The sequence below is a fragment of the Mesoplodon bidens genome, assembly GCF_964165515.1.
Source record: "Mesoplodon bidens genome assembly, chromosome: 3".
NCBI classification, from domain to species: Eukaryota; Metazoa; Chordata; class Mammalia; order Artiodactyla; family Ziphiidae; genus Mesoplodon; species Mesoplodon bidens.
This window is the reverse complement of record NC_138178.1, coordinates 119,054,389-120,207,821: the sequence shown is the minus strand read 5'-3', so window position 1 is coordinate 120,207,821 and position 1,153,433 is coordinate 119,054,389.

Below are 1,153,433 nucleotides of genomic sequence, written 5' to 3'. Positions count from 1 at the left end.
TACAATACAAGTGTATCCACTCATTCTGTTTATACTTATGGAAACACTAGGATAATGAAAGTTATTAAACTGACAAATATCAGTTATCAGAGTGAATATTAAGAATATCAAAGAAACACATTTTTATTATCAGTGCTGAACCAATGAAGAATACATTTTGAAGAACTACTTTAAAAAAATTCCCTAGAAATGTGAACCTGTGGGACCCAACTGTCCAGAGTGCAGCAGGTTTTCCTTTTGCTTTTACCAGGCAAAACCAAGTTTCATCATAAGGCACAGGTTCAGCTTTCCCTTTAGTTTATCTTACCATTAGACAGTTTTAGTGACTATACTGCTAGAGGGTTATAAGTAAATTGAACAAGAAAGTGTATAAAATTTCACATTTTTCAAATTTCTTGAGTCATTCCTCCTTTTTACCCAGTTTTAACTGATCAGTTTTATCCTACTTTTCAACACAAGACTTATGACGAATTTGTAGGCTGAGCAATAACATTACTGACATTTTATTTACCTCATTGCTTATAAGAATTTTTCCTACATTAAAAAGTATTCTGCAATACTGTAGCCACCTGACATTAAAAAACTGTTAAAAAGTCTATCATGACATTTTGGAAATAATTTTAAATTAGTAGCTAAGAGTCAAAAAAGCAACATCATAATTCAGTTTAATGAATTAAGGATATTCATAAAGAATATCCTGGGATAATACATGAAATACTTTATTGCCTTGCTCAATATTGGGATTAACAGGCAAATCTATATGATTAACCATATGAAACTGCCATTTCTGTAAGTAAAAGCTGATTTATTATCGGTATATTAGTTTTCTTTGCTGCATAACAAATTACCACAAACTAATCAACTTAAAACCATATCCAATTATTATTCCATTATGTATTCATTATTTTTTACTCTGTTGATCAGCAGTTTGAGTTGACTGAGCTGGATTCTGTGCTGAGGATCTTACAAGGTCAAATTCAAGGTTTCAGCCCGGCTAACTTCTCATCTTTTCAATATCATGCTGAAATTCTAGCTAATGCTATATGACAAGAAAAAGAAATAAAAGATACACAGATTGGAAAAGAAGAGATAAAACTGTCTTTTGTTGCAGATAACATGATCATACATGCAGAAAATATGAGAAACAAAAATAATCCTGGAACTAATAAGAGATTAAAGCAAGGTTTCAGAATAAAAAATTAATATACAAAAGTCAATTGCTTTTCTAAAGACCAAAAATGAATGAGGAATTATTTGAAATTAAAAACACAAAACCATTTACCTTAGCACCCCCAAAAAGAAATACTTATGCATAAATCTAACAAAATATACACAAAATCTTTATGAAGAAAACTATAAAACTTTGATGAATGAAATTAAAGAATTAATAAGTATAGTGATATTCTATATTCATGGATAGGAAGACTCAATATTGTTAAGACGTCAGTTCTTCCCAACTCTGTAAATTATATGCAATCCTAATCAAAATCCCAGTAATTACTCTACGGGTATCAGGAAACTGATTCTAATGCTTATATGGCGGGACAAAAGACACAGAATAGCCAATACAATATTGAAAGAGAAGAACAAAGCTGGAGGTCCAACTTTGCCCAATTTCTAGGCTCACTACAAAGCTACAGTAATCAAAACAGTTTAGTATTGGCAAAAGAATAAATCAGTATAATAGAATAAAGAGCCCATAAATACCCCCCATAAATACCAGTCAACTAATCTTTGACAAAGGATCAAAGGCAGTACAATAGAGTAAAGATAGTCCTTTCAACAAATGGTGCTAGAACAACTAGACATCCACATGCAAAAAAATGAATGTAGACACACACTTCCTCAAAAGTAACTCAAAATGGATCAAAGCTCTAAATGTAGAATGCAAAACTATAAAAATCCTAGAAGATAGCACAGGAGAAAAACTATATGACCTTGGATATGGTGATGCTTTTTTAGATACAATATCAATGGTATGATCCATGAAAGAAATAATTGATAATCTAGACTTAATCAAAATTAAAAACTTCTGCTATGTGAAAGGTAATGTCAAAAGAAGGAGAAGATAAGCCATAGACTGGAAGAAAATATTTGAAAAAGACACATCTGATAAAGGACTCTTACCCAAAATATACCGAAAAAACTCTTAAAACTGAAGAATAAGAAAACAAATGCCTAGATGAAAAATGGGCCAAAGACCTTCACAAACACCTCACCAAAGAAGATATATAGATGGCAAATAAGCATATGCAAAGATGCTCCACATTATATGTATCAGGGAAATAAAAATTAAACCAACTACCACTACACACTTATTGGATACCACTACAGATGTATTAGAATGGCCGAAATCCAAAGCACTGAAAACACCAAATGCTGGTAAGAATGTGGAGCAAGAGAAACTCTCATTCATTGCTGGTAGGAGTGCTGAACAACATAGCAACTTTGGAAGACCATTTGGCAGTTTCTTACAAAACTAAACATACTTTTACCATACTGTCCAGCAATCACCCTTCTTGGTATTTACCCAAAGGAGCTGGAAACATATGTCCACAGAAAAACCTGCACAAAGATATTTACAGCAGCCTTATTCAAAATTGCCAAAACTGAAAACACCAAGGTGTCCTTCAGTAGGTGAATAGAGAAACTATGGTATGTCCTGAAAATGGCATATTTTTCAGTGCTAAAAAGAAATGAGCTATCAAGCCATGAAAAGACATGGTAGAACCTTAGATGCATATTACTAAGTGATAGACACCAGTGTGAAAAGACTATATATTGTATGATTCCAACTGTTTTGACATGATCAAAAGACAAAACTATGGAGACAATAAAAGATCAGTTGTTGCCAGGGTTGTACTGGGAGAGAGATGAACAGGCAGAACACAACTGATTTTTAGGGAATTCAAAATATTCTCTGTGGTAGTCTAATGATGTATATGTTATTATTCATTTGTCCAAATCTATAAAATGTACAACACCAAGAGTGAATTGTTAGGTAAACTATAGACTTTGGGTGATTATGATGTGTCAGTGTAGGTTCATCCTTGTTAAAAAGTGTACCACTCTGATAAGTGATGTTGATAATGGAGGAGGCTATGCATGTGTGGGGGCAGGAGGTATATGGGTAATCTTTGTAACTTCCTCTCAATTTTGTTGTAAACCTAAAACCACTCTAAAAAAGTAAGCCTTTTAAAAATCAATTTACTTAAATCATTTTTTCATATTGGATGGGTTGTGATATTTTCCTATTTATAAGAAAATAGTTAATTTTATCTAAGTTGCCAAATTCATGTGTGTAGAGTTGTATATAGTATTCCATCACTTCTTCTGTCACAAGGCTGCTTTCAAGGAGGACATAACACTTCACATTTCTTCCAGTAATGTGAAAATTTTATTTGGGTTGGCCAAAAAGTTCATTCGGGTTTTTCTGTAAGAGCTTACCGAAAAACCTAAAAGAACTTTTTGGCCAACCCAATGTAACTCAACACAATTCTCCTTCTAAATTTTTCTCACTTTGATGGATTTATATTTCAATTTCTTTCTGTTCTTGTTTGGAGTCATTGTTTGATGAGCATTCTGTCTTGGAAAAATTGTGGTGTACTCTAAATTCTTGCATATTCAGAAATATCTGTCTTGCACACTAACAATGAAAAGATGTCTTGGTTGGGTGTAGGATTGTTGAGTTCTACTCATCAAATTTCTCTTAATAGAGTGTAGATAATATTCTAACGTCTTCTACTTCAAGTGTTTCCGAATGTCTGGTGGTGATACTTTAATATCTTCTTCCTTCTTATTTACCTATTTCAATTTTGGAAACATGATGTTTTCTTCTTACCTTAGAATTGCTTTTTTTCCAGGAACTCCATGAAACTTTCAAGCTTAGACATGAATATTTCTCCAGATGAAAATAATATTTTTCTATTAACTAAATTCCTTTTCTCATATATTACATTTTCATTTATTAAACTTTTTCATTTCCATGTTAGTTCTCTTGTATTTTCCAAATAAGTTGCTAAGATTTTCTCACATATATTCCTTCTCTTTCAATTTTTTTCTTATTTCAAAAAATTCTCCCATTTGATATTCTAGTCTACTACTTCAGATCATTAACTGTAGTATAGTATTTAATGTACTAAATATTACTACTATTAAGTACTACTTAAAGGTAGCATCAATTTACTCATTAAATTGTTTTCCTGAGAAATCATGTTACCATCTGCTTCTGTACTGTAAGTTCTACTTTACGGATTTTTGTGGCTTGTTTTTGTCCATCTGATATCCCTTTATTGTGCTGCAAGGCCCTGTGAGAGGGCAGTTATTTATTTGTATGTTTGTTTAATTATTCATGTATTTATATATACATTAAGGCTTGGGTCTTTATTATGGATCACTCTAGGTATCTTCAGTCCTGCAAGTGGAGAAAGGAAATCAGTCTCTCCCCACCATGAAACAACTGTGTAGAGTAGAAAGGCCTCCAGTCTCTGGCTGAAGCCTCTTGCAGTTAAGGCTGTCTTTATCAGGACTGAATTCCCATCTAATATCAAATACGCAGTTGAGAAGAGGATAAAATTTGGAGCTAGTAAAAGAAGAGGTGGAAGACAGACTCACAGTACGATTTGCTAAAACTCTTGAGCATTAACCCTCATTATCTTTTTTTTTTTTTTTTTTAAGAAACCAAAGGAAATCTTTAGATTTTTATTAGGTGCTAAATATAAAAGATTCTTGAACTAAGACAAACATTTGTATTACCAGAGGACATAGATCTAAATTTAATGGAAGAGTAATCTTTTGTATGGTAAATTATTATACTAATTTACAATACTAACTATAAAATGTCACTATAGTCAACAAAGTATTTTAAATAATATATGCTATTCACCTGTATGTTTAGATGATAGAATTCTCACTTCCTATTACAAACCAGTGGCTTAATTAAGGCCATATTTCAGTCCTGTTAATTTTCTAATAAAACAAATTGATTATATATGCTTACTAATGTCCTGTTCTTTATTCTCTTATAAGTGACCACCCTACTATGCACATAATTTTAATATTTAATCCAAGAAAAGTGACATTCTTAGATCTATGCTATACTGTGCAATGATTAAATTATGCAAATATAACAAGACAGGAATCTTGTTACATGAAAAATGCTGACTCATTCAAAAATGCTAATGTCCAGCTGTTAAGAACTTCCTCTGAGAAAAACTTTCATGTAAAATTAACTGTTCTAACAAGATTTGACATAAATGAAATCTGCAAATGAATGAATAATTTATAGGTACTATATTAATGTCAGGAGTTTCCTGGTTAGATTTGCTTATTCTAAATTGCCAAGATATGATCCTAAAGGAAAATTAATCTTCAATCCCCAAAGTTTCTGTTACCTCATCTATTTAATGATTGAATTTAACATATTTATTTGTTCACCCCCTTTTCACTTTATACTCAGTCAAACAATTTAATGAGAACACAATTCATTATTTTTGAAATCACTGAATTATTATTCTGTTGGGCTAATTGAAATATTGGATAAAAATAGATGAAGAATCATGAATGAGCAGGCTTGCTGAAAGTCAAATGGCTTTAACAGTGTATGAAGGGGTTACCTTTTATGATAAAATCTTTAGTGATTCCACTAAAGAAGAAAATATGCATCTATCTGTCACTTTGCTCTCTTAACATCTGTACCAAGAGAACAGACAATAGATGTCAATTAATAAAACATTCTATTCTTAAATCTTTTTAAATTGAAAGTTAATTTGCTCATTAAAGAACTTTTAGAACATATAGAAATGAAAAGGTAAATGATGATAATGTACCATTTTAGCAGTAAACTGGATAAAAATCAAGATGAAAAAAGGAGAGGGGGTAAATGTGAATTATAAGTTTATAGTTAATGTGAGGTCTTATTTTATGTAGTCTATTTCTAAGTTGAAAAATGTGTATTATGTGTTTCTAAATGAAGACCAATCAACTCTCTTCATGAAGAGAAATTTTTTAAATTGACGTAAAGAAATGTAATTAACAGAGAGTTGGTACAACTTACCACATTCCGTGGGTATATCTTTTTCTTTTTCTTTTTCCCATGGGTATTTCTAGTGGGGTATGGTTGTAGCCATTTCACAGGAGTAGAAAGTCTGGCAGCACCTCCTCATCAACTATGGTGGTAAAGGAGAACAGTTCTATTAAGAGTGATGCATCAAAGTCATTGGCAATTTTCATCCACATTATGAAATATAATTTCTAGTATTTTCCTAGTATTTACTTTTCAAGGAAAGTTCTATTCAAATAAACTTTGGATTTCTTTTCAAAATATATTCTTGGGAGATAAAACATTTTATGTATAAGATGGTCATTGGAGACAACAATACTTATTTCAAAATTACCTGGTACTGCACATTAATTAATGGCATTACATATGTATGAACCAATTACAATATTTACACAGGCCAAGCAGATCCCTGTTCATTTAATTATAATTTGATAACTCTTTTGAATAAACTTAGCAACAGTGGCAAAACCCAATAGAATATATTAACATTTTACAAATGAATTACATGTTATGAGATAGAAAATTATTTTTTTGTGACTTTAGGGGTCATAATCAAAATCCGATGTGCTGGGGTTTCCCTGGTGGCACAGTGGTTGAGAATCTGCCTGCCAATGCAGGGGACACGGGTTCGAGCCCTGGTCTGGGATGCCGTGGAGCAACTAGGCCCGTGAGCCACAACTACTGAGCCTGCGCGTCTGGAGCTTGTGCTCCGCAACAAGAGAGGCCGCGACAGTGAGAGCCCCGTGCACCACGATGAAGAGTGGCCCCCGCTCGCCGCAACTAGAGAAAGCCCACACACAGAAACGAAGACCCAACACAGCCAAAAATTAAAAAAAAAAAAAAAAAAAAAATCCGAGGTGCCTGAAGACAGGAACAATTGGGATGTCTTACCGGTTGTCATGTACATGGCTACAATAAATTATTTTACAAGCCATACCTCATATTATTATTATACTATGACACAATTATGTTATCATCACATTGTTTATTTAGATGTATTTTAAATATTTAGTGCATAGGAAAGCATTAATTCATTTAAGACTTGGTAAATTTGAATATTTATTTACATTATGATCTTCAAGTAATTACCTTTTCTGAAAATTTATAGGAATTAATAGTCCATTAAAGCCAAGTAATTATGGAGTAAGCAAATATAGGATATGATCACATAGTAATTTAAACATATCATTTTATACTCTGCAGATTTAAATGAAACTATTAAGGCCTTATAAGAAAGTTCTGACTGGAGAAAATCTTGGGATGTAGTTATTTTGTCCAGTTTGACTTTTGTCTAATTTATCCCTGCAACAACATTTTTGTTTTACTATATATTGCCTTAAAAAAAATGTCAGCATGCTCATCTTTCTGTATTCCTTTGCTTTTAACCTGTATCTTTATATATAAAGTGGTTCTTATAGACAATATGTCATATCTGGAAAATAGTTACTTCCCCCACACTCTCCTGCCAGAAACAATAGGGTATTTTCCCTCTTCACTGGGAGAACCCACAAATGTGTAGGTACCCCTAAGATGGCACTCCCCTGGGAGTTTCTCAAGATTAAGACAGTCCACATTCAGCCTCCAGCAATTTGTCATTATCACTTAAGTGTTCTACCAGATTATGACTCCAGCAGCTTCTGTTCCAGGTAAACTGACCTCGGCCATGACTCCCTGGATGTACCTACTCCCCAGATTTCAAGGTGACAGTTTGCTCTATGTTCTCAATGGTTTTTGGGTCCAATAAAAGTCATTACCTTTGAGTTTGTTCAGGTTTTTCTTATCGTAAGGAAGAAAATGTTACTGACTGGAATGACCACTTCCAAGCTCTTGACATGTCAGCGATGAAATCAGAATTCTTAAGTACATTTAAGAGTAAATAAAAGTACATTTTTAAGAACATTGGTTTGTATCAGAAAGGTACCCAATCTATTCAAGCCTTGAAATAGATACAAATTTTGCTTTCTGAACAAAGAAAACATAAAATTAATCATCTGAAAGAGTAAATAGACATGTCAAATTTAGTGATTAAATATTTTCAACTCTAAATGTGAATGGTAAATATATAAATGATAAAGAATAGGAGATGTGTTTGTGTGTGTGTATGAGTTATGCACTGACCACCCAAAGAAAACTTCCAGGTAATCTCTAAAAGGATATGTTATACTGTGATTTATAATAAGAAATATATATTTTGTTTTTATCCTGTTTCTGTCACAGAGCTCCTAAAACCCTTGGAATTTCCTGTGAGGAGAGCAATGAAGGTGTCTTTTCTTCTGTTGATGAGATTTAGTTTAGAAAGCCCCTACATCACCTAAGCATGGAGGCTAGTCACCAGAGGAGATAACCATGTGACTAGAGCCTTAGAACTTTCATTCCCCAGCCCTCCAATCCACCAACTGAGTGAGGAGAGGGAGAAGAAATCGAGTTCAGTCACCTATGGCCTATGATTTAAACAATAGTGCTTATGTAATGAAGCCTCATAAAATCCCCAAAGGAGAGGGTTCAGAGAACTTCTGGGTGGGTGAACATGTAGAGATTCAGGGAGAGTGGCGCACTGGGAGAGGGCATGGACACTCTGAGCTCCTTCCCACATGTCTCACGTATGTGTCTCTTCCATCTGGCTGTATCTGAGTTATATCCTTTTATAATACACCAGTAATCTGGTAAGTAGAATATTTCTCTGAGCTCTGTGAACTGCTCTAGTGGGGGTCCTTGGAAACCCCTATTTATAGCCAGTTAGTCAGAAGCACAGGTGATAACCTGGACTTGCAACTGGCTGGCTGAAGGGGGGTGGGGAGCATTCTTTTAGGACTGAGTTCTTAACCTGTGGGATCTGATGCTACCTCCAGGTAAATAATACCAGAATTGCATTAAATTTTAGGACACCCAGATGGTGTCAAAAATTACTTGTGGGAACTCCCCTCCCCCTGGAAATGGGTGTAGCATCAGAGAATACAACGAGGAATGATAAATTATCCATAATCTCAGTAGCTGGAGATGATGATTGTTAAGAATTTACATAATTTCATGCTGTTGTCTCTTTCTTTTAATCAGAAACTAAACTTATTTGCACAACTATATCATATACATATTTTCTGTTTCAAAAACATCTACATTACAGGTAATGCAACAACACCTCCCCAAATACATGATTCATTCGATAGCTTCAGAGAATACAGCTATTAACGTTATGCTCTGTATGCTTCCATTCTTTTTCTATACATAGACACATAAGCATACATATTCATAAATCATTGTGCTGTATTTTATTAAAATTGTATGATATTGTGCTTAATGAATCATAATAAACTACTTCAATTTAACAGTGTTTTTTTATGCTTTTGTCATATTGGTTCAAATGAATTCTTTCCTTATTGTTGGCCTCTGAGTAGGATTTTATACCATGCGTCTTCTTTATTGTGTTTAACCACATTGCTATTGATGACAGTTAAGACTGCTCCAGTATTTTTTTTCTAATGGTATAGACAATCAAAAAGTTTATCCATGTTATAGATTCTATTTTTTTCCACTTAAAAATTAACCTGCTATTCAATTTCTTAAAATGCCTTACTTTCTTAATAACTAGGCTAGTAGCAGACACACCTCAGTGCAAGATTTTCAAGTAAATATTGAGATGAAGCACACAGCTAATATTAACAATTTGAAGGTCTTTATACTACTCACCCCAAATCTAACAAAACACTTAGCATCAGAACATTCCAGCATTCATGGGAGGAGGGGTAACAAGTTAAGTCTAGGTTTGCAGAGCAAGTGCCCATTTTGCTTCTTCAACCTGTGGGAGCTGCAGAGGAGTTGGAAGAGAAAGAGGTACTGGTTGGGCATCCCTGAGAATTGCCGGCCCCGCCTGTATTTCAGGCAGGACATATGTATAATAAGAAGCGCTGATCTTTAAGGCACAGTAATTTCACCCACTTTAAAAACAACCATAGCAGCTTTCCAGCTTTTAAGCATCCATTCTCCCAGAAGTCATTATTTTTACACTTTGAGAGGATTTCATATACTAAATATACATGTCATATATGCATATATATTATATAAACACTACCTATTTTTTTCTGGATTTCTCTTGAAATTTGCTTTTTATAACACTCATAAAGGCAATCAGCTTGCCAATAATTCTGTGCCATCACAGGAGAATTCAATATTAAGCCAAGTGAATGACCAATGACCAACATAAATATTTTTAAGTAATCTCAAATAAACTTAATTTTCTTAAACACTGGGACAAATTTCACATAGTTCAATTCATACAAAAACCCACTAAAGAAGATTCTAGTACATTTCCACATCTACATAATGAGATTATCTGCTGTTTCTTTCAGGATTTGGTTAGGAAAATAAAAGCAAGGACATGTATTCCAGAAATAAAGAGTTTAATGTGGGAATTACGAGCTCACACAACTGGGAATAGCTGAGGAATGATGAACATAGAAGCTTCTAATAACTATCTCCACCTCAAGTCCTGAAGAGTGTGGCTCTCAAGAGCTCAAAATAAAGTTACTGCAATTTTTAAGAATCTTTGCTAAGCTCTCACCATCTACCTCAGTCTGTGGCAGCTGTGTCTTCTCAAAAGCCTGCCAGTAAGCCACTTCAATTCAACTGTCCCTGGGGAATAGTTTTGTCTTTCACCTTGTAAATCACTCGTGAATGTTGTGCAATGTCAAACTCTAGCCTGAAACCATATGTGGAAGGGAACTTTGCAAAATTAAGCTCTGTGCTATTTTCTGTGAGGCAGAGGAGACCTGAGAAGGGAATAACTTGACGACAGACAACCCAACATAGTCTATACCATCTCAACTCTGTATATATATGCGACCCATTGACACACAGTTCACTTTTGAATGAAGAGGATAACAGCACCATGCCTCCCTGATGTGATGTATTTGTTCTTTGTACAACCACACACATGCTTACATTCTTCCTAAAAGGGGTAACTTCTTGCTTTCTTTGCCTAGTCACAATAGTTTATGTAGTATAACTTAAATGCTGAATTATAGAGCTAATGTTATTTACACAACTTATATCTGTTACCAGATAGTGGGGAATGGAAAAAAAAATATTTCATATAGTTAAATATCAAAGCAAGGAAGAAAAATATGAATAGTTACTATAGTCCTCCTGCCTGCAACTGGTTATGTGGCTGAAGTTAGGAGTCATAACTTCCTTTCTCCAATTCCTACTCAATGTTTGCTTTGCTCTCATGCAGCACTTAAGCTGGACATATTTATTTGGCAGACAGACCTAAACAGGCACTCCTAAGAAGGCTGTGTCATTAATGGTTATTCTTATTTTGGCTTGTTATAGTTTTCTTTTTACTTCTAATTTTGGATGAAGTCCAGAAAATCCACTAAGTCCAGACATCCTCTTCCCTGTCCATTGTGTAGTAGCCATATTATTGCCTGTAAATAGTTAGAATCAATTATCTAGTTTTTTCCCTTTGAGTGGTATCAACATAGTAACTGCAACTATCTGAAAACAAGGCCCAAGTGCTTCTTATCTAAATGCCTCTCTACCCCTCTGAAGAAGTGTCTCTCAATGAGCACTCTGCTCACAGAGTGACTTCTTCCTTCCCACTGCTGCCATGATTTCCTGCTGTGGCAGAAGACCTTGATAAAGCTCATAGCTGACTATGCAGAAACGGAAAAGGAGGAATAAAGCTATGCTGTGGGTAAATATTCACATTTTCTAGATTTGCTTGATTTACAGTTTTTTGGTTGTTTGTTTCTGAGCTCTTCTGGCTGACCACAACACTTCTTAGTTCCTTTTGCAGGTTTTTGAAAAAGTCACATTTATTTAAACCTTTATTTAAAACCACTTATTAGACAAATTCTCTTCCATTCATGAAGAACAATGGGTCCCTCTAGTATGAATCAACCAGAGCTTTCCATTCCTTTATTTCTGCACCCACACACATCTACACCCATGCCATGTTCCCTTACCCTCAAGGTGTCAAGATGTGGTGTCCCTCCTCTGGTGTCCCCTGGACAAATATAAGCCCTGTAATTCTTATCCTTATTGCATTCTTTTCACCACCTTGATCTGCTATATCCTCATTCTTATTAGCTTTCAACATCCTTTTTACAAAGATAGAAGGAGCACACACAGTCTATAAGACTATCCTCACTTCTGACAACAACTGTAAGTACAGGGATGGAGGGTTCCCAAAACCACCCTCAGGTTTCATAATTCACTAGAAGGACTCATAGAACTTACTGAGAGCTGTTATATTCAAAGTTATGAATTATTACTGGGAAATGATACAATCAAAATCAGCCAAGGGAGGAAGCACAAATGGCAGAATCCAGGAAAGTGTCAAACACAGAGCTTCCATTGTCCTCTGTGGAAGAGTATTCCTTTCCTGACATCTACATGTGACAAAACACATGGAACATTGCCAACCAGGGAAGTCTATCTGAGCTTTGATGTTCAAAGATTTTTATTGGTGCTACCAGGTCAACTACCTATATGGCAGCCTCACTCTACAATACCTCTGGAGGTCAAAGTGATAATGTGTGACTCAAAGCCCTATCCTAAATCACATTGTTAGACTATAACAATGCCCCAGGAAAACAAAGACAATCCTGTAAGACAGGAGATTTCAAGAGCTCAGAGTGTAACTATCAGAAGCTTAGGGCAAAAGCCAGCTTTCTCTTTGGATACGATTAAATTATTTACTACACACTTTTCTAATTTTTAATTTTCTCTCAGTCAATAAATATGTTCAAATTTGCCCATCCTAAAAATATTTTGTCCAACATCTCCCTCTAACAAATCTGTCTTCGCTTTTTTATTAAAAATTCTTCAAGTCTCCTCTTATTCATCTGCCACTCACTTCTCAGAGCACTCTGTTCCTTTCCTGTCATTACCCTATCCCTCCGATATTGTTTTCAGTGAACCTTTAAAACTCCAGATCTCAGGAAGTCTCTTCAGAATTAATCTTGTTTATATTCTGCCATTAACGATCACTTGGACATCTTGAAAATGACACTGTTTCACAACCATACATCTCTTTTGTCTCTAAAACATCTTTCAAAGCCAAAAATGGCATTATATGTATTCTGAATATTTTCCATCCTCTGTCAGTTGTACTTGAACCCCTAAGGATTTATCATTTTCTCCTTCAACTTACATCGGCATATTACAAGTACATATTGGTTTAGATCATAAGTATGTTTATAATGGGCTTGTCTACCCCATTATGCTGGAAATACATTGTCATATTTATCAACTTTTTTTTTTTTTACCCAGTGTTTAGTACAGTGCGGGAGACATATAATGCTCAATAAATATTTGCCGACTCCACTGCTCAGGGAAACTTCAAAGAGAAATTGAATTCTGAGCAGTGTCTCTAAGAATGAGCTGAAGACAGAGCAGATATTTAGTTCAATGTATCTAGGTGGTGCTATTTTCTGATGACAAGGTACGAAGTGACATCACAATACAGTTAGGTCATATGAAAAAAAGAGAGTGCTAATTGAAGCTAAATGGTTGTATCCTACCTGGATATAGGATCTTATTATGCAAAATATTATATATAAGCTACAAAATATATTATATACCAGGAAACTTAGCTGTCATTCAAAGATAACTAGGAATCAAAGATAATCAAAACTTGGTCCTCTAAAAGTATAGTGTAGAGTAGGAGATATTGAGCTTTGAGGAGTCTAAAATTCACACTCTTTTTTTTTTCCCTCTAGCCAATTTCAAAATGAAGAGATTAGCTGATATTGGAACAAGTGATTTAGGTGATACCCTGGCAAAACTGAGATTTTAGGAATGATTCAAAAAATTAGAGAGATTCACTGATCTAATAAATACTGACTAATCTGACTAGTCATTAGGCAGTTCTGAAAAAGTGCAGGCTTCGTTTAGAGTGGCCTTCTCTCAAAAAAATTTTCAGAATAGAGTAACAGAGTATGATACCTGTTTCTTGAAGGCATCCAGATTCCATGTGAGAAAACAATAAAGGAGTTTTGTTTTTCATGACTAGCTCCTGCTCTTACACTCACCAATCAACTCACTCCTCTTCTCTGGAGGAGTGTGTGAATAGGTTTAGAAGGGTCAAGAGTTTTACTCTATGGGTGTTTCTCCACCTGGTAGGAAAATCAGGCATCAGAACTTAGCATTTGCATCTAACAGTAGGCATAAGACAGATAGTAATAATAGCTAATGCTTACTGAGAACTGTTTTTAAAAGTACATTTATTGTTATAAGTACTGTCATTATGTCTATTTATAATGATGAGAAAAATCAATGATCAGAGAATTTCAGCAACTAGAAGATGGCAGAGTTAAGATTCTAACCCAGTCACACTACATACATCTTTAAACTTTATACTATATTGTTTCTAAAATTATTGGACAATAAGGTTGGCCTTGATACTTTCCATAAAAATTGACAAGCATCCTGACTACAGTCCCATCTGTAAGGCATGATGCTGGTACCACATGGCTGTGTTGTCATTGTTTTAGGAGTCATCATCTGACCCAACTGCAGCTAAACTATAAACAAGCCAGCAGTCTCTGAGGGGAAAGCTCTGAACATAGAAGATAAGTCATTACAGTTGAACAAATATGATAATATGATACTGTGACATGGAGTGTTTGGATATGATGCAATGGGTCTCTTAGCTATTTTGTAGAAACAAGTTGAAAGTCTGCAAGAAAAACAGAAAGAGCAGACACTTCACAACATTAGATGGAAATTTAAAAAATCCTCTGCTGTTTCTGAAAAGCAAGAGAATCTGATCACCAGAGAACTCTAGTAATTTGAATAACTTCAATGTTTCTTTCCATTGTAAGCAGCTGTCCTACAGTCCATTTGCTTAGGAAAACAACGGTATTTGTTTTGGTCCTGGCATCCTGTGGGAAAAAAATCAAATATCCATGATCTGGTTGCCTTATTTTCATGTGCTGTTCTTTAAATAAACTCCCCAATTGCTTTAGAAAGCACAGAAAGAAGTCTGACACAATATCATGGGAGTTCAGGAAAGAAGCAGGAAAAGAGAATTTCCATCTAAAAATTAACTGCTGCCTATTTTCAGTACCATAATAAATAATCCACCAATAACCAATGGGCTTTGACAAGCAGGCTTTTTTTATTTCTACATATGCTTATTAACGCCAAAGAAACAGAAGACTCTAAGAATATTAAATAAAAATAGCTAGCATTCACTGAGAACTTTTTCTGTGTAGGGAATTGTACTCTGTTTTTAAATACATTGTTTAATCTCAAAGCAACCCTAAAGGTGGTTACTATAATAATTCCCACTTTATAAATAATAAAAAAAATACAGAAAAAAGTATTAAGGCAGAATTTACAACTAGCAAGTGTTGAAGCTGGAATTCAAATCCAGGCAATCTAATTCCAGCACAAATTTATAATTTATATTTGAATTTATTTTAATAATAAGTAATGATAGGGACAGAGTAAAGGCACAAAGTAGGTAATTAAATAGTTAATCTTACTAAGGGATTGCAGGTAAAGAAAAAAGTATGGGAGAACCCTATAAGTTAATGATCACTCAAGAAAGCAGGTTTGCTTAACCACAAAACCAAGCAGGCATGCTTAGCAACAAAATCATGAAACAGAAGCATGAGACTTGCCCCAAAATCATAAACAATGGTAGCATGAGAACCACATCCTGGCCAGTGAGTGCGGTAAGTTAATGATTCCTAGGACATGCTCCTTTGTGCACACTACAAACAAAAATACAAGGAAAGGGTGACATTATACTGAAACCTGAGATGATTTACCATTTTTAACATATGTCACTGTCTTTTTGCTCATTTCCATTGCACAGTGACAGTCCCAGCTTGACCATGTAGGGACAAGAAAACTTCCCCGCCTGACATGGAGGAGGAGCTGATGATGGAAGCTTGACGTCTACTCAAGAATGAGGAAGTGGTTTTCTCCCCTTCCCCACTTTTCCTCTGATTATAAAACTGTAGCCCACTAAGTTCTCCGGGTGTGGCATCCTCTAGCCCACCCACTTGTAAGCCTCACAAGCGTCCTATTCTAATAAATCACTTCTTATATCACTTTGCCTCTCACCGAATTCTTTCTGTGCTGAGACATAAAGAACCAGAGCTCCTCAGAGCCCTCTGAAACACCACCTAGCAGTTTCATCAAGGCTTTGAAAAAAAATAGAAAAAATGTTTTTAAAATGTATATCTTGGGCTTCCCTGGTGGCGCAGTGGCTGGAAATCTGCCTGCCAATGCAGGGGACATGAGTTCCAGCCCTGGTCTGGGAAGATCCCACATGCTGTGGAGTGGCTAGGCCTGTGTGCCACAACTACTGAGCCCATGTGCCACAACTGCTGAAGCCTGCATGCCTAGAGCCAGTGCTCCACAGCAGGAGAGGCCACGACAATGAGAAACCCGCTTGCTGCAACTAGAGAAAGGCTGCGTGCAGCAACGAAGACCCAACACAGCCAAAAATAAATAAATAAATAAATAAATTTATTTTTAAAAAATGTATATCTTTATCAATGGAACAGAATGGAGAGCCTAGAAATAAGTCTATGCACTTAAGGTCAATTAATCTAGGACAAAGGAGGCAATAATATACATAATGAGGAAAAAACAGCTTCTTCTAAAATGGTGCTGGGAAAATTGGACAGCTACATGTAAAATAATGAAATTACAACATTTTCTCACACCATATAAAAAAATAAACTCAAAATAGATTAAAGACCTAAATATAAGACTGGAAACCAAAAAACTCCTAGAAGAAAACATAGGCAGAACACTCTTTAACATAAATCATAGCAATATTCTTTTGGATCTGTCTACCAGGCAAAGGAAATGATAGCAAAAGTAAACAAATGGGACCTTATTAAACTTAAAAGCTTTTGCAAAGCAAAGAAACCATCTTCAAAAAGACAACCTACAGAATGGGAGAAAAATTTTGCAAATTATATGACTGATAAGGGATTAATATCCAAAATATATTAATAGTTCATACAACCCAATATCAAAAAAAAACAAAAAAAAAACCTAAATGAAAAATGGATGGAAGACCTGAATAGACATTTTTCTAAAGAAGACATACAGATGGCTAACAGACTCACAAAAAAGATGCTCAACATCACTAATCATCAGAGAAATGTGAAGAAAAACCACAATGGGATATCACCTCACACCTGTCAGAATGGCTATCATCAAAAAGACCACAAATAACAAATGTTGGCGAGGATGCGGAGAAAAGGTAACCCTTGTACGCTGTTGGTGGGAATGTAAATGTGTTCACAGCTGCTGTGAAAAACAGGATGGAGATTCCTCAAAAAGCTAGAAATAAAACTACCATATTACCCAGCAATTCCATGGCTGGGTATATATCTTAAGAAAATGAGGGCTTCCCTGGTGGCTCAGTGGTTGAGAGTCTGCCTGCTGATGCAGGGGACACGGGTTCGTGCCCCGGTCCGGGAAGATCCCACATGCCACAGAGTGGCTAGGCCCGTGAGCCATGGCCGCTGAGCCTGCGGGTCCGTAGCCTGTGCTCCGCAACGGGAGAGGCCACAACAGTGAGAGGCCCGCGTACCGCAAAAAAAAAAAAAAAAAAAAGAAAATGAAATAACTAATTAAAAAAGATACATGTATACCAATGGTCATAGAAATATGATTTACACTATTGTGTATTCCAAGATATGGAAGCAACCTAAGTATCCATCAACACATGAATAAATAAAGAAGATGTGGTGTGTGTGTATGTGGTTTGTGTGTATGTGTGTACATATGTATACACTCAGACATAAAGAAGAATGAAATTTTGCCATTTTCAACAACATGGATGGACCTTGTTACTCTTGGTGAAATTAGTTAGAGAAAGACAAATACTCTATTATATCACTTATATGTGGAATCTAAGAAATAAAACAAATGAATACATATAACAAAACAGATACAGACTCACAGATACAGAGAACAGACTAGTGGTTACCAGTGGGGAGAGGGAAATGAGGAGGGCCAAGATAGGAATAAGGGATTAAGAGGTACAAACTACGATATATAAAATAACCTACAAGGATATACTGTACAACACAGATAATATAGCCAATGTTTTATAATAACTTTAAATAGAGTATAATCTACAAAATTTTCAAATCATTACGTTGTACACCTGAAACTAATAAAATATTGTAAACCAACTACTCTTTGATAAAAAGAAAGTCTGAAAATCAACCTTGGGCTTTTTCTTCCTCCTTCAGTTGGCCATATGGAACCTCCCCACTGGACAGGAACAAACAGTAAGGGGAACTGGTACCACTTTGGTGGGTGACATGGGGCTCTGATCTACTCATCTGCTCTTACATTTTATACATGCCTTTTGGTCACGATCAGACTCAATCCTGGGTATACCAGTTTCATCTTGTGATGGACTACTGCTAGATATGTCTATGTTTATGACTTGGTGAGACCAACAGAACCCATATCAGAAGTTTTAGGTACATGGCCACTTGGTGTTCCAGGATCAAATGTTCTCTTTCTGCCAAGGCCTTGACATGCCAAGAGTTTTAAAAGGACATACAAGTATCTACTGAAGATAGTATAAACTTACCCCACAATCTCAGATCTTACATATTTTTCCTCCCATTGGGGCTTGCCATAAACAGATTACTGTATCTTTCCCTAAGACTAAAACCTCCAATAGCATAGGGTGTACCCTATGAGTTCATTTTGTGAGTTGATAATTTTATATAATCACTTTGTCATCTATAATTCACAATGAATAGGTTGTGTCATTTGAAAGTATAAGAAAAAAGACAACACTTTGCTCAAGATTCAAATGACAGATGAGGGTGTGAGTGAACAGAGGAATGATAAGAAAGAAAAACATTCTTACTGCTGATGTGGAGAAAGTTTTAGTGGTCTGGATAGAAGATCAAAGCAACCATAACATTCCCTTAAGCCAAAGCCTAATCCAGAGCAAAACCCTAATTCTCTTTCAATTTTATGAAGGCTGAAAGAGGTAAGGAAGCTGCAGATGATGAAAAGTGTGAAGCTAGCAGGTGTTGATTCATAAAGTTTATGGAAAGAAGCATCTCCATAACATAAAAATGCATGGTGACGCAGCAACTGCTGATATGGAAGCTGCAGCAAGTTGTCCAGAACATCTAGCTAAGATCATTAATGAAGGTGGCTAAACTAAACAACAGATTTTTCAACATAGACAAAACAACTTTCTATTTGAAGAAGATGCTATGGAGGACATTCATAGGAGACATCATTCTTGTTTTGGAAAATGAAAGCCATGATTTAGGGGACAGAACACCTCTGCTCTTTCCCTCACCCCCAAATACTCCAATTTTACCCAGCTCTAAGCCCATTTACAGATAATCAAAGAAAAATTACCCTCCTAATTTTGTTCTCCTCGCCAATGCCATGATTTCATAGATCCTGACATCATTTTGTAGCCATTTCCTTAGCGACAAGGGCAATTTATTTTAAAGTGTCCCAGTTTGATGCACCTTGCTAGAGTGAGTGGGTTGTTCCCTCTTTGCCAGAAGGATCATATTGATTCTTAAAAATTGCACTAAAGTTAATTTTTATTCTTACTCAGTTGAGTTGTTTTCTTTATGAAGACTCTGAATTATTTGTTCAAAATAAAAATCCAATTGTCAGAACATGTTAGGAGCATTGAGTCTGGGGGAAAAATGAAACATGATGTTTTCATCATATCTCATTGATTTCTTCCCTCTGGTTAGATGATCACTTCAGTGTAAGTTTTCACATTATTTTTATAAAAGCTTTTTTCTGAGATAGCATATTGGGATTCTTTACAAAAATAATGAAAGCTTAAGTTGTGATTATGCTTAATCTTGCTGTTCTATAAGATGCGTGACTTAATAACACATAAAAATTGCAGATTTTAGAGCAGTACAATTGTAGGAAATAATATACTTTCAGGAAGCAAAGGCTGCATATGAGTCCAACATGCTGTGTAGGAAAAAATTTTTTTCAGTTTTGGAGAAGAGCCATTTTGTATGAAGAAAAGTGAAAATAAGAGAACTCCTCTGTGAAATTTACTCATAGGGTGACATTCAACAAATGTAGTTCAATAAAATCTGCTTAAATTAAAAGAAAAAGTCTGATTTATTTACACTAAAATTTTCATTAAAGTCTCATTTTTGCATTTTTTGTATAGGTAATCATCTTCAATAGATTTTCTGCTTTTTAAGAAGCAATAACTGTATTTGACCATAATAAAATGAGTTTATTTTATATAGGAAACCTAAAACACTTTACAGATACTAAAAATTTCAATTAGTTTTATTGTCACAAGCTAAGTAGGGATTACACTTCACCCTCAATTTCCAAAATTTTGTTGACTATTTTTTAATGTTATTGTCCTAATTAAGTCTGATTGTACTTAACACAAATTTAAAATAATTGGGCATCCCCAGTTATGTTGATTTTTATTGTGATTTTTCCTCCTATCTTCAAAAGCTTTCAGGATATTTTTTAACTCACTATTTTATAAGCAGAGATATATAGTATAAGCTGATTCCCTTGACTAATTTTCTCATTTTTCATTAAAAATATCTTCAAAGCTCATCTTGATAAGAAATACACCTTGAGTTTAGGCCTCATTCATACACTCACAAAATATGATGCAATTAATATTTTAATCTAATTTAGAATCAATTACTGGATCAATTATCTGCTTCTGCAAAACAAACTGCTCAAAATTTAGTAGCTTAAATCAACCAATTTATTTCTCATGATTCTGTGGGTCAGGAGTGAAGCAGGCTTCCTCTAGGTTGCGTTGTCTCTCCTTGTGATGTTAGCTAGGGCAGCTTAACTGGGACTAGAAATCCAAGATGGCCTTCCTCACATGCATGGTTGTTGGTAAGAGGTGACAAAAACTCTGGACACTGACTAGTCCTCTATTTCTTTGTAATCTCATATCTTCTAAGACATGTCCATGTGTCTTCTCTAAGTAGGTGTGTGGTGGGGAGTGGGGTGTGAGACTTTTTTCCATGGTGACTCGGGGTTCCCAGGGGACACAGACATTCTATTACTTAAAGCTTAAAGGAAGTCACAAGACAAGCAAAGCAAGTCAGGGGAGAAGGTAACAGAATCATCTCTCTATAGTGGATCTAGAGAAGGAAGGAATTATTGGTGGCTGTCCTTGTAGACAATCTATCACAACCACTATCTCCTATACTCTATTCCACACAAATTTTCATTATTCCCTGTCCCTTTGCTTTTGTTCCACACTAACTCTACCTGTTAAAATCTTACTTGTCTCTCAAGGGCTGTTTCAAATACTCTCTCACACATTACATTTTATATGATGGCTCCCATAAGTATCTTACAAATGATGGCTTCCCCATGTATCTTAGATTTTATTCTCACATTGAAAAGAGTAAAATTAAATTTCTTACTTATTTGTTAATTATCTTTACATTTTATGTAATCCTCTTGGCAACTCTGAAAACAAACTAAAACCCTAAATCCAGTGGTCACTAAGTCATTATCTCACCTGAGTTAGCGGCATCATTTGACATAGTATATTACCCCCCGTTTCTTTTTTTTTTTTTCCGGTACGCGGGCCTCTCACTGTTGTGGCCTCTCCCGTTAGTTGCGGAGCACAGGCTCCGGATGTGCAGGCTCAGCGGCCATGGCTCACGGGCCCAGCTGCTCCGCGGCACGTGGGATCTTCCCGGACTGGGGCACGAACTCACGTCCCCTGCATCGGCAGGCGGACTCTCAACCACTGCGCCACCAGGGAAGCCCCTACCCCATTTCTTGAAACCTTTCTTCGCTTGGCTTCAGAGTTGACACACTCTGGTTTTCTTGCTACCTCATTGGTCTCCTGCTTTTCACTGTCTTTTGTTCGATTTATCCCATCTTTTTGATATCAAATTATTGAAACATCCCAGAGGTCAGTGCTATGACCTCTTCTCTTCCCTATTTATAATAATTTCCTTGCTTTCATCTATACCCATGGCCTCACTGCCATCTATAATCAGGAATTCAAAGTTATATTTCTTTAATTCTAGAAGCATACCTCCAACTGACTAGTTAACATCTCTATTTGTATGTCAAATGAACACCCAACATTTCCAAAATCAATGTCTTTATTTTTGAACTCCACTTCCATCTGCTGCTCTGCTGGCTTCATCATGTAAGTAAACTGTACCAGTTGCTTGAACTAAAAATCTTATAATCATCCTTAAATCCTTTCTTTTTATCACATCTCAACAATCATCAAGAATTATCCTTTGGCTTTAATCCCAAAATATATCCTGGATCATGTATCACCACATTCACTGCTAATGACCTTGTCATCATCATCTCTCAATGCGAGCACTACAGGAGCCTCCAAACTCCCCTTCCTGCTTCCACTCTTGGTTCCTCTATATCTTATTCTTCACAATCAGTTGGAATAATCAAGTCATTATTTTTCTTCTCAGCACAACAACCCCCCTCTCCAAATATTTCATTACACAGAGAATATTACCCAAATTTTTAACCACAACATGTGTGTGGTTCTTACCACAATGCTGTTCCCATGAGGTTTCAGTTCTAACTCTTACAAATTCTCATTTGCTGGGTCCAGCCACACTGGCTGGTCTGCTTTTTCTAAATAGTGCTGAGCATATTCTTGACCCCAGGTTTCAGAATATGCTAAGCACTCTTTCTGGAATGCTCTTTTAGATTTTCGTTAGAGGTTGCTCCATCACCACCTTCAGGTGTTGGCTCAAATCACATCATAGAAAGGTTTTTCCTGAACATCCTACCTCAAATTGCAAACCATCCCTGTTACTCTTTTTCACATTATCTAGTTTTATTTTCTGTGCAACATTTACAACAAATCATTTTATATGTGTTAAATTTTCAGGGAGGTATATAACCTCGAAACCCTGAATTCAGGGGAGAGTTCTGGCTTAAGAGATGAATTTTAATTTAGTGATTAGCTACTTCCTAATTTTTCACTCTTAAAAATTCATTTTAAAGTTAAACCATTCTATTGAAAGTGTATATAACAAAAGTCTTAACCCCAGCCTTCCTCTCCCTATATATAACTTATAATTTTAATTTTTAATATTTTTATAATTTTAAAATTTAATTTATATATTTTTATATAAGTATTTTTTTAAATTTAGCGATTATGAAACTTAAAAATCACTGAAATAGTTGTCAGAATACTAATGCAACATCATTTACTGGAGATGCCTCGTAGGACAAAATATCAAAACTTCTCTAAATGTCAGTTTATTGACATTGGAAGTGGGGATAAAAAAGCAACTGTTCTGCATTGTTTCATTTTGCGTTTTTAAACAGGGTTGTTGTGAAGACTGAGGTAATGTTTTGAGCACAGTGCACATGTTATTATTATCACATATGACTACAACTCTATTTTATTCACTGCATTTGGCTGTTGTCTTCACAGTTCTGGGGTTCCTTCTTATGGGTGTAATAAAAATAATAGAGTTTGTGAGGATACTTAGGGTAAAAAAGCGAGTCTCTTTCTCTCAATTTAGTTCATTTTTAAAAAATATTCTTTATTTATGTCTTTTGGGAGGAATAATAAAACTCAATTTCAAAAAAAGCAAAGGAAGATCTGTTTAAAGGAACACAACTGTAAAGCAACTATACTCCAATAAAAAACAAAACGAAAACGAAAGCAAAACAAAAAACCCAGAAAATGATAACTATAGTCCTACGATAGACATATTAATAAAATTCAAATTTCTAAACAGACTGCTATCTTTGCTGGTCCTTGGAAACTTGGAAGCATCTGCAAATCTTGCCCATTTTTTTATTGCTTCTAAAGTAGATGGAGCAAGGCCCAGTGACAACATAAGGCACAAAAGCCAGGACCACAGAGGAAGAGAAGACCACAGGCTCGGAACCCCCACATCAGGACCCTGCTACGTTTATATGCAAAGCCGCCAGTGTCTGCGATAACGTACCGAGGAATGATTTGATTACACGGCAGGGCAGAGATTGTGGAGACGAGGGAAGCTTTCATGTAAAATTTACATTAAAAGTAGCAATTGCCCATATAAGAAACACCTTTACATGATTTATTTCCTTGTCAAAACAAATATCAACCTTTAAGTTTTTGTATTATTACATTGTCTTATCATGCTAAAAAAGTACATAAATAAACATTAAGAAATGCAATCTATGAAAAAATCATTCATAGAAGATTGAACAAATGACGAGTTTCTTAAGCCAAATCAAGTACATATTAGCTTGAAAAACATGCAATTACACAAATAATTGTAAAATCAAGTAGCAAATACAAAAACTGTAGTTTGATATAAACTTTGGCCTCTCTCTTGGGAGAGTCACTTACTTCATCTTATAATGGAAGAATAAAAAGATATATTTACATAAAATAAAGGAACACAACTGTAATTTCCACACTTCAATGTTCATTGAAACAATTAATATCTTAACTGTTAAAATTTTACCACATGAAAATGTCATAAAGCAGATTAACTGATGTGTTGAATATCAGTAAACAACTTGGTAGAATAATAAATTTAAAACCCCTACTCCTGCTTTCCCACGTCAGTCTCCTCTAGAGACACTTTTTCCTCTTAGGTTAAAATACAGTCAGAGCAAGCAGTAATCCTCACTTAGCATCTGACTCATTCATGTGGCTTATTTAAACCTGAAATACATTTCCATAGACATAGTAGCAACAGAACTATAAATGGACAAAACCATTTCGAATGTTCCAAAACTCTTTTGAGATTTGGACCTTTCACTTTCCATGGAAAGGAAATAAAATGGTTGGCATTAAGCTCGGTTTTAAAAATAATTATGCATTTCAAAGCATTCTTTGGAGACTGAGCAATAAAATGTCACCATTGAAAGTAAAGTATTTTTTAAATTTATACAAAATTTTATTCTCTTTATAGGAACATAAAACACTGCATGTTGGCATCTAACATCTCATACTGATGGAATTTAGCTACATTATTTTTGTAAAGAAGTTCAATTTAAAATTCACTATTTTCATTCTCATTTATCACTTTAAGCAGACATATGTGAATTTTCAAACATATTAATTCAAATAGTAAGATTTCTTTCATAAAAATCATCTATCACACACACACAAAACCCTGGAAAGTGATCCAGTGTAACTTACTAAATGGGCCAAATGCATTCTTTCTGATAAACTTCAATCAACTCCACAGACTGCAAAGTTTTCAGTGTCATCAGTTTACTTTTAAAGAAACTCACCTCCAAAGCCTTTCAATTAAATAAGAGTAGGTCTAATTATCTCTAGTGGCAGTTCATCTGTAATAAAAGGACTCCTGTGTTTTCAGCATTTCAGCTTTATTCCACTGAAATAGCTAAAATTTCACCTTTACTTCCACAGCTTCCTACCACAGTTGAGTTTAATGGATTTTGAGTTTAATGAGTACTTGGCATTGTATATGGGGTGCATTTACCTCACTTCATGTATTTTTGAGCTTACCAACGACATTATGTGATGGTGGGTGGTTTGTTCAGAGACAAAGGCAAAAATAATATAGTAAGAAAAAACTGAGAATTTCAGTGCAGTTAAATTGTTTTGACCATGCTTAGGTCTAGTCTGGCATCTTTCCAACAGAAAAATTAGGGAAAAAAATTGGATGAGGCATTTAAACTCTTCAATGCAAAATTACTGTACATTTGGCACTTTTTCAACAAGCACAGACCTAATTTTATTTCTATTATTAAATTATTAACTTTATATTAATACCTCATAAAATTTAGAGAAAATAAGAGCCAACTGAAACGTTTTAAACCTAAACTAAGTTTTATGGGTAGGATATTACTATATTATTGAATATATATATATATAATTTTGTGTTCTCAGAGTAAGACTGTATGTTATAATCTCATAGCAGTAATTGTAACCCTGTCAAATTGATAATGTAGGACAGAACACTAAGATTTCTTTAGAAAGTATAAAATGTATTTGGTGAAATCTTAACTTATAAACTAACAAACACTTGTATATCATAGAGATGACTGACAGCTGAATTGAAAAAAAGCTCTGTCTTCACTGGGAAGGTCTGGATGTCTGGTTTTGAATCTTGGCCAGCATAAGGACGGTGGGATTTAAGGTGTTCTTTTTGAAATCAGAAATTCCCATGGCAGCCCCCAAGGTCACTTTATTTATTAATGATTTTTATCTAGCATAAGAGTTTAGATAGCCTGACTTGCCTACGAGATTAGAAGGGCATAAAATCCCTGCTGGGAATTTCTGCTTTGAGCTCTCCTGAAGCCAAGATTCCTAACACAGAGCTTGGTGGTTCAATTCAGAAACAAAGTGAGAGCTCTATGCAACTATGGGCCCTGGAGAGCTTGCCCCCAGATGGAATAAATTTTACAAATTCAATGAGGCAATTCACCAAATTTACAAAAGGTAAGTCAGTGGAGCAGCTAGATTTAGAGAGATTATTTAGCTACAAAGAAATCTACACAACAGTTTCCATAAGGAACTAAAGTTATATGGCACTTTGAGATTGTTTAAAACCTGGAGTAAGAGATAAAGAAATACCGGGATTTGGAAGTCCCTTTGTTACTGTATGGTCAGAACATTCAAGATGGCTGCTCTTCTGCTCTCTGTACATCTGCTTGACCAGTCCCTGCTACACTCACATGACTATCCAATATTCTTAATTATAAGGCTTAATTAGTAACTGTCTACATGCTTTCCCTCTGCCCCAGCCTCTGGTTTTCCTGGTAATTGACAAGCCAACCTGACATCAATTCCCCTTGTAAATGGTAGCCTCCTTCTCCCTGAGTAGTGAAGATTGCTGCAGTGTCCTGCCTGCTGTCTGCTGTCCACAGTGAGGTGTCTCTTCAGGAAATTTTTTTCAAACTTCTAAGATCCCTTACCCAGTAAATCATTGATGTCTCTGTTGCTGCCTCTGGGCCCTTCGGGGCTGCGCAATTATAAGGCTTGCAGGCCTGTAGGGTGCAGCCCTGAAGACTTACACCCGTTGATTGTGATGGTCAAAACAGGAAAAATTGTTTCCTACCAGTAAGAACACAGCTTGTTCATAAAAGTTATTCCTCACCAACAGGTTAAACATGGAATATAAAAGGCTGTTAGCCTATAAGAACTGAGCTTTCCTGCACTTTTGCATAACCCTACCCTAGAACAGGTTAACTTGAAGCAGGGTGCACATCAGGGAGCTAGGAGTCAGGGAAAGCTTTGAGAGGATAGGCTGAATGAGTCAGCATCTCAGATAAATCAAAACATATATTGAGGGTGTGGGTGGGGTCTCTTATCACCCATTTGTATTGCACATGAAAAGCTGCTGTAACATTTGTTAATGGGAAAAGAGAACGAGTGGAATTATTTTTCTCCATGATTTACTTTGCCCCTTTAAGATTATATGGGTGCAATATTTTTCCTAGAGGGTATGGTTCAGAAGCAAAATTTGGATGGAGTTAAGTCATGTGTACACAAGTCCAAATCATCTGAAAGGTAATTGATGTTGAGCTATAAACTTTCTAGAAGATATTGAGGACAGACATGAGACTCTTTATCCATCCTGACATTCATTAGAGGCTTTATTGGTTCCAGAATCTCTGATTTGCCCCTCTCATCGCACTCAGTAATTCTCCATGTCCCACATATATACCTCCAATCACTGCTGAAACGTAACTTAAAAACTGTAAGATTACAGTCTCTTCAGCTATTAGGAGGTGACAAAGTGTGAGTGAAAAGTTTTTACCACCGAACATGTGGACCAGGCCCTGAACCAAGGTGGCAGAGTAGAAGGACATGCTCTCACTCCCTCTTGTGAGAACACCAGAATCACAACTAGCTGCTGGACAGTCATCGACAGGAAGACAGTGGAACTCACCAAAAAAGATACCCCACATCCAAAGACAAAGGAGAAGCCACAGTGAGATGGTAGGAGGGGCACAATCACAGTAAAATCAAATCCCATAACTGCTGGGTGGGTGACTCAAAGACTGGAGAACACTTATACAACAGAAGTCCACCCACTGGAGTGAAGGTTCTGAGCCCCACGTCAGGATTCCCAACCTGGGGGTCTGGCAACAGGAGGAGGAATTCCTAGAGAATCAGACTTTGAAGGCTGTTGGGATTTGACTGCAGGACTTTGACAGGACTGGGGGAAACAGAGACTCCACTCTTGGAGGGCACACACAAAGTAGTGTGTACATCGGGATGCAGGGGAAGGAGCAGTGACCCCTACCTGCTACCTGCTAGTGCTGGAGTTTCTCCTTCAGAGGTAGGGGATGGCTCTGGCTCACTGTGGGGACAAGGACACTGGCAGCAGAAGTTCTGGGAAGTATTCCTTGGTGTGAGCCCCCCCAGAGTCCGCTATTAGCCCCACCAAAGAGCCCAGGTAGTCTCCAGTGTTGGCTTGCCTCAGGCCAAAGAACCAACAGGGAGGGAACCCAGCAACACCCATCAGCAGTCAAGTGGATTAAAGCTTTACTGAGCTATGCCCACCAGAACTACAGTCAGCTCTACCCACCACAAGTCCTTCCCATCAGGAAACTTGCACAAGCCCCTAAGATAGCCTCATCCACCAGAAGGCAGACAGCAGAAGCAAGAAGAACTACAATCCTGCAGCCTGTGGGGGGAAAAAAAAACGCATTCAGAGAAAGATAGACAAAATGAAAAGGCAAAGGGCTATGAACCAGATGAAGGGATAAGATAAAACCCCAGAAAAACACCTAAATGAAGTGGAGATAAACAACCTTCCAGAAAAAGAATTCAGAATAATGATAGTGAAGATGATCCAGGACCTTGGAAAAAGAATGGAGGCAAAGATCAAGAAGATGCAAGAAATGTTTAACAAAGACCTAGATTAATTAAAGAACAAACAAACAGAGATGAAGAATACATTAACTGAAATGAAAACTACACTAGAAGGAATCAATAGCAAAATAACTGAGACAGAAGAACAGATAATTGACCTGGAAGACAGAATGGTGGAATTCACTGCCACAGAACAGAATAAAGAAAAAAGGAGGAAAAGAAATGAAGACAGCCTAAGAGACATCTGGGATAACATTAAATGCAACAACATTTGCATTATAACGGTCCCAGAAGGAGAAGAGAGAGAGAAAGGACCCGAGAAAATATTTGAAGAGATTATAGTCGAAAACTTCTCTAACATGGGAAAGGCAATAGCCACCCAAGTCCAAGAAGCACAGAGAGTCCCATACAGGATAAATCCAAGGAGAAACACATTAAGACACATAGTAATCAAATCGGCAAAAATTAAAGACAAAGAAAAATTATTGAAAGTAGCAAGGGAAAAATGACAAATAATATCCAAGGGAACTCCCGTAAGGTTAACAGCTGATTTCTCAGCAGAAACTCTACAAGCCAGAAGGGAGTGGCATGATATATTTAAAGTGAGGAAAGGGTAGAACCTACCATCAAGATTACTCTACCTGGCAAGGAACTAATTCAGATTCAATGGAGAAATCAAAAGCTTTACAGACTAGCAAAAGCTAAGAGAATTCAGCACCACCAAAGCAGCTCTACAACAAATGCTAAAGGAACTTCTCTAAGTGGGAAACACAAGAGAAGAAAAGCACCTACAAAAACAAACCCAAAACAATTAAGAAAATGGTCACAGGAACATACATATCAATAATTACCTTAAACATGAACAGATTAAATGCTCCAACCAAAAGACACAGGCTTGCTGAATGGATACAAAAACAAGACCCATATATATGCTGTCTACAAGAGACCCACTTCAGACCTAGGGACACATACAGACTGAAAGTGAGGGGATGGAGAAAAATATTCCATGCAAATGGAAATCAAAAGAAAGCTGGAGTAACAATGCTCATATCAGACAAAATGGACTTTAAAATAAAGAATGTCACAAGAGACAAGGAAGGCCACTACATAATGATCAAGGGATCAATCCAAGAAGAAGATATAACAATTATAAATATATATGCTCCCAACATAGGAGCACCTCAATACATAAGGCAACTGCTAACAGCTATAAAAGAGGAAATCGACAGTAAAACAATAGTGGGGGACTTTAACACCTCACTTACACCAATGGACAGATCATCCAAAATGAAAATAAATAAGGAAACAGAAGCTTTAAATGACACAATAGACCAGATAGATTTTATTTATGTTTATAGGACATTCCATCCAAAACCAGGAGATTACACTTTCTTCTCAAGTGCACATGGAACATTCTCCAGGATAGATCACATCTTGGGTCAGAATCAAGTCTCAGTAAATTTAAGAAAATTGAAATCATATCAAGCATCTTTTCTGACCACAACATTATGAGATGAGAAATGAATTACAGGGAAAAAAACGTAAAATACACAAACACATGGAGGCTAAACAATACGTTACTAAATAACCAAGAGATCCCTGAAGAAATCAAAGAAGAAGTCAAAAAATACCTAGAGACAAATGACAATGAAAACATGATGATCTAAACCCTATGGGATGCAGCAAAAGCAGTTCTAAGAGGGAAGTTTATAGCAATACAAGCCTACCTCAAGAAACAAGAAAAATCTCAAATAAACAATATAACCTTACACCTAAAAGAACTAGACAAAGAAGAACAAACAAAACCCAAAGTTAGCAGAAGGAAAGAAATCATAAAGATCAGAGCAGAAATAAATGAAATAGAAACAAAGAAAACAATAGCAAAGATCAATAAAACTAAAAGCTGGTTCTTTGAGAAGATAAACAAGATTGATAAACCGTTAGCCCGATTCATCAAGGAAAAGAGGGAGAGGACTCAAATCAATAAAATTGGAAATGAAAAAGGAGACGTTACAACAGACACCACAGAAATACAAAGCATCCTAAGAGACTACTACAAGCAACTCTATGCCAACAAAATGGACAACCTATAAGAAATGGACAAATTCTTAGAAAGGTATAACCTTCCAAGACTGAACCAGGAAGAAACAGAAAATATGAACATACAAATCACAAGTAATGAAATTGAAATTGTGATTAAAAATCTTCCAACAAACAAAAGTCCAGGACCAGATGGCTTCACAGGTGAATTCTATCAAATATTTAGAGAAGAGCTAACAGCCATCCTTCTCAAGCTCTGCCAAAAAATTGTGGCAGAAGCAACACACCTTAACTCATTCTATGAGGCCACCTTCACCCTGATAACAAAACCAGACAAAGATTCTACAAAAACAGAAAATTACAGACCAATATCACTGATGAATATAGATTCAAAAATTCTCAACAAAATACTAGCAAACAGAATCCAACAATACATTAAAAGGATCATACACCAAGATTAAGAGGGATTTATCCCAGGGATGCAAGGATTCTTCAATATACTCAAATTAATCAATGTCATGCACCATATTAACAAATTGAAGAATAAAAACCATATGATCATCTCAATAGATGCAGAAAAAGCTTTTGACAAAATTCAACATATATTTGTGATAAAAACTCTCCAGAAAGTGGGCATAGAGGGAACCTACATCAACATAATAAAGGTCATATATGAAAAACGCACAGCAAACATCATTCTCAATGGTGAAAAATTGAAAACATTTCCTCTCAGATCAAGAACATGACAGGGATGTCCACTCTCACCACTATTATTCTACATAGTTTTGGAAGTCCTAGCCAGGACAATCAGAGAAGAAAAAGAAATAAAATGAATACAAATTGGAAAAGAAGAAGTAAAACTGTCACTGTTTGCAGATGGCATGATATTATACATAGAGAATCCTAAAGATGCCACCAGAAAACTACTAGAGCTAATCAATGAATTTGGTAAAGTTGCTGGATACAAAATTAATGCACAGAAATCTCTTGCATTCTTATACACTAATGATGAAAATCTGAAAGAGAAATTAGGGAAACACTCCCATTTACACTGCAACAAAAAGAATAAAATACCTAGGAATAAACCTAAATAGGGAGACAAAAGACCTGCATGCAGAAAACTATAAGATGCTGATGAAAGAAATTAAAGATGATACCAACATATGGAGAGATATACCATGTTCTTGGATTGGAAGAATCATTATTGTGAAAATAACTATGCTACCCAAAGCAATCTATAGATTCAATGCAATCTCTATCAAATTACCAATGGCACTTTTTACAGAACTAGAACAAAAAATCTTAAAATTTGTATGGAGACACATAAGACCCTAAATAGCCAAAGCAGTCTTGAGGGAAAAAACAGAGCTGGAGGAATCAGACTCCCTGACTTCAGACTATACTACAAAGCTACAGTAATCAAGACAATATGGTACTGGCACAAAAACAGAAACACTGATCAGTGGAACAAAATAGAAAGCCCAGAGATAAACCCACACACCTATGGTCAACTAATCTATGACAAAGGAGGCAAGGATATAAAGTGGAGAAAAGACAGTCTCTTTAATAAGTGGTGTTGTGAAAACTGGACAGTTACATGTAAAAGAATAAAATTAGAACAGTCCTTTACACCATACACAAAAATAAACTCAGGATGGATTAGAGACCTAAATGTAAGACTGGACACTATAAAACTCTTAGAGGAAAACATAGGAAGAACACTCTTTGACATAAATCACAGCAAGATCTTTTTTGATCCACCTCCTAGAGTAATGGAAATAAAAACAAAAATAAACAAATGGGACCTAATGAAACTACAAAGCTTTTGCACAGCAAACGAAACCATAAACAAGAAAAAAGACAATCCTCAGAATGGGAGAAAATATTTGCAAACGAATTAATGGACAAAGGATTAATCTTCAAAATATTTAAACAGCTCATGTAGCTCAAAATTAAAAACATAAACAACCCAATCCAAAAATGGGCAGAACACCTAAATAGACATTTCTCCAAAGAAGACAGACAGATGGTCGAGAAGCACATGAAAAGCTGCTCAACATCACTAATTATTAGAGAAATGCAAATCAAAACTACAATGAGGTATCACCTCACACCAATTACAATGGGCATCTTCAGAAAATCTACAAACAACAAATGCTGGAGAGGGTGTGGAGAAAAGGGAACCCTCTTGCACTGTTGGTGGGAATGTAAATTGATACAGCCACTATGGAGAACAGTATGGCGGTTCCTCAAAAAACTAAATATAGAATTACCGTGTGGGACCGCGCAGCCATTTCACAGGAGGAGGTCTGGTCTGGAGCACCAGGTGAGAGGCGTCTGCCCCTGGCACCCTATGAGCGAGTGAAACCAGACGAAACACAGAGGGTGAAAGAAAAAGGGTGGATGAAAGGCTCTTGGTGCTGCAGCCAGGAGACAGTGCTGTGCCTCTGAAGTGGGAGAGCCAACTTCAGGACACGGGTCCACAAGAGACCTCCCAGCTCCACATAATATCAAGCAGCGAAAATCTCCCAGAGATCTCCATCCCAACACCAGCACCCAGCTTCAGTCAACGACCAGCAAGCTACAGTGCGGGTCACCCTATGCCAAGCAACTAGCAAGGCAGGAACACAACCCCACCCATTAGCAGAGAGGCTACCTAGAAACATAATAAGGCCATAGGCACCCCAAAACACACCACCAGACGTGGACCTGTCCACCAGAAAGACAAGATCGAGCCTCAACCACCAGAACACAGGCATTAGTCCCCCCCACCAGGAAGCCTACACAACCTACTGAAACAACCTTAGCCACTGGGGTCAGACACCAAAAACAACGGGAACTACGAATCTGCAGCCTGCAAAAAGGAGATCCCAAACACAGTAACATAAGCAAAATGAGAAGACAGAAAAACACACAGCAGGTGAAGGAGCAAGATAAAAACCTACCAGACCTAACAAATGAAGAGGTAATAGCCAGTCTACCTGAAAAAGAATTCAGAATAATGATAGTAAAGCTGATCCAAGATTCTATTTCCAAGATCCATTATCTTGGAAATAGAATAGACAAAATGCAAGAAACAGTTAAAAAGGACCTAGAAGAACTAAAGATGAATCAAGCATCGATTAAAAACACAATAAATGAAATGAAAAATACTCTAGATGGGATCAATAGCAGAATAACTGAGGCAGAAGAACGGATAAGTGAGGTGGAAGATAAAATAGTGGAAATAACTGCTGCAGAGCAAAATAAAGAAAAAATAATGAAAAGAACAGAGGACAGTCTCAGAGACCTCTGGGACAACATTAAACGGACCAACATTCGAATTATAGGGGTACCAGAAGAAGAAGAGAAAAAGAAAGGGACTGAGAAAATATTTGAAGAGACTATAGTTGAAAACTTCCCCAATATGGGAAAGGAAATAGTTAATCAAGTCCAGGAGGCACAGAGAGTCCCATACAGAATAAATCCAAGGAGAAATACGCCAAGACACATATTAATCAAACTGTCAAAAATTAAACACAAAGAAATCATATTAAAAGCAGCAAGTCAAAAACAACAAATAACACACAAGGGAATCCCCATCAGGTTAACAGCTGATCTCTCAGCAGAAACTCTACAAGCCAGAAGGGAGTGGCAGGACATAATTAAAGTGATGAAGGAGAGAAACCTGCAACCAAGATTACTCTACCCAGCAAGGATCTCATTCAGATTTGATGGAGAAATTAAAACGTTTACAGACAAGCAAAAGCTGAGAGAGTTCAGCACCACCAAACCAGCTTTACAACAAATGCTAAAGGAACTTCTCTAGGCAAGAAACACAACAGAAGGAATATACCTACAATAACGAACCCAAAGCAATTAAGGAAATGGGAATAGGAACATACATATCAATAATTACCTTAAATGTAAATGGACTAAATGCTCCCACCAAAAGACACAGAGTGGCTGAATGGATACAAAAACAAGACGCATATATATGCTGTCTACAAGAGACCCACTTCAGACCTAGAGACACATACAGACTGAAAGTAAGGGGATGGAAAAAGATATTCCATGCAAATGGAAATCAAAAGAAAGCTGGAGTAGCAATTCTTATATCAGACAAAATAGACTTTAAAATAAAGACTATTAGAAGAGACAAAGAAGGACACTACATAACGATAAAGGGATCGATCCAAGAAGAAGATATAACAATTGTAAATATTTATGCACCCAACATAGGAACACCTCAATACATAAGGCAAATACTAACAGCCATAAAAGGGGAAATCGACAGTAACACAATCATAGTAGGGGACTTTAACACCCCACTTTCACCAATGGACAGATCATCCAAAATGAAAATAAATAAGGAAACACAAGCTTTAAATGATACATTAAACAAGATGGACTTAGTTGATATTTATAGGACATTCCATCCAAAAACAACAGAATACACATTTTTCTCAAGTGCTCATGGAACATTCTCCAGGATAGATCATATCTTGGGTCACAAATCAAGCCTTGGTAAATTTAAGAAAATTGAAATTGTATCAAGTATCTTTTCCGACCACAATGCTATGAGACTAGACATCAATTACAGGAAAAGATCTGTAAAAAATACAAACACATGGAGGCTAAACAATACACTACTCAATAACGAAATGATCACTGAAGAAATCAAAGAGGAAATAAAAAAATACCTAGAAACAAATGACAATGGAGACACGACGACCCAAAACCTATGGGACGCAGCAAAAGCAGTTCTAAGGGGGAAGTTTATAGCAATACAATCCCACCTTAAGAAACAGGAAACATTTCGAGTAAACAACCTGAACCTGCACCTAAAGCAATTAGAGAAAGAAGAACAAAAAACCCCCAAAGTTAGCAGAAGGAAAGAAATCATAAAGATCAGATCAGAAATAAATGAAAAAGAAATGAAGGAAACGATAGCAAAGATCAACCAAACTAAAAGCTGGTTCTTTGAGAAGATAAACAAAATTGACAAACCATTAGCCAGACTCATCAAGAAAAGAAGGGAGAAGACTCAAATCAATAGAATTAGAAATGAAAAAGGAGAAGTAACAACTGACACTGCAGAAATACAAAAGATCATGAGAGATTACTATAAGCAACTCTATGTCAATAAAATGGACAACCTGGAAGAAATGGACAAATTCTTAGAAATGCACAACCTGCCAAGACTGACTCAGGAAGAAATAGAAAATATGAATAGACCAATCACAAGCACTGAAATTGAAACTGTGATTAAAAATCTTCCATCAAACAAAAGCCCAGGACCAGATGGCTTCACAGGTGAATTCTATCAAACATTTAGAGAAGAGCTAACACCCATCCTTCTCAAACTCTTCCAAACAATATCAGAGGAAGGAACACTCCCAAACTCATTCTACGAGGCCACCATCACCTTGATACCAAAACCAGGCAAGGATGTCACAAAGAAAGAAAACTACAGGCCAATATCACTGATGAACATAGATGCAAAAATCCTCAACAAAATACTAGCAAACAGAATCCAACAGCACATTAAAAGGATCATACACCATGATCAAGTGGGGTTTATTCCAGGAATGCAAGGATTCTTCAATATACGCAAATCAATCAAGGGGATACACCATATTAACAAGTTGAAGGAGAAAAACCATATGATCATCTCAATAGATGCAGAGAAAGCTTTCGACAAAATTCAACACCCATTTATGATAAAAACCCTGCAGAAAGTAGGCATAGAGGGATCTTCCTCAACATAATAAAGGCCATATATGACAAACCCACAGCCAACATTGTCCTCAATGGTGAAAAACTGAAACCATTTCCACTAAGATCAGGAACAAGACAAGGCTGCCCACTCTCACCACTCTTATTCAACATAGTTTTGGAAGTTTTAGCCACAGCAATCAGAGAAGAAAAGGAAATAAAAGGAATCCAAATTGGAAAAGGAGAAGTAAAGCTGTCACTGTTTGCAGATGACATGATACTATACATAGAGAATCCTAAAGATGCTACCGAAAAACTACTAGAGCTAATCAATGAATTTGGTAAAGTAGCAGGATACAAAATTAATGTACAGAAATCTATGGCATTCCTGTACACTAATGATGAAAAATCTGAAAATGAAATCAAGAAAACACTCCCATTTACCATCGCAAGAAAAAGAATAAAATATCTAGGAATAAACCTACCTAAGGAGACAAAAGACCTGTATGCAGAGAATTATAAGACACTGATGAAAGAAATTAAAGATGATACAAATAGATGGAGAGATATACCATGCTCCTGGATTGGAAGAATCAATACTGTGAAAATGACTCTACTACCCAAAGCAATCTACAGATTCAATGCAATCCCTATCAAACTACCACTGGCATTTTTCACAGAACTAGAACAAAAAATTTCAAAATTTGTTTGGAAAAACAAAAGACCCCGAATAGCCAAAGCAATTTTGAGAACGAAAAACGGAGCTGGAGGAATCAGGCTCCCTGACTTCAGACTATACTACAAAGCTACAGTAATTAAGACAGTCTGGTACTGGCATAAAAACAGAAAGATAGATCAGTGGATCAGGATAGAAAGCCCAGAGATAAACCCACACACATATGGCCAACTTATCTTTGATAAAGGAGGCAGGAATGTACAGTGGAGAAAGGACAGCCTCTTCAATAAGTGGTGCTGGGAAAACTGGACAGGGACATGTAAAAGTTTGAGATTAGATCATTCCCTAACACCATACACAAAAATAAGCTCAAAATGGATTAAAGACTTAAATGTAAGGCCAGACACTATCAAACTCTTAGAGGAAAACATAGGTAGAACACTCTATGACATAAATCACAGCAAGATCCTTTTGGACCCACCTCCTAGAGAAATGGAAATAAAAACAAAGATAAACAAATGGGACCTAATGAAACTTCAAAGCTTTTGCACAGCAAAGGAAACCATAAACAAGACCAAAAGACAACCCTCAGAATGGGAGAAAATATTTGCAAATGAAGCACCTGACAAAGGATTAATCTCCAAAATTTATAAACAGCTCATGCAGCTCAATAGCAAAAAAACAAACAATCCAATCCAAAAATGGGCAGAAGACTTAAATAGGCATTTCTCCAAAGAAGATATACAGACTGCCAACAAACACATGAAAGAATGCTCAACATCATTAATCATTAGAGAAATGCAAATCAAAACTACAATGAGATATCATCTCACTAGTCAGAATGTCCATCATCAAGAAATCTAGAAACAATAAATGCTGGAGAGGGTGTGGAGAAAAGGGAACAATCTCGCACTGCTGGTGGGAATGTGAATTGATACAGCCACTATGGAGAACAGTATGGAGGTTCCTTAAAAAACTAAAAATAGAACTACCATATGACCCAGCAATCCCACTACTAGGCATATACCCTGAGAAAACCATAATTCAAAAAGAGACATGTACCAAAATGTTCATTGCAGCTCTATTCACAATAGCCCGGAGCTGGAAACAACCTAAGTGTCCATCATCGGATGAATGGATAAAGAAGATGTGACACATATATACAATGGAATATTACTCAGCCATAAAAAGAAATGAAACTGAGCTATTTGTAATGAGGTGGATAGACCTAGAGTCTGTCATACAGAGTGAAGTAAGTCAGAAAGAGAAAGACAAATACCGTATGCTAACACATATATACAGAATTTAAAAAAAAAAATGTCATGAAGAACCTAGGGGTAAAACGGGAATAAAGACACAGACCTACTTGAGAATGGACTTGAGGATATGGGGAGGGGGAAGGGTAAGCTGTGACAAAGCGAAAGAGAGGCATGGACATATATACACTACCAAACGTAAGGTAGATAGATAGTGGGAAGCAGCCGCAGAGCACAGGGAGATCAGCTCGGTGCTTTGTGACCGCCTTGAGGGGTGGGATGGGGAGGGTGGGAGGGAGGGAGATGCATGAGGGAAGGGATGTGGGAACAGATGTATATGTATGACTGATTCACTTTGTTATAAAGCAGAAACTAATAAATAAAAAAAAAAAGAATTACCGTGTGATCCACCAATACCACTACTGGCCATATACCCCGAGAAAACCATAATTCCAAAAGAGACATGCACCCCAATGTTCATTGCATCACTATTTACAATAGCCAGGTCATGGGAGCAATCTAAATTCCCATCAACAGACGAATGGATAAAGAAGATGTGGTACATATATACAATGGAATATTACTCAGCCATAAAAAGGAACGAAATTGGGTCATTTGTTGAGATGTGGATGGATCTGGAGACTGTCATACAGAGTGAAGTAAGTCAGAAAGAGATAAACAAATCTGGTATATTAACGCATATATGTGGAACCTAGAAAAATAGTACAGATGAACCGGTTTGCTGGGCAGAAATTGAGAGATAGATGTAGAGAAGAAACGTATGGACACCAAGGAGGGAAAGCATCAGGGGGGTGGGGGTAGGGGTGTGATGAGTTGAGCGATTGGGATTGACATGTATACACTGATGTGTATAAAATTGATGACTAATAAGAACCTGCTGTATAAAAAATAAATTAAAATTCAAGAAAAAAAGTAATATGTGATAATGATCAAATTAAAAGCCTACGCATTGAAAAACTAAAATACACAATGATTGTTTTTCAAGAAAAAAATAGTTTTTACCACCAAGTTTCATGTATTATAATACAGTCTTATGATGTAACTGAAGAAAAATAATAGTGAAAATATTTTCAATACAAGCAATATTATAAAGTATACCAAGTCATTTCAGTAAATGTATCTAAAACTACATTATTGAGAAAAATGCTAGAAGATAAACACAGTTCAATGTGACACTTCTTAACAGCAAAAAATAAATATTCTGAAAACAGGGAATAAAATTAGAAGCTTTTATTCAAAATATCCAGGTTATGAAACAAAATGGGAGAATGCTGTGTGTACCATGTAACAAATTTAGTAAGCAGATTATTAAATATAGTTTAAAACATACTTTTGCTCCATCACATCTGCCAGAAGCAATATTTCCATGCTGAATATTCTTGTGTTGAAACATTGTTTTAGCCTTAGGGAGCTCATTTATTGTGATTTTTACTGTATTTTTTTAAAAATCAAGTACATTATACAGTTTCTTGCACTTTTATAAATAACAACCAAGCAAGTAGAATTATTCAAATGAAAAGATACATTTAGTATAACTTATTACTCATTTTCAAAATTTACTGAATACATTAATATAGCAAATTAAAGACTGACATGATTTCTTAAAATTGACACTGTATTCTATATTTCCAGTTGTTTCCTTAGGGAAAAAAATCTGTTTGGAAGGTCAGGATAAAAGCTTTACTTACTAGAGGCAGACTGCTGTCCAGGCTGAGGAAAGATTCCTCCTTCAGTTGCTCTCCTGGCCAGAAACTGGAACACAGGAAAGGCCACCCCTGGGCAGAACTCTCCGTTTAGATAGACTAAATTAGGGTATTATTCCACCTTTGTTCCACTCATACATGTAAAGAATTAAAAGCCAGTTTTTTTCCTCATTTGTTTCCTTTTCAATAATGTGGGTCTTTAGTTCAATGTTTGGTGATGAAAATCAATCATCTTTTTAATATAGTTGTGGTAACATCTCAGTTCCCTACCACATCCCAGCACACCCATCAATGCCATTATGGTATAGAGTAGCAGAAAAGACGGGGCTCCCAAGATCCATGAGAAGTTCACGTTTAATCCTGCTTTTGTTATTTTGTGTATTTGTTTCTGCTTAATCTCTGTAATCTAATTTTCCTAATCTATCATGTTCTAGTAAATTTACTATTCCTAGGATTGCTTTATCTTTTCTTTGTCTTAGTTTCCTTTGGCAGGTTTGTTTGTATTGATTTTATTTGTTTTGTATTTTTTTGTTTTTTTTTTCTTTTAGCCCATGTTCTTTCTTTCTTCCCTATAAGGTATTTTGCTTCAGTTCTATTCAACCCTGTTTGAAAGTGTTTTTCTGAAATAAGCCGTGTTATTACCTAAGGCACATATCTTTTTCTTTTTCTTTTTTTTTTTTTTTTTTTTGGTGGTACGCAGGCCTCTCACTGTTGTGGCCTCTCCCGCTGCAGAGCACAGTCTCCGGACGCGCAGGCTCAGTGGCCATGGCTCACAAACCTAGCCGCTCTGCAGCATGTGGGATCTTCCCGGACCGGGGCATGAACCCGTGTCCCCTGCATTGGCAGGTGGACTCTCAACCACTGCGCCACCAGGGAAGCCCTAAGGCACATATCTTTATTTTTAATTAGATGACATAGATTGACTGCCTCAATCTATTTGTAAATTCATAAGCCACAAGAAAAATGTTAGAAAACTAATTGTCTTGTAATGCCAGTGTTTGATTTCTGGCATCTTATTTGTCTACTTGCTTTGAATAGGGTCCATATATAGCTTCTTCAGATATAACTTTTGCTTCAAGGATACTGGACTTCATCTATGAAGGAAGTAAAGGCAATAATGGCACTTTTCCTCAAAGACATACTTTGGTCTACAGTAAATAGCAGATTATCACAAGATCACTCTTGCTTCCAACTATCACAGGCTACACAGCTTGTTACAATAGGCAAATCTGTGTTCTCTCAGATCATTAGGCACATTTTGAAAAGAGGCTTTGGAACCTACCATTTCGCAGACTGTAAACAAAGTGCTAGCTAGCAAATTAAAATGTAAGCAATCATTTCACAAGCATTGTTTATTGTTGGTCAAAACTACTTTTTAAAAATATAGCCATTGTACAAAACAGCATCAGGCTTCAATATTCCCAGTAGGATATTCTCTTGACTATTCGTTGTCTGAAGATATTTTTGTACCAAACTATTTCAGAACTTGATTTTATTAACAGTTTCTTGCCTAAATAGAGATAATTTAAGAAGTTTATACTTCAGTTAAAAAGCAGGAACTGGGGCTTCCCTGGTGGCACAGTGGTTGAGAGTCTGCCGGCCGATGTAGGGGACACGGGTTCATGCCCCGGTCCGGGAAGATCCCACATGCCACGGAGCAGCTGGGCCCATGAGCTATGGCCGCTGAGCCTGCATGTCCAGAGCCTGTGCTCCACAACGGGAGAGACCACAACAGTGAGAGGTCCGTGTACCGTTAAAAAAAAAAAAAAAAAAAAAGCAGGAACTGATATATTCATTACTGTAAGTCTCTTTCATATCCTACTCAAAAGAATTTAAATGTACCCAATGGTCAGAGTTCAATAAATATCTTACATATTTTATATCTGTATATTATTTTTCTCAGTCAGATAATCAGCATTTTATGTGCATGTCCACCTTTGCTCATCAATAATTACTTGTGCCCTAATGTTTTAATAAATCCTATTCTTTCCATAGTATCATTAAGTAAAAGTTCATTATTCTCACTATTTCTAAATCAATGACATATTTGGAATGCTAAAGAAAGTCACATTTCAATAGATCAAAGTACATATGTTAAGGGAATATGAAGCATTTTTAATTGTATACCTGGTTTTAATTATAGACTGGTTTAAAGAGAAATCAAAATTAAAAAGATAGTTTGAAAGTGTCATAAATTACTATTAGAAAGACATGTGATTCTTATTCCCGATGAGGCATTTTTCACAGTATTGTAATTTCCTGTTTATTCATGTACCTCCTCTATTACTTTCTAAATTCCTTAAGTTAAAAAAAGCTTTATTTGTAAACCAAACACTTATTTGAAATAACACAGTGCCCAGACTATGTTAGAAGCACAAGTACTTTTTTAAAATAAATTGAATAAACAATTGACTGTACCATAAATACCAGTGTAACAAAAGTGAATTTTCTAAAACTTTTTGTTGATGATACATAATTTTATAAATTAAATGGCTTAATTCCTTATGGGCAATGGGAATTAGAGGGATATTTCAGGCATAACTCATTTGATTACCTCAAAGAGAAAGTCAATCTAGGATGGCTAAGGGAATATTCATGTAAGGTTTCATACAAGTTTGATGATGATATATTAGTAACTGGGTACTCTGAAGCTAGACATTTATATTTCTAATCCACTAATGTAGCCAAAGTGATACTTGAAAATTCCAGATATACCCTCCTGTGGCTCTAAGGATTGGAGCTGATATTTCTCTCTGGAGAAATACTTTACTTTTGGAGGCAGTTATATCGACACCATGATTCTCTTCCTACATCACAATATGCATCACACTGCTGTTAGGACTATCTTCTGAAAATAAAAATCTGCTCCCAAATACATGAAGCCACCCATATACTTCATGAAGCTCAGTTTTATCCCTTAACATAATATATATGTCCCAGAAAAGTATGGTTTATCTCTCTCTCGTCAGTTACCATAGCTTAAACTTGATAAACCCCTTATCACCTCACAAGTGGAACATGCAATTTAGTGTCTAAAAGCTACTACACTTACCATTGCCTGGAGTCTCTTCTCTATACTTCTTTGGTAAAATTTTTATTGAGTTCTTAAAGACCCAGCTCAAAATTTACCTTCTTCAAATAAATCCTCAAGTAATTGCGTGAAATAAATTATGGGACTCCCTTATCTTGCTCCTATAGCATTTCCTTCACACCTATACAACTGGACCTACCATGATGCTAGGACGGTGTATGGGACTGTCACCTTGTACTGTATTTTGATACCTACAAGACAAGGCTCTATCTATGTTTATAAGATCCAAAGTCAGTACCTAGAGAGACTAATGAGAAATTTTAAAGTATATAATCATAATAGATACCAATAAAGTCCATAAATCATTTTTGTTTTATTTATCTTATATTAAAGATGTATAAGCTAACAAGATAACTGGTTATAAAAATCCTTTCACTCTGCCTATACTATTTAAATGAGCACTAAAAAAGATCTTTCATTAAAAATAATAAAGTTTTGCACATCAAAGGAAACCATACACAAGACGAAAAGACAAGCCTCAGAATGGGAGAAAATATTTGCAAATGAAGCGACTGACAAAGGATTAATCTCCAAAATATACAAGGAGCTCATGCAGCTCAATGTCAAAAAAACAAACAACCTAATCCAAAAATGGGCAGAAGACCTAAATAGACATTTTTCCAAAGACGATATACAGACTGCCAACAAACACATGAAAGGATGCTCAACAACACTAATCATTACAGAAATGCAAATTAAAACTACAATGAGGCATCACCTCACATCTGTCAGAATGGCCATCATCATAAAATCTAGAAACAATAAATGCTGGAGAGGGTGTGGAGAAAAGGGAACCCGCTTGCACTGTTGGTGGGAATGTAAATTGATACAGCCACTATGGAGAACAGTATGGAGGTTCCTCAAAAAACTAAAAACAGAACTACCATACAACCCAGCAATCCCACTACTGGGCATATACCCTGAGAAAACCATAATTCAAAGAGTCATGTACCACAATGCTCATTGCAGCTCTATTTACAATAGCCAGGACATGGAAGCCATCTAAGTGTCCATTGACAGATGAATGGATAAAAAAGACATGGAACATATATACAATGGAATATTACTCAGCCATAAAAAGAAACAAAATTGAGTTACTTGGAGTGAGGTGGATGGACCTAGAGACTTACAGAGTGAAGTAAGTCAGAAAGAGAAAAACAAATACAATATGCTCACACATATATATGGAATCTAAAAAAAAAAAAAAGGTTCTGAAGAACCTAGGGGCAGGACAGGAATAAAGATGCAGACATAGAGAATGGACTTGAGGACATGGGGAGGGGGAAGGGTAAGCTGTGACAAAGTGAGAGAGTGGCATGAACATATATACACTACCAAATGTAAAATAGATAGCTAGTGGGAAGCAGACGCATAGCACAGGGAGATCAGCTCAGTGCTTTATGACCACCTAGAGGGGTGGGATAGGGAGGGTGGGAGGGAAGGAGATGCAAGAGGTAGGAGATATGGGGATATATGTATATGTATAGCTGATTCATTTCATTATACAGCAGAAACTAACACACCACTGTAAAGCAATTATATTCCAATAAAGATGTTAAAAAAATAGTAAATGACTGCATGATCTACATGTGTTGTAATTATAATTTATATGAGTAAGAAATTAAAAATATGTATTCATTAATTAAAATATTAAAACTTAATCTAATTATTTAATTAATCTTCGAAAGAAAAATTGTTTCTTTTTGTGTAGCTTTCTTATGGAATCCACCAAACCTATATTTCATTGTCCTCTTGCTCAACTTTCAACATTATGTAAATTAACATGAATTTGCAAAATTAATGTGTCTAAAGGCCATATTCCATTCAGTGAAAGCTTGGTAAGTGTGATTTCCTCAGCCAAAACATCTAGCTTACAAATAACCTTCAAGAGTTATGAAACTTACCTGTTACATTTGGTCATACATTTCCCATTAGTATTTCCATTCAGTCATTCCAGTCTCTTTCTATTATTCATCAACAAATATATTCCAAAGCATGTTTACTTAGTCCTTGTTAGTATAACGAATCCAAAATTGACCACAGAACCACACGCAACTTTTGTCGGGTGTAAGAAAGCACATGCACACATGTAAGCACGTGAATATAGACATATGGAATAGGAATACCATCTCCTTTGGTTTATGTACTACTGTTAAAGTATATTTAATCTCATTTTGGTGAGGTGAACTCCACTATAGCAATAAATACATGATTGTATTGTTTGTTTGCTTTTGTCACCTTCAACATTGTAAACCATATCCTCTGGGTCTAACATCTCTCTCTCTCTCGCCCTCTCTCTCTCTCTCTCTCTCTCTCTCTCTCTCTGTATATATATATATATATATATTTTGTACCTATCTGTTCATTTATCTATTTACAAAGACTTTCACTTCTAGTAATGGAGGACAGAAGAAAATAAGATACCTGGAAGAATAAGTTTAACTGAAGAACTTTCTATATGTACCTTATATAGGTCTTTTCTGGCTAACGTTTGTGGGAAAACAGAAGTTGAGAGAGGTGTGGTTGGTGTTTGGAGCTGCTCTTTCTTAGGGAAAGTCGCGGATGTGGAAGATTTATCTGTGAGTCTGAGTAGCATTTTTGATCGTTGTAATGGAAAAGGAGGAGGGGCAGGAATACATGTTGGGTGCAGAGTCATAGCTGGGAAAGTGACAGGAGAACCAGGAGGCTACAGCATGAAACCCAGGATTATGATGACTGCTTGAGAGTGAGGTTTCATCAAAACAGAAGAGATTTCCACCTTCCTCCTCCCCCTACCTCCCCTTCACCACTGCCCAGCCTTTCCCCACCAGGCTATGGAGAGTTGAGTAATGTATAGCAGTGCAATACTGCTGAATTTCAACAAAAGTTACGATGCATACTAAAAAGTAAGAAAGCAGATCAAAAGGGCAAAGCAATTTTCAGAATCACAGATGTATGAAATATCAGACAAAACTGTAAATGATTATGATTAATATGCTAAAGGTTTTAATGTTAAAAAAGGAGAAAAAATGTAGGAGAAACAGTATTAAGATTTGAGATAATATTTCTATATCTTCTTTATAGTCAATACTCTCAATCAATATTCTCTCAAATGTATCTCTATAACCCATTAATCAAAGTCATGATAAAATAAGTCATAATTGAGCAACATATACCTTAGGAGAAAAAAGGAGAGTAAACTGTGATTTTATGTGACCCTAAGAATGTAACATTGCTTCTTTCCTAGAAATATTTTAATGTCTTATTGTGGTGTATTTTTAAAAATTTATTTGGAAATAATTTTAGATTTACAGAAACTCACATATATAATATTAAGTATTCCCATATACCCTTCAATCAGCTTCTCCTAATCTTAAAATCTTACATAACCATGGTATATTTATCAAAACAAAGACATTAATTTGATATAATACTAACTAAACTATAGGTTTTGATTTGATTTTCCAACTAAATGTCCTTTTTCTGTTCCAGGACACAATCCGTGGTGTCATGTTCTTTCAATCATGTCTCTTAGATCTTCTCTAATCTCTGACAGTTCTCAGGCTTTCCTTGTTCACCAGGACTTTGATAGTTTTAAATAGTACTAGTTAGGCTTTTTGTAGGATGTCCCTCTATTTTGGTTTCCCTAATGTTGTCACATGGTTAGCAAACGTAATTTTAAAGATAAGTTTGTAAATACACATTCTGCTTTCTTACTAATGTATCCACTGATTTTCCTTTCATATAAATGTTCTACATTCAGAGCTACCACATGTTTGTGCAGACCCTGCACTGAGCAGTACTGGGGGGGGCTCCATATCCATTACAGTGCTGTATTTATTTATTCACATGGTCCCAACACTATAAAAATAGTTGTATTCTGTAAATACTATGAAAGTGTAATTTATTTTAATTATTAATCAACCTGAGAGAAATTCACACATTCAAGTGTATATGTTTTAACAAACTACTCGTTTCTATGGCAACGGTATATTTAATAATTTTTTTTTTTAGAAAACCTCAGAATATGTCTGCACCCTGGAACAGCCTCTTGTCCCAACATCACAGCTATCCAGATCAAAAGATAAAAGAATGCAATCCCAAAATTCAATATTAATTTCCCTCAATTTCCTTTACCTTTCCAGAGCTTCACTGCAGAAATTCCTAGCCCTACCAATATTTCTATTTTATATCTTTTTTTCTCTAGCTAATTCCATTCTCTTACTTTACAAATTATACAGTGAGGAAATATTTTCTTAATTGTCTCACTTGGTAGAATTGAAAATCTCAAGGCTGTGGTAAGGATATATAGAAAGTAATTTTCAAATAAAATAGGACATAAAAGAAATTCAGATTTTGGGAAGGATTTAATAGAATTCATAGGTTCCCCAGAAATCTCTCAGACAGTGAATTCCATGGTAAAATGCATTAAGAAAAAATGATTATGCTACTTTCCATCTTTGGGGCCATATGCATTAAAATGTTAAACAGATTATGACATAAGTTTCAATGAAGTCTTCCTATCCTTCCTCTTTTATCAGTGGGAACTTGCTTTAATAAATTTTAGGTGCCTGTCTTAGCATTAAAATTCTGGAAGAATATAACATTATAAAAGTTATCTACCTTTTTCTACTCTAATATTCTATTATTCGATGAAATTTTGTAAGTTGCTAAATGACAGCTTAATTGAAAAAGTGGTTTAAAAAGGCTATTTAAATACATTCATTATTATATCTATGGGTGAGTGAAATATTATACACATATTAAAAGCCTTTGCAAAATTTTAAATAAATATTATGCATATTGGCTTCCCTAAGCAAGAAAATACAAATTGTTTTCATTTCTTTTCCTAAAGCATGGAGAGTCAAGAGAATAAATAGATTCTTCCTGGAATTGAATTCTATAATACATGTGAAATAGAGTACTACAATAGAAATTACATGACTTTTTCTTCATTATAATAGCAATTACTTCTACTCACTACCAATCTGAACATTTTATTTTCAATATTTCAGATATTATTGATACCTTCTCCATATACAAATCTTCCAAAATTTGTTTGTATTTAGTCAGTCACTTATATATCTTCTCATTGTAAAATTTAAATCCTTATTTCTTATGTAATCACTAACACAATCTTGGAATTTATGGTCCACTTTTTCAAGTTACATGATATTATCATTTTGACCATTTAAAATTATTTCTAGATCCAGAGTCCTGATCAAATGAGAAAGTTCCTAAAATAGACACACCCTGATCAGTGGTTTATTTTTAAAAAGTTATCTTGCAAGAGATTAGTATTCCTGCATGCTCAGGCAAAATTATGAAGCACAGCAATTTATTTTTAACTTGATCTTTCCTCTCTTTCTGTATTCTTCTTAATTACCACTCTGTCTTGGGCCTAGTGTCCATATGTTTTTATTTCACAAACTATATCTGTCAAATTTCAATAATTATCATCTTAAATTACTCTTTCTTGCCACACATTAAACCCTGGAAACTCTGACCCATCCTAGATGCTTTCCCAGCTGCTCAAATTATCTCTCAGATCATACTCAATGTACTTCTCAATTCTGTGTGTTTTTCACCCAAACTTTACAAAAATCGGATTTTAACTCTCTAAAAAAAGAATTCACAAATTCTCCTAATGGAAAAATATTTCAGACCAAATATATTTTCAGATGATTCTTATATTAAATATTATTCAGAAATGCCTGTAATCAGAGATAAAGTAGTAAGATAATAGGTCTTGCAGTCTATGTTTTTAGCAGAGGTTAAAAATATTTATTATATATAATTTTCTGTTCAATTTATACACTAAACTATTAAAAATGAAGTTTTTTTCCTGTGCTAATTTAGCACTTCTCCAGAAAAACTTTAACTCTTCTATTGTATTTTCTTGTATTGTCTTCTTGTATTTATATTAAGAATTCATTTAATTTCATTCACCTCATTCATTATAGCAGTTTCTATTTTATAGATCTTAAAACATACATCAAAGAGCCAAATTATGATGCTGTAATGCTTTACTTCATAGTTCCTTCTGTTCATGGTATGGATTCAGTTACTAGTGTATTAGAATTTTTGTAGTGCAATTACCAGTTGAGGATGAAATTTATTTTACTTAATTATTTTCCTTGATGAGAAGTGCAAACATTTTTTGATATTTCGGAAGCTATATTTTTATCTGGAAAGAACACTTAAACAATGTAAATAAACCTACTCTACTAGTTTGGAAAAGAAAAACCTAAATATAGTGAATTAAAATAAACCTTTTTTGTAAATCAAAGTATACAAACGTCAATCAGAAAGATGGGAAAATGAGTAATAGTTTACAACTCTGAAAGATTTTACGTCCAAAGGAAGAAAATTTTTGAAGTTGTTTTAGATTTCAATTAAAAGGTGAACTTTGGAAAAGAAAAATCATTGGATGTATGTATTCTTTTAAAATTGCATAGCAGGATATTTATTTATATGTGTGTGTATGTTCACCTAATTTTTATTAATGTACAAGATGTATGGAAACGATGCTATATTTTCTAACATATAAAGCAATTGTTTAGTATACTAGTTTTAGTCATGGGCAATTAGTAATTTTGCAAAGGATTTTGATAACTCTGAAATTGAAAATTCTTCAAACATTTAAAGATAAAATAATCTGTGTGAAGTCAGTGTAACTTTTCTCTAAAGTTAAATTTGTTACTCTATCAATATTTCTGTATGTGTTTCTAAGTCCAAAGAATATTGAAACATGTAATATTTTCTGTTTGGCAAGTTTTATCATAATCTTCAAGTAAAATTAAGACTGCAATTAAAAATATATTAAAGAGTATGCTAAATACAAAAGAAAAACATAGCAGAGTTTCTTTTTCTTCCCTTTTCTTATTTTTTTCTAGTCTTTTAAAATATTGATTCTAATAGACTGTTTTAGACAGAGACATATTGTCCTTTAAATGAAGAACTTAAGTAAAAATGGTAGATATATAGACAAAGTCGTCTGCACGAAAGAGGCAGACATATTTGTCTATCATCTGAAATATAAATATAGATTATTTAATAGTATAAAATCAAAACACAATGAAAAAAATTTAATAATAATATGCCAGAATGTACTAACCTTAAATAATCATCCTTTCTAGCCACAAATATGATTATCAAAAGAACCCTATTATATATCTTTTAATTACATGTGTTTTTATAACTGTGATAAGTGCTTATATTCCAAATGCAAGTACTTTGCAAAAGTCATAGTAAAAAGAGATTTTTTATATTCTTAACTTTCTATCTCTATGATCTTGTCTTTCTTATTAGAATGAATCTTTTCTTCAAAATAGTTGTTTATACTTGCTGTTTTCAATTTTCTACTCCCACTTTTTATTGAACGAACTTCAGTCAAGTCTAACATCCAATAAATCTATTTTTGTTCTTCACTCTGCCTAAGATATTTATTTTCATACACAGACCTTATAATTGTTTATAACTGATAATTTCAGGCTCTTCTTATTCTCATTTCTGTTGCTTCTCGTGCACGGAATACAACTCCTTGACCTCAGTGGAACCTTAAACCCTTCAGATCCTATGACATATTATTTACTGGACTCCACCTACCTCACATTTTTATTTTCCTCCAATCCATCTTAAATAACACTATCAATAATTGCAATCACTCCCTTTAATATATTTTCAACTTCCTGTCATTTCTCCGTGATTTACATTTAACCAGTTGAAAAAAATCACAAACCTTGTTAAGCTAAATCCCCTTGAATTACACACTGAATTTGTGTAGCTGAATAGGGCTGAAGAAAAACACAAAATCATGACGTCTCATCTCACTTTAACATGCTGGCTGCGAACATGAAGTGCACTTATAATGCCATCTAGCCACCATATTGTGATTCACCTTGTCCACATATCCTTCTACTGTGCTGGAGACACGATAATTATCCAAGCTTTCTCAGTTCATGGAGCCCTTAGTGTCTTGCTAATTTTCATATGGCACACTTAGATAAAAAGAAATACTGAACAGTTCTATTTATTAGGTTATTAGGTTAGGAAATGTATAAAAATTATATCAAAATGACAAAATATATACATATAAATTGTAATAAAACATTGTAATTTCAATTTTAAATGACCACAATCACTTACTAAGGAGATATGGGCACCTTGTTGGGTGTGGTACAATTTCTCAACCCTTGGAATTATATTGGATCCACTACCTTCATTTCCAGCTCCACAATGATTTTCATGCACTGCTTGTTTTTCATCACAAGGCAACAACCCAAGCAACAACCAAAACCAGCTTTGCAAAAGAATGACATTATCTAAAGGAATGCAGCATAATCTAATATTGGAATTGTTAACATGTCAACCCAGTAGTTAGCATAGCATCCATTGGTTATCAGGTATCACTGAGATGCCTTAAAAAAAAGACTGTTTTCGATGTAAGTTCATTGCAGTGCCTGGATGTTCTTTGGTGCACAGTGTTAGAATTTCAAGACTACACTGTATCATTCTCGCTCTTCTCAAACTTCTAACAATTCATCCCCATCATCATTTAGTTAGTGTTTTTGATGCTTATTTCAGAGAATAGAAAAAATTCAGAGGAAAACTTTCACAAGTTCCCACAAAATCTATGGCCCCATCTCCTGAATTTGTGCTAATATTCTTTGATTTATTTTGTTATTAAGATGGTTTTAATCCCTGTGTTTTTAGTAAAGGCCAAACTGTCATTTGTGTCTAGATCCCATCCAACTAATCCTGCTCTCTCATGCATCAGACACTTTCCCATTTTACTGAATATTTCATATTGGCATACAAGCATGCTGTTATTTCTCCCACTGACTTAAAAAAAAAAACTTTAAAAATTGCCATCCATGTATTCCTTCTTTTAGAGCAAAGTTCTTCCTCAAAATAAGTTGTATTTACTTGTCTTTAAGTTTTCTCTTCCCACTCTCTCATGAACTTCAAGCAAGTTTCATTCTCATCACTCCTCTGGAAACTGGGCCTACAGTTTATTATTCCATCCTCGACATACTTTATCTTCTCAATATCATGGATACCTCCTTTACTCCCAACCGTCTCAGCTTCTCAGCTTACATTGCTATTTCATCAACATGTACCTGATCTCTGAACTTTACAGTGTTGTATGGATCAGCCCTTGTACTGCATTATTTTTCTTTTCTATATGCAGTCATTTACTTAGGTTCTCATCCAATTCCATGGCTTTGAATATTATCTCTGCTAATATCTTTCAGTTGTATATCACTCTCTTACCTTTGCTCTAACCCCCAGGTTTATATATCCAAGCCCTTTTTAATTTCAGAGGCAAATGTTGCTTCTTATTCTGTTTTCCCTCAAAACTGTTTGCATCAGAGTTTCCCTCTATCAATTGTCATCAATCTCATCTTCCCAATTTTTCAGGGTTAAACTTTTTTCTCTCAGCATAACCATTTCATGAACAATTCCTGCTATTTCTTAACCCAATCAGTTCCCATCAAACCCATTGCTAATTTCTTGTTCTGAGCCCCTACCATTTTTCACTAAATTAAGGCAAATTCTTACATCTGGCTTCCATGAATCTTCCTTTACTCACCTTTGCATTCTCAATACAGCACTCACAGTGTTCCATGTAGAACTAAATCAGATTTATGTCGTGACTCTGCTTGCTCAATACCTTCAAATGGCTTCCCTTCTGTGAGTTAAAACCAGTAGGATTTGGTGTAACTCATTTTTGATGTTTGTTGACAAATTTAAATTTCTACTCTCCTTTTTACCTAATTGCTCCATATACTTATGTGCAAACTGATAAGAAAGCGGGCATGCTCTCTCTCCCCAGCAGAGGAAGGAGGTTCAAACCATACAAGCCCCGCCTTCATGCACAGAAACTATTGCCTCAGCCCTGCCCCTTAACCAATATAATACCCAAGCCAGTTGCTCCTTCTTGATCTCTCAAGCCATTTTCAGACCCACTTGGGAGCATGCCCTGCTCTCCCCAGAAAGCTACACTAGTGAGTAGTAAGTTCATCTTAGTTGGCCTGTGTGTATGTCATCATCAGTTCAACATCTGAAGCAAATTTTGGGTAGGGAGTTTATTCCACTTACATGGGTAACCACAACATCTGGTCATACATGACTTTTCTGATCTCATTCCTTAATATCTCATACTTCATTCAATTCACTCCAATTCACTGGAATCTTTGCTCCCCATATGTTACACTAGGTAATTGTTCCTAAGTTTCTTTGCACAGAATGCTCTCCACTCTGTTTAGAACTTTCTTACCCTAGAAATCCACAGGGCTCACTCCCTTATACTTAAAATCACCTTCTGAGACTGGCTTTCCTTAAAAAACCTTTTTATTCCGTAGCACTTACTAACATCTAACATAATTAACACTGGCTTATTTAGTTTATTTATTATTGGTAAGTCCTATATGGATGGACATTTTCACCTCTTTTGTTCACTGCTTTATTTATACCTCCTAGAATAGTGCCTTGTACATGCAATATATGTTAATCAGTACTTGTAGAGTGAACAGACTCATAGATGTGTATTGGTGGTGGTGGGAGTTCATTCATTAAAAATGAACATGTCTTATACAGATAATTTTTATAAAAATAAAGGTAAAAATATCAAAACTTCATGGGCATATTTTTAACTTCCCTATTAATTACACTAAAAATATGTTGTGTGTTTATTTATTTATTTACTTTTTGGTCATCAGTGGAGAAAAATTAGAGGTAACCAAAATACTAAAGTACATTAAAATTCAATGAAATAAATGATCTTGTACACTATAGGTGGAATAGAATGTTAACATGATTACTTGGGAAAGCAATTTAGAAATATACCAACAACTTAAAAATGTTTTTCATGTACTTTGAAAAATAATTTTAATTAACTATCAGATAATCCAAATGTTTGGAATAGAAAAATAATATTTCCTTTGAAATAATGTTGATCAAACTCATAATGTTGTTTTAAATGGATTGGTGGTTTTATATCTATTTTTTCAGAAAACAGAATAAAATGTGCTAAACTTAGGCAATCGGATATGATTTTAAAATTATTATTATTATTATTTTATTTTATTATTATTATTTTTTTGCGGTACGTGGGCCTCTCACTCTTGTGGCCTCTCCCGCTGCGGAGCACAGGCTCCGGATGCGCAGGCTCAGTGGTCATGGCTCACAGGCCCAGCCGCTCCACGGCATGTGGGACCTTCCCCGACCAGGGCATGAACCCGTGTCCCCTGCTTCGGCAGGAGGACTCTCAACCACTGCGCCACCAGGGAAGCCCTAAAATTATTTTTATAAAATAAAATAGTTTAGGTATAATCCTGTTACTGAGACCAAAATATTAGGAAAACATTGGAAATCTGTAACCTTTCAGTATCTGAAAAAATAAGGACAGGTATTTATATTGGATAGGTAAGTCATGACTCTATAAATACTTGACTCAGTTTTTAAAAACTTTATCTACTTGTGTGAGTCAACCCTGATTATTTTCCCCTTGAAGTTCATAAATGCTCCTGACCTAGGGGTAGGTCTTTTTCTACATTGAAGTACGTTATTTCTTGTTACTGATATTCCTATTGATTTTCCTTTCCCTTGAAAACAATAATATAACTAAAGATTTTGCCATAAAGATACACGTATCTACATTTGATCTTTCCCAAAGACATCAGTGGAGAGATATAAAACATTTATTTTTCAATAAGTATTATTAATGTCAGGTCAATTGCTCCTGTATTTAGCTTTTTATATTTCAATGAGATTTATAGGAGAAAATAGAAAGTTTATAATAAAATCCCAAAATATTAAGCTTTGCCAGAAGTCATTTATATTGTTGAATTACTGCCAAATTTCAAGTTGTATGGGCTATATTTCACTAATAGTAACCTGACAAACAATAGTTTATTTTATTATTAACAATTGACATCCATTGCAATTTCTCTAGGACAAACATTTATTATTGAGAGTTATTAAAGAACTCCAGTGTTGAGAGGAGATCTACTATAGATGCAGAATTATTTCCAAAAATAGATTTCTTGAGTATAATCTAAAAATCATTGTGCAAATCTAAAAAATATTGTGTAAATATAAGGTTTTGTTTGTAAAATAAAGATCTGGTTTTTTTAAAAGCAGAATAGTAAGCTTGACTGTCCTTTATAAACAACAAAAGAAAATATTATATGTCATTCTTATTTGTCAAAGGGCAAAATTACATGTATTTGTATATAGTGCATTTTGAGTGATAGCATAAAATTTACAGAGACATAATCATTATTCCTATCAAGTGTTGAAAGTTACAACAAAAGTTTCAATATTTTCATTCACTATCTACAAAATGACAAAATGCTAAGGGGGTATAAATATCAAATTACATACACCTTTCCTAAAGGCATTACAAAAAATATAGGGTGTCAGACATATCCATATACACTGCCTTATAAGTTTCAGAATAGATGTATAGGAAAGGAAATGACATTTGAATTAAGTCTTGAACATGAGTTAAAAAGATGCACAAACATTACTTTTTTTTTTTTTTTTGCGGTACGCGGGCCTCTCACTGTTGTGGCCTCTCCCATTGCGGAGCACAGGCTCCAGATGCGCAGGCTCAGTGGCCATGGCTCACGGGCCTAGCTGCTCCGTGGCATGTGGGATCTTCCCGGAACGGGGCACGAACCCGTATTCCCTGAATAGGCAGTCGGATTCTCAACCACTGCGCCACCAGGGAAGCCCACAAAATTACTTTTATCTTAAATCTTTTAGAGCTTTTATTTTGGCCACGTGAAGGAAAATTTCTCATTAACCAGGAAGACATGTATTATATTGTTACATAATTGTAAAATAGCCCATGTTTTGTTAAGCTGCTGAAAACTTGCAGTTATTTATTACAGAAACTAGAATTCTAATACAGGTGAAAAGTGTGCTTGTACATGCACGCACACACACACACACAAAACATACATACAAACACACACACTTGTAATTCCAGATGGGAAGAAAAAGTATGGACAAGAAGCAGTATTGAAGGAAAGATGGCCAAAATTTACTGAAACTGGAAAGAAAGACACATCTTCTGAAATATAGAAGAAAAGGGAAGCACTAAAAATGAAGCCATACTGTATGTAACTACCATTCAAGGTATTTGGTGACTCCATATGTGTGAAGCAAGACTCCCAGAAACCAAGCAGAAGACAGATGTTATGAGACTAAAAATGCTAAAGATAAATGTTGGCAGTCACATAAAATGTAAACACAAAAACTGGAGTCAGAGCCACAGAGGTAAAGGGACACAACAGGCACTACAGACCCTCATCTGAGACTCTTGAAAGGCTTTACCTATGAAGGAGAGCAAAATGGAATTAAATCACTCTCAAGAAAACCATAATTCGAAAAGACACATGCACCTCAATGTTCATTGCAGCACTATTTACAATAGTCAGGACATAGAAGAAACCTAAATGTCCATCAACAGAGGAATGGATAAAGAAGATGTGGTAGATATATACAATGGAATATTAGCCATAAAAAAGAACAAAATAATGCCATTTGCAGCAACATGGGTGAACCTAGAGATTGTCATACTGAGGGAAGTAAGTCAGACAGAGAAAGACAAATATCATATGATACCACTTATATATGGAATCTAAAAGAAGGGTACAAATGAACTTATTTACAAAACAGAAATAGAGTCACAGATGTAGAAAACAACTTTATAGCTACCAGTGGGTATGGTGGGGAGGGATAAATTGGGAGATTGGGGTTGACATATACACACTACTATATATACAATAGGTAACTAATAAGGACCTACAGTATAGCACAGGGAACTCTACTCAATATGCTGTAATGGCCTATATGGGAAAAGAATCTTAAAAAGAGTGGATATTTGTATATGTATAACTGATTCACTTTGCTGTCCACCCGAAACTAACACAACATTGTAAATCAACTCTACTCCAATAAAAGTTAAAAAAAATCACTCTCAAGATGATCTGCCTTTACTCCATCTACATGCTAAAAGTTTAACTTCTTTGAAGGAAGATATCATCAGCCCAGAGACGCGCCCCCCCCAAGTATTTTTAAAATACAAATATCTGAAATGTAGTTAAAAATTAAGACATAATAAAAACAAATCCCAATGACTTAAATTCAACAGCTAAAAGGGACAAAGGAAATATATCCATAGGTGGTACAGATTTTGAAATTATCAACAAAGATATTAAATAACTCTAATGTTTAAAGAAAATGCATGGAAATATTAAAAATTTCTCATGAAATCAAAAAATCTATTAAGAGGAATCAAAATAATATTTGAACTGAGACATTCTTAACATCTGAAACTAGTAATTCAAGAAATACATTTGAAAGAAAATAATAAACAGCAGAATTGAGATTAGTGAATTTGAATATATGTCAGTATAAATTAACCACATTGGAACAAGGAGGCTTTGAAAAAGAGAGGAAGGAAAACAGTGCTAGCATTGTATAGAACGTGGTGGGATGATTTAACATATATGCAATCATAGTCCCAAGTGGGAAGGAAAAAAAAGTATGAATTGAAGGAGGAAGAAATAAAGGAAAATCTGGCCAAGAATTTTTGTTGTTGTTGTTTAAAAGAACACACATTAAACTATGGATTTTAGATTTTTGCCAAAGAAGAGGGATAAAAACACAGGAAAAAAACTCATACTCAAAAATATATTAAAATTGCTGACAACTAAAGACAAAATGACTATTTTAAAACCAGCCAGAGGAAAATAGACACCTTCCCTTTGGAGAAGGAAAACGAAGACTTACAGCTGACTTCTAAGCATATATAATCCAGAAAACTGTGGATGAAGATATATAAAATGTGGGAGGAAAATAAGTGCCAATTAAAAATTACATGTGCAGAGAAAATACCTTTCAAAGATGAAGGAGAGAGAAAAGACAATAGTAAAATATAAATACTGAGAAAATCCACTGTAAAGAGAAGTATATAAAAAGATATTCCAAATGGAGATCACTTTTTCCAGACAATAAAATTTCAGGCAGATGGAAATAGATTAATTCTAGAGTAAATGAAGAGTACAGCAAGGGGTATGCATGGAGTAAAATTTAAAATAATATTGATTCTTTAAATAATTCTTGTGATACTTAAAACATATGAATAATGTCATACCAGATTTAAAATACATGAAAGTAAACTTCATGACAACTGCACAAGAAGCATAAGAGTGTAAATGGATTTGCACGGTCCTTGTATATGTCACAGAGTGCCAAAGTTCTAGGGAGGTGTTAATGATTCAATTAATAATAGTTAATGAGTATTGTACTTATTGTAGCAAAAAATAAATACATGAATTACAGATATGCCTAAGAGGGGAAAGATTCAATATTACCAAATACCCTTTAATTATAAGGTAGATTATAATGGAAAAACAAGGACAGAAGAAAAGGTGATACAAATAAAAAACAAATCAGAAGGTCAATTTAAAGTAAACTATACCTATAATTATACTAACTGTTAAGTAGACTAAATAGTCAAGAAAATACAAATACTGTGACCCTAAATTACATGCAACAGTTCATTACTTATAACTTAGACATAAGACATAACTTAGACATAAATACTGATTATTGAAGGATATAAAAATTATTCCATGTAAAAACAAAAGAAAGCTAATGTAGTTTTATGAGTCATATGAATTAGGCTTTAATGCTAGAATTAGTACTAAAGTGAAGAAAGCTATTCTATTCCACAGTGTTAAAATGTCAATCCAGCAGTAAGACATAATATCATCTCATAATATAAAGTAAAATCTCACATAACTAAAACTGAAATATGCAAATCCGTATCATAATGAAAAATTTTGGTATAACTCTTAGAGTAAATGAAAAACAATCATTAAAAAACTAGTGAATTATAGATGGTTAGAACCATGTATAATATATAGTATTATATATAATGATATACATTATAGGTACTTGAAATTATGTCACTTGTTTACTTGAAAAGAATGTATATTATTACAGTTGATGGGGTTATGTGTGTGTATTTCCCCATATATATAAATTATAGATTTGAAATACATATAATCTATGAATTATATGTATGGAGACACACACACAGATAGACACACATAGAACACATGCATGCACTCATATAGCTCCATCAACTGTAAAACACACATTCTTTTCAAGTACACATATGATTCTTACCAAAAGAAAACATATTATGGTTTATGCAGAAAGTCTCAACAAAGTTAAAGAACATGTGATATGTTCTGAACAAAATGAAAATTAATGATAGAAAGATAGAGTATCCCCAAATGATTAGAAATGAAACAATATACTTTTAAATAATTTGAGTTATTTTAAGAGAAATAAAATTCAAAATATAAGTCAAAATGGATATTAGAAAATATTTAAACTGATTAATAATAAAATGTCATAATAAAATACATAAGCTATTACCTAAGAAGTCCACTTCTATGTATTCATCCAGAGAAATGTCATATAATATAGCATCTCAGCATCATTATTCATAATTCTAATCTGGAAACAACCAAAATAGTTATCAACAGTAATAGAATTGTACAATAAGTTGTAGGATATTGGTAAAATGGAATAGTGCAAAACAACAAAAATAGTGAATTGTACACTACATGCAAAACATGGATGAATCTTAAAAAATAATGTATGATTCCATTCATACAAATTTCAAGATCAAGAAAAACTAGTCCAAAATCAAAGTGTTAAAAGTCATAAAAACAGTTATTGAATACCTTCAAGGAAGGTAATGATTTGGACAGGGCAGGAGGGAGGTTTCTGAAGTACTAAACATACTCGACACTTTGATCTGGGTCTTCCTTAATGGCTATGTTAACAGTGTAAAGTCATCAGGCTTTATACTTACAATTGGTGTACTTTACACTTCAATAAAAATTATATAATTCAGTTAAAATGTAAGATAAATAAGTGGTTATAGTAATTTAATTTTCCACCTGAGAAAACTATGGAATACTTTAAAAATTATTTTTGAATTTTTTCTCTACAAAAAGAATTCTAGACTGAGAGTTATTTCTTCTCAGCACTTTAATTGGAATAATTCTATTGCCTTCTGTCTTCCATCATTTCTGTTGAGAAGTGAGCTGTATGTCAAGGTTATTACTCTCTGATTTCTAATTGAATTTATCTGATAATTTTCTCAATACCTTTAAAAAGTGGTAAGGACAATTAAACTCTTCTCAAAATAAATCAATAAATCTTGTCGCTTTGTGTGGTATGTTCAACTCAGACAACTTATGAATTCCTATGGGAATAATTTCATATGCTGCTGTCAAATATCATCAACTCTAGAATACGACAGATGTTTAATAGTTACAACAATATTTAGCTCTTAACAGAATATCTCATCTTCGAAGCACCACACAAACATTAAATAATTAAACTTTACCACTTCCTAGTGCTGTAGATAAGTAAAGATTCATGATGATATTCGTTTATTTTTTTAAAAAGCTGCATCATTATACCAGTGAGTGGACTCAGAGAGAAAGCTATCTATTCTCAGAAACTACCTGGTGTATGTAAGGATAAGAATGTGTTTCTTTGGAAGTCAGCGTTATTTAAATACAAATATTTAAAAGAAAATTTAAAACTGTGACTCTTTATTTGCAAAAATTTAGAGCAGGTTTTCTCAAAATGCTGTCTGAGTGGGATATCAATATCATAATTATTAGGTGTATTTGATAAAAAAATATAGATGCTTTGGACAAAATTAACTATACATCTACAAAATCAGAATCCCTAGAAGTGGACTGAGGGAATTGGAATTTATAACATCATCTTATAATTTTTATGTAAAGTAAATTTTAAGACAATTGTTTTAGAGTTTAAATGTATTAAATAACATTTATTAAAATCTACTTAAAGTGAATCAAGAAGCTTGATCTTACATGTATATGACATACACACACAGATTGAACTGGATAATTGCAAATGAATATTTTCCTATTAGCAGTTGAGAAGTATATTGAATAGGGTAGCATCTGTTTCTACCAATTATATGTAGTGCTATTCAAACATTCATTTCTGTCTATCTTTACAGCTAATAAGAGAATCATATTTTTCCAAAGACATCTCCTTGTTTTGATCTCATTTTCTTCTTTTATCCAAGAATCTTAATATTCATAAATAAGTTGTCTGAATATCCCTACAAATTTTTTTTTGCCTGAACTTAGCTATAAAGACCTTAGAATGCTTCAAAACATTTTAAATAAGTGGATTTATTTTGACATAGGCTTCTGTGAGCACCTGCAAAATCATAGCCTTAATTGGGATACAGCTGTTGCTGATTGCTGTGAAGAGAGGGTGTCTGTGTTGACTGATTGGCCATTTTTATTTAATAGTACATCGAGCTTTCTCTCTTTTTTTATTTTCAAGTTGTAGTTTTCTTAGGAAATGTTTTAAGTGATTAAAGACCTAAAATGGAGTGTCACTTTGCCAACTATCAACAGTAGAAGATGAACTGCTTTCAGTAAATAAACATTGCCAGACACCTGTGTATCACTTTTTCCTTTTTGGAGCAAGAATATTGATCTGAAGAACCAATTTGCTCAATGATTCAGCAGTCACAGAAGTAAACGTTTTAAATTGATGAGGAATATAAAGTAGTAAAAATGTCAAGGCAGCAGGAACAATTAGGTTTGCTCTCAAAAGTACAAGAAGAAATGGGAATGGTTCTAATGAGTGTTAAATAAATGTATACTCTGATTCCTTTTCTAGTAAGGTCAGTGAGGTATTTGCTCTCTGTGATTTCAGTTTATTCATTGACATTGAAAGCAAACAGATTTTAAAATTCTTATTTTAAGAATCCGAATATGTGATATCTGGATTTCTACCTACACAGAAAATTTAATGTTATAATGATGATTAGCATTTTCACCTTTGTTCCTTAAATAACTTCTTGATGACTCTAATGATATGCCTCTCAATCAAGGGGCGAGGTTTCAAATTATTCTTCCTTAGCACCCTTAAATATGTAAAAATATCTGTTACAAACACTGTAGTCCCTAAAACACCAAGTGTCAAACTCAAATATCTCTAATGCCTGCAATCATTTTGTTTATCGCATGATTTCAAGTCCTTTCATCATCAAATTCATGCTACTAGACATATAGCAGTTTGTCATTTCCTCTTAAAGCATAGTAATAAGAAATTAATCTTTTGGGGAATATTGTTTTGGAGTCTATAGTTCAAATGAAACAGTCTAAGCTAACGAACTCTTTTTAGAAGCTTAGAGTGAACTAAAACTTACTGCTCTTGAAATTCTCAAAACCTCACTTGGTAGTATAAAAACATGTATTTGATTCTAATCCTCTCTATTTACCTAATCAACATCAACTTCTCTGTCATGAAAACATTTAATTCTATTCAGATCTTATTATTTAGCACATTAGTTTTCTCCTTAAAAAGTAGCTGAGACAAATTTCTATGGGGAATAGGGGATTTAATTGGAAGGCAAATAATTAAGAAGCATGACATATATTTATGTATTATGGAAGAAGTAAATCATATTTCCCAGTGGCAGGCCTCAGGAGAAGAATGAAAAAGGTTGTGGAAACATGTCTTCATAGATCACTTTATGAATTTTATCTGTCCCTCAATATTTAATAAGAAGAGAAATCTTTTCAGAGAGGGCATAAATGACATGGGGACACACACACACACACACACACACCTAAAAGCAGTGTCCATAGACAGTTAATGTAAATGGTTTTCCAGTTCCTTTCTGAAATACAGATGCATCCTTGTCCTTGAAGTGTCTCTGGTCCCAGAAAATTATATGGCACTCTACTTTAATTCTTGCTTCCTCTTTTACCCTCCCTCTTATGATCCCCCTTTTTTTAGTCCCATATTTTGGTTGCTATTCCTAATATTATAGTTTAGCTTTATAATTTGTCAATTTATTCATTATATATATATATATATATATATATATATATATAAAGCACTAGAGAGCACAATTATCTATGTATAGTCTACTACTAGGATAATTATCTAACGTTAAGTAAGTAAATGAGTAATATGGAAGTTTGAATTTTGTCCTTAGAGTAATTGGAAGTGAAAGCATAAATTGAAGCAGGGGAGGGACACAGTGTAATATTTTTACAGACGCAACACTATATTGTATAGAGAATGCACTGGCAGAAGGCATTATTAAAAGTGGAACTAGAAATTGTAACAATAAGTTTCAGACATACTGGTGGCTTGAACCAGAATGGCAGCAGTGGAGATGAAGTGACTTGATTAGAAAAATATGTAGAAGTCAAACTCTGCAAGAATTCATAAGAGAGAAGGGTAGCTGACTCAAAGATGACTCCCAGAGTCCTGCCTTGGGAAACAGGGTTGCAACTTCAAATACACAGATATATTAATCTGTGCCCACAGAAGAGCTCTAGAATTGAAGACAGCACTTTGGGCATTGTCATTTAGAGATGTTATGCAAAGCCGTATAACCTAATAAGAGCTTCTAATGTAAATGTGCAGAATCAGAAGAGATTCTAAAATAGAGCTAAAATTTAGCTGTCTAACAGAAAACACTGGGCTAATACTGGAGATCAAGAGGGAGAACAAATGAGATTTTTAACATCATAAAAATCAACAAAAGAGATTTTTTTTTAAAGAAGATGGATTGTTGATGAACTAACAAAATTCCAGGCGATTAAATGAAATATGTTTATACAGCAATAAAAATATTTATTTCATACAATTAAATACAATTTTAGGAACACAGTACCATGATATATTGGGAACCACCTATATTTATAGTTTGGGAAGTTACAAAAATATTTATTTATTTGCTCCCTATTTCTTTCCATGTTGTTGATAAGATAAAAGGAATAAGAAATGATTGGTGTGTATGTGTGTGTAACTGACCATATATGACATATGAGAGGATCAAATGGGATATCAGATTGTCTATGATCACTACAATGTTTAGAATCTGGGTAGTGCTTGAAATTTTAATATTGACAAGTGGTTTTAAGTATTCATGGAGATTAAATAATATGTGTCCTTGTTTTAAACCATAGATATGTTTATCAGAAACAACTTTTAACTAAAAAGTATTGATTTCTGATTTATGCCTTCTTTCGTAAATTTGTTACTTCAGTGTCTGCCTCAGCAAATGACAGTATATTTTCAGCATTCTCATTACAAAGGATGCATTTACATTTTTGAGGTATGGAAAATAATACAAAGTCAGGCTTTTCATTGAATTGGCTTGTTACTTTTATTTGAAAAACTGCATCATGAAAAGTTCCTTAACTATCTAAGAATTTATAATTAAAAATATAAAATTACAAAAATATATTTGGTTCCAGATAATTTCAAATGGATCTTACTGTGGTAGAAAAAAAATATTTCAGTAGCAAAGCAGAATGAGGAAAATAAATATCTTCCAGCATGAATTTTATAATAAATTCAACTAGGTCAAAATGATATGTAACTCACTATGAAGAGAAGGACTAAATATTGATTTACTTTGTTATTGATCTGAATCACAAAATAGATCATTTTCTAAGATGTAATGGAATTATCATAAAAACTCAATTTAATTCTTCTCCAGAGTAATTGTGGTATATTTAGGATATGGCTTTAATGTGAGTGGCTGTAACATAAGAAAATTAACATTATTATTAGTTTGAAAGAGATTTAAATTGTATTAATGTAAAATCACAAATTATCATAGAAAAGCTATGAGATAACAATTATAAAATAACATAAATAGTATACTTGGTATATTTAACTGAATATATTTCTTATTCAAACAACAGCAACAAATTTTATATGTGTATGTGTGTATTTGCTATAATGAAATTGTAATAATATGGTTTAACATATTTTCATTAAACATTTATTTCACAAGTTGAAAAATGTCCTTAAAATAGAAGTCATAACTTAACCATATATATCATTATAGCAGTTTTTAACCTATGTAAATTTTTGATGACTTCCCTTTACATAGGTGTATGATAATTTTCCTTCTCAAATAAGTCTCTTTTTAAAAAGATAAATTGCTGTGAGCCCACATCATCACATGTTTTACCTATTCTTTGAATAATCTTTGAATAATCACTGAAATTTGAGTTGTGAAGTTATACTATAAGTCATCTTTAAAAGAAATACTATCAAATCTACACAAAATATCTCAGAAAAGATGTAGATGAAGTGCTTCCAAACTCATTTTGTGAGGACAGGATTGCACTGTCAAATCCCTATAAGAAATAGGAAACATTTTTTTCCTCATAAACATAGATCTGAATTATTCACAAAATATTAGTGTATAGACTCCAATATATAAAAGTGATAATCTTGAAAAAGTAAGATTTATCACAGGAATGAAATGATGATTTATCACTTGAAAATCACTCAATGTTAGAACATATTAAAAATAATGTTATTAGAATATAGTATCATATTTAGATGCAGAAAAAAATTGACAAAATGTAACTCCAATTTACTAAAAAGAAAATATCTAACTAGAAATAAAATGGAACGTCCTAAGCCTGATAAAGGGCATATATGGAAAACCCACAACTAACGTCATACCCAGTGATGAAAGCTAATCTTAACCTGTATTTTAGGAATGAAGTGTCCACATACTTGGAAAGTAAATCTTAGTCTGCTGCAATGAGCAAGTTTATAACATGAATTAGCTCATGGATGACTGAAAAATATAGGTAAATGACATCAGTATATGGCAGAAGTTGGATTGTTTCCAGTGCAGTTATATGTTATGCCACCAGGTAATGACAGTTGAACCCAAAAGGCACTAACACAGCTGAATAGAGAAAGCTACAAAAAAAACCTGAGTATTGATACATGCCTATTCTTTTTAGTATTGCTTATTACCTGTTTTTATAACTTTTTGTTGTTTTTTACATTTTTAATATTTCCTTTAGTTAGCAGCCTCAACACTTTCTTACACAATTTCCATCAAGCTATATTCACCTTTTTTCTAAGGTAAAAATTTAAAGTGCTATACAATTCCATTGTCAACTTTGTTATTCTTGTAATTGTTTCAAGTTAGAGTTGGCCAAAGGAGAGGCCCAAATGAGATTTGGGAAAGAGAAGTAAACCAGTGGTCCTCACTTTCTGACTCACTATGGTTTCTATGGAGTCAAAAAGATGTAGAGATACTGGGTAAATTCCAGATTGACTTCACCCACCTCTACTATGCCTAGTTTTTCTCAACTGCTGTACTACAACCTGTGGCCCAAATGCTTATATGAGATGCTTGGCTATAGAACCACAGAATGTTCTCCTGGATCCAATTCAGATACCAATTCAAGCATCAGTCAGGGGTCAATCATTAAAGCAGAACGTTAAGAATGGGAATCTGCAATTGGTTCTCAAATCTGATTAGATTTAATAAAAACTAATTTGATTACCATACAGGGTATATATTAATCTTAAAGGACAAGTACATGCTTACCTAGGCCTTTACTCCACCTCACCAGGGAGTTCTAAGCCCTACTTATTTATCTGTAAATGACAATCACATACATTCCTTTAAAGTCTACTATAAAAGGATGTTGCCAGGAGTAAGGAGGACACTAGTAAATGCATAGCATGCAATAAAAAAAGAGTTCTAAATTAATAACAGTAAAAAAATTCTATAGAAACTAAGTTTCCATATGATAAAGTAGCTGCTGCCATAGAAGACTTTAACTATAATAAGGAATATAGTGGACTTTGTTGTTTCAAATTTCACTGGAGAATTTGAGCTCAGATTAAATTCTCAGCCTGCTTGAGTTTAACCACATGCAACCTTCTAATTCTTTGATACAAGTGGGAGTTAAGGGATGAAATCAACTGTTTGGACATTCTGTCAACCATCACCAAATTATTTTGTCAATAAAGTGAAATAATTTTGTAATTAAAATCTCACTCTAACTTTTAAAAACAATATTACTACAGAAAATACTAGATTATAATGTTGGAAATAAATGATGTATATCTGTTGAATCTCTGGATATTATAAAAATTAATAAACAGAAACCTCAATTAAAATAGAGTCAGGTGGCCAGAAGGGGGAGCTCTCATGCCCTAAAACAATAGCAGAGCCCAACACGAAGAAGGAAGGCTTCCTCTTTTTGCCTGGCAAGAGTTCAGCCAATGAAAGACTATCACAACTCAGCCAATGAAAAGCCACTGTACTTAGAACTCTCAATTCCTCCATTGGACTCTTTATTTACAATAGCCCTCCCAAATTCCTTTTCCTCTCTATAAAAGAGTTCTCTCCTTGTTACTTGCACATCGCTCACTATGGTTGCAAATCGAAAATTGTTATTCTTGGCTGATCCCTAGTAAACCCATTTTTGCTGGAGAAATAACTGGAAGCCTACTTCTTTAAGGTCAACAATACAATAAGTTGCTTTCTCAGACATTTAGTCTAAGAGAACTGAGTGTCCACTTGATGGATTATTTTTTTAAAAGATATTTTTCAATAGCTAAAAAAATTGCCAAGGACAGCTATCATAAAACAATTACATTAAGGAAGAGAAAATGCTTCCTATTTTTAATTTCAAGTTACTAACATGGTATCTTATCAAATTTATCAGTGAATGGAAAAGGATAGTAATAATGACAGATTTTAATGGAATCCCATTATACTCAGTAATGTATAAGTTGCCATTTCCTAGCGGAAATGCCATTTTTCTAGGCTAATATCTCAATTTGAGTCTTATAATAACATCTGTATTGCAAGGATGAAATAATTGTTTCAAAAACTTAGTCTCTTCATGCAATGTGTTTTATGAATCTATCATTGAATAACAGTTTTTTCAGCTTGTAAAGTTTTCTTCTTTACTTTAAAAAAAAATTATTGGTGTGCTTTAAGGTCAGCCTAAGGGAAAGCAAACTAATAGTTAGTGAAAAAATTGTTCTATGCTAATTTAAACTTTCCTAAGTTGTACCCTGAAAAACTGTATGTAAATTAAGATTATTTTACATTTTGATTCAGCAGGAATCTTGTATCAACCTAGATTCAGAATATCCAATACCAGATATAACCAAAATCTTTGGAACTATGAAGTATTTTTATTCACATGGGTCATTTCCCACACAACTATGCTCACTATAAAAAGCCTTTTCTCATATTTTATATTTTACTTCCAGAGTTTTCCACTAAACAGAAATACAGTACTTGGGATTCTCAGCCAAGGAGTATATAATCCTACTACTACAATGTATTTATTTTATACATTAATAAAATGTGTTAAGTCTTAAAGTAAAAAAAAATAACAATAATTCCAACAATTCTGACAGTTAATAAACTAGTTGTTAATAACCTAGTTCTTTTTTTCTAATAGAGCAATCCATTCAACTTAACATGTAAGTACAACCTCAGTGCTACTAGAGATTGATTAGTTTTTAAAAAAGAACCACAAACCTCCAAACTGTGATACAGAGATATATCTCTCTTCAAAGTGCCTTATTTGGATTAACAGTAAAGATTCTTGCCGAATCAAAATGTAAAATGATCCTAATTTGCTTAAACAAATTAATATATGTGCTCGTATGTGGTAAGCAGCAATGGACCTGGTAAATATTTTTTTCTGTGTATGTATTAGTAAAAATCGTCAGAAGCAGTTTACTTTCAGCTGTTAAGACCAACAATAAACCTTCACTTACTACCTTAGGCATATAAACTCTCTAGCCTTATTTAGTAACGTAGTCTGCAGGAATCTTGCTCACCTTTCAATCTCATATGACATGTTGTTGGCCCATTTTGTTGATAATACTATGCAGATTGCAACTAGTGAGCAAGAAGTAGCAATGACTTTAGACATATTGGTAAGACATTTGCATATAAGAGGGTGGGAAACAAATCTGACAAAACTTCAGAAGCCTGTAGCCTCAGTGAAATTTCTGGGAGGTCAGTGGTGTAACACATGTAGAGATTTAAGGTGGAAGAGAAATATCTGACTCCTCAGCAAATGAGGCATAACACAGAGTGGACCTATTTGGATTTTGGAGGCAACATATTCCTCACTTGGGTGTGCAATCCCATCCCATTTGCCAAGTGACCCAAAGAGCTTCTAGTTTTGAGTGGGGCTCAGAACAAAAGAAGGCTCTGCAACAGATCTAGACTCCCATGCACACTGCTCTGCCACTTGGACCATATAATCTAGCAGATCCAATGGTTCTTGAAGTGGCAGTGGCAGAATGAGAGACTGTGTTGCCTTTGGCAGGCCCCCCCATGGGCCCCAGTCTCTTAGAGTTTTGGATCAAAGTTTTACCATCTTTTGAGAATAGCTACTCTTCTTTTGAGAAACAACTTTTAGCTAGCTACTGGACCTTAGTGGAGACTGAACCATAGGCCACTAAGATACCATGTCACCTGAGTTGCCCATCATTTATATCCCACCAAGTCATAAAGTTTGCTGTGAACACCAGCACTCTATTACCAAATGATAATGGGTTTAAGAGGCCTTGAAGGCACAAGTAAGTTACATGAGGCAAGTGGCCCAAATGCCTGTGACCCCTACTCTTGCTACACTACCTTCTTTCTCTCAGTGACACTGTGGCCTCATGGAGAGTTCCCTATGAACAGCTGACTAATAAAGAGAAAACTTGGTCTGGTTTATAGTTAAATCTGGATGATATGCTGGCACCACCCAAAAGTAGATAGCTACAACACCACAGCCTCTTTGGGGGGCATTCCTGAAGGAAAGTGGAGAAGGAAAATCCTACCTGTGGCCAGAACTTTGAGTATTAGACTCGATTGTTTGGTTTGCATTGAAAGGAGAAATGGTCAGAGGTACAAGTCAATATTGATTTATGTACAATGCCCAATGATTTAGCTGGATCATTAGGGAATTGGAAAGAATACTATCAAGAAATTGGTGACAAGGAAGTCTGGGGAAGGGCTATGTGAATAGAACTTTTAGAATGGGCAGTGAATATAAAGGTATTTGTGCCCCACATGAATGCTAACTTGAGAATTTTATTCCTCAATGTATATGATGATCCATTATATGGATGCCAATTAGTCCCTTTCCCCAGCCAGCCCTGTCATCATCCAGTGAGCTCATGAACAAAGGGACCATGGTGGCAAGGATAGAGATTATGCCTAGGTCTAGCAATTTAGACTTCCTCTCACCAAGGCCTACCTGACTACAGCCACTGCTGAGTGTCTAATCTGCCATCAGTACAGAACACTGAGTTTCTGATAAGGCACCATTCCTTAGGGTGATCAGCCAGTTACATGTTGGAAGGTTGACTACTTAGGACTGCTTCTATCTTAAAAAGGGCAGCGTTTTTTTCCTTACTGAATTGGCATTCTGGATATGGATTTGTTTCCCTGCAAATAATGCTTAGGCTAACTACCATCTGTGGACTTATAGTCTTAGTCATTGCCATGGTATTCCACACAGCATTGTTTCTGATCAGGGAACTCAATTCACAGTAAATGAAATGTGGCAATATGCTCATGCTCTTGGAATTCACTGGTTTTACCAGGTTTCCCATAATCCTTAAACAGGTGGCTTGAATGAATGGCAAAATGGCCTCATGAAGACTCATTTACAATGCCAGGTATGTCTCAATACCTTGAGGGCAGGAACAATATGCCCAAGGAGGCTGTGTATGCTCTAAACCAACCTCCACTGTATGGGGCTCATCACCACGTAATTAGGATTCACAAGTCCAGGAACTAAGGAGTAGCACCACTAAGTATTACCTCTAGTGATTGAGCCATAAGCAAAATATTTGCTTCCTGTACGCATCAACCTTAAGTTGTACTGATATAGAGGTCTTAGTTCCAAAGGGAGAAATGCTTCCAAAGAGAGACACAATGTTTCCATTGAACTGGAAGTTATGACTGCTCTGTAGCATTTTGGACCCCTCATGCCTCTGAATGAAAAGACAAAGAAGGGAGCTACTCTCCTGAATGCGGTGATTAATCCTGCTTACCAAGGACAATTGTACTGCTACTACAAAGTGTATGTCTGGAACACAGGAGGGCATCCTTCAGGGCATCTCTTAGTACTATGATGTCCTACGATTAAAGTCAATGGAAAATTATAACAACTCAGCTCAGAAAGTATTGTTAACGGCCGAAACCCTTTAGGAATGAAAGTTCACATCACCCCACCAGGCAATGAACCACAACCAGCTGAGGTGCTTGCCAAGAACAAAGGTATATGGAATGGGTAGTGGAAGAAGGTAGCTATAAATAACAACTCTAACCATGTGACTAGTTGCAAAAACAAGGACTGTTAACTGTAATGAGCATTTCTTCTTTATTATTGTTATAAATATGTTTGTGTGAGTGTGTGTGTGTATATTTATAATATATATATTTATATCTTTCTTTCCTTATCCCTTTATAGTGTACCATAAGATATATTAATAATAGTTTATGTCTCAGTACTTACGTATGTGCTATCAAGAAGAGTCACTTAAGACTAAGTATTTTGAATTACATTCTGGGGAAGAGTTTAGTAGCATGTTTTTGGCTATCTGTAGAGCAGTTGTATCATGTTCAGTGGAGTATGGATTTGTTGTTGTCTCTCTTTGTAGATTAGGTGTGAATTAAGGAGATGTGCATGGGTCCTGAACAAACAAGAGGTGAACTGCGATCATCAATTTTTTACGTCAACATGGCTAGGCTATAGTCCCCAGTTACTCAATCAAACACTAATCTAGGAGTTTCTGTGAAAGTACTTTGTAGATGTGAGCCACATCTACAATTGATTGATTTTATGTAAAGGAGATTAATTGGTGTGGATCTGATCAAACTACTTGAAAGGTCTTAAGAGCAGAGCTAAGCTTTTCCTGAGGAAAAAGGAAGAAGAAATTCCCCCTGTGCAGTGCAATGTCAGCTTCTGCTTGAGAGGTTCCAACCTACACATTTCAGAATTGCTCATGCAGCCTCTAGAGTCACATAAGTCAATTCCCTATATTATAGAAATAAAATGCATTGAAATATGCTTAATGCAATTAAAGAGCATATACCTGCATTCAGTCCTCCTTGGCCTATTCCCTAGTATTACGCTGGGATACACTATTCCCAGAATTCTGTAATATCCCATAGTTTCATGTCCAAGAACTCAAACATCAGATAATTGATCATCTGCCTTTGCTTATATCTCAGAATGCCAGAAACAGTGGGACTGAGAATTTTCTTGTTTATAATTTTTAATTTTTATATAGTTTTGGTGTTTAACATATTTATAGGTGCTGGCATGGGTACAGATTGATGTAAGCAATATTCGTGGATCAAAATTTGGGGAATAACTATTTTATTTTTCTTCAGTTCTTGCGGGTACATCTTATGCTGAATTTATCTATTGATATTTTCGTTTAAGATACAATGCATTAGAGTGTAATGAATATAATGTAGTGCATATAATTTAATAGAAGATACCCAATATGTGTAAGGACAAATTAGGATTATTGAACAACTGTCAAGGAAAAATGGCTCTGAACTACCTAGCACTTCACTACATTTAACTCCCGTGATAACGCTTCCATAGCATTCACACTGGAATGTGGATTTATATGATCACTGGAGAGAGATAAGTAGAGGGGAAAACTGTTCAATATGTTGCAACTTCCATAAAACCTTGTATAAATTTATTGATTTAAGCTGCGCTGGAGATACAGTATGTCCTAGTCTCATAATACCAGCAAACACAAAAGGTAAAACAATCCATCAAGCATCCTCTATTTTTTTCCCTTATCCAGTAAAGGGGGTGGGTGAGAGGGAAGGTGGAGTTCTAATAGCAGTAATGCTCTGTATATTAATACTTCTACTGTTTTCTGCCCCGATGAAGTGACAGTATAGCATGATTGAAATAACATTGGTTTGATTTTTGCATGTAAGAAGATATGAAAGTTCACCACTTGAAACCTTTTCCAAGTTACATATACATTGTGAGTATTATTTTCTCCAATGAAGAAATGGAATGGGACTACCTTTCAGAAAGAGTGCATGTAAGGTGACTAAGAGAGTCTTGGCACATACTCAGTAAACAGTCATTTAAAAAAATTAATATTTCTCTATTTTCCTTTGTTTTTGAGATGAAAAGAATTTCTTTAAATATCTTGTCAGGAGAAATGCAATTGACAGGACATAAAAATTAGGTAAAGCCAAAGGAGCAAATTTGGCACAATTTGAACAGCTTCATTGGCCAACTTAGAACCTTTCAGTCCAGTTTAAAGCAGTGTTTTATTTAACAGAGGGGAGTAAGTTTTCCTAAGTCCTCAAAGAGCCACTGTCACTCAAGGATCAGTATGTTCATGTTTACCTATGATCCTGTACAGCAGTAATAAAAAGTTAAATTTTCCATCTACTAGAGTTTATTTTGGAGAGTATTTCAAAGGTAAAAGATGCTGTCACACAAGAGGAAGCACTATCTTCTTTGGCAATCTTTAAAATCAGGTTATTTGTTGTCAGCTATGGGAATCTGAGGGAAGACATCAAAGCAGATTCTGTGATTAAATAGTGATAGCTCTTCAAACAACGAAGCCTGGTCGCCAAGAAAACTGAAGAATTGTCCCACTATGATAGTTAGGAGGGAAAAAATGAGAGGCAAGGAGAGAGGCACCACATAGAATGTGAGCCTCCAAAATCATATTAAAAATGAGGAAAATGATACCTATGTTTTAACTTCACTGTGAGAATTATGATTATCTACAATACATAATACATCTATTACAGTAGTAGTCATGTCTCAACAAACCATAACTGTAAAGGATTATGGTCATTAAGTGAGAAAACGATTGCTGGGAATCAGAGGAACAGGCTATAGTCTACTACTAAATTGCATTTTGATTTTGGATAAGACACTTATTCAGATGGGAACTAAGATTTAATTTTTATCTATGAAATGAGTGTTCCCTTGGGCTCTAAAACACTTCTTATAGGCTGAAGTTCACAATAGTTTAATAATATTGATTAATTAATTCAAAAATATTATGTATATACTCTAAACCAGGCATTGTTCTAGGGGCTAGAATCTAGTCACTGGAAAAAGTGTTCTTGACAAAGCAGATAAAATTCCTTTCTCAAGGAACTTAATTAAATTTTAATGGGGATGAGGGGAGGCATATATAGAAAATTAAATCATTAAATAATGAATTATTAAATAATAAAATAGAGTTTCTCCAATGATATTAAATGATATGAGGTAAAATAGATGAGGGAAAAAGTTGAAAAGGGCTTATACATACAAATAAACACACCAGAATATTCTCACAGAAGTGGCAATGGAGAAAAGACCTGGCAGAGGTGAAATATCTAGCCAATAATGACACTAATAATAGTAATAATACCTTTAGCTATTTTTTAGCAGTTTACTGAATGGTTTTCATGTACCTGGTATTGTGCTATGCAAGTTACCTGCAGTCCCTTAGTTGATCTTTATACAAACCTCATTTTTACAAATTAGGTTAAAAAAGTTAATTAATTTGCCCTAGGTCACAGAGCTAGTCTGTTGTCAAGTTGGAATTTAAATCTAAGATTATTGGACCAGAAGTCTTTGTCCCTAACAACTATAGTGCACTTCTATAAGTGAATAAGACTTAAACATCATAAAACTTCCTCAACGTCTCATACATGGAAGTCTATGTTGAAAACTCAGGGGAAAATGCAGTTTTTACCTACTTCCAGTGGATGTACCATTCTCTCTTTGAGAAATGTCCTCAGCTCTGCCTTGATATTCCTCTGGCTTTATTCTTTATGAGGCACCACAGTACCTCATAAAAACACACAAACACACAAACAAACAACTTCTGAAAGGCTTTGAATATTTGCCTTCTTTCTAGTTCTCATTATCATGTTCTTTGCTTCTTCACCTGTGACTGTTTGGAGGAAGAGCCAAGGTTGTAAAATGAGACTATTTATCCTTCCCTAAAAATAGATCCACACATTCTGAATGACTCAATTTGAAAGTTGTAAAATCTTTTTTATCCCCTTTTCTGGACTGTGAGGACCCAGTCGGTCACTGATTGAGGAAGTTTAAGCCAGAAACGTTGGAACGTTGATATTTACTCCCAGGCTTATTTCACAGCTAATCACTTTAAAATGCAAATTTTCCATCCATATGTTAGGAACATGACCAAGTATCTATTAATGGATGGACAAAATACAATATGTTCCAGTCTGACACAGGTTACAAAATTATATTATGATTTAAAGTTGGTGGGGAACTGCATCTAATAATGACAATTGAGAATATAAATATGCTTGATGAAAATTAGATGACCCCTTATAAATAAATTATATTTAAACATTTATGACAAAACATGAAATATTTGTGATATTGTCACAATATTTCCTTATAAATCTTGTAGTGGTATATCAGTGGATTATAAATTACACTGTAGTTTGCCATTACTAATTTTGGTTGGTAAAATAGTACTATTTTCAAGTAATAGAAAAATTTCTTAGTGAGTTTAAAATATATTTTGGCATCCCTGTTTTGCAGCAGGCTGGACCTGGGCAGCATGGTGTGTTCCCTAGAAATCCCTGTCTGTGGCTCAGGGTCCTATCCCTACTAGGCACAGACACTGAGACCCATCCCAGAGTTCCTGGATGCCCTGGCCTGGGGCATGTCCATGTACACTTCGCTCCCACACTCCTGTCAGGCATCCAGGCCCTTTAGGCCTGTGGGGACAGGGACCACCCCTGCCCATCAGACCATCTTTCTATTTCCAGCAGTTCTGCTCACAGCAGTTCTGATGCAGAGCCTAGAAAGGAAGCGCCACTAAGAACTTTAAGGCTCTAATTTTGTGCTATATATCAAATATGGCAAATCTAGAATAAAACATCATAGAATGTGTAATAGTGAGGATGCAGAATAGGGACTATAGCACTATCTGGGTTTTTTTGTTGTTGATTTTTAAAAAATGTCCTCACTGAAATCATGTTATCAGTATGTAATTAATTTAGATTTGATAAAAGATGGATGACATGTGAGTGAAATCAATACTTTCAACCAGGAAGGTTTTGCATTTGTCACATGTAGTGGTTTAAATGGTAGCCTCCAAAATAGGTCCATGCCAAATTCCTGGAACCTGTGAATGTAACTGTATTTGGAAAAGACATACTCGCAGATGGCAATAAATTAAGGCTGTTGAGATGATGAGATCATTCTGGATTATCCAGGTCAGCCCTGAATCCAATGGCAGTTGTCACTACGGAAGACACATAGAGGAAGAGGAGAAGACAATGTGAAGATTTGAGTGATATGACCACAATGCGAGGAAGCCAAAGAAGACAAACAGCTGCCAGAAGCTGGAAGAGGCAAGGAAGGCTTTTAGCCTACACTGGCCTCCAGAACTGTGAGAGAATAAATGCACATTGCTTTAAGCTTCTAAGTTTGTAGGAATTTATTACAGCAGCCATAGAAAATTAATGCAAATTCTCAAAGATTAGGTAGATGTCTTTCATCCTTTGGATGTTAAGAAACTTCTCTCCTTAGCCTCCCTGTGTTAATGAGCAAAATGAGTTAATGATGAGACTCTATGTGGAACTAAAAATGAGGAATAGTTATCTTCAATAATTATCTAACTACTGTCGGTATGAATGCTCAATCTGCTGGTAGCAGAGAGCATGCTGAGCCTTTTATATGGCAACCCTGCTCAAGGAGGCTAGTCAGCCATTAGGTGGCATGGAAATTATAAAGAAGGTCTTTGAGGGACATTGATTCATCTTCACCAGACTAGATACCTACTCTGGATATGTGTCTATCTTTCTTGTCCAGAGGCCTCCTACAGTATTATCTTCTCATTACTTACAAAATGATTGATCTATCAGCATGGAATACCACATGATGCTAACTCACAGCAAAGAAGATATGGAGTGGAGGATAAGCTATGGCTACCAAATCTCCTGTCTTATTTATTTTTTTTTAATAAATTGAGACTAACTCTTTGAAGGTAATTACTTGTACTTTTACCTCCCTTTTGGGTAGGAAATGGGCATCTTGTTTCCATTAGTATAGAGGCATCTAATACTAATATGGGAGCTAAATGTAATGGGAGAGCAAATGTGAATTTGTGTGATGCAAGAAGTGACTTATATCAGAAATTTCCTTTTACATAGGGCAACTGAGTAAATACATTAAGTTTGGGACACAGCGTTTTCATTGTGGGAGAAGGCTGATGAAAATATGAAATGCAGAAAGAAAAGGGAAAAATCATGTGGTGCTGGTTAAACGTGCAGTATCAGTATAAACTTGCAATATTTTATAAAAAATATTTTCTCAGGTATGTTCTCTGAAGTACGCTACATAATGCTACTCATTAGGAATGAGCATTTCTAGTGTTTAGAATCAGTATCTAAATATTATTCCCTACTTAAAGGAATTAAGATTCCTTAGAGAAATAGCTGATTCCAGGCCTCAGGAAGGGAAAATATGAAGAAACCTGGAACAATATGTTTTGCTAGAAAGTAAGAAATTGTTCAAAGAATAGGAGTACATCAAAAAGAAATGGGACTCCTATTGTCCAAATTTGTAACAAACATTAAGATGATATGCTTTACCCAAATGTCCCAAAATAATGTTAGTAATGGATTACACATACTGTCATACAGAGTGAAGTCAGAAAGAGAAAAACAAATACCATATGCTGACGCATATATATGGAAACTAAAAAAAACAGTACTGATGAACCTAGTGGCAGGGCAGGAATAAAGACGCAGACGTAGAAAACGGACTTGTGGACCCAGTGGGAAAGGGGAAGCTGGGACAAAGTGATAGAGTAGCACTGACATATATACACTACCAAATGTAAAATAGATAGCTAGTGGGAAGCAGCCGCATAGTACAGAGAGGTAAGCTAGGTGCTTTGTGACCACCTAGAGGGGCGGGATAGGGAGGGAGACGCAAGAGGGAAGAGATATGGGAACATATGTAAATGTATAACTGATTCACTTTGTTATAAAGCAGAAACTAACACACCACTGTAAAGCAATTATACTCCAATAAAGATGTAAAAAAAAAAGTACATTTGCACAAACTTGAAAAAAAAGAAAAAAACAATGAACCAATGAACAAGAGGAATCCATGAGTCCACGACAATATAAATAAATAAATAAATAAGGAAAGTTATTCCCTAAAATAGAATGCACACTATATAAATGTAGACATAATGGTGGAATTAGATAATCACTGATTGTCAACTAACATAAAAATAATTAATTCAGACAATATTTATTCTAGCAATAATCATTGATGCTATAGTTAGTGAATAAAAATTTGTTGAGGAATTATATACCTCCATATTTGTAACATTTATTAAAGGGGAAAATTAGTAACTTTTACAAGGTAATTTTGTCTAGATCCTTCATATGAGTTTGTTAATAAGCAATATATTTATGGAGGAGTCTAATTCTGTAGCGAATAATCCTGAATCGATTGTTATTATTATCATTATAATAATAAAAGTAACACATTTTGGACACAGGACAATTTTCTTGACAGTGAAAATGTTGATGTTTTTATAGCTAAGATCCTCATCTAAACATTTGTTTTAGTCCAAAACTCTTAAGTCAATAAATTCAGGGATTAAGAGTGCAAGGTCTTTACTATTTTATAAGGATATTTTAGGTATTTCTCAGCACCTGGTGATTAAATGTATTGATATGCCAACATATAGAAAACATAAAAATGTGAATATGAAATAAAACAGGGTCTACGGATAGATTAAATTTAATTTGTGGTTGTGAAGGAATTATTTTACTACCTTTCTATGTGTATGCACTATCTACTGAAAATTATACCATGGAAATATGTATTTTTAAAATGTCACCAAAAAAGCAACCAATTAAAGGCATGATCTTCCCCCAAATAAAGAGCAGACATGATTTTCACATCATTTTTATTCTGCTCAACTCAAGGACTCTCATGGAAATATCTTGTCAGAGTAAGTAAGCTTTCCTACAGGCATCATTAAACACATAGAATGAGGCAGAGTCATTGGTAGGGATCACGCAAAACATCTTACTTCTCTGTGATGCTATTTCTCCTTTAGAGAAAGCATCTCTATTATAACGAGACAGGACTATAATAGAATTACCTAGCTGAAAGGGAGATCCAAGATGGATCACTTTACTTCAATTCCTTTTACAAAATATTCTCATAATATCTATAGTGTCACAAGACATTTTTTACAGTAGGCTGTGACCGTTCCATTGAGTAAATTTGACTAACAGTATTAAAAGATCCATCACATAAAACACAATTCGATCATAGTTAAAACAAAATTCTACATATATTTTTATGTCGAAGTAGTTTTGGGCTTCAGTGATTCCACTTTCTGGGTTTAAATTAGTATGCCCTTTAACACGGAAAGATCTTTTCTTCTAAAATAAATACCGAAGATGTCTGTAATCATTACTCCTCCTAACTAGTCCCTTATTCATGTATGCATGTGCTGTTGAATATAATTCTGCTATGGATATATAATAGGGATTGCATGAGTATTACCAATTTTAAATTCAGATTAATTCCTAATTAGCACTCACTGAGAGAGGTGGATCTAGATTTTGTGAAGCCTGATTCTTACTCAGTTTGGGGGACTGTCTTTAAGAAAAAGAATGCAAAATTGCAATATAAACATATGTTTAGTACACGTAAAATTGTAAAACTTGGATACTATTATAGGGCGGAAAGGACAATACGAAGAAAGCCATGGGGGAATGTAACTTATGTGTGCAAAGATTAGTCTGGTACTTAGGAAAGGAGGACGTAGGGCATGGAAAGATCCTTTGGGGACAGCACAGGACAGTGCAACTTACATGGACATTGCAGCAACATGTGCATTCTAACCATAACAAATATTAGTGGTTTGACCTGAGGCAAATGACTGAATCTTCCTGAGACTCGGCTCTCTCATTTTGAAAAAGAGAAAATAAAAACTAACTCATGGATTGTGGTGAGGACAAGGAATATATTGAATGTTAAAACACTCATTTTCCTGAAAATAAGAGCTTACAGTTTAGAGGTTGAGGATGCAGAAAGTCACAAGAGAATGCATTCCTCTGATGAAAACAAAGTACGCAAGCTCCAAAGTCATAAATATTCTTGCAGTCATCAGAGAAGTTAAATAAGCCCTTTCTAGGAAAAACTATTTTACCTTTAGCACAACATTGGAGAAAGAGGTGGCAGCAATAAACATGTATATGAAAAAACCAAGTAAAATTTTAATGGACTTTTAAAGACCTAATATGGCTCAGAATACCAGTTTAGAGTTATCTGGTATCCCAGACACAAAAGGAATCCTCACTTACTCACCAGCTATTGGTGAGTCTCCACCTGGTGCTCACAGGGCAGGATGGAGGCAGGGAAGAAAGTCTGAAAGAGCAACCCTGTTGTTAGTATACAGATCCAAAACCCTACCTGCTTTCTGAATCATTTCAAACCTATCTTAGGAAGCAGAAGCCTTCTGTCCCTGAGGCAGTGGCATAAAACCCACTACAACGATGCAAACAACTAAATATCCTCCACTTCCAGAACTACATTTATCAGTGAAAACTCTAAACTTGCTGTACTCACCTACTAGATGAAAAATTATTCAGATAGGCTATCTTTCTATTGCTTGTTTCTACTATCAGCACCCACTCTAAAACTGTCTCTCATTTCCCTAACTCTCCTCAGAATCACTTAGCACATGCTCAGATCCTATAGTGGGCACCTCCTAACTCCTTTCTGAAATGAGGACAGTCCTCAGCATTACCTCACTGGAAGAGCCTTATTTACTCACACCGTTTTCATGGCCTCATGGTAGGCAGAGTATACTTCCCTACCCCTTAACTTCAGGTTTGGCTGAGACTTGTTTTGGCTGATATGATGTTAGTTGTTATGATGTAAGCAGAGTCTTAGAAGGGGCTTTGGGTTTTTTTGAGGTTCTGGCAGTACCATGAGAAAAACGTGCCCTGAGTAATCGCTGGCCACTCAGGCTGGACCACAGACTGAGGCCCGTGGAGCAGACCCAGGAACAGGAGCCAAGCCTGGCCAATCTACATCCTGCAACAGAGTCATACCAGCTGTATTTCAGACTACAGCCAAAGCCTGAGCTTCTCCGGCTGACTTGCAAAACTGTGATGGGAAAAATAAAAGATTCTATGTATATGCCACTAAATTTGGGGGCAGTTTGTTATGCAACATTATAATGGATATAGCTGATTGTTACAGAAATTGGTACTAGAAAGGGGGCACTGCCAAAGTGGAAAGAATCCTGAAATATGTGGCATTTGTTATGGAACCAGGAAGTGAACAGTGAGGAAACTATTATAAAAGTTGGAAAAATGGTGTCATATATTATGTAGTACTGAAAAATGTGGGTAAAATGTCATCTACAGTAACTCATAGGACAAAAATATGTATCTAATAAATATTAAGCATGCTAAGGCAAAAATTGTGCCAGACAAAATTAAACAGATAAGGAAGATTTTATTACAGACTGAACTCAACTCTGCTGAAACAAAAAGCTGGAGGGTTTTTAAGTACTGGGCTGAGCTTGTGGAAAAGTACTGAAGGACTTCTGGGGGGAAGTTGATCTATAGATGTGTCCAGCACATGGAGCTATTCCTAAGTTTGCCAAAGTTCTTCTCTGTGATTCAGTAATCTGTGTTTCCTAATTTGTGCCCATTGAGGTTGGGCTCCTACCTCCCACAGAGAGAGAGACGGGTTTTCAGGACTTTGAGAAATACCTTTCCGGTTGTAAAACTGGCAAGAGGCTGAGAGAAGATATACACACATTTCAGAAGGGCCAGAAAGAATTTACAATTATAAATCTTCTAAAATAAATGCTAAGTATATTCTAAGAAAAGAGGCCCGGGGGCTATAGTTAGGGAGAAACCGTTGTAAGGTTTAGGCAATTTGAGGGGAATGTTAATGCCATCCTGGTCAAGGCTTAGGTAAGAAACTTTGAAGAAAGACTGTTGAAAGGGAAAGAAGTGGCTACAAGCTGCATTTGATAAGGTATCACCTCCCAACACCCGCTTCAGCTTAACAACTTCTACTTCATCAGATAGAAGATGGACGCTTATGAGAAAAATCAAATCACTGACAAGAAATAAAGAAATATTACACTCTCTTGGTATATAGTACTTGTAAATATCCACCGACTACATTTGACACAGTGATGAATTCATGCCTTGAGCTTTATACTAACTAACTAAATTTGAATTATTTACTCTGAAACTTTCTGAACAATCTTTGGCTAATTACTTAACTTCCTCACTCATATAATAAAAGAATAATAGGGCTTCCCTGGTGGCGCAGTGGTTGAGAGTCCGCCTGCCGATGCAGGAGACGCGGGTTCGGGTCCCGGTCCGGGAGGATCCCACATGCCGCGGAGCGGCTGGGCCCGTGAGCCATGGCCACTGGGCCTGCGCTTCCGGAGCCCGTGCTTCGCAACGGGAGATGCCGCAACAGTGAGAGGCCCGCGTACCGCAAAAAAAAAAAAAAAAAAAAAAAGAATAATAATTGTTACCATAGAGGGTTTTTGATGATTAAGTTAGAAAATTATCTTCAGGAATTTGTCATTCTATAATAGGTAAATTCTATAGTTTAGAGAAAGCACATAATAGAAATAAATTTCAGAAAGAGTCTGGAGGAATAGTCACCAGCACAAATGGCTTAAATTATACATAGCTAACTTAAATTCTTCCCAGAATATCTACATGTTTCAATAAAAATCAGCATTCTTTAATAACCAGGCAACAACAAAAAAGATTCTGTGTATTATTTTCTGTTGAATCAATTTTATATTTTCCTTTTTCAAATGCAGTCCCTTCAGTCAGAACAACCCTAATCTCCCACCTCTACTACTATAATAATCTCCTTATTGATTTTGCACCATCCATTCCAGTTACAAATTATGCTCAATAGCACAAATCAAATGAACTTTTCAAAATGCAAACACAAATTACTTTGGCTTAAAACCCTCTGAAGATTAATATTCCTTTCAAGATTAAAAAAAATCTTTAAAATTTTCTTTAAAAACTCACTAGTCCTGTCCATGGTTACTTCTCTAGCTTCATACTCCACCACTATCATCACTGATTTTGAGTCTCCACCTTCTTACTATACAAACCTTCTTTGGGGGATCTGCACAAGCTGTTCCCTCTGTTTTGAGCTCTATCACATCCATCTCCCTCTAGGAGCCAGCACCTACATATTCTTCTAAAGTCACTTCAGAAATCATATTCTTAGAAATAAAAACTGAACTCCCAGATTGACAGGGTTCCTGTTGTAATTTGTATAAAATTGAGAACCTGTGTTCATAGCAATTATTTTTGTTTTCATTTTGCATTTATTTGTATGATCTTTTGTTAGTTATCTTGCCCTTTCCTGTAAGGTTCATAAGGGCTGGGACAATGCCTGATTTTGTAAATATCGTATCCCTAGGACCCACTATGCTGACAGAAATGTAGTAGGTATTAGATAATGATGTGTTGACTTAATTGGTTTAACTGTAATAGAAACTGCAAATGTCAGTACTTGGCCAATACACTAATCACTTATCCTCTGTCTCAAAAAAGGAAAGTCTCAGTCTGTGACATTTTTCCTCAGGACAGATGTGGATGTCAGTGGAAAGGCCCCTTATTATTGGTTACTTCCCTTTTAAATGGCTAGAAGACATGGGTTTAGCTTGGTCTCAAATTCTCATTTAAATGTATGTATGTACCACAGCAGCCTCAACTGCTGATGGAGACTTGGGCCACTTTATTACTTTTTGTCCAGCTCCTGTCTATCAAAGAAGAGCCAGCTTGCCAGAGATCTCACTACCTCAAAGCTGTAAATACTAGAAGACTTATTTTCCAGACATATACTTCTTCTTCAGAGTTTAATTACTATTAGTTCATTTATTTAAATGAGTTAACTGTGATTAGTTTAACATTAATACAAGTAAAATATTTCTCTTTGACAAGATTGGGTTGACAAATGCATAACTATCACTGAGATATTTGAAAGTAAAACATTTATATTATCTGAATATTAAAACAAGTCAGTATGGCCTCCTCTTTTTTAAAGGAATACAAAAATATAAGTGTTCTGTGTAAGAAAACTAACATGCAAAGTAACAAAATTTTACCATTTCTTCATCTCCATCAAACTTAATAAAATTCATTTTTCTAAATATTTTATATATAAAACAAGGCAATAGCAATGGTTATCTTACTGAAGAATGGAAAATTCTGCTCCTGCCTAAAGGACCTGAACAGTTTCCTCAGGCATATCCACAGGACACTGTAAGACTGGTTGACAGCAATCCTGTGCTGAATCACCCACAATCAGTAAACCTTGCTCCCACAGACCTGCTCTGGAAGCCCATCTAGTCAAGGACCAGCTTAGCTTCACTTTGAGCCAATCAGAGCATTGATACATTTAAACTAAACTCTTTGCTTCCCCAAGCTCTATAGAGATATGTTGCCTTTTGCTTTGTTTGTATTGTAGGGGCAGTTTTCTTCTTTTCCTTCGATTAGCATGGGTTCTCTTGGAATAAAAAAAGGTTATGTAGGAATGAAAAAAATGTATAATGGTAATGACTTTCATCATTTCATGCTACGTGACTACTGTCCAAATATCATGAAACTGTAGGACTTCCTCAAATGACATATAATAGACACTCTATCCCATGCCATTTTATCCAGTTTTAAATATATAAAGCAGGCAATATAGTTCTCAGCCAAACAATGATTACATTGAGAATCATCATGACATTTCAGATGCATTTCTTTCCCATATTAACTTGGAGAAACTTATCCTCCATTCTTTCCTTTCTTCTAATGTGCCTGTCACATAGCCCCTCTGGGAGTATTGCCAAGTGCACCACTCCTGTTGTCACTGCAATTATTAAAGAGTAACCATTTCTGATATTCATGAACAACTAGGCCAGTTAACATTCTACATTTATCTTTTCTCACTGTTCATTTGGAGGGGACAATGTTTACAGAAGGTAAATTCTAAAACATATCCTAGACACTCCTGGGTCTGAGAACAGAGTTCAGATCTGTTGGTCCACCCCCTGACTCTGGATTAATACACCGCTGAGCAAATTGTTCTCTTGTCTTATGGAATCTCTCTTTATGGAGAGATTTATAATACTAAAATGGTGCATGTATGTCAATGGTTAACATGATTTAGAACATCCAGGGTAGTGATAGTATGCCTTCAATTAGGCCCATTAATTTCCCCAAACATCTTTCTATCTCTTGTATGCTCATCAGCAAATATATTGAGCTTGATTTCCATGAAACTGTCAGTAATTCCTTTATAACATAGATAGCACTAAATAAAATATTAAATGTATGTTTATTACACTAAACATCATCACCTTGTTTTATATATAGGCTATTAATACTGCATTAAGTTAATTAATTAATGTAATTAATCAAACATTAAATAAATGCTTACTATACCAAACATCTGTCTTTCTCAGCAAAAGGGTTCCTATCACATTTACCATATGTTTTCATAAATAGGAGTAGTTGTGAAAAGCCAATGAAGATTAAATATCATATTCAGAGATTCTGGGGGTTATAGCCATACTTCAGTCAGAAAATAAAACAAATCCCAACAAAAAGCAAAGTTTCACCAATATTAGTTTCTAAGTATTATTGGAGAGCTCTGGAATGACATGGCACATACATGTCTGACTATCATCACTGTACCATTGAGTAGTTAACTCCATGGTCCAACTGTAAGGAAAGAACAATTATGAACACATTTTCTATGCTGTACTACAATAACATGAGCAGCTCTGACAGTTCCCTTAAGAGGGCTACTCCACCTCATCTTCCTCATCCCCTGATCACCGTCCTCAGAACACATTCTATTCTATAGTGTTAACATAGTATATTATTGATTTTGGATGAGGGTACATGATTTCTCTCAAAATTGCATTCAGGCATATTGTCCTATCAATTTAGTGACATGGATGTTCCATATACATATTACCTCATCCTCCTTCCATGCTTCCACCATATACTGGAAACATAAGTGTGGATTGGTCTCAATGATACACTAAATATATAACTATAAAAACTGTGCTTCCCCAGAAAATACTCTTCTCCTCAGAGTGTCCTCACAATTACCCCTTCTAGAGTAACATCTGAGATACATGGTAAGCATTATCATACCAGGCAAAGTGTAGCAAAACATTATCTCTCACAGTCTTATAACCGCCTCAACACAGTGCCATATGTAGCTCAGTCCCATGATACAGGTGCTTCATTATTGTATACTCATTGTCCTGTGAGGTTCAGAGGTAAAATCTTTTTCGGATTTTCTGAAAAATGACGACTGTATTAACTATAGTTCATAAATCAGGAAGCAAATGAGAATTCCAATCTAGTGACATTCATTCTGATCAGTAAAGGTCACTGAAAACCCATTGATCACTTGTATTATCTGTCAAATTATCATTCAAAGCTCAGAAATGAGTTTTGGTCTAATTGCATTTAGAGGAAAAAACTATTTTGATAATTTTTCCTACTAGTGCCCATCACTCAAAGAAGCTATTCCCTTGTTCTGAGAAGTTCTTTATAGAAGAGGCAAACAGCACTATTCCCAGTACTATCACTCACTTTCTGCGTCCTTTACTTTCAGTAACTACTTCTCCCTTTCTCAAATTATCCACATACTAATCCATACTCTCTCCCACTGAATACAATTCAGAAACTTACTTATAAAACCGGTAAGGGTATAACTGCATCAGTTCTTTCCCTGGCATATGTTCCCAGGATTGAATTGTCTAATTTCAGAGGTATTAGAAATTCAGAAGCTCTCCCTCTTCTACCCTGGACAAAATTATAGCTGATCTCCTAAGTCTTAGCATAGCCATACACAAGATTCTTTTAGGGATACCTACAAAAAGATTTAAAGATATAGAAATAATGTCTTGTACCAAGATGACTTTTTGGCTGACACCTGCAAATATAACACAAGAAAACATGAATTCCAACAACACAGAAAATTTTTGTAAGTCAGTGTAGTAGGCAGCCTCTAAGATGAATTCCAATGATCCCCACATCCTCGTATCCACATTTTTGTAATTTGCTTCTAACCAATAATATGCAGCAACATTGATGGGATGTCGCTTCTGTGATTAGATTACCAAGGAATATGACTTCCATATTGCTAGCTTACTCTATTACCTTCATGGTTGCATGCTTTGATGAAGCTGCTGCCATGTTGGACAGGCCCATATGGCAAAAAACTGTGGTTGGCCGGAGGCAGCTCAGAACTGAGGCCTTCAATCCAACAACCCTCAAGGCACTAAATTCTGCTAACAACCACATGAGTATGACCTCCCCCAGTCAAGCCTTCAGATGAGACCCTGGCCTTAAACCACACCTTACCTGCAGTGGTGTGAGAGACCCTGAAGCATAGTACCTACTTAAGTTTTGCCCATATTTTTCGACCATAGAAATTGTGAGGTGATAAGTGTGTGTTCATTTAAACTGTTAAATTGTGTGGTAGTTACATAGCAACAGAGATAATACAGTTGAGAAAAAACAGAGTTTTATTATGGTATAATTCTCTACACCATCTTCCCAACTTTGTACCCTAAGAACCTTTAAAAAGCAGATCGCACTTTATTAATTTTCTTGCATGCAATGTAGCAAATATTTATCAATGCCAACCTCTAATTTCTTTTCACCCTCTGCTTTTTAAAACAAATAATTTAATCAAAGACTTTATATTTATATTATATTATTACCTTGAGAGTTAAATATAATAGGTAATGGCCAAATGACAAGGTGGTATTTAGCCCATTGCTGAGCAGCAATCATTTTAAAATGGATACCTTGATCCAAGGAAACAGAGATGACTGCTACAAACTGATAGAATACATGTTTTTCCAATTTGTTCATTGTGACCTTTACTATAGGTTTGGCAGTAAGTTATATAAATCTCAAATTAGAATACATCTAGACTTCTGAAAGGATCCATTAAAATTTTCCATAGGTAAATGGGTCCATTTGCCAACTATGACCAAGATACTGTCCTCCAAAGCAGTCATCCTGTGGCAAGCTTTAAATAAGTCTGATACACTAGCATTCTAAAAAGTCTTTTGCATCCATTGTTGCCTATTATTACATAAATATTAATTAATAAATGATTATATTGGTGATCACTTCATATAATTTGTTTTTGTTTTGATATTCTGATTGGAAATTCTATTAGCCAAAGTTGGATTTACCTACTCTTCAGTAGAGAAAAAGAATGAAAGAAGAAAAAGGAAATAAATGGGAAATTACAAATTTTAAGGGGAAAGAGAAAATCATATAAAATACACAGTACAATGACTAAGACAGAGAAGTTGATAAAGATAAATATGTAACAACAGAAAGAAAAATCTAACCATTTATTATGAATATACTCACTGAATCAACAATTCCTGCTTTTCATCACTTTCTTTTCATTCAGTCTAGATTGGGAGTTAGGGACAGTGGTAGCATCTTGCCATTACAGAATATTTAACAGCCTGGGCCTACAGAAACTTCCAGTAGTTACCTAACACAAAAGATTTGCTCTGATGACTTCAACATATACCTTTACTTATTTCAAAGCAGAAAGGCAGATTACTTACTGAGGGCTTCCTGTTATTTAAGATAAAGACAATCATTATAAAAGCAATCTAAACTATTATCTAAATCCAGATATACTTTTATTTTATTTATTTTATTTTATTTTTTCCTGTACTTCTCTTCCCATTTATTATGGGTTTAGTAATAACAAAAATGATTTTAAAATGCAAGAAATACACATTAAGTCTAAAACTCAATGAGACACTCCTCTTGGTTTCACTGTATTTGTTCTTTTTGGATACAGAGAACTCTGAGGATTGTCATGGTTTTCTCCTGATTCTGGCTGCTAATTTATTTATTGGCTTCTCTTCCTTATCCTTGAATCCTTTAAGTTTCCCAGAGCAATCTCATACATGATATATATTTGATCCCACTAAATAACTTTCAAATGAATTAGTCAGTTAAAAGTGATCTATAAACTTACAAGTTTCTTACAGTTTTGAAATGACAGGAACACTCAATTTGGTGAAATGTCATTTATAGAAACAGTACCTATTGATAAAATTATGAAGATTAATTAAATAATGATGATAGATTTTTTCATTTAAATCATAATATATTAATAAATGTTTACATGTATTTTAAATCAAGATTCCATTAACCAACACATGTTGTGGTAGAGAGCTTTCTGTTAACATGTTTGAAAAGCACCATATGAGACCTTGGGCAATTCTATTCCAATATATGCATTCTCCTTACATCAGTCTCATTTTCTATACTACACTTTGAAAGATACTACAATTATGGCTTCTTTAAGTAAAGATGGAAACCAGGAGTTGAGCAACTCATGTACTTCACTTTAATAGCTGAACTTTGACAATCAAATAGCAATCAAAACTCTTGTGACCTTGCAATGATTGTAACGCCAATCAGTAGAGGATGAATTGTGGCTTTAATAGAAACAAAGAGAACCTATTTTTTAAAAGTATGAACTTAAAAAAATTCATGATTATAGAGATACTAGTAAAATTGGATTATTTTCTTAATACTGAGAATTGCAAATTTAAATTTTTTAAGAATTTAATTTGGAAGGCAGAGAATACCAAGGTTCAATTAGTACTTTATAAGATTTTGTAAAGATTGATATTTTGCATTCTAATATTAAAATCAACTACATACTTAATGGATTACTTGTCTCTATTTCTACACTGGGTTTATGCAACTTTGAAAGATGAAAAAATCAGGGAATTTAGGGTAAAATATTTGGTTAACTAAAATTTACTGGCTTGTCTAAAATTTTACAAAAATATGCCTGGTCAATGGGAAAGATATTAATTCAGGCTTTGAATAAACATCATACTATATTTTCTAAAATAATTTCAATTAGCAATAAAAAATTCCGATAAGTTAAAAAGAAGACACATTAATATTTTGAACAAATTTTCTTTAACTTATGAAAAGTAGGTGTCTGTTTGAAACATTTAGCGATCATAAAAATAATAAATTCATAACACATAAAATATTAAAAATAAATATCACCTAGAAGAAACAAAGCTTGCCCATAATTCTCAAATAGAAGATAATGAATATTTGCTGTATTTCTCATCACTCATTTTTCTGTATGCTTTTTCTTTTCCCTTTTTTTAATATAATAAGTTTGCATTGTTTTAAATACTAATTTTTTCACCAGTATACTCTGAACCCTTTTCAATAGCAGTAAAAGAGCTCCTAAAACATAATTATTAATATCTGAATGTTATTTTGGCATATAAATATACCATAATGTACTTAATCCAATACACATTTTTTTAATAATATTAAAACATGTACACACTGCTATATTTAAAATGGATAACCAACAAGAACCTACTGTATAGCAGAGGGAACTCTGCTCAGTATTATGTAACAACCTAAAGGGGAAAAGAATTTGAAAAAGAATAGATACATGTATACGTCTAACTGAATCACTTTGCTGTATACCTGAAACTAACACAACATTTTTAATCAACTATACTCCAATATAAAATAAAAAGTTAAAAAAAAAAGCATATAGTTTTTTTCCCCCTAAACATGCATGATCTTTTTTCCAGTACTCTGGTAGTTTCTGATTAGCTGCAATAATTTCCCCTCATGGTATTTGTGGTCACCAGATTGCAGGTGACTAGATCATCATACTTAAAAGAATGAAGCTATATGTTTACTTACATAAATTAGGTAAGGGAAAAAATTAGTTAAAGTAAGATAGAACTGTATTTTTAAATTAGATAGAACTTCCTTCTTTGAAAACTAAAGTTGGTTTTGCTCTTTAAAATCATGTTTTATCTATTCAGTAGATAAGCCTCAACACAAGAAGAACTGTAATGTGGTTCTCTAGAAAGGTTATTTCTGAAATACTAAAGAAGGACACCTATCCCATCATCCCTGCATATGGGGACCAGGATTAATTATTAACCACCATAAATGCCAAGGGAAGAGATGAATGTTTTGTAAAGGTGACACACAAAATCAAAATATCCTTTAGTCAAGGGATTGAAGGGATATTTGAAAAGGATGTTCAGACATCTGAGAGTTCTTTTCAGCATTTCAGCTTTAGCAAATACTCTATCAGGCTATTGCCATATAATTTTTTGAGATTTAGTGAAGTAGCTAAAATCAAGAAGACAGATTTCACAAAATTATACGATATCCCATCATTTTGAAATCGTCCAAACAATTCAGCAACAGAGAATTTGGATCTATAAAAGGTTTTGTCTAATATCATTTAGTATAATGGCCATTCCTGCATAAATAGACCTTGTGATTCAGGATAGTGAAACTATGTAGTTTTTTTTTTAAATGTGTAAATATACTTTAATTATTCTTTATTCATCTTCTTGCTTTTAATACTGATGGTTAAATTTAGGTGTCTTAACAAAACATTGACTTAATTAGTTTTCTTCTTTGTATTATTAAGGCTAGGCTGCACTGACAGATAGATCCCTAAAATTGTAAATGCTTAAATGCAAAAAAAAAAAATTTTTTTTTTAGTTTATAGAACAGAAAAATGGTTGGTGGCAACCTAGGCCATCTTCAATACATGTCTTACAAATTAATTCTCTGGGTTTCCATCTTGGCCAAAGAGAAGAGGAAAGAGCAGGGAGAAGCATGGGGGCCAGTTTTCATAGTCCTGGCCTGTAAGTGGCAAACATCCCTTCCTCTCCTATTTCACTGGTTAGAACTCAGTTTCAAGGTCACACCAAGTAACAAGAAAGCTTAGGAAATGTGGTCTACCTGCTGCACAGGAGAAGGGGAAAGGGATCTTTTAAAACAATTATCAGCTTCTTTAGAATCTTCAAAACTAAAGAGCCTATATGAAAATAAATGCCAGCTCATACCCTGTTCCAGTTTTCTGAAGAAGTTCTTCATGACTAAATTCTTAGGAAATTCAATTGATATTAATATCTTCAAAAGCCTGAAAATCAACTGACCACACACACACACACACAAAAAAAAAACCATGGCTAGTTTACTCCTTAATCATTTTCTTTTGAAAATATTGACATAGGCAAAAAAAAAAAAAAGAACTTATACCCATCAGAATTTTCAAAAATCATAATGTCATTTGAGGAAAAGTTTAAGAAAATTCATCTGAAAAGTCAAGGCTAAATCCTGATGCCCCAGAAATTGTATCATTTTTGAGGATATAATTTGGATTTTCTAGATCATTTCTTCATCTGGAGTCATGAAAAAAAATCAATATTCATAGTTCAGAGTTGTTGCAAAGATATTTCATTTAATCTAATGTAAAAGAGCAATGCTTCATTCTGGTATTCACACAGCATGCATCTTCATACATTTTCTAGTACTGCCAATGGTTCTCAAACTTTAATGTGAATTCAAATCATATGAGGTTTAAGGTACAAACACAAATCCATGCACTTGCTTTCTGAGGTCCTGACTCTTTGGAGTCAGAGTCTCCATGTTTCACAAGTACACGAGGTACTTCTGATACAAGAGACCCAGAGACCAAGTTTATAGCACAGTTAGACCTCAGTGTCTTTGAAGTGTGAACATCCATCCTACATCATTTTGTATTTCTCAAAACTGGGGCAATGTTTTCCCCATATTGAGCACTTTATTAGTGACTGTTAAAGAATTAATACTTTAGTGTAATTTAAACATAAATTTTAAAAATTAAAATAACTGTTTGAAAAAAAAGACAACTCTGCTACTTATTTTTTGATGTGATCAAGTCATATAATTCTCTGGATTTCAGTTTCTAAGCCTGACAAATGAGAATTATACATATCCTTGTATGGTGTTGAAAAGATTAGATAAAATGTATACATAGTGTTTTGCACAAAGTAGACACTAAATTTATCATAGATCTTATAATTATTCTATTATTCAGGTATACTAACTATATTTAATTCATTTAAGTTTCACCTAGATAATATACAACCTAGTAATCAAAATATATATGTTTTTCACATTTAGATCATATGTAAAAGGGAAATTTGATCAATATAATTTTTTAAAGAGATATAATTCCTCAGTGATGTTGGAGTACATTTAAAAAGTACAGAAATGTAGTGACTAGGCTAAAGATTTGATGTTAACTTTTCAAACTTAAACAATCCACTTTATTTATCTGAGATTCTATATTCTTAATTAAACAATGAAGAAGTAAGCATAAATGAAGTGGAAGGCACCTTCAACTGTAAATTCTATGATGATATGGCCCTTCTAAGAAATCATATTGAATGAAATAGTCACATGTCAGACCATGAAATCCCTTTTTTCCTATATAGTATCAATATTTAAAAAATAATAGAAAGTAAATTAGTATTTAAATAAAAACATGTCTAATTGAATTTAATTGAATATATAATTCAAAGAAAAACAAAGTCATTCCATTTTCAAATTTTATCTTTCTGTGGTATTTCTGAAGTTCCCAAAACGTCTTAGATGTGTTCCATATGTTACCAATGAAACATTTTTCTACCAATTTTCCAACTAGAGAAAACATTTCAAATACTAAAGTTATGCTCAGTATAATCTGCTGAAATTACATTTGAATAATAATGTATAAATCATTTTTAACATGATCATTACCCCAAAGCTATCTGGTATTAAATTGCCTAAGAGACCAATACTTAGTGTTCCCTTAATCGTCACTAACAGGAAATATTTCTAGGAAGAGTGCAGGGATTACTCTGGAGTTGCAAATCGTGATTATGTGCTTCTTTATCTACTTCCTTGTTATTCTCAGCATAACACAGTCTGATATTTCATTGTTGTTCTATTTTATTTAATATCTAAAGGACAGTTTACAAACCCATATCATATGCCATATCTCTTCTATAATTAAAATTTATTTTTTATTAAATATAAAGGGCACTCAAAGTTGCTTCCTTTTCCTGTAACACATTATTTCAGTAAGCTTTCTATTATATTCTGGTATATACACATTATATCACACTATTATACAACATCATGAATACTCTATATTCATAAATTTGGGAACTATATGTTTACTTGTTTTATTTTTTAAAAAAAATTTTAACATCTTTATTGGAGTACATTTACAATGGCATGTTAGTTTCTGCTTTATAACAAAGTGAATCAGCTATACGTATACATATATCCCCATATCTCCTCCCTCTTTCTTCTCCCTCCCTCCACCCCTACCCCAGCCCTCTAGGTGGTCACAAAGCACCAAGCTGATCTCCCTGTGCTATGCGGCTGCTTCCCACTAGCTATTTTACATTTGGAAGTGTATATATGTCCATGCCACTCTCTCACTTTGTCCCAGCTTACACTTCCCCCTCCCTGTGTTCTCAAGTCTATGCTCTATTTCTGCATCTTTGATCATGTCCTGCCCCTGGGTTCTTCAGAATCTTTTTTTTTTTTTTTTTTAGATTTCATATATATGTATCAGCATACGGTGTTTGTTTTTGTGTTTCAGACTTACTTCACTCTGTATGACAGACTCTGTGTCCATCCACCTTACCACAAGTAACTCAATTTCATTTCTTTTAATGGCTTAGTAATATTCCATTGCCACATCTTCTTTACCCATCCATCTGTCCATGGACAATTAGGTTGCTTCCATGTCCTGGCTATTGTAAATAGAGCTGAAATGAACATTGTGGTACATGACTCTTTTTGAATTATGGATTTCTCAGAGTATATGCCCAGAAGTGGAGTAGCTGGGTCATATGGTACTGCTATTTTTAGTTTTTAAGGAACCTCCATACTGTTCTCCATAGTGGCTGTATCAATTTACATTCCCACCAACAGTGCAAGAAGGTTCCCTTTTCTCCACACCCTCTCCAGCATTTATTGTTTGTAGATTTTTTGATGATGGCCATTCTGACTGGAGTGACGTGATACCTCACTGTAGTTTTGATTTGCATTTCTGTAATGATTAGTGATGTTGAGCATCCTTTCATGTGTTTGTTGGCAACCTGTGTAACTTCTTTGGAGAAATGTCTACTTAGATTTTCAGCCCATTTTTGGATTAGGTATTTTTTTTTTGATATTGAGCTGCATGAACTGCTTGTAAATTTTGGAGATTAATCCTTTGTCAGTTTCTTCATTTGCAAATACTTTCTCCCATTTTGAGGGTTGTCTTTTCCTCTTGTTTATGGTTTCTTTTGCTGTGCAAAAACTATTGTTTCATTAGGTATCATTTATTTTTGTTTTTATTTCCATTTCTCTAGGAGGTGGGTCAAAAGAGGACCTTGCTGTGATTTATGTCATAGAGTGTTCTGCCTATATTTTCCTCTAAGAGTTTTACAGTATCTGGCCTTATATTTAGGTCTTTAATCCATTTTGAGTTTATTTTTGTGTATGGTGTTAGGGAATGTTCTAATTTCATTCTTTTACATGTAGCTGTCCAGTTTTCCCAGCACCACTTATTGAAGAGGCTGTCCTTTCTCCACTGTACATTCCTGCTTCCTTTATCAAAGATAAGGTGACCATATGTGTGTGGGTTTATCTCTGGGCTTTCTATCCGGTTCCATTGATCTATATTTCTGTTTTTATGCCAGTACCATACTGTCTTGATTACTGTAGCTTTGTAGTATAGTCTGAAGTCAGAGAGTCTGATTCCTCCTGCTCCGTTTTTCTTTCTCAAGATTGCTTTCGCTATTCAGGGTCTTTTTTGTTTCCATACAAATTGTGAAATTTTTTGTTCTAGTTCTGGGAAAAATGCCATTGGTAGTTTGATACGGATTGCATTGAATCTGTAGATTGCTTTGGGTAGTACAGTCATTTTCACAAAGTTGATTCTTCCAATCCAAGAATATGGTATATCTCTCCATCTGTTTGTATCATCTTTAATTTCTTTCACCAGTGTCTTAAGTTTTCTGCAACAGGTCTTTTGTCTCCTTGGGTAGGTTTATTCCTAGGTAGTCTATTCTTTTTTGTTGCAATGGTAAATGGGAGTGATTCCTTAATTTATCTTTCAGATTTTTCATCATTAGTGTATAGGAATGCAAGAGATTTTTGTGCATTAATTTTGTATCCTGCTACTTTACCAAATTCATTGATTAGCTCTAGTAGTTTTGTGGTAGCATCTTTAGGATTCTATATGTATAGTTTCATGTCATCTTCAAATAGTGACAGCTTTATTTCTTCTTTTCTGATTTTGATTCCTTTTACTTTTCCTTCTCTGATTGCTGTGGCTAAAATTTCCAAAATTATGTTGAATAATAGTGGTGAGAGTGTACAACCTTGTCTTTTTCCTGATCTTGGAGGAAACGGTTTCATTTTTTCACCATTGAGAACAATGTTGGCTCTGGGTTTGTCATATACAGCCTTTAGTATATTGAGGTATGTTCCCTCTATGCTTACATTCTGAAGGGTTTTTATCATAAATGGGTGTTGAATTTTGTCAAAAGCTTTTTCTGCATATTGAACATATGGATTTTCTCCTTCAGTTTTTTAATATGTTTTATTACATCAATTGATTTGCTTATACTGAAGAATCCTTGCATTCCTGAGATAAACCCCACTTGATCATGGTTTATTATACTTTTAATGTGCTGTTGGATTCTGTTTGCTAGTATTTTGTTGAGGATTTTTGCATCTATGTTCATCAGTGATATTGACCTGCAGTTTTCCTGCTTTGTGACATCTTTTTTTCTGGTTTTGGTATCAGTGTGATTGTGATCTCATAGAATGAGTTTGGGAGTGTTCCTCCCTCTGCTACATTTTGGAAGAGTTTCAGAAGGATAGGTGTTACTTCTCCTCTAAATATTTGATATAATTCGCCTGTGAAGCCATCTGGTCCTGAGCTTTTCTTTGTTGGAAGATTTAAATCACAGTCTCAATTTCACTGCATGTGATTGTTCTGTTTATATTTTCTCTTTCTTCCTGGTTCAGTCTCAGAAGGTTGTGCTTTTCTAAGAATTTGTCCATTTCTTCCAGGTTGCCCATTTTATTGGAATATAGTTTCTTTCAGTAATCTGTCATGATCCTGTGTATTTCTGGAGTATCATTTGTTACTTCTCCTTCTTCATTTCTAATTCTATTGATTTGTGTCTTCTCCCTTTTTTTCTTCATGAGTCTGGCTAATGGTTTATCAATTTGTTTATGTTCTCAAAGAACCAGCTTTTTGTTATATTGTTCTTTGCTATTGTTTCCTTCATTTCTTTTTCATATATTTCAGATCTGATCTTTATGATTTCTTTTCTTCTCCTAACTTTAGGTTCTTTTTGTTCTTCTTTCTCTAATTGCTTTAGATGTAAGATTAGGTTGTTTATTTGAGATGTTTCCTGTTTCTTGAGGTAGGATTGTACTGCTATAAACTTCCTTCTTAGAAGTGCTTTTGCTGCATCCCATTGGTTTTGGGTCATTGTGTTTTGGTTGTCATTTGCCGCTAGCTATTTTTTATTTCTTCTTTGATTTCTTCAGTGATCTCTTGGTTATTAAGTAGTGTATTATTTAGGCTCCATGTGTTTGTATTTTTTACAGATTTTTTCCTATAACTGATATCTAGCCTCATAGTGTTGTGGTCAAAAAAGACGCTTGATATGATTTCAATTTACCGAGTCTTGATTTGTGACCCAGGATATGGTCTATCTTGGAGAATGTTCCATGAGCACGTGAGAAGAAAGTTTATTCTGTTGTTTTTGGATGGAATGTCTCATAAATATCAATTAAGTCTATCTTTTTTAATGTATCAATTAAATCTTGTGTTTCCTTATTTATTTTCATTGGATGATCTGTCCACTGGTGAAAGTCGAGTGTTAAAGTCCCCTACTACGATTGTGTTACTGTCGATATCCCCTTTTACAGCTGTTAGCATTTGCCTTATATATTGAGGTGCTCCTATGATGGGTGCATAAATATGTTATGCATTACAATTGATATCTTCTTCTTGGATTGATCCCTTGATCATTACATAGTGTCCTTCTTTTTCTCTTGTAATAGTCTTTATTTTAAAGTCCATTTTGTGTGATATGAGAATTGCTACTCCAGCTTTCTTTTGATTTCCATTTGCATGGACTATCTTTTTCCATCCCTTCACTTTCAGTCTGTATATGTCCCTAGGTCTGAAGTGGCTCTCTTGTAGATAGCATATATATGGGTCTTGTTTTGGTGTCCATTCAGCCAGACTATGTCTTTAGGTTGTAGCATTTAATCCATTTACATTCAAGGTGGTTATCGATATGTATGTTCCTATTACCATTTTCTTAATTGTTTTGGGCTTGTTATTGTAGAACTTTTCCTTCTGTTGTGTTTCCTGCCTGGAGAAGTTCCTTTAGCATTTATTGTAAAGCTGGTTTGGTGGTGCTGAATTCTCTTAGTTTTTGCTTGTCTGTAAAGGTTTTAATTTCTCCATAGAATATGAATGAGATCCTGCTGGGTAGAGTAATCTTGGTTGTAGTTTTTTCCCTTTCATCACTTTAAATATGTCCTGCCACTCCCTTCTGGCTTGCAGAGTTTCTGCTGAAAGATCAGCTGTTAACCTTATGGGGATTCCCTTGTATGTTACTTGTTGTTTTTCCCTTGCTACTTTTAATATTTTTTCTTAGTATTTAATTTTTGATAGTTTGATTAATATGTGTCTTAGAGTGTTTCTCCCTGGATTTATCCTGTATGGGATTCTCTGTGCTCCTGGACTTGATTCACTATTTCCTTTCCCATATTAGGGATGTTTTCAACTATAATCTCTTCAAATATATTATCAGTCCCTTTCTTTTTCTCTTCTTCTTCTGGGACCCCTATAATTCAAATGTCGGTGCATTTAATGTCCTGCTAGAGGTCTCTGGGACTGTTCTGATTCTTTTCTTTCTTTTTTCTTTATTCTGCTCTGGGGTAGTTATTTCCACTAATTTATCTTCCAGGTCAATTATTTGTTCTTCTGCCTCAGTTATTCAGCTAATGATTCCTTCTAGAGATTACATTTTTTTTATTGTGTTGTTCATCATTGTATCCTTGCTCTTTAGTTCTTCTAGGTTCTTCTTAAATGTTTCTTGTATTTTCTCCATTCTATTTTCAAGATTTTGGATCATCTTTACTATCATTACTCTGAACTATTTTTCAGGTAAACTGCCTATTTCCTCTTCATTTGATTGGTCTGGTGGGTTTTTGCCTTGCTCCTTCATCTGCTGTGTGTTTCTCTGTCTTCTCATTTTGCTTAACTTACTGTGTTTGTGTTTGAGAGCAACAAACTCAATTAAAAAATCTACCAATGATAATACACTCTAAATACTAAATTAAGAGAGACATAAAACCAGAAACAAATTAGATGCAGAAAGGAAACCCCAAGTCTTCAGTTGCTCCCAAAGTCCACCACCTTAATTTTGTGATGATTCATTGTCTATTCAGGTATTCCAGAGATACAGGGGACATCAAGTTGATTGTGGAGATTTAATCCACTGCTCCTGAGGCTGCTGGGAGAAATTTCCCTTTCTCTTCTTTGTTCGCAAAGCTCCTGGGGTTCGGCTTTGGATTTGGCCCTGCCTCTGCATGTAGGTCACCTGAGAGCATCTGTTCTTCACTCAGACAGAACAGGGTTAAAGTAGCAGCTGATTAGGAGGCCCTGGCTCACTGAGGTCAGGGAGAAGGAGGGGTACAGAATGCGAAGCAAGCCTGTGGCAGCAGAGGCCAGCGTGACATTACAATAGCCTGAGACACGTCGTGTGTTCTCCCGGGGAAGTTGTCCCTGGATCATGTGACCCAGGGAGTAGCATGCTGCACGATTCCCGGCAGGTGTGGGTAGTGACCCGCGCTTGCACACAGGCTTCTTGGAGGCAGCGGCAGCAGTGTTAGCGGTCCATGCCCACCTCTGGGATCCGAGGTGATAGCCACAGCTCATGCTGGCCTCTGGAGCTCACTTAGGTTGTGTTCTGCTGTCTGTGGGCACATGAAGCAGGAATCCCCTCTCCTCGCGCACCCCACAACAATGGTCTATTGCCTCTTAGGCAGTTCCAGACTTTTTCCCGGACTCCCTCCTGACTAGCTGTGGCACACTAGCCCCCTTTAGGCTGTGTTCACACAGCCACCACCAGTCCTCTCCCTGGGATCCGACCTCTGAAGCCCGAGTCTCAGCTCCCAGCCCCCACTCTTCCCGGCGGGTGAGCAGACAAGCCTCTCAGGCTGGTGAGTGCTGGTAGGCACTGATCCTCTGTGCGGGAATCTCTCCACTTTGCCCTCTGTACTCCTATTGCTGCACCATCCTCCATAGCTCCAAAGCTTCCTCCCTGCCACCCCCCGTCTCCACCAGTGAAGGGGCTTCGTAATGTGTGGAAAATTTTCCTCCTTCACAGCTCCCTCCCACTTGTGCAGGTCCAATCCCTATTCCTTTGTCTGTTTTTTCTTTTGCCCTACCCAGGTACGTGGGTAGTTTCTTGCCTTTTGGGAAGTCTGAGGTCTTCTGCTAGTGTTCAGTAGGTGTTCTGTAGGAGTTGTTCCACATGTAGATGTATTTCTGATGTATTTGTGGGGAGGAAGGTGATCTCCACGTCTTACTCCTCTGCCATCTTGAAGGTGCCCCCTATATGTTTACTTTTAAAGAACCACAATTTTGCACATTGGTAATTGTTTTCTCATTTTGGTATAATTTCTTTTTGTATATTGACTTTTACAACAATGGTCCTTATATATTAACTCATAACCATATCTGTTATTATTCTGTGTGTATTAAATGTGTACTTAATGTAGGCCCAGAACCATGGAAAATTATGAGTGGATATAGATGATAAAATGTACCTCATCCCTTTATGGACAATACATACCATTTGGAATTAAAAGTAAATTAATATGAAACATATAAAAAACAATACAGGGCATTATTTAATAAACCAGTGAGGTATACCAAAAACTAGAAAGATATTTCAAAATACATACTACATGAGGCAGAGGAGGTATAAGCAGGGAGTTTTCTGTTTGCTTCTGTTATTTAGAAAGTTTTCAATAATCCTAATCCACAATGATTTAGTTTTCTTTGACATTCACTGTACCGGTGCTATGAAAAATATGTTACCCTTTTATTCCCCAAAAGAGCAATTTCTTAACTGCTCAAATAAAGGCACAGGAGTTCTCCTTCCTACTAATTCTCCTTAACATTTTTTTGTTGTTGTTTATTTATCTATTTTTGGCTGTGTTGGGTCTTCGTTTCTGTGCGAGGGCTTTCTCTAGTTGTGGCAAGCGGGGGCCACTCTTCATCGCGGTGCGTGGGTCTCTCACTGTCGCGGCCTCTCTTGTTGCGGAGCACAGGCTCCAGACGCGCAGGCTCAGTAGTTGTGGCTCACGGGCCTAGTTGCTCCGTGGCATGTGGGATCTTCCCAGACCAGGGCTGGAACCCTTGTCCTCTGCATTAGCAGGCAGATTCTCAACCACTGCGCCACCAGGGAAGCCCTCTCCTTAACATTTGATTCTTATTTTGCTTCTCTCTTCATCATTAAAGTGCAATTTCAATGTTGACATTTTAGCATGACAGGTGCAGAAAAGTCATGTGATAAATATGTGTTGAGTGTATAAAATAAAGACTAACTTTTACTCAAACCTGATTATCTCATTTAGTTTAATTTGAAATAACTGGCTTTATATTTACTTTCCTATTACTTCTTGCTATTTTTCCAGCAATCCTACATTGAAATTGTGTGGAGGAGCCAAAAATTATTTTTCCTTTATAAAGTTTTTGTATATTTCCATTTCTCTGCATTCCCTTGCCAGCCCTAGTTGAATCTCATTTCTGTCATACAACTGTCAACCACAAAACCAACAAACGTATTTTGGATAACTACATTATAGAATCTGGCACCCTATCTTTAATATGAGATTCAAGATGCACACAGATTATAACATAAGTTTAAAATTCTTCTGGGGTATTTCCCAGAAGAATTTACTTTCCCCCTAATGTGACTGTGCTCTATTAAGCATGTCCACGTGGTGAGGTCCCCTTGCCAGCCTTGTGTCCCTGCCACTTATTACAATAATTATATGCAGTTGCTTTCCAGTGGTTAAGTACTAACCCATGGTCTCTATTATTTCAGGATTTTATACACTATCTATCTTCCAGCCAAATTCTGTAATAACTTTTCAATACCATTAGCCCTTGCTTACAGAGGAGAGCAACCCCTGATCTTTTTAGTAGTATAGGTGTTCTTTCTTCTTAGTGAAATTTTTACAATCTTAAAAATAATACGTTTTCTGGGCCTTCTGGTGGAAAATAATATTATTTTATTGCATTTCCAACTGTAGATAGTACATCCACTTCAGCATATCTACTCCCTTCCTCTACCATTTCTTATTACAGCTTTGACATTTTATCTTTAATCAAAATTGGTTATCACATTTTACATTCTTCAAGGAGCCATCCTAGTAGTAAATTCACACCATTTCCTGGAGTCCTTCACAAGGGTTAAATCCTGTACCCTGTGCTGAGAGTGCTTCAAGTTAATCAATTCTTCCTTTCCCAATTTTCATCCTTGTGTCACTGACCAGTACACTCAGAATCTATTCACACATGTATTACCCCTACCCCTGCTGGTAAATGATATGTAGGTTTTCTAGCTCCTTTGTAGTATGGTCCTTTCCTCCTTTATCAAGCTTTTCATAGCCTATGTTTTAATGTGAATTAACCCTTGTTACAAGTCTAAAAGACAGGAGGAGGACTGGCCTAGAAGAGGACTCCTGACTTCTGAGAAAAGGCTCTGCTTTTTTTCCCTGGCAGATGGGGAGTTCTGGAGAGGCAGGTAACTTCTGCAGGCTCAGAAGTTTCAGAGGCGGGATAGTCAAATATTTAGGGACATTCACCTAGATATCTCCATCTCATGCATTAAAATCCCAGGTTTTCCCAACCAGAGCCCTGGCTTTGAAATGGTAGATCTGCTTTGGTTGGATATTTAGTTTTCTGTAAAGTTAAGCTCTTACTATGTCTTCATCTTGGTTCTCAGATTTCTTTGCCTTTCTTCTGCAGGAGAAGAGGGCTTCATTTATTTTTTTAAGAAAGCCTCTGGCCTTCACTCTCAGTTTTCAATTACTTATTAGTTTTCTTTAGTATTGCATTGTTTTCTGTTAAATTAGTATAGTTTAGCAAAAGCATCAAATCCCATGGTCCTTTCAGTTTAACTTTCCCCAATAAGCTTGAAATGCCTGGTATAATACACTTATTTATTTTCCATTCAACTACTACTGTCCAAATACACAAGCGATAAATGTTTTAACAACTGAACTTCCACCTTGTGCCAGAGGATGTTGATGAGGTTCTCAATGCTGGCTGAGTCATGCATAATCAGCTCAAAAAACTAATCTTATAACATGCTCCTGGGAGTACCCCTGATATCAACTTCTGCAGGTTGTGTTCGCTGGAAGCAGATGCCAAGATGCAGTTTGTGGTGCAGCATTGATTAGGGATCAATATTTGTGAAAGAAGGAAAAGAAAATTGGGTTGAGCAGAAGGAGAAGTTGAAGGTGTGTCTAAAATGTGAATCAGGTAACAATACTCATTCTGGATTTTGACACATGGTTTTCTTTTGATTATTACGCTGGCTCACCATAAAGCTCGCCTCTTGGAAGAATATGTATTTATTTGCCAATCCAAGAAATTGTTTCTCTCCAGTATTTTTGTTTTTATAGAAGAACATACTGATATATTGGTATGGATCAAGTTTTGAAGAAGACCTCAAAGACCCATTTTTCTATCTGGAAAAATTCAGTTTCTGAGACTACAGATCTAATGGACAATCATGTGACTCAAAGTTTTTCATGGGAACTGCTATACTACAGGAATTCTTAAAGAAAGTTAGCTGGGTTTACATGATCACGTACCTCATCATATAACTCTCCCCAAGTGCAGTTTTTACTATAATTAAATAAAGACAAACAGTAAACTACTAGAAAGAACTTAAATCAAGTACCTCGGATTTTGCATATAAATATGGGTAAAAGACTGATCATGAAACCGGCAGAAATGAGCTTATTTTGAGCGTTTAAGTTGTGACAGGCTGGTTATATCCATTATTTCATCAACCCTTCAAAACTACTTTAGAAAATTTGATAGTATGTGTTAACTCCATTTTACAGAAAAGGAAACTGAGATATGAAGACTGTAGAAATTTTGCCAAATCACCCAACAAGTGAGTGATAGATGTGTAGATGATCCCCTGTGTGTCTGGTTCCAAAATCCCATGACATTCCCACTGCACCAGGGTTGTCTTCTAGAGTTAATTCCTAAGATTAATATATTAGTGTCAACTATTCTTAAAACTGTAAATATCACAGGTAACAGTCCCACAAATTCAAATTAGTGTCTTATATCCACTGTAATACAGGTTCAAGACTTATTCACTTAATTTAGGAGAGGAGGGCTTCAAAGTTTTGCCATTTATTAAAATTATTTAATCATGGGAGCAGCCCTTCCAGACATTTCTTCTGATTACTAAAATTAGGTGTTGTTGAAATCTTTGCTACTCTAGAAATGTTAGTTCACCATAGTATTGAACAGGTGACAGGAAAATGCCTGGATGAATAATAAAGGGAGTATTTGGGAGACATAAGTAATTAATGTTAATTTGATGATAAATTTCATGTAACATGAGTTGAATAGATGGAAACTAATGAGTCAGGGGAAGAAATGAGTCAAATAAACAGCAGCCTCAAGATCTAAATTGGCCAGAGTTTAAGAAGACAATTTTTTTTAACATTCCAATTAGGTAATCAGCCAAAAAGGAGAAGTCACTTGCATCTCATTATTATATGAGAAAGACTGATGACACTGTTCCAATGTTTACATTACTCTATATTTTTCCCCACCAGGGGTAATAGCCAGGTATGCATGGACTGCACATAAACTGAACACCATGTTGTGAAACAAAGAGATTCATGGAACATCTGTATATTTTGCCTTTACAAAACAAGGAAAAAAATAAAGTAAAACTTTAAGTAGTTCAAAATACTGATGTTAATATATTTATACTATGGTATTGGTAAGATGGTCCCCTAACATGTCCACATCACCATCTCCAGAATCTGTGAATGTTACCTTATATGGCAACACACTTGGGAATGTGACTAAATTAAGAATCTTGAGATGGGGAGATTTTCCTGGATAATTATCCTGGGTAATTCTAGGATTATCTTGGACATTATCTTGGATAATTACCCTTGAGATTATCTGGGTTGGCCCTAAATGTAATCACAAGGGTTCTTTTAAGAATGTCAAAAAAATGAGGGCAGAGGAAGAAGCAGAAGATATGACAACAGAAGCAAGAACCTGGAATGATGTGAGGAGAGGAACTTGAACCAAGGAGTGCAGGCAGCCTACAGAAGCTTTAAGATGCAAGGGAATGGCACAAAAACAGAAATATAGGAAAATGGAACAAAATAAAGAGTCCAGAGATAAACCCACGCACCTATGGCCACCTAATCTATGACAAAGGAGGCAAAAATATACAAAGGAGAAAAGACAGTCTCTTCAATAAATGGTGCTGGGAAAACTGGACTGCTACTACATATAAAAGAATGAAATTAGAACACTTCCTAACACCATACACAAAAATAAACTCAAAATGGATTAAAGACCTAAATGTGAGGCTGGATACTATAAAACTCTTAACGGAAAACATAGGCAGAACACTCTTTGATATAAGTCACAGCAAAATCTTTTTTTAATCCACCACCTAGAGTAATGAAAATTAAAAATAAATAAATAAACAAATGGGACCTAATTAAACTTAAAAGCTTTTGCACAGCAAAGTAAACCATAAACAAAACGAAAAGACAACCCTCAGAATGGGAGAAAATATTTGCAAAAGAAGAAAATAAAAAGGGATTAATTTCCAAAATATACAAACAGCTCATGCAGCTCAATATCAAAAAAACAAACAACCCAGTCAAACAATGGGCAGAAGACCTAAATAGACATTTCTCCAAAGAAGACATACAGATGGCAAAAAAACACATGAAAGAATGCTCAACATCACCAATTATTAGAGAAATGCAAATCAAAACTACAACGAGGTATCACCTCACCCCAGTCAGAATGTCCATCATCAAAAAAATCTACAAACAAAGAAGCTGGAGAGGGTGTGGAGAAAAAGGAACCCTCCTACACTGTTGGTGGGAATGTAAATTGGTACAGCCACTATGGAGAACAGTATGGAAGTTCCTTAAAAAACTACAAATAGAGCTATCATATGACTCAGCAATCTCACTCCTAGGCATATATCCAGAGAAAACCATAATTCGAAAGAATGCATGCACCCCGATGTTCATTGCAGCACTTACAATAGCCAGGTCATGGAAGCAACCTAAATGTCCATCCACAGATGAATGGATAAAGAAGATGTGGTACATATATACAAGGGAATATTACTCAGCCATAAGAAGGAATGAAATTGTGCCATTTGCAGCAACATGGATGGACCTAGAGATTATCATACAGAGGGAAATAAGTCAGAAAGAGAAAGACAAATATCGTATAATCTAGAATAATGGCACAGATGAACTTATTTGCAAAGCAGCGATAGAGTCACAGATGTAGAAAACAAACTTATGGTTACCAACGGGGGTGGGGGGGTAGGGTGAATTGGGAGATTGGGATTGACATATACACAGTACCATATATAAAATAGATAACTAATGAGAACCTACTGTGTAGCACAGGGAACTCTACTCAGTGCTCTGTGGTGACCTAAATGGGAGGGAAATCTAAAAAGGAGTGAATATATATATATATATATATATATAAATATATAAAATTGATTCACTTTGCTATATAGCAGAAACTAACACAACATTGTAAAGCAACTATACTCCAATAAAAATTAACAAAAAAACAAAAATAAACAAAAAAAAACCCAAAGGAGTCTGGGCTTTCAGGAGTTAAAAAATATACATATTATTGATTTCCACTTTAATTTTTATTAGAAGGTAAATTAAACATTGCTTCATTCTAAAAAGAAAAATGAAAAGGAAAGGGAATGGGATCTTCCCTAGAGCCTCTAGATGACACGAGTCCTGTGAATACCTTTTGGCCCAACATAACTGACTTTAGACTTCTGGCCTCCATAATTGTAAGTGAATCAATTTGTGTTGTGTCACCAAATTTGTTACAACAGCAATAGAAAACTAATGCTCATGGAATATTAGATTCAATTATAAGAATGAAAACATGTTTTTCTAGGACGGAATTTGGAATTAAGTGATGCAAAGAAACTAAGAGGGGAATTCTTTTGTATAGATTTGTCAAAAATGACTTTAGTCTATTTGTCAGGTGAATAGGATTTTCTGGGACAGAAGCAGCATTCCACCAGCATATTCCATTGATCTGTGGTGTGATGGTGAGGAAGCAGAGGAGACAAGCTCAAGCAACAAGGAAGGAGGGTGAAAGAACTTGATATAAAAAATAACGTAGAAGGTACTAGATACCACTGTAATTCTTGGAAAGTATAAGGTTCATGATGAGAAGAGTTACTCCATCCTTCTGAGAATGGGTAAAGAACAGTAATGAAAGCAATCAGAAAGTGTTGTAAGGAAGGACACAACATTTAGGTTTCAGGGGAATTTGAATCATAGTAGTGCCTTCCTCCTGGGAGAGAATTCCTTCCCTATTCCTGTAAAGAAGTCAATTTCCACTGAACACCACTCCTCATTAAAAGTGAATTCAACTTGTCCCACTATGTCTATTCTGGCACCTATCTTCCCTAAAGCCAGTTTTCATCTAAACTTTCATCTTAATTAATCAACTTTGGCACATACATATCTTCCAATCTAACTGTAGCCCCATTAGGCTTTCACCAGAAGTTCAGGATCAGGGTTCATTGGGCTTCCAAGTCGAGGAGCCTAAGAAAAGTTTCTTCTCTGACCCTTGGCCATTTTACTCTAAGTGAGCATATAGCTTTGAGTCCCCAGCCAGGGGTTGGGCCAAAGGACCTTGGCCCCTTTGTCAATGCTTTTCCTGATTTAATTTGTCCCAGGTAATTTGAGGTCAGGTTTCTTATTTCCATTTTTGCCTTTAGGCTTTTAAAAAAAATTCCTCCAAACTGCATTAAATAGTGTGGATTTGTTTAGGCCCTTAAATGTTGAGGAGCCAGCAGAGTCTATCAGTCCACCTCACCTCTGAGAGTGCTGCATTTCAATCCCATCCATGTCTGCTTTATCAATTTTTTGCTTAATAACCATTTAAAGACTTCCATCCCCTGTCTTTTCCCATTCTCTTGTGAATCACTCTAATTTTTTTAGCATCTGTAAGACACATACTCATAAGAGGAAGCTGAGAAAACAAATCTGACATGGCCATTTAGACTGTTGCTTAATTTTACAGCAGTAAGTTTACACGGCGTGCTCATGAAAAAGGTGCCCACTTAATCACAGCATTTACCATGACCTGGATGAACATCTGATCGTCATAAAGCCAATTCAGCGTGGCATGTATTACAGAATATCAGCCACTTCATATGGGGAGTTCCACCTTGCTTTTAAGGAGAGGAAGGACAATTCCCTTTCTCAGGAAAGGAGAATTCTATAGCAGCTGTTTTCTAGTCTACTAAGCTAACCATCCTCTCAGAAGTAACCTGCTGCATTTGGATCATGTATGGACATATTGTTGAACTTGATGTTCAGTAGTAGGCTCTGGACATTGCAGCCACCTAAACATCTTTCTCCATTTTGCAGTATTCGAAACCAGGGAGCTTGCTCCTTTTTCAACAAAATGCTTCATGGTTTTTTTTACCTTTCATTTGATTTATCATTATTGTCATTAGTAGTAGTAGTCGTAGTAGTATTTTATAAATGAAGATTTTCCTCTTCATTTTTTGAGCCTAGAACTTTTCAAAGTTTATCATAATAATTATATCTCTCCTCAACTTTTTACCTTTTTATGCCCTGGCAACACCTGATCTAGACTGGACTGTTTTTAGTAACTTCTTTTACACTTCTAGGTGATTAAAAGTGGATAAGAAAATATGATTTTTGCAGTCGCTTGTAAGACTGGTTTATTCAAGGAAAAAAGTTAATAAATGCGTTTTTTTAAAGCTATAGATTTTTACATTCTAGAAAAATACAAAATGAGTTTTGGTTTTATGTCAAATAAAACTGACTATTCAGATTCTAGAGTGGGTAGGATTCTATATAAAACCAGTTATGTGACTACTTAAGTGATGGCCATCCCTCCATTTAATACTGTCAGTACCAACAACAACACTAGGATTTAAAAATAGCCTTGGGATATGGAAATATATGAAGTACATATTTCTCCTCTAGAATAAAAAGTGCTACAGCTACACATTCATATAAAAGCATATCAAACACTTCAGTACAAGAAGTAGTTTTGGTTTCTAATTCAGGTTTTTAGGCACTTATTGCAAACTGAGAACAAAAGCATCATATAAATTCAGGAATTTGTCAGCTATTTGGACAAAACTATATTGCATATAAAGAAAGTTTTCATAGGGGTAATATTGAATTTTGATTCATGATGGTAATCTCAACACATTTTAAAGTGATACATATTATTTGTAATAGAGAATAAAACAAAAACAAATTTCCCTGAAAATACTGCTCAGAGAGTATTATAACACATAGTTACACTGGAGGAAAGTGAAAAAGCATTTGTACAAAAGTGAAGCTTTAAGCAATATTTTCCCTTCATAAAAGTTCATATTAAAGGGGCTTCTGTGACAATGAAGAGTTAAATTATTGGCAGCATGAATCAGGAAAAGCACAGATAGAAGAATAAAGGATACATTAATTTGAAAGCACTTGTATTCCACAGCCTCACCCAGAATAGCAGAACAATTGTACATGTCCCAGTGAATCAGTAGATTAGGGGAAGTATCTATGTTCAGACTCTAAATTTTTTCTCGTATCGTTAAGTTTGCAATATTTCATGAGGTCAAAGTGTTTCTTCAGATTCATTAGTTATAACAGGAATGTTAATTCTGTGCATTTTGTTCTACATGTTCAATATGACTATTAAGTAATTGTGTATACATGATGTTAAGGAGATGAATGTACCGTGTCACTCTACAGATCTTAATAGTTATTGAATGACAAATTTTAATCTCATTAAAACTGTCAGTGATGAGGTTAAAATATATGCCACTTATTATTAAAAGTTGATTTATACCCTAGGGTACCTGTACTTATCTCTAATGCCACCGTTCTTACTTCACTTTTTTGTAGCCCCCATTATATTATGAATTAATCTTGTTTCTACATCCTGGCATAATGCTTGGCATATGGTCATCAACCTGTGTGTGTATACATACAAACAGACAAATATATATATACGTATATAATGTATAGTGATATAATGCATTAACTATATTATATAATATAAACATATACTTGTTATTTAAATATTTTAACATACATCATTACTATGTTATATACTAAATAATATTATACATGATAATCATTGAATGCCTGAGAATAGGTGGTAATTATGACACTTTCATGTTTTTTACTAAGATTTATAATTGACAATAAAGTGGATCAAGATACTGTGATCCTTTATAAGGCAATGTCATATCATTTCAGAATACCTAATTATTCTAACTTAAATGACAATAAAATAGTAGCTGCTAATTTTATGAATCTTTTCTTTGCCCATAACATTGAGGTAACTATTGTAAATATCATTGCCAATGCCCAATTACAGCATTTAAGTTATTCCTTTATAAATTTTGCTGAAACATTCACACATGCTTCCCCAAAATACTTACCTATTTTAAATATTGCCTTATGAATTATGGCAACATTTTAATTTTGGTACATAGTATATTGAACTTAGTCAGTGTTCTATACATTACTAGCTTTCCAGGCTGTATAAAGTACAATGCTACTCACCCATTTTCTCACATGAAATCCGTAATTTATTTAGGCAGTAAATCTCTTACTTGACACCACAAGATTTTTGAATATAATAGAGCTGTAAGAATGAGAAAAGTGAAATTACAGACTGAAACTTTGAGCAAAGCATCTCCAGATTGTTTAGATAACACTACTGGCTTTTAAAACACATTTATGGATGTTGAATATCACTTTGTAAATTAGGAAAATAAATACATAGTTATTCTATAGTTATTGTATTTTCATAAAAGGAGAGTAAGAAATGTATCCAGAATCCTAGAGCTAAAGAGAGAGACACAACTAAAATCCATCTTTCTCCAACTGTACTCAAGTACAATTTCCATCATGTCATGGAAACTCACTATCAGCCCCAACCATACTCATACATATAATCTAGATAGAGGTATCTTTAATTCAGAACAATATATGCACATGGGGGTAAATATTAGCATCATGGAAGGTTATAAAATGAAAACTAGTGGCTTTCAAATCTGCTCTCATTTTTAGTCCAAGTCTTTGGCAGTAATGACTTTTGAATGTTTTATTCATTTTGAGGGGGTGATATCTCAAACTAAGTAGTATTGTTAAATCTCTAATTACCTGTCTTTAACTCACACTGCTCTATCTACTGCCTTACTTTCTCTTCTCCAAACTTTCTTAGTGTTAATTTGTACTTTTTTGTTATTTTGGTAATTATTTATTAAGTAGATCATGCAGTAAGATTATCTTAGACTTTTCTCATGTTTTAAATTTCATATATTATGGATATCTTAACTTCATTTTAAAAACTGTAATAGCTACATAGCATTTTGTATTAATAACATAAGATGATTTGTTTACTATTATTCTAATTTTATTTCCAAAAACTGACAAATGGCTATTTAGAGGTGCACAGATGAAAAATATCCAGGATCTACAGTACGAGTGGGATAAGAGGCTCTAAATCTCTTTACATTCCTATAAAAAATGCGTTGGAGGGCTATTGATAGTACAAATGTGCTTAGTCTCTCGTACTGGCTTGCACTTGTCCACATCTGCTACTTATTAAACTACCCTGGTGCTTCTTATGGTCAAGAACTATCAGAAGAACACAAATCGATATAATAGGTGTTCTCTCTGTAATTCTTCAGGCTTTCAATCTCCTCCATTTTAAGCTAGGGAGTATCTGGGACCAGATATTATATATCAACACTTGTTATTTTTGTGATCTTTGCATCTATGTTCTTATTGTACCCAGAGTTTGTGATATCTTTCTTAGATAGTTTTACTAGTTTATAAACTGGTTTTCAGAAGATAAGCAAAACCACTTCAAAAAACCAGGGGTGGATAACAAAATTTTAACCCACTCCAAATATTTCTATTTCTACTTCAAATTCACCACTCGCCAAATTTCCTTTCCCTTTTTCATGTTACTATGTATATTTAATTATCAAACATTGTGTCTATATCTGTCCCTCTCCCCTCTCTCTCTCTCTAAACACACAGATATATATAGATATAGATATATAAACACACACACATACATACATACACACACACAAGTCTACCTCGAAAGTATTATGGCTTCAGTTCTAGACTACCAGTGTAAAGTGAATATTACAATAAAGCAAGTCACATGAAGTTTTTAGTTGCCCAGTGAGTATAAAAGTTATGTTTACACTATACTGTAGTACATAAAGTGTGCAATGGCATTATGGCAAAAAAAAAGTATATACTTTAATTTAAAAATCCTGTATTGCTCAAAAATGCTAACCATCATCTGAGTCTTCAATGAGTTTTAACATTTTTGCAGTAGTAACATCAAAGACTGCTCATCACCGATCACCATAACAAATAAAATAATAGTGAAAAAGCTTGAAATAGTGTAAAAAGTGACACAGACACATGAAGTCAGCAAATGTTATTGGAAAAATGGTGCCAACAGACTTGCTCCGCACAGCCTTCAATTTGTAAAAAATGCAATATGCTTATACATATATATACACATATATAGATACACACACACACACACATATATACACACCTATATCTGTGTAATATAAAGGTACTTCTGATATGTCTAGATTTTTATCTTTTTTCTCATTTTGAGACAAGTACTATACTTTATCATAGTTTATTAATATATTGTATAATATATAACATATTATAAAATATAGTAATTTGCACAGTGTGATGGTTAATTTTACGCATCAATTTGACTGGGCCACAGAGTGTCCATAAATTGGGTAAAACGTCCTAGGAGTTTCTGTGAGTGTTTTTAAGTGAGATTAACATTTAAATTGGTAGACTGAGTAAAGCAGACTGTCTTCCCTTATGTGGGTAGGCCTCATCCAATCATTTGGAAACCTGAACAGTACAAAAAGGTGACATTCTTCTGAGGAAGAGAGAATTTTTCCAGCCTGTCTGCCTCTGAGCTGAAACACAGGCTCTTTTCCTGCCTCCAAACTTGAACAGAAACATTGGATATTCCTGGGTCTCCAGCCTGCCAGCTTTCAGGATGGTACTACACCACTAGCTCTCCTGGTTCTCAGGCCTTTAGAGTCAGAGTGGTAATAAACCATCCATTGCAAGGATGTAAGTAAGGCTTGCTTACTCACCCTGCAGATCTTGTGGTTAGCCAGACTCCATAATTGTGTGAGCCAATTCCTTATAAATATCTTCATTGTAATAATAATTATTAATAAAGAAATGATATAATGGTTCAATATAAATTGTTACTAATTACCTATTATCAATTAATTGTATTAATAGCAATAATTATTGCTATAAAGAGAATTAGTTTACTGAATTGGCTCACATGATTATGGAGGCTGGCTGGTCCCAAGATCTGCAGGGTGAGTTGGCAAGCTAGAGACCCAGGATAGCCTATATATATGAAAATATTTTCTCAAAGTTATCAAATTTTTATATTCACTTCTTTATGAATGAAAATAAAATTTTCTCAATTTTCAGGTGAAAATATTATCATCTGAACTTAATTAGACTTTAATTAAAACTCAAATTAAAATAGCCCTCCAAAATTTTAATATTAGATTATGCTTTATCTCATCATTTAATGGGGTGTTAATGTTAGTCCCTATAGAAGGCATTATAGTTTCTTCACATAATTACTTGTATTTATAGTTAAATATGTTTCTAAGTATTTTACTTACTGTTCATGGAAAATTTTTTCTCATCTCTTTCTTTTATTTTAAATAAACTAAAATGTAAACATATAGCTAAACCCCCAACTGTTTCCTTCTAAGCATCTTTTTCCCTAGAAATAAACACTACCCTAGGTTGACATGGATCATTTTCATTTAGTATTTAGCACTGCAATTTCTTTTTAAAGTCTGATTTGAATCATACAAAATTGCTATAATTGTTGGTCAAAAAGATCAAACATTAGCAATTTCATATGACTCAATTTTACTAGATATATACCATTATTTTGAGGATTTTAAGTATATGTAAAGGCTACCAGAAAATGAGTTGTTCTTTGAAAATTACTTTTTTTAAATTCATTTATTTATTTATTTATTTATTTTTGGCTGCGTTGGGTCTTCGTTGCTGCGCGCAGGCTTTCTCTAGTTGTGGCTAGTAGGGGCTACTCTTCGTTGTGGTGCATGGGTTTCTCATTGCAGTGGTTTCTCTTGTTGTGGAGCACAGGCTCTAGGTGAGCGGGCTTCAGTAGTTGTGGCACATGAGCTTAGTTGTTCTGCGGCATGTGGGATCTTCCCGGACCAGGGACTGAACCCATGTCCCCTGCAGTGGCAGGTGGATTCTTAACCACTGTGCCACCAGGGAAGTCCTGAAAATTCCTTTTAAAAGCTACAAAGTTCTATTGAAGTTGGAGAGTGAATAAAGATTGTACTTGATATAAAAGAAAGCTAAGAACACACCTCAATTTTTTAAATACAAAATTGCATCGTCTAAAGTAAGAAATCAATTAAGGAAATAGATTTCCATTTCTTTTGACTATAAATCATGTACAGTTAGTTACTTTTCATTAAGAAATCAAAATATCTTTTCTTCCAGTTTAAAAATTATTTGAGATATAATAGAGAAAATAAGTTGCTTTTTTAAATGTCTTCTGGAGGTAGTTCCATTCTTGAAAATTTTTGCTTAAATTACATATAAAGTTGGATGAAAACAAATGATTCTATTATTCCATTTACCATATGTGCATTAATGAGATTGAGGAGCTAAGAGTTTCGATGAATTCTTCACCCAAACAAAAGAATTGGAAAAGTCATTTTTTTCTCTGCTTCACAGATTATTTGGGAAGAATTTCATAAACCATTTCACATAGTTTCCTGAATAATTTTTATAGATTGATGATGAAAAACTGTAGATTAACTAATTTTTTGTTGACTCTGAAATAAATGTATATTGTCAGAAGACGACAATCTAGACCATTTATATAATGTCAAATAATTCTTGCCAAGAAGTATTAAAGCTAGTGATGATTTATTCATTCTGAATTTAACATTTTTCAGATTTATATGTAAATTTATCAACAGCACTGTTTTATTTATTTCTCTAAAGAAGCTTTCTTCACAGAGATTTTTATAGCATTTAATAAAAATATGTATAATACTAGGTGAAAGGCAAAATAATCACTTTAATATATACTATATAGGTTATTAAAATACTGAATAAAAACAAGAGATAACTTCAATGAACTTGGTAGCATATTTTATGTTCTATTTCTTCACTCATACTTTTTCTGGATAAGAAAACTATTTTTGCCATCTTTACCTCGATTCTAACAGACATCAGTTCCCACAAGCCCATAAACATACCTTTCTAAATTAAAAAAAAAATTGAACAGAGAATAATATAAAGTTACAAGAACTGAAACAGGTCAGAGGGGTCTGAGGTATTCTAGAAATAGGAGGGTTTTTTTTTAATTAAGTATTTAAATATTTGTTTGTGAAAAAACAAATTCTCTAAATTCTTCTTGATATCCACTTTAATTTTTCACTTCAGAAACACTGGGCTGGTACAAGTCCTAATTTTCATTCTAGTAACTTATTTAGCATTAAATAAATAGACACTCTAGTCAGCCATGCCTAAGTGCATAACTTTTTATGCACTATCTTAGAGAGTTATTCCTGAAATGTCCATTTCTTATACCTATGATATTGTGTGTTTTACTTCTCCTCTACATGGAGATGATAATTTTCCTGTTATTCCATATTTGACAAATTGGAGGCATCTTGATGATTCCTGAGAACCCATATACCCCTGAATAAAGTTGTCATTTTTGACACTTCTGCTGACTTGATCTGCTTGTCATTTAATATATATAATGCTGAGATAGCTTCTGTTTTATGTAGAAGATTGTAAGTGCCAGCCAAGTTAGGACCCATTAGAAAGTCTTATTGTTTTTCCTCCAAAGAAGAAATATTCTTAAATTCAACTGTGGACGTGTAGTATATTAAAAACATTCCTGTGCCAAGTCTGATGATACCTGGGTGGACCAAATTATAAAAACCTGAATAAGCACTAAGTCTCTCAGAAGAGAGTTTAGATAATTAACTATTCTTCTCACTTGTGATTGTATAAATGACTATATTACATGAGAAAAATCACATCTATGTGTACATAAGTATATGTATGTGTGTGTGTATATATGTATTTCATATTTAATAAAACACTAGATTTTACTTTTGTTTAGTGGTGAAAGAACAGAAGGAATTGCCAAACCAACAACTATTTCCTCCCCCAAAGTGATGCTGGTTTCTTTAATCCTTCTCTAAGACAAAGAGAAAAAAAATGGACTACTACTAGGAGTTTGAAGTCATGTTGTTTCCTTTATTCTAAACTATATTTTAATTACACTATAGAGATTAATATCCTATCATGGAAGAAGCTGAGCTAACTCCTCTTAACTTTCAAAATTCTATGTCATTTCATCCCCTAATTTTATATGTCATGGTTTATATAATTTTCATTTTGAGTCAGTGGTAATTTCTTGAATTATCTCACTTCTAGAATCAAGGTGAATTTTTTTATTTTTCCATTCAAATATACAAAAAATATATAGCTTTATTTCTTTCTTTTTTTTTTTTTTTTTTTTTTTGCGGTACACGAGCCTCTCCCGTTTGCGGAGCACGGGCTCCGGACGCGCAGGCCCAGAGGCCCCGGCTCACAGGCCCAGCCGCTCCGCGGCATGTGGGATCTTCCCGGACTGGGGCACGAACCCGTGTCCCCTGCATCAGAAGGCGGACTCTCAACCACTGCGCCACCAGGGAAGCCCAAAAAATATATAGCTTTCTTTATTATTTATAACAAAGCTCAAATTGCTCAGGAAGGCCCATGCCCACGCTTGACAGAACACAATTTTTTTTAATCTTGTCAATTAAAAGTAGATAAACATTTCAAAATTTAAATCAGTTTCATTAAGCCTAATATATTCCATTTTGTATATATTCAGTGAATTAAAAATTCAAAGTCATCAAACCTCCCTCTACCCCATTCAAAAGATATTTCTCTGCTTTTTCCAGTCCAAGATAATGACTGAATGTAGTAGGAAGTTTACAGAATCTCATGGTAGCAGTTGAATTGGTCTCTGTTTTTCTGTCACCCTACAGAAGTTCAGTGATATCTCTGGCTGAGTCTTGTTCGGGACACCTGCTGTGGACCCTTACAACAAACTCTCCTTTTCCTGCTCTCACATCTATTGTTTTCTCCTCTTTCTCACAGGACTCAGCACCTGAAGACTCAGCTATATTCTCTGCACATTACTAGATGATTTGTGTCTTCATGGTTTCATTCTAAACCAACTAGGCACTTACAGGAAATAAAGAAATTAATAGTAATAACATCAACATTCATCACTATGTGCTTTGTGGACACTGATTCAGCCTCACTTGTTCCTATGCTTGGGACTGACAAAAACTTACATGGCTTGGTCTCACCATAAGTTTATTTAATTTTAAATATACAGCAGGTACTAGAGAAGTGGACTATTAGAAAAAGTTGTATGATTCTATTTGGAAAATTAAAACATAGACACACCTACAAACAGAAACACATATTTTTATATAGGTTTCTACACGTTTGTATAAGCAAAGAGGAAATTGTCTAGGGACACAAACTCTTGAAAAACAGGGCACCTGACAATTCAATTATACCTTAAATATTTTTATACTTAAGTAGGTAGCTTCTTATACCAAAATTATACAGCTTTCATAATAATAAGCAAAAATTCAAATGTGAAATATTTTAATATACCTATGTATAATTTGTTTATCGACCAAGTTGGGCTGGTAGCATTCGATCAGAGAGAAACTTTACATATCCTCACCAATGTCTTTAATTCCCAGACCCTGAGTCCCACAGCTATTTCATAGCTTTTATAGAAATATTTAGGAACAAAATTCCAGTTCTTTTTAATGACAAAACATCACTGTCTCATCCAAATAAGGCTAAGTCCTCTCTCACATTTAGTGCCTATTTTGGATGTAGAAATCTTCTATTTGGAAGGGAGGTGAGGAGTCGGACTCCTGGTTAAAAACCCGTGTATGATTTTTCAGGCCAGATCACAGGCACTAAGAAAGCTTCATCTGGCAGGCCTCTTGGGGAAGGGCTGCTGTCCCCACACCAGACTTAGTGCACAGTCAGTGCACTGCAGTCTCTGAAAGAAGTTGCAGTCAATGATGCAGGCCCCTCTGGCCAGTCACTGTCTTTGCATGTTGACATTCCTAGTCCAGACACCTGCATTCCTAGGTCTCTTATCTGAGGCCTTGAACATGGTATCTTCAGGCCCTTTAAGGGGGGAGGAGGGAGAAACCTTGGGGACACATTTCCCCACTCTCACTGAGAACCCGGTATTTTTTCACTCCTGGCCCTTCTCTTCGCCTCCCCAAGCCCAGAGTCCATAAAACTGCTGGAGCCTTTTGCTCAGGACTGCCTCAAAATAGAGGACGACCACCTCTATGTCTGTGTTGATCCAACTGACCCTCCACCTTGGGGCCTTTCCATGGGCAAAAATAGAACAGGAGGAGTTGGAGCTTTGAGTTTTAGACTCTTGCTTAACACCCTCTCAGTAAGTGATTAAAGACCTAATCCTTTTGTTTTTGGTTTGTTGCTTTAATCAGCTACTGACACCTGGCAACTCAGCTCTCTCTCTCTCTCTCCAAGCTCAGCTGAGTTCCTCACAGGAGGAAACATGTTTCTTTTCTTTCACCCACAGCAAGGTATGAATTTTAAATTGTACAAATTCAGGATCAATGAAGAGAGGAATTAGAGAAAAGTGGCTATGTTGTTATGGCTGAATGGATGAACATTAGTTCATTCTGGGCATAGCAGAAATACAAAAGCTATTCTTAAAAATTTCCTCTCCTGAAGTCTCAAGAACAATTCCCCCAAACACAAGCGTGTATGCACACACAACACCTCCACTGCGACTACAGTGAGCCTCTTGGATCAAGTCCCTTTGGTCATAACTGAACTCTGGCTCCATTCCACAGATCCATTTGGCCCATCAGAAAATCCATCTTATCTCATGATTACAGTACCTTCTAAACTACTTCCTTTCACTAGAGGTCTTCCAATCTGCCTCTTGCCTTTAGGATGTTTGTTTGTTTGTTTGTTTAAATCACTAGGGACTCAGGAATCAGTCCCTGTTTTTTCATCCTCCCCCAAGTTCCAGTGACCACACACTAGGATTTCTAAATAAAAATCTTAAAAATCATTTCATGTAACTTGAGGGATAAGAGAGAAAAGGAACAATATCCAAAGTCAGTGTTATGCAAAGAATTCCTCGTTACCAACTCCCTGATCATTTCCTTAGCCTCCCTTTATATATCCTCGAGGTTTGCAATGCCCTACAAATCATCAGACTGTTTTGACATGATTTCTTGTCTAGTTTTACATAAATCTCCTAGCAGTTCAGACCCTCTCCTTTTCATTTTTTGAGTTTTGATGCCTCAGAAGAAACATTGAATATATTGTAACTTCACATTTATACAAAAAGCTGTGACATCAGACATCCTCATCAACTTAGGGAAATAAGGTTCTACATGAGCTGAAGAGTGATTTTCTTCTCCTCAGTGTAAGAAGGAAATGAATTTTAAAAACCTTAAAATTCTACCATTGTGATGGCTGAACTCATGAAAAAATTATTGTGCCATGATTCACTGAAGATCTTAGCAATATATTAAATAATTCAAGACCATTTTACAAGCTAACAGAGAACTTATTCTAGGAGATCTATTTCCCAGATTCATATAACAATGAATATTTTAACATTTTCATATCTATTTAAGAATGCATTTTGAAAGAAAATATCAAAGGATTTTCTCTAGATGGTTTAACTTTAAAAATTATTTTTTTCTAATTGAACAAGAAACACTTATAAATATGACTTGGTTTTATAGGTCTGCTCATGTGTTTATCAAATGCCTAATCTAGTTATAATCCTACCATTTAATATAATAGCAGAACAGTAGCCTGATCTATACCTTAAATTTTTGGTATCGATAGTGGCACTGTTCTTTACAAGTTGGCATAAATTAATTACCATTTTAAATTATTTCAACTTTTCTACATGTATATTGTTTACATGAAAGTATATTTTGAAGAATATTAAAAAATGTGTGTATGTGCCAAAATTTCTGGTATTATTTTTATATCATTAAACTTATAAGAAAATACACAAATCATTAAAGAAAAGATGTTTTGATGTTTCCAACAGTAAATTAAATATGTAATTTCTTACTTGACTATCTGCATGGAATCTTTGGCAGTATATTTCAAATGCCCATAGTACAATGGAGTTGAATTTTAGCAAATTTTGACAGAGAATTTTAATTCAATATTCATGTATCACCAGTGAAATATTTGAGCTCATTATCCATATAAAACAGCATGACCTAATTACAATGACTAGCTATACTAACTGTGGCTTAAAATAGTAATCTTATTTAACTAATATATATGAAAATTTAGATAATATTTGAATTGAAACTTACTTTTTTGTGGATTTGTATAAGTCAATAGGTGTGCATAAGGTGTTTGTGCAAGAATTCCTGTTTTAATTTGTTGAAAGAAAAATGTTTTATAATGTAAAAAGAAAACCATTCATCAACTGTGACCATTTTGCATATTCAATAGAAACAGAAAGAAAGTTAACTGATTCTGTGAAATTCATAAAAATGGTTCTTTGCCCACGGATTTGAGATTGACTAATATGAATCCTTGTTAGGTGGGGATATAGTATTTTGTCTAGGGATAATTTTCTTCTTGACTGAAGCAAATTTTTCTGAGTACTTTACCCAATATTCCACAAATTATGAGGTTTTTTTCATTCTAGCTGGTGGAGACATGGACTATTCCCAATCCTGTATCTCTCCAAATAGTAAGCTTATGCAATTTTGCACTTACAGAATCTGTTTCCTGTCTCTCAAGTTTTACTGTCCTCTGCATGATGTTCAATGTATTGTTTCATACATTTCATCCAGTTTTAGGTTGCTATGCTGGACAGCAAATGAGCCCAAGATTAAGACTGCTCTGATTCCACCTAATAAACTGTGAAGTGATCAAACTATCTCCAAGAAGTTTAAACACACTCCAGAGCAAAGCTCAATAATATTTGTAGGAATAACAAATTATCCATCATCAAATTTCTCCCAGCCGTGACAGAGTAACAGGGCATTTGAGCTCTCACAGTGTGCATACCTCTTCTCTGATACTCTTCTCTGCAAACACTAGGCTCTTCGAACTCCCAAGGATTCTAACTCCATATGCTCAATTCAAGGATATCTGTGTGCTCTGATCTGGTCCCCTTTCCTTTGCTACAGCTAGGAAATTCTTTTTAGGCTTTAATTTGTGGCAATATCAGAACTTAGTCATTTGTTTCTTTTCTTCAGACAGCCAATGTCTGAAGACAGTTGTTTATATATTTTGGGTTTTTAGTTGTTTATTTTAGGAGGATGTTGGATGAATCTTACTCCATCATGGTTTGAGGTAGAAATTGTCTCCAGAGATTTTTAATCTTGAAATTTAAAAAAACATCAGGTTAACCCACTATATTAATGATTTTATACTGATGTGACTGGGGAACAGAAAGCACATGCTTTAGATGCTTCAGGAAGACATATATGAAATAGACAGTGGGATATCAACCTGAAAAAAGTCAAGGGTATTTTTGACTCAGTAAAGTTTGTAGGAGTTCTGTGACTTTCAGCATATTGGGATATCCCCACCAAGGTAAAAGACAAGCTGTTGAGCCTCATATCACTTATTCTGAAAAAAAAATGATAATCATTTTAGGCATTTTTGGATTTTGGAATTTAAATATATCATACTTGTGTGGGCTATATCAAGCCATCTGTAGATTCACCTGTTAGACTTCCAGTTCCTACAGGACAAGAGCAAGAGAAATTCTCCAGCAAATCCAGTCTGCAGTACAAGCTGCTCTAGGACTTGAGCCTTATGATCTAGCAGAAGCAGTGATACTTGAAGTATCAGTGTGATAAGAAGCCTCTGAAAAGAGCAATAGGAAAATCATGGCACAGAACTCTGGTGTCTCTCCCTTCTTCCGCAGGTAGCTATTCTCCTTTTGACAAATAACTATGGCTTGCTAATGGACTTTGGTGGAGAGTGAATTACTTACCATGAACATCAAGTAATCATGAGGTCTAAGCTTCGCATTGTGAACTTGGCACTGTCTGATCTAACTCCTTACAAGGGCCATGGGAGGGAGAATGTGCAGCAGCAAGGTATCATCAAATGAAAATGATTTATAAGGGAATGAGCTCAGGCAGACCCAGAAATGAAAGTAGGTTAAATGAGTACGTAGCTCAGATTTGTTTGACACTTTTCCTATTGTTTTGCCTCTTCTCCTTCAATCCATGCTATGGTATCCTGGGAAGTTCATTATGACCAGAGGACTGAGGAGGAAGAAATTTAAGTGTGGATTACAGATTATTCTAAATTATATGATGGTATAATCTGAATTAGTTGGACAGTTCAAGCATTACAGCCCACTCAGGGATATATCTGAAGAAGTTGACAATAGTTTGGCTGGATGGCCAAGGACTCAGAAGAAACAGGATTGGGAAGTTGGTGACAAAAATGTCTATGGAAGATATACATGATGGACATTTCAGAATGGGCAAGGGCATCTACTGCAGAGGAGTTCTTAATCATCAGATGGCATTCTGATTGCTACTCTGATCTTATTGCTTATAAGGAAAATAATGTCCCCTTTGACTGCTTATGTATAGCTAGTCTGCCTCTGTCATTCTGGGATTGCATCATACCAGATATTAGAGGGCTCACTTTCCATAGCAGCATTCCAAATCTCAACCCTGGTCACTATTAAGGACAGCCACTATTGGGCTTCTCAATATGTTGATACTCTCTTATCATTGGCACATTTCTTTCTTTTTCTTTTTCTTTTCTTCATTAAATAAGTTGTCCCCTAGGCTCTCTGGTGGATTTGTGGGATGGATTCTCAGGTCATACATAATCAGTCCATTCAAATAGACCCACTTCCCTAAATTCCTAGAAACTTTTCACAAATTTTGCCAAGGGAATCCTAGTTTTGATATGATTTTTGCTGTAGACATGTGGTTCTCCAAATATGGTGTCAGAACCAGCAGCATCAGTATTGTCAGGGATCTTGTTAGAAATGTACATTTTTGGCCCCAACCTATGCCTACCAAATCAAAACCTTCAGGTGGAAGCCCCAGTAATCTGTGTTTTACTAAGACCTCCAAGTGATTCTTACGCTAAAGTTTAAGAATCACTCCTGTAAACCATCATCAAATTCAGGTTTTATAGCGCTATCTCAGAATGAGGCCAGTTCCAAGCACCAAGTATACTTTACAAAACATCAACTATCAAGTCATAGATTAGTGTATTGTTTTCTCTTAAACATTGCACATGTTTGTTAAATAATGTGTTCATTAAATCAAGTGAACATGTATGTGGGAACATACAAAGAGAAAATAATTATATATCCCTGCCACAAAACAAGACTCATTCTTAATTCTCAGTTTGTTAATTTATTTCTATTCTTTATTTTGTATATAATTGCATTTGCATTACTGTAAACATATTTTAGCATATTATGTTTTTGTCAGATGTTGGTATATGACTGTTATGCCAGCCTCATAAAATAGATTGAATAAAGATCTTTCCTTTTCTATTTTCTGAAAAATAGCATGTAATATTGGCATTGTTTTATTCTTAAATATTTGATAGAATTTAGTGAAATTGTGAATTATGTAGGCCTGGGTGTTCTTTTATGGAAAGGTTTTGAATAACAATTTTAATTTCTTTAATAGAGATTTATTCAAAATTTCCCTTTCTTTTTCCTTAGTGAGTTGTATTTTTAAGAAGTTTTCAATTCATCTAAGCAGTTGAATTTGTTTTTCCATAATCTTTTTATCATTTTAATGTCAGTAGGATTTGTGATGAAAATCCCTGTTTTTATTCCTGATATTGGTGAATTGGTTCTTTCTTGATTTTAATGACCAGTCCAGTTAGAGGTCTGTCAATTTTGTTGATCATTTCAATGAATCGGATATTTTTGTTTGTTGGTTTATTGTCTAAATTGGATTTTTGCTATCATCTCTATTACTTATTTATTTCTATTTACTTTCAGCTTACTTTGCTCTTTTGTTTCTAGTTTCTCATATTTGGATCTTAATGTGGTAGGCAGAATAATGCCTCCCCCCAAATATCCACATTTCAATCCTCCAAATCTATAAGTATGTTACCTAACATGACAGAAGGGACTGTGAAGATGCAATTAAATTAAGGATCTTGAAATGGGGAGACCATCCTGGATTATATTGGTGGGCAGAATGTAATCTTTAGGGTCCTTATAATGGAAGGTAAGGGAGTCAATTTTAGAGGAGACCATAGAAGCAGAGGTTAGAGTAACACCACTGCTGGAAAGGCTCATGAGCCAAGGAATATAGGCAACCTCTAAAAGCTAGTAAAGGCAAGGAATGCATTCTCCTGTAGAGCCTCCAGGAGGTTTGCAGCCCTGCCTCATAAGACCCATTTTCATATTTCTGACCTCTAAAGTGTAAGATAATATATTTGTGCAGCATAAGATCCATTATTTTAGCCTCATAAGATCCATTTTCAGATTCTGATCTCCAAAGTGTAGGGTAATATAGTTGTGTTGCATTAAGCCACTAAATTTGTGGTAATATATTACAGCAACAATAAGAATATAATACACTTAGAAATTTATTTTTGTTTTATTTTGTAATATAAGAACTTAAAATTACATTTCCCTCTAAGTACCACTTTAGCTACATTCTGTAAATTTTGATATTTATATTTTCAATGCCATTCAATTAAAAAGATTTTCTAATTTCCCTTGTGATTTCATTTATGGTCCATGAAAATGTGGTGTTTCATTTCCAGATGTAGGCTTTTCCCAGGTACATTAATATTACTGACATTCAGTTATTTGTTTTAGAATACATTAGCAGCTGCCAGCCACAAGTAACTGATAAAAACTTGAAATGAACTGAAACTTGAATTAAAATATATGAAACTATAAATCATAACATTTCAAAGCCTTACTATGCAAAAACTATATATAATCAAAATGTAAATATCTCATTAAAAGGTTATATTAATTAAATGTAAATTATAATATATTCTATATACTGGGTTAAATAAAATACATTATTAAATTAAAATACATTTTGTCTGTCTCTTTTTCCTTTCATGCAGTTAAGAATTTTAAATTGTATGTGTGACTCACATTTGCAGCTTACATGATCTTTCAATTGGACAGCATTGTTCTAGTCTAACCCCACTGCAATCAACTTCCTCATCTCCAAATATATTTTTCCTCACATTTATTTATTCTATCTTCTTGTTATATGTTTGACTTTTTCATTATTCATAACTGCATCATGTTAGAAAGTAAACTTCAAACATCCTCAGCTTTAACAACCACAGATCTTACAGCTCATCTACTGCAGTATTAAAAATCTTCAATTTCATCATTTTCCCACACACGAATCCTACCATTCTCATTTCTGAATCTATTCATATTACAATGTATGGCAATCATTATTATTAGTCCCTTGCAGGCATGATCCCTAAATTGCACTGTCTCCTAGTGTGACACAAACTCAAGTTAAACCCAATTACCAGCTTATATTTTGACTGCAGCTAGCTAAGTAGAATGAGTGCTGGTGAGGAAGCAACACAAATGTGTCTTGCTTAGTATTACGCTAAATTCATTGCATCAGGAAAAGAAAAAGAAGCATGCCACAATTGTCTATGATGTCTGATTTTCCATTCTCTCAAATGAAAATTTCACCTTCTTTCTCTCCTCAACCCTCCTACTTTAAGTCTATCCGTTGTTTTGACTCTTCTTGACTCTGCATTTCTATATACATTTTAGAAAAAGGGTATTAATTTTCCAAAACATGTTTTCTCATTCCCCAAAATCATACTATTTTGCTACTAAAAATTCAAACTACTGTTGTTTTCAGTGATTTTATAAAATTAATAGAGCCATTTCCAGGAAATTAACATCTCTAAAATATTGATTCTTCCAATCAAAGGATACATTATATCCCTTTATTTCTTCTTTAATTTCTCTCAATGTTTCGTTGTTGTCAGTGTAAAGAACTTGCTGATGTTTTGTTAGATTTATTCTGTAATAGTTGATGATTTTGATGCTATTATAAATGCTATCTTTCCTTAATTTATACTTTTTCTTCTTACATATAGATAATATACTTGATTTTCTACATTTACCTTATATATCAATTGAATAATTTCCTTATTAATACCATTAGAATATCTTTAGAATATTTTTGATTTTTTATGTACACGATCATGGTATGCAAATGAGTTGAGTTTCTATTCTTCTTTCCAATTCTTGCACCATTAATTTATTTTATATGTCTTATTGAATTCTATAAGACTTCACTAACATGTCAAACTCATTTCAGTATGATAGCTCTTGTCCAAGTTGTTTGCTTGGTCTAGAAATTATCATAAATTTAGGAAAAAAGGGTATGGAAACTTGAACAATTCATTTATAAATTCAACAATAATTTATTGATTTTCTACTTGTTTCCAGGTATGCTTGGAGGTATTCTAGATTCAATGGTATAAAAAACAGACATCATTATTGCTTACTAATATTCAGTGGAGCCAATATGTGAATAAAATGTGTAATTACTTACCTTAAATCAAGTGATCCTAGAAAAAACTTGGAAGAGAAATTTTTAAGCTAAGATCTGTATTATCAGGCTGAGCCAAATGTACAAAAAAGGGTATGTATAACTTGGTATTGTTTTATTGTTTTGCCCAAAACCATGCAGTGGTACTTCCTTCAAACAGAACAAAATTCTGTTTAGTCCAACATAGTCTTTTTTTAAATATAGAACTCTAAATTACCTCCTTTGGACCTTTTTAATATTTTTAAATGAACTAATACATATTAAATGGGCACATTGTGTTTGTAATCAGAAAATATTTTGATTTGATTTGATTGCTAGTAAGACATTAAAACCCTACAGTAGAGAACACATCAGTATTCAAGCAATCTTGCAATATTTTAGGTTTTAGGGGGAATATTTTTAAATTCTGGTGTATGACATAATTTTCAAGTAGTTTTGGAATGTTTGTCCTGTTCCTTACATGAAGTAAGTGATTCTATTTTAAATAGAAGTATACATATTACAATATATAATATATATTCAGAAAAGGAAAATAGCACCGATTTAATAATGCATGAATACAATTAACATTAATACATTCATTTCAAAAGACTTTAAGACAAACAATCAGTTTCTGTTCTATGGGCACTACATTTGCATGAACGAATATATTGGGTTGGCCAAAAACTTTGTTTGGACTTTTCTGTAAGGTGTTACAGAAAGACCCGAAAGAACTTTTTTGGTCAACACAATAAATAAACAGAGAAGATGCTTTTAGTGATATGGACAATGGGCACACTATTCAATCACTCCAATTCTTAGAACTGAGGTCATTTCTCAAACTGAAAATAATCTCCAGTTCTCCAGCTAAGGGCTCAAACTAGTTTGGAATTCAAAACAATATGAAGTCCTAATTAAATAAGTATGGAAATAAAAATTCATCATAGCCTTGTTTTGTTCCCACTCTTGCCTTTTTAGTTCTGTTTATACCATTTCTGCTCTGTCACTGTGATAAAGTCCCAATTTGTAGAAACTAGGTCTATGTCTTGTTCCTCTCTACGTATATCTGCCCTTTGATAACATTTCTAGGGTCCTACTTTCTCCCAGTCTTAGAATTGAGGAAATAACATGCTTCCATGAAAAGGGTATCTGTTGCTAGAAAGTAAATGAATTTTTGACTGCATTCAAAATTTACTGTGCATTTTTTGCCTTTTGATAAAAATAAGACAAACAAAAATCCCAAAATAAAACAGCCACACACAAATAAACACTAGCTTAAACTTTTCAAACTAATTTATTCTTAAGGACTGAGTTAAACCAAAACAAAAACTTCTCAAAGGAAATCTCATCGCTAGGAACAGCCTCGCTTTCTACAGCATGATCTCATGGGTTATTTTCCCTATGTCTTACAACATTTCTTCCTTTTGCTCTTCCTGCTGGCAGGCATCCACTACTTTCTCATAGTTTCTGTACCCTTATATTTCCATCCTGCACATTGTTTCAGCTTGCTGTCTCACAGGTTTTACTTTACATGTCATCTTTTTAGCATCTGACTTACTGTCTCAGTCTCTCTGTATCTTAATCCAAAATCAAGAAAGTAATATTCTATTTGTTTGAACCCTTTTGTGAATCTTCCAAGTGTAAATTCTCTGCACAATAAAAAGAACTGACATCTGCTGTGTCAGATACCCACCTGAGATAAAATTGGGTACAGCCTGAGAATGGGTAGGGCAATGTATAAAACATTACTCCACATTAATAAGGATTTTGATTTGGAAAACTTCCATGGATGGGGAACTGCGTTCCACAGGCAATCTGAGAACACTGTTTTCCTGCTAAATATCTACTTAAAATTCTTTTTCTGGTGTTCCTCCTTGCTTGTTCTATTTCACTATTTCCAATAATTCTTTAATCCATCCTATTATATTTTCGAGTGCTTTCCTCATATACTTTTGAACATTTACAGTGGCATCCTAAGTGTTAATTCTAATAATATATTTACTCCTTCTTAACAATTTGCATTATTTTCCACTATTGAAACATTGTTAAACTTGATGATTTACAAAATTACTGTCAGTATTTTCTCCTGGTGCTTAATCTCCTTCCATATCTATTGCTTCACAGGAGGCCCTTCTTCTGCCATTCAGTTGATGTTATTTATTAAGGGTCTATATCTGGTCCTCGTTTTGCATTACATATCCCCATGGTGATCTCATCAATAGTCATAGATCCAACTAACATATGTATTACTATGATTCTGAAATGTATATTTCAAATATAAGCTCCTATCATGTTATAGAACATTATTTCCAATGTAACTATAATAGACTACCTCAAAATTGAATAAAATATTAATAGAAGAAAAAGTCCCAATAACTCATATCACTGTAAATTGGGTTCAATGATAAATAAACATGGCTTCTGGCTTGAAAGACTTCAGACAGAAAGATTGTTGGGCACTAAAGACATTATTACAAAATATTGTTTATGTACAAACCAGAAATATGTTTAGCATAATGGAGCTTTCTAGATTAAACATCCATGGAGTTTGCCTTTTATTGCTCTCTGCTCTATCAAAGCTGTCAACTTGGTCACCTGCTAAGAGGTCATGATTTATAGATGTTTTCCCCAAACCATAAATTTTGAGTTGGAGGATGAAGGGATGGAGTAGATAAGCCACATGGAAGGCCAAGAATTATGAGCCATTTTTACTGACTGTGCAAAAGGAACACCGTTAAGTAAATATGAACACTCCAAGATAATACAAAAACAACACATTGGTATTCCACAGTTTTTCCCCACTGGAGTAATCAAGCACCATGTCAAGGAGAAAAGTTGCAGAGCTCCTATTGTATTTCATGGGCTGAAAAGGAAACTAGCCAGAATCCTGGTGGCATCTAGGGCCTGGAATCAGGGAAAATTTTTGTTGGTTTTAATAGAATTGGACATCTAAATTACTTTAGAGACTGTACCTCTGGTATTGGGGCCTCAAAGTACAACGTCTATGAGAGTTACCTAAAAGATTATATGGACCTTAAGAGCTATGAACTGGAAAACACAGGTTAGAGCACACTATGTTGAGCATAATACTGACAGAGGATCATTCTAATGGTGTTTCTCTCTTTTAAACCACATTGATCCGTGCTGGAAGTTGGATCTGCAGGATTTAGCTCTAGTATGGCTCTAATTTGCTGGCCTAGTTTGAAAGACCACATAAAACAGAGATATTGTGTGTCACTAAGGAGCAAAGAGCAGCAGCAACTGTGATAGTATGATGGAAAACAGGACATTTCTCTTTTTCCTCTGAAAGTTTGACACACTGTTTAGATTCTATATGTCCGTAAAAAGAAGAAATGCAGCTTTATAAATAGGTTTTTTTTTCTTTAAGTAAATTTTATGCTTTCAAATGGAGCCACTTGTACTAGATACAATGTCAAATAAAAGAATTAGTACATGCCTTTAATGACAAACTCTGTAAGGGAAAGCCTCACAGCAATTATGCCTGATCAAAGTTCTGAATAAATTATAGAATATTTACCTAGTGAACAAGGCAGTAACGAGATAAGAGTGGTACTAGAGAGAAGGAAAACTTGAACCAATGCATTAAAGCATGAAACAGAAAAATATATCCAGCGAATTAGGAGTTTAGTAGTGATACGGTATGTGCTTCAAAATAACATAGATATATTTGTTCTGGTATCCATAGCACCAACACAGTTTTAAACAAAGAGTACACCTGTGGTAATTGCAGAATGAATGAATGAAAGAATGAGTGCATAAATTACTGTAAAGTAGAAGGAGACTGAATTAAGTAAAAAAGTAAGAAAAGATTAACTTATAAAGTTTCTTGTAGGCCATACTGAGACACTTTGGTTTTACTCTACAGTAAAATATTGTTGAGTTGTGATCATGGGAGTGTTTACCTTTTTCTCTAGTTGCCTGTGAAGGCAGTATGGAGCTCACCAGAGAGGAGGAACACTTCAACAATAAATCCTCTATATGCAAATTTCTTCACAAATCAAGACTTCAATATGTTTCTGAAAAAGAAATTAGAGAAGTTTATTTAAAATTGTAGAAATATTACAAAAATGAAAATCACATATCTTAAGTATCATCTTGTTGCATATTTAAATTCTTCAAATGAATGTGAAATTCAAAATAATGCAATCACAACTTAATGTGTTTTAAATAACCTCATTTACCTCAACATTAATTTCCTCCTCTTAACATATTTATTACATTTCCATTGCAAAGAGCTTTACTTTCATGATTTGTAATCAATTTTATATTTATATTGTGATGAAAAAAATTAGTGTTTTGATGACTAAATCACTTAATGCAATAATTTCACTACATAAATTTACATAATTGCTCTGACCAAAACAAATTTGTATACACAGCTTGCGGGGGGGAAAGTGTCTTTGATGATATACCCATTTTATTGTAATGCTGTGCATCTGAATGACTTCCAATTTATTAAGACTAGTTGGCAAATAAAATGCTTTATACATACACACAAACACACACACACACATAATGGTTCTATGTATAATTAATCAATTTATATGAATTCAAATTCAATAAAATATATTTTATGTGTATATTACCAATGAAAGGTTTAATCTTCAGATTTTTGGCATTGAGAGAAGGGTTTCAGGTTCAACTTCTAAGTACACTCACAAACATGGAATTAGGAGTTATTGCTGTTACAATATGTGCTTCAAAATAACAACAGATATATTTGTTTTGGTATCCATTATATCAAAGCAGTTTTAAGCAAAAAGCATTAATCATATTGCAATATACAAATGTACCAAACAAGTATGTTGTCATTTATCATAATGCCCTCAAGGTCCATCCATTTTGTAACAAATGGCAGGATTTCCTTCTTTCCTTCTTTCTCATGGCTGAATAATATTCCACTATATATATATCTCTCCACTCAACAGTTGATGGACACTTAGAGATAAGTCAGACAGAGAAAGACAAATACTGTATGATATCACTTATGTGTGAAATTTTAAAGACCTGAACTCATAAAAACAGCAAGTAGAATGGTGGTTATCAGGGGCTAGGGGTGGTGGAACTGATGAGATATTATTTAAGGGGACAAACAGCTAGTAGACAAATAACTTCTAGAGATCTAATGAACAGCATTGTGAATATGGTCAACAACTGTATTATAACCTTCAAAGTTGCTAAGTTACTAGATCTTTTTTTAAAATTATTTTTTAATTGGAGTATAGTTGATGTACACTATCATATAGGTTACAGGTGTACAATATAATGATTCAAAAATTTTAAAGTTATACTCCATTTATAGTTATTATAAAATATTCACTATATTCCCTGTGTTGTAAAATATATCCTTGTAGTTTATTTTATACATAATAGTCTGAACCTCTTAATCGGCTACCACTATATTTCCCCTTCCCTTTCTCTCTTCCCACTGGCAGCCACTAGTTTCTTCTCTAGTGAGTCTGTTTCTTTTTTGTTATATTCACTAGTTTGTTATATTTTTGGGATTCCACATATAAGTGATATCATACAGTATCTGTCCTTCTCTGTCACTCACTTCACTTAGGATAATGCCCTCCAAGTCCATCCATGTTGTTGCAAATGGCAAGATTTCATTCTTTTTTATGGCTGAGTAGTATTCCGTTGTGTGTGTGTGTGTGCATGCGTGTGCACACTTCTGTGTATTACATCTTCTTTATACATTCATGGACTCTTAGGTTGCTCCCATATCTTGGCAATTGTAAATAATACTGCTATGGAAATTGGGGTGCATATATCTTTTCTAATTAGTGTTTTTGTTTTTTTCATACACATACCCAGGAGTGGTATTTCTTTGTCATATGGTAGTTCTATTTTTAGCTTTTTGCGAAACATCCATACTGTTTTCCACAGTAGCTGCACTAATTTACATTCCCACCAACAGTGTAGGAGAGTTCCCTTTTCTCCACATCCTTGCCAACATTTGTTACTTGTGTTCTTTTTGATAATAGCCCTCTGACAGGTGTGAGATGATATCTTATTGTGGTTTTGACTTGCATTAAGTGACTAGATCTTGATTGTTCTCACTGTACACACACACATACACACAAAAAGATAGTGACACGACAGAGGTGTTAGCTAATGCTGTGGTAGAATTCATATTGCAATATATAAATGTATCAAACCAATATGTTGTATATTTTAAACTTACAGTTATATGTCAATTACATCTCAACAACAAAAAATAATAGATAAAATATTTTTTAGAAGAGTTATATGTCTTAGGTGTGATATAATATAGAACTATCATTATGGAATGGGATTTGCATAACCATATGTGAATAGTGATTACTATGTAGGGTTTCTTAGCATTGGAAATGTGCTTTTATGTTCAATGTTCAGAGTAATCTTCATAGAAAGTTAATCTTAAAAACAAACTAGTGAGATTCAATAATGGTAATATCATTATTGTATTATCCCCATTTACACATAAAGTAAAGGTGTTTCCTAAAGGGACTATTTTCTTAAGGTTATGTTGTTTTACATGACACTTGATTAATGGCAAGGATTTGATTTTAAATCGAAAGGGTAGCAAGTATATCACATACTAATGAAGAGATTCTTCCTTGATCTCTAACTTCTAAATTAGTGCTAGTTTGTTTCTTTGTGTGATTTACTTACCAAAGTAAAAAAATCAAATTAATTATATTTTGCTATCTGCTACTTATAGTAAACTTGAGAACAGATGATTTCAAAATAAATCATTTAAATTAAATCTTCGTGGAAAGTAAATGTAATTAGAGGAGGAAAGAGTAAAAAAAAAAAAAAACTGCCCATTTTAATCAAAGTGTAGTAATCCTGTAAGAGTTTATAATTCCATGAAGCTTGTAGTCAGCTTATGAATAATTTCTTGAAGGTATCAGCATTCCTTTTTGTTTGGCTTCTGAAATATGTAAAAAATATTTTGAAGGATGGTTGACATACTACTGTGAAGATATACAATGTAGATATTCAAACATAAATTTTCTACTTTGTATAAGTTAATGATAGACTGCCAAAAAGCATTTAATAATATTTCAGCATCAATTTTAATTTTATAAGTTTGAGGCAATCTTGTATTTTCTTCACTTTTAGTATCTGTGCAAACACCTTTCATCATGTTATGCCTGTGAAGCTTAATGGGATTCAAATTATGAGAAACTTTCTTTAAACTACACAAAATATAAATAAACTTTTAAAATTAACTTTTAATATATTAATTAGGAAAGATTTCACTCTGATATAAAAATATTAAAATGCAAAATATTTTGATTTATTGTTCTAATCAATTTGGAACATGTATTGAAATATGAAGCAAATATTAGCTATTTTCCTCTCAATCTATATTTATAATAAATGTGGAAAGCACATGGAAGAGGGACTCTGAAAGTAATGACTTAGATATGCCAAGTTTTTGGTATTTGAGATATCTTTTGGGAAATTTTTGTTAAATTCCATGAAAAACACAAAATAGTAGAAATTTTAATAGAATTTTGTTGGATCTACATGTCAATATTTTAAAACATTACTTTTTTTCCTATCTGAAAATATGGCTTCCCTTTATTTTTCTCCCTAGATGTATCACTTGTATACATTTTATATGATACCTTTTTAGATCCTTTGCATTAACATACATTTTCTACTGCTTGTTGAAAATTAATGATACTTTTATATATTGATTTTTTTAATTCAGATAACTTGCCAATCTCTTTTCATTATCTTAGAAGTAGGTCAAGTTATCGGTATTTTTTGTTCTTTCTTTGTCTTGTGTGTATGCGTGTGTATGGTGTGTGTGTAAGACTTTCTAGCAAAACACATTCTGCCTAATTCTTACTTCCTAATACCTAAAATGTTGTATACTTTCATATTTCACTGCCTGGACAAAGACTTCAGGAAAATGTTAAACAGTAATTTTGAGCATCATTAATTTGTTACTGATTTAAAAGTATATATTTAATGCTTCTTCATTGAGCACTCTAAGTTTTGAGGTTACTACCATTTTTTCAGAGTAAGCAGATTTTCTTCAATCTTTGAGGTTTTGTTTTCCATGAATATATTTAAAATTTTCTGAATACTTTACTGTACCCATTGAGACAATCATTTGCATTTATCTTTTAATCAGTTAATATGATAAAACAGTTAACATGAAAAGTAATATGGAAATTATTTCAAATTCCTGAAATAAACTGAATATGGTAAAAGTCTGTTAACTTCGACTTGTGGAATGTGGTGGCTAACATTTTGTTAGTATTTTCTCATTCAAATTGATAAAACGTTTGACACCTCTTTAGTTTTCAATTCTGTCTTTATCTTGTTTTAATATCTAATTAATATCAAAGTCAAAATAATTGTGAGTGTTCTTTATCTCTTTATTAATTAGTTACTATAAGATTTAAATGATCTATTTCTGGATTATTTGGTGGAATTAGTTTCTTTATACATGTGGGCCTCATGTTTTCCTTATTGGAAGATATTTAATTACTCATGCAAAGTATAATGACTACAATGACATTTAGTTTACTGTTTTACCCTGTTAGTTTATCATTAACTTTTCTCTCAGAAATTGCAAATGTTAGCTAATTATATCAAGATCATTTGCAAAAGACCTTTCTAAGATTCAGGTATACAAACTCTTAAGATGAGTAAACAATTTATATATACACATATGTATACTTATATACACAATTATTAAATATTTTATCAATAAATTTAGCCTGTCAGGAAGTAATAAAGGAAATTAGGTAACCCCTTTAGGCTAATTTAAAAATCTTGGTATCTTATCTACTTTGCCTTTCCATGGTCCTCTACAAGTAATTACCTTTATCTATTTTGCAACAATAAAAAACCCTACATAGTATTTTTCTACATCAAGGATCAAGAGTAGGAATACGTATTAAAGAAAATCAATATCAATGCAACAACAGCAACACCACCTTAATTTCTTGTACAGCACTGTAGGGTTTATATGATAATTATATTGGTTATCTCATTTAATGTGTACTGCATTTCTATCAAGAAAGGGTTACATTCATTTGACCAAATAATGTGACCACATTATTAACTGAGTCAGATTACATAGCTGAGCTGAGATTTAATTATATGTCTTCAGACAACAAATTCAATGTTATTTTAATTATACCTCATTTTCTTGTCTTCTCAAAAGAAATACTGTTTAGAATAATTTGAAATATTAAATGGCATTCAATGAAACCCAACCTGCAAATGCAGAATCTATTCTTTCCCCCGAAAAATACATGTCCTAATTTGGCTAGAGAAATAAGAAACACTGAAACAGTGCTATAAAATAAATCTCTAATATGACAAACCTAAGAGCTTAAAAAGGCGGATCTATTCACACCTTTAAACTGGAAACATCAAAAGCATATCTGGAAATTGAATTTTCACAGTAGGGGCTGGAAAAGAAAAGTAAGAATAAAACGATATAGTACTTAATTATCATAATTCACCCCAGGTGTTAAAATGTTCAGAAAAGATATACTTATAATGAGTATCAAACCATGTATTCTCAAACTGCTAAAGATAAAAAGTCTTGATGAAACATCGTGTGTATTATAGAAGAAAGATAAAATAAAGTTAATTTTTGCCAACTATTGGTATTTTTTCCTGATATTCACCTAAAATTGAAAAATCTTATATAGTTACATGTGTTACAATCTGTTGACAAATTGGGTGAGGCAATTGTTATAAGATACAAAAAGTCTTATAATAATTGCCAAATTATATTGTTCATCATTTAACAATAGTTTATATATTGTATAATCTTTTATGAAAATCTTTATTAGCTTCACTAGGACTATTGTCACAGGTAAATGTAAGCATGACATAAATCTGAAAAATACAGAGTGCCAAAGAGTTATAAATTCACTAATGTCAAGAACTTAAAATTTGGAGAAAAACAAGGAAATTACATATTACATGTAAAATAATTAAAATATCTTACTGCCTGTATAGTTTGGAAATTTCACATTTTAAAATTCCAGTTAAAATAAGCAGAGAGAGAAAAAAGAAATTGATAACTACAGATATGGGAAACTTCCATTTTCCTTGTATGCAATAGGAATCAAGATTTCTTACTATTTCACTGAAAACCCATACATGAACTAAGAGAGGTTGAGAGAGAGAGGAAACAAAGCACTTTGAAATAAAGGTCCATTTCAGCATGACTATGTACAAAATTGAATAAAATTACACATTCCAAATAAGAATATATGCCTGTATCTCTCTTAAAAGATCCTCACAAGCAAGTATTACAAATGAACAATTCTAACTTAGGTTATTTGCTACAGGGAAATTTTATAATAAATACAAGACACACTGCTCTTCCATCTATACACACACACACACACACACACACACACATACATTAAGTGCTGAGAAGCATCTAAGCTCAAGAAAGTAAGTTTATGTTGAAGGAAAAAATTCATCCCCAAAGCTGTTATTAATCAAGTAGATAGGACTATGTAATATTCTTAGAACAATATCATCTTATGCTGTATACCTTACACTCAAACAGTGTTATATGTCAATTATATCTCAATAGTAGGTTAAAGTTGATAAAAGCAGAGGGAAATTTGTTAAAATACATAAAATATAATTATGTAGATGCTAGAATTTTTTTTTGAAACTGATCAAAAAGTTTTTATTAGAATTTACAATTTCTCAGCTTCACATATGTATCCCATATTCTCTTTTCTCTCAGCATTCTACCCATATTTTGGATATTCATCTGGTGATAAGGCCATCATTCCTGAGAGTTGCTAGTCCAGCCTCTTCAGGGTAAATATAAATTTCCACTGGGTAAGAAAATTCACCAAAGTATCCCAGGATCCCCTGAGTTCCATCCTTGTTTCTTCCTCTCTTCATTGTGCATCATTAATCCCATTTTTTCTTTATGTTCACCACCACTCTCCCTAGAGTACACTGTAAACTACTTTTTTTGATTCTTTGGCTACTGTTGCATGGGGTTCAAATTACCCCATTTCAATTAATATAACAGCTCCCCAAATACGTTGTAGACTCCAGGCTTTAGTACAACATTATTCCAAGTGCTAGCAATATTCTCTTTTATCTAAGTAGTGTTACCCAATTATGTTCACTTTGTGAAAATGTATTCCCCTGTGCCCTTTCAAACTGTGCACTTTTCTGTATGTATTTTAATTCAATACTAATGTTGTCATAAATATAATAAAATAAAAAGCTAAACAATAAAATAATTTAAAAGGAAAACTAGAAGATTTCTTGCATGTGCATAGAGATTTTCTGGAAGAATATTAAGGAAACACTTTTCTTGAAATTTGTGCTTTTAAGGGGACTGGATAATTCATGTTAATTATATATGTTTTAGTGCTGTTTGGACAGATTACAAATTATATTCATAACTTGAAATTTTTAAGCAAACCAGCTTTACAACAAATGCTAAAGAAACTTCTCTAGGCAGGAAAAACAAGACAAGGAAAAGACCTACAATAACAAACTCAAAACTATTAAGAAAATTGTAATAGGAACATACATATCGATAATTACCTTAAAAGTAAATGGATTAAATGCTCCAACCAAAAGACATAGACTGGCTGAATGGATACAAGAACAAGAGACATATATATGCTGTCTACAAGAGACGCACTTAAGACCTAGGGACAAATAGAGACTGAAAGTTAGGGGATGGAAAAAGAGAGTCCATGCAAATGGAAATCAAAAGAAAGCTGGAGTGGCAATTCTCATATCAGACAAAATAGACTTTAAAACAAAGACTATTACAGGAGACAAAGAAGGACACTACATAATGATCAAGGGATCAATCCAAGAAGAACATATAACAATTGTGAATATTTATGCACCAGACATAGGGGCACCTCAATATATAAGGCAAATACTAACAGCCATAAAAGGGGAAATCGACAGCAACACAATCATAGTAGGGGACGTTAACAGCCCACTTTCACCAATGGACAGATCATCCAAAATGAAAATAACTGAGGAAACACAAGCTTCAAATGACACATTAAACAAGATGGACTGAATTAATATTTATAGGTCTTTCCATCCAAAAACAGCAGAATACACATTCTTCTCAAGTGCTCATGCAACATTCTCCAGGATAGATCATACTTTCGGTCACAAATGAAGCCTTGGTAAATTTAATAAAATTGAAATTGTATCAAGTATCTTTTCTGACCACAACGCTATGAGACTAGATATCAATTACAGGAAAAAATCTGTAAAAAATACAAGCACATGGAGGTAAAACAATACACTACTAAATAACCAAGAGATCACTAAAGAAATCAAAGGGGAAGTAAAAAATTACCTAGAAATAAATGACAATGAAAACACGTTGACCCAAAACCTACCGGATGCAGCAAAAGCAGTTCTAAGAGGGAAGTTTATAGCAATACAATCCTACCTTAAGAAACAAGAAACATCTCAAATAAACACCTTACCTTACACCTAAAGCAATCAGAGAAAGAAGAACAAAAAAACCCCAAAGTTAGCAGAAGGAAAGAAATCATAAAGATCAGATGAGAAATAAATGTAAAAGAAATGAAGGAAACGTTGGCAAAGATCAATAAAACTAAAAGCTGGTTCTTTGAGAAGATAAACAAAATTGATAAACCATTAGCCAGACTGATCAAGAAAAAAAGGGAGAAGACTCAAATCAATAGGATTAGAAATGAAAAAGGAAAGTAACAACTGACACTACAGAAATACAAAGGATCATGAGAGATTACTACAAGCAACTATATGCCAATAAAATGGACAACTTGAAGAAATGGACAAATTCTTAGAAATGCACAATGCTCCGAGACTGAACCAGGAAGAAATAGAAAATATGAACAGACCAATCACAAGCACTGAAATTGAAACTGTGATTAAAAATCTTACAACAGGGCTTCCCTGGTGGCGCAAGTGGTTGAGAGTCCGCCTGCCGATGCAGGGGACGCGGGTTCGTGCCCCGGTTTGGGAGGATCCCACATGCCGCAGAGTGGCTGCGCCCGTGAGCCATGGCCGCTGGGCCTGCGCGTCCGGAGCCTGTGCGCCGCGACGGGAGAGGCCACAGCAGTGAGAAGCCCGCGTACCGCAAAAGAAAAAAAAAAAAAAATCTTACAACAAACAAAAGCCCAGGACCAGATGCCTTCACAGGCAAACTCTATCAAACACTTAGAGAAGAGCTAACACCTATCCTTTTCAAACTCTTCCAAAATATAGCAGAGGGAGGAACACTCCCAAACTCATTCTACGAGGCCACTATCACCTTGATACCAAAACCAGACAAAGATGTCACAAAGAAAGAAAACTAGTGGCCAATATCACTGATGAACATAGATGCAAAAATCGTCAACAAAATACTAGCAAACAGAATTCAACAGCACATTAAAAGGATCATACACCATGATCAAGTGGGGTTTATTCCAGGAATGCAAGGATTCTTCAATATACGCAAATCAATCAATGTGATATTAACCATATTAACAAATTGAAGGAGAAAAAAACATATGATCAACTCAATAGATGCAGAGAAAATTTTTGACAAAATTCAACACCCATTTATGATAAAAACCCTCCAGAAAGGAGGCATAGAGGGAACTTTCCTCAACATAATAAAGGCCACATATGACAAACCCACAACCAACATCATCCTCATGGTGAAAAACTGAAACCATTTCCACTAAGATCAGGAACAAGACAAGGTTGCCCACTCTCACCACCATCATCCAACATAGTTTTGGAAGCTTTAGCCACAGCAATCAGAGAAGAAAAAGAAATAAAAGGAATCCAAATCGGAAAGGAAGAAGCAAAGCTGTCACTATTTGCAGATGACATGATACTATACATAGAGAATCCTAAAGATGCTACCAGAAAACTACTAGAACTAATCAATGAATTTGGTAAAGTAGCAGGATACAAAATTAATGCACAAAAATCTATTGCATTCCTATACACTAATGATGAAAAATCTGAAAGTGAAATCAAGAAAACACTCCCATTTACCACTGCAACAAAAAGAATAAAATATCTAGGAATAAACCTACCTAAGGAGACAAAAGACCTGTATGTAGAAAATTATAAGACAGTGATGAAAGAAATTAAAGATGATACAAACATGGAGAGATATACCATGTTTTTGGATTGGAAAAATCAACATTATGAAAATGACTATACTACCCAAAGCAATCTACAGATTCAATGTGATTCTTATCAAACTACCACTGGCATTTTTCACAGAACTAGTACAAAAAATTTCACAATTTGTATGGAAACACAAAAGACCATGAATAGCCAGAGCACTCTTGAGAAAGAAAAACGGAGCTGGAGGAATCAGGCTCCCTGACTTCAGACTATACTACAAAGCTAGAGTAATCCAAATGCAAACTCCAACAACACAGAACTTAAACCTTGACAAGCACATATACTCACAACACAGTTTAAACTCTCTGAAAGTGAAATATCAACATTAATTTTCCAAAAGTTAATGTTACATACTTCCAAGTTCTCTTGAAAGAAACACTTTACTATAGACATACCTAGAACAAAAATTCAAACTTCATTTTTACACTTATATTTTGATTACAATTAAATTTGCTAAGCATTTCTTCAAATTTTACAATTATTGACATTTTAAGTGTCTTTCAAAACAATTTAGTTCAAAATGATCTTTTTGTCATTATTTTTCTGTAGTTCACAAATAGTTCATTGTGAAGTAATATTCCATTGGAAGTTTTTTTTTTTGTATCACTCCTTAAAAGTCTGTTCTGTTTCTTTTGTCTTTTTCCTGATTTTAATATATTTTTTGCAAAATTTTTGTTTTGTTTTGTGATTTAGAAATATTACATTTATAATTTTATTTTTATCAACTAACATTTAAGTTTTGGTGTCAAAGATATTCTCACTTCATATAATGGGACATGAAAAACTCATTTCAATTTTCTGGAATAGTTTGAATATGAACAGAAATATGCTTTCCTTCATGGTTGTAAAGCAATTAAGGGCAAAGCCTTGCAGGCCTGCAGCCCTAGAGTTTTCTTTGTAAGAAAATATTTTTTACTACTTATTCCATATCTTCGATAGTTGCAGGAATAATTTGGCTTCCTATGTTTCTTTGAATCAGTTTTTGATGGTTTGCCCAACACGTCAAAATTTTCAAATATTCTGACATAAAGTGTTTAATAGCATTCTCTTTAACTTTTTAATGACTTCAGTATTTTTTTACCGTTTTTATTGGAGTGTAATTGCTTTACAATGATGTGTTAGTTTCTGCTTTATAACGAAGTGAATCTGTTATACATATACATATATCCTCGTATCTCTTCCCTCTTGCATCTCCCGCCCTCCCACCCTATGTATCCCACCCTTCTAGCTGGTCACAAAGCACCGAGCTGATCTCCCTGTGCTATGCAACTGCTTCCCACTAGCTATCTTTTACATTTGGTAGTGTATATATGGACATATATACACTACCACTCTCTCACTTTGTCCCAGCTTACCCTGCCCTCTCCCAGTGTCCTCAAGTCCATTTCCTAGTAGGTCTGTGTCTTTATTCCCATCTTGCCTCTAGGTTCTTCATGACCTTTTTTTTTTTTTTAGATTCCGTATATATGTGTTAGTATATGGTATTTTTCTCTTTCTGACTTACTTCACTCTGTATGACAGACTCTAGGTCCATCCACCTCACTACAAATAACTCAATTTCGTTCCATCATCAAAGAATCTACAGGGCTTCCCTGGTGGCGCAATGGTTGAGAGTCCACCTGCCGATGCAGGGGACACGGGTTCGTGCCCTGGTCCGGGAGGATCCCACATGCCGCGGAGCGGCTGGGCCCGTGAGCCATGGTCCTGAGCCTGCGCGTCCAGAGCCTGTGCTCTGCAATGGGAGAGGCCACAACAGTGAGAGGCCCGCGTACCGAAAAAAAAAAAAATCTACAAACAATAAATGCTGGAGAGGGTGTGGAGAAAAGGGAACCCTCATACACTGCTGGTGGGAATGTAAATTGTTACAGCCACTATGGAGAACAGTATGGAGGTTTCTTAAAAAACTAAAAACTAAAAATAGAACTATCATACGACCCAGCAATCCCACTACTGAGCATATACCCTGAGAAAACCATAATTCAAAAAGAGTCATGTACCACAATGCTCATTGCAGCTCTATTTACAATAGCCAGGACATGGAAGCAACCTAAGTGTCCATCGACAAATGAATGGATACAGAAGATGTGGCACATATGATTGTAGCTTCTTTAGTAATATCCCATTTTATTGCTGCAATGTTGTATGGATATGCACCCTCTTCCTCTTTTTTCTTCTCTTTTAGAGCAGTATGTTTGTGTATTTGTCTATTTTTTCTGGTAGTCATTATTTCATAATATATTTTGAATCCATATTATTAAGTGTTAAACTATTGAGAAATTTCATGTCTTCTTGAAGGATTGATCATTTTATAATTATGAGTTATCTTCATTAGTTATTGCTATGTACTTTATATAACAATTCTATTAGATGTAAATTATATTTAGAAGCTTAATTCCAGTGTTTTGCTTCTGCTAATTCTAACTCGTTGTGGATTATTTTAATTGTGAAACTTGTGCTTTTGGAGTTTGAATTCACTTAAATGTGGAAATCAAATGTTTCCTTGAGATTTAAGAGTTTGGCCCTAGCCAATAAGTTTCTGTTTTCTTCTTGCTATCACCCCAGGAATATTATTGTTCAGGGTAATAGTTCATGTTAATTAACTGTCTTGGAGTTTCAGTTCAAACCCCTAACACACCTTAGGGAAGACCAGTGCTAAAGATTCTCAAGGGAGACATTTTTATCCTTAGTCAAAGCCAGATCAAGACAGACAGTCTGACTTTTTCTCATTTTTTTGCCACAAAGAAATATGGAGCTCATTTAAGACAATGGATTAATTCAGAAGTCTCATTTCCTATTCTCCAACTAGCTTGTTCTCAAGGCTTTCTCTCCTATAATTATGAGTCCATGAAAAAATCATTATCCCTTGGATATCATAATAGGTAACAACACCTCAAAACTACTGAGGTTTAATTCTTATATAGTATTCTTTGTTTCATTTTTCCTCTTTGTTACTGGCTTCTGGGATTTCTATTTTTTGAGAGTTCAAGTATGGAATTAAATAATAAAATTTATTTATAATTTCTGCAAGAGAGTATTTTTGGATTATTTATATTGCAAAATTGCCAGTGGTAGGATTCTGTACTTACTTTTATAAGCCATTATAATATAGCAGATATTTTGTGATTATTACAATTTGAGTAACTGTGTAAAATGTCTAGCAAAGTGTCAACTAAATTAGGAAGTTAGGAAAACAATGCATGAACAAAATGAGAAGTTCAAGAAAGAAATAAAAACCATCAAAAAAAAAAAAACCCTCATGCCTGTTAGAATGGCTATCATCAAAAAGACAAGAGATAACAAATGCTGGCTAGGATGTGGGGAAAAGGGAACATTTATGAACTATTGGTGGGAATGTAATGTGTGGTACAGCCACTATGAAAAACAGTATGGTGGTTCCTCAAAAAATTAAAAATAGCACTAACATATGATACAGCAACTCCACTTCTGGTATATACCCAAGAAAATGAAATCACTATCTGGAAGAGATATCTACACCCCCATGTTCACTGTAGCTGTATTTACAGTAGCCAAGACACAGAAACAACCTAAGTACTCATCAATAGATAAACGGATAAAGAAAAGTGATATATACCCACAATAGAATATCATGCAGTCATAAAAAGACAGAACCTTGCCATTTGCAACAACATGGATGGATCTTGAGGGCATTATGCTAAGTGAAGTAAGTCAGACAGAAAAAGACAAATACTGTATGATCTCATTTATATGTGGAATCTAAAAAAAAAACAAATCATAGAAACAGAGATCAGGTTTGTGGTTGTCAGACGTGGAGGGTGGGGGGTAGGAGAATTGGGTGAAGGTGATCTAAAGGTACAAACTTCGGTTTATAAATAAGTACTGGGGTCGTAACTTATAACATGATGGCTAGAGTTAACAACACTGTTCTGTGTGTTTGAAATTTGCTAAGAGAGTAGATCTTAAAAGTTCTCATCACAAGAAAAAAAACTGTAGCTATATGAGGTGATGGTAAACCAATTGTTTCACAATGTATACATATATCAAATCATTATGTTGTAAACCTTAAACTTGTATAATGATATTATATCTTGAAACCATAAAAATACATTAAAAAACTTAAAAATGTAACACATGAGATCATTCATATGTGCTACATAGATTACATTTTATTTACTGCTGTTTAATATAGGCGATGACCTTAAGATTTCTCTGACTTTCTGGTCACAAATGGAGATAGCTGTATTAGAAAGATTTTATTCTAATTCCCATAACATTGCATGTTTACCTGGTACTACGTTCTTACATTTTAATTCTGCAGCATAACTAACCTTTGACTGAGTATGGGAAGTTGAAGATAGTAGACATAATTCTCCTTGAGTGAATTGTGTATGTCCATTCTTTTCATAAATTTTAGTTTTGTTTTTCTTTTCTGAAAATTATTAGATAACTATAATAGTAATCAAAATTCATGGACTTCACGAAATTTTTAATTGGTAACATAAGTGAGGCAATTGACTTTGAGCTTTTATAAGTATCAGATAATGTATTGTAAGAATTTATGACCAATGTATTCAAATGTATTCTCATCAGTAATCCTTGAAGGCTTTTTTTTGCTAATATATTAGTGACAGAAAATGTGTAAACCTCTTCATTATATAGTGAGTTTCATGCAGTTTCACTTTTAGTTAATAATCTAATTCCTGTAAATTTTGCCCCAAAGCTAGGAGCAATTGGTAGCAGAAGGTAGCTTTGGGGACCCTTCTGGTTTACATATGCATATATGCTAACTAATTGGATAATTTTGGTATTTGCTTACAGTTTCAGAAGTGTTACAACCAGGATTTTCAGATAGGCTGCTTATTATTCTCAGACCATATGTTGGATACCTGAATACTAATGAAAGTGCAATAATCTTTGGATATTCCTAGAGGTTTGAAGCAAGTTAATGGGATTCTTTGATATTAGCATATTTTTTCACCTTGATTTGGAATTATGTTTTGATCAAAGTTTTCTCCACTTTGCTATTCTAGAGTCCCTTCAGAAGCATTAAAGAAACAAGTTAAACCATGTTTTAGGCATCTTCCTTTCACTCCTACAAAGCAATATCAGGAATAATATTTATATGTGTTTACCAAAGGGAAAAAAATATGACCTGGATCACAAAATCTAGCCATGTAGGATGTACATAATATCAATGGTTATCAAAGGGAGAAAATTATAACCAGAATGAAACAAATGGATTAATATAATATATATAAATCTAAAGAGATCATTCTTAAGTCTACAGCTTATATTTTCACAAGTGTAGATTGCATCATTTAAGGAAAATATGCAATAGTTATTAAATATATTTGAGAGAGTAATCACAGGAATAAGCTCTCAGTGATTGAAGAATTTGTAGATATATACCCATATAAATTAATGTTCTTGTGCCCCAGTTTTCATATATAAGAATATCCATTAGGATAGTAATAGCAATGGACAGAAAATGGAAATAATTCAAATGCACATCTAATGGTAGATGGAAAATAAAAGTAAAGTATGGAATATTCAAAAGTGAAATAGTAATTTATTATTAATAATATAATACTAATATTAATATTTAATATTATACTAAATCATATAAAGAGCTATTCTAATTAAAACAGTATGGTACTAGCACATGGATACAAAGAAATATCAATAGATTACAATTGAAAATCCAAAAATAATTCAAGTCCATAGGAAGTTTATAATATGATAAAGGTGGTATCTCACATCAATAAGCATAAATGGACATTTAAAAAAAAATTGGCTCAGGAAATGGAAAGCCAGATGGGAAAAATAAATAAAATTGGGTTATACACACACACAAATTCAATATGGATCAGAAATCTTAATATTAATGGTAAAGCCATACAAATACTGGGAAGAAATTAGGATTAATTACTCTATAAACTGAGTATGGGGATAGGCTTACTTAGCTTGATTAAAAGAAATAAGAAAAATAAAATATTTTCATGGTAAAAATATATATTTATATATTTCCAGGAGAAAATATTTGTAACATATCACAAAAAAGGGCCAATATCCCTAACATAAAAAGAATCTTTAAAATGGAAGAAAAGCATAAGGTAAAAATCTAAGAGAAAATGTACTTGGGCAAAAGGCATGAACAATCAATTCATTAAAAAAAGAAAACTGTAAAAATTGTCCTAGGAAAAGTTATTCCTAGGAAAAGTTATTCATCTTCATTCATAATAGCAGACTTGCAAATTCAACCCTTAAGCAAGTGAATTTGATAATATCTAACAAAACTATATAATTACATATGCGTTTATTCTTTGAGAAATCTCCGTTCTAGGTGTTTACCCTAAAGATACACTTTTAATTATACAAAAATACATATGCACAAAGTTATCCAATGGAAAAATACTGAAAACAGCCTAAGTTCTCATGCATAAGAAATTGCTTGAAAACACTTTGGTTTAACCATACAATTGAGCACTATGCATCTGCAAAAAGTATAAGGAAGAGCTCCATGAAGTGAAATAGAGGGATTTCTAGGATATATTAAGTTTAAAAAGTGCACCTAAATATTTATTTATATTTATGTATAAAATGGTGTTTTTTGCTAAAAAGAAGGAAAATAAGAAAATATACAGTACTTCTACTATATATCTTGACTCAAAATAAAAATAATTGGAAGTCAATCTAGAACTCTAATTGGTATGTTTGACTTTTGAATTGGTAGTGGTATAACCACTCTGAAATTATTTTGTTTTGTAGGATTACATGTGAATAAATTTTGAGAAGCTGTTTGGAGTCTGGCTCCTCCTACTGGAGAAATAAAGTACAATTTGGAACTGAGAAATACAAAGAAAACATTTGCATTGGAATTAGAAGTATCTCCACATATTAGGCTGAACCAATGACATTTTAATCTTTCTTCTCTTTGTTCACCTAGAAGGCACAGAAGCAACGACACTCAAGTAGTAATAACTACAACCAGGACCCAGATATTTGTTTGTAAATATTGTTCACCAATAAAATGAACCCAAATCTCCTTGGAATCTCAGAGAAATTAGTAACTCCAGGGCTGGAGCAAGAAATACATAACATGAGCCTTAAAAGTCTTGAACCAGAAGTAAGGAAAATGCTGAAAAAAATGATGGGACCATGTAAAAGGAGTGTGGGAATAGTTTAAAAGGGGCTATTAGTGTCGAATCAGGCATGATTTGAACATCAAAATGAATAATGACAGTAACAGACTATAATCCATTGAAGAAATTACTAATCCAACAATCAAAGTTGATAAAATCAGATATAGGTAGATGACAGATAGGTAGATAGATGATAGATAGATAGATAGATCAGGGGAAAGTAAAACCTCTTTTTTAAACAATAGAATGCTAAATCATAAATATTGAAGAAATAATAGCTTTAGAAAATCATCATTTTATAAACATCATAGTAACTAATTCAGGTAAGATTCTTCAACAGAGATCAAGATTAGTGGACAAATAGTCTAAAAATAAATGTCTCTTCTGAAGTTCCAGGGACAGGAAAGATTTCCTAATTGGGGATGCATGTTAGTATCAGACTCACTGCAACTCAAGAAAACATGTGGGCTTAGACATAAGATGTCTGCCCCACAGGGACCAATATGGGCTGACACCAAAGGCTTCCTCCATCACTTTTATTTCAGATCTTTTATTCTTGGAATCTACACAAATGATTCTCCAATATCAGACTACTTGAATCAGATCACCAATTTACTTATTAACATTCATTTTCCTGCTTCCCTTCCTACATACAGAATTAAAATATCTTAAGTTAGGGTCCTAAAATCTGTAATTTTTCAAAACATCCTGGATGACACATGCACACTAAAATATGGAAACCACTGCACTATGCTCTACTGCCCACAGGAAGATTCTTTCCTTGGGAGTTTATTGATGGTAATTCCTAGAAGAAGCTAAAACCATTTTCAAAAACCATATGCACACCTTCTATCAAATTGCTCCTTCACTCTGAGAAGAAAAAACCTTTTTTAAATAAAATGATTCAGTGTGAACAAAGATTATAAGTTTAAAGAATAAGAATTTTAAAGCAAATGAGACAGAAGAAACAAAAAAAGGAAGAGTAAGAACACATCTATTTACTGGAGTACTTCATTACATTCAAGTTTAAGTACAAGACAGTGGAAATGAAAGGGTAATTCTATAACTACTTGTATATGCTAGTAGTTGCTTAAGAGAAATATATTACTTCCTGAAATTGCTTACCCTCATGTTGCCTTTTCCAACTCTTTTTTTAAATTGGCACTCACAGTATGCTAAATTTATTGTGAGGAGTAAAGACTCCAGATGTGACTGTGCTTCAAGTTGATGAAAGACATTGTGAGACACTGATGATCAATGATAATTTCTTACATTCTGCTCAAATCTTGGCAGTAACATGAGTAAATCCCACACAGTGTGGCTGCACCACATTAATTATTTTCTCTTACTTTACTCAAATGTGTCACACATTTGAATTTAATAGCCTTCTTCAGATAAAAGCAAATAGAGGACTCAGTCAAATATACGTATGCAATTTTTCTAAGCTAGAAATATGTACCTAGAATAAATTGCTAATGGCAATTGATTTCTATTTCTATAACCTGGGAACAATGTGCCTTATAATATGTTTTGGAGGGTGGTCCAGTTCGTTATTTTTGCAAAGCAATCTAAGATTAACATTACAAGTGAATGGGAATTTCCACAAATAAGTATTTTCAATATTAGGACACGTTCTTAACCTTTGAAGTCAATGACAAATATCTCAAGTTATGCTTTATATTATTGGGTCTTAATCTGTTTTTCCTGTTACTATAACATTGAGCATCAGATACATTGGACAATAAATCCAGTGAGAGAGGTGGTACATGACAGTGAATATATTGGTTTAACCAGATTTGAGTTAAACTTGGCCTTGCCACTTAATATCCCTGAAAACTTTGGCAACAAGCTTCGATGTTTTCACCTGTCAATCAAAATATTAGTGCTTGTTCTACAGTATGTTTATGATGATTAAAATGTACAATGTACATGAACTGTTCTTCTGACTTTTCTGTGTTTATAAGCAGCCAATTAATTCCTATGGATAGGATGAAGGTAGTTGATAATAGAATAATAGAAGCATATTGGATTTGAATTTGTTTATAGGATATCAGAGACCTGAAGGAGGAAAGTGATTTTGAAAATGACCTAGCCATGATAAACATAAGACAAGCTGAAAGAGAAGGCAACAAATCAGGGAAGTCCTATAGGTACAAATTCAAGTGAGAACAAACCACTAAGGATCTTTCTTAATATTTTAAGACTTTAAAACCTCTATTTTCCTGTTTATTCTTACCTTAATGTCTAGAAGGTGGTAAAATTTCTAGATAAAGTGATTTTTTAGAAAGGAGTGCAGAGACATTGGAGACTGAAGAGTTTCTGTTTAATTGATCAGTAAGGAAGCCAGTAGACTTCTTGGTCACTTGCAGAGACATAGTCAGATTCAAAGTTCTGATGATTCTGGTAATACATTAGCAGGCAAGACATTGTCATGTTGAAAACAAGTCATATGATAATGTCCTATATATTATTCCATAACAATTCAGAACAAGGATTATAAAGAGTAGTCAGTACCTCTTCTGAAAAATTTTAAATAAGGTATTTGAAATGTATGGGATGGGATCCTGATATCCAGTGAAAGATTAGGGCTATTGAAAGACTTGATACTTCATTTTTAGAGTCCTTTAGAGTCAGAGAAACATCAGATATTTATTAACAGCTGCTGCTATACTACATAAACACCCTAATCTCTATTCTTTAACAAATATGATTTATTTCTTGCTAGATTAAAGTCCAATCTGCAGTGTTGGGGTGCAGATTCAACATAGTCACTCAAGAATACAGGCTGATGAAGGCTCTGCTATCTTCGACCGATGATTCCCAAAGTTTTTTTGTCAGAAAATGTGGGCATTACCCTGCTCACAGCCTCTTGGAGCTTACCAGTGCAGTACATTTCAGCCTGCCCTCCAACCCCCAGCATCTGTACCACCTGCATGAGGGCTTTCTTTGAAAATATGGGTCCACTCTGCCTGCAGACACTGCAGGCTGTCAGTGCTGCCCAGTACTCCATGTCCTCTGTAACAGTGCTCAACCAATGCCTGACAGGACCTGGTGGATAAGCATTCAATTTCTCCTGTCCCTTTTGGGGGGGATAATTTGAGATGCATGGAGTTCTACAATAGGTATTAAAACTCTAGGGACTTACAATGTTAACTTGCCTCATTATATGCCTTAACTGTCTGCCTTCCCTTTCACGATCCTATGAGCCTGAAGGAAAAATATGACAGAATACATATTCAATTATTGATAAAGATTGCTAGATGGAGAAGGAGGCACTTGTGGGCTTAGGGGGTCATATAAGAAAGTGCTTCTAGATTAAATGATCAGGAAAAATTACCAAAATTAAGTGTGTACATGATCAAATACAGATCTATGTGAAGAGATTAAGTAAACTCTCACTTAAATATAAATTTAATATATATTACAGTAAAAGTACTGCATTAAGCTTATTTCATGTGATTGTATACAAAGTTAATCATGTTATAATCTTATATCTGCAAGAACGTACACACACACACACACACACACACCCCTTATAACAACATAAGAAAGCTAGATGGAAAGCATTGTCTTAACTCTCTAACTCCAGTATTTAATATACCTGAAATATGTGCAGTTTGTCTTGGAGAGAAGCTTTTTATAACCAATCCAGAAAGCAGGATGTAGACCAGATTGACTCTTTTCAGACGGTCCAAAGTGATATCTATGTGGGCAGGTCTAGCCCAAGAAGCCATATCATTTTCAAGTGATAAGTTAAACAGGAATGGAGAGTTCAAAATGTACATAACAACAGCAAGTAAGAAAAGATATTTATAAATATATTCCCTAAGGAATGAGTTTGTTGAAATCAGTTAGGAATTTTTGGAATCTGCTTCCTATTAGGTACTCATAATACCTTGAAATCAGATTAAATCAACATCTTATTTTTTGAATTAATATAGAAGTAATTAGGAGAATACATTAGAGTGCCGAATAGATTTATTGTTGTTATTATTTTACTACCAGAAGCCAACACATACAAATGGTATACTCTATTATTTACACATTTCACAAAACAGGATTAAAATTTATCTAATTGATTTGTACATTATATATGAGTGTTTTTTTGAGCGTATGATATAAAATAAATCACTCTTGTCTATATCTATCCATCTTTCGTTTTTCAAAGGAAATATATATAGCACATTGTATAAATTGGAATTTTATGAATATAAAATTTCATGAATATAAAAAATATGTCATCAATGGAACAGTTATAATTTCAAGATTTAAAAAAATTCTGTGCATGTGTACATGTCTTTTTTACATATCTTTTAAACTACTTTCCTTTTCCTTTCTTAAATTACTTTTTAAGTGTACTTTTATGGCATTTACCATACTGTACTTTCCTTATCACTTTCTATATCTGCCTTTCTTACTAAGCTCCGAATTCCTTGAGGGTACCAATTATATCTTATTCTAAATAGAGTAAAGGAATTAAATATTCCTTCTTGGTTTTGAAATGAAAGTGACATTTAGAGAAGCTTACACTACATGCTACTTCATTTGTCATTCATTCAGCCATTTATAAAATTGCATTTTCACTGCCTACCTTCTCACTCCTGTGCAAAGAGTTAAAACTAGAAGATGTGGAGCATAAATTTTATTCTAAAATCTGAGGGAGTCAGTAAATGGTACTGAGCAGTAAAAAGATATATATGATTTGTGTTTGTACAGAACATTCTAGAAGCAGTAATAAGGATCTGAGTGTAGACAACTAAAGAGAAATGAATAAGCAGAACATACTGTAATGCTCAAGATGAAAGGATTTGAGGTACTAACACTGTATATTTGATACAAACATTCTGAAGCTCTCCTACTATAGCTAATCCACAGAGATGGCCTCCAATGAATGAGAGCTTCTAGTACTCACACATAGTATATTTCCCTTCATCAAATTTTGGCTCACCTTGTTACTCTCTTTGATCAATAAAGTGCAGCTGAAGTGATTCTGTGTAACTTCCAAAGATAGTCCTTAGAAGATCTTTTGGAACACCTGCTCTTAAAACCAGTGACTTTGGGGCTTCCCTGGTGGCGCAGTGGTTGAGAATCTGCCTGCTAATGCAGCGGACATGGGTTCAAGCCCTGGTCTGGGAGGATTCCACATGCCACGGAGCAACCAGGCCCGTGAGCCACAACTACTGAGCCTGCGTGACTGGAGCCGGTGCTCTGCAACAAGAGAGGCCGCGACAGTGAAAGGCCCGCACATCGCGATGAAGAGTGGCCCCCGCTTGCCACAACTAGAGAAAGCTCTCACACAGAAACGAAGACCCAACACAGCAAAAATAAATAAATTAATTAATAAACTCCTACCCCCAACATCTTAAAACAAAACAAAACAAAACAAAAACAGTGACTGCTGTTAGAAGTCAAAGCCACATGGAGAGGTCACACTGACAAAATCGATGTTGTTCTCACTAACATCCATGAAGGAGTTCCCAGACAAGAACCAGCACTGATTGGAACCAAATGAGTTAAATGTCTTGAACACTCCAACCCAGTATAGACTACAGATGCCTGTGGCACCTGATAACAATGACCTGGAGCAAAAGAACCATCCATCTGAGACACTATCAACAAATGGAATTATGAGAGATTAAAAAAAAATCATTGTTGAATAATCCAGCAGGTTTTAGAATAGATTTGCCGTGTAGTACAGATACCTAAACAGATATTGGTAACAAAAGTGAGCTGCAGCCATGACAAAAGGCTGAAACATGTGGATCAGTTTTGGGACTAGCTGTCAGGTGCAAACTAGAAGGGTCCTAAGGAGAATATTAGTAAAGGCTGAAAGGGAAATTTTAGGCTAGAGAAAAAAGCGCCCTGTGTTAGAAATTTTGGCAGCACTATTTTCTGCAAAAATTGTGGGGAAAAATTATCCATTGAACTTATAGACCCGATGAATAACATTTCCTACATTTAAGAGAGAAGCAGTGTCTAGTGGTCCTCTTTGGATTTTGGGAATATACTTCATTTGAGTTTGCAATACCAAGCCATTTACCTGATAAGCTGAAAGGATGCCAGTTTTGAGTGAGATGCGGAGACCAGGTAATGCCAGGCTGCTGTGCAAGCTATTATGCCAATTGTCCATACAACCCAGTAGATTTAATGGTGCTAGGGAAGATAGGGATGAAGTCTGGAATATTTGGCAGGCCCTTGTGGGTGATTCATAGTACAGACTTTCATAATTTTGGAGCAAAGCTATGCTAGCCTCTATAGATAACTTCACCTGAGGAGAAACAGCTTCACGCTTGTTTGGGGGCCCTAGAAGAGACTAAATACTTAATTTTGACCACCAATTTACCATGAAATTCCATATGCCCATCATTAACTGGGTGTTGTCTGACTCATCAAGCTATAAAGTTGGGTGTGCAATGTAGCATTCAATCTTCAAATGGAGGTAGTATAAACAAATAAGGCTCAAATAGTTACTAAAAACACAAAGTTACATGAGAAAGTGCTCATGTTTCCACGACTTCTCCTACCACTAAATAGCCTCCCCTTTCCCTTAACTGGCATTTATAGTCCATGAGGAGTTCCTTATGCCCACTATTCAGTTAGCCTGGCTTAAAAATAATTCTCTATAATGTTTTGGTACCACCCAAAAGTGAACATCTGCAGCATTAGCACCCTGCTGAGGGATAGCTCTGAAGTAACATTTTCAGAGATAATCTTTCTATCAAGGAGTTTACCTTATTGTTAATTTTGACTGGAAGAAGAGATGCCCAGAATTTCAGGGTTACATTGACCCACAGGCTGCGACTAATAGTTTGGCTTGAGAGTCAGGAGCTTTGAAGGAATATGGTTGAAAAATTGTTGACAAAGGGGACAGGAAAAAGGTAAAAGACAGACATCCCTAATAAAATACTTGTGCCCCATGCCCATGTTTAGAAAAAAATAATGAAGCAGATAAGAATCTTAATAACCAGGTGGACAAGATGAATTATTCCCTGAATGTCAGTCAACCTCTCTCCAAGCTATCCTTCTCCTTGCCCAATGGGCTTTGAATAATGTGGTCACAGGGGCAAGGATGGAGGGTATGTATGGATTCAGCAATATGGACTTCCACTCACCAAGAATCACCTGGTAATGTCCACTGCTGAGTGCCAAACCTGCCAGCAACAGAGACTAATACTGATCCCACAACATGCCACCATTCCTTGAAAAGTCCCTCTGACCACACTGGCTAATTCTATAATGGAAGGTAGAGTGATTTGTTCTCATTGGAATAGATACCTACTTTGGATACTGATTTACATTCTCTGGTTTGAATGCTTCTGCCAAAATGAGAAAAAAGAAACATTATTTATATACTTATTTTATGTCCAAATCTCATCAAGTTTATGCCAACAGCATTGCTTCTGTTTCCCCAATATCACTGCTTCTTATCAGGGAAGTCGTTCATAAAATGAAGTGTGCTAATGAGTTCTTGTTCATGGAATACACTGGTTTTATCATTTTCCCCATCACGCCATTAAATAGCTGAATGACCTTTTGTAGACTAAATCTTTTGCAGATTTAGTCATGGTGCTGGCTTGATGGCATCACAGCAGGGCTGGGATAATATCCTTCTTGATGTATATGCTAAGAATCAACATATTGTGCTGTTTCTTCCATACCCTGGATTCATGGGTCTGGGAGTAGAAAGATTAGATTGATAGCACCTCCTCTCATAGTTATTCCTAAAATACAGTTCAACTTTTTTGTATTCTCATCTTTGAAATTTTGGGCTCTGCTGGATGGATTAGAGATTGTGATAGGTAAAATTCTAAATGTCCCTCCCTTTTCCCCTGCCACACATACACAGCATTCTTGTTCCCTGGTTATTCAAACATTAAAGTACTTACATGAACAAATTATTTTATGACATAATCAAAATCACAAGTCAGCTGGCCTTAAGGTGTGAAAACTATCTGGTTATACCTGACTCAATAAGGTGCATCTTTAAAAGCTAGCAGTGGACTTCCCTGGTGGCACAGTGGTTAAGAATCTGCCTGTCAATGCAGGGGACATGGATTCAATCCCTGGGCCAGGAAGATCCCACATGCCACAGAGCAAGTAAGCCCGTGCACCACAACTACTGAGCCTGTGCTCTAAAGCCCATGTGCTGCAACTACTGAGACTGCGCCACAACCACTGAAGCCCTCGCGCCTAGAGCCTGTGCTCTGCAACAAGAGAAGCCACCATAATGAGAAGACCGTGCACCACCATGAAGAGTAGGCCCTGCTTGCCGCAACTAGAGAAAAGCCTGCGCACAGCAATGAAGCCTCAACACACAAAAAAAATTTTAAAGGTAAAATAAAAAATTATTTAAAAAAACGTTCTATATAAATAAATAAATAAATAAAAGCTAGCAGTAAAAGAACAAGTCAGGAGATTTGAAGCATGAAAAGTATTCAAAAAATGCTTCTGACTTTAAAGGTGGAGAGGACCATATGAGGAGGAATCCAAGTGGCCTCTGGAAGATGGGCTCAGCCCCTGCAACAGCCAGGAATCTCAGGCCTACAACTGTAAGGAAATGAATTCTGCCAATAGCATAAAAGACCTTAGAAATGTATTCTTCCCTAGATCCTCCATACAAGGGTCCAGCTTAACTGACACCTTGATTTTGGCCTTAGGAGACCCTAAGCAGAGAACTCCAGTTGATCCCTGGTGGATTTCTCATATATGAAAATTATGTGATAATAAATGAATGTTTTAAGCTCCCAAGTTTGTGGTAATATGTCCCAAAGCAATAGAAAACTAATACAGAAATCCTGGTTTCCAGGGGACCAACTACTTACATCAGGATTGAACAATGGTTCCATTAAACTGGAGATCATGGCTGCCACTAAGTTACTTGGTTCATGTCAACTGAGCCAACAGGCAAAGGAGGAGCTTTCTGTGCAGACTGGGGAGATTCACTTGGTTGTTATCACAAAATAGGAGTAGTGAGAAATATGTCTGTTAGTCAGAAGGTCTCCTAATTACATCTTAGTAATTCCATATCCTTTAGGGAAAAAATAGTAATGGAAATCTACAACAACCCAATACAGAAAAAATTAATAATTGCTCAGACCCCTTGGTAATAAAATTTTGGAATACTGACAAAACAAAGAATCATGGCCAGCTGAGGTGTTTGCTGAAGGCAAAGAGAATATGCAGTGGGGTGGAGAGGGGGAGGGATAAAACAAGAATGTTCCAAATACCATGTAAACTTTTGTGACCAGTGACATAAATAGGGCCACAATGCTTATAATAGTCCTGCATATATTAATATTAATATACACATACCAAATATTTCCTCTTTTCCCCTCTCCTATTATATGAGATGTGATCATATATTTTAAATTCATATATCAGTGTTGGACAGGATATTACAGGGAGTGTGTGATTCAACAAGAAAGGTATGAACATCATCTAAAATGAATTAAGTGGTACATAGTATTTTTTATTGACTATTATTGAGGAGAGAGTAAGCATTGTCCAAGGCATAGTTTGGTAGATGCATGACTGCTATTGTCTTAATGGAGGTGTACATGAATACCACATTGATTTGGAATTATCTCTGTGACTTGACTAAGCCGGGACTATGCTTCCCACAATCCCCTTTCCTGTATGCTTCTGAGTGAGAGTTGGTCTAAAGAGAAATTTGCCCGAGATTTGAAAAGTAGAAGTAAAACAGAAGTCACTGATCTCTGAAGGCTGCAGTAATAAGACAAATACAGAGGCACTAGAATATTCTAGCTTGCCTCTACCTTACACTGTTCCATGTCCACTCCTATGTGATTGCTAGCTCTGCTAACCAACAATGACATCAGACCCCCTGCCATACACAAAGATGGTAGCTATCACTGGGCTTTTCCCCCAGCTCCTCTTCCCATTCTCACTCTAGCAGCTACCTGTACCTGGCTTCCCATATGTCCTTACAAGCACCAACTTGCCTGTCCTCACTAGTGCTAAAGGTTGATGAAAAGTCTGTTTAGTACCTTTTCTATAATCCTTCAACAAATTCTTTTGGGCTGTACTTCCCAAAGCTCCCCAGAATGATGTAAGGCCATATTAATACTATACATTCCTATTTCCATAATAATTACAGTTGTTCTGATTTCCTGATTTATCCTTGACTGTTCCGACAATTTAATTCTTTCCCACAATTCTGCCCACCTCTCAAATCACAATGTCTCCAGTGACTTCCAGGCAGGTGGGAGTCCCCCTTAATGACTCCTCTGCAGCCAAGCCATTCAGCCTCACACCTAGAATTTAAAGTTCCTCCTGCCCCTTCTGGGTTGAGATTAAATACTGCATTAGACAGTAAGAGATCTGGCAATCTGGTGTGGCCTCCAAGTGGGTATATCATGCAATATAGAAGTGAGAGAAAATTAACTCCCGGCGGAGTGAACTTTAATTAATGCAGAATAGAACATGGAAATGAGCCTGGCAAGTGAATTTCCTCCTCTCCCACAGACTAATCTGAAATACAGCTTTTCCATGCATTCTATCTAAAGAAACACCAATGTACACACCTGCCAAGAGACATGTTTTGTTTCTTTTCAGCTCATTATGAAGCAGAAGCAATCACCATGCTGGATCACTTCACATTGTTTCACATCCCTCCACACCTCATTTCTTCTTTTCTTCATTTTCACTGTCCTGGGTTTTAACCTCCCAACTAAGCATCTTTGGTCAAGCTTCTATTTTTTTTCTTTCTTTCTTTTTTTTTTTTAACTAGAGCACCAAACTAAAGCTCAATGACAAGCTAAGTATGAATACTGTGGTGATGGGAATGGAAATGAATGGAATAACTATGAATGACATGAAGGAGATAGACTAATTGGATGTTTTAGGCATAGAAAAAGAAGGAACAGCCAATTTTGCCAAATTTGGTGGACAAATATGCTAATGCAAAATATAAAGAAAACATGTCATGAATGAAAAAAAGTTTTGAGGGAGAGATAGGTTCATATGGAGGCTGAAGAACTGTTAGTCTGTTGAAAGTGATAGGCAAATTTTTCCAGGGATGGGATATAGAATGAGAATAAAAATGTGACATTGTCCATCTTATTAATTAGAATGGCTTTGAGTTCTGTTATGCTAGGGAAACAGCCACAACATGATGGCAAAATGATACTTGTGTGTGTGTGTGTGTGTGTGTGTGTGTGTGTGTTACGCGGGCCTCTCACTGCTGTGGCCTCTCCCGTTGTGGAGCACAGGCTCCAGACGCGCAGGCCCAGCGGCCATGGCTCATGGGCCTAGCCGCTCCGCAGCATGTGGGATCCTCCCAGACCGGGGCACGAACCCATGTCCCCTGCATTGGCAGGCGGACTCCCAACCACTGCGCCACCAGGGAAGCCCCGTTCCTTTACTTTTTGAATAAACATTTAATTACAGAATAGTTTTTATATTTAGATTACTTACAATAGCTTTTACATTACATTACTTTTACATTTGCAGAAAATTGGAAAGATAATACAGAGAGTTCTCTTTTTCCCCTATCTTACATTAGTATGGTTCATTTGTCATGCAAATGAACAATATTGATACATGATTGTTAACTAAACCCTAGTTTATTCAGATTTCCTTCATTTTTGCTTAGTATCTTTTTCTGTTCTGGGATTCCATCCAGTCTACCACTTTATATGTTGCCATCACGTCTCCTGGCACTCACAGTTTTGGAGGCTTTCACTGTTTTTGATGACCTTGACCATTTTGAGGAGTACTGATAAGTTAATTTTTAGACTATCTTTCTAGATGGGTTTGTCCGTTGTTTCTCTCATGATTGTATTGGGTGTATGGGTTACTGATGATAACTTTGATCACCTGACTGAGGTTGTGTTTGTCAAGTTCCTCTACTGCCAAGTTACTCATTTCCCCCCCCCCTTCCATACTGGTATTAGAAACCAAGATCTGGGCACTAAGTGTGCTTGTTGCTCATCTCTATCTATATGTTATCCTATATGTTTATCTCAATCTGTATTAATTAGAGTGAATTCATACTGATGTATCCAACACTAATCCAGTACCACATGGTTCATTCTAGCCTTCTGGCATTTTTTATCTATAACCTTCGTGTCATCAGTGAGAACCCTGAGCCACTGTGCTCCATACATTTACTTATTTGTTCAATCTCAGTATACATGTGACATGTTAACCCACACCCCTATGGGAAATAATTTTACCAACTAGAGTACAGAACTAATGTACAGTTACTCTTGTTCTTAGAGACTCCACGTATTTCCAAAGTTACTTAGATAAGAACATTTTTTCAACTACAGTATTGAGTGAAGTTATATCATACATTTTTAGTAGTTAAATTATTTTGTTGCCATCTGAATTCCATCCTGAAGTCTCCTGATCCCTTAATTGTTTTATTCATGTACATTAAGGTTCACTATTTGTGCTAGGTATGATATAACCAGTAGAATCTAACCTAATCTCTTTTCTTACTTTCATGGTATTTTATTAGAAGTCCATGGTAATTCTTAACCTAATTCCTCCATAGGTATTTCTTTTTCCTGTGACTTCCTTCAGCAAGATTTTCTCTTTGTCTTTGATTTTGTGTGCAGTTTCACTGTGATATGCCTAGGGATGTGTGTGTTGTGTGTTGTGTATATTTTGTTTTGCTTTGTTTTTATATTTATACTGCTTTATTTTTTCTGCAGTTCCTGGATATGATTTTGGATCATGTCATTAATTATGAACATATCACGCTTTTGGATATTATCCCAAAGTTTCTGGACTTTCTATTTTTTCATTCATATTTTACTCTGCATTTCCTCTGGGGAGTTTTCTATTGACTTATTTTGAAGTTCCCCTATCCTTGCCTTAGATGATGAGCACACAGAAGGCATTACTCATTTCTGTTACTGTGCTATTGATTTCTAGCATTTCACTTTGATACTTTCTTAGGGTTTCATCTCTTTAATGACATCCGTTACCCATCTGTTCTTGCATGTTGTCTACTTTTTTTTATTAGATCCCAAAATATATTCATAATTCTTATTTTAAATTCTTGTACTGGTAATTCCAACAAATATGTCACATATGAATCTTATTCTGTTTACTTTGTCTCTTCGATGTATTTTTTCTTACCTTCTGGTATGCTATTGTAATTTTTTTAAGTTGAAAGCAGCTGTAATATAAGGTAATAGATACTAAGATAACTATACCTTTAGTGTGAAGATTTATGATAATTTGGCTGGGATTTGGGCCAGATTTAACATTTAATATAGCTACAGGTACCAGAGGCTTCAAAATCACCTACTTTCTTTGTTTTTGTTTCACTTCTAGGCTTTCAAATTCCCTTATGTATTGCTACTGAGAGTCAGTGTGATGTTGGTCTTCCAATGCAATGCACTGTTATCATATTGGAGGTTTATGGTGTGGGGATAGAGTATGGGGAAGAGGACATTCTATAATCTTAGGGTTGTGTTTCTTTTATTGGACTTTCACAAGTTTCTCTCCCTTCTTCAAGGACATGCCCGTATCCCCATTTCCTTCCCTGTCTGAAGCTATCCCCATCTATTTTCTCAAATTCCTGACCCCTGGTGGCTATGACATTTTTATTTCCTTTACAGAAGACATGAAGGCTGAAACTGCCTGGAGCTGGGCACAATTCCCTTCCTTTAGATGGGATAAGGTTTCAGAAGCGTCCTCTGGGAATCCCTTCCTCCTGGATACTGGGCCTTTGTTAGGGAAAAGAGTCTGGGAGAAATCCATCATGGTTAGTCTACCCTTCCCCCTTTCAAGACTATGACAAGATTTCTCTCAGATTCTCACCATAAGAATCATGGGGGTTCCTGGAAAGAAAGCTGTGAAGACAGTGGAGATTCCAGATGACACAACCTTCAGAAGTTTCTCTTCATTCAGCCTCCAGTAATTTTTCAAAATTACCATCTGGTGGTGACCAGTGGCTTCTGCTCCAGGTAAGCAGATGCCCAATGCTGTATCTTGTGAGAGACACATGTCTCTCTGGATTTCAAGGCTTTGGTTTGCCTTACAACCAGAATTTTCTGAAGGGTCCATGAAGACGCATTGGTTTTCACTTGTTCAGGTTTTCTGGTAAGGATAGGAGTGATGACTTCCAATCTTTTTCATGTCAATATGCTCAGCATGCTTTTTTTGCTATTATCATTTATAATTGCCTTTTAATGATCATTATTGGATTATAAAATTTTGTTTTTCTAATTACTATTCCACTGCTGGAAAAATACTGGGTATATTTCTATTCTTATACAGCTATCTTTATATATTAAATATACATGTTTATAGTCATTTGTATTAATATGTCAACTAGAATTTAATTTTGCCAAAAATAAGACACAAACTTTGGCATATTATCACTTTTCTTCTCCTCTCATTGTCTGTTTTTTTGTTATTTTAGTCCCAGTTCCTTTTCCTTTTAAAATTATTTTCATCAGATGAAAATTTTTCATGTAAATACGAATGTGAAAAGGAGTTTTGTATGTCAATCTTTATTTTACATCATGCCTCTGCTTTCTTTGATTTGTTTGTTAAGTTGGTTAACTATTTTATTTTGCTAGTTGTTCTAGAATAGTTCCTTCAGACATTAACTATAAATTATAAGGTTGTGTATCATTATATAATTCATTTTTAAAAATTTACCTTTATATTAGAATGCTATTTTGGGTGGGTATTAAACTCTAGATTATAAAAAATCTTCCTCAAAATATTAATCTACTGCTTTCTACCTTAATATGTTAATTATAAGAAATCTGTAGTCAAACTGAATTTCATTTATAGGTAGCATTATATTTTCTTTATAATGCTCTGAAACTTTTGGGGGAATTTTTCTTCACCCTAAATCTCTATATGTTCAACATAATACTCTAGATCTGTGCCTTTTTTTTTTAATACAACATATGGTAGATCTTTACATTTGAAAATTTTGCATTTATTTCTGTTTTAGGAAATGGTTTTACAGCTCTTTATTACTTCTCTATTCTCTTTCTTTTACTTTCTGGAGATTCACACGAAATATAGAAAGGGATCTGGGAAAAATTTTTTTCTCCTTATCCTTCATTTACATGCTAATAATAGTTTATCGTCCTTTGTGCATTGATGATCTGGGCAAATATTCAGCTGAATATTTTCTTAGTTTAAATCTGGTTGGATAGTTGATTTCCTAGGTTCTGAAATAGGTAGGTATTATGTTCCTGAACTGGAGAAAGGGAGGCTAGGTAAGTCTCTGGACTATTTCTCTTGTCCACCCCCATTCTCAGTTGCCCATGCCCAAGCTATTCTGGTGTAGGTATACTGTATGCAGATTTCACAACTCTGTGAGTTAAAATAACATGTAAATGCCTAAATATTGAGATTAATATGAATTTTTAAAGCTCACATTTCCATCTTTCTTCCCATGTTATTCAATGCTTTTGTAGTCATTACTTTGTGTGTCTTTTTTTAAATTTAATTTAATTTTTTTATACAACAGGCTCTTATTATCTATTTTATACATATTAGTGTATATATGTCAATCCCAATCTCCCAATTCATCCCACCACCAACCCCCTTCCCTGCTTTCCCCCCTTCATGTCCATACATTTATTCTCTACATCTGTGTCTCTATTTTTGCCTTGCAAACTGGTTCATCTGTACCATTTCTAGATTCCACATATATGTGTTAATATACAATATTTGTTCTTCTCTTTCTGACTTACTTCACCCTAGTCATTAGTTTTTAAATGTATATATTAACAGATCCTTTAGTAAGAGTGGGAGAAAATATGTCAGGCATTATAACCTTACCAAGTTATTAACACTAATATTAATAAATTTTATTAAGATTTATTAACAAGAATATTTTTAATTTTGTTCTTTAAAATGTTGATTTCTTTCACAAGCACTGTTTTGATCTATGAGGGATTTAAATGCAAAGATTCTGGCAAAAGCAAAATGTATGAGCACTCTGACATTCCTTAACAGACTTTCATTGTTGAATATACTTAATTGGAAATATTACCTTAGGAAAAAAACATTATTTCATGAATGAAAGCTCAAGATCTATATCACTTAGAGAACTGTAACCATTACTCTCAAAACAATCAAAGTTTGGATTCATTATTTTCTGGCATTCTGGCTAAGAAAGCATTGATGCAAAACTGCTGCTAGTAATGGATGACAGTTGTTAAAGGGAAAAAGGTCAAGACGTCAAGGCTAAGTTAAATTACATGGCCATGTTTAGGGACTCCTGAAAGAAAGACTATTAAAGAAATAAACACCTTCTGGATGCATTTATTTCAGAAAACCTTAAAAGAGAATTTTAATATGTTTTTATTGAGAAGTTGACTTAATACGATTCTCAAGATTTGTTTTTCTAAGTAAATGTCAGATTTCCGTATAAAGAACACTACTGGTCATTTCTGAAGTGCAAATAATGTCAAGATTAAATGTATAATCTTTACAGTATCAAGAGGTATCTGGCTACAATTTCATCATATGTCATATGTTTTCTCTTTCATGAATTTTGACTTTGCCTTTTCCTTGTCCATTTTCCTTGTTCTCCTCTCTCTATACCTTTTGACTGCCTCTACTTATTCTCAGTTTCTTCTCCTTCACAAATTTAATATGCCTACAGATATCTCAGCTTCCTCAGTGTCTTGATATTTCCTTATTTAAATAAGAAAATCTAATTACTCTCCATTAGTTTCTCATGGCATTGCTCTGTATCAATTTCTCATATGCCCTTCGCCCCAAGTAGGCCACCTACCATTTACCCCAAAGTAATGTGTCCTAACCAGGTATGTACCAGGAGTATCCCAGCCCATCTAGCAAAAACATATAGCTACCTAAAGAGAGGAGCTAGGATCAATGTGCCACTAGAAGATGTAAGTAGAGGCATTATCATGAATGACTTATTTGGTATAATAGTAATTTCTTCCTTTTCAGTTATTTTTAATAAGCATTATAACTAGCATTCAAAATACTAGTGCTGAATATTACCATAATTAACTTATAAGTACTGTTTTTGTTCTCTTCTGAATCTTCAAAATTTGGGAAAAGTCATGGAACTGTGGCTACCTGTATCACTTTACTTTGATGATTGTACAAATCAAAACAAAACAAAACACACACACACGTGATTCAATAATTTGAGAAAGAAAACAGATTAGAATAAGTTGAGCCAGATTCAGTCCCTCTTTTAACAAGCTTGGTCTGTCCATATTCTCTGGTCTATTTGATAAACATGATAAGTCAAGTAAGCAAATTTTGGCATCAATTAGACAATGGGTCACAAGATCAAATGTCTTAGGCCAGGGCCCAGAACTCTGAAAGTCTACTAGCATCCAGGAATAGATGTGAGTTCTGTATACTTGTCACCAGTAAGAAACTGAGATAAGGAATGTAAGTCAATCAATTATTTAAAAACAGATAACATTGCATTACACAGAATTAGATACAAATTTTCTCCAAAACTAGCTTGACACATTATTTACTTTTAAAAGCTTTATTGAGATATAATTTGCATAACATGCAATTCATCTATCTAAAGTGTAAAATTCAATGGTATTTAGTACATTCACCAGTAGGTGCAACCATCACCAGTCAATTTTAAAACTTTTTCATAACCTCAGAAGGAAACCCCTTACCCTGCAGCTTTCATTCCTTATACACACACACCCCATCACCCCTACACAATCACTAATCTACTATATATGTGTATTCCTGCTCTGGATATTTTATATGAATGAAATTATGTAAATATGTGATCTTTTGTGATTGGATTCTTTCACTTATTATAATTTTTTCAACATTCATCCATGTTTTATTATGCATCAGTATTTCATTCCTTTTTATGGCTAAATAATATTTCCTTGTAGGAAATATTTTGTTTATCCATTTATCAGTTGATGGACATTTGGGTTGTTTCCACCTTATGGCTATTATAAATAATACTGCTACTAACATACATGTGCAAGATTTTGTTTGGTCTGCAAAATTGTTTTCCAAAGCAGCTGTGCCATTTTAGACTCCCACCAGCAAAGTATGAGGGTTCTGATTTCTCCACTTCCTTGTAACACTACTAATATCTTTTTTTTTAATTATTTTATCCTAGTGGTATGAAGTAGTATCTCACAGTGGATTTGCATTTCCTTGATGATTAATGATGGTGAGTATATTTTCATATGTTTATTGGACATTTGTTTATCTTCTATGGAGAAATATCTATCAAATTTTTTACTCATTTTAGGTGGGTTACTGAGTTGAGATCATTTATATTTTTTTAATAGAGGCACAATTATAAATTTCCCTGTTTTAGCTGCATCCTGTAAATTTTGTGTCTTCATTTCTATTCATCTCAAATGTTATTTCTGATTTCCCTTTTTATTTCTTCTTTGACCCACCTGTTATTAAGAAGCATGTGGTTTTATTAACATATATTGGTGAGATTTTTGATTTTTTTTTCTACTGTTGATTCTGATTTCATTCCATTGTGGTAAAAGAAAATACATCACGTTATTTCTAACTTTTTAAATTTATTGACGTTTGTTTCATGGCCTAGCATACAGTTTCTTCTGTGGAATGTTTCATGTACCATACAGAAGAAAGTGTATTTGTTTGTTGGGTGGAATATTTTAAAGATGATTGGTAGGTCTAGTTGGTTTATAACATTTTCAAGTCTTCTATTTCCTTGCTGGTCTTTAGTCTAATCTATCCATTAATGAAAGTGAAGTATTGAAGTCTCCAAATATTATTGTTGAATTGTCTACTCTTCTTTATTTATTTCACCCTTTTCCTTCACACTTTTTGGTGTGTTTTTGTGCTTATAATTGTTTTGTGTTTATAATTGCTATATCCTCCTGATGAATTGACCCCTTTATCATTATAAAATGTTCCTGTTTATCAATAGTAACATTTCTTGTTTTAAAGTTTATTTTATCTTAGCATAACCACTCCAGCTGTCTTGTAGTTTTTGTTTGAAATATCTTTTTAAGTCTTTCTTTTTTTTACTCTCACTCTGTATGTGTCTTTTGTGTTACTGCTGATATAATCAGACATATATATACCATTTTCCTTTTTGCTTTCTGTATGTCTCATATCTTCTTGTTCCTCTATTCTTCCCTTACTGCTTTCTTTTGCACCAAGTAAATATTTTCTAATGTAGAATTTTAATTTATTTCATAATTTTAACCGTATTTTTGAGTTCTTTTGTACTAGCTGCTCTAAAGTTTACCATATATATCTCAACTTAACTGACTCAGCTTCCAACTTGTACTAGCTTAATTCCAGTATTATATACAAATATTATACCTTTATATCTATTCCCTTTTCCATCTCATTGTTGTATTATCATCATGCATATTACATTAATGTGCAAACTCAACAATAAATTGTTATAATTACTTTTACCATCCGTAGTCATTTCCTTAGCCCTTGCTCTCATGTGCCTCTTTTGTGCTGTTATTGGCAAATATATTACATTTCTATATGTAGGCCCTAAAAGAAATTATAGGCCCTACAATAAATTATATATAAAATATATATTATGCAAAGACTAATATATAATAATATTTATAAATATGGATTATATATTATCTATAACACATGTATAATTTTATACAATGGTTTCTTAAATGAAGAGAAAAATGCCAAAAATATATATATCCTTACTGATTTATATAGTTATATATTACTCTTTACTAATGTGGATTTGAATTAACACCTAAGATCACTTCTCTCAGCCTCTAAAACTTCCTTTAGTATTTCTTGTAAGATGGATCTTCCAATAACAGACTCTCTTATTTTTTCTATACCTTGATAAGTCCTTAATATGCTTTCATTTTTTAAATATAGCTGTGCTTGATATAGGATTCATGTTTGACAGGTTTTTGTTCTCTTTGAGCACTCTGAATATGTTATCCCACTGCCTTTTGGCCTCTATTCTGCTCTTCTGTTCAAAAGTCAGCTATTAATCTTTTGGAATTTCCATGTAAGTATTGTGTGATTTTCTTTCCTTACTGCTTTCAAGATTTTTTCCTTGTCTTTGACTTTCAACGTTTTTATTATGCTGTGTGTGTTTGTGGGTGTTTTTGCATTTATCCTAGTTGGAATCTGTTGAGCTTCATGAATGTGTAAGTTATTATTTTACAAAAACTTTGGGAAGTTTTCAGCTATTATTTCTTCAAACATTATTTCCTCTTCTTTCTCTCTCAATTCCTTCTAGCATCCTCATTATATACATGCTGGTGTGCCTACTAGTGCCCCATATTTCTCTGAGCCTTTTCATTTTTCTTCATTCTTTTTTCTCCATGTTCTTTGTCTTGCATGGTTTCTATTTCTCTGTCTCAAGTTCACCTTTCCTTTCTTCAAATCTACTGCTGAATTTAAATCTACTGTCTTCCTTTCTTCAAATCTACTGTATGAATTAAAAACTACTGTTGAACCCATCTATGGAATGTTTTATTTCAGTTGTTTTACCATTTCCACTTGGTTCTCTTTTATAATTTCTATCTTTTATTGATATTCTCTATTTGATGTGACATTTTCATCATACCTTCCTTGACTTCTTTAATCATAGTTTCCCTTATTCTGTTAACATAATGGCTACTTTAAACTATTTTTCTGTTATGTCTGATATCTGTTCACATCTACAAGCATTTTCTGTTGCCTGCTTTTTATCCAGGGTATGGGTCATACTTTCTTCTTTCTGTGTATGCATCATATTTTGCTGTTGCAGTAGTTGGAAGCTGGACACTTTAAATAATACATTGTGGTAGCTCTGGGAACTGGTCTCTCATTCTCATCAGGGGTTTCTATTGTTATTTGTTTATTTGTTTAGTGATGATGAATTATTTTGATGAACTATTTATTACCCCACTCCCCCACACACAAAGTGTTAAGCCTATGATATTGTTCCTCTGGGAGATACAATTTTAGGTGTGCCCAGCTGGATTGACAGTGATTTTTTGTTTGTTTGTTTTGGGGGGTTTTATTGTTTTTTGGTTTTTTTTCCATCCTTTTGTTTCAAATTTTGAGTGTGCCTCTTGTAAACAATATTTTTTTATTCATATATCCCCATGTGATTTGATAGGGCTTCTTTCCTCTCTTTCCCTGACAATGCCCAGCTGTTAAGCTCCACAACTTGCCAGCTGATTGCTTTATTAGTTCAACAGCACCTTCTGGCATAGATTACCTTATAAACTAATCAATCAAATTATAGCTCCTTTGAAGGGACAGTTTCTGAAGTCAGTGTCTGATATTTGCTCTGATCAGGAGGGCTTCTCTCAACTATCATATTCCCCATTCTTTCCCACAAACTACATGATTTGCAGTTTAGCCTGTATCTTAAATTTCCTCCCAATTGCCTTTCACCACATTCTCCACTGTTATTGAGAGCACTCTTAGGCTTGAGCTTCTCCATACTATGAAGTAATTGAAAGTTACTTTTGTAAAAGATTAAAAGCTCTCTCTTTTAAGGCCAGTCTTTTGCCAGAAAAATCAGTAAGCCAGGACTCTGGAGCTGGGGATGGTAACAGTGGCAAGCTTCTCTCTGAGTGGCACCTTCGCTACAGAAATGGAGTCCAACTGAGAGCCAGAGAGCGAGAAAGTTCTGTGTTCTTGGCTGCATCAGTCTGGAGTGGAGTCTCTGCCTTGTTAAATAATTATTAATTATTAGTAATAATTAATAATAATTAGGAAACAAACCTAAGTTCATATTCAAATGTGATTATGCTGAGTTCTTAAGGTTTTCTTTAGTCTTTAATATTAAAATGAAAATCCTACATACAACTCCAATTTCATAAAAAATGTACATGATGGGATGAATTATCAAGTTAGAATTAAGATAAAGTTGTTATACTCTGAATTTAGATAATTATTAAAATATAGGCTATAGAATTTCTGTTGGATTATTTATGATTGCCAGCCATGTTTAATTTTTTTAATTTTTCACTTAACATAGTAGGAAGCAAATCAAATAAATTTTCAACAATGAAAGACTGTTAGATGTGAATCCAGAAGAAATGACTCCTTCCACTTATTTTGTATCCTTAAGAAAATAATGAAATTTTTGAACCCTCAGTGTTTGTTCTATAAAATAATCTTAGCAGGTTATTTTGCTAAGTAAATGAGATGATACATGAATTGTTAAAATACATGAATTTTATAAAATCATATATAAGTGAATTCTAGTTTATAGTTTATGTTTATTGACATAACTTAAATAATTTTGGTTAATATTTAGTGCATTTTCTACTATAATATACAAACTTGCCTCACCAGACTGTAAGAGGGAAAGGGAAGTAATCAAATTGTCCTAAGGCAAAAAGAGTAGAACACAGAGTGTTGGAATATACTGACCTTGTAATGATTTCAGTACAAAATCATGTGTAATTAATGATGGGCAGTAGATAAAAATGAGTTTGAGTTTGAGCTCTATCACTAAGTAGCTAGGTAATCATGGTTAAGGGGTTAACCTCTCAGGATCTATACTCTATCTATTCCAGTTCTACTGTATTATGATATAGAGTAATATTAGATAAGGAGAGGGGAGAGCAGAAAAATCATTTGTGACTGATTGACCCACATATCATATTATTACATAACATTTGGTACATTAACACTGGATGATAATGAAAACTCACCATTTATATTTTCTACCAACACTATGGTTTCCAAAGTATTATTATCAGTAATATGAAATACAGTCACACTGGAGATGGATGACACTATCCTAATTTTTCAAAGAGTAAGGTCAAAGAATTGTACATGGGAATTGAGGGAAGGAAAAAAGATACATAAAAGTAAAGTGAAAGAAAAGAAGAAATACATCTTAGTCAATTAAAGAATGGAAAAGGTCAAAAAAAGTAGAAGTTTTATGTTTATTCCTAATAAGACCAAAGTTGGTTTAAAAAATAATAGCCCATGCAGAATGCAAGTGAATTTCTAAGTCTTCTGCTGAGGTAAATGCTATGGATGCAATAAATTCACATTTCTCAGCCTGAGATCCTGCCTATCACCTGCTAGTGCACTAAAGAATAGAATCAAGGTTAACATAGAAAGATTAACTTCCGGCACTTTCAGAATTAGGTGGAATGATTGATTATGCAAAGAATAAGAAAACTCATTACTGGGCTTCCCTGGTGGCGCAGTGGTTGAGAGTCCGCCTGCCGATGCAGGGGACTTGGGTTCGTCCCCCGGTCCGGGAGGATGCCACATGCCGCAGAGCGGCTGGGCCCGTGAGCCATGGCCACTGAGCCTGCACGTCCAGAGCCTGTGCTCCGCAACGGGAGAGGCCACAACAGTGAGGGGCCCGCGTACCGCAAAAAAAAAAAAAAAGAAAAAAAGAAAAAAAAAAGAAAACTCATTACTATACCTCTAAAGTTCATAATCTTTACTTATTTTAAACATCCCATTTTAAAATGTACATTTAACACAGTCACTAAAAATCACCCCATGTAGTGAAAATGTTTAAATGTGTTTATGTGTATTATCTGCATTTTAATTTTCTTAAATTTTTTAATTGATATTTTAAAAATATTAATGCATGGAGTTATTTAAGGAACTTGAAATGCTTTGATCCTGGCCCCATGGGCCTGTGCAAAGGTCCTTGTAGTTTTTGCCCCAGAAAGGCACATGGTCTTTATAGTGGTTGCTGGGTGCCAGGGCCATACCTGGGATACTGGAGGATGCTAAAAGAATTGTAGGCTTGGAATTGATGTGCAAGGAGGTGAAGTGACAAGAAACTTACTGAATATAATGCAGCAGATTAAAAGCAGAGAGTTTAGGAAGGGGACCAAGATGGTGGAGTAGGAGGACATAGAGCTCATCTCTCCCCACAAACACATTAAAAAATACATCTACATGTGGAACAATTCACATGGAAAACTAACTGGAACCTGGCAGAAGAATTCCTACACAACCAAAGCTGCAAGAAAGATCTCCATGTAACCAAGTAGGACAGGGAAAAAAAGGCATGGGGTTGGAGCCTGTGCCCCTGGGAGGGATCTAGAATGAGGAAAACATCTGCAAGGGCAGACTCTCACCCTGGGAAATGAACAAGTCAAACCACAATCTAGGCATCCCAGTCCTGGGGTCCTGAGGAGAGGTGATGGGTCCCTTTGTTGTCTGGAAAATCCACTGAGACAAATAGAAGGTCTAGTGAAGCCTAGACTCTACTTGGGAAAACAGTGCGTGTGCTAGCTTGCTGACAATCAGGGAGGAGAGAGCCTTGTACTGGTGGCTACTGCCTGCTTCACTGCACTTCCCAATCTGAAGGTGCAAACATCCTAGCCCTGCTTACTCCACACCACAGCCTGGCATGATATCTGGGCAGAGACTCAGTCTAACTGCACAGAGACAGACCAGGGTGCCTGGAGTGTGATCCAAGTGGAACCCTGGAGGCTACTATCAGTGTGTGCACAGAGTAGTGAGTGTAGTCACGGGGTCATCTCCAGCGTGCATATGGGGCAGCACAACAAACTTGTACAGTGGCTACGTGCTGAATCTTGGGCAGATAGGCCCTGGGAGAGAACACATCTAGCTATGCTGAGACAGGCTAGAGAGCCTGGTGTATGGTGTGGTGGGGCGGTGAGGTCATTGTCAATGTGCTCTGGAGTACCCAGGGTTTGTCTCCCAATGACAGTGCCCTGGTTCTGCTCATTCCACACCACAGCTTAGTGCTAGATCTCGGGTAGACAGGTGTCCTGGGAGAAGTCTGCCACAGAGGCAGCCCAGATCTCAGACAGCAGCACAGCCAATGCAATCCCTGCAGCCACAACACCCTAATCCAAAGTCTTAACCTAGTCCATACCACAGCCTTGCACTAGATCTGGGATGAACACAACAGAGAAAGGGACTTGGTCTTGGGCTGCTTCTAAGCAGAACCACAGGCGTTTACACACAAGGTGCATAGCTCCTCTGTGACTGCACAGGCCTCACTTGCTTCAGCAATCACTGCCTTTGGAGCAGGGTATGCACTCAAGGGCAACGGATCCTGATTGAACCAGACCCTCAGGATTTATACTTCACCAACTGGGGAGCAGACCCTTCCCCTGACAGGGCTGTAACAACCATGGAGCAGAGAGGAAGTCCTGCCTCATATCCATCATGGACTCTAGATACTACAACTTTATCCCCTATCAGGGGGAAAATGAGCAGCACACTCTGAGAAAAGACATGGCTGGCATCCAAACTGAAACCAGCCCTTGCACCAAAAACAATGGACACACACAGTCTACCCTGGGACACTCCCACATAAATACACAATTTCAAGAGCACAGTAGATAACTGTTTCTCCTAAATTAATAGAGACAGAGGAGGCTAAGTAAAATGAAAAGGTAGAGGAACAACTCCCAATTAAAAGAACAAGAGAAATCCTCTGAAAGAAAAAATAATGAAACAGAGCTTACCAGTCTACTAGACTACAAGTTCTAAAAGGAGATAATAAAAATGCTAACTTAATTAAGACAGATTACTAATATAAATGCATAGCACTATAATAAAAAACTAGAAACTATAAAGATAAGCCAATCAAAAATAAACAATTTGATTGCTGAGAAATAAAATCAATCTAGAAGCAATGAATACCAGGCTAAATGACACAGAAGAACAAATAAGTGATCCGGAAAATAGAATAATGGAAGTCACCCAATCAGAACAGCAAACAGAAAGACAAATGAAATAAAAAATGAAATCAACATATGAGATCTATGGGATAATATAAAACATGCCAGTCTATGAATAATAGGGATTCCAGAAGGATAAGAGAGAGAGAAGGGGATTGAAAATGTATCTGAAGAAATTACGGCTGAAAACTTCCCAAACTTAAAGGAGGAAACAGATATCCAGGTATAGAAAGCACAGAGAGTCCCAAACATGATGAACCTAAATGGACCCACACCAAAACAAAAGTTAAAAACAGAGGATTCTAGGGCTTCCCTGGTGGAGCAGTGTTTTGAGAGTCCGCCTGCCAATGCAGGGGACATGGGTTCGTGCCCCGGTCTGGGAAGATCCCACATGCCACAGAGCAGCTAGGCCCGTGAGCCATGGCCACTGAGCCTGCACGTCCGGAGCCTGTGCTCCACAACAGGAGAGACCACAACAGTGAGAGGCCCGCATACCGCAAAAAAACAAACAAACAAACAAAAACAGAGGATTCTAAAGTAAGTAAGAGAAAAACAAAGGGTAATTTATGAGGAAACCCACACAAGGCCATCTGCTGATTTTTCTTCAGAAACTTTGCAGTCCAGAAGGAAGTGGCATGATATAGTCAAAGTCCTGAAAGGGAAAAACCTGCAACCAAGGATACTCTATCCAGCAAGATTATCATTTAGACTGGAAGGAGACAGAAAGAATTTCTCAGACAAGCTAAAACTAAAAGAATTCAGCAATACTAAACCTATCTTAACAGAAATATTGAAGGACCTTCTATAAATATAAAAGAAGCAAGAATCTATAGGAAAGGAAAAATCACAGCTGGAAAGGCAAACATATAAAAGGACCCATCACTTAAACAAGCCAGTACATACATTTAAAAACAATCAAAAAATTGTAAAAGCTATTATAACTACAATTAACAGTAAAAGAATAAGCATGAAGATATAAAATAGGACATCGAAATCACAAAATATGTGGGTGGGGAGTATTAAAATGTAGCTCTTTTAGAATGTGTTTGAACTTAAATGACTATCAGTTTAAAGAAAGTAGATATAGTTATGGGCCAACATACTTGAACTCCATGGTAAACCACAAGTCAAAAATATACAATAGGTTCACAAAAAACAAAAAGAAAGAAACTCAAGTGTACTAATCATCAAACCATAGAAGGAAAAACAAAAAGAAGAAGAGAGGAACTACAAAAACAACTAAAAAGCAAGGACTAAAATGGCACTAAGTATATATTTATCAAAAAATACTTTAAATATCAATGGACTAAATGCCCCAATCAAAACACATAATAGAGTGGCAGAATGGATAAAAAACAAACACCTACAATATGCTGCATACAAGAGACCCAATTTAGGGCAAAAGACACATAGATGGAAAGTGAGGGAATGGAAGAAGATTTTTCATGCAAATAGAAACAACAAAAAAGTGGGTGCAGCAATATTGATAGACAGAATAGATTTTAAAACAAAGCCTAAAAAGAAAGACGAAGAAGGGCATTATAAATGGATGAACACAAGAAGAGGATATTACACTCATTAACATATATGCACCATACAGAAACACCTAAATAATAAAACAAACACTAACAGACATAAAGAGAGGAAACGACAATAATACAGTAATAGTAGGAGACTGTAAGACCCCACTGACATCAATGTACAGCTCATCCAGACAGAAAATCAATAAGGTAACACAGGTCCCAAATGACAGAATAGACAATTTGGACTTAATTGTTATCTACAGGACACTACATCCAAAAAAATCAGTATACACATTCTTTTCAAGTGCACATGGAATGTTCTCTAGGATAGACCACCTACTAGATCACAAAACAATTCTCAAAAGATTTAAGAGGATAGATATGATTTCAAGCATTTTTTTCTGACCATAATATTATAAAACTAGAAATTAACCACAAAGCCCCCAACAAAATATAGGCAAGCTGAATCTAACAATACAGAAAAAGGATCACACACCATAATCAAGTTGGATTCATTCCAGTGTTGCCATGATGGTTCAACATATGTAAACCAATCAATGTGATATCCAATATTAACAAAAGGAAAGACAAAACCCACATGATCATCTCAATAAATGCAGAAAATCATTTGAAAAATCCAACATCCATGCATGACAAAAACTCTCATGAAAGTGGTACAGAGGGAACATATCTCAACATAATAAAAGCCATTTATGACAAACCCACAGCCAACATAATACTCAACAGTAAAAAGCTGAAAGCATTCCCACTAAATTCAGGAACAAGACAAGGATGTCCACTCTCACCACTTCTACACAACATAGTATTGGAAGTCCTTAGCCACAGCAATTAGATACTAAAAGGAAATAAGAGGTATCCAAATTGGAAGGGAAGAGGTAAAACTGTCACTATTTGCAGATGACATGACACTCTATATAGAGAACCCTTAAGTCTCCACCCAAAAACTATTAGAACTAATAAATGAATTCAGCAAGTTAGCAGGATACAAGATTAATATACAAAAATCCATCATATTTATTTACAATAGTAATGAAATATCAGAAAGAGAAAGTAAATAGACAATCCCATTTAAAATTGCATCAAAAAATAACTAGGAATAAACTTAACCAAGGAGGTGAAAAACCTCTATGTTGAAAACTACAAAACATTGATAAAGGAAATTGAAGATGATTCCAAGAAATGGAAGGACATCACATGCTTTGGATTGGAAGAATTAATATTGTTAAAACTGTCATACTACCCAAAGCAATCAAAAGACTTAATGCAGTTGCTAACAAAATACCCATGACATTTTTCACAGAACTAGAACAAATAATCCTAAAATTTACATGGAACCACAAAATACCCAGAATTGCCAAAGCAATCCTGAGTTAAAAGAAGAAAGTTGGAGGCATATCCCTTCCAGACTTCAAACAATACTGCAAAGCTACAGTAATCAAAGCAGCATGGTATTGCCATAAAAACAGACAAATAGTTCAATGAAACAGAATAGAGAACCCAGAAATAAACCCAGGCAACTATGGTCAATTAATCTATGACAAAGATGGCAATAATATACAATGGAGAAAAGACAGTTTCTTCAACTAGTGGTGTTGGGAGAGCTAGACAGCCTCATGGAAATCAGTGAAATCAGAACACTCCCTTCACACCATATACAAAAATAAACTCAAAATGATTTGAAAACCTAAATATAAGACACTGTAATACTCCTAGAAGAGAACATAGGCAAAACATTCTCTGACAAAAATTGTACCAATATTTTCTTAGATCAGTCTCCCAATGCAAAATAACTAAAAGCAAAAGTAAACAAACGGGATCGGGCCTCCCTGGTGGCTCAGTGGTTGAGAGTCCGCCTGCCAATGCAGGGGATACGGGTTCGTGCCCCGGTCTGGGAGGGTCCCATATGCTGCGGAGCAGCTGGGCCCGTGAGCCATGGCCGCTGAGCCTGCACATCCGGAGCCTGTGCTCCGCAACGGGAGAGGCCACAACAGTGAGAGGCCCGCATACCGCAAAAAAAAAAAAAAAAAAAAAAAACGGGATCTAATCAAACTTAAAAGCTTTTGCACACCAAGAAAACCACCAAGAAAACAAAAAGACAATCTACAGAATGGGAGAAAGTATTTGCAAATGATGCCACCAACAAAGGGTTAATGTTCAAAATATACAAACAGGTCATACAACTTCGTATCGAAAAAACAAAACAACCCAATTGGCAGAAGACCTAAATAGACAGATGGCCAACAGACACATGAAAAGATGCTCAACATCACTAATTATTAGAGAAATGCAAATCAAAACCACAATGGGGTATCACTTTACCCTCGTAAGAATGGCTATCATCAAAAAGTTTATAAATAGTAAATGCTGGGGAGGGTATGGGAAAAAGGGAACCCTTGTACACCGTTGGTGGGAATGTAAATTGGTACAGCCACTATGCAGAATATATGGAGGTTCCTCAAAAAACTAAAAATAGAGTTGCTATCTGGTCCAGCAATCCCACTCCTGGCATATACCCAGACAAAACTCTAATTCATAAAGATACATGCACATCAGTGTTCATAGCAGCATTATTTACAATAGCCAAGACATGGAAACAACCCAAGTGCCCACCAACAGACAGCTGGTTTAAGAGGATGTGGGGGATATTCCACACACAGTAGAATATTACTCAACCATAAAGAATGAAATATTGCCATTTGCAGCAATATGGATGGACACAGAGAATATCATATTTAGTGAAATAAGCCAGACAGCAAAAGACAAATACTATATGATATCACTTACTTATGGAATCTAAAAATAATACAAATGAATCTACATACAAAACTGATACAGACCCACAAACATAGAATATACATTTATTGTTACCACAGCGGGGAAGGAAGGGGGAGGGACAAATTAGGAGTATGGGATTAACAGACTACTATATATAAAATAGATAAGCAACAAGAATTTACTGTATAGCACAAGGAATTATATTCAATATCTTGTAATAACCCTTAAAGGAATATAACCTGAAAAAAAAGCTGAATCTCTTGCTGTACATCTGAAACTAACATTATATTGTAAATCAACTATATTTCAATATAAAAGAAACTTGAAATTATTTAATCAAAGATCAATATATATCCCATTTAACTTACCAAGAAAAGGGCAATATAATCAATTCCTTATAAAAATTATGAGACTAATACATGCAATGTCTTATCAAATCATAGAAGTCTTAAATTGCAACAAAAATTGGTTAGCTAAGTAATATTTGAGGATGATGCAGATTCTCCCAATGGCTCAGCCAGTCCAAGTTTATGTATCTTTGAACTGCAAGTTAATCCATCAGGCTTTATAAAACTCTTGAAATAAGTGTCATCACTATTAAAAAATAATATCCCAAGTAATTGAAATAGTAGAAACAACAATTAACAATGCTCTTTTTTTTTTTTTTTTTTTTTTTTGCGGTACGTGGGCCTCTCACTGTTGTGGCCTCTCCTGTTGTGGAGCACAGGCTCTGGACACGCAGGTGCAGCGGCCATGGCTCACGGGCCCAGCCGCTCTGTGGCACGTGGGATCCTCCCGGACTGGGGCATGAACCCGTGTCCCCTGCATCGGCAGGTGGACTCTCAACCACTGCGCCACCAGGGAAGCCCAACAATGCTCTATTAATAACAGGGCAAAGCATATCTTCTAGTAATATGACAGTGCTATGATTGTAGTGCCTAGAACATAATGTTTATATGAAATTTCATTGGCTCACATACTGAAAGTATCATAAAGTTACATTTTAATCTTTCTTGAAGGTACAAGAATTACTATTGTTTATGAATTCCAAGTGTACGAATATATAATGAATAGGGTGAAAGGTTTTCATCAACTATGTCATATAACACAACTTTAAATATTATATAGATGAAGAAAACAGCAAGATTGCTCCATCTTTAGCTACTATTTTGCAACAGAAAAAATTGTATAACTTTTTTTGCATATACCAAAATGTGTGTGGCATTGTTAGAGCAAGATAGGAGAAAATAAACATATCAGAATCCATTAACATAAATCCAATAATGAATTTGTTTCTTTTTTGATAAAAGTAATCTGGATAGGGCCTCCCTGGTGGCGCAGTGGTTGAGAGTCCGCCTGCCGATGCAGGGAACACGGGTTCGTGCCCCGGTTTGGGAAGATCCCACGTGCCGCGGAGCGGCTGGGCCCGTGAGCCATGGCCGCTGAGCCTGCGTGCCCGGAGCCTGTGCTCCGCAGCGGGAGAGGCCACAACAGTGAGAGGCCCGCGTACCGGAAAAAAAAAAAAAAAAAAGTAATCTGGATAATCAATACAAATTAAAGTTAGCTTATTTTTAGACTATTAAATAACTTCCCCTTTGTTTTTAGTTATTTGTAGATTATATGAAAAAATAAAAATATATGACGTATGTCCTTGTGTTCCCTATGTTTTTAAGATTTTGAACAATCTATAATATTTAAATAATGAGTAATATTTGTGATAAGTATAATTCATTTTATAAGTTATAACTATATTTACATCATACAAGATTAAGTTAAAATAAAAGAGAATGTTATTTAGTTTAATAGCACTTGAGCTTATATATGTAGGTATACAGATATATGAATAAAATTATCATAATGGACATTTTTATAATAAAAAGTGATATATACAAATACATATTTAATAAAATATTTAAAACCTCACAATTTTAAGTTAAAGACATTTACCTTCCTTTTGCAACTCAGATTGTTTCCATGGAAACAGCAGCTGGCACACAGAAGCAGAATGTTTATAACTTTGATATTTCAGCTGTACTTGTAAGGTAGATGATGGATGTGTCATTTTTCAAATAAGCACCTGCAGCTTTTGGGTTCCAACAGGTTCACATACTCTAACATTTTACCTCCTGAAAAAAGTTTTAGTTCATGTTTCTGTATAAATCGTAATTATGCCTGCTTTTAAAAGAGGCTAAATTCCTCTAGGTTTATTTTAGAAAATGACTTTTTAAATGTAATATCTGAGTTGTGGTAACTTAGAATTATAATGATCTGCAGAGCCCTCAGAGTCACAATGAGGAAAATTATCACGATAATTTGCCTTAGTTCAGACACTTACTGGTGGTAGATTCTCTCCAGAGCCACCTTGTTCTGTATGGCATCCCTACTCTAGTTTATTTTTCTTTGGCTGAAAATTCATGATTCTAGGAGGTTTTATTCTTAGTGGTAAATAACATCTGGGTAGTAGACTGGTTTACCCCTCTTTGCCTTTCCTTCCCCACCCCTCAACTAGCCAACAAGTATAATAAATTGCTGACTTTTTGACAACAGTCATATGTTGTTATTGACATATTTCCGCCAGACATAGACTATAAAGGGCTAATACTCTGCTGGTTCAAAAAATCCAAAGAATTGCTTATTTAGATGTTCATTATCCTTTCTTCCTGTCAATGCATTTAGAAAACTTGCCAAAGCCTAATGTCCACAACAGAAGTAGAGTGAAACAGAGATCACCTGTGCTAAATAAGAGGTTTCTCAATGAAAGTTTCAAGATTGTATTTTCAATTCCAGAAAACATAGCAGTGAAAGGAAACTAAAATTATATCCTTCTAAAACATTACATTCTTAATTTTATATAAAGGACTCAAGCAAGATGAACTGAAAGAGTTGATATTAGGGTAGCACTTCAACATGAAAAAAGGTACTCAGAGCCTATAAATTTATACCAATATACATTTAGTCAAAACTGTCTAATCAGCTGGCCATGATAAGCAGTGACTGTTTTTAATGGGAACTTACTTGCTATGGACAAGTGATCAATTTTCAGTAATTCAGTGGAGCTTATTGAGCAATGGCTGCACCTAAGACATTATCAGGCTTTTGAATAACAGAAAGTAATTAAAGAGAAAATAGCACCATTTGATAACAGTCCCAGAAATCTACATCTGAACCTGAGACTGGTCAACAATTTTCATTAAAAATAGTGTGTCCAAACTTATGATGATGTTCAAATCTCAAATTCTATGTTGGCTTTAGATGACTTGTGTGTTCTGTCGAAGAAAAAAAAGGCAAATGGACTTATCCAAATGTGTTCTGTGAATTAAGTAAAAAACTAAAACACTTGTAAAACAAGTGGAAGTAATAATGAAAACTAAAAATGCATATACACTATGACCACGTAATCTCAATTTTGGAATTCACACCAGCAGAAATATTATAGTATGGCACTGTTTTCAGTGGGGAAAAAAGGAACAACTGACCATTGGGAAATTGTATGTAAATAATATATTTGTCTTCTCAAAAATATATAGCTAAGGGCTTCCCTGGTGGTGCAGTGGTTGAGAGTCCGCCTGCCGATGCAGGGGACACGGGTTCGTGCTCTGGTCCAGGAAGATCCCACATGCCGTGGAGCGGCTGGGCCCGTGAGCCATGGCCGCTGAGCCTGCACATCCGGAGCCTGTGCTCCGCAACGGGAGAGGCCACAACAGTGAGAGGTCCGCGTACCGCAAAAAAAAAATATATATATATATGGCTAAGTAAAAGAATTAATTATCACTGTTTCTGCCCAACTGAAATTTTGTTCATGGCATTTTGTTAAATTATGTCCAAAAGTTGCAAATGAATGCATGTAGAATGTTTATTATTATGAAGATAAAATCATAACAAATGAAAACACATGTATATACCTATAAATATGTAAAAGCATGAGAAAAATTCTAAAATAAATATAGCAGGTTGGCAATTTGGGGCTGATTAGGGATAGATAGGATTGGAGGAATAGGGAAGGAGCAGGTGATTGATATTTTCTTTGTGTATTTTTTGTCTCATTCTTACAACAAACACTACTTTTTAACTAAAAAATATGAAGAAAAATATAAGAAATAAGGCAAAAGGAGGCACATATTACTGTTTTCACTCCATGAGTGTCACAAGCAAAATAATGTTACTGGATTGATGTATTTGCAAATGTTAAATGTCACGCACTTATTCACTTGTTAGATAAATGAGTCAGGCACAGTTAAGGTGATTAGGAAACATCAAAGAGTAAATCAGATAAATATCCCTGCCCTAGTGTATATTCTAGAGGGGGAAGACAAATCATGAACAAAAGAACATAATGATATGCAAATTATGTAGTATTTTAGAAGGCAACAATCATTATGGAACAAACACTGAGTAGAACAGGGAAAAAGGATCAAAAATTTCACAGTTTTACTTTGAGAGGTCACGTTAGGTCTCATTAGGAGGTGACATTTGAGCAAAAACTCAAAGGTGATGAAGGCGTGAGGCCATTGACCTGGGAGAAAAATATCCCAGAAAAAAAGGGTAGCCGGTACTTTCTGCATTAAAAAAACTCACAGTGAAAAATTAATTTAAAAAGAATTTACTCATTGTTCCACCATCAACTTTTCCTATGAACTCAGTGCTTTTCTTAAATGTCATGGTATCTGTAACAACAATATGTAACTATATATAATGAAATATAGCACGTATATTTTAATTCATTGATGGTTTTACAACCACAGTTTTGTTTAACCCACACATTGTGCATGATTTCTATGAACGACATTACCAAATAGAAATCTGGGGATGTGAAAATGAAAAAGAAGTCCCTGCTCTGGAGGAACTTCTGTTTCTATGAAAGAGAAAGTTACAAGGACACTATCACTTTTTGGTTTGCACACCTAGATAATGACACATTGGCTGATATACATTAAGTATTTTAATACATTTTTATAAAAAGGCTATTTTTAAAAGCTATTAGCAATATAAAGTAGTAAACACTACATCCAAGCTGTGGTCTACCCAGCTAGCAATAAACTATAACTCCCTTGACTGAACCCTAAGTTTCTATTTTCTAAACTTAATATATTATTCCCATCTAGTGTATATTTTATACATAGTATCAGGTTATGTGTTTACAGTGATTATTTTCATATGAAATCAATTAAACATGGTCTCCTCTATGCAATTAGGTGAGAATGTTTTTAACATAAAATTAACACTCAATAAATAAAGATAAAAATAAGCATTGGCTGATTTCTTGCTAGAGTTGTTCATGTATTTATTTCTACAATTTTAATCACATCAATATACACTGATAAGTTTCCAATGGAAATTTGGTTTGTTTATTTTATGTGTTCTATGGTTGGTTTTGGCTCATTTCACAAAAATGTTTCAAAAAAAACATTTTAAATACAAAGGCAAGGAATTGGGCACAGCATAAACTACATGGCTTACAGAGGAGAAACACTCCAATTCTTTCTAGTTCCAGTTATGTTTGGAGAATATGATGGAATTTTAAGCAATTCAAACATCTTTTAAATTATCAGCATCTTAATTTGTAAATGGGGATGAAATAATATCTTAACGAGTGGCTGTGATACTTCAATGAGATTTTGTGGATATTCTTCAGAATGTAGAGTTTAGTATGCAATTAGTGGTTGTTTAAAAACAAATAAGCTTGTTTTAAACATTGTCTTGATTTTTTTTCTTTTATCTGTTTAATGTCCAATAAGCAGTTCATAGTTTTCTCAGTCCCTTTCTGTGACTTTTTTTTTTTTTTTTTACAATATTCATGTCTTCATCTCCCTTAATCTCCTCGCTTGTCTTCCTGGCTTTTTGACATTCATCATAATGGCTTCATGATGACAATGAATTTGTTTTTAGTACCTGAGAATGCGGTGCATCTGAACATGCATATTACTTCATTTAAATCACCTATATACATTTTCACTTTGCTAATTAATTGAGGAATTTAATTTGCTTTTCATAAGGGGGTTTTAATATTTAATAATTTAAATGATTCTTCTAATGATTCTTCTAATGGCACTACAAAAGAAGAGCAAATATTTGTGTAAACCATGTTTTTATGCATCTTACACTTCTTAACATAAAATCATCTTGGGTAAGCAGGGAATCTTTTTTTTGCTTTGAATACCTAAAACTTTTTCTAAAATTCAGTTTATTTTGGAGAATAAACTTTCTGATACTACATTTTACAAGGCTGAGTTTATATTAATAAATTTTGCTGCATAATAATCTACCCCTAACTCAGTGGTTTAAAACAATAAGCATTTATTAGCTCAGTAATCTGCAGGTCAGTGGGCAATTATTTTAGTGTGGTTAGGTTCACTTATGTATCCTCAAACAGCTGCTAGATCATCTGTGATCTGGCTTTTTTTAGGAGAGCCACAGGTGTTATGTCTCTAGTCCAGGTTCATTTCCAATCTGTATAATCTATATGATTTTATTTCATTTTTATGCCTAATTACAGTGGCTAAAATCTTAGGTACTATGTTGAATAAGAGTGATAAAAGCAGACTTCCTTGCCTTGTTCCTGACATTACAGGGAAAGCCTTCTGTCTTTTATCATTAAGTGTGATGTTAGTTGTAGGTTTTCTGGTACATGCTCTTTATCAAGTTGAGGTAGTTCTCCTTTATTGCTAACTTGCTGAGAGTTTATATCATGAAAGCTATTGGATTTTGTCAAATTTTTTTCTGCATCAATTGATATTATCAAAATTTTTTTTCTTCTTTAGCCTACTGATGTGGTGAATTACATTGATTGATCTTCAAATATTGGATGAGATTATTTCTCCACCTCTGTAATCTGGGCTAACCCATTCAGTGATAGAAGTGACTCCTGCCGCTGATGTCACATGAACAAGTCTGGGTCAGCCTTGGCATGGTCTTTCTCCATTGTCTGGATCCATGCATTATTTTTCTAGATTCCTGCCTCACTCCCAGTTGCCTTCACAATGTGTAAAGGTTCAGACTGAGCCCAATTCAGACATTTCCCATCTGAATAAAGCAGGCACTTGACCTGGCTGTAGCCCAGGCCTGGAGTGAACCCCAAAAAAAAAGGAAAGGAAGAAGTAAAACTGTTCTTTTTTTGCAGATTATATGATTGTATATATAAGATATAACAAGAAGTTTACAAAAAGACTCCTAGAACTAGTATGTCAGCAGTAAGTCAGCACAATATCAACATACAAAATTCAATTTCAATTCTATATACTAACAATGAACAGGTGGAAAACCAATTTTAAAACACAAACACACATAATTACTCCAAAGAAAGTGAAATACTGAGGTATAAACTTAACAGAACATTTATGAATCTGTATGTTGAAAATTACAAAATTCTTTTAAAAAAATCATAAAAGACAAATAGAGAGATTATTCATGCACTCAACACAGTAAAAATGTCAGTTCTCTTCAAATAAATTTACAGAGTTAATGCAACTAATAGAAATTCCAGCAAAGTTTTTGTAGATATAGACAAGCTAGTTCTAAAATGTATATGGAAAGGACTGTCCCTAGGATAGCTAAATCAATAATAAAAATAAATAAATAAAGTGGGAATAATCACTCCCTCTGCTATTAAACCCTACTGTTCAGTACAGTGGTCAAGACAGACAATTTTGGCCCAGGGAAAGACATACAGATCAACAAAGCAGAAACAGATCAAAAAAACCCAGAAAGAGACGCACACAAATATGTCCAGCTGATTTTGCAAAAGTATAAAAGAAATTCAGTGTAGGAAAGATATATAGCCTTTTCAACAAATAGCTCTCACACAGCAGTATAAAAGCAAAGTATCTCTTTATGGGCAATAATCTCCTTGTTCCTAAAAATGTCTAATTGGGGGGAAAATTAGTGATTTAAATCTGAAAAAAAAAAAGAAAATTGAACACTGAATATCTTTCCCTTTGTGTTGGAGAAGGGGTTGGGTTGGTAGCAGATTTTTGTGTTAGTTATTACTATGCTGCCAAGAGGTGATTCTACTTAATTGTTGCTCCTGTTCTCACAAGTTCCATGAAAGCTCTGAGCTGCCAGCTTATGGACAAAATTCACTTAAAAACATACTAACCACCTATTGTAAGGTTTGATGCACTATTATCATTATCCTTCACTAAGTACTTAATATTTTGATTAATTAAAAAGCCCTAGTTTGATGTTATTTCTATATTATGAATTATGGTACATAAATTTATAAAGGAAGGAATATTTTTAGGTAATACAATATAGGTTGCCATCTGTTTAAAAATAACAGAAAATGCTTTGATTAGCTTACTGTGAAGGAGATCTATGTGAAGACAATTTAACAGTGAGCTTTAAAATCTTGTTCTTTTTGCAATCACTTGGTTTTTCAGAAGCTTTTTTTTTTTTTTTTTTTTGCGGTACGCGGGCCTCTCACTATTGTGGCCTCTCCCGTTGCGGAGCACAGGCTCCGGACGCGCAGGCTCAGCAGCCATGGCTCACGGGCCCAGCCGCTCCGCGGCATGTGGGATCTTCCCAGACTGGGGCACGAACCCGTGTCCCCTGCATCGGCAGGCGGACTCTCAACCACTGCGCCACCAGGGAAGCCTTTTTAGAAGCTTTTTATTATGTACCAACTACAGACATGGAGAATATTTAGGAAAATTATATGTTTACTGATATATCTAGATTTTGCAAATGTGCAGGTGAATATCACAAAATTAACAATATTATTAAATACAGAAATATGTAATGTTTGCAGTTACATATTGAGACTGTAATAGAGGAGCTGCCCACCCCAAATACTTGTCTCTAATTTAGTAGTCTCTAATTTTGGGCAAAAATGACAGAAAGGCAGCAATAAAAGTACTCAGAAATAATTATCAATTAATTAAAAGAGTATCATCTCTACCAGTTAAAATGTATATTTACTCAGTAATTAAGTACTCAAAAAAAAAGCAAAATGCAGAAGTAAATTTTCAGATGATTATGAACTCCAGCCAACTATGTAATTTTAATAAACTGCCAAAGCCATAAATGTCCCTTTAATAGATGGGATAGTAAAAGGAAAGCCTAAACCAATATGCATTAAGGACAGATAAATTTGTTATTCATGAAAAGAGCCAATTAATAAAATAACACCTAGAAAATTATTTGTGAAAACTTTTAAAATCTAGGAAGATATTATTTTCAGTGTTCAATAAGTTTGAATGTCATTTCTGAGTCAAGAGGTTTCCGATAAAAAGTCTTATTGGTGAAAAAATATGGAATATTAATGCAGCTGCCAGATCATTTTAGTGTGTGTGTTCAGATGTACATATATGTTTGTCTGTTTGTGTGTATATATATGTATAATGCCTTACTACTATTACTATAAGTAATAGAACCATATGCATTATATAAACTGACATTATTTCTTTAATTTCACCCAGGTCATGCCAACATTCTAAGTTAAAGTGGCTGTATTGAATAGGGCCATCTTTCATATCTAAGGTAAATATCCAAAGTTTGATTCTCAGAAAAGTTCATTTAAAAAAGTAATTGAAGAAGGGAATGAGGAGTTAATGCTTAATGGATACATTAATGGTACAGAGTTTCAGCTGGTGAAACAGAAAATGTTCTAGAGATAGATGGTGGTGCTGGTTGCAAAAGAATGTGAATGTACTTAATGCCATAAAACTATACATTTAAAATGATGAAAATGGTACATTTTATATTATGTATATTTTACCACAATTTTTAAAAAGTGATTAGCCACACAGATAGTGGGTACCTGTGATATGATGTGATGATAATAACAAAGTAAAAAACAAAAAACACCAAGCTGGGAGCCTTGAGGAAAGAATGAATAATTCAGAGACTTCTATCTCCAAGGTTAGTAAATTAAATTTATGTAATTCCCTTCCTTTTAATTACTTTTCTAATTTCTTCTCCAAATTCATCCTCTCATGTTTTATGTTTTCTTTTTATTTCCTTTCTGCTAAATTATTTCAAATGTGTATATACTTAATAATTATACTATAAAGTTATTTTATATTAAATTATATCATTCTTGGAACTGAAGCATTCAAGAAAATTTTCCCTAAGATTCTTGAACACTAGCACACTTTTTGCATCCTAATGAAGCAAAAATTTTACAAATTACCTGATTCTATACAACTATAAACAGGCTTAGGCATTTCCAAATCACTGAAACCAAGTATTTAAAAAACCACAGGGCTTCTCTGGTGGTGCAGTGGTTGGGAATCTGCCTGCCAATGCAGGGGACACGGGTTTGAGCCCTGGTCTGGGAAGATTCCACATGCCGTGGAGCAACTAAGCCTGTGAGCCACAACTACTGAGCCTGCGCGTCTGGAGCCTGTGCTCCGCAACGGGAGAGGCCGCGACAGTGAGAGGCCCGTGCACCATGATGAAGAGTGGCCCCCGCTCTCCGCAACTGGAGAAAGCCCTCGCACAGAAACGAAGACCCAACACAGCCAGCCAGCCAGCCAGCAATAAATAAATAAATAAATAAATAAATAAGTAACCCACAGATCTCACACATATGTGGAATCTAAAATTGTCGAACTCATAGAAGCATAAAGTTGAATCATGGTTAGAAGGGGTTGGGGGAGGGAGAAATAGGGGAGATGTTTGTTAGGAGATACCAAGTTTCACTAACGCAAGATGAATAAGTTCTTGAGGTCTAATATACAACAATATGACTGTAGTTAACAATACTTTCTTATACACTTGAGATTTTCTGTGTTCTCATCATACACAAAAAAAGTAATAATGATCTACAGTAATAGGTATATTAACTAGCTTGAATGTGATGATTTTTTTCACAAAGTATATGCATATGAAATAATCTAATTGTACATCTTATATATAAAATTCATAATTATCAAATATATCACAATAAAAATTAAATAAATAAAAACCACATGTTAATGTAAAAAGTAAAGTTGGAGAACTGAACAAATCCCCTTTCTCTAGGAAACCTGTTTCCATTTTTTCTACTTATTTTATCCGCTTTACATATACATAATACACTAAGTTGTTTCACTTAGCACTAATCACCATAAGGTTTAAAAACTTATGATATAAATGCACTTAAGGTTCTAATTTTATTGGCAGTTTGGACACAGATACTATGGTAAAATAGAAATGTTACTTCTGAATTAAGAGATTATATTGTTCTTATCAATTTTTTTCATTAACTTACTTGCTAAAGTTGATAATAAGCATATGATATGTTGATAGTTGAAATAGTATATTTAACTATGCATGTTTCATCTTTTGAAAAATACCATTTCCTTTCACTAATTTAAAGTCTGAGATAAGATATTGTTTGCTTTTGTGTCAGTTTTTCTCTATGTATTTATACAATTTAATTTATTTCATTTGCAACTCTAATGTGGTGATTAGATGGTTAATTACAGAATATGTTTGTTAGTAAAAATAGGTAATATTTGAAAATACAAACCACTGAGTTTAAGCATTTCATATCTTTATTCATTTTATATTAATAGATTTACATTAATAGATCTGAAGAAAATCCTATAATTTTCTCTACAAATGCTGAAAAGATCTTTGACAAAATCAAACATTTATGATTTTAAAAAAAACACTATTAAAAACAAGAAAACACCACAAAAACGTTAAAAACTTCTGATGAAGTGGGAGAAAATATTCACAAACTATACTACAAAGGGCTAATTTTCCTATTATTTAGAGTATTCTTTAAAATGCAGAAAGGATGAAAAACACTAATAGAAAATGTGAAAAACACATGAAGAGACATTATGAAAAAAGGTGTAAAAATGGTCCTCAAATATATGAAGAAATATTCAAAATCACCCTTAACTGGATAAATGTAAATAAAACAACAGTAAATTCCATTTCCCGTGTGTCACTAGTAAAATATGTATAATATAACAACACATTCTGTGTAAGGCTGTGGAAAGACATGCACTCAAATATTGTTTGTGGGTACGCAAATTAGTATAAAATGTGGAGAATCTGATAATATCTAAAAAACTATGTATATGTTAACCTTCTGACCTAGTAATATATCATCTAGGTATCTACTTAAATATAGACATCTAACAATGTGAAAATATATATGCATAAGGTTATCCATTTCAACATTGTTTGTAATAGCCAAATGTTGGAAAAATTCTAAATGTCCGTACTTAGAAGAGTGGTTGAATATATTATGTTACGCCTACACTATGCAGCAATTAAACAAAGATATCTAGGAACTGATCTGGAGTTATTTTTAGGACATACTATTGAAAGAAACAAAGCGTAAAGTAATATTAATGATATGCTTCTCTTCATGTAAGAAATAAGGATACATGCTCACTCGTGCAAAAGGAATTCAGAAAGAATAAACCATAAAATTAAGAAATTATTTACCTACAGAGAGCGGATGTGAAAGTGGTGGGAAAAAAATGGATAAAGAGGGAGCAATATTTCTTGAACTGTACCTTTTTGTAGGACTGGAAGTAACCAGGTAAGTAGGCAAGGTGCCTGGGGTCCTTATGCTTTGCCTTTTACGTGCCTGACATACTTCACTCTAGCCTTGGTCCTGACTTTTTGTATAGCTTTGACACTTAAAACCATAGTAATATTTTACATATGTACATACAAATATACCTACATACATACATAACTATAAATATAGAAGCAACCAAGATTTAGAGGAACCCAAGATGGAATACAAGCAGTAACAAATAGACCTATTTACTTTGCAAATGAAGAACATAACCATACCAAACAAGGTGGGCAAAATAACAACATAATCTAAAGCTAAACCAAAAATAACTATAAATACTGTACTCTAGTTAATAAATCTGTTTTGCATACAGATATGGTTGGCGACTCTGCAATTACTTTCTATGTATACTAGTATTAAACAAATAAGTAAAGATAAGGTAGATATTGAGAGTCAGGTTTTCATGTTAAAGAAAGAAGTTACAAATAAGGGAAAGGGAAGACAAGAATGAATCTTGTGGTATTGGATTGGAGTCAGAGACATTAATATAAACTCATGGTTTTATTTATATATATACACACACACATATATATATACATATACACATATATATACATACAGTTAGAGAAATAATTACATGTGTATGTACATAAGTGGGTTAGCATAGCTGCATATATTTCATAGTTTTGCCCACTGAGAATAGGCTTCTAGATGCAATGACATCTCAGTAGTAATAAGCACACCTAGGGCCAAGAGCTAGGTTTCTAATTACCATTTTCCAATTAAAGGAACAGGACTCCTTTAAGGAGAGTTTGAACCTAGGGCTGGGAGAGAGGGAAATATGAGTCTGGAACACCTTCTAATGCCAGATAATAATCAAGATCTCAAAAACGAATGGGGACATGTTAAAAGACAAAGCAGCCAAACAAACAAGAGCTCTCAATAGCCAAAGTGGGAACAATTTGAGGACCAACAACAAAAAAGCAGGTTTGAATTATATCCATATAATACAATAAAAATTAATGAGTCCATACTGATTGACAAACCTGTATGTATCCACACTGTTGTTATGTGTGTGCGCATGTATGAGAGAGAGAGAGAGAGAGAGAGAGAAACAGCTCTTAAGTCCACAAGAATTCCAATTAATAAATGTAAAAGAGGTGAGAGAAACACACAATCACCATTAAACAAACACCTCAGAAATAACTGATGCAGGTATGATTCACCAGTAAAATCAGTGGGCAAAACCTTGGAGAGAAACAGGAGTATTAACAGTCTCAAAGGATCTTCCTCAAGATATTTATTGATTACAAAAGGAAAAAATAGTGCTTTATAACGGAGAAACCCAGCAGATACCACCTTAACCAAGTTATCAAGATTAACATCACTAGTAAAATACATATCACCATCAGGTAACACCTGGTATGATGCACTGACAGGATATAACAAATTCATGTGATATTCTTACCCCAAATACATAACTTCAACCTAATCATTAGAAAACATCAACAAACCCAAACTGAGAGACAATTTATAAGATAACAGACCAGAATTCTTCAAAAGTGTGAAGGATATGAAAGACAGGAAAGAGTGGGGAACTGTCAAACGTTAAGGAGACAAAACAATTAAATGCAATGTGGGATCCTGGACTGGATTCTAAAACAAACAAAAAAATGGCATCAAGGAGGAAGAAAGCTGCTGAAATTCTCATAATGTCTGTAGTTTAGTTAATATTATTATACCAATCTTAATTACCTGAATTTGATCATTGCATTATGGTTTTGTACTATAATGAGAAGCTGGATGAAGAGCATATAGGAATTGCCTATACTATTTTGACAACATGTCTATAAGTCTAATATTACTTCAACATACAAAGTTTAAAAAATGAATGAAAACTCATTAACCTGTGGGATAATATCAAGCAATTTAATGTTTGTAATAATTAAAATCCTGGCAGAAGAGAAGAAAGAGAACAGGACACAAAAATCTGTAAAGAAATATGGCAAAAAATTTCCCTACATTGATGTAAAATATCAACCTACAAATCTAAAATATCCAGCAAAGCCGAAGCAAGTAAAATCAAAGAAGGCTGTGCATAGATATACCACCATACAGAGGAACACCATAAACTGTTGAAAACCAAAGCATCTCAATGCAGAATAAAGTTTATTTACATTTCCAATTATTTTCTACAGCTTGTCAATACTGTATGGAGAAAATGACAAATTGTATACTTTTAAACAAATGCAGAGAGACTGATGAATTCTTTCTGACAGTTTATGCCTTCTAAAATTCTCATTAGTCACTCAAATTTTTCTAAAACTATATGACAGGTAACGGAATAGCATCTTGGCAGCATACTCTATATTGTACATATTTAATGTACAATGTACTTTTCTTGCACCAGGAATTCTTGTATTTTTTGTAACTTAGGATATTTATAATTGGATAACTTCATGACACGCAAAATAAAACTTTGCCCAAAGCATGTTGCTCATTTTTCTACAAAAGTCCTTTTCCCACATTTTCTTCATCTAAACCCTGAAACTATTATTACTCCTTTACTTATCATATCCTACATCTACTCTTAGCATCTTTTATTTCATCCATTCCAAAGAGTTTTTAAAATATCATTGAGAAGTTAAACAAAAAGGCAAAAGCTCAAAGACTATAAGTCATTAATTGTGCACATATAAGAGATCAACTTCTCTAAGTCATGGAGGAATTATGAACTGTACCCAAATTGGTATTAAATGAAATCTGACACTAACTCATTCATTACCCACCTTCCCTCCCCTTAGAAGTTGTAAATATGCCCAATAACCTAAAGTCAACCTAATTACTGACCTTTTTTAAACCATATTTTGTAATTTGTCTTTCTCTTAATATTTTCTGATCTCCTTGATTCTGTGATTCACCTGTCTGCTTAATTTCACTCCTGCTTTTTTGTGTTTTGACCCATTTCTGATCTATTATTAACATTATTAGTTGGAATGTTTATCACTTTCATTCTGAGATTTCATCAAACATTCCTTGAACCAGCAAGGCCTTTCCCTAATGTGAGGAGTTGGCAACTATCTATCTCTAGGCCGGCAAAATTCACAATTAGAGTACAAACACATGGAGAACATTTTTGAGAAATATTAAAAGGAACAATGTGTGACTCAGCATTTTATGATAGTTTATGATCAAGTTAAGTACTGCCTCACGCTTTTTCCTTGAGTTGCACTTCAATTGCAAATCAGAGTTTAACAATTTGTCATACTTAAATAGAAAGGTTTAAACTATATTTAGATCTACTGATGCGGTATGAAAGGTAGTCACATCAGAATTATCCTCCATGAGTAATTTGGGCACTGTCATTTCCTCACTGGTTTTTAGGAAATGTGCCAAATCCTTAGTCATTAACTCTATTTCCTGTGGAGATGTGGTGGCAGACTTCAGGAGAAATGCAAATACAAGCTACAGCCATCTCCTCAGATTTGACAAGAGGAAAATCAACAGCTATATGACTCTGGACTTCTGCCATAAGCAATCTCAAATAAATAACCCTGAACTTAAGATATATGGGCATGTTGAAATTCAAATGAGGGCTTGAGAGTTGCAAGGTTCATTTAAACACCCCAGGATGAAACATTTTTAGCAGTGTTCCCAAACCTCTAACCCAGATTTTCTGGGGCTCCTGCCTGCCTCTATCCAATTTAACCCTAAAGTTACTCTACTTATTCTGTGTATTAGGATTATGTGGATTAAAAAAGTATTTACTGTAAAATAATAATGAATGTGTTGTTGATAATAGAAAATATTTTTCCTCAGAAAATCATTAATTAGGCAAAAATCTACTACATAAAGGCATACGAATGATTTCATTTACTTAATGGCATTTCCTTGATTCATATTTGTTACAACTGCCAGCAATTCCTAATGTGTGTAATAGACAAAAAAGAGGAACGCATTACCTCCATTAGGAATTGTAAATAAGGTGACCATATAATTCATCACCCAAACCAGAACATTTCTGAGAATGATGAAAATTACTTTAGAATATCTAATAAGCTAGAAGTGTCCTGAGCAAATCAAGACATATGGTCCCTTGAGCTTTGGAGGATGTATAGGTACTAACTTAGCTTTTTGAAAGTAACAAATGTTACTCTCATTGGTGATTAAGCTATACAACCAATCCTCCTGCTCTTACAAATAGATCAGAGTGTTCTAAATAAAACAAATAACATGGATCCGTGTTATTTTAATTGATTCAGTCTTATGAAGTTGTTTTAAATTCTTCTCATTTTTTGTGGCTTTTGAAAGATATTTGGCAATTATTTCTTGGTTTCTAAAGTTAATCATCTATTTAGATTTTATTCAAGTAATGGGAATAAAGATCATACTTAATAAAAGTTTAATTTGGATAAAAATCATATTTATTTATATTGAATTAGGAGGGAAATTAGAATGTAAATTTATTTACATGGGATTGGGAGTGATATAGTTTTTATTCATAAATAACATTTTATAGATAGTTTTCTTAAACATTTCTAAGGCTCAATGAACTCCACCGCTGTAGTGATTTTTAATATAGTAGACAGTCCACAGTGTTTCACTGGAGGTATTTATTTATCTTTACATGTGTATTTATCTTTGGTCCCTTACAATTACTAGAAGGATAGTCTGAGGGCTAACATTTCATTGGAAAAAATCAAGCTGGCTGCCACAGATTTGAGTAAGTCACATTATCTCTTTGATACAGAGGTGCAGAGCAGACATTTAACATTCCATGGGGCATCCTATAGTCCTTACCCACACAGTCTTTGAGGCTTTCAAGAATGAAGCCAAAATAAAATTCCTTCCAAAACCTCTTTTATCTTAGTCAACCTTCATTATAAAACGTGAAATTAATTGAGATGACTGGCTATTACACTAAGATTTTCTGAAATTTGATTTCAAATTATAGGTGGGAAAATGATTATTTTTGTCTCAGAACTAGAAGAAAATTGAGTTAAATGAATTATTATTATTGCATCTAATAAGTATATTACATCCCTGAATCTCCCATAATTCATCATTCCATTCTTTAACAGGATTTGAATTGCATAACAACTGATATTCTGTTATATCCCTGCTATGATTTCAATGGCCCACAATGCAAAGTAAAGGCTGTCCTAGGTCTAATTATGAATTATGCTACTCTCTTTTAGTTTCAACACTGGTTCCAGGGCCACAATTCATAAGAAAGGATCTACATTTTCTATTTTAAGAGTGATTGTTATGGAAAGTTTTACTTTCTTTTCCAATGCCTACACTTTGAGAAAATATTTTTATTCTTTCCAAATATATATATTTTATATGATCATGTGATTTTTGCCCACAAGATATCTTTTATGCCTCACCCTATGCCTGAAAGTATTTTTTAAAACCATGAAATTATTCTCAACTTTATTTTCTCACTCCAAATCAATCAGATTGTAACAAAAGTAATTTACTTCCCTAATAATTCTAAATAGAAAACTCCCATATTGTGAAGAAAAAAACATTTCTTATGTGATGGCTGACTTTTTGCTTTTTTGGAATTCTGTGATTCATGAAATGAAATGAAAAATTCTTGAAATGAAATTAAAAATTTCATATTGAAATGAAAAATTCTTAAATTTTGAAATGAAAAATTCTCAGGACAAAAAAAAAAGTTTTTCAACTTGTTTTGGACAGTACAAAAGTGTCACTAAGTGTAATTTTGAGGATTAAATATATTTAATTTATATTTAATTAATCACAAAAGTAATGTGTCCCTTGAGGACAATTCTATCTCCAAGTTGATTGGCAACACTACCATAAGTGGGTTTTTTGTTTTTTTGTTTTTCTTTAGTTGCTTGATATAATTATAATAGTTATTTAATGGCTAGATAAAATCTGAAATATCTAATTATCAATTTTATCTTTTATTGAAGAAGCTGGCTTATAAATTGTCTATATTATATTTTCCCTTAGTTGTAAAATTAAGTTTACTCTTTGGGAAAATGCTCAACAGTTTAATAAGCATAGACCAGATATTTTACTACACAAAGTTGTAGTACAACTTTGTGTTGGGAGAGTGGACTTAAAAGCACTAATACTTCTTTTTGTTTTTTAATTGGGGTATAGTTGCTTTACAATATTATGTTCGTTTCTACTGTACAGCAAAGTGGAGTTCCCTGTGCTATACAACAGGTTCTCATTAGTTATCTATTTTATACATATTAGTGTATATATGTCAATCCCAATGTCTCAATTCATCCCACTTCCCCTTACCCCCTTGGTGTTCATACGTTTGTTCTCTACATCTGTGTCTATTTCTGCCTTGCAAACTGGTTCATCTGTACCATTTTTCTAGATTCCACATATATGTATTACTATACGGTATTTGTTTTTCTCTTTCTGACTTACTTCACTCTATGACAGTCTCTAGGTCCATCCACATCTCTAGAAATGACCCAATTTCATTCCTTTTTATGGTTGAGTAATATTCTGTTGTATATATGTACCACATCTTCTTTATCTATTCCTCTGTAGATGGACATGACCTACAGAGGTTGTTTCCATGACCTGGCTATTGTAAATAGTGTTGCAATGAACATTGGGTTGCACGTGTCTTTTTGAATTATGGTTTTCTTTGGGTATATACCCAGGAGTGGGATTGCTGGATCATATGGTAGCTCTATTTTTAGTTTTTTAAGGAACCTCCATACTGTTGTACATAGTGGCTGTTATCAATTTACATTCCCACCAACAGTGCAAGAGGGTTGGTTCCCTTGTCTCCACACCCTCTCCAGCATTTACTGTTTGTAGATTTTTGATGATAGACATGCTGACTGGTGTGAGGTGATACCTCATTGCAGTTTTGATTTGCATTTCTCTAATAATTAGTGACGTTGAACATCTTTTCATGTGCCTCTTGGCCATCTGTATGTCTCTGGAGAAATGTCTATTTAGGTCTTCTGCCCATTTTTTGATTGGGCTGTTGTTTTTTGATATTGAGCTGCATGAGCTGTTAATGGGAGAAAATATTTGCAAATGAATCAGCGGACAAAGGATTAATCTCCAAAATATACAAACAGCTCATTCAGCTCAATATCAAAAAAATAATACTTCTGAAGTTATTTACATTCCAGCATTAAAAGGGTAGTTAATTGGTGACTTTGTTGACCTGAAAGGCTGGAAAGAGTGCAGTATCTGACTAATGCACCTGTTGAATTATCTAAAATATTTTATCTCTCAGTAAAAGAGAGGTTTCAGTTATACACACCATTCATGCATGTACTGTACTGCCATTGAAAATTAAAGGTAGTTATGCTGTACTTCAGCATAAGGTAGCTCATGTACTTGCCAAAATGGGTGATTCACAGGCACCTCTTCAGATGTCTGTGACTATGGAGAGCTCTCTGCCTACGTGTGATTGTTCACATCTTGGCTTACACTTCTAAATGCAAATCCAACACTAAGGGACATTGTGAATATATGACACACGGGAAATCTGTTAATTCTGTGAACAAGTATTGGGCTTCTTCATGTATTCTTCATCTTTTTAATGAGGCAAAGTGATACAACACAAAATGATGCTGTAATTTAATTAAAGTAATTTGTAGGAAGTTTAATTCAATTCTTAAAATGAGATTCTAATACCTATTTTATTCCAGTTACATCTCTTCACATTTAAAATGGTATTTAGAAATAAATTTTATTTAATGAATGGAAACAGACAAATTCCTTCATTTGCTGGCTGGCTGGTAATAACTGAGGGATGGACTAAGTTATTTACTAATGATGCTAGGCCAATCATAGAACTACTTTCTTAAAAATACATTAATTAAAACACAATGCCGGGCTTCCCTGGTGGCGCAGTGGTTGGGGGTCCGCCTGCCGATGCGGGGGACACGGGTTCGTGCCCCTATCCCGGAGGATCCCGCGTGCCGCGCAGCGGCTGGGCCCGCGAGCCATGGCCGCGGAGCCTGTGTGTCCGGAGCCTGTGCTCCGCGGCGGGAGAGGCCACGGCAGTGGGAGGCCCGCGTACAGCAAAAAAAAAAAAAAAAAAAAAAAAACACAGTGCCTTCCCTGTTCACTTTGACCTACATTTTTGGAAGTATGAAAATCTTGGTTTGACAATTGATTAGAATTCCATTAGGCAGAAAAGGGGGGGAGTTTAAATCTAAGTGGATTGTTCATATTCAAGTTACTACAATAGTAAAGTGGAATCCACAGCCATGGTATGTACTCAAAGAAAATATTTCCATCCACTATGTGGCAAAACAGTATCTTCTCATAGACTGGACTTACACCATTTTCTTGAATTTAATGGGAAGATTATTTGGAGCAAAATTCTATTTGTTGCCAAGGCATACGTCACTCATCCAGTGTGAGACAGAGCTAATATTCAAAGCAAAACTGAGTCTTTTCCTTATTCTTTATGACTCTCGACAGTCCCCAGATTCTCTACAGAATGTGGCTCTGTGTTCATTTTGTTTTAAGTTGCCCTATTATCTAATCTTCTATATGAGAGCAATCTTAATTTACCTGAAAAATTACAATGTAATAATGAAACTGTGGAATAATTTAGTAAGCTTTCTTATAGCTCTTCATGATGAAAGTAATGAGCACAAGTTTTTAAAATAATAGTTTATATATAAATTGATTACTAATATAGAATCTTTAAAATCCAGATTAGATTATAATCTTTTTTCATGTAACGATTCTCATGTTTCTCACATATGCTAATGAATAATGGATAACTGCATAGAGACATGATAGAGTATTGTCGGAACTCATAAACTATAAGCTTCACTGATTTTCAGAAACCTTTTACAAAATTTTGAAATCTTAAACTTCTATTTTAATTCAGTTTAACAAACATTGCTTTATGAGTGATTAGGTGATTTTGGTGATACAAATATGCAACTTCCCAAATTGTTATTGCTTCCTCTTTCTAGTCTTCCACAATGGTTCCTCCACCTTGAAGTGAAATTGGCCTCTTAGAAAACTTGAAGCCGTTCAGCTGTATTGAGTCCTGACAGCTACAAGTACATCATTATAATGCCCCCCCCAATTTTTTTTTTTTTTTTTTTTTTTGCGGTATGTGGGTCTCTTACTGTGGTGGCCTCTCCCACTGCAGAGCACAGGCCCCGGACGCGCAGGCTCAGCGGCCATGGCTCACGGGCCCAGCCGCTCCGCGGCATGTGGGATCTTCCCGGACCGGGGCACGAACCCATGTCCCCTGCATCGGCAGGCGGACTCTCAACTACTGCGCCACCAGGGAAGCCCCCACCAAAAATTTTAATTAACATATATGATAGAGGCCTGCAGCAACATGATTCCTAAAACAAGCAATCAAACAAACAATAAAAGCCAATATCCTAAATCTGAAAATAAGTTTGGGTTATATTTTTTGATTCACTCCTATTCTTCACACTTCTTGATGATGCTTCCTCTAGGTTTCTCTCCTAAATACACCTTCATTCACTCATTCTGTTTATATGTACTTGCATTCATTTTATAGCAGATGTATTCATTTTCATATCACACTAAACTGATGAGAGGCATTTCCATAAAGATGACTGAATACCTCCCTGGATATTTGACTACTAGGAACTTTGAGAAGTCAGTTTACCAATTTGTGATGCTAAACTATGGTCTATCAATCCCACTAGTTAGTTGTTTGTTACTATTATTATATATAAATCATTTATAAATTAAACAAAGAATGTGATATTGGTAGAAATGTACATCAGGATGGGTGGAGAACAGTAATTATATGTACCACTGTATTAATGATAATCTAAGTGCCTTTCATATTCATGAACTCTTAAAACATACAAAAGAATCTATAAAGCCACTATCCTCACCCAAGAAGTTTACTAATTACAAGGCCTCACCCCGCTCAACTTATATTTCATAGTTTTGCCTTTGTCTTCTTTTACATGTTTTAATACTGTCTCCTTTAGTGGGTCACATAATTAGCATGTAGGTTTGAGTAAATGAAAGTTTCTGTCATTATCTTGTTTCATGGACCTTGACCTAGTAGAATAGAAAGAAAGCATATGGAAATAAAAAGTAGCATAAAGATATGTGGGTTAGGGCAATGATTCATATGCAAACAAGGATTTAGAATAAAGATAATCCACTTTATCCTGAGTTGATCAAGGGGAAATGATCTGAATGGGACTAAGAAGAAGTCAGAAATTCTGCCAAGAAATGTAGATGCATGTATATGACAGGTGTGGGGATCAAGGAAGGGATATTGTGAGGGTGCTTCTTGTCAAAGAAACATAATGAACTTACATCTTAAGATATGAAATTTAAAAAAAAAGAAGATGTGAAATAACAGGATGATGGGTCACTCAAATGTATTTAATGAGTAACTATGATAGATAACCTGTTTTGTTAAAGCTAGAAAATCTGTAGGAAGATTTTACATATATATAAAGATATATATATATATATACATATATATATATATATATATAAAATCTAAACATATATATCTAGATTTTACCAACCATGTTCTTGAATACAAGACAGAGTAATTTGAATTTTATTTAGTACGATTATCTCTTGGCAATGTTATACTGCCAGCACTAGAGGACTAAAAGTATATAAGCAGGAGGTCAGTTAAGAAGGTACTGCAATTGCAAATGCAGTATATAATACTATATAAGGTAGTGAAATGGCTATAGGACTAAAGGAGAAATGGATTTGGTAAAATGCAAAAAAAAACAATCAATAAAACTTTATCACTGGCTCTGAAGAGTAAAATCGGTATTTATAGTTTAAGATAGAGCTATATTATTCTGTTACATTTTAAACTCTCGAATCATATCAAAGTGTTTGAGCATCCTTCCTTAATTATTTTATTAAATAGTGCATAAGCCAGCTGTAGTGACACAGTCCAGCATACCAGCGGGCCAATACCAACTCTGGGGACCCAAGAGCTCTGCAGCCAGAGACCACAGGACCTGGCTTTGCCTGCCAGCAGGCACTAGCCTGCAGACTCCCTGAGCACTGGTCCTACCCACTAACAGGCTGAATCCAGTCCCAAGCCCCCTAGGCCCTGGCCCCATCCACCACTAGGAAAACATCAGGTCTGAGAGGCCTTGGGCCCTGCAGCCATGCACCCTATGATCTGGTCCCACTCACCAGCAGGCCAACATCAGCTTTGGAACACCCCAGACCCCATAGCCAGCCATGTCAGGAACTTGCCCCACCCAGATCTAGGATCCCTCGGCTCCACAACCAGCCATACTGGGACCCAAGTTTACCTATCAGTGGGGCAGCACTAACCCCAGGACCCTCTGCAGCTATGCAGCCAGCCACCTCACCTGGACCCACCAACCAGCAGCTAGTCTATTTTTGTTTTAAAGTGTTAAACCTCATGGTAACAACAAACCAAAAACATAATAAATATATATGCAGAAAAGATAAAGGAATCCAAACATAACATTAAAGATAGTCATCAAATCACAAGGGAAGACAGCAAAAGAAGAGCAAAGCAACAAAAAAAGAACTACAAAAACAACCCCCAAACAAGTAACAAAATGGCAATAAGTACATACGTGTCAATAATTCCTTTAAATGCAAATGGACTAATTGTGCCAGTAAAAAGACAGAGTGGCTGAATGGATACAAAAAGAAGACCCATATATATTCTGTACACAAGAGACTCACATCAGATCTAAAGACATACACAGACTGAAAGTGAGGGGATAGAAAAAGTTATTCCATGCCTCCCCCAAAAAAAGAGCAGTTAGCAATATTTATATCAGACAAAATAGACTTTAAAACAAAACTTAAACAAGAGACAAAAAAGGACATTAGGTAATGATCAAGGGATCAATCCAAGAAGAAATAACAATTGTACATATATAGGCTCCCACTATAGGAGTACCTAAATACATAAAGCAAATAATAGCAGATGTAAGGGAAAAAGTTGACAGTAACACAATAATAGTAGTGAACTTTAACATCCTATTTATATCAATGGAGAGATCATTCAAACAGAAAATCAATAAAGAAACACTGGCCTTAAATGACACATTAGCCCAAATGGACTTAATAGATCTACGTAGAACATTTCATTGAAAAGCAGCAGAATACACATTTTTTACAATTGTACATGGAAAATTCTCCAGGATAGATCACATGCTAGTATATAAAACAAGTCTCAGTAAATTTAAGAAGACTGAAATCATATGAAGTATCTTTTCAGACCACAATGCTATGATACTAGAAATCAACTACACGGAAAAAAAACTACAAAAACACATACATGTGGAGGCTAAATAATATACTACTAATCAGCCAATGAAGGAATCAAAGAGGAAATCAAAAAATACCTTGAGACAAATGAAAATGAAAACACAATCCAAAATCCATGAGATAAGCAAAAGGATTTCTAATAGGGAAGCTTATGGTGATACATGCCTACCTCAAGAAATAAGAAAAATCTCAAATAAACCAACTAAACTTACACCTAAAGGAACCAGAAAAAGAAGAACAAACAAAACCCAGTTAGTAGAGGAAAGAAACCATAAAGATCAGAGCAGAAATCAGTAAAATAGAGACCAAAAAAACCAAAGAAAAGATCGATGAAACTAAAAGCTGCTTCTTTGAAAAGATAACAAAATTGATAAACCTTTAGCCAGACTCATCACAAATAAGAGTCCAAATCAATAAAATCAGAAATGAAGGAGAAGTTACAACTCACACCACAGAAATACAAAGGATCATAAGATATTACTATGAACAATTATATGCCGATAAAATGGACAACCTGGAAAAAATGGAAAAATTCCGAGAAACTTACAATCCCCAAGACTGAATCAGGAAGAAACAGAAAATATGAACAGACCAATTATCAGTAATGATATTGAGTCAGTAATAAAAAAACAAAAACTCCCAACAAATAAAATCCAGGACCAGTGGGTTTCACAGATGAATTCTGCTAAATACGTAGAGAACATACCTATCTTTCTCAAACTATTCCAAAAAATTTCAGAGAAGAAACGCTTCTGAACTCATTCTACAAGGCCCACATCAGCATGATACCCAAACAAGACAAAGACACCACCAAAAAAGAAAATTGCAGGTCAGTATCACTGATGAACATAGATGTAAACATACTCAAGAAATATCAGCAAACCAATTTCAACAATATGATAAAAGGATCAAATACCATGATCAAGTGCAATTTATCCCAGGGATTCAAGGATGGTTCAATATCCACATAACAAACTGTTATGATACACCACATAAAAAACTGAATAATAAAAATCATATGATCATTTCAATAGATGTAAAAAAAGCTTTTGACAAAATTCATCACCCATTTTTTATGTTAAAAACTCTCAACAAAGTCAGACTGAGTGTATCTCAACATAATAAAGGGCCATATATGACAAGCCTATAGCTAACATCATACTCAACAGTGAAAAGTGGAAAGTATTTCCTCCAAGATCAGGAACAAGGCAAAGAAGCCCACTCTCACCACTTTTATTCAGTATAGCATTGGAAGCCCTAGCCATAGCAATCAGACAAGGATAATAAATAAAAGGAATCCAAATTGGAAAGCAAGAAGTAAAACTGTCACTGTTTGTAGATGACATGATTCTATATAGAGAAAGTCCTAAAAAAAAAAAAAAAAGCCACCAAAACAACTACTAGAACTCAGCAGAACTCAGAAAATCCTAAAGATGCCACCAAAAACTACTAGATCTCATCAATAAGTTTGCTAAACTTACAGGATAAAAAATAATATACAGAAATCTAAACTCTAACAACAAACTATCAGGAAGAAATTAAGAAAACAATCCCATTTACAACCACATGAAAAAGAATAAAATACCTAGGAATAAACCTAACTAAGGATGTAAAAGACCCATACTCAGAAAACTATAAGACACTGATGAAAGAAATTGAAGGCAACACATACAGATGCAAAGATATACTGTGCTCATGGATTGGAAGAATTAATATTGTTAAAATGCCCATACTACCCAAGGCCATCTATCAATACATATTCAACATACTCCTTATCAGAATACCAATGGCATTTTTCACAGAACTAGAACAAATAATTCTAAAACTTGTCTGGAAACACAAAAGACGCCAAATCAATCTTGCTGGTGATATCAAGCTCCCTGACTTCTAACACTACAAAACTACAGTAATCAAAATAGTACTGGCACAAAAACAGACACACAGATCAATGGAACAGAATAGAGAGCCCAGAAATAGAGACACATAGATCAATGGAAAACTTATATGGGAAAATAATGTATGACAAAGGAGGCAGGAATATACAATGGAAAAAAGATAGCTTCTTCAATAAATGGTGTTGGGAAAACTGGACAGCTACATGCAAAAGAATCAAACTGGACTACTTTCTCATACCATATATAAAAATACAATCAAGATCGATTAAAAACTTAAATGAAAGTTGCAAAACCATAAAACTTCTAGAAGAAAACATTGGAAGTACACTCTTTGAAATTAGTCTTAGCAAAAATATTTTGGATCTGACTTCAAAGGCAAGGGAAACAAAAGCAAAAATAAACAAATGGGACTGTATCAAAATAAAAAGGTTTTGCTTAGTGATGGAAACTATCCACAAAACAAAAAAGCCTGCCTACTGAATGGAAGAATAAGTTTGCAAATGATATATTCTATATCAGGTTAATAGCCAAAAGTATACAAAAACTTGTACAACTCAACTTCAAAAACACAACCTTATTAAACAAATAGGCAGAGGATATGAATAGACATTTTCCCAAAGAAGACATATAGATGGGCAACAGGCACATGAAAAGATGCGCAATATCACTAATCATGAGGGAAATACCAATCAAAACAATAATGAGATATATCACCTTACACCTGTCAGAATGACTATTTTTAAAAAGATAAGAGGTAACAAGTATTGATGAGAATGTGGTGAAAAGGGAACACTTGGGCACTGTTGGTGGGAATGTAAATTGGTTCAGCCACTGTGGAAGACAGTATGGGGATTCCTCAAAAAATTAAAAATAGAATTACCAGATGATCTAGCAATTCCACTTCTGGGTATTTATCCAAAGAAAACAAAAACACTAATTAGAAAAGATATGGGCATCCCTATGTTCATTGCAGCATTATTCACAATAGCCAAGATTTGGAAGAAATCTAAATGCCCATCAATAGATGAATGGATAAAGATGTGGTATATATATACAAACATAACAAATTAGAAACAGAGTCATAGATACAGAGAACAAACAGGTGGTTGCCAGAGAGTAGGGAGATGGGGGGAGGAGAGATATAGGTGAGGGACATTAAAACCTACCAACTTCCAATGAGTCACGGGTATGAAATGTACATGTGGGGGGAATATAGTCAATAATTATGTAATATATTTATATGGTGATGGATGTAACTGGACTTATCATGGTGATCATTTTGAAATGTATAGAAATACTGAATCACTATGTTGTGTAATAGGAACTAATGTACGTCGTTTATTCTTCAAAAGGAAACCAACAAGAACAAAGAAACACACAGAAAAGAGATCAGATGTGTGCTCCCCAGAGGTAGTGGGGTAGGTGGCAGAGGAATTGGAAGAATGTAGTCAAAAGGTACAAACTTCCAGTTATAGTATAAATAAGTATTGGGGTATAATGTACAACATAATAAACATAATTAACACTGCTATATGTCATAAATGAAAGTTATTAAGAGATTAATCCTAGGAAATCTCACCATAAGAAAACAATACGTTTAAAATTTTCTTAAATTTTTAAATTTAAAAAATTTTTAACATTCATATGTGAGAAGAGAGATTCCTAGTTTTGAAAGAAGGGAGTGTTTACCATTCACTTCTCTCAAAAGTCCATTGTAGTAAGCGTACATTCAAAATTTACTTTGTGGAAAACAAAAAAGATGGTATTTAAAGATAATTTATAACAGCAAAAACCACAACTCCACAAATACGCTAAAAAAGGTTATGGTGAATTTGAGAGCATTTATTCCTGTGTAAGCTCTGAGAGGATCTAAATTTAGAATAGGCAAAAGAGAGGGAGTGGGCTATAAATCTGTTGGCAAGACAATATTAAATTTATGAGTTGCCTATACATACCATTATTTTACCAGTTTACCCATGCACCACAGCATCTGTCAACTATACTCTGAGTTTTTCTAAACAAAATTAATATTTGTCTTTAGACAATATTCAGTTTTTTATTGGAGGTAAAGCATAAAGAAGATAAAAGCTAGAGATAACTTTGGTCATTTATAATGAAAATATGGAATGTGGGAGAAAAAGTAGTTCTATTCAGATATAAAGACCATTAAAGTACTCTGTAACCAGAAAATAAAAGTCTCTTCTTTTTAAAAATGTCAGGTCATAAATGTAAATACTATGACAGCTACCTGTGTACTAATTGATAATACATTCTTAATTTGTAAGTGTGAATTTAGACTCAGCTCAGTTACTTGAGAAAACCATTAGATACAAATAGAAAGAAAATTATTGAAAAATAAATCAATCAGATAAAAGTGCTAACCCTACAGATGAAAGAAACACAATACAAGGAATCATATATAATTCGTTAACCCTGCAGATGAGAGAAACACAATACAAGGGATCATATATAATTAGAACATAAATTTAATTACTTAGAAAGAGTCTAGAGTGTATTGCCTACAAAAACAAGAATGAGTTGCTGTGAAATAAACACTATTAGAGAACAAAAGATTTAATTGTCAATGTGTAATATGTTTACATATGTAGTTATAGGACAAGTGAAGACAATCTTACCAGGACTTTTTGCAATGAGAAGCCCAATTTTGATACTAATATTCCAAATGTGTCAAGAACAGATCTACCAAGTCTCAAAAATCTTAAATTCTAAACTGTTTATACCAGCAAAAGGAAACAGAAAAACTTCAACTTGTACAGATACAACTTAATTTAGAGACACTCGTAGTTGGTTCCAAGGTCTAAAATTATTCTTTTTTAATGAAGGTGATATAATTCATCTTGTTATAAAACAAAAGAACAACAAAAGTAAGTATGTATTTTTATTCATTAAAAAAAATGTATTGAGCAGAATACCTGAACTTGAGGTAATGAGGGAACTAGGGGAAAAAAATCTCTGCTTAGGTACACTTAAATTACATGCAAAAAATATTGTAAAATTGTAACTGTTATTTGTAATCATATTGTATTTGGTGATATAAAAGTATAATCTGAGAAATGTTAACCTAATGATGGAGATGAGGAAGTTATAATAGAGCAAAAACCAGAAGAAAGAGGAGAAATTCATTAGATAAAGGAAGAGAAAACATTCTAGAAAGAGGAAACAGCATATGTAAAGGCACTTACAGTGAGATTGGATGTATGAGGAACAGGTAGAAAAGGCAGGAAGTGGCCAGATCATGCAAAGCCATCCACCATATTAATGATCTGTCTTTTTGTCCTGGGAGCATAACAAACTTACTGAGGTAGTTCAATCAGGTATAGAGGTCATGGGCACTGGTGTCAGCAATATAACCATACTTATATTTCTATAACATAACTCTGCCTGCTTTTAGGTGACTGTATTAAGGGTAGGCATGAATTAGCATCCCATTGCATTGCCAGCTGAGGGTCCTGGAGATGGGGATCCATGGCCATCTGAAACCATCCTTCCTTGACATATTCACTAGCTGTGCATGAAGGAGGAATCAAAGCCTTAGATCACTAAAATTATTAGTCATATTATAACTTAGTATGTACTACAAATATGTTTACTTATATCCATCAGAAAATGATAAAATAATGTACCAATGAGGACAATATCAAAAACTCTTACACTTTTATCATTGATGAATAACTGTTTTACTTGAGAATGATTCTGAAGAATGTTCAATTAGATCTGTCTGTGTGATGAAATATCATCCTTCCTTTTCCAGAAAAAAATCTCCCTGTCAGGTCACTGTTTTCCGTAGCTTTGATAAAAGCTCAGTTCCTGATCTGATGCTCAGATGCATTAAATTCACTGATCTGATGCTCAGATTCATTAAATTCAAACTCTAACTACATAGCTTCTTCCTTTCAATTAGGAAACTGACATATTTTCAAGTATTATCCTTCAGACTGGGGATAATTTGGCTGGTAAAAACTTTTAGGCTCTTGGAAAATCCTGAATGCAAACATAATGTTGGCAATTCCTATACAAAACTGGAAAAAGCAAAGATCAAAAACCAAAAACATATCTGGGGAAAATTACTCCCAGAACTAATTTTATAGCAGAGATAATATTTTATTAAATAATCTCTAAGAATTTGAGATTTTAGAACTCATAAAATATATTAATGATTCGTAACCAGATAAAAGAGCTTGATTGATCTCTTTAATCTCCATTATCCACTTTACTGGCTGTATTTAGATTTTAGGCATGAGAGTAGAAGATTGAGTTGCTCCCAAAACTTCAAAGGCTGAGAATGTTATAAAGCAATTCTGATATAATTTTCTCCACTTGTCCCTTATTCACTCTTTTCAGATAATAGATAGGCAAGCTATAGAGCAAGCTTATGACAGAAATTTGAGTAATATCCCTGAGGACACATGTGCTCATTGTATATCAGTATATTCCATGTCATGCACTTAATACCATCTATAAGAAAGTAATGGCAGTGACAATTTCCCCAGAGATGATACAGGTAGGTGCCTGCTGAGATGGATCCTGAAGGGGCTGGTGTTTGGCCTTCGCTATGATCCCACAGGGTGGCTGACGAACGACAACACACTGCTCCTAATGCCACAAGTAGCGTCCCCCCACACTAACAGTGATCCCTCCCACTGCTGTGTACAAGCACAGCTGAAGAAGCTTTTGCTGTTCCTATGGCAGCCAGCAGTTTGAGTTTCAACTTTTTTCAAAATTTTATTTTGTTTTTCACTCATAGTGAGGAAGCTATTTTGAAATCCTAGGCAAGATTAAAGGGAAGGTCACCCTGTGGCTTTTGTGGCAGCCAAAGCACTAAACTAAATCCAAAAGGCCTTTTGAGCCTGAGGGATGCATTGCAGCATATGGGCTTCTTCCTGTCATTGCTTCTTTTTTTTTTTTTAACATCTTTATTGGAGTATAATTGCTTTACAATGGTGTGTTAGTTTCTGCTTTATAACAAAGTAAATCAGCTATACATATATATATGTCCCCATATCTCTTCCCTCTTGCGTCTCCCACCCTCCCTATGCAACCCCTCTAGGTGGTCACAAAGCACCGAGCTGATCTCCCTGTGCTATGTGGCTGCTCCCCACTAGCTATCTACCATCAGGAAGCTTTTCTAGGTTCAGGCTCACGCAGCTTTCTAGAGGATGCTGATTAAGAGCATGTTTCATTCTGGTATCTGGATTTTACTGGCAACCTGTGTTCCATAGATACATACTTTTCTTTGTACCTTTATTTGATGTCAAATGTATTCATATTTAAGCCACTTTTTTGTACACTCCTTAAACATTCCATTTCAAATCACATTTTGGTAACTAAAATTTTAATGGTAATGAAAAGCTTCTGCTGTGTCAAAGCTATTGTGCTTTTGGGTAAAAATCTATAATAGCAAAATTATACTTTTATTACAAATACCTCATGAGTAATATTAAACCCTTGCAGTGGTTTAATTTGCCTCATTAAATTTTGTAAAGAAATAAAAGATATGGCAACATATTTACTTTTAGCCACAAAAACAATTTACATATTTCTCTTTTAATATGTAACTACCTTTCATCGAGAGTAGCAGCTGAAAAATATCTTTAATCTTAGAATACCTTCTGATGGAACCTGGATTTTTTTTTTAATAGAATAAATTCATCAACACTAGCTAAATATTGACATATGTCGTGAATTTTTAAATGTATTTATTTATGGTTGTGTTGGGTCTTCGTTTCTGTGCGACGGCTTTCTCTAGTTGTGGCAAGTGGGGGCCACTCTTCATTGTGGTGCGTGGGTCTCTAACTATCGCGACCTCTCTTGTTGCAGAGCACAGGCTCTAGAGCACAAGCTCAGTAATTGTGGCTCACGGGCCCAGTTGCTCCGCGGCATGTGGGATCTTCCCAGACCAGGGCTCGAACCTGTGTCTCCTGCATTGCCAGGCAGATTCTCAACCACTGCGCCACCAGGGAAGCCCTGGATTTCTTATTATTTAAAGAACTGTCTCATAACCAGTTAAGAAGTAAAGTATACTACACATTTTATGCAGAAGAAATCTAAAGCTCAGAATGATTAAACCACTTTCCTGCTGGTTACAAAGTGAAGTCAAATGCAGTGCTGAGAAAGTAATATATGAATCTTTGTCTCTTCCTCTACCTATTTTAGGCTGTTACCTCATTTTTTTTTTTTTTTTGGTAAGAGACACTTGCGTATGAAGTGGTATTAGAGTAATCATCTAATCTATTTAATATTTTCTATCTCATCACATAATCTAGAAGTGTTATGTGAACACTTCTAGATTAAGCAGTTCTATGTCCATGTTGGTGTGCTGTTAACATATTTCAAAACTATATTTTAAGTAGTCTCATGGAACATATGTCCACTTAAAGGCATTCTCATGTTTTCTTTCCCTAGATTGGTCCACAGGAAAGAATTAACACACATAATGTCTTGCTGGTTCATTAAAATGTGCTTATTTTTGGTACCAATAATTAATATTTGCTGGTTTGCTTGTGTTATTTGTAAGTTAATAATAGTGACAGAACAAGGGGCTGCAGCAATACAGCATCATCTAGAAAACTAAGATTCAAGTCTGAGGAAACTACCAACCAAGGAGAAATTAGTAACTATATATTCACCTAAAACATTTATATAATTTACTTGTACTTGTACAAAAAGACTGGATGATAATAATTTTATAAAGAAATTTGACTTTATTTCTATAATAACTCCTTCAGGATTCAGTATTTGTCAGTGATGAACTGTCAATAATATCCATTCACATTCAAAATGGCTTCAAGGGGTAACTGGTTAATAACTAGATGGCTCTAGCAAAAATAAAACCAAAATAAGCAAACAGAACACAGATTCTCCTCTAAAAGAGAAGATAAAATATAATACTGCCTAATAATAACAGTGTTGTAGTAAATAAGGATATTTTTGTAAAAATAAATGAATATCACCATCTCCACAAAATAGGCAATAACCATTTACATGCTTTTTTCCATTCTCTAAAAAAAAAAAAAATTAAAAGTGTTCTCAAACACAAGTAGAAATCTGTAAAGCTTAATTTTCCCTAATTGATATGCATTAGGAATATTCTGAGAAATCTCTGCATCTCAGCTATAGCCCTCAACAGGATTTAAATGTGTACATGTTTACATAAATCTAAATAGCACTAGGATGGTCAGTTAAGAATAGTTTGAAAACATAGGATGATAAACTTGCATATAAAACATAGGAGAAAACCCATATTTATGTATGTTCTCTTCCTTTCTCATTTCTTTTTTGAAGATAAAACCACTTCTTCTGGAAATAATCTATTAAACACCCACATGGCAATAACAGAATGGAAAAAAGCAATGTGCCGTTCTGAAGCTCATACACATTCTCCAAATACTACATCAGCCCAAAGGTGGTTTAAAATAAAAATGTAATCTCCTATTCTATACTACTCAATCACAATTTCTTTCAGGTTCATGATCATCTTTTACTGAAACTGATCTCTACTCAGAAAAGCAAAGTTAGGCTGTAAATTATAAAGAAGTGGGCTGAGATTTTTCATAGATGAGACTTGAACACAGGGCTGTACTCAATAGTAGTGATGATGTACTCAATAGGAATGATGAAAATTAGCTAACCAATCTATTCACTCCAGAATTTGGACTAGAAAGTAACGAGGGAAATGGCCAATTAGGAGCAAGGGGGGAAAAGAAAAAGAGCTGAGTGAATTGGTGATGCTGTGGCAGACAACGGTAGTGCTCATTAGATGGAGAGAATAGGAGAGTAATGTATCCTGAGAATTGCCTCTGGTCCAGACCAAGTTCAAGTCCGACTTAAAAAGCAAGTACTTTGATTTATTTTTTGTATTGTTCTACATTTACAAGATATATATGAACATCTATATAAAAAATTGAAAGAGCACATAAAGCTTTCCTCTGATTATCCTTCTCCTCTTCCCTCTTCCTCCTCCTTTTTGTCAACCCAGTAAAAATTTAATACAATTTGCTGAGCATTGTATCTAGGAGTGCTCATTGAAAGCAAAGGGAGAGGCAGCTGGTTCATCTGACTTGTATCACTCTCAGTTGCCTTTCCCCTTCTATAGAACACATGGGATTGCTGAACCTCCATATTATCATGAAGCAACTTTGAGGGGAAAGCTATATACTGAGAATGACAGAGTAGAAAGATAGGAGGAGGCCTACCTCTCATTGATAATATTATAGATGAACTATACTACTAGATTTGAAACCGAACTCCATTTGTCTTTAACTTGGAAGAAAAATAAATCTTTAAAATATTTAAGTATCTGTATTTCTGGTGACTAGGATTATCACTGAAATTTAATTCCTAATTGGTTCACCAGTACAGTTAGTCAAACTAGACAGTGGAGAAACATGTTACATTTTTATTTCCCACTCTCATTTATAACTCTCCTCTGTATTGAGAATTTGTCAAATATCTTAGCTAAGGTCAACTTTGTCACCAGATCCATTGGAAGACTATGGGAGAGAATAGAGAACATGACTGCAGGGCACAATCACACACTTATCTTCAACTGGGATAGTTCTTGGAGCAGTCTACAGAGCTATCCAGGAGTGATTATCCATGCCTCTCAAATGATGGTTTCAGAAGCAATGAAATAAAATTGGTAAGGCAGGTGTAGGAATAATATGAAACCACATGGCCCTCAGGAGCCAATATCACTCATAACAATTCCGTAGACAGCTTATAGGTCCCTGCATGGGACATACCAATTTTAAGAATTACTAGGCTCAGAGAAGTCCAAAGATATGATCTATCCAATATTTTTATTTCTCATAGTCCAGATACAGACTACCAAATTTGGATCATTTTTGCAATAACTATATGTCCTAATAACAGTTGTCATCTCCTTTTTACCAAGTTTCTAGGGAAGAGCTAAAATACTCAGGAAGAATGGGAAATGGTTGTTTTTCAGTGATTTACCCACAGACATTATGGTAGAAAACAACACGTTGATTTAATTGATAGAGGAGATTCTTAAATGTGAGAATAAGGGGACTGCAATTTATTCTGTATACTTTGTGGACCCATGGAAAGTAAAGGCATCCTTAAAAGAGAATGGAAAACTGAATCACCTAACATATGCTAGTCTGACCTAGAAAATTCCAGAATTTTCTTGGATTTAGAACTCAAGAAAATGGAAATCAGGTCATTTTCACACATAACTTTAGAAGTGTTTCATCTTAAGCCTCTGTCTATTGGCACTGAACTAGGTTATCAGCCAAATGGGAGCTCACATTTCTACAATATTTATTTCATAATTATTTTCCAAAGATTATTGGAAAGACACTATCTTCCAGATAGCTACCATTTGCCCCTCTGGATCCATTCTGTGATGGTTAATTCTATGTGCCAACTTGACTAGACTAAGGGATGCCCAGATATCTGGTACAATATTATACTAGGTGTGTCTGTATGAACGTTTCTGGAAGAAATTAGATCAGCAGACTGAGTAAAGGAGATCTGCTCTCATCAATGTGGCTGGTATCATCCAATCCGTTAAGGCACTGAATAGAATGAAAAGATGGAGGAAGGGTAAATTTGTTATCCTTTGCCTGAGCTGGAACATCCATCTTCTCCTGTCCTCCAGCATCAGCACCACCAAGTCTTATGTCTTTGGATGAGGACTTACACCATCGACCCTCAATTATCAGGCCTTTCTACTTGGAATGGTGCTAACACCATTGGCTCCCCTGGTCCTGGGCCTTTGGACTCAAACTGGATTATACCACTGGCTTTCCTGGTTCTTTAGTTTACAGACTACAGATATTGGGACTATCTCAGCCTTCAGAATTATGTGAGCCAATTCCTATAAATATCTCTCTCTCTCTCCCTCTCCCTCCCTCCCTCTCTCTCTATATATAGAGGGAGAGAGCGAGAAAGATCCTATTGATTCTATTTCTCTGGAGAAATACACATTCTCTCTTCTCCACCCTACTCTCTATCCCAGGAGACTGACCCACGTGAACTTCATCAAAAGGCTCCCTTGCACTCTGGCTTCTGACAGAGCTCAGCTAACTAGGGGACTTGGCAAGAGATTGAAGGAAAGGAGGAGAGTGAGGTTAGGTATGCCTCTCTTTGGCTCTCTTCCTGCTGAGTAGCCACTGTATAACAGTGTCCCTTTACTGAAGGTCACTTCTCTCTGAATGCCCCTCTGTATATGACTCTTGGTTTCCAGGAACCACTCCCACCTCTCATTCTTTCTAGCCCCAGGTTGGTTACAATTCCACTAAAGCACAATGGTACCGATCTATTCTCTGTAGCACCCCTATAATAGGTCTACACTTTGGTATAATAGTCCTTTTATTAAAATCTCCCTTTAGTTTGCCTTTGTTGAGTGTGCCCCTGGCTTTTGGTGGGACCCCACTGATACACATGGTAACAGAAACCTTCTTAAGTTGTTCTCTTTGTTTTGTCTATATTACTTTATTAATGATGATGGGGCCATTTAGAAATCATCCTTTCTTAAGTGATATAGGAAATAGTCTTCTCCATATTTTACATGAGTAATCTCCTTAATAAAAGGAGGTTAAGAAAATAACTTTTGCCCTAGATAGTAGAAGATCATTTTCTACACATTTCCTAGTTAAAATTATAATGATATCAAATTTCAAAGGACTTATATGTGATTTCATTTGGTTTTCAGGGGAAAAAAAAGCTATCAAGAGATCCTTAGAATGTACCAGACTTTCATTTACTTATTATAAATAACACAAATTTAATGAATAATTAAATTATGTTTCCCAAGGAATAATGAATGAGATAGTGACACTAAAGGGATTAAATGTGTCTCAATATTCAATAGTTTCAGCCTCCAGCTACTCTTTAATATGTCAAAAATACAAATACATGTATATGCCACACGAATTTATAAAGTAATATAAAAGGCAATTCTAGTGTAACTTTGGAGTTTATTTCATAATTAAACACATCCATTTTTCTATTCTTGCTATGGAATTTTACTTTCTGTTCTAGATTCATATAAATTCTCTAACTTATGAAATTACTGAAGTTTTTCTGATACTGCCTTACTATTTATGGCTTTCATTTAACTGCTTAGATTTAAATAATTTTTTTTCACCCCTGGTAGAAGCTGTACATTTTAAGGTTTAGTCAATTTTGTTTCCTGATAATATATTCTTCTTACTTGTATTTCACTAATTCCTTTAAGGAAAATGTAGAGCCCTTATTATAAAACATGACACCTTAAAAATAATTGCTATTTCGCTGGTGGCGCAGTGATTAGGAATCTGCCTGCCAATGCAGGGGACACGGCTTTGATTCTTGATCCGGGAAGATCCCACATGCCACGGAGCAACTAAGTCAGTACACCACAACTACTGAGCCTGTGCTCTAGAGCCCACAAGCCACAACTACTGAGCCTGTGTGCTACAACTACTGGAGCCCGTGCTCCGCAACAAGAGAAGCCACCCAATGAGAAGCCCGCTCACGGCAACAAAGAGTAGCCCCTGCTTGCCACAGTTAGAGAAAGCCTGCACAGCAATGAAGACCCAACACAGACAAAAATAAATAAATTAATTAATTAAATTATAAATAAATAAATAAATAAAAATATTTGCTATGCCTTAGTTTGTATACTTTCCTTTTTTGTAGTTCTTGAAACAGTTTGAAAATAGTGATTATGCTCCTTGAAATAATGGGTATAATTATGTAATTTAATGTACTATATTATAATATTTATAAAGTATTTGATTGGATTTAAAATCAACATTTTCTGAATTCACACACTGTATTTAGGATCAAGTTAATATGTTGATTTTCTTTTACTTCAGTCTTCTAATTTTATCTGGTTTTAAAAGTGAATTCCCATTTACCAGCTTTGTTTTTTGAAACACTTTCCCCCAACTAATATTCCCTATTCCTCTGATCTTTTTTCCATTCAATTGTTATAACCATTCTCTTTTTGTTTGAAAAAAAAATCTTCAAAGAAACTATCCATTATATCTATATCCAATGATATTTTGTCTTCTTTATTTTTTCATTAGTTTTTTTTTTGGTAAGTTCTGCATATTGTTTTTTCCCTAGTACATTATACACTGCTTTTTCTATTTCATTTTTCACTTTAGATTTCAATTATACTGAGAAGCATAATTTCTCCATTTTGTAACGGAAATCAGCAGAGAATTTAACAGACAATTCACCAAATAAGTAACAGCAGATTTTTTACTAAGTTTTCACTTATGTGAATATGGACAGAAAGGAAATGGCTCTATTATAATATTGAAGACATTTCATTTTGGTTTTAATAGATTCTATGGACTGAATTGTGTCCCTCAAAATTCATATGTTGAAGCCATAAGTCCCAATGTAACTGTATTTTGAGATAAGACTTTTAGGAGATTATTAAGGTTAAATGAGGTTCTAAGGGTATACACCTAATCCAATGGGATTGGTGGCCTTAAAAGAATAAGAAGAGAGATCTCTGCCATGTGAGGACAAAGAGAAAAGGCAGTGTATGCAAACCAGGAAAAGAGATTTCACCAGGAACAAAATCGGCTTGTACTTTGATCTTGAACTTCCCAGCAGCTAGTACTGTGATTAAAATTTCATTTCTGTTGTTTAAGCTACCCAATTTATGGTATTTGTTATGCCAGTCCAAGCTGACTAATACAACAGATAAAGAACATAGAAAAAATTTGTATATTTACATGTATTTTTTTTCCTAAGCCAAGGAAGTTTATTAAGTTGTCAGATGGAATGGCTCAAGTCCTATACAAAGTATTATGCAAAAAAATTTTAATATATTTATTGGAGTATAATTGCTTTAAAATGTTGTGTTAGTTTCTGCTGTCCAACAAAGTGAATCACCTATATGTATACATGTATCGCCATATGCCCTCCCTCTTGAGACTCCCTCCCACCCTCCCTATCCCACCCCTCTAGAATGTCACAAAGCATCTAATTGATCTCCCTGTGCTATGCAGCAACTTCCCACTAGCCATCCATTTTATATTTGATAGTGTATATATGTCAATGTTACTCTCTCACTTCTTCCCAGCTTCCCCTTTCCCCGCTGTGTCAAGTCCGTTCTCTACTTCTGCATCTTTATTCCTGCCCTGCCACTAGGTTCATCAGTACCATTTTTTTTAGATTCCATATATGTGTGTTTGCATATATTATTTGTTTTTCTCTTTCTGACTTACTTCACTCTGTATTACAGACTCTAGTTCCATCCACCTCATTACAAATAACTCAGCTTCGTTCCTTTTTATGGCTGAGTAATATTCCATTATATATATGTGCCACATCTTCTTTATCCATTCATCTGTCGACGGATACTTAGGTTGCTTCCATGTTCTGCCTATTGTAAATAGTGTGGCAAAGAACATTGTGATACAAGTATCTTTTTGAACTATGGTTTTCTCAGGGTATATGCCCAGTAGTAGGATTGCTAAGTCATATGGTAGTTCTATTTCTAGTTTTTTAAGAAACCTTCATACTGTTCCCCGTAGTGGCTCTATCAATTTACATTCCCACCAACAGTGCAGGAAGGTTCCCTTTTCTCCACACCCTCTCCAGCATTTCTTGTTTGTAGATTTTTTGATGATGGCCATTCTGACCAGTGTGAGGTGATACCTCATTGTGGTTCTGATTTGCATTTCTCTAATAATTAGGATGCTGAGCATCTTTTCATGTGTTTGTTGACAACCTGTATGTCTACTTTGGAGAAATGTCTTTTTAGATCTTCCACCCATTTTTGGATTGCGTTATTTGTTTGTTTGTTTTTATATTGAGCTGCATATACATTTTGGAGGTTAATCCTTTTATATGTATTTTTAAAGTGAAGAATAGACAATATGAAGTGTTTGTGACAACCTGTAATTTAAATTTCTGAAATGTTATATTAGGATAAGATTTCTCTCTTATACATTGTTAACAATGAACTAAAGGTTTGTTTTTATTGAAATTTTATGTGAAAAGAACAATTTTATCATTACAAGTAGTTGATCTTATCTGAATATGCATCTAGTGGAAATATTGCCATTTTGAGTATGAAAAGAAGAGCTATTCCTTAAACTTTGACTGGGTGTCATATAGATTGAAATGTAATATTATCAGAAAATATTGTTTTCTAAAATGCATCCTTATCTTTTTAAAAAATATAAAACTGATTAAAAATGAAACTAAATGGTATAGGATTATTTCTTGTGTATTTTATGAAAGCCACCAACAGCAATTTGAATAAACTGAGTTTTCACTGACTAAGTTTCCAAAAGGAGAATGGTAAATATTGTGCTCCCTTTTCTAGAAAATAAGAACATAAGAGACACCCAGTGTCTCTAGCTGGAGTTTTTGGCTCAGGTAGTGCTAGACTGCCATCTGGAGACTATTTAACCCAGATGCATCTTGAATGACCTTATTAATTTTTACATGCTTAGGGCTTTGTTGTTATTGTTTGTGTCTTTATTTTTAAATGGGGTTTGTTATGTGTCTTCCATATTTTGCTGATCACAATTGGTGATTTGTATTTGGCTTTATTAAAAACAAACATGGAAATGAAGGGATTTAAGCATTATAAAATATTTGAAATATTATTTTCAAACGGATACATAAACATAAACAACACTATTGCCTGTGATAACATTTAATTCTACAATGTAATGGCCACACACAATGTATTACGGTATAATTTGTTTCAATTGTTGAGTAATTTAAATATAAATTTTTGAGATAAATAGAGAAAATCTTTCACATATATGTTATTTTCTAAAGTACACACTTTTAAAGTAATTCTCTCTCTGGTAATAATAATCAAGTTCAGTCTTTTTTTAAAGATTAATTATATTTATTTAGCACCATCAAATTTAAGATAATTCCTAACGTCAAGATGCTCATGGTTTATTGAAGACATAACGTGAATCAATGTATGCTCTCTAAAAGGGAAGTAGCTGCCTTTTCGTTGTTTATGAACATTTTTATCTGAAATTCTTAATTATAATCTAGTTAAATTGCTTTGTGCTTTATGCTTTGTGCTTTGTGCTTTTATGCTTTGTGCTGCTTTTCCTTTATGCTTTTCCTTTATGCTTTGTGCTGCTTTAATAAATCTTCACTACACTGATGTATTGGAGATCTAATCAATTCCAAAATTAAGAGTAAAAAAAATTAATTCATTTAAAAAAATTTTTAAAGAGGGATTCCAGGATCACCAGAAAGGTTGGAGAATCAGAGACATTCTAAAATGTTCCTAGCATCTTCCATGGGTTCCAAAATAAAAGGTATATATTTTTATTTTACCTAATTTTTATGGTGGCCATTCTCTTTGACAAAATTCATCACTCAATCCAACATTATTTCTCCCTATTTTTGGCTGTGCTACAAGGAAGCAGAGCTGAGTGGTGGCCACAACTGCCAATCCATCTGGATTATCTCCTGATAGAACTATTCCATTTTTGGATTTTCAATGCTCCAAAAAGCAGAGCCCAGAGTAACAAAGAAGATTGTCAGAAATGTTGAGTATGAGCAAAGTTTATTTTCCCCTTTTTTTTATTGGAACTTGGAGTATATGTTTTCCATGGTATTAAAAGCAGTATAGGGCCTCCCTGGTGGCGCAGTGGTTGAGAGTCCGCCTGCCGATGCAGGGGATACGGGTTCGTGCCCCGGTCTGGGAGGATCCCATATGCCGCGGAGCGGCTGGGCCCGTGAGCCATGGCCACTGGGCCTGCGCATCCGGAGCCTGTGCTCCGCAACGGGAGAGGCCACAACAGTGAGAGGCCCGCATACCGCAAAAAGGAAAAAAAAAAAAAAAAAAAAAAAAAAAAGCAGTATATACTGGTGAATGTTTCAGAGAATATTTTGCAATCATTAGAATAGCACCTCAAACTTTCAAGATCTTCTCTCTGGACCATTGCTGTAATGAGCTTTAATAGGTCATTATAGCCTTCTATATAGCCATTGCTGGGAGACTGAGGGAACATAAAAGCTATGGGTCTTAATCAATTATCTTCACATTTAATTGGAAAATAATTTCTTTGTACAGAAGTAAGATTATATGAGAAGCAATAATGATCAAAATATTCAGAAAATCCAAGAATGGCACTGCTGATGATGTAGGCATGTTTGCAGATAAAGAAAATGAAAATCTAAATGATTATTCCAGTGGGGACAGACATATGATCTTTCCATAATGAAAAGTGTCCAGTGTAACCAACATTTAACCAATTGGTTAGCTAGTTCTCCTGGAAGATAGTACCATATTAGAGTGCAGGAGTGGATTTGCTGCTTATTAAAGAGAACGTCCGCAGTACAGTGGTTTTGTTCCTGTTGGGTAGTCATTTGTTGTCCTTGTATGCCATTTACTCTCTCTCTCAGAGCCATATATCATGTCAAAACTATTTCTCAAAAATAATACATTTACTTGCCTAAAAGGACTGGAATCTCTACTATACTTGTCTTATTAGGACTTGCCTCAGGTTCTATGTACTTTCTCACTAGCTACAGACATGCCAAGCACCATTGACTCTCTAGATAATAAGCTTGTTCTGCAGCCTACATTAGATTAAGAAACATTTCTTCTAAGCACCATTAAGAGTTGACAGGTTTTGAGTCAATTGAGCCATAGGTTTGAATGGTTTTCATAAATATCACATATGAACATGAATACTAGAGGGCATGGATGGCTGGGGACCAGCTACCAGACTAGTTACCAGACTAGCTATCAATGCTTAAATGACTTTTTCCTTTTGATTTTGACTTTATCCTTATCCCCCAGTGATATGTTGAAATTCTGACTTTAGTTAGAAATCTACAGGTGACAGATAGTTTTATGGTACATGAAAACAATTGAATATGTGAACTCAAAGGGAATTTTTAAGGCAATGAAACTATTCTGCTGGTATATAATGGTGGATGCAGGACACTATGGCTTTTTCAAAATCAGCTGAACTTTACAACACAGAACGTGAAGCTTAATGTATGCAAATTAAATAAAAATCATTTAAGAGATATGAGGTTCCCAGGAGGCAATAAAGTCTGTGACAAAGAATGTAAGTATTTTTCCAGAGAATGAAATAACCTCACTGAAGGAGGTAAAAGAAAAGGTGCTGACCAAAATAAATTTGGAACTGAGTGAAGGATGTAACACTAAAGGCAAAGGGAACTGGATATAAGCACTGTGTTCTAGTTGATAAAGTTGTTTTCCACAGTATAATGATTAATAATTCTGAAACCATTATACATGCATATTGAAACTGAACCATTAATAAGTGGATAGAAGATGGAGGAAGCCAAGTTTCATACTTTTGGAGTGAAAAGCAATGCAAAAAATAAAAGCCTAGAATGATCTGTGTTGTAATAAATTAGAGTTGAAAACAGTAATAAGATTGTACTTTCTACCTGATTGAACTCCATTTATGAAGCTATCCCAGAAGTCCAACAGAATATTTTTAATCATATCTCACATATAAATTTATTTACATGACTGTACTTAGCTGCAAGGAAGTCTTGCATATGTGTTTAGCTGAAAGCTTTGCCATCCTCATATAAATTCAGGGTTCTCTTACTGAGGAAGAAAGCTACAATTTAATTGAGTGGTACCAAATACTCTCTACCATAGATGCCTTCCTCAGTCATAAAAAACAAACAAAAACAAAAAAACAAACAAAAAAACCCTCTAAATTGCTTGAAGGTATAATTATTTAAAAAAAACAAGAAGAAAACAATATACATAACTGTTTTTCTAATTTAGGATTGGTCACATACTTTTATGTGTAAGATAAGGAATTTTTATAAAACAAAGGCTGATAAATGTAGTTACATAAAATTTCAAGCTTATTTATGCCCCCCAAATATTTAAAATTAGTAGTAAACACAAATTAGAAAATACTTGCAACATATATTAAATATGTTCAATTTAATTCAGTATTCAATATGTCAAAAGCCCTTAAGAGTTACTAAAGAAAAATATCTATAGAGTCTATTCCATAAGCATTGGACCTTTCCTAAAGTTTCAGAGATGCTATAGCATGGCATCTGGCATCATAGCACTCATCAAATTCATTATGAAATATTTTAAAATACAAAGAATTTCCAAATGAATGCCAAATTCCTCATTTACTATTAGTAGTTCCTCTTTTGTTACAATAACATGTTGTCATTCATTTATTTATGGCCAGTGAGAATTTACTGGATGTCTACTGTATGGTTTGAAAATTTGGGTAGATTGGGAAAGGGAAAGTTGAGGAATTAATCATACTAAAAATGGATTAAGAAATTCTAGTAATATGAAGTCACAGTTCCTCCCAATGTTAGAAGAAAAAAAAAAAAAACGGATCATTTGAGAACTGAGATTTAGGATTAAAAAAATTTCCCACCTTTCATGTTATATTAATATATAGTCATATTATATTTGATGCTTTTGAATTATTTCATATATCTAAGTTATTTGTCTTATCTGGATTTCTTAACTTTCACTCTTCAAAATCAGACTCTAATTTCTTTTGTTCAATTGCTTTCACATGCCCTGATTCCTAACTTGTCTTATTTTCTCCACTTTTGCTTTCCACTGTCCTTTAAAATTGGTAAAGGCATAGTTTGTACTGAACTTTCATTAAGTGACTTTATTGATTACCCTTCCTTCTTAAAGCAAAGAACTACAAGCTAAAACCTGTAATTTCTTAAAGCACTATCACAAGTTATCACAATAAGGATATCTCTGGAGTAAGATCAATGGCCAAGATTACATCTTGCAAGAAAAAGTTTTACTTATCAACTTGGTTTCCTTTCATTAAAAAAAAAAAAAAATTCTCTTCAGGAACTTTTGGGTCTTCAGTGAGAAACCCAGCATCACAGAACATTATGTCTTTTATACATTTGTGTAATAGTTGGATAAAATGTCATTTTTTGATGTAAGAATATTATATTAATATATTTTGTTTATATTTAAATGATTACATTTGTTAGTACTGTGATAGAAAAATAAAGAATCCAAATTATGTAGTAAAAATAGGCTTTGGGGATGGTACCTCTCACAATAAAAACATACAAGAATTTCTATCACAGCTAAAGTAAATGACAATCTTCAGCTGAAGGTAATACTATCAGGGTACTTTAGATCAACTATGTGCTAGAATCAAGGAAGCAAGGGCATTACTATAAAGCAAGCAGCAAAAAGCTGTTGACTTTTTCCGGAACTATGCAAACATAGCAGTTTTTTGTGGTTTTTTAATAAATTTATTTATTTATTCATTTATTTAATTTTTGGCTGCACTGGGCCTTCGCTGCTGCACGCGGGTTTTCTCTAGTTGCTGAGAGTGGGAGTTACTCTTTGCTGCAGCGCACGGGCTTCTCATTGCTGTAGCTTCTCTTGCTGCAGAGCACGGGCTCTAGGCGCGCGGGCTTCATTAGTTGTAGCTTGCGGGCTCTAGAGCTCAGGCTCAGTAGTTGTGGCGCACGGGCTTAGTTGCTCCACGGCATGTGGGATCTTCCTGGACAGGGGCTCGAACCTGTGCCCCTGCATTAGCAGGCAGTTTCTTAACCACTGCACCACCCCGGAAGTGTAAGAAGTTAATTTTCCTTTGTGAATTAGAAAAAATAAAACCACTAGATCAAGAAACTGCATAAATCAAAAGCAGCCCAAAATAAAAAAGCCATCAGAGGAAATGAAATAAGGCATTCTTACAGGTGTACCATGTATAAAAAGAATAATTATGTAACATATATGTTAATGACCAAACTAATAAATAAAGGTAAATGTTTCAGTCATTGAAACAATTTACTGTATTTAACCAGTTAAGAACTGTGTTGCCACCAAGTTTCTGTTTCAAAATACACTAATACAATAAACCTAACACCTAAGACTGCATACTTTTAAGTGTTTCTTCTTCTAGGATATTAAAAAGGAACTGTGTAACAAACATTATCTGAATATAAATGATCAACACCAAACATAATATAGTTCTTATTTAACACCCATTTGGTGTAGGCACAGTGGAAATGTTGGAAAAACTGGGGTGGGGGGGATAAAAAGACTGGTCAGAATTTAAATTTCAGGCTAATCCATAAGAATGTAGAACAGAAAAAAAATTTACAAAATAGATGTAATTTGATATACTTTCCATTGGATTTAGTAGGCTACTATGAAGCAAACTCTAAACAAAACCATTACCCCAAAAGTAAAAAGGAGAAAATGTAAATATCTTTGAGTCTTAGTTGAAGTTTATGTTCTGAAAGAAGGCTGATATTAGCTAGAACTGCAACACCATTTTAAAAAATTCTTGGTTTTTGCTTCATATGTGTATTTTAGTTATTAATAAGAGATAAGAGAGAAAATAATAGCAAATTATGAAGCCATGGGTAAATATGTATGGCTGTTCATGAAATAAGTTAAACTAAATGAATCAGTTGGATCAAGAATTTCCTACCACAGTGTTTTTATCTGTAGCTAGCCATTGTCCAGTAATTCAGAAGGTGTCTACCATTATCACGGACAGCATTTTATAGTATATTAACTTTTTTCTACTTTCCTCCTTGCCACATAAATAAATTAATCATCTGACAAAAGATTTTATTTTGCAAATCCTTTGCTTTAATTGCTGAAGACGTGCTTTAAAATGTAAGTAGATGCATCTGCTAAACCTGAGTTAATAGTGGTGGTGATGATGATGAGGATGGTAGTAAAAGCAGGAATGTTGATACTGATGAGAAAACTAAACCCAGATGGTTACATTTTTTCTGTTTTGTTCTTTTGTTTTTTTTGTTTTTTTTTTTTTTTTGCGGTACGCGGGCCTCTCACTGTTGTGGCCTCTCCCGTTGCAGAGCACAGGCTCTGGACGCGCAGGCTCAGTGGCCATGGCTCACAGGCCTAGCCGCTCCGCGGCATGTGGGATCTTCCCGGACCAGGGCACGAACCCGTGTCCCCTGCATTGGCAGGCGGACTCTCAACCACTGCGCCACCAAGGAAGCCCTGTTTTTGTATTATTGAAGATGGTTGGTAGAATGAAAAGAATAGCCAAAGTCATCGGAACAAAGCCTGAGTTCCAAGAAACTGCTTCCTGTACTGTTGTAAGCTGCTATAGATTTGTTCCTGCTCTGATTGCTACAAAAGAGAGGTGTGCAACTAAAATGAAAAACATAAAACATATAGTAAAAGCCACCTTGTTTTTAAAAATTAAAATTTTCTGTGTGGATAAAATTTCAAATAAGACTACAGTGATTTCCACCTTGGAAAAAAAATCACTAAATGTTCAAATCCCTACAACTTTATTTCCATGTATAGAACTCAGTATTTCACAATCACCTCTTAAGGATAATGAATTTTAAAACCCAAGAAAAGTTTCTAGAGAACAATTTTACAGCATTTATCACAGATCTTAAACAAATGAATGTGCCCTGATCCAGCAATTTCAACTTTAGAAAATACTGATGTATATAAGCAGAGATCTAGTTTCAAGAATGCTTAACAAAGCATTATTATAGTAAGAAATCTGGAAACAATCTAACTATCCCAAAACAATTTGAATAAATTGTCTTTCATCCTTGATAGAATATACGTAAAATAAGAAAGAAGTAGAAGATATATTGACATGGAAAAATATTCAAAATATGAGTAAAATAAATAGCTTATACAGCTTATACAAGACTAAGCAAGGAATGATCACATTTCATTAAAACTCAAAACTAATTGGAAAAAAATACTTTAAAGCTGAAGTTAACTGTCTCCAGCTAAATTCACCTGTAAAATGAGGAACTAGAAACAAACAAACAAAAAAACTTCCTTCTGATTCCATGAGCATATTATTTTATAAAATTCAAAATTACCCATGCAGATGTAATTTTCAAGATTGTCAATTAATTTTTAACTACCAATAGACAAGTTACTTCAATTATTTTTTTCAAGAAGATCAATTTCCATAAGTATTAACTGAAATTTTAAACTAATTCAGCAGACACTCAACATATGAGAAAAACCTGCTCTTTTTACTGGTCCCTAAATAATTGAACTTAAACTGGAAGGAAAAGCAGAAACCTGTTACTAGAGAACCACTGAAATTCATGATACTGTATATAAATGAATCTTTGTGTCCACTGATTAACTGCAAAATTAAGTGCAATCTCCTTAAAAGTAAGAATCTTTGTTGATCCTTGCTTCTTCCACAATAAATGTTGCTTTCAATGAAATGTAAAATGGGACCAATTCTCTACTGAAAATTAAAGTTCAATATTTCAGTATTTGAAGAGATAACAAAGGAGAAAATTAGTTATAAAAAGTCACCTTGGGGCTTCCCTGGTGGCGCAGTGGTTGAGAGTCCGCCTGCCGATGCAGGGGACACGGGTTCATGCCCCGATCCGGGAAGATCCCACATGCCGCAGAGCGGCTGGGCCCGTGAGCCATGGCCGCTGAGCCTGCGCGTCTGGAGCCTGTGCTCCGCAACGGGAGAGGCCACAACAGTGAGAGGCCCGCGTACCGCAAAAAAAAAAAAAAAAAAAGTCACCTTGATTTTTTTTTCCCTTCACCAGGAAAGACTGGAGTTTAAAAATCTTACTTAGTCCTGTATAATTAAAATAATACCCAGCAGAAAGTGCTCTTCTTTAAAGAGGTAAAACAAAAATATCTAAATCAACACAATCCAAAAGAAACTTCTGAGCATCTGTTTATGCAGTCCATGAACCATGACCCCAAATTATATATGATGGGGTACGTCTGCAAGGAGTACCCAACCAAGCCCAGCCATACAGTTACATATGTAGGAGCTCTAACACAGCCTGAGTTGGGGGCCTCACCTAGAAAAATGTCAATTAAATGAAACAAAACAAAACAAAAAACCCTTTCAATGGCACAAGAGATATAATCACAGGCAATATAATAAACTAGTTTGGCAGATACAGTGTTATTCTCAAAATATAATGTAATCAAGGAGACGTTCTCTTTTATGGTCAACTGGCTGTGACCACTTCACTGCTTTCTCTACTAAGTATTTGTACACAACTTGTCCCTGAACTAAATAGGGAAGAATGAGGCACCAAGTCCAAAATACCACTAAGCTGAGAAAATCTTTCATACACCCAAAAGATGAAGAAGCTGCATAGAAAGAAATGGACACCAATATAAGGCACGACATTCTTGCTGACCCAGATTCTGTCCAGGACACCTTCAGGTGTTCCACTGCCCAGCACCACAGGATGCCATGTCCTGCTGCCTGATCCCCCACCACCACACACACACACACTATTTCTTTATTCCAGTGAAGTAAATGGTCCTAGAGCTTCCTCCTACTTTGGACAAAATGTATTCGTAGCTCTGTACACTCTATCATACCAAGCCGAAAACAGCATGAGACTCACGCTAGATAGGCCACAGAAGCCTATCTAGTCAAGTACAGACAAGTTAAAACCTTGCTTCAGAGTTCTGGGCCTAATATGCAACCAATATTTAAGTTTTTTTCTTTTCCTGGGCGTTTTTCCTAAGTGCACACAACTTTGAGATAAAGAAAGCTGATCACTGGCAGGATCTAGGGGTCATGGTTGCCATAATTACAGGTTCCATCTCTTATATCTGACACAGTTTAATCGGGCAACTAATATTAATATACCCAAGGGGTTAAGAACTTAAAGAGGCTCCTAGGTCAATAATTCTCAATCCAGATGACAGAATATCTTTTGGAGAAACTTTTCAAACTATTCTCAAATCTAAATTCATATGCATTCTCTCACAACATTACTTCCCTCTCTATTAATGTTTCTATTAACTGTGTTTACCAGACTTTTCTGAAGGAAATATGGTGCTTGGATTTAGAAAAATGGTTAGAACTCACTCTTTTAATGTTTCAGGTTCTGCCTCAAGTAGACCTGGTGGGTATTTATTAATTTAATAAACACATATTTAGCACTACTATTTCCCTAACACTGCTCTAATAGGTTTATAAAGGTTATTAATTCATTTAACCTTATAATAATCATAACTAATTACCACTTTCTCATTTTGCAGGTGAAAAAATAAGGGATATTAGGATAAAGAAATTACCCAATGTCACACAGCTGGTAAATGATTGAGATGTATTCGAACTCAGTCTGAATCCCTGTGTCCATGCTCTTAACCCCAAACTTTGTTTGCAGTGTCCTGAATGCAGAAAGAAAGGTCTATCATTAATAGTTGGAAAGAGCAGCATCGTCTAGACCCTCCAATAGTGACAAGATAGTCATCAGCAATGTGTGGCTATCTAAATTTAAGTGCATATTAATCAAAATAATATAAAAATGTCTATGGACATCATACTATCCATATATCAAGTGTTTGATAAGCTACATGTTTTCAATGGTTAACATAATGGAAAGCACAAATAACAAACTTCTGTATCATCACAGAAAGTTCTACTGAACAGTGTTGAGTACCTCAGAACTTAGTTTATCAGCATTTGTTGTAGAAAAGTCCCACATCATGGGCACTGTTTCTACACTGGAAGAAAATCTGGTATACCAGTGCTTTTCAAGCTTCAGTGTGTATTTAAATCACTTGAAAATATTGTTTAAATTTTGGTTTACTAGGCCTGAGGTGGGGCCTGAGAATCTGTACTCTTAGAAAAAGAAAAGGTGTTGCCAATGTTACTGATCCATGGATAACACTATGAGTTGCGAGATAATAGTCAGAATCTTATCGTGAGCCATAACGGATTACTTCTTTTTTTTTGTTGTTGTTGGTCTAAGGATCATTTTCCTTGGTTATCTCAGATTGCAGAAATATCATTGCTTCTAGAGGTCAGAGCTACTTTGGGAAAAGTAAAAAGTATCTCCAGCATCACCTCTGGTGGCTATTAATCCAGAAACAATGCTAGTCTTATCTAGGACCAGGACAATATGCCCCGACCACAAACAGAGATGGATGCTCCATCTTTGCACCACTGGGGCTGTGCACTTGTAAAGATCATAGTGTTTTTGTACTAGCACATATTTCCTTAGTTTCTTCTCTTTTCAATCAGGGCTTAGGGACTAATATAAATAGTATTAGTAGTGGGAAAAAATAAAAGAATTAGATTTTGTTTTTCTACCTCTGGAGAAAAGAAGTTTATCCAAAGCCCAGTGAATTTATAATTAGATAAAAGTGAGTTTTAAGAGGAGTTTGAATTGCAGCAATAAGGATGTAACTAGAGATTATCATACTAAATGAAGTAAATTAGAAAGAGAAAGACAAATACCATATGATATCACTTATATGTGGAATCTAAAATATGGCAAATTGAACCTATCTACAAAACAGAAACAGACTCATAGACATAGAGAACAGATTTGTGGTTGCCAAGGGGGAGGGGAGGAGGGAGAGGGATAGACTGGGAGTTTGGGGTTGGTAGATGCAAACTGTTACATTTAGAATGGATAAACAACAAGATGCTAATGTATTGCACAGTGCACTATATTCAATATCCTGTGATAAACCATAATGGAAAAGAATATTAAAAAAGAATGTCAGGGCTTCCCTGGTGGCGCAGTGGTTAAGAGTCCGCCTGCCGATGCAGGGGACACGGGTTCGTGCCCCGATCCCGGAAGATCCCACATGCCGCGGAGCGGCTGGGCCCGCGAGCCATGGCCGCGGAGCCTGTGTGTCCGGAGCCTGTGCTCCGCAACGGGAGAGGCCACAGCAGTGAGAGGCCCGCGTACAGCAAAAAAAAAAAAAAAAAAAAAAAGAATGTCAGGCTTCCCTGGTGGCGCAGTGGTTGAGAGTCCACCTGCCAATGCAGGGGACACGGGTTCGTGCCCCCGTCCGGGAAGATCCCACATGCCGCAGAGCTGCTAAGCCTGTGAGCCACGCCGCTGAGCCTGCGCATCCGGAGCCTGTACTCCACAACGGGAGAGGCCATAACAGTGAGAGGCCCGCGTACCGAAAAAAAAAAAAAGGACTTTGGAGAGAGGTAACATGTTGCACACTTTGATTTGGGGTCAAAGACCAAATTGTTGCTCTGCTCACCATTTTCTTGCAGGATACCATCCCCTCATAGGCCTCAAGAAGCAGGATTGCTCAACAGGTCAGATTCAGATATTCCTGTGTCCCCTGGCCCAAACTATGCTAATATTAGTCATTATCTCCAGTAATTACTTTTCTTATTGAATATGATTGATTTATAATATTATATTAGTTTCAGATGTACAACACACTGATTCAATATTTTTATGGATTACACTCCATTTAAAGTTATTATAAAATACTGCCTACATTCCCTGTGCTGTACAATATTTCCTTATAGCTTATTTACTTTATACACAGTAATTTGTATCTCCTAATCCCATACCCCCATTTTGCCCCTCCCCACTTTCTTCTTCCCACTGGTAACCACTAGCTTGTTCTCTGTATCAGTAAGTCTGTTTCTATTTTGTAACATTCATAATACCCTCTAGGTCCATCATGTTGTTTCAACTGGAAAAAAATTCATTCTTTTTTATGGCTGAATAATATTATCTATATCTATATCTATATCTATTTATCTCTATATATATATATACCCGTGTGTGTGTGCATAGTTGTGTATAATATGTATAAAATAATATATATTTATATAAATAGTTTCACTTGTGTAAAAGCTTGATAAAATTGTTGTATTTGTAGAAAATATTAAATTGTCTTTTCCAAATAAAATTATCCTCTATCTAAAGAAATGGGCTAATTATTTAGATACAATGTGTGCATTTTAATAGCTATATGTAGCAAATATTTAATTGTGATAGCCTAAATTTGAGTTCTGAGAAGGTTTATGAAAAGTCTGTTTGACGTATGAAAAAATGTATAAGAGCCATCCCTAAAATCCTCTCATTTTCTCATTCTGGCAGTAAAAATAAGTAGTAATTTGCATCTCTGAAAAGGCTACAACAGTGCTAAGGCCTTCACTGTGATTATCATAAGCAAAGAAATATTATATTCCAATTACATACTCTTCCCTTAGAGGAAATTTGGATCTTGCAGGTAAAAATAATTGTAGTTTGAGGTGACAACATTTTTGAAAAAATTAGAGCTATCCAGTGTTTTCTGGGATCAATATCTATTGCTTAAGGCTAATTGAATCCTTTTCAGGATGACCACATATAGTAGTGACTTCCACACAAACATTTTTATCTTGCAGGCTTCTTTACCAGCTGTTGTTCATCTGGTCTTAAATGGATTTAGCTGATACTGAATGAGAGCAGCTGGACTTCACTCTATGCCAAATATTGGCTTCAAGTCAATTTCATTCCTTGCCACATTCTGGGACCAGTAGCTAGCTTGGCATGCTCTTCTCATGGTGGAAGACAGGATCGCAAGAGGTCAAACTAACCCACATGAGCACATACAAAGTCTTTGTTCACACAAAGTAAGTCACATGGATAAACATGTGGGATAAACCTTCAGTAGGAAAGTACACTCCTTCCATGGAAGGTGGAGGAGAAAGTTAATGTTTGCTGAATATTAATATATTCTACTACACACGGTCTCTGACTTATGATTGTTCAATTTAGGATTGAACAACTTTACAAGATAAGAAAGCAAACACACTCAGTATAAACTCTGCTTTGAATTTTGAATTTTGATCTTCTCCCAGGCTAGTAATATGTGGTATGGACTCTCTCCTGGTGCTAGGCAGTGAGCCTCAGCTCCCAGTCAGCCCCACAATCATAAAAATAAACAACCTATACACTTACAACCATTCTGTACCTATTCAACCATTCTGTTTTTCACTTTCAGTACAGTATTCAATAAATTACATGAGATATTCAGCACTTTATTATAAAATAAGCTTTGTGTTAGATGGTTTTGCCCAAGTGTAGGCTAATGTAAGTGTTCTGAGCACATTTAAGGCAGGTGAGGCTAAGCTATGATGTTCAGCAGGTTAGGTGTATTAAATGTATTTTCTAATGATATTTTTGATTTACAAAGGATTTATTGGGTTGTAACTGCATCATAAGTCAAAGAAAATCTGTATGTTTACTGACTGTCACACTTTTTAAAGGTTGAAGACACCCTCACTTCTGCCAAACTTGAGGTAATGAGTGTCAAGAACTGTGAAGGATCTGATATATTTATTCTGGTTGTAAGCTGGCGACTTAGCCTGCCACAGTTTCATAGAAGCTGGCAAAATAGGCAAGACTCCTGGATCGGAGGCCAAAGGCTTTATCATTCACAGTACAGCAAGCAAAATGAGCTTCATTTTTCTCATATGTTCCACTGTCCCCCTAAAGTCATACAGGGGAGATGAGATGGGCAGTCCAGGCAGATGCTGCACACAGAGTGGGTTTATGTTACAGCTAATGAACTCTGAGTTTAGGGAAACCCCAATCTTTTAAGGGAACTAATAGCCAACCTGCCCAAGATTTCCCTGAGAGGGAGACATTATCTTCATTATCTTATTCAGGAAATAAATCTGCTCTTCTTCTCCAAAAAAGGCACTATATCTTCCAAGAATTGTTTGCTATATAAATATCCTTGAATAAATATTCCAGAACAAAAACTGATATAAAACATGCATGAAGAACATGGAGAACTGTCTCTCAACAAGGAAACTGAAAGGTCTCTTACTTTCATGCCTTATATGCATGTCCTTAGAAATGTGATACCTGTTTATTATCATAGTAATAATATATAATATTGACTGTGAACTTATTTAAGGCCAGGCATGACTTAAAGTATTTTTCATTAAGTTAGTGCTCACTATAACCCTATGATGTAGATGTACTGTCGGTATAATTTAATCAATAACAATATTGAGTCAACAATTAAGTAAACTCACCAGAGAAGCAAAGCTTTAAAGTGATGGGTTGGGCTATGAACCTAGTTTGTCTGGCTCAGGGTCATAGTCATTATGCTTCAAAACGGGATTACTTTCTCTTCTCCAGAGTTTGTTTGTTTGTTTATTTTTTTGAATATTCATATAACAAGCAATGGCTCCCTTCAAATAATGGTTAATTGATGTTTCTGGAAGGTGGCTCTCCAATTTTGACACAAAATGCCTCTCATGATCAGGAAGGCCCTTTACAACTTGTACTTCTAGGATTTCAGTTGAAACACAAACTGTGCTACTCAGAGATACAGGTCACATTCACAGGAGTAAGTGTAAACAGCAAATATTCTAACATCACAGACTCTAGCAGATAATATTGTGGTGGGGGGGACTTTATAATTCTTTCTCTGCCAAAATGTCAGTAGGAATGATCGTCCTCCAATGACATAACCTTTAGAAAACAAGTGTCACAGATCATCTGTCACAGATCATGTTAAAGAATCCTCTTTGGAATGGCAATTATGTTACTCTGGTGTTGTTCTATTCAGCATTACCAGCACCCAACCATATCATAAAATAAGCTTTTAAATCAAAGAGAAGTAACCAAGAGGTACTTTTAATCATTTACAAACAGTAAATATCAGATAAATATCAGGTAATATTTAACTTATAAATCATACTTAATTCCTCACATATTCTTTGCTCACACCACATTTATCCTGAGGAAAGGAAGATATGGTTTTATGTTCTGTACTTGGTGTCCAAGATTGTCAAAACCGTGGCTAATAAATTATGACTTCCCTCTATTCTTGGTTATACACAACATATTTCCATTTTCCGGCTATAGCTGACCAAAAAAAGGGTGTTGTTTATTCACTCAAATATCTGTAATGGGACAAAAAATAGTACTAGGCTCACAGGAGACCTCTAAAAGAAGACAAATAGGAGGTGAGCACTATGAGAGAGATAAATACAACTTGGAGAGATACGCAACTTGGAGCTGTGGTATCTCTCAAATATACACAAAGTAATTTCTGTACGATGGATAGACAGTGGAACTCCTTAGCTCATCTGAACAGAAAAATCCATTGCTTAAAAAGGAAAAAGGATGGGCTTCCCTGGTGGTGCAGTGGTTGAGAGTCCGCATGCCAATGCAAGGGACACGGTTTCGTGCCCCGGTCTGGGGAGAGCCCACATGCCACAGAGCGGCTGGGCCTGTGAGCCATGGTCGCTGAGCCTGCGTGTCCGGAGCCTGTGCTGCGCAATGGGAGAGGCCACAACAGTGAGAGGCCCGCGTACCGCAAAAAAAAAAAAGAATAGGGATGGGACCTGCACAAGTGGGAGGGAGCTGTGAAGGAGGAAAAGTTTCCACACACTAGGAAGCCCCTTCACTGGTGGGGATGGAGGGAAGGGGGGAAGCTTCAGAGCCACAGAGGAGAGCACAGCAACATGGGTGCAAAGGGCAAAGCGGAGAGATTCCCTCACAGAGAATCAGTGCCAACTAGAACTCACCAGCCTGAGATGCTTGTCTGCTCACCTGCTGGGGTGGGTGAGGGCTGGAAGCTGAGGCTTGGGCTTCAGAGATCAGACCCCAGGGAGAGGACTGGGGTTGGCTGTGTGAAGACAGCCTGAAGGGGGCTAGCACCACAGCTAGCTGGGAGGGAGTCCGGGAAAATGTGTGGACCTGATGGAGGCAAGAGATCATTGTTTCCAGGTGTGCAAGGAGAGGGGCATTCCTGCACTGTGGGCCCACAGACAGCAGAGGACCACCTAAGCGAGATCCAGAGAGCAGCATGAGCCACGGCTATCATCTTGAACCCCAGAGGTGGCCATGGACCGCTAACACTGCTGCCACTGCCACCAAGAATCCTGTTTGCAAACGCAAGTCACTACCCACACCGCCTGGGATCCTGTGCAGCACACCACTCCCAGGGTCCCATGATCCAGGGACAACTTCCCCGTGAGAACACATGGTGTGCCTCAGGATGTTGCAACATCACACCTGTCTCTGTTGCCACAGGCTCACCCTGCATTCCAATTATGAGTACTTTACCCCTCCCCCTCTCCCTGGCTTGAATGAGCAACAGAGCCCTAATCAACCGCTGCTTTAATTCCCTATTGTCAGGGCAGGGAACAGATGCCTGAGGGCGGCCTACATGCAGAGGCGAGGACAAAACCAAAGCTGAACCCCAGGAGCTCTGTGAACAAAGAAGAGAAAGGGAAATTTCTCTGTGCAGCCTCAGGAGCAGTAGATTAAATACCTGCAATCAACTTGATAAACCCTGCATCTGTGAAATAACTGAATAGAAAATGAATGTTCCCAAAATTGAAGCGGTGAACTTTGGAAGCCACTGTAGACTTGTAGTTTGCTTTCTATATCTGTTTTTGGCTTTACGTTGACCTTAGTTCAGATATTAGTGCTTGTTATCATTGGTGGATTTGTTTATAGGTTTGATTGCTCTTTTCCTTTTTTTTCTCTTTTTGTGAGTGTGTGTGTGTGTTTCTTTGTGTGATTTTGCCTGTTTAGGTTTCCTTTTACCATTTGTTTTGTGGTTCTATCTGTTCGTTTTTTGTTTTTGTTTTTTTTCCTTTTCTTCTGAGCCTTGTGGCTAGCAGGGCCTTGGTGCTAGGGCCAGGTGTTGGGTCTGAGCCTGCAAGGTGTGAGAGTTGAGTCCAGGATACTGGACCACCAGAAACTTCCTGGCCCCATGTAATATTAATCAGTGACAGCTCTCCCAGAGATCTCCATCTCAACACTAAGACCCAGCTCAACCCAACAGCCAGCAAGCTCCAGTGATAGATGCCCCAAACCAAACAATTAGCAAGATGGGAAAAGAACCCCACCCATTAGCAGAGAGGCTGCCTAAAGTCATACTAAGTTCACAGACACCGCAAAACACACCACCAGACAGAGCCCTGCCCACCAAAAGTACAAGATCCAGCCCCACACACCAAAACACAGGCACCAGTCCAGCCCACAAGAAGCTAACACAAGTCACTGAACAAACCTCACCCACAGGGGGCAGACATCAAAAATAACAGGAACTATGAACTTGTAGCCTGTCAAAAGGAGAACCCAAACACAGTAAGTTAAACAAAGTGAGAAGACAGAGAAATATGCAGAAGATGAAGGAGCAAGGTAAAAACCCACCAGACCAAATAAATGAAGAGGAAATAGGCGGTCTACCTGAAAAAGAATTCAGAGTAATGGTAGTAAAGATGATCCAAAAACTTGGAAATAGAATGGAGAAAATACAAGAAATGCTTAACAAGGATCTAGAAGAATTAAAGAGCAAACAAACAATAATGAACAACAATAAATGAAATTAAAAACATAAGGAATCAATAGCAGAATAACTGAGGCAGAAGAATGGATAAGTAACCTGGAAGATAGAACTGGAAATAACTGCCACAGAGCAGAATAAAGAAAAACGAATGAAAAGAATTGAGGACCGTCTCAGAGACTTCTAGGACAACATAAAACACATGAACATTCGATTATAGGGGTCCCAGAAGAAGAGAAAAAGAAAGGGTCTGAGAAAATATTTGAAGAGATTATAGTAGAAAACTGCCCTAACATGGGAAAGAAAACAGTCAATCAAGTCCAGGAAGCGCAGACAGTCTCATGCATGATAAATCCAAGGAGAAACACATCAAGACACATATTAATCAAACTATCAAAAATTAAACTCAAAGAAAAAATATTAAAAGCAACAAGGCAAAAGCAACAAATAACATACAAGGGAATCCCCATAATGTTAACAGCTGATCTTTCATAAGAATCTCTGCAAGCCAGAAGGGAGTGGTAGGACATATTTAAAGTGATGAAAGGGAAAAACCTCCAACCAAGATTACTCTACCCAGAGAGGATCTCATTCAGATTCAACAGAAAAATTAAAACCTTTACAGACAAGCAAAAGTTAAGAGAATTCAGCACCATCAAACCAGCTTTACAACAAATGTTAAAAGAAATTCTCTAGGCAGGAAACAAAAGAGAAGGAAAAGACCTACAAAAACAAACCCAAAACAATTAAGAAAATGGTAATAGGAACATACATATCAATAATTACCTTAAATGTAAATGGATTAAATGCTCTAACCAAAAGACACATTGGCTGAATGTGTAAAAAAAACAAGACCAGTATATATGCTGTCTAAAAGTCATCCACTTCAGACCTAATGACACATACAGACTGAAAGATATTCCATGCAAATGAAAATCAAAAGAACGCTGGAGCAGGAAAACTTATATCAAACTCATATAAAAAAATAGACTTTAAAATACAGATTATTACAGGAGACAAAGAAGGACACTACATAATGTTCAAGGGATCAATCGAAAAAGAGGATATAGCAATTGTAAATATTTATGCACCCAACATAGGAGCACCCCAATATATGAGGCAAATGCTAATAGCCATAAAAGGGGAAATCGACAGTAACACAATCATAGTAGGGGACTTCACACCCCACTTTCACCAATGGACAGATCATCCGAAATGAAAATAAATGAGGAAACACAAGCTTTTAATGACACATTAGACCAGATGGACTTAATTGATATTTATAAGACATTCCATCCAAAAACAACTGAATACACTTTCTTCTCAAGTGCTCATGGAACATTCTCCAGGATAGATCATATCTTGGGTCACAAATCAAGCCTTGGTAAATTTAAGAAAACTGAAATCGTGTCAAGTATCTTTTCCAACCACAGGACTATGACACTAGATATCAATTATAGATACAATTTGTATTTGTAAAAAATACAAACACATGGAGGGTAAACAATATGCTACTAAATAACCAAGAGCTCACTGAAAAAATCAAAGAGGAAATCAAAAAATACCTAGAAACAAATGATAATGAAAACATGACGACCCAAAACCTATGGGACACAGCAAAAGCAGCTCTAAGAGGGAAGTTTACAGCAATACAATCTTACCTCAAGAAGCAAGAAAAACCTCAAATAAATAAACCTAACCTCACACCTAAAGCAATCAGAGAAACAAGAACAAAAAACCCCAAAGTTAGTAGAAGGAAAGAAATCATAAAATTCAGGTCAGAAATAAAAAGAAATGAAGGAAACAAGAGCAAAAATCAATAAAACTGAAATCTTGTTCTTTGAGAATATAAACAAAATTGATAAACCATTAGCCAGATTCATCAAGGAAAAAAAGAAGACTCAAATCAACAGAATTAGAAATGAAAAAGGAGTAGTAACAACTCACACGGCAGAAATACAAAGGATCATGAGAGATTACTATGAGCAACTATATGCCAATACAATGGACAATCTGGAAGAAATGGACAAATTCTTATAAGTGCACAACCTACCAAGACTGAACCAAGAAGAAGTAGAAAATATGAACAGACCAATCATAAGCACTGAAATTGAAACTGTGATTAAAAATCTTCCAACAAACAAAAGCCCAGGACCCGATGGCTTCACAGGTGAATTCTATCAAACATTTAGAGAAGAGCTAACACTCATTCTTCTCAAACTCTTCAAAACTTTAGCAGAGGTAGGAACATGCCCAAACTCATTCTATGAGGCCACCATCACCCTGACACCAAAACCAGACAAAGATGTAACAATAAAAAGAAAGTACAGGCCAATATCACTGATAAACATAGATGCAAGAATCCTCAACAAAATACTAGCAATCAGAATCCAACAGCACATTAAAAAGATCATACACCATGATCAAGTGGGGTTTTTCCCAGTAGAGCAAGGATTCTTCAATATATGCAAATCAATCAATGTGATACATCATATTAACAAACTGAAGGATAAAATCCCTATGATAATCTCAATAGGTGCAGAAAAAGCTTTGACAAAATTCAACAAGAATTTATGATAAAAACTCTCCAGAAAGTAGGCATAGAAGCAACTTTCCTCAACATAATAAAAGCCATTTGTGACAAACCCACAGCCCACATCATTCACAATGGTGAAAAACTGAAACCATTTCCTCTAAGATCAGGAGCAAGACAAGATTGCCCACTCTAACCACTGTTATTCAACATAGTTTTGGAAGTTTTAGCCACAGCAATCAGAGAAGAAAAAGAAATAAAAGGAATACAAATTGGAAAAGGAGAAGTAAAGCTGTCACTGTTTGCAGATGACATGATACTATACATAAAGAATCCTAAAGATGCTACCAGAAAAGTACTAGAGCTAATCAATAAATTTGGTAAAGTAGCAGGATACAGAATTAATACACAGAAATCTCCTGCATTCCTACACACTAACAATGAAAAATATGAAACAGAAATTAAGGAAAACTCCCATTTACCATTGCAAAAAAAAGAATAAAATGCCTAGGAATAATCCTACCTAAAGAGACAAAAGACCTGTATGCAGAAAACAATAAGACACTGATGAAAGAAATTAAAGATGATAGAAATAGATGGAGAGATATACCATGTTCTTGGATTATTAGAATCAACACTGTGAAAATGACTATACTACTCAAAGCAATCTACAGATTCAATACAATCCCTATCAAACTACCACTGGCATTTTTCACAGAACTAGAAAAAAATTTTCACAATTTGTATGGAAACACAAAAGACTCCGAATAGACAAAGCAATCTTGAGAAAGAAAAACGGAGGTGGAGGAATCAGACTTCAGACTTCCCAGACTTCAGATTCTACTACAAAGTTGTCAAGTAATCTACTTGATTACTACAGTAATAAAGACAATATGGTACTGACACAAAAGCAGAAATATAGATCAATGGAACAGGATAGAAAGCCCAGAGATAAACCCACATGTATATGGTCACCTTATCTTTGATAAAGGAGGCAAGAATATACAATGGAGAAAAGGCAGCCTCTTCAATAAGTGGTGCTGGGGAAACTGGACAGCTACATGTAAAAGAATGAAATTAGAACACTTCTAACACCATATACAAAAATAAAATCACAATGGATTAAAGAGCTAAATGTATGTAAGGCTAGACACTATAAAACTCTTAGAGGAAAACATAGGCAGAACAGTCTATGACATAAATCACAGCAAGATCCTTTTTTGACCCACATCCTAGAGAAATGGAAATAAAAACAAAAATAAACAAGTGGGACCTAATGAAACTTAATAGCTTTTGCACAGCAAAGGAAACCATAAAGAAGACAAAAGACAACCCTCAGAAGGGGAGAAAATATTTGCAAACAAAGCAACTGACAAAGGATTAAACTCCAAAATATACAAGCAGCACATGCAGCCCAATATCAATAAAACAAACAACCAAATCCAAAAATGGGCAGAAGACCTAAATAGAAATTTCTCCAAAGAATATATACAGGTTGCCAACAAACACATGAAAGGATGCTCAACATCATTAATCATTAGAGAAATGCAAATCAAAACCACAATGAGGTATCACCTCACACTGGTCAGAATGGCCATCATCAAAAAATCTATAAAAAATAAATGCTGGAAAGGGTGTGGAGACAACAGAACCCTCTTTCACTGTTGGAGGAATGTAAATTGATATAGCTACTATGGAGAACAGAATGGAGGTTCCTTAAAAAACTAAAAATAGAACTACCATATTACCCTGCAATCCCACTACCGGGCATATACCCTGAGAAAACCTAACTCCAAAAGAGACCTGTACCACAATGTTCAGTGCAGTACTATTTACAATAGCCGGGACATGAAAGCAACATAGTATCCATCGACAGACGAATGGATAAAGAAGATGTGACATGTATATACAATGGAATATTACTCGCCATAAAAGGAAACGAAATTGATTTATTTGTAGTGAGGTGTATGGACCTAGAGTCTGTCATACAGAGTGAAGTAATTCAGAAACAGAAAAACAAATACCATATGCTAACACATATATATGGAGTCTAAAATAAAATGGTTCTGAAGAACCTAGGGGCAGGAGAAGAATAAAGATGCAGACACAGAGAATTTACTTGAGGACACGGGGAGGGGGAAGGTTAAGCTGGGATGAAGTGAGAGAGTGGCATGGACATCTATACACTCCCAAATGTAAAATAGATAGTGTGTGGGAAGTAGCTGCACAGCACAGGGAGATCAGCTCAGTGTTTTGTGACCACTTAGAGGGCTGGGATAAGGAGGGTGGGCGGGAGGCACAACAGGGAGGGGATATAGGGATATATGTATACATATTGCTGATTCACTTTGTTATACAGCAGAAAGTAACACAACATTGTAAAGCAATTATACTCCAATAAAGATGTAAAAAAAAAAATCCTGCCCGTCAAAAGTTGGATTTTTTTAGATTACATTTTCATGTTTCCTATCTTGGTACTATATATGTTTCTTTTTCTTTCTGTTCTCTTTGAAAATAGTTCATCAACTTAAACCATACATTTTACCAGAAGTTTAATTTATAAGATGTTTGTGTTTAATTATTTTTTAGATTCTTTACTTGTTACAGATACAATATTCTTATTAATATCATTAAGAATATCTTAGGGTTTTTATGTTTCTCTGAAGATTTTATTTTGTCTATTTTGGACTATATGTTCTGTATTCCAAGTTTTCCTCAAATACCTTGTGATTCTACATTACTTAAGAATGAGTCAATAAATATGGTTGCAAATGAGATTTTATAGGGCTGGTCTAGAGATCTTCACTTTGGGGCAATTGATCAAAAAATGGCCATTGCACTGGAAACTCTTAAATGTCAAAATGCTGAAGTTTTTGTAAGAGGCTATTATTTTTTCCCTGACTGCAAAGTGTACTTCTAAGGTACTAGGAATATAACAGTCTGGTATTTTACATATTAACTTCCAACTGATTCTCTATTCTTAATCTTCCGTCTCAATTCCACATTCCATATTGCCTGTTCACTCTCAAAGTTCTGAGTACTGTCAATGGAGCCCATATACAACTGATTTCTTTCTGACATATAGCACCCATTTTTTACTCTCAACTAAAGACTCAGTCTTATTTCCACCTTATGAATCCTTTTCAATGGAAGTGTCTGCTGATAGTGTGGCCCTTTGTTACATTCTTAAGAGCTTAAACCATTTAAAATATTTCCTTGCTATTTGTGATCTTTAGAGAATTTCCTGCCATTTTGAACATGAAGTTAATTTTTACTTTTTAAATGGAAGAATTTCCTTGCAAAAAGGAAAAAAAGCCATAATTATGGAAGTAAATAATTTTATGATCACATTGTCCAGTCTACTATTTATACTTTCTTTCAAAAATATTTATAAATATTAATGTCTACCCACTCAATATTCCTGGTTACTACTACTATTTTTAATTATTCATATCTCATCAACTTCTTTGGATCCTATATGCTTAAAACATTTAATGTCAATAATATGTCTCAGCATATCTTAATGGTTAAAAAATGTATTTATATAAAAAGGCAAAAAGTATCTGGAAAAAAACACATCTGGTCTAGGCAGTCTATTTTATGAAAATTTCTAAGTAACAAAAGCTTTAAATTACTGAATATTTTTTGAATGTCAGACACGCTTAGTGTTTCACATTGATTATCTCACTTTAATATCTTTAGTAGAACTGATATTAGAAAGTATTATTTTTATTTAAAGATGTAAAATCTTAGTCTTAGGTTAAAAAACATGTTCCAGGCTACAAAGCAGATAAAGGTCAAAGCAAAAATTGGAACTCGAGATGACAGTTTCTGCAACTTCTGTTCATATCACATTATATTAAAATGTATTAAGTTCAAATAACAACATATAAATAAGTTAATAATTAGTTTTCTAAACCAATAAAAAACATAATTCCTAAGTAGTATACAATAAAATGTATTTTTAAAATGATAAGTTATCAATATATAAGGCACTTTTAAATAGTTTTTTATCTTCTAATTTAAAGGATATCTTTACATTTAATAATACTGATTACGAATCTCAGTTGTCAGTCTTTCTATCATCTGACCACTTTCAAACAAATAACAATGAACAACATAAATATACAGCAATCAAAATGTTTTATATAAAAATTAGACATCTATAAAGATACCAAACATGAAAAAATACATGTCTCTATTACCACAAAAAAAGATAATATGTGATTAAAATAAAGTCACAAAAAAATTAGAAATGCATTCACAAACTTACATAGTAAAGCCATCAGTTCTTATTCATTAAAACAAAGAATGATAACAAACTTGGAAAAGATACAATGAAAAACATTTTACTGTAGCTTGTGCCAAAAGCATTCACAGTAAAGCAATTTGTTCCTGGAATTGTAAATACATGCATAGGAAAATAAGGTAATCGGGTGGAGTAGTAACTTGGTGCAGAACACAGTCACGCTGGCATTTCTGACTGCACAATTCCTGAAGCGATGCTAGAGAGAACAAACTTTACTGCAAGTGATGTGTCATGTGGTAAAAAGAAAGCTCCCACTGAAAAATGCTCATCCTTTTCTGCATTCATTATATCCCGAGATTGTTGAATTTTCAGGGCATATTTTTTCCTATTTCCACTCAAACTATGCTCTTTTTTGTAATGCACCCACATTAGCAGACACAGCTTCAGACTCTTCATGCTGACAGGGATGCTGAAAATATTGTTGCTAAGCAACTGGATGCTGCACATTGGAACTCCATTTTTTCTGATGAAAGTGATAGGAGAAAGATAGTGACATCAATGGCTTTCTGATTTTTTTTAACAGCTGCAGTGAAAAGAGAAGATGATGGGCACAATGAAAGAAAAAAGTCAAAAGACTGAAAAAGAGGAAGTCTGGACATCAAAAAAAGAACAGTGAAAGGAATGTTAAAAGAAGATTCGATTCATAGAAAGGAACAGAAAAGTATTAGAAACCAATCCAAAAAACAAATGGGAACTGTGTATGTAGAAACTGTCTTTGTAAATTAGATGGTCTACTAAGAAAACCAAAAATGAAATACAAAGTCTTGATCCTGAAGTTGAATGAATTAGTGCACCAAAACTTCCCTAGCCCTTCCAGATTCCACCTCTTTTCTCTTTTACTATGCTTTCAGGTATAAATTTTATCTCTGAATCAGAAAACATGTCTGCAGTGAACATTTTTGGCCTTTGAAGTTTACCAGATGGTAGAAAGGAGATTCTGAATAATAATAAAAAGTTAATAGGGATAGATAGCTTTGAATCTCTCCAAGGAATTGAAAATCTGCGCTCTTATTCATCCTAATGAAGAAAGACCATCTAAGTAGTAATGACTTAGAAAGAGAGAAAAGAAAAGCCTTTGAATGGTTTTGAATGCAATTGGACATGTACTGAACTGTGGATAACAAAGAGGTGATAGTCACGATAGATGACTCTTCTTCCATTTCAACTTGAATGACTATAACATCAAACCAAAGTTGTAAAAAAAGATTTAAAAAGCAGAAATACCATTAACAGTAAGCTACAAATGATCTGTTTGAGATATTTTAGATATGTATTTGGTTCTTGATTTTAAAACTTTCTATGTGTTATTTAACTTCTCTGAACTTCAGTTTATGCCTCTGTAAAATGGCAATGACACCCAATTTTTAGGGTTTGAGTTGTAAATGAAATAATATGCCAAGCACCTACCATATGCCCTGATTTCTTTCACCAAGAAGTGCAATATATTCATTAATGCTTATAGTATAAAATGAAATATTGAATATGTGATGTGCTACATTTTATTAATTTTGCCCATTAATATTGTTGCATACTCTACCACTGTTGGTTGAGCTGTGCAGCTAAGAAATACTATTCATTGATAATCTAAAGTTACAATTTCTAGTGAAAAAGTTCATCCTATTCTTCATTGGGAAAAATGCAGAAAAAATGCAGTGCTAAAATTTTAATTTATGAAATACTACATTCCCAGCTCTTCAATTCTTAAATATCTGGACTGTAAATTTGGTTCCGGAACTTTATCTATTCTGTTTGGTCCAGCTCTGCCTTGAAACAGTGACTGGTCCATGTTCATGATAAATTGAAAGAAAATTAGAAACTTAGGAAGACAAATAGCAAACTATTGATTTCATTCTAATTATCTTTGTAACAGTTCGTTCCTGGCTTGGGTTCGTATTAATTACTCCTTGCAATCGTATGGTATGTTATGTTCCTGGGACATGGCTCTCACCACTCAAAAGAGGGTGCATAGAATTAGGGTATCTGATTCTGGAAGCCAGATCCTTTGAATGGAGGCTTCTAAGTTACTATAAATTTAAAAATTGCCTATCTCTTCAAGTCAAGGATTAGACTTGACTGTAGATGGCATTTAACATTTTTCAAAGTTATTTATAATTATTTAATTCATTTTTGCTAGTAACCTAGAGATATAAGCTATTTTCTATATTAACTATAAGTAAAGAAAGAAATATATGGAGTAGACTCTTTGTTTTCTGCAAACCTTTATTTTTCTGTGTTCTAAATCTGCATTGTTTTAGCTGTCTAAATCTACTTTGATTTTGATAGTTTTGGCGTCTTTGTTTTCCTCTACTCAAGATGCAAGTGCAATTTTTTTCATCAATCAACACACCTTTCATTTCACTAATCAAAATCACTGTTTTCAACTCATTTAATCCTATCACCCCAAGAAATATTAATTATTATTATCGTCAATGAATAGATAAGTAACTGAGAAAGCAACTTCTCCAAAGTAACAGGGAAAATAAAGAGCAAACTCATATAGCCTGCTCCTCCCCAAAAAACATGCATTTAACTATGCTAAATAGCAAATTAAGCAGTTGCCATGATTGACTTCTATTCATTTTGACATCATAATATACTCAAGAGGTTCAGTTTGTTTTTAGCAATACCAATATTTTCTTCTTGTGTAAGTAACTGTAACTCCTTTCTGTTAATTATTAAGGTCGATGAGTGATATGGTAGCAAGTGAAAGTCCCTGGCTCTACCCCTGGAACATAATTTGCACTCTTTATTCCTGTTTTCCTCAAGTACACTTAATCAAGAGCTTCTTCTGCATAATTTGCACACATCTTTGGGAATATGAAGATAAATGTGCATTAGAATGTGACCCTAATTTTGAGGAACTCCCCAGATTGTAAGGAGCAATAAATTTGAAAGCAAATGAGTACAAGAGAGTGATATTGAGTTAAAAGCATTGAATATATGGATGTGATGATTAAATTTGTCAACCTGACTGAGACACAGAATGCCCAGATATTTGGTTAAACATCATTTTGGTGTGTCTGTGAGGGTGTTTCTGGATGAGATTAACATTTGAATCTATAGACTAAGTAAATCAGATTGCTCTCCTCAGTGTGGGGTGTGGGCCTCATCAAATCTGTGGGAAGCCTAAAGTGAACAAAGGAAAGGTAAGGGAAAATTATCTCTCTGCCTGACAACTTAAGCTGGGATATGGGCCTTCTTCTGTCCTCAGACTGGAACATACATCATCAAAGTTCTTGGTTCTCAGCCTTTCAGATTAGGACTGGCTTTCCTGGGTCTCCAGCCTGCAGATGGCATATCATGGGATTCCTCAGCTTCTATACTTGCATGAGCCCATTCCTTATAATGAATCATGTATGTTTTGTATTTATATATATATATATATATATATATATATATATATATATATATATATATATTTCTCCTATTGGTTCAGTTTCTCTGGAGAACCCTGACTAATACAACTGAAAAGTAAGAACACAGACATTGGGAGGGTCAGTTCCAAATCTGGGATAATGAAGGAAAATGATGAGGGCAGTTTTTATAAAGGAGGCCAAAAATGAATTAAATTTTATAGTGAAGTATTCATTACCAGAATTCCTTTTATTCATACTTGTGTTTTTACCTTTCTTCTTTTTTTCTTTCTTCCTCCATTTCTTCACTTCTTTTCCCTTCCTTTCCATTGACACTTCCTTTGAGGTTTTGGTATATCACACTGTAGTGGATAAACCCTAAGGTGACTCCATTCAATTCTATAAGCTTATGTAATTTTTCCCCGAGTGAAAACTGAACCTGCAATCTTCTTCTAGCCAATAAAATATGGTAAAAAGTGAAGGGATTTTGAAGATATAATCAAGATTCCAAATCAGTTCATTTTGAGATCATAAAAAGGAAGACTGTCCTGAGTGGCCCTACCTTAATCAGGTGAAAAATTCTTAAGAGGGACTGAGGCCTTACCTGAGGTCAGAGAGTCTCAAACAATACGAAGAAGTCTTAATTCACGCAGGAAACCACGTGAATTGACACTTCAAAAATAAAGCAAACAATATTTATTTTCACTTCTAAGTTTTTTTTGTTTATGTTTTTGTTTTTGCGATACATGGGCCTCTCACTCTTGTGGCCTCTCCTGTTGCGGAGCACAGGCTCCGGACGCGCAGGCTCAGCGGCCATGGCTCACGGGCCTAGCCACTCCACCGCATGTGGGATCTTCCTGGACCGGGGCACGAACTCGTGTCCCCTGCATCAGCAGGCGGACTCTCAACCACTGCACCACCAGGGAAGTCCTATTTTCACTTCTAAGTTTTAAGTTAATTTTATATATTACTATTTGACCTAAAATCTAATTTGCATTTTAGCACTATTGATCTATATCCTATATTAAAATATAAATGGGAAGGAGTTAAGATACAAATATCAAAATTCTCCTGAGTCTTAAAATCAAATCCTTTTCTGAACCTAGCATACACACAACACAAATAAGAAAATGCACTCTATCATAACTGGACATATAATTGGTAACTAAATAAACAAAATACACATTTCATTTATTCTAAAAAAAAGAATCACTAATAAAGGGCCATAGGTCCCCTGGGGAAAGACTGGAAGAGGGATTAATAGTATAAATATGTGTCGGTATTGCAGGATTCTTTTTTAAGGGATCATGTCTTCCTCTTTATTCAAGGAATTCTGGGTCTTGAACTAACTCTAGTTTGAGAATTTATTGGAACTATGACTCTGTTATCTCGTGACTCAAGTCAGAATTCACTAGGTCTAGAGCTTTTCTTTTAAACAGATCAATTTGGACTTTAGCAGGCTGCTCAGTTCTCAGGACACCATTATCAACTAGCCAAAGCCAAAGGTCTGTGAGAGTCAGATTATTTTAAACTACTTTGCTTTGTGGAAACAAAGGAACACCAACCAAATGACAAAGGCAGCGTCTATTTATTGAGTGCTTGCTAGAGCAAGAGAGCCACCCATCATCAATTATCTTTTGGCACGGACTCAAAGGTAGGCAGGGGAGTGGGAAAGCTTTATAGTGGAAAAAAAGGGAAGGTTTTGTGTATGCCCTGATTGGAGACCGTTGGCATGGGCTGGAGGTGGGCTAATTAGAAGTAGAGTATTCTATGTGATTGGTTAGGAGTACATACTTGACTTTCTCTGGTTGGTGCTAAGTTGGAAGCAGGGACAAAAATTAGGGAAGCTGTCAGTCTTTAATCAAGTCCTCACCATTTAGGGGCCAATTGCTACAGAAGTTATTGTTTACCCTACTGGATTGTTACTTTAGACAGAGATCTGCAATTATGATTTACATCATGTTGGTTCCTGGGTTGTTTATTGTACATAAGGGGTTGGTTTCCTGGGTAGATTGCTGCACAACTTCAGGTTATGGGTCATAGGTCTATTTTATATATATATATATATATATATATATATATATATGATTTGACCATTGTCTATTTGTATATTCAGCCTCTCAGCTTCACTCTCCTTTATGGTAAGTAAGCCCATATTTTCCCTGGTGATTAGTGTGGACCCTGCTACCCCAGGATTCTAAAATTTCCATTGAATATAGGGATCCCAGTGTGATGGAAGCAGATCTCACTGTGGCCTACAGAGAAAAGCCACCACAGATATTCAAGGGTGCTGAGGCTCCCCTCATGAATTTCTTGCAGCTTTGATGAAGTAAATGCTCTCTGGAATTTCCCAGAGGACATAGTAAAGGGAAAAGTAGAGCAGGTCTTGCATGATAAATCTACTCAAGTATTCCAACACCCCTAAGCCTTTGGATACCTTTCTAAATATCTTCTGACATTTTAATTTATTGTAGGTAATTCTTGGGTTGATAATTCAGTCACCCAACCAAGAAAACTACTAGAGCTATTACCAGCTTCTCAAGCCTAGCCATGAATTCAGACTTTCTGCTTATGATGCTATATCAATAAACGTGTGCTGATTCAACTTATGTGTTATTTATACTCCGACCCATATCCTCAGCAACCACAGAATTCTGTCACTATAAATTGGCAAAGTCGTGCAATTCTCTTGTTATGTAGCACATCTTCTCATGGGTCACATCTTGTATCTCACTCTTTAAGGCATGCTGGGAATTCAGTCTAGTTAAAGATTTAGAAGCAGGAAAATGTGGTAGAGATAGATACTGGAAAGGATTAGCAATCTATTGTAATGAAATCACCATTGGAGAAACAGGTTCTTCGGGCAAGTAGGGAATATCCTCCATATGGAGGAGATGGAAAGGCTACTTCTGCTGGCAAAGAAAATTCTGTAGAATTTAATAGTTCAGGTTTTCCAGCTTCATTGAAATCTGCCCATTTGGTCACATTCTAATTTTTAAGATCTCATCCCTTCCTGAGATACATTGTATGCTTAGGTGTATAATTTGTATTGTAATTCGGTCACCTGAAGGATAGATTTTGCATATTATTTTCAGAAAGCACAGCCTTGTGGCTACAAAAGGTAAAATTACTTTTACAGTAATCACAGAAGCTTCTAGGTTCCTTATGTAGAACTTGAGTTGAGAACTAACGTAAAGGCTTGAGCTTAGCATTTTCTCTCCACATGTTCTCCAGTGCTCTTATGAGGTATCAGTATAATCCTTCTACTTACTGACATTCTCTATGGCAACAAATGCCATCACTAAGAATTTTGCCTTTTGTTGGTACTTGCATTAGATTCTATTCTGTCAGAAACACTATCAATACCAAAGTTTGTATTAGACTTCTACAGAAGAACCATAACCACTCCAATACATGCAGTGAGAGATATAGTGCAAGGATTTGACATTATGCAGTTGTGGCTGCTGGTTAAATAATCTCCTTACTGATGTTGCCTTTGTGTCTGATACTGAATGTTGAAGTCCAAAAAGCAGAAAATCAAGATATTAAGAAGGAGAGAATAGAGAAAAGCTTAATCTCATGAGAATAAGCTAGGACCCATGAGCACAAGCAGGTTGGAATCTACAAGGAAAGACTGAAAATTTATGTTCATCCTACCATCTCCAACCTTATTAACCAGACATCCTAAAGGAGATGTTGGAAACTGTCTTTACAGTGCTAAATACACACCTGCTCCAGGAGACAGAGAAGCTGAAAGAGGTGGATCAGTTGCTGGCCCAAAGCTTTCCTACCCCAATGAAGTAAGGCAGCAAATAAGCAAAGATGTGTGAGGTACAAAAAACACCTTCCCCAAACTTCCATGCACTAAAAACAAGATGGCTGTTGCTTCACTACTGATCTCCGAATCTCATGAAAAATGTCTCTTGTCACCCAGGCTAACTAGAAATGTGAAGGGAAGGGAATTCAAGGAAATAGAGTTCAGTCTAGCCAAGTTGACATATTACAAAGAGAGCACTGTAGAGAAGCAGGGTTAATCATGCACAAGTAAGTATGCCTAATAACTAGCCAATTAATTAAATTTACAAATTACCAGCATGTTTACCATAACGTGTGTTCATAATTGCATACTGCAACCCTTTCCTTTGAATTCAATCCTTTAAATATAACATACTAGTATTTTCTGGAAATTTTTATAGAAATTTTCTGCCAGTCTAATTATATCAATTTGTCTTTTGTCTAATGTTCCTTCTAACATTTCTCATTGATTTATTTTACCACTGTGCATTTAGGTATGGAATTAATTCTTATTAACCATCTAGGAATTAAGTGTATCTTTTTAATCCAACATATGTGCCTTTCATCAAATTATTAAAATTGGCTGTCACTATCTCATTTAATATGGCTTCTACCATGTCCTGAGGTAATTTTTTAGGACTGTTCATAAATATACTTCTCCTCTTTTCTGTACATGTTAGAATTGCATATCACATCCCTCTTGAGTTAAGCTTGGATGTGTGACTTACTATGGTGAATGTACTCTGCCAAAAGTGACACATATCACATTTCAGGTGAGGCTTTAATGTCCAGTGCATAATTTCCCTGTTAGGAAAAGTGGCATTGCTCCAGATAATAGAAGTTCCATTAGTTTATGTGGGTAGCTGGGATAATTGGCCGTGACCTTCACGACTGACCTAAACTTCCAGATTTCCCAAAGGCAGTGTTCTGGTTATAATATCCTGCATTTTCAATGCTAAGGTAAGCCCTAAATTCTTACTATTAAATGGTTCCTTTTGCTTTTACTTCTGCTTTCCTAATTTAAAGACTGGCTAAAACGTTAACATTTTATAAAACACACTGGAAATTTAAGGAGTAGTGAACATAAAGCTAGCACGTGTGTGTTTCGCAAAAGCTGAGATAGAAAGATCTCCTTGAAAACTTTTCTCTACATGGTATGGATGTTTAAGGGCTAGAAATTACCTCAGCCAAGAATCAGATGACTGCACCTGTACTCTTTATGGTCAGAGACGAGAACATAGCAACCACTATTTGTATAGATATCACTTACATTTTCTCATTCCATCTAGAGAAGCTCTGTCCAACACAGAAATCACTAGTCACATGTAGCTACTGAGTATGTGAAATGTGGCCAGTCCAAGTTAAGCTGTGTTTTCAATATAAAATACACATTAGATTCAAAACCTTAGGATCAAAAACAATAATAATAATGTGAAATATCTCATTGCCAATTTTTTGTATTGAGTACATGTTAAAATGATGGTTTAGATATAATTGCTTAAATAAAGTTTATGATTACTATAAATTTCATCTGTTTCTATTTTAGATTTAAGTGTTTCTATGAGAAAAAATTTAAATTATGAACTTGACTTACATTATATTTCTATTGAATAGCATTAGTCTGGACTTTGAGGATCAAATATTTCTATTATCTATAGAATGATTTCTAGTGAATTTTCCATTAAGTAATCATCACACTGAAGTTTTTAAGTTTTTAGTACTTCTTAAAGGAAACTCCTTTAAGAGATATATTTATTATTGAGAATAAATTATTATTTATATATTTTTGAAAATTCTAGGGTACTCTGAGCAGTATATATGTCTGAGCTGTGTTTACAGGGCATTTGTTAATGGAGATGTTTGATATTTTATACTAGACACCCCAGAAATTGCTATATTTCAAGGTTTTATTAAAAATGGGATTAAAGTTACCCAAAGTCGGATTTTATGTCTAGAGTTTCAATATCAGACTTCTAAGATGTACATTTCATTCCTTGTCACTCAAATACATCTTTCAATTTGACTTAAAATTTATGACTTTCAAATCTGATCAGATGGCTGAAATTGTTTCTTATCCTTCACTGAACTTATTAGAAGTCCCCACCACAAAGTTAGTGATATAAGTAATTGATCCAATTTCCTCTCTTTCTCAAGTATATTCGCCTATATAACCCAAGTGGCAAACCTGAATTTTGCTGAGTGATCTTAGAAAGAGAAAAAATACTGTAAAAATTATCTTTATCTGATAACAAATTGCAAAGTTTATGAAGGGATTTTCAGATTTCTTTGATAATGTTACATGCATGATATATACTTATTATATTATATTATATTATATTATATTATATTAATGTAATGAAAATATAGAGTGTTTTCAAAGTTATTCTAATGCTTGATAGAGATGAACATACAATCTAGACTACTGATAAGAGTATCTCCTAGAAAACAATATTATGGCTAAGTTTAACTTTTGTATAGCACTTTTTGCTTCTTCAAATTACTTTCACATATTTTCATAAAATAATTCACTTTGAAAACAGCATTACAATAAACTACCCTCTTAAAACTGCTTTTGCTGCATCCTGTAGGTTTTGGGTCGTCATGTTTTCATTGCCATTTGTTTCTAGGTATTTTTTGCTTTCCTCTTTGATTTCTTCAGCGATCTCTTGGTTATTAAGTAGTGTATTGTTTAGCCTCCATGTGTTTGTATTCTTTACAGATGTTTTCCTGTAATTGATATCTAGTCTCATAGCGTTGTGGTCAGAAAACATACTTGATGTGATTTCAGTTTTCTTAAATTTACCAAGGCTTGATTTGTGAGTTTATAGCAATACAATCCTACCTCAAGAAACAAGAGAGGGGGCTTCCCTGGTGGCGCAGTGGTTGAGAGTCCGCCTGCCGATGCAGGGAACACGGGTTCGTGCCCCGGTCTGGGAAGATCCCACATGCGGTGGAGCGGCTAGGCCCGTGAGCCATGGCCGCTGAGCCTGCGCGTCCGGAGCCTGTGCTCCGCAACGGGAGAGGCCACAACACTGACAGGCCCGCGTACTTCAAAAAAAAAAAAAAAACAGAAACAAGAGAGGAGCTTCAAGATGTCGGAAGAGTAAGACATGGAGATCACCTTCCTCCCCACAGATACATCAGAAATACATCTACACGTGGAACAACTCCTACAGAAAACACCTACTGAACGCTGGCAGAAAACCTCAGACCTCCCAAAAGGCAAGAAACTCCCCACGTACCTGGGTAGGGCAAAAGAAAAAAGAATAAACAGAGACAAAAGAATAGGGACGGGACCTGCACCAGTGGGAGGGAGCCGTGAAGGAGGAAAGGTTTCCACACACTAGAAGCCCCTTCGCGGGCGGAGACTGCGGGTGGCGGGGCGGGGAAGCTTCGGAGCCGCGGAGGAGAGCACAGCAACAGGGGTGTGGAGGGCAAAGCGGAGAGGTTTCCGCACAGAGGATCGGTGCCGACCGGCACTCACCAGCCCGAGAGGCTTGTCTGCTCACCCGCCGGGGGCGGGCGGGGCTGGGAGCTGAGGCTCGGGCTTAGGTCGCAGCGCAGGGAGAGGACTGGGGTTGGTGGCGTGAACACAGCCTGCAGGGAGTTAATGCACCACGGCTGGCCGGGAAGGAGTCCGGGAAAAAGTCTGGAGCTGCCTAAGAGGCAAGAGACTTTTTCTTGCCTCATTGTTTCCTGGTGCACGAGGTGAGGGGATTAAGAGCGCTGCTTAAAGGAGCTCCAGAGACTGTCACGAGCCGCGGGACAGACTGGGAGTTTGAGATTGACATGTATACACTGCAATATTTAAAATAGATAACCAACAAAGACCTACTGTATAGCACAGGGAACTTTGCTCAATATTACATAACAACTTAAATGGGAAAAGAATTTGAAAACAATAGATACACTTATATGTATAACTGAATCACTTTGCTATACACTGGAAACTAACACAACATTGTTAATCAACTCTACTCCAATATAAAGTAATTTTTTTAATTGGACAGAAGATCTAAATAGACATTTCTCCAATGAAGACGTACAGATGGCAAAGAGCACATGAAAAGATGTTCAACATCACTAATTATTAAAAAAATGCAAATCAAAACTACAATGAGGTTTCACCTCACACCGGTCAGAATGGCCATCATCAAAAAGTCTACAAATCGGGGCTTCCCTGGTGGCGCGGTGGTTGGGGGTTCGCCTGCCGATGCGAGGGACATGGGTTCGTGCCCCGGTCTGGGAAGATCCCACATGCCGCGGAGCAGCTGGGCCCGTGAACCATGGCCGCTGAGCCTGCGCGTCTGGAGCCTGTGCTCCTCAACGGGAGAGGCCACGGCAGTGAGGGGCCCGCGTACCGAAAAAAAAAAAAAAAGTCTACAAATCATAAATGCTTGAGAAGGTGTGGAGAAAAGGGAACACTCCTACACTGTTGATGGGTATGTAAATTGGTACAACCACTATGGAGAACAGTATGGAGGTTCCTTAAAAAACTAAAACTAAAAATACCATACGATCCTGCAATCCCAATCTTGGGCATATATCCAGACAAAACCGTATTTAGAAAAGATACATGCACCCCAATGTTCATTGCAGCACTATTTGCAATAACCAAGACATGGAAGCAACCTAAATGTCCGTCGACAGATGAATGGATAAAGATGTGGTACATATATACAATGGAATATTATGCAGCCATAAAAAGAATGAAATAATGGAATTTGCAGCAACGTGGATGGACCTAGAGATTGTCATACTGAATGCAGTAAGTCAGACAGAGAAAGAGAAATATTATATGATATTGCTTATATGTGGAATCTATAAGAAATGATACAAATGAACGTATTTACAAAACAGAAATGGACACACAGACTTAGAGAATGAACTTATGGTGACTGGCGGGGGAAGGGAGGAAGGGAAGGGATAGTTAGGGAGTTTGGGATTGACATGTACACACTGCTATATTTTAAATGGATAAACAACAAAGACCTATTGTATAGCACAGGGAACTCTGCTTAATGTTATGTGGCAGCCTGGGTGGGAGGGGAGTCTGGGGGAGGATGGATACATGTATATGCATGGCTGAGCCACTCTGCTGTGCACCTGAAACTATCACAACATTGTTAATTGGCTATACTACAATATAAAATAAAAAGTTTAAAAACAAAAAGAATGAAATAATGCCATTTGCAGTAACATGGATGGACCTAGAGATTATCATACTTAGTGAAGTAAGGCAGACAGAGAAAGAAAAGTATCATATGATATCACTTACATGTGAAATCTAAAAAATGATACAAATGACCTTATTTACAAAAGAGAAACAGACTCACAGACTTAGAAACCAAACTTATGGTTACCAAAGGGGAAATGTCCGGGGAAAGATAAATTAGGAGGTTTGGATTAACATATACACACAATTATATATAAAATAGATAATCAACAAGACCTCCTGTATAGCACAGGGATCTCTACTCAAATATCTACTCTGTAATAACCTATATGGGAAAAGAACCTGAAAAAGAATAGATATATGTATATGTATAACTGAATCACTTTGCTGTACACCTAAACTAACACAACATTGTAAATCAACTCTACACCAATCTAAAATTTAAAAATTTTTAAATAAAAATAAATGGACTTTCAAAAGGAAAAAATAAGAAAAAAGAAAAAAAGTGGGAAATAGACATACAGCAAATTTTTTTAAATAACAAGACAATTCAGCAGACTAATTTTCTTTCTCTGAAATTGTATGATATATGTGGACATTGCCTAAAGAGAACAAAAGTTGTAATAGGTACAATAACAAGTATTTGATTTTGTTTTCAATTTAAAATACCATAAATTGGAAAATGGGATTGTAATATAACTAATATATGGATATCAGCTTTTTAAACTATGTTTTCTTCCCTCACTTGGCCATAGAGCACTGATGTATCACATTTAGAGTGATATTCCCAATTTAATTCATTTAACACTCATCTACTATTTCCAGTCTTCTCGCTCTCCTCTGCATTACTCTCCTGAGATATTTTAAGGTAACCAGGGGAGGAGTGGAGAATTTGGAATACACTTATATATCTGTATATGTATACATTTCTCTGGACTGCTTCCTGCTGTTCCTCACTGTGTTCCACTGGCCCTTTTTTCTACACCTCATGATTTCCTCTCCATATCACTGTCCTTGAAAAAGTCTTTTTTGAATTACTGAACCCTTTCATTTCTGATTAACAGCTCTTTCAGTGGCCTTTTCTCTAACAGTATTACTGCCTCATCTTCATTCCATTCTTTCCTTTATTCCACACCTCTTCTCTTCTGTATGTTATTTAGACCTTTCAGGGATGGGCTAAACCAGGAAATGGCAAGAAACAGCTCTTAAAGTACATGTGAAATCACTGTTCTCTCCTTCACTTGAGGCTTGCTGCTGAGTGCAGCCCACACTCAAAACCTCTTCAAATTTCTCTCAGAAGTTCTATGCCCTTTTAAGTCTGGCCTACATATCAAATTTCTTATCCATCCAAGAGGTGTGTACACATCTTAAAAACAATTTTGAACTGGATTAAATTAGGGACTGTATCACCCCAAGAAAATCAATAGTTGTGGCTATCACGATGTCCTAGAACCCTTCTCAACAGGGAATAATCTCCCTAAAACCTCTATGACAATAGGCAGGTTATATCTAAAACACACAACATTTCTGCCCTAGTTAAAACACTGTACTACAATACTGATTATTTGTCTTAGCCAAAATATGCAGATTTAATATGGGAACTAGATTATACTCTAACTTCTGTGGCTTTCTCTTATACTCATTCTATTTTAGAGTCTCTGGTGGGGGAAGAGAATTTGTCATCTTTCACATTTGCTCCATGCAGAGAGAGAGAAAACTCTGATTATGGAAGTGAACATAATCTGAAAATTCACCAAAATGTCATCTCTTGAACAATACTGATCCCTCAGACTTGCTACAGAAGTGAAAATTCCATTTTTAATAACTCTCTTTTGATAATTTTTTAAAGTCATAGTACAAAAAAACGCATTATATTTGTTGGGGCTTTTACTGTGTATAAAACACTTTTGAGGAACTTATGGTCTATTAATTTCTATAAGAATCTTCTGCAGTAGAACAGAGTAAATGCTTTGCACAAGATCAGTCAAGTGGATAGTGGCCATAAAAAATAGAATTTAGAGCATTGTAATATGCAACACCTTATCGTAACCTACTTTCATTTCACTTGCACTCAGCCCCCAGCTAAATCCTGTTGTAGTTCTTTAAAATATATTTTAATAATTCTTCCTCTTCATTTATATTACCAACCCTTTATTTCATATCATTATCAACTTACAGCTAGAGTACTGTCCAGTAATAACCAGCTAGCTGTTTTCTCCCTCCCTCCCCCAACAGCAGCTCCAGTTGTGTATCACGGCCAAGTTAAATCTCCCTACGATGCTGTCATTATCATGTGACTTCCTTATTGAAATCCTCCAATGTTTCATTATTGCCTAGAGGATAAATTCTACACACCTTATCCTGACTTTCACCTTCTCCTTAGAGTGTTTAGTGTTGCAATATCACTAATTGTTTCATACTGGGGAGTCAAGAGAGTATACTGTGAAAGATTATTAACTTTGGAATCGGAGTAAGCTCAGCAAAATCCTCCTTCTGCCTCTTCCAGCTATTGGACACTAGCATGTTTGTATCCTCAATTAACTCAACTGTAAAATGAGGCTAACTGTTTATAAGCCACAGTACTCTGTGGTTTGAATTATTATTTATCAAGGCTTATTTTCTACTATTCCTTGACACCAAATTGTTTCATAGTATAAACTTAACGAATCACATAGAATTATGTTTTCTTGCCACATATATCACCCTTATTTGCCTACTTGCATTATGTTATGCCCAATCAAAATCTCAGAATAGAAGGAGGCAAAGAAAAGTGTAAAATTTTAAAAATAAAAAAACTCAGGTGAAATAGCTTTGAGGATTGTATTATTTAGCAATTTTTATCATAATAAATAAAAAAAATGAAAAATGAAATCAAAAGTATTTTTTACACGTTTAAAATACACTAACAACAAAGGTAAACTTTTTTTTACCAATTTCTACGCTGGATAGAGGTTATTCATAGTAATGCTAACAAATATGCTCAAAATGCTTGCCTTAAATGTCAGAAAAAGAAATTGAGAAAATGAGGAGAAAAACAACTCTTGATATGGTCAAGTATGATGAGTTTTGGTTGTGAAATCACCAGGGGAAGATATTAATCTTTGCTATAATAAATTTAAAAGTTATCAGTGAATAACAAGATGACTTTCAGTCTATTCAAATATTAGTTTGCTGCATCAATCTGCCTACCACTTTTTTTTTTTAGTTCCTTAGAATGGTAATGATATATTTCTTCTAGCCTCCATTAAACTTTTATAAGTTCAGTGATCCCAGATAATGCACATCTTCATTGGTTTACCAATTGCTTATTTTTTATATTCTATCAGTAAGCATATTTTGCATTTATAAGCAATAACTCTAAATGTTTCAGTAGCTCACAGTCCATTAAATAAAATTAGTATAAAATGTCTGCAGATGACAAAATGAGAAATTAAGTTAATAGCAGCAAATCAATCAAAGAATATTGCAAGGATAGCAGAAGTGGATAATAACAGTTCCATGGCGGAGGAGCCCTTGTAAAAGCAAGTATGTTTGATTGTTTCAGCATCTGAAGATGGGGAACACTAGAATTACAGGTCCTTTTTTGAAAATGACTCCCACATTAGGTGACACTTTATAGAAGTAGGATAGAGGAGTATCTTCACCACAAGGAAAATAGGTAGGTTTTTATCATGGTAGAAAATGGTTATATGAGATAATGTGGTAAACATGACCCTCTTAACTATACTAAGTTCAATACTGAACTAAAATATTAGCAATTTTGCTCTCATCCTTATAAAGCTTAAGCACAATTAGAGAACTCTAATTTTTTTCTACTCATTTTCTGGCCCAAGCCAGCTGTATACACAACCTTCCACAACTCCTTAATAACAACTTTACCTTTCCAGTTGTTCAGGTCATAAAACCAGACTTATCTTTGACACCTCTCTCTTCCTCACAAGCCTACATCCAATCCATTAGAAAATCCCCCTGGCTCCACCTTCAAAACATATCCAGAATCTTTTAAGTTCTTACCACTGCCACTGAAACCATCAAGACCTCAGCTTCCGCATCTATCCCAGCCTCCACTGATCTATATGCCCCTACGTTTGTCCACCTCTCACCAATCATAACACAGCATCCAGAAGGATATGCTAGAATATGTTGCATCATGTTCCTCCTCTGTTTGAAACCCTGCAATAGGGAACCATTCTAATCAGAATAAATGAAACATTCCTTACAGTGACTTCTGATCACATCTTGTACTACTCCAGCTTTGCTCACTCTTGTTACAGACACGCTGGCCTCTGTCCAGTCCCTAGGATAGTCTAGTATGCTGTCCACATGCTTAGGGTCTTGATTTTAGCAGTTTTCTCAATCTGGGACACAATTTTCCTCAGATATCCATGAGATGAATTTCCTCACATCCTTCAAATCTTTGCTCAAATCTCCACTCTAACACTGTCACTCATTTCTTGTACTTCCATTCCTTGCTGACTTCTAGGCCCTACACTCTCTATTCCCTCACTCAGCTGTAATGTTTGTTTTATGTTTCCACAGGACTTACTTCACTTCTGTCTTCCCTGCTGGAATGTAAGCTCCATGACAGCAGAAGTCTTTCTTAGTTTGTTCATTGATATACCACAAGCCTCCAAACAGGAATTGTATTTGAGGCATGTAATATGAAGGAATGCTCGGTAAATTTATTAACTCTGTGTTAATAAAGTTTGATAATGCTATTTGTGCAAGAATCCCTACTAAGTGACAATTTATAATTCTCCCTTCTTTTCTCTGCCCAACAATTGAATGCCCTATCAATTTACAAAAAAAAAAAGAAAGAAAAGAAAAGAAAAAACATGGGCTCCATCCATTCACAGGAAATACACACAATAAAGAACTAGAGGTCTAACTTTTCAAAGACGGCATAACATTCACTGCTGTGTAAAATTCTAAACTGTATTAATTAAACAAATACAATAAAATATATAAAATGAAACACACTATACTACATTATATACTTCATTCTTTCTTTCTTTTCTTTTTTTTTGTGCAAGGTACTGATCCTTGGAATTTTATTAAGTCATCTTATTTCATTCTCACAACAATGTCTAAAGCTATTATCAGCTTTTAAGTTACTATATGTGTACAAGTCATCTTGCCTGGAAGCAAATGAATGGAAAGAGGGAAGTTTAAGCAGAGAGGTGATATTTGATTCCTCCTTAAAGAATGAAGATTTCTCCAGTCAAATAAATGGAAAGCTTACTGAGGGGATACAAAACCAGCTGTGCAGGGCATGCTGGCATGACTAGTGTGTTTGTAGAATTTCAAACATTTGTCTATATTATGTGCCCAATAAACAGTAGTGACTGGAGTGCTGACTGTTTTTCCAGGCTAGCATAAAACGTCATTCTTTTTCTTAAAACTTTTATTGGAGTATAGTTGATTTACCATGTTGTGTTAGTTTCTGCTGTACAGCAAAGTGAATCTGATATATATGTGTGTGTGTATATATATATATCCACTCTTTTTTAGGTTATTTTCCCATATAGGCCATTACAGAGTACTGAGTAGAGTTCCCTGTGCTATACAGTAGGTCCTTATTAGTTATGTTTTATATATAGTTCTTTGTATATGTCAATCTTTAAAGTGATTTTTACCCCTGAGTATCCTCTTATTAGAGAGTTGATAATAGTTCAGTGAGATGAAGAATTAGTGCCTTTTCCTAGTTTGAAGCAGATCTAATGAGATTTACAATATGAATACAGAAGACCAGGTACTTTTGAGGTACTTATACAGACTCTTCCTCAAATAATATTGATATTATTACAAGAATATCTTGTTCCTACTGCTGTTGTTTTGTTTTCCTTTCTACTTTTTCTTCCATCCTGATTTTGTTCTTCTACACTCTGTACTTGCAATGCAATCCTCTTTTCTACACCTATCCTTTCTCTTTCTCTTCTTAAACTCTTCTACCCTTTGTGGCTCAGACACAAGCTATTGCGTGTGGTCTTCTCAGGGTTTACCTATCTACAGTTCTAAGATTAAATAGTCTTTCAAAGGCATACTTATTTCCATTTGGATAATGTCTTTGGGACAATAAAAGAACTGCTTTATAGAAATTCAAATCTTCTTCATGGGCTTTAAAGCATCACCAGCACAATATTTGTAACATCTCATTGCTTATAATCCTTTCAGGTACACTACATAAATAATACAGATCTTCTTTAAAACACTGTCTACTTAATGCATTTCCTTTTTATCATCTTTCTATTACACCAATTAAGTTTTGCATCGGAACTGTAGTCTTTGCCCTCCCTTTATTCCTTTTAATAATCCAAGGATTCATAAAACCCCGGTGGTCTTTTAAAGCAGAATATTTGTATAAACATTCTTGCAGAGAGATGAATTCACTGGGAAATTATTTCTCTTTGAATGGCCTTTACAGTTGTGGATATATACATGTGTATGTGTACATAATATATAGGAACACACTCTATTATTATTTACTTGTATCTTTTTATGCTGCCAAATGATCTGATACAAAATTTTGTTTGGACCACTCCATCTCCTTTAGGTCATACTAAATTGTTCATCATCTATGGGCTTTACAGGAAACAATGACAGCAATTCCAACTTCCTTTTACTTAATCAAGAGATTGACTAATATTATATCAAATGATACAGATTACAAAATAATGGGAGGTGTAATAACAGTGAACTATTAGATTGTCAGATTGTTTGGAGTCTAGCTGATATTTCCCTCTTCTTATTATTTCTTCATAGTCATCCAAAGCTAGGTTCATCTCACCTCTGGGATGATGTCAATATCAAACAAACAAATAATCAAGCCTCGATTATGAAAAGACGTTTGCTCACTAGTTCTTGTGGCATCTGACTATATAAGCAATGATCGAAGTATTATCCAAATACAGTGAATAACATATCCTATTTTTTCTCTTTTTGCCAAGACAATTCTGCAGTATTTCTTTAGGCTGAGAACTTGTTTATTCAGTTACAAAGTCCAATTTAAGACTGTAACAGCAAACATCTTCCTAGGCAATTGAAATGATAGAGACTATCTGTGTATACTTATTTGTCTAGGTTTTTGTCTGTGCATAAATTAATAAATATCACTACATACCCCCTCACAATTAAGATAACAACTGTAAGATGCACCAGTATTTTATATCTTCTAAGAGAAAAAAATGCTATCAGTTATAATTGTCAGATGCCACTGATGGTGAGATGCAAACTGCTTTCAGAAATGTTAAAATATGAAAAAAAAACTAATCTAAGCTTGGATGATTCAAAGGAAAGAATGTTACTCCTTTCTTTTATGAATAGAAAACACATTTAAGTAATACACAAATATGATTCACCTGAATGATGCTCAGATTGCAATTGGATATCATATTATAGATCAGATATTTGAAATCTCTTGAATATTAACCTCACCAACTTTAAGCTCAGCATAATCTTATGACACAATATTTTTCATTCAAAAATATATCCTTGGGCTTCCCTGGTGGCGCAGTGGTTGAGAGTCTGCCTGCCGATGCAGGGGACACGGGTTCATGCCCCAGTCCGGGAAGATCCCACATGCCGCGGAGCACCTGGGCCCGTTAGCCATGGCCGCTGAGCCTGCACGTCCAGAGCCTGTGCTCCACAACGGGAGAGGCCACAACAGTGAGAGGCCCGTGTACCGCAAAAAAAAAAAAAAAAAAAATATATATATATATATATATATATATATATATCCTAATGTGACCACCTCATCTCAGTTTGCTCAGGATTTTGTCAGTTGTCACACTGAATGTCCTGTACCCCAGATGTGTTAGTCTGCTAGTTCTGCCATAACAAAATATCACAGACTGCATACTTTAAATAACAGAAATATTCTTTTTCACAGTTCTGGAGGCTGGAGTCCAAGGTCAAGGTTTTGGCAGGGACCAGAGTCTGATGATAGCTCTCTTTCTGCCTTGTAGATGACCGCCTTCTCACTTCATTCTCACATGGTCCTTGCTCTGAGTGAGAGCGTAAAGAGAGAGATCTCTCTTCTCATGGGGCTAGGGTCTCACCTTTATGAACTTATTTAACCTTAATTACTTCCTAGAGGCCCTATCTCCAAATACACTCACTCTGGGGGTTAGGGCTGAAGCACATAAATTTTGAGGGGACAAAACTCACTCCATAGCACCAGGAAACCCCTCAGTCCTGGGCAAACTGGGATGGCCAATCACTAAATTATGTTTTATTACATGAAAGATTAAAAAGAAAATAAACTTGGTTTTAACTCTTCCATGAAATCATTTAAAAATTAATCTAATCTTAATCAGAGATAAAACAGTTCTATACAACTTATATTTTTCTTTGATTAATTGAAATTCACATTATTTAAATACACAAATAACATTTTCCATGTAGAATAGAAGATATAGGACATAGATTTAATAATCACTGACCACGGTAAATCATTGTGCCAGGATGCGTGAACCGTTCTTTCTCTCCTCAACACTCTCCTTGTTCTGCAGGGGCAAGAAGGCTAAAAAATGTACATTTTATAAGCTCCACTGTCAGCAGGGTTCCAATTTGTGTCTTTTGTAGAGAGACTTTGCACAAATTTTGCAAGACTAGCTGAAGAGAATAAGATGTCATATTGTCCCAGAAGCTAATAGCCAATAACTTCTACTGTTCGGCTGGAAAGAACGCACTATTTGTTGCTGGCAACTGAAATCACCAGTAGTTTCCTGGGATTCCTGTTTTCTCACTTCCTGCACCCTATCAGCAGCTTTTCTGACCTTCACTCCTATAAGCTATTAATTTTTTCTGTTAAATAGAAAGAGGGTTCCTTGAACTATCTAAAGTGTTTTCTACTGTGGTAAAGGAATTATAATGAATAAAATTATGTAAATTACTTTCTGGAAATAATACTGAAATAATTTTGTTTATTTGATTTTTCTTTTCCTAATAAAACTTATAAGAAAGAAGAAAATATTTTAGTTAATTTAGTGAGAATGAGTGTGATACTGGAAGATTGTTTTTCTCATACAACTTATGGCCTCCCATATTTCCTAAAGGTAAGGTAAAAATGTAAATTTTTTAAAAATAAAGCTATGGGTTTTAAATAAAGAAAATCAAAAGAATTATTTTCCTCACTGTGTTCAATACAATATAACACCATACACAAAAATAAACTCAAAATGGATTAAAGACCTAAATGTAAGGCCAGATATTATCAAACTCTTAGAGGAAAACATAGGCAGAACACTCTATGACATAAATCACAGCAAGATCCTTTGTGACCCACCTCCTAGAGAAAGGAAAATAAAAACAAAAATAAACAAATGGGACCTAATGAAACTTCAAAGGTTTTGCACAGCAAAGGAAACCATAAACAAGACAAAAATGTAACCCTCAGAATGGGAGAAAATATTTGCCAAAGAAGCAACGGACAAATGATTATCTCCAAAATATACAAGCAGCTCATGCAGCTCAATATCAAAATAACTACAACCCAATCCAAAAATGGGCAGAAGACCTAAATAGACATTTCTCCACAGAAGATATACAGACTGCCAACAAACACATGAAAGGATGCTCAACATCTTTAATCATTAGAGAAATGCAAATCAAAACTACAATGAGATATCATCTCACACCAGTCAGAATGGCCATCAGCAAAAAATCTAGAAACAATAAATGCTGGAGAGGGTGTGGAAAAAAGGGAACACTCTTGCACTGCTGGTGGGAATGTGAATTGGTACAACCACTATGGAGAACAGTATGGAGGTTCCTTAAAAAACTACAAATAGAACTACCATATGACCTAGCAATCCCACTACTGGGCATATAACCTGAGAAAACCATAATTCAAAAAGAGTCATGTACCAAAATGTTCATAGCAGCCCTATTTACAATAGCCCAGAGATGGAAACCACCTAAGTGTCCATCATCGGATGAATGGATAAAGAAGATGTGGCACATATATACAATGGAATATTACTCAGCCATAAAAAGAAACGAAATTGAGCTATTTGCAATGAGGTGGATGGACCTAGAGTCTGTCATACAGAGTGAAGTAAGTCAGAAAGAGAAAGACAAATACTGTATGCTGACACATATATATGGAATTTAAGAAAAAAAAATGTCATGAAGAACATAGGGGTAAGACAGGAATAAAGACACAGACCTACTAGAGAATGGACTTGAGGATATGGGGAGGGGGAAGGGTAAGCTGGGACAAAGCAAAAGAGAGGCATGGACATATATACACTACCAAACGTAAGGTAGATAGCTAGTGGGAAGCAGCCGCATAGCACAGGGAGATCAACTCGGTGCTTTGTGACTGCCTGGAGGGGTGGGATAGGGAGGGTGGGAGGGAGAGGCAAGAGGGAGGGGATATGGGAACATATGTATATGTATAACTGATTAATTTTGTTATAAAGCAGAAACTAACACACCATTGTTAAGCAATTATACTCCAATAAAGATGTAAAAAAAAATAAAGCTATGGGTTTTAAATAAAGAAAATCAAAAGAATTATTTTCCTCACTGTGTTCAATACAATATAATTATTTTTACTTTTTAAACACTAGATTTTATTTTCCAGAAGGAAAATTAAAAATCTTGACAAAAATCACACACACACAAAATAGGTTTTCCCATTTACTCCATCCCATCATCTTTTGCCCTGAGAAATGAGATCTCCATCTAAATATCTTAGAAAATGAAACACCAGCTTAGAAAATGACAAGGAATCATACTGCTAGAACTACTTATTTATATATGATTTCCATTTAAATCTGTTTCAAATCAATTTATTTATTCCCATTTGAAAGAATCAAGGCAAAGAATCTCTCACTCAAGTTAGGAAGATCAGCCCACTGTAGTAGGTAGGATTTATTCAGCAGTATCTTCTTATGTTTGCTTATATCTAAGAAATTATATCTTAGTTTCAAAAATAATTTCAAAATATTCCTATTATAACCTACTTTTCCCTATGCCCATTCCTCAAAGGAGAACTTTCTGCCTCAGAAATGAAGCAGAGCCTTTTTTTTTTTTTTTTTTGGACACACCATGCAGCATGCAGGAGTCTTATTTCACTGACCGGGAATGGAACCCGTGCCCCCTGCGTTGGAAGCACAGATTCTTAACCCCTGGACCACCAGGGAAGTCCTAAGAAGAGTCTTTTAAATAAAATATTAATCAACACAAAATGCTTGAAGGGGAAGCTCTTTTCTAGATTTTGTCTTGTCAGCATCAAGCCAGCACAGCAGGACCACTATTTAGTATTGAATTAGTTTATTTACTTATCATTAGTCACTTTGGCATTGTGTAGACTTGTTTGCATACTAACATGCTTACTTTAATTCAAATAACTTCCTACATTCCATAGCTCATAATCTTGTTGAAAGACTCTTTTCTCTGGGTTATCAATATAGATGATGCCATTAGTTTTGTAATACAAACATATATCTCAGTTTACTTGTGGTATTTTCAAATGTTACAACAAAGGTAAGATTAATATTCAAGACACAATTATGATTTGCTACCACATGCATATCTCTCTAGTAGTCCTCCATAAGTTATTGATTGTTTTGAAAATTACACATCAAAAATCACAATCAGAGAAATAATTACACTTTTGAAATGGAGCCAAAGAGAAACTAGGCTAAAATTGCCTACATCATTGGATATTTTGGAAAGGATTTCATAGATTTCTTTGTGTGTACAATTACAGTTTATTTTTATATTGTTGACTCTCAGTTACTGTCGCTAAATATGGGAATCAAAGATATACATAGGTCAAGAAAGTTTATTCTCTAAATGTCATTTATGGTTTATTCTGAAATTTACAGTGTGACATTTTAATGCATCACCTTCTTAATCTCATTTGTATAGACTAACATAATCAGAACACTTGAAGTAGCCAAAATTTTAATTTGAGTGTCTCCAAAATCAGCTTATTTCAAGCTAAGGTAAGACTTAATTTGTATTATACTTGTATAAAATCACACGTTCTCAGATATGGCACCCCATCCAAACTTAAGCATGATATTTTGCTGATTGCTGGGGAAAACGTAGTATTTAGGGGACTAGTACACATCACAGTATGTGGCATGGAGGTTAGGTAAACAGAGAAACAGTCTTCTCCTTTCATATAGATTATAAATATACATACATTTGATGGAATTATAAATATTTGTTCTCTTGTTTAAATGTAGAAAACTGGATTGAAGTATGACTTAGATTGTAAATACAGGAAATACAAATATTTCATATGATTCCATACTTAAATTTACTTTATGTTTACAACAATGCTCTGAGAAACAAATTGATATCATTGTTTAAAAGACAGGATACCAGCTATCTGCAATGAAATACAAACACTTTGTCAAAAAATTAGGACTCTTGACAAAAACTGATTGGTAGGCCCTAATCAAAAGGCTACACATGCACCTTGCCCAGGCACTAAAGCTAATTATAATTACTTGGAGTAGTCTATTTTCCCACTTTCTTTTCTTTTTAAAATTTATTGAGGGAAGGACGTATTGGGAGGAAATATGTTAAATCTCTCACTATGCTTCACACAAACAATTTTTCATTCTTTAAAATAGATCACTAAGAGAATATCACTTAACACTTACTTAGTTAAAATGTTAGACAAGCCAACCACTAGCCCATTTCTAGAAGCAAAGCAAAGTTTTTACAACGATGTTAACAGTAATAATAATTACTAGCATGTATTGAGTACCTGCTGAAAAGCCAATATTATTAAAGCATTAGCATGCATGATCTCTTTTTGCTGTCTCAGAAATCCTGCCAGTGAAGTGCTATTATTATTTCCATTTTGCAGATAAAGAAAGTAATAGAAAGAATATTAGAGAAAAAAAGCCAAAGTGCTGTTCATACAGTATTCAACTTCAGAAGCTGAGCTCTAAAGCTCTGTAATAAGCAATAGAGTTTATTCATTATGACAGTGATATATCTCTCTTAAATCATTGTGCTTTTCCTTATCCTTGAAAAAGAGAAGTCAAGTATCATCGAGAAAATACTATATCTTTGATCAGTTTTAAGATCCTAGCAAGTGTGTAGCAAGGGAATGATTTTAAAACGTAAGTATTGTGAAGAGGGGCTTTTCCAAATTCTAAATCTCCTGTTTGACCAAGACAGGCTTGACTAAACATTAGACAAGCTTCGTCCTGACTACAGGCCCCTTCACGTCTCTTTTTATACAGCATTTCCCTTAGAAAACTTGGAATTATAAATTCTTTCTCTGCCCCTTTCTCATTTGAATAGTCTACAACTTGGGAATGTCTTTCTCAAGGACCTGGAAGCCATCTCTTTGAAATGCAATCATCACGAAAGATAGGGACCCTATCTCCTAGTCTCTGTGGAAGCATAACTTCAATATGGACAATTAGCACACACAGATAGCCTAATTGCAGTGACCTCCTCCCCTCTAATATCTTCCAATACTTTCCCATTAGCTTACCCCAGGGTTTCAAAATTCTCCCACCTTTTGTTCCAGCAGAGTTGAGTTCAATCTTTTTCCCCTATTGCAGTTGCCTCAAATAAAATATTATTTGCTGTTTTTTAACATGTCCAATGCATTTTTTCCCTTTACATGCTTTACATACCAAGGGCCAGGTCCTGAAGCCTGTAACTTAGTTGTTATTTTCTTTTCCATGAAGGGAAACAGTGCAGAGAATCTGGATGAGGCTAGTGAGGTAAGAATCAAACTCCATGTTAACAGTTTTGGTTTTCATTCTAAGAGCACCCACTGAAGGTCTTTAAGTTTTGGGTGCAGAGTGAAGGGGGAAAGGAGTTGACTGTGACAGAATATAACTTTCATGTTAAAAACAAAAAAACAAAACAAAACAAAAAAACAGACAGTATAAGTAGAAGGAGCCCGGAGTGGTTTAAGTGTATTTGTAGGCTGTGATCAATCAGATGAGAGAAGATGACAGACCCAGGTAAGTAAGAATTATAAGTATACAGTATATATTTAAGAGGTAACTCTCAGGGGTGGAGGATGGGATTGAAACAGGGATGAGGGAAAATAAAATGAAAGTTATTGAAATACAGTCTATATGCCTGGAACATATTTATTTAGTATCCCCAACCTTACACATTTTATATAAATCTGGATGATTGATGTGTTAGTCAATATTCTCAAAACATTTTATACAAATAAGGAAAATTAATTTCTAGAAAAGGTAGTCACATAGATTAATCAAATCCATGTCAAAATTTGATTTTTCTAATTTCTTAAATGTACAGATAGAATTTAATAAAATAGAATTAAGATTCTAATTTATCTCTTGAGCAATTTTTTAAAGTTCCCACAATAAATCTGAAAGTTGCTTTTAGCATCCTTAACTAAAAAAGCCTTATAAAATATGACAGTTCCACAATAATAACAATTGTCCTTTTTTCCCAGAGTTATGCATATTGATTTCTTTAATATTCAGAAACATGGGTTACTATGAATAAAGTAAAATGGATTATGTGAATATTTACTGTTTGATGAATGGAGTGTGTGATCATCTGAATCAGAAGAAAAACACTAAGAACAAAGCATATCAATGCACATTATTATTCACACCATAAAAGAATAAAAATGTGAATGTGATTAATATACTTTAAATGAGGGCTGTGACTCCCCTATCCTTTCTTTCTTTCACTAAATTTTGTCATAAATAACCTTTTATGATCTCCTATAAAGGATCTAAAATTAAAAATATAATTGTGAGAAATTAAGAAAGCCCATTATCATTTCTAATAGAAGACTGAATACCCTTCAAAAGTCATTTACTGATCCTTTTGATTTGAAATAACATGACCATTATTCCGCAAATGACCCATGCATACAAACCAATAGAGAGGCCTATCCCTAACAGAGTTCTATGATGAAACTTCATTTATAACTGTACATAACACAGCACATCTTAAAAATGAATAAAATCAGAATTTAAAACTTATATAACATGGTTTAACTTATGCCTAGTTTTTAATCTCTAAACAGCAGATTTCATCCTGCAAAATCCTTCCACGGTGTTTCACATATAAACTTAGTTTCAATAATTCTAAAATACACTCATAATCCTGCCTCCTTACATACTTTATCACTGTTTATTAAACCATCTTGCCGCTAGTAATTAGGTCTTAAAATTGTTGATTCTCTTAGATGTTTCTCCACTCTTTAGTATTTTATCAATTCCAAAATTCTGTTAATTTCTCTTTTTCACAAAATTGTTCACCTCCATTTCGCCTTTCTCTACCTAAACACATCATACTAAATGAAACAGGTCCAAGTCCAAATCACTGAGTGAGCACCTACTATATATATATATATAGGTGTGTCACAAAGTACAAAGATTAAGACCTAGCTACTTCTTCCAGGGGATTCATGCTCTAGATTTAGGTATGTAGGATTTGTAATCTGAGAGATTACTATGCTGGCAGATTTGCCACTTTGTTAGGTCAATTTTTTAAAAATCATTGGGCTTCTTGTAGAAAAAGTATATAACCATTTCCACCTGGAAGGGTTTTTAAAAAACAAAGAACAAAAAAGAGAGGAAGAAGGATATAGAATGTGTGCAATGCTTACGAGGACATGAAACAATAGAAAACAGGAGGAAACAGACAATGGGGGGAGGGAAACAACATAAAAAAGAGAGTCAGAGTTGTCCACTGGAGTCCCTGAAAGCCCCCAAAGTAAACCCAACAGGAGAATAAAATGGCTTTAGAGGTAATAATTATTTTAGCAAGAAAGTTAAGTGGACCATTATAGGAAATTTCTATTTAAAAACAGCATAAAACAGGAGAGAGCTAAACAGCTGACCACTTGGTCACATCTTTTCTAATAAACTCTTTTGTCAGTTCTTTATGTAAAGAGGGAATATAGGTTTAATGAAAAGTACAAAGATTTCAGAGGCCTAGTAAATATGAGATATGAACAATATGAATATTTAATTCAAAAGATTAATCAATGTTTGACTTAATCTCAACCAAATAAGGTATGCATTGTATTATGTTTAAATTACTACTTATAATTAAATCTTCATTTAAGATTGATATCTAATGTTGATTTATGCCCAGTATTACTCATTGATTGGCTAGAAGAAAGATGGGCAGAGACTCACAGGTGCAGATTTGATCGCTCTGAGTGTTGAAAATCCTCTAAGAAATTATCGGATTAATACAATTTGGTCAAATTACTGACTCATTTCAGTATTTCTCCACATAAATTCTTTTTTTTAAAAAAAAAACATCTTTATTGGCGTATAATTGCTTCACAATAGTGTGTTAGTTTCTGCTTTATAACAAAGTGAATCAGTTATACATATACATATGTCCCCATATCTCTTCTCTCTTGCATCTCCCTCCCTCTCCCACCCCTCTAGATGGTCACAAAGCACCTAGCTTACCTCTCTGTGCTATGCGGCTGCTTCCCACTAGCTATCTATTTTAGGTTTGGTAGTGTATATATGTCCGTGCCACTCTCTCACTTTGTCCCAGCTTACCCTTCCCCCTCCCCGTATCCTCAAGTCCATTCTCTAGTAGGTTTGTGTCTTTACTCCCGTCATGCCCCTAGGTTCCTCATGACCGTTTTTGGTTTCTTTGTTTTGTTTTGTATTTTTAGATTCCATATATATGTGTTAGCATACGGTATTTGTTTTTCTCTTTCTGACTTACTTCACTCTGTATGACAGACTCTAGGTCCATCCACCTCACACAAAAAACTCCGTTTCTTTTTATGGCTGAGTAGTAATCCATTGTATATATGTGCCACATCTTCTTTATCCATTCATCTGTTGATAGACACTTAGGTTGCTTCCATGTCCTGGCTATTGTAAATAGAGCTGCAATGAACATTTTGGTGCATAACTCTTTTTGAATTATGGTTTTCTCAGGGTATATGCCCAGTAATGGGACTGCTGGGTCATATGGTAGTTCTATTTTTAGTTTTAGAAGGAAGCTCCATAGTGGCTGTATCAGTTTACATTCCCACCAACAGTGCAAGAGGGTTCCCTTTTCTCCACACCCCCCACAGCATTTATTGTTTGTAGTGGGTTTTTTTTGTTGTTGTTTGTTTGTTTCCTGGGGTTTTTTTTTTTTGCAGTACACGGGCCTCTCACTGTTGTGGCCTCTCCCATTGCGGAGCACAGGCTCCGGACATGCAGGCTCAGCGACCATGGCTCACAGGCCTAGCTGCTCCGCGGCATGTGGGATCTTCCTGGACCAGGGCACGAACCCGTGTCCCCTGCAACAGCAGGCAGACTCTCAACCACTGCGCCACCAGGGAAGACCATGTTTGTATATTTTTTGGTGATGGCCATTCTGACTGGTGTGAGATGATATCTCATTGTAGTTGTGATTTGCATTTCTCTAATGATTAATGATGTTGAGCATTCTTTCATGTGTTTCTTGGCAATCCGTATATCTTCTTTGGAGAAACGTCTATTTAAGTCTTCTGCCCATTTTTGGATTGGGTTGTTGGTTTTTGTGATGCTGAGCTGCATGGGTTGCTTGTAAATTTTGGAGATTAATCCTTTGTCAGTTGCTTCATTTGCAAATATTTTCTCCCATTCTGAGGGTTGTCTTTTCGTCTTGTTTATGGTTTCCTTTGCTGTGCAAAAGCTTTTAAGTTTCATTAGGTCCCATTTGTTTATTTTTGTTTTTATTTCCATTTCTCTAGGAGGTGGGTCCAAAAGGATCTTGCTGTGATTTATGTCATAGACTGTTCTGCCTACATTTCCCTCTAAGAGTTTTATAGTGCCTGGCCTTACATTTATGTCTTTAATTCATTTTGAGTTTATTTTTGTGTATGGTGTTAGGGAGTGTTCTAATTTCATTCTTTTACATGTAGCTGTCCAGTTTTCCCAGCACCACTTATTGAAGAGGCTGTCTTTTCTCCACTGTATATTCTTGCCTCCTTTATCAAAGATAAGGGGACCATATGTGCATGGGTTTATCTCTGGGCTTTCCATCCTGTTCCATGGATCTATATTTCTATTTTTGTGTCAATACCATACTGTCTTGATTACTGTAGCTTTGTAGTATAGTCTGAAGTCAGGGAGCCCGATTCCTCCAGCTCCATTTTTCGTTCTCAAGATTGCTTTGGTTATTTGGGGTCTTTTGTGTTTCCATACAAATTGTGAAATTTTTTGTTCTAGTTCTGTGAAAAATGCCAGTGGTAGTTTGATAGGGATTGCATTGAATCTGTAGATTGCTTTGGGTAGTAGAGTCATTTTCACAATGTTGATTCTTCCAATCCAAGAACATGGCACATCTCTCCATCTATTTGTATCATCTTTAATTTCTTTCATCAGTGTCTTATAATTTTCTGCATACAGGTCTTTTGTCTCCTTAGGTAGGTTTATTCCTAGATATTTTATTCTTTCTGTTGCAATGGTAAATGGGAGCGTTTCCTTGATTTCACTTTCAGATTTTTCATCATTAGTATATAGGAATGCCAGAGATTTCTGTGCATTAATTTTGTATCCTGCAACTTTACCAAATTCATTGATTAACTCTAGTAGTTTTCTGGTAGCATCTTTAGGATTCTCTATGTATAGTATCATGTCATCTGCAAACAGTGACAGCTTTACTTCTCCTTTTCCGATTTGGATTCCTTTTATTTCTTTTTCTTCTCTGATTGCTGTGGCTGAAACTTCCAAAATTATGTTGAATAACAGTGGTGAGAGGGAGCAAACTTGTCTTGTTCCTTATCTTAGTGGAAATGGTTTCAGTTTTTCACCATTGAGGATGATGTTGGCTGTGGGTTTGTCATATATGGCCTTTATTATGTTGAGGAAAGTTCCCTCTATGCCTACTTTCTGGAGGGTTTTATCATAAATGGCTGTTGAATTTTGTCAAAAGCTTTCTCTGTATCTATTGAGATGATCATATGTTGTTCTCCTTCAATTTGTTAATATGGTGTATCACATTGATTGATTTACATATATTGAAGAATTCTTGCATTCCTGGGATAAACCCCACTTGATCATGGTATATGATCCTTTTAATGTGCTGTTGGATTCTGTTTGCTAGTATTTTATTGAGGATTTTTGCATCTATGTTCATCAGTGATATTGGCCTGTAGTTTTCTTTCTTTGTGACATCTTTATCTGGTTCTGGTATCAGGGTGATTTTCCACATAAATTCTTAAATGTATTTAAAATTCCATGATCACTGCCCTACCTTTTTTCCTGAAGATCCAGCTTTGTTAGAATAAATCTCTTTCATAGCCTTTAAGGAGGTAAATAATCCTACTGAAGAATTGGATACCAAAAAATATTTTAAGCCCAATGGTATTTATACAGGCTTTCTCCACCCTAAACGTTAGAGTATTTTCTTTCAAATTAACTAGCGTATGCTTAATGTGTACTTCATGCCAGACTCACAGAGGTAGAGAGTGTGGTCTTATCTAAAGCCCCTCCCTGTGGATATGCCAAGAGTGGAATACAGGGGTCCCACCGTGACAAAATCCTTCTCCTGCACTCTTATTTTACATATTTTTATAACTTTACATTTTCCTCTATTTCATCCTTTTGTAAAGAGGCACTAAAGAACTGGTGTGAACTCTAATTATTCAAAATATTACAAAATATACTTTTTATACTTTCCTCAAAATCTCTCTTGATAAGAATTCATTTAAATAAGAAACAAAATAAAAATTAAACTCCTCACAAAATATTTAATCATTGTGACTTTCAAACACAGGAAGTTTTAATACTTAAGAAAAATAATAAGAAATTTTCAAGCTATAATTTATTCAAGCTTTTCAACATAAAATCCTTACTCAGCTACATCTGTCTTGCATGATATGAAGTTTTCAGTCTATAACTGTGTAATAAGAGAAGGTGATTCAGATCCCTTCAGGCCCTTTTCATAAGCTAAAATATATTTTTCTGCATTTGGAATTTCTTTCTAGCAGGTATTCTATAACCCTAATATATGCTTCACACAGTAGCCACATCTGTTCCACCACAGGTGATATGGGAAATCTTCCACAGAATTGCTCAAACATTCAATAAAGCAGTTAGGCAGATGTCTTTGAGTTTCTTTGGTGAACAGTTTTGTTAGATTTCATGGTGATTATGCAACAAACAACTCCTGAAAGTGTGCAATGGTGAAATATTATTGACAATATTTTGAAAAGCTGAATTTAAATTTCAAATCCAACTTGTACAGCTACTTACACAATGTGCCTAAAAGAGAATAAAAATAGAAAGATTGACTCTTTGGTGAGCTGTGTGAAAGAAAATTATGTAATCATATAAAGCTCTTATATGTACCTACATATTATTAGGTATGTCAGAACTCTTAAAATGTGTCGTCACACTCAACTAATGTTATCATTAAAGAAGTGGGACTTGATAGCTAATGTTGGTCTATTTTTACCTACTAAGATGAAAATGAGATAAAGAAGCTCATTAAAGTGTCTGTCTCTATACCCCAAGGTATCCTGATAATGGTTAATAGGATCTGTGGTTCCCCTTATAAGACTGCAAAGCCTGGGTAATAGCTTAGAATTAGGTGAACAGTGTTACCTTTTCTTAGCCTGAGTTGCTCTATATATAACTGAATGGATTAATGGCTTTGCATTGATGCCAACATTTTTTTACATAATATCAGATATATTATTATGTCCTTACTCTGAGAGGTTTAAATTGTCTGCATAGTATTTTTAAAGGTAAAAGAAAATGATCTTAAGAACTTAGATTTTTGATATGATTGTCTTTTATACTTGACCTCTGAAGTGTGCTGCTTTAACTTTAGAGAAAGGATGGAAAAATTCTTCCATCTTGTTTTTCATCTTGTATGCAGATATTGTGGATTGAACACACTTTTATAAAATTACAGAGTTGTCTTATAGTTTCTTTCCTTCTGATTTGTTGGTGCTAATGATATGCAAACCAAGGGTTCTATTTGTTATTCATTCATAATTGAATAATTACTTTCTCCTTGAACATTCTATATTTAAAAAACTAAAATAAAACCTTAACAGAGAAACAATCATTAAGTAACATGTACATTAATTCATTTAACAAATATGTATTACGTGCCTACACTTTGCTAGTTACTACTCTAGGAACTGAGAACACAGTAGAAAAAACATTGATCTCCCCATGTAATTTACATTTTAGTGAAAGATGACAGATGATAAGTATAGGCAGAGATAGACAAATTATGTAGCTATATATATATATATTTTATGTATGGTATTTAAATAAATATAATTATATTGTTAAATTTATATATTATAAATATATAAATAACATGTAGTAAATGTCAGTGAGTACAATGTAGAAATATGTAGAGGGGAACAGGAGAGATGCCAGGGTTAGAGAGTTGCAAAAAGATAATTATATTTTGGAGCCAAATGTTTTTGTAAAAATAATTTGGAAAAAGAGAATAATGCCTGTAATTAGTCAGTTTTGCTGTGTATGTATGTGTACATATATGAATATATATATTCAGTATCAATATATAAATGTAGTTCTTCCATGCTTTATTCAGTTCAAATATGTCAACAATATTGCTCTTCCACTTCTAGGGGAAGTGTTTAAAAGGCATGACTTCAGAAGAAAATCAGAGTACAAATAGAAACTATAAGATTAGAATTCCTCTTCTTCTCCTAAGCAACCTGGAAATTTGGGAGTCAGAGTTAGGAGAAGAAATACATAGGGCTGACTGGTACTGGTAATTTTAGATAGTTGAAAAGTGAATTCAGAATCTATGAACTAGGTGAAATTAAGTTCAATATGAAAACAAATGAAGAATCAAGCAAGTCTAAGGGACTTGGTCTACAAACAAGCCCAGGAAAGACATGAAACAGGCTAGGGGTCTGATCGGGAAGAACTCTCCAGAGTGGAAGCTTTTTTATGCCACACCCACTTCAAGGCTACTAAAGGGACAGTACTTGTTGTAACATCAAATATGGAGGTATATCAGGACTTCTATGTAACAGCTCTAAAGGACTTCAAAGCAGTACCTCAGGGTCACCTTGGAACTGAGAAAGGTGCCACGAATAGACAAGTTCCTTGAAATAACACCCTGATCCAATCTGGCCATCACTCTTCTATATCTTTTGCTCATTTATGCTACGTTCTTTTGAAATGTATTTGTTAACATTGCAAAATTGCTTGTATGGAATAAAGATAAAAGAAATCAAAAGAATATGTAATCAATCAAGTACAATTTTCAGACACCTAGTTAAAGTATTATATAAACAGAATTCCTGTAAAAATAGCTGTTCTAATCTCAGTCTTACCTTTTATCTAGTGATAGGTTATACTCTAGAATAAGTTCATAAGAGAGAATCTAAATTTTTATTTCCACAATACACTAATTGATAGCAATTTTATGGATATTTTTATGTTTCTTCAGAATTAACAAAACTTTAGTATTTGTAATAACGCTTAAGGCTTCAAGTTCAGAGTCTAAGGTTGTATACTCAAAAATCAGGCAATTTTATATTATCTTTTTAAGTGAAAAATCTGGTTACAAAGAGTATGAGAGTATTTTAGTATACACACATAACACACACTCATACATGTATACACACACTACAAGGATCTATAAGTTTATGTATTAGTGGATTAACAGTTATTTCCCTTGGTGAATGTGGTTATGGATACTTTAATGTGACTTTACTATTCTCTGAAACATACTTCTTTATAAAAGGAAATAAACAATTTAAATTATAGGGGAGAGGGATGTGACGAACCTATTCTATAATAAAAGTATAAGGTCTAACCTTCTTTATATTCCTGTGAGACATGCTTATCTGTTTCCTAGTTAAATGGTTTGTATGATTCAATGGATGCACTGCCTAGATTTTCTTTGTGTCCTGACAGCACTAACATGCTGTCATTGTTCCTGTTATAAAGAATTCTCATTTACTTTCTTCACACCAACTAATTTACATTTCTCTCACCATATATCATTAATTTCTTCTCTAAAGTCAAACCATAATTTTCATTTTCATGTTGTTCTTAATAGTCGCAGGAATCCCATAAAAATACTTTTATTCCCACCCACCTGTAAAAGTCATAAAATATTTAAATATTCTAAATTGTTAAAAACAATAACCCCATAAAACCCTACTATATAATAGCATCAAAATAACTAACTTTGATTCCTGATATGCCACTTCCTTTCTGAACATTTTGCAACACAATGCCAGAGATATTATTTAACTAAAAAACTACTGATTTGAACTTTCATTTTTAAGTACTTACATATTCTTCCTAAAATATAATTTGGTAAGGTATTCTTAGAACTATATTTTGAGTTATCCTTGATAGATTGTTGGGAAATTTTAATTTACTAAAAAATCAACTTTTGCTACAATGGAATCCTCATAAAGTATGCTTCAATAACTTAGAACTGGCAAAAATAAATTTGAAACTTGTCATAATTTTGTCTCCAAAGACAAGTGACCTTAATAATAATAAACAATGTGAATCCTTCCAATGTTCAGTAAATTGGCTCTGCAGAAAAATGTTGATTTTCACATTAACAAAATGAAATTCAGGTAAAAGAGGGAAAAAGTTTCACACTCTCTGAAATGGCTCTGAATACACAACCTCATTAGTTAACTAAAAACGGAATCCTAAAAGGGATAAAACTTCTGTTTGTATCAAAGAGGCACAATTTATCACAATAGAAGACAAGTTTCCAAGGGTGTTTCAGAGTGAATGACAGTTTCATATTGTTGCATTCTTAAAAAATGAAATCACTACAAATAACTCAACTGTTGTGTAAACAAAATATATTTGCTCATTGAAGATGCTTTATCACTTCTGTTTACAAAGCAGAACTGAAGCAGACAGCATGAAATTAAGGTCAGAGTTGGATCTGAAACCAGCATATGGTAATAATTGAATAGCATATATAGTATTCTTGTTTCCACTTCTCAAGAGAGCAAATTTCACTCTCATAGGCTTTACTTTTTATTCTTTTGGAAGGTTTAAAGCTTTGATATCATATGTAAAATGATATAAGATGTAAATTAATTTTAGTGTAGAATTATTTCAAATAAGCCCTCTCAAAGCTAGGTGAATATGTAACACATCAATGTGCAACTACCATACAGAAAATGTGTTGCTACAGTACAATTTACTCAATTAAATAGTGAAACACTATTTATATGTTGTCAATTAGTTAAGCAGTAATTTGTGGAAATCTTGTCACAGAAGAAAAATGTTTCTACAAATCAGTTTTATTTCTATGGATCTGGTTTGGAAAAAAAAATGGAAAGTTCAAAATATTACTCAAAATGTGCAATGTTCCACAAGATTATATCTTAGCACATAATTATTTTACACATTTTATTATTGGCATATTATATCCATCTCTATATGATAAAGTGGTTTTTAAACAATATTCTAAAATAACATTTATATTAAAAATACATGGAATGGTTACTTTCTTTTTTTGAAAATGTTCCAGAAAATTGTTTTTCATTTTCATTACATTGAAAATATAATTCTGCCTACATATTCAAAAATCAAGCCTACCTAAAGTCAAATAAATATATTTCTGAGATACAAATAAAAGACCCATTGAATAGGGGTGAAATGTCCAAGTGAATAAGAGAGTATAAGAATTCATTCATGTATTAATACAACAAAGTCTGCTAAGAAAGATCTAAATCGATGTTGCCTTTTATTTTTATCTTACCCAACTGTTTCTCTTTATAAGGAATTCTAAGTAGTACCAAATTTTATAACATATTTCATAAGTTCCATCAAAATATTTCAAGTATATTTCTTATATCTAGCCATATCGCTCAGAGAAATTGAAATTGTTTGAATTTATCTCAAAGATATCTATCCATATTACTCACAGAGAAAGTAAAACTGCCTTAAACTTATCTCTGAATTATTTATTTATAATTAGAATTTCACCATTATAACAAATATCTTCACTGTATCAAATTAACACCATTGGTTTGTCATCTAACTTTTGTTTTACCTAAAATAACAAAATGGTTTCCATAAGGGGAGGGGTAAAAAAATATGTCTTGACTCATATGCTGAAGCAATAGTCAATCAAAAGCTGATTAATAAAAGAATGCATGTAACTAACATGATTAACTTAATGAATTTTCATTAATAATCTACTTGTGACTTATGTATAGAGCAAATCTAGGATATACAACATTTTGGCAGTCAGACTGACTATGGAGCAGCCAAATATGGCCTGAAGACACAATATTTCGGCCTATACTGTCTTTTAAATTCACATCGAATGCCCTTATTTGACACATATATGCTTTATTTACCAGTACTCCTTACCACAACCTTGTACTTGTGACACACACTGCCTTCTAAATGTGGTTACACACTTTCTTTACAGCCCTGGTCCTTGACAACATTTGAATTTGCGATACGCACACCAGAATCTGGGCCTACAGCAGTGATGTATACATGTCGGCCATCAAGGGTTTACAGTCTTATGTAGGGGACACCAAAAATAGCTGATAAGTAAGATGAGAGTAGCAAGGATATGGTGCTTTGATACCATAGAGCATAGGAAACTTACCCAACTGTGAGAAATCAGGAACATGACTCTGGTTGAGTGATAGCTTAGGTTAAAAAAGATCAGGACTTGGTCATATCCATGGAATATAGGGAAAAATGATATCTAAGCAAAGGAAAAAATGCAAAGCCTTGAAAAAAACATGACAGGTTTGGAGAGATGCATACAGTTCAGTGAGGTGTGAAGAGAAAGGGCTCAGAGAACAGACATGTTAAGGGAATGATCCACCAGCCATTCCATTCACAAGGAATTCTGACTTTAGCTTGAGGGCAATCAGTGATGTTGGTACAGTCAGGAATGAGGATGAGATCTGATAATCTATATTTGAAGGAGTTTCTGTAGGAGGATTCCAGTTTTAACAAGATCATCTTGACAACAGATGAAGAATAGTCCAAGAAACAAGACAGGAAGGAGAGAGAGGTTACAAGCTCTTAACTTTTGTAGGCAAGAGATAATGACTGGGATCTTAATAAAAATCATGACAAGCAGAACAAATGGGAAAGATTCAGGAAATATAAAGTACATAATCTCAACAAGACTCGGTGCTTAATGTTGTATGTCAGAGTAAGAAAGAAGCAGAAATTCAGTACTAGATTCTAATTCTGGTTTGGTAATTCACAATACCATTCACTCAAAGAGAAGTAGGGTACTGGAGAAGGTTGAAGAAAATGACTTTTTTGAAGTGTTTGATTTTTACTTTGAAGTAACATGCCTGCAGAAAAAGAAAGTAGAGCTGTCCCTAGGAAATAGATCATCCAAGTCTGAAGTTTGGGAGAGAGACCTGGGCCAGAAGTATCTATTTGGGAGTAAACGATATGTAGATGGTAACTGAAACTACAGGAGTGGATGGAGAGAATAAGAGACACTAACATAGATAAGCAGAGGAAAAACAGCTCATATAAAAACATCAAAAATGATAGGCAGAGATATAGGATTAAAAACTATAAGCATGTGGATATAATATAGGATTCTCTATTCATTTGGAATTGTAAACAAGCAGGACCCTATAAGGCTTTCCCAGAATAGACCCCCACCCATGTCTTACACCTGCCTTTTGTCTGTAGAAAAACTGTAGTCAAAGAATAAATTTAATCAGAGAAGTGAGAAAATGACTGTTTTCAGAAAGGAAAACAGTCAAGCAAGACAAAATAATAATACCTTAGCCATTAAACAAAGTCAAAGACCTTTAGTTCTTCCCCAAGGACTATAGATAATATCCTGAGCCATGTCCTTTGAGTTGTTTTACAGATACTGAAACCCCCTCCAGGTGGAAGAAGTTAACTGTATGCTGCCCATAAGCACGGAGACCCCAGACTGGTTGAATGCAGGTTGATGATGTTGACTCCCAATTACCTCACCACCAACCAATCAGAAGAACGTCCATGAGCTGATCATGCCCTGCTCCTTGAACACTATAAGACTCCTCACTACCTCCTTCAGGGTGGGACACACATTTTTTAGGACATTAGCCCGCCGTGGCCCCCTTTGCCTGGCAGAGCAATAAAGCTGTTCTTTTCTACTTCACGCAAAACTCTGTCTCCACGTTTCAATTCTGCATTGGTGAACAGAGGCCGAGCTTCGGCAACAGAATCCATACTTTCTATCAAACAAAATAGATTTTCTCCATTAATTCCTCCTGACAAATAAAGGTGATATTAGTTGGTGTCCTAATTCTGATATTTGAATTATTCTCTGGCTCATAGTCACTCTTTGGATTTTCTGAAAATGACAGCAACAAATATAAACACCTGTCACTTAAGTAAGAAAAGATTGATTACACCTTTCACTACAAATGCAGAGCAACACAGATCTAGAAGATAGTTAACTACAGCTAAAGCAATCTCATTGATGTTCTCTTAGCTCTTTAACTATCTTTCATTTCATTCATCCTATTTTAAGTATTCAACCTCCGGAGTGTAGTCAGCAAAGGATGTCAAAATTGATTATATGGTTCTAGTCTCAAACCCTTTAGATGTCACCCAATTAAGTTACATGTTTCAATTATATCATTACTAGACGAGTTAGGGTTGCTACTCCAAAATGCCTTTAACACCTAGGGCTATTGACTGTTACCAATGACCACAAACTTGGTGGCTTAAAAACAACAGAGATATAGTCTCTCATATTTCTTAAGGCAAGAAGTCCAAAAGCAAGGTGTTGATAGGGCTGCTCTCCCTCCAAAGACTCTAGTGGAAAATCATGTCTCGCCTCTTGCGGCTTCTGACAGACTCGGGCATTCCTTGCCTTGTGGCTGCATAACTCCAATCTCTGTCTTTGTCTTCACATGGGCTTTTCCTCTGCTCCTCGGTCTCTCCTTTGTAATCTTTTATAAGGATTTTTGCCATTGGATTTAGGATCCACCAGAATAGTTCAAAATGCTGTCATCTGAAGACCCTTAACTTAATTAGATTTGTAAAGACCCTTTTCCAAATAAGATCACAGTCACAGGTTATGGGGATAAGATACAAACATATCTTTTGGAGGGCCACCATTCAACCCACTGCAATACCCTATATACAGTATTAGGTCAAATCTGTCTGATGGTATGGGCTGTTCTTTCAATTACTGGTAATTGGAGAGAAGACTAATTTTAGAGTGTAAAGGGATCCTGAGATGCCAAAATTTGAGAATGGCTGTACAGCCTCATGGAATGAGTTGTGAAGCTTCAAGAGATAAATAATTAATGCATTGATTTTCCAGTCTTTTTATTTTTCAACATATTTACTGTAGGTCATAAATGTCTAATTACTGCTTTCACTGAAGCCAACATGTTGATACGTAGTAATTTTTATATCATTCAGTTCAAAATAGTTTTTCATTTCAATTTGATTTCTTCTTTGACCTATGGGTTATTACATAATGTATTTTTAATATCCAAATATAAGCACATTTTGAGCTGTACTTTTGTATTAGATTTCTAGTTTAATTCTATGTGGTCAAAAATAAATTTGACTGCATTCTTTTTAAATTTGTTGAGAATTGATCATAACGAATTATTTGGTCATTTATTCTAAATCCTCCCTATGCTTGAAAAAAACATGTATTTTATTTTTTAACTTTTTATTGAAGTATAGTTAATTTACAGTGTTGTGTTAGTTTCTGGTGTACAGCAAAGTGATTCAGTTATACAGGTATACATATATTATTTTTCATCTTCTTTTCCATTATAGTTTATTAAAGATATTGAATATGGTTCCCTGTGCTATACAGTGGGACCTTGTTGTTTATCTGTTTTATTTACAGTAGATTGTATCTGTTAATCCAAAACTCCTAATTTATCCCTCTCCCTCACCCTTTAGTAACCATAAATTTGTTTTCTATTTGTTTTATAAATAAGTTCATTTGTATCATATCTTAGTTTCCACATATAAGTGATATCATATGGTATTTGTCTTTCTCTTTCTGACTTACTTCACTTAGCATGATAATCTCTAGGTGCATCCATGTTGCTGAAAATGGCATGATATTCTTTTTTATGGCTGAGTAATATTTCATTGTATATATATATACATATACCACATCTTCTTTATTCATTCATCTGTTGATGGACATTTATTTATGCTTCCATGTCTTGGCTATTGTAAATAGTGTTGCTGCAAAGATTGGGGTGCATGTAAAAAAAAGTGTATTTTAAATAAATATATAAATATATTCCTTGAACACATAAAAGCTGTTAAACATTTAGCTTCCATTTATCCATTTATTCCCTCCAGTAACACCTTTACCCAAAAGTTTTTGTTTGAAAGTCTTTTCTTTTTTGTTTCATTTTAACCTCACTTGACTTCATTATTACTTTTTAATACAGCTAATCTTCAAATCATATTGTTTATATATTTACCACTTATTTTGTTCATCATTCTGTTTTTATTTTTAGACATTCCCTCTAGGATCACTTGTCCATTCCTGAAAAAATATTGCTTAAGTAAAAGACTTTAGGAAAAGTCCTCAGTTGACAAACTTAGATTTTGTTTGTTTAATAAAGTCATTATTTTCATTTAATTTGAAATATTTTTTCTGAGTATATAATTCCAGTTTAGTATTTATTTTCTTTCAGATCACTGGAAATCTGTTTCACTGTTTACTGACTTGTACTGTTGCTATTGAGGGGTGTATCAATTTTCACTGCTGCTTTGTTATTCCACTATATGATATACCACAACTTAATTATCACTCTAATATTCTTGGATATTTGGGATGTTTCTGGTTTGGGACTTCTTATGGGTTGAATTGTGTTCCCTCAAAATTCATATGTTGAAGTCCCAACCCCAATACATCAGAATGTGATTTTATCTGGCAATAAGGTCTTTACAGAGGTAATCAAGTTAAAATAAGGTCATTAAGAAGTTCCCTAATCTAATATGACTGGTGCCTTTATAAAAACTGGAAAATTAGAGACAGATACACCCACAGGATAAAACCCATGTGAAGATGAAGGCAGAAATCTGGGTGATACTTGTATAAGTCAAAGATTGCCAGAAAACCACCAGAAGCTTGGCAAGAGGCATAGAAGAGATTTTCCTCTCGGAGCCCTCAGAAGGATGCAATACTGCCAACACCTTGAGATCTTGGAGTTTTAACCTTCAGATATATGAGACAATTATTTCTGTTGTTTAAACCATCCAGTTTGTGGCACTTGTTATAGCAGCCCTAGCAAACTAATACAGGACCATTATAAATAATGTGACTGTGAACATTCTTGTATCAGTCTTATTATATGCATAAACATGGATTTCTATTGGGTATATAAATATGAGTGCAATTGGTGTGTGATAGGGAATTTTTGTGCTCAAACTCAGCAGATAATGCCAGTTTTCAAAATGTCTGTGTCAATTTACTACAAGGAGTGTGAAAAGATTTCCATTTCTTTCTATCTTTAATATAACAAGGTATTATAATATATTTAATCTTAGACATTTTGATGGATGTTTTACTGTGTATCATAATGATTTTAATAAAATTTCCATAGTTACTAATAAGGTTGAATACTTTTTCATATTTTTATTGGACATTTCATATATTCTTTTATGAAATACCTTTTCATATTTATTGTCTATTTTTCTTTTGTAATATTGTTATCATATTGTGAAGATTCTTTATAGAGTCAAGAAATGAGCTCATTGCGTGTTATATATCTTACAAATACCTTCTCCTTATCTATATCTTGCATTTTCATTCTCTTAAGTTTCTTTCAATGAATGAAAGTTTTTAATTTTAATGTAGTCCAATCACTTTAAGAAAATAAAACAAAAATTGTCAGACTCCCAAATCCTAAAAATAGTCTCCTTTTGTAACTTATAGAATATTATTTTGTGTTTTGCATCTAGCTTTTTCTTTCCTATATGATATATATCAGTGATCAGATTTCATCAGTTTGCATATGGATATCTAATTTGCCTAGCATGGTTTAATACAAAGTTTTTTGTTTTAAATCAAATTTTCATATATGCATGGCTCTGTTTCTGGATTGTCTAATTAGTTCCAATTTTCTATGTGTGTATTCTTGTACTATAAAAAGCTACCTTCTTACTATAGCCTTTTAATGTCTTTAAAATAAATCTTGATAAGTTCTCAAAAAATGTTTCCACTTTCTTCAAAAGGGCCAAAAGGGCCATACCAATTCTATTTTTGACTTTTTGCATCTCTATAAATTTTTGGAAACATCTTGGCATTTTACAAATACTCACACACACTCTACTGAGATTTAATTCCTACCAAGGTGAATCCATAGATCACTGGTAAGAATTGATAGCTTTACAATACTGAATTTATTAATTCATGAACAAGGATCTTCTCACATTTAGTTAAAATTTTTAATTTTTTATATGAAACTTCACTGATAGTTTCTGTGTAGAGGTATTGCACATATTTTGTTTGACTTATTAATTGAAGCTCTGTGCATTTGATGTTATAAATGGTAACTTTACTTTTTATTTCATTATAAATATTTATCTGTACACACAAAATATTTTTCTATTTAACCTGCATTGAGAAAACATGCTAAAATCACTTAATTCTAATAAGTTAACTGCTTATTCCTTTAATATTTTTACATTAAAATGATGTCATCTGCTAATTGTGGAAAAAAATTTTTTTGAAAACTTTAAGTCTTTAATTGGGTTCTTTTTTTTGCCTCCGCACTGATTAGAATATGCAGTGTGAGGAACAGTAGTGTTGTTAGAGGGTACACTTGTCTTTGAACATTTCTCCTTAAGTAAGATATTTGCTATTTACATTTTACAGATATCCTTAGAGGAAGAATTTTCTCTCTAACTTCTACATAGTTAGTAGTTTTAATCACCATTAGATGTGAAATTTATTAATCTTTTTTCTGCATCTATTCCCATAGTTATTTGGAATACAGGCATATCTTGTTTTACTGCATTGAACTTTATTGCACTTCACAGATATTGTGTTTTTTACAAACTGAAGACTTGTGACAACACTGAATCAAGCAAGTCTATCAGCAGCATTTTCCCAACATTTGTTCACTTAGTGTCTCTGTCTTACATTTTGGTGATTCTTGCAATATTTAAAACTTTTTTTTATTATTGTACTTGTTATGGTGACTTGTCATCAGTGATCTTTGATGTTACTACTATAATTATTTTGAGGTGCCATAAACTGTGCCCATATAAGAAAACAAACTTAACCAAAAAGTTTTGTGTGTGTTCTGACTGCTCCTCCAATCGGTCATTGCCCCATCTCTCACCTTTTCCTTGGGCCTCCCTATTCCTGAAACAAACAATATTAACATTAGGCCAATTAATAACCTTACAATGACCTCTAAGTGTTCAAGTGAAAAAAAAGAGTCCCACAACACTCACTTTAAATCAAAAGGCAGAAATGATTAAGCTTAGTGAAGAAGGCATGTTGTAAGCCAAAACAGGCCAGAAGCAAGGTCTCTTGAGCCAAACAGTTAGCCAAGTTGTGAATGCAAAGGAAAAGTTATTGAGGGAAATTAAAAGTGCTACTCCAGCGAACACAGGAGTGATAAGAAAGCAAAACAGCCTTATTGCTGATATGGAGAAAGTTTCAGTGGTCTGGACAGAAGATCACACAGCCACAGCATTCGCTTAAACCAAAGCCTAATCCAGAGCAAGGCCCTAACTCTAATCCATACTAGGAAGGATGAGAAATGTGAGGAAGCTGCAGAAGAAAAGTCTGAAGCTAGCAGGGCTCAGTTTATGAGGTTTAAGGAAAGAAGTCATCTCCATAACATAAAAGTGCAAGGTGAAGTAGCAAGGGCTGATGTAGAAGCTACAGTAAGTTATCCAGAACATCTAGTTTAGATCATTAATGAAAGTGGCTACACTACACAATAAATTTTCAATGTAGATGGAACAGTCTTCTATTGGAAGAAGATGCCATCGAGAAATTTCATAGCTAGAGAAGAGAAGTCAGTGTCTGGTTTCAAAGTTTCAAAGGACAGGTTTACTCTTGTTAGGGGCTAACGCAGCTGGGGACTTTAAGTTGAAGTCAATGAGCATTTACCATTTTAAAAATCTGAGAATTATGCTAAGTATACAGCCTGTGCTCTATAAATTAAACAACAAAGCCTAGAGAACAGCACATTTGTTTATAACATGGTTTACTGAATATTTTAAGCCTACTATTGAGACCTACTTCTTCGAGAGATTTTTTTAATGTCACTGCTAATTGACAATGGCAACTTGTCACCCAAGAGCTCTAACGGCGATGTACAATGAGATGCATGTTGTTTTCCTGCCTACTAACACAACATCCATTCTGCAGCCCATGGATCTGGAGTAATTTCAACTTTCAAGTCTTATTATTTAAGAAATACATTTCATAGGCTATAGCTGTCATAGATGGTGATTCTCTGATGGATCTAGGCAAAGTAAATTGAAAACCTCTGGAAAGGATTTACCATTCTAGATATCATTAAGAACATTTATGATTAATGGGATGAAGTAACAGTGTCAACATTAACAGGGGTTTGGAAAAAGTTGATTCCAACCCTCATGGATAACAAGGAAGGGTTCAAGATTTCAGTGGAGAAAATAACTGTAGATATGTTAGAAAGAGCATGAGAACTAGATCCTGGAGATGTGACTGAATTGCTGCAATCTCATGATAAAACTTTAATAGTTGAGGGGTTGATTCTTATGGATGAAAAAAGGGAGTGTTTTTTTGAGATAGAATCTACTCCTAGTGAAGATGCTCTGAAGATTGTTAAAATGACAACAAAGGATTTAGAGTTTAGGATTACATAAACTTAGTTAATAAAACAGTGAAAGGATTTGAGAAGATCGACTCCAATTTTGAATGTCCTCCTGTGGGTAAAATACTATCAAACAACACTGCAGGCTACAGAGAAATCTTTGGTGAAAGGAAGAGTCAATTGATGCAGCAATCATCATTATTGTCATATTTTAAGAAACTGCCACAGCCACCCCAACCTTCAGCAACCACCACTCAGATCAGTCAGCAGCCACCAACACGGAGGCAAGACCCTGCACCCACAGAAAGTTTATAACTCGCTGAAGGCTCAGATGACAGCAATTTTAGCAATAAAGTATTTTTAATTATAATATTACACTTTTTTTAGACATAATGCTATTTCATACTTAATAAACTACAGTATAGTGTAACATAACTTTGTTTGTGACTCACTTTAAGATGGTATTCACGTCATAGCAGTGGTCTGGAACTGAAGTCATGATAACTCTGAGGTATGCCTGTATTTTATCTGTATCTTAATCTTAATTTAGTTACTTTGCTTAGATGTATTTTCTAATTTTGAAGCAAACTTCTTTTCTTGCAAAAATCTAATTTGGTTTGTGTTATGTGTGTGTTTATGTGTATATGTATGTTTGATTATACATTTTATACATTGCCAGATTTGATTTGACAATATTTTGTTTAGAATTTTTGCATTTATATTCAGGACTGAGATTGGCCTTTAATTTTCTCCCCCATTTTTTAAATACCTTTCAGCTTTTGTTGTCAGAATTGTATTGAGCTTATAAATTAAATTAAGCAATGTTTTCTCATTTCCTATTCTATGTACGTGTTTCTCTGTTTAACATTACTTAGTCCTTAAATATTTGAAATGAGTCCCTGGTGACATTATATGTACCTGAAATTTCCTTGAGGAAAAGTTTTTAATAATATATTCAATTTCTGTAATCTCTCCAATTTTCACTTTGTTGTACTGTTCAGATATTCTATCTTTCCTTCTGACAGTATTTATATAGAAGTGGACATTTCACCTAAATTTTCAAATTTACTGATATAAATTTACTTATGATATCCATTTATGGTGATTTTAATTTGTACTGATATACCCTTTTTATCACTTTAAGGGTTTTTTCTCCTTTATCTTTTCTCAATTTTCCTTGATTAGGTAAGTGTATGCCTTTTTGAAGAAACAACATTCTTTTTTGGTATTATTTTCTTTTATATCATTAATGTTGACTCTAACTTTTATAATTTCTTCCATCTTTTATTATGTTGAATTTGCTTATCCTTTTTTGAGACAAATATTAATGCATTTTAGTTTTTTTCTAATGTATGCATTTAATACTTCAAATTTTTTGAAGCATAGCTTCAACTCATCATATGCTTTTAATATGTTGTGTTCTGTCATAATTTATTTTAGAATATTTTCTAAGTTACAATGTGGTCCCTTCTTAGAACATGATATTTAGAAGGGTATTTCCTTTCCAAAACATAAAAAGACCTTTGTTTTTAATATTTAGCTTAACTTCACCCATAAGTTTAACTGTACTCATAAGATGTTCTTCAAAAAAAAAAAAACTTTTATTGGAGTATAGTTGATTTACAATGGTGTGTTAGGTTCTGCTGTACAGTAAGGTGAATCAGTTATATATATATATCATAAGATGTTCTTTTTGATTCCATTCCTTAGAAATATGTTGAGATTCTTTTTAAAGCACCACACAGTTTAATTAAAATATGATATGTAAATATAAACAATAGTGGAGGCATTCTCTAGCTATTGAGTGTAATCATAAATGTCACTAGGTCATTTGATATTCAAGTTGTTCAGTTCTGCTATATACTGATTTCTGATTTTCTAATGCTTCTTATACTTTACAGAGTAATATATACTAAAATCTTCCCCTCTGGTAACAAATTTATCAATTTTCTTCTTGCAGATTATCAATTTCAGGTATATGAATATTTGAACTATATTATTGGTCGCATGAAATTTAGTTTGTTTTGTTTTACCTTTCTTAGTCTTATAGTTCATAGATTATGAACTACTGGAATGCTCATTTCAGAAGAACTTGGAGAAAATTTTCATAATTTATAATAGAAAATTTTCTATTCCCTACAGGTCACCTAGTCAATTAAGGCTGTATAATGCTTAAACCAAGTATAAATCTTCAATCTACACAACCTTAAGTAATGCAAATGACTTGGTTCTGCAGATCAGCAGGAGAGTTTTGAACTTTAAACAACATGATATAAATTACTAGCTACCTCAGTCCACCCATACCATGGCCAGGAGTCAGTACCTGAAAAAACTAAAATGCATTAATATTTGTCTCAAAAAAGGATAAGCAAATTCAACATAATAAAAGATGGAAGAAATTATAAAAGTTAGAGTCGACATTAATGATATAAAAGAAAATAATACCAAAAAAGAATGTTGTTTCTTCAAAAAGGCATACACTTACCTAATCAAGGAAAATTGAGTCAGTACCAGAATTCCAGACATTCTTGGAATAAGCATAGTAATCTATCTTACGTAAGACTTGAATAAAACAGGCTAATTAATTACTGTATACTAGCCTCAGAAATCTGAATTGAGAATAACAGATTGGTACATATAAAATTGGGATCATGTTACAGCCATATAGGCTAGAAAAGAGATATATATATTTTATAAGAAAAAAATGACACTGATGAAGTACACACATGGGAAATGGAAAGACAGAAATTCTTTCATAATATTCTTATTAGATCTTATGCACATTCGGGGAGCAGGAACTTCTACCTTCATACCATCTGCCTCTCCTACTCAAAGAAACACTAAACAATATTGACCAAGAAAATAGATAGGACAGCCTAGGACCTAGTTACAATTTATCTATTTCTTCACTTTTTATTGATGATATCACATCTTTTCAAGTTGACGTGAAACAGATCACAATATTTTAGTTGGAAAAACCTTAAGAAACTTGTACAAAATGTGTATATTTGAAATAGTTTGTTCAGTTTGCAACATAGAGATTAAAATTTGACTACTGGATTACTTTAATGATTTTTAATGTATTTTTTAGAATAGGATAAGTTTATGGGAGTATAATATAACTTTATAGGAATTACATGAGTGCTTCATGATTTGTATAATCCAAGAGGACAAACACCTCTCAACTGGTAAAAGAGTTACTTTTCTCTAATACCTTAATATTCGTAAATGTTTTATCATTAAATACAATATCTGAAATATTTCAGAATTGCTCAGTAGTCATCAATTAAGAGCTCACAGTCATCCATAATAAGGTTCATAGGTCATGCTATTATTTTAAACAAAAAAGAAGATAATAAAGCTAAATAAATTTTGTACTATTATAGTTGAGCTCAGAAAACAGAATAACAGAATTGAAAGTGTGTCAAAAAAGAGCTCTACTTAACTTATGAATCATATGATTCAAATTAATCATTATCTTTTTATAGGAAATTGATGGTCCTGAGCTTTTCCATTAATTATTGTACTGAGAACATTTCCTTTGGAGAGGTATTTGATGTCATCTCTTTCTAATAAAACCTTTCATTCCATTTAACAATACACATATAGACATCTAAAATAATTAGTAAATGTTAGCAAAAAACTCCAAAGAAGATATTCATCAAGAATACAATTTAATTTATATAAAAGGAACCCAATAAATGACATAATTTACCATATGTCTTGAAATATTCATTAGAAACCACTTTCTTACCTTTAGTGTGTGTTCTGCCTCATAGACACAATCTTTTTGAAAATTACCATTTTGATTACTTCTTTGTAATCTGTATTTTATTAAATGCTAACGTAATTGCAAAAGGAAATGAACCAAAACAAATTGTTCATAGAAAATGAGACACATTTGAAGTTTTATGGACGCATTCCACTGAAATTTAAAGAAAGAAAAACATCCAATTTTTCACGTTGTCACAAAATCAAGAAATATGGATATGCATGTCTTCAATTATTAAATGTTTTATTATTCACTGACATTTCTGTTTAAAAATTATATAATGAGAGAATGAAGTAAATTTATCAAGAATTCATGTCTCTTTCATAGGGAATGTCACAGGCAGAGGATGAGGGAACATAAAAAAGATGTGTACTATACTACTGAAAGAATCATGGCAATTATACTAAATACATATTTGATAATTAAGACTAGAGGGAAATAACAAAAAAAATTCTCCAACTTGAAACCAGTAGATCAATATTTAGATAGGTAGAAATTACACTCCTGTTTAGAATATTTTCCTTGTTTTCATGAACTGACAACAAATCTAACTAAAACTAGACTATGTAACATTACGTCTCTCTAGAAAGTGAACTCTCACTTTAGATTTACTACATAACATTGGAACACGTTAGTTTGAGTTTTCAAATCTATAGAATATAGATAAAATACTTTTAAACATGAAAGGCGAGATACGAAGAAAATTTAAGCAAATGTATGAAGATTAAATCATTTTTAATATGACTCCTAAATTTGATACTCCTACCCATGTGTTCAATAAAATGATAGTTATATATATATATATATATATATATATATATATATATATATATATATATATATATATAAAATACAAATCCCTACAACTCAATAAAAGTGATGCCTAATCTGGGACCAAGAACCATGACTTAAATGATTAGATGTACCTGACAGAGTGTCTACATATAACAATATCTGAAGAGTTTTTATTTCTTTAAAACAATTACAAAAAATACATTGTAAAGGTTACATTATTTAGTCTAAACTTGCCATCAGTTCTCCCCTCCTTACACTAATAATGCATAATTTACTATGCCTGAGGGCAAAGGTCTGAACAAGTCAGGACTTTCAGGTCTCTGACCTACATTACTTCAATTACAATATTTCTCTATTGTGTAACATACCACTGTCAAACTTAATGGCTTGAAACATTAACAATCATTTATTTTGCTCACAAATCTGCAATTTGTTCAAGGTTTGGGATGGGCAGTTTATTTTTGCTCTATATGACATCAGCTGGAGCAACCTGACTGGGGACTCTCAACTTTCAAGATGGCATATTTCCATGGCTGGCAAACTGATGACAGCAGTTGGCTGGGTTCTCAGCTGGGGCTATAAATCCTGGGCCTTTGTTCTCATTATTTACTCTTCCCAAATCATGGTGGTTATGGTGTTTGGGCGTGTGGTTTTTGTGTTTCTTTGTGTGTTTCTTTTTGCAGAGTTAAAAACTGCTTTTATTAAAATGAAATCATTAGTGTCACAGGGACTAGGAAGTTGGAAAGATGTAGGCACAAGAGAGACAGTGGAAGAGACAAGATTTCAGATCTACCAAAATTGCTAGAAGAGTCAGCAAGAACCTTGAGGGTGAATAAAGGAAAAGACTGCTCTTTGTAACAGATGAAGCTGAAATAATGAGATCTTAAATATGAATGGGAATCTTAATGCTCTTGACTCAAGGTATAAATACAATGTATTTATACAAGATACAAAAGACTGGCACGGGGGTATTTTTCTGAGGATAGCGGAGGAGTAAGACATGGAGATCACTTTCCTCCCCACAAATGCATCACAAATACATCTACATGTGGAACAACTCATACAGAACACCTACTGAACGCTGGCAGAAGACTTCAGACTTCCCAAAAGGCAAGAAACTCCCCAAGTACCTGGATAAGGCAAAGGAAGAAAGAAAAAAACAGACACAAAAGGATAGGGATGGACCTGCACCTCTGGGAGGGAGCTGTGAAGGAGGAAATGTTTCCACACACTAGGAAGCCCCATCACTGGCGGAAATGGGGTGTGGGCAGGGGGGAAGCTTTGGAGCCATGGAGGAGAGCGCAGCAACAGGGGTGCAGAGGGCAAAGAGGAGAGATTCCTGCACAGAAGATCAGTGCCAACCAGCACTCACCAGCCTGAGAGGTTTGTTTGCTCACCTGCCGGGGTGGGTGGGGGCTGCAAGCTGAGGCTCAGGCTTCGGAGGTCAGATCCCAGGGAGAGGACTGGGATTGGCTCCATGAACACAGCCTGAAGGATTCTAGGAAAAAGTCTGGAACTGCCTAAAAGTCAAGAGACCATTGTTTCGGGTTGCACAAAGACAGGGGATTCAGAGCACTGCCTAAATGAGTTTCAGAGACCGGCACAAGCCACGGCTATCAGCACGGACACCAGAGATGGGCATGAAACGCCAACACTGATGACGCAGCCACCAAGATTCCTGTGTGCAAGAACAGGTCACTATCCACACCTCCCCTCGAGGGAGGCTGTGCAGCCCACCATTGCCAGGGTACCATGATCCAGGGACAACTACCCCGGGAGAACACATGGCGCACCCCATGCTGTTGCAATGTCACCTTGGCCTCTGCAGCTGCAGGCTCACCCCACATTCTGTACCCCTCCCTCCTCCCAGCCTGAGTGAGCCAAAGCCCCCTAATTAGCCACTCCTTTAAGCCCGTCCTGTCTGGGCAGGAACAGGAGTGGGGCCAAAACCAAAGCTGAAACCCAGGAGCTGTGCAAACAAAGAAGAAAAAGGGAAATTTCTCCATGCATCCTCAGAAGCAGTGGATTAAATCTCCACAATCAACATGATGTACCCTGCATGTGTGGAATACCTGAATAGACAATGAATCAACCAAAAATTGAGGCAGTAGATTTTGGGAACAACTGTAGACTTGGGGTTTGCTGTATGCGACTGACTTGTTTCTGATTTTTATGTTTATATTAGTATAGTTTTTCGCGCTTGATATCAGTGGTGGATTTCTTTATTGGTTTGGTTGCTAACTTCTTTTATTTTTAATTACTTTTTAAAAAAAATTCTTTAAAATATTTTTATTTTATTATATTTTAAAATAATTTTTTCTTTCTTTTTTTTACCCTCTTCTTCTGAGCCATGTGGCTGACAAGGTCTTGCTCTGCCTGGTGTCAAGCCTCAGCCTCTGAGGTAGCAGAGCCAAGTTCAGGACATTAGACCACAAGAGATCTCCCAGCCCCATGTAATATCAACTGGCAAGAGCTCTCCCAGAGATCTTCATCTTAACACTGAGACCGAGCTCCACTCAACAGCCAGCAAATTCTAGTGCTGGACACCCCATGCCAACAACTAACAAGACAGGAACAGAACCCCATCCATTGGCAGAGAGGCTGCCTAAAATCATACTAAGTTCACAGACACCCCAAAACACACCACCGGACATGGCCCTGCCCACCAGAAAGACAAGATCCAGCCATACCCACCAGAACACAGGCACCAGTCCCCTCTACCAGGAAGCCTACACAAGCCCCTGAAACAACACTACTCACTGGAGGCAGACACCGAAAACAATGGGAACTACAAACCTGCAGCCTGGGAAAAGGAGAACCCAAACACAGTCAGTTAAACAAAATGAGAAGACAGAGAAATACACAGTGTATGAAGGAGCAAGTTAAAAACCGACCAGAACAAACAACTGAAGAGGAAATAGGCAGCCTACGTGAAAAAGAATTCAGAATAATGATAGTAAACATGATCCAAATTCTTGGAAATAGAATGGAGAAAATACAAGAAACTCTTAACAAGGAAATAGAAGAAGTAAAGAGCAAATGAATAATGATGAAAAACATAATAAACGAAATTAAAAATTCTCTAGAAGAAATCAATAGCAGAGAAATTGAGGCAGAAGAACGGATAATTGACCTGGAAGATAAAGTAGTGGAAATAACTATTGCAGAGCAGAATAAAGAAAAAAGAATGAAAAGAATTGAGAACAGTCTCAGAGACCTCTAAGATAACATTAAACGTACCAACATTTGAATTATAGGGGTCCCAGAAGAAGAAGGGAAAAGAAAGGGTGTGAGAAAACAATTGAAGAGATTATATTTGAAAACTCCCCTAACATGAGAAAGGAAATATTCAATCAATTCCAGGAGGAACAGAGAGTCCCATACAGGATAAATCCAAGGAGAAACATGACAAGACACATATTAATCAAACTATAAAAATTAAACACAAAGAAAAAATATTAAAAGCAGCAAGGGAAAAGCAACAAATAACATACAATGGAATCCCCATAGGGTTAAGAGCTGATCTTTCAGCAGAAACTCTGCAAGCCAGAAGGGAGTGGCAGGACACTTTTAAAGTGATGAAAGAGAAAAACCTAAAACCAAGATTACTTTACCCAGAAAGGATCTCATTCAGATTTGACAGAGAAATTAAAATCTTTACAGGCAAGCAAAAGGTAGGAGAATTCAGGACCACCAAACCAGCTTTACCACAAATGCTAAAGGAACTTCTCTAGGCAGGAAAAAAACAGAAGGAAAAGACCTACAATAACAAATCCAAAACAATTAAGAAAATGGTAATAGGAACATGCATACTGATAATTACCTTAAATGTAAATGGATTAAACACTCCAACCAAAAGACACAGAATGGCTTAATGGATACAAAAACAAGACATGTATATATGCTGTCAAAAAGAGACACACTTCAGACCTAGGGACACATACAGACTGAATGTGACGGGATGGAAAAAGATATTCCATGCAAATGGAAATCAAAAGAAAGTTGGAGTAGCAATTCTCATATCAGATAAAAAAGAATTTAAACTAAAGACTACTACCAGAGACAAAGAAGGACACTATATAATGATCAAGGGATCAATCCAAGAAGAAGATATAACAATTGTAAATATTTACACACCCAACATAGGAGCACCTCAATACATAAGGCAAATGCTAACTGCCATAAAAGGGGAAATAGACAGTAACGTAATCATAATAGGGGATTCTACCACCCCACTTTCACCAATGGACAGATCATCTAAAATGAAAATAAATAAGGAAATACAAGCTTTAAATGATACATTAAAAAAGATGGACTTAATTGATATTTATAGCACATTCCATCCAAAAACAATAGAATACCCTTTCTTCTCAAGTGCCCAAGGAACATTCTCCAGGATAGAACAGTTCTTGGGTCACAAATCAAACCTCAGTAAATTTAAGAAAATTTAAATGGTAGCAAGTATCTCTTCTGACCACCACACTATGAAATTAGATATCAATTACAGGAAAAAAAAACCGTAAAAGATACAAACACATGGAGGCTAAACAATACAGTACTAAATAAACAAGAGAGCACTGAAGAAATCAGAGAGGAAATCAATTACCTAGAAACAAATGACAATGAAAACACGACAACCCAAAATCTATGGGATGCAGCAAAAGCATTTCTAAGAGGAAAGTTTATAGCAATACAATCCTACCTCAAGAAACAAGAAAATCCCAAAAAACAAACTAACCTTACACATAAAGCAATTAGAGAAAGAACAATAAAACCCACAGTTAGCAGAAGGAAAGAAATCATAAAGATCAGATCAGAAATAGATGAAAAAGAAATGAAGGAAATAGCAAAGATCATTAAAACTACAAGCTGGTACTTTGATAAGATAAACAAAATTGATAAACCACTAGCCAAACTCACCAAGAAAAAAAGGGAGAAGACTCAAATAATGGAATTAGAAATGAAAAAGGAGAAGTAACAACTGACAGTGCAGAAATAAAAAGGATCATGAGAGATTACTACAAGCAACGATATGCCAGTAAAATGGACAGCCTGGAAGAAATGGACAAATTCCTAGAAAAGCTCACACTTCAGAGACTGAATCAGGAAGAAATAGAAAAACTAAACAGAAAAATCACAAACACTGAAATTGAAACTTTGATGAAAAATCTTCCAACAAACAAAAGCCCAGGACCAGGTGGCTTCAGAGGCGAATTCTATCAAACATTTAGAGAAGAGCTAACACCTATCTTTCTCAAACACTTCCAAAATACAGCAGAGGGAGGAACACTCCCAAACTCATTCTAAGAGGCCCCCATTACCCTCATACCAAAACTCTGGTTATCACAAAGTTGTCACAAAGAAAGAAAACTACAGGCCAATAACACTGATGAACATAGATGCAAAAATCCTCAACAAAATACTAGCGAACAGAATTCAACAGCACATTAAAAGGATCATACACCATGATCAAGAAGAGTTTATCCCAGGGGTGCAAGGATTCTTCAATATATGCAAATTAATCAATATAATACACCATATTAAAAAATTGAAGGAGAAAAACCATATGATCATCTCAATAGATGCAGAAAAAGCTTTAGACAAAATTCAATACCCATTTATGATAAAAACTCTCCAGAAAGCAGGCATACAGGGAACTTACCTCAACATAATAAAGGCAATGTATGACAAACCCACAGCCAACATCGTTCTGAATGGTGAAAAACTGAAACCATTTCCTCTAAGATTGGGAACAAGACAAGGTTGCTCACTCTCACCACTATTATTCAACATAGTTTTGGAAGTTTTAGCCACAGCAATCAGAGAAGAAAAAGAAATAAAATGAATCCAAATCTGGAAAGAAGAAGTAAAACTGTCACTGTTTGCAGATGACATGATACTATACATAGAGAATCCTAAAGGTACTGCCAGAAAACTACTAGAGCTAATTAATGAATCTGGTAAAGCAGCAAGATACAAAATTAATGCACAGAAATCTCTTGCATTCCTATATACTAATGATGAAAAATCTGAAAGAGATATTAAGGAAACATCCCCATTTACCATTGCAACAAAAAGAATAAAATACCTAGGAATAAACCTACCTAAGGAGATAAAAGACCCGTATGCAGAAAACTGTAAGACCCTGATGAAAGAAATTAAAGATGATAGAAATAGATGGAGAGATATACCATGTTCTTGGATTGGAAGAATCAACGTTGTGAAAATGACTAGAGTACCCAAAGCAATCTACACATTCAGTGCAATCTCTATCATACTACCAATGACATTTTTCACAGAACTAGAACAAAAAATTGCACAATTTGTATGGAAACACAAAAGACCCCAAACAGCCAAAACAATCTTGACAAAGAAAAATGGAGCTGGAGGAATCAGGCTCCCTGACTTCAGACTATACTACAAAGCTACAGTAAACAAGACAGTATACTACTGGCACAGAAACAGAAATATAGACCCATGGAACAGGATAGAAAGCCCAGAGATAAACCCACGAACTTATGGTCACCTTATCTCTGATAAAGGAGGCAGGAATATACAATGGAGAAAGGACAGCCTCTTCAGTAAGTGGTGCTGGGAAGACTGGACAGCTACATGTAAAAGAATGAAATTAGAACACTCCCTGACACCATACACAGAAATAAACTCAAAATGGATTAAAGACCTAAATATAAGGCTAGACAGTATAACACTCTTAGAGGAAAACAGAGGCAGAACACTCTGACATAATCAGATATAATGACATAAATCACAGCAAGGTCCTTTTTGACTCACCTCCTAGAGAAATGGAAATATAAACAAAAATAAACAAATGGAACCTAATGAAACTTAAAAGTTTTTGCACAGCAAAGGAAACCATAAACAAGAAGAAAAGACAACCCTCAGAATGGGAAAAAATATTTGCAAATGAAGCAACAAACGATTAATCTCCAAAATATACAAGCAGCTCATGCAGCTCAATATGAAATAAACAAACAACCCAATCCAAAAATGGGCAGAAGACCTAAGCAGACATTTCTCTGAAGAATATATACAGATGGCCAACAAACACATGAAAGGATGCTCAATATCACTAATCATTAGAGAAATGCAAGTCAAAACCACAATGAGGTACCACCTCACACTGGTCAGAATGGCCATCATTAAAAAACTACAAAAAATAAATGTTGGAGAGGGTGTGGAGAAAAGGGAACCCTCTTGCACTGTTGGTGGGAATGTAAATTGATAGAGCCACTATGGAGAACAGAATGGAGGTTCCTTTAAAAACTAAAAATAGAACTACCATATGACCCGGCAATCCCCCTACTGGGCATATACCCTGAGAAAACCATAATTCAAAAAGTGACATGCACCCCAATGTTCACTGCAGCTCTATTTACAATAGCTAGGACATGGAAGCAACCTAAGTGTCCATCAACAGATGAATGCATAAAGAAGATGTGGCACATATATACAGTGGAATATTACTCAGCCACAAAAATAAATGAAATTGAATTATTTTTAGTGAGGTGGATGGACTTAGAGTCTGTTATACAGCATGAAGTAAGTCAGAAAGGGAAGAACAAATATCATATGCTAACAAATACATATGGAATGTAAAAAAAAAAAAGGTTCTGATGAACATAGCGGCAGTACGGGAATAAAGACACAGATGTAGAGAATGGACTTGAGGACACGGGGAGTGGGAAGGGTAATATGGGACGAAGTGAGAGAGTTGCATTGACATATATACACTACCAAATGTAAAACAAAGCTAGTGGGAAGCAGCCGCATAGCACAGGGTGATCAGCTCAGTGCTTTCTGATCACCTAGAGGGGTGGGATAAGGAGGGTGGTAGGGAGATGCAAGAGGGAAGAGATATGGGGATATATGTATATGTATAGCTGATTCACTTTGTTATAAACAGAAACTAACACAACACTTTAAAGCAATTTTACTGCAATAAAGATGTTTAAAAAAAAAAAAAGATGGGCACAAATATTAGTTAGAATAGGGAAACGTGAACTCTTTCTCTGAGCTCAAAAGGACAGACTTAAAGCCATGATTATGGCTGAACAGTTATTCCAGAGTATAGGTGCAGGAGAGAAAAATTAACCTAGTGACCCACATGTAAAACAGACCATAACCAAGTGAATGAGATTTGAGGTTAACAGAGAGTTATCTTCTAAAATAAAGGAACCAGGTTGTGACAGTAAGAAGTATGTATTTGGTCTCTACCCACAGCTCCTACTCAGAGCTCCTAAAACCACTGTAATTTCCTAAATGATAAGAATGATAGGTGCATCTTTTGCTATAATATAAGCAATAAAGATGAAAGGAGAATCTTTTGTTATTCATATCAAGGCCCTTTCAACAACACCTGAGTTTGTTAATGAGGTCGTCTGCTAAGCTCCTAAGGACAGGGGGCTGGTTATAAGAGGAACCAATCAGATGATTATAGGGTTGGAACTTTCATCCCCACCCTCCAACCTCCAGGTAGGGGAAGCTGACTGGAGGTTGAGTTAATCAGCAAAGACCAATGACTTAATCAATCATAACCTATGTCATAAAGCCTCCATTAAAAACACCTACCAAAGGTATTCAGAGAGCTTTCTGATTGGTAAACACAAGAAGGTGCTGGGACAGTGAGAGTCCTAGAGAGGGTATGGAAGCTCTGCATCCACTCCCCATAGTTTGCCCTATGTATCTCTTCCATCTGGCTATTCCCGAGTAATGTCCTTTATGATAAACTGGTAATCTAATAAGGAAAAAATTTTCCTAAATTCTGTAAGCCACTCTAGCAAATGATTGAACCTGAATAGGGGGTCATGGGACCCTCCAATTTGTAGCCTGCTAGTCAAAAGCACAGGTTACGACCTGGGCTTGAGGTTGGCATCTAAAGTAGAGTGGGGATGGGGGGCATCTTGAGCCCTTAACCCATGGGATCTTACACTATCCTTAAGTAGATAGTGTCAGAATAAATTAAATTGTAAGACACCTATCTGATATGGAAGAATTACTTGGTGTGGGGGAAATTCTATACACATTTGGTGATCAATATTGTCTAAAGCGAAGTATTCTGTCAGTTGAGTATTGACAGTAGAGGAGAGTAGAAGGTGTTTTTCCAAAACAAAGAAGCATCCATAAATGAAGAAATGATGCAAATTATTTAAAAATTTCATCTGATGCTTCAAAAAATTGATCTTTTAAGATAATTCCATGAATAAGTTGATCATTTTACTCATTAGAAACAAAACTTTGGAAGTTCATTTTTCTAAAAGTTAAAATAATAGACTCCATGATAACTACTACTGTAAAGTCAGTTAAAATGTTCAAACAAAAATTTTTGTAGTGAAAACATGAATGCAACTTTGGTATATCTTGGTACTATAAGAAATGCTATGTTCTTACTAAATTAATGTACTTTGAATTGGTTGTGGTACAAACATAATTTGTTGCATCCAAAACATGACATTCTACCAATAAACACTGGAGTTATTTTCAAAGTGTAAAAATATATTATGTATACATAAAACAGTTGAACTACAATTTTTGTGACAAAGCTAATATTGAAATATATTTTTTCTAGTTTACATTTTAAATAAAGAAAAATAATTTTAACTATTTTATCAAAAAGAACCACATTTTAATTAGAATTAAGAATAATAAGTCTCTTTGGATTAATATATACACCATTAAATGTCTGATCAACACCATTAGATAATTTGCCTATCTCTAATAATGATAGCTAAAAAGGAATCCAGAGTCTTAATAAATGAGTAGCCTTATGCCAATATTTTGTGGCTGATACTGGCTTCAAGCTCAGCAGGAAGATAGCATTTTGTTCATTCACTAATTCAAAAGTTATTTATTGAACTACTAACATATTCCCAGTACTGGGATAGATTTTGGGGACAAAATAGTGAACAAAACAGACAAAAAGCCATGCCCCCATATCTCTGTGGAGATTATACTCTAGTGATTGGAGATAGACAAAAAGCACACAATGTGTAAATGATATAGGATAGTAGGCAGTAAATTCTCTGGAAAAAAATAAAACATAATATGGGGATTGGGAGTGTTTGGGCATGGGCAGTTTGCAATTTAAATGGAGTAGTCAAGATAGGGTTAATGAAATGTTTGACATTTAAGAAAAGGCTTGCAAGAGGAGAGGGAGAGTTCCATGAAGATAGCTATGGAACAGTGTTCTAGGTAGAATAACAGATGTTTACAGTTGCTTTATTCACAATTACCAAAACTTGGAAGCAACCAAGATGCCCTTCAGTAGGTCAATGGATAAATTAACTATAGTACATCCAGATGATGGAATATTATTCAGTGCCAAAAAGAAACTGAGCTATTAACCTATGAAAAGATATTGAGGAACTTTAAACGCATATTACTAAGGGAAAGAAGTCAATCTGAAAAGGCAACATACTGTATGAATGCAATTCCATGACATTCTGGGAAATGTAAATCTATAAAAACAGTAAAAACATCAGTGCTTGCCAAGGGCTATGGGGTGGGGAGGGATGAAGAAACGGAGAGTGGAAGAATTTTATGGCAGTGAAAATACTCTGTATGATACTCAGAGCTCAAACAGTTGCTTCATCAAAAGTAGATCATAATGGCAGGCCCTACATGCCCAAGGACATTATCAGCAGACACACACAGAAACCCGAATGGAGCTGACTGGTGAAGATCTGTCTCTGTCAAACAGTCCTATAAAGTTGTAAAGAGGAACCTGATTACCCAAATGTGTAGATACAAAGGTAAGGAATCAAGGACAATGAAAATTCAGGTAACTATGATATCACCAAAGGAAATTAGTAAAGCTCCAATACTCACGCTAAAGAAATGGAGATCTATGAACTGTCAGGCAAAGAACTCAAAATAATCTTCTCAAGGAAGTTTGGTGAACTACAAAAACATACAGACAGCTAAGCAAAATTAGGAAAATAATGCATGAACAACTTAGAAATTCGACTAAGAAATAGAAACCATAAAATAAAACCAATCGGGCTTCCCTGGTGGCGCAGTGGTTGAGAGTCCGCCTGCCGATGCAGGGGACACCGGTTCGTGCCCCGGTCCGGGAAGATCCCACATGCCGCGGAGCGGCTGGGCCCGTGAGCCATGGCCGCTGAGCCTGCGCGTCCAGAACCTGTGCTCCGCAACGGGAGAGGCCACAACAGTGAGAGGCCCGCATACAGCAAAAAAAAAAAAAAAAAAAAAAAAAAAAAAAACCAATCAGAAATCTTAGAGTTGAAAAACATAATTACTGAATAATTCAATAGACTTTCAAAAGTAGACTCAACCATGCAGAAGAAGGAATCAGTGACCTGGAGAATAAGGCATTTAAATTTTCTGGTTAGAGGGACAAAAAGAAAAAAAAGTAAAGAAAAGCTGCAGGACTCATGGAACACAATGAAAATAAATAATAATTGCATTATGCGAATTCCAGAAGGAGAAGAGAAAGAGGAAGGTACAGAAAGTATATTTAAAGCAATAATGGCTGGAAACTTCCAAAACTTGGAAAGAGAAATAGATTTTTCTTCTCTTATAGAGTTAGTTTAAATAAAATTTAAACTAAAAAAAAAAAGGCAGTTTAAGAAAATAGTAACCAAAAAAAAAACAGGGGTAGCTATATTACTATCAGACAAAATAAACTTTAAGTTAAAAATCCAGATCCAGGGACTTCCCTGGTGGTCCAGTGGTTAAGATTCCATGCTTTCACTGTAGGGGGCACAGGTATGATCCCTGGTTGGGGAACTAAGATCTCACATGTCATGCTATGTGCCCCCCCAAAAAAAATCCAGATCAGTGAGCCCTAAAGGACACCAAATAGGTTGAACCTGAATAGGGCTATACCAAGACATTATAATTAAATTGTCAAAAGTCAAAGACAAAGAAGGAAACTTAAAAAGAAGCAAGAGAAAAAAGAGAGAGAGAGAGATGTTACATACAAGGGAATCCCCATAAGACTATTGTCAGATTTCTCAACATAAACTTTCCAGACCAGGAGAAAAGGGAATAACATATTCAAATATTGAAAAAAAAAAAAAACCTGTTAACCAAAAATTCTATACTCAGAGATAAAGAAGGGATAAAGAATTTCCTGAACAAACAAAAGCTGGAGAGAAATCATTATCACTAGACTTGACTTACAAGAAATGCTAAAGGGAGTTCAAGTGGAAGTAAAAGGACATTAATTAACATCACAAAAACATAAAAAGTGAACACAAAATTCACAGGTAATGGTAAATATACTTGTTAAAGTTAGATTCTGTAATATGTTATTAGTGGTGCATAATACTTTTGTGACTCCAGTTTAAAAGTTAAAAAATAAATATTATAAAAATAACCGTAACTGCAATAATCTGTTGTTAGTTACACAATATTAAAATACATAAATTGTACCAGCAATAACATAAAATGTGAGGAGAAGTAAAAGTTTAAACTTTAGGAATGCTGTTGAACTTAAGTTGTTATCAGCTTAAAATTGGGTGTTACAATTTTAAGATATTTCATGTAACCCTCATGGTAACCACAAGGGAAAACCTTATGGCTATTACATAAAAGAACATGATAAAGAAGTCAAAGCATACTGATACCAAAAGACATCAAAACACAAAAAGAGACAGCAGGATAAGAAACAAGGAATAATGGATCTCAAAACAACTAGAAAACAATGAACAAAATGACAATTGTAAATCCTTGTTTACCAATAATTACATCAAACATAAATGGATTAAATTCTCCAATCAAAAGACAAAGAATGGCTGAATGGATAAAAAAAAAAAACAGGATCCAAAAATATGCTGCCTACCAGACACTGACTTTAGCTTTAAAGACACACAAACCTATAAGGAAGGGATGGAAAAAGACATTTTAGGTAAATGGTAACAACAACAACAACAACAAAAAGCAGGGTAGCTATACTTATATCTGACTTTAAATGAAAAATAGTAAACAAAGAAGGTCATCGTATAATGATAAAGGAGTCAATCCATACATAAGATATAACAGTTGTAAATATCTAAGCACCAAACATTGGAGCACCTAAATATATAAAGCAAAAAAATAATGCAGCTCAAAGGAGAAATAAACAGCAATACACTAATAGTTGGGAATTTTAATAACCCACTCTCAAGAATGCATAAGTTATCTAGACAAAGACAATAAAGAAACAGCAGACTTGAACAATACTGTAGGCCAAATGGACCTAATAGACATATAGAACATTGTATCCAGCAACAACGGAATACATATTGCTCTCAAGTACACATGGAACATTTTCTAGGATAACCCAAATGTCAGGCCACAAAACAAGTCTTAGCAAATCAAGAAGACTGAAAGCATACCAAGTATCTCCTCTTATCACAAGAGCATAAAACTAGAAATCAATAGCAAAAGGAAAACTGTAAAATTAAGCAACATTCTTTTGAACTACTAATGAATACAAAAAAAAATTAAAGGGGAAATTAAAAAGTTTCTTGAGACAAACAGAAATGGAAATACAACATACCAGAACTTATGGCATTCAGCAAAAACAGTTGTAAGAGGTAAATTCATGGCAATAAATGCCTACATTAAGAAGCAAGGAAACAATCTAACTCTACACCTTAAGGAACTAGGAAAAAAAGAACAAAGTGAGACCAAAGTTAGGAGAGGGGAGGAAATAATAAGATTAGGGCAGAAATAAATAAAATAAAGAATAGAAAAACAAGAGAAAATATTAACCAAACTAAGAGATAAACAAAATTGACAAAACTTAGCTACACTAGACAAGGGGGAATAAAAGAGAAGACTGAAATCAACAAAAGTATAATGAAAAAGAGAACATTACAACTGATATCACAGAAATACAAGGAAAATAAGAGGCTACCATGAAAAACTATACACCAACAAACTGGACAACTTCTTTGAAACATACAACCTACAAAGGCTGAACCAGTAACAAAGAGAAAATCTGAGTAGCCTAATTACTAGTAAATAGATTGAGCCAGTAATCAAAAATCTCTCAATGAATAAAAGCCCAGCACCAGATGGTTTCAATAGTGAATTTTACCAAACATTTAAAGGATTAATACCAATCCTTCTCAAAATCTATCAAAAAATTGAAGAGGAAGGAACATGCCCAAACTTATTTTACAAGGCCAGCATTATTCTGATAACACAGCCAGATAAGGACAATACTAGAAAATAAAACTACAGGCCAATAACCCTGATGAATATAGATGAAAAAAATCTCAACAAAATCCTAGCAAACCAAATTCAGCATCACATTAAAAGTATTATTCATCATGATTAACTGAGATTTGTTCCTGGGATGCTGATGGTTCAACATACACAATCAATCAGTGTGATATATCGCATTAAAAGAATGAAAGAAAAAATGATTTCATCATCTCAATAGACACAGAAAAAGTATTTGACAAAATTCAACATCCATTCATGATTAAAACATTTAAAAATTAGGCATAAAAGGAACATATCTCAATATAATAAAGGACATATATGACAAACCCACAGCTAATATCATACTCAATGGCCAAAGGTTGAAAGCTTTTCCTCTAAAATCAGGAACAAGACAAGGGTGTTCCTCTCACCATACCTATTCAACATAGTACTGGAAGCCCTACCTAGAGCAATCAGGCAAGAAAAAGAAATAAAAGGCATCAGAATTGGGAAAGAAGAAGTAAAGTTAACTCTACTTTCAGATTACATGGACTTTATATATTTTAAAAATCCTAGAGACTGAACCAAAGAAACTGTTAAAACTAATCAATGAATTCTGTAAAGTTGTAGGATATAAAATTAACACACAAAATTCACAGTGTTTCTATACACCAACAAAAAAATTCCTTAAAAAAAAAAAAGAAATGATCACATTTACAATAGCTTCAAGAACAGTAAAATACTTAGGAGTAACTTTAACCAAGAAAGTAAAAGATCTCAACTCTGAAAACAAGACATTGATAAAAGAAATCAATGAAGGCACTGATAAATGGAAAGGTATCATGTGTTCATGAATTGGAAGAATTAAGTGTTAAAATGTCAATGCTACCAAAAGATATCTATAGATTCGAGGCAACTATCAAGATTTCAATGATAATTTTTACAGAAATAGAAAAAGCACTCCACGGACTTCCCTGGTGGTCCAGTGGTTAAGACTCTGAGCTGCCAATGCAGGGGGCACAGGTTTGATCCCTGGTCAGGGAACTAAGATCCCACATGCCACATGGTGTGACCAAAAAAAAAAAAAAAGAAAAATAAAAAACACTCTAAGAGTTTATGTGAAACCACAAAGACCCAGAATATCCCAAGATAGAAGAAAGCAGGAGGTAACACATTTCCTGATTATAAGCTATATTATAAAGCTATAATAATTCACACAGTATAGTACTGGCATAAAAATAAATAGACCAACAAAACCAAATCAACAGCCCAGAAATAAACTCAAGTGTACATGATCGACTAATATTCAACAGTGGAGAAAAGACAGTCTGTTCAATAAATGGTGCTGGGAAAACTGGATAGTCACATGTAAAAGAATGAAACTTGACACCTATTTTACACCACTCATAAAAATTAACTTGAAATGGATTAAAGACTTAAATGTAAGACATTAAACTCCCAGAAGAAAGCATTAGAATAAAGCTCCTTGACATGGGCTTTGGTAATATTTTTTTGGAAATTACACCTAAAGCATAAGTAACAAAATAAAAAATAAAAAAGTGAGACTACATCAAACTAAAAAGCTTCTGCACAGCAAAAGAAACCATCAACAAAATGAAAATACTACCTATGAAATGGGAAAAAATTTTTGCAAACTTTATATCTGATAAGGGGTTAATAATAAATATATAATAGCAAAAAATCAAATAATCCAATTAAAAATTAGGCAAAGGAAAAGAAAGTGGACATTTTTTTCAAAGAAGATAAACAAATGGACTACAGGCACAAGCATACCATGGAGATATTGGGGGTTTGGTTCCAGACCACCACAATAAAAACAAATATCACAAAGTATGTCATACAAATTTTTTGGTTCCCCAGTGCATATATAAAAGTTATGTTTACACTATACTGTAATTAAGTGTGCAGTAGCATATGTATAAAAAAATGTACATACTTTAATTAAAAAATACTTAATTGCTACAAACTGCTATCCATTATCTGAGCTTTCAATGAGTCATAATCTTTTTGCAACAGTAGAATCAATGATCACTGATCATATCACCACAAGTATAATAATAATGAAAAAGTTTGAAATATATGCAGGAATTACCAAAATGTGACACAGAGACACAAAGTGAACAACTGCTGTTGGAAAAATGGCGCCAGTAGAGTTACTCAATGCACTGTTGCCAGAAACTTTCAATTGTAAGGAATACAATATCTGAGAAACCCAACAAAACAAAGCACAGGAAAGCGAGGTATGTCCATACATGAAAAGATGTTCATTATCACTAGTCATTAGGAAAATGCAAATTAAAACCAAAATGAGATATCACCTCATGCCTGTTAGAATGGTCATCATCAAAAAGATAAGAGATAATAAATGCTGGTGAGGATATGGAGAAAAGGGAATCTTTATGCACTATTGAAGGGATTATAAATTGGTACAGCCACTGTGGAAAGCATTATGGAGGTTCCCCAAAAATTAAATATTGAACTACCATATGATCTAGCAATTCCACTTCTGAGAGTGTATCTAAAGGAAATGAAAACAAAAACTTGAAAACATAGTGGAACCTTCATGTTCATAGCAGCATTATTTACAATAGCCAAGACATGGAAACAACCTAAGTGTCCATCAGTGGAAGAATGGATAAAGATGTGGTGTATATATACACAAAAGAATATTAGTCAGCCATTAAAAAAGGGGGATGAAATCCTACCATTTGTGATAACATGGATGGACCTTAAAGGGATTATGCTAAATGAAATGTCAGAAAGAAACAAATATTGTATGATCTCACTTACATGTGGAATAATAACACACATACACATCCAACTTATAGAAAAAGAGATCAGATTTGTGGTTACCAGAGGTAGTGGGTGGAGGATAGGGAAATTGGAGGAAGGTGGTCAAAAGGCACAATCTTCCAGTTACAAAATAAATAAGTACTAGAGATGTACAACATGTTGACTATGGTTAACACCACTGTATGACATCCAGAAAAGTTGCTAAGAGAGTAGATCCCAAGAGTTCTCATTACAAGGAAAAATTTTTTTCTCTTTTTATTATATCTATGTGAGATAATGAATGTTAACTAAACCTACTGTGGTAATCATTTCACACTATGAGTGAATCAAACCATCATGCTGTACACCTTAAACTTATACAGTGATGTATGTCAATTAGCCCTCAAAACTGAAAAAAATAAAACTAAAATAAAAAATAGTTTAAAATAGTCTCTGAAAAACATATATATATATATATATATTTATTTATGTAGATAAATATATATACATATATTTTTATATATAATTTTTATATAATTATGGAGTTTCTACATAGCTTTTCAACATTTCCTTTTGATCCTCTCCCTTTAAAATCCTATGTTCCAGACATATCAAATTACTGATACATGCTGAACGTAACATGCTATTTTCCTCAGTATTTTTGCAGAGATGCTACATGTACCTAAAACACCTTCTACTTTCCTCCTCCATTCACCCACATTCATCTGGCTCATCTTTGATTCCAACAGTGCCTAAGTATAAAAAAAAGAATATATTTTTCTATATTTCATTTTCCAATTCACTTTTTATAGTTTATTTTGGTATCAGTGCTCACTGATACTTGGATTATCCATGAAAATACCTGATATAAATTACTTTTAATACCAAATAAATATAGCATAAAATAAATGGGAATATAGAACTACATCTTATGTATTTAATCAAAGTGATAATTTAAAATAAATAGTTCAGAACTGAAAGTGAATATTTTGCTCACTTTTTTCAATTTGCTGGCCTGAACCCTCATTTTGTTTAAAGATTAAAAGCCATTTTCACTTCTCTCAGTGTCATTAAAAATAAATTAATATTTGTGAAGTACATTTTAACATTTATTTCAATTTAAACCTAAAAAAATTATAACTAGTAGAAATCCAGGGACAAGAGCCTCATTTTCATCATGTATCATTAAAAGGAGATTTCACTTAAGAAAACAAAAATAAATACACAGACACAGACACACACACGTACACTTGCAAAATAAAAGAATCTGATATCATTGGTATGGCCTTGACTCAGACAACCATTGAGGAAGTTTCAGGACCTTGGAAGTTCACTAAAATGCTGCAGCTTTCCCATAATACTTGCTCTATCAATGTAGTCAAATTTTCTCCGAAAAAATAGAAATAATTCTCAAAATATACTAGACATTTGAAACTAAATTTTAATGTTTATTAAATGCCAACAAGGAAAATAATTGTTAAGAAAGTCATTATGAAACACCCTGCTTAAGAGGAAATTGTTCCTAAGATTATAGATTCATTTTTACTTCATAGACATGTGATAAACCTGATTATGACTGAGGTCATATTTTAAGTCAACAAAAGGAATTTTCAATATAAATACTGGCCTGTAATCAAAGGCTATCTTCTCAACCAAGTCTACTCAAACCACCCTCCTCCATATACCCCAAAGTCTTAGCCCTTAGCCTGTTCTACTTATCCCCATAGCACTTTGCTTTCTAATATCCTACAAAATGTATGTACTTGTAATATATATTTTTACTTATGTTTCCTCACTGGTATATAAGCCTCACAAAAGAAGGAAATTTTGCTATTTTATTTCCTGATGTAGCTAAGAACAATATAATAGCGCTTCTGAATAAAATTAGGGCAAGTCAATCAAATTAAAGAATAAAATAGCAAAAGGGATTTTCTCTTGGTTAAAATCCAATATAATAAGCAAACAGAACTGTATTGATCCTATATCATGTCACAATCTAAACTTCTCTGTCATTAGAACAAGCCATCACCACCCATTATTCTACATCATCTTAACACAGCAACAGAAGTAACTGTGTTTAATATGTCCTGGTTTCTGCACTTCAGAATACCATGGATTTACTACATCAGATACCTAGGTCATTTCATTTTTGTTTATTTTTACTATGAATTCTAAAAGTTTAATAGTAAAACCTACAGGTATAATATGTATGACTCCTTCTAAGATCCTCAAATTAAATGAAATTTTTACCCAGAAAATTTTAAAATATTGAAACTTATCTTTTTCTTGTTGAAGGTATCTTTGATTTATCAGGTTTAAAACTGTAATGAAGCAAGAAAATTGTAATTACAGAAGAGGACCAAGATTTATTATTTGCTCTTTTTGATATGATGGATAGAAAATGAATCTTAAACTATAAAAAATGCATAATAAAATTACCAAAGTTTTTATGCTTTCCAAGCTAATAATTACAAGACTAAAAGAACATCAGTACTTGATAGATGGAATAACCCTGTTACTTACACGTCAAGGTTTGTTTGACATTGAACAGAAACAGTGTTGTTGATGGCTGTGCTTAAACTGTAGTAAATATGCCACCCATGTTTCATTATTGAAAAGAAGCAAAATATGCCTGTGTTTGTTGGTTGGTACACTTACTTTTTTTCTGAGAATTTTCCAGACACTTTACATCTTACTATTAACTCATTTTGAATATACTGCTTTGAGTTAAAACACTAAGTCTTTCATCATAAGCCAAAGTGAGATTTATACAGATGAGATAAATATTTCCAAATATTACCTCATGAAAGTATTAATATCATAAAAAATAAAGGTGGGCATTGGTATGCTTCATAATGTTGAAAGTGGTGATAAAGTTCAACATTAAACTTGATAAATATTTTTTCTCACATATGGAATATCATTAAAACAAGATACATTTGCTGCTATATTCTACTATTAATAAAATGGTGGCAGGGATAGAGGTAATCCATGAGCTCAGCATGTGGACTTCCAAGGCCAACCTAGCTACAGACAATGCTGAGTGCCCAATATGACAGCAGCAGAGGCCCACACTAAGCCCTCGATATGGCACCTTTATCCAGGTGTGATCAGCCAGCTACCTTGTAGCCAGTTAATTACACTGTACGGCTTCTGTCATGGAAGTGATTTTTTTTTCTCATTTGAATAGGCATTTACTCTGGGTATGGATTTGATTTTCCTACATGCAGTGCATTTGCCACAACTACCATCTGTGGACTTACAGAATGCCTCATCTACTGTACTGGTATTCCACACAGCATTGCTTCTGATCAAGGAACTCACTTCACAGAAAAATAAGTGCAGCAATGGGTCCATACTCTTGAAATTCACTGGTCTTACCATGTTCTGCACCATTCTGAAGCAGCTGGCTTGAGAATGGTAGAATAGCCTTTTAAAGACTCAGTTACTATGCCAGTTAGGTGACAATAATTTGCAGGGCTGGGGCAAGGTTCTCCAGGAGACTGCATGTGCTCTGAATCAGTGTCCAATATATGGCACTCTTTCTCCCACAGCCAGGATTCACAGGTCCAGGAATCAAGGGATGGAAATGGAAGTGGCACCAATCACTATTATCCCAGTGACCCACTAGCAAAATAGTTGCTTCTTATTCCCATGACTTTATGTATCACTGACCTAGAGGTCTTAGTTCCAAAGGGAGGAATACTTCCACCAGGAGACAAAACAGTGATTCCATTGAATAAGCAGTTAAGATTGCTACCCAGCCACTTTGGGCTTCTCATGCCTCTGAATCAACAGGCAAAGAAAGGAGTTACTGCTCTGGTTGGGTTGATTGATCCTGACCACTAAAGGGAAATTGCACTGCTACTCCACCATGGAGATAAGGAAGAGTATATCTGGAATAACAGGAGATCACTTAGGATATTATATTAGTTTTACCATAACCTGTAATTAAAGTCAATGGAAGACTACAACAACCCAATTCAGACAGGACTACTAAAGGTCCAGACCCTTCAGGAATGAAGGTTTGGATCACCCCTTCCCCGATCCCAAGTAAAGAACCACAACCATCTGAGGTGCTTGCTAACTGTAAAGGGAATATGGAATGTATTGGATAATACATAATAATAATGGAAAAATGCAGTTTATAAATACCAGCTATGACCACGTTACCACTTACAGAAATGAGGACTGTAACTATCCTGAATATTTCTTCCTTATTTTTTATGAATATGTTTGTGTTTGTGTGTATGTGTATGTCTGTCTACCTACCCATCTAGTAAATACCTTTGTTTTTTCCCTCTTTTATTCACTTATCATATAACCTAAGATGTACTGACTTTACATCACAGTATTTAAATTACAGGATATCAAGGAGAAGAGTAAACATTACCCAAGGACTTTTCATCCTCTGCTGTGCAAAAGGTTAGTGTGTTTTCAGTTGTACACAGGATAGTTGAAACATGTTAAACAGAAGTATGATATTGTCATTTTCTTTAGAGATTAAGTATGGTTTAAGGAAGTACATATGAGTATCAAGTTGACAAGGGGTGGATTCATCATGACTAACTTTATGTGAACTTGGCTAGGTCATGGTCTGTAGACTTTGAATAATGTAGATTACTATCCTGAATACAGGTGGACTTCATCCAATTGATTGAAGCTGCGACAAAGTGAGAGAGTTGCATGGACATATATACACTACCAAATGTAAAATAGATAGCTAGTGGGAAGCAGCCGCATAGCACAGGGAGATCAGCTCGGTGCTTTGTGACCACCTAGAGGGGTGGGATAGGGAGGGTGGGAGGGAGGGAGACGCAAGAGGGAAGAGATATGGGGATATATGTATATGTATAGCTGATTCAGTTTGTTATAAAGCAGAAACTAACACACCATTGTAAAACAATTATACTACAATAAGGATGTTAAAAAAATTTTTAAAGAGAGAAAAGAGGCAAAGCTCCCCCTTAAAAAGAGAGAATTTGCCTCCAGGTTGGCTTCAGACTTGAGCTGCAACATTCACTCTTCCCTTGGTCTCCAGCCTGCTAGCCTACCCTACAGAGTTTGGGCTTGGTGTCCTCCAAAATTATGTAAACTAATTCCTGAAAATAACTCTCTCTCGGCATACACATGTACACATGCACACAGTGCATACACACTCCCTATTAGTTCTGTTTCTCAGAGAACCCTGATTAATACAGGAAGTTATGTCTACTTTATGGATAAAAAAGAAGCGGATGAGAATGAGTTGATTGACTTGCTTCCAATTATCTATTCAGCCTCACCTCCCGGCAAGTTACCCCCAAATAAGTTCCCACCCCAAAAAGCCATGCTTCTTCATGCCTCTGCAATTTTGTCCATTCTGCTACCATTCACTGGAATGTTATTCTGCCACTCCTCTGGAAACCTAATTCTCGTCCTTTAATGTTCAGCTCAAGCAGCACTTCCCAGCATGGTTCCTTGACATCTTCCCTGGTAGTCCAATCTGGGTTACTTGTCATTCATATAGAATGGCAATCTTTTGAAAACTGTGTCCTCTCCATTATCACAGTAAACTCTAATGACTTGTTTTATTGTTGGTCTCCTTTAGTGACTTGTGATTTCCTTTGAATTAGTAAATTATTTTATTTCCCTAGTATTTTCAGTGCTTATGTTATTGTACTGTATGTTATAACCACTCATTCTTATGAATGCTGAATGAAAATAGGCTTAGAAAATGATTACACTCATTATACAGCTCTCTGTCCTAATTATACTGATGATAATAAGATACCCTTCCATCCCTGTTTTTAATGGGTTGGCCTTCTAGTTATTCATGTGTTTTATTCCATTATCAGTGAAGTATTGTTAGGTTCTACTCTAGGATAAGAGAACATCTATTTTACACCATAAGCTCTTTTGTTTCTCAACCCTGATATTACGGCTGAACTTGAGTAAAACAATTTATATTTTTCAGAGCCATGCAGGCAAAAAGCCCAAAGTAGCTACTGAATGGAATAAACATTAACAATGTTTAGCCACATTTCTGATGTAGGCAGAAATAAAATTGTCTAGACTATCTGAATCTAAACCCAGGTACCCATGAATAGAGCTCTGTTCCAATATTGGCTTGGGTTTTATGAAACTGTTAAAGAGTATTGCTTAATAAATATTCTCATTAATTGGCCTCCTGGTCAGTTTCTCCTTTTTAAAAATCATCCTGTTCCAATATGGCTTCCTATTGTAAAAGCATTAAACTTTCTTGAATGTTTCATGCACTTTGTATTAATATTGGGGACACTGTCAGAGCAAATGATAGCAATGGTGAAAATTCTAGCATTATTTTAAGGAAATAAAAGTCATATAGGATATAAATCCCTATCTTTCTATTCACAAGCAAAGAAAATCAGTCACATTAAGAGTGGTTGTATAATTTTAGATCTAATTAGGTAATGATTTCGCAGTCATTAGAATTTATAGTGTTTGGGGCTTTCAGGCACGGGTAAACAAAGTTCCAAATATATTTTCATTAATCAGCTCTCAGCTCCCTACCTGAAGTCACACCCAGCTAACATTTAAAATCTACACTTTCTTGTGATTTGATATCTTAGAATATAATAAATTTGTGAAACGAATCTCTCTGTGGAGAGTGTTTCCTGAATTCGCTTCCATTGTCAAAGGAATTAACCTGTTGACTCATTTTCCTTAAAACATAACAAACCTATTTTAAAAAATCTAAGAATCCAATTATCTTGTAGTATATCCACATAAGTTTAGGTTGGGTGAACTTCCAAATATTTAGTAAACTATATTAGTACTCTACATGATATGAACTAGACAAAAATGGAGCTCACTTATCAATAAAAGTGTTAAAAGAAACTTACTGGCTATTTACAATTGGCATATATTTCAGATTTCAGAAGATTGTTTCATACATTCTTTCTGAAATGTTATTTAGCACAGAAATCTCCATAGAGCATGTAAACAAAATCTGATTCCCAAGTATGTCAATCCTTGTTTGAAAGAGACTGGATTAGATCTGAGTATTCATGATTCTATAAACATTTATTTAACCTTCCATGATTGGTTACAGTCATACCATTGATACTTTTGTATAGCTATTTTAGTATATATATAACTCTACACATTTGGGCTATATACCTCTAGAATGTAACCCACCTGAGAATAGCTAGGACTGTTCACAACTTCAGCAGTGCCTAGGACATCTCTGGACATAGTAAGCACTCAGTTTATAAACAGTACTTTATAATAATGACTAATGTTATAGCACCAATGGCTACATTCATTTGAAATCATATAGTGTTTATGTAAGCATTGGATAAACAAAGCCTGAATTTTTGCTATAGTATGTAGTCATTCTAAGGTTTTGGTTTTTTGTTTGGGGGTTTTTTGTTTCTTTGTTTTTTTCGGAGCCACCATATAGAAAACTGAACTTAGAAAGGTAAAAAGCAGAAATCAAATAGTCTGTCTTCAACCAGGTTTCCCCTAAAAAGTGTAAAAATAAAAACATGCATGCTTAAGTCCATCGTTATATAGCCATACCAGCTATGCTCTGAAAAATACTATCTAAATGCTCTGGTGGCAGATTAACACATGACAGTCCTACTAAGTTTCAGAAATCAAGCAAGCAGCTAGGGAAACTAGTGAAATTTTCGCTAAAGGATACCTGCAGTTAAACAAACTGTACTTTCCATCTATAGCTTACAGAGCTGTGGACATCATCTCTTAATTCCATTCAGTTATTGAAATCCTCTAGATGAGATTAAATAAACAAGTTTAGTTTACTCTCTTCCCTCCTTCACAACCAGGACTCCAGGTTCTAAATGATTCTGACCAATGGCATATATTAAGCAATTATACCCAAATTAGCCATTATATTGAAATTCTCGTTATTTTCCATTTCAGCAATGACACAAATATCTCAGTAACATGAAGTTACAAAAATGCCTGTTGGCATTATACTAATACTGAACACGAAGGGAGCATCCATAAATTGATTGTATTTAGTTAAATCTGACTGTCACTTGCTTCTTTAGCCTCAACTCCAATAAATGCCCTGAAGCAAAACTGAGCCCTTGTAGTTTCCCCTCAATAAATGATGCTCTGCCCTGCTTCAATATCTTCACATACCTCCCATCTGTAAAATCACCTTAATGGTTTTTACCTAAATTCTGATTGCCCTTTTAGATTGGGCTCGGGCATTGGATTTCCTAAGAACCAGTGTCTATCTCAATTCCTAACTTAACCTGGCTTAAGGATCCCTGTTAGGTGCTCCCCTGGGGCTCAGTGTTTCCCTTATCAGAGATGTGTCATAGGGTTCTGCACTGCTGTTAACTTGCTCCCTTTTCCCACAATAAGTGTCTTGAAATAAAAGAAAAATATTTCATCCATCTTTATATTGAATGTAATGAGAATAGTCTAAACTCAGTCTATGAATAAAGATCCACTTTCTGTGCTATTGCTACCTAGAATTGTATCCTGGAAACTCTTCTCTTAAAACATTCTAATGATATGTTAAACTTTAATGAAATCTCAGCAATGGTTAAAGAGAACTTCTCATTATATGATACTGGGTTCACAATTATTTATCTTATTGAATTTCAGCCTATATATAGTTTGATATATTAGGAACCACATATGAAATTTGTGATTATCATTAGTTTTTAATAAAAAGTAGGTAAGAGCTAACCCAACTACAGGCTTCATAGAGTACTAACATTCCAAGTGTTTCAAATCCTAACCTATTATTTAGATGTTAAGAGTCATTCTGTCCCTATAAAATGTTTACCAAAGGTCTAAGAATTAGAGGGAAGTCTGATGCAGCTACACAGTAAATGCTCTTAATCTCATTCTCATGACCACAGAACCTCAGACTCTTCTTTAAAGCTCCCTAAAAGGAAGAGTGGGAACAAAATGGATGTAGTATTTTTAAAATAAAAACTTCATTTCCATTTCACCAAGCCAATACTATGATTATAATTTTCCTGTAGCCTTGACCATATTTTATTGAAAGATCAATAAACACAGACAATCAAACCAAGGAAATAGCTGAAGTTATATAATATGCAAATATATTTATTCTTATGAATAAATATTTTTCAAAGTCCCATGGACAAATATGCAAATATAATTTTGCTAAGACTCTAGCTTACATTACATATTACTTCCTAATCAATATCTTCCATGCCCTTCAAAGGAAATCATGGCTGAACTACCCACAGTTATATTACAATTGTTTTTAACAATTAATTTGGTTAAAAATATATTCACACAAAATATACTTCAATTGCTTTTCGGGGGGACTAAAATTTTTATCTTAGATCTTTCTGTTGAAGTATCCCATCCAGGATATTATGTTACTTTTACTTCTCATATCTCCTTAACTCGACTTGACTATGACAGTTTCACAGACTATTCTTGTTTGTGATGACCTTGACAGTTTTGAGGAGTACTGGTCAAATATTTTATAGATTGCACCTCAGTTGAGTTTTGCTTGCTGTTTTTCTCACTATTAGACTGGGGTTACTTTTGGGGGGAAGAAGACCACAGAGGTTAAGTTGTTATTTTCATCACATCCTATCAAAGGAATCTTCTATCAGCACGATTTATCACTGTTCATGTTGACCTTGATCACCTGACTAAGGTAGTGTTAGGCAGGTTTTTCCACTGGAAAGTTATTTTCTTCCCCCTTTCCATACTGTATCCTTTGGAAGGAAGTCACTATGCATAGCCCAAATTTAAGAGGTGAGGAGTTATGTTCCACTTCTTTGTGGATGGAGTTTCCACATAAATAAATGGAAATGAACTGATCAAGAGATTAGTCTGTTCCCTCCAATTATTTATTTATTCAATAATTTATGTATATCAGTGTGGACTCATGGATATTTGTTTTATATTTTGGGTTATAACCTAGTACAACTTAATTTGGGGTGGAGAGAGGATTTACTAGGGAAATAAGTCTACTTTGTTGTTGCTTAAGGTTTTCAAATTGTTCTTTAGCTTTGGCCAAGTATTCTTTTTAATAAAGCAATTTTTGAATCAGAATTTTGTTTGGAAGACTCTGTATAATAATTAATACTGTCCATTGTGCCTGGGAAATCTTATTCCTTTTCTTTTCTAATAAGTTTCTCAAACAATTTTGTTCAAATTAAATGTTTCCAACAGATCATTCTTGTTGACATTATGTCATTTAGAGAAATGGAAATAATTAGGATTGTAATGAGAGTATACACAAGAAGCAGGAGATTTTTCCTGGAAGAGGACAGGATTTAGACTTACAAGACCCCATGAAAGGTACTAATGGTAACTCTAAAGCAATATTTGTGTACTTGATGTCTTGGTCCCCCAAACTCATCACCAGCCACCTCCAAATACAGACCTAAAAATTTGCACCCCCCAGAAGATGGAAAACTAGAGAAGACATTCTTATTCTATCATAGCCAAGCTCTCAGGACAAAAGTTTGAGGTGGAAAATTAACCTCATCCAGTTTTATTGGTGTCTCACAGCAAAAAGTTTACTCAAATAGATAACATTTTGATGAGAACCACAAACTCAACCAGTCTGTAAGGCCAGCTCTGACAACAGGCTTATGAGGCCTATGCCTAGTTTTAAACTGTGATTCAACCTGTGATTCTCTTTCTGATGACATGCAACACTGTTTTGTAGCACAATACAAAAATGGAAGCACAAAAGAGCAATAATGGAGGAAAAATAATTGCCTGTTTCTTCCAAGGATGCTAAACAAATTGAAACGAATAACGAAACTTGAGTACCAAACTGAGACAACAGCCGAGGATTTTAATGTAGAGAGACTAGAGTTCAGACCTGAAGTGACTTAGTACCTCAGCAGGAAGTCTACAAGCTAAGAGCAACAAGATGCAAGTGGCCTCTGTGAATATCATACCTGGTTGAAGATGAATCCACAGCAATGGGCAGTACAGACAGTATCTCCAGGAAACCTCCAGGAAAACTGGAAATAAAAAAAAGACCAACAAATGAGAATACACAGAGGCTATTTATTCAGAGCTTGCTATATCAAGGGAATCAGCCATCATGGCTTAAATATGGCAGAAACTAAAAGGCAGGAGAGAGGGGGAAGATGGCGGAAGAGTAAGACGCAGAGATCACCTTCCTCCCCACAGATACACCAGAAATACATCTACACGTGGAACAACTCCTACAGAACACCTACTGAACGCTGGCAGAAGACCTCACACCTCCCAAAAGGCAAGAAACTCCCCACGTACCTGGGTAAGGCAAAAGAAAAAAGAATAAACAGAGACAAAAGAATAGGGACGGGACCTGCACCAGTGGGAGGGAGCCGTGAAGGAGGAAAGGTTTCCACACACTAGAAGCCCCTTCGCGGGCGGAGACTGCGGGTGGCGGAGGCGCGGGGGAAGCTTCGGAGCCGCGAAGGAGAGCACAGCAACAGTGGTGTGGAGGGCAAAGCAGAGAGGTTTCCGCACAGAGGAGCGGTGCCGACCAGCACTTACCAGGCCGAGAGGCTTGTCTGCTCACCCGCCGGGGGCGGGCGGGGCTGGGAGCTGAGGTTCGGGCTTCGGTCGGAGCGCAGGGAGAGGACTGGGGTTGGCGGCGTGAACACAGCCTGCAGGGGGTTAGTGCACCACGGCTGGCCGGGAGGGAGTCCGGGAAAAAGTCTGGACCTGCCGAAGAGGCAAGAGACTTTTTCTTCCCTCTTTGTTTCCTGGTACGCGACGAGAGGGGATTAAGAGCGCTGCTTAAAGGCGCTCCAGAGACAGGCGCGAGCCGCCGCTAACAGCGAGGACCCCAGAGACGGGCATGAGAGGCTAACGCTGCTGCTGCCACCACCAAGAGGCCTGTGTGCAAGCACAGGCTGGTGCAACGTCACGCAGACCTCTGCCGACGAAGGCTCGCCCCCCACTCCATGCCCCTCCCTCCCCGCGCCTGAGTGAGCCAGAGCCCACGAATCAGCGGCTCCTTTAACCCCGTCCTGTCTGAGTGAGGAACAGATGCCCTCAGCCGACCTACACGCAGGGGCGGAGCCAAATCCAAAGCTGAACCCCGGCACCTGTGCGAACAAAGAAGCGAAAGGGAAATTTCTCCCAGCAGCCTCAGGAGCAGCGGATTAAAGCTCCACAATCAACCTGATATGCCCTGCATCTGTGGAATACCTGAATAGACAACCAATCATCCCACATTGAGGAGGTGGACTTTGGGATCAAGATAGATTATTTTTTCCCCTTTTCCTCTTTTTGTGAGTGTGTATGTGTATGATTCTGTGTGAGATTTTGTCTGTATAGCTTTGCTTTCACCACTTGTCCTAGGGTTCTATCCATCCGTTTTTGGTTTTTTTTACTTAAAAAAATTTTTTTCTTAATAATTATTTTTTTATTTTAATAAATTTATTTTACCTTACTTTATTTTATTTTCTTTTATCCTCTTTCTTTCTTTCTTTCTTTCTTTCTACTTTTTCTTCTTTTTATTCTGAGCCATGTGGATGAAAGGCTCTTGGTGCTGCAGCCAGGAGTCAGTGCTGTGCCTCTGAGGTGGGAGAGCCAACTTCAGGACACTGGTCCATAAGAGACCTCCCAGCTCCACGTAATATCAAACGGTGAAAATCTCCCAGAGATCTCCATCTCAACACCAACACCCAACTTCACTCAACGACCAACAAGCTACAGTGCTGGACACCCTATGCGAATCAACTAGCAAGACAGGAACACAACCCCACCCATTAGCAGGGAGGCTGCCTAAAATCATAATAAGTCCACAGACGCCCCAAAACTAACCACCAGACGAGGACTTGCCCACCAGAAAGACAAGATCCAGCCTCATCCACCAGAACACAGGCACTAGTTCCCTCCACCAGGAAGCCTACACAACCCACTGAACCAACCTTAGCCACTGGGGACAGACAGAAAAAACAACAAGAACTACGAACCTGCAGCCTGCAAAAAGGAGACCCCAAACACAGTAAAATAAGCAAAATGGAAAGACAGAAAAACACACAGCAGATGAAGGAGCAAGATAAAAACCCACCAGACCTAACAAATGAAGAGGAAATAGGCAGTCTACCTGAAAAAGAATTCAGAATAATGATAGTAAAGATGATCCAAAATCTTGGAAATAGAATAGAGAAAATGCAAGAAACATTTAACAAGGACCTAGAAGAACTAAAGAGGAAACAAGCAACAATGAACAACACCATAAATGAAATTAAAAATACTCTAGAAGTGATCAATAGCAGAATAAGTGAGGCAGAAGAAGGGATAAGTGACCTGGAAGATAAAATAGTGGAAATAACTACTGCAGAGCAGAATAAAGAAAAAAAGAATGAAAAGAACTGAGGACAGTCTCAGAAACCTCTGGGACAACATTAAACACACCAACATTCGAATTATAGGGATTCCAGAAGAAGAAAAGAAAAAGAAAGGGACTGAGAAAATATTTGAAGAGATTATAGTTGAAAACTTCCCTAATATGGGAAAGGAAATAGTTAATCAAGTCCAGGAAGCACAGAGAGTCCCATACAGGATAAATCCAAGGAGAAACACGCCAAGACACATATTAATCAAACTGTCCAAAATTAAATACAAAGAAAACATATTAAAAGCAGCAAGGGAAAAACAACAAATAACATACAAGGGAATCCCCATAAGGTTAACAGCTGATCTTTCAGCAGAAACTCTGTAAGCCAGAAGGGAGTGGCAGGACATATTTCAAGTGATGAAGGAGAAAAACCTACAACAAAGATTACTCTACCCAGCAAGGATCTCATTCAGATTTGATGGCAAGAATATACAGTGGAGAAAGGACAGCTTCTTCAATAAGTGGTGCTGGGAAAACTGGACAGGTACATGTAAAAGTAGGAAATTAGAACACTTCCTAACACCATACACAAAAATAAACTGAAAATGGATTAAAGACCTAAATGTAAGGCCTGAAACTATCAAACTCTTAGAGGAAAACATAGGCAGAACACTCTATGACATACATCACAGCAAGATCCGTTTTGACCCACCTCCTAGAGAAATGGAAATAAAAACAAAAATAAACAAATGGGACCTAATGAAACTTCAAAGCTTTTGCACAGCAAAGGAAACCATAAACAAGACCAAAAGACAACCCTCAGAATGGGAGAAAATATTTGCAAATGAAGCAACTGACAAAGGATTAATCTCCAAAATTTACAAGCAGCTCATGCAGCTCAATAACAAAACAACAAACAACCCTATCCAAAAATGGGCAGAAGACCTAAATAGACATTTCTCCAAAGAAGATATACAGACTGCCAACAAACACATGAAAGAATGCCCAACATCATTAATCATTAGAGAAATGCAAATCAAAACTACAATGAGATATCATCTCACACCAGTCAGAATGGCCATCATCAAAATATCTAGAAACAATAAATGCTGGAGAGGGTGTGGAGAAAAGGGAACACTTTTGCACTGCTCGTGGGAATGTGAATTGGTACAGCCACTATGGAGAACAGTATGGAGATTCCTTAAAAAACTACAAATAGAACTACCATATGACCGAGCAATCCCACTACTGGGCATATACCCTGAGAAAACCACAATTCAAAAAGAGTCATGTACCAAAATGTTCATTGCAGCTCTATTTACAATAGCCAGGATATGGAAGCAACCTAAGTGTCCATCAACAGCTGAATGGATAAAGAAGATGTGGCACATATATACAATGGAATATTACTCAGCCATAAAAAGAAACAAAATTGAGCTATTTGTAATGAGGTGGATGGACCTAGAGTCTGTCATACAGAGTGACGTAAGTCAGAAAGAGAAAGACAAATACCATATGCTAACACATACACATGGAATCTAAAAAAAAAAATGGTCATGAACAACCTAGAGGCAAGATGGGAATAAAGACACAGGCCTACTAGAGCATGGACTTGAGGATATGGGGAGGGGGAAGGGTAAGCTGTGACAAAGTGAGAGAGATGCATGGACATACATACACTACCAAACGTAAAATGGATAGCTAGTGGGAAGCTGCCGCATAGCACAGGGAGATCAGCTCGGTGCTTTGTGACCACCTAGGGGGTGGGATAGGGAGGGTGGGAGGGAGGGAGACACAAGAGGGAAGAGATATGGGAACATATGTATTTGTATAACTGATTCACTTTGTTATAAAGCAGAAACTAACACACCATTGTAACGCAATTATACTCCCATAAAGATGTAAAAAAAAAAAGAAGACAGGCAGAGGAGTAGGATAGATGTAGAAAGAGAAAGAGACAGAGACAGAGAGAGACAAAGGAGAGAGATGCTTCAAGTATGCTCCGATTGTAGGTTGCACATATAGGGAAACTGGAAGTGGACTAACTAGAAATGGGGCAACTTATGTGATGGGTTTCGGGAGCATATTTGGCTCTATCTGGTTGGTCCTGTGTTGGAAGCAGGGACAAAGATGGCAAATCATTGAACAAGTACTGTCCATTCCAGACCAACTGCTGCGAATGTTGTCTTTTGGCTTCCTGGGCTGGTTGCTATAGAGGTTGTAGGTCATATGTTGTCATATATGGTCTGACCACTGTCTATTTGTATATTCACCCTTCTGTTTTTCCAGATAAAATTTTGTCAAATTTAGTCATATTTAAGAATTATTTGACTGGAATAATTTAACTGGCATATATTAATATCCTTACACTACTAAGCATCCCTTATCAAATCAGTCAGGGTCTCCACATAAACAGAACCAGTAGGATATATAGGGAAATATACACACAGACACACAGACACGTATGTATATATGTATGATTTATTTCAAGGAACTGGCTTATGTTCAAGGTTTGGCTTAAAAAATCCATAGGGCATGCCAGCAACCTGAAACTCTTGGGTAAGAGTTCATACTTCAGCCTTGAAGGAGAATTTCTTTTTTTTTTTTTTTTTTTTCCTCGGAAAAGCAGTTTTTCTCTTAAGGCCTTTCAACTGATGAGGCCCGTCCATATCATCAAGAAAAATCTCCTTTACTTACAGTCAACTGATTGTAGATGTTTACCACATCTACAAAACACCTTCACAGCAACATGTAGATTAGTATTTGATTGAATAACTGGCTACTATACTCCAGGAAATTTGACACATAAAACTAACCATCACAGTCCACAACCCGGATTATTCTTTCCATTTGGTAAATTCTCTCCTTAAAATGAAGGTTTTATTATTTTAAGTGAAGTTTCAGCATTTTTTGTAGGTTTCACTTTTTCTGTGTAAATTTCTTCTGAAAATATGATGGGATCTTTATAAATTGTATCTTATGACTGGTTATTACATTGGACAGCAATTTTAATGTATTTATGTTGAACCAGCCACCTATTTGGAAAAGTACATTTCATAAAAATGTTTGTCTGGATTTGGAAATGCAGGTGCATCATTTGTTGAATTCTAACTTTTTTATTATATAAAGAGACATTAATAATTTAAATTATGACAGGTGCATTTAAATACCATTAGTCTCATCCAAAAAAAGAGAAAAAACTAACATGTGAGAAATTTTTGTTAAAATTCTGGAAGTCTTTTTCTCTTTTTGATTGCATTTCATTGAATTTTTATATGTGTAATAGAATAGAGAATAATGGAATTGATGGTGTTCTAGAACAAATATATCAAAATTTAGGTTACTGGAGGCACTTTCCTGAGTTGAATAGTGCAGAAAGCAGGTGATAAGACCAAAGACAGAGGGTAGACACCATCTCCTGAATATTAACTTCAGCACAGCATGAACATCCCTGAGACATACCTGCAGGGGGTTGCAATTTTCCACAAGACAATGAGACTCCATTGCACCCTATATGAAGTTTAATTCCATTGGCCATATTTTATCTCTTGATAACATGAACTCATTTTCATTTAGTTTTCTCTCTTCAGATTTTGCCATATATTAGTAGAATATAGATAGATGACCCACATTCAAATTTCTCAAGAACAATTTGAAAATAATTCTAAAATTTACTTTTATTTTTGGAAAAGAGACAAAATAAATGCCAAAGACCTACAGATGGAAAAAAATCTTTAAATTTTATTTTATTTCCTTTCAATGTCATTTATTACTTTCCACAGAAAGACACGTCCTAAACATAATTCTAGAGTTACTTAAGTCTTAGACAAATTCGGACAGTCCTCCCAAAAAAAGGTAGTAACATATGGTAATAAAAATCCCCAAAGTTAGAACTTCATTTTGCATCATTGCCATTTCTACATGGTCTTGAAAATAATACAGAAGTATGACTAAAGGAGGGAGCAATAGAATCATCATCTGTATAGCTTAAGAAAACAGATGGTGTTGGAAAGCAACAGGATAAATATATAGAGTAACATATGGGGCGAAAATATTGTGTGTGGTGATAGAGAAGTAGGGGGAAGGGAAGAAAAATACATGTGGTTATTTATATGTTATGTATATTCTGAAGTACCACAAGCAAGGTGCCATAGTAAAGAAGGGGAATTTACACTGAACCTGTTGTTTGAGTGCAATTCTCCAAATAAATGGACCTTTTAGTGTTATTGGAGAGGTCACTTTACATGGCCCAACTGGTTATTAAGAAAAGAACTGGAAAACTGTTCCTTCTACTGAACCCATTTGAACAGGAATTATAGACAAAATACCAGTGAGAACTATTTAACCAATGATTGTATTGGAAAGTACTTGCTCTACAAAGAGATATTCTTTGAAGATATATTCTCACAGTGTTTTCATGAAGTCCCTAGTTTGCTGAGCTTGAATTAGATGCTTTTTTTTTTTTTTTTAAGTTTTAAGACTTGGATCTCTGATTAATAGCCATGGGTAAGCTACAGACAAAGAAAATGAGACAAGTTGAATGCCCATGGCCACCAGAAAACCCACTGTCTATAGAAACACCTAGATTAGGGCACTAATTTTAGTTATGAGTGGAGATGCTTCTTGAGTAAAAAGATTTCAGTGATGCTTCCTGAGTTTCTTCCAGGTGATGATGGTACAACGGTCAGAGGAATGGGGTTACACCACCCTAAATCTGTCCCCTCAGTATCTACCCCCTTCTAACCTTTACTTTGAGGAATGATTCTAGAAAATCTTACCAACCTATAAGATTCTGAAAGCCTTCTAAATTACTGAAGAATAAATAAAGATTTTAAGTTAGGGTTTTGGGGTAAATATATTGCTGTTCTTTGATTGCCATCAATCATGTTAAGACATATAGTAAATATTAGTCAGAAAATATCATTCCCAATTATTATTTTACTAAAGTTATGGTAAACAATAATTTTTCAATTTCAGCTAATTTGCTCTCATTTATCATCTACCCACATTAAAAAGGCACACATAAAAAATGATCCATCCCAACAACAAAATGAAGTAGGATTTGTAAATACAAATTATTTTAGCAACCAGCTCCCAAGTTCTGACCTTTCTTTCTTATTTTATTTTCCTTCCTTTCAAAATATATTTTCTTTTCTTTGCCTATGATATCTCTTCCTTATCCTCTATATTATTTATCTCCCTGATATCTTTGCCCATATTCCCTATACATAACGATCAAGTAACAAATCACCTGCACCTTTGCAGACACAGGTTTGTGTATCTATGGCAAGCCCCCTTCCTGCTGACTTAAAAAACCAAAATGATTAGATCCTATTTTTTCAATGTTGCTATACCTCCTGCTGATATAATATACTATGGATTATAGGCAGATCCTGCTGCCATAGAGTAATTAAGTGACATATTCTAACAGCAAGATCTCTGACAATATCAATTTCAAATGCTTTTAAATAAATAGATCTCATATGATAAATGCATAGTACTTTTAATCAAAGAACCATCAAAACACATGTTTGTTGTGTATCTGCAGTACCTATTCTGGCTCCATCAAAGGAGAGAAAAAGATTCTATGAATTTTAAGTAGCCTATCTGACAAAAGGAATCATGCAGTCACCTGGGTCAGCATGTTTTCTTGTTCTACTGAGAGGAGATAAACAAAACAAAACAAAACAAAACAAAAGCTAATGTCAACACAAAATGTTAGGAAATTTTCTATCATAACAATTCATCCACTTTGCACTAAGCAAAGCAGGTGCACTACTAAAAATTTTAGGAGAATAGAGAGGTACTGCATTTCTAATGTTTTTCAAAGAGTGTATACATAAATTTAATCTTTAAGGTGCTTTGTAATTGGCAATACTAAAAATTCCACTTTTATTTGGCCTTGATCCTCTAAATACAAATAATTAATGTTACAGGAGAACACATCCATTGCTTAGATCACATGTGTGGGTATGAATAACTAAAATTATCTACTAAGAGATTTCCATGTGGAATATAAATTAAAGCCTATTTGCCAGCTTTGTATCTGCTTGCTATTCACAGAATTTGTGCCAGAGCATTCTGATTCTCTCACAGATTGCACATCAGTACACCGCATTAAATACTCTTTACTGTATGTTAAGATAATAGAATAATAAAAATGATTTTATATACACATTAGCACAGTACCCTGTTTACATATATCTTAATCAGTGAATGACTGCTTTATAATATCATCCATTTTGTTCTACGTTAAAGAAGTCAAGGTATATACATCATACAATAAATTGATAGAGTAATTTAGGGACATTTTTCAATACTTAATAGTAACTATATGAATTATATCACATCATTAACAGAACTTATTTCTTTGATCCCAATCCTTGCTATTTAGTGTTTCAGTGTTCCAAAATCTTTCTAAGTAATGTGTAAATGTTCTTAGAATTGGGTTTTGTGCTCTTTTTATCCTTTTAGTGCTCAGAACATGGCCAATGTAATTCTGATTATTTAGTAAAACTTTTGGATTAATATAATAACATACCAGGAAACAGGCCCGGTATATAAGATCATGGTATCAATCAAGGTCAGGAAAATAGGAAAACAGAAACTGCATCTTTCTTTGACAATGAATTTAATGTAAGGAATTGTTTAAACAAGGACTAACAAGAGCAGCTCAAACCTCTAGAGCAGAAAGAACAAAGGGAAGAGTTTGAGGTTATTAGAACTTAGGAGCTTACAGGAGCCTCACATCTCTGAAATGGAGGTGTCACCTATTGAAGTTGATTTATCTGAAGGAGTACATTGGGGAATGTGGAAAAATCAAATTGGGAACTGGAACCCACTGCCACTGCTGAGGATTTGCTGAGACAGTGTTAATGGCAATAGGAACAGGCAAGTCTCTTCTCCCCCTACCTGCCTTGGGCCTCCCTCCAGTGCCCCCCCCCAGTGGTAGAGCTTAAGAGGGATCCAGCTGGTAAAGGAGAAATGTGATTTACAGAATCACAGCCCCAGCATCACAAAGCATAATACAAAAGGATGAGTTAAAGCTAATACACAGTGGCTTAGTCATCAACACACTGATAGAAACCCCAGTTTTTCTGAGAAGTTCCAATGTATTCATACTTAGGGTCCATTTTACTCTTAAATATGTAGTGATGTGAATGACAAATTATATGAGCACTCTATAGATAAAGCTCTTAATATAAATTAAATCAAATAAAGCCTCCATGGTAAATGGGTTCCAAAGATGGCCACATTCAATCTCTTCCCCCCTGTTTGTACATGCTGCTTCCCACGTGAAGAGTTGGAGTCTACATCCCCTCACCCTGAATCTGGGCTGACCTTAGTAACTTGCTTAATGAAAAGAATCTGGTAATACTGTAGCGACGTTCTGAGGTTAGGTCATTAGAAAGCCTTGCCGTATCTGCCTGGGTCTCTTGAAATGCTTGCTCTTGGGACATTCCCACTCAGAACCCAGCCACTGTGCTGTGAGATGCCCAAGCCTCATAAAGAGACCATGTGTAGGTGCTATAGTGGACAGCCCAACTAAAGTCCCAGCTAAGAGCCAGCATCAAGTACCATGTAGTAACTCTTTCATGTATCCAGCAAAGTTAAGCGTTCAGATGATGACAGCCCAGCTGACATACATTATCACCATATGAGAGACCCACGTGAAAACTGTTTAGTTGGACCACGTTAACACATGTAAATATTCAAGGTAATAATAAATTGTAGTTTTGAACCACTAGGTTTTAGGATGTTTATTTATACAGCATATGTAATTAGAACAGCCGATCTATTTAGTTTTTCAGTGAGTCCCATATGTGAGTTGTGGCCCACCAAATAAATATCTCTATCCTCATCCAACTAAAGCTGGGTTTATCAATAAAACTTGTTTTCCTGACCACAGTCTCCTGTATTTCCCCCTTAGCTCACCAAGCGCATTATAAACATTTGGAAAGAAAGGGTCATGTCCTATTTTGCTTCTATATCTCCCACTTGATAACTAATAATTAATTATTTACTGCCAAATAACCACTGAACTCAAAATCTAGCATTCATGGGCCAGCAGGTTGACTACAATTGGGCTGATCAAGGTAAGAATTAGCTGCACAGTTCTGCATCAGATGTGGTTTATCTGAACTTGTTTTCAAGCTGTGGGTTGAACTTAGGTCTACTCTGTATCTTTTTCTTCTGAGTCCAAGGCTGAAGTGCTGCAGCTGCTGAGGTCATTCTCTTCTTTTGAAGGATCACTGGAGCATGAGGCAAACCAAATATTCCAACACATTCAAGCCTTCTGTTTATATCACACCTGTGGATATTCCACAGGCCAAAGTCACACAGTCCCTGAAATCAATGGACTGAAGAGGTGCAATTTGTCCAAGTGGGAGTGTGGAAAATAAATATTTGCAAGACAAAAATCTGAAGAATTAAAAATACCATCAGAAATGTCTTATCATTGATTCTGGGAAATTCAATTAAAAACCTGTAACATTTTAATATGGCCATACTGGTAGATTTATTACATTTTAAACATATTCAGACTTGGAAATTACTTTCAAGATCCAGTGATAAACCGGAGTCTTGTGTGTGTGTGTGTGTATTTTTTTTTCAGATATACAGCATTATAGTTCAACATCTGTATACATTACAAACTAATCATCACAAGTGAAGTGGTCATCCATCACTACACAGTTTACCCCCTTCACCCCTTTTATTCACTCCCTAACCCCCTTTACCTCTGGTAACCACTAATAAGTTCTCTGTATCTACATGTTTATGTTTTACTGTGTTTGTTCATTTCTTCTGTTTCACAGATTCCATATATGAGTGAAATCATATGGTATTTGTTTTTCTCTATCTGACTTATTTCACTTAGCATAATACATCAAGGTCCATCCAAGTTACCGCAAATGGCAGGTTTCATTCTTTTTTATAACCAAGTAGTATTCTATTGTGTGTGTGTGTGTGTGTATATATATATATATATATATATATATATATATATATATATATATATATATATATATATATAAATCCAGTGAGATTTTTAGTTTTGTATGTTTCCTTATATTAATTAGTACCATTTCTTTTTAGCTTAAAGAAGTTCCTTTAATATTTCTTATTTAGTGACTAGTTTAGTGGTGTGATGAATTCATTTATCTTTTGACAGGTGCTCAAGAGGTGTTCCCTATATTGGCTGTGTGCTCTCCTATTGTGTTAGGGTCAGGGCTGCTACAGGGCACTGGTGAGCCAAGCTGGTCCCCAGACTGGCTATGAGGCCCAGTCAAGGTGCAGAGGTGGGAGGGCCTCTCAGCAGAGTAAACCCATTGGCACTAACAGGTTAAATGGAGAATTTTTAAATGGCACCTGACAACATCAGCATTAGCAAGGTAGCCTGCTATCATATAAATGGCTCCTGCCAGTGACTCAGTCCCTGGGGAGTGTTCCATCTCCTCCACAGCAGGTACTTTAAGACTAGTAGGTGGGTCCCCTTCACTTACAGTCCATGTGCTTTTTGATTTGTGTTTTTGTGCTGGTTTTTGGGTTGAGTCAGTCTGTGCACAAGCCCTTTAAAAGCAGATTTTCTGTTCCCTGAAATTCCATAGTTTTCCTGGGTGTATTTCCTGTTGATTTTCAAAACCATGTGTTTCGGGGGCTCATCTCTCCTGTGAAGGATCTATAGAGCTGGAATCACTCACTCCTCAGGGAACAGGTCATACCTTTGTGATCCCTATTGATTGTGCATTGCCACAGCTAGGGTGTGGGTTTTTGTTTTGTGACCCCACATCTCTACCTCTCCTACTCATCTTGATGCTTTCCTTTTACCCCTTGTTGTAGAGGCTCTGTTCATCCAGTTTTCAATTCCCTTTCTGAGGGAATTACTCCATATGTAGTTGTAGCATTGTTGTGTCCATGGGAGGAGGCTCTTTCTTTGCTACCATCTTGAACCACACCTAACTTGAATTTCTGTTTCAGAAATACACATAGGATATTATTTTAGAGAAGAATGTTCATTGATATGGTTATAATAATTAAGACCATCAGAGTCATTATTTCCCCTCAGTTAAAAATAATTCAAAATAATAGACCACTGACCTTTAGAACACAGCCAGAAACTAACTGGTATCCTAAATTTATATTTTTATATAGTATTTATTATTAGGATGTCTTATTTAAATGAATATTGGTCAAAATTTAAAGGTAAGCCCTTTAAAGCACTGAAAGTATACCTTGCAAAAAGTGTGCTGGAAAAAAAAAGTATAATCTAGTATTGTACAATTTTTCTTCTAATTCTGTAAAAAAAAATAGTAATACCATTGACACATCAGTGCCTTCAAGATATACAATTACAAGATACAAGTTCAGATATTATAAACATCCATATTTGTCCAAAATAAACACACAGAAAGCATCAACCACATGTATACAACATGAATATTACTAAATAGAATAAATCATTAACTCCAAATACTTTGTATTTCCTGCTGTAAATCACTGATTCAAGTACAATGATGCATTATTTTAATTCACACTGAATTATGGAGGCATGTCTAAGATTTATAAGATTATCCATGATAAATATCTTTATTTTCAAGGTAATGATGTGACCTAAAGTATGAAAGTAATAACTATGGGAAAAAAGTATTACTTTTATTTCTCTAAACTTAGATTTATACATTTAAATATTTGTAGGATTTGCTATATCAAAATATTATTGAATTTTTTAGTAAAAGTATTGAAACGCTAGAATTTTATTTTTTTCTGGCAAAAACTATGTAGTTCTGGTCTACATGTTTTTTATTTCATTTATTTTATGATCTACAACAGGTATAACTAATCTATAGTGAAAAAAATTAAAAAGTGAGCTTTTATGAATGTGAAGCATTAACTAAGAAGACACATGTAGGAACTTTCCGGTGTGGTGGAAATGATCTATATTGTATTAAACATTTGGATTATACGGTTATGTGTATATGTCAAGCTCATTGAATAGTACACTTAAGTTTAGACATTTGGGATGTTTCCAGTTTGGGATTATTATGAATAAAGCTATTATAAATATTTTGGAACATTTCTTTCCATCTTTCTTTTTTTTTTTTTTTTTTTTTAATTTGGCCACACTGTGCAGCTTGCAGGATCCTGGTTCCCTGACCAGGGACTGAACCTGGGCCCTCAGCAGTGAAAGCCTGTAGTCCTAACTGCTGGACTGCCAGGGAATTCTCTGGAACATTTCTTGAAATATGTGCATACATATCCATTGATTATGTACTGAGAAGTGAAATTCCTGAGTATATTAGTCTGCTAGGACTGCCATAACAGAATATCACAATGACTTAAACAACAGAAATTTATTTTCTCACAGTTCTAGGGGCTGGAAATCCAATATCAAGGTGCTGGCAGGGTTGGTTTCTGGTAAGACCTCTCTGTTTTACTTACGGACATCTACCTTCTTGATGTGCCTTCATATAGCCTCTCCCCTGTGTATGCACACTCTTTGTGTCTCTTCCTCTTCTTATAGAGACACCAGACCTATTGATTAGGACCCTATTTGTTTAACCTCATTTAACTTTAAATATTTTTTGAACACACTATCTCCAAAGACAGTCATGTTGACAGGGCTTAGGGCTTCAATGTATGAATTTGCAGGGGGGCGGGGGGCCAAATTCAATCTATAACACTGGGTCATGGTGACTATGTTTGTTTAATGAAAAAGGAATATCTTGCAATTGCTTGGGGGGCAATTTGGATTGAGGCAGGCACAGACCCTTATGTGTCCAGGTCATAGTTTTACAGGAGTATAATTCCTACAGAAGCTTATTTTGGAATTTTTAATTTTAGTGTCTGCCCTGTGTTTTATAACTCAAAATAGAAAAGCAGCATATCACACTATTCCTCAGACACAGATCACTACATCATTTGATAATCCTATTATAACAGCTACAACTATGCTTCAGTGACCACACCAACTATAACAATACAATGTTCCCCATTGTCCAAACTCAAACATATATTACTATTTCACAGTTTACTTAGCTTGGAATATATACATTCAGAAAACAAGACAGTACAGAAAATGCTGCAATCAACATTAATTTATCCAAGTGCAGCAGAGGTTCTGAACCTTGATCTAACCTTGGCTACATATCAAAACAACCTGGGGAGCTTTTAAAGTCCTTATGCTCATTCTAAACCGAGACACATAAAATCAGAATCTCTAGAGGTAAGAACCATGCATCAGAATTTGTTTAAAACACCTCAGGTGAGTCCTATGTACAGCTGAGGTTGAGAACCACTGATCTACAGCTTCAAATAACTACAGTTCATACTAGGATTTTATTAAGGATTTTATTAAGTCCAATTATTCACTCAACATTATTCTTAAACTCTTGCTATACTCCTCCCTTGCATGAAAAGCACAGCTGGTACTTACATTAATGATAACATATTCCAAATTAACAACTACATATGCATATAATATAATGTATTCAAAGGAAAAATGTGTATTATATTATTATTGAATGAATCTTATGTTCTATATAAGAAATGTCCCACACATCGATGGTGCCAAAAGATTAAATGTAAAAAAATAAACTGAAATCAAAATTTTAAAATAAATTATATTTAGCTAAGTGTCTCACTTTCGAAGAGAGATGTGATACATAAACAAAAAGGAAGGTTAGACTAAATCATGTGGTACTAAATTAGAGTCAGAAACATCAGAATGAACTAATATTTAGCTTAATATATAGACAGATAGATATAAAAACAATTATAGATATGTTTTTCACATAGGTTATTATGCCTACATATATTTATAGTCTGTTTGCAGATAAGTCCTAGAAACAATAACATTCCATCAACAAGCACACCCAGTGTCCAGATCTTAGTTTCTAAATATCATTCTCTAATAAAAAGAACCAAGTTTCTTGGAGAAATGGCTGGTTCTAGGGCTGAGGCAGGCAAAATACAAGATGAGCATCTTATAGTACCAGAAAGTAAGGAAGTGCTCAAAATACAAAGGAATGAAGACAGGTTAGAGGAACAAAGGAGCCAACTCTAAAGAGACCCCCATGGCCAAAGCTGGAACAATTTGAGCAGCAAAACAAATAATGTAGTATTAGATTATAACCCAAAGTATAAAATAAACATACGTGAGCCATACTGAAATAAATAAATGATTGAATAAATAAATGGTGGGAAACAGTTGAATATTTCTTACAGAAGGAATTTATTTCATATATGTAGATATTCCTGCTTTGAGAGAGTGAAGCTTATAACACACACACACATACTCACATATACACACACAAACACTCACACATACACACACTTTAGGGTGGGCTTGACTTAGTAACTTGCTTCCAAAGAACAGAATAGGTAAGGGGAGAAATAATAACTTACACTGGAGAAACCTGGCAAGCAATACCTTAATCAAGTGATGAAGCTTAATATCCCCAGTGATGTTGGGTGCATATCATGTACCCCCTGATATAGTGTGATAAGAAGGGCATTTAACCTCTGTCGTATTCTTCCTATAAACCCATAAACTCGATCTAATTATCAGAAAAACATCTCAAGAACCCAGGTTGGAAGATGTTCTACAGGATGCTTGGTCAGTACTTCTCAACATTTGAGGTCATAAAAAAACAAGGAAAGACTGAGAAATTGTCAGTGACCAGAGGAGACTGAGGAGACATGAGAACTAAATGCAATGTAGTGCTCTGGATTGGGTCCTGGAACTAAAAGAGAACATCAATGCAAAAAACTGGTGACATTGCAACTAAAACTGTAGTTTAGTTAAAAGTAATTTACCAAGGCCACGTTCTCAATTTTGACAACGGCACCATGGAAATTTAAGATGTTTACAATGGGGAAAATTGGACAAAGGGTACACAGGACTTCTCTCTACTATGTTTGCAATTTTTCTGAAAATCAAATATTATTCCAAAATAAAGGTTTATTTAAAAATCTATGTAATTAGAAAGATATTCCTCTCAGTATAAAAACATGAATAAACACATTTAACTATTATAGGTACTATGGAGATTTCTTCTTTTTCCTCTATCAAAGAATATATTTTTAAAAGAAGGAAATATGATAGCCATTAAAACCTAAATTGCTGGGCTTCCCTGGTGGCGCAGTGGTTGAGGGTCCGCCTGCCGATGCAGGGGACATGGGTTCATGCCCCGATCCGGGAAGATCCCACATGCCGCGGAACGGTTGGGCCCGTGAGCCATGGCTGCTGAGCCTGCGCGTCCGGAGCCTGTGCTCCGCAACGGGAGAGGCCACAATAGTGAGAGGCCCGCGTACCGAACCAAAAAAAAAAACCTAAATTGCTCTTGCAAAATAAGTAAAATTGTATTTTATGCACTATTCCCAGTGCAGCTTACTTAAAGACATGTGCTGTGCTTGTTCTCGGTATAAATCAAACATTGAAATTAAAAACCCATTTAGATAAATATTCCTTGGAGATTACTGTCACTATTATGTGTATCTGAGATTCCAAGTACATTGAAGCAGAGGGAGGAAATCAGTTGTCAAAATATTTGTCTTGCCACAGATTTATTAGATGGAATTTTATTTCTCTCAACATCTCTTGAAACTGATTTCCATTGTGCAATATTATTTCTTTAGAAAACAGTTTAGTTTAATATCGTCACAGCTCCAGCACATATTGTTTCTATTGAATTTTATTCAGGTCTTGAGAAGCTTGGGTAAGGAAATGTTCCAGAAATTACATTTCAACTTTATTTAAGTTTTAATTCTACTAACCCAAAATGGGCCTTAAGACTGAGTGAAAGACTGCTGCATAAAATTTAAAGCTTCAACTAGTCAAGATCTAGATTTTAAGAGTCAGCTGAATGGCCTCTTCAATAATTTAACGCAAGAGGATGCTACAACCATTTTTTCACAGATTCATATAATTATAGTTAATTAAATGTTATAGTATTATATAAGGAACACCTTTTTTCACAAATGCAGTAGAACAAAGACAATCCTAGATTTTATTTTGGTTTTTGAGTGTACACATGTTTCTATGCTCTCCCACCTCTATCGTATTATTTTTCTTTTCATTCATTCTCTTCTGCTGTTTTCTATGTCAACTTTCAAATAAGAGTCACATTTTTTTGCCTAATGCTCAAATAATTGATAGATAAAAAGAAAATAAATGTTAGAAGTGAAATGACAATTAACTAAAAAGTAAATTTAACCAACTTCTCGATAACTACATTCATTCCGTAAATATCTGTGGGGGACTATTGCTTTAGTGATTCCTCAAAGGACCATGCTTCCCAGATTTCAAGGCTTATCTAAGCCCTCTCACTACTTGACTGATTTGACATAGAAAAAAATCACTAGAAGTGACACTGTGCCATTTCTGGGCTTGGCCCTTAATTTTCTTGATACCTTTCTATTTTCCCCTCTTTGGAATGCTTGCTCTAGGATGCTGCTTCTTTTTTTTTTTTTTTTACGGTATGCGGGCCTCTCACCGTTGTGGCCTCTCCCGTTGTGGAGCATAGGCTCCGGATGCACAGGCCCAGCGGCCATGGCTCACGGGCCCAGCTGCTCCGCAGCATTTGGGATCCTCCCAGACCGGGGCACGGACCCGCGTCCCGTGCATCGGCAGGCGGACTCTCAACCATTGCGCCACTAGGGAAGCCCTAGGATGCTTCTTCTTGGAATCGTGCTATGAGGGAGCCCAAGCAGCCACATGGAGGAGAACTAAGGCTCCTGACTGATTGCCCCAGCTGAGATCCCAGTTAAGCCTCCAAATGACTGACAAACCAGTTAACCTACAGAATCATGGGGGATAATAAATTGCTGTTTTAAGACACTGTTTGGGGACAGTTTGTTTTACAATAACAGATAACTAAAACAACTTTATAGTGAATACTTAGATTTATGGACAAGCCATTGTTACACATGGCTTTGAGGATGATTGCTTCTATTGTCAACGAGTCCCTGAGACAAGGAAAGATAAATGACAGTTTGGAAATAGTCCAGAAAAAGGATGAAATATGTTAATCCCTCTTATGATTGTGTTCTTCTAAGAGGAATTAAGAGGTCTTTGACCAGTAATTTAGAACTATAGTGCAGCACATTGCTACTGAAAATATAGTTCTCAATTGGCAAAATTAGCATCACCTGGAAGCTTGTTAGAACTACAGAATTTCAGTTTCTGCAAAGACCTACTAAATTAGAATCTGCATTTTAGCATGGTCCCTGGTTGACTAGTTTGTACATGGATCTAATAATAAGTTATCTGATAAAATTAACACAAAATTACATGATAGTATATGAATCTATCATTCCAACCAAATGAAAATTTTCTATACAGACTAATGGTTCCGCAAATAAAATTTACCTAAGTCAGAAATTAAAGTCTAATCACAGACTTCTCCTACCCTCATTTCATGTGGAAACTATAACTGTATTTCTTTGATACATGTTATATCCTCCTATGGCTTACATCACCACTTGCCTGATCTATCCAGTAGTCAGTACCACATTTAGAATGGGCAAGTGAAACCCTTGCTCTGGATCTTATGCCTCAGGGTGTCTGTGCTTTGAAGTCTTTCCTCAAAACATTAAGTCCTCCTCTGATGGCTGGGACTAATCATGGCCAACAGTACCACCCAGCAGGGTACACAGAGAATGGTCTATTGCCCATCTTGGCCCCAGACTGGTTCTCCCCTTCAACTCCATAATTGCCCCTTCCCCTCCTCTCACACTCCTCACCACATAGGATCACATGGGTTCAATCACATACCCCAAGGAGCTTTGGAATTCATGCCTCTGAAGTCATCCAAGGCCCTAGATACCAAGAAGATTGCTCCTGCTGACAGGTGTGATATTTCTTTTATGGAATTGCGTAAGATTAGGCTACCAGAATGCTGCTGCCATATTGATGATTATTACTCATTGGACATGGGATGAGTTCAGGTCCCTAGGGTTTAGATGCTATCAACCGCATGCAAATGACCCCTGAATTTAACTGTGTGTGTACATCCATGACTCAGCCCACTCCTGTTTATGTCCCCAACCTGGGTGACACCTCCAGTCTACAGCATCTGAGGGTGGCAGGAGTGGCATCAAGTGTCATTTATAGAATGCCTCCCTTCCCCACCCCTGTTCCTCCTCCCAGGTCAGTCATTAACTATGATGCATAAATGACACCATTCTTCTCACTCCACCCACAGACCCTTCTCCTATATTCCTGACTAGTGGGAGTATATGGAAAGTAGAGATGACAAAACTTTGAATGAGATCATATTCCAATATTCACTGATTATAGCCTAAAGAATTCAAGAGAAAACATAATCCTACCTTTATACTATAAAATGATGAACAGTGGTTTTAACATGACCAGAAAACAAGTTATCATTCATATACTGTTCTATTGTCCAGACAAGACTTACATTTGGAGTCATCATCAGCTAAGCAGAGTAAAAACATTGGAGCAAGTCATTGGAAGCCTGTATTCATGGGTGGCATGACGAATGATGCAGTGTCATGAATAATAATATACCCTGCACTAAATAGTGTTAGAGATTGGCAGAGGCAAAATCTATGCTGTTTCAGTAAATCATGTCCCTGAGAGCCATGGTGTTGAATTAAAAAGTGTAGCTACTATTTACTTACTCAAGGTGGGAGAAGTGAAATTAGCCAGAAATAACACTTGACAATAAAGAACACAAAGAGATGCTTCTTAGACCTGAATGGTAAGAGATGGAATCTGGACATTGCAAAAAATCTTCATATGACTGATTGGATTAAGTACCACACCTTCAGATTGCAAGCTCCTTGAGGGAAAGAATTATGTGTTATCACTCTATTTTATAGACATGCTGTCTGATATACAGAGACCAAAAATAAATTTTAAATAAATAAATAAGTGAATACACATAAGTTTGTGGTTGGACCACATACAAATTATTTTTGTAACATTTAGTTTCATTGATAATGCAAGATACTTATTGTAAAGAAAAAACTTGAAAAATATAGCACATAATAAAGAAGAAATTGAAAATCATTCATAATTCCATAGTCATGTTAATATATTTCTTCCTAATTTATTTATAAAATATATGCACTTTTTCTAAAATTATAAGATAATTGCTGTACAATGAGAAAAAAATCAATTTTTACCCTATTTTTCTACCAATTAGAGAGATCAGTGAGGATTAGAAGTAAAGTCAATCTAAAAATATTTTCTGGTTGAAGTTAAAGGGAGAAAATATCTAGTTTAACACTCTTCTTGTCTTTATATTGTAAATGGGAGCAATTGTGGATAGACGGTACAGTAATGGGAGGTACAGTTCAGTTAGGTTTCATTGCATGGAGGGAGAAAAGAGAATGAGACATTAATGACATTTCGCTGCACAGTAATGTTAAATGCTATCCCCATCTTGGGCAGGGTAAATTTTTAAACATTTAAAACAAATTTAAATTTGTTTTCCTTAACATAAATTTAAACTATGATATTACCAAGAAAAATAAATTTTTTTAACTTGTGTTTATATCTGTGTGTGTGAGAGAGACAGAGAGACAGAGAGAGAGGGGGAACAATTGCCTATGTATTGCCCAATAGTTTTCCATAAAAGAATGGAAATCCAATGAAGGAATGAATGAATATACCCTCACAGGATGAAGGAGTATATCAAAGAGTATTGACCATAAAGTGGAAATACCCACTATAAACAATTCTGCCAAAACTGTCCTTTAACTTGAAGCACCACTTTTACTTGAAACCTGCCTTGCTCTTATGAATTATGGCAGTTAGTTGTATGGTTTGTAGAGGTGGTGGGAGGGGAGAGGGTTGTGTACAAATCCCAGAGTGAGATCATTTCCTATGGGTATAAATTAGGTTCTTCTAAAGGGGGTGGAAGGCAGGTGGAGACTCTCAGAGAAGGGAAATAAGGGGGATCTAAATGAGACACTGAGAGTCACCCATGAAGACATCCTGTATGAGGATTCTGCCACTTTAATCTAATCTTGGAGTCCAGAAACAGTCATATCTATTGATAACATTCAGCTTCCAGTTTCCATGTTTTTTTAATTGGTTTTGTTTTTTCTTGAAATTTTATCTGGTTATTCCAAAAGACACAGTTAAACACACAATTTCATAGTCTGTGCAGAATTAACAGATTAGGCTTTAAAGAAAAGAAGTCCAGTTTGGCAGTATCAACACTGGATTGAAGAACAACAGTAGTCTCAGAATTCTATCCCTTCCTACTTCCCAAAGGAGTAACTTCTAGGTTGAAGATGTGCAAATCATTCATGTGGTGGCTCTTAAATTTTTACTGTACAATACATTGTGCCTAAAATAAGATGTAGCATTGCTCAGTGCACTTTAAAGATTTACTAAAATTATATGTAATATTTTTTCAAGTTGCTGTATTCACTCATCATTATATTCACGCACATTGATATAGTTTATATAGTCTTCCTCGATTTACAATGGTCTTACGTCCTGATAAACCCATTGTAAGTTGAAAATATTGTAAACCAAAACTACATTTACTACATCAAACCTACTGAACATCGTAGCTTACCCTAGCCTACTTTAAACATGCACAGAATACTAACAATAGCTTATTGTTGGGCAAAATCATCTAACACAAAGACTGTTTTATAATAAAGTGTTGAATATCTCATGTGATTTTTTGAATACTGTACTGAAAGTGAAAAACAGAATGGTTGCATGAGTACAGAATTGTTGTTAAGTATATCTGTTGTTTACCCTTATGATCACAGAGCTGACTGGGAGCTACAGTTCATTCCCACTGCCTAGCATCTTGACAGAGTATCCTACAACATATCACTAGCCTGGGAAAAGATGGAAATTCAAAATTCAAAGTACAGGTTCTACTGAATGCATATCACTTCACACCAGTGTAAAGTTAAAAAATCATAAGTAGAATGAAGCATGATAAGTTGGGAACTGGCTGTAGTTTATTTTAAACACAAGGATGAGTAACATTTTATAAATACCCTATGATTTATCCATCCCTCAGCTGTGGACAGTATCAGATTTACACCTTTTACTATTGCAAACAGTGATGAAATAAACATCCTTACTCAGATTACTTTGTGCACATGTAAGATGTTTTTTATGGGTTATGTTTCAAAATAGAATTGCTAATCGTATGTTATGTGCATTTTTAACTTGAACTAATATTTCAATATTATTCTCCAAAGAGAGGCAATAGCATTGTGGGTGAATGCAGAAGGGGTTAAATACATATAAGTATAAATGTAAATGTAGTAAATATATTTTTCCAAAATACACTTAGAACAGAGCTTCTCCAACCTGGTTGTACATTTGAATAACCAAGGAACTTTCAAAAATTACCAAACCCTAGGCCTGTACCAGAGATTCTGATTATAACTGAGCAGGGGTTAGTCCTTGCCATCAGCATGATTTTAAAGCCCCCTCCCCAAGATGATTATAATTTGAAGTCAGGATAGAAAACTACTTCATCAGTGGTTCTCAAATTTTAGCTAGCATCAGAATATCACCTGGACAGGGGGGCTTGTTAAAACATAGGTTGTTTGGCCTCACCCACAGGGTTTCTGATTCAAGATGCCTGGAGTGGGGCTTGAGCCTATACATTTCTAACAAGTTCCCAGTACCTACGCTTTGAGAACAGTTCCTCCAATCTAGAGTATGAAAAACAAGCCTCGCAAGAGGGAAGAGATATGGAAACATATGTATATGTATAACTGATTCACTTTGTTATAAAGCAGAAACTAACACACCATTGTAAAGCAATTATACTCCAATAAAGATGTTAAACAAAAAGAATTTAATGTTCTCTTACTGATCATTAAGTTAATCTGTTTTTCGGAAGAATGTGTTTTTTTTTTAATACTGGTCTAACACTTGCTATTTACCTAAGAGGTTAAAAGTTAGTTTAATTGGCTGTTGAGACTAATACGTTTTCAATAACATTGTTGCTTTTTAATAATTACAAGTATAAATGTGGCCAAAATCCAATTAGATTAGAAAATAAAAACTTTTATTTCTAATAAAAGTTTAAAATAAATTATGTTTTACTCTAATGTTAAACCATTTATAAATTTAATATCTTTAGTAAATATAGCATTTCTAATTTTTATGACTGAAAAAACTGACTTTTATAAACCTCCGTCCTTTCCACCAGACATGATTTTTGAGAAGAGACAGCATAAAGAGAACTCGATTTACCTAATAAAAAGGATTAGATTTGGGTATTCTTAGATTTGGTGTTCATCAATAGCTCCAGTGTATGCAAAAAATTTGTAACAGTAATTGCAAGTTTATTGGAGATGGTTTTAGATAGGTGCCAAGTCTTCTTTACAGGAAAAGCAAGTAGTTATAAACAGATAAGCCCAGAATTAAGCAACTTGGCTTAAAGTTATATATTCATGCTAAGCCAACTATCTAGGATCAGAAGAGAATTAAGAGACCTCTAAAAGTCATCTTGATTCACCTCAGCTTCTGAAAATCTTCTGAGAAATGACAAAACCATTTCTAGGTTTGAACTAAATTAGATTGACCAAGTACTTTGATCACATGTATTTAAGCATGATTATTCTGAAATGTCTGGAATTTGTTGTGACTTGTTACCTTTAATTCTCAAATATAAGACATTTGTGAAACATTCACACTTAACTGTCTACTTTTTTTTTTAAATCCTTGACTTTCTTCGTGATTTTTTGAACTAAGAAATAAAGACAAAAGAATAGATGTTAATTTATGCATGCCAAGTGCTGTGATAAGGAAGTAGGTGGAAACTCCTCCTGGTACACCTAGACGACTGCTGACTGCAAAATTTGATTTTACAATGTTTTTAAACTTTTTCTTCACTAAACAAGATAAGCATTGAGCCAAAATGAATAGGATCTGTTTCTAAAGTAGTTGCCTTAACAGTAAATAAGCCAACGAAAAGTCAGTCCTGGCATCTCATGTAACCCTGTAGGGTGGACCAACGAATGAGGTCCAGGCCATGATATCTAGTGGGGGGATAGGGCTGAGAAATGCTGTGAGAATAGTCAGTTCTGGACACAGGATGATAGGGCTTCTGTAACACATGGGTTTGTTCTTATAGAACTGTGTGATTCCTCACTTCTAAAATAGCAACTGGATATAGAGGCCCAATTTGAAAGGTGCCAATGCATAGTCTAAAAAGAATTATTTGCATGTTATCTATTTTCAGCCCTATCTATCTAAAAGAAACATGCTCAAGAGCATTTCACTGTGGTTCCAAGGTAGACCATGAGGGTAACTTGGGGATTGACCTCAGTTCTTCCTTATTTTACCACCCCAGACAAACCATTATACCGCTTTCCTTCCATCTATCATTTATGTGCAAGCACTCTGCCAAGAGCTAAAACACATTCTTTTATTTAATGCCTCATAAAAACTTACCTATTAGATACTATTATTGTAATCCCCACTAAAAGAGGAGGAAAGTCAGACTAGAAAGGATATGTAACTTGCCCAAATTTACCCTGATATTAAATTTTTGGGGGGGGAAATGTAATTCCCAGACTGTTTGATTTGAATTCATGCTCTTAACCCGGGTCATTTAGTCACCATCATTAACCCTAAAAGGAGGTCAAATTTATCCTAGATTTGAAGATGAGGAAACTGAGCGTATGAGAATAGTGCCTTGCCTTGAGTCAGGAGAATTTAGAGGTTATAGAGAGTAGCAGTTCCTTCCTCCCTTCCCCCCTGCCAGTCTTTTCTTGATCTTTCATCTTTTGTGACATTGAACTACTCACTGAAATTCACTGATTCCTTCACATCCACTGACTGTTTAGAAATATGTTCCTTTTAAGGGAAAATTTAAATGTACTTTAAAAAACTACCTTCATTGTATTACTGTTCATGTTTACTTTATTTAGGAGTTGCTTGAGTTTATTCCCCAATTCTGGCCAATTTGCTCATATTTCATATTTCTCGGGAAATGGTAGGCTGCTTTTCTCTTTTACTTAATCTGATGTCTTATGAGTATGGGTCCTTGGATGCTGGCTGCTTCTTATAGGACTCAGAGAGCATTTGTGTACAACACTTAATCTACTTACATATATTCCCATCTTTATATCTTCTTGATCCTTTTTTTTTTATTTGCTTACTTGTGTGTTTAGTTTTGTACCCATCAGAGTTTTTAGTTGCAAGGAACTACTTGTTTGATTTAATCAGAAAAGGAAGTAATTGAAAGAATATTGGGTAGTTTACATGACCTCCAGGAAAGCAGGAGACCTCTGGGAAGGTTCAGACAAACTGGGAGACTAGTCAATTAGACCTAGAGCTGAAGACCCTGCTGCTGCTGCCCCTCAGCACAGGACATTGGCACCACACAGGCTGCTGGCCCCATGGGCAGTGCCACTGCTGAACCTGCAGCTGGTCCAGCTGCAAATGAGTATGTACATATTAAGTACAAAAACTGCAGTGGTGGAGGAAACATAGCCAAGTCTAGAACGATTTTGTATTTTTCTGGGGAATACACAGTAACAAATGAAACCCATAGAACATATCATCTTATTCACTGGGTCAGGGGTCAGCAAACTTTTTCTGTAGAAGTCAGATAGTATTTTAGGTTTTGCGGGACATATAGTCTCTGCAACAATTACTCAACTGTTTTTATAATGCAATAACAGCCATAGACAATATATAAATGGGTGAGTGTGGCTGGGCTGATAAAACTTCACATTTGAACACTGAAATGTGAACTTCACATAATTTTTACATGTCACAAAATAGTCTTTAAAAATTTTTTTCAACCATACAAAAACAGTCAGTGGGCTAGATCTGATCTGCAGGTGGCAGACTGCCAATACCTGCATTAGAGCATTATGATCTCTCTCATTAGTGGGGAACTTTAAATGCATTTACATGAATTACAAATATACTCACACTTTAGGCCCAAATGTCTGTGTCATTAATGCTCCAATCTTGTCCCTTCCAGGTCTGTGATCTACCCAATAAAACCATTAGGTGTATAGATACTAAGCCCAGGTTAGCTTTATTTTCAAATACCTACAAGTTTGCTTTTGTTTAAACAATTAGTTTTCAATTTATTAAAGTTACCAACTTTAAAAAGGAGTTCTTTAGGCTATTAAATTTAGTGAGATAGTTTTTCTTCTGTTTGCAAGAATAATATATTTTAAAAATCACTTTTTAGGGTGTTTGGTTCCATTTTACAATATTAAAGAAATACCTTCAAGTGTTTCACAACACACCGCATTTAAATAAATTTGCTCATCCAGGAAGAACACAGGCGCCATCCCAGTTAATTGAAGTTATTCACAATCAGTTGTCAGCTGAGTGTGAGACCTGGAGCTGCAGATATGCATATTGAGTATTCTCAATGAGCCATTTTTAAAATAATTATTGTATCTTCAGCTAGTTAAAGTGAGATTATCTAATCACAGAAGCATATAACTCCTACCTAGGTTTATCAGTGAAATGAAATTTTATTATCTGTTCTTAAAATGTATGCCTGTTTTTACCCATTTATCTTTAATGAGCCTTAAGGGATGATGGGATCCTAAGGGTTATTTCCAATCTAATAAAAAAGGCTTTTGAATGTCATGAAATATTACATTTTTTCATATATCTACTATCAATAAGAATAATTATTATGATATTCTAATTGAATTTTGGATAGCTCACGTTGGTTCATCTGACTTGTGGTTAAAATCCTGACATCATTCTAATAAACCCCACTGAGATGAATAGTGAGCTGTAATGCTCAGAGTTCTGCTTTCAGTGTAGCTTTTTCTCTCCATTCTTCTTTAGAGCCACCTGTGGCTGGTGCCAATATATCCCACAGAGCCATCTGTGACTCACACTCAGTTTCTCCCCTCACCTCAGTTAAACAGTCAAGGAAACATTCCATGAAACCACAGCTGGCACTGAGGGAGAGCCAGTGGTGTGGCACAACAGACATTTGGAAGATCCTACTTATGCCAACTACTTACACACACTGAAGCCCTACAGTAGGGATGCTGGTTGTAATCAAGTTTATGACTAGATGGATATGATAACATATGAAGCCATGAATTTATCTGCTGTCAAATAGTTAACTCTTTAGTGTACGTGAGGTAGCAGGAGTAAGCCAAGGTATATTTCTGAGGAGCAGAATGGTTATTAACCCAAGAAAGTTTGGCATCATTTCAAAACACTGGGGTCTTTCACTGTGATTTTCATATTGTGTTTGCTACAGATTCTATACAGTATCTTAATCAGCCATAGAACTTCCAACTACCAAAAGATCCAGTGGGTTATAAAGGATGAGTTGGCACAGATTATAGTGCAGCCTGGACCCATTAAAGATCCTTCTTATCAAAGCTAGCAGCATTTTAGGACACTAGGTCAATACCATGAGCAATACACTCAAACTTAGTACATGTTGAACACAAAATCAAAGATTTAAATGTAATATTTCTGTTGCTTAGAAGCAGAACCAGTCACTCACTTTAGTGGTGATATCCCTATGTGTCCCATTATAATGAACAGCAGAAATTTACTGACATAAGTATTACCATTCTGTTCCTGCTGCTTTCTGCTCTTCAATGCCCATGATCAGTATATTATTAAAATAGTGAAGCAGCATGATACCTTGTCATGTGAGAGTGAGATTGTCATTGTCACTGCAGACTAAATTGTGGCACAGAAATAGGTAGTAGGTGTGGTCTAAGACATGATGGTGAAGGTGCACTGCTGTCCCTATTGGGTAAAAACAAATTACATTTAAAGTTCAAGTCTTCCTGGAAGAGGAAAAATAAAAGAAAATAAAACCAATGAGATCAATGGTTTAATTTCAGATATCTAAGACCACACTGATCTGTTCCTGCAAGAATACCACATTGGGCACAAGGTCTGCAATTAAAGTCACCAGCATATTAAACTTAAAACAATCCATCATCATTCTCCATGTCTCATTTATCTTCTGTATTCATCAAACTGGAGAATTAAATGTCAGTGTGATACTAATAATCACATCTCAATCTTTCAAACCTTTCACAATTACACTAATCTCACCATTCCCTCTGGAATGTGACATTACTTTCTCTTTCATTATTTGAAGAAAGGGCAAATCCAAGGACTTATAGAATCTTCCAACCTTTACTTTACTTTATTCACCTTCATAATTTATTCACCTGTGTAACCAATGGGATGATACTGATATTGCTACTTTCTGAAGAGACATATATATATCCTATTTCTGGATTTTTGACTACATATATATATATATATATATACACACATGTATATCAAATATTAAATGTATATATATATATCAAAATTAACTACTAGCAAAATTAAAACATCAGATCAATAAAATAGTATTTAATAAGAATTTATTGTGCATATAAGAACAGTTCATGAACTAGGACCTTTCAGATCACCAGTGGAATGAGGCTCAGAAGTATTTTATTATAGGGCAGGTTATAGAGTAAAATTGCAAAGGCTGTTTATTCTTCAGAATGATTGGTTAGAGCATTAGACTTTCCCTAGTGATAAGGAATTGGTTAAAATTAGTTACCTCATGTCAATTTGGGGGGAACAGCTTAAGTTTCATTTATGATTTTCTGAGGTATTTGTAAGAAATAACCTACAAGCTAGATTCAGATTTGCTTACACGGCTTAAGTGGTTTCATCTGCTCAGGGAAATTTCAACTCTTATCTCCATTTTGTATTTAATTTTATTTATATTATATCATTTATATTATATTATATTATATTATATTATATTATATTATATACAGCCATATACTCAGAAACTGAGAGAATGGTCATAGGAGTCTTTAGAGAAAAGGATTCACAGTATGTATCTGTAAGGTTATATCAAGAACCTTCCTCAAGAATACCTGGTAGGTAGGGGAAAGAGCAGCGGGGTTTGTCAGGTTCCCTGAGCAATCATCTCAGTCCAGCCACATATTCACCCCACAGGCCGTGGCCCAAAATGGCTCAGCTGTCATGCCATTAGATCAGTGGGGCTAGAAGAGCTGATCACACTTTGACTGATGCAGTAACTTGTAAACAGTTCTCTGTTTCTGAAATTTTGGTGAACATAGCTGGCATAGTTGTCATGATACAGAGTGACCACCCATGCAGCAGTCCAGCAACTCTTCTGACTCTATGTATGGTACCTAAAGAACCCACTGTGTGAGTCTTCTGTTCAGTTGCATCGGAGCTGTGGGCAATGTGGCTGACAGGGTCTTGGTGCTCCGGCCAGGTGTCATGACTGAGCCTCAGAGGTGAGAGAGCCAACTTCAGGACACTGGTCCACAAGAGACCACCTGGCCTCATGTAATAACAATTAATGAGAGCTCTCCCAGGGATCTCTGTCTCAATGCTAAGACCCAGCTCCACTCAACGACCAGCAAGCTACAGTGCTGCACACCCCATGACAAACAACTAGCAAGATAGGAACACACCCTAGCCATTAACAGAGAGGCTGCCTAAAATCATCATAAGTTCATAGACATACCAAAACAAACCACCGGATGTGGTCCTGCCCACCAGAAAGACAAGATCCAGCCTCATCCACCAGAGCACAGACACCAGTCCCCTCCACCAGGAAGCCTACACAACCCACTGAACCAACCTCACCCACTGAGGGGAGACACCAAAAACAATAGGAACTACAAACCTGCAGCCTGCAAAAAGAGACCCCAAACACAGTGAGCTAAGCAAAAAAGAGACCCCAAACACAGAGAAATGTGCAGCAGATAAAGCAGTAAGGTAAAAACCCAACAGACTGAACAAATGAGGGGGAAATATGCAGTCTACCTGAAAAGAGAATTCAGAGTAATGACAGTAAGGATATCCCAAATCTTGGAAATAGAATGGAGAAAATACAAGAAACGTTTAACAAGGACCTAGAAGAATTGAAGAGCAACAAACAATGATGAACAACAAAATAAATGAAATTAAAAACTCTCTAGAAGGAATCAATAGCAGAATAACTGAGGAAGAAGAATGGATAAGTGACCTAGAAGATAAAACAGTGGAAATAACTACTACAGAGCACAATGAAGAAAAAGGAATGAAAAGAATTGAGAACAGTCCCAGAGGCCTCTGGGACAACATTAAAGGCAAAAACATTTGAATTATAGGGGTCCCAAAAGAAGAAGGGAAAAAGAAAGGGACTGAGAAAATATTTGAAGATATTTTCGTTAAAAACATCCCTAATATGGGAAAGGAAACAGTCAATCAAGTCCAGGAAGTGCAGAGAGTCCCATACAGGATAAATCCAAGGACAAACATGCCAGGACACATATTAATCAAACTATCAAAAATTAAATACAGAGAAAAAATATTAAAATCAGCAAGGGAAAAACAACAAATAATATACAAGGGAATCCACATAAGGTTAACAGGTGATCTTTCGGCAGAAACTCAGTAAGGCAGAAGGGAGTGGCAAGACATATTTAAACAGATGAAAGGGAAACACCTACAACCAAGATTACTCTACCCAGCAAGGATTTCATTCAGATTCAACAGAGAAATTAAAACCTTTACAGACAAGCAAAAGCTAAGAGAATTCAGCACCAACAAACCAGCTTTACAACAAATGCTAAAGGAACTTCTCTAGGCAGGAAACACAACAGAAGGAAAAGAACTACAATAACAAACCCAAAACAATTAAGAAAATCGTAATAGGAGCCTATATATTGATAATTACCATAAATGTAAATGGATTAAATCCTCCCCACAAAAGACATAGACTTGATGAATGGATATAAAACAAGATCTGTACATATACTGTCTACAAGAGACCAACTTCAGACCTAGGGACACATACAGACTGAAAGGGAGGGGATGGAAAAATATACTCCATGAACATGGAAATCAAAAGAAAGTTGGAGTAGCAATTCACATATCAGACAAAATAGACTTTAAAATAAAGACTATTACAAGAGACAAAGAAGGACACTACACAATGATCAAGGGATCAATCCAAGAAGAAGAAATAACAATTGTAAATATTGATGCACCCAACATAGGAGCACCTCAATACATAGGCAAAAACTAACAGCCATAAAAGGGGAAATTGACAGTAACACAATCATACTACAGGACTTTAACACCCCACTTTTACAAATAGATAGGATGAACCAAAATGAAAATAAATAAGGAACACAAGTTTTAAATGACACATTAAACAAGATGGCCTTTATTTATAGGACATTCCATCCAAAAGCAACAGAATACGTTTTCATCAAGTGCTCATGGAACATTCTCCAAGGCAGATCATATCTTGAATCCCAAATCAAACATTAGTAAATTTAAGAAAATTGAAATTGTATCGAGTATCTCTTCCTACCACAACGCCATGAGAGTAGATATCAATTACAGGAAAAAAAAAACTGTAAAAAATACACATATATGGAGGCTAAAAAATACACTACTAAATAACCAAGAGAGCTCTGTAGAAATCAAAAAGGAAATCAAAAAATACCTAGAAAAAAATGACAATGAAAACATGACGAACCAAAACGCATGGGATGATGCAAAAGCAGTTCTAAGAGGGAAGTTTATAACAATATAATCCTACTTCAAGAAACAAGAAAAATCTCAAATAAACAACCTAACCTTACACCTAAAGCAATTAGAGAAAGAAGGACATAAAAAACCCCAAAGTTAGCAGAAGGAAATAACTCATAAATATCAGATCAGAAATAAATGAAAAAGAAATGAAGGAAACGATGACTAAGATCAGTAAAACTAAAAGCTGGTTCTTTGAGAAGATAAACAAAATTGATAAAGCTCTGGCCAGATCCATCAACAAAAAAAGGGAGAAGACTCAAATCAATAGAATTAGAAATGAAAAAGTATAAGTAACAGAAGACACTGCAGAAATACAAAGGATCATGAATGATTACTAAAATCAACTACATGCCAAAAAATTGGACAACCTGGAAGAAATGGACAAATTCTTAGAAAATCACAACCTTCCAAGACTGAACTAGGAAGAAACAGAAAATATAAATAGACCAAACACAAGCAATGATATTGAAACTGTGATTAAAAATCATCCAACAAACAAAAGCCCAGGACCAGATGGATTCACATGTGAATTCTATCAAACATTTAGAGAAGAGCTAACACCTATTCTCATACCCTTCCAAAATAGAGCAGAGGGAGGAACACTCCCAAACTCATTCTACAAGGCCACCATCACCCTGATACCAAAACCAGAAAAAGATGTCACAAAAAAGAAAACAACAGGTCAATATATCTGATGAACATAGATGCAAAAATCCTCAACAAAATACTAACAAACAGAATCCAACAGCACATTAAAAGGATCATACACCATGATCAAGTGGGATTTATTCCAGGGATGCAAGGATTCTTCAATATACACATATCAATCAATGTGATACACCATATTAACAAACTGAAGGATAAAAACCATATGATCATCTTAATAGATGTAGAAAAAGCTTTTGACAAAATTCAACACCCAGTTATGATAAAAACCCTCCAGAAAGTAGGCATAGAGTGAACTTACCTCAACATAATAAAGGCCATATATGACAATCCCACAGCCAACATCATTCTCAATGGTGAAAAACTGAAACCATTTCCCCTAAGATCAGGAATAAGACAAGGTTGTCCACTCTCACCACTATTATTCAACATAGCTTTGGAAGTTTTAGCCATGAGAATCAGAGATGAAAAAGAAATAAAAGGAATCTAAATCCTAAAAGAAGTAAAACTGTCACTGTTTGCAGATGACATGATACTATACATAGAGAATCCTAAAGATGATACCAGAAAAATACTAAGCTAATCATTGAATTTGGTAAACTAGCAGGATGCAAAATTAGGGCACAGAAATCTCTTGCATTCCTATACACTAATGATGAAAAATCTGAGGTAGAAATTAGGGAAATACTCCCATTTACCATCGCAACCAAAAGAATAAAATACCTAGGAATAAACCTACCTAAGGTGACAAAAGACCTGTATGCAGAAAACTATAAGACACTGATGAAAGAAATTAAAGATGATACAAACAGATGGAGAGATATACCATGTTCTTCGACTGGCAGAATCAGCAATGTGAAAATGACTATACTACCCAAAGTAATCTACAGATTCAGTGCAATCCCTATCAAACTACCAATGGCACTTTTCACAGAACTAGAAGAAAAAATTCCACAGTTTGTGTGGAAACACAAAAGACCCCGAATAGCCAAAGCAATCTTGAGAAAGAAAAATGGAGCTGGTGGAATCAGACTCCCTAACTTCAGACTATACTACAAAGCTACAGTAATCAAAACAGTATGGTATTTGCACAAAAATAGAAATATAGATTAATGGAACAGGATAGAAAGCCCAGAGATAAACCCATGCACATATGGTCACCTTAGCTTTGATAATGGAAGCAGGCATATACAATGGAGAAAAGACAGCCTCTTCAATAAGTGGTGCTGGGAAAACTGGACAGCTACATGTAAAAGAATGAAATTAGAACACTTCCTAACACCATACACAAAAATAAACTCAAAATGGATTAAAGACCTAAATGTAAGGCTAGACACTATAAAACTCTTTGAGGAAAACATAGGCAGAACACTCTATGACATAAATCACAGCAAGATTCTTTCTGATCCACCTCCTAGAGAAATGGAAATAAAAACAAAAATAAACAAATGGGACCTAATGAAACTTAAAAGCTTTTGCACAGCAAAGGAAACCATAAACAAGATGAAAAGACAACCCTCAGAATGGAAGAAAATATTTGCAAATGAAGCAACTCACAAAGGATTAATCTCCAAACTGTACAAGCAACTCATGCAGCTCATTATCAAAATACAAACAACGCAATCCAAAAATGGGCAGAAGACCTAAATAGACCTTTCTCCAAAGAAGATACACAGATTGCCAACAAACACTGAAAGGATGCTCAACATCATTAATCATTAGAGAAATGCGATTCAAAACTACCATGAGGTATCATCTCACAGCAGTCAGAATGGCCATCACCAAAAAGTCTACAAACAATAAATGCTGTAGAGGGTGTCAAGAAAAGGGATCCCTCTTGCACTGTTGGTGGGAATGTAAATTGATACAGCCACTATGAAGAACAGTATGGAGGTTCCTTAAAAAACTAAAAATAGAACTACCATATGGCCCACCAATCCCACTACTGATCATATACCCCGAGAAAACCATAAATCAAAGAGTCATGTACCACAATGTTCATTGCAGCATTATTTACAATAGCCAGGACATGGAAGCAACCTAAGTGTCCATTGACAGATGAATGGATAAAGAAGATGTGGCACATATATACAATGGAATATTACTCAACCATAAAAAGAAATGAAATTGAGTTATTTGTAGTGAGGTGGATGGACCTAGAGTCTGTCATACTGAGTGAAGTAAGTCAGAAAGAGAACAACAAATACCATATGCTAACACATATATATGAAATCTAAAAAAAAAATTTTTTTCTGAAGAACCTAGGGACAGGACAGGAATAAAGATGCAGTTATAAAGAACAGACTTGAGGACCAGGGAGGGAGAAGGGTAAGCTGGGAATACGTGACAGAGTGGCATTGACATATACACACTACCAAATGTAAAATAGAAAGCTAGTGGGAAGCAACCACATAGCACAGGGATGTCAGCTCGGTGCTTGTGACCACCTAGAGGGGTGGGGTAAGGAGGGTGGGAGGGAGATGCAAGAGGGAGGGTATATGGGGATATATGTATACGAAAGCTGTTTCACTTCGTTATACAGCAGAAGCTAACACAAGAATGTAAAGCAATTATATCTAATAAAGTGTTAAAAAAATAACTGCTTATTCTCTCAAGGCCTGTGAATCTGTAAAGAAACTCAGGTTTTAAAATCAGATAAATAGCCATGAATTTCAAGCATTTTGGCTTAAGACACATGCCTTTTCCCACAAGTTGGGAATTAAATAGGACCTTAACATTTAGTGTAATCCTAGGGATACAGGGGCCAAGATGAATTATTCCTTCAGTTGGGCCCTTTTGAGAATCATAAATGTCCTGCTAAGCATTATGTTAATTAATAGGTAAACACTGATAAAGTAACTCTGTGGAAGCATGTAGAGGTGAGCTTATTTTTTTTCCAAGATGGAAAACTGGTAAAGACATTTATAAAAGTAAAGCAATATTCTTATCTAAAAGAATAAAAAAGGAAATGTTATAGTTGAATAAAAACAATATTACAATGTGGTTAAACATAGGAATAATTAAACATGGGTAAATTACACTTACATTTGGTGATAATCTTTGTAATGGGTGGAATAGGGGAACTAGTTTGTGGACATGTATTTGTGTTGTGATCTTCATTAATGGCATGACCAGAATGGATTTGCTAATGTTCTTGTTTCTTTGCATCAGTAGCTCTGAATTCGAAATCATGGATGATTGTTTCTAACTGGCCAAGGCTAAGTTAAAGCTCTTGCCCATGCTGCAAGTAGTCTCTGTGCGTAGATGTGTGGAGAGGGAATACTGAGTGGACCTGGAAATCAAAGGTCTTTCTTTTAGTTATAACAGTTGGTGACCTCTCTTTTCCTATAATAAACCTCTAGAATTTAAGTTTAATGAAGTCAGTGACCTTGCCTATCTTATTACCACTGCATATCCTGCCCAATGTTCACATAGTTAGCAATCCATGTATTTGTTAAATTAATTTGTATATGAATAAATGGCAGCACTTGCCTAAATACTTTGAGGATTTTCAGATGCTCAGTTGCCAGAAAAATGACAACTGATACATGGTGTTTTCAATGTTGTTTTTCCTACATTAAACAGGCTTCTTGATTCTACTGCATTTATCTATACTTCCACCCCCAAAACTACTCTTTCCACTCTGATCTAGTTCAGCAGACCAAAAAAAAAAAAATTGTGTGCTGGATATCTGGGCATCAAAAATTCATAAAGACTCCTTGCTCTAGAGATTACAGAAGGTATAAAGCATCTGCTCATATAATTTTTTTAAATTAGAAATAAATACGATCTTTTATAAATATGGTCACTCCTAGCCTTCAATGACTAAATATGGATAAAGTAATAAAATAACATCGCAATATGCATATGTCAGTGTATGCATTGGTACATTTACTTTTTATTGATCACAGTTTGATCAAATGTTAATTATACTCAATTGCATGAATACATCTCAAATTTTTATTATGTTTAAACAGTTAAATCTTTTAATATATTTTTGTTTTCTTATTTATTCTGTTTTGTAATAAAAAGAGAATATACAAATTATTTAAGTAATTTAAAATAGGGACAGATATTTAAAATATTACAGACAATTTTACATAAATAATGTCAGAATCCAGTTGAGAAATTCAAGATACTATGTGATAAATATTCAATGACTGAATTGTCTATTACTCAGTTCGTAGTATTATCAGTATTAAGCTACCCAATTCAGCTTTGCAAAAACATTCTTATGCTTTGCCTAGATGATAGGGGCTACCCACTCCACCTACATAAGTTAGGGAGAGTAAAGAACAGAGCACATACTTTACATCATCTTGTTACAGCTGAATCATTAAGAAAGAGGGTGGATGGCAGTGAGAGAAGAGATAGATGGGCTCCAGGCTGAGCAGATGGAGTTTGTCCCCTGTGGACAGAAACTCCATAACAGCAGGATAATAGAGGCTGGGCCCTACCCAGATAAAAGATAAGAGACCACATATTTCCCATTCTTGGAGTCAAGGAGACCTTCCTGTCTATAAGCTCCTTGGAGGTCAAAAGGGGGGTGATGTCAATCTACCCATAGGCCTCTTCTCTGGAATCCATCTTGGCTAAGAGATGCATGCAGACACATGGGAAGATCCTGAGATATAACAACTATGGACTCAGAACCAGGCAAATCAAAATGATTGGCCAAAGGAAGCCCAGAAGAAATATCCCACATAAGTGATTCAAACTACTACTAACTCTCTCTCTGAGCCTGTGTGTCTATCCACACGTGTGGATATCCACACGTACTCTTTTTCCTCCTAATAAACACTTTACTTGTTTCACTACTTTCTGTCTTTATGGGAATTCTTTTTTGCAAAGCCAAAGAGCCAGGGCCTTGTCACTGGACAATGGTCCCTGGTGGTCTAGTGGCTAGGATTCAGCACTTCCACTGCCGTGGCCTGACCTCAATCTCTGGCCAGGAACTGAAACCCTGCTTCAAGCTGCTGGCAAGCCGAGGCCACCCAAGATCAGCAGAACCAAGCTGAAAACAATTAAATTTCATAAGAAATCTATAATAATACCATATGTAAAGTAAGAGTTAATATAGTGTGAAGGTGTGGGTCATTCCATTACGACAAGAAATGCTCTTGTGTCCATTATCTCCTCCTCACAGTAAAATCTGTATCATTCCTTGATAAGCTAAATAGTTGATGAAGAAATACTAATCTGAATCTCAGTTTCTGGAAGCAGAAATAGAGAATCAGGAAGAGGAAAAATTCAGTTAAGATAATAAAATTCTCTCCTAATTCCTGTGCAAATGTTTTCTGCTATTTTTCTCCACAGTTCTGGATGTCATTCTTTGCACAGACTTTTGCTAACAGGCAAAATATCAAATCAGCCTTTTCTATTGTAACACTTCTTTTTTTAAGAAACATCCTATGAAATTGATCCTAAACGATTACAATTATAACAAATAGCATTTCAAATACAATCATTCTGGTTCTAAAGTTATTTCAATTTGGACATCTAACTTTTCAAAGCATAAAACTGTAACTTAAATATGATACTGTAATTATATCAAAAAATCATTCAAACTTACCATGAGTGGGAAAATACGCTAAATGTTTTATATGGATTTCCTCATTTAATTCTTAAAGCTGTGACATTACTGTAACCATTTTATAGATGAAGTAACTGACTGAAGACTTTGAAAGGTTAATGACCCAAACAAATGAAATTAGTTTGATTTGTTGATGTCCATTAAATTAGTTGAGGCCCCTATCAAGGAACAAGAGAAGTTCTTTGCTTAAGGTGAATACAGAAAAGGTAGTGGGAAGGTGAGAAGTCTGACCAATACAGAGAGACTCGAGAGGAAGGCAAGAACCATGTAGAAGGGTGACAAGGATAAATTGTGTACATTACAGTTTTGGTTCACTTCAGCCTGTTCCTAGACATGGCAAATAACTTTAGCATCCCCCTTTTGAAAGTAAGATTGCTAGTCTAGGGCTTCCCTGGTGGCGCAGTTGTTGAGAGAGCGCCTGCCGATGCAGGGGACACGGGTTCGTGCCCCAGTCCGGGAAGATCCCACATGCCGCGGAGCGGCTGAGCCCGTGAGACATGGCTGCTGAGCCTGCATGTCCAGAGCCTGTGCTCCGCAATGGGAGAGGCCACAACAGTGAGAGGCCTGCGTACCGCAAAAAAAAAAAAAAAAAAAAAAAAAGATTGCTAGTCTACACTTTATTCTATAAGTTACTGAAGATCATCAATGTTGTCAGGGAGAAAGAAATTTTCCTCTACCCTTCTGGTCTATGAATTAAATTGACATCTGACAGATTAACAGGAGAAAATCAAACAAAAGTTTAATAACATGCACACATGGGAAAGATTAAGGAAAACTAAGTTACTCATCAAAATGGCCAAAGCCCTCACCTTAAATACCATCTTCAGCTGAAGACAAAGGAGGGTGTTGGGGGTAGAGGTTAGGGATTTCAAAGGGGAGGAAGGTAACTGACATGGAGACTGAAAAGCAAATGTTTGGTAAACAAGTGTTTGCTGGGCTATACAGAGACAGTGGGACACAGAGAGATATTTTAACAAACAGACTTTGCTAGGTTCCTCCCTGTCTGCCACACCTAGTTCATACTATAGTTATCCATGTTAATAGCTCCCTTCCTGGAACAGGCCCTCTATCTCCAATCTTTTAGGCATTTAAAGGGAATGTCAATTTTTTTCCTAAATCTTTTGGGCTTTAAAAATAATCAGCCTAAATTAATCCTTATGCCAAAGAGACACATACTTGGGGTGGCAAATCCTCTCCCCTACAATGTTCAAACACTTTTTATTTCTTGTTTGTTGTATTATGTTTTAAAGAAAATGCACAGTGGCATTTAACTAATCTGTGCTAAAGGGATTTCAGGGTTCACGTGTAATCTCTCATTTTCTCTCAATGCTAATAGAATAAGCTTTTTTTTTTTTCCCAAAGGAACATTTTTGAATGGTACATCTCTAAAAGGCACTTAAGATGATTTAAATAGCACATATCATCTTTGGCACTACACTATTGCTGCATGCCTTCAGTCAATAAATAAGATAACATATCTAGTAAGATAAGATGAATTCTCAATTCAATTCCGACAATCACTAACATCTGTAAAGAACGTGGGTACTCGTGATAACCCTATGACATCTATAGCATTATTATTGCACCTTTATAGATGAGGCAGTTGAATCTGAGACTAACTTGCCCAGTATGAGGAAAACAATAAGTGGCAAAGCAAGGTCTTGAACACTTGTCTTATCAAACCCTGTGCTTCATGCATAGCACTGCTGTGGGCCAGAGAGGCCCCTCAATACAATCCTCAGTGGGATATTGGTTATTTTGGATTAAAGTTATGAAAGAAAGAGTCAATGCAAAAGGGATACCTTGGCCCTCTTCTCTGTCTCCCTGAAAGCTGGAAATAAGTTCCTCATGTGAAAGGTGTACTCCTGCATCTGGAGGCAGAAGGACACCCTTATCACCAGAGATAGGGATGGGCAAGAAGCCTATATAAACAAACCCTGTAACTTCTTTAACTTACTGTTACTGAGTCCACGCTCTTGCTCCACATCACGACAGGTCAAAAATTGAGAGGTAAGTTGTTAGGGCAAGGAATAGTGACTTTATTCGGAAAGCCAGCAGACCAAGAAGATGGTGGACCCGTGTCCTAAGAAACCATCTTGCCTGAGTTAGAATTCGGCCTCCTTTTATACTAAAAGGGGAGGGAGTAAAGTCCAACATTTCCTGGTTCCCATCAGCCTCTGGAGGGGATGTGTTAATTTCTTCCTCCCTGCACTCATTCACAGGTGGGCCTGGTCAGGATGTTTCCTGTGAGCTAAACAAAGGTATTTTAGCTTAGTGCTCATTACCTGGGAAGCAGGGTTCCCAGAGATGGACTGTTAAGTATAATTTAATCTTATAGGCAACATCCCTTTAGTGATTAACTTGTAATAGAATACAACGGTTCTCCCCTATTACACTACACCAAGCCAAAACCCTTCACTAATTAAGCATCCAAAGCCTAAGTTTTTTTGTCCTCACAGATTTATTATTTCTTTGTCTAAAAAGTATGAAAGCTATCTGCTTTGGCACTTCTTAGGTCCTATTTCTATGATACTTCCCTGCATGCACACAAATTAAAATTCCTTTCTTTTACTCTTGTTAATCTTTGTGTCAATTGTATTATTAGCTCAAGCACAAGAAGTCACAATGAGTAGAGGAGGAAGCTTCCACCTCCCGGACAGCAGCATGCAGTTCACTTCAGACACCACATTGGGCTCAAATAAGTAAGAACTGAATTCTCTATCACAGAATGTGCCTAAGTACAGGCAGAAAAACTCCTTGACAGAGAGGTACAGGACTCTAGCTATAGCTTGACTAGATAGTTTCTAAAGAGCCTCTTAACTCTGAGAGGCTGAGTTAGGTTAACTATAACATCTCTGTGAATCATGATTATCTCAGTCTGAGTTGCATGTTCCATGATTTCATTGTTCTCAGGTTATTATACATTGACATTACAAACTCAAAGTAATGTAGTGGATCTTCATGCAAAGGAGTGGCTTAAATTTTGTTACTATGCTTCAGAGTCTTGTTTTCTTTTTTAATATCTTTATTGGAGTATAATTGCTCTACAATGTTGTCAGCCTCTGCGGTATAACAAAGTGAATCAGGCATATGTATACATACATCCCCATATCCCCTCCCTCTTCGTCTCCCTCCCACACTCCTCATCCCACCCCTCTAGGAGGTCAAAAAGCACTGAGCTGATGTCCCTGTGCCATTCAGCTGCTTCCCACTAGCTATCTATTTTACATTTGGTAGTGTATATATGTCCATGCCACTCTCTCACTTCGTCCCAGCTTACCCTTCCCCCTCCTCGTGTCCTCAAGTCCATTCTCTACGTCTGTGTCTTTATTTCTATCCTGTCCCTAGGTTCATGAGAACCATTACTTTTTTAGATTCCATATATATGTGTTAGCATACGATATTAGTTTTTCTCTTTCTGACTTACTTCACTCTGTATGACAGACTCCAGGTCCATCCACCTCACTACAAATAACTCAATTTCATTTCTTTTTCTGGCTGAGTAATATTCCATTGTATATATGTGCCACATCTTCTTTATCCAGTCATCTGTCGATGGACACTTAGGTTGCTTCCATGTCCTGGCTATTGTAAATAGTGCTGCAATGAACATTGTGGTACATGACTCTTTTTGATTTATGGTTTTCTCAGGGTATATGCCCAGTAGTGGGATTGCTGGGTCATATGGTAGTTCTATTTTTAGTTTTTTAAGGAACGTCCATACTGTTCTCCATAGTGGCTGTATCAATTTATATGCACCAACAGTGCAAGAGGGTTCCCTTTTCTCCACACCCTGTCCAGCATTTACTGTTTCTAGATATTTTGCTGATGGCCATTCTGACTGGTGTGAGATGATATCTCATTGTAGTTTTGATTTGCATTTCTCTAATGATTAATGATGTTGAGCATTCTTTCATGTGTTTGTTGGCAATCTGTATATCTTCTTTGGAGAAGTGTCTATTTAGGTCTTCTGCCCATTTTTGGATAGGGTTGTTTGTTTTTTTGTTATTCAGCTGCATGAGCTGCTTGTAAATTTTGGAGATTAATCCTTTGTCAGTTGCTTCATTTGCAGGTATTTTCTCCCATTCTGAGTGTTGTCTTTTGGTCTTGTTTATGGTTTCCTTTGCTGTGCAAAAGCTTTGAAGTTTCATTGGGTCCCATTTGTTTATTTTTGTTTTTATTTCCATTTCTCTAGGAGGTGGATCAAAAAGGATCTTGTTGTGATTTATGTCATAGAGTGTTCTGCATATGTTTTCCTCAAAGAGTTTTATAGTGTCTAGCCTTACATTTAGGTCTTTAATCCATTTTGAATTTATTTTTGTGTATGGTGTTAGGAAGTGTTCTAATTTCATTCTTTTACATACAGCTGTCCAGTTTCCCCAGAAACACTTATTGAAGAGACTATCTTTTCTCCATTGTATACTCTTGCCTACTTTATCAAAGATAAGGTGACCATATGTGCATGGGTTTATCTCTGGAACTTCTATCCTGTTCCATTGATCTACATTTCTGTTTTTGTGCCAGTACTATACTGTCTTGATTACTGTAGCTTTGTAGTATAGTCTGAAGTCCAGGAGCCTGATTCTTCTAGCCCCGTTTTTCTTTCTCAAGATTGCTTTGGCTATTCAGGGTCCTTTGTGTTTCCATACAAATTGTGAAATTTTTTCTTCTAGTTCTGTGAAAAATGCCATTGGTGGTTTCATAAGGATTGCATTGAATCTGTAGATTGCTTTGGGTAGTAGAGTCATTTTCACAATGCTGATTCTAACAGTCCAAGAACATGGTATATCTCTCCATCTGTTTGTATCACCTTTAATTTCTTTCATCAGAATCCTTTAGTTTTCTGCATACAGGTCTTTTTTCTCCTTAGGTAGGTTTACTCCTAGGTATTTTATTCTTTTTGTTGCAATGGTAAATGGGAGTGTTTCTTTAATTTCTCTTTCAGATTTTTCATCATTAGTGTATAGGAATGAAAGAGATTTCTGTGCCCTAATTTTGTATCCTGCTACCCTACAAAATTCATTGATTACCTCTAGTAGTTTTCTGGTAGTGTCTTTAGGATTCTCTATGTATAGTATCATGTCATCTGCAAACAGTGACTGCTTTACTTCTTCTTTCCTGATTTGGATTCCTTTTATTTCTTTTTCTTCTCTGATTGCCGTGGCTAAAACTTCCATAACTATGTTGAATAATAGTGGTGAGAGTGGGCAATCTTGTCTTGTTCCCGATCTTAGAGAAAATGGTTTCAGTTTTTCACCATTGAGAATGATGTTGGCTGTGGGTTTGTCATATATGGCCTTTATTATGTTGAAGTAAGCTCCCTCTATGCTTACTTTCTGGAGAATTTTTATCAGAAATCGGTGTTGAATTTTGTAAAAAGCTTTTTTTTTGCATCTATTGAAATGATCATATGGTTTTTATCCTTCAGTTTGTTAATATGGTGTATCACACTGATTTGCATACACTGAAAAATCCTTGCATTACTGGGATAAACCCCACTTAATCATGGTGTATGATCTTTTTAATGTACTGTTGCATTCTGATTGCTAGTATTTTGTTGAGGATTTTTGCATCTATGTTCATCAGGTATATTGGCCTATAGTTTTCTTGTTTTGTGACATCTTTGTCAATTTTGGTATCAGGGCGATCGTGGCCATGTTGAATGAGTTTGGGAGAGTTTCTCCTTCTGCTATATTTTGGAAAAGTTTGAGAAGGATATGTATTAGCTCTTATGTAAATGTTTGATAGAATTCTCCTGTGAAGCCACCTGGTCTGGGGCCTCTTTTTCTTGGAAGAATTTTTTTTTTTAAACATCTTTATTGGAGTATATTTGGTTTACAATGGTGTGTTAGTTTCTGCTTTATAACAAAGTGAATCAGTTATACATATGCATATGTCCCCATATCTCTTCCCTCTTGCATCTCCCTCCCTCCCACACTCCATATCCCAGCCCTCTAGGTGGTCACAGAGCACTGCACTGATCCCCCTGTGCTATGCGTCTGCTTCTTGGAAGATTTTTAATCACAGTTTCAATTTCAGTGTCTGTGATTAGTCTGTTTATATTTTCTATTTCCTTCTGGATCAGTCTTGGAAGGTTGTGCTTTTGTAAGAATTTTTCCATTTCTTCCATGTTGTCGATTTTATTGGCATAGAGTTGCTTGTAGTAATCTCTCATGATGCCTTGTATTTCTGCAGCATCAGTTGCTACTTCTTTTTCATTTCTAATTCTGTTGATCTGAGTCTTCTCCCTTTTTTTATGAGTCTGGCTTATGGTTTATCAATTTTGTTTATCTTCTCAAAGAACCAGCTTTTAGTTTTATGGATCTTTGTTATTGTTCCTTTCATTCCTTTTTCATTTATTTTTGATCTGATCTTTATGATTTCTTTCCTTCTGCTAACCTTTGGGTTTTTTTGTTCTTCTTTCTCTAATTGCTTTAGATGTCAGGTTAGGTTGTTTAGTTGAGATTTTTCTTGATTCTTGAGGTAGGACTGTATTGCTATAAACTTCTCTCTTAGAACTGCTTTTGCTGCATCCCAGAGGTTTTAGGTCATCGTGTTTTCATTGTCATTTGTTTCTAGTTATTTTTTGATTTCCTCTTTGATTTCTTCAGTGATCTCTTGGTTATTTAATATTGTATTGTTTAGTCACCATGTGTTTGTATTTTTTAGAGTTTTTTTTCCTGTAATTGATATCTAGTCTCATGGCATTGTGGTCAGAAAAGATACTTGATACAATTTCAATTTTCTTAAATTTACCAAGGCTTGATTTGTGACCCAAGATATGATCTATCCTGAAAAATGTTCCATGAGCACTTGAGAAGTAATTGCATTCTGTTGTTTTTGGATGGAATGTCCTATAAATATCAATTAAATCCATCTTGTTTAATGTGTCATTTAAAGCTTGTGTTTCCTTATTTATTTTCATTTTGGATGATCTGTCCATTGGTGAAAGTGGGGTGTTAGAGTCCCATACTATTATTGTGTTAGTGTCTATTTCCCCTTTTATGGCTGTTAACATTTGCCCTATGTACTGAGGTGCTCCTATGTTGGGTGCATAAATATTTACAATTGTTATATCATCTTCTTGGGTTGATCCCTTGATCATTAGGTAGTATCCTTCTTTTTCTCTTATAATAGTTTTTATTCTAAAGTCAATTTTGTCTGATATGCGAATTGCTACTCCAGCTTTCTTTTGATTTCCATTTGCATGGAGTATCTTCTTCCACCCCCTCACTTTCAGTCTGTATGTGTCCCTAGGTCTGAAGTGGGTATCTTGTAGACAGCATGTATACAGGTCTTGTTTTTGTATCCATTCAGCCAGTCTATGTCTTTTGGTGGGAGCATTTAATCCATCTACATTTAACATAATTATTGATATGTAGGTTCCTATTACCATTTTCTTAATTGTTTTGGGTTTGTTATTGTAGGCCTTTTCCATCTCTTGGGTTTCCTGCCTAGAGAAGTTCCTTTAGCATTTGTTGTAAAGCTGGTTTGGTGGTGCTGAATTCTCTTAGCTTTCTCTTATCCAAAAATTTTTTAATTTCTCCATCGAATCTGAATGAGTTCCTTGCTGGGTAGAGTAATCTTTGTTGTAGGTTTTTCCCTTTCATCACTTTAAATATGTCCTGCCAGTCCCTTCTGGCTTGCAGAGTTTCTGCTGAAAGATCAGCTGTTAACCTTATGGGGATTCCCTTGTATTGTATTTGTTGCTTTTCCCTTGCTGCTTTCAATATTTTTTCTTTGTATTTAATTTTGGGTAGTTGAGTAATATTCGTCTTGGAGTGTTTTTCTCTGGGTTTATCCTGTATGGTACTCTCTGTGCTTCCTGGACTTATTGCCTATTTCCTTTTCCATGTTAGGGAAGTTTTTGACTCTAATCTCTTCAAACATTTTCTCAGACATTTTCTTTCTCTTCTTCTTCTAGGAGCCCTGTAATTTGAATGTTGGTGTGTTCTATGTTGTCCCAGAAGTCTCTGAGACTGTCCTCAATTCTTTTCATTCTTTTTTCTTTATTCTGATCCCTGGTAGTTATTTCTACCATTTTATCTTCCAACTCACTTATCCGTTCTTCTGCCTGAGTTATTCTGTTATTGTTTCCTTCTAGAGTATTTTTAATTTCCGTAATTTTGTTGTTCATCACTGTTTGTTTGCTCTTTAGTTCTTCTAGATCCTTGTTAAATGTTTCTTGTATTTTATCCATTGTATTTCTAAAATTTTGGATCACCTTTACTGTCATTACTCTGAATTCTTTTTCAGGTAGGTTGCCTATTTCATCTTCATTTATTTGGTCTTGTATGTTTTTACCTTGCTCCTTCATCTGTAATAAACTTTTTTGTCTTTCCCCCCCTTTTTTTTTTTTGGATGGGTCATGCCATATTACTCTCTTACTGGTTGTTTGGTCTGAGACGTGCTGCACTGGAGTGTCCTGGCAGTTGTATAGAGTTCAGTCTTGGTGCTGAGATGAAGACCACTGTGAGGCCTCACTCTGACTGATATTCCCTGGAGTCTGAGGTTCTCTGTTAGTCCAGTGGTTTGGACTTGGAGCTCCTACCACAGGAGTTTGGGCCCAACCTCTGGCCTGGGAACAAAGATCCCTCAAACGTCATGGTGTGGTTAAAAAAAAAAAAAAAAGCAAGCAAGAAAGAAAGGATCAGTACAATATCAAAGAATAAAAAACAAAATAAAATGAGAAAGATAAAAAATATATTAGGAAAAATAAAAGTATAATTGAAATAACTGCAACAAGGTAAAAAAAAAAAAAAAACCACAACAGAAAAAAAAAAAAAAAAAGGTGTGTGTGTGGGGGAACAAACCAAAAGGAGAGAGATCACTAACAAAGTATAAAGAATAAAATAAAATTAGAAGAATAAAAGATTAGGAAAAATAAAAATATAAAAGAATCAACAACAATGAATCAACAAGTTTAAACAGAACCCCAATGTAAAAGAGGAGAAAAGAAAAGAAAAGAAAAAACCCCAAAATCCTTGGCAATGGTTGTGGAGTTTAGGTGGGGCATGGAACTTAGGCAGGGGTGGGGTTTCGAGTGGAGCAGGGCCTAGGTGTGGTGACACTCAAGCGTGGGGTGGGGCCTCTGCTTAGGACCTGCAGAAGGGGTGAAGCAGCACGTGGAAAGGAGGGCTTCTGGACTGTGGAGTTCCGGAGCTTGGGGGGTAGGGTCTGAGTGAGGGTGTGTGGGTGGGGTTTAAGCCCAGCTCATTGGAGGGGGTCTCCGAGCATGGAAGTAGTGCCCTGGGTGGTGGTGTAGGGGCATGGCTTGGGCTCTGGGCAGCGGGAGAGATGCTCCGAGGGCAGAGGATTAGGCCTGGGAGCCCAACAGATTCCCCCGTGCCTAAGTGGACAGAGAAAGCACTGGCCCTGTTGTCTTCCATTCCTTGGTGCCATTCCCCACTATCTCCCCCAGGGTGTCCCCCGTCGCCACTGGACCTCTAACCATGGGTGGGCCCCGCTGGGTGTAGAAACTCCTCCCCTCCCCCAGTCACCCCTCACAGGTGCCGGTCTCAGAGGTCCGGCCTTCACTTTTGCTCCCTCTTCCCTCCCTCCTACTCCTTCAGGACCCTCGTGGCTGGCAGGGTCCTAGGTGGGCAGAGGATCAGGCTCAGGATCTCAACAGGTTCCTGGGGGTCCAAGTAGGCAGGGGAAAACTGGCCACACTCCCTTTTCTTCCTCTGCCCTCCCAATGGTCCCCCAATTTCCCCCTGCGGGAGTGGGATCCCTTTCTCTCCCGCAGCCGCCCCTTAGGGGCACCAGTCCCATCCTGCCTCCACTTCTCCTCCCCCTTAACTCCCCCCAAGCCTCACATCCTACCCGGTTGCTGGGGGTTCCTCCCATCCCCTTAGGTGTCCGTGGTCCCCCACCAGTGCTTGGTAGGTTCCCTAGTTGTAAGGAGATGTGAATTCTGCATCCTCCTAGTATGCCATCTTGATTCCACCCCACAGGTATGAATCTTTGTGTATCTGCTTTATAGTTTTTAACACATATTTATATACATGATTTCATTTCATTTTTGCCACAACCCTGCATAGTAGAGAACATAACTGTTTTAATTTCTGTATAAAAAAATTGATAATTAAGTCCCTGCTAGAAGGAAAATGGCTTGGCCAGATTTCCATAATTAATAATTCATAGAATTGGGGCTAGACCTTAGTTCTTTCCCCTATATTTTCTGCCTTTGGGATCTGTACCCTATAGAATCCTCCCACCCCACCCTTAATTTTTCCAGCAATGGAAGAGGAACGTCATTAAAGGTTACATTTCTCTTGTAATGTCCAGTGTCTATTAAGTGCCATTTTGTTAACTGTAATTTTATGCTTGCTCTAAACCAGGAAAATGGAAAATTAACCAGGTAATGAACAGTTTTATCTCTGATGCCAAATAGTCCATGTTCTGTTTGCCTCCTTTTAAATTTGCTGCTTCAGTGCTTTGTGGAGAGTCCTGGTCTTTATTTTTAAGAGCAGGCTGCAAGCAGTTAGCTGGAAAACAATTTGCCTTAGCCTTCGCACAGCTAGTGTTTTATATTTGAAGCAGTATTGACATAACACTTACAGCACTTGATAACTCAACTGCACGGACAAGAGGAGTTAACTGAGGAAAGAAAGAAGAGCTGAGAATGTTGCAAGGTACTGCTATCTAATCAGATGTTGCTACAGGACAAGCTAGAAGCTCTGCAGAAAGGAAGCCACCATGAAGAATCAGCTTGCGTAGGATCAGAGAACATCTATTGCTCTGTGGCCTCTATATCCTTTTATATGTTGCTAATATTCTCCTGCATACGATGTGATATGTTAATTGGGGTTGAAAAAACAAGGGCTCTACACAGAAGCAAAGCTAATTCTACATTATTGAAACTTCTTTTTCTCTCAGAGGAGAGAATCTGTTTACTTTATTGTTCTGAGAAAGAACAATAAGCACACATTAACACAACCTAGTCCCCACTTCCTAACTGCACAAAGAAGCCTCTAAGCTTCTTAGCTCAACAGAGTCTTTTAATATACCTATATGCAAGCTCTACACTGTGGTGCAATGCCATTCTAACTAAATGAGGGGCAAAGAGTCTCCTTTTTTATGCAAATGAAATCACCATTGAGCACTCAAAATTGTAATTTAGCAGATGCCTGGCACCTGCAGGTTGGTAATAAAGGTTGACAAACATACGGGCAGTCGCATCCAGGGATGTAAAGATTCAGATGCTGTGGAGAGCCTTGAAAGCAGAAAAAATCCTATGCACACTGGAGGGGCCCTGAGTTGTCCCACCCTGCGTGATTTATTTTTGTTTTGTTTTGTGTTTAATTTTTTGCTCCGTTGGGTCTTCATTGCTGTGCACGGGCTTTCTCTAGTTGTGGCAAGTGAGGGCTACTCTTTGTTGTGGTGCATGCGCTTCTCAGTGCAGTGGCTTCTCTTGTTGCAGAGCACAGGCTCTAGGCACACAGGCTTCAGTATTTGTGGTGCACGGGCTTAGTTGCTCCGCGGCATGTGGGATCTTCCCGGGCCAGGGATGGAACCTGTGTACCCTGCATTGGCAGGAGGATTCTTAACCACTGTGCCACCAGGGAAGCCCCCCACCCTGCATGTTGAGTCATGTTTCTCTGAGGCTGTTGTGTTTCCTGTAGTCTAATATTTTGCCAACACCTGACTTCATGGCAGGGACAGCAGCAGAGTCTGAGATAAATGAAAAGAATAAACATCAGTAGAGGTAAAATGAAGTCTGTGTCATTTTAGACACTTTAAACAGTGAGAATCAGAAAAACCCAACTCAGGCCTGAAAAATTAGGAAATGTGTTCACAAAATTAGAAGTTCACAGGTAGAGCAAGTTCCAAAAGAACAGTCAGTGGGATCATTTTGCTCTCTGCTCTGTCTGCCTCAGCATCAGCTTTATCCCAATGTTGTACCATCCCTCCCCCAAGTGGTTACAATATGATCTCTGTGGAAATCAGGGAATCATATAAACTGAAAAAAAAAAAATGCCATCCTCCCTGGAGAACAAAACATTGCTTAGCCATGGACAACTAAATTGACAATGAAGTACTTCAGCGGAACATAAAGGGAAAACAACAACAGCAACAATCAATTGCCTAATTTCTATTGTAGCCTTGCAGATGGGAAGTGAACTTTTAAAGGTCATTTATTCTCTGAAAGCCCATTACTAACAGTTTATTATTTAAAACTTGAAATAACCCAGCAAAATAAATATTATTAACCCAGATTATATAGATGAGAAGGTTAAGGCTCAAATGGAATTAATAACTGATATATATGGTCACAGATAACAATATCATCATGAAAAACTTCTCCAGATTCATTAGTTGGAATAGAATCAAACACTACAATGAAGAGAAAAAAAGTCTTGCCTTTAACAAAGATTCACTTCATTAGGGCAACCAGAGATCCCTGTGCTGGGATATATGAGTTAGGAGGAAGAAATAGCCTCTTATTAATGGGACAAAATCAAGGAGGGATAATTTGAGCTGGGAACTAAAGGAAAGTTGGAATCAGGATAGAGAGAACTGAGAAGAGAAAGCCACCTGAAAGTACAGATTAGCTTGATCAAAATAAGCAAGCGGGGAAAGCAGAGATCAGATTTGGTAAATGGAAAGTAATCTAGTCTGTTAAAGTGTAGGATAATTACAATGAACCAGATATTTCTTACTCACTGCTTCATGTTCTCTCCACTCATCTCTTATGTTGGCAATGAATGCAGCTGTTAGCGTCAAGCACTTTTGACCAGCATAGGCCAGCTTCTAGTAAGTGCAACTCAAGTGTACCTGCCCTGGCTGCCTACTGTGAGCCTCTTTCTTTCTGCCCTGAGGCTTCTCAGACACCTGGAAATCAGATAACTGCAGAATTCCTTGGTACCCAGATGCTTACAACTCAGAGGTCTGGAAGAATTAACAAGTACAGCAATCCTTTTCCAATAAAGCAATAAAGATTTTGGCTAAATACTTATCCCATCCATTCTTCCAGTTGATGGATTTTTAGCTACACACCATAACGTTTCTCTGAAGTCCCGTAATCACAAAATCATGGTCTCCAATCCAGCTCTAATCTGCTTGCATCCTATCCCAGAATTTACATATCTGTCTCTCCCACTAATCCTTTGAGGTGTAATGGTTTCAAAATTCAGAAAGAATGAATGAACAAATAAAAGCATGACAAATAGTGGTGTCATTTAGAGAACAGAAGTTAGCTAGAGGAATATCAGATATTGAAGAGAAGACGAGTTTGTTTACAGACTTCTTAAGTTTGAAAAGTAAGTTATTCACATAAAGCTGTTAATACAAGACAGATTTGCATTTATATTGGAATTAAATGGAACAAAATGTGACAGTGTCGCAAGAAAATGGTAGTTGAAGTGAACTAATCAAGTGGAAGACTATATATAGAGAGAACAAAACAGAATCTGAAATAAAAGAATCATCAGAGAGTATGGAGAAGATCTAGACCTGCATAAAATTATTTGTCAAGAGAGGAAGGGGTTAATCAACAGGTATAAATGTTAAAGAAAGTCAAAGAAGAAAGGATGACAAAAGATGCTTAATTTGAAGACTAAAATGACTAATGATTTGAGAGTTTAATTTCATTAAAGGGACAGGAAAATAATACATATTACAAAATTTTGAGGAGTAAGAAGATGATAAGAAAGTAAAGTTTTATCAGTTCTGGTCTTCGGAAAATTTTTCACTGAAGGCATAGAAATGGGGCAAGACAGAGGATGGCAGTTTTGAGACTTTGGAAAATGCATGTTTGTTTGACACTCAAGGGAAAGGATCTAAATAGAAGGAAAAATCAAAAGCACAAGGAACAGATCTGGTTAACATTAGACCATGTTTCTAGAAGAACTGGATGATAAGTAGCTCTCAATACAAACGGGTAATAAGAGTTTAACTTGAAAATGAGAGGATACACAACTTTCTCTGAGGTAATATGGTAAGAAGAGACAGTGGGTAAATGTTAAAAATAAGAAGATTTTAGGCAAGAAGATAAAAAGAAGATAAGGGTAATTATATTTGGTCACATTGGTATTTAAAGCAAATTTTTAAAATAAATAATTTAGAATTAAATAATTAACTCAAGTGCTATAGAAGTCTATTCATATTCTGTTAGACTTAGGAAACCCCCTGCCTTCAAAAATATAAATATATTGGTTTTATTTGTTATATACACACACACACACACACACACACACACACACACACACATAATGATGCAAGTAAAATAAATAGTGATTTTTGGAAAACTATTTGAAAGCAATTCCAAATATTAACTTGTTTCTCAATAAAATAAAACACACTTGAAATATAAAGCATATTTTAAAAATTGTTATGAGAGAAAAAGAAAGCACTGATTTAACTCTGAGAAGAAAATCTCTTCTCTTGACCTTTCTCCTCTGCCTTCAATTCCAGCTATCCTCTAATCTCTCTCCATTCATTGGTAAGTTTCCACGGACATGAAGAAAAAATCTGCTTTACTGACTTGCTAGGGCTACCCTTTTCACTCCTTGATACCTAGTCACATATACCTCAAACTTTGAAGTCATTTTAGACCCCAGATTTTTCTCTGATTTTTCAATCAAACACTAGGACCTCTGGGTACTTATCCAAAGAAAACAAAAACAGTAACTCAGAAAGATATATACAACCCTATGTTCATTGCAGCATTGTTTATAATAGCCAAGGTATGGAAACAACCTAACTGTCCAACCATGGATGAATGAATAAAGAAAATGTGGTACATATAATGGGATATTATTCATCCATAAAAAAGAATGAAATCTTGTCATTTGGAACAACATGGATGAACCTTGGACCTTAAGGGAATGGTGCTAAGTGAAACAAGTCAGACAGAGAAAGAAAAATACGATATGATCTCACTCATATGTGGAATTGAAAAACAAAAAGAAAAACAAAAATGAAAAAAAAAAAAACCCAAGCTCATAAACATAGAGAACAGATTGGTGATTGCCAGAGGTGGAGGTTAGGGGTAGCAGGTAGAAGAAAAGAGTTAAGGGGGTCAAAAGGTACAAACATCCAGTTATAAAATGAACAAGTCATGGTGATGTAAAGTAAACCATGGTGATTATGGTTAATAATAGTGTATTGCATATTTGTAAGTTGTTAAGAGAGTAGATCTTAAAAGTCTTCATGACAAGAAAAAATATTTTCACCTATGTATGGTGACAGATGTTAATTAGACTTATTGTGATGATCATTATGCAATATGTGGGAATCATTTTGTAAATATCGAATCATTATTTTATACACCTGAAACTGAAACTAATATAATGTCATATGTCAATAATACCACAACTAAAAAAAAAAAATAGGACCAATATATTCTACAATGATCCTTGGATTTTTTTCTAACCCTGCTTTCATTATTCAGAGTGATGTCCTTATTTACCCTCATCTAGGTTATTACTATACTCTCCAGAAGATCAATTTACTATAAGCCTTCCTTTCTAATCCATAAAACGTCAGTAGTAGTTTAATACTCCCTCTATTGCCTAACAAATTAAATATGTAATCTTCTTCCTAGTTTAAAAAAAAAAGTCCTTTATAAGGTAGCCCCACTAACTTCTAAATCTCGTCTTACATTTCTTTCAGATTTTTATTTTACAAAACTGGCAAACAGTATGACCAGCTGTTATTTGGAAACATCTCACAGTTTTCAACAGCTCCTTTTCAGTGCAAGTAATCATCTTTTCCTGGAGTGCCCTTGTCTCACTCTTACCCTTAATTATTTCCTGTAACAAGTATAGCCATTCCCCAATCCTTTAAAATCGTTTTCAGTTGCTTTCACACTGGTACTTTTTTTAAATTACGGGCATGAACTTCATCTTTAGATTAAAGGGTTTTCCCTCTTTTTTAAGCATGTAAAGAACATAGATTGGAACTTTGTCACAATGATTACTTTATGCCTTGTATTGAAATTATATATCAAAGTGTGAAAATACATTAAATTTAAGAGTGAATACCCTTGTAACATCTACTTAGACTGCTACTTCCTTGAGAGAAGTGCTAGGTCTATACCTTATTTTTTCCCTATCACAGTGCCTCTTGCACATTTAGATTAGAATATATTTTACTAAAGCAGAATACACATGTATTCTGAGAACTTTACACTCAGTTAAATGACAAGATTTAGTGCTTCTAAACTCTTATCGTTTTTACTTAACATTATTTGATTTTTTTAGGGGGTAGGGAGGTCCTAGAGTGAGGAGATATATGTATACATATAGCTGATTCACTTCATTGTACAGCAGAAACACAAGTATAATTAGCAAAAGAAGATACACAGCATAGGAAAACTATACACTTATTTGTGCACTTTTCTTATGAAACTGTACTTCGATAAAAAGATAAACAATTTAGCCCACGATATGATTATTATTGTGCAACTCAACAAATATATTCCAGATGCAAAGAATTTAATCAACAAATTGGACGGAACAAATTTTAACTTTCTGGTACAATTAACAAAACAATTTTCTCACTGCCTGAGGAGGTTCCACATATACTAGTTTAAAACAACATAAAATCAAATAATGTTGTTTTTTTCTTTTTAATTAGATTATAATTGCTTTACAATGTTGTGTTAGTTAGTTTCTGCTTTATAACATCTTGCAATATTTTAAACATTTTCATCACTATTATATTTGTTATGGTGATCTGTGATCAGTGATCCTTGATATTATTATTGTAATTATTTGGGGGCACCAGGAATCACACCCATATAAGATGACAATCTTAACTGATAAATGCTATGTGTGTTCTGACTGCTCCACTGGCCAGCCATTCCCTAGCCTCTCTCCCTCTCCTTGGGCCTCCGTATTCCCTGAGACACAACAATATTGAAATTAGGCTTATGAATAACTATACAACGGCCTCTAAGTGTTTAAGTGAAAGGAAGAATCAATGTGGCAAACTTCATTGTTGTCTTATTTTAAAAAATCGCTACAGCCACCCCAATCTTTGGCAAACAACCCTCTGGCTATTCAGCTGCCATCAACACTGAGCAAGACCCTTCACCCCCAAAAAAGATTATGACTCTCTGTAGGCTCATATGATAGTTAGCATTTTTTAGCAATAAAATATTTTTAATTAGGGTATATACATTGTTTTTTTAGAAAATACTCTTGCACACTTCATAGACTACAACATAGTGTAAACAGAACTTTTATACACACTGGGAACCCAAAAAATTCATGTGACTCACTTTATTGTGTTATCCGCTTATTGTAGTGATAAGGAACTGAACTCACAATATCTCTGAGGTATGCCTGTATTATGATTTATTTTATAGTTGATGGAATTCTGGATGGTTTCCAATGTGAAGCTATTACAAACAAAGCTTCCACAAACATTCTTGTATATGTGTTGTATGGCATAAATGTGTGCCCTTTTGAGGTGTATGCATATCTGGGTGTGAAATGGTTTAGTGAAAGCAACACTTTTGCCTCTTTCCCATTTGTCTATCTCTGTTCTCCTTAAGTCTTAATTATAAAAATAATTCACTAGGTAACATTTAACCTAACTCCTGACTTATGCTCTACTAAATGCACACAATACCTTGCCTAACCTGTCGATTCTTTCCCTAGATTAAAAGAAGTAGGAATGAAGAATTAAGTAGTTAAAGAACGACTAGCTCTCAGCCCCCATCAGCTCCCTTAGCAATCCTTCAGGCAGACCATCTGAAGAAAGATCATGAGGAGTCAGCCAGTCTGCACACAGTGGAAAATGATGCAGAACCTAACCTTCTGCCTCAATGATTAACTGAGATTACTGCCCCCCTTTTTTCCCTTTAAAAACTGTCATGGCTGAGCAGAATCTTGGGAGTTGGTTTTCAGGACACAAGTCTGCCTTCTCCCCAGATTGCCTACCTTCTGATTAAAGTAACCTTTCCTTTCTACCAACATTTGCCTCTTGAGTATTGGCTTTTGGGTGGCAAGCAGCCAAACCTGAGTTTGGTAACATTAGTAATAAGGTATATATATTTTGAGTTTCAGAAGATGGTGATAATTTTCCAAAGAATTTGAACCAGTTTACATTATTAAAACTTGGTAGAATTTTACACAAAACAAGATCTTAGTTCCAATATATCTCTTTCCAGTTCATGCATTTTTGTGTTCTATTTAAGAATATTTGCTTAACCAATGTTCATGAAAACATTCTCTCATAAATTATACTTTTTAAGCAAATTATTAAAAATGGCCTATGTTGACTAGTATTTGGTTTCTTTTCCTTTGGATCTTTGAGTATTTTTAAACATAGCTTCCTAGTATTTCACATTTATAAATGTTCTCACAGAAGCTCTGATCCTATAGCAGGTATTTGTATTGAATTTAGCTATTTTTTCCCAAGCTGTTGATAGAAAATGAAGTTTCATAACTTTGCTTTCAATTGAATTTTAATGGTTCCATGTAAATTTTCAAAATGTGGATATTCAAATGAAGCTTAAATAATACAAATATTCTTTTTTCTATTACATGAGAACTAATCTACTAGGAATTGTTTGCCTTTTCCAGAATGTTACTTTGGCAATACCTAAAACTGCTTAATTTTCATTATAATACTATTGCTCAAAGTCTTCTAAAATCAGAACTAATGCCACTATAAATGGTAGGTAGGCGTTACCATTTAAACAAAATTCTAGCAGGTTAATAACATGCCAAAACAAATGTATGATTGATAAAATGAATAGTAATCACACATATATGATTTGTTTTATTTTTCAAACATCCAAACAATGGGATAAATTAATAGCTAATGTCAGTCACCATGACAGAACTGAAACCATTTACCTGAACTTTGGTGAAGTAAATATTGAGATTGTAAGTGGCAGACACAATTTTCATAAACAGTTACTAAATCCAAATGTCTTACTATTTATCATGTTAAATATATAGTTAAGCACTTAGCACAGTGGCTCTCAAAACTCAAGAGTATATAAAAAGCCCAGGGAAGCTGGTTAAAAATACAGATTCCCAAGTCCTACACTTAATGATTTTAGCTCCATAGACCAGATGTTGGGTCTAGAAATCTGAAGTTTATCTGGTACCTCAGAAGATACTGATACAGGCAATGAGTACAAAATCCACTCAGGGTTGAACTTGTCCTGGGTAAATCTATAAAATAAAAGGAGTCTATTTACTGACATCCTTGTGGTTCCTATTTATCTCCTGCTCACCCTTTATGCACACTTATTCATGGTACTGGCACTGACCAGGCCCAGACTGAGCAATGTGTGTGGCAAGGGAGGCTCTCTCCTAAATGAGATTGACCATCGAACTTACCTCTAATGAAACCCCCTGAAGAAACTTCTCCAAAATTGTATTCATTATTATAAAAAGTTTTCTTAAAAGTACTTTACACTAAATGTTAATAGCTGATACATTTATTGATATTTTACTATCTTCACAAGGCTATTTCTAGTCTAACAAAAATAAAACTTTAATAATTGATAATGTAATATAAGGTCTCCTAGAAACTTGTTAGAATTATGGGTAGAGGGAAAAGTGGCAAATGACAAGATTCTCATATTTTCTTGTGTGTGTGTGTGTTTACTTTGATATGTCCTATAGAAGTAGAAAGTTTGGCTCTGTACACACTGAACATTAAGTCCCTATAATGATAGGGAGCCTGGCTTGGAGTTGGTCTCTAACAAATATTCTTTGAATAACTGAAAGGAAAACTAGTTTGAGAAGCTAGGGTTTATAGGCTCTATGACAGGAGTCAGAGGAGGCAGGTTTGAGGGTACCACATAGACATGGAATGGAGTCCCTGAAAGAATAGAACACTCTAGAGTCTATAGCTACAACTGCAATCTGGAGAAGCAAGTTCACACAAAAGGTATCGTTTTCTCTCTTTGAAGTCATAAGCACAGTTTATCTGCTAAAATTGAACATGTGTGAATAAAGTCTGAGAATTTGATAAATAACTGAATAGTTGTTATGAGAAATGGAAAATTTTTCATTTGCTTTCTCTTTTTTTTGTTATTGTTTCTTTGGTTGGTTTTGTTTGATTGTTTTGTTTACATGAGGGCAAACAGAATTGCTTGGTGAATTAATACAGTTGAGTGGATAAACAGAGTGGTGCCAATCTGTGGGTCTGTGATTGCCTACAGTGGTGCTCTGCAGCCTAAAAATATGAATAGATGTGGATGGCAGTATCGCTCTCTGCTGTTAGGTTAGAGAACTACTGAATTAGGAAGAAAAGGCAGCAAAAGGAATAAAATTTATGATGAACACACAGATAGAGTATAAAGGGAAAGAAGTAAAAACAGGGATAGTTTGATAGTGAGAGAGACAACAAGGATGGATTTTAAGGGCATTATGTTAAGTGAGATAAATCAGACAGAGGAAGACAAATACTATATGGTATCACTTATATATGGAATCTAAAAAAGCTGAACTCAGAAAGCAAGTAGAATGGTAGTTACCAGGGCATGGGGGATGAGGGGAAAGGGAAGATGTTGGTCAAAGGGTACATACTTGAAGTTAGAAAATGAATGAATTCTGGGGCACTAATGTACAACATTGTAATTATAGTCAACGATACTGTATTATATAATTGAAAGTTGCTAAGAGACTCAATCTTAAATGTTCTCACCATAAAAAAGAAACAATAATTATGTGACATGGTGGAGGTGTTAACTAACTCTACTGTGGTCATCATATTGCAATATATAAATGTATCAAATCAACATGTTATACATCTTAAACTTCTACAGTGTTATATGTCAATTACATCTCGATAGAAATGTCAACTTGCATTTGAAGTGAGAGTAAAGAATATAGAGAACAAAAAAATGTTGGAAGTTGTGGATGGAAATTTGAGTATTTATTGTTACACTTTCACAATAGAGTTGTTCTAGTTGTGTTCACTGAGATCCAATGGACAAGTGGATTAACTTACAGGTGTGATTTAGAGGTAAGGGGAGAGCATACCGACTATGAGGGAAGAGAATGGTATAGCTGTATAACATGAATCACAACGGGAGAATGGATTTAATGACAATGGAAGAATGATGGAAAAGAAGTGGCAGTGGAGAAGAAACATATCAACCTCCATCTTTTTAATTGACCAAGAGGTTTCTACTCAAGACAGTTCATGAAGAATTATATCATAATAGAATGTACAAGTTTCAATTAAGAACAAAGACTGATAAAACATTTTTTTAAAAAGATTTGGGTTAGAATGAGATGAAAACCCTGTGCCCTGTCTCACAGCCCTGCTACCAACACAGAGAAATACTGAATTATGTCTACAAAAACATATGTACCAAGGCTCTTAAGAAAGAAAGATCCTTAGGAGCCAAATGAAAAAGTAACATAACCAAGATATGCAAGCTGACTCTGTCAGTTCTATTCCCACTGGCCTGGGAATAAAAATCCTAGTACTGTATCTTGGAAATGCAGGGGATGAAGGAACAGGTTAGCCAGCACCATGAGAAAATGCAAATGTAAGTGTCTCCAAAAATCAGTCATATAAAAAGGGTTTGTGGACTCTTCTAGAGTGAGAGAGAGAGAGAGAATAATCAAATGCAATGATCCTGTTAAAAAAATTTTAAGCTTCATAGTAATATTTTAGAAAAATCACAGAAATTTTAACAAATCAGGATATTAAAGGAAAGTTTATTAATTATTTTAAAATATTGGCAATTGTTGGATAAAGGTAGCATATACAAAACTGTTAATTATACTGTTCTTTCTTGTTTTCTTCTGTTTAATAACTTTCAAAATAAAAATTAACAAAAGCAGAAAAATAAAGTACAATGCTATCAACAATTAGCTATTCTGAGATAACTTTTTATTTTAGAAAATTTGATTCAAAGTAAATAAAAAAACTTAGGTTACAACAGAAAATTAATTCTGGTAAACATTATCTCTTTTTTAACAAGATAGCTGCCTTGAAGCTGTTATATTAAATAATAATATTTTACATATATAAAATGTACAGTACTGGAAGACTAATACTAAAATTATGGGAATTTTTATGCAGCTATGTTGTTTAAACCAAGCAATATATTTTGCTTGATTTCAAGGCAAGCTTTAAAACATTTTCAACATTTCATTTAAATTAGTTTCCTGCCAAAACCACTCTGCTTTAGGTAAAATATTCAATTGTTATTTCTTTCATATAATTTCTTAACCCACCTACTGTATATGAACACTTCACCCAAAGTATTTAAACTAAACTTTTACTTTGGGATTACCAAATTATTCAAACTTCATATTTCAGAGATATCCTTTCCTCATACCAACTTGTCTAATAGTATAATATTGACACATTTTGCTATGTTGAAGATACTCATCCTTATATGCTTTTTACACTAGGATGTAACCTACAATAATCCATACCATACACTTTTTTTTAATTGAAGTATTGATTTACAATGTTTCAGGTGTACAGCAAAGTGATTCAGTTATATATATATATATTTTTTCAGATTCTTTTCCATTATAGGTTATTATACAATATTGAATATAGTTCCCTGTGCTATACAGGAGGTCCTCATTGTTTATATCTATTTTACATAGAGTAGTGTGCCTCTGTTGATCCCAAATCCCTACTCTATCTCTCCCCCACATTTCCCCTTTGGTAACCATAAATTTGTTTTCTATGTCTGTGAGTCTATTTATATTTTGTAAATAATTTCCTCTGTATGACTTTTTTTAGATTCCACATACAAGTGATGTCATATGATATTTTTCTTTCTCTGTCTGATTTACTTCACTCAGTATGATAATCTCTAGGTCCATCTTGCTGCAAATGGCATTATTTCACTCTTTTTTATGACTGAGTAATATTCATACCATATGCTTTTATACAGTGTCTTTTCTCAAAGTAACTGCCATAGAATTCCTATTTCCAGTAATTGTTTAATGAATGATTCTCCTTCTGAAAGTTTTCATTTTATAGTAACAGGAATACTTCTTACTTTTGTTTATTAAATATTTGTTTAAATACTAATTTTATGACATAGAAATGAGTAAATCTAATTAACTTTTCAATATCTTTATAATCATGTAATTCAATTGGAAAAAAATGACAACTCAATTTCCTTCATCCATCATATGTTAAATTGGATTAATCCAGTAGAAGAAATATATTTATGCCTGAATAAGACTTAAGTATATATCCTTTTAGTTTTTTACTATCTTTATGATGTGACAACAAAACAAATTTTAAAAAATGAAAATTACATTGTTTGTTACTGTACACTCCTAAACTTATGTCATACATCATGGAATTAATTGAATTGACTAGATCAGTGAAGACTAGGCCAGTGTTATCCAACAGATTTTTCTGAAATGATGGAAATGTTCTATAACTGTGCTCTCTGATATAGTTTGGCTATTGAGTAGTTGAAATGTGGCTAGTCTGACTGAAAACTGAGCTTTTAATTTCATTTAATTTTAATTAATTTAATATACATTTAAATAGGCATATGTAGCTAGTGGCTGCCATATTGTATCATTCAGCATAGACAATAAAGACTATAGACATAAGATATGTTCTCTATTTATTTATATAACCTTTTTCTTTAAAAATACTTATATGTAAACAATGCTTATGAAAAGTTTATAATTTCTAGGTAAGAATGTCATATCTTAGATCAATAATCATAATAACAGCAAATAATTATATCCACCTACTTCATGCCATGCACTAATCTACTAATATTTAATCTTTATAACAGCCTTTGATACTGATAATAGTATTATCCTTATTTTAAAACTGAGCAGATTGAGACACTGTGCACCTATGGTTGGTCACACAGTAAAGAGCAGGGACGTGATTTGAACCAAGATGATCTGGCTCCAGAATTTTTAAACTGTCTCTGGTTAGAAATATTTCTTCCTAATCTAGTCATTTTCACTTATAAAATATACAGAAACAAATACACAGTTATTTGATATATCTTGTGCCTATTCTTTGAGATGAAGTGAAATCAGTTTGGGAAGCTTTATTTTCAAATGACAGAGTGTTCTGTGCCCCGTCTCTCCAGAGGTCTCATTAAAATGGCAGAATAGATATAGATAGACACACGCATAGATATACACATATACATTTATACACATACAAATGTGGGTATGTTTTCATACTTATATAGATCTTCCTCGACTTACTATGGGATTAAGTCCCAAAAAAACATCGTAAATTGAAAATATTGTAAGTTGAAAATGTGTTTAAATACACCTAACTTACCAAATATCACAGCTTAGCCTAGCCTACCTTAAACATGCTCAAATCACTTACAGTAGCCTACAGTTGGGTAAAATTAACATAAATCATATTTTATAATAAACTGTTGAATATCTAATGTAACTTATTGAATATTGTACTAAAAGTGAAAAAGAGAATGGTTGTAAGGGTACAAAATGGTTGTAAGCATATCAGTCGTTTATATTCCTGACTGCCTGGTTGACAGTGAGATACAGCTCGCTGCGGCCACCAGCATCAAAAAATATCCTACCACATATGACTAGTCTGGGAAAAGATCAAAATTCAGAATTTAAAGTACAGTTTCTACTGAATACGCATCATTTTCACTTTACCACTGTAAAGTCAAAAAATAGTAACTCAAACGACTGTACTTCAGGGACTATCTACATAATGAAACCATAACAGGATTTAAAAATAGGGAAGCCTGAGATCAGCAAATCCAAAACTTTAAGGAATACTTGGATTGATGAAATGCAATAACAGAGGCAACCATAGTCTGGTATAAATTCTTTCCAACAAGCCCTAGAAGATGCTTCAAGGTCAGAGTCAGCACACTGAAGAGCATCTGTACCTCATCGATCAAACAGGAAGATAACTGAAGAACTATGCACAAAAAACTTGAGGCACTCATGCCATTCCTTCTTTCAATTGCTGACACCAGGGCTCACAGAAATATTTTCTAGAGGATATGAGACATCTACTAGAGATTCCTATTATAAGTATTTGGGGGAAAAGGAGAAACAGATAGCAGAAAGGAAGAAAATGTAGCTCTATCAAAGAGTGAGAACTTCAAATATCTCTGCTGCCAAAGTAAAGGCATCCCTTACTTTGGCAACAGTGGGAGGAAAAAAAAACTGCCTGTATGTAACCTGCCCAAATGCCTGAAAGGGAATCCAACCACTTAACATCATCTCTTCACTTATGCCAATCTGCAGTGCCTCATCTAATTCAAGGAAGAGGCCTGTTGAGAAATCAATCCTAATCTTTTACAGATGAAACAGTACCAGCCACTTCTATAAATCAATATAATTATTTGATTATTTTTAAAAAGAGGGAAGAACTTTATCTTTAATTTCTTTGCTATTTGAATACTGTAACATATGCATATTTTACTTTTATAATTATAATATCAATTACTTACATTCTAAAATATGTAATCCCTATTTTAAAATGGCTTTGGTTTGCTATACTTTTTTATTCATAGAATTAAATTTTATCATAATTCAGAACCAAATCAGTACACATGTTCACCTATGAGAGTTTTGTGCCATGCTCAAGGAGTTCTCAATATATGATTAGCATATTTAATTAAGCAAACATTCATTAAGAACTTAACTATAACTGGAGCTCAGGTTTTTGAACCATGAGCCACCTGTTCTTGCTTGGCCCTGTAATAAATCTTTCTCTGCTCAAAAAAAACCCAAAAAACAAAAGAACTATTACTTATTTTCTTTATCTAGATGTCTGGATATATCAAAATTGTCCTCTGCAGCAAAAGTTAGCAAACCTTTTTCTATAAGGGTCCAGACAGTAAATATTTTAGGCTTTGTGGGCAACAAGTTCTTCATTGCAACTACTCATCACTGCTGTTGTAGCTTGAGAACAGCCATGAACAATACCTACAGAATGAGTATGGCTAAGTTCCAATAAAACTATAAAAACAAGTGGCAAGCTATATTTGGCACATAGGCCTTATTTTATCAACACCAGTTCTAAAGTAATCCAGACTTGTGTGCTTTCCTTCATGCCTACTCTCTTGTTACCTACTTGCACAATTTTGACCCATTATAACATACATATTGATATTAAATTGCTGGGTATATTGTAGCAAAATTATGTACCAGTAGGTCTATAAATTTATTTATTTATTTTTGGGGGGCTGTGTTGGGTCTTCATTGCTGCACGCAGTGGGTCACTGACAGATGACCTTAATTTCTATTCAGAATGCTCTGGTACAGTTTCAGATGTAGATGAGAGATAATGGGCCTACAATTAATATTGCCTGCCAGCTTGATAAGACTGAGGAGATGAAGAGATAAGGAAGTTCCACTTCCTCTTATTTTCATGTTTAGCCCTTAGGGTGTTTTGTATGAGTATTGCTGTTGTTTTGTCTGGTAAAGCCAGGTTTATGGAAACATTGTGATATGATTGGAAGACAACTGACAACAATTTGAGACACACAATGAAGATGGAAATTTCTAAACAGAAATTTATGCTGATGCTAGGATAAAAAAAGTCATTTGAATCCACTTAATGTTTAGCTTTAATGATAACACCACAGAGGCACATTATATAGTGGGCTTTTCCTTTATTTCTCAGAACTAAAAAGGATGTGTGCATAGAGTTTTATGTTGTAGTGTTTTATAGTTCTGCCCTCTAAAGTTTAGCAAAAGGGTCTGTCTTCAAGTGCTGGAAACTTAAGCCCTCACAGAAGAGAGGCTGAGTTCACAATAAGCAGGAATAGAGTAGAAAGGCCTTGTATTACACTATGCTCTTTCTTGCATCCCCGCATAAACCTAGGCTGCAGACTGGAATGTCACTCCTCTCTATTTACTGAATCCACACAATTTGTCTTCTCCCCTAGTTGCATGCTTTGCTCCCAGTTCTGGAAGATCCTCACTATGCACATACCTTCAAAGTACAAAACATGTGGGGTTTTTTGCCCTTCTAGCAATACTTATTTCTCTCCACTTTTGGCTAAGAAGGGATGAAGACTGCTGGATCCTAAAAATGTATTCTGTAGTTATGTGTGTACTGTGTAGTCCTTCCATTTACAGTCCAATATCTCCTGTCTTTCCTTCTTTCACTAAGAGTAAAAAAATTTCTCTCAGAGATTTCATAGGTACTGCAACTCAGAGTTTGACTGACTGCAACACAATCCTTTCACATAAACCTTTAAACTGGAGAATGGTGACTTCCCAAGAACAGACTATTACTGTTTAATCTCCTCTAGCACGAAGACTTATATCTTTAATCTGGAGAGGAAAAAGTTGCTTAGTGCCAGTAGACACAGGCTATGTCTCTTATCCACCTCTGAATCAAGTGCTAGATGATCACATCCTCTAAAATCTCATATTATTTTCTACACACGGGGCTTTGTGGAACATCATGGGCAAATGCCCAAATAACTCTGCTACTCCACTTTGGAACTCTTAGCTTCTCTGAAATCAAATCAAGTGTTGCAGCCCATTTTCCAGACACTAAACTGGCTCTGGAGGTACTGAATTAGAATTTGTTGACCTTCCTATCACTACCTGCTAAAGACTGATTGAGAATTGTTGGGAAAATTTAATGAAAAACAAGATCTCCTGCCAACCAAGATAATCTCTCCAATAGAAGAGAAAGAAGATAGTTTTATTACTGAGTAAGTATTAAACTAGAATGTGATGAACATCACAGGCAACCATTGAAGAGTTTGTAAGCACAGAAAGAAATCTCACCCCTTTAACCAGATCGATACAAACCATTACATACATGTTCTCAAGACAATCAATAACTAACCCTCAAGTAAGAGGACATGACAGCACCATTCGTCACACATAGGTCATCTTAAATTCACATGGAAATTGAGTTAGCCATTTGTGTTTGCTAACTGCCTTTATTCAAAGGAATAATAAAATTCTGTACTAATATTTCCAGAAAGTTAGGTAGAATTTGCAGCCAGATGACCTAAATTAAACTCTCATGGGGATAGGGTTATAGGGGTGGACACTACCTTCTTTGATTGTGACAATAAAAAATGCATTGATAAAGTGGTGTGGACCCAGAAATGAAAAGTCTTCTGGTAGACAGGACTTGAACCAACTAAGTTTTTTGATCAATGAATCATTCCATTGCCAGAAAAAAATGACTTTTAGTGTTTCTGACCAGCATATGTAGCAAATGATATGGAACAGTCATCATTATGGGTTTTTCCACTTTTACAAACAGAACATTTTACATAGACTTTATTTTTAACCATACATTTTGTTGGGAATTTTGAGGTCTTACATTTACCTGTTGGTTTCTATAAATGATGTGTTAAAATAGCTTTTTGGTTGTGAAGTTCAACCATAGGTTAATACCTATTATGAAAGAGAGGCCAAAATGAAAAGATAGGAGAAAAAAAAAAAAAGCCTAAGAGATATCTCTGAGAACTAGGAACAGGTGTAGAGGGAGTGAAAGTTAAGCAGTTGGAAGTTGTTGTTGGAATAGGATAATAAAATTATTTATTCTTCAGAATTTTAGATGATAACATGATCTTGAGAGTGACCATTACTGAAGCAGACAGGAGATAAGTGTAGAATGTGAAGCAATTCAGAAATTGTGGTGGTGGAGTGTTACAGGGTCTGTTCAGAAGAAACAAAGATATTGGCAAAGAAAAGAAAATGAGAAAAAAATATACTCAGCATATAGATATAGACAAAGATTTAAGTAGCAAGTTAGGAAATAGAATCGTTTGCCCAGTTTAAAACAGAAATGAATTGAGGTATGGAAAATATAAAATAAAACAGGAAAAATAACAAATAAATGCTAAAGTATAATATCTTATTAACAGGATGTTCAGAAAGAGAAAGAGAAAAATAATGACATTTTTGAAAATTTGATAGTAAAAGATTCCCAAAACTGAAGTATGCTATATGATTTCATAGTGCATATTTAAAAGGAACAAGGTAGTATAAGAAAAATAAATAAATTAAGAGCAACCCTTTCTATTTACATGGGAGTAAACTTTCTGAAATCGAGGATAAAATGAAGCTTATAAAAAACTCAGATTACTAAAGTACCTGCAGTTAATTAGTATAAAATTGATAACTAATTTATCTTTAATGACACTGTAGGCAAACTGCATAAAAGTTGAAAAAAAAAACTCTGAAAGTAAAAGTCAATTTGTAGCAGAGTAATATTTAAATAGTAGCTATTTTCAGACACATATATGATTCAGACAGTTTATCACCCAGAGACCCTCTCCAAAATGATTATTATAGGCTATCCAATAAGAAAAAATATATATCCAGGAGGAAATTTAAAACATATAAAGAGCAAAAGTAACTAAATTTTTGTGTTGCCTATCCAATAATAATAGTATTTTCCCATAAAAGTCCAGAAATAAAATGCCAGAGGTAAAAATTGTGGAGCTGTGTTGGGAAAGGAAGAATAGAAGGGTAAGAGGTAGAAGGGAGCAAAAGGAAGGGAAATAATATTTAAAATAAGCACAAATAAAAAAATATGCTAAAGGATAGAATACAGTTAATATTTGTCTTTAGAATTTGTAGATAAAATAACAGAAAAATATATATCAGACAAATATTAACCAAAGAAGGAGAGAAGAAGAGGGAATAGGATGAGGAGGAGCAGCAGCTGAGGTGCCAATGAAGGGGACAATGGTTAGCTTTGCAATCAACTTATTTCTCCCATAAGCTAACATATCAAGCAGACAAAAAATGAGAAATGGTATAGTTACATACCTTCAATCTTGTTATTCCGAAGAATTTATACCTAAGGAATAGAAAATAAAAATTTTCATCACATAATAAAAATATTAGGAAATACTGGCCACATAATACAGAATAGTGGCTGTCTCAAGAAATTATAAGAATTTTAGAGTATAAATTCTTAGTTTACAATGCAATGTAATTAGAAATCAATAGTAGAAAGATAATTTTTATAATTCCATAAGAAGAAGAAAAAACCCACCCATGTTTCACACACTCACCCCTGAATAATCTAAGGATACAGAGGAAATCTATGGAAGTTTTGGAAGAGAACTCCAGTGAAAGCACTACAAAACAAAATTTGCTGAAACAAACTAAAATTTACATAACAGGAAATGTTAGAGGGATAAAGAAAAACAAAGAGCTAATATGATTAACTATAGAAGGTAGAAAAAAGTACCATAGATAAATAAACCATTTTATGTTTGAAAATATATAATAAAAGATTAGTAGCGAGAGAAAACAAAGCAACATGAATATACAAATTCATATAAATAGAAAATGGTAACTACAGAAAATATGGGCAGAAGCTATGAGGAGGCAATTCCTAGGTGAAACATAAAGATGCCACACAGTCTCACTAGTACTCAAAGAAATGTAAAGTGAAACAAGGAGAAAACATTTTTCACCCACTACACAGACAAATTTAAAAGTATGATTGCACCTCCATTTAAGGGTATGGGGAAAAGAGAAACTCAAATATGTGGATGGTAAAGCTATATCACAATAATATTAAAGAACAATTTGGTAGTATAAGTAAAGTGAAATTTTACCTTTAGATCAAAGCAATACCCTTAGATATACATCCTAAAGAAATCTGCACATAGCACACATGGAGATACGTGTGAGGATGTTACTCATGCATCCTAAGAAACAGCTTAGAGTACTTCAGTTGTGTCAATGGCTAGATAAAATGTGGCATAACATGAGCTGGAATACTAAATAATTAATGAAGTATATCACAAAATCTATTGATTTTTTCAGCATGAATTATCTCAAAAAGTGCTTAGTGAAAAAGCAAGCTGCCGTAGAATATTGCATTAAACATGTATAATATTTTTTCTACAGCAGGATCTTATTAGTTATCCATTTTATACATATTAGTGTATATCTGTCAATCCCAATCTCCCAACTCATCACACCAGCCATCCCCCCGCCCCTGCTACTTCTACCCTTGGTGTCCATACGTTCGTTCTCTATATCTGTGTCTCTATTTCTGCCCTGCAAATGGGTTCATCTGTACCATTTTTCTAGGTTCCACATATATGCATTAATATATGATACTTATTTTTCTCTTTCTGACTTACTTCACTCTGTATGACAGTGTCTAGATCCACCCACGTCTCTACAAATGACCCAATTTCATTCCTTTTACTGGCTGAGTAATATTCCATTGTATATATGTACCATTTCTTCTTTTTTTTTCAGATTTTATTTTATTTTATTTTATCTTGATTACCAAAGCAAACACATTGATAAAGAAAATGCAGTCTGCAATAATAAATACATCTGAAATAGATGCTAAATATCATTAAATTATTATATAATTTAGACAGTAAATATGGTCTATTTTTGCTTCTTTCGAATAGAATACATTTGATCACATTTTACTTTTTTATACAGCAGGTTCTTATTAGTCATCAAGTTTATACACATCAGAGTATAGATGTCAAACCCAATAGCCCAATTCATCACAACACCACCCCACCCCTCTGCGGCTTTCACCCCTTGGTGTCCATAGGTTTGTTCTCTACATTTGTGTCTCAATTTCTGCCCTGCAAACTGGTTCATCTGTACCATTTTTCTAGGTTCCACATATATGCATTAATATACGATATTTGTTTTTCTCTTTCTGACTTACTTCACTCTGTATGACAGTCTCTAGATCCATTCACGTCTCAAGAAATGACTCAATTTCGTTCCTTTTTATGGCTGAGTAATATTCCATTGTATATATGTACCACATCTTCTTTATCCATTTGTCTGTCGATGGGCATTTAGGTTGCTTCCATGACCTGGCTATTGTAAATACTGCTGCAATGAACACTGAGGTGCATGTCTCTTTTTTAATTGTGGTTTTCTCTGGGTATATGCCCAGTAGTGGGATTGCTGGGTCATATGGTAATTTTATTTTAGTTTGTTAAGGAACCTCCATACTGTACTCCATAGTGGCTGTATTAATTTATATTCCCATCAACAGTGCAAGAGTGTTCCCTTTTCTCCAAGCCCTCTCCATCATTTGTTGTTTGTAGATTTTCTCATGATGCCCATTCTAACTGGTGTGAGGTGATACCTCATTGTAGTTTTGACTTCATTTCTCTAATAATTAGTGACATTGAGCAGCTTTTCATGTGTATCTTGGCCATCTGTATGTCTTCTTTGGAGAAATGTCTATTTAGTTCTTCTGCCCATTATTTGATTGGGTTGTTTGTTTTTTTAATATAGAGCTGCATGAGCTGTTTATATATTTTGGAGATTAATCCTTTTTCCATTGTTTCATTTGCAAATATTTTGTCCCATTCTGAGGTCTGTCTTTTCGTCTTGTCTGTAGTTTCCTTTGCTTTGCAAAAGCTTTTTAGTTTCATTAGGTCCCATTTGTTTATTTCTGTTTTTATTTCCATTACTCTAGGAGGTGGATCAGAAAAGATCTTGCTGTGATTTATGTCAAAGAGTGTTCTTCAATGTTTTCCTCTAAGAGTTTTATAGTGTCCAGTCTTACATTTAGGTCCCTAATCCATTTTGAGTTTATTTTTGTATATGGTGTCAGGGAGTGTTCTAATTTCATTCTTTTACATGTAGTTGTTTGGTTTTCCCAGCACCACTTATTGAAGATACTGCCTTTTCTCCACTGTATATCCTTGCCTCCTTTGTTATAGATTAGTTGACCATAGGTGCGTGGGTTTATCTCTGGGCTTTCTATCCTGTTCCATTGATCTATATTTCTGTTTTTGTGCCAGTACCATACTGCCTTGATTACTGTAGCTTTGTAGTATAGTCTGAAGTTGGGGAGCCTGATTCCTCCAGCTCCATTTTTATCCCTCAAGACTGCTTTGGCTATTTGGGGTCCTTTGTGTTTCCAAACAAATTGTGATATTTTTTGTTCTAGTTCTGTGACAAATGTCATTGGTAATTCAATAGGGACTGCATTGAATCTGCAGGTTGCTTTAGGTAGTATAATCATTTTCACAGTGTTGATTCTTCCAATCCAAGAATATGGTATATCTCTCCATCTGTTTGTATCATCTTTAATTTCTCTCATCAGTGTCTTATAGTTTTCTGCATACAGGTCTTCTGTCTCCCTAGGTAGGTTTATTCCTAGGTATTTATTCTTTTTGTTGCAATGGTAAATGGGAGTGTTACTTAACTTCTCTTTCAGATTTTTCATCATCAGTGTATAGGAATGCAAGAGATTTCTGTGCATTAATTTTGTATCCAGCAACTTTACCAAATTCATTGATTATCTCTAGTAGTTTTCTGGTGGCATCTTTAGGATTCTCTATGTGTAATATCATGTCATCTGCAAACAGTGACAGTTTTACTTCTTCCTTTCCAATTTTTATTCCTTTTATTTATTTTTTTTATCTGATTGCTGTGGCTAGGACTTCCAAAACTGTTGAATAATAGTCGGGAGAGTGGACAGCCTTGTCTTGTTCCTGATCTTAGAGGAAATGGTTTCAGTTTTTCACCATTGAGAATGATGTTTGCTGTGGGTTTGTCATATATGGCCTTTATTATGTTGAGGTAGGTTCCCTCTATGCCCACTTTCTGGAGAGTTTTTTTTATCATAAATGGGTGTTGAATTTTGCCAAAATCTTTTACTGCATCTATTGAGATGATCATATGGTTTTATTCTTTAATTTGTTAATATGGTGTATCACATAGATTGATTTATGTATATAGAAGAATCCTTGCATCCCTGGGATAAATCCCACTTGGTCATGGTGTATGATCCTTTAATGTGTTGTTGGATTCTGTTTGCCTGTATTTTTTGAGTATTTTCGCATGTATATTCATCAGTGATATTGGTCTGTAATTTTCTTTTTTTGTAGTATCTTTGTCTGGTTTTGGTATCAGGGTGATGGTGGCCTCATAGAATGAGTTTGGGAGTGTTCATTCCTCTGCAATATTTTGGAAGAGTTTGAGAAGGATGGTTGTTAGCTCTCCCCTAAATGTTTGACAGAATTTGCCTGTGAAGCCATCTGGTCCTGGACTTTTGTTTGTTGGAAGATTTTTTCCACAGCTTCAATTTCATTACTTGTGATTGGTCTGTTCATATTTTCTATATCTTCCTGGTTCAGTTGTGGAACGTTATTCCTTTCTAAGAATTTGTCCATTTCTTCCAGGTTATCCATTTTATTGGCATAGAGTTGCTTGTAGTAGTCTCTTAGGATGCTTTGTATTTCTGCAATGTCTGTTGTAACTTCTCCTTTTTCATTTCTAATTTTATCAATTTGAGTCCTCTCCCTCTTAATCTTGATGAGCCTGGCTAATGGCTTATCAATTTTGTTTATCTTCTTAAAGAACCAGCTTTTAGTTTTATTGATCTTTGTTATTGATTTATTTCTGCTTTGCTCTTTATGATTTCTTTCCTTCTACTAACTTTGGGTTTTGTTTGTTCTTCATTCTCCAGTTCCTTTAGGTGTAAAGTTAGATTGTTCATTTGAGATTTTTCTTGTTTCTTGAGGTAGGCTTATTGCTATAAACTTCCCTCTTAGAACTGCTTTGGCTGCATCCCATAGGTTTTGGATCATCTTGTTTTCATTGTAATTTGTCTCTAGGAATTTGTTGATTTCCTCTTTGATTTCTTCAGTAATCTCTTGGTTATTTAGTAACATATTGTTTAGCCTGTTGTGTTTGTGCTTTTTACATTTTCTTCCCTGTAATTGATTTCTAATCTCGGAGCGTTGTGGTCAGAAAAGATGCTTGATATGATTTCAATTATCTTAAATTTACTGAGGCTTGATTTGTGACCCAAGATGTGATATATCCTTGAGAATGTTGCCCGTGCCCTTGAGAAGAAAGTGTAATCTGCTGTTTTTGGATGGATTGTCCTATAAATATCAATTAAATCTATGTGGTCTATTGTGTCATTTAAACCTTGCATTTCCTTATTAATTTTCTGTCCTGGATGATGTGTCCATTGGTGTCAGTGAGGTGTTAAAGTCCCCCACTATTATTGTGTTACTGTCAATTTCCTCTTTTATAGCTGTTAGCAGTTGCCTTATGTACTGAGGTGCTCCTATGTTGGGTGCATATATATTTATAATTGTTATATATTCTTCTTGGATTGATCCCTTTATCATTATGTAGTGTCTTTTTTTTGTATCTTGTAATTGTCTTTATTTTAAAGTCTACTTCGTCTGATATGAGAATTGCTACTCCAGCTTTCTTTTGATTCCCATGTTCATGGAATATCTTTTTCCATCCCCTCACTTTCAGTCTGTATTTGCCCCTAGGTCTGAAGTGGGTCTCTTGTAGACAGCATATATTGAGTCTTGTTTTTGTATACATTCATCAAGCCTGTGTCTTTTGGTTGGAGCATGTAATCCATTAACATTTAAGGTAATTATCAATATGTATGTTCCTATTACCATTTTCTTAATTGTTATGGGTTTGTTTTTGTAGGTTCGTTTCTTGTTTTTCCCACTTAGAGAAGTTCCTTTAGCATTTGTTGTAGAGCTGGTTTGGTGGTGCTGAATTCTCTTAGCTTTTGCTTTCCTGTAAAACTTTTGATTTCTCCATCGAATCTGAATGAGATCCTTGCTGGGTAGAGTAATCTTGTTGTAGGTTCTTCCCTTTCATCACTTTAAATATATCATGCCACTCCCTTCTCTCTTGTAGAGTTTCAGCTGAGAAATCAGCTCTTAAGCTTATGGGAATTCCCTTGTATATTATTTGTCATTTTTCCCTTGTTGATTTCAATTTTTCTTTCTGTTTAACTTTTGTCAATTTGATTACCATGTGTCTCAGTGTGTTTCTCCTTGGGTTTACCCTGACTGGGACTCTCTGCACTTCCTGGACTTGGGTGGCTATTTTTGTCCCATATTAGGGATGTTTTTGACTACAACTTCTTCAAATATTTTCTCGGGTCCTTCCCCTCTCTCTTCTCCTTCTGGGACCCCTATAATACAAATGTTGTTGCCTTTAATGTTGTCCCAGATGTCTCTTTGGCTGTCCTCATTTCTTATCATTGTTTTTTCTTTATTCTGTTCCAAGGCAGTAAATTCCACCATCCTGTCTTCCAGGTCACTTATCCAATTTTCTGCCTCAGTTACTCTGCTACTGATTCCTTCTAGTGTATTTTTCATTTCAGTTATTGTATTGTTCATCTCTGTTTGTTCATTGTTTAATTCTTCTAGGTGTTTGTTCTTTAATTCTTCTAGGTCTTTGTTAAACATTTCTTGCATCTTCTCGATCTTTGCCTCCATTTTTTTTCCCAAGGTCCTGGATCATCTTCACTACCATTATTCTGAATTCTTTCTCTGGAAGGTTGCCTATCTCCACTTCATTTAGTTGTTTTTCTGGGGTTTTATCTTTTCCCTTCATCTGGTACATAGCCCACTGCCTTTTCATCTTTTCTATCTTTCTGTGAATGTGGTTTTTCTTCCACAGGCTGCAGGATTGTAGTTGCTTCTGCTGTCTGCCCTCTGGTGGATGAGGCTATCTAAGAGGCTTATGCAAGTTTCCTGATGGGAAGGATTGGTAGTGTGTAGAGCTGGGTGTTGCTCTGGTTTGCAGAGCTAAGTAAAACACTAATCCACTTGTCTGCTGATGGGTGGGGCTGGGTTCCTCCCTGTTTTTTTGTTTGGCCTGAGGCAAACCAATACTGGAGCCTACCCAGCTCTTTGGTGGGGCTAATGGCGGACTCTGGCAGGGCTCACGCCAAGGAGTACTTCCCAGAACTACTGTTGCCCGTGTCCTTGTCCCCACGGTGAGCCATAGCCACCCCTGCCTCTGCAGGAGACCCTCCAACACTAGCAGGTAGGGCTGGTTCAGTCTCCTATGGGGACACTGCTCCTTCTCCTGGGTCCCGATGTGCACACTACTTTGTGTGTGTCCTCCAAGAGTGGAGTCTCTGTTTCCTTCAGTCCTGTCGAAGTCCTGCAATCAAATCCCTCTAGCCTTCAAAGTCTGATTCTCTAGGAATTCCTCCTCCCGTTTCCAGACCCCCAGGTTGGGAAGCCTGACGTGGGGCTCAGAACTTTCAATCCAGTGGGTGGACTTCTGTGGTATAAGTTTCCTCCAGTTTGCAAGTCACCCACCCAGCAGTTATGGGAATTGATTTTATGGTGATTACGCCCCTCCTACCATCTCATTGTCATTTTTCCTTTGTCTTTCGATTTGGGGTATCTTTTTTGGTGGGTTCCAGTGTCTTCCTGTCAATGCTTGTTCAGCAGTTAGTTGTGATTCCAGTGCTCTTGCAAGAGGGGATGAGCACATGTCCTTCTACTCCATCTTGAACCAATCTCCTAGATAGATTCTTTCTATGTGATGCTTAAGATAGATGCCCACCTCTCTAGAACCACATTCTACCTGCTTAGCAACACCTGAGTCTAAATATATACAATTTGTGAAACCACATATGACACAGAATTAAGTATTAATCACTTATATGTACATCTATAAATAAAGGTAGAGATGGCGAATTGGCAGGTTATGTATTTTATTTGTGAAAATGTGTTTGTATGATGAGAAGGAAAGTTATTGGAATGGGAGATTAAAAAAAAACGACAAAATTAAGGAGGATGACAACGTGAATCAATCCAAATCTGTGCATATAAGATCCAACATGGAGCTTCCCTGGTGGCGCAGTGGTTGAGAGTCCGCCTGCCGATGCAGGGGACACGGGTTCGTGCCCCGGTCCGGGAAGATCCCACATGCCGCGGAGCGGCTGGGCCCGTGAGCCATGGCCACTGAGCCTGTGGGTCCGGAGCCTGTGCTCTGCAACGGGAGAGGCCACAACAGTGAGAGGCCCTCGTACCACAAAAAAAAAAAAAAAAAAGATCCAACATGAAATGAATACCTCAAATGCATTAAAAATAGGCAACATTAGCCAAGGAAAATTTTTTGTTTTTGATAGTCAGAAAAATATGCATGTATACCTATCACATAATAAATGTCCTGGGTTTTGTCTTCTGTTTCTATTAATCTATGAAATGATTGTGAATATGACAAATATATATATATCTATATATATATATATATAGATATATATATATATATAGATATAACATTTTGCAATATTTCCAGCCCATATCAAACAGAAGTATAACCAAATTAAAGTTGTTGCTCCTTATGTCTACAGAGTTTGCCAGCTGGCTGGCTGGCTTAAGGCTGAGTTGTTAATTGTGCACAAGAGACTGCTGCCCTTAGACATAAAAATGTAGGAATTTCACTTTTTCAGATAAGTGACTCCTAACAACACAATGGGATTTAAGTGGACATGCTGAAATGCAAAAAAAACAAAACTTCATTCAAATAAATAGAGTAGAATGGTTTAAGTTTAGGCTAAGTAGAAGGCAGTAACATTTCTAAGTGGATGACTAGTATAGTTTTCAAGACAGAAACTTTCCATGAGGAAATGGATTGTGTACTACAGTGCAGAGGACTTGATTAGATACTTATGATAATGTGCTTTATTAATTACATTCAGACAGGTGCTGAGCAGAAGTAATTAAAAAACAAAACAACTTTGAAGATTCTTCTAGATTAAGGTTTAACTAATATTAATAAATTGAGATAAACAAATCACATAATTATCCTGTGTGCTGCAAATGGCTGATAAATTAATGAATGAATATTGGTTCCATTTCCATAGCTTCCCTAGTCCCTTTCTCTCTGTTATTTCTTACGCCAGTGCCTAGGTATACCCATGGTCACTTCATCTCTTCTCCTGGCCTTGATGTTGCTTTTGTTACTGCCTCATAAAATAACTTTTCCAGTTATCCTTGACTTTGCATAGGTGCTCAGTGTATAGATGAAAATTTTTGTCAAAATAACATCTTCTCATTCAATAATTATAATCTTCCTATTGAGTTGAAATGTGTTTAAAATTCATCTAATGGCCAAAAATAGGGCCCTACAAATTTCTTACAACCCGTTATATAATTCTTGGATTATTCTTGACCTCATACTATAATATTTTGATTCAAATTCTTCCAAAGACAGGGTCAAAAGACAATGGATATGGCATCACACATAACATCCCAAGTCATCCATTCTCATCAGCAGTTCTCATGTACCCCTAAACCAACTTGAAGCACTCTCACTCTTCTTTCCCTAAATGAGTCTGTTTCATTTTAAGTAAAATGCTTTGGAGCTTAAGGATTGTGCTTACCACCAGGCCTGTTCCTGTTCATTCTGACTGGGAGTTATCTCTTGACCTTTGAATAACTGACTGGGTACCTGGGCTAAAAAAATATTAATCCCATCATCTTGCCCCCAAATTCTTGGAGTAACACATAAACAATAAACACTTCCTCTTAACTTTAACTTGCTATTCAAATTTAATCTTTATGTATAATTGAAGAAAAGTGTGGCCTATACTGTGACAGTAGAAACATCGTGTCCTATTGATAAAACAAATTTCCATTAAAGATCCTTTAGGACTGAGAAAATATTTGAAGAGATTATAGTTGAAAACTTCCTTAATATGGGAAAGGAAAGAGTTAATCAAGTCCAGGAGGCACAGAGAGTCCCATACAGAATAAATCCAAGGAGAAATACGCCAAGACACATATTAATCAAACTGTCATAAATTAAACACAAAGAAACCATATTAAAAGCAGCAAGGCAAAAACAACAAATAACACACAAGGGAATCCCCATCAGGATAACAGCTGATCTCTCAGCAGAAACTCTACAAGCCAGAAGGGAGTGGCAGGACATAATTAAAGTGATGAAGGAGAAAAACCTGCAACCAAGATTACTCTACCCAGCAAGGATCTCATTCAGATTTGATGGAGAAATTAAAACGTTTACAGACAAGCAAAAGCTGAGAGAGTTCAGCACCACCAAACCAGCTTTACAACAAATGCTAAAGGAACTTCTCTAGGCAAGAGACACAACAGAAGGAAAAGACCTACAATAATGAACCCAAACAATTAAGAAAATGGGAATAGAAACATACATATCGATAATTACCTTAAATGTAAATGGACTAAATGCTCCCACCAAAAGACACAGATTGGCTGAATGGATACAAAAACAAGACCCATATATATGCTGTCTACAAGAGACCCACTTCAGACCTAGAGACACATACAGACTGAAAGTGAGGGGATGGAAAAAGATATTCCATGCAAATGGAAACCAAAAGAAAGCTGGAGTAGCAATTCTCATATCAGACAAAATAGACTTTAAAATAAAGACTACTAGAAGAGACAAAGAAGGACACTACATAATGATAAAGGGATCGATCCAAGAAGAAGATATAACAATTGTAAATATTTATGCACCCAACATAGGAGCACCTCAATACATAAGGCAAATACTAACAGCCATAAAAGGGGAAATCGACAGTAACACAATCATAGTAGGGGACTTTAACACCCCACTTTCACCAATGGACAGATCATCCAAAATGAAAATAAATAAGGAAACACAAGCTTTAAATGATACATTAAACAAGATGGACTTAGTTGATATTTATAGGACATTCCATCCAAAAACAACAGAATACACATTTTTCTCAAGTGCTCATGGAACATTCTCCAGGATAGATCATATCTTGGGTCACAAATAAAGCCTTGGTAAATTTAAGAAAATTGAAATTGTATCAAGTATCTTTTCTGACCACAATGCTATGAGACTAGATATCAAATACAGGAAAAGATCTCTAAAAAATACAAACACATGGAGGCTAAACAATACACTACTTAATAACGAAGTGATCACTGAAGAAATCAAAAGGGAAATTTAAAAATACCTAGAAACAGATGACAATGGAGACACGACGACCCAAAACCTATGGGATGCAGCAAAAGCACTTCTAAGAGGGAAGTTTATAGCAATACAATCCTACCTTAAGAAACAGGAAACATCTCGAATAAACAACCTAACCTTGCACCTAAAGCAATTAGAGAAAGAAGAACAAAAACACCCCAAAGATAGCAGAAGGAAAAAATCATAAAAATCAGATCAGAAATAAATGAAAAAGACATGAAGGAAACGATAGCAAACATCAATAAAACTAAAAGCTGGTTCTTTGAGAAGATAAACAAAATTGAAAAACCATTAGCCAGACTCATCAAGAAAAAAAGGGAGAAGACTCAAGTCAATAGAATTAGAAATGAAAAAGGAGAAGTAACAACTGACACTGCAGAAATACAAAAGATCTTGAGAGATTACTACAAGCAACTCAATGGCAATAAAATGGACAACCTGGAAGAAATGGACAAATTCTTAGAAATGCACAACCTGCCAAGACTGAATCAGGAAGAAATAGAAAATATGAACAGACCAATCACAAGCACTGAAATTGAAACTGTGATAAAAAATCTTCCAACAAACAAAAGCCCAGGACCAGATGGCTTCACAGGCGAATTCTATCAAACATTTAGAGAAGAGTTAACACCTATCCTTCTCAAGCTCTTCCAAAATATAGCAGAGGGAGGAACATACCCAAACTCATTCTATGAGGCCACCATCACCTTGATACCAAAACCAGACAAGATGTCACAAAGAAAGAAAACCACAGACCAATATCACTGATGAACATAGATGCAAAAATCCTCAACAAAATACTAGCAAACAGAATCCAACAGCACATTAAAAGGATCATACACCATGATCAAGTGGGGTTTATTCCAGGAATGCAAGGATTCTTCAATATATGCAAATCAATCAACGTGATACACCATATTAACAAATTGAAGGAGAAAAACCATATGATATTCTCAATAGATGCAGAGAAAACTTTCGACAAAATTCAACACCCATTTATGATAAAAACCCTGCAGAAAGTAGGCATAGAGGGAACTTTCCTCAACATAATAAAGGCCATATATGACAAACCCACAGCCAGCATCGTCCTCAATGGTGAAAAACTGAAACCATTTCCACTAAGATCAGGAACAAGACAAGGTTGCCCACTCTCACCACTCTTATTCAACATAGTTTTGGAAGTTTTAGCCACAGCAATCAGAGAAGAAAAGGAAATTAAAGGAATCTAAATCGGAAAAGAAGAAGTAAAGCTGTCACTGTTTGCAGATGACATGATGCTATACATAGAGAATCCTAAAGATGCTACCAGAGATAGCATTAACTACTAGAGATAATCAATGAATTTGGTAAAGTAGCAGGATACAAAATTAATGCACAGAAATCTCTGGCATTCCTATATATTAATGATGAAAAATCTGAAAGTGAAATCAAGGAAACACTCCCATTTACCACTGCAACAAAAAGAATAAAATATCTAGGAATAAACCTACCTAAGGAGACAAAATACCTGTATGGAGAAAATTATAAGACACTGATGAAAGAAATTAAAGATGATATAAATAGATGGAGAGATGTACCATGTTCTTGGATTGGAAGAATCAACATTGTGAAAATGACTCTACTACCCAAAGCAATCTATAGATTCAATGCAATCCCTATCAAACTACCACTGGCATTTTTCACAGAACTAGAACAAAAAATTTCAAAATTTGTATGGAAACACAAAAGACCCCGAATAGCCAAAGCAATCTTGAGAACGAAAAATGGAGCTGGAGGAATCAGGCTCCCTGACTTCAGACTATACTACAAAGCTACAGTAATCAAGACAGTATAGTACTGGCACAAAAACAGAAATATAGATCCATGGAACAGGATAGAAAGCCCAGAGATAAACCCACGCACATATGGTCACCTTATCTTTGATAAAGGAGGCAGGAATGTACAGTGGAGAAAGGACAGTCTCTTCAATAAGTGGTGCTGGGAAAACTGGACAGGGACATGTAAAAGTATGAGATTAGATCACTCCCTAACACCATACACAAAAATAAGCTCAAAATGGATTAAAGACCTAAATGTAAGGCCAGACACGATCAAACTCTTAGAGGAAAACATAGGCAGAACACTCTATGACATAAATCACAGCAAGATCCTTTTGGACCCACCTCCTAGAGAAATGGAAATAAAGACAAAAATAAACAAATGGGACCTAATGAAACTTCAAAGCTTTTGCACAGCAAAGGAAACCATAAAGAAGACCAAAAGACAACCCTCAGAATGGGAGAAAATATTTGCAAATGAAGCAACTGACAAAGGATTAATCTCCAAATTTTATATGCAGCTGAATAACAAAAAAAACAAACAACCCAATCCAAAAATGGGCAGAAGACCTAAATAGACATTTCTCCACAGAAGATATACAGACTGCCAACAAACACATGAAAGGATGCTCAACATCTTTGCTCATTAGAGAAATGCAAATCAAAACTACAATGAGATATCATCTCACACCAGTCAGAATGGCCATCATCAAAAAATCTAGAAACAATAAATGCTGGAGAGGGTGTGGAAAAAAGGGAACACTCTTGCACTGCTGGTGGGAATGTGAATTGGTACAGCCACTTGGAGAACGGTATGGAGGTTCCTTAAAAAACTACAAATAGAACTACCATATGACCCAGCAATCCCACTACTGGGCATATACCCTGAGAAAAACCTAATTCAAAAAGAGTCATGTACCACAATGTTCATAGCATCCCTATTTACAATAGCCTGGAGATGGAAACAATGGGAAACAACCTAAGTGTCCATTATTGGATGAATGGATAAAGAAGATGTGGCACATATACACAATGGAATATTACTCAGCCATAAAAAGAAATGAAATTGAGCTATTTGTAATGAGGTGGATGGACCTAGAGTCTGTCATACAGAGTGAAGTAAGTCAGAAAGAGAAAGACAAATACTGTATGCTGACACATATATATGGAATTTAAGAAAAAAAATGTCATGAACACAGGGGTAAGACAGGAATAAAGACACAGACCTACTAGAGAATGGACTTGAGGATATGGGGAGGGGGAAGGATAAGCTGTGACAAAGTGAGAGAGCGGCATGGACATATATACACTACCAAACGTAAGGTAGATAGCTAGTGGGAAGCAGCCGCATAGCACAGGGAGATCAGCTCGGTGCTTTGTCACCGCCTGGAGAGGTGGGATAGGGAGGGTGGGAGGGAGATGCAAAAGGAAGGGGATATGGGAACATATGTATATGTATAACTTATTAAATTTGTTATAAAGCAGAAAAAAAAAGATCCTTTAAAACATTACATTACGGGGCTTCTACATACATCTTCCCTCCATTTATTTCCCTAACACATAGTCTACAATCCATACAAACAAAACTAACTATAGTAAGTTGAATATGATATCTTTTTTTTGTCTATTTTTTGCATCTCCTATTTCTTATTTCAGTACTGCAAAAAAAGAAAAATAACTTTTATAACTTTTTAGATGTTGAGTCCCAATATGATTGGGATGTATTTTAAAGACCAGCCAAGTACACAAATATGTGCATGTATGCCTGTGTATACATATATAAGAAAAAAAGTTTCACATAAAAATCCTTAATCTTACTACTTGATACATCTCATAATTTCTATTCATCTATTTTTTTAAATATTGATCACAATTTACTGGACTGATTTTATGAATCTTTAAAGTATCATGTCTCTAAACTTAGGAGGAAAAAACCCAACAGAACTGACTTATCTTTCCACTTAGGTAGATCTGTGTTTCTTATCATCATTGTACCTAGTGTCTACACTTATTATAGACATTATGCGTTATTAAAATTTACTTGACTGTTATCACCATGTACTCTTTAGATCAGGGCCGTTTTTAATTCATCTTTGTATCCCCAAATCTTAGCACAGTGATTGACATATAAGAGGTATTTAATAAATGTTTCTTCATTGAATTTGAGAATACTTAAACATTTCCCCAAACATATTTCAAATGCCTTAAATGAAAAAAATTATATTACTGATATTTAGTTCAAGTAAACTAAGATGGACTGGAGAAAACATGCTATATAGTTCATTATAATAGAAGCCCAAATTAGATAACATTTGAAAATATCTGACCCATTTAAGGGTCACCTAGTGTTATGGACTGAATGTTTGTGTCCCCCCAAAATTGACATGTTGAAATCCTACCCCGATTTAATGATATCAAGAGGTGGGGCATTTGAGAGGTAATTACGCTTAGATGAGGTCATGAGGGTTGAGTCTTCATGAATGGGATTAATGCCCTTATGTGAGTCATGAAGGAGCTTGCTTCCCCTCTTTACTCTGCCATGTGCGGATACAAGAAGTTGGTAGTCTGCAACCTGGAAGAGCATCCTCACCAGAACGTGACTGTGTTAGCACCCTGATCTTGGACTTCCACCCTCTAGAGCTGTAAGAAATAAGTTTCTGTTGCTTATTAAGCCACCCAGCCTACGGTATTTTTATTATAGCAGCCTGAGATGTGTAAGATTCCTAGAAATGGCCAAGTTATCCTCACTAGTCTCTAAGAAGGCAGGAAGCGTTTTGAAATAGTTCCCTCTTATTTACATTAAAAATAATAAAATTAAACATTTTGATGTTTAGTTAGTTAGGCTTCAGTTATCTGGAAAATGTTCCTTCGATTAGGCTAGAAATAGAAAAAATAGGATTATTTTTTCTATTCCTCAAAATCTTTACTCAAAAATGCCTTGGTAAAAATACATTTAGAGTCTGATGTGTTTTAAAGTGATAAAATTAATTCTTTTTAATCTGAAATAATTTTTAAGACTATTACAGACTTTTATAAAATTTCAAGATTTTATTCCTAAAGCTTTAAGCCCTCGTGTAAGGGCACATAAATGTAGTTAGATTAAATACTGTTTTTTTTCTAAGATCTGGAGATGTCACAGTTACAGTTTACTGTCTTCCTATGAGTTATTATAGATAAATGATTTGTGAACTCTGTAAGTCTATAACCCTCGGAGAAATTTTTACTCTTAGAAGCTGGGGAAATATTTCTTAAAATGAGTTCATTGGGGGCTTCCCTGGTGGCGCAGTGGTTGAGAGTCCACCTGCTGATGCATGGAACACGGGTTCGTGCCCCGGTCCAGGAGGATCCCACATGCTGCGGAGCGGCTGGGCCCGTGAGCCATGGCCGCTGAGCCTGCGCATCCAGAGCCTGTGCTCCGCAACGGGAGAGGCCACAACAGTGAGAGGCCCGCGTACCGAAAAAAAAAAAAAAAAAAAAAGAGTTCATTGAAATTTAAAGTTTTTTTCTCACCAAGTAACAGAAATAAACATAAGTGGACTAAGAAAGTGTTCTGGAAATGAAATACCGTTGGCCCTCCATATCCATGCGTTCCACTACAGATTAAAAATATTCAAAAAAACAAAACAAAAAACTCCAGAAAGTTCCAAAAGCAAAATTTGAATTTGCCACATATCTGCAACTATTTACACAGCATTTACATTGTATTAAATAGTATAAGTAATCTAGAGATGGTTTAAAGTATGTGAGAAGATGTTCATATGTTATACAGAAATACTACATCATTTTATACAAGGGACTTGAGCATTGCAGATTTTAGTATCTGTAGGGTGTCCTGGGACCAATCCCTGATGGGTACCAAAGGATGACTGTAAATCCTTTTTCTTAATCTTTTAGCTGTCAGACTAGTATAGAATAGAAAACAATACTTCTAAAAATTATAACCCAGATAAAAAATTATTTTATGGATATTTGATGCAAAACCACCAAGTGATAGCTTTCTTGATTAGAAATGTATTTACTTGATAGACAAACTAAATCAGAATTACAAAAATCTTAACTCAAAGTTAACTTTGAAATTTAATTTAAATTAAATTTGCATGTAATCAATGTGAAAGCATTGCATATATTGACACGGAAAAATTTTCAAGCATATATTGCTTTTATCTTGGGGAAAAGAATAAAATTAATATATTACAGTACCCAAAATAAAGTGCACTTTGGGGAAACAATGGAGTACATTGCTTGAAATTACTATCATCATCAAAGTTCAGGCTAACAAGAAGCTCTCAATGTCACAATTTAAACTGAATAATTTGTAGTCACATCGTACTCTCTAGTCAAACACAAGTCTTGATTTCAGTATACAAGGCACAAATAAATGTGTTAACAGGTAATTATCACAGTTAAACATAGACTTTTGATGTGTGTATAAATTTAATGCAAATTAAAAGTTAAGTAAAATTACCTAAACCCTACCCTACAAAGCTGAAGTTTACTTTTTTAAGACAATGTTTACTGAAATATATCATATATACAATGAAATGCACAGACCATGAAATTACAGTTCAACAAATTTTCACAACCTGCACATACACAAGTATAGACTTGTGTATGTGCAGAAAACTCAGTACAAAGGCTCTCATATGACCCTCCCAGTTTCTTTATTTCCATTGCCAAGAGTAGTCTCCATCCTGAATTCTATCACAATCAGTTGGATGTTCTTGTTTTTATAATTCATATAAATTGAATCAGTAATTCATGCTCTTGCATAGGGTTTCTCTGGCTCAACATCTATGAGATTCATCTTTCTACTTGAATGTAGCAATAGTTCATGAATTCTTATTGCTCTTTAGCATTCCATTACATGAATATACCAAATTTACTTATCCATTCTACTATTAATAGACATTTGGGTTGTTTCCAAATTGGGGCAAATCCAAATAGTGCTGCTATAAATATTCTCCATATCTTTTGATGCATACATGAGGGTAAATACCTAGAAGCAGCATGCCTGAGTAATAAGATTTGCATATGACCAGCTTTTGTAGACACAATTATGCTTTTCTTCAAGGTGGTTTTACCAAATTACTTTCATGATAGTAATCTATAAATTTCCAATTACTCTACATACTGACCAAAACTTGGATTGTCAATTTTTAGGTTTCTTTTAAATTTTAGCCATTCTGGTGGATGTGTAGTTGTATAATATTGTGGGTTTAATTTGAATATTATTAAAAATTAAGTTAAATAAATTTTCATGTTTATTGGCTACTTATTCTCTTTTGTCACACTCCAAAAGTCAGTTCTTCATATATTGTGTATGAGTTATTTGATATATATTGAAAAATATCTTCTAATTTGTGCACTATACTTTTACTTTCTAATGGTACTTTTGACAAATACAAATTAACTTAAAATAGCCAAATTTATCCATGTATATGATTAATGCTGTTTATTTCTTACTCAAGATATCTTTGCTGAACTCAAGGTCCTAAAGATCTTTCCATATGTTATCTTATATAAATTCTATTGTTTTAATTTTCACATTTAAACATCCAATTCATTTGGAATTGACTTTTGTGGTATGATGTAAGGTAGGAGGTGAAGATTTGCTTATGTTTTCAATTTTTTTCAAGGTAACTATCTAATTGACACACCATTCTTTATTGAAAATACCATCTTTTCTTCAATGCACTACATTGTCATCTTTAAACCAAATAGCAGTTCTACGTGTGTGGGTCTGTTTCCTGTCACTCAGTTTTTTTCTATTACCATATTTGTCTATCCTTGAATGAATAATATACATTATTAACCAGAGTTATAATTAGCCTTTATGACTGGTGTGTTCATCCTTAGGCTTCTTATGCTTAGGGAATACTGTGGCAGACAGAATTCTAAGATGGCCCTTGAGTTTCCCAACCCCTGGTATACATACCCTGCATAGTCCCCAGCCCTTGAGTGTGGGCAGGACCTGAGGATACAGTGGAATAATTGCTCCCTTGATTAGTTTATGTTATATAGACAAAATGATGGCATTGTCATTCCCATGATTACATTACATTATATGACTATCATGTAGCAAAGTGAAGATTCTCCTGCTGCCTTTGAAGAAGGCTATGTGATTAGGTCATGAGGGCTACCTCTAGGAGCTGAGACTCACCCGTGGCTAACAGCCACCAAGAAAACAGGGACCTCAGCCTCACAGCTGCAAGGAACTGAATTCTACCAACAACCTGAATGAGCTTAGAAATAGATTCTTCCCTAGTCAGTCCTCCAAATGAACACGCAGCCTGGCTGACACCTTGATTATACCCTCGTATGACCTTAAGTACAGAACACATCTGAGCTGTGCCTGGTCTTGTGATCTGCAGAAACTGTGAGAAAACAAATGGATTTTGTTTTAAGCCACTGCTTGTGGCAACTGTTTGCAGCAATAGAAAACTAATATCAGTAATTGGGCTTTTCTTGGCCATTTTCATTCTCATATACATTCTAAAGTCATCTTATGAATTTCTAATTTAAAAACCTGCTGAAAATTTGAATGGAATGGTATTGAATTTGTAAATAAAATAGAGGAGATTTTAGTTTTTCTTTAGTTCCTTTTAATAGAATTTTGTTTTTTTCAGCCTAGAGGACTTACATAGCTTGTGTTAGACTTATGCCTAGTTATTTAATTTTTTTTAGATGCCATGGAGTTGAATATTTCAGCTTTATTTGCTAATTATTTTTTGAGAGTATATAGAATATTAAATTTTAGACACTGATTCTTATTAAGAAACTTTGATTAACTGTTAATTTTAATAAAGTCTGTAGATTCTTTTGGATTTTCTGTATACATTATAATGATATATTCATTCATTTTATTTATTCTCTTACAATGTTTATATATTTTGTTTCCTAGCTTACTGTAATGGTTAATAACTCAAATATAGCATTGAATATACTGAGTCTTAGTAGACATCCTTTTAATTTTCCTAGTCTTAGGATAAAAAATTTCAATGTATAATCATTAAGAATGATAGTTTTTAAAATAAAATATGTCAAATTAAGATAGTTCCATTCTATTCCAAATTTTCTATATTTTTACACAGTTTAAGTGTGGTTGAATCTATCAGATGCTTCTCCTGAATCTATTGAGATGACCATTTGCATTTTCTCCTTTATTCTTTTAATGATGTAACACATAATAATTGAGTTTTGAATACTAAACCAAACTTGTATTTCTGGTATAGGTCCCACTTGGGCAAATATATTATCCTCTTTATCTATGCTGGAATTTATTTGAAATATTTTGTTTAGGCTATGCATGCGTGTATGTTAAGATGCAGAAAGAAATTAACTTGTAATTCTCCTTTCTGTAAAGTTTTTTTCATGATTCGTTATAAAAACTATGCTAACCACTAAAAATGAATAGATTAGGCAATGCTCCTTTTTTCTATTCTCAAAAAAGATTCATGTAAAATGGTATTTTATTATGCCCTTAACTATTTAGAAAAATTCACTAGTAAACTTGTATCAACTTTACTTCTTTGAAAGAAGGGCTTTTTTGCTTCAATTTCTTCAATAGAGGTAAACCTTTAATATAAATTTTAAATCTCAACTTGTGTCACTTTGGGTATATATAGCCATAAAATTATGCACAATACTATTTTATTACCTTTAATATAGTTTATTATCTTTTTATTATCTTTTTAATATCTGTAGATCTAAGTCATTTCATTTTTATCCACTGAAATGATATGTATAAATTATTATATAGATAATTATATAATACATATATTTTTATTAGTCTTATCAATCTTAGAAGGTTGTCAATTTTACATTTAAATAAACCAACTTTAAGCTTTGTTGATTTTTTATTGCATATTTGTTTTCTATTTTATTGATATCTGTTCCTAACTTTATAACTTATTTTCTTCTACAATCTTTAGGATTAATTTGCTGTTATTTTTCTAGCCTTTAAGAGAGGTGCCTATATCAGTAAAACTCAGAAATTTAAAATTTCTAATATATGTCTTTAGGCCTATAACTTTTCTTCTGAAACACAAAGAAAATAATACAGGAAAAATTAAAATGAAGGAAGGTTCAGGGAATGTAGAGTTTTCTATTTTTACTAGAGGGTTATGGATGTCAAGGGAAAGAGCAAGGATCACCTCCAGAAATGTTGGTTGAAATCACAGCATAATAAGATTGGAATATTTGATTAAGAAATTGTACTTAATTCTTATGTGATCTGATTGGTCCTAGGAAACATATCATCAGCTGTTTTAATAAGGTTATTTTTAGTAGTATGCAGAATATATTGGAGCATAGGGGCAAGTAATTGCAATTTCCCATGCAGAATGCTCTGCTGGTTTGTATTATTACAAAAGCTTCTCATGGACATAAAAACATGAAAGAAGTCTCACCAATCTGAGAAAGATAACTTAACATTTAAACTGTGAAGCCATTAATTAGATTTTAAAACAAAGTAAAGGGCAGAATCAACAATGTCTCTAAAGTTTTAGCCTGAGTAAAGATGGTAGAATGGGGTAGCTATGTCATCCAGGGAAAGAGGGACTTCTAAAGAATAACTGTCTTGAATGAGGCTAAGAATGGTGGAAATAAGAAGATAAAAAGGTTAAGGATTAAAAATGTTTCTGCTACCCCCTCTATTTGGTTTAAGATTGATTCCTTAAATGGTAAGTAAGGAGCAGGGTAAGTAAGGAGCAGGGACAACTCTTACTAGCAACTGCTCTGAAATGAACTAGACAACAAAGGTAAGAAATTGGGTGCCATAAGAATGTCAAAGTACAATGCAAGCACAACAACAGGTTGTTGTTCCACAAAGCTAGACAGAGAGATGAAATGAAGATTTAGATTGGATGTGTTTCTCAAGGAATCAAGAAAGCTAAAGATGAAATTAGCAGCAAGCAATGAGGACTTGTTGAAGAACATTTTGGTAAACGATGGGCTTCCTCCAAGTCTTCCTTTTTTTTAAAAAATAAATTTATTTATTTATTTGTTTTTCGCTGTGTTGTGTATTCACTGCTGTGTGCGGGCTTTCTCTAGCTGCAGCGAGAGAGGACTACTCTTCGTTGTGGTGCGTGGGCTTCTCATTGCAGTGGCTTCTCTTGTTGTGGAGCTCGGGCTCTAGCCGCGTGGGCTTCAGTAGTTGTGGCACGTGGTCTCAGTAGTTGTTGCTCGCAGGCTCTAGAGCACAGGCTCAGTAACTGTGGCACACGTGCTTAGTTGCCACGTGCTTAGTGGCACGTGGGATCTTCCCGGACCAGGGCTCGAGCCCTCATTGCTTGCATCGGCAGGCAGATTCTTAACTACTGCGCCACCAGGGAAGTTCCCCTCCAAGTCTTTCTAAAAGCGAATTTCTCAATTTGAAGAAAGTCAAATCTCTACTTTCATTACCTCTGTTTTGGAATCATGAATGTTTCTCTAGCTAAAGCTAGAACATTTTCAAGGGTATGGATTAGTAGTTCTGAAGCTACTTTAGATATACACTAGGATTGGCCAAATAAGTAAACACAGAAAAAGAAAGCCAAGTTTCTCACTGTCAGAGAAGAAAGTTACAAATAAGGATAGGTGGAGGGCTAAGATGAACCTGGTAGAATTAGATTGAATTTAGAGGTATCAATATAAATTTATGTTTTTGTTAAAGCTATACATATACATACAGACACAGAAATATAGATGTCTATGTGCTCATGAATTAGAATACATACATATATTTCCTGGTTCTGTCTGATGAGAAGGCCTAGAAGCAAAAACCCCCTAGTAGCAGTAACAAGAAGCACACCAAGTACACATATCTTGAGATAGATTTATATGTGTGTGTAATTTCATATATATATATGAAATCATGTTAGGTATCTAGAAATACATATCCAACATAGGATAAGCATAGTCTCAATTCTTTTTGTTTTAAAGTATTTATGGTTACCTATACATAGCCATTGATTTTATCTGTCACTCATCTATACTGCAATATAATGTCGCAGGCATGTGTTACATTCCTGTTTTTTAACTTACACAATACAGAAAATTTTCTTTCATCTTGCATCTTATGTTCATGTGGGGAAGACAGATATTAAATAACAGAAATGAAATATATCTTCAGATTATGATAATTACTAAGAACGAAATGGAAATGTATCATAAGACAGTAACCTGACTGGGTTGCTAGGTTAAGAGTGGTCTCAAAATGATTAGGAATGACAAACCTCTTTAGCTTGGACACCTAAAGGAGATGAGTGAAAAAATTATTTTCTAGCTGGGGAAGTGGATTTAAGCCCTTTGCAAACAAGGCCTAGAAAATATTTTGATATATTGAACAAGTAGTAAGGAAACCACTGTGCCTGGATCTTAAAGCAGCAGGGGATAGGAGAGGAGTGATAGATTATGAAATTAAGAGGTAGGCAGAAATAATTTTGTGAAACACTCAAAACCTGTATTTTACTTTAAAACTTCTAGCAAAGGCTCAAAATAATCAGAGATAAAAATTTTCCAACTTAGTACGGGCAGCAGAGGGTGAAAAATTTACTCTTATCTTCCTAAAACTAGAATCACATATTCTTACACGCAAGGATATTTTACTTTGGGGGATTAAATTTCAAGTATCGAAATTGAGCAGAAGTATATTAAAAAATTTCCAATTTGGATTACATGACAATTAATCCCCCACCCCATTCCCAAACTGAGCCTGGAGCTCTTTCCACACAACATTTTTGAACACAAATAAGTACCTCTAGAAAAGTGTATGTACCTAAGGAATATAAATATCCTCTGGCTGCAGAAAATAAATACTACTGCCCAAAACGTAAGTTATTAATAATGGGTTAGACATTGATTTTTCTTTAATTTAAAAGAGAAAGAAATACATTAAATGAGTATTTCCAAAAAGCTCTTAATTGTACCCTACTTTTATGAGAGCTGTTAGTATGATGTTTAACTCCATAGAAGAGTATTTCAGGTCATTGCCTCTTTAATAATGCCTTCATTGTTCATGGTTCTCTAAGAACAGCAGATATTAGTTAACAAATAGATGTATTCAGTAACTTTGTTGCCATTTGTGCCTTTCTTCATGAGCTGATTTTGGAAAGGCTATGATAAATGGTTATCTGTTTCTGTTCCTCATTAGGTTATCTCTGAATTCACTGTCTCCTGGTCTCAAGGACAACTGCAAGAAATATGACCATAAAACGGTAGCTTCTCATTACACCTGGAAGCAGTAGGAGTATAGTATTTATAATCTCATTATCTCAATGGATGGTTCTAGCTGGGCATATGCTCTCATTACCTCTACTGGGGATTGTAATGATATATATAGTCTCATTTTCTGTGCTGTGGAATTGGAGAGTTACATTTAAAATTGAGTGTTCTGCACTGTAAGTAATACAAGGTGGGTGGATAACTGTTTCAAAGCTCATCTAGCTTTTTAAAATCTTATTAGAGTTTCCAGAGCTTCCATTTTTCATTTACATTTGATATTTGCTCCTCAAATTTTTACAATTAGAAAATTCTGGTAAAAGTAGACAAATAAGAAAAGGAGATGAATAAAAATACCCCAAAAATGAGTTTAAAATATAAGACAAACTATTAATATCATGGATGACACCCCCTCTTCTCCACCCCCATCCCACCCCCACCGACAAGATTGTCATTCAGGTAAAATACAAATGAGAGATAACATGCTTAACAAGTTCCCATGACAAAGAAATAATATTTTAGTTCTGACTTTCCTATTCTCATTGCAATCCTTTAGCTATCAGCTTTCTTACATAGGCATTATGGAAAATACATTTTGCTTATAATCCAAAATGTAAACAGTTTGGTTTTGAGCACTTTCATAAACATGATGTTATACAATCTCATAGCACTTTCAGGGTGGTAACTAAAGCTCAGAAGCAGGGACAAAGAAAAACTCACAGTTCACATAGTTTATAAATTATGTCTCCAAATAAACCATTCCAAAATAAAACCAAAAACAAGGGTAAAATTTTAGACCTCAAAGTGTAAATGGTGGTACATGTTTCCAAGTAGCCCACTAATGTGTTATACAAACAAATCTCCTGAAATGAAATTTTCCTACTTTTTATTGAGGAATTTAATAATTATTTACACCCATGGTTTCAAATAAAGAGGAAGCATATAACATAAAGGTGGCCAATTCTAGTATTACTGGTAGGTTCCAACTCACTAGTCTTGGGAATAATTAAATCATTTCTCTTTCCCAAATTTACATTAAATTCTGGAGGCTTCACCTGCTCATATTAACAGGACATCAAATCTCTCCTTATTTAATTTCTTCATTAAGATTATATGAGACATCAAATAAGATGAGACAATTTTCCTTCTTTTCTATTCTCTAATACTGCGTAGGATTAGGTTACTTTTATAGAATAAGAGAAAAATTATTCGTCCCAGATGTTATTTTAGCATAGATTTCAAATATTTTAATGGTTATAATTTTTTCTCCTTAAAAATATTTTCCCCCTAAAAATTAATCTACTATTTGCAAATAAATTCTAATAAAAACTTTTACATTATCTTCAATCCCTTTTTAGAGAGACCTTTTATTTCTAACATTATATTTTTTCTTGCTTTGATTCAACAAATAAGTTACTATTTAACCAAACTTTTCAGAGGAACAACTTCAAAAAGCCTACTAAAATATTTCTTTGTTTTCTATCTCATTAAGTATATTCCTATATTTATTAACCCTTCCTTCTACATTGTGTATGTTTGTTTTTCTTTAATAAATGACTTTTATGGGGCTATTTAGATTATTAAATTGTGATTTTTATTACTTTTGTATATAATTAAAGCTATAACTTTGTTTTAAATATTGCTATATTACTTCATATATTATGAAATATGTAAAATTTTCTTTATTCTTTAGCATTAAGTATATTGCTAAACTCTATCTTTTTAGTCCCATCTCCCTCTGTCTTTACTAGTTTAGATGTTATACATTCTATTTCTTTGTCTTTATGGATGGCAATACATTTTGAACTTGTATATTTGACATAAAAATTTAAAGTTAAGCAATATAAAAAATCTTAGAAAGCTTTAATTATAATTATCACCTCATGTCTTCTTTGACGTTTTTCCCATTACTTTTTTTGATGTTGATTTCACACTTCAAAATGAGTGACTATTTTCATTTCTTATGTGGATTTAAGTTTACTAATTTATTTGCTAATCTTTCCTACTTGCATCTCATTTCTTCCTTTGGAATTCAACTTCTTCCCCCTGAATTATTGTTTTCAGGTATGACAGGCTCACTCAGTCTTTACTTAAAGGAAATATGTTTAGTTCATCCTTAATCTTTTTTTTTTTTTTTTCTGGTACACGGGCTTCTCACTGTTGTGGCCTCTCCCGTTGCAGAGCACAGGCTCCGGACGCACAGGCTCAGCGGCCATGGCTCACGGGCCCAGCCGCTCCGCAGCATGTGGGATCTTCCGGGACCGGGGCATGAACCCGTGTCCCCTGCATCGGCAGGCGAACAAACTCTCAACCACTGCACCACCAGGGAAGCCCCATCCTCAATCTTGAATGCTAATTTAACTGCGTACAAAGTTCTTGATCGATAGTTATTTTATCTTACCAGTTTTAGCATTTTTAAGTTATTATTTCTCTTCCCTTTGGATTTTATTCTTTCTGTTGATATATCTGTTGTCAGGTTAATTTGTAATAGTAGGTCTTTTCTCACTGTCTTTGGTAAGACTTTCTCTTTTTTGTGTTCTGCAATTTCACTACAATATTACAGGATGGTGTTATTTGTAAACTGTTCTGTTAAGGATTTCCTGTATTTGTTGATTGTGAAAATGTTTGCTTTTTATTAACTCCAGAAAACTTGCAGCTTGTATACCAGCATACATTTACTTTCACTAATTCTAATACCTTCCTGAATATGATGTTTGGAACTTGCCAACCAATTTCCCATATCTCTTACTATCTCACTTAATTTCCACTTCTATATTTCTCCAAACTGCATTCTAATTCATAAGTCAGACCAGCTCCAGTTAACATATTCTGTTTTCAGTTGTGTCAATCTGCTGTTTAATTGATCCACTAAATTTTTGTTAACAATAGTGTTTTTTTCAATTATTTCTAGAGATTCCATTTGGTTCTTTTCCAGATCTGAAATTTTAAGTTTGCTTTCCTCATGGTTTTATTGTATAAATCATTTGGGTGAAGACATTTTTTAAAGAATAGTATTTCTCAACAGTGAAGAAAGAAGTTAATAATAGTGTTAGGGCCTCCCTGGTGGCGCAGTGGTTGAGAGTCCGCCTGCCAATGCAGGGGATACGGGTTCGTGCCCCGGTCTGGGAGGATCCCATATGCCGCGGAGCGGCTGGGCCCGTGAGCCATGGCCGCTGGGCCTGCGCGTCCGGAGCCTGTGCTCCGCAACGGGAGAGGCCGCAGCAGTGAGAGGCCCGCATACCGCAAAAAAAAGAAAAAAAAAATAATAGTGTTAAAAGTGTGATAATAATGATAATCATAGCATAAAAATTAGTTTCTCTATTTCCATTCTTGCTCCTTTATAGCCTTTGTTCAAGAGATCAAAATATTTTAAAAATATGTATTAGAGCATGACACACCTCAGATTGTGGCTTCCCATCTCCTCTATCACATTTAATAAGATTCAAGTCCTTCCTATGGCTCATAAAGTTCTACGTGATCTGGTCCTACCTACCTATCTCTCTGATTTCAACTCCTACCACTCTCTCCCTTCTTCCAGCCATACTGGGTTTCTTATTGTTCCTCAAATGTGCCAAGCACACTCCCTTCCTTGAAAATTTGCTTGTGCTAGTCTTTCTCCTGGAGCATTCTCCCAGATATCCTCTGTACATGCAAGCCTTTACTAAAATTCATCTCATCCAAGAGGTGAAGCTAAATCAATCACTCCAGCTTAAGTAGCACTCACTTATCACTCTCTATCACCTTATCATGCTATATCTCTTTTTGTAACGTTTATCACTATTTATGTATCAAGTGTCTATTATGTGTTAGATGATATTCTAATGGCTAAGCAAAGCAGACAAAGATCCTTGGTCTCATAAAGCTTACATTTTAATTTCATGTCAGATGACATGTTTATTTCTTATTACCGTCTTCTGCCATAACTACCCCCCTGTAAACTTGAAGTTTTTATCTCCCACTTTTACACACTGAGCCTCCAGAAATTCATCAATTATAGTTCAGGTAAACTACTCCGGCCCTGACTTCCATGGAAGTTTCAGCTGGTAGGTTTCTGCTTTGGTAAGCTTGATTCTCTGTATCAGCATGTCAGTCTCTACAACTTGGGGAAGGGGGCAGCAGTTCACCCTGTGACCTCATTTCTTTTATGGAGCTAAGAAGAGTTGTTGATATTTTATTTTGTTCAGTATTTTATTTGTTGTTAGGATGGAGTGGTGTTTCCTAAGCTTTCTACATAACAAACTGGAAATTGGAAGTCTGCTTAAGGATGTTCAGAAATATATTTCTCCTAGTAAAAATAGGACTATACACACACACACACACACACACATATATATAAATACACTTATATATGATTGTATAAATAAGAATTATATGTATATACTATTGTCTTTATCACCTACCCCTCAATATCCTTCTTCCTGCTTTTGAATGTGTTTAGAATGTGATGATTGGAGCTGCTGCTGCCATCTTATAACCAAGAAGGACGACTTTGCTGACATACTAAAGATGGCAGATCAGAAAGATGAAAGGAATTTGGCCCCCAAATTACAATCTTGATCTCTGTGCTATATCTGGGACTGTCCACCTCTGGAATCTTGTTATGTGAGATAAAAATAGGCCTCTGTTGTATAAGTCATTTTTGATCAGTTACTCTGTGAATTTGCAGATAAAACTAGTCAGATAGATTCAAAAAAGAAGAATCAATGTTAAAAAATTAGCCAGTTTATGGTATTACAGCCTCTTTCATTTTAAACTATTAAATCAGTCATCTCTCTATGCTCTGCTCTCTATTATTCCTCCTAAAATGATACATTGGGGTCTATAGAAAATATTACTATATTCTTGAGATCTCTGAAAATAGAGTTCCATCTCTCCACTGTTTTCTGGCCCTTCTTAGGTCCCTGCTACTAAACTGGTGAGGATCAGTTTCTGCTGAGTACTACTCCTTCTGACCCTGGCAGCATTAGCATTTACTCTCCACCTAGTCACTATTCACATTTTTGCTGTTTGAGAATAGTTTACTCTCCACTAGATAAGCTCCACAGGTCACCTCCTCCTGTTGACTGTGCCTCACATCAACTATTGTCAGTGCTTCATATCCTTTGAGTTTTGGCTATGGCTTCTATTCAAATCCTACCAAGCAAGTGATGTCCCTGTGTTGTTGACCTCATAATCACATATTGCTACATAACCCATGAGAGAACTACTTGATATCTTTTTGTGTCTCATTGGAAAGAATGAAGTTCAAGAGCAACTCAAGGGAGCCAAAAGAAGGCATTCATGGTGGCTAGACACTCTACAGTACAGGTAATATTCAGGTGTACTTATCCCATCTTGTTATATTTCAGTAAGTTTCCAAAGTCCAAAATAGATAGTTGAGGAATAAAAAGCCCCTATTTCTTTGACTTTGCCCACAATTCTTTTAAACACTCCCTCCTTCAGTAACTTCCATCCTGATAAGGGAGAGGAGGACACATTTATCTCAACACCTGCCACCCTTCCTCCATGCTCATTCTTCTTAAAATTTATCAGGGACCAAAAGAGTAGATTTTCTACTTAATCATTTTTTTTTCCACCTAGACTTCCTTAACACCTTAACTTCCACAATCCTACCCCTTCTCCAATGTTGTGATGATAGAATCATACTGAGAAACATGATTTAGGGGCAAAAATGTGAAAAGACTTAGCAGTTAAACAATGTAAGTCTCTACAAGGTACCAAGAAGTACTTCAGATGAGTAAGTTCCAATCTTGCTCCGCTTTTTACATTCATTTTGCCCAAAGTTCAAATTCCCAGGGAAGAACCTCAGCTTAAGTTTCATTCCCATCAATTAGCTGAAACAGGACTTGGACAGACTATCTTACTAGATCAACTGGTAGAAGGGTAATTTCCCACACACACAAAAAAGCTGTTTTCAGAAAGTTATACAGATGCTGGGCAGCAAAATGGCAGACGTCTATTACATGAGGAGAGATTTGGACATGGGATATTTTTCAACCTCTTTCTTCCTTTGAAAAATTTCCTCACTTAATAATCCTTAACATAATGCTACTGTCATTACCTTTAAGGCAAAAGATATAGTTCCACATCAGTGAACAAAGAGAAATAAGGATTGTTTTACTAGTAAAATATTTTATTTTCTTAATCACTTTAGGGGATGGTAAGGGACCTCAGAAACATTAGGGTTCAACAAAGCAGCACAATTAACAAACAAATACAGGATGTGGATTTAGCTTTGGGAGCATCTCACCATCATCATTTAAAAATAAACACATTTTTTAGTTTTTTAAGGAACCTCCATACTGTTCTCCATAGTGGCTTTACCAATTTACATTCTTACCAACAGTGCAAGAGGGTTCCTTTTTCTCCACACCCTCTCCAGCATTTATTGTTTGTAGATTATTTTTTTAAAGACATAGATTTTTTAAATAATATTTTTATTTTTATTTTATTTTTTTAGCTTTAATTGGTCTATATATATATATTTTTTTAACACCTTTATTGGAGTATAATTGCTTTACAATGGTGGGTTAATTTCTGCTTTATAACAAAGTGAATCAGATATATATACATATATATATATATATATATGTATATATATATCTCCATATCTTCTCCCTCTTGCATCTCCGTCCGGTCGTCCCTACACTATCCCTCTAGGTGGTCACAAAGCACTGAGCTGATCTCCCTGTGCTATGTGGCTTCTTCCCACTAGCTATCTATTTTACATTTGGTATTATATATAAGTCCATGCCACTCTCTCACTTCGTCCCAGCTTACCCTTCCCCCTCCCCATGTCCTCAAGTCCATTCTCTACATCTGTGCCTTTAATCCTGTCCTGCCCCTAGGTTCTTCATAAATTATTTTTTAATTCCATATATATGTGTTAGCATATGGTATTTGCTTTTCTCTTTCTGACTTTCTTCACTCTGCATGACAAACTCTAGGTCCATCCACCTCATTACAAATAGCTCAATTTCATTTCTTTTTATGGCTGAATAATATTCCATTGTATATATGTGCCACATCTTCTTTACCCATTCATCTGTCAATGGACACTTAGGTTGCTTCCATGTCCTGGCTATTGTAAATAGTGCTGCAATGAACATTGTGGTACATGACTCTTTTTGATTTATGGTTTTCTCAGGGTATATGCCCAGTAGTGGGATTGCTGGGTCATATGGTAGTTCTATTTTTAGTTTTTTAAGGAACGTCCATACTGTTCTCCATAGTGGCTGTATCAATTTACATGCACCAACAGTGCAAGAGGGTTCCCTTTTCTCCACACCCTCTCCAGCATTTATTGTTTGTAGATTTTTTGATGATGGCCAGTCTGACTCATGTGAGGTAATACCTCATTGTAGTTTTGACTTGCATTTCTCTAATGATTTGTGATGTTGAGCATCCTTTCATGTGTTTGCTGGCAATTTGTATATCTTCTTTGGAGAAATGTCTATTATGGTTCTGAAGAAACTAGGGGCAGGACAGGAATAAAGATGCAGACATAGAGAATGGACTTGAGGACATGGGGAGGGGGAAGGGTAAGCTGGGCGAAGTGAGAGAGTGGTACGGACATACATACACTACCAAGTGTAAAATAGGTAGCTAGTGGGAAGCAGCCACATAGCACAGGGAGATCAGCTCAGTGCTTTGTGACCACCTAGAGGGGTGGGATAGGGAGGATGGGAGGGAGAAGCAAGAGGTAGGGGATATATGTGTATGTATAACTGATTCACTTTTTTATACAGCAGGAACTAACACACCATTGTGAAGCAAGTATACTCCAAAAAAGATGTTAAAAAAATTAAAAAACACATATTACTTATTTACCCTGTGGGTAAAGAAACAAGAGTTTCCAGTCTCAGTTACATAACTAATAGAGAATTATGGCAATAGAGTTTAATGAGCTTGGGTTCAAAACTTGACAGTCCTTGGGTCAGTTTCCCAACCTCTGAAATTGGGACAATAATAGTGTTTCCCTAAACTATCTTTTAGGATTCAAGAAAAATCAAATAAGATAATATAAATAAAATGTTTTAGAGTACAAATTATGTTTTTATCAATACTAAAAGCCTGCATTAAATTAATGCTAGACATATGAAGACTTTCATCAAGAAATAATGCACTGAATATGGCTAGGTAAAATACATTATAAAATAAATCTTCACAGATAAACAATTTTTGAGTCAATATTGTATTTGTAACTCTCTCAAGGCTAACTTCAACATATCCAATTAAATCACTAAACTCTACTGCTTCCCCAGAGGAGACAACATATAGTAAACTTCAACAAAACATCTTTTTCTTGTCTTTCTGAAAGATAATCAACTGCCAGAGATTAAAAATAAGGCATATCAAAGATACATATCAACATACCAAAAGGAGAATAATCTTATCTGTCTTCTGCAATGCAGCTTTACTCAAATTTTATAATCAAGAGAAAAGTAAGCTTTGCTATTTTGTTGCCAATCAATTTTTGTAAAAGTGAGTTTTAGATTACATATAATTTTTTGTTGAAAGGTTAAATATACAATTTGTTTCCCAAATTTAGCTTCAACTTTCCATCTGAATATCATAAAGAATACAGAAGGATATTCTCTTTTCTCATAAAGGGTTTGACAGAAGAAATTCCTACAATATTATGAACAGAGTCCTTAAATTACATTCCAAGGCAAAACAGATCTCTCTAGGGTATATGATGCTCTAGGACCTCAGAAATTTACAGTTTTAAGAAGTTCCACCTTAGAGTATCCATTTTTCAGTCTGTCCCTAATGCCAATATACAATACACAAGCAATTTATAATGCAGTAAACAGGCACTCAGATTGACCTTTTTTGCTGAGCAGTTTAAACAAGGCCACTAAAACAATGACACCCTGAAAATAACCTCTTTCATCTGTGTATAAGCAATCAATATTAAGACACTAGAATGACTATAATGCCAAGATAAGTATAAAATATTTTGCTCTAGAAATAATGGCATGGAAAAGAATCTAGAGTGTGGAAATTTTTTCTAGAAGTATGAAACATATATAATATGAAAATGTATACATTTCTATATGAGAAAAATGCAAATTAATGCATGAAATGATGATTGTGCTTAGTCATGTGACAAATATCACTTGAACAAATAAATAATTACATAGGTCACCTAGTTGCTTTGTCTGGCCCAAAGCAAACCATGTCTTTTTCCATTAATTTATAATTTAAAAATAATTATAGAATACATTTATTGCTTACATTTATGTATGTAATTTAGAAACCATAAATCTTATAAGAAATCTAATGTTTATTTTTTCTGATATAATTATGAGATTTACTTCATTAAAAATGTGACAAAATCTCACTTCAATTAAGATAAATGAAATATACTGTTGACTATTTAAATATCTTCTAAGAATAGCATGAGTTATATTTGGATCAGCAACAAAACAAATTCAGTAAAGAAAGTCATAGCCTTAAACATAATTATTTCTCAAAATAATAATATTCAGGATTTTTTTGAATGAAGATAATAACAGTATTTGTTATTTATTTATAGGTCCGATTTGAAAGAGCAGATAGTGATGTGTAGAGTCATGTTTCCAAGGAGTACAAAGGAAAACTATAATTTAAATTAGGACTTTATCTGGAATTTGTAGAGGCTGGTACAATTTGCAAATATACTTTATTCCCAAAGAATGAAGAAACTGATATCCAAGGAGGAAAAATGTCGTGAGTCTGTATTTTAGCAGAGGTTTATTTTTGGAAATAGTGGTTTTTATTAAACTAAATATAATTGTTAGTAATTTTCAATTTGTGATCAGTAAAATATAAAAATAAAATCAGCAGCTCTCCTTTATTGAATATCAAATCTTTACCCAGCTTTGTGCTAGTCACTAGCAACATGAATACAATATCTCATTTAAAGATCTCATTTAAAGATCTCATTTAAAAATTATAACAATACAGTAAGTTAGATAATTCCCATATTATTGATAGGAACTTTAGGTTTAGAGAAACTAGCAACTTTTCCACGATAGTAACCTATATTATCCTGAAATATTAATTAGCATATTTAAGTACGGTAAATAATAGTCTCTTTTATTTCTTTGATAACAGAAGTACTAGCTAGTTCTTTTTTTTTTTCTTTTTTTTTTTTTTTTTTGGTACACGGGCCTCTCACTGTTGTGGCCTCTCCCGTTGCGGAGCACAGGCTCCAGACGCGCAGACTCAGCGGCCATGGCTCACTGGCCCAGCCGCTCTGCGGCATGTGGGATCTTTCCGGACCGGGGCACCAACTCGTGTCCCCTGCATTGGCAGGCGGACTCTCAACTACTGCGCCACCAGGGAAGCCCATAAGTACTAGCTAGTTCTTGTTTATTTATCTAACTCAACCTCCAATCTAGTCAGTGAGCTTAACTTTTCCCAAGACAGGTAAAGATAAGTAAATTTAAAAAGAAAAAGTACAGTTGACATATTAGTTTTCATATTCTTTATCTCTACAGTACAGTAAAGAGTGAGAAAAGTGAGGCCATAGCATGAAGGAAGGAAGAGAATGGAATGCTAGCCAAATTAATTTTCTTCTGTGATTATTTCTTCAAACTCTGAATTAACCATTTGTTCGTTTAATTTATTGTAAATTTACATAACAATTTAAGTTTTACATATCATTTCAGTATAAGAACTAGACAATTCTCCTGCTGATTTTAGAAATTTGGGAATTATCTATTCCTTTCTTTCTTCACAGCAAATAGAAACTTGGGGTGTAATAGGAATACCATTTACTTACAATATTCTTAAAAATGTTTTAATGTGTTTTCATAACCATTACTTATTTTTTAAAATGCCTCTTGGAGGATGTGAAAGCAGATACAACTCCATTTTATAAAGGAAAGTTAATGATAAAGTTATTGTAAATAAATTCAAGAGTGTAATGAAAACTCACATGCCTTATGTTCTTTCTTTTTGCAATTACATGCATAATTCAAAGTTTTTACTTGTCATTTGATTTGGTTTATCAAGTGTTAGTGAAAAGATATTCATCAAACATCACTGAATTTAAAATGCCATAAAATTTGACTATATACTTGAGTTGATTGATATATAGACACAACTCATTTTATTGCACTACACAGATATTGCATTTTTCACAAATTGAAGGTTTGTGGCAATTCTGTATTGAGCAAGTCTATCAGTGCCATTTTTCCAATAGCACTTGCTCATTTCATGTCTCTGTATCACATTTTGGTAATTCTCCCAATATTTTAAACTTTTTCATTATTACTATATTTGTTATGTTGATCTGTGATCAGTGATCTTTGATGTTACTATTGTAATTGTTTGGGGGCACTATGAATTGCGCCAATATAAGATGATGAAGTTAATGGATAAATGTGGTGTGTGTTCTGACAGCTACACCTATTGGCCATTGCCCTTTCTCTCTTCCTCTCCTCTGGCCATCCTGTTCCCCAAGACACAACATTATTGAAATTAGCCTGATTAATAAGCCTCAAAACTCTCTGTTCAAGTGAAAGAAGAGTCACTTAAAATCAAAAGCTATAAATGATTAAGCTTAGTGAGGAAGACATGTCAAAAGCCGAGGTAGGCCAAAAGCTAAGCCTTGTGACAAACAGTTAGCCAAGTTGTGAAGGCAAAGGAAAAGTTCTTGAAGGAAATTAAAAGTGCTGCTCCAGTGAACACAACAATAAGAAAGTGAAACAGCCTTATAGGTGATATGGAGAAAGTTTTAATGCTCTGAAACAGAAGATCAAACCAGCCATAACATTCTCTTAAGTCAAAGTGTAATCCACAGCAAGAACCTAATCTAACTCTCTTCAATTCTATGAAGAATGAGAAAGGTGAGGAAGCTGGAGAAGAAAAGTTTGAAGCTAGTAAAGATTGGTTCATGAGGTTCAAGGAAAAGAAGTCCTCTCCATAACATAAAGTTATAAGTGCTGATATTAAAGCTGCAGCAAGTTATCCAGAAGATCTAGCTAAGATCATTAATAAAGGTGGCTACACTAAACAACAGATTTTCAATGTGGACACAACAGCTTTCTGTTGGAAAAAGATGCCATCGAGGACTTTGATAGCTAGAGAAGTCTGCGGCTGGCTTCAGAGCTTCAAAGGACAGGCTGACTCTCTTGTTGGGGGCAAATGCAGCTGGTAACTTTAAGTTGAAGTGAATGCTCATTTATCATTCTGAAAATCCTAGGGCCCTTAAGAGTTATGCTAAATCTATTCTGCCTTTGCTCCGTAAATGGAACAACATAGCCTAGATGACAGCACATCTGTTTACAACATGGCTTACTGACTATTTTAAGCCCACTGTTGAAGCCCACTGCTCAGGAAAGAAAAAAAAAAAATTCCTTTCAAAATAGTAGTGCTCACTGACAATGCACCTGGTCACCCAAGAACTCTGATGGAGACAGACAATGAGATTAATATTGTTTCCATGCCGGTTAACACAGTATACATTCTGAAGCTCATGGATCAAGGAGTAATTTCAACTTTCAAGTCATATTGTTTAAGAATTACATTTCATAATAGTATAGCTGCCATAGATACTGATTCCATTGATGGATCTGGGCAAAGTAAACTGAAAGCCTTCTGGAAAGGATTCACCATTCTAGATGCCATTAAGAACATTTGTGATTCATGGGAAGAGATGAAAATATCAACATTAACAGGAGTTTGGAAGAAGTTGATTTCAACTCTCACGGATGACTTGGAGACGTTCAAGACTTCAGTGGAGGAAGTCACTGAAGATATGGTAGAGATAGCAAGAGAATTAGAATTATAATTGGAGCCTGAAGGTGTGACCAAATTGCTATAATCTCATGATAAAAATTTAACAGATGAAGAATTGCTTCCTATGGATGAGCAAAAAAAAGTGGTTTCTTGAGACAGAATCTACTGCCGGTGAAGATGCTGTGAAGAATACTGAAACGACAATGAAGGATTTAGGGTATTACATAAACTTAGTTAATAAAGCAGCAGCAGGGTGAGAGGATTGACTCCAATTTTAAAAGTTTTCCAGTGGGTGAAATACCATCAAGCAGCACTGAGTGCTACAGAGAAATCATTTGTGAAAGAAAGAGTCAATTGATGCTGCAAACATCACTGTTGTCTTATTTTAAGAAACTGCCACAGCCACCCCAGCCTTCAGCAACCACCACTCAGATCAGTCAGCAGCCACCAACACGGAGGCAAGACCATCTACCAGCAAAAAGATTATGATTCACTGAAGACTCAGATGATGGTTAGCATTTTTAGCAATAAAGTATTTTTAATCAAGGTTATGTACATTGGGTTTTTTTTAGGCAATACTATTGTACACATATTAGACTGCAGTATAGTATAAACATAACTTTTATATGCACTGGGAAACCAAAAATTTGTGTCACTAACTTTATGATGATTGATATTCACTTTATCTCAGTGGTCTAGAACCAAACCCACAATATTTCCAAGATGTGCCTATAATTAATGCTCTATTTTACTTAGTTTAAATACCTCCAAATAAACTGTGTAATTACATGTCATCAATGACCTCTCAACAGCTAGTTCTAAAAATTTTTTTTTCTTCAAGTTCCCTTAAGCCTTCAAATCATTTGAACACATTTTACCACTGAAACCCTAACCTTTCACCTTCTTTCTCCCCTCATCTGTTGAACCGCATTTTCTTTGTCTCCATACCCAGCTGCTCTTCTTTATTCTGTTCTTGAATATAAATTCACAGGTTCATTCAGGGAATGTCTTCCTTTCCTTCACAGCTTCATAAATTCTCACAGATTGCCCTAGCACCTTCATGCAGATGACTCCAAACTTTTATTTAGCAATGATAGTTTTTGCTTTGTTTTGTTTTGTTTTATGAATATTTCATCGTTTTGTTATTGACCACATAATTATATTAAACTATAATTGCTATATAGTTTCTACCTTGAGTTTTGTACAAGAAAAAAAGCATTTCAAATAGGAGGTTTGATAAATATTGGCAGGTACATTTTTCTACAAACTTTAATTTTTTCCTTTAACACATGTTTAATCTGGGATATAATTTTATGACAGATATTAGGTTAAAAAGCTTTGGTTAGTTCACTCTATTAAACAAAGTATGTATATTTTTAAGCTATGATCTTACTGAACTTTAATTTGGGATAATAGTGTTTTAGTTAATTTGTTGGATTTACCCAGAAGATATTCATATGATTAGAGGATTATAGAAAAATGAGAATTTTATTGTCACTTTCCAGACATTATTTTAATTTTTTAAATATTTCTCTTATTTTTGCATTAGATAGATATAATACTATGAATAACAGTAAATAAAAATGGTGATATTAAGCACCCTCGAATTGTTCCAAAACAACTTGACTTTTCTCTGCTCATTTTCAGCGCCTTCCCTACAATTCTCCACACTAAAAGATTATTTTGAAACCTAAATCTGATTTTTCTTAATGTCTTCTAATGGCATCTCACTATTCTTAGTAAAAGACTAGACCACTTAACTTGGCTTATGAGACCCTATCTGATCTAATATACCATTCCCACCTCTTCAGGTCTATTTCTTTCCATACCATCTCCTCTCCTGGCTCCAGTCATCCTGGCTGCCTTTTAATGACTCACTTTCCACAAGACTTCTAACACTCACTATAAGGACATTGAACTTCTAGTTCACTTTCTTTTCCCGAGACATTTTCATGAAGAATATTTTAGGGGTACAATTTCTAAACTCTTCTATGTTGTGTCTCACACAAGATTAATACACTTTCTGTGTACAAAATTCTGAGATCACTACACTTCACATAAAAATAAGCAAGAATTATCTCAATAAATTTATTTAGAAAATATTTTCAATTACAGAAAAAAACTGTTATCAATCTACTTCTTTTTTAAACCACAGGGTTTTTTCTTTCTTTCTTTCTTTCTTTCTTTTTTTTTGGCCTATATGCTTAAAGGATAGATTCATAGTCTCATAAACCACACATATTTCATTAGAGTAAGCTTATGGTGGTATTTGGTGAGATGCACTTCTTTCTTCAGCTCAGAGAAATTTTCTCCTGTTTTCTTCTTTCTTCACTAATTTCCCTTATTTTGTCTGTTTTTCTCCTTCCCCTGCATTAAATCAGCAATGATACTACTGTGAAAAAATATATCTGTAGTTAGGTAGTTTTTTTAGTATAGTGATTAAGAATGTGGCTCTGCACTCAGAATAAATGTATCTGAAAACTATCCCCACTATATTCTAGCTCTGATGACTTTAGGCCAGTAACTCAAACTCCCTGTGTCTTAGTTTTCTCATTTGTAAAGAATTAAATGTTAAAAAAAAAAAAAGCACCTACTTTACAGGGTTATTGTGAAGATTGCAGTGCTTGGTAGATTAAAAAATGGGAAATACAGTGCTCAAGGTTCAGAACAAACAAAAGGATGCATTTGATGTAAAGATATCTCACAGAAAAAATTAAATTAATTTAAAATTAATTTTGGAAGGCATTTGTTTTCAATGTATTCTAATCAAAGTAATGGAGGATGTTCATAGATCCAAGAACATGAGACCTATGATCAAAAATAAGAAATAGCAATAAACTACTAGAATTTGTCAAATCCTATGAAATCTAAGAATTTCTTACTGTCTGTATGCACTCATTTTTTGTGCAGTCATACTAAGAAATGCAGGTCTCTAGACATATTGGCCCTTGCTACTGGTTCTTAGTTTTTGGCTTGAGTCAGAGTTTGCAAGTATCTGCCCTAACTAAGCTTAACCCAATGACTTACATAGCTGAAAGAAATGGAACATCTGCTCAACCAACAACAGAATCTTTTTCATTTCTTTGAATGTGCCGTGTTCTCTCCTCTACATGGGCCTAATTGGGTATTATATATGGTATTTCCTCTGAAACTCTCCACGTCATTGCTTTCTTTACCTATTACTCATATTTCAGATCTCATTTTAAATAGTACTTCCTCTAAGAAGACTTTGTGACCCTATTAAGAGTACTTTCGTATAACCATTATTCACTCTCTTAGCAACCTGTACTTCCCTGATCAGATAATTCATCATGCTTTACCATAATTACTTAATTTTCTGTTTCATTTGCTTGACTTTAGCTTCTTTCAGAAAAAGGACAGTGTCTGCTATGCTAAGTGTTAGGTCCCAAACAATCAGGATAGTGCTTAATATAAAATGATGATAGATGCTCACTAAATACATACAAGGATTAATTAAATGAGACTACATTGGGTATCTGAGATCTATTCTGTGTCTTCTATATTTTGTTTTCATGATTCATCAATTTCTTAACTTTATCCTCTATTTCACAAAATGGGTTTTCCTACTACCCTCTTATATTTACTCCCTTCAAGTGTGCTTTTTAAGCAAAAAATGGTCAATCACATTTTCTTTGCAATTATCTTTCTTATACTTTTTTTTCATGATTATGCTTTTATGCTATTCAATCTAATCAAACGTCCTTCTGAATTTTATTAAAGAAATGAGTTGAAGTTTTATAAAGTTCTCTGGTTTGTTATAGGAACACTGTTTCAAAGGTCTGTTATTTTGTCCCAATACAGAGATTGGTTCCTTTTCTCTGTGCCTTATACTAAGGCTTTTACAAGTATGTGAATTATTTTCATATGATATTCATAAGATGTCACCAGGCCTTTGACCAGGGAATACACATTAACCTGGGTCCTGACTTGGTCCTGGCTGTCACACTATTTCCCAAGAGGGCTCAAGCAGAGGAATACATACCAAGAAGTGAAGGAATTAAAACAGTATGCTAACTATAACTTGACCTTTGGTCCCAAACCACAATGCAGTGCACCAATGATGTGAAAGAACTGACATGGAACACCTTTTTTTGGCTCATTTGCAATAGACTAGTACCCAGATCAAAGCAAATAAAATGACCTATTTCCCCTAAGCCACACAAATATCAAAATTTTCAATTCCATTGAGATGATATGTGCCAGCCCTTGATAAAACATATCTAGAGAGAGTAGGAAACAGTTCATCCCCAATGTCTATAATATCCCACCTAGCCATTCCTAAACTGTAACAACTCTTGGCAAGGCTGTTACGTAAGAACAAGATGGAAAAGGAGGAAGCAACAAAGGTGGACACAGAGGAGGGAGGTAAGAAGGAGAAAAAAAGGGACAGAATGAAAGACAGAAAGATACACTTCAACAAGCAGCACTGACCTGCTTACCATATGTGATTTTATTTTCCAAAGAGAGATGCAACAAAATCCCTCAGTCTCTTAGATCTTCTCCAGTGTGACCTTTCCACTCTCCAAACAAAATGTGAAGTCTGTTTCTCTACTACCTTGAAATTGGGTAAGCCCTATAACTGCTTTGATTAATAGAATATGGCAGAAATGACACTATACCAATTCTACATATAGCCCATATCAGGCCTAGCAGGTCCTGCTTCCTGATACTTCTTGCACACTACTTTGCCCCCTCTCAGAACCCAGTCACCATATATTGGATAGCCAAAGTTATGTGGAGAGGCTACGCTTCAGTTAATAGGCCCAACTTAGCTTTCAGCCAACATCAACTGCTTGCCATATGAATGGGTCACCTGGGATGTGCAGAATTGATTATACTTTGATATATAAGAACTCCACAGCCTTCTTACCCACATTTTTTCCAAGCCAAGGCATTTGTGAGTCTGCCCATGTTCAAGGGTATGGAGAAATATTCTCCACCTTTTTGATGGGGTGAGAAGTTCACGTATAATAATTATATCAGCTTGGACTGAAAAGAACAGAGACATTCATTAGAAATAGAAGTCTCTGAGCCCTCAGGTTTCTAATGCAAACATGGGCCATTTCATGTGGGGAATGAAGGATAACTCAAAGGGTGAAGCCAAGGTCCCCTGAGCTCTACTTCCAAAGAGCAGGATGGGGTCCTAATCAAAGAAGTGGTAACATGTGCTTGTGCTCAGTCCCAGAATGCTATGGATCAGTGCCTGTTCAAAAGCATCCTATTCCATGGCATTATTGAGCAGGAGGGTCTACTGTGGATATCCTATGTAAATGAACACTGCGTGTTGGGTCTGAAGCAGATAAATAACAATTTTTATACATTTCAGATCAAGAGGAACTACTTGAGAAACGGTTCCCAAGGAATCAGCACGTGAACCTGGTTTAAATGTGAGATCTTGTACTCATGGATTTGGCTGCCATAATTATGAGAATTTAGTGAGGGTAAAGAAGGAGGTAGGTGTGTTTTGTTTGTGGGAAGGATGTGAAATGTTTTGGTAAGAGAGTAAACTGTAACTTATTGCATTTTCCAAAAATGGCTACAACAATATTTCCCATTCCACATGCTTTTATGCAATGTCAACTTCTCACGCCATCAAAAAGGTGGAGACGGGCCTCCCTGGTGGCGCAGTGGTTGAGAGTCCGCCTGCCGATGCAGGGGATACGGGTTCGTGCCCCGGTCTGGGAGGATCCCATATGCCGCGGAGCGGCTGGGCCCGTGAGCCATGGCCGCTGGGCCTGTGCGTCCGGAGCCTGTGCTCCGCAACGGGAGAGGCCACAACAGTGAGAGGCCCGCGTACCACAAAAAAAAAAAAAAAAAAAAAAGTGGAGAATATTTCCCCATACCCTTGAATATGGGCAGGACTCACAAATGCCTTGATCAGTAGTTTCATTATGTGCCAGGCTATACTGTAAGTTCCCTACATACAAATGAGTTCTGTTCCAAGAGCATGTTCATAAGTCCAATTTGTTCTTAAGTCCAACAAAGTTAGTCTAGGTACCCAATTAACACAGTTGGCTATATATACTGTACTGTAATAGGTTTGTAATCCTTTTCACACAAATAATACATAAAAAATAAACACAAAAAATAAAGAAAACATTTTTAATCTTATAGTACAGTACCTTGAAAAGTACAGTAGTACCAACTACATCACCACTGCTTTTAAGCTTGCTTCCAGACATCCTGGGCTTGAAATAAAGATACTGAACTACCATACTCTATACAGTACTGTACAGTTAAGTACACCAAAGCACAACCACTTGTAGAGGATGCATGCACGTGACAATGTGTGCCAGACACGTGAACTAACTTACGTGACTGGACATGTGAACTCAGGTTCACATCTTTGAAAGTTTGCAACTTAAAGGTTTGTATGTAGGGGACTTACTGTATACCAATTGCTTACATTAATATCATATTTATTCTACAGATCAACCTATGAGGTATTATTTTTATATAATTTTTATTATTCTTCTTTTACAAGCTGATGCTTAGTGAATTTAAATATCTTACCCAAAGTCAAATACCTATTAATTAGTGGCAGATCAGAGATCCATACCCAGGTTTATCTGACATGAAAGGCTATGCTTATTACTACTACCTAATATGTTGTGTAACTAGAAAGATTCTCACTGTTCTCCTGTAAGCAGAGGTGTTTGTTGTTCTTGACAGAAGTAAGGCAAGGAAGATTACTGAATAACTCCTAGAAACAAACACTAAGTCTAGTAAATTTTCTTACTCTTTTACCGCTAAAATAGAAAGGCTGTGTTTGCTATTTTGGGAGGTGATGCCAGCCACCAGTTAAGTAGCCCAGCCTCTTGAAAGGAAGAGGAAGGTAGCTGAACCATGGGGCTGTCCCAGTAGGTAAATGTTTTCTCTGTGTAGCCTCTCCTGTTTCTAGAGAGTCCTATGCACCAGGGCCAGATTCCATGACACAAATATGAGACCTTGTTCCTGGAGTTGCTGAAATAGTTGTTATCCCCAATGTATCAAGAAAGACTCACAAAGTGGGGAGGTCACAATTTTTATCTTTATTGTCACATGTACCTTTGGTCTGCATACTCTAAATATATGTTGTGATTATCTACAGCTTCTCAGGTGCTTGACTGCCATACAAATAAAGGGCAGTTCATTTTGAAACCACTGATACAGTAGAGTGCAAAAAGGCCGAAGCTAGATTTCCCAATCTGTCCTATGCATCACACTGTCTTCATCTCTGTGGTCTCCCAATATATGTAACAGGATCTTTGTTTTCACATTTTTTAGGAAGGTGAGTTGTGAGTCAACGGTTGATGTCACCCTTCAGTGTCATGCCATATGCGCTTGGTCTAGCAAAAAATATTTATGGCCTGTAGATAGGACTCACTTTTTTTCCAGTCTTACATAAATTTGTTTTTATAGTGCTTTAATTATTACAACATTATTACATATAATCCTTTCAACAAGCTTAGGGTGGATGTTATTATCTACATTTTTACACATAAATAAATTGAAACTCACTGTGGTTGAGTAATATGTTCCAGGTAGTAGAACTGAGAAGTGGCAGGGTGAGAGTGTGCACCCTGGCCTGTCTGGCCCTTCTTACACATTCTCTAGTCCTTTACAAGATACAACCTGTCATACTTACATTGACAAAAAGAAAAGTGTGCTTTATAGAAAAGAACTGCTGTTTGAGACAAAATTCTTGAGTTTAAATGTCTGCTTAATAACTCACAGATCATGTGACCTTAGTCTCTTTTAGACTTAATCATCTGTAATATAGGCAAGTTATCATGAAGGGCTCTCTAATAAGACACCACCACCTGAAAATCAGGATATCCAAAAACAAACAGTAATTTCTTCTTTAAAATCTGCTCTTTGTTTTTCCCACATTTTGTTATGGCAGAACAGCCCCAAGGGATTTAAGTTTGAGGTCAGTTATCTTTGACTCTTTTCTCACATTCATTTTTAATCAGTTACCAAATAATATTAATTCTATCTTTAAAACCTATCAAAATCTTCTAGTTTTTTAAATTTATATTGCCAAAAAGTATTTTCCTATTTCCTAGACAATTGTAACTACTTCCTTACTGCTCCCAGGCCAGAAATATTTCCAGAATAATGTTTCTAAATTCTGAAGCCATGTCTTCAACAAACTGGCCATACCAAAGCATCAGTTTTAAATTCTAGTGATCACGTATCTTTCACTGACTGAAACGAAAGTGAGTATTCTCTCTTACAGAGAACATTTTCCACATCCTCATGCTATGTGCTAATGTTCACACTGTGCTCTCAACCTTTAATGCTTTCCTTTATCCCTGCCTACAGGAAACTTTGAAGTCAGGGCTCAGCTGCCACTTCTTCATATAGACTATTAATGATAAGTCCAGGTAGAGATAGCTTCTTCTACTGTGACTCTGTTTTATTTCATTATAAAAATTTATTTTTACAAAATTTATTAAAGCATTACTGAACTCTGCCTTGAACTAAAATGATTTGAATGTAAACCTCAACTGAGTGTAGAACAACATAAATAACACTGCATTACTATTTCCCAAAGTCCTTATACATCATGTGAGTTTAAATTTGTTGAAGATTATTTTCCTTCATAATTTTTTTTATCTTTGCCATATATTTTCACTTAAGCCCTTTTAAAAAGTCCTCTCCAGTCTTCTTATTCTGGAAAGATTCACTTTCTGGACTGCAAATATAAATGGGAGGATGCATCAAGCCATTTCCAGGGAAGCCCAGGAAACAAATTAAGATGTGACTTTGAGAAATAGCACCAGTCAAACATAATTCTAGAACTGGGCAAACAAGACACTTCTTGTTTCTTTGGGGAGACTCATTGCCAAGCCTGAAAATGATGAAGTGTTGATTTCTGTGAAAAGAGGCTCAGGCACCTTGAGTTTTTACGTGGGAAGTGGCCATATGTATGCATCAACTTAGTCATAATTTTCTAGTTACTACACCACATAAAACTTACTGTGCCTTTTCCCTTTGATATTTTTTAATCTGAGTGAACAATATTTTCTTAAATATATCTGTAAGTCATAAGTCAAAGCACATCTATAAAAATTCAGTAGCATTACTAAAACTGAGATATTTACAAGAAAATGTAAAATTTTTGTTAAAGTAATAAATGGCTAATGATTTCAACTTTGGTTGATTTAATGTTAATTTAATAATAATTGTTTATTATTTTAATAGTAGTTAGATTTGCGCTAGAATTTTTTTCTTATGGTACTTAAATGTGATTTAATTTTATGAACAAATTAACAATTTAGGCCAAAGAAGCCTAGCCATTTTGGTTCTGAATTGTACTGGAAACATGTCAGACATAGAGTATAATACACTGCCAAAAGGAAATTGGATTTTAAAGTAGGGTTATTTTGAAAATATATCTGAATTACTGTATCTCTAAACTAAATTCATAAGAAAATGAAATTGAAATGTAGACAAGTAATATATGAGTAGGAAAAATATCACTTGATAATGCAATTATTCCACGTACCTTAAGAATTTTTAAGTATGCCTATGTGTGCATCAGATTATTTATAGTACCTGTATGGATAATCTCTCAAATCAATCATTAATATAGGTTAAAGTCTACTTGCTAAAATATCAAAAAATCAACATTGTGGGATGCTGCTATAATTCTCTACTGGTTTGTGACTGATTCTATTTTTGGCTCTCATTTACTTGTGAAAATTGTAGAATCAGCATCTCTAATTCATCCTCCTAGGTCTCCAATTTGTACAGTAGCAGAATGAATGGAATTTGCTGCAGATATAGTTATAGTGTCACAATGATTTATTTTCCCTTTAACATGAAATTTATATTTTTAATGTGAGGAAAAACCTTTAAAAGGAAAATAAAATAAGCTGTCTTTCCCTTTTGGTCAATGCCTAGAGTATTAATGGGACATCAAGATGTTCTCTTGAAAGTAGCAGAGCCAGCACACTTCAAATACCTCTGCTGCCTTAGACAGCTAGCATTTCAAACCAAATTTACTTAGCCCTTATTAGGAAAAAGGATAATAACACTTTTGTAAAGTCATTGACAGAGAAGTCCTCAAGTATTTAATAAATCTGTATTCAAGAAAATCACAGTTAATTGCTATAGCACATACCAAAATTGTGTTTAATGCACTCCAACCAAACATGGTTTTGAATATATATCTATTATATTTGTGGAAGATTTTAAAACATTTAATAGAAACACCTGAACATTTCAGCATGAATTTTTATTTAAGATTCCATTAAGTGTTAGCAGAAGCATGCCCCAAAATATTTAATGCAAAAATAAAATTGCTACAGCGTACTTGATACTGCTCAGGTATTCTGAACTAAAACCAGTTGATATGGCAATACGTAGACATTTACACTACTTAAAATTGATTTCAAAAAAATAAGAAAAAGAGGCAGAATGGGCAATTCTACCTTCAGTTAAAAAATATAAAGATCTTAGAAGTGGTCACTCTGATCCTTACAACAAGAAAAACCCAGACAAATTGAAAATTAGTGGCATTTCTTGGATCCATTAGAAAACTGAGGTCTCAGAGGAAACCACCACTGTTAAATCTGGACAGAAAGGTGAATCCAGAGAATCAGAGCCAAGATCTGCTTACCTGGAGCAGAAGCTGCTAGAGCCATAAGCTGGTGGGAACACTTAAATGGTAATTTTGATGAATTGCTAAACAGAATGTAGACTAACATGAAAGTGAAAAACTTCTGGTGGTCTAAGAATTATGGGGTCCATACTTTCATGAGCATTTCTTCCAGGAACCCTATCATGTTCTTATGGTGAGTACCCAAGAAAGATCCATTGTAGCAATGGCAGCGGAAAAGGAAGAGTAACATTATGAAACATGTCCAGAGCTTTCTCCATAACAACGGCCTATTTATTCTCCATGGGATAGTACTCTGTGACAGCACAATTTTGAACTCTTACCCAAACTGGGGAAAGGAATTCCTCCCAACTGCAATCCCCACTAGACTTACTATTTCACCTAAGAATTAAAAATAGTAATCATCATTCAGGGTGGCAAGGAAATAGATTGAGAACATTGCAATCAGGGAAATGAGTAGGGGTGGGAGACAGAAACACTTGTGAAGGCCTGAGATACAGGCCTACTGAATGACTGACACTGAATTGGATTGTAGAATGCTCCCTCTCCCCGACATTTTAGCACCACACTAAGGCTGCTCCAGGAGATAATAGCTGAGAGAGCTACAAGATGCTTACTCTTTCTGAGTAGCAGTATAGAGAAGCTCCAAAGTCAAGAGGAGAGATAAAAATAAGGACATCAGAGGAATTTGAACGCTCTGGCACGTACAGTTACAACAAACATTAAACACAACTCAGCTCCTAGCCAGATTAACATAAATTCTCACACTAAAAGCCTATTTACTTTACTTTCTATTACCCAGTATAATCTGTCTGATCTATAACAAAAAAAAAACAAAAAAATTAAAAGGCATGCCAAAAAGTAAGAAAAAAGTACTGTTTAAAGAGACAAAGGTGCCTTACTGGTATTGATTTCTAGTCTAATTCTAATCTAATTCTATTACGGTGAGAGAACTTACTATGTGATATTTCAGTTTTCAAAAAGTATTGAGAACTTATTTTGTCTTGAAATATATTTTGGTAATTGTTTTATGTGTGCTTGAAAAGTATTATGTTATCTGAGTTATTGGCTCCATCAGTGTAAATCAGGCCAGATTGGCTGACAAATCTGTTCAAATCTGTTGTTCAAATCTGTTCTATCAAATACTCGAGAGAAATGTTAAAATCCTCAGCCACATTGGTGGATTAATCTACTTCTCTTTAATCCTATTAATAGTTGCTTCATATTTTTCAGTTCTTTTATAAGTGGTAAACATTTTAAGCATTGTTGTGCCTTCCTGATAAATTCATCCTTTTTCCCTGATACTAATATAGGTAATGTTTTATTGTGTTTATTGTCTGCATAGCATATCTTTTACCATTTTTTGCCCCTCTATGTCTTGTTATGTCTCTTATACATATAATTTAGCTTTCTTTTTATCCAGCCAGAAAATATCTTTCTAAAAATTGGAGTGTTTAGTTCATTTATATTTATCAGTATGTAGGATTAAAAATTCAGTGGTGCTATTAATTCATGTTTCATTTGTGTTCCTAAGTAATTTTTCTTTTATTTTGTCTTTGTGTTCCTCCTTTACTAACTTCTTTTGGGTTATCATTCCCTTTTTATTAATTTTTCATTTTAATGCCTCAATTGGCTTTTTAACCATCTCTTTGTATTATTTTTATAGTTACTGTAGCAACTATAATAAACATCCTTAAGTGGTTACAGTCTACAGAGTTAGCAATGTACCATTTCATATAAAACATAAGAACCTTAAAAAGTAAAGTTACATGTATTACCCATATCTTTGTGTCACTGTTATGTATTTTACTATATATGTATAATAAATCTCAAAATCAAAATTCCATGCTATTATATTTGCTTTAGGAGTTGCTTCTCAAACAAAATAAAATAATTTTAATAAAGTGAAAAATAAAATAAAAATAAAAAGACAAAGCAATATCAGAACCAGAATCTGATAGGACACAGATGCTGGGCTTAGTGAATTTAAAATATCAATGATTAAAATGTTAAAGGCTCTAATGGAAAAAAGTAGACAACATGCAGTGACAGATGGGTAATATTATCAGAGAGATGGAAACTACAAGAAGAAGCAAAAGTGAATGCTAGAAATCAAAACACAATAGCAGAAATGAATGTCTCCGATGGGCTCATCAGTAGACAATACAACTGAGGAATCAGTGAGCTTAAAGGCATGTCAATAAAATTTCCTGAACTACCAAGAATGAACTATAATGTAAACTACAGACTTTGGATGATGATGTGCTAATGCACAAGCATTGATTGTAAAAAATGTATCACTCTGTTATGGGATGTTGATTGTGAGGAAGGTTGTATGTGTATGGAGATAGGGAGGATGTGGGAACTCTATATATGAGTTCCACTAAAAATTATGTTCCACTAAATTTTTCTGTGAACCTAAAACTGCTCTAAAAAACTAAAGTATCTTTAAACAAACAAAAGCACCCAAAACTGAAGTATAAAGGGAAAATACTGGGAAAAAAAATTTGTAGCATACCTATAATTGGAATAAAAGAGGAAAAAAAGAATGGAGCAGAGGGCTTCCCTGGTGGCGCAGTGGTTGAGAGTCCGCCTGCCGATGCAGGGGACACGGGTTCGTGCCCCGGTCTGGGAAGCTCCCACATGCCGCGGAGCGGTTGGGCCCGTGAGCCATGGCCGTTGGGCCTGCGCGTCCGGAGCCTGTGCTCCGCAACGGAAGAGGCCACAACAGTGAGAGGCCCGCATACAGCAAAAAAAAAAAAAAAAAAAAGAATGGAGCAGAAAAAAAAATATTTTAAGTAATAATGACTGATGACAAATTGAAATTGTAATTCAGTAATCATAGCTCAGACATACAAAAATGGGGTGATGAAGCCATTTAGGATCTGGCCCCAGATGCACCCATAGACCACTGAGAACTTGAATTTTCTCTGAATTGTATCAAACCCAAGTATTATCACCAGGTGTATTTGGAATAACATCCACAAGCTGCAGCTTTATGGTCTCAAGTCCCTCCCCCCACCCCTTGTAACTATGCAACCATTTCAGACCCCAACCAATCTTTGCTTAACAAGCACCCTTCTTGCCAGCTCCAATCATAATTCTTGACAAACAACTTATGTGACTAAGTGCAGCCCTGCAGCTTTTGCTTTTATAAGCTTCCTCCATTTTACAATCTAGCAGAACACAATTCACGTGCTTGTCGAATCTGTGTCTCCCGGGCTGCAGTCTTAACAAACCACAAATAAATATGCCTCTTTATTTCAGTCAGGTCTCCATTTCTGAAATTTTGGTTAACATGGCCAGGCTTCTATTAAAATTAATGGCAATCACCAAAACACATATTATGGAAGTTCAGAGAACACCAAGCAGGATAAACATAAAACAAACAGAAAACTACCCTAGTACATTTAAACTGTAGAACACCAAACAGAAAAAGTAAATAGTGAAAGAAGAAATAAACAAGGATTATAGTAAGTAATAGGAACAAGGATTATAGTAAATTTCTCATTAGAAATCATGCAAGGAGAGAGTTAAGCAAAATAGAGAGTTGAGAGAAAAAAAATATGCCAACCTGGAATTCTATATCCAGTGAAATTACTCTTCAAAAGTGAAGGAGAAATGAAGACTTTCTCAAACTAACATGAAACAGAAAATTAATTGCCAGCTGACTTGCCTTTCATGAAATGGTAAGATCTTCAGGCAAATGAAAAATGATATAGGTCAGAACTTCAATCTGCATAAATTAAAGAAGACTATCAGAGAAAAAATAAAGGTAAAATAAATTTTTTATTCTTAATTGATCTAAAAGATTGTAGTTTGCCTAAAATAATACTAGTAAAAATGTACTGGGTGATTAGAGTATATCGGTAAGTGAAATGAATGACATAAATTACTATGGACTGAACTGTGTCCCCCACAAATTCATATGCTAAAGCCCTAATCCTCAATGTGACTGTATTTGGAGATAGTGCCTATAAGGAGATAATTAAGATTAATTGAGGTCATAAGAGTAGGGTCCTGATCCAATAGGATTAGTATCCTTATAAGAAGAGACATGTGAGAGCTTGGGCTCTCTCTGCCCTGTGAAGACATAGCAAGAAGGTAACCATATACATGCCAGGAAGAGAGCTCTCATCAGAAACTGAATTGGCTATCATCTTGTTCTTGGACTTCCCAACCTTCAGACCTGAGAGGAAATAAATTTCTGTTCTTTAAGGCACATCAAATATCACATCTGTAGTATTTTGTTATATAGCCCAAGCAGGCTAATACAGTAATATAAGAAACAATAAGAGAAATTGGGAATGTTCTGAGTATCTACACTACATTTGAAGTGGTATAGTGCTTTCTGAAGGTGGACTTACATTAGTTAAAAACTATATCTTGTAAAATCCAGGGACACCACTAAATAATAGTTAAAAAATTACAATTGATATGCTAAGAGAGGAAATAAAGTGGAATCATATAAGTGCTCAATTAAAACTAGCTAATAATCCAACTATAATAACAATCACTTTTAAGGTGGTCTGAAAATATTAAGTGAAGAAAATGAAATTTTCAGAGTGGTTTAAAAGGAAAAAAGAAAAAACACAGAAATATATTGTCTATAAGAAACATACTTTACATATAAATACTACATGTAGGTAAAAAGTAAAGGAATGGAGAAAGATATACTAACAACAATCCAAAGAAAGCTGGAGGAACTACATTAACTTCACATAAAGCATATTCAGAAGGAAGATTATCTGAAATAAAGAAGGGCATTGCATAATGATAAAAGCGTCAATCTTCAAATGACATAAAAATCCTAAATGTAGATGTACCTAACAGAGCATCAAAATACAGGTGGGAAAAAAAATGAAAAAATTGAAAAGAGAAATAGACATATTCACTATTACAATGAGACATCAACATCCCTCTGTCAGTTGACAGATCGATTCAGCATAGGTTTGAATAACCTGAACAACAATAAACTTGATCTAATTGGCATCTATAGAATATTCTATTAAACAACAGTAGAATCCATATTTTCTCAAGCTCATGTTGATATTCACCAAGATGGACCATGTTCTAGGCCATAAAACATACCTTAATTTTAAAAGAATAGAAATTATACAAAGTATATTCTCAGTCTGCAACGTAATTAATTTAGAAATCAGCTAACAGAAAGATAGATGAAAATCCCTAATAATTTAGAAATCGAACAGCACATTTCTAAATAATTTGTGGGTCAAAGTGAGATAGGCTGGGAACTGGGACCGTCTACCAGAGTGCTTGCACCTGGACAAATGTCTCCTTGAACAAGAGACTACAAAGAAACTATTAGGGACTAAAAATAACTGCACACTTACATGGTTGGGTCAATTATGAACAAACCAACTGTCTTTCTTAGGTGTCAGGAGCAAAAGCAGGCTACTGCTTGTGATCTCTGCACACATCACCACCAAGGGGGTGGGCAGACCACTTAAGCTATGACTCCGGCCCAAGCCAAAGACCAACCCCCTCCTCCTTACCGCATTTAAGGAACCAACTGGCCAAGGGCACCTGTTTCTTGTTTTTGCTCACTCCTGCTGTAGCAGGAGCTCCATTAAAGTCTTGCCTGAAATCCTCACTGGCCTGTTGTCAATTTCTATTGATTAAAGAGTCCAAGGGCCTAGGTGGGTATCAAAAGAAGTCCCAAGAAAAATTGAAAAAAATATTTTAACTGAATAAAAATTAAAATACAACTGACTAAAATTTACAAAATGCAACTAAAGTGTGGCTTAGAGGAAAGTGTTTAGGAATTTAGAAAATTCCTAGATCCCTCAAACTCTCCCCAGACCCTGGAAGTCTTGAAAACCAAGTGGCATCTCCAGCACAAATGTCTGGCAGCCCTGAGCAAGCCTTGCAGGAACACATTAGTTCTTATCGCTTAGAGAAAGACATTACATCCACCTGCCAAATCCTGTAAGGCCCTCTGGGAATGGCCTCCCAAGACAGAAGAGAGGACCACACAGCGCGGAAGGAGAAAGCTGGCCGCGGACTCTCGTCCTCCGCTGCTTTGCCCCAGGGTACTTGCCTGGAAGGAGCCCCGCGGAAGGCGGGCCCCTCGCAGACCTGCTTGGCGAGGCTGCAGCCACCGGGAAGCATGCTCCTAGTCCTGACAACATGGACAGGCGTGCCCTCTGAAGACTAGCAGGGCCACGTCTCCATGTCCTCAGAAGGAAGCGGCCAATGACTAAATGGCTGACCCTTCCAGGAGTGGGCTCATAGGCCTAGAATCTGACGTCTCTTAAGACGCTGCCGGCAAAAGTCCGCCCCCACCAAGGAACCTGGGAAAGGGGCGCGGCCTCAAACCTCCCTCTGGGAGACCTGAGGCGAGGCAGGAAGAGGCCCCAGAGCAGGCAGAGGAGGGTCCCATTCTCCCTCCTCCGCTGTCTTACAACCCGGACTGGGACAAGCTGGGTGACCCAAACTTTAACCTGTTCCGAGGCGGTGGAGAGACCCGGTCCCCAGAAGACCCTCCAAACAGGTGGGCGGGGCCTGCAGCGGCTGGAACTCACCTCGGTGGAGCAAGGTGCTTTCAGGCTCCGCTGGATGACGCGCCTGCGCTGTAGACCGGGGCGGGGACAGCCAGCAGCGGCAGGCAAGCAGGGATTCTTCGGCGCTCGGGCTCCTGCCAGCGGTGTGGTCAGTGAGCCTAGGGCTTACCCGCGGAGCCACGCAGCCAGAGCTGCCTTGCGTCTGAATGAGGAGCACCTCCGAGACCCATCTGAGGTTCTAGGCACCGGGCGTGGTGGATTCTCTGGAGCAGTTTGGGGCTGATTCCGGTTTAAGGAATCAGCCTGGAGGAAACAGTCATTAGACCTCGAGTTCCATGGGCTCCTTTAAGGAAGGCCTGTTGAGACCGATGCCCTGCCCGGGCCCCTGAGAGAAGCCTGCGCCCCACATGCCTTCCTCAGGAAGTCTGCCGGAGGCTAAGCTGGCAGAACCTGGTTTCCTGGGAGCTCAGGATATTCCCGTGCCCAGCTGGCTCCTGTGTGATTGCCTCAGCATGCGGACCAGCTGCTGCCCATGGGGCCCATGATGGACGTGCTGCTGCTCAGCCAGAAGGACCGGGATGCGACAGAAAAAAGCTGTCTGTGAAGAGCAAGTGTGAGGAGCTCCACGTGAAGAAACTGGAGATGGGGAAGGTCACGAACGGGTTTGAAGAGATCTTGTACCAGGCGATGGAGGAGGCTCAGAAGGGGAAGAATTTGCCAAAGCCGAAATCCAGATCTTTTTCTGAAAGAAAAAGATCCAGCTTACTGCAGACCTAAACTCCACAGAAAAATCTTTGGCCCCTTTAAGTAGTTTGAACAACAGAAGGTGATGGAAGGCTACCTCAGGAATGAAGAGTCACTGCAGACGTGTGGCGAAGATTGCAGAGTAAGAATTGAAAGGGGGGCCCCCCAGGGCCCCCCAGGGGCTCCCCTGCTGGCGCAGTGGTTGAGAATCTGCCTGCTAATGCAGGGGATACGGGTTCGAGCCCTGGTCTGGGAAGATCCCACATGCCGCGGAGCAACTAGGCCCGTGAGCCACACTACTGAGCCTGCGCGTCTGGAGCCTGTGCTCCACAGCAAGAGAGGCCGCGATAGTGAGAGGCCGGCGCACGGCGATGAAGAGTGGCCTCCGCTTGCCGCAACTAGAGAAAGCCCTCGCACAGAAACGAAGACCCAACACAGCAAAAATTAATTAATTAATTAATAAACTCCTATCCCCAACATCTTCTTTAAAAAAAAAGAATTGAAAGGGAAGGCCAGAGATACCCGGCGCTAAAGGCCATGCAGGAGAGAAACTGAAGCTGGAAAACGAGGAGATCTCTCAGGTCCCAAGCCAGGCCCAAGCAGAGAGCCTTCAGACCTGCGTAAGGAAGGAGCAGAAGTGCGTCCACTCACTGGAGAAGACCATTAATAGACGACAAAAGACAGCAAAGACCAGAATCTGGATGACCTCATTCCCAAGATGGAGATCTGACGTGGAAGTCAGGAACCTGGGAAGGCAGAGCAGAAATCAACGCCATACTATAATCCGTGCATATAGAGAGGTAAAAAGTATGACTGTATTTACATTTGTTCTTAACTGTTCATGACCTATTTTTGGTTACCTTTAATATCAGGGAAATACTTTCAGATCTAGATCCCATGGGCTTTGCTTTAGATTACTATGAAAGTCAGGGTGTGAGGCAGAATTTTAGTAAGTATGAAAACATAAAATAATAAACAACTTTGCTCCTTAGCAGTGATAGACCAAGATCCTAATATTTTCAATTTTCTTTATACTAATTTTGAAATGGAAGATTAAGAGGCAGGATGATGCAAACAAATATAGATATAATTAAAAACTTAAAATTCTCTAATTAAAACAGTAAATTTGGAACTGAGAAAACAAGTGTTTTAAATATAGAATTTAAATTTGTTAAATATAATATTTTTTAATGACTTTAGAGGTCCAGGGGAATACAGCATACTTCTACCAATCTGAACTAACAGTTTAAAACAGCCCCAGATCAGGGGCTTATTCATTTGTCCATAAGCATTTAGAAGAGACACTTTTTTTTTTTAATAAAATGAACCTGGAGAAAGTCAAGCTATTTGCCAAGATCCAGGTGCAATTAAAACGCTGATGGAGTAAACATGCATTTAGGTCAGGACCTTCATAATAGGCTATTGAGAAAAAGGTATCTTTTATGGCAGCAAAATCTGTACTTAAAACTTTTAGTAAGGACAAATTTAACATACTAAAGTAGACACCATAATGAAATCAACCCCCATGTACCCATCCTACAATTTTAATAATTACCAATTCATGAGACTCATGAGCTCCATATCATTACGAAGCAAATCTCAAACATCATGTCATTTTATCCATAAATATTTCACTGGATCACTCAATGATAGTTTAAAAAAACATAACCATAGTACTATTATAATAAGAAAATTTGATTCTTATTACCTTTAAATAAGTAAAATTTCCAATTGTCTCATAAATGTCATTTCTTCTAGACAGTTTGTTTAAATCAGAATCCAAATAAAGCCCACACTTTGTGGTTGGTTGACATGCCTCATATTTCTTTAATCTTTTTTTCCTTGCCACTTTATTTGAGAAAACCAGGTCCTGTAGAATCATCCTCTATCTGGATTTTGCTCATTGTGTTCTCAAGGTATAGACATCTTCCTCTATCTTCTAGATTTTCCATAAAATATGCATTCAACTTAGATCAAGCTCCAGTATGACTTGGGGCATGGGGGGAGTGGATTACTTTATAGGTGATAATTGACCATCAGTACTTAGAGCCAATAAATTGATCAGGTGTTACAAAATGTTGATATTCTGATCATACCACTCCTTCTTATATTATTACCTGGAAACTTCCCATAAAGTACTTCTCCCCCTCATCTATTTTTCTTGCTTAATTCTTTCACCTTATTTTCCAAGTTTCAAATTAATGGATTGATTTACCTGTATTCTGCAACTTTGGAAAATTAGTATTTTTATGTATTAGTATTTTAATTAGTATTATTATCCCACTTCAATATATTTGATATAAGGATTTTAAATATCTATTATTTTCAATGAAGGGCAGTTATTACTGGACAAATTGTCCTATATTTGGGCAATGGAATCCCCTTCATGTTGGCTCTTGAGTCCTTTTGACACAACTGTTACCAACCTGGATCCTCGGACTCTTTAATCAATAGAAATTGATTACAGGCCAGCCAAGGATTTCAGGCAAGGCTTTACTGGAGCTCCTTCTGCAGCCTGAGGGAGCAAAAACAAGAAACAGGTGCTCTTGCTTGCTCCCTGAGTGGGGGAGTAAGCTGGTTCCTTAAGTGTGGTGTCAACAGGGGTGGATCAGTAGGTTAGCCGGGAAGCCTATGCCTTAGGTGGTCTGTCCACCCCCTTGGTGGTGCTGTGTGCAGGGATCATGCACAGTAGCCTGCTTTTGCTCCCAGCACCTAAGAAAAGTGCAAGTGTTACTAGCAGAGGTCAAGAGCGTGGCAGCGGTCCTCCGTTTAGATCATAAATCACCACTGGAACTGACAGATTCAGAGAGAATGCAAGTAGGGTCAGTACCCAGTTGAGGATGCTGATGGCATAACCAGCATTCCCTTAAATGTTCCCCTTCAAGTATGATTTTGGCAGTGTTGATAAGTGCCATTGTCCCCTGATTACAGGGAGTAGTAAGGTGGACAGAACCAATAGGAGGGGCATTCTTGTGGTGGTGTGTTTCCCTAAGAGCCAATGCGGACAAAGGAACTGCTTCCCTGGTGAGGGTGGCTAAGCAAACCAGCAAAATGCAAGCAAAAGTACACTAACAAGAATAGCAAATAAGAATCCAATCCACCATTTCACTTTTTACTTAGCTATTGATTGTGCTTGTCTTTTGAATAGGTATCTCAGATCTTCCACTGGCTCACAGATGTATTGTTCCTCTGATGTGGCCTGCGAAGTTTTTGGAGGTAAGAGCCTTGTTCTGGACAGATGTACCCAACTAGGTATCCCTTGCAGTTTCACAGTGGTGGGGGTGGCTAGGATTACTCTATAGGGACCCTTCCATTTTGACAATTGATCTTCTGGGGATCCTTCCTTCCAAGTTTTAAGAAGAACTTGGTCTCCAGGGTTAGTTTATGAACAGACTGCCCCTTCTGCTGTATTCTTAGCAAGAACTGGCAGTGCTTTCTTCGCATAGTCCAGGATTGTCTTTTGAATTTGTCCTAGATTAATAATATACTGCACAGTTTGGCTCATTTCCTCATCAGGTAGAATGTCAGTAGTAAGGAGAGGTCTCCCATAGGTCAGTTCAAATGGGCTAAGCTGCAGACTACTCCTGGGGGCTATACAGACCCTGAGGAGTACAACAGGAAACAGGTTGGTCCAAGGTTCAAGAGTCTCTTGTTAAAACTTTGCTAAAGTTTTCTATAAAGTATGGTTCATTTTCTCTACCTTCCCTGAAGGTTGGGGCTGCCAGGAGGTGTGTCGCTTGTAATCTATTCCCAGAGACATTGAGAGCCACTGTGTGATTTTGGCTGTAAAAGAGGGCTGCTTATCACTCTGGAGAGATTTTTGGGAGTCCAAACTGAGGAATTATTTCCTTTAAGAGGGACTTACAGACTTCAGTGGTCTTTTTGGTTGGAGTAGGGAAGGCTTCAACCCATTGCGTGAAGGTATCAACAAATAAAGGAGATATTTATATTAATTGCCAGGGCATTTGGGTGAACTCTGCCAATCTTCCCCAGGTTATTTCCCTTGGTGCTGAACTGGCTTGAGTAATGAAGGGGTGATTGGATGGGCCTGTGGATTATTACGGGCACACAGATCACAGGCAAGTGTTACTTATTTTGCTGTTCTTTTAAGCCCCTTCCCTAAAAAGGTCTTTTGCATTAAGTTCCATCGTGTATCACTCCCCAAGTGGGTGGCATCATTTAAACTCTTAACACATTTCCACTGTTAAGCCTCAGGGATAAGCACCTTCTCATCCTTCATATACCAACAGGTGCTTCTTTTCTCATAACCCTATTTTTTCAGTGTTTTCTTGTTCTTGTTGGGAATACTGGGGAAGGCCAGGGAGCCGAGGGGGGTCAATCTCTAGGGCCACAATCTGCTCAGGCTCTTGCACTCGAGCTACCTGTTTTGCAGCTCAATCAGCTTTTCTGTTCTCTTGGTTCACAAAAGATCCATCCCTCTGGTGGCCTCTACAGTGAATTACTTCCACCTGGGTCAGGAGCTGCACTGCCTCTAAAAGAGCCAGGATTAAATCTTTATGCTTTATGGGAGAGTTTCCAGCAGTTAACATCCCTCTTTCTTTCCAAATGGCGGCATGAGCTTACAGCACATGGAACCCATACTTAGAGTCAGTATAAATATTTAATTTCTTTTCCTTCCCTAATTGCAGAGCTCTCATTAATACAATTAGTTCATCCTTCTGGGCTGAAGTCTGGGGTGGCAGGGCCTTGGCTTCTTTGACTTCTTCTAGACTGACTTTCTCATACCTCGCCTTTCAGGTTCCCATTTCTATAAAACAGCTCCCAGCAGTAAACCATTCAACCTCTGGGCTGTCAAGAGATTCATCTAGAAGATCACACCTGCTGGAGTAAGTTTCTTCTGTAGTTTCTGTACACTGATATGGTAAGTCTCCACTCTCAACAGCTGGAAGCAGAGTTGCTGGGTTCAAAGTTTGGCACATCTTTAAGGTAAGGTTGTGGGTGTCCATTAGGAGAGGCTGATATCTTGTTAACCTTCTCGCAGTCAACCAATGATGGCCTTTGACTTCTAGCATGGATTTACTTGATGAGGGGTTAATACATCAAAGTTTGGTCCCAGGATGAGCTTGGAGGCCTCGTTAACCAACAGGGCTGTAGCGGCTACTGCCCACAGGCAGCTTGGCCATGCCAGGGCTACTGAGTCCAGTTGTTTTGAAAAGTAAGCCACTAGTCTTTGATCTGTCCCCAGCTTTTGGGTCAGAACACCTAGCACTATTTTTGACCTCTCACGAATGTATAGGGTAAAAGGGTTTGTATAAATTTGGAAGCCCCAGTGCTGGTGCTGTGCTCAATTTAGACTTTAGAGTCTTGAAGTCCCACCAGTGGTTCCTATTCCATTGAAGGGATTTCGTTTCTTTCCCATTCAAAGCCTCATATAGGGGTTTGACTATAAGACCATAATTCAGAATCCAGATACAATGGAACCCAGCCATCCCAAGAAAGCCTCAGAGCTGTCTCTTTGTGGTTGGAGATGATCATGCACTAATCGCTGTCTTCTGATCTATGGCCAGGGCTCAAACCAAATCTTAAGTATTGAATCTGTTACTGTGAGACCTAAGCCTTGGATGATGAGACTTTATATCCTTTTTCTGCCAGAAAATGTAAAACCCTAACAATATTCTGACCTGAAGCTTGCTTTGTCTCACTACTGATCAGTAAGTCATCAAGATATTTTAACAGAGTTCCATTCTCCCTCAGCTACTTTGTTAAAGCATTTTCCAGAAAGATGGGGGCTGTCCTGAAAACCCTGTGAAAGCACTGTTCAAGTGTATTGGGTAGCCTTCAAGGTGTTGGGGTTCCACCATTCAAAGGCAGAAAGGTATTAAGAGTCCAGATACAGGGGAATACAGGAAAATACACCTTTGAAGTCCAACACAGAGATTACTGAGCACCCCCGGGCATTTGGGTGAGGAGGGTGCATGGGTTTGGCACCACTGGGCAAATAGGGATGCCACATTACTGCTCTTAAGTCTTGCACAAGCCAGTAATCCCCATTAGGCTTCTGAACAGAGAGACTCATTAGCAGGGCCTAATGAGTACGTGTTTTCAGAATTTGGTGAGCAGTTGTTGGAACCCCTCCAGGGCCTAGGGCTTTAAAGAATATTGTTTCTTCCAGGGGTATTTTCCCCTAGGCTTTACTCTTCTTTTTTAAAAAAATTTTTATTTAATATTGGAGTATGGTTGATTAACAATGTTGTGTTTCATGGGTACAGCAAAGTGATTCAGTTATACATATACATGTATCAATTCTTTTTCATATTCTTTTCCATTTAGGTTACTACAGAATATTGAGTAGAGTTCCCTATGGTATACAGTAGGTTCTTGTTGGTTATTTATTTTAAATATAACAGTGTGTATATTGTCAATCCCAAACTCCCAATGAAAACTGCTTCCCAGCCTTCCTCCCTGGTAACCATAAGTTCGTTCTCTAAGTCTGTGAGTCTGTTTCTGTTTCATAAATAAGTTCATTTATATCATTTTTTTAGATTCCAAATATAAGTGATATCATATGATATTTGTCTTTCTCTGTCTCACTTCACTTAGTATGATAATCTCCAGATCCAACCATGTTGCTGCAAATGGCATTATTTCATTCTTTTTAATGGCTGAGTAATATTCCATTGTATATACGTACCACATCTTCTTTATCCATTCATCTGTCAATGGACATTTAGTTTGCATCCATACCTTGTCTTTTGTCATCAGCACTGCAATGAACATTGGTTTATTTCTGTGCTTTCTATCCTGTTCCATTGATCGATATTTCTGTTTTTGTGGCAGTACCATATTGTTTTGATGACAGTAGCTTTGTAGTATAGTCTGAAGTCAGGGAGCCTGATGCCGCCAGCTGCGTTTTTCTTTCTCAAGATTGCTTTAGCTATTTGGGGTCTTTTGTGTCTCCATACAGATTTTTAAATTTTTTGTTTTGGTTTTGTGAAAAATACCATTGGCAATTTGATAGGGATGGCATTGAATCTATTGATTGCTTTGGGTAGTATAGTCCTTTTCACAGCATTGATTCTTCCAGTCCAAGAACATGGCATATCTCTCCATATGTTTGTTTCATCTTTTATTTCTTTATCAGTATCTTATAGTTTTCTGACTACCGGTCTTTTGCCTCTTTAGGTAGGTTTATTCCTAGATATTTTATTCTTTTTGATGCAATGGTAAGTGGGATTGGTTCCTTGATTTCCCTTTCTGATCTTTCATTGTTAGTGTATAGGAATGCCAGAGATTTCTTTGTATTAATTTTGTATCCTGCAACTTTACTGAATTCATTGATGAGTTCTAGCAGTTTTCTAACTGCATCTTTAGGATTTTCTCTGTATAGTATCATGTCATCTGGAAACAGTAGCAGTTGCACTTCTCCTTTTCCAATTTGTATTTCTTTATTTTTTCTCTGCTTGTCATGGCTAGGACTTCCAAAACTATGTTTAATAAAAGTGACAATAATGGACATCCTTGCCTTATTCCTTATTTTAGAGAAAATGTTTTCAGCTTTTCCCCATTGAGTATGATGTTAGTTGTAGGTTGTCTTAAATGGGCTTTATTATGTTGAGGTATGTTCCCTTTCTGGAGAGTTTTTATTATAAATGTGTGCTGAATTTTGTCAAAAGCTTTTTTTGCATCTACTGAGATGATCATATGGTTTTTGCTCTTCAATTTGCTGATATGGTGTATCACACTAATTGATTTGTGGATATTGAAAAATATCAGGGATATTGCATCCCTGTGATGAATCCCACTTGATCATGGTGTATGATCCTTTTAATGTATTGTAGGATTCAGTTTGCTAGTATTTTGTCAAGGATTTTTGCATCTATGTTCATCAGTGATATTAGCCTGGTATTTTCTGTTTTTGTGGTATCTTTGTCTGGTTTTGGTAGTAGGGTGATGTTGGTCTCATAGTATTAGTTTGGGAGTGTTCCTTCCTCTGCAATTTTTTGGAATAGTTTCAGAAGGAGGGGTATTAACTTTCTTTAAATGTTTGATATAATTTGCCTGTGAAGCCATCTGGTCCTGGACTTTTGTTTGTTGGAAGATTTTTAATCACAGTTTCAATGTCAGTACTTGTGATTGGTCTGTTCATATTTTTTATGTCCTCCTGGTTCAGTCTTGGGAGATTGTACCTTTCTAAGAATGTGTCCATTTCATCTAGGTTGTCCATTTTATTGATGAATAGTTGCTTGTAGTAGTCTCTTATGATCCTTTGTATTTCTGTGGTGTCAGCTGTAACTTTTCCTTTTTCATTCCTAATTTTATTGATTTGAGCCCTCTCCCTTTTTTTCTTGATGAGTCCAGCTAAAGGTTTATCAATTTTATCTTTTTAAAGAACCAGCTTTTAGTTTCATTGATCTTTTCTATTGTTTTCTTTGTCTCTACTTCATTTATTTCTGCTCTGATTTTTATGATTTCTTTCCTTCTGCTAACTTTGGGTTTTGTTTGTTCTTCATTCTCTAGTTGCTTTTGGTGTAAGGTTAGGTTATTTGAGACTTTTCTTGTTTCCTGAGGTAAGATTGTATTGCTATACACTTCCTCTTAGAACTGCTTTTGCTTCGTCCCTTATGTTTTGGATCGTCATGCTTTTGTTTTAATTTGTATCTAGGTGTTTTCCTTTTCTTCAGTGGTGCATTAGTTGTTTAGTAGCATATTATTTAGCCTTCACATGTTTGTGGCTTTTTAGAGTTTTTTTTCCTGTAATTGATTTCTAGTCTCATATCATTGTAGTCGGAAAAGATCCTTGATATGATTTTAATTTTTAAAACTTTACCAAGGTTGGGCTTCCCTGGTGGCGCAGGGTTGAGAGTCTGCCTGCTGATGCAGGGGACACGGGTTCGTGCCCCAGTCCAGGAAGATCCCACATGTCATGGAGTGGCTGGGCCCGTGAGCCATGGCCGCTGAGCCTGCGCGTCCAGAGCCTGTGCTCCACAACGGGAGAGGCCACAACAGTGAGAGGCCCGCGTATGGCAAAAAAAGAAAAAAAAAATTTACCAAGGCTTGCTTTGTGGCCCAGCATGTGATCAATCGTGGAGAATGTTCCATGTGCACTTGAGAAGAATATGTATTCTGCTGCTTTTGAATGGAATGCTCTATAAATATCAATGAAGTCCATCTGGTCTAATGTTTCATTAAGGCCTGTTTCCTTATTGATTCTTTGTCTGGATGATCTGTCCATTGATAAAGTGGGTTGTTAAATTCCCCCTCTATTTATTGTGTTATTGTCAATTTCTCCTTTTATGGCTGTCAGCATTTGCCTTATATATTGATGTGTTCCTACTTTGGGTACCTATATATTTACAAGTGTTTATATCTTCTTGGATTGATCCCTTGATCATTATGTAGTGTTCTTCCTTGTCTCTTGTAATAGGCTTTATTTTAAAGTCTATTTTGTCTGATGTGAGTACCGCTACTCCAACTTTCTTTTGATTTCCATTTGCAGTGAATACCTTTTTCCGTCTCCTCACTTTCAGTCTGTATGTGTCCCAAGATCTGAAGTGGGTTTCTTGCAGACAGCATATTTATGGCTTTTGTTTTTGTATCCATTCAGCCAGTCTATGTCTTTTGGTTGGAGTACTTAATCCATTTATGTTTAAGGTAATTATTGATATGCATGTTCTTATTGCCATTTTATTGTTTTGGGTTTGTTTTTGTAGGTCTTTTTCCTTCCCTTTCTCTTTTGTTCTCTTGTGATTTGATGACTAACTTTAGTGTTGTGTTTCAATTCCTTTTTATTTTTTTGTGTGTACCTAATGTAGATTTTTGGTTTGCAGTTACCATGATGTTTTGATATGGCTGTCTCTATATAAAGAAGATTGTTTTAAGTTGCTGGTCTTTTAATTTCAATTTCATTTCCAATATCTTGCATTTGTGCTCTCCTCACAATTGTTGGTTTTGATCTCATATTTTTGTGCAGATTATTTCCTACCCTTACTGTATGTTTGCCTCTACCAGTGAGCTTTTCCATTCATAAATTTCTTGTTTCTAGTTGTGACATTTTCTTTTCCACCTAGAGAAGTTCTTTTAGCACTTGTTGCAAAGCTGGTCTGGTGGTGCTGAATTGTATTAGCTTTTGCTTCTCTGTAAAGATTTTGATTTCTCCATCAACTCTGAATGAGAGCCTTGCTGGGTAGAGTATTCTTGGTTGTAGATTCTTCCCTTTCATCACTTTAAATATATAGGGCCACTTCTTTCTGGCCTGCACAGTTTCTGCTGAGAAATCAACTGATAACCTTTTGGAAGTTCCCTTGTATGTTATTTGTGCTTTTCCCTTGTTGCTTTCAATATTTTTTCATTGTCTTTAACTTTTGTCAATTTGATTACTATGTTTCTCGGAGTTTTCCTTCTTGGGTTTATCCTGCCTGGGACTCTCTGCACTTCGTGGACTTGGATGACTGTTTCCTTTCCCCTATTAGGGAATTTTTCAGCCATTATCTCTTCAAATATTTTCTCAGGTCCTTTCTCACTCACTTCTCCTTCTAGGACCCCTACAGTGCAAATGTTGGTGCCTTTAATGTTGTCTCAGAGGTCTCTTAGACTGTCCTGATTTCTTTTCATTGTTTTTTCTTTATTCTGTTCCATGGCAGTGATTTCCACCATTTTGTCTTCCAGCTCACTTATCCATTCTTCTGCCTCAATTATTCTACTATTGAGTCCTTTTAGTGTATTTTTCATTTTAGTTATTGTATTCATCTCTGTTTGTTTGTTCTTTAATTCTTCCAGGTCTTTGTTAAACATTTCTTATATCTTCCTGATCTGTGCCTCCATTCTTTTTTTAAGATCTTGGATTATCTTTACTATCATTACTCTGAATTCTTTTTTGGGAGATTGCCTGTCTCCATTTCACTTAGTTGTTCTTCTGGGGTTTTCCCTTATTCCTTCATCAGGGACGTATTCCTCTTTTGTCTCATTCTGTCTAACTTTCTATGATTGCGGTTTCTGTTCTGCAGGCTGCAGGGCTGTAGTTCTACTTGCTTCTGCTGTCTGCCCCCTGGTGGATGAGGCTAAGACGTTTGTGCAGGCTTCCTGGTGGGAGGGACTGGTTCCTGCCCACTGGTGGGTGGACCTGGGTGTTATCCCTCTGGTGGGCAGGGTCCTGTCAGTATGTGTGTTTAATGGGCAGCTGTGTGCTCAGGAAGACTTTAAGCAGCCTGTCTGCTGATGGGTGGGACTGTGTTCCCACCCTGTTGCTTGTTTGACCTGAGGCATCCCAGCACTGAAGCCTACAGGCTATTGGGTGGGGTCAGGTCTTGGTGAGAAAATAGTGGCCTCCAGGAGGGCTCACATCAGTGAGTACTCCCCAGAACTACCACTGCCACGTGTCTTTGTCCCCACAGTGAGCCACAACCACCCCCTGCCTCCACAAGAGGCCCTCAAATACTAGCAAGTAGGTCTAGTCCAGTCTCTTATGAATTGCTGTTTTTTTCCCTGGGTCCTGGTGCACACAAGATCTTGTGTGCACCCTCTAAGAGTGGAGTTTTTTTCCCCCAATCCAGTGGAATTCCTGCACTCAAAGCCTGCTGGCCTTCAAAGCCAGATTCTCTGTGGGCTCCTCCTCCCATTTCCAGACCCCCCAGGCTGGGGAACTTGATGTGGGGCTCAGAGCTCTCACTCCTGCAGGAGAACATCTGGAGTATAATTATTTTCCATTTTGTGGGTCGCCCATGCAGTGGGTATAGTATTTGATTTTATTGTGATTGTGCCCCTCGTACCATCTCATTGTTGACTCTTCTTTGTCTTTCGATGTAGGATATCTTTTTTGGTAGGTTCCAACACTTTTTGGTCGATGGTCGTTTAGCAGTTAGTTGTGGTATTGGTGTCTTTGTAAGAAGAGGTGAGCTCACATACTTCTACTCCGCCATCTTGTCTCCATCCTTCTAATCTTACTTCTATTGGGGAAACACATTTCACCCTTCCTGGCACTGAAATATCCCAAACCCCTGGATGCACCTGTTCTCTAAGTTCTCGGGGAATGTCTTGGGGATCAGCAGGCGGGCTGTCTGAGGTCACCTATAGGACGGTTCCCTGCTCTGGTTTGTCACCTTGTTGAACGTCACCTTGTTCTAAGAAAATACTGGCCCTCAATTTATTTAGTAAGTCTTTTCCTTCTGAGGAGGGGGACAGGACATTCTGACATATACAAAAGTGAGTGAGCAATAATTATAGACCCACCTCCACAGGTAAGGGGAGATAAATCACCTTACCTTTGCCTGTCCATCAACTCTTGTCACAGTACAGTCACAGTTGGAGAGGAGGCCAGCCAGCCAAGTCAGAACAGAGCAGGTGGCTCCAGTGTCCATAAGAAATTCCGTTCTCCTGCCTGCCACATTGAGGGTAACCCAAGGCTATGCTGGAGTGATGAGGATGGATTGAGTAGGATCAGGCAGCACTCAGCCCCATCCCTCAGCATGCTGGAATCTGAGAGATTTGGGAGGAACTGGAGCCAACCAGGGTTGTCCTTCAGGCATCTCACAGGAGGGCACTTGGGACAGTCCCCTTTCCCGTGCCCCTCCTTCCAAGAATAGGTACACTGATTTTAGCCCAGGAGGCTTCTCCACTCTCTGTCTGATCTTCTCGGCCCCCTAGGGTCCCCTCGAGGTGGTGGGTGAATCAGAGCATCCAAAAGCTTCATTTTGTTTACTGATTTCCTATCCTTTTTAGCCTCCTCTGTTAAATCTCATTTATTACAGACCTTGAAGGTCTCTTCTACCAAGGTTGACGGTGAGGTTTGGGGCCCAGCCTCAAGCTTTTAAAATTTTCTCCTGATATCAGGAGCAGACTGGGTGATAAGATGCATGGCCAATAGCAGCCTCCCTTCTGTGGAGTCAGGGTCTGTATCAGTGTATTTCCTGAATGCCCCTGTCACCTGGCTCAGGAAGACTGCCTGGTTTTCATCTCTTTCCTGTGTAACTTCTCAGACCTTATCATAATTTACAGCCTTCACCATACACTTCTCATTCTTTCTGATAAACAAGTAATATAATGTCTCATTTTAGCCTGGTCCACACAGTTTTCATAGTCTCAGTGTGGGTCATGATCTGGGATTGTACCACCACCCGTTTGATAAATCTGGTGGTGCAGATTGGTGGCCAATAGGCCATCTGCATATTCTCTGGCCTTCCTTGGTATACATTCCTGTTGTCTGGGGTGCAACAGTGGGCCAGAATAATTGTGATGTCGTGGCAGGTCAGGAAGAACCTTAACCCCAGCATGATAAACTCATCCCTAAACTTGTTGGGGTTCTGAGAACCTGCCAAACCTCTCCTTACAGATTCTTAGAACCCCCATCAAGAAGGGAGCATGCACTCTAGTACTTCTCCCATTCCCATCAGCTACTTCTGGAGTGGGTAAAGGCCCTGTGAAACAAAAGTGGGAGCTAATTTTGAACCTGATTAGAGCCCCACTGGGGACAGCACTGGGGGCTCTGATTTTGGGGTTTCTGATTTGAAAGGGTAAGGTGGGGGTCTAGGGGCTGAAAGCGATGTTAAAGGGAGGAAACAGGGTTCTGAGAAGGAGACTTGGTGAGCTGATGGCTTATCGGCCATTGGAAGAGAGGGTCTGTGAGGAGGTCTGGCTCCCAGTCTTGTGGCAAAACGGAGAGGCGCCACACACACACACACACACACACACACACACACACACACGGCAAGAGTCCCTCAGACCAGGGTCTTGGTAACATTTCATAAAAGCCTCCACATAAGGGAGTGCTTACAAAATAGGTCCAGTTGTATAATGGTGTTAAAATTAAGGGATCCATTCTGTGGCCAGTTCTCTCAGTCACCCAGGGCATATTGGGGCCAGGCTGTGTTGCAAAAGAAAATATGCTTATTTCTTTTTAAATCATCTAATTTAAACTGTCCTCAATTGCTAAGAATACAAAAGAGGAGAATCTTTGGGGATTCCCTGGGCATTCCCACATTTACATATAAATCTGGAGGCTGACAACTAGAGATCCCGGGGGCCAGAGGGAGCCCTCAAGACCTAGAGTAACAAAACCAAAGGGGAAGATGGCAAAGGAGATCACAGAATTCCCATCCTCAGAGCTGGTGACACAGAAAGGTCTTAGGGGTCGTGAAGGCAGTGACCCAATACAGAGTCTCCAAGATGAAAGGAGACAGGAGTATAGGTATGAAGAGCAAGGGAGAGCAAGAGGGAAGAGAGGCAGAGGGAGAGAGATTACCATTTAAACCACCCCTCTGAGGGTGTCTATTCAGGCACTTCCAATTTGTTTCTTGAAAGGCCAGGCACCAGCCATTTGACACAGAAAAGTCTGCTGCTTCAGCCTGTTCCTGATGGGACTTCTCTTGATGACAGGAAGAAAAAAAGATGAGAATTTTGTGATGATCAGAGTGCTAGCCACTACATGATGTGAGCGTTGAACCTCTATAACTCTCAGAAATCTCCCATCGGGGAGAGCTCGCTGGACCAAGATCTGCACAGTATGAGGTGAGCCTCTCTCACCTCTTTTTGTCACCCATCAGGGTGAGCTGTTGCCAGCCAGAGGGAGTATAGTGTCACAAGCTGCGCGGAGTTAGGCTGTAGCTGCCTGACATCCATTTTCTCAGAAGGTTAGGACACAGAAGGAGAAGACAGAAAAAGAAGTATAGATAAAGAGAGGGAAAAGGACAAAGGGGCAGGGGAAAGTGTTGCCTGAATGAGGGTACTGAGGGACCCGAAGGCAAACTTACTAAACACTGAAGCAGAAGGTTCAGGTGGCCGCATGTCAGCAGAGAGGAAGATTTTGAGGTCCTCTGAGGGGCAAGATAAACAAAAGCCCCATGGGTGTCCCTTAGTGGTCACTAAAATATGTTACTGACCTAGGTTCTTAGACTCTTTAATAAATAAAAATTAATAAGAGGCCAGCAAGGATTTCAGACAAGGCGTTACTGGGGCTTGTGCTGCAGCATGAGAGCAAAAACAAGAAAACCTCTCTTCCCAAGAGGAGGCAAGCTAGTTCCTTAAAGGGAGTAATAACAGGAGTGGATCAGTGGATTGGGCAGGAGGCTTTGCTTAGATGGTCTGTCCCCCCACCCCTTGGTGGTGCTGTGTGCAGGGATTATGCACAGAAGCCTGCTTTTGCTCCAGGCACCTAAGAAATGGTGGTTGGTTTGTGGCCTTTTTGTATCTTTCTGTTCATAATTGCTCCAACTGCACATGTGTGCAGTTATTTTTAGCGCCTTATACTTTCTTCGTATTCTGTTGCTGGAGGAGAGGTTTGTCCAGTTTGACCACCCTATACAGGGTCCCAGGTCACAGACTATCTCACAATCATGATAGTTTTGTTTTGTTTTTTTTAGTTTCCTAGATTTCTTGTAGATAAAATACTCCAGGATCATCTTGTACATTTTCTATTCCAGATCTGACTTAGACAGTTCTCGAAGGAATACTGGCTGTTATTTTTTCTTTTTCATTGCATTTAAAGATCAAAACCTGGGTTCAAGTGGCCACTTTTTCTTAGGTCTTTTACTGACAGAGCTACAGACCATGCTTCTTTTTTTAAGGCGAGATAGAATGAGTTTATAAAAGCTTTAAATCTATTACTACATACTGGTAAATAATTACAATATAAAAACTGAAGCTAACAGCCCTGAAGTGGACTGTGTTTTCCATCATGATAAGAAATTGAGACCCTTGGAAATTGACCCTTGATGGTCTATAGGGAATAGTGACTTCATTTTTCTAACCCCTCCAAACCTTGCTAAATTTGACTAAAAGCAGTGAAATCTGGAAAAAAAGAAACAAAAAACAAAAAACTAAAGTCATATTGAACATATACACCAAGTATATAACTTCACTAAAATTTCCTGTTTTAAAAACTCAGCAACTTTTTTTAAACTACAGAAACCTCTGCCAGTAGGAAATAAATTTATTAGCATTCACTGACTCAAGATCAAAATTATTTTCATCCTAGAGGAGATCATTCATCTTACTATGTGCATTTTATAGGTAAGGGAACTTGCACAAATGGATTCAGTGATGTTTTCTCAATGAAAGTGATAGAGGTCAGTTATTTAAAGATAGTGCCATATCACTTTCTCCTTTTGTTTTCCTATACCCCACAGGCTCATTATCTCTTTTTTAAAAAATTTTTTATTGAAGTGTAGTTGACTTACAATATTGTGTTAGTTACAGGTATACAGCAAAGCAATTCAGTTCTATGTATATATATATACTTTTTCAGATTCTTTTCTATTATACATTATTACAAGATATTGAATATAGCTCCCTGTACAATACAGTAAATCCTTGTTGTTTGTCTGTTTTATATGTAGTGGTGTGTATCTCTTAATCCCATACTCCTAATTTATCCCAGCCTCCCTTTCCTCTTTGGAAACCATGTTTGTTTTCTATGTCTGAGTCTGTTTTGTATGTAGGTTCATTTGTGTTATTCTTTAGATTCCACATATAAGTGATATTATATATATTTGTTTTTCTCTATCTGACTTACTCAGTATGATAACCTCTATGTCCATCCATCTTGTTGCAAATGGCAACATTTCATGCTTTTTTAAGGCTGAGTAATATTCCATTGTACACATGTATCACTTCTTCATTCATCTGTCAGTGGACACTTAGGTTGCTTCCATGTCTTGGCCATTGTAAATAGTGCTACTATGAACATTAGGGTGCATGTATCTTTTCGAGTTAGAGTTTTCATCTTTTCCAGATATATGTCCAGGAGTGGGATTGCTGGATCATATATTAGCTCCAATTTTAGTTTTGTAAGAAATTTCCATACTGTCCTCCATAGTGGCTGCACCAATTTACATTCCCACCAACAGTGTAGGAGGGTTCCCTTTTCAACACACTGTCTCCAGCATTTATTATTTGTAGGCTTTTGATGATAGCCATTCTGATGAGTGTGAGGTAATACCTCATTTAGTTTTAAATTTGCATGTCTCTAATAAGTAGCAATGTTGAGCATCTTTTCATGTGTCTTTTGGCCATTTGTATGTCTTTGAAGAAATGTCTGTTCAGATCTTTGGCCCATTTTTTGATTAGGCTGTTTGTTTTTTTGATATTGAGCTATATGGGCTATTTGTATATTTTGGAAATTAACCCCTTGTCAGTCACATTGTTTGCAAATATTTTCTCCCAGTCTGTAGATTGTCTTTTCATTTTGTGTACGGTTTCCTTTTCTGTGCAAAAGCTTATAAGTTTGATTAGGTCCCATTTGTTTATTTTTGGTTTATTTCTTTTGCCTTGGGAGACTGATCAAAGGAAATAATGCTTCAATTTATGTCCAAGAATGTTTTGCCTGTGTTCTCTTCCAGGAGTTTGATGGTCTCATGACTTATATTTAGATCTTTAAACCATTTTGAATTTATTTTTGTATATGGTGTGAGGGAGTATTCTAATTTCATTGATTTACATGAGGCTGTCTAGCTTTCCTAACACCAGTTGCTGAAAAGACTGTCTTTTCTCCATTTTTTATTCTTGCCTCCTTTGCTGAAGATTAACTGACCATAGGTGTGTGGGTTTATTTCTGGGCTTTCTATTTTGTTCCATTGATCTGTATGTCTGTTTTTGTGCCAACAAAACACTATTTTGATTACTGTAGCTTTGTGCCATTGTCTGAAGTCTGGGTGGGTTATGTATTCAGCTTTGTTCTTTTTCCTCAGGATCGCTTGAACAATTCTGGGTCTTTTGTGGTTCCATATAAATTTTGGGATTGTTTGTTCTAATTCTGTGAAAAATGTCATGGGTAATTTGATAGGGATTTCATTAAATCTGTAGATTGCTTTGGGTATTATGGCCATTTTAACAATATTAATTCTTCCAATCCAAGAGCATAGGATATCTTTCCATTACTTTAAATCTTCTTCAGTTTCCTTTATCATGTTTTATAGTTCTCAGCATATAGGTCTTTCATCTCCTTGGTTAGATTATTCATAGGTATTTTTTAATGTGATTTTAAATGGGATTGTCTTTTACTTTCTCTAATATTTCACTGTTAGTTTAATGAAGTGCAACAGATTTCTGTATATTAATCCTGTATCCTGCTACCTCGCTGAATTCATTTATCTATTCTAAGTCTAGTGTGGAGAAAATAGGGTTTTCTATATAGAGTATCATGGCATCTGCATATAATGACAATTTTACCTCTTCCATTCCAATTTGACTACCTTTTATTTCTTGTCTGATTGCTGTGTCTAGGACTTCCAGTACTATGTTGAATAGAAGTGAGAGTGGGCATCCTTGTCTAGTTCTAGAATTTGATGAATGGGAAGGCTTTCAGCTTTTCACCATTGAGTATTATATTGACTGTGGGTTTGTCATAAGTGGCTTTTATGTTGAGATATGTTTCCTTGATACCCAATTTGGTGAGAGTTTTTTATCATGAGTGGGTGTTGAATGTTTGGTAGAATTCCCCAGTGAAGCCATTTGGTCCTGGACTTTTGTATGCAGGGAGATTTTTTTTTTTTTTTTTTTAGCAGATTCAGTTTCACTTCTAGTGATCAGTCTGTTCAAATTATCTTCTTGACTCAATTCTCAGAGACTGTATATTTCTAGAAACTTGTCAGTTTCTTCTAGGTTCTCCAATTTGTTGGCATATAATTCCTCATAGTATTTTCTTATGATTTTTTTGAATTTCTGCAGAACTTATTATTTCTCTTCTTTCACTTCCTATTTTATTTATTTTGGTCCTTTCTCTTTTATCAGTGGGAGCCTGGCTAAATGTTTGTCAATTTTGTTTATCCTTTCAAAAACCAGCTCTTGGTTTTATTAATCTTTTCTATTGTGTTTTATCTCTATTTCATTCACATCCTCTCTGATCTTTATTATTTCCTTCCTTCTGCTGACTTTGGGTTTTGTTTGTTCTTTTTCTAATTCTTTTAGGTGGTAGGTTATTGTTTTTTGAGATTTTTCTTATTTCTTGGGAAAGGCCTGTATCACTATGAACTTCCCACTTAGGACTGCTTTTACTGCATCCCATAGAATTTTTGTAAGGTTGTGTTTTCATTGTTGTTTTTCTCAAGGTATTTTCTGATTTCCTCTTTGATTTCATCACTGACCCATTGCCATGTTGTTTAGTCTCCATGTAATCGATTTTTTCCCCCATTTCTCTTTCTGTGGTTGATTCCTAGTTTCATACCTTTGTGGTCAGATTTTTATGTCCTATTTTATATCTTCATGTTTATCCTTTTGCTGTTCATTTTAGTTATAATCACTTTTACAAAATTTTTGTTTGTTTTTAAACTATATACTGACTTATTTAAGTTATATTCAGTCCTCTTATATATTTGCCTTTCCTATTTTGTTTTTCCCTTTTCTATAGATTCTTGCTTCTTTTCTACTTAAAGAAGACCTTTCAGTATTTCTTTTAGGTTAGGTTTAAGTACTGCTGTGTTCTTTTAGGTTTTGGTTGTCTGAGGAATTCTTAGTTTCTCCTTCTATTCTAAATGATAATCTTGCTGGGTACAGTATCCTAGGTTGCAGATTTTCCCCTTTCATGACTTTGAATATATCATGCCACTCCTTTCTGGTCTGTGAAGTCTCTGTAGAGAAATCAACTGGTAGCCTTATGGAGGGTTCCTTGCAACTCACTCTTTGTTTTTCTCTTGCTGCCTTTAGAATCCTCTCTTTATCTTTAACTTTGCTATTTTAATTATGATATATCTTTGTGTGAGTCTGTTTCATTTCATCTTGGGGACCCTCTGTGCTTCCTATACATGGATATCTGTTTCCTTTTTCAGGCTTGGGAAGTTTTCAGCCATAATTTCTTCAAATACATTTCCAATCCCTTTTTCTCTTTCTTTTCCTTCTGGAATACCTATTATGGATAGGTTACCATGCTTTATATTATCCCATAGATCTCATGTGTTGCTTTCATTTAAAAAAATTTTTTTTCTCTGTCTGCTGTTCTAATTGGGTGATTTTCCATTATTCTATCTTCCAGATCATTTATTCATTCTGCATTATTTAGTATGCTATTTAGTATCCTATTCATTGCCTTTAGCTTGGTTGTTATCTTGGCAATTGAGTTGTCTAATTTTGATTGGCACCTCTATAGTTTCTAGTTCCTTGTTACAGTGATCTGCATTTCTGTTGATAATCTTTCTTAATTCCTTTATTACCTTCTTTTTGAAGTCAGGTTCTGGTAGACTGGAGAGGTCTGTTTCATTGTTTGCTCTTTCAGCAGATTTCTCTTGTTCTTTTCATTGGGAGTAGTTCCTCTGCTTTTTCATTTTACTTAAATTTCTCTGACTCTGAATTTAGGAGAAACAGTTATCTACTGTGGTCTTGAAGGGCTGCTTTTATGTGGGAGCATCCATGTGTAGACTGATTGAATCCAATATTTTTGGTGCAAGTGCTCTTTTTGTTATGTATGCCTGCCATGTCTTTACTCAGAGTGTGCAGGCCATTGTCCCCTTGATGGGGGTGTGTTTGGTGCTGTGGTGACGAGAGCCTGCACTGGATGTTGGATGGGGCGTCCACTTTGCTCAACAGCTGTTCACAGCCGTGTTCAGGGCAGGGTCTTCTCCCCAGTTGTTAGAGCAGAAGCCCCTAGATCCAGTTCTAAGCTGCAGTATGGGATAGGTGGAACTGGATCAGTACTGCTGTGAAAATAGCCACTGTGTGTTCCTCCTCAGGAGCTGTCTCCAGGACATGTGATACTATAATGCTGCCTGCTACCCATTGTGTGCACCCACAAATTCCGTCACTGCTGACCCCACACCCTTCTCTGCTGTAGAATCACTGGCAATTGGCCAGGCTGTCAGTACTGCTTCTGGCAAGTCTGGGCTCTCAAATTCTCAGCCACTGGAGCTGCACCCCGCTGTGAAACTGTTGACAATGGGGCTTCTATGGCAGACCCTTGCCCTACCCTTTGCATGCTGATGACGGGTCTCCTATGGTGGGCTGGCGCTCCATCCTGTGCAAGTCAACAATAGCAGCCTGGACCTCACTCTAGGCCCTTCAGGCTGTCTGTGTGCAGCCAAACTGAATCCTCTCCCTGGGTCTGTCCACTGAAGCCTGAATTTTGGCACTCAGCTGCTGCAGGCACCAGCAGGAACCCTGGTGAAGGGGTTTCCCAGGGCAAGGGAACCTTTCCTATTTCACAGCTCCCTCCCAGGGGTGCAGGAACCATTTGATTTCTTTTTTTTTCCCTTTTGTTCTACCCAGTTACATGGGGATCTTTCTTGCAGCTTTGGTTGTATAAGAGATCTTCTGTAGCTTTCAGTTGGTATTCTGTGAGAATTGTTCCACATGTAGATGTATTTTTGATATGTTTTTAGGGGGAGGTGAGCTCCATGTCCTACTCTACTCTTGATATTCTCCCCTATTTCTTTTTCCTTACTTTTAAATCTTGAATCTCTTGATATCCTTTATGCTATATGAATGTAAAACAAAACAAGAAAACATATTTTTTTCAGGGGGTATATATTATTAATAAAGGAAGGAAAATATATTGATAATCACTGGCGGATTCTGTTTTAAGTATTTGAAATAGGTGTCTTTGAGCCAATGAGTTTCAAAATGTTTAACCTTCAAATTTGTTCAAATAAAACTTTAAACTATCCCTCAGACTTTAAAAAGAACTCTGAAAGACATTTTTCTAAATATTAACCTTCAGAGATTATCTGGACAGAATTTTCTTCTCCAGTCATGTTAAAACCACTGTAAAACTTTCCAATATTATAACAAATCTTGAATGGAGAAACTGAACAGAGTTTCATTTTTTTGTTTGTTTTGAAACTTTCATTAATTAGAGTTAGCCTCCTATCAGGACAGAAAGAATACCTTTTGTCCATTAGTTTAACTTTTTTCAATGGCAGAAAATTGCTTCAAGGCATATCATTAGATATTGGTGTGCCTACTCATTTTCTCCTGTCACCAGAAGATACCACTTGATCCCTGTCAGCACTTCAGCCTCCTTTCCATTCAACATATGATTAGCTAGAAGATGGGTCAGAGAGATACAGCTGCATGAAATTATACAACACATGCATTTGCACTGATTTTTGAGAGAATAGATTTTTGCTGCCCAGTAAATCGAACCTATAAAGCAATCTCTGTTCCATAATTAACATACTACTCTGCTGTCCCTGTGTATTAGAAAATAAAGGGCAAATACTTTCTGTCAATAATTAGACCTTTTACAAGTTACTTCTTAAATCCTTACACTACCCATATCAGGTCAAGGTACTGAGCCTCTGGGGAAGAGTACCATTATAGATAATGCTAAGTACTGAAAAGAACACATTAAAATAGCGATATATTTATTTTGAAATTCAGTCCTTTTCTTTTTTTTTTTTTTTTTTTTTAATTTATTTATTTATTTATTTATTTATTTATTTATTTTTGGCTGCATTGGGTCCTCGTTAGTCCTTTTCTACATTTGCATTTTTTTTACATTTAAGAAAGTCCTTTTTTATATTTGTAATACATACCTTGCCTCTAATTTCTAACATGCAAAGGATATAATTACAGATTTTCATAAGGAATGCTATCAATGTTTGAAATGGATAAATTAAATGCCACTGCTACATTTTAAAAAATATTTTTATGTACAACAATTGAAATTGTGAATGTTTGATTTATTCTCCACTTCTTTTCATCAATTTTTAAAAGTATATTGGTATATGATATCAGAATCATGTAAATCTTTTTTATATTAAATATGCTTTGTATTTTTCTGTTTTCATTGCAGATATGAGTTAATAGCACCTATTAATAGGATAAAGCAAGTCAAAATGGTCAGAATCACAAAACACTTATTTCTGTATCCTGATAAATTTAATTTATGTAGTTTTTAGATAGATTTTCACTAAAAGAACATGATTTTTTGTTTTTGCAAATATCTACACATAAATTGATATAATATGGAAAATTTAAGTGTCTGCATCATTTTGAAGTTGAATCTACAAGGCACTGAAATAAATACGTAAAGTTGCTACAAGGCAACTTTAAATAAATATGTAAATAATAGGCTGGAAAACGTTCCTGAAAAAAATATATTATTTGGGCTTCCCTGGTGGCGCAGTGTTTGAGAGTCCGCCTGCCGATGCAGGGGACACGGGTTCGTGCCCCGGTCCGGGAGGATCCCACATGCCGCAGAGCGGCTGGGCCCGTGAGCCATGGCCACTGAGCCTGCGCATCCGGAGCCTGTGCTCCACAACGGGAGAGGCCACAACAGTGAGAGGCCCGCATACCGCAAAAAAAAAAAATATATATATATATATATATATATATATATATATAATTTGACTAATAGATAAAATAATCCACAAAAATTATCAATCAGCTTGCCCAGTATGAAACAAAGCTTGAGATGGATATGTACTGACATATAAAAGTATAAAAAACAATGATTTTGATGGTCCATTTCCAAAGTCTATTCCTTGTAATTAATAAAACTAATCTAGAGAAACTATCTTATTTCAACTATTGGTATATCAGCAATCTTAGAGAAAATATTTTCAGCAGAGGTATTTGTAGGCTTTTGCTTTGGAGAAATAATACTGTTCTATTTGTTTTACTCAGAGTCCATCCAATAATCTAAAGTTCAGTTTTACTATATCAAACATTTTACTAGGATGTTCATGGTAGCAGTGACAGTCCCTTTATTTCCCTTTATTCTTCTGAAAGATATATACTCTCTTTCTGATCTTTTAGTAACCTTTATAGAAATTTTAACATGCCTTCTAAACTTATCAAATTCTAAAATCAAAGTTACATATTTACCCTTCTGTTGAGCACTTTATCTCCTATCCTCCCCTTCCTGACTTACAGGCTGTTATTTTTGTGTATTTGAGTTCTATCTTATGTTAACCCAAAGAAAAATTATTATTCCTTTTTAGAGTCAATATTTTTGTAGATTTATAACTATATTTGACACTTTCTTTGCTCATCATATCTTTATGTATCTCAGGCCTTCTAGTGGGATCATTTTCCTCTGGCTAAATAATATCCTTTAGAATTTTATTTAACAAGGTTTTCTTGGTAGCAAACTCAGTTCTGTTGTTGTTATTGATGTTTTGTTTGGAAAAATGGGACTGGATGTTCAGTTCTAGGTTGATAGTTATTTTTTCTTATCTCATTTTAGTTCATTGCTCGCTGCTTTCCATTGACACTTTTGAAAAGTCAGCTACTGACTGCTGCCATTCTTTGGAGGTGAACTGTCTTTTCTCTCAGGCTGCTTCTGAGATTCCTGTTTGCCTTTGGTGTTCTGTAGCTTCATTTTGATATATATCTGGTGAGCATTTCATTAAACACTTTCATCTTGGAAGTCAGTGGACTTTCTGGGAGGCAGTGACTTCGTTGATAAGCAGTTCTCCATGGGTCTCTTACATTCCTGTACATCTTGTGAAGAGATTTTGGCAGCTTTGTTCTGGATTATCTTTTTAAGAGTGTCTGATAGAAAACAGCCTTGGAATATAGAGAGAGTTTTTCTCCAGGTCAAAGGACAAATTTGTTTCCTGATAAGAATAATAAAAACGATGTGTCCCTCTGGGTAAATTGGGCAGGATTGCTAACATCACCTTTAAACTTCTGTGTTCCCTAAATTCGGAGTTCCCCAGCTGTCACACAATATACTGTGAACACCATCCACCTAGATCTTCCTCTGCATCTCCCTTGTCAGATTTGGAGGTCAGGAAGAACTTAAGCAAACATGAAGCTCCAGATCCCTCCTGGTCCATGAGTAATAAAGTCCTTTCTCTGACCAGGGCATGTTGTGTCTTCTGTGGCCAACTAATTTGAAAGTAGTATAAAATCTCAAACCCTTCAAAGCTCTTGAAAGACATTTATTAGTTCTGCATAATTCTTGAAGCCATTATTTATTTGTTTATTCCCCTTGTCACATTCTTTTTCTTCTCTCCTTCTGGTACCCTAATGCAATATTGTTAGTACTTTTTACTCTATTTTTCTTCCTTGATATTTCTTCCATGTGTTTCATCTTTTTCTTTGCCACATTCCAATTAATGTCTTCAGATATAATTTCCAGTTCACTAAAACTATCATCTACTGTACTGATCTGTTAGGGCTGCCATAACAGAATACCACAGACTGGGTGGCTTAAACAACAGAAATTTATTTTTCTCACAATTCTGAAAACCAGAAGTTCGAGATCAACCATCAGGGTTGGTTTCTGGTGAGACCTCTCTCCTTGGCTTACAGACTGTCATTTGCTTACTGTGTCTTCACATAGCCTTTTGTCTGTGCACATGCATCCCTGATGTCTCTTCCTCTTCTCAGAAGGACAACAGTCCTATTGGATTAGGTCCCCACCTCACTTAACCTTAATTACTACCTCCTTAAAGGCACTATCTCCAAATACAGTTATGTTAGAACTTCAACATATGAATTTGGGGGTGAAGGGGACACAATTCAGTCTGTAACATCTACTAATGGCCATTTTTCATTTAGGGGAATAGAGAGCAGACTATTTTATTTTCAGGAATGATGCACAAGAGACTCTTATATATAGCAGACACTATTGGGAGAACAAGAGGTTAGGAGAGGAGGAGGGAAACTTTTACTTTTCATTTTCTTTTATGCACTTCATGTTATATACTTTTGTATGGCTTTAATTTTTACCATATGGTAGACAGACTCTAAGGTGACTCCCCATAATGCCTGTATCCTGGTACTTATGCCTGTGTATAATTCCCTGCTCTTATCTAATTCCTTCTCCTTGAGTGTGGATGAGGCCTGTGACTTGCTTCTAACCAATAGAATAGGGCAAAGGTGATGAACTGTCACTTCCGTAATTACATTATAAGAGATTTCATCTTGCTTGCAGGCTCACTCTAGAGGCTCTCTCTTGACTGGCTTGATAAAGTAAGTGACTATGTTGGGAGGCCCATGTGCCAAGGAGTTGAGGACAGCCTCTAGACAACAGTCAGCAACAAGCCAGGGCCTTCAGTATTACACCTGCCAGGAAGTGATTTCTGCAGCAAGCTGAGTGAAATTGAAAGCAAATTCATTACATGTCGAGCTTCCCAGGGAGAACCCAGTCCTGGCCACCACACTGATTGCAGTCTTGCAGAATCTATGGCCAGACTCCTGACCCACAGAAACTATGAGAAAAGAAATGTGGGTTGTTTTACATTGTTATGTTTGCAATAATTTGTTATACAGCATGGAAAACATACATAATCATGCATATATAGCTTTAAACTATAAAAATATATTAAGAAGTTACATTCTCATGTTTGACAGGCTAACAATAAAACATTTTAAGCTTTTTAAAAATTATATATGTTTTTCATTTTTGGAATTTGTATTTTATTTCATTTCAGATATGCTTGGTCGTGTTCTAATCTGTTTCTTTTTGCTCATATTTGTAATTCCTCCTTTCTTTCATTATTTTAAGAAGTACTTGTTTTAAACTATTTCTGATATTCAGTATCTCACATTATTGTGTTTGTGAGCCTGCTTTTCATTGCTTCTGCTGGATCTTGCTCATGATACTTTGTTTTCATATGAGTTTTCTGATTTCCTACGAGAGGCTCACGTTTTCTGGAACGTTAAGTATGCGAATTATTTGAGGTCTGTGTGGAAATGGATTTCTCCAGAGATGCTCTGCTTTTGCTTCTCCACAATCAACTCAGTCACTTCAAACTAAATTCAAAGCTTGAGGGTTTTAAGACAATCCGGTGGTGAAATCTCATGTTATGGCTGGCTTGTGGTTATTGTTTCCCTTCCATTTTTTAAGCAAGTTTTAAGGCCAGCCTGACCACCTAAATTTTTAAAGTTTTCTAAAATGTTTCCTTTGCTTCAACTCACATTTACTCCCCAACTTATTGCAGTCAGTGTCTTCTGAATTCTTCTGAAACTACACTCAAGGACTACCAATAAATTTCATATTCAAAGCCACTGGCTTCCTTTAATGTCTTTATTTTACGGCTTTTAATACTATATATCACTTTTTCCATGTCTTTTGTACTGCATTTTTTCTTGCTCCTCCTACACCCCATCTCCTCTACACCCCAATATCCTTCACATTCCTTATTCCTTTCCTGACTGACAAAATTCTTTCAATGCCCAATGTTTGGTCCTAACTCTCTCCTTAATTTTTCATGTTTTCTCCTTCATTTCTTGTCTTCAAATAGTAACTGCAATTTGATGTTACCCACAACTATTAACTCCAATAATCCTGACATACTCATAAGTCCAGATCCATAGTCATAATAGCCCGTGTACTTTATTCATTAGATTTCTATCTAGCAGTCAAAGTGACCAAACATAAATTTACTCTGTTTTTCAAAGTCTGTCTCTTTTGCTTATTTTCAATAATAATAATAATAAAAACAACTGACACTTATGTAGAAGGTACAATGTGCCAGATATTTCTCTCAGTGCTTTACAGATATTAAACTAATATAAAAAGAACCTGTAACAGAGATTATCATTATTTCCTTTTTATAAATGATGGAACTGAGACACAGAGAGCTTAAATTATTTGCCTAAGGTGACACAGCCATTTAGTGGTTGATCTAGCACACACTAGGCTCCAGGGTCCTTTCTTGGTAGATGTTCCCATAAAAAGCTAGTTAATATAGTAGGTCACCAATTCGTTCTTCCCAGACACTTACATACATACGTGAATTCTATGTCTAAACTGTCCCATTAACCAAACTGTCACATATCATAATAATCAATAGAAATAAATTTTTTTGTAAATCCTAAGTCCTTAATTCTTACTGCTAGACTAATTAATGTGCTAGACGTAATTAAATCAGCATAAATATCATAGTTGAATTTCATGAAAAAGATCAGTAAATGTTATGCCCATTAATAACTTCTGTAGCTATTCAAACAAATATAGTGCAATAAGGATAATTAAATCTTGTGCTTCAGGGAGCAAGTAGGTTTGCTTAAAGAACAGAAAGGAAAATATGCCTTTATTCTCTGCCCTAGGGAGGATGGTGAAATAACTGACTAGGTATATTAATGGGGTAGTAGAAAGGGTAACATCTGTCGTTCTCTGAAATATCAGATCTTTGGCTGAGGTAGAATTAACTGACTCATATCTGATATTGAATTATAATAACTTTTATTTACAACATGGTGGGAACAGGCTCTATTTTAATTTCATTTTAGTTTTAATTTACTAACTACAGTACAGAAAATGCATGCTGTCTCATAAATATAACACATATTACATTTTAGAAGAGCCTGGCAGGATATTCTTCTAATGATTTATTTCTGTTTTCAAAGTTGATTTCAGTGGTATTGAGTTCTCAGAGCAAAAGCTTACTTTTTCTTTCTATGGTTCCCACACTAACCTGAATCTGAATTATCAATAGACTATTGCAGGCAGCAGAAGTAAACATGTAGGTATTAGCATGATGAGTCTGAAAAACCAAACCAGTTATAGAACAAAAATCCTCAATTATAATTCATAGAATACTGTATTATTTTTAATACTTTAAGAATAAAGATACTCTACTATTGGTAGCAATTATCTGAATAGACTGTATTGAAGATTCAAATTTAATGCCTAAAAAAATGATAATTTCTAATTTTAAATATATACCTGTTTGCACAATTACCAATCTGCCTACTTTAGTGGCCTCATATACTAATAGTGGTAAGTTTTAACAGGCTGAATAACTCTGATTCCAAGTCTCAATTTCAGGTTGTGAGTGTATTTTTATTTTAATACCTTCCTAAAATTTAATTTTATTCCTATCTATCCTCATTTTTTTTTCATGCCTGGGCCTCTGGGCTGTGCCAATTTGTATATTTGAATTAATACACCAAATAATGTTTGAAAGTCTAATCTTATTAAATGCCTTTAAATCCAACACTTCCCCTGACTGGTTAGACTTTATTAATTAACCCATATGTTATCAAAACCTTATGCTGGCTGCCTAATTGGTTGTCTCTGAGGGTTATATGTACCAAATGGTTTCCTTAAAAAAACAGTATTGAGGCTGGAAAATTATGTGAAGTTAGATTTCCAAAGTAGCTCACTTTTCCACTAACGCAAAATGCCATGAATTATAGAATTTACAGTTGACTAATTGCTTACGAGTTGACAGTTGTTGAGCTAAGGATTTTTTATCTCATGTTCCCATCCCTGAGTAAAGCTTTGTCACAAGCAATTTTAAAGAGGAGAGTGAAATGATTTATATGTTCCATATGCTACAATTGTACTAATGGTAAAAGGAATATTTCACTGGGTAGTAATAGGCCTAAGGAAAGAAGAAAGAAAATAACCGATAGTTAACTGTAACAACACATCAAAATATGAACAACTTTCCTTCAAATAAAGATATAAATAAATTCCAGTGGCCTTATACAAGAGGAAGCAAAAGATACCAGAAGTGTAGATATACTATAAACTGTATGGAATATATTGATACTTAAAAAGTGTATGTCTATGACTTATCCTGTCAGTTATATATAGGACATAATCAGTGATGAAATTAAGCAACAAACTATTTAAATGACACAAGTCTCAGAAGACACTCTACTTCTCAGGATTAAATAGGATGAACTCAAGATGGGAGATGATTTCCTTAGTCACCACAGGTTGAGAAATAGCAGTTGGGGGACTTCCCTGGTGGTGCAGTGGTTGAGAATCCACCTGCCGATGCAGGGGACACAGGTTTGATCCTTGGTCTGGGAAGATCCCATGTGCCACGGAGCAACTAAACCCATGCGCCACAACTACTGAGCCTGCGTGCCACAACTACTGAAGCCTGTACACCTAGAGCCTGTACTCCACAACAAGAGAAGCCACTGCAATGAGAAGCCCATGCACCACAATGAAGAGTAGCCCCCATTTGCCACAACTAGAGAAAGCCCACACTCAGCAATGAAGACCCAACCCAGCCAAAAAAAAAAAAACCCGGTTATTCTAGAGGAAAGGATTTCCTGCTCTAGAAGAGAATTATAGATAAGATCTTCTGAGTAAAGACAGCTAAAATAAAGCATAAGACCACTCTCCCCAAGGGACTAACCAGATAAGCATATTTATGGGATATTAGCCTTTACCATACAATGTAAATCTCCTTATGCATAAAGGTGCAAGAGAGGATTTGAAACAGGCTCAGTTGCTTACCCATTCTTTTTTTTTAATTGAAGTATTCTTGATTTACAATATTGTTAGTTTCAGGTGTACAGCAGACTGATTCAGTTATATATAAGTGATATATATAATAATTGTCTTCCTCTGTCTGACTTACTTTACTTAGTATGATAGTCTCTCGGTCCATCCATGTTGCTGCAAATGGCAATATTTCATTCTTTTTTATGGCTGAGTAATATTCCATTGTATGTATATCACATCTTCTTAAACTAGTCATCTGCTGATGGGCACTTGTGTTGTTTCTGTGTCTTGGCTATTTTAAATAGTGTTGCTACGAACATTGGGGTACATGTATCTTCTTGAATTACTGTTTTTTTTTTTCTGGATATACAGTGTAGATAGGAACACTTGACAATAGGGATTAGAAAACCACATCACTTCTAAACCTGTGAACACAGATCTTAAGGAGAGACGGTCCAGTGCAAGGTTCTTCTGTTTATCATAATTGCTTAGTAATATTAACCTACTAAAATTTTTGCTTCTTTTTGTACCAGATGTAACCAATTTTTAAATTTACCTGTAAAAGTAATAATAATAACTTCTTTTTACATACAATCAGGGTTTAAGACTTAGATTTACCTCCCCGAAACTTGGGTGTGTTTGTGGCTGTTTGTGTGTGTGGCAGAAATAAGGAGCAGGCCCCTTTTAAAACTTATGATATGTTTCTGAAAGAAATAGTACAATGTTGGCTGAATAGGTTTGTCATAAGTACAATACAGTGATTAATAGGACACTACAAGTGCTGTTATAGCATTTTGTTGTACAAAAGAATGGTTGAATGCTTATTCTCAAAATTTAAAAATAGAAAACTGAAATGAAAATTGCAAAACTATTATATCTGCTTAGCAAATAGAAATTGTTAACATAGGTATATTCAAGAAACATTTCAAAGGTATATTAAAGAAACATTTCAAAGAGGAAAATCTAACCTAAAATTATTGTATTAAATATACCTTTTATTAGCAATTAATAATATGTTCCTCTTATAATTAGTAATACAAAAGTTTAATAACCAGAATTCATAGTTGAAATTAGCATATATCATTAGCATAGCTATATAAGTGTATCATTATGTCATTAAAAATAGGATATTCTAACAGCCTAAATATCTTTTAATGGTAGAATTATATATAAGAACAAAATTATTGTTAAAATATTTCATCAGCTTTCAAAACCTTTGTGTGTGTCATCATGACTATTTATTGTTTTTATGAAAATGTAGGTTTTTAATATGCCAAAAATGGTTATAAAATGAATTAAAACTGGTAATCCAGTTGAGAACAACATGGACCACAATATACTGAGTCATTATGCTATGTCAAATCTTTATTGGAGATTTGCTATAGTGCATTATATATTCATTACAATAAGATTAGGTATATATTATTACTACCATTTTAAATATAAAGTACAACCAAGAGTTAGTATTTAAAATTCTGGTTTAGCTACTCAATATACTCTTAACCACTAGGCTATGGCTTCATTTTTAGCTGTACAGTTAGAGTAAAGATCATGTCTTCCAGAAAGCATCTGATTCTCCTTTCCTTATCACAGGACTTGGAAAAGTTTCACTCAATCATGACATCAGAAACAAAGTCCAGTATCTCTTGATCTGGATGAGGTCTAGTTGCAGTGTCTCTTGATCTGAAGACCTGTGAACTAAAAGAGTCAAATTATCTGTTATATGATGGCAGAAAAGTGACAGGATAACTACAACAAACTCTCCCATTTAAAAGGGAAAGGATGGGAAGAATTTGGTAGTCACTGGTCCATAACGATTCTGAAATTCCACTTGACATTATCTGGGGCTAGAAAATATTCTTTGACTTAAATCCTGGGAATAGGTCCATAGACCACTGTTCTCAGCCCTGCCTTCTAGGAATTAATTTCTTTTTTTATCACCTCCTTGGCCAATTATGAAGAGAAGATTGGAAAACATGTCTTTTTGGCAATCTGTTTAACCATCTGCAGAAATTTGGGGACCAAGAAGTATTTAAAATCCCGAGAACTCTTAATCTCTTCTAGTTTAGGGTGGTGGTGATTTTTGCTAACACAACTATATTTTACAAGGTTATGGGTTTTCTCTTTATTTTTCAGGTCCACTCTGCCAAAACCTATGTCCATAATTCTTTCCACAAACCTCTTTCTCTAGATTCAATTATGTGTGTTTTGGATGTACTAAAATACTACTTTATTCATCTTAGCATCACTTTTATCTTGCTGAATGGCATGTTGTTCATTTTAGAGGCATGATCTATAAGGGATGTTAATTAATTTAGAAGTTTTAACAAAAGGTTTAATGATAACACCCTTCACTGGATCTTTATCCTGAGGTGATTTTTAATGATAACCTCTGAGTTAGGCCTTTTCCTTGAGGTTGTGTCTTATTAGCCGCAACTTTAATTTGTTGAAAAATAATTTAATTTAGCAGCTCTGCAATTCTGTATTGTCTCTACTACTTCCAAATACTGCTCAAAAATTGGCTTTTTCTTTTCAGATTTCATCATTTTTGGTACCTCTGTTTATCAGAAACATAATCCTCCAGTTGCAGGCAATAATTTTAGTAAACGTTTCAGTACTGAAATCCACAGGTCAAATTTTTCTAGTATCTCATAATAGTTTCCTCACTTTTTCTGGCCATTTATAGCGGTTTTCTTGCAGCCTACAGCCTTGATCAAAATCATGTTTTGTTGAAATGGCACCTCATTTCCCAGTACCAACTTCTGTAATGGTCAGCTGTTGCCATAGTAAAGCTGCAGGCTATATCACCCCAAAACTCAGTGGCTTAAAATAACACTCAGTTATTCTATTCATGTGTCTGCAAGTCATATGGGGGTGTCTCTGTTGTTACCAGCAAGTCTTAATTAGGTTTAGTTCCCAGCTACATGTTTGGTTTAGTCTATTCTATACCTCTCTCATCCCTCTGAGACAACCAACTCTTTTGAGTGTGGAAAAGAGGATACCAGCTCTTTCCCAGTAGCATAATCCAAATTGTGTGTGTGTGTGTGTGTGTGTGTTTAGGTATTGTTCATATCAATGTATTGGTGGTAGATGGATATAGCAACTTGTTGACATTGAAGTGTTAGGCTTTATGTAAAATCCATTGCAAAGGTGGTTCTGGCCAGCATATTGGTGATATAAAATCCTTCTGTAGTTGGTGACAAGCAAAGGTAATAAGTACAGTGGATCTGCTAATGTCAGTCATTATATATATTATTATTCCTGATCAAAAAGATATGTTGAAGGAATCATTTAATGCCAAGGCCTGGAACTGGGGAGTAGAATAGGTTTTTCCCACTTAATCTGGCAGTGACAGCTGCCAAAATTATAAAGTACCCTTTATCTAGTGATCATATGTTTAGCTTCTTGATCTTCAGGCAGAAACCAACATAAAGAGATTTCTTACTTTTCCCTCCACTGTATCTGCTCTTATAGATGTAGCTAATTTTGCAGGTGCAGCTATGGAAGCCATTGCTGCCTTGGCAGTGATCTCAGGATCTCACACAGTCTGGAGGCACATGATCTTTTACCAATGGACAGGGTAAAGTAGCTGTGAATAGCACTAAAGTAACAGAGTAATGGTAATACAGTAACATGAAACCTTAAAACATTGTGTTGGATTTTTGCACGTATATCTGTATGTATTGCTAATGTAACTCTAAGCTGTCGGTGGTAGAATTGGGCAGAATGTCAAGCAAGTAATTATAATTGTGTGATTTACACATGGCCAAAAGTGATAAGAACTGAGTTATCTTCATTGAAAATCTAAGAATCCCTTCTAACTATGGAGTACAGACTTTGAAAGAACATCAGATTCCCTAAAGGGCTGTACTGTATGCAAAATTTGTGACCTGATACACCCATTTCAGAAATACAAATTATTCACAGGCTAGTTAGAGAGTTATGCATCCTTCAGTTGTGAAGGAACTGGGTGTAGAAGCTTCTAGGCCCATTTCAAATAAGAAATGTCTTAGAATATTTTTTCTTAGTTTCAATATTCTTTAGGGAAAAAAATCCCAGTAAAACTTCAGACCAAGATAGAGCTACCCAGGCAGTAGTGTATTAAATCCTAGAAAGTCAGCAGTAGAATGAACTGAAGATCTGTGGGAGAAGAAAATCTTTGTCTTGTATCACCCTCTGCCACATTTGGACCTTAGGTAATAAGGAAAGGTCTAAGAGAACACATTTTATGTGTCACTAAGGTGCATTTCTTTCTGAGACAGGCACAGTGAATTGAGCCCCTTCTCTATTACTGCTTGTCTGAACTTGGGGAAAATCTCATAAAACATTAAATCTTGATGTTCTTTAAAATGGTTATCATAATCGTACCTATTTCATAATGTTGAGAAGATGAAATGACTATATATACAATGACATTACCCTAGTACATGGTAAAAAGCAAATACAGAAAAAATACTACCACTCTGCTCCCTCTTTCCTCTTCTTTCTTTTTTTTTTCTTCTACCCACTCCAGTCTTCTTCCTCTCTTCTGTATTTCCCCTACCCCCTTTTTATCCCCAAGAATCTGGATGCTTCTATAAACATTAGATAGAATATTTATTTGATGAGTGCACAAAACGGAACACTAGAGAAAAAATAATGAAAACAAAACTCATCTGAGACTTAGACACAAATACCTAGGGATTTAAAAATAAGGCTGGGGCTTCCCTGGTGGCGCGGTGGTTGAGAGTCCGCCTGCCGATGCAGGGGATACGGGTTCGTGCCCTGGTCTGGGAGGATCCCACATGCCGCGGAGCGGCTGGGCCCGTGAGCCATGGCCGCTGAGCCTGCGCGTCCAGAGCCTGTGCTCCGCAACGGGAGGGGCCACAACAGTGGGAGGCCCGCGTACCATAAAAAAAATAAATAAATAAATAAATAAAATAAAAAAAAATAAAAATAAGGCTGAACAAGTTTTAACAGCTATACAATGGGCTGTTTCTTGTGAGCATATAAACAGCATTAGAGTCAAACATTAGCAAACAAAGTTGTGCAACATCTTGGTGTTAACGGCTTACCATTGAATAGATGTTCAGTTATGCATTCATATATTTAGAACACAGGTTGCAAAAAATGTATAAATTTAAATAATTTCTTGTCTTTGATTTATTGACCACCTTTATTCTAAATCCTCTAATTTAAGCAACTTCCAAGACATGTCTTAGAAAAAATATTGGACCATGTATCTAATCCCCAAAGTACAAATCATAGCTAGTCTATTTCAAGCCTTTTTCTTAATAGCTAGAGTATTAGTGAAACAAACAGATATGTTTTATAGAAATTCAGTTCCATAAAATATAGATTTGAGGGTGCTTTGAGGAAAACAGAATATTGTGTACTGCTTTCTACTCATAATAATGCAAATTTGAAACTGTACAGCTTACCTATAAAGAAAAGAGATCATTGTATAATGCTTCAAACAACTCAGAGCTTTATTTTTCCATGTTATAAAAAGCCAAAAAGGAGGCAGGTGCTGACATTTTTATCAACTGGTGGTGGCTGTCAGGGCCCAGGACTAAGGTCATCTTGGTTTACCTTCATAATGTGAAGAGAGAGATGCTACAATCCTCACATTAGTATCTGAAGCATGAAGAAAGAGGAGAAGCAAAAGAATAGAACAAAGGACCTTTCTATCAGGAAGCTGATTCTTCCCCTCTTTTAGGGTCCTTTTCTAGAAACTCTCTAGTCAATGACTTCTGCTTATATGTAATTTGGTAGAACTGAATCAGTGGCTATTTCTGTCTGCAAGGAAGTTTGGGAAAAATAAATTTTTAGAGGTTGTTGGTGCTTACAACAAATCAGGGTTTGATTAGTAAGGAGTTTGATTAGTACCTAAGGCTATTTATTATGTAAGCAATAAAGAGTCTCTCATGCAGTTGATACTTTGGCTCCCTAACATTTGTACAAAACATTCACACACACATGTCTTCCCACCTCCTCAAAGGAGACAGCCACAAAGCCCTATCCTTTTGGCATCCAGGTCAAAATATAAGTTCTCTGGGTAATGTTTAATCTTTCTTATCAGGCCTGGCTATAATTCCTTGTGGTTTGATGATACGTAAACTAAATTACAAGTTACCTGCTCATGATACATTTGAAAAATGATCCAGGAGAATAAGGAAAATAAATATTAAACTACCATAAAGAATGGAGAATAAATGGGAAGTGAACAGCCCTCACTGGTCTCCAGTAATTACGAAATCCTACTAGGAAGAGTATCAAGGATTCCCTGCCTTGTGAATGAATAAATTTTCCTGATCAGACAGTCTGTCAATCCCATGTTCTGTGTACTAAGAATACCTACTTTAAATATTGTACTCAAAGGCTACAATTGAAGAGGGTATTTGTATTATAGTGGCTGAGCACTTTTAGTATCCTATCACCTGTTGGTGCCAGTAGAGACACTAGAATATACTCCAGATTTAAAAATCACTGGTTCTTTGGTCTCAGTAGAGAAACTTGTATCAGACTGACACTCCCAATGAATGCAAGTCTAAAACATGGAATTAAAACAACAAGTTTTAAGATTTGCATGACCAAGATCCAACAAAGAAGGGAAGGACATTGAGGTGTGGTGTGTACTTCCTCCAGGTACCTGCAAATTTCCCATGCTGTGAAGAAAGGGCAAGTGTGTATGCAGCTAGGTACTTGGGAGAGTTTCACTGGGCTATGGAGGCAAAGACTGGAGTTCAGAAATGCCAAAGGGCAGGGATTTGAGGGGTCATGATACTAGAGAGAGAAATCATAGATGTGAGCCTGAAATTCTCCATTAACTTCTCCTCTAAGTATTTGCCGAATGCTAAACCTCTAATGCAATGAACAAAATGCTGAAAAATAAAACAAGCAGAAAACAGCCCTTGTAGGCTAAAAATCTAAGCAGGGATTTTGACTTTCTTATGGAGCTCACACAAGTAAATCTGCATGTAATCTCCCTCTCTGCCAGAAGAAATACAATCCTTTCAAAGCAATGAAGAAGTAAACAGCATTCAAGTCCTCTACAATTTTCCCATCCAATGTCAGGGATTCTATGAAAAATATTGGGTATGCCAATAAAAAGTAGTTTCAAGAGGTTCCATGAACTTTACATGAATCTGATATTATTCTGTGTTTTGAATCTTATTTTTCAGTTATTTGATTTTACAGTTACAGATTCAAGTGTGGTTTATTAAGTCTCTTGAACTTTCCTCTTTTTATGTTTTATTAGTTTTATAAATATCCTAACCAATATACTACTTTGTTCTTTATTTTATATATGCTAGTCCTTTTTTGATCATATCACATAATCTTTCTTCATTTTCCATTTATTTTTTCTCTGTTCCTTAATCTTCTTATTCAGTAGTAAATATTCTCTTCTCTTATACAACCCTATGAATTAGGTACCATTATTATTCCTACCTTATGCAGAATCTGAGAATCAAAGGTTAAGTAACCAGTAACCAGCCCAGTATCACAAAATTGTGATTCAAACCTGGGCAGTCTGGATCCAGAATCCATATACCTAACATTTATTCTATGCTGCCTCACACAAAATAAAGTGATGGGACTCTCATTATATAAAACAGAAATAGGAGGGAAGTCTTTCAAAATATTAACATTGATTATGTGTGGGTTTTGTGTGTGTACAAAATTATTAATGCTCTATCTTCACTATCATTTTTATTAAAGTTTTTCAAAATTTGTATAAGCACTGTTTTTATAGTTGAATATATTTACAAGGAAAAAACCTGAAGATCAGGAGTGGAATAAAATTATTCTGTCCTACTAGCAATGACTATAAAGAAGTGTTTTCTAGTTACAATGACTAAAATATCAATAGTTACCTTAGGACAAAGCAAGTACTTCTGTTGTTGTTCATTCCATCAAGTGCAAATATAATTTTATATATATCCTACAATTTTGGTTAAATATGAATTGGTTTTTGAAAAAATTGTAAGCATATACTATAGCTGTCTATTCAGTAGGAAATAGTTCTTTTTAAGGTTTATCAACCATTTCAAGACACCACATTGTCATAAATTTTACTGGAATTGGCAATTTTCTTGTTGCACTTTAATGCCTTTATTGAATAGTTCTAGTACATAAGCAATGTATTCCCATCACACTGTTAGAACTGAATTAAATATCAAAGTGTAGAATACTTCCCCAAAATGCAATTTTAACAAGTTTTAACTGCAACAAATATAGTAAATCATTTTAATATATAACAGCAATAGTACTAAACATTTGGTAGGACAAACAATGCTTGGTAACTTAAACCACAGCAAAACTGAAAGTAGATTAAAAAAAGTGCACTTTGTAAAAAACAAACAAAAACAAAATCTATCAGCTTGTATAGCAGAAAAAGAAATTGAGCATGAAATCACACAATGGTATGAACAGTAACTGGTACCACAGGAGAGGAGTCATTGGAGATAAAAAGTTGCACACAGATAGACCACTTAAGCAGTTCCTGTGTCTGTGGCTACATTGCTTTTCTAAATGGTTCCTGCCATAACTCATTCACCCTGATGAGACACATCCATTCTCCTTGAGCCTAAACTATGCAGAAACTCATAAGTCATTCTGATGGTGACAGAAAAAGAAAAGCTTTTGTCCAAAGAACTCCTGATTAACAACCCTAGTAGCCACTAATTTTTAGATAAGTGTTTCTTAAGTGTTACAAATACTAATCCAGCCAACCTGTTACATATGTTGCAATTTGTAATTGTCAACCCAACCAAAACAAATCAAAATAATAAGTAATCAAATAAGTTATGGTGTGAAGTATATAACTGGTGCAATTTTTATTTATTTATTTTTAATGTAATTTTTCCAATTTTTCACAAATCTGATCACAGAATCAGGGCTAGAGAAGCACATGTGCACCTGGACACAGAACAAGGTTCACTGCCCACTTCTTTGGAAACACACCACTTGTTCCATTCCCCTCAACATTTGTAAATAATGTTTGAATATAGTTTTGAGACTCCTTCCCAAACATCATACAAGAATACTGTATTTTAAAATGATCAGAAAATTCTCTAGTGTAATTAGAGTTTTGGCATATTATTTCCAAGGGGAGTATAAAGTGCTTCTAATAAATTTCTCTCTTAGAAAAAGTAAGATAGTTACAGAGTAAAACATACATTATTTATTTGACTCATTAGTATATTCTATATATGTGGCTTTTAAGTATCAAATATTTATGTATATATTGAATATGTGTGTATATATTTTATTTTTATAGCTAGGCTGGGTCTCAGGCTTTGGAGTTAGCAATAATTATCTCTGGGCTGGTTTTACAGATGATTTTTATTTTCTTCATTGAGTTATTCTATTTAAACCTTTTTACACAATGGACATATATAATTAGCAAAATATTTGAAATCATACTGCAACAAAAATAATCATTTTCATAGCAAATATTACAGATTTTTAAATTTAGATTTTGTAAATATAGATTGGCATGTATTGCTTCTTTTATTTTCCAATTTTATTGAGATATAATTGACATAACATTTTATAAGTTTAAGAGGTACAGCTTGATAATTTGATACATATATATTGCAAAATTATTACCAAAAAGAGTAGTTAACACATTCATAACCTCACATAATTACCATTTCTTGTTATTGTTGTTGTGGGAAGAACATTTAAGATTTACTGTCTTAACAACTTTGAAGTATACAGTATCATGTTGTTAACCTGGTCATGATGCTGTACATTAGATCTCCAGAACTTATTCATTCTATAACAAGAAGTTTGTACCCTTTGACTAAATCTAATTTTCTCCAGCCCCTGGCAACCACCATTATACACTCTGTTTCTATAAGTTCAGCTATTTTATTTATTTTTTAAATTAAGTTTTATTGGAGTATAGTTGCCTTACAATGTTGTGTTAGTTTCTACTGTACAGCAAAATGAATCAACCATACATATACATATATCCCCTCTTTTTTGGATTTCCTTCCGGCTTAGGTCACCACAGTGCATTAAGTAGATTCCCTGTGCTATACAGTATGTTCTCATTAGTGATCTATTTTATATATAATATCAAGAGTGTATAGGTGTCAATCCCAATCTCCCAATTCCTCCCACCGCCCTTTCCCCCTTGGTATCCATACATTTGTTCTCTATGTCTATTTCAGCATTGCAAATAAGATCATCTATACCAGTTTTCTAGATTCCACATAGATGCATTAATATACAATATTTATTTTTCTCTTTCTGACTTACTTCACTCTGTATGACACTCTCTAGGTCCATCCAGGTCTCTACAAATGACCCAATTTTGTTTCTTTTTATGGCTGAGTAATATTCCATTGTATATATGTATCACATCTTCTTTATCCATTCCTCTGTTGATGGACATTTAGGTTGCTTCCGTATCCTGGCTATTGTAAATAGTGCCGCTATGAACATTGGGGTTCATGTGTCTTTTTGAATTATGGTTTTCTCTGGGCACATGCCCGGTAGTGGGATTGCTAGGTCATATGGTAGTTCTATTTTTAGGTTTTTAAGGAACCTCCATACTGTTTTCCATAGTGGCTGTATCAATTTACAGTCCCACCAACAGTTCAAGTGGGTTCCCTTTTCTCCACATCCTCTCCAGCATTTATTATTTGTAGAGTTTTTTGATGATGGACATTCTGACCAGTGTGAGGTGATACCTTATTGTAGTTTTGATTTGCATTTCTCTAATAATTAGTGATATTGAACATCTTTTCACATGTTTGTTGGCAACATGTATGTCTTCTTTGGAGAAATGTCTATTTAGGTCTTCCGAAAAATTTTTTTTGGGGGCAGGGCTTAAACAACAGAAATTTACTTTCACACAGTTCTGGAGGTTGGAAGTTCAAGATCAAGGTGCCAACAGGATTAGTTTCTGATGAAGACTGTCTCTCTGGTTTGTAGACAGCTGTCTTCTTGTTGTCTTCACATGACCTTTCTTCTCTGTGCACTCGTGGAGAGAGAGAAAGGGAACGCTCTTGCACTGTTGGTGGGAATGTAAACTGATACAGCCACTATGGAGAACAGTATGGAGGTTCCTTAAAAAACTAAAAATAGAACTACCATATGACCCAGAAATCCCACTACTGGGCATATACCCTGAGTAAACCATAATTCAAACAGGGTCATGTACCACAACATTCATTGCAGCTCTATTTACAATAGCCAGGACATGGAAGCAACCTAAGTGTCCATGGACAAATGAATGGATAAAGATTTGGCACATATATACAATGGAATATTACTCAGCCATAAAAAGTAACGAAATTGAGTTATTTGTAGTGAGGTGGATGGACCTAGAGTCTGTCATACAGAGTGAAGTAAGTCAGAAAGAGAAAAAAAATACTGTATGCTAACACATATATATGGAATCTAAAAAAATTAAACAGGGTTCTGAAGAACCTAGGAGCAGTACAAGAATAAAGATGCCAACCATGTTTTGACTGAGTTGTTTGTTTTTTGATATTGCTCCGTCACTTCAGACTATACTATAAAGCTACAGTAATCAAGACAGTATAGTACTGGCACAAAAACAGAACTATAGATCAATGGAACAGGATAGAAAGCCCAGAGGTAAACCCACACACCTATGATCACCTAATCTATGATAAAGGAGGCAAAAATGTACAGTGGAGAAAAGGCAGCCTCTTCAATAAGTGGTGCTGGGAAAACTGGACAGCTACATGTAAAACAATAAGATTAGAACACTCCCTAACACCATACACAAAAATAAACTCAAAATGAATTAAAGACCTAAATGTAAGGCCAGACTATAAAACTCTTAGAGGAAAACATAGGCAGAACACTCTGATATAAATCACAGCAAGATTTTTTTGAACCATCTCCTAGAGTAATGAAAATAAAAACAAATATAAACAAATGGGACCTGATTAAACTTAAAAGCTTTCACAGAGCAAAGGAAACCATAAACAAATGAAAAGACAATCTTCAGAATGGGAGAAAATATTTGGAAACAAAGCAACTGACAAAGGATTAATCTCCAAAATATACAAGCAGCTCATGCAGCTCAATATCAAAACAAAACAAAACAAAACAAAACCCAACAAGTTCAGCTATTCTAGATTCCACACATAAGTGAGTTTTTGTCTTTCTCTCTGACTTATTTCACTTAGCATAATGCCCTCAAATTCCATTATGTTGTTGCAAGTGGCAGGATTTTCCCTTTTTTTAATGCCTGAATAATATTCCACTGTATGTGTATATGTGTGGGTATCACATTTTTATTATCAGTTTATCTGTTGATAGAATCTTAGGTTGTTTCCATGTTTTAGCTCTTGCAAATAATACTGCAATGGACATGGCAGTGCAAATATCTCTTTGAGTTCCTGATTTCATTTCCTTCAGATATATAGCCAGAAATGAGATTGCTGGATCGTATGGTAGCTCTTATTTTAAATGTTCTGAGGAATCTCCATACTGTTTTGTATATTGATTGTACCATTTTACATTCCCAGTAACAGTGTAAAAGGGTTCCCTTTTTTCCACATCCATGCCAACACTTATCTCTTGTCTTTGTGATAGTAGCCATTCTAGCAGTAGTGTTGTGATATCTCATTGTGGGTTTGATTTGCATTTCCCTGATGATTAGTGATGTTGAGCATCTTTTCATGAGTCTTTTGGCCATTTGTATGTCTTCTTTGGAAAAATGTCTGTTCATGTTCTTTGCCTGTTTTTTAACCAGATTGCTTTTTTTTCTATTGAGTTATATGAGTTTTATATAGATATTAATCCATTATCAGATGTATAATCTGCAAATATTTTCCCCCATTTTTAGTCTGCCTTTTTAGTTTTGTTGATTATTTCTTTTGCTGTGTAGATGCTTCTTAGTTTGATGTAGTTCAGCTTGTTTATCTTTGCTTTTAATGCTTATGCTTTTGGTGTCATATCCAAAAATCATTGCCAAGACTAATATCAAGGAGCTTTCTGTTTCCTTCTAAGACTTTTACAATTTTAGTCTTACATTTAAGTCCTTAATACATTTCAGGTTAATTTTTGAGCAGTGTGAGATAGGGGTCCAATTTCATTTGTGCATGTAAATATTCAAAACCATTTATTGAAGAGACTGTCCTGAGTATTCTTGGCTGAATTGTCAAAATTAGTTGACCTTGTATGTGGGGGTTTATTTCTAGGTTCTTGATTCTTTTCCATTAGTATGAGAGTGTTTTTATTCCAGTACCATACTGTTTGGTTTACTATAGCTTTGTGTAATATAGTTTGAAGTCAGGAAGTATGATTTGGCAAGATTTATTCTTTCTCAAGATTGCTTTGGCTATTTGGGGTCTTTAGGGGTTCCATTTGAATTTTAGAAATGTTTTTTCTATTTCTGTGAAAAGTAACATTGTAACTTTAAAAGGATTGCATTGAATCTGCAGCACATATGCACTGTGACTGCAGGGGCTAGCCATCAGTGTGTTCTCAATGGTGGGTGCCAGTGATGAGAGTTGGAGCAAGCAGTGAGCAAGTGTGCTGCTATAGGAGCTGGCCGTCAGCACTGGCAGGAGTCAGGCCATTGACAGAAGTCAGGACAGCTCAGGACAGCTCAGGGCACCTGAGCCCCTGCAAGGGCCAGGATTTCAGCCTGCACTCATGTGGCATCAGGGGCTAGCAATGGGTATGTGTATGGCAGTAAAGGCTAGTGATGAGAGTTGGCTCTGGTGGTGCCCAGGTGCATAGCTACACGGGCTAGCTACGGGCACATGCACAGTAGTGGAGGCAAGTGACAGGTGTTGAGACTGGGAGCATTCAGGTGCATAACTGCAGGAGCTAGCTATGAACATAGGCAGCACTGCATGCCAGTGACATGACTTGGGGCCAGGTCCTGGCCTAAGAGCAGCTGTGGAGGCCTTGGCTGTCAGTGTCCACTCCTGTGGCTAAGGGGCTCACATGGGTGAACACATTACAGTAGAGAGGGGTGACAGGAGTTAGAGCTGGCTGTATTCAATACACAGCTGCAGGAGCTATCTGTACATGCAACTAGATGTATAGGCCAGTGACAGGAGCCAGAGCTAGATAAAGCCCACGAGCATGTAGTTGCTTCTTAAATATGGATGTACCTCCTTCTTTATGTAAAGCCAAATTGGCTTGGAAAGTTGCTAAAATAATATTTTACAAAAATTTAATGAGGAAGAAAAATACAGTATCCACAGCAGTCAATATTAACTGGAGGATGGCACCACAAAGAGATGATGCAGTTTTATAGAAGTGAAAAAAAATACGTAACTAGAAGAAATAGAATTTTAAAGAGTAGACCACATTGTCTAAATTTTACTCTGCCTAATGACATTACATTACTTTGGCTTTCCTTTTAAGACATAAGGCACTATGCTGAAATAGGCTGGATATCCAGCCTATTTAAGAGGTAAAGCCATCTGGTCATTAATTTGCCTTGAAATTTCTGTGAGATGCTGAGGGCAAAGTAGCAGATGCTATCAATGAACTGTGTAGAGACAATAATCAAATCATCTCCTCTTCCTTTAACATACGAAAAAAAGAAAGAAAAGGGCATAAACACAGGAAGAGGAATTTAAATGTCCCCATAATTTTAATCCAAAAGCAAAAAAGATTATTTGGTTGAGCTTCAAATTTGCATTTATTTCTACAAGATTCACTGAAATTGGGAAATGTCTACTGAATGGGAACAAATAGTTGATTTCTATTAGGATATAGTCTTATATGTATTCACAACCACAGTTATCCACCAAATGTGGATATTATTATTAATAATGTCATATATTAATGATGACAAATAATAGAATATTTTCTTTTAAGGCAGTGGTTTTCAATTCAGTGTGACTTTACTGCCCAGGGGACATTTGTCAGGGGCATTTGTCAAAAATGGAGACATTTTGGTTGTCACAACTGAGGGATGTTAGTGTCATCTAGTGGGTGGAGGACAGGGATGCTGCTAAACATCCTACAATGCACAGGACATCCCCCTACAGTAAAGAATTATGAGGCCAAAAATGTCAATAGTACCAAGATTGAGAAATCATGTTTCAACAAAAATATTGCATTTAAATTATTTTTAAATTTAATGTGGCTATAACACAATCCAATTCTCAAGTTATAAGAATTAGCAAATTTGATCATTTTTTAAAATAAAGAAAATATTTTTGCAGAATTCATTCTATAGACATCAGTGGGTTACAAAAATGGGGATAGATCCTGTATTATACAGTGATGCTTTAGACACATATGACAGTATGACATATTTTTGTGCTTTCAATGCCTTTAAAAATATTTTTCCAAAAATTCATATATATGCATATATAGACATATATATATACATATACATACATATAAATGTATATATATGATTTAGTAATGAAGAGAAACCTTTCCTCTTAAGAGGAATTAGACCCTCAGAGAGCCTAAAAGAGGCAAAGATTTTTTTAGTTCTTATAAAACCCACAACTACAGAGACATAAATGTCCAAGAAACAAGGATAAGGCATCTGTTCACCTTAGGGAGAGTTAGAGGAAGGTTAGTGTTCAAAAATTAACAACATGGAGAATTCTGGGACAGGGGATTTAGGCTTTGGATTAACAGATTTCAATCTATCAACAACCTACCTATATTGAATCATAAATATTCAGTGAAGACTGAAATAATTGCAAAAATATTATTTTTGTCTTCAACGTGATTATTAATTTCTGTGGATATTTGGAATCATAAGGACTAAAGGATTGATTTTAGAGTTGGCTTCTTCCATGCTTCTGCTACTCTTGCTTTCTTGACTTCTACTAGTCTGATTGCTATCAGTCCTCTTTTGTTAAGAATCAAAGAACATCATGAAGAATTACTTATTTTTTCCTTACAAAGATGCCTTCCTTGTGACAGAGAAACTGTTTGGAAGTGCTCTAAGTACATCAGCAGGGGGAATGTATTGATTGCATTATATCAGTCTTCTGAAACACTTCTATGAAATATTTTGCCAATCTATAAATTTTCAGAAAGTTTTCAAAAAGAAAATACCATCTTCTTAAAAGGCTGATTGGATTAATTATACAGGTGCCAATAAAACACCATATGAGCCATTTGTCTTATATTATACATAATGCTAAGACAGAAATATTCAGTGCTGTTCACACTTGTTTGATTAAAATAATTTTCAGCTAAGAATGTATTGTTTTAAAACAATAAGAAGCTTTTGTGGTATCAATTTTGAAAAATGTGGTTAAGAACATTTATCACAGGAGAGCAGTTTCTGAACAGTCTGGATCAAGCAAGAGCAAATGTAAGAGTTTGCTTTTGGTTATTGGGGAATAAAAGGAAGCAGAATCTCCACATGGTAGTCTTTTATATATACCTTTTATTACTTTGCAGTTTATATTGTTCTGTGTTTTTGTCATTAAATTACCTAAATATTTTCAAGAATAATTTATATTTTCAAGGAGTGAGGTTGGTTGGAATCTGAAAATTTCAACAAGTTGCCATATTGGAAAAGAACATAGAATTTTAATTTAAATGTAGAATATTATAGTGGAAATATTTCCAGTTTAAATGTATGTGCATCTTTGCTTGTGATTTAATAAACCATTCAAAAGTGTTAAGGCTTTGTGTTCCCTTAGCTGTCAAACAGGCTGTAGTGTTGTAGTGTTTCTTGAGCACTGGAAAATAATCGAGTGGTGGAAGGCAGAGCATATTTAAACCTGAAAATTCAGATACTTCTGGGAGTGAAAAGGAAGTTTCCCCATGCTCTAGTCTTCCCCAGAGTAAGCAGCCTTCCTTTTCCATCTGTGTGGACCGAGAACCATTCATCCCACCTGTCCAGTCCCACTGTACCTAAAGAGTTCACGAATATCAGAGGGATCCCAGCTCCTCTCCAATGCTCACATGTTATCATCATTATCAAAGAAATTAATGCATATAACAGGAGTGTAGATAACAGATACCTGAGAGAGAGTGTGGATCAGGAAATATATACTGAAAAACACAGGAGATAAGGAAGGTGAGTGTTTTGGTGAGGAGATCAGAGTGAGAGTTACTGAGTGAGATGATTTTCAAGTGCTTAAGGTAGCAGGACCTTGGAAAGGGAAGGCAAGAGGACTTATAGCTCATGCTGTGAGCTACAAATTAGCCTTAAGTTGATTTGGGGAGATGAAAGTACATATTGTATGTACTGGATTGTATATAATATTTCTCTGAATTCAATACTGCAGTAAGATTAAAACATAAGGAGTTCCAGAATTAATTCAAGTACATTTACATCTACTTAATTATTTAAATTCTAAAAAGCAAATAGGTCCTTGCATTCAAATTGCCATTTTAACCAGAAGCCTATTGCTTCTGTATTTCTAAAGTAACATAGAAATGCTATATTTCCCAAATTTATTAGAAAAAAATATTTGGGGCTCTAAATCTTCTAAATAGTTGCCTGAATATCTCATTTTATTGCATGTGTAGGGATACCCTATTTTGTGCTAATACATAAAGCACATGTTTCTTACTTACTGTTAAAATCCAAATAAATATAATGTCATGATATTAAATTTCTAGGAAAGATGGATGGTTGTGATAAAAATATGTGTTATTGATTTCATTTTTTTCTCTCTGAATTTAGAGTGTAATTTTTTCTTTGTTTCTTCTGTAGGCTTAACTATCAATCAGGAGGTTCCTATAAGCTAGGTTTGAGTTTCATGAAGAAGAGTTGTCCCCAAGAATCTGTAACATGAGGTGTGAAAGATATGATTTACAACAAATATGTTCCCAAAGACAGACTCCTATGCTGAATCACAATGCTACCGTCCTTTGAGCAACAGGTAGAATTTCTAAGTGTGTGGTTTCAGTGCCCTTTTTTCCAATCCAAGAGCTGCTATTTACAAAACGTAAATAAGTGTTATTAACAAAGATCAACTGGAAATTGCTATGACTGAATTGTGTTCCCCCAGAATTCATATATTGAAGACCAATGTGACTGTATTTAGAGATAGGGTTTTTTTGGTGGTAATTAAGGTTAAATGAGGTCATAAGAGTAGAGCCCTGATTCAATACGATTAATGCCTTTATAAGAAGAAGACAGATCCTTCTTTCTCCACACGCACACATTGAGAAAAAAATGATGCGAGAACACAGAAAGTGGACATTTACAAGTCAGAAGAGAGCTCTCACCAGAAACCAAATCGGCTGGCACCTTGATCTTGGACTTCCCAGCCTCCAGAACTATAAGAAAATTAATTTCTGTAGTTTAAGCTACCAGTCTATGGTATTTTGTTAAAGCAGCCTGAGCAGACAAAATACAAATGTTAGTATGAAGAAGTGGGTGCTACTGGAACAAATACCTAAAAATGTGGAAGCAGCTTTGGAACTGGGTGATGGGTAGAGGCTGGAAGAGTTTTGAGGTGAACGTTAGAAATATGAATGTTAAAGGCAACTCTGGTGAGAGCTCAGAAAGTAAAAAAGGAGAGCTGGAGAGAAAGCTTCCATCTTCTTGGAGAATACATAAATAATCATGAACAGAATGTTGGTAGAAATGTGGATGTTAAGGGCCATTCTGGTGAGAGCTCAGATGGAAATGCAACATGTTATTAGAAACTAGAGGAAAGGTGAACCTTGTTATAAAGCGGCAGAGAATTTGGCTGAATTGTGTTGTAGTATTGTGTGGAAGGTGGAACTTGCAAGCAATGAAACTGTATAATTAGCTGAGGAGATTTCCAAGTAGTGTTGAAGGAGCAGCTTGGTTCCTTCTAACCACTAACAGTAAAATGTGAGAAAAGAGAAATGAATTGAAAAAAAATTGTTAAGCAAAAAAGAAACACAACTTGGAAATTTGGAAAATTGTCAGCCTATCCTAAAGTTAGAATGCTTGTTCTGAAGGGAATACTAAGAGTGTAGCTGTATAACCACTTGATAAAGAGATAATAGGTGTGACTCAGGGACTTAATCAGCTATCTCAGCAGAAGTCAGGAACTGAGATGGAATTATACCAGAATATACACTGACATTTTGAACTAAATGAGGGGAAAAAGTGTAAATGAAAGAAGACTGTTTGACTTCTTAGATCCTACAGTAGTGGATCATACAGCAATTCAGCTGTGATTATGCACCATTCTTTTTAAAAAGGGAAAAATAACTCTGAAGGTGATTCAGAGACCACCAGGGCTGCCTCATTGGTTTTAAAGGATGGAGCCACTTCCTCTGTTTGAACAGGTCAGAAGGTCTCTGGATTGATGGCAGGGCCGTCCTGTGGCACCTCAGGGATAGGGCCCCACTTGGCGAAGCTTGTGGGGCATAATCCCCACACAGCAGAGCCATGGAAGTGGGACTGTCATCCCAGTAGGTCCAGAAGGTGAGACCACCACCCCAGTGGGTCTGCAAGGTGGGTTATAGAGCCAAAGAGGATTGTTCTGGAACTTTAAGATCTCGTGTTGCTTGTCTTGATAGCTTTTGGACACTAGCACCCTTTTCTTCTTTCTGATTTCTCTCTTTTGGAATGGGAATATCTATCCTATGCCTTTTCCATCATTGTATCTTTGAAGTACATAGATTGCCTGGTTTCACAGGTTCACAGCTAGAGAATGTTTCCTTCAGATGAATCATATCTTGAATCTCACCCATATCTGATTTAGTGTTATTTTGATGAAACTTTGGACTTAAGAGTTGATTCTGGGATGAATGAATTAAGAGTTTGGGGGCTATTGGGATGAAATGAATGTATTTTGCATGTGAGAAGGACATGAATTGGGGGGAGGGGCAGAATGCCATGGATTAAATTGTGTCCCACCAAAATTCATATATTGAAGCCTTAAATTTCAATGTGCCTGTATTTGGAGATAGGGCTTTTAGGAGACAACTAAGGGTAGATGAGGTCATAATGGTGAAGTCCTGATCTGTTAGGAATAGTACCCTTAAAAGAAGAGGAAGAGACACTAGAGCTCTCTCCCTCTGCCATGCAATAACTCAGCAAGAAGGTGGCAGTCTGCAGAAATCAGCTGGCTGTCACCTTGATTTTGGACTTCTCAGTCTCCAGAACTGTGAGAAAATAAACTTCTGTTGTTTACATCACCCAGTCTATGGTATTTCGTTATGGAAGTCTAAGCTGACTAATAGAGAAATGCACAAAGAGCCACTGTCACTTTCAAGACTGAAAATTGAAGGAAAATTTTAGATCTATATCTAAAGGGAAAATTAGAAAAATAACCTAATATATCATATACAATATAAAGAGGTATAAGCAAGTTGTGTCAGAGTGGTCAAATTTTCATGATTTGTACCTAATTTTTTTTTTCATGGATCATGCTTTTCATGTGGTATCAAAATCTCATTGCCAAATGCTAAGTCATCTAAATTTCCTCCTATATTTTCTTTTAGAAATATTCAAGTTTTGAGTTTTACACTTACATCCATCCATTGTGAATTCATTTTGGGAAAATATGTTAGTTCTGTGTCTAGATACATTTTTTATACAGATGTCCAGTTGTTATAGTACCATTTGTTAAAAATGCTGTCTTTTCTCCATGACATGTCTTTGCTCCCATGACAAAGATTAGTTAACTATATTTCTATGGTTCTATTTTTGGACTCTTTCTTCTGTTTATTGGTGTATCTATTCTTTTGCCAATATCATGCTGTCCTTATCACTGTTGCTTTATAATAAGTCTTGAAATTGAATACTGTGAGTCTTTCAACTTTGTTGTTCTTCTTCAGCATTATGTTTGCTATTTTAGATCTTTCACCTTCCCATATATATTTTGAAATCAGTTTTTCAATATTTACTAAATAATTTACAGAATTTTGATTGGGATTGTGTTGAATCTCTAAGTCAACTTGGGAAGAATGGACATTATAACAACATTGAATCCTCCAATCCATGAACATGAAATATCTATTTATTTAGATCTTTGTTGATGTGTTTCATAGAGTTTTACAGTTTTCCACATATAGATTCTGTAAAAATCATGCAGGGTTTTACCAGAACAATGGAAAAAATCTTACTTACATTTAAAAGAGAACTTTAATTTCATGTGGAGAATGGGTCTGTAGGGTCCACAAGATTTCTAATGGGCTGGTTGGTTGTGCATAAGTGGCAAGGGAAAAAGAGGGATCAGTTGATGCAACAGAGTAGAGGGTACTGCCATCCACTGAGATAGTACAGATTATGGAATGAGAAGCTGGTTAGAAAGAGAAAAGGATATTTTTCAGGAAATGTTAAGTTTAAGGTAACTATTAATCAGCTTGAGGAAGAACCAAGGAGGCAATAATTGAATATATGTGTTTAGACTTCTGGGATGAATTCGTGGAAGAACATGAGTATTTGAGAGCCATGCTACAGAGAAGGGGAGCTATAAGCACACTTAAAGCCATGAAACCAAATGATCATAAAGAATCAGAATATGGAAGTAGAAAAGAAGAGGCCAGTTCCCAGAGTCCTGGGAATTTCAATATTTAGAGATCAAGCCAGTAGGAAAGAAGCATCAGAAGAAACTGAGAGGACACTGAGTAGGAGGAAATAGAAGAGAAAGAAGTATCATGGAAGCTGAAAAAAGAAAAATGTAAAGGGAATTGTCAACTGTAACTAATGTTGCTCGGAAGTCAAGTAAGATAAAAAGAGAACCTTGGCAATTGCATACTGTAGCTGATCTTGACTAAAGCATTTTCAGGGGTGTTGTGGGACCGCAGCCCAATATGAGTTAGTTGAAGAGAACCTGAAGTGCAGAGGCATGAACAGTGATTACAGACTAAACATTTTTTTAAATAGAGTGCAAATGTGCAACTGTAACTAGAATAGAAGTTAAAGAAGTCATTTTGTTATTTTTATAAATAGAAAAAATTGGTTATATTCTTTTTTGAAAATGAACCAGTGGAGAGAGAGAGGGAGGACAGCAGAAAAAAGAGAAAACTTTGTAAAATCTTTGCCAGTGAATTAATTTTGGAAGCTCATGCTAGAATGAGTGGTATACTTAGAGTAAGATATTGGTTATATATTAAAATCTTTGTTGTGTGATCAAATATTTGGTAAGTGGGGAGATGCCAGCCCCTCTGAAAAATATATTCAGTCATTTGGCTCGAAGGGGGAGATTAGAAATAGACACAAGGCCACTGTTACCAAGGCTACTAGGGAGTGCAGAAGAAGAAAATATCATAAAGAGATTAAGTATTATAGTGTGGTTGTGCATCCTTAAGCAGGAACAATGATGGGTCCAGCATAGCTTCCACTGGGTGGATGAGAGACTCAACTACCAAAAGTAGTGATTTTTCCAGTGCTTTACTCCATAGGGCTTAGTACTATAGGAGGTACAGAGAGGCACATCAAAGGAATGCTTTAGATTCTAAAAATGTTTAAAGACATAGAATATCTCTATGAAGTTCTAGTTACCATAATTGTTAAAAGTATAAACATAAATCAAACATAGATCCCTACAAAGGTTTGGGGATAATTGACTAGTCATACAGGAAAAATATTGCTATAAAAATTTAATTCTAGTGAAAATTGAAATGTAAAAATTAAAGCATAAGTGCAAATTAAACAAAAATATACATATGTAATCTTACAGTGAGGAAGGAATTTCTAAGCTTAACATAGGCAAAAAATCTTTAAGGAAGTACATAAGACTCAGTGACAACGTTTTTTTCTTTTAATTGAGGTATAGTTGACTTATGATATTGTGTTAATTTCTGGTGTACAGCAAAGTGATTCAGTTTTACATACATATAATAGTTTTCATCTGCTAATCCCAAACTCCCTATACGTCCCTCCCCCAGTACTCTCCCCCTTGGTAACCACAAGTCTGTTCTCTGTGTCTGTGAGTCTGTTTCAAAGATAAGTTCATTTGTGTCATATTTTAGATTCCACATATAAGTGATATCATATGGTATTTCCCTTTCTCTGTCTGACTTCACTTAATATGATATCTCTAGTTGCATCCATGTTGCTGCAAATGGCAATATTTCATTTTTTATGGCTGAGTAATATTCCATTGTATACATATACAACTTCTTCTTTATCCATTCACCTGCTGATGGACACTTAGGTTGCTTCCATGCCTTGGATATTGTAAATAGTGCTGCAGTGAATATTGGGGTACATATATATATTTGAATTATGGTTTTCTCCAGATACATGCCCAGGAGTGTGATTGCAGGATCATATGGAAGCTCTATTTGTAGTTTTTTAAGGAACCTCCATTCTGTTCTCCATAGTGGTTGTACCAATTTACATTCCCACCAACCACGTTAGGAGAGTTCCCTTTTCTCCACACCCGTTTCAGCATTTATTATATGTAGACTTTTTGATGATGGACATTCTGACTGCTATGAGGTGATACCTCACTGTAGTTTTGATTTACATTTCTCTGATAATTAGACATGTTGAGCATCTTTTCATGTGCCTTTTGGCCATCTGTGTGTCTTCTTCAGAGAACTGTCTATTTAGATCTTCTGCCCATTTTTTGATTGGGTTGTTTTTTGGCTATTGAGCTGTATGAGCTGTTTGTATATTTTGGAGAGTAATCCCTTGTCAGTTGCATCGTTTGCAAATATTTTCTCCCATTTTGTGTGTTCTCTTTTCCTTTTTGTTTATATTTTCCTTTGCTGTGAAAAAGCTTTTAAGTTTAATTAGGTCCCATTTGTTTATTTTTGTTTTTATTTGCATTACTCTAGGAGACGGATCCAAAAAGCTATTGCTGCCATTTATGTCAAAGAGTGTCCAGCCTATGATGTCCTCTAGGAGTTTTATAATATCTGGTCTTACATATAGGTCTTTAATCCATTTTGAGTTTATTTTTGTGTATGGTATTAGAGAATGTTCTAATTTCATTGTCTTACACGTAGGTGTCTAGTTTTCCCAGCACCATTTGTTGAAGAGACAGTCTTTTCTCCATTATATATTCTTGCCTCCTTTGTCATAGATTAGTTAACCATAGGTGCATGGGCTTATTTGTGGGCTTTCTTTACTGTTTTATTAGTCTATAAGTATTTTTGTGCCAATACCATACTGTTTTGATAACTGTAGTTTTGTAGTATAGTCTGAATCAGAGAGCCTGATTCCTCCAGCTCCATTTTTCTTTCTCAAGATTACTTTGGCTACTCAGGGTATTTTGTGTTTCCATACAAATTTTAGAATTTATTGTTCTAGTTCTGTGAAAAATGACATTGGTAACTTGATAGGTATAACACTGAATCTGTAGATTGCCTTAGGTAGTATAGTCATTTTGACAATATTGATTCTTCCAGTCCAAGAACATGGTATATCTTTCCATCTGTTTGTGTCATCTTTGATGTCTTTCATCAGCATCTTATAGATTTTGGAGTACATGTCTTTTGTCTCCTTAGGTAGGTTTAGTCCTAAGTATTTTATTATTTTTGATGCAATGGTAAATGGGATTGTTTCTTTAATTTCTCTTTCTGATCTTTCATTGTTAGTGTATAGAAATGAAACAGATTTCTGTGTATTAATTTTGTATCCTGCAACTTTACCAAATTCATTGATGAGACCTAGTATTTTTCTGGTAGCATCTTTAGGATTTTCTATGCATAGTATCATGTCATCTGCAAACAGTGACAGTTTTACTTCTTGTCCAATTTGGATTCATTTTATTTCTTTTTCTTCTCTGATTGCTTTGGCTAGAACTTCCAAAACTATGTTGAATAAAACTTATGAGAGTGGACATCCTTATCATGATCCTGATCTTAGAGGAAATGCTTTCAATTTTTCACCATTGAGTATGATGTTAACTGTGGGTTTATCCTATATGGCCATTACTATGTTGAGGTAGGTTCCTTCGATGCCCACTTTCTGAAGAGTGTTTATCATAAACAGATGTTGAATTTTATCAAAAGCTTTTTCTGCATCTGTTGAGATGATCATATGTTTTTTATTCTACAGTTTATTAATGTGACGTATCATACTGATTGATTTGCAGCTATTGAAAAATCCTTGCATCCCTGGGATAAACCCACTTCATCATGGTGCATGATCCTTTTAATATATTGTTAGATTCGGTTTGGTAGTATTTTGTTGAGGACTTTTGCGTCTATGTTCATCAATGATATTGGCCTGTAATTTTCTTTTTCTGTGGTATTTTTCTCTGGCTTTGATTTCAGTGTGATGATGGCCTCATAGAATGAGCTTGGAAATGTCCCTTCCTCTGCAGTTTTTCAGAATAGTTTCAGTAGGATAGGTGTTAATTCTTCTCTAAATGTTTGGTAGAAATTTGCCTGTGAAGCCACTGGGTCCTGAACTTTGGTTTATTAGGAATTTTTAAATCACAGTTTCAATTTAAGTACTTGTAGTTGGTTTGTTCATATTTTTTATTTCTTCCTGATGCAGTCTTGGGAGACTATACCTTTCCAAGAATTTGTCCATTTCTTCTACATTGCCCAATTTATTGGCATATAATTGCCTGTAGTAGTCTCTTATGGTCCTTTGTATTTTTGTGGTGTCAGTTGTAACTTCTCCTTTTTTATTTCTAATTTTATTTATCTGGGCCCTCTCCCTTTTTTTCTTGATGAGTCTTCCTAAATGATTATCAGTTTTGTTTATATTTTCAAAGAACCAGCTTTAAGATTCATTGATCTTTTTTAAAATTGAATACATGAACTTTTATTTTAATTATTTACTTTTTAAAGATTTATTTATTTATTTATTTTTATTTGGTTGTGCCGGGTCTTAGTTGAGGCTTATGGGCTCCTTTGTTGTGGGATGTGAACTCTTAGCTGTGGCTTGGATGTGGGATCTAGTTCCCTGACCAGGGATTGAACCTGGGCCCCCTGCATTGGGAGCATGAAGTCTTAACCACTGTGCCACCAGGGAAGTCCCTCTATTGCTTTCTTACTCTCTATTTCTTTTATTTCTGCTCTGATCTTTATGATTTCTTTCCTTCTACTAACTTTGGGTTTTGTTTGTTCTTCTTTATCTAGTTGCTTTAGGTGTAAGGTTAAGTTGTTTATTTGAGATTTTTCTTATTTCCTGAGATAAGATTGTATTGCTGTAAGCTTCCTCTTAGAAGTGCTTTTGCCTCATCCCATACGTTTTGGATCATCATGCTTTTGTTTTCATTTGTCTCCAGGTATTTTTTGATTTCCCCTTTGATTTCTCCAGTGATCCATTGGTCGCTTAGTAACATATTGTTTAGTCTCCATATGTTTGTATTCTTTACAGTTTTTTCCCTGGAAATGATTTCTATCACATAGCATTGTGGTCAGCAAAGATGCCTGATATGACTTCAATTTTTAAAAATTTACTGAGGCTTGATTTGTGGCCCAAGATGCAATCTGTCCTGGAGAGTGTTCCATGTACACTTGAGGAGAGAGTGTATTCTGCTGTTTTTGATGGAATGTTCTATAAATATCAATTAAGTACATGTGGTCTAATGTGTCACTTAACCCTGTGATTCCTGATTGATTCTTTGTCTGGATGATCTGTCCATTGATGAAAGTGAGTGATACGTTTCCCCACTATTATTGTGTTACTGTCAATTTCTCCTTTTATGGCTGTTAGCATTTACCTTATATATTGAGGTGCTCCTATGTTGGTTGCATATATATTTACAATTTTTGTATCTTCTTCTTGGATTGATCCCTTGATCATTATGTAGTGTCCTTCCTTGTCTCTTGTAACAGTATTTATTTTAAAGTCTATTTTGTCTGATGTGAGTATTGCTACTCCAGCTTTCTTTTGATTTCCATTTGCATGGAATACCTTTTTCCCATCCCACCACTTTCAGTCTGTATGTGTCTCTATATCTGAAGTGGGTCATATATATGGGTCTCATTTTTTTTGTCCATTCAGCCCAGTCTGTCTTTTGGTCAGAGCATTTAATCCATCTACATTTAAGGGGATTATTGATAAGTCTATTCTTATTGTCATTTTGTTAATTGTTCTGTACTTGTTTTTATACATGTTTTTTCTTTCCTCTTTTGTTCTCTTCTCTTGTGATTTGATAAGTATTTTTAGTTATCTATTTTATGTTACGTTTGTATTCCATTTTTTGCGTTTTCATATGTCTATCATAGATTTTTGGTTTGAGGTTACCATGAAGTTTTGATGTAGCAGTCTCTACAAATACATGATTGTTTTAAGTTGCTGATCTCTTAATTTCAAATGAATTTTAAATACCCTGCATTTGTACTCTCCTGCTCTCACGATTACTGGTTTTGATATCATATTCGTCTGTGGATAATTTCCTACCTTTACTGTGTTTTTGCCTTTACCATTGAGCTTTCCCATTTCATAATTTTCTTACTTCTAGTTTTGGCCTTTTCTTTTCTGCCTAGAGAAGTTCCTTTAGCATTTGTTGTAAAGCTGGTTGGGTGGTGCTGAATTCTCTTAGCTTTTGCTTGTCTGTAAAGATTTTGATTTCTCTGTCAACTCTGAATGAGAGCCTTCATGGGGTAGAGTATTCTTAGTTGTAGGTTTTTTCCTTTCATCAATTTAAGCATATCATACCACTCCCTTCTGGCCTGAAGAGTTTCTGCTGAAAAATCAGCTGATAACCTTATAGGGATTCCCTTGTATGTTATTTGTGGCTTTTCCCTTGTTGTTTTTAATATTTTCTCTTTGTCTTTTTTTCAGTTTGGTTGTGTCTTGGTATGTTTCTCCTTTGTTTTTTCCTATATGGGACTTTCTGGGCTTCCTGGGCCTGGGTGACTGTTTCTTTTCCCATGTTAGGGAATTTTTCAGATATTATCTCTTCAAATATTTTCTCAGGCCCTTTCTCTCTGTCTTCTCCTTCTGGGACCTCAGTAATGCAAATGTTGACACATTTAATGCTGTCCGAGAGGTCTATTAGACTGTCTTCATTTCTTTTCATTCTTTTTTCTTTATTCTTTTCCATGGCAGTGATTTCCCCCACTCTGTCTTCCAACTCGCTTATCCATTCTTCCTCTTCATTTATTCTATTGATTCCTTCTAGTGTATTTTTCATTTCAGTTATTGTGTTCTTCAACTCTGTTTGTTCTTTATATTTTCTAATTCTTTGTTAAAATTTTCTTATAATTTCTCACACACTGTGTCCATTTTTCTGAGGTCTTGGGTCATCTTTATGATCATTCTTCTGAAGCCTTTCTCTGGTAGATTGCCTGTCTCCACTTCACTTAGTTGTTCTCCTGGGATTTTAGCTTGTTCCTTCATCTAGAACATATTCCTCCGCTGTCTCATTTTGTCTAAATTTCTGTGTTTGCAGACTTAGTTCCGTAGGCTGCTGTATTGTAGTATTCTTGCTTCTGGTGTCTGCCCTCTGATGGGTGAGGCTGGTCTAGAAGCTTGTGCAGGCTTCCTGGTGGGAGGGATGGTGCCTGCCCACTGGTGTTGGAGGTGGGTCTTGGCCTTCTGGTGGACAGGGCTCTGTCAAGGAGTGTGTCTAGAGGTGCCTGTGGGCTCAGGATGTCGTTACACAGCCTGTCTGCTGGTGGGTGGGACTGTGTTCCCGCTCTGTTTGTTGTTTGATCTGAGCCATCCCAGTACTGGAGTCTACAGGCTGTTGGGTGCAGTCAGGCCTTGGTGCTGATGACCCAAGAAAGATGTTTTCCTCCTCAAGAGTTCATATAGCTGAACAATCCCCATAATCTCCACCACCAGTGTCCACATCCCCAAGGAGAGCCACAGCTACACCCTGCCTCCCCAGTAGACCCTCGAAGACAGGTAGGTCCAGCCCAGGCTCCTATGAAGTCATTGCCTTTGCCTTGGGTCCCTGTACACAGGAGACCTTGTGTGTGCCCTCCAGAGTGGAGTCTTCCCTTCCTCCAGTCCTGTGGAGCTCTTGCAATTAAGCCCTGCTTGCTGTCAAAGCCAAATGCTTTGGTGGGGGGGTTCTCTCCCAAGTGTCAGACCCTGAGGCTGGGAACCCTGACATGGGGCTCAGAACTCTCACTCCTGTGGGAGACCTTCTGTGATATAATTATTCTCCAGTTTGTGGATTGCCCACTCAGGGGATATGAGATTTTATTTTATCATGAGTGCACCCTTCCTACCATCTTGTTTCTTCTTTATATCCTTGGATGTAGAATATCATTTTAGGGGGCTTCCAATCTTTTTTATCAATGGCCGTTCAGCAGTTAGTTGTGTTTTTTGTGTGCTCGTGAAGGGAGCTAAGACCAAGGTCCTTCTACTCCACCATCTTTTTCACCCACCAAACAATTACTGTTCTTGATGTTCATCAGCCAGGTCTGGGAAGCGTGGTCATTCCACTTCTGCTTCTTGTCTGACCCTCTTTAGAGACAGCTTGCTCCTCTTCTTTAGGTCTCTCAAAGATATCTGCATGCCAAATTCAGAAATTCAATTTGCATATTCCCCTGAAAATTAAGTACCCTGTAACAGATCTTTATTTCTTTGATGGTATTTTATTTTTTGATGTGACTTTCAAAGGGATTTGTTTTTTACTTTACCTTTCTGATATTTCATTGTTAGTGTAAAGAAATGCAACCAATTTCTCTATGTTAAACTTGTATCCTACCTTACTGACTTCATTTATTAGTTCAAATAATTCTTTACAGAGTCTTTACAGTTTTTCATATAGAGTATCATGTCATCTGCATGTAATGACAATTTTAACTCTTCCCTTTACAATTTGGATGCCTTTATTTTCTTTGTCTTGCCTGATTGCTGTGGGTAGGACTTTCAATACTATGTTGAATAGTAGTGGTGAGAATGGGCATCCTTGTCTTGAAAAATGTAGTGGGAAGGCTTTCATCTTTTCACCATTGAGTAAGTATATTGGCTGTGGGTTTATCATAAATAGCTTTTATTATGTTGAGATATGTTACTTCTATACCCACTTTGTTTTTATCATGAATGGCTGTTGAATTTTATCATGCTTTTTCTGTATCTATTGAGATGATCATGTAGTTTTTGTCTTTTTTTTTTTGCGGTACATGGACCTCTCACTGTGTGGCCTCTCCCGTTGTGGAGCACAGGCTCTGGACGCGCAGGCTCAGCGGCCATGGCTCACGGGCCTAGCTGCTCCGCAGCATGTGGGATCTTCCTGGACTGGGGCACAAACCTGTGTCCCCTGCATCAGCAGGCGTACTTTCAACCACTGCACCACCAGGGAAGCCCTGTCTTTTCTTTTTTTGATGTGGTGTATCACGTTGATTTCTTATATGTTGAACCATCCTTGTGACCTTGGAACTAATCCAACATTATCATGGTGTATGATCCTTTTTATGTGTTGCTGGTTTCAGTTTGCTAATAATTTGTTGAGGACTTTTACATGTATATTCATCAAAGATATTGGCCTCTAATTTTATTATTTATTTTTTGATTGTCTCTTTGTCTGGTTTTTGTATCAGGGTGATGGTGGCTTGCTTCATAGAACGATTATGGGAGTGTTCCCTCCTCTTGCTTCTTTTGGAAGAGTTTGAGAAGGATCAGTATAAGTTCTTCTTTGTCTGTTTGGTAGAATTCCTTAGTGAAGCCATTTGGTCTTGGATTTTTGTTACAGGAAGATTTGTTTGTTTGTTTTTAATTAGAGAGTCTATTTAACTTCTAGTGATAGCTATGTTAAAATCATCTATTTCTTCTTGATTCAGTTTTGGTGGACTGTATGTTTTCTAGAAACTTGTCCATTTCTTTTAGGTTGTCCAGTTTGTTGGCATAAAACTGTTCATAGTATTTCCTTACAATTTTTTTGTATTTCTACCATATCAGTTGTTATTTCTTCTCTTTCATTTCTTTTGTTTATTTATTGTCCTCTCTCTTTTCTTTTTGGTGAGCCTGGCTAAATGTTTGTTGATTTTGTTTGCCCTTTCAAAACACCAGTTCTTGATTTTATTGATCTTTTCTATTTTTTTATCTATATTTTGTTAATTTTCTCTCTGAGGTTTATTATTATCTTCCTTCTACTGTGGGTTTTGATTCTTCTTTCTCTAGGTCTTTTAGATTGTAGTTTAGGTTTTTTATTTAAGATTTTTCTTATTTCTTGAGGAAGGCCTGTATCACTATGAACTTCCTTCTTAGAACTGCTTTTGTTGCATCCCATAGATTTTGTAAGGTTGTGTTTCCACTGTCATTTGTGTAGACGTATTTTCTGATTTCCTCTTTGATTTCATCCTTAACCCATTGGTTTTTTAGTACCATGTTGTTTAGTCTCTATGTAATCGGGTTTTTTTTCTCATTTTTCTTTCTGGGATCAATTTCCAGTTTCATGTCATTGTGGTCAGAAAAGATGCTTGAAATCATTTCTGTCCTCTTAAGTATTTTGAAGCATGTTTTGTGTCCCAGTATGTGTTCTATCCTATAGAATGTTCCATGAATACTTGAAAAGAATGTATTCTGGTTTGTTTGGATGTATGGTCCTGTAGATATCAATTAAATCAAACTGTTCTATTGTGTCATTTAGTATCTCTGTTGCCTTATTGACCTTCTGTCTGGAAGATCTGCCCACTGATGTCAGTGAGGTGTTAAAGTCTCCTATTATTGTCATATTCCTGTCAGTTTCTCCTTCTGTATTTGTTAGTATTTTTTAAATGTATTTGGGTGCTCTTATATTGGGTGCATATATGTTAACGAATGTAGTATCCTCTACTTGTAATGATCCCCTTGTCATTATATAGTGTCCTTCTTTGTCTTTCTTTATGGACTTTGTTTTAAAGTATATTTTATCTGAAATGAGTATTGCTACCCTCACTTTCTCGTTATTTCCATTCACATGAATTACCCTATTCCATCCTGTCACTTTTAATCTATGTGTGTCTTTCTCCATAAAGCAAGTCTCTTGTGGGTAGCTTAATGTTAGTTCCTGTTTTGTTATCCAATCTGCCAATATATGTCTTTTGACCAGAGCCTTTAGTCCATTGACATTTAAAGTAATTATTGATAAGTATGTATTTATTGCTATTTTAAACCTTATTTTCCAGTTGTTTTTGTAGTTCCTTTCTTTTTCTTTTGTTTTTCCTTTTGTGGTTTGATAGATTTCTTTCATATTTTGCTTGAGTTCCTTTCTTTTTGTATTTGTGATTCTAATATATGTTTTTGAATTGTGGTTACCCTGGTTTTCAAATATGTTAACCCATAACTTATACCTACTTGCTTTAGACTGATAGTCATATAAGTTCAAATACATTCCATAAGATCTACATTTTTTACTTTCCTCCCCCACATTTTGTGATTTTTATGTCCTATTGTACATCTTTATGTTTATCCTTTTGCTGTTCATTGTAGTTATCACTTTTAAAAATTTTTGGATTGTTTTTTAATTTATGTATGACTTATTATTTAATTGATCTTCAGTCCTTTTATATATTTTCCTTTTGTGTTTTTCCCTTTCCTATAGATTTTTGCTTATTTTCTATTTAGACAAGACCTTTCAGTATTTCTTTTAGGTTAGGTTTAATATTGCTGTATTTTTTTAGTTTTTCTTTGAGAAATTCTTAGTTTCTCCTTCTATTCTAAATTATAATATTGCTGGGTAGATTTTCCTAGGTTGCAGGGTTTTCTCTTTCAGGACTTTGAAAATATCAGGCCATTCCTTTCTGGCCTGCAAAGTTTTTGTAGAGAAATCAACTGAGTTCCCTTGTAACTCACTTTGTTTTTCTCTTGCTGTCTTTAGAGTCCTCTCTTTATCTTTAAATTTTGCCATTTTAATCATGCTTTTTCTTGTTGTGGGTCTGTCTGTTTTCATCTTTTTGGGGTCCCTCCATGCTTCTTCTACCTGGATATCTGTGTCCTTTAGGTGTGGGAAATGTTCAACCATAATTTCTTCAAATACATTTTTGATCCCCTTTTCTCTTTCTTCTCCTTCTGGAATCCATTTTATGCACAGGTTGGCATGCTTTATATTATCTCATAGATCATGTATGTTGCTTTTTTTTAATTTGTCTCTCTGCTGTTCTGATTGGGTGATTTTCTATTATTCTATCTTGCAGATCACTTATTCTTCTGCATTATTTAGTATGCTATTCATTGCCTTTAGCTTGATTTTTATGTCAGGAATTGAGTTGTCTCATTTTGACGGGTTTGCCTTTATAGTTTCTAGTTCCTTGTTACAGTCATCTGCACTTCTATCAGTAATCTTTCTTAATTCCTTTAGTATTTTTATTACTTCCTTTTTGAACTTGGGGTCTGGTAAACAGGAGAGATCTGTTTCATTGTTCTTTCAGGGGATTTCTCTTGTTCTTTTAATTGGGAGTAGTTCCTCTACTTTTTTATTTTACTTGAACTTCTCTGAATCTACAAATTTAGGAGAAACAGTTATCTACTGTGGCCTTGAAGGACTTTTTTAAAGTGGGAGTGTCCTTGTGAAAACTGTATGAATCCAATGTTTTTGGTAGGAGGTCTGTTTTTGTTATGTATGCCTACCACATCATTCCTTGAGTTTGCTGGCTATTGTCCCCTTGATAGCGGTGTGTTGGTGTTGTAGTGACTAGATCCTGTACTGGATGTTAGGTGGGGCCTCCATTTTGCTCTGTGGCTGTTCACAGCCCTGTCAGGGGCAGGGTCTGCTCCCTAGTTGTTGGAGTAGAATTCCCCAGATCTGGTTCTAGGCTGCAGTGTGAGGTAGGTGGGACGGGTGTGCTCCCCCTGTGAAGGGAGCCACTGCATATTCCTCCCCAGGTTCTGTCCACCCAGAGATGTGCAATCCTGTGATGCTGGCTGCCACCTGTTGTGTGCATTCACAAATTCCACTGCTGCTGGCCCAGCCCCCCAGCCCTATCCCCACTGTGGAATTGATGACAATTAGGTGGGCTGTCAGTCCTGCCTCTGGCATGTCTCTGCCACCAGAGCCACTCCCCACCCTAAGCACACTCATAGCGGGGGTCTTATGTTGGACCCATGCCCCACCCAGCATGCACCGATGAGGTGTCTGTTGTGGGCCCCTGCCCTGTCCTGTGTGTGACAACAGTAGTGGGTACCTCACTCCAGGGCCTTTGGGCTGTCCCAGCACAGCCAAACCAAGTCTTCTCCTTGGGTCTGTCTGCTGAAGCCTGATTTTCAGTACCTAGCCACTTCACATACTAGTTGGAGTGTGTCTGGGGCTAGGAATTAAGGTGACATGGCCTTCAGTGCCAGCCTCTCTCTGCCCTGATTGTTAGCAAGCCAGCATCTGCATACTCCTTCTGAGCAATGTCCAGGCCACTCCAGTTCCCTATCTGCCCCTGTGGGCCTCCCAGCCATGAAGGGGGTCCCCAGGGCAAGGCAACTTTTCTTCTTTCATGACTCCCTCCCAGGGGTGCAGGTTCCATCCTGATTCCTTTTTCTTTCCTTTTGTTCTACCCACTTATGTGGGGATCTTTACTTCAGCTTTGGTTGTAAAAAAGATCATCTGCCATCTTTCAGTTGTTTCTTTTTGTCAGAATTGTTCTACATGTAGATGTATTTTTGATGTGTTTGTAGGGGAAGGCAATCTCCATGTCCTTTTACTCTGCCATCTTTACTCTCAGCAGTCTGAAGATTTAATGTAATGGATTTTTCCTTCCATTAATCACGTGAGATGTGTGTTTCATTAAAATACATTTTTAAAATGTCATATTTCCAAAGGATTTATTCTACTTTAACCTTTATAAATTTCACTGTAACTGTGACTACTTATTTTATAATTGCTATTTCCCCTTATACTGCATATTCTATTTTGTAAATGATGAATAATTTTCAGTATTCTATATAATCCCTTAGCAAAATCAGCATCATACATTTAAAGAGAAAGGGAGATAATATTTAAATGGGAGATAATGTTTTGAGGGCAACAGGTAAGGCATACTTTGGAGTGTGGGTTTTCTGAGTTCAGCTATATGTTCTTATATATTTTTCTTTTGATAGTTCTTTATTTTATATTGGAGTAGAGTTGATTAACAATGTTTCATTAGCTTCAGGTGTACAGCAAAGTGATTTAGTTACACATATACATGTATCTATTCTTTTTCAAATGTTTTTCCCATTTAGGATATTACAGAGTATTTAGCAGAGTTCCCTGCGCTATACAGCAGGTCATTGTTGGTTATCTATTTTATACATAGCAGTGTATACATGTCAATCCCACACTTCCGCCCAGTTACCATAAGTTTGTTCTCTAAGTCTGTGAGTCTGTTTTGTAATTAAGTTCATTTGTATCATTTTTTTCTATTCCACATATAAGTGATATGATACGATACTTGTCTTTCTGTGCCTGTCTTGCTTCACTTAGTATGATATTTTCCAGGTCCATCCATGTTACTGCAAATGGCATTACTGAGCCTTTATAGATTAGGAAAACTATGTCAGCCATATCATGCCTTCAGTGTCCAAGTATTGAATAACTTTGTCTTTTCTCCCAGCTGAAATAGGGATGCTTATTATTAGAATCAATTTAATCTTAGTCTTGCAGTATTTAAACATACAAAACTCAGGTTTTGAGAATGAATGTGTTTTCAACTTGAAACACTGCAGCAAAACAAGCAAATCATAGCCCTGGCCACAGTGAATTATATCATTATACTCCAAAATCTCTTATCAAACTTAATTACTTAACATTTACACAATTAACTTCTCTATTATAATTCAACATGTTTTCCTCCCATTTCACATATTAAAGAGCCAGGTTAGTGGTCTAGGTTATTATGAGGAAAGGAAGCAGGAGTGAAGTGTTGTCAAGGTCAACCCTACAAGCGTTCAGACAAGCTTCTAAATCAGGGGCACTTGAGATCAAACAGGACAAAAATCAAAGAGAGAGGTAGTTAAAATCAAGAAGTAAAGGAGCCACAGAATAGAAATCAGTTCTCACGAATGGGGAGATCAGGAAACTCAATAGAGATAAGAGCAGATAGCACGTAGGCTGTGTCAATGATGCTTTTGGTAGGCATTAGAAGGACAGCCCTTTTGTTAGGCTTCAAAGGGCATACTGTCACTTTCATCAGAATAACGAGACATTATTAAAACAAGCCGAAGAAGAACTTAACTCTAGATGCCATAGCCTAATTACATAAAAGATATCTGAAAAAAGTTGCTTAGGTTCCTAGAACTTTACTGTACTATTTTCATTTGGGGGGATAGGGGTAGAGATGGCAGTGATGGTCTTGAATCTCTACACATTCATTGTTAGGCAGAAATTAATAGGGTCTGTGACTGTTATTACGATGCATATTTTCATAAAGCACAGTTCCATAAGATCTAATGAGCAGAAATATGTCTTGAAGAGGTTGAGCCTACTTAGGAAAGGCAAGCCAGAAATATTACCATGAGATTAGAAGTAGGCAAACTTAAAGGAGAGAACCAGTACCTAAAGCAAGTAAAAGGAGAAAGGTAAGACTCATGGTAAAAGGGCAATTCGAGGTATCTGATAGGCAATTATCCCTCCAGTTTAAAATTTCACTGGAATGACAGAAGGACTATGAAAATACAAATGCATCCATAGCCATGGTAGAGAACTGAGGTGAGAGTCACTAGCAGGTATAATGCTGAAGAATTTCTAGAAAAATAAGTTTGATATAAAAATATTAAAAGAAACTCATGAGAAATTAGGAACTCGAAACTACTTAGTGTTCAAAAAGACATCATAACAAGTAAGGTATCAAAGAAAAACCTTACAATAACCCCAGGAACAGAGTACAGTAAGTCCCCTACATACAAACGGGTTCCATTCTGAGAGCATGTTCATAAGTCCAATTTGTTCATAAGTCCAACAAAGTTAGCCTAGGTACCCAACTAACACAATCGGCTATATAGTACTGTACTATAATAGGTTTATAATACTTTTCACACAAATAATACATAAAAAACAAAAAATAAAACATTTTTAGTCTTATAGTACAGTACCTTGAAAAGTACAGTAGTACAGTACAACAGCTGGCATACGGGGGCTGGCATCGAGTGAATGGGCAAGAAGAATTAATGACTGGAGAAGGAAGAGGAGGTGGGAGATTATAGAGCTGAAGGATCATCAGCAATAGGAGACAGAGGGCAAGCTGCAGTTTCATTCATGCCTGACATTGATGGCACAGGTTCTGGTTCCTTGCTGGATTCAATTTTATCTACCCTTTTGAAAAAATGATCCAGTGATGTCTGGTTAGTACTGTACCAGCTACATCACCACTGCTTTTATGCTTGCTTCCAGACATCCTGGGCTTGAAATTTAAAAAAAAAAGATACTGTACTACTGAACTCTATACAGTACTGTACAGTAAAGTATACAAAAGCACAACCACTTGTAGAGGATTCATGCATATGACAGTGTACGCCAGACACGTGAACTAACTTACATGATTGGACATGCAAACACACATTAGCTTCATTGAAAGTTTGCAACTTGAAGGTTTGTATGTAGGGGACTTACTGTAATCAGGTTACAAAAATAAAAGTAGAATTTGTATTTTGTCATTAGGTTACTGACGAAAGAACTACATACTGGTTATATCAGATCTCAACATTGCTGCCAATAGCTTTTGCTCTTGGTCAGTAAAGATGCAATTTGAAACAGAAGTTTGGTAAACAATTTGTTGGAGATAAAATCAAGCTGTAGATCAGATAAACTCTGGACACAGTGGAATATGTCTGGCTCCACACCCAGAAAGCAAACTGACTTAACATTCTAAAGAAAACTGACAATCAGAAAATTGCATACAAACCTTTTTCCTGCCCAGTCATCAGAATGAAGATTTCTATGATCATAATCTGCATACATTACTATAGGGAGAAATTTTAATTATGCTGGTGATATCTACTACAGCTGTCAATTCTTTTCCTTCTTGGTCCTCCTTAATAAATATGAGCAGACTACCAAGAATCTAAAATATGTAAGGAAACCAATGGATGCAATGCAGCTATCCAGTTGAACAACCAACAACTTAGGCTTGTTAAATACAGTTATAACAAAAAACATAATTTTTAATAATTATAGTTAAAAATTTTAACAATCTGTTGCAGACAACAGAAGGATATGAAATGATTTGTTACTTACACAACTGGACTTTCTAAGGAGAGCAAGGCAGAGACAGGTTGATCTGAGGTGATGGCAAGAGCAACCTGGTGATTTAGATTGTACTGTGGCTAGAAAATGGGGCCAGATGAAGGTTCCAGGGACTGGTCTCAACTTCACACAAGCACCAGGGGAAGGTTTGAGTTTCCTTATTTGCTTGTTTGGATGTAAGGCAGGAGAGAGGGGATGGCTTGAAAGCTGTTTAGGGTTAAAACATCAAAACAGGAGTTTTCCTCTTTACTACAAAAAAAACTCTGCAAACTTGGGGAAGATATCTGCATAAATGACAGTGAATTAGAATTCACAATATCTAATAATTCCTGTGAATTCATACAGAATATAAATTACCCAAAAGAACAGTAGGCAAAATATAGGAACTGGTATTTAGAAGAAAGGATAGCTTGAAATGTTTATAAACCTTATAAAGTATTAAAATATAAATAAAATCAAGTGTAATCGAGGAAATATAAATCATAATGTGTTATCTTTATAAGCACCTTACTGGAAAAAGGTAAGAAGTAAGACAAAGATGACTAAGAAAACAAAGGGCAGTCCTTTACACGGATGGTAAGAAAAAAAAAAGATAATATAACTACTTTACTTTGGAAAACAATTTGTCTTTACCTACTAAAAATAAACATATTCACATCTTATAATCGGGTAATTTCACTACAAGTTATGGGAGGTTGTCAGACCTTTTGTCACATTAGACCAATCTGGGAAGGATTTTAAGTCCTATTTTCCTAGGCACTAGACCAATTAATTCAGAATCTCTGAGGATGGAACCTAGAAATCACTACATTTTTTAAAGGCTCTTTAGGTTTCTTCTGTATACAGCCAGGGTTGAGAACCGTTGTTGTAAAGAAACTCTTATACATGTGTACCAGAAACTGGGAGCAGGAATTCTCCTTGCAACATTTCTGTTTTATTATAAGAAAAATAAGGGGAAAAAATCTGAAAAACAGAAGTCCATCAACAGTAGAGTGGATAAATATAGAATGATAAATTGGACTCATCTGACTTTGAGTTTCATTTACTTCAGTTTTCCTAGGTACTCTATACTTACCTAAAATATCATGTTGTTGATATCAATGTCCCAAGGCAAAATTAGGATCATTCGTGGTACATCATTTAAGCTCACTTCCACACTTAAACTTAGAAACAAAAGTATAGACCCACCTGGAACAGGGCTCAGGAACTTAATCCTCTGTTATGTGAAGGAATCTCGTTGCCTGTAAAAAAAATCAACTATGCCAATTATATACAAGTCTATTAGTCAGGGTTCAACCAGTGAAACAGAACCAGTAGGAAATATATATTAAGTGTTAATAAGAGATTTATTGCAAGGAATTGGGTTATGTAATTGTGGGGCTGCCTAGGCTAGTACAAAATCCTTAGGACAGCCTGTCAGGAAGGGCAGGCTGGAACTCTCCAGCACAGGGCGAAACTTCAATCTACAGGCAGGAATTTCTTTTGCCTCAGCTTTCCACTGGCAGATTCCACTGGCTGAATCAGGCCCACCCAGTTTATCTAGGATAATCTTTCCTACTTAAAGTTAACCAGTTATGGACTTTAATCACATCTGCAAAATATCTTCATGACACATAGATTAGGGTTTGATTAAAGAACTGAAGAGTGTAGTCTAGCCAAGTTGATACATAAACCTGAGCATCACACCAAGTATCTGAAAAGTTGAAGTTGGATTCAGAAGAATCCAATTCATCACTATAGAAAGAGAAAACCATGATTTTCACTGATGTAGCCTAAAGTAGTCACTTACATATAGAGTATGTTGGAGTGAAAATTGAAAAATTTCATATAACTTTAATTTTCAAATCTCTTTTTCAAGGACTTTAAAGATGGTTGCCTGTGCTTGTATTTGTTTTTTACTTTGAACTATGTGTTTTCTCCAATTTCTTACTGAGGTTTATTTTTTTCTAACCAATTTAACAACTCCTCATCTGTAAATGAAGTTATCCTTTTGATTGTCATGTATTTTGAATATAAGTAGAATTTTGACATGCAGAATTTTTCTTCTTTTATATTATTAAACAGTTAAATATATCAATAATTTTAAAATTCTGCATTCTACACTAAAATTATGGGAGAAGATCACCTATCGTATTACCTAGGAATTTTAGGGTTTTAGATTTATCTGGATATTCTTATTTGCATAAATGGTGAGATAAGGATCAAATTAATGCCTCAGGTGATATCTAAGGTGGCTGACTTTATACTAAAGTAAGTATCTGTATGGCTTTGGTCTATTTACAGACCCTCTATTCTTTTCCTTTGATGAACCTGTCACTTATTTATGAGCACCATATGGTTTTCATTTCTTTAGATGGGTAATATGTGCTATTGTTTAGGAGTGCTTGTTTTGCTTTTTATTTTTCTTTATAAAATATTGTTTGTTTTCCCATTCAAATATTGTACTGAGCCTTTCCTGTTTTTTAAAAGTTTCTATTTGTATCTTTTATGGATTAGTGTAGGAATAATTTACATCATTTTACCATTGAATCTTCCTATCCTTAACAGGTATGCCTGCCTACTACTTCTTCTATGTCTGTGAGTAAATAATTCAGGTTTTCTTCACATACATCTTACACACATATTTAATTTTATTCCTAGCTACTTCATCATTTCCTTTGCTCTTGCAAATATTTCCACATGGCCCATTATTTTAAATATTTTTATAGGGAAAGACCGTTGACATTTATTAATTTCATAACTTGGTAACTACCAAATTCTCTGATACTTTTGTTTGATTCCCCCGAATTTCCTAGCATGCAATCAAATCATCTGTACACAATATAAATTTATTTCCAATTTTATGAAAAAACCTACAATTGTTTCCATCTTTTCCTTTTCAGGAAATGCGTTCAAGACTGAGCACCAGTATTTCATTATTGTTTATTCATTTTTTTCTCCTTTGGCTGAGGAACAGTTTCTTCAAATAGTGTCAATGACAACTGTCATTTAATTCTTTCACATGTGAAAATTATATACATATATCATCTAGAGTTAAATGATGATTTAGCTGTGCATGATATTTCTAGGTCATGTTTTGCTGAGTAATTTATGGGCATTGGTCCACATCCTGTGTGGAATAAGTTTTTTAAAAGATCAGCTTGCATTTTTAAAAACTTTTGTAAATTTCAAATTTTTTAAAAAAATTTATACAATTTTTAAAGGCTACTTTATTTTTACAGTTATTATAAAATATTGGCTATATTCCCCATGTTGTGTAATACATCCTTGAACCTAACTTAGAACCAGTAGTTTCTACCTCCCACTTACCTATTGGTATGTTGATCACTTTGCTCAGATACTAAAAAGAATTTTTTTATATATATTTAAAAAATCATCACCAGGCTTTGTATTACTATTACTCATTCTGTGTGAATTTTTCCACATGACAGAGTATTCATTTTAAACTACAAAATTCATCTTCTTTCATTTGTGGAAATTCCACTGGAAATATTATTATTACATATTTAATTTCTCTGCTAATTTTTCACTTCTTCATGAGGGACACCAATTAAGCTTAATGTAGGATCTTGTTATATCAACAACACTGGTTTATTTCTAAACCTTAAAATTACTTGAGGGGAAATTGACAGTAACACAATCATAGTAGGGGAATTTAACACCCCACTTTCACCAATGGACAGATTGTCCAAAATGAAAATAAATAAATAAGGAAACACTAGCTTTTAATGATACATTAAACAAGATGGACTTAACTGATATATATAGGATATTCCATCCAAGAGCAGATTACACTTTCTTCTCAAGTGCTCATGGAACATTCTCCAGGATAGATCATATCGTGGGTCACAAATCAAGCCCTGGTAAATTTAAGAAAATTGAAATCATATCAAGTATCTTTTCTGACCACAGTGCCATGAGACTAGATATCAATTACAGGAAAAAACTGTAAAATATACAAACACATGGAAGCTAAACAATACACTACTAAATTACCAAGAGATCACTAAAGAAATCAAAGAGGAAAGCAAAAAATAAATACCTAGAAACAAAGTACAATGAAAACATGATGACCTAAAACCTATGGGATGCAGGAAAAGCAGTTCTAAGAGTGCACTTTATAGCAATACAATCCTACCTTAAGAAACAAGAAACATCTAAAATAAACAACCCAACCTTACACCTAAAGCATTTAGAGAAAGAAGAACAAAGAAAACCCAAAGTTAGCAGAAGGAAAGAAATCATGAACTTCAGATCAGAAATAAATGAAAAAGAAATGAAGGAAACAATAGCAAAGGTCAATAAAACTAAAATCTGGTTCTTTGAGAAGATAAACAAAATTGATAAACCATTAGCCAGACTCATCAAGAAAAAAAGGGAGAAGACAAATCAATAAAATTAAAAATGAAAAAGGAGAAGTAACCACTGACACTGCAGAAATACAAAGGATCATGAGAGATTACTACAAGCAACTATATGCCAATAAAATGGACAATCTGGAAGAAATGGACAAATTCTTAGAAAAGCACAACCTTCAGAGACTGAAACAGGAAGAAATAGAAAATATGAACAGACCAATCACAAGCACTGAAATTGAAACTGTGATTAAAAATCTTCCAACAAACAAAAGCTCAGGGCCAGATGGCTTCACAGGCGAAGTCTATCAAACATTTAGAGAAGAGCTAACACTTATCCTTCTCAAACTCTTCCAAAATATAGCAGAGGGAGGAACACTCCCCAACTCATTCTATGAGGCCACCATCTCCCTGATACCAAAACCAGACAAAGATGTCACAAAGAAAGAAAACTACAGTTCAGTAACACTGATGAACATTAAATGCAAAACTCCTCAACAAAATACTAGCAAACAGAATCCAACAGCATATTAAAAGGATCATACACCATGATCAAGTGGGGTTTATCCCAGGAATGCAAGGATTCTTCAGTATATGCAAATCAATCAATGTGATACACCATATTAACAAACTGAAGGAGAAAAACAATATGATCATCTCAACAGATGCAGAAAAGGATTTCAAGAAAATTCAACACCCATTTATGATAAAAACTCTCCAAAGAGGAAACTTACCTCAACATAATAAAGGCCATAAATGACAAACCCACAGCCAATATTGTTCTCAATGGGGAAAACCTGAAACCATTTCTTCTAAGATCAGGAACAGGACAAGGTTGTGCACTCTCACCACTACTATTCAACATAATTTTGGAAGTTTTAGCCACAGCAATCAGAGAAGGAAAAGAAATAAAAGCAATCCAAATCTGAAGAGAAGAAGTAAAGCTTTCACTCTTTGCAGATGACATGATACTATACATAGAGAATCCTAAAGATGCTACCAGAAAACTACTAGAGCTAATCAATGAATTCAGTAAAGTTGCAGATACAAAATCAATGCACAGAAATCTCTTGCGTTCTTATACACTAATGATGAAAAATCAGAAAGTGAAATTAAGAAAACAGTCCCACTTACCATTGCAACAAAAAGAATAAAATACCTAGGAATAAACCTACATAAGGAGAAAAAAGACCTGTATGCAGAAAACTATAAGACACTGATGAAAGAAATTAAAGTTGATACCAACAGATAGAGAGATATACCACGTTCTTGGACTGGAAGAATCAACACTGTGAAAATGACTATATACCCAAAGCAATCTACAGATTCAGTGCAATCCCTGTCAAATTACCAACGATATTTTTTACAGAACTAGAAAAAAAATCTTAAAATTTGTGTGGAAACACAAAAGACCCCAAATAGCTAAAGCAGTCCTGAGGGGAAAAAACGGAGCTGGAGGAATCAGGCTCCTCAACTTTAGACTATACTACAAAGCTCCAGTACTCAAGGCAGTATGGTACTGGCACAAACACAGAAATATAGATGAACAGAATAGAAAGCCCAGAGATAAACCCACACACATCCAGTCACCTTATTTTTGATAAAGGAGGCTAGAATATAAAATGGAGAAAAGAAAGCCTGTTCAATAAGTGGTGCTGGGAAAACTGGACAGCTACATGTAAAAGAATGAAATTAGAACACCCCCTAACACCATACACAGAAATAAACTAAAAATGGATTAAAGACCTAAATGTAAGGCCAGGCACTATAAAATTCTCAGAGGAAAACATAGGCAGAACACTCTATGGTATAAATCACAGCAAGATCCTTTTTGACCCACCTCCTAGAGAAATGGAAATAAAAACAAAAATAAACAAATGGGACCTAATGAAACTTCAAAGCTTTTGCACAGCAAAGTAAAACATAAACAAGACCAAAAGACAACCCCCAGAATGGGAGAAAATATTTGCAAATGAAGCAACTGACAATGGATTAATCTCCAAAATTTACAAGCAGCTCATGCAGCTCAATATCAAAAAAACACAAACCGCCCAATCCAAAAATGGGCAGAAGCCCTAAATAGACATTTCTCCAAAGAAGATGTACAGATTGCCAACAAACACATGAAAGGATGCTCAACATCACTAATTTTTAGAGAAATGCAAGTCAAAACTACAATGAGGTACCACCTCACACCAGTCAGAATGGCCATCATCAAAAAATCTACAAACAGTAAATGCTGGAGAGGATGTGGACAAAAGGGAACCCTCTTGCACTGTTGGTGGGAATGTGAATTGATACAGCCACTATGGAGAACAGTATGGAGGTTCCTTAAAAAACTGAAAATAGAACAACCATATGACCCAGCAATCCCACTACTGGGCATATACCCTGAGAAAACCGTAATTCAAACAGAGTCATGTACCACAATGTTCATTGCAGCTCTATTTACAGTAACCAGGATGTGGAAGCAACATAAGTGTCCATCAACAGATGAATGGATAAAGAAGATTTGGCACATATATACAATGGAATATTACTCAGCCATAAAAGGACACAAAACTGAGTTATTTGTAGTGAGACCTAGAATCTGTCATACAGAGTGAAGTAAGTCAAAAAGAGAAGAATACCATATGCTAACACATATATATGGAATCTTAAAAATATATAAAAATAAAAATATGGTTCTGAGGAACCTAGGGGCAGGACAGGAATAAAGATGCAGACATAGAGAATGCACTTGAGGACACAGTGGGGGGAAGTGTAAGTTGTGACAAAGTGAAAGAGTGGCATAGACATATATACACTACCAAATGTAAAATAGATAGTGAGTGGGAAGCAGCCACATAGCACAGGGAGATCAGCTTGGTGCTTTGTGACCACCTAGAGGGGTGGGATAGGAAGGGTGGGAGGGAGACTCTAGAAGGAGGAGATATGGGGTAATATGTATATGTAAATATGTATATATGTACAGCTGATTCACTTTGTTATAAAGCAGAAACTAAGACACCATTGTAAAGCAATTATACTCCATAAAGATGTTTAAAAAGTTACTTGTTCATTTTCATTCCTTTTTGCTCACTTTTTAAAAAAATCCTATCCTTCATGACTTTTATTGTATTTTTGACAAATATTTGTGTTTGTATATACAACTGCCAGTGGTAACTTTATTTCTGTAATTTTTTTATCTTCTAAGCATTCCCTGGCTTCTGTTTTTCATGCTACTTCTGCATCTATGGTCTCACCCTATACTCTTGAGCTTTTATTTCTCAGCCATGAGTTCATGCTTGTTTTATTAAGTTGTGCTCATTCATGCTGGTGTTTTAAATCAGTTTATCTGATCATTGACAAGTTTTGGGGGTGAGTTTTCTTTATCCGTCTTGCCCTTTTCTTCTTTTTCCATGTAATATATTTACACTGACTATTTTTAACATTTTTTATTACCTTTATTGTCTTCAAATGAAAACAAATGTTTATCTATCACTATTTCTAGAGTACTTATTAGATTGACACTACAGTAGGCTTACAAACTAGCAAGAATTTTCCCTGAGTTATGACATACATTGTCTTCATGTCCAGGTTGTTTTAACTTTATTCCTTCCCATTAAAAAGAGATCTCCAGCTACAGTGCTGTATATAACATCTGCTATGCCACATTTCCAATGCACTTATTTTTCCCTGTTACTCCATGGGGTCAGGGGGATGAAACATCCTGCCTGTGTAACCCATTCCCATTTCACAAAACAAAGATTGTTGTTTTGCTCCACAGAGTAAGAACTTTGCTCGGTCAGCTTGATTGAAGGCCACTTTTAGGGGCAGGAGGACCAAGATGGCCGAGGAGGACAAAGGAGCTCACATTCTCCCACAGAAACATTAAAAGTACATCTACAAGTGGAATGATTCACACAGAACATCTACTGAGCACCAGCAAAAGACCTGAGACTTCTGAAAGGGCAAGAAAACCTCCACGTAACCAGGTAGGACAAAAGGAAAAAGAAAAAGAGGAGAATCGGGATGGGGCCTGCACTCCAGGGAGGGTACTGTAAAGGAGGAAAAGTCCCTGCACCCTGGGAAGTCCCCTCACCACTGGGAAGATCAGCCTGGATGGAGGGGGAGCTTTGGCGCCTAGGAGGAGAGCACAGCATCCAATTTCCAGAAGGGGAAGTGAAGAGTAACCTACACAGAAGGTCAGCATAACTGTCCTGCACTCCCCAGCCTGAGATGCTTGTCCATTGGTGCAGGTGGGGGTTGGGTGCTGAAGCTTAGGCTTCAGAGATCAGACCCAGGGAGAGGACCAGGGTTGCCTGCACAGAGACAGCCTGAAGAGGCTGCACTGTGGCAACTGAGGGTGTACTCAGAAGAAGCCTGAGCCCACAGAGAGGAAAGGTGCCATTATTGGGGGGGTGCATGAAGAGAGGGGTGGGAACACCGTAAGAGCTTCTTTCCCTGTGAGCACTCCTAGGCAACAGGACACTGCCTACAGGAGCTCCAGAGGTGGGTGCAGTCACTGCTGCCATTGTGGGCTCCAGAGGCAGGCACAGGCCCCCACTGCTATGAGACCTGCAAGCAGGTGCCAATCTCTGCCCCCACCATGCCAGGAGCACACAAGGGACGCCACACCTGCACACTCCATATCAAGGGAATAACGAACAGCACACACTGAGGAAAGAAACAGCAGGCATCCAAACTAAAAGCAGCCCCTTGATTCTGCACAAGATGGCAGAGTAGAAGGACTTAAGCTCACCTATCACAAAAACACCAAAATCACAACTAACTAACTGCTGAATAACCATTGACAAAAAAGACTGGAACTTACCAAAAAAGACATTTTACATTCAAAGACAAAGAAGAAGCCACAACAAGACAGAAGGAGGAGCACTTCTGCAACATAATCAAATCCCACACCTGCCAGGTAGGCAACCAACAAACTGGAAAATAATTATATCACAGGGGTGCTCCCACAAGACTGAGAGTCCTGAGCCCCACATCATGCTCCCCAGGATGAGGGTCTGGCATCAGGAGGAGGAACCCCCAGAGCATTTGGCTATGAAGCCCAGCAGGGCTTGAGTGCAGGAGCTCCAAAGGACTGGGAGAAACAGAGACTCCACTCTTGGAGGGTGCACACAGGGCTTCATGTACAGTGGGACCCAGAGCAGAGCAGTGACTACATAGGCAGTTGGGCTGGACCTGCCTGTGAGTTTTGGAGGGTCCTCTGGGGAGACAGGGGTTGGCTGTGGCTCACTGGAGGTGTAAGGACACTGGTGGCAGAGGCCCCAGGGAATACTGATCAGCGTGAGCTCTCCTGGTGGTTGCCATTTTGGCATCAAGACCTGGCCCTACCCAACAGCCTACAGGCGCCTGTGCTGGAATACCTCAGGCCAAACAACCAGCAGGATATGAACAGAGACGCACCCATCAGCAGACAAGCTGCCTAAAGCCATACTGAGCTCACAGACACACCCCTCACACAGCCTTGCCCACCAGAGACACAAGACCTAGCTCCACCCACCAGTGGGCAGGCACCAGTCCCTCTAAAAAGGAAGCCTGCCCAAGTCCCAGGACCAACCTCATCCACCAGGGAGCAGACACCAGAAGTGAGAGGAGTTATGATCCTGTAGCCTGGGGAAAAGAAACCCGAAACACAGAAAGTTAGACAAAATGAGATGGCAGAGAAATATTTTCCAGACGAAGGAAAAATATAAAAATTCACAAGAACAACTAAGTGAAGTTGAGATAGGCAATCTACCTGAAAAAGAGTAATGATGGTAAAGGTGATCCAAGAACTCAAAAAAAAAGAATGGAGGCATACACCAAGAAGATACAAGAAATGTTTAAAAAAGGGCCAGAAGATTTAAAGAACAAACACACAGAAATGAATACAATAACTGAAATGAAAAATACACAAGAAGGAATCAATAGCAGAATAAACGAGACAGAAAAATGAATAAATGAGTTATAACACAGTGGTAGAAATCACTGCCAAGGAACAGAATAAAGAAAAAGGAATGAAAAGTAATGAGGACAATCTCAAACTTCTGGGACAACATTAAAACGTACCAACATTTTCATTATAGGGATCCCAGAAGGAGAAAAGAGAAAGGGCCTGAGAAAATATTTGAAGAGATTATAGCCAAAAACTTCCTAAACATGAGAAAGAAAACACTCAAGTCCAGGAAGCACAGAGTCCCCTACAAGATAAACCCACAGAAGAACATGCCAATACACATATTAATCAAACTGACAAAAGTTAAAGACAGAGAAAAAATATTAAAATAAAAAAATAACATACAAGGGAATCCCCATAAAGTTATCAGCTGATTTTTCAGCAGAAACTCTGCAGGCTAGAAGAGAGTGGCATGATATGTTTAAATCGGTGAAACAAAAAAACCTACAACCAAGAATACTCTACCCAGCAAGGCTCTCATTCATAGTTGATGGAGAAATCAAAAGCTTTACAGACAAGGAAAAGCTAAAAGAATTCAGCACCATCAAACCAGCTTTACAACAAATCCTAAAGGAGCTTCCCTAGGCAGAAAAGAAAAGGCTACAACTAGATTCAAGAAAATTCTGAATGAGAAAGCTCAGTGGTAAAGGCAAACAAAAAGTAAGGTAGTAAATCATCAACACACAAATATATCAAAACCAGCAACTGTGAGAACAGGATAGTACAAGTGCAGGATATTGGAAACACATTGGAAATTAAGAGACCAGCAACTTAAAACAATCATATGTACATATAGACTTCTATATCAAAACCTCATGGGAACCACAAACTAAAAATCTTCAATAGATACAAAAAAAGAAAAAGGAATCCAAACACAACACTAAAGATGGTCATCAAATCACAAGAGAACAAAAGATGAAGGAAAGACATAAGATCTACAAAAATAAATTCAAAACGAACAAAATGGCAAGAAGAACAGACATATTGATAATTACTTTAAGTATAAACAGATTAAATGCTCAAATCAAAAGACACAGACTGGCTGAATGGATACAAAAACAAGACCTATATATATGCTTTCTACAAGAGACCCACATATCAGATGTAGGGACATATACAGACTGAAAGTGAGGGGATGGAAAAAGATATGGCATGAAAAGAGAAATCAAAAGAAAGCTGGAGTAGCAATACTCACATCAGACAAAATAGACTTTAAAATAAAGACTGTTACAGGAGACAAGGAAGGACACTACATAATGATCAAGGGATCAATCCAAGAAGAAGATACAATTGTAAATATGTATGCTCCCAACATAGGAGCAACTCAACAAATAAGGCAAATACTAACAGCCATAAAAGGAGAAATTGACAGTAACACAATAATAGTGGGAGACTTCAACATCCCACTTTCATCAATGGACAGATCAGCCAGAAAGGAAACTAATAAGGAATCACAGGCCTAAAAGACACATTAGACCAGATGGACTTAATTGATATTTATAAAACATTCCATCCAAAAGCAGCAGAATACACTTTCTTCCAAAGTGTACATGGAAAATTCCCCAGGATAGATCACATCTTGGGCCACAAATCAAGCCTCAGTAAATTTTTAAAAATTGAAATAATATCAGGCATCTTTGCTGACCACAATGTAATGTGATTAGAAATCATTTACAGGGGGAAAAAAATGTAAAAAAACACAAACACATGGAGACAAATAATATGTTACTAAGCAACCAATGGATCACTGAAGAAATCAAAGGGGAAACCAAAAAATACCTAGAGACGAATGACAATGAAAACATGGCGATCCCAAACCAATGTGTTGCAGCAAAAACAGTTGTAAGAGGGAAATTTATAGCAGTACAATCTTACCCCAGGAAACAAGAAAAATCTCAAACAACCTAACCTTACACCTAAAGCAACTAGAGAAAGAAGAACAAACAAAACCCAAAGTTAGTAGAAGGAAAGAAATCATAAAAATCAGAGCAGAAATAAATGAAATAGAAATGAAGAAAGCAATAGAAAAGATCAATGAAACTAAAAGCTGTTCTTTGAAAAGGTAAACTAAATTGATAAAACTTTAGTTAGACTCATCAAGAAAAAAAAGGAAGAGGACTCAAATCAATAAAATGAGAAATGAAAAAAGTTACAACTGACACTACAGAAATACAAAGGACCATAAGAGAGTACTACAAGCAACTATACACCAGTAAACTGGACAACCTAGATGAAATGGACAAATTCTTTTAAAGGTACCCCCTTTCAAGACTGAACCAGGAAGAAATAGCAAATATTAACAGGCCAATCACAAGTACTGAAATTCAAAGAGTCATTTAAAAAAAAACCAACAAATGAAAGTCCAGGACCAGATGGCTTCACAGGTGAATTGTATCAAACATTTAGAGAAGAGTTAACACCTATCCTTCTGAAACCATTTCAAAAAATTACAGAGGAAGGAACACTTCCAAATTCATTCTATGAGACCACTGTCACCTAATATCAAAACCAGACAAAAGTAACACAAAAAAGAAAATTACAGGACAATATCATTGATGAACATAGATGCAAATGTCCTAAACAAAATACTACCAAACTGAATCCAACAACACATTAAAAGAATCATACACCATGATCAAGTGGGATTTATCCCAGGGATGCAAGGATTTTTTTAATATCCACAAATCAATCAGTGTGATACACCACATCAGCAAATTGAGGAATAAAAAGCTTATGATCCTCTCAACAGATGCAGAAAAAGCTTTTTACAAAATTCAACATTATGAAACAAACTCTCCGGAAAGTGGGCATAGAGGGAACATACCTCAGGCCATATATGACAAACCCACAGCAAACATCATTCTCAATGGTGAAAAACTGAAAGCATTTCCTCTAAGATCAGGAGTAAGACAAGGATGTCCACGCTCACCACTGTTATTCAACATAGTTTAAAAAAAAACAGTACAAAACATAGTTTTGGAAGTCCTAGCCAAAGCAATCAGAGAACAAAAAGAAAGAAAAAGAATCCAAACTGTTAAAGAGGGAGTAAAACTGTCACTGTTTGCAGATGACATGATACTATAATAGAGAATCCTAAAGATGTTACCAGAAAACTATTAGGATTGATCGATGAATTTGGTAAAGTTTCAGGATACAAAATTAATACACAGAAATCTCTTGCATTCCAGTACAATAACAACAAAAAGTCAGAAAGAGAAATTAAGGAAACAATCCCATTTACCATTGCAACAAAAATAATAAAATACCTAGAAATAAATCTACCTAAGGAGGCAAAAGACCAGTAGTCAGAAAATTATAAGATACTGATGAAAGAAGTAAAAGATGACACAAACAGATGGAGAGATATACTACGTTCTTGGATTGGACAAATCAATATTGTGAAAAGGACTATACCACCCAAAGCAATCTGCAGATTAATGCAATCCCTATGAAATTCCCAATTGCATTTTTCACAGAAGTTGAACAAAACAATTTTACAATTTGTATGAAAACACAAAGTACCGCAAATAGCCAAAGCAATCCTGAGAAAGATGAACAGAGCTGGAGGAACCACGCTCCCTGATTTCAGACTGTACTACAAAGTTACAGTCATATTAAAGCAGTATGGTACTGGCACAAAAAGAAATACAGATCAATGGAACAGGATAGAAAACCCAGAAATAAACCCATGCACCTATGGTCAATTAATCTATGGCAAAGGAGGTGAGACTGTACAATGGAGAAAAGACAGTCTTTTCAATAAGTCGTGCTGGGAAAACTGGACAGCTACATGTAAAAGAATGAAATTAGAACACTCCCTAACACCAAACACAAAAATAAATTCAAAATGGATCAACGACCTAAATGTAAATTCATACACTATAAAACTCTTAGAGGAAAACATAGGCAGAACTCCCTTTGATGTAAATCACAGCAAGATGTTTTTTGATCCACCTCCTACAGTAATGGAAGTAAAAACAAAAATAAACAAATGGGACCTAATTAAACTTATAAGCTTTTGAATAGCAAAGGAAACCATTAACTATATGAAAACATAACCCACAGACTGAGAGAAAAATTTGCAAATGAAGCAACTGACAAGGGATTAATTTCCAAAATATACAAATAGCTCAGGCAACTCTATGTCAAAAAACGACAACCCAACCAAAAAATGGGCAGAAGCTCTAAATAGACATTTCTCCAGAGAAGACATACAGATGGACAAAAAGCACATGAAAAAATGCTCAACATCACTAATTATCAGAGAAATGCAAGTCAAAACTACATGAAGTATCACCTCACACCAGTCAGAATGGCCATCAACAAAATCTACAGACAATAAATGCTGGAGAGTGTGTGGAGAAAAGGAAACCCTCTTACACTGTTGGTGGGAATGTAAATTGGTACAACCACTATGGAGAACAGAATGGGTGTTCCTCAAAAACTAAAAATAGAACTCCCATATGATGCAGCAATCCCACTCCTGGGCATATATCCAGAGAAAATCATAATTTGAAAAGATACATGCACCACAATGTTCACTGCAGCACTATTTACAATAGCCAGAACATGGAAGCAACCTAAATGTCCATCAACAGAGGAATGGATAAAGAAGATGTGGTACATATATACAAGAGAATATTACTCAGATATATAAAAGAAATAATGCCACTTGCAGTAACATGGATGGACCTAGAGATTATTATACTAAGTGAAGTGAGTCAGATAGAGAAAGTCAAATATCATATGATATCACTCATGTGGAATCTGATTTTTTTAAATGATACAAACGAACTTATTTACAAAACAGAAACAACCTCACAGATATTGAAAACAAACTTATGGTTACAAAAGGGGATACATCGTGGGGAGGGATAAATCGGGAGCTTAGGATTAACATACACACACTACTATATATAAAATAGATAACCAACAAGGACCTACTGTATAGCACAGGGAACTCAATATTCTGTAATAACCTATATGGAAAAAGAATCTGAAACAGAATAAATATATGTGTATGTATTACTGATTCACTTTGCTGTACACCTGAAACTAACACAAGACTGTAAATCAAGTATACTCCAATAAAAATTTTTTAAAACACCTTTCAGCATTTTCCCTACACCTGTAACAGCCCTTTTGGATACCTGATTGTTAAGGATACAGATGTCCTTAGTTTAATCAAATATAGAGCTTGCATTTCTTTTTCTTGTTCATTTTTGCTTGCTTGTTTCTAAAAAAAAGAGAAGATATTATAAGACCCTATATCTGTAAGTTCATGTTATTCAGGAATGGCCTCAAACATAGTTTAGTATGATCTATAAAAGCACCAAACCAAGTTGTCCATATTTGAGCATTTGTGTTCAGTTTTATTACCTGCTTCCATACCTAAGAAAACTTTAAGTAATATAGTACTTTATATAGTACTTTTTTTTTTTACTAACCTTAGTCTATGACTCCACAATAAGCAAGCTTCTGTAAGAATTCTGTAAGAATTAAAAGGTCAGTATGTCAACAGTAATCCATAGAGAACTCTCTTGTTCAGTGCAGCACAGTACATCCTGGCTAAGAATATTAATGAGTAATCCCCATGAATTCAGTGGTTACTACATACCAAACATTAGGCTACCTACTAATTTTCACAGCTTTGTTTAAAATTGCCATGTGAAGTTATTATTATTATTATCATCACTTTATAAGAGTGGGAAATCAAGGATCAGAGATTTCTAGTAATGCTATCAAGACCAGGTAGAAAGCAAGTGGCCTAGCCATAATTAGATCTCTTCTATCTTCCAAAGCTTGTAATCCCTATCACTTCGTCTATGGAATATCCAAATACATTTTAACCATTTTCAAAGTTACTTCCATTATAACAGTTATGTGGAATCATAACATATAGACTCAGGAGGCATAGAAGATTTCTGGGGAACTTAATCTCATACTATTATTTTCACTAAATAGTTATTCAGTATAAAATTTATGGCCTGCAATGATGAGCTCAACATTTCCCAAAGTGGCCTAATCCAACTTTGAGAAATCTGTATATTTTTTCCCTTAGAGTAAACTAAAATCTATCATCCTGTGTTTCCCACACAGTGGTTTATTTTTAATCTTAGTGTCTATAATGGGAAAAGACTGCACACATGTGCATACACACACATACACACACATACACAGGTAATATATGTAAGCAAGAATTTCTTTCCTCTAGTTTGAACATTTCTAGTTCCTTCAAATATTCCTCATATATGTGGTAACCATATAACTTACTATATGAGGAAACTTTTGAGAATGAAAGGGAACATTAACCAGCCAGTACATTGGGAAGACAGGAGCAAATTGAGACAGTCCTAGACACACTCATATGTCCTACCTATTTATATATGTAGTGGGTTTAGGGATTTTTTTAGTTTTACAGGCCACAAACTCAGGTATACAAACGTACAAACTGATTTGCAATTTAGGTAATAAATTAAGAACTCTTACCTATAATATACAAAGAACTCCTAATAATTGACAACAACAGAAAAAGTATAAAATGCTATGAATTGGTAATTCACAGAAAAAATACACCAAATGATAACAGATAAATTTTAAAATGCTCAAAATTTTCTAGTAGTCAGGAAAGTACACAATAAAATAGTTATGAGCAGCCATTTTACACCCACCAAAATAATGAAAGTTATATAAGAATGATAATTGTTGTTGGCTTGGATGTAAAACACTCCACTTTATGAGTGAAAATCTACATCATTACCACTAAAAAACCTAGCAACATCTATAAAAATCACTTTATACATAATTATCAATCATGCTTTTAGTATTCTATACCATAGAACTGTGTCAGTATCTAAAAATATACACACAAGAATATTTATCACAGAATTGTTTGTAGTTGTAAATACATAGAAACAAAGTGATTTCACTTCACTTAAGAGAATGGCTAAGTAAATTATGATATATTCACACTATGTAATATAAGGCTATTAAAAAATATATTTACAAAAGTTGTTCCGGTGTACTTTCCACAAGGTATTGTTGAGTAAGATGGGTCTAGAGGAATATTTATTCCTTTATATTGAGGATCTGGTGACTCTACAGAGGTCACAGCTGAAAAATCAACATCAGGATAACCCAGACATACATACTGCAGAGTTCTGTTTCTGGATATAAAGGGGTGAAGAAGAACTTTATCTCTGTGGTAACACCAAGACAAATCTAGAAAACATGAAAACCATACTCATCTGTAGGATTATCAAAGAGTGGTAGATGCAAGAAAGCCTTGATAAACTGATCTCTATAGACGTCTCCATCAGCAGCTTCCTTCAACAGCTTCTGGGAAAACACTAGGTCTGGGTTTAGGCAGACCTACCAGAGATCCAGTGACTCTACCTATGGGGGAAGAAGTCTGGCAAGATACTGGTAACTGTTGAGCAAGCAGAAATGACTGGAGTCTGAGAAACCCCAAATACAACAAAAATTTTCTTGGTATAATAATCTTCCTGATCTCACTCACTCTTTCCCAATTTTGCTGAGATAAAGGCAGTGCAGTCAAGAGTGAAAAACAGAAATAACTTACAGTTTCAGAAATAACTTATTTGAAAAGCTCTATCAGCCATTCTAATAGTAGCTGGAGCCAGTAAATACAAAGGGGATACCTCTATCTAACTCTCTCCTGATTCCTCATTTGACTTCTGATAAAACAAAGAAAGCAGCTTCTCCACATTAATGTCACTGGCAGCGGCCACAGATTGGATGTTTGGGGTTGGGCTAAATAGAAATGAGCTTAATCATAAAGCTATAACTCAGTTAATATAAGTTATTCAACAATTGGTAAAATTTGAATGATCACTTTCTCATTTTAGCTACCAGACACAGAAAAGCTTGCATTCTCTGAGAAAACAAAACAATAGTGTATCCCAATATCCCTGGCTCTTCTACATGAAGTGGCTGGCATGCTACAAAAGAATGATATGAAGAAAAAAGCTGGGCCCTACAATCAAGAAAAAAGCTTAAAAGAATCCAATTTACAGATAACCTAGATATTGTAATAGTAAACATGAACTTTAAAATAACTATCCCCTTAAATAAGTACTAGGGATTAAAAAAAAGAAACTCCTTTTTTCCTTGTGTCTTTTAAATTTATCTCTCCTGATTACAAAATTAGCAAACACAAATCTGTTCTAGAGAGGAGCAAAAAATATAAAGGAATAGAGAAATACTTGGTTTGTATGCAGTTACCCAGACTTAACTATTATTTGTCACATTCTATTTCAACAGTACCATCAGTAATCCTGCTGAAACGAGCATAAATGGGTTTATAGAAACATTTTATATGTATGAAATTTCTGGAAAATATAAGTAAATTACTATTTATACTGCTCATTTAAAAAATAAAAGAAATAAAATCACTATACCTTAAAGAAGATGTGGTGCACACATAGAAAGACATACTACTCAGCCATAAAAAAGAATGAAATAATGCCATTTGCAGCAGCATGGATGGACCTAGAAATTATCATACTAAGTGAAGTAAGTCAGAAAATATGACACAAATGAACTTATCTATGAAACAGAAACAGACTCACATAGAATTGTGGTTGCCAAGGAGGAGGGAGGGTGGGGGAGGGATGGGCAGGGAGTTTGGGATTAGCAGATGCAAACTATTATATATAGAATGGATAAACAACAAGGTCCTACTGTGTAGCACAGGGAACTATATTCAATATTCTGTGATAAACCATAATGGAAAAGAATATGAAAAAGAATGTATACATATATAAACTGAATCACTTTGCTGTACAGTAGAAATTAACACATTATAAATCAACTACACTTCAATAAAATAAATTAAAAAATAAAATAACTAGCCTTCATAAGTACAAAGATTTACAAGACAGATATAAAGTATGGATTAACAGATCTCAGCAGAGAAAAGAAAACTACTAAAGTATAGAATTCTAGAATCTGCAATACAAAATAGGCCTAACACTCAAACACTAGAATTAAATTCATTGCAGAAGGAAGACAGGTTGATAAAGTTTATGCCAAAGGAATTAGAGAGGAAGAAATATGTAAAAACAACTGATCAGAATGATAGTTACCTGTGGGAAGATTTCAGGCAATCTAAAATATGTGTAATTAGAAAATATATAATGGCTAAGTAGAGTTTATGCAGGAATTCAAGTTTTATTAACATGCAAAAATCAATGAATGTAATTCATTAAAAAGAATAAAGGAGATAAGTCATATGGTTATCTTAACAGGCCAAAAAAAAAGTATTAGATAAAATCTAACACTCATTAATTATTAAAAAAAACTCTCAGTATCTAGAAATAGAAGAAAATGCCTTCAATCTGAAAAAGAAAAAAATATGTGGAAAACTTTCAGCTAACATCAGATTTATTGATGAAATATTAGACATGCCTCACCACCACTAAGATTGGGGAGAAGGAAAGGCTCTGAATTTTTCACCATTTTTATTCAACACTGTATTTTGTGGCAGTCTTAGTACATCTAAGGAAAAAGGGAGGGAGAGAGAAGGAGGGAGAAAGAAAAAGTAACCTTTTTTTCATAGTAAAACATCCTAGATGTAATAGGTGAATTCAGCAAGGTCTTGGGTTTCAGGATCAATATAAAAATCAATTATATTCTACAAAGTAGCAACAAACAATTGGAAAATAAAATTTAAAAATCAATGCCATTCACAATATCACAAAAAAAAATACCTAGGGATATATGTAATGAAAGCCGAGCAAGACCTCTACTCTGAAAACTACAAAATTTGAGAGGGCCCAAATAAATACTGTAAAGATATCAATTTTTTCCAAATTAATCAAAGATACAATACAATTTCAATCAATATCCTAACAGGCTTTCCTGTGATTACTGAAAAATTAATACTAAAATATATATGGAAATGCAAAGGATCTATATAGAAGAGTCAAACATTATTGAAAAAGAAAATTTGAGGATTTATACTTCTTGACCTCAAGATTTACCATAAAGCTACTGTAACCAAGTCTATGGTGTGGGCATAATAAAACAGACAAAGAGATCAATGGAACAAAAGAGATTCCAGAAATAGCTCTACATAGTTACAATCAAAAAATTTTTGACAGGCAACAAAGTAATTCACCGGTGAAATAAAAACCTTTTCAGCAAGTGGTGTATTTAAGCAATGGAATAAAGAATAGGGGACAAAATAAGTATTCACCCCTTCACACATCAGGCACAAAAACTGATTTGAGATGGATCAAAAACCTAAACATAGAATCTACAATTACAAAACATCTAAAAGAAATCAGAAGAGAGTTATAGTTGAGCAAGATCATGAATTATGAATAAGAGTTTATCAGCCATAGTGAGGAAACAAAGATCCAAATTAGAGAAAAATAATCCATGCAAAGATATGAAAAATGTATATTCATTGTTTGTTCTAGGAATGATGAGTAGTCTAGTGTCCTTTCCTTATTAAGCACTGTCCTGTGCAAGTTGTTTTGCTAAGTGCAAAGGGTAAAAAATACCATGCAGTCCTTTTATATCAGGAACTCCCATTATGAAGGGAGGAAAAGATATGAGGGGAATGGTACATAATTCAATGAAATAAATTCTATTAAAGTTAACTACAATTTTTATGAAAACAGTGAGAACATAGCAATGAATTCCATATCAATTTCTTGCAAGTTTGTGAAGATTTTGTAAGGTGAACAGGTTGAGTCTGGTGGCAGAGAAGATCACTCCATTCAGAAGAAACTAGTTGACCCTTGAACAGCATGGGTTTGAACTGCACAGGTCCACTATGCATCACTTTTTTTCAGTAAATATACAGTTGGACCTCAATATCGGCGTATGCCAAACCAGCAGATATGGAGGGTCAACTATATTCATTGCACTATGACCATTTTATATAAAGGACTTGAGCATACATGGATTTCGGTATACAGTGTGGCTCCAGGAACCAATCCCCTGTGAATGCTGAAGGACACCTGCACAGGTGAAAAGCGAATACCTGAGCAAGAATGTGGGTTTATTCATGAAACCACTGGCAATTCACCTGGCTGCAGGAAGGAGGCTTAGGGAAGAGTAGTAGTAATTGAGAGTGGAAATGAAAGTGGGGGCAGACTGTCGATGGCAAGTATACTACACTAAGAAACAATAAGATACATTGACCACTGAGTAGTCATTTTACATATTTTCTAATATTACAAAATTCTTTAATGGATGTTTTCTGCTTTACATATGCAGGAACAGGCTTGGGAAATTTTGCTGCACACTATTAAAGGTGGTTATGTCTTCTTGGAGAATTAACTTTGTTATCATTATGAAATGCCCTTCTTTATCCCTAATACATTTCCTGTTCTGAAGCCTGTTTCATCTGAAAAGAACATAGCTTCTCCTGCTCCCTTTCACTTTAGTATATCGCACCCCCGATCCCTTTACTTCTAACCTGCGTCTTTACATTTAAAGTGAGTTTCTTGTAGATAACGTATTTGTTGGGTTTTTTTTTTCCACTCTGACAATCTAATATATTTTCTAATATATTTAGAAAATTTACATTTTACTGACCTGGGTCATCTTTATTTTCTGTGAACAACTTTAACATTTCTTGCAGGGAAGGTTCAGTGGCAATAAACACCCTGTTGTTTTTGTCTCAGAAAGTCTTTAATCTCCTGCAATTTTGAAGAATAATGTCACTAGACTCCTGGATTGCTGAGTTTTTTCCTTTTAACATTTTAAATATTTTACTCCTCTCTCTTCTTGCTCACATAGTTTCTGTTGAGAAATTTGCTGTTAAACTTGTTTCTCCATAGGTAAAATGATCTTTTTTTCCTCTGGCTTTTTTCAAGATGTTCTTTTAAATTGACTCACAGCTCTTGAATGTTCTGGGGAGTTTTTCTTTTTTTTCTCTTTGCATTTCAGTTTGGTGACTTCTTATGGATCTATCTTCAGGCTCATTGATTCTTTCCTCATTTGTGTCCAGTCTACTGATAAACTCATCAAAGGTATTCTTAATTACAAATACTGTATTTTTTATTTCTAGCATGTAAAACTTCATGCTTAGAGTTTCCATTTCTCTGTTCACATTACTTATCTTTTTTTGTTGTCTACATTTTCCATGGACACTTATAACATATTAATCATAGTTATTTAAAATTTTTACCATCTAATAATTCTAATATCTGTGTCATATCTGATTCTGGTTCTGATGATTGCTTTGTCTCTTCAGACCATGTGTTTTCTTTCCTCTTAGCATGACTTGTAATTTTTTGTTGAATGATGGACATGAAGTATTGGATAATAGGAACAGAGGTAAATAGGCCTTTAGTTTGAGGATTTCTGTTAATCTGGCTAGGAGGTGGGCTGTGTTTGATGTTACTGTAGGTGCCATTGGCTTGAAATTCCTCTTGTTTCCTTGTTTTTGTTTCTCCTGTTACCTTTAGGTTCCTGTAAGAACTCCTCTTTAGATAGTCTGTATTTGTCCGTTTTTTCATCTGTAATCCAAAGTTATTATACTGGAGCCCTGCTGATGCTGTGGTAAGATGTGGAAGAAGGAAAGCTTCCTACGGTCTTATAATTAAAATCAGTCTTTTCAGGGGACCTGTATCCGTGGGCCGTGTCCTTCACAAGTGTTGCATAACTTCTCCCCACCTCGGTAAGACAGGAAAACTAGAGAGGGATGGAATCAGGAAAATACCTTTGCCTCAGGTGGAACAAGTGTCTGGTAGCCCTATCAGCAAGCCTTTGTTATGAAGACTGTTTAGGCATAGTTCCCTAGGTTACTCTTCCCCTCTCCCTCCCAGAGTCATTAGGGAACCTTAATCAGATCTTCACAATGAGAACCTTGTAGGGTTCTTGGAATTAAAACACACAAAGTTATAGACTCTCCAAGGCTGTGGTCCCTAAGTGTTTCTTACTCTCCTGCTAGTCCACACTCAGCCTCTGGCCATTTGTCTCAATTACCATTTAAGCGTCACTATCAGTTTATTTTTCCAGGGATTTCTGCTCCATCCAGGAAAGCATATCTCAGCCATGACCTTCTGGATTTGCCTGCCTCTCCATATTTCCTGGTGGTGGTTTGCCCTGTGATCTCAGTTTTGTGATGGGTCCAAGAAAAGTGTTAATTTTTGTCTAATTCAGCTATTTTCTTTTTGTAATAAGCTCTTTACATGTTGGAGTTGAAACCAGAAGTCTCCAGCTTAGGGAGTTTAAATACCCACAAAATTACCATTAAATTTATTATATTTTTCTCCAAAACCATAATATGAAACATTACTACAGAACTCTCAAAAATTTTGACTATGACAGTCACATGATAACTTATTTTTTGATTACTCTGGTAACAAAGCATGGAATAGACTGACATATTTGAAAAAAGGAAATGATAGGAAGCTATTGGAAAAATAACCTCTGCAAGACTATTCAGTAGGCTTGAATTGAGGTAGAAACAAAGACACTGGAAATTAAGAGAGGGAGTTTAAATAAAGAAAAAATGTGAAGTAAAAGTCATAGGATTATTTGGTTATAGATAATGAGAAAGGAGGAATAGAAGCTAATTATGAGCATTCTCATTTGGACATGATGGTTACTTGAAGATTCTCCAAAACAATGTAATACCATATTCTTATATAACAAACATTACATTTGGAACAAACATTGTTCCAAAATATCCTCTTTGGGAAAATAACTGGTACTGATAAGTAATAAAGGTCTTGAACTCATCATGCAGTTTCTCTATCAATTATTCTTTCCTGAATTGCTTTTGATATGTCTTAGGTAGAGATTCTAAAATTAATTCTTTGAGCTCAGCAGCCTTGGGAATCTCATCAAAGTGTCTTGTCACAACCCAGCTATCATTGCAAGTAGAGCATTTATTACATGAATCAGACAATAGCCTTTTTATTTTGAGTATATTATGAGATTAGAATCCATGATAGAGACATATTCAAATGCTTGGTATTAAAATTATCAATAGACCTTGAGAACTGCTCTTCTTTTACCTATTCTGAAGAAAAATAAATAAGTTTTTAAAGCTTCCTCTTATCACCAGAAAATACACTGTTTCAGGTAGTGGCAATAAACCCTGTAGAGTCCCAGTAAGAAACATAATTAAAAAAACCTTCTGGCCACCACTTTCAAACTCACTGTATTAGACTTTAAAGCCTAGCAGAGTAAAGGTGGAAAAGCACAATCATTATGCCTGTGCACGCTTAACATCTTTTTTCTTTAGTTCTGGCTGGAAAGCTTGCTTTAAAATATATAACTACTCTCAAAATCTTAAAATAATTTTAAAAAGGCCATCATCAAAAACTTCCCTTTGTCCTTACAGAAATATTTAGCACAATTGTTTTGTTTTTGATATTTTGATTTTGTCAAAAATTGGACGAATTTTGACCATCACACTCTCACATACTCACCAGTGATTCAAAAAAGGTAATGCTTCTGCAGTTCACTAGTCCCATGCCTGGAATTATCATCAAGCACAAGATTTACAAGTAAATTTTGATATGATGTTATAGCTCTATAACTATCACCTTCTATGAATAACTTACATATCAAAACTTAGAAAAACATGTAATGTAAAATTTAAATTTGCAAGTCAGTTTTAATCTTATAAATAGTATAAGTGAAAATTTTTCTTTGAAAACTAAGAACTATGAGGTCTGTCATTTTACAAATTGCATTGTAACTATAACCTTTTAAAAACAGCATTATTATCTATAAGAAAAGAACTAAAGTAAAAACCAAAGTATACAATCTACTGCCTTTCACCAAAGTTCAAAAAACTGTAAACTATAATAAAAGACTGTTTGCTCTATTTAGTGAAGCAGGAGGTGCTGGCTTATTAGAAGCTCATCTATTCTATGCTTAGAGAGTTTCTAACTATAGTTTCTAAGTGACTCTAGACAAGCAAAAAAAAAAAAAAGGCAAGAGCAGATGTCAAACAAACCTATCCTTATTAGAAACTAATTGCCTGTTTTGTTGCTTTTATAATATGAAACACATGGGAAATGAATATTGCAAATATTGCTGATGTGTGCATCAGCACTATAGAGTCTAAAACCAGTTTTCCAGTAGTTACGCTGAAAATCATCCAAAACCAATTGAAGACAAAAAGACCATTGCAAAATTTGATTCTAAAGGAAATTCTTTTGATAAAGCTTATGAATTTGCATAATCAAATAACTTTAATGAAAGGTAGATAGATAGGCAATCTGAAACACTAAACACTTTAAACCTAATCTTCCTCTAACCTATTAGGTAAGTATGTTTTAATTATTTAGATATCTGAATATTTAGATATCTGATCTGATGTGAAATTTTTAAAAAATGAAAACATGTTCACATGCATTAAAATCAATTTTATAGTATACCAGAGAGGAAAGCTCTGGCCTCCCTTAGTTATTTATTCCAAAATATTTCAATGTTGACTGAATATACCCTAGCATTTTTTACTTACTTAGCATTTATGACCTAAATTGTTTTTTTAATAGTCGTCTTATCTGTATTTATATGTGTTTTTTCCTAAATGGTAACCTCTGTAAGATCAGTGACCACATCTACATTTATTGATTGATTGATTCAATCATTCATTTATATATACAAGTATTTAATAAACATCTAATATGTACCAGGCATGGAGATAGAAATTGTACTAACAGAATGAGCAAGAGAAAGAACGCCTTAGAGATGGGAGGGTTTATTTTACACTTAGTTGTACCCACTAATCTAATAAAATTAGAAGGAACTTTTTAATGTTTATTTTTAAATCTCAAGTCCCACATACTTTAACATATTTTTCTGATATTAAATTTAAAAGAATTCCTTTTCAAATGTTAGTACATTAAAGAAATGGACAAAATTGATTTAAAATAATTAGTATGAATTCTTACAATTGCCATAAAGACTAAAATCTGGTTTGAATTTTCTGAAAATATTTTTTCTGTCTTATAACAGTAGAGATTAATTTTGAATTTTAATATTTAAGTAGAAGAGATTTGGGGTGGTCAGTAGGCCATTTATATGCCTGAATAAATTCAGATTTTATCTACTCCATTGTTGTTGTTGTCTTATTAATTATCTTATTATTTAATCTATGGAACAACCATCTTCAAATTACAACCTATCTAACGAAAAAGGAAAAAAATGTGACTTTTTAAACAAAATTTTGGGAGAGGACTCTTCCCTCTTATATCTAGGTAAAGCAACAAAAATGACCTGGAGTAAGGTAATAGGAACTGGTTGAATAACGAAAACAAGACTGGGTCCTTTTAAGAGAAGAGCAACACAGAAACACTACTACTCAGTTGATTGATAACTATTTGGTTAATAGGATAAAATTTTTAAAAAGAACTATATACAGACCTAAAAATTTTACTATAACCTAAAACATATTAATGAGCATTTATTCATTGATTCTTTGCAGTGGGATCAAGGCCTTTTCTTTGGTTATGACTCCCTAGAGTGGGATTTTGCATTGCTTTCTTGTACAAAAAACACTTATTCTAATTCCTCTTAGTTTATCTAATATTAGTTGCAAAGCTGTTTGAATAAAGAACACCTATAGAATATCATGAATTTTTTCCCAAAACTGTTACAATTCCCTGACTAGACTCTGATGTGTGTGTGTGTGTGTGTGTGTGTGTGTGTGTGTGTGACATTTATCTCTTCGGAATGATTCCAAAGGATTTGACTTAATTTCTATAGATGTAACAACTTCTTTGCAAAATTTCATCAGTTTATACAATAGTCAATTCAATTACATGATTACAATTAGTTAACACTTAAGTGTTTTTACTTATTGCCAATTTTTCATAATTCTCTTTATACGGTTCTAAGAGATTTATTTATATTTACACAAACAGTCCTCACAAGAGCCCGATGACATAGTTACTATTATTATCCCCATTTAATAAATGAGGAAGTACTACATAACAGAAGTAACTTTCCCAATACCATACAGCTGGCACACAGCAGGCCAGTACTTAAACACGAATTGTCTACTCCAGAGTAGCTGCTTTACACTAGTGTATTATGCGGCTCCTAACTGGCATAGACAGGTTTAGAAACAGGTATAAGTGACTCTTGTTAAGATTGCAGCCCAAATGGTGGTACATCAGCATCATCAAAAATTCAGCATACAATAAACCCTAGTCATCATGCTTGCAAAGAAAACAGAATGTCCATTAATTCAACAAGCCTGTTAGGTGGAGGTTAGTTATACTAGATCTTCACTGTAATCACTCTGTGAGGACAGTTTGTTTAAAATAAAAAAAGCTGAGTAAAGATCCCATAAAATCTTGGGTATATGGTATAACTTAGAAGTGCTAGAGGACAATTCAGTCCTAGTTACTTGCAGAGTTGCTAGCTGAAGGACTTTTTTTTCTATTTAATGTTATATAAGCAAGAACTATGGCAAAAACTCCTAAGAGAGTAAATATTTTTCTACCTATCTCCAAAATTAAGTACATGACTGTTTTAAAGATCAGTCCCGGGGAAGTTGCCTTGATGAGAAGGATGCAGGGTGGTTCTTGCAGATGAGTAATATCTGTAAATAGAATGAACCTCTGCTCAGTCCCACAAAAGAAGCAACATAGATAGACAAAGTCTCCAATGCACTCCCAGATATGCCAGTTAGAGTACAGGCTAAGCTGAAGTAAAAAGATTTCTTCCTCATGTCCAAAGGTATGTAAGCAGTCCAAGAAAAATACGGGGAATTACTCCATAAAGTTTTCCAAGTTTCCTTCTACATGTTCTACCTTTTCTAGAATGACGGCCCTTCATGAAAGTTAAATCTAACTCATCAGCATATCTGCTTTCTAGCCTGCAGCAAGGAGAAAGAAAAAATGAAGAGTTTCCATTTTCAGAAATGTAATCTCACACTATAATTGTATCCAGCATTTCCACCCACTTCCCATTGTTTGGAATGTCTTCATACGCCCATACCTAGCTAAAAAGGAGACTGAAAATATCACCTGGACCTGGATGGCTAAGAGCACAGCTTAACACTGAAGAAGGTATAAGAGGGAAATAGATATCAGGACCACAAAGCCAATTCATTCAAAAATATTCCTTGTTAATTACTGCATGTTAGCCAAGGAACCAAGCAGAGAGAATATAGAGATGGAAGACATAATTCCTGCTCTTGTGGAGTTCACAGACAAGTGAAGGAGAAAAACAAGTAAAGGAAATAAAATGCAGATGCTGCTATGGTGAAATACGATATCCTAAGATAGGATACACCAGACCTATCAAGACCAGTAGGAAATGGACTAAAGGAAGCTTTTCCTGAAGGAGAAGATGTGGAAATGAGAAAGAAGGAAGGGGTGGGATGCTGGAAAGCCCTGGATATCCTACAAAATAGTTTGGATTTTATCCTGCAAGTCACTATTAGTTATTGAAGAATTTTTAAGTTAGGAAATGAGATTATTAAATATGTTTTTGGAGAGAGATCACTTTGTTGCTCTCCCCTCCCTAGGGAGAACAATTTAAAGGATGTGACATTGGAAACAGGAAAATTTGATTGAGGTAATTTGATATTTAAAAACAGATTACCTAGTAATTACTTGATGTCAAGAAGCCTACACCCTTAATGTTTCATTATATGAGCAAACAAAGTATACACCCCTCCCTTTCCAGAATGAGCTTCTTCAAGTACACGTGAGGGGAAGAGATTGGGAGGGTCTCAGTTACATATCAAATACACGACTAAGTCCACACAGTCACCTGCTCCCCAAATAAAGCATGACTTCTACCCAAAATGATATTGCTGGTTCCATACAGCCTGGAGCTGAGTTTAATGCCTTGCTTATAATAGTTTCTGAATATTTCCTAACACCACACATTTTTTTTAATTAGAAATTTGAGAATATCTCAAAATGCAGTGATGAAAAAGTATCCTTGCAACTACATTATAAATAGTCAACAAAGGCCAAGGAAAATTTTGGAATAATGTTAAACCCTTTGCAGCTCCTCTCCAGTTCCTAGACTGGCTTCCTCTGATGAGTTCTGTTTTCCTTTAGTTTTTCCTCCTTGAAGTTCTGCACCCCCTTTTCAATCCTCCACTTTCCTTGCTGGTGAAACTTCACTCATACCAATTAACAACCTTTTCTAACAACCTTTTCTTAAAGCAACTTCCTCCCAACCTGTATATGCATAGTATGTGAATATTCAACAAAATGTTAATCAGAGTTAAAGCTATTCTCTCTAGAAGAATATCACCATGAAGGTGCTTCAGCAAATCAACTGAGTATGGACCTTTGGTACATTATGAGGATAAAATATTCCTCCCTATTTCTACCATGTTTTGGTCTCTACTATGTAACCTTAACATAAGACACACACACATACACACATAGATTTTCTGAAATAAAAGAATATAAAACCATAATAAGAAAAATGAATTTCTTTTTAAAGGCAAAAAAACATAATCTGGAAAGGTTACAGCTGCTCACAGTGTGGATAATCTTTTATAACATTTTCGTTGAGCAGTTTAGCTTCCCAGAAAAGGCACTAACATTTACATCCTATAAGCAGGAAAAATCATTAAAGTTTGCTCTTAAACAAGAGAATCATCTACTCACAGTCTCTGTTCTTTAGAAAATACATTCAGAAGCCTTGAAATTTTCTTTTTAACATAACTTCTTTTAGATAGGATTCCCTCTTCTGTTCTCTGTTAGAAGAAAGGAAAAACAGAAAATCATTCACCCTCCTGATAGTTCAAAACTAGACTGTGGATCAAGTTAAGTTCTTCTTTTATCAAATACTTACATGTTACAAAATATTTTAGTTATTTTAACACCATACTATAAGGTTATTCTACAGTACTGCAAAGAATTATATTTTTGTGTAGGGGGTAAGAATAAAGCCCACTTTCCTATAGTAAATATCCCAGGTATTTCATATAGCAAAAAAATGTAGACGTTTATAAGATGCATGTGTTTGTTTCTTCATAAGAGCAGTAAGGCTCACAGAGGCTTCAAAAGTAAACAATAGGTATTTTAGCAGATTCAAGTTGCAATGAAGTCTCTTTGCAAAATGAGGTGTGGGACAACTAAATATCCATATCCAAAAGAATAAAGTTGGACTCATACTTCATACCATACACAAAATTTAGCTCAAAATGAATCATAGAGCTAAACGTCAGAGCCAAAACTATAAAACTCTTAGGAAAAAAAGGATTAAATCTTCATGACCTTGGGTTAGGCAATCATTTCTTAGGTAAGACATCAAAAGTACAGTGATAAAACAAAAATAATTATAAACTACACTTCATAAAATTAGAATCTTTTAAACTTCAAATAACACCATCAAGAAAATGAAAAGATAACCCATGGAATGGGAGAAAATACTTCATAAAAGATTTATATACAGAATATATAAAGAATTCAATGATATTAAATGATAAGAAATTCAATGATAAACAGACAACCCAATTAAAAATAGGCAAAGGTTTTGAATAAATATTTCCCCAAAGAAGACATGCAAATTACATGAATAAGTCATTTGACTTATGTAAGTCCATAAGTACATGAATATGTTCAATAAGTACATGAAATATGCTCAAAATTATTAGGTATTAGTAAAATGCAAATCAGAACCACAATGAGATAACATTTCATACTCACTAGAATGGCTATCATTAAAAAAAAAAAGCATGTGGACATATTTGAATTTTCATACATTTCTTTCTTTTTTTAAAATTAATTAATTTATTTATTTTTGGCTGTGTTGGGTCTTCATTTCTGTGCGAGGGCTTTCTCTAGTTGTGGCGAGCGGGGGCCACTCTTCATTGCTGTGCACTGGCCTCTCACTGTGGCGGCCTCTCTTGTTACGGAGCACAGGCTCCAGACGCGCAGGCTCAGCAGTTGTGGCTCACGGGCCTAGTTGCTCCGTGGCATGTGGGATCTTCCCAGACCAGGGCTCGAACCCGTGTCCCCTGCATTGGCAGGCAGATTCTCAACCATTGTGCCACCAGGGAAGCCCCGTGAATTTTCACACATTTCTGATAGGAATATAAAAGACTCCACTGAATTGGTAAACGGTTTGGCAATTTCTAAGAAATGTTAAACATAGACCTAGAAATTCCACTCCTGGTTATCTACCCAAGTGAAATGAAAACAGATTTATACACACAGATTAGTATGTAAATGTTCATAGCAGTTTTATTAGTAACAGCCAGAAAAATGGAAGCAACCTAAATATTCATCAACTGATGAATGAATAAACTAAATGTGGTATATCCATACAATGGAATAATACTCAGCAATAAGATGAAATAGTGATGCATGTTATATATAACATGGGTGGTCCTCAAAATCATTATGATAAGAAGCCAGTCACAAAAGATCACATATTATTGAATGATTCAATTTATTAAAAAACTCTAGAATAAGCAAATCCTAGAGACAAAAAGTAGATCAGGGGTTAGTGCTAGGGGGAAGAGGAATAAGAAGTGATTTCTAGGGCTTCCCTGGTGGTGCAGTGGTTGAGAGTCTGCCTGCCAATGCAGGGGACGCGGGTTCGTGCCCTGGTCCGGGAAGATCCCACATGCCGCGGAGCGGCTAGACCCGTGAGCCATGGCCGCTGAGCCTGCGTGTCCAGAGCCTGTGCTCCAAAATGGGAGAGGCCACAACAGTGAGAGGCCCGCGTACAGCAAAAAGTGATTTCTAGGGAATATGAGATTTCTTTTGAAGATGAAAATTAGGATATGATGATGGTTGCACAACTCTGAGAAATACATTAATAAACATTAAATTGTACACTTAAACTGTTGAATTTATAATATGTAAATTATATCTCAAGAATGCTGATTAAAAAATGAAATACTTCTATTCCTCTCGATACATTATAAAATTCCTTTCCCTCCCTACTTATGTATATTTGTCCCTGACCCCTTGCTTTCCTTAGTGCATCTTTGTTCCCACTAAATGACAGTACAGATAGAAATATCAATTTATTTTAATGACTTTTGGCACTGGTACTCTGAAAAAGTGTCACGTAGGCCAAAATCACCATAAAAAATATCAATCAAGTACAAGAGATAATGCCAAGGTAACTACATAAGAGAATTCCCTTCTTTCCAAGAGGTTGTTTTGTTCTAGTCCTCTGTACTACCATCCCATCACCACTAGCTCTGCCACCAGCATGCATGCACTTACCAGTGACATTCAGGAAGAATGTTCATTAGTTATCAGATACTTCCTTTTTTTCTTTTAATATTTATTTATTTATTTTGACTGTGCTGGGTCTTAGTTGCAGCATGCAGGATCTACTTTGCTGCATGTGGGATCTTTAGTTTCAGCATGCGGGATCTATTTCCCCAAGCAGGGATCAAACCCAGGCCTCCTGCATTGGGAGCACAGAGTCTTAACAACTGGACCACCAGGGAAGTTCCTGGATGCTTACATAAAATATTTTATATGCATCTTTTAAAAACGGATAAAAAAACCTGAGGTAGTACGAAGCTAATAGACTTAGGAGAGCACATGAAATCGAACTACATTCCTCTCTCCTGAGGTAATGCAAAACCCTCAAACTGAAAGGCAGGGGGCAACATATGCAATGTAGAAATTGAAATTCTTCTTACTCCAATTAAATTCAAATTAATACCCCCCCACAAGGCTCCAGGGAGCATCTCATTTTTCTGCCTTATAATTCTGCTACAGTTCACCTGATGGAATATATTTATAGTTTATAAAAGAAATGAAAGAAACCCCATAAGCTTTCTTTTATTTTTAAGTTTTGCTTTGGCTCATTAATGCTTTCCATCTCATTTCTTACTTTGTACTGGAAAATTTTGCCCAAAGCAATTTTCGGCAATAAATAAATAAAGTTGAACAGAGCTCATTTGCTTATATCATTTTTTAATGAAATTAAAACAGACATTTGTAGGGATCACAAATTTAGAAAATTCCTATGATTACATACTTGTGATTTACTAAATTAACATATTTCATCCACAGCTATATTTATGAGACAAGCAGAATATTCAGTAAATTACTATTGCTATTATCTCTTCCATGAAGAATATAATTTACAGTTTCTAAGGATAATACATTTTCACAATTCTTTTAATAGCAAATATCTGATTAATTAGCAAACAGTTGAATTTTAAAATTCATGTGTCAATCTTTTAATCTTTGAATATAGAATCATAAAAAATATTGTTGTATGTCTAGAGCAGTAAAAGGAAACACTGATGTCTTGTTTTCTTTTTAAATCAGAATCTGAATGCTGTCTTCACATCTTACCTAACAAAAGGTCGTCTTGAAACTTTCTTTTCTTTACCTCATTCTCCTACTTTATTATCAGCATACCTCATTTTTGGTACAGTTCTAAAAACTGAGTATTCACTAATTTTCCTTGAATTAATTTTATGTGGTTTTATACTGTCTCTACAATAAGATTTCAAAAACTGAAAGAATCTGTAATCCTCCGAAGTCATACTCTGCCTCCAAAGAAACAGCAAAGTAATGCCTAGCACATAGGTGTTCAGTAAGTAAGCTTTTATCAAATCACTATGTTATGTATTGAATATTTGAGATGTGCCATATTTCAGATTTGGTTTAGCATTTCAATTAATGTTTTAAACAGTACTTAAAATATTATTTATCACCATTACATAAGGAGATATTTGCAATTTAGAGAATTCAACTAATTAGCTCAAAGGATGTGGCTTCTAAGTCATCTGTCTGACCTCTGTGCATTTTATTATGCTTCATTGCTTCCCCACATTGATCTCAAGACTATTACATACACTGTTGATTTAATCACACCCCCAGTAATGTCCAAAAATTCGGTATCCCATTCAGAACAGAGATGTACTTATTGGAAATAATAATACCAAATTATTAAACATTACTTTTTTCATATATATCATATATTTATCTTATGTAAGCTAAGTTTACTGATAATTACATGTTATCATTTAAATTATGCTTTGCATGTAAGAATTCTGGATGATAATTTGCATGACAGGATGGTAGAGCAGATACTTGAAGAGCCCTCCTGGTAAAGTACAACTGTATCTCTGGTGAAATAAAAAAATATAACTTATTGCATTATTGAGTTCACTAGAAAATAATCTAAATCTCTAGGGTCAAACTGTTATACATATGCAGATACACAAATATAACAGTTGAGACAAGGGAGGGAGCAGTAAGCAAGCAATTGAGGAGGGATCAATAACATGGGGTGTCTCCGAAGGTAAGTGCCAATATTCGCTCTGCAGTGATCAGGTTTCTAAGCCCTGGAACTTGTGAGTTAAGAAACTAATCTGAGAATCCCACATCATGCCAAGATCCTGAAGGTAGGACAACATGGCTCTTAGACTATAATGACTCCTAGCTTCTGATGGAATCTAACATACAAATCCTCTATGGAGAAAGTTAAAAGCTCCTCAAGATTTCCAGGGATAGAATTTCGAACAATATAAGTTTACAATAATTACTAAACAACTGGTAAAATCATGAGTGACAGTCAACTGAAAGAACTACATATTTTTATATATAATGTATACAACTTAGTATAAAATGCTTTTAAAAAGTAAAAAACTAGGGCTTCCCTGGTGGCGCAGCGGTTGAGAGTCCGCCTGCCGATGCAGGGGACACGGGTTCGTGCCCTGGTCTGGGAAGATCCCACATGCCGCGGAGCGGCTGGGCCCGTGAACCCTGGCTGCTGAGCCTGTGCATCCAGAGCCTGTGCTCTGCAATGGGAGAGGCCACAACAGTGAGAGGCCCGCGTACCACACACACACACACAAAAAAAAGTAAAAAACTAAATAAACATTGATATCAGAGCAAGAGACTGCCAAAAATGTTCAGGAAAATATGAGAAAGGACTTTCAGGAATAAAATTTTAAAAAGTGTTGAAATTAAAAACTGAATGGATGGTTTAAAGAGCTGATTAGAGAAAATGAATAAATCTGAAGATAAATTTAAGGGGTTATCTAGAATGCAATATATTGAGCAAGGAAATGAAAAATATGAAGAAATTAAAAGATTCAGAGAATGAAATGAGAAAGTATAACATATATCTAATTGGCAATGAGATGTCAATTCAGTACATAGAAATAGGTGACTAGAGTGAAGAAGCAAGGGCTGGGAATTGCCTAGGACTAATGAAATTGCAAATCCACAGATATAAAGTACAAACAGGATAAATTAAAAAGAAATACATTCCCGTATATTCCACTGAAGCTACGAAGTACAAAAGCAACTAAAAGATTTTAAAGAAGCCCCAGAGAAAAGACTTACAAAAGAATGACAATTAGACATCTCAATAATGAAATCCAGGTAACACTGAACATTTTCTTAGAAATGGCGAGATGACAGCATGGAATGGAGTTCCCAGAAAAATCTCTCTTTTAAAAATTCACAAAACAAAACAAAGTTCACAAAACAAAACAAAGAAAATTTCACTAAAGGAAATTCTAATTGCTGTATTTGAGAACTAAAGATGATTATCCTAGGGGCTTCCCTGGTGGCACAGTGGTTAAGAATCCACCTGCCAATGCAGGGGACAGGGGTTCGATCCCTGGTCTGGGAAGATCCCACATGCCACAGAGCAACCAAGCCTGTGCGCCACAACTACTGAGCCTGTGCTCTAGAGCCCGCGAGCCACAACTATTGAAGCCCACGTGCCACACTACTGAAGACTGTGTGCCTAGAGCCTGTGCTCCGCAACAAGAGAGGCCATTGCAATGAGACAACCGCGCACCACAACAAAGAGTAGCCCCCGCTCACTGCAACTAGAGAAAGCCCATGCAGCAATGAAGACCCAACACAGCCAAAAATAAATAAATAAATTTTAAAAATAAAATAATAAAGATAATTATCCTAAAGTATGATTGAGATGGAAGAAAGAATAAGAAGAGGAATTCTTTTAAAAATGCAGATAAATATAAACAAATGTTTTCAATACTAAAAATAATGCTAGACTAAAATGTTGGGTTCTTCACCCCTCTCTGTATCTTTGCCCTTTGCAATGTGATTTTCAAGTTACACCTATTAAAAGATGGAGAGTGTTCTCTAACTCCGTGAATCAAATCTTTTGTGGTGGCTTTAGTCAATAGAATATAGCAGAAGTGATGGGCCAGTTCCAAGCCTAGGGCCACAAAAGATTTTGTGTGCTTTTTTTCTCTCTCTTAGAATTCTACCAACTCCATGTGAACAGGTCAAGTCTGGCCTGCTGGAAGACAAGAGCCCACGTAAATGAGAACCTACACCCCTCTGCCAATAGCCAGCCAACCCCAGGTACAGAGACACCTAGCTGAGTCCACTGATTGTGGACACTTGGGGATATCCAGCTGAGACCAGCATCAATTTCAAAACCATGAACTGTGAGCTAAATAAATGTTTGTTTTTAGCCACTAGGTTTTAGGGTGATTAGTCATTCATAGTAGCTAATGAGTACATTCATATTAAAATGACAGAAATAAAACACTAAACAATAGCATGGAAATCATAAAATCCTGTATATTAAGGTGTTCTAAACTTCTAGTATCTTAAGCAGACTAAAAATTTAGTAAATGAAAGGAAATTATTTTTTTAAAATCATGCCATGAAATTTGAAAGATGAAATGGTAAAATTCCTAGAATAATATAATTTAGAAAAATTGATATGAGAAGAATAATTATTCTCCTAAAGAAACTTTAATATTATTTTTCACACAAAGAAAATTCCAGGCTCAGAATTTTAAAGGCAAGTTCTAATCTTTCAAGGAACAAATCACTCCAGTCTTACTTACAGAGCCTACAAAATGAGGAAACATTCTCCAAACCATTCTATGATATAGTGGCTGTGAGATTATGGAACTATAAAAGGACTATGGAAAGGGAGATATACACATCAATCTCACTTACGTACACAGATGCTAAAACTTCCCAAATATTAGCAAACCAATCTAGCAACTTGAAAAAAATAACACATTCTGATTAAATTAGTAGACCTCTTGTAGACAAAATGTTTTATATATTTATAAAGATAAAAAGAATCTAAGGGCCTCCCTGGTGGCGCAGTGGTTGGGAGTCCGCCTGCCGATGCAGGGGACATGAGTTCGTGCCCCGGTCCGGGAAGATCCCACATGCCGCGGAGCGGCTGGGCCCGTGAGCCATGGCCGCTGAGCCTGTGCATCCAGAGCCTGTGCTCCGCAAGGGGGAGAGGCCGCAACAGTGAGAGGCCCGTGTAACGCAAAAAAAAAAAAAACCAAAAAGAATCTATATGCACATTAAACCTAATGTTCTCTCAATAAATGTAGTCTTATTATCTGTGTTCTTTAACAATGGATCATTTTTTCACATTTTTCTTATTGACTGATGTTTACCATTATTATGTTAATACCTTCTAAAAATAGTAATATTATAGAAAATTTTGAGGTGTCTAAATGTTTGCCTTTATATTAAATGACTGAAAACTTCTACATGCATATGTGCTTGTGAGTGTGTGTTAACATCTCCCTACTCTTAGAGTTCCACAAATTAAAATTGCTATCAATTTTCCAGCCTCTAATTGGTATACTTCTTTTTCTTTACAGTTTGCTGGTTTTGCAATTTGCAGTAAGCTAGAAAAACACATAACCAAACATGTTTAAATGTGTGTTTAAAGGTGAGCAAATTTCCTGTGAGAGAAGGATTTAAGTGGTTTTGTTTGTACATAAAGTTTACATATTTTAACATGAATGTGTTGACATTATTTGGCCACTCAATATATCTCAATTCCTTTAAAAATACTTTTTCAGATTGCAATGTAATGTGTTTTCATTATACATAATCCACACAGTAGAGCAAATACAATGTAGAAAGCAAAAGCCAGAGTCCTTAATATTGTTAAGAGCTGAATTGTATACCCACAAAATCCATGTGTTGAAGTCCTAACCCTCAGTATCTCACAACGTGACTACATTTGGAGTTAACATATTTTAGAAAAACTATTTTGTATAAAGTAAGCTACAAGGATATATTGTACAACACAGGGAATATAGTCAACATTTTATAATAACTATAAAATGAGTATAACCTTTAAAAATTGTGAATCACTATATTGTACACCTGTAACAAATATTATACATCACTATACCTCAATTTTAAAAAAATAAGATTTTTTTTAAGAAAAAGAGGTAATTAAGGCTAAATGAGGCCAGTAGGATGGGCCCTAATCCAGTAGGACTGGTGTCCTTATAAAAGATTAGGATAAAGATTTGCTCAGGGGAAAAATCATGTAAAGCCATATGGAGAAGATGGCCATCTACAAGACCCATAAAAAAGCCTTCAGATGAAACCAATCCTGTTGACACCTTGATCTTGGACTGCTAGCCTCCAGAACTATAAGGAAATAAATGGTGGCTGTGTAAGTCACCCAGTCTATGGTACTCTGTTATGGCAGACCCAGCGGACTAATACAGAGAGCAACTTTCCACCACCGTATTTGCCAAATGAGTAGCATGTTATTATATCACAAAAAAATGTAGCAAGCATTAAACTTTCAAAATAATATTACATATTTAATTCATTTCTTGTAAGTGATTGTTAAATTTATAAGTCAAACAAAAGTCATATTAAAAAGTCCACAAAACTTGTTAAAAAGCAGATCCTTTTACTCTGGACTTTTATTTTACTTAAATCCACAGATAAATTTCTCAGTCTCTTTGACCAACAGTTTTAATTGGTACATTGCAGATAACTATGCCTAACAGACAAGGGTGTTGTGAAAAAATTATTAATGAAATAGAATGGCAAATAGTATACAGGTAGTAACTACAGATGATATCTTTAGGAAGAAACTCTCCTGGGTTAATACTATTTCAAATAAAGTTACAACTTACTAAGTTAACTGATATTTGGATTCGTTTTTATGATTTTTAGACTTGAGATATGTAAAACAAAGTATGTAACTGTAAGTTTAACATAACAGCAATTGAATTGTATTTTTAATTAATATAATCAGGTAAGATACCCTAATAAGGTAGTAAATATGTAGGTATTTAAAATATAAGAAATATTGGAGTACCATACCAACATTAATTAAATTCATTTAAGTTTGACATATTAATTCAATAAATATTAATATGTGAAGATGAAATAGATTTAATTTAGATGAAGTTCTGGGTTCACTCAGTTTGATTCATATATCTTCTAATGAACTCTCTGAATATCAAGTTCTTTTAACAGCTGGAAACAAACATCAGATTTTATTGGTAGAATATTTTGCTTGGTGCTAAAGTACACAGAGTGTACTTTTGCAGGAGGCATGATTTTTATTTTTTATAAAGCTCTTGTGTGGAATGTGCTTTCACTGATATAAAAATAAAAACAGCAAATAGGAAAGCACAAGGCAACAATAGAAATATTATTTTGCAAACTCTCCCCTGAGCTGTAACTAATCTAGTTGGTTCAGCCTAGAAGGCTCATTTTATTGTATGCAATATTCATCTCAAAAAATATTTAAGTAGCTTAAATTCAAATCATAAAACAGAAGACAAAGAATATGAGAATGGGCAGTTTGCTATCACCTGGATACAGCCTAATGTTTAAACCCATTTTATGCAAAGCAGAAATGTCAAATTATATTAACCAATTGTAAAGACTATTTTAGTTATGAGACTAGTAAAAATGTATAGTTTGGAAATCTTATTTATTTTTTTCTCTTATAAAAATATAAATACTAAAATAATATCCTGTAAAAATTTATGTAATTTATAAAAATTATACCTCACCATTGTTATCCAGTTTTAACCAAATTTTTCAAACAGGAGACTTTTTTGACTTAGGTATCCAGTTTTATGCATAATAACTTATTACAATAATTCTTTTCCTAGTTGCTTGCTATGCTAAAATATTTTCCATTTTGAAAAGTATAAACTCTCACTATGAAATACTTGAAAAGTGGAAGAAACATCTTTCCTTGAGAGTATAATTTGTATCTTAATAAGAAACTATGTAATGATTCTTTACATAATAAATTATGTAATAATCTTTTAATATTAAAGTACAATTAAAGAAAAATATTTATACTGATAATGCTTTAATCTTTCACTTGCTCAACACTATTCTAGAAATATCAGCTGGATGGCAGGCAAAAATACAGACCTGAGCAAGCATGGATTGTATCAACAAACTATTTAAAATCCTGGGAAAAATAAAATAAATTGCAAAGTTTACATCATTTCATTACAAAATAATGCATCCCCCTGTATTTCTGTATTAGGTTCATGCCTTTAGAACCCAATAATGACAGATGATACTACTTACTTACTTAGAAAAGCAGCGAGATGGCTTTTTATCATTTCTTTGAAATCAGTGTTAAAATGAGGCTTAATCTGCTTAGGAATATTTTTCTGCTAAAAGTATTTTAAATTATATAGTGAAAAGGGCCAAATATAAATGGTTAAATAAAATGAATTTATGTGATAGAAAACTACCACGAATATTATATATTAAATCATCAGATGTCCTGACCAATAATTAAAGAATGAAATATAGTTTCTCACAGGAAATAATTAATCCAGATAAAGGGAAGACTATGATCTGTTTTCAAGAAGCAGTTATTAAGTCTTTTCATATATCTATTGGTAAAACAAATCAGTCCTAGGTCCAAATATGGGATGTTTTTAAATATATTAAGGTTTACTGACCTTAATTTCAAATATAATACTTGTAAAATATAAGAATTGAATTAGCATAATCAGCAGTTATTAAATATAAATCCATAACCTCAAATCCCAACCAAAGAATTAAATATTACCAGTAATGACTCTACCCAGTACCTTTGTATACATCTCAATTACCACCATTTTTGTCATTTTAGAAAATCATTTTTGTAGTTCTTATTTTTAAAAAATATATATTAATCATTAAAAACATAGTGCTTAAGTTGAGGGTTTTATTTAATGATACCTTCATAAAAAAATTCACTTGACATATTTTTTCAATTGCATCTAAATTATTGCAGGTAATGGTTCATTGAGTTTTCATTGTTCTACATCCCACTGTGTGCATTCTACTTTCAAAACAATGTCATTTCCTATCTTTTATAACAAAGTCACTGTTAGTTGTGAACACTTTTGCTTGTATCCCCGGTACATCTATGCAAGAATGTATCTGTATAATAGTCCTAGAAGTGAAATTGCTCTAACAGATGACCATATTCAGCTTCACAAGATAATTCCCAAATGATTTCCAGTGTAGCTGTACCAATTATATGCCAACATCACTACATGAGTTTTCTTTCATTCACATGCTTCAGAAGCTCTTGTTAATTTTTGTCATCCTAGATTGTATAAAATGCTATGTCACTCTGGCTATAATTGGCATTTTCCTAATACTAATGAAATAAAAAAATATTTCTTATGTTTATTTGTTCCTATTTTCTCTTTTATATACTGATTATTATTGTGTTTTGATTATTCTTCTACTGGCTCATTTTATAATTGATTTGTAGTTTTTATATTTTTATATAAATATAAAATATATAAAAACTGCAATATATAAAACCCTTTTATAGAGGGTTATATAACCCTCTGAGGGTTAATGTGTGAAAAAGATCTTCCCCCAGGTTGTAGCTTTTTTTTTTTTTTTTTTACTTTTTCCATCATGTGTTTTGATGTGCAGTATTCTTAACAAAATATAGTATAATTTATCAATCATGTTTATTATTTAATGATTGGTACTTTTATGGCTTGTGTATGAAATCCTTCCCTACCTTGAATTCATGAAAATATATTTTTTATGGTTTTTTCTAAAATTGTTTGTTTTGCTTTCCATGTCTTCTATTTTTTTTAAGTGGACCATTTTTCTTAATTTAAGATGGAATCCATAGTGGCCATGTTGTAGCATGCAAATAATTATTTTGACATCCATTCAAAACACAAGGAGAAATTCACAGAAATGCATAAAAGAGTAGCCCACAGATCCTTATACAGAGTTCCATTGTCTATCAACAGACTATGCTTTCTTTTAATTTCCAGGTACTATGTGCAAAATCCATCAGAAGGAGCTTTGAATCTTGTTGTTAATCATTTAAAGAAACAAATTATTCAAAGCAATCTACTTAAAATCACTTCATGTAATTAATGGTCACTGTCTGATGTCATTAGTCAACACTGTTAAATAGAATTATACACCTGACAAGAGGACCATCATATTTTGCCTAAGACCTGTCTGTCCTTTTGTGTACTTTTGGGCTCTTCCATTATAAACTCCTAAAAACAGAAGACTGGGAATAATTTGCAACATATGCAGAAGCCATTATGCATCTGTGAAAAGTGTGGTTGATGTGGTTTCACTTATATGTGGAATCTAAAAGACCAAACAAATGAACAAACATAACAAAACAGAAACAGACTCATAGAGAACAAACTGGTGGCTGACAGAGGGGAGGAGGATGGGGGGGATGAGTGAAATAAGTGAAACAAAAATTAAGAGGTACAAACTTTTAGTTATAAATAAGTCACAGGAATATACAGCATAGGGAATATAGTCCATAATATTGTACTAACTTTGTATGGTGACTACACTTATCATGGTGATCATTTTGTAGTGTATAAAAATAAGGAATCACTACGTTGTACATCTTAAAAGTAAAACAATATTGTAAGTCTATTATTATTATTAAAGTAATAAAAAAGGTGGTTGATGGGACTTATTTGTCAAATACTCCACATCAAATTTCCAAGTTCCTTACTTTTTAAAAGATACATAATATATAGTTCAATTCCTGAGCTGCAGACACTGGGTTTCTGAAAATCCATAGGCCCAGGTAACATCTGATTTTTTTCTTCCATTTTTATTGAGATATAATTGACATACAGCACTGTACAAGTTTAAGGTGTATAGCATCATGATTTGACTTACATAAACCATGAAATGTTCACTGCAATAAATTCAGTGAACATCCATTATCTCATACAGATATGACATTAAAGAAATAGAAAAAATATTTTTTCCTTGTGATGAGAACTCTTAGGATTTACTCTCTTATCTACTGTCATATGTAACATACAGAAATGTTCATTATATTTATCATGTTGTACCTTACATCCCTAGTACTTATAACTAAAAGTTTGTATATCTTTCAATCACCTTCATCCAATTCCCCTTCTCCCACCCCCTTGCCTCTGGAAAAAACAAATCTAATCTATTTTTCTATAAGTGTGTTTGTTTGTTTGTAAGATATAGTTGCCTACAGCACTATGTTAGTTCCTGTTACACTAACACAATGATTCAATATTTCCATACATTTCAAAATGATCACCATGGTAAGTCTAGTTGTCATCTGCCACCATAAAAAGATATTACATAATTATTTAACTGTATTCTCCACTGTACATTTCATACTGTGACATTTATTTTGTAACTGAATGTTTGTACCTCTTAATCTCCCTCATCTATTTCTCTCTTCTCTTCATCCCCACCCCTCTGGCAACAACCTGCTTGTTCTCTGTATCTATGACTCTGTTTCTGTTTTGTTATGTTTGTTCATTTGTTTTGTTTTTTAGATTCCACATATAAATGAAATCATACAGTATTTGTCTTTCTCTGTCTGACTTGTTTCATTTAGCATAATATCCTCTAGGTCCATCTATGTTGCCCCAAATGGCAAGATTTCATTCTTTTTTATGGCTAATATTCTGTGTGTCTGTGTATGTGTGTGCATTTATATGTATATATATCGCACATCTTCTTTATCCATTCATTTATCAGTGGGCACTTAGGTTACTTCCATATATTGGCTATTGTAAATAATGCTGCAATGAACATAGAGGTGCATATACCTTTTTGAACTAGTGTTTTCATTTTCTTCTGATAAATACCAAGGAGTTGAATTGCTGAATCATATGGCAGCTATATTTTTAATATTTTGAGGTGTCTCCATACTGTCTACAATAGTGGCTGCACCAACTTACATTCCCATCAACAATGCACCAGGGTTCCCTTTCCTCCACATCCTTGCCAACACTAGTTATTTCTTGTCTTTTTGATAACAGCCATTCTGAGAGGGGTGAGGTGATATCTCATTGTGGTTTTGATGTGCATTTCCCTGACGATTAGTGTTGTTGAATATCTTTTCTTGTGCCTATTGACCATTTGTATGTCTTCTTAGGGAAAATGTACATTCAGGTCCTCTGCCAATTTTTTAATTGGTTTTTTTTATGTCAACTTTTATGAGTTGGTTTTTTAAAAATATTTTGGATATTAACCACTGTTGCCTATATCTTTTACAAATATCTTCTCCCATTCAGTAGGCAGCACTTTTGTTTTGTTAATAGTTTCCTTCACTGTGTAAAAGATTTTTAGTTTGATGTAGTCACATTTGTTTTTGTTTTCATTGCCTGAGGAGACATATACAAAAATTATTGCTAAGACTGATGTAAAAGAGTATACTGCCTATGTTTTCTTCTAGAACTTTTATGGTTTCAGGTGTTACATTTAAATCTTTAGTCCATTCTGAGTTTATTTTTGTACATGGTATGAGAAAGTAGTCCAGTTTTCCCAACTGAAGAGGCTCTCTTTTCCCCATTGTGTATTCTTGCCTGCTTTGTCATAGAGTAATTGCTCATGTAAGTGTGGGTTTATTTCTGTGTTCTCTATTCTGTTCCATTGGTCTATGTGTCTGTTTCTGTGCCAGTACCATATTGTTTTGGACACTGTAGTTTTGTAGTATTGTTTGAAATCAGGGAGTGTGATAATGCGAGATTTGTTCTTCTCCTTATTCTTCTTTCTTAAGGTTGTTTTGGCTATTCAGGGTTTTTTGTGTTCCCATACAAATTTTAGAGTTATTTGTCTTAGTTCTGAGAAAAATGCCTTTGATATTTTGGTAGGGATTTCACTGAATCTGTAGATTGCCTTGGGTATTAATTTTAACAATATTAATTCTTCCACTCCATGGTATATCTTCCCATTTGTTTGTGTCATCTTTAATTTCTTTCATCAGTAGCTTACAGTTTTCTGAGTACAGATATTTTACCTCCTTAGTTAGATTTATTCCCAGGTATTTTACTCTTTTTTTTTTTTTTGCGGTACGCGGGTCTCTCACTGTTGTGGCCTCTCCCTGTTGCGGAGCACAGGCTCCGGACGCGCAGGCTCAACGGCCATGGCTCATGGGCCCAGCCGCTCCGCGGCATGTGGGATCTTCCCAGACCGGGGCACGAACCTGTGTCCCCTGCATCAGCAGGCGGACTCTCAACCACTGCGCCACCAGGGAAGCCCTGTTTTACTCTTTTTGATGAAATTGTAAATAGGATTGTTTTCTTAATTTCTCTGATAGTTTGTTGTTAGTGTATAGAAATAAAACAGATTTCTGCATCTAAGTTTTGTATCCTGCAACTTCACTGAATTCATTAATAAGTTCTAGTAGTTTTTTGGTCGCATCTTTAACATTTTCTATGTATAGGATCATGTCATCTGCAAACAGTGACAGTTTTACTTCTTCCTTTCCAGTTTTGGATTACTTTTATTTCTTTTCTTGTCTGTTTGCTGTGGTTAGGATGTCCAATACTATGTTGAATAAAAGTGGTGAAAGTGGGGAATTTTTTTTTTTTTTTTTCTGGTACGCGGGTCTCTCACTGTTGTGGCCTCTCCCATTGCGGAGCACAGGCTCCAGATGCACAGGTTCAGTGGCCATGGCTCATGGACCCAGCCACTCCACGGCATGTGGGATCTTCCCGGACCGGGGCACGAACCCATGTACCCTGCATCAGCAGGCGGACTCTCAACCCTGTGCCACCAGGGAAGCCCGAGAGTGGGGATATTTTGTCTTATTCCTGAACTTAGAAGAAATGCTTTCAGATTTTCACTGTTGGGTATGAGTCATCTCTGAGCTTGTCATATATGGCCTTTATTACATTGAGGTATGGTCCCTCTATAACCACACTGTAGAGAGTTTTTATCATAAATAGACGTTAAATGTTGTCAAAAGCTTTTTTGGCATCTATTGAAATGAACATATGATTTTTATTCTTCAATTTGCTAATGTGGTGTATAACATTGATTTGCAGATATAGAACCATTCTTGTATCCCTGGGATAAATCCCACTTGGTCATGGTGTATGATCCTTCTAGTGTATTGTTGAATTCAGTATGATAATATTTTGTTGAGGATTTTTGCATCTATGTTCATCAGTGATATTGGCCTGTAATTTTCTTTTTTTGTGATAGCTTTCTCTGGTTTTTGTATCAGAGAGATTCTGGCCTTGTAGATGAGTTCAGAAGAATTCCTTCCAAGAAGGACAGGTGTTAACTCTCTGTAAATGTTTTGTAGAAATCACCTGTGATGCCATCTGGTCCTGGACTTCTTTTCTTTTTGAGAATTTATTACTGATTCCATTTCATTACGAGTAATTTTTCTACTCGTACTTTCTATTTCTTCTTGATTCAGTCTTAGGAGATAGTACATTTCTATGAATCTGTTTCTTCTAGGTTGTCCAATTTATTGGTGTATAACTGATTGTAGTAATCTCTTAGGATCTTTGTATATCTGGTGTAGATTTTAACTTTTCTTTTTCATTTCTGATTTTATTGATTGGGCCCTCTCTTTTTTTTTCATGATGATTATGGATAAAGGTTTACCAATTTTGTTTATTTTTTCAAAGAGCCAGCTCTTATCTTCATTGATCTTTTCTATTGTTTTCAATGTCTCTATTTCATTTATTTCTGCTCTGATCTTTATGATTTCTTTTCTTCTACTAACTTTGGGTTTTGTTTGTTATTTTTTTCTAGTTTGTTTAAGTGTAAAGTTAGGTTGTTTGAGATTTTTCTTGTTTCCTGAGGTAGGCTTGAATGGTCATAAACTTCCCTCTTAGAACTGCTTTTGCTGCTTCACATAAATTTTGGATCATTGTGTTTTCATTTTCATTTGTCTCCAGGTATATTTTGATTTCCTCTTTGATTTCTTCAGTGACCCATTAATTGTTTAATAGCACACTGTTTAGCCTCCACCTGTGTGTTTTGCAGTGTTTTTTTTCCTTGTAATCAATTTCTAGTCTCATAGCATAGTGTTCAGAAAAAATGCTTGATATGATTTTAGTCTTAAATTTACTGAGACCTGTTTGTGGCCTAGTATGTAATCTGACATGGAGAATGTTCCATGAACACTTGAAAAGAATGTATTCTGTTGCTCTTGGATGAAATATTCTATATAATATAGGTCTATTAAATTCATCTCGTCTACTGTGCCACTTAGGCACTAGTATTTCCTTATTGATCTTCTGTCTGGATGGTATGTCCATTGATATAAGTGGGATGTTAAGGCCCCCTACTATTATTGTGTTATTATTAATTTGCTCCTGTTAATATTTGCTTTATGTATCAAGATACTCTTATGTTGGATGCATAGATTAATATTTACAATTCTTATATCTTCTTGGATTGATCCTTTGATCATTATGTAATGTCCTTCTTTGTCTCTTGTTACAGTCTTCATTTTAAAGTCTATTTTGTCTGATATAAGTATTGCTTCCTCAGCTTTGTTTCTATTTCCCTTTGTGTGGAATACCTTTTTCCATCCCCTCACTTTCAGTCTGTGTCTCTAGATCTGAAGTGAGTCTTTTGTAGATAATATGTATGTGGGTCTTGCTTTCTTTCTATTCAGCTATTCTGTATCTTTTGCTTGGAGCATTTAGTTCATTTATATTTTAAGTAATTATGTATAGATATGTACTTATTGCCATTTCATTTGTTTTCTGGTTGTTTTTGTAGTTCTTTTTTGTTCCTTTCTTCTTCTTTTGCTCTTGTGATTTGATGCCTACCTTTAGTGTCATGTTTGGACTCCTTTCTCTTTTGTCTGTGTGTATTATAGATTTTTGGTGTTTACCATATCATTTAAATATAGCGCTCTCTCTCTCTCTCTCTCTCTCTCTCTATATATATATATATAGCTATATATATCTACATATAGCTATATATATATGTAAATACACGATTATTTAAGTTGCTGATCTCTTAAGTTTGAATGCATTTTAACAACCCTGTTTCCACTACCTTCTCCCCATGTTTAGTGTTTTTCACATCATATTTTATTTTACATCCTTTTGTTTTGTGTATCCCTTAACTACTTATTGTGCATATAGATGATTTTACTGCTTTTGTCTTTTAACCCTCCTACCAGCTTTGTAAGTGGTTGATCTTCTAACTTTACTGGATATTTGTCTTTACCAATGAGATTTTTCATTTCATAATTTTTATATTTCTTGTTGTGGTCTTTTGCTTTCCACTTAGAGAAGTCCCTTTAACATTTTTTGTAAAGTTGGTTTGGTGGTGCTGAACTCTTTTAGCTTTTGTCTGTCTGTAAAAACTTTTGATCTCTTCTTCAAATCTGAATGAAAGCCTTGCCAAATAGAGTATTCTTGGTTTTAGGCTTTTCCCTTTCATCACTTTACATATATTGTGCCACTCTCTTATATCACGCCGAGTTTTATCTGAAAAGTCACTGACGGTCTCATGGACGTTCCCTTGTATGTAACTTGTTGCTTTTCCCTTGCTGCTTTTCATATTCGCTCTTTAATTTTTGCCATTTTAAATATAATATGTCTTGATGTGATCCTTGTTGGATTGATCTTGTCTGGGACTCTCTGTGCTTCCTGGATATGGATGTTTGTTTTCTTTCCCAGGTTAGGGAAGTTTTCTGTTATTTTGTCTACAAATATATTCTCTGCCCCTTTTCAGTCTCTTGTCTTCTTCTGGGACCCCTATAATGTGAATGTAAGTAAGCTTGATGTTGTCTCAGAGGTCTCAAACTGTTCTCATCTTTTTAAATTCTTTTTTCCTTTGTTTGTTCAGCATGAGTGATTTCCACTACTCTGTCTTTCAGTTTACTTATCCATTCCTCTGTATCATCTAATCTACTGCTGATTTCTTCTAGGGTATTTCATATTTCAGTCATTGACTATACTTGTGTGATTCAAATCCCTTAGCTAACCAGGTCCTGTTAGACCTTATCATTTTATTATTTCAGTTTTCATGTTTGTCAAAATTTTAAATATTGGACAAAAATGAAAGCAGAAATAATAAAATATACCTTATAATCTTATAGATTCTTGAACAGCCCAAGGAATTTTCTATATTAGACACAAATGTCTAGATGGGTATAAAAATTAAAGAAGCTGGTAATATCATACTATTAACTCTTCAACTTCTATCATCAAATATTAAAATTATAATATCATGAGAAGGAATTAATAGTCATTCTCATACTGTAAATATACTGTGTAAATAGGTACAGTATATTGAAAATGCCTTTAGATTATACATAAATAACAATATGCTATTTTTAATATTATTTGATATGTTAATTATGCTTTGGAAAACCATAATAAAGTGGTAGCCCTATATGTTTATTAGATATAAAAACTATCCCAAAGGATTTCATCTCATTATTATATGTTACAGTTAATACTAAGAAACAATTTGAATATTCAACAAGAGGTAAGTAGCTAAGTCACCTGTGTAAATTCATTCAGTGTTTTATTTTGTGATCATTTTACTGAGTTGAATAATAGTATAATATAGAAGGTATAAAATATAAATTATATATATATATACAGTGATGTGATTTTAACTGTAAAAAGATACTATTTTTTTAAAAAGGTATTAAACTGAGAATATATGAAAACTGTGATTGGATAGTTTGATTATGAATGAACATTTTCCATCTTTCTTTCACTTACTAAATTTTCTTTATCATAAACATGTTATTTTTAAACTGAATACATGGTTTAAGGGAGAAAACATGTATTTTTTCCTGCTATTTTAAGTGGTGCTTAATGTGCTTATTTAAAACAATTTCAACACTTACTAAAATGTTAGCATTTGGGTAACTTTCCCCTGTGCAAACCAAAGGACTGTCACAGTATAGGTATTTTTCTTGTCTTATTTTGGTCATCAATTCACTTGACAAGTTTCATTAAGGTACTTTACCTCCAGGCAACAGTGAGTGCAATGAGTATTACTTGAATTGAAATCAATGTTATTAAACAGAGAAACTTTATGACAAGTGTTGCCTAATTTGTTTACAGGACATTTTTTTTTCCCAACTTGCATGTTCTATGGTAACCTCAGTCTCTTATGATACAGGTAAAAACTGGTAAATGAACACTCCAAGTTACTAAACATCTAAATGTGTGGGTAACATTAATTGATCTTTGTGGATTTTTTAAATTCCCCTACCTTTATACCTAATAATTTTACAAATTGAAAACTGTTAGCTTCTTCCTAGAGATTTAATTCCATCCCATGACCTAGAAATAACCTTAACTCTAGTAATAGGTAATCTAAGGAATTTGAGGAGTATCCCAATTTCAAATACACTTGTTTTTGTAGCAATCTGACATAATTTCCCACTTGTTTTTTTTTTTTTTTTTTTTTTTTTTGCGGTACGCGGGCCTCTCACTGCTGCAGCCTCTCCCGCCGTGGAGCACAGGCTCCGCACATGCAGGCTCAGCGGCCATGACTCACGGACCTAGCCGCTTCATGGCACGTGGGACCTCCCCAGACCGGGGCATGAACCCGCGTCCCCTGCATCGAAAGGTGGACTCCCAACCACTGCGCCACCAGGGAAGCCCAATTTCCCACTTTTAATCATAGAGATTTTCCTGTGGGATTAGGTTTACTCCTTGTATAATAAGTGATCCAGGGAGAATTTCCCTTATAACCATGTAGTGACTGTTTTTCCATTTCTTAGGTAAAAGGAAAATGGCACTTATCATCAGGATGCCTCTTACTAAAAGTAACAGAAAATCTCAACTCTTATGTATCTCAATAGTAAGGCTACCTATTGTCTCACATAACAGTACTTGGTGTTTAGCCAGCTTTATGATTAGTTAATTCATGGTAGCTCAATGACATAATCAAGGAACCAGATTCTTTCCTTATTATTATTATTATTTTTGTTTTTCCCATTCTTTCAGTGTCAGCTTTTTCTTTGGCTTTAACAACCAACATGGTTTCAGGTTGGTTTAGTTCTGACTCAAATTCATACACTTAAGTATCCAGAGAAGAAAATATCTTGTGGATAAAAAGTGCTATTTTTCATTATGCCTACTTATGAGGTAGGAAACTAGTCTAAAGTCCCTTTGGCATATTCTCCCTCATATCTTACTGATTTTAACTGGTAACATGCTACTCCTCAACCAAATGAATCAATCCTTGGGTGGAGGTTAGAAAGTCAAACCCATTTTTACTAACATACTAAAGTAATGGTGTGTAAAACTACCAGCACCTTAGCACAAATCAAGGCAGTGCTTCCAAACTATACTAGTGGTCATCATATTATTCACTGCCATGCACTGGCTGATAAAAAAAACAAACAAAAAACAAAACCAGTTTCACTCAAGACTGTCCTTGGTGAAACAGAAAAAAAACTATTTTATTCGACTTTAACCATTCAGTATATAACTGTTTAGCATTCTGTGTAAGTGGGAAACGGGCATAAAACACTTCTGCTGCTTAATGAAGTACAATGGTTGTCTCAAGGAAAAGCTCTTGTTGATTCCGTCATAAGCTGAACTAGTACATTTTTGTTGGAACCCCATTTTTACTTGAAAGAATGGCAGAAAAGACATGGGAATTCAGATTTGGATAGTTGGTGAACATTTTCAAAAAACAAAGTTAGCCTGTCACTTCAAAGAAAACTGACAGTATGTGTTGCTAAAGATAAAATGTGAACTTTCAAGTGAAAATTAGAATTTTGGAAAATTTGTGTCTGCCTGCAGGAGCTTGACAATCTCTCATACTTAAAGATATTCCTGATGATATTGGTGGTGATATTTACAAATTATATTAATGAATATAAAATTTTAAACTATCATAATAAAGTATGTTAATATTTTTCAAGTTCTATGGTCTCAGTGAATCAAAATATTTTCCAATGGCCAAAACTTGATATTATGGAATTATTCAAACTGCAAGAAAACCAATGGATTTTATGCAATAGGGTATGAAATATTCATTGATAAGTATTCAAATTCCACATTGCAACTAATATCTAAGAAAATACCACTTGATGCATATTGGTATAATATCAAAGAAGAATTTCCACAATTTTCTACATAGATGATTAAAATACCTCTATTTCCAACTACACATCTCTATGAGACTGGATTTTCTTCATATACATAAATTAAAACCACATACTACAATAGATTGTTTGCAGAAGTAGTTATGAAGATGTCTATTAAAGACAAATATTAAGAGATTTGCAAAAGTATAAAACAATTTCACACCTCATAAATTTTATTTGAGATAGTTATTTTTTGTTAAAATGTTATTTATATTGATGTGGCATACACATTGTTATTTTCAAGTAAATTAATTAAAAATAATTTTAAAATCTCATAGGTTTTAATTTAGAATACGGTAAATGTTGATTTATTTAACCCACATCAACAAAAACTGAGAACAAAATGTTTGATAACCATGCATCAGACTAATGGAAATGATTATTTATCCCTAAGTTAAGAATGTAAGTGTCCTTCTCTTAAGGGTGGCTACCTGAAAATGGGGTTTAGTTAGCTAAAAAGAAGGGGGAAATAAATGCATAGGCAGTCAGCAACATCTGATACAAGGATTCTGTATGTGTCATGGTTATTGACACTCCAAAAAAGGAGAAAAGTTATTCACTAAATCTCTTGCTTAAACCTTTTTTTGGAGATCATATCTTTGCTTTCTGTTCTTCTTTTACAAATTAAAGAAAAACTTAGCAATTGGGGTAGGGAACTATATTCAATATCCTGTAATAAACCATAATGGAAAAGAATATGAAAAATAATATACATATATATACCAGAAACTTATATAATATTGTAAATCAACTGTACTTCAATAAAAAAGTAATTTTTTTAAAAAAATGAGCGAAATGTCGGCTTTCAACATCCCTTGAATGATGAAATTGAGTTGATGATTTCATGTTAAAAAGAGTTGCATGTTTTGTCTCAGAGTTGCTAATGAAAAAACAGTTGCCTGTTTTCTCCACAGTCTAGCTTTGGGATGTGGCAAACACCTCCTTGTCTCCTCAAAGCTAATGAGCCCCACATATTGGGGTTCTGGATAAACCAGCCTTGGGCACAGTGTGTTGTTGATAATATCTGAACCCTGCTTAGCACTGTAATTGAAAGAGGACTTTAAGACATTTTGACTTTTCTTTTTTTCTTAGTAGTCTGAACCTCCAGTTTAATTGTAATGGAAGGAACGTTGTTGGGATCTAGCCTAAGAAGGCAAGCAGACCTTCATGGGGCAGGCCCAGTGTTGTGTTCATTGTTCTTTCTACAATGTCCGTCACAGTACTAAGCACATAGGAGAGAATTAATACATTTATATTAAATTAACTCACTGTTTCATAATTCCCTTTCTCCAAAAATGGAGCTGTAATTTCCAAATCCTTTTTCCCAGTCCTTGTCTCTGTATAACTAGGGTCATGTACCAGGGGTCAACTACTTCTACCTAGAAGCCAGTCAAGAGACTATTAATTCAATAGGTCTACCTGTATTCTCATATTTCTCTCTCAAACAACAACCAAATTCACATTTTAACCAAAATTTGAACATGGTAGAAACACTAAATACAGTTGACCCCTGAACAACATGGGTTGCAACAGCACAGGTCCACTTATACATGAATTTCTTTCATTAAATACATATTACAGATTACATATTACAATTTCATATTAAATACATATTTCATTAAATACATACTGCACAGTCCTCAGTTGACTGAATCTGCAAATATAGGATGGCATATATGGAGGACCAAATGTAAGTTAAGGCAAATTTTTGACTGTACAGAGGGTTAGATTGCCCTAACCCCCACGTTGTTCAAGGGTCAACTGTATTTCAGTATATATAATAAAATAAATGTAACCATATTTACTAAAGATCAAATTAAAACAGTATTAGTATTTAACTAATTAACATTATCTCTATAAAAATATTATTAACTCTTAGAGGAGTGAGTTGAATTTTCTACCACCAATCTCTCTTTATTACAAAGAGTAACCATTGTCATGTTTCAATTAATTTCATTCATATACAAGAATGTGTGTGTATATAAATATAAGTAGAAGTAATAATTTAGACATGGACATACATTTTCTTTATACCAATAGTACCATTATACATACCTAGCAACTTCTTCCATTTAACACTATATCTTAGAGATATATAATTATAATACTAATTCCATATTATTCCATTTATGTCTGCATTATTATTTTTATCAACTATTCAGAATTTCATTTTATAGATAAACACATAAAAATTTTTTCTAATTTAGTTGTTTTGCTACTAAAAACAAAACCGTCGTGACTATTTTAACACATAACTCCTTACGTTAGCACCATATTTGTTGTGGGATCTATTTCTACTAATAGAATTGCAGAGTTGAAGATTATGTTTATTTTAAATTATGTATATACAATTAATAAATCAGGCATTCTAAGTCCTTAGAATATGGGGCGGTACTGGCAATGCAGGGAGGGTGGCAGGGAAAGCAAACCTATAGCCACAGTAGCTGTCAATTCCATTAAGGACAAACCACCTCCATGGGAAAAGGTGTCCAATTGCAGCTGGGTGGTCTCTTTAAGGGATGGTGACATCCACAAAACAAGTCATACTATCTATTTGGTTATTTAGTCTTATTTTCCGTGGATGTAACTCTAGGAAGCATTAATGAGACACCTTTCCATTAATCCATACAAATGACTCCTCCACTAACATTCTTACTTCAGTTTTCCAATTTTGCTCTTTTCAGGCTCAGTCCTGATCAATAAGCTAAGCTGTTCATCTCTACCCAGTAGCCTATGTATACCCATGCCATTTCTCCCTCCATAAAAAGTAAATGAATAAATTCCTTACTCACAGATATGTCTGCAGGAAGAATTTCCTTTCACTATTACCTTTCAGGGTCAGCTATGGGTCTGGCTGTAATGCAGATGTAGTTTAGCTAAGCACTAAATATTGAGCTGACTTTGACAGAGGAAACTACTGAAGATATCCTGCTGATGTCAGTCAGCCTCCCTCTTCTGGAACAATCGACACATGAATGAAATGATATCAGTCCATGAACATGGGCTGCATCTCACTTAACCTATCTGTTAGTATAGTGCCCAATACAGGACGCTTATCATCAAAGTGCTTAGTGCTTCCACTACAGTATTTCATATTGAGGGCTTGCTTTCTATGGCCACTATGAGAAGCAATCATCCTAGTCTAGTGTCCCCTGCTGAAAAGCTGAACCTGAGAACAGGGCTTGCATGAAGGTAGTTTATTTCTGGAAGTGATTCTAGCAGGATTGAGGAAAGTAAAACAGGAAACCAATTCTAGGATGCATTATCAAGTTGTTCACTGTTGTGGAAAAGTATCATTCAATATGGCTAAGACCTTCTAATAATGATTTAGAATGGTCCTCTCAAGGGATGAAATCAGGGGGAATTTTACCCATCAGCGCCTATGTCCCATTAGTGAAGGGATGCCCCATTGGGCATAACCTTTCCCATTCAGCATGAAGGCTGAATGGATTTCTACAGGCATCTTCCAATAGGGGTTTCAGAGGAATCTGCAGCAGAACGCTGGAAGTACAGAGGGGAGAGAAGGACAGAATGCCACTAATGCACGATTTTGGTATTAGGTTGAGTGAAAGTCCAATTGAATGTGAAAAAAATTGTTCTTGTCTCTGAATCTCAAACTTTAAATTACAATGTAAATCACTTCAATTCACCCTCTGATAAAAGAAAATCTCATTTCCCTAATAGATAAAGTGATCTCAATTGCTATTAGCGTTTATCTTGGGCAGTGAAATTTGGAGAGCCCATCTTAACAAACTGCAGGAGAATTCAGAATATAATTCCTTAAATAAATATGGTTCTTCAAAGAAATTTCATCATAAAAATTGTGAGTTAAAATCCCCTCCTGGATAATATAGATCTATGCTTTGTGATCAGTATTATGTAGACCTAAACTCATTAAACTGACAGGTAAATCTCCTTACAAACTTAACTAGGCCTGGAATGGGTTTTTCCTTCCTTCCTTCCTCCCTCACTCCCTCCCTCCTTCCTTCCCTTTCTCCCTCGCTCCCTCCCTTCCTTCCTTCCTCCCTCCTTCCCTTCCTTCTCCTTTTGTAATGTCCCAATATAAATGTCCCTTTCTCAGTAAGTATTCTCCATTTCTCTATATTAGATTATGTCCCACCCTCATAGCTCCCTCCACATGTCCCATTACTTATCATAATTATAATTGAAGATTATTTATATAATTAATTGTCAGGAATCTGTTTCCCTACTACATCTCAAGTTTATTAGGCAAGATTCAAGTGTGGTTTGTTCACTGCTATATAATTCAGCAATTTAACATGTTGTCTGGCAGATGTTAAGTCTTTGATAAATTTGTACTAAGTAAATGTTGAACAAAATTGTGCCTCACTTTGCAGTGTTTTATCAAAGCAAAGGGAATCATGGATATGATGGCAAAAGAAAAAAGAGTAACCTAGGAAAATGTATTGAAATGAGAGGTTTTTTTGCTGGATTTTCAAAGTATTTAAGGATAATATGAAAGCTTAGGATCATCATTTTAAAGAATTGTTTGTTTGAAAATCAGATAACATTTTGTATTAAAATTATAGTCATAAATCTAGACGCAAGAGGAATTACACATTATCTTGACATTGTCTATCCTCCCCAAAATAAAGCAATAAAATAAGAAAATATATTTTACATCTCCTATCAGTGTACCTGTGTTTTAGGATAAACAATTTAGAAAACTTTAACCAATAAAGTCCTGACGTGCCAAAATTCATATCACAAGTGTGACAATTTAGGGATGGTAAACGTTTTTTAAAATAGAAAGTAAGGTGGCATATTAGTTAAGATATGCTAACTTCTTTTTTAAAAACTAACCTAAAATCTCAGTGGATTGAGACAATAAAAGTGTATGCCTCATTCATGCAAATTATAGAATGGATATTGCTGGCTGACTGGCTCTCCTACTAGCAGTATTTCGGTAATCAAGGGTCCTTAAGGTTTATGTTGCTATAGTACTCTAGGGCTATAGAGTCCTATGCTGAATCTTCTTCATCCAGATGGGACACAAAAGGAAAAAGAATGTAGAAAATCTCGTTGGAGATCTAGGACTACAAATGGTGTTCACCACTTCTGCCAATATTCTATTAGCCATAATCAGTCATATTCTCCCCTTGCAACTGCAAGGAAGGCTGGGAAGATGAAATGGCTATGGTGACCACATGGCCAGTGTTTGCCATAAAGGGATAGTAAAATTTGGGAATAGATAAATGGTTATTTCAAAATGCTAAAAAAAAAATGTTATGGTGAAAACAAAATGCATGGTTTATAAAGGGCACATATTACAGATAAACCAATAAGCATGGCTGTGAGCTAACTCTTACTCTTTCTATTTTAAAGTTTTCTATCCAAACATTCCTTTAAAGCATAGCATTATTTCAAGATGATTTTATAGTTTTTGATTCAACAAATAGCCTCTTATTAGAAAATTTAAATCTGTATTCAAATGAAAAAAAGCAGCAGAGTAACAATGTCATTTTCTAAATATGCAGCTTACCAACAAATTTAAGTGGATTCATTTTAGGATCAAAATACTTTGATCCCAAAATGTTATACAAACATAATTTCCAAGCACCCTGAGACTCTGAATCCATTATGTTTTGGGTCACCAACACATACACCAAGGTCACAGCCATCACTTCCAATTCCCATGGTAATGAAATAGCATAACCATTTTGAGTTATTAATGCTTCAAGGATTGATTGTTGAGCAGGAGATCAATGATGACATGACTTTGCCTTAAAGTTCATCTTAGGAATTTTCTTGCTGTGTAAAAATCATCTAATAAATGCAGCATATTAACAGAGAGTAAATTTCTAAGAAGTATTCCTTCTAGACTTTGTGGGTAAATGGAAAAAGTAATTCATTTTCAATTATTTAACAGAAGCAAAGTTTAAAAATTTATTTGACAATTAGAGTTATAGAAGTTATAGTAAAATATAATCCCATGTTATTATTTAAGAAAAAGAAGGGAGACTTACATTTAAAAGCTAATATATCATGGCCTTAAAAGTTTATACGACATACAGAAGTTAAGAAGTGATCAAAATATAGCCAAATCATTTTATAATAATGAAAATCTGATTTGCAGCCTTTCCTTCTGAAAGTCTTTAATTATTTTATGATGTTTCAAAAGAATGAGAAAAAATGAGAAGTCTGAAGTTTATTACAGAAGATAGTCTGTGAAAATATTATCTATTTTTTCTAATTAAACATTATAAAAAGTTATGGTATAAAACAAAACTGAAAAGAGATAATTTATTCCTTGAAAGAAAACATAAATACTATATCAATTACACAGTACAATTAAGAATTCACAAGACTCTATAGATTACATGCATACATTATACCATTAACAAAGGTAAAAGATCTGGCACATCAACAGAAAGAAAGCACAGTCAAGACTGGGGAGCCCAAGAGAATTCCAGGCACAGCTCCCTGGGATCCATTCTTATTAGCACAGGATGCGCTGCATGTTATAATTGTGAATCACCAAGATATGTGTAAGGAATCTTGGTTTCAGGAGAGTTTGGACATGTTTTCAGCAGGGTCTTCTAACAAAGCCAGGGTATATGACCTATTAAACCTGGGGTACGCCATTCATCAATATATCCCTGAGAAAAAATGTAAACAAACTAGCTCTGGGTAACTCCAGGAGAGTTTTGAAATTCACTAGCTACCTGCCTCCTCCTTATCTTAGACAAGGGTCTGTAATAGTCATCCATGCTTTCCTGGAAATAAGCATAGAGCTACCTGCCTTAGCTGAGTTGAAATACAACTCTCTCTTGCACAAACACAAAGTAGATGCTTATACAACACACTGGCTTCTTGATACGCCACACTTAGACTGTGAAGTAAATAAATTTGAAGAAACATGTAAAGTTTAAACCAGAATTATTAATGTTTGGAAATGTAAAAAACTCTATTAAGCAATCAACAGGTTTAAGGAAATAGTTCTTTAGACTACTAATTTGTAGGAGATAATCAAAACCCTCATATACATCAAATCACAAGTAGTCTGCATTTGTCAGTGAATGATGAGGTGGTTGTTACATCCCTTGTTCTTGCTCACCCAAATATTATAAGCTTTTACTTATTTTACTGGACTTCCTAGACAAAGATAGTAAAGTAATATAGTTGAGGGGAAGGGTAAGACAATGTTTCAGATCTCCTTTTCACCCCTTTATTTTTATTTATTCATTCATTTAGTAAATATTTATTACATGTACTTAATCAGGTTCTTGAGATATATTAGTGAAAAATATGTAAATATTTGTACCCTTATAGCACATATATTCCAGCAGGGAGACAGAAAATAAAATAACTAAAACAATGAATAAGTCAACTGTATAATATATTACAGTGTTTACGTGCTATAAAAATGACAAAGAATAGCAGAGTAAAGAGCATGAAGATATACCTGCATAAAAAAAAAACAGCTGCAGGATTAAACAGGGTAGGAGAGAAAGTGGCCTCATTGTGGAGGTGAAATGAGAGCAATCACTTGAAAATTGTTTGGGAGTTAGCCATGTGGCTATGTGGAGAAGACAGACCCTGCAGTACAAAAGCAATACAATGGGTGCTTTCCAATAATGTTCAAAATATGGCAGGGAGACCAATGTGACTAAAGTGTAAACAAACAAAAAAGAGAAGAAAACCAACTGGGAAAGAGTTGGGAAACATGACTTGGCTAGGTAGGGGGAAGCAGGGAGAAGAGATAAGGATTCACAGATAATTTTAAGGACTTTCAATAAAATGATAATGATTGGAGTAGATAGGTAATGTGATCTGACTTGAATTTTTCAGTGGTCAAGGTTAGAAGCAGGACTACCAGTTCGGAGGCTATTGTAGAAATTCAGGCAAGAATCTCTGATGAGAGATTGCACCAAGTGGTAACATTGGATAGGATAAGAAGCAGTCAAGGTCTAGATATATTTTAAAGGCAGGAGCGGGAGACTTTCAAGAAGGCAGAGGAGTAAGACGTGGAGATCACCTTCCTCCCAAAAAAATGCATCAGAAATACATCCATGTATTTAGATATGGGAAAACTCCTACAGAACACCTACTGAACGCTGGCAGAAGACCTCAGACTTCCCAAAAGACATACATATTTTTTTCCGATTTTCTCTTTTTGTGAGTGTGTATGTTTCTTTGTGTGATTTTGTCTGTATAGCGTTGCCTTTACCATATATCCTAGGGTTCTGTCTGTCTGTTTTTTTTTTCATTTTTTATTTTTTATATAGTCTTTAGGGCTTGCTATCATTGGTGGATTTGTTTTTTGGTTTGATGGCTCTCTTCTTTCTTTTTTTATTACATTTAAATCTTTTTTATATTTAATAATTTTTAATTTTTTTATTTTAATAACGTTATTTTTTTTCTATCTTTCTTTCTTTTCCTCTCCATTTTCTTCTGAGCCATGTGGCTGACAGTGTCTGGGTGCTTCGGATGCATGTCAGGCCTGGGCCTCTAAGGATGGAGAGCCAAGATCAGGACATTGATCCACCAGAGACCACCCAGCTCCACGTAATATCAAATGGCAAAAGCTCTCCCAAAGATCTCCATCTCAATGCTAAGATCCATCTCCACTCAACGGCCAGCAAGCTACAGTGCTGGACACCTGATACTGAACAACTAGCAAGACAGGAACACACCACACCCACTAGGAGAGAGGCTGCCTAAAATCATAGTAAGGTTACAGACACCCCAAAACACACCACTGGATGTGGTTCTGCCCACCAGAAAGACAAGATCCAGCCTCATCCAACAGAACACAGGTACCAGGCCCCTGCAACAGGAAGCCTACACAACCCACTGAACCAAACTTAGCCACTAGGCCAGAAACGAAAAACAACGGGAACTATGAGCCTGCAGCCTATGAAAAGAAGCTGCCAAACACAGTAAGTTAAACAAACTGAGAAGACAAACACAGAGCAGATGAAGGAGCAAGGTAAAAACCCACCAGAACAAGCAAATGGAGAGAAAATAGGCAGTCTACCTGAAAAAGAATTCAGAGTAATGATAGTAAGCATGATCCAAAATCTTGGAAATATAATCCAGAAAATACAAGAAATGTTTTAAAAGTACCTAGAAGAACTAAACATCAAAAAAAAAAAAAGATGAAAAACACAACAAATGAAATTAAAAATTCTCTAAAAGGAAACAACAGAAGAATAACTGAGGCAGTAGAATGGATTAGTGACCTGGAGGATAAAATAGTGGAAAAAACTACTGCAGAGCAGAATAAAGAAAAAAGAATGAAAGGAATTCAGGACAGTCTCAGAGACCTCTGGGACAACATTAAACACCCCAACATTCAAATTACAGGGGTCTCAGAAGAAGAAGAGAAAAAGAAAGGGACTGAGAAAATATTTGAAGAGATTATAGTTGAAAACTTCCCTAATATGGGAAAGGAAATACTTAATCAAGTCCAGGAAGCACAGAGAGTCCCATACAGGAAAAATCCAAGGAGAAACACGCCACGACACATATTAATCAAACTATGAAAAATTAAATACAAAGAAAAAATATTAAAAGCAGCAAGGGAAAAACAACAAATAATATACAAGGGAATCCCCACAAGGTTAAAAGCTGATCTTTCAGCAGAAACTCTGCAGGCCAGAAGGGCGTGGCAGGACATATTTAAAGTGATGAAAGGGAAAAACCTACAATCAAGATTACTCTACCCAGCAAGGATCCTGTTCAGATTTGACGGAGAAATTAAAACCTTTACAGAAAAGCAAAACCTAAGAGAATTCAGCACCACCAAACCAGCTTTACAACAAATGCTGAAGGAACTTTTCTAGGCAGGAAACACAAGAGAAGGAAAAGACCTACAATAACAAGCCCAAAACAATTAAGAAAATAATAATAGGAACATACATATCAATAACACCCTTACATGTAAATGGATTAAATGCTCCAACCAAAAGACACAGACTGGCTGAATGGATACAAAAACAAGACTCATATATATGCTGTCTACAAGAGACCAACTTTAGACTTAGGGACACATACAGACTGAAAGTGAGAGGATGGAAAAAGATATTCCATGCAAATGGAAATCAAAAGAAAGCTGGAGTTGCAATTCTCATATCAGACAAAATAGACTTTAAAATAAAGACAATTACAAGAGACAGAGAAGGACACTACATAATGATCAAGGGATCAATCCAAGAAGATATAACAATTGTAAATATTTAGGAAGATATAACAATTGTAAATATTTATGCACCCAAAATAGGAGCACCTCAATACACAAGGCAAATGCTAACAGCCATAAAAGGGGAAATCAACAGTAACACAATCAGGGCAGGGGACTTTAACACCTCACTTTCACCAATAGATAGATCATCCAAAATGAAAATAAATAAGGAAACACAAGTTTTAAATGATACATTAAACAAGATGGACTTAACTGATATTTATAGGACATTCCATAAAAACAACAGAATACACTTTCTTCTCAAGTGCTCATGGAACATTCTCCAGGATAGAACATACCTTGGGTCACAAATCAAGCCTCCATAAATTTAAGAAAATTGATATTGTATCAAGTATCTTTTCCAACAACAACACTATGAGACTAGATATCAATCACAGGAAAAAGAAAGGTAAAACATACAAACATATGGAGGCAAAACAATATACACTACTAAATAACCAAGAGATCACTGAGGAAATCACAAAATACCTAGAAACAATGACAATGGAAACACGATAACCCAAAACCTATAGGATGCAGCAAAAGCAGTTCTAAGAGGGAAGTTTATAGTAATACAATCCTACCTCAAGAAACAAAAAACACCTCAAATAAAAACCTAACTTTGCACCCAAAACAATCAGACAAAGAAGAACAAAAAACCCCCAAAGTTAGTAGAAGGAAAGAAATCATAAAGCTCAGATCAGAAATAAATGAAAAAGAAGTAAACAATAAAACATCAGTAAAACTAAAATCTGGTTCTTTGAGAAGATAAACAAAATTGATAAACCATTAGCCAGACTCATCAAGAAAAAAAGGGAGAAGACCCAAATCAGTACAATTAGAAAGGAAAAAGAAGTAACAACTGACACTGCAGAAATACAAAGGGGCATGAGAGATTACTACAAGCAACTATATGCCAACAATGGACAACCTGGAAGAAATGGACAAATTCTTAGAAAAGCACAACTTTCTGAGACTAAACCAGGGAGAAATAGAAAATATAAACAGACTGATTACAAGCACTGAAATTGAGATTGTGATTAAAAATCTTCCAACAAACAAAAGCCCAGGGCAGAGGGCTTCACAGATTAATTCTATTAAACATTTAGAGAAGAGATAACACCTGTCCTTCTCAAACTCTTCTAAAATATAGCAGAGGGAGGAACACTCCCAAACTCATTCTATGAGGCCACCATCACCTGATACCAAAACCAGACAAAGATATCACAAAGAAAGAAAACTACAGGTCAATATCACTGATGAACATTGATGCAAAACTCCTCAATGAAATACTAGGAAACAGAATCCAACAGCACATTGAAAGGATCATACACCATGATCAAGTGGGGTTTATCCTAGGGATGCAAGGATATTTCAATATACACAAGTCAATCAATGTGATAAACCATATTAAAAAATTGGAGAAAAACCATATGATAATCTCAATAGATGCAGAAAAAACTTTTGACAAAATTCAACACAAATTTATGATAAAAACCCTCCAGAAATTAGGCATAGAGGGAACTTACCTCAACGTAATAAAGACCATAAATGACAAACCCACAGACAACATCATTCTCAATGGTGAAAGACTGAAACCACTTCCACCAAGATCAGAAACAAGACAAGGATGCCCACTGCATCAGAAAAGAAGAAGTAAAGCTATCACTGTTTGCAGATGACATGATACTATACATAGGGACTCCTAAAGACTACCAGGAAACTACTAGAGCTAATCAATGAATTTGGTAAAGTAGCAGGATACAAAATTAATGCTCAGAAATCCCTTGCATTCCTATACACTAATGATGAAAAATCTGAAAGAGAAATTAAGGAAACACTCCCATTTACTATTACAAAAAAAAGAATAAAATACCTAGGAGTAAACCTACCTAAGGAGATAAAAGACCTGTATGCAGAAAACTATAAGACACTGATGAAGGAAATTAAAGATGATACACACAAATGGAGAGATATAACATTTTCTTTGATTGGAAGAATCAACATTGTGAAAATGACTGTATTACCCAAAGCAATCTACACATTCAGTGCAGTCTCTATCAAACTACCAATGGCATTTTTTACAGAACTAGAAAAAAAATTTTCACAATTTGTATGGCAACACAAAAGACCCCGAATAGCCAAAGCAATCTTGAGAAAGAAAAACGGAGCTGGAGGAATCAGGCTCCCTGACTTCAGACTATACTACAAAGCTACAGTAATCAAGACAGTGTGGTACTGGCACAAAAACAGTAAGATAGATCAATGGAACAGGATAGAAAGCCCAGAGATAAACCCATGCACCTCTGGTCACCTCATTTTTGATAAATGAGGCAAGAATACACAATGGAGAAAAGACAGCTTCTTCAATGAGTGGTGCTGGGAAAGCTGGAGAGCTACATGTAAAAGAATGAAATTAGAACACTCTCTAACACCATATACAAAAATAAACTCAAAATGGATTAAAGACCTAAATATAAGGCCAGACACTCTAAAACTCTTAGAGGAAATCATAGACAGATCACTCTATGATATAAATCACAGCAAGATCCTTTTTGACCCTCCTCCTAGAGAAATGGAAATAAAAACAAAAGTAAACAAATTGGACCTAGTGAAACTTAAAAGTTTTTCACAGCAAAGGAAAACATAAACAAGAAGAAAAAACAACCCTCAAAATGGGAGGAAATATTTGTAAATGAAGCAACTAATGAAGGATTAATCTCCAAAATTTACAAGCAGCTCATGCAGCTCAATATTAAAAAAAAAAAACCCAATCCAAAAATGGGCAGAAGACCTAAATAGACATTTCTCCAAAGCAGATATACAGATTGCCAACAAACACATGAAAGGATGCTCAACATCACTAATCATTAGAAAAATGAAAATCAAAACTACAATGAGGTATCACCTCACACCAGTCAGAATGGCCATCATCTACAAACAATAAATGCTGGAGAGGGTGTGGAGAAAAAGGAACCCTCTTCCACTGTTGGTGGGAATGTAAATTGATATAGCCACTATGGAGAACAGTATGGAGGTTACTTAAAAAACTAAAAGTAGAACTACCATACAACCCAGCAATCCCACTACTGGGCATATACCCTGAGAAAAGCATAATTCAAAAAGAGTCATGTATCATAATGTTCATTGCAGCTCTATTTACAACAGCCAGGACATGGAACCAACATATGCCTATAGACAGATGAATGGATGAAGAAGGTGGCTCATATATACAAGGAATATTACTCCGCCATAAAAAGAAATGAAATCGAATTATTTGTAGTGAGGTGGATGGACCTAGAGTCTGTCATACAGAGTGAAGTAAGTCAGAAAGAGAAAAAGAAATACCGTATGCTAACACATATATATGGAATCTAAAAAAAAAAAAAAAAAGGTTCTGAAGAACCTTGGGGCAGGACAGGTATAAAGACGCAGATGTAGAGAATGGACTTGAGGACACGGGGAGGGGAAAGGGTAAGCTGTGACGAAGTGAGAGAGTGGCATGGACATATATACACTACCAAATATAAAATAAATAGCTAGTGGGAGGCAGCCACATAGCACAGGGAGATCAGCTGGGTGCTTTGTGACCACCTAGAGGGGTGGGATAGGGAGGGTGGGAGGGAGATGCAAGAAGGAGGGGATAACGTGATATATGTATATGTATAGCTGATTCACTTTGTTATACAGCAGAAACTAACACACCATTGTAAAGTAATTATACTCCAATAAAGGTGTTAAAAAGAAAAAAAGGCAGGAGCAACAGGATTTGATATGGGGTATGAGAGAAAGAAAGGAGTCATGGGTAACACCAAGTTATCCTGAACAACTCGAAGTATAGAGAACAACTAAAATTGGGGGTAGGGGGAGTAATTGGCTGAGCATATCTGGTGAGGGAATATCAGGATATTGAGGTCCAAGTACTTTGAATTGGGGGTGTTCAGGAGGGTATTGGTCTATTATTATCCTAGACTTTGGGAGATGGGTTTTGGCAAAAATGCATATTTAAGAGGCACTGGCATGTGATCACATTATAAGTCAATGGAAGATATGAGCTCACCAAGAGAGTGAGGACACTTAGAGAAAGGGACCAATGATGAGGCCCTGGCACTCACCAATATTAAAAAGCCAGGGAGAAAGGAAATAACTATAAAAAGGGACCAATGAGATGGCAGAAGTGTATGGAGTACTTGAAGCCAAGTAAAGAATGAATATCTAAGAGAGGGGAGAAATTAACTCTATAACTATACATAACTCTAATAGTGCAAGTAAAATAAAAATTGAGAATTAACCATTGTATTTACAAAATAGGCAGGGGGTGATATGTAACTTTGAGAGGAACAAATTCAGAGTCATGGTGGGGGCCAAAACCTGAGACTGGGAGAAAAGGATTTAGAGACAAGGAGTAGAGTTAACTCTCCAGGAATTTGGCTATAAAGGAGATTTTAAAAATGGGGCATTTGCTGGGGGAGAAAGAATTAAGAGGAAGTTTATTTTTTAAATAAGAGAGAAAATAAAGAAGTATGTTTTGTATTAATGGAAATGATTTAATAGAGAATGAAATTTGATGATGCAGAGAGATGTATTAAAGTCATTATCATGTTCACAATCAGCAAAGCCCTCTTATAAATCACTTACAAAAATAACTTATTTATTCTTCACAATACTATGATGTATTATTAATATCCTTATATTTAAAAGATGTGAAAATTGAGACAAGACACAGAGAAGGTAAATAAGTTACTCCAGGTCATACAAAGAGTGGCAGAGCTGGGATATAAATCCAGGCAATCTAGCTGTAGAGTCCATGTTGATACCAGCTGCTCTGGGCTAGTCCTTAGGAAAGACTTGCTGTAATAATGGTTTTGAGTAGGCTACAAGTGAATGTGTTCTAGTGCACAAAAGGGGGCATTAGTGTTAGACTGAAACATATATAATAAGTTGGAAGGTGTTAGTGTCAATGTTAGAACAGAGTTAGATGTGATGTGATGGTGGGAGTTTTGAAGGTTCTCCCTCTCTCTTTCCCTCTCTCTTCAGAAACACAATCTTGAAACTATCAGTAACCACTGATGCCTTCCTTCCAGCTAACAAATTGGGTTTACTACTCATTGTTATGAGGAATACTGTACACCATGGGGATCTGTGTCGAATCTTAGTAGGAAGGTGTTAGAAATTACTTATTGTAGGTTTTGGATTTTAGGGTGATTTGGAGGAAGGTCTAGAAAGCAGAGGTTTGTTTTCAGTGTAAAATACAGAGACAATTCTATGATTTGGTATCTTAATAAATCTTACCTATAGGGAGATCTAGATGATTTTGAGCATCTTTGTATGGGCTTATTTGTCATCAGTATATCTTCTTTTGTTAAGTAAGTGTTGAAATTATGGCACATTTTTATTGAGTTATTTGTTTTATTGAGTCATAAGGGTTTTTATATATTCTAGACAAGTCCTTTCTCAGATATATGTTTTACAAATATTTATGCCCAGTCTGGAGATTGTCTTTTCATTTTCAAAATGGTGTTTTTTGAGAGCAAAAAAAATTTTTTAATGAATTTATTTATTTTTGGCTGCATTGGGTATTCGTTCCTGCGTGCAGGCTTTCTCTAGTTGCAGTGAGCGGGGCTACTCTTTGTTGCAGTGCGTGGGCTTCTCACTGCCGTGGCTTCTCTTGTTGTGGAGCACCGGCTCTACGCAAACGGGCCTCAGTAGTTGTGGCATGTGAGCTCAGTAGCAGTGGTTCACGGGCTCTAGAATGTAGGCTCAGTAGTTGCGGTGCACAGGCTTAGTTACTCTACAGCATGTGGGATCTTCCCGGACCAGGGCTCGAACCCATGTCCCCTGCCTTGGCAGGCAGATTCTTAACCACTGCACCACCAGGGAAGCCCAACAGCAGAAGTTTTTAATTTTGATGAAGTCCAATTTATTGATTTTTTTCTTTAATACCTCATGAGTTTTTGTCATATTTTGGAAATCTGTCATATTTAGGAAATCTTTCTTAAAGTTACATAGTTTTAAATCTCATATTTAACTCAATGATCCATGGTAAGTTAAAAATGTTATAAGGTATCAGGTAAAGAGATCTTCCTTCTTTTCATTCTTCCCACTTTCCTTCCTTCCTTTGAGTGGCTGGCTAGATGGCTGGCCAGCTAGCTAGCTAGTTTATGGTTCTCCAATATTTTTAGGACTATATGCTGAAAATATTAAAAACCCATCGAATTGCCTTAGCATCTAGATAGGCTGACTAATGACCCCAGAGATATCCAGGTCCTAATCCCTGGGACCTGTGAATGTCACCTTATATGAAAAAGGGACTTTGCAGATTAATTTAAGAATTTTGAAATGGGAAAATTATCTCAGATTATCCAGATGGACTCTAAGTATGATCACAAGAGTTCTTATAAGAAGGGAGAGATTTTACTACAGAATAAAAGGTGGCCATGTACTGGGGACAAAAAGTAGAGTCCAAAAGAGAAGATGCTAAGCCACTGGCTTTGAAGATAGAGGAAAAGGCCACAAACCAAGCAATACAGGTAGCCACTAGAAACAGGAAAAGGCAGGGAAACCAATCCTCCTCTAGAGACCTGGAGTGCAACCCTTGCAACACCCTGATTTTGGCCCAGTGAAACCCAGTTTGGACTTATGGCCTCCAGAACTGTAACAGGATACATTTTTTTAAGCCACAAAAGTTGTGATAATTTGTTACAAGAGCTATAGGAAACTACTATAGAACCTTTATTGAAAACAGATTTACTATGTAACTGAGAGTCTATATCTGGACTCTATTCTGTTCCATTTATCAGTTACCCTACTTTTTTATCAATATTATACTCTCTTGATTACTGTAACTTTAAAGTAACTCTTGAAATTAAGGAGTAGCACATAGAAGTTAAAGACTGTACTATAAAACAAAGCAAGCAAACAAACAACACCCTCAGACAGTAAAAACAGTCTACAAGAGAACAGAGTTCTCATACATGGACTCAAAAAAATCTATAATTAACATGTCAAGGAATTAAATACCATGAGAGAAATTTTATCCCATAAAAGGAATAAAATGGAAGGTTTTAGAACTGAAAACACAATAATTGAAATAAGACACTCAATGAACTGGAATACATAGTTGAGGAGAGAGTTAATGAACTGAAAAATTTGTTTGGAATAAAATATATAGACTAATCACAAAAACACACAAAAAAGATGGAAAGTTCAGAAAAGAGTGACCCAGAAGGACTGAAGGATAAAATAGTGCAAAAACACTGAATAAAATGTAAACACTGAGAAACTTCCCAAACTGAGTAAAGAAATCAAGCCATATATTAAGTAAGTTTTTTAAATACCATGTTGGATAAATAGAAATAACAACACACACATTTAAGAATAAAGCTGATGGGGCTTCCCTGGTGGCACAGTGGTTGAGAGTCTGCCTGCCAATGCAGGGGACATGGGTTCGTGTCTCGGTCCAGGAAGATCCCACATGCCATGCAGCGGCTGGGCCTGTGAGCCATGGCCACTGGACCTGCATGTCCAGAGCCTGTGCTCTGCAATGGGAGAGGCCACAACAGTGAGAGGCCCGCATACCGCAAAAATAAATAAATAAATAAATAAAATAAAGCTGATGAAAAAAACAATGAAAAAGAAAAAATCTCAGGAAGCTGCAAGGAAAAAAGTCATTACCTCTAAAGGAATAACAGAAAAACCAACAACATATTACTCAAGAGAAATAAGGAATGTCAAAATAAAATATAATGAAAACTCCAAATTAATGAGAGAAAAAATGTTTCAACATAAAATTCTCTATTAACAAAATATTCTTTAGAAATGAAGGCAAACTAAAGGAATATTCAGACAAACAAAAAATGAGAGAATTCATTACCAGCAGATCTGCACTGAAGAAAATGCTAGTAAGTGTTTCCCAGGCACAAGAAAATCCCCCCAGATGAAAGCTAAGAAAGACAACAAAGGAATAAAGGTCAATAAAAGTGTAGTTGTGTGGTAAATGTATGAAGTAAAGAAATGCAGAACAAAACTGATTATAGAGGAAAATTTATCACATTTCTTCTGTAAAAGTAATAAAATCAAACTCTTATATAGCATGGCCAGGCAATTTTCTCAAGAAACTTACAAATACAAACTTACTATTATATAAATTACCAAGCTAACCATGTAGTGTTTAATATGTATACAGATTTAAATACATACACACACACACACACACAAATAAGACATAACTCAAAAGAGGGAGTTAAAGGGTTGAAAGCCCTTTCATTGTTTAACAAGCTATAACATTTCAAACTTAAAATGTCAAGAATTCATATTTTAGTTTCTAGGATAACAAATAAAATAGTAAAATATGGTGTATCTAACAAGTTGATATAGGGTGGAAATGGAATAACACAAAGCACATAATATTAAAAGTAAAGGGAAAATAAATTGAAGATTTTGTTCAATTTAACCTATATATTTCAGTAATTTTAAAAATATAAATGACTAAAATTTCAAACTAAAGAATGAAAATAAATGAACAAAAAAAGGAGACACTCTATGCTACTTATGAGACAAATCTTCAATATAAGGACAGAGTATGGTTAAAAATATGGAAAATATGCACAATAAAAATAATGTTAAAAACTTGATGTAGCTAAATTATTATCATATACAATAGACTTTAAGACCAAGACATAAAGAAGGTATATCTGAAATACTTAACCCAGCAAGACTAGGTTACTCAAATCCTGTACATTCCAAAGAAATTTCTTTTGGAAAACATTTTTCCAAATAAAAAGTCTCCAGGACTGGCCCTTGGACAGCCCCTGAAAGATATCCTCTGAGCTGTTGGAATATTCTACCTGATAATGTGTTTTTGTATGCCTCGGGCCTTGGGCCATGCTAAGGCTAGTGTGACCAGATAAGTTTATCCTAACAAAGTGACTTATGGTGAATACCTGTTTTTGCTCAGGGGACTGGATGCTACATGCCTACATGACTGACCCCTAATAAAAACCCTGGGCAACAAAGCTCAGGTGAGCAGCTTCTCTGGTTAGCAGTACTTTGCCCTTGTTGTCACACACCACTGATATAAGATTTAATTGTGTCCCTGTGTAACTACATTGGAAAGAAAAACTTGGAAGCTTGTGTCTGGTTTGCCTTGGACTTTGCCCCATGTGTCCTTTCCCATTGTTGAATTTAATACATATCCTTTCACTCTAATAAACCAGAACTGAGTATAACAGCTTTTTCTGAGTCCTGTGAGTCCTTCTAGTGAATCATCAAGCCTGAGGGTAGTCTTGGGTACTCTAACACAGACTCCATCCAAAATTTAAGAATCCCATCTTTCCTAATAAATGCCCTAACAGTATCAAATGGACCCTCTAAGTTTAGGGATTCAATTTACATTGTAAATTAGCTATGCAGAGGATTAGTCTTTGTATTTGTTTTTCATAAATGTCTTATGAATGAATTTCCAGCACAAACAAAATTTTCTTTGAAAGAAGGAAAATGTATTTGTGTCATCAGTGAATTCTATCACACATTTAAGGAAGAATTATTACCAATTTTAAACAAGCTTTGAGAACATGGAAAAGGTGATGTTTTTCAACCCACATTAGAAGGCCAAAATAGCCTAGTCACCTAAGCATACCTAAGCAAGATAAGGGCATTACAAAAAGGAAAAAATAAGAATACAACATACCTCATAAATATAAATACTAAATCCACAGATATATAGATAAGGACAATTTGGCACTACTATCTTGTCTTTATATTACATTTACAATGCTTTTTTTATATGAAACTAAAATTATGGAATTCATCACATTTAGAAAATAAGAAAAAACTACAGGTTTCTTAATAGACATAGAAAAGGCATGTGATGGGATTCAACATCTAAACTTCCGTTCATGAATAAGCTAGAAAGCACAATAGCCAGAACATGGAAACAACCTAAATATCCAACAATAGATGAATAGATAAAGAAGATGTGGTACATATATACAATGGAATATTACTCAGCCATAAAAAAGAATGAAATTGGGTCATTTGTAGAGATGTGGATGGACCTAGACTCTGTCATACAGAGTGAAGTAAGCCAGAAAGAGGAAAACAAATGTCGTATATTAACACATATATGTGGAATCTAGAATAATAGTGCAGACGAACCTATTTGAAGGGCAGGAATAGAGACATAGACATAGAGAACAGACATGTGGACATGGGGGGGGAAGGGGGGGTAGGACGAATTGGGAGATTAGGTTTGACATAAATACACTACCATGTGTAAAATAGATAGCTAGCGTGAAGATTCTGTATAGCACAGGGAGCTCACCTCGGTGCTCTGTGATGACCTGGAGGGGTGGGTTGCGGGCAGGCTCAAGAGGGAAGGGATATGGGTATACATATAGCTGATTCACTTCATTGTACAGCAGAAACTAACACATTATTGTAAAGCAATTTTCCTCCAATTAAAAAAAATGAATAAGCTAGAAAGCTAGGAAGAGAGAAAAGTAAAGTTACTAAAAATAGTTGAATTATAATGTTTGAAATGTGTGAACTTTAAGATATGTGAAATATACTTCAGTAAGATTGTTTATTTAAAAAGGAAAAAATGTAAACCTAGAAATAGAAGGAAACTTTCTAATATGACAAATTATACCTATTTTAAAAACTTACAACAATCATATTTAATGATAAAATATCAAGAATTGGTATTGCCATAATAATGATGCATAACACCCCTCTCCCCAACCTATGGGCTTAAAATAACAATCATTTATTTGTATTTGAACAACTGTGGTTCATCACCAAAAGAACTTGCCTTCAATCTGGGGTTTTGTCTAGGTCTATTCAACATGACGTACATCCTTCAAAAACCAGGAAGCTGCTTGAGTCATTTTTTTTCTCATGATGATGGTAGAAGCGGACAAGTTCCACTGAGAAAGCTCTTCTAAAGCTTTTGCTTGTGTCACATCTACCACTGTTGCATTTGTCAAAACAATTCATAGGACCAACCCCAACATTAATGGAGCAGAAAAGTATAATCAATCCATAGTGGAAAGAGAGTAAAGGTTTGCTTTAAAAAACCCAGTGCAGGGCTTCCCTGGTGGCACAGTGGTTGAGAGTCCGCCTGCCGATGCAGGGGACACGGGTTCGTGCCCCGGTCCGGGAAGATCCCACATGCCACGGAGCGGCTGGGCCCGTGAGCCATGGCCGCTGAGCCTGCGCATCCGGAGCCTGTGCTCCGCAACGGGAGAGGCCACGACAGTGAGAGGCCCGCATACCGCATTAAAAAAAAAAAAAAAAAACAGTGCAACATGTAATGCTACCTGTTCATAGCAGCATTAATCACAATAGCCAAAAAGGTGGAAATAACCAAAGGATCCATCAACAGATAAGTGGATAAACTAAATGTGGTATATACATAAAATGGAATATTATTCAGCCTTTAAAAAGAAGTAAATTCTGACACATGCTGCAACATGAATGAACTTTGAAGACATTATGTGAAATAAATCAGTCACAAAAAGACAACTACTATTTGATTCCACTTATATAAGTAGGTCAAATTCATAGAGACAGAAAGTAGAATGGTGATTGCCAGGGGCTGAAGGGAGGAAGCAATGGAGTGTTATTGTTTAATGGGTACTGAATTTCAGTTTTGCAAGATGAAATAGTTCTGAAGATTGACAGTGGTGATGGCTGCACAACAAAGTAAATGCACTTATCACTACTGTACACTTCAAAAATTATTAATATGGTAAATTTTGTTATGCACATTTCACTACAATTTTAAAAAACACCCAAGCTATCACAATCCATCTTCGCTACTTCTATTTAGGTACTACAGGTCTTTGCTAATGCAAATAGGCAAGAAAAACAGATTAAAGCCAAACAGATAGGAAAAGAAGTCATAAAAACGTTACTCTAAGTAGATCATATGATTTGTTTATATAGAAAGTCCAAAAGAATCTACAGATAAACATTAGAATTAGAGTGGATTTTGGAAGATTGTTGAATCAAAGGTTGATATACGAAAACCAAATGAATTTCTATATATTAACCATAAAAGAAGATAAAATTATAAAATATACCATTAAAAATAGCATCAATAAATAACAAATATGTAGGAATATAGCTAATAAAAGGTATGTAAGACTTTTACATGGAAAATTATTAAGTGAGAGAAAAGTATAAAAAATCTAAATAAATGAATGGATAAACTATTTTAATGGATTGAAGTCTCATTACTGTAAAGAGGTCAATTCTCCCCCAAATAACTTATAAGTTCAATGAAACCCCCTGCCAAATGCTAACAGTGTTTGTGTGTATATTTTTATGTATACATGTGTATGGAAATGGATAATCTGATTCAAAATTCATATAGAAATGCAAAGCACCACAAAGAGAAAAACACTCTTGGATAAGAACAAAGTTAGGAGATCTTCCATACCACAAACCAAAATTTACTACAAAAGAACAATGATTAAGACTGTGATGTAGAGGTGGGTGAAGATGGTGGAGGAGTAAGACGCGGAGATCACCTTCCTCCCCACAGATACATCAGAAATTCATCTAAACGTGGAACAACTCCTACAGAACACCTACTGAACGCTGAGAGAAGACCTCAGACCCCCAAAAAGGCAAGAAACTCCCCACATACCTGGGTAGGGCAAAAGAAAAAAGAATAAACAGAGAGACAAAAGGATAGGGACGGGACCTGCACCAGTGGGAGGGAGCCATGAAGGCGGAAAGGTTTCCACACACTAGGAAGCCCCTTCGCGGGTGGAGACTGCGGGTGGCGGAGGGGGAAAGCTTCGGAGTAGCGGAGGAGAGCACAGCAACAGGGGTGTGGAGGGCAAAGCGGAGATTCCCGCACAGAGGATCGGTGCCCTCAGGCACTCACCAGCCCGAGAGGCTTGTCTGCTCGGCTGCCAGGGCGGGCGGGGCTGGGAGCTGAGGCTTGGGTATCGGGTTTCAGTCGGAGCACAGGGAGAGGACTGGGGCTGGCGGCGGGAAGAGAGCCTGAAGGGGTTAGTGCACCACGGCGAGCCCGGAGGGAGTCCCGGAAAACGACTGGAGCTGCCGAAGAGGCAAGAGACTTTTTCTTCCCTCTTTGTTTCCTGGTGCACAAGGAGAGGGGATTAAGAGCGCTGCTTAAAGGAGCTCCAGAGACCGGCGCGAGCCACGGCTAAAGGTGCAGACCCCGGAGACGGGCGTGGGATGCTGCGGCTGTTGCTGCCGCCGCCACGAGGACTGTGTGCGAGCGCAAGTCACTGTCCACTCCCCCCTTCTGGGGAGCCTGTGCAGCCCACCACTGCCGGGGTCCCGGGATCCAGGGACGGCTTCCCCGGGAAAGCGCACGGAGCGCCTCGGGCTGGTTCAACGTCACGCTGGCCGCTGCCGCCGCAGGCTCGCCTCACACTCCGTGCCCCTCCCTCCCACTGGCCTGAGTGAACCAGAGCCCCGGAATCAGCGGCTCCTTTAAACCCGTCCTGTCTGAGCGAAGAACGGACGCCCTCCGGCAACCCACACGCAGAGGCGGGGCCAAATCCAAAGCTGAGACCCGGGAGCTGTGAGAACAAAGAAGAGACAGGGAAATCTCTCTGTGCAGCCTCAGAAGCAGTGGATTAAAGCTCCACCATCAACTTGATGTACCCTGCATCTGTGGAATACATGAATAGACAACGAATCATCCCAAACTGAGGAGGTGGACTTTGAGGACAAGATTTAAGATTTTTCCCCTTTTCCTCTTTTTACAACGAATTATCCCAAATTGAGGAGGTGGGCTTTGAGAGCAAAATTTACGATTTTTTCCCCCATGATCTCTTTTTGTGAATGTGTATGTGTATGCTTCTGTGTGAGATTTTCTCTGTATAGCTTTGCTTCCACCATTTGTCCCAGGGTTCTATCCGTCCATTTTTTTTTAATTAATTAATTTTTTATTTTAATAACGCTACTATATTTTATCATACTTTATTCTATGTTACTTTATCTTCTCTCATTCTTTTTCCCTACCTACCCTTCATCCCTCCCTCCCTCCACTCCTCCTTTCTTTCTTTCTTTCCTTCCTCCCTCCCTCCTGTCTTTCATTCTGTCTTTCTTTCCTTCTTCCCTCCCTCTTTTCTTCCTTTCTCTCTTTCTTTTTCTTACCTTGCTCCCTCCCTCCCTCCTTTCTGTCTTTCCTTCTTTCTTTCCTTCCTTTCTCCCTCCCTCCCTCCTTTCTTCCTTCCTTCCTTCCTTTCTTTCCTTCTTTCTTTCTCTCTTTCTTTCTTCTACTAATTCTTTCTTTCTACCTTTTATCCCTTTTATTCTGAGCCGGGTAGGTGAAAGTCTCTTGGTGCTGCAGCCAGGAGTCAGTGCTGTGTCTCTGAAGTGGGAGAGCCAACTTCAGGACACGGGTCCACAAGAGACCTCCCAGCTCCACATAATATCAAATGGCAAAAATCGCCCAGAGATCTCCATCTCAACACCAGCACCCAGCTTCAGTCAATGACCAGCAAGCTACAGTTCTGGACACCCTATGCCAAGCAACTAGCAAGACAGGAACACAACCCCACCCATTAGCAGAGAGGCTGCCTAAAAACATAATAAGGCCACAGGCACCCCAAAACACACCACCAGACGTGGACCTGTCCACCAGAAAGACAAGATCGAGCCTCAACCACCAGAACACAGGCACTAGTCCCCCCCCCCACCAGGAAGCCTACACAACCTACTGAAACAACCTTAGCCACTGGGGACAGACACCAAAAACAACGGGAACTACGAATCTGCAGCCTGCAAAAAGGAGACCCCAAACACAGTAACATAAGCAAAATGAGAAGACAGAAAAATACACAGCAGGTGAAGGAGCAAGATAAAAACCTACCAGACCTAACAAATGAAGAGGTAATAGGCAGTCTACCTGAAAAAGAATTCAGAAAAATGATAGTAAAGATGATCCAAGATTCTATTTCCAAGATCCAAAATCTTGGAAAAAGAATAGACAAAATGCAAGAGACAGTTAACAAGGACCTAGAAGAACTAAACATGAATCAAGCATCGATTATAAACACAATAGATGAAATGAAAAATACTCTTTTTTTTTTTTTTTTTTTTTTTACGGTATGTGGGCCTCTCACTGTTGTGGCCTCTCCCATTGCAGAGCACAGGCTCCGGATGCACAGGCCCAGTGGCCATGGCTCACGGGCCCAGCCATTCCGCGGCATGTGGGATCTTCCCAGACCGGGGCACGAACCCGTTTCCCCTGCATCGGCAGGCGGACTCTCAACCACTGCGCCACCAGGGAAGCCCGAAAAATACTCTTGATGGGATCAATAGCAGAATAACTGAGGCAGAAGAAAGGATAAGTGACGTGGAAGATAAAATACTGGAAATAACTGCTGCAGAGCAGAATAAAGAAAAAAGAATGAAAAGAACAGAGGACAGTCTCAGAGACCTCTGGGACAACATTAAACGCACCAACATTCGAATTATAGGGGTTCCAGAAGAAGAAGAGAAAAAGAAAGGGACTGAGAAAATATTTGAAGAGATTATAGTTGAAAACTTCCCCAATATGGGAAAGGAAATAGTTAATCAAGTCGAGGAGGCACAGAGAGTCCCATACAGAATAAATCCAAGGAGAAATACGCCAAGACACATATTAATCAAACTGTCAAAAATTAAACACAAAGAAATCATATTGAAAGCAGCAAGAGAAAAACAACAAAAAAAACACAAGGGAATCCCCATCAGGTTAAGAGCTGATCTCTCAGCAGAAACTCTACAAGCTAGAAGGGAGTGGCAGGACATATTTAAAGTGATGAAGGAGAAAAACCTGCAACCAAGATTACTCTACCCAGCAAGGATCTCATTCAGATTTGATGGAGAAATTAAAACGTTTACAGACAAGCAAAAGCTGAGAGAGTTCAGCACCACCAAACCAGCTTTACAACAAATGCTAAAGGAACTTCTCTAGGCAAGAAACACAACAGAAGGAAAAGACCTACAAAAACAAACCCAAAACAATTAAGGAAATGGGAATAAGAACATACATATCAATAATTACCTTAAATGTAAATGGACTAAATGCTTCCACCAAAAGACACAGATTGGCTGAATGGATACCAAAACAAGACCCATATATATGCTGTCTACAAGGGACCCACTTCAGGCCTAGAGACACATACAGACTGAAAGTAAGGGGATGGAAAAAGATATTCCATGCAAATGGAAATCAAAAGAAAGCTGGAGTAGCAATTCTTATATCAGACAAAATAGACTTTAAAATAAAGACTATTAGAAGAGACAAAGAAGGACACTACATAATGATCAAGGGATCGATCCAAGAAGAAGATATAACAATTGTAAATATTTATGGACCCAACATAGGAGCACCTCAATACATAAGGCAAATACTAACAGCCATAAAAGGGGAAATCGACAGTAACACCCTCATGGTAGGGGACTTTAACACTCCACTTTCACCAATCGACAGATCATCCAAAATGAAAATAAATAAGGAAACACAAGCTTTAAATGATGCATTAAACAAGATGGACTTAATTGATATTTATAGGACATTCCATCCAAAAACAACAGAATACACATTTTTCTCAAGTGCTCATGGAACATTCTCCAGGATAGATCATATCTTGGGTCACAAATCAAGCCTTGGTAAATTTAAGAAAATTGAAATTGTATCAAGTATCTTTTCCGACCACAATGCTATGAGACTAGACATCAATTACAGGAAAAGATCTGTAAAAAATACAAACACATGGAGGCTAAACAATACACTACTTAATAACAAAGTGATCACTGAAGAAATCAAAGAGGAAATTAAAAAATACCTAGAAACAAATGACAATGGAGACACGATGACCCAAAACCTATGGGACGCAGCAAAAGCAGTTCTAAGGGGGAAGTTTATAGCAATACAATCCCACCTTAAGAAACAGGAAACATCTCGAGTAAACAACCTGACCCTGCACCTAAAGCAATTAGAGAAAGAAGAACAAAAAAATCCCAAAGTTAGCAGAAGGAAAGAAATCATAAAGATCAGATCAGAAATAAATGAAAAAGAAATGAAGGAAATGATAGCAAAGATCAATAAAACTAAAAGCTGGTTCTTTGAGAAGATAAACAAAATTGATAAACCATTAGCCAGACTCATGAAGAAAAAAAGGGAGAAGACAAATCAATAGAATTAAAAATGAAAAAGGAGAAGTAACAACTGACACTGTAGAAATACAAATGATCATGAGAGATTACTACAAGCAACTCTATGCCAATAAAATGGACAATCTGGAAGAAATGGACTAATTCTCAGAAATGCACAACCTGCCAAGACTTACTCAGGAAAAAATAGAAAATATGAATAGACCAATCACAAGCACTGAAATTGAAACTGTGATTAAAAATCTTCCAACAAACAAAAGCCCAGGACCAGATGGCTTCACAGGTGAACTGTATCAAACATTTAGAGAAGAGCTAACACCTATCCTTCTCAAACTCTTCCAAAATATAGCAGAGGGAGGAGCACTCCCAAACTCATTCTACGAGGCCACCATCACCTTGATACCAAAACCAGGCAAGGATGTCACAAAGAAAGAAAACTACAGGCCAATATCACTGATTAACATAGATGCAAAAATCCTCAACAAAATACTAGCAAACAGAATCCAACAGCACATTAAAAGGATCATACACCATGATCAAGTGGGGTTTATTCCAGGAATGCAAGGATTCTTCAATATACGCAAATCAATCAATGGGATACACCATATTAACAAATTGAAGGAGAAAAACCATATGATCTTCTCAATAGATGCAGAGAAAGCTTTCGACAAAATTCAACACCCATTTATGATAAAAACCCTGCAGAAAGTAGGCATAGAGGGAACTTTCCTCAACATAATAAAGGCCATATATGACAAACCCACAGCCAACGTCATCCTCAATGGTGAAAAACTGAAACCATTTCCACTAAGATCAGGAACAAGACAAGGTTGCCCACTCTCACCACTCTTATTCAACTTAGTTTTGGAAGTTTTAGCCACAGCAATCAGAGAAGAAAAGGAAATTAAAGGAATCCAAATCGGAAAAGAAGAAGTAAAGCTGTCACTGTTTGCAGATGACATGATACTAAACATAGAGAATCCTAAAGATGCTACCAGAAAACTACTAGAGCTAATCAATGAATTTGGTAAAGTAGCAGGATACAAAATTAATGCACAGAAATCTCTGGCATTCCTGTACACTAATGATGAAAAATCTGAAAGTGAAATCAAGAAAACACTCCCATTTACCACTGCAACAAAAAGAATAAAATATCTAGGAATAAACCTACCTAAGGAGGCAAAAGACCTGTATGCAGAAAATTATAAGATACTGATGAAAGAAATTAAAGATGATACAAATAGATGGAGAGATATACCATGTTCCTGGATTGGAAGAATCAATATTATGAAAATGACTCTACTACCCAAAGCAATCTACTGATTCAATGCAATCTCTATCAAACTACCACTGGAATTTTTCACAGAACTAGAACAAAAAATTTCAAAATTTGTTTGGAAAAACAAAAGACCCCAAATAGCCAAAGCAATCTTGAGAACGAAAAACGGAGCTGGAGGAATCAGGCTCCCTGACTTCAGACTATACTACAAAGCTACAGTAATCAAGACAGTGTGGTACTGGCATAAAAACAGAAAGATAGATCAATGGAACAGGATAGAAAGCCCAGAGATAAACCCACGCACATATGGTCAACTTATCTTTGATAAAGGAGGCAGGAATGTACAGTGGAGAAAGGACAGCCTCTTCAATAATTGGTGCTGGGAAAACTGGACAGGGACATGTAAAAGTATGAGATTAGGTCATTCCCTAACACCATACACAAAAATAAGCTCAAAATGGATTAAAGACCTAAATGTAAGGCCAGAAACTATCAAACTCTTAGAGGAAAACATAGGCAGAACACTCTATGACATAAATCACAGCAAGATCCTTTTGGACCCACCTCCTAGAGAAATGGAAATAAAAACAAAGATAAACAAATGGGACCTAATGAAACTTCAAAGCTTTTGCACAGCAAAGGAAACCATAAACAAGACCAAAAGCCAACCCTCAGAATGGGAGAAAATATTTGCAAATGAAGCAACTGACAAAGGATTAATCTCCAAAATTTATAAGCAGCTCATGCAGCTCAATAACAAAAAAACAAACAACCCAATCCCAAAATGGGCAGAAGACTTAAATAGGCATTTCTCCAAAGAAGATATACAGACTGCCAACAGACACATGAAAGAATGCTCAACATCATTAATCATTAGAGAAATGCAAATCAAAACTACAATGAGATATCATCTCACACCAGTCAGAATGGCCATCATCAAGAAATCTAGAAACAATAAATGCTGGAGAGGGTGTGGAGAAAAGGGAACACTCTTGCACTGCTGGTGGGAATATGAATTGGTACAGCCACTATGGAGAACAGTTTGGAGGTTCCTTAAAGAACTAAAAATAGAACTACCATATGACCCAGCAATCCCACTACTAGGCATATACCCTGAGAAGACCATAATTCAAAAAGAGACATGTACCAAAATGTTCATTGCAGCTCTATTCACAATAGCCCGGAGCTGGAAACAACCTAAGTGTCCATCATCGGATGAATTGATAAAGAAGATGTGGCACATATATAGAATTGTATATTACTCAGCAATAAAAAGAAATGAAACTGTGCTATTTGTAATGAGGTGGATAGACCCAGAGTCTGTCATACAGAGTGAAGTAAGTCAGAAAGAGAAAGACAAATACCATATGCTAACACATATATATGGAATTTAAGAAAAAAAATGTTATGAAGAACCTAGGGGTAAAACAGGAATAAAGACACAGACCTACTTGAGAATGGACTTGAGGATATGGGGAGGGGGAAGGGTAAGCTGTGACAAAGCGAGACAGACGCATGGACATATATACAGTACCAAACGTAAGGTAGATAGATAGTGTGAAGCAGCCGCATAGCACAGGGAGATCAGCTTGGTGCTTGGTGACCACCTGGAGGGGTGGGATAGGGAGGGTGGGAGGGAGGCAGACGCAAGAGGGAAGGGATGTGGGAACAGATGTATATGTATGACTGATACACTTTGTTATAAAGCAGAAACTAAAAAAAAAAAAAAAAAAAGACTGTGATGTAGCCAAGGATAGAAATTAATGAACAGAACAGAGAAAAGCATTCAGAAAGAGACCCAAATCCATATATTCCCTTCAACTATAATAAAAGGGGTACGATAGAGAAAGTGGGAGAAGTGCAGTTTTTTCAAGAATTGGTGCTGGATCAATTTGAGGTCCACATAGGAAAAATGAAACTTTACTGCTACTTAATTTCACACAAAAATAAATTCCAGGTGGATTACAAATCCAAATGTAAAAGGTAAAATGTCCAGACTTTAGAAGTTAACACTGGAGAATAACTTCATGACCTTAGAGTAGTAAAAGATTTATTAAACAGAACACAGAAAGCACTAAACAAAATGAAAAATATTAATAAGTTAGAATATATTAAAATTTTTGAACTTCCTGTGACTGACGTCTTTATAAAGAGAATGAAAAGGCAAGGATAAGTTTTTTAGAATAAATGTAACAGCCAAAGGGCTTATATCAAGAATTTACGGCAAATTTTTTCAAATCAGTATGAAGAAGGTGACAACCCAATAGAAAAATGGACAAGAAAATTGAATAGAAACTTTCTAAAATTGTATGAACAGGTGACCACAAATTATGTAACTCATAAATTACATAATCCACTCTGATCAACCAACACTAATACAGCTATGGAAGGACAAATTCATGAGATACAATAGGTTTTACTCAGAACCCAAACCTCAAGAAAGAATACAGAACAACATGTACAGTAACAACATACAGGAGGCTTACAACTCCCAGGTATGATTCTTAAGGTCCCACTCCCCATTTGGGTTTCATGTAGTCAAGGGAGAAGAACAACTGGGCCTGGAGTACCTGTAAAGCTATCATTTCTAGACATATTGCTATCCCTTTGGCCCCTTTAGGAGTATATGACTAGCTGCCATTTTCCAGTTTTTCTGTACCTCATCAACTACATGTCACTTGTCAGTAATCTATTATTCAATGAACAGTCTCAACAATGAGGTACAGGTGATTGGGTTGGTACATAACATTTATATTGGATGCTATATACACTCCCATAAACTCATTGAGTTCATGTTGCAAGGAGGATTCAATGAATAGTCAAATCCTGAGGTTATCCTTGAGGTGAGAGGAAAGGCTGTTAACATAACGTTCCATTATTTATTAGGAAATGTAATTTAAACTACAATAAGATACTGTTACACACCCTTCAGAAGAGGTAATTAAAAAGTGTTGGAAGATAAAAAACAAGGTCCTACTGTATAGTAGAGGGAACTATAGTCAATATCCTGTGAAAAACCATAATGGAAAAGAATATGAAAAAGAACATATATATGTATAACTGAATCACTCTGCTATACAGCAAAAATTAACACAACATTGTAAATCAACTATACTTCAATAAAATTTTTTTAAAGTGTTGGAGAGGATATGGTACAACTGGAACTCTAACTACCAGTGGGATTTTAAATTTGTACAAGCATTTTGGAAAACTGTTTGGCAGTGTTCACTGAAGTTAAGCACACACATTCTCTATGAGACCATATTTCCACTTCTAAAATATATTATCCAACAGAAACATATACCTAAGTACATGAGTGTTTATGCGAAATGGTACAGGTCTGGCATAATTGTGACAGAGGGGCTAAAAAAAGATAGTGGCAGTCAGACTACAGAGGCATTCTTTTACTTATATATCCATGGTTATATAACCAACATATTCTGAAGAATCCTTAATCAACTGAAATTGGTTTCTTTGGTTATCATTTCAATGTCTAAAGACAGAAGAACATAACTGATCTCTTTACCTATTGCCAGATAAATCAGCATCTTACTGAAGGAAAGGAAAATAAAGTGTGCTATTTTAATTGTAGTTTTTCCTTCTTCATTTCTCTTCTTTCGTATATATAAATTCTGTTTTTGCATTTATTAGGAGAAACCAGTCCATAATTGTTTTTCTTGAATTCAAGGAAATAGCATGTAAATAATATATATGTATATGTTTGAATTATTTGCTGACATAAACCAACAGACGTATACAGGAGGCAAAATTCAGGACAGGTTTCTTCTGGGAAGAAGATCAGAATTTATAATTTGGAAGAAACACATGGGATACCTATGGGTGGTAGTTCTTTTTTATTTTTTTTTAACCTGAGTAAAGATTACAAGAGTGTCAGTGTAGTGATAAATTATGGAGTTGTACATGCTTCTGTATTCTGTATATGTATGTTATATTAAAACTAAAAAATTATGAATACAGAAAAATGTTTTAAAAGATCAAGGAACTTTGTGGATATATTCGTCATCTTAGAATGTTAAGAAATTCAAGAAATGTTTATTTTTTGAAAATGTGTTCCTTATATTTTTTCCTTCTCTTGCTAGAGAAAATTGCCTCATTTACTAAATAAGTAGGCAGATTTTGGTATGCCTAATTATAATATTAAAGGGTAACATTGACTATCAACGGGATGCTTTTTAAAATGTGTTTTTAGAAACAACTGGAAACTACAGATTCCACGCAATCCCCTATCAAACTACCAATGGCATTCTTCACATAATTAGAAAAAAACATTTTACACTTCGTATGGAAACACAAAAGACCCCAAATAGCCAAAGCAATCTTGAGAAAGAAAAACGAAGCTGGAGGAATCAGGCTCCCCAACTTCAAAATATACTACAAACCTATAGTAATCAATACAGTATTGTACAGTCACAAAAACAGAAATACAGATCAATGGTACAGGATAGAAAACCCAGAGATAAACCCACGCACATTTAGTCACCTAATTTATGACAAAGGAGGCAAGAATATACAATGGAGAAAAGACAGCCTCTTCAATAAGTGGTGCTGGGAAAACTGGACACCTACATCTAAAAGAATGAAATTAGACAGTCCTTAAGACCATACACAAAAATAAACTCAAAATGAATTAAAGACCTAAATGTAAGACCAGACACTATAAAACTCTTAGAGGAAAACATAGGAAAGCACTCTTTGACATAAACAAGAGCAAGATCTTTTTTGACTCACCTCATAAAGTAATGAAAATAAAAAGAAAAGTAAACAAATGGGACCTAATGAAACTTAAAAGCTTTTGCACAGCAAAGGAAACCATAAACAAGACTAAAAGACAGCCCTCAGAATGGGAGAAAATATTTGCAAATGAAACAATGGACAAATGATTAATCTCCAAAATATACAAACAGCTTATGGAGCTCAATATCAAAAAGACAAACAATCCAATTAAAAAATGGGTGTAAGACCTAAATAGACATTTCACCAAAGAAGACATATAGATGGCCAAGAGGCACATGAAAAGATGCTCAACATCACTAATTATTGGAGAAATGCAAATCAAAACTACAATGAGGTATCACCTCACACCAGTCAGAATGGCCATTATCAAAAATTCTAGAAACAATAAACGCTGGAAAGTGAGTGGTGAAAAGGGAACCCTCCTGCACTGTTGGTGGGAATGTAAGTTGATACAACCACTTTGGAGAACAGTATGGAGGTTCCTTAAAAAACTAAAAATAGAACTACCATATGACCCAGCAATCCCACTATTGGGCATATACCCTAAGAAAACCATAATTCCAAAAGAGACATGTACCACAATGTTCACTGCAGCACTATTTACAATAGCCAGGACATGGAAGCACCGTAAGTGTCCCTTGACAGATGAATGGATAAAGAAGATGTGGCACATGTATATAATAGAATATTACGCAGCCATAAAAAGGAAGGAAATTTAGTTAGTTGTAGTGAGGTGGATGGACCTAGAGTCTGTAATACAGAGTGAAGTAAGTCAGAAAGAGAAAAACAAATACCATATGCTAACGTGTATATATATATATATATATATATATATATATATATATATATGGAATCTAAAAAAAAAAAGAAATGGTACTGATGAATCTAGTGGCAGGGCAGGAATAAAGACGTAGAAATAGAGAATGGACTTGAGGACATAGAGGGGGCGGTGGAAGCTTGGGTGAAGTGAAAGTAGCATCAACATGTATACACTACCAAATGTAAAATAGATATTTAGTGGGAAGCAGCAGCATAGCACAAGAAGATGAGCTCGGTGCTTTGTGACGACCTAGAGGGGTGGGATTGGGAGGGTGGCAGGAGGCTCAAGAGGGAGGGGATATGGGGATATATGTATGCATGTGGCTGATTCACTTTGTTGTACAACAGAAACCAACACAGCATTGTGAAGCAATTATACTCCAATAAAGATGTATTAAAAAATACAAGCACATTCTTGATAGAAATAATAATGGTTTGAGATGTGTCAAATAATTGGATTTACAGACAGAGAAATAAAGGAAGAAGTATTTTCTTACACTTGAAGATTATTAAAATGCCAAGAACAAAATTCATGCAATGTTAATAACGATAGGTTCACACTTTTCTATATTTTAGACACACATTTATCTGATACAAATGAAATATCCATGTTCTGCATGCCTTGTTTGACTGCTTTTCATTACAAGTCCTTCACTTGTACAGAAACTTTGACTGCACAATAATATGGCTCAGTGGTGTAATGAAATGCCATTACAGTACTATAGGAGCTTTATCACAATTTCATAGGTTACACTACAACTGAAAAAATTTATAACGATACACTTAATGGGCATAAAGTATGATATATCTTACTTGTAGTTATTGTCAGCTAATACCTTTCTCTAACTTAACACATATATATCCATGCTGTATACCTGAGAAGATTTTTCTGTAAGATTTTTACATGTTACTGTTTGACAAGTAATGATGTATTCAATAAATATCCCTAACATAGATTTACAATACTGAGGAATTAATATATTTTTTAAAAATCAGCATCTTTGAAATCCTGAAATAAAGTGATAAAATATCCCAGACATAAATATATGTATCTCTATATATAAATATAGACTTTTTCAAGTTATGTTTCCCTGAAAAATAGGCATGGAATTAATGCATAGATTTTTTTTTCATATCACATTTTCCAGAAAACTTTGTATACTCTAAAAGAGTGGTTTTCCCACTTTAATGTACATAAGAATCTCTTGATGTTGCTTATTATAACACATATTCTTATGCCCTGTATGCAGAAATTCTCTTTTAGTTCATCAGCAGTTGGATCTAGAACTCCACCCTTTAATAGGCAGCTTAGGTGGTTGTGAACCATATTTTGAGAAGCTCTGTTCTAAGGATTCAGCCTGTATTCACAAGGAACAATGTCTCTTCAAAATATAATCCTAAAAATAAGAAGAAAACTTGAATTCTCATTAGCATTTAGAAGAAGTGAAACAATATCAGAAAAAGCAGCTCATTTTTCATTGGCCAGATTCTCAACCTGTGAAGCCAAATTAGAATTGGTTCATAATCATATATCCCTAAGAAAGATTCAAATAATTCTACATAAATAAAAATATAGCTTACAAGAAAGTAAAGATTTTTCAAAAGTAAAGATTTAAATAAAGCAGGATCATGAATGGAGCATTCTAATTTTTAAACTTGTCTTCAGTTAGCTTTTTGACTCAAAGGAACATATAAATGACATAGAAATGAATGAAGAGGTATTTCTTCCTAGTTCTTCATTAGTTTTCCCTATGACTCTTAGAAGATTCCTTACTGTATCGGGTTATTCTTAAAAAGCAAAACAAACAAAACAAAACAAAAACACAACAAAACAAAAAAACAACCACCACCACCTATGTCACTAGGATACTAAAAGGCTACCTAAGTTTTATATAGCCAAAAAACCTGTAATTTATAACTTATCATAAATGATAATCAAAACAACATGTTTCACTATCCTTACGATATGATCTATCTACTGCAACTAACAGAGGTCCTTCTTTTGACTGTCATCCATTATTCTGGGTATTCAGGTCAGTAAGGCTAGCACCTTATTCACCTAAGTTCAAGAGTTTAGAAGCACTGTTAATTTTATTTCACTTTTTCTGCATATTTGGAAACTATCGCCTGCTCCTTTCAATTATATGTATAGGTTCCTCCAGTGCAACTCCTGCAGGTCGTGTAATGCTGACAAGACTGCAAGAGTGCTAACTTCAGGTCCATAGAGGAACTGTGATTATAGGCCATGACTGTTAAATAATATTTAGAAAATATATACATTGGTCTTTGCCCCTGGTTCCTGGCACAGAAATCCTAAAACCTGTTTAATTTCCTAAGTGATAAGAGCACTCAGAGCATCTTTTGTTCTAAAATTGGTCTTTGTCCCCAGGTGCTGACACAGAGCTCCTAAATTCCTCGCAATTTCCTGGGTAATAAGAGTGTGTTTTGTTCTAAAGAAGTGGTATGGGCTCCTGGATGGAACCAGAAATACCAAACCACGATTAGAAGCTTGGGACTTTCAAGCCCTACTCCCCATTCTCCAGGAAAGGGACAGCTGGAAATTGAGTTAATGATGGATCATGCCTACATGATGAAGCCTTCATAAAAATTCCAATAGTACTGGAGTTTGTTGAGTCTCCAGGTTGGGGAATACATTCACGTGCCAGGAGAGTGGTATACCTCAACTCCACGGGGACAGAAGCTCCTGTGCTGGGGACCCTCCCAGACCTCACCCTATGTATCTCTTCATCTGACTTTTCATCTGTATTCTTTATCATACGCTTTATTATATAATAAATTGGTAAACATAGGTAAGTGTTTCCCTGAGTTCATGAGCCATTATAGCAAATAATCAAATCTAAGGGGGAGGAGGTCATAGAAACTTCTGATTTATAGCCAAGTTGGAAAAAGGGTGTGGGTAACCTGGGAATCTACTACTTGTAATTGGCATATGAAGTGGGAAGCAGTCTTGAGAGACTGAGCCCTTAACCTGTGGGATCTGACACTATCTACCTGGAGATAGTGTCAGAATTTAGTTAAATTGTAGGACACCCTGCTGGTATCAAAGAGAACTGCTTGATGTGGGGAAAAAAAACTAGGCATTTGGTGTCAGAAGTGTTGTGAGAGTGGTAACAGTGTGAGAATAAAGGAGAGACAAACAGGAGAAGTGGGGTTTTCCTACTTAATAACCTACATAAATATGCTATAAACTTAACAAGTCATATAACATGATTTGAAGCCTCTCAGCTTCTGCAAGTATTTATATACCATAACCACTTCAGATAAAGCTTTTACTATTACAGTAAGTAGTTACAAAATCAATTCTGATATTGTACTATAGATTTAGTCTACAAGAGAAAAGTACAGTCATGTTAAAAGCAGTAAGAAATGCTTACAAGAAAAAAAAGGTTTTATTTCCATAAGTTTCCATAAAGTCTCTTTTAGACACCCTTGTATTCTGAGTATTGATTTCTGGCTTGGCAATCTCCAAAATGAAAATACACCACCAAGAATAAAAGAATTTTAGGATTAACCCAAATACGTATGTCAATTTATAAATCATTTACATAATATTACATTAATATATTAAGCTTATTTTAAAACATTCAAAGGTATTTTAATGATATGTTAAAAATACAGGCAGTTCTAATACCCTTCCAGCACAATATGCATCAGCACAGGCAAGAGCCACACCACTTTGGTGACCACCATTGTCACTACCATAAAGCTTCCTATTGAGCTTCCCAGGTTTTTCTTTCTTGCTGTCCTAATCTAACTCTAAGAGATATCTTCTTGAAGCTCAAATCTTTAAAAATTATTCCCACACTTTAACATTGTCTATACTAGATGGTTCATAACAAACACTACGCATTTGGAAATATAAAATATTTCATGAATTTTAACATGCATTTATTGACCCTTCTCCAGTAATATTTATGGTATATAATTTTTGAAGTTTTTTCTAATTTAAGAGAGGGTTTTTTTTAAAATTATAAGTGTTACATCTCGTTGCCTTGTGACTCTTTTAAAGATTGAGTTCAGGAAACTGTAAGTGAATCAAGTAAAGACATGAAAAATAGGACATATAAACGATGCTGAAAGAATGACAGTAAGTTTCCTTTGGAAAAATAAAGAGAAGAATACAAATAAACCCATTTAATATGGGGACCTCTGTGAACATACAAATGGAACAAGGAAAAATGATACAGCACTACATCCCATCCAGTGGAATCCCATCTCATACAGGGTAAATGTTCTAAAATCAGTTAATTCCTAAGTCATATGTAATCAAATCATACACAAGGGAGTAATCCCTTTGACCATCCCATGAAAATTTTGTAATAAGAGATCATACTGCAATAATGCTACCAAAGCTAGCTTTTCCTCTAACAATGGATTAGACAGATGTTTTGTCAGCTGGCAACAGATGGAAGTTTTGACTGGCACTTAGAGTCATTAGTATCTCAATTTTGAGTCCTCAAACACTAAAATTACACTTAGGCTACAAGACACTTAAACAATGAGAGGGCTTCTGAAACTGACATTAAGCCCGCACTCATCCCACCCCTCATCCCCAACAGCAAAAACCTCACTTTCTTCCTTAGGTTCACCTTGGGGCATAAGGGCCTTGAGTACAAAAGCAGTTGAATTTCTTTCATTATTTAATTTTTCTCCACAATCTCTTCCCCTTCTCTTTCTCTCCCTCCAAGAACACATTGTTCATTCCGAAATTCAAATGTAAATACATGCATGATGTAATTTCACACTCCATTGTGAGGTATGCAAAAGACAAGTGTTCGAAAGCAAATTTGGAATGGAAACTATAGAAATGATGAAATACAAGAAAGTATTTAATGATTACAATCTGTTGGGCATTCTGCTTATATTTCTTAGGAATGCCTAAATATAGCTATATTTTTAAAATCTCTAAACAGCATCTAAATTTTTTATTTAATAAAGTTATTAATGCTAAAATCTTCACAATAATGTACACAGACCTGATTTTTTTTCAGTCACTTGTCTCCCTCTACTGTACTTTAGTCCCTACAGCTTTTCATTTGTATAATGCATATAATTAGGATATCAAGTTAGAATATTCAAAGTTCGAGCATGATGCCCCAGTTTCTAACAAAACCCACTCTTTTTAGATGTTAACTTATTAAAGGAAAGAAGACTACCTCTTGTTTTATGCAATTTCAGGAATTCAGGGTGAATCATAACTATAATGACTAGTAATTTTGTATACCTAGTGTCACTAGAAGAATTCAAATAGATGTTCAAGGGAAAATAATTGTCATACTTGTGTCACAGGATGAGAGACATTTATGTTTCTTTTGCTATTTTTTATAGTTCAAATTTTATTTTGTTTCCATATACATGGAAACAAATAAGAAAAACTGTGTATGTGTATGATTTTCATCTTCTGCTCAGGTTATTTACTTGTCTTATATGTTTGTGTAGGAGGGATGGGGGAGTGGGGAGCAAGATAAGAGAGCAGAGATAAAACAGGGAAAATGTTTTGATCTTTTTCTCCCACTTTAATGAATGAGGAAAATGCAAGTTTTTGATTAGCTACATAGATTCCTGTCCCCTTATTTGCTACTAGTATTTTAGGAGTTATTTTTGGAAAATAGACCTCTATTAAATTAAAATTTTCTCCATATTAGGAATACTAACTATCAATGTAAATTTGTTGTTCATATTTGTCTTTATGCAAAGCATGTTTTTTCTCAGTTCTGTCATAAACTGGATTTCTCTTATTTATTAAAAGATGCTCAGAGAAATCTAGCAATATGCTTTATATCTACTGGGTTCATCATTTACAGAACTTAAACACTTAATAAATGCTAATTTCTCAAACTTCCAACACCAAAAATAAATGAAGAAGTAAGATTACTTCCAAAAGGTTTATTTCACCATACTCCTATGTAGAAAAAAATTATTATTTTCATACTGTATTCAATCAGTGTGTGAACTAGAATTAGGTAGTTTTAAAGCCCATAAAATAAGAGTTTACGTTAGCAAATGTGGCAGAAACCTGCAAACTGTCTGTCTAACCTTTTATTTCCAGGCCCACAGCTAGACTAAATTTCCCCAACTCCTTTATAGTTAGCTGAGTTCAGGTCAACCATACAACAAAGCACTAGCCAACGAAATGTGAGAACAAATAATGTATACCATTGCCTAAGTAGTACCATTAAAATCTCCTTCATCTATGCTGCATGACCTTGACCTTCTGGCTAGCTTAATGATGACCAAAGTAATTTCAGAAGCTGCATGTTGATTGACAGATCCACAAGAGGTCAGGAGCCTGGATCCCTGAATTACTGCATGGACTTTTCACAAATTAGAAATAAACTGTTTTTTTTTTTTTTTCCCCAGCTTCATTGGGAAATAATAGACAATACAATTGTATTTAAAGTGTACAACATGATGATATGATATGACACAATATACATTGTGGAATGATTACCAAGATCAAGATAATTAATACATTCATCACCACCACACCACACACAGTTAGTTCTTTTTATGTGTGTGGTGAGAACACTTCAGGTTTACTCTCAGCAAATTTCAGGTATACAATACCATATTGTTAATCATTGTCACCATGCTATACATTAGAATCTCAGAACTTATTTATCTTACAACTGACAGTGTGTACACTTTGACGTACATCTCCCTATTTCCCACTCTTCCCAGCCCCAGGCAACCACTATTCTATTCACTATTTCTACAAAATCAGCTTTTCTTTTTTTTTTTTTTTTAAGATTTTACATGTAGGTGATACCAGTCAGTATTTCCTCTTCTCTATCTGGCTCATTTCACTTAGCATAATGCCCTCCAGCTTCATCCATGTTGTTGCAAGTGGCAGGATTTCCTTCCTTTTTATGGCTGAATAATATTCTATTATTCTATTTTATATAAAAATTATATATATATAAAATTATATATATATCACATTTTCTTTATATATATATATATCACATTTTCTTTACCCATTCATCCTTTAAAGGACATTTAAGTTGTTTCCATATCTTGGATATTGTGAATAATGCTGCAATTGCAATTATCATGGGAGTGCAGATATTTCTTGGAGATATTTATTTCATTTCTTTTAGATATATAACCAGGAGTGGGATTGCTGGGTCATATGGTAGTTCTATTTTTAATTTTTTGAGGAATTTACACACTGCTTTCCATAGTGGCTGCACCAACTTACATTCCCACCAACAATACACCGGCTTCCCTTTTCTCTACAATCTCGTCAGCATTTATTATCTCTTATCTTTTGATAATAGACATTGTAACAAATATGAGGTGATATCTTGCATTTCCCTGATGATGAGTAGTGTTGAGCAATTTTTCAGGTAAGATATTTTCAAAACACAAGGGCAGTGAGCCATGTACAACTTAACCAAGAAAAAAAAGGTGTAATTAATTAAATTTACTATGCTATTTTCCATAACCATCTAAAAATAGGAAATCCTGAAGGAATAAATGGAGAGCAAAACAAAGTACAGAATAATAGATGGGAATTTAGTCAATTGACCAGAGCAAAAAGAAGCAAAAAATGCTCTGAAAGGACACAAAATGAAAAAAGAATTTAATTCACATGATAAGGCAAGGCAAGGCAGTTAAGGTGAGAACAACTGTGTTTAACAATTAAGTAAAATTGTTTCACCTTTTTTTTTTTTTAATTCACTAACTGTAAACATGCTTGTATCTCTGGGCATTAGTATGTGTTGTTCATTTCCAGGTAGATGAGTTATTTGTAAATGCATTCATTCTTAGGCATTTCTGTCAAGAAGCTACTCTGGCTGATGCCAAAATATCACTGCTGCTAAAACGTTTTTGGTAGGCATGGCCAGAGCAGCTGAAGGGTCAATGTGTTATCAAAAATATTAGAGTACCAGTTATGTAACTGTAGCTCAGCAACAACTGCCTTATTTGGTGGTGGATAGAATCTAGAGTAATTGGCATATGCCCTTACTATCCATATAAAGGGCAAGAAGTTTCTGGTTTCTTTCTACCTCCAATTTAAATCTTTTTTTTTTTTTCCTTTCTAGAAACAGGCTGCAGTAGTTTTCTGATTAAGAACAACAGCACCTCCAAGAAGAACTAGGGAAGATAAAGAGTAACAAAAGAATGCAGGAGAGGTCAATCATTTTGTGCCTGCTCAGTTATTGTTATGCAGTATGTATCTTTTATTCTGAGTATTTGCTTCCCATAGTAACCCAAAGGAAAATAAATCTTAAAAAGAGACAAGTCGGGCTTCCCTGGTGGCGCAGTGGTTGAGAGTCCGCCTGCCGATGCAGGGGACACGAGTTCATGCCCGGGTCCGGGAAGATCCCACATGCCGCGGAGCGGCTGGGCCCGTGAGCCATGGCCGCTGAGCCTGCGCGTCCGGAGCCTGTGCTCCGCAACGGGAGAGGCCACAATAGTGAGTGGCCTGCGTACCGCAAAAAAAAAAAAAAAAAGAGACAAGTCATCTTTCTTGCAAAACTGCAGTCAGACCAGCGCTTTGTGGTCTGACCTAGCTCATCTATATGTTCTACTCTGTCAGAGTGAAAGGAGGCACAGAGGAAGTGAATTCCAGAGTGATTTTCATTGCCAGTAAATAGACCACAAACTGGAGATTATCTAACAGCTGAATTGTTGCTGCCCTACTCATCTGCCTCTCAAAATAACTTTCTTACCAAATAGATTGGGCAAGATGCACTGGAATTGGTCATGACATAATCCACCAAGGTAAGAGTTAGCTTGAGCTAGCATCAAAAATTTATTAGGCTTTTGAAACAAAGAATAGATGAGAATGAACCAAAGAACATTACACATCAAAGAAAGAATATGAGGAGAGGCAGAGTATGGCTCAAAGATCACCAAAGGCTAGTGAGACCTGTTTCTTGAGAAGGGTGGTAGTATATAGGACTAAAAGATAAACATTATCCATGGTGTGAGAACCTTAGAATGTGAAGTGATCAATTCAGCTGCTTTATATGTAGTGCAAACTCTTCACTAAATCCTATGTGACTTGTGTAGATTAGGAAAGAAAAATGTATCCATAAAGCCTCTTTCCCATCACCTACAGTACAATGAATCTTGGCACCCTATTTAATACTGATCTATTTTTAATCTTATTGAGCCTTTAAGAGGTTTCGTATTTTATCATACATTTCAAAGAAGGAAATAAACTGGTGCTAGCTCTTTGGAAGAAAGGAATTAAGTCTTGTGATGTATGAAAGAAGCAATTTACGTAACTACTGTAAAAGCACCCATATGAGGTTTCCTGACGTCTGCTGTACCTGTTTTAACTCATACTTTGGGGGGACTCCTTTTTCTTACTCCCCCATTCCATTTGCCTCTAAATTACCATATCAAACAAATTGTAATGGGGGTAATTTAGCACCCTGTAGTAATATTGTTCACTTGGGAAAAGTAAAAACCACTTTCAACTTCATTATTTAGTAGAGTTAGTGAATAAATCATTTGGAGATTCTATTATTATAGGATTTTAAGCATTTTCTATCTTCTGCTTTATCTGATCTCTATTACATATGTTATTTAAAATATGACTCTCCTGATATGTATTGATGCATGCTAATATTTTTTTAAAATCCCCTGATGTTATGCCTAGCTAGTCAAATGCCTACCTGTCAATATAACATGTTGATTTTCCCAAGGTCAAGGACAAATGGGCAATCATATATTTCACATTTAACAAAAGCCACCCTCCCATTTAGTGTTCACTTCTTTAGAATATCTCTGAGGGACCGATCTCTATTTAAGCGAATTGCTTAAACACGTTTCATTCAGGGCTGGAGACTCACATCTCATAGTTCCAAAAACTTCTTTTAACAGTTCTTTCTGCAAATAACATCTTAGTTTCACTGGGTTTTGGGTAGAGCTACACAGTATGTAAGAGAAAACACATGATGTCGAGGGATTTCAACCTAAAGGAAAAAAACCAAACTGAAAAGTTATGGATCAACTAAATATACTCTTTGATAAAGGCAAGTGGATATTTAACTAAGAATCTGAGCCTGGGGAACAAAACTCAGGCAGATTCTTGAGGTACTGAAAGGTTAGGTGGCATAGAAGGTTAGGCTGAAACAGCTTTGTGTGATGGAAAGCTTCACAATAAAGTGGATTTGGAAAGAGACTAGGTTCAATATTAGTATATCTGGAGGAGAAACATATATATTCCCCATGTCCCTGTTGACACAATTCTCTCAGCCCCTACTTATAATTTGTAGTCTTTTCTAAAAATGAAATAATCTTGATAAGTCCTTTACAAATGTTTTAGAATCTCAGATTTGTTTCTAATTTTTTTCTACCATGTGTAATTTATTAGGAGGATATCAATAAATTATACACATATCTCTATACTGTCACTTCTCCTCCTCACAAAACATCATGTCAATGTTAAAAAAGGACAATATCTCAATTCCAGTTTGATCATTCATGTTATTCTTTCCTTTCTGCTTCAAATGGGCCCTTAAATCAGCTGTTAGCCATTTGACTTTACACAAATAAATCTTTTTCTATTCTCAATTACTAAAATACAAAGCTACAATCTGAGGACAGACTGTAAAATATTATGTGTTATTTGTTGTTTAAAAATATTTCTAGAACTCTCTAAATTAAATTGGAAGAGTTTTTTAGTTTATGAATTTGATTCCTTTTTTTCACTTTTCAAAAAGGCAAAGGAATTTTAATATCTTATAAAGCCACTATTTTTGTTTTGGTTTGGTTTGTTTTGTTGTGGAATGAGGGATGCGTACTAAGGAAATGAAGAGTTTGCTGGTTGATCTGCTCTGCTTAGGTTATAAGAATTATTTATTTAAAGAAAAGAAAGATATTGTTTCTTGCCTTGCATTCAACTTCAGGATGAAAAACTGCCCTCCATATAGTAATAACACCTAGCTTTCCAACTTCAGCATGTTTCCTTTATTTAAATTCTATCATTAGGCTTCGGATATGTGAGAAACTTCTCTTAGATCTATGATGTCCTATTGTACAATTTCTTAGCAGTACTTATCTTGGCTCTCAGGTGGGTCTCTTCATGATAACTTGGAAGAACAGGAAGTCATTGAAAAGATAGAGAAGATGTGTCCATCTGAGGAAGTAACTAGCTCCAGCAAATAACACATTTTGAAGCTTTTAGAAAGGTCCCCTCTCTATCAGATACTTATAAAATTTTCTTTGAAAATACAAGAAAAATTCTGTGGGTTTTTTTTCCTAAGTTTGACACAGACCCGAGGCACCAATGTGGATTCATATTTCTTTAGGTTTTAACTTTCTGCAAAGTGAAAGTAATAAATAAAATGAAATCTGTTTTATTTGTCAAAGAATTCTTGGGACAAGAGATGCTTTAAAATTGTTCTCCTTCACCTTATTTTCCCATAGTAGAAAGAGGATAGGCTTGGCACCAGGCAGAACTTTATTTTCACTAAACCAATAACTATCCTAGCTACGTAATCTTGGGCCAATTGTTTAAACTTGATAAGACTCATTCTTCTGAGCTTTAAAAACTATCATCATGACAGCTGTTGTGGAGACTTCTTGTGACAATCGAGTAATATATTGGAAAGTACCTGTCTCTGAGTCTAGCCTGTGGGGAGATAAAATGCCCCTAGATTTCTCAGGGCTCTTGTGACAAGCCCTGACCTCCTGAGACATGGAAATGTGTATAAGATAGGGAATGTGTGCTTTCAATTCCCCTAGAAGCATTTTATTCTTCACACACCATAAGAATTAGTTCTGCAGCCATTTGTGTAGTTAATTGCTTTGATCCAAAAGTGCCAGATGCTCTGGACTAGGTCCTTAGGTTAAGCCCCAAGGTACCAGAAAGACAGGAGCACTATCTCTCTAGGTATTTACATTTCAAGAGGTAGAAACCTACAACTTGGTGATATCTTTAGATCTTAAAAGTAGGAGACCCATGGTTTATATGACTCTTAGAAAGACGCATTTATGGTTCAAAGATTAGAATGAAAGCCTAAGATTCTTTCCATCCCATCTCAGGTTAAAGAAAGGGTCAGTTGTCTCTTTCCCATACATAAATAGAGAAAATCCAATGTTCTCTGTTCCTCAGCTATGATATACTTTGAAATCTGTATGCATAGATGTTTGACCTGTCTACATAGAGTTGCCCCTGGGGTAAGTACAAGAGTGCGGGGAACAACATGATAATTATTTACTTTTTAAATAGATAATAATGTGACTCTGGTTCTGAATGCCTTGTGTATGCACTCAACATAAAATTAATAAAAAATGAGTTTAAAAATCCAACAATGTTAATATCAGGTTTCAAAACATTTTGCTTTAAAATGATTGGATTCAATCACCAGGTTGAGAGAAGGTCTCAAGCGAGGTTTGCAGTCATGTGTTCCTAGCGGGGGGGGACCACATTTCTATTTCTAGAATGTCTACAATATTGAGCAGGTGATGAGCAGAGAACACAGCTTTCAACATCGTTACCACCAACACACATATACACAGAGATACAATCGTTCAATAATATTACCTGGGTGGAGAAAAAAACCACTTAATTAGATGCAAGATAAATTAATCAATATTAATTGATTTGACTTAGAGTGCCTAGTAAATGAAAGTCACATCTATCTATCCATAGGTTTCTGTCACCTAGATATAGTTTTCAAACCATCAGTATTATACCGTGATGCACAATGTCACTAGCATCACTTCTTCTATGCTTCAGGAAGTGGTTGAATAGGGGATATCATTTCCCAAGGTCATAAAATCTCACTGCTTTAAAAACTTAAGCAGTCTAGGAGGTGACATTATGATGTAGAATCATATTCCCAGAAGCCTTAAAAATGCAAATTGTGCGGCATTGCAGTGACCTTTCAGCTACACCTGTAACTTCCATGATACTGACTGGGAAACAGACAGGCTGCATGTTTAGTCTGTTGCTGACCTTGAGCTATTTACTCATTCACCAAAGCTCTATCTGAATTCAGTGTTGGCATTCATACTTGAACTTAGAGTAGGAACAGAAACACTGCATGCATATAAAAATGATTCATTTCTGAATTCAATTAACTAATAAACTGTTTCATTGTTCTTTTAGGTGTTTTTCTCTCTCTGGTTTGACAATTAAGTCCTTTTAAAATAATTTTTACTAAAATTGCTTAAATCAACCTTCTAAGAGAATTTTTCCTAATGGTATCAGTTTTTCTTAGCTTATAGCAAATTTCTGCCTATCCATTCAAAAATATATATATTGACTACATTTTGTGTTTATAACATGCTAGCCACTGGTGGGAACAAGGAGGGAGAAAAACTATTGAGAATTTTATAATTTCATTGGGAAAGAAAGTCAGTGCCAAAAGGGTGTGGTTCTGAGTACAAATTCTACAGTTTCAGAAAAGGTGAGATGATTATGGACTTCCATGGTGCTGGAAGTGTTCATACTAATGCAGAAAAATATTCCGAGCATGTGGAAATGGATTAAAAAAACAAAGGGATTGCCACAGTGGGGGTGGGGTGGTGAAATGGGTGAAGGGGGTCAAAAGGTACAAAATTCCAGTTTTAAGATAATCATGTGGATGTAATGTCCAGGATGGTGACTATAGTTAATAATACTGTCTTGCATATTTGAAAGTTGCAAAGATATCAACACAGACCAAGGCAGGACCCGTTGCCTCACATGGCCCTGAGAGAAGGCCCTCTCAATTCATGGTACCACTCACATTAAGAGTAGCCTAACTTCTGGGGTCAGACTGTACAAACATAAGTAATGTACCAACCTTTTCAAAACATGCTGAAAACTATGCTCTAAAATTTGAAACATGAAATTGTTTCCTCAATTAAGGCACTGCATTGTAATGAAAGTGTACCATTCAGCTTTGTACTAAGCCTACAGGTAAGAGAATTTCTTGTACCTAAAAAATGGCTTAGACCTTTTATTTGTTTCTTTCTCTCTAACTGCTTGAAGCAGGGGGAATTAAATTAATAAGTTAACCTTATTAAATTCGAGAGAATTTTAAAATATATGATCACATTTGAAAATCTTTTTCCACCAATTTTTTTGAGTACCTGCTATATACTAGGTACTGTTGCAGGTACTGCAGATTTTTCAGGCTTCTTTGAAACAAACCTTACTAATGCCATCTCTCTCAGTTTTTAGAACTTGAGTCAAAAAGAAAAAAAGATGAAGTAACTAATCCATAAACACACAGCAGGGAAGTAATGAAATTAGGACTTGGACACAGATCCTACGACATTAAATCTTGGGTTGTTTGAATTTCACAAGGCTGTTTTCCCAGCAAAAGTTCAATAAGTATATGCTAAACAGGAAAGTGAGGGACAGTTGAGGAAGATGGCAGAAGAGTAAGACACGGAGATCACCTTCCTCCCCACAGATACATCAGAAATGCATCTACACGTGGAACAACTCCTACAGAACACCTACTGAATGCTGGCAAAAGACCTCAGACCCCCCAAAAGGAAAGAAACTCCCCACGTACCTGGGTAGGGCAAAAGAAAAAACAGAGACAAAAGAATAGGGATGGGACTAGCACCTCTGGGAGGGAGCTATGAAGGAGGAAAGGTTTCCACACACTAGGAAGCCCCTTCGTGGGTGGAGACTGCGGGTGGCAGAGGGGGGAAGCATCGGAGCCGCGGAGGAGAGTGCAGCAACAGGGGTGTGGAGGGCAAAGCGGAGAGATTCCCGCACAGAGGATCGGTGCCGACCGTCACTCACCAGCCCGAGAGGCTTGTCTGCTCACTGGCCGGGGCAGGCGGGGCTGGGAGCTGAGGCTCGGACTTCTGTCGGGGCGCAGGGAGAGGACTGTCGGCGTGAACACAGCCTGAAGGGGTTAGTGCACCATGGCTAGCCGGGAGGGAATCCGGGAAAAAGTCTGGAGCTGCCGAAGAGGCAAGAGACTTTTTCTTCCCTCTTTGTTTCCTGGTGTGAGAGGAGAGGGGATTAAGAGCGCTGCTTAAAGGAGATCCAGAGATGGGCGTGAGCTGCGGCTAACAGCGCGGACCCCAGAGACCGGCATGAGATGCTAAGGCTGCTGCTGCCGCCACCAGGAAGGAAGCCTGTGTGCGAGCACAGGTCACTATCCATACCTCCCTTCCGGGTAGCCTGTGCAGCCTGCCACTGCAAGGGTCCCGTGATCCAGGGACAACTTACCCAGGAGAACGCACAGTGCGCCTCAGGCTGGTGCAACGTCATGCTGGCCTCTGCTTCTGCAGGCTCGCCCCGCATCCCTGCCCCTTCCTCCCGTGCCCCCCGCTTGAGTGAGCCAGAGACCCCGAATCAGCTGCTCCTTTAACCCCGTCCTGTCTGAGCAAAGAACAGACGCCCTAAGGTGACCTACACACAGGGGCGGGGCCATATCCAAAGCTGAAATCCTGAAGCTGTGAGAATAAAGAAAAGTAAATTTCTCCCAGCAGCCTTGGGAGCAGTTTATTAAATCTCCACAATCAACTTGATGTACCCTGCACCTGTGGAGTACCTGAATAGACAACAACTCATCCCAAATTGAGGAGGTGGACTTTGAGAGCAAGATATATTATTTTTTCCCCTTTTCCTCTTTTTGTAGGTATGTATGTGTATGCCTCTGTGTGAGATTTTGTCTGTATAGCTTTGCTTTCACCATTTGTCCTAAGGTTCTGTCCTTCCTTTGTTGTTTGTTTTTACCTTAAAATTTTTTTCTTAATAATTTTTTTATTTTAATACTTTATTTTCTTTTATCTTCTTCCTTCCTTCCTTCCTTCCTTTCTTTTTCTTTCTCTTTCTTTCTTTCTTTCTTTCTTTCTTTCTTTTCTTTCTTTCTTTCTACTTTTTCTCCCTTTTATTCTGAGCCATGTGGATGAAAGGCTCTTGGTGCTCCAGCCAGCAGTCAGTGCTGTGCCTCTGAGGTGGGGGAGCCAACTTCAGGACACTGGTCAACAAGAGACCTCCCAGCTCCACATAATATCAAATGGCAAAAATCGCCCAGAGATCTCCATCTCAACACCAAGACCCAGCTTCACTCAACGACCAGCAAGCTACAGTGCTGGACACCCTATGCCAAACAACTAGGAAGACAGGAACACAACCCCACCCATTAGCAGAGAGGATGCCTAAAATCATAATAAGTCCACAGACACCCCAAAACACACCACCAGATGTGGACCTACCCACCAGAAAGACAAGATCCAGCCTCATCCACCAGAACACAGGCACTAGTCCCCTCCACCAGGAAGCGTACACAACCCATTGAACCAACTTTAGCCACTGGGGACAGACAGCAAAAATAACTGGAACTACAAACCTGCAGCCTGCAAAAAGGAGACCCCAAACCCAGTAAGATAAGCAAAATGAGAAGACAGAAAAACACACAGCAGATGAAGGAGCAAGATAAAAACCCACCAGATCTAACAAATGAAGAGTAAATAGGCAGTCTACCTGAAAAAGAATTCAGAATAATGATAGTGAAGATGATCCAAAATCTTGGAAATAGAATAGAGAAAATGCAAGAAACATTTAACAAGGACCTAGAAGAACTAAAGAGGAAAAAAGCAACAATGAACAACACAATAAATGAAATTAAAAATACTCCAGAAGGGATCAATAGCAGAATAACTGAGGCAGAAGAACGGATAAGTGACCTGGAAGATAAAATAGTGGAAATAACTACTACAGAGCAGAATAAAGAAAAAAGAATGAAAAGAACTGAGGACAGTCTCAGAGACCTCTGGGACAACATTAAACACACCAATATTCGAATTATACGGGTCCCAAAAGAAGAAGAGAAAAAGAAAGGGACTGAGAAAATATTTGAAGAGATTATAGTTGAAAACTTCCCTAATATGGGAAAGGAAATAGTTAATCAAGTCCAGGAAGCACAGAGAGTCCCATACAGGAAAAATCCAAGGAGAAACACGCCAAGACACATATTAATCAAACTATCAAAAATTAAATACAAAGAAAACATATTAAAAGCAGCAAGGGAAAAAAAATAACACACAAGGGAATCCCCATAAGGTTAACAGCTGAACTTTCAGCAGAAACTCTGCAAGCCAGAAGGGAGTGGCAGGACATATTTAAAGTGATGAAGGAGGAAAACCTACAACCAAGATTACTCTACCCAGCAAGGATCTCATTCTCATTTAAAGAAATTAAAACCTTTACAGACAAGCAAAAGCTGAGAGAGTTCAGCACCACCAAAACAGCTTTACAACAAATGCTAAAGGAACTTATCTAAGCACGAAACACAAGAGAAGGAAAAGACCTACAATAACAACCCAAAACAATTAAGAAAATGGGAATAAGAACATACATATTGATAATTACCTTAAATGTAAATGGATTAAATGCTCTCACCAAAAGACACAGACTGCCTGAATGGATAAAAAACAAGACCCGTATATATGCTGTCTACAGGAGACCCACTTCAGACCTAGGGACACATACAGACTGAAAGTGAGGGGATGGAAAAAGATATTCCATGCAAATCAAAAAAAAGCTGGAGTAGCAATTCTCATATCAGACAAAATAGATATGAGCAATTCTCATATCAGACAAAATATATGAGAGTAGAGAGAAGGTAAACTGATACATCCAGTCATTAAATCACTCATTCATTCAAAAAGCATATAACAAACACCCACATGCTAGGCACTGAATAGGTAGGGTTACAGAAAGTATGAGGTTTTGGGGAGAGTAACAGTGTCTGTGATGTCACATACATCGACAAAAATAAGAAATGAAGACAAGCAAGGTAGCTGAAAAGTAAAGTCAACAGTTCTCCTTTAGGTATTTAAATTGAGCTAAGAATGATTTATACAGAATGTGCATTTGTCAACTCAATACTGAAGTTCAGGAGTTATGTCTAGAAATAAATGATTGAGAAATTGGCATTGTAATGTCATTTAAAATCATGACTATAAAGCCAGTCACAAAGGACACCATATTGTGTGATCAATTAAAAGAAATTCCCAGAATAGGCAAATATAGAGAAACAAAGTAGATTAGTGGTGCATCTAGGACTGGGGGAAAAGAGGTGGGAAGATTGAAGGGTGATGGCTAAAGTGTACAGGTTTTCTTTACTGGGGAATGAAAATCTTATTAAAATACTTGTGGTGATAGATATATACTCTGTGACTATACTAAAAGCCACTGAGTTGTACACGTTATTTTTTTTCTTTTGAACTGTACGCTTTAAATGGGTGAATTGTATGGCATGTGAATTATATCTTAATAAAGCAGCTAAAAACAAAAGCGTAACTATAGTTGAGTTACCAGAGGGATAAGAAAGAAATAAAGAAAATTCAAAGGACCAAAGAGACTGACTTTCAAGGAACAGTTATAATTAAAGGGCAAGAGGAAGAAGAATTAAAGGGCAAGTGATAGAAGAAGGCAACAAATATATTCAAAAATCTCATTGAACAAATGTGCTAGATTTGAAAGCCCAAATATTATTGAGATAATTGATAGTGCCCATAGGAACACTTGTAGTGTCAGAAGCTAAAAGTTTCAGCCAAATAAGGCATGAATAAATAAAGGGGAAGTAAGTAAACTGAGTACAAATCATGTATTCAAGAATTTCCTAAGGGAAATGGAGAATGGCAGTTCTAAGTAGCAACAAGGATCTGCCCAAATTCTGGAATTTTGGTGGACTGGGTGAACTATCTAGTCTACAAATTCTCAGAATAGAGTATCAGTGGGAAAATCCAAATCAAGTCCTTAGGAGAGTGCACAGAGTTAAGAACCAGTGAGAACAGAAGAAAAAGCCACGACCAAAGGGTCAAAAGCAGGATCATAACATATGAATGGAGTCAAGAGCTACAAACTCTCCAGAAAGCAGCTGAAAACTAATGCAAGGAAGCATTAATTAAGTCACAATAAATAATTTCTTGAACATTAATTATATAATGATAAAGAACAAAAATCTTAATGTCTTTCTTTATTGAGCTGATAGTTGAGTAGCAAAGGTAGATATTTAATAATCACTAATAAAAATGCAAAGTTCTAACCAGAGGAACTGCTACAAACAATAGTTATCAGGCTCCTGAAAGACTATCATGGGATGAATGATTCTAACATGGAGATAGGAAAGGCTACCTTAAGAAAGCAGTGCTTGAATTGCAATTTGAAATTAAAGAGTTAAATAAAGAGGTATTTGGGGAAAGTATTTTGGATACAAAGGATTGAAGAGTGCAGTGTGATGGGAGTAAAGAAACCAAGAGTTTCTCTGGTGGTTACAGACTATGTAGGGTCTTACAGGTCATATCAAAGGAATCATCTTTAGCCAGAGAACAATGAGAAATTATCAAAGGATTTTAACGATGGGAGGCATAGTAGCATGATCAAATTAACATTTGCAATACAGAGAACTAATTAAAGAAAGGCTGAGTGAATACAGATAAACAGGACACTGGTATCATCCAGGCAACAGATCTTAATAGCTTGAATAAGAGTGGTGGAGACTGTAGTGGAGGCAAAGAATAAAGGGACAAGTTCAAATACTATTTAAGAAGAAATTCTGGCAGGATTTGTTAAAGTACTAAATAAGGATGAGAAGGGAAAGAGAAAAGGATGTCAAGCTTGTTCCTGTGCTTTTGCAACCGGATGGTGACATTTTTTAGTTACGTAACAATAGGAGGTGTAGGATTGGAAGAGAAAGATAATGAGTCCAGTCTTCATCTCCATATAGGTGGGTAATCAGAGCACTGGATATGGATCAAATCAACAAGGGAATAGTGAGTGAAGAATGAGAAAGTAAGAAAGCCCAGAACTGTGCTTTGAGATAACATGCAAAGAAGAAAGAGAAGGAATGGATACAGATTCAGATGAAAAAGTGGAGGGGAAGAAAAGTGTTTTCGCATGGAAAGTTGGAAAAGGTAGTTTTCAAGGAGAAGGGTGGTGATCAGTTTCACATGATTCTGAAATGATGAATGAGATGTTACTGTAAATAGACATCAGGATAGGCAGCAGAGAGGTCATTGGTGAAATTATTGAGTACTGTACCAGGGCAGCGAATGGGCAGGAAGCTAGACTGCAATGAGGCAGGAGTCAGATATAATGAATAATGAAATTCTGAGAAAATATAAATAATAATGCTTTTTTTCTTGTGGTAAAAACCTTTTTTTTTTTTACCCTTCTGGCAAATTTAATCAAGAAAATAATCAAGATAATATGGAGAATAATAAAACCATCCCTGCTCATTTAAAAACAAAAACAACTAGATAAAATAAACAATTTCTAGGAATAAACACACCAAAATTAATTCAACATAAAGCAGAAGATATAAACTAAACAATGACAATAAGAAGACACTAGAAAAGTCACAGACATAAATTCACTGAAAGACATTTATGAGTGATTTATAGGCGATTCCTTTCAAATTTACAAGGAAGATACACTTTTCATGATATCTAAACCACTCAAGAGTGTAGAAAATGAAAGAAATCTAATATTTCTTATTAGCTTTTTTTTTTATACTGGAGTATAATTGCTTTACATTGTTGTGTGAGTTTCTTCTGTATAACAAAGTGAATCAGATATACATACACATATATCCCCATATGCCTTCCCTCTTGTGTCTCCTTCCCACCCTCTATATCCCACCACTCCAGGTGGTCAAAAAGCATGAAGCCGATCTCCCTGTGCTATGCAGCTACTTCCCACTAGCTATCTATTTTACATTTGGTAGGCTAAATGTGTAAATGCCACTCACTCACTTTGTCCCAGCTTACACTTTCCCCGTCCCATGTCCTCAAGTCCATTCTCTACATCTGCAACATTATTGCTGTCCTGCCGCTAGGTTCTTCAGAACCACTTTTTGACTTTTTTAGATTCCATATATATGTATTAGCATATGGTATTTCTTTTTCTCTAACTTACTTTATTCTGTATGGCAGACTCTAGGTCCATCCGTCTCACTAAAAATAACTCAATTTTGTTTCTTTTTATGGCTGAGTAATATTCCATTGTATATAAGTGCCACATCTTCTTCATCCATTCATCTGTCAATGGACACTTAGGATGTTTCCATGTCATGGCTATTGCAACTAGTGCTGCAATGAACATTGTGGCACATGTCTCTTTTTGAATTATGGTTTTCTCAGGGTATATGCCCAGTAGTGGGATTGCTGGGTCATATGATAGTTCGATTTTTAGTTTTTTAAGGAACCTCCATACTGTTCTCCATAGTGGCTGTATCAATTTACATTCCCACCAACAGTGCAAGAGGGTTCTGTTTTAACCACACCCTCTCCAGCATTTATTCTTTGTAGATTTTTTATGATGACCATTCTGACTGGTGTGACGTGATACCTCATTGTAGTTTTACTTGCATTCCTCTAATGATTACTGATGTTGAGCATCCTTTCATGTTTTTGTTGGCAATCTGTATATCTTCTTTGGAGAAATACCTATTTAGGTCTTCTGCCCATTTTTGGATTAGTTTTTTTTCTTTTTTGATATTGAGCTCCATGAGCTGCTTGTATATTTTGGAGATTAATCCTTTGTCAGTTGCTTCATTTGCAAATATTTTCTCCCATTCTGAGGGTTGTCTTTTTGTCTTGCTTATGGTTTCCTTTGCTGTGCAAAAGCTTTTAAGTTTCAATAGGTCCAATTTATTTATTTTTCTTTTTATTTCCATTTCTCCAGGAGGTGGGTCAAAAAGGATTTTGCTGTGATTTATGTCAAAGAGTGTTCTGCCTATGTTTTCCTCTAAGAGTTTGATAGTTTCTGACCTTACACTTAGGTCTTTAATCCATTTTGAGTTTATTTTTGTGTATGGTGTTAGGGAGTGTTCTACTATCATTCTTTTACATGTAGCTTTACAGTTTTCCAGGCACCACTTATTGAAGAGGCTGTCTTTTCTCCATTGCATATTCTTGTCTCCTTTATCAAAGATAAGGTGACCATATGTGTGTGGGTTTATCTCTGGGCTTTCTACCCTGTTGCATTGATCTATATTTCTGTTTCTGTGCCAGTACCATATTATCTTGATTGCTGTAGCTTTGTAGTATAGTCTGAAATCAGGGAGTCTGATACCCCAAGCTCCATTTTTTTCCCTCAAGTTTGCTTTGGCTACTCGGGGTCTTTTTTGTTTCCATACAAATTGTGAAATTTTTGGTTCTAGTTATGGGAGAAAAGCCATTGGTTGTTTGATAGGGATTGCACTGAATTTGTAGATTGCTTGGGTAGTATGGTCATTTTCACAATGTTAATTCTTTTAATCCAAGAACATGGTATACCTCTCCATCTGTTTGTATCGTCATTAACTTCTTTCATCATTGTCTTATACTTTTCTGCATACAGGTCTTTTGTCTTCTTAGGGAGGTTTCTTCCTAGGTATTTTATTCTTTTTGTTGCAATGGTAAATAGGAGTGTTTCCTTAATTTCTTTCAGACGTTTCATCATTGTGTAGAGGAGTGCAAGAGATTTATGTGCATTAATTTTGTATCCTGCTACTTTACCAAATTAATTGATTAGCTCTAGTAGTTTTCTGGTGGCATCTTTAGGATTCTCTATGTATAGTATCATGTCATCTGCAAACAGTGACAGTTTCACTTCATCTTTTCCAATTTTAGATGGATTCCTTTTATCTCTTTTTTAGCTCTGATTGCTGTAGCTATAACTTCCAGAACTATGTTGAATAATAGTGGTGAGAGTGGGCAACCCTGTCTTGTTTTTGATCTTAGAGGAAATGGTTTCAGTTTTTCACCATTGAGAACGATGTTGGTTGTGGGTTCGTCATATATGGCCTTATTATGTTGAGGTAAGTTCCCTGTATGCCTACCTTCTGGAGAGTTTTTATCATAATTGGGTGTTGAATTTTGTCAAAAGCTTTTTCTGCATCTATTGAGGTGATCATATGGTTTTTATCCTTCAATCTGTTAATATGGTGTATCACATTGATTGATTTGCATATATTGAAGAATCCTTGCATTCCTGGGATAAACCTAACTTGATCATGGTGTATGATCCTTTTAATGTGTTGTTGGGTTCTGTTTGCTAGTATTTTGTTGAGGATTTTTGCATCTATGTTAATCAGTGATATTGGCCTGCAGTTCTCTTTTTTTGTGACTTCTTTGTCTGGTTTTCATATCAGGGTGATGGTCACCTCATAGAACGATTTTGGGAGTGTTCCTTCCTCTGCAATTTTGTGGATGACTTTGAGAAGGATAGGTGTTAGCTCTTCTTTAAATGTTTAATGGAATTCACCCATGAATCCATCTGGTCCTGGGCTTTTGTTTCTTGAAATATTCTTAATTACAGTTTCAATATCAGAGCTTCTGATTTGTCTGTTTATATCTTCTATTTCTTCCTGGTTCATTCTCGGAAGGTTGTGCTTTTCTAGGAATTTATCCATTTCTTCTAGGTTGTCCATTTTATTGGCATATAGTTGCTTGTAGTAATTTCTCATGATCCTTTGTATTTCTGCCATGTCAGTTGTTACTTGTCCTTTTTCATTTCTAATTCTTTTGATTTGAGTCTTCTCCCTTTTTTTCTTGATGAGTCTGCCTAGTGGTTTATCAATTTTGTTTATCTACTCAAAGAACGAGCTTTTAGTCTTACTGATATTTGATATTATTTCTATCATTTCTTTTTCATTTATTTCTGATCTGATCTTTATGATTCCTTTCCTTCTGATAATTTTGGGGTTTTTTTGTTCTTCTTTCTCTAATTGCTTTAGGTGTAAGATTAGGTTGTTTGAGATTTTTTTGTTTCTTGTGGTAGAATATACTGCTATAAACTTCCTTCTTAGAACTGCTTTTGCTGCATCCCATAGGTTTTGGGCAATTGTGTTCTCAGTGTGATTTTTTTCTAGGTATTTTTTTATTTCCTCTTTGATTTCTTCAGTGATCTCTTGGTCATTTAGTACTGTATTGTTTAGCCTCCATGTGTTTGTATTTTTTACAGGTTTTACCTTTATTTGATACCTAGTCTCAGAGCACTGTGGTCAGAAAAGATACTTGATATGATTTCAATTTTCTTAAATTTACCAAGGCTTGATTTGTGACCCAAGATATGATCTATCTTGGAGAATGTTGCATGAGCACTTGAGAAGAATGTTTATTCTGTTGTTTTTGGATGGAATGTCCTACAAATATCAATTAAGTCCATCATGTTTAATATATCATTTAAAGCTTGTGTTTCCTTATTTATTTTTATTTTGGTTGATCTATCCATTGGTAAAAGTTGAGTTTAAAGCCCTCTACTATTACTGTGTTAATGTTGATTTCCCCTTTTATGGCTGTTAGCATATGCCTTATATATTGAGGTGCTCCTATGTTGGGTGCATATATACCTACAATTGTTACATCTTCTCCTTGGATTGATTCCTTGATCATTATGTAGTGTTCTTCTTTGTCTCTTGTAATAGTCTTTATTTTAAAGTATATTTTTTCTGATATGAGAATTGCTACTCCAGCTTTCTTTTGATTTCCATTTGCATGGAATATCTTCTTCCATCCCCTCACTTTCAGTCTGTATGTGTCTCTAGGTCTGAAGTGGGTCTCTTGTAGACAGCATATATATGGGTCTTGCTTTTGTATTCATTCAGCCAGTATGTCTTTTGGTTGGAGCACTTAATCCATTTACATTTAAGGTAATTATCAATATGTATGTTCCTACTGCCATTTTGTTAATTGTTTTGGGATTGTTATTGTAGGTCTTTTCCTTCTCTTGTTTTTCCTGCCTAGGGAAATTCCTTTGGCATTTGTTGTAGAGCTGGTTTGGTAGTGCTGAATTCTCTTAGCTTCTGCTTGTCTGTAAAGCTTTTGATTTCTCCATCAAATCTGAAAGAGATCCTTGGTGGGTAGATTAATCTTGGTTGTAGGTTTTTCACTTTCATCACTTTAAATATGTCCTGCCACTCCTTTCTGGAGTGCAGAGTTTCTGCTGAAAGATCAACTGTTAACCTTATGGGGATTCCCTCATGTTATTTGCTGGTTTTCCCTTGCTGCTTTTAATATTTTTTCTTTGTATTTAATTTTTGATAGTTTTTTTAATATGTGTCTTGGTGTGTTTCTCCTTGGATTTATCCTTTATAGGACTCTCTGTGCTTCCTGGACTTGATTGACTATTTCCTTTCCCATAGTAAGGAAGTTTTGAACTATAATCTTTTCAAATATTTTCTCAGTCCCTTTCTTCTTCTCTTCTTCTTCTGGGACCCCTAAAATTCAAATGTTGGTGCATTTAATGTTGTCCCAGAGGTCTCTCAGACTGTCCAGGGCTGCTGAGGCTTCTGGGAGGGGAGCTGTGGATAGTGACCTGTGATTGCACACAGGATTCTTGGTGGCTGCAGCAGCTGTCGTTAGCATTTCATACCCATCTCTGGTGTCCATGATGATAGCCACAGTTTGTGCCACTCTGTGATGCTCGTGTAGGCGGTGCTCTGAATCCCCTCTCCTCCTGCACCCCAAAACAATCGTTTCTTACCTCTTCAGCAGGTCCAGACTTTTTCCTGGACTCCCTCCTGGCTAGCTGTGGCCCACTAGCCCCCTTCAGTCTGTGTTCACGCAGCCAACACCAGTCCTCTCTCTGGGATCTGACCTTCGAAGCCCGAGCTTTAGCTCACCTCCCCCGCCCACCCCAGCGGGTGAGCAGACAAGCCTCTCAGGCTGGTGAGTGTTGGCCAGCACTGATCCTGTGTACAGTAATCTCTCCGCTTTGCCCTGTGCATCCCTGTTGCTGTGCTCGCCCCCCACCCCCTTCCATCCACCCCCTGTCTCCACCAGAGAAGGGGCTTCCTAGTGTATGGGAACATTTCCTCCTTCACAGCTCCCTCCTAGAGGGGCAGGTCCCATCCTTATTCTTTTTTCTCTGTTTTATCTTTTGCCCTACCCATGAACATGGGGAGTTTCTTGTGTTTTGGGAAGTCTGAGGTCTTCTGCCAGCATTCAGTAAGGGTTCTGTAGGAGTTGTTCCACATGTAGATGTATTTTTGATGTATTTTGGGGGGAGGAAGGTGACCTCCACATCTTACTCCTCTGCCATTTTGAAGCTGAAACCTCCTTTTGGTAAAAACTTTTAAGATATACTCTCTCAGCAACTTTCAAATATGCTATACAGTATTACTAACTATAGTTGCCATGCTGTGCTTTAATTCTCCATGACTTTATTTTGTAACTGGAAGTTTGTACCTTTTGACTCCCTGCACCCATTTGGCCCACCCTCCAACCCCCTGCCTCTGGCAACCACCAAACTGTTCTTAGTATCTACGGGCTTAGCTTTGTTGTTGTTGTTTTATTTGTTTGTTTTTTAGATTCCACATATAAGTGAGGTGATACAAGATTTGTCTTTCTCTGGTTTATTTCATTTACATAATACCTTCAAGGTCCATTCATGCTACCTCAGATGGCATGTTTTCATTCTTTTTATGGCTGATTAATATTCCACAGTATATACATACACCACGTCTTCTTTATCCATTCATCCATTGATGGACACTTAGGTTGTTTCCATATCTTGGCAATTGTAAATAATGTTGCAATGACTCTGAGTGTCTATATATACTTTTGAATTAGTGTTTCCATTTTCTTCAAATAAGTGTCCAGAAGTGGAATTGCTAGATCATATGGTAGCTGTATTTTTAATTCTTTGAGTTACTTCCATATTTTTTTTTCCACACTGACTGCACAAATTTACAGTCCCCCCAAGAGTGTACAAGGGTTCCCTCTTCTATGCATCCTCTCCAACACTTGTTATTTCTTGTCTTTTTGATAGTAGCCACTCTAACAGGTGAGAGATGATATCTCACTGTGGTTTTGATTTGCATTTCCTTGATGATTAGTGATCTTGTTGGCCACCTGTATGTCTTCTGTGGAAAATGTCTATTCAGATTCTCTGCTCACTTTTTTTTTTTTTTTTTTTTTTTTGCGGTACATGGGCCTCTCACTTTTGTGGCCTTTCCCACTGCAGAACACAGGCTCCAGATGCGCAGGCTTAGCAGCCATGGCTCACAGGCCTAGCCATTCCATGGCATGTGGGATCTTCCTGGACCGGGACACGAACCTGTGTTCCCTGCATCAGCAGGCAGACTCTCAACCACTGCACCACCAGGGAAGCCCTCTGCTCACTTGTTAATTAAATTGTGTGGGGTTTTTTTGTTTTTTTTTTTGCTATTCAGTTGTATGAATTCTTTATATATTTTGGACATTAACCCCTTATCAGATATATAATTTACAAATATTTTCTCTTATTTGGTAGGTTGTCTTTTCATTTTGTTGATGATTTCCTTTACTATACAGAAGCTTTTTAGTTCAATGTTTTCCCACTTGTTTATTTTTGCTTTTGCTTCCTTTGCTTTTGGTGTCAAATGCAAAAATGCCACCACCAAATCTGATGCCAAGGAGCTTACAACCTATAATTTATGGTTTCATGTCTTACATTTGAATCATTAGTGCATTTTGAGTCAATTTTTGTATATGGTATAAGAGAGTATTCCACTTTCATCCTGTTGCTGTGATTTGTGGTCCAGTTTTCCCAGTGTGATTTATTAATGAGACAAAAATGATAATTCTCAAAACACATTTGATTCTTAAGGGAAGGAGATGACATAGTAGCTAGTAGTGATAGGGGGTTGGTAGTAAACTAAGGAAATTTTTTTCATGTATAATTTGATTTTTTTATTAAAGTACAGTTGATTTACAATACTGGATTAGTTTCAAGTGTACAACATAGTAAGTCAATATTTTTATAGAATATACTCCATTTAAAGTTATTATAAAATATTAGCTATATTCCCTGTGCTGTACAATATATCCTAGTAGCTTATTTATTTTACATGTAGTAGTTTGTACCTCTTCATCCCCTATTCCAGTTGGGGAGAGGGCTGGGGGGAGGAGCATGATAGGGAAAGGGATTAAGATGTGTTGTTTGATTTTTAATGGGCACAAACATGAAAAATTTTTTTAAACTAGTGGGGAAAATATTCCACCTGAGAAAAAAAAAGGATTGCGTACATAAGACAGAGAAAAGATAGTGACAATTCCTGAATGTGAAGATGGAAAATGAGATCCAAAACACAGATGCAGGGCTTGACATTGGTTATTTAGCTTTGAATAGCCAGGGCTGTTTAAGACATTTATGAACCTGGGGGTGTGTGGTATATGAATGTAAAGGTCTCGTTTAATGACAGAGACTGTGATAGGCAAGATCAGGTAAAGGTTTCCTCATTTAAGATAAAGGATGTCTCTGAATGTTCCTAAGCAGGGGAAATGAATCAACCACAGAGAAAGGATGGAGGAGGAGGTATGCAGTATCTGTAATTGCTACTCTGTGGAATAAGGTAAGCAATAAAGAAGAGAAGAAAGGGAAAAGGACTACTGGGCTGCATAAACTAATTGAAGTGCTTTTCTATTATTTTGGGGTTTTGTATGTCTCACCTACCAAGTCCACAACTTTCTACATTTGTCTAGTTCACAATTTGTTAAATAAGTATAGGAAACTGATATCCCCATATTAAGGTTTACTTACTTTGAAAAGTAAACATTAACAAGAATATTCAATTCATAATCCTAATTCAGATTTTTTTTCCATAGAATTTAGAATAAAATCCTGGAAACCTATACATATGGTGCTAGAATATCTTTTTTCACAATCCTTTATAATTTCTTTCCTGACCAAAATGTAGTAAAATTATATACTCTAGTAACTGAACTGCTGCTTTATTACAAACCCATTCAGTATTCCACATAAAATCATTTAGATACCGTAGTTCTACAATGACCTTCTTATAGTATTATATTGTGCAAGAATAAGGCATTTCCCCATTTGCTGTAGTATGTATGGACCTAGAGATTGTGATACTGATTGAAGTCAGACAGAGAAAGACAAATATCATATGATATTGCCTATATGTGGAATCTAAAATAACGGTACAAAGGAACTTATTTACAAAACAGAAATAGAGTCACAGAGGTAGAAAACAAACCTATGGTTACCAGGGGGGAAAGGTGGGGGAGTGATAAATTAGGAGATTGGGATTGACATATACACACTACTATATATATAAAATAGATAAATAACAAGGACCTACTGTATAGCACAGGGAACTCCACTCAATACTTTGTAATGACCTATATGGTAAAAGAATCTAAAAAAGAGTGGATATATGTATATGTATAACTGATTCACTTTGCTATACATGTGAAATAACACAACATTGTAAATCAACTATACTCCAATAAAATTTTTTTAAAAAAGGAATGAAGCATTTTCCTTCTCTATGAAAAATGGGTAAAATAACATAATTATGTGATTATAATATTTATTTTCTAAAGTTAAATTGATATTTTTTGATAGTCAGACATAAAATATTTTGTGGCATTTACATTGTACTCTGAGGTGTAAACAGGAATATGAAATACATTAGAATTAATGAATTACAAATGAGAGTAAAGAAATATAAATCTCTCTTGAACATAATTCTCAATATCTTTTACAATGTGTCTTAGTCTGTTCAGGCTGCTATATCAAAATACTACATACTGGGTTGCCTATAAACAATAGAAATTTATTTCTCACAGTCCTGAAGGCAGGCGGATTCAGAGATCAGGGTGCCAGCATGGTCAGGTGAGATCCCTCTTTCAGGTCACAGATTTCTCATTGCATCTTCACACAGCAGAAGTGGCAAGGTAGTTGGCTCTCTGGACCTCTTTTATAAGGGCACTAATCCCACTCATGAGAGTTCTGCCTTAATGACCTAATCACCTTCCAAAGACCCCACCTCCTAATACTATTACACTGGCAGTAGCTTTTCAACATATGAATTTGGGGGGATACAAACATCTAGTCCATAGCACACTATAACATGTCTTCACCTATACAAGTTCAAATGTAAAAGGCAGCTTCATTTCTTTATGCCAAATAAATAAATCTGTATATACTGAACTATACTATTTGCAAGAAACAGCAAATCTGATGGAGCATCTATTGTGCTAATTAGCTGGCAGACCTTCTCTTCTCTAATGACACATCTTTCTCCATTCAATATAACCAAAACAAGATAGGAGTTAATCACATCTGTCAACTGTTAAGACTGTCATAATATTCTGGCTAAAAATGCCTTCACAAGTGTTATTATATTCCCTGGACAGTTTAGAAAGGCAGAGACATGATATTTTCCTATCTAGTAGCTTTAAATTATTTCATAACTGACCAAAAAAATGCATGAGCCAATATGTACATACTGCATCTCTGTTATAGTTGGTCAAATAAGATGGAGGTTTAAATGTAATATACTCCTTTCTTCTGTCTTAGAAATGGTACACCCAATTACTCCAGGAGGTTGTTTCAACTAGCTTTGATGCTCTCTATAAATAGTAAGGGTCTTTTGGAAACTGTATAAACTAAGGTAACTTCTAATATCATATATAATTTCTATTGCAATTTCTGGATGTAAACCTTTGTATAGAATATTTTTGAAGTTCAACTATATAAAACTACTAGTAAAAACTTCTGAGATTTTTCTTGAAGGTAATAATGACTTGCCTTTTCCTACATAAACATCCTGAATTGCCCCTTAGACAGCAAGGAGAGGTGAAAAAACTATGGGAAGAATGAGACCTGAAATTTACCCCCCACTCAACCATTAACCTACTTAGAGAACTGGTCTAGTGGATAGTGGACTTCAATGATGAGAGCTATCCTTAAATATCTGACAGGATGTCTTATGCAAAAGATATTAATCTATGTGCTTCCAAAGGTCTTTTAATTCAAGATGAAGATGCTTTCTAGATATCAAGCCTAAAATGGCTTTTTAAAAGGTAATGAAATCTTTAATATTCAAAGAATGTAACATGAGGGTTCTGGTGACATAAACCAGGAGAGGAGTAGTCTAGATGACCTCTGTGTTCTATTCCAAATATGAGATTCTATGATTCTGTGAGGTTCTCTGAGCCTCAATTTCCTCATCCGAGAAAGAAGTCATTTTAGTTAAGGAGTAAGAGAGTCAAGTTTCAAATTGAGAAAAGGAGATGAAGAGAGAAAAAATATGAGCTCTGTCCAAGAAGCCCTACTAGGTACATGTACTATAAAACTTAATCTTCAAGTTTAACTATTGCTAACTCATGCTTCCCTTACTCTAGTAGCAAAAGGTACCTGGGCTCATTTCTGCAGCACTGTTAAATTAAAGAGGGAAAAGCACAATAATAATTTATTTCTTTTGGCTTGGTATCCAAATATTATTGTCATATGTCAGGAATTTGTTAAAATTTTCATCACTGAATTTTTTCTTGCTGTGTCTTTTCTACAGATTTTACATTTAAATGATTCACAATGCAATAAGAAATAGACGTATTTCAGGACTCCTCTGGTGGCACAGTGGTTAAGAATCCTGCCAACACAGGGGACACAGGTTTGACCCCTGGTCCAGGAAGGTCCCACATGCCACGGAGCAACTAAGCCCAAGTGCCACCAATACTGAGCCTGCACTCTGGAGCCTGTGAGCTACAACTACTGAAGCCTGCACACGTAGAGCCCATGCTCCACAACAAGAGAAGCCACCACAATGAGAAGCCCATGCACCACAACAAACAGTATCCCCCATTCACCACAACTACAGAAAGCCTGCACGCAGCCACGAAGACTCAGTGCAGCCAAAAATAAAATAATTTAAAAAAAGAAATAGAAGTATTTCAAACTTCCTGTTTAATCTGAAATGACTTTCTTATGCATTTTGATTAAATAATGAATTCTCTTATAATTGACATGAAATGTGCAAATGTAGAATAATCTTATTATGGGTTATGATATGTTTTTAAAAATTTTATTTTATACTGGAGTATAGTTGATTAACAATGTTCTGTTAGTTTCAGGTATATAGCAGAGTGATTCAGTTGCACATATACACGTAGCTATTCTTTTTCAAATTCTTTTTCCATTTAGGTTATTACAGAATATTGAGCAGAGTTCATTGTGCTATTCAGTAGGTTCTTGTTATTTATCTATTTTATATAAAGCAGTATGTATATGTCAATCCCAAACTCCCAATTTATCCCTCCCCCCACAAATATGTTATGATACCCACTTCCACATATAAATATGATATCAAAACCAGCAATCGTGAGAATAGGAGAGTACAAGTGCAGGATATTGGAAATGCATTTGAAATTTAAAAAACAGCAAAGTAAAACAATCTCATTTATATATAGACTGCTATAGCAAAACATCATGGTAACCACAAACCAAAAATCTATAATAGATATACACACACAAAAGAAAAAGGAACCCTAACACAGCACTAATGGTAGTCATCAAGTCACAAGAGAAGAGAACAAAAGAGGAAAGGAAGAAAAAAGACCTATAAAAGCAAATCCAAAACAATTAACAAAATGACAATAAGAACATACATATTGATGATTACGTTAAATGTAAATGGATTAAATGCTCCAACCAAAAGACATAGACTGGCTGAATGGATACAAAAACAAGACCCATGTATATGCTGTCTAAAAGAGGTCAACATCAGATCTAGAGACACATACAGACTGGAAATGAGGGGATGGAAAAAGGCATTACATGTAAATAGAAATCAAAAGAAAGCTGGAGTAACAATATTCATATTGGGCAAAATAGACTTTAAAATAAATACTGTTAGACAAGGAAGTACACTACATAATGATCAAGGGATCAATCCAAGAAGAAAATATAACACTTGTAAATATATATGCACCCAACATAGAAGCACCTCAACAAATAAGGCAAATACTAACAGCCATAAAGGGAGAAACTGACAATAACACAATAATAGTTGGGGACTTTAACATCCCACTTTCATCAATGGACAGATCACCCAGACAGAAAATCAATAAAGAAACACAGGCCTTAAATGACACATTAGACCAGATGGACTTAATTGATATTTATAGAACAGTCCATCCAAAAGCAGCAGAATACACATTATTTTCAAGTGCACACGGAACATTCTCCAGGATTGATCACATTGGGGGCCAGAAAATGATCCATGATAAATTTGAGAAAATTGAAATCATATCAAGCATCTTTTCCCACCACAACCCTATGAGATTAAAAATCAATTATAAGAAGAAAACTGTAAAAAACACAAACACGTGGAGACTAAACAATATGCTGCTAAATAATCAATGGATCACTAAGGAAATCAAAGGTGAAATCAAAAAGTACTTAGAGACAAATGAAAATGAAAGCAAGATGATCCAAAACCTACAGGACGCAGCAAAAGCAGTTCTAAGAGGGAAGTTTATAGCAATACTATCTTACTTCAGGAAACAAGAAAAGTCCAAATAAACAACCTAAACTTCCACCTAAAGCAACTAGAGAAAGAAGAACAAAGAAAACCCAAAGTTAGTAGAAGGAAAGAAATCATAAAGATCAGAGCAGATATCAAGGAAATAGAAAGGAAGAAAACAATAGAAAAGATCAATGAATCTAAAATCTGGTTCTTTGAAAAGATAAACAAAATTGATAAACCTTTAGCCAGACTCATCAAGAAAAAAATGGGAGAGGGCTCAAATCAATAAAATTAGAAATGAGAAAGCAGAAGTTACAACTGACACCACAGAAATACAAAGGATCATAAGAGACTGCTAAAAGAAACTGTATGCCAATAAAACCAACAACCTAGAAGAAATGGACAAATTCTTAGCAAGGTACAATCTCCTAAGACTGAACCAGGAAGAAATACAAAATACGAGCAGACCATTCACAAGTACTGAAGTTGAAAATGTGATTTTAAAACTCATAATAAAAAAAAGCCCAGGACCAGATGGCTTCACAGGCGAATTCTATCATGTAGCGAAGAGTTAACACCTATCCTTCTGAAACGATTCCAAAAAACTGCAGAGAAACACTCCCAAGCTCATTCTATGAGGCCACCATTACCCTGATACCAAAACCAGACAAAGATACCACCAAAAAAAAAGAAAATTACAGGCCAATATCACTGAGGAACATAGACGCAAAAATTCTCAACAAAATACTAGCAAACAGAATCCAACAATATATTAAAAGGATCATACACCACCACAATCAAGTGGGATTTATCCCAGAAATGCAAGGATGTTTCAATATCCACAAATCAATCAGTGTGATACACCACATCAACAAACTGAAGAATAGAAACCATATGATCACCTCAATAGGTGCAGAAAAAAAGCTTTTGACAAAATTCAACACTCATTTATGATGAAAACTCTCCAGAAAGTGGGCATAGAGGGAATATACCTCAACATAATAAAAGCCACATATAACAAACCTACAGCCAACATCACACTCAACCGCTGAAAATCTGAAAGCATTTCCATTTCCTCTAAGATCAAGAAGAAGACAAGTATGTCCACTCTCACCACATTTGTTCAACACAGATTTGGAAGTCCTAACCACAGCAATCAGAGAAGATAAAGAAGTAAAAGGAATTCAAACAGGAAAAAAAGAAGTAAAACTGTGACAGTATGCAGATGACATGATACTGTACATACAAAATCCTAAAGACGGTACCAGAAAACTACTAGAGCTCATCAAAGAATTTGGTAAAGTTGCAGGATACAAAATTAATACACAGAAATCTGTTGCATTTCTAGACACTAATAACAAAAGATCAGAAAGAGAAATTAAGGAAACAATGCCATTTACCATCACATCAAAAAGAATAAAATACCTAGGAATAAAACTACCTATGGAGGCAAAAGACCTGTACCCAGAAAACTATAAGACACTGATGAAAGAAATAGAAGATGACACAAACAGACGGAAAGATATACCATGTTCTTGGATTGGAAGAATCAATATTGTCAAAATGACTATACTAACCAAGGCAATCTACAAATTCAGTGCAATCCCTATCAAATTACCAATGGCATTTTTCACAGAATTAGAACAAAAAAATCTTAAAATTTTTATGGAGACACAAAAGACCCTGAATAGCCAAAGCAATCTTGAGAAAGAAAAACAGAGCTGGAGGAATCAGGCTCCCTGGCTTCAGACTATACTACAAAGCTACAGTCATCAAAACAGTATGGTAGTGGCACAAAAACAGAAATATAGATCAATGGAACAGGATAGAAATCCCAGAAATAAACCCACACACCTATGGTCAGTTAATCAATGACAAAGGAGGCAAGAGTATGCATTGGAGAAAAGATAGTCTCTTCAATAAATGATGTGGGGAAAACTGGGCAGCTACATGTAAAAGAATGCAATTAGATCATTCTTTAACACCATACACAAAAATAAACTCAAAATGGATTAAAGGCCTAAATGTAAGACCTGATACTATAAAACTCTTCAAGGTAAACAGGCAAAACCCTCTTTGACATAAATTTCAACAATATCTTTTTTCGATCCAGCTCCTAGAATAATGGAAATAAAAGCAAAAATAAACAAATGGACCTAATTAAACTCAAAAGCTTTTGCACAGCAAAGGATACCATAAACAAAACCAAAAGACAACCCACACAATGGGAGAAAATATTTGCCAACAATGTGACCGTAAAAAGATTAATGTCCAAAATTTACAAACAGTTCATGGGTCTAATATTAAAAAAACAAACAACCCAATCAAAATACAATATGTTTAAATAGACTATGTATAATTTAATATTGACAACATAAAACATTTTAAACATAAAACAGTATATCTTATACCATTAATCTCATGATTTCTCATAAAACTTGTTAACAGTACAGCATATATATCTATATAAAATATGCAGCCCTTTAAAGTTGGATATAAATGTCATTTGTATGAAGACTGTTCATTCTCACAGCTGAGAAAATATTTATTACTTCTATTTCCAAATTCTTTAACCTGTCCCAGCTTGACACTTTAGGTGATATTAACTGATAAGAAAGTCCAGAAACACAGAGATTGATTTTAATCTTTCCAAACGCTTTTTTTTTTCCTGAAAGGTATCCACATTTTGAAAAGAAATTATTTTTATCCATAAAATCAAACAAAATATTGTATCCTCTAAAATTAGACTCTTTGTGGTAAAGGTAACTATACATTAAGATCACCTTAATGCTCAGTGTGTTTGTTCTCCATAATCCCAAGCATTTAACTTTTGCTCAGGGGAACTACTCATGCTGTTCATCCTAGAATGTCCTTTCCTCCTTTGTCAGCTTGGCCAGCTGTTACTCATCCTTCAAAGCCTAGTTCAAATGTCAACATGCTGCAGCTTGCCTCAAAATTTTCGAGAATAAGCAATTGCTTCATCATCTGTGTTTTCAAAGATCATTATATTTATCCCTAAGAGTACTTTTGTTCTACTTTAGAAACATTTAGCACTTAAATAATGGGTAACTATTTATGTGATACTGCGATGAATTTTATAGTATACCATCATTCCACATTTCTTTTTTTTTTTTTTTTTGCGGTACGCGGGCCTCTCACTGTTGTGGCCTCTTCCGTTGCGGAGCACAGGCTCCGGACATGCAGGCTTAGCGGCCATGGCTCACGGGCCCAGCCGCTCCGCGGCATGTGGGATCTTCCCGGACCAGGGCACGAACCCGTGTCCCCTGCATCGGCAGGCGGACTCTCAACCACTGCGCCACCAGGGAAGCCCATTCCACATTTCTTAACCATCATCCCATACAAAACCATAGCATAACAAAATATAAACCAAATGTCTTATTTTTCTATTGATGTGTACCAAATTAAACAAATTCAGTGGCTTGAAAAAACACCCACTTGTTATCTCACAATATCTGTGTGTCAGGCTCTCTTTTCAGGTGTCACCAAGCTTAAATCACATGGTCCTCACAGGCAATTCACAGCAGGAATGTATTTCTTCAAGGTGAGCAGAATTGAATCTCTGACTTCTGTCCAATTTCTAGATCCACTTTTCCTGTTTTAGGAGCTCATGTGATTAGATCAGCCCCACTCAGGATATTACTTCTTTGAATAACTCAACTGATTAGAGACCTTAATTATATCTGCAAAATCCCTTTTACCATATAACGTAATGATGGGAGTAATGGAGTAGAATGCCCCAGCAGAGAAGCATTTCCTCAGTGACATTGTTTATAATTGCCGCTCAATGGTGATTAAATAGAGAATAAATTTTAGCTAGTTTCAGTATTATTTTTAAATTCTCCACAATGTACTCCCTCATTGCCTACACTCTGGGTAGATGATTCTATTTCCCCCTTGGTACATTACTTGGTACTTTTGGTATCAAAAATTTACCTAATGAGATATTTGATATAGCTCAGGAGTTGTTTTTTTTGTTTGTTTGTTTGTTTTTTCTGGCAGAATATCACAAGTTTATCAACTGGTTTATTTTATTTTAGCTGTGTATTGTTGGGGAGGAAGAAACTGTCCTCTACTCTTCTAAGTTCTTCTGGCTGGTCTAAGAATTAAATTGACATGAGATAGATTAACAGGCCAAAATCAAACAAAAGTTTAATGACATATATATGGTTGACCCTTGAATAATGCAGGGGTTAGGGGTGCGGACCTTCCACAAAATCACAAATCTGCATACAATTTATAGTTGGCCCTCTGTATATGTGGTTCCTTTATATGCAATTCCTCTGCATCCATGGTTGTACATCCATGGATTCAAACAACCACATATGGTGTAGTACTATAGTATTCTCTATTGAAAAAAATCTATGTATAAGTGGACCCACACAATTCAAACCTGTGTTGTTCAAGGGTCAGCTGTACATGGGAGAGACTTAGGAAAACTGAGTAACTCACCAAAATGGTCAAAGCCCTCATCTTAAATATCATCTTCAGCTAAAGACAAGAGGATATGGGGTAGTGGTTTGGGACTTCAGAGAGGGGGAAAGCAATTAACATAGAGATGGAAAAGCAAATGTTTGGTAAAGAAATGTTTGCTAGGCCATACAGAAACGGTGAGACACAGAGAGAAATTTTAACAGACTTTTCTGGGCTCCTTCCTGTTTATCACACCTAGTTCATATTTTACTAATACTTATCTATGGTGATAGCTCCCTTCCTGGAACAGGTCCTCTATCTAAATTCTTTTAGATGGTTGGAGGAGAGTCAAATGTTCTTCCTGAATCCTTTGGGCTTTAATTGTTTTCAGGTTGAAATAATCCACATGCCAAAGAGACATATTCTCAGATGGCAAATTTTACTCTCCTACAATATGAAAAAATAGAGAAAATGGAGCTTCAGAAGGCACTGTTAAAATTTTTATCAGAATTTAAAGGAAGTATAAGAAACAAGGACTTGCTTGCTTAAAATATAAAACTGTTTCTCAAACCTAGTCTTTCTAGACAGTAGAAGTTTCTCAAAGTAAGAAATGGCATTTGGGTAAAGATCAAATTCAGAGCTCTTTTTGTAAAATGTGGCCTCAGGATAAATTTAAGACTGAGAGAGCATCTGTAAGACCCTTTGTTGAGACTTCAGAAAGATTTAAGGCAGTTCCTTGTAGACCTTCTCAACTAGAAAAAATAGGACTTCTAAGAGTAATAAGGGCATGCCTTCTAGACCCTCTCAGCTAGCTAAAATGTTTTCCAAAGATCTTAAGGGTATGCTTCTTAGATTTTTCTTGCCTAGGAAAAAAGATCTGTTATGAATCTGAAAGACTTGCCTTTTAGACACTCTTTAGTAGATAGGGACTCTTAAAAATCATGAGGGTGATGCAGGATAGAGAAGAAACTATCTCCGAAAGAAATGTGGGTGTGAGTGAGTCTGTCTAATGGAGCCGACTTATAAAAGTACATAATACTATGATGTATAAAAACAAACAAAATATTAACATAATTGTACCAACTTTTACTGAAAGAGACAGTCAAATTGAAAAGATGTCTCAGGCCCTTCAAATTTCTATGAGCAGTAAGCAGGCTGTGAAAACTACTCAACTAAGAGCCTGGGGCATGTCTATGAAAAAGAAGGAATGACTCAGTTTGAAGCCAAGAGCCTAGAGCATAAAGCCAAAACCAGAGGCAAATAAATCCCAGGGAGCAGAACTGGGCCTTAATCAGCCTATGTTACCTACATCCAAAGTAGGGTGAATTATCACCTGAGCCCAACTGGATTTCAGAATTGCTGTACAACAATAACTTCTATGTGCCTTCTATTTACTGTTTTAGATGGATATGCCTGTGGCATTAATTATGTCCGCCTATTCTGTGCTGGATGTGTGGGAGGCACATAAATTGTATCTGATTTACAGACCTTCAGATTAAGAAGCATCTTATTGGACCAGTCTCATTCATACCTGGACCTGATGTAGATAATGAAATTCTAGACTTTAAACCTGATCCTGATAACCTGATAAGATAAAACTTTGGGAGTCTTGGGAAGGGCTGAGTATATTTTGCACTTGTGAAGGAAGAGAATCATTGGGATTCAAAGGGAGGCATATGAAAGTTAATCTCCAAGAAAGCCGGTCCTCCCAGTAAACCACACTTCCCAGTACTTTCCCTACCCAATGTGATAGATACCTCCTCCTACACTGGATTTTAGCTGATGCTATATATTCAATACATTGCAGCAGAAATTACACTCCATGACTTCCAAAACAACCTTGCAGCTTCTGCATAGATCTCTTAGAATATTTAACAACGGGATGCTCCACTTAAGAATCCAGATGCCATGTTGTAAGAATATGAAGTACAAGCCACATAGAAAGGCCAAGTGTAAATTTCTGTGTTCCCAGGTGACAGCACACATCATCTGAATGAACAGTCAGTCAAGGTCGAGCATGCAACCCCAGTCAGGAGCTGACTGTTGCCACATGAAAGACTCAAAGCAAGAATCACTTATCTGAACTGTGAGAGGTAATAATAAATGTTGCTTAAGCCAGGAGACAGAACTTATTTTTCTTTAAGAGGCCTATAATAAATATTTTAGTCTTTGCAAGTTACATACAGTCTGTCACATATTCTTCTTTCCTTTTTTAAAAAATAAACGATTATTTAAATGTAAAGATGGTTCTTAACTCACAGGTCATACGAAAACAGGCCAGGGACCAGATTTGACCTATGGGTTATCATTTATGGACCCTGCTTTAATCTACTATTATAGAATGTTTTATTACACAGCAAGAAATAAATGGATATTAAATGGTATGCTAAATTAGCCCATATGTTTTTCTATAGAGTCAGCTTCAGGGAAATAGGTATGATGTCTTAAATATCTATACAATCCCATTGTTCAAAGCAGAGTATACTATGAATATTTGTTACCTATAATTCCTTTTAATTATTAAGCATGACTCAGTTGTAGTTCAAAATCCTCTTAAATATTTTCAAAGGTATTCTCTAAAATATTTCATATTCATAAAAAATAAATCTTCATGTAGTACACGTATAATGTTTTGAAAATAAATTCACAAAAATATCCTGCTAGTGGTAACTATTAATTTTAGGTTGATTTAGAATGCACAGTAGAGCAATTAAAAGGAACAGACTATCAATTATGCTACCATATGGAAAAACCTCAAAAATACCATACTAAATGAAAGAATTCAAATGTAGATGATGACATATTTTATGTTTTTATCTATATGGAATTTCCAGAAAAGTCAAATCTAGAAATAGAAACTAGATTAGGGGTTACCCAAGACTGGGGATGAGAGTAGAGTTAACTGCAAACTGGCATGAGAGAATTTAGAGGGTAATGAAAGTGTTCTAAAATTAGAATGTAATGATGGTTGCACAACTCTATAAAGTTAGTAAAAATCAGTAAATTGGTCAATTAAAATGCATGAATTTTATGGTATGAAATCAAGTTATGCCTCAATAAATGTGTCAAAATATACAAAAGATCCATATTTTAATTTCAGCAATACAGTTAAAAAGGCCAAATTCCTTTGTGTCAACTTGAGAATAAAAAAAAGGTTTTAAGAAAGATATTTTTAGTACAAAGACATGTTCTGTGAAACGCTGCCAAAATAGATTTAATATTCTTCCCTGCAACCATTTTCTCAGTTAAGAAATTACTTACTTTAAATTGATATGACTTTCACACTAACAAATATCACCACTATATCATCATTACTAGAGGAAAAGCATATTGCAGAATTTTTTTTTTCTAGTTACCTCCCCCTGAATAATACTGAGATTTCAGAGAAGTAACAGAAACTCTTGAAGAGGCTTGGGAATCCTAGTGAAAAGTACAATTTCTAGTTATTTCTTGCCAGGAATTATTCCAAATCATTCTTTAAAATAATAGCAGGGATTACATTTTAATGGAAGTTAAAAAAAATTGTCATTTTCTCTGAAGCCTTGAGCAAGATTAACAGGCCCTGAAAGCTGCAAATCACTTCTCTGTAATTACAAATTCTAAATATATAGATTTTTTTTTCAAAAAATCAAGCAGAGTAGAAAAGGAAAAGATAAAGTAAAATCAATAAATTCATTAAAACAATTTTTAGTAGTTCCTTCAGATCAGAAATATGTGCATAAAAAATAGCTAGGTTATAATCTATAATCTCATTTGCAATTCCTAAAACTTTTTTTGTACCATTGGGTCTTGTACCATTACAGAAAAGTATAGAATATACATACACAAAATGTTCCATCAATTTGCAAGGCTCCAATTTGCAAGTAGCCACAAAGGCATCAATTTGCAAGTAGCCCCAAAATGCATCCATGGACCATGTCGAGACTAAGAATCCATGGACTGTGTCCAGAATAAGAACCACTGACAAAATGTGAGTTGATGCTTGATTATTTTAAAAAGGTCAACACTGTGCATCAAGAGAGGTGCATAGCACTAAGTAAGGCATAAATATTGAAACCAAAGATTTTTCCTTTAAACATATTCAGGCAGGGAAAAAATAGCCTTTGACATTTTTTAATTGCTTAACCTCAGTAAGAATATATATAGAATTATGATGTCAGTCCTTGAAAGAGTCTCTGATAATAATCTGATATAAGTGTTTTCACTTGAGTTGTTCAGAATTTTCATTATTTTTCAAAATTAATCATCCTTTACCCCTGATACCATGATCTTTTTGGATATACAGCCTAGATCCTAGAAAGCAAAAAACATGGCATTAATTAAATAAGAAGAAAAACTAAGAATTGAATAGACTGAATTATCAATCATAGAAAATTTTAAACAGAGAATGATGACATAAGAAGTATTAAAGAAAAATGAAAGTTAATAGCAGAATTCAAATGGATTTTGGAGGACTTTTGCTTCCAACTAAACTTGGAGGGACAGAAATTGGATTTACATTCCTACCTTAGCCAACTAGAAAACTGGACAAATATATAAAACAATAATTTTCAAACATTAGACAATAAGCAATTAAGGAGAGTTCTCCCTGTGAGAAGGAAAATCAATAAGATAAGACTTAAAATTATACCAGTTTATTGCCCAGAGTTACTTTCCAGTCCTCAACAAAGGGAGGAAGAAACTAACATAGAGCCTAAGGTCTCATTGAGTGGAGGGGACAAAGATCTGATTTTGAGAGGTCAAACTACTTAGAATATGTGGTGCAGAGCACCAAAGAATAGGGAACTAGCTGCATAGAGAGAGTTCTGGAAATCTTCAGTCCACTCAAATCTTTGGTTGAGTACAAATCTGCACATTCATAAGTGGAAACTACATAATCTGAGAAACAACCAAAATGAGGAGACATAATTCTCAGAGCTCACACAAAGCTGGGAGTAGTTTGCTTTCTTATAAACCAGAATAGTGAGGCTTCATAAGACATGGGGCATCAAGTTAAGTTCACAGAAGGCTATTTCTTGTAGTGTGCAGTTTAATGACAACACAAGCCAAGAGTAAAGTCTTCAAAGCAGACCACAACTGACCCAAGTAACTGCATGCCAGAACAATATCCAACATTACTTAAACATAACAAAATCCCTAACACAAAAAACAAAAATTCCAACACTTTGGACCTGAGCAAATATTTTGAAACATGCAAGGAAGCAGAAAATATAATCCATAACCAGGAGATAAGTCAAGAAATAGAAACAGAGACACAAATGACTGAGGTAATTGTATTAGCAGGTAAGGATATTAAAACAACTATTACAAATATTCTTCACATGTTTAAGAATGTAGTATAGAAATGACCACGATGAAGAGAAAAATAGAAGATATTTAAAGAGACCCAAATATAATCTAGGGATTCAAAAAATCAATATCTGAAATGAAAATACACTGGATGGGTTTAACCACAGATTGAAAGGTGTGGAAGAAAAAAATCAGTGAAGCAAAAGAAATAGAAACTATACAAAATAAAATATGGACAGTAAAAACATCAAAACAAGAAAAAACAGAGACTAAGTAGACAATATCAAGCAGTCAACATATGTACAATTTTAGTCCTGGAGAAATGGAAGGCAGATAAAAAATGAAGAAATAAAGGGCCCAAACTCCAAAAGCGTGAAAACTATAAGCCCATAGATTCCAAAGCAGGATAAACACAAAATAAAATATAATAAGGCTCACCATAATCAGAATGCTAAAAACCAGAGATAAAGAAAAAATTCCTCAGAGTAGACAGGGAAAAAATATTACATAGAACAAAACAAAAATAAGAATGATTACAGGATTTTCAGGAAACAACTCACACTAAAAGGCAATGAATATTACCTTTAACGTGCTAAATTTTCTTAATAAACCTGTTTGCTCAGAGTTTTATATTCAGAGAAAAAAATCTTTCAAAAATGAACATGAAAAATAATTTCAGGAAAAAAACTTTAAGCTGAAACTATTTGTTTCCAGAAGACCTGCACTGCAATACATGCTTTAAAAAGCTTTTAAGACAGAAGAAAATGGATATTAGATGAAAATTTGGATTTATCCAAGGAAATAGAAAGCACAGGATACTGTAAATATTATATGCTAGTAGATGTAAATGTTTTCTCATATTAAAATTATTTAAAAGATAACTGACATCTTGAAGCAAAACAGTGAATTGTGTAGTTTGTAACATGTAAAAGAAAAATGTATGACAACAAAAACACAAGTATGAGGAGAGGTATAGGATATTACTGTAAGGTTCCTATAACATACAAAGTTGTATTATATTATCTCAAGGTAGACTGCAATAAGTTAAAAAATGGTAGTGTAAACTTTTAGAACAAACTCCAAAAACAAAGTTATTAAATAATAGATATAAAATGTAGCATGAAATAATATTAAACTAATCAAAAAGAAGGCAGGAAACCCAATCACATCAATAATTACATTAAGTGTAAATGATCCAACACTCCAAAAAATGACAGCAATTGTCAGACCTGATAAAAAGCAGAAGCCAGATACATGCATTATATAAATAACTCACTTCAAAGTAAAAGAAAGAAAAAAATAAATGGATGGAAAAAGATGTACCAGACTAAGTAAAAGGAAGCTGAAATGACAATTTTAGTATCTAGTAAAATAGATTTCAGCAAAGAATATTAACAGGGATAATGAAGGAAATTAATTAATGATAACAGAGTAAATTCATTAAGAAGACATGGCAATATTAAATGTGTATGCAGCCAATATCCGAGCTTCAAAATACATGAAGCAAAAATGGACAGACTTTAATGAAGAAAAACATAAAATTACAGTTGAAGATTTCAACACTGCTCTCTCCATAACTGATAGAAGTAGACAAAAAACTAGTGAGGATGTGGAATAAATAAACAACACTATATTAACAAACTTATCCTGACGTTTACAGAACACACCAGTAAAGCACACTTACCAAGCAAACACAGTAAACTTTCAAGTACACATGAACACTCACCAATATTGACCATATTTTGAGCCATAACATAAAACTACATAATTTAAAAGAACTGAAGTCATAAAAAGTATAAAAATAAACACAAAAACATAAGTATAAAAACACAAAATTTTTGGAATGAAGCCAAAGCAGTATTCAGAGTGAAATTTGTAACATTCAATGTTTATATCACAAAATGAATAAAGCTCACAAATCAAAGATCTACATGTCCACCTTAAGAAATTAGTAAGTGAAAAGCAAATTAAACCCACTAGGAAGAAGAAATTAATAAAGATAGACATAGAAATCAATAAATTAAAAAGATGAAACATCAATATAAATCCTACTGACGTAAAAGGGACAAGAGAATGCTATATACAACCTAATTCAGTAATTCAAAAACTTAGATGAATGGAAAAACAACCCAAAACATGAAAATTACCAAAGAAAGTGTATCCATTGTCCTATTCCTTATGAAATACAAAGTAAACATAGATGTGGAATACTATGTCCAGAAACTCCCTATCTGAAGCTATGCATTTGGGTTGAAACATCAAAGCTGTTTCTCTATGTCAAAGTGACTTAGAGGCTCCTGGCAAGAATGACATGTTTCCTTCATATTGATGTCATTTCAAACAGCAAAATTTCTAACAGCTTAAGATTTTGGAGAACGACAGTTCTCAGTAAGAGTAATAGTCATTCAAAAAAGGAGTAGTTATGATACTTAATGGTTGTAGCATGTTCTTGGGAGAAATTGTCTCATACTAACTTTGCAGCCGGCTTTATCTATGTGTATTACTCCAACTTATCAATAGGAAAGTTGATTTTTAGTTTCTCAGCTCCCCCCTTTGAGCCAACAGTATATAAATTCCACTATTCAGTCTATTATCCTGGCAGAGATAAAATAATTAAAGTCCAGCATTCATGAGAAAACTTTAAAGCCATAAGTCAATGATTTTTCTAATGTTATGTCCTGTACTCCAATTGCCTAATCCTCTCAAGACTAAAGATGGGACAGAAACTGGAGCCCAACCTAAAGTTTCCTTTAAATATCTTCAAATGGATTTGACCTCAGTAATAGAATATAAATATGTTTGAACATTATATGTCAATTTTCAGGATGGATTAAAGCTTGGGGAAAAAAAAGTTGCTTCACTTTGTGTTTCACATCTGAGTTATCCCTAACTGTCTACCTAGTGATGGAGAAGATTACTCCATAAAATTGTTACTAAGGAGATTTGTAAAATACTACTCATTATTCAAAATGTCTATTGTCCATATTATTCTCAGTCTTCAGGTAAGATAAAAAGGACAAATAGAACTTTCAAACTCAAGTCACCTGAACTTATACATGGAAGGTCCTGGAGCTTTGTTAATTCCCCCACTGTTCAAACTGTACTCTTACTCCCAGGATAATGTTTTGCACTCTATCCTCACCAAAACTGAGCACTGCCGCTTTTTAAAAAATCTCTGCCAATAGATCAAAACTGTACTTACTTTCCATATTTCTAACCAGTAAGGCTGAATTTTCATTTTCATTTTATCTTTTGTGAATAGCCTATTTGTGATTTTTCCAATTTTGCTATTGGTGAGTTGATTTCTATAATTTTTAACATATTATAGATATTAAAACTTTCTTCAAAGGCATTTAAACAAATTTTACTATTTCTACCAACATATAATAAAATCTCAAAATACAAAATAGTTTAAAATGGATACAACAATAACACTTCAGGTATTAAAATGAATTAAATTTTAAGCATTGGGATGTTTCTGCCTGATTATTTCCAACCAGAGTTACCATAAAAATCAATAATGATAAGCAATTACAAAAAACATAGTGCTGGATTTTATTTTACCTCTCAAATATGTTGAAACAGAACAGTTATTACTAGAGGCATAAAAAGAAAAAGTATCCCCACCTATGTCTTGCTGACTGACCATTTCTAACTAAACATTCACAGCATTGAGCGCAACAAATAAGAATTCCCTAAATTTTTCTTCTTCGCTTTACCTCAAATTCCTAGAAATCTGAATCTACCCTTTATTCTTTTCCTCCAGGCTCAGGAGAAACTGGATGTCCTGCCTCAGACCGCTCCCCCATCCCCATCTCTCCCCCAAAATAGCCTCTATCCAGACATTTTTTCCTCCTTGTCTTCTCCTGGATTTGTTCATATTTCCCTCCTGGTGTTCAATCACTCCCTTTTCACTGGGTTCTTAGGCCTTACCTCCTAATTCTCATATTCACCCATTATCCCCCAAATTACTGAACCTGCTCAAAATCCTGTCCATTCCCTTTCATTTTCCTCAACATGAAACTTACTGACAGTGAACACTGAATTTATAACTTCTGCTTCTTCTATTTCTCTTCTCTCTTCCACTCATGAAGTTGAGTTCTGATCATACCTTTCTAAAAGTATTATCTCACCTCTACAGCATCACATACCTTCAGCAACCACGCATCATATTTCCCTTTTCTCGAGGCTTTTCTGAGTCACGGTTATCTTTCTTTAAATCTGGTTGCTTTTGCACAGACCTTTGTCCTGGCTCCTCCTACTCTGCTCATTTTCTTTTTTCTTCCCCCTCTTTCTTATATTGAGGTATAGTTGATGTACATGCTCATCCTCTTCCAAATCTTAACAATCAGATCTCTCTTTTCTTTCACCACTTAACTCCTTGCAAAATCACCAATCAGATGCAAGTCCTATATGATTGCTTCCCTCATTTTATATTTTTACCACTATCTTCTTTTCTGAGCTCTTAGTTTCTGGTTACATAATACTCTCAAATCTACTCAATGCATTATTGTCAGAGCTATGTTCCTTATGCATATAACACGAAGTTCAGACTCTCTTCCTGGTATTCAAAGTTATTTTTAGTGGAGGTATCTACATGCTTCATTAATATTCCCTAACTATCATCCTTTCTTCTCTATAGTTATTCCCACAATAGATCTAGTGATCTTCAAGGTTTTGGCTTTGTTCACAGTCTGTTACGTTAAAGTTTTCCATAACATCCACCTCTCTGATATTTCGTTGTACTTGAATTCTGTTTTAAAAGGTTTATTTCGTCTTTAATTTTAGCTCCCTGAAAGGCCAGTTCATGATGAACTGTTTATTTTTCCAAATTCTTGGATATGTTCTTTTGCATCATACAAGCACAATCAAATTTTAAATGAGTTGAGTACTAATGCTGAAAACGTTGTGAAATGATCTTTTTTTATGTTATTTGGATGACCCTGGAAGTTATAACTAAATAATCATTTGGAGCAATTAAAGGTATCTAAAATGCAATCATTTATTAGAAAATCTGTAAAATCAGTGTGATTCTAGAAATAATAATAAAGATTTCAACTAGGGCAAATGTCTATAGAATTTGCTGGAAAATATATTTACATATTTTAAGAACTGAAAAAAAATCAAATCACAGGAGTAATTTATATGTTTATGGGTAGACAAAAGAATTATGTAATTAATCTGCAACTCAAATTCAAATATGTGACCACCTGCATCTGGAAGTTGTAGAGTAACTTTAATAAGAATCCAGTCTTTGTCCTTGAATTTGCATTATCTCTAGAAAATTGAGAGGTTACCCCCAAAATTATATAGGAGGTACTCCCAACATTGGTGAAATGATATATAGATTGTCTATAGTAGTTAAGCATCCAAAGGAAGATTTATAATTAACTATAAAATCAAAGCAATAATATTAATATTTGGGTAAAGAAATATATGAATATTTTGGTTTGTATATTTATAAAGTTTAAGAGGAATTTTAATATTAGAGTAATCATTTTAATAACTATAAGTTAAAATGTGTAATTGAATTATTACTTTAAACTTGTGATTTTAAGTTGAAATTGAACCCATTATAGCTATTAGGATATTAAGTGAATTTTACCATACCTATAGGTTCTATATATTAGTTATAAGAATTATTTAGTGCTTTAGAGTGTATCAGTCAGAAAGTTGAAATATTTAAAAGAGAAATTCAATATACTATATTTATACATGATATTTAAATTATTTGAAATTTTAAGGAACTAAGTTTTTGAGTGGAACCAAATATTATTCAGCCAACTTTGCCAGTGGTTACTAGGATATGCTTCATTTTAGAAGTAGAATAATAAAAATTTTATCCAGTGGGAATGTAAATGGATGCAGCCACTATGGAGCATGGTATGGAGGTTCCTTAAAAAAACTAAAAATAGAGCTACCATATGATCCTACAATCCCACTCCTGGGCGTATATCCAGAAAAGACAAAAACTCTAATTTGAAAAGATACATGCACCCCAATGTTCATAGCAACACTATGTATAATAACCAAGACACAGAAGCAACAAAAATGTCCATCGACAGATGAATGGATAAAGAAGATGTGGTATATATATATATATATATATATATATATATATATATGTAAAATATATAATGGAATACTACTCAGCCATAAAAAAGACAGAAATAATGCCATTTGCAGCAACATGGATGGACCTAGAGATTATCATACTAAGTGAAGTAAGTCAGACAGAGAAAGACAAATATCATATGATATCACTTATATATGGAATCTAAAAAAACAATGCAAATTAACTTATTTAAAAAACAGAAACAGACTCACAGACTTAGAAAACAAACTTATGGTTACAAAAGAGGAAAGGGGGTAGAGGAAGGGATAAATTAAGAGTATGCAATTAACAGATATACACTATTATATATAAAATAAACAACAAGGACCTACTCTATAGTACAGGGAACTATATTCAATATCTTGTAGTAACCTATAATGGAAAAGAATCTGAAAAAGAATATACATATACATGCATGTATAACTGAATCGCTCTGCTGTGCACCTGAAACTAATAAATTATAAATCAAATATACTTCAATTAAAAAAGTTTCCTTATACAAAAAATTTTGTCCAAACTAGTTTAAGAATTAGCTTTTTGTTTAGAATGTCAATAATTGAAGATTGATTTCTTAAACCAAAATTAATTCCTACTTAGTAATTTTTATATGCAAGACCACCCTCAAGGACACATACACATACACACAGGGCTTCACAATTAATATTCTACTAAATATTTGAAAACACAGGCCACTAAATATGAAAAGATTTATTCCAGGTCACTCAAGCATCAGAGTCATAAGTGGTACTTAGACCTAAGGAAGTCTATGTCAATATTAAAGTGAACTAATTTATAAAAGTTCTAAGTAACATGTATAGCAATTTAAATGAGTTACCTCATTAATGAGAGAAGCATCTCTAAGTGAGGTTACAGAATGAGGAACTGAAATTATTTATGATTTCATACACCTAACTTAGTGGACAAACACCTCTTCAGCTTCTGTGCATTATACCTCTTTTTGGCTTGTTTCAAATAGGGTGACCTGTTCTTGAGGAAAAGCAGTTGTTGTATTAAAGAAAATTTTTTCAGAACCAAAAGCACCACTTGAATGAATTATTTAATATATACTGACTGAAACCACATAGTGCTACTTCATAAAAAAATGGTCAGCAAGACAGAAGCATTTCACCTGAAGGAAAGAACTGTCCGCAAGTACTTGAATGGTAATTTCAAGGGGACTCTGCTGCTATTTCCTAGACCCATAAAGCTCAGAGTTAAAGGAAAACAGTTTAGCCTATAACATAGATTTTTAAAATATTAGATGCAAAGATGAAAATATACATACCTCACACATAAGGGTGATTAAGGTAATGAAATTACTATTGAAAATTATTATATATAAAATTTCTGTCCTAGAGATCTTGAAGGGAAAACAGTCATCTGTTTTGGAAATTGAATGTAAAACCCTTCTTATATGTATAAGGGTGAATTAGATGACATTTCATGTCAGAGTGTTTTCTCTTCTGTAGAAATAAATGGGGTACAGAGAAATTAAAGGACTCACAAAAGCTTACAAAGAATGCTAATTAATGTATGGGGATATTTGCGAATGGTGTGAGAAACAGGACATTTTCACCTCGATCAATTTAAGTTGCTACTTTTAAATAGGAGAGACCTCAGATCTTATATATGACAAATACAATGCAAATCACTTTCATTTATACACATTTTTTATTAAATGTGTGACAAATTTTTCTTACTTTAATAATTTAGATTACCTTTAATTGGTTACTCATTCATATTTTTTCATAGCAAATGTATAGCTTCCCGAGAAAACCAATGAGTAAATAGATGTTTTTGTTTTATGCCTTTAAAAACTATCTTGCCAATAAAAATGGATAGTGTGATTTCATCCACTGTATTCAGCTTTTTATTTCAGCTAAAATTGTTTCTTATCAAAATTTCATTAAACATCATCATGAAAGGCAGAGATTTCCCTGTGACTAACCGTACATATTTTCAGTGAATTCTTCCAAGTCCTTCCATTCAGAGCACTAAATACTTTGGGTGCTTATCATGAAAAGACTTTCTTCTACAAAGTGAGAGACAGATTACTCCAGCATCTTTCAGGAGAATAGATACCCTTCTACCTGTCTACTAGAATTCTGTTTGTTTGTCTATTTGGAAATTTATATATGCATCTAAAATACAGCTGGCATTGGCTAGGTGTTAAATCTAACCTGTGAAAAATTATGTACTAAAATATCCAGAAAATATCAGATAAAATCGTCAATTTATAACATTTGAGAAATTAAACTATTTCCAAGTTATCTATTGGGCTTAAGCACGCTTTACAGTAATTACAATTCAAAGAACTTGCATCAAAAATCTTCTTAATTATCCAGTAAAGGTTAAAAAGCTACATATATCAATCTAAATAATAATTTTATTCAGAGCTTCAAGACTTTTAGGTCTCTCTTTTTTCTATCATAAAGTTGCCAATCTAACAGCTGGTAAATTTTGAATGTAATGTTGAGTCTCATTTTGTATCTGCCTGCAATCACAGTGTACTGCAGTGTAGCTTAGTAAAAAATCCTTTCGTGGCTCATATTCTTTCCTCTCTAACTCTTATTACATCGTTTGACACTAATAGTCTTGGTTTCTTAGTCTATTTTTCTCTGAATTATGCTTGTATCTCACTAAGAAGCAGCTGGGAGCCTATGAGTAACAGAATGGACCATTATACCAGCAGAATAAACTTACACCTCTCAAAAATGCTTACTTTTGACTCTAGAATATGGTAAATAAATGCTACAGACATTCAGATCTTATATAGTTTTAATATAGACTGAATGACTATTTAAATCTGTCCTGTTACCTTTAATGAAGTCTATTTCTGACACCAAACTTAAAACCCACTGTAAATTTTACTTACTGCTCTGTTAGCTTCTCAACAAATATTTCGTTTATATGAAGCATGGACTTAACTCTGAGTCAAAGGAAACAAGAAAAAGCATATATGTGAAATGAAGAGGCTCAAGAAACAACATTAGAAAGAGAAAACAAAAATGCATTCATTAGCAATGTTAAACAGGAGAGATTTATATTAGGCTGTTTATTACAATAGCACTCTAAGCTCTTCTCATTCTATGTGCAGTTAATTAGACCAAAAGTGTATAGCAGTCAAGACATTAACAATGAGTAGAGCAAAAGCCCTCTTTTCTTTGTTAAGAAATATCAAAAAGTTATTCAAAGGATGGTGAGAGTAAACAGAGATATCACTGTTTCAATCAAGAAGTTATGAGAAGATGAGAAAAAAGCTGCTCCGAAAAAATATTAATTGCATATAAAATAACTTTATTTCTCATGGATTGCACAGCCTGCTACCATAGTTTCATGACATTTTCATCACTCTGTTTAATTCATGTAAATATGCTTTGTCTCACAACTAGATTGTATGCTTTATGAGGGATAGCAGAACCAATTATAAATTTCAAGTTAATTTCATTTCTCCCAAGACTTAGTAAAAGAGATACTTAAGTAATATTTTTGAATGAAAAAGACATTCTGCGTATTAAGTAGTAAATCCTTCTAAAATATCAGTTGACTGTTTTGTATACAGGCCAAGTAACAACTTGCAGATGTGCCAGATTCTAAACTTCCCTGAACAGTAGGAACTAGATTACATTAACTTCTACTAGTACATTCTGTCCTTCTAAATTTTATAACTAGTTTCCTTAAAATACCAGTATTGTCAAAAATCACATTTAAAAAACAATTACTTCAAATCATTTGTTGCAAAAGCAACATTAGCTCTGAGCTAACTCAGTATTTATAACTGATATAATTTGTTCAGGAAAGAATAACATGTTTACTATCACTGCAAGGACACCCCTTGTATACCTTTACAACCTCTTGTTGTTCTAAACAAAGCACAAAGCTACTCAAACAAGTGGTTGGGTTGTGAGAGCACCAGCATTTTTCATAAGAGGTGCTATTTCTAGATTGCCAAAATTGTAGCCTACGTGGAATAAATGCTGTTTCTAAATTATCAATTGTCCTATATATTGCTTTCTTGATTCATGGAAATTCACTCTGCCAAACATCTATAATCCTTCTGACCTAAAACTATCACAATTTACACGTCAGACAATAGCATTCACAAAGTTAGCCTCCTACCCCTCACTCTCTTCCATAAGATTAAAATTAATCAAAAGAAAAAGAAAACAAAATTAGATGTCTCAACATTGATCTTTAGCAAGATTACTTAAGATGGAAGTCTCTTAATTTTTGCTAATTCTCTTGAAATGCAATCACGGTATCAGATCTGGGAGGCATTGCTTTCCTGTCTTTTCCTGCCTTATTAAATTCCTCCAAAGTACCACATCATGTTGTTACATATTTCCCATCACTTATACATACATGCTCTATCAGAACTGACTGTCTGTAGCTCTGTGCTCCAGGCAATACCATGACTCCAAGTGGCAGATGCAATAATGCAAAGTGTTCATCGAGGGGGCGGAACCCAGGACATTGCAAATTTGGCGTCTCCAAAAGGTCCAGATGCAGGTGCAGTGTGTGGACATTCTCCACTCACCCGTTAGCAGTCTATCATCATAACTTGTGAATGATTAGCAGTGTTATTTTCCAAAACTTACTTTATAAAAAAGCCAGATTTTCTCAGACCAAGCAATTAAGTGAACCTACATTTGCACATAAACCTAATTCACTAATTGGCATGTTCCTATGGATCTCCAAACAGCATCTACACCTGTTTCTCAGTGTGTGAGACAAATAATTACCTTTGCTTGCAAATCATTTTAATGAATTTTATGAGAAGAAAATTCATAACATAATTTATTTTCTTTGGAAAGTTCTAGATTATCAAGGCAATGACTTTCACTTAATATGTCAGATGTGTTTAATTTTTAAAAAGGCCTTCAGTGTAATTGAAATCTCACTGCCTTCTAGACCAGGGAAGAGGAAATGGAGAAAGAGGAACAACAGGGAGAAGGAGGTAATATTTTACATCAAGAGAGGACTTCCAAAACTATGTCAAAAAGCTTTCTGAGAAAGTGGATGTGAATTTACTGCCTGAATGAGTCTGACACCATCCATCACTGTCTAATGAATGATAGACTGTTCAATACAAGATGTTTGCTTTTTCTATGTTCCCATATTTGATACTTAAAGGAGACAGAAAAACATAGAAACCCTTCAAAGACTAACCTTTCACTACAGCAATTGCTTCTGAAACATGAGTGGCAGAAAGAAAGCTTAGAAGACTATTTTCTGAAAGATGTGTGGCATTTTATAAGGAAACTAGAGCATAAGGTGTTTCACGTAGATAAATTATAAATCATTGGTACCATCTATACAACACACTGATTTAAATAACACAAAGTACACTTTAAAAGTCATTGACAAGGGCTTCCCTGGTGGCGCAGTGGTTGAGAGTCCGCCTGCCGATGCAGGGGACACGGGTTCGTGCCCCGGTCCGGGAAGATCCCACATGCCGTGGAGCGGCTGGGCCCGCGAGCCATGGCCGCGGAGCCTGTGTGTCCGGAGCCTGTGCTCCGCAACGGGAGAGGCCACAGCAGTGAGAGGCCCGCGTACAGAAAAAAATAAAAATAAAAAATAAAAGTCATTGACAAGAAGTAACACTTAAAAATGTTTATAGGAAGTTACTTTTTATAATATCAGTGAGGTGGTCAAATAAATATCGATGCAATTATACAAATTCAATGGGATTGGCATATATAATTTTTCCAGATAGAATGGTGGCTTCATAAATATACTTAGTACTATTAAATTAAAATTTGGCCTTTGATACTTTAACTCTGCAATTTACTTTCTATAATAGATGTTTCCAATGAGACTCAGTAGTTGAATTTCCTCCAGATTTTATGCCATATTTTAAGCATGTTTTGCTCTTTTTTTAATGAAGTATCTGAGGATCCCCATCTGGTAGTAAAATACAAGAAACATTATTTTTTGCTAAAGATCTAACAGATTCCAACAGGAATGCGGTGTAAAATTGCTACTAAAAATTCAATGCTTAAAGCTATGATCTTAGTTTGAATTCCTCTGATAGCAAAACCTGAGACAAGGACCGGGATGCAGGTGATTTCATTGAGAGATAATCTCAGAAAGCAAGAGTAAAGGAGTGGGAAGAGTGAGACAGGGAAACAAGAAAAATGAATTTTCCCTTATTAAGCTGGTTACCTGTGTAAACAGCTGGGTCTCAATACCCCAGGGCTTTCTGAGGAACCATGGGGAAGCTGTCCCCCCAAGGAGAGAAGACTGGGGCCTTTATCCACCAGCCTACATCCTCCATTGGATAAGGGTTACTTCAGAGGGTGTTATAACCCCCACAAATTCACCTCCACTGAGAAAATCCCCATGGCTTCATGGAAAGCCCAGAGGCAGAAAAACGTGGTATGTTATTTGTGCTTGAAGTGCACTGGGGCTGGGCATCCAACTGCAGCTGAAATCAGAAGTGGTGAAGAGATGTCATGCAGACCTCAAAGGGCATCAGTTAACAACCATTAAATTTCTTACATCTCCTTATATATATATTTATGCAGCAGTAAGGAGCTAGTAAAGGAATCTGGGATAAAACTTATTATGAGCTTTGAAATCAGACCTGTATGTGAAAGCAGTCTCTACATGATTACATGTTCAACATTGGGAAAATCCGTCAGTCTTCCTAGGGGATGCTAGTACCCATCTTCTCAGGCTATGGTCATGATTAAATAAACTAAGGTATAAGAAACGTCTGACACACTGCAAATATTCATGAGTGATAGTTCCTATTGAGTTGCCCCACCTATTAGTGATAACATCACACTCATTTCATGATTTATTTTTTATTCATCAGATTATCAGTTTTTTAAGATTCAGTTTAACTATTAGTTATTCAGGAAAGGTTTCCTTAACTCAGTACGCTAGGTTAAGCACCTTAAAAGAGACTACTGAATTTCTCCATAAGCCTTCTTTTGTAACCCTTAAGGCACTTGTTACTAATTATATGTATTTATGCTAAACTGTTAGCTCCACGATGGAGGGAAATGTCCGCCTTGTTTTCTAGGACTATCGACTAATATTTGTTGAATTGCATTAATCTCTCTTAATAATATACTAAGGTAATTCAATAAAGTTTTTACCCCTCAGCTTTATCTGATTGCAGAGATCATATGAAATCTTAGCTACTAAGAACACTTACAATATCATACATGTTAGCAATACAGTCTTTGTATTTTGGCAACAATACAAGCTTGGCTGCCAAAAACAGATCTTGTTGCAATTTTATTTTGACTCTGGAGCACACAGTTGAAATTAAGCCTGAGATAATCCTTATTATTCTTCCATAAGCATCTGTCTATCTCACCACAGAGCCACTGCCCCTCTCCACTTTCGTAGATAAAGATAAGAAAAAGTGGTCAAGAGCCCAAGTTAGGACAAGCACCAAAACATAGGTGGAGAAGGGCTGGTGGGTGGGAATTTCTGCCCTCCATTCTCTAGAATGATCTTTATCCACACCCCCAAATGAACTGGAGCAGATGGGGACAAACCCATAGTTCTTTTATGCTTAGATGATGGAATGGGTACAAACTTAGAGATTGCTTTTCTCAGGGGCCCATTTTCAGAAAGGAAAAAAATCATATGTATCAGTCTTGAATCTAAACTTCCTGAAGAATCCCTGAAGCCTGACATTTCTTTGCATTACTTTCTAAATGAAAACAAAAGAGTAAACGCTAATGTTTTCTCCCACTCTAGGTCCCTCCTCTATCATTCAAACCACCACATTAACTTTTGCTGATGTTGTTCTTGTCTCTAATGTTTATCTGGATTTTCTGATTTGGTTTCCTAGTCCTAACTTGGGTTCATGTCTTTATTCACTTGTTCATATTTATCAAATATCAAGTATGGTTTGATTTAGTTTTCAGTCACTGGACCCTCTCCTTATCTGCATCATGATGCGTGACCCCATTCTAGTTCCCTCCACACCTGGACTCACTTAAGCACTCACCTCGCTGACACTGGATTTATCTTTTATGTTCTCTCCTGGGTTTTGGAAATGATGATCTTGGCTTAGATAAACTATTTTCTGTTGGTTTTGATCTCTTAGTTTCTAATCCATTGGGAATTAATCTATAACTGGTGAAATTATTGGCGTAACTCCTCTGTCAGGATCCAACCCTGTCAAAACCACATGTCTGACTTGCCTTATTCATCAAAAGGGGAACTGATGTGGAATTAGAGTGACTAGGCTGTCAGCATTACTGATCCTCTCCCAATTACACTCATTTAATTATCTTCACTCATTGCTTGTTATGGCTTGGATGAATGTTCACTACACAGAATTACAGTGGTACTGAAAAAAACCATCCCGCTGGGTGTGCCATAAATGCTATGCTGATTAAACTTCGAGACTGTTATTTTTGCTCCAGGGATTATTAGCATGAAACAAATGATTTTGCATTCAATAAGTGCTCAATAAATATTTGTTGAGTCAAATCAAGTGTTTTCTAAATGTTCAGCTTTTGACAAGTCTAAAGTACAATACATGGTGGCATTATTTGGCATTTGATTTGGAACCAGCCTTTCTGTAGCCTGTAACCTTTTATGTAGGCTGTAATCACACTCATTCTATTTTGAAACTTGGACAATCACAAAGCTGGAGCTTACTTTAAAATCAACCAGCTTTTCACACAGCTGCCGTACCGTCTTGTGCAATATTTCAGACACGGAGAATATTCTGTTGGAAAAAGCCAAATGATGTAATGAGAATTCAGATAGCCCCAAACAGGGTTAGCAGAAAAAGTTTCACATTTGCAAAGTATTTTGATCACATCACGGTGCCTGAAAATACCTACAGTGGTTGGCAAAAAAAATGACAGTGGTTTCAGACCATTAGAATCCATAGGGAAAGTACTCTGGTATAAATAAAGTAGCTTCTCAGACTAACTCACTTTAAGGTAGCATTAGAAGATCCTGTGAACTATCAGCTGATATGTCTTTCTAAAGGAAAAAAAAACATTGAATGAAATATGTGTCTCAGTAGAAGGTATGAATGACTATTAAGGCACTGTGTGAAATGAAGATGGTTTTGGCTAGTACATTGTCACTGTACATGGTGTCAATCCGTGAAGACCATTACCTAAAGCCAGGGTCACTGTCATTGACACCTTTTTCTGGGAACGATAAATCACATCAGGATTTGCTGTTCATGGAGATACCTCTAAAATGTTTCTCAAAGTAAAGGTGCCAAAGAAAAACAAATAAACAGAAATAAAAGGTTCTGTAAACAAAGTATTTTGAGAATACGGGCTTCTGTATCCATTCCTTGGTGAATCACAACACACATTAAAGCCTGGGAGAAATCCTGCAGTAAAGAAATCATTTTAACTTTATTTCACCTACTAGGTCCTTCTTGTTTCTTTGCATTTAACCTTGTCAATATCTCATGAACATAATCTTCTTTATACACTTTGGGAGAGGCATCTCTGGAATGTAATCCACAAATGTTTAAGAGGATTCCTTAAACATTTCAAGTGATTCTCCCCTTTCCACTGACAAGAAAAATACTGAAAGGCCCAAGAGTGCCTTTATTATATGCTTCAGAATTTGCAAATAACTGGTTTAATCAAGTAATCTATTATGGGCTCTTCTCTGATTGTAACTTCTATAGCTACTAAAGTGCTACTTTCTTGCTGAACACAGAACTCCAAGGATTCTCTGACTTGGGTTTTACAATTAAAGATTTGGCCTGTCAACTCTTTTTTACCTGGAGGAGAGAACAACTCTTACTTCTGTGTCTCCAAATAAAATTTATTATTAGTATTTAGGCAATGTGATCACTTAGTTTCAGGGTTATTTTAATATATATTATTCAAATGATTACTATGTTACAGTAGACATACTATACACTGGAGAATATAAAGATGATCATGTCACAAACCTTGACCCAGAAGAATTCAGAATGTAAAGAAGAAAGTTAAACAACCAAGCACATCAGCATTATGATACTTTGTAGGTCATTGCAAAATACTACAACACATAGATGTTATTAGTTCTGCTTTGAAGGACTTGGGAACAATCCAAGAGGTTGATAAACAAAAGATGACTGTGCATTCCCCAGGTCAAAAATTCATTTGTTTTTAATTAATATTTATTTAAAATATTTACTGAGCACCTATTTTGTGCCATACACCCTTCTACGCATTAGGGGCGCACAACGAAAAAAAGGGACAAACACATCTGCCTCACAGAGCTTATTTTCTAGTGGTAGATATAAATTATGCATGAGAAAATCAATATATAAACAAAAATAAATAAAGCACATATTCATTTAGAAAAGGATAATTACTAGAAAATAAGGCAAGGCAAGAAAAGTAACCTGAAGAATCTGTGGCAGCAGACAAGGGTGAAATTATAGATAAGATGGCCAGGGAAATCCTCACTGAGGAGACTTTTTAGTAAAGACCTGAAAGAAGTGAGAGGGCAAGCCCAGGGAACATCTGGACACAGTTATCCAGGTAGTGGGAGTTGTGAGGGCTAAAACTACAAGCTGTGCAAATGCCTGGCATGTGCGAGGAAGTGAAGAGGCCAGTGTGGCTGCAGCAAAGGAGAGGGAGAGAGTAAAAGGAGATAAGGTCAAGAACTAAGGGGTCCAGGTCAAGGAGGCCTTGTGGGCTGCAGTAATGACTCTGGCTTTTACTTAAGTAAGATGACGAGCCATGGGTGCTGAGCAGAGAAGCACCATGATCCAAGTTACATATAACTGAATGTTAAATATAGCACTCATGTTGGCATGTTGAGAGTAGATAAAAGGAAAGTAAAAGCAAAATAAGAGAAATACACTAGGACGTTATTAAAATAATATAAATGAAAGTTGATGGAAGCTCAGGTCACAATAACAGAGTGGGATGGGAAGAAGTGTTTGGAGTCTGAGTATATTTTGAAGGATTTACTAGTGTATATAGAGCCTGAATAAAAAAATTAAGTCAAAACCGCTCCACATTTCTTAATGGAGTTGCCATCAACTGAGTTACAGAAGACCCAGGATGAATCAGTTTTCTTAGAAGAGAAAATTTTCCTTGAAGTTTTATAGCCCCTTATTTGCATGGGCCCCTTCCAAGGCCTGGGAGAGGGCCTGAAAATATGCTACATCAATCATATCTTTCTGTAAAATTTGCCAAAGTAAGATATTTTAACCCACTGCCATTTTTCTTTACTTTGTTTTCCTTTTTATCATAATCCTCCTCCTATCTGCTGGTGCTGGAATGGCTGCAGGTACTTTTGGGATCTAAATGAAGATAATTTGAGGATATTATTAGATTGAATTTAATGGAATATATGTATCACTTCTGTGTATAGTTGTTATTGCTAGCCATTCTCCTATACTCCCACTACTGATGTGATGATTCATCTGGCTTCGTGACATAAAGGTATAAGGCCAGAATTTGCAAATGAACATAGTCTATGGCATACAGGAATAAAACTATAGGTAATAGAGGAGAAACAAGGGTTGAAATGTACTGAACAAGATTTAGTCTGTGGAAAATATTTCTAGTAATCATGTATATAAGACTGTAGGCAGAAGATTCCACACTTATTGCCACCTAGTCAAAAGAGAAGTTCCCTTCTATTCTGATTATACTCAGTGATGCAGCTTATACAATTATGACCACAGAAAAATATTTTATGAGAATCATACAAAATAGAATTTATCAGAATTTCTGTATCTGTAGAAGTACTACTATAAAGACGGAGTGTATCTACGTGTGAGGTCACACATTTTGTGCATTCTAATGTATCAGATCATATCTCAATATATCTGTTTCATCGTGTTCTCATGAAGCTTGGCGGTTCCTTAAAATGGTTCACAAAAGTGCCACCTTGAAACTGAACCTGAAAAATATGTGCTCCAATGATAAAGCTCCTATATACATTCATCACTAAATTAGTGGTTGTTGTATTGACTAGGCTCTTGTATTTTTGATTATCCAATTCATGAAAAGAAGTGAAATCATATTAACATAAGGGAAATATATTTAACTTTACTTCTCAGTTGACACAAAATAGTGACATTAGCAACAAATCCTCATAATATAGAACTGTTATAAAGATCAGTGACAAACTGATTAATGTCCGTGAACAATTCAAATAGTATTTAAGATTGGAGAATACTCAAGAAAACTGTGTGTTCCTTGAAATCTTACAACTCAGATAAGAAAATACTTGAAAAGGATTTTAACCAAATTTTACAATAATTCTAAAATTTTACATGGCATTTCCAATAACAGGTTGTGAAGCAAAAAGACCATTTCTAGCATATCCAAATAAGAAAAAAATATATCATTTATGTTAGAGGAATAACCAAATTATCTTTTTCTTCTAATAAAATTGATATTATAAAATTATTGGAACATGATGAGGTAATCAAAGAATAGAGGAGGGAAAGGATTATAGAGGTTTTTCAGGCAGTTTATGAATAAAAATAGTATGCTAGTTTTCTGGATTTTGAAAAGCTTAAAGTATTCATAAGTTTATAAAATTTATAATTTGTTAATATTTCTTTTCTCATCCATTTGTCATGAGAAGCATGACAGAAAATGCCTGGATTGCTTTGAATAGACCATTGGAAGAAATATGGATGTTAATGACTCTGTTACTGAAGACTCAGAATAAAGTGAGGAGCTTGGTAAAGAAAATCTAAATTGCCTCAGAAAATATATGAATTGTCATGAATAAACTGTGAGCAACATGGATGTGAAAGATACTGCCAATGAGAGCTCAGAATGAAATGAGAAATGTTAGCAGAAACTGGAGGAAAGCTGATCCTTTGTTAGTGGCAGTAAGCTTAGTGGAAGTGTGTCCTGCAGTCATGTGGAAATCAGAATTTGTAAGTGATGAACTTGAATATTTAGGTGAGGAGATTTTGCAAGCAAAATGTCAACAATACAGAAAAACTTGCATATTTATTTGGGGAAAGTGTTAAATGAACTTCTTGATGTTTATAATAAAATTTGAGAAGAAAGAGATAAATTTAGGGGAAAATTGTTAAATGAACAGGAGCCAGGACTTGAGGATTTGAGAAATTTTCAAGCTATCCAGATTGCAAAAGTTGCTAAAATTAAGAGAAAGTATGCTTTAGATGGAAAACCCAGAGCATGGTTGGGTAATTTTTGCCTATGCCTCAGAAAGATCAGAAGGTCAGAGTATTCAGACATTATGTCACATAAAAGGCTCTTTAAAGAGACTAAGGAGTGTGGATCACAGATATCAGTTAAACCTAAAAGGATCTAGGAAGCTTAAGGGCATTGTCCCCCAGTGATGTGAGCAAAGCACAAGTGGGGATGGGATTCTCCAGGAAAGATCTATGGACAAGCCTCTTCCTATTGACAGGAATCTCTGTGACATACATAGGAGATTCACAAGGTTTTAAGTCCTTTATACAGCAGAAACAACACCAGCTTGGACTGAAAAGGACAAAGAGAGTACAAAAGGAAAGAAGTCTGTAGCTGTGCACCCTCCTGTGCTCCAAATACTAATGGCAGGAAACAGGCTGATATAAAACTACTCAGCTGCAAGCACTTGATACTTTTCATGAGAAAAGGATGACTCGGATGGGAGATGATAGAGCCTAGAGGGTAGAATCATTAACCATAGAGGATTATCCCCAAGTCTTGAAATCTAATGGAGTTTGCCAGGCTGAGTTTCAAAAGTTCTTGGGACTGGTGACTACCCTTTTCCTTTCATTTTACCCATTTCTGAACTGTATGTCTGTATATATTATCCTATGCCTGTCCCATATGTATTATGGGTGCAGATAATTTGTTCTTTAGTTTCACATGTCCATAGATGGAGAGGAAATATGCCAAGAATAGATTATCAGAGAATCTCAAATATACCTAATTTAAATAATACAGATGATGATACTTGGGATTTTTCACCTTATGAGATTTAGATGAGACTTTGGACTTTGAGTTGATGCAGTAATGGGTTAAAACTTTGGGAGATATTGGGATGTATTGTATGTATTTTATATGTGGGAAATGTGGATCTTTTGGAGCCAGAGGGTGGACTGTAGTAAGTACAACAGAATAATGGTTCCTCAAGATGTCCATGTTCTAATGCCTGGAGCTTGTGAATATGTTACTCTATATGGCAATAGAGACTTTACAGACATGATCAAGAATATGGACTCTGAGATAGAGAAATTATCCTGTATTATATGTATACATAATCATATGAGTCTTTAACAGTGGGGAACCTTTCCTGGCTGTGGTCAAAGAAAGACATGATGATGGAAGAGGACTCAGAAAGATGACATATGACAACGACTTGACCTGCCATTGCTGGCTTTGAAGAGGAATGAAGGGGAACATTAACCAAAGTATTCTGTGGCCCGTAGAAGCTGAGAATGACTCTTAGTTTATAACCAGTAAGAAAACAGGGACCTCAGTCCTGAAATTACAAGGGACTAAATTCTCCCAACAACTCAAATGAGCAAGTAAATATATCATGCCTCAGAGATATCAGAAAGGAGAAGAGCCCTACTGACATCTTTATTGAAGTGCAGTGTTACCTGGATCAGACTTGTAACCTATAGAATTGTAATATAAAATTTTTATGTTGATTAAGCCATTAAGTTTTTCATAATTTGTTATGGCAATGACAGAAAATTAATACAGATGTTATTGAAAACTATAAGCTTGTTACTTATAAAATAGCACGAAATTCAGTGTGGCTGTAGCACAGAGTATTTAGTTAGGAATGGCAAGTAAGGTGATGAAGCTACCAAGAAGGATGGGGCCAGATTATGCAAAGCTTTTCATCTAATGGGATTCTTGGTTATATTAAATGGAGACCAACTATAGCCACTTTAGGTAAAAAGAAGAAAGATTAGTGTTTCTATTACATAAAAAAATTTAAAAATAGGAAAGAAAAAAATCAATAACCTGGTATAAAAGTGTGCAAGAGGTATAAACATACGGTTCTCAATAAAATGAAATGTAGATAGCCTTTAAACATATTAAAGGATGACCAACTTTTCTATCAGAGAAATGTACAAATCTACTGTGAGATATAAATTGCTACTTATACATTCAAACATCCAGAAATTTGACATGCTCTACTGGTGTGGCTGAGGAGAAACAGACACTCTCAAAGACTGCCGGTAAGAATGTAAACTTGTGCAACCCCTATTGACAGAAAGTTATCAATATCTAGAAGTACATATATATTTACCCTTTTCCAGCATTTGCATTTCTAAGATTCTTCCCCAAATGAGAAGATACAAAATGACAAAAGATATACTTTCGCATAGTTCTAGTCAACAAAATGACAAAAGATACTTTCGCATAGGTCTACTCAACAAAATGACAAAAGATATACTTTCGCATAGGTCTAGTCAACATGTTATTTAATGCTATTAACAAGTTGTTTATTTTTTATTGAAGTATAGTTGATTTACAACATTGTGTTAGTTTCAGGTATACAGCAAAGTGATTCAGCTATATGTATATTTATTTTTTTTCAGATTATTTTCTATTATAGGTTATTACAAGATAATGAATATTGTTCCTTGTACTATACAGTAAATACTTATTGCCCATCTATTTTATGTATAGTAGTTTGTACCTGTAAAGCCCATACTCCTAATTTATCCCTCCCCCTCTTTCTCCTTTGGTAACCATAAGATTGTTTTCTATGTCTGTGAGCCTATTTCTTTTTTTTCTGTTTTTGTTTTTTAATTTTTATTGGAGCATAGTTGCTTTGCAATGTTGTGTTAGTTTCCACTGCACAGCAAAGTGAATCAACTGTATGTACACATGTATCCCCTCTTTTTGGATTCCTGTTTCTGCTTTGTAAATAAATTTATCTGTATTTTTTTGGATTCTACATATAACTGATATCATATAATATTTGTCTTTTGCTAACTTACTTCACTTACTATGATAATCTTTGTGTCCATCCATGTTACTGCAAATAGCATTATTTTGTTCTTTTTTATGGCTGAATAATAGTCCATTTCATGAATGTAGATAGGTAGATGATAGGTAGATAGATAGATAAATAGATATAGATACTACATAGTCTTAAACCAATCATCTGTTGATGAATGTTTAGGTTGTTTCCATGTCTTGGCTATTATAAATAGTGCTACTATGAAATTAGGGGTGCATGTGTCCTTTTTTTAAAATTTATTTTATTTTTTTATCTTTTTGGCTTCACTGGGTCTCTGTTGCTGCACCCGGGCTTTTCTCTAGTTGAGGCGAGCGGGGGCTACTCTTTGCTGCGGTGCACTGGCTTTTCATTGCTTGTTGTGGAGCACCGGCTCTAGAGCGCAGGCTCAGTAGTTGTGGTGCATGGGCTTAGTTGCTCTGTGGCATGTAGGATCTTCCCGGACCAGGGCTCGAACCCATGTCCCCTGCACTGGCAGGTGGATTCTTAACCACTGTGCCACCAGAGAAGCCCACGTGTGTCTTTTTGAATTATAGTTTTGTCCCGATATATGCCCAGGAGTGGGATTGCTGGATCATATGGTAGCCCTATTTTTAGTTTTTTAGGAACCTCCATACTGTTCTCCATAGTGGTTGTACCAATTTACATTCCCACCCAGTGTAGGAGGGTTCCCTTTTCTCCATATCCTCTTCAATTTTATTGTTTATAGACTTTTTGATGATGGCCATTCTGACAGGTGTGAGGTGACACCTCATTATGGTTTTGATTTGCATTTCTCTAATAATTAGTGATGTTGAGCATATTTTCACATGCCTGTGGGCCATCTATTTGTCTTCTTTGGAGAAATGTCTGTTTAGGTCTTGTGCCCATTTTTCAATTGACTTATTTGCTTTTTTGATATTGAGTTGTATGAGCTGTTTGTATATTTTGGATATTAACCCCTTGTTGGTGCCATTGTTTGCAAATATTTTCTTGCATTCTATAGGTTGTCTTTTCGTTTTGTTGATGGTTTCCTTTGCTGTGCAAAAACTTCTAAGTTTGATTAGGTCCCATCTGTTTATTTTTGCCTTTGTTTGTTTTTGTTTTTGTTTTTGTTTTTGGCCTTGGGAGAGAGATCTAAGAAAATATTGCTACAATTTATGTCCAAGAATATTTTGCCTATGTTCTCTTGTAGGAGTCTTATGCTGTCATGCCTTAAATTTAGGTCTTTAATCCATTTTTTCGTTTATTTTGGTATATGGTGTGGAGTGTTCTAATTTAATTGATTTACATGTAGCTGTCCAGCTTTCCCAACATCACTTGCTAGAGAGACCATTTTTAATCCATTGTATATTCCTGCCTCCTTTGTCATAGATTAATTGATCATAGGTGTGTGTGTTTATTAATAAATTGTTTTTGACACACCTCACAGTGACTGAGACACTGTAGTGCTTAAAGATCCTATAGTTTTAAGTGTTGGCTTTCTGATTTTTCTGGCTTCTGCATTAATCTCCAAACTTGCTCAAAATGCTACTATCGCTTTTCCTTCTTTCCTTGTCTACCTTGCTTTCTGTCTCACTTCAACTTGGCTTGTTCCTAGAGTAAGAAATATGTGTATTTTCAATTACTTTCCTGAATCTTTATTCAATTTTACTCCTATACGTCCTAAGTGCTGCTTCTATGACTTTGTTTTGACTACATAATTTGTCTTTCCTTCATTCTCATTTTCACTTTTAAATACTCTTTCATAATCTACTAGGATCAATGCCTGCTTCTTCTAGAGATGAAAATGGGTAAGTTGATCTTTTTGACCTGATGTTTCCTAGAAAATAATCACTTCTAAGTAACATAGGAAAATGGAGACTTTTCTCTCTCTGAACACACAAAACACCTTCCTATTAGAAACCATTTACTATGGACTTCCAGACAACTTTTCTTTCCACTATTACCTTTTATTGTAATTATTATAACAATCTCTCATTTTTCTATATTACATAAAATCAAATGTAAACTCAACCTCTGAGATATGAAACTCTTTCCTCCAGCATGGTTGGGATCAAAATTTATTTTTGTAATATTTAATTTTTAATTTAATTTTTAATGCTGACAACTTAGAAATGTTCCACTTCAGAGTTTATTAATGATAATATTTAAATATTTATGATTGTTGTCAAATTTGAGAAACCTTCTCTCAACTTTCTTTCATATATAAATTGTACAATTTTACAGTATTTCAAGTTTTATTGTACAGTGGCTAATCTTAAATATTCTTTCAATTGAAAACACTCATTAGCCAGTGTGCCAATAATTGGAAATGGTTATACAAATTACCTTTGCTGCCATATAGCTCAAACATGCTATCTCTTCCACTGTTCATATACTTTCATTGCCCAGGGCTATACAACATATTCATATTGCAATGAGATTTCTGTCCCTAAACTTCAGGCTCACAAGTCAGGCAAATCACCACAGTGGGTGTGAAGGATGATTCTGGACACCATTCCTTCACCAGGACAGCAAGCAAAAAATGAACTGTTAATGAAAAATGATCATAAACCATAAAATGATCATAAACCATAAATATATCCCACTAAGCTCATCTTCTGCTTGGCTGTAATGCAAACATCCCATTCCAATACCACCTAAGTAAAGAAAAAGTATAATAAGCAGGAAGTCAGTATGATAAAAGATGGTGGGTCCTAACTAATTGTACTTAAAATACTTTACTTTTAAAGAACATATATATATATATATATATATATATATATATATATATATATATGTATATATATGTATATATATAAGAAAATCAGGTTGCTCAAAGTATACCTGAAGCTAACATAACATTGTAAATTAACTATACTTCAATTTGAAAATATGGTTATTGAAAACAATAAAACAAAATATTAATTTCTAAAAATTTATAAAAGTGTTCAACCACGTGAATATATTACTAGGACCTCTCCCAGGGGAAGCAAAGGAAACTGAAGCTTAAGCTTTTTATTAACTTCACAATAAATCCACCTATGAATAGAATGCATAGTTTTATGAATAGGAATCAGAACTTCTATTTATCAACTTTATGCTCATGAAGATTCTCCAGAAGATAATGGAATATAATGCAATGAGATAATTCAATGTGATGCTCAATTAAAAATTTGTATAAGCCCATCAGATGGGCTGGGAGCAGGGCCAGGGTGAAGGGGTGGTATTGATGAGAAGAAATGCAGCTAATAGAGAAGACAAATGAATCCAGCCTGGTGATTCCAATACTCAAAAACTTACAATGGTTCAGACCTAGTCATTTCTTCAGAGTTTACCCTAATGCAGGCCTGTTTACCTTCTTACACTGTAAATTGGGTAGAGGCAAAATCTGCTCAATTTATGTGAACTTGTGATCATCAAAGCATTTATTAGCTCACTCCACTATGAAGTGTGACAGTATTAAAGTGTATGTTCTAGACCTTAAGACACTGAAAAATCCATTCCAATAGCCCTCACTTGGAACACATTTTCTAATGTTATAAAGAATCTGTTGTATGAAATTTTTAAAAATGTGTCTGTGAAATCTGGATAATTTATAGTTCTTTTTTTCCCTCTAGTCTAATGAAGTGAGCAAGAGGGCTGAGAATAATTTTCTGTTTTAAATACTGTAAGCATAAATTGTCCTCAAATAAATCACACAATAAATGAACATCTTAAGTTTATAATATTACATTTTCCTGAATAAAAGCCCTGGACAGGAAACAACAAAATATTACAAAATCTAATTAATACATATAAGCTTAAAGCATTTTTAAAGAAAAAGAGGGAGAGGTTTCATTTTATTTTCAGTAATAAAACATTATTGCAGAAGCTCGATGGAAGACAGAGGAAGAGTAAGACGCGGAGATCACCTTCCTCCGCACAGACACATCAAAAATACATCTACACGTGGAACAACTCCTACAGAACACCCACTGAATGCTGGCAGAAGACCTCAGGCATCCCAAAAGGCAAGAAACTCCCCACGTATCTGGGTAGGGCAAAAGAAAAAAGAAAAAACAGAGATAAAAGAATAGGGACGGGACCTGCACCAGTTGGAGGGAGCTGTGAAGGAGGAAAGGTTTCCACACACTAAGAAGCCCCTTCATGGGCAGAGACTGAGGGTGGCGGAGGGGGGAAGCTTCGGAGCCACAGAGGAGACTGCAGCCACAGGTGTGCGGAGGGCAAAGGGGAGAGATTCTTGCACAAAGGATCAGTGCCGACCAGCACTCACCAGTCCAAGAGGCTTGTCTGCTCACCCACCGGGGCGGGCGGGGGCTGGGAGCTGAGGCTCAGGCTTCTGTCGGATGCTGGGAGAGGACTGGAGTTGGGGGCATGAACACAGGCTGAAGGGGTTAGTGCACCACGGCTAGTCGGGAGGGAGTCCGGGGAAAAGTCTGGACCTGCTGAAGAGGCAAGAGACTTTTCCTTCCCTCTTTGTTTCCTGGTGCGTGAGGAGAGGAGATTAAAAGCGCTGCTGAAAGGAGCTCCAGAAAGAGGCACAAGCAGTGGCTAACAGCGTGGACCCCAGACACTGGCATGAGATGCTAAGGCTGCTACTGCAGCCACCAAGAAGCCTCTGTGTAAGCACAGCTCACTGTCCACACCTCCCCTCCCTGGAGCCTGTGCAGCCCGCCACTGCCAGGGTCCCAGGATCCAGGGATAACTTCCCCAGGCGAACGCACGGCACGCCTCAGGCTGCTGCAACGTGACAATGGCCTCTGGTGCCACAGGCTCGCCCCGCATCCATACCCCTCCGTACCCCCGGCCCGAGTGAGCCAGACCCCCGAATCAGCGTTTCCGTTAACACCGTCCTGTCTGAGAGAAGAACAGAGCCCTCAGGCGACCTACACACAGAGGCGGGGCCAAATCCAAAGCTGAACCACGGGAGCTATGTGAACAAAGAAGTGAAAGGGAAATTTCTCATAGCAGTCTCAGGAGCAGCAGATTAAAGCTCCACAATCCACCTGATGGACCCTGCATCTGTGGAATACCTGAATAGACAAAGAGTCATCCCAAATTGAGGAGGTGGACTTTGAGAAAAAGATAGATTATTTTTTCCTCTTTTCCTCTTTTTGTGAGTGTGTATGTGTATGCTTCTGTGTGAGATTTTGTCTGTATAGCTTTGCTTTCACCATTTGTCCTAGGGTTCTGTCTGTTTTTTGTTGTTGTTGTTTTTTACTTAAAAATTTTTTTTTCTTAATACTTATTTTTTATTTTTATAACTCTATTTTTTATCTTACTTTATTTTATTTTATTTTACACCCTTTCTTTCTTGCTCCCACTTTTTTCTTTCTTTCTTTCTTTCTTTCTTTTCTTTCTTTCTTTCTTTTTTCTCCCTTTTATTCTGAGCCATTGGATAAAAGGCTCTTGGTGCTCCAGCTAGAAGTCAGTGCTATGACTCTGAGGTGGGAGAGCCAACTTCAGGACACTGCTCAACAAGAGACCTCCCAGCTCCACGTAATATCAAATGGTGAAAATCTCCCAGAGATCTAAATCTCAACACCAAGACCCAGCTTCACTCAATGACCAGCAAGCTACAGTGCTGGACACCCTATGCCAAACAACTAGCAAGACAGGAACACAGTCCCATCCATTAGCAGAGAGGCTGCCTAAAATCATAATAAGGCCACACACCCCAAAACACACCACCAGATGTGGACCTGCCCACCAGAAAGACAAGATCCAGCCTCATCCACCAGAACACAGGGACTAGTCCCCTCTGCCAGGAAGCCTACACAACACACTGAAACAACTTTACCCACTGGGGACAGACACCAAAAACAACGGGAACTACAAACCTGCAGCCTGCAAAAAGGAGACCCTAAACACAGTAAGATAAGTAAAATGAGAAGAGAGAAAAACACACAGCAGATGAAGGAGCAAGGTAAAACCACATCGAACCTAACAAATGAGGAGGAAATAGGAAGTCTATCTGAAAAAGAATTCAGAATAATGATAGTAAAGATGATCCAAAATCCTGGAAATACAATAGAGAAAATGCAAGAAACATTTAACAAGGACTTAGAAGAACTAAAGATGAAACAAGCAACAATGAACAACACAATAAATGAAATTAAAAATACTCTAGAAGGGATCAATAGCAGAATAACTGAGGCAGAAGAACGGATAAGTTTCCTGGAAGATAAAATAGTGGAAATAACTACTGCAGAGCAGAATAAAGAAAAAAGAATGAAAAGAACTGAGGACAGTCTCAGAAACCTCTGGGACAACATTAAATGCACCAACATTCGAATTATAGGAGTCCCAGAGGTAGAAGAGAAAAAGAAAGTGACTGAGAAAATACGTGAAGAGATTATAGTTGAAAACTTCCCTAATATGGGAAAGGAATTAGTTAATCAAGTGCAGGAACCACAGAGAGTCCCATACAGGATAAATCCAAGGAGAAACATGCCAAGACACATATTAATCAGACTATCAAAAATTAAATACAAAGAAAACATATTAAAAGCAACAAGGGAAAACCAACAAATAACACACAAGGGAATCCCCATAATGTTAACAGCTGATCTTTCAGCAGAAAGATCAATAAAACTAATAGCTGGTTCTTTGAGAAGATAAAAAAAAATTGATAAACCATTAGCCAGACTCATCAAGAAAAAAAAGGAGAAGACTCAAATCAATAGAATTAGAAATGAAAAAGGAGAAGTAACAACGGACACTGCAGAAATACAAAAGATCATGAGATATTACTACAAGCAACTCTTTGCCAATAAAATGGACAACCTGGAAGAAATAGACAAATTCTTAGAAATGCACAACCTGCAAAGACTGAATCAGGAAGAAATAGAAAATATGAACAGACCTATCACAAGCACTGAAACTGAAACTGTGATTAAAAATCTTCCAACAAACAAAAGCCCAGGACCATGGCTTCACAGGCGAATTCTATCAATCATTTGGAGAAGAGCTAACACCTATCCTTCTCAAACTCTTCCAAAATATAGCAGAGGGAGGAACACTCCCAAACTCATTCTACAAGGCCACCATCACCTTGATACCAAAATCAGACAAGGATGTCACAAAGAAAGAAAACTACAGGCCAATATCACTGATGAACATAGATGCAAAAATCCTCAACAAAATACTAGCAAACAGAATCCAACAGCACATTAAAAGGATCATACACCATGATCAAGTGGGGTTTATTCCAGGAATGCAGGGATTCTTCAATATACGCAAATCAATCAACATGATACACCATATTAACAAACTGAGGGAGAAAAACCATATGATCATCTCAATAGATTCAGAGAAACATTTCACCAAAATTCAACACCCATTTATGATAAATACCCTGCAGAAAGTAGGCATAGAGGGAACTTTCCTCAACATCATAAAGGCCATATATGACAAGCCCACAGCCAACATCGTCCTCAATGGTGAAAAACTGAAAGCATTTCCAATAAGATCAAGAACACAAGAAGGTTGCCCACTCTCACCACTCTTATTCAATGTAGTTTTGGAAGGTATAGCCACAGCAATCAGAGATGAAAAAGAAATAAAAAGAATCTAAATCAGAAAAGAAGAAGTAAAGCTGTCACTGTTTGCAGATGACATGATACTATACATAGAGAATAATAAAGACGTTACCAGAAAACTACTAGAGCTAATCAATGAATTTGGTAAAGTAGCAGGATACAAAATTAATGCACAGAAATCTCTGGCATTCCTGTACACTAATGATGAAAAATCTGAAAGTGAAATCAAGAAAACACTCCCATTTACCACTGCAACAAAAAGAATAAAATATCTAGGAATAAACCTACCTAAGGAGACAAAAGACCTGTATGCAGAAAATTATAAGACACTGATGAAAGAAATTAAAGATGATACAAATAGATGGAGAGATATACCATGTTCTTGGATTGGAATAATTAACATTGTGAAAATGACTCTACTGCCCAAAGCAATTTACACATTCAATGCAATCCCTGTCAAACTACCACTGGCATTTTTCACAGAACTAGAACAAAAAATTTCACAATTTGTATGGAAGCACAAAAGACCCTGAATAGTCAAAGCAATCTTGAGAACAAAAAACGGACGTGGTGGAATCAGGCTGTGTGATTTCAGACTATACTACAGAGCTACAGTAATCAAGACAGTATGGTACTGGCACAAAAACAGAAAGATAGATCAATGGAACAGGATAGAAAGCCCAGAGATAAACCCACGCACATATGGTCACCTTATCTTTGATAAAGGAGGCAAGAATATACAGTGGAGAAAAGACAGCCTCTTCAATAAGTGGTGCTGGCAAAACTGGACAGGGACATGTAAAAGTATGAGATTAGATCACTCCCTAACACCATACACAAAAATAAACTCAAAATGGATTAAAGACCTAAATGTAAGGCCAGAAACTATCAAACTCTTAGAGGAAATCATAGGCAGAACACTATGACATAAGTCACAGCAAGATACTTTTTGACCCACCTCCTAGAGAAATGGAAATAAAACAAAAATAAAAAATGGGACCTAATGAAACTTCAAAGCTTTTGCACAGCAAAGGAAATCATAAACAAGACCAGAAGACAACACTCAGAATGGGAGAAAATATTTGCAAATGAAGCAACTGACAAAGGATTAATCTCCAAAATTTACAAGCAGCTCATGCAGCTCAATAACAAATAAAACAAACAACCCAATCCAAACATGGGCAGAACACCAAAATAGACATTTCTCCAAAGAAGATATACAGACTGCCAACAAACACATGAAAGGATGCTCAACATCTTTACTCATTAGAGAAATGCAAATCAGAACTACAATGAGATATCATCTCACACAGGTCAGAATGGCCATCATCAAAAAATCTAGAAACAATAAATTCTGGAGAGTGTGTGGAGAAAAGGGAACACTCTTTCACTGTTGGTGGGAATGTAAATTGATACAGCCACTATGGAGAACAGTATGGAGGTTCCTTAAAAAACTACAAATAGAACTACCATATGACCCAGCAATCCCACTACTGGGCATATACCCTGAGAAAACCAGAATTCAAAAAGAGTCATGTTCATTGCAGCTCTATTTACAATAGCCAGGAGATGGAAGCAACCTATGTGTCCATGATGGGATGAATTGATAAAGAAGATGTGGCACATATATACAATGGAATATTACTCAGCCATAAAAAGAAATGAAATTGAGTTATTTGTAGTGAGGTGGTTGGACCTAGAGTCTGTCATACAGAATGAAGTAAGTCAGAAAGAGAAAGACAAATACCATATGCTAACACATATATATGGAATCTAAGAAAAAAAATGTCATGAAGGACCTAGGGGTAAGAAGGGAATAAAGACACAGACCTACTAGAGAATGGTCTTGAGGATATGGGGAGGGGGAATGGTAAGCTGTGATAAAGTGAGAGAGTGGCATGGACATATATACACTCACTACCAAACGTAAAACAGATAACTAGTGGGAAGCAGCCGCATAGCACAGGGAGATCAGCTCGGTGCTTTGTGACCACCTAGAGGGGTGGGATGGGGAGGTTGGGAGGGAGGGAGATGCAAGAGGGAAGAGATATGGGAACACATGTATATGTATAACTGATTCACTTTGTTATAAAGCAGAAACTAACACAGCTTTGTAAAGCTGTTATACTCCAATAAAGATGTTAGGGAAAAAAAAAAACACTGTTGCAGAGCTCATTGTGCAACTTAACGTCTAAAGCTTCAATAACATGGTTATTTAAGGCACATACAGAGTTAAAAAACAATCTAGTATACCAGACCCATTAACATAACGGTTTTCTACTGGTTCCATAGATAGTGAAAATTTCCTATTATACTCACGCTGGTCTTTATTACATGCCTTTTTATGAACACAATCATTTCATAGTCCATTTGGTTTGATTTTGGTCAGGAGACCAATAACAATTGGCTCTTTATTCCCAGAAACATCTCCATCCTTAATTCAAATGAAGAGCTCACGTTCCCAAGTACTTAGAGCAAAATTATTGGAGATACAGGAGCTTGTGGCTTCAACTTCTGACTGTGAGACCTTAGAAAATATTTTATCGAGGTGTGCTTCAATCACTACAGCTTTTAAAATCAAAATGTGAGTGATGAAAGAAATAAAAATAAAACCCTAGATTATATTCAGGTGCCAAAGCTGAATTTTGAAAATCAGAAAATGCCATAAGTGCAAATACTCTATACTTACACTATATTTACATACTCCCTTACAGACTACAATTTTGCCTCCCTAAAGAGTCTATACCTAATTGGTGGCTAACTTTCCTCCTTGCTCCTGACCCCTTATGATAATAATTTACTAAAACTTAGGAAATTCCCTCAGTTTTTCCCACCCATACTTCCAGACTCATCTGCTTTTTTTTCTCCTTGTTGAATACTAAGAATAATTTAGGGAATAAATGCCTATGTTCTGGGCTTCCCTGGTGGCGCAGTGGTTGGGAGTCCGCCTGCCGATGCAGGGGACACGAGTTCGTGTCCTGGTCCGGGAAGATCCCACGTGCCGCGGAGCGGCTGGGCCCGTGAGCCATGGCTGCTGAGCCTGCGCGTCCGGAGCCTGTGCTCCGCAACGGGAGAGGCCACAACAGTGAGAGGCCCACGTACAGCAAAAAAAAAAAAAAAAAAAAAAAAAAAAAAAAAAAATGCCTATGTTCTGCCCCTACTACTCCTTCCAGTGTTTTAATATACCCATACTGTTAATATTTATATCCACAGGGTATTCCCTGTCTATGGATTTCATATTTCATTCTGTGCTAATATGCAGATAGTTTATCTTCTTTCCCATTATGCGAAACCCCGGAATCACTATCTTGACATACATCCGTGGCTACTCTAAAAATCTACATTTAACTTGGCTCACAGAGTTTAAAAGAAGTGTAGACCCCCCCATCCCAAGCTTACGGTCTGCCTTAGATAATTTCAACAAGTTATAAAAGAATGAAAAGGGATGACTATGAATTCTCAAATCAACGGTTTAAAGGCAGCCAATAAAATCTGTAAAAATGCATCAGGAATCTATGCCACAGAACTGCAGACTAGAAATCACAAATAAATGTGCTCTTGCTTTTGTCATAGTTTTATGGGCTTTCAACATCTTATCTGGAATCACGTTACCCTTCTCAATGAAGTTCTGATATACCCCCCATGTTTCTCAAAGTGCCTTTCTCCCCCATTCCACTAAATCCATATGAATGTCCATTCAATCTTTGTATCTGGTGGGATTGTCTGAGCTGAGATCTTTTATGAGATTCTTAGAAAAGAAAAACAAGCTACTCTTCCTTGAAAGTTAACCAATTCAGGGGTTTCACTGTATTTTCATTTGAGAAAAGTGCAGTAAAACTGCTCAGGCCTGGGGGACATGAATAATATCTCATATCTCTTTGATGTCCTAACAGAACCTAATACCATGCCAGCATGCAGTGTTCACTCAAAAATACTAGTGGTGTACAAACTACTTGATAGCATAAATCTAAAGTATGTGGCATTTCACTATTGCCATGGTCTCTAATGCCTCCTGTGTTGTGGTGGCCAGAGCCCCTCAATGCCACAGAGAGAAAAAAATCAGTTAAAAATGAAACAATTATTTACATTTTAAATTTCATGTCAGGAATGCACATTTAAGATAAATCATAAATGGGTTCAGAATTTTTCTTTAACAGATTAAAATTTTTTCATTCCCTTCCACATAGACGTGCACACACCTACACAACATAGGCTGAAAAGATGTAAGCAGACAGCTCTAGCAGAAAGTAAAACAAATCATCTCCCATGATAGAACATCCCCAATAATTTCTATTTTGAGAGACTTTGTATAAAAGCTAGATGGCTTGCACAAGTTCATCTTGTCTGTAAGGATTCTGTGATGTATTTTATTTTTACAGAGTTGTTGAATGTCTACTCAATATATTATTATGTTAGGATGTCAATCACAAAGGAACGAAGTTAATATAACAATATATGGGAAACTCTGGCATGTTGAAAGTCAAGGGTCTGGCATTGAAAAACTTTTCCCCCTGTAGAAAACAATTTTTTACTGGGTCTAAACCGTTCAGTTGAAATTTGTCACCAGTTAGCCTGACTACACAATAATTTTCCACATGCACACTTTTTCACACCCACTCCTGCCATTGCCCCTCTTTTTATCTGCACAGTTTACCAATATAAAGAAATTGCCTAATTCAAGTAAAATAATGGTCATCATTATCACATTTATTATTTCCTTATATGGCACCTCACATTGTTACGGTTCAATTATCTTATTGAAAATATGTTGAACACTCACAACTACATCCTTAATAACTTCTATTAAAGTTGCAGCGACCTATACTGTGTGCTTTTGGTGAGATCTGGTTTCCTAATGCCACTCTGGTCATAGGCAGATTTTGCCCTTAGCTCACTCAACACTTAGTCAATGCCCTTGCCTTTGTCTTGTAATTCTAGCACATAAAATGCAATTATAGATAAAATCCCTCTTGAGACTCGTTTTTCATTGTCTCTCCAAAGTAAATTTCCTTTATGCATTAAATCATATCCCAGGACATTCCACAACACCGGCTGCCACTTGGATTCTTGTTCTCTCTGTATCAAAGTGGTCAATTTATATTCTTACCCTAATATTTCTGAGTTCTAGTCAATTTCCCTCATATATTTGTAGTTATCATTTTTTTAAATAGGGTTCTTGATGTGTTCATAGGTAATCAATAATTTACTTTAAGTAAAAATTTGAATAAAATAGATTATTTGGAAACTGAATAAATTGTAGACTATTTTTGGTATCCTAAACTTTCAACATTTAAAAAAATATTTTTCCCCTCTATGTATTGCTGCTATCAATTGTGTGGCTTTTGGCTATAATGGTGTGTTGATTTTCATCTAATCCCTATAACAACTATTTTATCTTTCTTGTTATAAGCCATATGGCCTTTGAATTTTTAGTTATCATTGCATATTATGGGCCTCACTCAATACTCCCAGATGACACTTTACTTTGTTTGTGTTGCATTTGTTTTTCCCCTCAGTAAAATAACTATTTTAAGAGAAACAGGTGGATCAAAATTGTGATCTTTATCATTTGTATTAAAATTATATTTAAATCTTCTGCAGGTAAAAGAGCTATGTTACAAATTTCAAAAATCTAGTTAGCTTTAGTTTCTAAATGTTATCACATTTTTAAAAGCTTTTAAAATCTTTCCCCCTTCTCTTTTCCTCTCTCCCTCCCTCCTTCTTTTCATCCCCTCCTTCCTTCTTCCTGCCAATAAATATTTACTGAACACTTACTTTGTACCAATAACATAGTAGATACTGATGTTATGGCTGGAATTAAGACAAGCACCCTCACTGGCCTTACAAGCTATTGAAATATGTTGACATATTTTTAAGTGTTAGGGTATAATTTTGGAATGCTTTGTAATTTCTTATAAACCCACTAGCTTAAACTAAAGCTAAATGTATCATAAGAGATTAAAATCCCAATCAGATCATGTTGGAATCCTACTACTTTTTTTTAAAGTTGTGGGCTGTTCTTTATTTTTTCCCAGTAATCTCTGTCTCTGCCAGTCATTCTGAGTGGGCTGCCATTTCCTTTCAGTCTCTGTCATCTGTTTGGTCCAGCAGGGTTTCTGATCCAATTTTTTTCAGTTTTTTTTTTTTTTAAGAAGATGTTGGGGGTAGGAGTTTATTAATTAATTTATTTATTTTTGCTGTGTTGGGTCTTCATTTCTGTGCAAGGACTTTCTCTGTTTGTGGCAAGCGGGGGCCACTCTTCATTGCGGTGCGCGGGCCTCTCACTATCGCGGCCTCTCTTGTTGCGGAGCACAGGCTCAGTAGTTGTGGCTCATGGGCCTAGTTGCTCTGCGGCATGCGGGATCCTCCCAGACCAGGGCTCGAACCCGTGTCCCCTGCATTAGCAGGCAGATTCTCAACCACTGCGCCACCAGGGCAGCCCCAGTTTTATTGAGAAATAATTGACACAGATCATGTAAAAGCCTAGGGCATACACCATGATGGTTTGATTTGCATATTTTGTGAAATGATTACCACTGTAGGTTCAGCTAAGAACAATCATCTCATACAGATACAATAAAAAGAAAAGGAAGAATAAAGAAAATTTTTTTTCCTTGTGATCCATTTTAGGGTCTACTCTCTTAACAACTTCCCTACATATCACGCAGCAGTGTTAGCTTGAGTCATCATGCTGTACACTACGTCTCTGGTATTTGTCCTGTAATGGGAAGTTTGTAACTTTTTTTTTTTTTTTTTTTTTTTTTTTTTTTTTGCGGTACGTGGGCCTCTCACTGTTGTGGCCTCTCCCGTTGCGGAGCACAGGCTCCGGATGCACAGGCTCAGCGGCCATGGCTCACGGGCCCAGCTGCTCTGCGGCATATGGGATCCTCCCGGACCGGGGCACGAACCCGTATCCCCTGCATCGGCAGGCGGACTCTCAACCACTGCACCACCAGGGAGGCCCGGAAGTTTGTAACTTTTGATCACCTTCCTCCAATCCCCCCTCCTGCAACCCCTGGCTCTGGTAATCATAAGTTTGGGGGGTTTTTTGCTATGAGTTTTGTTGTTGTTGTTGTTGTTGTTTTCTAGATAGAATTCTATTTCTTATATACACCTGATGTTTTGGATCTACATTATTTGGGGGGGAACCACATACACTGGTGGGCTTATTCTTCTGATATTTAAAGGTGGATGTCTGAGTAATTATGATGAGAATAAATCTGGCTAAATAAGTTAAGACACAAAAAATATAATTGTCACCTCTATCTTTCCTATGAAAGAAATTCATCTGAGCCCTAAAGGTCCCTGAGATCCAGGGTCAGCACATACAATAGTTACAAGGGTGAGTGGAGTGTGCAAGGCTATGTCTCTCCACCTGCAGGATGAGGCACATATTTTTTCATATAAAAATTATATCTGATGGCCCAGCCTTGCTCCTAGGAGCCTGTAACTTCCAAGAAAGGGACTCCTTTTATTTGCTCTCCAGTAACCTGCAGGCTAATGGTGTCCTTGGTTATATCTTTGAAAGTTTATCTTCCTTTCTTCAACCCACAAATCAACCAAAACTGCCATCTTAAGGTTTTCTTTACAACAGTAAAAATGGAATGACTATGTGCTTTCTTTCTCTCTGCAAAGGCTGGAAGCCAGAAGAAAGACAGGAGCTCAAAATATTGTGGATTGTTTTGGCAGCCCAAGCAGCCAGCTGTTAGCTGGAGTTCCATAGGACTAGCCAGGGATGTCAGTAGTTGACTCTGGCATCTATGCTATGAATGACATCTTGGGATAAAATCCCCCTTCTAGTTTCTTGGCAGCTTAAGAATCTCAGACGGAGATAAAAACATGGCTCTCAATGCCTTGATGAGTGGCTGGAATATTTTACACCTGCTTGAGCCAGTATGAGATTTGTGCACATTTCTGATTTTCAACCCAGTTTTTAATTGATATTCAACACCCAAGAAGTAGAGACTTACAATGAAAAGCATCTTTAATTGGTTCAAAGCTTCAAAGTTCCATTACTGTGAAGAAAGAATACTTGTACAGGTTTTTCTGATCTTTCATCTGCTCATGATTGCTTTTCCTAATCAAAAGTAGCAAGGTAAGAGTCTTTCTTATTTGCTGTTTGAAATACAGTACTAATCTTTGTAGACAAGCAGGAGGAAATTATTCTTTTCACTAGCAATAACTGTTTAAATTTCAAAGATAGCAATAGCTGTTTAAATTTCAAAGATTATATTAAAATGTGCTTCCTCGTTCTGTTTACAGTATTCTAATCCTTTCCAGTAGCAGCTTGGATATTATATCACAGTGGGTTTTTGTTTTTAGAAAAAAGCAGAAATGTAGACTCAGGATGCTCAGTTTGTAAGATGGGGAAACAATGCTTGCTATTAGGACATGTCTGAAAATGGGGCAGGAGATGAATAGGTGAATTAAGCCACCATATGCCCAGCCAATTAAGTTAAATCCTGGCACATTAGAAAATGCTAATGTGATTTAAATAGGAAATGTTTTGCCTAAGAACACAAAGAAATGAAAATAGATATCAATCGTATATCGCTGACTACTTACAGCAAAAATGCTTTACAACTATGGAATAAAAACATTATTTTAGGAAAAGCAAACTAATTCACGACTACTTCAGAAAATTTCTTCTTACATCGAGGCCTTGTTGAAAACCTCACCTACCCACCCACGCACACACATATACATACTTGTGTGTATGTTATATATATATATGTGTATATATGTATATGATTACTAGTAAATACTAATATACTTCATTGCTAACGTACGAAGTCCCCAGAAGGAATAGACAATGTGTTTGGAAAAACCATGATAAAATGAAGAGTGCCTTCTACAGTATTCTGCATTTGTAGTTGAAATTGTATATCTTAAGGAAAACAGTTAAAGATGATGTTTTTTGGTCTGGAAAACTCTGTAGATCTTCTCTTAAACATCAGTTTTATGAGGAAAACAGCATTTAAAGATTTAAAAATATTTGTTGTTTCACTCGATGGGATTCTGTGGGAGTAATTACATAGCCATATGGTGATGGCTTAAGAAATTACATTTTGTCTATAATGTCTGAGATTCTATTTTTAGTCTCAGTTTGCTTGACTTCAATTATTACATTACATACATTTTAAATAACAATTTGTTGAGCACTTATTATTGTAGGCAGTGTGCTAAGGAATTTATAACATTGTCTTATTTCAACCTCACAACAATCCTGTCATGTACTATGAGTATCCTTACTTGACAGATGGTAAAATAATCTTAAAAAGTTATATAATCAGCCCAAAGCTATACAGCTAGCTCTCTAATGCCTTAATTAACTCCTAATCCCATGCTATTGAAAATTACTGTATATATATTCCTCATAATATTCATTCTCAAAATTTTCTGGTAATAAGTAGGCAAATATCATTGAGGTTTTATTTACATGAAAGACAGCTAGGTCCACTACAAGTCTTACTCTCATGACCGATGACTGCCGTGTAGAAGATGACTTACGCCTTGTTTGTTTATTTAGGAATGAGAAGTATAGGACTTACGTATGTCTGGAATAGAACAAACTGAGAGCAAACGACTTAGTAATGACTTTGTCTAATAATCTGCACTGTCAACTGTGCAGTGAGGACTGTGTAGCCACAATAGCCAGTGATGAGGAAAGGGAGATGGAAATTCAGGGATCTGTTTTGAGATCGCATCCTTCCAATTGGTCATAGTCAACCCAGCTCTCCTCTCCTGGATTACCCTCTATCCACACTTGATTCAGTGCAAAACAAATACCCTCTGACCAGCCATACTTACAGTAGAATTAATAGAGGGCAGATTCATAACCCCAATTAACATTGGCTTAAGTGTCAGCCTGACTAATAAATGATAAATAATCTAAAGTGCTAACTTAAAATATGAAGCAATACATTTTTATGTTTTATTTTGTTATATAAGACTTCTAAATATCATAATAGTATGTTATTAATTTTCAATGATTTTCAAACTAGTGTTGAAACATCTTTAATCAGTCAAGATGATGCTCCAAGATTTATTACCCATTCTTGTATATAAATAATGTCCATATCTATTTTAACATGAGCTAAAGGTGTTTACAGTTTGGAAGAAAGCCCCAATCTTTGTAGGCAGACAGAAAATTACCCTTTTCTTTAGCAATTTTATGTATATTTGATGTTTACATTAGTCAGTTTTTATATATTATCTTCTCTCCCAGATTAAAGATACATCATATTTGACAGTTTTCATTAATCTCCCTCAAATTTCATTATGACTGCAGAATTCTAATGAAGGTGTGTATATTCACTTGTCTTTTCCGATAACCTAAAAAATGTCATTTCATTTTTGGATATAAAATAGGGAAAATTTACTTTCCAGGTTAGTAAATATCCTGACCTAGTTATTAAACTGTCTGAAGTACATAGGATAAGAAACAAAGTCAAAAGTTTTCCCTAGGGATGTTTATACTAGATGATAAGATTTCATTAGAATGACTGGCAAGTTTCAGCAATTTTCTAGACATACTCCAAAAGACTTTTCCCTCAATCTCAACATAGCATAAAATTCCAAAGAAATATATACTGTTTAATCAAATAATGAGATTTGCATATCTACTTTAAAGATAGTTCACCCAGTTTTCCAATTGGATTGTTATTGCCATCCTCACCACAATTGAATTTAGACACGCTGGAGTGGAATATTTAAAATTAGAGTTAATAGCAAAGAAGTAATGGATGATTTGGTTATTTTTCAATAATTGAAGAATGACTTTCCCTATATTCACTACTGATAAAGAAAAAAAATTCTGCAAAATGCCCCTGCAAATGAGGTACCTTAAATGTTGAGCTCTAATCACCCATTTCTCCAGTCTGTCAGTCTTAAAATATTGCAGAGCTGACTTCCCAGATGCCAGCTGGCAACCCAATTTAAAGAAGCAGCAGCCTAGAGAAGTATACAAAAGAGCTTAAAAGCTATCTCCATGCTGCATGACATGAAGTCTGCTGCCATATCATGAACAATCACAAAGGACACAATGCAATGAAAGAGTTAGTTAGGAACTTAGACAAAACTCATGGCATGTGGCTAACTTCCTTTTTAACCCTATCTGTTGTAATATTTGAAATATGATGTTTGTGCTTTCAGACTGCATAATAAATTCATTTGAGGATTTTCTGAATATATTCATATCCTTCAATTAGATGAACAATTGAAAAAGTTATTCCTCTAAGAATGCATTTCATCAAAAACACCACTGCAATTTCAAAGCCATTGTTTGAAGCAATCAGTTAAATATCTGGGTTTTATAGAGGCTTCTCACTTTTTGGTTGCCCAAGGGAAGTCTGGCTACAGTATCCTACTGCTTTGAAATCAACAGAAGCAAGGAAATATAAAGGTAATTTAAATAAACCTATTGCTCAGTGATGCACAGCAGACATAAATGAATACATTTTTTAGAAGCTATGAATACTTTATCATAACCATTGTTCTTTTTAACATATTTCAAAGGCATTGCAGGTATTATAATTCCAAATGATTTCCACTTAAAGTCCTCACTGCATATGGTTTGCACTTAAACTGAAATCCCAAGAAAAGGTCAAGATGAGCATGATCACCACTACACTGGTAAGCAGAAAAATAAAGGGCCTAGATGTGCAATTTATAAGCATGCAAACTGCAATGTACATGCTAAAAGAATGTAGGATTAACTATATGACCAGAAAAGTTTAAGTATTTAGGGTTATTAGGTTTATTAAATAAGCATATTTCTTAACATCTCTTCCTTCTGATTCTCTGGTTGCCCAACTTTGAGATGTTTAATCACACGTAACTTGCTCAATAAAGGAGAAGAAAAAGGAGAGATCTCAGTACGCTGTAGCCTTATTCATCTTACAGCAGATCTATTTTTAGATTGGTGCCAATGGTCAAAATTCTATTTTTGAGGAATGTTAAGGTTCAAGTCAAAGTTAATCCAGAAGCACCATTCATCTGTCCATTCATATGTTCATGAGGAACAGCACAGCAGATTGGTTAGAGGTAAGAGCATTTATCTGTCCAAATCCTAGCTCTACCACTTACTTACCCTGTGTCCTTTGATAATATGTTTAACTTTCCCCTCTATGCTTCAGGTTATCATCTTAGGGGACAATTACAGAACCTCCCACTTAAGGTTTATAAGAGAATTAAATGAGAAATCCATTTAGGTAGTACTCAGTTTAGACATGACACAGAGAAAAGCCCTCAAAAACTATTACTTTTAATTGCAAAACCCTTGTTTTATACTTATTATAGAACAGTTCTATGCTAGAAGCTGGAAACACAATAATGTATGATATAGCCCTCCACTTAATAGATACAGCTTAGTCAAGGAAACAAAAGTAAATGATCATAAAGAGTAGAATATTTGTGGTAAAAAATATGCAGAGATTTACAAAGGTACTTCATATAGTCAGGGGGTGAAAGGAAACGAATCCCAGAAGATGTCATCTGGGTATATTCTTAAAGCATAAATAAATAATTTCTGAAAAGTTTCAAATTATTTGTATTTAATTAGATCCTTTCTTGCTTCTAGAAGATTTGGTCCTTTTTCCAACTTCTTTCCTGTCCTCTAATCTTTTACTCATCTGTATTAGCAGGTAGCTGAAAAGATATAATGTGAAACAGAGAGATACAAAGACGCTAACAAAGAAAATCGATGAAAATCGGTCTTGGATAATAGCTTGCATCCCCCTTTGATATAATCTCCATGATGTTCTAGTGATAGGATTTCCTAGGCTTAAAACAGCTAAATGTAGTAAGTTCTAGAATTACATGAAAAGTGACCCAATATAACTTTCTAATAAAGCTAAGGGACAAAATCCATTTGGTAAAATATTTTCTATTGTATGCCAAAAACTCTGAAAAACAGAAAGGATTTGAAGGGAAGACTCAGGAAAAATAACTGTTTTAAGTATAGGAGAAAACCATGAAGTCACAGATCCCCTGATCCCAAGAGTCCCAAGAAGTCTAACCCTTTCAGTACACTTAGTTGAAGTTCTCAAAGTCCCTAAGCCAATAAAATCATCAATCACAAAAATTAAGGAAGTAATCACAATTGTCATGTCCTGTGTTAAGATTAAGCATGGACAAATTAACTAACTATATCAAGAGAGGACAAATAGGAACCAGTGAAAATTGTATCAAACTTGCCCCCCATGTTGGAACAGGTACTCTCTCTTGGAAATTTTTTGGGTTAATGTTTAGGAAGGGATTGATCAGAGCACTGTGGTAAAGGACAGGGAGAGAGAGTATATAAGCGATGACTATGTCTTGCTTTAACTTGCCCTTTTGGTTCAGCACAAGACTCAGTCTTTTAAAATTCGGAAAGTTTTTATTTTTTTAAGCAAATTTTTTTTCAATTTTATTTATTTTTTTACACAGCAGTTTCTTATTAGTCATCCATTTTATACACATCAGTGTATATGTGCCAATCCCAATTTCCCAATTCATCATACCACCAACCCCACCACCCGCTGCTTTCCCTGCTTGGTGCCCATATGTTTCTTCTCTACATCTGTGTCTCTATTTCTGCCCTGCAAACCAGTTCATCTGTACCATTTTTCTAGGTTCCACATGTATGCATTAATATACGATATTTGTTTTTCTCTTTCTGACTTACTTCACTCTGTATGACAGTCTCTAGATTCATCCACGTCTCTACAAATGACCCAATTTCATACTTTTTATGGCTGAGTAATATTCCATTGCATATATGTACCATATCTTCTTTATCCATTCGTCTGTCAATGGGCATTTAGGTTGCTTCCATGACCTGGCTATTGTAAATAGCACAGAGTGAACATTGGAGTGCATGTGTCTTTTTGAATTATGGTTTTCTCAGGGTATATGCCTAGTAGTGGGATTGCTGGGTCATATGGTAATTCTATTTTTAGTTTTTTAAGGAACCTCCATACTTTCTCCATCCATAGTGGCTGTATCAATTTACATTCCCACCAACAGTGCAAGAGGGTTCCCTTTTCTCCACACCCTCTCCAGCATTTGTTGTTTGTAGATTTTCTGATGATGCCCATTCTAACTGGTGTGAGGTGATACCTCATTGTAGTTTTGATTTGCATTTCTCTAATAATTAGTAATGTTGTGCAGCTTTTCATGTGCTTCTTGGCCATCTGTATGTCCTCTTTGGAGAAATGTCTATTTAGCTCTTCTGCCCATTTTTTGACTGGGTTGTTTGTTTTTTTAAATATTGAGCTGCATAAGCTGTTTATATATTTTGGAGATTAATCCTTTGTCTGTTGATTCATTTGCAAATATTTTCTTCCATTCTGAGGGTTGTCTTTTTGTCTTGTTTGTAGTTTCCTTTGCTTTGCAAAAGTTTTTAAGTTTCATTAGGTCCCATTTGTTTATTTTTGTTTTTATTTCCATGAATCAAGGAGGTGGATCAAAAAAGTTCTTGCTGTGATTTATATCAAAGGGTGTCCTTCCTATATTTTCCACTAAGAGTTTCATAGTGTCCGGTCTTACATTTAGGTCTCTAATCGATTTTGAGTTTGTGTATGGTGTTAGAGAGTGTTTAAATTTCATTCTTTTACATGTAGCTGTCCAGTTTTCACAGCACCACTTACTGAAGAGACTGTCTTTTCTCCACTGTATACCCTTGCCTCCTTTGTCATAGAGTAGTTGACCATAGGTGTGTGGGTTTATTTCTGGGCTTTCTATCCTATTCCATTGATCTATATTTCTGTTTTTGTGCCAGTACCATATTGTCCTCATTACTGTAGCTGTGTCTGAACACAGGGAGTCTGATTCCTCCAGCTCTGTTTCTTTCCCTCAAGACTGCTTTGGCTATTTGGGGTCTTTTGTGTCTCCATACAAATTTTAAGATTTTTTATTCTAGTTCTGTAAAAAATGCCACTGGTAATATGATAGGGATTGCATTGAATCTATAGATTGCTTTGGGTAGTAGAGTCATTTTCACAATGTTGATTCTTCCAATCCAAGATCATGGTATATCTCTCCATCTGTTTGTATCATCTTTAATTTCTTTCATCAGTGTCTTATAGTTTTGTGCATATAGGTCTTTTGTCTCCCTAGGTAGGTTTATTCCTAGGTATTTTATTCTTTTTGTTGCAGTGGTAAATGGGAGTGTTTCCTTAATTTCTCTTTCAGATTTTTCATCATTAGTGATAGGAATGCAAGAGATTTCTGTGCATTACTTTGGTATCCTGCAACTTTACCAAATTCATTGATTAGCTCTAGTAGTTTTCTGGTAGCATCTTTATGATTCTCTATGTATAGTATCATGTCATCTGCAAACAGTGACAGTTTAACTTCTTCTTTTCCAATTTGTATTCCTTTTATTTCTTTTTCTTCTCTGACTGCCATGGCTAGGACTTCCAAAACTATCTTGAATAATAGTGGTGCAAGTGGACATCCTTGTCTTGTTCCTGATCTTAGAGGAAATGCTTTCAGTTTTTTACCATTGAGAATGATGTTTGCTGCAGGTTTGTCGTATATGGCCTTTATTATGTTGAGGTAGGTTCCCTCTGTGTTCACTTTCTGTAGAGTTTTTATCATAAATGGGTGTTGAATTTTGTCAAAGCTTTTTCTGCATCTATTGAGATGATCATATGGTTTTTCTTCTTCAATTTTTCAATACAGTGTATCACATTGATTGATTTGTGTATATTGAAGAATTCTTGCATCCCTGGGGTAAATCCTACTTGATCATGGTGTATGATCCTTTTAATGTGTTGTTGGATTCTGTTTGCTAGTATTTTGTTGAGGATGTTTCCCTCTATATTCATCAGAGATATTGGCTTGTAATTTCCTTTTTTTGTAGTATCTTTTTCTAGTTTTGGTGTCAGGGTGATGGTGGCCTCACAGAATGGGTTTGGGAGTGTTCTTTCCTCTGAAAATTTTTAGAAGACTTTGAGAAGGATGGGTGTTAGCTCTTCTCTAAATGTTTGATAGAATTCACCTGTTAAGCCATATGATCCTGGACTTTTGTTTGTAGGAAGGTTTTTAATCAGAGTTTCAATTTCATTACTTGTGATTGGTCTGTTCATATTTTCTATTTCTTCCTGTTTCAGCCTTGGAAGGTTATACCTTTCTAAGTATGTGTCCATTTCTTCCAGGTTGTCTATTTTATTGCATAGAGTTGCTTGTAGTAGTCTCTTGGGATGCCTTATGTTTCTGCGGTGCCTGTTGTAATAACTTCTCCTTTTTCATTTCTTATTTTATTGATTTGGTTCCTCTCCCTCTTTTTCTTGATGAGTCTGGCTAATGGTTTATCAATTTTGTTTATCTTCTCAAAAAACAGCTTTTAGTTTTATTGATCTTTGCTATAGTTTTTTTGTTTCTATTTCATTTATTTCTGCTCTAATCTTTATATTTCCTTCTGCTAACTTCGGGTTTTGTTTGTTCTTCTTTCTCTAGTTCCTTTAGTTGTAAGGTTAGATTGTTTATTTGAGATTTTTCTTGTTTCTTGAGGTAGGCTTTTATTGCTATAAACTTCCCTCTTAGAACTGCTTTTGCTGCATCCCATAGGCTTTGGATCATTGTGTTTTCATTGTCACTTGTCTCTAGTTATTTTTTGATTTCCCCTTTGATTTCCTCAGTGGTCTCTTGGTTATTTAGTAATGTATGGTTTAGCCTCCATGTGTTTGTGCTTTTTACATTTTTCTCCCTGCAATTGATTTCTAATATCATAGCATTGTGGTCAGAAAAGATGCCTGATATGATATCAATTTTCTTAAATTTACTGAGGCTTGATTTGTGACCCAATATGTGATCTGTCCTGGAGAATGTTCCGTGCACACTTGAGAAGAAAGTGTAATCTGTGGTTTTTGGATGGAATGTCCTATAAATATCAATTAAATCTACCTGGTCTATTTTGTCATTGAAAGCTTGTGTTTTCTTATTAATTTTCTTTTGGCATGATCTGTCCATTGGTGTAAGTGAGGTGAGAAATGAGCTGTTAACCTTTTGGTAGTTCCCTTGTATGTTATTTGTCATTTTTCCCTTGCTGCTTTCAATAATTTTTCTTTGTCTTTAATTTTTGCCAATTTGATTACTATGTGTCTTGGCATGTTTCCCCTTGGGTTTATCCTGTATGGGACTCTCTGCATTTCCTGGACTTGGGGGGCAATTTCCTTTCCCATGTTAGTGACGTTTTTGACTATTATCTCTTCAAACATTTTCTCAGGTCCTTTCTCTCTCTCTTCTCTTTCTGGGACCCCTATAATGTGAATGATCTTGCATTTAATGTTGTCCCAGAGGTCTCTTAGACTATCTTCATTTCTTTTCATTCTTTTTTTCTTTATTCTGTTCCACAGCAGTGAATTCCTCCATTCTGCCTTCCAGGTCACTTATCCGTTCTTCTGCCTCAGTTATGCTACTATGGATTCCTTCTAGTGTATGTTTTCATTTCAGTTATTGTGTTGTTCATATCTGTTTGTTTGTTCTTTAATTCTTCTAGACCTTTGTTAAGCATTTCTTGCATCTTCTCGATCTTTGCCTCCATTCTTTTTCCGAGATACTGGATCATCTTCACTATCATTATTCTGAATTCTTTTTCTGGAAGGTTGCCTATCTCTACTTCATTTAATTGTTTCTCTGGGGTTTTATCTTGTTCCTTCATCTGGTACATAGCCCTCTGCCTTTTCATCTTGTCTCTCTTTCTGTGAATGTGGTTTTTCTTCCACAGGCTGCAGGACTGTAGTTCTTTTTGCTTCTGCTGTCTGTCTTCTGGTGGATGAGGCTATCTAAGAGGCTTGTGCAAGTTTCCTGATGGGAGGGACTGGTGTTGGGTAGAGCTGGCTGTTGCTTTGGTGGGCGTAGCTCAGTAAAACTTTAATCTGCTTGACTGCTGATGGGTGGGGCTGGGTTCCCTCCCTGTTGGTTGTTTGGCCTGAGGCAACCCAACACTGGAGACTACCTTGGCTCTTTGGTGGGGCTAATGGCAGACTCTGTCAGGGCTCACACCATGGAGTACTTCCCAGAACTTCTGCTGCCAGTGTTCCTGTCCCCACAGTGAGCCACAGCCACCCCCTGCCTGTGCAGGAGACCCTCCAGCACTAGCAGGTAGGTCTGATTCAGTCTCCTATGGGGTCACTGCCCCTTCCCCTGGGTCCCGATGAGCACACTACTTTGTGTGTGTGCTCCAAGAGTGGAGTCTCTCTTCTCCCCAGTCCTGTTGAACTTCTGCAGTCAAATCCCACTATCCTTCAAAGTCTGATTCTCTAGGAATTCCTCCTCCCATTGCCGGACCCCCAGATTGGGAAGCCTGATGTGTGACTCATAACGTTCACTCCAGTGGATGGACTTCTGTGTTATAAGTGTTCTCCATTTTGTGAGTCACCCACCCAGCAGTTAAGGAATTTGACTTTATCGTGATTGCACCCAGCCTACCATCTCATTGTGGTTTCTTCTTTGTCTTTGGATGTGGGTTATATTTTTTGGTGAGTTCCAGTGTCTTCCTGTTGATGATTGTTCAGCAGTTAGTTGTAAAAGCCAGAAGGTTTAACCTGCTGTGTTACATTTACAAAATATCTTGTGGATACAGAAAATTTGCCACATCTCAGACTATATCTGAAAAGAATACTACAGTTTCTAAAGCTAAATCTAGTCTTTATACAGAACATCCATAAAACCTAGTATGATATTCATTTGCATTTTATAAACAGCTCTTCTAAAATATGTTTAAATAGCATTCTGCTTCAAGACAGTGAGTGAGGACCTTTTGAGATTCTATTAATTATTCCTCACTAGTCAAGTACATAGGGTGGTGAGGGAAGACAAAAGACATTAAGGAGAATTTCATAAGACTTCAAAATCCATATGGGAATGGGGTAAGAGAAGCAGGTATTTATATGCAACATGAAAGACCTAAAAGAACTAGCTCTGAGAAAAGCTTTTTGAGCACAAATTTTTATTTGTATGGACAATAAAGAAGAATCAGCCAATCCAGCAACCTAGTTCAGTCCTTTTGCTAAAGGACTAAAACCAAATCCTACTGCAGCACATATGCTCTTAAGAAACAGCTTGAATTAACATTACTTATGTTCTTAGAACTTTTCAAAAAGATATTTTAGAGTGAGAACCAAAATATACCATGTTTTTTGAACAAGGGTTAGAGAAGGATGGAGGCTTTGGCACATGTAGACTGAAGTTTAAAAGAAATGACTACATTTACAGTGGTGATGGGCCTTTGGGGAAAAATATGTATGGATGGCAGGTGGCTAATTGGGAGAATAATCTATTTCTACAATTGGTTGAAGAAAAAAATGAAATGCAAAGGGTTGGAAAAGTCATGGGTGTAGAGCACAATAGAAAGGTAAGAATCAGCAATTTCTCTTTTAATTTCAAATGTCAAACATGGTTTAAGAAAAAAAATGTGTTGCCTAAGGACGCCGGCACTCAAGGTGGTTCTCTAGGTGAATTCACCACTGTGCAGGGTTTCAGGTTCAGAAAACAGGTTTTTTCAGCACTAAGAGAGGAGTTTGTATACAAATTAATCAAGTTTACAGAAATTGATTTTTGAAAATCAGAGCACCTGAACAAAGAACAGTAGTTGGCAATTCACAAATATAAGTAAAAAAGACAAACATCTGATAATATATTTAGCTTCACAAGTCATCAACAGATTAATATTAAAACCAAGTTGGTAACTTTCACATTTAAAAAAATATAATTAATGGTAAAGCCAAATTGTTGTCAAGTATGTTACAAAGTGAGCATTCCCAGCTAGTCCTTTTGGGTACATAAACTGATACACATGTTCTACAGAGAAATTTAACAAAATTACCAAAATCCTTTTATGAATATTTATGGGCCTAAATCTAGGAAATTATCTTGTTACAATTAGTTGGAAAGTACATAAGCTATATTTACAAGGATGATCTTCAAAACATTGCTGAAAAAAGAAAGAAATGGAAACAACCCAAACTTGAAAACATTAGTTTGGATATAAGCTCAGGGAAGTAGAACTGGGAGAACTCTGTTTTACTAGGATGCTTAATTTATTTTAACTCCTCTGGAAAGAGACTTACTTTATGAACAAAAGGCAGATGGTCTGTGATGGAAATGTAAGGAAAGGAGATCCATTATGCAGGACCCTTGGCTAAAGAAGGCAAAGTTGAACATTACGGCTATGTCTGAAATATCAACTGAGGAAAGATGGTCTCAGGAAAATTTATCTCAGAGTACTTCTTAATATCATCTTACATTTTTGTTCTAATCACATGTCTACCAGAAAAATTCCTGATAATACAGTTGTCTATTTTTTTAAAAATAGGAAGAGATTGTATGATTGGCTCGCCAGAGAATTATGGTCTACTTGCTAGTTGGATTTATCCTTGAAATTTAATTAAGTGATATGCTTTTTATTAAGCCACCTTTGCTGTGACATTAAAAATTTAAATAAACTTTTAATTTTAGAATAGTTTCAGATTAACAGAAAAGTTACCAAGTTGGTATAGTTCCCATATATCCCTTACCAAATTTCCCCTATTATTAACATTTCACATACAAATATATTATGTTACTATCTTATGTTATTATATTGCATTTGTCACAACTAAGGAATCAACATTTACACATTATTATTAACTAAATTACACACTTTATTCATGCGTTGACTTCTTTGTTAAATTTATTTAAGAAGGAAAAGACGTGCTTAATCTTCCCATGTTATTTGGTCAATATGCTAAATGTAAAGTTTTAGTAAATACTTATTCATTCTTCCTATCTAAAAAAAAAACTCAATTTTTTTCTTTATTTCCTAAAATATACATAAATGTATGTACTAAGTACCTCCATCTTGTAATATTTAAAAACTTTCCCAAATCCCTGCAGAGAGGAATAATTCTGTTCTGCAAATCAGGCAGTGATTTAAATAAAATAATTTTAATAAAATAAGATTTACTTTTAAAGAATTGGCTCACAGAGTAGTGGGGGCTGACAAGTTTAAAATTCATAGGGCAGGCTGGCAGAACTTAGTCAGGAGTTGACTCCAAAGCCTTGAGGCAGAATTTTTTTTCTCTGGGAAACTGAGTTTTTGTTCCTAAGATCTTCAGTTGATTGGATTAGATCTCCCCACAGTTTGAGGGCAATCCTCTTTACTTAAGACAACTGATTACAGTTGTTAACCACACCTGCAAAATACCTTTACAAACACATCTAGATTACTGTTTGATTAAAGTATTAGATACTATAGCCTAGCCAAGTTGGCACATAAAACTAAACATCATTACAGGACACATAACTTCTGACCACATCCTGCTAGCCATAACTCAGTTAAAAGTCACTAGAAAGATGATAGATAGTAGAAAGATGGATGAAGGGAAGGAGAGAGGGAGGAAGAAATCAGTCTCTCAGTATTTTAATTTTAAAAAGAATGGTGGTTATCAATTAAAGCAGCTTTATTTTCTCAAAGCTAAACTTTACATAGGAATTATTAAATTTAATTACTTAGAATAAATGTTTATATAATAATCAGCATTCTTTTTAGCAGAATTCTTTAATTGTTGCAGAAGATTTTACATCTGTATAGATCAAGGATTATTGGTCCTTGAACAACAGTCCTTTGTTGGAGCAATTCTACAAGAAAATACTTTATCATAAGTCCTTGTCACACAGCAAAATGAACATAAAGTAATGAAAGTTTATTCTATAACACATATACCTTTGTTTATATAACACCTACTTCAGCACCTTCATGACAGTTGTCCTATGTATCAGCAAATGCCTTGTACTTTAGGGGACTCAACCCTAATTTTTAAAATGTAAACAAAGAAGAGAGAGCACATCTCATCTCTATAGAGAAATAAGTCAGAGCAAAATCTCTTTTATATTTATTTCCATTATTCTGGCATTCTCACATCTATGGTAGGTATGGGAATTAAAAATAGAGTTAATATTTGAGATTTTTTCTTAAAAAATAAAAATTTTAAAGTATTCAGTTGTCAGGCGAGTTTATTAAATAAAAACTAGCAATAGTATCCTTATATAGTCAAAATCAGCAGCAAAATAAATATCTAGAGACATTCTGTTGAAATGTCTCTAGGGTTGAAAAATCAAATACTTGAACAGATTCTGATACTGAATGAAGATTTATCAGGTAGGGAAAGGAAGTAAAGAATAACATAAAGTGTAATTCCATGATCTTGCTAAGTTACTCTAGCACTAAATGGCTCAAATGTTCAAAGAGAAATCATTGCCAAACTCATATTCTTAGCTTTTCCTCAGGTGGACATCTTCACAGTGTTTTCACACACTCCTTGGGTGAACCACTCAAAGATAATTCACTTGTCAAAAACTGACATATTAAGAGTGCAGAAAAAATGAGACAAGATTTTTTTTATAAAACCCAACCAGGTTTTCCCACTTTGGGAGAGGAATTATCTGAATTCTTCAGCACCTTGGTGACTTGCAGAGTTTCTTGATGCATATTAGAATTACTTAGGGAGCTTTAAAAAATATTGATTCTAAATTATACACTTGGAGTTAGGGTGGTGTTTGACATTGATATTTTTAAAGCTCTTCTGATTGTTTAATGGGCATCCATGGTTGAAAGTTCTGAGGCAGTAGAAAAACAAATGAACCTCCAGTTAGACACCTAACTGAACATATATGTTTGCCCCCACTTGTTGCTCCTCTGAGTCCCAGCGACTGGATAAATGTGTCCATCTGGCTGCTGACAAGGACTTCACTCTTTGCAAACATACTACCTAAGCCTTTATTCTTTCTCTTAATTGTCCTTTTTAAAAGCCTTTTATTTGATTTGTTTAACTACTCAGAGTTCTCATGAATGAGTTGGGGGATAGTCCTGAGATTCTCAGGGCCTGAATATTTTGTCCTATTGTCATTTGAAAATGGGTAATTTCTAGTCATTCAACGAACCTGTGTGTCACTGTCCAGTTTTCCTATGTGTACAAAGGTCAGTGGGACCAAATAGCACCAAATACTTGGAAGTTGTGGTAGGATTTTTCCCAAGACCAATCTAGAATTCCAGTGGACACCCTAGAAAACGTAAGATACACATACAATAACCCACTGTGCTGTGTCTTAGAATCAAAGAGCTCATAGACTCCAAATATTCCATTATAAGCATTTTAAAAATTGGTATGGGAGATATTCAAGATGGCAGAGGAGTAGGTGGACGTGGAGTTCATCTCTCTACACAGAGCATCAAGAATACATCTATAGATACAACAATTCTCAAAGAACACTGGCTGAAAACTAGCAGAAGAGCTCGGACACAAGAAAGAACTATAAAGATCTCATCATAACTGGTATCAAGAGATCAAGTTTCAACTTCTCAGATTCTTTATTTTGCTTGATAAAGCCTGCTGTAGATCATTCTTTGAGGACCTTCAAAATGGCAGAGGATAAATACATGGAGATCACCTTTCTCCCCCAAAATACAACAAAAATACATCTACATGTGGAGCAACTTCTACAGAACATGAGCTGAATGCTGGCAGAAGACCTCAGACTTCCCAAAAGGCAAGAAACTCCCCACGTACCTGAGTAGGGAAAAAGAAAAAAGAAAAAAACAGAGACAAAGAACAGAGACGGGACCTACACCTCTGGGATGGAGCTGTGAAGGAGGAAAAGTTTCCACATGCTAGGAAGTCCCTTCACTGGTGGGACAGGGGCTGGGCCAGTGGGGGAAAGATTTGGAGCCACAGAGGAGAGCACAGCAACAGGGTTGCAGAAGGCAAAGCAGAATGATTCCTGCACAGGGATTGGTGCCAACCAGCACTCACCAGCCTGAGAGGCTTGTCTCCTCACCGGCTAGGACAGGTGGGGGCTGGGAGCTGAGGCTCAGGCTTCTCCTTCGGGGTTCAGATCCCAGGGAGAGGACTGGGGTTGACTGCATGAACACAGCCTGAAGGGGGCTAGTGCACCACAGCTAACTGGGAGGGAGTCCAGGAAAATGTCTGGAACTGCCTGAGTCAAGAGACCATTGTTTTGGGGGGCGCAAGAAGAGGAGATTCAGAACACTGCCTAAACGAGCTTCAGAGGAGGGTGCGAAATGCAGATATCAGCATGGACACCAGAGACAGGCATGAAATGCTAACGCTGCTGGTGCAGCCACCAAAAAGCCTGTGTGCAAGCAAAGGTCACTATCCACACCCCTCCTGGGAGCCTGTGCAGCCTGCCACTGCCAGGGTCTCATGTTCCAGGGACAACTTCCCCGGGAGAACACAGGGCATGCCTTAGGCCGTTGCAACGTCACTCTGGCCTCTGCCACTGCAGTCTCTCTCCACATTCCATACCCATCCTTCCCCACAGGTGGAGTGAGTGAGAGCCCTCTAATCAGCTGCACCTTTAACGCCCTCTTGTCTGGGCAAAGAACACATGCCAGAAGTTGACCTACATGCAGAGGTGGAGCCAAATCCAAATCTGGGCCCGAGGAGCTGTGCAATAAAAGAAGAGAAAGGGAAATTTCTCCATGAAGCCGCAGGAGCAGCAGATTAAATCTGCAACATCAATTTGATGTACCCTGAATCTGTGGAATACATGAACACACAACTCATCCCAAAATTAAGGCACTGGACTTTGGAAGTAACTGTAGACTTGGAGTTTGCTGTATATGACTGACTAGTTTCTGATTTTTATGTTTATCTTAGTATAGTTTTTAGTGCTTGTTATCATTGATGGATTTGTTTACTGGTTTGGTTGTTATCTTCTTTTATTTTTATTACTTTTTATTTTAATACTTTTAAAATATTTTTATTTAAATAACTTTACTTCATTTGATTTTATTTTTCTTACTTTCTTTTTTTTCTCACTTTCTTCTGAGCCATGTGGCTGACAGGGTCATGGTGCTCCAGCGGGGTATCAGGACTGAGCCTCAGAGGTGGGAGAGCCAAGTTCAGGACACTGGACCACCAGGGACCTCTCGGCCCCACATAATATCAATTAGTGAGAGCTCTCCAAGAGGTCCATTTCAAAGCTATGACAAAGCTCCACTCAACGACCAGCAAGCTACAGTGCTGGACACCCTATGAGAAACAACTAACAAGAGATTAACAAAGCCCCACTCATTAGCAGAGAGGCTGCCTAAAATCATAAGGTCACAGACACTCCAAACACAAAACCAGAGGCAGTCTGGTCCACCAGAAAGACAAGATCCAGCCTCATCCACCAGAACACAGGCACCATTCCCCTCCACCACAAAGCCTACACAACCACTGAACCAACCTCACCCACTGGGGGCAGACACCAAAAACAACGGGAACTAAGTACTTTCAACCTGGGAAAAGGAGACCCCAGACACAGTAAGTTAAGCAAAATGAGAAGACAGAGAAATACGCAGCAGTTGAAGGAAGTAAGTAAAAACCCACCAGACCAAACAAATGAAGAGGAAATAGGCAGTCTACCTGAAAAAGAATTCAGAGGAATGACAGTAATGATGATCTAAAATCCTGGAAATAAAATGGAGAAAATATAAGAAACATTTAACAAGGACCTAGAAGAACTAATAAGCAAACTAACAATGATGAGCAACACAATAAATGAAATTTAAAATTCCCTAGAAGGAATCAATACCAGAATAACTGAGGCAGAAGAACGGATAAGTGAGCTGGAAGATCAAATACTGGAAAAAAATACTGATGACCAGAATAAAGAAAAAAAAAATGAAAAGAATTGAGAACAGTCTCAGAGACCTCTGGGACAAAAATTAAAGGCACCAACGTTAGAATTATAGGGGTCCCAGAAGAAGAAGGGGAAAAGAAAGGCACTAAGAAAATACTTGAAGAGATTATAGTTGAAAACTTCCCTAATATGGAAAAGGAAATAATCAAATCCAGTAAGCAAAGCAAGTCGCATACAGGATAAATCCAAGGAGAAACATGCCAAGACATATATTAATCAAACAACCAAAAATTAAATCAAAGAAAACATATTAAAAGCAGTAAGAGAAAAGCAACAAATAACATACAAGGGAATCCCCATAAGGTTAACAGCTAATCTTTTAGCAGAAACTCTGCAAGCCAGAAGGGAGTGGCAGGACATATTTAAAGTGATGAAAGGAAAAAACCTACAACCAAGATTGCTCTACTCAGCAAGGATCTCATTCAAATTCAACAGAGAAATTAAAAACTTTACAGACAAGCAAGAGCTAAGAGAATTCAGCACCACCAAACCAGGTTTACAACAAATGCTAAATGAACTTCTCTGGCAGGAAACACAAGAGAAGGAAAAGACCTAAAATAACAAACCCAATACATTTAAGAAAATGGTAATAGGAACATACTTATCAATAATTACCTTAAATGTAAATGGTTTAAATGCTCCAACCAAAACACAAAGAGTGGCTGAATGGATACAAAAACAGGACCTGTATATGTGCTGTCTACAAGAGACCCACTTCAGACCTAAGGACACATACAGACTGAAAGTGAGGGGACGGAAAAAGATATTCCATGCAAATAGAAATCAAAAGAAAGCTGGAGTAGCAATTCTTATATAAGACAAAATAGATTTAAAACAAAGACTATTACAAGAGACAAAGAAGGACACTACATAATGATAAAGGGATCGATCCAAGAAGAAGATATAACAATTGTAAATATTTATGCACCCAACATAGGAGCACCTCAATATATAAGGCAAATGCTAACAGCCATACAAGGGGAAATTGACAGTAACACAATAATAGTAGGGGACTTAAACACTCCACTTTCACCAATGGACAGATCATCCAAAATGAAAATAAATAAGAAAACAACAGCTTTAAATGATACATTAAACAAGATGGACTTAATTGATATTTCTAGGACATTCCATCCAAAAACACTTTTGTTCTCAAGTGCTCATGGAACATTCTCCAGGACTGATCATATCTTGGGTGACAAATCAAGCCTTGATAAATTTAAGAAAATTCAAATTGTATCACATATGCTTTCCAACTACAACACTATGAGACTAGATATCAATTACAGGGAAAAAAACTGTAAAAGAATACAAACACATGGAGGCTAAACAATATGCTATGAAATAACCAAGAGATCATTAAAGAAATCAAAGAGGAAATAAAAAAATGAAAACACAGCAGCCCAAAACCTATGGGATGCAGCAAAAGCAGTTCTAAGAGGGAAGTTTATAACAATACAATCCTACCTCAAGAAACAAGAAACATCTCAAATAAATAACCTAATCTTAAACCTAAAGCAATTAGAGAAAGAAGAACAAAAAAAAACCCCGAAAGTTAGCAGAAGGAAAGAAATCATAAAGATCAGATCAGAAATAAATGAAAAAAAAATGAAGGAAATGATAGCAAAAATCAATAAAACTAAACGATGGTTCTTTGAGAAGATAAACAAAATTGATAAACCATTAGCCAGACTCATCAACAAAAAAATAGAGAAGACTCATATCAACAGAATTAGAAATGAAAAAGGAGAAGTAACTGACACTGCAGAAATACAAAAGGTCATGAGAGATGACTAGAAGCAACTATATGCCAATACAATGGACAACCTGGAAGAAATGGACTAATTCTTAGAAAAACACAACCTTCCAAGACTGAACCAGAAAGAAATAGAAAATATAAACAGACCAATCACAAGCACTGAAATTGAGACTGTGATAAAAATCTTCCAACAAAGAAAAGTCCAGGACCAGATGGCTTCACAGGTGAATTCTATCAAACATTTAGAGAAGATCTAACACCTATCCTTCTCAAACTCTTCCAAAATATATCAGAGGGAGGAACACACCCAAACTCATTCTACGAGGCCACCATCACCCTGATACCAAAACCAGAAAAGGATGTCACCAAAAAAGACAACTACAGGCCAATATCACTGATGAACATAGATGCAAAAATCCTCAGTAAAATATTAGCAAACAGAATCCAACAGCACATTAAAAGGATCATACACCATGATCTAGTGGGGTTTCTCCCAGGAATGCAAGGATTCTTCAATACATGCAAATCAATCAACACCATATTAACAAATTGAAGGAGAAAAACCATATGATAATCTCAATAGATGCACAAAAAGCTTTCAACAAAATTCAACACCCATTTATGATAAAAACCCTCCAGAATGCAGGCATAGAGGGAACTTACTTGAACACAATAAAGGCCATATATGATAAACCCAAAGCCAAAATCATTCTCAATGGGGAAAATCTGAAAACATTTCCACTAAGATCATGAACAAGACAAGTTTGCCCACTCTCACCACTATTATTCAACTAGTTTTGGAAGCTTTAGCCACAGAAATCAGAGATGAAAAAGAAAGAAAAGGAATCCAAATTGGAAAATAAGAAGTAAAGCTGTCACTGTTTGCTGATGACATGATACTATACATAGAGAATCATAGAGAATCTACCAGCAAACTAATCAATGAATTTGGTAAAGTAGCAGGATACAAAATTAATGCACAGAAATCTCTTGTATTCCTATAGACTAATAATGAAAAATATGACAGAGAAATTAAGGAAATACTCCCATTTACCACTGCAACAAAAAGAATAAAATACCTAGGAATAATGCTGCCTAAGGAGATAAAAGACTTGTATTCAAATAATTTATAAGACAATGATGAAAGAAAGTAAAGATGATGCAAACAGATGGAGAGATAGACCATGTTCTTGGATTGTAAGAATCAACACTGTGAAAATGACTATACTACCCAAAGCAATCTACAGATTCAATGCAATACCTATCAAACTACCAATGGCATTTTTCACAGAACTAGAACAAAAAATTTCACAATTTGTATGGAAACAGAAAAGACCCCGAATAGCCAAAGCATTCTTGAGAAAGAAAAACGGAGCTGGAGGAATCAGGCTCCCTGACTTCAGACTATAGTACAAAACCACAGTAATCAAGACAGTAAGGTACTGGCACAGAAACAGAAATACAGATCAACGGAACAGGATAGAAAGCCCAGAGATAAACCCACACACATATGGTCAACTTATCTTTGATAAAGAAGGCAAGAATATACAGTGGAGAAAAGACAGCCTCTTCAATAAGTGGTGCTGGGAAAACTGGACAGCTGCATGTAAAAGAATGAAATTAGAACACTCCTTAACACCATAAAGAAAAATAAACTGAAAATGGATTAAAGACCTAAATGTAAGGTCAGACACTATAAAACTCTTAGAGGAAAACATAGGCAGAACACTCTATGACATAAATCGCAGCAAGATCTTTTTTGACCCACCTCCTAGAGAAATGGAAATAAAAAGAAAAATAAACAAATGCGACCTAATGAAACTTAAAAGCTTTTGCACAGCAAAGGAAACCATAAACAAGATGAAAAGACAACCCTCAGAATCTGAGAAAATATTTGCAAATGAAGCAACTGACAAAGGATTAATCTCCAAAATATACAAGCAGCTCACGTAGCTCAATATCAAAAAAAAAAGAACCCAATCCAAAAATGGGCAGAAGACCAAATAGACATGTCTCCAAAGAAGATATACAGATTCCCAACACACAAATCAAAGTATGCTCAACATCACTAATCATTATAGAAATGCAAGTCAAAACTACAATGAGGTATCACCTCACAGCAGTCAGAATGGCCATCATCAAAAATTCTACAAACAATAAACGTTGGAGAGGGTGTGGAGAAAAAGGAACCCTCTTTCACTGTTGGTGGGAAATTAAATTGATACAGCCACTACACAGAACTGTATGGGGGTTCCTTAAAAAACTAAAAATAGAACTACCATATGACCCAGCAATCCCACTATTGGGCATATACCCTGAGAAAACCGTAATTCAAAAAGAGTCATGTACCACAATGTTCACTGCAGCACTATTTACAATAGCCAGGACATGGAAGCAACCTAACTGTCCATCGACAGATGAATGGATAAAGAAGATGTGGCACATATTTACAATGGAATATTACTCAGCCATAAAAAGGAATGAAATTAAGTTATTTTTAGCGAGGTGGATGGACCTAGATTCTGTCATACAGAGTGAAGTATGTCAGAAAGAGAAAAACAAATACTGTATGGTAGCTTATATATATGGAATCTAAAAAAAAAAAAAGAAAATGTTTCTGAAGAACCTAGGGGCAGGACAGGAATAAAGACGCATACATAGAGAATGGACTTGAGGACACAGGGAGGGGGAACGATAAGCTGGGACGAAGTTAGAGGGTGGCATGGATGTATATACACTACCAAATATAAAATAGATAGCTAGTGGGAAGCAGCCACATAGCACAGGGAGATCAGCTCAGTGCTTTGTGATGACCTAGAGGGGTGGGATAGGGAGGGTGGAAGGAAGATGCAAGAGGGAGGGGATAAGGTGATATATGTATATGTATAGCTGATTCACTTTGTTATACAGCAGAAACTAACACAACATTGTAAAGCAATTATACTCCAGTAAAGATGTTTAAAAAAATTGGTATGGAGAATATTTGAAAAGATAGGGAAAATTAAAATTTCTTCCCTTAGGGAGTCCCTTAAAAAGACTAATAAAAGCATTGAGGATCTAAAATCCAAACTTGAAGTATCCCCTCCTTCTGACCCAACTCAGGGTTGTCCTGCCTCCTGGCTCCCTGTACATTGATTATCTTCTCCTTTGTGATCACTGCCTCTTGCTGCACCTCCACTGGACCCTTTTCTCTTGCCTCTACTACCCCTTCTTAAACATAGCCCTCTCACTGGAAAATAACTCCTCACAGTGTCTTCTAATGTAAGTGAGGAAGAACACACAAACTCCAGTGGAGTTATACCTTCAAACATTTTTCAAACTCAGACCTATAATCAGCTTTCTTAACTCTCAGACTGAAAAACAAAAATTTAATGAAGAACTAAGAATTGTCCTTAGGTCATATAGTATGAGACTTCCTGACCTTTACCAATTAATATATCTTCTTATGAGACCCAGAGATACAAAAATCTGATTTTTTTAAGTAGAATAGATTGATTACAAAATTATATCAAGCCTATGGATCAAAATTCAAAATGGGTATAAAACAGTGCAAGATCTCTTAACTGCTATCTCTAATGTCTTTTCTATGAAAGCTGTTCAGTCAAAAATTCAGTCCTGTAAACAGGGAAAAATCAAAATTACTCCAGACTTTAAAGGCATAGCACTACTACCTTTTGACATTATACCAATCTCAACAGAGGGAATATTATATCTACCCTATGTAGCGTCTTTGTTCATGATTTTAAAACTGAAGTGGCCGATGTAGTAATAAAAAAATATAAGATGTACTATTTGCCTCCTGTCTGAATTACAAGAGCTGGCAAAAAGAACAAAGCAAAACAAAAAATATTTTGAAGATATTTTGACTATAAAAATAGAAAATAGCAGACCCAATTAATACCTCTTCAGATTAAGCAACAAGGGTGCTTCCATGTCTAATCTACACAAACATATTCATATTATAAGAAAAAGGGACACTGGAAGAACATTAGCCCTGCCTTTACTCAGAAGATATCAAAAGACAAAGGACAAATTTGTCTAACAGAATAAGATCCTACAAGAATATAGCATCTCTATTCCGCCCCAAAATGCCCTTACCACAAAAAGGAGACATTTCCATGCAACTGGCAATAACACTATATTCCAAAACTAGCTGACCGTATGACCTTTTTATTATTCCTTCCTTGGAGCAACAAAAATATTTCATGATAAGAATCTCAAATACCCCTCACACTTCTGTCTTCATCTCAACTACTTCCTGTCTCAACTAATTCCTGTCTGTCTGAGACATGGCAACATAATCAACATGCTTTTCTGCTTAGGGATTTCACTCCAGTGAATCTGCTGGGACAAAACCTACTTTAGAAATGGGATGGCCCTATTATATTTGGATTAGACAGCCACTTTCTAGACAAATATTCTCAGTGTGTAGTTTGATGAAAGCATAGTTGTTACTTGAAACCTCTTCTATTAATACCTCAAGATCTGAATCTGTCTCCAAGAGCTTCTAGGCTAGAAACAGTTCAGATGAAGGACACATAAATGAGGCTGAACTCTTAATGGCCTCAATCGATCTGGCTGAGCTCTTGAAATTAGCCCAAGACCCACTAAAATGAGTGACTGCTCTAAAAAGAGCTGTGGCCCATTATATTTGTGTACCTTCTGAAACAACTCATTAGTCCTTGTATTAGACCTTGTACAGCTCCTGTTCTGCCCATCAAAAAGACAAGTAGATGCAGCTACTGATTTGCACAAGTTTTAAAAGTCATTAAAATAATGTGCTTCTCTGCTTCCCTGTCTTCCCCAACCCCAATATCATCTTTTCCTTGATCACTCACATAGCTATTTACTTTATGTTGTTAGATCTACATGCAACATTTTTCAGTATACACTTATACTCAGACTTATGGTATCTAGTATTTGCATTCACTTGGGAAAAATCAATAATATACTTGAATAGTTAGGCCCCAGCGTTTACAGAAGTACCCTCTTACTCCTTGCTTAATACTTAATCATAAACTTAGAGACATTCTGTTCCCAGGAATCCACTCATATACAATATGTTGATGATCTTCTATTATGCTCTCTGAGAGTCTTATAGAATTAATTCCCTTCACTTGAGAATAGCATTACCATAAAAGAAAGACAAAGTGTCTACCAAATGACCTCCAATTTTGTCAGACCCAAGTGCATTATTTAGGCTATAACATCAGACAAAATGGAAAGTCTCTTTCTTCTCAAATACTGGAAACTATCATAACTTTCCCTGGGTAATTACTAAAAGCATTTCTTGGTCCCATAGGCTATGTGGATATCAAATTCCTAACTTTTCTGATATGATAAATGCTGACACACATAAGCCTTTTCCTTGGATAGACACTGGGTTGTCTTTAATAATTTAAACAACTCACATAGAAAGCCTCATTCTTTAGACTCCCCAATTACTATAAATTTTTTTTTCTAATTGAACCTGGAAGATCAGGTCAAGTTTGGGGTGCACATACAATGGATATGAGAAACCTATTACTTATCACAGCCTCTCATTGACCTCAGAGCAAAAGCTAGTCCTCCCGTTCGTGTGCAGTGGTGGCAGCAAATTTAACTGGGACCTCTGCTGACTTAGTTTTAGAATATCTATTTTATCTCATGATTCTTCAGGCTACTCATACCTTACTCTTAACTAAAAACACCCACCATTTTTCTTCTAGATTGACCTTGCATTTAGGAACCAGACAAAGAGGCTCTTAACTTGGATATAAATCTAATCTACTCAGTCCTGCTCAAATCTAACCCTCTCCCAGAAGCCAAATCTGTACAAATAGCTGAAACTGTAGCCCTTACTTGGCCCTTCCAGTCAATGGAAATAATAGAGCAAATGTGTATAAAGATTGTACAGATACGATTTTGAGGTGAGTCTTAATTTTTGTATGTTTTTTCCAGCTTCTAGAAGCCACCCATTTCCCTTGGCTCATGGTCTCCTTCCACCATCTTCAAAACTAGCAACATTGCATACCTTTGATCATTCTTCCATAGTCACACTCAGCCTCTGACCATAGCCTGGAAAAGTTCTTCCTTTTAAGGAAGAATAAGATTAGGTTGAGCCCAAGCAGATAATCTCATCTCATGATCCTTAACCTTAATCACATCTGTAAAGTCCCCACATCCACTTTGTCATGTAAGGTAACATATTCATATGTTCTGGGACATCTCTGAGGGACCATTATTCTGCTTACCACAACTGGAAATAACCCACATATTAATGTGGTAGTTTGCGTTATGTCAATTTAGTTAAATTGGAAACTGTGTTTTCTAGAATTCTCTTCCCAGCATAGTGCCATGTAAGAAGAGTTGGCTAAAAGAAGGACTTCTCTGAGATTTGGAAGGAGTAAACAAAGCAGCTGTCATTATTCTCAGACTGTTATGGTCAAGTAGATAGACCAAAAAAAAAAAAAAAAACTGTCTACTTCCTGGCCTTGTTGATCAAAGTTGGCTCCTGGACCACCACAAATCACTTGGTCTGTACTGATGAAAATACCTCTCCACAGGTCCCGTCTACTTTGGTAGTTGGATATGTTTGGCTTTTTGGTTCTACCTGAAAGTTTTGACTTGCATTATGATGCTGTTTCAGGAGGAACCTGGTTAGTGACTCTCTCTCTCTCTCTCTGACTCCTGAATTCTCCCTTCCAGAACTTTACTTTCCCAGCTACTCTCAAATTTTTGTAAAGTCTATTACTATACTAAATATTTTATTTTTATAATAATCATAGTTGTCCTGTTCCCCTAAAAGAATCCTGATGAATACAGCCAATAAAAAGTGAAATGGATTATTAAACTATGATATTTCTTTATGTAGAACATATCTCAAAATGAAAGAAAGAAAGAAAGAAAGAAAGAAAGGAAGGAAAGAAGGAAGGAAGGAAGGAAGAAAGGAAAGAAAGAAAATATCAGTGCATGAAATGAGTACCTGCTGCCCCAAATACATTACAAAACTTTAGTTTGAGTCTCAACCCGAGGGAAGACTTCTTTGTCTCTCTTTTTCACAGTGCTAATCCCTTGACAAAACCCAGCAGGTGAGTAACCTTAGTAAGAAGTAAGCATTTGCACCAGCACACACTTCTCCCCCTAAGTAAACAAATTCTCCATCTGATAGGGTTTTCCTTACAAATAAAAACACCCCAGGATGAAGAAAGGGAAAGAAATTCTTTAAAAATGGATTTTATACCAAGAGTTTTCTCAGAACATAGAGCAGTGTCACTCTTATAAATGTTTCCCATTTATTGAGCTCTTACCAGTGCCCAGCCTTGTGTTTAAGCATCATTTCAATCCTCACAAAAACCCAATGGAAAGCAGACCTAGCTCCTCATTTTACATATAAAGAGACTGAAGTTCTAAGAGTTTAAATAGCTTTCCACAGGTCACACAGTGAGCATTAGATCTGAGAAGGAAACCTAGATCAGATCTTGTTAACTCTAAAGTCTGCGTCTAACTAATATGGGATCTAAGGAAAAAACAAAAAACATATATTTTAAATAATTACAGTTTGCCTGGCTCCACAGTTAAGCTCTGAATTGTGTTCCATGACACCTGGCATTTGCTGCTTGGACAGTATTTATCATTCTCACTTTGTTCAAAGAAACCAGCCTCTCACCCTTGGGAATAAATTAATAAGAGGTATGGAAGGAGGAGTCAGGTCATGTGGAATAAAGCATAATGTACAGAGAGGTAGTGAATCACAGAGGTTTGGTCCCCTGGCTCTGGAGATAAGATGGATCTGAGTCTTCATCCCAGCTCTGCAGAAAGAGAAATGGAAGGAACAGGAGGAAAGAAATCTTTGACAGCTTTGGTGTTTTATTATTACATCCACAATGCAACGAGATGAGTTGATCTCAAAAATATTAAATTTTGTAATTTTTTTTCTCACTACCTATCACTGGGTAGTATTTTGTTTTCAACTTTTTAGTCCATGTACTCTTACAACAAACATTATTTTTATAAACAAGGTCAAACTGCTTTCTTCTAGTCCAGACTGGATATAAACACATCACATTAAGCTATGGCTTGGGTCACACTGAAAAGCTCAGGTCATGGGAGAACAACTGTGTGATCAATGGCTTTGGATGGTAATGGGACATATCAAGAAAGAAAAAGAATAGTTTAGCCCAGGACTAGACTAAGTAAAATGCTACATCATATAATTAAAGCCATGGTTTAATACCAGTCTGAATACTTGGAGATAAACACATTCAGGAAAGTTGAATGCAGGAATTGCATATATTTGGGTGGAAAGACCATTAACAGTAATTTCATACTGAAACCAAAATCAGAATGTATCTTAAAATAGCAACAGAGCAGTCAGCTGGCAGGGGTCTAAGTATAGGCAGTATGAAGACTGCAGGCAGATGGGGACTGCAGAAGACTGTTATTATTTCACCAAAGGAATTTTTTTAGAGCAAAGGTTAATCTGAAATACTCTGTAACATATCCATTTTACACTCAAGGGCTAAAATTTCACTGTCTATGATATTTCCCATCCTTAATTTTACATCCACCACATTGTGTCATAGAACCTAGTAGGGGTTCTGCAGGGAGATCACATGACAATATTAAGAGATTTCAATAATAAAATATCACCATTATTAAGGTTGCAGGATACAAATTAATGCACAGAAATCTCTGGCATTTCTATACACTAACAATCAAAAATCAGAAAGAGAAATTAAGGAAACACTCCCATTTACCATTGCAACAAAAAGAATAAAATACCTAGGAATAAACCTGCCTAAGGAGGCGAAAGACTTGTACTCAGAAAACTATAAAACACTGATGTAAGAAATCAAAGATGACATAAACAGATGGAGAAATATACCATTTTCTTGGATCAGAAGAATCAACATTGTGAAAATGATAATACTTCCCAAAGTGATCTACAGATTCAATACAATCCCTATCAAGTTACCAATGGCATTCTTCACAGAATTAGAACAAAAAATTTTACAATTGGCATGGAAACACAAAAGACCCTGAATAGCCAAAGCAATCTTGAGAAATAAAAACAGAGTTGGAGGAAACAGGCTCCATAACTTCAAAGTACACCACAAAGCTACAGTAATCAAGACAGTATGGTACTGGCACAAAAACAGAAATATAGATCAATGGTACAGGATAGAATGTCCAGAGATAAACTCATGCCCACATGGGCATCTAATTTACGACAAAGGAGGCAAGAGCATACAATGGAGAAAAGACAGGCTCTTCAATAAGCGGTGCTGGGAAAACTGGACAGCTACATGTAAAAGAATGAAATTAGAACACTCCCTAACACCATACACAAAAATAAACTCCAAATGGATTAAAGACTTAAATGTAAGACCAGACACTGTAAAACTCTTAGAGGAAAACATAGGAAAAACACTCTATGATATAAACCACAGCAAGATCTTTTTTGACCCACCTCCTAGAGTAATGGAAATAAAAACCAAAAATAAATAAATGGCACTTAAGTAAACTTAAAAGCTTTTGTACAGCAAAGGAAACCATAAACAAGACAAAAAGACAACCCTCAGAATAGGAGAGAATATTTGCAAATGAAACAACAGATCAAGGATTAATTTCCAAAATATACAAACAGCTCATACAACTCAATATCAAAAAAAAACCAAACAATCCAGTTAAAAAAATGGGCGGAAGACCTAAATAGACATTTCACCAAGGAAGACATACAGATGGCCAAGAGGTACATGAAAAGATCCTTGACATCACTAATTATTAGAGAAATGCAAATCAAAACTACAATGAGGTATCACCTCACGCCGGTCAGAATGGCCATTATCAAAAAATCTAGAAACAATAAATGCTGGAAAGGGTGTGGTGAAATTGGAACCCTCCTGCACTGTTAGTGGGAATGTAAATTGATACAACAACTATGGAAAACAGTATGGAGGTTCCTTAAAAAACTAAAAATAGAACTACCATATGACCCAGCAATGCCACTACTGGGCATATACCCTGAGAAAACCATAATTCAAAAAGAGACATGTGTCATAATGTTCGTTGCAGCACTATTTACAATAGCCAGGACATGGAAGCAACCTAAGTGTCCATCGACAGATGAATGGATAAAGAAGATGTGGCACATATATAGGAACGAAATTGAGTTATTTTTAGTGAGGTGGATAGACCTAGAGTCTGTCATACAGAGTGAAGTAAGTCAGAAAGAGAAAAACAACTACCATATGCTAATGCATATATATGGAATCTAAAAAAGGAAAAAAATGGTACTGATGAATCTAGTTGCAGGGCAGGAATAAAGAAATAGACATAGAGAATGGACTTGAGGACATGGGGTGGGAGGGGGAAGCTGGGGCAAAGTGAGAGTAGCATTGACATATATACACTACCAAATGTAAAATAGTTGGCTGGTGGGAAGCAGCAGCATAGCACAAGGAGATTGGCTCCATGCTTTGTGATGGCCTAGAGGGGTGGCATAGGGAGGATGGGAGGGAGACACAAGAGGGAGGAGAAATGGGGACATGTGTATGCATATGGCTGATTCACTTTGTTGTGCAACAGAAACTAACACAGTATTGTGAAGCAATTATACTCCAATAAAGATCTATTTAAAAAACACACACAAAAAGAAAAATAACAGTAAAAACAAAACAAAACACCATTATGAGAGGCCACACATTTGAATATAAAATCCCTTCCACTGTAAAATTTTCTGTGAAAAACTAAATTTAAATATTAAATCTTTTTGCAAGTTAAAAATCCAAATTTAAAGTCTCGAACAAAGGTTAAACTCAAAATATCTTACTTTTGTGAATTAATTAACATTTGATAATTGTCCCCCTCCCAGCCCTCTAATTCTGCTCTGTCTCAGCTGTTACAGTTAGGGTTCTTTTAGCAGCTGAAGCCTTGGCTTTTCACTGGAATCAGTGTAGTCTTTTAGGAATTAACTTGTTGAATTATTCAATGTTTCTCCTGAGCCTTACTTTGAAGAATTCACAGTGTTAGTAAGACACAAGATTTTCACAGCTCTGGCCCTATACCCTCCAAATTTAGAAAATAAGCAATTCCCCACCCATAGAACCATTATCATAGGTAACAGTTCATAGAGCCCAAGGCTTAGAACCTCAAAAGTAAGTGAGAATGTAGTTGAAGTCAGCCTACAACTGGTTTTTCTTTTAGAATCCAAAAGTTATGAATATAAACTCAAATGGAAGATTTAGCCCATAAAGATTTTAATTATGCTAGTCTGTTTACCTTATTGTAGAAGGGGTAGAAATCCACCAACACAAATGATTTATTCTCCTAGAGAACTGCATTGGAAAAATTACTGTCTTTTCTCAATCTATAGAAAATTTATAATGGTGATACGTGGCACTCACTAATTATAATTTGAAATGTCTTTCTTTCTCAAGTAGTACATTTCCCTCTGGTACTGAATTAAGTGGGGGACCCACATGGAAACATTGTGTCCACTCTCTTACTAGGCAGGCATTTTCAGTTCTGTATCACAAGAGCTATTTCCCCTGCCTCTTGTAAAATCGTTCAGGACTCTCTCACCTGCATTCTAAGGAGCGTCTCTTCTTCATGCATCTTAACACACTGCTGTGTCATGAATGGGTTACTCATTACTGAGCACTCGTGTCCTCCAGGCAAGTCATAGCCTGGTACATTTACTCCAATGAACAGCAAATATATTATCATGTTCAATATGTGCAATGGCATGAAAAAGGCTGGAAAGCTCTGAAACCAATCCAGAACCAAATTACAAACACCTAGTGAGGTATCTCTTGAGCCTGCAGACAGCAATATGAGTACAAGATTATTTTCCTTCCTAACCCTCACTGCCATACACAGTGAAATGCAGTTTGGAACAGGACATCTCACTGTACCTGACCAGACCTGTCACTATCAGCTTATGTTTGGAACTTCACCAGATCTCTAAAGACTTCACAGGACTCAGCTGCTTTGCAAGTCAAAAGCAGCAAATACTCTCTTGTACTTTATATAAGCAGAACAGCTTCCCTATAACTGAGTCCTTGCCCCTGTTGTTTCAAACTCATAAGATTGATGATAGGGTGACCATATAATTTATTACACATTTGGGGTCATAAAATGGAGCACTAAAAAGCATTACCTGAGACTTTCCTGAGCAAACTGGGACATACAGTCACCCTAGTCATTGAGGAGCAAATCAACAACCAGGAAATAAGTTAATAAGGTTAAATAAGATCCTGAGAATAGGAATTACTGACCCAGAAATAGGATTGTTTCCTCGACACTGAGTCAGGGCTCCACCAACAGACGGAAGTTGAGAGGCCCAAGTTGGGAAGATTATATTACATTAGAAAGAGAGGTATTTTACTAATGGTTAGTCCTCATCTTTTTTTTTTTTTTTTTGCGGTACGCAGGCCTCCCACTGTTGTGGCCTCTCCTGTTGCGGAGCAACAGGGTCCGGATGCGCAGGCTCAGTGGCCATGGCTCACAGGCCCAGCCGCTCCGCGGCATGTGGGATCTTCCCGGACCGGGGCACGAACCCGTGTCCCCTGTATCGGCAGGCGGACTCTCAACCACTGCGCCACCAGGGAAGCCCAGTCCTCCATCTTTATCTTCTACTTCTCAACAACTTTTGACCTGTTTGATTCTTGTTTCTTTATTGACAATCTTTATGTACTACTGGATAATCACACTTAACAGATTTTCCCATCAATTCCCGGCTTACACATTCTCAGCTGCCTTTATTGTCTCCTCCTCCTCCCCTGTCAAACTTCTAAATGTCGGACTTTCCCTGAGGACTGTCCTTGACCCTTTACTTGGTGTTCTCTCTCTTTAGGTGACTTTTACCAAATGCCTATAAATTACACTTATGCTGATGACCCTCTAAGTAACATCTCCAGACTGGTCAATTCACCTTTGCTCCAAATTCATAACTAACTACTTACTTGTCATCACCATTGCAACCTAATAAAGCCCAAGTAAAACATAAATTCTACCCTGGGAAATGCACTTAGCTTCAGACCTTCTATTTCTCAATAAATAGCACACCATTCATGTGGTATCTCAAATGTAAAAACTTGGTTTGATCCTTGAGTACTCTATTTTTTTCTCACACTCATCAACTAATCAATCACTAATTCTTCCTGTGTCTACTTCAAATATACCTCCTCAGTTGGGTCATTTCTCATCTTTATTTATTGCTACAACCTAGTCCAAACCATCATCATCTCTCACCTGGAAAAATACATTAGCTTCCTAAGAGACTTCCTTGTCTCCCACTCTTAATCCACAGTGATCCATCCTCCCCAGTGTTTTTCTGGGCTTATATCATTACTTCCTCCCTTTCTAAAAACTTACCAATAGCATCCCATGGTAACCAGAATAAAACTTTACCACAGCTTCTAAGATCCTATAAAATCTGGCCTTTGCCTACCTCTCTGATCTAATCTCCCTTCACATTCACTACACTTTAGCCACACTCTCCTTATTTCTGTTTCTTTAAGAGGCAAAGATCATTCCCATCACTGAGGCCTTTGATCTTGCTATTTTTTCTGTTATGGATGCTATTCTCCAGAATTTTTGCACAATTGACTCTACATTACCCAAGTCAACGTTCTCAGAGATACCTTTCTTCACCATTCTACCTAAAGCTCTCCCCTCCCCTTGTCTGTCCTATCTTATTTTATATGTCACTTATCAACACCAGAAAACCTAAGCCAGAATAACCTCCTGCATGTGGGAACTCTGAATTATTCACTGCTTAAAACAGTGCCTGGCACCTAGTAAATACTCATTAAATAGTTTTTGACTGACAAAAATGGAAAAATCTGTCATTCTGCAAAGTATAACAAAAATATCATTGAAACCACATCTCAAAACTGTAGGCTTTATATATATTTCCCCGGATCTTTATTTTCACAAGCAATCTCAATTCCAAACCTTTTGTTCACTCCCGTTCATATTTTCATCTTCTCACATAAGTCTTATACAGCTTGGTTTATTTCAATAGCCCCAAAATCTACCATAATGGACCAGGATTGTTTATAAGTTCGTAAATTTATAATATGCTTGCTTTACATATCATCACACTTAAAAATGTTTATGCAGTTTTTGGTCCCTCTTTCTCCGTCATTTATTTGCTTGGCAGTTGAACATAGATATCGGTCCTTCAGGTCTCCTCCTCTAAATACAACTTCTTTGTCTTGTTCCAGCCATAACCACGCGCCACCCCCCACCCCTTGCCTCTACACCACCCATCACTTCCAACATCTGGAAGTTATAGAAATCAAGAAAAAAGGAAAAATAATTCCTTTCCTATTGTGCACCTGCACTTGTTCATTCCCTGCCTATGTCAAAGAATGCCTGGATCTCAAGGATACCAATGTCTACACTCCCCTCCCAGCTCTCACTAACACTTGATGTTTTCACCCACAGTTTCATAAATATATGAAAGCACTTTGAAAAGCTAATACTATATCACTGATTTAAAATTATATTCCTTAAATATGTTCCAAATTTTTAGAGGGTGAAAGAAGACTGATTTTTGCATTGACGAAAACAGTATACAAAAACAACTTTGCTTCCTAGGTCTTATCCCCTGATTAAGTAGAATCCATGTTATGAAAAAATGCTACAAAGAGTTTCTTACTTTCCTGTTGTTCTTATTGTCTTTTCAGTTTTCCTTTGCAGAGGTATGAACCAGACTGCTTCCTGAGAAGCATATTAGAGGAATTAAATTTAGATTAAATTAAATTTTATGAAAATCACTCATTCCAGGTAAACCACAGTAGACCCAGGCATTATTCCAGCTCAGATTTTAAACAGACTATAGCATCTGACTGTGGCAAAAAGCATTTAGCCTATGCATCAGCACTGTGAGAATGCTTTAGTTTATTCTCTTCCTTTTCATTCAAGGGCACTGTCTACTTTTGCAGAAGTGTGGCCAATTTACATTTTTCCCAGTTATGGAAGGAGTTATGTGTAGAAACTTGGCTTAAACAGCTCTTTCATTTTAGTGATATTTCAGCTTCTCTTCTAGATGGTGCCCTGAACAATTGCTACTTGGCTATCCTACCTCCAGATCTAACTCAGATTTTACCATCTTGCCCAGTCTTTCTTCTTCCATCACAAACTGTACCAGTTGCACTAACACCTTTGGGCTGGCAGTACACAGCCAACCATCCCCAGTGCTGGCTTTTCTACTGTGCTAACCCCAACTCACAAGAACACATTTTATGCCTACTATATATATATTGGATTTAGAGTTGAGAGCAGGTAGATCCATACTCAGGAACCTCACAGGACAGAAGAGACAGGAAGGCCAGTATGGGAAGAACACAGTATCAAAAGGAGAGAAGAACCAGACACGAGAGTGGAAAAACATGGTACCAAAGAGACACAGAGAATAGAGAGAGAGATGGAAAGAGAAGTTGATTAGCATTACATTGAACCAGGCAAAAAATTTAACATAGCATTGTTTTTAGATGTAAATGACCTGGATCATAGAAAAATAGAATTCTAAATTGATTCAGATGTTTAAATCTAATGTAAATCAAGTCATATTCTCAAACCATATACTATTTATGTCTAATTACTCTGCAGGAAAGTATTACATATTGTTAAATGTCAAAGAAACCTGAGTGAGTTTTAGATGATGATAACAATAAATCCATTCTCTCTGTGCTCTCTTCAGGGCTCCAGTGTTAGCTTCTGTGAACTAGCTCACAAAGTATAACTGCACCTGAGAAATGAGATTTCACAAAACCACAGAAAGAGTACAAATTCAGAGATTAAGAATTTTTTATAATAATCCAGTTGATAAAAGCAGAATGCAAAATATTTCAAGTACAAAAAGGGAATTGTTGGGTCAAAAGAAAAAAAAAAGAGGGAGAGCACGACAAATTTGTTTCAGCTTTAGTTCAAGTTTGCAAATCGTAGAACTTATTAGTAATTTCAGGTATTTGGTTTTTACAAATATCAAATCCTTTTATTTCAATTTGCTTCCATATAGACACCTATAATAAAAGGATTTGATAATCCATTTTAATGCCACACTACAATAACAGGTATTTTTTATCCCAGCAACCAACAGGAAAAAATATATTATAAAAAATCAGAAACACATATAGCTGAGAAAGAGGTAGATGATAAATAACAAAAGAGAAAAACTGTTTGAAAATACTTCTTATCTATACTTTTTATCCTCTCGGCTATAAGAAAGCCTGTATTTTCTATCCCCTCTCTTACTAACTTATGCTCACTTCTTTCTAGTCATTCCCACCCTCTTACGGCCACTATTTCATTTGTTAAGAAAACAAAAATATATGATTAAATAACACATACAAAGGTTTTCATAAATGTAAAATCCCATTAATCCAAGACTATAAGAAAATAAATATATTACATTTCATGTTATAGTAAATGCTTTTAAGATTGCTGTGTCTTCTTAATTCTTGTTATGTCTTGGTACTCCTTGCATGCATGTGTAGTTACCTGTGTATATGTGTGTATCTGTATCATATTTTAATTTTATTCTTCAAAGCATAAGGTGATGTTAAATAAGCTTAAATAGCTCATTGAAAGAAAACATGTATTGTATATGGTTGAAAATAACAATGAACATGGGCATGTAATGTAGCAAATATAAGTATTAGGCATTACTAATGCACTGGATGCTTTATAAATATAACCAAGCCAGCAAAACGTAAATTATGCTTATCAAAAAAACCCATTCTGACCCAAATTTCTGAATTTATAAAATTAGAATATATGCTTCCCTTCTCTGTGACCCTAAAGGTGTTAGGAACCACTAAAGTAATATAACTAAAAGGAGTGGACACTGTTTTCCTACCTTCCCTGGAGAAGAAAGCATCAGAAGCATGAGTGGAATTTGGAACAGCACCTGAACATCATATACAGAACCTGCGTGAAAATCTTGAGCCTGAAGCATCCCTCATCCTCACTGAGGGCTCCTCAGTGCTCACTTGGTTGCCTTCCAGCATTCTTCCTTTCCTGATTTTATCAAGAACCCATTCATCTCTAGCATAGCCCAGGTATGGTGCCTTAGTAAATCTTACCCATGCAGTTTCAGAGGTAGCCCTAATTTATTTCAAAGAATTTCCATTGACCCCCACTTGCCAGAGACTGGTCCAGGATAATCATGTGTGGCAAGCCATGGTCAGCCCTATCAAACTAAAGCTGGTGTAGGTCGGATGAATGTAGCATGGAACAATATACTTAAATTCCCTTAGATGGTAACAGGTGGAAACAAGTCTACCCTGACCCAAAATACAATAAAAGACAACAAATTCAGCTGGAGTGGCAGTTGCATCACTTTTCACAAGCTTCAGAGACCACCAAACTCTGGGTGCATAGACTTCAAGAAGAGTAAGGAGAAATATTGAGACGTTATGCTCCTGAAGTACACTTTGAGTATTTTCTCCATTGCCTATTTCCAGGTACAAGAGTAAGCCAAACAAACAGTGACATAAACCAAGCCCTGTATTTTGTTGTCAACATTTCTCAAACATGAAACTGATGATTTAATCTGGCCCTGCTCTTGGATGAGTCAACAGATTGGTAAGTACAGACAAGAAAGGACTGAAATAAGGCTGAGGTCACCAGGCTATCTGGCTACCCTACTACCACTGGGATCAGGGTCGCTTGATCTGTGGAACCTGAGGGAAAGTTTCTGGAAAGATACAGGTTATTTAATGACAGAAGATTTGCTAGCTCTGCCAAATCCCTTCCTTAAGCCATGACCCATCATCCCAATGCTACTAAGTTATGGGCCTCTTGAGGGAAATTTAGGAATGTGTAATTGTGAAACACCCAAACCTAAGCAAGCTGGTTATTAAGGCTTGGAACCAGAGTCTGGATTGAGGGTCTGGAGCTGGGTCTTTCTCATAGAATTTTTCAGCTGTGGTGGGATTTATACAAATGCCCATGGACCTCGGAGCCCAGAGGCCAGGTCTTCTGGCTACAGGTTTACTATCCTTTTTACTTTCTGGTTTCTCTTCTTGGAGGGCCCTGGATGGGGGTTCCCAGCAGCAGTGGCAATCTCCCTTTCAGGGTCACCCTTGGGCCACAGTTTCAAGTAATATCTCATTCCTGTTGGACTTAATAGGTAATTCAAACTAATGTGGGTTCCTGTTCAAGATGGCAATGTAGGAGGATACCGAACTCACCTCTTCCCATAAACACACTGAAACTATAGCTAAATAAGAAACAATTTCCTCTCCAAGAAGCCCCCAAAATAGCTGAGCAACTCCTATACATCAGGCAAACAAGAAAAAACCCACATCAAAATGGGTAGGAGAGGGCCTCCCTGGTGGCGCAGTGGTTGAGAGTCCGCCTGCCGATGCAGGGGATACGGGTTCGTGCCCCGGTCTGGGAGGATCCCATGTGCCGCGGAGCGGCTGGGCCCGTGAGCCATGGCCTCTGGGCCTGCGCGTCCGGAGCCTGTGCTCCGCAACGGGAGAGGCCACAACAGTGAGAGGCCCGCATACCACAAAAAGAAAAAAAAAAAAAAAAAAAAAAAAAAAAAAAAAAAATGGGTAGGAGAGGCTGAGACACAATCTGGTCATAAGCCCTACCCTTGGCACAGCAACCAATGATGCAAAAGGCACTCACAACCCTGAGTTTCTCCCTGAAGAGCAAAGGGTTTGAACCCCACATCTGGTACCCCAACTTTTAAGGCCTGCACCTGAGGGATGAACCCTCAAAACATCTAGCTCTAAAAGCCAACAGGGCCTTCATCCATAAGACTATAGTGATCTAAGAAACACTTCTTAATGGGCTCTTGTGGACTCACCTGACTACCTTCCTCCCACCCCCTGCCCAGAGTCTGTGCAGAGGCAGCCAACTGAAATGCACAGTCTTCTGTGAAAAAGGCCTAGTTGCTTATCTTAAAGCTTGGACTTGAAGGGCAGGCACATCTAATTTAACACAAATCTAGGGGCCTACGGAAATGCTCTCCAAAGACGGAGGCTGGTGGGTACCATCTTTGCACTCTCCCTCTGTCTTGTCCCAGATCACCAGTATCTTCCAGAAAGGAGCTTGTGCAAACTTCTGGTGCTCCAGTTTTTGCAGGTGCTACCCAAGGGACACCTCTTGATCACCTGGCTCTGATAGCCAGTGGGGTTTACATTTCTCAGGTCCCACAGAGCTGTAACAAACAGAAAGAATTCTTAACAGCCACCTCCCAGGGCAGAAGACTGAAATGCTCAGTGTCTGTGGAAGAGGCCTATTATCTTCATAGCTGCAGCCTGAGGGACAGGCTTCTAATTAAACACACGTCTAAGGGCTGACTGTAATCCTCTCCACAGACCTCAGAGGGCAGGTGCCATCTTTGTGCTCTCCCTGTGCCTTGATCCTTTACATTGGTCCTAGTGATGATTGTTTGGATTTGACACCAAAGCAGAGGCAACGGAAGCAAAAATAAACAAGTGGGACTACATCAAACTAAAAAGATTCTGCACAGCAATTAATCAACAAAATGAAAAGACAATACACCAAATAGGGGAAAATATTTTCAAATCATAAATCTAATAAGGGGTTAATATGCAAAATATATAAAGAACTCCTACAACTCAATAACAACAAAAAAATCTGATTTAAAAATGAGCTGAAGATCTGAGGAGACATTTTTCCAGAGGAGACATACAGATGACCAACAGGTACATGAAAACTGCTCAACATCAATAATCCTCAGGGAAATGCAAATCAAAACCACACTGAGATATCAGCTAACACCTGTTGTATGGCTATTATCAAAAAGATAAGAAAGAACAAATGTTGGTGAGGATGTGGAGAGAAGGGAACCCTTGTGTACTGTTGGTGGGAAAAGCTAGAATCAAATAAATCTAAAGAATTAACCTGAAGAATTCTATACAAATACTTTACAAACAAAGGAAGTCTATCTAGTTTGCTAAAAAGTCACTTATATCATATGTATTTTTTTCTATGAAACAAGCAAAAGATAAAATAATTTCTCATGGATTTTTAACCTATCAACAAATTCATAAGTACTCAAGAAGCATAATATATCTTTGTATAAGCATGAATTATTATTGTACTTCATTCCAGTAAGAACCCAATTTTAAAAAGCATTAGCAAAAAAAAAAGCATTAGCAAAAATCACATTATTTTATATTTAATTTAAAATAATGGTAGGAGATAAAAACAAATGAAAAATAATTTTTATTTGATCAACTCCATCTAAATGAATGAAAATCCCTTATGAAGAGACCAAGAGGTCATACTCCCATGTAAAATTCTTAAAGCTTTAAAAAAAATGTTTTATTCTATCTGTGAAGCACATTAAATTATCTCTCCCTTAGTACTGTATCCAGTGAAGCAATTCTGATTTTTGGTACATTTTCCTATTAACAATGTGCATAGTATTCTGAAATAAACTGACAAACTTTACAGAGAAACAGCTGTCAATTCACTAGTTGATGAGCAGGCAGATATAAAGGCTTTCCATACTTAGTGTTTCCAAGGAAACCCCCTTTCAGTATACACTCGTTCAACATGCAAGCTTTAAAGGAACTGTAGTCTCTGTGCATGTGAGAGGAAAGCAAAATAAAGGTGTAAGTTAAAATCCCTAGAATGAAACATTAGTTCCATGACAATGAAGAGTTTTACAAGAATCAGCTAACCATATTGATTTGATTGAACATAAGCAAGATGATGTTTGGAAAAAGAGGAAACTAGAAGAAACAAATATGCCCTAGGGAACCTTGGTAGTGAAATATTTCAAAAGGGAAGGCCATTGTAAACAATACCAGAATGACAATACAAAGAGGGATGAGACAAGAAAGCAAAATAAAGCAAGAGCAACAAATAAACAACTGAAACTAAAGAAAAATAAAGAAATGAATTAAGAAAGGAAACAAATCTGTATATTTGAGCTTATCAATGTTTATTTATAGCAACACTAATATAAAGAAAATTGACCAATGAGGTCAATTCCAAAAATCAATGGCAGCTGTAAAACTTTATATTAGTCAGAACAGTAGGTTGCAACCTTACACTGAAAGTGTTTGATGTCTGAACTCTTTGGTGTACTCAGTAAGCATCCACTATGATCATTCATTTATGAAAATTATGAAGGCTTATGAAATACTAAGATATGCATAAGTATGAGAATACTTCTATAATATGATAATAATTTCATTAGGATGCTTTATTGTGCTTTCATGTGTGTAATGTTATTATTTAATATTAACATTTCCAGTACAGACAGTCCCTGACATAACGGTTCAACATAAGATTTTTCGACTTTACATGTTTGAAAGCAATACTCATTCAGTAGAAATTGTACTTCAAATTTTGAATTTTGATCTTTTCCTGGGCTAGCAATATGCAGTAGGATACTGTCTCATGATGCTGGGCAGCAGCCGTGAGCCACAGCTCCCAGTCAGCCACACCATGTCACAAGGGTAAACAACTGATACACTTACCACCATTCTGTTTTATAGTATAGCATTCAATAAATTACATGAGATATTCAACACTTTATTATAAAATAGGCTTTGTGTTAGATGATTTTGCCCACTGTACACCAATGTAATGATTCTGAGCGTGTGTAAGGTAGGCTAGTCTAAGCTATGACATTCAGTAGGTGAGGTGTATTAAATGCATTTTCTACTTATGATATTTTCAACTTACAATGGGTTTATTGGGAAGTAACCCCATCGTGAGTTGAGGAAGATCTGTACCTAATTAATATGTTTCATGTTCAATGAAATGTATATGTATATACACAATTTTTTGTTGTTGTTGAACAGCTGAGATTACACACACACACACACACACATATATACCACTTGAAAATACCACAGCTCTAACATGTCTAACCCTCCAAGGAACTCTACAGAATAAAGTGATTAGCCTTCATACCTCCTGCATCATCACAGCAACATGCTAGTAACTAATACACTTCCAGTCACTGCATACTTTGTATTCTTTCAGATGCTTCTGAAGGATGCTCCAATTTAAGTACATAAATTATGGATAGAATGTAGATGCATCTTCATCATAAAGTAGCTCTATTAGCGAAGTCCATGTCAAGACTTCAAATGAAATTTGTGCTGACTTATTTTCAGAGAAAACCAACCTGCTGGCTTCCTTTTATATCTGTGGCATGGTCATATGAATGTTCATGTTTTCTTCCTAGACTGATAAAACTTGCAGTGCACACACTGATGGAATAAGTGTTACTGTGTCAATGGCTTTAGGCCAATATATTACCCTTTCCACAGTGAGGATCTAAGAATTTAATTTGTGTATGTTGCACATGTATGATGTGCAATGATATTTGAATTCAAAATAAAGCTGTCTGCTATGGGTAGATATATGTGTTATGACTTGGGCCACATGACCTCATTACCACAATTCAAAGAAAATTGTAAAATGAAGAGCTAGTATACTAGGGTTTGAAATGACAAACTGTCATTACTTAGAATAAAAAAGATGATTCAGTTAAAAAGTGATAGTACCAAGATTCAAACAAATTAAGAGAAATTGATATCTGTTTTACCAGTATGATGAGTAGTGTACATCATTTTGGCAATTTAATGTTACATTTCTCCTTAAAAAAGATTTAAAAGTTCCCTATTTAACAGCAATGGCACTAATATCTGCATTTTGTCTTATTTTAACAAAAACACTTTCATAATTGCCTAGGTCAGAGTTACAAATGGGGAAGCTAAAAAGTGATAGTCTGAGATTCAAATTTGGATCTATATCACTGGACTTGAGGCAATAGCCAGCATTTAGATCCATATCCATTTGTTGCTCATGTGCTTATATGCTGGAGTTTAACTCTTCCGGGCTTAAGTCTATGATTAGACAGAATCACAAAAAGGAGAGATTGATGAAATATGAAATTATGTGTTCTAAATGGAGCCTAGTGATTTGCAAAACATGGCTTTGCCTACAAAACTAAGTAAATTTTGCATTATGACAGGTAAACCATCTTGTGCGTGGGTTTTTTTTTTTTTTTTTTTTTTTCAGAAAACATGCTCTCCTAACTCATAGGCCCACTAGGAGGATCAATATCAAAATGAAAAAGAAATATAAATACATTTTGTAAACTCTTCCAAAAAAAGCATAATATGTAATTTTATTCTGTTTTGTTTGATAACCTTTGTTTTTTGTTGTATAATGTTTTACAACAGGTTTATTGAGATATATTCCTATTACACAAAATTCACACTTTTAATGTGTATAATTCAATGGTTTTTAGCAGATTCACAGGGTTTTGTAACCATTACAATTAATTTTAAAATATTTTAGTCACCTGCGAAACAACCCGTTTACCTATTAACAGCCACTCCGATTCTCACCTCCCCCAGCCCCTGACAACACTAATGTACCTTTAGTTTCTATGAATTACCTTCCCTGGACATTTCATATCAATGGAATCATATAATCTGTGTCCTTTCGTGACTGTCTTCTTTCACTTAGTATAATGTTTTCAAGGTTCATCCATGTTGTGGCATACACCAGTATGTGATTGCTTTTTATTACCTAATAATATTCCATTGTGTGGATATACCTGATTTTATTTATCCACTCATCAGTTGATGGACATTTAGGTTGTTTCTACTTTTTGGCTATTATGAATAATGCTTCTGTGAATACTCATTCAAGTTTTTGAATGGAGATATGTTTTATTACTCTTGAATATATACCAAGGAGTAGAATTGCTGGATTGATGATAAGTCTAGGTTTAATATTTTCAGGAACTTCCAAACTCTTTTCCAAAGTGGCAGTAGCCATTTTACAATCCTAGCAACAATGTATGAGGGTTCTAATTTCTCCACATCCTTGTCAAAATTTATCATTACCAGTCTTTATTTTAGTAATCCTAGTATGTTTGAAATAGTACTTCATTGTACTTTAAATTTGTTTTTCCCTAATAACTAATGATGTTGAGCATCTTTTCAAATGTTTGTGAATCATTTGTATATTTTCTTCAAAGTAGTATCTATAAAAGTTCTTTGCCCATTTTTTAATTGGGTTTTTTGTTTGCTTGTTTTTACTGTTGAGTTGTAAGAGTTCTTTATATGTTCTGGATACTAGACCCTGAAAATGATTTCCAGATATTTTCTTCCATTCTGTGTGTATTTTCACTTTATGGGTGGCATCACTAGAAGCATATATACATATATGTGATTTTAATAAAAAATATATAAATATGATTTTGATAAAGCCCAATTTGTCTGTTGATTTCATTGCTCATATTTCTGGTATCATATCTAAAACACCATAGTCTAACTCAAAGTCATGAAAATTTACTTACATTTTCTTCTAAGAGTTATAGACCATTATAGTAAGTTTTAAAATTTGGAAGTTTGAATCATCCAACTTTTTTTACTCCAACTGTTCTTCTTTTTCAAGATTATCTGGCTATTCTGAACCTCTTAACATTCCTATATGAATTTTAGGGTCGGTTAAAATTTGAGGGACTCTGGAGTGACAAAACAACTTTGTTATTCTGTTCCTTCAAATTCCCCATATGTATTCAGGGTCATGTCAAAGTTCTACATGCCATAATCCACTGAAAACTGAAGAAATTAGGCCACAAGTGAGTCCTATGGGTGACACCAACTGAACGGTCTTCCTTTGTGTTTATTTTTTCATACCTTTTCCATAAGCCTTTGTGATGACTGAAAATGATGAGAGAGAGAGTGAAAGCGAACATCAGCCAAAAGAGAGTTAAGTGAAATGTTCTTTTCTAAAAGACCTTTAAGGCACAGCAATTACAAGTAGTGAGGGATGAGTTATGTCAGGATTTGTGCTCTGAATCTAATAAAATTTTGAACATATTTATAAACAATGAAGAAAAAGGAGGTTCAATAAAGACTATCAAATACCTGATAGTTTGGCTGTTTTTCTCTGTCTTTTAGTCTTTTACAGTTTTCCTAAATAAACCAAAGAAGTAAAGGAGATACATGTACATATATATAGATATATAGATATCATATATATATTATCTCAACCCATGATGGTTTGCTTTGTATTTCTGTGTTTTACTACTAACTATATTTTCCTAAATCTTTCAGTAAAATTGATTCTCTAGGTAGATATACAAATTTCATCCTGGAGTTTCTATAATTCCTTGGCATATTATTATGGATCCAACAAAGTATAAGAACCCCAAGTAGATATGGTATTGCACATCCATCCCTGTGTCTTGAATCCAAGTTCCTAATGTACCTCACCTATTTCATTTAGAGTTTTTGTAGTTAATGAATGCTGAACCACTTTAAATAGTTTCTGGCTGAGTTTACTATGCTCTTCTCCTTTAACTGTCATTTGTGGGACTGGTAGAAATGTACATGAGTAATTGAACCCATAATTACCAAAATCCACACATAGTTGGGCATTCAAAAGGAATCTGAAAGCTTTTTATCTTTTACACCACTTGATTTTTCAACCTTTAATTTATCCTGTATTATGCATGTAAGCTTAGAAAATACTTTTTTAAAAAACAACAAAAAAGACTAATTCAGGGTTAATGACTTTCCAGTTAAGATAGACAGCCAGACAGTAGGAGAGATTTTTTTTTATTCTTCTAGTTAATCTTTATTCAGCCTCCAAAACTCAGTTAACATTATCTTACCAAATAAAAGCTTTCCAGGATATCGCCCTATGTGCCACTCCCTGTCTAGACTAGGTACTACTTTAAGCTCTCAGTATACTTTCTACTTATTTCTATCATAACATTTATCACATGTTTATAAGGTAAATCTCTTGTTGCAGATCTACTCCCTAGAGAGTGAGCTTTCTTAGCTCTGGACCATGTCTATCACTTCTGAAACTCTAATGTCCTACCCTGTGTTTAACATATGTTTGGTAAATAATAATTAAGAACTTGATACATTTAAAACCATCAATTCTCTGTCCTTCATTCCATTTTTATTCCTTTTGATCATTTTAAATGGATTTGGACCAGAATCCCATTTCAAAGTACTGTTTTTATTCTCAGCGAGCGTTCTCATTTGGCCTTTACTGGTGGGTTTTACTCATCTCCCAGGTTAAGGATATTCTCCACAGAAAAAATTGTCTTTAGATTCAGAGCAATATCTGTTTATTACGCAGGGATCCATTCAAATTGTAATTCAGGAAGAAAGGCTACATCTCACATAGGATGAAGTTCATCTCTGATAGATGACTTTAGGCAGCTTAGGAAGGATCCCTATCAGAATCTGCTTCCTGTGAGTCCAACACTGGCCAGTCCATTTTTTGATTTTACACATTGAACTCGAGATATCTAACCCATTGTCAGCTATTAGTAATGGAATCTTGGTGTGAATTTATTTTACTGCTTTTTTCTAACATCTAGCTGAAATCAACTATCTTAAAGAGTAAGGTTTTACTAGAACAGAAATAAAGGATAAAGGGTTCATTCAGGAGCCTGTGACACACTTCCTGGGAGAGAAGACCAGTACCTCATTAGCAGTCTGTACAAGGACAGAGAGTAAAAGATGCCACTGGACCTGAGAGGTAACAATGTTAATACCTATTGCTTGTAGGCAACTGCACTGAGGCATCAAGGGAACATGGAGCAGGTGCAGGGACAGAAGACAAATTTCATCAACTCTAAAATGTGTGTGGCCTGCGCGATGCCTCTTTTTAAAGAAAGTGACAGAGGAGAGAGAAACAAGTAGCTAATTTCACTCTCCCGACTAACCCTATTCTTTTCTGGGACTCTGTAAGTACTTCTGCAATACAGTATTTTGGCAACATGTCTTCACATAGAGTAGATGTGCAATCACTCGAGGAATGAATGCAATCATTTTCATTTGATTGGATTGGATTCATGAAAAGTGAAAGGAAATTTTGCATTACAGAAATAATCCTTTATATAGAATATCCTCATAAGGATGCTTCAGACTTAAAGCTCACCCTCCCACCCTATCAGAGTCTACCAAAAACTAAATAGTGTCAGTATATCCTTTCAGCCAGAATCACTTATAAAAATACCTAACCGGCATTCTGCTGCTGATGCTATTATTTCACTTTAAACTGACAATACAAATCCTGCTGGACAGTTTAAGATACGCGATCAAATCAATATCACCAGAAGGATGAGGAACACTGTGTAACTCAGATTCTAGGAAAGTCATGGGCTTTTTCTGGGTTATAGAGGGCTCTAAAGGAAACGCTGTTGATATTAAAGATACAAAGAAGGACTACCAATAACTAATAAAAAATCCCTTCCTTCTAGACTCTACCATAAACAAAAACATTTCACAACTTAATTACTTATTTGGGTCTCACAACTACCTTGAAAAGTAATCTTAATTGCACAGGGCTGAGACAAATGTTGCATAACTAGTTATTAGGAATGCTCCCACTGCCATTACTTTTCCTATATTTTAGTCCATCATTCTTTCACCATAACCAGTTTCACCAGAATCCTTCAACCCTTTCATTTGGTGGTCTTGTAATATACAAGCACTCTAGATCATAAGTTCCCAAAACTGTAGAAATCACAGACCAGTAAAAAGTAAAAAAGAAACGAAAAAAAATGGAGAGTCTAACACACAGTTTCTAAAGCTTTGTTCTTCTAACAAACAAGCACCTCCCACCACCATAAAAAGAAAAAATTTATTTTTCAAAAGGTAGGAAGTGCTGCAACTCAAAATCAAAGGCTTTCCTTTAAATTAAATAAGTTTCACTTTGTGGAAAGCTCACTAGCTTACCTTTATTTTCTCATTTTGCCATATACAAGTGAAAACTCCTTCGTGACCAAGTGCATTGGAAATCCTTTTTGAGATAACATCAGATCATTTTTGGCAAATGATCATTTTGGCAAAGCCTTGACCATGGCTAAAAGGAGTTCATTCGTTTTAATCCCATAATCATGTATGGACTACCTATTATGTCCAAGGCATTTATCTAGAGCCTAAATAATATAAGAATCAGAACAGTCCAATCCCTGCCTTCAAACAGCTTATGATCTAATAAAGAAGAAAAGAAACAACCAACATAAGAAAAGACTGAGAGAAATGAAATGGGCTTAAAGGATAGGTGGTATCCCAAGAGCCAGAGGGGGTGTGTGTGTGTGTGTGTGTGTGTGTGTGTGTGTGTGTGTGTGTGTGTGTGTGTGTGTGTGTTGGAGGTGAAAGAATGGGAAAAGAGCATTCCAGAAAACAACAGGAGAAAGGCATGGGCTATAAAATTCACGCCACATCTCAGCAATAGTCAATGCATAATTATTAAAGGTTTTGAGAGAAAAATATTATAGAGCAAGACTGCTTTCAGGAGAACCAATTTTAAGTTTTTTATTTCAGACAGTTATTGAGGTATATATGTTATTTCAAATGCAAGGTTCACTGATTTTTAAATTCCAACCACTGGATTCATAATCCAAGAGGCTAAAAGAAAAAGAAAAAAAACGATTCCACTGAATGAAAAACTTATTACAAGAGTTTCTTTGAATTTTGATGATCCAAAAGATGTGTCCCTGACATTGGATTCCAGGGTGAAGTAAGAATAAATCACTACTCAGCATTGGCCACAGGGCACATGGGAATAAAAGGAAAATAATCTGGAAGAGAAAGCAGACTTGTGAGGACAAGCTGCTATAAAGCTAAGGAAGGACCAGGGTAGGAGATGGGGGGAGGGGTTCCAAAATAGAATTGCTTCTGATCAAGTAACTCACTTCATAGCAAATGACATCTGACAATGGACCCATTCCTATGTAATTCACTGGTCTTACCATGTTCCCCACCATCCTGAAGCAATTGACTTGGTAGAATGGTGGAACAGCCTTTTGAAGACTCCATTACAGTGTCACCTACATACTGATACCTTGCAGGGCTGGGGCAAGATTCTCCAGGAGGCTGTACGTGTTCTGAATCTGTGTGTAATACATGGTGCTGTTTCTCTCATAGCCAGGATTCACAGGTCCAGGAATCAAGAGGTGGGAACAGAAGTGGTACCCCTCACAGTTATTCCTAGTGACCCACTAGCAAAATTGTTGCTTCCTATCCCCAAGACCTCATGCTCTGCTAATCTAGAGGTCAGTTCTAAAGGGAGGAATGCATCCACCAGCAAACACAACAATGATTCCATTAAACTAGAAGTTAAGACAGCCACCTGGCCACTTTGGGCTCCTCATGCCTCTGAATCAACAGGCAAAAAAGGGAGTTATTGTGCTGGCTGAGGTGATTGATCCTGATTACCAAGAAGGAACTGGACAACTACTTTACAATGGAGGTTAGGAAAAGTATGTCTGAAATACAGGAGATCCCTTAGGGCATCTCTTAGTATTACTATGATCTGTGATTAAAGTCAATAAGAACAAACAACAATCTAATCTAAGCAGTACTACTAATGGCCTAGACTTTCAGAAGTGAAGGTTTGGGTTACCCCACCACGTGAAGAACCATGACCAGGTGAGGTGCTATCTGAGGGCAAAGAGAATACCAAATGGGTAGTGGAAGAAGACTGTTATAAATAATATGACCATGTGACTAGTTACAGAAACGAAAACTATAATTGTCATGAGTATTTCTGCCTTATTTTGTTATTAATATGACTGTGTGTTACATAAATATCTTTGTTTTCCTCCCTCTCTTATGCCCTTGTCATGTAACATAAAATATACTGACCTTATATTGTACTATTTAAGTATCATTACTTTACATCTTAGTGTTTAAGTTATGGGATAGCAAGAAGAAGAGTAAACATCACCCAAGGACTTTGCATCCTCTTCTGGAGAAAGGGTTAGTAAGTTTTCAGTTGTATGTAGGATAGCTATATCATGTTAGGCAGAAGTATGACCTTGTTATTGTCTTTATTTGGAGATTAAGTATAGTTTAAGGAGATGTGTATGAGTGTCAAATTGATAAGGGGTGGACTTGTGATGCTTAATTTTATATGTCAACTTGGCTGGGCCATGATGCCCTGATATTTGATCAAATATTATTCTGGGTGTCTCTGTGAGGGTGGTTTTTGGATGAGATTAACATTTATATTGATTAACTTTGAATAAAGTAGATTGCCCTCTACAATGAGAGTGGCCCTCATCCAATCAGTTAAATGCCTTAATAGAACAAAGAATGACCTCTCCTAAGTAAGAATGAATTCTGCCATCAGACTGCCTTTTGAACTTGAATTATCACTCTTCCCTGAGTCTCCAGCATGCCAGCCTACCCCCATAAGCTTTTGGACTTGGCGATCTCCACATTCAAATGAGCCAATTCCTTAAAGTAAATTAATCAATCCATCTCTATCTCTCTCTGTAGACCTATGACAATAGAGAGAGATAGAGAGATACACACACACCCTGTATATATAAATGCATACATATACACATACATATCCTACTGGCCTTGCTTCTCTGGAGAACTCTAATACAGATACCTTTGAGCTGTACATACACAGAGATATAGGCATTCTGTAGCTATAAACATAAAGATATATATTAGGTTTAACAAACTTAGCAGCTTAAAAGAACACATATTTATTCCTTTTCTGTGAAGCAAGGTGTAGGCATGTCTCTCATGTCTCACATATGTAGAGTCTCATCAGTTGCAATCAAGGTGTTGACAGGTATCGTGGTGCCCCCTCAGGCTAAACTGGTGAAGTATCCACTTTTCGAAGAATTCAGTATTTTGTGGTTGTAGGGTTGAAGGCTTCAGTCTTCCTGGCTGTTGTCTAGAGGTCTTTCTCAGCTTCTAAAAGCTGCCCTCAGTTCCTTCCCACATGGGTCTTCCAACATAGGCCACCCACAACATGGCAACTTTCTTCTTCATAGTCAACAAAGGAGTGAGAGACTCCAGGAAGGCACTACATCTTATGTAATAAAATCAAATAATCACATATACATTATCACATATAGCCCATCACCTTTGCATACGTTATTGATTAGAAGCAAGTCAAAGGCACAACTCATACTCAAGGGGAGGGAATTACACAAAGATATGAACTCTAGGAGCTGGGGATCATGGGGGTAACCTTAGATCCTATCTGCTATAATATATATTTTTATATAGACTAAACAATTATAAATAAGAGTTGCCACATTTTTCAGTCAACTTGTTCTTTCTCTGTTTCTTGAATATGATGAAACCGAAGGTCTGTTCACATGGAGGCTGACTATAAATTGTATCTGCAGTTTTGCATCCACAGATTCAACCAACCACAGAGCATGTAGTACTGTAGTGTTTACTATTGAAAGAATACATGTATAAGTGGACCCATGTAGTTGAAACCCATGCTGTTCAAAGGGTCAACTGTATTTTCTTTTCCTGAATACTCCCTGAATGGTGTAGGTTTAAATTAATGTGATTTGACCTTAACTTTTAGAATAATGCTATTAATGTCATATGGGGTATGTTGATAATTAGAAAATATTTCTTAGACTCCTATTGTAATTATAACAACTCACTTTATAATAAAATAACAAAGGTGGACAGGTGATCTCCAGACTTTATGAGTTGCCTGTAGCTTGCATTTCTCTACCAAAATATTCATTTAACCAAAGTCACTGTTTCCCTTGTAGCCTCTTAGATGGTGACTGCCCAATCACAGTACCCAAGGTACCACGAGGCTGAGGTACTGTGTATATCTGTATATCCACACTACATAGGTTCCAAACCATTATTCTTTCATTGTTATGCAAAGCATATTCTGCCTTTAAGGGTTTCCTGAGAGGTGCAGAGTGGAGATTAGGGGTTTGAGTGCTATCACTCTCCCCACCCCATGAGGAATCCAATCCTAAACCTGTGTTCACAAAGAACAACACTGGAACGGAAAACAAAATACATTTCATTAACAGCTGAGTATGCATCCAGTGTCCCCTGTGTGGCCTTAGAGAACAAGAGAGGCTTTCTGCATCCATAACCTTGAATCTGTGTTTCACATACAGGTCATGGAACTGGAAATACAGTTAGTCAGGGGTGCCCCAAAGAAACCGCTGCTGCTTATCTGCTTCATTTATAGGGACAAATAACACAAGAGAAGGCATCATGTATGTGTACTGACCACTAATGCACAGTAACATCATCCACTTGTAAAGCAGTAAAAATTGCCCAACAAATGTTCCAGATTCAGACCTTTGTTTCAAAGGAAAGTCAGGCCACTGGAAAGAATGATGATCATAAATTTCTCCTCATCCATACTCCCTTCACACCCTTATGCTTATTACCATTGTAACACTTTGAGGTGTCCAGCTCCTGGCCAAAAACCTATGTGTGATCTTTCAGGTCTGACCGTAGGAAATTACAAAGAGTTTACCAGGCAGGTCTCACAGGGGAAAACTGCTCTCCCCACATCAGACTTGATGAACAGCCAGTGCATCACAGTCTATGAAGGGAGTTACAGTAAAGGACCCAAGGCCCGCAGATCAGACATGTTCCTACACATGGCTGCATTCCCAGCCCAGCTGCCTCCATTCAGAGTTGTCTATCTGGGGCCTTCCACTGACATCTTCCTCAGGCACCTCTCTTTATGGCCGAAAACTATTTATGAGGGGAGAAGGAGGGAAACTTGAAGATACTTTCCCCCCCTACTTTAACTCAGTACTCAGTACTTTTTAACTCCTAGCCCTTTCCCTTCTCCCTCCTCGCAGCCACCAGGTCCATAAAACTGCAGGATCCTTTTGCTTGAGGCATCTGAGACCAGCCCCATATCTGTGCTATTCACCTGACCCTCAGCTGGTGTTAGTCCATGAAGAAAAGAAAAGGGGACAGAAGAAAGTCAGAGCTAAAGACAGCTGAGCTGCTAGGTGTTGAAGCAGCCAATAAAGACAAGTCAAAATTAAAGTAACAGTCAAGCCTTTAATCACTTAGACCATCTGAGCTCTTGACACACATGAATGTAAGATTTTGACAATATGTTTGTCTCTTGCCCATCCCAGTGCTTGGTAGGCCACATCACAACACACACACACACACACACACACACACACACACACACATATCCTTCCTGAGGGCAGTAATGTTCTCTTATTCATTCTGAATCCTTATCACCTAGTTTAAGCTTTGGCACATATTTGGTACTTAGTATATTTTTATAGAACTAAACTGAGGTTTCTTTTCCAATATATTTAGTATTCATTGTCTCTACATCTGCTCTCAATGAAAGATGCATTTATAAAGTAATGAGATGTGGGGACTTCCCCAGCGGCCCAGTAGTAAGAATCTGCCTTCCAATGCAGGGAATGTGGGTTTGATCCCTGGTCCGGGAACTAAGATCCCACATTCCACAGGGCAACTAAGCCCTTGTACCTCAACTAGAGAGCCCACGTGCTGCAAACTACAGAGTCCACGTGCTCTGGAGGCTGAGTGCCACAACTAGAGAGAGAAAACCCGCATGCCACAACTAGAGAGAAGCCCACGCACTGCAATGAAAGATCTTGCATGCTGCAACGAAGATCCTGCATGCTGCAACTAAGACCTAACACTGCCAAAATTTTTTTAAATATATTTTTTAAAAGTGGTGAGATGTGAGCATCTTTTTAAAAGTCACTGAAGAATGTATAAATATAAATAAGTATTACCCTTTAGAGACAATATTAGGAAAATACTTATGATATAACAAACACTTGACAAACTGTGAGCTCTTCTAGTGGACCATCTATGAATATCCAAATTGTCAGAGATGCATAACACCAAAATATCCAATAATGTGGGTAATAGTTGGAATGCCAAGAGATAAAGGCACTGAGGAGGTGTAGGGAGTGCTAATTAGATGGATAACATTAACATCAAAAGAGAAAAGGGTTTTGCCTAAAGATTTTTTTTTTTAAGTACTGAGTTAGAAGGAGCAAAGTGGAGTTAAAACAGTGCTAACACCACAGAACAATCAGAGGGAACCTCAGAAAGGCAGAGTGTGGGAGGTCTCCACTCACAATGGCTACGTAAATACAGGTCCAAAAAAGAACCAGGAGGAGAAGAAGGAACTGCAGGAAAGTTCATTCACAATGGAATCAAAAATCTATATGAGAATAGTGAAAAGTGATGGACAAGAATCCAGTAACAGGGCTTCCCTGGTGGCGCAGTGGTTGAGAGTCCGCCTGCCGATGCAGGGGACGCGGGTTCGTGCCCCGGTCCGGGAAGATCCCACATGCTGCGGAGCGGCTGGGCCCGTGAGCTATGGCCGCTGAGCCTGCACGTCTGGAGCCTGTGCTCCACAACGGGAGAGGCCACAGCAGTGAGAGGCCCGCGTACCGCAAAAAAAAAAAAAAAAAAAAAGAAAGAAAGAAAGAATCCAGTAACAGAAAAAGTAGCAGATCAAAAAACCTAGCTAGATTAGAGCAGAATCCATCAGGGTGCTTTAGGGTTTAGCTAATGATAAGGACACCAATGACCTCCATGTGGTAGAATATAATGTTTAGTCCCTGACCCTCAGCTTAGTTGGCCTATCAGCATTCCACTCCCTCCTTTTAATTAATCCAACTGCATTTCTACCATTCCATTTGAATGTCAGTGAAATTCGCAAACATGACACATGTCAAATTGAACTTCTGATCTTCCCCTGCTCACATTCTCATTTCTTTCTCAGTTTCACCACTCTTCAGTTGCTCAAAACCTTGGAGTCATCATTGGCTCCTGTCTCACATACCTTAAAACTGATCATCTAACAAAACCTGTTGTCTTAACATTCAATTTATATCGATTATCTAACCATAGTTCATGACCTCCACTGCCATCACCATTTCCAAGCTACCATCTCTCATCTAGATTGACAATAGTCCTCCAACCCATCTCCCTTCAGACTGGTCCCAAGAGAGCAGCCAGAGTGCTAAATCATATGTCAGATTATGTCACACCTGTACTCAAAACCCTCCAATGTCTTCCAATCTCTCAAAGAAAAAGTCAAAGTCCTTGAAGTCTCCTTACAGGCCCACACAATCTGGTTCCCATTACTTCTCTTGTCTCGCCTTTTACTTTTCTCCTCCTTGCTCACTCCTCATAGACTCCTTATTGTTCCCACCTCAGGGCCTTTGCACCCTGGTCAGTCCCTGTCTTTTGAATAGTCTTCCCCAGACATCTGATAGCTTATTCCCCCACCTCCTTTAGGTCACTGAAATGTCATCATTTCAGTGAGGCCTTCTCTGGCAAACTACTCAAAATTACATCCTCTACCTCAGCGTTCTTCCTAGTTCTCTTCTCTGCCCTATTTCTCTCCTAGTACATATCACTCTCTAATCTACCATTTATTTTACTTATTTATCTTTGTTACTTGTCTACTTTTTACTTTCCTGTTCATCTGCTTTGCTCATTGCTGTATCCCCAGCCCCTAGAATACTGCCTGGCATATACAAATGTTGAATAAAAATTGTAGGAGGAAGGAAAAAAGGAAGATTTCATAATAACCAATATTTAGTGAATGCCTACTTTTAAGAATTATGCTAGTCTTAATGCAGTAGCCTGAGAAATATGCTATTATAGTATACCTTTAAAAGATGTGAAACACGCTTACAAGTTCTAAGTAACATGTCCAAGATCACACAGCTAACGATTCATAATGAATTACCACTTTCTTTTGATACATATTTCATAAGATTAAGCTACCACTAGAGAGGGACCTTTTGTATGAATTATCCCCATGTCTGTGAAATGTGTGAGGTCAATTGTACACTCTTTAAAATGTTACACATCTTGAATATGTACACATTTATGAACACTTGTCATAACAAAGTTCTCATGGAAAAGTAAAGGTAATACTCATATTTAGACTAGTCTAAATAATATAACTCCCACGGGGAACTATTTTGAGGCACAGTAAATAATTTTAAAGTCTTACCACAGCATTTCCTTTTCTCTTGTCTCCAATTAATACTGGTTTACAGTTGTTCTTTCCATTTTTATAACTCACTAGACTATGAAAATCACTTTGGTATTTTAAAATTGGAGGATGGCAGAACTATTTTGTCAAGTTTATACTGTTGAACACTTGAACCTTCGTAATCTTGAAATGAACGTGGGCATATTTTGTTGAATGAGGTTTCAAAACCAAACTAGTTTACATCTTTTTAGAATGGAGGAAGACAGAAACTAGCATTAGTCAAAAAAGATACTGAATTTGTTTTTTAAACTTCTATCTTTTATATACACTTTATATTTTCAGCTAATTTGATAAACTTGAACAACTGAACTATCAGATTTTACTGGGTATTCTTTTGTAATTATAATTTTATCTCAAGAAATTAATTAATAATATTGTTATTTTCTATTTTTCATCAAGATGTAATGTGTGATAAAAGGTATCCTCAAAACCAGTATTAAACAATTTAGTAACCATGCATTACTAATGAATATTTAGAAAAGGTTCCACTTTTCTAAATAACATCAAATTTAGTTCATATTTGACATTGTGATTAATCTCTCCTCATGGAGACTATTGGAACAGTTGGAAATTGGTTAAATTAGCATTATCTGTAACTAATTTAAAATTTATCTTTACACTATCTTCCAAATTCTTGGGCTTGATTATTAAGTTCAAATTGATAAAAAGTTATAAAAGTAAATCTATAACCAGACCTGCTTAAGACCTGATAATACATTTCTAAGCAGAACTAAAAACATGCATTAAAAATCACAGCTAAAGATAAGAGAAGTTTAGGGGAAAAAATCTGAAGAAAAATTATAAGGATCTGAAAAAGTTGATAAAGTAACATGTTGCCTAAAAAATAAATTGGTTTACAATCCATATATAATGGCTCCAATAAAGTTTTATTAAAGAGTATATTTTTCTCCTTCATTTAATTCACAATTTTATTCATTACAAACTTTCAAATTTATATGTTGCCAGGTTCAAATGCAAATGTTTCATCACTGTTGTCAGCCTAAAAATAAAGGATTTTATAAATTCAAAGTGCAATTATTTGCTCCTGGGAACTTAAGCTTTATTCTTTCTGTCTCAAACATCTGAAAAATAGATAATACACACATAAAAAAGATCAAGCTGAGGTTATTTTGACCTAAGTAATGAATAAAATCATAAGCTAAACCAAGAATATTTCTAAAGGAATTTATTCTCTTCTTCACAAGTGCTCTTTTAATCTGTTACTAACATTGAAAAGGCATATAAAAATAATTCACTGGAGTCAAAGTATAATATTTCTGAATTACAAAATAAGGCAGCTATAATACAATAATAGTCCCTAAAAGTAGGGCCTGTAATACCTACCAATATATTCTTTGGCTCATAAATATGACATAAAAAGTTAACTATTTTAAACTAATGTAAGAAAAATATATTACTTCTGAGTTTTTCAGGTTTTTAAACAGAATTAAATTTCAAAACTATCAATATCTCAGATTTATTCAACTTTATAGAGAAGTTCATTTCAAATTTGACAACCACATTTAATTTTTAAATGTTTAAAGAAACATCTAATTACATAAAATTAAGAAGCCTAAAATATCTTAAAAATTAGAAAATACCTGGAACTGATTTTCAGTATATATTTTTGTCAAGTGAAATTCAGAGAAAGTGATACCATGGGGCAATTTCTGTCACACTATCCTCTCTCCCTCCTTCCTTCTCCAGCAGTTTGTAATCGTCATCACCAAATAAAGTGAGAGGGGTTAATTTGGTGAACTCTCCATTGAACAAGCTGAACCCCTTAGTATCTTTTCATTTTTTCCTCATTTTTTATTACATAAAAAATTTCAAAAGGGTTGCCTAATTTTAATCAAATGTGGACATTATTAACTGAAATTATAAACATTAGCATAAATTTGAGTTGCAAACTGGGATACTGTTTTTTAAATCAATTCACCAAATAATTATTAAAGACCTCCAATGCATAAACCATTAGCCACAGAGGTGGGGAGTAAAACTATAAACTCTCTGTGAGGCAGTCAACCTCCTGATATTTATGCCTTTCTGTAATTCATTCTCCTTAAGTGTGGGCTGAACTTAGAGATATGATTCTAACAAACAAAACATGGCAAAAGGGATGAGATGTCCCTTCCAAGATAAGGTTATAAAAAACTGTGTCTTCTCTTTCTGTCTCTCCCTCCTTCCCTTCCTCTCTCTCTCCCTCCCTCTTTCTTGCTCACTTTGTTAAAACAAACTGTCATGTTTTAAGCTCATCTATAGACAAGCCCATATGACAAGTAACTGAGGGCAGTCTTTGGCCAATGGCAAGTGTGAAATTGAGTCCCTCAGTGGAACAACTTGGAAGGAACTGAATCTTGCAACAAATATTTAGTGAGCTCAGAAGCAGATCCTCCCCCAGATGAACCTTGAGATGCCTGTAGCCCCAGCTGAGTCCTTGACTTCAGCCTTATAAGAGACCCTGAGCTGGAGGACCCAGTTAAGCTGCCCCTGGATTCCTGACCCAATGACGGTGAGATAATAAATGTGTGTTATTTCAAGCTGATAAGTGTGGAGGTAATTTGTTACACAGTAAGCAAGAGGTAACTAAATATACTCTGTCATCTAAAAACATATAATCTATTAAAAGAATAAAGTTTAATATAAGGTAAGATATGATGCACCAAGAGTTTAAAAAAAAAAACAAAACCTGGTGGCACTAAGAATGATGATTTCTTATTCTATGAATTATGCCAGTAAAAATATGACATCAAAATTATAATTCCAGATAAGTAGACTTATTATGCTGATCATTTCACAGTATATACAAATATCAAATCATTATGTTGTACACCTGAATCTAGTATAATATGTCAATTATGCCTCAATAAAAATTTTTTAATTAAAACAAGATTGATGATTTTTGACAAGGAATATTTACTTAGGACAGAGATTGCAAAAAGAAGAGGGGAAAGTGAAGGACCTTTATTTTTTTTTTCTTTAGAAAGGATTCCATGGGCCCTGAATGTGACCCTAATGAATCTGCACTTTATCCCATATGTGAGCAATCATTAAAGATTTTTGAGAGGAATTATGTGATGAGATCCATGTTTTTGCAAGAAAATTCTCATGCCATTAGGTACCCTGGATTAGAAAAGAAAGAGAAAATAACTAGGCCATTGAAAAGCCATTGCAAAAGTCCAGATGAGAAGGAATGGGAGTCTGAACCATGGAGTAGTGGTAGTAGGAACAGAAATGGGGAAACGGGTGGGAGGTAGTTGGGAACAACATTAGCAAGCCTGGCAAAGAAAGGACTGAGGGGACATTGAAATAAAGAGGAAAACTGAAGATGGCACTGAGATGTTCAGCCTAGTTGACTTGGAGAAATGGTGACATGAAACAAGAAAGGGTGCACAAATGGAGGAACAAGTTAAAAGGGCAGAACTCACCTTGATTGAGTAACAGCTGGATAATAATGTCAGCAATTTTAAATACATTGTGATCCTTAAGAACAAAGTCAGAATTGCAGGTAAGGATTTGGGAATAATTAATTTAGGGATCCTGGTTAAAGCCATGAAAAGAAATGAGATTGCCCAATGAGTGCTTAGAAACCTCGTATTACTCTCCACTACCCACAGGATAAACTATATAATAATTAGTTACCCACTCATCCAGCCTCAGCTGCTGCACACTCTAACCTACCCTCTATATTCCAAATGCACAAAATGACAAATGGGTCTCCCAAGACACACTGCATGTTCACACCCCATGCCTGAGCCCTTGAAGCTCCCATTCCTGAAATGTTCCCTTCCCCAACACTCATTTAGCCTTGATGGAACTTCAAATGTCACCTTTGTGTTTCCAGAGCACATATCCTTTATCACATTATATTATCATAAGTTTTCTTAACTTTCTGTACAACACATTAACACTAAGACAGAGATCATGACTTATTAATTGTTTATACCCAGTGGTACCTTGAAAATATAGCATAAACTCAATGTTTAAAGCCAAAGTAATTACTAGAAAAGAGGAAAGTATGAAGATGGAGAGACCACAAAGGAAAAACTGGGGCTTATCTGCTTTTAAGAGGTAGACCAAATAAGAAGAAATGAGGGGTTTAAGGAAGTAAAATTATTTTTTGTTATGTAAAAAGGGTGATATCTCCTAATATTGAATTGAGAGTTCTCTTCAGTCACCATCATCTTATTGATTAAACATGTGTCAAGGGACTTCCCTGGTGGTCCAGTGCTAAAGAATCCACCTTCCAATGCAGGGAATGTGGGTTTGATCCGTGGTCCAGGAAGATCCCACATGCCTTGGGGCAACTAAGCCTGGGCACCACAACTACTGAACTCATGCACCACAACTACAGGGAGAAAAACCCACACACCACAACTAGAGAGAAGAGAAGCCCGAGCGCCACAGCTAGAGAGAAGCCCATGCACCACAGCAAAGGGCCTGCACTGCCATGAAAGATTCCACACACCTCAATGAAGACCCCGCATGTTGCAACTAAGACCTGAAGCAGCCAAAAAAAAAAAAAAAAGGCAAGTTTAATTTTTTAAAAATACAACAAAATTATTTTGTGACATTTGGAATATTTTTTCGATAAAAATCAGAGCACTTTATCAAATCTACCAGGAATTGGCACTATCCCTTAAAACATATTCTGCTCTGGGGAGACCTTCAAGATGGTGGAGGATAAAGACATGGGGATCACCTTCCTCCCAACAAACACATCAGAAATACATCTACATGTGGAACAACTACTACAGAACACCTACTGAACACTGGCAGAAGACCTCACACCTCCCAAAAGGCAAGAAACTCCCCACGTACCTGGGTAGGGCAAAAGAAAAAAGAATAAACAGAGACAAAAGAATAGGCATGGGACCTGCACCTCTGGGAGGGAGCTGTGAAGGAGGAAAAGTTTCCACACACTAGGAAGCTGCTTCGCGGGCGGAGACTGCAGGTGGCAGAGGGGAGAAGCTTCGGAGCCACAGAGTAGAGCACAGCAACAGGGGTGCAGAGGGCAAAGCAGAGAGATTCCTGCACAGAGGATCAGTGCCGATCAGCACTCACCAGCCTGAAAGGCTTGTCTGCTCATCCACCGCGACGGGTGGGGGCTGGGAGCTGAGGCTCTGCTTCGGATGTCATATCCCAAGGAGAGGACTGGGATTGGCTGTGTGAACACAGCCTGAAGAGGGCTAGTGCACCACAGCTAGCCGGAAGGGAATCCGGGAAAAAGTCTGGAAATGACAAAGAGGCAAGAGACCATTGTTTCGGGGAGCGCAAAGAGAGAGGATTCACAGCATCGCCTTAACGTGCTCCAGAGATGGGTGCGAGCTGCGGCTATCATTGTGGACCCCAGAGACAGGCACGAAATGCTAAGGCTGCTGCTGCAGCCACCAAGAAGCCTGTGTGCAAGCAAAGGTCACTATCCACACCTCCTCTCCTGGGAGCCTGTACAGCCTGCCACTGCCAGTGTTCCGTGATCTAGGGACAACTTCCCCGGGAGAACACACGGAGCACCTCAGGCTGTTGCAACGTCACGTTGGCCTCTGTCACCACAGGCTGCCCCGCATACCGTACCCCTCCCTCCCCCCCGGCCTGAGTGAGCCAGAGCCCCTTAATCAGCTGCTCCTTTAACACCGTCTGTCTGGGAGGGAGCAGATGCCCTCAGGCAACCAACACACAGAGGCCGGGCCAATCCAAAGATGAACCCCAGGAGCTGTGTGAACAAAGAACAGAAAGGGAAATTTCTCCCAGAAGCCACAGGAGCAGTGGATTAAATCTCCACAATCAACTTGATGTACCCTGCATCTCTGGAATAATTGAATAGACAACGAATCATCCCAAATTTGAAGTGGTGGACTTTGGGAACAACGGTAGACTTGGGGTTTGCTTTCTGCATCTAATTGGTTTCTGGTTTTACGTTTATCCTAGTTTAATATTTAGAGCTTATTATCACTGGTAGATTTGGTTGCTCTCTTCCTTTTTATATATATATATAGATAGATTTTTTTTTCTCCTTTCTTTTTATGAGTGTGTATGTGTAGGCTTCTTTGTGTAATTTTGTCTGTATAGCTTTGCTTTTACCATTTGCCCTAGGGTTCCTTCTGTGCATATTTTTCTTTTTTAGTATAGTTTTTAGGGCTTGTTATCATTGGTGGATTTGTTTTTTGGTTTCGTTGCTCTCTTCTGTATTTTTTTAAATAACTTTTTGATTTTTAATATTTTGCTTTTTTTATTTTAATAACTTTCCTTCCTTCCTTTCTTTTTCTTTCTTTCCTTCTCCCTTTCTTTCTTTCTTTCTTTCTTTCTTTCTTCCTTCCTTCCTTTCTTTCTTTCTTTCTGTCTTTCTGTCTTTCTTTCTTTCTTTCTCCATTTCCTTCAGAGCCATATGGCTGACAGTGTTTTGGTGCTCTGGCCGGGTGTCAGTCCTGTGCCTCTGAGGTGGGAGAGCAGAGTTCAGGACGTTGGTCTACCAGAGATGTCCCAGCTACATGTAATATCAAATGGTGAAAACTCTCTCAGAGATCTCCATCTCAACACTAAGACCCAGCTCCATTCAATGACGAGCAAGCTACAGTGCTTGACACCTTAGGCCAAACAACTAGCCAGACAGGAACACAACACCACCCATTAGTAGAGAGGCTGCCTAAAATCATAATAAGGTTACAGACACCCCAGAACAAACCACTGGAGACAGTCTTGGCCACCAGAAGTACTAGATCCAGCCTCATCCACCAGACAGAGGAACTAGTCCCCTATACCAGGAAGCCTATACAACCCATTGAACCAACCTCAGCCACTGGGGACAGACACCAAAAACAACGGGAACAACAAACCTGCAGCCTGAAAAAAGGAGAGCCCAAAGACAGTAAGTTAAGCAAAATGAGAAGACAGAAGAACACACAGCAGATGAGGGGAGAAGGTAAAAACCCGCCAGAACAGACAAATGAAGAGGAAATAGACAGTCTACCTGAAAAAGAATTTAGAGTAATAATAGTAAAGATGATCCAAAATCTTGGAAAGACAATGGAGAAAATACAAGAAATGTTTAACAAGGACCTAGAAGAACTTAAGAGCAAACAAACAATGATGAAAAACACAATAAATGAAATTAAAAATTCTCTAGAAGGAATCAATAGCAGAATGACTGAGGCAGAAGGATGGATAAGGGACCTGGAAGATAAAATAGTGGAAATTACTACTGCAGAGCACTAAAGAAAAAAGAATGAAAAGTATTGAGGACAGTCTCAGAGACCTTTGGGACAACATTAAATGCACCAACATTCGAATTATAGGGGTCCCAGAAGAAGAAGACAAAAAGAATGGGACTGAGAAAATATTTGTAGAGGTTATACTTGAAAACTTACCTAATATGTGAAAGGAAATAGTAAATCATGTCCAAGAAGCGCAGGGTTCCATACAGGAGAAATCCAAGGAGAAACACACCAAGACACATATTAATCAAACTACCAAAAATTAAATAAGAGAAAAAATATTAAAAGAAGAAAGGAAAAACAACCAATAACATACAAGGGAATCCCCGTAAGGTTAACAGCTGATCTTTCAGAAGAAATTTGCAAAGCCAGAAGGGAGTGGCAAGACATATTTAAAGGGATGAAAGGGAAAAACCTACAACCAAGATTGCTATATGCAGCAAGGATCTCATTCGTATTCAATGGAGAAATCAAAGGCTTTACAGACAAGCAATAGATAAGAGAATTCAGCACCACCAAACCAGCTTTACAAGTGCTAAAGGAATTTCTCTAGGCAGGAAACACAAGAGAAGGAAAAGACCTACAATAACAAACCCAAAACAATTAAGAAAATGGTAATAGGAACATACATATTGATAATTAACTTAAATGTAAATGGATTAAATGCTCCCACCAAAAGACATAGACTGGCTGAATAGATACAACAACAAGACCCGCATATATGCTGTCTACAAGAGACTGACTTCAGACCTAGGGACACATACAGACTGAAAGTGAGAGGATGGAAAAAGATATTCCATGCAAATGGAAATAAAAGAAAACTGGAGTAGCAATTCTCTTATCAGACAAATAAGACTTTAAAATAAAGACAGTTACAAGAGACAAAGAAGGACACTACATAATGATCGAGGGATCAATCCAAGAAGAAGATGTAGCAATTGTAAATATTTATGTACCCAACATAGGAGCAACTCAATACATAAGGCAAATACTAACAACCATAAAAGGGGAAATTGACAGTAATACAATCATACTAGGGGACTTTGACACCCCACTTTCACCAATTGTCAGATCATCCAAAATGAAAATAAATAAGGAAACACAAGCTTTAAATGATACATTAAACAAGATGGACTTAATTGATATTTAAAGACATTCCATCCCAAAACAACAGAATACACTTTCTTCTCAAGTGCTCATGGAACATTCTCCAGGATACATCATATCTTGGATCACAAATCAAGCTTTGGTAAATTTAAGAAAATTGAAATTGTATCAAGTATCTTTTCTGACCACAATGCTATGAGACTAGATATTTATCAATAAAAGGAAAAATTCTGTAAAAAATTACAAACACGTGGAGTCTAAACAATACACTACTTAATAACAAAGAGCTCACTGAAGAAATCAAAGAGGAAAGCAAAAAAATACCTAGAACCAAATGTCAATGAAAATGCGATGACCCAAAACCTATGGCATGCAGCAAAAGCAATTCTAAGAGGTAAGTATATGGCAATACAATCATACCTCAAGAAACAGGAAACATCTCAAGTAAACAACTTAATTTTACACCTAAAGCAATTAGAGAAAGAAGAACAAAAAAACCCCAAAGTAAGCAGAAAGAAAGAAATCATAAAGATCAGATCAGAAATGAAGGAAACAATAGCAAAGATCAATAAAATGAAAAACTGGTTCTTTGAGAAGATAAAGAAAATTGATAAACCATTAGCCAGACTCATCAAGAAAAAAAGGGAGAAGACTCAAATCAATAGAATTAGAAATAAAAAAGAAGTAACAACTGACACTGCAGAAATACAAAGGATCCTGAGAGTTTACTACAAGCATCTATATGCCAATAAAATGAACAACGTGGAACAAATGTACAAATTCTTAGAAAAGCACAAACTTCCGAGACTGAACCAGGAAGAAAGAGAAAATATAAACAGACCAATCACAAGCAATGAATTTGAAACTGTGATTGAAAATCTTCCAACAAACAAAACCCCAGACCAGAAGGCTTCACAGGTGAATTCTATCAAATATTTAGAGAAGAGATAACACATATCCTTTTCAAACCCCTCAAAATATACTAAAGGAAAGAGTATTCCCTAACTCATTCTATGAGGCCGTCATCACTCTGATACCAAAACCAGATAAAGAGGTCACAAAAAAAGAAAACTACAGGCCAATATCACTGATGAACATAGATGCAAAAATCCTCAACAAAATACTAGCAAACAGAATCCAACAGCACATTAAAAGGATCATACACCATGATCAAGTGGGTTTATCTCAGGAATGCAAGGATTCTTCAATATATGTAAATCAATCAATGTGATAAATCATCTTAACAAACTGAAGGAGAAAAACCATATGATCATCTCAATACATGCAGAAAAAGCTTTTGACAAAATTCTACACCCATTTATGATAAAAACCCTCCAGAAAGTAAGCATAGAGGGAACTTATCTCAACATAATAAATGTCATATATGACAAACCCACAGCCAACATTGTTCTCAATGGTGAAAAATTGAAACCATTTCCTCTAAGATCAGGAACAAGACAAGGTTGTCCACTCTCACCACTATTATTCAACATAGTTTTGGAAGTTTTAGCCACAGCAATCAGAGAAGAAAAGGAAATAAAAGGAATCCAAATTGGAAATGAAGAAGTAAAATTGTCACTGTTTGCAGATGACATGATACTATACATAGAGAATTGTAAAGATGCTACCAGAAAACTACTAGAGCTAATCAATGAATTTGGTAAAGTAGCAGTATACAAAATTAATGCACAGAAATCTCTGGCATTCCTATACACCAATGATGAAAAATCTGAAAGTAAAATCAAAAAAACATCCCATTTACCATTGCAACGAAAAGAATAAATTATCTAGGAATAAACCTACCTAAGGATACAAAAGACATGTATGCAGAAAATTATAAGACACTGATGAAAGAAATTAAAGATGATACAAATAGATGGAGAGATATACCATGTTCTTGGATTGGAAGAATCAACATTGTGAAAATGACTATACTGCCCAAAGCAATGTACAGGTTCAATGCAATACCTATCAAACTACCAATGGCATTTTTCACAGAACTAGAACAAATAATTTCACACTCTGTATGGAAACACAAAAGACCCCGAATAGCCAAAGCAATCTTGAGAAGAAAAATGGAGCTGGAGGTATCATGCTCCCTGACTTCAGACTATACTACAAAGCTGCAGTAATCAAGACAGTATGGTACTGGCACAAAAACAGAAATATAGATCAACAGAACAGGATAGAAAGCCCGGAGATAAACCCAAGCACATATGGTCACATTATTTTTGATAAAGGAGGCAAGAATATACAATGGAGAAAAGACAGCCTCTTCAGTACATGATGCTGGGAAAACTGGACAGCTACATGTAAAAGAATGAAATTATAACACTCCCTAACACCATACACAAAAATAAACTCAACATGGATTAAAGACCTACATGTAAGGCCAGACACTATAAAGCTCTTAGAGGAAAACGTACACAGAACACTCTATGACATATATCACAGCAACATCCTTTTTGAACCACCTCCTAGAGAAATGGAAATAAAAACAAAAATAAAAAAATGGGACCTAATGAAACAAAAGCTTTTGCACAGCAAAGGAAACCATAAACAAGACAAAAAGACAACACTCCAAATGGGAGAAAATATTTGCAAGTGAAGCAACTGATAAAGGATTAATCTCCAAAATTTGCAAGCAGTTCATGCAGCTCAATATCAAAAACCAAACACCCCAATCCAAAAATGGGCAGAAGACCTAAATAGAGATTTCCTCAAAGAAGATATACAGATTACCAACACACACATGAAAAGATGCTCAACATCACCAATCATTAGAGACATGCAAATCAAAACTACAAGGAGGTATCACCTCACACTGGTCAGAATGGCCATCATCAAAAAATCTACAAACAATAAATGCTGGAGTGGGTTTGGAGAAAAGGGAACTCTCTTGCACTGTTGGTGGGAATGTAAATTGAATCAGCCATTATGGAGAACAGTATGGAGGTTCCTTAAAAAACTAAAACCAGAACTAACATACAACCCATCAGTACATCTACTGGGCATATACCCTGAGATAACCATAATTCAAAAAGAGTCATGTACCACAATGTTCATTGCAGCTCTATTTACAATAGCCAGGACATGAAAGCAACCTAAGTGTCCATCGACAGATTAATGGATAAAGAAGTTGTGACACATATATACAATGGAATATTACTCAGCCATAAAAAGAAATAAAATTGGCTTATTTGTAGTGAGGTGGATGGACCTAGAGTCTGTCATACAGAGTGAAGTTAAGTCAGAAAGAGAAAAGCTAATACCATATGCTAACACATATATATGGAACCTAAAAAAAAAATCATTCTGAAGAACCTAGGGGCAGGACAAGAATAAAGATGCAGATGTAGAGAATGAACTTGACATGGGGAGTGGGAAGTGTAAGCTGGGACGAAGTGAGAGAGTGGCATGGACTTATATATACTACCAAACGTAAAATAGATAGCTAGTGGGAAGCAGCTGCATAGCACAGGGAGATCACCTCGGTGCTTTGTGACCACCTAGAGGGGTGGGATAGGGAGGGTGGGAGGGAGACACAAGCGGGAGGAAATATGGGGATATATGTATAGGTATAGCTGATTCACTTTGTTATACAGCAGAAACTAACACAACATTGTAAAGCAATTATATTCCAATAAACATGTTTAAAAAAAAACACACATACTCTGCTCTACTTGATAGAGCTGTTAACTAAAAATTTAACTGCAGTTTTTCCTTAATGCTTCCCATGACATGTAAGACCACCATTATTTCACATGATTCTTCAAGACTTGATTGGCCTCACTTTATTCCTAGTACACACTTGTGCAGATTCTCAGGGCAACCCAAATAATTGTCTTCAAATATTGTCAATACGTCCTCTTAGTCAAACAAGACCTTTCTAACTCCAACCTCCCTCACACCTAAGACATTTTCCCAAGCACAGCTGCTTTTTTGCTTTCCAGCAATTTCATAAAACTGGACAGTTGAAATATTACCCTGCACACAGACCACTGCCTTTACCACAGTCATTACTTGCCACAATTGGCAGTATATGAAGTAGGCCTGATCTGTACACTTCAGCCAGTAAAGGCCAGGGTTTTTTTTGCTTGAATTCATTTGCTTGTTTTCAATATTTTATCTGTGAGGGAATATAAAATAACTGGCTGTTACTCTGAATGCTGTCTTCCCTAAGGTCCCTATTACTCCACCTCTGTTAAAAGATGTACCAAAAAGATGTTAATTCATGTTTGCTTGAACACTGTATATACATACCACAGTAGAATTCTGGAAAAATTGGAGACATTGAATGTAACATTTTTCTAGTATAGAAAACTGTCAACTCTTCTATACAAGATAAATTTTTAAAAAAATTTAAATAAATAAATCATGCTATTCATCACCTGATAATGCATTCCCAAGACAACTTCCCTAAATGTTTGCCCAAAAAAGACTGACAGCACAGGGTAATTTTTATTATTTTAGGGACTAGATTTGACTTAAAATCAGTGGCAGCATAATACAATAAAAATAATACTATATTTATAAATAGTATCTGTTGAGTACTTAGTAGGTGCCAGACAATGAAATAACTGGGCCTCAGATGAGTTAAATGACATGCTCAAAACTGTACAATTAATACATGGCAGAAACAAGACTTAAATCCAGGACCTTGAATCCAGGATCTTAACTACTGCTTTATAATATGCAAGATCTGAAGTTATATAACACCTTACAATTTACAATGGAAATTTAATATTTTATGGCCTTCAAAACAACACCAGTAGGATGTCAGGGCAGACACTGCTAATTAACTAGTGGTGAAGTCATATTTGTTGATTTTAAGACCCATTTTTTATGAACTTTTCTCCATGAACATGTTTTGAAAGTGATTATCATGGAAATTTTTTTAAATTATAATTAAAATATAATTATTAGGGTGTGCAACAAGAATATATAACTCCTTTACCACTGTTTACTTCCCATAAAAATAAATATCTATTTTGGCAGGATTCATTGCTAAGAGCCCTCAAAGCTGGTACAAAGGTCCCAACTGAGGTGATGAACTGTCCACCCACAAACAGAAGGTATTTCCTCAGATTTAATATCTCAGTTGTTCGCTCCAGCCAAGGGCCACGTCAATCCCCAAATCCTCCTTTCCAACGCCTTGCCTGTCCTCCTCTTCCTTCAAGGTCTAGTTCCCTAAGTCTCTAGAGGAAAAAAAAAAAGAAACCTCTCCATTTCATATGTATGGAACACTTTCTTTGTCAGGCAAGAGTATAAAAAGTTGATGATGTTTGGACTTCTCTTGTGGCTCAGTGGTTAAGAATCTGCCTGCCAATGAAGGGGACATGGGTTTGAGCTCTGGTCCAGGAAGATCCCACATGACGCGGAGCAAATAAGTCCGTGCGCCACAACTACTGAGCTTGCGCTCTAGAGCTTGCGAGCCACAACAACTGAAGCCTGTTCACCTAGATCCTGTCTTCTTCAACAAGAGAAGCCACTGCAATAAGAAGGATGCGTACCACAACGAAGAGTAGTCCCTGCTCGCGGCAACTAGAGAAAGCCCACGCACAGCAACAAAGACCCAATGCAGCCAAAAATAAATAAATAAAATAATTTTTTTTTTAAAGTTGATGATGTGTATTCTCAAGGGCTATATTTCAGAGGGGGGAATAGTCCAAAAAGTACCACTATGCACCTTCTAGCATTTCTGTACATAAAAGGTGTTTAATAAAAGTTGATTGATAAAAAGTGGGACTAGATATTTCTCCTAGGGCAACCACACCTCTTCTAGCTCTTTCTTGGTGCTTAAAATAGCTGGGTGAAAATTCTATTTAAAAAAAAAATCAAGAAGTCAAATTCTGGACTATAGTTTTTAATAATGAAAACTAACTGAAAAAACCACAGGCTAACACAAAGATGACATATATTGCACAATTCTCCAGTGGGAGAAATCAGCAGGAGGTTTGGCTAAGAATATCTGCTTCCTTTAGGGGCCTGTGGAATGGGTTGAATCTTGAGTTTCAGCTGAGAACTTTCTTTGCTGGTGACTGAGCAGAAAATAACCACTCCAGGTCCTATTTGACACACACTCTTCTCTTCAAACCATGGAGATGTGAGAAATCTCTAAGGACTCTGTCTGCAGCTACCACTATAAATTTGTAGATGCCACTATTGAGAATTCTACTGGCTTCCTTAAGAAGTTGCCTATAGTTACAAGGCAGCTGTGCCATTTCCACCCGTATCATGGTGAAGTAGACTTCTATGAGGTGATTGCCTTTAGGGGTCAACTGTCCTCCGTTTTTGCTGCAGTTCTGCAGCCTCACTGTCTGCTCAAGGAACACAGGTGACTCTAGATGAGAGAGCTCACCTCAGCCCAGGAGGAAGGAGCAGAAACAGCAATGGACATTTTTAATAGTTGTTTCCTCCTTTTTCCATCAAACACATCTAACTGCTAATCAGAGCTTCTGATCGGCATGTGGTACCATTACAGAATTATCAACTGAGTGGATATAATTCTGTTACAGAGGAGATATTTGACAGATTAGTTAGCTCATGACACTTTATCATGAGAAGGTTTTTTTTTTTTTTTTGCTATTTAATTCTTGTTAGACTTTTTACATTTTTGAAATGTCTCAAAGATTCCCTACTATATTCCCAAACTCCAAGGAGCCCAGGAATGCCGAGCTGCCTCCACCAACAGAGTTAGAACAAATTTCTCAACATTTAAAATAGTTGTTTAAGCTTTTTGAATATAAAAGAAGGGATTTGTGTGTGGAAATTCACAGACAACCAAGGCAAGTATAATCCAGATGTCAGCCAAGGTCAGGCTCTGCTTTATGATTTTCTCTAACCCCTATCTCATGTCCAGGGAAAAGCCAATCCCTTAGAGAAAATCTTGCCAAAACTTGGAAGCTTGCCTTTTGTCACCTTTAATTCTCACCTCCTCTCCTGCTAAATTCTCACCATTACTTGTTTGACCCAACTTATTTCTTCTCTTCTCTCTGCTCAGCAGGATCTCAGAAATTCAGCCTTTTTTTTTGATTTATCCAAACACTATTCAGTCAAGAAATTTGTATATATAACAGGCACTACTGAAGATGTGTGTGATACAGCAAGATACGGATGATTATAGCTCCTGATAAGAAACAGCAAAAACCGAGTATAGACAGTCTTTTAGTCATCCGTCTGCTAGGAATCTCACTCGATATTTCTCTACTGTCCCCCACTTGCTATTGTGTTTCTGACCCTCTCTTTTTCTCTCCTGAGTTCAGTCCCACCTTCAAGTAACCATTTATTTCTGATGCTGAGCAGTCCAGCCATCAGTCTCATTCAAAACCATACCCTGGAGGTCTCTTGTTTTCCAACATAAAGAGGTCTTTCATGGTGTCTTGTTAAAAAATGTCCATCTACTTTAAGGGAGAAATCATGCCACTCCCTTAGAGGTAGAGCAGTGAACTTCAGTTGTGTTTTTTAAATAGCTCTGTTTTTTACAGTCTCTGAAAAGGTTTTATCATCCAAACAAAATGCTTATATTAACAAAAAGTTAACTAAAAGTTTTGATATAATTCCTTGACAGCTGTACTATTGCAGTGTCTGCCTCAGGAAGTGTAACGTAAGCAACAACTGAAATTATCTATCCACTTACAGTAATATTATAAAGCACAATTAAAGAAGAAATGTGACCTGCCTATTCACTTACATCTTTAAGTCTCTAATATTTTCAACCTTAAAACAAATGGTACATTTGTCATGACCTTAATCAAACACAGATATCCATATTCAGTATTCAGGTTAAATGTGGGATTTAAGCCAGAGGTTAACTATAGGAAACCACTTTATTTCATTATAATTGTCATTACTTAACTAAACCATATTATACAATGACTCCAAAAGTAATAGCTATATTGAGTTTGATTCCACTAGCTGACAATATGGTTAAATATTATGGGCTTGTGTGCATGCATTTACGTGTATGCACGTGTACATTGAGTTCATTTGGTTATATATTGCAGTAATTTAGACTGTTATCCAAAAGAGGATTTTTACATTCTTTTATTTTAGTAAAATAAAAAGACTATTTTGTAAAGTTTTGCTTATCACCTCTGTTTTGCTCAAGACAACATCCTCCTTTAGTAAAGATGCCATTAAAAGATAATTGGACAGTTAAGGGCTTCCCTGGTGGTGCAGTGGTTGAGAGTCCGCCTGCCGATGCAGGGGACACGGGTTCGTGCCCCGGTCCGGGAAGATGCCACATGCCGCGGAGCGGCTAGGCCGGTGAGCCATGGCCGCTGAGCCTGCGCCTCCGGAGCCTGTGCTCCGCAATGGGAGAGGCCACAACAGTGAGAGGCCCGCGTACCGCAAAAAAAAAAAAAAAAAAAGATAATTGGACAGTTAACTATGGTGCCCATATCTAATCTAAACAGAAGAGCATTCTAGAGCTACCTGTTTAGGAGAAATTTAATTTTTTTTTTAAATAAATTTATTTATTTATTTTTGTCTGAGTTGGGTCTTTGTTGCTACGCATGGGCTTTCTCTAGTTGCAGCGAGTGGGGGCTACTCTTGGTTGCAGTGCACGGGCTTCTCATTGTGGTGGTTTCTCTTGTTGTGGAGCACAGGCTGTAGGCATGTGAGCTTCGGTAGTTGTGGCTCGTGAGCTCTAGAGCACAGGCTCAGTAGTTGTGGTGCACGGGCTTAGTTGCTCCGCAGCATGTGGGATCTTCCCGGACCAGGGCTCAAACCTGTGTGCCCTGCAATGGCAGTCAGGTTCTTAACCGCTGCGCCACCAGGGAAGCCCGGAGAATTTAAATTTGACAAATAAAATCAGCATTGTTGCAGAACTGCAATATTTGCTCAAGCCATGTAAATTGTAATTTTCTTGTACCAGTTTGTATTTCAATCAGTATTTATGGAGTTCTCCAAATGTGCCTCCTAACTAAACCAAAGTTTGCATTCACAACGGCCTTTTACAAGTAGCTTGGCCAAAATAATGCAATACTATGTGTCTCAGAATTTAAACGTATTAACTTAAAATGACTATAGTTTATAACATGCAGACAGACAAAGTATAACAACTAGACCAGCACAACCTAGAGAGTGTATCAAGATAGCTATTTGGATATTCGGGGATTTGAAGCACAGAATCTATGTAAGGGAGAAACAACTGGGAGTGTACTCCATTCAAAAACCACAGGGAAAAGTACAGGTAGAATTCCTATCACCTCACAAGTGTACTTTCTTATTTACATACCATGAAACCCATCAGATGCATTGTATTTACAGGGTCTAGTGACTTAAACACAGCAATAACTGCAGTAACAATGAGCATAAATTTAAGGGGGAAGGTGAATCTGAATTTAACATTTTAACATTGGATTAAAATACTTTGCAAAATGTTTTTTCATAAGGTCCTTTGCCAAATGCTTTTTCATAAGATCCTTTGCCAAATGTTTAGTGTGGCTAACTACTATACAAGATTGCACTATCACAAAGGAATTACTGTAGACTCTATATTCCTAATACATCCAACAGCCATCCATTTCTCACCACTTCACTGGTACCACCCTGGGCTAAATCATCATCATCGTTTATCTGTATTTAACCTTTTCTTAGGTCTCCTATTTCTACTCTTGCACATCACAGAGTAGAAGTAATCCCAAAAAAAGTCTACAAAAAATAACAAAAAAGTCTATTATCAGTGGAGTAGTCAGAGGGAAAAGACAAGTCAGACCAGGTCACTCCTTTGATGAAACCTGTAAATCATTCCCCTTCTCACTGCTAGTAACAATAAGACAAGGTCCTACATAATCTACCCTACTTTGCTCTTCCTTGCTTACTCTGCTTGCATCCACAGTAGGTTTACTTTTGGATCCTGACATTATGCTGACATGTTCCCAATTTTGAGCATTTGCTATACCTTTTCTTCTGCATGGAACACTCTTTTCCCAGATAACCACTTGGCTAATTCCCTCACCTTTTAAAAATATATTTGATCAACCTCACTTTATCCATGAGGTCCCCATATTATTTAATATAGTAACCTACCCAGCCTCAAACCTCTTTCCCCTGCTACATTCCTGATCCTAATTGTCCCATTTTAGTTTTTCCATAGCACTTATCACCTTTTATAAAATTATGTCTTATGTCAATTTCTTGTTCTGTTTCTTGAATGTTAGCTTCTCAAGGGCAAGTGCCTTTGCCTTTCCAGTTCACTAATATATCCCATCTCTAATATAGGGTGGGCAATCCAAAAATATCTGTTGAGTGTTAAATGAATGCAAATATGATATAAATGTAACACAAGGAAACTTCCAGTCACCAGCATAGGTAGTATAAAAGCCTCATGGAAAAGACTTGGTTTATGTCACCAAGTATTCCAACCTAAGAAATCAATATTATTAAATGACTCCTCCATAAGCACCAACAGATGTCCTGAAGTATTCTTCCAGGAACTGAGAATATTTACTCTCAATGTGTAATTCCTGTTGGCCTTAGAATTTCATATTTTATCATAGAAACCCAGATCCTTGCATATTATCATTTTTATGAGTTCTCTATCATTTCATTATCTTTTCATTCTCTTCTTACTTCTTTTTGGTTTCTTTTACTTTGCTCTCCTCCTTTTCCTTCAACTTAAATGTTAGTGTGACCTTAAGTTTCCAACTTTGGTTGTATTCCCTTCTCATTTTGTATTTCCTCTGAGCTATCTCTTCTATACCCATAAAGCCAATTGCCAATTAACTGGATGTTAAAGCTTCCAGCTCCAGTCTTTCCCCTAATTTCCCTCCCTATAGCTTAACTGCCCATGACAGAGTTTACTTGGATATGCTACAGGCATGTCGAATGCAAAATATCAAAGACAGAACAAATGATCTCACCACCATTGTAACCTAAAGAATTCTCTACTTGAATTCTTTACCATGGCTAATAGCTTCACTGTCAACCTGGTTGCCTAAACCAGGAACCAGGGATTCCTCTCGGTTATTTCTTTTCTCACCTGCTTTCACCTCCTGTTACATCTGTTCAGTTCCTAAGTATTGTTAATTCCATCATATAATTATGTCTCAAATAATTTTCTTATTCTATTTCCCAAACCACTGTGATAGTTTCTTACCAGGATTATTGCAACAGCTTCTTATTTGAGCTCCAGTGCCTGCTCCCCTCTCCACCACAATCCCTCCCCTCCAATTTGTTTGTCTGACAAAACCCTATTAAACTTTCAAAGTTCAGCAATGCTTTCCTTACTTCCTCTGGTGCTCTTTTATGCTCCAAATAATGCTTACCAAATTGCATTTTTAATTCTTTGGGAATGTCAGTGAGTCTGTTTTCTGGCTTCAGGCAGTGGAATCACTCAGCCTGCACAGAGGTAGAGCAAGGGGCCAAGGGTGACCCCCCTGCAGAAGACCACAAAAATCTGGGAATGTGAACAAGATGTATCTGATACACAGTCAGCCACTGAAAATAGTTTTTCTAAGTTACTCAGAGGACAATTCAAGATTTGCCAAACCTTTTTTCCTTCCAGACATCCTTGCCTATGTTTGTCCTTTGCTCATTTTTATGATAGTAATATAATATTTTCTGTTTTCCATAAAATAAATACGAGTTTATTTACAATAAATACAAGGTAGGCAAATACAAGGCAAAGTATTTGCCTACCTTATAAGACACAGGCCACCAACTGCACCTAATTTTCCCTAGTAAGCAACCCAGAAGCCCTCACTATAAAAGAGCTAGGGCATAGATGGACCAAGTGATACCATACATTTCTTCAGTTGTAAACATATTTCTCTCAGGATATAGAACCATTTGTTGCAAGGCCCCCGGAATTACCTCATATTTGTTTTTCAGCTAAATTCCTCACACATACTAGATTCACATAGTACAAAAGTTTATTAAAAGACTGTGGTAGCTAGAATGATATATACCAAAATATTAGCAGGAACATTTTTTTATCCTCTGTGTTTTGTATTTTCCAAATTTTTTAAATTGAGCATATATTCTTCTTATACTAGGAAAAAAATTTAAATTGTATTGTGATTATAGGGAGAAATGGCTGAATTCTAGAGTTCTAAAAGTTCAAAATGGTATTTCTTTAGTTTATTGCTATTGGTTTTTAGGTTCTTTAAGCTCCTGAAGTTATATGTAGCAATAATTTAGAACACAGTTAATCAGAGTTCTTCTAGAAAGAAAAATGACTAGTCCTTAGAAACCCTATTCAACCCTTCCCAGTATATGGTTGCTCATTATGGCAACCTTGATCATTCCCAGTCCTGGGCCAAAGTATCCTGGAAACTGGAAAAGAATATGGTTTAAAGCAAACTTGGTTTTAAGATAATGCATTAATCTATCTTTATTTAATCCCATCTTGCTAATTAAGAATAGAGTTAAACTTAAAATATTTTTCCAATTTTTAAAAAAATATTGTCCCAATTTTAGACTGCTAATTATTATGCTAGCAGATAACTCATGAATAATTTTTAGTTTATATTGCTGAAAATGAATTTGCTCTCCATGGCAAAAAGAGGATCAAGAATAAAAGCTGTTTCATGACTCTGTGAATCATTTATAAATTTTCTTTCCAATTGAGATAATATCAGCACATTTTTTTTCCTTTCAAATAATTTACTCTTCTTTTACTCTAGAACCCCACTAAAGATACATGTAAGGCACTGAAAGGACATTCATTTTAGTGGAGTTCAAAAAAGGTTTTGCTTAAAAGCAAAACAGCCATAAACAAAAAAATAAAAGCAAACAAATAGAAAGACATCCTAGATTTGTCATGACTCTGATGGTAAGAAACAAAGATCAAGCAGGATATGTGCAGCACAAGCTCTGAAAGATATCAGTATGAGCATCCATGCTACTGCCCTCACCACAGGTACACTGTGCTGGGCTTGCAGGAAATATTTTAACCTAAAGGGCACTGAGTCGATCCCTTGTGCTTAGAGACCTTCAAGTACTGGCAGGTGGCATTTCTCATAATCAAAAACACTGTAACACAAGAGTGCACTTCTACAGTGAAAAGGATCCACTTTCAGAGTCAATGTTACCTCTGCTTCCCTCGCCATGAATAATCATTAATGATTCCATGGAACTCTCAGCAGGATTTCAGGTGTGCCTCTGTTTGCTAGTCAGAGTGTCATATAATCAAAGAGCTGAAAAGGACCTTTAGGAGTAGGTAATACGGTACTTCACTTTGCACTACACCCAGGGAGATAAGTACCTTGTTCTTCAAACGTTGGGTACAGAGAATCATTATCAGCACATTAAGGTAGTTTGCCTTTTAAAAGAATTCCATATGTAATTGTTTTATAACCGAAAAGTGTTAACAAACCTCACACAGATGCATATATAATTTTCTCAAAGCTAACTCAACTTTAACATAACAATTTCAACTCCAAAACCAATGCATATATTTGAAAACTAAGTAAACTGCTTTGTGGAAGTGAAGGCCTACATTATCAATCAATCTGAGAGCTAACTCATTTTTATACCAAAGAAAATCCCCTCTCCCCCAAACATTCATCTTCCTTATTTTGGCATCAAATTTTAGATTGCAGACAGACAAGAAGCATCTGTCCACACAGTACCCAATTCTATTTAGTGTAACAAATAAAAATGTCACAGATTGGCCAGGTTTGACATGAGCAATTAATAAAGTGGTGTGAGAAGAGAAAAGTGACTTTTTTCTCAACTTGTTTTTGCCAATAATCAATGCTAAAATGGGTGTGGTATTTCCATAACACCCTTTGTAGAGCAAAAGCCTGGGGACCGTGTAACAAGCTAGAACTTGGTTCCAATGAAGCATCTTTTAATTGAACTACAGATGGAGGATAAAAAATAAACAGGCTTTGCAAAAAAGACAGACTTGGGCCCTAGCACTTACTAGATTTGTGACCCTAGGAAAGTAGTTAACCCCTAACACAATACCTCCTTATCTATAAAATGACAAGGATAATAATAATATGACAAAGATAGTCATTTTAAATGAGATTTCTTTTCTAAAGTCCTTGACCCCAAAAAGTTACTTGTAGATATCCTACCTACATACTCCAAATGATAGGGACATTTGTCCCAGTTTGAAAACACAAAATGCATTTGTGTTATATATTTTTATAAGTTTTATTGAGCTATAATTCACACATCATAAAGTTCACTCTCTTAAAGTGGGTTTCAGTATATTCACAGAATTGTGAATCATCACCACAATCTATTATACTTTTAAAGTATTTTCATCACCCTGTAAAGAAATCCCATCCCCATCAGCAGTCACTCCCATTCTCTGTCCCCACCCATCAGGCCTAGGCATGAACTAATCTTTCTGGATCTATAGATTTGCCTATTCTGGACATAATATACCAATGGAATTTTACAAAAATGTTGTCTTCTGTTGGCTTCTTTCACTTAACAGGATGTTTTCAAATTTCATCCATGCTGTATCATGTATCAGTACTTCATTCCTTTTATTGCCGAATAATATTTCACAGCATTGATATATGACATTTAATTATCCATTCATTACTTGATGGGCATTTGGGTTGTTTCAACTTGGGGTATTGTGAATAATGCTGCTGAAACATCAGTGTACAGGGTTTTATACTGGCATGTGTTTTCATTTTTTTGGTTATATATCTAGGAGTGAAACTGCAGAATCCCCTTTTGGTAACAATGATTGACACTTGGGTATACACCAATGAGTGAAATTTCGGAATCTAATAATGGTAACTCTATATTTACTATGTACAAGAACTGTCAAACAGTTTGCCAAAGTGGTTGCACCATAAACAATTCCAGCAGCACTGTATGAGGATACTAATTTCTCCACACTCCAACACTTGTTATTGCCTGTTTTTTTTAAATTTTAATTTAAAAAATTATCAGCAGGTGTTATAGTATCTCGCTGGGTTTCTGATTTGTATTACTCTATTAACCAACGATGTTGGCAACTTATCATGTGTGCATAGGTCATCTCTGTTTCTTCTTTAAGGAAATATCTGTTCAAATCATTTGCCCATCTTTAATTGGGTTGTCTTTTAATTATTGAGTTGTAAGAGTTTTATCTTCTAGACATAAATTTGTAAATCAGACGTACGATTTGCAAATATTTTCCCCTGTTCTGTACACTGTCTTTCCACTTTCTTGATGGTGCCTGAGACACAAGTTTTTCTTAATTTTAATGAAGTCCAGTGGATCTATTTTTTCTTTTGTCTCTAGTGCTCTTGATATATCTAACAAACTATTGCCTAAACCAAGGTCATGAAGAATTACTCCTAGGTTTATTCTAAGAGCTATATAGTTTTAGCTGTTGCATTTATGACTTTGATCATAAATTAATTATAAAAGTTTGTTAATTTTTATATGGTGTGACATGGGGTCCAACTTCATCCTTTTACATATGAATATTCAGTTGTCTCAGCAGCATTTGTTGAAAACACTATCATTTACACATTGAGTTGTCTTGATACCTGTGTCATAAATCAATTGACAAAAATAAGGTTTTATTTCTGGAATATTCTATTCCATTTATCTTGTGTCAGTTAGCACACAGTTTTGATTTTTGTAGCTTTATAGAAAGTTTTTGAAATTGAGAACTGTGAATCCTCCAACTTTGTTCTTTTCCAAGATCGTTTTGGTGATTCTTGGTTCCTTGCATTTCCATATAACTTTTAAAACCAGTTTTCAAAAAAGACGGGTGGGAGTTTGATAGGGATTGCCTTTACTCTGTAGATCAATTTTAGATGTACTACCATCTTAACAATAATAAATTTTCTGATCTATGAACATGAGTTCCATGTTGAATCATTCTGGGTAATTTGTACCTTGCTAGGAACTTGTTCCTTCACCTACATTATGCATTTTGTTGGTACAGTTGTTCACAGTATTTCCTTATAAATCTTTTTATATATGTGTAACATTGGTAGGGATGTACCCTCTTTCACTCCTGATGTTAGTAATAAGTCTAGCTCTTTTATTTCTTGCTTATTCTGGCTAATGATTTCCCAGTTTTTTTAATCTTTTCAAGACTCAATATTTTACTTTTTTGGATTCTTTTATTTTTAAATTCACATCTATTTCTTCTCTAATCTGTATTACGTTCTTATTTCCTTCCTTCTTTTTAGTGTGGGCTAGTTTGTGTGTGTGTGTGTACATATATATTTCCATAGATATCTCTTAGGTCTAGGTGATTTATAGTGTCATTCAAGTCTTCTCTTATTAGCTATTAATCTTATGGATGATATCTTGTTGATGATAAATCATTTTTTTCTTCCTAATTTCAAGGTTATTCTTTGTCTTTAGCTTCTACAGTTTGACTATTAATTTGTCTAGATGTGAAATTTTTTGTGTTTATTTTACTTGGAGTTTCTTGAGATCCTTTAATATGTAGATTCATATTTTTCATCAAATTTGGGAAGCTTTCAGCATTTATATCTTCAAATATTTTTCCTGCCTCTTTCTTTCCTTTTCTTCTGGGACTCACATTATGCACTTGTTGATATTCTTAATGGTATTTCATGGGTCACTGAGGCTCTCTTTTTTCTTGACTTTTTGTTTGTTTGTTTGTTTGCCCAGGTAGGATAATTTCAATTGACCTATTTTTAAGTTCACTGATGCTTTCTTCTGTCAATTCAAGGCTGCTGTTGAACACTTATAGTAAATGTTATCTTAATTATTGTACTTTTTTACACTAAAATTTCTATTTGGGTATTTTAACAATTTCTATTGTATTATTGATAGTCTCTATTTGCAAGACATCATTATCTACTTTCCTTTAATTTTTAAGACATTGTTTCCTTTAGTTCTTTAAACTTACTCATAATAGCTTTTTAAAAGTTCAATCTCTATTAAGTTCAACATCTGGGCTTCCTCAGACACAGTTTTCATTGAGTGATTTCCCCCCTCCTTTGTATGGACCATATTTCCCTTCTTCTCTGCTTGCCTTATTTTTTTTATCAAAAACTGGTGTTATAATATTATAATGTGGCAACTCAAAGTGAGACTTCCCCCTCCCAGGGTTTGTTTTCATGACTGTTTTTGTTGTTGTTGTTGTTGTTGTTGTTGTAGCAGTTATTGTTTTCTTGTGATTTTCCTGGACTGATTCTTTACAGTCTTTATTTCTGTGTGCATTTCCACTAAAGTTTCTGTTTGGTTAGCTTAATGGTAGGCTAATGATTAGACAGAGATTTCCTAAAATACCTTGAACCAATAAAGCTCCTGCTCTTTGCTGAGGATCTGTGTGTATATCAGGACAAAACAATACTTTGGAAGTTTACTACTCTACCTTAGCCTTTGCTTCCAACTTTTGTAGAGCTTTACATTCAGCCAGAGGTTAGAAATCATGGCTTTCCCAGGTCCCTCCAGAGCATGCTCACAGCCCTGCACATGAACATGGACTTTAAGATCCCCCGTAATATATTCAAGCTTCTAAAAGCCTCCCATGAATGTACTATCTCCTTGATTTTTCATTTAAGTTTTGCATCCAGCCACATTTTCCCCAACTGGTATCATTTTTCTCAGGTAGCTGTGATGGTAAATAATTGATACTGACGTTTTTTTGACAGATGGCAGGGGAAAGGGCTTCTCCCACTGAGTGAGCTGTGAGTCAAGTTAAATATAAACAACTTCTGCCGGGCTTTTCTAAGGATCTAGCCAGATAGGTCAAATATTGACAATTCCCTTGAGATGGGGCATTTTGGAGATATTCAAACCCATTCTTCTTCTCCAATGATCTCTAAGTTACTGAAATTCACAACAATTGTGGCTGCAAGGTTGCTAGCTTTCAAAGCTACCATGGTGTTGGGGAGAAAGGAATGGGAATAGAACAAATTACAATGCCACAGATATTACTGTTCTTACCAACATTCAGTAATTTTTCCTTTTAAAAACACTTCCCAGATTGTTGCAACCTTGGGTTAATTCCTAGAGTTCTGAAAACATTGACTTTTACAATTTTTTTTTTGCTAGTGTTTCCATTGCTTTTATACAGGAGTGGATTTTCAGAGGTCCTTGGCTCCATTATTCCAGAAATGCTTCTCTGAATTTTTTTTAAAGTTGAGAATATTTCATTAAAAAAAAAAAAACCTTTAAACTTTTTTCCCCCAGAAAAAATTTTGGAAGGTATCAACCACTTCATTTGAAACTGTTCCTATGGAATGAATATTTTCATTGTAATACCATAGATTCTAAACACAACAGCTACCCAGGCTCCTGAATCAGCCAGATCTAGATTATAATCACAAGTCTGTCACTTACTTGCTTTGTGAATATCAAGTTTCTTAAATTCTTTCAGCCTCAGTTTATTTATTCTTAAAATAACACCCACCTGCAAGGATCACCATGAGCATTAAGTATAATTACATGTATATTCCATATATAAAAGCACCAACACCTAAAGACTTCAATAAGTTATATTTCCTTTCCCTCTTCCCTTCCTTTCTAAAAAGTGCATTTACTGAAAGACACTTGACTTTACTGCTTGATTCTTTAGGGTAATATTGCCATCTGCTGGAAATACCAACATGATGACCAAAAAAGAAAATTAATCTTGTTAAAAACCAGACACTACATTTGATGCTCCATTATTGCTGCCCTATTGAAAAACAGGTCAAAGTCCTGACATTTTCTCAATATATTTATTTTTAAAGGTGCCTCAGACCCCTCAACACACACACACACACACACACACACACACACACATTATTTAAGTGGTTTATAATTACAGTAAGTCCTGTTTTTTCAATATCTTGAAGGGGAAAATTACCAGTACAGACAAGTTACCATTAGTTAAACTTATTCTTGCTTTCAAATGTTTGTTATAGATCTGTGAATTTAGCCATAAAATGTAGATGTTTTTAATCATATGGGGCCTAGCTACTAACAAAAGACATTTTAAAAACTATTAGATTTCAAGTTTCTATTTGACAAGAAAATGACTCAAACAAGTCAACTATTATTGTTAAAAGTAAATATAAAATGTATTTTTAGGGCTTCCCTGGTGGCGCAGTGGTTGAGAGTCCATCTGCCGATGCAGGGGACACGGGTTCGTGCCCCAGTCCGGGGAAATCCCACATGCCGCGGAGCGACTGGGCCCGTGAGCCATGGCCGCTGAGCCTGCGCGTCCGGAGCCTGTGCTCCGCAACGGGAGAGGCCACAACAGTGAGAGGCCCGTGTACCGCAAAAAAAAAAAAAAAAAAAGTATTTTTATAAAGTAAACTAGTCCTTGAAAACTTTCTAATTGTGCAACAATAAATGATTACATAAATTAAACCATAGCACATACTTATTATAGAATATCACAGTCAAAAATAAAGTCCTCAAAAACAATTAATAACATGGCAGAATCATTGTAACTTATTATATATTTAAATTGAGTTATAAAATGATTAATACAATTTGATCAAAATTTTGTTCAGATAAGTAAACAGAAAAATTACAGATAGGTTGGTAGACCCAAATGATCACCAAAATGTTTTATATCTTTACTGTGAGACTGATATGTTTTTAGTTTCTTCTTTATGTGTCTAGGAACATAAGTTTTTAAATTTACTATAATGAAACATTCTAGACATTATAGACATTTTCTTACAATATTGTCTTCTTGCTTATAGAAACATATTGGTGTGAGTCCTGATATTTTTTCTCGATATGTTTTCTGGTTACTGTTGGCAAAATTTTGGTTGATTACTTCTGTCTAAAACATCCTTCCCATTTCCTGGAGGATGCTTGGATGAAAAATAGTGATTCTTCACAGTCTTCTTTCATTTACAGTAACCCAAGATTTGATCTGACATAAATTTTTAAGAATTCCTAAAAGCTCGTAGAAATTTGTATAGTTAAGAAATGTTGACCATCATAAACAAGTGTTATAATCATCAATGTTATAATAACTCCTTATGTTTATGTACTGGAAAGGCTGAGGCACAATCTAAACACAGTAGGAAAAACAAAGAAAGCCAAACACTGTTCAGCATAATGACATACAGAGGCATTTTCTCCCATTTGTTCAAGGGAAGTTCTGCAGGATTATAATCGCAGTGAGGAAAATGTTTCTATTTGTAACATGGATTTTGGCTTTAGCATTTGTATTTGTGCATGTGTGTGTAACTCATTGGACACTAAAAAATAATGGAGAGGGATAGGTGTGATTCACTGGAGAGAATACTCCCAGAAAACTAAATTTGGAGGGGACAGCCCAACCTCACAGCCTTCTGGGAAATTTTTTATGTCACATAATAGGAGCAAGGACAGGAGTGGGGTTTCCTAAAGGGGCATGGAGATTTACATGCAGAAGCGTTGAAGAATGAAACACTTTGAAGCAGTCCCAAAAGCAGAAGAGGAAGGCTCTTAGGTACACCCATGAGATCTGAAATAGATATAACCTTTTTGTTCGCTTGCCATGGTTTATGAGTACCATGACATTTCAAAGTTTGATTTAAAATGTATTTTCGTGTCCCACACAAGATTTCTATTAGACATATCAATTCCCCAGTAAAATCTGTTATAGCTATCTAGAATTTGTAAATGGTAAATTAGAATTAGGAAAGATAACACAGAATAGGGTCTTTCCTACATTTATTTCATTAAAATCTAATGTGGTAACAGCTCCATGAAAGGAAAGATGCTGAAGAGGATGTGGAAAAAAAAGGAACCCTCCTACACTGTTGGTGGGAATGTGAATTGGTGCAACCACTATGGAGAACAGTATGAAGTTTCCTTTAAAACAAAAATATACCTACTCTATGACCCGGCAATCCCACTCCGGGACATATATCCAGAGAACACCATAATTTGAAATGATACATGTACCCCAATGTTCATTGCAGCACTATTTACAGTAGCCAGGACGTGGAAGCAACCTAAATGTCCATTGACAGAGGAATGGATAAAAGATGTGGTACATATATACAATGGAATATTACTCAGCCGTAAAAAATGAAATAATTCCAATTGCACAATATGAATGGACTTAGAGATTGTCATACTGAGTGAAGTAAGTCAGACAGAGAAAGACAGATATCATATGATATCGCCTATATGTGGAATCTTAAAAAAAAATGACACAAATGAACTATCCACAAAACAGAAATAGAGTCACAGATGTAGAATACAAACTTATGGTTACCAGGGGAGAAAGCGGGGTGGGGGTGGGGTGAAGGGATAAATTGGGAAACTAGGATTGACACATACACACTACTATATATAAAACAGATAACTGGGCTTCCCTGGTGGTGCAGTGGTTGACAGTCCGCCTGCCTGATGCAGGGGACACGGGTTCATGCCCCGGTCTGGGAAGATCCCACATGCCGCGGAGCGGCTGGGCCCGTGAGCCAAGGCCGCTGAGCCTGCGCCTCCAGAGCCTGTGCTCTGCAACGGGAGAGGCCACAACAGTGAGAGGCCCGCGTACCGCAAAAAAAAAAAAAAAAAAAAGATAACTAATAAGGACCTACTTGTATAGCACAGGGAACTCTTCTCAATACTCTGTAATGACCTATATGGGAAAAGAATCCAAAGAAGTGTGGACATGTGTATATGCATAACTGATACACTTTGCTGTACAGTAGAAACTAATGCAACATTGTAAATCAATTATACTCTAATAAAAATTTTTTTTCAAAAAGATTTAATGTGGTAACAGCTCCATGAAAGGAAAGATGGTAGTAAAGGGATTCTGAGAAGTCTCCAACATTAATCCAGGTTTTTAGTCTGGGTCAGATCAAAGCACAGTATGGAAACTCAACTATAGCACAGAAATGACTTAGAACTGTATGTGCTACAAGCCAAGTTTTTTCCCTGAATACCTGAGTGAGAAGTTACCTTTGAAGGGCTAGAGTAAGATGCAGAAATGCTAAACTCAGGGTCACACATACACATTTGCAGGCTAAGTGATCACTTGAAATTCATGTCAACAGAAACATAATTGAATTTCTTCAAGTGGTGAAAAGCACTGTGTTTGTAAATGAGAGGAAATTCTTACCCAAGTCGAAAAATAGGTCAGTTAAGCCCTTTGACATAAATAACCCAGATCATATCAAAGTCATACAGCTGAAGAGACTAGGGGCCTGATTTCAACTTGGGCAGCCAAAATTGTTTACTTTGTTTTATTACTATTTTATGGTAATTAACAACTCAATAGTTACCTCCCTTATTACATGTTTTTAACAAAAAATATCACAGAGAAATAGGTTATTTCCATTTGACAGAAGGAAGCAGGGATCAGAGAGATTAAGAAACATCTCAATTGCAAAGCTTGTAAATGACAGAAGTAGGTTCTAAAGCAGGTCTGCATGACTCCAGATTTTCAAACATTTATCAAATTTTTGTTCTTTGTTTTTACTAATGTGATACATTTTGGATGTAAGGGCATAGGTAAATTGACTAATTTTTTTAATGTAAATCAAGGACAAAGAGAAAGAGACATTATTCAAAATTTCCTTTCTAGTCTAATGTCTGATGTCACATACTATCTATACTGCCTGAGGAAATACATATGTGTAGATAGGTGTCACAGAGAGGGTCAAAATATAAACCAACCCTACAAAATCTTCAGGAGCCAATCAAAAACATTATTGGGTACTATCAATGAGTACTCATTAAGTAAATAAAAATAACATTAAAAACTGCAAGAGCAAGTGTAATTAATCACTAAATTGGTATTAGAGATAAAAAGTAGGGCAGAGATCCAAGGAAGGGGATAGTAACAACTGGGTCAGAGAAGGAAACTTAGACCTAGAAGAAATTATGTAAGTAGAGAGGGCATGGAGGAACACAGAAGGAGAGAACTTACAGATGAGAATATTACCATGAGCAAAGGAACTAGAATAAGAAAGCTGTATTAAACTGATAGGCCAGCTAGGAAACTGTCCTGGTGTCTATCTACAAAAGGCACTAAGTTATCAACAGGATAGATCATAAATATGATGCTAAGAGCTCAGTTCACAACTTTGTGAATACTCAACAACATGTAGGCCAATTCTACTCCCACTGAAGAAGAAAATATCTAGCTGGTATAAAAATTAAAATAAGTGAAAATCTTTGTTGTTGCAGATGCCACCCCCAATAATGTTGAACAAATACTTCAAGAATGTTGGATTCATGGGTTGCTAAATTACTAGCCTGGTTTGGGAGGTTCAGTAATCAGCTTATATAAGAAAACTAAATGCTTCCATTCAGCCTGACCTGGGAGAATGAGTGAACAAATATGGCTGGAATGAAGAAAGTACTTAGAGTTTAGAGTCAATTTGTAAAGGTTCTTAAATGACTGACTAGTATCTTTAAACCAACAGTCCTTACCTGTACCTATTACCCCAACTACTCAGAGACAGACTTCCAAAGTATGTCTACAGATGTTATCTCCACTGTATCTTCTTGTGTTCACTCCTCAATCCATTCCACTCTGGCCTCTGGCCCTCATAGACATGGAATTACTCTTATTAAGGTCATTGATGGCTTCCATGTTGCCATGTTAATGGATCTATCTTTCTGTCCTCACTGTATTTCTTGGCAGTACCTGACAGTTAGCTCCTTCCCTCATGAAACACTGCAGGACTTTGGCCACCCCTATTCAGTCTTCCTTTCTAGCTCCCTGCCCTTCCCAGAGATCCAAATGACAGAGTTCCTCAAGATGTTACACATACATCCTTCTCTTCTCCCTCTACACATTCTGTCTGGCTAATCTCATCTTTCCCACAGCTTAAATATGGTCCATATGATGCTATCTCTCCAATTTACATCTCTGGTTTAGACCTACCCTTTGTATTCCAGTCTTTTCTATTCAATATTTTATTTGCCATCTTCACTTGGATGTTTCACGAGAGGCCAAAGTTAACTTGTATGATACTGAATTGTTATTTTACCTCAAAATATGTTCCTTACCTACTCTCCCTCTCTCAGTAAAAGGTAAGCTAAGAACCTAGAGAATGGCTTTATATTTCCTTCTCCTTCACCTCCCAAACCAGCCTATTAATTCCAGTTAATTTTGCCTTCAAATTATATCTTGTCTCTGTTTCGCTCCAATTCCAGGACCACCACTATAGTCCAAGACAGCTCTTTCTCATAGAATGCCTCCTAACCAGTCTCCTCCTTCTGTTTCTCTCTTCTAATCCATTCTACACAGAGCAGCAGAGTAAACTCCTAAAAATTAAAAATGTAAACCAAATCTTGTTCACATCTGCTTAATACCCTGCAGAGTTTCTCATTTTAATTGGAATGAAATCCAAAGGCTTTACATGCCTTAGCCTCTGATTATATCTTCTCTTAGATCTCTCTCCCCCTGTTCACCATACACCAGCTGCACTGGCCTACTTTCAGTTCCTAGAACAGGTCAACCTCTGTGCTTGAGAGGCTCTTCTCAAGAGTATTTACATGGCTAGCTGCTTTTAATCCTAGTGGGTTTGGCTTAAACTACACTAGCTCAGAGAGCCCTTTCTGAACACTGAGTAGAATTCTTTTTCTACATCACCACAATTATTTTCTGCGATAGCATATGACTGGTTTCCTTCATAGCACTTTATAATTTCAAATGCATCTTCACATTCAGAACCTTTAACTGGTTCATTTTCCTAATCTCTTTATTGTTTTTTCTTAGAAGTGATTACTTCCTTTTATCTCTTAAAGGAACCTCACCATTTGTATTGTATTTTATTTTTCAGTCTGTGTGAAGCTTTCTCATTCTTTTAAACTCCCTTTCCTCCTCCCCCAAGTCCATCTCCTTTCACTGCTCCATGACCAACCATTCTAATGTTTTAGGTATCTCTTTAATTGTATATGTCCTTTTAAGTATGCAGTGCTAATTTCCTGGGCATGGATGTGTAATTTACATAAATCCTACTGGTTTGTAGAGTTCATTCTATTTCTTGCTGTTTTTACTCAGCTACATGTTTTAGAAATCAATGTTGTTCTATGTCCACTTAGCCATAGTTTCTAAGTGCTACATACTATTCCACTGTATTCGATCTCTTTGTTGCCTCAAGCTCCCCACTACCACTAACAAGCCTACAACAAATATCTTTGCAAACATTCTTTATGGAACTGCTGCTCTGGGGGAAAAAAAATCCAGGCATTTACAGACAATAGCAAATGTCAGTATTTAATTTGACTAAGTGCTGCAAAATTGCCCTCCAGAATGCCTGCTCCAATCTACATTCCTACCAGCGTTCCTATAGTCTCATATCCCAACTGATATTTGGCATTTATCTTATTTTCTAATTTTTTTGCTGATTAGGTAAGTATAAAGTGATATTCCATTGTGTTTTTTAATATGCATTTTCCAATTACCATGTGTTTGAGCATCTCCTTCTATATCTGTTAGCTATATGGAATTTCCTTTCTATTCCTAATCCTTATTCATTTTTTAACTGAATTTCAAAAATAGGTTCTGGACTTTCTTTTAATTGTTTTCTTAGGCTCATGATCTTCTATTTTTAGATTCTGTAATGTACTTTTTGGCATCAATCTTCTTTATTTATTTGATGATTTGGGGTCATGACTCATTTTCCACAATGGAAATTTCCTGAGTATTCTAAGCGTTGGTGTCTCACCACAGACCTTGGTGGCCTTGGTTCTCCATGGAGATTTCTGACGTGTTGTCCTTAGATTACTGATGAAGTCTCCTGCCTGCTTTATTCCACATGGGCTGCTTCACAAGATTCAGTGCAAGGAAAATCCACTTTCTCATTTTGGAGAGTGATTATGTATCAATTAACTTTCTAAGAATATTGTTACTATAAGAAGAAGCGTTTCAAGCATGTACTCACTCCAATCTCTCATAACTGGCCTTCTTTGGGGGAAGGGCTTTTTGTTTGTTTACTTACACATTGTCTCTCCTCTACTAAAGTATTAGCTCTGTGAAGGCAGAAATTATGTATGTTTCACACAACACATCCTAGTATCATTAGTACCTAGAACAATGACTGCCTCTGATAGTTACTAAAAATATATTTCTGAATGAAAGAGTGAATAAAACATGTAGCCAGTGTTTCCTCCACAGTTCGGATCTCGATAAATGTTAAATCCTTGATTTTCCCTCTTCTCCCTGATATTTAGTAAAATTACTACAGTGATACACAGAATGTATTAGAGGTGTGAAAAACAAAAAGGAGGACCAAAAAAAGCAAAAATTGCCTTCAAAGTAGAAAGGTGGCAATGCAAATACATAAAAGTTTTTTTTATTGAAATTTGTTGAAAATAAGGGCACAAAACTTAAGATAATGAAAGAATAAGTGGTGTCAGGGGAAAGAAAAGAAAGACCCAAAAATAACTGTAGGATGATTAGCTTGAAAAACAGATTACCTGAAAAAGAAATAAGATAGGAAGTGTTATGCATGTTGAATCTGACCTACTAAGAGGATACACAAGCTAGTAGTTGTTAAGCAGGCTTTGTATATGTAGATAAGAGTGGTTATAAATGTATACCTATAAATTCCATAGTTATCTGCCTATTGTACATAATTGAAATCATGAAGGTACCAACAGTTTCCTCAAGAACAATTATACGTAGACTAAACTAGGTGGCTGATAATCAAATCCAGTAAACTACCACGTGGAGAAGTCAGGATTACAAAGATAATTAAAAGGAAACACACCACCAAAATTGGTCATACAGGTACATTTTGTCAAAGGAGAGAAATTCTAGGAGTGAAGATCTACAAGGCCAAAATAATATCTTACATTTATCAAGCATTATAAATACACCACACACTGTTCTGTTTTAGGTTTGACCATCTAAGACTGGTCCAGAATGGCCTCAGATGAAAAAATTGAATTCTCCTCCACATGCTTTTTATTATTAAGACTATTTTGGGAGGGGGGTGTCTGTGAGGGGGGGAGGGAAGTTTTAGGTTCTCAGCAAAATTAAGAAAAAGGACAGAGATTTCCCATATATTCCCTCCCACTACACATGCATATACCCTCCATTATCAACTTCCACTGCCAGAGTAGTACCTTTGTTCCAATTGATGAACCTACATTGACGCATCATCACTACCCAAAGTCCATGGTTTACAGTACGGTCCACACTGGGTATTATGCATTCTCCAGGTTTGAACAAATGGATAATGACATGTATGCACTATTGTAGTATCACACAGTATTTTCACTTCCCTAAAATAAAAATATTTATTCTTTCTATCCATGAACATGGAATATTGCTCCATTTATTTAGTTCTTTTATTTCATTCACAAGAATTCTGTAGTTTTTCTCATATAGACCTTGTACATATTTTGTTAGATTTATACCTAAGTATTTCATTTGTGGAGTGTTAATATAAATAGTAGTGTGTTTTTAATCTCAAATTCCACTTGTTCATTTCTGATGTACAGGAAAGTGACTGGCTTTTGTATATTATCTGTACCCTACAATCTTGCTATAATCACCTATGAATTCCAGGAGGGTTTATATGTACCCTTTCAGATTTTCTACATAGATGTTCATGTACTCTGTGAACAAAGACCATTTTATTTCTTCCTTCCTAATCTCTATATTTTTTCTTTTCTTTTCTTATTGCACTAGCTAGAATTTTTATTATGATGTTGAAAAGAAGTAGTGAGAGGGCTCCACACGATAGATCATCCTATATCAGACCAGCCCAGGCTTGTTCATAGTAGGTTCAGGATCCCAGGAAAGAGAAGAGTGCAAGGTTTTTTGAGACCTAGGATCCAAAATGGCACAACACCTCTCTTCCCCATTCTATCATCTAAAGAAAATGACTAAGGTGGTCCAATTTCAAGAATAATTAAATATATCCACTTCCCAAGGGGAGAAGTTTGTGTAGTCACATTGCAGAGGGAAGACTGAAAGGAAGCCATCAGTTGGGGCTATCAACCTACCTCAAAGGTAAAAAGAACTTTCTAGGTCAAAAATCCTTTTGCAAGAAAGGTTGAGGGCTCAACAGAAAGAGGATATTTTATTCTGGGTTTATTTTCTTGACATTAGAACGTGTGCATCAGTGTAGGAGTTCACTCCTTATTGAGTGCAGACTACCTATGCAGTACTTTGCAACATGCTGGAGACTCGGGATAAGGAGACAGCAGCCCTATCCCCAAGATCTAGGAAAGTATACAGACAAGCCAACAAATGTTTATAATAAAGTATGGTAAACTTATGATGAAGAAGCCACAGAGTCAATGGGATCAGGGAAAGCAAAGTTTGTAACATAAGTAGGTATGAGAAGGAAGTCTGGAAAGGAAAAATTGAACATGTAGAAAGAAGATAATTATCTAGATCTTTTTTCTTTTGTTCTATTCTAATGATAAAGGGCATATCTGGGACCAAATTTCATCGATTAAATGTTATCACCTCTCTCTTGACTTTCTTGTGGTCTCTGTTCCAACCTGTTTCCCATATCCTGGTCACCACCACACTAACTATATCCCCCATAACTCTTACTGAGTACATACCAACTAGTTTACCCTCTAACCACTTCATTTCTCTCTATTCTTCTGCTTCTAGGATTCACTGGGGTACTTACATCTCCCTCTCCTGTGTCTATGCTTAATCTCCAACACCTTAGGCTTCATAGAGAGAACAGATTTTTACTTTCATTTTTGTTATTAATAAGAACAGTCCATAGTAATTTGTCTGACTTCAAATTCTCACAACTACTGTGATGACCCCACCAAAAAGAAAAAACAAAAATTTTATAAACTAATGAAAAATTAAAGCTAGAAAAATGTCACAGGATACAATTAATTTTGCTACCCTTTAAATGAAAGGATTAGTATAAAGGACCATAGCCAAATGGCCTTTGATAACAAAAAATAAAACAAAGCATGTAAATACATGACATGAAAATACTTGTAGGTGTCTCTAATAACACTTCTTTGGTCTGTAAAGTTGCAGAATGAAACACAAACTCTCTGCTAATTTCATTAGGGATCTATTAAGCTAGCAGGAATCTAATACACAAATGGAATAATTGTCTTCATCCACAGCAGGACAATTTACCAGAAGAAGAAACCATTTAGATGACACAATTAAGTTATATTTCTTCTCCTTTTACTCCAGAAAAATTAAGAAGATAAACATTCATGTTATTTATGAGTTTATTTCAGACTTCTCCCTTATTTTCCCTTCTTGCCTAGTTTTACCATCATTTACTGTCAAGTTCCTTCTATGTACATCAGACAGTCTTGGTTTCCTGTCCAACAGTCATTGCCCCTCTCTTCCTTCCTCATGAACATTGGTCCCAGTCCTAGCCTAGATGTGGAGCCTTAAGTATCCTAGCCCATCAGAGTAGTTCCAGTCCTCACAACAACCTGTGTTGTGATTTTGTCCAGTGAAACAGAAGTGGAAATATACTGGGAGGTTTCTGGAAGAAGTTTCTATTGTCATAAAAAGAGACAAGGAAAAATGGTTACACTTTTGCTGGATGTCATCATATCTCCATGTGATACCTGGGACTGTAGCAACCATCTTGTAGCCACATGGGAAAGAAGCCTCCATAACGAAAATAGCAGAGAGACAAGATAGAAGGAGCCTCTATCCTTGATGACTTCACTACATGCCCTAATTAACCAACCTTGGAGCAGCCCTATTCTACATGACAAAATAAATTTTTTATATGTAAACTTTTGAGGGTTTGGGCTTTTCTGTTACATATAGCAAAAAGTATTCCAACCAAATAATCCATGCTAAATACAATTTTTTATTGTGAAATCTTGTAGGACATAATTTGGGCAGAGTGGTTATACATCAAACTGCTCAGTATTTATTTAATAGAAGGACCTCAGCACCACAGAACGATGAGACCTCTATAACTAAATTAGCTTAGTAGTTATTATGAAGCAATCCAGACAAACCAAAATCATAAGACAGAGGTATAAACCTGTCTTCAAAATACTGTTACTACTATATTGAAATGTTTCAAATTTTGTGACTACAGAGACAAAATAATGATGCAAAGTTGTAATAAATTAATGATTTCTAGAGCCAATAAAATTATTTTTTCTTTTTAAAATGGAAACAAATGTTTCTTTATTGATATTGTACATAAAAATTTAAAGATGACATGTAAAGAGTAAAACATATGTTTCACTAGCCTCATATCAGAGGCAATGTACTTTAGTAGTCACGCTAAGGAATCTGGACCCATTCCCTAGTCCCTAAAGTTGCTGTTGATTATAGGAGCGACCTTTGAGACCAACATGGATCAAATTCCCGAGATTCACTGAAAGAAACTGAGCAGCAAAGACAGTTCCTCTTTGAAATTCTCACCTGTCCTTGCTGCTTATGACCAAAAATGTTGCAGCCATGGCTATTGCCATTTATAAGGTAATCATGAAATACCAGCACTATCTATGATGACAAAATATGGGATTCTGAGTTGCCTGCAGAAATTTTGCAGAATTATACAGCAAACACCATGAGTAGTGACCTAAGTGAGAATTAGCAAGGCTCTGCCATCCAACTGTATGACCTTGGGCACATCCCATCTCTGATCTTCCTATAAAACAAAGGAATTGGGACAGATGACCCTCGCAGTCCTTTTCACTTCTCACATGTCATCGCTATTATCACCACCACAGATTTAGGATAGACTGCACGTTTTGATTACATCCTAGGAACTGGGCTAAGTGCTTTACATACTAGGTCTCATTTAATTATCTCAATAGCCCTATGAAGCAAGTACCCATTTTCCATTCTAAAAATTAGAAAACTCAGGCTCAGAGAGATTAAGTGATTTTCTCAGCACACCGGCTGAAATGTCTATAATTTCTTAGTCTAGATTACTTATTTTGAGTCACTAACAAATGACTAAGTATAGAACAAGTCTGAAACATATTATGATGCACCCCTGGTGTGGTACTTTGCTCTCAAAACTAGACATCTGAACCATGTCAACACATTTTAAAAGGAAATAAAAACTAGAAAAAAAAACTCATTAGTAGAAAGTGGTAAGATCAATTTTCAGTTTTAAATATCTTTTTTTATCAATATGTACAATTTGCCTACCTTACAAAGAGAAATCTTTGTAATTTTTTCCATTATACTTTAAATGTGCATCTGTCTTTCTAAACAGTCATCATATACTCCATGTATTGCTCTTTATGGTCAAGAACAACAAAAAAAACTTTTGAAATAAGTAATATATCATTTTATTTTCTGTCATATTTTTGTTTTTTTAAGTTTCTAGTTCAATTAACAGTTGGACATCCAACACAAGTATCATTTTATTTTGAAAAATGAGTCTGCTCTAGATACTACCCACTTGCCATTGTAATAGATAGAATTACTGATTATATATACCCTTCTCAAAAGAAAGAGAGGTTACACAATTGCCTCCCACCATTGTGATAGCACATGGCAATTACAATTAGCACCTAGAGAAACAGTACATAAATGCCATCCACTAAACTACCAGAGAGACAGAGAGAGATTAGAGGCATAATAGCCAAAGCAGTAGAGAGAATGAACAACCCTCAGTCCTTATTCTGAGCAGAAAAGAAGGCAATCTACACTCAAAAGCACCATCTCAAGAGAAATCTTTTGTTGAAGGATGACTCATATTATGTCTTTTACAAGATCCTTTTGTTCACTCTCCAGAAGAAACAGGAAAAGGTGAATATAAAATTGAAAAACAAAAGGGGTTTAGCCAGCCCACAGGTACCAAGAAAACAAAATACGATGACTTCACCAGTGACAATTATGACTTTATATACAGTGAAGTTTTAGAAAGCAAGACATGAAATTGATATTTCCTTTGGAAGTTTATCTTTTCCTAGGAAATCAGATTTATACCCATAGTCAGTTATCACATGTTGGTGGGGATTACAAACCATAGATGTTCTCATAATAATACAGGCGTTGGGCTATAAGCTATTTCAATGTACAGATTTTAAGACACTCTTCATCTTCATGTCTTGCTAATTTTTTTTTATGTTTAATACAATGTTTCACCAGGCATATAATTCCTTCATCCAGATTTGTCAGTACTTTAGAAGAAAAGGAGGGCTGATTTTTCTATTTTTATTAATAGAAATTTATGGCAATAAAAATGTGTGCTCTTAAAGAGACAGATTAAGGCTGATTCCTGCACTGCTGATTGACAGTTGTGGGCCTGGCTGGGCTGGGTTTATATAGATGTTTCTTATAAAAACAAATAAATACCTACATGTGCTATGCTAGTTCATATTTTTGAAACAAACAACCCCCCAAAAAACTTCTGAGTCCCTGCAACACAAAACCCAGCCAATGCACGAGCAGAATTTGTATTAGTGTCATGGAACCATGGAATGTTCCACATATGTGCTTCTCATGTTTAACCACATATGTGCTTCTCAGCAATATAATCCATAAAGCATACAGTTTGCACAATCTGCAGAAGCATGAATTGTGCTATAAGGAAACAATATTTTTGAAGTTACTATGTTGTGATGTTTGTAGCAGGGCTGGTAGATTGAAAAGCCCATGAAAAGACAGTAATGTTTCTTTTTCACAAAGAAATCTACTGAAAGAGACTGTGGCATGTGGCAGCATAATGCATAATACTACATCTTTTTTTTTTTTTTTGGCTGCACGGTTTGCAGGATCTCAATTCCCCAACCAGGGATTGAACCTTGGCCACAGCAGTGAAAGTGCGGGGTCCTGACCACTAGACCACCAGAGAACTCCCTCAAACTCTTGATACACCAATGACTATCCTTATCATAGATTGAACAAGTACCTTTGACACATTTTTATCCCTGCCTTTGCTTCATACGTTTACAAAAAACAAACATACTGAGGGTTCACTCTTCTTACTGAAAGTAAAGATCTTTATATACCTAGGAGAAAAAAAACCAACAACAACAAAATAAATAGAATAAGATTACAAAGCATTTAATTGTTAAGGTCACCATCCCATATTCTGACAGTTCCTTCACTGGAAAGGCTTGGGGTAAGAAGCTGAAAATACAATATTCTGCACCATTCAAGTTTCCAAAGGAACCCATAATTTCCCCAGTGAGCCAGTTAAAATAGTAACAATAACAATCAACAATATTTATAAAGTACCTAATATGGAGTGGGCACTATTCTAGGATCTCTACATGTGTGTGCCTCTCACCTAATCCTCACAATAACCCTTTAAAGAGAAATTGTTACTTATCTACATATCATGCTGATTTTCAAAGTAACCCATTTGGGGAAGAAATGAGATCTCAGGATTATTAAAGCAAATCTGGGCTATGTGTGGCATTTCACTATACGGTCATTTATATGGTTGCCCAAGCAATAATTATACAGCATCATTAGCATCTATAAACCAATATATTGACAGGAAAATCAGAGTAGGTTAATGGCATCACATCCCTGTCAACTCTTCTACCATGATATATTTTTCAGTTCTTATTGAAAATAAATAAAAACAATAGCAATATATTTAAACATTTTATATCATAAAAGTGTTATCTAAGATATGAACCATTGTCTTTGAATGTCCCTTAGACTAAGACTCATACAATCAATTCCTTCTATATGGAGAAGAAGTTTTAACTCGGAACAACTACAAATGGGTCCCTTATTAGACACTGAAAGCTGTGTTATACAATCTGTTTCCCTCTTTGCTTGGCTACCGGGAAGATAAAAATTAAGGTCCTAATTCAACTATGTCCGCTTCTTCAGTTTAGGTTTTCTAGTATAGTATTTTCCTCCTGTTATGAGATTATGAGCTTGTAATGAGCTAATAGGCTGTTCATTCGTCTTCACTAGGCTTCCCTCTAGCCCACTGGTTAAAAAATACAATGTTGGGAAAATACTCCCCTCAAATACTGACATAAGTTTGGGATGGATACTGAGGAGTTATAGTTTCTAAAAGCTTCCAGGTGAGTCTAATGTTCAGCCAGGACCTAGAACTATTAACACAGCCCTCTCAGCTCAGATCAAGGGTTAAAATGGAATGCTGTAGGATTGCTGAGGAATAGTTTCAACTGAAAAAAAGAAAAAAAGAAAAGAAAAAATCAAAAGCCCACTATGTAGCAAACCATCTTGCCTTGCTAAAAAAAAAAGGTGTTCCAGAAAATTCGAAAGATCAGTCTACACACCACCATCCTCTTATATACAGCATCTAGACAGCATCAGGGACACTCACTCCCTTTTGGTGAAGCAGAGTGTAAAGCATCATTAACTGCCCCTCATACTCATCTTGCTATGGAGGAGGAGTCGGAGTCATCATTCAATTCACTCCCTCAGCGAGGGGCACAGCAGAGGCCCTTGCACGCTTCCCTCCTATCTACTATGAAGGAAATGGTGGCATTTTTCTTGATTTGCTAAGTCATTTGCTGAGTCACTAAAGCTGCCAGGAGCAGGGACCCACACAAGTGAAAGCAAGCAAAGCTGAGAGCAGGCATGGCTAAGATTCGAGAGTCTCTTCAATCAAGAGGAAGTAGTGTGGGTGCTCAACAGCGCATGAGGACCCTAGAAGCAAAAGGTCTCATCTTTCTAATCTTTGGTAGCAAGACAAGTGGAACTGTGCACACAGAGCTGAGCAGAGCCCCCAGAGGATAAATTACTACACTGCAGCTGAGAATCAGAACACAGGCTCTGGTCACTCAGAGAATCAATAACCAGTTTCACACAAGTGCAGCAGTGACCAAGAGGGATTGAATACCAAACTCACCTCCTACAGATTTGTGGCCACATGTATGCAGATATCCCCAGCCACCACCCCAACTGTGGATAGTCACAGTCTAGTCATACGATCACACATCAACAGTCCAAGGCAAGGATGGGAAAGCAGGCCCAGGAGGAAGGGAGAGTATGAGAAAGTAAGTTTGAACCTTGCAGGTTTACACTTTCCAGAAACTCCCCCTTACATCCAACTAGACTATGTAGAAGTTGAGACTGATCTTATAAATTGGGAAGTGGATAAGTTTTGGCTATCGAAAAAAAAAAAAATCACAGGATTGGGCTGATATTTAAACTGAAATGAAATAAAATGCAAACTGTCTTCTTAAGGAAACATAGGTACTTCAAGGCCAAGTACTACAGCTTGGGGAGAGTTTCAAATAAGAATACTTCACATTTGTGCATATCTAGGTGGTAACTATTTAACCAAGCTTCACCATAATTGTAACATTCTCCATTTCCATTTGTGTTTGTTAAAAGGTAAACTGAGGCATATTAAAATATTTAAGAGTTTATTTGAGCACAAATGGATTTGACCAGGGCTGCTATAGCAGATCCTCAAGTGAACAGGCATGTAGGCTTTTTTGATTTCTCTGCTCCAACCTCCTTTGAACATGGCTGCCAACCTCAAGGTCATAAGATGCTACAGGATGCTTCCAAATTCCAGGAAGAAAGAAGGCAAAAGAGAAAAAATCCAAATGTGCTCATCCTTGTTGTTTCAGTTCCTGTTAGAGAGATGTCCTGAAGTCCACCCATCGCTGTCCACCTGCCTCATGATGGCCACATCTAGATGCAAACCAGGCTGGAAATGCAGCCTTTTAGCTGGGCATGTCACCAGTCCAAATAAATCCAGGGCTCTGTTACTAAAGAAGAGAATAGATATTGCAGAGACAACTAGCAGTTTCTGGTACTTTTCCTAGGTCATGCATTTAGTTGCCATGGGAACAACAAGGAAGTAAGGTTGCTAGACCTGAGCTGAACCTTCTAGTGCCCAGACCAAGTTCCAGTCTTTGGGAGACCTGCTAAGTGTCGAGATTCCTTATCTCATCTTAAAATAAAATCTTTTTTTTAAATAAAAAAAAATGGATTTGAATCAGGTAGCATCGATCTAGCAGATAGAAGAACTGCACAAAATGAAAGACTTTTATAGGCAGAAAGGAGTAGGAATAAGGAAGTTATACTAGGCCAAAAAGCAGGTTGGTTATCACAAACTTACTTTCCTTTAGGGGATGGCCTGGACTATCAGGCAGATTATTACTGCTGATCTGGTAATTCCTAACTGACTGGTTTAAGGTTCCATTTCTGGAAGAGCTAAAACTGTAATTAAGTCTCAGTTTGGTGATGTGGGGCTTAACATAAGCAACTCCATTTTGAACCTATTGTCTTGTTCTTAACATGCTTTAAAATTTGGAGCTCTTTTCTTATTACTCATGTTTCAGGAGTTTAGATTTAGTTTTTAATTACCTTTTAGCTGAAAGCTGTTTCAAATGACTTTCAAAGGTCATGATATACAAATAACATTCTGACATTTATTTTGGTCAGCAATGATTAATATAGTATATAACCAGAAAGTATCTATTGAACATATCTACATACTACAAAGATGCACTATTTTGCTATAACTTGGGGTCTTACATTTAATAAGACACTGTATTGATCTTTGAAGTCTTGAGTTATTGTGCTCTTTCAAGTAGTTAAGAACTCATTCTCTGTATTCAGACATATCTAGATTCAAATACATGTCCTACATCAAACTAGCTGTGTATTTTGAGGTAAGATATTTAACCTAAGATTTAGTTTCTTCATCTGTACTCAGGAATCTGATAGGCATCTAATAAGGCTACTGTAAAGATCATACATGATAATGAATGAGAAGTCTAGCACTCTGGACAGTAGTAAGTGCTCAATGAAGTCAGCTGTGAGTTACTATTATTTCTGCCATTGAGACAAATGGGAGAAAAGAGGTTGAAAAAACTTTATGTTCAGGCTTTAACAGTAGATAACATAAAATCTAAAACACAAGCAGAAGACAGGAAATATCTTGGGTCCCCCAGTCTATACTGTGGTTCTCTAAGCCATGTGAGTTTGTTCGGATCTCTTACTATCTTTGGTCTTGGTTTGCAAACTGGGGATAAAACAAAGATTATTGTGAGGATTAAATTGATATCTACAAAGTGATTATCCTGATGCTAGGCACACAATAGGTGCCCAGAATATGATAGCTACAATTGTTACCTGTCAGGAAAGATGTCTTTCCCCTAAAAGTTAGGGGGAATAGGGCTAGAAAATACCTAGAATAAAACGTAAATGTGAGGCCTTAATTATTTAAATGGTGAGTGGAAGTCAATTACATTTCCATTAAAATGCAAATGTGCATTGGAATTCCTGCAGGGGTACATTACAAAGAGGAATGGGCTGCAGAGTGCAGAGAGCAGCAGTAGGATCCTTGTGATGAGATGACAGGCATGAGGATAAAGAGTAGGAGTGGGTGCTGTACTAAGCTGGTGTGTGCTTTGAGAAGAAACAAAAAGTGAAAGTAGAAGCTACCAAAGATGTGCTCCAGCACCTTGGGGATTGACAGGGGACACAGAGGCTGAGAAAATTAGTCCTCCTACAGGAAATTAGCTCCTCTGGGGATGCCAGGAGATGCTGACTGACTTGGAGGGGAGGACAAGAACTCAGCCTGGTTGTCACCATAATCCAAAGGGATAAATTAGAACCACGACCAAGAAAGCTTCAGTTCACTAGAGACAGTAGTTTGAAAGTGAAACATTATTAGTTTCTTAGGGATGCCATAACAAATTACCACAAACTTGGAGACTTAAAACAAGAGAAATGTATTCTCACTCTTCGGGAGGTGAGAAGTCCAAAATCAAGGTGTCAGCAGGGCTGCACTACCTCTGGAGACTCTAGGGGAGAATCTTCCTTGCCTCTTTCAGCTTCTGGTGGATGTTGACATTTGTTGGCTTCTGGCCACAGTACTCCAAACTCTGCTCTGTCTTTACATTGCTTTCTCCTCTATGCCTGTCTTCTCTTCTGTCTCTTATAAAGAGCCTTGTAATTGGATATAGGGTCCATCTGAGTAATGCAGGATAATCTCATCTCAAGATCCTTCAAAGACCCTTTTTCGAAATAAAGGAATATTCACAGGTTCCAGGGATTTGGATATGGACATATCTTTTGGAGGGTCAGAATTTAAACCACTACAGTCTATCCTCTGAACCCCAAATTCATTTCTGTCCCATGCAAAAAATGCATTCAATTCATCTCAAGATTCCCCCCAAGACATCAAATGTGAACCTATTACAGCATCAACTGTAAGTACAAAAGTACATCTAAATATCACTAGTTCAAAAGTCCCAAATCTCATCATCTAAATCAGGTACAAGTGAGACTCTATGTGTGATTCATCCTGGGGCAGAATCCTCCATCTGTGGACCTGTGAAACTTAAAAGCAAGTTACCTGCTCTCAAAATACAATGATAGAAAAGGAATAGGTTAAAAATGTTAGACATATCCATTCTAATAGGGAGAAACTGGAAGGAATAAAGGGGTTACCTATCTCCAAAAAAGTTTGAAATACAGCAAGGGAAATTTCATGAGGTTTCAAGGCCTGAGAATAATCCTCTGTGACTCAAGGCTACTTGGCATCCATTCAAGGCCTGCAGTTCTGTCCTTTGGGCCCACAGCTTCTAGATAGGCCTCTGTGGCAGCTTTGTAGGCCTCTCAGCCTAAAGCTTATGCCTCTGCCTGTGGGATCACTGCTCTGCACTTGGAGTCATCCTCCTTTTTCTTGAAGGGTACCACCTGTTTTCAGGCAAGTAGCTGTATCAACCTGTTCCCTGCCTATAGACTCCTGGGAGTCCAGTGGCCTTCTCTCATTTTGTCCTGTCTCTGTCCCTTTTAGTCTAGGCTTACAATGTGTCTGCTGATACATTATTCTTACAAACCTGGTGGGTCTCCTGTGTATATCAAGGGGATTCATGTCATTAGGAGTGGGTCCTCCACAGATCTTTCCTGGATAACTCCATCTCTATTCCTGGCTTCTGCTGAGATTGTTATGTGAATCCATGATTTACACATGTAATCTCTTCGAGCAAAATGTGGTCTAGCCCCACCACTGGCTTCTCTCCAGAGAATGCTTTCCTAACAGTGCATCTCCTAACATTAGCACTTTTTGCAATCTGGATAGGCTGTAAACTTCTCAAACCATCAAGTGCTGGTTTCTTTTGCCTTAATAGTTCCTTCCTCAATTTATCTCTTTCCTCTTGCATTTTACTATGGTCAGAATAAAAGAAACCAGGCCTCATATTCAACACTTTACTTGGAAATCTCCTCAGCTATATATCCAAGGCCTTCACTTCTAAGTTTATTTCTACCTATACAGCAAGAATCACGTTTGCTCTATTTTAGAATAAAATGCTCTTCATTTCCTTCTGAGTCCTCACAAGAAACACCCTTAACATTCATATTTCTATGAACACTCCTCACTTCCTTCTGAGCTCACTAGAATCCAGGCTTTTTCTATCACGCACCTCAAAATTCTCCCAGCCTCTAGCCATCATCTAACTCTAAAACCTCTTCCACACTTCTAGGCATTTGTTACAGCAACACTCCCTTCCCAGTACCAAAATCTGTATTAGTTTCCTATGGATGCTACAACAAATTATCACCAATTTGATGGATTAAAGCAACATAATTGTATTCTCTCTCAGTTTTGGAGGCCGAAGTCCAAAGTTAAGTTTACAGCACAGGCACACTCCCTCTGGAAGCTCTATGGGAGAATACTTCTTGCCTTGTCCAGTTTATTGTGGCTTTCAGAATCCTTGGCTTCCTTAACTTGTAGCCACATTACTCTTATCTTTGTGCCATCTTCACATTGCCTCTTCCTCTTCTGTCTGTCAAATCTCCCTTGTGTGTCTGTAATAAGTATACTTATATACATAGAAGTGTACTGATTGGAATACCCAGAAAAACCACCCTAAGGTCAGGTCCTAAAAAAAAAAACCCTAAGGTCAGGTCCTAAAAAAAAAAAAAAAGAGGGGAGGGAGTGGGACTTGTAAATGAAGCAGCAAATGCCTTGCTAAGACTGGTCAGTGTTCAGTTACCTAGACACATGAGCAGAAGGAAAGAGTACTTGTGCTTTACTCTAATGTATGCTGTCTTCATTTGATCACTGCTGGTACCACAGACCACAGCAATATTCAGTTGTGCACTTCAGCTAACATGTATGTCCAACATGTGGACATCTAGAAAGGGTAAGAGGGAAAAGAGGGCCACAAAGAGGTGAGACTGAACAGAAGAAAGGTCTAGAACTTGGAGGAATGCATACAATGAGGTAATGCACCCCCTAGCCTCATGCCCTGGAACAGTGGCAAAAAAAAAAAAAAAAAAGAAAAGGTGACAGGAGATTTTCAAAGAGGTAAAGAAGGGAATCCACCTGTATTGACATTACGTTCTCTTTTCATAGCTGAGCAACTTTCAGAATTTTCACTTAAACCTCTCTGAACTAGAACTGTGCCCAAGCACATTATCTGCCCCATGAAAGCCCCATCTCCTGGCAGGTTGCTGTACTGCTCAGTTTCTCAAGACACTGCTTCTCTCCAGGGTTTCTAAAATCAGATTTTTGTGATTCTTATACTATATCCCATGCCTATCTAACCTATGACCTACGTTCCTTTACTGAAAGTTGGAAAATATTATCTTCTGAAGAGGAAAACCAATGAACTAGAGGAGTTAACAAGAAAATTAATACTTAAATGACCTTGAATCTTATAAATAAATGTCCTTTTAAATAAAATAAATAGTTTTCTTCTAGGTCCCTGAAATTTCAGCCTAGTGTAGGTTTTTATGGTCAATTTATAATGCTCCTAAAATAGAATTTACCAAGAAAGGAATAGAACACAAACTCAATTAAGGAAACAGTCATCTCCCTTAGTATGTAAAGCAAGTACATCAAAAGGCAACTCTACAGCAAGATGTAGGAGCAAGGTCATATCTTTCTAAGGCTAAATTAAGATAAATTTCAAATCTCTCTCCTTAACACCTTGCTAAAGAAAATTGCATTTCTTTCTACTATACTTACTAAAGTTTCTGTGCTTCCTGACTTTAATGACCAAACTCTTTGACCAGCCTCTGCTGAAATCTCATAAAGACGAACTCCAGTTACAAGCATAGCACAGTGCTGAGGTTGCATAAGCTGACTGCAAACAGCTGTTTAGGGTCCAATACCTAGGTGAGGGAGCCACCTCTCTATTTTGGCTCTGTTTTCGAACTGCCCTTGATGAAACTGACCAAAGATTATTATTTTCTTTAACATTCTTCTTTTCATCATCAATATCTTTTTTTTCAAAGCATACAGAAAGAAGATCAAAAGAGCTGAGGCTTCTAGTCTGTCTGAATTACCCTGAGCACATTGAATGACCTTGACTAATTGGTTTCTAATGTTTCTGCTGGCTTAGCACAAAACAGGCACTCTGCCTCTGTAGAAGCAATCCCAAAGCACCTGAGGAAAGTGAGTGGGTGTCCTGGTGGGTATTTTATCACCTGAAAACTTAACAAGATTCATCAGTTTTCAAGGATCATATGTGCAACACAAGGTTAAGATAGATGTCATTAGAGAAAGACTCAGATTCCAAGAAGCCTCTGAGTACAGAATCAGAAGACTTTGAATCCTTATACTTAAACAAACACACACCCTGAGGCAATAAGTATGCCTAAAAACTGTCAAATATTTGCTATCAGTTTAAATCTGCTGGATTATTTCAAATATCTCCCAGCATTGCTTGCCTGTTGTTGAACTGGTATTTCAGACTTATCTCCCTTATTCTCACCTATTGCTCTATTTCAGTAGCCGCTGGAATACAGCAGATCTTACCAATCCCTTCCATTAATTTCTTCACATTGCTCATTTTTAAAGCCACTCAAGTAAAAATAACAGTGAGCACAATGCTATCACCAGTGAATAAAACAATAATAAAATTATAAACAGTGACAAGGTAATAAAGACACTTAGAATATCCATTTTAAAATCTCCTTAGACACCACTTTTAATATACTTTTTTAATTTAGTTACCATAACGAAATTTTCTATTAGTCTGCAGCAGGATAAGTTTTCAAAGTGTCCTGCTGCCAGCCTGTCTTCTCATATCAACCCATGTCTCTTCTGGTGCTGCTTCCTCTGAACACCACGCCACATACAAAAGCACATTTAAGGTGCTTTATTTTTTTAAGTGTTCCTTTACTGTAGAAAAAAAAAATTTATAATGAACTACCCAGATTTTCCAAATATATTTAATAAAATGTTGGCTAAATGGATGCATTAGAATTATGCCATTGTCAGTCAAGATAAGAACAGCTTTGTTTTAGTGAACAGATGCTGAAGAGATAGTAAACGACTGAACTTAGATGAGAAAAGAAGGATGTTTCTGTACCCCCTGTCCTTTTACCTTCCTTGCTCATAAATAATTTGAGAATCTTGTTAAGTACTGTGAAGTATAAGGTTGTTTTAAGCCGAAATATGGGTGACTGTTGAAATAGAAAGAGTTGAAGAAACAGGTAGACTCATCATTATTTGATGGCAGAACAAAACATTATAGAGAACATCATAGTGCTCAGTTTATCTCCGTTCTTCCTGTGATTGGATTTAAATGAGTACAAGTATTTTCAGTAGAGTGTGACTGTACTACACACAGAAATCAGAGCATTTATTTTATACAACTGTTCGTCAGAGTAATCACTGTAACCCAATAACTAGAGGAATTTCCTTGACCTATCCAGAGAACATAGCCACATATTTATAATTCTGAATTCTTCTTGGTAATAAGACTCCAGTGATAGTTAATACATATTTCCAACACAATCTTGCACAAAATGCAGTATCATCTAAACTCCAAGTTAGATTTCATTGGCTCACAAGGAATACCCTTTGAATCCATATTTAAGCATGGGACGGTATATTTTATCAACTTTTGAGCAACAGTGAAGTTGGGAATGGGACCTTAGACTCTAGGCCACAATTTGTACTTTGAAGATCAACTTGACAATAATTACCAAGTGTGACCAACTAGTCCTTGTAAATGTTGTGGGGATAAAGATAATATCTAACATATTTGGCCTCTAGCAAATTGCTGAGACAAACAACTAAGAGTTTTATTTTTCCCTCTAAAGCAGAATTCATATTCTACTCCCAGGTTTCTTCTGTGTCTACACAACAAAGTATCTACTGTGGCCTCCTAGAAAGTCACATACTGTTTCTACAAGAGCTAAGAGAATTTTTCCGAGCTGGTCCGGGAAACTCAATGGTACAATAATCCATTTACTTCTCCCAAAGTCACAGCCTAAGAATCCTCATGCCTTCTTAACTGACGTTTTTACCTCTTTTTCTAAGTTTCTGTATAAAATACAAATGTCTTACAGGGCTTCCCTGGTGGCACAGTGCTTGAGAGTCCGCCTGCCGATGCAGGGGAAACGGGTTCGTGCCCCGGTCTGGGAAGATCCCACATGCCGCAGAGCGGCTGGGCCCGTGAGCCATGGCTGCTGAGTCTGCGCGTCCGGAGCGCTCCGCAACGGGAGAGGCCACAACAGTGAGAGGCCCACATACCGCAAAAAAAAAAAAAAAAAAAAAAAAAAAATTTCTTAGCATATTTTTAAATGAATAGTAATTTCCTTAACTTGACAAAAGACATCGATCAAGAACATCCAGCAAACATACTTTATGGAGAAGCATGGCAACATTTAAGATGAGGAATAGAGTGAAGACCTCCTTTCCATCACGCCCACCCTGCCTCCCCCTCAACACTGCACTGGGGTTTGCGCCAGACCCAGAGTAGTTAAGAAAAAGAAACAAAAGGTTTTTTTTGTTTGTTTGTTTGTTTGTTTTTTTGCGGTGCGCGGGCCTCTCACTGTTGCGGCCTCTCCCGTTGCAGAGCACAGGCTCCGGGCGCGCAGGCTCTGCGGCCGTGGCTCACGGGCCCAGCTGCTCTGCGGCATGTGGGATCCTCCCAGACCGGGGCACGAGCCCGTGTCTCCTACATCGGCAGGCGGACTCTCGGCCACTGCGCTACCAGGGAAGCCCAAAACAAAAGTTTTAATGTAACTCTGTTACTCAAGCTCATACTGCTCGCCACAGGACAGGCCAATAATCAAGAGACAAGTTGTTGGGCAAAGAATAACGACTTCCTTCAGAGAGCCCCCAAACCCAGAAGATGGCCGGCTCATGCCCCAAAGAACCATCTTGCTGAATCAGATTCAGGCTCCTTTTAAACTAAAAGGGGCGGGACTAAAGCCAAGCACTTCCTGGTTCCCGTCAGCCTCGGAAGGGAGGTGTTAATTTCTCCCTCCTGCAGTCATTCACAGGTGGGCCTGCTCAGGAAGTTTCCTGGGAGCTAAACACAGGTATTTTAGCTCAATGCTCATTACCTGAGAGGCAGGGGTCCCAGAGATGGGCGTTGTGGAGAATTTAAGCTTATAGGCAGCATAGCTTTAGTGATTAACTGGTAACAGGATACAGATGTTCTTCCCGATTACCATTACCCACTGTCAATGTCCAGTCCACAATCTTGTGGGAAAAGGAATAAAGACTGCCCTGGCTATTTCCTACTGAACGGGGGCGATGAATATTCTTTAGAATCTTTAGTTGGTGGTAAACATTCCCCATTTTTGGAGACAGAAATTCAAGATAAAACACAAACAGCGCATACAAGTGCTAGCCTTCAGAGAAGCAAACGAACCAGTTCACAAATCGGATAAAAGCCCAACAACTCTTTCCTCTCTCCAACAGGGTACACCCCACTCCAATACGAAACAAACTGGCTTATTCCAGAGAAAAAGCCCCAAACGGAGAGGAATAAAGTTCCCGGCTGTACACACCGGAGCCACTTACCCTACCGTACAGAGCCCGTCGGCTCCCAAATGTCGATTCCTTCCTTCCACTGCCAAGCGCTGGGGCGGCCGGTGCTGCTTCAGAGAACTCTGAAGGGCAGATACTCAGGACAAGGGGTCCCGGCAGCTGCTAGGGTCTTACCCCAGAATTCCCCAACCAGGGCTGGCAGGCCACGAGCAGCAAGGCTCCTGGGTGTCTTCATCAAAATTTGTCACCAAGTCCAAGCTTGTACTGCTCGCCCCACGACAGACTAATAAATTGAGAGGCGAGTTGCTGGGGCAAAGAAGAGTGACTTTATCTGGGAAGTCAGCAGAGCAAGAGGGCAGGCTGGACGCCCAAAGAACCGTCTTGCTGAGTTCACGTTCAGGCTCCTTTTATACCAAAAGGGGAGGGCGTAAAGCCAAGCACTTCCTGGTTCCCGTCAGCCTCCGGAGGGGAGGTATTAATTTCTCCCTCGTGCAGTCACTGGCAGGTGGGCCTCATCAGGAGGTTTCTTGGGAGCTAAACACAGGTATTTTAGCTGAATGCTCATTTACCTTAATCTCTCGGAGGCAGGGGTCCGAGATGGGCCATTGTGTGCAATTTAAGCTTATAGGCAACATCCCTTTAGTGATTAACTTGTAAGAGAATACAAAATGTTCCTCCCTATTACAACTCTATATTAAAATATAAGGTAGTACAAAAGAAAAAAAGAATGCTCAATATCATTAATCATTAGAGAAATGCAAATCAAAACTACAATGAGATATCATCTCACACCAGTCAGAATGGCCATCATCAAAAAATCTAGAAACAATAAATGCTGGAGAGGGTGTGGAGAAAAGGGAACACTCTTGCACTGCTGGTGGGAATGTGAATTGGTACAGCCACTATGGAGAACAGTATGGAGGTTCTTTAAAAAACTACAAATAAAACTACCATATGACCCAGCAATCCCACTACTGGGCATACACCCTGAGAAAACCATAATTCAAAAAGAGACATGTACCAAAATGTTCATTGCAGCTCTATTTACAATAGCCAGGAGATGGAAACAACCTAAGTGTCCATCATCCGATGAATGGATAAAGAAGATGTGGCACATATATACAATGGAATATTACTCAGATATAAAAATAAACGAAATTGAGCTATTTGTAATGAGGTGGATGGACCTAGAGTCTGTCATACAGAGTGAATTAAGTCAGAAAGAGAAAGACAGGGCTTCCCTGGTGGCGCAGTGGTTGAGAGTCCGTCTACCGATGCAGGGGACATGGGTTCGTGCCCCGGTCCGGGAAGATCCCACATGCCGTGGAGTGGCTGGGCCAGTGAGCCATGGCCGCTGAGCCTGCGTGTCCGGAGCCTGTGCTCCGCAATGGGAGAGGCCACAACAGTGAAAGGCCCGCGTACCGAAAAAAAAAAAAAAGAAAGAAAGAGAAAGACAAATACCGTATGCTAACACATATATATGGAATTTAAGGGGAAAAAAAAGTCATGAAGAACCTAGGGGTAAGACAGGAATAAAGACACAGACCTACTAGAGAATGGACTTGAGGATATGGGGAGGGGGAAGGGTAAGCTGTGACAAAGTGAGAGAGTGGCATGGACATATATACACTACCAAACGTAAAATAGATAGCTAGTGGGAAGCAGCCGCATAGCACGGGGAGATCAGCTTGGTGCTTTGTGACCACCTAGAGGGGTGGGATAGGGAGGGTGGGAGGGAGGGAGACGCAAGAGGGAAGAGATATGGGAACATATGTATATGTATAACTGATTTACTTTGTTATAAAGCAGAAACTAACACACCATTGTAAAGCAATTATACTCCAATAAAGATGTAAAAAAATTTTTTTAATTGAACAGGAAGCCGGGAAGAAAAAAACTTGAATTGCAAATCTGAAACATAAAATCTCAAACGTTACTGGTTTCTAAGTATTTAACTAATTTGTTGTAAATGTAGACAAGAGAAAAATGGAGGATCAATTACATTTCCATTACACAAAAATCTGGATAATATTCAACATTTAAAACAAAGTACAAGGCTAAATAAATTACCATAAGATAGAGTATAATGTACTTCACAAGCAAGGCATGGAAGATATAGAATATTTTGGATAAATATGTTTTGGACCAGACAACATGACTAGGCAGTCTAATATCTGATTTAATGTCAATGGTGCTTTTTTTGTTTGTTTTTCAATCCTAAACTTCTTCACTGAGAGAGATTTTAAATGTATAAATATATCAATCAAGGAAGGAGCCAGAATGCCTAATCTCTTATTCAAAAGAAGACCCATTTGCACAAAGATGATATTTCATGCTTTCCTAAGAAATGTCCATTGAATTTACATTTTTAAATAATGATTTTTTCCTGTATTAAACAGTAATGCAATGTTCTAATTAACTTTGAGCCCAAAATAGGAAAATAGGAGGAAAGGGGTAGTGAATGAAAATAACCAGCTGTCTTCCAATTCAAGCAAGGGTCTAACATGAGAAACCATTACATTGTCTAAGATCTTGCAGGGAAGTATTAAGAGAAGGTTGAGCAATCCAATGGTGACCAAATAGACTCCAATCTAAACAAAATAGTGACTGTAGACAAAGGTTACTATGAATGAAAAATGATGGAAATGTCATTCCAAAGAGAAAGTATATAATTTCATCTCAATTGTGAAAATCCCAGAGTAGCTCAGAGGAAACAGCTTAAGTCTGCAAACCTCTAATGGTTATGATAAATTAAGTTTCTTCTTAAAATTTAATAATATTACATAATTTGCTTTTTTCCAATTTACTTGAACTACCTCTTTATTAATCTAGTTTTATTTTTATTTGTTTGCACAGAGAAGCTTTATGTTGAAGAAAAAGGAGCAATCGTTACAAACAGAGGAGTTAGTTTTAATTTCAAGATTATTCTTAAATTGTCACAGAAAAAAATGCATATTCCATGTTTTGTCATACGTTTATAGTCCAATTGCATAATGCCTCTTGTACATTTCATTATAAGATGAGCATTTAATGATATATATGTCAAAGACAAATTCCTTCAGCTTGGAGTTAGTTAAAACTCCATTATAGCTACAATGATGCCACCAAGTGGCAAAAAAAAATGTCATCTCTTAAAACCTGACATTCTGAGTAGCATATCCCAAAAGCTACAGTAAGAAAATTTACAATTTAAAGGCCAAATTTAATGAGGTAGATCCTGTTATTTATACAAGCTTATTGTCATCCTGTGGTTCATTTTATGACTTCTTGTTTAATTCACAAGTCTTCTACAAATTCATTTGTAATGTGTCTTTTTCTCATTCATTCAACATTTATTAAACACTCAACTCTGCTAGTAACAGGAACTAAGGTCTAGAAACACAGGAATTCACAGGACAAACATTGTCTCTACTTTTATTATGCTTAGAGTCTCACAAATTTTCTACCAAATGTTCCGACTTATAGCTTAAATTTTTTTAAATTCTTTTTAAAGATACAAAACCCAGTTTTGTGAAAGATTAAGGAATCAAAAGTATCTTTGCACTCAGTTCAAGCATTCATATGTATTAAAAACTTCTAGCTGGGATTTGCAACCTCCTGGAGAATTGCATAGCAGTTCTTTTGTCAATACTAATTAACCACTATGTATTTTTGTATCACTATTAGGCAGTTAAAGGTGCACAGAATGATGTGCTTTTTTAAAATGGTCTGTTGCCACCTAAATGACATTTCAAAGTGGTATTGATTTCAGGAGAGTAGCAAAAATAGGTCATTTTAGCAAAGGAAATTCTGCCATAAGTGGTTCTCACTGAACACAGACCTATTATCCTACATATCAAAATAATGAAATTCAGGCACTCAATGAATCTTTTTCATTAAAGTAATTCAAAACTCTGCTATTATTAGAGTGTCATTATAGGAAACTTTAATTATCACCATTAACCATCTGAAGTTCAGAAAAATGCTAGCAACAAAATAGAATCAAGGATCAAGCCAACACTATAAAGCTATAGTCATGAAAACAATACAGTACTGACATAAAAACAGACAAATAGACCAATCGAACAGAATTGAGAGCCCAGAAATAAACCCAAGAATATACAGTCAACTAATATTTCACAAGTGAGCCAAGAATATGCAATGGAGAAAAGACAGTCTTCTCAATAAATGGTGCTGGGATAACCAGATGTTCACATGTAAAGAATGAAACTGGACTGATATCTTATACCATCAGAAAAATTAACTCAAAATGGATTAAAGCCTTGAACATAATACCTGAAACCATAAAACTCCAAGAAGAAACCATAGGCAGTAAACTCCTTGACATTGTTCTTGGTGATGTTGTTTTTGTATCTGACTCCAGAAGCAAAGACAACAAAAGCAAAATTAAACAAGCAGGACAACATCAAACTAAAAAGCTTCTACATAGCAAAGGAAATCATCGAAATGGAAAAGCAACCTACTGATTGGAAGAAAATATTTGCAAACCATTTGTCTGATAAGGGGTTAATATCCAAAATATATAAAGAATTTGTACAACTCAACAGCAAAATATAATAACAATTAAAGAATGGGCAAAGAACTTGAATAGACTTTTTTTTCAAAGAAGATATGCAAAAGGCCAATAGGTATATGAAAAGATGCTAAGCATCACTGATCATTAGGGAAATGCAAATTAAACCCACAATGAGATATCACTTCACTCCTGTTAAAATGGCTATCATCAAAAAGACGAAAGATAACTAACACTGGTGTGGATGTGGAGAAGAGGAAATCTTTGTACACTGTTGGTGCGATCATTAATTGGTACAGCCACTATGGAAGATGATATGGAGGATCCTCAAAAAATTAAAAATAAAACTACACATGGTGCAGCAATTCCACTTCTGGGACTATATCTAAAGGAAACAAAAACACTTACTCGAAAATATATCTGAACCTCCATGTTCATAGTAGCGTTATTTACAGTAGCCAAGATATGGAAACAACCTAAGTGTCCATTGATGGATGAATGGACACACACACGCACACACACACACACACAATGGAATATTATTAAGCCATTAAAAAAACAAAAAAATCATCCTATTTGTGACAACAGAGGTGGACACTGAAGGCATTATGCTAAATGAAAAAAGTCAGACAAAGAAAGACAAATACCATATAATCTCACTTATATATGGAATTTTTAAAAAAACTTATAGAAAAAGAGACAGACTTTTTAACCACAAGTGAGACAGACTTGTGGTTACCAGAAGCAAGGCCAAGCCAGAAGGGAGAGGGAGAGGGAGAGGAAATTGAATTGATGGAAGGTGGTCAAAATGTATAAACTTCCAATTATAAGATAAATAAGTACTAGGGATGTAATATACAATACGATGTGTATAGCTAACACTGCTATATGATATATATGAACGTTGTTAATAGAATAAATCCTAGGAGTTCTCATCACAAGTAGAAAATTTTCTTCCTTTTTTTCCTTTTGTTTTTCTTTTTATTGTTTCTATTGAGAAGATGGATGTTAGCTGAACTTGTGGTAATCATTTCAAAATATATATAAATCAAACCATCATGCCGTACACCTTAAACTTATAGAGTATATAACAATTATTTCTCAAGACTAAAAGGATCAAGCCAAAACACCTTCACCTTAAAACTCACAACATTGAGACACATGGGTGGAGTACTCCCTGCCAATTAATTCTTAGCAACCTTTCTGAAAAGAATTCATTTTCAAATTAATACTCCATTAACAAAATGGTTAGAGAAGCCAAAAAAAAAAAAACACTGCATGACAATGACAAAATTAAATGCTATAGCTAAACACAAAGATACTAGGACAAGAAACTTAACACTTCATTTTCTAAGATACCCCCTACTTTATATGGTAGGAAAACTTGTCTCCTTATGAAGACAACATGGACTATATATTTCAGGAGGATAGGAGTAGATGTTAAGAGAGAAAAGACATCCCTAAACAACTGAGGGTTTACTAAATCTATATGCAAATTAAGTTATACAAACAACAAACATATGTATACCTTTGCATAACCAGATAACTAAATAATGAAACAGCCTCCTTTCCATCTCACTTTTTTGCATCATTATTGCAACAATTCTTTTAGTCATTTAGGATAAAAACCAGGGAACCAGCCTTGACTTCTGCTTCTTTACCATTTAGATTTAATCTGATCTCTTTTTATTTACCCTGGAATTGCTTGAGAAGTAGCTGGTAAAATCATAAGCTATGGAGCCACACTACCCAGATTCAAATTCTATCCCCACTGCTTTTACTTGTGTACCTTGAGTGACTTGCTGTATGTTTCAGTCTCCTCATCTATAAAATGAGGATAGGAGTACTTACCTCATAGAGCTGAGAGGTTTCAACAAAGGAATATGACAGAAGTGTTCAGAACCACACAATAAGATCTGTAAAAACACTGGCTCGAATGATTATTCCTTAGGTTTCTTCTTCTTAATCTTGGTCACCACCTCCACCCCAAGTCCACTCTTCATCACCTCAAGTTTACGATTGTCTGCCATTTGTTCCTCTCTAAACCCAGCATCTTCCTCTTCCATTAGATCCTGAATGGGCCCTAGTGTCAGGTGACTCTAGCTAAATTATCATTTTGCTTGAAGCTCTCAATGGTATTTCCATATAGTCCTTATTTTTCCAAACTGTCTATCATCTTACAGTACTTGGTGAAATCCAACTTAGCCTTTAATGCAGTAATTCCAAAATGAGGAAAAGAATGTCAAAACAGAATCTCCAGGAAACTTCTATTAAACTATACAGACCACTCTCTTCTCCTCTGATTAGGAAATCAAAGCGTGTGATCAACAGTTAGTGAGCTGCCTTGGTGTGGACCCAGAGTTCAAGCACAGACGAAGATCAGACACTGATTTCACACTTTTGATAGAAAAATGAAGAATTTGGAACCTCACAGTGAACTCAAGACAAGCTTCAAAAAGAGGAATAAAAATTCAAAGACCTTGGAACAGAATTCCAGCATGAAACTCAAGAGCATGGACCCACAGGTTGCTCAATAAATTCCAGGACCACCTCCAGTACATCCACAGGTAGATGGAGGGCCATCCCCACCACCAGCTCTACTAGTGCCACCTCTACCCACAGGAGTTGCTCCTCTCCTCCAACTCCTTTACCTCTACTAAATGGTATACCATATCCAACACCCAACTGAACAGCACCCCTTGTTCGATTTTTAATTTTTAATTCATATTTTTCCATGTCAAATTTTTCCTGTATATACATTTATGTCCCTCCTCCAAGCCTGTGAGTTCTTCAGTAGCAGAACCTTCTGCTTTTGCAACTTCTCCCACAACAATTAGCAGAATCCTAAGTAAATAACAGACCTGGAATTCATTGAGTATGTAGCAAAATGGAATACTAAATGTGATGCACATTAATATCACACAAAGTATAAGGTTAAATTTTTGATAATCAATTAATGCTATTGCTATTTTTCCCTCAGAATATTTCTGCTCCTGCTTCCTTGCTCTTGCCTTCAAGCATGGAGAACTGAAAAACTGCTTAACAGGTTTTCTAGATCTTATTTGCCAAACACATTTAACCCTTAAATGAATTTAGAGGTTTCAAGAGTTTGGGTTGCAGATACATCTGGAATGTGGAAATATATTTATTTTGTACAAAACAAACTTGGGTGAGACCTTCCCAGCCCTACGGGACTTGAAGAAGAAACATCTCTAGCTCTTCTGAGAGAAAGGTGGAGGAAAGGAGATAAGGTCAGAGAAGGCTGTGGGTCCACAAAAGGAGCCTTTTGCTGAGACAGCCAAAGAGGACCTCAAGGCTAGACCAAGAGGGAAAATGGCTATTTGAATCACAGGCAGATGGAACCACTGACACATTCACAGTATCTTTGTCCTATGACTTGCATAGGAGTTGCTGAGATAGTGACTGAACCTAAAGGGCCAAAGCAAGCAGAGTGATGGTAACCTGGGTGGATATGGTAGCTAATGATCAAGAAATGTCCTCCTATAATCTTGACACTGCTAATGCCATTTAGACTCCAGCGGGCAAGGAATGAAGATCCAGAGTAGGAGATCTTCTACCCTGGTAAAAAGAGGGCTGTAGTTAGATTTCAGGGGTTTTGGGGTTTTTCTGTTTTGTTTTGTTTTTTCTGGTTTTTTTAGAAAAAATGAAATTATATTTCTTGCATCTCTGAATTTGGGAGCTGAGAGTCAATCCCACTCCATAAGATTTATAGCTGTGGTTGTGGAACATGTTTTACCATTATTTGTCATGACACTGGGTAAGTGTCAAGCAAGTTATGAGCATTATCTCATTTGATTCCTACAGAAGACTATGAAGAAATTGTTATTTTGCCATTTTACAAATGAGGAAACAGACTCAAGAAATTAAGTAACATACCCATCATTATTTTTAAATGGCAGAGCTTGGATGCAAAACTGTGTCTACTTTACTCCAGAATCTAAGCTCTTCACCACCATCCCTCCCTACCTCAGATTCCATTATCTGTTATTGATGAAAATGAAAGATTTCTCCATTGTTCACCTAGACACATTCATTAATTCTCACCTATAATGAATAGCCTACTTTTATGGAAGTACCATGATTGTTATTAGTGGATTTGTGTCTGGAAGACAGACATTCTGGTGGGAAGTTACAGTCAAAAAGATATAATAAAATCCTAAACATCCATGTAAATGTGTTCCAAAGAATTTGATATAAATAATAGGCTTAAATTGGCTCCTTAGGTTGATGTAAGTTAAATGCTCTTTATAAAATATTTTTAAATTACTATTTAAAGCTAAAAATCATTTTTGTTTGGAAGTGTATACTAAGAAGCTATCATATAATTCACTCCTTGTAACAATATTATGGGGTGGGTATTACTGTCCACAGTTTATACGGTTACCTTGAAATGAGGGTCAAATGAGGATCAGAAAGGATAAATGAAGCCTTATATTAGTACTATATTCGAGCAGAATTTTGCAGTGGCTACAATTAATGTAAGTATTAAGTATCTAAATAATAAAATAAATATTTTAACATTAAAGAGAAAATGTATCAAACACTCATCCTCTCCTATACAGCATTCTTCTTGTCCAAACTTCAAAAAAGTAATGTAAAGCAGATGTAGACATTTTATTAAAGCATAAAAACATTTAAACTACTGTACTTAGAAAAACCCAAGTTGTTGCTGTTTTTGGTCTCATTATTCTCATATTCTTAACTGATATTGTAATCAGAGATTCCTACTACAGGCCAAACAAGCCATGGGATGGCATTCCACAGTTAAGATGGCTTTTACCCTTTTCCATGAGCCAACTGTGATTTTTTTTTGGGGGGGGGGTTAATTCATAGAAAAATGTAGGTATGTTAGTTTAACTCACCTTATCTCAACAAATGCCTACTGAAGTATTCAGTGAAATGGCATTCTTTGAATTGTAAATCAAATTAAACCACTTGTACTCCTCCTCCCTAAGGAGCCCCACCTAATCAGATGAGATGATTTGCTAATGAACTAGTCTCTCTTCCTTTATGAGGCAAGAATTCCCTCCTATAATATTCTTAACAAAGTTTAATTCATTCTCTTCAAAAATACTGCCTGTGATGGGAGCTCAGAGGCCTATCAGGATGCAAAAATTATTCATTCTTCTTCCTATTGCAAAGAGAATCACCTTACCCTAACTTCCAGGTACAGTGAGCACTCTAGAAAGCAGGGCGTGGCTTGACGTCCACAGCACCTCACTCAGAGAAGGCACTTGATAAATATTTATTGGACAAAAGGACAAACAAACAGCAACAGGCCCCTTTCTCTCCTCTAGAGCTGCACAGAATAAACTTATTATTCTTCTACCTAATCATCCTTTACATCATTGAAGAGAGAACTCTAAATGTTCACCCTCTCCTTTAAATCTCGTTAGATTTCATTGGGGAATGACTGCCAACACTTCAAAGTTAAATTTTCTTGGGGGGGCTCCTCCTCCTTCTAAGCATCAAGGCTAAAGAGCTAATGATCTGTGGGCAAACAAGTCAGTGCCCTTCAAGAAATATGTTTACCTTAAATATTTTTTCTACAGTGAATGACTATACCTCTCTTCATTTTGTCCTTTATACTAATTCAGTGAGTTATTAATTCAGATTTTTATACATCATATAGAGTGGAGAAGCAAAAGACATATGTTTATATGCAAAAAATACAAATAAAAATATATAAATATACAAATCTCTTATATACATATTATAGACATATATACTAAATACACATTACATACTAAGTTGTATTATATAGTACCTATAAATCTATAAAATTATAAAATGTAAGTTATCCAAATGAAATATTATTTTGACAAAAAATAAAAATTTTGAATTACTGAAAGTCAGATTCCAAATAATTACAGTAACCTCTAACCTTCCAGTATCTTTAACTGATGATGAATATATCAAATCAGATCATTTTCAAACTAAAGTGAACCTTAGAATTATTTAAGGTATTGATTTTGTAGACAAAAACAGGGCTCACAGAGGCTCACTGAACCAAGTATTACAAATACTTAGTAACAGAACAGGAGCTCAGCTCCAAGTCTCCTGACTCCCTGGCCATTAGCACCCCTGCTTGAATATTAAATACTTACTGGAACACAAACATATTTGTAGAATAAAATTCAGTAAGTTGAAATTGTGGCATGCCAGATGACTAGTTGCAAGAGGAATGAGCGACTGAAGAATGTTATTTATTCATCCTATTTAATGCCAAAATCAAGGAAACAGCAGATAGTGTAGTGTGGCATTTACAGCAATCATCTCTAAAAAGTCCTTATTTGTCTTACCAAAGTGAGTCGAAGAACTTTACACAATCATACTACAGTAAGAAGAATTTCTCACCTGCAGATGATAATACAAAGACAGCGATAACAGAAAAGATATTTTGTGAACATCTGTAAGAGGAAAATATGCAGTAGCAGAGCATTAATCAATACCAATTGGACACTGTGAGCCCGCAATGTATATTTTATTTAACCACTTAACATTTGACTCCAACCACATAGATTCTTACTGTTAAATAAACTTGGAACACCGCACAGCTCATAAATATAATATTTCCTTGCATGTGCATTAACTTAAAACAGTCTATGTTTTAAGTTAATACATTTGCAAGCAACAATCCTTTACATTTTGCTATTGCTTGTTAGAAGCCAATTCCATGGCATCCATATTCAGCAGTTAAAAGGGAGAACAAAATATGGGCAATTCTAATACCACTCAAGACACTCAAACAAATGTCAGTGCTTATTGGTAAATGAGAAGAGGTGAAGTTTGCCTGAACTGCTGATTGTGTCATTTTACAGTTTAAGATGCAAAAAAAGGAGGCCCATTCACATTCCTGGGTAAGTATAAGTCCCAACGTCCTCCCCTTTATATATCTAGGGATTCCTTGCTAACTTAGTAGAACTTTAAGTGAGGGGGTGGAGGGGGATATGGAGAAGAGGTGGGCATGCCATGGGGAAAGGAAACAGTTTAGAGCACTGCATGCATTGGAGGGGAATGGCTGCTAAGCAGAAGCTTTTGTTTTGGGTTATGTCTGAAGTGTGATCACTAAACAAAGTATTCTAGGAGTGAGGGTAATCACACTTCACATCCTCTAGTTAATGGAAAGCTCTCCTTCAAAACTTTGACCCTTGTGGTAGAAACTCTTTTTTTTTTTTTTTTTTTTTTTGCGGTAGGCGGGCCTCTCACTGTTGTGGCCTCTCCCCTTGCAGAGCACAGGCTCCGGATGCGCAGGCTCAGCAGCCATGGCTCACGGGCCTAGCCGCTCTGCGGCATGTGGGATCTTCCCAGACCGGGGCACGAACCCGTGTCCCCTGCATCGGCAGGCGGACTCTCAACCACTGCGCCACCAGGGAAGCCCAGAAACTCTTTTTGATTTCTGGATTATGCCACCTTGTGTGAAGTTGCCCCAGGGCAGGGGTCAGAAAAAGTTTCTGTTTCCAGACTGCTGGCTTGGCAAAGGGATGGTACCAGAAACTGAACCAAGTGAGGTAAAGGTCAGGGAGAAGCAGCAGGGGTTGATTCTTCTCCCGGAGAAGCAGGGGCTGTGGAAAGATGGCACCACTCTTACTGGTAAAACTAACTCTGAAATCTCTGTGACCTAAAGACTGAGCCCATCATTTATCATTGCTGATATGGAGAATATTTCTAGATACAACAGCTCTTCAGAGAAGGTTATATAGTCATTAGCATAGTTTGCCAAATCATTCTGGTCCTGCTGCCTTCTGAGTACGTGGTAGGATTACATTTCCTGGCCCCCTTGTTGTTTGGAGGTACCGCAAGACTAGTTTGGGTCGGTGGGTTGGGAGCAGTTCTAAGGAAAAGCATTTAATTGCCAGTGTGGCACCCTCAGAGCTCTATTTCTCTCTTTCAAGATGACCAGTAATGCCAGTGAGCAGGTAGACATGTAAGGAGAATAAGCGAGAAATTTCATTTTATTGTTTTGAGACTTGGGGGCTGTCTGTTACTGCTGTGTGGCTTAACTTTCCTTACTGATCCAGAGGGTAAGCTTTCTATATTAAACTCAGTTGAGGGTGTTCCATACCTTAGGGTACCTGTGCCCCAAGAGACCAGTTCTTTCAATTTACACATTCAGTCGCTTCCTAGGTTGAAGGCAATATTTAGAGGACTGAGTCAGAGTAGGTTTTTAGCACCCACCACCTCACACACTTAAGGCCACCTACTCTTCCTTGTCCTAATTCTGGGCTTAGCCAGCACTAGCCCACTAGCCTAGTGAGGACTAGGTCCAGTGTTTTTCTTTGCTCACAGTAACATCATCAGAGACCCTATCTGGCTCCCGCACACTGGGGTTTGTTCAGAGACTCCCTAAATCGTATTGATGGATCTTCTTACCCACTCCTCCCAGAACTCTGATAAGACATGGAGGAGCTGTTTTCCATGATATAGAAAGAAGTCTCCTCTCCCCAAGATAGAGTCCCTACCAGATATATGTTGGCATAACTAAGAGAGATTAGCTCCAAAGAAAAGTCCTAATAGTAAAATCATCTTTGTTTTCTCTACCCATTCAAGAATAGTTCCTTTGGTTCAAGAAGGAAAAGAAATTTAATCTATAATAGAATACCCACTAAATTTTTTATTATATTTGACCCTGCTCTTTTCCATTCATTTCCATGCACAATTTTCAACCCTCACTTGATAGGCAATAATATTAAAGTATTTTGTTTATGTGTGTATACATCTGCATGGGTGTGTATATGTGTTTGTTTTCTGGCTCTTGTTCTTCCCTATACAATGATACCGTGCACAATTCCAAAATCAAAAAGGCTCTAGAAACTGATCATTTTTTGTAATTCAAGAGGTGGCAAAAATCTGATATGAACAGACGTAAGGCTATTTATGGTCTTTATCTCACTAAGTATGAATATTCATGATTCACTGCAGAAATAGGAATTAACCTAGTTACAGACCCCACTGGGAACATTATGTAATATACAGTTATAAACCACATTACCTTTCACAAATCTGAGACACAACTGGCCCTAAGAGTTCCAGATAATGGGTTGTGGACATGTGTCCCCTCTAAAAACGCTCACCTATCAGGCCCAGTTGTCACATCAGCAGCAGTTCTCCACTAAATTAGAGACACATATCAAATCTGACTACAATTGCATACAAATGTTCCATAGTTACGACCTTAAAAATTTCAGAGACAGTTAACCCACTCTATGTGGGCTCTGATAGATCCATTCCACAATCAGAAGGTCTTCCAATTGTGTGCATGTTGTATACAGAATAATGATCCCCCCAAAATATCCATGTCCTAATACCCAGAACCTGTAAATATGTTACAGGTTGCCATAAATGGCAAAAGAGACTTTGCATATGTGATTAAGTAAAGGATCCTGAGATGAAAGATTATCTTGCCTTATCCATTGGGTCCAATGTAATAACAAGGGTCCTTATAAGAGAAAGGCAAGAGTCAGAGAAAGAGATGTGATGACAGAAGCAGAGGTGAGGGAGGGAAGGGGAGGGAGAGAGAGGGAGAGAGAGAGAGAGATTTGAAGATGCTACACTGCTGGCTTTAAAGTTGCAGGAAGGACCCACAAGCCAAGGAATATAGGCAGCCTCTGGAAGCTGGAAAAGGCAAAGAAATTAAATCTCCCCTAGAGCATCTAGAAAGAATGCAGACCGGTAGACACCTTCATTTTAACTCAGCAATACCAATTTTAGACTTCTGACCCCCAGAACTGTAAAAGAATAAATTTGTTTTTTTTTTGTTTTTCGGTATGTGGGCCTCTCATTGTTGTGGCCTCTCCCGTTGCGGAGCACAGGCTCCGGACGCGCAGGCTCAACGGCCATGGCTCACCGGCCCAGCCGCTCCACAGCATGTGGGATCTTCCCAGACCGGGGCACGAACCCGTGTCCCCTGCATCAGCAGGCGGACTCTCAACCACTGCGCCACCAGGGAAGCCCAAATTTGTGTTGTTTTAAGCCACTGAGTTTGTGGTAATTTGTTACAGCAGCAATGGAAAATTAATACAGTGGGGAAGGCAATTAGGATATAAATGCCAATGTTAACCACTGATGTTTAACTAGCCTAAGCCAATAACAGACTTTTTCCTTAAGGCATGAAAAAATATTTCCCCCTGGAACTTGGAGGTCCTTTTCCTGATTTGAAGTTGGGGGGGACAAAGTAATATACCACGAAGGATATGTGATTTTTTTTCTACATCATTTATTTCTTTCCTTTGATTGGCGCGAGCAAAAAAAGAAATTAAACGATTGGTAAATTTAAAATCCAGGTTTGTATGAAAACAGAAATGTTTTAAAATTTTGTTATTTAATAATTCAGTCTATATAATAATTCAGAGATCTAAAAATTCAGAGGCTCAAGGAAAATTATATTAGAATGCAGAGAAGCCATAAGAATATCATAGAATACAATAAAATATCTTCTAATAACTGTAAGTGGTATAGACTTGTCTCACATAATATTCTCCTGGGAACAAAATAAAAACATATTTCCTTTTGTTTTAAACTCTCCCCCAGTTCTGAGGATATTAATATTTAAATAGCATTAATTAACCTTATAGTTTCAGCCAGGGGGTATAAGTGTCTAGATCGTATGATCATCTATGTGTGTCTCTGTTGTTGCCAGAACCATTGTTTTGTTTCAGCAGCTGGTTTCTAAAAATATCTGCTAAAGAAAAAGCTAACTTCTCAGAATTATAACAGTTGATAAGAAACCATTTTCCCAGAATTTAAAAGCAGTTTTGCTTTTTAAAAAAATCACATAGATTTTAAACAACTGTCTCTGAAACTACACAAGGGGAGAATGATTTGGTCAGTACAATTCACTTTAATCCTCTAGCTTTCTTTTCTTTCACAGCTCAGTTTATAATTGGTAATTAGAGGGAAATTACCTTCTTTATTAACTAATAAAATAGAACCCCCATGGCTAGTGAGCAACAGCACAAGACACAGGTCACACATTTTACCTGCCCCTTGGTATTCTTTCCCATTGATTACCATGCCCTGTGATGTCCCGCTCCTACACTCAAGCCTTTCCCAAGAGGGGGTGAAAAATCCATTCTGTGGGTTCCCTTCAGCACTGATGAACCCAGCTAATGCTTCAAAGAGATGCTTTATTAGATGCTATATTAGTTTCTAGGGCTGCTATAACAAAGTACCACAGACTGGGTAGCTTAAACAGAAGAAATATATTTCTCACAGTTCTGGAGGTTAGTAATGCAAGATGTGCAGGTTGAGTCTCTTCTGAGGTCTCTCTCCTTAACTCACAGATGACCACCTTCACTCTGTGCCCTGGCATGGTCTTTCCTCTGTGCGCACACATCCCTGAGTCCCTGGCGTCCCTTTGTGTGCCTGAATTTCCTCTTCTTACAAGGATACTAGTCAGATTAATTAGGTCCCCCTCTAATGGCCTCTTTTTAATTCAGTCACCTTTTTAAAGGCCCCATCTCCAAATGTGGTCACACTCTGAGGCACTGGGGGCTTTAGGGGGAAATACAGAAATTTGGAGCGGGGAGCAAAATTCAGCCCCTATCAGATGCTGAGGAGGAATGGGAGGAGATAAGCAAAAGTCCGTCACATAAATAAAAAACAGTTCAGTTTAGGGAAGTGTAAGTTACTGTCGTTGTTGTTGTTGAATTCTGCTTTAGCTAGCATGCTCTTAAAACCCAGCCCATTCCATATTCCTGACCCAGAGAAGAGAGAATATGCAGCTCTTAGTCTCAAAGGGCTGGCTCGGAGCCACAAACTCCACATCCTATTTCTTTCTTCCCAGATCCCAGGCTGCCTCATGGGGAGGATACTTCTAGGACCCAGCAGCCTTTCAATCACCCTGATGCCTCCATGGTCCAAGAAAGATTCTAACTCTACTATGGAAGCAGTGCCCTCCTATATCTTTCTACTTTCTGGACTGAGGGACAAGCCTCTCTCTTAAGCAAACAGCAGACCATGAGGACCTTATCCTCAGTGTAGGGCTCGGCCTGCCCTGTGGAGGGATGGGTCTCACTGTAATCCCAGGCTGAACAATATAGCAAAAATCCCTTTGTCATAAAAAAGTATGCATATCAAAGAAACTATACAAGGCAGGAGTTTGATTATCACAATAATTCAAGGTGTGGCCAACACTGTATAGTTTTTGTTTCAATTTTCTCAAATGATATTTCACATGGCCAATAAATAATATACAACCTGAATTTTGAAAGCATCATGTGCTTTAGTTCTGACTTCTTTACATCAAAAGAATCAAAATACCAATATTAAGCAATGTTCCCATTTTATTTTCTTTTCTCTTTAGCATATTCTAAAGAAGAAGAAAAAAACATTTTTAAATTATCATAGTCTCCTAAAGCATCAAGTATAAAACTATAAACAACATAATAAGCAAAATTCTATATGTATTAAGGTCTATTTTTTAAAATCCCATACACTGGGCTTCCCTGGTGGCGCAGTGGTTGAGAGGCCGCCTGCCGATGGAGGGGACACGGGTTCGTGCCCCAGTCCAGGAAGATCCCGCATGCCGCGGAGCGGCTAGGCCCGTGAGCCATGGCTGCTGAGCCTGCGCGTCTGGAGCCTGTGCTCCGCAACGGGAGAGGCTGCGGCAGTGAGAGGCCCGCGTACCGCAAAAAAAAAAAAAAAAAAATCTCATACAGTAACTGAAAGATTAACATGGATTTTTGGAACTAGGGGGATATCTAAATGGGACCTAACGAATGTGTCTAAATGTTATGACTCTTTCAAAATGACAAATGATTCTCTTAGACTCAGCCTATGTGTAGGCCATATGATTACTGAATCCCTAGAACTGGAAAGCAACTTAACTGTTCAGTTCAATATCCAACACACTATGAAAATCCCTGCTGTAGAATACCTGACACATTGAATTCAGCAGCTACCTGAGTGTCACCAACGCTGGAGAGCTTGCTCATTCATAAGCAGCCTGCAGCATCACTAGAAGGGAAACAGAAGGAAACAAAGCATTTTTGTTGAACACTTACTATGTGCTAGAGGGGATTTCAAGCAGATGTCAGCTTTGCAACCCCAAAAGATATACTTGATGCCAACATGGGAGATGAATTAGAGAAATAAGGACTTTCAGGCCAGTTAAGAGACTAATATGAACAGTGGAGATGAAAAGTTTCGAGTGGAAGTGGCAGACAGTTTAAATTCAGTTAACAGGACTTGGTAGGGTTTCCATTCAGCACAAGATGTATGATAACTCTGAGCCATTTTATTTCCAAAAAAAAAAAACCATGAGTAACAGATGAATTGTTCTGGCCCCACTATACTAACTCCAGCCCAGAATACAAGTTAAGAGCAACGACAATAAATATAATAGCTAACACTTATTAAGTGCCTAGTATATGCCAAGCACTCTTCTAAGCACTTTGTATGTATTTTCTAATTGAATCCTCCCAACAACCCTGTGTGATGGGTCTATTATTGTGCCATTCCATGACACAGGAACTGATACACAGGCACATAAATAACTTTCAAGATTACTCTTGTAATAAATGGCAATTCAAGATTCAAAGCCAAGTGGTCTAAATATAGAGACTAAGTTATAGTTCAGCTCAGGACCAGAGTGAAGGAGGCTATTTCAGACAAAGACAGGGATAAAAAATAAAAATCATACAGAAGACTATGTCATTCATTTCTCAGTTCCCCTTTCCTCTATATTATTCTTCCTCTCCAGTTCACTGTCTATCAGGATACAGAGAGACAGTTATATTAGGCAACTGAATGATTGCATTTATTTCTAAGGACTTTTCTTTAGGGATGAATGTCTCAAAAGAAATACTGATGTTTATCTTCATTAGAATGTAGTACGCATACGTGATTATTTGGTGTGAAGGTTTTCAATAACATTTCAAAGCAAGGTGTTACCACTGAAATGAAAATTTTAAAAAATATTGCCAGTAATTAAAATTGAAGTAAGTGGATTTCCAACATCCCAATTGTTTCCAATGTGTTCATTATGATCTATAAACACAGTTATTTAGGTTTGAGTTTTGAAGACATACTTCTTTCTAAAGAGACTGCACTTATTCTAAGCAATATATCCAATATTCAGAGGGTACTTCATAAAAGTCAAAGAATTATCAAAATATAAATGATCTTATAGATTATTAAGTGTTCCCTAGTTATGTAGTAGACAAAGAACAGAGCAGCCATATAAGGGTTTTGTGCAGGTTTACAGAGAATGACAGATGTGGGTCAAGCAGCTAGACTCTGGAATCACCATCCTAGATTGAGAAATGACCTTACGACATCATCTCTAACATTCTTTGCCAGCATCTCTTCCTGCCCATGCTTTATCATCTCTACTTAGGAATTTAATCACCTCTCATCAGAGTAGAGTGCCTGAAAATGATAGAGGCTTCCAGTGTGCCTTTCTGACTTCCCTAGCAAACTACACCTTTTTATCTCTGATTGTTCAACAAACACTTACTAGATACCTATAAAAATAATAGGAATGCAAATGGATGAAAACAGTGCTCCTGCTTTGGGTATTTATTTTCTACTGGAGTTGAAACAGATGACAAATGTGGTGGGGAAAGTGCTATGCTAGGTCCATGTAACAATCACTGCGGCCATGCAGCATTGATTATAGACTTAGAAAGTCCTCCCAGTGCACTGGGATAATACTTGAGACTCCTTTTTCTTCATCCTCCTTGTTTATTGCTTCTTATTTAAGGGGTTGGCCTTAGCTCAGGCTGTGTGTATGACTTGGGTGGGTAGGACTGAGGAATGCTCTTTAAGTCAGAGCAGATGAGATGATATCCGATGTTTCCCAAATTATCTCTGAGTAAAGAAAAGTCAAGATCTTCCCCCAGAGTAACTGAACTTCCATTTCAGTCCCACTCTTTAAGCTCTCTTCCATCTTCAATCTATTACTGATAAAAGAAAACCTTGAATGAAAGCTGGCTGTAAATGTACAATCCCTGATTTCATAAAATACAACACTAAAACAAACTTCAGAGAAATAAAAAAAAAACATTATAAGTCACAGATGTTGTCTATATGTATTGTCAAAAGGTCGACCAGTAGAGGAGATTCAGAAATGAACATATGTTTATATTTCATATTAGCAGACTCAGGCAATAGACTGCCTACTACTAAAAATGCTTTGCCATATGCTATAATGTAAAAAGTAAAATATTTGAAGTTAGAAGAGCTGAATTTTAATCCCCTACCTACTATTTCTATGACCTTGAGCTATTTTTTTTAATCTACACAAGCCCCAAGTTTTAGTCTTCACTGTAAAATAGAAATAATGTTATCAAACCAGCAAATTGTTTGAAGATTAAAATAAATTATGCATGTAAAGTTGCTGACAGTAGGGTGGCAAATCAAAATTATTTCACTGTTCTTTCCCAACTTTCATTCCCTTGCTCGAATGGTGAGAGATTTAACTTTCCCTTGCTTTCATTGACTTACCTCATTCTAAATAGAGGATAACTCTGTCCCTAAGAAAGTACCCCAACACACAACCTTCTGGGCTAAGATGCAACCTGAGGACTCTACTTCCCAGCAACATTCTAAGCAGAAGCTGCTCCTTCCATATCCATGTCCCTGTGTTTGGGAGAGTTTCCTTTATCTCTACCTGGGCTCTAAGCAGGCCCACACAGGATGTACAACCCTGAGAGGGTCATTTAATCTTGGTATGCCTCAATTTCAGCATTTATGAAGTAGAAATGATAATAGCCATTACCTCTTAGATTGCTGTCACAAGTAAGATAATATATATAAAGCACTTTGAACTATGGATGATATTAAGTACTCAATAAATTATAGTTATTATTCTCATCACCTGCATCATCTTTGCCACTGTAATTACCATTTAATCTCTGTTTTTAAAAGGTACGGTTTTAACAAAGCCACATATTTGTATACCTCTGAATTCCCCAGGGGATAATACTTAACTTGTAGTAAGAATGGAACCATTTAATTTCCTTATAAAAGCCATTGGAATCTTTAAGAAGTTCCACAGTATTTTCTCAAAACACTGTAAACTTTATTCATGAAAGGAGGAAAGGAGGAAAATAACATGTTCCAGTTGGGTTAAAAGTGTTTATTAAAAGAGAATACATGTAGGGCCTCCCTGGTGGCGCAGTGGTTGAGAGTCCGCCTGCCGATGCAGGGGATGCGGGTTCGTGCCCCGGTCCGGGAGGATCCCATATGCCGCGGAGCGGCTGGGCCCGTGGGCCATGGCCGCTGAGCCTGCGCGTCCGGAGCCTGTGCTCCGCAGCGGGAGAGGCCGCAACAGTGAGAGGCCCACATACCGCAGAAAAAAAAAAAAAAAAAAAAAAAAAAAGAGAATACATGTGGGAGATGAAAACATAATTCCCTTTCCAGGGGTTAAATTTACCTTGACCTTATAAAGCTGAGAGACAAGGATTTTAGCAAACTGATGACAAGCATAACCTACACTTTCATTTATATTCTAAGATACAATCTGCATATGACAAATAAACCATGGAACAATAATACCAGCAGCACTTACAGCACGGTGAGTGCTCTGAGAACAATCAAGCAAATAAAACCAGTCACTGTCCACAGAGCAGGGAGTTTTGTTACATCCTCATGGTCATCCCATGCCATCATGTCCAGCTGAAAGCTTCTCACAGGATTCACCCCAAAGACCATTCATGCAGCTGCTACTATGTTTGTGTGTACGTTATTTCTTCCAAACTCAACATTTTATAAGTAATCTTATCTAATATAACTAATTCCTTGATCATGTCATTCACCATGCTTAAGTGGATGAAGCTCTAAAAATAAGCTAGCAAAAAGTCTGCCAGAATATCTTATGCAGAATAAAAATTCACTGAAACAAAACAGCTAAAATAAAAATAACACAACTTAAACCTGATCTGGAAAACTACAAGTCAGTGAAATGAATTCACTGAGACTATGAGGTACCTAAGTGGAAAGACAAGACATAAATAAAATGGTTAGAGTCTACTTGGCTATTCAACAGGCATCAACAGAAAAATGTCAAGGGGAAAGATATTATTTTAAAACATCAATAGTCAGCTTTGTGCAATTTTATACTTAGTGCTAAGTTTTATGGATTATGCATCCTCATTTGGTTTATTTCAGAATTGCCTTTTAAATGTTCAAATAATCTAGGTTATAAACATCTTGAAGGTAAGGTCTTAGTTATCCTCAGCACTAGGCCCTGCACAAAAAAAGCACATTAAAAAAAATTTAAAAAGTACGCCCTCCCTTTATTTCATACAGTCAGTCAACAGAGGAGGAAAGAAAAGGTGGGGAAGGTGGGGGAGAAATATAATACATGGGACTTCTCACAGAGATTCTCATGGCTAATTATGCATTATAACATACACTGAAAAGTCTCACATCCCAGGAAAGCCCTCACTTCTAACCCAATCAAACTGAGATAGTTATCTATAATGAGATACATATTATTATTCAACACTCTATTAATTGCTAACTTATCTTTTTTTAAGATTCTTGATTACTCTTAAGCACCTAGTCTTGTTATTTTGTTTCCTGTAAATTAATTTAAGGCATCTAATATTCTGAGAAAGGATAATTGTACTTGTGCTTAACCCCTGATGGAATTCTGCCATGTTCAAAATGTCCAATTTTATTTCAGATCAAGCCTTGCTTGTAAATAGACTTCTCTGATCCCAATATTTTGCTCTGCAGAATTTTGGATCTCTGAAGAGGAAACTAAGAAGTTCCATCATCATTTTGTGTTGAGTTTAAGTCTTCATATAACATGGAATATGTTTCAAGAATGTGCCAAGATCTGCCTTTCTCATAAAGGACTTCATGCTTTGAGGTACTCACTTCCAAAATGACATTAACCACCACATTTGCTAAGATGGATCTATTTCCAATCTTCTCCAGAAAGAAGATGGAGAGGTTTATGTTGAATATCCCCCTATTATCTGACAGCATGAGGCCAGAACAAATGTTTGATCGACAAGTATGCAAGCAATATTTATTTCCATGTTGTTACAGAATTACAAAGAACATATGGTCACTGCCAATAGAATTTTTTTTTCTAATTTTGACACTGTAACTTGATCATCCAGTTCCTTCATTAAATTTAAGAGTTTTGGTAGTAGATATAAAATCATTAAAATATAGGGAAGTGACTAATTCTAAAGTACTTCATCCAAAATATTCAAAATTGAATATTTGCCATTTTTCTGATAATTTTCTCCTGAAGAGCTCTGGAAAAATAGTAAGATTCAAAGTCCTAAGCATCTTAAGATTTGGCTTACCAACCTCTGAGTATATTTTATCACCTGTCAATATTCTGCCCTTTTACTATGCCAATAAAATGATCTTTGCCAGTAACTGAAGATGAATTTTAGTAGCTCCAGTGATTTGAAAGGGAAATTATGACCAATGAGCATCCTAATTAGGTCCATCTTTAGAGTTATAACATTAGTAATTGATCAATATAAATGGTTATGAATCCAGGCTCTAAAATGTGATTGCCTGGGTTAGAATCTTGCTTTTATTAACTACTCCCTGTGTGACACTGGAAAGTTAATTAAACTCTACCAATTTTTCTTATCAATAAGATAGGGATAATAATAGTACCTATGGAGTACTGTGAAGGATAATTGTGTTAATACATGTAAAACTCTTAGAAGATTATACAACACATAGTAGGCTCTCAATAAACATTTTGTTACTATTTCTATGGAATATTTAATGTTTTACCATACTGATTATATTTTCTTAGTAGTCAAAAGAAAGTAGTTTAAAAATATTATTTAAAATAAAAACAAATTTTTCAATGTCTTTTCTTTAGAAAAAAAGTACAAGCTTCAGATATAGTAAGGATTAAATACATGAATGACAATGGACCTTACACTGGGAATTAGGAAAAAAAGGTCATTGCATTATAAAAAATCAGCTAGTACAGTTAACTAGCTTAAAGTTAAAAGATTTTAAAATTCCACTGTGGGTAGACATTTAATTTACACAAACAAAATTGTGAAGTCAATTTAAAATTCACCTCTCCTCACCCTCACAGAGAAATTCATGTTTTACAAAGTTTTTCAATTCAGAATCAGTCTTCTAAAACAAGTGAGCAAACAAACACATCAGCATATCAAACAGTGGTTTTAAGTTCAAATATGTACAAAGGATCCACTTATTGGATAGGCCTTACAGATTATACTGAACAGTTTTGATCACCACCCTTTCCTACAGAAAAAAATTGCTTAGAGTGGTATAAAAATGTGAAAATATCTTCTGGGTATAAATTATTTGGAGGAAAGATTGATTGGTGGATGTTCTAAGAAAACAATAAATTTCTCAGGTACTTTTACCAAAATATGTGGGCTGACCGGTCCTTTTCTCCAAAAAGCATGCACATAAGCTGATCACATTTGGGATTTACAGAGTGAAAAAGCATGTTTGTGTTTTAATGAAATCTTTTAGAAATAGCATGAGGACTAACTAAAGGGGAGTTAAACTAAAACCTTTTTTCCCTAGTGTTTCTGCCAGGTGAACTGCGACAGAGTACCCTTAAGAACAAAACCACAGGCTAAACACATTACAATGAAAAATTCATATTAATAAGTATTAATACTCAGGGATAATGTTAAAGATTTTGAAAGGAAATTACACACACACACACACACACTCTGGAAATTGCTATAATATGCTGCAAAAAAGGCCACCCAATACTCAATGGCTTACAACCACAGGGTTTATTACCAAATGCATAGATCTGAGGGTCAGCTGTGGTTCCGTTGACTTGGACTGGGCCCAGCTGGCTGAGCAGCTCTGCTCAGGCAGTGGGTCCGTTAGCTTTAGCCACAGGCTGTGGGTTGAACTCAGATTTCCACTACCTATGTTCAGTGTGAGGTGCAGGCTAATGGATCTAGCACTACCTGGGGACCTGATAGGGGATCAGTAGAGTACAAAATGGGGCCAGAACTTGAAAGCCTCTGCTTGTGTCATGTCTACTAATATTTCATTAGCCAAAGTGAGTCATATGACCAAACCCAACTTTAATGGGGCAGGTAAACATACTCAACTCACACTTGGCTGAGTCCCTGACCCCCTACCTGGATCTTATCAGCTCCCCTTACTCTAAGGCATGGTCCATGATTTTCATATTTTTGACAAATGGCTGGAAATCCCTGGAATCATGGTATTGACTTCTGCCCTAGGTTAAGAGTCCTACAGCCTCATCCTTTTTTTTTAATTAATTTTTATTGAAGTATGGTTGCTTTACAATGTTGTGTTAGTTTCTGCTGTACAGCAAAGTGAATCAGCTATACATATACATATGGCCCTTCTTTTTTGGATTTCCCTCCCATTTAGGTCACCACAGAGCACTGAGTTCCTTGTACTATACAGTAGGTTCTCATTCGTTATCTATTTTATACATAGTATTGCAGCCTCGTCCTTTTGATAGTAATGATAATAACCTGGTTCAAAACTAGGCCTCCTCTACAATTTGCCAACCTTAACCTTGTGATTCCAACTGATGGCAACTCCTGGAAGAGCTAGCCCCAGAGCTGGGTTATGACAAACCCCTTCCCTTCCCCTCCCCTCCTTGCTATTTATCTTCTCTCAATAGGGCTGCTGCTGAATTTGCAGAGTGCATCGTGACCAAGACCTTCTGGTCTAGGAGACCATTACAAATTTGGTACAAGGCACACCTGAAAATTTACCACTTTCTTAGGCACTTTCTTAGCCACCTTTGAATTTCACTTCATTTGTTTGTTTGTTTGTTTGTTTTTTGCGGTAAGCAGACCTCTCACTGTTGTGGCCTCTCCCGTTGCGGAGCACAGGCTCCGGACGCACAGGCTCAGCGGCCATGGCTCACGGGCCCAGCCACTCTGCGGCATGAGGGATCTTCCCAGACCGGGGCACGAACCCGTGTCCCCTGCATCAGCAGGCGGACTCTCAACCACTGTGCCACCAGGGAAGCCCTGAATTTCACTTCTTTTACATGTACTTAATTTAGTTAAGAATATCTCTTCTTATAGTAAATTTAATTATAAAATTATGTTACTTTGTCTTTGTAATATTTGGATTAAGGTGAGTATGTAGACAGCTGAGAGAGTTTAGCTTTTAAGCCGCTGGCCCAAGATCCCAAAAGGAAGATGAAGTGAAGCCAAGTTCTTTCCACTCTCATTTCATTGAGCATCTATCTCTGACTCTCCCTACAAGTCTGTTTAGCCTGGTATAGTTAAACCTGAAAAGTTGCCTGGTTTTCCCTCAAATGTTATTTATTTAGCATATCCATGAACTATAAGAGATTAAAGGCCTGTTTATCAACTTTTTATTTTTATTTTTTATTTTTATTTTTTTTTGAGAAGAGTGGTGTACCTGTCACTCAGATTAGTTCTCATGACCAGTCCTTATGGACTTACCATGTCTGAGTTTTATGTGGCTATGGCTACAAGTAAAAACTAAGGAGGTTGTTTTTTTGTTTGTTTGTTTGTTTTGCAGTGCGTGGGCCTCTCACTGTTGTGGCCTCTCCCATTGTGGAGCAAGGCTCCGGACACGCAGGCTCAGTGGCCATGGCTCACGGGCCCAGTCGCTCCGCGGCACACGGGATCTTCCCGGACCGGGGCACGAACCTGTGTCCCCTGCATCGGCAGGTGGACTCTCAACCACTGCGCCACCAAGAAAGCCCTCAACTTTTTAATCATCTAATAAAATGTACAGTCTTTAATATGAATCTGATCATATTCATTAATGTGCATTGGAATAAAACTAAGCATTTAATCTTGGACTTCTGTTCTTTAATTCCTTCCTATATCATGAATTTTCATCTTCAGTGACTTGTTTCCACAAATATAATAAATGTTTTCATGCCTATGAAGATTTTCTAATTTTTAAAGAGATTAAACATTGTATTTAAAAGTCCATGCTTTGATATACTTCATCTGCTAACTTATTCATGCAACAATTACTGGTTGAGCACCTTTGGTGAATAAGCCTTTGCTGAGCACTAAGGTTACAACATCAAACACAGAAATATAGTTTTTAGCTTTATGAGCAGAATCTCATCTACTACATAATACATCCTCAGCATTGATACAATTTTGAAAGACTTGGAATATTACTAATTTTGTAACATTTTAACCTCTGGACATTCTATTTGTCTACTGTTGCTTTACTGACATTCAGTATGCCCCATAGATGTTCTGCTATTGCCCTGGTCAAGTTTTGTTTCAACTATATTAGAAGGAGAGCAATTCATTTCACTTCTTACCTTTCCATTGTCTTTTTATTTAAATATTATCCTTATCTAAGGTATCTTTAATGAAACTAAAGGATTGTTGATATGTGAAAAAAAATATGCTCATAAACTCATTAATCACAACATTTTATTTTGAATGCTTAACCTACATTTTCACCCATGGAATATCAGAAACTATTATTATTGCCCCCTTAAATTTAGAAGATTTATATATATATGTATATATATGTAAAATTTGTGTGTGTGTATGTGTGCATGTATAAAGTAATAGTCTTTGAAAACTACCATTCCTCTAGAATTCACCAAAATTCAATATGTAGCATATTAGGAAAAAGTATGAAAAATAAATGACAGTTTCAACCTATATATCTTTGTAACAGAAACATTTGATATAGATCAACATTTCTTTCAATTTATTTTCCACCTTTATAAAATCTAAACATTATAATTTAAGAACTTTATATTCCTCCCTTAAAATAATATTATTTCTCATAATAATTAATAAATCTTTGCTGGTGCTAAATTCACATACATCTGTAGAACAGCAATTGCATTGTAAACTACAGAAGTATTTCTCTTATTCTTATTTTCATTAAGTTCCTAAAGCAAACATTCAGATGCCTCTGCATCCTGAGTTATTATATAATATGAAGTGAAATCATACGAAATTATTTATATTTGACCAGTCTTGGTCTAGAAAAATGGCAATTTTCACGCTCCAACCTAACAGTTTGTCTGGATCTCTTCCTAGAATGTGAGTTCTTCATGGCCAGGGACTGTACCTTATTCCTATTTACATAAGTTTTATGCCCATAAGGTCTCTCTACACCTGAAGTATATAGGTTTGGCTCAACAAATCTTTCCACCCTGAAGAAAAGGTCAGTGTTCTTTACAATATTATAACTATCCAGAATGGATCACTCTAGCCCAGACTTCAGGTTGATCTTAAAGAGCTATTACAAGGAATAGTGAGAAAATATATGAAATCCAGAATGCAATGCCTGGCACATAGTAAGTCTGCAGTATTTTAGTAGCTATTGTTATTACTGCTGTAATAGGGGCATGTACAAGATATATGCAGAATTCTACCAGGGATATAAGAGGAATGTATCAGCTAAGGCTTCCAAGAGGTATCTCAAAAGATTGGTTAGGAATTTTCACAGATTATGTAGGGTGGGAATAAGGGCCATGGCAAATAGCTAATATGGTTAGAATCCAGGGATGGGCTCTGTAGATGATGCTGAATGGATCAATTTAGATTTTTTAAGTAGCCTATCCTATTGATACAACACATTCAAAACTTTCGACAGGGCTTCCCTGGTGGTGCAGTGGTTAAGAATCCGCCTGCCAACGCAGGGGACATGGGTTCGAGCCCTGGTCTGGGAAGATCCCACATGCTGCGGAGCAACTAAGCCTGTGCGCTACAACTACTGAGCCTGCACTCTAGAGTCAGCTAGTCACAACTACTGAGCTCATGTGCCACAACTACTGAGCTCGTGTGCCACAACTACTGAAGCCTGTGCACCGCAACGAGAAGCCACCGCAATGAGAAGCCTGCACACCACAATGAAGAGTAGCCCGTTTGCCGCAACTAGAGAAAAACCCACGCATGGCAACAAAGACCCAACACAGCCAAAAATAAATAATAACAAAATAAATATTTTTAAAAAAACTTTCAACAGTTCTTAATGCATTTAGAATGAAACATCTATATATTTTGTGTGATCATTCTTTCTCTTTAATAAACACAGTTGTGTTAGCGTTCACTGAAATGTCCTTGTCCTTTGATCCAGCACCATATGCTTCCAGAGACATTTCACACTTTGGTCTTTTAAGATTTCAAATCTTTGTTAAGATTCCCATACAACTTAAAAATCATGCAGTGTAAATTATAGGCAAGGTGAAAAGTTCATTCAACATTACATTTTCAATAAATGTTTCTGTTTCATACTTTTATGCCATTTCTTTGATGTCCTCTAAATTGGTCTTAAGAGTGAAGAATTAAAAATAATTTCTGAGAAGAACCCTTCAATAATTGAAACTTTGCGTGTTACATTTTTAAATGTAAAAAGAGAATCATTTTTTTAAATGTAAAAACAAAATAATCTTTAAAAAGAACTTTCTCAGCACTTACTATGTGCCAGGGACTGTGCCAAGCACCTTTTCCACATAATCTTATCAAACTCTCACACCCACTTTTTGAGTTATTATCCCATTCTACAAATATAGAAATTGAGGGCTACCAAGTTAGACAATTTGTCCAATGCCCAATTGTAAGTGGAAGAGCCATATTTAATCCTAGGTATGTCTGACTGCAAAATCTGGGCTTGAGCAATTGATTCTGTGAGCATCTGGGAGCTGGGTGTTACCCACCTGTAAGTAGCTGTTAACAAAGGCATAGCTATATAAGCATTCAAAATTTCCCCATTTATCCTCACCAAAGAAGATATACAGATGGTAAATAAGCATATGAAAAGACATTCCACATCATATGTCATCAGGGAAATGCAAATGAAGACGAGATCCCACTACATACCTATTAAAATGGCCCAAATCCAGAACACCGACAACACCAAGTGCTGGCAAGGATGCAGAGCAACAGGAATTCTCGTTCATTGCCAGTGGGAATGCAAAATGGTATAGCCACTTTGGAAGACACTTTGGCAGTTTCTTACAAAACTAATCGTACTCTTATCATACAATCCAGCAATCATATTTTGGTATTTACCCAAAGGAGTTGAAAACTTATGTCCACACAAAAACCTACACATGGATATTTAGAGCAGCTTAATTCATAATTGCCAAAATTTGGAAGCAATGAAGACATCCTTCATAGGTGAATGCTTACATGGTGAATGGTGAACCAGACAATGGAATATTATTCAGAGATAAAAGAAAGAGTTATCGAGCCATGAAAACACATGGAAGAAACTTAAATGCATAGTACTAAGTGAAAGAAGCCAATCTGAAAAGGTGACTGTATAATCCTGTATAATTACAACTACATGACATTCTGGAAAAGGCAAAACTATGGAGAAAGCAAAAAGATCAGCCATCGCCAGGAATTGGGAGGAGGAATGGATGAATAGGCACAGCACAGAATATTTTTAAGGCAGTACTGTATGATACCATAATGGTAGATATATGTCATTATTCATTTGTCCAAACCCACAGAATGTGCAACACCAAGAGTGAAACCTAAGGTAAACTGTGGATTCTGGGTGATAAAGACATGTCAATATAGGTTCACCAGTTGCAATAAATGTGCCAATCTGGTCGAGTATGTTGATAATGGGGAAGGCTATTGCATGTGTGTGGGGAGGGGTATATGGTAAATCTCTGTACCTTCTGTTCAATTTTGCCATGAAAATTTTTCTGCTCTAAAAAATAGACTATTAAAAATATTTCCCCATTCATCACTCTATTTTGAAGAATAAGAAGATGCTCATTTTATTTGCACATTTGTCCTTTTTAAATGTGCCATGGTGAAAAGAGAAATAACACTGGGTCATTTCCAGGAAATGTAAGACTGTATAATTACATATCTGTTTTATAGCTAGGCAGTGGTAACTGATAAAGACATTTTTCATTTAAACAAACATATCCTAGTTTTCAGTAAAATCTGAACAAAATCCAAATTATGGATTTTTGCTAATAGCTGTAATTGTCTCTTTGAAGGGAGAGGCTATTTCTCATTCATCTTTGTATCCTATACACCTAGCACAAGCCTTGAGGGATGGCACTTGATAAAGGTCATTAAGTTTAATTTATTTAAAGGAACACTGAAGAGACATGCATAAAATGTGGGCACCCAAGTTCTACAAGCTTGAGCAAAATATGCCACAATGAACAGATTTGCTGGAGGTAGTTAAAAGATGTAGATGTTGAAGCTATGTTTCTAAATATGCCACCAATATTAGTCTACTTGATTAGAAATAATAACAGATGAGTTTGTGCTAGGGTATATGCTAAAAGCTTGACATGGACGATCTATCTCACTTATCAGTGAAATGAGAATGACAGTTAAGAGAGTGATAGTTCAGAGAGTTTAAGTAACATGACCAGTACGTAGCAAAGCCAGGATTTCATTATTTATTGTTATTTACTACTCTAAACCTACACTATACAGCCTCTTAAGAAAGAAGCACTTATAATCTAATTTTTCTCATTTATAAATTATATAGCACTGTAATGTAGTTCTGTTTATCCATAGCTAAAATTTGTATTTGTTTGGCATCATACATACATTACCTGTCACAAAGGATGTGTCTTAAAGCCTCATCCTTAAATGGTTATATATTTAACTTCTTTTTCTATTTCTCTATTTATGTATTCTAATAATAGAGATAGAAGGGAAAAGGAATGGAGTGAGGAAATTTTTTTTATTATCAAAGAGTTTCTTCAGTTACCAGCTTTCTTCTTCACAACTACATAAATAAGGACATTTTAATACCCTAATTAATATCCATTTTTAACTCTATGCCATGTTTTTATTACCATCCTCTCATTAAAACTCTAATGAGCATTAGCATACTGACAAGGATAATAAATGCCAACAATTTATATCCAGTTATTAAAGCTAATGGTTTTCCCATTGGAATGTAATATATGTTTCAGCTTTTTTGCCAAAAGCTCAATGATACTTTTATCTCCAGTCGACCAATTGCACATTTAATTTAATACCTATTAAATGCAAACAGCCACCCAGAAATTACATTAGAGTTGTTACCCGAGCCATCAAGAGCCAGCAACTAGAAAGTGAAGATTAGGTAAAGGACTAATGCTAGTCGCAGTGTGGAAATGATAAGCAGACAAACGCCTGCCTCAGCAAAGTGCCTTATTTGAGCAGTCAAACCAAGTCATCATCTGACAGGCTCTGTGCCCAATAGCAGGACACATGCTACTGCTTCTCACACAAAGCTGAGAGAAATAGCATTCTAAACATTCTTGTTTCTAAGAACCCTTCCAATAGGCAAATCTTAGCTCTCAACATTTTCTTGTGTAGTTTTCCAACAGCGAAATATTTTTTCTTGGCTATGCTGGTTCTGAGTTGCTAAAGTGAGACTTTCAAAAGAAAGGGAATAGTTGTGTATGTGTGGTGTATGTTTTTAATAAGATAAATTAGAAAAGCTGCATACATTTGGCACATCTTGCTGGGTATGCCAAGCCCCTGACCACCCTTTCACCCAACCCATTACTCAGAGTTGTTGCAGAGCTGGTAACTTTGAAAAACCCCAAGAATTTTTAAGAAGCCTGAATGATGTTGGACCTGTGAAGTCTCTAGCACAAAGAAATGCTCAGCAAAGGTTTGTGTTTCCTTAAGTATTGCCACATAAGGGAATATTTAAAAACATATCAAAAGAATGTTAAGTTTATTCCAGGCATTTCACATTCCCCATGTGTATGTAAGTCTACTTTGCAGTCCTTAGAAAATTTTTGTAGAAATCTAATCTTGTATCATATTATACCACTAGACTGAATTCTACTTGATCTCATTATATTTCTTTAATAAGAAGCTAAATTCTAAACTTCAAAGTTGCTAAGATACTAAATCTTAACTGTTCTCAACACAAAAATGAACGAATATGACATGATAAAGGTGTTAGCTAACTCTACAGTAGTAGTCATATTGCGATATATACATGCATCAAATCAACACCTTGGACACCTTAAACTTACACCATGTTATGTGTCAATTTAAAAATGTATACAGCTAAATTCTATTTGAATTCTATTAAAATAATTTTAACATTTGTATCTATTGTCATAATTTATAACAGTATGTAGTTTTCTGTTTTCTGCTTAGATTTCATAAAATAAATTGGAGATTTTACATCATTTCCATATATTTTAGAAGACTTTGGTAAAAACTGGAATTACTTCCTTAAAATGTATATTGGGGAAATTCTAATCTTTAAGTGTTTGAGATGAGAATTTTTAAAAGGGACAGTTCTTCGACAAATTTCTCAAGCTCCTTCACTGTTACTGCTTTAGTCTGGATTCCTGTAGGGACAGATAGTGTCCATTGTTTCACCCACATTCCCTTTCTCACTGCCACTACAGAGACTGAAAAGGTGATACATTTGCTTTCTAGCCTCTCTTGCAGTTCAGTGGGACCATGTTGTCCCAAGAAAGGAAAGCCCAGTATTTATTATGGAAGATGGAAAGTAGCTGGGGGAGAAGATCCTCTCTCTAGCCCCAGCCATACATTCCTACCTTCGTTGCCAAATAAGCCTTCAGGGTAAGCATTGCCCCCACCTCCCACCACAAGCCAGGCTCTGGTAAAGTCCCCAGAGCCTTAGGTTTGTTGCCTGCTTCCCCAACGCCATACTCCCAGCCTTTGCTAGTATGACTTTAGTGATTCACTGCACTCTCTCTCGAAGCCCACTTGCTTTGACTGTTTTTTTCCCTTTACCTCAATTGAATCATAGGCTAAACAGTACTTTTTTCAGCCCAAGGTCTTCTTCACTATACTTTCCACTAATTCCTCAAAATAACTTCTATTACAGCACCTTTTTATACAGTTTTAACACACACGAGTATATAAGCACACACATACATGCACACGTATGCACACACATGAATTTGGTCATTTCAATTGGGGGAAAATAAACAACTGCAAATAATTAGACTGAAACAAACATGTCCTCCATATATTCTGGAGGACAGGGATAACATAACTCAGGTTCAGAAAGATTAAAGAGGCCAATGACAACCTGGAGCAGAGGAAACTGCTAGAAAACTATTACAGAGATTCACACATGAGCAACTTTTGTGAAACTGAGGAGAAACTTCTGTGAAACAGTGGATATCTCTGATGAGAAAGATATACTGTGGCAGAAGTTCCAGGAGCCATTAGATAAATGAAGTGGATAGAAGGAATAATGGAGAAAGAAAACAAGGGACTTCCCTGGCAGTCAAGTGGTTAGGACTCCACGCTTCCAATGCGGGGTGTGAGGGTTTATCCCTGGTCGGGGAATGGGGATCCCACATGCCGTGTGGTGTGGCCAAAAATTAAAAAAGAAAGAAAGAAAGAAATCAAAAATACATTTAAGATTTTTAATCCTGTTGGACAATTTAGAGAAATAGGTAAGTTTGTGCTGGTAGTGGTTGGGGGGAGGGACCCTTAGTGTGAAATAGAAGGTAAGTATTAAGGGGTTTAAGAGTTGCAGGTTTGATATGAAGAAGAATCCTAAAAGAGAAAACACCCTGTTAGTTAATGGAGATATACAACCAAACTCTTGGTCTGGCATTGCAGATCTGAGAGCAAGTCATCAAACCCAGGTATGTTTCTCCAAACCCCCCAGAGTAGATGGCTCTCCCAGCACAGGCGAGGGGAGAGGGCACAGGACCAAGACCTGAATTCCCAGTTGGAATCACAAGGAAGAAGATGAAGCATAAAACAAGAAGCCTGGGCTGTTTCAAGTACTGGTTTCTACTTTTCTTTAAACTATCATTTGTGGTCATAACTGATATTTTATCCTCTTCATTTTAATTTCATTTTTTCCAAATTGACTCTCTTTGTTGTATGTAAACATATTTATAACTGTACACAAAAACTTTATAAGATCAAGACTTTCATGATACTTCTATTGTTATTCAATTATATATAAACTGAAATTTTCATTGATTATTTCCAGTTCCATGACATTCATTAAAAAAGCTATGAAAAATCCAAAGTTGAGCATTTCTACTAACTACAATCTAAGCTACCTACTTCAGCCTGTAATATATATTATTATTATCTGGTATGTGACACTTAGGCCAGTTTTCAATCTAATTATTGGTGTTTCTAGCCAAGTTAATTTAATTAATTTAGCAAATAAAATTTAATGAGATCATCTACCAGCTACTTTACTGAAAATCAGTACTCCCAAGAGCATTTTCTTCATTCACCAGTTTTTGTATTGTCATCCAAATAATCTGGTTTAAATGCTGGTTTACTCTTTTCAGCCTCCTTTTTTTTCCAGCTCTTCTGACATTGTAAGAGGCAGTAATCAAAAGATTTTGAATATAACAATGTCCTATTAAAGGAGAAATCAGAGAGAAGTAATAAACCTTAAAAACAGAATATACATTGAGAAAAAAATGAAAATAAGTTAGCAATACAATTTAAACAGAACAAGATAAGAGTTGTATCAGGAAAAAAATTAAGACAGTAGCAAAGAAGATCCTGTTTTATTAATCCAGAATAATCATATCTCAAGTACATCCCAGAGAATACTTGCTTGGATGATTGTGTTCAAAGATCCAATATATTTGTAAAATCTGTAGGCCTTCAGCAAGAAAAGAACAGAACAGAGAAAAGACAAGGCATTAAAGAGTAGCTAAAGCATTCTAAGGTTATACTGCTAAGTCCAGTGCATAACATTAAATCTCTCTACTTGAAATCTCAAAATCAACCTGTTGCCTTATAGCAACAGGTTCAAAAGACATCATTCAGTAGGGAAACACAAGATAAATCTCCCCAAAGACAGGCTGGGATTAAAATAGAAGTACTGAAAAAGTAAGAAATTCAATCCTGCCAGCCAGGAGGCAAAAAAATCCATGCCTCCTAAAACAAGGAAAAGAATATACCAGTGTATTAAACTTAAGAAAACAAAAATGTGTTTTACATCAGTAACATGGAAAAGTTTTTTTTTTTAATAAAATTAGATGGATGCTTTCTGTCGTGTGGATCTTAGGGAAATAAATCTATAAGCAAACAGACTATGCTGAAGATATATGATAATCTACTCTTAACCCTACAAGCCGTTGACATGTAGATAGTCATTAGAGGGAATTGAGACTTTTCATTTGAAGTGGAAATGTGCCCAGCACTGTGCTACGCACTGGGCCACAATGATACCCTGAGTGTGGAGTCCAGAGAAAGCAACGGTTAAGCAGTAGAATGTGGTAAAATAATGTGAGAGTAATACGAGGTGTTACAGAAATCATTAGAAGGGATGCCTCATCCAGAGATGTGAGGTCAGGAAAGACTTTTTAACTGGGAAGCAGAAGCTAAGGTGAGAAAGAATAGTTAGAGGGTAGCCAGGTGAAAAGGGTAATTAGTCAAGAAAGAGGGCATAACCCGTGAAGGCCCAGAAGTGAGAGCACAGAGGGCTCAAGGGAGTGAAAAGAGTTCAGCATTTCCAGGAGCAGCAAGCATATTGTTGGAGAGTAGCACGAAAAATCCTCTGGAAATTGGCATTCCTGTTTTTTTGTAGATTTTTCGAACTGCATCACTTTGCTATTGATAAAAATGCAGTTGTTGTTTTTTTTTAATTGGGACCTCTTAGAATATATTCTGCAAACAGACATTCAAGTCGACCTGAAAATGCTTGATACAGACAAAAAATAATAAAGCATTAAATGAAGAAAAAGAGCAAAATGGATATGTCGGCTATAAACACAGTTAATCAAAAGAACCAAAAACAAAAACAAAAAACTACACACCCACACAAGTCCCATCAAGGAACAAGAGAGTGAGGAAACACAAACCTACAAATTAAATTTGAATTGTTGATTTTGTAAAATTTAAATTGGAAAGGAACAATTTCATAAGTTAAATATGATTTGAATTACTATATATATAAAAAGAAGTCATATGGATAGACACAAAAGTACCACAGGAAAAGAAAAAAATGTAGAGACATAGATAACAAAAGTGGGTGCAGGGTTGTGGGAGGGAAGCACCAAGAGGGACAGAGAATACATAAATATGTTCTCCGGGTTAGTATTAGCAATGGGTGAGTCATCACCTACCAATGCAGATCAGATAATTATCATCTCATTTCCTGTGCTTTTACTATGCCTAATGCTTTTCCTTCACAAACTAATTTAATTTTTGAAAGAATTCTGAAATAGGAGTTACTATTCCAGTTTTAAGGATAAAAGGCTTAGAGAATGTATAAAATTAGCCACAGGTAGCCCAGGTGTTTATTTTTCATTAGGTATAATTGACGTATAACATTATATTAGTTTCAAGTGTATAACGGAACAGCTAACATCATATTCACTGGTGAAAAGCTGAAAGCTTTTCCTCTAAGATCAGAAACAAGACAAGGATGCCCACTCTTTTTTTTTTTTTTTTTCAACAGAGCATTGGGGTTTCTAGCTGGAGCAATTAGGCCAGAAAAAAATAAAAGGCATCCAAACTGGAAAGGGAAAAGTAAGTAAAACTGTCACTATTTGCAGATGACATGATTTTATACATAGAAAACCCTAAAGACTCTACAAAAAAAAAAAAACTGTTAGGATAAACAAACTCAGTAAAGTTTCTGGATACAAAATCGATATACAAATATCTGTTGCATTTTTATACACTAACAACCAACTATCAGAAAGAGAAATTAAGAAAACAATCCCATTTACAACTGCATCAAAAAGAATAGAATACCTAGGAATAAATTTAAGCAAAAAGGTGAAAGATCTATACGCTGAAAACTATAAGACATTGATGAATGAAACTGAAGATGACCAAATAAATGGAAGGATATTCTACACTCACTCACAGATGGGAAGAATTAATATTGTCAAAACGTCCATATTCTCCAAAGCAATCTACAGATTCAATTCAATCCCTATCAAAATTTCAATGTAATTAATCACAGAAATGGAACAAACAATCCTAAAATTTGTATGGAAACACAAAATGTCCCAAATAGCCAAAGCAATCTTGAGAAAGAAGTACAAAGCTGCAGATAACACGTGTCCTGATTTCAAGCTATACTACAAAACAGTGTGGTATTGGCATTAAAAACAGACAGATAGATCAACAGAACTGAATAGAGAACCCAGAAATAAATCCATGTATATATGGTCAATTAATTTATGACAAAGGAGGTATTTTCTATGGACCAGACATCATGTTGTGTTGGGATATAAAGATTTTAAAACATGTTACCTGCTCTTGAGAAGGTCACAGTCTATTAAGAGAAGCATATATGAACAGATAATTACAATACCATGTGATTAATTTACGATGGCGACTAATAAGATAATTTTTGCAAAACAGCCAAGGTAGGTTTGCAAGCAAGCAATAAAAAAGTCTTATTAATTCATACTTTTATTGAAAGCTCCAAATATCTCATAGAAATAACTTCAATACCTCCTAGGGAAACAGGAAAACAAATAAAAAGTGAAAGCTCAGTGGTCAACATGAATAAAGGACAGAAATGAGATACCTCAATTGTAGAATTAGGAGTCTAATTTCAAAACAATATAAAAGTACCAAAACGTTGACAGATGGATTTCTTTTAAACATGAGGGGAAGTTGTTCTCAAAACTGAATGCTTTGCACAACTGTTTTATTTGAAGCAGAAGGGCACTAATGAAATTGCCTATTCTGAAAGTCATAAATAAAAGCAAAATATCCCTATAACTTTAGGTATCAATTTTCCACATCAATCAACACTGTTTTGCTAGAAAACTAGTATTGCTCTAGAGTGTTTTTCCCATTCCTCGGAAATCTCGGTTTTGCATAATATAACTTCAGAAACAACTGTCAAAAATACAACTGATTTGATTATACCCAAGATTTCTAAGACTGAATAAAGAAGCACTTTATAGAAATAGTTCATTTTCTGAAGTTTCAATGTTTTCTTCTGTTTTTCTTCTTACTCATAATAGGAAAAATATTGACCATAGGAAAGAAATAATAGACTACATTGGGTTCTCAGATGCAGGTGCTCTTTGATACAATTTTAAATACTAATATATGAATCCAAAATCCTCTTTTGTCAGTTCATAAAAATATTTGATCAGACACTTGAGGCTGAGCAATAAAATGGCTCAGCCTTAATATTTAGAATATTAACTGTTGTTTTAACAGCAGTTAATATTCTAAATACCCTACCCAATTTTAAAGTTTCTCATGATTAAGATGATAGTGTCTTGAGTATGCATGTATTTGGTTATCCTGTCCTTGAAAAACACTCTAAAAAATAAACTAAAATTATTGGTTGTCATTTCAAAAATTGATTATGTTGTATCTGCAAAATGGTTTTTGCCTAAGGAGTATGTGTCCTAATAGTAAATTTGATTCTTAAATGTTATCTGATACTCTTTCAGCAAAAAAATAAAAATGGTTAGAGAATTTGATCCTCCAGCTACAAATTCTTTTACTGAAATCCATTTCCTCCCTAAAATCATAAGTCTGAACGTTTAGAAAGACCAAAAAGGATTTATACTTTGGACCTGATAAGGATGATTTGCAATTATCCCAGCCCATCTTCTGAGTGCCCGGATTGATATGCAGGCCTTGAGGAATCCAGCAAGTCTACAGACTATACTATTGAAGTTGTCCTCAATTTCTTTTATCTGGAAGATTCAATTAAGGTTTATGACAAATCCATTAAATGTAGGAAACAAACTCCATTCTGGAGCTGTCAAAAAAGGAGCAGAGGATAATCTAAGTAAGGGAGCCTTAGGCATGCCTGACACTAGTCAGATATCATTGTCAGGTGATAGTCCTAGGAGTTGTATGGACTCAACGACTGACTGACGGCTCATTGGTAGACCTTTCAGCATGGGAATAGTACAATACTAGAGCTCCAGGGATGATGGGTATAACTATCATCAACTCACTACTCATTTTATATAGTTCTGTATATTTTCAACTCTTCAAACTAAGTATCACCTAGTGGCTTCCCTCATATTGCACAGAGACTGTGTGTATTATTAACTTTCATGATAGAGAGACAATAGGATTTACCCTGTGTTGGCCTTTAAAGATTCTTAATGTCAACTAATTTGTTATTTAAAAGCTTTTGATGCTTAAGTATATTTCCAATTAACTATTTTTTGATGAAACCAACGTTTTGATATAATTTGGGTATTACTTTAAAAATTCTATTTAATAGCCCATGCATCTTTATCTCTGATGTATAAGCCATTTGAAGTAGAGAACCACATTTTGAAGTACTAAAGATAGCTCAAACATTACCTCTTCACACACACACACACACACACACACACACACACACGCCCCTGTTGTCAAGGAGCCCTAAGAGTCCAGATTAAGAGCCAGGCATCTAACAGATCTTCAAATGTCCCCTTTGAACACTGAAACTGGCCAAAGAACATATTTTTTGTATTATATTGTGTATGTATTAATATTTATAGAGAAATTTTTTGCCAAAAACTCTAAGTAGTTTCATACTTTATTACACTTATGAAGATAGTGAGGTTGGTAGAATCAATTTATAGGAAGGGAATTATGTTCAAAACATAGTCTTAAAGTTTAGATTTTTCAGGAAAGACTTTTTTTTTTTTTAATTTGGCCGCGCCATGCTGCGTGCAGGATCTCAGTTCCCTGACCAGGGATGGAACCCACGCCCCCTGCACTGGAAACACAGAGTCTTAACCATTAGACCGCCAGGGAAGCCCTTCAGGAAAGACTATTTGGCACTCATAACCCAGGCAGAGATGAGATTCCCAGTAATTTTCCAGGTACATTTCACTGCTGGGATCTCATTTCTTCTCTGCCTTCTTCAGGCAGAAGGCCCTGTGTCCTGTCCCCAGGTCTCCCCATAGAGCAGACTTAGCCCTAGTTCACACATTCTGATCTGGTTTTCTCTGTATTTATGGAAGCTGGGGATTTCTTTCTTGAATGCTCAGCTATGAATTTGAGAAAATCTTTAGAGTGTTTTTATTCAGCATTTCTAAGCCATGAATCTGGAAAATCTTTGTATTATTTTTGTTATGTCAATTTGAACCTAGAAAGGCCTGTGTTTTAATATTTTAATGTTTTACCATGTTCATGTATTACTTTCAGATTAAAAAATGATTTTACTAAAAAAAAGGGGAATATGTTTCAATATGTTGTCTGCTTTTTCCCTGATATTTTCCTATTTAAGCTTAAACTTAGATCAGTTTAAAAAACAAAACGGTAAAATATTTGATCATTTAATACTAAAAAGTAAAAGTACTAATATTTTTAAATACACATAAAAATGTAGAAACAATGTAAAAGTCTAAAAATCCACATTTAGCAATCGTTTTGTTATTTTTCAGCTGGAATGGTCCATCTAACCTCCTGATCCTGCATTCTTCCAATCCTGCTCTGACTTCATGTAGCTGTCACTCATCACACCAAAACCTCTACAAATTCTTGGGGATTCTTTTCCGAGCTGAGAGTCTCAACTCTGGTAAATTTCAACACTGGTCCCTCTCGTGACCTTCTCTCCCCTATTCCTGATTCCCACTGCACTGTCTGAGTCCCACTGGCCATACCCCAGGGTATGCTTCTAAACATAGTATCTGTAACTAGATCACACCTGCCATCAGATGTCCCAGATACAATATTTCATCCCAATCCCCATGCCTACAGATGATCTTTTTATTTTTTCTTTTGCGGTACGCAGACCTCTCACTGCTGTGGCCTCTCCCGTTGTGGAGCACAGGCTCCGGACGCGCAGGCTCAGCAGCCATGGCTCACAGGCCTAGCCGCTCCGCGGCATGTGGGATCTTACCGGACCGGGGCATGAACCCGTATCCCCTGCATCTGCAGGTGGACTCTCAACCACTGCACCACCAGGGAAGCCCCTACAGATGATCTTAACTCACTCATGCTGGACCATTATTTCTGAAATGTTACTTAGGTATAGGCTATAAAGGCCTCATCCCTAGAGAACCTGGCATGCCTCATACACCTGACCAAACTCCCTGTGCAGCCTACCTGGTCAGGCTCAACTCATGGCCTCCATAACCTAAGCAGTGACATCCACTTCCTCAGGCAAACATCATGACATCACTTCAAGTAGGCCACAATTTCTGCACCTGAAGTACATGACATTTCAAAGCTGGCATTGTTCTACAAATATACTTCACAATAAAGCAAAAGGACACTGTGAAAGGGAAAGGCAATTTTTTCCAACTGAAGGGAAAAGTCCCTTCTCACTGATAAAATTGCTGACATCTAAAACCATTAGGTCAAAGAAAGAAAAAGAATTAAAATCAGGCTGAAAAGAATGAGGGTTTGTTCCTGGATCTGCCCCTTGCTAGCCAAGAAACTTCAGGCAATCATCAAACTGAGTCTCAGTTTCATTATCTGCTTAAAAGGTCAGCTGGGAGAATTTTTAAATAAGATAATGTGTATGGAAATATATGTATAAAAGTTAATGTGCCAAATTAATGTAAAATGTGATATCATTAACACAGTTATTATTAGACCTCTTGGTCATGGAAGAAAAATAATGAAAGATGCAAAATTTGCTCCCAGAATTCAAAAAACTGGCCATATTCAACAAAGAATAGTCTCACCCCTTTAATTACTGATGATAAATCTACATACTATAAAACTTAGGTAAAATAGGAATGAGTTTATAAATAAACCAAACAGTCCCACAACTATTGCCCATCTAAAATTAGAATAAAATTTAGCCCAAAATATACATTTCTTCCTACTATACCTTCAACCTATCCCCAGCATAAGGTATGAAATATCAGATGGATAAAATATGCAATACTCTATGTTTAGTTCATATTTTAGAACAGATGATTGGAAAAGGTATTACAGGTAACTTGATCCACTAACGCAAGTTACCTTTAAATCTCCTATACAGTTTCAAAATGGTCGTTTAGTCTGAAATTGAACACAGTATAGTAACAAGGAACTCATTATTGTAACAAGAGCCACTCCAGGTTTTCATTAATTTCTCAATGTGTGTGTTGGGGGGCAGGGCGGAGCAAGGGGAGAGAATGGAGAAACCAGTAATAACATACACATTTAAACTATATGGATGTGTCCATGAAAACAGCCCCAACCAGGTATTGCAGACGCTCAGAAAAGTGACATCATGATGGGAATACACAGGTGATGAATATCCTTGTGAAGAGACTCAACAATGTGCTACAGGGAAGACCTTCAATATGGTGGAGGAGTAAGATGTGGAGATCACCTTCCTCCCGAGAAATACATCAAAAATACATCTACATGTGGAACAACTCCGACAGAACACCTACTGAATGCTGGCAGAAGACCTCAGACTTCCCAAAAGGCAAGAAACTCCCCCATGTACCTGGCCGTGTGGCTGACAGGGTCTTGGTACTCCAGCCGGGGGTCAGGCCTGAGCTCTGAGGTGGGAGAGCCAACTTCAGGACACTGGACCACCAGAGACCTCCCAGCCCCACATAATATCAATTGGTGAGAGCTCTCCCAGAGATCTCAATCTCAATGCTAAGACCCAGCTCCACTCAACGACCAGCAAGCTCCAGTGCTGGACACCCAATGCAAAACAACTAGCAAAACAGGAACACAGAGCTTCCAGGTGCCTGCTCCTCTGCTGAGAAGGGGCCGAGAGATGCTCTCCTCAGCTCCTTGCCTGGGTGGGCAAGTCAGGCTCAGGGGCCAGAAGAAATCCTCGTTTAAGGGTTCCACCAAGTTCCACGGTCAGAGTGCTGCAGGTGAGCAGAGCGACTGCTTTGGACTACTGTTCAGGTGCTGCAGAAAGCCTTCTTGGAATCCGAGAACTTATCACTTTGGGACCTTTGGCCAGCTGCTCCTGACTTGGCCACATGAAGGCTCAGACTGTCCCAGTATCTGAACTGAAGAGAACTGACACTATTAGCATATCTCTCACCACAATGAATGCAAGATATTTCAATGAAGAGTAACAGGAGGACAGCTAGAAATCCCAGACTGGCATGTGAAAGTTCTGAGGAATGGTGGAATGACGCTGTGTATCTGGGTGACCTTTGGAGACAGCTGAGACACAGCTACAAGACGGCAGTGGCTGACACCCAACTCTTAGCCCACATTCTCCAGCCATGTGGCTGACAGGGTATTGATGCTCTGGTCAGCTATCAGGCCTGAGCCTCTAATGTGGGAGAGCCGAATTCATGACACTGGTCCACCACAGACCTCCTTGCCCAACGTAACGTCAATTGGTGAGAGCTCTCCCAGAGATCTCTGTCTCAACTCTAAGAACCGGCACCACTCAACAACCAGCAAGCTCCAGTGCTGGACACCCCATGCCAAACAACTAGCAAGACAGGAACATAACCTCACCCATGAGCAGAGAGGCTAAGATCATATTAAGCTCACAGACACCCCAAAACACACCACCAGATGTGGACCTGCCCAGCAGAAAGACAACATCCAACATCATCCACAAGAACATGGGCACCAGTCCCATCCAAAAGGAAGCCTACACAGCCCATTGAACCAACGTTACCCACTAGGGGAAGACATCAAAAACAATGGGAACTACGAACCTGTGGCTGAGAAAAGGAGACCCCAAACACAGTAAGTTAAGCAACATGAGAAGACAGAGAAATACACAGCAGAGGAAGGAACAAGGTAAAAACCCAACAGACCAAACAAATGAAGAGGAAATAAGTAGTCTACCTGAAAAAGAATTCAGAGTAATGATAGTAAAGATGATCCAAAATCTTGGAAATACAATGGAGAAAATACAAGAAACATTTACCAAGGACCTGGAAAAACTAAAGAGCAAACAAACAATGATGAACAACACAATAAATGAAATTAAAAATTCTCTACAAGGAATCAATAGCAGAATAACTGAGGCAGAACAGATAAGTGAACTGGAAGATAAAAGAGTGAAAATAACTACCACAGAGCAGAATAAAGAAAAAAGAATGAAAAGAATTGAGGACAGTCTCCAAGACCGCTGGGACAACATTAAACGCACCAACATTCGAAATACAGGGGTCCTAGAAGAAGAGAAAAAGAAAGGGACTGAGAAAATATTTCAAGACATTATAGTTGAAAACTTCCCTAATATGTGAATGGAAATAGTCAATCAAGTCCAGGAAGCTCAGAGAGTGCCATACAGGATAAATCCAAGGAGAAACACACCAAGATAAATATTAATCAAACTATCAAAAATAAAATACAAAGAAAAAATATTAAAAGCAGCAAGGGAAAAGCAACAAATAACATATAAGAGAATCCTCATAAGGTTAACAGCTAATCTTTCAACAGAAACTCTGCAAGCCAGAAGGGAGTGGCAGGATATATTTAAAGTGATGAAAGGGGAAAACCTACAACCGAGATTACCCTACCCAGCAAGGATCTCATTCAGATTCAACAGAGAAATTAAAACATTCACAGACAAGCAAAAGCTAAGAGAATTCAGCACCACCAAACCAGCTTTACAACAAATTCTAAAGGAACTTCTCTAGACAGAAAACACAAGAGAAGGAAAAGACCTACAATAACAAACCCAAAACAATAAAGAAAATGGTAATAGGAACATACATATTGATAACTACCTTAAATGTAAATGCATTAAATGCTCCAACCAAGACACAGGCTTGCTGAATGGATAAAAAAACAAGACCCATATATATGCTGTCTACAAGAGACTCACTTAAGACCTAGGGACAAATAGAGACTGAAAGTGAGGGGATGGAAAAAGATATTCCATGCAAATGGAAATCAAAAGAAAGCTGGAGTAGCAATTCTCATATCACACAAAATAGACTTTAAAACAAAGACTATTACAAGAGACAAAGAAGGGCACTACATAATGATCAAGGGATCAATCCAAGAACAATATATAACAGCTGTAAATATTTATGCACCCAACATAGGAGAACTTCAATACATAAGGCAAATGCTAACAGCCATAAAAGGGGAAATCGACAGTAACACAATCATAGTAGACGACTTTTAACACCCCAGTTTCACCAATGGACAGATCATCCAAACTGAAAATAAATAAGGAAACACAGGCTTTAAATGACAGATTAAACAAGATGGACTTAACTGATATTTATAGGACATTCCACCCAAAAACAACAGAATACAATTTCTTCTCAAGTGCTCATGGAACATTCTCTAGGATAGATCATATCTTGGGTCACAAATCAAGCCATGGTAAATTTAATAAAATTGAAATCGTATGGAGTATCTTTTCTGACCACAATGTTATAAGACTAGATATCAATTACAGGAAAAGATCTGTAAAAATTACAAACACATGGAGGCTAAACAATACACTACTAAATAACCAAGAGATGGCTGCAGAAATCAAAGTTGAAATCCAAAAATAACTAGAAACAAATGACAATGAAAACATGATGACCCAAAACCTATGGGACACAGCAAAAGCAGTTCTAAGAGAGAAATTTATAGCAATAGAATCCTAGCTCAAGAAACAAGAAACACCTCAAATAAAGAACCTAAACTTACCCCTAACGCAATTATAGAAAGAAGAACAACAACAACAACAAAAAAAACTTAGCAGAAGGAAAGAAAACATAAAAATCAGGTCAGAAATAAATGAAAAATAAATGAAGGAAATGATAGAAAAGATCAATAAAAACAAAAAGCTGGTTCTTTGAGAAGATAAAGAAAATTGATAAACCATTAGCCAGAGTCATGAAGAAAAAAAGGGAGAAGACTCAGATCAACAGAATTAGAATCAAAAAAGGAGAAGTAACAACTAACACTGCAGAAATACAAAGGATCATGAGAGATTACAACAAGCAACATATCCCAATAAAATGGACAACCTGGAAGAAAGAGACAAATTCTTAAAAAAGCACAACGTTCCAAGACTCAACAAGGAAGAAATAGAAAATACAAACAGACCAAGCACAAGCACTGAACTTGAAACTGTGATAAAAAATCTTCCAACAGACAAAAGCCCAGGACCAGATTGCTTCACAAGTGAATTCTATCAAACATTTACAGAAGAGCAAACACCTATCCTTCTCAAACTCTTCCAAAATATAGCAGAGGGAGGAATACTCCCCAACTCATTCTACGAGGCCACCATCACCCTGATACCAAAACCAGACAAAGATGTCACCAAAAAAAGAAAACTACAGGCCAATACCACTGATGAACATAGATGCAAAAATCCTCAACAAAATACTAGCAAACAGAATCCAACAACACATTAAAAGGATCATACACCCTGATCAAATGGGATTTATCCCAGGAATGCAAGGATTCTTCAAAATATGCAAATCAATCAATGTGATAAACCATAATAGCCAATTGAAGGATAAAAAACATAAAATAGTTTCAATAGACGCAGAAAAAGCTTTTGATGAAATTTAACATGCGTTTATGACAAAAACTCTCCAGAAAGTAGCCAGAGAGGGAACTTACCTCAACATAATAAAGGCCATATGTGACAAATTCACAGCAAACATCATTCTCAAGGGTGAAAAACTGAAACCATTTCCACGAAGATCAGGAACAAGACAAGGTTGCCCACTCTCACTACTATTATTCAACATAGTGCTGGAAATTTCAGCCACAGCAATCAGAGAAGAAAAAGAAATAAAAGGAACACAAATCAGAAAAGAAGAAGTAAAACTGTCACTGTTTGCAGATGACATGATACTGCACATAGATCATCTGAAAGATGCTACCAGAAAACTACTAGAGCTAATCAATGAATTTGGTAGAGTAGCAGGATACAAAGTTAATGCACAGGATACAAAGTTAATGCAAAGTTGATGCACAGAAATCTCTTGCCTTCCTATACACTAATGATGAAAAATCTGAAGGAGAAATTAAGGAACACTCCCATTTACCATTGCAACAAAAAGAATAAAATCCCTAGGAATAAACCTACCTAGAGAGACAAAAGACCTGTATGCAGAAAACTATTAGACACTGATGAAAGAAATTAAATATAATACAAACAGAGAGATATACGATGTTCTTGGATTGGAAGAATCAACATTGTGAAAATGACTATACTACCCAAAGCAATCTACAGCTTCAATGCAATCCCTATCAAGCTACCAATGACATTTTTCACAGAACTAGAACAAAAATTTCACTATTTGTACAGAAACACAAAAGACCCCAGATAGCCAAAGCAATCTTGAGAAAGAAAAATGGAGCTGGAAGAATCAGGCTCCCTGACTTCAGACTACACTCCAAAGCTACAGTAATCAAGACAGTATGGTACAGGCACAAAAACAGAAATATAGATCAATGGAACAGGATAGAAAGCCCAGAGATAAACCCACGCAGATATGGTCACCTTATCTTTGATAAAGGAGGCAAGAATGTACAATGGAGAAAAGACAGCCTCTTCAATAAGTGGTGCTTGGAAAACTGGACAGGTACATATAAAAGTATGAAATTAGAACACTCCCTAACACCATACACAAAAATAAACTCAAAATGGATTAAAGACCTAAATGTAAGGCCAGACACTATCAAACTCTTAGAGGAAAACATAGGCAGAACACTCTGTGACATAAATTACAGCAAGATCCTTTTTGACCCACCTCCTAGAGAAAGGAAAATAAAAACAAAAATAAACAAATGGGACCTAATGAAACTTAAAAGCTTTTGCACAGCAAAGGAAACCATAAACAAGACAAAAAGATAACCCTCAGAATGGGAGAAAACATTTGCAAATGAAGCAATGGACAAAGGATTAATCTCCAAAATATACAAGCAGCTCATGCAGCTCAATATCAAAAAAACTACAACCCAATACAAAAATGGGCAGAAGACCTAAATAGACATTTCTCCAAAGAAGATATACAGATTGCCAACAAACATGTGAAAGGATGTTCAACATCACTAATCATTAGAGAAATGCAAATCAAAACTACAAGGAGGTATCACCTCACACCAGTCAGAATGTCCATCATCAATATATCTACAGACAATAAACGCTGGAGAGGGTGTGGAGAAAAGGGAACCCTCTTGCACTGTTGGTGGGAATGTAAACTGATACAGCCACTATGGAGAACAGTATGGAAGTTCCTTAAAAAACTAAACATAGAACTACCATATGACCCAGCAATTCCACTACTGGGCATATACCCTGAGAAAACCATAATTCAAAATGAGTCATGTACCACAATGTTCACTGCAGCTCTGTTTACAATAGCCGGGACATGGAAGCAACCTAAGTGTCCATCAACGAATGGATAAGGAAGATGTGGCACATACATACAATGGAATATTACTCAGCCATTAAAAGAAACAAAATTGAGTTACGTGTATTGAGGTGGATGGACCTAGAGTCTGTCATACAGAGTGAAGTAAGTCAGAAAGAAAAACAAATACCGTATGCTAAAACATGTATATGGAATCTAAAAAAAAAACAAAAAACTTCTGAAGAACCTAGGGTCAAGACAGCAATAAAGATGCAGACATAGAGAATGGACTTGAGGACACAGGGAGGGGGAAGGGTAAGCTGGGATGAAGTGAGAGAGTGGCATGGACATATATACACTACCAAATGTAAAATAGATAGCTAGTGGGAAGCAGCCGCATAGCACAGGGAGATCACCTTGGTGCTTTTTGACCACCTAGAGGGGTGGGAAAAGGAGGGTAGGAGGGAGATGCAAGAGGAGGGGATATGGGGATATATGTGTACATATAGCTGATTCACTTTGTTATACAGCAGAAGCTAAGACAACATTGTAAAGCAATTATACTCCAATAAAGATGTTTAAAAAAAAAGAAAAAAGAATGGATAAACAAAAAGGTCCTATTGTATAGCACAGGGAACTTTATATATATTATATATAGTGCTACAAATGTGATATTTAACCCTGAACTGAGTGTATTGGGGATTACCTTATAAAAAACTTCCATTGAATCAATAAATGAACAGTTTTGAAAAAAGCCAGCATAAGCGTCCATGTCTCCTTATCTCCAAGTTAGAATCCTTTAATTTCAAATATTCCTTTTGTGGCATAGTTTTGAGTTCTTTTGCCATCTCAGCCACTATTCTTTGAACACACTCCAGATTACCTGTCACTTAAATTGTGGTGCTCGAGAATGAAACAAAACACTTTGAGAGTTGTAACTAGTGACCTTTGTATTTTCATATCTAGGTAGCAACTTGTGTTAATACTGGCTTTATTTATATTATTGTTCATTTATTTGTGATTACATCATACTCCTCACTCATATTGAGCTTTCTGATAATTAAACTCTTCATTCTTTCTTGCATATCCTTTTTTATATATCCTACATACATACTTGGTCGTTTGAGTTTTGGGATATGCATTCAGGGCCTTAAATGAATTCCTGATAATACTTCACACGGTTAAATGTCACCCACATGGATACTGGAATTTAAGGAGAGGGGGCAAGGGTATAAGTGTGGCCATCTGCCATCAGTCAAGATCCCGTCATGCAATAGCTCTTCTCTTTCTTCTAGTTTATTTTACTCACAAGTTTGATGACTTAGAGTTCTGTACCCATATCCAAGTAGTTAACAGCAATAACTAACATTTTTGAGCATTTACCATGCATTGGTGCTTTGATACACCTTCACATTATTTATCCCACTTAACCTTCACAGGAGCTCAATGAGGCAGACACTATTACCATCACCATTTTAAAGATGAAGAAACTGGGGCTTACAAAGATTCAGCAACTTGCCCAAGATCACATTCTAAGAAGTGGTGGAAGCAGGATTTCATCTCACTCTGAGCCCTAATCACTGTAACTGGCAGTCATTAAAAAATGAATATAATAGGGTTAAGAACAGAATCATAAAATATGCCTTTATGAAAATTGCCTAATGACCCTGTTGCACTAAATAATCATCTCTGGATATAGCCTTTCAAGTATTCACCTAATATCATTAACACTCAGCTAATCGTCCACCATATTAACCCAAAGTTATCTTGAAAGACTTGGCCAATGTCTTGCTTTAGCTCAAATACACTGTTTTCTGCATTCCCTTAACCTACTGATTTAATAACCCTACAAAGAAGTAAACTGGGTTAATTTGATAATGCTTCTCCTGAATATTGAATTATTGCTTCCTTTGATGGCTATTCACCAACCATTTCTTTGATCATTAATTCTAAAATCTTACCTAGACCTGCCCAGACTATAATTTATGGAAAACTTTTCCCTTAAGAAAAACTGAAGAGCATTTACCTGTCTTCATTCTTCTAATGCTACCCCCATTCTTCACAGCAAAGACCTCTGAAGAAGAGACCAGAAAACCTTACCAGTCTGTGTCAAATCCATTGTGCTTTAGAGCACTAGGCAACTGGGAGTATAGCTAATTTTATGTCAGCAGCATATAAAATGTGTTTTGAAGCAATAAAAAGATGGCAATGAAAACTATAAAGTTCATGTTTATAAAATAAAGTAATGAAAAGTAAATTGTTCCTCCATCTGAAGTAAATTCATGTAATCCCTTTCAATAAAACCTGTGCTTGAATGTAAGTGCTTATGGCATACTCAAGCTACTGATTTCTGCAAGTTAATAATTTCTATCATGGTATACAATCCCAAGGTGGCTGGGAAAACATCTGTCAGCCTGTGTAATGTTCCAAAAAGTCAGTCAATGGGGCAATAAAATTTTTGAGTGTCTTTGGTGTGGGGACCATTCTAGAAGATGCAGTGAGGAAATGTAAAGTAATGTATAAACTGATTCAGGGACCAATGAATCTCTCTGGATAAGAAAACAGAAAGTAAAATTTAAGGCAATTTAATGCTCCTCTCTGAACAGACAAAAACTTTTTCTGAAATGACAAGTTAGTTTTAATCTATATATTTTCACTTATATTCTTTTTGGTAATGGAAAAGCATGTTTTAAAGATGTTAGATTTTACCGTAGTGATACATCCCATAACCTTTTGAGCTTTAAGCTCTCTCTTCAGGCACGAGGATGTTTACTGAATAACACAGGGAGTGGCAAGATGCCCCTGAAGCCTCAGAATGGAGTGGACCTGACCCTTCATGTCATCCCAGGCAGAGAAGAGAGTGTGGGAAGTACAGCCAGGGGAATACACCAGGCACTCGGCTCAAAGGCAGAGGTAGGAAGAACAAAAAAGGCCACTCTTAAGTAACCGTTTGGTAGCAGGATCCTGAGAACCCAAAGGACCGTGAACATGTTTAAAGACAACTCTCAGTAAACACAGAAACAAAGAATGAGACTAAAATCTCCAGGATGTTATATCCCTGTGCAAGCTTGTGTAAAACAAGAAATGCAAAATTAACAGCATTTGAACAAAGCCAGGAGAGAAAACCAGATCTAAATACAGCAGACTGTTCTCTGAGTCAGAGCTGCAGAAGTGGTCTGATTCAGATTATTCTGAATGCAACAGATTATTCTCTTAACAGAGCTTTGAGAAGGAAAAATTGATATGAGTCATCAGAACCCTATTCATAAAGTTATTTAAATAGAGCTTTTAGTTGTCTTCATTTAGGAAAAATCCCCCAGATACAATATAAAAAGACATATGAATCAGGTGGCTACGACTGATATTGCTATCAATACTCTGGGTTCTAACAGAATGCTACCGACTTGAAATAACTTTTTTCTCTCACTATGGAGATTACAGACCCAAAACACCAAGAGAGGAGCATTTATATATCACCCTTCTAACATTTGCATCCCATACGCTTACTGCATAGAACCTCAGTGATATTTAATTAATAAATAAATGGTCAGATAAAGTATGAAAATACTTCCATCTTGTTAACTCAGCCCTATGTGACCTCCATTTCAAAATCTTCCAGAGGAACCTGTTAAAAATGCAGAACTACCGAAACAGAATCTCCAGGGATAGAGCCCAGGTATCTACATTTGAAATCTCTGGAGTCAGGCAAGGCTCTGCTCTTTACTGGCCCTGTGCCCTTTGTGAGTCTCATTCCCTCACTAAGCAGCTCTCTCATTCACAAAGCAATGAGTAGAGTAGGACCCCCTCCTAAAGTTGCTGTGAGGATCACAGGCCATAATGCTCATAAAGCCCGCAGCACCATGCCTGTCACCTGCTTGGTGCGAAGGAAATGGGAGAGTTACAATTAGCAAAGACCACATGGAGTTAATGACAGAGGACAGAACATTTTGGTTTTTTTTTCCCCCACCAAGAACTACTAATCATCACTCACAGTCATAAACAGTTAGACCTTATTAAATGTGTTAAACAGAGTCCAAAATAGGCACTTTAGATGCTCTAATATATTCACAATAAACTCAGCATAATATCTATTGCACAGAAACAAGACTCCCAAGGTAGAGAATGCCAGACATGAGGCTCAAAGTCAATAACCTGCCTCTGAATCCCAAAGATACGTTTGTATCTCAAACTTCTACTACATAAAAAAATTCAAAAAAATAAAATACATTTTCCTTCTAAAGAAAAAAAGGGTGTTCACTCTTACAACTCAAGGATGAGACTTTTTAATGTGTTACCACCAATATAAAAATGCGTATTTATTATCTTTTCATACTCTTATTTATAGTCCATGAGAACATCCTGAACAGGAAGTTTACTATAAAGACTGCCTTGATTAAGATCTCATGAACTATTCCAGATAAAAACACTGTTAACAACTGAAATTCATTATCTGGGAATTTCCTTTTCAGGCTATTTTTATAAACGAGATCATCAGGACAATAAGCCAGTCAATAATATTTATTGAACACCTGCTAAATGGATGAGTCTGGGAGGGCATGTTTGTTCAGTACTTGGAGTTAGACTTTTCAGTCCTGGCAATCTAGCCAAAAAAAACCCCCAAAAAACAAAACACCAACCACCACCACCAATGGCAACAAAAACAACCTTTTCCAACTCAATAACTTAACGGTTGTTAATAAAACTTTTAAGTCCTATAGCCTATCTACACCTAAGTTTTGTGACTACTGCTGTTTTCTCTCTTTTCATCCATGAGGCAGTGAGTTCCACTTTACAATATTCCAGTTTTCTGTAGCATTTAGAAAAAAGTTCAATACCTTTTTTATCATTACAATTTTTTGTTGTTGTTCTTGTTGTTTTGATTTAAAATTCAAGATATCTAAAGAACAAGAAAATACAATACCCTTGCTAGCAAGTGAAGGCTACCAATCTAAACAAGTAATTTCACAGGCAGCCCTCTCCAGGATAAGGTGAGATTCACTTCAGGCAATTTCAGATTTGAATCACTTCTATATGTATTTAAAAGCTCTCAATATTTTACTTAGTTTCCAATACCTTATTTGTCATAAAAACTCTGGTTGAATGACTCCTCGGGTAAAGGCAAGTTCTATTTTATGTCTCCCATTCATTTAATTGGTTCTGAGAAAGATACTAAATATTTACTAGGTTTGGAATTAGCTAGAATGTACGAGTTGGCATCAAGGACATCACTCACAATGGGGTCCCCAGGTGGGAATGTCATTAGCAGGCAGCATGACATAAGTTGCCTGAAGGTGGCACAAAAAATTTCAGAATGAAAGTTGACACTGTTTCCCTTTGTGACATCTTCAGGCAGCTTTCCTCACCAGGCACAATGCAGTAGTTGGAGCCTTTTCTCATTGAAGGCACAGCTGAAGAACAGGGCTGATAGTGTTACCGCACAGACCTGCTGTTCTGGAGCCCCGAGGTTTCCCTTTAGCTTTCAATTTCTTTCATATTAGATGCCAATGCTGAAGAAACAACTCAGGAGCTACAGCTCTCATTAGAATGTGCCAAAGAGCAGTGGTTAAAAGAGAAAGAGAGAGAGAGAGAGAGAGAGAGAGAGAGAGAGAGAGAGAGAGAGAGAGCTTTCATTTGAACTGCTAACCTGAAAAATCTAATTTACAAAACAAGTGAACCTAAAGGAACGTAGTCTCACTGGCCAGAGTGAACATTCCACCCATGTCATTATCCCAGGTTACAGCCTGACAGCCCATGAAAGGCTTAACAAGGCAAACTAACCTTTAGCAATCAGCTTATATTCTGAAGGTACTTCTGCCAAAGAGGCTTACTCTGAAAAAACACATGGTGTTTCACTAACGCAAACGTTTCATTCATTCATGCTACAAGTATTTATTGAGGACCTATACTATATCAAGGAGAGGGCTGCGTGAAGCACTGCAAGACAGGAGGTGAGTGAATCTCACGGTAAAAGATAGTCATGAAATGTTGAGTTTGCGATGCCACTGGGACATCAAATGGAGAAGTTCAGTGAGCAGTAAGTTATACATGCCTGAAGGGAGCCCAAAAAACAGTCCTGAGCTAGAGATCTAGTATTGGGAGTCAGCAATTACATGTTAATTGAAACCATAGGAGTGGATATAATTGCCCATAGACAAGAGATAGAGGAGGAGAGAAAAAGGACATGCCACCTCCTCATTTGAGCTGAAACTGACTCTCCATGAAGGCAGTAACTTTCCCCTGTAGTGAAAGAGATGCCAAGGGTTTGGCTGTAGATTCAGGTGTGGACAAATGATAAAGTTGATAAACAACCACCAAGGGGAGACTGTATATCCTCATACATCCCTTGTACCTTAAAGTCCAGCAGTGATTCAGAGTCATCAGTGTTCCTTATTTTCACTTCTAGACTATTACTTTTATTAAAACTCCTGCTCCTCTGAGGCTCACATTTTTTGACTAAAACATGCTCCTGTCTTCCTCTTTGCTGCCATGTACCTACCACCAAGCCATTTCCCCTCATTTACTGACAAGTTTTCAGTTAAGTCTTATCTCGCAATCCTCATTTTCAGCCCAATTTTTAAGTTATCCTGGGAGACTTTAAGGTACCACCCCATGACCACTTGGTTTCTTGACTACTTCATCTTTAGTGACACCTCAGCCACTCATTCCCATAAGCACACTGTGAATCTGGTTATCACCTGCGAAATCGTGGATTCAAGTATTCCACTCTCCAGCTACAGTTTTCCACATTTCTTTCTGCATAGCTACTCTCCCTCTTGAATCACAGTAGGGCTTCCTCTTTCTTCTTGTTCTTCTGCCTACTCTGCTTTTCACTCCAACCCTTATCCTGCTGATAGAACATCATTTCAACACCTTAAACTCAACATTATATTCTTGCCTCAAACCTGCATGAACCCAAATATGCATCTCTGACTGCCTGCCCCCAGGGACCTGAGTGCTGCTAGAGGAAATCACACAACAGACGATGGGCCAGATTGATGTCACTATAAATACGTGGTCCTCAGCTCACCTGAGCCCTCAACACCACCTTTAAATCAGACTACCTTTCTTTGGGTAACATTTTCCCCATCATCTTAATGATATTTCAAACTCTCTCCAGTGTCTTGCAATCTCAAGTTTTCCTACCTCTCCCTTTAGTCTCATCAAATGGTCTCTCGCTCTACCTCACAGAGAAAATACACACTGCCATGTAGATACTCCCTCAACTTCACATAAAACAGAAAATCTAAGAGCATCATCCACAGTGACCTGAGGAGAGGTTCTGTTCCTCCCAGCTAAGATTCAACCTTCCACATGTACCCTATAACCTTGCTCCTCCAACCTTTACCAGAACTTATACTAAAAATAATTCCTTTGGTATTCTGTATCTGCCATCGGTACCTCTCTAATGAATCCTTGTCAGGAGCTTTAAACATCCTTAAGCTTCTCACATCTTAAGAAAAAAAAGAAGCTTCCTCTTTTCAAATAATCACCTTATCTTTCTTCATTTCTAATTTTAAAAAAAACATTGTAATAAAACTGTTTAGGGCTACTGTATCCATTTCCTATTAACTTCTAACCCACTAACCCCTAACTCACTACCTGGCTTATGTCCTGAATATTCCACAACCCCTTTATGAACACTTGTTGCCCTCCACATGGGCACAGTATCTCCAAACTTGAGCTCCTTTGATGTGATTGCTTTTGTCATTGTATCCATTTTCATCTTATTTTGGTTTTCACTGACTTTAATCACCTCTTTAACTTTTATTTATTTAGTGATCATAGGAAGTACAGGGTTATCCAGGCCTAAAACAAAGTTAAATGCATTTTTTTCAGTTGGTGCTACAATTCCCCATACCAGGCCCCTGCACTAGACATCCAGGTAAAACCCTGAATGGTAATGTCAGTCAATTAAAAAGGTACCAGTTAAGTTAAAAACCACTGAGCTGAGTAATTCTGAAGAACCAGAAACCCAATCCACCTTTCACAGAGTAGTAGCAAACAGCTCAGTCTAAGGTCAAATCAAGCCTTTATTTTCTCTGGTTTTAATAGCTCTTTCTGAAGACAGATATCTTTTACTATTTAGTCCTTAATTTGCCAACCATTTAAAATTAACCCATGACCTAAAAGAAAGAAGCAGGAGGAAATTTCACCTAGGCAGAAGGGTAAAACACCAGGATAATACATCTCAGGGCAAATGCTTCAATCATTCCTCTTTCGTGATTCTTAACCAAGGATATACTGAGAATCTCCTGAGGAAGTTTTTAAAATATTAATAACTAGGCCCTGTAACTAAACATTGTATTTCAGTAGATCTGGGGTGAATCCTGAGTTACAGGGATGCTACAAAGCTTCCCAAGGGATTTTGTTATAAGCATTGGAAGTTTTCATTTGAATGCTTCACATATACCAGGTACAGTGTGAAAAGCTTTACATACGTTGTCTTATTTATTCTTCACAGAAACTTTATTTGTAGCCGACAATGTCGATTTGACTGGTGTTATGTGCCAGCACCAGATGTGGGGTGAGAGAAAAATCAGCTAAGAGGCTTGAGGTAAAAGGGCCTCCACTCCTAAGAGAGAAACATAATTATAGGTGATTTCTTCCCCCTCTGGGGGTTATCATGTCTATAACTCCTGCAACAGTTATAGCTATCATGAGGTCGAAAGGAATCCTTGCCTAAAGTCAAAGCTGACACAATAAGGATGGCAGAGCAGAAAAGTATATAGTAACCAGGTTCTTAGTTTCAAGGCTCACAAACCAATAAGCCAACTCAGGCTGATTTAAGGACAAAGATAATTTGTCGAAATCATTCAGTCTGGAAATTTAGGCTCAAAGCTATATAGCTAACAACAAAACTCCCAGTTGTACAGCAGACCTGGTGCAGTGAGTGAACTGCTGCCGTCACAGAGAAACTCAGACTTGCCCCAGCTACCTCTGCTGCCATTGCTGGGGACTCCATTTACAGCTGCCATCCCTGTGGCTGATTCTAAAGAATGGCACAGTGCATCTGCTTGGCAGAGTCTAGGGCTTAGGTCCAGTAGCCAGGAATCTTTGGAAGGCAAGTACCTGGGACCTTCAGCCTAGGAGGTAGGCTCTACCCCTACCAACAATACATAAGATGATAAATTCTTCAAAACATATCAAGGAAGTTCAGATGCTGGGAAGCCAAAATAGAAACAAACAAATAAATAAATAATAAAATGAATACTCACCACAAATGAAGAGAGGCTGGGTCCTAGGGGATGTTTTTAAATCACAGCAGAAGATGTCATTGTACTATTCTGTCTTGGTATATGTTTAAAAGATTTTTTTTAATTAAGTGACTACATCTGTGAAAACTAACCAGCATTGATCTCATTCTCTGGTGTATTCATTTCCTATTACTGCTAAAACAAATTACCACAAACTAACTGGATTAAAACAACACAAATGTATTATCTTACAGTTCTGTAGGTCAGAAGCTCTAAAATCAAGCTGTCAGCATTTCTTCTGTAGGGTCTAGGGGGGAATCCATCTCCAGCTTCTAGAAACTGCCCTGTGTTCTGTGGCTCATGCTCTACTTCCTGCAACGGCATCACTCCATCCTCTGCTTCTGTTGTCAGATCACCTGCTCAAACTCTAATCCTCTTGCTTCTCTCTTACAAGAACACTTTGTGATTACATTGGACCCACCTGGATAATTCAGGATAACCTTCCCATCTCAAGGTAATTAGCTTAATCACACCTTAAAGTCTCTTACCATAAAACATTCACAGGTTCTAAGGATTAGTACTGAACATCTTTGAGTTCCATCTAAAGCCTACTACATCTGGTAATACCACTAACTCTCCCTCGTGGTATGAGTTTTACTCACACCAACATCTCATTGGAGAATCTGGATCCTGTGAGTAAACGTCATCCTTTCTCAATCTCACTTTGTCCAATATCAGTATCAGCAGAACACGGGACACACTCAAATAGAGAAATTTGAGGAAAGTTTAATAAAGGGACTATTTATGAAGACATGGGCATCGTATAGAGAACTACAAGAGTGAATGCAGTGCCCACTGACTGGTACAGCAGGTTGCTGTTGACCCTCTAAGCCTGAAGGTGACCAGTAATCAGAACTGAAGCACAGACAAGCTCATGACAGAGCTATTGAGCTAATGTTGAGTGCTGCAGCCAGTGTCTTTGATCTAATTGGCCAAGGGAAAGGACTTCAAAGTCACTTGGTCCCAGGAGATCTGGATACTAGAAAATGTCAGAGACTTTAGGTTCTCTTCCCCACTGGCCATTTGTTTCATTTACTGTTGACTTTTGGACTTTCCTCTCTTAGGTGATCTGAGAGGAGTCCAGAGGTCAGCAGTTTCCCAATACACTGTTTCACCCTCATTTCAACTCATCATTCACAGAAAGAAACAATGAAATCCTTAAAAACAGGTAGGTATTAAGCCTGGCAGTTTGGATACAGTTGACATATATTATGTAACATTATTCAAAACCCATCACTGGTAATCTAATTCTGGCTTATCTACAAACCAAAGAAATTTAGAGCCAGAAGCAAGCTAAGACATCATGCTGAGCAATGCCCTATTTTAGACCTCAATAATCAATGACCTAAGAGTATGTGGTTATTTGGCACATGAAGAGGCTTCCTAACACTGTTCTTCCCATTATACCTAAACAATGTCAAGACTGTCTCACCCCTGTGAACATCTTTGTATTTTATCACCGGTTTACACTGAAGGCTGAGAAAGGTATTGAATATAACTCCATGCGAAAAATCACTGACAATACCACAGCTTTTGACATCAATATATAACAAGCAGAAGGCCACATTTTACTCACTGCATATCCATGATTACACTGGAAGAGAAGAGTGAACTTGCTTGCTTATCGCTGAATTCCTTAATCGAGATTTGCCATTTTATTTGCACCTTGCAGAGCGATTCTCAGAAGGCATGTAGAATGCAGTTTCAGACCCTCTTGAGTGGTTATTTTAAAATCTTGAATATCTTCTGTTCATAAGCCCTAGTGAATACAAGCACACTTACATAATGCTTTAAACTCCTTTTCCCCAGAATGCTTTAGTCAAATGAAATAGTAAGCAAATCAAGAGAGAGATCTAGATGGAAGTAACAGAGCCTCATCTAAATAAACACTGCCCTTCTCCAGCCCCTCAGAGTACTCTGAACACTCTGATTTACAGAGCCATATTTTCAAAAAGTATAGACTTATTGCTTTACAGAAAATCTCCCTACAGCATGACCCCTGAACACCTTAGAATTTAAGAAGCAAATTATAATCACATGGTTTTGTTTCAACTACTTTGCCATTTGCTTATTGCTGTCTTTCTAATTTGTTTATTGAATCAATATGAACGAGGAGTAAATGGACTTTTTCAGTAAGTAAAAATAAACTAATTTTGTGGTTTAATAAAGAAGCTAATCATTACTTGTTTTATCAATCCACAGTCTATAATTTGATTACTCAGATTAATGAGGGAACACAGAAATTGATCATAAAAATCACAGATAATTAGCAAAATGTGAAAATGGACATCAGCATATTTATGTATTCTTCTAAACAACTAAATAACCTGAATTCATTATCCTGGCATACAAATGTTTAATAAACACAGATAAGTAATTCTTCAAAACCACAAAAAAAACCCCACAATTACATAAGTTGCATAAGCACGACATAACTAAAATGGTTTCACAATTTGATTTCCTGTACTTGTTACAGGTGTATCAAATCTCAGTTAATATTTTTCTCCTTTGGAAATTTGAAGGGGGGCCACAGGTCACCCTTTATTCCCACTCCCTCCCTTATGTATCCACATTCACCCCTGCATACACTCTACAGTTATGGAAATACAAATTATTCTGTACAAAGAAGGAAGAGCTTTCATTCAACATTTACTTAGTAAAATGCCATTAGCCAAACATTAATGGTACTGACAATTTAGAAGTAATATGACACGATTCCTGCTCTATTATTACAAAACCTCATTCAAAGGTGCAACTGAAGAGAGCAGGTTATGAAGTCACTTCAGGATCAGCTTTGGGTATATATGGACTCACCCACATGTCATGAATTGGAAAATTTTAAAAGATCCCATCGATTTCCCACAACTTTCTTATTACAGCTGCTTCCTAAAAGACTTACATAACATCCATAGAGATTTTACTAATGTTAATTTTTGTTCCTCTAGGGAATATCTTTATGAATTTTATCTCATTAATCCCCATATCTAGTATGTTAATTAGATTTACATTTGGAGATAAGCAAATGGAGAATCAAAAAAACTAAGTGACCTCAAGTCACATAGCTAATAGCATAGCTAGGTCTCCAAGCAAATCTTATTAATTTGGTGATGCCATAGCAGCATCTCACCAACACACCTGGGAAAGACAGGCCTGGGTGTGGACATCGAGAGGAGCACTGAGAGCAAGCCAGGAAGTCTTAGACTTAGTTTAGGTGATGTTTACATTAGGGTTTAGACTTAATAATAGTTCTCATGTCAGCTTTTTTTGCTTTTTTTTTAACATCTTTATTGGAGTATAATTGTTTTACAATGGTGTGTTAGTTTCTGCTTTATAACAAAGTGAAGCAGCTATACATATATATATATCCCCATATCTCCTCCCTCTTGTGTCTCCCTCCCACCCTCCCTATCCCACCCCTCTAAGTAGCCACAAAGCACCGAGCTGATCTCACTGTGCTATGCGGCTGCTTCCCATTAGCTATCTATTTTACATTTGGTAGTGTATATATGTCCCTGCCACTCTCTCACTTCGTCCCAGCTTACCCTTCCCCCTCCCCGTGTCCTCAAGTCCATTCTCTCTATGTCTGCATCTTTATTCTCTTGCCCCTAGGTTCTTCAGAACCTTTTTTTTTTTCTAGATTCCATATATATGTGTTAGTGTATGGTATTTGTTTTCCTCGTTCTGACTTACTTCACTCTGTATGACAGTCTCTAGGTCCATCCACCTCACTACAAATAACTCAATTTCATTTCTTTTTATGGCTGAGTAATATTCCACTGTATATATGTGCCACATCTTCTTTATCCATTCATCTGTCTATGGACACTTAGGTTGCTTCCATGTCCTGGCTATTGTAAATAGTGCTGCAATGAACATTGTGGTACATGACTCATTTTGAATTATGGTTTTCTCAGGGTATATGCCCAGTAGTGGGATTGCTGGGTCATATGGTATTTCTATTTTTAGTTTTTTAAGGAACCTCCATACTGTTCTCCATAGTGGCTGTACCAATTTACATTCCCTCCAACAGTGCAAGAGGGTTCCCTTTTCTCCACATCCTCTCTATCAGCCTTGTTTTTAAGATGTAAACAAGCATATTTTTTTCAACGGTCTATTTCAGGTGCTTTCATGATATGCAAATTCTGGTACATTCAGAACAGCTTATAAAATGTGATCATATATGCGCTTTCCAGAAAAAGAGTTTTGGTTTTGGTTTTTAAGAAAGCCATTTACTTTTTGGAAGTCCTATGGGAGCAGAGACCTTTCTGTGGCATGTATTCCTGTCATCTCCAGTGCTTAGAATACTGGCACTCATTGAATGAATGAAATCAATTCTATATAATAATTCAAGGATGGAGAAACAAAAATAATTGCAAAAAAGAGAAGACTAATAGAGTATAAACTACTAGATATCTAATGAGGCAGGCAGTCATTTAACAATCCATAAGTTTACTGTAAGAATAGAGCAAATCCAGCATCTTTTCAATGCAGAAAATAAAATGGTCAAGTTCAAGATAAGTGACGATTATAAAAATACATGCTTCTTGAGTGGCATCAAATTATGATAGTTTCACAGATAAAAACATGCCTTTAACATAGGGCTCCTTGAAGAAGTGGTTGATTCCACTGCTGGGGCAGGGAAAAATACAAAAAGGACCTGGAGCATCTTGTGATACTTAAACATAGGTAAATGCTTAAAGGAAAGAGAAAAAATGTGGGGAAATGTTAAAGGGGCATGGGAATTGATGTGAAAGCTCACAATGGCCAAAGCTGGAATAATTTGAGCAAAAATATAAATAATGATAGTAATAAATTCTAAGCCAAAGAATAAAATAAGTAGCCATGAGTCCAAACTGACACAAATGATTGAATAAATAAACATAACAAGGGACAAACATTCCTTCAGAACAATCCAATTAATAAATGTAGAAAAAAATAAGAGAAATTAAAAATCACCACTACACCACCACAGTAAAAATTGCTGCATGCAAGATCCACTGAAGAACACTAAATTTAGTTGATGAAAGATTAAGGAGAAGCTGGGTATGTCTGCATAGCCTTCAAGTATCTCACCCCAAATAGTTATTAAAAAGTCAGACACAGTAACTTTACAGTGGAGGAACATGACAGGCACCACCTTGACCAAATGATCAAGGTTAACTCCCCAGTAATAAGACTTATGGATATCATGTATCCCCTGATACGATGCATTGAGAAGTACATCTCATTTCTGTGTCATTCTTCCCCAATATCCATAATGTCAATTTAATTATGGGAAAACAGAGAAATCCAATTGAGGAACATCCTACCAAAGCACCTAAACAGTACTGTTGTAAAGTGTCAAGATCAGGAAAGATAAGGAGAGACCAGAACTGTCACAGATCATAGACAACTAAAGAGTTATGACAACTAAATGCAATATGCCATCCTGGATTGGATACTGGAACAAAATAAAGACAGTAGTGGAAAAACTGGTGAAATACAACAATATAGTCTGTAGTTTAGTGGCATATCAATATTAATTTCTCATTTAATTAATTTAATTGGTTATATACAATGCTAATATTGGAAGCTTGGTAAAAGGCAAGTGAAAAATCTGTTCTTTGCGCAACTCTTTGGTAAGTCTAGAATTAATTCAAAATAAAAAGTTTGTAAAAGTAGTGCCACAAAGGACCTAATTTGGGTAGGACCATTAGGGTGGGGAAGACCTCTCCCAGACAATGGTGTTTAAACAGAGACATGAAGCATAAGGAAGTATCACCTTCTCTAATCCAAACTATTCATAATGTAATATTTCTTATATAATTCCAAAAAATAATTTGTATTAAAAATATTTTATATTAACATTTTAAGTTTCAGAGATTATTCCAATAGTTGTATTAAGATTTGTAGTGACAATTTAATGGATTAGAAGTAATGCATCTAGAAGACTATGATCTTGTGTGTATGAGGGAGATGTTAAATTTTCATGCAATGTAAAAACCTTGAGAATTGTTTTTTAGCTTTATATTCAATGATAGTATCCTAAACTCTAGTTAGTAACAAGTAGCAGGCATATCATGGGAATTTTAGTTTATGAAATGTGAGAAAAGAAGACAAACTCTTCTCTACTGCTCTCTCACCTCACCTGATTCCAGGTCATTTCCTTATCATTCTTTTGGTCCCTTCCATGAAGTTATCTTTCCCACTAAAACAGGACAAATAAATCTATACATCTACTGATTAGAAAGCATGTACCATAGTCAGATTATTTAGGGACACAGGTTGATAATGAAAGCAATTTTGAAGATCATCTAATCCAGTGGTTCTCAACTCCATCAGACCCAACGCCTCTTTTTATATCAAATGTTTAATCATGGCCCCTTTATTTTCCTGAAATTGAAATTCAAAGATAATATAGCCAACCTGCACACAATTTCAAATACGTGTTTATAATCCCATACTGTAATAAAAAGGAGAATGACAAGGAAATTAATTTAAAATAAATAATATGTATTCCAAACTGTAGATGCTTGGGCAAAACTACACTAGGAGACACGAAGTAGTCAGACACAAGCTCTACATAAATCACTGTGACTGTCACTGCTACAAATGCAGACTGACATAAGAGTATTAGCAACTCAAATTCCATGAGAAACATGCTGCCGGAACATCATTTCCTCGATAGTAAACAACTCTGAAAATCCCAAAGAAAACAAAATTTTCTTCCAACATACACCTACCAATTCTGGTAAAATACAACATCTGTTAAATTTTGAACCTATATTTCTTAAAGCCATGCAGAAAATACTTTATTATATGTGTACAATGATTTTGTTTCTCAGAAAATTATAAACAGGTTTTGTTTGCCTATATGAATGTTCCCTGGGACATATAAAAGTCTCACTGGATGCAGGACTATTTTTTGTTGTGTTGGACTCTTTCACCCATTTCAGGACATTAGGTATTTCTGATTTCCACCCAATAAATGTGAATTGAGTTTCCCAAATCATTTTGACAATTATAAACATCCCCACAGATTTCCTAGCTACCCCTAGGACATTAAGACCACCACATAGACCAGCACTCATTTAACAGACAAGGAAGTTGAGGCTCAGAGTGTACACTTTCCCATGATTACTAAGGTAGTTAAAGATCAAACTAAGGCTAGAATGACATAAGGCTCTTCTTACTATGTTGGGCTGCATCTCTTCCATTCCTTCAGTACTTGGTATTCAATATGTAAATTAGAACTTTCCCATGCTCCATCAACACTAAATAACAAAACTGCTGCCTCTCTTGAAAACTTTATCTTCTCCCTTGAGATCCATTAGCTGCAAAGCCAAAGGCATCCTTTCTAGCATTCCCTGTGAATCAGCTTTCAGGCCCACTCTCCTATTCTTTCCCTCCTGTATATCAGACCCAAGTCAAGCCTACTGAAATACTCAGGGATTCTCACCTCAAACTAGGAAGAAGTTATGACTATATTACACCAAATATCTCTTTCATCCAACACAATGCAGAATTAGTTCTAAATCTGGTAGAAAGTTGAAAAGAAAGGAGGATCAAGAGGAGGTGTGCTATTATCAACTGTGAGGCAATCTTCACAAGTTGCAATATCTCTTCACTGTAGACATGCATGTGGTTTTAGTAAGCAGCCATCTGAGCCACTCAGTACATACTGCATTTCTGATAACTGGTAATACCACAATGTTTTCGTATTATATTAGGTAATTAGTTATCCAACTAACCTCACATTGAGGAAATGTTTCCCAAAGAAAAACAGGCTTTGGTTATACCAAACATCTTTTATATATATTCTATCATTGGATAAGATAAAGTTATTGTACATATCAGTTTCTTTCTACTACTTTTGGGTATTAAATCATAGTCCTTTATGAAGGAACAGATTCTGGGGAAATGTTCTTAATATTAGCATTCTTTGCATTGACAGAATCCCTAAAACGACCTGTCAAAATGAGAAAGGCCTTTATCCCCAATGATTCTGTAGACATCCTCAGACAAATGAGACACAAATCCTATCTCACATAAAGGATAATTAAAAATATCTAATTTAAGGTTCATGAAGTTATTTCTGAAATAACTCATCATGTGAAATGTAATATGTTTCTCAGAGAAATATTTGTCCTACATTTAAAGTCCAACAAAGTTTTGACTTGTTAGGGATTTCAGTTAAATGATGCTTAACCAAAGGTAAATTCCTATTTTAAGAAGAATTAACATTCAGTGAAAAGATTCCAAAGGCATTTTGTTCAAAGGATAAGTGCTTCAGAAGGTATTAGATAACAAGAATTTGGAAAATCCCTTTAAAATAATGGACTTATGAACTAAACGATGAACACCGAATTCTATCTTTAAAGAGTATGTTTGTTTATTTATCAATCTGCAAATTAGGAGAAAATGTTTTTTTAAACATACATAACATTTTTTTATTTTGTTTTTCATGCTTCTACTACACACACACACACACACACACACACACACACACACACACCTGAAACAAGCATAGTATGAGCCCAACCCAATCCTTTATCTCCAAAACAAAAATTCATTAAAGCATTTCCCTAATACATGGAAGTATTTTCTAGGAATTTAAGAAAGATACACTTGGCTACATTCAGCTCTATTCAAGAGATATGTGCTGGGCATTTGGAGTAATAAGATATGTAATATAAAATTCTTGCCCTAGGTAAAATTCAAAGATAACCAAAATGATGATAAATGAAGATACAGTATTCTAAGTTAGGTTCCTGATTAACATTTATTTTCATTGAGTAATTTCATCTAACCCCACCCATGGCCATCTCCACCAGACCTCCAACAGGCACACATAAATCATAACCTCACCTTTGGTGAAAATTTGGGCTTTCTCCTATATTCCAATCTAGACCCATCACAGCAGTAGCTTTTTAGTCACCAACCTGGGGTCCATTTTAAAGCCTGTGCATGCAAGCTCACTCCCTTCCTCCCAAGGGACTGGAAAGGCAAAGGAAATACAGCCAAGGACCACAGGAAGTCCTAATACCACAGAGATCCCCACCTGTTCAGGGGAGTTTATTATTTAATTACTACGGGGACTTACGGAAAAAATGAGGAGGGTTAGCACCAAAAACAACTTTAAACTAGAGGCTTTTACCCCTATAACTAGCTTTTATTCTTTAATAGATCTTTCAAAGTGACATGTAAATTAACCAAATTTTCAGTATGGTCATCTGAGATTAATAGGTTTTTTCATGGTTTACCATGAACACATGTGGTGCCACTGCTGCTACTCTAACCAATGCCACTTTGGGTGAAGGCCCAGGAACAGCTCATATCTTATCTTCCGACCTATCTGCAGTGCTCAAGAGAATGAATGTCTAACTTTCTCTACTGAAAAAAAAACTCACTCTCCCAATGTGCTGGCCCAAAGTGTCTTTCCACCACTGATGATGTCCAGGAGGAATCATACCATGACACTCTGGCCCAAAGGTTGATCTGTTAGCAATTATTTGATTCTCTGATGCATCATTTGGCAGGGTTCTTTATGTACCATGCTTGAGGATATGCTGCTAATGAAATGCACCCTGTTGTAAAATATCAGAATTAGGAAGCCCAACCACTAATTTTATTAATTAGCTATGCCTACAAAACTTGTAGGTACATACAAACTATGAAATTCCAAACTCAGCTGATTAGGAAAAAACTATCCTTTAAAACAAGAGGAGACAAGAAAGAAAGAAATTTCCATAAAGCAGCATTTAGAATAGAAAGCACAACTTGCTTAACTAGAAAATAGATGTCACTTATAATCATGAAAATACACTACTGATTTTTTAAAACTAATAAAGTACGTCTCCTGAAAAGTGATTTTTGAAAGCATATTGCTAAACTGCATTGTGCTGTTAAATAAGCATTTGTACACCAACTCTGTGTCAAGTAACTGTAACGGTGTAAAATCAGTTAATGAAGCTTCAAAAAATTGACCTGGGAATACTACAGGAAGCAAAGAAAACAAGCTGTTTTTCATCTACTTAAGCAATTCAGTGACTGCATCTTGATTACCAAGTCAAAGTTAGTACAGCATTTCCCTAGAATCTGATTAGCCTGGAGCTCTTTTGGTAAAAACATGGAATGTCTTTTCATTGTTGTTATCAAAATGTTATGGGACAGCTAATAAGAGAAACTCCACTCTGCATTTTAATGGAAAAGGTGACCTTGGTTTACCAAAATAAAATAAAAATTAGAAGAGATACCAATCTGATCTTTCTGTGAAAGTGATCAGATTCTATTGACAGTACTTCAGATACCTCCCTGTCCCACAGCTCTAAGGTGAGAAATCTACTCATCTAACATTTTCTTCTAAGGTTTGTGTGTTTATTTGCTGTTTGTTTTCTGACCTGCCCACCTCATCACTCCAAGATCAAAAATCATCTACTCATAGCCATTTTTAATCTTAAGGTTGGTTTATTTACTTGTTTTGTAACTTTTCCATCTCATACCTTCCCTCTTCATCTTTTTGGTTCTCTAAATGAATTCTGCCAGTATTCTACCAATCATTTCCTGGGAGTTGAAGAAATAAGGCTATTATAGCAGCCACCAATATGCCTGAGCAGTTTCCTATAAGAAGACACTCAAAAGAATATGTTTCATACATCTGTAAAATCTCAGAAATAAAAGGAACTTAAAAATTATTTAATCCAACCACTCTATTAATCCTCGCCAAGTGGCTAACTTTAAAACATCTGCAATGACATTTAACTTACTACTTTTCAATTATAGCCCATTCAATTTTTAGCTGATTCTAATGACCAGGACAAAATATAATTCCCAAATCTTCTACCCAGTGATCCTAGTTCTATACCTTAAAACATGCCTCCAAAGAAGGGCAGGGGGTAGAAATCAACTGATTCTTTCTCATCAGACCTTCAAAGATTTGAAGACAGCAATCTTATCTGTATTTATTTTTCTTTCCATTTTGCTAACTATGTCCATTTCCTTCTATTTTTCTTATTTGATGTGATTTCAAGCACCTATATCTAAACGCACTCCTCTTTTGGGACCAAGTAGAATTTAGAATCTTGACTGAGCCAGGGGACAGTAACCTACCCTAGGTGGCTATTAGGTAGGGAAGTTCTGAGCCAAATCCTTGAAGGAGAGCTAAGAATTTAAACCCATGACAGCCAATACCAATGATAACTCTAGAATTGCAGAAACAGAATTAAGAGCAAGAATCATAGCCTAGAGTCTATGGCTAGGCAGACACAGGAGTAGATTGGAGACAGCCAGGAGGATGATCTGGAATGCATTAGAGTATGGGTGGCTCATCTTTATCAGCTAGTTGTTGTGTGTGCCTGTGAAGAGCTGGATCAAAATCTACACATAAAGATGGAGAGGTCCACATCCCAGGGCACTCCTACAAGGTTATAAAGGTCCATTAACAACTAGTGGCCCAATATCCCAAAGGTGACAAATATGTATTATAACTGTCTGGACTGCAGTGGGGTATGAAACATGACAGCACATGAGTAAACAAAATAAGCCATTTACATGATGAACATTAAATCCAGTTTATTTTCTGTGACAATGTAAAAAACTGCAATGTTTTTAAACAAAATAAAAGCTTCAAACAAAGATAAACTAGAATGCATCCCAAAGAGAGAATCACCTTTACCTCAGACTGTGCCATAGCAACTTCACCTGTAGTAGCCAAAAATTGGAAACAACCCACGTAGCCATAAACAGGAATGGATAAACAAATTGTGGTATAACCATACAATGTAATACTATTCAGAAAAAAAGGGAATGAATTAACGCGGTTGAATCCCAAAAATATTATGTTCAGCAAAAGAAGATATAAATGAGTACATACTGTATGACTTCAGTTTTAGGAAATTACAAACAAAGCTAATGTAAACTATCGTGTCAGAAAGTAGATCATTCGTTGCCTAGATCTAGGGGTGGGGAAGTGAGTTAACTTCACCAAGGCATGAGGGAATTTTTTAGGGTGATGAAAATGTTCTATGGATTGATTATTATGGACGTTACATGAGTGGACCTATTTGTCAAAACTCATTGAACTATACACTTAGAATAGGTACATTTAATCAAATATAAATTATACCTCATTAAAGTAGATTTTTATAGAAATGTATTTGAAAACATTAGAATTAGCTCTTAAACCCCTTAGCCACATTCAGGGTATAAAAGATCAAGAGTGAAGATAGTTTCAACAAAAAAATTTTTCTGATGGAGCTATTTGGATCCTGCGGACTCTAACCTTTCTAAAAATCGAGGGAAGATTTGTCTTTCTTGCCTTAAATCTAGTGAAAAAGCTTCAACAGGATTACTCAGAAAGCCTAATAACTGCTATCTCAGAGTGGGAGAGAGACTGAATTAATGTCTGACTCACACTTGAGAAACCTAAAGCCGGAAGCACTGATGGCAGAACAAAAGTGAGATAGCAGTTTGGTGACTTATCCTGCCCACATAGAATGCATCAGAACAAAAGATTCTAGAGAGTTTTCTGGGAGCCATGTGCAAGAGAACACTAGAGTGGGGTCATTTTAGGTCTTGTCTAAGAGGTGGGCTGGAAAGATAATGAGTCTTCAGCATAAAGTAGCTGTATGTGAATGGTTGAATTCTCAGGGGCTGAAGAAGCTGTGAGAGACAAGGTACAATAAAGGGACACCTTCCCTTGTCAAGGTAGCTCTAGATAAGAGGTCTCCAGAAAATGGAGCACCTCTAAAGAAGCCACAAGTAAGTCCCACAGCAGAGAGTCATACTTAAAGCACCCACCAAGCTCCAGAGAACACAAGGGCAGTTTTTGTAGCACCAATAAAGAATAAAACTTCCCTGCCCTTTTTACATCTTCACCATACCCACCACCCCTCTCAAATCCCAGAGGAGTCAGAAATCATGGTTATCAGGCACAGAGAGAAAAGTAAACATACAAGGCATGGAATGAAAGAAGCTGTCGGTACACTCCCTTTCCAACTGCATGCAGTAGCCCATGGAAAGTTCAAGCTCAGGGACAGAATTTTTCACTTTAAATCAAGTTTGAAATTTTGACAATCCTATGGAATTAGGCAATTTAATTTCTGGACCAATACAATTTGTATTACATATGAATAATCAGAAAAGTTCCTGACTTTTTGGACAGTTGCAGGAAAAGAAATATTTCCAATGAATGAATTTTAAAGGAATACTGAAGACAAAAGTAAATTTGCTCCTATACCCTCACTCTTTGTGTCCCTCACTTCCCTGGAAATTCACACATTGAAAACTAACCCCCAATGTGATGTCACTAGGAGGTGGGAGCCTTTGAGATGTGATTAGGTCATGAGGGTAGAGGCCTCATCAATGGGATTAGTGGCTTTATAAAAGAAGCCCCAGAAAGATACTTTGCCCCTTCTACCATTTGTTACCTTCTACCACTTCTCACCAGACACCAAATTTCCCAGCACCTTAATCTTGTATGTCCCATCCTCCAGAACTGAGAAATAAATTTGTTTTTTATAAGCCACCTAATCGGATACAGCAGCCCAGACCAAGACAATTGCTTTCTGATTCTATCCCATGATTTGTACTTGTCCAAAATACCAGCTACACTAATTAGTAGATTCCATGGGTGAGCAGAAGCTGTGCTAGGTAGAACCACCACACAACAGAACTTTAGGAGGGGATATGCACAAAGACATGGCGTGAAAGCCACCCCTGGTGTTGGGCAGCACAGCAGCCCTGGTACCAGGAGCTTTGCAGGTATAATTTCTTAACAACAAGGAAAGGGTTAATCACACAGCTCTGCCCTTATTTAGCCAGTCACAAGGTCAGTCTCCCACTTCTTAGATGAACATTCTGTCAAACTAGTTTAACCTGATCATTTCTACTTTCTAAAGGCCAAAAGGCTTTTGTTTTATGCACAGAATATTCAGTAACTGTCCAGTAAAGCAATGAGTGAATCAGTTTAATCAGTCAAATGGTACCCAGCTCTAATGCCACCATTCAGGTGAGATTTTCTAGCTCTTGTGATTTTTATTCAACTTGATTGTTTTACTGCTAAATCTTAGTATATGATTAGATAAAACAGAATCATATTTGTCACCCACTAAGCAATGTTTTTACAGAAGTCATTTTATCTGTTAAAAAAAAACAAAAACCTGTCCTCTTCCACCAATCAAAAACAAATAAACAGAAATGATCAGGAATGTAGATGTATTCATTTAACAATCAGGTATTAGATTATATTTGCCCAACACAGTGGCTTCAGCCAAAAGTGAAATTGTTGACTTAAATGACTGAAGCAGGCTGGATTAGAATAGCTTTTAGTCCTAACTTATTAAAACCATGGGGACCAGGTTTTTCTTCCCCTCTTGCCAAGCTCTATTTCATCTGGATAGGATTAGGATGGATTGAATTAGGACCTAATTCAATGGATTGGGTCCATTCTCAGACAGCCTCTTCTCTGGTGACTGTAATGTGGATACAGAAATTGCCTGTGATATATCCTCTCAGGTCAAAGTCTAACAGCAAGGATAGAGCCTGATTCCCTGATACGTATTTTATAGTCCCTGAATTTAGTGCCTATGGATAAAGGGTTAACAAAATCATTTCCCCCTCTGAGTGAGAATCTGACTTTGGGTCAACTGTCTAGCTCTCTTCTCCTAGACATCTGATAAGAGTCAAGAGTCAACTACATTGTTAGACAACATTTCTTACAATAAAAATGATGCTTGATTAGTAATCTGAACCAGGACTTGGAGGAACAATAAATCAACTAAACAGCTGATGAGGTTGCCATGCTTTGGGCTCCCCTGAGTTCAGTGACTCATAACTGATACTTCCCTTACAGAGAACCTGGAAGCTAGGCCTATGGATTTGTTACGGAAGATATTGGCTCTTATAGGGCATGTCTTTCTCACCTGTGCAATATGGATCTTGTTTTCTTGCCCCTGAGCTATATTGCTATGCTGGACCACTGAAAGGTCTCTTGCAGAGAAAGCATGTCTAATGCTACAGGCAAGCTGTTTTCTCTCCTATAACCTTCTGAGTAGACTAGTACAGGGTAACATATGGAAGTGAGTTTAAATGTCTAGTGTAGCTGTGAAGACCCCTCTGGTAGGTGTTGCAGTGCTCATCTCTGAACCAATAACCATAATGAGGAGAACAGAAGTAACTGATTGGAATAAACTGAGGTTACATGTTCTACCCCAGGAGCAGAGAAATTTGAGCTACTTCACTGAAAGTACAGGGAACAAGAGTGCAGCAGGAGTGGCTCTGTTGAAGCTCAATCAGAGTTCCTTACCAAGAAGAATTAAATGCCCAGCAGCCAAAATAGTAAATATTTACTATGCAATTGACTCTTTCCTACACACCACAAAGTACATAGGATTCAAATTCATGCCTCAACCAAATGACTAATAATTACCTATCAGAAGCCTATGAGAGTATGCCTGCCAGTAATCAAAAAAGCTGCAAATACTAAAACTTCAAATGCTAAAAATCAGTAAGTCATTGCTAGCAGCTCTCTAGAAATGATAATCTACAACTAAACTTTGGCCTACTCATTAGGGCTCCCATCAAAGGACTCAAGAATTCTTTGTTAAAATGTCATTGCTTTCGTTCCAAACTGTTTAATGTGAAAAAAATGAAATTAATTTAAATCCAAGAGGCAATTAAACACAGTCAAGAGCAGAGACTTTAAATGTAGAATATGTGGGTTTGAAGCCTACTGCCTCCAACTAGCTGTTGATTTTGTGCAAAGTTAAATTAAATCTATGATTTTCAGTTTGCTCATATGGAAAATGAGGATGATACCTACCCTCACTGGGTTATTCTGAGAAGTAAACAAGTAAAAATACATGTAAAGCAACAGTGCCTGGCACAAAAGGAAGAAGCGGCAAGTATTACTAATAATAGCATCATCATCCCAAGAATTTAAAAATCTGATGTATATAATCTGCATCTCAACCTGACATTTTTTTTCATACCTGTAGTTACTCTCAAAGCAATAAAATTTTGTGACTTTGGGGATAGTAGGCATCAAGTAAAGGAGAAAGCTTTATTTAATCAAATTTGAAAAGATGGTTAAGTTGTAGCACAAAATAAACAAAAATATGATTCTGAAGAAAGTCAATTATTTGTGCAGATATTCCTATGCTTTGAAATTTAGGGGTTTGATGGGGGTCTCAGGGATCTATCGCTGGTAAATATATCAAAGATCTGCAAACCAGGTCTGCGATAAAGAATCAGGGCTACACAGGGTAAGTTCCATGTCATTTCAGGAAACAACACTGCTGGGCTCATCATGTGCTAGGCAGCATCCTTGTAAAACTCACAGCCTAGTGGGTGAGAAAGACCCATGAATAAGTAAAAGCAATATGATGTGCTAAGTGCTGTGTGGGGACGTGCACTGGGTGTTCTCTTCCCACAAAGGAGGGACTGAAAACCCAAGATGCCTTTTAGTCAGATTAAATTCACTCCATTCCACTTCGGTACCTCCTCTTTGCCTGTCTGTAAGAACACTAATGGTAACATACCAGCCATTCCCACTTCTCAGACAGGCCTGTGTGAGCTGTGAATTAATGTACATTAAATCATTCAGCTTTTCTGAAATAAGTTACTGCAGGAAAACCCAAGAGACTGTCACTGAGATGATCACAGCTTCCTGCAATCTACTTTTATCTTTATCAAAGGAAAATGTGTGAGCACAAACATGGCTTTGCCATTACTTCAGAAGCATAAAGAAGGTGAATACCACACAAATACATAATAGCCCACAAAATGAGAACCTAAAATCTATTCTGATAAAAGAGAGACTTTCTACTTTTTTTTTCCCTAAGGCCAGCAGGAAGAAAAAAAAATTGCTTCTGAAGAATTCTGTAAGGTCTTCATGTTTCTAAAAAGGGAAGAGAATAGGAATAGGGATAGGACTACAAAAGAATTTTAGAACTGGAAGTGAGTTTAAAGATTATCAAATCCGCCTTCTTTATTTCAAGCATACCCACAGAGTTTAAGCAGCTCACCTAAATTAATGCAGGGGCCAGGGGTAGCAGTCAGGCCTTAAAGCTCCCTCAACTATGGGAAGCAGTACTCACAGTTATCAATATTTTAAGGTCTCTCATTGAATAGACACTATTGTATTGTTTATGATTCAGATTCACAGCAAGTCAAATAGGCATTTGTTTAACATTGCTTCTATAGAAAAAAAGAAAAGAAAAAAAGAAAACTTTCAAAATTTCAAGAAAACTTAACAAATAAAACCTCCCTAACACAACCCATTTTTAGGTCCATTCTTGTGTATTAATCATACAAGTTTTCTTATGTTCATTCTGGCTGGGGACTTCCTTTTTTTGCCCCAGTTTGACACATTTCCTATTTTATTACCTTTCAATTTTTTGCTCAATAATTATACTGAATGTAAATATTGGAAGCCTACTAGATAGTGTTTGTCTATTTGATTTTGAGTAAGAAATTTGATGCTGTACAGATTTGATGTTGAGTAAGAACTGCCCTCAGGAAGAGACGACATAAAGTAAGAATGTCAAAATGCTTATCCATTGTACAATTTCAGGTCTTCCTCCTAAAACCCACCATACTCTACACTTTCACCAATTGACATAAAATGTGACTCTTCTCTTTAAAACAGAAGTTTAGTTTCCTAAACTACATGATGGTTCACCCCCACTAAAAAAATGCTGAAGGATTTCACTGTTAGAGAGGCACAGCTTGAAATGCATCATAAACTAAAACAATCATCAGGGTATTCACTGTCATATTTTCTTCACCCACCTTACTGGCAAAAGCTCTTGACACTCAGAATGTGTTTAGCTGTCTAATGGAAAATAACACAAAAAACAGTAAAATTTGCAAGTCACCTTGCAAAGTTGCTTCCCTGAACTTGGACTGAAATTGAGCAAAGATAACCAAAATATAGATCAAGTATGTCAATTGGGGCTACATTTTAATCTACCTTCAAGAAAGGATTGTTTTCACTTTAGTAAACTTAAAATACTTTTTGCCCATTACCCAGGTAGACGAAAGACTGAAAAGTGCTGCATATTTATTGCTAGCATTATAATAAACATTTTATTGTGCCCATTATCTGAGGCCTATTCCAGGTTTCATTACTGTGGTGCTTACCATCTCTCCAAAATATTTTACAAGTAAGAAGTCGAACTAGGAAGATGGACTGAAGCTGCTGAAATTAGAAATCATCGTTTTAGATGCTTTTGTTGACAAGGTCAATTTTTTCCACATTTGTTTGAAAGCTTGGCCTCAGAAACAGAGAAAGGAAGTGGTAGGTAATCCAGAGTTGTAAAAGTGGCAAAACGAGTGTAACAGAAGGAAGAGGGGCAAAGGCACTGAGGACTCTGGTGAGAAAGAGTAATTGGGGCTTAGGCTGAGAAGGGAAAGGGGTGAAACTAGGAAGGGAAGATAGACTAGGAAAATAAGGGGTGTCTGAAGGGATGGAAGGCCTGATAAAATTTCAGAATGTTTTTAAAAAAAAATTTCAGAATGTTTAGACTTGGTGAGGAAGAAAGAGGTGGGGAGATTCTGGTCAGAGATTGACATTAAAGAGTTTTAAGTTTTTACAGAAAGAGAACTTCTCTAGATGAGACCAAAGTCAAGTGGAGAGTTGTGAGGAGAGGGAGGTGAAACAAAAGGGAGGCGAAGTTCACTGATGTCAACAGGTCATGGAACTGTGAAACTCTGTATGGATGACTGTTGTTGGGAAACAATTCTCCATAGGTCTCTCACTTTTTTGCACACATTGTAAGCTATGAATTATTCTTTACTCTGGACTATCTTTGAGTATTTTTACATCATGGACAGCCTTGAAAGACAGAGACAGTGTCTTCCTCTGGAGCAGAAGGCAAGTATGTCAATTTCCCATTATAAAAGATTCAGGATTCACCTTAAGCTCAGGATTTCTTTCCTAAAATGCAACCTACTGCATGTTCAGGTTTCATCAGCCTCTCTTCACTATGGGAAATAGAAGTGCTGATATTCTGGCTACCGCTATTACCGCGAGTAATAAACAGTTCTTTATCTCTGACTCAGTAGTTTCATGTCTTCTACGCGGAGCCAGGAAACTGTGCAATGTTAACTTGTTAGCTTGCAAGTAGGGTAAAATCTCAAACCTTTTATATTCTTGATAATTTTGACAATAAGGATGGAGAGCTAACACACACATGGGTTTTTAGAAGAGAAAGGATAAGGGTGTTTAACAAAATATGAGGGAAGTCTATGGGAATTGGTAGTGAACATATTAATCAAATTGCATGGGCTAGGGACAATAAATAGTCCTCTAAAGCATTGCTTACTAAGGAGGAAAACATGGGGAATGGGTTCGAATACAGCTGCATAAACAGTGCCTAGATTGTTGCTGACTCTCATTTGAGTAGGATGACTTCCTCACCAATCAGCCTGAGTTCTGCCTCATTTTAGCAGCTAGTGTCAAGATTAATCCTAGAGCCTTAAGGAACCTGAATCTTTTATAATAGGCAGTAAGCATGCTGCGTTACATCCTTGAAAAGATGATTTGGAACAAAGAAGCTTGATGTTTCACTCTTAATACATGCTGAAATACAAGACACACATGGACAATTGTCTTACAATCTCTACTCTCTACTCATTTCTGTTGGCTTCTGGTGAACTGCCCCATTAGTATACCACTCTGTCAGTCACTACTTAGTGGCTGGGACCAAGTCCATTCAATTTGTCTAACACAGCATTTAATTAAGGCTACTGTCAACAGAACTTCAAGCATTATATATAAAATTATAGTTAAAGTATATTATTTTGATATGAGACAGACTGAGCCCATTAGCTGTGACCTTGTAAATTTCACTTAACTTTTCAAAGTATCTGTTTCTTCATACAAAATGAGAAATGAGCTCCTTCATACAGTGTGCTTGGTGTGGTCTCAAGAACATATAATAGTAGCCCAAATTTCTAGAAAATTTAATCTGCACTACGTTTAGCAAGTTACATGGATCATTTCATTTGAACCTCACCACAAGTTCCATAAGCTTTTGAGGTAGGTACATTATTATCTTCATTTTACAAGGGCTTTGAAGAATCTGGTTAATTGCCTCAGCTTTCACAGCACGTAGCCATACTCTGGATCCTGTGAATACACTGCTTCCACCAAAAAAAAAAAAAAAAAAAAAAGAAAGAAAGAAAGCCACACTTTGTTCATTATTTGTTATATTGCTAATCTCTGTCTCCCTTCATTACACAATTTTTTCCTTCCTCATACATTTTAGGAAGCTATAAGAGTATTAAATTTTGAATTCAAAGACCGGCTCCTTAGAAGAAAATCAGATCAAATCAAATATTTTATATATTTACTATATATATATATATGAAATTTTACCTTTTATGGCAACAAGATAAAAGGTTGTAAGTTGTTTTCTGCACATAGTTTTAAGATATTGGACTCAGATTATCATCAATCCTGTGTTAGACAAACTTCTAACAGTAGCTTTGCCCTAACAGACTGGCCAACAAACATAAAGCAAAAAACTGTCAATAAGATGAGTTGGTGAAACAAAAAGGTGCAGAGCCTGCCCTAGCTTGGCTGGTAGACATCAATACAGCCTGAAGGGGTCTCTACATAACTCCATGGACCTGCAAACAGGACAATTAAAGGACGAAAGGGCCTGGAGTTACTTCTTCCTTAATTCAGTTCTTCAGTCTTCCTTTTAGAAATACATACAGTACTACCAGACCATCAGCTCCAACCCCATGTCCATCATTACTGGAAAAGAATATCATTTTTACCAGAAGGTACCAGCCACCATATGCAGCTCATCTAGGGGATTTCCAATTACATCCCATAAAATTAATCACCAAACAGCACCTAAGGAAGAGTGAAACAAGGGGCAAAATGCATAATTTGCCACAGTGGAAAGTCATCTAATCTCTCCAGAAAAAAATTGTCAGGTCATTGCTTGTTCTGTAATCCGTCAGCAAGGTCTGCAAACCATTTAAGCTCAGTCATGCACAGGTGATTACAGAAATAGCTATACACAAAATAGGCTTTCATATTAAAAGGCTATTGAGAAGTTATGTCCCAGCTATCTTCCTGCTTTTTGAAAAGGAAAAACGGTCACATGAAACATCAATCAACAGCTTGAGGCAAATAAAAGAATTTGAAATAAAACATTTATAAATAAATGAATCGAACTAGCTGAAGATGAAGTAACTTATTTAAAGTTTCAAGGTCTTTACATATGAGAGCCTGATCATGCTATGGCCAATGATATGAAAGGATTCGCAGACTGTATATTATCATAGAAATGAAGATGTCACTACAAGGTTAACCCCATTTGAATTTATTGATGATAGTCTTTAATGTCCAAGGCTAAAGTGCTTGAATACTTTGAGTTAGGACCTTACTAGTAAAACACACATGATGAAACACTGAATAGGGAAAACTGTAACAAGAAAAGGAGAGCAGCTGCCAACAAACTTGCCTTGTCTTTTGTAAAAAAAAAAAAAAAAAAATCCACTATTCAAAGAACCTTAGAAACATCTTTCACTGAACTTTAGTAACTTGGAGAACACTCCCTCCTCCATGATTAAAGCTTGAGATCAAAGCACATATGGAAAGTCATTTGGGAAATATTTTCCATTTTAGCTTCCTTGGGAAGAATCACAGGTGGCATGCCCTAGTATGCCTTGCCTTCAAAGGTTCAACAGATTCACGCTCTCAGGTTAACAGGTAAGACCAGCTATGTTTCATTCAAAATGATTCTTCTGTTTCCCATCAAGCTCTTTTTCTTTTTTTAATAAATTTTTTTTTTTATTTTTGGCTGTGTTGGGTTTTCATTGCTGCCTGCAGGCTTTCTCTAGTTGTGGCGAGCGGGAGCTACACTTTGTTGTGGTGCACAGACTTCTCATTGCAGTGGCTTCTTTTGTTGTGGAGCACAGGCTCTAGGCACGCAGGCTTCAGTAGCTGTAGCACGAGGGCTCAGTATTTGTGGTTTGTGTGCTGTAAAGCACAGGCTCAGTAATTGTGGTGCACAAGGCTTAGTGGCTCTGTGGCACGTGGGATCTTCCCAGACCAGCACTCGAACCTGTGTGCCCTGCACTGACAGGCAGATTCTTAACCACTGAGCCACCAGAGAAGCCCTCCCATCAAGCTCTTAACACACTTCCCCCAGGAGCCTCCATCAACACTCCAGGACAGTGCTGCCATAGTTCAGATGGTCCAAATTATATCAAAGAAAATTTTTTAAGTAATACCTTCTAATGCCAAAACAAAGTGTCAATGTCTGGGGTTAGGTGTAAAAGTCTTTTTTTTCCTTTTTGGAAATGTGTTCTACAATACAGATGTGTGTCTATATCTCTGCTGAGCAAATATGCCAGTTATTTATCAATGAGACATTTTCTTTAAAGTTTGGCGGTAAGCAATATTATATTGCTCAGAAACATCTCTAAATGCTGCTCCCAGTTTATATCAGGGATGGATGTCATACAGGATCTCCCTACATTTTCCTTTATAATGTGAAGATGTGATAAGAAATTAAGTTATTGCAGGAAATGTGAAGTATTTCTCATTAGCTTAGGCTGTGAAAGATGCTACTTGGCTCTCGACTCAGATTTGGGTTTGGAGTCTGCTAGCTGCGTGACTGTGGGCAAGTTACCCTATTTTATGCCTCAATTTCCTCATCTATAAAATGAAGATAAGTAAAAAATACCAACTTCTTTGGTAAACTGTGAAGATTAAATGAGATATCATAAAGCAGTTAGAACAGTGGCTGGCACATAGAATGCACTCAATAAATCTTAACTACTATTATCATCATAATCATCATTTAGTGTGGTTATTATTAATTGGGAAAGGAAAAGAGAACTTTTTCATAAAAATGAAATCTGCCAGCTAGACAGAATGTTATTAAAGAGACATGAGATTTATGCCAAAATGTTCTTGAGGTCATTTCTTGTCTTTCAAGACAGACCAAAATACTGAAAATTGTATCTTTTTTATTACAATATTTATCAAACTTTAATGTTCAATAGAATCACCCTGGGATTCTGTTAAAATGCAGGTCCTGATTCAGTAGGTCTAGGTGGGGCCTGAGATTCTATATTTCTAATGAACTCCCTGGTAATGCCAACACTGCTGAGCCACACTTGGAGTAGCAGGGTTCTATAAGGCAAGATCTCTCCTCTCTCCTTTGCATATCATTACATGTCTAATAAGGGCTAGACATGTAGACATGTAGACCAGAATCCAGGTCTTCTATCTCTAGGCTGGCAGCTCTTCGATGTATAGCTGAGTAGACCAAGATTTCTGCTGTTTTCTTGTAGATCCTTTATAAATGCCATGTTTTGATGGAGAACTACTCAAAATTTCTTCTCCCTTGCTCTGTTAAAAATGTGCCCTTACGTTTACAAGTTTAACCACTAGACTATACTCCCTCCTAAAGGAACTATTTTCCAACATAATTGATGGCACAGAAAGTAGCCAACTCTCAGAACAACGAAACTGGGTTTTTGGTTTCCAGTTAAATGGCACAGCTATTAACCAATCTCCTTACCTACTGCTCTAAACCTAAATATGGATAATTAACCTGCCAGTTTCTTCTTGAATCATTTTATGAAAGAATAGAAAACAGCTCTTTTCAAAGTAACAATACAGTATGCATAATCATATAGATAGTGATGTAAGCTATTACTGACCAGTCTAACATACAAACAAAAGTAGGTAACTTACTGAGAGACAGTGTAGCTTAGAGATTAAGAGTATGAACTCTAGGGCAAGGTCACTGGATTCAAATTTTTAGTTATACTACTGGCTTAGTCCATTCAGGCTGCTATCACAAAAATACCACAGGCTGTGTAGCTTATAAACAACAGAAATTTCTCACAGCTCTAGAGGCTGGTAGTCAAAGATCAGGGTGCCAGAATGGTCAGTTGAGTGCCCTCTTCTTGGTTGCAAACTCCTTCTCGTATCCACACACAGTGGAAGGGGCTAGGGAGATGGATGGCATCTCTTTTATAAAAGTACAATACCACTCATGACAGCTCCACCCTTATTACCTAATCACCTCCCAAAGTCCCCACCTACTAATGTCACCTTTGGGGGTTAGGATTTCGACATATGAATTTTGGGGAACACAAACATTCAGATCATAAATAGTAACTACCCATTCATAAATATGACATTGACCAAGATACCTCACCTCTCTGTGCCTCAGTTTCCCCAACTGTAAACAAGGGAGAGTAATAATACAGGTTAGAGTTGTTATAAGGATTAAATCAGTTTATATACATATATATATACACACACAAAGTGCACAGTACACTACTTGATTAATAGTAAGTGCTCAATGTGTTAAGTAACTATTTTAATTGTGACAGTGTTCTAGAAAATAGCATATACTTAGTAAAGTTTTCAGTAGAACATAAACCTACACCAGTTAATGATCTTACTCACTGCAAACTCTATAGTTTCCAACCTTAAGGCTTTTCTTTTGGCTTTTACCAGTATCTCAGGAGCTTACTTTCCTGTATTTTCCCTTAGCTTTCAGATTTCAAGTTAAAATGCTTTTAAATTTAAAATTCCAGCTCATACAGTCTCAACAGGACAAAGATTTTGTTAAACAGAAGGCAGAGAAGTTACTTATTGTTTCAGGTCCCTAATAATACTGAATGCAGTCATGGGCTTTAACCATGCTTTGTGAACAAGCATTTAAGAGCTCAAAAAAGTAGAAAGAATCACTTTTTAAGTGTACAGTAAGTTCTTCAAAAGTTCAGGTGTATCATCAGGAAATTCCCACCAAATTGGAGCTCCACAGAAAGAAATAAAGTTATTTAAATAAGGTTATTTTTCTCTTCCCAATGCGCATGAAGATTATTGTCCTTCAGTATGTTATTGTAAGACCTCCCTTTTTAGGTGGAAACTTTTGGGGGTTCTAGAGAATACAGGAAAGACAGGACCATTTTGACTGACCTACATTTAGGAGATTGTACTAATATGCATTCTGTACATTCCTCTGCAAAGTTATGGAGGACTCCAAACATCTATAAAATGTGTACATCTAGGCTACATTATATTGGGGGAAGAAGTTCTCCCATTAAGAAGTTTCACAATCCTCTTCATCTTTTAGCCCTCCAATCCCTTCACCCTAAAATTCATACTATGACAACTATCCGGGACATTATCAAGAGTATTGCAAGAAAATATCTTCCCTTTTCCCGGGCCACTCTAGCTTGGAAGACTCCCAGTTTGCCTTCTTATGAGTTTTCAATATCTTGTAGCATCTAGCACTTATTTGTGAACAAAGAGCAGAGTCCAGATAGACAAAAGCTTTACTTGACATCTTGGAACCAACAATATTATTTATCTTTCCCATTTCTGCTACCGAAAGACAACATGTGTGAATTTGGAAAAGATAAAGACTCCAAGATTCCAAGACAGAAGGAAGCACAATTTCTCTCTCAGTCGCCCTATTTAATAGTTAGGGAAATGAGGGCTGAGAAAGAATGATAATAGTCTAATCTGTGAAAATAAAAAGGAAGAAATTCTAATCCAGGCATATTTGACTTCAGAGACCCTGATATTTAAGAAATGAGCTCTGATTTAAGCCCTACTAAACAATTACCCCATTTTTGTTCAGTTATTGTAAGATCACACTTTTTTATGTGCTGTCAATTTCCTTTACACTGAAACCCACCAGATTACTGCAAGAAATTAGAGTTTCTTTCTTTGTTTTGTGTGTTTTGCTCAGGGATGAATGAATTCCAAGTGCCTAGAGCATTGTCTGGCTCTAAAAGATATTTAACAAAGGTGAAAAATAAGTGAATCTTACTTCTTCTGTGTTTAGGGGGAAAATCGATGTGGCTTACAAATATTCAAGAGTTCAGAGATAAAGCACATGGCGTAGTATGAACATAGGGATCAGACAGACAATATTCTCCCTGACTTTTGATAAAATCATCTTGAAGTGGCTCCTGGGAACACAGGTACAGCTGATTTTTTTTTTTTAACTGATAACAAATTCTATATCCAGTGGGTCACCTCACCTTCCCTTATGAGAGGCCGGTTAATATCATGTTACAGCATATCGGTTCTGGAATCACATAAGGGGTTGAATTCTGGCCTTACTACTCATGAACTATGTGACCTTAAGCAAAATAACTACCCACTCTAAAATTTAATTTCTACATCTGTGGTATAGAGATAATGTTAATTCCTATCTTACAGGACTATGATGGGGATTAGACAAGCTAACATAGACCAAACTCTTGGTGCCTACATATAGAAAGCCCTAACTAAACATTAGCTGTAATTAATATTAGCTCCCCAGGAGCTAGATTAAGTGGACCCAAATATGTAATAGGGGTCTCTCTACACTTAGACTTAGAAATGAGGAAAAGAAGAGTAAGGAAAAGATTATACTTTGAGGTATTATCAAATTATAATTACACTTAAAATAAGGCCACTTTTTCAACATGTACAACCAAACAAAAATAGAGTATGTAAATATAACTACTCCCTGGTGTACATGTATAGAGATTTTACAGGTGAAATTTTCTCACATATAAAATAGTACAGAGAGTCACTTTAGACATAGTACAATCAATGACAGTAGTTACACAACATTGACAACTTTGAATTGTCTCACAAAATTTGTGCCTACGTGGATCATCAATTACATTACCCTCAGTTTTGTACATTATCTTGTATCACAGTCTAATGTGATCTTTTCTATCTTATTCATTGGGTCTATGCCATACCTGAGATCTCTTTATGGCTGTTCACTAGTGATCTATCTTTAACTTAAATTCATGTATCAACTACCACCATTTCTGTTATCTCAGTATTTCATCATCCTATGTTCTTTGTTCAGGCCTATAAAGTTATATCAAAATGTTGGCTTTTTTTTTTTTTTTTTTTTTTGCAGTACGCGGGGCTCTCACTGTTGTGGCCTCTCCCGTTGTGGAGCACAGGCTCTGGACACACAGGCTCAGCGACCACGGCTCACAGGCCTAGCCGCTCCGCAGCATGTGGGGTCTTCCCGGACTGGGGCACGAACCCGTGTCACCTGAATCAGCAGGTGGACTCTCAACCACTGCGCCACCAGGGAAGCCCAAAATGTTGGCATATTTGATAACTATCTCTAACCAGGGAGTGATTCTTGGGGCAGTATCTGCTAATTTGATAAATTAAAATCCTATCTGCATTCCTAGGTGGCTCACTCTCCCCAGCACTCCTTTCTTTTTTTTTTTTTTTTTTTTTGCGGTAGGCGGGCCTCTCACTGTTGTGGCCTCTCCCATTGCGGAGCACAGGCTCCTGACATGCAGGCTCAGCAGCCATGGTTCACGGGCCCAGCTGCTCCATGGTATGTGGGATCTTCCCGGACTGGGGCACGAACCCGTGTCCCCTGCATCGGCAGGCGGATTCTCAACCACTGCGCCACCAGGGAAGCCCCCCAGCACTCCTTTCTAACCTCCCTCACTAATCTCTTACTGTATACATTGTCTCTTTGTGTTTCCCCCATGAAGGGATACCACTACTACTACTACTTTACTACTTATGAAGCATTTTCATTCATCAGGCACTGAACAAAGGCTTTGTGTTCTTTGCTTTACTTATTGGAATGACAATTTACACTATTTGCCTAAGGGTTACATTGTCAATAAGGACAAAAGCTGAAATTAAATGATTCTAAATATCATACTTTTATCCATAATGTATAGTAAGACAATATTTCCAAAACTTCTATCAAAAAAAAAATTCAATCTAGTTTTGTTTGTTTAAGACTAAGTCAATATTTTACTCACTTATAGAATTTTAGAGTTTAGGATCAGTCTAACGAAACAATTTATGTTCCTTATTTGTAGGAAGAAGGCGGTATTCAATTCAGTGATTATGTTGATTTTCCCCCCAGAAATTTCAATAAAATAATGCTGTTCATTCAACTTGAATGTATAAAATTGATATCGTTTACACAGTAACCTTGAATATCATTATTTGTTTTGAAATTTTATGTAATGAAATTATTTCATGCCATTAAGTGTTACACATATGCACAGAAACAGAAATTTAGAGTAAAATAAAATTTGGATTAAACATTGGAATTTATGATTTATAATACTACTGATTAAATAAAGAACCAAATTTCACTATGCTTTTTCTCTGTTTTCTTTCTTGCTCTTAATATTTCTTGTATTCTACAGCAGTAATTCTAAATATCTGGGATCACCACAAACCTCATTTAAATATGAGAGGAAAGCTATGAACCCTCTCTTTTAAAATACACAGAAACAAATACATTACCTATAAACATTTATCACAATGTTTCACACAATTTTAGGGAGAGTTGATAAGAATCCCTTTTCTAGATCATTTTCAATGAGTTTGTAGTGATAGAAATTTGTAGTATCTATATTTCATGGATATTCTAGTTATCCATGCAGAAGACAAATGACACCTAGCTCTAGAGCTTAAGATATGATGTTTATTATGTAAAAATACCTAACTTGCAGGCACAAAGTACAAGATTAAAGCCTTATCAACAAGATTACTTCAGCAAAACAAGTGTCAAGTAAGCTAAACCACCATGTTATCTCTCAGAAAGAAAAGCTTTGTTATCTATATCCTTAGGACATGTCCTCAATCTATGACTCCAGAATTGGGCATATAAAAGAGGTAATTTCAAACAAAAATGCTCTTATTTTCCCATGGGAAAGAGATAAGGATGAAGTAGGAAAGATCCTCCTGTACACATTTTTTAAACTACTAAATCTGCGTATCTGCAAAAGATCCTCCATCCCTAAGGTCAGCAATTCTCGGGATTTCAAGAGAGATGCCTACATAACTCTAGTTAATATTCATTGTGTTCATGTGGAAACAAATATTCAAAGGTTTAAACCCAAGATCACAACTAAATTTCATAGAACTCAAGTGTTGTCCTACTATCCATTTTCTCTGTGGTTTCACACAGCTTCAATAGTTGCTTATGCCAAAGCTACCGTTACAATTACAGAAAATATTTAAAAGGACCCCTAGAACAGATGTGTTTAATCCTTTTACCTCTCATGCCTAAATTCACATTCCAAATTACCTGTTATTTTCCATTAGTTTAATTTACCGAAAGGTGATTTGGGACAAAGAGACGATTAAACTAATCCAGGTTAAAAGAAGGTGACTTAATTACGAGTCATAGAGCCTCATTCTCACAGAGAAAATTTGAAAGTGGGTGAACACTTAGATAATTTTAAAATAATTATATACTTAGAGCATATAATGTAAAGTTGATTATCTGACCATCAATAGTGAGCAAATTATTAAATTATACATAGGCTAACATTTTTTTTGGAATGCTAACATTTCTTTTTCTAACCTGAAGTTCTGTTTAACTATTTCCACTGATTAATACTATTCCATCAGTGGGGTATTTAAAAACCTAGCGATTATCTTCAGAGGAAGCAGGAAAGGAGAGGGAAGCAGTCAAATGGAAAGTAAATACTACATCAATTTTTCATGTTGAGAGAGTATTCTAATGTACTAACAGAGACCTAAGAGCAGTAACCATCAGTTAATAAACAGTTAAGCTTAAAACAAACCATCAGCACAGGTTAAAATATAACCAAATTTTGATAACAGATTTTAGCATAGAAAGGTTTATAATTATTAATCAACCCCAGAAAAAAACACACTATGACCATTACTTATGTACACAGATGCATTGAAAATCTATGGCCCTATACTTTCACCAGTATTGGCAGAATATGTTATTGTTTGTGAAACAGCGTTGTATCTGAGACTGCCAAAGTCACATCATTTCTGATTGCCAAATGTCAGTTATTTGCCTGAAACTTGTTTTCAAATTGCTTTTATATCACATCACTTAAAGCTTCAGTCTCTTCACACTATCTCAGATCATCCTCACTCATCAAAATTCCATGACTTTTACTTCCACAAATTCATCCTACTCTCCCTAAACTAATCTGCTCACTTTTTCCCAAATATTTCCTTGGCTTCCTATTACCCAGTTAATACTTGACATTGATATGGTATAGTTTTCTCTATTAATTAGTCTTCTCGATATGACATTGTGCTATGAGTGCTCACCTTGTATTTTAAATATTGTCAGAAGAGCATGTAATGAGAAATTAAGGGCCCATCAATGTTCCATGAAACTGATTATACTGATATGAGGAAGATCATAAAATTTTGCAAGTTTGGGGGCACTGCATTTGGGGGCAATTGCATAGGGTGACTTTGACATAAGACTTGTGTAGAACACATTCTACTGGCCTATAAGGAAAACAGATATATGAAAAAATTGAGATTGGTGCCAGATGTGTACAACTGAATGTATTACCAACTAAATCAGTTCACCTGGAGAAAGTGGCAAGACATATCTGGAATTGGTATACGTGTACCTCCTGCCCCTGGGCATCAAAAATACATGCGTCATATCTTATTAGGGACAAAATAATCCTTCTGAAATACCCAAGCCTCACCCACTTAAAAGGCAGTCACCACATCAAGTGTGTTGTGGGAATGTTATCTTTATTTATTTTCTTCCAGAATCTACTTTGTTCACAAGGTGAAATTTTGAAAGCCGGTTGCACAAGGTCATATAGAATGACACTGCATGTTTCTACCCCACCCCACCACTAGGGCATCCTTATCCACATTTTCGTCATGTGGTAAGATATGCCAAAAACATGAGGCCAGGGCAAAAGACAAGTGGATCCAGACATGTGCAGGGAATGCCTTCACAATAAGACTACAGGATTCACTTCACATTTAGAGCCACTTGGACAAGACAAGACTCCTTGGAATGCCAGAGCCTTCTGAAAACATGAAGAGCCACAAAGCAGTGTCGCCTGGCTGAAAGAAGAACTGTAAGAGGCTCCCCATTTATAAGATTACAGAGAAGCTGGAACTTCAGACTAGAGGTAGAGCTCTGGAGATAGAGGGAATTGCCCTGCCAGAAATGACTAATTATAAAACTAGAGTAATCACCAGAAGTGAACAGATGGAAATCTTTTCCATATCAGGTGAAAACAAAGCTAGAAATTCTGAAAATCTACAGAGTAAAACCAAGAAGTGGGGACTAAAATCAGAGAATTCACAGTAGAAACCTGCTGCCCTACAGCAGTGTCTTGGGCCTTCAACTGTCTGCAAGGGTAAGAGCATCAGACCCCAGATGGTCTGGAACTTGAGCCTGACAGCAGTGACCTTAAGAGGAGAGCTAAGAATTACCCCTTTTCTGGAAAAGATGGAGATATAAGGCACAACTAATACAAGAGTGAGTGCTAATCCTGGCCGTGAAGAGCCTTAGATGTGCTAAGTGCTCAGAGGAGATGGTTGGCACAGGCAATATGTCCAGCAGGAAAGAGGAGAAGCACAGACAGGATGAAAAGAATGGCGAACGGGAAGTGAATGCCACCGGGTTGATCTGTGTGTGCTCTAATGCACTTTAATTTGCCTGAATATAAAAATACCTGCTTTCACATTATTCCTATTGCCCAAGTGATTCCATCCACTCTCATAGTTTTGATTACACACTACAGTGTGCTGAATAGTCCCAATTCTACACATTCTATGTCTGATTTTCTAAGTTGCTTATCCAACTGTCTAAGATTTCCAGCCAGATTTCTGTCATATCAGACTTACTATGTCTGTAATTGATCTCATTTCATCCCTTTCACCCCACCTATGTCTACATGGATCCTCCAAATTGCCACATTGGGATTAGAAATGAAAGAGCTTTATTAGGAGACACACCTGTGATGGGTAGCGAGCACTGGAATAGGCAGGGAGACCCTTCAGACCACAGTGCAGGTCTGATACTGTGAAAGAGATTGGAGGCAGAATTGGGTAGGAAGAGGCTCATACTGCAGAGCAGTTCTGAGAGTATTGGCCAGAGCAGTGGAAATGTCTTATATCAGACGGGAATGGCACAGCTCTGGAATTACCACAGTGATCAGGCATTGGCTGATAGCTCAGCAGTCCTTTGTCATGGCAGATCCAAAGGTGCTACAGTTAGAGTTACCAGTCACTACATTTCCTGTAACAGGTACTCTTGAAAGGACATCTGTGTGACGCATCTCCACTGCACTCACACTGCTTCTTATTTTCTCTCAGTTTATTGTCCTACCATCCTTCCAATTTAACTAAATTAGGAACCAATCATTCTAAACTCCTTTCTCTCCTTCTATCTCCTAAATCCATTAAATTTACTTTTTAAGCATTTCTCAAATCCATTTTCTCCTCTCTGTCCCCTACTCCAGTTGGCCCTGGTCATGCTCCCATCCCCTCCTGCCTACACAACTGCAATAGATTCTAACTCCCTTACTCATTTTATTCCCCTAAAATCCACCCTACGCATTGGTCTGCCAGAGATACCTATAAACTTAAAACACTTCTATACCTCGAGATACCTATAAACTTAAAACACTTCTATACCTCCCCATTTCCAACAAAAATATTCATGCAGACTCTTACCAGGATGTATGAGATCCTCAGAGAATATGACTCCCGCCTTTCTCTCCAACATTACCTCCATCTCTTCCTCTATGATTCAGAAACACTAAATGCTGTTTTGCACCCCCATGCCTTAGCTCTCACATTCCTTTCTGCCTAGTATTCCTTTTCTCATCTCTCCATGCCTGACTCACTCCCAGGAATGTTAATTCTTTAAGGGTACTTCCCTGGCAGTCCAGTGGTTAAGACTTCACCTTCCAATGCAGGGGGTGTGGGTTCAATCCCTGGTCAGGGAGCTAAGATCCCACATGCCTTGCAGCCAAAAAACCAAAACATAAAACAGAAATAATGTTGTATCAAATTCAATAAAGACTTTAAAACTGGTCCACATCAAAAAAAAACTTAAAAAAAAACAAAACCCATGTGCTTTCTAGATTACATTATAAATATTTGTATCTCAATCCTCCAAAAGACGGAGTTTCTCCCATTTTTGAGCAAAAAATTCAAGGCTTTTTTTTTCATCTGTATCCTCCCCACACTTAGAAAAGTACCTGGTGCTCAATAAATATGGTTAAACAACTTATGGGAAGGACAGAAACTCCCCCCCAAAATTATTGAACAACAAATCTGTGTTGAGTGCTATAAACTTTTACCTCCTTTAATTATTGGAACAACCCCAGAAAGTTAGGTATTTTATCTCCACTAGGAAACTGAGTCTCTGTGATGTCAGATAAAGTTCTGAGATTTAAAACCAGTCATTTGATTCCAAAGGCTTTGCCATGCTTCCCCAATTCATATTCCAATTTAATTCCAATAAGTAAATTCCATGGTACAGTCAACTCTAATTACACTCAAAGACACAATGTGCCAGGTTGGGGAAAATGAGGGCTTTAGAATTAGTCAGATGTGGATTTGCCACTTACTAGCAGGGGGCATTGGGAAAATTATATGAACTTCATAATGTTCAGTTGTTTTTCTGTTAAAAAAAAATTGGTATAGCAGTACCTAGTTTGCAGGGATTTTGGTAAGGACTAAAGACAACAGATATGTACCACTCGCATGATGCCTGGAGAAGATTAAGCATTTAACAGGTGGCAATGGTGGAATGGATTATTTCATCCAGACACAGCAAAGCTACTAACAATCAGAGAAATGGCCCCCACATTAATATTCCTCCACTCCGACCCTCAGAGGTGGTAACAAAGCACTACAAACAGTGAGTCAACAGAAAGGAGGAGGAAATTTAAAAAGAAGGACTTTTGTAACCAGCAATAGGGTAATTAAATCTTTGAAAATAAAAACATAGTTAAAAACAATTGTCTGAAGATACCAGACAACTATTTAATTTATAAACCACTTAATTTCTCTTCTGTGACCCTCTGCCAAGGGAAGAGTATCTTTTGATAAAGAAAGGGATCTACTTAGAAGAAATTATTTGATATTTGGAAGTATCAAACATGCTGCAATATGGAAGAATCCTATAGAGTGCTTTTGATTTGCATCATAAACTAGTAATCATTTCAACTGTGTTATCTGCATATTTCCTGAAAGTATAAAGCTTGGAAAATATCTTGTTTCTTGGTGCTTTCTTATTTCTTGCAGCAGCCAGTTGCACTGTGAAAACATGCAGTCTTTTAGAAATTCACTGGGGTGGCTGATGAACTCAGAATTCTTGCTGTACGCCATTTGTTTTTTTCATTACCCTATTCATTGGTTCTGTTGGACAAGGAATTGGAAGCCAACTTATACTTCATTTTAATCCAAATCTTGTCACCTTCAAACTTTTACCAGATCTTTCAAAGTAATTTAAAATCAATTTGAGGGCAAGTCTATACAAAAAGAGCAAGTCTGTACCTGCCCAATAATTCAGTGATAGTTCAACAAAGGAAAGGCAGGCTGAAGATGTAGACAATTTGTGCAGGTGCAGGAGTATTTGTAATGCTCTGTTTTGTGGCAGAAATAAAGTAGGAATCTGGATCTTTCTGTGAACATTTTAACTGTCCTTTTGTTAATAAAATTGAAGTAAGTTACTTTATCTTTTTTCCTGAAGTATAGTTGGATTTACAATATTATGTTATTTTCAGGTGTACAGCATAGTGATTCAGTATTTTGGCAGATATTCCATTATAGATTATTAGAAGATAATGGGTATAATTTATTGTGCTATACAGTATATCCTTGCTGCTTATCTGTTTTATATATAGTAATTTGTATCTGTTAATCCCATACCCCTAATTTGTTCCACCCCCTTTTCCTTTCCCCTTTGGTAACCACAAGTTTGTTTTCTATACCTGTGAGTCTGTTTCTGTTTTGTATACACATTCCTTTGTATTACTTTTCAGACCCCATATATAAGTGATATATAGTATTTGTCTTTGTCTGACTTATTTCACTAAGTGTAATATTCTCTAGGTCTGTCCATGATGCTGCAAATGGCAATGTTTCATTCTTTTCTATGGCTGAGTTATAGTCCATTGCATATACTTGTACACTGTTGGTGGGGATGTCAATTAGTACAGCCACTATGGAAAACAGTATGGAGGTTCCTTAAAAAACTAAAAATAGAACTACCATGTGATCCAGCAGTCCTATTCCTGGGTATATATTGGGGAAAAACTAAATCCCTAATTAGAAAAGATACATGCACCCAGTGCTCATAGCAACACTATTTACAGTAGCCAAGACATGGAAGCAACCCAAGTTACCTTAACTTAGTTAAAGGTTAAGAAGAAACTTGAGGATGGTTCATCTACTGTGCTTTTCCTGTTTATAAGATCATAAAATTATCTATCCTGAAGTCTTACTGGAAGCATTAAGAAACAAATTGTTCTAAAAAGTTTCTGTGTATAGAAAATAATAATGAGTGTCCATTTAAATAATTCATGCCATATAAAAAATTTTAATTATTTGCTAATGTTCTTGGGTGGTAGTGATGGCATGTTCTCTAGGGATCACTGTGGGCCAATTTGTGCCATAAAGACAGAGGCTGTCATTGGTAAAAGAGGGTGAAAACGACATGAGTAAAGTGTTGTTGACCATTTAAGAGTTGAACAGTTCTTCCTATTTAGATATTTTAGTGTATATCAATTCTCTCAGAGCTTTACTTGCCACTTTGCCATTAAACAAACATTATATACCATTTCTAAGGTAGGAAAACAGTTTGTTCAATTATAAGACAGGCTTTTCTTTTGAAGTTGATGGAGATTTCTAGCTGGGTGCTAAAAGGATTCCAAAAGTGACCGCTCAGTGGGCATCAAAAGCTTGAGAACTAATCATCTGTCCATTGATTAAGTCACCTTCCTGTCATAGGTTGATTTATGGACACCAACCAATTTCTAATCATTCTCCAGAGCTATGTCTGATTCAGGTGATTTTAGGTACTCTAATTGTCCCATGAGCAAATAACACTATATTTCCGATCATCTCATTCATCTCTTTATTAGCTTCAGATTAAAAGTGGTCTTCATCAGTTGAGGAACCACTCTGCCTATAAATGTCACACTAATGAGTTAATAAGATCTGATTTTCTGGATTATATATGTCCATTTATTAATGTAAAAGAGGGGTTCTACTTTCAAGGTAAATTATTTTCATATAATAGATTTCAATGAAAATTGGGAACATAGAGTAGTACATTTCCCAACAAAACAAGCATAGGCAATAGAGTTATCAAATATAAGCAAGGAAACTAGGGAGCTCCCACTGAATGAAATCTGCATTTATGTGGCCTAATTATGGCATAGTCATGTATAGCAATAAAAGAAGGCTCACTCATGACTGTCATCACTAGTTAACAGAATACTATGATTGTAGGTAGATTTTTCTGCTGAAAATAAATTTTTAAATTTACAGCTAGGGTTTAAAATATGGTCTTCTTTTCATTGAGTTATGTGAAGTCAAAAACACAATTTATCAAGGCACAAAAGTCCAAGGTGACTTAACATAAATAAGACAGAATATCATGGCATGTCAAACCCTTCAGTTTGAGACACAGTGACCAATTTTTAAAACCAGCTTTATTATATCTAGGCAGTAGCATAATATTTTACTATTTTTAAGATGAAGTTTTATCCAATAAAAAGTCAAGATTTTTAACTAAACCAAACCTAAAGTAGTATTTGAAACTAAATAATAATAAGCATATTTTGGTGGGTTTTTTAATCTGTTGCCTTTATAGTAATGTTATGAATGGTCAATGTTTACAACTTTACTGCTTTCTTTGTACTCAAAAAAGACTGATTTCAATTTATGTTCCTTTTTAAGAGTGATAGTCATTGAGTCATTGTAATAAAATCAGATGATCATAAATTCCTTCCAGGAATTGCACTCCTTATATACTGTGGTTTACTTGGAAGCTATTTTATAATATGGTACTAATCAATATTCCACTGTATAAAAGAATTAACTAAAGAACCCAAATTCCCAGGATATAATTATTTAGTTTATAACAAAACAAACTTAATAAACACACTTGGAAAGCTGCTTGAAAATAAATGACTTTTGTAAAATTAAAAGGACTTAAATTATACCGGGACATAGAGAAGTATAATATGCCTGTGTACAGACTTCTATGGCTGAGTCTATTTGAGATGCAGAAAGTTTTTACAATTGCCTTCAAAGTATCACCTGTAACATAGATCCCTTTCAATTCAAGAGAAACATTTGAAATGCTGAGCAATGTAAAAGCAAGCAACAGCAATATTCTTAAACCATGTACCATGCAAACAGCACGTGGGGGTCAGAGGTGCTGTGCACAGTGCACTCTATTAGTTTGGTGAATATAAACTCAGAAATTTGGGTAATCACTCTTAGCCAAACAATTGCCAAGGACAAAAATGCCCTCAGACATGCTTGCTATGCCCCTTCTTCCCTTGGCTTTGGGGATGGCTAACTTTTATCTAATTCAATCTCATCTGAAAGGTAAAAAAAAAAAAAAAAAAAAAATCCATCTGTATGAAGCACTATGTTATCTTCTTAGGAAAATTCAAAGAAACATCAAATATAGTTCCTGACTTCAAAAAGGTAAATGGGCAAGAGATTTCACTTCTGGCTGCAACTCTAAGGGAAGTCTTCACAGGTAAGACAGCAACTCTTCAAAGAGTTTAAGCCTCTGGTCCAAAGGTTTAAACATTCTCAAATGTCTGTATATTGGAATCATCTGGAGAGCTCCAAAAAAATACTGAGGCCTGGGTTCCATGCCCAGAATTCCTGATTAATTAGCCTAAGGGGTTAGGGAACTTTTAAAAGTTGACCAGATTATTTTACTATTCAGACAACTTTAAAAATGATTGCCTTCATTCCTTTATCTTTGTCAGTGGTTCTCAACCAGGGGTGATTTTGCCCCCAGGGTACATTTGGCAACATCTGGAGACATTTCTGGCTGTTACAACTAGGGACGTGTTACTGGCATCCACTGAGTAGAGACCAGAAATGCTGGTGAACATCCTATAACGCACAGGACAGTCCCAACAACAAAGCATTATCACATTGAAAATGTCAATAGTGCCAAGGCTGAGAAACACTCATTCATTCATTCAAGAAGTAAGAGCCACAGAACCCGAATCTGTGCCAGACACTGTGTTAGGTTCTGGGAACCCAGACATGAAGGACAAGACTCTGTCCTCCAGAATTACCATCCACAAGCAAGGGCAATAATAACCAAAGGATAGTGTGTATGACATGATAAAAACACAGCTCAAGGTGATCACAGGGGAATACGTAAAACAAGGGGAGCAATGCCTAAGCTTGTTGGGAGGGTGAAGGAAGTCTTCCCCCTAAAAGGGCATTCCCCCTCAGCATCAGCTATTGGCAGTAACTGTAACAGTGATGGCTGCACTCAGATTTTCTGGTTCAAATCTTAACTTTAACATACAAAATAGCTGTGTCTTTGGACAACTTATAGAACCACTGTGCTTCAGTTTTCTCATTTGTAAAATCTAGAAAATAGTACTTATCTCAAAAATGGGAATTGAATGAGTTACTACATGTTAAGGACTTAGAAGCGTGCCCAGTACATACCATAGATACTTAATACTTTAGCTATCACTGTTGTAGTTTACACTTTTAATTGAAGGAAGTATAGAAGTTAGTCAAGTGCAAAAGGTAATTCCAGGCAAACGGAATACTGGGGGCAAAGATAAAAGAAAGCAGTGACACTCTATTTTAGAGAACTACACAAAGTTAACTACATTGGATATAATGAGTAGGTTGGTGCTTAGCAAGAATTGAAGATGGAGAGGTGGGCAAGTAATAATAGTCTGAAGGCAAAATCTCCCCAGTTTTCACCCTCACCTGTGTCCACATCCTTTGCTCTGCAGATTTGTAGTTTCTCCCATCAAAATTCTATTTTCCTACTCCTTGTATCTGAGCTAACTTTATGACTTACTTTGGCCAATGCAATCCAACAGAAGTGACAGTGTGCCAGGACCAAGCCTAGGCCTTAAGAGGTCCGTGAACTTTTACTCCCTCTACTGGAACCTTGCTCAACAGCCAGAAAACAAGCTCTGGTAAGTCTGCTAGATAAGGAGACTCGTGGCCTAATCGCTCCATCATACCAGCCAAGAGCCAGCCACCAGGCACCTGTCAGCTACCCACAGATGCATGAGATCTAGGTGAGGTCAGCTAAGCCTGAGCTGGATCAGCAAAACTTCCCAGCTGACCTGTAGACTCATAAAGGGTAAATGTTTGTTGTTTTAAGCCACTGAGTTTGAGTGTTATTATGCAGCATTCTTGCAGCAATCAATAACTGATACAGAAATATCCAGATAATGGACATATTATATACCATACATTAATGGAGTTTGAATTTTTATCTTGAAGCTAGTGAGGAGCCATTGAATGACATTAGCAGGAGACATTTAGGAACAGTGTTTTTTGAGAAAAATTATTCTGGCAGCAGTGTGACAGAGCGTTCAGAATGGGGCAAGCCTGAAGGTGCGATTGGAGAGATGAAGAGAATAATGTCAGAGATGGCACTGGCTACTATTGCTAAATCACAGTTAAGAGCTATGAAAAGATTCAAGTTTTAATGGGAAAAAAAAGATTTTACAAATAATGATCTAAGGATAATATTGATATGGCCCCCCCCAAAAAATTCCAGAAAACTATTAAATTTCCTAAGACCATTTCATTCCCAATTAACCTTTCATTCTTTCATTTTTGATAGAATTACTAAAATGGTGAAATCAGGGTTGATAACACACATACTATATCTTGATTCAAGCAGAAGTCAGATGGCCATCTTTTGGAGATAGTATGAAGGAGACTTCTTTAGTGAATGGGAAGATAGCTTCTAAGTTCCATTTCAACTCTTCTGGGGTTCTATTGGGAAGGAGAGCTAGAGTATTTGGAACTGCAGTGCACTGGTTTGTTTATAATTTCCTACCACTACTGCCACCATCAAATTTAGAAGACTACTTTTGTTCTCTGAAACAAGCAGGACATGAATTATAGAAACCAATCTAAAAGCCTATGTATACCATAGAGAACAACACTAAGATTTATAGATAAAACACCATTGATCACATATTACAGAAAACTCAGAATATGTGACTCCCAATGAGTCACAATAATAAACAAATAAGAAAACAGAACAAGGTCTTCAGTATGATTTTTTTCCCATTAAATATCTATGTCTACTTCTTGCTTCAATACTCTATGCTTAGCTATGCTTTTTGGTTTTTGTTTTTTCATTTTAAGAAATAATAACTTAGCCTTTACCTAAATTGCAATGAATGTTTTTTAAGCCCTTTCTGTTCTCAGGTAGAGACTGAATGAAAAAAAGGTCTATTTTACTGTTCTACCCAGGCCAATTCTCACTTTAATTTCCTTAGGTTTTCCCCTTCTCTTTATAAGTTTCTCCTGCTTGTATGCCACTCAAGTTGCTCAAAATGTGAATCTCCTCATTTTCCTATCCAATTCCCAAACCTAGTATTCAAAGTCAGTTTTTACATGGAACACAAACCTCAGCCATCTGATTGCCTTTAAAATTTCAGTACGCATTAGAAATAATTTCTCCACACATTTGGTCTGTTTCAGTGCTTCCAAAATGACCACAATAAATCTGTGAATCATGTCTAGAACACTTTTTTCAGACCATGGTTTCTTTTATTACTTTCAAAGTCTTGGATAATTTACCACTCATCCCCTTCAAACTACCTGCACCGCTCACGGTAGCAAGTGATACAAACCATACAAGCAGTACAGCACCCATTTCTCCCATGAGGAATGGGCTCCCTTTATGTAAAGTTTCTCATGGATTAATCTTTTTTTTTAAAGGATGGAGGTTTTTTATTTCTGTCTCGAAAGGAATAAAAATAAAATTTACAAAGAATTCAGACTTCATTGTCTTCAAAATGTTCCCTACTATAAATTCTTGCTCTCCTTATTTTAGAGTCTATAGAGTAGTTTAAAATAAAAGTTTGCAAGACCCAGAAACATTCTTTGCAAGTTAGTAATACAGTAATCAACCTTATTCACAGTCACTTAAGATCATGAAAATACATAGTAAGGCAGGGATCTGTAATATAAAGAATATAGCATAGTTATTGCCTGCCTTCTTTTTTTTAAGTTTACTTTTTATTATGAAAGTAATATGTTGTTATATACTCACAATACTGCAAAAGTGGGAGAAAACGATCAAAATGGCTAATAACTACTTCTAACATGTTAGTAATCATTTTTCTAGTCCTTTTTCAATAAATAGTTACATAATTGATTTGCCATATATCCAGGTCTATAACCTTTTTTATTTAAATTATAGCATAAGCATTACCCCATTTTGAATATAATTTTATTAAAATCTGTAATTTATGATCTAGTTAGGTTTGATAAATCTCTCTTATTATAAAATAAATTATTTTATCTGTCCAAGAGGAGGTAATTTATTATATAGGTGAATTTTTAATTCCTGCTAAGAAAATCTAAGTAATAAATGTCCTTGCAAATATTGTCAGTCTTGATATATATAGTTATGAGTTCAGCAGTAAAACAAATTAGCAGTCTCTCAAGTTCACATCTGCAAATAAGGAGTTTATAGTACTCAATTTATTTTGCTTTCAAAAAGGAATAACTTATAAGAGACTATATTTATATCCCTATAATTCTTACTGTGATCATTTTCTCTCTGGGCCTTATAGTTATGTAGTGGAAGTAGTTTAAGACATTATTTAAAGCTAAAGACAAAAGCAGATAATCAATTCAGTATCCAACTGGTGATATAAAGTCCCAGAGTTTTACTAGAATAAAATAAATAGTCTTCACGACAAACAGGAAAACTGATAAGGAGTATAAGTTGATATTTTACAACAGTTTGTCCTTGGTGAGTTAAGGCAGCATTTTTTGGAACTTCACTTTGCAAAAAATAAAAACACCTAGTTTTGAAAGACATTGATGGCTATGCTACAGAACAAAATAAGACAACCAAAGAAAACTTCAAAGTGGTAAATATGTGTGTGTGTGTGTGTGTGTGTACATGGAACACTATATGCTATATCTCACATTTAGAAGATTAAATAAAGCTCTTCAAAGTACTGTAATACCAAACCAAATAAAACAACAACTTTTTTTTTTAGCATTCAAGATCTTTTGTCTTTATGTTCTAAATCTGTAATGATGTTATTTAACATATTTTCTCTTCACTTCATTTCCATCCTAGGTCTCTGATTGTTTTTTTTTTTTAATTCATGTATAGTTGATTTACAATGTGTGTTAGTTTCTAGAGAAAAGTGATTCAGTTATACATGTATATATATTTTTCATATTCTTTTCCATTATAGTTTATTACAAAATATTGAATATAGTTCCCTGTGCCATACAGTAGGACCTTGATTTTTATTTTATATATAGTAGTTTGTATCTGCTAATCACAAACTCCTAATTATTTCCCCCTCCTTTCCCCTTCAGTAACCATAAGTTTGTTTTCTATGTCTGTGAGTCCAAAACAAAACCTATTGAACTCAATATTTCTTAAACACATAAGTATAGGCACTTTTTGTTTAATCATATACTCAGTCACTAATAACCTGAGAGAAGTTATTCCATGAAACATTTGTTCTTAAAAATCTGACCTAAAGATTTTTATGCTAATAGTCACACTCAAACTGGACAATTGGGGAGGATTTAGTAAAAGGACTATTTACAAAGGTGTAGATAAGATTAACGAAATAAGATGTGGTGTATTTTCCAGGGTCTAGCAAACATCAAGGGACCATTACCAGGGACCAAGGAAGGACTGAAAACTGAACACAGAGAGGGTGACTATTATTTGGAGCTGTGACCTTTGGTAGAAGGACCTAGCTAACCTAATGAGACATAGCAAAGAGGAAGCTGAGGGAACAAATAACCAGCTCCACTCTCTTCTCACCATCTGATAGCCTACCATTGGCACCCATTGGTCAAACTCGATCAAATCCAGAGAGCAAGAGACCACATTAATTCTGTATATAAATCTTGGCCTCCTTGGGCACAGAGCAGGATATAAAAAGGTAAAGAGTGGATCTGGACTGGCAAATACCCGGCACACTAATAATACATCTGAGGTCTATTCAGTAGAATGCTTTTTCTCTCTTAGGTATGGTATATATTAATTTATTCATTCATTTTTTCCAACAAAGAAATTATTCTGTTGAAATATTTGTCAGTATTTATTTGGCTTCTACTACAGTAGGAAAACACAGACACAAGATCCCAAAGGAGCTGACAACAAGAAGGCACAAGAGAAAGGTAAAAATATAAACTAAAATGCAACTTAATTAGGGCTATAATAGAAGTATAACTAAATTGCCGTAGGCTTACAGGGAAGATAAAGTAACTCTGCCTGGGAAAGCCAAATGGCCACTAGAAAAGAAGTGACATTTGCTTAAACTGAGTAATGAAGAATGAATAGAAGATTTTCCAGGCAGGGTGGCTGATAAAGTCAGGGAATGCATCTCTAGCAGAAGGAATAATATATGCAAAGGCAGGGATGTGTAAAAAAGGCATATTTTGTGCAGGGATTGGTAAGAGGTTCTATATTGTTGATTGTGCGGGTCATGTTACGGAGCTGTGGTAGGTAAAGCCGGCAGCACTATTAGAGTCTTGTAGTAATTCTAGGACTCTGGAATTTATTCTACACCTAAAAACATTTTTTTTTTTTTTTTTTTTTTTTTTTGCGGTACGCGGGCCTCTCACTGCTGTGGCCTTTCCCATTGCGGAGCACAGGCTCCAGACGCGCAGGCTCAGCAGCCAAGGCTCACGGGCCCAGCCGCTCCGCGGCATGTGGGATCCTCCCAGACCGGGGCACGAACCCGTGTCCCCTGCATCGGCAGGCGGACTCTCAACCACTGCGCCACCAGGGAAGCCCTAAAAACATTTTTTTAAATGCTATTTTAAGTAAGAAATTAGAGATCAGTGTCTGCCTGGACTATAGATAGGATAATAATGTCTCTGTGCCCCAATCCCAAATCAATTTTACTTATTCCATCCCACTCTTCTGAGGCTACGTGTTGCTCTGATACTGTAGAGGACAACTTTTTTGTTTTCCAGATGATTGCCACATAATCTATTTGATATAATTTTAGGATGTACTATTGAAATTGTGGCTATTCAAACAGTATAAGAGAACCTGCTAGAAAAGGACAGCCCAAACAGTTCCATCAGCAGACTTACTTTTTAATTTATTTTTATTTTTTTTAACATCTTCATTGGAGTATGATTGCTTTACATGGTGTGTTAGTTTCTGCTGTATAACAAAATGAATCAGCTATACATATAGCCCCATATCCCCTCCCTCTTGTGTCTCCCTCCCACCCTCCCTATTCCACCTCTCTAGGTGGTCACAAAGCACGGAGCTGATCTCCCTGCGCTATGCGGCTGCTTCCCACTAGCTATTTTCCATTTGGTAGTGTATATACGTCCATGCCACTCTCTCACTTCACCCCAGCTTACCCTTCTCACTCCCTGTGTCCTCAAATCTTCATCCCAGCTTACCCTTCCCACTCCCCGTGTCAAGTCCATTCTCTACGAGCAGACTTACTTTATGATAAACAGCTATCACTGTGGTTCACTAGATAATAACTGGCAAGAGCAAAACTATGCAAATTCTGCCCTTTATGGTTCACATAAGTCCTGAGTGCCAATTTTCATGGAACCTTAAGTTAATTCTTTCTCCAATGCCTTGTCCAACACTGTTCTCCAATTAACTTCAAAACAAAATAAGATTTCCAATAAAAGACTTCAGGGCACAACCTAACTTGGGGTGACATTTATAAATTACTTCCCCTTCCCTGCCCAATTATGATCAGATCAAACTGCGAATAAACCGTTGTGAATTATTGAATGTAATGAATCAAAAAAATAGAAATGTGTGTGGGGGCATAAAAGTTCATTCTCCTGAGATCCTTCTATATTTCTATCTTGTGAGATCTTTCTCAGATCAATCCTTGAAAGAAAATTTCAAAAATAGTAGCAAATGCTTCAGTCCTTTCCCTAAAATATACTACCTCCAACCAAGGTTTTTTTTTAAGGCTCTTGTTCATCTCTGTCTTGGCCTCAAAATAACAAAGTCTTAGGGTCAATACGTAATGCTTTTTGATAAACAATATTTTCAAGAAATATGCACCACAGCACCCTTCACACTCTTAAAGCTCATTTGCATTGTTTGCTTAGCAACTTTTCTCTACTCCTCTTTTTTTTCTTCCACATAGTGAGATCCTTCTCTTGCTTCAATTCTTGCTTTAGATATTACACGTTTTCCTAGCCCTCCAACCCCACCTCCACCCTGTGTGCCTTAGTACCTCTGTCAGTTATAGCACTTAGCACAACAATACTACATTTATCTATCCACATTTCCCACTCCCTTCCTAGACTGTGACTTCTTAGACTCAGAAACTATTTCTAATGTATCTTTGTAATCCCAGAAAGCAGTAAATGAATATGTATATGATAAATTGAAGTGAAATTTATCATAAATAGTAACCATTTGAAATAACATGCAACTTATTTTTCTAGTCCTAATCCTATTGCCAAACTCTTACCCCAAGAAGATCAATCAAGAGGAGCACCACTGAAAGAGACCTGGGAGTATGAATCTGATTTGCTCCAAGTCATAACATTTCAGCGATTGGAATAAACTTCATCTCAACCCCGAGCTAGTTTCCTGTGTATGGGACTCAAAACTCTCCTCCAAATAAACTTGCAGCCTGCCACTCATTTCAACTTTGCTTCTCATTTTGACTGCCACACCGGATTGATCCTTAGAAGTACTGGTACGACCCTAAAACTAAAGGATCTTTTCCTTGTTTTTAAAAGTTACAGCTTTCAGTTGGAAGTAAGTCAATGACAACCTACCTATCCACTGATTACAAATATAATCTCTGGACAAAACCTGAGAACTCTGAAAAGCAGGTAAGTCGATTGAAAAGGGTAGTCAAAACTTGAAGTGACCACTTGGTTAATTCCCTGGAGGTTCTTTTCCCCCTCATCTGTTACGGGTTGAAGTCTATCCCCCCAAAAGATACGTTGGGGTCCTAATCCCTAGTACCTCAGAATGTGACTGTATTTGGATAAAGTGTCTTTTCAGAGATAATCGAGTAAAATGAGGTCATTAGGGTAGACTCTGATCCAATAGTACTGATGTTCTTAGAGAAAGGAGAAAATGTGGTCGCAGAGAAACATGTACACAGGAAGAATGCCATGTGAAGATCAGCATTATACTGCCACAACCAAGGAGCTACCAGAAGCTAGGAGAGAGGCTAGGAACAGATCCTTCCCTGGCACCAGAGGGAGCATGGCCCTGCCAACACCTTAATCTCAAAGTTAAGAGATTAAGTTAACACCTCCAGAACTGTGAAACAATAAATGTCTGTTTTTTAAGGCACTCACTTTGCAGTAATTTGTTATGGCAGCCCTGCAAACTAAGACGCCATCTTTCCTCTCCTAGTTTTGACTGGAGGATGGCCCAGTTATGAACTCTGCAGTGGACACAAACAACAAAAATGTCAAAGAGAATTCTTGTCTTTCTGGAAAGAGAACAAAGAAAAGGGGAACCCGGAAGTCAAAGACTGTAGGGGGTACTGCTGTGAAGTAGAGAGATGGAGAAGGGAGTTCTCTAATTCTATGATCCAGCACAATTTTCAGGCTCATCCCTTAACATGTATGTGTTACATGCACAACACAAACCCAGATTAGCAGAGCATAGGCTAAAAGAACCAAATAGTACAAAACATGACCCACTTACCAAAATAAGCCATGAGTGGCACATGCACAGAACTTAGTGAAAGCAGCATAGCAAAGGTTTGAAAACTGAACTGATATTGTAAATTCCACCGACTGAAAGTGAGATAAAACTGACGGTCTGAACTTAATCTGGTGTAGGTTGATTGCCTACAGCAGTTAAGGGGTAGGGGAGGGGGTACAAAAAAACAACATTATCTGGAGGACTAAGAAAAACATGATGTAACACTTAAATATTATGATAAATATTACTACAGTCAAAAATTGCTCAACATATAAATAACTACAAAATTGATCAACTCTCAGTGGAAAAGACAATCAACTAATTGCAATCCCAAGACGACTTAGATATTAAAATCATCAGCCCAACACTTTAAAGCACCCATTATAACTGTTCATGAAATGTTACCAGAGAGAAATTTAGAACTTGAGAAACGAGTGAGAAGCAACAGAAATGGTAAATATTTGGACAATATTTTTATCCTCTTAAGTTCTTTAAAATATGTATTTTTGATAAAAACAAAATTGTAACATTTTCTGGTGAGTTTTCAATATGTAGCTGTAATATGTAATTCTAAGAAATGGGGAAGCATAAAGGGGTCTATATGATTGCAAGCCTTCTACATTAATTTTTAAAATAAATATATTTTTTATTGAAGTATAGTTAATTACAATGCTGTGTTAGTTTCAGGTGTACAGCAATGTGTTTCAGATTATATATATGTGTATGTGTATATATATGTGTGTGTGTATATATATATATATATATATATAACCTTATTAGTTATCTATTTTATAAATAGTGGTGTGTATATATTAATCCCAACCTCCTAATTTATCTCCCACCTCCTTTCCCCTTTGGTAACCATAAGTTTGTTTTCTATCTGTGGATCTATTTATGTTTTGTAAATAAGTTCATTTGTGTCTTTTTTTTTTCAGGTTCCACATATAAGCGATATCACATGATATCTGTCTTTTTCTGTCTGGCTCACTTCACTTAGTATGATAATCTCTAGATCCATTAAGCCTTCTATATTTAAATAATAAAATATTAATTCTATGTATACTGTAAAAGATTAGTTGTGTACACTCTATTCCCTAGCACAATCTATTAAAAATATGAAGCAATTAAACCAAAAGGTAGATGAATTAAAATGGTATACCAAAAAACATTGAAATCATCCAAAAGGTGGCAAAAAGGAGGAAAAAAAATAAAACAGAGAAGATGAATAAATATTAAAATGATGCATCTATATAAAGCATATCAATAATTACACTGAATAGAAGTGGTCTTAAACACACCAATTAAAAGATAGCATGTGGGGCTTCCTTGGTGGCGCAGTGGTTGAGAGTCCGCCTGCCGATGCAGGGGACACGGGTTCGTGCCCCGGTCCGGGAAGATCCCACATGCTGCGGGAGCAGCTAGGCCCGTAAGCCATGGCTGCTGAGCCTGTGCGTCCGGAGCCTGTACTCCGCAACGGGAAAGGCCGCAACAGTGAGAGACCCATGTACCGCAAAAAAAAAAAAAAAAACAACAAAGATAGCATGTGAGACTGGATTAATTTTTTTTAAATTATATCTACAAGAAACCCACTCAGGTATAATGACATTAATAGGTTAAAAGTAAAAGAAGGGAAAATACTAGACAAAGCTCATATTAATACTAGACAAAGTAGAGTTCAAAGGAAAGTATATTAGAATAAAGAGGGACTTCATTTGTTTTTTTTTAAAAAAAAAGAGGTCCCTCAATGTTCACAGCAGTGCTATTTACAATAACCATGACATGGAAACAACACAAGTGCCCATAAACAAACAATTGGTTTAAGAAGGTGTGGCATATATACACAATGGAATATTACTCAGCCATAAAAATGAATGAAATATTGCCATTTGCAACAACATAGATGTATCTAGAGAATATTATACTAAATCACAGAGAAAGATTATATGATATCACTTATATGTAGAATCTAAAAAATAATACAAATGAATCTATATACAAAACAGAAACAGATTCATAAACATAGAAAACAAACTTATGGTTATTAAATGGAAAAAGAATGGAGGGATAAATTAGGAGTATGGAATTAAAGATACAAACCTGTATATATAACACAGATAAGCAACAAGAATTTATAGCACAGGGAACTATACTCAATATCTTATAATAACCTATAATGGAAAACAATCTGAAAAAAATGTGTATGTGTGTATATTTATGTATATATATTATATATATATACACATACACCTGTCTATATATTATATATATAATTTGTCAATTTCCTATAAAGTAGTCACATCAGAACTTGTATGCAGAAGCATATTGTAAATTTTTAAAACGTCATATTTTCCTGATGCCTCAACAGCCCCACAAACCCGCTGTGTGAGCACCCAACCCAGGTAACCAGGATGATAAGCCTGTTTCCCTTCTTGCCCTCCATTGACTATGACCTAGTGACATTCAATGCACCAAAGAAATCCCTCACACCTTTTGCTGTGTACTCCACCCTGACCCCCAATAAAGGCACTTGCCCACAGATCCTCCCTCTCTTGGCTCCCATCTGCTTGGCTGAGACTTCTCCCTAGGAGCTCCTCCCATATGACCCCCTGCTTCCCTCTTCTAGTACCTGTGAGTCTAATAAATCCTTTAACGTCATATGCCTCAGTGTAAATTCTGCAACCGTGTTGGAGTGGTCCTTAAAGTCCCCACAAGGGGAACTTACCCCCTCCATTTACAACACAATAAGTTTATAGAGAACTTCTTCATAATCATTCAAAACTGGGGAAAAAAACACTAATATCTTTCAACAAGTGAATATGACATATTAGCAATAAAAATGAACAAATTATCGCCACACAATAGCATAGAATCTGAAACGTATTAAGTAAGCAAAACCAGACTCAAAAAGCTACATACTGTATGATTTCATTTATATGACATTCTGGACAAGGTAAAACTATAAAGATAGACAATAGATCATTGTTGCCAGGGATTAAGGTAGGAGAAAGGATTGACTAAATAGAGGCAGCATGAGGAAATAATTTGGGGTGATGGGACTCTTCTATATCTTGATGATGGTAGTTGTTATAGGACCTTTCAAAAATTCTTAGAACTGTACACCAAGAAGATTGAAGTTTGTGGGTAAATATAAATTTTTAAAACATTTTAAAATTAAAATTTCAGAATTTTCTATTGTTCTCAGAAGATGGGTGACAGATGGAATTATTAGGATACCAACAAAAAATCTCTACAAATACTTATGATCTCAGAACAATAAAAAATATATTAAGCCCCTTTGAGATTTTTTAATTTAAATAAGCTTTTTTATATTAAATGTTGACAGCAAGTCAAATCTATTTTTGTGAATAAGTACTGCTCTTCCCTACCTTAATACTGTTTGAAAAGACAGGTGGCAAATTCTAGAGCTGCAAAACTCTTGTGTTCTTATCCAAATGCAATAATGAAAACAGAACTATAAAAGTCCCACTCTATTTCTAAATGAAAGTTCTTTCTGCTTGTCCCTATTCATTCAAAAGTTCTAAAGAATTTCCCAACTGTTAACTTTCTCTTCTCTCCTAATTAGTACTGTTTTAGCAAAAGCACTAAAAAAAGGAATGGTGAGTTTTTCTTGCCCTAAGGATGAGTCTATCTCCTCCCTCTTCTACCCCCTTGACATGAAAATGACAAAGGAAAAGGGCAAATGGTAGATATGCAGGCTCCACGTACAAATAAAAACACAAATTCAAGCAGTGGTATTTTAAAGGTTAAAGGAAAATAGCCAATGTTAATCAATTATTTTATTCAGCTCTTTGCAAATGGTTATGTAAACAGTTGCAGCCAAAGTGTTTACTACAATGAGTGCTTACTATAATGAGTGTTTACTATTGTGTATTATAACTGTTCTCTCATTTGAATAAAATAAAAGTATCTCTACTGGGAAAGCAAATTAGGATAATATATTCAGTTGTGATTCTGGCTTTGCTATTTGCTGGTTCTCTGGTAGTTCAATGCTGATCTAAAGAGCTTTAAATATGATAAGTGAATGTAAATAAGAGAATAAGAGAATCATTTGCACTATCTGGAAGTTGAATTCAAGAAGCTCATTCTATAGAGTCTAGAAGAGAGTGGACATATGTATACGTATAGCTGATTCACTTTGCTGTACAGCAGAAACTAACAACATTGTAAATCAACTATACTCCAACAAAAAATTAAATTAAAAAAAATCTCATTCTATCACGTGAAGATGGAAGAAGGAAAATAGTAAATACCTATATTTGTTTTGGTATCTGATCATAAAGCTCTAGTAATACTGCATTAGGCAAAGCTTACGTTTTTACTTACTATAAAATTGCTTCTTAATGATAATAGACCACATAATTTCAACTGAAAAGCGGCTATATAGTCAGTAGTTATTGAAACTTAATGATTGTCGTTGCTATAGAAATGAAACTACTGGTACTCCAGTAAAGCCCTGACATAAGGCTATAAATGGAGTTAAAAAAACAAAACAAAACAGGGGCTTCCCTGGTGGCGCAGTGGTTGAGAGTCCGCCTGCCGATTCAGGGGACACGGGTTTGTGCCCCAGTCCGGGAGGATCCCACATGCCACGGAGCGGTTGGGCCCGTGAGCCATGGCCGCTGAGCCTGCGTGTCCGGAGCCTGTGCTCCGCAAAGGGAGAGGCCACAGCAGTGAGAGGCCCGCGTACTGCAAAAAAAAAAAAAAAAAGAGGAACATAGATTCCTAACTTCTACTTTGGTATTTTGAGGAAAGGGATAGCCTAATGCCTGAAGATTCCCCACAGGGTTTCACCCTCCTCCATGTTTCCCTAAGCTCACCACCACCACAGATGAATAATGTTAGTCTATTACCCACACCCACTATCTGCTTTGTCTAAGATCAAGGGCTGGGTAGAAAATTGGAGTCAATTGCCAACTGTGTGTGGTATTCAAATTCACATTATTGCTGTGTTTTCCTATATTTGGAAGACTAAAGGAATGCAAGCTTTTATTGAGACACACATCTGATAAGGAAAACACATAATACATAGGAGCTAATGTGGATGTCTTAAACTTCCAGGTGAGAGTGTCAAATTTGATGTTTACTACATTTTTAATGAATTACTAAATAAAATATGCAGTGCTTATTGTCTTCCAACTAACTGCCCCTACAAAGTCTACACAAGTGTCCCCCAAACACACATATACACATATATACCACGCACTCCTTAAAAAGTACTACTCAGGAATGCAGTTTGAATGTCAGCTGTTGGTCAGTGAAGTAGACAACACTCAAAATTTTCTGTTTCTCTTTCCATTGTATAGATATGACCTTAGTGGTTAAAACAGTAAACGTGCTAAGTGAGCACTTACCATGCGCTAAAGCACTGTACTAAGCACTAGAGGAGTTCCAAATCTAGCAGAGAAAATCCTCAAATAATTACACACACATCTTACTGAATTATAGTTGTGACAATGTTAAAGCACTATGTGTAACGCAAGCTTGGTTTTTATTCCCTGTCACATCAAAGTGGATTTTTTTTTCTCATGTATAGTCAATAGATCCACAAAGCATGTGCAGGGGGAAAATATCCTAAGGCTTCAGATATTTATCCAACACCTATCTTATAGAAGCATAAGTGTCCCATGGGTTCAATAATAGATATATGAACATTCCTTCAAGACTCACTTTTATTTGACAGTAGATTGCTGCTGGTGAGCAACTATGGCAAGCCTATGAAAACAAACCCTCCAGCTTTTACTGACTCCTTCTTCTAAGCTTATTCTTGGAAATGTCTCTCTGCCCCATATAAAATAGAAAAGCAGTCTTCTGTTCCAAATAACAGGATTGTAGTAATATAATATTTCTAAGATTAAGTCTGCTATGGTCTAGTTTGAGAGTTCATCCAACCCCTAGACTGAGAAGAAAACCAAAAGTCTGACAGGTGGGACTTCATTTGAGTTTCTGAAAGTGTACCTATTGCCCAGGGCCCCTCATACATCTATAGAATATCAATGCAGCCATTAAATCCAAGAGCTAAAAATTCCACATAGCAACACAGAAAAGGAATCTTCCCAAAGAATATAAGCTCCACAAATATGTCTTTGCTAAATTGCTCCATGAGTTTTGCAAATAGGTTCTCCGAACTCCAGAACTTTTTATCATCAGTGCCTATCTGAATTTCTTTCTTTTCCTTCAGGCATACCAACACAGTGAGACTGTGTTACAGTCAATACATCTGTTCAACCAAGGCAGAAGCAGCAATTCAGAGAGAATACCTAACTAAAAAAAAACTGCATTTTTACATGATTACCCATGGTTCTGTAATGGTGTCAGTTTTATGATATCCATCTTATAGATTTATATTGCTACATGGGATGTCACATTGAATTATTGCTAGATTAATAAAACTGCAAGACCAGGTTCAAGTGTAAGGTTTATGAAAAGTGTTTATGACAGGATCAGTCAGGCTTCCAGCAGGACTAGACAAACTTTTTACAGTTTGGGATTGAATTGCTTAATGAACCAGTCAGCACTTGATTTTCTGCCTTCATACATCTTTTTAAATGATTCTCAACTATTAATCGTCAGTTTAGACTCCCATAGGTACTAAATATAAACATGTGTGAAACCTAACCCCTCATGAAGGAATGCTATACCGTGTGATTCAAAGGAAAAAAGATCTGAGAAAAACATCAGCCTAACTCTTCAAACATGTTCATGGGATCAGAAACATCATTTTCTCTATGATAAACTTTTAGGACTAAAAACTCAAGTTTGGTCATGAGAATGTTCATATCTCCAAACATAAAATTTGAGATGTTGCTAATTGCTCTTTTTAAGGCAGATCAAAAGCAATTAGTAGGATATTCCCTAACAAGCACTTTTAGAAGTTCTATGACTCTTTCTGGCAACTAAAGTACCCAAATGGCACAGGGAAATAATACTTTATTACAAGTATTTGAGGACCTAACAAAAATAGTCTTTTGAAAGTACTTAGCATATTGAGTATCAATTAGCTCAGAGAATCCAGAGAAGAGGTGGAATGAGAGTTTTAAAAGATCTTCTAAAGAACAATACATGGGGTAGGGCAGACTATAACATGCCTTCTTATTACATGGGTTTGGATAAACAGTAGGATAAATAATATTCCTTAAAATTAGTCATGTGCACATTAGAAAAGTATTTTGTGGGAAAACTGTCCTATATGAAAATGTTTAATGTATCCTGCATCAGTTATATGAAACACTTCTTACATATTTTAAATGTAATATATAGAAAAATCATGAAATTTTTCAAAAATTAGAATTATGTAAGTATCAAGTCAACATCTTGTAACCAATGGGATATTGTTATATTTCTAGAGCAATTTAGTTATATCAGTGGCTTCACTATACTATATAATTTTATCTTCACAACAAGATGAGGGAATTAAACCTCAGCAAGATCAAGAGACTCATTCAAGGCCCCAAAGATAGTAAATGGCAGAGCTGAGACTTGAGCATATATCTTTGGACTATCAAATCTTAGTGATTTTGTACTATATTCAATATCTCCTATGGCTTAGAGCTTATAGATTTGTTACTTGAGAAGTTATGCTTAGCCTCAGTTGCTAAGTGAATATGGTTTATCTACCTGGATTTTTACGTGGTGAAAAGAGCACTGGGTTTGGGAGTCAAAAAAATTAAATTTATACCCTATTACCACCATTTACTACTCATGGGTAACTCACTTTGCCTTTCCAAACTTCTGTTTCTGCATATATAAGAAAAGTTCATAGGACCCTGGATTCCTATGGTGTTCTGGCTTTGCACAGTTTCTTCATCCTATCTTCTTCAGAAGTTGTTTTATTACCATATCCTAGTATTATCCACATTATATACTGGATATATATAGATACACCTAGTATATACACACTTAACACGTATCCAGTATTATCAGCATTCTTCATACTTCTTTGTTTCATCCAGTTAAGGATGCACAGGGTGATAAGGAAAATAAAATGCAATTGTCCTTACCCCAGTCTACATAAACATCCTCTTTCCACCATGATTTGAGGGAAGAGTAGATGATGACCCATCATTCTTTCATGAACTGAATACTGAAGTCCCATTTATTAAGCCCAATACAGGCCCAATCCACCTACAGGGAAAGTCTGCACCAACACGTCCATGACCTACACCTGCATTCAGTTCCTCAAACATGCCAACCCCTTACTTGCCTGGAGAGTCTTGTCTGCTAGAAGCCTCTCTTCAATGTCTAGACCTTAGTTTAGAAACTAAACTAGGAAAGGTCTTCCCCAACCTTGCCATGTAAAGAATCTCCCAGTTATTTTCTCTCAAAACAATGTTCTCATTGTAACCTTTCCAAATTTGTAATTGCTTCAAATATTCACCTCTTTGTTATTTATTATAAGAGATCCTGAAGGACTAAAAATTTTCTATTCCAAGTGTTGTATAACCACCTCCATCTAGTTCTTAAACAGTTCCAACACTTCACATTAAACCCCTTTCCCATTAAGCAGTTTCTCCTCATTCCTCCTTCCCCCTAGTCCCTGGCAACCACCAATCTTCATTATGTCTCTGCAGATCTATCTATTACAGACAGTTCATATAATTGGAGTCATACAATATATGACTTTTTATATCTAGCTTCTTTCACTTAGAATGTTTTGGAAGTTCATCCACATTGGGCATGCAGTCTTTGTTCATATTAGAAATAATATTCTATTGTATGTATGTGTATACAACAAATTGTTTTTCCATTACTCTATACATGTTCAAGATGGACATTTTACTGTGTCCATCTTCTGGCTATTGTGAATAGTTATGGTTATATAATTTTTAAAGAAATACATTAGAGACACATACTGAAGTATTTCGAGGTTAAATGATGTCTAGATTTTGCTTTAAAATACCTCGGCCAAAAAAACAAGACTGGATATAGATGAAACAAGACAGAAAAATTTTTGAAAATTATTGAAGCTGGGAAAAGAGTACAGAGGGGTTCATTATACTAATTTCTCTACTTTTATATATGGTTGAAAAACTCCACAATTGAGTGGGGATTTTTTAAGTTTGGAAAACAGAATCTGAATTAGACTCTTTTGTTTTTATAATATATTCTACGAGTACTCCCTCTCATCCCCATTCCCCTCAAAAAATGTTGCATGCCTAATGAGTGCCATGGCTGGCTAGGGGAGGAGAGTAGTCTGGAAAGTTAATACAGACTAAAGCCTACTGAGAAAATAAGATTAAAAATAATTTCTCCTCCATGCAGAAAAACTCTCCTCAAAGGTAGAAGAGAAAAAAAATTATCATTGAATAAGCATTAAGCCAGAATGTGATGTACATCACAGGCAATCCACTAAGAGATTACAAAGATAATATATAAATCTCACTCTTCATATAGTCAAGCAGATATGATTCATACATGTTCAAGAGAAGCAGTAACTAGTCCTCAAGTAAGTTGATTTGACAGCCCCATTGTCATACAATAGTTCATCTCAAATTCACTTGGTAGTTGGGGTGACCATCTGTGTTAGTTAACTGGCTTAATCCAAAAGAAAAGGTAACTTCTCATATCTTTATGACAAGAGGAAATTTTGCCACTTGGAGGAAGAGGCCACCAAAGTTAAGCTCCTACCCTCTCACAGAGATTGGAAGATAGGGTGATATCTTTCTGGATTGTATTTCAAAGATATAGTTCCCAGTCCCTGGTTAGAGGCTTATTTAGCTTTTTTTTTTAAGTTTTACATACATTTCAAAGAGATGGAGAATGAAGTTACAAGTTTTCTAAAGTAAATGTTTAAAGAAAAAACTGGGGGTGGGGTTTACTTCTTTATTTTCAACAGGGAGAATTAAGGCTGTTATTTTTCATTTGTATTTACTACTACAAGCCCTTTGTAGTAGAAAAAGACATTTAAAAAAAAGCAGATTATCTCATTATAAATCACCACTATGTGCTTTGTTTCCAAATTATGTGTAATATCAACTTATATAAATGAATATATTCAAGTCAAGTAATAAGTCTATAGTTTACATGACACGCAGGTGACAAAGCACAATGGAGCAGATCTCAAACGTTAGTATGCACTTGAATCACCTGGAGATTTTGTCAAAACACAGATACTGACTCATTAGGTCTAGGGTGAGCCAGAGATTCTATACATTTTTTTTAATATACAGCAGGTTCTTATTAGTTATCTATTTTACACATATTAGTGTATATATGTCAATCCCAATCTCCCAATCCATCCCACCACCACCACTTTCCCTCACTGGTGTCCATACATTTGTTCTCTACATCTGTGTCTCAACTTCTGCCCTGCAAACCAGTTCATCTGTACCATTTTTCTAGATCCCACATATATGAGTTAATATACGATATTTGTTTTTCTCTTTCTGACTTACTTCACTCTGTATGACAGTCTCTAGGTCCATCCACATTTCTACAAATGACCCAAATTCATTACTTTTTATGGCTCAGTAATATTCCATTGTATATATGAACCGCATCTTTATCCATTATTCTCTCAATGGGCATTTAGATTGCTTACATGACCTGGCTATTGTAAATAGTGCCGCAATGAACATTGGGGTGCATATGTCTTTTTGAATTATAGTTTTCTCTGTGTATGCCCAGTAGTGGGATTGCTGGGTCATATGGTAATTCTATTTTTCGTTTTTTAAGGAACCTCCATACTGTTCTCCATAGTGGCTGTATCAATTTACATTCCCACCAGCAGTGCAAGAGGGTTCCCTTTTCTCCACACCCTCTGAGGCATTTGATGTTTGTAGATTTTCTGATGATGCCCATTCTAACTGGTGTGCGGTGATACCTCACTAGTTTTGATTTGTATTTCTCTAATAATCAGTGATATTGAGCAGCTTTTCTTGTGCCTCTTGGCCATCAGTATGTCTTCTTTGAAGAAATGTCTATTTAGGTCTTCTGATCATTTTTGGATTGGGTTGTTTGTATTTTTAATACTGAGCTGCAGGAGCTGTTTATATATTTTGCAGAGTAATCCTTTGTCCATTGATTCATTTGCAAATATTTTCTCCCTTTCTGAGTGTTGTCTTTTCATTTTCTTTATGGTTTCCTTTGCTGTGCAAAAGCTTTTAAGTTTCATTAGGTTCCATTTGTTTATTTTTGGTTTTATTTCCATTACTCTAAGAGGTGGGTCAAAAAAGATCTTGCTGTGATTTATGTCAAAGAGTGTCCTGACTATGTGTCCTTTCCTCTAAGATTATAGTGTCCAGTCTTACATTTAGGTCTTTAATCCATTTTGAGTTTATTTTTCTGTATGGTGTTAGGGAGTGTTCTAATTTCATTCTTTTACATGGAGCTGTCCAGTTTTCCCAACACCACTTATTGAAGAGGCTCTCTTTTCTCCACTGTATATCCTTGCCTCCTTGGTCATAGTTTAGTTGACCATAGGTGCATGGGTTTACCTCTGGGCTTTCTATCCTGTTCCATTGATCCATATTTCTGTTTTTGTGCCATTACCACATAGTCTTGATTACTGCAGCTTTGTAGTATAGTGTGAAGTCAGGGAATCTGATTCCTCCAGCTCCAATTTTCCCTCAAGATTGCTTTGGCTATTCGGGGTCTTTTTTGTCTCCATACACATTTTAAGATTTTTTGTTCTAGTTCTGTAAAAAATGCCATTGGTAATTTGATAGGGGTTGAATTGAATCTATAGATTGCTTTGGGTAATATAGTCATTTTCACAATATTGATTCTTCCAATCCAAGAACATGGTATATCTGTCCATCTGTTTGTGTCCTCTTTGGTTTCTTTCATCTGTATCTTATAGTTTTCCAAGTACAGGTCTCTGACCTCCTTAGGTAGGTTTATTCTTAGGTGTTTTATTCTTTTTGTTGCAGTGGTGAATGGGATTGTTTCCTTAATTTCTCTTTCTGATCTTTCATTGTTAGTGTATAGGAATGCAAGAGATTTCTGTGCATTAATTTTGTATCCTGCTACCTTACCAAATTCATTGCATACCTCTAGGAGTTTTCTGGTGGCATATCTAGGATTATCTGTGTATATTACCATGTCATCTGCAAACAGTGATAGTTTTATTTCTTTTTTCCAATTTGTATTCCTTTTTTTTTTCTTCTCTGATTGCCATGGCTAGGACTTCCAAAACTATATTGAATAACAGTGGCAAGAGTGGACATCCTTGTCTTGTTCCTGATCTTAGAGGAAATGGTTTCAGTTTTTCACCATTGAGAATGATGTTTGCTATAGGCTTGTCATATATGGCCTTTATTATGTTGAGGTAGTTTCCCTCTATGCCCACTGTCTGGAGACTTTTTATCATAAAATGGTGTTGAATTTGTCAAAAGCTTTTTCTGCATCTACTGAGGTGATCACATGGTTTTTATTCTTCAATTTGTTAATATGGTATATCATGTTGATTGATCTGCATATACTGAAGAATCCTTTCAGGCTTGGGATAAATCCCACTTGATCATGGTGTATGATCCTTTTAACGTGTTGTTGGATTCTGTTTGCTAGTATTTTGTTGAGGATTTTTGTATGTATATTCATCAGTGATATTGTTCTGTAATTTTCTTTTTTTGTAGTATCTTTGTCTGGTTTTGGTATCAGGGTGATGGTGGCCTCATAGAATGAGTTGGGGAGTGTTCCTTACTCTGCAATATTTTGGAAGAGTTTGAGAAGGATGGGTGTTAGCTCTGTCTCTAAATATTTCATAGAATTCACCTGTGAAGCCACTGGTCCTGGACTTTTGTTTATTGGAAGATTTTTTTTTTTTTTCAGTACACGGGCCTCTCACTGTTGTGGCCTCTCCCATTGTGGAGCACAGGCTCCGGACGCGCAGGCTCAGCGGCCATGGCTCACAGGCCCAGCTGCTCTGCAGTATGTGGGATATTCCCGGACCAGGGCATGAACCTGTGTCCCCTGCATCGGCAGGCGGACTCTCAACCACTGCGCCACCAGGGAAGCCCCTGTTGGAAGATTTTTAATCATAGTTTCAATTTCATTACTTGTCATTGGTCTGTTCATATTTTCTATTTCTTCCTTGTTCAGTCTTGGAAAGTTGTACCTTTTTAAGAATTTGTCCATTTCTTCCAGGTTGTCCATTTTATTGTAATAGAGTTGCTTGTAGTAGTCTCTTATGATGCTTTGTATTTCTGTGGTGTCAGTTGTAACTTCTCCTTTTCCATTTCTAATTTTACTGATGTGAGTCCTCTCCCTCCTTTTCTTGATGAGTCTGGCTAAAGTTCTATCGGTTTAGTTTATCTTCCCCAAAAAAAGCTTTGAATTTTATTGATCTTTGCTATTATTTTCTTTGTTTCTATTTCATTTATTTCTGCTCTAATCTTTATGATTTCTTTCCTTCTACTAATTTTATTCTTCTTTCTCTAGTTCCTTTAGGTTAGATTATTTATTTGAGATCTTTCTTGACTCTTGAGGTAGGATTGTATTGCTATAAACTTCCCTCTAAGAACTGCTTTTGCTGCATCTCATACATTTTGGATCATCGCGTTTCATTGTCATTTGTCTCTAGGTACTTTTTGATTTCCTCTTTGATTTCTTCAGTGATCTCTCAGTTATTTCATAATGTATTGTTTAGCCTCCATGTGTCTGTGTTTTTTACATTTCCCTGTAACTTATTTCTAATCTCATAGTGTTATGGTTGGAAAAGACGCTTGATATAATTTCAGTTTTCTTAAATTTACCGAGGCTTGATTTGTGATGCAAGATGTGATCTATCCTGGAGAATGTTCTGTGTGCACTTGAGAAGAAAGTGTAATGTGCTGTTCTTGAATGGAATGTCCTATAAATATCAATTAAATCTATCTGGTCTATTGTGTCATTTAAAGCTTGTGTTTCCTTATTAATTTTCTTTCTGGAGGATCTGTCCATTCGTGTAAATGAGGTGTTAAAGTCCCCCACTATTATCATATTACTGTCTTTTATAGCTGTTAGCATTTGCCTTATGTATTGAGGTGCTCCTATGTTGGGTGCATATATATTTATAATTGTTATATTTTCATCTTGGATTGATCCCTTGATCATTATGTAGTGTCCTTCCTTGGCTCTTGTAACATTCTTTATTTTAAATTCTATTTTACCTGATATGAGTATTGCTACTCCAGCTTTCTTTTGATTTCCATTTGCATGGAATATCTTTTTCCATCCCCTCACTTTCAGCCTGTATGTGTCCCTAGGTCTCAAGTGGATCTCTTGTAGACAGCATACATATGGGTCTTGTCTTTGTATCCATTCAGCAGGCCTCTGTCTTTTGGTTGGAGCACTTAATCCATTCACATTTAAGTAATTATAGATATGTATGTTCCTGTTACCATTGTCTTAATTGTTTTGGATTTGTTTTCGTAGGTCCTTTTCTTCTGTTGTGTTTCCCTCTTAGGGAAATTCCTTTAGTATTTGTTGTAGAGCTGGTTTGGTGGTGCTGAATTCTCTTAGCTTTTGCTTGTCTGTAAACCTCTTGATTTCTCTGTCGAATCTGAATGAGATGTTTGCCAGGTAGAGTAATCTTGATTGTAGGTTCTTCCCTTTCATCACTTTAAATATATCATGCCATGCCCTTCTGGCTTGTGGAGATTCTACACTTCTAACATTTCTGTTAGAAAAGCCCATACTGCTGATCTGCTACCATGGACTGAGTATCAAGGCTCTATATCAGTTATTCTCAAAGTTAACCCCCCAAACCAGCAGCATCCGCTTCACCAGGGAACTTGTTAGAAATGTAAATTCCTAGGCCTAGCCCCAGACTACTGAATCAGAAACTACAGCTGACTCTTGAAAAACATGGGTTTGAACTCTTGGGTCCACTTATACTTGGATTTTTCTTCAATAGTATGTACAGTAAGATCTGCAGTTGGTGGAACCGGTGGGTTCCAAGGGCCAACTATAAATTTTATGTTGATTTTTAACTTCCTGTTGGATTGGCACCCCTATACCCAGCTTATTCAAGGGACACCTGTATTCTGAATTGTAACAAGCCCTTCTGATCATTATGGCATATGCGATAATGTGATAACTCCTGCTGTAGATTAATGGTTCTCAAATTTAGAATGTACATTGGACTCATTGGAAAACATATGCCTGAATCCACCCCCAGAGATTCTGATTTAATTGGCATGGGGCAAAACATAGGAGTTTTAAAGTCTCTCCAGGTGATTATAATATACAGCAAAGTTTGAGCACCACTGAACTAGAATGTAAGCTCTACACAAGTAGGAATTTGGTCATTGCTGAATCCCAAGTGCCTAGAAGAATGTCTGGCACTAGTTGACGTCTCATTAATATTTACTGAATGAATAATGAGTGAAAGGATGAGAAGAAAAACAAACCCCTGAGTTACTTTAAAAACAGTTTGCTTTATGATACCAGAGGAAATCTGTCATCTCTCAAATGGGAAATCTGTTTTCAGCTGAGAACACAACGTAGACATGAACTTTTTCACCAAAACGTATTTGAAATACTCCCTCGTCATCACAGCAACATTTTGAAGCCAGAAAACATAGACTCAACACTTGAAGATTTGAAAAGAAAGTCAGAATGAAACTAAATATAGCTATTAAATATAACAAAAAACAGAGGAGATGTAATGCTATAGTATAGAAACAAATAAAAGCTTAGGAGCTGAAAGTTTGCATAATTGCTTTGCAGACAAGGTAGGATTCTAGACCAAAGCAAAATAGAAAACATCTTTTGGTCACCCTATTTAAAAGTTCCTAAGTGAAGGAAAAAATTGATGTGAGAACTCCACAGCATAGTATTCACAGTAGTTGTATGCAAGCATGTACTGAGTTAATGTGTAGCAAAATATGTAAGTTTATAGGGAAGACTCAATCATACTCAATTTCAAAACAGAACATTACTGCAACATTAACTTTTCACTGCACTGTGTGAAAGGAATACACATCAGTTTTTGTTGGGATATAGCAACAACAACAACAAAATAGACAAGGGGTATGCATACTTTATGAGACCTTCATTTGTTAATTTCAAACTATCCTGCACTAACTCATCACTCTACTGTACTCTCAGGTCAAACCTCTGTAGAATGTGCAACACTGAATTAAGAGTTCCTCTCCCAAATCAGTTTCTCAAGGAATGTCTAATTCAAAATTCAAACCCAAGGGGTTAACCTGTCTAAGGCTTTCTCCAAGTTCCCACAATACTTATAGAAATTAAGGCTAGGCTGCAAAAATATAGAGAATCAGCTGCTGAGGCCCAAAAAATTAAGTACAGGAAATTAATCCCAGAGAAGTCAGTGATTGGGAAGAGAGATGTGAAACAGGGACTCATTTTTTGAAACAGAGTTTTAAATGGGATATTGTGCATAAAGAAAAAAAAGCCAAGTTCCAGGTTTTAGGATTAAGCTACAAAATCAGAGTAAAATAAGTCAAAAGGATAAATATGTTGAGCTACTTATACTTAAATTTCTTGAGCTTCTCTTTATTAAGGCTCTATTGTTCCCAAGGCTAGAGGCTGTAGAGACTGAAATTTCCATTTAAAGGTAAGTGATCACAGCTGTGAGGGCCATGCAGGAAAGGGAAACCACACAACACATGATTATTTCCATAACTTCAGAGTAATATAAAATAGTCAAAAAAGCTTCAAAAAGATCTTTAAGGGAAAATTAAATAGAACAAAAATTGAAGGCTGTAAAATAGTTCATATATGTGAATATGTGAGATTTTGAGAATATATGAGAATTCTCTATACAGAGAGGTAATATCATACATTTTATGTAAGACCTAATGTTAGGAAAACCCAAAAAACATAAATCACTTTCAAGCCTTTAAAAAAAATTCCCAGAGTAGAAATATTTGTTATTTTTCTCCATGCATTGTTATCTTTTGCATTGAATTTTTTTCTGTTTAACTTTTCTTCTTCATAATTCAATATACAAACACTAAATGTAAAAAGTCACAACTCCTGTAATATCTTGTTATCAAAAACCTATTATTAGGGCTTCCCTGGTGGCGCAGTGGTTGAGAGTCCGCCTGCCGATGCAGGGGACACGGGTTCGTGCCCCGGTCTGGGAAGATCCCACATGCCGCGGAGCGGATGGGCCCGTGAGCCATGGCCGCTGAGCCTGTGCTGCTCCGCAAGGGAGAGGCCACAGCAGTGAGGGGCCCGCGTACCGCCAAAAAAAAAACAAAAAAAAAAAACCTATTATTTTCAAGGAGGTAATACAAGCTCTGTGATTCAGAAAGGAAATTCACATCCAAAGGTTTTATAGAGAAAAATAAGGCCGGACGAGCATTTTCCCAATGAGCAGCTATACTTGATGCTTAAGCATCAAACCAGATTAAGAAGGAATAGAATGGATTTCCAAGAGAAGCAGGCAGAGAGCAAGGTCCGAGGTAACATGTAGAAAAAGAGGCTTTCTACAGTTGGCCTGATTAGGTGTACCTTGTTTGGTGTGGGAGTCCCCAGAAGAAGGGGCCAGCACCCAGAGAATAGTATTTAAGTGTTTGTTGCAGCATAGGCAGGTTGCTTGATGCTCTACAAAACACCCATAGTTATAACAGTAACTCAGCCAAATATGTAAAACTTGAAAAAATGGAATATTTAAGTTCTTCTTAGAAAAAAGAACACAAATTCATCATTCATCAATGTGGTCCAAAGGTGTATTTTATAGACTTTCAGGAAAGAACATGATATGGGTTCCCATATCCTGCCCCAGGTGTCATTGGACCCTGCCCTGGCCCCCACTTCCCATCTCCAGATATAGACTTAAATATAGAAACAGGTAAAATTATATGTCAACACTGGACTCTAGAGAAAAACACTGTCTACATGCCTCAAACTTTTAAACAGTTCTGCTAAGAAAGTTTCAGATACACCAACACACTGAAGACTTGTTGCAGACACCATGTTGCCTATTATTAATTTTTTTCTTCATCTTCACTCTAGATGGCAATGTGGCCAGCTTAAAAAACATACAATAACAAAACCCCTATATATTTCCCAACCACCCTCTCTTACAGGCAGAAGTGGCAACATGACCTGTTGTTCTGGCCAATAGACTGAAGCAGAAGTGTTTCGAGGATTCATGGAAAAGTCTTGCTTTCCCTCCCATTTCGATTCCTTCTTCTCTGGCCTGGAGTATATTTTTGTGACTTTCACTGGGCTCAGCCCAAAAATCTTTGAGTGGCATACACTACAGTGCACTTATAAAGTTCCACTTCTTCAACTTATTAGTGCTAAGAAAACATAGGGGGAAAGCTTCATAACATTGGATTTGGCAATGATTTCTTGAATATGACACCAAAAGTACAAACAAAAGAAAAATAGATAAGTTAGACCATCAAAATTAAGAACTTTTGTGCTGCAAGGGACTGGAAAGAAAATCCACAGAATAGAAGAAGATATCTGAAAATCATATCTGATAAGGGATTAATATCTGGAATACAGTTGACTGTTGAGCAACATGGGGTTAGGGGTGCCAACCATCCACACAGTCAAAACCCTGCATATAACTTTACAGTTGGCCCTCTGTATCCACAGTTCTGCATCCACGATTCAACTAACCATAGATCATGTGGTACTATAGTACATATAATGAAAAAATGAGCAGATAAGTGGACCCACACAGTTCAAACCTGTGTTATTCAAGGGTAAACTATATATAAAAAACTCTTACAACTCAATGAAAATGATCAGATTGAAAATGGGCAGAGGACTTGGATAGACGTTTCTCCAAAGGTAATATCAGTATGCACATGAGAGATGCTCAACATCACTAATCATTAGTGCAATGAAAATCAAATCAAAACCACAAGCTATCACTTCACACCCATTAGGATAGCTATTATAAACACACACACACACAAACACACACACATATGTAGAAAATAAGTGTTGGTGAGGATGTGGGGAAATTGGAACCCTTCTGCTTTTCTGGTGGGAATGTAAAATAGTCCAGTCACTGTAGAAAACAGTACTGAGGTTCCTCAAAAAAAATAAACATAGAATAACCATATGATTCAGCAATTTCACTTCTGGGTGTATATCTCAAAGAATTGAAGTAGGGATTCAAAAAGATATTTGTATACCACTGTTCATAGAGGCATTATTCATAATAGCCAGAAGGTGGAAACAACCCTATGTCCATCAACGGAATGGACAAACAAAACACGTTATCTATATACAATGGAACATTATTCAGCCTTAAAAGGAATGAAATTTTGACACCTGCTAAAACATGAACTTTGAAGACATCATGCTTAGTGAAATAAGCCAGACACACAAATATCGTATGAGTCTACTTATATGAGGTACATAGAAGAGTCAAATTCATAGAGACAAAGTACAATAATCGTTAAAAGGGGCCGGAGGGAGGGGGAAATAGGGAGTTACTGTTTAATGAGCACAGAGTTTTGGTCTGGGATGATGAAAATGTTGTGGAGATGGATAGTAGTGCAATGTGAATGTACTTAATGCCACTGAATTGTAGAATCAAAAATTATTAAAATGGTAAATTTATTATATATATTTTGCCACATTAAATCTTTTTTTAAATTGTGAGTGCTAGACCTTAGTATGTCACATTACATACCCCAAATTTCATTCTTATTCATGCCTTAATCTTTGTGCCGGGCCAACAGAGAGAGCTGTACCAACATTTTCACAAATAAAGGGAACAAATAACTGTGTTATAGCCATAATTTCTTAGGTTAAAAAAAATGCACTTCCTAATCCTTTCTTAAAAGAAAACACACAAGGCTTGTAATTAACTGTGATCATCCACATTTAAGTATTCATTTTAATTTTTCAGTGTGATTGTAGTAATAGATGAATTTCAACAGTATGACCAAAAACTTATTTAGACTTAGGTCATATAAACTTAATTAAATTGATAAGACACTATACTCTCCGTACTAGAAAATGCCAATGATCTGTTTGACTTTCTCATAAGATGTTATCTTGTCTTTGTTTTTCATTTTTAAATTATACTATTAAGAACAAAGAAATCAACCAACACATTTTCACTGAGAAGTTTGGGTAAAAGCTTAGAACTGTCAGAAACTATTACCACAAATGGAGCCTGGCATTTCAAAAGAAAAAGATTTGATTTAATTTAATTTCAAGAGATAAACTGAAATAGAAACTAAGGAGATGGAAACCTTGTAATCCTACTGAAACAAAGGAAGGGCTTTTCATACTAATTAGTTTCACTTTTACTGTACTGCATTGTGAAGAGAAACATTATCTGTACACCTAGCAAATGTGAGAGAAGAGAATTCAGTGTGCCAGTTGGAAAAATGTTCGAGAAATTCACATGAGCTATTTCGAGAACTGAAAACTAGGCTTTCTTTGATGTCCCTGAAAATGTAATTCTAAAGAGTAGGCTTCAAATTTTAAAAACTCCTATGTTCATAACCAGCATAAATGCTTACATAAATTCCTCCCAGATTTTCTTCCTTTACTCTTTATTTCTTAGTGATGCTCATGGGGATTTTTTTTTTTTTTTTCCCTTAAAAGCAACCAACTCCACCGGGGTACTACAGTCACAGTCAAAAGTCAGGGGTATTCCTGGCATGGTTCCTACTTTAACTTGAAGTGGAGACAATCACATTATGTGAAGCTCTTCACCGTTCTTTCTGCCGGTCCATTTTGGCAGAGGTCTGTCTAAGCAGAAGGAGATCAGAAGGAATCTTTTGTCCAAAAGCAGCATGAGGATGACAATACGAATAAGGGGACTTGTGAGGAAGCGGAAGGATAATTTCATCTGTTACTCTAACACCAAAGATGGAAAGTAGTGAGGGTTTCTGAAATCTGAAGTATATTAGTTTTTTAAATTCCCCAAATATCCACTTTTGAGATGCAATTAAAAGGGAGCTAAAAGCCACCCTATGCCCTAGACCCAGGAAAGCAACTGGAGTTGAAAAAATTGTAGTCATTTTTCAACTGTGTTTTAAAATACTATACTTGTCTTTAGACACCAAATATTCAAGTTAACTTCTTTAATTTTTTTCTTCTGCTTACATGGAAAAAGTGATGACACAAGTAAAGATCCACAGATAGGAAAACATCCTAATATTTTATTGCATAAGAGACTGAGAGCAAATTGCTTCTTTTAAGAGGGAAAGGACATGGTCTTAATCAAAGTGACCCCCTAGGTCATATTATATCAAGTTCTAAAATTAGATAATCTAATGATATCTATACTTCATAGTGGTTAGTGGGTTTGAAATGGTTAAACAGTAAAACATAGGAAGTATAACAGCATCCAAAAGATGATACAGGCACCCGAGCAAGAAACAGAAGAGGCATGTGGAAGCACACAACAGGGGAAAGACAATTTGAGGATGTGCTGGAGGCAAACAAAAACTTCCACCAAAAGACAACTATATGAAGACTGTCCTGACAAATGGAAGTGAAATATGTCCCAAAGCAGAACGGAAGAGGGCAGAAATAGTAAGGACAAAGGTGATGATCCACAGAAAATCAAGACGAATGGGGTGGGGACTTCCCTAGTGGTCCAGTGGTTAAGACTCCATGCTTCCATGGCAGGGGGCGTGGGTTACATCCCTGGTCGGGGTACTAGAATCCCAGATGCTGCACAGTGCGGCCAAAAAAAAATGAGTGAATAAAAAAAAAAATGAATGGAGTGTACCCTACCAAACTATTATGATCCATATTCTATGTCCACAGTGTGAAAGATCAAGGAGCAGCCTTTAATAATAGCCACAATTTAACAAAATGCCTACCATGTGCCCAACACTGTCCTAAGTGCTTTACATACATTTCATCATTTTATCCTTAAAACTATCCTGCAACATTGGCATTTTTTAGCCCATGTTATAGAAAAGACAGTGAAGTTTTGAAGTACTTAATGAATTTCCTATCAGCTAGTGCTACCACCACTTAGACTCAGTGATCTAAGTGACTTCAACATCCCGGATTCTCCCAAGATATCATGCTACTCTTTAGAGACTAACACTAGAGCAATATTTTGCCTGTACAGTAGTGTGACATGTTACATTTCCACATTTTAAAATCCATTAAGTATACTTGTTTTGAATAAAGTAGTCGTGACAAATTAAGGACACCATTGCAAAATGAAAAAATCTTATTTTGAGAATTTTTAAATTTTGATATCCTTCCAATCAAAGGAGAGAAAATCCCTAAGCAGTATTTTAGATGTAGAAAATGGAAAGGAAAATAAATTATTCTACCCCCTTTAAGAAACTTGAAATAGTTTTGCTGCTTCTCTTCCTTCCCCCACCCTCTCTGACACTTTTAATGATCAATGTGAGAATTAATTTCATTTTTCATTATAATTCCTTGGAGATCTTCTTCAACAAAACAAAGTAAATATTCCATATATTAGAGAAAACAAGTGTTTCCTGATGTTACTTATTAATGGAGAAAAATTTTGAAAACAAGTTTTTTACCTACAGAAACTGAAAAATAGTCATTTTTTGGATAGACATGGGTCAGATTTGATTCATTGGCAGACAATGACTTTCTCAATTAGGTTAATAAACATTTTCCATAAATTTTTAGTTTAATTTTGTTCATCTAAGGTCAAAATTATATTAAGAGTACATGATATGATAAAAGCATTTTATCAAAAATGTGGTAGTGGCAAAGGTGTATTGAAATTAACAATAGTTCCCAATGCTTTTGAACATGTACAATAAACAAGGTACCACTAGTTACAGCTATATTTAATAGCCATTTAATCAGTCTTGATAAATTATACTTTGAAAACCTTCCAGAAACAGAAAATGAATACTCCTAATGACTGAGTGACTAATACTTTTGTACGTCAGTTCTTGGCTTTCAAAAAGAAAAAATGAAAAGAACTGAAGCAGAACCTAATCAAATTGTCAGCCAATTATCAATTTAAAAATAATTTATAATTATGGATCACTGTGATATTTAGCATATAACCAGGAAGGAGTTCAAAGAATTGAATGACCTACTATGTCAGTCAGAGTCCAGTCAAAAAGAAAAACCAAACTAGACATTTCAAATAGGAGAATGGAGATTTAGTACAGGGAATTCGTTTCACTGTTGTCAAAGCTATTAGGAAAAAAAAAAATTGACGTAAGCCAGAGATAACTGCAGGAAGCAGCTACAACCTCAAGGGCTGCGGGAATAAAGGGGAAGAGGTAGGTTTACCAAACCCCCAAAAGAGGGGACCTGTACAGCTGGTGCACAGATCTTTGAGGAAGAAGGGCTACTCTGCAACCACTGTGGAATCTCCAAGGAGGAGAAGGGCACAGCAGGGCTGCTTCTGAGAGGATCAAAAGAAACTAAAGAACAACCAACTGCAGTTGGAGAATCACTGAGAAGTACAGAGAGAACAAGAAGGAATTACCCTTTTCCTTCTTCCTGCCTTCTGGTCTCCCCCTAGAATCCAGCAGGCAGAGGGGTCTGGGAAATGCAGTACAGTAAGTCCCCTATATACGAACGTTCAAGTCACGAACTTTCAAAGATTTGAATGTGCGTTCGCCATGTCCAATCAAGTAGGTTAGTTCACATATCTGGTGTACATTGTCACGTGTGTGCATCCTCTACAAGTGGTTGTGCTTTTGTGTACTTTAATGTGCAGTACTGTATAGAGTACAGTAGTACAGTATCTTTATTTCAAGCCCAAGATGTCTGGAAGCAAGCGATTTTCTTTGAGGAGGCACTGTTAGTTTTTGAGGCACAGGACCCGAATGTAGAATGGAACACGAAGGTTGCAGTAGCTGTTCAGAATGCAATCCAGTGCTACTGTGTCATCTATGACAAGAAAAAAAGAGATACTACCCAGACATCACTGGATCATTTTTTCAAGAGGGTAGATAGAATTGAATCCAGCAAGGAACCAGAACCTGTGCCATCACCAACAGGCATGAGTGAAACTGCAGCTTGCCCTCCATCTCCTATTGCTAATGATCCTTCAGCTCTACCATCTCCCACCTCCCCTACTTCCTTCATTCACTAACTCTTCTTGCCTGTTCACTTGATGTCAGCCCCTGTATGCCAGCTGTTGTACTGTACTACTGTACTTTTCAAGGTACTGTACTATAAGATTTAAAATGTTTTCCTTATTTTGTGTGTGTTTTTATGTATTGGGTCAGCCAAAAAGTTCGTTTAGGTTTTTCCATAAGAGGTTATGAAAAACCTGAATGAACTTTTTGGCCGACCCAATATTATTTGTGTGAAAAGTTTTATAAACCTATTACAGTACAGTACCATATAGCCTATTGTGTTAGTTGGGTACCTAGGCTAACTTTGTTGGACTTATGAACAAATTGGACTTACAAATGTGCTTTCGGAATGGAACTCGTTCATATGTAGGGGACTTACTGTATTCTGAATTGAATCCCCTGCATACCAGAGAAGAATAGAGGAGAGCAAGTTTAGGAATAAGAAACAATAGTAAATAAATAGCACTTGCTGCTATAGCAAAACTCTATTCCAATTTACTTTTTAATATGAACTAGGTTCTCAGTTGTCACATCTACAGAAATAAAAAACAGAAATTAACATTTCTTCTTTTATCAGTAATATTTATTCACAGGTATATGAACTAATTAGGGAAATTAACTCACTAAGAAATGTGTTTCCAATAAATATTTTAGAATAGCAATTATTTACCAAATTGGTCATTTATTTATGCTGCTTTGATCAGTTGGGAACTGATAATTTAATGATGACTTCATCCAGAAAATGAAAAATTAACATTTAGAACCCTATTGCCACTGGAAATTTAATTTCAACCTATATACATATTTTGTTTGCAGAAGATTATTAAGAGTAATTCCAAGCATAAAAATGTATTACCTTAGGGGAAAAAAAAAACAACAACTGTGGGACAAATGGAATGGAATACAAGTTCAAAAAAGGAAGAGAAATAAAAAATTGACTATGGAAGTAAAAATGAATGTTTATACATTTTTAAAATTATGGTTTATCAATAAGTTACTGTATTTAAATTTATTGGATATATTTATAAACATGTATTGGACACAAATTTTGAGTTTGAATTGACAATTTGGATTGTCAATATTTACAAAATTTGGAAGTTCTATCATTTGCAGCTATGTAAAATTACGATGACAAATTTAGGTGTCAACTTAAATTTGGATGGGAGAGTACATAGTTTTTTTGTTTTTAAATTATTTTAGAAGGTAAACTAGCAAAAAGGTTCAAAAACTACAGAAATAGACAGTGTTTATGTGATTACTCCCTGGTAGTGGCTTTCCTCTTCTCCCTTTCCAACTTCTTATCCTTCACCTCGCATTTTCCCCAGAGATCTTTCCTTTTCTGCTCTAATTTCTCCTATTCTCTTTTTGATTTACAAAAATTCCATATTTTGCCTGCTTTCCTTACTTTTTCCCCAGACAGTGACTCTTTCTTGAGTGAGATCTGTCATTTCATCAGTTGAGAAACATCACCTACTTTCCTGGAGTTTCCTCTTGAATTGAAGCTTCTGACCTTGCTGTTGATATTATAACTCCACAAGGAAATGTGTCCCAAGATGAGAAAGTAAAATGCTAAAATATAAGTGCTATAAGTATATGAACAATTCAATGTCCTTGCAAGGACAAGACCTTTTAAACAGCTTCTCGAAAAAATATGAGATAATGAAATTTAATCCTTCAAGAATGGATTAGTGACTACAGAATAATCAGGAGAACAAATTGTTCTATTAAGTAACTTGGCAGTTAATTAGCTTCAGTATCTGCCTAATTCCACTCACCAAAACCTGCCAAATGAGAATTGTCTGAAGACGGTAAGAAGTTGCACGATTTCCAGAACTGCCTCACCCAAGAGGCAACTGTACTTCACAATGGGTAAATGCTCTTTATAGTAAGAAATTTTTAAGTATTAGTGCTTTATCTCTCATTTGTGTCCAAATGATCTATTTAGTGGAACTTCACACAAACACTAATAATTATGTTGTAGCAGCCAAATATCAATTTAACTGCTAATTTCCAAAACCACTTAATTGCTGGAATAAGTAAGTTTACTCAAAACTATGTACAAGAATGTAAGCATTTACATCTTTCTTCTTAAATTTTCTTCAACCAAGGAAAAAAAAAAAAAAAAGGTAAGACTGTAGTACTTTAAAAGCCAGGCAGGCAGTTCTTTCTCTGCAGGTAACTGCGCCTTGAAGTAAACAGGAAAACACATGACACCACATCTCACAGAATGTCAGTCTCAAAATTCATCTTGTGATAGCACAACAGGTAATTTCTCAATCAGATTTTCTCCTCGCCTCACCCATATAGGGAGATTAGAAATAAGCATCAGATGCTTTGATGCTGCGACTATACAATCTTCACCAGGAAGCAAAAGGTAAAATGGTCTAAAGGTCTTTGATTCATTTTATTATAATTACATTTTGTTGCCTGTGGCTTCTCCTATAATTAAAAGCACAGTGTCAGTATTAAAAAAGAGCTGTGAGAAAATGTCAGATCCCTCACCAAAGAAACATCAAATTAGAGTAGGGAAGACTGTCAAAAGTTTGCTCCCTAAGTGAATACCAGAATATTTGGAGGAATATATGCACTCTAAAGTTGTAAAATGGAATCATCTGTGCCAAAATTTTCAAATTTTGTTCATCTTAAGTCAAATGGGAATATATAAAAAAAAAGACTGCCAGGCACATCTCTAGTGTTTCATATTTTAATATTTGTTGAATGAATAAATCAATATAAAAATGTCATAACTTGAGTCAGATTGGTATGCTCTCAGAGGCAAAACACTTCCAAGTATTTGGAATTGAATCCCTTTTCAAGTTAATACCAGCACCTATAAGACTATATTTTGCTCACATTACTTTACCATCGAACTTTACCATTGAACTTCAAACAAGGGAGACACTAATTTTAGAAAGCTCAGGGCAGAGATAACCAATAATCCTTTCTTAGTGGCAGCAAAAGGTTGGCAAACAGGAGTATTCAGAAGTCATGCACTAGTCTGAAGAAATGCTAGGCCCTCAAAACACTGGCAGGAATAAAAGTATTTGCCCCAGAACACATTTAATCAACAGCTAAACAATATCTATAATAATGAAAATCATTTACTTCTTAAAAATCAAATGTCACCTTGCTAAATATCTTGCAAGCAATACATTCTCTGCCCTATCCATTCTTCATACTCCTTCCCCTCTAATTCATGAAAAGAGAAAGAAGCAAGGGTTGCTTATGTTTGTATCTCACGGAATTTAATAATAAATGGCTAGTCTGTGTATCTCTGGACTACTGAAGTGATTTTTTTTCTTACCTGAACTCTCTGCAAACCTCTCTTAAACCATGTTCCACATTGAAGTCAGTTGGTTTAGACTCATTTTAACCAGGGTTTTCCAACACAGTGGACAGGTAAACTCTAGGGTCAGTGGTTATATTCTTTAAATAATTTTCATTTAATTACTTTAAACTATTGCATTTCCTCACTTAAATTGTACATGAAACAATTAGGTTTAGGCTTTAATTAGGTTTCCAAGAGGCAATACAATAATTTATTCTATTAAACGCTCCCATCTTGGTGCTAAGCACCTCAAGTAACCTATGTTATGTACCAGCTGTACCATCATCACATTTTACTTAAAAATTAATAAGTGGCATTGCCCACCTGTTTTTGAAGGCCGAAACAGATGCTATGCTGTGCTGCACAATGCCCCTACCCTTAACAATCAATGCACTTATTTACCCAGATGCTGGGATTTGTTCTATTGACTGTTTATAGCTCACAGTCAAGTCTTTACCTAGACATTACCCTCATCCAAAAGGTGCTTCCTTGCCCAAGGTCATGCCCCCTTCCTGAGACCAATTTGCATCCACAGCTCGCCAAAGCAACAGCCATTTACTCAGCCTCTTATTTCAGGATCCTATTATCTCCACTGTTATCAAGAAGCCCAGTTCTATAAACAGCATTGCCTACCAATAGTTCTGGCCCACAGAGAAGAAAGCTTTCAAGGGATGCTGGCGCCATGCTCACCAGAATATTCCCAATTGCTTTGGTGAATGAAGTGTCTTCTGGAGCCTCTTGCAGGAACATAGTTGGCTGATGACTTTTTTTTAACTTTCTGTAGTACATTCACACCTGCATGCCCACTTTCTCTGAGCCTTTTCTATCATCTACCATGGTGATGCTAGGGTTTCTAGCCTGGTCCACTGACACATTATGCCATATAATCACCTCAGACCAAGGAACCCACTTTGTGGAAAAAGAAGGGAGTTAGTGGACATATGGCCAAGAAATCCACTGATCCTATCATATACTATACCACCCAGAAACTGCTGGCTTGATAATATAACTAAAGAGCCTTTTGAAGGAATACCTGTGGTACCATCTTAAAGATGATATCCTAGAAGACATAGATCCATCATCCAAGATGTAAGCATACCATAAATAAATGACCATTACAGTGTTGTGTTCCCAACTCTTAGAAAACTTGGGTCAGGGGAATGAGGGATAAAAGCAGAAGTGGCCCACTTGCCATCATTCCCAGGGATTTACTTGGGAAAAATGTGTGCTTCCTGTGCTACAACTCCAGATTCTGTGCATTTATAGGTCTTGCTTCTACCGGGGGATATACCAAGAATTCCATTAAATTTTAAGCTACATATTCTGCCTAGTCTTTGGGGTTTCTTGTGGCAAAAAATCTAACAGGCAAGGAGAAGAGTCACTAGCCTGGTGGGATAATTTATCCTGATCATCAAGGTTAGTTACAGAATAGAGGCAGAGAAGAACACATTTGGAATGCAAAAATCCACTAGGATGCTTGTCAGTACTCCCTTGACCAATTTTGACAGTAAATGGAAAAGTGAAGGAGGTATTCTGAGAAAACAACCCCCAGAGATGGACTGGGTGACTTTACTGTGTAAGCCAACTTACCAGAAGAGGTGTTAGCTGAAGATACAAAGAATCTAGAATGACTAGTGGAAAAGGAGGATCTTGGTGTGGTGGGGTTTTGTTTTCTTTGGTTTGTTTGTTTGCATAGAACTGAGACAAGCTGCAGTAGCTGGGGCTATATAGTACATCTCTAAACTTCCTTTTGTCAATTTCTCCCAGTAAAAGAGACCGACTAGAACTCTGGAGGAGCTGTTCTCAGATGGTGTGAACTTATTATTCAGGTCAAATGGATTTGAGTGGTGCACCATGATGGATGCTATGGTACACCATCAAGATACTCCCTCAGGACCCAGTCACTCACTTCCCCAGCAGCTGGTAATGTTTCCCACTGAGGGTTCACAGATGAGTCCTTCCCTAGGAATTTTTATCTACTTATAGGAACTGCCTCATCTAAGATTATCCCATCACAAAGGGCAGCCGACATCTAATGATATGTAGATTCAGAGGTTCAAGAGTCTGGCCCCCTTGCCTCATTTCAGGACTCTGAAAGAAATTCAATGCTCCCTTGTAATTGGCTGAAGTCTTGTCTGCAACTGTATCGTTGTTCAATTTCTTCCTCTGCTCAATCCTCGCTTTTTCCCTTCTCATAGAACCTGTTGCCAAAAGCACTCCACAACAAACTCTCTAAACACAAGGGTCTGTTTTGCAGAGAGGACTGTTTCTTGAGGAATCCAACAAAGGCAACGATGTGATGACCACAGTACCATACAGTTTGTATTTTATAGTTTACAGAGCATTTGTTACTTCATGACATTCTCATCACAATTCCAGGCGGTAGGATGAGCTACTGTTATTCCCACTTTGTAAATGATAAAACTCAGTTTCAAAGAGTTTATATTAGTAATTTCCCAAGCACATAGAAACATTATTTATTTATACTCTATCTCATTTCAGAAAAATAGTTAAGTGACCCAGATTTATGTAAGAATAGTTAGGGCTAAAGTATGGGTCATCTGAGTGCAAGTATTCTTATTTCTACTTCAGTGAACCAAAAATTAATAATATGATTTATACAACAGAAGTGACCACTTATTCATTCAGAACGACCAGTAATTCATTCCAAATAATTACATAATAACCAAAATCAACATCACTTAGAATTGTTAATCCTTTTATCAAAAAGGAGCAGATATATCAAAATGAGTTGGCCCTGAACTAAATTTGAGAATCTTTGAAACGGACTTTCCTGCATTGCTCTGGGTAGCATTAAACATTCTTAAAGATATAAATCACCCCAGAGCACAACATGAGGTTGCATATATGTGAGGCCAGATGATCATCATCCATCTGGACAATGTCTGCCCATCTCTCAGAGGCACCCCTGCCCAATGTTGGCCAGAGCGTACTCTCTATATATCTATTCAGTATTTTGAGTCACACCACTTTCAGCATAATATCTAATGTGGTAAAACATTCAGTCTTTTTATGTAATGAAATGATAAATAGACAGTTAATTTTAATTTATATAGATGCCCTCTTTAAAGGAGAACTTTCTGGACCTCTGTCAATATCTATAAGCATCACATTTTTGCTTGACAAGCATCTGGAAAATATGCCTTCAGGAGTGCTGTGCCTCTCGCTGTTTGGCTGTAGAAAGCTGCATTCCTTCCAGTGCCTCTGATATAGCAAAAACGTATGGAACTACTCCTCCTAGAATGGGTTCAGAACTCAAAACATATTTTTTAAGGATAATTATAGCATACTTTTAATTGGCATTTTTGTGATGAATCTCAATCCTATATTGTAATTGATTTTTAAAAACAGACAAAAGATACTTTGAGTCAAACCCATTGAATAAGGCAAGGGTACTAATATAATCTGCCAAGGTCCTATGAGGAACTTCTCAAAACTGTTAATTCTGTGAGTAGCATAGGAATAGAAGTCACAGGTCTAGAAGTCCTCAGAAAGGAAAGCTGTCCCCTTAATGAAAATGGACCCCTTACTAATCTGCTTAATAATGTGTTCAAAGGAAAGCTCATTTCTTCTCTCCCTGCCTGGATCCCCAGTGGTATTGACCATAAGTCAGGGGAAATGGAGTAAAAGTTATTTAGTCCCCTCACTCACGTATAAATAAAAGAGTAGCCATTCAATAGGATTTCTAGTTACTCTTTTATAATGGATTTGTAAGGACTTTGAAAAATTCTGGAACATTTGTCACTACTCCCTTTTTATTTCTATTACTTCCTCTCTGCTTTCCTAAAGCAAGGGGAATAGCAGTAGGAGAAGAGCAAAGGGTAGCAAGGTTTGTGGAAAAAAAGGAAATCCAAGGATTATACTCAGGTGAAAGCAGCAACCAAGAGATGGGCCAACAGGTTTAGTCCCAAGCCTGGTAGAAAGAAAGCAAGCAGGTGGGGAGAGGGGAAAGGAAGGAGCATGGGAGGGATGGAAACATTTTTTAAAACAAGGTCTCTATCTACTAATTCTCAATGATCTTCCATTTACACTCAGCAGCATGCTCTGCAAATACTGGGTGCTTGATACATGTCTTCCTGTGACTTAAATTTAACGCTAGAAATGTGTATTCACTGTCCCTAAAACTCTCACGATCTATGTAGCTAATGTAAAAGGTCTTCATCAGAACACATTTTTCACAAATTTCTAGTCTTTTTCTGTAGCTTATCTATTAGAAGATAGCATGAAACCACTCTGATCAAGTTTGATCAACCTGTGTTCTTTCTTCCACGCTGTAGCAAATCACTCAGTTGATGAGTTAGGGAGTCAAACAAGCACTTGGTTGTAACGTATCTTAAAAGTAACTTAGGCAAGACGTTCAAGATGGTGGAGGAGTAAGACATGGAGATCACCTTCCCCCCCACAAATACATCAGAAATACATCTACATGTAGAACAAATCCTACTGAATGCTGGCAGAAGACCTCAGACTTCCCAAAAAGGCAAGAAACTTCCCATGTACCTGGGTAGGGCAAAAGAAAAAAGGAAAAACAGAGACAAAAGAATAGGGACAGGACCTGCACCTCTGGGAGGGAGCTGTGAAGGAGGAAAGGTTTCCACACACTAGGAAGCCCCTGCCTGGGCAGAGACTGCGGGTGGCGGAGGGGGGAAGCTTTGGAGCCACGGAGGACAGTGCAGCAACAGGGGTGCAGAGGGCAAACTGGAGAGATTCCCGCACAGAAGATCGGTGCCGACCAGCACTCACCAGCCCGAGAGGCTTGTCTGCTCACCCACTGGGGCGGGCGGGGGCTGCGGGCTGTGGCTCCGGCTTCGGTCGGATCCCAGGGAGAGGACTGGCGGCGTGAACACAGCCTGAAGGGGGCTAGTGCGCCACAGCTAGCCGGGAAAGGGTCTGGGAAAAAGTCTGGACCTGCCGAAGAGGCAAGAGACCATTGTTCCAGGGTGCGTGAGGAGAGGGGATGCAGAGCACCACCTAAAGGAGCCCCAGGGACAGGCGCAAGCTGCGGCTATCAGCGCGGACCCCAGAGACGGGCCTGAGACGCAATGGCTGCCGCTGCAGCCACCAAGAAGCCTGTGTGCAAGCACAGGTCACTATCCACACGTCCCCTCCCGGGAGCGTGTGCAACCCGCCACTGCCAGGGTCCCGTGATCCAGAGACAACTTCCCCGGGGGGAATACATGGTGCGCTTCAGGCTGTTGCAACGTCATGCCAGCCTCCGCCGAGGCAGGCTCACCCCGCATCCATACCCCTCCCTCCTCCCGGCCTGAGTGAGCCAGAGCCCCCTAGTCAGCGGCTCCCTTAACTCCGTCCTGTCTGAGTGAAGAACAGATGCCCTCAGGAGACCTACACACAGAGGCAGGACCAAATCCAAAGCTGAATCCCAGGAGCTGTGCGAACAAAGAAGAGAAGGGGAAATTTCTCCGTGCAGCCTCAAGAGCAGCGGATTAAACCTCCAGAGTCAACTTGATATACCCTGCATCTGTGGAATACCTGCATACACAACGAATAATCGCAAACTGAGGAGGTGGACTTTGGGAGCAAATGTAGACTTGGGGTTTGCTTTCTGCAACTAATTTGTTTCTGGTCTTATGTTTATCTTAGTCTAGTATTTAGAGTTTATTATCATTGGTAGATTTGTTAATTGATTTGGTTGCTCTTTTTTTTATATATAGAGATACTTTTTTTTCCTTTTTCTCTTTTTGTGAGTGTGTATGTGTATGCTTCTTTGTGTGATTTTGTCTGCACAGCTTTGCTTTTACCATTTCTCTTAGGGTTCTGTCTGCCCGGTTTTTTTTTTTTTTGTTTTTTGTTTTAAGTATAGTTTTTAGCACTTGTTATCATTGGTGGACTTGTTTTTTGGTTTGGTTGCTCTCTTCTTTCTTTATTTTATTTTTTTTAATTCTCTTTTTTATTATTTTTAATTTTTAATAATTTTTTTATTTTTTATTTTAATTATTTTATTTTATTTTTCTCCTTTTTTCTTTCTTTTTTTCTCACTTTTTTTCTGAGCCATGTGGCTGACAGTGTCTTCGTGCTCCAACCAGATGTCAGGCCTGTGCCGATGAGGTTGGAGAGTGGAGTTCAGGACACTGGTCCACCACAGATGTCCCAGTTCCACGTAATATCAAATGGCAAAAGCTCTCCCAGAGATCTGCATCTCAATGCTAAGACGCATCTCCACTCAACGACCAGCAAGCTACACTGCTGGATACTTCATGCCAAACAACTAGCAAGACAGGAACACAATGCCTCCGATTAGTAGAGCCTCCCTAAAATAATAATAAGGTCACAGACACCCCAAAACACATCACCAGACACAATCCTGCCCACCAGAAAGACAAGATACAGCCTCATCCACCAAAACACAGGAACCAGTCCCCTCCACCAGGAAGTCTACACAAACTACTGACCAACCTTAGCCACTGGGGGCAGACATTGAAAACAACGGGAACTACAAACGTGCAGCCTGCATAAAGGAGACCCCAAACACAGTAAGTTAAGCAAAATGAGAAGACACAGAAACACACAGGAAATGAAGGATCAAGGTAGAAAGCCACCAGACCAAACAAATGAAGAGGAGGCAGTCTGCCTGAAAAAGAATTCAGAGTAATGATAGGAAACATGATCCAAACTCTTGGAAACAGAATGGAGAAAACACAAGAAACATTTAATAAGGACGTAGAAGAACAAAAGAGCAAACAAACAATGAGAACAACACAATAAATGAAATTAAAAATTCTCTAGAAGGAATCAATAGCAGAATAACTGAGGTAGAAGAGCAGATAAGTGACCTGCAAGATAAAATAGTGGAAATAAATACAGCAGAGCAGACTAAAGAAAAAAGAATGAAAAGAATTGAGGAGAGTCTCAGAGGCCTCTGGGACAACATTAAATGAACCAACATTTGAATTATAGGGTTCCCAGAAGAAGAAGAGAAAAAGAAAGGGACTGAGAAAATATTTGAAGAGATTTTCCTTTCCCTAATATGGGAAAGGGAATAGGCAATCAAGTCCAGGAAGAACAGAGTCCCATACAGGATAAATCCAAGGAGAAACACAATACACATATTAATCAAACTATCAAAAATTAAATGCAAAGAAAAAATATTAAATGCAGCAAGGGAAAAACAACAAATAACATACAAGGGAATCCCCATAAGGATAACAGCTGATCTTTTAGCAGAAACACTGCAAGCCAGAAGGGAGTGTAAGGACATATTTAAAGTGATGAAAGGGAAAAACCTACAACCAAGAATACTCTACACAGCAAGGGTCTCATTCAGATTTGATGGAGAAATTAAAACCTTTACAGACAAGCAAAAGCTAAGAGAATTCAGCACCACCAAATCAGCTTTACAACAAATGCTAAAGGAACTTCTTTAGGCAGGAAACACAAGAGGAGGAAAAGACCTACAATAACAAATGCAAAACAATTAAGAAAATGGTAATAGGAACATACATATTGAAAACTACCTTAAGTGTAAATGGATTAAGTGCTCCAATAAAAAGAAACAGACTGGCTGAATGGATACAAAAACAAGACCCGTATATATGCTGTCTACAAGAGACCCACTTCAGACCTAGGGACACATACATACTGAATGTGAGGGGATGGAAAAAGATATTCCATGCAAATGGAAATCAAAAGAAAGCTGGATTAGCAATGCTTATATCAGACAAAATAGACTTTAAAATAAAGACTATTACAAGAGACAAAGAAGGACACTACATAATGAAAAAGGGATCGATCCAAGAAGAAGATATAACAATTGTAAATATTTATGCACCCAACATAGGAGCACTTCAATACATAAGGCAAATGCTAACAGCCATAAAAGGGGAAATCAACAGTAACACAATCATAGTAGGAGATTTTAACACCCCACTTTCACCAATGGACAGATCTTCCAAAATGAAAATGAATAAGGAAACACAAGCTTTAAATGATACATTAAATAAGATTGACTTAATTGATATTTATAGGACATTCCATCCAAAAACAACAGAATACACTTTCTTCTCAAGTGCTCATGAAACATTCTCCAGGATAGATCATATCTTGGGTCACAAATCAAGCCTTGGTAAATTTAACAAAATTGAAATCATATCAAGTATCTTTTCTGGCCACAACACCATGAGACTAGATATCAATTACAGGAAAAAATCTTTAAAAAAGACAAATACATGGAGGCTAAACAATATACAACTAAATAACCAAGAGCTCACTGAAGAAATCAAAGAGGAAAACAAAAAATACATAGAAACAAATGACAATGAAACAAAATGGCCCAAAACCTATGGGACGCAGCAACAGCAGTTCAAACAGGGAACTTTATAGCAATACAATCCTACTTCAAGAAACAAGAAACATCTCAAATAAACAACCCAACCTTCCACCTAAAGCAATTAGAGAAAGAAGAACAAAAAAACCCTGAAGTTAGCTGAAAAAAAGAAATCTTAAAGATCAGATCAGAAATAAATGAAAAAGAAATGAAGGAAACAATAGCAAAGATCAATAAAACTAAAAGCTGGTTCTCTGAGAAGATAAACAAAATTGATAAACCATTAGCCAGACTCATGAAGAAAAAAAGGGAGAAGACTCAAATCAACAGAATTAGAAAAGAAAAAAAAGTAACAACTGACACTGCAGAAATACAAAGGATCATGAGAGATTGCTACAAGCAACTATGTGCTAATAAAATGAACAACCTGGAAAAAATGGACAAATTCTTAGAAAAGCACAACCTTCTGAGACTCAACCAGGAAGAAATAGAAAATATAAACAGACCAATCACAATCACTGAAATTAAGACTGTGATTAAAAATCTTCCAACAAACAAAAGCCCAGGAGCAGAGGGCTTCACAGGCGAATTCTATCAAATATTTAGAGAAGAGCTAACTCCTACCTTCTCAAACTCTTCCAAAATATAGCAGAGGAAGGAACACTCCCCAACTCATTCTACGAGGCCACCATCACCCTGATACCAAAACCAGACAAAGATGTCACAAACAAAGAAAACTACAGGCCAATAGCAGTGATGAATATAATAAAGGCCATATATTACAAACCCATAGCCAACAGAGTTCTCAATGGTGAAAAACTTAAACCATTTCCTCTAAGATCAGGAACAAGACAAGGTTGTCCACTCTCACCACTACTATTCAACATAGTTTTGGAAGTTTTAGCTACAGCAATCAGAGAAGAAAAAGAAATAAAAGGAATCCAAATCAGAAAAGAAGAAGTAAAGCTGTCACTGTTTGCGGATGACATGATACTATAGGCAGAGAATCCTAAAAATGTTACCAGAAAACTACTGGAGCTAATCAATGAATTAGGTAAAGTAGAGGGATACAAAATTCCTGCACAGAAATCTCTTGCATTCCTATACACTAATGATGAAAAGTGTGAAAGAGAAATGAAGGAAACACTCCCATTTACCACTACAACAGAAAGAATAAAACACCTGGGAATAAACCTACCTAAGGAGACAAAAGACCTGTATGCAGAAAAGTATAAGACACTGATGAAAGAAATTAAAGATAATACAAACAGATGGAGAGATATACCATGTTCTTGGATTGGAAGAATCAACACTGTGAAAATGACTATACTACCCAAAGCAATCTACAGATTCAGTGCAATCCCTATCAAACTACCAATGGCATTTTTCACAGAACTAGAACAAAAAATTTCACAATTTTTATGGAAACACAAAAGACCCCGAATAGCCAAAGTAATCTTGAGAAAGAAAAAATGGAGTTGGAGGAATCAGGCTCCTGTACTTCAGACTATACCACAAAGCTACAGTAATCAAGAAAGTATGGTACTGGCACAGAAACACAGATGAATGGAACAGTATAGAAAGCCCAGAGATAAAGCCATGCACCTATGGTCACCTTATTTTTGATAAAGGAGGCATGAATATACAATGGAGAAAAGACAGCCTCTTCAATAAGTGGTGCTGGGAAAACTGGACACCTACATGTAAAAGAATGAAATTAGAACACTCCCTAACACCATACGCAAAAATAAACTCAAAATGGATTAAAGACCTAAATGTAAGGCCAGACACTATCAAACTCTTAGAGGAAAACATAGGCAGAACACTCTTTGACATAAATCACAGCAAGATCCTTTTTGACCCACCTCCTAGAGAAGGGGAAATAAAAACAAAAATAAACAAATGGGACCTAATGAAACTTAAAAGCACTTGCACAGCAAAGGAAACCATAAACAAGACAATAAGGCAACCCTCAGAATGGGAGAAAATATTTGCAAATGAAGCAACTGACAAAGGGCTTATCTCCAAAATATACAAGCAGCTCATGCAGCTCAATATCAAAAAAACAAACAAGGGCTTCGCTGGTGGCGCAGTGGTTGAGAGTCCGCCTGCCGATGCAGGGGACACGGGTTCGTGCCCCAGTCTGGGAAGATCCCACGTGCCGCGGAGCGGCTGGGCCCGTGAGCCATGGCTGCTGAGCCTGCGCGTCCGGAGCCTGTGCTCCGCAATGGGAGAGGCCACATCAGTAAGAGGCCCATGTACCGAAAAAAAAAAAAAAAACCCAATCCAAAAATGGGCAGAAGACCTAAATACACATTTCTCCAAAGAAGATACACATATCGGCAAAAAACACATGAAAGGATGCTCAACATCATTAATCATTAGAGAAATGCAAATCAAAACTACCATGAGGTATCACCTCACACCAGTCAGAATGGCCATCATCAAAAAATATACAAACAGTACATCCTGGAGAGGGTGTGGAGAAAAGGGAATCTTCTTGCACTGTTGGTGGGAATGTAAATTGGTACAGCCACTATGGAGAACAGTATGGAGGTTCCTTAAAAAACTAAAAATAGAACTACCATTCCACCCAGCAACCCCACTACTGGGCATATACCCTTAGAAAACCATAATTCAAAGAGTCATGTATTACAATGTTCACTGAAGCTCTATTTACAATAGCCAGGACATGGAAGCAACCTAAGTGTCCATCAACTGATGAATGGAGAAAGAAGATGTCGCACATATATACAATGGAATATTATTCAGCCATAAAAAGAAACAAAATTGAGTTATTTGTAGTGAGGTGGAGGGACATAGAGTCTGTTATACAGAGTGAAGTAAGTCAAAAAGAGAAAAACAAATACTGTATGCTAACACATATATATGGAATCTAACAAAAGAAAAATGAATGGTTCTGAGGAACCTAGGGACAGGAAAGGAATAGAGACCCAGATGTAGAGAATGGACTTGAGGACACGGGGATGGGGAAGGGTAAGCTGGGACCAAGTTAGAGAGTGGCACGGACATATATACATTACCAAATGTAAAAGAGATGGCTAGTGGGAAGCTGCTGCATAGCACAGGGAGATCAGCTCCGTGCACTGTGACACCTAGATGGGTAGAATAGGGAGGATGGGAGAGAGAAGCAAGAGGGAGGAGATATGGAGATATATGTATATGTATAGCTGATTCACTTTGTTATACAGCAGAAGCCAACACACCATTGTAAAGCAATTATACTCTAATAAAGATGTTTAAAAAAAAAGTAACTTAGGCATATCAATGCATGCTCATGAAAATTACCTATAGGTTCTATTCTATAAAATTTCTAGATATTAAACTATTAAACAGTTGTACATTAGAGATGAGGTGGGGAACAGATGTGCATGTTCACCAGAGGTTGATGCAAACGGAAAATGGTTCTTGTATTGATGTGCAGCTAAGCTTCCATTGCTAAATTAGCTGCTTCACATATTTCTAACTTGCTATGTCAGGGTTAGTGGGCAAAGACACAAGCATGTCCATACACTTCTCTGATGCAATTCTGTCTTTACTTCATAGTTTTGTTTTGAAACAAATAGAAACTAACAATTACTGCCAAAGTTAAGGGCAAAAGAAAAATACTAAGTTTTAAATCATTACTTATTACATCTTGAAATGAATCTCCACGGAAGATAGCTCAGTCACCTATATCAGTTTCATTTTCAGATGCTTATTTTACTAATTTTGGTAGTTTATATTCAAATTTTTCTTCCAAGATTCCAGAAGAAAAAACAAAAACCTCAACAAGCAATGACGACACTAACTTACAAACTTACAGTAGATGGGGTGAAACTTTCTTAATACAGTACATTATTTTTAAACAATATTGGAACCAAATGGAGGTACACAAATAGTTTCAAATTATCTCAATAAACATTAATATTTTGTCAAAGTTCCTAAATTCCTAGAACATGAAGCATGTTTGTTTTGTATTAGATTTTTCAATCCACAGAAAAATATATAGCACTTAATTAAATCTTAATTCTTAGGTGTTTTCAGGAAATTTTGTTGAAATAAGTTAGAAAGATTTTAGATAGTTACTGTTTGAATTCTATGGGATTTGGGAATATCACAGAACCCTATTCATTGAAACCCAAACTGTTCTAATTCTACTCCATCCCAAAGGCTCAAGTTTTACAAAATCACATTTATATTTGGATATTTAATTTTTCATTAGCTTACTTATCCTCTAAATAAGTGTTGTAACCCAGTTAATACAGTTAGTCTGTATAATAATGAAATTATTACACTTCAGATTTCAAATATGTTTACAGATAGTTCCCTTCGTCTTTGAGATGAATATTTATCATCTAAGGAGAGACAACACAAACTTCTTTCCTATTTGTGGAGAATTCTCAGTTGGTTATAATACTGGTAGGATAGAGTATCCCAGCACTAACATGAGAGCGTAAGGAAGGAGGTAGATCCTATCCCTGGGATCCAGGACAAAATCCTGGGAAGTAGGCTCAGCTACTTCTATATCTAATATTCTTCCTCAAGACTTTGGATCTTGGGAGAAGAATGTGAAGACATTGGACAAGTTTAGAAATCAGTCCTATGAGGTGACCCAGGTTGTGGTTTCTGCTGTCTGTGGTCACTGCCTGTTTTCTAAGCCAGGCTCTCTACCTTTGTCTGAAACTGTGACCTACCTAATATTTATAAATTTCCTTTCAACTTAAATTATCCAGTTGATTTTTATTACTAGCAACCAAGAGCACTGACTGAAATAGGCTTAGAAAATGACCCAGTTTTTTGAAAAAATCATCTTTCATACTGTTTTCTTTTTTGCAGGTTGGAATAGTATTAAAGTGGTCCTCAAGCATCTTCCTTTGACCATTTGGGAATTACAGGCTCTACCCCATTGGACTTTGTAGGTAAAAATTGAACATCCAGAGCTCAACTTAAGTACTCAATTATTCCTTCACTCTTCAGTTCATTAGTTTTTATTTTCTAAATGTGGTGTTTTTATATACTGTGTATAAGAAGCCTATGTATATCAGAAGCTTATATGGTTTTTATTTTTTCCTATTTTAACAGAAAAGTATTTAAGATTGTCCACCTTTTCTCCTGTAGATTTTGTGTTACTTTGATAATAATGAAGTTTCTACACTCTGCCTTTACTCCCTGGTTCGTTCCTTCAATATTTTTTCATAAATTTTGGAATGGATTTCTGCTTCATTGCTGTTAATGATCTTTATTTCACTTCTCCATTAATTGCCATTAAAATAACATTTCCTAAGTCATGTTCCAAAGAAGTTTCCATAAATAAGTGTAGTTAACACTGAGTAACTAAACAAAGTTAAACAAGTTGTTCTCTGCAACCCTTCTCAGAGCCTTAGTACATTAATATGTGCTTTGTGAATCTCTAAGAAGAAGATACAAATTGAAGTGTTTCCTAAGATTGCTTGCTCTTGGGACCCATTTTGCCCAGAGCAACTTCCAATATGATTCCGCAGAGTATGGTTTTTAAAAATGCCATACTGGAGAGACCTTTCTACAATACAGATAGGATCATATATTCTTCCGGATTAAAATTCTTCAGTGGTGTTTCATCACCTACTGTAGTAGGGGGTCAGCAAACTACAGCCTGTGGGTTAAATCCGAAATAGAGTCTGTTTTTGTACAATGTGTCAGCTAAGAATAGTTTTTACATTTTTTTAATGTTTGGAAAAAGCAGTTATATTTCCTGACATGTAGAAATTGTTTGAAATTCAAATTTCAGTATTCATACAGTTTTTAAAGTGCATCTATGTTCATTCACATATTGTCCATGGCTGTTTTAATGGTACAATGACAAAGTTGTCCTTGTTATAGAGACTGTATGGCCTACAAAACTAAAATATTTACTACCTGGCTTATTGCAGAAAAAATATGCTGACCCCTATACTATAGGATAAAGTATAAACCCCTTACTAAACAAAAGACTCTTTAAAATCCAGCCCATGCCTACCTACTCAGACTAATCTCCCACACTCCTCTACCTGTGTTTGAAACCCCAGAGAACTGCTTGAAGTTACACTATCTCACGTTTCCAAGTTTTTACATCTGGTGCTCCCTTTTCCCAAATCCCCTATCTGCCCCCTCCCCAAACCCTTGACAAGTTTATACCCCTCTTTCAAAGTGTTCCAGCTTCAGACTGTGTTATCCTAAGTAAGAGAATTGCCTTAACACCTTTCACTCTCTTCTCCTTGACTTCCATGTACTGTCAAGTACTTATGTTGATTTATAAATACCTGATTAGTACTTTTTTATTGGATCAAGAGTTCCTGGGTACCCCCAGTGCCTAACATAATCATTGACACAAATAACAACTGTGATGGGGAAAAGGGAAAAGGAAAAAGGGAAGGAGAGAAAGGGAGGAAGGGGGAAAAAAGGAAAAGGCAAAAGGAAGAAGACAGGGCAAAGGGAACAAGAGAGAAAAAGGGAAAAAAAGATGAAGAAGCAGAGAGTTTTTGCTTCAGGGTATAGTTAATTTGCTAGTGCAGAAATGTAATTATCCAGAATTTAATTCTTCCCCTGAATAGTTTATAATTAGAAATTTTGAAGGGGGCTATTTTAGATACTAAAGGATATTTATTAAATATAGGTATACTTATCTATTGACAAAATACATATTTACTATGCAACATTAATGACCATTTTTTAATTTTTCTTTACATATGAAGACTTTTTATCAGTTTTTTAAAAACCTCGTATTTTGGGACTTCCCTGGCGGTCCAGTGGTTAGGACTCCACACTCCCACCGCAGGTGGCCCAAGTTCGATCTCTGGTCGGGGAACTAAGATGCCACATGCCGAGCAGTGAGGCAAATAAAGTAAAACAAAACAAAAAACCAAAAGACCCCTCATATTTTGTCTCTAATTTTGTGAAACATAAAGGAGTCTTCTGGGTTAACATTTAATCATGCTTATTTGTTTAGATTATATATAATCCTTAAAATTTTCATACAGCTTTTGACACAGGGATTGAAACAGAGTGTTAACCAGTTTTTAACAAATCCACAAAAAGTTTTTTTTAAAGAGATACTAGGTACTTAAAGAACAAAATTTGGAAGGCATGTTTTTCCTGTAACAACAAAAACATTTTAATGTCATATCAAAAGATTTCTCATAGTTTACCAGCCTCAAAGCACTATATTTTGGCTTTTCTCAAAAAAAACCATTTCACCAGATGTTTCTAGGTTCTTTTTTTTTTTAATAAATTTATTCATTGAATTTATTTATTTATTTTTTTGGCTGCATTGGGTCTTCGGTGCTGCATGCGGGCTTTCTCTAGTTGCGGCGAGCGAGGGCTATTCTTCATTGTGGTGCGCGGGCTTCTCATTGCCGTGGCTTCTCTTGCTGCAGAGCACGGGCTCTAGGCACACGGGCTTCTGTAGTTGCAGCAGGCGGGCTCAGTAGCTGTGGCTCGCGGGCTCTAGAGAGCAGGCTCAGTAGTTGTGGCATGTGGGCTTAGTTGCTCCGCATGTGGGGTCTTCTCAGACCAGGGCTTCAACCCGTGTCCCCTGCATTGGCAGGCGGATTCTTAAGCACTGTGCCACCAGGGAAGCCTGTTTCTAGGTTCTTATGTACACATCTGTGCCTTCATAGATAAGTTTACTGACTACATTTACTGGAAAATAGCCCTTCCGAAAAGGGAATGTAAATTTCACACTGAAAAGTTTCATACATTTTTAAAAGAATTTCAGTACAGAATTCTTTAAATTATTGATTTAAGTGACCAAGCTTTTTAAAATAAAGTTTCCAAATATCCTGTAACTAAAAGATCATTTTGATACGGAATTAGAAATTTTAGGCGAAGAATAGCAATGCCCCAAACTGCACATACATAAGAAGAAGCTATTCAGCATTTCTGCATGACTATGCATGACCTGCCTTGGTATGCATTGTTCCATAGAATCATCTTAAGATTCAAATGCTCTTGGCCCAGTGGCAGCCTCTGTGTATCATATTTTTCAGACCTTGGGAATGAGCAGGAATAATTACATGCATGTCAGAGCATAGCATGGTAATAAGACATGTTCAATGAGAAAACACCAGAACTTTATGCATCTGGCATTTTGTCAACATGTTTTCCTGACAGAAGCTCAAATACAGTATTTTTCAGTTAAATCAGATACTTGGAAATCCCAAGTTTATTTATAAACTAAAATGTCCGTTTTCTAATAGGATTTATTGAAATGTCAAAATGTTTCTTCCCACAGTTAAATTATACCTTCCCTAAACTAGGAAGTAATACTCCTGGATGTGTTCATGAGGACGTACAGAAAATGAAGCAAAGCACAAAAGTCCATCACTTCTGATAATTATGCACATGAAAACACTTGTAAACCAGCTTGCTATTAACTCAGACAACAAACATACTCCTTAGCATTTCTCATATCATTGAGGCTTCTCACATAAAGATTATGGTAATGAAATTCTGTAAGACAGAATTTTCAAAGAAGGTATTACGGCATAGACCAACTTCTAGAGGATGCTTAACAAAGGTGGGGGAGTGTAGTGTGGATGTAGTTGTGTCCCTTTCTTTCCAGATTGGACATCTGTCATGGTCACATTGTATCTCTATGCCATTCTTGTCACATGCCCTGAATTCCCCTGCTCTCAGAAATGATAAACCATATTTCTATGTGGTTGTAACCAATCCTAATGCTTGCTGTTTCATTCATTTGTTCAACAGATATATTTGAATCCTTTCAAAAAATACTAGGCTGAGTCACTTCCAGGACATGCAAATTGTACTCCTTGTAGAAGACATTTATCCAGAACCTTAAAAAAGTACTATAAATAAGTAGATGTATCCATATTTTACTCCCAGATACAAGGGGGAAAAATAGTTCTAGTAAACTTCCAGGAAACAGCTAATCATATTTCTTCCAACAGTCTCCAGTTAGGCTGACAAGATAAAGCACAGGGTCCATCCCACTGTTTGAAAGTATTTCTTCATTAGTGATGATGGCATGAGCAATGGAGCATGTACAGTTAGATGCCAGTGCAATAATGAAAAACAATGAATCATCACTGGAACTTTGCAAAGAAGCATATTTTGCAATTAAACCTATTTTGTTGAAGGGGAAATAACATCAGGATAAAGTTGTTCTGCTTTAGAATATATGTAAAATAGTCTTCTGTAATATAAAATTACAAAACAGAATACATTACAAAGAAGGCTTCCATATAACAAATTATTATGTGTTCACATACTAATAGCTCATTTATTTAGTCAATAAATGCTTATTGGGTACTATCCTGTATAGGCACTGTTCAATGGATACAATCACACTCTAATTCCTTCAAGGAGTCACAGTCTAGAAAAATGTAATGTGGCACAGTAGAGCTATGTGTAAAAATCACTGATATTAGGAAGAAAAGGAAATGAGAGTATCAGAGAAGAGAGAATAAAGGTAAAATGAAAGAAAAGACATAAATAATAACGTGTAATACAAACTTGAGGTCTCAAGGCTTAACTGAATTCCTGGGGCACTCAAATGACAGTAAGAAGAAAGAGAGAGAAAGAGTGAGAGACAGAGAGAGAGAGAGATTCTTTCCCCTTACTATTCTTATATCACTTTCTCAAATTTGTCTAATCCTCTACAGAGAACCTGGACAAATTTAATCTATCCACATTTCCTTTAGACAGGCAATATGATTTCAGCAGCATATTCAAATATAATAACAAATTCACCTACAAGGAACACCATCAGTTTGTCATAAAGAGATTTTAGTTTTACATGAAAAGCATTTCAGTAAAATGAACTCAATGACAGCTCTCGGCCACCAAGAGAATAGTTTAATTACTTAAGCTTAAAATCACATATTATATACTTTTGCTCTAATTTTAAAACATAAGTTTTCCTGTTTATTCATTCAGTCTAACTTCAAAACACATCTTCCAAGGTTTAGAATATAGTCAGCAAGCAGATAACTATCCATTAAGACCTAAAAATGCACAAAGAAGCTGTGTCCAGACTACATAATTAGCCTCGTAAGGAATTTAAATCTAAAGCAGTTTTCTATTTCTCACATCAAGTCATCTTAACTAGAATCTATTTTTCAGGAAACTATTAAGATACTTCCACCTGAATTCTCTATGCCCAGCAAACCAACTTGGTAATTAAATCATTTATTTAGGGCATGTTTAGAGTTTAACAGAACTTTGACTTTGATTACCTTTAAATGCTAGAGTTTATGTGCTTGATTACTTCTTTAAATTATGCTCTATCTCCATAAAGACTTTTTTTTTAATAAATTTATTTATTGGCTGCGTTGGGTCTTCGTTGCTGCACGCAGGCTTTCTCTAGTTGCGGCAAGCAGGGCCTACTCTTGCTTGTGGTGCGCGGGCTTCTCACTGCAGTGGCTTCTCTTGTTGCAGAGCACAGGCTCTAGGCATGTGGGCTTCAGTAGTTGTGGCACATGGTCTCAGTAGTTGTGGCTCGTGGGCTCTACAGCGCAGACTCAGTAGTTGTGACTCACGGGCTTAGTTGCTCTGCGGCATGTGGGATCTTCCCGGACCAGGGCTCAAACCCGTGTCCCCTGCATTGGCAGGCGGATTCTTAACCACTGCATCATCAGGGAAGCCCTCCGTAAAGACTTCTAAAGCCATTTAAGAGCTCCTCAGGGCTTCCCTGGTGGCGCAGTGGTTGAGAGTCCGCCTGCCGATGCAGGGGACACGGGTTCATGCCCTGGTCTGGGAAGATCCCACATGCCGCAGAGCGGCTGGGCCCGTGAGCCATGGCCGTTAAGCCTGCGTGTCCGGAGCCTGTGCTCCGCAACGGGAGAGGCCACAACAGTGAGAGGCCCACATACCGCAAAAAAAAAAAAAAAAAAAAAGAGCTCCTCAACAGCCAGGATACAGCTAAGCTAACTGACCATGAAATACCTATGACTATACTTCACAGACAACATTATTCCATTTCCAGATAGATGTCTTTGCCACAGTAAGAATGGGGCTGAGCAAAGTATCTGAGCTGCAAAAGATCTATTCGCTTGTTTATTGAGCCTGGAAGGAAAATTTTTTTAGTGGGATGTCATCTTCAAATTCACCAGATGCAAATGCTCGGTTTCAGACATTTGGAATTTGAAATCTCTCCCTACAGCACTACTTTTTAACTAATAGTACATCAACCAGTAGAAAGAGCATCTGTGCAAAAGAGCAGCACTGGAGGCAATGCTTCAATCCTGCAACAGCTCCCTGCTGGAGAAGATGCTGGAGCTGTTGGAATCCAAGGAGGGCCAGCCAATGCCATCCTACTCCCCTCAGTTCTGAGCCATTGAAAGATAAGACAAGCGTACAAAGTAAATGGAAATCCAGAATACCATCCTTGTCACTAAGTGTGAGAACCAACTAGGCTTGAAAGCTCACTGCCCTCCAAATCCAGCCCTAGGAAAAGACTCCCCACAGGAAAGTTTCAGTCTGTAGAGCAAAACATATACACAAGTCACTGTTTTCTCTCCTCCAGAGTAGAGGGAAGGGGAGAGAAACCCCAAATGCCTTTCATTTAAGACTATTGATAGCTTAGCTCCTGATAACTGGTAAATGCAGATCAATGCCATTTCCTACTAGCCAGATAATTCAATCACCCGTGACTGGTGTGGAGTAAAAGATCTGGCATGTTTAGGGGAAATTTCTCCTCTGAGAAACCAGAAGATTGAAGTAGTATGTCATGTCACAACTGACAAGAACTAATATACAGTGGATTTCTGTCCTGTAAAGTGGCTCCTTCCATTCTACAGAATCGCACAGGCTTTACTGAGGAAGCTTAGAAGATGAGGGTCTGAAAAGAGAGGACCTCAGTCCCCCATCCTACCACCATCCCACAGAGAAGTGACTGAGGACCAGGGTGCTTTGATGCACATGCAACATGCATTCACATTCCAGGGGAAGGACCCCCCCCCAACCCACCATGACTTCTCTCCTTAGAGGGAAGACACTAGATCTTTTGGGGGACCAGCTATTTACAGGAGTTGTATGGGGAAAGCAAGCTGCCCACCACCTGGAGACCATGTTTTCAGGTACAGCTTCTAGTGACAAAGGAAAGGAGACCACCAGTCCCCTGGGATACTAAATTTGAGTGTAGCCCCTCCTGTTGGGTGATGGGGGAACCTGGCTCATTGTCCAGACTACCCAAAGTGAGCTCACAGGGTCACTGTTTAAGAATTCCACTTGTCATACCACAACTTCCCTTATTAAGGAGTATGTAAAAGAGAGAAAGTTACCAAGTCTTCCTGCTATAACTTCCAGATATTCTGAAATAGAGGTGAGCTCATATGAATGTTTAAAACATACTCGATGGAACAGCACTTAACAGGAATACTTATTCCTCTAACAAATACAGGAAGGAAAGATAATGCTTTCTTGCCAATAGAAACTGATTTCCAAGTTTTTTTTAATAAGGAGTTGTTCTACACACATGAAAAAACTTAATGGCAGTGAATTGGTAGATTCAGCTCAGCTCTAACTGAATCAGTTGATGACTTACTGAGGGAAAATGAGATACTAGAATACTAAAAGGAGAAGAAAGCAAACTTAAAATGGGAGATCTTGACCCTCCTTTCATAACAACCTCTCCTTCAGTGGAAAGATAAAAAATTGGCACCTCTTCAAATAAAGCTCTAATATGTGGTCTAATAGAGATGTGTTTCAAAAAACAATACCTATAATACTATGAGAGAAATTTCCCATTAGCGAATGGTGGACGGTCAATGACTAACAATGAATTCTCATTATTACTGCTTGGTGGAAATACACTTTAATAGTATAATAATCTCTTCAATTAATTAATTCTGCAATCATTTATCACAGTGTAACAGCTGCCAAAGCAGGCTAACAGTTTAGTAAAATGTAGTGCTCGTTCACTTTCACACAACAGTGAGCTGCTTAGACTGTTATATAATCATAGTAACGCCATTCATACATCCTTTCAGTTACATCCATTCAGTTGTGCAAATCAGAAACCACAGAGCTGGGTCACCCAGAAGTGCTAGTTCCACAGAGAGAAATTCAAAGCAACTTCCAATGTCATTCTACCATCCTTGATTGATTTTCTGTTTTTACTTAACCCAATTTTTTACTTTTTCTTATTCATTCCACTTTCATTGCCATCCTTTTTCCTCCATTTTGTTTTCTTTTCCCTCTTACTATTCATTATATCTGTCAAGGGTTCCAGAAGCACTGCTTGTGTAACATGATGAAATAATAAGAAAAAGCTGGTAGTGTCAACATCCCCTTATTACAACAGAAAAGAAGGCCCATCTAGGAGAGAACAGGTGAAATCTGTTACAAAAGGGAGGTTATGTTGATACAGCCACTATGGAGAACAGTATGGAGGTTCCTTAAAAAACTAAAAGTAGAATTACCATATGATCCAGCAATCCCACTACTGGGCATATACCCAGAGAAAACCATAACTCAAAAAGACACATGCACCCCAATGTTCATTGCAGCACTATTTACAATAGCCAGGTCATGGAAGCAACCTAAATGCCCACCGACAGACGAATGGATAAAGAAGATGTGGTACATATATACAATGGAATATTACTCAGCCATAAAAAGGAAAGAAATTGGGTCATTTGTAGAGACGTGGATGGATCTAGAGACTGTCATACAGAGTGAAGTAAGTCAGAAAGAGAAAAACAAATATCGTATATTAACGCATCTATGTGGAACCTAGAAAAGGGTACAGATGAACTGGTTTGCAGGGCAGAAATAAAGACACAGACGTAGAGAACAAACGTATGGACACCAAGGGGGGAAAGTGGCGGGGGGGATGTATTGGGAGATCGGGATTGACATATATACACTAATATGAATAAAATGGATATCTAAAAAGAACCTGCTGTATAAAAAAATTTTTTAAGTAAAAAAAAAGAAAAAGAAACCAGAGCTACCTTTCCCATAAAACACCTTCATCAAATTGAGTCCATTTGCAAAAGAAAAAGGGAAGTTATGGAAAAGAAGCCTCAAAGGCGTAGAGGAAGAAACTGTGTACATGCGTCAGACCCTTCACTTCTACTGGCAGAGCTGAAGACAGAAAGCAAAAATTACTAAGCCAGGAATGCATAAAAGGGTCCCAGTCCTGCTGCACATCAAACAAATATTGTATAAACATTTTTAGAGCAGCCTTCCTTTGCTCCAAACAAGCAAAAACCTAGGGCTCAAAAGTATTCTGTGGCTCTGCCTACCTCTGCTCCAGGAACACTGGCCTGCTGTAGAGGACTTTTGGAAATTCTGGGAATATGGACAAAAATCCCAAAACATGACCAATAATTACTTTCTTATGTCCTTGAAAAGTGGGGGCTAAACGTCTGAATTAATTTGACTTTAAAACATGAGTGGTGTGATAATTCTTAAAGAATTATGAGTAAAACTTATACTCCTCATTTCAGATAGTTGTCAGTACTAAAGAAGTTGTTAAATGCTTCCTTGTGTAATAAGAATTATAAAGCCAATCATCTCTGTCCTGAGATTTAACTCAATTAAGACTATTAAAAAATACCATGTGGTTTCTAACCATAAATGTATCAGGCATACCAAAGGATAAATAAAATTAGCAGCCTATACAAAGCCTACAGTATCAACAGTATTTTATAGCACACAAGTGTTGATAGATTAATTGAACAATCTGAATTCAGCAGAGTTCAAACATAGGATGATTTTGTCTTTAATAATCATCATTTGAATCTCCCTTTCTTACCTCTTAAAAAAATTTGAGCCAGAGTCTACAATTTTCCAAACCTGCTTAAATTTAAGACTTCAATTTCACATCCAATAAACATTCCCCTCTCCTAACCCAGGCTCCTTGTACTTCCCCTTCTTGCCTCCCATTTCTGGCTTTAGCTTTTCCTTTGTTGAAGCAGAAAGAAGAGTTTAAAGAAACATGCCAAAAACATTGTTACCTGCCTTGCAGTTGCAGTCCTCTCGCAGCCAGAAACTTTCTCCCTGTGGTAGGTGTTGAAACGCTTCTTTTATTGAGGAGAGCACACGTGGATTCTATTGGGTGTCTCTTGGAGGATACCTCCCCACTGCATAGCCTTCTAATGTGAAACATCTGCACTGGCTCAGGGCTTCCAACCTTGCATCAAATACCATCACTGGTGATCAAGCACACGTGGTTCCTTCGCGTTAGGTAGCCCCCTATGTAAAATTCTACCTCTTGGTGTCCTAAACAGTGGATGCACGAGCTTCTCACCTGCTGCTCCCTCTCTACCTTGTAGTTGCTCTGAGTTTGCCCCACCACGGCTTACATAATAGTGGAGCAGATCTGCAAGCCTGCCATGGGAACAGACATCTAATCCATGACTGAGACACAAATGCCATCCTCTTCCAAGCACCCCCAATTCCTGTGAGGTATTCTCCTCAACCTCTTTTATCTTGGTTTGTGAATATCCTTGAAGCCCATAACTTTTGTTGATATCTACTGGGAATGATAGTTGGTGTAGCAAGGCCAATTCAACTGCCTCTTTTCATGTGATGTGTACTTTTTAAATTAAGGTTAATTGACATATGACAGTATGTTAATTTCTGGTGTACAGCATAATGAGTCAATATGTGTATTATTGCAAAATGATCACCACAATGTCTAATTAACATCTATCACCATATGTAGTTAAAAAAATTTTTTCCTGTGATGAGAACTTCTAAGATCTACTCTCTTAGCAACTTTCAAATATGCAATACATTATTAACTATAGTTGCCATGCTTTACATTACATCTCCATGACATTTATTTTATAACTAGAACTTTATACTTTTTGCCCCCTTCACCCATTTCATGCTATTTCATATTTGTTTTATTCTTTGTGCCTTTAAAAAATGTTTTTTAGGGGCTTCCCTGGTGGCGCAGTGGTTAAGAGTCCGCCTGCCAATGCAGGGGACTCGGGTTCGAGCCCTGGTACTGGAATATCCCACATGCCGGGGAGCAACTAAGCCCGTGCACCACAACTACTGAGCCTGTGCTCTAGAGCTCGCGAGCCACAACTACTGAAGCCCGCGTGCCTACAGCCTGTGCTCTGCAACGAGAAGCCACTGCAATGAGAGTCCCATGTACCGCAACGAAGAGTAGCCCCCGCTCGCCACAACTAGAGAAAACCCACACACAACAACAAAGACCCAATGCAGCCAAAAATAAATAAAATAAAATAATTTTTTTTAAAAATTTGTTTTTTAAATGTTTTTTAGTCCATGCTATCTTTTTTTTTTTTTTTGCAGTATGCGGGCCTCTCACTGTTGGGGCCTCTCCCGTTGTGGAGCACAGGCTCAGCGGCCGTGGCTCACGGGCCCAGCCACTCCTGGACCGGGGCACGAACCCGTGTCCCCTGCATTGGCAGGCGGACGTTCAACCACTGCGCCATCAGGGAAGCCCTAGTTCATGCTATCTCTTACTAGGATACCAAAGGGAGATACTCAGGGCTTACTGATGGCTTTCTGCAGAACATGGAAACACTCATTAGTTTTCTACAGTTTGGAGTTTTAGCAAAAATTCCAAAATAAGAAAAGTCTCATTCACCATCCTGTTACACACTGTTAACCAAAATTTGGGGAAGATGATAATTTTTTCAGGCTGCACTAATCCCAGAATTACTATTTTCCCTTATATAACCAGGGAGATTTATAAAACAATTTCATCACTGTATTGAAAGACATTTCTAGAGGCCCTTGGCAGTTAGGAGTCACTTCGGTGAAGACCCACACCTTCATCTTTTCCATCTTGTTCCAGTCTTGGTAAAAGCAAATGGAAATGATTATGTGATTATAGAATCTCCCTCTTCTTTGGAAGGAAAACCATGAAATCAAAATTATGAGCTCTTCTTTGAGAAATCATTGTGATTGCTTTTTCTCTTTAGTCATTTCCTTTTGCATTCACTGTAATTATCTCAAACCTTTACTCCATCTCTCATATTCAGTTTTAAGTTTTCCATTCCTTTCTGCTTCTAAGTTACTTATTGTACTTGTAATAGTGTTGTTTTGGTTCTCAATTTGTATTCTTATTTCAGCAATTCCTCTTTTTATCCCATTCTGTTCTTTAATCATCTTATCTTTGAGCCCTGGTTTTAATAAATTCATATTTCAGTACACTTCTCTGCAGAGTGAATCAACAGGAACGTGCTTTCTGGATAATGTTTCCTTTTAGACTGCGTTTTTTTCTGTGCTTTGTATACTAGTTTCCTTCTCTCTTTTCCCCTTGGAATGTATGCATAGGTTTTTATATGTTTGTTTTTTGCCATAGTTACCATTCTTTTTGTTGTTTTTGTTGCTTGTTCTGTTTTGATAGTGCTTAATGTGGGAAGCTCTGTCCAGAACACATTTCCTCTGACATTGCATGTATTGAAATTTCCTGATTTTCCTTCAACCATATCTGGGACTGTGTGTCTTGCAGGCTCTATCCACTTCTCTACTGCCTAAAATCATGGAGCTGAAGGAGGGTTCGTCTTCACCAGAACAAAGTGCAGTCCTTGCTGGGAGACCTGAGGCTCTGATCAGTCTGATATCTAGTACTAGGGCTCACTCCACTCACTCATGGGTTTCCCGCTCCTCAGGCTTGGTTTTGTTACCCCAACTCAGCACAGCTCTCTAAAATGGAAAGAACTACAGCTGTCCCTGCCTCTCCAGAGGTACTATAACACCAGGTAGGGGCTTCTACCATCAAGGATTTTTTTCTTCACTTCCCCCAGGGAAGATTTTGAGTGTAACTATTTGCGATACACCATCCCTAACACAGAATTTCTTTCCTGGTGCCCAAATTCTGGCCCTTCTCCTCTGCCCACAGTTGCAGACTCATGACCTCCACTACAACTCATTCTCACCCCAAATTCGAGCACCAGTTCTACCAGCAGAATGGAGAAAGAAAACGGATTCAAAAATACGGTAAGAACTTGTAGTGTACCAGGTGCTTTGTATAGTAGTTAACTTAATTTTCACAACGTTCTTATTTGTTTTAGGTTGAGAAAACCAGAAAAGTTAAGGAAGTTTAATAACTTTCCAGAAAAAGAAAGAGAAGTAGAATTTTATCCTAGGTCCGATCAACCTCAAAGCTGTGTTCTTTCTGCTACACCCAGTGGTGTGCTGTTAAATGTTTAACAACCAGTGGAGGGGTGTGGGGAGAGAGCTGGATTATCACATTTGCAATTCCATGATGTAATACTCCCACCATGATCAATTCAGGCTAACTGTAATACAGACAAGGCTGGCTGTAACATCACAGTTGGCCTACCATATTTGCGATTCCATCTGTGGTTGGTTGAACCCACCGATACTATGCCACTTTATATAAAGAACTGGTGCATCTGTGGATTTTTGTATTCAGGGGAATCCTGGAACCAATCCCCTGCAGATACTGAGGGACAACTGTATTAACATTTACCTATTTTTACCAATGAAATAATGTTGATAATGAGACAGTTAATATTATACATTAGCCTGACAGATTGTCGTAGTATAAAGTAAACCAAAATACTAAGAAAAACCAGTTTGAGATGTGAAAACTTATACAACAGCTTTTTAAGAAATATTAATCATAAAGGACTTATGGTAAAGATTGTTCACAGTGATTCAAGGTCTTGAAGCTCCGTAAGTGTTTCTGACATTACCAAATAGATTAAAGTGATGTTACAAACATTCAGCTATGAGGGCAATCCCCATTAAGAAGGTTTCTTAAGAAAAATTACTTAACTAGTTTCTCCCATCCCAGGCACCAGAATTTTGACTGTAATATTCCAACGGGGTCTACCCAAATCATTCACCAATAAATAACAATGCTTAGAGGGTTCATTTACCAAGGGACTGTGAAAGTGACAAACATACTTGCTTGCAAACAATTGAATACAATCTCTAAAAGAGAAGCAAATTCATAATAAAGTGGCTTTAACTAAGTTATAAATACATACATAAGCATAGCTGATTCTCCATAGTGGAGGTCTAATATCAAGTTCTGAATGCTCTAAGGAATTAAGAATCTTAGCCAGTGAGACCCATCCTAGAAGGCCTAGATACCTCTCCTCCCTTACCTTTGTCATGATACTCCATAATGGTGACACCATTAGGCATCCTCTGATGGCATCCAGCTCATGGATATTACACTGTAATCACTTTACAACCATTTTCACTGCACTCCATGAAGTTGTCATCACCCATCAATTACCTGCTGCTGGCTCAGGAAGTCAATGACAAGAGATGGGAACTCCCCCATCTCTAATAATATTTATTTCCATAAAACTTCAGTACAGCAACAGAAGTGTAATTTCCCATAGAGGTCCCATTTGGAGATTTGACCTGTGACGTGGTTATTTAGATACGAATTATTAAATTTGCTAATTTTGCCTGAGCCCTTGCTGCTGTCACTGTTGCTGTTGCTGTTCCTCCTTCCTTCTCTCCCTTTTGGTCATTTCACTGGCATCATTTGCACTTCCCGCAACAGGTAAGGAGGAGAAAATACATGTGATAAAACCCAAACAAATACATTCATCAAAATATAAGGTAAACATTTCTACTGAAGAGAAAAATCAACATATAATTGGCTAATATAAAACTTGTTATTGGGCTTCCCTGGTGGCACCGTGGTTAAGAATCTGCCTGCCAATGCAGGGGACTCAGGTTCAAGCCCTGCTACTGGAAGATAGCAAATGCCGTGGAGCAACTAAGCCTGTGCACCACAACTACTGAGCCTGTGCTCTAGAGCCCACGTGCCACAACTACTGAGCCCGCGTACCACAACTACTGAACCCACGCACCTAGAGCCTGTGCTCTGCAACAAGAGAAGCCACCGCAACGAGAAGTCCACGCATGACAACAAAGTTTAGCCCCCACTCACCGCAACTAAAGAAAGCCCGCCGACAACAAAAACCCAATGCAGCCAAAAATAAAATAAATACAAAATTAAAAAATTTATTTAAAAAATTTATTTAAAAAAATTTGTCATTGAATTAATACTTTTAATTTTCTAAATCTAAGTAAAAAGACTTAAACCTAAGTCCCTCCCTTGTAAACCTAAGTAAAAAGAACTAACTATACATATTACATTTTGGGGACTTCCCTGGTGGTCAGGTGTTTAAGACTTCACCTTCCAATGCAGGGGGTGCAAGTTCAATCTCTGGTCAGGGAGCTAAGATCCCACGTCTTGCGGCCAAAAATCCAAAACATAAAACAGAAGCAATATTGTAACAAATTCAATAAAGACCTTAAAAATGGTCCACATCAAAAAAAAATTACATTTTTATGTGAAATGAATTTTCCAATTGTAAATCTGCTAAATAAAAAGTAATTTAAGCAGGGACATTGTAAAGCTGTTACCACAAAAAAATTTCTGTCATAATCAATGATTCTAATTCTCTTAAAAATGTGCACCACAACAATAAGTATAATGATCTCATTTGACTCTATTATAAATATGATATGTAATTTTTGAATAGCCAGACTTTCAGATTCCTATAACTTCCCAGAGGGATTACTACAAGAGAAGTAAAGTCGGGATAGGATCAATTAGTCTGGCATTTATTATCTCTTGAATAACAAAATGTCTTAAGAGAGCCACAGAAAATACCTAAGAGAAATTACCACAGGGCACATCTCCTTCCTCTCTTTTCACTCCTAGCTGTTTAAAATGCAAACCAGCTCACCAGGGTCCTGACTTATTCTCTCCAATTTCTGAATGTCAAACACAGAGAGCAATTGTTGACTGTCAGGGTATGAAGTCTGTGGAAGCAGAGAAACTGGACATTTGGCATTTCAACATTCTGGAGCAAGTGATTTCATTATTTAATTAGTGTAAGAGAAAAGCATCTACACAAAGATCCAGGCATCCACTCTGTCATCAAAAATATCTCTAAAATAGCAAAACACATATTAAGGGACTGGGAAAAGGAATAATATTGTATAAACTGGATTAACTAACATTTCAATGATAAAAGGAAATCTGAAGTAACAAAAATAGGATTTAATTATAAGTAAATCCACAAAATTGCTGTTTGCTGAAGAATACTTTTTATACATTTATGAAGTTACTGAAAGTTTACATTTTCTATTGCTCCAAACTAAAAAAGCAATCGCAGTTTGATCTTGTTTTAAAATTTATATAATTAAAATGTATTCTTTCTTTCATTAGTCTTCAAATGCTCATTAAATGTTTTCTCCATAATTTATCATTTAGTGCTATCTTCAAAACATAAATAATGATAAATTTGAACATTAATTGGAAAAAGTATCCATTAAAGTTCTCCTTTGAATATCATTTCATCTGATATTATTTCAATTAAAAAGTAAGACTTGAACAATATATATCTATAGCAGTGTGTGAATAGGTCAGCATTTCCCAAAGTGTGTTCCTTGGGAGGCTAGATCTAAGAATCTTTTTTTAAGTAAATTCTTGTTTTGATATAAATGCCTTTTTAAGCATACTTTTAATTTTAGTATATCAAACATTCAGAAAAATACTCAAATTATAAGTACATTGCTTAATGGATTTTCACAAATTGAAACCAACACCCTGATCAAACCATTTCCAGCACTCCAGAAGCCCCTTTGAGTCCCCTTCCAGAGTAAACACTGTCTTGATATCTAATAGCATAAATTCATTTTGCTGTCTAAAACTTGATATAAATAAATCATCCAGTATGTACTTTCTTGTGTCTGCCTGTTATAGCTCAAAATTATATTTGTGATATTTACCCATGTTATTCTTTGTAGTTATAGTTTGTTTATTCTCATTGCTATTACATTTCACTGTGTGAATTTATCACACTTTATTCATTCTACTGTTGATAACTTTGAGTTGTTTCCAGTTTGCAGATCCTAACAAGGAATACTGCTATGAATATGTCCATGTCTTTAGCACCTGCCTTTTGCTGAATGTATATATGCATTTTTGTTGGATAGACTAAGAGTAGAATTGCTGGGGCATAAGGTAAACAAACATCTGTTTAGCTTTAATAATATTGCCAACGAGTTTTCCAAAGTGGTTACATTAATTTACACTTCTACCAACAGTGGATGAGCACTGCCATTGGTTTACATCCTTGAAAATACTTAAAATTTTCTGTTTTTATTTTAGCCATTCCTTTGTAACCACATTTTGGTTTTACTTGCCTTTTCCTGCTGACTAGTGAATTTGAGTACTTTTTCATATCTCTGTTGGCACTTTAAATATCTTCTCTGTTCACATATTTTGTCCACGTTTTCTACTGGATTGTCTGCCTTTTTGACACTGCTTTACAATAGCAACAGCAGTTTTTAAAAACTTTGTCAGATATATATAGTACAAATATGTTCAGCAGAATTCTTAATTTAAATGCAGGCAATTTACCATTCTTTTTCTTGTATGTCTCCCATTAAGAAAATTTTAACCTCCATGTCGTGAAGATATTCTCTGTCCTCCATGTCATAATGACAGCCTCCTATATTTTCTCCTAAAAGCCATAGTTTTTTCTTTCATATTTAGATAGGAGGAAAGGATCTTTTTTTCCCTCCTGTGGACATCTAATTGACCCAGTACCTTTCACTGAAAAGACCATACTTTATCCACTGTACTGCAGTTTCACCTTCATCATTAATTACTGTGAGGGTCTGTTACTAGACTCCGTATTCTATCCTATTGGTCCACTTGTCTACCTTTATGCCGAAAACATACTGCCTTAATTACTGGTTCTACGAAATCTTAATAGGAGAGATCCCATTGGGATGACTATTCAACAAAGTTAAACAGTATTTTTTGCTTGTTTTTCAAATTAAAAACAAACTATTTGAATTATCAGAAATCTTATTTAATATGATAAAATGTATTATAATTTTCCAACAGGAAGATATATCTCCTACAGTGTTTCCCAAACAAATTTAACTATGGAACTTTTTTTTCCTACAAATGTCTTATAGGGTTAGTGTTCTAAGTAATGCACTTTGGGAAATAAATAGATGTATGTTTTCAGGTTTTAAGAGCTGACCCCCAGGCCAGGTCCAAGTTATTGATGAAACACAGCTCTCAGCATGACATAGGGTTTCCATTCATCACAACCTGTATGAGGTCTATTACATTAAGCTCTCAACATCCAGGTGCTTAAAAGAAGACAGATATCTATGTATTGGAATACACTGGGCAAAATAAAAAATCCTCTTTCAGACCTTTCCTTGCACTCCTAGATCCAAGAGGCTTTTGGTGCCTCATCTTTGATTTAGAATCAGAAGGTATAATACAATGAGGGTTTTTTAACACAATCTTAACTACCTGTCCTTTCTGGCTATCTATAGATACTTACTCACTTGAGGCATATTAAAGTAAGCTCAGAAGTACTCATCACAGCAGCCCTACCTGCCTGGCTTCCCATGGAGCTCTAAGCTTTGAAGCTCTACTTCTTGTTATCAAAGATGGCGAAGAGTTCTAGAGATGGAAAGAGCTCATATCTGTAAATCATGTGACCCTCTACTTCAAGTTTGTCTTATTTAAACCATAGTCAAGACTTTGAGAGCTTTTATCACCTAACACAAAGCCTGCTCCCTTGCCAAGTCAACATCATCCTGATGTCTGATTAGAAAGGGATCCTTAAACACATTTTTCCATCATAGGATATTGCAAGTCATAAGGATACTATAAATAGAGTTCTAAAATTTCACAGTTTTTGCTTACATTCAAAACACTCAGGATATAAAGCAGAAAGTAGCACACGATTGTAAAGCAATTACACTCCAATAAAGATGTAAAAAAAAAAACACTCAGGATTTCAATTTATGAAAAGAAACCAGTGTTATTCTGTCTATATTTAGCTACTGTAATGATTCACTAGAAAATTAAATTTATGTATTTTACTCTAAAAGTACTGAATATTTTAACAGTGTCTTTCAATCAGTCATATATAGTAAATAAACATATCAAATGTGCTAGTTAAGGTGAGATTTATAAATATTACAAGACTCTTACATAACACCGATATCCAGCCCCTACTAAGCAGCATTTTACCACTCCTACTGGGGTTCAGGGTCTTTTAAAGACTAAGGAATTCAGTGAGGCATGGTGGAAGGAACCCAAGCCAACAGACCTGAATTCAAACACGTATCCACCACTTATGGTCTATGTAACATAAGAAAGTTATTTAGACTTTTGGAACTCCACCATCCTGATTTAAAAATTAATATAATAATACCTACCCCTAAAGTTTTATTATGAATATTATATAAGATATTTATGAAAAGTACTTATCAAACAGCAAATGTTTAATAACTATTCATTCCCTTTCTTCACCCCCTCTACTATCACCAGATGCTTGAAGATGTTACCAAATGATGATTACATGTTAATGGTTATGTCAAGTTGATTACCTTCAGCTTGGAAATTCTATACACCTTTGGACTTCTCAATACTTCATAATGACCTGGATTTCTAAGATGACAAATATGGCACTATAGTATCAACAGCAGAAGAACTGGGAATGATTTCCAGAAGAACAACATTCAGGTATCCATGTGATAAAAGAAAAAAAACAAATTGACATTTCAGTGCCACAATTTTAGGAGTACTGCAACCACTGAAATGCATCTTGTGGGGCTCTGAGGAGCTCCAATTCTTTCTTTTTTTTTTTTGTGGTACGTGGCCCTCTCACCTCTGTGGCCTCTCCCGCCACGGAGCACAGGTTCCAGATACGCAGGCTCAGCGGCCATGGCTCACAGGCCCAGCCGCTCCGTGGCACATGGGATCCTCCTGGACCGGGGCACGAACCTGCATCCCCTGCATCGGCAGGCAGACTCTCAACCACTGCGCCACCAGGGAAACCCTCTAATTCTTTATGTCTCAGTGCAGAAAGAATTCAGTGAGAGGCAAAGTGATATATGAGAAGTGATCTATTAGAATAAGATGCTTGTGAGGCTTAAAAGCGGGCAGGCGAGAGGGTGCCATGCCCCAAGAACTTAGTGGGCTACAGTTTTATAATCAAAGGAAAAGTGGGGAGGAGGAGAAAACCACCTTCTTCCTCATTCTTGAGTAGACATCATGCTTTCATCATCAATTCCTCCTCCATGTCAGGCAGGGAAGTTTTCTTGTCTTCCATACATGGTCAGTCCAGGACTGTCATGGTGCAATGGAAATGAGCAAAAAAGTGGTAACATATGCTAAAAATGGTAAATCATCTCAGGTTTTAGTATAATGTCACCTTTTCCTTATATCTCTGTTTTTAATGTGCACAGAGGAGTGTGTCCTAGGAATTATTAACTTACTGACATCACTGGACAGGATGTGGGTCTCATTCCATCATGGCTTTATTGTTTGGGGGCATGTCTCCTGCTTCTGTTGCATGGTTTTGTTGCTAAGCAAACCTGCTTTCTTGAATGATCATTAGCTTACAGGGGTCTCCCATACTTTTTTCTTTACTTACAATCCCCTAGTGGGATTAACTATTTAATCATCTACTTTGTCACTTTGTTCCTTTACTATGTCCCTATCAGTACCAGAATTTCTCCATGCAAGAATATACACATGCCATCTATAACGTATGCTACTCTAAGAGCAAAGCAGGTATTTCATTCTTTCTTTAGACTACTTAAGTTTGTATCACTTTCTTTTCTTCAGCCAAAGGCAGGCATGGCTGAGTTACTTTATGCTAGAAAATAGACTCATAAGACACTTCCAAAATGGGAAGCAGTTAAAGGTTTCTGTTCTCAACCTATAACATTATGATGAATGCAAATCACAATCTTATCAGAAATACTTCAAGTTTAATGTTAGAACTGTTCTTAGCTATAAAAGTCTAAAGTGTGAGGGAATGGACATTGCTCAAGAATTATGTCACCTAAGGATCAGACTCCAGCAGAAACTGACAATAGAACACCTACTGTTACTACAGGAGTCAAGAAGTCCCACAACTACTTCTGCTGCTAACTACTTAAAATTTGTGCTAATCACAAGCTTCTTATGGACCTTCTTTCTCATAATCTCTGCTCACAATCTTAATTATGTCATTAGGTAGGCCATGCTGGAATCTTCTGCTCAAATATTACTCCTACATATTTGTCTATCACCCTAAAAGCAATACTGAATATAAAATTCCTGAACTATATGCCACTGAAATTCCCAAATTACATCACTTCCTATATTGGAAGCATTAAAGTTAGGAAAAAAGGGGTGGGGGAACAACCTTCTGACGCACATCTTCAGACTGATGAAACAGAAAAATTAACCTATTTTTCAGATAAGCTTGCATTTAAACTAGAGATAGAGAAACTTCCCTCGTGGTCCAGTGGTAAAGAATCTGCCTTCCAATGTAAGGGACACGGGTTCAATACCTGGTCAGGGAACTAAGATCCCCACATGCTGCAGGGCAACTAAGCCCTCATGCCACAACTACTGAGCTCATATTCCTCAACTAGAGAAACTTCATGCTGCAAACTACAGAGCCCACGTGCCCTGGAACCTGTGCACCACAACTAGAGCAGGCCAAAAAAACCCTGCACGCCACAACTGGAGAGAAGCCCGCATACCACAACTAGAGAGAGAAAACCCACACGCCACAACTAGAGAGAAGCCCATGCACCACAACGAAAGATCCCACATGCCTCAACGAAGATCCTGCATGCTGCAACTAAGACCTGATGCAGCCAAAAATAAATAAATAAATAAAAATAAATAAATAAATAAATCTTTTTTTAAAAAACAAAAAACTAGAGATGGAGAGGTGGGAAATACCAAATATTGGGCTGTCCCCTTAAACAGCAACTGAAATATGCCCATGGGAGTGGGATCAAAGACTTTTGAAAAAGTACTACAGCAGCAAAGAGCTGCCTTCAACTTATCCCAGACCTTCTGCTTTCTAGTTTCCCACACCCTGCTGTATGTTGCCTCTTAGATGTAGTGACTCCTTCACTGGACTCAGTTTTCTTCACATCCAATATCCATATTACTATACTCCATTTTGTGGAGCAACTTCACTAATACCAATCATCACCATTACGTCTGCTATTCTCTCTCTTAAATGCTCTATTTCCTATTTTCTGTTACCAATTCAGTGCTGACAAACTGACAGGTTTTTACCTCCCCCAAAATACCAGTAGGGAAACTACTTAAGGAATTCAAGCTATTCACAAATAATTATCACCAGGAGTGGTTTACCATTAAAGACAGCAAATTCCAGCATTCAAATATCTTAGTCTTATTGCATGTATAATTAATCTAAGAATTATTACCAAGAGATTTATGGCATTGGCTATAAACTACATCTTGAAGGCAAAATGACTGGGATTACAAAAACACTGTGAAGGCTTCTTCCATTTTCCCAAATAAAATGAATAAGAAAGTTAGGTTTAAAGTCTATATTAATTAGTGAAAACCAAAGCCCAGAAATAATGCATATTTCCACCAATAAGAGACTAGAAAAAAAAAACATGGTTAAGTTCATACAAGGTAATACTATGCAGTCTTAAAAAGGAATAAGGAAAAACTTTATATACTGCTGGGAATTATTATAAGAGTATATAATTAAGTAAGTGAAAAAGGGCAAGATGCAGAAGAGTATTTGTAGTATGTTAACTTTTGTGTAAGAAGTGAAGGAAGAAAGAATGCAAATATAAATACTTATTTTAATATTAAAAAATGAAAGGATAATAAAAAAACTAAAAATATGGTTACCTCTGGGGAAGGAAAAAAAAGGGATAGAAACGACATCTGTTAAGTGTTCATATTTTTGTTAAATGTTCATCTTGTTCATAGTTTTGGCTTTGGAACCACATAATGTTTTACACAAGTAAAAATGAAATGAAATTTTAATAATTCAGGTTCCAGTTGAGATAGAATAAGCATGCTTCATCCTTTTCCTCACACTGAATATAACTATAAAACCCGGACAGAATGCACAGGCACATATTTGAAGACTTTGTAAATAACAGCAAATGTTACCAGAATTCAAAGAATCATAGAATCAATTGTGAGTTTACCAGTTTTCTGGTATACCCTTTCTTGAGTTCACCACAGCCAGAAACCCGGAAGTGAGCACTGTGATACAGACGGAGAAGCCCACAGGCTCTCCCTTGAGGGTCAGAAAAAGGTACTCGTGTTGCTCAAAGGAAATGTAAAAATCCCCTGGCTTTTTCCCCCTTTCTCCTTCTCTAGCTCTCCAGTCACCAGGCTATCCTGCGGTGGGGAGTCACTGACAGCTACAGGAACCCACAAGAGCCACAAGAGCCACAAGAACCCACAAGGGCTAAGGAGGCCACCCTCCTCTCTGGTAGGTGGAGCTGCAGTTCTAAAGTGTGAGGCAAGCCCCTATGGATTCTCTCTCTCTCCCTCAACCCTCTCTCCCCCCCTCTGCTTGAGGCAGAACACAGACTCAGTCACAGAGGTGAGCGACAGAACACAACAAAGCAGGGTAACTAGAGCCCCAAGTTTCTGGCCAGAGGACAAAAAGGAGAGTCCCAGAAATCAGAAAGTACTGGGGGGGAGATTAAAGATGCATGGATCTAATCCTAATTACCATGGCGGCAATGTTGAGAAAGAAACAAATAGATATACCAATGCCCAGGTTATAGACTGACTGCTGGATGGCACACACCCAAGACAGATCCAAAGAGCACTACAAAGGCTTTAAAAAGTGAACTGACATTGGAATTATCACCCATAAAACTCAGGTTGGAACTTGCAGCCTGAAACTAACCAGGTCTGTTGCCTGCTAAAACAAAAATGTCAACATTCTCCACAGAATTTAAAATAAGACACAGAGTCTCACGGCATAATGTTCAAAATATTTAGGGAACAATCCAAAATTACTCAGCATATGAAGACCCCCAAAAATTTCAAGTCACATGGTAAAAAACAATCAACAGACACACTATTAACGTAGATGCTGTAATTACCTGCCAAAGACTTTAAAGTATGCTGAAACAAGCAATCGCAAACATTCTTGCAACATATGTTAGAATAAAAGTTTCAGCAAAGAAAGAGAAAACATAAAGAAGAACCAAATAGAAATGGAAAGAATCAAATGGGAATTGTAGAACTGAAAAAAATGATAACCAAAATAAAAATCTAATTGGATGGACTCAATAGCAGATGGATATGACAGAGGAAAGAGATTATAAACTTGAAGACAAGATAGATCATTAAAAATGATCCAATAGGAACAACAGAAAGAATAAAGATTGAAAAAAATTATCAGCCTTAGGGACCACTGAGACAATAACAGAAAGTCTCACATTCATGTTTTCAGAGACTCAGAAGGAATGACTAAAGAATGGAATGCTGAAAAAAATCTTCGAAGAATAATGGCTTTAAAAATTCCCAATCTCGGGCCTCCCTGGTGGCGCAGTGGTTGAGAGTCCGCCTGCCGATGCAGGGGACACGGGTTCGTGCCCCGGTGCGGGAAGATCCCACATTCCGCAGAGCGGCTGGGCCTGTGAGCCATGGCCGCTGAGTCTGCGCGTCCAGAGCCTGTGCTCCGCAACGGGAGAGGCCACAACAGTGAGAGGCCCGCGTACCACACAAAAAAAAAAAATTCCCAGTCTTGGTGAAGGATAAATGTACAGTTTTAAAAATCTAAATGAACCCCAAAGAAGATAAGTTCAAACAAACCCAGGCCAAGACCATAATTAACTGCAGGAAAATAAGAACAAATAACGTTAAAGCAGTCAGAGGAAAACAATACACAATTTGAATGATTGAATTTCTAATCAGAAACCATACAGAGACCAGAAGCAAGTGGCACAATATTTTTAAAGTGCTAAAAGGAAATAACTGTCAACACAAATCTATATCCAGCAAGAATATCCTTCAGGAATAAAGGCAAAATAAAGACATACTCAGATGAAACTAACAGAATTCATATCGGGTAGACCTGCTCTAAACATTGCTGAAGAAGCTTTTCAGACAGAAGGGAAACTTGGGCCTTCAGGAATGAAGAAAACACAATAGAAAAGGTATATGGGTAAATATAATAGACCGGGGGTCTCCAACCCCCAGGCCATGGACTAGTGCCAGCCGTATGGCCTGTTAGGAACCAGGGCTGCACAGCAGGAGGTGAGGGGCAGGTGAGCGAGGGAAGCTTCCTTTGTATTTACAGCCGCTCCCCATCACTCACATTACCTCCTGAGCTCCATCTCCTGTCAGCATTATGGTGAGTTGTGTAATTATTTCATTATATATTACAATGTAATAATAATAGAAACAAAGTGCACAATAAATGTAATGCATTTGAATCATCCCGAAACCACACACACTCCCCGACTGCTGGCCCCTGGAAAAATTATCTTCCACAAAACCAGTCCCTGGTGCCAAAAAGGTTGGGGACCACTGTAATAGACCATTTTTCTTCTATTTAGCACTTTAAACTGACAGTTGAAACTTTAAACTTGATAGTTGAAAGCAAAAACTATAGCATTTTTGTGATGCTTTATGTTTATAGATATAATATGTAACACAACTGTAGCATAAAAGAAGGAATGCAAAAGGAATCATTATAGATCTATAATGTTTGTAGATATATGTATAATGTTTGTAGGTATAATATACAACACAAATGTAGCATAAAGGGAAGAAGGCAAAAGCAATCTACATTCTAATTTAAGTTGTAAATTATTGATTCCAAGTAGACTGTGAAAATTATTTCTAGGCCCTAGAAACTACTAAAAACACTATACAAAGAGATAGTCAAAATCACAATAGATAAATTAAAATGGAATACTAAAAAAATTGAATAAATTTGAATTTGAAATATTAGTATACTCATAATTTATTTTTCTCTTCACAAAATATACATATTTCCTAGCTCTGTCCACTAAAGGGGCCAAAAAATGACAACCCAATAGCAATAAAAACTCTCAGTGTCCAGATTGTGGTCTCTAAACACAATTACCCACTAAAAAACACCCAGCGCATTTGGAGAAATCACTGATTTCAAGTCTGGAATAAAAAAAATATACAAAATAAGCCTACAGTATCTTGCTTGTACCTGACAGCAAAGAGATGATGAAAAACAACTGGGCTTATATTTAAAGAACTTGAGTGGTCATTTCCCCTGGCCAAAGATGGGACAATTTGAACAGTGAAAAAAAAAATGATGACTCCAGCACTATTGAAATGTATGTTTTTTAAAAAGGAACTTAATCAAACCTCTAAATATAACCTCATTTATAGAAAATTCAGGGAATATAGGAAGAGGAACATGTTAAACAACAGCAGAAGAAACAAAGCTAAATCCAAAACTTGAGAAATTCTACAGGACAAATGACCCAATTTGCTCAACAAGTTAATGGAAGGAAGAAAAAAGAGAAATTACAGATTAAAAGGAAAGTAAAAAGGAGAGGAAACTTAAGAGAAATAACCACCAAATGCAATGTGTGTTTCTTGTCCAGATCCTGATTCCAACAAAGTACAAAAAGATATTTTTGAGACAATGAGGGAAAATAGAACATGGGCTAGGTGTTAGATGATATTGAGAAATAAATGTTAAATACGTTGGGTATGTTAACATTATTTATGTTTTATTAAGGTCTCATGTTAGAGAAACATTTAAATATTTGTGTGTGAAATTATTTAATGTCTGGGATTTTCTATAAAATCCTCTAGATGTATTTAGGCATTGCCTATGCACTCAATTACATTACAAACTAAGTAAAATTTTAAAATCCATATTGATTTTACAGCACCATGCAAGAGAAAGAACCGTTTGACTGTAGTAAATAAGTAGCTCATGATACTCCATGTTTCACACCAAATTTCAACTGGCTACAACTAGTTCTGCACTAGTTTCGTGTAATGCATGGCCTGAACTATTAAGTTCTATCTGAACTATCACCACTGTACTCCATCCTTTTCTTGTAGGTGGTCAGGCTGAAATGGTACAGACCCCTAGAGAGACTCTTGTATGGGATACTGAAACCAACCCTCTCACTAATTTTCCCATTATTCACCACATCAATTTTTGTGATCAGCAGAGTTCAATCATGCTGAATTGCTTACATTTTGTCGTGTAACTTTTCTCCACGTAAGGTTCGGAGAGCATACGGATCAGTGTGTCACTAACAGATTAATCCAGTCTTCCCTCCAAAGCAATTTGAGCACCATTGAACCACTAAGTCTCCCTCATAGCACCAAAGCCTACATGTTTTAGGCTAACATCCCAAGATTACCACAAAATGAAGAAAGTAATCCCCACCTTCTGGTGACTATAACTATGGATATGGTCTCCTAGTGTTTCCAAACTGCTAGAATAAGAATCTACAGTACCTGCTATGTTGAAGAGCAATCTGGTTGAAGACTTGCTCATTTCTTGTCTCTTTTTGTTCTTCTGCCCAGAACAACTGTTTGCTTTTCATGCATATCTCATATGAGTTGGCAAGTGAATGATTAAAACAATCATTGGATCCTTCTTTTTCTGAAGAGGCTATCTCACAAGTTAGTAAAGTACTTCTCAGGTTGTCACATTCCTTTTCTGTGATAGGTTTGTATACCTTTGTTTAAACACTATATAATAAGGCCTGAAATAATAATGTAATTGAAAGCTTGGTTTTGTTCCCAAAATCATTTACAAAATCATTAAGAGCCTGAACCCACTCACAGCAAAGCAATTTAGAATAATATTAACTACCTCCACTTGAAAAAAATCATTACTGTTTAATTACTGATCCTCTACTCTGCACTGATTAAATTTGAAGTCACAGTTTCAGGAACTGAAAATCAATTGCATCCAATTGACTGGATATTCTAATACAAATCATATTTCAAAATACACCTGCCCTTGGTGATTTCAGAGCAAAATTCAGAGAGCATACTTTTGGTGCATAGTGACCTGCTGAGGCAAAAATCAGAACAATTTTTATTTTTCTTTAACAATTTTAAAATGTTGACTGTAGTAAGGCTCATAGTTTTGACAGGGCGTGTATTCCCTGAACAGAAGAAGACCCAGTTCTTTGTAAATATCTCTTGGTTTGTTTATTTAGAAGTGTTATATTCACTCCAAAATCAATCTTACCATCCCACCAAAACAGTTCTGTGAATGTGAGAACACTTGGCCAGGCAAGCTTGAGCGATTATTTTTATGTGGAAGCAATAATGGAAGCAGTGTTTGGAAACCAACCTATGTGAATTCTTTCCAATCTTCTATGATTCTATGTCTTATTTGTGTCTTTACAAGAAGATATGGCTACCTATCCAGTCCATGAAAGAAACTAAAAAAACAGCCATAAGATGTATCCCATCTTTCTAGCTCTTCAGTTTCCAATACCTTAACTGAATATAAGTCCAGTGAAAAATTAAACTGGCTTTTCTAAAATACTAATCTTAAAGATACAAATTCCTTTGCAAGAGCTGACATCATTGATAAACACAGGTTTTACTGCAGAATAACCAAGCTTGGTCTCTGTTTACTTTTCTCTCCCTTTTCCATACCATTCGTCACTTTTCTCCAATTCAGAGACTAAATCTTTATCTTATTCAACCTTTAATCATGAATTAAAAAAACAACAGCAATTCCTATAGTAGCAATATTAAAACAGCCGTATTACCAAGAATGATAATGAAATTACTTCTCAAATACAAATCTAGGTGTCACTCTGAATCTTTTTAAAAGATGGGTGTTACTCTGAATCATCGGGTCTTAGTTGCAGCACGCAGGGTCTTTGTTGAGGCATGTGGGATCTTTCGTTGTGGTGCGCAGTCTTTTCGTTGTGGTGCTTGGGCTTCTCTCTAGTTGCGGCATGCAGGGTTTTTTTTTTTTTCCCTCTCTCTCTAGTTGTGGGGCGCGGGTTTCAGGGTGCATGGGCTCTGTAGTTTGCAGCATGCGGGCTCTCTCGTTGAGGCGCATGAGCTCAGTATTTGTGGCGCTTGGGCTTAGTTGCCCCACAGCATGTGGGATCTTAGTTCCCCAACCAGGGATCGAACCTGCATCTCCTGAATTGGAAGGTGGATTCTTTACCACTGGACCACCAGGGAAGTCTCACTCTGAATCTTTTTATGACTTTCTCTTACATCATTTTTCTGTCTCTGCCTGTCTCTTTCAATATTTATTTTTCCTGTCTCTTCTATTTTCTTTCCCTGCATTTTCATCTCCTTTTTCCATTCTTGCCCTATTCTTTAACTAGTCATTTATAACAGAGAATGCTTTATTTCTCCTCCCTGAAACTTCTCTTATCCTGCATTCCCTGTTTCAAGTAGCTTTAAGTATGTCACCATATAGAAATCCAGATCAGAAATCCAGGATTCTTCATAGACTCCCACCTCTCTCACATACAACGTCCAGATCTATTCAGTGAGTCCTATTTATTCTGCCTTCTAAATAATGCAAACATCCTCCTGAAATATCCTCTCCATTCCCATTGTGCATTATTCATCAACTCTTGCCTAGACGATTGCAGTACTCCATCATTCTGTGTCCATTCTGTGGGGTAACATGCGCAATCTAATCCACATCCACCCCCTCCAACAGGAGTCATTTCTCTAAAACACATATAAGATCAAGTCTCTGTCATGTTTGTTTGTTTTCTGTTATTGTTGTTTTGTTGTTGTTGTTTTTTTTTTTTTTTGCGGTACACGGGCTTCTCACTGTTGTGGCCTCTCCCGTTGTGGAGCACAGGCTCCGGACGCACAGGTTCAGCGGCCATGGCTCACAGGCCTGGCCGCTCTGCTGCATGTGGGATCTTCCCAGACCGGGGCACGAACCCGTGTCCCCTGCATCAGCAGGCGGACTCTCAACCACTGCACCACCAGGGAAGCCCTGTCATGTTTTTTTTAAACCATTTTTTTAATTGAAGTATAGTTAATTTACAATGTTGTGTTAGTTTCAGGTGTACAGCAAGTGATTAGATAGAGAGATAGATAGATGATAGATAGATGATATATAGATAAATAGATAGATGACAAATGATAGATTCATTTTTTCAGATTCTTTTTCATTATAGGTTATTACAAGATATTGAATATAGTTCCCTGTGCTATACAGTAGGACCTTGTTTATCTATGTTATATATAGTAGTGTGTATATGTTAATCCCAAATTCCTAACTTATCTCTCCTCCCTCCCCGCCATCGCTATCCCCTTGGTAACCATAAGTTTGTTTTCTATGTCTGTGAGTCTATTTCTGTTTTGTAAATAAGTTCATTTATATCATTTTCTTAGATTCCACATATAAGTAATATCATTATATTTGTCTTTCTCTGTCTGACTTACTTCCCTTAATATGTTTTAAATCTTCCAGATATTCTAAATTGTGAAGCTCTTTAGCATGGAATACAGTATTTGTATTTGACCCATGTCCACCTTTCAACCTGCATTCCACACCATTACTTTCACCCCCTCCTCTCCACCATAAACATACCTCAACACTCCAGAAATCTGAAGTCATAGTTTCCTCTTTCATACCTCTTTCTATTTGTGCATATGCAAATCTGTGTTATAATGTTATCACTGTGCTTCACATATCCTGCTATTACATAACTTACCACAATGTATTATAATTACCCATTAATATGCATCTGTCTGTTAGACTGCATTACTTGAAGAAGAAGACTGTAACTTAGATATCTTTGTATATCTGGCTAATATTATGCCTGTCCCATTGTAGATACCTGATAGATACTTGTTGAATGCCCTCAAGTTAAACAGCTGATCTAAACATTTTGTTACTTGTTAAATTCTTTATATAATGGAACTCTCAACTTGAGTTTAGGCTGTGCCCACTGTGGGAATTCAGACTTTAGTTGTTAAGACAGATTTGAGAGAAGCCTATTTGCAAGGGAGCTAAGAGCCTCTTAGGAAACAACACAAGTTATTCCTCTGCTGAATCTGAGACATATCTGGAACTGTCTGGTAAACTTGGGGGATGGCCTGACAAGCGTCTATTTGCAGGGGACCTGGGAGGGAACTAATTAAAAGGAAGATTGACTCTAAGCGCCAGAGAGAAGCGGTGATCGTGGGTACACTGTAGCGCACTTTGTCCCCAACAAAGTCCTTAGACACGCCATAGAAACAGACACCAAGCAAAACTTAAAACACATATTCACTAAAAATACTACAAATCATAGAACCACACTGATTTAAGACCCTCTAAGAGAGCCTAAGACAAAGGGGAGATAACATGCCTCTCCCACTTCTCCTCTGATCTGAAGGTCAGCTTTGGTCCAGTCAAAGTCAAGGAACCATCAGGGATTGCTTGACCAGCACTGTGGTGCTGCATCTGCATCAGCAAGCAGCATACCAGTCTGTGCTACAGGACACCACTGCCTGCCCAATGCCATGACACCATGGTTTCTACCAGGAGACAGTAGCACCTGGCAGAGATATGCACCTCATGGAATAGTGGTGGACTCTGGCAGAAAACACAGAGTTTCAGCAGGACCCTGGGAATATCGACTTATAGCAGTGTTTATAAGACATGACCAGGGAAATCCTAAATATGCTTGGAGGAAGGGTATTTATCATCCAAATAGGGACACAACTGAGAGTGAAAGGGGCTGTTAAAAATAACCAAAATCACATCATTTTAAACTTTTGTTTATTGACTAATAAATTGGCTTTGTCATAGTGTTGTTCTTATAAAATAGCTCTATTAAAAAACTATTTTCAAAAAGAAAATTTTTCTTAGAAAATAAAATAACATTTATCCAGGTACATTAAAACAAAGTAAAAGTACTTCTTTATAATTATTATCTGAACATTAAAAATAATGTAAGCAGAACAATCATTCTTTGAATATATTCACAATCTTTTTAGCTGTATCTATTTATTTATTTTTTTAATATTTATTTATTTATTTTTGGCTGTCCTGGGTCTTCGTTGCTGTGCACAGGCTTTCTCTAGTTGCGGGAAGAGGGGGTTACTCTTCGCTCTGGTGCGCAGGCTTCCCATTGCGGTGGCTTCTCTTGTTGCGGAGCATGGGCTCTAGGCACATGGGCTTGAGTTTTTGTGGCACTCAGGCTCAGTACTTGTGGCTCACAGGCTCTACAGCGCAGGCTCAGTAGTTGTGGCGCACGGGCTTAGTTGCTCCGTGGCATGTGGGATCTTCCCAGACCAGAGCTCAAACTCATGTCCCCTGCATTGGCAGGCGGATTCTTAACCACTGCGCCACCAGGGAAGCCCCTGTATCTATTTATTATACCATGTCAATGGTATATTTTATTTGGAAGAATATATGTTTTCAGAATGGTCCTATTATGTTTTATTACGTAAAATTGTATGTAATCCTCTTAAAATTGAATTTTATAATTAGAAAACCTGAAATTGTTGAGATTTAAAATTGATTCTTTTCTGTAGACAATAATATATTAATTAGGAAGATATTCTCTAGACAGATGTTGACATACCTAGAAGACTCAGAGAAAAAAATTCTCCTAGATAGAGAATATTCTCAATTCTAATTTTTCTGTTGAAATTTCAGTGTTTAAATATCTTGTCCCAACTATTTCTACTGTCTTTTTGCCTCCATTCAGAGTCATTTTCTCCTAAAAATATTTTACAAGAAAAAGCTTTTCTCTATTATTCTTTTGAACATTACATCAGAAATGTATGCAGCAAAATTCATTCCATAAATATACATTTATTCAATTAAAAATCATAGTTCCATCAAAATATTCTTCCCGTAAGTTGACTCCAAAGTTTAATTATAGAATTTCAGAATTAAATAATGTACACCAATTGATCTGTGATGTAGTTTGTTCAGTTTCTTCCTTGCTTACGTAGGATAAATTTTGGAGTCTTCCTGTTTGAAAAAAAACCAAATTGTACAGGCAAGGAGGGAACAGGTTGACAATCAAGTGGCCAGCAGCACCAAATATTTTTCCCACCACCAACCCAAGAAGAAAATAGGCACACCTGTCCACATATACTTGGTTTTATCAGCTCTGGATGCTGTCCTTGTTAGTTACATTGAGTCTGGAGAGGGTTGGAAAAGAGATATGAGTTGTCACTGGTCATAATTCCAGATGTAAACATGTATTAAAGTGAGAACCGAGCTTCCCTGGTGGCACAGTGGTTGAGAATCTGCCTGCTAATGCAGGGGACATGGGTTTGAGCCCTGGTCTGGGAAGATCCCACATGCCGCGGAGCTACTAGGCCCGTGAGCCACAACTACTAAGCCTGTGCATCTGGAGCCTGTGCTCCGCAACAAGAGAGGCCGCGATAGTGAGAGGCCCACGCACCGCGATGAAGAGTGACCCCCGCTTGCCACAACTAGAGAAAGCTCTAGCATAGAAACGAAGACGCAACACAGCAAAAATAAATTAATTAATTAATAAACTCCTACACCCAACATCTTCTTACAAAAAAAAAAAAAAAAAGAACGCTATTCACTGCATGTGGATTTCACACAACACTAGAAGAGACCAGGGCAGAAAAGACATACAAAGGGGGTGTCTACCAAATCCATATAGCTGTATCTAAGCAAGTAGTAACAATACTTTGTTTAAAAAAATAAGAAATCCAGGAAAAAATCTAAACAAGACAAGACACCAGTATAACAAGCATAAACTCAGACATTTCCCATTACCCATGATAGTCATCCTACTCAGAGGTGAACTTTTAGAAAGCTGGAAGCCCTAAATCAGTAAGTGAGAGTGATGGGAATAGAGCCAGAAATGTTTGAAGGATTGTTGTTCTACTCTGTATCTGTGAGTGGCATGGCCAGGAGCAACTAGAATTGAACAGAGTGTATTATTGAAATATTTTCTAGTTCTTTCTGAAAATTAAGCACTAAGTTAATGTACTTTAAAAAAATTCTGCCTAAAGATAGCAGCTCTCAGAAGAAGCAAGTTTTCTAATCCAGAGTTTGCAGACTTGTTATATGATGTGTGTAACTAGGGTAACAGTTTAAAATTCCCAAATACTATATTAATTAAGATCTCTACAAGTCCTCCTCTCCCTAAGGATAGATATAAACTGAAATCTTTTCCACCCTCTCAGAGAAAAGAAGGTGAATCCAACAGAGAGAAGCAGCTATTGCCCTAGAATCAGAAAATATAACTTTGGAGACAACTACCTCTTATCTTAACCCACTTGGCTTCTCTTGCCTTTGGTAATTCTCCAGAATTTAGGGTGTGCAAGCAAGGACCTGTACTCAGAGTTCCTACATACTCCTAACCACCTACCAACAGACATTTATTTCCCAAAGACACAATCTTGCTCTTTCCCACATACTTAACAACTTACTCATCTTAAAATGTTGCTTTGAAAGATGAGAATATCTGTTAGGTGCTCTTGCTTTATCAAACTCCCTGTTCTGCCTCTCCTGGGGACTCTGGACCACGCCCAGCCATATCACCAGTTGGCATCATATCCTCTGCACAACTAGTCTATAAAGTCTTATAAGTGGTAACAATGTCTTCTACTCTGTCCTCTCTTATATCACCAGTCTTTTTACCTTGAACAAAGTGAGTGTTCAATAAATATTCTTGAGTGGAATGAATCATTTGAAGAATCTTGGTAAAGAACTGAAGCTTCATCTCATTTTAAAAAAAGAATGAAATTAATTTCATGGTATATTCTTGATATCATAGAGGAAAATAACCCCACATAATAATAATAAATTCAAATTAAAATAACCCTGCCTTGTGTATTTTTCTGGATAGGAACAAGAAAAAATTCCCTTGTGGTAAGAAGTCTAGAATAAGTAGAGTGAGAAAATCCATAATCTCTTCAAATATATTTTCCTTCTTATGTTAACTGGAGCCTCATCTACTGTATCACTAATTCACATAGCATTTAAATTTTTTGTTTATTTATTTTTTAAGAGTCCACATATAAGAAAGATCATGTGGTATTTGCCTTTCTCTGTCTGACTTATTTCACTTAGTATAATGCCTTTGAAGTCCACCCGTGTTGTCACAGGTGGCAAGATTTCATTCTTTTTATGACTGTGTAATATTCCATTGTGTACACATACCACATTTTTTTATCCATTCATCCATGGATGGACACATAAATTGTTTCCATATCTTGGCTATTGTAAACAACAAGGCAGTGATTTGAGTGCATGTATCTTTTTGAGTTAGTGCTTTTGTTTTCTTCAGATAAATACTCAGAAGTGGAATTGCTGGGATTGTGTGGTAGTCCTATTTTTAATTTTTTGAGGAACCTCCATACTGTTTTTCATAGTGGCTGCACCAATTTACATTCCCACCAACAGTACCAAGAACTTCCCTTTCCTCCACATTCCTCATCAACACTTGTTATTTCTTGTGTTTTTCCCCCTCAGTGGTAAACCAGTTTATTCACTACTCCCACAATTTATAATCTGATGCAAGTCACAGACAACAAAAAGCAAACATTATAATAAATAATCTCACATAATGATAAATCATATGAAGAAAATAAAACTAGTTGATGAAGTAGAGAGTGGTAGAGTGGGTCCACAGGGGGCCAGGAATAAAGAGGCTAATTTATTTTTTTATTTTTAAAATAAAAATTGTAGTTTTTTTAATATACACTACTATGTATAAAATAGATAACTAATGAGAAGCTACTGGATAGCACAGGGAACTTTACTCAGTGCTCTGTGGTGACCTAAATGGGAAGGAAATCCAAAAAAGAGGAGATATATATACACATATAGCTGATTCACTTTGCTGTACAGCTGGAACTAACACAACATTGTAAAGGAACTATACTCCAATAAAAACTAATAATAAAAAATACTACATCTTGTCTTTTTGATAATAATCATTCTAACAGGTAAGAGATGATATCTCATTGTGGTTTTTACTTGCATTTTCCTGGTGATTAGTGATGCTGAACACCTTTTCATGTATCTGTTGTTCATCTGTATGTCTTCTTTAGAAAAATGTTTATTCAGATCCTCTGCCAATTTTTTAATCTGTTTATTTGGGGGTTTTTTGTTTTGTTTTGTTTGCTTTTGAGTTGTAGAAGTTCTTCATACATTTTGGATTTTAACCTCTTGTCAGTTATACAGTTTGCAAATATTTTCTCCCATTCAGCAGATTGCCTTTTCATTTTGCTGATGGTTTCCTTTCCTGTGCTTTTTAGTTTGATGTAGTCCCACTTGCTTATTTTTGCTTTTGTTGCTTTTGCTTTTGGCATGAGATTAAAAAAATCATCACCAAGACCTGTGTCAAGGAGTTTGCTGCCTATGTTTTCTTCTAGGAGTTTTATGGCTTCAGGTCTTACTTTCAAGTCTTTAATCCATTTTGAGTAAATTTTTGTGTATGGTATAAAATAACAGGAGAATTATATTCTTTTTGCATGTGGCTGTCCAGTTTTCCCAACACCATTAACTGAAGAGAAGGTCCTTTCTCCATTGTATAGTATTGGCTCCTATGTTGTAAATTAATTTACCACATGTGTGAGGTTTATTTCTGGGCTCTGTATTCTGTTCCATTGAGCTGTGTCCCTGTTTTTATGCCAATACTATACTGTTTTGATTACTTAGCTTTGTTATATAGTTTAAAATCAGGGAGCATGATGCCTCCAGCTTTGCTCTTCTTTTTCAAGATTGCTTTGGCTATTTGGGGTCTTTTGTTGTTCCATATAAATTTTAAGATTATTTGTTCTATTTTTGTAAAAAATTCCGGTGGAATTTTTTTTTTTTTTTTTTCTGTACGTGGGCCTCTCACTGCTGTGGCCTCTCCCGTTGTGGAGTACAGGCTCCGGACACACAGGCTCAGCGGCCATGGCTCACGGGCCCAGCCGCTCCACGGCATGTGGGATCTTCCCGGACCGGGGCACGAACCCATGTCCCCTGCATCGGCAGGTGGACTCTCAACCACTGCGCCACTAGGGAAGCCCTCCAGTGGAATTTTTATAGAAATTACATTGACTCTGTAGCTTACTTTGAGTAGTATGGACTTTTTAACAATATTAACTCTTCCAAAACATGAGCATGGAAAAATTTTTGCATTTATTTGCATCTTCTTCAATTTATTTCATTAATGTCTTGTAGCTTTAAGCATAGAGATCTTTCACATATTTGGTTAAATTTATTCCTAGGTATCTTATTCTTTTTGAAGCAATTGTAAATTGGATTTTCTTTCATTTCTCTTCCTGATGGTTAATTATTAGTGTATATAAAATACAATGTATTTATGTGATCACGAATTATTTGTACTGATTATTTGTAAGCCTGCTCTCCAGTTCTAAACATTTCCTGCTTGTCTACTGTCAAACAGTATTATTGAGAAAGGAAGTTTGTGCTGTGAGGGTTTCTTGCTAGGAAAGCTCTTCTCTGGATAATGAATAATCAGTATAAGCACAGCTTCAGACAGTGTTAGCATCTTAGAGATCCTTGATGCTAATTTTCTCTACTTGTTCACTCATTTATTTAAAACTTATATATCTAGTTTAAGTAAGCAAATGACTTAATCTTAGATTTTTCACCTGGGTTATTTATAATCTAGTTTGATGAAAAGTAGATATAAGTAGATAATATTAATACTACCATAAATTTTAAAGTGATAATTATGAATTTAACACTTTGGGCAAAAATACCAGTCTTTGCTAAATTACATTTCATTTAAATAGTTCCTCTCAAAGCAGTCAATCATTCCTCACATTTCTGCTATTATTCCTATAGTATAATTTAAGACACTGGTCTCAGCAGCATCAAAATCATAATTTAAGAGACTGGTCTCAGCAGCATCAAAATTTAGCAAGAGAATTGTATAATGTTCTATTATTATGGATGGAATGCAGTGAGCTCACTATAAGTTGCACTCTGCCAGATCTGGGACCACCGTGCTTGGTAATAATTTCAGAAATCAGGTAAAATATTCATTATAATGATTTCCTTTGTTATGTTTTTTTGACTTTGAACTTTTTGCAAAACAAAAAAAATGACTCAGCTTAAGAGTTCAGAGTAATGGATAGGCCATAAACATTGGTCTTAAAAGTTCAAGTGAGGAATACTGTCAAAACCCAGCTATATTTAATTATTTTATTTTTTATTATTTATTTATTTAAGCAAATAATATATGTTGCATTTCTTTATTAAGAAAAATTAAAATAATATAGTTAGATCTAAATTCCCTTTCACCAGTAACCCAAATATAGTTCTTATCCCCTACCCCTGAAATGTAACAATGGTTATCTATCAGTTACATCACTCTAGCCACTTCACCATCATTATTGCATGTCTATAAAACAGAAAAATAAAAACATTGCTCATCACTTTAGGAATGGAAAAACAAAATGAAATACCCATCTTGAGCATACTCTACAGCAATGACATTGAATAAGAGAGGTCTGTGTTGACCAACATGGAAAAAAAATCTCTAAATTGTATTATGGAATAAAAAGAAAAAAGTTGCATGTCAGATACTGTAATAGGATGAATAATGGTCCCAAAGATTTCAGGTCCTAATCCTTGGAATCTGTAAATATTACTTTATTTGGAAAAAGGGTCTTTACAGATGAGATTAAATTAAGGATCTTTAGATGGGGAGATTATCCTGGATTATCTAGGTGGACTCTAAAGTCACAAGTGAGAGGAGAGTGAGATTTGGCACAGACACACACACAGAGGAGAAGGCAATGTGAAAATGGAGCAGAATGAGATTTGACAATGCTGGCCCTGAAGACTGGAGTAATGTAGCCACAAGTTGAGGAATGCTGGCAGCCACAAGAAGCTGGAAGAGACTAGAAGAGGCAAGGAACATATTCCTTTTCAGAGCCTTTGGATGGAACACAGCCCTGTTGACACCTTGTTTTCAGCCTAGTGATACTGCTTTTGGACTTTCGGCCTCCAGATATGAGAGGGAATAAATTTCTGTGTTTTTTTTTTAAACATCTTTACTGGAGTATAATTGCTTTACAATGTTGCATTAGTTTGTGCTGTATAACAAAGTGAATCAACTATACATATACATATATCCCCAAATCCCCTCCCTCTTGCATCTCCCTCCCACCCTCCCTATCCCACCCCTCTAGGTGGTCACAAAGCATGAAGCTGATTTCCCTGTGCTATGCGGCTGCTTCCCACTAGCTAACTATTTTACATTTGGTAGCATATATATGTCAATGCCACTCTCTCACTTTGTCCCAGCTTACACTCCCCCCTCCCTGTGTCCTCAGGTCCATTCTCTATGTCTGAGTCTTTTCTTTTTTTTCTTGGCAGTACGCAGGCCTATCACTGCCGTGGCCTCTCCGGCTACGGAGCACAGGCTCCAGATGCGCAGGCCCAGCGGCCACGGCTCACGGGCCCAGCCGCTCCATGGTATGTGGGATCCTCCCAGACCGGGGCACAAACCCACATCCCCTGCATTGGCAGGCGGACTCTCAACCACTGCACCACCAGGGAAGCCCCTCGTCTGAGTCTTTATTCCTGTCCTACCCCTAGGTTCTTCAGAACATTTTTCTTTTTCTTTTTTTAGATTCCATATATATGTATTAGCATACAGTATTTATTTTTCTCTTTCTGACTTACTTCACTCTGTATGACAGACTCTAGGTCCATCCACCTCACTACAAATAACTCAATATCATTTCTTTTTAATTTGTGGTAATTTATTACAGAACTCATAGGAAACTAATACAGGTACATATGATACATTTATATTAAAAGATACGCAAAAACTAATACTGTATATTTTCTACAGAGCTACTGAAATTTAAATTTCAAAAAGTTTAAACTTCAAAAAGTTAGGGAGTTGTATGCAAAAGAATGAAATTAGAACACTCTCTAACACCATATACAAAGATAAACTCAAAATGGAGTAAAGACCTAAATGTAAGACCAGAAACCATAAAACTCCTAGAGGAAAACATAGGCAGAACGCTCTTTGACATAAATCGTAGCAATATTTTTTTGGATCTGTCTCCTAAAGCAAAGGAAATAAAAGCAAATATAAACAAATAGGACCTAATTAAACTTAAAATCTTTTGCACAGCAAAGGAAACCATCCACAAAATGAAAAGACAACCTACTGAATGGGATAAAATATTTGCAAATGGTATGCTTAATAAGGGATTAATATCAAACATATATAAACAGTTCATACAACTCAATACCAAAAAAATAAAAACCTAATTAAAAAATGGGCAGAAGACCTAAATGTACATTTTTCAAAGAGAAAATGCAGATGGCCAACAGGCACATGAAAAGATGTTCAACATCACTAATCACCAGGGAAACGTAAATCAAAACCACAATGAGATATCATCTAACATCTGTCAGAATGGCTATCATCAAAAAAGAACACAAAAAACAAATGTTGGCAAGGATGTAGAGAAAAGGGAAACCTCATACAATGTTGGTGGCAATGTACACTGCTGCAGCTGCTGTGGAAAACAATATGGAACTTTCTCAAAAAACTAAAAATGGAAATAGTATATGACCCAGCAACACCACTCCTGGGTATATATCAAAAAAAACAAAAATACTAATTCAAAAAGATACATGCACCCCAATGTTCACAGCAGCATTATTTACAATTGCCAAGATATGGAAAAAACTTAAGTGTCCATCAACAGATGAATGGATAAAGATGTGGTACATATGTATATACAATAGAACATTACTCAGCCATAAAAAAGAATGAAATTTTGCCATTTGCAACAACATGGATGGACTTGGAGGGTATTATGCTAAGTGAAAAAAGCCAGACAGAAAGACAAATACTGTAGGATATCACTTATATGTGGAATCCAAAAATACAACAAAGGGCTTCCCTGGTGGCACAGTGGTTGAGAGTCTGCCTGCCGATGCAGGGGACAGGGGTTCATGCCCCGGTCCGGGAAGGTCCCACATGCTGCGGAGCAGCTGGGCCCATAAGCCATGGTCACTGAGCCTGTGCATCCAGAGCCTGTGCTCTGCAACAGGAGAGGCCACAACAGTGAGAGGCCCATGTACCACAAAAAAAAAAGAAATAAAAAATAAATTAAAAAATAAAAATACAACAAACTAGTGAATATAACAAAAAGGAAGCAGACTCACAGATATAGAGAACAAATTAGTGGCTACCAGTGGGGAGATGGAATGGGGGAGGGGCAATATAGGGGTAGGGATTTAAGAGGTACAAACTGTTACATATAAAATAAGCTACAAAGATATATTTTACAATACAGGGAATATAGCCAATATTTTATAATAACTATAAATGGAGTATAACCTTTAAAAATCATGAATTGCTATATTGTACACCTGTGATACATAATATTGTACATCAACTACACTCCAATTTTTAAAAAACTCTGAAAAAACCTTAGGGAGTTATTAGGCTGTGTTCTATTATGAAAGTTGGAAATATTTCATATTAAAAAAATCAAAATATGTGGCCATAATTGCTTCAGATTATTTTTATTCAAGAAATAAAATGCTATAGAGAGGGTTGAAGCTTTCTATATAACCACCTCAATCCCATTCTCTTCTCTTCTCCCTGCACCAAAGCTAACTACTACCTTCAAGTGGATGGGTATTACTCCTACACATAATTTTATCCAGAAATATATAGGATTTTGTGTAAATGTATTATCCTACATATTTCATTCTGGAATTTGTATTTTTCCTTGATATTGGTTTTGAAGATTATTCATGTCAATTTGTGTAGCTTTAGTTCATTCATTTTTTACTTCTCTATGGTATTTTATTGTATAAATACTCTATAACATATTCATTCATTCATTTTCTTTTCCCCCAACAGCTATTAGTAACAACATTATGATGAATAAATATGTGGCACATGTCTCCTGATGCATAGGTCTAAGACTTTCCCTAGGGTATATATATTTGGAAGTGGAATATCTGGGTCCTAGGTTGTATTCATCTTTAAGCTTACTAGATATTGCCAAATTATTCTTCAAAGTGACCAAAATGGCCTTAACATTCCCCTCAGCTTGATGGAATTTTAAACAGGTCTCTTCCTGACTCTAGGCCACTGACCTCCCTTTTCTTAGTATTAACTTTAGAAAGCTTGTAATTGCAAATTCTTTCTCCTCCCCACCAGTCATCCCTTAGAGATATAAATCTTCTTAAAAGCTTCTTGTGGTTTTACAACCCAGATGCCTAATCAGATGGACCAACCTTGCCCCTAACATCCTCCAAAACTTTTTCCACTAGCTCACTACAGAACTTAAAACTCCCCCCACCTTTAGTTTTAGCAGAGTTAAGTTCAATCTCTCTCCTCTATTCCAATAGTCTTGAATAAAGACTTCCTTGGCTAATTTATCCAAGGCAATTTTTCTTTGACAACTATACTCCAATTATTATTATTACTCATTTTTTATATTCCCCATTAACAGTATTTAAGAGTTCCCGTTTCTCAACATGATTATCAATACATCATGAGGTTTGTCATTTTAATTTTGGCTGACTTTATATGTGTGAAGTGGTATGTCATTTGACTATCTCTGATTACCGATGATTTTAATATTTTTTCAAATGTTGATTGGAAGTTCAGTTCTTCTCCTCTGTGTAATCTCTGTTCATATGCTGTGCCCATTTTACATGTTTTTCTGTCTTTCCTCTTTATTTATTCTGAATACTAATCCTTGTTGGTCTTCTGCCCATTTTTTGTTTGGGTTGTTTGTTTTTTGAAATTGAGTTGTATGAGGTTTTGTATATTTGGATATTAACCCCTTGCAAGTTGCATTGTTTGCAAATATTTTCTCCCATCCCACAACTTGTCTTTTTGTTTTGTTGGTGGTTTCCTTTGGTATGGAAAATTTTTTACGTTTGATTAGGTCCCATTTGTTTATTTTTGCTTTTATTTTTTTTTTTGCCTTGGGAGACTGATCTAAGAAAATATTGCTATGATTTATGTCCAAGAATATTTTGCCTATGTTCACCTCTAGAAGTTTTATGGTATCATGCCTTATATATAGGTCTTTAATCCATTTTGAGTTTATTTTTGTATATGGTGTGAAGGAGTGTTCTAATTTCATTGATTCACATGTAGCTGTCCAGCTTTCCCAACACCATTTGTTGAAGAGACTGTCCATTTCACCCAAGTTTTGAAATAAAATGAAGTTCTATTTTTCACAAAGGAATTAATAATGCGAAAATTAAGAATTCTAGTTTCTACAAAGCAGGAGGCATAACCCTCTCAGACTTCAGACAATACCACACGGCAACAATAATCAAAACAGCATGGTACTGGTAGAAAAACAGACATATGGATCAACGGAACAGAATAGAGAGCCCAGAAATAAACCCACACACCTATGGTCAATTAATCTTTGACAAAGGAGGCAAGAACCTACAGTGGGAAAATGACTGCCTCTTCAGCAATTGTTGTTGGGAAATTTGGACAGCCACATGTAAATCAATGAAGCTAGAACACACCCTCACATAATACACAAAAATAAATTCAAAATGTCTGAAAGATTTAAATATGAGACATGAAACCATAAAGCTCCTAGAAGAGAACACAGGCAAAACAATCTTTGACATAAATTGTGCCAATGTTTTCTTAGGTCAGTCTCCCAAGGCAATAGAAGTAACAGCAAAAATAAACAAATAGGATCTAATTAAACTCAGAAGATTTTGTACAGCCAAGGAAACCATAAACAAAATTAAAAGACAACCTATGGACTGGGAGAAAATATTCGCAAATGATGCAACTGACAAGGGCTTAATTTCTAAAATATACTAAAAGCTCATGTAACTCAACAACAAAAAAACAAACAAACAAACTGAAAAATGGGCAGAAGACCTAAATAGACATTTCTCCAAAGAAGACACACAGGTGGCCAAGAGGCACATGAAAAGCTGCTCAACATCACTAATTATTAGAGAAATGCAAATCAAAACTACAGTGAGGTACCACCTCACACCAGTCAGAATGGCCATCCTAAAAAGTCTACAAATAACAAATGCGGGAGAGGGTGTGGAGAAAAGGGAACCCTCCTACACTGTTGGTGGGAATGTAAATTAGTATAGCCACTATGGAAAGCAGTATGGAGGTTCCTCAAAAAACTAAAACTAGAGTTACCATATGATCCAGCAATCCTACTCCTGGGCATATACCTAGACAAAACTATAATCCAAAAAGATACATGCACCCCTATGTTCACAGCAGCACTATTCACAATAGCCAAGACATGCAAACAACCTGAATGTCCATTGACAGATGAATGGATAAAGAAAATGTGGTTTAAATCAGGGGTCCCCAACCCCCAGGCCATGGACCAGTACTAGTCTGCAACCTGTTATCAACCAGGCCGCACAGGAGGAGATGAGCGGCGGGCAAGTGAGCAAAGCTTCATCTGTATTTACAGCCACTCCCCATCACTCGCATTACAGCCGGAGCTCCACCTCCTGTCAGCATTATGGTGAGCTGTATAATTATATTTACATATTTCATTATATATTACAGTGTAATAATAATAGAAATAAAGTGCACAGTAAATGTAATAAGATTGAATCATCCCAAAACCATCCCCCACCCCAGTGTGTGGAAAAATTGTCTTCCATGAAACTGGTCCCTGGTGCCAAAAAGGTTGGGGACTGCTGGTTCATACATACAATGGAATACTACTCAGCCATAAAAAAGAATGAAATAATGCCATTTGCAGCAACATGGATGCAACAGAGATTATCATACTAAGTGAAGTAAGTCAGAAAGAGAAAGACAAACACCATAAGATATCACTTATATGTGTAATCTAAAATATAACACAAATGAACTTATCTATGAAACAGAAACAGACTCACAGACATGGAGAACAGACCTGTGGTTGCCAAGAGGGAGTTGTGGCGGGGGGGAGGGACAGAGTGGGAGGTTGGGGTTAGCAGATGCAAACTATTATATAAAGAATGGGTAAACAACAAGGTCCTACTGTATTGCACAAGGAACTATATTCAATATCCTGTGATAAACCATAATGGAAAAGAATATAAAAAAGAATGTGTGTATATATATATATGTGTGTTTGTGTGTGTGTATATATAACTGAATCACTTTGCTCTACAACAGAAATTAACACAACATAGTAAATCAACTATACTTCAATTTAAAAAATAATTATAGTCTCTCCAATGAATAATAAGATATGGAACCAAAATATATTATATATCAATCACCTTTTTATTGATACTATTCCTTTGATTTAGAACCACTACTGCATTTCTAGAGCTAAATATTTTTTTAAAGTGGAGTATAATTGCTTTGCAATGTTGTGTTAGTTCTTGCTGTACACCAAAGTTAATCAGCTATATGTATACATATATCCCCTCCTTCTTGGACCTCCTTCCCACTACCCCACGCATTGCCACCCATCTAGGTCATCACAGAGCACCAAGCTGGGCTCCCTGTGCTAAATATCTTTTTAATCAAATAACATTTTAAAGTTTTGCTTATTACTTGAGCATGTGCCTTGAAATCACTGCTTATTGGGACTTCCCTGGTGGCGCAGTGGTTAAGAATCCACCTGCCAATGCAGACGACTCGGGTTCAATCCCTGATCTGGGAAGATCCCACATGCCGTGGAGCAACTAAGCCTGTACACCACAACTACTGAGCCTGCTCTCTAGAGCCTGCGAGCCACAACTACTGAAGCCTGCGCACCTAGAGCCCATGCTCCACAACAAGAGAACCCACTGCAATGAGAAGCCTGTGCACCACAAGGAAGAGTAGCCCCCACTCACCACAACTAGAGAGAGAGAAAGCCGGTGCGCAGCAACAAAGACCCAATGCAGCCAAAAAATAAATAAATTTTTTTTAAATCACTGCTTTTTTATTTTACTTTATTTTAATTAATTTTTTTTTGTTTTTTGGCCATACCGTGCAGCATGCAGAATCTTGGTTCCCTGACCAGGGTTCAGACCCATGCCCCCGGCAGTGGAAACACAGAGTCTTAGCCACTGGACTGCCAGGGAAGTCCCTATTTGATTTTAATATGATATTTATTTTTACCCAAGTTTTCATGTTGCAAATTTGTTCCATTGTTATTTGGGGTTTTTGTGTTTCGTTTTTTGTTGCTGGGGGCTTTTGAGGTTTTCTTTTTCTTTTTTATTTTTTTGAGTGTGTAGAATGCCACATACTATATAAAGTGATTCTTTTTACTTATGAACATTGTCTCCACTTTTAAAGGTAACTTGGAGAAAACAATACAGCTATGACTTGAAGTTTTCAGTAAAAATGTCAAGATTTTAGCAACTTGGGAAAATTATTTCTCCTCATCCTATTTAGAATAGGGAAATGGAAATATGTTCTGCTAGAGAACTCACTCATAATTTGCTGCACATACCATATTTTCTCAATTCCATGTAGTGTTGTCTCCATTAATATATGGTTACGTAGCTCCAGCTCAAAGCTAAAGGCTTTTATTTACTGGGAAACAAATTCTTAGTAGTATCATATAAGCACCAGTTTTCTTACTATAGATGCAAAAAATTTGCCTTGAATATAATGGTAACGGGGATAAAATAGACCAGTCACATCAATGTTAGAAAGTGTTGTATTTAAAAGAAGTTTTTCTTCCCTTTTAAAAGTAATGAATTTAAACAGGATTTGTGTAATAATAACCAACAGTTATATAGCACTGTTTTAAATACTTTGCACACATTATCTCAATTCTCATGTAAACCCTCTAAGCTAATAATTTTTATAATCCCTATTTTACAGATGAAGAATTGACAGTACAGAAAGATAAATAACTTGCCAAATGTCATACAAGTAGTAAGGGAGAAGCCAGAATTCAAACTCAGGCATCCCACACTTATAACCACCACCACCACCAAACCACTAGTTTACCATGTTCCTTGGCAGAATCTAATCTTTTTACCTACCTATTAATCTTTAATAATGGCCTAGACCTTTCTACTCCATGACTGATATAAATTATAAGTTAAAAACTGAATTAACTGAGTAACATTTAATTTTTTTAGATATTTATTTATTTATTTGTTTGTTTATTTATTTATGGCTGTGTTGGGCCTTTGTTGCTGCGTGCGGCTTTCTCTAGTTGCGGCAAGCAAGGGCTACTCTTTGTTGTGGTGCACAGGCTTCTCATTGCAATGGCTTCTCTTGTTGCGAAGCACAGGCTTCAGTAGTTGTGGCTCTCGGGCTCGGTAGTTGTGGCTCGTGGGCTCTAGAGTTCAGGATCAGTAGTTGTGGCTCACAGGCTTAATTGCTCCACGACATGTGTGATCTTCCCGGACCAGGGCTCAGACCCATGTCCCCTGCATTGGCAGGCGGATTCTTAACCACTGCGCCACTAGGGAAGTCCAGTAATATTAAATTTAAAATAAAGTGAGTTATACGAATAAACGGAATCTTGAAAAAAAATTAAACCATAGCAAGGACAGTCATTTATTCTCAATTTGCCCAGCAACTGAACAAATACTGGATTTTCTTGACTCAGAAAACAAATGAAGTTGTTCATAATTTTCTCAAGCTCATAATAGGAACTCTGTAATGTCTTTGTACTCACCTACCCACAAATAAAACCCTAGAAGATTTATTGAGAGCAGATTCAAAGATATTTATAACTTTTACGGTTGGTTTGAAACCTAAGTAGCTGCCAACCCTCCAAACTGTGTTTAAGCCCTTGGATATAGAAATAAGACTCATGTTTGTTAAAAGCCTTCTTTATGTCTACTAGTGCTGGACTGGCACACAGGCTAAAGTACCCAGAATTCAGCAAAGGAAGATGGGGGACTGCACTCCATCTCTGTCTATGCCACATCATCTCTCTGAGGCTCGGTTTCCTTAGCTGTAAAATATGCACCAACATGGCCTCTTCTACCTGGCTTAATTGCAGTGAAGCACCCATGAGAGACCCATGTAGAAGCGCTTTACAAACTTGAACAGAGTAGCCACTGCTGCTAATAGCAACTATGGCAACTAATGTTGTCAGTTACTTCTCCTCCAAACTGGTCCCAAGTTTTTAAATTTAAGATTTTCAGAAAAAAATTATTACTATAGTTGTGTTCATTTTCTATCATTGTAACAAATCATCACAAATTTAGTGTTGCAAAACAACACAAATCTACAATCTTGCAGTTCTGGAGGTGAAAAGTCAGAAATGTGTCTCACTGGACTAAAATCAAGGTGTCAGCAGGACTGTGTTCCTTTCTGGACACTCTAAAGGAGAGTTTGTTTCCTTGCTTTTTCCAGCTTCTACAAACCAGCTTCTACAAGCATTTCTTGGCTACTAGCCCCTTCTGTCTTTAAAGCCAGCAATGGCTGTTTGAGTCTTTCTGACATTGCATTCACTCTGACAATCATTCTTCTGCTCCTCTCTTCACATTTAAGGACCCCTACAATTACACTGCACCCACCTGAATAATCCAGAATAATCTACCTATTTTAAACTAATTAGCAAACTTAATTCAATCTTCACCCTTTACCATGTAATGTAACATATTCACAGATTCTGGAGACTAGGACAACTTTGAGAAGCCATTAGTTTGCCTGCCAAATACTGATACTCAATTTTAAAATTCCATGGATAATTTGTAGTTTCATTTTATACTGAATATATGTAAATAAGTTCCATGAAGGATTTCACTCTGAATACCACTTAAAATTTTCCTCCTTAATTTTATTCCTTTAGCAATAAGATATAAGAGGGTACTATGTATTTAACCTGTTTTGATTACATTAAACTAAATTACATCAGCTCTACTTCAATAAAATAGTCTAATAAAGGTTAATATATTGCTGCATTTTCTACAGTAATTGAGATTATGTTTCGAGGGAAATTGTTAGGTGAAAAATGTCAATAGTTTTTCCTTTGTTCTAAGAGTCAGCACTGTACGTTAAAATATTTTTTAAATATATAGTTTCCTTAAAATCTCTTTTCTTTGCATAGTTTTTAATAGAATCTTAAATCTTTGAAAAGGCTAAATAAAATAGATTTTCTTTAAAAATTCGGAATTTATTTTTCAACACTCCAAGTAAAAAGACCGTGAATTTCTTATCTTGCAAAGTTAATATAATTTTCATCAGTTGAAGCACAGTTCAATTTCTAAACCTTGAAAATAGATGAAATGATAAAGAAATGAAACACCAGATCAATCTGCTTAGTCATGGGAATTCATCAGATTGCGTAGTTTTGTTCTTTGACATTAACCTTTATTGTTTTGGCCATTTTAACAAATCAGTTCCTACTCTCAAACCTTCAGTTTTATGCTTCACTGTTTCTGGGATTAAATTTCTTTAAAGTCTTAATATTAGGCATTTTCTTAGTATTTGCTCTAGGGGGAAAAAGTCTATATTATAACCATCTTATCCTAAAAATTATTCTTTTAGGAAATCATTGAAAAGATCTTTTGAAAAATCTGAACCTCTAAACATGTCCTTAATACTAAATTTCTTGACAGGTAAAAATTGGGCCAAAAGTTCCCCCCAATAGAATATTTACTCTTTGTTTGCATAAGGAAATGTCTCCCTAGTTTCATGGGAAGACTGTTCTCAAAGTATCTATAAATTTAGGTCATCAACGAGAATATGAACAAACAACAAAAGAATGCAAAGGTTACTGAGCCAAATTCTTATTTCTTCATATACATTATATGATAAAAATTTGAAAACTTTGTTTTGTGGGTTTTCTGCCATTAGAATTCAGTTTTACAATATCTTGAAAAATTAATAACGGTATTTCTAAAGCTTTTATCTTGATATTCTGAAGATTAGTGATTGTTTATATAGACAGCCTTGTAAAACTAAAATATATTCCATTAGATCAACAGCCATTGTGTTAACAGTACCATTATTCTTTAATACAAAGGGTAATAAACTATAGATTTAAGAATATTACATCGTAGCTGAGAGGAAAGTTAGCAGCTCTATCTTTAAAAAAAAAAGTAAAGAATTAAATTGCATCAGACAGTAAAACTTCCAACACTATTGTTCATAACATATTTCTAGAATAACCTACTGGTCATGAGGTATAAGAATTTATAGCATTTTCTCTAAACCCAGGTATCTTCTATTTACATGATAGTCACAATATTTCAGTATTCAACCAACTCATTATAATAAAAAAAATTATCTTACCTTTCCCTGTTTATTTTCTCATGAACACCACAGACCACATTAAACTCATTCCTGCCACAAGAACTCTTTGCCACTTACATAGAGAAGAGAATTTTTGATTATTTAAGTCAGGACTCACTTATAGTGTTCTCACTTGGTCTAGCAAACCATTTAAATATTCAATGTTATGTTTCTACTCTAACCACTTGTGGTAGCTATCAATAGCACAGCATGGAAAAGGGTTCTAAGGAAGAATCCAGGCTTAATAGGTTAGTACTTGATACTTAGCAACTTTTATCATGACTGCAAGAGGATCACTGGAGGCATGCCTGCTACAAATCTGCTGCAAACATCAATGCCAAAGTATCAAATATGTTACCTTGTTCCTAACAGTAAGGAAATATGAAAAACTTTGCTTAATGATAACACTAATATAAAAATATTTCATTTAAAAATAAGTTAAATTCCATTATCCCCACCCCATAATTGATAAAATAATTAGATATGCATTTGTCCACACATAAATTTACTTTATCAAATGTTTGAGTGAAAATTGTACGTAAGGCACTGTGCTAGTACTATAGAGAGTATAGGTAGTGGAAACAATCCTGTGCTCAAGTACAGAAAGTAAACCTGAAGATATGGCAGACACTGTATTGTGTTATATTCATACACTCAGATAGGACAAACATACAACCACATGAGACAGAAACTAAAAAACATCATAGCTGAAAAAAATTATTACAGGAGTTTGGAGTCAGAAAATTTAGAATAGTGTTGAATAAAATATTCAGACATAATAGTTAAAATAAATGAGTTTACCTAATATAGGAATGAGAGTGTGAGGGGACACAATATGGAAAACCACCTGAAGCCTGAGGAGAAACATGTCAATAATGTCATGAATAGGAACACAGAGAGCAGATTAAGTAGACGAAAGCGTGAAGCATTCCACGGGCATGTGGAATGAGGAAGGACAGCATGCCCAGTTTGATGCTGAGAGGTGTCTAGCTGTGCATCTTGAAGAAAGCTAACAGGGGGTTAAAGAGGAGTTTCTGGGAGAGGACAGCATGGGACACAGTGGTTTTCACTGCTGCTGAGAGATCTTAAGTGAACAGAGCCAAGTGGAGCTGGGTGTCCAGCTTCCAGGAGGTGAATTTCAAACTTCTCAACTGAACTGAAGAGCGAGCCATGGGTCCCCAACATACAGAGATATGATGAGCAAGAGCAAATGTTCTTGTGGCCAGAGGACCAAAGGCAGCTTGTACCTGTAAGTGTTCCACTTAAGGAGAAACTGGATGTATCCAATATGTAAGTACGCAAATGACAAATATGCAAATGTTTATGAATGCTAACAAAATGTTACTTATTGGAATTTGGAGTCCCAGAAATTGATTCTTTAAATGTTTCAAAATGATCATAATGCATGCTTTGGTTTTTTGTTTTGTTTTTTTTAGTTTTCAGCACTGTATTAATTTTCTATTGCTATTGTAACAAATTGCCACAAACTTAGTAGCTTCAAACAATACAAATTTATTCTCTTACAGTTCTGCAAGTCAGAAGTCCAAAATCAGTCTCAATGGACTAAAGCCAAGCTGAAGGCAGGGCTGGTTCCTTCTACAGAGTCAAGGAGAAAATCCATATCCTTGCCTTTACCCACTTCTAGAAGCCACCTACATTCCTTGGCAGGTGGTCCCTCCTCCATCATCAAAACCAGCCCCTAGTGTCTGGCTTCTGTCACCACAGTACCATAATAATGCACTCTTGCTTTTAGTTCACATTTAACTAAAATCTTTATCAGTTGGGAAAAATAACTACCTATGTAACAGAGCATATCCAACTTAAGAAAACCAGAAAAGGTTTCACAGAGGAGACTTCTCTCCTATATTCTCCATCCTAAGAAACTGCTCTGATGTTTTTCTCATTTCTCCCCAAATATAAATATCCTCTGAATCACCCACTCTCTTCTGAGCTGCAACTCAAATGTCTTGAAACCCTCCACCTGTGGGTAGAGATGTGGAAAGAGCTAGCCAGACGTTCTCGTCCTGCTACATTCCACATATGAGCTAATGGCATCACTTCTCTGCTGCCATTTTTAAATCACAGAGCTCTCCCTCGGCCTCTCAAAACCCACTGTCACTGTACCTCCATTTTGTCCCCTAGCTACAAATGTCCTTGCCAATAAACTGCTTCCCCTTACATAAAGCATTCTCCTTACATAAAGCATTCTCTCCAGATTCACACATTTCAGACTATACGTGAACCCTTTAGTTCATGTCCATGTCTCCTTCATTCCCCAAAGTCCCTTCCCAGTAACTACCACTCTCATTCAAGTGAAAAAGTCTCTACCTCTCTAAGTCCCATTTTTCTGTACATTCTCTAGAGGGCATTTGTGAGTGGTTTACACAGCATTTATTCCCCCTCTGCCCTTGCTAATTATATCCCAAATATTTTAATAGACACCTATGTTTCACTTATGCTACCTGTCTTTTGAAAAACTGACATTAGCTCTACCTCCAGAATTAGTGCATGCATTTACCTGGCCACAGTGACTGATTCAGGAACAATCCTATCAGAGCAAATCCAAGAACTTAGATTCAGTGGTTCTGGGAAATGGGTACTTTTTCTCCCACTAGAGACAAACTAGAAAGTATGGATTCTTCATTACTGCTGATAGCTACCTTGCAACCATGAGAAAAATCAGCCTAAAGAAAAGGCTAGGGCTTCCCTGGTGGCGCAGTGGTTGAGAGTCCACCTGCCGATGCAGGGGACAGGGGTTCGTGCCCCGGTCTGGGAAGATCCCACATACCGCGGAGCGGCTGGGCCCGTGAGCCATGGCCACTGAGCCTGCACATCCAGAGCCTGTGCTCCACAACGGGAGAGGCCACGACAGTGAGAGGCCCGCGTACCTCAAAAACAAAAACAAAAAAAGACTAACATATAAACAGAACATATAAAGAGAAGAGCCAAAGAAATAGAAAAAAAAAAAAAAAGTGGAGACAGCCCTGATTAAGCAGTTTCAGAAGCAACCCTACTTCTGGAATTTTGTTTGTTTTTTAAACAATATGCGATGGGTTTCCTGTTACATTCATGGATTTTGTCACCACTAGAAATTGCTGATTCTCAAATTGCTACTTTATGAAGCCTGTCCTCAGATGTTAGCCTTCTGTCCTTTCAGTTTCTTCATTTATACTTACAATATCTGATCAAAATATTAAATCCATTGACCACGTTTACTACACCTTCTCCTTCCTGTCTTCAGATATATGTTTTGTTTAGATATGGCCAACCATAGTGAGCAATCAATACATCAGTAAACAATCAATACATTATGTGGACGGCTTGATTGAATGATTGGTCTCCCTACCTTTAGTCTCACGCCTTCCCAAGTATGTATCACCTAGCAATTATTCTTTTTGTTTTTTCCAGAGTTCATAACATAATGTGTCCTTATCACTCACCCATTGAAAATCTTCAATTACTCCCATTTTGTCCAGAGTTAGACCTTAGATATGGTCCACATTAAGCTCCTGATATTGTTGCTCCCCAAAGATTACCAGCTTCCAATGGGGATAGAGGAGGGCCATACCCTTCCTGACCCAAACCCACTGCTGGGACCTAACTAAAAATGTCAGCCCTACCTAAATATGGTCTAAAATAATGTACCAATACTAAATAACCATAATTCTCCATCATCAAAAATCTTAGAAAAGCCAAGTAATGATCTCCCCCTGCAACATCTAATCTGCTAAGAATTGTATTCAGTTCTAGACATTAAAACTGAAAGGGACATTAGCAAAACAAATGTTATACAGAGAGCAACCAGGATGGTGAAAAGTCAAGAAACCATGTGTCAAAGGAAAAAGAGAGTTTCTGTGCAGGGAGAGGACTTATGGGGAACATAATTGTTGTGTTCTGATATGTGGAAGAACAAAAGCTGCAAATCTCTTCTTCTTTGGAGGGCATAAAAAGGTTAAATATTTACTCTTTTTGCAGTTTCTTTTTCTAACCATTTACTCTTATATGGAGTCACATCTTAGCTTCACATGAGACAAAACAATAATAATGTTTATCCAGACTCAGAAGAGGCTTATGTAAAAGCAAAGTTTTGTAAAGTATTGACCAAGTTAGTCTAGCTTGTGCTACAGCAACAAAGAACCCCTAAATTTCAATAGCATATCACACAAAACTTTATTTCTTATTCACATAACCTATCCAACACAGGTCACCAGGGGGCCTGCTCACTGTAGCATTCAGAGACCAAAGATGATAGAGGGTCCACTATCCCATGACACTGCCATCCAAACACCAGTCACTGGGGTCATTCAGGTAAGGAAACAGGGCTTGAATCACAAATTGGCTCCTAAATGCTTCTGCCTAGAAGTGATTCACATCATTTCCACTTAAATTTTATTGGCCAAAGCAATTCTATGGCCATATCTAATTTTAAGGAAATGGGGGCATAACACCCCCAAGTGACTAGAAGGAAAATAATGTCAGAAGTTTTGATAAGCACTTGCAACACTGACCATAACTCTAAGTAGGACTTAATCAGAGATCCAATCATCATTAAGAATATTATGGAAAAAGTTAGCTATCTAAGCTCCTGGAAACTCTAGGATTCTAGATTCCAAATTTGCCAGGAAGTTCCTTTAAGACCACGAATTTTGTTTCCTAGGGTCAAATAAATAACCCTGGATGTTGAAATTCCCCTAAAGTAAGAAAATCAGGATTGGTTCAAAATGGCGGAGTAGAAGGACGTGTGATCATTCACTCTTGCGAAAGCACCAGAATCACAACTAACTGCTGAACGATCGTCGACAGGAAGACACTGGAACTCACCAAAAAAGATACCCCACATAAAAAGACAAAGGAGAAGCTGCAGTGAGATGGTAGGAGGGGCACAATCACAATAAAATCAAATCCCATAACCGCTGGGTAGATGACTCACAAACTGGAGAACAATTATACCACAGAAGTCCAACCACTGGAGTGAAGGTTCTGAGCCCCATATCAGGCTTCTGAATCTGGGGATTCCAGAAACAGAAAGAGGAATTTCCAGAGAATCAGACTTTGAAGTTTAGTGGAATTTGATTGCAGAACTTCGAGAGGACTGGGGAAAACAGAGACTCCACTCTTGGAGGGCACACACAGAGTAGTGTGTGCATAAGGACCCAGAAAGAAAGAGCAGTGACCTCATAGGAGACTGAACCAGACTTGCCTGCTAGTGTTGGAGGATCTCCTGCAGAGGCGGGGGGCAGTTGTGGCTCACCACGGGGAAAAGGACACTGGCAGCAGAATTACTGGGAAGTATTCCTTGTTGTGAACTCTCCCAGAGTCTGCCATTAGCCCCACCAAAGAGCCTGTAGTCTCCAGTGCTGGGTCGCCTCAGGCCAAACAACCAACAGAGAGGGAACTCAGCCCCACTCATCAGCAGACAAGTGGATTAAAGTTTTACTGAGCTCTGCCTACCAGAGCAACACCCAGCTCTTCCTACCACCAGTCGCTCCCATCAGGAAGCTTGCACAAGCCTTTAGATAGGTGCATCCAGCAGAGGGCAGACAGCAGAAGAAAGAAGAACTACAATCCTGCCACCTGTGGAAAGAAAACCACATTCACAGAAAGCTAGACAAAATGAAAAGGCAAAGGACTATGTACCAGATGAAGGAACAGTATAAAACCCCAGAAAAACAACTAAATGAAGTAGAGATAGGCCACCTTCTAGAAAAAGAATTCAGAATAATGATAGTGAAGATGATCCAAGACCTCAAAGAAAGAATGGAGGCAAAGATTGAGAAGATGCAAGAAATGTTTAATAAAGACCTAGGAGAATTAAAGAACAAACAAACAGAGATGAACAATACAATAACTGAAATGAAACACAGTAGAAGGAATCAAGAGCAAAATGACTGAGGAAGAAGAATGGATAAGTGACCTGGAAGACAAAATGGTGGAATTCACTTCCGTGGAACAGCATAAAGAAAAAAGAATGAAAAGAAATGAAAACAGCCTAAAAGACCTCTGGGACAACACTAAATGCACCAACATTTGCATTATAGGGGTCCCAGAAGGAGAAGAGAGAGGAAGGACCAGAGAAGACATTTGAACAGATTATAGTCAAAAACTTCCCTAACATGGGAAAGGAAACAGCCACTCGAGTCCAGAAAGTGCAGAGAATCCCAGGCAGGATAAGCCCAAGGAGATACACACCGAGACACGTAGTAATCAAATTGAAAAAATTAAAGACAAAGAAAAATTATTAAAAGCAACAAGGGGAAAACAACAAATAATACACAAGGGAACTCCCGTAAGGTTAACAGCTGATTTCTCAGCAGAAAATCTACAAGCCAGAAGGGAGTGGCATGATATACTTAAAGTTATGAAAGGGAAGAACCTACAACCAAGATTACTGTACCCGGCAAGAATCTCATTCAGATTCGATTGAGAAATCAAAAGCTTTACAGACAAACAAAAGCTAAGAGAATTCAGCACCACCAAACCAGCTCTACAACAAATGCTAAAGGAGCTTCTCTAACTGGGAAACACAAGGGAAGAAAAGGTCCTACAAAAACAAATCCAAAACAATTAAGAGAATGGTAATAGGAACATACATATTGATAATTACCTTAAATGTGAATGGATTAAATGTTCCAACCAAAAGACACAGGCTCACTGAGTGGATCCAAAAACAAGACCCATATGTATGCTGTCTACATAAGACCCACTTCAGACCTAGGGACACATACAGACTGAAAGTGAGGGGATAAAAAAAGATATTCATACAAATTCAAATCAAAAGAAAGCTGGAGCAGCAATACTCATATCAGACAAAATAGACTTTAAAGAAAGTTAAAAGAGACAAGGAAGGACACTACATAATGATCAAGGGATCATCCAAGAAGAAGATATAACAATTATAAATATATATGCACCCAACATTGGAGAATCCCAATACATAAGGCAAATGATAACAGCTATAAAAGAGGAAACCAACAGTAACACAATAATAGTGGGGGACTTTAACACCTCACTTACACCAATGGACAAATAATCCAGACAGAAAATTAATAACGAAACACAAGCTTTAAATGACACAATAGACCAGATAGATTTAATTGATATTTATAGAACATTCTACCCAAAAGTGGCAGAATACACTTTCTTCTCAAGTGCACATGGAACATTCTCCAGGATAGATCACATCTTAGGTCACAAATTAAGCCTTGGTTAATTTAAGAAAATTGAAATCATATCAAGCATCTTTTCCAAACATAATGCTATGAGATTAGAAATAAGTTACAGGGAAATAAATGTAAAAAACATAAAGACATGGAGGCTAAACAATACCTTACTAAATAACCAAGAGATCACTGAAGAAATCAAAGAGGAAATCACAAAGTACCTAGAGACAAATGACAATGAAAACACAGTGATCCAAAACATATGGAATGCAGCAAAAGCAGTTCTAAGAGGGAAGTTTATAGCAATACAATCCTACCTCAAGAAACAAGAAAAATCTCAAATAAACAATATAAACATACACCTAGAGACAAAAAAACAAAAAAAAACCCAAAGTTAGTAGAATGAAAGAAATCATAAAGATCAGAGCAGAAATAAATGGAAACAAAACAATAGCAAAGATGAATAAAACTAAAAGCTGGTTCTTTGGAAGATAAACAAAACTGATAAACCTTTAGCCAGACTCATCAAGAAAATGATGGAGAAGACTCAAATCAACAAAATTAGAAATGAAAAAGGAGAAGTTACAATGGACACAATAGGAATACAAAATATCATAAGAGACTACTACAAGCAATTCTATGCCAATAAAATGGATGACCTGGAAGAAATGGACAAATTCTTAGAAAGGCAGACCTTCTGAGACTGAACCAGGAGGAAATAGAAAATATCAACAGACCAATCACAAGTAATGAAATTGAACCTGTGATTAAAAATCTTCCAACAAACAAAAGCCCAGGACCAGATGGCTTCACAGGTGAATTATGCACATTTAGAGAAGAGCTAACACCCATCCTTCTCAAACTCTTCCAAAAAACTGCAGAAGAAGGAACACTCCCAACATCATTCTACGAGGCCACCATCACCCTGATACCAAAATCAGACAAAGATACTACAAAAAAAGGAAATTACAGACCAATATCACTGATGAATATAGATGCAAAAATCCTCAACAAAATAGTAGCAAACAGAATCCAACAACACATTAAAAGGATCATACACCATGATCAAGTGAGATTTATCCCAGGGATGCAAGGATTCTTCAATATATGCAAATCAATCAGTGATACACCATATAAAAAACTGAAGGATAAAAACCATATGATCATCTCAATAGATTCAGAAAAAGCTTTCGAAAAATTCAACACCCATTTATGATAAAAACTCTCCAGAAAATAGGCAGAGAGGGAACCTACTTCAACGTAATAAAGGCCATATACCACAAACCCACAGCCAACATCATTCCCAATGGTGAAAAACTGGGAGCATTTCCTCTAAGATCAGGAATAAGACAAGTATGTCCACTCTCACCACTATGATTCAACATAGTTTGGAAAGTCCTACCCACGGCAATCAGAGAAGAAAAAGAAATAAGAGGAATACAAATTGGAAAAGAAGAAGTAAAGCTGTCACTGTTTGCAGATGAAATGATACTACACATGCAGAAACCAAAAGGTGCCACCAGAGAACTACTAGAGCTAGTCAATGAATTTGGTAAAGTTGCAGGATACAAAATTAATGCACAGAAATCTCTTGCATTCCTATACACTAACGATGAAAAATCTGAAAGAGAAATTAAGGAAACACTCCCATTTACCACTGCCACATAAAGAATAAAATACCTAGAAATAAATCTACCTAAGGAGGTCAACACCTGTACTTAGAAAACTACAAGACAGTGATGAAAGAAATCAAAGATGACACAAACAGATGGACAGATATACCATGTTCTTGGATTGGAAGAATCAACATTGTAAAAATGACTATACTACCCATAGAAATCTACAGATTCAATGCAATCCCTGTCAAACTACCAATGGCATTTTTTACAGAACTGGAACAAAAAATCTTAAAATGTGGGGCTTCCCTGGTGGCGCAGTGGTTGAGAGTCCACCTGCCGATGCAGGGGACACGGGTTCGTGCCCCGGTCCGGGAAGATCCCACATGCCACGGAGCGGCTGACCCTGTGAGCCATGGCCGCTGGGCCTGCGCGTCCAGAGCCTGTGCTCCGCAACGGGAGAGGCCACAACAGTGAGAGGCCCGCATACCGCAAAAAAAAAAAAAATCTTAAAATGTGTATGGAGACACAAAAGACCCCAAATAGCCAAAGCAATCTTGAGGGGAAAAAATGGAGCTGGAAGAATCAGATTCCTTGACTTCAGACTATGTTGCAGTGCTACAGTAATCAAGACTATACGGTACTGGCACAGAAACAGAAATATAGATCAATGGAACAGGATAGAAAGCCCAGAGATAAACTCACGCACCTATGGTCAACTAATCTATGGCAAAGGAGGTAAGAATATACAATGGAGAAAAGACAGCCTCTTCAATAAGTCGTGCTGGAAAAACTGGACAGCTACATGTAAAAGAATGAAATTAGAACACTCTCTAATACCATACACAAAAATAAACTCAAATTGGATTAAAGACCTAAATGTAAGACAGGACACTATAAAACTCTTAGAGCAAAGAACACATAGGAAGAACACTCTTTGACATAAATCACAGCAAGATCTTTTTTGACCCACCTCCTAGAGTAATGGAAATAAAAACAAAAATTAAAAAGTGGGACCTAATGAAACTTAAAAGCTTTTGCACAGCAAAGGAAACTGTAAACAAGACAAAAAGACAACTCTCAGAATGGGAGAAAATATTTGCAAATGAATCAACAGACAAAGGATTAATCTCCAAAATGTACAAGCAGCTCATGCAGCTCAATATCAAAAAACAAACAACCCAATCCAAAAATGGGCAGAAGACCTAAATAAACATTTCTCCAATGAAAACATACAGATGGCCAAAGGCACATGAAAAGCTGCTCAACATCACTAATTATTAGAGAAGTGCAAATCAAAACTACAATGAGGTATCACCTCACACTGGTCAGAAAGGCCATTATCAGAAAACCTACAAGGTAAAAATGCTGGACAGGGTGTAGAGAAAAGGGAACTCTCTTGCACTGTTGGTGGGAATGTAAATTGATACAGCCACTATGGAGAACAGTATGGAGGTTACTTAAAAAATGAAAAACAGAACTACCATATGACCCAGCAATCCCACTACTGGGCATATACTCAGAGAAAACCATAATTCAAAAAGACACATGCACCCCAGTGTTCACTGCAGCACTACTCACAATAGCCAGGTCATGGAAACAACCTAATTGACCATCGACAGATAAATGGATAAAGACGATGTGGTACATATATACAATGGAATATTACTCAGCCATAAAAAGAAACAAAACTGGGTCATTTGTAGAGATGTGGATGGACCTAGAGACTGTCATACAGAGTGAAGTAGGTCAGAAAAAGAAAAACAAATATCGTATTTTAACACATGTATGTAGAATCTCAAAAAATGGTACAGATGAACCGGTTTGCAAGGCAGAAATAGAGACACAGATGTAGAGAACAAACGTATGGACACCAAGGAGGGAAAGCAGGGCAGGGGGTGATGGGATGAATTGGGAGATTGGGTTTGGCATATATATACTAATATGTATAGTAGAGATAACTAATAAGAACCTGCTGTATAAAAATAAATAAAAAAATTTTAAAAAAGAAAATCACTGGGCTTCCCTGGTGGCGCAGTGGTTGAGAGTCCGCCTGCCGATGCAGGGTACACAGGTTCGTGCCCCAGTCCGGGAAGATCACACATGCCGTGGAGTGGCTGGGCCCATGAGCCATGGCCGCTGGGCCTGTGCGTCTGGAGCCTGTGCTCCGCAGCGGGAGAGGCCACAGCAGTGAGAGGCCCACGTACCGCAAAAAAAAAAAAAAAAAAAAAAAAAAAGAAAGAAAGAAAATCACTGTGCTCATTATTTAAATATACTGAGCTGAGCTTACAAAGACTTGGCTTTGAAGGGCTAAATATTGACAGGTCAACAGCTCTAACTCTGCTTGATAAGCTTGTTATGTTTCTTTTTTTCAAACATTGCTGCAAACATTTACATCTGACTTCTGCTTAGGAGTTGTTGACTTTCAGTAGAGGTGGAAAAGAATGATAGCTGATAACTGTTCTTTGTGTTCTACAGAATTTATTTTCAAGGTTTTGAGCTATTTTCCATATTTCTCTATAAAGTTGTAAACTTAGGGGGTGGGAGGAAGGCACAAGAGAGAGGGGATATGGGGATATATGGATACATATAGCTGATTCACTTTGTTATACAGCAGCAACTAACACAACATTGTAAAGCAATAATACCCCAATAAAGATGTAAAAAAAAAAAGTGTAAACTTAGCTAAATAGGTGGTATTAAATGTTGTCAGCTCTATTCTAGAGGCTTGACTGTATCTTTCACTGTGTAAGAGCCCCTTCTTACAGGTTTCGTTATATATACTACAGTCTTACTCGATTCATTTTCCTAAAGACATAGCTTAAATTGAGAGTAATTACCCAGCTCATTTTTGCTCATTTTAAAGCTGCTGTGTCCTCAATTTTTCTTTAAATTATGGATCAAATACGGAAAGCTAAATATTTTCAGTATCATAAATCTGGATCTATAGCTCTGGAAGGTGCCTTAAAGATCACCTAGTTAACTCCCTTGTTTTACATACAAAAAATTAATAACACCTAACATTTATTGCGAGTTTACCATGTTCTAGGCACTGGGCTAATGATTTCATATGTATTCTCTCAATGAATCTTAACAATAGTCCAATGAGATGAGCACTGTTATTAACCCCATTTTACAGATGCATAAACTAAGATTAAGTATTGATCCACAGTTACTAGTTAGAAAGGGTAATTTTTTGTTTTCATTAAAACTCCTACCTGTCCACCCTCCCAGAGACTTTTCACTATTGGATTGGGGAGTGGGGGGACCCACAGGTACAACTCTAGATGTCCAGTTACTACATGGGATTCCCCATCACTTCAGGAACTTTATAATTATGCTGATTAAATAGAAATTCCCTCCCTTACAATGTGTATACGTGTACAAACACATACACACACCCTTGCCAATTATACCCATCATGAATTAAACCTCAACAGTACTTAGAACATCCACTGTTACCTGCATACCCTTAGTTTTCAAATCTCAACTCTTGTTCATACCTCTCACCCAGGCATGTGTCCTGTAAACATACATGGAACATGTGGAAAAAATACTTTTTCCATATTTCCAATGTAAATATGGAAAAATACTCAACCTTAATTAGAAATTCAATTAGAAATAACAATGAGAAATATTTTCCCCTTATATGATGGGCCACTACAGAAAAAAAATATTGGCAAATCCTACTATTGGCAAGCACATGGATAAATAAGAATATGCTCTCCTTCACTGTTCAGTATTTTGTGAATTTAGCTCAGACTTTTTGACACTGAATCTTCCTTCATTTCCCCATAGTACTTACAGATCAATTTGAGAAAAGGTGACAAGACAATAACAAATTCCAGAAAAGAAATTAGATGATCCAATGTATTAGATAATAAAGTGAAGGCTGGAGATATTCTGTAACATTACCTAATCTGGAAAAATGATAGGGAAGAGATACTAAAATTATTAGTCATCAAGGATTGGACCTCAGGCTCCCTTATTGAGAAGTATACGGAGTTGTTTGTAAAGTCGCTTTTGAAATAGTTTCCCCAATACTGATTGAAGCCTTTAAACTAATAATGCTTATCTCTGGATGAAAGGGATTTGTGTGACTTTTACATTTTTCTTTGTAGTTTTCAATATTGTTTAATTTTCCATTTCCATGACAGTACATTTTATAAAATCGACAAGGAGATTTAAGCACATGCAACCAGTTTATTGAATAAGCTGAACTCCACAGGGAGAAAGCAAAAGAGCAACTTTGTTCTTTCTTACCACTGCACCTGCAACTCTGTTCTGTGGATCTCATTTAAGGAGCTGTTACACACCTTGCATGGTTGGGACTCTCCTCCCATTGCTAGAGGTCTACCGCTTTAAGAACTGTCTGCCTTTGTCAACACAGGCTTCGACCCAGTCCTTCAGCATCCCCTCCTCAAACTCACTCCCACAAAGTTCCAGTCTCGGTCCGGCATAGGCACCTGTGTCAGGGCTCTCTCCAGTGATTCTGCATCAAATGCCCTCAGGTGCCCTTGTGAGAGACTCTCTCCACCCAGCCACACCAGAGCTACCCTCCACCGTCTAAAGGTGGGAAAGTTCTCCACTCTCAGCAGTGGTGCTGAAGTGGAAGAAGGCAGGGCACAGGAAAATATGCTCCCTACATTCCAAATTAGAGCCCTGAACTAACTCTCCAGTAGAAATTAATGGTGAAAGATTCTGTATCACTGAACTACAGACGCATCATAGGTTAAAGGCTTTGGCAGGCTGGGCTGGATGCATAACCTTTATTCATCACGCTATTTATTACTATCAGAAAACGTGTGAAGTTCAAAACAACTGACCTACAAATGATCCTTAGGAACATAAATCACCTGGAAACTGTAGACTGCTTTTACAACTATCTCCAGCCTGTCAGGTCCAATAGATTAGAGCCAAGATAGCAGCAGTGATTTACAGTCTTGGCCCTATTGCTGAACCACTTCCTAATTCATGGTTTTAGTCTTAAAATGAGAGGCATAATGTATCTGTTCCAGCTACAAGGTTGTTGAGATAATAAGTACAGCTATTTCTGAGCAAGTATGTCACAAAATTGACAATACTTGTGTGTTTACTATTTTTCCATATTATACATTATGGAATGTGCAACACATGTAATCAGTTATAGGGAAGTAGTTTCTGAGATTAATAGGGGTACCCGAAAAGTATCATGAGAAACTCCTTTTTTTGCTTTTTACTAATTTTTTCTTAGTGAAATGTGTCTTTGTCTCTCTTAACCTATATAGTATATTATTTTTAGAGTCTTGGCATTACTCAAAGCCTGTCTAAGTTTAGGAGCACTAATTGAGTGTATGATGACACAGGTACAGCTTATGCATTTTAGAGAGCCTTAGAACTTGTCATTTCCCATGGTTTTCATAGTTCTGGAGGCTGGGGAAGCCCAAGATCAAAGTGCTAGCAGATTCAACGTCTGGTGAGAACCCACTTCCTGGTTCATAGTTGGCTGTCTTCTGGCTGTGACCTTCCATGGTGGAAGGGCTAGGAAGGTCTCTGAGGTCTTTTTTATAAAACCACTAATCCCATTCATACAGACTTCACCCTCATGACCTAAGCGTCCCCCAAAGGCCCTACTTCCTAATGCCATCACATTGAGCATTAGGATTTCAACATACGAGTTTGACAAGAAGACACAAGCATTCAGCCCATAGCAAAAAGATAATCCTAAAGTTTGCTGTTTTGTTGCCCTGTGGGCCAGTAACAATTTTATATCTAACCAAGCTATCTTATTCCAACATTCTTTTACTTTTTAATATCTTCCCTGATGGACTATATACATCCTTGTTCCATAAATGCTCTTGGAATCAGTTTTACCCTCATATTGGTTCTCTCATTAAATAATGAGTTGGGTAAAATCTCTGACAAGTATTCTCTCATATGTGCATGAAAGCCATGTCTTTAACTCACTGAAAATTATACTTTGATAAAAGTGAGAGAGGAAAAAAGTAAGCTTAGGCCTGAACACCTTATAAGCTTCAGGAAAAACTAACACTGGACATTTGCAATTGTCCTTCACTTCTGACCCAATAATTACTGCCTTTTACCACAGAGGAACATGACAGGCTTCCTACCCTCAAACACATCCCTTTTAGTTGCCATTGATTGGTTTATTTGTATGTTCCAAATGCTGTGTGAGGTATTTTGCTCTTAATATTTCTTTGAACAGTGTTTGGCACATGGTAGGCACTCAGTAAATATTTGTTGAATAAAAGAACCAGTTATCTCTAAAACGTATAACAGCCTGCAAGGTAGATTCTGTTATTCTCATTTTACAAATGAGAAATCTGATCACAGAAAGGATAACTGGCTTGGCTGGAGGCACAGTGAGTAAGCAGTAGAGCAAGGATTCAAATCCAGGTGTGTTGGGCTCTGAAGCCCACTCTCTTTACACTGTGCCTGATGGAAACACAAGTCCCAAATGTGCCCCAATATTTCCATTTTCAATAAAAATCAACACAGATTCTCTGAATGTCAAAGCAAACAAACAAAAAAATACTAAACATAAGCCATTAAAATTACAGGTTTTGAAACTAGGAGATCTCAATCTCCTTGACCGCTTTCTCACATCCTCCCACCTTCATTCTTCATCTTGACCTAGCTTTTACGCAATAGTCCAATGGTCTTCAGACTGAAGTATGGACACAAAGACTTTCTAGAGTATAAATAGGCTTAGATAGCAATAGGGTAAAAATATCCAGATCTAAACTTCCAAAAACTCATTCCTAAAGCTGACCTGCCTGCCAGCTCTAAAATCTATCAATTATTCCTCCCTTTCTCGCCTTTCCCATTGCCCTTCTCCACCTTAAAAAAGAAAGCCATGCTCCCCCTTATCCTAAATTGTATTTTGGTGAGTTGTTCCAGGGTGCAAAAATCTTCAAGGTATCAAAAATAGGAACCAATTTAGAATGACACTTTCCTGAGGGAAAGACTCTTGAAAGTAAAGCCAAAAACCTTCAGAAAGATATTCAGGGGGACCCTGTTTCATCCAGGAGACGTACCCAAGACAAGTATCCATCTATTCATTCATGACTTGTTTTATCCATCTATCCACCCACCTACCTACCTAGCAATCAATCACTCATCTATCAGTCAATTAACCTATCTCAGAATACAGAGGTGAGAAGAGTGTTAGATTCACAACCTATGAATTTTAAAATAAAATCAAACCTTTTCTGATGAAAAGTAACTCTGATTTGGCTGATTAGTTTCACAATGATACCTGATTATCTGAAGGACATGCTCTATAACTTGAATAAGCTAAATCTACAGCTCTAAGATTTGGATAAAAATACATTTAATGTATGTATATTACATAAAATAAACCATAAAAAACAACTTTTACAACTATTTAATTTTATGATATTTAAATTTGTGTTAACATTTTTTAGATTTCCACTTTAAAAAGTGTCTGAGTAGCCACTTTTTCAAAATTCTTTTGAGAACATGAGAACAAAAAAGCTTGGAGACAAGTGTCTAGTTCATCGCTTCAGATGCTTGCTTATAAATGTCCCACTTACCTTGTCCCGTTGCATTTCACTCACACCCAGTTAGAAAACACCCACAATGTCCGCTCTCTCCTTGCCAAAGTTCAGGACTTGGGCACTGCTGGAGAAGAAAAAAAAAAAAAATCACATAATCATATTGGTGTCACTATAGTTTCATGGCATTCAACTTGTACTAGGTCCTCCATGCTGTTTGCCAACTTATCTGTGTTTTTTTAGCTTTATTTTATTTCCCACAGCTACCATCAGAAACATTTTTCAAGCTCCTCAAACTTCCAACTTCTACCCCCTCCTACCATCACTGTCAGCCCACCAATGTGCTGTTTCTTGCCTAAACCCAGCCCCACCCTGACCCTGGTACAGCTACCTTGGGACTCTGTCCTCTCTTGCCTCTTCAGGGATCTTTTTTTTTCTTTCAATCATCCAACCGCAAACCTGCTCCTCTTACTTCATCTTTAAGCTCTTCTTTTCATCTGCATTTGAACATACTCTGGTCTCACTCATTAAAACAAACTGACAAAAAAAAATAGACCTTTCTCTAGATCCCTTAGCTATCCAGCATTACTACTATCTTGTTCGGCTTTCTTCACATTCAAACTTCCCTAAAGCAGTGTGTACGCTCTTGCTCTCTTTCTCCACATGCTCACCACCCACATACTTCTTACCTGTGAAGTGATTTCTGCCTTCCCCCTTCAAGGAAGCTGGCAAGATACTGACAACCACCTTATTACTGAGTCTTGTCTTCAACTCACCACAGCATGGCCTCTGCTGAGCATTTCCTTTTCAAAATATTTTCTTTCCTTAGCTTCCTTGACACCACACTCTCTTGATGTACCTCTTAACTATCTGTTCATTTGTTCTCAGGCTCCCTGGCCAATTCCTCTTCCTCTGTCCATTTGTTAAAAACTTGTGTCTCTAAGGATCATGCTATAAGACTCTGAATGTTCACCATGAGCAACTGGATCAATTTCCAGGGTTTCTTTTCCACCCTTAGGCTGATGATCCTCAAATGTGTGTCTTTCATTCAGATCTTTTTCTATAGTTTTAGTCTCACCTATGTAACTAGCTTCTACTCAGGTACCTAAAACTTAACATACCTGAAACTGAACTTATATTTCTGTCTCATTTTGGTCCTCCTTCCTCAGAAAATGGTACCATATAGCACATTGTGACTCAAACCTGGGAGTCACCCTGAACTCCTTGGTCTTTCACGTATATCATGCCCAACTTATTACCAAGATCTGGACATTCTTTCTCATAACAATCTTATAAGTCTGCCCATATCACGCAATCCCCATGGCCACCTCTCTGCTTCAGGTTATGATTGCCTCTCACTAGACTGCTACAATCAGCCTTGAGTCCTCTCCATCTGTTTTTCACCCTACAACCAGTGACAGTGTTCTGACACAAGTCTAATTACGTAGTTCCTTTCCTTAAAAGCTTTCAACGGCTTCCCATCATTCTTGGCTCTTACTAGTCACCTACTCAATTACTATTTTAATTAAACTCTAAGGACACATTCTGAACTCCTTGCCATGGCTTCAAGGCGCTTCTGAAGTTGGCTTCTGCTCACCATGGCAGCTTCAGCTCACTCTACTCTTCACTCTGAAGGGTAACTAAAGTGCTTCCAGTTCCTAAATTTCACCAAGCTCTCCTGCCTAAAACATTCTTTCTGCCTCCCTCTGCTAGCAGGCTCCTATTTTAAATTAAGGTTTCAGCTGAGATGTTCTTCCTCTAGAAGGTGTTTCCTAATCCTGCAAATCTGGGTTTGATCCTTATCTTACATGCTTCTGTGATGTATTGTTCTTCATTCATTACAGAACTTACTCTATATTGATTTTTAACTCCTTACATGTCTATTTCTCCAAGAGCAGAGGGACATATGTATTATATAAGGCTAGGGTACTAGCCACTGCCAGGCATATAGTAGGCACTCAACAAACATTTACTTATTGAGTGAATGCATGAAACTACCAAACCTTTGCCCCCAAAACAAATCACATTACTTTTATGAATGGCTTATAAACCTGTTTAGTAACCAAATGTAAAGTATTCATCAAGTTCCCATGAAACCACAAGCTTCATGGAAAAAACTGCCAAGCTCCATCTCTCCAGCAATGGTAGCAAAACCTATATACTTATCCATATCTAAATAACTTGTCTGAGATCTGGAAGAGTCAAAGAAACTTAAATTTTCACTCTTTTATTAATTCATTCAACAATCAATGGTCACCTAACCCTGTCCTCATAAATCTTCAGTCTAGCACTTGCTCCATGAAATTCACTGAATCCTGGACAAAAGCTGGGCCATTTCCAGCTTTTCAAATGTTATTATTTTGCACCATCTAGGAGCAGCTGCTTTTATCCAAGTAGGAATATTTTTTAAATAGCATTTTTTTGTATGTCAGAAAACCAAAGTTGAAAATAAAATTGCATTTCTTAAAACGTCCATGATCCTGATCTTTTTCTCCTTTTCAGTTGTGCCAGAGGCATGAACTTTTATACCCCAAGCTCCAGTTAGGAAGATGATTTATTAAACAGACTTAAATGAAAGATGACTTGTTGTGGATACACTTGGATTCACAGTCTATACCTTGGGGCAGTTTTAGTACCAAATCTTTTAACTAATTCAGAAAGCAAAAACTTCTCTCATTATTTCAAGATAAATGCCTCAACCTTCAAGCTCTTGTCAGCCTACCATAAAAATATCAAAAACTAAAACTGGAGATTCTGTTGTTCACATTTTCCTCTAGACCCTACAATGTTTGGAAAATGAACCAGTTACAAACTACCAACTAATGGTGTCTTTTTAGCACTTCTAGGTATCACTGTATCAAACTCTTTCCTTTCTTTATACTGATCCCTGTACAACATTATCACTCAGAAGTTATGCTGGAGAAGTTATTTTCAATTTTTTCATTAGGTTCATAAAATCTACTCAGAACAAGTTAAAAAGCCATAATAAAAAGATATATATTTCAATTTGATTTATAAAAAGTCCTAAGCTTGTGCTTCTGCAGAGAGAACAGAAAAATTACATGACTAGTTTTCTCAGTTTAGTCTCAGAATTTGCATATATTTATTCATTTCCTTGATTTGACCCTAATTAAAGAGGTCAGCCTGGGACTTCCCTGGTGGTGCAGTGGTTAAGAATCCGCCCACCAGTGCAAGGGACACGGGTTCGAGCCCTGGTCCGGGAAGATCCCACATGCCATGGAGCAACTAAGCCCGTGCGTCACAACTACTGAGCCTGCGCTCTAGAGCCCGTGAACCACAGCTACTGAGCCCACGCACCACAACTACTGAAGCTCACACGCCTAGAGCCCATGCTCTGCAACAAGAGAAATCACCACAATAAGAAGCCTGTGCACCACAACAAAGAGTAGCCCCCACTTGCCACAACTAGAGAAAGCCCACGCACAACAACGAAGACACAATGCAGCCAAAAATAAATAAATAAATGTATTTAAAAAAAAAAAAAAAGAGGTCAGCCTGAAGAGTCAGCAATGCTAATATGTTGGGTCTTAAAGGGAACATATGCATATAATTGAAAGAAACAGGATGTCATTTTCTCATCATTGATGTGAATAGAGAAGATATTTCTCAATGATAGGGATCCCTTATAATGGGAAATAATTTGTACTGAACTCAGAAACTGTAGTGTTTTGCTTGGCTTCATTGATTGCATAAAGAAGCTCTTTATTCAGAACAGGTAGAGTTCAATGAATTGATATAGTCCAGAAACACATGAATATCTTTGCTCTGGTGAAAAGTAAATTTAAATTGTGAGAAAATTAGTTCCTTTCTGAGAATTCCCAAAATTCTTATTCCTGATCAATTTCAAAATCCATGTAGGTTTGGTCTTCTCATTTATTTCAGAGAAAATGTAAATAATACTCTTCTTTTTATGTTACAAAAGAACAACATCCCAAATATCTAGATAAGGATATGTTTAAGTATATGTCACTTGTCTCTTTGTGTCTAAGAGAAATCATGTAAGCATTAAATAGCATATAAGTAATAAGCTCATCACCTATAGAAATGCCTTACACGCTGGAATTTAGAGAGCTTGGTAACTATACAGTCTTAATTACTGAAGATCACCAGTATTCTTTCAAACCAAAAGTTTTATCTCAAAAACATGTTGCTAGAATTAAATACCTAGTTTATACATAAACAGAAAAAAATAGGATGAACATACTTTAAAGCACAGAAAGACTCTGGCAGAAGTACAATTTATAGGTTCATATCAAAACTAAAATGAGAAGGGAGCAAGTATGAATCATTTATACAATTCATAGTAAATCACAAAAATGGTAAAAAGAAGTGGCAAATAAAAATAAAATGATTAATAAGTAAAATGTTTTCTCAGAGTAGTTCTGTTTTTTACATTGCTCTGTTATATCTCTAATGGCATGAAAATAGTTAGATATTTTGCAAAGGAAAAAGGAAGAAAACAGATCCAATATAAATAATTTAAATAAAGGGAGAATAAGGTGGTCAGCAGTCTTTACTTATTTTTTCCAAAGTTATTTAGATATCAAAGAAATTTAATTGTGGTTTAAATGCGCTTTAACTACAAAAAGCCAACAAGCAAGTATATTTTACATAATTATTCAGAGTCAGCAGAGACCAGGCAGCCAGAGACAAACGTAAAAACCACGGGAGCGACTAAATGGAACAGGGGAGCTTCCTCTTATTGAGTGGAGAGTGGCTTGGTTGCAGGGTTTCAAAAATCAAAAGAAAAAGAGGTAAGTATTCATGAGAGGCATAATAATGGGCCCCCAAAGATATCTACAGCCTAATCCTCAGAACCTGTGAATATGTTGCCTATTATATGGCAAAGGGGGATTAATGTCGCAGAAGAAGGCAGAAGAGGGGTTGTTTTGGAGTGATTTGATATGACAAAGACTTGACCATAGTTGCTGCCTTTGAAGATGGAGGAAGCGAGCCAGGAGCCAAGGAGTGCAGATGGCTTTTGGAAACTGGAAAAGGCAAGAAAATGAATTCTCCCCCAAGAGCCTTCAGAAAGGAATGCAGAATTGCCAACACCTTGATTTTTGTTAACTGAGAATCATTTCAGACTGCTGACCTCCAGAACTATAAGATAATAAATTCATGTGGCTTTGTGCCACTACATTTACGGTCATTTCTTAGCGCACCAATAGAAAACTAATACAGTACTTCACAGTAAAAACTATGATGGAAAGGATTCCCAAAAGGCAAAGAGGGATAAGTTCAAAATGCCATAGTGGAATAAAGATGAAGACAAGAAGTTTAGGAAATAGTAGATAGAGGGCCAAAACAAAAGAATTTATGAATATCAACAAAACTAACTTCTACCTGCAATAGCTAGAATAACAAAGGGCAGACTACAGTACTAAGACCAAGTTCTTCAGAGTAAAGCAGTAAAGTGGAATATATTATACAATGTCCTTCACATGGCAAGCTTCAAGAGATATTTACTGATACATTGCTCTTGGAAAATAAGGAAAGCAAAGAGAAGGAAAGAAGTGAAACTAGAAATGGATAACATAAAGAAAATCATAAAGCAAATACGTATATACACACACACACATAGGGCATTGGGCTTTTTATGGTGTCTAGACTTAATTGGATTAAAAAAAATGGCCAGAATAACATTAAAAGTTATGGACAAATCATATCCAAATCATTCAAATTAGCATATAATTCTACAGTATTTGAAAGAAGAGATATTATATATACCATAACTTCTGAAAATGACTTCACAACAAACCACACCATTTTCAGTCATGCCAGATGACTGAATGTAGGTTTTCTTGTACTTGTCCCTGCAGAGTCACATACTGTCACATGACATAATGAAAAATTTTGTGTGAATTGTTGATGAGAAAACATAAACCACCTTTGAGGATGTGACTTTTCTTCAGTTGAATATGGATTTTGAACCTCTCCTAATGCTGTGTTCAATAAGACCTAGCCAGAGTTGTTTTATGATTTCCAGAAGTCAGCCAATTAATGTTTGGAGAATTCTAAGTCATTATGTCTCTAGTTCTCACATCAAATACATTAGCTTCTGATTGAAGATAAACAAGAAATTCCATAGGAAATGTTGAAGGATATGATGGGAGGTTTATGATGCTATTAAAAAGTAAAGTTCAAAATGTAATATGTTTTGGAACTGACCCCCCTATCCCAACTCCAGTCATGATGGTAACTTTTAAGAATATTGAATAAACAAAGGTGTGTTCCTATTGATTCTGTTTTCCATAAGTTTAAGAAAAGGATTTGAAAGTAATGCCAAAGCACACACTGATCTGGTTTTTTTAGACATGTTTATTAAAAGATTAAGCCATCAAGAAGATATTTTCTATCTAATTCTTCTTTTATTATCTAACATTTCTTTCTCAAACAAAAGAGAAACAGTAAAAAAAAATGGCTTCTTTAGCTTCTGCATTATTATTATTTCTGAGAGAACAGTGAGGTCTTAAGAGGACATCCAATAAAGTGTGACTTGAAAAAGAATAACCCATACAATCACAGATTAATGCTAGGAGATACCAGTAAGAACTCCTCTGTAATCACAAAATCCAAGCATCTCAGAGAGGGAAGAGCCCTTTGAAGTCCCTAGATGAAGTTCCAATGTAAAGCAAGAAATCCCACCACCACTTGCCAGACAGGCTGTCATCCGGCTCTCTAGTTGAATATCTTCAGTGAGACGAAGCTTGCCATCTCCCAAGCACCTACTATTCCACTGTTTGTTCCAGTTTAACTTCCACTCATACTCTGTTTTGTTTTCTAGTTGCCAAACCCATGTCTAATCCTATTTTCCATATTATGTCTTCAAATACTAGACACCAATATGATATGTCCCTCTTTAGTCATCTCCTTTCTAAAGCCAAGATGTATAGGGCAAGCTTATGTATACATGTCTATTATGTTGGACCCTCCTATATAATCTGATGATTACTTAGTACAATAACTAGTTAATGCATTCATCAAATGTGTGCTGAGTGACTACCAGCTTCCTGGCAAGGAAGAAAGACCAGATCCCTGTCCTCAAGAAGCCTAGATTCTAGTAAGTCAGACAATGAACAAATGAATAGGTAAATAAATAAGATTTAAAATAGCAGAAAGTGAATATGTATTGATTAGGGAGATGATTTTTAAGATAAGACCTGAAGGATGAAAAAGAACTAGGCATGCAAAGAGCCAGGGAGGAGAACTTAATACCCTGAGATTAAAAAAAGAATTCAGTCTCTTCTAGATGCTCCATGTCAGCACGTCTAGAACATTAGTAGAAGAGAAGTTGAAGTGACAGAAACCAAAATTGGAGAAGCAGACCCAGACCATAGTATGGAGTTCGTATTTTATTCCATGTGCAATAGGAAGCTAGGTAAGAATTGTAAGCAGGAAAGATATGTAATCAATTTGTTATTTAAAATACCACTCTGGTGGCCTTGTGGAAAATGGATGAGGGCAGGGCAAGGGTAGAAACAGAAAGATGACTTAGGAGCCTCTTGAAATGAGAAATTATGGAGACATAGCTAAACATGGTAGCAGTAGAGAATGAGAGGTGTGGAAAGGTTTGAAGCATATGATTGGAGAAAGTACAGACAGATGTTTCTGATGGTGGACACAGATGATGAAGGAAGATGGAAAATAAAGGATGACTCCTGGGTTTCTAGTTTGAGTGACTCTGGATGGCAGATGAGAAGAGGTATCCAGGAAAAGGTTTCAAATAGGCAAGTTGGTGTGTAGATCTGGAGCTCAGAGGAAACGTCTGGCCTGAAGGTGTAAAATATGGGAGTTACCAACATATGGATGGTGTTTAAGATCATAGAAATGAATCAGAAAACCCAGAAAGTTTACAGAGAAGAATAGGAGAGCTCAAGACCTAGTCCTGAAGAATTCCAACACTTAAAGAAAGATTACAAAGAAGCCAATAAGAAAAAAGGAGAACCAGAAGATTATTTGAAAAAGGAAGAAGGGGTCAACTTCATCAATGGTTTTTGAGAAGTGGAGCAAAATGAGAGTAAAGTGACCATCAAGTGTAGCACCAGGGAGGCAGCTGGAGATAATGACAAAAGCAGTGTCTGTGGAATAGCAGAGCTAGAAGCAGATGAGTAGTTTTAGGAGTAAATTAAAGGTGAGAAAGTGAGGTAAAGTATGTAGAAGTTTTGCTGGGGAAAGGAGCCAAGAAAGTAGGATAGTAGCAAGAAGGGATATGGGGTCAAGATAGGATTTTGTCTTTTTTTTTTCTCTTCAGATGGACACTTACATGCCAAAAAAACAAAATTCAGTTATTAAAGAAAGCTTGACATACCCGTGCTCTAGGCCAGTGATTTTCAAACTGTTTTCAACAAAAGGCTGGATTTCTGAGATGGTACCCTGTGGCTGCTGCAAAAAGCAAGGCAGGCCTCCATTCTTACAAAAAAACTAACTCAAATTTAATCCATTTTATATATGGGGATTTAGAATAAGATGTCAGTTGAAAACTTACTGATCTGAGAAGACCATAAGGTCACCAAAACATCTCACTGTATTACCTGATTAATCCATATATGGTATGTATTCTTTTTTTTTTTTTTTTTTGTGCGGTATGCGGGCCTCTCACTGTTGTGGCTTCTCCCATTGCGGAGCACAGGCTCCGGATGCGCAGGCCCAGCGGCCATGGCTCACGGGCCCAGCCGCTCTGCGGCATATGGGATCCTCCCAGACCGGGGCACGAACCCGCATCCCCTGCATCGGCAGGCGGACTCTCAACCACTGCGCCACCAGGGAGGCCCGGTATGTATTCTTAATTGTGTCACATAATGGCTCTTCAGGCAAAACATGATGATAAATTGTATCTGAAGCACAATTTCAGGATACTAAACAAGTTTGTCATGTTTCACAACCTCTTGGCAAAGATAAATTAAGTAGCTCCTTTTACACTAAACTCATTGGGAACTTCAGTATTCTCAAAACTTGATTTTCAGTAATTTTAATTAATATAGTCCACAGCCAATAGGTTTGATAAACTTGAGACATCTCAAACCTGTTTTAATAAAATTGACTTACAAAATAGAAAGAAAATTGTACATAGATCTTGACAGCTGTGCAGATTAACTCTTTATGTACTCAGTAAATACAATAAATATTTTCACAAAGAGATTTCCTGAGTTTTAGATATGCAGAATAAGACTTGAGCAATGATTTTTGAATTAAAAAATGTAATACAAGGGCACAGCTTTTTTTTTAACCATATGAGATAAAAATAAGTGGGATAATAGGGAAAAGGAATAGATTCATGAGAAATTTGTTACTAAATTAGTCAAACAAGCTGTTTTTGTAAAGGATATTTATGATGTTTATGACCTTCAGTAAACCTCTCTTAAAAGAATTCATTACAGGGCTTCCCTGGTGGCGCAGTGGTTGAGAGTCCGCCTGCCGATGCAGGGGACATGGGTTCCTGCCCCGGTCCGGGAGGATCCCACATGCTGCGGAGAGGCTGGGCCCGTGAGCCATGGTCGCTGGGCCTGCAAGTCCGGAGCCTGTGCTCCGCAGCGGGAGAGGCCACAACAGTGAGAGGCCCGCGTACCACAAAAAAAAAAAAACAAGAATTCATTACAGTGGTTATTAAAATTTTGCACTGGTTTTGACATTATAAAACTATAGCTCTATTTCCCTACAACAGCATTTCTCAACCTCAACACTATTAACATTTTGGGCTAAATAAATCTTTGTTTGGGGGGACTATCTTCTGCACTGAAGCATGTTTAACAGAATCCCTGGCCTATAACCACTAGATGCTAATAGTATTCCCCTCCCCCCAAGTTGGAACAATCAAAAATGTCTCCAGACATTGCCAAATATCCCCTGAGAGTCAAAATCACTCCCAGTTGAGGTTTTGTTCTACAAGATAATGTGATTTCTTATTCTGGAGTTAAGCTACTATTTTCGTAATTCTTAGGACAATATTTGGGCTCTAACTGAACGGAATGAGGATGACATTCAGACTCAGCTGTTCATGTAACAGAGAAAGGGAAATACATACATCCCAGATGTGACTAAATAGCATGACAATCGGCTCAACAACACAAGCAGAAAAGTACAAATCTAGACAAGGCTGATGCTTTATACTACAGCTTCATCATAAAAGATCTGGTTACTGACCTTCGTATATGGAAAATGGTGAATGAGAGCACTTTTTGGAGGACTGTATATCTATGTTTCTCAACTAAAATCAGCAGTGTACTACATGAAAAACCTTGTCAAGACATTAAAAGCAGGCAGATCATGTTTGGCTGTATTCATTTTACATACTGTTGTGCATTATGTTACCAGTTTTTAAATGAAATGCCAGTGAGAAAAATACTAAAAGGGAAATTTTTAAAGGTGGAGCTAAGCTGCCACCTAGAGAATATAAAAATGAGAGCAACTTAGCCTTCTACATTTACTGCAAGAATAATATTGTCGGGTGGGAGGGAGACGCAAGTGGGAGGAGATATGGGGATATATGTATATGTATAGCTGATTCACTTTGTTATAAAACAGAGACTAACACACCACTGTAAAGCAATTATACTCCAATAAAGATGTTTTAAAAAAGAAGAATATTGCCCTATTAACTAAAAACAAATCAAATTTAAAATCTCAAAAGCGGGCTTCCCTGGTGGTGCAGCGGTTGGGAGTCTGCCTGCCGATGCAGGGTACACGGGTTCGTGCCCCAGTCTGGGAGGATCCCACATGCTGCAGAGCATTTGGGCCTGTGAGCCGTGGCTGCTGGGCTTGCACGTCCGGAGCCTGTGCTCCGCAATGGGAGAGGCTGCAGCGGTGAGAGGCCCGCGTACCGCAAAAAAAAAAAAAAAAAAAATCTCAAAAGCAATGTGAAATTCTAATGCCATGATTTTTTAAGTTACTTATTCATATGGTATCAAATTTAATTTTTTTAGTTGTGTTTTAAAGTTTCATAGAGAGTGAATTAACAGAGACAATCTTTTAAAAGTTCAAAATAGTTCTGAAGTAGTCATTTCTGAATAATAGCAGAATACCTAGACAGAGAAAGCTGTACTATTAATGCTGCAATAAAACCTTAGTCAAAATTTTAGTGTTTTTTAAATTTCCAAGAAGAACACATTATTGAAAAGGAAGTGGAAGAAAAATGAATGAGACCAAGTGGCAGACTTTCCAATGTTTATCACCTTTCCTAATAATCATTCTTTCAAGTGAAGCCAATTAGGGAAACAATTATGGTAACTAAAATCCAATAGAATCATTAGCTGGAGGTAAGGGAGTGCTACTTAAGCAACCTAAGATAAGCAAAATATAAAATATAAGAAAGGAAAAAGCCCAGTGGGAATAAGAAGACTAAAAATAACCTAACTCTAACTGAGATAAAGCATAAAGCAGAGCTACAATTTCTGGGGAAATATCAGTCTCCTTTTCTAAATATAATACTGTAATTGAATACTCATTAGGTTCTCCAGACAATAAACTATCACCTGGTTAAGGTAGGCATTTTGGAAGCTGCATGAACTCTTTTGGGCCATGAGGGTCCCATTTAGTAAATTACTACTTCAATGTACTGAATGATACCCTTGTGGCCTGGTAGTGGATTACAAAAGCCCTTAATTTACACACTGGGAGAATCTGGTGCTCATTAGGAAATGAGAAGTATGCCGGCTCACATAGCCACATAGAACAGAAAGTACTATACTCACTAAATGGAGAGTATTGAAGTGTGTCCTAGAGATTCAAGTGTCAGATTACCACGCAATGGTATACCCACATGACCTGGTCTACAATTGCTTAACACTTATGATGAGATTTTTCCCCTTTACAACTTGAGTTTTTTTTTGTTGTTGTTGTTTAATCTTATGTACATTTCTAATATCACTGTTTTTGTAGTTTTGCAAGAAGAATCCTAGTTTCAGCCTTCCTGGAAGATTTTAGAGCAGCATGGGTACTTTTCAGAGATACTTACCAGACAGTCCACCATGCCTGGTATCCACCTCTACAAGTCAGTTAGTAAAATCCAATTGTTTAGAGGTGAATTTGCTCAACCCTCTTGTCATATAACGTGAACTAATATTAGGTTTCACATAATTTTTTTTTAGTTTTGAACTTTATCACAGCCTAGGAAAAAACCCCAAGGTTTCTTTTGTCCTGAGAATTCTCTTTAAGTACCTAAGGGATTTGAATTATGTATGTGAATGGCATTCTGCAACATTTTACCTAAAACTAAGCATTTATACAAGTAGTAATTATATGATTAAAGTCTTTCCTATTCCCATATTAGACCAGTAAAGTAATATTTTACATATCTCTCTTAAAACACAGGCTTCTAGGGCTTCCCTGGTGGTACAGTGGTTGAGAGTCCACATGCCGATGCAGGGGATGCGGGTTCGTGCCCCGGTCCGGGAAGATCCCACATGCCACGGAGCAGCTGGGCCCGTGAGCCATGGCCGCTGAGCCAGTGCATCCGGAGCCTGTGCTCCACAATGGGAGAGGCCACAGCAGTGAGAGGCCCGCGTACCGCAAAAAAAAAACAAAAAACAAAAAAAAAAAACACAGGCTTCTAATAATAACTCATACATACATGAGTAGCTTGGATGCCATTATAAATCTCAAATGATAGCTATTCATATCACACAACTGTGTCATCTGACAAAGTTATGCATTTGCCTATTTTTAAATAATGTGAAACAGAACCACCTTTTATGTGGTAAATATATCAAATCTCTCCAATGTGCTTTTTGACTAAGAAAATATGATATTTTTATGTAAGGCTTCAAAAAAGGCCTTTGTCAGTGAGAATCAATTTCTATGCATTTCAGAAATCGAGACCAATAATATACAGGAAATACACACTCCAAAAAAATCTGAAGATCATTATAGAAATGGTAACACCTCTTTATATCAATATTCTAATTAAAAAGGCAACATTAAAATTACTGTATTTAAAAGCACAGGGCCATGACATGTTGAACAATAAAAGCATTTAGGGGAATTCACAATCTAGTGGCAGAGATGACACTAATCTCTTGGTTTCTAAAGTTAGAGAAATTAACTTCGATCCAGTGAGCATCTTACATGCCAGGCATACACATACATACATACACACACACACACACACACACACACACACACACCCCTATATATACACACATCCTATTGGTTCTGTTTCTCTGCAGAACCCTGGGAGTGGGTCCCAGCAATAGATTTTTAACAAACCATCAACAAGTGACTGTGATTCAGACTTAAGCTTAAGAAACAATGTTCCCCCACAAACAAAGATGGCAGAGTAGAAGGGCGTGCCCTCACTCCCTCTTGCGAGAACACCAGAATCACAACTAACTGCTGAACAATCATCAACAGGAAGACACTGGAACTCACCAAAAAAGATACCTCACATCCAAAGAAAAAGGAGAAGCCACATTGAGATGGCAGGAGGGGCGCATTCACAATAAAATCAAATCCCATAACTATTAGGTGGGTGACTCACAGACTGGAGAACACTTATACCAAAGAAGTCAACCCACTGGAGTGAAGGTTCTGAGCCACACGTCAGGCTCCCCAACCTGGGGGTCCAGCAACAGGAGGAAGAATTCCTAGAGAATCAGACTTTGAAGACTAGCAGGATTTGACTACAGAACTCTGACAAGACTGCAGGAAACAGACACTCCACTCTTGGAGGGCACACACAAAGTAGTGTGCACATCGGGACCCAGGGAAAGGAGCAGTGACCCTAGGGGAGACTTACCAGACCTACTTGCTAGTGTTGGAGGTCTCCTGCAGAGGCGGGGGGTGGCTGTGGCTCACCATGAGGACAAGGACACTGACAGCAGAAGTTCTGGGAAGTATTCCTTGGCATGGGCTCTCCCAGAGTCTGCCATTAGCCGCACCAAAGGGCCAGGTAGGCTCCAGTGTTGGGTTGCCTCAGGCCAAGCAACCAACAGGGAGGGAACCCAGAACCACCCATCAGCAGACAAGCAGATTAACGTTTTACTGACCTCTGTCCACCAGAGCAACACCCAGCTCTGCCCTCCACCAGTCCCTAACATCAGGAAACTTGCTCAATCCTCTTAGATAGCCACATCCACCAGAGGGCAAAGAGCAGAAGCAAGAAGAACTACAACCCTGCAGCCTATGGTACAAAAACCACATTCACAGAAAGATTGACAAGATGAAAAGGCAGAGGGCTATGTACCAGATGAAGGAACAAGATAAAACCCCAGAAAAACAACTAAATGAAGTGGAGATAGGCAACCTTCCAGGAAAAGAATACAGAATAATGATAGTGAAGATGATCCAAGACCTCGGAAAAAGAATGCAGGCAAAGATTGAGAAGATGCAAGAAATGTTTAACAAAGAACTAGAAGAACTAAAGAACAAACAAACACAGATGAACAATACAAAAACTGAAATGGAAACTGCATTAGAAGGAGTCAATAGTAGAATAACTGAGGCAGAAGAACGGATAAGTGACCTGGAAGACAAAATGGTGGAATTCACAGCTGAGAAACAGAATAAACAAACAAAAAAAAAAAATGAAAAGAAATGAAGACAGCCTAAGAGACCTCTGGGACAATATTAAATGCAACAACATTCGCGTTATAGGCGTGCCAGAAGGAGAAGAGAGAGAGAAAGGACCAGAGAAAATATTTGAAGAGATTATAGTTGAAAACTTCCCTAACATGGGAAAGGAAATAGCCACCCAAGTCCAAGAAGCACAGAGAATCCCAGGCAGGATAAACCCAAGGAGAAACACACTGAGACACGTAGTAATCAAAATGGCAAAAATTAAAGAAAATGAAAAATTATTAAAAGCAGCAAGGGAAAAATCACAAATAACATACAAGGGAACTCGCATAAGGTTAACAGCTGATTTCTCAGCAGAAACTCTACAGGCCAGAAACGAATGGCATGATATACTTAAAGAGATGAAAGGGAAGAACCTACAACCAAGATTACTGTACCCAGCAAGGATCTCATTCAGATTCGATGCAGAAATCCAAAGCTTTAGAAACAAGCAAAAGTTAAGAGAATTCAGCACCACCAAACGAGCTCTACAACAAATGCTAAAGGAATTCCTATAACTGGGAAACAAAAGAGAAGAAAGGACCTACAAAAACATATGCAAAACAATTAAGAAAATGGTAATAGGAACATACATATCAATAATTACCTTAAACGTGAATGGATTAAATTCTCCAACCAAAAACACAGGCTTGGTGAATGGATACAAAAACAAGACCCATATATATGCTGTCTACAAGAGACCCACTTCAGACATAGGGACACATACAGAATGAAAGTGAGGGGAAGGAAAAAGATATTCCATGCAAATGGAAATCAAAAGAAAGCTGGAGTAGCAATACTCATATCAGATAAAATAGACTTTAAAATAAAGAACGCTACAAGAGACAAGGAAGGACACTACATAATGATAGAGGGATCAACCCAAGAAGAAGATATAACAATTATAAATATATATGCACCCAACATAGGAGCACCTCAATACATAAGGCAACTGCTAACAGCTATAAAAGAGAAAATCGGGGCTTCCAGGTGGCACAGTGGTTGAGAGACCAGCTGCCGATGCAGGGGACGCAGGTTCATGCCCCGGTCCGGGAAGATCCCACATGCTGTGCAGCAGCTAGGCCCGTGAGCTATGGCCGCTGAGCCTGCATGTCCACAGCCTGTGCTCCGCAATGGGAGAGGCCACAATAGTGAGAGGCCTGCGTACCGCAAAAACAAAAACAGGAAATCGACAGTAACACAATAATAGTGGGGGACTTTAACACCTCACTTACACCAATGGACAGATCATCCAAAATGAAAATAAATAAGGAAACAGAAGCTTTAAATGATACTTTAGACCAGAGAGAATTAACTGATATTTATAGGACATTCCATCCAAAAACAGCAGATTACACTTTCTCCTCAAGTGTGCATGGAACATTCTCCAGGATAGCTCACATCTTGGAACACAAATCAAGCCTCAGTAAATTTAAGAAAATTGAAATCATATCAAGCATCTTTTCTGACCACAGTGCTATGAGATTAGAAATGAATTACAGGCAAAAAAAATGTAAAAAACACAAACACATGGAGGCTAAACAATATGTTACTAAATAATCAAGAGATCACTGAAGAAATCAAAGAGGAAATCGAAAAATACCTAGAGACAAATGACAATGACAACACGCCGATCCAAAACCTATGGGATGCAGCAAAAGCAGTTTTAAGAGGGAAGTTTATACCTATACAAGCCTACCTCAAGAAACAAGAAAAATCTCAAATAAACAATCTAACCTTACACCTAAAGGAACTAGAGAAAGAACAAAAAACAAAACCCAAAGTTAGCAGAAGGAAAGAAAGCATAAACATCAGAGCAGAAATAAATGAAATAGAAACAAAGAAAACAATAGCAAAGATCAATAAAACTAAAAGCTGGTTCTTTCAGAAGATAAACAAAATTGATAAACAACTAGACAAACTCATCAAGGAAAAGAGGGAGAGGACTCAAATCAATAAAATTAGAAATGAAAAAGGAGAAGTAACAACAGACAGAAATACAAAGAAATACAGAAATATGCAGAAATACAAAGCATCTTAAGAGACTACTACAAGCAATTCTATGCCAATAAAATGGATAACCTGGAAGAAATGGACAAATTCTTACAAAAGTATAACCTTCCAAGACTGAACCAGGAAGAAATAGAAAATATGAACAGACCAATAACAAGTAATGAAATTGAAACTGTAATTAAAAATCTTCCAACAAACAAAAGTCCAGGACCAGATGGCTTCACAGATGAATTCTATCAAATGTTTAGAGAAAAGCTAACACCGATCCTTCTCAAACTCTTCCCAAAAAATTGCAGAGGAAGGAACACTCCCAAACTCATTCTATGAGGCCACCATCACCCTGATACCAAAACCAGACAAAGATGCTACAAAAAAAGAAAATTACAGACCAATATCACTGATTAATATAGAGGCAAAAATCCTCAACAAAATACTAGCAAACAGAATCTAACAACACATTAAAAGGATCATACACCATGATCAAGTGGGATTTATCCCAGGGAGCAAGGATTCTTCAATATCCACAAATCAATCAGTGTGATACACCATATTAACAAACGGAAGAAGAAAAACCATATGATCATTTCAATAGATGCAGAGAAAAGCTTTTGACAAAATTCAACACCCATTTATGATAAAAACTCTCCAGAAAGTGGGCATAGAGGGAACCTACCTCAACATAATAAAGGCCATATACAACAAACCCACAGCCAACATCGTTCCCAATGGTGAAAAACTGAGAGCATTTCCTCTAAGATCAGGAATAAGACAAGGATGTCCACTCTCACCACTATTATTCAACATAGTTTTGGAAGTCCTAGCCATGGCAATCAGAGAAGAAAAAGAAATAAAAGGAATACAAATTGAGAAAGAAGTAAAGCTGTCACTGTTTGCAGATGACATGATACTATACATACAGAATCCAAAAGGTGCCACGAGAGAACTACTAGAGCTAATCAATGAATTTGGTAAACTTGCAGGATACAAAGTTAATGTCTGTTTTGGAAGTCTTAGCCATGGCAATCAGAGAAGAAAAAGAAATAAAAGGAATACAAATTGGAGAAGAAGAAGTAAAGCTGTCACTGTTTGTAGATGACATGATACTATACATACAGAATCCAAAATGTGCCACCAGAGAACTACTAGAGCTAATCAATGAATTTGGTAAAGTTGCAGGATACAAAATTAATGCACAGAAATCTCTTGCATTCCTATACACCAATGATGAAAAATCTGAAAGAGAAATTAAGGAAACATTCCCATTTACCACTGCAACAAAAAGAATAAAATACCTAGAAATAAACCTACCTAGGGAGACTAAAGACCTGTATGCAGAAAAGTATAAGACGCTGATGAATGAAATTAAAGACAATACCACCAGATGGAGAGATATACCATGTTCTTGGATTGGAAGAATTATTATTGTGAAAATGGCTATACTACCCAAAGCAATCTGGATTCAATGGAATCCCTATCAAATTACCCATGGCATTTTTTACAGAACTAGAACAAAAAATCTTAAAATTTGTATGGAGACACAAAAGACCCCGAATAGCCAAAGCAGTCTTGAGGGAAAAAGACAGAGCTGGAGGAATCAGGCTCCCTGACTTCAGACTATACTACAAAGCTACAACAATCAAGGCAATATGGTACTGACACAAAAACAGAAACATAGATCAACAGAACAAGATAGAAAGCCCAGAGACAAACCCACACACCTATGGTCAACTAATCTATGACTAAGGAAGCAAGGATATACAATGGAGACAAGACAGCCTCTTCAATAAGTGGTGCTGGGAAAACTGGACAGCTATATGTAAAAGAATGAAATTGAACACTCCCTAACATCATACCCAAAAATAAGCTCAAAATGGATTAAAGACCTAAATGTAAGGCCAGACACTATCAAACTCTTAGAGGAAAACATAAGCAGAACACTCTATGACATAAATCACAGCAAGATCCTTTTGGACCCACCTCCTAGAGAAATGGAAATAAAAACAAAGATAAACAAATGGGACCTAATGAAACTTCAAAGCTTTTGCACAGCAAAGGAAACCATAAACAAGACGAAAAGACAACCCTCAGAATGGGAGAAAATATTTGCAAATGAATCAACAGACAAAGAATTAATCTCCAAAATATATAAACAGCTCATGCAGATCAATATTAAAAAAACAAACAACCCAATCCAATAATGGGCAGAAGACCTAAATAGACATTTCTCCAAAGAAGTCATACAGATGTCCAAGAGGTACATGAAAAGCTGCTCAACATCACTAATTATTAGAAAATGCAAATCACAACTACAATGAGGTATCACCTGACACCAGTTAGAATGGGCATCATCAGAAAACCTACAAACAACAAATGCTGTAGAGGGTGTGGAGAAAAGGCAACTCTCCTGCACTGTTGGTGGGAATGTAAATTGATACAGTCACTATGAAGAACAGTATGGAGGTTCCTTAAAAAATGAAAAATAGAATTATCATATGACCCAGCAATCCCACTACTGGGCATATACCCAGAGAAAACCACAATTCAAAAAGAGACATGCACCCCAATGTTCATTGCAGCAGTATTTACAATAGCCAGGTCATGGAAGCAACCTAAATGCCCATCGACAGACAAATGGATACAGAAGATGTGGTATGCTATGCAAGACCACCTAGAAGGGTGGGATAGGGAGGGTGGGAGGGAGGGAGACATAAGAGGGAAGCGATATGGGAACATATGTATATGTATAACTGATTCACTTTGGTATAAAGCAGAAACTAACACACCATTGTAAAGCAATTATACTCCAATAAAGATGTTAAAAAAAAAAGATGTGGTACATGTATACAATGGAATATTACTCAGCCATAAAAAAAAAGAAATTGGGTCATTTGTTGAGATGTGGATGGATCTACAGACTGTCATACAGAGTGAAGTAAGTCAGAAAAAGAAAAACAAATATCGTATATTAACACATATATGTGGAACCTAGAAAAATGGTACAGATGAACCGGTTTGCAGGGCAGAAACTGAGACACAGATGTAGAGAACAAATGTATGGACACCAAGGGGGGAAAGCGGCGGTGGGGGTGGGGTGTGTGTGTGATGAATTGGGAGATTGGGATTGACATGTATACACTGATGTGTATAAAACTGATGACTAATAAGAACCTGCTGTACAAAAAAATTTTTTTTTAAAATGAACCACTGTTCCAGTACAAGGTTCTTCTGTAGGCAGGAGGTATTAAGAGTTTTCAGACAGAAGGCTTGCTTTATACATGAGGAATTACTTTTTCCACTATGAAGGGAGCAAAGAAGGGAAGGAATGGGGCTGGTAGATGAAGGTAAGTTTGAGATTTGGTGGTGGGAATTTGAGGCAGTTCTTGTCCTGGCTTCTGTTTTTTTGTAGAGCAGAAAATATTGTGATTTTCTAAGAGAAAGTAAGGATGTGGTAGGTGGAGAGAACTGAGAAGAGTAGGGAACAAAGTCTTGAAATGATCATTGCAGAAAGTACGCAATTTTGAGGGCCCATCGGGTTCAGAGGGTAACCATACCACACTAGCTGGTTGCAAGATTTTCCCAGATTTGGTCAGTAGTCTCAGTATGCAGGTAAGGATGATAACTGGATTCATCCAGGATTTGGATTTTCCCAGGTCAACAGAAGGACAATGGAAAAGAGAAATCGATGTGGTAATGAGAATAGAATCACTGCTATTGAATCCAAGCACAGTAGGACAGGAGTGAAGAATAGAGGGGCTGGGAAGAATAGAAAACAGAGAATAAGCCTTATGATACCTGACACCAGTTCTCTGCCATTCAGGGACACCACTGCCATCCCTGATGCAAAGTGTTCCAATAGCTTCACCAGATACGATGAAATAACAGAGGAAAGATTCTACTTCTCATTGGAGGATATCTGGGAAGGCCTAGATGAAACGAGAAGGTGGAACATAAACAGCCTTAAAGAATCTAGATATGCAAGTTTGGGATAAAGTTAATAGCACAGAAAGAGTCTATAGGAAGCAAGTTGAAGAACAGAAAACATTGTTTCAAATACAACAAGGATTTAAGTTTAATAGATATAGGATAAGCCCAGGAAGGGATGAAGAATACTAACAGAAAGGGATATAGTGCATTAAGGGAAAAGATGAAAAGACACACTGCATTTATATTTTGGAGAGCTTTCGATTTAACTGTGTGCTAGAGAGCTATTAAAGACTTTTGACAAGCAGAATGACGTGATCATTGCAACCTTCACTGTTCCATCAAAATATTTGTAAAGATGGTGAAGATTGTTTGAACTGTTTAACTGATAGACAGACTAGATGCATTCCTAGAAGTTGTCCTCTAAAATTAAATTTAGTACATGAGCTAATACTTTATCTTTAAAAATTAGCATTCCTGATATGAAAAATATTAAAGTCTTCATAAGCAAATGGACAAATAAAGGAACAGGAATACACAATTTATAAAACAGAAATGTAATTGGAAAAGAAAATAAATCTTTATGTTAAATTAATATTTCTATGCCAAAAATGAATCAGCCCTAGGATTTTTTTTAAAAAAATCATTCATTGTTGCCCTAAAATTTTATTTCTACAATATCTTTTAGATCTTTCTCCAAAAGATGGTGTAACCCACCTCTGATTATTTCCATTTCAGGGGGTAGGTGGGCATTTCCTTCTCTCTATTAGTGCCTCAAATGTGCCATATATATATAGTTGGATATCAATAAATGACTGTGGATGATGACTCCATTTTCTCCCTGAATTCTCTGTGACTGGTAAGACAATGTCCCAGCAGCACACATACAGAATAGTGTTTCCTTTTCTCCTGATTTCCCCAAATCTGAGATTGCTCTTTGTCATAACCAAAACATTCTCAAACTGTATCTGTGCCCCAGAGAGGACACATAATTGAACTTCCACTTTAGTGGATCTTTGCCATCAGGCATGATGAATGTCTAGGTAAAATAATGGTCAGCACACCACAGGGCCATTTCACCAATAGAAAAATTAGAGAGGAGGTTCTCTTTCTCCAGACTGAAAGGGTCTTAAAACTGTATAAATTTTTTGTTAACTTGGATTGAATGTTTTCCTTGTTTTAGAACTCTCATTTCGACCAAACTCTTCATTGTGATGCTAGTGTTCAACACACAAAATGTAAGAATTAAAAATACAGCAAAAACTTCAGCCTTCTTCTCCAATGGTTGGATTCCTTTAATCAAGCTTGACAGATGAGAAAGAGCAATGTTTGAAACTGCCCTGATAGATGGCACTTAATGATTTCCTCTTACTTCAACTTATAAGCAAGGTTTTCAATTATCATTCTAAAAATAAATTGGCAGACACATAAACTTATTTAGCAAAGAAACTGTGATTAAATAATATTATCTACTGAACTGCCTGTATCTACTAATTTTACTTCAGAAAGCAATCAACTTTATGATCATATTCTATCTCCACTATCCTCCAGAAGTTTATAAGATGCTCTCAATTTATACTATTATTTTATTATCCTTTATATGAAAGGATGATAATATTATGGTTTTCTTTTTAATAATTCATAAAGATCTCATGATATGTTTCAGGACACTTCCACCTTTTTTCTCAGCATTGGCTTTGAGTACACTACTTAAATATGTCTCTTTATATGTTTTACCCTCCTCCTTCTCCCTATTTATCTTAAACTTCACCCAGCAAATCCTGCCAGCAATTATCCCATGGCTATGATATTTCATTTGCTTAAACAGAAACCTTATCAGCAAATAATAGCTGTTTTTATTCTGCAAAACTAATCATGTAGTAGTCACTGAATTCATTTGCAATTTCTAACAACAGATACTAGAAGAAACCACCCATTAATATTGTTACTGAACCCAGGTCTGGCTGCTCGCTGCTTGAAAGCCAATTCTCGAGAGACAAGTGTTGGTAGGAAAGGAAATGTTGCTTTATTTCAGAGGCCGGCAACCGGGGGTGTGGACATACTCCTGTCCCAAGGCCGACTCCCACCCTGACAACCAGGGGGCAAGAGCTTTTATAGACAGAGAGGGGGGGCTACATGCAGAAAAAATACAGTCAGCTCTGATAGTCATCTTGAAATTGGTCATCGGTGGTCTGACCAGCATCATCTCGATTGTTTTAGGTACAGTTAATCTTCATTTCCAGGGTCGGTTTGTTTCCATTTCTTTGAGGCCAATTCCTGGAATTGTGGCAGCTTATGTCATGGCTACAGCCTGGTCATCATGTAGTTAACTTCTTCCACCTGGTGGGGGTTTCAGTATCTATAAGGACAGCTCACAGGATATGGCTCAGAATATTATCTATAGCCCTTAAGGAGGAACTAAAGGTCCTTGACTATGTTTAATGACTAAACTATTATTATTTGGTCTCCTTTGACTGTCTTCCTCTGTTTCTGCATTTTCTCACTTCTGATTAAACGTATTCTTTGGCTAAATTTTTTCCACAGACAAAAGGCAGGCTGAGGACATGGTGGGGGCAGGGAGAAACATAGGGTCCTGCTCTGTTTCAACATGATTTTCATATGTCATCCTAATGTCTTTCATTACTAGATAAGATGCGTGACTGTTAAAAATAAAATTTAGGCTTGTGTATGTATTTTCTCGGGTCGATGGCATCATGATATGAACACATCATATGGTTAATTCTACCTCTAACATAATATTGTGTAAAAGCAACAGGTAATTCCCTGCTGCAACAATTTTACCAGGAAGCTTTAGGCCAAATAAAATCAGAGTTGAAACAATCAGATATTTCCAAATCAAGTAGATGGGAGAGCTGAGACAGAAGTAGAAATTGAGAAAAATAACTCTGCCTATTCAACAAGAAATTTTTATAAGTTGGGGAAAGGAATGAACAAGAAGAAAAGTAATAAGAAGAAATTACACTGGAATGGAATAAAGAAAGAAATGGCACAGATCAATAAGCATAGATACTTTTACATCAACCTTTGGTTCTTCTAATACCCTAAAAAATATTTGAAGTTTTTAGTATCTCTTTTTTATTTGTCAAGTACTAAAAAAAAAAAAAAAACTATCAGTTTCCTCCCCTTAGATATCTTCAGAACCCCAAAGTGTGGAATATTTCTATACTTTATCATGATGTTAACTCTAATATGTGTGCCTTTTACTCCTATTTTCCTTTTCATGTCTTAAAAATATATATATTTCCCCAACACGTAAGAGAAAATGTCACTTTCCCAGTATATTGGGTCTATGGAAATATCAGTCTTTTTAGTAGGCAGCAAGGAATATATGAGGACAAGGCAGACCAAAAGCAATCTGAAATGGGCACAGGACCAGCCAGCCAAGTTGGCATCAAATTCTGCATCATCATTCCACATCAAAAGACAGACTAGGTAAAGAATTTGATGATTCCAGAGCTAACTCCCAAAGATACAGTCAAAGCAATGGGCTCAGATATAGCAAAAGTCAAATATACAAACATATAAACATATCAATATGTGTTCAAAACCCTGCGTTCAAATCAGCCATGAGGGACCCCATAGATGATAAATATCTAGGTAGAAGGGCAAGAAAATACCAGTAGCTAGTGTGATAAACATTCACTTCAAAAACTATATGAGCACCCACTATGTGGCAGACAGTATTCTGGGAGTAAGCAGCAGTAAATAAAATGGACAAAAATCCCTAACTTTCTAGTGTCCATCCAGTGCAGGAGACACATACTAAACAAGATAAATGCAGAGTGATAAGAGCTTAAAAGAAAATAAAATCAGGAAGAAGGGATATAGTTCCCAAAGATGACCACACCCCATTGTTCCTCTCTCTGTATTCATATCTCACTCCTCTCTGTAACAGATAGAGGATCTATCTACCCTCTCCTTGAATCCTAGCTGGCTTTATGACTAGCTTTGACTAATAGAATAGGCAGGAGCTCCAGCTCCAGGCCTAGCCCTTAAGAAACCTGGCAGCTTCTGTTTAGGTTCTCTTGGAACCCAGCCGCCATGCTGTAAGGAAGTCCCAACTATCTTCTGGAGAGAGAGGCCACATGGAGAGGCCCTGGATGAGGAGGCCAACGTGGAGAAGGTGATAAAATAGGGAAGAACCTAGGTGCACCTTCTGAGCCCTCACCTGCATGCCGACACACATGAGACCCCTGCTGACCCCATATGAAGAGAATAAAGGCCCAGAAATTAGTAAGAAATAATGAATCATTATTTAAATCATTAAATTTGGGAGTGTTTACAGTGTGTACACAGTTATACTGAAATAGATAACTGAAACATGGGAGGGGTGGGTAAAGAGGAAATTGGTAATTATCAAAGTGAAGAACTACAATGCAACCATGAGATTATCTATGTCTTTTCTGAGAATAGAGCAAAAAGAAAATATTTAAATTACCTAAGAAGAGAAAGAATTAAGATAAGCATACTAAATTCTATTGGCCACTGGAAAGGAAGACAGACACATGTTGCATTTCTAAGCTAGGGGCTGAGAGGCAAAGAACGATATTGCTGACTCAGTTATAGGCAGCTACACCTAAGAAGCCACACTTAAGGAGTAGCGCCTAAGGAATTGCACCCACACACCTCAGTCACACCTGGACATGATCTAAATGGTAGGATCCTGACCTCAAGCCTAAGCTGGAGGCCTTAATGGGATGAGACCTTGAGGGGTCTTGGGGGATGGTGAGTGTATTTTACAGGTGGGAGGGATGTGAATTGCTTAGGTCAGAAGGCAGAATGGGGTAGACTGTTAGGTTGGTAACCTACAATGAATGATACCTCCAGGTCTTCACACTCAGTGTAATCTCCTTCCACATTGACTTTGGGCTTGGCCATGGACTGGATTTGGCCAGCAGAACATTACAAGTGTGATGCGAACAGAGGCTTGATAAGATGGTCACCTTGTGGCCTGTTCTCCTGGAGTACTGCTACTGGGAAGCAAGCTTCCATGATTTAAGCAAGGGCTAACTATTCTGCTGAATAGAGAGTCACGTGGAGAGGATCTGGAAGATGAATCATCAAGTAGAAAGAGCCACATGAAGGAGACCCAAGACATACCAGCTGAATGCAGTCACTCCTGGGGTAGGAGGGGGAGGTGGTAGAGAAGCATCCACTCCACCTGCAAAACTGTCTTAACAAACCATTGCTGTTTAAGCCACTAACTTTTAGAGTGGCTCGTTATGTAACAATAGATAGACATCTGAAATAGGGGATAAGGAATAGGGAGACTTCATTGAGAAGACTTAGAGGTGATAAAGAAGACGTGTTGATATCTGGGGGAAAAAAGCACTCCAGGCAGAGGGATGAGCAAGCACAAAGGCCCTGAAGAGGAGTAGGCCTGGCTTATGTGAGGAACTGCAAGGAGACCAGTATAGCTGGAACAGAATGAGGAAGTGGGGGTGGGGGACACATTAAGAAATGAGCTAGAAATGAGCTAGAGCCAGATCAACCCAGGCGTTGTAGGTCACTGTAAAGACTTTTTCATCCAGAGGTTGATAGAAAGCCATTGGAAATTTAACGCATTCATCAATTCATTTAAAACTATCTGTTCAGCCTGACTGTATGCCAGTTTCATAGTACTGGGCATGCAACAATGAATAGGACTTTGTGTGTGTTGGGACAGGGGAAGGAGGAAGGGTTTTCAGAGGGTGGAAGAAGAGGAGTGGGATCACAAAAAAGCTGGACCAGATGGGAGAAAGACTGCTTTCTGTTGGCTCAGGCCAACCTGAAGGATAGAGATCCCTTCAACCAGGACCCTTCTTTGCTTTCCTCAAAGTCTCTCTTCAGGATAATTTGCTACAGTTTTACATTAGGGTACATTATACCCGCACAAGAAAGCTCATGTCTCTTTTAACACAATTTAATTTCCTAAAAGCTTTTTCCAAACAAATGGTGGCATTTCATCAGCCATGCACAAGTATTCTCAAAAGATCTTGCCAGGCTCCAGCATTCTGTGCTCTAAGTGTGTGTCAATACATTTACAATAAAAAGGTTTTGTTAAACTTTAAAAGATTCTCTTCAAAAGACACTATGTACTTCCCAAAAGGTACTTTACGAATATAGTGCTTTACAGATTGCGGTGAGGTTTCAGAGCAATTGACTCACCACTGCATCATATTCTTGCAAACAAACTAAATGGCAAAGTAACAAGCAAAGAAGGCACAGAGCTAACATTATTATAGCTTTAAATAAAAGTTCATGAAGCAATTTTCCTTCAGTGTGGTGCCACACACATCAAAGTATATTAGGTAGCACGGAAGGTGACAGAGTAACGAGAGGACTTTGTTGGGCCTTGACATGAGTAGTTCCTGGAGAAAAGTGTGAAGATCTGGTCGGGGGTGGAATAAATTGTATTCTTCCAGCTGGTCAACGCATAAGTTTACACTGAATCTGGATGGTCTCCCACTTCAGGTCGGACTATATTTAGAATAATATTTTCATAGAACTTCTTGTCAAACATACATTCTTTGTGGGAAGGAAGAAGAAGTGCTCCCTTCAACAGAATAAAATCCTTCTACTTATGCTATACTTTCCTGGGTTTATAAAGACAAGAAATCCCAAAATACTTCACTGCTTTAGAAGAGATCTTTGTTCAGCTAACTCATTTCTCCCAAAAACACGACTAAATGGTCTTCCTTACCTTGTTATTTCTTAGATTCTAATTAATGACAAGATTTTAGTTTCTAGCTACCTAATATTTAATGACTTCACTGAGCATTTGTTTCCCACCAACATCTTCTATTTTTCTGACTTAAGCCCAGGAAGATACACAGGAGGACTATATTTTGTACATTTTCTCAGGGAATTCACAGAAGCTGTGAAGCCTAACAGTGGACCCTTTCCCCAGTGTGTCTGGATCCCTTCTTTAATAACCTTCTCTTTGACACCAGGGAAAACAGTGTGGGTAATACTTGGTACTGGCTGTGCTCTGTTCTGTTCTGTTGAGGAGAGCCATTGACAATTACCATCCTTTATCTTTGCCTCAAAATGAAGTGTGCTTCTTATCCAATTCACACAAGTATTGTGAAGCTGAAATTGTTTTAAGAGCTTTAGAGGAAAGGTACCATATAAATGCAAATAAGAGGAGATTTGATAAGAAGAATTGTCATATCCAGGTGCACAATGGCTGCCCTATCCAAATGAACAGTTTGCAGTTTCACTGCTATTGTCATTCAGTATACATCAGAGAATAAAGACTATAAAGTGAGTCTTCTAGAATTCTTTCTACTTGAATTGCAGGCACAGTTTTCTCATACTATCATATAATATGCCACCTAGAGAACTGAAAGATGAAAGAAGACACCCTGGACCACAAGTCCTATAGACTTGCTACTACCACCCCAAGAGGATTAAAGGGTACTGGGGCCCTATCACTGATGGGAAATGCCCTACAACTTCCCATTCATAGAAACTCAGGGAGCTCTGAAGAGAATACTCAGATCAAACTATCTCCCTGTGGCAAGACATATTTTTAACACTTAGTGCAAACATCCGTCCACACATTATAGAATCTGGCATTTACCAGTTCAATTGCTCAGGTCAGCATGTCTACCATGCCCCCCATCTATCAAGCTGGTTTTTGTAACCAGGACAACAGTGCTGGCATTCAGCCTAAGGAGATACTGGGAGCTAATTCAACATAAAAAAATAATAAAGAAAAAGGATTTTTTTTAAAACACTCCTGCTCTTTGGATGATATATCAGCAACTGTTCCCAGACTTCCTCTGAAACTTTCTCTGAAGCTGCTTACAATTTAGCCAATAGCTGACCATAGCGCTCCTTCCTTGGTTGCTACAAATTGGGTGAGCAGCTATATAAAATGCTTACATTAGCCAATGAGTGAGCGGCCAAGGACATTTTGCATAGCATCTTTCTAATTCCAAATAAGATGTTTTAAACAAAACCTAGGGAGAATAATAAAGGATGGGAAAGTAACTTCACCTTCAGAATGGCAACATCTACACAGATCTTTTTGGTCTGAGCTCCAGAGTTCACATGTCAGATCCTTAACAACTGTACATGGTAGAAAAGGAGAAACTAATACTCTATCATGCCTGACGCACCTAGGACCTTATCTTTGCTTGATATTATTCTTTTCGTAATTACAGGCATACCTCATTTTATTGTGCTTCACATTATTGCCCTTCAGATACTGTGTTTTTTTACAAATTGAAGGTTTGTGGCAATGAGCAAGTCTGTCGACGCCATTTTTCCAACACCATTTGCTTACTTCGTGTCTCTGTATCAGATTTTGGTAATTCTCACAATATTTCAAATGTTTTCATTATTGTTATATTTGTTATGGTAATCTGTGGTCTGTTTGCAATTGTTCTGGGGTGCCATGTGCTGTGCTCATATAAGACAGAGAAATTAATTGATAAACGCTGTGTGTGTTCTGACTGCTCCACTGACTGGCCATTCCCTGTCTCTCTTCTGCTCCTTGACCTCTCTGTTCCTTGAGAGACAACATAGTGAAATTAGGCCAATTAATAACCATACAATTGCCTCTAAGCATACCAGTGAAAGGAGGAGTCAGTCAATGTGGCAAACTTCATTGTCTTATTTTAAGAAATTGACACAGCCACGCCAATCTTCAGCAACCACCACCCTCATCAGTCAGCAGCCATCAACACTGAGATAAGACCCTCCACCAGCAAAGAAGTTATGACTTGCTGAAGGTTCAGGTGATGGTTAGCATTTTTTAACAATAAAATATTTTTAAATTAAGGTATGCACATTTTAAGAAATACTGCTACGTCACACTTTAAAGACTACAGTATACTATAAATATAACTTTTATATGCACTGGAAAACCAAAAACTTCATGTAACTTGTTTTACTGTGATATTCACTTTATTGCAATGGCCTCGAACCTGCAATATCTCCAAGGTATGCCTGTGGTGTCCTTTTATATTAAAGTATTAATTATCCTCTTGTTTGAAGAAACAGACAGTTGGGATTGTTACTTTTCAGCAAAACCATAAAGAAAAACAATCTATCCCCACGGACTTAAAGAGCGGAATTTGATCAAATACAAAAGTCGAGGAGACCTTCAAGATGGCGGAGGAGTGAGACATGAAGATCACCTTCCTCCCCACAAATACATCACAAATACATCTATATGTGGAACGACTCCTACAGAACACTTACTGAACGCTGGCAGAAGACCTCAGACTTCCCAAAAAGCACAAAACTCCCCACGTACCTGGGTAAGGCAAAGGAAAAAAGGAAACACAGAGACAAAAGAATAGGGATGGGACTTGCACCTCTGGGAGGGAGCTGTGAAGGAGGAAAAGTTTCCACACACTAGGAAGCCCCTTCACTGGCGGAGACAGCGGGGGGGAAGGGCAAGGGGGAACCTTTGGAGCCACGGAGGAGAGCGCAGCAACAGGGGTGCAGACGGCAAAGAGGAGAGATTCCCACACAGATGATCGGTGCCAACCAGCACTCGCCATCCTGAGAGGCTTGTCTGCTCACCTGCCGGGGCAGGTTGGGGCTGGGAGCTGAGGCTCAGGCTTCGGTCGGATCCCAGGGAGAGGACTGGGGTTTGCTGCGTGAACACAGCCTGAAGGGGGCCAGTGTGACATAGCTAGCCGGGAGGGAGTCAGGGAAACAGTCTGCACATGCCTAAGAGTCAAGAGACCATTGTTTCATGGCACGCAAGGAGAGGGAATTCAGAGCACCACCTAAATGAGCTCCAGATACGGGAGTGAGCCACAGCTATCAGAGCGGACACCAGAGATGGGCATGAAATGCCAAGGCTCTTGCTGCAGCCACCAAGAAGCCTGTGTGCAAGCACAGGTCACTATCCACACCTCCCCTCCCGGGAGCCTGTGCAGCCCGCCACTGCCAGGGTCTCGTAATCCAGGGACAACTTCCCTGGGAGAACACAGCGTGCTTCAGGCTGCTGTGACGTCACGTCACGCCAGCCTCTGCTGCCGGAGGCTCGCCCCGCATTCCGTATCCCTCCCTCTCGCCAGCCTGAGTGAGCCAGAGCCACCTAATCTGCTTCTTCTTTAACCCCGTCCTGTCTCAGTGGGAAACAGATGCCCTCAGGTGACCTACATGCAGGGGCAGGGCCAAATCCAAAACTGAAACCCAGGAGCTGTGCGAACAAAGAAGACAAGGGGAAATCTCTCCCAGCAGCCTCAGGAGCAGCAGATTAAATCTCCACAACCAACTTAATGTACCCTGCATCTCTGGAATACCTGAATAGATAACAAATCATCCCAAAATTGAGGCGGTGGACTTTGGGAGCAACGATATATATATTTTTTTCTTTTTCTCTTTTTGTGAGTGTGTATGCGTATGCTTCTTTGGGTGATTTTGTCTGCATACCTTTGTTTTTACCATTTGTCCTAGGGTTCTGTCTGTCCAGCCTCTTTTGTTGTTGTTGTTTTTGGGGTTTTTACTATAGTTTTTAGCACTTGTTATCATTGGTGGATTTCTTTTCTCGTTTTGTTGCTCTCTTCTTTCTTTACTTTTTTTTCTTCTGTTATTACCTTTTTTTTTTTTTTGGTTGTGTTGGGTCTTCATTTCTGTGCAACGGCTTTCTCTACTTCCAGCAAGCAGGGGCCACTCTTCATCGCACTGCAAGGGCCTCTCACTATCGCAGCCTCTCTTGTTGAAGAGCACAGGCTCCAGACGCACAGGCTCAGTAGTTGTGGCTCATGGGCCTAGATGCTCCGCGGCATGTGGGATCTTCCCAGACCAGGGCTCGAACCCATGTCCCCTGCACTGGCAGGCAGATTCTCAACCACTGCGCCACCAGGGAAGCCCCTGCTATTACTTTTTAATTCCTTTATTTTTAATAATTTTTTTTTTATTTTAATATCTCTATTTTATTTTGTCTTTCTTTCTTTATTTTTTTCTCCCTTTTCTCTGACCCGTGTGGCTGACATGGTCTTGGTGCTCCGGCCAGGTGTCAGGCCTGTGCCTCTGAGATGGAAGAGCCGAGTTCAGGACATTGGACCACCAGAGACCTCCCAGCTCCACATAATATGAAACAGTGAAAGATCTCCTAGAGATCTCCACTCAATGCAAAGACCCAGCTACACTCAATGATGAGCAAGCTACAGTGCTGGACACCCTATGCCAAACAACTAGCAAGACAGGAACACAACCTCACCCATTAGCAGAGAGGCTGCCTAAATTCATAATAAGGCCAGAGACACCACAAAAAACACCACTGACACTGCCTTCCCCACCAGAAAGACAAGATCGAGCCTCATACTCTAGAACACAGGTACCAGTCCCCTCCACCACGAAGCCTACACAACCCACTGAACCAATCTTGGCCTTTGCGGGCAGACACCAAAAACAGTGCGAAATACGAACTTGCAGCTCAAGAAAAGGAGACCCCAAACACAGTAAGTTAAGCAAACGAGAAACACACAGCAGATGAAGGAGTAAGATAAAAACCAACTAGACCAAACAAATGAAGAGGAAATAGGCAGTCTACCTGAAAAAGAATTCAGAGTGATGATAGTAAAGATGATCTAAAATCTTGGAAATAGAATGGAGAAAATACAAGAAACATTTAATAAGTACCTAGAAGAATTAAAGAGCAAACAAACAATGATGAAAAACACAATAAATGAAATTTAAAATTCTCTAGAAGAAATCAATAGCAGAAAAACTGAGACAGAAGAACGGATAAGTGACCTGGAAGATAAAATAGTGGAAATAACTACGACAGAGAAGAATAAAGAAAAAAGAATGAAAAGAATTGAAGACAGTCTCAGAGACCTCTGGGACAACATTAAATGCACCAACATTCAAATTATAGGGGTCCCAGAAGAAGAAGAGAAAAAGAAAGGGACGGGACTGAGAAAATATTTGAAGACATTATAGTTGAAAAATACCCTAACATGGGAAAGGAAATAGTTAATCAAGTCCAGGAAGCACAGAGAGTCCCATACAGGATAAATCCAAGGAGAAACACTCCAAGACACATTTTAATCAAGCTGTCAAAAATTAAATACAAACAAAGAAATATTAAAAACAACAAATAACATACAAGGGAATCCCCATAAAGGTAAAGGCTGATCTTTTGGCAAAACTCTGCAAGCCAGAAGGGAGTAACAGGACATATTTAAAGTGATAAACCAAAGAATCTACAGCCAAGATTACTCTACCCAGCAAGGATCTCAATCAGATTCAACAAAGAAACTAAAAACTTTACAGACAAGCAAAAGCTAAGAGAATTCAGCACTGCCAAACCAGCTTTACAATAAGTGCTAAAGGAATTTCTCTAGGCAGGAAACACAAGAGAAGGAAAAGAGCTACAATAACAAACCCAAAACAATAAGAAAATGGGAATAGGAACATACATATCGATAACTACCTTAAATGTAAATGGATTAAATGCTCCAACCAAAAGACACAGGTTGCTGAATGCATACAAAAAACAAGACCTGTACATATGCTGTCTACAAGAGACCCATTTCACACCTAGGGACACATACAGACCGAAAGTGAGGGTATGGAAAAAGATAGCAATTCTCATATCAGACAAAATAGACTTTAAAATAAAGACTGTTGCAAGAAACAAAGAAGGACACTACAGAATGATCAAGGGATCAATCCAAGAAGAAGATATAACAATTGTAAATATTTATGCACCCAACATTGGAGCACCTCAATACATAAGGCAAATGTTAAAAGCCATAAAAGGGGAAATCGACAGTAAAACAGTAATAGTAGGGGACTTTAACACCCCACTTTCCCCAATACACAGATCATCCAAAATGAAAATAAATAAGGAAAAACAAGCTTTAAATGACACATAAAACGATATGGACCTAATTGACATTTATAGGACATTCCATCCAAAAACAACAGAATACACTTTCTTCTCAAGTGCTCATGGAACATTCTCCAGGATAGATCATATCTTGGGGCACAAATCAAGCCTTGGTAAATTGAAGAAAATTGAAATCATATCAAGTATCTTTTCCAACCACAATGCTATGAGACTAGATAACAATTACACGAAAAAGTCTGTAAAGAATACAAACACATGAGGCTAAACAATACACTACTTAATAACCAAGAGATCACTGAAGAAATCAAAGAGGAAATCAAAAAATACCTAGAAACAAATGACAGTGAAAACATGAGGACCCAAAACCTATGGGATGCAGCAAAAGCAGTTATAAGAGGGAAGTTTATAGCAATACAATCCCACCTTAAGAAACAAGAAACATCTCAAATAAACAACCTAACCTTACACTTAAAGCAATTACAGAGAGAAGAACAAAAAAACCCCAAAGTTAGCAGAAAGTAAGAAATCATAAAGATCAGAGCAGAAATAAATTAAAAAGAAATTAAGGACACAATAGCAAATATCAATAAAACTAAAAGCTGGTTCCTTGAGAAGATAAACAAAATTGATAAATCATTAGGCAGATTCATCAAGAAAAAAAGAGAGAAGATTCAAATCAACAGAATTAGTAATGAAAATGGAGAACTAACAACTAACACTGCAGAAATACAAAGGATCATGACAGATTACTACAAGCAACTATATGCCAATAAATGGACAACCAGGAAGAAATGGACAAATTCTTAGAAAAGCACAGTCTTCCAAGACTGAACCAGGAAGAAATAGAAAATATACAGACTAACACAAGAACTGAAATTGAGACTGCGATTAAAAATCTTCCAACAAACAAAAGCCCAGGATCAGAAGGCTTCACAGGTGAATTCTATCAAACATTTAGAGAAGAGATAACACCTATCCTTCTCAAACTCTTCCCAAATATAGCAGAGGGAGGAACACTCCCCAACTCATTCTACGAAGTCACCATCACACTGATACCTAAACCAGACAAAGATGTCACAAAGAAAGAAAACTAGAGGCCAATATCACTGATGAACATAGATGCAAAAATCCTCAACTAAATACTAGCAAACAGAATCCAACAGCACATTAAAAGGATCATACACCATGATCAAGTGGAGTTTATCCCAGGAAGGCAAGGATTCTTCAATATACACAAATCAATCAATGTGATACACCATATTAACAAACTGAAGGAGAAAAACCATAGGATCATCTCAATAGATGCAGAGAAAGCTTTCGACAAAATTCAACACCAATTTATGATAAAAACCCTTCAGAGGGAACTTACCTCAACATAATAAAGGCCATATATGACAAACCCACAGCCAACATCATTTTCAATGATGAAAAACTGAAACCATTTCCTCTAAGATCAGGAACAAGACAAGGTTGCCCACTCTCACCACTATTATTCAACATAGTTTTGGAAGTTTTAACCACAGCACTCAGAGATGAAAAAGAGATAAAAGGAATCCAAATCGGAAAAGAAGAAAAGCTGTCACTGTTTGCAGATGACATGATACTATACATAGAGAATCCTAAAGATGCTACCAGAAAACTACTAGAGCTAATCAATGAATTTGGTCAAGTTGCAGGATACAAAATTAATGTACAGAAATCTCTTGCATTCCTATACACTAATGATGTAAAATCTGAAAGAGAAATTAAGGAAACACTCCCATTTACCATTGCAACAAAAAAAATAAAATACCTAGGAATAAACCTACCTAAGGAGACAAAAGACCTGTATGCAGAAAACTATAAGACAATAATGAAAGAAATTAATGATGATACGAACAGATGGAGATATATACCAAGTTCTTGGATTGGAAGAATCAACATTGTGAAAATGACTATACTACTCAAAGCAATCTACAGATTCAGTGAAATCCCTATCAAACTACCAATGGCTTTTGGCACAGAACTAGAACAAAAAATTTTAGTCTGTATGGAAACACAAAAGACCCCGAAGAGCCAAAGAAATCTTGAGAAAGAAAAATGGAGCTGGAGGAATCAGGCTCCCTGACTTCAAACTATACTACCAAGCTACAGTAATCAAGACAATATGGTACTGGCACAAAAACAGAAATATAGATCAATGGAAGAGGATAGATAGCCCAGAGATAAACCCACACACATATGGTCACCTTATTTTTGATAAAAGAGGCAAGAATATACAATGGAGAAAAGACAGCCTCTTCAATAAGTGGTCCTGGGAAAACTGGACAACTACATATAAAAGAATGTGATTAGAACACTCCCTAACGCCATAAATAAAAATAAACTCAAAATGGATTAAAGACCTAAATATAAGGCCAGACACTATAAAACTCTTAGAGGAAAACATAGGCAGACCAATCTATGACATCAATCACAACAAGATCGTTTTTGACCCACCTCCTAGAGAAATGGAAATAAAGACAAAAATAAACAAATGGGGGGCTTCCCTGGTGGCACAGTGGTTGGGAGTCCGCCTGCCAATGCAGGGGATCACGGTTCGGGCCCTGGTCCGGGAAGATCCCACATGCAGTGGAGCGGCTGGGCCCATGCGCCACAACTACTAAGCCTGTGCGCCTGGAGCCTGTGCTCTGCAACAAAGAGAGGGCACCACGGTGAGAAGCCCACGCACCGCAACAGGGTAGCCCCCGCTCGCGTACTAGAGAGAGCCCCCGCGCAGCAACAAAGACCCAATGCAGCCAAAGATAAAAATAAAAAAATATAATAATAAAAAAAAATAAACAAATGGGATCTAATGAAACTTAAAAAGGAAACCATAAACAAGATGAAAAGACAACCCTCAGAACGGGAGAAAATATTTGCAAATGAAGCAACTGACAAATGTTTAATCTCCAAAATATACAAGCAGCTCATGCAGCTCAATATCGAATAAACAAACAACCCAATCCAACAATGGGCAGAAGACTTAAATAGACATTTCTCCAAAGATATACAGATTACCAACAAACACATGAAAGGATGCTCAACATTACTAATCATTAGAGAAATGAAAATCAAAACCATAGTGAGGTATCACCTCACACCAGTCTGAATGGCCATCATAAAAAAATCTACAAACAATAAATGCTGGAGAGGGTGTGGAGAAAACGGAACCTCTTGCACTGTTGGCGGGAATGTAAATCGATACAGCCACTATGGAGAACAGTATGGAGGTTCCTCAAAAAACTAAAATAGAACTACCATACGATCTGGCCATCCCACTACTGGGCATATACCCTGAGAAACCATAATTCAAAAAGAGTCATGTACCACAATGTTCATTGCAGCACTATTTACAATAGCCAGGACATGGAAGCAACCTAGGGGTCCATCGACAGATGAATGGATAAAGAAGATGTGGCACATATATACAATGGAATATTACTCTGCCATAAAAAATGAAATTGAGTTATTTGTAGTGAGGTGGATGGATCTAGAGTCTATCATACAGACTGAAGTAAGTCAGAAAGAGAAAAACAAATACTGTATGCTAACACATATATATGGAATCTAAAAAAGAAAAAAATGGTTATGAAGCACCTATGGGCAGGACAGGAATAAAGACACAGATGTAGAGGATGGACTTGTGGACACGAGGAAGGGGAAGGGGAAGCTGGGACAAAGTGAGAGAGTGGCATGGACTAATATATATTACCAAATGTAAAATAGATAGCTATTGGGAAGCAGCGCATAGCACAGGGAGATCAGCTCAGTGCTTTGTGACCACCTAGAGGGGTGGGATAGGGAGGGTGGGAGGGAGATGCAAGAGGGAGGGTATATGGGGATATATGTATATGTATGGCTAATTCACTTTATTATAAAGCAGAAACTAACACACCATTGTAAAGCAATTATACTCCAGTAAAGATGTTTAAAAAAAAGAAAAAGTTGAGACCCAATCCAGGAACTACCTGATGAGAGATGGGAGATAGGAAAGAAAACTCCCATTTTTTGAATAGTGTCTTTAGTTGCTATAAACCCAAACCAGTACATCATCTTGCTTTCTTCCCACAGCTCCCCTATAGGAAGCAGCACAAAACTGAACAGAACAGCCTAAATGGCACAAGATCAAGTCCCAATTCTAAATGCCTCCCTGTATAATTAGTAGGCCTTAAGGAGACAGCAACTTAATGCTTAAAAACAAAGATCATTTTGTACCTAGCATCTCTTTCTGTCACTTAAGGTAAAACAAATATTGTAACACATATCAAAACCAAAGATCCCATAACCACAGCAGGAGATGCTATCTAAAGAAGAAAGCTGAAGATTCCTACTTGAACAACTTTTCTTTCACCTCAGATCACAAACTTTGAACCTACAGAGCTTTCATGATATATCGTTTGGTGAAAGGATTCACAGAGCTAAACAGTTCTAATTTTTTAGTGATATGGAATAAAGCCACTATCAACAAGACTGGAAATGTTATCAAAAATCTCCATTCTATTGGTTACATCAATAGTATTCTTCCATCATAATTCTAGTGAAAATAATACATCTGCATAAGACATTTGGACTGAATGTTAAATCTTTCTTTGAAATTGTGTATTATCTTGCCTTTTTAAAACATAATATATTCCAGCCACAGACTAGGTATACTATGTTATGAGAAGGTCAGAAAATCCCACTCATGATAGAACTATTGTATCACTGTCTTTCATGTCCAAAGTGTTTCCAGTGTTATTGTGCATGCATGCAAATGGGGCTAAAAAAGAGAGCAGCAGTTTCTCCTCCACTTGATACATGTAAAATCCATTTTTCATCAGCAGCTCTTTGAAGAACCTGTCACTGATTGCAGCATTGCTTTTCTCATCACAGTCTGATGGATGTTTTTGCTCAAAATAAGCCACCCTTTGCTGATTGCTGCAGGCTGCTTGGTCTGTCAATTGTGAAAATAGAGCATTCTCCAGCTAGGCCACATCGCTTATTGTAATCAAAGAGTCAGATGCAAACATTCATTCCAATGATTTCTTGGTTCTGATCTCTGCTTGCTCGACTGCAGTGTTCATTTTAGTTGTGAGATACACTCAGAACAAAAATGTCACAGGTTAGAGATCAAATCACTCACCTCAGCTGATTACAACCGGGTGGAAGCTGCCATTTTTTACGAGGATTCAGGGAACTAGAGGATGTAGGAACTAGAGACGAAAGATTTGCCTCCCTGACAGCAACTCTGAATGTCATAAGTTGAATACCCGTCAGTCAAAAGAATGTCTGTTAAAAGTACATTTATGTATGTCCACAACACTATTGGGAATGAAGTGGTTAAACAGAAAGGCCCTGAGTTACTTCCTAAGTACTGCTGCTAGAAGGGAGATGTGGAGTTTAATGGTGTTACTTAAAAAATAACTACATTATATTCATATTTATGTACACAGAAGATCCATTTTAAATGCTTATTCCAAGTAGGAAATGACTTTCCCTGTCAAAAGGGGTTAGCATTCATATCAGTTAGGACTAGGTTCAGCTACATGTAACAAATATCCAACAAGAGAACAGATTAAAGTCTTAGAAGAGAAAAAGAATTTATCTCTTACACTAAGAAATCTGGAGTTAAAACAATCCAGGGTTGGAACAATGGGCCACAGCATCATCTCCTACTCAAGCACTCCTGTTTCTTCCCCCATCCTGGTGCATGATTTTCATTCTCAAAATCATCTTATGGTCTAGGTGGCTGCATGAGAGCTCCAGCCATTACATCACATTCCAGACAGCAGGATGGAAGAAATAAGGAGGAAAATCGCATTGCCTCTTCTTTAGAGACTTCCCAGCAGTCCCATGCAGCACTTCTACTCACATCTCATTGGTGAGAACTTGGTCACTTGGTTATACTTAGTTGCACTGGACACAGACAAATAGTTATATTTGAGGCCACAGCAAACTCAGCTGAACCTTAGGGTTCTCTTATTAAAGAAGGGAGAATGGCTATTTAACAGAAAATTAGCGATACCTGTCACAGCACTCACTCTTCACCACCATCTCTGCCATCAGATATCATATGACCTTGGGCAAGCCAGTTAAATCTCTATGTATTTCAATTTCCTCAACTCTAAAATATCTACCTTGTACATTTGTTTGAAACTTAAATGAGATGATGTGTAAAGGGCCTAGGGCATATAGAACCACCGTAAACATCAGCCTCCTTCCACATGTCAACAGGAGCCAGATTGAACCCAATCCAGCAAACTCCTTAGAGCCTATAATTGGGACCATTGTCCCCTCCCTCAGGGACCACCCTCAGGGACCACACTAGGTGACTTCTCCTGGCATTTGGTCCAATGCTGGCTTCCTCTTCTTTCTTGTATTATACCCCATACCCAGCTTGTGCCACAGAAGCCTAGGCAGGCTGCATAACTGGACCCACAGAGATTGTGGCAACTGAAAGACTCACTGTACAGGAAGGACTGGAGAAAGGAAAGAGGGTGAGCATGAAGGAGTCCTCAGGAAAAATGGAAGAACTACATTTTCAACTAAGACTTCATATGCCAGAAGCACTCTAAATCAACTTTTAAATATTTTGGCAAGGACAGCAAGCCATTCAAATTTCTAGCAGTTTCTACTGTCTGCTCAGAAGAAAGTGCTTCCAGGTTACCCACCTTTAAATTTTATTCCTCAAGTCATTCCTCTCACAGATACTGCATGACTGGGAGAACCCATCACCACTAAGAAACAAACACTAGGAAGTACACATCCTCCTGATAGTTCCATCCCTTTTATGGGGAAGCCAGGGGAGTGCTGATCACTTACCTACTACCACAGGCCAGGTTCTCTGGAAGCAGATTCTGAGATGGAGCTTGGGGTGTAAGCTCGATGTTTTGATGTTTATAAGGAATCAATCCTGTGAACACAAGGAGTAGAAGCAACGTCGGGCAGCAGGAAAAGTTAAATTGCAATGCAGGCTCCACAAAGCTGGCAGAAAACCCTGGAGCAAGTACTGTCCCACATCAGGATGCAATGGTCTGGTCTCTATTACCATCACCACTACTCCCATCTCTCACAATCATCACTTATGAGACATCCTCAAAGGGCACAACTTCAGCTGAGGCCAACCCTAAAGAAGCTGACATCTTCAGGCTGTCTGCTGACTTCATTCCCCACAGCTGGGTAGCAAGACCCTCCTGGGAAGGAGGACGGAGCCGCACAAGTCTACCCTGACATAGAAAGTATTATCAGCCACAAAAGGATTTTAAGGTTTTCTTGGCTCTGCTGTTCATATAGATTTCTTATCAAAAATGGAGTTGACACAAAAATCACTGCTTTTTCACTCCTCAACTCACACATCACAGAGTATATGTTTAATTGATAGCAGGCTTGAAATGCTATATAAGCAACTCAATTAATATTAGGAAGATTGGAAAGTCAGGCTTATTCTATCAGCCTTCTTGGTTTAATGATCAATAAATATAAATAAGGATCTTTCAATTTAAAAAAAGATTTGAATGTACTTTGTAATCAATAGCAAGAACCCTAAAGATGAAAACTATGGAGGAAAATGATGCTTTAGCGGATTTCCAATATTTTCTACATCTTGCTTTACCAGGAAGCAAACCGTTTTAGTATGTATTTTCCAATTTTCAGTTCTACTGAGATGCAATGCATGCTTTCGTTTTCTACTTAAAATGTTCAGGTATAAACTGAATTTCCCCAATTCTCAGGGTAATCTTCAATCACTCTGTGTGTCCTTCCATGGGGATTCCATCGAAGAAAATGCTGGGGACCCTTCTTTATTTCACAAAACTATGAAACTCTCAAAGAAGCAAAACAAACTGAAAGGATTTTGCCACACTGGAATCAAAATCACTCCTTGCTTCACAAATAAAAGCTAGTTTGTCATATTATTAAGTGTAACTCCATCTGTCTGAAATACAAATCAAGCTCACTTTGTAATAAATCATTTTGAATTTTTTTGTGTGGGGGAGGAGATGGGAAACATTTAAGAAACCAGAGTTGTAACCGACCAGATCACCAAAACACTGGATTTCACATTGACGTATTTCAGTTCCCATACCAGCTTCCCATATTAGCCTTCCTATGGAGATGCTATTACAACAACTATTAAAAAATTTTCTTGCCCAGAGAATTCTACTAGGGAATGTATCAGAGAATGTACCAGAAAGAGGACAATAAGGAAGGAATAAGGAAGATGTACAAGAACATTCAACTGTGTGGAGCTAAGTGTTTAATGAAGAAAGTACCAAAGCTGAAGGTTTTTGAAAAGACACCAAACCAAGACAGGTGACTCTAGATCAAGGATCAACAAACCAGAGCCCATGAGCCAAATCCAACCCATCTTTGTTTTTGTTACAAAGCTTTATTGGAACACGGCGACATCCATTTTTTTACGTATTGTCTATGGCTGCTTTGGTGCTACAACAGATGGCAGAATTGAGTAGTTACAGCAGAGATTACATGATTTACAAAGCCCAAAATATTTACTATCTGTCCCTTTAGAGAAGAAGTTTGCTGATCCCTGCTCTAGATGGTTACAAGAGCTGAGTCACAGAGAGCACCAGTCAGCAGCTGTGATAAAGACAACTGGAGAAGAAAGCATCTTTGGGCAAAGAGAGAGCTGAGATGGGGTCTTCATAACAATCAATGCTCTCTTGTAACTCCTATGCACCAAGCCAGCCAAGATATGTCTACCTTCAAATAATGATCCTGTCTGGGAGTCCCTTGACATATTTTTAGTGGCTCTTCCACATCTACTTTCCCCTTATATGGTGGTAGCCTCCAAGGTTCTTGCCTTGGACCTCCTCTTTTCTAACTCACACTCCTGGGCCATTTTCATCAATCTTCTTAGCTTCAAGTAACATGTATAGGCTGATGACCCCCAATTCCACATCTCCTAAAACTGAGATCTGCATACCCACTGCCTTTGGAACAACTCTACTCCTCAAATGCAATGCATATATGAACTCAACCCCTCTTTCTGTAAATGAAATTAGCAATTCATTCAGACTGCTTTAGTTAGGTTCCTCGTACCACCCTTACTAGCTACTAGTAACCCTTGGGCAGGTTACTTAAACTCTCAAATACTTGGGTTTCCTCGTGAATAAAGTGGAGATAATAATAGTGCCTACTACACAATGTGGTGATGAGGATTAAATGAGACAGTGTATGTAAAGGACTTAACACAGTGCTTGACACAAAGGAATAATAGCTCAATAAATATTAGGAGTAGTGAAATTATCAATAGACTATTTTATGTCCAATATTAGTAAGGAGCACTTCCATTAAATGTCACTTTTTACCTTGGTTCTCTCCCTGAAATTCTGGCCTCTCTATGCTCCCACAGAATTGAACAGATCAAGGATTTACCATAATGTTTCGTAATTACTTATTTAGATGCTGTCCCTCACACAAGTCCATACGTTCTTTGGTGACAATCTCTGTCTAAATTAACTCTTTATACTGAAGGAATATTACAGAATAGATAGGAAGAGTGGGCAGGCAGAGAGATTAGTAGTCTAGTAAGAGATACTAGATGAGACCTAAAGAAGGACTTTTAAACCAAATCAGTGGGAGGGAGGATGAAAGGAAAAGAAAAATTTCAGAAAAGTTTAAAAGAAAGACTCAATAAAACTTGTCAATGATTAGATGTCAGGGGTGAGAGAAAATCGTCTATTTTACCTCCCACCATCCACAAGTTTATCCCCTCTTCATCAAATAAGAATATTCTGCAACAGAGCAAAGAGTGCTGTTTTGAGCTAGGACTGGTAATAAGAGAGAATTAGATGCTTCTTCAGATTTCCTCTCTGTCCAGCTTTCATGTATTAGTCCTCACCTAGTTTCTTCATCAGTTTTCTTATTCATCAACTAGTTTAGCAAAAAGGATGAGAGCACAGGCTTTGAAGCCAGGCAAACTTGGACTTATGTTTCAGCTCCTCCTTGATAAATGTGGACCACAGTCACCTAACTCCTCCAAACCTCACCTTCCTCATCTTTAAAATAGGAGTGATGATTGTATATAACTTGTTGGTTTGTGCAAAACTTAAGTAGACAATGTATGCAGAGCTCTGGGCACAGCACCCGGAAAATAGTAAATGTTTCATATATGCTATTTTTATCTTATAAATAAACATAATGAAATAGATAATCTTTGAAACCCACAAATATAAAAATGTCGAGAGGGGACCTTCAAGGTGGTGGAAGAGTAAGACATGGAGATCACCTTCCTTCCCACAAATACATCAAAAATACATCTACATGAGGAACAACTCCTACAGAACACCTACTGAATGCTGGCAGAAGACCTCAGACTTCCAGAAGGGCAAGAAAATAATCACGAACCTGAGTAGGGCCAAAGAAAAAACAGAGACAAAAGAATTGGGACAGGACCAGCAACTCTGGGAGGGAGCTGTGAAGGAGGAAAAAATTCCACAAACTAGGAAGCCCCTTGGAGGGCGGAGACGTGGGGTGGCAGTGGGCGAGGGGGAGGCTTCGGAGCCACAGACAAGAGCTCAACAACGGGTGCAGAGGGCAAAGCAGAGAGATTCCCAAACAGAAGATGGTGCCAACCAGCACTCACCAGCCTGAGAGGCTTCTCTGCTCACCCATCAGGGCAGGTGGGGGTTGGGAGCTGAGGCTTGGGCTTCAGAGGTCAGATCCCAGGGAGAGGACTGGGGTTGGCTACGTGAACACAGTCTGAAGGGGCTAGTGTGCCACAGCTAGCCAGGAGGGAGTCTGGGAAAAAGTCTGGAACTGCCTAAGACGCAAGAGACCATTATTTCCGGTTGCATGAGGAGAAGGGATTCAGAGCACCACCTACATGAGCTCCAGAGATGGGCGTGAGCTGCGGCTATCAGCATGTACCCCAGAGACGGGCATGAGATGCTAAGGCTGCTGCTGCAGCCACCAAGAAGCCTGTGTGCAAGCACAGGTCACTATCTACACCTCCCCTCCAGGAAGTCTGTGGAGCCTGCCACTGCCAGGGTCCCGTGATACAGGGACAATTTCCCCGGGAGAACACACGGCGTGCCTCAGGCCGGTGCAATGTTATGCGGGACTCTGCCGCTGCAGGCTCACCCAGCATTCTGTACCCCTCCCTCCCCCCAGTCTGGGTGAGCCAGAGCCCCCTAATCAGTTGCTCCTTTAACCCCGACCTGTCAGGGTGGGAACACATGCCCTCAGGTGACCTACATACAAAGGTGAGGCTAGGGCTTCCCTGGTGGCGCAGTGGTTGAGAGTCTGCCTGCTGATGCAGGGGACATGGGTTCGTGCCCCGGTCCGGGAAGATCCCACATGCCGCGGAGCGGCTGGACCCGTGAGCCATGGCCGCTGAGCCTGTGCATCCGGAGCCTGTGCTCTGCAACGGGAGAGGCCACAACAGTGAGAGGCCCGCATACCGCAAAAAAAAAAAAAAAAAAGGTGAGGCCAAATACAAAGATGACCCCAGGAGCTGTGCGAACACATAAGACAAAGGGAAATCTCTCCCAGCAGCCTCAGGAGAAGAGGATTAAATCTACACAATCAACTTGATGTACCCTCCATCTGTGGAATACCTAAATAGACAACAAATCATCCCAAAATTGAGGTGGTGGACTTTGGGAGCAACTGTAGACTTGGGGTTAGCTTTCTGCATCTAATTTGTTTCTGATTTTATGTTTATCATAGTTTAGTATTTAGAGCTTATTATACTTGGTCAATTTGTTTATTGATTAGGATGCTCTCCTCCTTTTCTTTTTTAACATATATATATTTATTTTTACTTTCTCTCTTTTTGTGAGGGTGTATGAGTATGCTTCTTTCTGTGATTTTATCTATATAGCTTTGCTTTTACCATTTGTCCAAGGATTCTGTCTGACAGTTTTTGTTTGTTTGTTTTTTAGTACAGTTTTTAGCATTTGTTATCTTTGGTGGATGTGTTTTTTAGTTTGGTTGCTCTTTACTTTTTTAAATTTCTTTTTTATTACTTTTTAATTTTTTATTTTAATAACTTTATTATATTTATTTTATTTTATATTATTTTTCTTTCTTTCATTCTTTCTTTTGCTCCCTTTTTATCTGAGCAATGAGACTGATAGGGTCTTGGTGCTCTGGCCAGGTGTCAAGCCTGTGCCTCTGAGGTGAGAGAGCCTGGTTACATTGGTACAACAGAGACCTCCTGGCCCCACGTAATATCAAATGGCAAAAGCCCTCCCAGATATCTCCATCTCAATGCTAAGACCCAGCTCCACTCAATTACCAGCAACCTACAGTGCTGGACACCCTATGCCAAACAACTAGCAAGACAGGATCACAACCCCACCCATTAGCAGAGAGGCTGCCAACAATCATACTAACTTCACAGACACCTCAAAACACACCACCACGCACGGTCCTGCCCACCAGAAAGACAAGATCCAGCCTCATCCACCAGAACACAGGTACCTGTCCCCTCCACCACAAAGCCTACACAAGCCACTGAACCCACTGTGGGCAGACACCATAAACAACAGGAACTACAAGCCTGAAGCCTTCAAAAAGGAGACCCCAAACACAGTAAGTTAAGCAATATGAGAAGACAGAGAAATACACACCATGTGAAGAAGATAAAAACTCACCAAAACAAATAAATGAAGAGGAAATGAGCAGTCTACCTGAAAAAGTATTCAGATTGATGATAGTAAAGATGATCCAAAATCTTGGAAATAGAATGGAGAAAATACAAGAAACGTTTAACAAGGACCTAGAAGAACTAAACAGGAAACAAACAGGCATGAACAACACAATAAATGAAATTAAAAATTCTCTAGAAGGAATCAATTGCAGAATAACTGAGGCAGAAGAATGGATAAGGGACATGGAAGATAAAATAGTGGAAATAACTACTATAGAGCAGAATAAAGAAAAAAGAATGAAAAGAATTGAAGACAGTCTCAGAGACCTCTGGGACAATATTAAACGCACCAACATTCTAACTATATGGTTCCCAGAATAAGAAGAGAAAAAGAAAGGCACTGAGAAAATATTTGAAGAGATTATAGTTGATAACTTCCCTAATATGGCAAAGGAAAGAGTCAATCAAGTCCAGAAAGCTCAGAGAGTCCCATACAGGATAAATCCAAGGAGAAACACTCCAAGACACAAATTAATCAATCTATCAAAAATTAAATACAAAGGAAAAATATTAAAAGCAGCAAGGGAAAAACAACAAATAACATAAAAGGGAAACCCCATAAGGGAAACAGCTGATCTTTCAGCAGAAACTCTGCAAGCCAGAAGGGAGTGGCAGGACATATTTAAAGTGATAAAAGGGAAAAACCTACAACCAAGATAACTCTACCCAGCAAGGATCTCATTCAGATTCGACAGAGAAATTAAAACATTCACAGACAAGCAAAAGCTAAGAGAATTCAGCACCACCAAACTAGCTTTACAACAAATGCTAAAGGAACTTCTCTAGACAGAAAACACAAGAGAAGGAAAAGACCTACAATAACAAACCCAAAACAATTAAGAAAATGGTAATAGGAACATACATATTGATAACTACCTTAAATGTAAATGCATTAAATGCTCCAACCAAAAGACATAGACTGGCTAAATGGATACAAAAACAAGGCCCGTATGTATACTATCTACATGAGACACACTTCAGACTTAGGGACACATACAGACTGAAAGTGGAGGCATGGAAAAAGATATTGCATGCAAAATGAAATCAAAAGAAAGCTGGAGTAGCAATTCTTATACCAGACAAAGTAGACTTTAAAATAAAGACTATTACAAGAGACAAAGAAGGACACTACATAATGATCAAGGGATCAATCCAAGAAGAAGATATAAGAATTGTAAATATTTATGCACCCGACATAGGATCACCTCAATACATAAGGCAAATGCTAACAACCATAAAAAGGGGAATTGACAGTAACACGGTAATAGTAGGGGACTTTAACACCCCACATTAACCAATAGACAGATCATCCAAAATGAAAATGAGTAAGGAAACACAAACTTTAAATGACAAATTAAACAAGATGGACATAATTGAAATTTATAGGACATTCCATGCAAAAATAACAGAATACAGTTTCTTCTCAAGTGATCATGGAACATTCTCCAGGATAGATCGTATCTTGGGTCACAAATCAAGACTTGGTAAATTTAAGAAAATTGAAATCGTACCAAGTATCTATTCCAATCACAATCTTATGAGACTAGATATCAATTAAAGGGAAAAAACTGTGAAAAATACAAACACATGCAGGCTAAACAAGAGATCACTGAAGAAGTCAAAGAGGAAATCAAAATATACCTAGAAACAGATGATAATGAAAACAAGACGACACAAAACCTATGGATGCCGCAAAAGCAGTTCTAAGAGGGAAGTTTATAGCAACACAATCCTACCTCAGGAAACAAGACAAGTCACAAATAAACAACCTGACCTTACAGCTAAGGCAATTACAGAAAGAAGAACAAACAAAACCCAAAGTTAACAGAAGGAAAGAAATCCTAAAGATCAGAGCAGAAATAAAAGAAAAAGAAATGAAGGACACAATAGCAAATATAAATAAAACTAAAAGCTGGTTCTTTGAGAAGATAAACAAAATTGATAAACCATTAGCCAGACCCATCAAGAAAAAAAGGAAGAAGACTCAAATCAATAGAGTTAGAAATGAAAAAGGAGAAGTAACAACTGACACTGCAGAAATACAAAGGATCATGAGAGATTACTATAAGCAATTACATGCCAATAAATGGACACCCTGGAAGAAATGCACAAATTCTTAGAAAAGCACAACCTTCAGAGACTGAATCAGGAAGATATAGAAAATATAAACAGACCAATCAAAAGCACTGAAAGGGAAACTGTGATTAAAAATCTTCCAACATAGTAAGTCAGAAAGAGAAATATAAGTACCGTATACTAACACATATATATGGAATTTAAGAAGAAAAAAAAATGTCATAAAGAACCTAGGGGTAAGACAGGAATAAAGACACAGACCTACTAGAGAATAGACTTGAGGATATGGGGAGGGGGAAGGGTAAGCTGTGACAAAGCGAAAGAGAGGCATGGACATATATACACTACCAAACAAAAGGTAGATAGCTAGTGGGAAGCAGCCACATAGCACAGGGAGATGACCTCAGTGCTTTGTGACCACCTGGCAGGGTGGGATAGGGAGGGTGGGAGGGAGACGCAAGAGGGAGGGGATATGGGAACATATGTATATGTATAACTGATTCACTATGTTATAAAGGAGAAACTAACACACCATTGTTAAGCAATTATACTCCAATAAAGATGTAAAAAATAAAAAGTAAATAAATAAATAAATAAATAAAATAAAAATAAAAATCTTCCAACATACAAAAGCCCAGGACCAGATGGCTTCACAGGTGAATTTTATCAAACGTTTAGAGACGAGCTAACACCAATCCTTCTCCAAATAATATAGCACAGAGTGGAACACTCCCAAACTCATTCTATGAGGCCACCATCACCCTGATACCAAAACCAAAGATGTCACAAAGAAAGAAAGCTACAGGCCAATACAACTGATGAACATAGATGCAAAAATCCTCAACAAAATACTAGCAAAGAGAATCCAACAGCACATTAAAAGGATCATACATCATGATCAAGTGGGGTTTATGCCAGGAAGGCAAGGATTCTTCAGTATATGAAAATCAATCAATGTGTTAAACCATATTAACAAATTGAAGGAGAAAAAACATATGATCATCTCAATAGATGCAGAAAAACTTTCAACAAAATTCAACACCCATTTATGATGAAAACCCTCCAGAGGGAACTTTCTTCAACATAATAAAGGCCATATATGACAAACCCACAGGCAACATAATTCTCAATGGTGAAAAACTGAAACCATTTCCACTAAGATCAGGAAAAATACAAGGTTGCCCATTCTCACCACTATTATTTAACATAGTTTTGGAAGTTTTACCACAGCAATCAGAGATGAAAAAGAAATGAACAGAATCCAAAACAGAAAAGAAGAAGTAAAAGTGTCACGGTTTGCAGAGGACATGATACTATACATAGATAACCCTAAAGATGCTACTAGAAAAACACTAGAGCTAATCAATGAATTTGGTAAAGTAGCAGGATACAAAATTAATGCACCAAAATCTCTTGCATTCTATACACCAATGATGAAAAATATGAAAGAGAAATTAAGGAAACACTCCCATTTACCAGTGCATCACAAAGAATAAATTACCTAGGAATAATCTGACCTAAGGAGACAAAAGACCTGTATGCAGAAAACTATAAGACGCTGATGAAAGAAATTAAAGATGGTACAAACAGATGGAGAGATATACCATGTCTTTGATTGGAAGAATCAATATTGTGAAAATGACTATACTACCCAAAACAATGTACAGATTCAGTGCAATCTCCATCCAACTACCAATGGCTTTTTTTCACAGAACTAGAACAAGAAATTTCACAATTTGTATGGAAACACAAAAGACCTCAAAGAGCCAAAGCAATCTTGAGAAAGAAAAACGGAGCTGGAGGAATCAGGCTCCTGGACTTCAGACTATACTACAAAGCTACAGTAATCAAGACAATATGGTACTGGCACAAAAAGAGACACATAGATCAGTGGAACAAGATAGAAAGCCCAGAGATAAACGCATGCACCTATGGTCAACTAATCTATGACAAAGGAGGCAAAGATATACAATGGAGAAAAGACAGTCTCTTCAATAAGTGGTGCTGAGAAACCTGAACAGCTACATGTAAAAGAATGAAATTAGAACACTCCCTAACACCATACACAAAAATAAACTCAAAATGGATTAGAGACCTAAATGTAAGACCAGACACTATAAAACTCTTAGAGGAAAACATAGGAAGAACACTCTTTGACATAAATCACAGCAAGATCTTTTTTGATCCACCTCCTAGAGTATGGAAAATAAAAGCAAAAATAAATAAATGGGACCTAATGAAACTTCAAAGCTTTTGCACAGCAAAGGAAACCATAAACAAGATGAAAAGACAACCCTCAGAATGGGAGAAAATATTTGCAAACGTATCAACAGACAAAGAATTAATCTCCAAAATATATAAACAGCTCATTCAGCTCAATATTAAAAAATCAAACAACCCAATCCAAAAATGGGCAGAAGACCTAAATAGACATTTCTCCAAAGAAGACATATAGATGGCCAAGAAGCACTTGAGAAGCTGCTCAACATCACTAATTATTAGAGAAATGCAAATCAAAACTACAATGAAGTATCACCTCACACCAGTTAGAATGGGCGGCATCAGAAAATCTACAAACAACAAATGCTGGAGACAGTGTGGAGAAAAGGGAACCCTCTTGCACTGTTGGTGGGAATGTAAATTGATACAGTCACTATGGAGAACAGTATGGAGGTTCCTTAAAAAATGAAAAATAGAATTACCATATGATCCAGCAATCCCACTACTGGGCATATACCCAGAGAAAACCATAATTCAAAAAGACACATGCACCCCAATGTTCATTGCAGGACTATTTACAATAGCCAGGTCATGGAAGCAACCTAAATGCCCATCGACAGATGAATGGATAAAGAAGATTTGGTACATATATACAATGGAATATTACTCAGCCATAAAAAGGAAAGAAATTGGGTCATTTGTTGAGACGTGGATGGATCTAGAGACTGTCATACAGAGTGAAGTAAGCCAGAAAGAGAAAAACAAATATCATATATTAACGCATGTATGTGGCGCCTAGAAAAATGGTACAGATGAACCAGTTTGCAGGGCAGAAATTGAGACACAGATGTAAAGAACAAACATATGGACACCAAGGGGGAAAAACCGCGGGGGTTTGGGGATGGTGGTGTGCTGAATTGGGCGATTGGAATTGACATGTATACACTGATGTGTATAAAATTGATGACTAATAAGAACCTGCAGTATATAAAAACAAACAAAAAAAAAACTAATACTAAACTTTCTTTGGGTTATTTGTATGGAAATATGTTAATATAAATGTTTCAGACATTACATGAAATTTCTAAAAATCTTATATGTTCTGGTATAATGTTATAAGTCATAATTCTAGTTATTACTTTAAAATGTATATCGCAGAAATAATTAAATTTCCTTGTTAATTTCATTATTATGAACTTTCATCAAATCTTTAACCGTGGTCATTTTTAAGTCTTTTGTCATTTACAGACAGTTCTGGGTGTACTCTGATGCTTTCGCAAAAATGTTCCGATAAAACGGTTTCATATTCAAGGAATTCATGGAAAAGCCTCTGACAAGTACAGGTTTCTGGTAACTGACTATACTGTTGAACTGAATGAATAAGCATTTTAAGAACTCTTATGGAAAACTAATGAATTCATAAAACTGCTAATAAAAGGCAAGATAAAAAAGATAATTACATGGGACTGAGTGAACTGATGAGGATGATTATAATTTTTGTGACTTTCTGTTTGAATAAAAAAAAACAAAAGACAAAAAAATCCCATAAGGACTCAGAGGCAAAAAATATACAAATCAATTTTCACCGCAAAGTAAAGGAGCTGTTACAGTGGAGGATTACTGGACTGAATGTCAAAATTATGACATAGTATGAGTGTGTTTCGTGTTTGGTAATTGCAATCATTGTTGCTTTTGTTGTGGCCATACATTTACAATGCTTGGTGTCAGTTTATTTATCTCTTGTAAAAATAAAATACAGTGTGTGTGTGTGAGTTGTGAAGAAAAAGAAATGTACACTTAAAATGGGTGAGTTTTATGTAAATTATACCTCAATAATTCTTTAAAATAATAAATGAAAAAAGAACAACTACAATGAGGTATCACCTCACACTGGTCAGAATGGCCATCATCAAAAAACCTACAAACAATAAATGCTGGAGAGGATGTAGAGAAAAGGGAACCCTCTTGCACTGTTGGTAGGAATTTAAATTGATACAGCCACTAAGGAGAACAGTATGGAGGTTCCTTAAAAAACTAAAAATAGAACTCCTATATGACCCAGCAATCCCACTACTGGGCATATACCTAGAGAAAACCATAATTCAACAAGAGTCATGTACCACAATGTTCACTGCAGCTCTATTTACAATAGCCAGGACATGGAAGCAACCTAAGTGTCCATCAACAGTTGAATGGATAAAGATGATGTGGCACATATATACAATGGAATATTACTCAGCCATAAAAAGAAATAAAATTGGCTTATTTGTAGTGAGGTGGATGGACCTAGAGTCTGTCATACAGAGTGAAGTAAGTCAGAAAGAGAAAAACAAATACCGTACGCTAACACATATATATGGAATTAAAAAAAAAAGGTTCTGAAGAACCTAGGTTCAGGACAGGAATAAAGATGCAGACATAGAGAATGGACTTGAGGACACAGGGAGGGGGAAGGGTAAGCTGGGACAACGTGAGAGAGTGGCATGGACATATATACACTACCAAATGTAAAATAGATAGCTAGTGGGAAGAAGCCACATAGCACAGGGAGATCAGCTCATTGCTTTGTGACCACCTAGAGAGGTGGCGTGGGGGGGTGGGAGGGAGATGCAAGAGGGAGGGAATAGGGATATATGTATAGCTGATTCACTTTGTTATACAGCAGAAACTAACACACCATGGTATAGCAATTATACTCCAATAAAGATGTTAAAAAAATTAATAATAAAAAAATTAAAATGTTATATTACAGAGCTACATGTATCACACATCATAAAATATAATCACATCTCTAGTGTGGAATTAAGTAAGAAAGTAGGTATTGAATACCCATGAGGCCAAAACATAAAATCTCATCCTATAAAATCTCATCCTAATCTCATTCAGCTAGTGGTGAAAGATATCATTAGGGACTGGATTAAAAGAAAAGAAAGTTAACCCACTGAAGTCATTTGACCTCACTAATTTGTTTCGTAATAATAAGAATCTGGAGACTTCCGGGTAAGATGGCGGAAGAGTAAGACGCGGAGATCACCTTCCTCCCCACGGATACACCAGAAATACAGCTACACGTGGAACAACTCCTACAGAACACCTACTGAACGCTGGCAGAAGGCCCCAGACCTCCCAAAAGGCAAGAAACTCCCCACATACCTGGGTAGGGCAAAGCGGAGAGATCCCCACACAGAGGATCGGTGCCGAGCGGCACTCACCAGCCCGAGAGGCTTGTCTGCTCGCCCGCCGGGGCGCGCAGCGCTGGAAGCTGAGGCTCGGGCTTCGGTCAGAGCGCAGGGAGAGGACTGGGGCTGGCGGCGAGAACTCAGCGTGAAGGGGACTAATGTGCCACAGCTAGCCGGCAGGGAGTCCGGGAAAACTCTGGAGCTGCCGAAGAGGCAAGAGACTTTTTCTTCCCTCTTGGTTTCCTGGTGCGCGAGGAGAGGGGATTAAGAGCGCTGCTTAAAGGGGCTCCACAGACGGGCGCGAGTCACGACTGAAAGCGCGGAGCCCAGTGACGGGCGTGGGACGCTGGGGCTGCTGCTGCCGTCGCCAAGAAGCCTGTGTGCGAGCGCAGGTCACTGCCCACACCGCCCTTCCGGGAGCCTGTGCAGCCCGCCACTGCCGGGATCCCGGGATCCAGGGGCGGCTTCCCTGGGAGAACGCACGGCGCGCCTCGGGCTGGTGCAAAGTCACGCCGACCTCTGCCACTGCAGGCTCGCCCCGCACTCCGTGCCCCTCCCTCCCGCCCGGCATGAGTGAGCCAGAGTCCCCGAAGCGGCTGCTCCTTTAACCCTGTCCTGTCTGAGCGAAGAACAGATGCCCTCTGGCGACCTACAAGCAGAGGCGGGGCCAAATCCAAAGCTGAGACCCAGGAGCTGTGAGAACAAAGAAGAGAAAGGGAAACCTCTCCCAGCAGCCTCAGAAGCAGCGGATTAAAGCTCCACAATCAACTTGATGTACCCTGCATCTGTGGAATACATGAATAGACAACACATCATCCCAAATTGAGGAGCCCGGAGTCAGTGCTGTGCCTCTGAGGTGGGAGAGCCAACTTCAGGACACTGGTCCACAAGAGACCTCCCAGCTCCCCATAATATCAAACGGCAAAAATCTTCCAGAGATCTGCATCTCAACACCAGCACCCAGCTTCACTCAACGACCAGCAAGCTACAGTGCTGGACACCCTATGCCAAACAACTAGCAAGACAGGAACACAACGCCACCCATTAGCAGAGAGATGGCCTAAAATCATAAAAAGTCCACAGACACCCCAAAACACACCACCAGACGTGGACCTGCCCACCAGAAAGACAAGATCCAGCCTCATCCACCAGAACACAGGCACTAGTCCCCTCCACCAGGAAGCCTACACAACCCACTAAACCAACCTTAGCCACTGGGACAGACACCAAAAACAACGGGAACTACGAACCTGCAGCCTGCAAAAAGGAGACCCCAAACACAGTAACATAAGCAAAATGAGAAGACAGAAAAACACACAGCAGGAGAAGGAGCAAGATAAAAACCCACCAGATCTAACAAATGAAGAGGTAATAGGCAGTCTACCTGAAAAAGAATTCAGAATAATGATGGTAAAGATGATCCAAGATTCTATTTCCCAGATCCATAATCTTGGAAATAGAATAGACAAAATGCAAGAAACAGTTAACAAGGACCTAGAAGAACTAAAGATGAATCAAGCATCGATTAAAAACACAATACATGAAATAAAAAATACTCTAGATGGGATCAATAGCAGAATAACTGAGGCAGAAGAACGGATAAGTGAGGTGAAAGATAAAATAGTGGAAATAACTGCTGCAGAGCAAAATAAAGAAAAAAGAATGAAAAGAACAGAGGACAGTCTCAGAGACCTCTGGGACAACATTAAATGCACCAACATTCGAATTATAGGGGTTCCAGAAGAAGAAGAGAAAAAGAAAGGGACTGAGAAAATATTTGAAGAGATTATAGTTGAAAACTTCCCTAATATGGGAAAGGAAATAGTTAATCAAGTCCAGGAGGCACAGAGAGTCCCATACAGAATAAATCCAAGGAGAAATACGCCAAGACACATATTAATCAAACTGTCAAAAATTAAACACAAAGAAATCATATTAAAAGCAGCAAGGCAAAAACAACAAATAACACACAAGGGAATCCCCATCAGGATAACAGCTGATCTCTCAGCAGAAACTCTACAAGCCAGAAGGGAGTGGCAGGACATAATTAAAGTGATGAAGGAGAAAAACCTGCAACCAAGATTACTCTACCCAGCAAGGATCTCATTCAGATTTGATGGAGAAATTAAAACCTTTACAGACAAGCAAAAGCTGAGAGAGTTCAGCACCACCAAACCAGCTTTACAACAAATGCTAAAGGAACTTCTCTAGGCAAGAAACAAAACAGAAGTAAAAGACCTACAATAACGAACCCAAAACAATTAAGAAAATGGGAATAGGAACATACATATCAATAATTACCTTAAATGTAAATGGACTAAATGCTCCCACCAAAAGATACAGATTGGCTGAATGGATACAAAAACAAGACCCATATATATGCTGTCTACAAGAGACCCACTTCAGACCTAAAGACACATACAGACTGAAAGTAAGGGGATGGAAAAAGATATTCCATGCAAATAGAAATCAAAAGAAAGCTGGAGTAGCAGTTCTCATATCAGACAAAATAGACTTTAAAATAAAGACTACTAGAAGAGACAAAGAAGGACACTACCTAATGATCAAGGGATCGATCCAAGAACAAGATATAACAATTGTAAATATTTATGCACCCAACATAGGAGCACCTCAATACATAAGGCAAATACTAACAGCCATAAAAGGAGAAATCGACAGTAACACAATCATAGTAGGGGACTTTAACACCCCACTTTCACCAATGGACAGATCTTCCAAAATGAAAATAAATAAGGAAACACAAGCTTTAAATGATACATTAAACAAGATGGACTTAATTGATATTTATAGGACATTCCATCCAAAAACAACAGAATACACATTTTTCTCAAGTGCTCATGGAACATTCTCCAGGATAGATCATATCTTGGGTCACAAATCAAGCCTTGGTAAATTTAAGAAAATTGAAATTGTATCAAGTATCTTTTCCGACCACAATGCTATGAGACTAGATATCAATTACAGGAAAAGAGCTGTAAAAAATACAAACACATGGAGGCTAAACAATACACTACTTAATAACGAAGTGATCACTGAAGAAATCAAAGAGGAAATTTAAAAATACCTAGAAACAAATGACAATGGAGACACGACGACCCAAAACCTATGGGATGCAGCAAAAGCAGTTCTAAGAGGGAAGTTTATAGCAATACAATCCCACCTTAAGAAACAGGAAACATCTCGAATAAACAACCTAACCTTGCACCTAAAGCAATTAGAGAAAGAAGAACAAAAACATCCCAAAGTTAGCAGAAGGAAAGAAATCATAAAAATCAGATCAGAAATAAATGAAAAAGAAATGAAGGAAATGATAGCAAAGATCAATAAAACTAAAAGCTGGTTCTTTGAGAAGATAAACAAAATTGATAAACCATTAGCCAGACTCATCAAGAAAAAAAGGGAGAAGACTCAAATCAATAGAATTAGAAATGAAAAAGGAGAAGTAACAACTGACACTGCAGAAATACAAAAGATCATGAGAGAATACTACAAGCAACTCTATGCCAATAAAATGGACGACCTGGAAGAAATGGACAAATTCTTAGAAATGCACAACCTGCCGAGACTGAACCAGGAAGAAATAGAAAATATGAACAGACCAATCACAAGCACTGATATTGAAACTGTGATAAAAAATCTTCCAACAAACAAAAGACCAGGACCAGATGGCTTCACAGGCGAATTCTATCAAGCATTTAGAGAAGAGCTAACACCTATCCTTCTCAAACTCTTCCAAAATATAGCAGAGGGAGGAACACTCCCAAACTCATTCTACGAGGCCACCATCACCTTGATACCAAAACCAGACAAGGATGTCACAAAGAAAGAAAACTACAGGCCAATATCACTGATGAACATAGATGCAAAAATCCTCAACAAAATACTAGCAAACAGAATCCAACAGCACATTAAAAGGATCATACACCATGATCAAGTGGGGTTTATTCCAGGAATGCAAGGATTCTTCAATATACGCAAATCAATCAACGTGATACACCATATTAACAAACTGAAGGAGAAAAACCATATGATCATCTCAATAGATGCAGAGAAAGCTTTCGACAAAATTCAACACCCATTTATGATAAAAACCCTGCAGAAAGTAGGCATAGAGGGAACTTTCCTCAACATAATAAAGGCCATATATGACAAACCCACAGCCAGCATTGTCCTCAATGGTGAAAAACTGAAACCATTTCCACTAAGATCAGGAACAAGACAAGGTTGCCCACTCTCACCACTCTTATTCAACCTAGTTTTGGAAGTTTTAGCCACAGCAATCAGAGAAGAAAAGGAAATAAAAGGAATCCAAATTGGAAAAGAAGAAGTAAAGCTGTCACTGTTTGCAGATGACATGATACTATACATAGAGAATCCTAAAGATGCTACCAGAAAACTACTAGAGCTAATCAATGAATTTGGTAAAGTTGCAGGATACAAAATTAATGCACAGAAATCTCTGGCATTCCTATATACTAATGATGAAAAATCTGAAAGTGAAATCAAGGAAACACTCCCATTTACCATTGCAACAAAAAGAATAAAATATCTAGGAATAAACCTACCTAAGGAGACAAAAGACCTGTATGCAGAAAATTATAAGACACTGATGAAAGAAATTAAAGATGATACAAATAGATGGAGAGATGTACCATGTTCTTGGATTAGAAGAATCAACATTGTGAAAATGACTCTACTACCCAAAGCAATCTACAGATTCAATGCAATCCCTATCAAACTACCCCTGGCATTTTTCACAGAACTGGAACAAAAAATTGCACAATTTGTATGGAAACAAAAAAGACCCCGAATAGCCAAAGCAATCTTGAGAACGAAAAATGGAGCTGGAGGAATCAGGCTCCCTGACTTCGGACTATACTACAAAGCTACAGTAATCAAGACAGTATGGTACTGGCACAAAAACAGAAAGATAGATCAATGGAACAGGATAGAAAGCCCAGAGTTAAACACACGGACATATGGTCACCTTATCTTTGATAAAGGAGGCAGGAATGTACAGTGGAGAAAGGACAGTCTCTTCAATAAGTGGTGCTGGGAAAACTGGATAGGGACATGTAAAAGTATGAGATTAGATCACTCCCTAACACCATACACAAAAATAAGCTCAAAATGGATTAAAGACCTAAATGTAAGGCCAGACACTATCAAACTCTTAGAGGAAAACATAGGCAGAACACTCTATGACATAAATCACAGCAGGATCCTTTTTGACCCACCTCCTAGAGAAATGGAAATAAAGACAAAAATAAACACATGGGACCTAATGAAACTTAAAAGCTTTTGCACAGCAAAGGAAACCATAAACAAGACCAAAAGACAACCCTCAGAATGGGAGAAAATATTTGCAAATGAAGCAACTGACAAAGGATTAATCTCCAAAATTTATAAGCAGCTCATGCAGCACAATAACAAAAAAACAAACAACCCAATCCAAAAATGGGCAGAAGACCTAAATAGACATTTCTCCACAGAAGATATACAGACTGCCAACAAACACATGAAAGGATGCTCAACATCTTTACTCATTAGAGAAATGCAAGTCAAAACTACAATGAGATATCATCTCACACCAGTCAGAATGGCCATCATCAAAAAATCTACAAACAATAAAAGCTGGAGAGGGTGTGGAGAAAAGGGAACACTCTTGCACTGCTGGTGGGAATGTGAATTGGTACAGCCGCTATGGAGAACGGTATGGAGGTTCCTTAAAAAACTACAAATAGAACTACCATATGACCCAGCAATCCCACTACTAGGCATATACCCTGAGAAAACCATAATTCAAAAAGAGACATGTACCAAAATGTTCATAGCGGCCCTATTTACAATAGCCCGGAGATGGAAACAACCTAAGTGTCCATCATCGGATGAATGGATAAAGAAGATGTGGCACATATATACAATGGAATATTACTCAGCCATAAAAAGAAATGAAATTGAGCTATTTGTAATGAGGTGGATAGACCTAGAGTCTGTCATACAGAGTGAAGTAAGTCAGAAAGAGAAAGACAAATACTGTATGCTAACACATATATATGGAATTTAAGGGAAAAAAATGTCATGAAGAACATAGGGGTAAGACAGGAATAAAGACACAGACCTACTAGAGAATGGACGTGAGGATATGGGGAGGGGGAAGGGTAACCTGTGACAAAGTGAAAGAGCGGCATGGACATATATACACTACCAAACATAAGGTAGATAGCTAGTGGGAAGCAGCCGCATAGCACAGGGAGATCAGCTCGGTGCTTTGTGATCGCCTGGAGGGGTGGGATAGGGAGGGTGGGAGGGAGACGCAAAAGGGTGGGGATATGGAAACATATGTATATGTATAACTGATTAAATTTGTTATAAAGCAAAAAATAAAAAAATAAAAAAATAAAAAATAACATAAAAAAAATAAGAAGAATCTGTACTTTTACTTGAAGAACAAATGGTGAATTCCTAATCTAAACTCTATCATATCACCACTCAAATTCCTTTACCTGTAAGTTATGAATTAATTGATCATCAAGGCTTTAAATCTCAACATTCTTGCTCGGTACAGAAAAAGCAAAGACAGCTAATACATTTAATAATTTCTTCCTGTTAGCAAGTGGAAAGTAAATGTTCTTAGTAGCATATTTTAGTACTATAGTCAATTTAGAAATGGCTGATTTATAGTTTTTAGTATTTATTTTTGCTAAAGAAAACTATCAAATCTAGATGGCCTATCAAGATCCTAATTGGAAAGTTTTTTTATTTACAAAAGTGAGTAATATGACACTGACAGTAGTTGGTTGGCCCTTAGTTTTCTCATCATATCAGTCATCACATTACTGCCACTATACTGCCTTAAGAAGACAAGTGACTTCTAAAATAAAACCTACAAAAACCTAAGGGTGCATTCTCCCTAACTCTAGTCACCCTCCAGCCCCATCACTGTTACTTCTGGGGCACAAATCTGCATGATATTTCAACTTAACAGGTTAAAAAGACAAGGGCAAGTTTTCTAAGCAAAATTAAAATGGCCTGCAGCTGAAAATTTATTATCTTCAGGTAGAAGGATTTTGTGGACATCACAAATACTACTTTCAAAATCAGACTGAAGGTAGGTGAAATGAAACCCATTCCAGATGGGGTTTTGATCCTCTGTGTAGCTTCAATCAAGTCAGTTCTTTCTGTACCTCTTTTTCTCTATTTCTGAAGCAATAATTGCCATTTCTCTATCTTGAAAGTGTGATTTAAGAACTAAATTCTAAGAATTTCTCCTGGCCTCATTTTGCCATTTGAAAAATAATGGAATTTTATAGAAAATTTTATAACTTTTCTTTTAGCTTTAAAACACTATGACTCCAATAGGTCATAGGTTATTTCCATTAAACTTAAAGACATTTTATCCAAAATGTCCCTGGCCAAGTACAGCTATGTTATCTATACAGAATAAACATTTCTTTTTTTTTAGTATATGGTCATGCTTTTTTTTTTTTTTTTTTGGCGGTGCGCGGGCCTCTCACTGTTGTGGCCTCTCCCATTGTGAAGCACAGGCTCCAGACACGCAGGCTCAGAGGCCATGGCTCACGGGCCCAGCCGCTCCACAGCATGTGGGATCCTCCCGAATCGGGGCACGAACCCGTGTCCCCTGCATCGGCAGACTCCCAACCACTGCGCCACCAGGGGAGCCCCAACAGAATAAACATTTAACTATTAACAAGAACAGAGTATCAGTATGGATTTCTTCAGGTCCCTAAGGACACACAACATCTGACTAGCAAATTTTGATGGAAATTTGGGAAATGGAAAGACCAGGACCACGAAGACCTATCTAGAGGGAGGTGAGCCCTGTAGAGGTCAAGCCAAGAGGTCAAGGTTGATAGTGCTTTCTTTGTGGTAGATGCTCAACAGTGATGCTAAACTTTCTTGGAAAGCAGGAGTGGAGATCACCAGTGCAAAGAAGGGGGAGACTCAAAAGGGGGAATTTGTGGCACAGTAAAAACTATTTACCATGTTGAGTTATTTTGTCTCAAGATATCATCATTTCAATGATGATAAGAGTTTTATAAGAGTACCTCCTCAAAAATGAAAGTTGCAATCACATGTAAGAACTCTCACCATACGAATAGATATATTATATAGGTTAAAGTTGCTGTTAAAAATATTCTTATACTCATGACTTGTTCTAACTTCCAAACCTTCCTTTAGAACACCACTTAGAAGCAACTGCAGTAGAATGAGCATGGATTTTGAAGTCAGGCAACATAGGTACGAATCATGGCACCCTGTGTATGTGGGGAAATTACATACTTGCCAAGCCTTGACACCTAAAACTGCTGTGAAGTTTAGAAATGATAATATATTTAACACACCGACAGAGTTCCTGGCTTGAGTGAATGTAAGAAAGGAGATTGCTCTTCTCCTTGTTTCCAGAATGGAGCCTACCCCAGTGGAGCACCAGCATGATTGAAAAATCATCTGATAACTTAATTTCCAGTGGATATTAATAATTAGTGGGAGTTTAATGAGCAATCACTTCCTTAGTCACACAACGAAAATAAATTCACAGAGACCCCATGCAGTAAGTCCCCTACATACGAACCTTCAAGTTGTGAACTTTCAAAGATGCGAACGTGAGTTTGCATGTCCAATCATGTAAGTTAGTTCACATGTCTGGCATACTGTCATGTGCATGCATCCTCTACAAGTGGTTGTGCTTTTCTGTACTTTACACTACTATATAGAGTAGAGTAGTACAGTATCTTTATTTCAAGCCCAGGATGCCCAGAAGCAAGCATAAAAGCAGTGGTGATGTAGCTGGTACTGCTAAGAAGTGCCAAGCGATAACAATGGAAACAAAAGTGAAAATAATTGAGAGTGGAGCAACCAGAGGAAGAAGAAGTCAGTGAAGAATCAAAGAGATTCACGACACAGGAAATGGCAAGAGGGTTTTATTTGAGGAGGCACTGTTAGCTTTTGAGGCACAGGATCTGAACATAGAATGGTACACGAAGGTTGCAGCAGCCGTTCAGAATGAAATCCAGTGCTACTGTGTCATCTATGACAAGAAGAAAAGGAGCTACTACGCAGACATGGCTGGATCGTTTTTTCAAGAGGGTAAATAGAATTGAATCCATCAAGGAACCAGAATCTGTGCTTCAACATCAGGCGTGAGTGACATTGTAGCTTGCCCTCTGTCTCTTATTGTTGATGATCCTTCAGCTCTACCATCTCCCACCTCCTCTCCCTCCTCCAATCAGTAAGTCTCCTTGCCTATTCACTTGATGCCAGCCCCTGTATGCCAGCTGCTGTACTGTACTACTGTACTTTTCAAGGTACTGTACTGAAGATTAAAAATGTTTTCTTTATTTTTTTGTTTGTTTTTATGTATTATTTGTGTGAAAATATTATAAACCTATTATAACACAGTACTATATAGCCAATTGTGTTAGTTGGGTACATAGGCTAACTTCGTTGGACTTACAAACAAATTGGACTTATGAACAAACTGTACTTAAGAACACGCTCTCGGAATATAACTCGTTCCTATGTCAGGGGCTTACTGTACTTTAAACACACAAAAAAGAAAATAGAATGTCTAGTTGGGTGGCAGGTAAACAGTAAAGTTGAATTTTTAGGTGTGCAGATAAATAGAAAAGTTGAATTTTTAGGTGTCCTGTCGCACAGGTTATATATTTTCCAGAAAACTTTGCATGGTATCTCTTTTGCTAGTGCTTAAGAAACCAAGTTTGCATTGTCCATGAGAAACTTGAAAAGTTTTCAGCTAAGAAATAGAAGTTACTCAGCATGTACAACTCAATAACAAAAAAAGAAACAACTCTACCAAAAAATGGGCAGAAGACCTAAATAGACATTTCTCCAAAGAAGACATACAGATGGCCAATGGGCACATGAAAAGATGCTCTACATCGCTAATTATTAGATAAATGCAAATCAAAACTACAATGAGGTAACACCTCACACCAGTCAAAATGGCCATCATTAAAGTCTACAAATAACAAATGCTAGAGGGGGTGTGGAGAAAATGGAACCCTCCTACACTGTTGGTGGGAATGTAGTTGGTACAGCCACTATGGAAAACAGAATGGAGGGTCCTCAAAAAACTAAAAATAGGGACTTCCCTGGAGGTCCAGTGGTTAAGTCACTGTGCTCCCAATGCAGGGGGCATGAGTTCAATCCCTGGTCGGGGAACTAAGATCCTGCAGGCTACATGATGAAGCCAAAAAAAAAAAAACTAACTAAAAATAGAGTTGCTATATGATCCAGCAATCCCACTCCTGGGCATATATCTCGACATAACTATAATTCAAAAAGATACATGCACCCCTATTTTCATAGCGGCACTATAGCCAAGGCATGGAAACAACCTAAATGTCCAATGACAGATGAATGGATAAAAAAGATGTGGTATAGTTATACAATAGAATACTACTCAGCCATAAGAAGAATGAAACAATGGTGTTTGCAGCAACATGGTTGGACCTAGAGATTATCATACTAAACGAAGTAAGTCAGAAAGAGAAAGACAAATACCATATGATATCACTTATATGTGGAATCTAAAATAGGACACAAGTGAACTTATCTATGAAACAGGAACAGACTCACAGACATACAGAACAGACTTGTGGTTGCCAAGGGGGAGTGGGGTGGGGGAGAGTGGGATTGGGAGCTTGTGGTTAGCAGACACAAACTATTATACATAGAATGGATAAACAATAAGGTCCTACTGTATTGCACTGGGAACTATATTCAATATCCTGTAATAAACTATAATGGAAAAGAAAAAGAAAGAAAAAGAACTAAAAATTTCTAATCTGACAGAACAAAAAGTAAGAGAAGCCAAAGAAACTTGTTTCAGAGGCAATTCTAAAGTACCAAGATTTTCTTGATAGCTTAAAGAGGTCTTTCTATTCTTATGTAGAAGAGGGATATTATATGAGAAAACCTGTTACTTGTCTTTGTGGGAAATGATAAGTGAAACTGAGGCCCACAAAATAGCCTGACTGTAGGGTATCAAGAATAAGACTTAATGGCACTGGTGACTTTATAATACCTTCCCTGCTGTAAGAGTATGATGATTCATTTTTTTAAAAATACTGTGGAAAAGTGAAAATAAAAAAGGTGACTCACGACCCAAAGAAAATTTCATTTATATCATAGAGTACTCATTTGTATGGATGGAATCATTCTTCCCAAAGTTTAAGTTAGTCATAATTAATCTATGACTATAGGGTAACTCTAAGTTTCCATTGAAATGGGAGTTGGTGTAATTATCCATGAAATTCAGGAATATTTTAAAAACCACAATTTTGGCCTAAATTACCCAGATAAGACATTGACTGCTCAGCTTGCTCTGCGGGGGAAGTGCGTTAAGTACCACCATATGGAAACTGGCATTATCCCCGGAGCTTCTTTAAGTGTTTCAGAACATCTGATTACTCATAGCCTATGACTCACAAATTATATAAATCACTGGAGAATTGAGAGTCAGTGCTTTCTTTTCATTCCCATTATATTAGAAAGTAATAACACTATCTCTGAAAGAAATTAGAGTACCACAGCTAATATTTACTGCTGACAATCTTACTCAGAGTAATCCTCATTAAATGTCAATTGTATGCATAGTCTACTAATCAGAGACAACAGCAGCCCTGAAAGGGAATTATGACCCAACAGAGACTTCAGTCTATATGTCCGTCCTAGAGTAAAACACTCAGTGATTTCCCTAAGACTAGAACCTGGTTTCTCACCTTCAGGCAGGGCTCTTGCCCTTGTTCCATATTTCTACACTAGGAAGCAGGGTGCAGTATAAATACTTTGACCTTTGGGTTAGATTGCCACTTTCCAGCAATGTGACCATGGAAAAAAAGACTGAACCCCTTTGACACTCTAATTTCCTCATCTGTGAAATAAAAACATTATATCTAGCTTATACGATGGCCATGAAGCTTAAGTGTATAGAGATAAAACTTTCTTAAGGTTATATTGCATCAGACAACCTCAACATCTAAATGGCTTCCAAGAACAAATATTTATTTCTTGCTTTCCTCACTCAGCTGGTGCTCTGTGTGTGTTATTATTCTGGAATCCAGGCCGAATCCTGGGTTCCAGAATAACAGTTCCAGGATGGAAGTAAGAGGTTGACTGGATACCCACAAAATCTCTTAAAATTTCAGATCACCAAATGCTTTCATTTCTGCCCATATTCCAATGACCAAAGCACCTCATGTGGCCAAGCCCAAAGTCAATAGGGAAGAATATACTACCTGTCAAGAAGAAACAAATAATTGAGAATGATAAACCAATCACCAGAGTACATAAAACATCAAATACAATCAGTGCTTCCTAAATGTTGATTCCACCCCCTACTACCTCTCTAAGCCTGGATCCCCAGGTTCTCAGATTATAGGCATTCACTAGTGAATTACTGATTCATTAAATGGTTGACTAATAATTATCATCATACAAGTAGTAGAAATAATAACACAGGTTTTAGTCTGCAAATATAAGCAATTTTCTTTTGGACACTTGAATCACACAGTTTAATCACATGGATTTTAAACTGTGTTATTTTTTCCAGTTTTCTGTTTTTTTAGTTTTAAATGTTTTCTAAGGCTTTAGGACTTACTCTATGCTGTCCAGTGCAGATTCTCAATATATTGGTAAAAGGTTGAAGTCATTAACATCTCCAGCAATGACTTCTTAATTACATTAAGTTATAGTTTAATAACAAAGTTAAAGTCTTTAAAATAATAATTGTCATAAATTGGATAGCTGTAGTAAACTACTATAGTCTTAACCTACCTTCACAGATAATATATATTGAAATAACTTTAGGAGTAGTTTTGCAGTGGTCGCAATTATAAAAATCTTGAAAAACAACTCCAAAGGAAAGGATGCCTCACAAGAATTTGTTTAATATCACACAATATTAAATTTCACCACCAGCATCTTGTGTCAGAACTCGTACGACTACAGGAAAAATGAAGTTACTATGATTAAAAAACAGGAGTTCTCACTTTCATCCAAAATTGCCATTTGCATGAAGGTGACTTTGTATAAATTATATTCATCTTTGTTCAGAGTCCTTGACTATACATCACAATGAAATATTAAGTTGTGTACTCACAGAATGCCTGGTTAAGAAGAATATTCTCTTGGACTGAGTTCAGTGATGAATGTGGAGTTACTGTCTCTCTCTGTGAGAGTCTATATTGTATAGGACAGTTTCATTTATAAAATGCCTCATTATTAAAGTGACCCTGAAACAATAAAAGATGGACATGTAATACATGAAAAGGTCTGTTTGGAATGAATTTATTTATGTGCCATTCATCAAAAGGGATTAGCTGTTCTCCAGATTAGTGCTATGCCATCATTACTGCCCTGTATGGATAAGACTTTCACAGTGATTTTCCATGTTCACTGATCTTTTGAATTAAATTGATTTTTAGTCTATAAGAGAAGGAAACAATTTCCCAAGGGAATCAGTTTCAGTCTAAGGACTGCTCTTCAAGCCACACTCTCAGATCCCAGGGCTTTATGCATTCACTCTCTTTTGATTATCAGGAGCACATTGATTTAAAGTTTGAGAAATATTGCATGGGAAATTTCTTAGGCAGGAAACATTACAGAATTTATTTAAGGGAACAGAATGTTTAGGGGAATTTGCAAGAAGGGCTTAAATATAAGAAAACAGGCAGCCAAAATATTTGTAGGAGTTTAGAAAAACCAATATACATCTCTTGCCCAGCCCTCCAAAATCTGTCCCACCTAGTTGTTAAAACTTTAAATGCCTTTCACACAAGACTCTTCAACCCATATTCAGAAGTAAGGCTTAAAGTACACATAAACTTGAGAATGACAGCACAATATATACCCAACATATATACAAGTAATTGAAATTAAATTTTTCCTGAAAGCAGGTTTTAATTGAGGGAAAGAGCAAGTGAGTTTGGGGTACATGAAATACAGAAGAACAAAAAGGGAATCCATGCAATAGAAAAAGGAATCAGAAAAAGCAAGCTAAGAATATCAAAACAAGCTTCATCTACTTCAAAATTTTCCCTAGAGTTGCAATGAGTGGTTGACTTACATTTCTTTATCCAGCCTTTGAATTCTTCCCTCCTAGACCTTCGACTTGCTGTCCTGAGAGAAGACTAAGCTATTCCAGCTGGCCACATACATGATGGTGTCACCAGCTGCAATCTAAACCAAACTTAATACTGTTTTGGTAAAAAGACGATTTAAATTGTGCGTATGAGATTTACTGGGCTCCATCCCTAAGAAGAGAGCAACCTCATTGTATACCCTAGTTTAAAACGGGTAAATAGAATAGTGAAGTGTCATGAAATGATATCGTATGCAGAGCTGTCCTGAAAAAGAGACAGTATAGGAAGGACATGACAAAACAATGCAAAAGGAGTTAAACTAAGCCACCAATGATAGTGAGGCACACTTGGTTTCAGTATAAGAAAGAATTTCCTAAAAATTGGAGTTGTCCAAATGAAAAGGGCTGCCCTTCAAGTACTCTTTGGTACTTAAATGTTCAGTTAAGGGCAATGAAGAAAGGATGCCTGAATAGGGGATGTGGGAGGAGTTAGTACCAACAACTAAAACTAAATTTAATGCTAAATACCTCTAATTTTCTATAGAAAACGTAACTTCTAAGGCCATAAAGAAAGGCAGTTTGGGAGACATTAATATAATAACCCAGTTTGCAACAGCCAAGACATGAAAGCAACCTAAGTGTCCACCAATAGGTGAATGCATATAAGAAAATGTGTTTTATACATATATATATATATATATATAATGAAATATTTTCCAGCCATAAAAAAAGAAGGAAACTTTGCTACCTGTGATAACATGAACGGAACTTGAGGCCATTATGCTAAGTTAAATAAGTCAGACAAAGACAAATACCATATGACCTCACTTATATGTGGTAAATAAATAAATCATAGATACAGAGTACAGACTGATGGTTCAGAGGCAGGAGGTAGGGCGTGGGTAAAATAGGTAAGGGGGTCAAAAGGTACAGACTTCCAGCTATAAAATAAGTGCGTCATGGGAATGTAATGGACAGCATGGTGACTACAGTTAATACCCTACTATATATTTGAAAGTTGCTAACACAATAGATCTTAAAAGTTCTCATCAGAAGAAAAAAAAATTGTAACTATGTGTGGTGACAGATATTAACTAGACTTATTATGGTGATCATTTCACAATATATACAATTAGCAAATCATTATGTTGTACACCTGAAACTAGTAGAATGTTATACGTCAATTATATCTCAATTAAAAAGGAAGTATGACGGAAGTATATACCTAATAACCCAGAAAATAAGGGGTTAGAGAATGAACCACATTTCATAAATATGAAAAATAATTAAATGTTACCATTAAATCTGGAGGCCAGAAAGGACATGAACAAAGACATCACTAGCAGTGACAAGGAAAGGGCAGGAAGCAAAACGTGTGGGAATAAGACAATCAGGTAGAATTAAGAAAAAACTAGGATGGGGAAATTGATGCTACTTTACCAGAGCTGAGGACACTTGGAATAAAGACACAGAGATATGCAAATCAGGAGAATGAGAAATTAGCCTGAAGTGGAGTTTCCCAAAGTGGGGGGAGGTTTTAATATGTGTTTCAGGGTAGGAGGAATTTCTAATGTCAAATATGTTTGGAAATACTGAGTTAAACACCATTAAACAGATTCTCATAGAGCCTTAGCTATTTATCAAAATTCTAAGTCTCCAAGAGATGGGGATAACATGTAGTGCCCCCATTAAATCAGTTATTTACAGAAATCTTTAGGAGCTAGCATCCTAAATAATACATAATGAAATAGAAATATTAGACTTAGGTGTCTGGACTTAGTATCTGCTGGTTAGGGGAAGTTTGGGCATATAAAAAGGACTTTGGACTTATACTTAAAGGCTAGTCATAATGAACCTAGCGAATTCAAAGACTACAGAGTCCTTAGCCAATGTGGGGAGAAAGGAGAGTCTCAAAAACTTTCCTCATGTTTTAAACCCTATTTCAGTATGTGACTCAACCTGTAAATTATTTTGCCCTGTAGTTTGAGAGCCTTACACTGCACCAGATCTGTAATCCATTGCTGGCCATGGAAATACGATTCGGATAGTTCATTTAGAAGTAAGATAAGAAAAATGAGTTGGGGATACCTCAGAGGGTCCATTTTCACTATTTAAAGAAAATAATCATCATCAGGAAACTTGCATAAGCCTCTGAGATAGCCTCATACAGCAGAGGGCAGACAGCAGAAGAAAGAAGAACTACAATCCTGCAGCCTGTGGAACAAAAACCACACTCAGAGAAAGACACACAAGATGAAAAGGCAGAGGACTATGTATCAGATGAAGGAACAAGATAAAACCCCAGAAAAACAACTAAATGAAGTGGAGATAGGCAACCTTCCAGAAAAAGAATTCAGAATAATGATAGTGAAGATGATCCAGGACCTCGGAAAACAATGGAGGCAAAGATCTAGAAGATGCAAGAAATGTTTAACAAAGACCTAGAAGAATTAAAGAACAAACAAACAGATGAACAATACAATAACTGAAATTAAAACTACACTAGAAAGAATCAATAGCAGAATAACTGAGGCAGAAGAACGGATAGGTGACCTGGAAGACAGAATGGTGGAATTCACTGCTGCGGAACAGAATAAAGAAAAAAGAATGAAAAGAAATGAGCACAACCTAAGAGACCTCTGGGACAACATTAAACGCAACCACATTCGCATTATAGGGGTCCCAGAAGGAGAAAGAGAGAAAGGACCAGAGAAAATATGTGAAGAGATTAGAGTTGAAAACTTTCCTAACACGGGAAAGGAAATAACCACCCAAGTCCAGGAAGCACAGAGAGTTCCAGGCAGGATAAACCCAAGGAGAAACAGGCCGAGACATATAGTAATCAAATAGGCAAAAATTAAAGACAAAGAAAAATTATTGAAAGGAGCAAGGAAAAAAATGACAAATAACACACAAGGGAATTCCGTAAGGTTAACAGATGATTTCTCAGCAGAACCTCTACAAGCCAGAAGGGAGTGGCATGATATACTTAAAGTGATGAAAGGGAAGAACCTACAACCAAGATTACTCTACCCAGCAAGGATCTCATTCAGATTCGATGGAGAAATCCAAAGCTTTACAGACAAGCAAAAGCTAAGAGAATTCGGTACCACCAAACCAGCTCTACAACAAGTGCTAAAGGAACTTCTCTAACTGGGAAACACAAGAGAACAAAAGGACCTACAAAAACAAAAACAAAACAATTAAGAAAATGGTCATAGAACATACATATCAATAATTACTTTAAACGGGAATGGATTAAATGCTCCAACCAAAAGACACAGGCTTGCTGAATGGATACAAAAACAAGACCCATATATATGCTGTCTACAAGAGGCCCACTTCAGACCTAGAGACACAAACAAACTGAAAGTGAGGACATGGAAAAAGATATTCCATGTAAATGCAAAATCAAAAGAAAGCTGGAGTAGCAATACTCATATCAGATAAAATAGACTTTAAAGTAAAGAATGTTACAAGAGACAAGGAAGGACACTACATAACGATCAAGGGATCAATCCAAGAAGAAAACATAAAAATTATATATATATATATGCACCCAACATAGGAAAGCCTCAATACATAAGGCAACTGCTAACAGCTATAAAAGAGGAAGTCGACAGTAACACAATAATAGTGGGGGACTTTTAACACCTCACTTACACCAATGGATAGATCATCGAAACAGAAAACAAATAAGGAAACAGAAGCTTTAAATAACACAAAAGACCACATATATTTAATTGATATTTATAGAACATTCCATCCAAAAACAGCAGATTACACTTTCTTCTCAAGTGAGCATGGAACATTCTCCATGATAGATCATATCTTGGGTCACAAATCAAGCCTCAGTAAATTTTAGAAAACTGAAATCATATCAAGCATCTTTTCTGACCTCAAAGCTATGAGATTAGAAATGAATTCCAGGGAAAAAAACGTAAAAACAAAAACACATGGAGGCTGAACAATATGCTACTAAATAACCAAGAGATCACTGAAGAAATCAAAGAGGAAATAAAAAAATACCTAGAGACAAATAACAATGAAAATACAATGATCCAAAACCTATGGGATGCAGCATAAGCAGTTCTAAGAGGGAAGTTTAGAGCTACACAAGCCTACCTCAAGAAACAAGAAAAATCTCAAAAAAACAATCTAACATTACACCTAAAGGAACTAGAGAAAGAAGAACAAACAAAACCCAAATTTAGCGGAAGGAAAGAAATCATAAAGATCAGAGCAGAAATAAATGAAATAGAAAAAAGAAAACAGTAGCAAAGATCAATGAAACTAAAAGCAGGTTCTTTGAGAAGATAAACAAAATTGATAAAACATTAGCCAGACTCATCAATAAAAACAGGCAGAGGACTCAAATCAATAAAATTAGACATGAAAAAGGAGAAGTTACAACAGACACCTCAGAAATACAAAGCATCCTAAGAGATTACTACAAGCAACTCTACGCCAATAAAATGGACAACCTGGAAGAAATGGACAAATTCTTAGAAAGTTATAACCTTCCAAGACTGAAGCAGGAAGAAATAGAAAATAAGAACAGACCAATCACAAGTTATGAAACTGAAACTGTGATTAAAAATCTTCCAACAAACAAAAGTCCAGGACCAGATGGCTTCACAGGTGAATTCTATCAAACATTTAGAGAAGAGCTAACACCCATCCTTCTCAAACTCTTCCAAAAAATTGCAGAGGAAGGAATACTCCCAAACTCATTCTATGAGGCCACCATCACCCTGGTACCAAAACCAGACAAAGATACTACAAAAAAAAGGAAAATTACAGACCAATATCACTGATGAATATAGAGGCAAAAATCCTCAACAAAATAGTAGGAAACAGATTCCAACAACACATTAAAAGGATCACACACCATGATCAACTGGGATTTATCCCAGGGATGCAAGGATTCTTCGATATATGCAAATCAATCAATGTGATACACCATATTAACAAATTGAAGAATAAAAACCATACGATCATTTCAATAGATGCAGAAAAAGCTTTTGACAAAATTCAACACCAATTTATCATAAAAATTGTCCAGAAAGTGGGCATAGTGGGAACCTACCTCAACATAATAAGGCCATATACGACAAACCGAATAGCAAACATCATTCTCAATGATGAAAAACTGAAAGCATTTCCTCTAAGATCAGGAACAAGACAAGGATGTTCACTCTCACCACTATTATTCAACATAGTTTTAGAAGTCCTAGCCATGGCAATCAGAGAAGAAAAAGAAATAAAAGGAATACAAATTGGAAAAGAATAAGTAAAACTGTTACTGTTTGCAGATAACATGATACGATATAAAGAGAGCCCTGAAGATGCCACCAGAAATCTACTAGAGCTAATCAATGAATTTGGTAAAGTTACAGGATACAAAATTAATGCACAGAAATCTCTTGCATTCCTATACACTAACGATGAAAAATCTGAAAGAGAAATTATGGAAACACTCCCATTTACCATTGCAACAAAAAAAATAAAATACCTAGGAATAAACTTACCTAAGGAGAAAAAAGACCTGTATGCAGAAAACTATAAGACACTGATGAAAGAAATTAAAGATGATACCAACAGATGGAGAGATATACCGTGTTCTTGGATTGGAAGAATCAATATTGTGAAAATGACTATAATATCCAAAGCACTCTACAGATTCAATGCAATACCTATCAAATTACCAATGGCATTTTTTATGGAACTGGAACAAAAAATCTTAAAATTTGTATGCAGACACAAAAGACCCTGAATAGCCAAAGCAGTCTTGAGGGAAAAAAACGGAGCTGGAGGAATCTGCCTCCATGACTTCAGACTATATTATAAAGCTACAGTAATCATGACAATATTGTACTGGCACAAAAACAGAAACATGGATCAATGGAACAGGATAGAAAGCCCAGAGATAAACCCACGCACCTATGATCAACTAATCTATGACAAAGGAGGTAAGGATATACAATGGAGAAATTAGAGTCTCTTCAATAAGTGGTGCTGGGAAAACTGAACAGCTACATGTAAAAGAATGAAATTAGAACACTCCCTAACACCATATCCCAAAAAAACTCAAAAGGGATTAGAAACCTAAATGTAAGATCAGACACTACAAAACTCTTAGAGGAAAACATAGGAAGAACACTCTTTGACATAAATCACAGCAAGATCTTTTTTGATCCATCTCCTAGAGTAATGGAAATAGAAACAAAAATAAAGAAGTGGGATCTAATGAAACTTCAAAGCTTTTGCATAGCAAAGGAAACCATAAACAAGACAAAAAGACAACCCTCAGAATGGGAGAAAATATTTGCAAACAAATCAACGGACAAAGGATTAATCTCCAAAATATATAAACAGCACATGCAGCTCAATATTAAAGAAACAAACAACCCAATCCAAAAATGGGCAGAAGACCTAAACAGACATTTTTCCAAAGAAGACATACAGACGGTCAAGAAGCACATGAAAAGTTGCTCAACATCACTAATTATTAGAGAAATGCAAATCAAAACTACTATGAGGTATCACCTCACACCAGTAAGAATGGGCATCGTCAGAAAATCTATGAACAACAAATGCTGGAGACAGTGTGGTAAAAGGGAAAGTTCTTGCACTGTTGGTGGGAATGTAAATTGATACAGCCACTATGGAGAACAGTATGGAGGTTCCTTACAAAACTAAAATAGAATTACCATATGATCCAGCAATCCCACTACTGGGCATATACCTAGAGAAAACCATAATTCAAAAAGACACATGCGGGCTTCCCTGGTGGCGCAGTGGTTGAGAGTTCGCCTGCCGATGCAGGGGACACGGGTTCATGCCCCAGTCCGGGAAGATTCCACATGCCGCGGAGCGGCTGGGCCCGTGAGCCATGGCCGCTAAGCCTGCGCGTCCAGAGCCTGTGCTCCGCAACGGGAGAGGCCACAACAGTGAGAGGCCCACATACCACAAAAAAAAAAAAAAAAAAAGACACATGCACCCCAATGTTCATTGCAGCACTATTTACAATAGGCAGGTCATGGAAGCAACCTAAATAGCCCATCGACAGATGAATGGATAAAGCGGATGTGGTACATATATACAATGGAATATTACTCAGCCATAAAAAGGAAAGAAATTGGGTCATTTGTTGAGACGTGGATGAATCTACAGACTGTCATACAGAGTGAAGTCAGAAAGAGAAAAACAAATATCGTATATTAACACATATATGTGGAACCTAGAAGAATGGTACAGATGAACTGGTTTGCAGGGCAGATATTGAGACACAGATGTAGAGAACAAACGTATGGACACCAAGGGGGGAAAGCGGTGGGGCAGTGGGGGTAGTGATGTGATGAATTGGGCGATTGGGATTGACATGTATACACTGATGTGTATAAAATTGATGACTAATAAGAACCTGCTGTATAAAAAAATAAATAAAATAAAATTCAAAAATTAAAAAAATAAAATAAAATAAAATAAATTTAAGACCACAAATCACAAAAAGAAAAAAAAAATCATAGCCACCATGTTTCAAATACAAGCAGTCTCCAGACAGTTTAATCCTCAACAATGTTCCCACTTTAAAGGTGAGGACACTGGAGATCAGAAAAAGTAAATAACACTTCCAAGATATCTTTGCTAGCGAGCTGTAGAGCCAGGATTCAAACAGGCCTGGCAACTCCAAATCCTGCAACTCATAACAACTGCTGCTGTTCAGTGATTCAGGAAGCATTAGAGAAACAGCAATTTGGAGTGGGAGATGAGAATAATGATTTTACATATGGACTTGTTACATTACATATACCATAACACTGGAAGCCTTTCTCCCTCTCACTCATACTGCTCCAGCCACAATTATTCTGACATTTTCTAGGTCATGCCATGCTCTTCCTTGCCTTGGGACTTTGCACTTGCTGTTCTCAGTGACTGAAACAGTTTCTTCCCCCATCTTTCACATCTTATCCCTCCAGTCTCAGCTTAAATGTCATTTCTTCAAAAAGTTCTTGTTTTCCACTGCATCTAAAATAGCTAACCCTCTCCTCTCTCATCACACACTCCATTATTATCACAGCAGTATATTTTTTATTATACTTACTACAAGCTGTACAAATTTTCTTTCTCCATTTATTTATTTTCCTCCTGCTTCACTAAATTTCAATCTCCATGAGGGCAGGAGGCCTGTCTTCTTTACCCAGAGTAGTCTAAGGCCTGGTTCCTAGTGCCTTCTCAGTAAATAGCAATAGGATAATATGAATTTCAAATAGGTATTATGCACTGGGGTCTGAAGAACAGAAGAGAAATCAAGGCTTACTTATATATTTGAGAGTAATGGCCTTAAAGGTGGCATGTGAAACTATGGATATGGATGGGTTTGTCCATAGAAAATGTGCATAGTGATAAAAAAGCCAAAGCAAAAACCTTGACATGGTAACCATCACCCAATGTAGTCCACATGATTCTCAGTTCCTAGTACTCTAGCACTTGGGTTGTCCCCTCCCAAATTGAATAGGACTGACCTGTATGACTAATAAGATGCTGTAGAAGTGGCAGTGTTTGACTTAAAAGGCTAGGTCATAAAAGATATTGTGGCTTCCCCCTTGAGCTATCTTGGAGAGAGTCAAATGCCATGTTATAAAACATTGAAGTAGCTCTAAGGAGAGATCTGTATGGCATGGAATTGATGTCTCCTAATAACAGCCAGCACCAACTTGCCAGCACACGTGTGAACCACTGTAAGCAAACCCCCCAACCCCAGTCAAACTTTCAGATAGCTGCAGCCCTGGCTGCCATCTTATCTACAATCTCATAAGACTCACGTCAGAAACATCCAACTCAGTTGCTCCTAAATTTGTGACCCACAGAAACTGAGTGAGATAATAAATATTTGTTGTTGTTTTAGACACTAAGTTTTGGGATAATTTGTTATACATCAGTAGATAACTAATACATGCAAGGAACAACAATATACTCTTAAAAATTTCTCCAACAAAAAAATACTGATAATTCATTTTATGAATTTTATAAAATGTCATGCCACAACTCATCTTTTCAGATATTTTCTTAGAAAAAATTATTCATCACATATATCCTGGCTTGCATTTTTATTGAGTGATTCCTTATTATTTAAACAAACCAGAAAAAAAAAAGGCAATCTGTTCTTTGCTACATTTATTTGTTGAGACAAACTTCTGTTCTTAGCCTTTTTTTTTAATGGCTCTGTTAAATATAATGGACACACAGTAAACTGCACATACTTAAAGAACACAATTTAAGTTCTGAAATATGCATATACCCATAGAACTGCCAACACAATCAAGAAAAGGAACATATCCATCACTTGCAAGTGTTTTAATGCCTCATTCATAAAGTTCCCTTTTTTCCCCCACATTCCACCCCTCCACATCCCCAGGTGACCACTGATATGCTTTCTATTGTTATAGATGTGTTTGCATTTTTCTAGAAATTTATATAAATTGATTCATACAGTGAGGACTCTTTTATCTGGCTTCTTTCACTCAGTGTAATTATTTTGAGAGTAATTCATATTTTTGTGGGTATCAATAGTTTATTACTTTGTTTTGCTGAGTAGTGTTTCACTGTATGAGTATACCACAGTATGTTTATTCATTCACCTGTTGATGGGTGCTCGAGGTTGTTACAATTCTGTCTATTAAAAATAAAGATGCTATGATGATCCATGTACAAAAAAAAGGCAAATTTGACAATATCAGAAACCAGGCAGCCAGTATTTATCAAACATACATACATATCAAGAAGAAATATGATATATTTAATAACAATCAATTAGTGTAGGACATTTTAGATTTCAGAAACTTTTGTAGAAATAGGAAAGTATTTTATGAAATTCTATGATCAAAATTTTACATTTCAAGCAATTAGTCTGGGTTGTTTCTCAAGAAAAAAAAAGAACAAGAACAACTTTTGTTGAGTATCTGCTAAATTCAGACCCTGAACTTTACATATGAGGTAAATATTATTGGTCCCATTTTGACTTGCCCATCAGGACTTCCTCATCTCAGCTTCTAGTTTTTTGTTTGCAGCTTTAGATTTAGGTTGGAGAACTGTCATCAATTGGAAAGCATCAGATAGAGACCAGGTGAGCTTTACTTTCAACCCTTCTTAGGAATGAAATACTCTCTACAAAGGAAAGAACATTCAAATAATGAAGGGAGGAGTCCTCCGGGAGGGGCAATGAATATTTGGATTTTCAAATGGAGCAGCTAAAGTTTTAAAGTCATGAATAATATTATATTAGAGCTGAAAGAACCTGAGAGAACATTTATCCAAGCCCTCTCATTTTACAGATGAGGAAATGGGACTCATTAACACAGAATAACTTGTCAAGTATCCCACAGTGAATTAGTAGCTCAAGCAGCGCGAGAAACAGCAAACCTGCCTCCATTAGAGCTACATCTGTGCCTGGAAGTTAGTAGATGCTCAGTAAATTAGATTAGTCTGTGATGCATCATCCTAGAACAAGTACACTTCCACCAATATTTAGTGAGAACTGGGAGCCTCCCTTGGAAACCTGGTGTGTTCACTTTCTTCCTTTACGAGCCAGTAGTATCAAGGGTTGAGATTTAAAATAGTACCTAGCTTTTGCTGTGCAGTAGAGAAGGGAGCTAGGAACATTATCATTTCCTTAGAGCTTGTTCCAGTTATTTATTGTTGTGTAAAAAATCACCTCAAAACTTAGTGGCTTAAAAACAGCAATTATCATTTAGTTTGCTTATAAATCTGTAATTTGAGCAGGGATCAACAGAGATATCTAATCTGTGTTCCACACAGCATCATCAAGGGCAACTCCCTGAGGGCTGGAGGACCTACTTTCAGGATGGCTCACTCATGGCTGGCAAGTTCGAACTGTCCATAATCTGGAAGTTCAGCTAGAGCTGTGCACTGGATGCCCCTTGAGGGCTGCTGCACTGGCTGCTTAGGCTTTCTTATGGCATAGTGGCTGGGTTCCAAGAATTAGGCATCCCAAGAGACAAGAAGTAGGCTCTGCTAGCTTCTAGAAGCCTGGGCCAGGGATTAGCACAATGTGACTTTCAGTGCTATTGATCAAGCAGTCACAGAGCCCTGATTCAAGGAAAGAGGACAAAAATCCATCCTCTTAATGAAGGAGTATCAGAAATTGGTTGACCATGTTTTAAAGCCATCAGAGATGTTATCTTTTTACTGCAAATAAGATTCCATTATTTTGATAATGGTAAAGAATTGATCATTATTGGACATGAGTCATAGATATAAAAATTATAATCTATTCAGTTATTAATCCCTTCATAATATGCTAATCAGCCTAGGCAGAAAACAGACCTACTAGTAATGCTCAATCTTTGCTTCCATTTACTCTTCCACATAAGGGGATAATAATACGCTCTTACAGGAAATGGGAAGGTTTATTTGTAGCTATAAAAGCAGAGTGTACTTTTAATTGCCTTAATAAGTGCCTATTAATGGTGAGCTATCTATAAAATGTCCTCACAGGTTAAAGGTATAATCATTATGTGTTTTAATAATTTTACAACATGAAGACTTTGCAGGTTCCTTGGACAACTTTCCATCCCTGAACTGCAGAAGCCTCCAATTAATTAATTTTGCTGAACATGCAGTTAAATATCAAATCCTACTTTTTTAAAGGATAGTTATTGTACAATCCTCTGAAGTACTTTATTATATGACAAGAAAAAAGATTTATGGGTTTTTAATTTTGACAAAAGAAGCAATACCTGATGGATACCACAGACTTTTGCAAATAAATCTTGTTTTCACAATATATGCTTAAGTCAAGATACAACATATTCAGTCAAATCTCCCAGCAACAGCCGTATTCAGGAACTGAACTATATCCAAGAGCAGACTCTTTTTAATAATATTTTAAAACAGCTGAATTGAATTGCCTTCCTTGCTATAACAAATAGGAAATTTTCAAGTTTAAGTGAGGCCTGTGAGTAAAGATCTTAAAACTAGTTCTCCTTGTGAGGAGGAGCCAGTCAGCACCTTATTTAGTCCACAGGCATGGTAAACAGTTGGGATTGTCCCACAGGGGTCCTAGGATTTAGGTTAAATTATTTTCTAACAGGCAATTGAGACCACAGAAAGCAATAACTTCCTCAACTCAGCCACTTCTGGAAAGAATGGTTAAATAAGATGAGACTTGTCCTAGCTAAAAACGGGGCCTGCAGCTGGGAGGTTGGTTTCTCAGGGACTCTGGAAGAGAGAGCTCTATTATATAGTGAAGCTTTCTTAGTGCCAGAAAACGGTGAGTATTAACCCGGAGTCAGGACCAGCCAGCCAGTGGACCTTAACAGTGTATGTGAATTTTATGCTCACACAGAGATTTAAAAGACAATGTTAGTGTTAATATGACCCACTTTACTCATTTATATTTGTTACACACATCTCCTACAGGGTTTTAAGTTTGTGGTCTAGAGAATTACCTGGATTAATACAAATTTATATTCAAGGATTTCTCAAAGAGTACATTTGGTGTAATTCTTTTTTAAGCCAGCTGAAAGATGACACCATATGCCCTACATCAGAATCTGTGTGAGAGAGAATCCAAGTGGATGAGGATAGAGACCCCAGAAGCATGGCTTCTACCAGAACATAAGACAATAATCTCTATACTGGATCTTTCCCTGGCCCACTGACACCTGATCTGGCTTGTTTCTTGCCATTTTTTACTCATTATGATTTAGGAGATGTTGGTGAAATACTGAGATTGGCCCTTATAAAATGGAAAACAAGAAGTTAAAGTCCAAAAATGATAATAGACTCAAAATTATAAATAGATATTCAAAAAAAGTTTAGGTGACTTTGGGTAAGACAAAAAAAAAGGCCGGGGTTGGGGGGTATTCTTAACAGAGAAAGCAGATAGCCACTCTAATGTAAACACAAGACTGACCCCAAATGATCTCAGTTACCCAGAAAATTTCAACAAAACTGACCTGGGTGTCAAACAGCCCTGCTATTTGATTATGACTATCTGTTCGGTACAAGTGGCCAAAATAGAAAGCGGTACTCATGGTTTGAACTACTGAAGGTATATAAAACATTTCATTTTGCTAATGTCATTTTGCTTCATTTGCTAATGTCAAAATATTCTGTCATTTGTTAAATTATAAATTAGGAGGCAATTTTTTAGCATGTCCTCACTAAGATTTAGAGAATAGAACAGTTGTGAAGGGACTGAGAAACATGCATTGACGGTAGATGTCTCCAAAATCCATCCATAAAACAGTGAAAGGTTTTCTTTTTAATAAATTCCCCCAGAAAATCACATACTGTGCTCACTGAAGCAAGAAGTAAAAAGAAATGATTGAGCAATATTAAAAGGTGGAAAGTCAGACCCTTTTCTCTATAGTGTTTTAACGTTGAAATAAAAGACACTGAGTAACCGGTGGCTCCTCTAGCTGGGACACCAGCGCCCTACGCCTCTTCATGCTGCCAGGCAAAGAGTCACTGGAGGGCCCATTTCCTCTCCATATTAAGACAATTTTTAAAGGCAAAACTTCCAAGTGGACTTTCCAATCTCAGATGATGTGGTTGGCTTGTCTACTAAAAAGGTTAAAGAAGCAGATTTTGTTTCAGAATTGTACTGAAGTTACTACTGCCTTAATCCATTTCAGGTTGGATGGGAGAGGGTTATTTTCTTCAACAAAATGTTATTTTCCTACAATCCAGTGTTATTCAAATATTTTAAAAGTCTAGGCTGGACTTTGAAAGAGATAATGGTGTTGCAAAATACCCTGGATTCTCTGTAATTGTTGGACTCACAGTAAGATTTCCACACATCCCCCTCCACTGGGTATATTGTAGTCTCCCGCCCTTTCAGTGTAAAGAGCACATAGGGACTTACAAATAAGCCCCACTGTCTGTATTAAGCAAAATAAGTATCAGCAGAAAGGAGAGTATCTTCATACACTTGAGGTTTAAATTTTTCCAGTGGGAATTCTATCTCCCTGACTCCTGTCTGCCTCCTTTCCCCTCCACCACCACCACTAATAGATCACAAAAGAGGACCTATGGCCAACTGCATTTCCAAAATTTTATATATTTTATATTTAGAGGATTTATGCAGCTCGTTAGGAACAGATACATTTAAATACATGCCAAATACATTTAACACTAACATATAATGCTTTTTTTCCCTGTCTATGCTTTGTTTCTATACAGCACAAATTGTTTCCCCAAGCATAGTTGAAAATTGTCACCTGTCATGTGTTATACAGGTGCCTGTGCACACTCTCTTTTTCAGGTATCTTTATACAAAGACTTTTCTAATCACAACACAAGTTATTTTTAAACTGTCTTGTTCCTCAGGCAAAGAGAATGATTCTTTAGCAATGTAATGCACAGAATATCTACAAACAGTAGGAAGATATAATTTAAAATAAAAAAGTATCTTTTTTCAGTACTTTTAGTGTAATTTTCAGAGTTCAAACGCTGGAGTTGCCAGTGAATAACAGAGATGAGTCTGAGGGTGTATACAAGAAAAGTATGATAAAATGGATGGTTTTATTCCTGTCAACCTTAAACACAGTTCCATGCAGCTCTTAGAAGTGTCTGCCTGGGTCAGACATGCTGCCATGGTCAGCATGCTCTAAAATCCTCACAAGCTTTCCTTTTCTTTTCTTCCTTTCAACAATCTGAGAATCTTTCTCCTTTCATATTTATTATAGTATCTTTGCTATTGAACTATTTCTTACAGCATGTTCTTTCTTTGTTCAGCTGGGTTCCTTTTAATATCAGAAAAAGTGATAGCCTCATTTTATTTATATTATGAAGACAGATTCTGGATTCAGACCTCCTGAATTAGAGTCCCAGTTCCCACATTTATTAGTTGTATGACCTTGGGCAAGTCACTCAAACTTTTTGTGCCTCTGTTTCCACATAATAGGAATAAAAAGAGAACCTAACTCAGAAGGTTGCTGAAAAGATTCAATTTTAAAAAGTAAGCAAAGCACTTAAGAAGATACATTGCACTTAACAGATGCTCAATAAATATTTATAAATAATTAGAAATCATTTTTGGAAAACTAGTAGGATTGTTTTTGGCTGATGCTATTTTCTTAGTTACATTGCTCACACATCCTTTCTAAACTTCTATCCTTTAGATTTCTGCCACGTTTTAATTTTTATCTTCAATTTACCTGCATTGTTTCAATAATTATTTAAAATCTTATCTCTTACTTGTGGTCTCAGAGCTGCAGCTTTCATATTTGCAACAAGAAGAAACCGGGACAGACAGCAAATTAATGACTTTTCATAAAGCCACCAGAGAATTAAAGTCACAGGACAGTCACCCTCAAATCTGGAGAGATGTGGGATGTCCATGTAAAAATAAGAGGGGTGTGCTGGGCACAGGGATCCTAAAAGCAACCAGTCCTTCTGCTGAACTACTTTTGTAGCAGTGAGTGATTCAAAAATAGTCTTGGTCCTTTTTTTTTCCCATGCACACTCTGTCTCTCTTCTCCATGCCAATGGAAGAAGAATGGAAAGGAGAGAATCATTAAGAAGATGCAGGATGAGGGGCAGCTGAACCACTGATAATAAAGGTTTGCTCCCTCCAAACCAGACCTAATACTCAGACTCAGGTATTGTTAATCTAGAGTTTGGAAGTTATTTTGTGACAAAGCAGAAAAATAGAAGAACCAAAGGCAAATGTGCAAGGGGAATCAAACAACCTACACTCTTTCCTGCTTTATCCCATCCCCTGGGCCTCCAGAGCCCCCCTGTGACATATACAATGATCCAAACTGTCATCCCATCCATATCTGCTTTCCCAGAATGTACCTCTCCATGCTTTAACTCCCTATTGTAACTACCAAAATTTCTCTTCCCTGGTGGTGCTGGGCTGCACCCCACAGGCCTACAAGGCCTGTGCTTGCCCAGTTTCAAGACCAAAGAAAGCCTGGAGTCAGCAACAAAGACGTCAGTGGCTTAATGGATGGGGGGAACTTACATGTCTGAAGTAAGGTCCTGGAGCGACAACTCACCGTGTAAGGCGGTCTGCAGGTAGGACACGGTGGTAGTCTTCGCTGGCTCCCGGCGGAAATGGTGGCTGGGGGGAAGATTACCAGTTAAAGGGGAATTGACTTCACCTGGGCTCATTAGTTACCAGGGAAACCAGTAGAAAGGCACGCCCCTCACAGCCTCTTTGATAAGAACAATCACCAGCTGGGGCCTGGGGCAAGTAAGTAGCAAGGTCAGTCATGCATTTAAGGTTTAGGTGAAGCAGGCACTGGCTGGGCAGGGGATGTACAGAGAGCAAGGGAACAGCCGTCTTGAGCGGCCTGACCATTCAGGTGGCTTCTTACCTCAATGAGAGGACTAATTATCTATTTTTAAAAAGTATTCTTAGGGCTTCCCTGGTGGCGCAGTGGTCGGGGGTCCGCCTGCCGATGCGGGGGACGCGGGTTCGTGCTCCGGTCCGGGAGGATCCCACATGCCGCTGAGCGGCTGGTCCCATGGGCCATGGCCGCTGGGCCTGCGCGTCCGGAGCCTGTGCTCCGCGGCGGGAGAGGCCACAACAGTGAGAGGCCCGCGTACCGCAAAAAAAAAAAAAGTATTCTTAGTTATAAGTTATTGATAGAATAAAGGCTCACCACTTAGGGGGACATCTAGTTCTCTGTGACCACACCACGAAAGTAGTATCCTTCTACCCAGCTTTTCTACCAAAACTATAAAGCTGTACTTTCTGTAATAAAGTAGAACACTACTATTCCTGGACCATCACCACCACGTTTTTATTTAACTTTTTATTTAAAAAGCAAAAACAAAGTAAAAATTACCCACAACCCCATGTTTTTATGATTATATAAGAAATAAAACCATCCCCCATCTTACCCAATTCCTAGAATTAACTACTGTTAATACTTTGGACTCTAGCCTTCCCAGGTTTTCCTATATACATGCATATATGTCTCTATCTACATATCTGCATGTAGGTATATATAGAAATGTAAGTATCTGGATCTTTACAATAATATGTTTGTACTTGCATTTATTTACTCACATCTATTTTCATACTGGTCTGAAACATTTTTCACTTAATATATCATGTATATATTACCGTGTTCACATTTATAAACCTGCCTTTAAACAAGCACTTAAAATTGTGTCTGGAACATAGTAAGCGCTCAATAAATCTTAGCTTTGTTTATTACTATTTCCTCATTCTTCTAATATATGAATACTATTCAATTTCATGGTTATGTTTTTCCCTTATTGAGAGATTAAATTGCTTCTAATTTTTTACTCTTACAAACAGTGCTGCAATGAGCCTCCCTGTCCTTTCTAGGAGATTGATTCCAGGAAATGGAGTAGCCAAGTTAAAATATATTGACATTTTGACATTTTAAAAATACATGCCACAAACGGTCATACTACCTTACCCACAAAGGATTAGAATATTATACTCTTCACCAGCAGTGAGGAATGTCCATTTCCCCCACTCTGTCAGCACTGAGATTTTACATCTTTTCATATGTTCATTGGCTGGGGGTGGAGGGAGTGTGGGTATGGGTATGTGAGTGCAAAATGCTTGTTCATATCCTTAGCCCATTTTTCTGACTGTATTTCTTCTTATTAGTTTATGTGATCCCTCTGTATAATAGTTATATAAATCCTTTGTCTATTTTTATTTCTTGTAAATATTTTTCCCAAAATGTCATTTGTTTTAAATATTTTTGTGTTAATTTTTACCATAATTAAACAACAAACATGCACTTCTATACCAACCAAATAAAAATAAATCCATGAATACCATAGTCACTAATAATATATATTTAACATATATGTGAAATAAAAAGCTAGAAGGAACTTGATATATCATATCATTTTACAGATAAGGAAATTGAAAAGCAGAAAAGTTTTGTTCTATCCATGATCATAGTGCACAATATATGAAACTACAGTAAGATCATAAGCTATAAGAACTAGATGATATAATCCTCCAAGAAGATAAGTTTCAAAATATAAAAGAAAAACAAGAAGAGTTTCTGATGGGTCATAAGATCCAGATTGAATATGGCAAAAATATAATTTTAAGGTTAATATTTTAGCAAAATTCAAGCACACTAAGGTAAAGATAGTAGAAAAACATGAAACTAAAAAGACCAAATCATAAATGAAACAATATACCATGTACCAACATAGGAGTTTCGGGTGGTCACTAATGTTATTCACAAATATCTCTGGGTTTTTCTCTTTCTGGCATATGGTAGGATTGTAATTTCTTCCCCCCTTCTGACATCCTATGATGCTATAGGACTTGCTCTGATGAATGAAATATGAGCAGAAGTGACAGCTGTGCAGGAGACTTATGGATCATCTTGCTCTCCTTTCCCCTCTGGCATAGTAACAGATAATACCCCAAATGGTGGCTACTCCATTAACTTGGATCCAGGAGTAAAGATGACACAGAGCAGAACCTCTAGCAGAACCACAATGAACAACTATCATAAGCAAGAAATAAACTGTTGTGGTTCTAAGGCATTGGTATTTGGGGGTTGCTCATTACTGCAGCAAAATACAAAGTAATTTATTCATAAATATTTATTGAGCACATTCTTTGTGCCAGGCACTATCCTAGGTGGTAGGACTATAATAATATTTAAGAATCAGTCCATGATGTTAGACTTACAATCTAGCAGGTGGGAAAGAAAAGTGGTAAAATGTATAATTATATAATATGGTATGATAAAGTGTTGTAATTAGGATAAGCACTATAATGCAAAGGATCCCAAAGAATGGGTATATGGGCATGCCTTTTAGAGAAGGTTACTTTTAAGTTGAGAGGTATCAGACAAAAGGGGATTTTTTTCAAAACTGTTGGTACCTCTCCAAATTAAGCCAAAATATGGAAAATATAATGTTGTTTTAGAAAAAGAGAATAATATATATGTAAATAAAATGACAATAGGGAATCAACATGTACTCTTCAACTGGCCAAAATTCAAGAGACATTGCAGAGAATTGCCAAATTGTACTAGTTTACAAGGGATGCGAAGTACACAGATGAGGTAATTAAACAACAGAAATTTATTTTCTCACAGTTCTGGAGGCTCAAAGTCCACGATCAAGGTGTAATCAGGGTTAGTTACTTCTGAGGGTCTCTCTCCTTGGCTTGTGGATGGCCATCTTCCCCTTGTGTCTTTACATGGATGCCCCTCTGTACATGTCTGTGTCCTAATTTCCTCTTCTTATATAACACTAATCATATTGGATTAGGCCCACCCTAATGACCTCATTTAACCTTAATTATCTCTTAAGGACCCTATCTTCAAATATAGTCACATTCTGCAGTACTTAGGGTTAGGACTTCAATATATGAGTCTGAGGAGGGATACAATCTAGCCCACGATACGAAGTCATTTCTGGCTGCTATAATAAGACACTATAGAGTGGGAGGCTTAAACGCTTGTTTCTCACAGTTCTGAAGGCTGGAAGTCTGAGATCAGGGTGCCAGCATGACTTCTTGCTGTGTCCTTACATGGCTGAGAGATTATCTCTCTGGTTTCTCTTCTTTTAAGGGCACTAATCCCATTCATGAAGGCTCTGTCCTCATGACCTAATTACCTCCCAAAGGCTCCACCTCCAAATATCATCATATCTGGGATTAGGGCTTCAGCATATGAATTTTGGGGAGACACATTCAGTCCATAGGATTGGTAACTAATTGAATGATGGATGCAAAGAAGGAAAGCAGCACAAAATCACACAAAAGTGAAACTCTGAGACCCTTTAAAGATGGTGACCCTGGGCAGTTAGACAGGGGTACCTATTTATTTAGGAAGAAGAACTCTATTCTCAACCTACAAAAACTCAGTTGACAGTAGGACATTTAACTGGAGATATCCTGAGGGCACATAGAGAGGATGCAAAGCCTAGGGTGAAAATATCCTAAATATGGAGGCCATTTATTTTAGAACTAATAATAACAATAAAAGTTAATTAACATCCTGAGGGAAAGAAAATAGTATTAGACCCTTAGAAAACAGTCAATATATTTTCTTGAACTGCACACAAATATCATAGTTGAAGAACCAAAATCAATCTATGATAAACAATTAGCCTAGATACTGAACAGCACAGGAGTAAGCTTACAATAAAAAGAAATGAAATGAGCAATACTAAAAAACAAAGGGGCAGTCTGAATCCATAGAGACAAATATTTTGTGATGAATACAAATTTCAGAACAAGAGTCTCACATGAAAATGATACTTAAACTAAGTTTACCTTCAAAATAAACTCAACAAAGAAAGAAAAGAATATTTCCCTGAATATAAGAATCGTATCCACATTTTAGAAGCAACACAACAAGTAGAAATCCATAAAGTGACTCCCTCTTGTGAGAGCACCAGAATCACAACTAACTGCTGAACAATCACCTTCAGGAAGATACTGGAACTCACAAAAAAAGATACTGCACATCCAAAGACAAAGAAGAAGCCACAGTGAGATGGTAGAAGGGCACAATCACAATAAAATCAAATCACATAACCACTGGGTGCGTAACTCACAAACTGGAGAACAATTATACCACAGAATTCCACCAACTGGAATGAATGTTCTCAGCCCCACATCAGGCTTCCCAACCTTGGGGTCCAGCAATGGGAGGGGGAATTCCCAGAGAGTCAATTTTGAAGTCTAGCGAGTTTTTATGGCAGGACTTCAACAGGATGGGGGAAACAATACTCCACTCTTGGAGGGCATACACAGACTGCTGTGTGCATCAGGACCCAAGGGGAAGGAGCAGTGACTGCATGGAGGACTGAACCAGATATGCCTGCTAGTGTTGGAAGGTCTCCTGCAGAGGCAGGGGGTGGCTGTTGTTCACTGCAGGGAGAAGGACACTGACATCAGAAGTTCTGGGAAGTATTCCATGGCATGAGCCCTCCCGGGGTCCACCATTAGCCCCACCAAAGAGACTGTAGCCTTCAGTGCTGGGTCGCCTCAGGCCAAACAACCAACAGGGAGGGAATTTAGTCCCACCCATCAGCAGACAGGGGATTAAAGTTTGACTGAGCCCTGCCCACCTCAGCAACACACAGCTCTACCCGCCACCAGTCCCTCCCATCAGGAAGCTTGCACAAGCCTCTTAGATAGGCTCATCCACCACAGGACAGACAGCAAAAGCAAGAAGAACTACAAATCTGCAGCCTGTGGAATGAAAACCACATTCACAGAAAGACAGACAAAATGAAAAGGCAGAGGACTACGTTCCAGATGAAGGAACAAGATAATACCCCAGAAAAACAACTAAATGAAGTGGAGACAGGCAACCTTCCAGAAAAAGAATTCAGAAAAATGATAGTGAAGATGATTCAGGACCTCAGAAAAAGAATGGAGGCAAAGATTGAGAAGATGCAAGAACTGTTTAATAAAAAACTAGAAGAATTAAAGAACAAACACCTAGAACAACTAAAGTACAAACAGAGATGAAAAATACAATAACTGAAATGAAATATACACAGGAAGGAATCAATAGCAGAATAACTGATACAGAACAATGGATAAGTGACCTGGAAGACAAAATGGCGGAATTCACTGCTGCAGAACAGAATAAAGAAAAAGAATGGGGCTTCCCTGGTGGTGCAGTGGTTGTGGGTCCGCCTGCCAATGCAGGGGACGTGGGTTGGTGCCCCGGTCCAGGAAGATCCCACATGCCGCAGAGTGGCTGGCCCCGTGAGCCATGGCCACTGAGCCTGCGCATCCGGAGCCTGTGCTCCGCAACGGGAGAGGCCACAAGAGTGAGAGGCCCACGTACCGCAAAAAAAAAAAAAAAAAACAATGAAAAGAAATGAAGACAGCTTAAGAGACCTCTGGGACAACATTAAACACACCAACATTTGCATTAAAGGGGACTCAGAAGGAGAAGAGAAAGAGAAACAACCTGAGAAAATATTTGAAGAGATTATAGTCGAAAACTTCCCTAACATGGGAAAGGAAATAACCACCCAAGTCCAGGAAGTGCAGAGAGTCCCAGGCAGGATAAACCCAAGGAGAAACACACTGAGAGACATAGTAATCAAACTGACAAAAATTAAAGACAAAGAAAAATTATTAAAAGCAACAAGGGAAAAATGACAAATAACATACAAGGGAATGCCCATAAGGTTAAGGTCTCATTTCTCAGCAGAAACTCTACAAGCCAAAAGGGAGTGGCATGATATATTTAAAGTGATGAAAGGGAAGAACCTACAACCAAGACTAATCTACCTGACAAGTATCTCAATCAGATCAACAGAGAAATCAAAAGCTTTACAGACAATCAAAAGCTTTACAGACAAACAAAAGTTAAGAGAATTCAGCACCCCTAAACCAGCTCTACGACAAATGCTATAGGAATTTCTCTAACTGGGAAACACAAGAGAAGAAAAGGACCTACAAAAACAAACACAAAACAATTAAGAAAATAGTAATAGGAACGTACATACCAATAGTTACCTTAAATGTGAATGGATTAAATGCTCTAACCAAAAGACACAGCTCACTGAATGGATACAAAAACAAGACCCATATGTATGCTGTCTACAATCTCTTGTAGACCTCTTCAGACCTAGGGATAAATACAGACTGAAAGTGAGGGGATAGAAAAAGATTTTCCATGCAAATGGAAATCAAAAGAAAACTGGAGGACCAATAATCATATAAAATAAAATTTAAAATAAAGAATGTTACAAGAGACAAGGAAGGACACTACATAATGATCAAGGGATCAATCCAAGAAGAAGATATAACAATTATAAATATATATGCAGGGGGCTTCCCTGGTGGCGCAGTGGTTGGGAGTCCGCCTGCTAATGAGGGGAACGCGGGTTCGTGCCCCGGTTCAGGAGGATCCCACGTGCCGTGGAGCGGCTGGGCCCGTGGGCCACGGCCGCTGGGCCTGTGCGTCCGGAGCCTGTGCTCCGCAACGGGAGGGGCCGTGGCAGTGAGAGGCCCGCGTACCGCAAAAAAAAAAAAATATATATATATATATATATGCACTCAACATAGGAGCACCTCAATACGTAAGGAAAATGCTAACAGCTATAAAAGAGGAAATCGACAGTAACACAGTAATAGTGTGGGACTCTAATACCTCACTTATGCCAATGGACTGACCATCTAGACAGAAAATTAATAAGGAAACACAAGCTTTAAACGACACAATTGACCAGATAGATTTAATTGATAATTGTAGGACATTCCATCCGAAAACAGCAGATTACACTTTCTTCTCAAGTGTACATGGAACATTCTCCAGGATAGATTACATCTTACGTTACATATCAAGCCACAGTAAATTTAAGAAAATTGAAATCATATCAAGCATCTTTTCCGACCACAATGCTTTGAGATTACAAATAAATTACAGGGGAAAAATGTAAAAAACACAAACACATGGAGGATCCACAACACATTGGTAAATGACCAAGAGATCACTGAAGAAATCAAAGAGGAAATCAAAAAGTACCTAGAGACAAATGACAACGAAAACACGTTGATCCAAAACCTATGGGATGCAGCAAAAACAGTTCTAAGAGGGAATTTTATAGGAATACAAGCCTACCTCAAGAAACAAGAAAATTCTCAAATAAACAATCTAACCTTACACCTAAAGGAACTAGAGAAAGAAGAACAAACAAAACCCAAAGTTAGTAGAAGGAAAGAAATCATAAAGATCAGAGCAGAAATAAATGAAATAGAAACAAAGAAAGCAATAGCAAAGATCAATAAAACTAAAACTTGGTCTTTGAGAAGATAAACAAAATTGATAAACCTTTATCCAGGCTCATCAAGAAAAACAGGGAGAGGACTCAAATCAATATGATTAGAAATGAAAAAGAAGTTACAATGAACACCACAGAAATCCAAAACATCATGAGAGACTACTACAAGCAACTCTATGCCAATAAAATGGACAACCTGGAAGAAATGGACAAATTCTTAGAAAGGTATAACCTTCTGAGACTGAACTAGGAGGAAATAGAAAATATAAACAGACAAATCACAAGTAATGAAATTGAAATTGTGACTAAAAATCTTCCAACAAACAGAAGTTCAGGACCAGATGGCTTCACAGGTGAATTCTCTCCACATTTAAAGACCTAACACCCATCCTTCTCAAACTCTTCCAAAAAATTGCAAAGGAAGGAACACTCCCAAACTCATTCTATGAGGCCACCATCACCCTGATACCAAAACCAGACAGAGATACTCAAAAAAATAAAATTACAGACCAATATCACTGATTAATATAGATGCAAATATCCTCAACAAAATAGTAGCAAATAGAATCCAACAGCACATTAAAAGGATCATACACCATGATCAAGTGGGATTTATCTGAGGGATGCAAGGATTCTTCAATATATGCAAATCAATCAATATGATACACCATATTAACAAACTGAAGGATAAAAACCATATGATCATCTCAATAGATGCAGAAAAAGCTTTTGACAAAATTCAACACCAATTTATGATCAAAACTCTCCAGAAAGTGGGCATAGAGGGAACCTACCTTAACATAATAAAGGCCATATATGACAAACCCACAGCCAACATCGTTCTCAATGGTGAAAAACTGAAACCATTTCCTCTAAGATCAGGAACAAGACAAGGAAGTCCACTCTTGCCACTATTATTCAATGTAGTTTTGGAAGTCCTAACCACAGCAATCAAAGAATAAAAAGGAATAAAAGGAATACAAATTGGAGAAGTAAAACTGTCACTGTTTGCAGATGACATGATACTATACATAGAAAATCCTAAAGATGCCACCAGAAAACTACTAGAGCTAATCACTGAATTTGGTAAAGTTGCAAGATACAAAATTAATGCACAGAAATCTCTTGCATTCCTATACACTAACAATGAAAGATCAGAAAGAGAAATTGTGTCCTCTCCCATTGCGGAGCGCGGGCTCCGGATGTGCAGGCTCAGCAGCCATGGCTCGCGGGCCCAGCCGCTCCACAGCATGGGGGTCTTCCCAGACCAGGGCACAAGCCCATGTCCCCTGCATCGGCAGGCAGACTCTCGGCCACTGTGCCACCAGGGAAGTCCTATGGTCATTCTTTGGCATGCATTTGTCTTGTTTTCCCAGCAGCATTATTGGGAAGACTGTTTTTTCTCCCTTGTATATTCTTGCCTCCTTTGTTGTAGATTGATTGACTGTAGGTGGATGGGTTTAGCTCTGGTGTGTGGGGTTTTTTGACATATAAATAGTCATATAATCACCACCACATCTCAAAATTTTCTTATCTCATGCTTGAAAATAATTCTTTAAAAAAACAAATATTATGATGATCCTGGGGAATATACTTATGGGGTTTAAGTGTAGGCTCCTTTTGAGAGGAATGATTCAACCTTTGACTTTGAATAAGGTAGCTGGAGTGTGGAGGTGGGACATTTCTTGAAGACATACTCTTGAGGAGGACATCTAGGAACTTTATTAATGTGTATCATAGGGTGTTGTGGGGATCAATTACATGTCAATAATGAGGGGAAATTTTCAACATTACTGCTGATGATAGAAACTTTAGAGTTACCTGCACCTACACAAATGGAAAAAAAATGAAAAATTTTGTTGTTACTCTATAAAAATAATGCTATTTACTAAGACTGATTGGTGTTTCCTATCATTTATGTAAGATTATTTCTCAGCAAAACAACAATCATCTATACCATTGATATAGTAAATGTTCTTGCAGGAATTCTATTTACTTGTTATGTTAAGGACATTTTTCAGTGCTAAGATGAGAGGTGATTGAGCATGTTGTGTGACCTTAAACAAATTTAGCATATTAAAAAGTTTCACTGGGGTAAGGGAAAAAAAAAAAGACCAGACACTATAAAACTCTTAGAGCATAGAACACATAGGAAGGACACTCTTTGACATAAATCACAGAAAGATCTTTTTTGACCCACCTCCTAGAGTAATGGAAATAAAAGCAAAAATGAACAAATGGGACCTAATGAAACTTCAAAGCTTTTGCACGGCAAAGGAAACTATAAATAAGATGAGAAGACAACTCTCAGAATGGGAGAAAATATTTGCAAGTGAATCAACGGACAAAGGATTAATCTCCAAAATATATAGACAGCTCATGCAGCTTAATATTAAAAAATCAAACAACCCAATCAAGAAGTGGGCAGAAGACCTACATAGACATTTCTCCAAGGAAGACATACAGACGGCCAAGAAGCACATGAAAAGCTGCTCAACATCACTAATTATTAGAGAAATGCAAATCAAAACTACTATGAGGTATCACCTCACACCAGTAAGAATGGGCATCATCAGAAAATCTACAAACAACAAATGCTGGAGACAGTGTGGAGAAAAGGGAACCCTCTTGCACTTTTGGTGGGAATGTAAATTGATATAGCCACTATGGAGAACAGTATGGAGGTTCCTTACAAAACTAAAATAGAATTACCATATGATCCAGCAATCCCGCTACTGGGCATATACCTAGAGAAAGCTATAATTCAAAAAGACACATGCACCCCAGTGTTCATTGCAGCACTATTTACAATGGTCATGGAATCAACCTAAATGCCTGTCGACAGACAAATGGATAAAGAAGATGTGGTACATATATACAATGGAATATTACTCAGCCATAAGAAGGAATGAAATTGGTCATTTGCAGAGATGTGGATGGACCTAGAGACTGTCATGCAGAGTGAAGTAAGTCAGAAAGAGAAAAACAAATATCGTATATTAACGCATATATGTGGAACCTAGAAAATGGTACAGATGAACCAGTTTGCAAGGCAGAAATAGAGACACAGATGTAGAGAACATACCTATGGACACCAAGGGGGGAAAGTGGGGGGGGGCAGTGAGGGCTGGTGTGATGAATTGGGAGACTGGGATTGAAATATATACACTAATATATATAAAATGGATAACTAATAAGAACCTTCTGTATAAAAAAATAAATAAATTTTTTAAAAAAATTATCCATACAAGGACGTTCTTCTTTTTTAAGGCACAAAACTCTCAGCCTTAAAAGCAAGACTCTGTTAAGCAACTGAATAGATCCAGAACTAATGTCCAAGAAAAGTCTTGTCCTGCCTCCTGAGACCAAGTGCAAGCAAAGTTGGGTGGCCCTCAACTAAGCCTGGAATACAAAGTAGGCTCCTATCAGCACCTTCACCATCTATGCTACTGGCATCTAAAACATACTGATATCCTTTCAGTCAACAGCAGAGAGTGTCTTCCTGTCAGACACTGACTATCCATCTCAATGGAGAATTATCTGTCTCATGGTTCCTATCCAAAGCCTAGTGGGGACTATTGATATTCTACAGGGAAAATCTAAATAAATGGATTTCAAATTATTCTAGCAATGCAACCCTGTCAATTAAAATTCTCCACTCAATTCTAATATACAAAATAATATTTATTTAAATTTAGTTTAGTTCAAATTTATAGAAAATGAAGTTGCTCGGTTGAACCCCAAAGATTTTAAATCGGTGGTTATGGTTGTCAACAGTAGCTTCACCAGCCTCAGAATCCAATTTGTTTTTTTGTTTTTGTTTTTGTTTTAATTAATTTATTTAATTTTATTTTTGGCTGTGTTGGGTCTTTGTTGCTGTGCGCAGGCTTTCTCTAGTTGTGGCCGAGCAGGGGCTACTCTTTGTGAAGGCTTCTCATTTCGGTGGCTTCTCTTGTTGTGGAGCACAGGCTCTAGGCGCGTGGGCTTCAGTAGTTGTGGCATGCGAGTTCAGTAGTTTGGCACGCAGACTCAGCAGTTGTGGCTTGGGGGCTCTAGAGTGCAGGCTCAGTAGTTGTGGTGCAGTGTCTTAGTTGCTCCACAGCATGAGGAATCTTCCAGGACCAGGGCTCAAACCCATGTCCCCTGCATTGGCAGGAGGCTTCTTAACCACTGCACCACCAGGGAAGCCCTCCAATTTGTTTTTGTATATTGAGACAATCTAAATCAGACAAGAAATTAATTTCAAATGGTAAAAGTTTTGTAATAGCTCACTCTGCACTCTCAGAACTCTTTTCACTAAAATAGAGATCTCAGGAAAATATGTTATAACAACTGTTTTTTAACAGTGGTTAAAACATATTTTTAAACATTTCACACAAATTCAAATCAAACAGTTGTAGATTCCCTCCTCTGTCCTGCCATTTATAGAACACAGTTGGAAACATTGATCTAAGATAGATTAACCTCCTTTAGTTTGTCTTATCCTGTATTAAGCCAGTTCATCAGAAAGCTATACACAGAGAACACATTATTAATCAAAAGATAATAAAATAAATGCTACATGTAAAATTTATTTTTATAAAATTTATATTAAAGATATAATCCTTATATAGACATTTGAACAACTACAAAAATGTCATCATCATAAATTCTCTGAGTTCAGGATTGCAAAAAAGTATCTCTCCTTATAAACTGGTATATTTCTTTCAGCACTTAGAAAAAATATCTTAACACATAGTTCCTTTAGGTTTTTAAACTCTTGAATGTCTTAAATAAACATTTATTTCCCTTTAGCTCTCCTTTACTATGTTACTTTGTCTTTTTATTATTTCTTATCTTATTCGTATTTCATCTGGGTATATGTATGTATGAATGCTTCAATTGTCCAGATGTCAAACAGGGTTTGCATTTCATTAGGAATTAAACTGAGGTTTCACAGAAACCCCCCAAACAGGTGGTTCAAACAAGATAGAATTATCTCTTATGGAATAGCCAGGGCCTTAACTCCAAGTACATACATCACTTTTGCTCATATCCTATTGGCCAGAACTTAAAGACATATCATCCAACGTTGCAAGAAGACTGGAAAATGTGCCTCTATTTGGGTTGTGTGACTGCAGCTAAAACTCAGGCAGTTCTATTTCTAAATAGAGCAAAGGGAGATTAACTATTGGAAAGCAATTAGCAATCTCTACCATAAGGTCACTTTTCCCTTAAAATTCCCCAATTGTCCCCAAAAATGACATTTACAGCTGGTTTCACTAAACAAAGATCTAATCCAGGATCTTGCATTGTTATATTTATTTTAAAGTTGAGTCCTTATGCAGGTTTAACAGTCACCTCATTCGTGATACATGAGTTTTTTCTGTCTTTAGTTTTTTTATTTCTAATATTATTATGAACTCAAGATTTTTTCATATTTAATGTGTTTTACTTACTACAATCATTATTCTTTTTGAGGTCAAATTTAATGCTCATATTGATGTAACATTGATTAGTAGGGATCCCTTCATCCTGGCTCCTCTGTCCTTTTCTATTAATTGTGGTAAAATATATATAACATAAAATTTACCTTTTTAACTATTTTTAAGTGTGTAATTAAGTGGTATTAATTACATTCACATTGATGTGCAACCATCACCATTATCCATCTCCAGAACTTTATGTCCTTTTAAGACAACCTCATTATTCCTTGAAGGATTCCTTTACGATATGAGATATTCAAGATTCACCTGTTACCTTCTTTGCCAAGGATCTTCAAATCAGCCATTTGAAGAAAAGAAGCCCTGATGTATTTTAATGAGAAATGGTATTAGACACTGTATCAGTCAAATTGTCATGATAATGCTGTTAAACAAAATGAAACACATCAAAAGCATAAAATAAAAGCATTTATTGCTGATTCATTTAGAGTCAGCTAGGAGTAGATGAGATGGCTCTGCTGATCTTAGCCCAGCACTCTCATATGTTTGGGGGTTGGATGGTTGTCTGGTAGTTTAGGATTGCTTTGGCTGGGACAACTGGGGTGACTCAGTTCTGTTCCACTTATCTTCCCAATGGCTAGCCTGAGCATGTTCTCATGGATAAGGCATAGGAGCAAGCAAATCCAGTTGTGCAATTGCTTGTCTTCATTGTAGTAAAATATATGTAACATAAAATTCACGGCTTCAAGTGTTTTAAAGTATACAACTTAGCGACATGTAGTTATAGAATAATGTTGGACAACCATTACCACCTCTAGTTCCAGAACATTTTCATTACCCCAAAAGGAAATCTTACACCCATTAAGCACTGACTGCCCATTTCTCCATTCTCCCCAGTCCCTGGCAATCACTCACCTGCTTTCTGTCTACTCTGGATATTTCATAAAAGTGAAAACTATGCAATAAGTGGCCTTTTGTGTCTTAGCATAATGTTTTCAAGATTCATCCATGTGTAGCATGTACTAAGATTTATGACTGATCAGTAAATTCCATTGTTTAGATCTACAACATTTTGTTTATCCATTAATCAGTTGATGGAAATTTGGGTTGTTTCTACCTTTCGGCTGTTGTAAACAGTACTGTACCTTGTGTACAAGTTTTTGTTTCTATAACTGTTTTCAACTCTTTGGGGTATATACCTAGAAGTAGAACTGCTGGGTCATACGGTAATTCTATTTTTAACATTCTGAGGAAATGCAAAACTGTTTTCCACAGCAACCACACCATTTTACATTTGCAACAGTCATGTATGAGGTTTCTAAATTCACCATATCCTCACTAACACTTGTTATGTGATATGTGAAGTGATATCTCATTGTGCTTTTAATTTGCATTTCCCTGATGACTAATGATGTTGAGCATCTTCTCGTGTTTATCAGCCATTTGTGTATCATCTTTGGAGAATGTTTATCTGAGTCCTTTGGCCATTTTTTAATTGGGTTGTCTGTCTTTTTGTTAAGATGTAAGAGTTCTTTATATATTCTTTATATAAAGAATAAAGAGCTCTTTATATATTCTAGATTTTCAAATATTTTCTCCCATCCTGTCTTTTCACTCTCTTGATAGTGTCCTTTGATGCACAAAAGTTTTTAAACTTGATGAAGTCTAATTTATCCATTTTTTCTTTTGCTGCTCATGCTTTTTGCTGTCATATCTAAGAAACCATTGCTTGCCCCTCCAAAAATTGAAAATCATATAGCTGATGAGGGACTTGTGTCTAGAATACACTAGAATAGCATTTGCCACAGTGTGGTAGAAGTGATGCTGTGCCAGTTAGAAGCACAGTATTCAATACATACTACTTGAACAGAAAGTTAACCTGGAAGATAAAATAGTCACCCAACAAAGAGTCAATACTGAGATTCCAAATATGTGCCAGAAGACTTCCTGTACCATGCAGGCTAGACCACCCACCAACTGAACAAACATACATGAGGAACCCTAGCCAACGCCATATATAGCAGAACCATCCAGACAGCCCAGAAATAAAAAGTCATTGTTGTTTTAAGTCAAGTAGTGTAAATGAAATATTAGCAAGTTCTACCATTAAGAAAGTAACATTAGATACGTATACCACCCACTTGGATATTGACATAAGTTCCAGAAAGGGAAAGTCTTATGACATTCCTAAACAAATGGCAAATGTACCTTGACGCTTTGACTTTCTTGAGTTCTACATGCATAAGAGGGGAAAAGATGCAGGGAAATACTTTCCCCAAAAGCTATTTGACTCAGTTAATGAGAAAACTCAAAGTTACTTTAAGAAAATTAACTGTAAACAAAAAACTTCTATCGAAATAAAGTTTTTTTGAAAACAAACTTTAATTTGAATTGACTTAAAAATGCAGTCAAATATGAAATCCACAGATACAAAAAAAATAAAATGGATTAGAAAATTTATGACTTTATGGAAGTCTCATTAAGAGACTGCTAAAAAGCATATAATGATAAAAGTAACAGAAATGTCCAACATGGTTTTCAGGAAGAGGATTATTTAAAACTGTTAATATTAATCTTTAAGGCTCTAAAATACCAAGTTATTTTGACTTATAAGGAGCAAGCTAAAAGCATCAATGTGCCTAAGGAAAGTCAAAAACTTTAGCATAGAAGTCTTCCCCCCCCCAAAAATGAGCCATTATAAGGTTTCCCAACAGAATTTTATGTGAAAGTTAATGTCACTTCAAAATCATTTCTCTGAATGACTGAAAAGGTTGCTCTTCAACCTTTAACCTTCAATTAAAGGTTGTTAATATTCTTCAAAGCATTGTTTTAAATGTTATTTGGCTGTGCTAAGAAAGACAATTAATATTAAGCCACAGTTAAGTGTTATATTCCAATTGGACAGCTTTGTTACTTATAAAGTGTCAGAGAGAAAGAGAAAAAGGGCTGTTGAAATCTAATGAAGAAGTGTAATGCTAAATAGTAATAGGATTTTTCAAAATGTTATTGGTAAGCCCACAAGCTGAAAGGTCCCTGTAGAGACTTTTATTTAGTTCTTAAATTACTTTCAAACTCCATGCTTAAGAAGAAATAGAATCAAACCCCAAACTGTCAAACCTTTCATAAAATTTTAGTGAATATCTTTATACAGCATCCCTCAAGGATTCGACATTCCATAAATTGTATTTTCAAAAAGTCAAGTAAACAATAAGCACATTCATTAAAATAGCTTAAAAGAAAGCAAGTGTGTGCTAGTGTTTCCTAACATGAAGTTCACAGTTAATTTACTGTACCAGATACCACCTAACAGACCTCCAGAAAAGAATCCCAAGATGTTATTACATGCCTCAGTATCAACCTATTATTATGAGATCTCTTTTGTAACAATCTATCTCCAAATCAAAAGAAAAACGCAAAGCAGAAAAAAAAATTAAAACCATTTAATATAATGTCAGTTCCTTTAACAGCTTTGTCAGCAGTTAAATATAATTGGAGTTACTTTTAATACAAAATATTATAAGTGTTATTAAATGTTCAGCCTTCTTAAGTATTGTATTGCTTTTTAAATAACTAATTAATTTAATGTGATTACTAAATTAATTTAACATGTTACATTAATATTAATAAAAATTAATTAACTATGTAAATTTAGCATTTTATTAACGGATAAAAAGAATGAGTCAAAGTTTTAGTATTTAAGTAACTTAGCTATGAATAGATTGCTCCCTCAAAAGCTGTAAAATACTTCAATGTCATTGATTTGAGAAGTTAATTTATAAATATTTTCTTAAATATATGTTTCTGAGTAAAAACAAGAAAGCATAGGTTATAATTTTTAAATGAAAGATAGTCAAGTATATAAAACATTTTCCCAGAAATATGGAACAGACTGAAGTAGGCTGCATCTTCAAAATATATGATCTTCCTCCCTATTGACTATGCCAACACATCCATTTTTTTTATATTACATAACAAAAATATTAAAAATCCATTTGTTCAAAGCAGTCTCCTAAACAGAGAAGGAAAAAATAGTTATCTCCAAATAAAAGTTAAAGAACATTTAAGATACTAATGGATAAATAATTTCATTTCTATGTTAGTAATATAAAAGGAATGTGAAACCCATAGACGGGTGCTAAAGATTATACACAGGCTAACGTTCATTCCTTGGGCAATTTGGAATAAGAAAAGGAGTGCAGTTTTGGAGTCACTAACTCTGGGCTCAAGTCTTGGCTCTGCTACTTAATAACAATGTGACCTGGAGCAAGGATAGTTAACCTCTCTATGCCTCAGTTTCCTCATTTTTAAAATGAAGTAATACTACTACAGATTTTATAGGGCTTTCGGAGGATTTGCTATTAGCACAAAGCCTTACACAGGCTCAATAAATAGTAGTTATTTATTGCACAATTTCTTCTCAAGACTGCCATTCCCTTCCTCCCAGAGGTATCAACAGCTAGCTGTGTTCTCAACCCCACCTCCATCAACCCCCACCTTTGCCCAAATAAAAAGCCCACATACACCCAAATGTAAGCACACATTCACCTTTCACCCTACACTCTACACAACCCAAAAGTCACACAAACATATCACACACACAAACACACACATGGAGCTTAGAACTAGGAGTTTGGAAATTAGGGGGACAGCTTTGAAAGGTTGACTGCCACATCCAAAATATACAGTGGTTTTCAAAATAATCAAGTAACAACATCAATTATATAATATAACATTTCTTAATATATGAATCTAAATGTGAAATATATTAGTTCACGTGCAAACATTAAAACTGGCCAAAACATCCAAAATTTCGCTTTCTTACATGTAAGAAAAATTATTTAAAAGTTTTAAAAGAATTAAGAATTTTTATCAACCTCCACTTAAAACACACTGACTATAACAACAAATATCCTAAGACTTCTGCTTCTAGCATTAAGTTGAACAAGATACTCTGAAAGACCTCCCCACTAAAAAAACAACTATATCTCAGGAAAACATACTTTAAATTCATTTGGGTGTTCCAATTAAGCAAAGGAACTCTCTGAGAGACACTCTCCTTGATTTAGGGGAAAAAAAACCTGAAACTACAGCAGTGACCCAAGAGCAGCAAGGAAACACCTAAGGACAAATGCCAATACAGGCACTATGGCATGACAATACACTTTGGACTAATGACAACATTGGAGTACTTAGCTTGCACTTTCTACATTAAGAAGTATCCCAGAAGGTGGTTATCATCACCCCAGGTCAATAGTAACCATGGTTCTCAAAAGAATACACAAACTCTCTTTGGAGGAAAGCATCTATGTAAGCTTCCTGGGTTCCCAATATTTGAGAATAATACTGGCTCACAATCAATACCATTATGAAATACAAGGGGAAATAAGCAATCACAACTGAAAGCCAGAACAAATAATGGATTTACAACATCAGGGAATTCAAAACTGCGATTATCATATAAAAAATATAAAATTACTATGCACAGAATGTTTGAGTTAATAAAAGAATGAGTACAAAAATGAGCAAATAAAAAGACCATTAAAAATCACCAGATGGATTTAGAAAAGAGCTAAGTAGAACATCTAAAAAATTTTTTTTAATTATTAAAAAAAAAAACTGGGGCTTCTCTGGTGGCGCAGTGGTTGAGAGTCTGCCTGCCGAGGCAGGGGACATGGGTTCGTGCCCCGGTCCGGGAAGATCCCACATGCCATGGAGCAGCTGGGCCCATGAGCCATGGCCACTGAGCTTGTGCGTCCGGAGCCTGTGCTCTGCAACGGGAGAGGCCACAACAGTGAGAGGCCCGCGTACCGCAAAAAAAAAAAAAAAAAACTGAATTAATGAGTTAAATAGCAGATTAGACACAGATGAAATAATAATTAGTGAATTGGAATATATTTCTGAAGAAATTAACCTAAAACAGGAGTTTGTGAGGTTGAAAACACAGCATTTGTTGATATGGTTTAGAAAGATAAGTAGACAATATAAAAAAAAAGAGATATGGATGAGAAAAACTCAGAAGATCTCACACAGGGTTAAATTAATTTAACATACAATCCAGATACTTTTGAGAATAAAAGGGGGCTCTATTAATAACTCACTGTGACAAAAGACTTACACCAAGACTACTCAGGGAAAATCATGACTATTATCAAACCACATATATATCTTGTGAGAGTCCCAGAGGAAAAAAGGAGAGGAAATATTTGAAGACGTAATGGTCATGAATTTTCAAAAACTAACTAAAAGACGTAAATGTATGGATAACAAGAATCATGAAGAGAATATTTTAAAAAACAACCTGAGACAAGCCACCTACAAAAGAACAAACAGAATGACAACTGTCTTTCCAACAGCAACAATGAAAACTGGAAGACAGTGCAATAATTTTTACAAAGTGCTAAGACAAAATAATAAAAACCAAAGGAAACTACTTTCTAAGACTGAGAAAAAGTATACATTTTCAGATAAACTAAAACCAAGAGAGTTTACCCCAAACAGACCTTCACTAAAGGAACACTTTAAGGGACAGACTCCAGGAAAAACAACAATCCCTGAATGAGGGTCTGAGATGTAGGAAGGGAAGAACAAATAAATTGGGAAATACTAGGTAATTTTAAAAACACACTGTATACCATCACTTTTTAAAGGCACAAATTTAAATGCTGTACAAAATAGCATGTAATTTTGGTGGGGGTGATCAGAATGCTGTCAATTATAGTAACAATTTTCACATTAAAAGGACCAAACTTGGGAATGTAAATTGGTGCAGCCACTATGGAAAACAGTATGGAGGTTCCTCAAAAAACTAATAATACATGGGACTTTCTTGATGGTTCAGTGGTTAAGACTTCCACACTTTCACTGTAAGGGGCATGGGTTCAATCCTTGGTCAGGGAACTGGGATCTCGCATGCTGCATGGTGTGGCAAAAAAGAAAACAACTAAGAATAGAGTTGCCATATAATCCAGCAATCCCACTCCTGAGCATATACCCAGACAAAACTATAATTCAAAAAGATACATGCACCCCAATGTTCATAGCAGCACTATTCACAATAGCCAGGACATGGAAACAACCTAAATGTACATCAGAAGATGAATGGATAAAGAAGATGTGGTGCGTGTATATATATATATATATATATATATATATATATATATATATATATATATACACACACACACATATATATGTATATATATATATGTATATATATATAATGGAATATTACTCATCAATTTCAAGGATAACCTTAAAATAATAGAAATGGAATATACAACTTTCACACTAATTGAGGAGCAAAACAAGAAAGAAAATAAATCTTTTTAAAAAAGAATGAAATGACATTTGCAGCAATATGGATGGACCTAGAGATTACACACTAAGTGAAGTAAGTTAGAAAGAGAAAGACAAATACCATAATGTATTACTTATATGTGGAATCTAAAATATGAGACAAATGAACATATCTATGAATCAGAAACAGACATAGAGAACAGACTTGTGGCAGTCAAGGTGGGGGGGGGGGGTTGTGGGACGGAAGGATTGGGAGTTTGGGACTAGCAGATGCAAACAAGTATATATAGAATGGATAAACAACAAGGTCCTACTATACAGCACAGGGAACTATATTCAATATCCTGTGATAAACCATAATGGAAAAGAATATATATATGTATAACCAAATCACTTTGCTGTACAGCAGAAATTAATACAACATTGTAAATCAACTATACTTCAATAAAATTTTTTAAAAAAGAACCAAACTAAAATACAGGACAACAATGGCATTATTTGGAAGCAGAGTGATCAGAATTAAAGTGTTCTAAAGCTTTTGTATCATTTGGAAGAAAGGTTTAGATATTAACTCTAGAATTTAAGTCTGTATGGTAAAATTTCAAGGGTAATCTTAAAATAAAAGAAATGGAATATACAATTTTCACACTAATTGAGGAGGAAAACAAGAAAGAAAATAAATCTTTAAAATTTTAAATACATTCAATTTTTTTGAAAAAAATTGAAACATAACATTTAAAACTGAAACAGAGAGGAAAACTAGGATGAAAGTCACAAGTCCAGGGCTTCCCTGGTGGTGCAGTGGTTAAGAATCTGCCTGCCAATGCAAGCGACACAGGTTCGATCCCTGGCCCGGGAAGATCCCACGTGCCATGGAGCAACTAAGCCCACAAGCCACAACTACTGAGCCCACGTGCCACAACTACTGAAGCCTGCGTGCCTTGAGCCCGTGCTTCGCAACAAGAGAAGCCATGACAATGAGAAGTCCTCACACCACAAGGAAGAGCTCCCTGCTCACCGCAACTAGAGAAAGCCCACGCACAGCAATGAAGACGCAACGCAGCCAAAAATAAATAAATAAATAAATGATTTTTTTTTACTTAAAAAAAAAGAAAGTCACAAGTCTATATATAACCGTGGTCACAAGCATGTAAGTAGTTTAAAATAGCCAATTAAAAAACAAAAAGGGATGGATTGAATTTTTTAAAATTTAGCTATGTGCCTCAAGCATATATTAACCAAAAGAAAAGCTGGGATGATAATCAACTTTAAGACAAAAGGTATTACAAGTCATTACAGAATGATAAAGTTTTGATTAACTTACAAGATTTAAGAATTTCAAACTTGTATATATGTAATTGCCTCAAAATATATGAAGCAAAATTAATAGAGCTACAAAAATAAATTAACAAATCTCACATCAGGGTGGAAGATTACATAATACTTCTCTCAATTACTGCAAAGTCAAGCAAACAAACTACAAATAACTTAAAAAATGTTGACTATTTAACTCAATAAAATGTATTTATATCCCCATTAATTCAGGGAAAATCAACTGTGGTATCCTTATGAGCATCACCTCCAGAAAATGATAAAAATTTGGACCTTTTTTTACAGAAAAAATTTAAGAGCTCTTTCATTGAGTTGACAATAAGAAGTGAAATTAATACTGCATTGCACTATTTTAAAACATTTCATCAATTGCATTTTAACTCATATTTTAAATGTAATACATATATGGTAGCTCAATAAAATACACATTTATTGAACATTTCAAATGAGTTAGGTAGACACTGCTTGGTGCTGAACAGAGTGATAAAAAATATGATATCTATAAGAGTTGATCTATCAAGGAGAAAATGTAACATTATAATGCAATGTGAAAAGTATACTAATACGTATGCTCAGATTTTTGTACAATTAAGAAATGATTCGGCTTTGTCTAAATAGAAGATTTCCAATGATAATTTTGTTGAGATAAAACCTTTCATGACTGACTTCCCCATCTTACGTTCCTATATTAATTCATGTGAATTTTTTTCATCAGCCTAAAAATGCCCTAGCATAGGGGAAGAACATAGGAAACTTTCTGTGGGTCAGAAGTTCTCAAATCAGCATCCAAGTGTTTTCTATAACAATTTTTATAGTTTTTATTTGTAGTTGGATGAAAATATCAAAGAATTGAGATAAGCATATTTTCAATTTTCTATGACCAACTTTTAATTTAGTACTACCGAGTAAAATTATTCCATTCAACAGAGGGCCAAATTCATTTACTGTGTTAACAAAATATTCACAATAGTTTAAATAAAGAAAAACTGTAGAATAATTGAATTTCCACACTCCCACAGGAAGAATGATAATGTAGAACTCAAAAATGCACCTTAAGGATCAACACCATGTTAAAGTTTTAAGAAATGGTTAGATTTAGCAAAGCAACATCATTGGTTGTTAACATGAATGGTATTTGTTTTGCAGTTCTGCTGTATTTTAATTGTTAATTTATTCTGGTTTTATTGTTGCCTACCTAGACCCTATAAACAAAGGAGTGCAAGCCTAGTTTGATGTTAGTATATATATCTTAGGTTCTGAATAAAAATACTATTTCAACACTGGGGTGTTGTGAAATTTTTGATATGTTTATACATTGCTAAGTTTGAAAACAGAAAATATATATGTGAGATGGAATACTGTACAACTTTCTAAAAGCAAGTTTGTGATTTATATCAGTTCACAGAAATGAATATGTGAAACAATGTTAAGTGGAATAGAATACAAAATATGAGAGACCTCATTACTTCTTTGTCTAAAAGGGCATGCATGACTAAGTTATCATTAACACACTAAGAATTCCTATAAATAAATATGAAAAAATGAGTATCAAAGAGAAAAAAATGGGCAAATGACATGAACAGACAACATATATAAGAAGAAATATAGATGATCAAAAACATATCATAAATCTCAACTTCCTTATCAAAGAAATAAAAATTCAAACAACAATAAAATTATTTTTCATCAAATACTCTACAAGCTATCTGGGGTGCTTTTTAATAGCAATTTCTCGTATTGTCAAGGTTTTAGGGAAATGGACATTACTCTAGAAGGAAGGAAATGGTGGACTATAACTGTACAAGCTTTATGAAGGCTATTTTGTTAACAAAATTTTGGTGAAATTTTTTGGTGAAAAATCTAAAGGACATATCCTTTGCCCCACGAAGAAGTCTATGTCTAGAGTCTGCCCTAACGATGTAGCACAAATACACAAATGTTCATCATAGCACTGGAAACAATCTAATGTCCAACAACAAGGATTTAATTATATACATTATAGAACAACTATACAGTAGGTGTATGTTTTAATTTCATCACTTAAAATTATGTGTAGGGCTTCCCTGGTGGCGCAGTGGTTGAGAGTCCGCCTGCTCATGCAGGGGACACGGGTTTGTGCCCCGGTCCGGGAGGATCCCACATGCCGCGGAGCGGCTGGACCCGTAAGCCATGGCTGCTGAGCCAAAAAATTTATGTGTAAATTTTGCTAACCTTAAAAAAAGCAGGTTATAAAAGTGTGTGATCCCATTTTATAAATTAGTTAATATAATGTGTGCGACTGCACACATATATAATTGAACACATATACATACATACAAAGGACAGAATGAACAGTGACTCTCTCTGGTTTTTTGGAACTATAAGTGATTCTGAGTCTCTTTTTTATGTATTTTCTAAAGTATATGTAATAAAAAATAAAGACATTTTTAATTTTATCAAAATACATCTACACATTAAGAGTGACCCAAGGGCTTCCCTGGTGGCACAGTGGTTGAGAGTCCGCCTGCCGATGCAGGGGACGTGGGTTCGTGCCCCGGTCCGGGAGGATCCCACATGCCACGGAGCGGCTGGGCCCGTGAGCCATGGCTGCTGGGCCTTCGCGTCCGGAGCCTGTGCTCCGCAACGGGAGAGGCCACAGCGGTGAGAGGCCCGCGTACCGCAAAAAAAAAAAAAAAAAGAGTGACCCAAAATAAAATTGAGAGCTGGAAGAGGTTTTTGGTTTTTACCAGGTTTCATTTCGAAAGTAGGTTAAGCTCATAATAAAAGAACACTTAAAGACTTCCTTTCAAGTTATTTCAAGACTTAGTCTGCTTTGTTGAAATTTGCATTTATTCATATTGATATGTAAATGTGCCACTCAATTGTTCCAAAGCATAACCTAAATCTAAAATTTCTTGAAGCCAGTGGCTAAGTTGCATATCTTCAATGTTTTCCTGCATAGCATTTTGAACATTGCAAGCACTCAATGAATATACACGACATATATGCCATTGGTAAATTCAGCCCCAAGTCACCATTGTCCTGTAGCTCACTTAAAAAAGGAACATATACTGTGTTCCATGAGCCCTTTAAGCAACCTCTGTGAAATTCATAGAAATAGCATCTGATTGTGTATTCTGAGAAAAACTGGCACATAGCTAAGAATAGTACTGCATAAATATTTTACTATAGTGTTTTTGGCAGCACATGGGCTTACACATCTGTCTTAGTGCATTCCTGAAAAATAAAACTTAAAAGTTACCAACTTAAAGTGTTGTGTTCTTATAGTTTGATCATTAAAATGTTAAGAATGGGGCTTCCCTAGTGGCGCAGTGGTTGGGAGTCCGCCTGCCGATGTAGTGGACACGGGTTCGTGCCCCGGTCCGGGAAGATCCCACATGCCGCGGAGGGGCTGGGCCCGTGAGCCATGGCCGCTGAGCCTGCACGTCTGGAGCCTGTGCTCCGCAACGGGAGAGGCCACAACAGTAAGAGGCCCGCGTACCGCAAAAAAAAAAAAAAAAAAAAATGTTAAGAATGAAGAAATCCATGGACATAAATACACTACCAAACGTAAGGTAGATAGTGGGAAGCAGCCGCAGAGCACAGGGAGATCAGCTCGGTGCTTTGTGACCGCCTGGAGAGATGGGATGGGGAGGGTGGGAGGGAGGGAGATGCATGAGGGAAGGGATGTGGGAACAGTTGTATATGTATGACTGATTCACTTTGTTACAAAGCAGAAACTAATAAAAAAATTTTAAAAAAAGGATATATAGTTAAAACATTTTAAAAAAAGAATGAAGAAATCGTAGAATTTCTGCTCTTTAATATGTAAAGTGAAGCTTAACAGCAATCATTTACAGGCAGCTGTTACCTTTAATATTTCAACTTCTTCATGCTGAGATCTTTAAGACCCATCCACTTTGCAGAACTGCTTTCTCATTAAATATCAACCTTATTGACTATTAAGCAATGATAACTCATCTCCCCTACCTGGGAATTGTGGAGGTGGAGAAGAAACCTCAATAGATTTTGAACAATGAACTATTAAAATATTTAGTTGTCGTGAAATCTTTTTTCTTAAAAAGGATACATGGAAAAGTTAGAATAAATGCATTTTCTGTTTTCTGTTGCTCAGCACACATGTCATTTAGATGTTGTTTCTCATCTTGCTCCACAGCCCACAGCATCCACTATTTAGTCAGGGGGTGCTCTATGGTTAGACCAGCTTCACAGGAGACAGAAAATGTTATGATCCTTTGATGAATTAAAGATAAAATACTTTACAATTCAAAAAATAGCATAAAAGAAATGGAAGATGGTAGTGATAAGATAGTTTTCTTTGCTGTGCCACCTTCTTATATTTGAATTAGGGGATAATGATGTTTCATAACCTTAAGTACTAAATAATCCATATGCATTCTTCATATTTATTTCTTCTTGCCTTGTTGAGGCAACAGTAGCTTTATTTCAACCCTATGTGACTCCATGCTAGCCATCCCTGGATTTTCACTGTACAAACAGAAAGAGGAGTACAAAGCTGGTTTGGCAACCATAACTTCCTTGTCCTCAATGTAACATTTTTCATCAATCAATGGAAAAAAATAATTGACATCTATATGTCATAAGTTTCCTTTATAAACTTATCACATACTCTGCCTGGCATGGTGACTGCTTAGTAGATTTTTTTTTTTTTTTTTTTTTGCGGTATGCGGGCCTCTCACTGTTGTGGCCTCTCCCGTTGCAGAGCACAGCCTCCAGACACGCAGGCTCAGCGGCCATGGCTCATGGGCCCAGCCGCTCCGCGGCATGTGGGATCCTCCCGGACCGGGGCACGAACCCGTGTCCCCTGCATCGGCAGGCAGACCCTCAACCACTGCGCCACCAGGGAAGCCCTGCTTAGTAGAATTTTATGGAATAAAGGAATGACATCTAATACACAACGTAGGTAGCTTCTCATAATGTACCATTTCACTCTGCATGTGTAAGGTACCTTGGACTAAGAATGCTGCCCTGCCATGTTGGTAAACAAAAGATGTTGTGGCCATCAAGCTGTCAGCCACTGCAGCCACCCCCAGTGGTGCACCCTGAGGGGACTCAGGATGGGAAAGAACAGGATACTGGTCCCAGAAAGCTAAGATGTATATCAAAGGAATGATTTCAAATGAGCCCAGACTCCTGCGTCTTTCCATACACAGAAAAGTGCTAAATTCATTAAATTGAGATATTTGGTTTTCTTTAATTAACAGTAATCTTTTGATGTTCGGACTACCTGGTTTTTGTTACAAAACTCCTACATATCCTGGCTCCTCCCTTACCTCTTTGGAGCTGCCTATGGGCTTGAAGTTCTCAGAAAGTTTGCTGAATAAAACATAATTCTCAACTCTTAGGTTGCACAATTTTTTTTTTAGTTGACAGTACATATGACACTATTCCTGCTTTCTACAGACTAGAGAGAGGAGCAGAAAAGGAGAGGAATGAATGAGACAAAGTGGTGGCCTAAAAGGGTATTGCTGACTTAGAAAAAGTGCACAACATTAGAGCTGCAAGTTAAGTTTTATTTGGGGCAAAATGAGGACTGCCGCCCGGGAGACAGCATTTCAGGCAGCTCTAAGAAACTGCTCTGAGAACGTGAGGGGGGAACTAGGATATATAGGAGTTTTGCAACAAAGGTCAGGTAGTCAGGAACATCAAAAGATTCCTGTTAATTAAGGAAACCAGGTATGTCAAGTTAATGAATTTAGCACTTTTTTATGTGTGGGAAGATGCAAGAGTCTGGGCTCCCTGAAATCATTTCTTTGATATGCACCTCAGCTTTCTGGGGCCAGTATCCTCTGTTTTTACATCCTGAGTTTCCTCAGGGCTTATCATAGGGAGTGGCTGCAATCTGATGGCTGCTACATGACAGGTCTTCTTTTCCTTCCTGAGTTCCCTCAGGGCTCACCAGCTCACCATTGGCAGTGGCTGTAATTGCTGATGACTGTGACATCCTTTGTTTACTGATATGGCAGGCAATATTCCATTTATCAGTCTCTCCTCTTGGTCGGAAATTCAACCAATGTTTGGGAGACATTTCATGACCAATTTTTGTCCCCCGGTGCTGGGAGATTAGTCCCACATCAGGTGAAAATTGTTGTTGATATTCCATCCCAGGTGCTAATTTTCAGATTAGGCCCTGTTGATAATTAAAGATTCTATGGATCCTCTGTCTTACTAGTCTATTATGATCCAGGAGGTAGTTTCCCTCATTGCTTCTTCCCATACCTAGAATCATACTATTACAATTATTGTATAAGAGTCATAAATGTGATCTATTTTTTTTTCAAGATGTTTAGCCATCATCAATTTTGTTGGAGGCCTGGTTACACATTGAGCACTGTAAGAGACAGCAATCTTATAAAATAGACAGGATATAAGTAATGCAGCTAGTAACATTGGCAAAGTCATAGTGCAGCAAAGACACAAATCATAAACAATTTGGAAACAAAGAACAATATTGAAACTATGATTAGTATAACTAGCTGTAATCCAGCTGCAATAAACCATCAAGTCCACAGGAGAGCCAGCCGGAGAAGCCAAATTCTGGAAGGATCAGGTAAAGAGAAAAAGATAAATGTTTCACCTTTGTTTACAGAGGTATACTTTATCAACTTGTTGTAGGTCATAGCATAAGAGAAAAGGTTTTTCTGAAAAATGAAGATTAAACCTAGTATATTTCCAAATTCATAAAGTTATAAATCATATTCATCAGTTCATTCATTCCCATGTAATTAATTCTGCTGATCTGGATGAACTAATCAGGTTTTCCATTAGAATTTTATTATTTGTTACATAGCTCAGTGGTATTACCTAAACGCTATTCAGAAACATATTTGTTTAAAAAAGAAAGTTCTTTTTATGAGTCTTCTTGATAATCTTCATTTTGTAAAAGCATCAGGACAAAACTTAAAATAGCATGGTTAAAGATTTGAGTATAATGCAATTAGTAGGAAGCTTGGATATTTCTGTGACATATAACATTTTAGGATAATAACTAGAATTATGACTGATACCATTATATCAGGGCATATCAGATGTTAGGAATTCCATATACATTTTGGAATATCTATATTGATAACATTTATACATACACTATAACCTAAGGTTCATCTCCAATCACTTGACAATGTTTCTGAAGTAATTAAACATACCAAATAAACTTAGTTAGTTTAACATTCTTCTCTGAGATGTCTCAGAGATGTTCCTTCAAAACACCCAGAGTCAGCTGGAAGCTAAGAGAACTTTAGTTAGATTTTGACACTTGGGAAGTTTGTTAAAAACATCAAAAAAGTTTTAAAACACAACAGGATCATAGCTCATTGTGAAATAATACTTATCGATTTAACCAAAGTCACTAAAATGATTAAAAGAAAACAACAAATGTAGATCACTTAAGGGTGCAGAAACTCACACAATCTGTTATCAAAAAGGAGCACTCTTACAGAGAGAGAAATCAAATTCCAGTCTTATATTAGCTTACTTAACAAAATCCATTTACTTAGTTAACTTCAATCTAAATTTAGTTAATCCTGACCATGTATAAACTTTTTTTTCTCCTCAATTCCTTTCCACAACCTTTCATCACTTTCTGTATCCGTATCAGCCTGTGCCTTTTTTCCATCCAAATAAAACCAACTAGCTCTAAGACATTCTTTTCCCTCAATAAAATGTAATTCCATTTCTCATACCTTCTTTACTGAAAACACATATTCTACTTTCCTACTGTACACTGAAATGTTTCCGTATTATTCCGATTAACTTTAATTACATGTTTAAATTAGAATCCTCAGCTCTTAAAAACCTTAATTTGTAGTGAAAGTTAAGAAGTAAGCAATTATGTACTGTCTTTTACATTAGCATTCTGTAGATTGGTGAACTTAAATACAAGTGATAATTTCTAAAAACATTTGTTTTCTTATAGAGAGCATCTCAGGGTGGCACCAAACATTTTCATTAATAGTCCTAAATGCCTTTAGTTTCTCTATTTAGTAATTGATGTCTCAGTATCTTTTTTTGGTGGTGGGGGGGAATTATCTAGCTATTCAAAAAACTTCCATCACTTAAAATTAGCACAATTCCAGAACTTTAAGTTACCAAATACCTGGAAAGCTCATTTTAAGTAGACATTTCTAAAATATATTTTTAAAGAGTTTACCTAAAATCTCTTATCTCATTTACATTTACTTTATAAAGTCTCATCATATCAAGTTATTTTCCTTGCAACAGATATAATAAGGTCTTACTTGACTTCTATTAAACCTAGGTACAATAAAGTATTATACTTAATATTGATGACTCTAAGATATGTCTATATTAATTAGATTAACAAACTTAAACTTTAATACCAGGTATCAACTTAACATTGAATATTTCCCAGTTCATGTGAAACTGAAAGTCATTTTAGCTGGTTTCTTTATTTGTAAGTGCTTTCTTTTAAATTAAATAGAGCTCTTTATAAATTCATTTTTGATATTATTCTCCAGAGGTAGAGATATCTCATATGCATAAGGTGTACACAGACATGAACAGGCAAAACAAGAGATTTCATGACTTCACTTAAAAACTTAGCTACGACTCAGTTATTACAATATAAACTTACTATTTTACAAACAGTTGATATACATTAAAGTTGTTTGCTCAGGTGACTACGGTTTACTGTTTGTAAAGTTTGGCTGAGGGAGCATTCCCAGCGGTTTGAATTTTTAAATTGCCCCTTTGTCATTTTTTTTCCCTTGGTTTCAGGTCTTGCCTGATTGAGCTAATTAGGCTCAGTCTCAGGTCCTTGTGGTCTGTATTTACATTTCTGGTTTGTAGAGATTTGCAAGAGAAAAACAGTTGCTTTTAGTTCCCCAAAGAACAGGTCTGTCACCTAAACAATACAAAAAGATTTTATTAGTGACAAGAATTCTAACTAAACTGAAATTTATTTTACAAGTTCTATGTTCTAGAACTTTAGAATTTAATTTATAATACCTTCAAAGGTTTGTATAGGGCATCCAGCAAAGATCTTCATTTTGAGTTCACAAGTTAAGCCCAGAGCAAAATCACTCTTTTTATTTTTATTAGCCCTTGAATGTTAGTTCCCAGCTTTTACTTATTTGTATGGCTCAAGTAACCCTACTGGTTTCCTTTAGTATGTTTAATACTTCCTGAGGGGCAATCTGTATGCCTTGTCTTAGAATAACATGCAAGGGGAAGCATTTCCCTGTGAAATATGCCTATCCCATGATATAATTAAACAAAAGAGATGGAACCATCTTATATAAAGCCCATTTAAATATACCAATTTTATATACTTACATCTCAATTCCATCAACTTTATACCTTTAAGTTTACTTTTCATTAGGATCCAATCAACAAGCTTTGATCATACAGGAGGAGTTCTAGAAGTTTTTCTTCTTTTTGTTCCCTGTCCATTTTATCTATTTTTATATAAAAGGCTCTGGGATGCCCATGACGCAGGAGGTAGGTGCCCCCCACCACCACCACCCAGGGTAAGCAATTGGTTCCCTGTGGACCAATACTCCAAGATGAGAATAGCAGGACAATTGAGAGAGGAGGCTGGGCCCTGCCCAGATAGAAGATAAGAGACCACATATTTCTCATTCTCAAAGTCAAGGAGAACTTCCCAACTAGAAAGCTCCTTGGAGGTCAAAGGGGAGTGGTGTTAAGCTACCCATAGGCCTCTTCAGTGGAATCCATCTTGGCTGAGAGATGTGCACACACACGCGGAAGGATCCTGAGATATACCAAATATGGATTCTGAACCAGGCAAATCAAAATGATTGGCCATCAGAAACCTGGAAGAAATGCCCCATATAAGTGATTTAAACTACCATGAGGGTGCAAATCTCTCTCTCTCAGTCTGCCTGTGTATCTGCCACATGTTCTGTACTTTTTTCCACCTAATAAACACTTTATTTTTTTCACTACTTTTATCTTTGTGGGAATTCTCTTCTGCAAAGCCAAAGGGCCAGGGCCTTGTCACTGGTCACTGGTCACTGGTCCCTGGTGGCCTAGTGGCTAGGATTCGGTGCTCTCACTACCACGACCTGACCTCAATCTCTGGCCAGGAACCAACACCCTACTTCAAGCTGCTGCAGGCCAAGGCCACCCGAGATCACCCAGAGCGGGGTTGAGCCAAGGAACTCAGACCCTTTGGCCTAACTGTTGCCCCAACTAATTGTTGGTCAGGTAACTCAGTGTACATTTTTTTCCTAGCCCCTTAAATATATACTTTAAACCTGGGCTAAATAGAACAGACATGTTTGGCTTTTAATGTTGGGGACAATTGGGGGTCCCTTTCCGCCCATTTAACCTTAGGTAGTGTAGGAATATCAAAACCTTGTGTTTTAATGACATAAATGTCCATTTTATTTATCCCATTTTAAATAACTATCTAAAGATTTCTTTATTCATTTGAGATAATTCCATTTAAAATTTCTACCTTGTTGGAAATAGTATTTAGACTTTCCTTACAGGATTATTCCTGTTAACATTAATTATTCTAATGCTTTTAAGCATCTGTTAAGACCCGTTGAGGGGAAGGAAATACCACAAATAAAGCTTTCCAAATCAGTTTTTCTTACTTGTTTTAAACTAAAGAAGTTCTTAGATTAATCATTAGATATATTTTTTCCACCTTAAATTTGATTTTTGTTCCTATAGATACAAATAAAACAGCTGCTGTTTATAATGAGAGTGCTCTAGATTCACCAATTTGTTACTTTCTCCAATTTTAAAAGCATCCATTATTTGGCCATTATATATATATATAAAATAGTGATTCAAACCACTAAGACACAAGAGGCTTCCCCATAAGACAGTGGGGGAGGATGTAACCTAAGTAAAATCCAGAGAGTTTATTCTCAAAAATAACACATACACACACACACACACACACACACACACACACAACATCCTAGGAAGATCAGGTAGAACGTTTACATCTCAAAGACACAGAAATGCAAGTTTCCCCCAGAAGGCCTCTGTTTAAAGTCAGAATTCTGAAAAGATATTTTTACCAAGCTGGCTTTTTCAACTTAATTTAACTTAATTGTGTATGCAATAAAAGAGCCCCCTCATTTTTAGGGCGAGATTTCCTTAATTCCCAATTAAGTAAGTACTTGTGAGCTTCCCACGTACATAAACCTGGCTGGGGTATTAGTTGGAGGCTGGCAATCTGTCGTTTCTTTTTAAAGTTGAATTTGTCAGGGATAAAATTTACTAGTGAAATTGTGTGGAGGGCCAATGTGCTGCTTGTGAGCTTAACTCCTCCGGGCGTAACCCTAGAGCCGTTTCAGCCCTCTTACGCGTCTCAGTTTCTCCCTTCAGTGGTTTAAGACCACTGCAGGTGCTCGATCGACAAATGGCCAATTCTTATTTCTGACCCCCGGACAAGCAAGTTTTTTAATTAATGAGTAGGTTTCCCTATGGGACCACTGCACAGTATGAGGCCTCTGCGTCCATCACTCTTGTAAATTTCCCAATAGCCTGAGAAAGCCTTAATGGTCCGGGAGGAGTCTTGTCCCTTTTCTTCAGAGCAAAGCTCTCATGTAATATCTTCACTTTTATCCCAACAAATTCTATTAAGGCAGCTAAACTGAGGAAAAGCGTCAGATCAGCCTCTTACCTAACCACTCAGCACAGACCACTCAGTCTTCTGCAACTGAGCAAACCCTGGTAACTTTCACCTGGGTGGGTATTTCCCTGGTATCTTCCAACCAGGAGAGACTCACCCAAATTCGTCTGGACTTCCTGAGGAGGCAGATGCGCACAAGAGGCCTCTGCTGGTATCAAGGCTACGGATCCTTATAGAGTTCGGGAGACAGAGAGGAATCTGCTCTGGTGCCTACATCAGTCGCCATTACTGTTGACTTAGAAAACATGCACAATGTGAGAGTTGCAAGTTAAGTTTTATTGGGGGCAAAATGAGTACTGCAGCCAGGGAGACAGCATTTCGGATAGCTCTAAGAAACAGCTCCAAGGAGGCAAGAGGGGAGCTAGGATATACAGGAGTTTTGCAACAAAGGGCAGGCAATCAGGAACATCAAAAGATTACTGTTAAATAAAGAAACCAGATATGCCAGGCTAATGAATTTAGCAGTTTTCTTTGTATGGGAAGATGCAAGAGTCTGGGCTCCCTGAAATCATTTCTTTGATATGCACCTCAGCTATCTGGGGTCAGGATCCTCTGTTTTTACATCCTGAGTTTCCTCAGGGCTCACCATAGGGAGTGGCTGCAGTCTGATGGCTGCTAGATGGCAGGTATTCTTTTCCTTCCTGAGTTCCCTCCGGGCTCACCAGCTCACCATTGACAGTGGCTGTAACTGCTGATGACTGTGACATCCTTTGTTTACTGATCTGGCAGGCAATATTCCACTTATCAGTATAACCAACTCTCCTGAAGCTTTCATAGGGGAGGTAGAGCTTGGTTATGACTTGAAAGATGAGAAAGAGTTGACCAAGCAAAAAGGGTCAGAATAACCTTCCAGGCAGAAAAAAACAGCATGTTCAAAAAGCACAGAGCCGGGGATTGGAAACAAGATGGCGGAGTACAAGGACGGGCTCTCACTCCCTCTTGCGAGAACACCATAATCACAACTAGCTGCTGGACAAGCATCGACAGGAAGAAACTGAAACTCACCAAAAAAGATACCCCATATCCAAAGACAAAGGAGAAGGCACAATGAGATGGTAGGAGGGGCGCAATCACAGTAAAATCGAATCCCATAACTGCGGGGTGGGTGACTCACAGACTGGAGAACACTTATACCACAGAAGTCCACCCACTGGAGTGAAGGTTCTGAGCTCCACCTCAGGCTTCCCAACCTGGGGATCCAGCAATGGGAGGAGGAATTCCTAGAGAATCAGACTTTGAGGCTACTGGGATTTGACTGCAGGACTTCGACAGAACAGGGGGAAACAGAGACTCCACTCTTGGAGGGCAAACACAAAGTAGTGTACACATTGGGACCCAGGGGAAGGAGCAGTGACCCCAGGGGAGACCGAAGCAGACCTACCTGCTAGTGTTGGATGGTCTCCTGCAGAGGTGGGGGGTGGCTGTGGCTCACCGTGGGGACAAGGAAACCGGCAGCAGAAGTTCTGGGAAGTACTCCTTGGTGTGAGCCCTCCCAGAGTCCACCATTAGCCCCACCAAAAGAGCCCAGGTAGACTCCAGTGTTGGGTTGCCTCAGGCCAAAAAACCAACAAGGAGGTAACCCAACTCCACCCATCAGCAGACAAGCAGATTAAAGTTTTAATGAGCTCTGCCCACCAGAGCAACACCCAGCTCTACCCACCACCAGTCCCTCCCATCAGGAAACTTGCTCAAGCCTCTTAGATAGCCACATCCACCAGAAGGCAAAGAGCAGAAGCAAGAAGAACTACAATCCTGCAGCCTGTGGAACAAAAACCACATTCACAGAAAGATAGACAAAAAGAAAAAGCAGAGGGCTATGTACCAGATGAAGGAACAAGATAAAACCCCAGAAAAACAACTAAATGAAGTGGAGATAGGCAACCTTCCATAAAAAGAATTCAGAATAATGATAGTGAAGATGATCCAGGACCTCGGAAAACAATGGAGGCAAAGATTGAGAAGATGCAAGAAATGTTTAACAAAGACCTAGAAGAATTAAAGAACAGAGATGAACAATACAATAACTGAAATGAAAACTACACTAGAAGGAATCAATAGCAGAATAACTAAGGCAGAAGAACGGATAAGTGACCTGGAAGACAGAATGGTGGAATTCACTTCTGTGGAACAGAATAAAGAAAAAAGAATGAAAAGAAATGAAGACAGCCTAAGAGACCTCTGGGACAACATTAAATGCAACCACATTCACATTATAGGGGTCCCAGAAGGAGAAGAGAGAGGAAAAAGGACCCCAGAAAATATTTGAGGAGATTATAGTTGAAAAATTCCATAACATGGGAAAGGAAATAACCACCCAAATCCAGGAAGTGCAGAGAGTCCCATACAGGATAAACACAAGGAGAAACACTCCAAGACCCATAGTAATCAAATTGGCAAAAATTAAAGACAAAGAAAAATTATTAAAAGCACCAAGGCTTCCCTGGTGGCACAGTGTTTGAGAGTCTGCCTGCCGATGCAGGAGACACAGGTTCGTGCCCTGGTCTGGGAGGATCCCACATGCCGCGGAGCGGCTGGGCCTGTGACCATGGCCGCTGAGCCTGCGCGTCCAGAGCCTGTGCTCCACAACGGGAGAGGCCACAGCAGTGAGAGGCCTGCGAACTGCAAAAAAAAATAAAAATAAAAATAAATAAATTATATATATATATATATATATATATATATATATATATATATATGTAAAAGCAGCAAGGGAAAAACGACAAATAACATACAAGGGAACTCCCATAAGGTTAACAGATGATTTCTCAGCAGAAACTCTACAAGCCAGAAGGGAGTGGCATGACATACTTAAAGTGATGAAAGTGAAGAACCTACAACCCAGATTACTCTACCCAGGAAGGATCTCATTCAGATTCAATGGAGAAATCAAAAGCTTTACAGAGAAACAAAAGCTAAGGGAATTCAGCACCATCAAACCAGCTCTATAACAAATGCTAAAGGAAATTCTCTAAGCAAGAAACACAAGAGAATGAAAGGACCTACAAAAACAAACCCAAAACAATTAAGACAATGGTAATAGGAACATACATATCGATAATTACCTTAAACATGAATGGATTAAATGCCCCAACCAAAAGACACAGGCTTGCTGAATGGATACAAAAAGAAGACCCATATATATGCTGTCTACAAGAGACCCAATTCAGACCTACGGACACATTCCGACTGAAACTGAGGGGATGGAAAAAGATATTCCATGCAAATGAAAATCAAAAGAAAGCTGGAGTGGTAATACTTATATCAAATAAAATAGACTTTAAAATAAAGAATGTTACAAGAGACAAGGAAGGCTACTACATAATGATCAAGGGATCAATCCAAGAAGCGGATATAACAATTTAAATATATATGCACCCAACATAGGAGCACCTCAATACATAAGGCAACTGCTAACAGCTATAAAAGAGGAAATCAACAGTAACAAAATAATAGTGGGGGACTTTAACACTTCACTTACACCAATGGCCAGATCATCCAAAATAAAACTAAATAAAGAAACAGAAGCTTTAAATGACACAATAGACCAGATAGATTTAATTGATATTTATAGGACATTCCATCCAAAAACAGCAGATTACACTTTCTTCTCAAGTACACATAGAACATTCTCCAGGATAGATCACATCTTGGGTCACAAATCAAGCCTCAGTAATTTTAGAAAATTGAATCATAACAAGCATCTTTTCTGACCACAATGCTATGAGATGAGAAATGAATTACAGAGAAAAAAACGTAAAAAACAAAAACACATGGAGGCTAAACAATATGTTCCTAAATAACCAAGAGATCACTGAAGAAATCAAAGAGGAAATTTAAAAAATACCTAGAGACAACTGACAATGAAACACGACGATCCAAAACATATGGGATGCAGCAAAAGCAGTTCTAAGAGGGAAGTTTATAACTATAAAAGCCTACTGCAACAAGAAAAATCTAAAATAAACAATCTAAGCTTACGCTTAAAGGAATTAGAGGAAGAAGAACAAACAAAATCAAAAGTTAGTAGAAGGAAAGAAATCATAAAGATCAGAGCAGAAATAAATGAAATAGAAGAAAAGAAAACAATAGCAAAGATCACTAAAATTAAAAGTTGTTTCTTTAAGAAGATAAACAAAATTGATAAAACATTAGCCAGACTCATCAAGAAAAACAGGCAGAGGACTCAAATCAATAAAATTAGAAATGAAAAAGGAGAAGTTACAACATACACCGCAGAAATGCAAAGCATCCTAAAAGATTACTACAAGCAACTCTATGCCAATAAAATGGACAACCTGGAAGAAATGAACAAATTTTTAGAAAGGCATAAACTTTCAAGACTGAACCAGGAAGAAATAGAAAGTATGAACAGATCAATCACAAGTAATGAAATTGAAACTGTGATTTAAAATCTTCCAACAAACAAATGTCCAGGACCAGATGGCTTCACAGATTAATTCTATCAAACATTTAGAGAAGAGCTAACAGCCATTCTTCTAAAACTCTTCCAAAAAATTTCACAGTAAGGAACACTCTCAAACTCATTCTATGAGGCCACCATCACCCTGATACCAAAACCAGACAAAGATACTACAAAAAAAGAAAATTAAAGACCAATATCACTGTTGAATATAGAGGCAAAAATCCTCAACAAAATAGTAGCAAACAGAATCCAACAACATATTAAAAGGATCATACACCATGACCAAGTGGGATTAATCCCAGGGATGCAAAGATTCTTCAATATACACAAATCAATCAATGTGATACACCATATTAACAAATTGAAAAATAAAAACCATACGATCATCTCAACAGATGCAGAAAAAGATTTTGACAAAATTCAACACCCATTTATGATAAAAAAAAAACTCTCCAGAAAGTGGGCATAGAGGAAACCTACTGCAACATAATAAAGGCCATATACTACAAACCCACAGCAAACATCATTCTCAATGGTGAAAAACTGAAAGCATTTCCTCTAAGATCAGGAACAAAACAAGGATGTCCACTCCGACCACTATTATTCAACATAGTTTTGGAAGTCCTACACATGAGAATCAGAGAAGAAAAAGAAATAAAGGAATACAAATTGGAAAAGAAAAAGTAAAACTGTCATTGTTTGCAGAAGACATGATAGTATACTTAGAGAATCCTAAAGATGCCACCAGAAAACTACTAGAGCTAATCAGTGACTTTGGTAAAGTTGCAGGATACAAAATTAATTCACAGAAATCTCTTGCATTCCTATACGCTAATGATGAAAAATCTGAAAGAGAAATTAAGGAAACACTTCTGTTTACCATTGCAACAAAAAGAATAAAATACCTAGGAATCAACCTACCTAGGAAGACAAAAGACCTGTATGCAGAAAACTATAAGACACTGATGAAAGAAATTAAAGGTGATACTAAGAGATGGAGTGATATACCATGTTCTTGGATTAGAAGAATCAATATTGTGAAAATGACTGTACTACCCAAAACAATCTACAGATTCAATGCGATCCCTATCAAATTACCAATGGCATTTTTTACGGAACTAGAACAAAAAATGTTAAAATTTGTATGGAGACAAAAAAGACCCTGAACAGCCAAAGCAGTCTTGAAGGAAAAAAACGGAGCTGGAGGAATCAGACTCCCTGACTTCAGACTATACTATAAAGCCACAGTAATCAAGACAATATGGTACTGGCACAAAAACAGAAACATAGATCAGTGGAACAAGGTAGAAAGCCCAGAGATAAACCCACGCACCTATGGTCAACTAATTTATGACAGAGGAGGCAAGGATATACAATGGAGAAAAGACAGTCTCTTCAATAAGTGTTGCTGGGAAAACTGGACAGCTACATGTAAAAGAATGAAATTAGAACACTCCCTAACACCATACACCAAAATAAGCTCAAAATGGATTAGAAACCTAAATGTAAGACCATACACTATAAAACTTTTAGAGGAAAACATAGGAAGAACACTCTTTGACATAAATCACAGCAAGATCTTTTTTGATCCACCTCCTAGAGTAATGAAATAAAAACAAAAGTAAACAAATGGGACCTAATGAAATTTCAAAGGTTTTGCATAGCAAAGGAAACCATAAACAAGACAAAAAGACAACCCTCAGAATGCGAGAATATACTTGCAAACGAATCAACGGACAAATGATTAATCTCCAAAATATATTTTTCCAAATATATTTGGAGAAATATCTTTCTCCAAAAACAGCTCATGCAGCTCAATATTAAGAAAACAAACAACCCAACTCAAAAATGGAGAGAAGACCTAAAAAGACATTTCTCCAAAGAAGACATACAGATGGCCAGGAAGCACATGAAAAGCTGCTCAACAACACTAATTATTAGAAAATGCAAATCAAAACTACAGTGAGGTATTACCTCACACCAGTTAGAATGAGCATCATCAGAAAATCTACAAACAACTAATGTTGGAGAGGGTGTGGAGGAAAGGGAACCCTGTTGCACTGTTGGTGGGAATGTAAATTGATACAGCCACTATGGAGAACAGTATGGAGGTTCCTTAAAAAACAAAAAATAGAATTACCATCTGCTTCAGCAATCCCACTACTGGGCATATACCCAGAGAAAACCATAATTCAAAAAGACACATGCACCCCAATGTTCATTGCAGGACTATTTACAATAGCCAGGTCATGGAAGCAACCTAAATGCCCATTCACAGATGAATGGATAAAGAAGATGTGGTACATGTATACAACGACATATTACTCAGCCATAAAAAGGAATGAAATTGGGTCATTTGTTGAGACGTGGATGGATCTAGAGACTGTCATACAGAGTGAAGTAAGTCAGAAGGAGAAAAACAAATATCGCATATTAACACATGTATGTGGAACCTAGAAAAATGGTACAGATGAACTGGTTTGCAGGGCAGAAACTGAGACACAGATGTATAGAAGAAACGTATGGACACCAAGTGGGGAAAGCAGCGGGGGGTGGAGGGTGGTGTGATGAATTGGGCGATTGGGATTGACATGTATACACTGATGTGTATAAAATTGATGACTAATAAGAACCTGCTGTATAAAAAAATAAATAAAATTAAATTTAAAAATTAAAAAAAAAGAAAGGGTAAGTGGCAATCTGAGTTGTGATTTAAGATGTTTGATCTGAGGGCCAGGGAGTTTAGGAGGGAGGTTCCTAATCTAAGTGTCCTCGTTCTGTGAGATAGACAGGGTACTGTGAAATTACATTTTTGTGCCCAGAGCTTGGGCCAGGGCCATCAGCTGAGCTCTGCAGTAATCTACAGCTCAGAGGTTTCAACAAAGAGGCAATAGGGAAGAAAAAAACAAAAACAAAAAAAGCATGCAGCCTGGAGGTACAAACATTTTGGCAAACTATTTGGCAGTTTCCTGTATAGTTAAGCATACACTCTGTCTACAACCCAGCAATACTATCCCTAGGTATTTACCCAAGAGAAATAAGAAGACAGGCCCACAAAAATTTCCTGAATAAGAGTGCTTATGTCAGTTCTATTTATAATAGACAAAAACTGAAAATACCCCAATGTCATCACATAAAAATAAGACAAAATTACTGAGCAACATTCATTCAATGGAAACTACTACACAAGAAAGAATAAACTACTGACTCACTCAACAACATACATGAATTTCAAAAATATTATGTTGAGCTAAAGAAGCCAGACACAAAAGAGTACATACTGTATGATTCCACATTTATGAAGTTCAAGTACAGGCAAAACTAATCAATGATGACAGAAATCAAAACAGTAGTTGCTGTGAGAGGAGGGGGGAATTGACTAGAAGAGGGCACAAAAGGAACAACTTGGTTTGATAGAAATGTTTTAAATCTTGACTGGGGTGGTGTTACACAGGTACTTAACATTTATCAAAACTTACCAGATTGTAAACTTAAAATCAGTGCAATTCACTGTATGTAAATTTTTCCTCAATAGAAATAACGGGTCAAAAAATTAATGAGGCAATATTGAAACAAATAAACAAAGGCCTGAGGACAAAAACAGCATAGTACTGTAAAGAAAACTGCAACTAGTACAGCAGCTGTGAAGCACAATGTTTGAGCAAGGAAGCAAGAGCACATAAGCCTGGAAAGGTAAGCAGTGTGAAACCAGAGGGAAGATATTTTCATGTTTCTCACCAAAGAAAATTGGAACCTGGGTTAAAAGATAAACCTTGGAAGTTAAAGAGTGATTGAATAGCTAGAGACCTCCAATTAGTTTAGAGACTTACTTCTCTGTTTCCTTATCTAAGGGTGATGAAACCCTGAGCCTGGAAGCCAGTCCTTTACATTACAAAGGACAGTAAAAGACTTGAGAGTAAAGGTTTCTCTCTCTCTCTCTCTCTCTCTCTCTCTCTCTCTCTCTCTCCAGAGGTGAGGGAGGCAGCATGTAGACTATATAAGCTCCCGGATTCATAATTTCAGGGTTCCTCTCCTGCGGTGTAGACTCTCCCATTCCCCAGCATACAGGAGAACACCTGGCTCTCATTGCATCACTTGTGAATTACTGAGAATGGGAAAATGAGTGCAGTCATTGCTGTAAGTAATAACTCTCATTTCTGCCCCACAAAACCTTGTGTTTGCTTTCAAGATAAATAGATATCAGACAAGAGCCAGATCATGAGAGCTTCCTGTAACATGCAAAGAGTTTATTTTGTTGCCAGAGGGAAGGCAGATTTAGAAGGGTTTTAAAGACACAGAAAATATCATATCTGAGTATAGAATGATCATTTGGGCAGCACTATGGAGAACAGATCCAAGATGGTCAAGGCTGAAGGCAGCAAGATGATTTAGAGGACAACTGCAATAGGCCTGGTAGGAGATGATGCATTAATAATGGGGAAACAGCAGAGGGAAGAGATATGAGCAATGTCATAAAGGTATGATTGAAAGGATTTTAGACTCCTACCAAATGTGGATTTGGGGAAAGGATTTTCATAATTCCCCCACAGTGGCTGGTGGATGCCACCAAAGACATCTGTGCAAAACACCTGAGACATCAACTTCTTGCATTTCTCTGAACTACACTATGCCCTGTACTTGCTGGTTTTTAATGTCCTTCCTACTCATCCATCTTGTATTAATCTTCCACCAGTGTTCGTCTTCTACTGGGAAGACTCCTGAAGCCCTTAACCCACAAAGTTAACCAGGGTCCTGATGTTGGGCACTCCCACATTTGAGATACTACAATATTCAGCAGTGTCCCTGCTTTAGCACTTACGTCTTTGGATTGTGATTGTGTTTTCATGCCTGGCTTCCTCATTAGGCTGTGATCTCAGGGACAGACCATATCTTGCTCATCACTGTATCTCCAGCACAGAGCAGGGGTTGGCCCAAAGTAGGAACTCAATAAATATTTGTTACTAAAGTAATAACCATTGCTCTAACTCAAATGTATACAAGATCAAAAACCAGAATGTGTTACTTCATTTCCCAGACTCCCTACAGGACTCTAAGGACATTCTGTCCCCAATAAATTCAAACAAATCATTTGAGCCTCTCTCCTTTACTTCTCATTTTTCGGGTAATAAAATATAAACTTTATAAGACTTTAATAAAGATAAAATGAAGAATGAACCTTAAACATATGAGTTTTTCAAGACACGTGGCTGATCAATCTGTTGCTCTCTTAGAGGGACCTAAATTTGGAATCTGGAAATTCTAAAGATACCTAATAGAGAGGTACCATCACCTTGATGCCATCATACAGGTGTTTATTTTCATAGTGCCTTTACTTTGGCATGGTGACATTACATGAGATAATATAGGTAAAATACAGTAACACACATACACAATATGCAGATAATAAGTGCAATTTCCACCTTTCCCTCCATTCACATTTTTTTTTTTTTTTTTTTTTTTGCGATACGCGGGCCTCTCACTGTTGTGGCCTCTCCCGTTGCGGAGCACAGGCTCCGGACGTGCAGGCTCAGTGGCCATGGCTCACGGGCCCAGCCGCTCCGTGGCATGTGGGATCTTCCCGGACCGGGGCACGAACCCGTGTCCTCTGCATCAGCAGGCGGACTCTCAACCACTGCGCCACCAGGGAAGCCCCATTCACATTTTTTATACTTTATCACCCTGCCTTAATTTTCACTTACAGGTGAATCTACGCAAACCGATGAAATTTTCACAGCCTCATTGAAAGTCACAAATATGGTCTGTTTCCTCAAATTAATGGGCACAAAAATTCATGACACAATTAAAATGTGCTTATACTACACAGAAAATTAGATAATGGTGGAAGGGAAAAAATGTCTTCCTCCTCTCAGGAAAATAGAAACATAAAATATACATTCGGTGCACATCTAGCCACTCTAATGATTTCAGTAAATAAGGTAAAAGATAAAAACTGTCTGACAAGAATATACAAAATGAATAGTCATGATTCTAAATAAAGGAATGAGGTAGAAAACATGTAGACTTTACCATCTATATCCAGTTCCAAAAGTTGCGGACATTATATGTATTTTCCATTGAGCACCTACCACTAACAGTAAAGATAGAACTGTCAAACTTCATTCAGTACTCAAAAGCAGAGGCTAGAATTGGAGTTATGCAGAGAGTAGAATTGCATTCCAATGGTGTCAAGTGTTGTAACTTGAAACAAGCTTCAAGTATAAAGCATAAATGAGAGAAGCTGTTGATCTACACTGCTGTTTTCTTCAACTGCACAAGAATTTTATCAAAGCTCATATCCAACTAACAATGAGGCCAGCAAACCAGGACTTGTGAGACTAGACTACATATTGGAACTCCAGTTCCAGTCATTCAAGATGAAGGATGTCTTGGGAAAATTTGTCCCTAGAATAGAAAAATGCCTGAGAAAAGGGACTGTGGCAACAGAGGCAAGAAGTTGCACATGGGAAAGTCAATGTCAAAAGACTGTACAGTCTGTATATGATGTCCCATGAGTTCATAACCTCCAGCTCATAAAGGGACACTTAGATTTCAGGGCTCAACACTTACTTAGTACCTACTCTGTGCCAGGATCTTTATTAGAAGATTCCACTTCTCTTAGTTCATTGAAATTTCTTGCTAAACCAAAAATTTCTTATTATCCCCATGTTACAGATAAGGTAACTGAGGCCCAGAGAGTTAAAGGGATCTAAAGTCATATAGTGAGGAAACAAAAGAGCTAGGCCTTAACTCTTTTACCTCTGTGAGCAATATTATATTCACAGTACCACAGTAGCATCACTCCAAAAAGTCAGGAAATTCAAAGAGCCTTCCTCTAGGGAGGGAGAAGGAGAGGAGTAGTGCCTGTAGTGACTGGAAAGAGGAACAGCGGAGTGGCGGGGGAGTACTCCTGGAGTGCTAGTTATATTTTCTGCCTGGACCTGTGAGCTGATTACAGGGGTGTGTTCACTTTGTAAAAAATCATCAGGCTCTATACTCATGATATGTGCACTTTTCTGTGTGCACATATGCATTGATATGTGCACTTTTTCTGGATAAGCCTGATAGAATCAGTTGAAAGGCCTTACCAGTAGAGCTGAGGCTTCCGAAGAATAAATTCTACTTGAAACAGGAACTTCAGCTCCTGCCCTTCTTGACAGCCTGCCCTATGAATTTCAGATTTGGCTAGGCCAGTCCACACGTTGCATAAACCAATTTCTTGTGGTAAATCTCTAATATATATCTCCTACTGGTCTGCTTCTCTGGTTGAACCCTGACTGATACAGATTGACTTAAGATGCATTATCTTGGACTCCCACCCTAAAAGATCCTGAGTCTAAACATATCCTTGGTTGTATGTTTCCTCAATAAATAAAAAATGGTTTGGGGTTGGGGACATGGGAGTTGAGTTACATTTATTGAGGGTGTCTCAGGACCCAGTATTTCCATATGCCTTGTCTCTACCCATCCTTACCAAAATCCATGCAAGGTCACTATTAGTATCCCCACTGTACTTACAAAGAGACTGAAACCCACAGAAATCATGTAACTTGCTTAAGGTCACCCAGTTAATATGCAACAAAAGGAGGGTTGGAATGTGGATCGATTTAAGCCCAAAGGTAAAGATGACCAGCTGCTTCCCTAGGAAGATAAACATTTTATAATCTTGTCAGTTTATACTATAAAGTTTGCAACTAAGACACTACTATAGCACTAGAAAGTAAAGGGTAAATCAATAAATAATCCAATTTAGTTAAAGGATTGGGAAATATCTGGAGGATAATCAAATTTTTCCTTAGGCTTTGACAGAAACATATAAAACTCAATTTATAACAGACTGTTGAATTTCTCAGAGGGATGCTGAAATAGATGCCTAAGTGAACCAGAGGGTTAATTTAAGTATCTCCATTATAGGATTTGGGCTTCAATTTAAAGGGGAAAAAAAGTGATTCACATTAAACCAAACAAATCGGGGTCTGAAATGTAGCCGTATGCCAATCTGCCACTTAATGGCTCATCCAGAAATACTTCACAGTTACTTTTCTATCCTCAGACTCCTTTTCTTTAAGAAATCCACCTTGATTATTCTGTGTCTTTAAAGTACTGAAATTGAACAGTCAAAATCCCAGTTCTATTTAAGTCTGCTTCCCTTGGAGCCCAGGGCAACCTGTTATTTAAATATAATGGATGAATTTCACTGTATTTCAATGATTTGGGTGACATTTCCTTGACATTCACAATATGTCTATAAATTAGAAGCGCTGTAGTTTTAACACAAAATGAATAAAATGATCAAAAGAATCCTCCAGTTACTGCCTACCCTGGAGGAAGGAAGCCAACCTGCTATTCTCTGCATAGATCAATCTACACACTGAGGCATGGGAAAAGCACTAATAAATTGCCTTTTCTCATTATATTTTGGTTTACTTTTATGTTTTGTAATTCATGTAATTACTCATTGTCTTCTATTGTAGCATATTATAGAAAATCTTGATTAATCCACTGAAACCCTCAATTTACAATAATTTAGTAACCAGAAATTTTTTCAGCTGTAGAGAAGCAAATGACAACCTATATCAAGGTTATTTTGTGTTTCTTTCTTTTCTTTCCTTTTTTCTTCTTTTATTATTTTTTTAAGCACACCATATCTTACAGTGGTGCATATAAACCCAGTCTAAGAACATTCATACATAAAAGGGCCAGACAATACCAAACTCAGGAGAGAAGGCCCTTCCAAAACTCTGGAGATTGAGGATTATGCTCTCCAAGGGAAATCTCCATCCTCTCTTGCTATAGTATGTACCCAAAATTCATATGCTAAAACCCTACTGCCCCAAGTGATGGTATTAGGAGGTGGGACCTTTGGGAGGTAATAAGGTTTCGATAAGGTCATGAGGGTGGAGCCCATGATGGGATTAGTTTCCTTATAAGAAGAGGAAGAGCCTAGAGCCATCTTTCTTTTCACCATATAAAGATAGAGCAAGAAGGCAACAAACCAGGAAGAGAACCCTCACCAGTCCCCAACCATGCTGGCACCCTGATCTTGGGCTTCAGCCTCCAGAACTGTGAAAATAAATTTCTACTGTTGAAACCACCTGGTTTGTGGTGCTCTGTTATAGCAGCCCAAACTAAGACATCTCCCATGGCACAGGAGTAGAAGATGCATTCTGGGGCCTAACCTCAAATAAAGATACAGGGTGAGAACAATCACAGCAAGCATATGCATGGAGTGTACTTTGCACTAGCCCTGATCTAAGTACTTTAGAGATACAAAGTGCAACCCTATGAAGTAAGAAATAATGTTATCTCTGTTTTACAGTGGAGGAAATTGAGACACAAATACATTTAGTTCTTACTCAGGGTCATACAGTTAGCCAGTAGCAGAGCCAGGATTCAATCCCAGGCAGTTAGCTTTTCAGCAGTACATGTCTCTCCCCTTACTGGGTTGTACGTTACTTATACATTTTAGCAACTTCAGAATCCAACCTACATCAAATACCTGAGGGTTTAAAAATAGATTAAGAATAAAATAACATATTATATAAAATTGACAGAGTGATGGAGGGAGGATGCCTGAGAACATACTGAACAGACCAATCACAAGGTCTAGAACAGGAAAAAGCAATCACCAGCCACGCTCTCCTGTGCACAGACCCCAAGGAAAATATCAAGAAAACAACTGCCTCCCTACCTTCAACAGGAATAGAGTCCACACTCAAACTCAGCTTTTACACCAATAGGAAAATCACCAAATTAATAAAATATGGCAACACATTTCTAAAACTCCGTGGTAACAAAAATTCAAATAAAAGCGTATTCTATTTAGCCACCTAATAAATAAGAAGAGAATTTAGTTACCCAGAACACCTGGTTCCATTAGCCTTGCATTGAATCAAGGTTTTGACTAAATCTACTTAGCTCTTGGATGTTGGGTATGACAGTTGCAGTGTTTGCTTCAGGAGCTGACATGTACGGGCATCTGTAGATGCCTCATTTCTTTGTGAGTCAATGTCACAATGTTATCTTGTCGCTTTCACTTGGGAATTTTTATCTACTACTTCAAGTTAAAGAGGAAAGGCCTGAACTGTGTGTTTTTAAAATATATCCAGGTCAACACTTCTATTTTGGAACTCTTCACTGGTTAAATTAAAAAACCCACCAACAGCTGTTAGATAGGAGAGGAATACCAATCATTTCAGAAGCTGAGATATATATGACAAGCTACCACTTCAGTTCTTGAAAAATAAGCCCATTGAAAACTATCTAGAGCTGTGATACTCCGAATGAAATGCTAAACCTAAGCTGCATTTCTTGTCATTGGTAAGAAAGAATGTGTAGAGTGCCTCAAAGGATACAATTTTCCTTGAATGTTATTATGAAATGCTTCCATTTTTGAGAGAAAGATTTCTTCTTGCTTATATAATATCTGTAGTCTCATTTTGGTGCAATGCCTTCTCAAGTTCCCTGGAATGATTATAACATTGTACCTCTACAAGCTCTTTTACACAGTGTACCTGCCAGAGAAATCAGATATAGTGTTAAAATTCATAATGCACAATCTATGAAACAGGGGCTGTGCAACCATATCAGCACATGTTATAAGATATATTTCCATTTTTTTCATGTCCCTCTGAATTTATTTGACAGAATTTCAGAAGGGAAAATGTGTTTGCCGGAAGGCAGGTTGTTTTTGCTTCTTGGAGTCAGCAAAGATGCTGAGAGCCTTTCAACTTTCTTTGCCATTATTTAAACCTCATCATCTCACACATCTAGCAACGCTCTGCATGCAGCAGCAGTGGGGATTCTTTCCTAAATCATCCTTTGTCTCAAGTGTTTCTCAAGGCACTTCTAGGCAGGTTTAGACATTTCAAAGTCACAGCTAGTTATAAAACACTCTTAAACCAACGCCCAAAAAGGAAGCAAAATAAAAATTTTTTTAACCTAGCTCAATAGCCACCAGACCACATTCTTGAGCTGTCCTAAAATATCAAGTTTCTTCTTTTTTTTTTTTTTTTTTTTCCGGTACGCAGGCCTCTCACTGCTGTGGCCTCTCCCGTTGCGGAGCACAGGCTCCGGACGCGCAGGCTCAGCGGCCATGGCTCACGGGCCCAGCCGCTCCACGGCATGTGGGATATTCCCGGACCAGGGCACGAACCCATGTCCCCTGCATCGGCAGGCAGACTCTCAACCACTGCGCCACCAGGGAAGCCCTCTTCTATTATTTTTAAAAGTCCAATTCTGAGACTCTTTGGCCCCTTGAGCTACAAATATCTTTTTTCTTGCCTTCAAGGGAAGGTTCAAATCATAATGAGCATTTGATGACTTTACTTCCTCACTTCCCATTCAATCCTCAACCCACTGTAATCTTATTTCGCTTTTACCATTTCAATAAAATTGTGGTTGCTCTTCTCTTGGCCTGTGATGACTTAATCCAGTGTCATTTTCAAACTTGGTCAACAGAGCATTTGATCCTACTACCCAGTACCTCCTTCTTGGAATTATCCACTCCCCTAGCATCACTTCCTCCTGATTTTTCTTTTACTTTCTACCCTAATTCCTTCTCAGCTCTGTCTACCACTCCTCTCTTTACCACCTTAATTATTAGAATTGCCTGGGTTGGCCTTTGCTCTTCTCCTCTGATTTGACACACTCTTCCTGAGCAATCTTATTCACATTCATGGCTCCAAAAATTTCTACACACTGATAATTCTAAAATTTGTTATCTTTATTTTTATTTATTTATTTATTTTGCGGTACGCGGGCCTCTCACTGCTGCAGCCTCTCCCATTGCGGAGCACAGGCTCCGGATGTGCAGGCTCAGCGGCCATGGCTCACGGGCCTGGCCGCTCCGCGGCATGTGGGATCTCCCCAGACTGGGGCACGAACCCGTGTCCCCTGCATCAGCAGGCGGACTCTCAACCACTGCGCCACCAGGGAAGCCCTTAAAATTTGTTATCTTTAAACTGGATCTCCTCCTCTTGAACTTCAAGCTTATTTTACCAACTGCTTCATGGTCATCTCCACTCAGTTGTTCAATGGAACCTCAAACTTAAGGTGTCCAAAACTGAATCCATCTTTCCCTTCCCAAAAGCTGGCTCTTCCCTTTTGATTAATGAAACAATGATCCACAAAGTCAGAAAGCTGAAAGGAATCCCATCATCTTCCTCTGCCCAGACCCCCATCATTTCTCATCAAAATGACTATGATATGTTTCTAACTGGTCATCCAGAATCTGAAATCAAACCCATCAAAGGCCCCCAAAGTCTACAGGTTGAAGTCTGAACTCCAGAGTAGGGTATACAAGTTTTTTCAGTATTTCTGCTCCTATCTACCTTTAAAAATTATATCTGCACACACCTTGGTCTCCTGGCTGCTTCACATCTTTCTGCTTTTCTCATATGTTTTCTAGTCAGCTGACAATACCCTGAAAAACTAATTCATTCTTTAAGAATCTACTCAAATGCTACCCTCTTTGAAAAGCCTTTTCTAGCCTCTCCTAGAAAAGTGAAGTGCTTCCTCTCTCGTGCCTTCTCAGCATCCTGTTTATTCCTCTATTGTAGCATTAATCACTTTGTTGTAACTGTTCTTACAGTGGAGGGCAGGAATGATGGTTTATTCATCTTTATATCTCTAATGCTCAGAACCATGTCTCACATATAATAAGAGCTTTGTAAATGTTTTGAGAATAGAATGATGCAAGGGTCCTATATAATTCTCTATGTTTCAGAAAATATGCATGTCTATGAATTTACGTGCATTTTCCATCTGGAATCCCCATTTTAATCCTAAATAGAGATAAAGCCAAGTGCTCCTTATTTTAATGATTTTCCTCACACTCACGGTCTGTTGTTTCAGGCACATTTTGGAGAAATGAGAACTTTTAGACTGCCCAGTGTCACCTTCCTTCAGCCAATCAGAAATCATATGCTGGAGGACACTTTCAAAGTTGAATCTTACATATACCAGGGGAAAACAAAGGTTCAGAGCCTTTTCTTTCCCAGCCTGTTGAACAGATGATATCAGATTACAGGTTATCAGAATACAAGGTTATATATCAGATCCTGTTGCTGTCAGAGCATCTTCACATAGAATTTCCCTAGTCAAAAGTCCAATCTCATGGAAGTTCTCCTAGGGTGTGGCATTTGCTTTTCAATGTTATGTAGCCCACACAAGGTTAACTTCCAGGAATATCACTAATGAGTGTTTCAACATGTTAAATAAATTTCTAATACCGTCTTTACCTAATCAATTATCAAGAGGCTCTATAGGTCTCTCAATGACATAACCATACCCTAAAGTATCCAGCCTATTACCCATGAATCAAACCCACCACTCTACCAGAAGAATGAAGCTCCTTATCATCTTGAAGGATTTAGTCAATCTGCATTAATACCATGACAGTAAGAATTTTCACATATTTGCCTTTCCTCTTAAGGGTAGCACAGTAGGTGGCACAAGCAGCTTCTCACTATATGCATGGTTTGAATGGAATGAATTTTAAAGATCCATTACAGGATAATATAAGTGCATTTGTAACGCATTCTCACCTACCCCCATTCATAACACCACCCCATATTTACATACCCACTTTCTTTCCCACATGCATCCTTTTATATGGTTAGGTTGCTTGCTGTTAGAGAGGTTTAGCTACCTATCAGGCCTAATCAAGAGGGAAGGGTAAGCTACTTGTTACCCCAGAAAACAAGTCCAAACCATATAGTTTAGAGTGGGCTCACCCTTGAGTTAAATCCAGAGTTGACCCTGATACCTAGCAATGTAAAATCTTTATCTGCCAAAATACTGTGATGTTTATATTTATGTAAGTTAAGTTGCTAGACATGTCTCCAAAACAAAACAAACTTAGTAATTTTTGTTGATGTCCTAAATTTCTGGCTTTTGATTATGCTTATTAGCAAAATATATTTGTTAATTGGTATAAATATATTTTAGGTATCCTTTTATATTAATATTTTATGCTTGGGGTGTTTTTGCTTGATTTCTATGTATACTCTGTATTCTCTGAGAACTTGTCATACATTTGGAATGTTACTTAAGAAATAATTTATACTCTGCCTTGAGGTTACACCTATTCAGTGATAATCCAAAAATAAGAAAGACCAAAGGTCAGGATATTAAAAGCCCAGAAAAGGATCTGTAGTGCAAAAGCAAGAATTCATTCTAGTTGAACAGAGAGAAACTTAATGCCCATTACTGAGAGGAAGCAGGGAATGGGCTAATGAATGTGGTTGTACTTACAACAGACTTCACATTCTCTGATGAACAATTATCTCTTATAGCTCACTAGACAAGAAGCTCCCTTTGCCTCCCAGTTTAACTCCTCCACAGAAGAGTACATTTGTTTTTCTGCCCTTAACCTTTTAAGCCAATTGGATATTAAAGCATTTTAATGCTCGCTCTGAAATCAGGCACATTAATGTTGTAACAAAACATCTGGGCATTAGTCATTGTCCTCAAAGATTGTTCCAATTTTTTCTCCTTGCTTTATATCTATTACTTGTAATGAGTGTGTGAAAGAAATCCCTCTTTAAAATGACATTCAGAGCTTATACATACTGACCAGTTTAAAAGGATACAATAATAACTGCAAACCTCAAATCTTCACTAAGGGAGAAAAAAAGGAGAGAAGATTGGATAGGAGGTGTTGTTTTAGCTGTTTAAAAAAAAAGAAGAAGAATATTCGAAGGAAATATGTGAAATGTTAACGTCTGATAAATATGATTGGGAATAGGTGGTTGCTATTACATTATTTTCTGGGGTTGTTTTCTGTATGTTTAGAATAGTTCATAAGTTAAGATTGAGATCCGGGGAAGATGGCAGAAGAGTAAGACGCGGAGATCACCTTCCTCCCCACGGATACACCAGAAATACAGCTACACGTGGAACAACTCCTACAGAACACCTACTGAACGCTGGCAGAAGACCCCAGACCTCCCAAAAGGCAAGAAACTCCCCACGTACCTGGGTAGGGTAAAGCGGAGAGATTCCCGCACAGAGGATCGGTGCCGACCGGCACTCACCAGCCCGAGAGACTTGTCTGCTCGCCCGCCGGGGCGGGCGGCGCTGGAAGCTGAGGCTCGGGCTTCGGTCAGAGCGCAGGGAGAGGACTGGGGCTGTTGGCGAGAACTCAGCCTGAAGGGGGCTAATGTGCCACAGCTAGCCGGGAAGGAGTCCGGGAAAACTCTGGAGCTGCCGAAGAGGCAAGAGACTTTTTCTTCCCTCTTGGTTTCCTGGTGCGCGAGGAGAGGGGATTAAGAGCGCTGCTTAAAGGAGCTCCACAGACGGGCGCGAGTCGCGGCTGAAAGCGCGGAGCCCAGAGACGGGCGTGGGACGCTGGGGCTGCTGCTGCCGCCACCAAGAAGCCTGTGTACGAGCGCAGGTCACTGTCCACACTGCCCTTCCAGGAGCCTGTGCAGCCCGCCACTGCCGGGGTCCCGGGATCCAGGGGCAACTTCCCTGGGAGAACGCACGGCGCGCATAGGGCTGGTGCAACGTCACGCCGGCCTCTGCCGCTGCAGGCTCGCCCCGCACTCCGTGCCCCTCCCTCCCGCCCGGCATGAGTGAGCCAGAGTCCCCGAAGAGGCTGCTCCTTTAACCCTGTCCTGTCTGAGCGAAGAACAGACGCCCTCTGGCGACCTACACTCAGAGGCGGGGCCAAATCCAAAGCTGAGATCCAGGAGCTGTGAGAACAAAGAAGAGAAAGGGAAACCTCTCCCAGCAGCCTCAGAAGCAGCGGATTAAAGCTCCACAATCAACTTGATGTACCCTGCATCTGTGGAATACATGAATAGACAACACATCATCCCAAATTGAGGAGCCAGGAGTCAGTGCTGTGCCTCTGAGGTGGGAGAGCCAACTTCAGGACACTGGTCCACAAGAGACCTCCCAGCCCCACATAATATCAAACGGCGAAAATCTTCCAGAGATCTCCATCTCAACACCAGCACCCAGCTTCACTCAACGACCAGCAAGCTACAGTGCTGGACACCCTATGCCAAACAACTAGCAAGACAGGAACAAAACGCCACCCATTAGCAGAGAGATGGCCTAAAATCATAAAAAGTCCACAGACACCCCAAAACACACCACCAGACGTGGACCTGAGAACCAGAAAGACAAGATCCAGCCTCATCCACCAGAACACAGGCACTAGTCCCCTCCACCAGGAAGCCTACACAGCCCACTGAACCAACCTTAGCCACTGGGGACAGACACCAAAAACAACGGGAACTACGAACCTGCAGCCTGCAAAAAGGAGACCCCAAACACAGTAACATAAGCAAAATGAGAAGACAGAAAAACACACAGCAGGACAAGGAGCAAGATAAAAACCCACCAGACCTAACAAATGAAGAGGTAATAGGCAGTCTACCTGAAAAAGAATTCAGAATAATGATAGTAAAGATGATCCAAGATTCTATTTCCAAGATCCATAATCTTGGAAATAGAATAGACAAAATGCAAGAAACAGTTAACAAGGACCTAGAAGAACTAAAGATGAATCAAGCATAGACTAAAAACACAATAAATGAAATGAAAAATACTCTAGATGGGATCAATAGCAGAATAACTGAGGCAGAAGAATGGATAAGTGAGGTGGAAGATAAAATAGTGGAAATAACTGATGCAGAGCAAAATAAAGAAAAAAGAATGAAAAGAACAGAGGACAGTCTCAGAGACCTCTGGGACAACATTAAACGCACCAACATTCGAATTATAGGGGATCCAGAAGAAGAAGAGAAAAAGAAAGGGACTGAGAAAATATTTGAAGAGATTATAGTTGAAAACTTCCCTAATATGGGAAAGGAAATAGTTAATCAAGTCCAGGAGGCACAGAGAGTCCCATACAGAATAAATCCAAAGAGAAATACGCCAAGACACATATTAATCAAACTGTCAAAAATTAAACACAAAGAAATCATATTAAAAGCAGCAAGGCAAAAACAACAAATAACACACAAGGGAATCCCCATCAGGATAACAGCTGATCTCTCAGCAGAAACTCTACAAGCCAGAAGGGAGTGGCAGGACATAATTAAAGTGATGAAGGAGAAAAACCTGCAACCAAGATTACTCTACCCAGCAAGGATCTCATTCAGATTTGATGGAGAAATTAAAACCTTTACAGACAAGCAAAAGCTGAGAGAGTTCAGCACCACCAAACCAGCTTTACAACAAATGCTAAAGGAACTTCTCTAGGCAAGAAACACAACAGAAGGAAAAGACCTACAATAAAAAACCCAAAACAATTAAGAAAATGGGAATAGGAACATACATATCGATAATTACCTTAAATGTAAATGGATTAAATGCTCCCACCAAAAGATACAGATTGGCTGAATGGATACAAAAACAAGACCCATATATATGCTGTCTACAAGAGACCCACTTCAGACCTAGAGACACATACAGACTGAAAGTAAGGGGATGGAAAAAGATATTCCATGCAAATGGAAACCAAAATAAAGCTGGAGTAGCAATTCTCATATCAGACAAAATAGACTTTAAAATAAAGACTACTAGAAGAGACAAAGAAGGACACTACATAATGATCAAGGGATCGATCCAAGAACAAGATATAACAATTGTAAATATTTATGCACCCAACATAGGAGCACCTCAATACATAAGGCAAATACTAACAGCCATAAAAGGGGAAATCGACAGTAACACAATCATAGTAGGGGACTTTAACACCCCACTTTCACCAATGGACAGATCTTCCAAAATGAAAATAAATAAGGAAACACAAGCTTTAAATGATACATTAAACAAGATGGACTTAATTGATATTTATAGGACATTCCATCCAAAAACAACAGAATACACATTTTTCTCAAGTGCTCATGGAACATTCTCCAGGATAGATCATATCTTGGGTCACAAATCAAGCCTTGGTAAATTTAAGAAAATTGAAATTGTATCAAGTATCTTTTCTGACCACAATGCTATGAGACTAGACATCAATTACAGGAAAAGATCTGTAAAAAATACAAACACATGGAGGCTAAACAATACACTACTTAATAACGAAGTGATCACTGAAGAAATCAAAGAGGAAATTAAAAAATACCTAGAAACAAATGACAATGGAGACACGACGACCCAAAACCTATGGGACGCAGCAAAAGCAGTTCTAAGGGGGAATTTTATAGCAATACAATCCCACCTTAAGAAACAGGAAACATCTCGAGCAAACAACCTGACCCTGCACCTAAAGCAATTAGAGAAAGAAGAACAAAAATCCCCCAAAGCTAGCAGAAGGAAAGAAATCATAAAAATCAGATCAGAAATAAATGAAAAAGAAATGAAGGAAACGATAGCAAAGATCAACCAAACTAAAAGCTGGTTCTTTGAGAAGATAAACAAAATTGACAAACCATTAGCCAGACTCTTCAAGAAAAGAAGGGAGAAGACTCAAATCAATAGAATTAGAAATGAAAAAGGAGAAGTAACAACTGACACTGCAGAAATATAAAAGATCATGAGAGATTACTACAAGCAACTCTATGCCAATAAAATGGACAACCTGGAATAAATGGACAAATTCTTAGAAATGCACAACCTGCCAAGACTGAATCAGGAAGAAATAGAAAATATGAATAGACCAATCACAAGCACTGAAATTGAAACTGTGATTAAAAATCTTCCAACAAACAAAAGCCCAGGACCAGATGGCTTCACAGGCGAATTCTATCAAACATTTAGAGAAGAGCTAACACCCATCCTTCTCAAACTCTTCCAAACAATATCAGAGGAAGGAACACTCCCAAACTCATTCTACGAGGCCACCATCACCTTGATACCAAAACCAGGCAAGGATGTCACAAAGAAAGAAAACTACAGGCCAATATCACTGATGAACATAGATGCAAAAATCCTTAACAAAATACTAGCAAACAGACTCCAACAGCACATTAAAAGGATCATACACCATGATCAAGTGGGGTTTATTCCAGGAATGCAAGGATTCTTCAATATACGCAAATCAATCAATGTGATACACCATATTAACAAGTTGAAGGAGAAAAACCATATGATCATCTCAATAGATGCAGAGAAAGCTTTCGACAAAATTCAACACCCATTTATGATAAAATCCCTGCAGAAAGTAGGCATAGAAGGAACTTTCCTCAACATAATAAAGGCCATATATGACAAACCCACAGCCAACATTGTCCTCAATGGTGAAAAACTGAAACCATTTCCACTAAGATCAGGAACAAGACAAGGCTGCCCACTCTAACCACTCTTATTCAACTTAGTTTTGGAAGTTATAGCCACAGCAATCAGAGAAGAAAAGGAAATAAAAGGAATCCAAATTGGAAAAGAAGAAGTAAAGCTGTCACTGTTTGCAGATGACATGATACTATACATAGAGAATCCTAAAGATGCTACCAGAAAACTACTAGAGCTAATCAATGAATTTGGTAAAGTAGCAGGATACAAAATTAATGCACAGAAATCTCTGGCATTCCTGTACACTAATGATGAAAAATCGGAAAATGAAATCAAGAAAACACTCCCATTTATCATTGCAACAAAAAGAATAAAATATCTAGGAATAAACCTACCTAAGGAGACAAAAGACCTGTATGCAGAAAATTATAAGACACTGATGAAAGAAATTAAAGATGATACAAATAGATGGAGAGATATACCATGCTCCTGGATTGGAAGAATCAATATTGTGAAAATGACTCTACTACCCAAAGCAATCTACAGATTCAATGCAATCCCTATCAAAGTACCACTGGCATTTTTCACAGAACTAGAACAAAAAATTTCACAATTTGTTTGGAAAAACAAAAGACCCCGAATAGCCAAAGCAATCTTGAGAACAAAAAATGGAGCTGGCGGAATCAGGCTCCCTGACTTCAGACTATACTACAAAGCTACAGTAATCAAGACAGTATGGTACTGGCACAAAAACAGAAAGATAGATCAATGGAACAGGATAGAAAGCCCAGAGATAAACCCACGCACATATGGTCAACTTATCTTTGATAAAGGAGGCAGGAATGTACAGTGGAGAAAGGACAGCCTCTTCAATAAGTGGTGCTGGGAAAACTGGACAGGGACATGTAAAAGTATGAGATTAGATCATTCCCTAACACCATACACAAAAATAAGCTCAAAATGGATTAAAGACCTAAATGTAAGGCCAGAAACTATCAAACTCTTAGAGGAAAACATAGGCAGAACACTCTTTGACATAAATCACAGCAATATCCTTTTGGACCCACCTCCTAGAGAAATGGAAATAAAAACAAAGATAAACAACTGAGACCTAATGAAACTTCAAAGCTTTTGCACAGCAAAAGAAACCATAAAGAAGACCAAAAGACAACCCTCAGAATGGGAGAAAATATTTGCAAATGAAGCAACTGACAAAGGATTAATCTCCAAAATTTATAAACAGCTCATGCAGCTCAATAGCAAAAAAACAAACAACCCCATCCAAAAATGGGCAGAAGACTTAAATAGGCATTTCTCCAAGAAGATATACAGACTTCCAACAAACACATGAAAGAATGCTCAACATTATTAATCATTAGAGAAATGCAAATCAAAACTACAATGAGATATCATCTCACACCAGTCAGAATGGCCATCATCAAAAAATCTAGAAACAATAAATGCTGGAGAGGGTGTGGAGAAAAGGGAACACTCTTGCACTGCTGGTGGGAATGTGAATTGGTACAGCCTCTATGGAGAACAGTATGGAGGTTCCTTAAAAAACTACAAATAGAACTACCATATGACCCAGCAATCCCACTACTAGGCATATACCCTGAGAAAACCATAATTCAAAAAGAGACATGTACCAAAATGTTCATTGCAGCTCTATTCACAATAGCCCGGAGCTGGAAACAACCTAAGTGTCCATCATCGGATGAATGGATAAAGAAGATGTGGCACATATATACAATGGAATATTACTCAGCCATAAAAAGAAACGAAACTGAGCTATTTGTAATGAGGTGGATAGACCTAGAGTCTGTCATACAGAGTGAAGTAAGTCAGAAAAAGAAAGACAAATACCGTATGCTAACACATATATATGGAATTTAAAAAAAAATGTCATGAAGAACCTAGGGGTAAAACGGGAATAAAGACACAGACCTACTTGAGAATGGACTTGAGGATATGGGGAGGGGGAAGGGTAAGCTGTGACAAAGCGAAAGAGAGGCATGGACATATATACACTACCAAACGTAAGGTAGATAGATAGTGGGAAGCAGCCGCAGAGCACAGGGAGATCAGCTCGGTGCTTTGTGACTGCCTGGAGGGGTGGGATGGGGAGGGTGGGAGGGAGGGATATGCATGAGGGAAGGGATGTGGGAACAGATGTATATGTATGACTGATTCACTTTGTTATAAAGCAGAAACTAATTTTAAAAATAAAAAGTAAGCATTTCCCTATTGTATCAATAAAAATCTGTCAACATAACAACAACAAAAAAAAGATTGAAAAAAATTGTCTCCAGCTAGACAAGCCAAATTGCAGTAGTAGTAAGATTTAGGATTTCCCACCCTCTAAATATCCATTGTTCTTGCTTTGCCAATCCCCATCTCTGATTGAACTCCACATTTTTTTTCTAGTCCTACCTCCAGATTGACCAATATTGCTGCACAACGCCTTGAAACTGTTCGTTGATCCTGCTACAAATTCATTCCAATGGGTCTAAATTAGACACTCACTGTTACTTAGCAATTTTGTTTCATCCCTCCACTTCAATCAACTATTATCATGTTACCCACTTGAACTATTCCAAACTCTTTGTACTTTGCTCTGACCCCAACACCTTTATCTAATTTCCTGAAAGATCTTTGCAAAGTTTGTTGACCTTTCCTAAACTTCTTAGCTTCAAGGGTGCTTTTAAAGGTAAATGCCTTAAGTTCATGCTTTCTATTGTTGTGATATCTTTCCAAGAATTCCAGGTGTGGTACCATATTTTGATATCTTGCTCATAGAATTAACAAGATTAAGGTTATGGAAGAGTTCAGTATGTCTTATAACATTAAGTCAAGCATCTGGGCATGGCAAACAGACCCTAACACGATCCTTCTCCCCAAAGAGTGTCCACTTCCTAGTGTTCACAACTTTGCATAATCCCCTCTTCTTTAGTGCAAGAGAGACCTATGACTTGCTTCTAACAAACAGAACATGGAAAAGGTGATGGGATATCTTGCCCATGTCTACATTACATCACATAAGATTCCATCTTAGCAGACTAGAGTGAGAGATTCTCCTTGCTGTCCTGATAAAGCAAGCAGCCATACTGAGAAGGCCATTTGGCAAGAAACTGTGGGAGGTCTCTAGCCAACAGCCAATAAGAAGCCTGGGCCCTCAGTAATACATCCTTAAGGACATGAATCCTGCCAACTTGAATGAGTCTGGAAGCAAATTCTTCCCCAACTGGAATCTCCAGATGAGAATACAGTCCAGCCAACACCTTGGTTGCAGTCTTGTGAAACCCTGAGCAGAAGGCCCAGCTAAGCTATGTCTAAACTCCTGACTCATTGAAACTGTGAGATGACAAATGTGTATCATTTTAAGCCGAGTTTGTGTAATTTTATTATGCAACAAAATAAAAATACACTGGGTTAGAGATAAAGAAACATAAAAGGAAAGAAAAGGGAAAGGAAGGGTGAAAGATGTGGAATTGTATCTTACTGGGGACCTAAAAGGAGGAGAAATGTAGGATCTTCTGTAAGAGAAGCAATAACTGGCACAAATATTGAACATCAGTAGTTGAAGAGGAATTCCCTCTCAGCTGCTGCCGCTGGAAAAGGGGAGGTTTAATGATATAACACAGGCAGTATCGTGGAATTTTGTTTCTACTTAACAGTGGGGAGTAAATACATATTTTGTTTAGGACTCAAGCAGTAAACATTAATAATGATGAAACCCTTACTGTCTGCCAGTGCTGTGCTGAGCACTCTGCATGTATTGTCTCATGTAATCCTCATAACTTATGAGGTCGGTATCATTATGACTCCATTTCAGAGATGAGAAAATTAAAGCATATCAATGCCAAATGATTTGTCCAAGACCACACAGCAAGTAGCAGACAGTGCTAAAAGTAAATTCCGGCCTGTCTCATTCTTAAGTCTTAGCTATTAACCATCACCACAGTGAGGATAATGCAGATCAGGACAGAGAGTGCTGGGTGGGAAAGGTGAGCAAGGACCACGAGGATAGAGATAAATGACAACGCATAGACAGACACAGGGCAACAACAACCAGCCATTTCAGAGGTAAGAAGAAAGCAGGCAGCAACATTTTGCAGAACAAAATGAATTAAACATTTTTCACAGTATCAATGGAAAAATCATTCTAAAAATGACCTTTAAGTAAAGAAGTTATATCCTTGGGCAGAAGACAGTGGGCAAAAATAATATGTAACATACAGAAGAGGATCAGAGGAAGGTCAACTAAACTTGGCCAATGTGAGAAAATTCAAACCAGACAAGAACAAAAACTATTTCTCTGGTGAAGCGTTTTCACCAAGAAACTGGAAATTTATATGAAAAGCCACTGTCCAGTTTTATACTTTGTGGTATTAAACTGTATGAACTAAAATAGCTCTCCTTCCAGACTTGGGAATCAGACATTGCCCAGAAATTCTTTTGTTGCTTAATAAAGTTCTAAATTAGAGAGCTCCTCATATTGTTATAGATAGACAACTGGATTGAGAGAGCCTCAAGATTCTTAGCCAACATGCTGGTGGTCAGAGTGGGCAAAACCCTTTACTTGAGTCTGCAGTAACAAGGTGTATTTCTGCCCAGGTAAGTTTATTTTATAAGACATGGTATCATCCAAGAAGGTGAACAAGAGTCAGCTGTCAGTATTTCACAGGAAAACACAACAAGCCCAGATCGCAGAGGATCCAGCAATATAGCCAAGAGGAAAGCTGAAGATCAGTAACCAGAGAAAGTGGGTGCTTAAGGGGAGCAAGTAGGTAAAAAGCAGAGTCAAATGTGAACAAAGTACAAAGTCAGTCTGCTTGCCTTTGCTCCAGAGCTACTTTTATCAGGTTAAGCAAGTCCCTGACCAGAGAACAGCCTACCCAGCTGGACATCCACACACAGCAGCCTTGTCTACTAAATTAGCTCCCTCAGCAATGCTGCTAGATTAGTATCCCTCAAAACGTGGCCATGATATCCTTGGCATGCACACCCTGAAAACAAAGCAAGAGCTTCAAGCCTTCTTTGTGCATGCAGTTTACAACCATGTTTTTCTTTCACGAAAGACAAACATTGCTGAGGCATTTAAGTACTTCCAGTGGCACTGGATCCATCACCAAAAGGATGCTTTCCAGATTGTCAAGCACTTATTGATTCCTGGGTCTGTGTAGTGTATGATAAAGGACTCTTCTTCCCACAGACGCTTTGCCTTACTGTGTTGGAACAGTTCTGACTATTTAATGCCAGATGAGCAGTTGCATGTAACTGGTTAGGATTTCTGATTTGCAGCCTGGATGTGAAGAGGTTAGTCAACAGAAAACATGCCTCAGAAATGCAGTGTGAGAAGTTGTATAATGGCTTTAAGGCATCCTAACTAAAGCCATGCCAGCTGCAACCGTATCATATTCCAATAGAATCTTTCTGAGTCTTGTGTTTTTTCCCTCACTGCTCCTGCCTGGGATCACCTGCTCTTCATTTTGGCCCCCAACCCAGCTTTGCTCCCAAGACTTTTGATCTGTTCTCATCTTACTATTTCATTTTTTGTTCCTAACTCAGCTATCCCCCTTATAATTGGACACAATTCTGTCCCAAACTCAGCCCTGCCCATACTGCTCTACTGCAACTGCTCAGGTCAAAGGTCCCTGACTATATCTTTATGGCAAATACAATAAAAATTTCTCTGTAGTTCTTAGGATACCTGATTGCAGGTTTGATACTAATGACAGTTCCTGCTTCTTTAAACTCTTTCTTTGTTTCCATTGCATTGCTCCTCTCTGGTTTTTCTCCTTCTTATTACACCTCTTGTTTCTCTCTCTCCTTTATGTGTTCCTCTGATTATCGATTGTCTTCCCAAGAACTCTAACCTCAGTCCTCACCCCATTACCCTAAGGGTTCGACATCCATGCCTACGGCATCAGCTCATAGGATGACTCTGTAGTTTTTATTTCTTGCTCAAAACGTATGATTTCACTTATATGTGGAATCTAAAAAACAAATGAACAAACAAAACAGAAAGTGTCCTAGACACAGAAAACAAACAGGTGGTTGCCAGAGGTAAGGGTGGTAGGGAGATGAGTGAAGTAAGTGAGAGAAATTAAGAGAAGCAAACTTCCAGTTACAAAAATAAATGAGTCATGGGGATGGAATGTATAGCATGGGGAATATAGTCAATAATAATGTAATATCTTTGTATGGTGACAGATGGTAACTAGACTTATTGTAGTAATCATTTTGTAATATATAGAAATACTGAATCACTATGTTATGCACCAGGAACTAACATAGTGTTGTAGGTCAATTATACTTCAAAAAAACCCCAACACATATTTATTTACTTCCTGCATACCTCTTTAACTCCATCTCCTAGAATTCCTCAAATACACTGCCTTTTTTCCAGCTATACAGACTACTTGTAAATCTCTGAATGTCTTTAAACCTCTACCTAAAATGGGCTCTCCCATCCCACAACTCCATTTTTTGTCTAGCTACTTCCTATTTATCTTCAAAACTCTGTTCAGATGTCACCACTTCCAGAAAACCATTTCTAATTTACCCCTCTACTTCCAGGTCTGATTTAGTTTCCATTTCTGTGTTCCTCTAGCAGAGCATTTATAATCCCACCCCACTAGACTATGAGATCCCTAAAACCAGAAAATTATCCATCTGTCTATTCCTAGCATTCAACAGACATTTAATAAATATATTTTTTAAAATAAAGAGGAAAAGGAGAGAAAGGGAGGAGGGGTAGGTAGATTTGAAAAACCTATCTTAGAAATTAAATTTCAGTTTGGTTATTGGAAGACAAATGTAGCTGGAGAGTTAATGGCCTAACAGCTGTGCCCCACCTAAGTTAAGCAAATTCTAGATCTTGTGGACATCAATTAATAAAATGAAACCTAACTTCTAGCAGATTCATCTGCGTCCTTCAAGCACCAATTGATAAAAATAGCTCCAAGATAGCACAAATCCTGTTCTAGCCACATCTCCTTATAGGAGATTGTTAACAATAAGAAAATTAATCAACCAAAGGGGCCTGAGGAAGGGTCTTGGACTTTAAAAAAAAAAAAAGAAGAAGCACTATTATGGAACTTCCTGGAGTCATTTTATCCAAAGCAATTCTGAAGTTAAAGCTGTCTCATTCTTTGCTAATGACAGAGATAGCCACTCTAAATTCATTATGGTAATTATTAGGAGTTATCTACACAGGGATATTTGTGTAAGTGTATATGTTTCTGTGTCTGTGTATCTTTTTATTATTACAGTATGTCTATTTATTAATTATAGAGTCATTTGGGATCTATGATTAATAGATGTGTTGAAAATTTAATAATGTTCCCTTTTGTACTTTGTCCTAAACCTTCCTCACCAAGGTTTTGCATGTATAGAAATAACATCACCCTTTTTATTTTATTCCCAATTTCCAATCTAAGAGATTGCCCTGAATTCCATTCCATTAACTCAACACAACCAAAAATAAACTCATCTTTCTTGTCTTCCTTAAATAGACTTCACCAACTAATTCCTCTAACTCTATTATGATCTTAACCTTCTTATAATCCCCTATGCTCCAAACTATAATTATCTTTAAGCTCACCCTCTCCAACACTATTAATATATAATACACATTCAATCAATTACTAAGCCCTATCAAATATAATTCTAAAATTCATCTTAAATTTATCTCTAATTCTTTATTCCCATTGAGGTCATCATACTTCAGGTCCTTGTTTCCAATCCGTACAGTTTTTTCTAATCTACACAATGCTTTTTTTCTAATCTATACTATTGTCCAATAGGATAATCTATACCATTTTCTAACCTATACTATTACAACAGCCTTCTAACTTCTAACCTTCAATCCTTTTCCACTTCATCCAATACTACACATTGCTGCCAAAATAATCTTAAATCTGTGCCTACAAAGCACAGTTCTAATTGTGTCACTCTGTGACACTTGTTAAGAATATCAAATGAAGATAAGATGTCACAATTCAAAGTACTTTTTGAAACTCACAATTGCTTACTGAATAAAGCTCAACTGCCTTGTCACAGCATTCAGAGAATTATAGGATCATAAAATTGTTAAAAAGGAACTTAAATATCATCTGGTACAAGGCTCCCCAGACTCTATCCCCAAGTATCCTTTCCTGTCTTATCTTTTTCATTACCTTTAACATGCCCTATACTCTAGTCAGATTAAACTTATTTATCATTTATTTGACACTTATGCCTCAGTGACTATTCTCAAGCTGTTTCCTCTGCCTGGAGTCTCTTCCCCTGAAATCTATCTGTCAAAACGTACTCATCCTTCTAAATTCCAGGTCAAATGTCCCCTCTTTCATTAATACTTCCCTGATCCCTGCAAATTAAAAGTCATCTCTCCTCTAAACTTTTAGAACTCTGCTTGAATATTTTCTTAAGGCACCAGAACATTTTATCCTATATTATAAATACCATAAATATCTCTCATCACTGCCACTTGGCTATGAACTCCCAAAGGATAGAGACCTCAGTGTATTTATTTGCATCCCCTCTAAATAGTTTCTCCTACCCTTTAGGAAAATAAATCACTATTTGTAAGCTGTTTTTTGTTTTAAAAAATTGATAAAAGTGAGAATTATAACTTTGCAACTGAGATTTCACATTTTAATTACTAGCCACTAGCATTATTTTGGGAAAGAATCATTCTGAACCCTAGATCTATACCAAGTAGTAAACAATGTCAGATTCTTGAACAATTATATTCAATAAATATTTACAAAGCATCTACTACATCCAAGAGGCTCTGTGCCAGGTGCTTAGAAAATACAAAGATACAACCCTTTTCATTAAGAAGAACATAGACTAATGAGATAACACTAAATTTGTCATAACTGCAACAACTGTGTAAGTGCCATATGAGGAACAAACTGCTGTAAACATTTAAACAAGTGCAAAACTCAAGGAGAAATCCCTAGAGGAGTAAGAAGCATATGGACTTAGAAGTTATTCAGGCTGTTTTGATCCTGGATGACTTCTTATAAGTGGTGCAGCCACAGACAAAACATTTAACTATGCCAGGTCTCGGATTTCTCATCTGTAAAATGGGAATAATACCTACATTTGGGTAATATTCCTAAAATATAGTAAGTGATCAAAAAATAAGACCTTTCCTCTTTCATTTCCTACTGGTCTACAAAAAAAGATCAAAGAAATAAGCCACAGCTCTGGATTAACTTTAGTTCAAAGTGTCAAATTTGGGATGATTTGAATCCTCTCACCACATTTCAAAATGACATCCCTAGGAGAAGGTAAAATGAAGTCAGCAGTAATTAAAAGCCACAGTTCTGGGGCTATAACAGAGCCAGGGCTGAATCACTGAAAAGACTGAAAATCTCTTTGTAGATGATGATTTCAGTTTGGGGTAGTAAAATCAAGTGTCATTAATCTAATATAACAGAGTCAGTTCTCTTCGATTTCTCATGATGATTAGTAATTGAGGACATATCTCACAATTACAAATATGTTTCAGCCCTGAAATGTTCCCAATAAATTTACCATCTTTCTCAAATGAATGTTTTACTGGCAGAACACAGTTTCTTTTTCCTGTTATATTGGCATTGAGCAATACAAGTTTAAACAAGTCCAATGAAAGCAACAAAATAGCTGTTTTATAAGGTTTCAACATGACATCATTAGGAAAGCCCAATTTTAATAAGAAGTTTGTCTTCCTGCTCCCAGCTTCCCAGCTCCTCTGGACCCTTTTTAGCAGCACAAACTTCTCCAAGTGCAGGAGAACCAGGCATTGCCCCAGACTGCTTACATTACAAACCCAAGGTGACACCAAACTCAATTACAAACCTAACTACCTTTTTCAAGTCTGTTGTTTCTCTCAGTTCCATGGCCTTATGATCTATGGCAACCCCAAACCAGGCTGGATTCAGGGTGAGGATCAAAGTGCCATCAGAATCCACTGTTTCTCTGAAAGGAGACAGGAAATCGGGATTCTAGATCTTATTCAGCTCTCAATTGCCTGATTACTCACTCTCAAATGTACCAGCTCAGTTTGATTCAACACATTTATCAAATGTGTGTATGTGCCAGAAATTCAGCTAAGCATTAAGTATAAAAACACAAATAAGATAAAGTATGACATTTAAGTGCTTATAAAACTGAAATGTTTGCTTACAAAATGGAAGTAGGCAAGTTATGTTTACAGGCATGTATTTTTTTAAAAGTAAAATAAAATAAGACTTCATATCAAAGTGAAGAATAGCTTCAAAGGGATTGTCAAGGAAAAAACCCTGAGAAAGATGGCACGTGTTCTCCAGCCCACGGTGTCCAGACCGAGGAATGAGGTCACCCACATGAGCTCATCACTATCCCTTATTATCTGGGCAGCTCTCTCTTGTGCTTTGCTCTGAACATAATATAACAACGCGGTTCCTGCCCTCGAGGCTAACAATTCGGGCTGAAGAGACAGCTTGTTCTGACACACTCCTAAATAAGCTTCAAATGTACCAGAGAAAAGCCAGATCAAATCTAAAGAAGCAGCTAGGAAACACAGTAAATCTATGATGACTAACTGACCTAACTTATGACCTATAAAAATCATTTTTCTTCCAAAGACAGCCAATGCACTCATAGTCACTACAGTGCCAAAACAAGCAGCCTGATAAGTCAATTTATTCTGAACTGATATATGGTCCAAACATAATATGGTTTTAAATAACTTCGAATATATTTCTAGTCTCTGAGAGAATTTGCATATTTTTGATCTGGATGAGACTTGCACACCATCTTAAAAATACTTCATTAATTCAACAAATAACTATTGAGTTCCCGGTACATGCATAATGCTGTGCAACGTATTAGCAGGCATAAATAAGAAAGCTCTGCCCCTGAGGCATTTACTATCAAAAATAAAATTTACAAAGTTAGAACCTAATATTTGTTACGTGCTTCTGATTGCATGTATTTATCCTAATTACATAATTAGATGCAATCATCCTGAAAACAAAAGGGAGACTGAATTTTATTTTAAGAAAATCCTCAAGGCACAAGATTAAAAAAAAAAAACAACTCAACAACAACAGTATGTAAGCCAAATGCCAGAAACCAAAAATTAAATCTAAACTATCAATACCAAAAAGACTACAAAAGACAATAATAAAAGTTTATGTCCAGGGTAAGAAGAAGTGGTAACCACAGACTACACAGAAAAAAAAAAAAACCCATAGTGTGTGGAGTACTCCAAAACTCTAGGTATGGAAGAAACCTAAAAGATTATCTAATACAACTCCATAATTTTATGGATTAAAAAAAAAGATATCTTGCTAATTAGTGTCAAAGGAGACTCTGGTCTCTGGTCACATAACTAAGTATTTATTCTCTCCACCATATATGCCAAAAATACTCACATTTTAAAGCCTCAAAGTATTATAGCTTCTCTTTATACTCTCTGAACCCCCTTAATTCGAATTACTAAAATACTTGAAATACTCTGATTGCCAACGCACTGGCTGGTGAGATGTCACAAAATTAGCCATTGCCATAGGGTACCAGGTATATCTCTAAAGTACGTCAATGAACTTAGGGGATGGGGAGAGTGATCATGGGGCAAAGACCAGGCCACGGTCTGATTCACTGAAACCCTTATATACACATGCAATTCCCTTCCTCCTGTTCTAGGAGGTAGAAATGGTGTGATCCTTGGCTTAATGGTCCCTTGGATTAAAGCACTAATCCAAAGGCCTCTCAAACTGCTGTCATTTTCTCATGCACTTGAAATGAGCCCTCTGGTTATGCCAACCACACCCAATTAGTCTGGGAAGCTAGCCTGGATGCTGCAGCTTGATGCCCATGGCTTCCGTGCCATCTCCAATGCCCTCCTGTCTCACAGCTACATGGCAGTCTCCATGAGGGCTAGTTCTTCTATAAGGCAGACATCCTGGTTCTTTTCTTTTAAATGCGTAGCAAAAGTCCTTCTCCAGTTATCCCTAGCTGCTATACCAGAAGACATTGTGCTGCTGCTTTGAGACATTGGGATGGCTCTTTTATTGCAGATGGCACTGATTCTAAAGATGAAGATTTCTGTCTTCCTTTGCCTTTCCTCATATTTCAGCCTCCCCTCCCTGCTCTACCCCCAACAATTTGCCCATCAGCCCAGATATGTGCTGTTGTAAAAATCAGTCTTTCCCTCTTAGTATTTGTGCCAGTGTCCTCATCCAGCCTGTTCAACTTCAGTCTTGTCTTTCTCTTCCATTTTTATAAAGTATCTATTCACACTTGGCATTATGGAAGATAGGTACATAGCAAAGTAAGCAAAAGTATTCTCTACATTCTTACATACTTATTAAATCTTTGTGGAATTATATCACAGCCATAACCCTCACACCCACCCACCAAAAAGTGTCATCTTATGTATCATAGGCATTTTATATAATAGTAGGAACTTTTTAATCTTATAATTTCATGACACTCAATGAGGAGATCAGAATCTCCCCAAAGTGTTACAGAAAAAAAGAAGCCATTGCTTTGGGACTTTAGTTAAAAGTAAACAATAGTGTGGATTACTCCCAATGTTTATGACACACATAAACTGAATTTTTATGTGAGTCAGAAACTTGAACAAGAGAAAGAATTTCAGGTTTGACTTGAAGTTTCCTAGTCTTCAATGCAGAGCTTATAATGCTTGATAGTATCAATTCATTTTCCAACCAGAGGTTAGATTACAACAAAAGCATTAATCCAAAATATGGAATAATACTGGGGCTATTGTATCATCATTACAAGTTGCTCAAAGGTGCTTCTAGAGGCACAATCCTTATTCACAATTATGCACTGGGGGAAAAAAAATTCTGGCTCTGAAAGCCTGGCATATTCCTGTGGAATCAGCTTTTCCATTCCACTTTCTTCCAGCAGTTCTAAATAACAAAACCAAACCTTCCCAGAAGACTGGCGGTATAAGCGCTAAGGGTGTAGATTCTGCACCCAGAAGACTTGGGTTGTAGCCCCAAACATGCCACTTCCTAGCCATGAGACCTTGGGCCACAGGTAGGACTAGCTATAGGACTCTATGTGCCTTAGTTTTCTCACCCCCAAAATAATAATAGTACTCATCTATATTGTCATAAAAAATATGTATGTTGTTATATTTAAATCACTTAAATCAGTATTTAGAACACTGTAAACGTTCACTAAATTTGCTGTAAACATCAATATTGTGGTTGGGAGTGATTTGGCAGAATATCTCCATATTTCAGCCATTCTCTATCTCACAAACACACAATACTTGATAATGACTTTACCTCCATTTCAGGATGGCTAAAAAAACATTTAAGAGTATGGGTTATCATTGCAGCAAAAACAATAAAATACCTAGGAATAAACGTACCTAAGGAGAAAAAAGACCTGTATGCAGAAAACTATAAGACCCTAATGAAAGAAATTAAAAATGATACAAACAGATGGAGAGATATACCATGTTCTTGGATTGGAAGAATCAACATTGTGAAAATGACTCTACTACCCAAAGCAATCTACAGATTCAATGCAATCCCTATCAAACTACCAATGGCATT